The sequence below is a fragment of the Mobula birostris genome, chromosome 6 (genome assembly GCF_030028105.1).
Source record: "Mobula birostris isolate sMobBir1 chromosome 6, sMobBir1.hap1, whole genome shotgun sequence".
NCBI lineage: Eukaryota > Metazoa > Chordata > Chondrichthyes > Myliobatiformes > Myliobatidae > Mobula > Mobula birostris.
Genome location: NC_092375.1, coordinates 49,374,567 through 50,324,397, shown reverse-complemented (window position 1 = coordinate 50,324,397; position 949,831 = coordinate 49,374,567). Strand labels below are relative to the sequence as shown.

General features: G+C 40.3%; 8 protein-coding genes and 2 long non-coding RNA genes across 28 annotated transcripts; 6 read left to right on the top strand and 4 right to left on the bottom strand.

Moving 5' to 3' along the window:
• Positions 1 to 39,601: 39,601 nt before the first annotated feature.
• Positions 39,602 to 341,870, bottom strand: bcor (BCL6 corepressor). 8 transcript variants are annotated; one of them, XM_072260464.1, is made up of 18 exons: positions 341,511 to 341,869; positions 340,932 to 341,238; positions 340,560 to 340,641; positions 103,307 to 103,434; positions 95,808 to 95,901; positions 85,009 to 87,849; positions 83,733 to 83,789; positions 83,141 to 83,324; positions 80,739 to 80,816; positions 77,240 to 77,596; positions 74,101 to 74,466; positions 68,087 to 68,424; positions 57,511 to 57,780; positions 52,731 to 52,897; positions 50,846 to 50,991; positions 44,976 to 45,053; positions 42,706 to 42,853; positions 39,602 to 40,849 (listed from the first exon to the last, which is right to left on the bottom strand). In XM_072260464.1, exons 2-18 carry the CDS (start codon positions 341,039 to 341,041, stop codon positions 40,561 to 40,563), a joined length of 5,733 nt encoding a protein of 1,910 aa, XP_072116565.1. In that variant the 5' UTR covers positions 341,042 to 341,238; positions 341,511 to 341,869; the 3' UTR covers positions 39,602 to 40,560. The 8 variants fall into 8 exon arrangements, with proteins under 8 accessions (XP_072116565.1, XP_072116564.1, XP_072116566.1 ...); XM_072260463.1 differs by having other exon boundaries at positions 340,932 to 341,869; XM_072260465.1 differs by having other exon boundaries at positions 74,101 to 74,463; positions 340,932 to 341,869.
• On the top strand, positions 212,798 to 222,489 carry LOC140199782 (uncharacterized). The gene is made up of 3 exons (XR_011886489.1): positions 212,798 to 212,869; positions 212,980 to 213,155; positions 221,775 to 222,489. It is a non-coding gene; the product is annotated as an uncharacterized lncRNA (long non-coding RNA).
• LOC140199045 (uncharacterized) lies at positions 249,948 to 251,987 on the top strand. The gene is made up of 2 exons (XR_011886318.1): positions 249,948 to 250,193; positions 251,732 to 251,987. It is a non-coding gene; the product is annotated as an uncharacterized lncRNA (long non-coding RNA).
• Positions 341,871 to 342,238: 368 nt separating the features above from the next.
• On the top strand, positions 342,239 to 398,405 carry atp6ap2 (ATPase H+ transporting accessory protein 2). Its single transcript, XM_072260471.1, has 9 exons — positions 342,239 to 342,530; positions 347,565 to 347,692; positions 349,308 to 349,436; positions 372,284 to 372,379; positions 373,090 to 373,227; positions 381,449 to 381,502; positions 384,488 to 384,637; positions 396,936 to 397,055; positions 397,299 to 398,405. The coding sequence occupies exons 1-9, from the start codon at positions 342,452 to 342,454 to the stop codon at positions 397,491 to 397,493; spliced, it is 1,089 nt and encodes a 362-aa protein (XP_072116572.1). The 5' UTR covers positions 342,239 to 342,451; the 3' UTR covers positions 397,494 to 398,405.
• LOC140199044 (uncharacterized protein CXorf38-like) lies at positions 398,109 to 462,112 on the bottom strand. 3 transcript variants are annotated; one of them, XM_072260472.1, is made up of 7 exons: positions 461,789 to 462,111; positions 449,364 to 449,498; positions 434,929 to 435,048; positions 431,674 to 431,823; positions 430,983 to 431,159; positions 430,552 to 430,721; positions 398,109 to 399,862 (listed from the first exon to the last, which is right to left on the bottom strand). In XM_072260472.1, the coding sequence occupies exons 1-6, from the start codon at positions 461,990 to 461,992 to the stop codon at positions 430,593 to 430,595; spliced, it is 915 nt and encodes a 304-aa protein (XP_072116573.1). In that variant the 5' UTR covers positions 461,993 to 462,111; the 3' UTR covers positions 398,109 to 399,862; positions 430,552 to 430,592. The 3 variants fall into 3 exon arrangements, with proteins under 3 accessions (XP_072116573.1, XP_072116575.1, XP_072116574.1); XM_072260473.1 differs by lacking the exon at positions 398,109 to 399,862 and adding an exon at positions 414,459 to 415,188 and having other exon boundaries at positions 461,789 to 462,112; XM_072260474.1 differs by lacking the exons at positions 449,364 to 449,498; positions 461,789 to 462,111 and adding an exon at positions 442,098 to 442,200.
• A 6,312-nt stretch (positions 462,113 to 468,424) lies between these two features.
• med14 (mediator complex subunit 14) lies at positions 468,425 to 537,155 on the bottom strand. The gene is made up of 31 exons (XM_072260462.1): positions 536,772 to 537,155; positions 531,989 to 532,015; positions 531,380 to 531,485; positions 528,801 to 528,974; positions 527,818 to 527,947; positions 526,001 to 526,129; positions 524,322 to 524,429; positions 523,191 to 523,323; positions 520,518 to 520,668; positions 519,267 to 519,378; positions 518,720 to 518,845; positions 517,619 to 517,697; positions 517,058 to 517,217; positions 516,110 to 516,310; positions 509,383 to 509,517; positions 508,066 to 508,142; positions 506,175 to 506,335; positions 503,760 to 503,906; positions 503,583 to 503,674; positions 494,880 to 495,032; positions 486,122 to 486,391; positions 483,894 to 484,031; positions 483,387 to 483,495; positions 481,397 to 481,516; positions 480,351 to 480,530; positions 479,062 to 479,297; positions 478,623 to 478,802; positions 476,606 to 476,713; positions 475,707 to 475,832; positions 473,035 to 473,224; positions 468,425 to 470,041 (listed from the first exon to the last, which is right to left on the bottom strand). The coding sequence occupies exons 1-31, from the start codon at positions 536,936 to 536,938 to the stop codon at positions 469,968 to 469,970; spliced, it is 4,299 nt and encodes a 1,432-aa protein (XP_072116563.1). The 5' UTR covers positions 536,939 to 537,155; the 3' UTR covers positions 468,425 to 469,967.
• Positions 537,156 to 537,252: 97 nt separating this feature from the next.
• On the top strand, positions 537,253 to 804,196 carry usp9 (ubiquitin specific peptidase 9). Of its 6 annotated transcripts, none has more exons than XM_072260455.1 (47): positions 537,278 to 537,296; positions 566,110 to 566,155; positions 610,581 to 610,834; positions 622,463 to 622,608; positions 622,683 to 622,762; positions 624,548 to 624,660; positions 628,709 to 628,927; positions 631,300 to 631,415; positions 641,119 to 641,370; positions 641,450 to 641,588; positions 645,382 to 645,534; positions 654,578 to 654,682; positions 655,342 to 655,548; positions 661,843 to 661,979; positions 669,619 to 669,752; positions 675,027 to 675,114; positions 676,155 to 676,497; positions 681,627 to 681,722; positions 682,192 to 682,403; positions 683,092 to 683,332; positions 686,852 to 687,001; positions 693,910 to 694,030; positions 702,560 to 702,690; positions 706,072 to 706,350; positions 706,850 to 706,975; positions 715,533 to 715,550; positions 717,007 to 717,132; positions 730,502 to 730,668; positions 734,933 to 735,041; positions 735,227 to 735,373; positions 747,859 to 748,005; positions 751,263 to 751,470; positions 756,899 to 757,119; positions 759,362 to 759,549; positions 759,908 to 760,081; positions 764,583 to 764,724; positions 768,798 to 769,548; positions 777,895 to 778,018; positions 779,058 to 779,283; positions 780,894 to 781,023; positions 782,216 to 782,401; positions 784,723 to 784,943; positions 787,005 to 787,093; positions 790,320 to 790,476; positions 798,615 to 798,827; positions 799,061 to 799,156; positions 802,404 to 804,196. In XM_072260455.1, exons 3-47 carry the CDS (start codon positions 610,739 to 610,741, stop codon positions 802,536 to 802,538), a joined length of 7,659 nt encoding a protein of 2,552 aa, XP_072116556.1. In that variant the 5' UTR covers positions 537,278 to 537,296; positions 566,110 to 566,155; positions 610,581 to 610,738; the 3' UTR covers positions 802,539 to 804,196. The 6 variants fall into 6 exon arrangements, with proteins under 6 accessions (XP_072116558.1, XP_072116556.1, XP_072116557.1 ...); XM_072260454.1 differs by lacking the exon at positions 537,278 to 537,296 and adding an exon at positions 537,355 to 537,373; XM_072260453.1 differs by lacking the exon at positions 537,278 to 537,296 and adding an exon at positions 563,555 to 564,177.
• Positions 804,197 to 807,500: 3,304 nt separating this feature from the next.
• On the bottom strand, positions 807,501 to 814,436 carry rpl8 (ribosomal protein L8). 2 transcript variants are annotated; one of them, XM_072260460.1, is made up of 6 exons: positions 814,379 to 814,436; positions 813,691 to 813,837; positions 813,386 to 813,527; positions 809,796 to 810,014; positions 809,419 to 809,534; positions 807,501 to 807,725 (listed from the first exon to the last, which is right to left on the bottom strand). In XM_072260460.1, exons 2-6 carry the CDS (start codon positions 813,826 to 813,828, stop codon positions 807,567 to 807,569), a joined length of 774 nt encoding a protein of 257 aa, XP_072116561.1. In that variant the 5' UTR covers positions 813,829 to 813,837; positions 814,379 to 814,436; the 3' UTR covers positions 807,501 to 807,566. The 2 variants fall into 2 exon arrangements, with proteins under 2 accessions (XP_072116561.1, XP_072116560.1); XM_072260459.1 differs by having other exon boundaries at positions 814,312 to 814,397.
• A 46,522-nt stretch (positions 814,437 to 860,958) lies between these two features.
• Positions 860,959 to 924,803, top strand: ddx3xa (DEAD-box helicase 3 X-linked a). 4 transcript variants are annotated; one of them, XM_072260449.1, is made up of 18 exons: positions 860,959 to 861,295; positions 873,281 to 873,341; positions 878,846 to 878,896; positions 902,078 to 902,278; positions 905,825 to 905,948; positions 906,819 to 907,001; positions 907,762 to 907,861; positions 908,095 to 908,230; positions 908,938 to 909,029; positions 909,112 to 909,210; positions 909,293 to 909,453; positions 910,724 to 910,868; positions 915,461 to 915,605; positions 916,047 to 916,228; positions 916,381 to 916,498; positions 916,602 to 916,755; positions 917,719 to 917,828; positions 922,037 to 924,803. In XM_072260449.1, exons 1-18 carry the CDS (start codon positions 861,251 to 861,253, stop codon positions 922,111 to 922,113), a joined length of 2,184 nt encoding a protein of 727 aa, XP_072116550.1. In that variant the 5' UTR covers positions 860,959 to 861,250; the 3' UTR covers positions 922,114 to 924,803. The 4 variants fall into 4 exon arrangements, with proteins under 4 accessions (XP_072116550.1, XP_072116551.1, XP_072116553.1 ...); XM_072260450.1 differs by having other exon boundaries at positions 860,960 to 861,295; positions 917,722 to 917,828; XM_072260452.1 differs by lacking the exon at positions 902,078 to 902,278 and having other exon boundaries at positions 860,960 to 861,295.
• Positions 924,804 to 938,479: 13,676 nt separating this feature from the next.
• On the top strand, positions 938,480 to 941,242 carry nyx (nyctalopin). Its single transcript, XM_072262270.1, has 2 exons — positions 938,480 to 938,501; positions 939,855 to 941,242. The coding sequence occupies exons 1-2, from the start codon at positions 938,480 to 938,482 to the stop codon at positions 941,240 to 941,242; spliced, it is 1,410 nt and encodes a 469-aa protein (XP_072118371.1).
• Positions 941,243 to 949,831: the final 8,589 nt, after the last annotated feature.

Below are 949,831 nucleotides of genomic sequence, written 5' to 3'. Positions count from 1 at the left end.
AGTTGATTAATTCATTTTATCTTATAGCATTATTCTTCATAATATCATATAGAATAAAATAAAAGAATAATGTTGCAGTGCCAATTACCCAGAAAGAAGCAGCTTCTTTGTGATTTCACAGCTTGTGAGTTATATAAATCAAATCAGTTGACGTCCTCCATATTTATGAAGGGGTCAGCTGGTGGTGCGATGGCATCATCACTGGACTTCAAAGCAGATGGTTCCAAGTTCAAATCCAGCCAGGTCCCAACCTGGCAGCAGCAGTATCTGCGTGGAAGAAAGGCCTTGACAATCTCTTCTGTATCTTGCCATGTAAAAACCCTATGGACCCTATGGTCCATGAAGTCATGAAGAGATGGAGTCGACTTAATGACTGAACAACATATTTATGTAGACTTTGGGGCATATTTCTTGACCTGCATGATAGTTGTTCATATACTTCATTTATTCATATTAACTATATGATAATTTTGCATGCCCATGGACTCTATTTAATTCCAGCATTTCCTTCATATTCTGACATGTACACCTCTTAGCTGGAGTTAATCAGTAATGTCCTACTTTTCTCTTAGTCCAGGATCAAATGTAACTTGTGCCTGCCTGATAGCATCTAAGTTGGCAGCTATCCTTGTCTGTGTGGCTCAGGACAAAGTCCACCCATACCTTTGGAACTCTCAGAAAATTTTGCAATCTGTGGGTTTGTTTTCCTGGTATGAAGTTGAAATCGGCTGCGGTTGAGACACTGGGCAAAGGTTGATTGTATAAATATCTCTTTCTTTCTGAATATTTTTTAAAAATCGGTTAATCTTTGTTATTCATGACTACTGGAAAAATAATTTTAGTGTAATGACGCACTGTAAGTGAATGCAATGTCCCACAAATCTCTAGTATTGTAATTGAGCCTCCATGTTGACAATAGTGAAATGAACAGACACATTCAGAGTTAATGGCAAGGAGTCATTTAAGTCATCTGCTGCACTTCGATCAGAGAATCGGAAAGTGTTTTACTTTGTACCAAATGTTTTCAAAGCTAAATTCCAAGATATTTCCCGAAGATGAAGAAATATTCTAAAAAGAGGACAAGGTAACCATGGCTGACAAGGGAAGTCAAAGACAGCATAAAAGCAAAGGAGAGGGCATATAATGTAGCAAAAATTTGTGGCCAGGTAGAGGATTGGGAAGCCTTTAAAAACCAATAGAAGGCAACTAAAAAGAACCATAAAGAGAGAAAAGATGAAATACAAGATAAGCTAGCCAGTAATATAAAAGAGGATATAAAGTGTTTTTTCAGATATTTAGTATAAAGAGTAAAAGAGAGGTAAAAAAGAGTTTGAAAAAAACTCGCTGGAGTTTAGAAGAATAAAGAGGGGATCTCACTGAAACCTATAGAATATTGAAAGGCCTAGATAGAGTGGATATGGAGAGGTACTTTCCTATAGTGAGAGAGTCTCAGCCTCAGAATAGAGGGGTGCCCATTTATAACAGAGATGGGGGAAAATGTTTTTAGCCAGAATGTAAAGAATCTGTAGAATTCATTGCTGCAGACAGCTGTGCAGGCCAAATCATTGCGTATATTTAAGCCGGGGGTTGATAAGGCATCAAAGCTCATGGGGAGAAGGCAGGAGAATGGTGTTGAATGACTTGACGAATTGAATTACCTAATCCTGCTCCTGCGTCTTATGGTCTAAGCATAGCAAGTTATTTTTGTGTTAAATTGGATTGTATGAACGATGCACTGGCCTTTCTTGCTGTACCTACAGACTGGAGCACATCCTCCCAGGGTTGTTAAATGGCTGCATTTCACTGACGGAGAGGTAGTAGAGTTTCTTTGTCTCTGAACACCAGCCAGCCTCAACCAAAGAGAAAAAAAATGTATTTGAGTGAACTTTCCTGTTTTCCTATGCTGCAGTCGAAAGAATCAGAGACCTATGCAGTCATTCTGTTTCTCTTTCCACAGATGCAGTCTGACCTGCTGAGTACTTCCAGAATATTGTGTTTGCTTTTGACCTATATGGTACTTCTCTGTGTGGGGGATGATATGATGGTGGTTTGCAAAATTAAGCAGTCAGCACTATTTGTCCCGGCAGTCTCAATTGCACAGTACCACATTTCTGCAACTTGTGACTTCCACTCCATTAATAAGCATTTAATTATTTATTATATGTACATTGAAACATACAGTGAAAATGCATCCTTTCCATTAACTACCAACACTAGCAATGGTGTGCTGGGTCAGCCCCCAAGTGTCACCGCACATTCCAGTGCCAACATAGCATGCCCAGAATACATGGCAGAACAAAACATCTACAGCGAAACAAGCTCCACTCCTCCCTCCTACCCATGCATGTACATACTCCTCTAACCCCAGAACAGACTAACTACTCTGGGCTCCAGCTGACCCTGCTTATAATCTGTGATCATCCAAACAGTAAGGTGAAGTGGATTGGTCATTTTACATGCTTCATTTTAAAGGGATCCTTTGTGACATGACCATTTGAAAGCAGAGTGGAATGGTAGTGTCTGGGAATTTTAGGGTGCTCTCTCCATCGATAACTTCTGACACACATGAGACAGCCATGCAAAGCATTCATGTGATAAGATGCACTCAGTCACTAGAATCATTGCGGTGCTGATTTGTTAAGATCTCCCAATCATTGTAGCTTGTTGTGTGCATCAACCCTGTCATCATGTCTCTAGTAGTGACTTCGCTGAATCTGTTTGCTTTCAGGAGGTCCTGATGAAGGGTCTTGGCCTGAAACATCGACTGTTTTCCATAGATGCTGCCTGGCTAGCATTTTGTGTGTGTTGCTTTCTGGCTTATCTACACACATTTGAAGAATGTTACTCACAAGGTGTTATTTTTTTTGAAAGATGCTGGTGTCATCTTTTCCAATTCATCCATCTAGCTGCATGCATGACAGGACTGAAGGAGCTAGAATAATGAAATTTGCTTAAAAGTCATTCTGGGACACTAATATCCCAAAAGTAGTTGTGGGTGTGACTTTGTGCATAGGATTTTGTGCTGGAAGCTCTGCTGTGGTTGGCCCTAAAATAGCCTTTGTGTTACATGGTAGAAAGTGGTTCTATTAAACAACAATGTATGACTGTGCAGGTACAGAGGGGGAACAATCATTATCTTAAACTGTGAAATAACTGATGTTCTTCTTTTAATGTTAAATATACTCCCATTAGTGTTTCTGGCTGAGGGGTTTATAGTGTGAAAAAAACTATAAGCCCCTCATGATCGACTCAAGTGAAAGTTCCTGTAGAATTTACACAGATCCTCCTGACAGAACATGGTAATTTACTGAATTCTCAGACTCTCCTGGTACTTGATTTCCTCTTTGGAGAGACAGCAACAAAGTATAAGATGGGACTGAATTTCAACTAGGTTTCTTCCAATGGTCAATCATAGTCTGAGTGGTAAATAATATACAGTGGGTTCCTGTTAATTGGGACACATCAAGACTAGTAGATTTAGGCCCAATTAGCTGAAGATTCATGGAAATAGTGGAAATAATGAAGATTCATGGAAATTTATGGTATATTTTGTAACTTCAAAACATTGAACTAATTCAAACAAAGACACGGGAGCCTGAAATGTAGGTCTAACTTTGAGTTTAAGTGAGGCATACATGTATCATTTGATTTGATCATTTGATTATTTGTGTGTGTGTGTGTGTGTGTGTGTGTGTGCGCACATGCGCATACCCACACACACAGACACACAAGGTTACTCAAATAATATTACTGAAATATTAAATACACAACTCCCTGCTTAGCTAGAAGGCCTAACTCAATATAGAATGCATCTCAACTATGTACACGGTGTACTATATAATACAACTTCTTTATAGACATCCACAGTGTCATAAACTTCAAATTATCCCACTCAGGTCTGAAGATTTTATCGCTGTGGAGGCTTTCTTATTCTTGTGAGATAATGTCCTTCCTGACAAGGGGAATAAGTCTGCTTGGCATGTGAGATTTTTGGCTGTGAAACAATCTCAGGTTCTGGGGACTTTTCCATGGTGGTTGTAGTAGTTGACTCTGAGACTGCAAGAAGTGGTTCTGACAGTGGTAGCCAACTTTCTTCTCAAACAATTGACTCTACTCTCCTCAATTGATCAATGTGTTGTCTCCAGGTGATATCAGATACAATCTCCATTGTGTAGGAGAGTGGTCCACTTCTGTCCTTAATCTTTCTGAGTACCCACATCGAGCCTCCTTGTTTGAGAAGCCCTCAATTTGCCTCAGCTGTTTGTCCTGCATACTCCTTCTGAGATTGGGTTTGAGGAGATCCAAGGGTGAATTCAAGAGACAGCCCAGGAACAGCATGGCTGGTGAGTTGTTGGTTGTGGAGTGTGTTGTATTACGATATGCAAGGAGGAAATTGGCAAGCTTCTGGCTCAGTGTTAGTATAGTATGGTTTGTTGACATTGCTTGCAGTGTGTTCTTTAGACTCTGAACGAACTTTTCCACCAAGCCATTTGTAGCTGGGTGGTACAGTGCAGATGTAATATGTCTTATTCCATTCATTTTTGGAAATGACCAAAATGGTTCTGTCACAAATTGTGGTCATTGTCACTGACTAGGTGTTCTGGAGTACGCATCCTTGTGAAGAGCTTTTTCAGTACATCACAGTGTGTGAGCTATAATGGAAGCTATTGGGAACACTTCTGGCCACTTTGTAGCTTCACCCACTGCTACCAAGAAATTTGTGCCCATTAATGGTCCGGCAAAATCCACATGAATCCTCTGCCAGGGCAATGCAGGCCATTGCCAGGGATGGAGAGGTGCAGCTCTTGGCATCTTTTGGACATGTTGGCATCCTGAACAGTGCATAGCAAGCTGCTTTATCTGTTGATCTATCCCAGGCCACCAGGCAAAGCTTTGAGCCAACACTTTCATTTTAACCACGGCATGTAGCTCCTCCAACACTTTAGCTCTCAGCTTGGATGGTACAACAACTCTCAATCCCAACATAGGACAACTTCCTTAGAGGGCAAGTTCAGCTCAGCACTGGTAAAATGGGGGAACTGGAGTTTCTACTGCACATTCCAGCCACTTTGGGTGGCTGTGTAGACCTGAGGCAGTGTGGAGTCTTTTCTGGTTTCGCTTTGAATTATCTCTACCATAGTAGGGAGACTTTCAATTTGCATTAGGGAGAATATGTCAAAAATATCCTTTTTAGTAAAGGTTTCTGGTATTTCCTCTCTCAAGGGTAAACAGGATAATCTATCAGTGTTTCCCTGATTAATCGTCCTCTTGAATTCAAGCTTGTAATTGTGTCCTCCAAGAAACAGAGCCCATCTCTGCCTTCTTGCTGTTGCTGTTAGTGGAACAGCCTTCTGTTGTTTGAAGATGGACACCAGGGACTGATGATCAGTGACCAGGGTAAATTCTGTTGATATGTTTTACAGCCCAAACCAGACTCAAGGCCTCTCTATCAATCCATCTAATTTTTCTCTACAGGGAAGAGAACATGATGGGGGTGTTCACTTACATCACTCATAACATGTGACATGGCTGCACCAACACCATAAGGCGAGGTGTAACAGGCATGCTTTGCTGGACAACGTAGATCAGTATAGTGCCTGGTGTCACCATTTCCTTTACCTTTTGGAAAGCCGCCTCGCATTGCTTTGTCCATTGCTATTTCTTCCCCATCTGTAGTAATGAGTTCAAGGGGTGGAGCACAGTAGTCAGGTTTGGCAGGAACCTGTTATAATAGTTGTCAAATCCTAAAAATGTCCTTTGTCCTTTAGCCTTGGGGCATCTACCACTGCTTGAATTTTCTCAGCACACTTGTGTAATCCTTGTACATCAACGGTGTGACCATAGTAAGTGATGCTTGATTTAAAGAATTCACACTTGTCATGTCATGCTCTCAGGCCAAAATCTTCTAATCTTTTTAACATTGCTGTTATGTTTTGGAGATGCTCCTTGTTATCCTTACCTGTAACAATGATGTCATTCAGACAACACCGAGTCCCTGGGTAGCCTGGGTAGCAGCACCTGGTCCATGGCTTTCTGCCAGAGTGCAGGTGCAGATGCTACTTCAAAAATAAGCCTAGTATGGTGATAAAACCCTTTGAAGTGATATTTATGGGTTCAATGTCCATTTAGGAATTGGATGGCAGATGGGAAGAAGCTGTTCCTGAATTCAGGTTTCTGTACCCTTTCCCTGATGGTTGCAATGGGAAGAGGGCATGTTCCGGGTGATGGGGTCCTTAATAATGGCTGCTGCCTTTCTAAGGCGCCTCTCCTTGAAAATGTCTTGTATACTGCGGAGGCTAGTACACAAGATGGAGCTAACTTTACAACTTTCTGCAGCTTCTTTAGGTCCTTTGCAGTAACCCCCCCACCCCACCCCAGTGATGCAGCCTGTCAGGATGCTCTCCATGGCATAAAAGTTTTCAAGTGTTTTAGGTGACAAACCAAATCTCTTCAAACGCCTAATGAAATATAGCCACTGTTGTGCCGCCTTTATAGCTGCATCAATATGATGGGACCATGTTAGATCCTCTATGCCTCCGACAAGAACTAGCTCATGGACCTCAGGTTTCCTCCTCCTGAAGTCAATAATTATCTCCTTGGTCTTGCTTAAGTTGTTGTTGTTGTTGTGGCATCACTCAGCCAGATTTTCAACCCCTCCCCTATATGCTGATCCATCACCACTTTTGATTCAGCCTACGACAGTGGTGTCGTCAGCAAACTTAAATATGGCATTGGTGCTGTGCTTGGTCTCAGAGGTATAATTGTAAAGCAAGCAGAGCAGGGGCTAAGCACACAGCCTTGAAATGCACCTGTATTGATGGAAATTGTGGAAGAGATGTTGTTACCAATCTGAACTGCCTGGGGTCTGTAAGTAAGGAAATCGAGGATCCAATTGCACAAGATGTTGAGCCCACAGTCATGAAGCTTATTTGATTAGCTTTGAGGGGGTTATGGTGTTGAATGCTGAGCTGTGGTCAATAAGGAGCATCCCGATGTATGTATCTTTGCTGTCTAGATGTTCCAGGGTTATGTGAAGAGCCAGTGAGATGGCATCTGCTGTGGACCTGTTGCTCCAGTAGCAAAAATTAGAGCGAATCTATGTCGCTTCTCAGGCAGGAATTGGTATGTTTCATCACCAACCGCTCAAAACACTTCATCACTGTGAATGTAAGTGCCACTGGGTGATGTCCATTGGGGCAGGTTACCACGTTCTTCTTAGGCACCAGTGTAAGTGAAATCTGCTTGAAGCAGCTGGGTAGATCAGGCTGCCAAAGCAAGAGGTTAAAGATCTCAATGAACACTTGCAGCCAGTTGATCAGCACAGATATTTAGTACTTGGCCAGGTACCCCGTCTGGGCTGAAAGCTTCCTGTGGGTTCACCCACCTAAAGGCTGCTCACACGTCAACCTCAGGAACTGAAATCATACAGTCATAAAGGTCTGCTGGAGTTTGTGATGGTTCCTCCATGGTTTGGTGGTCAAAGCAAGCATAGAAAGCGTTGAGCTCATCTGAAAGTGATGCTCTGTTGTCACCTATGTCACTTAATCTTACTTTATAAAAGGTGATAGCATTAAGCCCTGTCACAACTGTCAATAACAATATTAGAATGCTGGCAAATGTGATAATCCTCTGGGATAGAAGTTACACGTTTGCCCTTGCTTCAACTAAATTATGGGATAGAATGAAGAGATATTAATAAAATGATAGCAATTGCTGTATGGTCACCTTGGCTTCACTCAGCCTCATTTCCTGTGATCTCAGACCAGTATCATGTAATTTCTTATTGAATTTTGGATCTGAAAATGGACTACTAATTTGATTTAATGTTTTGTCAGCCAGAAAGGGATGTAATGTGGAGATGTTGGAAGTTTGAAGAGCAAGCAGGCAGCAGAGCACATGGCTATTCTCTGTTCTGCCATGCATGCGATCAAAGAAACTGTGGTGTGGATCGGCAGGTGCTTGGACTGGAGTTAACTTTGAACTGATTGCCAACATTAGACTGAAGGGATGTAGAACAAGCATCGCCAGTTGTTGAATGGACATGTATCCTTTGTAAAGAGGCCTTCTCTGATAGTTTAGCTTTTGGCTTCAGTCAGGAGGGATGAAGTAAAAAAGAAGCATGATTTCCATTCTTTGCCTGTCCATTTGTTTTAATGGCATTCTGATTGAAGTATGGTTTAGTTATCTATACAAATGATTTGAATGATAATGTGGTAAACTGGATCAGCAAATTTGCAGATGGCACCAAGATTAGGGACATAGTGGACAGGAAGGAAGGCTGTCGGAGATTGGAGTGGGATCTGCACTAGCTGGAAAAGCAGGCTGGAAAATGGTAGATCGAATTTAATGCAGACAAGTGTGAGGTATTACTCTTTGGGAAGACAAACCAGGGTAGAACTTACACAGTGAACGGTAGGGTACAGAGGAATGAGGTAGAACAAAGGGGATCTGGAATATAACTCCACAGTTCACTTAAAGTGGTGCTACAGGTAGATAGGGTTGTGAAGTGAGCTTTTGGCACATGGGCCTTCATAAATCAAAGTACTGATACAGCAATGAGATGTTATGTTGAAATTGTTTAAGACTTTGGTGAGGCCAAGTTCGGACTACTGGGTGCAGTTCTGGTTACCTACCTACAGGATTGAAAACAATAAGACTGAAAGAGTACAGAGGAAATTTACAATGATGTTGAGAACAAAAATTATAGGGAAAGGTTAAATAGGTTAGGATTTTATTTCCTGCAGTGTAGGAGAATGAGAGGAGATAACACAGAAGTATACAGAATTATGAAGGGTATTGTTAGGGTAAATGCAAGCAGACTTTTTCCACTGAGGTTGAGTGGAACTAGAACTGGAGGTTAAGGGTACAAGATGAAATGTTCAAGACCATAGGGTTAGGCCAGTTGGCCCATCATGTTCGCCATGCTATTTCATCATGGCTGATCCATTTTCCCTCTCGCTCCCAATCTCTTGCCTCCCCATCTCGTATCACTTTTTGCCCTGACTAATCAAGAATCTATCAACCTCTGCTTTAAATATACATAACGACTTGGCCTCCACAGCTGCCTGTGGCAAAGAATTCCACAGATTCACCACCCTCTGGCTAAAGAAATTACTCCTCATCTCTATTCTAAATAGACACCTAGCTATTCTGAAGCTGTGTTCTCTGGTCTTAGACTCTCCCAACATAGGAAATATCCTCTCCACATCCATTCTATCAAGACTTCTACTATTTGATAGGTTTCAATGAGGCACCCCTCATTCTTCTGAATTGTAGTGAATACAGCCCCAGAGTCATCCATTGCTCTTCAGAGCTATTCAGTCCTGGAATCATTTTTGCGAACCTGCTTTGAACCCTCTCCAGTTTCAGCACATCCTTTTTAAGATAAGGGGCGTAACAGAGCTCACAATACTCCAAGTGAAGCCTCACCAGTGCTTTATAGAGCCTCAACATTGCATCCTTGCTTTTATATTCTAGTCCTTCTGTAGTCTCTCTACTTTCTGAAAGCTACCTGCCACTCCACCACTTCATCTTGTCTGAAAACTTTGCAACAAAACCATCAACTCCATCATCCAACATCATCCAAATCATTGACATATAACGTAAAATGAACTAGTCCCAACACAGACCCCTGTGGAACACCGCTAGTCACTGGCAGCCAGTCGGAAGAGGTTCCCTTTATTCTCACTTTTTGCCTCCTGCCAATCAGCCACCGCTTTAACCATAGTAGAATCTTTCCTGTAATACCATGGGCTTGTTAAGCAGCCTCATGAGTGGCACCCTGTCAAAGGCCTTCTGAAAATTCAAGTACACAATGTCAACTGATTCTCCATTGTCGATGCTGCTTGTTATTTCTTTAAAGAGTTCCAACAGATTTATTAGGCAAGCTTGACCCTTGAGGAAACCATGCTGACTATGGCCTATTTTATCATGTACCTCTAAGTAACCTGAAACCACATCCGTAACAATCGAATCCAACATCTTCCTTACCACTGAGATCAGACTAACCGGCCTATAATTTTTTTTCTGTCTCTTCCCTTCTTGAAGAGTGGAGTGATATTTGCAATTTTCCAGTCTTCCAGAACCATTTCAAAATCTAGTGACTCTTGAAAGATCATTACTAATGCCTCAACAATCACCTCAGCCACCTCTTTCAGAACCCTGTGGGTTTGATAGCAACAATTAAGAGAAAGTTGATTAAGTACAGTATATTGATGGGAGGGTACAGAGGGCTCTGATCTGCATGTGACTTGATGGAAGAAAGCAGAATAAGAGTTTGTCATGGATTAGATGGGCCAAAGGGCTGTCGTGCTCTGACTGTGACCTTGCTTCATGAAACTTGTACAGTTTATTTAGCTGTTTTCTTTATATATGACTTGGATGAGGAAGTGGAAGGGCAGATTAGTAAGTCTGCAGATGAAGTGAAGGTTGATGATGTTGTGGATTGTGTAGAAGGTTATTGTAGGTTACAACGGGACATTGATAGGATGCAGATCTGGCTATGAAGTGGCAGATAGAGTTCAATCCAGAAAAGTGTGAAGCGATATATTTTGGAAGGTAAAACTTGAAGGCAGAGCACAGGGTTAGTGGCAGGATTTTTAGTAGTGGGAAGGAACAGAAAGCTCTTGGGGCCCACATCCACAGATCCCTCAAAGTTGCAATGCAAGTTGATAGAGTGGTTAAGAAGCTATAAAGTGTATTGGCCTTCATTAGTCAGGATTTTTGAGGTCAAAACCCATGAGGTAATGTTGCAGCTGTATAAAATCCTGTTGGACCACCCTTGGAGTACTGTGCTCTGAGGGTGCAGAGGAGCTTTACCAAGAAGCTGCCTAAATTAGAGAGCATGTCTTATGAGATAAAAGAAGGGAAACCCTGTTCTTTGAAGACGGAGGACATCTCTGATGTACTTACTGAAAAGGAAACCCTCATCATGGGAGCAGATGCAGTAGGGATGAAGAAACTAAGAAAAGGGAATGGCATTTTTTACAGAACACAGTCTGCGAAGAGGTGTAGTCAGATAGCCATGGGAATTGGTAGATTTATAAAAGTTATTGGTAAACAGTTTCGTTTCCTCCACCATTGATGTTGCTTTCACCCAGTTCTCCTCCATTCCCTGGACATCTGCACTCACCCATCTACCTGTTGCCTCAACAGGGATAGAGTTACTCTTGTCTTCATATACCATCCCATGAGCCTCCACATCCAACATGTCATTCTCAGAGATAGACACAGAGAGAAAGGGGAGAGAGGTGTCAGAAATGAGACAGTTAGTCCTCAGAGATGGAGACTGTTCTGTGTCCACCAGTTTTCACATCTTTCGAATGTTTTCTCTCTCTCGTCATTTTGATTGCTATCTCTCATCATCATGATGATTCATTTCCACCTCAACCTGATTATCTGTCTATATACCTACCTTGGCTCATCTGTTAGCAAAATTCTTACCTCTAGGCTTAACTGTTCCAATATTTTCCTGCCTTACATCTATCTTTATAAATTCTGTAAACTTGAGCTTATCCAAAATAGCTTGCTTGCACTCTTTAGTATAACCCCAGTCTGGGATTGTCAGTGGTTGTGTAGTGGCATCAGTACCAGACTTCAAGGCGAATGGTCCTGAGTTCGAATCCGGCTGACTCCTTACACGCTTTCCATCCATTCTAGATTGATCATCGAGCTAGCAATTCAGTATTGTAACAAACGTTCAAATGCTACAGAAACAGCAAAAATGCCACTCAATGTGATGTAAAGCGCAAGAAGGAACAACAAACTGGGAATGAAAATAACAAACCGCTGAGCAATCTGTGTGTGTGTGGGGCGGGGGAGGAACTGCCGACATTTCAGGTTGCACCCCGCATCAGTACAATTGTTCTGCCGCCTGCAGACTGGCGGTCTAACTTGTATTGAAATGTAGTTTCCCATTCACCCATGTATTTACCAACCTGCATTTTACAATGCTTCAGTTTTAAAGTTCTCGAACTTGTTTTTATATCCTTTCATGTCTTGGCCCCATCTAACTTCTGCAACTGGCTTCAGCCCTGCACTCTGATTCCTGCCTCTTGTGTATCCACAATTCTCTGTTGCTGGTCAGTCTTCAGCTACAGAGAATTCACTACATAAATCCTTGCAATTTCCTCCACTCAAAGGTTTCAAAGGTACATTTAATGTCAGAGAAATGTATACAATATACATCCTGAAATGCTTTTTCTTTGCAACCATCCACAAAAACAGAGGAGTGCCTCCAAAGAATGAATGACAGTTAAATGTTAGAACCCCCCCCCCCAGCTCCCCTCCCTCCCATGTGTAAGTGGCAGCAAGCAACGATCCCCTCTCCCCCCACCGGCAAAAAAAAGCATTGGCACCCACCACCAAGCACTCAAGCATGAGCAAAGCAACAGCAAAGACACAGACTTGCAGTACCCCAAAGACTGCTTGTTCACCCGGTATTCGGTGTACCACAGGCGCTCTCTCTCCCTAATAAGGGAGAAAGAGGTGTCCCCATTTCACAGCGAGAGGGGAGACATAACAAACAACTCGCTGGTTTACAATGTTAAAAGTCCATTGCATTGCTTTTTCCGAGCTCTGTGCCCAAGGATCTTGGGTCTCTGAGCACACAGCCTTGGATCTTCCATCTGCCACAACACATCGATCTGCCCAGACACCGACCTTCGATCCGCCCATTTCCAAAGCCACAAAATTTTGGTCCTCCGAAGGTGAGCAGAGCTCTTAGGCCGAGCCCTTGGCGTGCCGAACAACGGCCAGTTGTGAAAACCCGAGAGCAGGTCCCATTCCCACAAAGAACCGTAGTCAGCATGTAACTCCAGGTCAAGATCTTCAAAAGAACCCTAAAGGGAAAAATAAAGATATTAAAGATGGAAATAGAGCTGTTTCTGAAGATGCAAGCAAAGGAGGCGCCGTTAGGTGCTATTAATCCTCCTAAGCTCCGTTCATTTATTTGACTTATTTCTTCACCTCATTTTTTAAGACACCTCTTAAAAATCTGCTTACTTGATTAGGTTCTGTCAAATGTAGCTGTATGTTATATTTCACCTGAAGCTGCTCTCATGGAGAAAATGGTGACATTTTACCTTCCGTAACGATGTTTCCTGCAAGTTAGTATTTCATTGATAGGAGACCAGCCTGGATACCAGTTATAGACTTTCAGTTCTAATCAGATGTTGTTATCTCCAGTCTGCTCGGTGCTTCTGACACAAGCTCAGCCTGGGTTTGCACCATGACATAAGATCACTCCAGCAGCAGTCACTCTTGGTCCTCTGTGACACCAGGAGAAGAAAAGTTCTCCTGTTGTAATATGCAGTCATAAAGATATTAAAATAGGTAAACTTTGTAAAGACCAAGATAAAGGAATTGAGGGATGTGGAATGAGAGAAGAAAACTGCCACAGAGTTAAAAACAAATCAACCTGCATCTTATTGAATAGTGGAATAGGTCTCAGGTCTGAGAGATCTATCCCAATTCTATATTTTATGTTCTTATAAAGGACACTGCTTGAAAGGCACAGATAAATATGTTTAGATGCTTTATTAGTATCAAACTATCCCAAATCAACTGTAGCTTAGGCTACATTCAAGACTTGTTAGCTGTCCCATCTATATCCCTTAACTCAAACATTATGGTTGAATAGGTTCTGGAATGGAATAAACATTTCATTAAAGCTGATCTCCAGTTGATTAGATTGATCAGGTCTTTTAATTGTATTAAGTATAAAAATGAGTGTTTAAATTGCAAAGACAGAAGAATGTGGTGCAACCTTGTGCAACCATGTGACTCCGTTTTCATACTCAGTCAAGTGTCAAAGCTGATGGAGCTAATAGTTCTCTATAACTTCCATCCTCTCCAGCAGGATCTCACCACTATTCCTCTACCGTTTCTTAAATGAGATTATTTCATCCTGCAAATGAGATTTTCATTGAGTGGCCAGAAGGCAAGTTTCACATTGTTTTACTTCCTTTACTAATACATAAGTAAGTTTCTGGTATGTGCTCTTTGAACTTTGGAATTTCCCTTTATAAAATCGATATAAATGAAACAATTTCTATCGTCATCATAAACAGTAAATCACAGTCCAATGGGATGAATGGATCTTTTATAAAAAGAGCTGTCCATGACAGTTTGCACATTGGGAGACTTTATTTAGTGCATGACGTAACAATTTAACACTAATGTTACCCATTATCCACCAACTGTCACTTTCATATTATGATCAGTTCAACAGTGGTTAGTTGTTATACAAGTATGTATTTATAAATATGCCCTATTATAAGGATCCAGGCAATTAGCTGCTTTTATTCTTGCATTTTATTTTAAGTTGTTTTTAATTCTTCCATTCCATGCAATTTCCAGTCGGAATACAATTAATCCTTAGGGGCTGAATACTTTTCCCCTATGCCTGATTGGAAGCTTGACAATTCCCAAAAATGACGTGGGTGAAATAAAGACTATGCTAGTTGGTCATCAGGATACACAGAAGAGCAATTTCTCCATAGTTTGGAAAGTCCAATCCTAAGACAGTTCTAGCAACACACATCAAAGTTGCTGGTGAACGCAGCAGGCCAGGCAGCATCTGTAGGAAGAGGTGCAGTCGACGTTTCAGGCCGAGACCCCTCGTCAGGACTAACTGAAGGAAGAGTGAGTAAGGGATTTGAAAGTTGGAAGGAGAGGGGGAGATCCAAAAAGATAGGAGAAGACAGGAGGGGGCGGGATGGAGCCAAGAGCTGGACAGGTGATTGGCAAAAGGGGATACGAGAGGATCATGGGACAGGAGGTCCGGGAAGAAAGACGGGGGGGGGGGACCCAGAGGATGGGCAAGGGGTATATTCAGAGGGACAGAGGGAGAAAAAAGAGAGTGAGAGAAAGAATGTGTGCATAAAAATAAGTAACAGATGGGGTACAAGGGGGAGGTGGGGCCTAGCGGAAGTTAGAGAAGTCGATGTTCATGCCATCAGGTTGGAGGCTACCCAGACGGAATATAAGGTGTTGTTCCTCCAACCTGAGTGTGGCTTCATCTTTACAGTAGAGGAGGCCGTGGATAGACATGTCAGAATGGGAATGGGATGTGGAATTAAAATGTGTGGCCACTGGGAGATCCTGCTTTCTCTGGCGGACAGAGCGTAGATGTTCAGCAAAGCGGTCTCCCAGTCTGCGTCGGGTCTTGCCAATATATAAAAGGCCACATCGGGAGCACCGGACGCAGTATATCACCCCAGTCGACTCACAGGTGAAGTGTTGCCTCACCTGGAAGGACTGTTTGGGGCCCTGAATGGTGGTAAGGGAGGAAGTGTAAGGGCATGTGTAGCACTTGTTCCGCTTACACGGATAAGTGCCAGGAGGGAGATCAGTGGGGAGGGATGGGGCGGACGAATGGACAAGGGAGTTGTGTAGAGTTGTGCGGAATGCAGAGAGAGTGGGGGAGGGAAAGATGTGCTTAGTGGTGGGATCCCGTTGGAGGTGGCGGAAGTTACGGAGAATAATATGTTGGACCCGGAGGCTGGTGGGGTGGTAGGTGAGGATCAGGGGAACCCTATTCCTAGTGGGGTGACGGGAGGATGGAGTGAGAGCAGATGTCCGTGAAATGAGGGAGATGCGTTTAAGAGCAGAGTTGATAGTGGAGGAAGGGAAGCCCCTTTCTTTAAAAAATGAAGACATCTCCCTTGTCCTAGAATGAAAAGCCTCATCTTGAGAGCAGATGCGGCGGAGACAGAGGAAACCTGATGGCATGAACATCGACTTCTCTAACTTCCACTAGGCCCCACCTCCCCCTCGTACCCCATCTGTTACTTATTTTTATGCACACATTCTTTCTCTCACTCTCCTTTTTCTCCCTCTGTCCCTCTGAATATACCTCTTGCCCATCCTCTGGGTTCCCCCCCCCCCCCAGTCTTTCTTCCCGGACCTCCTGTCCCATGATCCTCTCGTATCCCCTTTTGCCAATCACCTGTCCAGCTCTTGGCTCCATCCCTCCCCCTCCTGTCTTCTCCTATCATTTTGGATCTCCCCCTCCCCCTCCAACTTTCAAATCCCTTACTGACTCTTCCTTCAGTTAGTCCTGATGAAGGGTCTCGGCCTGAAACGTCGACTGCACCTCTTCCTACAGATGCTGCCTGGCCTGCTGCGTTCACCAGCAACTTTGATGTGTGTTGCTTGAATTTCCAACATCTGCAGAATTCCTGTTGTTTGCCTAAGACAGTTCTAGCTGGCTGGAGATTTGTGCAGGGTTCGTGTTTGTGTTAGTTGATAATTTTCTGAAAATTTCAATATCTACTTTCTCCATATGATGTCAGAAGGCATAGAACCAAGTTCTTTTGCTTTACCTCATGGTTTGAGGACATCTTCAAATCTGATGTCTCAAGAATGCAGAATTCAGGACTTGCACGCTTTTCATTACTACCATCAGGGAGGAGGTACAGGAGCCAGTGGATATGTGCTCTCATGAACTCACTATATTGGTCTCTTTTTGCATTATTTATATATACATTTATTCTTATTGAAATATATTGTCTTTATGCATTACACCATACAGCTGCTGCAAAACAGCAGATTTCATGACATACTTTATATCAGTGACAATAAACATGGTTTTAAAGCTCAAAGTAAATTTATTATCAAAGTACATATATGTCACCATATATAACACTGAAATTCATTTTCTTGTGGGCATACTGAATAAATCCAATAACCATAATAGAATCAATGAAAGACCACTCCAACTGGGCATAGAACCAGTGTGCAAAGACAACAAACTGTGCAAATACAAAAATAAATAAATAATAATAATTAAACAAACAATAAATATCATGAACATAAGATGAAGAGCCCTTCAAAGTGAGACCATAGGTTGTGGGAACATTTCAGTGATGGGGCAAGTGAAGTTATGCCCACCTGATGGTTGAGGAGTAATAATGATTCCTGACATGATGGTGTGAGCCCTGAGGTTCCTGTACCACCTTCCTGATGGCAGCAGCAAGAAGAGAGTTTGACCTGGGTGGTGGGGGTTCCTGATGTGGGATGCGACAATGCTCTGTGTAGATATGCTCGATGATGGGGAAAGGTATACCCGTGATGGACTGGGCTGTATCCACTACTTTTTATAGGATTTTTGCATTCAAAGGCGTTGGTGTTTCCATACCAGGCTGTGATGCAGCCTACCACAGTGGTGTCATCAGCAAACTTGGATATAGTCATAGTCATACTTTATTAATCCCGGGGGAAATTGGTTTTTGTTACAGTTGCTCCATAAATAATAAATAGTAATAGAACCATAAATAGTTAAATAGTAATATGTAAATTATGCCAGTAAATTATGAAATAAGTCCAGGACCAACCTATCGGCTCAGGGTGTCTGACCCTCCAAGGGAGGAGTTGTAAAGTTTGATGGCCACAGGCAGGAATGACTTCCTATGACGCTCTGTGCTGCATCTCGGTGGAATGAGTCTCTGGCTGAATGTACTCCTGTGCCCACCCAGTACATTATGTAGTGGATGGGAGACATTGACCAAGATGGCATGCAACTTAGACAGCATCTGCTTTTCAGACACCACCGTGAGAGAGTCCAGTTCCATCCCCACAACATCACTGGCCTTACGAATGAGTTTGTTGATTCTGTTGGTGTCTGCCACCCTCAGCCTGCTGCCCCAGCACACAACAGCAAACATGATAGCACTGGCCACCATAGACTTATAGAACAACCTCAGCATCGTCCAGCAGATGTTAAAGGACCTCAGTCTCCTCAGGAAATAGAGATGGCTCCTCAGGAAATAGAGATGGCTTTGACCCTTCTAAGCACAACTCCAATATGGCATTGGAGTTGTGCTTAGCCTCACAGTCATAAGTGTAAAGTGAGTGAACGGGGGCTAAGCACACAGGCTTGTGGTGCACCTATGCTCATGGTGATTGTGGAGGAGATGTTGTTGCCAAACTGACTGGGGTCTGCAAGTGAGAAAATCAAGGATCCAATTGCACAATGAGGTATTGAGGCCAAGGTCTTGAAGCTTATTGATTAATTTTGAGGGGATGATAGTAGTGAATGCCAAACATCATGATGTATGCACCTTTGCTGTCCAGATGTTCTAGGGTTGAATGATTGGGGGAGGTTACCACATTCTTCTTAGGTACCGATATAATTGAAGCCCGTTTGAAGCAGATGGGTACCTCAGACTGACGAAGTGGGAGGTTAAAAATCTCAGTGAACACTCCAGCCAGTATATCAGCACAGGTCTTTAGTAACAAGCACAAGAAAGTCTGCAGATGCTGGAAATCCAAGCAACATGCACAAAATACTGGAGGCACTAAGCAGGCCAGACAGCATCTATGGAAAAGAGTAAACAGTCGACGTTTTGGGCTGAGACCCTTCATCAGGACTGGAAAAAAAGATGGGAAGCCAGAGTAAGAACGTGGGGGGAGGGAAGGAAGAAATACAAGGTGATAGGTGAAACCGGGAGGGAAGGAGGGGTGAAGTAAAGGGCTGGGAAGTTGATTGGTGAAAGAGATAAAGGGCTGGAGAAGGGGGAACTTGATTGGGGGTAGAAGACCATGGAAGAAAGGGAAGGAGAAGGAACACCAGAGGGACGTGATGGGCAGGTAAGGAGATAAGGTGAGAGAGGGAAATGGGAATGGTGATTGGTGATGGGGAGGGGGCAAATACCAGAAGTTTGAGACATTGACGTTTGTGCGATCAGGTTGGAGGCTATCCAGATGGAATATAAGGTGTTGCGCCTCCTCTCTGAGTGTGACCTCTCTGCAGCAGTAGAGAAAGCTGTGGATTGGCATGTTGGAATGGGAATGGTAAGTAGAATTGAAGTGGGTGGCCACTGAGAGATCCCACTTTTTCTGGTGGGTAGAGCGTAGGTGCTCAGCAAAGCAGTCTCCCAATCCATCTCCCATTTCTGTCTCTGGAGAGAGTTTATCTACTGATATCTTTCATAAACCCACCGATTCCCACAGCTACCTGGACTACACCCCTTCCCACCTTGTCATTTGTAAAAATGTCATCTCTTTCTCTCACCTCCGCCACATCTGCTCTCAGGATTAGGCTTTTCATTTCAGAGCTAATGAGATGTCATCCTTCTTCAAAGAAAGGGGCTTTCCTTCCTCCACCATCAGCTCTGCCCTCACCTGCATCTCTCCCATTTTGTACATGTCTGCCCTCACTCCATCCTCCGGCCACCCCACCAGAGATGCGGTTCCTCTACCATGCCAGTCCTCCGCGTCTAGCATATAAGTCTCCATAATTTCTGCCATCTCCACCAGGATCCCACCACCAAACACATCTTTCCCTCCCTCCCCCCTACCCCCCCACTTTCCACTTTCCACAGGGATCGCTCCCTTTGCAACTTCTCCTGCACTCCCTATGCTCCCTTTCCCATTCGTCATGTTGGCCATCCCTACTGATCTCCCTCCTGGTACTGATCCTTGCAAGTGAAACAAGTTCCACATCTGCTCCTACACCTCCTCTCTCACTGCCATTTAGGGCCCCAAAGAGTCCTTCCAGAGGAGGCAGCACTTCACCTGTGAGTCTTTTGGGGTCATCTACTGTATCCATTGCTCCCAGTGTGGCCTCCTGGATGTCAATGAGACCCGACGTAGATTGGGAGACTGCTTTGCCAAGCACCTACACTTTGTCCATCAGAAAAACCAGTGGCAACCCATTTCAATTCTACTTCCCCTTACTATTATGATATGTCATTGGTTCTGGAATGAAAAGCCTCATCCTGAGAGCAGATGTGGTGGAGACGGAGGAACCGAGAGAAAGAGATGGCATTTTTACAAATGGCAAGGTGAGAAGGGGTATAGTCCAGGTAACTGTGGGAATCGGTGGGTTTATAAAAGATATTAGTAGATAAATTTTCTCCAGAGGCAGAAATGGGAGGTGGATTGGGAGACTGCTTCGCTGAGCACCTACCCTCCACCTGCCAGAAAAAGTGGGATCTCTCAGTAGCCAACCATTTCAATTCTACTTACCATTCCCATTCCAACATGTCAGTCCATGACCTCTTCTACTGCCACGATGAGGCCACACTCAGGTCTAGGTAGCCTCCAACCTGATGGCATGAACATCAATTTCTCACATTTCTGGTAGCTGGCCCCCTCCTTTCCTTCTCCCATTCCTGTTTCCCTCTCTCACCATATCTCCATCACCTCTCTCTGGTGCTCCTCCTTTCCTTTCTTCCATGTCTTCTACCTCAAATCAAATTCCCCCTTCTCCAATCCTTTACCTCTTTCACCAATAAACTTTCCAGCTCTTTACTTCACCCCTCCCTCCCTCCCAGTTTCACCTATCACCTACCACCTTGTACTTCTTCCTCCCCCCCCCCCCCCACCTTTTTAGTCTGACTTAACATCTCTTTTTACAGTCCTGATCTTGGACTAAAATGCAGACTGTTCACTCTTTTCCATAGATGCTGCCTGGCCTGCTGTGTTCCTCCAACATTTTGTGTGTGTTGACAGGTCTTTAGCACTTGGATAGGTACCCCATCTGGGCCAGGTGTTTTCCGTGGGTTCACCTCCTGAAGGATCTTGGTAAGTTGGTCTCAGAGACTAAACCTCAGTGTTATCAAGGACTGTGGGAGCTTGTGATGGTTCCTCCATGCTTATTGCCTACAAAGTGAAAAATAAAGTTTTCCATGAATGAGCATGGCCATTGTATTAATCCTTTTAATTCTGAACAGAATGTATTTTCAATAATTAAGACTGCCATAGTAGATAGTATCTGAAGAAATATTTACTGAATGAGAGTACAGTAATTTAGCTCTTGTAATGTTAGACATGTATTTTCCATGAACTATCTCTTCTATTAAAAACAGTCTTGCCATTGAAGTGAAAAGTGAAAACTACTAAAATAATATTTTGGTGACTCTTAATGAGAACATGCATTGATGCTGCATTCTGCCTTAATCCAAATTTGTCTGGCAATTGCTGTTTTTATATTAACTGTGTCCGGCTAAAACTCTCCAAAGGTTTCTCATTTGATTGATGTCTTGAAATGGTGGGCTGCATTCCATTGCATGGGACAAGAATTATGGTTTGTTTTGAGAAGTATAATTGCCAGTTTATAAATGCCTAGATATTCCTAGGGGTTTTGATCACTTCAATAAGATGATGACTAAATTTATGATGATTTTTTAAGATGACAAATAAGCATTCCTGTAGAAATTAGTTGTACCTTTTGCACAATTTTAATCCACTTAACTATTTGATCCATACAAATCTGGTCAAAGGCTCAATTCTTACCAGGGATTAGGTTTTCCATGCTGGATATTGTTATGAACAACACAGATGGTGATTCAAAACTGCACTGCACTCAAATTATCTTCCACTCATGTCTTGTTCTCATTTGACAATATTAGTTTCTAATTTCCTAATGCTTCCCATTTAAAATGGCATTCTTATGTTTAAACTTCCTTAATACGCTTGCAACTTATTTTGCATTGTCCTCTAACCTGTCAAACTATTTTTCTGAATGGCCTCTCATGCATGCCTTTCTCCCTGTCTCTCTGCTGTTGCACTTGTGGTTATGTCACTTTACCAGCAAAACATTCCGTGTCAGAAATCCCTTCAGCCCTTCCCAGCCCTCCATCCACCTCTAGCTCATTTTGTAAGACTTGCCTATTGGCGTCAAGCTTTATATATCTTTTTATCAATTAATATCACCTCCTCTTATTGATACTTCGATCATGCCTCCATCAATTATAGACAGTATATAATGGTAATTACCTTCCTTTTGTCTTTGGAATCATATCATAATGCTGTTGTGAATTATTGAAGAGGAAAGGATCAAAACTGATAAGGACATTTAATGATGCAGGAAGCTCACAGACAAAAAAGTCTGCCTATTTAATATTAAAGTATTGGAAAAAATTAATATGTAATAAAATTAATATGTAATATGTCAATTTTAAAGGAATATGTATCGGTTTCCTGGTACTTAGCTCTGTTATGTTAAAAGTAACCAATATTATTGGATTGAAATTGAAGATATTTAGATTAGGAGGACACGCGGTCCTCTTTTATTGTCATTTAGTAATGCATGCATTAAGAAATGACACATTTTGTTCCTCCAGAATGATATCACAGAAACACAAGACAAACCAAGACTAAAAAAACTGACAAAAACCACATAATTATAACATTTAGTTACAACAGTGCAAGCAATACCGTAATTTGATAGAAAAACAGTTCATGGGCACGGTAAAAAGACTCAAAGTCTCTCGAAAGTCCCATCATTTCACGTAGACAGAGCTTCCAGTGCCACAAACTTGCCGATGCAGCATCCTAGAAGCACCCGACCACAGTTCGACTCCGAGTCCGTCCGAAAACTTAGAGTCTCCAACACCGAGCACCATCTCTGCCGAGCGCTTCGACCCCAGCCCCGGCAACAGGCAATAGGCAAAGCCGAGGATTTGGGGCCTTCCCCTCCAGAGATTCTCAATCTCACAGTAGCAGTGGCAGCAAAGCAGGCATTTCAGAGGTTTCTCCAGATGTCCCTCTGTGCTTCTTCTTGTCTGTCTCCATCAAATCAGGATTGTGCACGGCCCCTATTTTAACAAATATGATATCATTCGGAGCGGCCACGTGCGCTGCGTCACGCCGCCATCTTTTCCTCCCTTCCTATTTGTTATTTTTGATAAGTTCATTAATTGTTCCAAAGTTTTACAAGTAATGTTCAAAAGTCATGTGAAACAGAATGGTATCCCTTTGGTTGGATTGCATTGTGTATACTCTAATTTCTCTTATCTGCTCTTGAACTAGCTATTGACATAGTTTGGGCTCGTGTCATTTCCCCCACAAACCTTAAAAAAAAGCAAGGTTTAAATATCCTCATCCATTTTCTGTTTCATTTCAACTAGCAGGAGCAGGGACTTGGAACCAGAGACATATTTGCAAGCTGTGAGTTGAAATGATTGGTTAATTTGTTAATTGGCAACAGTCAATAGAAACAAGCTAGGGTCAAGTGGAGTGGCCATTGTGGGACCGGGCCAGTATAGAGTAGGATGCTGAGGCTTTGTCTCAATAGGCTTGACACAATGGTAAATGATTAAGTCTTGCAGGATGAGAAAATCAAGGAGTCCTTCAGTGTCCTTGATAACTGCAAATGCAAGAAGTGCATCCGGCCTCAGCTCCTTGTAGACTGCTTAAGGGAGCTGGAGCTGGAGCTGGATGACCTACAGATCGTTAGGGAGACTGAGAGGTTGATATACAGGAGTTAGAGGAAGGCAGTCATACGCAAGTTGCAGGAGGCAGGTAGCTGGGTGATTGTGTAGAGGGAAAAGGAATAAGCAGACAGTGGCTGTTGCCTTCAATAACAAGTATACCATTTTAGGAGGTGTGACATCTCTAGTATTTAGACTGGCTCAGTGACTCCGTTGGGAAGGGAAGAAAAGAGGAGAGTGGTGATGATAAGGGATTCTTTGGTTAAAGAAACGGACAGGAGATTCTGTGCATGAAAAAGAGACCCCTGGATGATGTAAGCACGTGGAAATCTGCAGATGTTGGAAATTCAAGCAAGATACACAAAATGCTGGTGGAACACGGCAGGCCAGACAGCATCCATAGGAAAATACACAGTCAATGTTTTGGGTGGAGACCCTTCGAAGGGTCTTGAAGACGAAGGGTCTCGGCCCAAAACATCGACTGTGTTTTTTCCTATGGATGCTGTCTGGCCTGCTGCATTCCACCACCATTTTGTGTATGCTGCTGGACGATGTGGTATGTTGCATACCAGATGCCCGGTTCAGAGATGTCTGGGACTGAGTCTACAGCATTGTTCAGGGGGAGAGTGAGCAGCCAGAAGTCTTGGTCCACGTCAGTATCAATGATGCAAACAGGAAGAGTGACGAGGTCCTGTCATGGAGTTAGGTGCGAAGTTAAAAGACAGAAGTCCACACGTGGTGACCTCAGGATTGCTACCCGTGCAACATGCTAGTAAGGCAAGGTAGATGGTGCAGTTTAACACGTGACTAAGGTGATGGTGCAGGAGGGAGGGCTCTCCTCCAGGGCAGGTGGGGCCGAGCAAGTGGGACATTTTGCACCTGAACTAGAGGTAGAACAATATCCTTGAGGGAAGGTGTGCTATTGCTGCTTGGGAGTAGTTTAAACTAGAGATGCAGTGAGGTCAGAATCAGGTTTATTATCACCGGCATGTGACATAAAATTTGTTAACTTAGCAGCAGCAGTTCAATGCAATACATAATCTAGCAGAGAGAGGGGGGGAAATAAATAAATAAAACATAATAAATAAACAAGTAAATCAGTTACATATATTGAAGAGATTTTTAAAAACATGCAAAAACAAAAATACTATATATTTTTTTAAAAATGAGGTAGTGTCCAAAGATTCAATGTCCATCAGATGGCAGAGGGGAAGAAGCTCTTCCTGAATCGCTGAGTGTGTGCCTTCAGGCTTCTGTATCTCCTGCCTGATGGTAGCAGTGAGAAAAGGGCATGCCCTGGGTGCTGGGGGTCCTTAATAACACATGCTGCCTTTCTGAGACACCGCTCCTGGAAGATGTCCCGGGTACTTTGTAGGCTAGTATCCAAGATGGACCTTCTGCAGCTTCTTTCGGTCTTGTGCAGTAGCCCAGGCAGTGATGCGGCCTTTCAGAATGCTCTCTACGGTACAAGTATAGAAGTTTTTGAGTGTATTTGTTGACATGCCAAATCTCTTCAAACTCCTAATGAAGTATAGTCACAGTTTTGCTTTCCTTATAACTACATCGATCTGTTGGGACCAGGTTAGATCCTCAGAGATTTTGACACCCAAGAACTTGAAACTGTTCACTCTCTCCACTTCTGATCCCTCTATGAGGATTGGTATGTGTTCCTTCATCTTACCCTTCCTGAAGTCACAATCAGCTCTTTCATCTTACTGACGTTGAGTGTTAGGTTGTTGCTGTGGCACCACTCCACTAATTAGCATATCTCACTCCTGTACGCCCTCTCGTCACCACCTGATATTCTGCCAACAATGGTTGTATCGTCAGCAAATTTATAGATGGTGTTTGAGCTATGCCTAGCCACACAGTCATGTGTATATAGAGAGTAGAGCAGTGGGCTAAGCGCACACTCCTGAGGTGCACCAGTGTTGATCGTCAGCAAGGAGGATATGTTATCACCAATCCGCACAGATTGTGGTGTTCCGGTTAGGAAGTCAAGGATCCAATTACAGAGGGAGGTACAGAGGCCCAGGTTCTGCAACTTCTCAGTCAGGATTGCGGGAATGATGGTATTAAATGCTGAGCTCTAGTTGATGAACAGCATCATGACGTAGGTGCTTGTGTTGTCCAGGTGGTCTAAAGCCGTGCGGGGAGCCATTGAGATTGCGTCCACCGTTGACTTATTGTGGTGATAGGCAAATTGCAATAGGTCCAGGTCCTTGCTGAGGCAGGAGTTCAGTCTAGTCATGACCAACCTCTCAAAGCATTTCATCACTGTAGATGTGATTGCTACCGGGCTACCAGTCATTAAGGCAGCTCACCTTATTCTTCTTAGGCACTGGTATAATTGTTGCCTTTTTGAAGCAAGTGGGAGCTTCCACCCGTAGCAGTAAGAGGTTGAAAGTATACTTGAATACTTCTGCTAGCTGGTTGGCACAGGTTTTCAGAACCTTACCAGGTACTCCATCGGGACCTTCCACCTTACGAGGGTTTACTCTCTTTAAAGCCAGCTTAACATTGAGACAGAGGTCACAGGGTCATCAAGTGCAGCAGGGATCTTCACAGCTGTAGTTATATTCTCGCTTTCAAAGCGAGCATAGAGGGCATTGAATTCATCTGGTAGTGAAGCATCACTGCCATTCATGCTATTGGGTTTCACTTTGTAAGAAGTAGTGTCTTGAGGTGGAACCCGAGTGGCGGGGCAGCAAGCAGTGTAGTTGTGGGGAAAGTAGGTGTTAAGCCTACTGGCAAAGGTAGAAGTTGACTGCTTGATGAGCATGGTGGGACTAAGGTTCTGAGATGCATCTATTTCAATGCAAGGAATAATGCAGGTAAGGCAGATGAACTTAAGAACATGGATCAGCACGTGGAATGTAGCCAATAGTGAGACTTGGTTACAGGACAGGCAGAACTGGCATCTCAAACTTCTGGGTTCTCTTCTTTTAGACCTTATAAAAAGAGAGAATTAAAGGGGAAGAGGTGGCATAACTCATCGTGGAAAAATGTCACGGCGGTGCTCAGAGCGGACATACTGAGGCAAATATTAGCAGGCTGCAATCATCGAGAGCAGTTGCTTATTTGGCGGAGGAAGCGCACAGTTTAAAAAGAACCTTTCAGGACTCTTTGACGCATTGCAACCATAACTATTCTTAGGAACTTGGCAAAGACCAATGAAAAGAAATATGGCATTGTAGGAGTGGCTATTGTTGGAATGGACAATATTAAAGGGGTCAGGCTTTGGCTGAACAGGCTTAGGTGAGAACAGACGGAGGTTCTAAGTAAGTTTCTAGTAAGTATTTTTTCCTCATTGACTATTAATACATAGCTACTGTGGCGAGAATGAGCCCAGAGTTAGTGGTATGTTCTTTGTATGAGATGTGGGAACTCTGGGAGACCTCCTGTTCCCTTGATAACTACATCTGCACAAAGTGCACTGAGCTGCAGCTCTTTAGGGATTGTGTTAAGAAGCTGGACTTGCAGCTTGATAATGAGGAGGTGATGGACAGGAGCTACAGAGAGTTAGTAACCCCTAAGTTGCATGAGGCAGGTTTCAGGATCAGAATCAGAATCAGGTTTATTATCACCGGCATGTGTCGTGAAATTTGTTAAATGAAATGCATAATATAGAAGCAGAGGAAAAAATAATAATAAACAAATAAGTTACAGTATATGTATAAAGAATAGATTAAAAATTGTGCAGAAACAGAAATAATATATATTTAAAAAGTGAGGCAGTATTCAGGGGATCAATGTCCATTTAGGAATTGAATGGCAGAGGGGAAGAAGCTGTTCCTGAATCGCTGAGTGTGTGCCTTCACGCTTCTGTATTCCTGCCTGATGGCAACAGTGAGAAAAGGGCATGCCCTGGGTGCTAGAGACCCTTAATAATGGACGCTGCCTTTCTGAGACACCACTACTTGAAGGTGTCCTGGGTACTTTTTAGGCCAGTACCCAAGATGGTGTCTAAATTTATGACTAAATTTATGACCCTCTGAAGCTTCTCTCAGTCCTGTGCAGTAGCACCTCCCCCCATGCCAGACAGTGATGCAGCTTGTTAGAATGCTCTCTACAGTACATCTATAGAAGTTTTTGAGTGTATTTGCTGACATGCCAAATCTCTTCAAACTCCTAATGAAATATGGTCATTGTCTTGCCTTCTTTATAGCTGCATTGAAATGTTGGGACCAAGTTAGGTCCGCAGAGATCTTGACACACAGGAACTTTAAACTGCTCATTCTCTCCACTTCTGATCCCTTTTTATGAGGATTAGAAACATAGAAAACCTACAGCACTATACAGGCCCTTCGGCCCACAAAGCTGTGCCAAACATGTCCTTACCTTAGAAATTACCTATCGTTACCCATAGCCCTCTATCTTTCTAAGCTCCATGTACCTGTCCAGGGTCTCTTTAAAGTCGCTATCATATCCGCCTCCACCACCATTGCCAGCAGCCCATTCCACACACTCACCACTCTCTGCATAAAAAACTTATCCCTGACATCTCCTCTGTACTTATTTCCAACCACCTTAAAACTGTGCCCTCTCGTGCTAGCCATTCCAGCCCTGGGAAAAAGCCTCTGACTATCCACACAATCAATGCCTCTTATCATCTTATACACCTGTATCAGGTCAGCACTCATCCTCAGTCGCTCCAAGGAGAAAAGGCAGAATTCACTCAACCTATTCTCATAAGGCATGCTCCTCAATCTAGGCAACATCCTTGTAAATCTCCTCTGCACCCTTTCTATGGTTTCCACATCCTTCCCATAGTGAGGCGACCAGAACAGAGCACAGAACTCCACGTGGGGTTTGAGCAGAGTCCTACAAAGCTGCAACATTACCTCTCTGCTCCTAAACTCAATCCCATGATTGATGAAGGTCAATGCACTGTATGCCTTCTTAACCACAGAGTCAACCTGCGTAGCAGCTTTGAGTGTCCTATGGATTCAGACCCCAAGATCCCTCTGATCCTCCACACTGCCAAAAGTCGTACCATTAATACTATATTCTGCCATAATATTTGACCTGCCAAAATGAATCACCTCACATTTATCTGGGTTGAACTCCATCTGCCACTTTTCAGCCCAGTTTTGCATCCTATCAATGTCCCACTGTAACCTCTGACAGCCCTCCACACTATCCACAACACCCCCAACCTTTGTGTCATCAGCAAATTTACTAACCCATCCCTCCACTTCCTCATCCAGGCCATTTATAAAAATCAGGATGAGCAGAGGTCCCAGAACAGATCCCTGAGGCACACCGCTGGTGACTGACCTCCATGCACAATATGACCCGTCTACAACCACTCTTTGCCTTCTGTGGGCAAGCCAGTTCTGGATCCACAAAGCAATGTACCCTTGGATCCCATGCCTCCTTAATTTCTCAATAAGCCTTGGATGGGGTACCTTGTCAAATGCCTTACTGAAATCCATATACACTACATCTACTGCTCTACCTTCATCAATGTGTTTAGTCACATCCTCAAAAAATTCAATCAGGCTCGTAAGGCATGACTTGCAGTTGACAAAGCCATGCTGACTATTCCCAATCATATTATGCCTCTCCAAATGTTCGTAAGTCCTGCCTCTCAGGATCTTCTTCATCAACTTACCAACCACTGAAGTAAGACTAACTGGTCTATAATTTCCTGAAGTAATGCTAACTGGACTATAATTTCCTGGCTATCTCTACTCCCTTTCTTGAATAATGGATCAACATCTGCAACCCTCCAATCCTCTGGAACCTCTCCTGTCCTCATTGATGATGCAAATATCATCGCCAGAGGCTCAGCGATCTCCTCCCTCACCTCCCACAGTAGCCTGGGGTACACCTCGTCCAGTCCTGGTGACTTATCCAACTTGATGCTTTCCAAAAGCTCCAATACATCCTCTTTCTTAATATCTACATGCTCAAGCTTTTCAGTCCACTGTAAGTCACCCCTACAATCGCCAAGATCCTCTTCTGTCGTGAATACTGAAGCGAAGTACTCATTAAGAACCTCTGCTATCTCCTCCAGTTCCATACACACTTTTCCACTGTCATACTTGATTGGTCCTATTCTCTCACGTCTTATCCTCTTGCTCTTCACATACTTGTAGAATGCCTTGGGGTTTTCCTCAATCCTGTCCGACAAGGCCTTCTCATGGCCCCTTCTGGCTCTCCTAATTTCTTTCTTAAGCTCCTTCCTGCTAGCCTTATAATCTTCTAGATCTCTATCATTACCTAGTTTTTTGAACCTTTTGCAAGCTCTTCTTTTCTTCTTGACTAAATTTACAGCAGCCTTTGTACACCATGGTTCCTGTAGCCTATCATCCTTTCCCTGTCTCATTGGAACGTACCTTTGTATGTGTTCCTTCATCTTACCCTTCCTGAAATCCACAATCAACTCTTTCATCTTACTGACTTTGAGTGCAAGGTTGTTGCTGTGACACCACTCCACTAGTTGGCATATCTCTCTCCTGTACGCCCTCTCACCTCCATCTGAGTTTCTACCAACAATGGCTGTATCATCAGCAAATTTATAAATGGTTTTTGAGGTATGCCTAGCTGCACAGTCATGGGTATAGAGAGAGAAGAGCAGTGGGCTAAGCACATACCCTTGAGGTGCACCAGTGTTGATCATCAGTGAGGAGGAGATATTATCACCAATCCATACAGATTGTGGTCTTCCATTTAAGAAGTTGAGGATCCAATTGCAGAGGGAGGTGCAGAGGCCCAGGACCTGTGACTTCTCAATCAGGATTATGGGAATGATGGTGTTAAATGCTGAGCTATAGTCGAATAACAGCATCCTGACATAGGTGGTTATATTGTTCACAAGGTCTAAAGCCATGTGATGAGCCATTGAGATTGCATCTGCCATTGACATATTGTGGCGATAGGCAAATTGCAGTGGATCCAGGTCCTTGCTGAGGCAGGAGTTCAGTCTAGTCGTGACCAACCTCTCAAAGCATTTTGTCACTGTATATGTGAGTGCTGCTGGGTGATAGTCATTAAGGCAGCCCACATTATTCTTCTTAGGCACTGGTATAATTGTTGCCTTTTTGAAACAAGTGGGATCTTCCGCCTGTAGCAGTGAGAGGTTTAAAATGTCCTTGGATACTCCCACCAGTTTGTTGGCACAAGTTTTCAGAACCTTACCAGGTACTCCATCGGGACCTTCCGCTTTGCAAGGGTTCATCCTCTTTAAAGACAGCCTAACGTTGGCCACTGTGATAGAGATCACAGAGACACTGGGTGCAGCAGGGACCTTCACAGTTGTAGTTATATTCTCCCTTTCAAAGCAGGCATAGAAGGTGTTGAATTCATCTGGTAGTGAAGCATTCTAAAGGGGGAAAGGAAGAGTGAGCAGTCAGAAGCTATGGTACAAAATGGTACCAATGACATTGGTAGGAAAAGGGAGGAGGTTCTGAAGAGACAATATAGGGAGTTAGGTAGAAAGTTAAAAAGCAGGACCTCCAGGGTAGTAATCTCTGGACAATGCCTGTACAATGCGGCATTGAGGGTAACAATAGGATGATTTAGCAGAAGAATGTACGGCTGAGGAATTGGTACACGGGGTGGGATTTCATATTTTTTGGATCACTTGGGATCTGTTCTGAGGAAGGTACAACCTGAACAAAAAGGACAGCTTACACCTGACAGTGAGGGGATCCAATGTCCTTGCGGGCAGCTCTGTTAGCGCTGTTGAGGAGTGTTTGAACTGATTTGGCAGGGGGATGGGACCCGGAATGATCAGGCTAAGGATGGAGCAGTTGCTATACAAATAGATACAGTATAGGGCAAATTTGCAGTCAGTGGGATAAGTTGAAGTATAACATGGGAACAAAATTTAAAAGAATGCTGAGTACAGGATAGAAGGTGTTATATTTGAATACATGCAGTATACAGAGTAAAATAGATGATCTTGTAATGCAGTTAGAGATTGGCAGGTGTGATGTTGTGGGCATCACTGAGTCATGGCTGAGAAAAGATCATAGTTGGGAGATAACATTTAAGGATATACATTATATTGAAAGGACAGGCAAGTAGGCAGAGGGGGTGGCATGGACCCATTGGTAAAAAGTGAAATCAAATCCTTAGAATGAGGTGACATAGGATCAGAGATGTAGAATCTTTGTAGGTAGGGTTAAGAAACTGCAAGGGTAAAAAGACCCTGATAGGAGATATATACAGGCCTCTGAACAGTAGCCAGAATGTGTGAGATAGAAAAGGCATGTAAAAGGGGCAATGTTATGATAGTCATGGGAGATTTCAGTATGCCAGTGGATTGAGAAAAACAGGTAGGTGCTGGATCCCAAGAGAGGGAATTTGTAGAATGCTTATGAGATGGCTTTTTAGGGTAACTTATGGTTGAGCCCGCCAGGGGAAAGGCAAATCGGGATTGGTTGTTGTGTAATGAACCAGATTTGATTAGGAAACTTAAGGTAAAGCAAGCCTTAGGATCATAATATGATAGAACTCACCCTGTAGTTTGAGAGGGAGAAGCTAAAGTCAGGTGCATCAATATTACAGTGCAGTATTGCAGAAGCATGAAATAAGAGCTGGCCAAAGTTGATGAAAAAGGGGCACTTGCGGGGATGAAGGCAGAACAGCAATGGCTGGAGTTTCTGGGAGCAATTCAAATGGCATGGGATAGATACATACCCAAGGACCTAGAAGTACTCTAAAGGGATGATGACACAACTGGGCTGACAAGGGAAGTCAAAGCCAACATAAAAGCCAAAGAGAGGGATATAATAGAGCAAAAAATAGTGGGAAATTAGAGGATTGGGAAGCTTTTAAAAACCAAAAAAAGTGCAACTAAAAAGATATGAGAGAAATGATGAAATATGAAGATAAGCTATCCAATAATATAAAAGAAGATACCAAAATATTTTTCCAGATGTATAAAGCGCAAAAGAGAGGTAAAAGTGGATATGTAACCACTGGAAGAAGTTGTGGGGGGGGGGGATAGTAATCGGAGACAGAGAAATGGCAGACAAACTTAATAAGTATTTTGCGTCATTCTTCACTGTGGGACATGCTAGCAGTATGCCAGAAATTTGAGTTTCAGGGGGCAGGAGTGAGTATAGTTGTAATTACTGAGGAGAATATGCTTGAGAAGCTGAAAGATTGAAAGGTAGATTAGCCACCTGGACCAGATGGACTCCACCCCAGGGTTCTGAAAGAGTTAGCTGAAGAGATTGTGGAGACATTAAAAGTGATCTTTCAAGAATGTCTAGATTCTGAAATGATTCTGGAGGAATGGAAAATTGCAAATGTCACTCTTCCCTTTAAGAAGGGAGGGAGGCAAGAGAAAGTAAATTATAGGCCAGTTAGCCTGATTTCAGTGGTTGGGAAGATATTTGAGTCCATTATTAAGGATGAGGTTTCAGGGTACTTGGAGGTACATGATAAGGTAGGCCAAAGTCAGCGTAGTTTCCTTCAGGGGAAATCTTGTCTGACAAATCTACAGGAATTCTTTGAGGTATTAACAGGCAGAATAGATAAAGGAGAGTCAGTGGATGTTGTTTATTTGGATTTTCAGAAAGCATTTGACAAGGTGCTGCTCATGTGGCTGCTAAACAAGATAACAGGCCATGTTATTACAGGAAAGATACTAGCATGGACAGAAAATTGGTTGACTGGCAGAAGGCAAAGTATATGCATAACGGGTGAAATTTCTGGTTTGTTGCTGGTGACTAGCGGTGATCCACAGAGGTTGGTGGTGGGTCTGCTACTTTTCACATAAAATGTTAATGACCTGGATGATATAATTAGTAGAATTATGGCCAAGTTTACAGACAATAAAAAGATAGGTGGAAATGTTGAGGAATCAGGGTGTCTGCAGAAGGACATTGATAAATTGGGAGAATGGGCAAAGAGGTAGCAGGTGGAATATAGAGTAGGGAAGTGTATGGTCAGACACTTTGGTAGAAGGAATAAAAAATTAGTGTTTTCTAAATGGGGAGAACATTCAAAAATCAGTGATGCAAAGGAACTTCGAAATTCTCGTGTAGGATTCCCTAAAGGTTAATTTGCAGGTTGAGTCAGTGGCAAAAAAGGCAAATGCAGTGTTAGAATTCATTTCAAGAAGACCAGAATATATAAGCAAGAATGTAATGTTGAGGCTTTATAAGGCATTGGTCAGACCACACTTGGAATATTGTGAGCAGTTTTGGGCTTCCTATCCAGTAGAAGGTGTGCTGGCATTGAAAAGGGTCCAGAGGAGGTTTATGAGAATGATTCTTGGAATGAAAAGGTTAATGTATGAGGTGTGTTTGGTGGCTCCGGGCCTGTACTCACTGAAGTTTAGAAGAATGGGGGGAGGGGGTCTCATTGAAACCTATCGAATATTGAAAGGCTTATATAGAGGCCTTTGTGGTGTGGATGTTTTCTACAGTGAGGAAGTCCAGGACAAGAGAGTACAGCCTGAAAATAGAGGGACATCCAGTTAGAATGGAGTTGAGGAAAAATATCTTTAGCCTGACGTGGATGAATCTGTGGAATTCATTGCCACATATGGCTTTACAGGCCAAGTCGTTGGGTATATTTAAGGCAGGCGTTGATGGGTACTTGATTAATCAGGGTGTCAAAGGAAGAAGGCAGGAGAGCGGGGTTGAGAGAGATAATAAATCAGCCATGATGGAATGGCAGAGCAGACTTGATGGGCCAAATGGCCTAATTCTGCTCATACGTCTTATGGTCCTATGGTCTAACATGCATGGAACTGAAGAATAGAAAAGGGATGACCGTGTTAATGATACTATATTATAGACCTCCCAATAGTTTCAATGGATCTAGAGGTACAAATTTCAAGAGAGGTGGCAGACAGTTGCAAGAATTATAAGATTGTGATAGTTGGTGATTTTAACTTTCCACGTGTTGATTGGGAGTTCCATACTGTAAAGGGAATGGATGTGATTGAGTTTGTCAGATGCATTGAGGAATGTTTCCTTAATCAATATGTAGAGGACCCAATTAGGGAGAGTGTGATTCTGGGTCCCCTCTTAGGGAACAAGACTGATGAAGGTGACAATAGTGTGTTTAGTGCAACACTTTGAATTCAGTGATAAAAGAATGTCAGAACATGGAGGAGCCATCACAAACTCCAACAGCCCCCAATAATCCTGTGATTTCAGTCTCTGAGGCTGACATGTGAGCGGCCTTCATGTGGGTGAACACACAAGAAGTATCTAGCCTCGAGGGGCTACCTGGCCAGGTACTAAAAACTTTAGCTGATCAACTGGCAGGAGTACTCAATGAGATATTTAACCTCTCACTTCGATAGTCGAAGGTACCCACCTAATTCAAGCATGCTTCAGTTATATCAGTGCCTAAGAAGAACATGATAATCTGCCTCAATGACTATCATTTAGTAGCACTAATTCCACAGGGACTAAGTGTTTTGAGATGTTGGTGATGAGACATATCAACTCCTGCCCGAGAAGCGACTTGGGTTTCCTACCAGAACAACAGATGCCATCTCATTGGCTTTTTACTCAACCCTGGAACATCTGGACAGCAAAGATGCATACATCAGGATATTCCTTTTTGACTACAGTTTAGCATTCAATACCATCATCCCCTACAAACTAATCATTGACCTTCAAGACCTTGGCTTCAATGCCTCTTGTTCAATTGGATCCACGATTTTCCCACTTGCAGACCCTAGTCAGTTTGCATTGGCAATAATATCTCCTTCACAATCTCCATCAGCGTAGGTCAGGTGCTGTGTGCTTAGCCCCCTGCTCTATTTCCTTTACACTTAAGAGTGTGTGGCTAAGTCCAGCCCCAATGCCATATTCAAATTTGCTGATGACGCCATTGTTGTAGGCTGAATCAAAGGAGGTAAAGAATCAGCATATAGGAGGGAGATTGAAAATCTGGCTGAGTGGTGTCATAACAACAACCTCTTCCTCAAAGTCAACAAGGAGCTCATTATTGACTTCAGGGGAAGGAAACCAGAGGTCCATGAGCCAGTCTTCATCAAGGGATCAGAGGTGGAAACAGCAACTTTAAATTCCTGGATATAAATATTTCGGAGGATCTGTTCTGGACCCCGCACAGAAGTGTAAGTACGAAGAAAGTATGGCAGTGCCTCTATTTCCCTTAGGAGGTAGTGAAGACTTGGCCGTGACATCTAAAATTTGAAAAACTTCTATAGATGTGTAGAGGAGAGTATATTGACTGGCTTCATCACAGGCTGGTATGGACACGCCAATGCCCTTGAATGGAAAATCTTACAAAATGTAATGGATACGTCCCAGTCCATCATGGTTAAAGCTCCCCCCACCATTGAGCACATGTATCCAAAGTGCTGTTGCAAACTAGCAGCATCCATCATCAGGGATCCCCACTACCCAGGGCATGCTCTCTTCTCACTGCTGCCATCAGGAAGAAGACTCACACCACCAGGTTCAACCATCAGGCTCTTAAACTATAGGGGATAGCTTCACCTAACTCCTCATTGAGATGTTCCCACAACCTATGGACTCACATTCAGGGACTCTTTATCTAATGTTCTTGATATTTATTGCTTGTTTATCTTTTTATTGTTCTTTCATTCCTTTTTTATTTGCACAATTTGTTGTGTTTTGCACACTGATTGAACACCCAAGCTGGTTGGTCTTTCATTGATTCTGTTATGATTATTATTCTATCATGAAGTATTGAGTATGCCCACAAGAAAATAAATCTCAAAGTTGTAGATGGTGACATATATGTGCGTTGGTAATACATTTACTTCTGGCTGATTAATTTCAAAGTAATTATGGAGAATAGGACTGGTCCTCAGAATGAGATTCTAAATTGGAGTACTGTCAATCTTGATGGCGGGTGTGGCTTGTTACAGGCTATTTACTGACAAAAAGTTATTTGGAGGCCTTCTGAAGTGGAATATTGATAATGCAGCATAGCCTATATGTTTTATGTTCCTGTTAGGCTAACAAGTTTAGGGAACCTTGGTTATCAAGGAATATTGTATAACAGGTATAGTCAGTCAGGATCAAAGGGGGCATTTGAATCTAAGAAATGCAAGAGAACTCCTGAGAGAAATCAAAAGGCTAAAAGAAGACATGAAGTTGCTCTGACAGAAGAGGACTTCCACAGATATATTAAGATCAGTGTGGTTCTGCACATTTTTTAATAATCTATTCAATTTACGTAATTGATTTACTTGTTTATTTATTATGTTTTTTTTCCCTCTCCCTCTCTGCTAGATTATGTACTGCATTGAACTGCTGCCGCTAAATTAACAAATTTCACGTCATATGCCGGTGATGATAATCTGATTCTGATTATTTATGCATGGAACTGAAAGAAATGGGAGAGATGTCTAATTAAGTTTTGCACCCATATTTACTCGGTATAATGACACAAAGACTAAAAAACTGAGGCAAAAGAATAATGAGGTAATGGATCATATCCAGATTACAAAAGAGGAGGTGCTGGCTGTCCTGAGGGGAATTAGGGTGTGTAAATCCCCAGGGCCTGACTAGGTGTCTTCCTGGACCTTGAGAGAGGCTAATGAGAAATTGCAGGTGACTTGGCAGAGCTATTTGGTATCCTTAGCCAGAGAGCTGGAGGATACCAAATATTGCTCCTTGTAAAGAAACACTAAGAATATGCCAGGAAATTGTAGGCCAATAAGCCTGACATCAGTAGTGAACAAGTTATGGTAAGGTGCTTGTATATCTGTGGGACAGGATATATAACTATTTGGCTCAACAGGGCCTGATTAGGAAAAGTGAACAAAGATGTGTGCATGGTAGGTCAAGTCTAACCAATCTTATAAGAGATTTTGAAGGGCATTACCAAGTTGGTTTATGAAGAAAAGGCAGTCGATGTTTTCTACATGAATTTTAGCAAGATCTCCTTGCTGGGAGGCTGGTCCAGAAGTTTGAGCCACAGGATATTTAAATAGCCAACTAGATCCAACGTTGGCTTAGTGGGAGAACCCAGAGAGGTAGTAGATGGTTGTGAGACTTGAGGCTTGTAACTAATCCCTGTAATCCTGCAGGGATTGGTGCTGGGTGCATTGTTATCATTAATGATTTTGATGATAATGAGGTGAATGGGATAAACCTATTTGCAGATCAACTAGGAAATTGGGCTGAAAAGTAGCAGATGGAATTAAATGTAAAAAAGTGTGAGATGTTGCACTCTGGGAGGACAAAACAAAGTAAGTCTTATAAAGAAGGCAAGACAGCAACTATACTTCATTAGGAGTTTGAAGAGATTTGGCAGTCAACGAATACACTCAAAAACTTCTATAGATGTACTGTGGAGAGCATTCTGACAGGCTGCATCACTGTCTGATATAGGAGGGAGGGGTCTACTGTACAGGACAGAAAGAAGTTGAAGAAGGTTGTAATGTACTCAGCTCCATCTTGGGTACTAGCCTACAACTTACTCAGGACATCTTTAAGGAGTGGTGTCTCAGAAAGGTAGCATCTATTATTAAGGACCTCCAGCACACATGCCCTTCTCACTATTACCATCAGGTAGGAGGTACAGAAGCCTGAAGGCACACACTCAGCACACATTCAGGAGCAGCTTCTTCCCTTCTGCCATCCGATTCATAGATGGACATTGAACCTGTGAACACTAACCTCACTTTCTTAATATATATTATTTGGTTTCTTTGCCACGATTTTTAATCTATTCAATATAAGTATCTTATAATTATTTACTGATGTATTTATTATTATTTTTCTCTTCTATATTATGTATTGCAGTGAACTGCAGCTGCTAAGTTAACAAATTTCACAACACATGCCGGTGATAATAAACGTGATTCTGAGTACAGCAGCTGAGATGTTATGTTGAAGTTGTTCAAGATGTCAGAGGGTCTGTTATTTGCAGATCTGATCACCTATCTACAGGAAAGGTTTCAATATACTTGAAAGAGTGTGGAGAAAACTTACAAGAATGTTGCTGGGACTTGAGGACCCAGATTATAACTGAACGGGTCTGGACTTTATTCCCTGGAGTGAAGGAGAATAAGGGAAGATCTTGTAGAGCTATACAAAATTGAGAGGTAGAGGTGAATGCATGCAGGCTTTTTCACGCAGGTTGGGTGAAGCCAGAACTGGAGGTTATAGATTTAGGATGAAAAGTTAAATATTTAAGGGGAACCTGGGTGGAAACCTCACTCAGAGGGTGGCACAAGTGTGGAACATACTACTAGTATTATTAGTAGATGCAGTTCAATTATAACATTTAACAGAAATTTGGATAGGTACCCGGATGGGAGTGGTTTAGAGGGCTGTGATCCAGCTGCAGGTAGGTGGGATGAGGCAGATCAGCGTGGAATAGATGGGCCTGTTTCTGTGCTATGACTAATTTGGGTAGCAGTGCATCAAAAAAAAAATGCCAATTACCAGGATCTATGTATTATTCATTGAATGTCTCAACTGAGGGATACAAAAGTAGCTATTAGAGAATCTCAGATCTCTGGGAAAAGGTGGTACACAATGTTGTAATAATGGTGAAAGCTTTTTTCAGCTGCATCAGGAGTCAGTATGCTCTTTAAGACCACGTAGAACCACTGAAATTTTAATGCAGTCAAATGTTTCCAGGTTGTAGAGGAGCAATGGTTATTTCACATATGCCTATACTCTTATCAGTGATGCCATGTTCCATCTATAAAATGACATTTATTGAATTATATTGTAAATATTAAAGCAGTCACCATTTGGGTAAATAGGAAATATCAACATAGATTAGTTCCAGAGGCTACTCTGCAACAGAAGATGAGACAGAATTCTCTGCAGGCTCTTTCCTTTATCTTCGATAGCTCAGCAGAGGAAGGGGCACTTCCCTTTACACTATAGGTGATTGATGTTCTCTTAGGAAAATCAAAACATCAGGAATTAGCCAAGGTACTGAAGGCCCATAAACCCAACATCTATCCTCAGGCAAATGTGTAAAAGGAGCCAATGATCTCTATGATCACTGGGAAGTAAGGATCTATTAGAGATACTAAACTTGACCTTTTAAAAAGGGAACAATTTTTGTATCAAATCATTAAGCACTTAGACACATTTTCTTGGTTGGTTGAAGAGTAATCTGGTTACCATTCTGTCTGTGGCTTTGCAGTAAGTCTTTAATGTGATATCTCACAAGATAGATGTGCTGGCTTAAGCCAGTTCAAAAGCTGTAGTGTCAGACAAATGAGCGTCTTAATACATTGAACCGTGGAGTGTTTTGTATTCAAATAATATTGCACACAATCCTTAAACGGTATTCAGTGGCACTGAGTTAGAGATTTTTTCAACAAGGTGAGGACATATCAGAAAAAAGATAATTTACAGTAGACAGCCATTTTGCTTGACAATTTTAAAAGCATGTGCCTCTGCTGAAATTGTGGTAAATTAATCAATCTTCCATGCTTGCTTTGTGATTGTGCGATCATAACCTGTACACAAGTAATATGGCACATCATGTCCTTTTATCAAACCATGTCTTTATTACCAGACACTTTTTTTTGGCTTTTGTTTTAAGGAAAAAAATTGTTTTAGTCACTGTGTAAAATATAAACCTAAATATACAGCAGTTTTACTTACAAAGTTAAACAAATGTTCTAAAATATTATACAGCTATCAGAAACATGTAGTTCCCCAACATCCACAGTGTATAACTCCACTCTTGACAAAACAGATTTTATTGTACAATCATCTAAAATTTTAAATTTCATAATTTTGTACAAAGTACACAAAAAATATTAAATTCATTTTTAAATAAAATTGTAAAAGTAAAACATGTTTACATATATGTATAAGGGACTGGATGATGTCTGAGGGTGGTTATCTAAAAGTAAATCCAAATCAATTTTTTTTGATGCAATGATACCATTTTCATTATTTTACAAGCTACTACCCAATTAAGTGTACCTGACCACAGCAGGTAACTTTGTAAACAATAAAGTGAAGTGCCTCACCACAACCAAGCCTCCTAAACAGATTGTGTGACAGAGTCCGCAGGATCTGAAAGTGGACACCAAAATCAGTGCTTCTTTTCCAAACAAAAACAACAAATTAAAATAAAACAATCAAATGAATGTGTTTACATTTGCAATGGGTCAGGAAATTGTTCCTAACTTGGGCTACTTGCCAATAAGCAGAAAAATACATTTACAGAAAGATAAGAAACAGACAGTATACAAAAGAAATTTATAAACAAAGAGATACTTTTTCTGAAAAACTGTTTCCATCCAAAATGGAAATCTGGTTTTCAAATGTACAAGAACATAGACAACATTATGTCATTTAGTATTTAGAATATCATTTATCTTCCCCCCCAGACACAACGATCCTTGAAATAACATCATTTACATAATTTACACATTTTCTTTTAATGTAGGCCATAATTGTAGGAACAGAAGTTAGTGCATAACTTGTTCCTTCGACAGTTAATTGCATGTTTCAACCTCATTGTCAGCATACAGATATGTGACAGATGATCCCAACAAATCCTGAAGTTCACTTGTGAATTCCACTAGCTCCAGTGTTTCTTTATTATCAGTGTCTGGAATTTCAGATTGCTCTGGATAAGTAAAAACTTGACTTAAAGAAGCCTGTCTATAAAATTCCACCTCAGAAATGGTGGCATTTTCAATATGAGGGAATGAGGACCGAAAGGTGCGGGCTGACAACTTCAATCTCCGTAGCACATCAGTTAATAGCAGCCAGTTCCGAGGACTGTTGTGGAGGAATGAGAAAGCAGACATGTTACAAGCTTTAAACTGGAGGTAGGTTATTGTAATGGATTTCAAAAACAGTCTTGCACTTTAGAAGGCTTTCACCTAAGGCAATATAAGCTTTAACATGATACTATCTGTTGACAGACTACTCATTTACAACCCAAAATATCATTATGTAAGGTAACTTAATATTTAAAATGCTTCTCAAACTGTAGCATAAATTTTTAAAAAGCTTGCACGTTTCTAATTCAGGAGCAGTACATGGATATACACCTATGTTTGAAAAGAATAAAGACAAATTTGCATCGCTTTAATTGTTTTCAGAACGTCCTAAAGAATATAGTTCAGAGTTTCTGAAGTATTTCCAAAGTAATGTTTTAGTTCTTATATAATAAAACTATGACCAATTGGTGCACGGAAAATTCCTATGAACACCAGTGTAATAATGACTTAATGAAATGTCTCTTTTAGTGTTATATTAGCCAGGGCAGGGGTATCTTTCCATTCTTCAAAATAGTGCTTAGAGTGCTTTACTTCCATCTCAGTGAGCAGACAATGCTTGAGATAAACCAAAAGTGCATTTCCAACAGTGCAACCATCTCTCAACATGTTGGAATGAGATGAACCTGGATCCATCTCAGTCAGAGTCTGGAATGCTATCAGCTGAGTTAAGTACTAACACGTGGTGGAATTGATTGTGTTTGAAACATATGTACATTTCTAATGTCCTCTGTGAATCACAGCAAGTGTCAAATGTTGGCAAATTGCCTGCTCTCGAATATTTAAATTGCATTTCGCTTCTTTACATTAGTTTTAATGCATATTTTTATTATCAATAGTGATTTGCAGAGAATTTGCTACGCCACAAGGACAACAATATCACTAAAGTGTGAAGCAGAAATGGAACAAAGGACTTTATAGGAAGTGTGTTATATTTGCAAAAATAAGTGTAGAAAGAGTTGGTTATTATCAGATTCAAACAATTATATAGATATTTTAAAAACTGCATTTACACTATGAGTTTGTAATCAGATACCCATTAGACACTTCCAGATTCCCTTGAACCCATTTGAAATTTTATTGCCTAGGAATCACACATTTACTCAGTTATTTAATTGAAATATGATTTCTTTTCCCCTGTGAAAAACATTAGCTGTCATATTTGCTTCAGTAAATGGGAATGCTTTTTATGAAGTTTTGCCAGGGAATTTGTTGGGACAATCTTGTTTTCCAATCACAGCATTGGACTAGAACAGCTGCCACGTAAGTAAGTCAGTAATTTACATACTGTGGGTCACCCCTCCACCCTGTCCTGCTTCCCATCTATCTGCTTAGGAGCCTGTGATCTTGCAAGTCCTGTCTTCTGAAAACACCCACTTCTCCAAACCTCTCCATCTGGATTTGACACTATATTTTATTCCCAAATCACCTGCTCCTCCCACCCTGGCCACTGGCCATCTGAATTTAGCATCAGAACTAAGTACTGGGTGGTACATTCCAAGCAGGTGGAATGCAAGGCCTTAGGGGAAATCTGAGGATTTTTGTCTGTGGATGATTTTGGGTGGACAGAGAAGGTGAAGACAGCAAATGACAAGCAGGTGGTGATGCCTTGTTTAAGTGCCAATCAGCACATTCATGAATAGCAGCAATCATATTTCACTTTCATCTTAGAATCCAAGGGAGTAAGTTTACCATTTCAGTCCAGCCTTCAGGTTCAGCAAGTGAAGGAAAAACTGAAGCTATGAGAAATGAAGTTAGCTGTTTTTCCTCATTGTCCTCTTCATTATAACTTATTGATTGCTCGCATTTATCAATAACCAATATGGTTTACTAAAACCAATGTTCAATACGTACCCCTGAGAGAGTGAGACTTGAATGTTGTAACAAGGTAAAAGAGGAGCATCAGAAAACTCAAATTCCAACACATCATCATTATAATCTTCCTCATCACCAGGGCTTGGTGGATTAGCCAAGACATTGAATCCCGACTCTTCTACTGGTTCTGAAATTGCAAAAGCTTATGGTTACTTACAAAATAAGACCAGGTGTTTTTCGTGCCTATCAAATTCAAAAACATTGTTTCAGCAGCATCAGAACGGCCAGCTTAAATACCTCTCCCTCCCCTGAAAAATGCAGTGCAGTGCAGGGCTCTGAGTATAATTGCAATTTTTCACCTAGTTTAAGGAGAAAGGGTCAAGTGGCCAAACCAACAGCCACACAATATTCCCAGGAAGGTGCACAAGAACTTCTAGGCATATACCTTATTAAATGACTGCAACAACAGTTCATTATTTGGGGAAAGTAATTCCTGTTCATCAAATCTCAGCTTTTGAGATATTAAGTGAGTGATAAACAAATAATTTCACTGAAAATATTTCTGTGCTATTCACAGGCCACTGTCAAACATTAGCAATATGGTAAAACAGATTTGTTTTGTTACTAGATTTCACAAATAAGGAACAATTATGCATGTTTTTGGGTTTAAATCCCAAGAACTAGTTAACATTCAGAGGTTTTATTAGTTCATGGTAGTCTGCCAAGTAAGATGGCAGAGAGTCATTTGAACAAGTCTGGTCTACAGCGATCAATGAGCGTCAAGTTCTGTTAGTTCAGGCATTCTGGGTCTCCAATGACAATCAAGCAGCAACACTTTGAAATAATGGTGATAAGCAATCTTAAGGTGACCGATGTATCTATTGTCCAAGTTCCTCTATGCATTGAAGACTATGGGAACCTTTGGTCTTGCTTGACAGTGCATTTTGATTCAAACACAACAATAGTGTTATCTATGAAGGAACGGCTCTAGTGCTCATGCTACAATATCTTCCAACATACAGTATTTCTCTACTATCTCGTCTTACCTAATATCTCCTGCATGGACATAGAAAACTGAGCTGGGGTTGGATTGGAGAGAGACTCATCAGGCAGATAATTGGGGGGTAAGGATGATGCAAGTGTTTGGGAAGGAGCACCTGATGATACCAGTAGGGGTTTCAGGAAAGGAGCTGAACAGTATAGACGTACAATTAAAGGCAGCAATAATCTGGAAGACAATGGATATCTGGACTCTTTTCAGCAAGCCAGGTAGAGTAAGACCTGTAAATAATGCCAACATCCAGTCGTCCACTTCAATTTCCTCACATATAATGAGGAAAGAGTGCTTGGCTTCCTCTGTTTCTGCACATCCCAAATGGCCTCTCAGAAGCTGGTGCATCAGTGGTTTATTGTGTGCTTTTCATTGTATCATCGCACACATAACAATAAACCGACACTAACTTTATGCACATTCTCATTTCCGTGCACAGCCCAAATTTGAAAAGAAATCTGAAGAAATATCTGGAACTAACCCTTGTGAACTGATATAGCAGTGCTGCTTTTTTTCCCACACACTAATTATCCATTACCTTAAATAATTTCAGTTTTCTGAGTGATACTTCCAGTGGACAATTGAGAACTGAAACATTTTAGAACCTTTTAAGATCAGAAATTTCAGCTGGCAAAATAAATTCTCTAACTCTAAATGCAACCTTCAGAATTTTAACTATCATCTTTTCTAGCCCAAAGGCCTCCATAATTATCAGTAATGTGATCAAATGATTTGGACTGATCGTATGGGCTCACAAATGCCTCCAATTCTCTCTCCGGAAATAACCCCTATTTATTTGTTTGCTTTTCTCTGGTCCTATTAACTTTCCATCACTACTTTATGTTTTTGAGGATGCATCATTGTGTGGTACAAGAGCTGCATATAGGACCGTAAGACCCAACAGAGCAAAGTGAAAACCGCTGAGAGGCTCACTGGGTATTCCTACCGCGCACCCTCCCCGCCCCATTTACCAGGAGCATTGTATATGAAGGGCTCAAGGCATTGTTGAGGTTCCTCCCTCCCCTAACAGTCTTCTCCTTTTGCTGTTTCAGAGTTCTTGTTTCTTCCACTCATGCTCTGCCTGTCACTCAATCACTCTCCTTGTGCCTTTCTTAGGCCACGTGTAGGAAAACAGCCAATCTTAGAGGGAATTCATTAAACTGCTAAATAAGTTCATCATTGGTACATTAGGTTTGTTATATGTTTAATGCTCGTTTTTATTTTTCTGCTGAAATTGCAGTACCTCTCTATCACTTACCACACACGGAGCTGCCATAGAAATCCCAGTACAAACCAGGGTCATCATTGCTTCGACCTTGCAAGTCAGCAAAATACTCTGGGGGTGAGGTAAAAGCACACACATTGGTCAAAGCACTGAAGGCCTAACTATTACACAATGTTGTGACATGCAACATATAAAATTGTTAACAAAGAACAACAGAAAAATGTGTATCCCAACTCTGTAGTTTGAGATTATAAATGACCAATTTAACAATGATGCTTGCCAAAACAGTTAATACAAAAATAACACTGTGTTTGACCAGATGTGTAAGTCATGTGTAAGTCAAGTACATATGAAATTCCTATGTTTGCAGAATATTCCAGATTCTCTTCATCCAATACGATTACTTCCCAATGATTTTAAATCTGACTTTTCATCTTTCCCAGGAGATTATGGCTCTCGTGAGGGGTTAGGGGATGTAATGCATGACCCATCATGATGTTATGTGGCAGACTGCACCAAATGGACAATGCCCGTCTAACATTTTGTGCGTGTTCACGTAAAATATAATTGCATAGCTACACAAAACACAGTATATCATTTTTTATGACATTTCAAGGCTGCGTGTTTATTTGCTCTGCTCTCAGCAGCCAATGCCACAAATTGCTGTTTGTGGAGTAAGGAAGGAGTATTGGGAACAATGAAGAAATGAAGAATTATTGAGTGTTAGCAGCTAGCCCAGAGGTGTGTTTTAAAAAAGGTACTAAAAATGTATTTTGTTTTAGATGAATACCCAGAGGAAAATCCATTTAAAGCAACACCTTATGTGAAGCCATCATGAACGGAGTCCCTAGTAATCATATGCTTTATTTTATTTAGATAATGAAATTGTTTTGTATTTAAACGATTAAATGAACATAACCTATTTAAATCAACTATGAAGAGTTTTAAACAGAGTGTGTATTTATGGGTGTACATTTAGTAGATCTAACTGATAACTGATTAACTATATTGAATCAGCTTCTCAATGTTATCAGACTGGATTTACTCATTTTCCAGGATTTCCTGCAATTACAACTTTTGAGCAGGCTGAGGTTCAATACAAGGATATCATGTATTTTATTATTTGTGTGCTGCCACCCCCTTTACATATTTAGGCAAATGTGCCTGGTTATTTTAAAAGCTTTTCAATGCAATCATGAATCTTTGCATAATAGAAGATAGTTGTGTTAGTATCTATTAAAATAACAGCTAGCTTAAGCGGAGTCATTCCTAACATCAACTGGGCAAAATCCCCCATTTCTTTTGCAGATTGTATATGCAGGCAATGGAGGGATATGGATCATTTATAAGTATAAGAGAATTAGTTTAATTCAGCATTATGTTCAGTGCAAATGTGAGCTGAAAGTCCTGTTCCTGTGCTGCAATATTCTTTGTTTATGTTTAGAGATGCGTCTACAGGAAGTAACTTCTTTCAGTCTGATTCAGCTTTTTTTCAATATTTCTGGCCCATATGCCAGAGGTTGGTAATGCTGTTCCTAGATAGCAAGGAAATCAAGTTGTATTGGTCTAAGTAACTATGATTGATTTCATCCAGATCATTTGAATATAACCATCCTCCACCTACTGCATTTTACTACAGCAATCACCCTAGGTAATTCCTATAAAAAGTGAGGTCTCAAACATAGCAATTAAGTAAATGACCAGCTTAAGTTAGCCTTGGTTGAGTAATTTACATCCCCCTAACCAATCAGGCCCTACTCTGTGAACAAGACTGCTGGAAAAACTTAGTTCAGGTTAATGTAGGTCCAAAGCCCTTCATCAGGACCGAACTTGTCTGGTGAAATGCCTCGGTCCTGAAACATTAACTAGTACTTTCCACAGATGCTACTAGTCTGTGAGTCAGGACCCCAAATTTGGGCCACCGGTACAATCTGGGGGGAATAATTCTTATAGTGATTTTTGACAAGGCATACACCCCTAGTGCTAGAAAATATGTGATAGCATTGCAGCAGTGGTAGTTTTCTGCCTCCATCAAGCCTCATGTCTTCACCAATCTTGCATGGGACAATATCGATAGACTTGAGGAAACTTTCACTGGAAAGGGTACATTCACATAGAGTCAATGGCATAATAGTACAGGCCAATATCTATGGCCCACATCTGCCAAGAGCTGAGCTTCCACACAGTGAGAAACTGAAGCAGAGATCAGTCACCATTGAGGACCAAGAACTGGAAGTATATGTAGCAGGTGCACGTGTGGGCCCACAGCCTCTCCCAACCAGGGAACACTGTGTCCAGGAAACCAAGGAAGCTGCTCTTTTTGCCTGCAAGAAGAACCTGGCGTGGACACTTGCAAGGCAAACAGATCCAGAGAATCCGACAATCCCAAGCTGGACTGGCTTTAATATCAGCACCAGGGACCAAGAACAAATCTCACAAGATATTGTTGGGTATCTGCCATCCATCAATTCACCAGCCACAGAGTTGACCACAGTATTTGAAATCCTGAACCAATAACAGCTAATCAGGAAGGAACTTCATTGAGAAACAACTGTGGTATTCATGGATCAAGCACTTTATGCAAAAGCCAGAGCTTGCCTGGAAGCACAAAGAGTACTTCTTTAGATACTTTATACTTTATTGTCACCAAACAATTGGTACTAGAATGTACAATCATCACAGCGAAATCTGAATCTGCGCTTCACACTCCCTGGATTACAAATATTAAATATTAAAAATAGTTAAAATTGGTAAATATTAAAAATTTAAATTATAATTCATAAATAGAAAATAGAAAAATGGGAAGTAAGGTAGTGCAAAAAAGCCGAGAGGCAGGTCCAGATATTTGGAGGGTACAGCCCAGATCCGGGCCAGGATCTGTTCAGCAGTCTTATCACAGTTGAAAAGAAGCTGTTCCCAAATCTGGCCGTACGAGTCTTCAAGCTCCTGAACCTTCTCCTGGAGGGAAGAGGGACGAAAAATGTTTTGGCTGGGTGGGTCGTGTCCTTGATTATCCTGGCAGCACTGCTCCGACAGCGTGCAGTGTAAAGTGAGTCCATGGATGGAAGATTGGTTTCTGTGATGTGCTGTGCCGTGTTCACGATCTTCGGCAGCTTCTTTCGGTCTTGGACAGGACAACTTCCATACCAGGTTGTGATGCACCCTAGAAGAATGCCTTCTACGGTGCATCTATAAAAATTAGTGAGGGTTTTAGGCGACAGGCCAAATTTCTTTAGTTTTCTCAGGAAGTAAAGGCGCTGGTGGGCCTTCTTGGCAGTGAACTCTACTTGGTTGGACCAAGTCAGGTCATTTGTGATATTGACCCTGAGGAACTTAAAGCTTTTGACCTGTTCCACTTGCGCACCACCGATGTAAATTGGGTCGTGCGGTCCACTACTCCTTCTGAAGTCAACAGCCAATTCCTTCGTCTTGCTGACGTTGAGGGATAGTATTATACTAACCAGTCCACCAATTCAATCTCCAACATTCTTCTCAGGATGGGGTCATTCCATACCATATACCACATCACAGTTCAGCCTGAATGCTGGAGCTATCAAGCATTACTACATAACAGCTGAGCACCGCAGTGCATTCCTGGGACAGTTAAGGGAGATGGTACAAGGCAACAAATCAGAGCTTTGTCATGTGGAGCTAGAGCGGCCAAGAATCCAATTGGTGAGCAATGCTATGCAACCTTCAAGGATGAGAGACTAGAGAAAGACCCACCAGCAAAGAAATTCCATGACCCAATGAAAACCAACAAGCTGAAAACATTCAGTGATATGTTTAAGAAGAGAGAAGTGAAATCAAATGGGAGGGCGATCATCTTGAAAGCAGACAGGTCTTTGTTTGGACGCATCATAGTGATGGCACAAGGGTACAGTCTACGTATGGAGGATATCCTTTCTCATCCCCTGGGACCATTGCTCTGGGCCCTGTCCACACCAGAAGGATTGCTGAGAAAGACAAATAAAGCTACTTTAGCCACAACCTTGCAGAAAAATGTAGCAGTAGAAGAGCAATTCCCAGGAAACTCTGCTACAGTGGTTGATGGAATGAACTTGGTCCAAAGAGTGTAAGGTGATCAAGTTACTTTCAGAGATGTTGCCACAACAATCCTGGGTATGGCTCTAAGGGAAGGCAGTCAGAGTGGAATAGATGTTGTGTTCGACATTTACAAGGAGAACCCTATCAAGAATAGTGAAAGATCTCTACGGGGTGAAGAGGCTAGTCATGAGTTGCAAGGTATCACAGGCACACAGATGGTGAGGCAGTGGAGGAGCTTCCCGACCAAAGTCAGTAATAAAAATAGTCTCATTAGCTTCATAATCCATGAATGGAGGAAGGCAGAGTACCGAGCAAAGCTACAGAAGATTCTGTATGCAACTGTGAATGACACTGTAAGTGCTTTTGCAGGCAAAGGGAAGACAAGTGCCCTAAAACCTCTGACCAGCAACAGGGAAACTCAGGACACATTCCTAGAGTTGGGTCAAGAATGGAACCTCTCCCCAGAACTGATGGACAAACTGGAGGCATTTACATGTCTCCTGTATGCCCCAAAAGCATCGACCACCAAGGTCAATGAGCTCAGGTATCACCTTTTCTGTGCCAAAAAAGGTGAAATCAGAAGTCATCAACTCCCACCATGCAAGGACTGCTTAACAAAACATGCACAGTGAGCCAACTACCAGGCTGGTATATGGAGAAGATGTTTGGAGAAGGACCCACAAGTGCCAAGCCCTGTTGGCAGAGGATGGAAGATGGAGAGAGAAGAGGAAGCTGAACAGTTGGTGGTGCACTGGATGGAAGGCCAGCCAGCATCCGATGCCGTCCTGGATCTACTGGCCTGTGACTGTCCAAAAAATGTTCACTTCCAAGATGTATGTGTGTTGCAAGTGGCCTCAGGTGTACTGACATGTGTAGATTGGCAGACTGTGAGAACCAGGTATCAACCTCAGAGTGTGTGGAAAGTTCAGATGAAGATATGAAAGACGTGGAAGACTTGGAAAATTATTATGATTATAGGTTATGAAAGTATGGAAAACAAAGTATGGAAAGCAGTCTTTGATTAAATATATTCATTTTACAACCAAATGGGGCCTAGGTTATGGCCGCGTGGAAGCCCACATCTGAATTATTGTACTGTAATTCTATATGCTATGACAAAAGCTTAATATTGTTTTGATTTGATACAACAATATGGAAAATATCATGACATTGATAAACTCCAGAAATCTCTCCAAATGAGGTTTTTTACCTTTTGGGGGGTGGGGTAATATTTTCTGCTGTACTGATGTTAATATGGAATATATACAAAAAGTGATTACTTATTTGAACTAATAAAGCTACCTCTGGTGCAATGCTATCACATATTTTCTAACTCTAGAGATGTATACCTTGCCAAAAATCACTAACAGCATTATTCCCCTCAGATGGTACCGACCAACCCTACTGGCTCACGGACTATACCTGACAATATTCATTTTTTCCTAACATTTTCTGTCAGTATTTTTATCATCTCTCAAAATAATTGTTCTGTCTGTCAGCTTAAAGTATAATCAAGGCCAGTGGTATTTCTTAAACTTAATCTATTGAGCCAATGGACCATTATAGTTTTAAATATTCTGCAGTCAGGCAATGTTTTTCAATTATGAGTTCAGACACAGTATTTTATCCATATTAACATGTATTCTGCTGTTAATCAACCAATCTAGGTTTCATTCTTGCCAGTAGTAGTCAGTTATTTTTGCTTGTCATGTTTTTCCATAGGAAATGGTTAAAATATAACTTCTGTGGCAATTAACTTGAATCAGATTATTTTTAAAGGTTTCCACTATTGTGCTGCTGAATTTATATCAAAGGTAATTTTACCAAGTACAATTTGAATTACAACATGAGCATACCTGACAGAAACATCTCCATCACTTCACTATGTGCCATTTTCAGAATAGTTCGACCAGAGTATGTGGCCAGTGTTGGATCTGCGCTGTATGAAAGCAATAGTCGAACCACTTCCAAGTGATCGTTTTCTACTGCATCATGGATCGGCCTACAGTAAAAGCAAAATTAGAATTTAATTTGGTGGTAAGCAAACATAGTTGCAGATGTAACTTTCTGTCTTTTACTTCTGCTGTAATTTATGATGGGTTAATGCACAACTTCTCCAGGTAACCAAATATATAGATAGTAAACACTGGAAAAGAGTCAATCATGATGACATTAAAGCAGTAACCAATATGTCCATAATTATGTACATTGAAACAGAAAGCAATAAACACCAGCTTAGCATAAAGTTTGAACGAGTAATTTTATTTCCTTTGAGATGCATTGAGGTTACAGGTTTGGTGTCTGTTGGGATATCTTGATGGTCCATATTCATTGCACATGTGTAAATACAGGTTAAAGAAACAGGCCTATTGCTGTTCAACAGAAAGACAGAAGCATTTGACATAGAAGGGTCAACTGAACACAACTACCAATGGCAAATACAGTGTCATATCACTGTGCCAACTGAGATCATGTTGTAAAGATCTAATCTGAACAATTACATAAATGCGCTCAGTGTATGTTTGTGGTCTTTTGCCGCTGTAGCCCACCTACTTCGAGGTTCAATGTGTTGTTCATTCAGAGATGCTCTTCTGCACATCACTGTTGTAACATGTGGTTGTCACCTTCATGTCAGCTTGAACCAGTCTGACCATTCTCCTCTGATCTATCTCATTAAGAAGGTGTTTCTGCCCACAGCACTGCCACTAACTGGATGTTTCATTCTTTTCATTCTTTGTAAAGTCTAGAGCCTGTTGAGCATGAAAATCCCAGGAAATTAGCAGTTTCTGAGACCTCTCCGCCTGGCATCAACAGTCACCGAGATCACATTTCTTCCCCAGTCTGATACTGGTCTGAACAACAACTGAGCCTCTTGACCATGTCTGCATGTTTTTATGCATTGAGTTGCTGCCACATGATTGGCTGATCAGGTATTTACATTAATGAGCAAGTGTACCTAATAAAGTGGCCACCTTTATAGCTCCTCACGTGATCTCCAGACAAAACATTTTGCAATTAATTAAATACTTTAAAATTTAGTCTCTTCTATTGCAGGGAAAACAGAAAATTTGCACTCAGAAAAACCAGAACCAATATCAATGACAAAAGAATGTCCAGACAATCTATTTTATTTTGGTAATGTTAATTGTAGTATAAATATTGATCAAGACTCTGGACATAATCTTCAAAATGGTGTTTGGAATCTTTTAAATTCAGTTGAGGGAATAGACAGATTTGGTTTAATATTTATGTCAAAAAGATGGTACCGATTAACAATGAAATGGTTCGCACAACACTACACTAGAAAATTGGCCTAAATCACAAGATCACAACTTGTACCTGTAACTACCTCACTCTGTCACAGGAACACAACAGACATAAATGGTGTGGAAATTTGGTCCTACAGAAAGGAAGTTTTTATTATTGTAATTCTACTTCGCTAAGCTAAACAAAAATCAGCATGTAAATTTTGGAGAGTAAAACGTACATTTAAAAAATTCAATTGTTTTTAAATTTTAGTCACAATGCTTCTTAAGAGACTTTTCTAAAAGAGTATAGCCTAATGAAAAGTTTTTGCAAACAAATCTTCACACTGAAAACTACAAATGTTAGTTGCTTTGATAAACTTAAACGAGCATCGAAAGGTTCAAATATGAATGTAGCACATCAGTACTGCAGGTTGAATGGCCATTACCCACTCTTTTAATGACAGTAATTTGGTATAATTTAGAAAATATGTACCTTGTTCCATCCTGGGCACTGCAGTTAACATCAGCTCCATGTTCCAGAAGGTGACATGCAATGCTGAGCCATCCTCTAGCACAGGCTTCATGTAGAGCACAATAACCTGCATTATCATGATGGTTTACATCACAAACCTTGTTTTCTAAACAGTACAACACCACCTCCTAGGGAAGAAGAGAAAAGTGAATTTATTTGTCTCTTATTATGAAACAAATGTCAAACTTTTGAAAGAATGTGTCAAGAAAATTCTATAAATTTGTGTTTTTATACATGATCTTATATCAGTGACGAGAAAACTATTGGAGAGGGTTCTTACAGTCAAGATTCATGAGCTTTTAGAGAAGCAGAGTCTGATTAGAGATAGTAGGCATGGTGTTGTGAAGGGCAGGTCATACCTCAAGAGCCTGATTGACCTTTTCAAGGAAGTAACAAAACAAATTGATGAAGGTTGAGTGGTGGATGTGGTGTATATGGATTTTAGTAAGGCATTCAACAAGGTTCCCCATGGTAGGCTCATTCAGAAAGTCTGGAGAGATGGGACTCAGGGAAACTTGGCTGCGTGGAGTCAGATAAAGCAGAGGATAGTTGTAGATGGAGCATATTCTGACTCCAGGTTGATGACAAGTGATGTTCCATAGGGTTCTCTTCTGGAACCCCTGCTCTTTGTAATTTTTAATAAATTAATTAGACAAGGAAGCAGAAGGGTAGGTTAGTAAGTTTCCGAATGTTGGTGGTGTAGTGGATAATGTATTAATTTGTCGAAGATTACACTGGAATGTTGATGGGATGCAAAGCAGAGCTGAGCTGAGAAACCTGGAGAAAGGAGGGTGATAAATTTTGGAAGGTTGAACTTGAAAGAGGTTTACAAGGTTAATGGCAAGATTCTTAGCAGTGTGGAAGAACAGAGGGATATTGGAGTCCATGGCCATAGACCCCTCAAGGCTGCCACATAAGTTGATAGGTTGGTTAAAAAAGCGTATAGTGTGTTGGCCTTCATTAGTCAGGGATTGAGTCAGGGATTGAGTTCAGGAACCACAAGGTAATGGTGCAGCTCTATGAAACTCTGGTTAGACCTCATACGATAGGGTGGACCAGCCAGCACCTTATTGCCTAATACAAGAGGGCATATTTTTAAGGTGATTGGAGGAAAATATATTCTACATATTTTACAACTGTTTCCTCTAACTTGCATCTCCTCTTATTGGTGTCATAGAACATTCAAAGTCAAAGTCTGTCCCGAGCCTTTGTGGCCCATCAGTCCAGTGCTTATGCCAGTTTCTGTGGCATGAAGCGACTGAGAGTACAAGACTCCCACCCCCCCCTCCCAGATAGGATATGCCAGTCTATTGCGAGGTTAACCCCCAGCATTTGCCGGTACCCATTTTCAGCTGGGTGGACTAGAGCAGTCTGTGGTTAAGTGCCTTGCTCAAAGAGCACAACACGCTGCCTTGGCCGAGACTCGAACCCATGACCTTCAGATCGTGAGCCCAACGCCCTAACCACTTGGCCACACGCCACGTCATAGAACATTACAGTACAGAAATAGGCTCTTTAACCCATCTAGTCCATGCCAAACCTCTATACCAGTCCCATCCATATATCTATTCAAATTTCTCTTAAATATTAAAACCTAATTCACATCCATAACTTTCGTCAAGCATCTCATTCCACACACCCACCACCCTCTGAGTGATGAAATTCCTCCTCATGTTCCCCTTAAACATTTCACCTTCATCCTTAACCCAATGATCTCTAGCTCTAGTCTCACCCAACCTCACTGGAAAAAGCCTGTTTGCACTTACCCTATCTATAATCCTTCATCATTTTATATACCTCTATCAAATCTCCCCTCGTTCTCCTACACTCCAGGGAATAGTCGTAACCTGTTCAACCTTTTCCTATAACTCAGCTCCTCAAGTCCTGGTAACATCTTTGTAAATTTTCCCTGCATTCTTTTAATCTTATTGACATCTCTCCTATAGGTAGGTGACCGAACTGCACACAATACTCCAAAAATTAGGCCTCATCAACATCTTATACAACTTCAACATAACATCCCAACTCCCATACTCAGTACTTTGATTTATGAAGGACAATGTGCCAAAAGCTTTCTTTCCGATCCTATTCACCCGAGATGCCACTTTCAAGGAGTTATAGATCTGTATTCCAGATCCCTTTTGTTCTACCACACTTCACAGTGCCCTACCACTCACTGTCTAAGTCCTACCCTGGTTTGTCCTCCCAAAGTGCAACAGATCACACTTGTCTGCATTAAATTCCATCTGTCATCCAGCTGTGAATTTGGAGACCATGCCCTCTGCACTTATTTCAAATCATTAGCATATTATTAAGAAACAGTGGTCTAAAATTGTTCCTTGGAGAAATCTATTGTATATTTCCCTCCAATCTAAAAAGTAATGCTTTACTATTACTCTGATTTCTGTTACTCAGGCCCTTTTGTTCCATGGTGGTCATTCTTGGTGACCAGACTATAATATGATACTTTTTCAAGTGCCTTTTGGAAGTTCATATATACCACCTAATTGCAATTCCTTCAACACAAGTTGATTGAAAATATAGACAAATGCAAAAGCTAATATCAACAGTGTCTTGTATGGTGAGTTTGACAATTTAATATAGTTTACATAAGTCAACATTCTATGGACTGAGTCAGTCAGTAAATAATTGAATAAAGAATTGATGGCAAGGGAGGAAGAATAAATGGGTCTTTTTCAGATTGGCAGTCTTCTGTTAGTGGGATCCCTCAGAGATCAAGTCTGGATTCTACCATAAATTATATTATTCAATTAATTCAGTTATATAATAAATGTAATGGTATTGAGACACTCTATTATCGGAAAAGACTTGCTGGCTCTAATAGATCATAATACTGAAACAGTCCTCGTACCAAGTGGGGCAGGATACTGGAACATTATTGCTTCTGATGTCATCAGTACTATAATTGGAAATGTGGTTTTGACATTTTCCATATCAAAGTCATGGTACACAAGATTTTAATAAAGCATAATGAAACTACTGGTATTCTTTGTACCAGCTAAAAATATTCTTAAATATAAACCTTAAAACCATAATGAGTGTTATCACCAACATTTCTATTTGAAACACCTAACTGGCACAAAAAGGTTTTCCCCATCTTAATTATAAATTAGTGCCATTTCCACTGAGATAGTTAATGTGGGTAGATGAATCAAGTAATGCTTCTGTTCCCTTATAGACGTGATAATTTAAATACCAGGTTTTTCTATCTATGACAAGTTAAGCACATTGCAAACTATAAATGTACAGATTATAATAGTGTTGATCAAATATTTTTATAGTGAATTCCAATAGAATAAAATTGACATCCTATTTATTATAAACTAACTAATTGAGGGATTCATTAATATAATGTTAACATGGTTGAAGTACTTAGGGAATTATTTACATGAAAATTATAAAACAGAATATACTTCATGGCTCAACAAGTGAATATTTTAAATGTTTCTCAGATGGTTTTAAAGATTTCAGATGCACATATGGCATGTTATTAAGAATATGAGGTGTAAGACACTTGTCTAAGTTGACTAAATAACCAAATTTATAAATTATTACATAAGATGGACAGAAAACAAGGGTGTTGGAATAAACAGGTCTTTTCAGATCTTTCAGCTATATTAATTTACTTAATGATAAGAAAGGACAGAGTGCAATACATCTAAAAAAAGAATGAAAAGACAAAGTACAATACACCGAAAAGAAAAACAAAAAATGCTGGAACACTCTGCAATATCTGTAGAAAGTGAAACGGAGTTAACATTTCAAGTTGAAGACTCAACACCGGATAGGCAAATGAGACAGATGGAAATCTCATCAATGAGAGGAGCAGAGTTCCTTCAAGATTGAATTTCATGGAAGAGAAATCAACAATGAAAATCAAAAGAATGCAGCTGATGAACATCAGAAATAAAGGCAGAAAATGCTGGAAACATTAAGAATGTTGATGTTCTTGTGAGAAAATGACATGTGTTTTATCAATCAGTTAAGCAACTAGGCTAGGTAGGGGCAGGCAATACAATATGAGAGGAAGTGAGATTATTTACTTTAAAAGCAAGTGATATTTTGAATTTGGAAAAAACGGGTTGGAGTACGCAGAGTGTTCACAGTGGTCGCTAACACCTCACTTGGTGCAGAAAGGATATGCAAGCCTTGGGAGTTAGTACAGCTAGGTTGCCTACTGATAGCAGAGCTGACCTAGGAGACGAGTTCAAATACACTTGGAGTCTGAAAAGAACAACAGGTGATGTCACTGAGAAACACAAGATTCCCAATAGGCTTGTAGGTTGGATGCTGTCTGTAACTTGATGGTGAAGTCTCAGGTAAGGTGTTAGCCATTAAGGGCTCAAATAAACAATTACTTTTTCCAGAGGGCTATGAATCTTTGGAATTCACTACTCCAAAAGGTTGTGAGCACTCAATACAGCAACTGAGATGGATCTAAGAGAATCCGTGGATACAGAAATCGGCAAGGGAAATGGATTTGAGATAGAAATTTAACCATATATCTCTTTAAATGGCAGAGTAGGTTCAAGGTAATATTCATCTTAACACTGTGTATACTCCATGGAAAAATGTAGACTAATAATGTTTAATTAGCGCATGTGTTAAAATCAATGTGGCTATTACAAATAGGATACAGTTTTAAGAAATTAAAATATGAATTTTGATTAAATACCAACAAAATATTCAATTATAAAACCACCTGTTTTCAAATACCTACCTCGTAGCCTAGACGTGCTGCTCTTTGCAGCAAAGTCTCACCAGCATTTTTATTGACAATGAGTCTGCGTGCTTCTGGTGGCATGGGGCGATTTATTGGTGTCTCCTGTGGACTGCTGACTGTTTGTGCATTCAGTGGCTGGGAAGACTGCAGTATTAATGAAATCGGCAACAAACGATCAGAAGACCTCTGCTCGCATGTTTTCTTTGGTATGCCATCTATGTCCGTAGTTAGTGCTGGGCGTTTTCTGGGGTTCCTGATCACACTGGCCTGCAGTAAATTAGCAATGAGAAAATTGTTAATGAAATAGACAGGTACAGAGCTAACTTGCAAAGGTAATATCTTTGCAGATATTTGATATTTGATCTAAGTTTTCTGCACAATTAGCAAAAAATACTCAATTAGCTGGACTAACAAAGCAAACAATTGCATTTACATGGTGCTTTATTTCTCAGAAACATCTTTAAAGTGATTTAAATACAATGAACTACTGTGAAATACAATCAATGTCATTATTTAGGTAAGAAATCAATGTATAGAGCAAAATTGTGCACGTTTTTGCAACGGCACAAGACTCAAGACCAGAGGTGAAACAGTTAATACATATGTACCAAGAAAAAAAAACAATGAAACTAACTGAAATATGGCATATTTTCAACTAATCATTTCTGAAAATGGGGACTTGGTTGTAAAGTGTTTGGGACTGGGAAAGCAGCTCAGAGCTCATGGGTTCAAATGGCAATTTCTTCTGAACAGGCATTCAAAGAATCTATAAATATGTAGACTAGCACCAGAAAAGGAACCACTGAAGTTCCAAATTGTTATTAAAACTCAGCCAGTTCTCCAAAAGTCCCCTCTCAGCTGGCATATACATGTCTTTAGTCTGTGTCACATTAACATTGTCCTTTGCAGTAATGTCCATATCTCACAATAAAATTAAAAATAATGAGGTGCTTGTTCTTCAATTGTTGGAAGTTTCTTCATATGGGTCAACAACTGTCAATGCCTATCTATTCTAAATAAGTTAAAAAAACAAATTTCAATTCTTTATTTTAAAATTACCAGAATTTAAAGTGTTGTTAAGGTACAGATGTATGCCTTATAGAAATTTAATAAGAAAGAAATAATGCATGCTGAGCCAGGGGAAGTAATACCAGTAGAGATGCAAAAGTTTGGCCAGTGTGAAGGAGGAGACAGAAGTTTAAAATGCACGGGAGTGTAACTTAGAGAAGGCAGGTAGAAGAACCAAGAACCAGTGTGTCAAGGTGATATTTTAGTATGATTTGGTGCAGAGTAAGATGTGAGCAAACTGAGGTTTGGATGGGCTACAGTTTATATAGGGTAGATATTGGAGGCAATTGGCAAAAGGAACTGAATGGACGAGTCTGGAGGTCATCAGATTTCACCAGCAGATGGGTCTCAGAAGCTGTGAGAAAAGATCATGTGACAAGGATGCAAAATTTTAAGTTTAGAATTATTCTGTTTAATCATGAAAGCCATCACAGAAAGGAGTCTGTAAATCCTTCAATTTGATACAGGTTCTTTCAAAGAATCCAGTAAGTACCCACTTGCCTGTTCCTTCCAGTTATCCTCAGAATACTGTATGTGTTTCTTTATATTGAGAGCTAATACTGCACACCTATTTCAAACATCCCATCAAGCAGCGTATTCCAAGTGATTCCAAATCATTTCTAGCCATCTGTGCTCAAAATGTACAGCTTCTTCAATGCACCACATAACTTTAATCCCTCATTTTCAAAGGCAACCTAATAACTCTCTCTGCATCTTGTCAAAAGACTCATATGCTTCCCAAAGTAAAACATTCACGATTCAAAGATTCAAAGTACATTTATTATCAGAAAATGTATAAAATATACACCTTGAGATTTGTTTGCTTACAGGCAGCCACAAAGCAAGAAACCTGAAATACACAATTTTTAAAAAAGACTATAACCACTGTGCTGAGAAAGGGGAAAACACACACACACGCACACACACCATGAAAATAATAGCATTCCAAACCAGATTGAGTCCTTAGATCTCCTCTTTGGAGCAGCCAGAGTAAGGCCAAGCCACAATCTCATTTCATCATATTAATGGGGCAAAAACATCATGGAACTCACAAAGATGACAGCTGCCAGAGCAATTCACAGCTTCAGTGCTACAGAGAGAGGAATGAGCATTGTGGGAGAGCAAGCGAAATCAGCCCGACCTTCGTCTCCAGTCCTGACACTCAGGCTTTACAGTCTATCTGGTCTGGTTTTTAAATTGTCCAAGTACTAGGTAATGCCTTGCTCGATGACCCAGATCTTAGGTGCAGTGACACACTTCAGCCACACAGCCCAAAGTCATTCTCGATCTCACCAAATTGGCTTGGTGCTTGGAGCGATCCAACTTCGCACCTGGGTTAGGTGGACGGGCATCAAACCTCTTCCGCATCGATTTCTCTCCAAATCACTCAGCTCAACTCCAACACCGATAACAACTCCATCTGTGACCCCGTGAACACATCGCACTTCGGCTTTATGTGCACCCTCATGGCCCATCCTTCGAACCAGCTTCGCTTCTTCATGTTTGCGGCAATAGTTTACCACAATTTACTTCAGAAAAGGTGTTATTAGTAATGCTTTTAGTCCAATTTTTAACCTTTTGAACTACCAATGAATCACATTTCTGAACTTTTTATACTAAAACATGTGATGTCAATTTGGAAGTTACTGTCACATTATCAAATTCTTGTTTGTTATTCCTGGTAGCTTACACTAAATGTTTATAGTTTCTGAACTAGCTGAAGATGTTTATAGCTTGTGAGCTAGCTGAAGGAAAGGCAGTCATCGTTATTTCTCCATGTCAGTTAATTGTGAACTGCAATTAGGAGGCAGGTATTTGTGTAAAGTCTAGCTAAAACAGAGCCAACTAATAGTTTACACTTCAGTGATGTGACAGGATAAAAACTACAAATCCTTCCTGTAAAGGTTCCTGAAAACAGGGGACATGGTTTGCAGGTAGGTCTTTCTCCTATCCAAGAGAATTTGGTGCAGCATGTAGGTCAGGCCACCACAGTCTATAATGTGGTTAATTTACACACTAAGCACTCTCAATGCATGAACCAGGAAGATCTCTGATCATCATAATCTTGGTACACTATTAGCAAATCCCTGTAGTCAGCCAAAGTGAAATCTCTTTTCATGAATGCTTTGAAAGAATACTTAATTAGATATCACTATACTCAATCAAAGCAGAATCATATAGGGACAGCAATACGCCAGTTGATGTTTTAAACATTCATGTGGAAAATAAAACAAATGTGCAATTGATTTAACCATTTGATGAACCACTATTCTTCTTTGATTACAGCAGAAGCTAGAAGGTACAAAGATTGCAGTTGAAGATTTGAATATGTACATGCATCTCAGGATGGTTGGCTAGTTACTTAACAAATGTGATTTAAGAAGCCATGGAGCTTCAAAAAAGCTCCACTTCTTGGAACCGAATCTTAGAATCATACAACACAGTATCAGGACTTTACAGGCCCAACTTAGATTAGCCACAGTGGCCATGACAACTGCAAGTAATGCTATTTGCCTACGTTTGGTCTGTATCCCTTCTTTCCTATCCAAGTACCTGCCCAAATGCCCATTAAGCGCTATAATTATATCTGCCCCACTACCTATTTAAACTTGCCCCTCAGGTCTCCTTTAAAATTTCTCCCCTCCCACCTTAAATTTGTGTCCTGTAGTTCTGGACTCCTCTGCCCTGGGAAAAAAGATTCTGATGATCTATTTTATCTATAAACCTCATAATTTTGTAAACCACTATAAGTTCACCTCTCAAACTCCTATGTTCCAGTGAAGATAAAACCAGTCTATCCAATCTCCTCTTACAACCATTCCAACCATCCCTCCATTCCAGGCAACATCCTGGTGAATCCCTTCTGCACTCTCTCCATTGCTACTACATCTTTCCAATAGCATGACAACCAGAACTGTATGTAATATTCTAAAGTGTGACTTAACCAATATTTTGTGCAATGGCAACATAACTTTACAACTTTTATACTTAAGGCCTCAGCCTATCAATGCATTTTTTACTACCCTAAATCTACCTATGTCACTGCTTTCAGTGAGCCATGGACTTGCACCACATCGTTAAACATCAGCCTTCCTTTGGTTCCTGCCCTACCAGAATTTGACCCTCGAAGTGCATTACTTCCCACATATCTGAATTAAATTCCATTAGCGAAAAATTCAGTTAGTGATTCCGCCTTTCTATTCAAAATTGCCTTTTATCACTATGACTTTAAAATGCACATTGAGTGTACTGTATCAGATTGATCAGCCCCATGCATACTTGCGCTATCAATCCGTAATGGCCCAAAAGTAGAACAACAACTTATTGACTATAGAGCGCAGCTCTCCTATAGTTGGCCATCCAGGAGTGAATTTGTGGCAAGCACAAGGCCATGAAACAAAAAATATGATACACACACCAGGTCACGAATGCTTGGTGCCAGAGACAAAGTCTACACACGCATCTCACAGCAAGCACTGTCATCCTGCATTGTCATGGTCAAGTAGCAGAGCTCGAGCGATCAAGAGAGTGAATTTTTAGGCAGCATTTGGATTATATATGGTATGCCGGCAAACTGATGGGGATGCCTGGGAAACTACAGAAGCATCCTCTGCTGCTGAATCTAGCATTCCAGCAGATGAACCAATGGATGTTTCATGAAGAGGAGATTTACTGTCCACTCCCTCAACATCAGCTAACCAGGAAGGCACAGATAGGAAGCTGCATTCCGCCCCCCCCCGGCCCCCCGTGGTGGTCCATAAGGGTAGGTTTCTCCCCACCTGCCAACAGATTTCTGAATGGACAATGAATCCGTGATCACTACTTCAGGATTTTTTTGGTCCTTCTCTTTTTGCATGACTCATTTAATTTAATTTTATGTCTATACTTATTATAATTAGTTTTTATTATTGCAATGTACTGCTGCTGTAAGAAAAACAAATTTCAGGACATATACCAGTGATATTAAACCGGATTCAGATTCTGATACGCCAGCCAATTGACCGGAACCAAGCAGGAGAGACATTTCATCAGTTTTCTCAGCTTACTCACATATTCCTTTCCTCCACAGTTCCCATCTACAGGGGAGAGGGATGTACTGTATCAGATAGTGAGAATGTAGTGACTGCACATGTGGCTGATCAATTGCCTGGTGAATTGATTGGGTCTCCTGCATGCGGGAGGCACTCTCTTTAGGGTACGGGCTTTCAAGTGTGCATGCTTTTGTCTTGGTGGGCCTGGTTCATAGCTCCCACACTGTAAGTTGCACAGTGTGTACTGTTTCTAAAATAACTCAGTAAAATTGTTTAATCATACTACTCCGTGATCTTCTTGCTCCGCACATACATAACATTGAGATTTTGTTTTATGCAAGGTAATGGAGCATACAGTGCACCATTATTTCCTAAAGGTTTCACTATAAGACTCACTAAGAAACTTAACATTTCAACGGTAGTTGCATACACTCTACATTGGCTAGCGAGGGCAGAAGTTCAAGATAAAATGGCTGATATCATGTACATATAAAGTGGCTGGGCCAAGACTAGCTCAAAACTAGGCCTCCAGTTGCATTCCACTGGTCAGGGACACAGGAATTCTGAGTGCCTTCGATGCCAACCTAGCCACAGGTAGGTCTGAGCAGATAGAGATTTAATTATTTTTTATGGAACCAGAACTTGTGCTCCTGCTGATTCAACAGAAATTAAAACAGGGAAAAAGACTGTTCAGTCTTGTGGCCTGCCACACAACCTGGCTGAAGAACTAAAAACTATATTTGTGTATGCTTTATTTCCTTGCTATTCAAATATATTTTTGGATACTATACAGAGAGTGCAGAGGAGAATTACAAGGGTGTTGCCTGGATTGGAGGGCGTACCTTATGAGAATAGGTTGAGTGAATTTGGCCTTTTCTCCTTGGATTAACGGAGGATGAGAGGTGACCTGATAGAGGTGTATAAGATGGTGAAAGGCATCAATCGTGTGGATTTTTCTCAGGGCTGAAATGGCTAACACAAGGGGGCATAGTTTTAAGGTGCTTGGAAATAGGTACCAATGGGACGTCAGGGGTAAGTTTTTCACACAGAGAGTGGTGGGTGCATGGAATGCACTGCTGGCGGTGGTGGTGGAAGTGGATACAGTAGGGTCTTTTAAGAGCCTCTTAGCTAAGTACATGGAGCTTAGAAAAATAAAGGGCTATGCGCTAGTGAAATTCCAGGCAGTTTCTAGAATAGGTAGCAGAGTCAGCACAACCTTCTAGGCCGTAAGGCCTGTAATGGGCTGTAGATTTCTATGTTCTACATACAGTGGGATCCTTAAACCAGCAGTGGAATACTGAAGTGTCTAACACAGGGGTAGCCAACCTTTTACATTGCATGCGTCAATTTTTTCACTCACGAGTTCAGATGTGCCATACAACTCTTATACCCCCATTCAATTCTTGTAAAAATATGTTAATATAGAACTCGTGCATGAAAAAACTGATGCATGGAATGTGAAAGGTTGGCCACCCCGGTCTAACACTTGCAAATTTAATTATCTAACATTTACTTCAATACCTGCTTGATCACTTCCTAGTCTGACAAGTCTATCGAAATCACAACATAAATGGGTATTGTTAATCCATTTTGCTTTAAAAATATTTTGAGACTGAATTTCTCTCACTGGCCTTCCACATCTCCAGGACCACAAATGATTCTAAAGATGGTGATGAATACTATTGAAAGTTCTCTGCAAGTGCAGCAGATCTGTTGGATTGTGTTGCCTTAGGTCAATGATAAAAGGTATTAAGCGCAGCCTCCACTAACTCAGGACAGTTCTGTGGATAAACGGCCCCAACACTGGTCTAACAATGAGTTCAGTCCTATAAACTGGGGTTGTATTAAAGGCTACTCTCAAATGTGGAAAGGTGGAAGAGGTACTTCTGAAGGGAATGACAGTTGAGTCAATGCTTTGCCTTCAGGGGCACCTCTTCGACATTTATAAGTTCAGTATACAATGTACGGTTACATAGAATGCCCTGAATGCAACACAACATCACATGACAGACATTTTCTAGTAGATCTTCTTCCACTATGGTTAGTGACACAGGTCCTCCACGTCCACTCTATTTTGGCCTTTCAATATTTGCTACGTTTCAATGAGATCCCTCCTCATTTTTCTAAACTCCAATGAATACAGGTCCAGATCCATCAAACTCACCTCATATATTAACATTTCTATTCCCAGAATCATTCTTGTAAATCTCTTCTGGACCCTCTCCAACATAGCACATAATTTCTTAAATACGGGGCCCAAGATTGCTCACAGTGCTCCAGGTGCAGTCTGACCATTGCCTTATAAAGCCTCAGCATCACATCCTCAATGTTATATTCTAGTTCTCTCTAAATGAATGCTAACATTGCATTTGCCTCTTTACGACAGACTCAACCTGCAAGATTTCCTTTAGGAAATCCTGCATGTGGACTCCAAAGTCCTTTGCACCTCTGATTTCTGAATTTTCTCCCCATTTAGAAAACAGTCTACGCCTTTATTCTTTCTACCAAAATGCATGACCATACACTTCCCTATTCTGTTTTCTATCTGCCACTTATTCACCCATTCTCCTCATATATTTAAGTCCTTCTGCAGACTTCCTGCTTCCTCAACACTACCTGCCTATCCACCCATCTTTGTATCATCCACAAACAGAAGTAGTTTCAAAATTTATGTTTTTGTCCCTATATTAGTGTGAATTTTCTAAATCTTAAAACTGCATTGTGAAATTAAACGCTTGGCATAATTAGACATACAATACCATGCTAAGCCACACATATCTTGTTATCAACATAGACCTTTCCAAAATATTTCCATTAATTGCACTGAACTTGTATTCACATTATACCTACAAATTCAAATCATGAATCATACTGGCCAAGTACAGATCATGCTAAATTAGCAGCTTGGGGAAAAGAAAATCTCCCTTCCTTTTGGTTTCAAAAGGCTGAGTTACAAGACAAGATAGTTTGATTTAATCTGGTATGGAATGACCCACCCATTCTGATTTTTGCAGGAAAGAAAACTTCTGCATATGCTAGATTAAAAGAATAATAATGTCCCGCATGGTATTGCAACTTAATCTGGACAACAACTGAATATCAAAAACAAACCACAATCCAATCTAGGGGTCTTTTCTGTGGTGAATTTTATCTGAAGTATTACCACCTGGGAAGAAGTGGCATATTATACGGATGCTAGTATATTTTCCAGAAACAAATTACGTAAAATGTTTTCACTTTGCAAATCAAGTTAAATCCACAAAAATAAACAGGGAAGGAGGGATTGAGAAGAGGATGATTTGTTCTCCAGTATGTAGAAAAATAGGTCTACACTGTAAACCTGAAGTCCAAACTCCTTTAGACAAAGGCTATAATAAAATTTGAAGGATTCTAGATTTAAACAATTTTCTTCTTTCCCGCAAAATATGAAAAATATTATGCAGCAAAACCCCAACTGATTAGCCACATGGCAAAGCCTCACACAACAAATATTGAAAGTGGCACATGGCTTGTAATTGGTTCAGCAAGTTCTGTTCCAAATTAACCAAACAAACCCTACAGATATGTATAGAAAATTAGTAACCAAGGAAGTAGAGAAACAGGAAATTTATGCTAAGATATCTAATTACCATGAACTGTTTTCATCCACTCCATATTAAATGAAATGATGTCAAAGGATACCACTAATTCTTCATACCCATATTTTAAAATTACTGTACATCGTTTAAAAATGTATTTTCAATGTTGAAACACATATTTCATTATTAACACAGGTAGTTTACAGAAGATGAACATAAAGAAATTTGAATGTTCATCAAAAAAAAAGTAAAACCATTGTGGTGTATTTTCCCCTTCTTCTGATTCCATCCATCCATGAGGGCAACTAAAAAGTTCCATGGTCCCAAGATCATTCTGTTCTGTTCTCAAGCAACCATTATCCAAATTGAGCTCAATCCTTTCTTCACATAGTTTGAGACATGTTTATCAACAATGACCTGTTCAGTAACCTAGACAAGAAACTTCTGTAGTTTTCATGCAACTTTTTGGAATTCACTACTCAATGTGCTGTGGTGGCTCAAATGCCATGTGTATGCAAGATAGAAGTTAATAAATTTTTAAATATTAGGAGAATCAAGGCCTGTGGGATCATTACAAGAAGTGGAGTGGAGACATAAGATTAGCTGTAATTTTATTCATTGGGAAGTCAAACATCTTCCCCCAGCTTCCATTTCTTACACTGTTATTTTCCTTCCATAGATCAAGGCTGTTAGGGGAGCATTCGATACATTATTATCAATAAAAATAGTTCAACATTCCCACAAACTAAGTATTAGACTGAGAATGTTCCTACATTTGTATGATTTACTTTAACACTATAAAAATACGCTTATCAGCCAAAGTTGTAGTTGAAATCAAATCAAGAATTGAATTTCAATCATTTTTCACAATAGATATAAATGTGGTTATTTTTACCTGGAAGAGAAGTCTCAGGGACTGAAAAGCTACCATAAAGCCAAAAAAAATGGAAAGCTCTGGAAGCTTAAAATGTTAACCAACAAGAAAATGAGCATTTATTAAGAGTGTTTGCCAATACAATCCAGAATTAGAAATGGATGGTTGTTTATGTTTGACGTAGCTCAGTAATTATTGGGTAACTGAAGGATACAAGTTACAAACACTATATGAACCCTGATGAAAGTATTAAATGAATATTAAGAATATTTCTACAAACTTAAGCAGACAGAAGTACTGCTTCAGAGGAACAATATTTAAATATACATAACACATTTATTCATATGATAGTATTTAAAGTAGGAGTGTCAAACCATTCTCACTAGTCAGTGTATTTGGATTCTACTGCAAAGATAAAGACAGAAAAATTGCAAGAACCTCCAATAATAACTATCCTAAATGCTAGCTCAGTGGGGAATCGAATTATAATCAAGGAGAAAATATAAAAAGCCTAAAAATGACTGTTGACAATAAACTTTGTATTAATGCCTTCTCACAGCAAGCAGAAATATTATCCAATAAAATTGATAAAAGGGTTAATATCTAAGTTAAAATATGAATGGGATAGAAAATAGACATTTTGAAGTAGAAATCTTTTGAGCTGTCATTAAGTTATAGTGTTAAGAAAAGCTTTGCGAATCATTCTTCTCCCTTCTAAGTCTAATTAAACACTGAACTAAGGTCAAATATCATTGGCTCAATACTATAATATTTTGCATACCATCTCACTGAACTATCAATTGAACTTAAGGCATTATTTGTTGAATAACTATACTACTGAAGGTGCTTAAGCTTTGTTCAATTTTACATCTATAGATTACAAACTGCGTGATTTTTATCTTAACGTGAACTTTATCTATAACTAAGAATAATGGAGATGTGGTACAGGAGCCACCTTCCATGATTGTAATTGTTAGCCATATAACACTGAATATAAAAATACCAATAAACTATCATTATACCTTGTCTTCTGAGCTCTCGATATCAGTTGAGTCATCTGCTGTCAAAGATAACTTTCTTTTATCTTGACGTATTAGATGTTTTGTTTTGAACTGACGCTTTCCTGAAGGTTTTTCCCATTCAGTGTTTGAATACTTTGGTGAGATTGGCGAAAAAAGATGGTCATCCTCCTTTCCAGAACATAAGACGCTCAGTTTGCGGCCTTCCTTGCTTCTTTGTCTTTTAGTTGATGACCGTGACAGTGGTGTGCTGGTGGCGTTTTGCTGCATTTGCCAGCTTGTACTTGTTGTTCCAGATAGAGCAATCTTTTTCCTTGGAGATACTGGAGGTGTAGAAAAACCTAAAAAGAAATTAACATCATTTTCATTAACTAAATTGCTGAAGTTTTAGACCTAATTGCTGAGTTTTATAACAATACAACAACACCAAATTGATCATTTGAATATTGCAGAAGTTACACAGTATTCTAAATAGGTTTAAGAAAGTTGAGTTGTCAAGTACAGAAATCAGTTTCAGAAATATGGTCTATCTCCTCAATGTAAGCAGGGTAATGTTTACAAATGTTTTGAAACTGGTTTCTATATTACTACAGTATGAATGACTAGCTGGCGTAAAAAATACCTGTGGATTGATTAGTCACTCGTTTGAACACAGTAAAGAACTAACTTGCAGTCACTATAACTTTCTAAACTAATCAGGGAACAAACAGATATGAATGCTGCAGGATATCCAGGACAGAAAATGTAGCTTAAACAGCAGCTTTTTTACTAGTCTGTGTTTTGACAGTTGTACATATACACTACAAGTACGTAGTAGAAAACAATAGTTTATAAAGATCATAATTACACTGTTAGACCCTCTACAATCACCGTAATGCATGAATGTACATATGTGGTGGTTGTTAGGTGTATAACTTGAGGAATCTGGTGAGTATATTATTTGTCCATTCTTCTGTTCCTTCCTCCCCACACCACTCTTTAACACACATCAATATCTTTCTCTCCTCTCCGATTTTCTTTCCCTCCAGTTGTTGATCTTATCCTTCCTCTAACTTTGTGCTCATGTTTCAATCCACTGTTCACTGTGCCCTTCCAATTTCCTGTTCCCCTTTGATTTCTCTGTCATTCTGCTCCTCCTTCAATCTATTCTCCTCACCCTGCTTTAAGAGCCAGGTTAATTAAAGAAAAATATAGCTACCATAGACAAGAGCCTCCAGCTGGACACATGCAGTGCCATGACATTAGGTGCTCAACTTTCAGTTAGTGGGGGAGGTAGGGTAAGAAAGCATTTACTCATCTCCGAATCATGCGCACAAATTCAGAGGAAAATACTTTTCATGCCAGAAAACTCTGCTAACTTGATGGATTTGTTCAGGATTCCACTTTGTGAACCAAAATAACTTTCTGGAACTTCCTGGCTCAGGGTAAGAAGGGTCACCCTTCACAAAGCAATGAACCAGTAAAGTGCATGACTGTGGTGAAGTAACAGCAACAGTTGCGGAGGAAAGAGATAGTTTTCCACAATGGGGCTTGTCATTTTAGTTGCAGGGTGAGTTATATCCCCTTGTCAGGAAGCAACATGTAAAACCAAAATTACAAGCAACATATGCAGTGACGTTAGTTTCAATGTTGACTTTTAAGGACTTCAGAGATTTAGTATGGTGGGGTAGACTTGAAGGAAAGCAAAAAGTTGTGTTTCCTGCGATAATTTTATTAACATCTAATGTCTTAAGTATTAATGGAGTGAAGGGACCCATCATTCCCAAACTATTTTTTGCTACTTGCTTTTTGTAAATATATTCTCAGGTGCAGATTTTCTAGGACTTATTTGATTAGGGGGTTCCCGACAATCACTGTTATATCCAACATCTGTAATGCTGTCTATTTTCATCCAATAAACACCAGTGGATACCAAAATAATTCTGTTTTACATATTTTCACTACTTTTGTTACAAGATGATTAAATATTTTAAAAATATTCTATTTATTTAAATCCACTGTTTTAAAGGCCATTGAACACAAGACATTTAAAAACTGAAAACATCTGAGAAATAAGGGGAAACTGAGGAACCTTGGCTGTTTCAGCTGAGGTAATTCTGATCCTTGTACAATAAGTAACTGCTCATTTTAAAAAAGGCAAGAAATTTAAGCAGGTTCAGTGGTTAAAGTTAGGGTTCAGACCAAGAAATTCTTCAAACAATTGCATACAACAAACATTCTGATCAGATTAATGGAGACAAAAATCCCCAAGACATCCAAGGAGTATCTGGATTCTATAATATTTGTACGGTATTTCAGGTTCTTTCTGGATGGATGATGTTTTGCTTTTATTCATACTGTGTGCTGAATCTGCACTACCACAAAATCATGAAACATTCATGATTATTTACATCAACTGAAATACATTCCTTCAACAGCATAATTCTGATGAACAAATGATGGCGGGAAGGGTGGAAAGGAGCAGAGCATTCTAAGGATTACAGCAGGGAATTTGACTGTAAAGTCATTCTAAAGGCAGGCAAGTGTGCCCTACCAACAAAATGGAATTCTGTGGAGTGGAAGGTCACAGCTGAGCTAGATAATTATTGAGTGTTAGCCTCAGATCTGGCAAAGGCAAGTCAGGAGCAGTGCCTTCAGTCTCCTGCAATGAAGCCTGTGGTAAATCACAATAATGTCTGGTGCTTAAACTGGGCCACACTGGATTTTTCTGAATAGTGTCCTGATCTTTCAAGAACTCTCCATGTGATGTGCCTAATGATGGTTCATAATCTTGTTATGAACCAGCACTGCTGCTGTCTACAACAGTCATAAAGGGAATGTGAGCCAGAAGGACAATAGACAACTCTTGTTCGAAAGATCTGATCTAAATTTCTGCTGAGAGCAAGAAAGAGCTTGCTGAACTTGCTGAAAAGAAAGCCATTGCTATTGACAGAGAACATTTAGGGCTACACAGAACCATAAAATATCAGAGCAGTGATAAGGCCATTCAGTCCAAATGACTGGGCCGCTGCTTTTCTCCAAGTGAGCATTTTATTCTAATTACACTCTCCTAGTTCAAAATTCTTTCTTTATAAGAACCTTAACCTTAATTTCAAAATGTTACAGATCCTCTTCCAACTGCAGTTTGTAGCAGAAAATTAAATCAGTTAATTACAGGATTTTTTCCTATCTATTCTTTTTTTTGTTCTGTGATCACCAGCAACTAATAAACTCCAGTTACCAACTCACTGTCCTGGAAAGCACCCAGCAATTCTCAACCTAACGCTCATTTCTGGAACCTTTTCAAGAATCGTGGTTTAATCTTCTAAATTCGAATGCAAAAAATCTTAACTTCTTAAATCTCCAGTTACCTGTGACTTGGATATTGATGTTTCTCTGGTCTGCTGAAACCTTAATACTTGTTTCTGAAAAATACTTCCTATTTGCTTTCCACTGTACCCTAATTATCAGCTAGTGATATTAAAACCATAAAAGGAATGGCAATCAAATTTATTTAAACAGGAAAGAAAAAAAATAATTTAATCAACTGTGATAAATTCTGAATTGTAAGTATATCCTTATGGACAAAATTGATAAGGGAAAAATCATTTAGAATAGTAAAATAATATTTTATAAAATATATTGCCTTTGTATTTGATCAAACTAATTTTCACACCAAATTACTCAACCCTGTCACTTTCTCTGTCTGGCTTTTTCAGAACCATGTGAGAAATATTGTGCAAATCTTATGCAATTTTCACAGTAGCAGTTCAAGGAAAAGAAAAAAAGTTGAAGTTTCTCTCTGTGCTAATAACCTTGGGTTGAAGTTTTCTGAAGGAAGGTTAAATGAAATATTAACCTGTATTAACTGATTTTGTTCAATATGCAAGCACTGCATTCATTTTTAAAATGGGCCCCTCTTTAGGCCAGCTCTGATGTTTCACTAAGCCATTAGTCATAGAGCAATAGAGCACAGACACAGGCTCTATGGCCTAACAAGTCCACACTGACCATAGTGCCCACCCAATTAGTCTTGATGTGTTATGTTCAGCCCATATCCCCTTAGCCCCACCCCTCCATGTACCTATCCAAGTGCTTCATAATTGATACTATTGAACCTGGCTCAACTACTTCCTTTGGCAATGTTTCATATAGTCACTACCCTATGTGTGAAAAAACTGCCCTTCAGGTCTCTTTTAAATCTTTCCTCTCTCACCCTGAATCTGTAGCTTTGGACTCCATCAATTTTGTCTCTGCCTTTCATAATTTTAAACTTTTCTATAAGGTTGCCCCTCATTTTCCTATGTTCTAAGGAATAAAGACCAAGTCTGGCTAACTTCACCCTATCACTCAGGCCCTCTCATCCTGGCAACATGCTTGTTAATCTTTTCTGCACCCTTTCCAGTTTAACCACATCTTTTCTTTAATGCAGTGAGCGAAACTGAATACAGTACTCCAAGTGCAGACTCATCAACAACTTGTACAACTGCAACATAACATCCAAACCCCGTATCACCCTGGATTACTGAAGGCCAGAGTGATAAATGCTTTTTTCATCAACCTCTTTACCTGTAATGTCACTTTCAAAGAACTATGTACATGTACCCTTAATTACCATTACACCCCTAGTGCCCTGCCATTCATAGTATAAGGCCTACACTGGTTTGACTTTCCAGAATGAATCACCTCACACATATCTGCAATGAATTCCATTTGACAATTCTCGGCCCACTTCCCTAACTGATCAAGATCCTCCTGTAAATAACCTTTTTTGAAACACCTTGTAATTTCATAAATTTATTGATCAAGACTAGCAACTTCGTATCCAAATCATTTTTATAAATAACAAATAACAAGGGTCCCAGCACTGATTCCTGTTGCACGCCACTAGTTAATTGCCACTAATTGGAGAAAAAAAATTACCACCCTCTTCTTCCTAGCTTCGAGCTAATTTTGCATCCTCAGTTCTCAGTTCTATTTGATACACATTGAACAGTTATTCCATTCAGTAGTCCAACCAAATGGAGTTTCCTCATTTGATCCTTGTTTTTAAAATTTTCTTTGTTCTAAAATTTCCAGATTCTGGATGGCTCTTAGTTAGTTCTATTCTCTTTATTCTCCCACATTTTCCTATTGCATCATTTCTGTCGACGTGACGATCCACACCACAGCTTCTGAAGAAACTTCCATTCTCTCCGATTCTTCCATTTCCTGCTTTCATTTTTGCATGTAATCTTCACATGAAAACATAAGACAGACAACTGACCTTCCCCTTCTTCCTTCCCACCAAACTGATTACCAAGTACTCTTTCTGATGAAAGATCAGTCTGAAAATTTGACTGTTTCTCTTTTCATTGGTCCCGTTCTATTTATTGTTTATTTCCAGTATTTTCTTTTTCCTTCAGATTTCTAACAACTTTTGCACTTATAATAAAAAGTTGTCAATGTTGCCAAACATTACATTTCTGAAGCATTAAGTAATAGATCTAAAAATAGATCTCAGAGTCCAACATCCAAACTGCAAGCCCATCTCTGAATTCTAAAGTCATCTTGTTGCTCATATGTGTTTGTCTCCATGGGTTAATTCACTACTTGTGAAACTTAAGGATTGCATCAATTTTTTTCCTTTTCTTTTTAACAGGGAAAAATTAGCTTCACCCGATATGACACGATTTGATACACCTCCTGTCAATTCACCATGAAACAAATGTTAACAGGCTAGGTCATCTTCACAACAGTAGAATGTAAAATTATTTGAGAAATGCAAAATGGAGACCATCAATAAATAGATAACTACAAGGAAGTACTTAATAATTTTTGCTCAGGAATAATCAGAATGAGAAGCAAATGAAAATTTGGTTAAGGTACTTTAAGTTTTCTTTGAAAGTTTTCAAAATTCCTTCTCCTCAAGAGTTCCATGTTTAGTGAAAAGGAAAAGTGTTTGGAAGAATCTGATTAGTGCCCCATTTTCCTTATAAGGTACATTAAGTGTTTCTAAATTAAACAAACATTCAGACTTCTCCAGGTTTCAAATGTACCTTTCTCGAAGTCATTCCTATTGAAGGTCTCTTCAGATCCATTTCTGTTTGCCTTGGCATCTGATGCTTTCTTGGTACTTTTTTCTTCTGCCCTGTCTTTGACTTTAATTTCTTTTGCAATAATCTCTGACTCCTTGCCTCCTGCTAATTCCTTTCTGCTGTGTCGATCTGTCTTGGAAGGAGAGGATTTGTTGGGAGACACTTGCTGCTCCCAGAGTGCCCTTAGATGATGCAGATGTCTTTGCTTGCGTGGATGGAGTCCTGTTAGTTCAATGCACACTTTTAGGTTTGTTACTTCACTTGAGTGCGAATCTTCTGAATTATCCGTGGATTCATCATTCATCTCTTTTTCAGTCCATTCATCTACTTTGAAAATAGTCCAAGTTAATGAAACATGCCCTACAACTAACAACACTACAAACAAAATCATATGCAGCCCTACTGTTCTGAGCAATCCTGAATGTTATGCTTTTCAATATTTCAATACAAATATGTTATTTCCTGTCATCACAACACAATCATCCTGGAAAAATGAATCTCCCATGTTAGTGTCAAATGAAACTTAACAATTTAAGAACGTGACTCCCAACTCTGAGCAAAATGAAATTTGTATTTGCCAATACTTATTTTTAAAAAGCCAAATAAAAAATGGATAAGCTATTTGATTCTTGCTGGTTTAGTCCGTGTATGATATAACTCCTAAATTTAAAAAATAATAATCATTTTCTTTGGAAATACAGTCATGCCCTATGATGTTACATATTTAATATATCCACAGAAAGTTCGTATAATGTATTATATATTTCATTATAACATACAAGGAAGCCAATTTGGCCCATTTGAGTCTATGCTGGTTCACAGATCATTGTCATTCCTCACCTACTTTTCCCTGTAACCTATTCTTTAAAAATTTTCATCAATATTTTGCCCCTCTCCCTGGATGCCATTGGCAGGGGCAACTTACTGTAGTTACTTACCTTCCCAACTGTACCTATATAGAATATGGGAGGAAACCACAGCATGAAGGGGAAAGCCATGCAGCCAGAGGGAGAATGAGCAAACTCCACAACAGCACCGTGGTCAGCACTGAACTGGGTTGCTGGGGCTGAAAAGCTCCAAATGGAGCAGGAGCCTGACATTATTCTTTATAAACAAAAGGTTGTTTGGGTATGAATGATTGTGAATATATAATTTGCTTTTCTGTCAATAAATTGATGAGAATGACCAAGTAGATGAGTAATATTAAATGCATTTTATAGAATAATAAACTCTACATTTTTGGCCAAGTTAGGTGATGCCATGGCCTATCTGCGCTAAGTTGCAGTAGGAGAGATACACAAATGACCAACATACTCATGGGATGGAAGAGAAAAATAGATAGCAAGAAATCACTATGTAACATTGCTCCCCATTGCTATCCAGTGACTCTTTTAGCAGCAAATGCTTTTATCTATGTCATAACTGAGAAATAATTGGATTTGATGTTTTCCTAAAGGTAAAAGAATTTACCAAGCCATCATCATGGAATGTTATGTTGAAGTAGTATAAGACCCTAGGCCTGAGTCGACGTAGTAGTAGTGTATAAGATGTTGATGAGGCCTAATTTGGAGTATTGTGTGCAGTTTTGGTCACCTACCTACAGGAAAGGTGTTGAAATAATGTAGAGAAAATGTACAAGGCTGTTGCTAGGACTTGGGGATCTGAGTTACAGTTGAATAGTTAGGACTTTATTCCCTGGACTGTAGAAGAATGAGGGGAGATTTGATAGAGGTATACGAAGTTATGAGGGGCATAGATAGGGCAAATGCAAGCAGGCTTTTTCCTTTGCGGTTGGGTGACACCAGAACCAGAGGTCATAGATTAAGGGTGGAAGGTGAAATGTATAAGGGAAACATGAGGGGGAATTTCTTCACTCAGAGGGTGGTGAGAGTGTGGAACGAGCTGCCAGCGGAAGCGTGTTCAATTTAAACATTTAAGAGTAATTTGGATAGGTACATGGATGGGAGGGCTTTCAAGGGATATGACCTCAATGCCAGGGACTAGGCAGATGAATAGTTTGGCAAGGGCCAGAGGGGCCAAAGGGTCCGTTTCTGTGTGATAGTGATCTATGATTCTATTTGCAAAATGTTCGGGAGAAAGTCAAAATTAATTACCAAAATAGCCACAAATTTAAAAAACATGAAAGATACACAATTTACTTTCTGCATCATTTTAGGTGCTTATCTGATTCAATATTATCCTCCTTTAACCAAGAGTGTTCAGACTGTATTCTCCATGGTGACCTTGCATCTGCTGGAAGTGGAACTGTGCTGACTGTGCACCTTAACAACCTATCCAAGATAAAGGAACAAACCCACCAGTTCTCGCTTTTAGAATGGCAACGTTAAAGTAAAGTGCTGTATTGGTCTAGATGGATTATAATAATCGGAATCACAAAAAAATTAAGGCAAACAAATCTAGCAACTTAGAACATTCAGGGCTAGCCAAAAATCTAACTTCCCAGCACCTGGTTTATAACTCTGTAGGTTATGGTTCTTTTGAGTGGTCATCCAGATCTTTTCAAATGTGACAAAATTTACCTCTCCACCACCCTCTCAGTTGATGACTTCCAGGCTCCAGGTTGTTGTTTGAAGACCTTTTTCTCAACTCCCCACTAATCCTTTTATCAATTACCTTAAATCTGTATTTTTTTATATTTTCAAAATGCTTATTAATAAATGCTTTTGTAAAAAATCCTGATCAAACATTAAATATGTTAAACACTACACTGAACTTTAATCTGATTTTGCAAGATGTTTCAAAACTACTTCTGCAACAATTTGTATTTAAAATGTGAGCATTTTAAAAAAGTTTTTGTTTTATAATAAAGAGCATATTTGCCTCTTGGACCTATTCAGTTTTTTCTATACTGAAAGGGTTCGATATATTCTCAAGTACTCGTTTAATAATCTACTAAAAAGGAGAAGGAACCTTGAAATCTTTTGTATATATCAAATTAAAAGATAACACTTTACAGGTGTATATTAGATGGAATTTTTCACAAGAAAAAGATGTTCACCCAGCCTAAACTTAACTTTGTCATATTTATAATATACGTTTGTACATGCAATCAGAAAGTACAAAATACTGTAACCCTTACCTGTAATGGAACTTTGTCTTTTTCTTTTCATCTTAAAAATTTCTGGCATCATTGATCGATTGATGCAGGTCTCATTATAACCCTTCATCTCTGATTGTCCTTCATGAGTGTTCATTTTGTCTCGGTTCCCTCCTAAAATTTTCTTGCAATATTGGCTATCCTGGTCAAAGGCTGGCTCAGAATTATAACTAGCACCCTCACGATGATGAGTCTGTATAGTTTTTTCAAAGTCGTGATTAGATGGGGATACTTTCTGTAGGGTCGAACTCTCTGCATTGGTACGATCACTCCAATATTCTCCATTTTCATGATTTTCAACCAGCTGATCTAGGTGCTTTGCATTGCTATCTAGATCATCTGCAGAAAAAGTGGCTAATTAGTTCCTACATGTATTTCAGTACCATATAAACAAGTGGAAATTTGATGCATTTTCTTTTGAATAATTTTTTTATAATAAAAACTGCAATTTTAAAATGGTAAATATATACACGACAAATTTGCAGGCTTTGTCCAAACCTCAGAAAATTTAGAAGAGTAGTGACAAATTGACAGAGGCACTATTTCTAATTTTCCAAATATTTTGGAAACTGGAGAACATACAAAATGATTGTAGTATAACAAATGTTAGAGCTGGTTTGAAACAAGAGGAAGCAATAACCAAAGTACACTCAACTTCTCTCCAGATCTTAATAGGAAAGCTCTACATGAGGTCAAATTTGGGGGGAACCCTCAGTGATTTAAGGATTTTAGAATGTTAAAGATGGAAGGAGAGCTGGAGACCAAGCCAAGAAGGAATTTGAACCTGGCCTTATGGTATTGAAAAGAGTTCTTTGAGAACCAGGAACCAGACCTAAATTTTTCACATGCAAATTTGTGTTTATTTGCCTTAAAAAATGAGGGATCAGAAGCACAAGTTAAGCATAGTATATTTGACATTATAGATGCTTGGCTGCAGGGTAGGAATAATGATACGAAAGTAACTTGAATATAGGAATATTCATTTGTTATATATCCAGTTCTGAATGTTTCTGTGTGGAGGAAGAGATTCTGAAGTGAGTTCACGTCAGCTGCTTTGAAAATAAGATTCAACATGCAAAATCTTTTTCTATTTAAGAAAAGTGTAATTCGTTCCGCTGATAGATAAGGATTCATTAGGCCTAAAGAAGTGATGTGTACAAAACATCATTTTGACCACAAAACAGAAAATATTGAAGATGCTCAAAGGTCAAATCTCAACTGTTGATAAAGTATGGAAGTTGATGTTTCAAGTTTAATATCTTTCAAGATTACAAATGAATAATGTAAAACAAAATAAGAGAAAAAAGCAAAATAATACACAGGCTGAAAACAAAGCACACATGAAAAAAGACAAAAAAAAAAATTAAAGGCTGCATCTATTTATGTTTTTGTCAGGATTTCCTGAAGTACCTTACAGAATATTAAGTATTTTGTGGAAGATAATTATTGTTACAATGTTAGAAATGTGGGCACAATTTATGCACATCTTAGTTCATCAAATTTCAAAGCAATAGTGACAGGATATAATGCTTTAATTAGTGATAGGTAATTGTACAATGAAACATGACCAATACATTTGGGATAATACATCACTTTTTCGTCAAAATAAGTGCTCTGTTATATCAATCTATAAGGGCAGAGGGGATCTTGTTTTAATGCCAACCTCTAAAAGTATAGTACCTTCTAGGTTTTTCAATAATGTTTCAGCCTAGAATTTTGTCCCCAAGTCTCTCATGAGCTTTGAACCAGCAATCCTCTGATTTTGAGAAGAGAATGCTACAAATTGAACAAGAGTTTAAAAAGGATGACCTGAAATGTGCTAAACTGGAGATTAGAAAAATGGTTTAAGAATGGAAGTGATAAGCAGAGGAGCCAAGAGGAAACATAGAAACCAAATAAAGATAACAACAGAGTGCAAGAAGATCTCAGAATGGATTAGTCAGGAAAATAGGAAGTATGAAAAATTAGCAAATGAATCAGAAGCCATTGACCTAAGAGTCTGAGAGAATGAAAAGAGTACCAATCACCACCCACAATTGGTTTATTTGTGCAGTTTTAACAACCCTGTTATACAAAAAGCAGAGGAACACTGGAAAAGGTACATTGAGTACACTCATTCCAGCAATAAGACAGCATATTTGAGATCTGAGATGTGATTTAAAAAATTGCAGATGATAATGCTGTATTATAACAGAAGTGTTTAAAATTTTAAAACTGTATTTAGAGATAAATAGTGAAAGATCATTTTCAAGTGCTGTCCAGATTCCTCTGATACGTGACAGTACCTGCCTCCATCACGGTCCCGTTCAATGCATTTTAGGAAGATTTTTTCTACCCAGAGGGTGATTGCAGTCTGGAACATACTGCCTGAGAAGGTGGTGGATGCAGGTACTCTCATTTAATTAAAAGTTCAGCTAAGATGTATCTGCACAAGCACTTGACTCACCAAGGCACAGCAGGCTATGGACTAAGTGCTAGTAAATGGAATTAGTATAGATAAATACTTGATGGTCAGCAGAGACATGGTGACCCAAAGGGCCTGTTTCTGTGCTGTATGACTTTATGATTCTATTAGTCAGTAAATGGTTATAAAGCAACATAAATTAAGGAATTATAGTAGAAACACAAAATGTGTTTAAAAAAAAGAATCACACGAAAGGTTAACAGAATATTTACTATTATGTTCCTAGGCCCCACAGACCTGAGTTACTCATTTCATTTGAAGTAGAATTGGGTAAATATTTGAAGAAATTACTAAAATATACAGAGGAGCAAGTAGATGGGATGGGAGTATATAGCTCACAGTGATAGTACCAAAGGAATAAGACACCAAATTTCTCTCTGGTGACATTTTTAATAGCTACAATAAGAAGTCATAGAGTGGAAATTAAAGTACAATTAAGGTAGATTTTTTATAAAAACAAATAAACGTTTTCCAATAAATTTAGAAGGAATTCTTGCTTTACTGGATCCTCATTTTTCTAATTGTGCCTTTTTCATACAATTAATAGATAAGATATTTTCTATTTAATCTATTTGAACCATTTTATAGAGAAGTGTTGGCTCCCATTTTTAAATCTCAGAAATAATACTCCGAGGATTGGTATTGTAAGGAGCCTACACTATTTCAAAAGTCAAGAACTAATTTGTTGTACTTCATTATTAGCATGCAAGTTACTTCAAGTTTACTTCAGTACGTACCTCAGATAACTTGACATTTTTCCTTAAGGTACACCAAATACAATGCTTCAGCAATGAATCATTACATAACTTAAGCAGAAAGATGTCCTTACATTTCATAAGTTTGAAAATAATTAAAATTAAAAAGTAGTTCCAATGAGTACAACTAATCATCTTCAAGATTTGTATAAAATTACAAGTTAGGATATTTTTGCTAAATACCTTAATAAAAATTGATAATGCATAGAAACACAATTATATTCCTTGAACTTTTCTCAATAACTGCAAAATGAATACATACCAGACTTGTTGTGTGCTTGCACTTGCAGAAGAAGTGGAATAAAATCTCGGAATCCATTCTTTTGTTTCTTTTGGAAGGCTAATTTAAAAGCCAAAAAAATAAAATATATACTGGTTGGCCTATCAAACAGTTCTGTTTTTTTTCAGATACAATAAAAATTAAGTACTGTGGTGGTTGAGTGCTAGTCTTTTGCCTAATACCATAAATCAAATGAAGAAATACTGAACTAGACATTACAGGTGCTGAAAAATGTTTGACACCTTGCAAGTAATTTCTAGTTTACTATTTTTGCAGAAACATTAACCCATTTAAAGTGAGTTATTGGTTGCATAAAATAATACAGGCAAATGTCATAACAAAGATATGAAACAGTCATATATCAATATCACCAACAGCAATCAAAAATGTAATTGTTCTAATTCTATTTTTGTACTTATTGCCATCTAACATTCACACTAAGATATTACAGAAGATTTCACAGAGTAATGTTCTTTGGTGAGACCTTTAATTTTTTTTCAAGTCATGAGTTCACCATATTATATTTTTCAGCAGTGTAAACTAAGATGTATGCAATTTGATGGTTTGCATGTTTTGAGTTAATCACGGTTAGGTTGTATATTAATTGCTCTGTATGCCCCTAAGCTTGTACTACTGGAAAGCAAAATGTATCTGAATGTTAATTAAAATCAGGTAGAAACTCATCTGTGTTCAAATAGTCTGACCTCATGTTGCTTTGGCTAGTACTTGAACAGACATCTAGGCAGGGACTTCCACCATCACTAGAAAAGTGTATTATCATACGTCAGTAGTACTGAATAAAGAAAACTTCTTACAATATTAATGTGACTTCTTGCTAGTGTTGCTGTTAATCATATGCAAAAAGAATATCAGTGGTGTTTAAACGTCTGACAGAAAACAATTTTTTGTAGTACAGTGGATTTTTTGTGTGGTTGTTTAAATCATTTGATCACAGCTAACAAGAATCATATGACTCATGGCACATCCTGTAATTTATCACCATGTGGTGTACCATGGTAACACTCCATAGCATTGTTGTCATGGTAATAGTTTCAATTCACCACAGCAACCAGGCAATTTCATTACTGGTCTTTCACTGCCAGGTGACTGGCAGATAAGTGAGTACACTAACAGGGGCATTCAAGAATCAACCAATAATTCAGCAGCATTCATGACCTTGTCAGACAAAACTTACTTGCTGAACTGATCACTGATGCTAGTAACTTTAACTTCGAGAGAACTACTTTCTCTACAGGGCAGAGAAATACTAACTGTAATAACCCAAAAAAAACTTCACGGAATATATGAGAATGAAGTAATTGTCTGGTTGTTTTGAAAATAGGTCAAAGATTGAGAGACTAGACTCAGTCCAACGAAGGTGAAATTGTACAAATTTCACACATTCTCCTTGCTTATGAAGCTAACACAAGAACAATTCATACAAAACTGACCACACCATAGAACATATTGGGGAATTTTAAATACAGTTGTTTCTATCAAATCTCTATATGTTTCCTGCATTATTTCAGTTTGGATTAAGATGCAGACCCTAACACAAAACTTGTAAGGTCCCTGGCTGAAACTGCCAAACGCAGCTCTGGCTCACGACATCTTCAAATATTATACAAAGGCACTGACTGCCACTGTACAAAATATGTTTTCATATCAAAAGTAATTAGTTTATTAAGAAACCGCAGTAAGTTTTTCTTCAAAGGTGAAAACTAAAAAGCTGGCTGGTTGCAATGGTGTTCAGTGTTCAATGAACATCTTGCTGAAAGTTGGTAAATTATTTATTATTGTATTATGATGTGCTTTTTTAAAAATAACTAGTATCCAAAGTCAAGGTTATGTAAACTGCAAAAAAAAAAATCCAGAATGCACTGAACTAATATGTTGCTCAACAGAATTATTTAATACACTTCGGACTATCAACACTATTGTGTATAAAATTCAACTCCTATTACTTTAATGGTGACTATTTGAAATTGATTTTTATTCAGCAAGGTAAAACTTTTGAGTTTCTAAATTACTGAGTTTTACTGAACAAGAATGTTTTATAGATGTAAATGGTTTGCACTACAGTAGATTCCATACACTATTCCATGCAGAGTCCAAAGATACAGCAAAATGACAGACAGCCCTCTGAGTTAGTCAGTAAGCTCGCTCTTGGCACATGTCTGGGGTCTCACTTTTGTTGATTGGCTGACTGCTGCTAACTATTTGGAAACGCCAATAATAGTCAACATGATTCAGCCCAATGATTTCCAAGTTATCAGTAGGAAAATAATTTTTAATTCAAACTTAAGTATTACACATCATTGTACTTAATAGCACTAACCCTTCCAAGTGCAATAACTTATAATTATTCCTGCTATGTCATTCACCTTCATCAAAATTTTCTACTGATGTAATCTCATCTTCTGAGTCTTCTTTTGACTTCTTTTCCTTCTTCCCGGTGAAGCTTTTCCATTCAGCATCACCTAATTTGTTGTCCTCTAATGCATCCTCAGATACCCTACTATCATCCCGCTGTTTCATCTCAAGCTCAGAAAAGCGCATCATAGCACGCTAGAATCATAAATTAAAGTATTAATAAATGAATAACATAATTTCTTATTAATAGAACAGCAGTAACAAATTTGCCTTAATTTCGCACCTGTACTGAAAACTCATTGTAAGAGAATTTCTAAAATCAGCAGTGTTCTAAAGTTGCATCAATGCTCTATTTAATAAAATGAATAATTATAGCATCTCCTATGATAAAAGGATGGTTGCATATCTTAAAAAGAATAATTATATTTCTATTGCATATAATCTTGAAACACGCTTGAGAGTTTCAAAACAAGGAAGGTAGTCTGTAGACTAGTTCTGGGGTCCACATCTGTTGACTCACTGCCCAAACTTTTGTTAACTAAAATCATTTAACAATTCTTTTCATTTAAGTTAAATAATCTGAGAAAAATCTGAAGAACTGACCTCACAGTAAGCAGCAGGCTGATTTAAAATACTGTCCTCTTGTGATAATCCTTCCATCTATTCAATTAAAATGATCACTCAGTGGGGAACTTTAGCATTCATTTTTTTACAGACACAAACCAAAACTTCACAACAAGAATGAAAATTAAGAGGCTTTTCACCTATCAAAAATGTGTGTAAATGTGGAATGTTTACTGAAGACCTTATATACAATAAATATAGACAATACAAATGTGTGGGGAAAAAAGCAAACAGGGAGGATGGGGTAGGGATAAATAATTCATCTAATTAATGGACCTATCTATAACATATCTAGTATGGGAAGAAAACTTATCCTTGGAGATAATTAACCATATCACTGATTTCTAATGCTACACACTTTCTGATTTTTAATTATTGCACAAGAACAACGATAGCAGACAATGCCAAACATTTTTAAACATGCTACAGAAACACATAATAAGTGTGGCCATGGAGATGTCCGAAATTTATTCAGATAAGCAGTACAACCATGAATACAAGGACAAAGCCATTACATGACATAGTACAAGTCTGTATGTCATTTCCTAACACAATGTAATTGGTGGTATTTTATATACATATTATTTCATCTTCATTTCCGTTTTTGAAAATATATGTCACTTTGGGGTGATTTTGTTTTGTTTATAAAGCAAAAGGAATGTAATTTCAGTGGTTTGGTATCACATGAAAACTGGCAATAATGGCACAAAATTTTTGATAGAAGGCAAAACTGATGTGGGTAGAGTAGCACAGTGATTATGGTATTGAACTGGTAACCAGAAGGTTGAGTTCAAATTCCAAAAAGCCAAATTCAGAAAAGAGTCCAATGCATTTTGAATGTTATGGATAATATGTGCTCAGCTCCTGTCATAATCCTGCAAGTTTTGCCTCTCTGACCTACCAGTAAATCCAGTTCCATCATATGTGAATGATTATTGACATCCTCAGGATAATTAGGGAGGAACACCAAATATTGTCTTGCAAGTATTGCCAGTTTCCCAAAAACAATTTAGATTTAACTGCTGTTACACATAGTTCACAAAATTCTTAAGATGGATTAGTCCACTGTAAAGACTCCTTTATATCATGGCCTAGCAATGGATGCTTGGAGCAGCCTTCAGAAAGATAAAGAAACCTATTTTAAGTAGGGTTTACTTAACTCAATCAAGAATATTAAACATTAAGAATGTTTTATAAAATCAAAAGGCTTTAATTAAGAACATTTTAATCATTGACAAACAAGTCAACAACTCACCTGTAGTGCTCGTTGTTCTCGACTAAGTTGGCTGGAGTCTGCATATAGTTCAGTTGTGACACACTTAAATTTATCTCCCACATACCCAGCTGAGTTTGCTATTCGTTTTGTTAGATTAGATTTCTTCGGCTTCATAAATTTAGCAGCTGTTGCCTCCAGATCTTCAATTCTGTCTTTGGTATCACTGTGATTCAATTGAGCCAAAAACTGCCCAGTTTCAGCACCAAATTCCTTCTCTGTATTTGTTTTGCCAGAAGATGTGGCAACATTGTTAATAATGGAATCATTCTCTGAGACACCAGCAATCAAGTGAGCTGTTGTACTCTCTTTGCTTTGGCTGTCTGAAGTATTTTCTTTGTTTATATTCTGATTTGGTAAACACTGGCTCTGTGATAAGCTACAGGTCTCTACTCCCTTATGGGCATCTCTGTCTTTTTGGATACCATCTTCTATTGAAATGGCTTCCACTGAGTCAACTGTTTTATCACTGCTTTCCTTTGTGGAATTTTGTTTGTTATTGCCCTCTGAGGGGATACACTTTTTAGATGTTTTTGCTTCAGTTTTACCCCGTTGATCGTTGTGTTCTAAGATCAGTTGTTTGTCCTTATTATCTTTGGCAAATGTTTTGCCATGATTCTTTGGACTATGACATAATGGTTCACTTCTTCCTGAAGCATGCAACTGGTCTGCATTTACTTTTTGTGAAATTTCTGCTGGTCTCTCTCGGTTAACTGGCTCTTCACTGCTTCGAAGTCGATCATGTGATCTGGATCGTCGCTGTGCGCCTTCACTCCGTTTTTCTTCCTGAACACTGTTTGGCGAGATGATAGGGTTGATCAAATTCTGGGTATTGTGGAATAGTGTGTACTCACTTCTGCATGTTGGCAAACTGCTATAAGAAAGTCTGTGCTTTGGTGCTAAGTTTCCTGCGTATAAGTTGCCATTGGGTAATAAGGCAGGATGGGGAAATACAAGTCCTTTATCAGGTAAGGGAAGGTGGCTAATTGGGATTCCTTCTGGTGTGGAGTATGTAAAATATCTATTTGGATATGGTAAAGGTGGGGATAGAAAAGTCTCATTTGGAGTTAGAAATATTGAACCTGATGACTGACCACTTTCAGTTGCATGCGACACAAAATCTTGACAGCTTCCTTTGGTCCCTTTAGTGGGCTGCTTACTTGGTATTGGAGAGGATTGTCCTGTTTGGTGAATGACAGATGTCTTATTTGAAGAATTATTCCGATGTGCCTTTTCAGACTGAACCCATTCAGTATTAACATTTGGCGACGGTGAAGCAGATGCAGGACGGCCCAATGCAGAGACTGAACCTGGAATATGAGTAACAGAACCATTGGAACTCCCAATCCTAGGACACGAGGAGCTTCGCTGATGTGGAATTATACGCTCTAGTGTTTTATTGCTCACCAATATACTACTCGTTTGATGGTCTCCTGCAGAACTGGTACTAGGAATAGCCCAGGTTGAGTGCAATTTATTAATAATAGCAGGCCTTTCAACAGGAACATCACACTGCATTGAAGTCGAAAAACCTTCAGAATGTGTTTCCTTGCTTGACAATGAAGAGTTGTTTCGCCATTTTCCAGGTACCATCTTATCAATACTCTCAGTCTTTGACACTTGATCAGTTGAGGTCTCACCACAGCCTACTTTAGAAGACAGATCTAGAGGCTTTTCATTGCAGTCTTTGGTGGATGTCTGTTTTTCTTGCTGCGATGGAGACTTAGCAGTTTTTTGTTCTGGCTGAGTGTTTCGTGAATGCGTTGCTGTTTGCTGGAAGTTTTCACTAGATTCTGGTGGTTTTGAGGGTTTGCCATTTACTGAACGAACAGGAGAAGTAAATTCACTACTTAGACTTAAATAACCATGAGGAAGTGCCATTGAAGGAGAAGGGCCAGATATCCTAGCAAGATGCTTCTGAAATTCAGAAGAATTCTCAGCAATCTGCCCTGAGGATAGCTGAAGCCGGGAAGGTGGTCTTGGAGATTGCAACAATGCAGCTGGGTCAGTAGAAATGCTACTAGCATTTGACTTTTCAGAAACTGGAACCCTTGTTTTCTTACTACTTGAAATCTGATGAGTCAAAATGTGTGGATCAACTGGTAGTCTTGGGTTACCTGTCATTATCCCGGAAAGGCATTTTTCAGAACAGTGAACCATCGATGACATTATGGGTGATGTTGCAGCTGGTGTAATCCTTAATGGAGAAGGAAGAGATGAAGGGATCGGAGGCAAGCCATAGTGTGGAGGTGGTATGTATAAAAAGCGGTCACTGTGACTACAAACTGGTGAATAGGTTATGTGCTGTGGTAGGCCAAAAGAGTTCTGTGAAGGTATCAAACATGTTTTATACATGTTCCTTGGGTAATTACTTGAAGAGTCCACAAATGAATACATGCCTGATGGTGGGCTCTCTATGTATGGGTTAACCCACGGGAGCCGCAAATAACTTGGACCAGTTCCATTTACTGGAGTTTGTTTGCCAGCAGAAGATCCTTCTAAACCCAGTGGTTCACCTCGGGCGCTAGCAGCACTTTGTAGACCAGCAGGCGATTTATACAGTGTGCTAAAGCTTTCATGAGGCTTTGAGCAACCACTTCCATTTTCCAGTGTTTCTGGTGGATGCACTTTATAATTCAAATCAGGCATTCTATCGGCCATAAATCCCAAACTGGTCATGGCCACCGCAGCCTCTTGTTCTTTTTCATTTCTTAGCCCATGTGCAGTAGGATATATAATACCATTATGGTTTCTAAGCTCCTCTTGCATGATACCACTGGTAGCTCTTAGTCGATCAATTTGTCTCACTGAGGCAGCATCCACCTGAACAAAATTTCAACAAGATTAATTACAATATATTATATACCATTTAAAAATCATTTGGTTTGTTTTCTGTCAGTCAAAGCTACTCTTCTAATAAATGATAAAATTTATTGCCGGTTAGCATATGAAACAAAACACAAGGAAACTGGATAGAACAACCATACAGAGGAAAGGCAAGTATTTATAATCTACGTCTCAGCTCCTAATAGACCTTGTTACCATAACATTACTGTTTATGGAGGTAAAATAAACCAACTATTCTACTGATCATCAATTTACTATATACAGTTTAGTAGCTACTCAACTGCTCTTCTCCCTCTGCCACTGATAGTCTTGGTCCCACAAATCCCACCTTCTCCCATCCATTCTATCCCCTTCTACTACATTTGTCTCCATTGCTGTATTATTAGTGGGGTGTAAAAATCAAGCACACAGGGTGCATTATCAGCCTAAGTTTTATACTTCCTTGGCTCTATTATTTCAGCATCATCTCAGCCCAAATTATTCAGCAGTGCCAGAACACCAGTAGTTATTTCCATTTATATTGCACTTCTAACAAAGCAAGACCAATCCAAAGCTTTACACAGCACATCCACAAACAAAATGTCGATGCCAACTATGTAAAGTTTTATAAATATCAAAGATACAATCTAAAAGGAGAGGTGAGTGGCTTAAGAGAGGATATTGGCAGCTTCAGGAATAACTGGATATCTTGAAGCTTTATAGATTGCTAAAATGAGGAGGATTGAGACTACAGAGCATGTACTGGAGGCAAGGCCAATCACACATACTGTTGAGTAAATTAGGAGAGTTACTTTCCCAATCCTTTTTACCCCTATGACCACTTCCAAGTTCCAAGGAACTCTGTCTGCATCCAATTATGTAACAATTTCATCTACTTTCCCTTTTCCTCCTCTCCCTTCACCTCCTCTCCCTTCACCAAATTCTTTCAAATTTCTCTCTTCCTGGTTCGTCATCCATTCCCTTATCTGTCTCCATCTGTGAAGCACTTAGCATTTTTTTAAAGCTGCAATACAAATTGTATCAGAATTACACTTTTTGAATTGACATGGTTTGCAAAAATAAACTGGCAATCAGTTGGCTTCACATTTGTTACTAAATGATATCTCTGTGAATTCAGCTGCAAAGTCATCTGACAGGGAAATAATGGCAGAGATTCTGAGAAACTCATTTGTGAACAAGGCAGAAACCAGAACTCAAACTAGTTATACTAAATTAATGTTATGTTGTTGGATAAGGAATCCAAAGGGCAGGACTGAAAACACAAGACTTAAGAAGAAAAACAAAAAATGCTGGAAACTCTTAGTGAGTCAGACAGCATCTGTGGAAAGAAAAATAGATTTATGTTTCATTTGAAGGCTATACCTCAAAACTCAGCTGAATATTTACAGACATTATGTTTGTTGTCAGATTTCCAGTATATGCTTTTAAAATTTTATTTGCATTTACTGATATGAATCAAGATCCCAATATATGACTTGTGAATTTGAATTCAATTCTTTAAAAGCCTAAGTAAATTTGAAATATAGAGGTAATAGAACAATAATAATCAGTTAGAAGCTGTGAGGTTGTTGTAGAAGTCTAATTGGTGTATTTATATCCTTCAGGGAAGCAAGCTGCCATCTTACAAATCACAGTCTACAAAACTTATCTTGCTAGTGTTAAGCTCTTTCATCTATTAGTCCCATTTCCTTGTCCAATTCTCCTACATTTTTCCCCCAATCTGTTTATCACGCTTTGAAAGGGAGAATAAAACTACAGCTATGAGGATCCCTGCAGTATCCGGTGACCCTGTGATCTGTCTTGGAGGCTGAAGTCAGAACGCCTTTCAAGAGAGTGAACTCCTAGAAGGCCACAGATGCCGATAGTGTACCTGCCAGGGCTCTGAAAACTTGTACAACCAACTGGCGGGTGTGTCCAAAGACATTTTCAATCTCACATTACTACAGTCGGAAGTTCCCAGCTGCTTCAAAAGGGCAACAATCATACCAGTGTCCATGAAGAGCAGTGTGAGCTGCCTGACAACTAACTGTCCAGTAAACTCAGATCTTCGGTGATGATGTGCATTGAGAGGTTGGTTATGGCTAGAGTCAACTCCTGCCTAAGCAGGGGCCTGGACCCTCCGCAACTTGTTTATTGCTACAATAGGTTTAAGGTGGATGCAATCTCATTGGCTCTTCACAGAGCCTTGGATCACCAGGGCAAAACTAATATTTACGTCAGGCTGCTGTTTATTAACTATAACTCATCATTTAAACACATTCATTTCTACAGTTCTGATCAAAAACTGTGGAAAAACCTGGACCTCTACTCCGCTGCAACTGGATCCTTGACTTCCTCACCAGAAGACCACAGTCTGTGCGGATAACATCTCCTCCTCACTGATAATCAACACTAGTGGGCCTCAGTGATGTATGCTTAACCCACTGCTCTACTCTCTCTACACCCCTGAACATGTGCTAGGCACAGCTCAAATGCCATCTATAAGTAAGCTGCAGGAAGTTGTAAACTCAGCCAACTCCATCATGGGCACTAGCCTTCCCAACATCCAGGGCATCTTCAGGGAGTGATGGCTTAAAAAGGCGGCATCCATCATTAAGGGGGCACAGAAGCCTGAAGGCACACACTCAGTGACTCAGGAACAGCTTCTTTAGATTATGAAGACACGCAGTCCTCTTTTATTGTCATTTAGTAATGCATTCATTAAGAAATGATACAATATTTCTTCCGGTGTGATATCACAAAACACAGGACAGACCAAGACTGAAAAAAATAACAAAACCACATAATTATAACATATAGTTACAACAGTGCAACAATACCATAACTTGATGAAGAAGTCCATGAGCACAGTAAAAAGTTCAAAGTCACTCAAATGTCCCACATCTCACACAGACGGGAGAAGTAAAAACTCTCCCTGCCATGCCTGACCACAGTCCGACTCTGAGTCATTCGAAAACTTCGAGCCTCCAATCAGCTCTCCGACACAGAGTACTGAGCGCCATCTCTGTCCGAACGATTCGACCTCAATCTCAGTTGCCAACAGCAAGCAAAGCCGGGGATTTTGAGGCCTTCCCTCTGGAAGATTCCCCACCACGCAGTAACAACAGCAGTGAACTGGCGTTTCAGAAATCTCTCCAGATGTTCCTCTGTGCTTTCATGTCTATCTCCATCAAATCAGAATTGTCCACGGCCCCTATTTAACGGATACAATATAATTTTTCACCGGAGGGCTGCGCACGCGCTGCTCTCTCTCCTCCCTCTGTCATCATATTTCTGAATGAACAATGAACCCATGGACACTACCTCACTACTTCCTTCTCTTTTTGTACTTACTTAATTTTATATTTCATTTTGTAGTCCAGCATTTCCAGAATTACTGCCTTTGTGGGCAGATTTAATACGTGTGAGGGGTCCCTCATGCTCACATTACATCTGCCCACAAAAGCAGTAGTTCTAGAAATGCCGGGCTGCAAAATGAAATACAGTGGAGAGTACTGCTATAATCTCCTCCCCCCGGAGACGAGGACTGGAAGCCAAGATGAAGACCACAAGGGCAGAGGTCAGCAGACTAACTGAGCTGCAGAGGGGTGGGAAGACCAAAGACTCATCTCGGCTACTAAGGAAGTACAGAGATATACCCATAGCTGAAGCCCTGGAAACTGCCAAGCAATGGTTAACAGCTCTAGCTACCAGACTACAGAGGTACACTAAGAACGCAGAGGCTAAGTGAATAAATGCACTCTTCTCCAAGGAACCAGGAAAAGTATTTGCACAGTTCCAGGGCAACAACAAGACAGTATGTGAACCAACCAAAACAGCAACTGAGGAGTACTGGAAGAGTATGTGGGAGAAAGATGCATCACATAATACCAGTGGCCAATGGCTGAAAGACTGACAAGCAAGCCTCTGCAACCTCCCAGAGGAAGAACCAGTCACCATCACAGCAGTAGATGTCCAGCAATGGGCAGCAAGTATGAAGAACTGGACATCACCAGGGCCTGACATGATCCACGCCTATTGACTGAAGAAACTAACAGCATTACAAACATGGCTGGCAGCTCCAATGAACCAGCTACTTGAAGCAGGATCCCACCCTGGCTGGCTAACTCAAGGAAGGACAGTACTCATAATGAATCCTCACAAAGGAGCAACACCATCAAACTGCCAGCCTATAACCTGCCGGTCAACAACGTGGAAGCTCCGATCAGGCATCATAGCCACAAAGCTGAAGGAACATGCCTGTAAATTCCTGAGCCCCTGCTCAGAGGGGGATTGGTAATGGAACAAGATGCTCCAAGCACCAACCACTGGTGGACAGGGCAGCCATGTGAGACTTCAAGACCAGGCAACCAACCTAAGTATAGCCTGGATCGACTACCAGAAACCATATGTTTCAATGCCTCACACACAGACCCTGGAATGCCTGTCTCTGTACAAGGTCAACAAGATACTAAGGTCCTTCATCAAGAACTCAATGGGCCATTGGAGGACAATGCTAAAAGTTAACTCAAAGCCAAAAGGAAAAGTGTCCACCAGACGTGCAATATATCAGGGCAATGCACTATCCCCACTGCTGTTCTGCATAAGCTTGAATGCCTTCAGCCAGATCATCTCAGAGTGGATACGGATACAGGTTCAAGAGTGGAGTGACCATCAGCCACCTCCTGTACATGGATAACATCAAGCTGTATGCCACAAATGAAAGAGACATTGACTCACTATTCCACCTGACAAGGATGTACAGCTGAGCCATCAGGATGTCATTTGGACTGGAAAAGTGCACCCAGATGGCAGTGAAAAGAGGCAGACTCATCGATACTGAAGGAGTTGAGTTACCTGAAGGTCACATACCAGATGTACAGGACAGCTACAAATACCTGGGGATCTTGCAGGGGCATGGAAGCCACGATGAGGACACAAGGAAGGCTGCAACATCTAAGTATCTCCAAAGAGTGAGAAAGGTCCTAAAAAACCAGCTGAATGGGAAGAACAAGATCAGAGCCATCAACACATTCGCTATACCAGTCATCAGATACCCAGCCTCAATAGTGTGCTGGCCAAGGAACGAACTGAAAGCCACTGACATCAAGACCCGGAAACTACTAACAATACATGAGGGACTCCACCCAAAGTTCAACATCAAGTGATTGTACACCCATAGGGATAAAGGAGAATTGGATGTGTCAAGGCCACAATTCTGGAAGAAATGCAAAGCATCCATGAGTATATCAGGAATATGGCTCCTAAGGAAGACCTGCTAGAGAACACCTCAGACAGCAGGCAGGCGATATGAAAATGGAAGTGGAAGTGGGTGAAGCAGAGCCAGAGGACCGGAGGACATGGCAGGACAAGCCACTGCACGGGATGTACCATCACCAGATAGGAGGTGGCTGACATAAGGTAGTCAAACCAATGGCTGGAAATGGCAGGGCTGAGGGACAGCACAGAGGCACCGCTCATGGCTGCACAAGAAAAAGCACTGAGCACCAGGGCAGTAGAAGCAGGTAAGACCCAAGATGCAGACGGTGCAAAGAATCCGTGAAACTATCCAACACATCGTAGCAGAGTGCAAGATGCAGGCAGGGGCAGCATACACTGAACGGCACAACAAGGTTTTTAGGAATTGTGTACAGTAACATCTGCGCTGAGTACGGATTGGACACTCACAATTCCAAATGGGAAACACCCAAGAAGGTAGTGGAGAATGACAGAGCTAAGATCCGGTGAGACTTCCAAATGCAGACTGATAAGAAGGTACCAGCCAACCAACCAGACACAGTAATGCAGGACAAGGAACAGAAGAAAACAATAGTAATAGATGTGGCAATCCTGAATGACAGTAACATCCAGAAGAAAGAATGTGAGAAGCTAGAGAAATACCAGGGCTTGAAAGAGTAGATAGAAAGGATGTGGGAGGTTAAAGCCAGAGTTATCCCAGTGGTCATAGGAGCACTTGGGGCTGAGACACCAGAACTGGGAGACTGGGTCCAACAAATCCCGGGAACAACATCTGAGATCTCAGTCCAGAAGAGCGCACTACTAGGAACAGAAGGATACCACACTAAATCCTCAAGTTTCCGGGCCTCTGGTAGAGGACCCAAGATTGAGGGAAAAGTACACATACACACCACCCATAAGGGGTGAGGGGGAAAAACAATGTTAAAAATAAATAAACACACACACACACACTTTCTTCTAACTGTAATTTACAATTTTTATTATGTATTGCAATGTACAGGCTGCCACATGACAACAAGTTTCACGACATATGCCAGTGATATTAAACCTGATTCTGATCAGGTTATTATTACATTTGATTTCCTCTTCAAATGGTGCAAGCACAATCACAACTGACTACATAAAATATTCTTATACATCACCAGTCATTTTGCAAATGTCCTTAATCTGTGTCCTCTCATTCTTCACATCTGTGCCACTGGAGATAGTCTATTCTTATCAGTCAAATTTCCTTATAAATTTGAAGATCTCTATTAAATATCCCATAACCTTATCAGCACCACTCAAGTAAATCTCCTAATATCTTGACATTCTTCCTTAAGTCTACTTACTCGAAAAAGAAGCAATGATGTAGCTGGAACCTAGCTAGTGATCCATAAAGGTTTGCTAAAAATTCCTTGCTCCATTATTCTATGCCTGTGTTTATAAAACCAAGAATGTTCTTTGTTAAAAAGAATCTAATCATATTTGCTTGCCACTTTCAAAAATGTGAGTATAAGCACTCCGTGTCTCTAAACTACCTTTAAAATTGTACATGTTGTACGAATAATTCTATCCTTCCTACACATTTCCATTAAATTTTATCTATCATATATCTGCCCATTTCATCAGTTTCTCTGCTTTCATCTTAAGTCTGTTGTGATGCTCCTCATTGTTCACAACATATTTTGGGTGGGTGTGTATCATCCATAAACTTTAAAATCTAGTCTTGTATATTCAAGTAAAGGTTGCTACACTAATATGTATCAAAGATGCATCATACTATACTCCTTCTACAACTTGCATATATAATGGGGACTTTAACTTGCATATATAATTGGTCAATCAAGTTGGTTGAAGCTGTCTTGAGGAGGAGTTGATAGAATGGATTTCTGACAACTTTTTTGCACAGCATGTTGCTGAACCTACAAAGGAACATGCTATCTTAGATCTGGTCCTGTACAGTGAGACACATAAAATTAACTATCTTGTTGTTATGGATCCTTTGGAAAGAGTGATCACAGGATGATTGAATCATTCAAATACAAAAATACAAATGGAGGACACAATAGTTTTATCTAAAATCAGTGTATAATGCCTAAATAAGGGAGAATACATGGGATGAGGAAATAGTTAGCTCGTGTAAACTGGGAACACAGGCTATGGGGGGGGGGAAAACAGCTGAGGAACATGAGAAGACTTTCAAAGAGATTTTTCGCAGTACACAACGGAAGTATAATGCAGTTAAAAGCAAGAAGAGTAAGGATGGGAAGAGCCAGTCTTGGATAACTAAGGAAATAAAGGAAAACATCAAACTAAAAGCTCATGTGAATATGTGGAATTCTCTGCCCAAGGAAGCAGTAGAGGTTACCTCATTAAATATATCTAAGGTAGAGTTTTGCATAGTAGGGGGTTTAAGGGTTATGGGGAAAAGGGCAAGTAGATGGAGCCGAGTCCAAGGCCAAATCAGTCGGAATGACGGAGCAGGCTCAACAGGCCAGATAGCTAGCCCTGCTCATATTTCTTGTTTTTATAATATAACTCCAGCTTGTGACTGTATTTCAATAGGCCTAAGCTCTCAGATTACTGTACAACTGAGATCAAATTTCTTGTATATTGACAATCAATAAGCAATTTTAACAAATTAATTCACTTTAGTTCATTAGTTCAAAATAATAGACAAGTTAAATTTGACAAGTACAAAAGTAATAACTCACCACACTCAAGTTGTGGGTCATATGATGTTCTTCTCTCATCCCAAAACGCTTCATGCTTTTTTGTGTTTCACCATCACTTACAGAGACTTTCCGACTGTGAAAAAAATCAAATTCAATCATGTTGACCTTAACCTGCACACACAATGCAATATTAGGCTTTCTCAAATAGTTTTAGTTATCATGATCAGCAAGTATTTTTTCTCTCAAAATAAAGTTTCACCCTTCCTACAGCAATGAACTACTTAAGGCAAGCTTTTCTTCATTATTCCATAAGGCACTGAGTATGACAGGTAATCACTATTTAAGGTAAAAGCACCTTGGATACCGTGCCTTTAAAAATTATCCAGAACTCTTCAAAGTCAAATAAACTTTGCTTTCCAACTTTATTAATAAAATTTCCAGTATTCCTATAAGTTGGTCATTGGAACATCACTAAAGATCACCAATGTCAGTTTTAATTATCTGCCTGGGCTTTTCATATCTGATATATGCTCATCTCTCAGATCACTTCTCTGCTTGAAATAGATTTTAGGCACAATGTTGTAATGTAATAATACTTAAACAAGAGATACAAATGAAAGTCAAAAAAAAAACAAATGGGTATATAAAGAAACCTTCATATATGAAACTAGTCTTTTATGTTAAATAAATCATACATGTAATAAATCAACTAATAGAATTCCCTATATAATCAATCTTCAGAAACACTGTAGTATACACTCAGTGGCCACTTGATTAGGTACCTCCTATACCCAATAAAGTGGTCACTCAGATTAAGTTCAAAGTCTTCTGCTGCTGTAGCACATCTACTTCAAGGTTCAATGTGATCTTCATTCAGAGTGCACTTCTGCACACCATCATTGTACCACATGGTTATTTGAGTTACTGTCACCTTTCTGTCAGCTTGAACCAGTCTAGCAATTCTCCTCTGACCGCTCTTATTTAAAAGGCATTTTTGTCAACAAAACTGCTGCTTACTGTATGTTTGTTTTTCACACAGTTTTCTGTAAACTCTAGAGACTTATGTGTGAAAATCCCAGGAGATCAGTGGTGTCTGAGATGTTCAAACCACCCTGACTGACACCAATGGTCATTGGTAACCAATAATCATTGGTAATCAACCAACATGTACCAATCCTCATCGAGGGATCAGAAGTGGAGAGAGTGAGCAGCTTCAAGTTCCTGGGTGTCAAGATCTCTGAGGATCTAACCTGGTTCCAGCAAACTGATGTAGTTATAAAGAAGGCAAGACAGCGGCTATACTTCATTAGGAGTTTGAAGCGATTTGGCATGTCAACAAATATGCTCAACACTTCCATAGTTGCACCGTGGAGAGCATTCTGACAGGCTGCATCACTGTCTGGTATGGAAGGGCTACTGCACAGGACTGAAAGAAGCTGCAGAAGGTTGTAAATCTAGTCAGCTCCATCTTGGGTACTAGCCTGCAAAGTATCCAGGACACCTTTAGGAAGCAGTATCTCAGAAAGGCAACGTCCATTATTAAAGACCTCCAGCACCCAGGGCATGTATTTTTCTCACTGTTACCATCAGGTAGGAGATACAGAACGCTGAACGCACACACTGAGCGATTCAGGAACAGCTTCTTCCCCTCTGCCATCCGATGCCTGAATGGACTTTGAAGCTTTGGACACTACCTCACTTTTTAAAAATATACAATATTTCTGTTTTTGCACATTTTTAAATTAATCTATTCAATATATGTAATTGATTTACTTGTTCATTTATTATGTTTTATTTTTTTTCTCTCTCTGCTAGATTATGTATTGCATTGAACTGCTGCTGCTAAATTAACATATTTCACGTCACATGCCGGTGATAATAAACCTGATTCTGATTCAAAGTGACTTTGACTATGGATTGTATTTCTTCCCCATTCTGATGGCTGGTCTGAACCTCTTGACCACATCTGCATACTTTTACGCATTTGCTATTGGCTGATTAGATATTTGCATTAACAAGCAGGTGTACAAAATGTACCTAACAAAGTGGCCAATGAGTGTATATTAAGCATAGCAAAAACTACAGTAGCTCTTCAAATTGGATACCAATTCCCTTTTGGCTAATCAGAAACAAACTGCCAAAAATATGGTTGCCACTTGAAACATATTAAGTGAGACAGTAGCCGCGACAAAACCATTTACATGTTCAAATAGAATATAACAGAGCACCTATTATTCCTGGTTAAGCAGTAGTAACTAGCAGATTACATCTCAGTGGGTTGAAACAGGGTTGAAACAGTAATTGCACTATTCATGTTGAAGCACATTATTTAATCATGTATATCAAGAGACAGCTCTTCATAGAGAGCAACAGGACATGCATACAATGGCAATACAAATAGTTTCAACTGGATTGAAGCAAGGTCACTAGAGCTGCACTACCCAATTCACCACTGCACCAACCACGTAAAAAACTATCTTGCATTAATTATGGTAGAGGCAAATACATTACAGGCTTTTAAGAGGCATCTGGATAGGCACATGGATATAAGGAGGATGGAGGGATACGGACGTGGTGTAGGTAGGGAGATTAGTGTTTGGGTGTTTTTGATTTGCTTTTTAGCTGATTTGGCACAACACTGTGGACCAAATGGCCTTTTCCTGAGCTGTGTTATGTGTTCTATGTAATTGCCTGGAGTATGGATCTCAGTGGGTTCAATTTTCCACATGTATCATACAGAAATGCAATGTAGATTTATTTGTGGGCATTTATTTTTGACCCTGAGTAACCACCAGCCATTCAAAATGGAAAAGGAATTTTAGACAAGTCATATTTTGCTGTCATAAATATATAGTCCAGTTTAAACTAGTGCTGAATTTATACTGTTTTGAAATACTTCAGCAAACTAAAAGGAAAGTGGTTAAAATTAAAATGATCACACATACATGGGCAAGCGAAGTGCAAGTCCCCTACAAATTCTCTTATTTATGGAGGGAGGAAAATAAATTCTAGCACACTGCCTGTTTTGAGCAGCATTCCCCAACAACATGAGGTGATTAATTTAATGGTATATACATTGCAGTAGAAATATGGGCAAAACAATTTATGTTTGCAATAATTACACAAAACTGACAACTTCAGAATTTCCACAGCTGTTTGGTTTAATCCAGAAAATCTTAAAATGCCCTCAATAAACCCTGCCACTTGTGAAAGGTTGTCATAACCTGGGGACCCAGCTTACATGTTATAGCTAGAAACAAATCAAGAAAATGGAAATATTCAATAACCCCTAAGTGAACAGCACTTCTGCAATTTGACTATAAACACCAGGATAAATGCCGATCTGGCATGGAATCAGAATTTTCACTCATTTCAATGAGGTTTTCCACTTTTTATTTACTTTACTCTGTTTCAATATTCTAGTTATTTAAATAGTTCAAAGTATATTTATTACCAAAGTGTGTATGCGGTATACAAATCAGAGATTCGTCTTCTCACAGACAGTCAAGAAACTAAGAAACACCATGGAATCCGTTCAGAGAAAACATCAAACACCCAACGTACAAAAAAATCAAATCACACAAACAGCAAAAAAAAATGAAAGACACAGAAAATAACACATCAAACCACAGAGTCATTGAAGCAGTCTTCGAATGTTCAGTTCATTTCAAATTAGGGACATGTCGTTTGTTGACTGTAGGCCACAGGAATATTCCACCCCAATCAAAATTGCACAAAATAGCAATTTAAAAAAGCAACCAGAAACCAAAAACACATATAACATGAACTACAGAGTCTAATCCACAAACCGCATCAATTAAACCTTGCCCAAAAAACAAGAATCCAGCACCATCCTCTGGGTGCAGCGAGCATGAGGGAGACCAGTCAAGCACAGGCAGATGACGCTGAACACCCACTCGCCTTCTGCTCTCGTTCTCCTACATTTCAATCTTACTCGACGCTTTGATCAGCAAGAAATGGAGTCAATTTAGGGCTCATGCCCTGTCTCCAGGCACCTTGACCTCTAGGCCAGCGGTCCCCAACCACCAGGCCGCAGACCGGCACCGGGCCGCAAGGAAATGATATGAGTCAGCTGCACCTTTCTTCATTCCCTGTCACGCACCATTGAACTTGAACATAGGGTTGCCAACTGTCCCATATTTGCCGGGACATCACGTATATTGGGCTAAATTCATTTGTCCCATATTTCCCCCGCTAAGGTAGAGCGTTCCTATGAAACCTTTCATGTCAAAATGGCGTGAAGCAAAGAAGCAATTACTGTACCATTAATTTATATGGGAAAAATTTTTGAGTGTTCCCAGACCCAAAAAATAACCCTCCAAATAACACATAAAACCTAAAATAATTCTAACATATAGTAAAAGCAGGAATGATAGGATAAATACACAGCCTATATAAAGTACGAATAATGTATGTACAGTGTAGTCGGGAAGATTAAGCCAAAACCGATTTGTGGGGGAAAAAATATTGGCACGTACGTGCATGCGCAAGTCACATATGTGAACGTCACACATGTACACACAGGAGCACCCGCAAGGCTTCATGGTCATGGTAATCTTCCTCGGGGTAAACATAAGTGTCTCGTCAACACTCACAAAAAAATGCTGGTGAACGCAGCAGGCCAGGCAGAATCTACAGGAAGAGGTACAGTCGACGTTTTGGGCTGGGACCCTTCGTCAGGATTTGACTGCTACTTTTGTCCCTTATTTGGGAGTGAGAAAGTTGGCAACCCTAACTGTAAAAGACATATTAAGGTGAGTTTAACCCTACATGAACACCCTCCCGCCCCCGGTCGGTCGGTCCGCAAGAATATTGTCAGTATTAGACCAGTCTGCAGTGCAAAAAAGGTTAGGGACCCCTGCTCTAGGCCACACACTCTGCTCCAAACCTCACCAAACTGCCTCGGAGACAGCTAAGTGCCAGATTGCTCAACTGGCCCAAAAGCACACCATCAAATTATAAATCACAGTTTCCATGAGTAGCACTCATTTGAAAGAAGAACAAGTAAAATAAGTAGTTTCGCGAACTGCCTGAGGGACGTCATCTGTGGTCGTGTCATCTGTGGTCGCTGGCGCCACCTTCTTCAGTCTGTTATTTGTCCAAGTTCAAAATGCATTTATTATCAAAGTATGTATGCGGGATACAACCCAAGATTTGTCTTCCCCGCAGAGCAATGAAACAAAGAAGAACCACGGAACCCGTTCAAAGAAAAACATCAAACCCACCCCCCATGCACAAAAAAAAACAAATAGTGCAAGTGGCAACAAAAAAAAAGGAGTGAACATTTCAGAATATAAAACACAAATCGAAAGACTCCACATTCAGTTCAGCTCAGTGTTTGGTATCTGCAGGCCATCCCAATCAAAATCACCAAAAATAGCGACAAAAAAAAGGAGCAACCAGAAACACATCATAACATGAATGGGAGTCCAATCCACAATCTGCAGACCCAGAATTTCAGCACCATTCTCCGGATGCATTGAGGGAGAGAGACCATTCAAATGCAGGGACCTTCCTCCAGGACTAGCGCACAAAAAGCAGAAAGAGAGCATCACGTGCAGGCACCTTCCTCTGGCAACAGCAAGTGAGAGGCTGTAGACGGCACTAAACACCCACTCCCCTTCCGCACCTTGATGTTTTCAATCTTTCTCGGGTCTTTAATCGGCGAGAAATGGAGTTGATTGCGTGGGCTTGGGTCCCGTCTCCAGGCTTCTTGGCCTCAAGGAACTCACTCAGAGACAGCAAAGTGCCAGATCGCTCAATCAACCCAAAAACAAACCATCAAAAACTAGATCAGAGGCTTCAATAGCACATTTGAAAGAAAAAGAAGATGCAAAAGTAGTGAAAGAAGTAGTTTTGTGACCCATTTGGAGGACGTTGCCCTTGGCCACATTATTCACTGGCGCCATCTTCTTCTGGAAGAATTGTTAAAGCAATTTTCTCTTTATCTGAGACTCTTTTAAACCCTTAATAGCTTGAACATCGTCAAAGGTGGGGCTCTGCCTGAAACTCACCTCTTGTGAAAGACGTAGAGACTCAACTGTATACCGGGTTCTTTCTAGTCACTCTGAGGCTATGCTTGCCCAGGCATCTGTGCTAGTAATTTGAAGATATGGAGAGAGTATGCAGGGATACATCCTGGAGGTAGGTCCAAAATCACTTAAATTAACATGAAATATATGGGTATTTCTGAACTGATTATTCTGTCAAATACCCTGAAAGTATTGTGAAAGGTAGAAGTTTTCAGAGCAAGCCAAAAATCATAACTACTGTTTAGCAAACTGTTCCGGTGACTAAAGAAAAAGAAACATGGGTACATGAGTGGACAACTGAACACCTCTTCTACAATTTGATAACATCATAGCTGACTAGTATCTGGTTTATTGGTTAATTGGTTTCTGTAACTTTGCCCTTGGATAGTTAGGCAGTATGAAAATCAGATTTCCAGCACCCTTTCTATCTCTTTCACTCCTTCCACTCCACCAACAGCCTCTTGCACAACCCTTCTTTCCAATCACCGCTTCCATTTCCCGGAGTCTCCTGGTTCTACCTGCCTATCACCCACACACTCAATCCACTCAGTCCTTCACTCCCCCCCCTCACCATTCCCATCTGCCCACCATCACTCACATTATTTGGTTTCAATTATCAATTTCCTTTTTTAAAAATCAGATTTAATAGTCAGCAGCAGCTCTGTTGTCTCCACTAATCTTTTCTCAACCTCTGTCACTATTTCCACACATCTCCTTCTCAGCTGGCTTCCTTCTGTCCCTCTACACCTAGATTTACCTATTGTTTGCTAGTTCCTGCATTACCTGACCCCTTCACCTCTTTATACTAGCTATCTCCTGTCTACACTCTCAATCTTGATGCAGAGTCTTGGCCACAATGACAACTATTGCTTTGCTTCCACAGATGCTACCTGACCCACTGAGTTTCTCCAGCAGCTTATTCTTTGATCCAAATTCTATCACCTGCTGTCTCTTGTATTTCCGTTAATGTGAACAGTGGCTCAGCTATAATGATTAAAAAATCTGCCAGATATCAAGAAATCCCTTGAACTGATATCTACCAGTAGCCAATGACAAAGAAGGGTGTAAGTATTACAAAACTTTTGGGGGGACTCCATGGTGAACATAAATGCAATTGCTTCCTCACCAACCACAAAATTTGAGCCACTTCATGAATGGAAAATCAGTCACGTCTTTGGAAATTATAATTTGAAACAGTTTGTCACCTCACATATCTTGATATAACTAAAACAAATGAATAGAATTGGTTAATTTTGCTTGGAAAAGGAAGCCATCTATTCAATATTATTCATTAAGCCAAGATATTTAAACTTTAAGTAAGCCAGGTTAACAATTTTCCACACCACTCAAGAAAACCAAATCTAATCTATGCATTTATAAGAGTCACCATCCTTTCAAATAACTATGATTTCCCAGAGATGAATCCCAATGAGGGTCAAAAGTTTTGTTTTATTTATTACCATGCAAAAATAAAACTTATCTTACCCTTCTTCATTAATTCCACACATGCGAACTCTATCAGTGCTCATCCAGCTGTGAAGGTTGCTGTATAAGGGGGTTGCTGACAGCATGACGTCTTTTTGATTGAAGCTTCCCTTCTCCACAACTTTATTCTTTAAAACAAAATACATCTTTGTCAATATACAAAATAAATATATATCAAGCCTCCTTATTACCAGGAACAATGGATAAATAACACTGTAAATGTTTTATTCCTCGCAAGTCTATATTTGTTTTACAATTGTTCATTGTCCTAATCAAGTAAATTTACATTCAAGTTTATTTTAGTTCTTAATGTAAATTTAAAAGCTTATAATATCTTAATTCTTATTCAGGGTTAAGCATCTTGGTATGTTAATGACCCTGGACACAACCATTAACGGGCTATTTGCAATGGTATGTATCTTGTTCTTGTACCTTTTTTAAGTCGAGTAACTGATATATCATATAATTCCAAAATAAGATTTATCACAATATCTTCATTAATAATAGATGACAAACTGAAAAATTAACATCTATAGCAAGTGACCAAGTAATCTTTTTATATATAAAAATTAGTATTGCAGTTTGTGAAATTAATAATCAATATCAGAATACTTCTCATATAAATGAGTTGTAAAATTTATCAAAAAAATGAATGAGTTAATATTTCTACAAGTTCTTTCAGCTGTAAACACATTGAAAACATTCATGTTCTTTGCTGTGTGTGGCGAATTTTAATCCCTCTTCTGTGTGAGCCTCCTGAACCAAATTTCTACTCTACGAAAATATGCTCATTTCAAATGCATAACAATACAAAAGATAAAAACACTCTTATATGGTTTAAAGAACACAAACACCTCAGGTAAGGATTGAGTGTTGTGTATTCACCTCACTGAAAAATTTGCTACAATTGATTCAAGCAATACATAAATTGTAGAAATGGTAATGCCCTCAAAAGTCTGACAGAAAAATCTGACAACTTTTAAAATGCAAGTTATACCAATAACCAGCATTTACAAGCAGCCACTACTCTGCAGTATCACTCTAAAATGATTTAAAAAATGAACCTCATCTGATTTTGCAATCTTTAATTGGGATGTTGCAAGCCAACTGTGGCTGTTCCATTCCTCATGAAAAAAGTGCTAACCCAGTCCACCTTTGCAATCTATCCTGGAGTCTTTTTATGCAAGAGAATATGCAACAGACAGAACAGTCCCACAAAGAAATTTCCTTATAATTTTTTTCTCCTGATGTGACCAATTATGGGAATTTTTCCAATATGATGGCTTTCGCAATTGTAAACCCATTAGAGGATTGTGTTAAATTATTGCATGATCAATTGTGTAACATAAACATTATATTATTTCAGTAATAACTTTTTAAAGTACTATTGGTGATGCTTAATGTTTTCCTAATCCACTGAATGCAGCACTATTATCATAACTAGCACTTGGTGTTAAAATCTTTCCAAAAGAAAAATAAAGCCGTTGACTTAATTGTGCTCTCATGAAGCTTTAAAAAGTTTTCATAATTATTAGGTGTGCCACATTGCAGGGAGTAACATGGAATGGAAATCTGTGTGAGTACCAATTTATGGAAAGCAAGTTATATTCCTGAAAGAATGCACAAAATCACACTAAAAGTAAATCGCACTAATAGTTCCTGTAACTTTCAGATTTGAGTGAATTACTGGCCACTGCCAGAACTACCACTGTTCATGTTAAGCAACACACATCAAAGTTGCTGGTGAATGCAGCAGGCCAGGCAGCATCTGTAGGAAGAGGTGCAGTCGACGTTTCAGGCCGAGACCCTTCGTCAGGACTAACTGAAGGAAGAGTGAGTAAGGGATTTGAAAGTTGGAGGGGGAGGGGGAGATCTGAAATGATAGGAGAAGACAGGAGGGGGAGGGATGGAACCAAGAGCTGGACAGGTGATAGGCAAAAGGGATGCGAGAGGATCATGGGACAGGAGGCCCAGGGAGAAGGAAAAGGGGGAGGGGGGAAAAAAACCCAGAGGACGGGCAAGGGGTATAGTCAGAGGGACAGAGGGAGAAAAAGGAGAGTGAGAGAAAGAATGTGTGTATAAAAATAAGTAACAGATGGGGTACGAGGGGGAGGTGGGGCCTTAGCGGAAGTTAGAGAAGTCGATGTTCATGCCATCAGGTTGGAGGCTACCCAGACGGAATATAAGGTGTTGTTCCTCCAACCTGAGTGTGGCTTCATCTTTACAGTAGAGAAGGCCGTGGATAGGCATGTCAGAATGGGAATGGGATGTGGAATTAAAATGTGGCCTGCCGCGTTCACCAGCAACTTTTATGTGTGTTGCTTGAATTTCCAGCATCTGCAGAATTTCTGTTGTTTACTGTTCATGTTAATACATTTTTGTGGTGAGCCTTCACATTCTAATGCGCCTGGACCTATAACTTGAGATATTCTTATTGCACCAAAGTCCCCAACTATCCCTTTATTTCAATGGTTAGCCCTGGATATTTAATGGGACCAGCAGTTAACCACCACAGAAACCGCTTCCACCAAGTCGACAGACTGCAAAAGGAAAGCAGATGGTCAAGTACACCATTCACTGTAATCTCAAAATGCTCCAGCAATGCAGCTCTGTTCTTATTATGACTACAACCAGTTGTTTCAGAATCATGCCTGATAGTAATCTGCTTAAATTTAGTATAAATAGTCTCAGATGTAGGTGGAACTGGATGCTAATTGGGAGCCCTGTCATATGGACCGACAATGCTCCCAGTTTGACCTTTACTTCATGTTTAACTCTAACATCCTACTAAAGAGAAAGGAGTGTTCCTAATTAGAATCCAACAGCCTATGGTGAAATGCAGGTCTAGGATCAGTAGTTCAAGAAAATCCTCAGTTGTAATATTACTTTGATACAAGATACACCACTGCTGCTCATCACATATATGAGGCACCAGAGAGAATCAGGCTCAGTTACTGCATTTCAGAGAGACAACAGTGGAGAAGATAGGAATTTTAAATTGTGCTTAAAAAAGAAAATGCACACCTCTACAATTGGACCATAAGATAGTGGAGCAGAATTAGGCCATTTAGCCCATCAAGTCTGCTCTGCCATTTCATCATGGCTGATCCATTTCCCCTCTCAGCCCCAATCTCCTGCCTGCTCCCTATAACCCTTCATGCCTTGACTAACCACGATTCTATCAACCTCTGCCTTAAATACATCCAATGACTTAGTCTCTACAGACACTTGTGGCAATGAATTCCACAGATTCGCTACTCTCTGGCTAAAGAAATTCCTCCTCATCTCCATTCCAAATGGACATCCCTCTATACCAAAGCTGTGTCCTCTGGCCTTAGACCCGCCCACCATAGGAAACATTCTCTACACATTCACTCTAATGAGGCCCTTCAACATTCATTAGGTGTCAATAAGATCACCACTCATTCTTCTGAATTCTGGGGAGTACAGGCCAGAGCCATCAATCGGTCTTCATATGGTAAACCTTTCATTCCCGGAATCATTCTCATGAACATCCTCTAAAGTATCTCCAATATCAGCACATCCTTTCTTAGATAAGGGGCTCAAAACTGCTCACAATGCTCCAACCGAGGCCTTACCAGTGTCTTACAAAACCGCAACATTACATCCTTACTTTTATATTCTACTCCTCTCAAAATGAATGCTAACATCACATTTGCCTTCCTCACCACTGACTCAACCTGCAAATTAACTTTTATGGGATCCTGCATGAGGACTCCCAAGTCCCTTTGCAACTTGAATTTTTGAATTTTCTATCCACTTAGAAAACAGTCCACACTTTTATTTCTTCTACCAAAATGCATGACCATAAACTTCCCAAACACTGTATTCCATCTGCTACTTTGTCCATTCTCCTTCTGACACTTGACATTGTTGCTTCTTTTATTCAGTAAATATGAGCATGATTACCTTCCTGCGTATCTGAACAAGTTGCTACTACCTTCAGCGCAACCGACATTCCGCTGGTATTATGAACACCCCCATGAGAAAAACTGCCATGCTTTCCAGTGGTCTAACTAATCAGACAGTTCATGATCATCAACAGTTTAACTCTCACTGGCCTTTGTGAACATTCTTCAGGTCCTTAGAAAGAAAAGGTTAACATCATTAAGAGTTGCAACCTGGAACTAAAAACTAGATGATGTGTGGTACTTGGCACTCACTGAAGCTGATTCCACAAGGCAGGGGAGTCCAAGGCAATACTGTAGATCCATTTCAAGAAATGCTCTTTGAACTGACAGAGTCATTGAATTTGACAGTGAGCAGAATTGATGAACATTGAGTTACAGTTATTAAGTTAATCTACTTCAATGATCTTTTTTGGCACGCTTACTGTGAGTGTTAGTGAAGCTCCTTCACAACGTTGAGTTCAGCATCATCTTCACATGTACCCAATGATCACTTTTCCACAAATGTTAAAATCAGCAGAGGTTAAAGGAAACCAACAGGAGAATGTTGAAACAGAATGCTGAATTAGGGATACATCTTCCTCCAAGTAAGTTTTTGAATAAACATGAAGTAGGTGGTTTCTCATTTAAACGTAGAACAGCACAGGAACAGATCCCTCAGCCTACGGTGTGTCTGTTGAACGTGATGCCAGTCCAATGAAATCCCATCTTTATCTCTCCATGTATTGTATGCATGTCTGAACGTCTCCTAAATATTGCTATTGTATTTGCTTCCACCGCTTCCCTTGGGCAGCATTACAGTCACTTACATATCTCTGCATAAAAAACTGCCTTGTAAATCACATTCAAACTTTCCTCATCTTACCTTAAAACTATATATATCTAGCATTTGACATTTCTACCCTGAAAAAGGACAATAACTGTCTATTTTATATGTACCTCTCGTAATGTCACATACTTCTATCAGGTACTCTTCAGCCTCTGATGCTCCAGAAAAAACAATCCAAGTTTGTTCGACCTCTCTTCATAGATAATACTCACTAACCCAGGGAACATCCCAGTGAACCTCTTCTGCACCCTCTCCAAAGCCCTCTAATCCTTCCTGTAATGCCCCAACCAGAAATGCACACTCTATACTCCAGTTTCCAAGTATAGCCCTTCCCTGAATATAGAGTGAAACTGGGTGTTGATAATCTCACACATAGCAAGCCCTAAATAAATTTAAATTAACACAGTTAAATCCAGCAGGCAAAAGAAAACCACATCAACTGGAACACACATCTACAAACTGCCACACACTGCAGCCTAAAGAAGAAACCTGCATTTTCTTTCAAAGTAATATCCTGTCTTAAAATTTGCACATAGGCCATAATTAATAAAAATGGTATTTATTTCTGAAGCTGCACAGGCTTTATAAAGATTTTAAAAATACTATACACCATATATTTTTTCTGAAGTTATTCAGAGGAATTAACTGGCCTATTTATTTACAGAACTAAGTGTATGATGATCAGCTTTGTTCCTTTCATTGAATGCAAACTCTTGCAGACACATGACTTCTCAACTATGAACTAGTGAGAATCTATATTTAACAATGCAATCATTAATCTAGAGAGGGACAGAATCATCGTTTAACAGCACAGGGGCTCAAACCTAACTGCACTAGAGTTCAGGTCACTACCAAATCAGCCGAACTCTTAAAAAAGGGTATCTGATTAATTTAGCAGGCACTCAATTCTTACATGTTTCAATAAGCTTTCCCAGAGCCTGAGCGACCTAACCAGCAAGATACCCCTGAAGGAATTAAAATAAGAGCCTAAATGAATGAAATCAATAAGTGTAATATGCTTCTCCTGCCTTCACAAAGCAAACTGTGCTCTCGCTCTTACAGCAGAAGTAGGCCACACACACTGTCAAGTAAGGATCATTATTCAGAAATATCATAGCTGCTCCTGTGCGTCATGATTACTTTCCCACCCAGTGCCAATCATTCTATGAGTTTCTAAAACAGATCCTAACTGATTTAGCAGTGACTTGAACTCCAGAGCGATCAGGTGTAAGCCTTTGTACAATTACATGATAATCCTATACTTACTTAAAAGTAATAAAATGTGTCCATTGATAAATGTGGAATTCAAATTCCTAATGTAAAAATATGTATCAGTCCTGAATGTGCTCAATGATTGAGTATCCATAGTTCTCTGGGGCTACAGAATTCCAAAGACTGACAATCACCTTAGTAAATACATTTCCTCCTCATCTCAATCCTAAATTGTTGATTCACTATCCTGGAATTATGCTGCCTAATTTTAGATCTTCTAGTCAGAGAAAGTAGATCTTCAATGCCTAGTATCAATCATTTTAGGATCTTTATGTAACATAACCCTGCTAACTCAAATTAATACATCAATCTTACCCATTAAGTCCAGGAATTAAACTAGTTCATCTATGAGGCACCACCTGCAAGGCAAGTACTTAAGCAATTTGTGTCTTCTTCATCAGTACTTTTTCACCAGTTATCGGAGTTCATATATCAACAATCTGGCAGAAGGGAGCAAATTGGATACATAACTACCTGAGACTTGTGAGTAGGCACACGGATGTAAATAAAGGTGCAAAGAGATAAAGACAAGCTGAGGGGATGGGCAAGAAAATGGCATATGAAATTTATTTATTTTTGGGGGGTGTGTGCCTGCGTGCATGTGAGTCTGTGCATGTGCATCTGCGTGTGCGTGTGCATCTGTGTGTGCGTACGTCCATGATGATGTCCTTTTTATGACTTTTACAAGGCGCGGAGCAAGAGAGAGACTGTGTGGAGCGCCACTCCTCACACAGACATTTTCAAAGTATTTTTCCCTTTTTTTATTTTACAAGGTCGAGTTGCGATCTCAACACTCAACCCAGCATGTATGGAAAGTGTACTCAGGAGCGGGCCGGAATGGTTTCGAACCCAGGAACCTCCGCTCCCAGGTCCGGCGCCGATATCATTGTGCCACCAGCCAGCCTGGCATATGAAATTTAATGTGGAAACGTGAAGATATCAACTTTGGTGCACAAGATAGGAAAACATCTGCATAATTTCCAGCATCTGTAGAAACTCCTGTCTTTAGGAAAACTGTATTTTTTCAAATGGTGAGAGATTGGGTAATGTTGATACGCAAAGGGACCAAAGTGTCTTTGTACACAAATTACTGACAGCCAATATGCAGCTGCTGACATTTAGCCAGGCAAATACTATATATTGGTCTTGATTGCAAGAGGATGTGAGTGCATTACATGTAGGAGGCTCAATTACACTACATCTGAATTATATTGCAATTTTTGTCTCCTTAACCATGAAAGATTGTACTTGCCATAGAAAGAATATTCATTGGTTTGGTTAGAGGAATGACTGGTTTGCTATATAAAGATAAACTGAACGGAACACTCACAACACGCTGGAGGAACTCAGCAGGTCAGGCAGCATCCGTGGAAAAGATCGATCGATGTTTCGGGCCAGAACCCTTCGTCAGGACTGATCTTTTCCACGGATGCTGCCCGACCTGCTGAGTTCCTCCGGCGTGTTGTGAGTGTTGCTTTGACCCCAGCATCTGCAGATTATTTTGTGTAAACTGAACGGATCTGGCCTGTGTTGTCTGGAATTCAGAAGAATGTCAGGGTATCTCACTGAAACTCACAAAACTCTGACAGGACTTTGTAGGAGATCAACCCCAGCTAAGGATTCCAGAATCAGACCAACAATCTCAGAATAAGGAAAGGGGTGAGATGAGGACAAATTTCTTCTTGAGAGAATGATGAGACTTTGCTACTCTCTACACTGTAAAGCTGTGGAGGCTCAGTCATTAAGATCAATACATTTATGGATATAATGGGAATCAACAGATATTGGGAAAGTGAAGGAAAATAGAGTAGAATTAGAAGATCAGCCATAATCTGATGAATGGTCGAGCTGGCACAAAGGGGTAACTAGACTATTCCTACTCCTATTTCATATGCTCTTTAACTTTTTTAAACCATAATTACAGGTATGATTGCATAAAAGCTCTCTGCAATTGCAACAATATTATCTGTTTTTCTCAACTGCTTCCCTGCTAGACATTTCTCTGACGCTCTGTGTGGGTTAATACTTGAAAGAATTAATCGGTGATCTGTAGAGACTGCATCATTGTTGTAAGTAGTTCACCTGTTTCTTCTAATGAAGACAGAATGGATTTTCGTATAATTTAAAATTTCAGCTGGGTAGTAGTCAATTTGTATCACAAGTATAGCATCTAGATCCAAAACTGTAGAAGTCTTATCCTGAAAAAGTGTTGTACAATCCTAATCAAACCCCATTTTAATTTTAAAGTATAAAAAAATTACAATTAAAGAAATATAGACATCATAGCAAAGGTGTACTGTGTAAAAATTTATCAGCTGGTTGTTGGACAGCATCAAAAAACTATATTTGCACACACCATAACAGGAACTCTGGTGCACAATAGGGTCTGTACTGACAATGTATTTTTATTATTTTTAATTCTACATTGATTTATCTTCAATCCTGCTTCAAGACTGGATGGTTGACACAATGAACCACTACAGCACATGGAACAGTACAGCACAAGAACAGACATTTCAGCCCACAATACTGTGCTGTGCTAAATTAGTCATTAAATAGTCAACTAATTCCTTCTGCATACACAATGTCCATAACCTTCCATTTCCTGCACATCCATGAGCCTATCTAAGAGCCCCTTGAATACCCCTATCGTATTTGTCTCCCACCACCCCAGGCAGTGCATTCCAGGCACTCACCACTCTGTAAAAAAATTTTGCTCCATACATCATCTTTGAATTTAACCCCCTCCCCCCTCATCTAAATGCAACCCAAATACTTAGAAAAATTTCATCCCCTGGAAAAAAATGCTGGCTGTCTGTCTATGCCACTCATCATCTCATAAACCTCTATCAGATATCCCATCAGCCTCCGCCACTCTAGAGAAAACAAGTTTATCCAAGCTCTCCTCTCTAAGGCACATGCCCCCTAATCTAGGCAGCATTCAGGTAAACCTACACCCTCTCCAAAGCCTCCATGTCCTTCCAATAATGGGGTGATCACAGCTGAATGCAAAACTCTAGATGTGGCCTAACTGGAATTTTAAAAAGCTGCAGCACAACTTCCTGATTTAACTCAATTCCATGTCTTCCTTACCACTCTCTCAACCTGAATAGCCATTTTCAGGGGGTTATGGACTTAGACACCAAGATTCAATACTGTTAAGGGTCTTGCCTTTAACAGTGTACTGTCTTTTTACATTTAAAGTTCCAAAATACAACACTTCACATTTAGCCTAGATAAGTTCCATCTGCCATTTCTCCATCAAGACCTGCAACTAATCCAAATCCTATTGTATCCTTTGCCTGTCTTCTACAGTATCCACACCACCATCAAATTTCATATCATCTGCAAACTTACTAACCCATCAATCTATGTTTCAAGAACCTATCAACTGCCACCTGAAGTATACCCAATGACTTGGCTGCACTGCAGTCTAGCTGGCTAAAGAAATTTTTCCTCCACTCTGTTCTAAATGGATTTTCCTCTATTCTGAGGCTGTGTGTTCTGATCCTACAAACCCCAATTATAGGAAACATCCTCTCCACAGGTCTTTCAATATTTGATGGGTTTCAATGAAATTCCCCCCTCATTCTTCTAAACTCCAGTGAGTACGGGCCCAGACCCAGCAATCTTCCCTCACATGTTAACCCTTTCATTCCTGGGATTATTCTTCTGAACCTCCTCTGGACCCTCTTCAATGCCACTACAACTTCTCGTACATAAGAGGTTCAAAACTGCTCACAATGCTCCAAATATAATGTGACCAATGCCCTATAAAGTTGCAGCATTACATCCTTGCTTTTGTATTCTCGTTGTCTCGAAATGAACGCTAACACTGTTTTTGCCTTCCTCATCACTGGCTCAACCTGCAAGTTAACCTTTAGGGAATCCAACACGAGGACTCCCAAGACCCTTTGCATCTCTGATTTTTGAATTTTCTCCTCAGTTAGAAAATACTCCATACTTTTCTTCCTTCTACCAAAGTGCATGACTATGCTCTTCCCTGTAATATATTTCATCTGCTACTTCTTTGCCCATTTCCCTCAATAAGTTTAAGTCCTTCTACAAGCACCCTGCTTCCTCAACACTACCTGCCCCTCCACCAGCCTTCATATCATCCACAAGCTTCATCCAAATCCTTGATGTATAATGTGACAAGAAGCAGTCCTAACGCTGAACCCTGTGGCATATCACTAGTCATCCGCAACCAACCATAAAAAAAAACTTTTATTCCAATTCTTTTTCTCCTGCCAATCAGTTAAATCTTTTATTCATGCTTGTCACTTTTCTGTAATATCATGGGCTATGTTATTAAACAGCCTCGTGTGCGGCACCTTGTTAAAGGCCTTCTGAAAATCCAAATAAACAACATCCACTGACTCTCCTTTACCTATCCAGCCTGTTATTTCCTCAAAATATTCCAACAAATTGATGAGGCAAGATTCCCCCATAAGGAAACCATGCAGACTTTGGACTATTTTATCATGTGCCTCTAAGTACCCCAAAGCTCGATCCTTAATAATCAACAACATTTTTCCAAGCACTGAAGTCAGACTAATTCACCTATAAATTTCCTTTCTTCCTCCCTCCCTTCTGAAAGAGTAGAGTGACATTTGTAATTTTACTGTCCTCCAGAACTATTTCAGAATCTAACGATTCTTGAAAGATCATTACTGATGCCTCCACAATCTCTTCAGCTATCTGCTTCAGAACTCTGGGCTGTAGACCATCTGGTCTAGGTGACTTACCTATCTTCAGACTTTTCAGCTTCCCAAGCAACTTCTCCTTCTCAACAAAGCAGAAATGGCTGGCCACTTTGGAAAGGTTGATGAGTTTGATTACACAATGGATGACTGGCTCATGTATACTGAGCTAATTCAACAATATCTTGAAGCAAATGAAATAGCCAATGAGAAACAAGTACCAACTTTGCTATGTGCATTGGGCATATAGTTTGCTTTGAAGTTTAACTGCCCCAACCAAATCAGCAGAAATGAACTTTGCTGATGTTGTGAAAGGAATACAGGAACATTTAAAACCAAACCCATTGTTAATTGCTGAACATATTATGTTTCATAAGCAGAATTTTAAAGAAGGGAGCCCATTTCAGCATATGTGGCTGAATTGAAGAGATTGCCTGATCATTGTCAGTTCTAAGAAAGGGTTAATAATGCACTGAGAGATTGTTTAATTTGTGTAATCTTTCAAGAACGCATTCAAAAATGGCTCCTAACTGAAGCACAACCTACATTGAAAAGAGCAGTTGAAATCACTGTTTCAATGGAAACTGCAGAGACGCAACTGAGTTGGAGCCAGGAATAAAAGTGAGTGTGAACAAAACTGCAGTGTCTAAACAAAACCCAGTCTGGCTGAACAAATTGTGCTACCATTGTGGCAGGGGCTCACATTCACCAGAACAATGCAAATTTAAAGGTGATACTTGTGGAAAATGCAACAAATTTGGACACATACAAAGAGCATGTCAGGCAAAAATAAATGGACTGCACTGTGAAGTCCAAAAATAAATGGACAGCACTAATCTTCATGCCTAAATGGGTCAATTTAAAAGTTACTGTGTTGTGGATGTTTATATATAGTAGTTATAGTAGCTTATATATATATATCTCCGTTAAATAGGGGCTGTGGACAATTCTGATTTGATGCAGAGGGACGTGAAAGCACAGAGGAACATCTGGAAAAACTTCTGAAACACTCGTTCACTGCTGTCGTTACTGCGTGGTTGGGAATCTTTCGGAGGGAAGGCCTCAAAATCCCCGGCTTTGCCTGCTGTTGGCGACCGAGAAGGAGGTCGAATCATTCAGATAGAGACTGCGCTCAGTACTCGGTGTTGGAGAGCTGATCAGAACTCGAAGTTTTCGGATGACTCAGAGTCGGACCGTGGTCGGGTATGGCAGGGAGAGTTTTTCTTCCTTCTCCCGTCTGCATGAGATGTGGGACATTTGAGAGACTTTGAACTTTTACTGTGCTCATGGACTTCTTCATCAAGTTATGGTATTGTTGCACTGTTGTAACTATATGTTATAATTACATGGTTTTGTTAGATTTTTTTCCCCCAGTCTTGGTCTGCCCTGTGTTTTGTGATGTCACACCGGAGGAAATATTGTATCATTTCTTAATGCATGCATTACTAAATGACAATAAAAGAGGATTGCGTGTCTTCATAATCTAAAAAAATATAGCTGAGATGCATTCTCTATTGAGTTGGAGTTTATATCTAAGCAAGGAGAAGTGTTATGTATTTAATATTTCAGTAACATTTGGATAATCTTGTGAATATACTGCTTGATTAAGCATCCTTTGTTGTTTATATAATTCATTGTTATATGTAAAACTACATGAATTGCATATGTTATCACATGATACATGCAGGCCTCACTGAAAGAAAACACAAAGTCAGACCCGCATTCCTGGACTGCTGAGTCTTCCTTTGAATTGTTAGTTACAAAACTTAACAGATACTTTCAAATTCACCATAGTTGCTAACTTGAAGTAGTGAAATCATTTCATTTTCACTCCTGGATGTTTCTGGCATCTACAAGCCTGAATGCTTGAAACTGCAGTGAACAAAACCATTCTGAATTGCCCTACTGCTTATTTATTGCGAACTCTCAGTGACAAAAATCTCTACTTTTTGAACACAAACACAAGCTACTAACTCAATTTAACAACTGTTAGCTCTAAGCACAGAGTAGTGTCTAACGCTGCACAAGTGCACACAGTTGACAATAGTTAGAAACTGTTCAGCAAAGGTCTCCTATCCGATTTAAGCAGCATAGTGTCCCATATAAACTGAGAATCCCAGCTATTTTCTCAATTAGTTTTTGTTCTTATATATATAAATGAATAAATCATACTGAAAATGTTTACTTGAGATTACTTCCCTGATTAAGTTTTCTCTTGGGTCTCTGTTTATTTCACCTTCTGTTAAAGTGCCATGGCTGTGTTAGATTCCCACTTAAAATCAGATCTATATAATGTGCAAGCTAATTCAGAATGCAAACAGCCAATTCACCATGGATCTCACTCATGCTTCTCAATCTTCTGGATGAGCCTCCCATGAGGGACCTTGCCAAACATCCTACTAAAATCCGTGTAGACAACATCCACAGCTCTACCTTCAATCACCTTTGTCGCCTCTTCAAAAAACTCAATCAAGTTAGTTAGACAAAGCCATTACTGACTGTCCTTAATTAGGTTATGCTTTTCCAATTGTTCATAAATCCTGACCCTAAGGTTCTTCTCAAGTAACTTCCCTACCAGTGACATATTTATATTGCCCAGTATACTCCAGCACTTAGTCCATATTACACTCATGGAGTGCTAAGTTAATATGTGATATGGTCTAGTCTGTATTATGAAAGATGGAGTTCAATGTGCAGAGTTTGATATGAAGTAGTGACTGGGTCGTTCAAATTTTCATTTGGGGTAAACAAGTGCTATTCACAGGAGTTTGCAGAACTTTTGCAATAAGTTCTTCTTCATGAGCACAGTTCTGAAAATATCTAAATTGTCTATCATTGATTTTTGCTGTCACTTTTACTCTTCTTTTTGAATTATTTTGCAACCCTTTACTATTAGCCTATACGAGGGGTGATTGATAAGTTAATGGCCTAAGGTAGACGGAGTCAATTTTAGAAAAACTAGCACATTTATTTTTCAATATAGTCCCGTCCTACATGTACACACTTTGTCCAGCAGTTGTGGAGTATAACGGGATCCCTTTGTAGAAGTGGTCCACAGCAAGGGTGATTGATAAGTTCGTGGGCTAAGCTAGAAGGAGATGAGTTACTAACTTCAAACTTTCTGTATCATCACTCAAAGAGTTGAACTGCACGTGCATGTAATGAGAGTGTCTTGGACCTCCAGGTGATCCATAACAGGGGTGAGTGATAAGTTTGTGACCTAAGGTAGAAGGAGATGAGTTATATCGCTCTCGTTACACACACGTGCAGTTCAACTCTTTGAGTGAAAATGCAGAAAGTTTGTAGTTTCTCTTCATCGCCTTCTACCTTAGGCCACGAACTTATCAATCACCCCCGCTCTGGACCACTTTCTGGAGGTCCAAGACACCAACTTCTACAAAGAAGGGATTCGTATGCTCCACGACCGCTGGACTAAGTGTGTAAGTGTAGGAAAAATAAATGTGCTAGGTTTTCTAAAATTGATTCCTTCTACCTTAGGCCACAAATTTATCAATCACTCCTCGTATGTTTGTCATATTTTGTAGTCAAAAGCAAGCATTCTTGGCTCCAAAGCTTCTGTCAGCATCAGACTTGAACACATCATAGTGAAAATGTTTACTTGAGATTACTTCCCCGATTAAGCTTCCTCTTGGGTCTGTGTTTATTTCACCCTCTGCGGAAGTGCCTTGGCTCTGTTAGATTCCCACTTAAAATCAGATGTTTGTTGTGCAAGAATCCACATACTTAAAGTTTCATACAAAATCTTCAGTATAGAATGCAGAACCTCCATATGGGTAGATATATGAAATCTAGATACCTTTCAATAAATATTAAAATAAGACTTAAGACTGGCAGTGCCTGAGTTCCATATGGGTTCCATTACTGAAAACTGTAATCTAATTTCTGTGTAAATCACAAATGTCTATTTTCTATATTATATCACACTACTTGTACTTGCTATAATTCTTTTATTCATTGAATAATCATCTGAACACTATCAATAAACTTATGGAATATGTACTGTATCCATCATTAATAAATATCACGAAACATTTTATTAGTATTTTCACTAGCTTGAAAAATGGTTTAAAAATATGTGAATGTCGGTAAGTCAGGTCATTTGTACCCAAGGCGACCCTGTCCAAGACAAGACAATTCGGTTCATTAGTGCTGAGTGGGGTGTACTATACTTCACAATGGCTCAGCATAAGATGAAATATTGACTGATGCTACAAGGACTAGTGTTATTCTGGCTTGTAAACTGGTAAAGTTAATGTACTTACATTGTTGTTAAGGACCATATTTTGTTTTGGATTGGTTTATGATCTCTGAGTCAACAGTGTTAGTTTTTTTGTTGTTGAGATTTGTAGTGTAATTTCCATGATTTTGATGGAAAGTGTCCCTGCCTGCTGCCTTACTTGCAAATAGGCAAGACCAAGGTAATAAATGCAACAAGACAGACAAATTGAAGTATGTGTGTATTTTAATGCTAGTATTATGGATAAGGGTGATGAACAATAAAGCATGGAACCATAATGTTATGGTCATAACAGAGACTTGGTTGAGAGAGGGACAGGAATATATGCTGAATGTTCTAGGATTGTGATGTTTTAGAAAAGATAGAGAAACCAGTAAAAGTAGGGCGTGGGGCAGTGAGGTGAGGAAAGGCAGGGAGAACATGCCAGAGCTGGATAAAATCATAATTTAGCCAGATGACTACATACAGTTCTAGCCACAACACAGCAAAGATATAATATGAAGAGAGGGGATATCAAAGAATGTGATTTTGGTCAGTGAAATTTTGTCAAGGAAAAAAAATGAATATTAGGACTTTTTTTTAGAAAAGGGGAAGCTGAAGGGAGAATTAAGTTTGATCTACAAAATAACAAGAGCGTAAGAGGTGACCAGGAAGGCCCAATTTCCTTTAGCAGAGCGAATAGTAAATAATGGGTTTACTTTTTTTTAAATGATAGAGTAAAGGAGTTGAAAAAAATTATCTGGGGTCTGGAACTTAATGCTTAAAATAGGGGCAGTGACAGAAATCCTCTTCACTTTTAACTACAGTAAATTAGCACTTCATATGCCATAATTAACAGTCCCACATTTCTTCCAAATAGTAGCCATCAATATTTACCTATCCTGTTATCTACCTGACCTATTTGCAGCCAACATTTTCGTTACCCGTTTCCTCAGTCTCTTTTGTTTTTCACATAGTGTACAGTGCTACACATGCAAGATTAATTTTCATTACAACTGTTTTGTGATATTTTGTTGCTATCTAGAATTACATCTGTTTTCTAGTATTACATTCACACTATTTTGTATTCTGACCTTCCTACTCATCACATTCAGCTCAGTTTTTCTTTTCATTCCAGGTTCTGGGAATAAAATGAAACATGTTGCAGTGTGCAACAGTTCCGCCATCCCATATTTTTGGTTTTGATGAAGGATGCTTACCTAAACCATCATAACCAGTCTTTTGGCTTTACAGATGAGGATGGAACATAACCAGTCTTTTTTAATCCAAAAAGTCTTATTTACATCAAAAAGTTGACCTACATGGAATAGATTGCATATTGCAAGCCAAGTTTCAAATAATTTAGGATCCAGTCCACTGATAAAAACACAGCATAATTGTATTGTTAGCATTAGCACTACTGTATGATGTTATTAATAAGCAAATGTCTGTCTACCCCGATGGCACCTTCATTGTAGCCAGTGATTTCAATCAAGCCAACCTTAAGACAGTATTCCCTAAATTTTGCCCGAATGTGAAATGTCTCTCAAGGAGCAACAATACCCTGGACCAGGTTTATACCAATACTGCAGGTGCATACAGGGTATATCCATGCCCTCATCTGAGAATGTCTGACCACCTGTCTTTATCTCTAATTCTAACCTACAGACCAGTGATGAGGAAGGCATAACCAATTACAAAGTCAATGACAGTATGGCCTGAGGGAGCTCTCTCACAGCTTCTGCACTGCCTCGAGTGCACAGACTGGAACCTGTTCGCATGCCAAGCAACGCATGAGTCCGGAACTGACAGTGGAATACACCACTACGGTCATGCATGATATCAAATGCTATATAGAGAATGTCACCAGTAATAACAACAGCTGTGTATTCCCGAATCAGAAGCCATGGATGAACAACAAAGTCAAGAACTTCCTTAGGGCTTGGGATGCTGCTTACAGATCCAAATGTTGCTGCAGAATACAGCGAAGCCAGGTCAAACCTTAACAGAAGCATTAAAACCACTAGATTCAAACAATGGACAGAGACGCACTTCAATAACACCACCAACCCCCAACGTGTTGAGTCCATCACTGAGTGTAAAGTAAAAATCTCCTGCCCTGCAAACAGTGATGCCACACTAGCTGATGAGCTAAACAACTTCTTTGCTTCATTTGACAGGGACAACAACAAACCAGTAATGAAAGCCTTAACACCTGAGGAGGACACAGTGCTGACACTGAGCACTCGAGGTGAGATGTACTCTCTAAAGTATCAACACACACAGAACAGATGGACCAGAATGCATACCCGAATGGATCATCAGGGACTGCACTGACCAGCTGGCAGAGGTTTTTCCTGAAATCTCTAGCCTCTCTCTGTCCCTTGCTGTGGTCCCTGCATGCTTCAAAACATGAACCATCATACCAATCCCAGAGCAGTCAGCGGTAACATGCCTCAACAGCTACAGACAGGTTGCACTCACCCTCAAGTACCTGGAGAAACTGGTTATGTCTCCTATAAGGCAAACAGATCAATTGAAGACAGCACCTCCATCACTATCCACATTGTACTGGAACACCTGGAGCAAAGGACACTTGATTGCTTTTTATCAACTAAATTCTGCCTTGATCACCATACTCCTCTACAAGTTGCCCATTAAACTACACAATCTGGGACTCAACACATCAATTTGAAACTGGATTTTGGACTTTCTTACCAATTGCACACAGGCAGTCAGACTAGGGAAGTAGACATCAACTTCCCAGACCCTGAATACTGGTGTGGTGCACTGCAGGGAAAGTACTGAACCCCACCCCCCCACTGCACTCTTTTCACCTATGAATGTGCCACCAACTCCATCATCAAATTTGCAGACAACAACAGTGTTTGGATTCATTACACATAGCAATGAAACGGCATACAGAGAGGTGGTGCAGAAACTGTCTGAATGGTGCAATAACCATAACATTTCACTCAACATCAAACAAACTAAGGAATTGTTGATTTCAGGAAATCAAGAAGATCCACGACTCATAAATGGTGAAGCAGTGAAAAGGGTCTCCAGATCTGATTGAACATCACAGACCACCTACACCTCCTTGATATTAGGGAAGGCTCAACATCGCCTATACTATTTTAGGAGCAAATCTGTCCCAAAAGCTGCTGGTAAACTTTGTTGAAGTGCAATTGACAGCTACTGCATGGTGTGGTACGCTAGCTGCAACACAACTGACGAAAAAGCAATTCAACAAGTGATCAGGACTGCACAGAACATCATTGGGGCAAAACTACCAGATATGGCAACTCAGGCTGTTTACGGCGGGCTTGCAAAATCATGATGGACTCAACCCACTCCAGTAATCACCTGTTCAATCTCCTACCATCCAACAGGAGATACAGAAACATCTCTGCACAAGCATCCAGACTGGAAAACAGCTTTCTCCCCAGGGCTGTCATTCAACTGAACAATGCTGCCCCCACCCACACATAGTCCAGAGGCACTATGGACAATCTCTAAGTACAATACATGGGCTTAATTATTCATGTTATTTTATACTTACTCATTTTTTATAACATGGGCATGTGCAAGACTTGAATGGGGCAGTCACTGTTTCCTTTCATCTGAGAGTTGTTTGTTTTTAATTCAGTTGTAATTTAGATGTCATTCTAAATAACTCAGATGTTATTTTTAAATTTAGTCACTGTGATTTCAGTCATTGAATTGCCAGTGCACTGATTTGCTCTAAACAGAGTAGCGCTGTAATCTCGTGGTCTTCAATGACAATAAAGCTTTAACTAGTATCAAATCTACATTAATGTTATTAATTTTTTCATGAAAACTGGGAAATTTATCTCTAGACTTTCATTAGGAAGAAAATCAATAAATTGGAGTACATGTTCAAATATTTAATTTTAATGTATTGCAGTTATAGCCACTCTTATGCAATACACAAAATCATTTGTGTGTCATTTTTTTGTTCCCAATCTCTAGATTAGTAGTAGGAAGTACACTGCCAAGAAGGGAGGAACATATTTCATCTCATTTTGCGGGGCTCGTATTCCTGATTTTACAAACTAATTGTGTGAAATATTGCTTGTGGAAACATTCCTGGTCACCCAGAGCAATAATCTGTGGAACAAGAAATGCAGGTGAAGAGGAGTGTGGAAACAAAATTTGGGAGATAAGTAAGTCTAACTGAAAGGAAAATAAAGTGTGAGGTTTAACTGCACAAAGAGGAGGTGGGTAGAAAGGTGTCATCTTGAACTGAAGGCAGATAAATTGAAAGCCTCCTGTGAACTGGGGATGAGGAGAATGGGAAAGGCAGTGGATCTGCAAACATTGGGAAGTTAAACATTCCCCCATGTCACAGAATCACCCATGCAAGGAATTTCAAAACAATTATCAACAGTTTGAAAAACAGCAGCATAAATAATCATAAAAATCAAATATATACCAGGACATCATGAGTTTATTTCTATGTTACAAGAATATCTTACAAGAAGTTTATTGAACATTTGGTATGGAGCTCTGACTTAAGTTATGACAAGCCTGCACCCTATTAACTTTCATTGTCATATTTTACGCTCAGGGAATTTTTCAGAGTTATGTTTATGGGGCTGACTCAACCATTTTGATAAACTTTGTTATTGTTTTAGGTTAGCTAGGCTCCTTAACCCTACTGCTGGTCATATCTGATGTACTGGTTCTTTCTGTGGTGCAGACGAGAATCCCTAATCAGTAATTCCATTTTCGAAAGTGTATGAAATCCTGAACTGAAGCTGTATCAAACAGGCAATACAGTTAACACTGACATAAGGAGCCCATTATGAAGGTAATGTTATTGTGTGCAGTGAGGATGATTATAGGTTAACAGCATCTTGCAGAACAGGGTAACAAGATGGGGGTGGGGGTGGGGGTGGGGTGGGGTGGGGTGTGTGAAGAGTGGAAACAATAGTTTTCAGGTGTTTCTCAGGCTGATCTGTTGAATGGGGTCTTGAGCCAAATATTACAATTTTCCTTATTCTTTTCAGTTTCATTCTTTAAAAAAACATTTGTTATGAATAGTCAAACTATAAACTATTGTTTTAAAAAAACACTAAATTACTGCAAAACATTCTTGGAAAATTGCCCTTATATTTGCACAGAATGGGTGTACCAGCTGCAAATTGATGAGTCTGTCTGCACCACGGCAAAATACTATAGTTCTGACCACTATGAAATTCATTAGGATAGAACAAGACGTCTCTAAATCAAAGAAACTATCCATCAAAGACTGAAGTACATTTTTCACTTTATGGCGTGTTTGTTTACTGGTTCAGGTAGGTTTAGTGCATTTAATGGAAGCATTTCTAATTAACTAAACACGAAATTCAAATGTTGTAGACATAATTCTGGATGTCAGTCAGTGCAACATTTTAAGTTTTAAATGTACTCCATTTAGGCCTTCAAGTGCTCTTATGATCAATATTGCTTCAGGCAGAAATACAGGATAGCAGAAATTCATCTCAGGCAGTGACATAAAAAAGGTTTCAAATCGATCACCCACGAATCTGCAGCGACCGACTTTAAGTTCCATAGAGAGCACTTTTTACTTTAAACGGCAAGGGTGGGTATTCTGGTAACTATGCTGTAAAAGTCGCATGGGGCTTTCATTTTAAAAGGGCAAAGATTTATTAAAATATGCATTTCTGCTAGCAAAGTGGTCAGATTGAATGAAAACCATGAACACGCATCATTCGACAAACAAAACAATCAAACGCACCCAATCTGTCGAGAGTTCTAATCATTACGTAGAATTAAAAGTGCGACTTTGTTTCCCAGTCGCGCGATTTCCCTTTTCTCTGACGGAGAGTTAATTCTTCAGCAAATCGTGTTAAGAAGTCGTAAAAGTAGATTTGGAGCTCTGATTCGATGACATCTGCACTCACTCAGGCGCCTTCTGAATGTTTGTCAACGCGTTTTTCGTGGTTCGCAGAGCTGTGCAGCCCAAACACACATGACGATGGTTATCGCATTGATCTCCGCAGGGTACAAACTAGTTAGGATTAACTGAGATCGTGCTGCTCCCCCGGGGCATTTGGCATAGGCGACTCGAGTCTACTGATAAAGCGCTGCTTTCGCCAGTAGCGTAGTACCTCCAGAGACCAGAGGAGGTAAAATTAGACACCGAAAGCGACAGAGAAAAGAAACAGAGACATCGAGATAAGAGGTATAAAGAACGCGGAGACAGAAACGAGACAGAAGGGCGAGGGTGTCGAAAGAGAAATTAAACAGCGAGGCAAGACGGATGTGGGGGTGGACGCGAGGGCGGAGAAGAGAAGACAAAGCAAGAGAAGGAAAAGGGGAGGAGAAGGAAATAAAGGGAAGGGGGGGGAGATGTCGGCGAAAAAGGAATAAAGGGACTCCGAGAAGCGAAAAGCGGCACCTGGTAAAAGTCGGAATAGCCAGAGCAGAGGGAAAAAATGTGAAGCGAGATAAACCAGAAAAAAAAACAATCTCCCGTACTAGAGCCTTGACGGGGAGCAGGAAAGCGGGAGAGGTGGTTGGGGAGGAGTGATCACGTTACCTGCTGGAAACCCATAAACAAGAAAGTCAACCCATTGATTGCCCCAATGTCCCAATTTGCGTAAGCAAATGAAGACCCAACTAAGTACCCTGCTTATTGGAAGTTTACTGAACATAAAAATATAGCTCATCAGAAATTCACACCACACGAAACTACTTATCCCAGAGCACCATTAAGACCACCAAAATCGTCATCGGTTAAACTCCTCTTAACATTCGCTATAAAATCTACCGTTTTATTGAAAGAAGTTTTCTTGCTTACAATGTAACGTTATTGGCCCTAAATCTGCGACTCTTCGATATTTCAGACGTCAAAGGTGCGTCATTCCCCGTTTAAAACTTAGTAGCTTCATTCTGAAATCGTGTTATTACAGCAACCTACAGTCTACCGAGTGCTCTGAACATTGACAGCAGTTTTTAAAGCACGCTTCGAATCTGAGCAAACAATCTTAATTTTAACTTCAATCTCATCTAAGTGGACTGCCGAAACCACGAAAGCGGTTGCCCCAAAACACTCTGGCACCAGCAATAATTTTATTTCAACAGTTACAGGCCTCTTAAATAATAGCGTGAGGGATTTCAGTGAGGAGGGCAGCTACATTTGTCTGACAACGTACTGTTAATATTCATTGGAAATTATTCTGCACGATAGATTACTAAAATACACCTAACCAGTGTTAATGATGCTTATAGGTGTTTAGTGTTTCGTTTTTAGCAATTCCTTTCCAGCGTCACCTCCGCCACCCCCCCCCCCCACCTTTCGTGCGTGTACAGATTAAACTCGACTCCCCCCTCTGGTGGTAAATTATAATGTTGATACCGAGTGAAATAAGCCACATAACCAGCTCGTGATGTCGTTGGGATAGTTGTATTAACTTATTAATGTGGCAAAGCAATATTTTATATTTCAAAATGTGAATACAATTAGTCGACCCTAGGCGAGAGATTGGCTCCAACTTTTCTCAGTCCGCAGTGATTAAAGGCAATACTAACATCGCATTATCACCAAGAACATTGCCACGGGCACCTATAATTTCTTCATCTGAGGGTTACATCACTAGAAATCTGAATACGACCTGCATTTCGTCTAGTTGGATCAGCTGTTTAAACGTAGGTCAGACATTATCATCTCGGATCATCGTTTTGAGGTTTCAGTTAAAACAGTGCATTGTTTATCAATGTTTTTAAATTGAAGATAGAAGTCCAGGAATAATTCAACAGGGAGTAGTGATTAGGGAGATTCTTGATACTTCATCTGTATTCCTCCCTCCCCAGAGGTTTTAATTTTATGCACACCGCACTGTGTGGCGTCTGGGTCTGCTAACTCATAAGTACTGTAGGAGAGCAGAAAGTAAAAAGACCACTATGTCAGAAATTTCCAATGTTGCTTCAACCAAATTTTAGAAATTCTGCTAGTACTGTACTCCATACATGTCGATTATGTATACATCTATATCCTTGCTTATACGTGTTTTTTTAAAATCTGCAATAGGCACATAACACGGGCCTCCCTGTTAAGTAATGTGATCTCATGACACTACTTGTAAGTGGTACCAGCTGGCAAGACAGTTTTGTAAATAAACGAGCGATCTCTCCATGTCTGCGGTATAAGCATATGTACGGATGGATGTAGTTGTGTATTTACACAAAATGAAGAATGTTTTAAGCTGTAAAAAATGTAGTCGGGACCCATTGTCATGTCATGTTTTATTATTAATCTGCCTCTTGACCTTTTCGGGAGGTCAACGGCCGGCTGCTCGGACTGTGTAAAACTTTCTCCGCAACTACTACGTCGATACATCATTTGGGGATGGAAGTGCGTTTACAGTTAACAATCCTGGGCCCGCTTTACTGGAACCTGAATTACAAATACTAACAGGTTCTTGCCGGGCAATCTCTGTTTACATTAGTGAGTTCGTGCTTGGCTATAGCTTTAAGTGTCCCGTTTGGAAAGACATGTCGTGCATCCTTGGATGCGTGATTGTGACATAACAGTTGAATCTATAAATGTTTGAAAGCAGAAAGACGACATTTTGAAAGTGGAATAGCATTACAATCTGAAGACTTTGCATACAGGTATATATGCAGAGCGAACGTGCACTCCGTGCAGTAACAAACTGAGCCGGTGTGGCGCCAAATTCAAACTGTGTAAGGAACCCCAAACTCCTTTACGCCAAAATGTATGAGCTGCGATGCTATTAAGAAAAGTCACCGTTTAATTCTATAACTGGCCCAGGAAATGCGCGCGACCACTTCTCTGTAAGTACGTGGTTACAACTGCTATTTCACGCGAGTAAAATCCAAATGATAATGGCTGCGTGTTTAATTTGCTACTCGAGAGGGCCCTTAGAGGAATTAAATTTGTGGGCAGCTGCATCACCATTGTCTAAACGTTTAAATTAATTGCAGGCAAGCATAAAGGTGTCAGAAGGTCTGCAAATAAGAAGGCATAAGAATCAGATTTTGACAACTGATTTGACACCACACTGAATTTACACTCCAGGAAGTCTCGCTCAGTTTTGCTCCAGTCAGGTCAGGTCACGGTTACCAATTCGCGTCACCATTAATGGTTATACATAAACCTTGGCAGAAATGCAAAAGTTACTACGCAAATGCACCCCTATATGGCCCTGATAGTTGGTGACATTTTCGGAATGGATAGCAATGTCATTGGACCACGTAGTATAAGAACGCCATTTTTATATGTCTTCTATTACATTTATTTTTATTGTTGAACATGTAAACATTCCTACTATAATTATCCCTTGTGCGAAGTAATTTAATATAACAAGTTAAAGGATCTACGTTAATAGTGGAATCCAAATAAAACGGAGTATTTCCAGAATGAATCGACATTACAAAGTAAAACATGAAAAACAGATTTTCAAAGCCAAGAGATCAGCTACACTGCAAACTAGCTGGACGCCGATTAACTCACAGCATTAATTAGCACAAAGCAAAGCTGTAATCCATTGTCAGAGATAACATTTATGAGAGAGATCGTTTTTTCCTTCTACACACTACTATTTTTTTAAACTGCAATTCATTACTTACAGTTACATAGAGGTGGAAAAGGTGCATGTATTGTTTTGAGTATTGGGAAATCTATATTGCAAATGATGCATTATTTTATGAACGTATTATACACTGCAGATGGAGTAATCATAATCCATATTCACAAAAGATGATAGAGGTGTTCAGTTCAAGGAAGGGAGAGAAAGAGGAGGAAAAAAAACAGGAATCTTTTTGCTTCAATCAAAATGACAGCCATCTATCAGAACTGAAATGAAATATATTTTACACTTTCTGTACTATTTGGCAACATTAAACTTTAATCGGTCAGGTATTGTTAAGTTTTAATTCCAAATTTCTGACACTTAAGTATTTTAAACGTACACACGTGCGTGTGTGTGTGTGCGCGCATGCAATTCATAGTGCTGAAATTTGACAGCATGTCTTTTATACAAAGAGAAATTTAGAAATGTTGTGTTCAAAAGAAAACAATGGAACATATAAACAATTATTGGATTTCATACCAACCAGGGTTACTTAAAAATGTTAGTAACTAGTATTAAGGTGCTGTGTATATAATATGGAGCAGTAATGTGTGTACCTTATAAAGTAACTCCAGCAACTGATTCTAGGTCAAAGAGGAGAAAATCTGCAGAGGCTGGAAACCCAAGCCACTCTCCCCAACTTTTTGTATGCTGCATCAACGACTGCATTGGGGCTGCTTCCAGCACCCATGCTGAGCTTGTTGACTTCATCAACATTGCCCCCAACTTCAACCCTGCCCTCAAATTTACCTGCTGCATTTCTGACACCTCCCTCCCTTTTCTCAGTCTCTGTGTCTCTATCCCTGGAGACAGTTTATCTACTGATATCTTTTACCAACCTACTGATTCTCACAGCTTCACTGAGAACCTACACTCCATCCACCAGAAAAAGCAGGGTCTCCCAGTGGCCACACATTTCAGTTCTTCTTCACATTCCCATTCCAACATGTCAGTCCATGGCCTCCTCTACTGCTGCAATGAATTGAATTGAATTGACTTTATTTCTTACATCCCTCACATACATGAGTAAAAATCTTTATGTTATATCTCTATCTAAATGTGCAATCATAGTAATTTATAATAATTTATAATAAATAGAACAGTCAATGTAATATAGAGTACACTCAAATCAGCTTGAGTTCATCAGTCTGATGGCCTGGTGGAAGCAGCTGTCCCGGAGCCTGTTGGTCCTGGTTTTTATGCTGCGGTATCGCTTCCCAGATGGTAGCAGCTGGAATAGATTGTGGTTGGGGTGGCTTGGTCCCCAATGATCCTATGGGCCCTTTTTACACACCTGTCCTTGTAAAAGTCCTGAACCACGGGAAGTTCACAACTACAGATGCGCTGGGCTGTCCGCACCACCCTCTACAGAGTTCTGCGATTAAGGAGGGTACAGTTCCCATACCAGGCAGTGATGCAGGATGCTCTCTACTGTGCCCCTGTAGAAAGTTCTTAGGATTTGGGGGGTCCATATCAAACTTCTTCAACCACCTGAGGTGAAAGAAGCGCTTTTGTGCCTGCAGCCTGCTGGCGATCTGACTTCCAGCTGTACAAGGCAGGGTCAACGCCGAGATCACTGAGCTTCTTGTTAAGCCTGGATGGAACTATGGTGTTGAATGCTGAACTGTAGACCAAGAAAGCATTCTCACATAAGCATCCATCTTCTCCAGATGTGTATGGATGGTATGTAGAGCAGTGGCTATTGCATCATCTGTCAATCGACTGTGTCAATAGGCAAATTGTAGGGGTCCAGTTTGGGTGGTAGCAGGCTGCAGATGTAATCCTTGAGCATTTGCTTATTATTGAGGCGAGTGCGACAGGACGCCAGTCGTTCAGGCATCTTACCTTGGTCTTTTTAGGTACAGGGACAATGGTGGACACTCAGGTTGGAGGAGCACCATCTGGGTAGCCTCCAACCTGATGGCATGAACATAGATTTCTTGAACTTCCAGTAACTGCCAACCAACCCAACCCGCTTCACCATTCCCATTCCTGTTTCTATCTCTCATCTCCTTACCTGCCCATTACCTCCCCCCGGTGCTCCTCCCCCTTCCCTTTCTTCCATACTCCTCTACCCTCTCCTGTCAGATTCCCCCTTCTCCAGCCCTCTATCTCTTTCACCAACCAACCTCAGCTCTTTACTTCAGCTCCTCCCCTCTTCCCAGTTTCATTTATCACCTACCACCTTGTACTTCTTCCTGCCTTCCCCTCATCTTCTTGCTCTAAATTATCATCTTTGTTTCTCCAGTCCTGATGAAGGGTCTTGGGCCAAAACATCCACTGTTTACTCTCTTCCACTGATGCTGCCTGGCCTGCTGAGTTCCCCCAGCATTTTGTGTGCGCGTGACTAATTCTTGGTGATGATATTAAGTGATATGGGTATAAATGACGTCTTTACTCCGATTCCATCACTCACATGACTTCACACAACAGGGATTATAATCAGCAATGATCCCCTTGTAAATTATTCTATATATGAAACTGACTACTAAGTGTTGAAGAACTGGTTGACATAAAGTCATTAATAAATGGAATTTTATGATTACTTACAATAATTTGACGATATATTGGTAAACTTAATCAGACATGAACAGATTATTGGAACTGGGATATGATTAAGATAGGCAGCACAGAATTCTGGTATTTAAACTGATTTAGGACACAAGTGGAAATGAGCAGCTCAATGGAAAATGAGGGAGACACAGGGTCTTATTCTTTTTACAGCTGCTTGTTGAAAAAGTCAAAGTATATTTTTTGTTAAGCCAGTTGTTCAGTGAATTTAACTCATCTAATTTCTTTATATAGCAGCAACATAGAGATCTATATTTATTCAGTCATAAAAGTGATCAGCTTGGCTCAAAAACATAATATTAACTATAGCATATCAATCTCCCATCCAGCCAGTTAATTACTACAAAACCTCTCAATCCATATTATGTTTTTTGATGGTGTATTTGTGAACCAGCTACATCACATACATCAAGCAGTGATATTGAAAAATGCAAAATGACTACCATTGGCAAAATTTCCCACTAGTTAACTTATCTGACCACCAAGGTGAGTAATCAAGGATTTAGTCAAAACTTGATTAGTTTTATTTACAGGACCACACAGATGCCTTCCTATTTCACTTCCTGGCTTATGTCATTTTGGTAAAGGCAGGTTAGCATGTAGGATAATATTAAGAATATTTCTGTAAAGGCTATGCTTTTACTCCAAAAACAAACTTTCCCATTTATACCCTTCAGTAGAGATCAAATGTTATGAACAGAAAGTGTTACAACCTATAAACACATGTAGATGCTGGAAATCTTGAGCAACATGCAAAACTGGTCAGGCAGCATCAGTGGAAGGGAATAAACAGTCACTGGTTCAGGCCAAAGCCATTCATCAGGACTGAGAAGGAAGGGGGAAGAAGCCAAAATACTCTCTTATTCTGACTTCTTCTCCTTTCCCAGTTCTGGTGAAGGCTCTTGACCAAAAACATTGACTGTTTATTCCTCTCCATAAGTGTTACTATCAGCTGTTCTTTTGATTTTTAATATCCATGATTGTTTGGGATGCTGCATTATGTTCAGATGGCTAGGTCACCTTATTTATAGGAAAGTCATATTCAAGAAATATATTTTACACGAGGAAACAACAAATCACCAATTTAAAAGTCTAATAGTATCTTTAAACTAATAACATAGACAGGTATCCAGAAATAAAGGATAGCGTGTCATTCATTACTGTTAATGAGTCTATTTTTCCCCAAAGTACCTTCACGTTAAACACAAATGGAGTTAACACAATGTAAATTAAATCAAGTCACAGCACCATATTCCTAACTCACTCTTGGGACCAGGTTGCACGTCACGTTGCACAAGTAACGTGAAAAAAAATGTATTGCTGGGAAACACCGTGCTTGGTTTAAAAAATCACTCTGATAGTTTAGTGATTTAAACAAAAACGATCTAAACAGCGTTACTTTTCTAACCATGCGCGGGCTAGTCCGTGTAGATTATCTAATAGTGTATTGCTTCCCGTGCCTTTTTTTCTGGATAGACAACAGGCTGATTACGCGTGGGGAATTTGCTAGAATTTATTATAGGACAAGTTATCTTGCCGACCAACCCTAGTAATTATTGCACAAGGCAACCAGTTCGGGGCTGTTTGACAGCTGAAAGCGATACATAACTTAGGGACGAGGAGTGCGCCCGGACACATCACGTGCAGCCCACTGAGAAATGACCTTGAGGGCTGGTCCGTAAACACATGTAACCTTTGTTCTAATCTGTTGGCGGGATCAAATTGCCGGTTTGGAATAAAAGGGGAAACGCTTGGAGAAATTTCACTTTCAGTGTCTGACCGATAACTCTGCTGAAAATCTACACCAGCGAATTGGTTAGAGGGGTTCTAGCACGAAAAAGAGACCTGGTCTTTTCTCATTTAACAGCCTTCTCTTCCGATCTTTTCTGCGGTAAATGCCTTATACATTTACTCGCAGAAATCGTTGATTCTTTCTACTTTAAAATGGCGGCAATCCGCGGTTAACTAGACTTATATAAGTCCGTATTTACAATTTCAAAAGGGGGGGGGGCAATTTTTCCGTTGGCCACTAGGCGAAGTAGAAAGTTGCAGATGTGTAAAGTTGTACCGGAAGGCTTTGACAGACGGAAGGTACAGAGCAGTGTTTAAAAAAATACTCAATTTGTCACTTGGAATTCTTGCATGCTACGCGGAACCAGAACTCGAACGTCCGGACAGACGGACACTGTTGAGTTCTAGCCACTGAGGAGTGAATGTAAGACAGCGAGGCTGCCATGCAATAAACTCCGTCGGTCAACAAGAATGCGGCTGGATTCATTGTGATCAATAAACCAGGTGGACATGGGCGTGTGGATTTGCAGATATTGCTTCTTAACATTTCATTTACCAACCAGTCTCGCACTGCTCTGCGATGGGATTAACTTTAACTACAGGACTTTCTCCATTCCGCACAGACTCCGCGCCATTTTAGAAGCAGCTCCTAGTCGCCAGACACAACGAAGCTCGGCTCCATGGGGACTGAGTTCATTTTCCGGTTGCGCTGCCCTCCCTTCACCGCAACAGTATAATCGCGATCCTCGCGCTCTCGCTGAATGTGTTGCATACCCCTTCTAAACAGGATAATCAAATTCACAATGAAAAGCTGGTTGGCTCAAAAACGCAGATGCCAGTCAAGACCGCCTGAAAACAAAGATAAATTCGAAGGGACGTTAGGAGATATTGATCGCGGATGGTTGATTTTTGCATAATTGTGGAAGGCAGGCAACTAGCTGTATTCCCCTTTGACGACGCAACAGCTTAGTCGGCAAGATCGATTAGCGGAAATCCCTGAGGGGACCAGAGAGTAGTCTGCAGAACTCCACCAGGAGTATCCAGCGATATTCCTTTTTAAACAAATTTAACAGCCCTTTTTTTCCAGTTAATCAAGAAGAAAATACTAACACGCGGTGAACAAAAAAAAGCTGATTGTTCTGGGAGAATACGGAATATGAAATACTCGATGTCAATTGGACATCAATCAACTAGATTTCGGACTTCGTTGAGAGGAACTTTAAAGGGATGAGCTGGAGTCACCAGAACCGTGTTGCTGGGAGAGCTGTAAACCTAGCTTGGGATTTATTTATCTCCCGGTCCAGTAAACCTCAAAGTGACTATTCCTATGAATGTCTCTCACTAGCTTTAGCCGAAATGGCAGTCAGGTTAAACTGCGGAACCGGTTCTCCTTTCCCTACAGCGTTGGCGGAATCAGCAGCTCAGCTTTCCGACACAACTTTGAGAAATAACTGTCGTATGGACAGAAAATGCACTCTGGTTAAAGTTAGTGGATCGACAGACTTCCGATTCAGGTTAGCAGCGACTCGAAGTTGGCAGAAATTGGTCAGCGGAAATTGTAATGGAACTGAAAGAAACGTCCTCTTTTAGTTGACTGACCTGAAGCAATACAAGATCCTAACAAAATTTACCAAGTGACTCAAAACACAGCCCCGCCCGCTTGACAAATAGTTTCAAAGCTACCAGCCATCAATACGACATGCAGATCGTGCAGATATATAAAACAGTATCGATTGAAGAGTGCAAATTCGCCTCTGCCATCTCGATAATAAAATGAGTCGTATTCAGTCAAATGCTGGAACAGCTAAAATGCGCATAACATGATTACCCTATACTTCGGTTCTTAATTAACCAACACCCCTCCCCCAGTCTCCTTATCGAGACAAACACAGATCCTTATTCCGACAAAAAAAAATAGCAAAATGCTGTTAATCCACAGCAGCTCGGGCACCATCTGTGGAGAGGGGGTAGAGAGTTAACATTTCAGGTCAATGTCCCGATGAAAGGTCATAGTTTGAAGCGTTAACCATTTCCATGATGATTTCTACGCTTCCACTAGTTTCTGTTCTACTGAGAATTCCAACATCTGCAGTACGTACTTTATTTTTCCTTATTCTGTCTCCCTTAACTAACGGGGGGCAGCAAGCAACCCTTTACTTCTCTCCAGAGATGTCAGGTGTTAACAGCTTGTATTTCGGTTATTTCAAGATTACCATCAGGATATTGATTTAATCAATTAACTCCCGTAACTGCTCCAAGTTTTGGCGCTATTTCACTCAACCGACGGTGGGCTGAATGGCCTCTTTATACAATTTCACTTAACTCAGGAAGTTGTGGACTACACAAGTCCCAAAGCGGGATTTTTAAAAACATAAAGGCAGTATGGTGCCGCCCGCGTATTCTGTGTCCATTTTGGGTTTCTCTGTTTAAAACACTGAAAATTGAGTTACGTTGCGGGAGTTAAATAGATACTTGAAACCTACGATCTGTTTCACCACTTTAACCGAGTCTGGAGAGACGCCTTTGAAACCCCTTGGAAGAAAAGTAATTCCGCGACTTGTCACTAGCACTATAGTAACACTGCAGTGTAAATTCGGTATAAAAGTGATCAGAGGTGTGCTAAAGCTCGTAGACGTTTTGGAAACTTTCAATCGTTAATGAATGAAAATCAGCTTCCTGGCCAACAGATCTGCAGTTCCAGACAAGCAGCATAAACTTGGTTCTGACTGACTAGAGCCAATAATACAACTATTATCACAACATACCATAAAGACAAGCCATTGGGTTCAAATGGTCCATACGCCGATGTTTATGCTGCAACCAACCTCCCCATACTCTAAGCAAGTCACCTCACCCTGCTAAAATTCTACTCCTTATGGTCATGCTCTGCACCAGTTTCCCTTAAATGTATCAATACCATTCCCCTTAATCCCTTCAGGTGGTAGCAAGTGCCACATTTTCACCAGCCTCCTGAATTATTAGGTTAGTTTGCATATACCGCAATTTCGTTGGTTTGAGCAATGACAATAAAGTTCTATTCTATTCTATATGCTGGACTTCTGCCAGAAGTGGAATATCTCTGGGCCTCCTCTAATGAACCTCTTCAGAATGTTGTAAGTTTAATTAGAGCACTTTCAATCTTTTTTCGCTTGAGAAGAGAACCGTCTATAAATAAATTACACGTTGTTTAACAAAAATTGTTTTACTGTAATGTGACCATATTTTTAACAGCAAAGAAAAACAAGCTGGAGGAATTCAGCGGGTCAGGCAACATTTGTGGAAGGAAATGGGCAGACATTTCGAGTTAACGTTTCAGTCCGGATGAAGGGTTTCCAGCGAAACATCCACTGTCCATTTCCCTCCACAGATGTGTCTCTCAAGCTTCTCGTTTGTTTCTGCAGATCCACCATCTGTAGACTCTTGTGATTCTTTTTTTTAAAATACACGGACTGTCAAAACCACACTTAGAATTAATATGATCAAGATTGGCAGGTTAACGACTTCGTGTTTACTTTGGGTATTTTGACAGTTCAGACTAGAGTTTACCTTCTTATTTAGTAACTGGGATTGAGAAGAATACGCGCTAGCATGCCTCACACGTCACAACCCGTCACGTTCAGATGGGCACGGTGGAAGCGTTTTGATGCGCAGTTCATATTATTTCCAGTTTATCTTTACATATAATAGGTTAAAGGAAATAATATTAGGGTAACTTTCTGTTCTAATCTTCCCACTGGTGAGTGCAGTGAATTACTACGTCTGTCTGCCTCAGATTGTAAACATTAGCGTTATCCATTGTCTTTAGCTTTCTCTTGGAAATATTTCCTTTTTGTTTGGTTGTCCAAAACAAGACACGGTAACTGCATTGTAGAAACTAAAACTGACATATTTCAACTTTTTTTAGTAACAAGGTAAATGTAGCGAGAATTTCAGGTCAACAGATGGGAGGCGTTTTTGGAGCGACGGATAATCTGAAAGGGTTAATCAGCAACTCCACGTACCCACGTAATTTTATAAATAAATAAAAATCAGGGCTTCTTTTAAACGCCACCACCGATGATCACACTGGCAACGGAGCCGTTACCTCTTTAAAAAAAAAGACGAGCGGGAGCTGGCATTGAAGGCCGTCTCCTGGAACAGATGTCAAATTATTTCCACTCGTCTCTCTCTCTGGATCACCGCTGTAAAAACCAGACTACACATTCCCCTAGATGAAGACCACGAATCCGCCCAACAACAACATCATTGTTCTTATTGCTTTAGAATCTACAGCGGCAGCTGCTTTCTCTAATCACGAAATCAACCCTATATATAGAAAAGTATAATTTGCGAAAAAACAAGCTGATTTCAAGCACAGGCACAAGACTTTGAATGAACATGGCCCATATTTCCTCGCAGTATTTTTCAATCAAACCCAATTGAAGGATTAATCACATCAAATTACAGGGAATTTCTTTCATTGGACATGATAGAATCTTTGTTAGCGAAAATACACACAGCTCTGAAGTTGTGGTGTTGTCTTCAGTACATTAGTAAACCTACCACTTCAGAATGCGCCAGGCATCCATTCCTTTCATATTACAATGTGTACCCTGTGCAAGAGGGGGGAAAGCAAACCAACTGCGTTTATTCTCTAACTTATACCGCATGGGCTTGCAGTCAAAAACCGTCCACACCAATGATAGAACATCTCTTGGGCATTAATATTAAACCAAAAGAGTACTGACAGAAGTATAATTCAGTTGTTAGAAATTTATTCTCGGTTGTGTAGGGTTACTTTTATTTTAAATATAGCCATCCATTTAAGGGCTTGGTGCGAGACGTTTAAAATCTGGTTCCCATATCTTCTCCGCCTGGCTGCAAATCACAAAACACGAGCTCGTTCAAATCTAGGCCGAGCGTGATGATGGTGTATGTAAGAATGTGCCCGAACTGGCTTCAGAAATCCACTACATCCAATGCATTGAGACTGCGTCACCAAGGGCCTCTTCTTTTACAAGAGCATCCTAATTATTTCAAATCAGTGTTACAAATCTACTTGCGGACGACCAATAAACTACGCACTCATTTTACCCGTCTTCTGGCGCCTGTAACACCTGTGTAATTAAAACTGAAAATGTTCATTCGGCCTCACGTGATTCACACGTCCTCCTTTGTAAACTCATTTTAATCTTCCACTTTTCATAACACATCTGTTTAAAATGTGTCGTTAGGCAACAAGAAAATCCTCAGTTGTCACAGTGTCTGTTTTACGTTCCTGCTTTTTTTCACGATTGGTGTTCAAAGAGCAAATAAATAATTTATTCCCTGCACGTTTTGAGTGCTTTGTGTAAATAATTTGAATCGCATTTTAACAAAAAGGTGCATTGAAATAATCAGGGTTTATATGGGCTCAATCATCTCAACCCAATGTATTACCAAACTAGTGATCACCGTACGCGTGGATACTGGGTATTGCATTGAAATAGCTGTAACTTAAAAAAACTAACATATTTATATTTGTGATAGGTAATACAATTGTCTCATGCTACTCAAAAATTAAGGATACCGTTAGCGAAGTTCGCCGTCTGGACTTAATTCTATCTATCCGATAAAGTTAAGCCGCTGCGCGCATACACACACAACCACACACACACACGAACGTCGAGTATATATGTCAAAGAATAACATGGCACGTTTCATAAACGATAACGGTATTATGTGGTTCCTAAAATGTGCTATCTCAGTCAATCACCGCAAGAACAACTCGATATTCACAGCGGAGGCACAGGCAGCCAGTACCCTCCAAAGAGCTCAGCGATCCGTGCCTTCTCGTCCCTTTTTCACAAAGGTTTTTTTTAAACGGCTCGCGATCTCAGGTTTCAGGGCTGGTCTCCCAGGGGAGGCAGGAGCGGAGTGCGCTTCAATCAAACCCTGACTTCTCCTCTGGGAGCCGAGCCTGAAATCTGATCTCGCCCACTTACTGCCTGCCTCATTCCATGCGCTTTCTTTGGGCGTAATAACCTTTTAGTTTATTGTAAACACAGTTGGGAGGGATGCTCGATCTTTTAACAGGATGTGTTGATTGTGAAATTGGTGTCTGGTGCATTTACTGCGCTTGCCCGCCGATATAAAGAGGCAACATGCAAGGCCGGCGCAAGTAAATATATAATCATACAGTCTCATGATTAAATGGCTCCATGCATTCAGAAGGCCCTGTAAGAGGCCACATAGGCGAAGAGCTGCTGATTCGAAGGCAACGCAGACGTTCCATGCAAAAGTGAGAACAGATTCTGGATGTGTAATTGTAAAAATTTAAAGAAGTTGCGCAAAGAGCTTAGCCATTCCACTCTCAATACAACCTGAATAAAATGGATAATTTCAGCAAATGGTCAAAATGTGCGTTATTTTCGCACCACAACTCAGCTGCATCAATATCCAAGGTGGAAGAAAATTTGAACCCTACGTAATCAATTTGAGCATTTTGAGCGTAGTGAGGAATTAGTATGCTCACAGAAGCCTTTCCAGGCAGTGATTTTTATCATAAACACAAGAGATTCTACAGATGCTGGAAATCCAGAGCAACAAACACAACAGGCCAGGTAGCATCTATGGAAATGAAAAAATCTCCACGTTTCACACCGAGACCTTTCTTTAGGACAGGAAAGGAAGAGGGAACGACACCAGAATGAAAGAAAACGTGGGGGGAGGGGAAAGAGGACTGGCTATAAGATATGGCAGCAAGTCTGGGTGAATACATTGTTGAAGAGTCTGTGGGCAGGGGAGATCACAGAGGGGGAACAGAAAGAGAGGGAATTTCATCTTTTTTTTAATTTAATAACCAGGAAGGAAAGAAATTGCATTTTACATTTCCACATATCTTCTCAAACTAGAATCAGAAACTATTAATCTGGCATATCTATTGGACAAGTCCAAGTTAATCAAGCCATGATCCAGAATCAGAAATTTTCAAATAATGACAAGCTTGTAATGAAGAATAGGAAAATTTATATTGCATTTAAAAGTGAATTAATTGCTTTCATTTGAAAAAAAAATCATAACCTATGCCACATGACCATAAATTAAGTGGATACACATGAAATTTCAATAATGTATTTTGCAATGGATGTTAAATTCAGTGGATGTGCATCACTAACATTTGCAATTACTCAATCTATTTAGCACTAAAAAGTAAATGAAACAAATCAGGACAACGTCGATCTACATTCAGATTCTCCGTTGCCTTTGTGTCTTGAGGCCTCCAATAAATTTAATCTGCTTTCAAATTCAACAGGGCTACAACTGAACAATTTTGTGTCTGCTGGCAACACGTGCCCATACATGAGGAAGTGCTGCTGTGCAAATATCTGTCCCAAAGTTAACATCCAAGAACAACAACCTGCATTCCAAACTTCCCATAATTTGCTACAGTCAAGATTGCAAGACAAGTATTAGACTGAAACATTTTAATTCATATCCAATGTTTCTATAAATAGAACAATATTTAATTAAATGTACATCTTCTAGAGGAATAATAAGGATTATAATAATTAAATTCACAATCTTCTGCTGTTGACAGGTTGCAGAATCCATAAGAAATGCCAAAAAACTCCAAAGGGCAAGTGTGAGTGTGAGCAAGTGATTAGGATATCTAGCATTTTTTAATTGAATGTAAAAGGATGGATTATGATTTTGGGGGACTGAGAAGACATCTAGAATAGTGTACAGTATTGGTCTTCTCATCAAAGGATGGATGTAACAAGGTTGGAAGTAGTTGAAAGAACATTTACTAAACCAGCATCTTGAATGAGCAGTTTGCCATATGAGGCAAGGTAGACTCACAGGGTCATAAAAGAACTACAGCCAAAAAGAAAACAGCTCCTTCAGCCAATCTAGTCCATGCCAAACTGTTACTGTACCTAGTTCCATCGATCTGCACCTGGACCATAGCCCTCCATGCCACTTTCATCTATGCACATATCCAAACTTCTCTTCAATGTTGTAATCAAACCCACATCCACCACTTCTGCTAGCTGATCATCCCACACTCATAACACCCTCTGAATGAGGAAGTTTCTCCTCAAGTTCCCCTTAAATATTTCACCCTTCATCCTTAACTTATGACTTCTAGTTCTAGTCTCACCCTTCCTCAGTGGAAAAAACCTGCTTCCCTATCTACACCGATCATAATTGTGTATACCTCTATCAAACCTCCTCTCATGTTCCAGGGAATGATGTCCTAACCTACTCAGCCCTTCATGATACCTTCAATCTTACTGATATCTTTGTTGTTGGTAGGTGACCATAATTGCATACAATACTCCAGAATTGGCCTAATCAATGTCTTGTACAACTTCAACAGAACATCCCAACTCCTGCATGCAATATTTTTATTTATGAAGGCCAATGTACCAAAAGCTCTCTTTATGATCCGATCTGCTTGTAACACAACTTACAAGTAATTATGGATCTGTATTCCCCGATCCCTCCGCTCTCTCAGGCTTCTAAGTGCCCTACCACTCACCGTTCAAGTCCCACCCTAGTTTGTCTTCCCAAAATGCAGCACCTTACACTTGTCTGCATTAAATTCCATCTGCCATTTCTCAGCTTATTTTTCCAGCTGGTCCAGATTCTGCTGCAAGGTCTGATATCCTTCCTTTCTGTCTATTATGCTCCAGTATTGGTACCATCTGCAAATTTGCTGGTCCAGTTTGCCACATTATCATCCAAATAATTAATGTAGATGAGAAACAACAACAAACCCAGCACCAATCCCTGGGGCACACTATTAGTCACTGAGGCAACCATCTACCACCATTCTCTGGCTTCTCCCACTAAACCAACGCTGAATCCAATTTACTACTTCATCCTGAATGCCCAGCAAATGAACCTTATGCACCAGTCTCCTTTTCGAAGGCCTTGCTAAAGTCCATGTAGGCAAAATCCAGTGTGTTTCCTTTACCAATGTTCTGGTAAACTCAGTAAGATAGGTTAGACACTACCTACCATGCACAAAGCAACGTTGACTATCCTTATTCACGTCTATTCAAATACTTATATATCCTATCTATTAGAATGGATGGGTGCACTAGTCTTGTTTCTGCAGTAATTTAGGAGACAGGTCTTGCTTGAACTGTATTATATCATGAAACGTGAAAGTGGAGGGGATGTTTCCTCTTATGGAATAATTTTCTGCAAGGAGACAGGGCTTAAAAATAAGATAACACCCACTGAAGTCACAGAAATAGGACCTCCAGCCCACTGACCATCAAACACCTATTTACACCAATCATACACTACTCCAATTTAATTCTCCCTAGATTTGCATTAACACCCTCCTCCACATACATACATAATTCTATCACTTCCCCACATTCTAAAAGAAATTTACAGCTTTTAAGTTGATTTACCAGCCGATACAGCATTAGGATGTAGAAAGAAACATGAACATCCACAGGAAACCCACATGTTAATGGGGAAAATGCTGTAACTCCAAAAGGCAGTACCAATTCTGCTTGCTGTGCCACTAACTCTATTAATTGCCACTCAAGATGGAGATTATCCAATTTATTTTTCTCTGTCAGAGAGTCCAGAATCTTTTGGAAACTACTTCCTCAAAGGGTGGTGAGAGCAGAATTCTCACACTTTTAAGACAGGCATGGATGCAGTAGATTCCTGATATGCATTGGAGTAAAAACATACCATGAGTAGATGGACTGTTGAGATGTAGTTACCACAATATCACTCCTGATCTTATTAAGTGGCAAAGCAGACTTATTAGAGGCCTTTTTTTCTGTTTCAAATTTGTACATGTTATGATGCTGGATTCATAATTAAAACTTGTTGTCAAAAATGCACAGCTTGAAACATTGTCACAACTTGCCACATAGCCTATATTTTATGTTGTTTTTACTTTTTACAGTTTTAAGTGATTGCAATAAGATTTCTCCACTTCTAACCATCCCGAATGTTGCAGTATTTTGCCAGTTAGAAACGAGCAAGTAGTACCACTAGAGTGCATCCACTGATATAGACAGTGTATCCTTTTGCATTTCATTCAGAACATCCAAAAAATACATACAATTATTTCAGTCTTAATGCTCGTTTGAGAGAGGTTCTAAAACCTGCTCCATAATTACCAACAATGCAGTTTATAGAGAACAATGCAAAGACAGCTACAAATAGACAAGACAGAAAATCCAGACTAATAAGTCTTTACATTCTTTTATCATCAAAGCATAGTCAGGAAGCTTCTGTCCAGCATGCCAGTTTGTTTCAAAGGTAGGAACCTTCACGCATAATCATAAGAAAGACTATTGCATGTAAAACAACACAGTAGACATCATTGTAGATCAAGACACCCATTGTACATCGCCTTATTTGTTAAACCTGATTTGAAATATTTGTTCATGTTAAAATACATGAGAAAGAACATTTGTAGGGGCTAAACTTCTTAAACATTCAATAGACTACCAAGCATTAAGGGACAACATCAACAAGATGCACAATTCAATTATAAGAGTAAAAATCAAGAAAAATTATTGCAGATATAAAAAATCTTGTTTAAAACAAAAAAAAAAGGCTGCAAATGCTCAGTCAAGCAGGGTTTGTAGAAAGAGAAATAAAATTAACATTTCAGGTCTATGATCTTTTCACTTGAAACATTAACTCTCTCTTTCTACAGATGTTGCCTGACCCACTAAGTATTTCCAGCATTTTCTGTTAGCTCTTAAAAGTACACAATGAAAACTAGAAAAATAACTATGTACTTCAAATTGAAAATATAGAATCTATTTTATATTGTCTAATTTTTATTTTGGCACCAAATTCAGCTAGCAGTCTATTGTATCAGTTACATCCAGCCATTGTGTGTTATCACATCAGCTGTTCCACATTAAGTATTCCTGACAACTGTTCCGATTAATAGTACTTTACACAAACCCTTATGCCATGGATATTAGCCAATATTATTTGAAGTGAAGTTACATCATATAATAGCATAATTGATAAATAGTGCTGATATTAGATGAATAAGGAAAAAGTGATTATACACTCTGCATTCAATTAAGTTTAGGCACTGAGTTCAATTCATGAATTGAACACATGGCTAAAACCTTACAGTTAAAAAAATCAGAGGAAAAATAAATGTACTACTCAATTCATCTTAATTTGCTTTAAAATTCAATGTCTAAGATTAAAATCTCAAACATTGAACAATGTGTTATGAAACAATTGTATGAAGGCATGGGCCAAAAGGCCACTGACCATGGAAGCTTTAAAAAAGACAATGGATTGTTTCTATTCTCTGAATTTCAGTACACAGTGTCTGACTGTATCATGTAGAGGAACATCATTTACTTTAAGTGAACAAAACTTAATGTTAAACATTCATTTTCATTCTTCTAGTTACTATTAATTAAATACAATAAATCTTCATTGTGTTGTATTTGCCAAGTTAAAATTAGACAAAGAACTGACCCTTGTAAACCTCCAATATTTCAATAACTGACAATTATCTTATGTGTACCATGTTAACCCATTCATTACGCAGAACTTCATCGCTGATTATGCCTTCTGTGGACCTTGTGTGATAAAACAGATTCAGTGGTCTATGCATCAATATGTTCACATGACAGGGTCTTTATTCTTTAACTAGATAGGCATTTCAATAAGATGCAACGTATGTCTAAAGTAATATTTTCTCATTAATGTTTTAAACACAACAAAAAGATGCATTGTCTCCCTTTCTGAATCTAACTATGCATATTTGCTCTAGATTTCAACTGTAACTCTCATTTTGAATTGACCACAATAGATGTCAATCAATGTACTTTTATACCTGCTCAAGTACTGGAACACCAATGGCATTAGGGTTCTGATCTCACCTTGAATTAGAAACACTAACCTAAAATTGACAGCACAAAGTTTATACAGTTGATTCTGACAAATTGGCCCATGGGTTAACGAGGGCAGCAGCTTATTTTGGCCAATTCTTAAAGAACAAAAATTAATTGAGAAAAGAGTTAGGATTCCCTTCATTTATTTGGGACACTATGCCATTTAAATGCCCAACAGTTTCTAACTACTGTCAGTCACATGCACTTGTGTGGCTGTTAGACACTAAAGCACGCTTACAGATAAGTTTTTAAATAGCCGTCAGTTGCTTGTGTTTGTGTTCAAAAAGCAGTGATTTTTGTCACTGATAGTTGGCAAGGCATAAGCAGTAAGACAGCTCAGAACTGTTCTCCTCCTGCAGTTTCAATCGTTCAGGTTTGGAGATGCCAGAAATGGCCAAGAGTGAAAATTAATCGAGTTCATACTTCAACAAATTAGGAATTATGAAGAATTTGAAGGTATTGACAATCATCTTGAATGTTACAATGAAAATTAAGATTTGGAGGATGCAATCATCAAAAGCATTGTATGAAAGTAGTACATTGTCTACACTAGGTATCTGCATTAACTTTGTTCATTTACATTCAACGAAAAGAAGACGTCAGAGTACACCGGCTCATTTCCTCCGTAGTTTGTCATTCCTTATCCTTTTTTAAAAACGATTTCTATGAAACTTCAGCAAATTAGGGCAGCCGCTAAATGGGCCAAATGCATTAGTCCCCACGTGTCCCAATAAACAGGAATCAACTGTATAACAAGATGTTCAAGTGTTTGATAGAAATCCCGAACTACATCACATATCCGCCTTGTGTAAATACGCAAAATAGGTAACAATGACTGAAAGCGATCGCAATTTTTAAAAGTCGACTTTAAATTTTGATACCAGAGCCTCATTAGCATTTATTTGCGTTTATTTAATTTTTGCGTCGCTATGCAATAATAACTGCAAGAGTTCTCTTGTAGCTCTGAATGGCGAACCAAATAATTTTTTCAGGGGCGATATTACAAAGTAAACATCCAGCCAGATATTTTGATAGTACGTATTTTCTCACGCCCCACTCTACGCACAGAAGATAGCTTGAGTTACGACATCGTGGACATTGCCCTAATCCCGAGGTTTCCAACCATTTTTAGGTCATGAACCCCTACCATTAACCGAGGGGGTCCGTGGACCCCAGATTCTGAACCCCGGCCCTAAACTGAATTATTTTAAAGAGAACATGGGAATAGATGTGCAAATTGAAAAATACACAAATGTTGCGTAACTCTATAATCTAAGGACGCCAACTTCTCCAAAGTGTCTTTTTCGTGATTTCCAGCCGACTGACTAAAATCATTGGCCTTGCTCAATGGTAAATCAAAGTTTGTTGACTTTTCTCATAAGCAGTTTACGTTTGTTGACGTGAAAATGGAATAATTAAATTCAAGAACAAATGTTTCCCACTAATTATGCTGTATCACATTCAGTGAAGAAACAGATATTTCAGGTTTCTATCATTGATTAGAGTGATGTACGTTGAACGGGATTAAACTGATGACATTGTTTTGGTTGAATGGTAGAAGCTAATGGTTTTACTCAAGAATTTACCCATTTATGTCCAAAAAGGACTTTTTTTTTTACCTGACTACTTTCTGGTCGTTCACCGTGACGATATACCTTTTAATTCCAACCTTCACAAATGCTTATTTTCTACTCAGTTCCGATTGGGGACTCTGGCCAGGTGGCGTTATACGTTGTCATAATATGTTCAACATGCGTCAATTGTGCGCGTATATAATGCTTCTGTGCAAGTTGTCTATTTTAAAATAGCTAATGATGTTGCCGATTTGAAACATAGCTGACGCCAATGGAATTCACTCGAGGATTAAATTGTTCGGCACAGAATGCAACTTGGGTGGATCCTGGTTGCACATTACTTCAAAAATATTCTTATGGTTTTGTCAAAAGTATAATTAAATTAAAAATCATAGCGATTACTACGTGATAAAAGTCCTAACTAAACATCAAATTCTAAAAAACAATATTGTCTACAAGTATTTAGCTAAATAAAAAGAAACCTGCTAATAATGCAAATAAAAGTTCAGGTGAACGAGTGTTAAATGGAGGTGGCAATCCTTTTGAATGGAGATCGGCAACACTGAGGTGTTTCCACTTAACGTCTAACAGCGTGGTGGGACTCTACTTAATTGTTGCTGACCAGGGCGCCCATATAGACTAACAAGAAAAGTTTTATGACCTCGGTGTTAAATAAAATTTACAAAACCATTAAGTCGAAAATACTGGAAGTACTAACATTTATAAATAAACATTTATGATTAATTTCCAGTTTTAAACAGGTAGCGTAGGCTTAATGGGCTTGCAGAGTAATAATAAGTTCGTCCTTTTACCAAAAAATATTCCAATCATGCAAATGCACAGACCTTGTTCACAAAAGTCAGCGAGCAGACAAAAGGCAGTACTGTCGGCACTTCTACCTCAATCAACTCTTCTTTCATTGGCTTTATTCATTTCAGCAATACAAAAAGTTCGAGAAAAGGCTGAATAACTGTGAAATAACCTATCAGACATCCAGCAATTGTATAAAAGTATTCTGAGAAATGCACGTGTTCGTACTCTTAAAATTCAAGTATTTATCATGGTGATAATCTGGTGATAAACGAGGGAGTGTGAATATACATATATATGCGCAAACACATACTCACTACACCCACAGCATGACATTCTCAACGAAACTTTCAATCCCTGATCACTTCGCTTAGAGGTCTGCGGTATGTTTGAAAAACAAGACGCATCTCGGAGTCCGGTTTACTTCCCCTCATCTTTTTTTTCCCCTGCGATTATCCCCGAGCTTGCAGAGAGCCGACCACTGTTGTCTAGACCGATCGATCATTTAGACAGAGACGTACAATACGGCCAAACCCTTCAATCAGGCAGAACTGGCAGTTACCACACGGGTACATGTCACCTTCCAGGTAACCAGCTAGCAACAGCACCTTCAACACCAGATCTCGCTCTAACATTTCTCCCAGACTGTTAAATGACAATAAACACGCTGAAAGGAAAACGATGTAGTGTTTATGCATTAATATTCTACAACACAAACACTTGATAACATTAAAGGTGTTTTCGCAATAACCTGCTTGATCAACATAAATCATTACTCTGCACCACAAGATCCATCACTGGCTCTCATCCCTTTTCGGTAGTCCAGTAACGTAAGCTGCAGCTTATTGGCAAAATATACATAAATATGGAGCAGCTTCTTTATTTTAAATGTTGCCGCCGCCCCTTTTTTAGAAAAAAAACTTCATTTTCTACTCGTGAAGTATACAGAATTACCGTTTCCGTTATTTTTGTTTACCGGTGTTAATTATGGAATAAAGATATAAAAAAAGATGCGATTTAAAAACATTTGGTTTACCACTCGAGCGGAATTCAGGTTTATCATAGCCATCGTTGTGTGGGGGGAGGGGGTCGTTTTGCACTGTTGGGCTTTGCACGAATATCCTTAGTGGTGAAGACATCCGTGTTTCTTTGTACAACAGATGCAGAGCGAAACAGTATTTGCGAAAGCTCTAGTTCTTCTACGGACAATGGCGAGCGTTTTACAACGAGCCTTTGCATTTAAAAAAAGATATAAAAAATTTGTTTGCAGGTCTACAAATCTTAACGGCTGGTTATAATAGGCCGCTCAATGTCTTTGGTAAAGCCGATGGATCAGATTGCGAACAGAATCTTGAAGTTGAGAACAGACCCACAAAGATCGCGCTTTGCTAATCCGAGTCTGGAAACTTATCCTGAATATTCACTAGATATGCGTATTCAAGCTAACGTATCAAAAACAGGCGTGTTTTAATTAGGAAATCTACTTTTACTGAAACTGAAAAACTAATTGAAGACTGCACAATTTGGGAAAAAAATGTTTTCACCCAGACAGTCTCCGCTTTCCGACAGTCATCGGCGCGGTCCCGCAGCGATTTTAGCGATTAGAAAAGCCCCGTCCATATCTACTCCGTTCACATAATCCCTTCTTACCTGGTTACAATCTCTCCACGTAATATAACCAGACCAGTACTCCGACGCCGACCTCCTGTTATTTTTTGCTGCATCCACGTGCCTTTATATTTTCTAATAGCCAAGAAAGACCTCTCATTTGCGAGTATGAAATGTGAGAGAAGCACGCTTATCACCCCACAAGTCCGGATATCCACCAAAAGGAGAAAAGAAAATCCGCTCTTAAAAGGAGAGGGAAAAAAAACATCAACGGAAAGGCCTTTTTCGCAGCTCTTCGACCCCTCTGGCTGCAGCTGAACGGTATGTTGAGCGCCGCGGCTGCTCGCTCCAGTTAGTCAGCCAAGGTTTCAGTGTAAATGTTCACTGTACAGGTGGAGATCGGCTGTGATCCTCTGGCACGGAACTCTTCGCAGCGCCATGTTGCCTTCTCACCAGATACACAGCAGCCAAACGATCCGGTCTATCGGTTGACGCTCACTCCATCGCCCCACATCCCTAACTTGTCGAACCTCGGGCTGCTGCTTTCTGGGGGAGGGGTGGGGGCGGCAGTATTGAAGTGAAGAGCCCTCTGGCAGATCACTGGCGCAGACGTGGTTCAGCGTCCACAGTGTTAGTCGATTTTTTTTGAATTTCCGATCCAGCCCGAGTGTGCAGCTCCACTCCGGGACTGAAAAAAACCCTCTTTACCCATAAGGCTAGTCGTTAACTTCAATTACCATAAACATCAACCTCCTGCTCGTAACCCCAATACCAAAATCTCTCACGCACCAGCAACATCGCAAACACAAATGAACACAGCCAGCATACCCCACAAAACGCTTTTAATTATAATATATTTTATGTACGGATACATTGCAAAATAACTCACGCTTGTATCATGATAGCGCAAGCTTCAATCACGCGAGAAATAAATGGCAATGCTGTTAAAAGTTTCTGTCCGCTGTATCATTCATTTCTTGGCTATGGACTGTGTAAAAACCATACTAACATTTCGACGTACATCATAGATTCCCAAACTAGTAAATAGTTAGTGGTGGTCTTTAATTTTTAAAAAGTGCCATTTACATTTATTGGCGGCTATTAACAATACAAGTGCCACCTGTACTGACAAGTAATTTAATGTTGAGTTTTAACATTACCTATTATATCTACGTACTTGGGTACGGTTCATGTATTTCATCTGTACGTATGAAGTTGTGATCAAAACTTGAAAGTCATAAACCAGTTCTATTCTTAATTTGTCTTTAAAAAGGAGATTGACTGCAAATCACGCCAATTAAGAAAAGACGTCGTGTTTTTATTCCATTAATTGAAGTTCAGTCATACTTCTTAAATTGTTTACAGACTTAAGCGGTGATGTGCTTCACGCATACTTATTCATTTGATTGTTGTTATGGGTACACAGTACAAGTAAAATTGTATGCTTTCCTGAACGAGCCACTCCATTGTTTTCACTTGAAAATTTACAGTATAGTACAAAATGTATATGACCTATGTACTTCAACACTTCCTCAGTATAGAAACTAAGCGCTATAGGTAGGAATGATTAAAAGTATAAGAACAACGCCAATGCTGATAATGATTCGATTGTTTCTGCAAACTCCTCTCTTTGCCCATCCCTCGGAAGTTGACCAGAAGGTCAGGACGCTTTGCGCACGTCTCGCGCGGGAGCGGGAAATCTTCCATCAAGCGCTCGGACGCTCCCATTCACGCACTCGGGACACCTACATAAAACTGTGGCATGTATATCCACGCTGGCACGTAACCACAGGGCTCCTGCAGCGAGTTGTATACTCATTTCTTCCCACGTACTCCTGCGGCCACACACTCTCGAGCTGTCATACCTAGACTCGCTAGTACATGGCCTCTTTTACAATCTGTCGCTCAAACATGCACTTCTCTCGCTCAGTCAGTTCTGTACCCAGCCGTACAGATAATTGCTCTTTCCCTGGCACTACCCTTACTCCAGAAATATTATCCATGGTCCTAAAACAAAGGTTCTCTAGACTACAAAGATTATCCCCGCTCTATGGAGTTCTCACATTTCCGAAATTGCACACGAATTACACCCTGAGTAACACGTATTTTCCTCCTTCACGCGTCGATGGATCATATCCTCCGTCTCTCTCTCCCTCTCTCGCACAGACACGTCCCTGTTCCCCTCACTTTCCCAGTAACGCACAGATAATCGCGGTCACCCACGCGCCTCCTTTCATACTTGCACCGCTCACTCATTTGCACACATTCACCCAAGCTTCCTTCCACACATTCGCACTCTTTCTACACACAGCCCAACAACCTCTCTTTAACTCGCATTCCCTTCATTACATATTACTCCCCCGCAATTGCATTCAGTCACGTATAATCAGCCACACGCGCTCGTGTACTCGGATCTCCGTCTTAACAGTTCGCAGCAGCTGCTTCACGGGCTGCGTGGCGTTCGCAGAATCAGTTCGTGTTTCTCTGAACCAGAGCGGAAACAGGGCTCTCTGTGGCTGATTGGGTTTATATTAAGGATCGTCTTCGACGGCACCCCAAGGAAGCCCAGTTGCTAATTCTCTTCGCAGTTTGCTCTTCTCACTACTTTCTCAAAGATCACCTTATTGGTGCGGCATCTTCCTATTTCAGTAGGAAGCAACAAAAGAACCTTGTTTAAAATGAGAATAGTTTCCGAATAGAGCGTTGTATTTTATAATAAGTGTATAATAATTCTGAAAGGATCTGGATATGGACGTTTGAACACACGATGCAGTTATAGCAAGAGTTAGAGGTCTTAAAGATTAGCGCCCAGTTTCCTTTAGATAATTGAGTACTAGGCTTTATTAAAAATACGCGAGTTACAAATGACACACGAATAATCTTTCCATTCTCTATATGCTATTAAAAATGAACCACATGATGGATCAAACTTTCTCTGAGCCATCGATTCTGACACAAAATGAAGGAGATTAGATTCCTAATATCAAGAATATACAAGGCAAAAGGGAGGGGGGTGAGGGAACGTTTAACGACCCCTCCCCCTCAGGGGAGAGGTTGTTACCACTAAAATGATTAGATCTGGCCGTTTGTGTTCACCGCATTGTTTAATGTAACAATCATGCCCCAGTTGGAGGTGTGCTTTCACACCAATTTGTGTCAGCGTGTTGCGACTGCGCGGCGCTTTACTTTTCTCGAGTCCTCCGAGGTGCGTACACTTTGGCCTCTTAAAATCACTCGCAGCCTCCAGCTGCCAACCTACTCGAATATGTAAGCACGTTTACAGTGGCAAAATTTCCACCGGTGTTATCAAAACCCTTTTAGTTTTGCCTCGATTCCAAGCAGAAACAGCAGTAAGGTTATGGCAGTTCACTTTAGAGAACACATCTGCTCGAATCTGTTTCACATCCTAATTCAGGGAACCGCGACCTTGTCTCGGAATGAGCAGGCGATACAATTATAACTAACGTCAGCTGATTTCTGTAATTCCCCCAAAGGAAACGTCTGTTTAAGAGGCAACAACCGTGGTTCGCTGATTTGTTATCTGTTGTTACAGAAGTGTTATCAATTACGATTGTTTCCACATTCTTTGTTCCATATTTTACTTTTCAGTTAAAATAAAGCAATAAATTCTGTGGTTATTTATTTTTAATGCGACCAGTATATACATTCATCGTAAAATGTGAGATTTGTGTAATCTTATATACGTTTCATATTTTTAAATATTCAAGGAGATTAAATCCGTCTTTTTCATTGATTCCAATTGCCGATTACGAAGGTCCCGGCGCGAAGTGCGCCACCTGTCTCGCTGATAATGTTGCACTCCACCACAAAACCAGTACAGCGATTTCACAAGACAAAGATGGCGAAAGCTCCCATCCCCCACTATTTAGAGCCACTTCCTCGACCCGACCGCTTCACCGTAATATGCACAGCGCCAATCTCGAGCTTCGTACCCAGACCAAACGCCTTGAAACAGACACAGGAAACATGCAAAGGAAGGCACAAGAAAGGGTCGACACACAAACCGCACAGTTTAAACGTGAAAAGAAAACTGGAACCATTCTCACTTTGTCGGACACGTACAGCTTTCTCAAAAGATTTCATTATTTTCCAACTTGCACACATGAACAAAGAACGTCAAATATACCTCAAAATGCGCTTGATGTAAGGGCGAGACCCGACCAAGTACCAATATTTGATTACAATATAAAGCAGAAATCAAGTCCAGCAATGGCTAAACTGCGACCGTAAAACAATTTTTAAGAGCGTAATTTACTTCATAAACTACCGGAACATTAAGAGCCGCCGTCCATTCAGAGCATTGGCTTCTCATAAACACATGCACATCAATACCCATTCGCTTTCTCTGCATCGCAATTCAAAGTTGCAGAAACATTCATTTATGACACAGGCTTCTGCATGAATTTGACATTTGTTGCTCAGTTAGATAAACTAAATCTGAATTCAAATAAAATCAAAATAAAAGCGGGATATTACTGTAACGTCCAAACAAGAAGCTCCAACTTCCAAACATGAACCTCATTCCGCACTGTTATGATGCTCCTACACTGAAGCCTTGATAAAATGCTTTAACATGAAAAGACCACTCTACTGTCTGCACTTAATCAAGTTATAATATACTTATTTAATATTCAAAAATTATTAACCAACCTCAAAAGCATTCAACGAGTACACAATAAACATGTTTACACATATACAATTCATTGAAGCTCACACACCAAATAAATTACCACAACTGATCGCTGAGTATAAACTACCGCAAATGAGTACTTATTTTGCATAATCTGAAGAAAGGAAATGGACAATTTATTTCTTCTTACAGTAGTCCCAGCTACAGCACCCACAATACTTATCCCTACCGGAAAGGACGAACATATAACATCACTGAAATTCCAATATAGAAGATATGTAATGACTAGGACAAAATCCATAAATTTTACGCAATTAGAGTCAAAACTTAAAATATCAAAATCAGATTTATTGTCACTGTAGTTGTAAAATTTGTTGTTTTGTGGCAGCAATATAGTGCAGGTATAACAAATTACAAGTTACAATATAAAAAAGTGAACAAGCAAAATAGCGGGTAGAGATCATGGGTTCATAGACTGTTCAGAAATATAACAGCAGATGCTGAAACACTCCGCTAATTAAACAGGAGAGATTCAAACTGTCTCACAATGTGGGCGATGGATTGAGAGCAAAGACTAGATTAGGCCTTCAAGTATCTACGGTCAAATATTATACCAGCATCCACCATCCATTCTCCTTGCATGCACAATGGAATGAGTTAGGAATAGTAGGCAGGTGTATAGAAACTCATGGAACTCGACCTCAAAGCAAATGTAAATGCCTTGAGAAGGGAAATAAAATGAAAAAGACTGACATCGACAAAGCAGCTTTCATCGCTGTATTACATGCTAAATTGCCTTTTAGGCAGTAAATTATTTTCTGAAGTAAAGTCATTGTTGTAATGAAAGAACAGCAAATGAAAAAATACAGCAAGTTTGTTAGAGGTTCAATGAATTTCATGTTGCAGCAGACCAGAAGCACCACTGTGCATTGTGACAAAATTGGGGTTAAGTAACTAGAGAAATACAGGGGAGTTAATGAAGAACAATTGAGTAATTTCAGACCGATGTCATATACAAGTTACAAAGATCATCATCCTGAGTAGATTAAATTAGATAATACATTGTTTCCTCTTCTGCGTATTGTACAAAAACCTGTTGGGGATTGATTTGCATTTTAAATAACAATGAATCATCTTTTCTTTACATCCAGATTCTTAAAAGTGTCAATGACACCTTAGAATAATAGAGTATCACCATCGCTTTCAGGAACCAACCCTCTACCCTTATCTCTCCCCCTTTCCACCAAGCACAGGCACTACTAAATAATTTAGCTCCATTCTCTGAATAGCTCCAACACACATTTTTTTTTGTTTTTTCAACTGGAGATCTATTAAAGATATAGACACCTGCTATGTTAGCCGTTTGCCTGCATATTTAATAGCTCCCAGAAGTTGTGCATACTCCTAAAAGGAAACTATCGTCCTTATGTTTTTTTCTGTTATTATTTAATAATATTTTCCTGTGACCTGAAACAGACATTTATAACTGGTCCAAAAATGGAGGGGCCTGATTTAAATCATTAAGCTGTTTAATTTCACGATAGGTTAAATATGCTAATTGAGAGTTACCAACAGTCTCAATAATAAACAGTAGAACTTATCTTCACGTTACAAAATATGAATATGTCATCTTTACCAGCCCAGTTGTCACCTTACTAGATGTGTGACCAATGTCAATGCTTCATCCAGCATCTTTGACCTCTGACCTAGAGCCTTCAACACTTTCTCTTTAAGAAAAATTCGAAGCTCACACAGAATCAAGTTTCAAATAATCTCTGACCGTTTATACCAACATTATCACTGTTCTTTCACTATGGATTAAAAAAACTTTCCAGCACAATATGAGTGTGAGTTGTCTTCCAGCTGCTACCAGTATTTTATGAATTTTTGTGAAAGAACAGCATTGATATACATATATTTTTTTGTTGTTTAAGTCTTTTCAGTTCTCCATTTTGGAGGACTTCTATTATTTGGTCCCCTTCTTAGCTATTCTGATATAGTCAAATAACCTTTTATAATGGCTTCCCTTCCCTGCCTTACACTATTACTCTGGGGTCTCTTTTGAAGCCTTGTTTCTCACTTCTCTTCTCCCCTTGGTGATATTTTGAAAATAAAATCAGCTTCTATGTATGCATTAAATTATTATCACCTTATTCACCCTGTCCAATATTTCTGATTTGTCACACAGTTTGTCTAGCATTCCAGGTGGGGTCAAAAAGGTAAAAGCTTGTAGGTTGCAAGAGTATGTGCCAAATTGGATCCAAAATTGGCTCAATAGCAGGAAGCAAAGCATAATAGTTGCCAGGTGTTTTATGCTGGGACTACAGATTCTAGCACAGGTCTTAAATGCTCAGTATTTTCTGTATATTTTTGTAGTACAATGGATTCCTGTTAATTGGGCCATTGGTTAACTAAGGCAACCATTTTTTGGGAGAATTCTTAAAGAACAAAATCAAGAAAATAGCCAAGATTCCTTTTATTTATTTGGGACACTATGCCGCTTAATTGGGGCTGGAGACTGTTGCTGAGCTGCTTCTAACTAGCGTTAGTCGCATGCACATCATGTGGCGGTTACACACTACACTGTGCTTAGAGTGATCAGTTTTTAAACAATATCAATCTCGTGCACTTGTGTTCAAATAGCAGTGATTTTTGTCACTGATAGTTGGCAAGAAATAAGCACTAAGACAATTCGGAACTGTTTTGCTCATTGTGGTTTCAAGCATTCAGACTTGGAGATGGCAGGAACGTCCACGAGCGAAAAGAAAACAATTTCACTACTTCAACAAGTTAATCATTTTGAATGTTACAAAGAAAATGAAGATTTGGAGGATACAATTGTCCAGTGCATTGTATGAAGGCAGTCCATTATCTGCACAAGGTGTCTGCATTGATTTTGATCATTTACAGTTAATCAAAAAAATACAGCAGATGAATTCCTCTGTCAATAACTATTGGGAAGTAATACAGTTTTATTGTACTGTATTGGTAGTGTTCTAATTTGTTCTGTATTTTGTTTAAATATTTAAATTGTTACTCAGCTACACGGTAGTTTGTCCTTTTTATATCTTTTAATTATTTCCATGAAACATCGCTATTTAGGGCAGCCGCTTAAACGGGCCAAAATGTACTGGTTCCAATGTGTCCCAGTTATCCACTGTATATAGTAGATTTTTGATTTAAACTTAAATGTAAGAGGCATGGTAGTATTTCATAGTTGGCACTAAAATTGGCAAAGACATCAATAGCGAGGAGGGCAACTTCAGACTACAAGGTGATATCGATGGTCTGATCTGTAGATGGAAAGATGGGACAAAGCTCGTGAATACAAAAGAAATGTGAAGATATTATGGAAGAATTTTTAAATGTATGTCCACAGATCCTCTGAAGGATAGCAGGTTAGATAACAAAGGTGATTATAAAGTTATATGGACTGCTCTCCTTTATTAGTCAAGGCACATATGAGCAAGTGGATTATGCCAAACTATATACCACACTAGCTAGATTACACATTTAGTCATATATACAAGTCTGGTTACTACATCATAGGGAAGATACGACTGTACTGGAGAGGTTTCAAAAAGACTATTATCTAGACTAGAAAATTATAGTCTTGAGTATACAGAGGATTGCTTTTATATTTATATATATTTGATTTGGAGTAACAACCTCCTTTATATTCATGTACTGAAGAATGACAAGAAACAATAGACAGCCAACACCAAAATAATATTTGAAAGGTTTGTGGCTGAGGGGAGATTTATTGAGGTTTATAGCATTATTGGATACCTTGAAACAGTAAACAGAAACAACCTATTCCCAACCTCCCCCCCACCCCCAGCAGAGGGACACATTTAAAGTGGAATTACAGGGGGAATGAAGAAATATTTTTTCACCCAGATGGCAGTAGGACTCACAAACTCACTGTTTGAAAGGGTGATAGAGGTAGAAACTTTAATCACAATTAAACATCATCTGAATGAAAACTTGCATTATTAACCGAAGGGTTATGAAACATTTGTTAGGAGGGGTTTTGACTAGCTGTTCTCCAGTATGACACAATGGGCTGAACAGCTTCATCTGCATAATAAATTTGTAGTGATTCCTTACAACGGACAATAAAATTCCTCCAAGTATTGAGAAAACCAATGGCAAAATCCTTAATCCCCACAATGAATTATATTCTGTGGCTATTTCTCACCATGGCCTAGGAAAAGTTCAACCAGACTTTTGGCAGTCTTGATGTCCTACTTAATCTCAAGTGAAGCTTTTGCAGTAGAATCCTTTCCATCATCATGGCTACTTAGTCCTACACCTGTACCTTAGCCTATCCATGCTACTCATATGTAACTGAAATCCTTTATGATGCCTTTGTTGCTTTGCAACTCAAACACTTGAATGCCCACTTGGCTGGATCCAACCAAACTTGTATAAACTCTGCAGCTCTTACCTGCTCTACAAGTTTCAGTCTACCAACACCATGGTCAATGACCAAAATTCGTTTTAGTTGTAGCACTGCATAATTTTTTAAATTCTCACCTATATTTTTTTAAAAGATCACTCTATGGTCTAAGTTCCTTCTTCCCACTAGTTTTTATTTTGTATTAATTTTATTCTTCTCCAACCTTAGCTTTTTCACTGTTGTTGACAGAATCTCAAATAATGATGAGAAGGCGTACAGGAGTGAGATAAACTGAGTGGTGTCACAACAACAACCTTACTCACAATAAGCTTATCGACAGAACTACTCTATAACAGATACCATAGCATCTGTCATGAATCTGGCCCTGACACACATAGAAAACAAGGACACTTATGGCAAAATGTTGTTTCTGGATTTCAGTTTGGCATTCAACACTATTGTCCCACAGACGTTTGAGAATAAACTCTTACTCCTTGGTCTAAATACACTGCTGGACAACTGAATGTTGGACTTCCTGATCAGCAGATAGTCAGGATGCATAATTGCTCCTCCCTCCCCATCATCTTCAACACTGGTGCCCCCCAGGGTTGTCTGCTGAGCCCATTGCTGTGCATGACTGCATGAACATACACCTGAGTAATCACACTGTCAAGTTCGCCATGACATGACAATGATGAAGCTTATCACCAATAATGATGAGGCGGCCTACAAAGAGCAGGTAGAAGAGCTCAAGGCCTGATGCCAGGCAAATAACCTCTTCCTCGATGTCAACAAGACAAAGGAAATGGTTATTGACTTCAGGAGAGCTCGTACCACTCAAACCTCTCTTCACATTGGCAGCAGAGCAGTGGAAATTGCAAACAGTTTCAAACTCCTGGGACAGTACATCTCGCACAATCTCTCATGGTCCCAAAACACATTATACACAATCAGGAAAGCTCCCAATGCCTCTACTTTCTGAGGAGGCTGGAGAGAGCTGGACTATGCACATCTACAGTATATTCACATCATTCGACAGAAGCACAGTAGACTGCATCCTAACAAGCTGCATCACTACATGGTACAGTAACTGCACTGTGGCGGACAGGACGGGTAGCCAAAGCTGCCCAACGCATCACCAGCACCAGCCTACCTGCCATCAAAGACATAAGCATACACAGAAAGGTGCCAGGAAAGAGCCAGCAACTTCATGAAGGATCCCACACATCCTGCTTATGGAATGTTTGTCCCACTCCCATTAGGGAGAAGCATCCATCCCTGGACTACCAAACTCAAAAACAGTTACTGTCCACAAGCAGTAAGGCTGATCAACACCTCCACCCCTCCACACCCCCAACCTGCACTACTTTATCATTTCCTGTCAGTCATCTTATATATAGACAATCCTGTGCCTAGTGTCAATTTATAAACATACAATAGCTTACAATATCTCTCTCTCTCTATATATATATATATATATATATATATATATACACACACACACACACATACATATATATACATTTATACATATCCCCTTTATATTTACTGTGCTTTTTTAAAACTATTGTGCCTTGATCTTATTGTGTTTTTTTGTGTTACATTGGACCCAGAGTAACAATTATTTCATTCTCCCTTACACTTGTGTACCAGAAATTACATTAAACCGTGAATTTTGAATCTTGCACTCAGCGTCAGTTAAATCAAGGAACTAATTGTGAACTGCAGGAAGAGAAAGTTGGGAGAACACAAACCAGATCTCATTAAGGTGTCAGCAAGGGGAGCAGTTTCAAGTTCTTGCGCATCAATGTCTCAGAGGATCTATCCTGGACTCAATATGTTGATGCAATACGAAGAAGACACATCAGTGGGTATACATCACTAGAAGTTTGAGGTGAGGTAAGTCACCAAAGCCTCTTGCAAACTATGACAGATGTACCCTGGAAAGCATTTTGACTGGTTGCATCTCCCTCTGGTATTGATGCTCCAATGCACATGATTAGAAAAGACTGCAGAGGATTGTAGGTTCAACCAGCTCCATCATGGACACTAGCTTTCCCACCATTGATGGCATCTTCAAAAAGAGGTGCCTCAAAAAGGCAGAATCCAAAATTAAGGATCCTCACAATCCAGGATAGGCCTTCTTCTCATTCCTACCATCAGGGAGGAGGTAACCTAATACTAACCTCTGGGGATGCCACTGTTTACATCCCTTTGCTCCAAAAGATAATTATAAATCTGTTTTCTATCCTTGAGCTAACTTCCTATCTCTACATGTGCTTTATCAATAATCTTCAAAGTTGGCACTCTATCAAATTAACCCTGAAAATTCATAAGTGTTATCCATATTTTTATTTTATAAATATAGCATTTTACCTAAAATAATTCTTTAAAATTATTAAATATGGATTTTTCTTTCCTTTTGAAATAGAAATGAAATGTGCTAGCCCCCAGTCCTTTGGGCCATTAAATGATGTTTAGAAGATTGTGGTTAGATCTTTTTGACCTCTGTTGTGGTGTGAATGAAATCACTGGAGAAAGAGTTACTGGTAGATACAAAGCAGCTTCTTTATTTGACAAAACAATTCGGTGGAAAGGTCTGCTGCCCAACATGGGGCTCGATATTTATTTGCTACACACAAAGGGCAATTCATACTTACAAGGTATAGACAATGCTTCTTTTGAAGCTACATAAAAAACTTAACACCTGATTACATTCATCCAACAGACACCAGCACGTCTGGGCTGGGGTATTCACAGTTTTTGGGAAATGCATTGTTACAAATGGACTCAGATTCTGATATTCACAGCTTTTAGGAAATGCATTGTTACAGAAGACTGGTGGCCAAAGCCACTTGCTAAGTGTAAACGACCTAAACCCAAAAATTACTCTAACAACCTCCATCATTCTTGGATGCAAGTCATCATTCAAATACAGAAAACTAACATTTACTTTTTACGAATATGCTTGTGTTTTGATAAATGCCTTGTAACCTTAGCCAGCTACTTTTAAAGTAGTATTTCTAAAACAGTAATCACCAGTCAGCCTTTATTACACACAGTCAAACGATACCTGTACTGAATGACACACATACCTTTAATATATTATGAAAACTTTAGGTTTATATGGGACAGCGTACTTCACACACTTTAAACATAACAGAATGTTAATACAACTTTGTGTAAAGGATTCTAAAGAAGTAAAGATAAACATTTGGAATGTTCAAACTAAGTTTCCAGTGACAGAGCATATTGAAACCACAATGTCCACAGCTTCAATTCATTGGTATATGAATTCGCCACACATTTATTTCTCAATTACACTTTGTGATCTTAGAAAGGACATATTTCTACACTTCTGCAAATGAATAAAGCACCATCTTTAAACATGATGCAATCATTCTGAAGGATGAATAACCAACTTGTGGCTGGTTGCACGATGAAAAATTTGATTGTGCCCAAAACACACCTCCATCATAGCTTGCTGCATATACAAAGCAATCTTAGTAAAAGTTAAGAGTGTATTTTGCAGACTGATTTTCAAATCTGCATTCTTAATTTTACAAATGGCCTCGATAATATCTTTCTACTACTTCTCTCACATGAAGAACTTCAACAGTGGACCTGAAAGGTGATTATCAAATTGGCAGCTAGGCTTCACAACTGTGTAACTGTTGCCAGAAGCAATAATGTCAATGTTAACAATTAGTAAACTAATAATAATCAAGGCCAAAGAAGTGTCTGTTGCATGTCATTGTAAAACAATTCTTAAAATATAGCAAAAGTTAATTAACAGCAGCAAAATCACACTGCAAATGCAGTTGGACTCAATGTATGAATATAAATTTCATATTCAAAAATGAAAGGGTGAGACAAAAGTGAGAGGGTGTACTGTTTATAACTCTGCACTTCATAAAATGTGGGTTTTGGAGTAAACTGAAAATTAAAAATGAACATCAAAACACAAATAAACATCTTCAACCTGTTTTTGGTGCACCTATTATTTTTGATAATTTACTTAAGAACATCTCAGGCAATAATTTCCCATAATATCCTGGTCAGGACTCAGGGCTTTAAACACTTCTATATGTTTGAAAACCATATCAGAATTTTGATATACTTCGAAATATCATTGTTCCCTCCCCTGTACTCAGTAGCTTTCATATCCTTTTCTACTGTAAATACTGACAAGACTTTGCCCATCTTCCACAACTCCACACAAAGATTACCAAATTGATTCATACATAGATTACCAAGGCTGTGTGCTTAGCCCACTGCTCTACTTACTTTATACCTATGGCTGTGAGACTAAGCACAGCTCCAATACCATATTTAAGTTTGCTGATGACACCACCGTTGTTGGCCAAAATTAAAGGTGGCAACAAATCAGCATATAGGAGGGAGAGTGAAAATCTGTCTAAGTGGTGCCACAAAAACAACCTCTGACTCAATGTCAGCAAGACCAAGGCGCTGACTGCTGACTTCAGGAGGAAGAATCCACTGATCCATGAGCCAGTCCTCATCAAGGATCAGAGTTGGAGAGGGTCAGCAACTATAAATTCCCTAACATTTTAGAGGACCTGTCCTGGGTTCAGTACACAAGTCTCATTACGAAGAAAGCAGGGCAGCACCTCTACTTAGAAGTTTGCAAAGATTTGGCATGGCATCTAAAACTTTGACAAACTTCTACAGATGCATGGTGGAGATTATATTGACTGGTTGCATCATGGCCTGGTACAGAGACACCAATGCCCTTGAACAGAAAAGCCTACAAAAAGTAGTAAATACAGCCCAGTCCATCACAGCTAAAGCCCTCCCCACCACTGAGCACATCTACATGGAGCGCTGTAGTAGGAAAGCAGCATCCATCATTAAGGAGCCCTATCATCCAAGACATGCTCTCTTCTTGCTGCTGCCATCAAAAAGGTAGAACAGGAGCCTAAGGACCCATACCACCAGGTTCAGGAACAGTCATTAACGCTCAACCATCAGACTCTTTGAGCCAGAGGAGATAGCTTTACCCACCCCTTTTCTGAACTATTCCCACAGCCTATGGACTCACTTTCAAGGGCCATTCATCTCATGTTTTCGATATTTATTTTCTTTTTGTACTTGTACAGTTTGCTGTCTTTCGTACACTGGTTGTTTGTCCATCCTGTTGGGTGTGATCTTTCATTAATTCTATGTGTTTCTTGTATTTACTGTGAATGCCCACAACAGAGTGAATCTTAGGGTTGTATATGGTGACATATATGTACTTTGAAAATAAATTTATATTGAACTTTGACCCTTATGGGGTCCACTCTCTCCACAGCTATCCTTACATTCTTGATATACAGTGGGTTCCAGTTAATTGGGCTATTGGTTAATTGGGAAGCCATTTATTTGGGACAATTCATAAAGAACAAAAACTAAATCAAGAAAATAACCGTGACTCCCTTTGTTTATTTGGGACACTATGCCACTTAATTGGGACAGGAGCTAAGTAGTTTCTAAGTAGTGTCAGTCATGTGCACTTGCGTGACCGTTAGACACTACTCTGTGCTCAGAGTGAATAGTTTTTAAAATAGTATCAGTTGCTTCTGTTTGTTGTCAATATAACAGTGATTTTTGTCACTGATATTAAGAAATTCGGAACTGCTTCACTCACCGCAGTTTCAATCATTAGGGCTTGTAGATGCTAGAAATGGCCAGGAGTTAAAGTGAAATGATACAGTCTCACTTGTTATGTAGTTAATTTAAATGCATAAATTGTCACCTATTTAAATGGTAGTTTGCTTTTTTTTCTCCTTTTTACTATTTCCATGAAACTTCGGCTAATTGGGACAGATAGTTTAGTTAATTGGGCTTCCCGGACTTCCTGTCAGATTGCCGGCAGGTGGCAAGAGTGGACTCCCCACCTCTGCTCCTCTGACTCTCAATATAGGTACCCCTCAGGGCTGTGTACTAAGCCCCGTCCTTTACTCTCTGTATACCCATGACCGCATCGCCAACCACAGCTCCAATCAGCTAATTAAAGTTGCTGACAGCACTACACTGATCGGCCTAATCTCAAATAATAAGGAGGCAGCCTACAGAGAAGTCATCACCCCAACATAATGGTATCAAGAAAACAACCTCTCCCCTAATGTCGTAAAAACAAAGGAGCTGGTTGTGGACAGGCTCGCCCCTATTGACATCAATGGATTTGGGGTTGAGAGGGTGAACGACTTTAAGTTCCTCGGGCATAAACATCACCGAGGATCTCACATGGTCTGTATATACCAGCTGAGTGGTGAAAAAGGCACAACAGCACCTCTTTCACCTCAGACGGTTGAAGAAGTTTAGTAAGGGCCCCCAAATCTTAACAACTTTCTATAGGGGCACAATTGAGAGCATGCTGACTGGCTGCATCACTACCTGGTGTGGGAACTGTACTTACCTCAATCGCAGGACACTGCAGAGAGTGTTGCGGACAGCCCAGCGCATCTGTAGATGTGAACTTCCCACTATTCAGGACATTTACAAAGACAAGTGTGTAAAAAGGGCCCAAAGGATGATTGGAGACCTGAGTCATCTGAACCACAAATTATTCCAGCTGCTACCATCCGGGAAACAGTACCACAGCATAAAAGCCCGGACCAACAGGCTCCAGGACAGCTTCTTCCACCAGGCCATCAGACTGTTTAATTCAAGTGGACACAACTGTATTTCTATGTTATATTGACTGTCCTGTTGTGCATACTATTTATTATAAATTACACATTTAGATGGAGACGTTACGTAAAGATGTTTACTCCTCATGTATATGAAGAGTGTAAGTAATAAAATCAATTCAATTCAAAATGTACTGACTCCAATGTGCCCAATGAACCAGAATCCACTGTATATAGAATCATTTTGGATTTTCATCCCATTTTATTTTCCAGGAATATCTCAAGGTACATTGTTGCCCGCCTAAATTCCTTCCTAAGTATACTTTTACAATCCTAATACTCAACAAGGGACTCATATGATTCCAGCTAGCTTTTCATAACATATCCTTGACCTGAGCAGTCCCTCATCAAACAAGGTTTCCCATCTTGTTAACTTGTCCTTCATTCTAACAGGAACATTGTGGTCCAAAATTCCTTTCATCTTAAAATTCTTCCATTTACTAGATATCCCTTGACCCACTAGCAACTCTTCCAATCAACTTGACAGGTCCTGTCTGATGGCTTTGAAGTTAGCTTCCTTCAATTTCGGAATTTGACATGAAGACCAGTTTTATCTCCTTCCATGACTTTCTTGAAACTAGTAAATTTACAGTCTGTGGTCCCAAAGTGATCCCCCACTGACATGTCAACCATCTACCCAACCGCATTTGTTAAAGAGGATGTTGAGTGTAGCACCTTCGATGTAGGTCCACCGGGCCACAGAGAAACCATAAGTGACTGCCTTGGACGTTTCTTTTGCAATTGCAAGATCTTGTTGAACAGTGATTGCCGCGGGCCTGTTTCCCTTGCTCAGTGGTGAGACAGGAGGCGAGGCAGCAGAGTCGCCTCTGTTGTAGCGAGGACCAAAAAAATTGTTTTCTTGTGTGAGTATATTCTTTTTCTTTCTCTCTCTCTCTCTCTCATTATTTTGAACGTGCATATGTTTTTGCACCTTGGTAGCAGAGGAATGCTCTCTCATTCAGCTGTATCCATCTATGGTTTGAATGATAATTAAAATTGATTTGATGTAAGGCCATCAATGTTTGTTTTCAAAAATTTTTCTGGACACATTTAAAGTCTCTTCTATCTAATCACTTGGTACTATCCCATTCAATAGTATAGATGTTAAGATCACCTACTATTACAATCTTCTCCACTCCCTTATCTACTAACTTACCCCTCTCACCTAGATCCACCTATTGCCAACCAATGCTTATCCCACCCATTCCCTCTACCTTTTTTTCTACTGGGAATCTTTCCTCTGCCTTTCAGTCCAAATGAAGGGCCTTGATTGAACGAAAATATCAACTGTCCACAGAAACACCTATCTATACCCTTGACGATTGAGTCCCCTATCATTACAGCTCTTTCCTGCTGTACAACAGAGCCAGCTGCAGTGCCACTGCTCAAGTTGCTGCTATTGCTCCCCTGAGAGACCATCCCCCACGAAAAGTATGCTTGTTCAAGAGCGAACAGCCACAGGGAGATCTGCACTACCTGCCTCCCACTTCTGACAGTCACTCATCCAACTGGCAGCGTAAACCTCCCTGAAACTCATATCCATAACACTAAGTTTCTAAGGAGATTGAGATCTGTAAGGCTGTTGCTCCCATTCTAACAACTTCCTATAGGAGCAGCACCGAGAGTGTCCTGTCTGGCTACATCATTGTGCGGTATGAAAGCTGCAAAGCATCGAATCGCAAGACCCTACAGACGATAGTAAAAACTGCTGAGAGCATCACTGGGGTCTCCCTCCCCCATTTGTGACATTTTACCACAAACATTGTATACGAAGCATTGTTAAAGGTACCTGCCACCCACTCCATAATCTCCTTGACACACTACTATCAGAAAGGAGGTAGAGAAGTATCAGGACTAAGACTACCAGACTACGTAACAGTTTCTTCCCTCAGGCTGAGAGACTAATGAATACCCTGCCACCACCAAGGTCTCATCACTAGGACAGTTAGCTGTTTACTGTTATCTGTGCTGAACACTACACACACTATGAATTATATTTTATTATATTATTTGTGGTAATATTTTATGTATTATGTGTTTTTTTTATTGAGATACAGTGTGGAATAGGCCCTTCTGGCCCTTCGAGCTGTGCCAGCCAGTAATCTCTGGATTTAATCCTAACCTAAACACAGGACAATTTACAATGACTAACTAACCTACTGTCTTTGGACTGTGGGGGGGAAACCGGAGCACCCGGAGGAATCCCATGCGGTCATGGGGAGAACGTACAAATTCCTTATAGGCAGCAGCAGGAATTGAACCTGGGTCACCAGTACTGTAAACCATTATGCTAACCACTGTGCTATCATGTTTTGTGGGTGCACTGTGTTCCGGTGGAACATTACTTTGGTTGTATACATGTTCAGTCAAATGACAATAAACTTCAACTTGAATTTACTGCCAGCTGTGTCTCAGTGTCAGGTTTTGGATTCAACTGCCCCTCGAGAGGATTGACAAGTCTTCAGCTCAACATTTCATGGCAGTAGTAATTTATTAATTCCCTGATAAACTCCGACTCTTTGTGAAAGACGTAACAATTTTGTGTCACTATTAAGAAAAGAAGAGCATGTATTCCCTTTGTCCTATCCTTACCTCCCTCACTCTCTGCAGCTTAAAACTGGGTTATTGCCTCTTTTCCTAGTGCTGACAAAGTGCCACAGAAACATTAGCTGTTTCTTTCTCCACACATGCTGTCTTACCTATTAAGTTCCAGCATCTGTGTTAAAAAAATTACTTCTCTCCTAGTGTTCATTATTTTCTTGCAAATTCCTAAAGTTCCAATTGTTTCTTTATTTCTGATTAAAGGCTATTAACCTACAATATTAACTCTTGTTTCTCTCTTCACAAATGTTTCCTGACCACTTGCATGAGTCCAGCATTTTTTGTTATTACCCTAATGTCCATTTCTCCATAAATTTTATCACCACATTTTCAAATCATATCTGCAATCCTTAGCCACATATTTACAAAATGTTAACCTCTGTTACAATGTTTGATCAAATCCATAACCGGGAAATCTATTAAAAAGGGTGTCTGTTCGTTTGACAGAAACAAGCCAGTTTGGTTACTGCAGAACAGGGTAATACAGAATTTTCTAAGTTGATAAAGGAAGAATCATGCTGAAATTCGGACCCTCAAAGTCCCTCATGAAACAATTTTCCGGATAGCTTAACTAAAGAGAGAAATGCTAAGCTGTGGCATTTACTAGATCGTTGCCAGAGAACTCTTATGCTGGGAGGCATATACTATACAGGATTTGGTTGAAATGAAAATTATGAAAACATGGCATTGTAAAGGTCATTGCATGGACAATATTCCTGTAACTGAAAAATTTTACAAATTATAACTTTATAACTGGTATTCCTAAGTTCACTTACACTTGACTGCTAGAGTGGATTGTACTCCAAAATTGCAACATTAGTGTTTTAAGTGGAATGTTGACAGGTAATGCACAATAGAAATGTCTGGGTTTAGTCCCTTGTCTATGTTATTAGCAGGACTGCAGTGGGGATGAAGAAAGTTGTTCAGCCTCTGAACTGTGAAAAAGGAAAAGCAGTAGTTTCCCCTACCAGCCCTTTTTCTATAATTCCAGCTGTAAAATGCATGTGTAATGGCAGACAAGGTTTGAAGTATACTGGATTGTTTTGTTCACTCCCTCTTTCCCAGATAATCAATAAACATACCTAACATCACATTCTAAGGGCAGCCATTTGGTTGAAACGTTGGAAACACTCCAGCAATGAACATTTACTGTTTATACTGTCTGTCTAGCAAGTATCAAAAATAAAGAAATGTTCCAAGTCTGCTTGTGCAGTTTACCTGCCCTAGTTCTCATTAGATCTTATGACAAGGAGTAAGGCTATGCAGATACTATCAACCGCATTTTACATTTATCATTAGGAGTAAACAACTTCAACATTTCAAAACAGGTATACCAAATGACTCAAAGACATTTCTTTTGTGCTTTTTAAAGCAGACCTAATATCTCATTTTTAATTGTGTTATGATTTTGTGTTAATCTCTCACCTCTATTCCCTCCTTTCTAGTTTCTCAGGGTGCAATGCTAAGATTGTTTCTCAGGAGAATGGGCAGCTCATAACACGATATGCATATCGCTAAAGCTAACCCATAACAGCATGATAGGATATACAGAAACATAATTTGGACACGTTATCTCAGGTGTTTTGAAATCCTGAAAAATACCATGAAACTTTGCATTTGCTCAATGTAGCACAATTTCCTGTTTAACCATCTATTTTATTCCAGTGAGATTCAGAAAAGATCCAAACAGGTTGCTAGCTTCCCTTGTGGCTTTTCCTGATATAGTATCCTTTGTCCACTAGTGGAATCATTATCCAAAAAAAAATGGAAGGAAGCCAGACAACAGCAATCTACCCACAAACTTTGCAGTGTACTTCAATTTAACATGACTGTCAATTTAATTATAATATAAAACTGAAGTCTACAGCAAAGCTTCATAAGGACTTAGAGGACACTCAAGATTCATTTCCTGATTTCCTGCAGAACTTAGGTCAAGAGTTAAATGGAACATACCCCGGTGCCTGGACATTACAGCTCCAACAACATTCATCAAACTCGATACCATTAATGACAAAAGAACTCACTTGATCAAAGACCTCTCCAGTACTTTAAATATTCACTCTCCATCACCAATGCAATATTGTTTCTGTGTACAGAATCTACAAGATTCACTATAACAACACTGAGATTATTTTCAACAGTACCTCCCAAGCCCATTAAGTAAAAGGACAAGCAAAGTGCACAGGAACACCACCTTGGTATCAGGATTATGTGTGACTTTCTCTCTAGGTCACATATAATCCAGACTGCCTGCTCACACTGCTGACGTATGACTGCACTGCTAGATCCAGTTCAAACCAAATCAAGTTTGCTGATGGTGCAACAGTGGCTGGCCACAGCAACAATGATAGATGACATACTGAGATGACGTAGAGCGGCTGGTGGAATGGTACGAAAACAATTCGAGTCTCAACATGGACAGGACCAAAGAGATGGCTGTGGGACTTGTAGGAAGGTGCAGGCTGAGTACTCTTCAGTGCACATAAACAGCTGCTCCACAGGGATTAGGAGTACCAAATTTCTGGGAATGCACATAACAAATAATCTCATCTGGTCCTTCAACACCACCTCTTTGGTCAAGAAAGCACAGCAGCATCTCCACTTCCTGAGAAGACTGAGGAAAATGAGGCTCCCCCCTCCGTATTCTAACCAATTTTTACGGGAGTACAATTGAGAGTGCCCTGACCAGCTGCATTACTGTCTGATTTGGGAATTGCAAGGCCTCTATCTGCAAGTCCCTACAAAAGATTGTGAGGACTGCAGAGAGGATCATCAGAATCTCTCTTAATTTTTTTGTTAATTTGTTCATGGTAGTATTACTTTATGTGTTGTGTGTTATGCACCTTGATCTAGAGGAATGTCATTTTGTTTGGTGGGATACATGTGTACAATTGAATGGCAACAAACTTGAACATGAACTTATAGTGTCATTCTTCTATCCTTGTTGACTCAAACTCCGGGAACTCCTTACATAATACGGAAGCATCTTCACCAATTTGCTTAAAGCAACAAATTAGGAACGCCAAAAAACACTGGTCATGTCAGGAAAATCAACACCTCATGGAAAAAAAAATTTGTTACTGAATATCAAACAGGAAAAAAATGTCATATTTCTCAACCTACCTTTCAGACTTACAGAACTACTTGGCAACTTTGTTTAGATCTGGAAGTCTGCATCATGTCTTATCTGTGAATCCCATGATCAGGTTAGGGTGAAGTTGGGGTTGTTGAGATTGCTGCCAAAGGGCCGGAAGGGACCACACTGGGTCCACACTGTATCCCTAAATAAGTAATTCAGTAAAATAAATGGGATTAAAGACCGACATACCCTCGAACTCAATGGCCTGCATCTGATGATCTGAAAGGAGCTACCACATTTTGAGGTGGTACCCGCAGTCTAAAAAAACTGCAAATGTAACAGCTCTATTCAAGAAAGCATACAGAAAGAAAGCAAATAACTATATCCAAATGATGTACATCTACTTTATTTCCCCCTTATGTACTCCACTTGTTACCTCCTCCAAGATCTTTAGATTTGTCAAACATAGAAACATAGAAAATAGGTGCGGGAGTAGGCCATTCGGCCCTTCGAGCCTGCACTGCCATTCAGTATGATCATGGCTGATCATCCAACTCAGAACCCTGTACCTGCCTTCCCTCCATACCCCCTGATCCCTTTAGCCACAAGGGCCATATCCAACTTCCTCTTAAATATAGCCAATGAACTGGCCTCAACTGTTTCCTGTGGCAGAGAACTCCACAGATTCACCACTCTCTGTGTGAAGGAGTTTTTCCTAATCTCGGTCCTAAAAGGCTTCTCCTTATCCTCAAACTGTAACCCCTCGTTCTGGACTTCCCCAACATCGGGAACAACCTTCCTGCATCTAGCCTGTCCAATCCCTTTAGGATTTTATACGTTTCAATAAGATCCCCCCTCAATCTTCTAAATTCCAAGCAGTATAAGCCTAGCCGATCCAGTCTTTCATCATATTAAAGTCCTACCATCCCAGGAATCAATCTGGTGAACCTTCTTTGGCAAGAATGTCTTTCCTCAGATTAGAGGACCAAAACTGCACACAATACTCCAGGTGTGGTCTCACCAAGGCCTTGCGCAATTTCATAAAATTATATTTTCGTTACATTAGCTACAAATTCTTTAATAACATCTGCCATTGGGAAAATGCTGCAAATATTGAGCATCAAGCTCAAGTTCAGTTTATTGCTATTCAACCGTACAAATGTATACTACCAAATGAAACAATGTTCATCTGAACAAAGATGCACAACACAGTACATACAACTCACACACACAACACATAAAGCAATATTACCAGTAGTAAATTAACAAATAATAAAATGCACTTACAACACAAGTTAAAAAGTAAACAGTGTAACGCCACTGGCACTTCACATATGATGAGCCCTGAGTAGTAGCGGGGAGTACAGTAATCCTACAGCCTGGGGGGAAGAAGCTGTATCCCAACCAAACAGTTCTTGTCCTAATCCTATGGTACCTCCTGGCTGGTGGTAGGGGGTCAAAGTGATTGTTGTATGGATGGGATCACTGACGTAAGCAAGGTTCCTGCATATGCAGCACTCCTGATAAATATCGCTGATGGGTGGAAGAGAGACCCTGATGATTCTCTCAGTAATCCTTGCAAGCCTTTGTAGTGACTTGCAGTCACAGCAGTTTAAGCAGTGAATTTAGTATTTTCTATATATACATAATCCATAATATTCTCTACCCTACATACTTGTGGAGTGTTAATCACTGAAGACATTAATGGCTGAGATAGGGAAATATTTGGGCTAAATAGGAGTCAAGAATTGTGCAGAATAGTATGAAAATGGAATTAACTCAAAGATCTGATCTGCCATTATGTTTTTGAATGGCCTTGGTGGCATGAGTGCATTTTGACCTACTCTAGCCCCTATTTCTAATGTTTAAGTGGGGACAGCATTTCGCTTCTTAAAATCTATGAATAGCTAGCCATTCAATGCAAATATTCTTTCTCAGATACTTGAAGATTTGACGTGAAGATTTGAAGATTTCTAATTTTTCTCTTTAACTGACTTTCATTCAAGGATATTGAAGTCGTCATTTTTATCCACATGGAATACAAGTTAATACTTTGTCCGTCAAACATTAAAGTTATTGGTACCAGATTAATCCCAATATACCTTACTTTATCCTATTGATTGCATTTGCATTCCATGACTTACTTTAGCTAGATTAACACCCAGAAAACACAGCTTTTTACTGCCTTTTTAAAAAACAGTTAGTATTAAGTAAGACCATAAGACATAGGAGCAGAATTAGGCCATCTGGCCCATTGAGTCTGCTCCGCCATTCAATCATGGCTGATCCTTCCCCCCACCTTCCAGATCTCCGGTTCCTGCTCTTCTCCCCGTAACCTATGATGCCATGTCATCAAGAACCTATCAATCTCTGCCTTAAATACACCCAACAATCTGGTCTCCACAGCTGCATATGGCAGCAAATTCCGCAAATTCACCACTTTTTGACTATAGAAATTTCTCCGCATCTCTGTTTTGAAAAGGCGCCCCTCTATCCTGAGGCTGGGCCCTCTTGTCCTAAACTCACACCATGGGAAACATCCTTTCCACATCTACTCTCTCTAGGCCTCTCAACATTTGAAAGGTTTCAATTAAATCCCCCCATATCCTTTTGAATTCCAGCGAGTCCAGATCCAGAGCCATCAAACATTCCTTGTATGATAACCCTTTCATTCCTGGAATCATCCTTGTGAACCTCCTCTGGACCCTCTCCAATGCCAGCACATCTTTTCTAAGATGAGGGGCCCAAAACTGTTCACAATATTCAAGGTGAGGCCTCACCATGCCTTATAAAACCTCAGCATCACATCCTTGCTCTTGTATTCTGGACCCCTTGAAATGAATGCAAACATAGTATTTGCCTTCCTCACCACTGATTCGACCAGCAAGTTAATCTTTGGGTGTTCTGCACAAGGACTTCCGAAGTCCTTTTGCAGCTCAGATTTTTGGATTTTCTCTCTGTTTAGAAAATAGTCCATACAATTATTTCTACTACCAAAGTGCATGACCATGCATTTTCCAACACTGTATTTCATTTGCCACTTTCTTGCCCATTCATCTAAGTCTTGCATCCTACCTGTTTCCTCAACACTACCTGCCCCTCCACCAATCTTCTTAAGTTAGAGGCACTTAATTTTTCTTCAAGGTAGGAATCAAAAGTACCAAATACGCTCACATGCTGATTCTTTATAATAACTATTCCCAAAGGCCTGGCAATGAGGACATAGATCAAACTTCAGTGGACAGGAATTTAAAAAATGAATAGGTCATCTCAAAAATAACTAAAGTTGTAGTCTTGCAGCTTTCAGTATCCAAACTATTTTAATACACAGTCTAAGTAGTGCAAAATGTAATTAACTTAATGTTAATTTTGTAAGACCATAAGACATAGGAGAAGAATTAGGCCATTTGGCCAATTGAGTCAACTCTGCATTTGGTTATTGCTGATTTATTTTCCTTCTCAACTCCATTTTTCTGCCTTCTCAACATAACCTTCGAAACCCCTACCAATTAAGAACTTATCAACCGCCACTTGAAATATACCCAATAAAGTTCTCCTACCTGCTGAGAATATAAAATATTTTATTTTATACAAGTTTCTTTTTCCAATAATTGTTTATTAAAGCAAGCAAATGCATTTTAATAATTTTACTTAAAACTAATCCCTTTTTACTTATAAGAATACCACATTGCACAATAAAGGTTAATTTCAAATCAGCTGAAATGGTTAAGGTAACATAACTCTTCAGCTTTGACCAGTTCACATAGACTAGGCCCATACACCTGCTGTCATATGCTTATACTAACAACTTAATGAGAATTAGCAGTACAGAGCAAAGTGTCCTTTAATAATGGTGGTGTGAAAATCTCACCTTGTCTGGGATTGGACAATTAAGAAAACTTAAGTTTTTTCTGTGCATTTAGAATGGAGCTCTCAAGTCACAGAAGAAGCCATAATGTCCCCAGCATGCATTCAACAATCTACTACTGGTGTAAATCAACTCCAACAATAGCAAATCAGTAACAACAAAGCATCTTTACTCTTTTGTATGTCGTGATGCTGTAACATCACAGTGGATGCTGGTTACTGGGCTTCAGTAATTATAATTGCTCCAGAAAAGAATACCACCATCCTGAATAGAGGTAATGTATTAACACCATTAGATAATAATGATTTACTGTATTATTGCAGAACTAATTCTCATATTATAGCAATTTGTGCACTAAGTAGGTTATTTAATTAGATGTACTGCTGTAAAACCAACTGCACAGTGTAGATTTGAAACTAGGTTTGGTCAACACATCAAATGGAATAAAGGCATGACTAAATTATAACCTATTACACAAGAATTCTCATATCCAGTTGGATCATCGGGTTGCCCTTCTGGAAGTCATGCAGTTATTAGTCTGCAACATCCACAGTCTTGGATTTCTGGCGCAGCTTACATAGACAGGCTGTAGTCCATCAGTTAATGTTTTCCATTCAGGTTCCCTTTGTCTTCTAGTCCTTTAATTCATTGTTTCTCCAGGTCTAGACTGATCTGTCATACTTCTGTTTTGCTGAGTTACCCTTCAGGGCACTACCATGAACAACAAAGTCAATGGTTCCCACTTCAACTCTTGAGTCAAGCCTAATCTTGACTAATTCTTCCAACTGCTACCACTGACAATATTTCTTCTACCACTGCTCCATTAAACCATTATTAGATGCTCATCTGACTTTTTTTTACATCCAGCTGCCAAAAGAGCATTTTTAAAGACGGACAGGTTAGTTACTCACTCCCCAGCAGCAACATTTGTCCAATCTTAAGTTGTACTTTTTAACCATAAGCCTTGGTGCAAATAGAATAAGGTTGACTAGGCCTCAGTCATTAATACCATTACATTCAATTGTCAGTTAACATTTACTACACGCAATAATGTGTCAGATTTACTATCACTGACATAAGTCGCAAAATTTGTTGTTTCATGGGAGCATAACAGTACAGACAGAACAGATGACTACACTAACAGATGGCCACTTTATTAGGAACACCTGCTCTTTAATGCAAATCAGCCAATTACGTGACAGCAACTCAATGTATTAATATATGCAGATAAGGTTAAGAGGTTCAGTTGTCACTCAGATCAAACATCAAAATGGGGAACAAATGTGATCTCAATGACTTTGACCATGGAATGATTGTTGGTGCTAGATGGGTTGGTTTGAGTATCTCAGAAACAACTAATCTCCTAGGATTTTCACACAAAAACAAAAAAACATTCAGCGAGAGGCAGTTCTGTGGGCAAAAATGCCTTGTTAATGAGAGAGGTCAGAGGAGAATAGCCACTGTTTCAAGCTGATAGGAAAGTGACAGAAATGCAAATAACCAACAATGTGCAGAAGAACATTTCTGAATGCACAGCACGTTGAACCTCGAAGTGAATGAGCTACTCTCAGTGACCACTTTATTAGGTACAGGAGGACTCTAATAAAGTGACCACTGCGTGTATGCTACAGTACAAAAAATAAACAATGCAAGAGAGGAATAGCAAGGTAGGGCTCATGAGTACATGGAAGGTTAAGAAATCAGATGGCAGAGGGGAAGAAACTGCACCTAAAATGTTGAGTTTGGGCTTTCAGGCTCCTGTACCTCCTCCCTAATGTTAAATAGTAAGAAGAGGGCATATCCTGGATGGTGAGGGATTTTCTGAATGGATGCTGCTTTCTTGAGCACAATATTTTGAAGATGTCCTTTATGGTGTTCATGCTGCTGATGCATGACTGGACTGCTAGATTCAGCTCAAACCAAACCATCAAGTTCACTGATGACATACCAGTGGTTGGCCTCATCAACAAAGCCAACAAGATGGCATACAAACAGGAAGCAGAGCAACTTGTAGAATGGTGCGAGCACAACTTGAGTCTCAATGTGGGCGCAACCAAAAATATGATTGGTGAACTTTAAGGAGGTGTAGACTGACTGCCCTTCACTGTTCATAAAATGCTCCTCTGTGGATTTAGGATCAGCAAGTCTCTGGGAGTGCCCATAACAAATTATCTCAACTGGTCCCTCAACACCATCTCTTTAGTCAAGAAAGCAAAGCAACATCTTCGCATCCCGAGGAGACTGAGGTGAGCAAGGCTAACCCAACTCATTCTAAACCAATTTTAACAGGAGTACCATTGAGTGTCCTGATCAACTACATCATTGTCTGCTATGGGAATTACAAGGCATCTGACCGCAAGACTCGACAAAAGATTGCAAGGACAGCTGAGTAGATCATCAGGGCCTTTCTTCCACCCATTCAAGATATTTATCAGGAACACTATGTACACAGGGCACAACATTGTCAAGGATCCCTCCCACCCCCACAATTTCTGAGCTCCCACCGCCCCCCCCTCCCCCACCATCAGGTATGAGGTATTGCAGCATTAGGACAAGGACTGTTGAGAAGAGAAACAGCTTCTTCCCAGGTCAGAAGACTATTAACTCCTTGCCACCACCCAGGTCTGGTCAATTATACAGCACCAGCAGTATTACACTGTTTATTTTTTAACTTGTGTCGTAAATGCTGAATTCAATCTGCTGGAATACATTTTATTATTTGTTAAATTTATTTGGAGTAATACAGTGAATTCCTACTAACTAATCCATTAGTTAATTGGGGCAGACACTTATTTAGGACAACTCTTAAAGAACAAAAACTAATAGAGTAAATAGCCAGACAGATGGAGTTCAACCCAGATAAGTGTGAGGTGGTTCATTTTGGTAGGTCAAATATGATGGCAGAATATAGTATTAATGGTAAGAATCTTGGCAGTGTGGAGGATCAGAGGGATCTTGGGGTCTGGGTCCATAGGACACTCAAAACTGCTGCGCAGATTGACTCTGTGTTTAAGAAGGCATACGGTGCATTGGCCTTCGCCCACCATGGGATTGAGTTCAAGAGCCAAGATGTAATGTTACAGCTTTATAGGACCCTGGTCAGACCCCACTTGGAGGACTGTGCTCAGTTCTGGTCACCTCACTACAGGAAGGATGTGGAAACTATAGAAAGGGTGCAGAGGAGATTTACAAGGATGTGGCCTGGATTGGGGAGCATGCCTTATGAGAATAGGTTGAGTGAACTCGGTCTTTTCTCCTTGGAGCTGCAGAGGATGAAAGGTGACTTGATAGAGATGTATAAGATGATGAGAGGCATTGATTGTGCGGATAGTCAGAGGCTTTTTCCCAGGGCTGAAATGGCTAACACGAGAGGGCACAGTTTTAAGGTGCTTGGAAGTAGGTACAGAGGAGATGTCAGGGGTATACAGAGAGTGGTGAGTGCGGTGCGTGGAATGGGCTGCCGGGATAGTGGTGGAGGTGGATACGATAGGGTCTTTTAAGAGACGCCTGGATAGGTACATGAAGCTTAGCAAAACAGAAGGTTATGGGTAACCCTAGGTAATATGTAGAGTAATTACATGTTCGGCACAGCTTTGTAGGCCAAAGGGCCTGTATTGTGCTGTACCTTTTCTATGTTCTATGATTCCGGCACTGCGCCTAATCCGTGAGCAGAAGCACAAGAAGAAGTGGTGATTTCACTTAGATGTGCGGCTGAAGATTTAAAAGGCCAGTGCTTTGCATCAATTTTCAGAGTTAGACTGTGCCCAATCAGTGAACAAGACTCATTAGAAAGAGAGGATAAAAATAAGGCAGGGGGCAAGTGGAGTGGCTATTGTGTGAGTGGGCCAGTGTTGGAGTTGGAAGGCTATGGCTTTGGTTCATCAGACTTTGGTGAGATCAAGCTTGGGCAAGGTAAGTATCTGATAACTTTCTTCTCCTCCTTCTTTCTTATTCATTTCTCATTTGTTAGGGCACAGTGAGAATGATAGCAGGGCTGTCTTTTGTTCTGTGTGTGAGATGTAAGAATTCTGGGAGACGTCCAGCTTCCCTGATAAACACATCTGCACCAGGTGCACCGAGCTGCAGCTCCTCAGAGAACATGTTAAGGAACTGGATCTGCAGCTGAATGATGTTCAGCTCACGTGGAAGTCTGATGGTGTGATAAATAGGAGCTCTATGGTGGTAGTCACCCGCAGGTTGCAGGAGGCAGGTAACTGAGTGACTGTCAGGAGAAGGTAGGGAAATGGACAACCAGTGCATGTACCCCTATAGCTGTTCCCCCGAGTAACAGACCCACCCAGATGGTATGCTGCCTGCCTCCCTGGTGCCAGGATAAGGGACGTCTCGAATTAGGTCCACGCCATTCTGAAGGGGAAGGGGAAGCAGCCAGAAATCTTGGTACATATTGCAACTGATAACTAATATAGGAAAGGTGAAGATGTCCTGAAGAAAAATTTTAGGGAGCTAGGTAGAAAGCTGAAAAGCACGATCACCAGAATACTAATCTCTGCTGCCTGTTCTGCAGGCTAATGAGGGTCCAACTAGGATAATTTGGCAGCTGAATGCATGGCTGAGGAACTAGTGCAAGGAGCAGAGTTTCAGATTCCTGGATCACTGGAATCTCTTCTGGAGAAGTTATGACCTGCACAAAATCTCCTTGCGGGCAGGTTTGCATGAGCTGTTCAGGAGGATATAAACTAATTTGGCAGGGGGATGGGAACCAGAGCAATAGGGTTGAGGATGAGGTAGCTGGTTTACTACTAACAGAGGCTGTGTGTATGAGACTGCTACCAAGGAGATGCTGACTATAGGGCAAAATTGTAGTCAACAGGCTGAGTTGCAATACAAGAGGGGAACAAAATCGAAATATTAGTACTGGACTGAAGGTGTTATATTTGAATGCATGCAGTATACTGAACAAATTAGATGAACTTGTAGCACAGTTACATAAGGGCACATATGAAGTTGTTGGCATCACTGAATCATGGCTAAAAGAAGATTATACCTGGGAGCTTAATGTCCAAGGATACACACTGTATCAAAAGGACAGGCAGGTAGGTAGAGGGGATGGAGAAGTTCTGTAGGTAAAAAATGAAATCAAATCATTAGAAAGAAATGACATAGAATCAGAAGGTGTAGAATCATTGCGCATAGAACTAAAAAACTGCAAGGTAAAAATAACCCGATGGGAGTGAAATATAGATCTCCAAATAGTGGCAAGGATGTGGTCAACAAATTACAACACGAGATAGAAAATGCATGTCAAAAAGGGTAATGTTACGATAGTCATGTGGATTTCAATAAACAGGTAGATTGGAAAAATCAGGTTGATGCTGCATCCCAAGAGGGGGGAGTTTGTAGAATGCCTATGGGATAGCTTTTAGTTAAAGTTAGATGTATCAGTATTTCAATGGAGTAAAGGGAATTACAGAGGAATGAGAGGGGAGCTGGCCAAAATTTATTGGAAGGGAACACTAGCAGGGATGATGGCAGAGCAGCAATGACTGGAGTTTCTGGGAGCATTTCTGAAGGTGCAGGATAGATACATTCCAAGGAGGAAGTATTCTAAAGGCAGGATGGTGCAACCATGGCTGACAAGAGAAGTCAAAGAGAGGGCATATAATAGAGTAAAAATTAGTGGGAAATTAGAGGATGGGGAAGCTTTTAAAAATCAACAGAAGCCAACCAAAAAGTCATAAAAATGGAATATGAAGGTAAGCTAGCCAATATCATTAAAGAAGATACCACAAGTTTATTCAAATATATAAAGCGTAAAGGAGAGGCGAGAGTAGATGTTGGACCACTGGAAAATGATGCTGAAGAGGTAGCAATGGGGAGGTAAGGAAATGGTGGACGAACTGAATAAGTATTTTGCATCAGTCTTCACTGCCGAAGCCGAAAACACTAACAGTATTCCAGAAGTTCGAGGGTGTCAGGGGCAGAAGTGAAATAAGTTGCCTTTATTAGGGAGAAGGTGCTTGAAAAACCAAAAGGTCTGAACGTTGTTAACTCACCTGGACCTGATGGTCTAAACCCATGTTTAGAGTGCCAGAAGAGACTGTGGAAGCATTAGTAATGATCTTTCAAGAATCAATAGATTCTGGCATGGTTCTGGAGGACTGGAAAATTGCAAATGTCACTTCACACTTCAAGAAGGGAGAGAGGCAAATTAAAGGATATTACAGGCTAGTTAGTCTGACCTCAGTGGTTGGGAAGATGTTGGAGTTGATTGCTAAGGATGGGGTTTCAGGGTACCTGGAGGTAAAATAGGTCAAAGTCAGCATGGCTCCCTTAAGGGTGGTGGGTTAAAGACATTGTTGGAATTCCTTGAAAAAAAATCAAACAGGATAGACAAAGGATAATTGGTGGATTTTGTGTACATGGACCTTCAAAAGGCCTTTGACAAGGTGCCACACAGGAGGCTGCTTAACAAGTTAGGAGCCCATGGTATTACAGGAAAGATACGAGCACGGATAGAGCATTGGCTGATTCACGGGAGGAAAAGACTGGGGATAAAGGGAGAGTTTTCTGGTTGCCTGCCTGTGACTAGTGGTGACAGAGGTCTGTGTTCGGACTGCTTCTTTTTACATTATATGTGAATGATTTGGATGATGGAATTGATGGGTTTGCAGCTGAATTTGTGGATGATACGAAGATAGGTGGAGGGGCAGGTAGTGTTGAGGAAGAAGAGAGGCTACAGAATACTTGACAGATTAAAAGAATGGGCAAAGAGATGGCAGATGGAATACAGTGACAGAAAGTGTATGGTCATGCCATTTGGTAGAAGAAATAAAAGTGTACATTATTTTCTAAGTGGAAAGAAAATTCAAAAATCTGAGGTGCAAAGGTACTTGGGAGTCCTCGTACAGATCCCCTAAAGTTGAATTTGCAGGTTGAGTCAGTGGTGAGGAAGGCAAATGTGATGTTAGCACTCATTTCATGAGGACTAGAAATATGAAAGCCTGAATGTAATATTGAAGCTTTATAAGGCCTACAAGGAATTTGAAGGTATCAACAATCATCTTGAATGTTACAATTAAAATTAAGATTTGGAGAATATAATCAAAAATTACATGAAGGCAGTCAATTACTTACACTAGATAGCCATGGTAGCATAGCTGTTACCAATTATTAAAGCTCAGGGGATCAGGATTCAATTCTGGCATCCTGTAAGTCCACCCCCCCCCCCACAGGAATGCGTGGGTTTTCCCCCAGTGCTCTGGTTTCCTCCCACAGTCTAAAGACACATCGGGTAGGTTAATTGGTCCTGTAAGTTATCCGGTGATTAGGTTAGGGTTAAATGAGGGTTGTTGGGGGTTTGCTGGGGTGTGATCAAAGGGGTTATTCTGCACCGAATCTATAAAGTAAAACAAAAATAGGTATCTGGGCTAATTTTGTTAATTTATGGTCAATCAAAGAACCCAGCAGTGTACACTCAAATCTCACCTGTGGCTCCAAAGAGCATGGACAGTGGGTATACTGCTTTGGCAGGCAGGCTAACACAGGTGAGGGTAGTTGGCGGGTCTTATACCCTGGTGAGGTAAGGACTTGCCTGTCCTAGCATGCGAAGTCGGCTCCGGCCGACTGGGAAGATGAGAAGCAACACACATCAAAGTTGCTGGTGAACACAGCAGGCCAGGCAGCATCTCTAGGAAGAGGTACAGTCAACGTTTCGGGTCAAGACCCTTCATCAGGACTAACTGAAAGAAGAGCTAGTAAAAGATTTGAAAGTGGGAGGGGGAGGGGGAGATCTACAGTGAGATCCAATGGCCAGGAAGGTGGCTATGTAACGCTTTGTTGAGAGCTCAGGGCACGGTGAGGCACGGAAATAGTAATGGTCAACCAAGGAACTGCAGTTGTGACGACCTTCATACCATTGGACCCAGACTTCTGAGGTCGAGAGCACGGAACTGCCCCAGTGCAATGGCGTTTCCACTCTCCCGCACAGGTTTCCAGCCATCATCAAATACAACGAACAACCACCAAACCAAAAATTAGGGACTAATACATAATTTTATAATGCTGTAGTAGTATTGATAGTGATCTAATTTGTTCTGCATTTCATTTCAATTTGTTACTCAATTAAATAGTTGTTTGTCTTTTTCATTCCTTTTTAACTACTTCCATGAAACTTCAGCTAATTGGGGCAGCCGCTTAATTGGGCCAAGATGTACTAATTAATTGGAATCCTCTGTATTACTTTATGAGTTGTGTGTGAGTTATATGTACTGTGTTGTGCACCTTAGTTCAGAGGAACCACGTTTCATTTGTCAATAAATGTGTATACAGTTGAAAGACTATAAACTCGAACTTGAACTTGTGCCCGTGATGGAGCTGACAGTGTCTACAATACACCAAAGCCTTTTACAATCCTGATGTTATCAGCCAGAATACTCTCCACAGAACAAGTAGAGAAATTTGCTAGAGTCTTTGATGACATACCAAACCTTCTTAAGATCCTAACGAAGTATAGCCAGTGGTGGTCTTTGTCGTGACTATATCGATATGCTGTCCCGGGTTAGATCCTCTAAGATGTTGATGCCCAGGAACTTGAACCTGCTTACCTTTCCACCACTGACCCACAATGAGGACTGGAGCATATTCTCCTGACTTCCCCTTCTTGAAGTCTACAATCAATCGGTAAGTGAGTGCAAGGTTGCATTGCGACACCACTCGACCAGCTAATCTATTGCGCTCCTGTACTCCTCCTATACTCCATCTAAGACTCTGACAACGTTGATGTTATTGGCAAATTTATAGATAGTTTCAAGCTGTGCCTCATCACACAGTCATGAGTATACACAGAGTAGAACAGTGGGGTAAGCATGCATCCTTGAGATACACCTGTGTTATTGTCAGTGAGGAGGTGATGTTATCACCAATCCTTATTGACTGTGGTCTCCCAATGAGGAAGTCAAGAATCCAGTTGCACAGAAACAATACACAATTATTTGCTCCAATCTATTGCATATTGTTAAAGTTACATAAAATTTACTGAATGCAAATTGATTCCTTCATTTATATTTAAAGCAAAGTAACATACCTTAAAAATAGGTCACTGATGTGAAATTCTTTGGGACATCACAAAAAATATTTAAACTTAGATTCATGCTTGCTTTCATGAATAGCATAATTCACTAAATGCATTTTGCTCAACAGATTCTTCTCAGCAAATATTTACCATCAGCAAATACTACAGACTTTGTTTGGAAACTTGCAATTGATTAACAACATGTGCAACAGCAATATTATAAACTGTTGGCTTGACATTTTAATTTCAAGCTTTACTCTGAAAGAGCTTGGGTAGCACATTATGTGCCTCAGTTTATTCCCCTTACTTTTCCAAACAGATTTTTCTTATTTCAACACCTCATTATTATCCTTCTTCAATTACCTTCATTTCTATATCATCTACTATGTTCATGTAAATTCCTTGGCTTCTTAAATGTGTTCCATTTCCATGTCCTCACCTCACTGTTTTGATTACTGCTCATCAAAAGACTTTAACCCACAATAAAATTCATCTTGCTCTACTTCCAGTCTCTTGATCCCCCAGTGGCCCTCTTAATTTTATCCATTATCCACAAACACCCTACCCCTTTCTACTCGGCGTTACATAATTCAATTTGTCCCTGAATGATGCAGAACTAAATTCTGTACAAGCTGGAGATAGAGTCACAAACTCATAGTGATACAGCATGGGAAAAGGCATTTCTGCCTGACTTACCCATGCCTACGGTGATGCCTAACTACACTCATCCCATTTTTCTGTATTTGGTTCTTATCTTTCCATTCCTTTCTTATCTGTGTGCCTTTTCAAATCCTTTTTAATTGCAGTGATTGTACCCATCTCTACCACCTCACCTGACTGCTTATTCCAGTGTTTTTCCACTGTGTGAAAAACGTCCCTCATCTATCCTTTCAACATTTCCCCTCTCATTTTAAACCTGTGTCCTCCAGATTTAACCTGTGACTATTTACTGTGTTCATGCTTCTCATAATTTTTTAAATCTCCATACAGTCTTGTGTGTTCTTATGAGAATATACCAGTCTCTCTTTGTATCGAAAGTCCTCCAATCCAGCCAGCATCCTAGTAAATCTTGTCTAGCACTACCACATTATCTCTATACTTTGATGACCAGAACTGTACATAATATTCCAAGTATGGCCTAACCAATATCTTATACAGTTGCAATATAATGCCACAGTTCTTCAAGTTCAATTTCAAGTTTATCATCATCTGACTGTACATATATCCAACCAAACAAAACAACATTCCTCTGAACTACTGTGTACCCACAATACACATTACCACAAATAAGTTAATAAAAAATAATTGAAAATGCCTGTAGCATGCAGCACAGGTAAAAAGTAAACAGCTCACTGTTCTAGTTACGAGACCTCACCCCAATGGTGGCAAGGTATTCATTAATCTCACAGCCTGGGAAAAGAAGCTGTTACCCCGACTGGCAGTCCTAGTTTTAATGCTCGTGTATCTCCTTCTTGATGGTAGTGGGTTAAAGACATTGTGGGGTGGGTGGTAGGGATCCTCAACAATGCTTTGGATCCTTTGAATGCAAACCTTTCAGTAAATGTCACAAATAGGGGGGAGGGTGAACCTGGTGATCCCCTCAGCAGTTTTTACTATCCCCTGTAGGGTCCTGTGGCCCGATGCCTTACAGTTTCTGTTCCACACAATGATGCAGCCAGATAAGACATTCTCGATGGTGCTCCTGTAGAAATTTGTTACAGTGGAGGCAGAGAGACTTGTATACCTCACTCTACTCAGGAAGTATAGACACTGCTATGCCATCTTGACTAATGAGGTGGTGTTGTGGGTCCGTGTTAGATCATCTGTATGTGCATACCAAGGAACTTTGTCTCTTCACTCTCCACAGCAGAGTCATTGATGTGCAATGGAGAGCGGTTGACCTGTGCCTTCCTGAAGTCCACAATCATTTATTTTGTCTTGTCCATGTTGAGACGCAAATTGTTGTTCTCACACCATTTGACAAGCTACTCTACCTGCTCTCTACATGCAGACTCAAAATTGTGGCTCATGAGGCCAAGCACAGTTGTATCATTGAGTGAACTTGATGATGCAGTTTGAGCTGGATCTGGCAATGAAGTCACAAGTCAGCAGCATGAACAGCAGTGGGCTGAGCACATAGCCATGGTGGACACCACTGCTCAGCATGATGCTGCGTGCAATGTTGTTGCCAATTCAGACAGACATCTCACACACATTCTTATACCTCTCCATAAAAGCACATAACTAAAATACTTTCTTCACTACCCTCTCCACCTGCATTACCATTTTCAGGGAGCTATGAACTTTCACTCTAATTTCCCTCTTTACATCATTGTCCTTGCCAACCTATAGAATGAATGAATGAATGGAATGATTGCATTTAAAATCAGATCATTCTACTCAGCCATCCATTATCTCCTTTGTGGTCTGTATTCATGGCATCTCCTATTTATCCATTACTGATCTTGTCTTGGAACTTTCATCACACTACATTCAATGAACATACGTATATCATTGTCCTCTCACAAGGTCAATACATGTTTTGCACATTCAAATTCTTGCTCATTTTCCTTCACATTCCCACTAAGTTCACAGAAGAATAGTTCCAATAGCCTTCACCACAAAAATCACATCTCAACTTTCTTACGTGATCTACACTGGCAGCACTGCTTGTTTTTCCATTCTTACTTCTCCTGAAACTATTATCAAATAGTTTCTCCCATGTGCGCATCATTTCTACTTTGCCGTGGGGCACTTTGCACTGCTTTGATTCATTATCTGCACCTGATTTTTCCTTTGGCAAAATCATTGGCAAGCATAATCAATATCCACATATGCATTGAGCTCCACCAATTCATCACCACTGACAAAAGTACTGTTACTGTAGCACTAGACATCAAGTCATGGATTTGGCTTTCTTCCCAGCATTTACTATTTTCACATTAGCTCCTGAAATGAATTGAATCATCACACAACTCAATAACAAAACCCATAACTATCTTACATAACTGCATCGTTCTAAGCATAGGCAATATCTCGATCTGAACCTAGAGGGGCACATTCTTCAGTCATGCAAAGTCTTCATGTGCACATTGCAGTCATCTGCCTTCAAAGGTTCAAAGGTTAATTTTATTGTCAAAGTATGCATGTACAATACAACTCCGATATTTGTCTTCTCCGGCTAGCCATGAAATCAGAAAAACCACGAGAGTCCTTGAAAGAAAAGAGATCAACCCCTTCCCCACATGAAAAGGAAAAAGAAACAAAATGCACAAAGTCCAAAATCCCCACCCCCTCCATCACACAAAATCCAACATATCGCCCACCCACAAAACAGCAAACCCCCAATCCCCTCCTTCATAAAAAGAAACAGCAACGTCAAACTCCCAACCCCCTCCTTCACAAAAAAGAGCAAAAACAACAGCACCAAACCCTCAACCCTCTCTCCCACACACAAAATCCAACAGATCGCCCACACAGAAAAACCAACAAGAACATCAAATCCCAAATCCTCAACCAGTCCCTTGCACAAAAATCAACACATCACCCAGCCAGAACCCCAACCTAAGCTTGAAGATTAGATTTATAAACTTAACAGCAACTCATTTGTAGCCTATATTTCCTTTACAGCAGCAGAAACAAGGAGTGGTTAACATTAAAGGATGGAATCCTATTACAGTACAGTTCTCTGATGACAGAGAAATGTTTACTCTTGGTTTTCTTTTGTTTTTACCCCAATCACCAGCATAGTCCAACGTAGTCTGGCTCTGCATTTCCCAACTAGTTTCTCTTTCCATGTACTGTTAGTTTCCATCACTTCACTGTTTTTTTTTGCTTTTTACTCTTTCATTTAGTTCTATAAATACAGTACTGTGCAAAAGTCTTAGGCACATATGTATAGCAAGGGCACTTAACATTTTTGCACAGTACTGTAAAAATGTTATGCAATACGCTATACTGCTGCCACCAAAAACAAACAAATTTCTTAACATATTAGAGTCTGATTCTCATAGGAGTCTATTGTGGACTGAGAGTGGGAAGGGGGTAGGGAGAGAGAAATCATGATGGGGGAAAAGGGCAAGGGAGAGGGGACAGAAATGCAAAGCACCAGAAAGGCATTCTGTAATGATTAATAAACCTACTGCTTAGAATCAAATGACCTAGCCTGGTGTCTCAGGGCTGGGTGTGTCTGCACCCACACCAACCCCTATCCTGGCACTCCTTCTCTGCCACTTGTCTCACACTCCTCCCATGATGCTCCACCCTCACTATTCCCAACATTCTTCACTCCCATCAGAATTATAAACTCACTCTCTGCGCCACATTGACAAGTACAATATTATGCAAAAGTCTTAGGCACCCTATGTACACATGTGCCTATATTCATGCACACCTCTTTTCTACATCATCCTTCATCTTTCACTACATTATTTTATCTCCTCTATTGTTGGCTGACCTCTTTCTAGTAAGATTTTTTTTCATTCTGGTTTCAGATTTCCAGTATTTATCATTAATTCAAAATCCTAAAATCTCCTGATATCACTTTTGTCCTCAAAACCACTCATAACTATTTCTTCTGCTACCCAGAAGAATTCTGATCCTCCATGTCATATCACTCCTACTTCTGAAATCAGTTTCAACTGCTCCATTCCAGCCATTTCTCACCAACTAAATCTTAGGCATGTTTATCTTTAAACTTTAGCTCAATCATTCAGAATTGTCTGAAAATCTCATTGTCTTCACCACATTCTGCTAGCTTTCAATAGACTCTCAAAGAGCTCCTTCTTTGATATATTCCTTCAATCAATATTCCAAAATCTTTTTTTCAGTTCTCGGTAGCTGTATAGTTTCTAATTCACAGGTTCAAGTCTGTTGCCAAGTCTAGAGCAGTCAGTTATTTCTGACATTTCAATGCAGATTTGGAATAACCAAAACATTTTTGTCAAGAAATTGAAATTAAACTGGGTGAAGTCATGTCTGCTCATTTTGGAAGACAATAAATATAAGAATGCTCTGGCGCCATGTGAATTTTAACTGAGACATTTCCTGATTATTTCCATAGTTTATTTATCACTTTCACTGTTTGTGGGGTCTTGTTGAAGTACATAAGTTTGTCCAATCCACAAATGAAATCTCAAAGGTTGACAACACAGAATTTTGTCGAATTCCATGGATTGAAAAACACTTTTTGCTCTGTTTGGTGCTCACCTTTCTGACTTTATTATTTTGACACCATTAAATTATGTACACTGATACTCTTTCTAACTCTGAAGGTCCAAGGTTATTGTTGTCTTGTGGAAGAGTCATTATAAAACAGTAATCAAAATAAAAATATTTAAAAAAAACATTTTGGAACTAAAACCACAATTGTGACTGAAGTTTGCAAAATACATCCATAAGAGTATGTCTTATCTCCATCCCTATTGGTTGTCATCTTGACTCCACGATGACAGTCTTACAGTCATAAGAGAAAAGATATCTCACAAGCTAGACATTAAACCAGTTCTTGTTTATTTTCACAGGTGAGAATAAATGATCCCGTGACACTATTGGGAAAAGGAAGGTATTCCTTGCAACCCTGGCCATCAATCACTCAAGCAGATTACCTAGTCAATATTTCATTGATTTAGATGTGGATTTGTTATGCACAACTTGGCTGCCACATTACCCTACCTTAGAACCAAGTGTATTATTGGATGTAGGGTGCCCTTGGATGTCCTGATAGAAACAGAAGCACTTTAAATATGCTGATCATTCTCTTTATCCCAAACCATGCATTCTCTTATGCATTACTCTCATTTGTCAGGACAGTAGAAGTCTGGTTTAATGTCTTGCCTGGGAGATTACACTTTTCTCACTACCTTCAAGTGATCCTATTACAACATGTTGAGCCATAAGTTAATAACCAGTTACCTGTTTTCCATTGTCAACCAGCAGGGTTAAGTGGGGTTTAATACAGTACATTTCTCTTACTTCTCTCTCTGCAGATGTAGTCTGACCTGCTGAATATTTCCAGAATATTGTATTCTTTTTATTTTACTGAATAGAATGTATCCACTACGGTTGTGCATTTTCAAGTTTTATCTAATGGCAATTTACCCACCAAAGTTTGCAGATCTTCCCTTTGACTTTATAATCAACCTATCAGAAAACGATCGTTGAAAGTGGGCGTATGGTTTGGTGTTCATGAGTGGAATTGTAAATCAAGGTCCTGAATTTTTTTTGAAATGTGACATGCAACTAAAACCATCTCTGTAGAGCAATTATTATGCAATGGAGATAATGAGAGGTGCTAGCACAGATACGGAAACCTATTCGTTTATTTCACACCCCAGCTCTGTCTACACGTGCGGTTTACCCCACAGTAAACTCTCGTATGATACAGATGGAATAGAGTTGCAGGAGCACAATGAGTAATGGCGTGTCAGCAGGTAGAGGGAGCGCTTACCCAGTCATGGCTAATGGTCGCCTGGGGCGGTTAGCACTGCAAAGCCTCCCGTTGACCCGAGCTGCACTACACAGACAAAAATTCCACCGTGCCCACAACGAAGACTCCCGACGATGATGCTAATGAAAAGCTGAACCGGTTTATCAAATCCATCATGGGAACGCGATTTGAAGATTAATTGATAAAATTGTCGGTGGAAAACTAGGTCTTTCTCAGCGTATGGTAGACAATAAATAATGGAAAAGATCATCCCAAAGGCTTAACAACTGAAATGATGAAGACTCTCACGAAGAAAAATCTTTCAAAGAAAAATCACTAAATAAAGCAAAACCTTTGAACGGGAAACGTAGCTGTTTTGAACACTGGCATATTTGCTCCTATTGTTCTACTTGCATATCAGGGCAATAATAGAGGAACTTTTACCATGTATCACGCTGCACTTTCCAGCATGTCCCATGGATAACGAAGCGTTATATTCATGAAAAGCCAGCCGTTGAAAGAGGCCTGCATTGCAGAGTTGAAAGTACACCATTTAATGAACTACAAGCTGAGTTAATGAACCCCAACGATATTCGCAATACGTCCAATGAATATGACTGCACAATGCTGGAAACATTCAGATCAATTTATCATCAGATTCGGTCAATTCTCTGTCCTGAAAGAGCATCGTGGTATTTTCTTATAAAGTCCACAGTCCACACACAGAAGTTAAATTCATTCCTTAAGTACTATAGCTACTCCGTCTGTAATTCATTAACTACTGGATGTTGTCAAAACATCTTCCCCCGATAAATAGGAAGAAATGCAAATTCACCAATATCAAAAACTATGAATGCTAAATATTTTGCTAATAAATAACAGCAACAGGTTATATTTTAGGCTCGAAATAATATCTTTTCCACATCACCGTACCATAAAAGACACGTGATTAATGTAAGCTTTCTACGGTTTATTGCCCTCCGGGATCAGGACCAGAGGAAAGTTTTCAAAGAATCAGCGGAGAGGGGAAACAACGATGTCAGTACCCGTACCTTTCGTACCACGGTACGAAATAAGAGTTTTCCAGAGAAGCAACGTGCTTCCGGAAAAAAAAAGTATGGCAGCTAATAATGCCAGTAAAATTCATAAAACATTAATGTTAGAAAATGTCCTGCTAGGTTATTTCACCCAAATTGTGTACTTATTGTACATCACTAGTTCATTCTTTTTCAAGTAACAGTTCGAGCAGTGATGAACAGCAGCACTGCTGCAGGAAGCGAATGTCTCCCGAATAAACGCAATATACAACACTGAAACTTCCCGATACCAGGACATAAGGGTAGACACAGCGAGCCCAATATATGTAGGCTTATAATACTCGCACTAAAGTAATTGTTTTCATTGCTTGCACTCGGGAGTGGGTGATTGTTACAAGGTCTTTCAACTCTCCGGTTTGGATTTAAAGATCAAGTTAGCTGTATTATAATTCTAGATTCTACTGTCTAAAAAAATTGCAGCATGTTTTCAGGTAAACATGCGTTTCAATTCGCGTGTAAGGATTCTGTAACTATTAAGCTTACGTGTTTTTCAGTAAATAAAAATTCTAGTCCAACCAAGCTATGTTTAACGTACACCATTAAAAAGTGACAGGATATTTGAAACAACCTACAGATCATTTTTTCAATTGTTTTCCTTTCTCGGCACCAAATAGTCTGAGTTGCTGCACCGGAGGAAAATGTTCTCACCACTGATACACCTACCTATGACGTCATAGCCGGGCAGCTTATAGCGGATGTTCTCTATCCACCTACTATCTGCTCAATATATGTACTTTTATATCCTGCCACTAAATAGTTACTACTAGAAGACAGACAAGACTCTGGGTGATACAGATTGAATATACAGCGACCCAGTTTTTGGTAGAATGTGGTATTGCCAGCATTTTCCTGGGCCATCTGTAGGTCTCTGTTGACAGAAAAAAAATACATGGACATTGTATGTATCTCGTTCGCAATTTACCTCCGTTTAAATATTATTACAGTTGATTGTTAAAATCTGACCAAAATTCATCAATATGGTTTGTTGACTTGGTTTCTGATTTCCTCAAGATGTATTTTCAATCTCCTCACAGGACAGAGCTGGTGAACATTAATTCAAAGAAGAAATGCACTTTTGAATTTTAACTTATGCTCTAACACACACAAAATGGTGGACTAGGCCAAGCCTATGAGTCACCCATTTTCTGCAAGTGTATGGCTAAAACTGCAATGAATAGAATTATTGAATCATACATCTCAAAAGGAATTCTTCTAGCCTACTATATGTGTTCGGGTTCCAATTAGCACCATTTTCCAATTGTTTTCCCAAAATTATATAAATAAATTAACTTTTTCACATTTCCAATTGCTATTAGGCAACTGTGTGAGTAGGTACAAACAATGATATAGACATTGTGGCTGTGCTGTTGGCCAACTTTGGATATTTACTTCCACTCTATCCTTTGGCCATTTTTTTTCTCAAGATAATCGCCATTTGAATTCACCTATAGCACCTTGAACCAAATTAAGTTAGTGAAACTTCACAGAAACACTTAACAGCTTCTGAACAATTTACTGTTTTCTTAAATCGTAGTTTTCTCTGATCACTTCTGAAGTGAGATGGCGAGAAATACCCCCAGTGCTGCCAGCACCCACTCACGTCATGTAGTTCAGATAACGTTTGCCAAAAAGTAATGCATCATGTCAGCCCAAAGGAGTCATGCATTACTTTGACCTATGGCAAGAGAACACTGCAGTTAAGAAACTGTATTGTTCAAATATGGGGGGTGGCATTTAAATTTAATGAAATTAATGGATTAGGGATGAAGATGGAAGAATTTGTTGTCGAAACATTGGTTAAAATTGATACATGTACCGGAATGGAAACCGAAGAGTTTATTCATCATATATGCTGAGAAAGCACTAGATCTTTATTTAAAAAAAATTAAAGCGCTTACCCTGTCTAATTTCCATGTGACTCAAGGCCTGGGCAAAATTGTTGACTTTAAAGTGCCTTTTGAAGTCATATATTTGGATTTACTAATGTTGAGGTCAGTTATTCTGGATCACATGAAGCTGCTGAAATGGTAAACAGCAGCTATATAGATTTTCACTGGAAGCTAATTGAAATAATGGCTACAAATGAGTGACTGGAAACTCCCAATTATACTAAACCAATAATGGTACAAAAACTCTAGTGTCAACAAGGATTCTGGTTAAGTCAGCAAGTCAAAATATTGCAGTTAAATGTCACCAATGAAAACTGAAGAACTACCACAGGAGATATACTAATGACATATGCACCCAAGAATGGCAGGCCAGTTATATGTTAACTCTCAGTGACATCATGGAATTACCAAAAATAAACTCTTTGTAGATTATTACTACATTGATTGTACAATCACTTACAACAGATTTGCAAGAGACTATGTTTTCATTGAAAGGAAAATATTATTAATCCATTATAATTTGGACCAGGGCAATGATAGTTCAAGGCTACACTAATTGATTCTTCCACAAACAAGAGAAAATCTGCAGATGCTGGAAATCCAAGCAACACCCACAAAATGCTGGAGGAACTCAGCAGGCCAGGCTGTATCTATGGAAAAGAGTACAGTCAATGTTTTGGACTACAGACGACTAAGAGCCAACATCATGCAAAAACAGACAATAAATGCTGGATTTCCCAGGAAAGTCTACAAACCAGGAATCATTTTTTAAAAGAAAAAGTGCATGTGACAAGCTAAAATATCATGTATGTGTTAGTCACCTGGACTAAGAAAAACAATCATTTGTTTTTCCTGCTGCTGCTCAGTGCTGGAATGTGCAGATGTACAGTTACCTTAATCTTATTTATCCATAACAAGTGAACATCAGTAGTCAACTCACAATTTATTCCAATCACTAATTGTCTAAGAAGTTCTCTTCTTCTTAGGGCACAGAACTCCTGACTGTGATATTATTTCTCATACACTTCCTGTTCATTATTATTATATATGAATCATAATCAGATTTAATATCACTGGCATATGTTGTGACATTAGTTAACAGCAGCAGTACAATGCAATTCATGATAATATATTAAAAATAAGTAAATCAATTAAAGCATATATATGTATATTAAGTAGTTAAATTAAAAATAGTGCAAAAACAGAAATAATACATAAAAAAAGTTAATGGGCTCAATGTCTATTTAAGAATCAGATGACAGAAGGGAAGAAGCTGTTCCTGAATTACTGAGCGTGTGCCTTCAGGCTTTTGTACCTCTTCCTGATGGTAACAACAAGACAAGGGCATTCCCTTGGTGATAGAGGTCCTTAATGATGGACACCACCTTTCTGAGGCACCACTCCCTGAAAATGTCTTGGATACGATGGAGGCTAGTACCCAAGATGGAGCTGACTAAGTTTACAACTTTATGAACCTTCTTTCAATCCTGTCCAATAGCCCCACAAACCAGACAATGATGCAGTCTGTCAGAATGCACTCCAAGGCCTTGGCAAGATTAGATTATGGGACAAGTTATCCAAGTGTAGAGATCGTGATATCCAGCTGTTATTGTCCAATCAAAATGTCCAATTGTAACACTAATGCCTCAAGGATACATAGACTAATTTAACATGACTAAACAATATGGTTCAGAGACACTGATTCAGCTTTCAAGCCATCTCCAGAGCCCAAATGTGCATACAAGTACTATCAGGAATGCAGTTACAAGATGGTGAAAATGCAATATCTATCTGAGGAATGAACAGAAAAATAATGGAATGTCCCACACAATTAAAAAGCAAGATGATATAATTTTAATCACAGCTAATCTTTGTTTTAGTTAACAACCAGGTATGCAGGTGTGTGATGAGAAAGAGAACAGTAGTGCAGATCAACACACACAAAATGCTGGAGAAACTCAGCAGGTCAGGTGGCATCTATGCAGGGGAATAAATAGTTGACATTTTGGTTTGAGACCCTTTATTAGGATTGCAGATCACTCCAGGTGGGAGCAGCAGAAGGCAAAATGTCCCAGCCACATCACATCATTAAGTGCATTTGACATTTGATTGGGAAGAAATAGCAAACAAAGATTAATTTAATTGATGGAGGAATAAAACAAGAGGATACAAAGAATTCAAAGAAAACACATTTGTGTGTCACCCATAAAACTGGCAATGTATCATTCACTGCATTTATTGAAACAACTTTCCCTCTATCAGTTAGTTCCATAAATGTTGACTGACCTGCACATGATGTTATTTTCTAATTCCTACAATTATGCCTTAATATACATTTCCAATCAGCAGATCAACAAATTTTCATGATCACATTGTTATACCTATATTAAGTGTGTTAAGATGAATCCACATTGATATTATCAAGAAAGAAAACGTATATATAATCTATAGCATGTTTTTCTTTAACTATTTTCCACATAATCAATTGCAGAACAAGTGGTCAGTTGGCTGGCATTTTTAATTTTGTTTCTGAAATTTCTTTACCAGCATTGCTTCATCGATAATTATTCCTGTCAATCTACCTGTATCACCCTCTACAAATGACTTAAAAACAGCATCATTATGCTATTTCTCAGCAGTTTGTAGGTCCCAAACACATGCATTTCAAGAAGAAAAAATACTGCAGATGCAGAAAATCTGAGATAAAAAGATGCTGGACATGCTCAGTTGGTTAGGCTCAGACTGTGCAGAAAAACATTGCAGGTCGACAATATTTCATCTGAATTGCATAATGCATTGAAGTAATACAATAATAAAAACAATAGCTGAAAGCTGAATAAAATGTAACAGCTACAGAAGAAATGCAGTGCAGTGCAGGTAAACAATAGAGTGCAAAATCATTTTGAGGTAAATTATGTGGTTAAAAGTCTAGCTGATCATACTAGGGAACCATTCAATCGTCTTAAAACAGTGAAGCTGCAGCTGTCCTTGAGCTTGGTGGTATGTGCTTTCAGGCATTTGTAGCTTATACCAAATGGGATGGGGAGAAGAGAGAATGCTTGTGGTGGGTGGGATCTTTGATTATGCTGACTGCATTACTGAGGCAGCAAGTATAGGCAGACTCCACGGAGAGGAGACTGATTTCTATGATGAGCTCTGTCCACAACTCTAAAGTTTCTTGTATCAGGTGTAGAGCACCGGCCATACCAAGCCGTGATGTATCCAGATGAAATGCTTTCTATAGTGCTTCAGTAACAATTGGCAAGGGTCAATGGGACCATGCTAAATTTCTTTACCCTCCTTTACTCATCGGTGAGATTTATTGACCATGGTGTACATGTGGTTAGACCAAGGCAGGCTTTTGGATGTTCTTGGGAATTGAAGCTCTCAACCTCAGCATCCCCTTTCCTGAAGACAATAACCAGCTCTTTTGTCTTGCTGGCACTAAAGGAATGATCGACTCTGTTGCTCTAATGGTTGGGGGGGGGGGGTTGGTTAGGACAATATATTGGAAAAGTAAGGATTAAGTAAATGGGGAAGGAGAATGCAGAAAAGGTTATAGGTAGTCTCCAGAATGAAAGAAGACAAAAAGTTTAGGAAGGAATAAGAACTTCACATCCAGTGACATGGAGACAAAATTGAAAAGGATGATGAACATAGGACTGAAGATATTATATTTGTAAGCAACACACATCAAAGTTGCTGGTGAACGCAGCAGACCAGGCAGCACTTCCCGTTTCTACCTCCTACCCAAGATCCACAAACCTGCCTGTCCTGGCCGACCTATTGTCTCAGCTTGCTCCTGCCTCACCGAACTCGTTTCTGCATACCTCGACACGGTTTTATCACCCCTTGTTCAATCCCTTCCGACCTATGTTCGTGACACTTCTCACGCTCTTAAACTTTTCGATAATTTTAAGTTCCCTGGCCCCCACCGCTTTATTTTCACCATGGATGTCCAGTCCTTATATACTTCCATCCCCCATCAGGAAGGTCTCAAAGCTCTACGCTTCTTTTTGGATTCCAGACCTAATCAGTTCCCCTCTACCACCACTCTGCTCCGTCTAGCAGAATTAGTCCTTACTCTTAATAATTTCTCCTTTGGCTCCTCCCACTTCCTCCAAACTAAAGGTGTAGCTATGGGCACCCGTATGGGTTCTAGCTATGCCTGCCTTTTTGTTGGCTTTGTGGAACAATCTATGTTCCGTGCCTATTCTGGTATCTGTCCCCCACTTTTCCTTCGCTACATCGACGACTGCATTGGCGCTGCTTCCTGCACGCATGCAGAACTCGTTGACTTTATTAACTTTTCCTCCAACTTTCACCCTGCCCTCAAGTTAACCTGGTCCATTTCCAACACCTCCCTCCCCTTTCTAGATCTTTCTGTCTCTGTCTCTGGAGAGAGCTTATCCACTGATGTCTACTATAAGCCTACTGACTCTCACAGCTATCTGGACTATTCCTCTTCTCACCCTGTCTCTTGCAAAAACGCCATCCCCTTCTCGCAATTCTTCCGTCTCCGCCGCATCTGCTCTCAGGATGAGGCTTTTCATTCTAGGACGAGGGAGATGTCTTCCTTTTTTAAAGAAAGGGGCTTCCCTTCCTCCACTATCAACTCTGCTCTTAAACACATCTCCCCCATTTCACGTACATCTGCTCTCACTCCATCCTCCCACCACCCCACTAGGAATAGGGTTCCCCTGGTCCTCACCTACCACCCCACCAGCCTCCAGGTCCAACATATTATTCTCCGTAACTTCCACCACCTCCAACGGGATCCCACCACTAAGCACATCTTTCCCTCCCCCCCCCCCCTGCATTCCACAGGGATCGCTCCCTACGCAACTCCCTTGTCCATTCGGCCCCCCCATCCCTCCCCACTGATCTCCCTCCTGGCACTTATGCATGTAAGCGGAGCAAGTGCTACACATGCCCTTACACTTCCTCCCTTACCACCATTCAGGGCCCCAAACAGTCCTTCCAGGTGAGGCAACACTTCACCTGTGAGTCGACTGGGGTGATATACTGCGTCCGGTGCTCCCGATGTGGCCTTTTATATATTGGCGAGACCCGACGCAGACTGGGAGACCGCTTTGCTGAACATCTACGCTCTGTCCGCCAGAGAAAGCAGGATCTCCCAGTGGCCACACATTTTAATTCCACATCCCATTCCCATTCTGACATGTCTATCCACAGCCTCCTCTACTGTAATGATGAAGCCACACTCAGGTTGGAGGAACAACACCTTATATTCCGTCTGGGTAGCCTCCAACCTGATGGCATGAACATCGACTTCTCTAACTTCCGCTAAGGCCCCACCTCCCCCTCGTACCCCATCTGTTACTTATTTTTATGCACACATTCTTTCTCTCACTCTCCTTTTTCTCCCTCTGTCCCTCTGAATATACCTCTTGCCCATCCTCTGGGTCCCCCCCCCCTTGTCTTTCTTCCCAGACCTCCTGTCCATGATCCTCTCGTATCCCCTTTTGCCTATCACCTGTCCAGCTCTTGGCTCTATCCCTCCCCCTCCTGTCTTCTCCTATCATTTTGGATCTCCCCCTCCCCCTCCAACTTTCAAATCCCTTACTCACTCTTCCTTCAGTTAGTCCTGACGAAGGGTCTCGGCCTGAAACGTCGACTGCACCTCTTCCTAGAGATGCTGCCTGGCCTGCTGCGTTCATCAGCAACTTTGATGTGTGTTGCTTGAATTTCCAGCATCTGCAGAATTCCTGTTATATTTGTAAGCATGCAGTTTACGAAATAAGGTCGATGATCTTGAGGCGCAGTTAAAAGTGGGCGTTGTGGGCATCACTGAGTCGTGCCCAGCCGGTTCCACTCCGTAACTGTTCCGCGTCGCACAAAGGTTAATTATGCCTTTCTACATTTCTTGCTCATTAACTCAGTTGAACAATGATGAAGCAATACAATAAGCGCAAAGCGCAAATTTGTTTCACAACGGCGTTTGCAATCTGAAGTCTTTGGTCCCCCGGGTGGAGTCTTCCCGGAATCTTTACTATAACTCATCTTTGCATAAATTAAAAACTTTGGAACGTCATCAATAAGAATGTATCCAACTGACGCAATTGCTATAACCTTCTTTGCCTTCTGCAGAACTAATGAAATCCTAAGAGTCAATGTGTGTTCACTTTCAGAGAGTCCAGCTTTCTATCTACAAAAGTTTACTAAAAACGATGGATTAAAACAGTGCGTTGCGACGTTTTTTAATTGTAGAACCTTACGTGGGCTCATTAACATGGGGATGGTGATTGAATGTAAACCCTGTTCTTTGCAGTTCGGCTCGTTAATCATTTAAAGGCTATAACATTTTGGAGATGTCGCTAAAGTTGCAAAGTGATCAACGGAAATGTCGCCAGTGGGATTAACCAAATCCAGGGTTTCGGTTGCTTCTAAAAGAGGTGTGATTTCTAATCACATCCGCGCTGCTCGAAATACAATGTATCCAATCTGCGGTTTTTTCAGTTCAAAAATGAAAGATTTCCTATCAGAAATGGATGTTTCGGTAGTTTTCTAATCCACATATCTGCTCGAACGCACATTTTGCATTCCACCCTCAATCCCAAAGATTTCGTCACTCGTTTCTGATTCTAATTAACGCTTTTATTACCAAAAAAAAAAGATGCACCATTCTATAGATACCAGGGTGCTTGCTACTAAAAATGGATGGAAAAACCCTAGTGATGCTGGAGTCGTGTCAGCCGCCAGCAGCTCTGATGCAGATTAATTATCCGTTTCGGCTTAGTTTACCACTCCCTTGCCCCGGGTGACCCCAGAGCTGAGCGATGTCTCAGACGGAAACTGATGAATAGAGATCAGTTACAGCGCTCTGCGTCTCACCTCCTGCTTACAGGGATCCCACCAAGGGCAGAGGCGCAATACCTCCTATGCAACCAACGCAACAGACAGCAACGGGATTGCAAGGAGATACGCTTCACAACTGCTTAACATGTGAGACGCCTTTTCCTCTAGATCAGGAGAGTTTCCCGTCCTATTATTTGTAAGGCAAGAAATAAGTATACCACCAGCACAGTACCATACTGCCTATTTTCCAAGGAATAATAGACCTGTTACTCAGTAATTATGTATACATACATATAATGAATAAAATCAAATGCAATTATTCAACAATAACCTTTGTAATTAAAAAATTCAAAATGGCAAATACGGATCGTGTTTATTGGCTGCAGGATTTAACTAATCCAAAGGTTGTAGTGAGCACTGTTCAAAAATACATCACGTTGCAACTAAACAACAAATGTCAATTTAGACACCTTTCTGTTATGTTGTTAGTTTTATTGGGTAGTGGATCAAAATTAATCCTTAAATCAATTTGCATATGCTACGCCTTTAACAAGGTAAAGCGTTTCAGAGTCTAACCGCAGGATTATCAAAGTTTGATACCATACCACACAAGGAGACTTTGGAGAAAGAATTAGTACATGAAGCCAGTGTTGATGATTTTAGAGGTTCTGAGCTGGGAAGAGATTAGATGTGGGTTGGTATAGATTTTGGGAAGGTTTTGAAAACAAAGAGAACTTTGCTAGAATGGAAGCTAAATGTCAGCAAGGTAAGTCTGAAAGTGTCTTGAATTGGTATATCGATAACAAACCAGCTCAGTTTAGGGTAGGTGTGAAAGGTGAAAAGCCGGCTAGGGGTTATTCAAATCTCAATTCAATAAAGGCATTGCGTGACTGGGAATTTCCAAAGGAAGGGAGATGAGGCAGGGACTGGGTCAGACAATGCTATGGAGGCGGAAGTTGGTGGTTTCTGTGATTTAAAAAAAGGTTTCATACTGAAGCAGGACATCAAAGCTGTGAGTAGATCGTTTCAGCGTCCGACGATGACTAGGAAGAGCTGTAAGGTCAGTGCCGAGAATAAAGTGTTTACTAAAGACAATGGCTTCTTTTTCCAGTAATTAATTGGAGAGAATTTTAGGAGAACTTGCAAGACCTTTAAATTTATAGCCAGGGTCACATCCCCCATCTCAACACATGTATAACGTTATTTTCAGTCTTACAATTAGTAAAGGTGACTTCCGATGGCATATAGATTTAGCCGTGTCCTAACCTGATATCTGTAATGCGACATTAACATTTTCTCATCGCACTTAATGGAACCTTTTCTACAAACAGTTGAAGGTGAAATCAAAATACTGTAGTTTGTGTACGAGAATATAGCACAGGTCATGTCACCTTGGTCTTCCTGCGAAGCTTCCCGGCCGTACTAACACAGCCTCGAAGGACTGCATGCGAGTCTTCCATCTCCAGGACCACTGTGGAAAACGCTTCAGCCGCGCTAGTCCAGGATCCAGATCTTAAGTTTCGCTGGAGGAATAGAAACCTCCGTTTATGACTCCAGTGCATTTGATGCATTCGTTGGGCGATCGTCGACCGAAGTATGCCTCCCACACACAGCTAGCATTTGATGCTCCGGCAACATCGTTCACCACTCAGAAAAGCGAAGCCGGTCTTTTCCTGACCCCCGACAATTGTTCAGTTCAGTTCAAATAACACCATCTATTTTTTAAAATCCAACTTCATTGAGTACAGATGATTTCACAATGGTCCCTTCACTGTTAGTTAGTTTGCGTGGAAAACATTAGTTTACATGCCTTGAAAAATGAAACGATATGTGAAAACATACATTTTAGCTGAAGAAAGCTGGGGCATTACGGCCGCTTCTCAAAAACGCCTGGATAAACCAGCTCGTGTAATGGTGCTGCAGCGGAAAACTGCGACCTCCCAGCTCCCCCACCCAGTTTAAAAAGATTAGCAGCCTGTCGGGCTAATCTCTGAAGTTCTAGCGCCGCTTGTCTTTTGCAACAACAGCCTCCACCAGGATTATCTTCGAACAGAGTCTCGGGCCTGACTGCTACTTCCTGCCTTCAAGAATGTGGCCTCGGGAAATAAATTAGCTGCAATAAAGCGAAACAAAATAGAGTCACGTGAACGCGGCTGCCCATTCACCAGCCGCTTCGCCCACAACTTGAGCTCAAGTTTCTAACCCTCTGTCTCAATCCTTTCGAGACCGATTTTTAAATAATCGCATCAAGAGAACGCACGTTACACAAATAATCACGATAAGTTAGTTTATGGGTTATAATTTATAGATCTGTTCGTCGAAAGCAGTCAACCAAAAGCAACCAGCCCTAAAATATTGGCGAAATGTCGAGTATTTCCAGCAGGTCTTACCTATCAATATCTTAAATAAATGCACACTATCTTCCCCCCACCCCTCCAAATTTCCCATTTTAGTGCTGCGCCATGAAAAAGATGTGGGTGGAAGTTTGTGTCTATTTTTCAGTCAGTAAGCACCCCAGAAAGGTTGTTGCCCGGAGAAGGTCGCGGTGGCTCGTTTCTGAAACAGCAGTGGCTTGAATGCAACCGAATGACCTTACAGGACATCTCACAGAGCAGCTTACAATCAACCAGTTTTGTGTGGGTGTGAAGTAACGCATAGGCCACATAAAGTAAGGACACGCTTTTCTTTTAGTTTAAACAGACATCTTTAAACCAATTGCGATTTTAGTAGCAATCCGGCAACTTTATGTCGGAAGTACTGATGGAAACATTCCACTTGCAGATTTTTCAAACGCAGAATTCTGAGATGATACGGCGGGATTTTAACTCTCGTCGTCTACATCATTAGTTCATACCTCTGGAATACTGATCTAGTAGGTCTTTAACACATAATGACCTGTGTTTTTCAAAACTTGATTGTCAGGAATTTCGCATGTCATCAAAACTTGGCATTATATTCTGTTTTTCATCATTGAGCCTGTCAGGTCACCATCAATTCGGTCTTATTATCTGAATGTTGACCTCCCTTTTAGTCCATCTGGATTACATTTCCACAGTGGGAGAATGGTCCTGTGGTTTATGATTTTCGAATGCTTGCAAATCCAGTGAACATGTCCACCATTTTGACGTGATCTTCCGATGCAGGCCCAAGGGGCTGGACGGCCTCGTCCTGCGTCCGTCCCGCCGCTATTTCTGACCTGTTTACACTCGTATGCATTTTATAGAAATAGCTTGATATTTTTCCTCACTGGTCTCGATAATCAGATTAAATTGCCATTATCATTTATTTTGTCCTCCCTTCTTAAACATACGGGTTAAATTATAACAATATTCCAAAGATGTTAGTTATTCTCCAATATCTCAAACTAAAAGTCAAGTTTGGTGTGTGAGTCTGGACTTCAAGTATTGGCAGGCTATTTAAATGTGAAAAAGAGACAGCACCATACGTAAGCCTGCACCTGTCTATATTGAATAAACATGTCCCAGACTATTTTAGCTGTAATCACCTGATAATGTTTAGAGGCATGAGTATGTTTCTTTTTTTCATTGGTCTTGTAAAACTACATAAAACATAACACCTAGAAAAAGTGTAAATTTGAAATAAGGACAGAAAATGCTTAGATATTTAGCAGTTCAAACAACAACTTATTTATTTGGAGAGGGTTTGAGTACAGGACTAAAAGATCTCACGGCAATTATATAAACCTTGATGAAATTGCACCTGGAGTACTGTTTACAGTTTTGGTCTCCGAACATGAGGATATGTTTGCCTAGGAGTGCAACAAAGCTAGACAGGTTACATAGGTGATGGGTTTGCTGTAGGCGAAAAAAATGAACTGGACCAGGTCTGTATTCCCTGATGTTTAAAAGTCTTAAGAGGTCGTTTCATTGTAAATTATAAAATTCTTAAGTGCTCAGCACATTGAAGGCACAGAAGGCATTTCATTTAGGTAGCACATCTCGAAATATTTCTAATACAAGATCATCTGCCTGCAATATTAGCATTTTTTCTCTCCATAAATGCTACCTAGTTTACTGAATATTTTCAGCATTCCCTTTTATTTCAGTTCACCATCATCTTCTAATGTCATGTATCTCACAGTCCCCATCTCTTCACTATTCCTCAATCACCACCTTCTATTTATACTTCTCTAACCTGATCAACTATGCTTTTTAAAAATACATACCACAGATTCTCCTGGACAGTACCATCAGCATGCTTGTCAGCTGGACAGTCTTATTTCTCCATCATTTCACAGTCATCCCATTTGTTCTTTTCACCTCCATTGCTGTCTGTAACTTAAGCCAGCATTGTTCTGATACTTTTCCCAGTTCTGTTGGAGGTTTGTTGAACCACAATATGAATTACATTCTTCTCTCTGCACATGCTACATGATCAGCAAAGTATGTTTAGTATTTTATGTTTATATTTGAGATTTCCAGCATCCACAATTCTTTGCTTTGATGGTTGACATTAAAAATGTAATTTGCATATAACAAAATTTCTCCAGTCTTTCAAAGATATTAAATTTTCACTACCAATGACCATTAGAAAATATTTTTAATTGACTTCATCAAGCCCCTTAATAATTTCAAACACGTCCATCAATCACGATTATGTTTTGCTCTTAAATGTTCACTTTATAACAAAGCCTTTTAGTGATGCAAATAAAATTATTTAAGAAGCTGCAAATAAAACTTCAATGTTTTGAGATTAATCCTCCAGTTTACACCAAAAATTGGGTAAGAATTTCTAACCTTGAGGTAACCCCATAATTTAACTGGATATAGAATTAGCAATTCATATGTAATACATATCATTTTCAAATTCATGCACATATTCTGCAAGAATAGCTTTAACAGTCTGTCCAACTAAAGATCTGTAGATCTGAAACCTTAAAACATTCCTCCCTAATATGTAGTTTTTTTTGTCATTGTGTTCTTTTCCAAAATGTATTATTCCTAATCTGTTACATGCTATCACCCTTCAGCTCTGAATCAATGGGTCAATGGTTGAAGTATCACATCATAGATTAGAACACAAGATAAACTAAGAAAATAAAGTTAGGCAAATAAATGCCAAACATGACTGTGAACTCCAAATCATAATCGATAGGATGAAAAAACTGGGCTAAGTGGCAGATGGAGTTCAACCCAGATAAGTGTGAGGTGATTCATGTTGGTAGGTCAAATATGATAGCAGAATATAGTATTAATGGTAAGACTCTTGGCAGAGTGGAGGATCAGAGGGATCTTGGAGTCTGAGTCCATAGGACACTCAAAGCTGCTGCGCAGGTTGACTCTGTGGTTAAGGCGGCATATGGTGCATTGGCCTTCATCAACCGTGGGGTTAAGCTTAAGAGCCGAGAGGTAATGTTACAGCTATATAGGACCCTGGTCAGACCCCACTTGGAGTACTGTGCTCAGTTCTGGTCACCTCATTACAAGAAGAATGTGGAAACCATAGAAAGGGTGCAGAGGAGATTTACAAGGATGTTGCCTAGATTGGGGAGCATGCCTTATGAGAATAGGTTGAGTGAACTCAGCCTTTTCTCCTTGGAGCGGTGGAGGATGAGAGGTGACCTGATAGAGGTGTATAAGATGATGAGAGGCATTGATCGTGTGGAGTTAGAGGCTTTTTCCCAGGGCTAAAATGGCTAACACGGGAGGGCACAATTTTAAGGTGCTTGTTAATAGGTACAGAGGAGATGTCAGGGGTAAGTTTTTTTTTATACACAGAGTGGTGAGTGCGTGGAATGGGTTGTCGGCAACAGTGGTGGAGGCAGATACAACAGGGCCTTTTAAGAGACTACCGGATAGGTAGATAGAGCAAGGAAAAACAGAGGGCTATGGGTAACTCTAGGTAATTTCTAAGGTAAAGACATGTTCAGCACAGCATTGTGGGCTGAAGGGCCTATATTGTGCTGTAGGTTTTCGATTTTTCTATGAATATGTTGAAGCGAACATTCTGATACAATACTGAGAAAATACTTCTCTGTTATTGGTACTATTTTTGTATAGAAACCATTCATGTGAAACTGGCTTCCACCACCCAATGCAGTTACAAAAACTGGAATTGTCCTAGTGTTGTGATTGTTCAATTGTACCCCTCAACTAAAATCAATAAATACACCTATAAATCCTAGTGGATCCATTGCAGGCAACCACCCATTGCCAAAATGGCAAGTTTAGGGGTTCTGAACTAATTATGATGTGGTAGCAGAGTGGGAGTTAGATGTCTCGGAGGATTGAGAAAGAGGTAGGGAGAAGTAACAAGAAGATTCGTTATTGTGGGGTCAGGGAAAGTACTTCTGCTTCATAGGCAGGCAAGTTATTTTGTTATTTTTCTTTGTTAAAGGTCTTTCCACAGAGTAGTGCTGCCAAAAAACAAATTAATGTTGTCGTGGTGATCTTATGCAGTCATCTGCTGCTTTAATTTCAGTTGCACAGGGCTCAAAGCATATCATACATGGAAAGAAAACACCTTTTATTTCACTCAACATGGAGGGCAATATACTGTCCATAATTCAATTCAAACTTCTGTCCATACTTTCAAACTGTTATTTAAAGTACAGTTGGTTATTGTTTTGTGACCTTGCACACAAGCTGACCACAATGCTTTTCTTTATCAATGATTGGTGTAGAAGTATTTCCTTAGCCATGAGGCACTTAAGAATGTCCTGAAAACATGAAGATCAAGTGCACAAATTTTATTTTATTTTATTTACATGTAACCTTTAACCAAAGAACCAAAAGGTACAACAACAGCAATGCAATGAACACACAATGACAAACTGAAAATAATGGGACAGTATATAACTTTAAGTCTCCACCACAGATGGTGCTCAAAAAAATCCCCAATTTCTCATTTCCTAAAATTAACAATGATTACAACTTTGCAGATACTGCTAAGTGCAGCAGAAAGTATGTCGTCAGCTCTTGTCCTTAGGGAAAAAAAAATTCTACTCAAAATGCATGTCAAGTAATATCCAATAAATCCTTCATGACATTTGCAGATCATACAGATGATGAAATTGAAAATGTCAAATGATGGGGTGTGAAGTGATGCAAACATAAAAACTGTGGCCCATCATGAGTTGGAGCCAAGGAATCGACATCGCATAGGGGGAAAAAGAATCTGCTGGAAGCCATCAGTTTCATAGCAAAAGAGCAATGATGGAAAATGTGATCATGTATATCAATATCTCCAGTGAGTGGAGTCAACCTTGACACCCCTTCTGACTAAAAATTGAAACTTGATCATTTCTTACCAGGAATAAAGCAGAATAAACCATTGATGTTTAATTTCCACTCTGATGTAAACTCCAACAAATCAAAACCTCCCCCACAGTCCCCTCCAAATGAACAGGATCTCACCTCTCCTGGCTTCTCATCAACTGAAAAAATAATATATCCTCACTGACTAAACAGCCAGATTAAGCAAAAGACCGGAACTGAAAGAGGCAAGTACCAGCCAACAAGCTGGAATTAATGAAGTGACTCTTGGTAAAGCAGAAACGACAGTGTACCTTATAAAGTAGCCAGGAATATGACAAAGAAGGTATTAAAAAAATTCATCCCAGTGAGCAGAATCTGTTTTTCAATATCCCTTCCCCATAAAGCACAAGTAACAAACCCCAACACCGATCTTGAATTTTTGCTCATCTCCTAAGTCCGCAAGATTTATCACTTTTTCACTCACACTATCTCATATTCTAACTTTCCAACCTGCGCCCGTTTCCAACTCCAGCTCAGGCTTGACAGAATTCTCTTATTTCCCCCTTATATCTCCCCTTCAACACAGTCTCTTGTTAGCTCCTAATTCCTCCCTAACATCTTATCATTCCTACCCAATGTTGATCACCTATGCCTACTGATTAATTCTCTCATTCACCCACCACTTCTAATTCAATTATTCATCAGCCTAAAAGATTAATGATAAAGATTAGCTGTATTTATCACATGTATATTGAAACATACTTCAAAATACGTCATTTGCACCAAATCAAATCAGTGTAGATTATGCTACACTACTGTGCTGCTCCAATAGGTTCAATGAGCCTTTAAACATATTGCACAATTCTTAGTATACATATGGATTATCAAGGTAGGTAAATGGGGACATTTAATTTTGTTGGCATAACAGTGGCAAAGCGGTTAGTGCCAACACTTTACAGTGTCAACGATACAGGCTCAATTCCTGCCACTGTCTGTAAGGAGTTTGAATGTTCTTCTTGTGACCACATGGGTTTCCTCCGGGTGCTCCAGTTTCCTCCCAAATTCCAAAGACATACAGGTTACTAGGTTAATTGGTCAAATACATGTGATTGGGCAGTGTAGGCTCATTGGGCCAGTGTGGCCTGTTATCATACCATCTCTAAATAAAATAATAAAAAATAAATTTACTCTGATGGGTGCCACAGTAACATTGCAGTTAGCACAACTCTATTATATCACAGCTCAGGACTTCAGAGTTTGGAGTTCAATTTTGATATCCTCCGTAAGAAAGTTTGCATGTTCTCCCTATGAGAGTGTGGATTTCCTCTGGGTGCTTCGGTTTCCTTCCACAGTCTAAAGACATACCAGTCAGTAGGTTAATTGTTCATTGTAAATTGTCCTGTGATTAGGTTAGGGATAAATAGGTCGATTGCTGGGTGGTGTAGCTCGTTCGGCCGGTTCCGTTCTGTATCTCGAAATAAAATCAAAATAAAAGATGATGCTAGTTGTGACCTATTGCAGAAGCTACTTTTCTGACAACTACTTTATAGTCGCCAAACAATTGATACTAGAACGTACAATCATCACAGTGATATCTGATTCTGTGCTTCCCGCTCCCTGAATTACAAATTGATAGTAAATATTAAAAATTTAAATTATAAATCATAAATAGAAAATAGAAAAATGGAAAGTAGGATAGTGCAAAAAAACCGAGAGGCAGGTCCGGATATTTGGAGGGTACAGCCCAGATCCGGGTCAGGATCCATTCAGCAGTCTTATCACAGTTGGAAAGAAGCTGTTCCCAAATCTGGCCGTATGGCCTAATCTGGCCTAACTATTCCATTAACCTATTTGCTTTATATCTATTGCTAAATTGTTGTAAGATGCTCACATTTAACAGTTGTTTAATAGATATTTTATAAATCCTATCAAGTTTCATCATATATTAGTACAGTAAAATTGAAACTTTGAGTGAACTCAGTAAAAACATTCTTTTATTTATTCCCTTTTCCTAGGAGCAGTATAAACATTTTTTTTCACATAAAGTATTTGGAACAACTTGCTGGGGTACTTGGGTTCTGTGTTAAATGTAATTTCTTACTTTCTCAGACACAAATGCATCAATCAGCAGTAGTTTCTTTTGCCACTCATTTTGTCACATCTGTACAATCCCTCAGCAAAATCATTGAGAAACAGTGTGGTTTCCACACATACTGTAAAGACAAGTAGTCTCTTTCCTTACCACTCTCTCTCAGTCCTTCCACTATTAGCAAAACTGTCGCACCATTTCTCAGATATCCAAACACTGAAAAGTATAAAACTCCCCTAAAATATGAAGGCTGAAGATATTGGGCCAAAAGCGCCAGATGTGTTCCATGTATCTAAACTGTATGTAGTTGGTTGGTAAAAATGGCTCTCTGAACCCAGGAAGCACTCAGTGCTTTACCAGGGGTTCATCATCATCCTGCGGTGGATAGCTCTGAGAGTCCTCGACAGAAGACAAGTTTTGCATACCTAAGTGCTGGTTTTGTATTTTATAAGTTTTAATTTTAAATGACCCAGAGTCAGAAAACAAGATTTTTTTTTCCCTCTCCAAACCCAAAGACTGGGCTATCCATTTAAATGAACAGTAACTTTGATTCTATGCCAGTTTGACCTGGCATAGAATTGGGTCTTCCCAGTCTAAGAAATGCAGGGACCAGTTAATTGGCTCCAAATGGAGTGACAGTTCCCTCTCCTTGGTACTTATCATCATCGAAACAGACTTTTCAGAAAAGGTTACACCATAGTGCAAGAGTTAGTGCTGTTATCTCTTTTTGTAGGAGGTTGATGAGCATACGAGAATGAATAGGTTGTAGAACTGCAATAAAGCTAAAAGGGGATGGGGTTGATTGGATTGTGCTGATGGAAATAGATGAATAGCCTCCTGCCATGCCATAATCACTAATAACTACACTGTCATATGTGGGCCAAATGTCAGTTCCATGACTAAGAATGCCTATCTCTGCAAATACAATTTTGCTCCACGCCAAAAAGCTATCAGTCAATTCCTTCTTACTCTCAAACATAACTGTTACAACACCATTCCCAGTCGGCCCTGCTCATTCTGTGCTCTCTAAACTGATGTCATCCAAAGCTAAGGTGCTATGTCCTAACCTGCAATGTCCCATTCTTACATTATTTTAGTGCTTCCTCAACTACATTACCTTCTGATTAAATCAACAGTTTGATAAAAAAAATTCTTTGATTTCTATTTATTTCACTGATTCATCCCTCCTGCTCCTACTAATCTCACATATCCATAACCCTTCTTCTGCATTCCTCCAATTGTGGCCTCTCAAACATACCCACCCATCTCTGGATTGATCCATTCTTACTACAGTCCATCAGGATTAATGACGACTTGCTATGACTCCAGTTCAGTGGGTTCACAGTGGAACCTTTAGGCAGGTGGGATAGGAAGTCTGTACTCTTTCTGCTATTTACCCTGGGCCTCTACGCATTTCAAATGAATAGAAACAAGGCTCTTGATGGCATCTTGAATGTTCCTTTTCCATTTTGGGTGGTTATGAGACAGGGATTCTGTTTAGTCAGTGGAAATACTACACCTTTAAAAATATCCTTGAATACTTTAAGAAAATGGAACAAATGACACAGGTTATGGAGCGAAGATGACGCAGTTTTTCAATAGTTCTGTAGATTTGTTCCATTCAGTAAGAAACTTGTTGGAGCTGCATTATGATGTGAATGATTGTGAACTATAACACTTAAGGTCTTGGCTTAAGTTTAGGACTCTAGAATCATCATACTTGGATTTATAACATGTTGAAATAACGTCCCTGTGCCTCCAGCTGTATGTAATACACACTGCAATTCTGGGAGCAGCTGTTCTTTGAGGAGGAAGTTAAGATCCTAACAATGACTTTTCTTAAAACAAGCAGCAGGATAAAGCATAGTTGCCTCCTTTCTTAAAGATGTTCACTACTATGTCCTTTTATGGTGTCCTGAAACATTAGATTTGATGGTATGATTGTGGATTACTGAACAAAGAGTCTCTCCACAAAGTTCTAGAGCTGCAGCAGGGGTATGATCTGTCTTTAAAATCAAGTGCTTTCAACTTGTTATCAGTCAGGATGTCAATGAGGCTGAACAATGTATCTTATTATGAAGTCCATCTCACTGAAAGGACAGAGATCTTATGGAAAATGTGTGCCTTTCAGTAACCCCCCCCCCCGCCCCCGCCCCCGCCCCAACAGCCTCTCTGTTCTATGTTCACCTCCTTTCTTGGTTCTCACTAGGATGGGCATTTCTGAGTTAAGAGGTGGCATTAATGGTGTTGATGAACATGAGTTTCAGTTATCAATGAGTTACTGGACCTCATGCTGTCCTTCAATCCACCATGTTTCTTAGGTGGTCCTCTTCTGTTAATGAATGAGGCCAATGTGGGAACTGTAGTCTCATCCATTATTAGTGCAGAATGTGGAGGTGCGGTAGGTAACATTGGGGGTGTTGTGCTCTTATTGCCACCCATACAGTGCTTCACTGTGTTTTCCTGATGCACAGCCTTAAGGTTATCACAACTCCAGCACTGGCATCAATCTTTTCAACTGTCGAGGCTCCAAACTCTGAAGTACCGTTCTTTAAGGTGATCCTTAAAATTTCTCATTGATAAGCCTTTGATCGTGTGAATCAACTGCTCACGTCAAGTTTTGTTTCACAATATCCCCGTGAAGCGCCTTGAGACATTAAAGGAGCTATATACATACGTTGTTGAAAAACCCGGATATGCATCTTAAGGCTGTAAGCTTCAAGCACTTTTGTATTATTCATGCCCGGGGCTTCTGAACAATACAGTGCAAAGGCTCTCACAGACTTCTCTAATCACTAGTACCAGTTTAATTTACTTCCTTGCGCGTCCCCGCAGCAAAAATATACCTTGACGTAGTAAATAGGGACAGAATCTCCGATACCGTTTTAATTGCCGCAGTTAGAAATAACGACTCAGATGATATGCGTGCAAGGGAGGGAGGAAAACAAAAATACACTAGTCCGGGTTCCCTGCAGTACAGAGTATTTTGAAAAACATTACATGTCCCTGTGTCCGTTGTATTCCGATACGATATCTTTCTCCTACGGCATCCCCGCCAAAAAGACATCAGTGAGAATTTAAATGAGTGAAATCAATCTGTAATACGAAAATAATACAGGCGAGAACTTGTACCTCATCCACGTATGTAAATATTTAAACCAGGATGGAACGTTCCTTCCGCGCTAATTGGTCGTTTAACGCACATGTTACAACTAAGCTGCGTTCCTGTATTGCTTTATTCCTGACATCATGATCAAACTGAGATTGATTTTTGATGTGGTAAACTGGAATTATCAAGATATTGTCATGCTCTTTGACTGATTTAAATCGATATCGTGTGAACAACTGGAAGCCCAATTACAGAATAGTTAAATCCACAAATATCGTTACCACATTGTACATCAGTAATAAAGTTGATGAAAGGAAATGCGTTGCATTATGTATAAAAGTTGCTGATGTATGTTTACGTTGATTTTAAGAAGACATCGTCTACATTCTTGGAACAAGAGATTCAGCAGTTCCCTGGCAAAACCTTGGGGAATGGAGCTGCCAGGGTGAGAGAGGGCAATTTAATAAGTAGTTTGCCCTTACCCGGCGTGGCCTTGTCCCTGTCCTTCGAATTACTACCCCTTGCAGTTCGGAAGAGCCCAGTACCAGCTCGACATTGTAAAACGTCAATCAGCAACTCCCAGCCTATCCGTGATAATAGGCAATCAACACAAAATCACTGCCGCAAGGCATTCTCACGCTTACAAAAGAAGCTCAATTTTGCACCGCGCCATAATTAAACCACTGCGATAAATAAATCAACTTCTGGAAGAAAATATTTATAGCAAATAATGAAGCTTTGATTGGTGAATGTTCCTACATGTTCTTAATTCTTTTACATGTTTCCGTATTTAACTACCAGAAAGCTGTTTCATTAATTCAGAATTGACCGACTCCTATCGGATAAATCTACAAACGACTTTCGCGTTGGTCGCACAGAACACATTTAGCAGCAAAACAGAAAGTAAATGTTCAACAGCGAACGTGCACCAAATCACCATTACTTCAAAGACTTCAACGCGAACCCACATGAACTCTGATGGAAATACTGAGTGCCCTTTAAAAATTCAGGTTGCGTATTGAGCACATCAATCAACCATCGTACATCGAGAATGAGGACACGCTCACAATTTTGCTGTTGTATACACGTAGGCTGTAGCCATGTAAACGGTATATATGGTTTAATGTGTTCAGTCTGAAGAAGCGGATGGGGGAGAATTACAAATGTGCAAAACATTTTGAAACTGAGACCACGAAACACCTGGCAGAGCGATCAGGCGAAAAGCGGCTGAATGAGACGCCTCGGTGCGGTATCGCGGCTTCATCTCTCATTACATGCTTGTGTCAGCAGAATGGCCGTGAACTCATTTCCTCCCTACTGCTGCACCGCCAAAGGAGAGGAACAAAACACGCTCAACAATGCTTTCTACTGAACAACGTTCAGGTTCTCTCTGCTTGGACGTCAGTTCAATGGAGGAAATAAAACACATACACGCCCGCGCAGTTATTTGGGTGATCGGGACCACCTGGAAAAAAATAGCACATGTAACATCACGAAGTGTAGAATGAAATGCAAAGGGCGTGTTTAAAAAGTTCGAGCGACACTAGGTTTATTTTAAAATGTGACCAATGGTAACCGGATTGCATCTCAAAGTTACATCTGTGCGAGTCTTGCTGTGGCCTTTTAAAGGGAAATATGAAATGAATAAAACAAGTAATTTATGTCACGTCATGTAACCACTCCTCCCCCCCCTCTCTCTCTCACACACAGAGCACACCGATAAACCTCCAGCGTTCGTACGCGGAACACACCCATAGAACAAACAGGTATGCACAGGCTACGTCGCAAGATTTAAAAATTAACATCCGAAAATTAAGGAAATAAACGCACTACAATTTATCACTCTCACATCTACCATGTCGTTTTCCCTGCCTAGGCGACAGCACGAAACTTATGGCGGGTCCCGGTTCCTCGCGGAGTTCAGTTACTGATCACCACAAAACAGCTAGTACGTGAAAATAATCACAGTATTTATTTAAAGTTGCGAATAAAGTAAATTACGTCTTGCCTCGCGGGACTTAAATGACGGAAAACTCCGAATTGTATTATGTGGTGAGTTTGTTTTTCCATTTAGAAAGCAGAAGTAACTATCGTCGAGCTCACAGTTAGAAACCTCTCTAACCTTGGTATTTTAACCGCCCCCTTTTTCCTTTAAGCAATCGTTCCTCCTTAAATGAGGTCCTTGAACACGCGGCTTCAAAAACATCAGAACTTCCTTCCGCTCAGCTGCACACTGAAACCAGTTTATTTCAAAGCAGTTCGAGTCAGAGTAAAAGCGCGCCATCCTTTCCCAACTTTCCGCCACCGTTGATGCATCATCATTCTCCCCACCCCACCCCCCCTTTCCCTCCGGCACCTGCAAAATCTCGCTTGACATATCCAAACAACCCAGAAATTTGCAAATGCGAGAGAAGAAACATCAATCAGCAGAAACCAGCTCGACCAGGCCCTGCCTATCAGCCCACAAACACATTATTACTTCTTTGTATCAGAGCTTCACAGATCTTTATGGCTGCGAGGCACCGCTCCCTCCCCCTCATTGTTGTAGCTAATGTTTCGCCAAACAGCTAGTGTGCAAAGTCATGATGGTTCGTGCTGAGAGAAACATACCCGCACGGTGGCCTCAGCAACGCCTCGCTAAATCGCCTTACTGGGAAGACACAAATATGGGATATTTCAATGAACGTCCTTTTTGGCCGCATTGTTTGGAATTAAAATAAACTTGAACAAACGGCCTACTTTACTTTTGCCAAGCCTGGTCAAACTCGATTTTATTCAAATAAACATGAGGAAAAATTAAATCAGCAACCCCAAATGAATTAGCATTCGTAGTAGACCTCGACTCTGAAATACTTTAATATTGAAGTTATATGGAAGATTTTTGATACCCTCTGCAACACAATCTGAAACTGGGTGCGGAGTTCTTTCGGTTGAATCATTCTAGCCATTTAAAAGTATTCCGTATATTTTTGAAGACTTTCAGCCTCTACATCCAAGTTTACCAGTTAACTAGTTCGGTAAATAAGCCTCTCTTCCAAAAAGACAAGTCTGAACCAACATGCATAGAAATATTTGATACCATTTCTCTAAAACACTATCAAAACAAAGAACTGTGGTTGAAATTACCAGGGAGTAGCAAACAGAGAGACCCCGAAGGAATAAAGCGGATCGGAAGTCGATGTTATAAAATAGACATGGATTTTATGTACATATATAAAATGTTTAGAAAAGCACTTATAATGTTGTGGCACAGACGGCTCCCAGGTCGTATGCTAAGAAGTGAGATTAGCACAAAGACTACTTCTTGGCCGGCACGGACACTGTGGGCCGATCTGTTTCCGTTTGTATAACAATATTTATGTCGTGTAGTTTAGTTTATATTCAATTATCGCGCTAGTTGTCAGTGACTTCTTGGGCAATCCTAATTGTTCACTACTTGCAGGACTGTTTCTTACATTCACCCTCACAAATAGGAAAAGGGTGTTCAGTTTACTTTTACATTCTCCCAAGACCAAACTGATAGTAAATATTAAGTAAGTTTGGTCATTACGGCAGGATAACAGCGCAGCGCGTTTGGGAACTTAATTAAAATGTCTCCAGTCGGTGTACAAATCAATATGATAGCTATGGTAAAAGTCGTAACCAATATGACTTTTTCATTTTAATTGGATATATCTCATCAATTCTGTCAGACAATGCTCATGAGGTTTTAATTTCAGCAACAGACTAGGACCTATTTGGAAATAAAACTGCCAGATGAAATTCTGTGATGGTAACTGGGTACGAAAAGTGAACTAAATGCCCTTGAGTCACACACAGTGGCAGTGTGTTTCCTGACCTTAATTCTGCAAAGACAAAATATAGTCACACATAAAATTTTGGTATACAGTAGATCTGTGTATAGTGCTCTCGCTCTGTTCGATATAAACCATTATGAAATATTACAAAATAACCAGTGCGTGTTCAAGTTTATATTCAAACACTCTACGAAAACTTATTTACACTTTTAAACTGGATAAACAGTCTTTTAAAAATTATCAGCTGATCTCCCGTAACGTTCCCCAGGGATAAATCAGGATCAAAATGTAGCCTTAAAGCGAATGTAGTACACTCGATATAAGTCAGCCTCCATTTTAACTGCCATTTTAGTTTGGGTTCGTATAACTTAGTTATGAATTTGTCACAAAAGTTGATTTTGGGAAGCGGACTGCGTGGGAACTTGAGAGTTTCACTGCAGTGTGGGGAAGGAATCAATGAAAGGTCAGATTTAACCATCTGCAACTGGCCAGGTGGTTGGGTGGGGGTGGGGGTGGGGGTGGGGGTGGGGGGGGTGTGGAGTGAGGCCATTCTGTGATCTGAAACTAAGGTAAGGATTTCAACAACAACTGAGTCTTGCTGAAGTGGGAGACAAATTAAGTTGAAGTGCAAGGTGACCAGGAACTAGTGCGAGTTAAGGTAGATTTAACACAAAATCTATACTGTATACGGCACTGGGTTGTACCTATTAAAATGGGGGGAAATAATTTTTGAATTCCTATAAATAACACATGGCTTACTCAAATACCTTCTGATGACTGGGATTATAGTATATGGTCATAACATCTCAACCAGTTACGTGTGTTTATTACTTTTCACGAGATAGCTACCACAAAACAGCAATTTGCTCCTTGAAATATACTGCTAGTCAAAGGAACAAAATTGAACAAAATACAATCTCAACAGCCTAGGTTTAAAGGTCAAAACCCATAGCTTGTTTAACAAGTCTGAAGGTCAAAGACAAAAGTTGGTGAAGCCAGATGTAGAAAGCCCATAAGGTTGAAGATTGGAGTCAGCAAGTCCAGAGGTAACGGCACGAAGGTCGAGTCTATGAGTCCAGGCAGAATGACTGGAGGCTTCAAGCTGGTCTGTCCTGGGTCTGGAGGCCTACCTCTGAGTGTGAGGGGGCTGCTGGTAAGGGAAGAGGCTTGTTTTGATCTTCTCAAAACCACCAGTGAGGAGCAAGGTCCAATTCATCAAAAATAGGGTTTTAAAAAAAGGCTAGTACCAAGATAGAGGACAGGTTGCCAAGAAAATTGTAAATCTTGGAGAAGAAGTTAGTTTGCAGGTGGTCTAGCTGTCTACATTGTTTCTTAAAACCTGTACTTTTGGGTGGAAGTTTTAAGAAACAATGGCAGATATTCAGGCCAAGACATGGATGGTCTTAAAATTGGTCCTTTTGTCAGAAGTCAAAATTGAATAAGTATTGAACCAAGAGAGTTGAAGTTTTTTGTCAGTTGTGGTTTACTATGATTAAATGCTGTACATATACACATTGTTAGCTTTTTTTAAGTGCAGGGATGAAGTAAGTTTCAATTACTCTGGCCTAATGTTCACCTCCTCTCTGAAATGAATTAGATTAACGATTTGTAATCAGAATTCTCTCCAAGTGATTCATTATGCTTGGAAGAAGTTGGGCAGGTGGGAAAACTTGAAAATATGTGTATTACACATTTTGGATTTGGATTTTACACATCTCAGTTACACTCTCATGTGGCAAGCAGTCTCCAAAGCATCCATAGATGTTCATGTACTCCCACATATGATAGTGCTGGACTTGTAGTATCCCTATTGAAGCCCAGGACCTGGTGATTTTCATGTGGAACCAACAGTGAGGTCACATCTATTACTCTCGGGAATCTACCTCCCTCAGTTCCTTCACCAGATTTTCGAAAACCTTCACAGCTTTGATGGAATACAAACTTTCACTACCAGCTTTGCATCCAGTCAGAGTTTACAAGAGCTTTCTGGGGACATGATGTAGGTAGTACTGTAGGATGTCACCCTACCTTGCTGGATGTTTTGATAGGATATAGTTAGCTTAAATCAGCTCATCAAGTCTAGCCCAGCTGAGTGTAGGTGAGAGGAAGCCACAGATGAGTGAAGCAGCTCTATTCACGTCACTTGGTTAGGGTTTTCAGACAGTGCAAGAACCTCCCTACAATATTTAACATGCAGATTACAGTGATATATCTTGGATAATATCCACAAAACTGTAAAGCTGGATTAATAAATGCCAATTTTTACAGTACTCTGATCTGATATAAAATAGGAGTGTACTGTATATTTATTATGTATGGTTGTCAATTGCAAGGAATCTGAAAGAACATGAAAGAATCCGTAGATCCCTCAAAGTTGCCGTGCAAGATGATAGTGTTAGGAAATGTAGAGGAAGATTAGCCCAAAAGCAGAGCAGTGGAGAAGATTCAGTGATGAAAGATAACTTTAATAGACTGCAAAAGTAACAAGCAACAAGGGTCCACAACACTAGAGATTAGATACTAAGCACAACAGGCAATAAGGTAACTGAAAGTTAAGAGCAACTGGTTGAGGCTGGCTGGTTGGTTGGTTTGTATGAGTGAACAAGGACTGTGGATGAGAGCTGGGTTTAAATAAGCTGCAGGTGATGAGTTGGAAATCAGTGGCAGGTGATTCCTGTTAGCTGGGTTGAGACTGGGAAGGGTTTGCCTATGTAGGCCTAACAGATGGGGTTGTTGAGAAGGCTTATGGTGTGTTGGCCTTCATTAGTTAGGGAATTCAGTTCAAGAGCCACAAGGTAATGTTGTAGTTCTATAAAACCCTAGTTGGACCACACTCTGACTATTGTGTTCAGTTCTGGTCACCTCATTATAAGAAGGACGTGGAAGCTTTAGGGAGAATGTTGAGGACATTTACCAGACGTTACCTAGACTGGAAAGCATCTCTTATGAGGAAAGATTGAGCAAGTTAGGTCTTTTTTCTTTGGAGCAAAGGAGGATGAGAGGTGACTTCACAGAGGTGCACTAGATGATAAGAGGCATAGATCAAGTGGACAGTTAGGGACTTTTTCCCAGAACAGAAATAACAGGGGGGCATAACTTTGAGATGATTAGAAGAATGTACAAGGGGTAACACGGAGTGGTGTGTGCATGCTGCCAGTGGTGGTGGTAGAGGCAGATACATTAGAGACATTTAAGTCACTCTGAGGTCAGCACATGGATGACAGAAAAACAGAGGGCTGTGTGGAAGGGAAGGGTTAGACTGATCTTGCAGTTGGTTAAAAGGTTGGCACAACATGGTGAGCCAAAGGGCCTGTACTGTGCTGTAATATTCTATGTTCCATAGGTCTATTTCACACAGCTAGGTAAGTGTGGTGAGAAGCACAAGGGTAAGTCATTCAATCCAAAATCAAGAATTTTTCCTTTCCATTCCCCTTAATATTAAAATGAATGGGAATAAATATCCATCCATTCATACCAAACTGACCGTTACAAAGTTTGAACAGTGCAGACAGTTATTTTCTTAGATGTATTGAATACTACTGAAAGAGGCAACCGGATTCAAAAGTGCAGTAGGTTCAATTTGTGATGTTATATCTAGAAGACATGGAAGAGATTCACCCCAACCCTCCCCTCTCCATTGACACCCCCAACCTCCCCCCTCCCCCCTCTGATCCCAACTCTCATCTGTGCCAGGTCTTTACCATCCCCTCCGACCTTCAACTGTCGGAGGCAGAGCGCTCTGTCCTCGGTAAGGGCCTCACCTTTGTCCCCCTTCGCCCACACCTCAGCGAGTTCCGTGTTCGCCACGATGTGGAACTTTTCTTCCGCCGTCTCCGTCTCCGAGCCTACTTCTTCGGCAAGGACTCTTCCACTCCCACCGATGACCCCTTCTCCCATCTTCAACCCTCCTCTTCTTCATGGACACCCCGCTCTGGTCTTCTGCCTGTTCTGGATCTCTTTATTGCTAACTGCCGATGGGACATCAACCATCTTGACTTCACCGCACCTTGTCCCCATTCCAACCTCACTCCTTCGGAACGCTCTGCTCTCCACTCCCTCTGCACTAATCCTAACCTTATTATTAAACCTGCCGATAAGGGGGGTGCTGTTGTAGTCTGGCGTACTGACCTCTACCTTGCCGAGGCACAGCGACAACTCGTGGATACCTCCTCTTATTTACCCCTCGATCGTGACCCCACTAAGGAGCACCAGGCCATTGTCTCCCACACCATCACCGACTTTATCCGCTCAGGGGATCTCCCATCCACTGCTACCAACCTTATAGTTCCCACACCTCGCATTTCCCGTTTCTACCTCCTACCCAAGATCCACAAACCTGCCTGTCCTGGCCGACCTATTGTCTCAGCTTGCTCCTGCCCCACCGAACTCATTTCTGCATACCTCGACACGGTTTTATCCCCCCTTGTACAATCCATTCCAACCTATGTTCGTGACACTTCTCACGCTCTTAAACTTTTCGATAATTTTAAGTTCCCTGGCCCCCACCGCTTTATTTTCACCATGGATGTCCAGTCCCTATATACTTCCATCCCCCATCAGGAAGGTCTCAAAGCTCTATGCTTCTTTTTGGATTCCAGACCTAATCAGTTCCCCTCTACCACCACTCTGCTCCGTCTAGCGGAATTAGTCCTTACTCTCAATAATTTCTCCTTTGGCTCCTCCCACTTCCTCCAAACTAAAGGTGTAGCTATGGGCACCTGTATGGGTCCTAGCTATGCCTGCCTTTTTGTTGGCTTTGTGGAACAATCTATGTTCCGTGCCTATTCTGGTATCTGTCCCCCACTTTTCCTTCGCTACATCGACGACTGCATTGGCGCTGCTTCCCGCACGCATGCAGAGCTTGTTGACTTTATTAACTTTGCCTCCAACTTTCACCCTGCCCTCAAGTTTACCTGGTCCATTTCCGACACCTCCCTCCCCTTTCTAGATCTTTCTGTCTCTGGAGACAGCTTATCCACTGATGTCTACTATAAGCCTACTGACTCTCACAGCTATCTGGACTATTCCTCTTCTCACCCTGTCTCTAGCAAAAACGCCATCCCCTTCGCACAATTCCTCCGTCTCCGCCGCATCTGCTCTCAGGATGAGGCTTTTCATTCTAGGACAAGGGAGATGTCTTCCTTTTTTAAAGAAAGGGGCTTCCCTTCCTCCACTATCAACTCTGCTCTTAAATGCATCTCCCCCATTTCACATACATCTGCTCTCACTCCATCCTCCCGCCACCCCACTAGGAAAGGGTTCCCCTGGTCCTCACCTACCACCCCACCAGCCTCCGGGTCCAACATATTATTCTCCGTAACTTCCGCCACCTCCAATGGGATCCCACCACTAAGCACATCTTTCCTTCCCCCCCCCCCTGCATTCCACAGGGATCGCTCCCTACGCAACTCCCTTGTCCATTCGTCCCCCCCATCCCTCCCCACTGATCTCCCTCCTGGCACTTATCCGTGTAAGCGAACAAGTGCTACACATGCCCTTACACTTACTCCCTTACCACCATTCAGGGCCCCAAACAGTCCTTCCAGGTGAGGCAACACTTCACCTGTGAGTCGACTGGGGTGATATACTGCGTCCGGTGCTCCCGATGTGGCCTTTTATATATTGGCGAGACCCGACGCAGACTGGGAGACCGCTTTGCTGAACATCTACGCTCTGTCCGCCAGAGAAAGCAGGATCTCCCAGTGGCCACACATTTTAATTCCACATCCCATTCCCATTCTGACATGTCTATCCACGGCCTCCTCTACTGTAATGATGAAGCCACACTCAGGTTGGAGGAACAACACCTTATATTCCGTCTGGGTAGCCTCCAACCTGATGGCATGAACATCGACTTCTCTAACTTCCGCTAAGGCCCCACCTCCCCCTCGTACCCCATATGTTACTTATTTTTATGCACACATTCTTTCTCTCACTCTCCTTTTTCTCCCTCTGTCCCTCTGAATATACCTCTTGCCCATCCTCTGGGTCCACCCCCCCCCCCGTCTTTCTTCCCGGACCTCCTGTCCCATGATCCTCTCGTATTCCTTTTGCCTATTACCTGTCCAGCTCTTGGCTCCATCCCTCCCCCTCCTGTCTTCTCCTATCATTTTGGATCTCCCCCTCCCCCTCTCAAATCCCTTACTCACTCTTCCTTCAGTTAGTCCTGACGAAGGGTCTCGGCCTGAAACGTCAACTGCACCTCTCCCTAGAGATGCTGCCTGGCCTGCTGCGTTCACCAGCAACTTTTGTGTGTGTTGTATGGAAGAGATTTTATTGGGAATGCTGAAAAGATTCATAGGTTAAGTAGTGTTACTGGTGAGAAAAACAGGTTTCCACCATCTGCAGGTTTCCAGTATCTGCACTGCACTTTTCTCAGCAGCTTTGACACTTCATTCTGCATTGTTACTGTTTTACCTTCTACTAAAGTTCAAAGTAAATTTATTATCAAAGTACATATACACCACCATATACACTCTCTCACAGTGGTGTCTGAAAAGAGGATGCTGTCTAAGTTGCATGCCATCTTGGTCAATGTCTCCCATCCATTACATAATGTACTGGGTGGGCACAGGAATACATTCAGCCAGAGACTCATTCCACCGAGATGCAGCACAGAGCGTCATAGGAAGTCATTCCTGCCTGTGGCCATCAAACTTTACATCTCCTCCCTTGGAGGGTCAGACACCCTGAGCCAAAAGGCTGGTCCTGGACTTATTTCATAATTTACTAGCATAATTTACATATTACTATTTAACTATTTATGGTTCTATTACTAATTATTATTATGGTGCAACTGTAATGAAAACCAATTTCCCCGGGATCAATAAAGTATGACTATGACTAAACCGGAGCTTGTTTTTTTTTTTTGCAGGTATACCTAGTAAATCTAAGAACCATAATAGAATCAATGAAAGGCCCCAACGGGGCAGACAAACTACTGATATGCAAAAGACAACAAACCTTGCAAATACAAAAGAAAAAATAAATAATATAAATAAATAAACAATACATATTGAGAATGTAAGATGAAGAGTCCTTGGAAGTTAGTCCATACGCTGTGGGAATGCTCCAGTGATGTAGTAAGTGATGAGTGAAGTTACCCCTCTGGTTCAAGAGCCTGAAAGTTAGGGGTAATAACTGTTCTTGAACCTGATGGTGAGATTCTTCAGCTCCTGTACCTTCTTCCTGATGGCAGCAATGTAAAGAGAACGTGGTGGGGTTCCCTGATGATGGATGCTGCTTTCCTGCAACAATGCTTCATGTAGTTGTGCTCAATGGTGGGGAGGACTTTGCCTATAATGGACTGGACAGTATCCACTATTTTTGAAAGATTTCTATACCAGGCTGTGATGCTACCAGTCAATAAACTCTTCACCACACATCTGTCAAAGTTTGTCAACGTTTTGAATGTAATGCCAAATCTTTGCAAATTTCTGAGGAAGAGGAAGCACTGCCCTGCTTTCTTTGCAATTACAATTACATGCTGGGCCCAGGACAAGTTCAAAGTAAATTAACTCAATGCACTGTATAATGATTTGATCTATATAAATGATATACAAGGCAAGCTTTTCACTCTTTTCATGTGACAACAGTAAACCAATACCAAAAACAATTGTTTATTTTCCTTGGTCTATTGCAATATTTTGGTAATTATCAGACATAATAGGTATACAGTTGGAGAAAGCTATGGTGAAGATGGCATAAATTCACATCCTTGCTCATGATACATTGCATCTCCAAATGTGCACAGCTGTCAGTCAAACAACACTATAATATCCAGAACACATCAAGACCAGACATTGATGCAAGTAAGAAGCATTAATTTGTTTGGAGGAGGAGGAAGAGTTAGATGGGGGATTCAGAGGAGAAAAAAAAGAGGGCAACAGTTAAATAGCAGCTTCCTTCAGATGTGAAGACAGGTGAAATAGATAATTTTTTAAATGTCTTTGAGGAGAAAGTAATCAATGAAATAGTAGCCAGCCTTAAAAAAAAAGGTCAAATAGTCAAAAGCTAAATATCAGGAGAGGTACCAGAGGATTGGAGGATACCAATGTTGTTCTGCTGTTTAAAAAGGCTTTAAACATAAACTGGAAAATTACAGGCTGGTGAGTCTGACATCAGTTGTGGGAAAGTTATTGGAAGGTAGTCTAAGGGACCTCATATATAAGTATTTGGATCAGCATGGATTGATTAAGGATAGTCAGCATGACTTGTGTGTGGTAGGTCAAATCTAACCAATCTTATAATACAGTTTTTCGAGAAAGTTACCAGGAAAGTAGATGAAGGCAAGGCAGTGGATGTTATCTACATAGACTTTAGCAAGGCATTTGAGAAGGTCCCACATGGGAGAGAAGGTTCAGTTGCTCGTCATTCAAGATAAGGTAATAAATTGGATTAGACATTGGCTTTGTGGGAGAAGCCAGAGAGTGGTACTAGATTGTTGCCTTTCTAATTGTGACTAGTAGTGTGCCACAGGGATCGGTGCTGGGTCCATTGTTGTTTGCCATCTGTATCAATGATCTGGATGATAATGTGGTCAACTGGATCAGCAAATTTGCAGATGACACCAGGACTGGGGATAGTGGACAGTGAGGAAGGCTATCATGGCTTGGAGAGTGATCTGCATCGGTTGAAAAATGGCAGATGGAATTTACTGCAGACAAGTGTAAGGTTTCGCATTCCAGTAGGAGCAACCAGGATAGGTCTTACACAGTGAAAGGTACGGCACTGAGGAGTATGGTACAACAAGAGGATCTGGGAATACAGGTACATAATTTATTGAAAGTGGTGTCACAGGTAGATAGGATCGTAACGAAAGCTTTTGTTACACTGGCCTTTATAAATCAAGGTATTGTTTACAGGAGATGGGCTGTTATGTTGAAGTTGTATAAGACATTGGTGAGGCCTAATTTGGAGTATTGTGTGCAATTTTGGTCATCTACCTGCAAGAAAGATGGAAATAAGGTTGAAAGAGTAGAGAAAGTTTACGAGGATGCTGCCAGATCTGGAGGACCGGGGTTTAAGAAAAGACTTAATAGGTTAGGACTGTATACCTTAGAACATAGAAGATTAAGAGGAGATTCAATAAAGTTATACAAAATTATGAGGGGAAAATGTAAGCAGGCTTCTTCCATTGAGACTGGATGGGACTACAACCAGAGGTCATGGATTAAGGGTGGAAGATGAACAGCTTAAGGGGAGCATGAAGGGAAACTTCTTCACTCAGAGGATTGTGAGAGTGCAGATTGAGCTGCCAACACAAGTGGTGCATATGAGCTTGATTTCAACGTTTAAGAGAAGTTTGGGTAGGTAGAGGGAGAATGGAGGGCTTTGGTCCTGGTGCAGGTTGATGGGAGTATTCAGTTTAAGTAGTTTTGGTATGAATTAAATGGGCTGTACTTCTCTATGACTCTGTCAAAATCAATTGCTACGGCTAGCCTTAAAAAAACAAACAGAATGAGATGATAATGCAGGAAATACAAAACCAGAGTTAATATTTTTGGGACATTGAGAAATATGGAACCAGTGCACCTGACTGATAATAGGTTAGTGAATCAATGAGAAGACTGGAATTACATAAAGGAAAACTATCAAAATCAGCAGAGGAAAAATCAAACTATAGCAGTGTTGGATATCTTAAGTAAAATATAAAATGCTAGTAATCCTGCTGAACTCAGAAAGCAGCTAGAAAGAGAGAGAAAATAGGAATAAGATAATCACTGATGCCAATGAAAGATCAACCCGAAATGATGACTGATACAGGCCCTTTGGCCCACAATGTTATGTCACATTTTGACCTGTTCTAAGATCAATCTAACCCTTTTCTCCTACATAGACATCTATTTTTTTTTCATCCATACCTATCTAATAATTTCTCAAATGCCCCTAAATGTATCTGTGTCTACCACCACCCTGGCAGGGCATACCATGCACTCACCACTCTCAGAGTAAATAACTTTTCTCTGATACTTCCCTATACTTTTGTCCAATCACCATAAAATTATGCCCCCTGCTATTAGCACTTCAAACCTGGGAAAAAGTCCTTGGCTATCCACTTGATTTATGCCTCTTATCATTTTGGACACCCCTATCAAGTCACACCTCATCATCCTTCGCTCCAAGGAGAAAAGCCCTAGCTCACTTAACCTTTCCTCATAATGAGATGTTCTGTAATCCAGGAAGCATCCTAGTGAATCACTCTCCTGCACTCTCCTTCCTGTAATGAGGTGATCAGAACTGAGCACAATACTCCAAGTGTGGTCTAATCAGGGTTTTATACAGCTGCAACATTACCTTGTGGCTATTGAACTCAATCTCCTGTCTAATGAAGGCTACAAACCATACGACTTCTTAACCACCCTATAAACGCATGGCAACTCAGAGGGATTCACGGATGTGAACCCCAAGATCCCTCTTTTCCTCCACACTGTCAAGAATCATGCCATTAACCATGTATTCTGTCTTCAAATTTGACCATCCAAGGTTAATCACTTTGTCCTCCAGGTTGAACTCCATCTGCCACTTATCAGCCCAACTCTGCATCCTGTCAATGTTCCATTGTAGACTACGATAAGCTTCTACACTATTCATGAATCCACCACCTTTGTGTCATCTGCAACTCACTAGCCCACTCTTCCACTTCGTCGTCCAAGTCATTTATAAAAATTACAGAGCAGGGTCCCAGAATAGATCCCTGCAGAACACTACTGAGCATTAACCTCTAGGTAGAAAACATTCCATCTACTTCCACCTTTTACCTTCTATAAGCAAGCCAATTCAGAATCCACACAGTCAAGTTCCCCTGGATCCCTGCCTCCTGACTTTCTGAATGAACCTACAATGAGGAATTGTTATCAAAAACCTTTCTAAAGTCCATATGTACCGCATCCACTGATCTACTTTCATTGATGTGTCTTGTTACATTCTCAAAGAGTTTAATCAGGCTCATGAGGCATGACCCACCCTTCATAAAGCCACATTGACTATCCCTTATAAGACTATACTTCTCCAAATGCTCATAAATCCTGTCACCAAGAATCTTAACAATAATTTGCACACCATTGGAGACTCACTGGTCTATAATCCTAGGGTAATTGCTACTCACTTTCTTGAAGAAAGGAATAAGATTTGCCACCTTGCAATCATCTGGTACAACTCCTGTGGCCAGTGAGAATGCAAAGATCATCACCAAAGGCACAACAATCTCTGCCCTCACTTCCTGCAGTAACCTAGGCTACATACCATCTGGCCCTGGGTTCAAATCTATCCTCATGTTTTTCGAAAGTTCCAGCACTTACTCTTTCTTAATGTTGACATGTTCCAGCATAAAAGTCTATCTTATGCTGTCCTCACAAATGTCAAGGTCCCTTTCACAGGTGAATACTGAATAATTGCTCTCCATAGATACTCCATAGAGTTGAAAATTCCTACTTTATTTAAAAGAAAAATCAAACCTTGAAATAGTAAAATGATATATGGTCATAACACAGCCATGCATAAATGAAATATGGTTGGTAAAAATGCAGCACTGGCAGAGGATAAAATCTACAGTGCAAATCTAAACTCTGATTCAAACTGTTCAAGTTCCAATGAGAAAAAGTGGTAGGGACAGTGTTTATACAAAATACCATGGCCTCTTCAGTGTTTTAAATTATAACCATATTATCACATTACAATCTTACCTAAACTTTACTGGGGGAAAATCGTACAAATTTTGGAAATCTGTAATTGAAATTGTAAATACTGAAAATGGTCAGTGTCTGTGGAGAGAGAAACAGAGTTAATGTTTCATAGAAAAAAAGATGCAAGAGCAGGGCCAAACCACACCAGATGAAAATGGAAATTTACTCATGGATGCTGAGGGAATGGCTGAACTACTGAATGAATTATAACATTAGTTTTCATAAAGGAGGATGTAATTGAGACTCTTCTAATCTCAGATACACTGGTATAATGTTTAATCTATCCCAAGCAGTAAACTGTTAACACTCCACTCCACTCGCTAATACAAATATGTTCTTTCTTAAATGAGGAAATCAGAATTGTGCACATCCCAAGAGCAGTCTCATCATGATGCTGTGTAATTTCAGAAGTTTGTCTTTACTTTTGTTTCCAAAACTTCTTGCAGTAAAGGCCAATATACCATTTACCTTTCTAAATGCTTTTCACATCTGCACATGTATATGGTCATGTGTATGGAAGTGTATGGTCATGCACTTCAATAGAAAAAATAAAAGGGTAGTAGGCTATTTCTAAATGAATCTGGGAGTCCTTGTGCAGGATTCCCTCAAGGTTAATTTGCAGATTGAGTCTGTGGTGAGAAAGGCAAATGCAATGTTAGCCTTCATTTCAAGAGAACTAGAATATAAAAGCAAGGATGTAATGTTGAGGATTTGAAAAGCACTGGCGAGGCCTCACTTGAAGTATTGTGAGCAGTTTTAGGCCGCATCTTAGAAAGGATGTGCTGCTGCTGGATAGGGTTCAAAGGAGGTTCACGAAAATGATTCCAGGATTGAATGGCTTGTCATAGGTAGAATATTTGATGGCTCTGGGCCTGTATTCACAGAACTCAGAAGAATGTGGGGTGACCTCATTGAAACCTTTCAAATGGTGAAAGGCCTTGATAAAGTGGATGTGGCAAGGATGCTTCCTATGGTGGAAGTGTCTAAAATCAGAGGACACAGACTCAGAATAGAGAGGCATCCTTTTGGAACTGAGATACGGGGGGAAAGATGAGATACGAAGGTAAGCTCGCCAAGAATATAAAGGAGGATAGTAAAAGCTTCTTTAAGTATGTGAAGAGGAAAAAATTAGTTAAGACCAAAGTTGGGTCCTTGAATATCGAAACAGGTGAAATTATTATGGGGAACAAGGAAATGGCAGACGAGCTGAACAGGTACTTTGGATCTAGGGAAGACACAAACAATCTTCCAGATGTAATAGTGGCCAGAGGACCTAGGGTCGCATCAGGCAGAAAATGGTGTTGGGTAAACTGATGGGACTGAAGGCTGATAAATCCCCAGGGCCTGATGGTCTGCATCCCAGGGTACTTAAGGAGGTGGCTCAAGAAATCGTGGACGCATTGGTAGTCATTTTCCAATGTTCTATAGATTCAGGATCAGTTCCTGTGGACTGAAGGGTAGCTAATGTTATCCCACTTTTTAAGAGAGGAGGGAGAGAGAAAACAGGCAATTATAGACCAACACACATCAAAGTTGCTGGTGAACGCAGCAGGCCAGGCAGCATCTCTAGGAAGAGGTACAGTCGATGTTTCAGGCCGAGACCCTTCGTCAGGACTAACTGAAGGAAGAGTGAGTAAGGGATAGACCAGTTTGTCTGACATCAGTGGTGGAAAAGATGCTGGAATCAATTATAAAAGATGAAATAGAGGCATATTTGGATAGCAGTAGCAGGATAGGTCTGAGTCAGCATGGATTTACGAAGGGGAAATCATGCTTGACTAATCTGGAATTTTTAGAGAATGTAACTATGAAAATGGACATGGGAAAGCCAGTAGATGTAGTGTACCTGGACTTTCAGAAAGCCTTTGATAAGGTCCTACATAGGAGGTTAGTGGGCAAAATTAGACCAAATGGTATTGTGGGTAGGGTACTGACATGGATAGAAAATTGGTTGGCAGACAGGAAACAAAGAGTAGGGGTTAACGGGTCTTTTTCAGAATGGCAGGCAGTAACTAGTGGGGTACCGCAAGGCTCAGTGCTGGGACCGCAGCTATTTACAATATACATTGATGATTTTGATGAAGGGATTAAAAGTAACATTAGCAAATTTGCAGATGACACAAAGCTGGGTGGCAGTGTGAAATGTGAGGAGGATGTTATGAGAATGCAGGGTGACTTGGACAGGTTGGGTGAGTGGGCAGATGCATGGCAGATGCAGTTTAATGTGGATAAATGTGAGGTTATCCACTTTGGTGACAAGAAGAGGAAGGTAGATTACTACCTGAATGGTGTCAAGTTAGGAAAATGGGAAGTACAATGAGATCTAGGTGTCCTTGTTCATCAGTCACTGAAAGTAAGCATGCAGGTACAGCAGGCAGTAAAGAAAGCTAATGGCATGTTGGCCTTCATAATAAGGACAGTTGAGTATAGGAGCAAAGAGGTCCTTCTGCAGTTGTACAGGGCCTTGGTGAGACCATACCTGGAGTACTGTGTACAGTTTTGGTCTCCAAATTTGAGGAAGGACATTCTAGCTATTGAGGGAGTGCAGCGTAGGTTCACGAGGTTAATTCCCGGAATGGCGTGACTGTCATATGTTGAAATATTGGAGTGACTGGGCTTGTATACACTGGAATTTAGAAGGATGAGAGGGGATCTGATTGAAACATATAAGATTATTAAGGGATTGGACACGCTAGAGGCAGGAAACATGTTCCCGATGTTGGGGGAGTCCAGAACCAGGGGCCACAGTTTAAGAATAAGAGGTAGACCATTTAGAACGGGAGTTGAGGAAAAACTTTTTCACACAGAGGGTTGTGGTTCTGTGGAATGCTCTGCCTCAGAAGGCAGTGGAGGCCAATTCTCTGGATTCTTTCAAGAAAGAGTTAGATACAGCTCTTAATTGATCCCGAGGGAAATTGGATTTCGTTCTTGGTTGGTGCAACTGTAACGAAACCCAATTTCCCTCGGGATCAATAAAGTATATCTATCTATCTAAAAATAGCGGAGTCAAGGGATATGGGGAGAAGGCAGGAAAAGGGTACTGATTGTGGATGATCAGCCATGATCACAGTGAATGGCGGTGCTGGTTTGAAGGGCTGAATGGCCTACTCCTGCACCTATTGTCTATTGAGATGAGGAGGAATTTCTTTAGCCAGAGAGTAGTGAATCTGTGGAATTTGTTGCCACAGACAGCTATGGAGGCCAAGTCTTTAAGTATATTTAAGGCAGAGGTTGATTGGTCAGGGCATGGAGGGATATGGTAAAAAGGCAAGAAAGATTAGGGCTAAGAGGAAAAATGGAACAGCCATGATGAAATGGCGGAACAGACTCAATGGCCTAATGGCCTAATTCTGCTCCTATATCTTATGGTCTTAACTTCAGTGATTCATGTACAAGCACATACAGGTTGTTCCAAACATCAATATCTTTTAAACATTTGCCATCTACAAATGTTTCATTTTCCTTTTTTTTTTGCTTTTGTTTTGGAGATACAATAGAGAATTTTAAAATTATGATTGTACAGACAGGAAGGACAGAAAATTGGCAAAGAAATCATAATTAGGGGAAGTAGAATAAATAGTTGGCAAAATCTCAGAAATGACGGGGGTGGTTGTAGAGACAGATTCAACTGTAGCACTGAAAATCTGCAGTACTGGTATCTGCATGGAAATGTAGCTAGGACAGAGGAATGGCATGAGCTCGGTTGTACTCCCATAGAGCTGATTCAGATTTGAGGGGCTGAATGGCACCAGTGGAGTAATACATTCTACTATTCATTCTAATTCAAGTTTCTTCTGCAGCACATTTACAGCATTCTCCAATTATTTTCCTCCACACATAATTGCCTTAAAATACATTAATTCTGTTCTCTCACTATCCAAATGCACATAGCACCCTCAGTAATGTGTTTCAGTTTTGTTCTTTGCATTAATGAACTGGGCTCATGCATTCTGAGAATGGATGTGTTCATGAATGCTCAATTAAGGTGATCTGTTTAATTTTCCACCACTAATCTCAACCAAATTTGATAGGACTAGAGCTTTGATTTGATATATTGATTATGGAACCACCTGGCACTGCCTATATCTTTTTACTTCAGTTGATTGGCATAGCGTTCTATGTTGTACCTTTATCGGATGGGCATTGCATTATTTGGTATGCCTGCTCTTTCTTGTGTGATTTTCTGATCCCTTGTTTGATGATAAAGCAAGGTGCGGGATATAACATGCCATGAGATTACAGATTATGGTGGAATACAATTCTGCTGAGTGGCAACAGTACCCCACATCTTTGAGCTGTTCTGAATCTATTGAAACCGACCTGTGCCAGTGGTGTGGATCCTCAATAGTTTTTATTAGTGCACAGGATGTGGAGATAGTGCTAAAACCAGCATTTATAGGCCATTTTTAGCCTCCTCTTAAACTGCATAGTGTGCCCATTTTAATGTGCCCAATTTAAATTGCCCATTTTAAACTGCATAGTGTGCTAGACACTCAAGACTAAACCACATTGGCCAGCTTATGTAGGCCAGAATGGGTAAGGATGGCATACTTCTTTCATTAAGGACAATAACACACTATATTTAACGAGAATCCAATAATTTCATAGTCACCATTTAACAATGGTACATTTTTATTCCAAACTTAAGGTTAAGTTAAGGCATGGATCAACAGTTTAGATACAAGTCCAGTAATCCAAACACTTTACTAGTACACCCCGGACTTGAATGCCAGCAAGCACATATCACTCTGAATATTTAACATTTATTTTACACCTATGCACAAAAGCAAAGCACAATATGCATATGTAACACACTGTAAGGTTTCACTACTAATGTAGTGGTTTCTCTGTAGCAGCAATGTTTGGGTTATGACTAGAGATAACAGGGCTATGGAATGTGGACTATCCAATGAGAGGGATGTTTTCTTTCTTTTGGGTCTGGGAGCAGGGATTTTGCCATCTTTTGCCGGGCAGAGATGAGGAGAGAAGACACGAATGGAGAGAGTTGGTAGACGCCGGAAGGAGTGGCCTTGGAGCGAGGGTCCGAGGGTTGGCTACGCTCGGAGTAGGTTGACAGGAAGCCAGTGGACTGAACTGTGAGCTCGCATTAGACTGTTTCATGAGAATGGGCCCATTTCTTTTTTTTGTTTCTTTACTAACCATATAGTCAAATTAAGAATTATATAGCTCAATTATTCAATTGCATATTGTGTACTATTCATTATTTCGTAGTACTGATTTCTAACAGGGGACACATCACACAGCATCCACTCAAACAAGATTTCTTAAGTTTGGCCAGGCCTAGGGCTGTCTTCCCCTGGATTAAGCCGCTAGCCGAACCGAGAGTTACACATAGAAATACTATCAAACTTTATGTCAACCCATCTCCAACAATTGCTGTCTCTTTATCGATTCTACCATAGTCAGTACTCTTCAAGCTGTTCTGTTATTCATTCGAAACTGCCAAGACTCTCACCTCGTTTGTTCCTTGAATTTAAATTAAGGATATTTATGTACCATCTATTCCTCCTTTTCCCGATGCCAAAACTATGGAATTCTACATCAGTGTGCTTTTCTTTTGCAATTGTAATATCAAGTTCAAGTTTATTGCAATAGGCTACATATCCAGGTATGAAAAATGTCATGAAAATTAGTCGGTTTTTTTGCAGCAACAGCTCAATGCATTAGAAAGGTGACAAACATAAGTTAACAAATTAACAAATAATATATAATTTATATAACAAAATAAACAAAATGACGTTAAGAGAGACTAAAAAGAAATATAGCCTGAGCTGTGTTGGGGTGCTTCATATTGGTTCAAGTACCTACAGCAACGAGGGAAAAAGGCTGTTATATAACCTTGTGGTGTGAGTCTTCGGATTCTGTATCTCCTGCTCAATGCAACATTGCGAAAGAGCATAGCCTCAATGGTGGCGGTTCTTAATGATGTTCAAATTCCAGAGATGATAAATACACTATAAAATTCTTATACTTGTAGACAATGTTCACTAGTTCTCAAGTTCTTATATATTTGGACAAAGAGGTCAGTCCTGAAAATATCAGATTTTTTGTGTTAGGAGAATTCTAGTCCCAACCTGCCAAACCAACTGAACTCCCTCAGTCTCCCTCCTACTCCTCTGGTATTGTTTCACTCTGCGCCTTGTGGCGCAACAGGCAGCAGCCTTACCATTCCTTTAGCTTTTTTTTTGAGACTGAGTTGCTAGCTCATCATTCCACCCAGCATAGATGAGTGCAAGGAGCCGGCCAGGTTTGAACCTGGGACCAGTCACCTCGAAGCCCAGTGTGGATGGCACTACACCATTGCCGGCTTACTCTTCTGGCATCAGTTGACATAAATCTCATGGGACGATATAATAGAGAAGATAATTAATTTAATGTTGTAATAATGGAATATACAAACAGAAAAAAAATAAGGCCACAATGAAAGCCCCTGAAGCATGAATTTAGTCATGCAGGAGATAACCCTGTGTTCAGAAACATGAGAAGCTGCACATTTTATTTAAAAATATATTTTGTGTTTTATTAGACTTCATAAACAAAAGAGAATGATGGGAAATAGAATATATTGGTTTTGTAATTACATCATCTTGTGTTTTCTGGTTTATTCTGTGGTGCTAACTTGCACTGCAACATATGGCTGTGTGCTAAAGTTAAAAATAAAGCATGCTTTTGGGTAAGAATTTACCAAGACCCCTTCAGGTAAGTGTTGGTTCATTTGTTGTTTTTGTTCTCAATCACTGAAGTATCGCAATACCTGACAATGTCTAATCCAGTTTTGGATTCTAGTTTATTTACCCAAAAGATCAAACCAATATTTCTGTTAATACTGCCAATGTAATTTGAGTTACAATAGTTTGACTATTGGAACTCAAATTATATGGATGTATATTGTTTATATTATACATTGACAAAATTAAATTGTCAAAATAGCAACCAAATTCACTGGTATTACAAGCAGGAACAACACCCAGAAATGTGTAAAGCTGAAATAAACACTCAGAGGCCACATTATTAAGAACACATGTACACCTCATTAATGCAAATACATAATCAGCCAATCATGTAGCAGCAACTGAATGCATGAAAGCATGTAAACATGGTCAAGAGGTTCAGTTGTTGTTCAGACCAAATATCTGAATGGGGAAGAAATGTGATCTAAGTGACTTTGACTATGGAATGATGGTTGGTGCCAATGTCAGGGTTTCATTATCGCAGAAACTGCTGATCTCCTGGGATTTTCACACACAACACAGTGTCTAGAGTTTACAGAAAACAGAAAAAAACATTCAGTGAGCAGCAGTTCTGTGGGCAAAAAGCCTTGTTAACGAGAACTGTCAGAGGAGAATGACCAGATTGGTTCAAGTTGACAGGAAGGCGATAGTAACTCCAATTGTGTTACAACAGTTGTGTACAGAAGAGCACCTCCAAATGCACAACACATTGAACCTTTAGGTGGATGGGCTACACAGCAGCAGAAGACCACAAACATACCCTCAGTGGTCACTTTATTAGGTACAGGAGGTACTTAATAAAGTGGCCACTAAGTATATTTGCAAATAATAGTGAACTTAATCTGAGGTGCACCATCCAAACTCCATCACAAAGTAAGTTCTTCATGGAGGTCAAGATAAGACTAGTGCCTGATGAACTCCTTCATACTCTTTAAAGTACAAATACTGATGGATTTGTGAAATTTAATTGAAGGATTGACTATGTATTTACTATTTCTGACAATTTACTTGTGCCCTCTCATTATCTGAAGCACAAGTTCCTAATTCATATACAACTCCAAGGGCCCAGGTGTTCTTTCACTTTTCACTCATATGACCATGCTTGTCTAGATTTAATGTCGGTTGACAATGTTACCCAGATTATGAATTAAATCATAGCTGACCTATCATATTTTTCTTCTAAAAAGGGTTACTGGATGTTAAGATTGCAGAAAAATTGGTTATTTTGTCTTCAACCAATACATTGTGACACAACAGTGTCTAATTCTGCACTGCCCATTTGAATACTAACTCAACAAAGCAACTTGAATAAATATTGCATATTATGGTAAAACATCCCAAGGGACACCAGATATTTGGCTTCTGGGGACTGAGAAAATGATATAAGGAAACAAATCCTTTGTTGAACATTTGAAAAAGATATCAGCTAATCATGATTGAATGGGAGAATGAAGATATTAACTGTTGTGGGGTTAGGGGAAGTAGAGAGGTAACAAATATACTGTTTCTTTACTCGTACATTGGTTTACTTGTCTTTGTTTATGTATAGATTTCATAAATTTCGTTGCATTCCTTCGTGTTTCTGTAAATATCTGCAAGAAAATGAATTTCAAAGAGTATATGGTACAATATACTTACTTGGATAGTAATTTTTACTTTGACTTTGGTATTGTGCCTAGCTTTTGAGATGGTTCTAACTCGACAGTTAATATTCATCCATTTTAACTCTTAAATCCCCTTTTGATCATGAAGTAGTACAAACAGGCCTGGCTGGCCACCTACAAATTTAAGAAACACTACAGTCATTCCCTGTACAAATGACCTTGCAGAGTCCTCCTCACAAACACCTGGAGCTAGTATCTAAAATGGGAGAGCAATTCCAGAGATCAGCCTGATGTCACTTCTTGTCCCAACTGCGGAAATTGTCTAGCAGAAGGAGCAGCAATGCAATATACATGCAGGAATAATCCTGGGTAACCTTAACATTGACGGCAGACCCTCTGAAGTCCCATGGCATTATGTCAAACACAGGCAAAGAAAACTCTTTAGGAATACTGCGTACCATCCTTCTTCAATTCATGAATCCAATTTCCTTCATGTTGAAGAATACATGCAAGAAGCAGTGAAAGTAACAATGGCACAGAATGCATTCTGAATAATAACTTCCTTGAACATCATTAAGAATAGAACAATTCCACCATCACTGTTCAAGCTGACCAAAATCTGTAAGACATAGTGACAAGACAAGGTCCGTTTTAGGTAGTGATTTAACTAACACAAGGGAAAACCTTCTTGATCTTATCCTTGCCAATCTATCTCACCCATCAACAGCAACCTTAGTAGAAGTGATCATGCACAACTTTTGTGGAGACAAAATCCCATCTTTCTGTTGAGAAGAACTTGCTTTGAGTTATGCAGCATCAGAATCATTCTAAATGAACTGGATTCATGACAGATCTGGCAACTCAAAATTGAGTTGCCCACGAGGTGCTGTAGACCAGAAGCAGCAGCCAGAACCACCACCATCTGTAATCTCAAGGCCCATTACACCCCCACACTACTACAACAATCAAGTCGTAGTAACACTGGGGTCCACTGAGGAATGCAGAAGGTCATTGAAGGAATAGGACCAAATAAGGTACCAACTCGATACACAAGTATAAAGCAGTATGCAACAGACAGAGATTAGTGATCCTTCAATAACAGATCAATCAGAATCAGGTTTACTATCACTGACATATGTAATGAAATATTTTGTGACAGCAGTAGAATGCAAGCCATAAAATTTACTATGTTACAAAAATAAATAGATATTGCAAGAGGCTTTCTTTTGACAGTTCAGAAATCTGATGTCAAGGGAACGAAGCTGCTTCTGAGTTCCCATCCAGTTTACTCTCTATTTTCAGTCAAGTGACAGAGACATCATTAACAGTGCTGTTCAAAGATTCCACAATGAGGACCACTCATTTTCAGACATCTTGTGGTCTTGGATTAAACAAAGACTAAAGAACTGATTTCTAGAGGTGGGCTAAAAGTGAAGTGACTCATCTTGGCATCAAGGTAGCATGTGACTGAGCGTACTGTTAAGGAATCCTGGTTAAACTGAAGCTAATAGGTATCAAGGGGAAAACACTCCAATGACTGGATTCAAACATAACACAATGATAATTGTTTCAGCTGTTCAATGTTAATCAGACAGTCCTAGTTCATCATTGCTAGAGTTCCTCAACCATCTTCGGCTGATTCATTAATGACACTCCCTCCATCATTAGGTTCGAAATGGAGATGTTCACAAATGACTGCACAATATTTGTTTTCAATAAATACAGTAATCAATGCCAGTAAAAACTTTTAGAACCTTAAGGCATCAGCTGACATGTGGCATACTACACTGGCCCCACAAAAGTGTCAAGTAATGATCATCTACCACAATAATTATCTAGCTGCTTATTCTTGATATTCATTGTCATTACTTTCACCAAATCCATGCATCTGTGTGTGTGTGTGTGTGTGTGTGTGGTTGTCATCTGATAGTCACAACTGATCAACATGCAACTCAACTAGACCAACCACATAAATACCATGACAGAACCAGAATATATTGCAAACATTCAGCAGATTTAACAGTATGTGTGGAAAGAAAAACAGAGTTAACAGTTCATTTTAAAAATCCTTCTTCATCTGAAAGTACATAGTGTGATTCCAAAAGCAGTTTAAAGGTCTGGTATTTTATAGCTAGTGACTAACCTTCTGACATCAAACCCTTCCATCACTCACATGACCTAAGTCAGGAGTATATTCTCCATTTGTTTAGATGAACAACTCCAAGATAACTCCAGAATCTTAACATACCTGAGACAATGCAATCTGTAGTCCCCTCTCCCTCACTCTAAATCAGGATTTCCCAAACTGTTTTTATGCCTTGGACCAATACCATGAAGTAAAGTGTCTGTAGATCCCAGGTTGGGAACCCCTGCTCTAAACCTTCTACCACCAACTCAAAATTACTAGAGTGTAAACCACCTACCAATGCATTGAAATAATCCATCCCAGCTTACTCCTTCAATTCTTCACAGACCATCAACTTCCACTGCAAAGAAAATTGAGCTTCAGGAATAATGGGAGCCAGCCACCTGCAGGTTTCTCTCCAAATGTCACAATACCCTGACTTGGAAATCCCCTACCCATCAGCAATGCAAGTGTCTCTCTTTGTAGGTCCATAGTGGTTCAAGAAATGGCTCACCACTACCATCTCAAGGGCAGCTAGAAACACACAATGAAGCATTCCGTCAGCAAAACCCACATCCCAGAAATGAATAAATAAATAAACACTCAGTTCTAAATCCTACACTTCTGCATGCAAACTGTAAAATACAGAAATCTGGGACTTATTGTCAGATTTGGAAGGCCAAAAACTTCCCATCATTATGCTGGAGAAAACCACCAAAATCTGCACCAGGTCAGATCTGGCTCAGAATCAAGGGAGTTGGAGATCTTGGTAAAGGCAAAGGTAAATTACATCATTACAAATATTTTGCTCAAGGTTCATGTTTTTAGTTGGATTACTTTTTAATTCCTTCTTACATTTGAATTTTAAAATATCTCTGACATGTGTTTCTATTCTTAAGATCACAAACAGCTTTCTCTGCTCAAGATCTCACTTCATGTTGTCAGGGGTATTTTAGGACTAGGCCTCAGACTTTGCCAAGCCACAGAGTGAAGAGCACAAGTGAATGACACCATGTAACTATGCTCTCTAACTCCCTCCTGTACAAAAACCACAAACTTGTACTGATTTTTGAAAACATGAAATGATACCTATCTTTCAGTGAATGATAGCATACGTGATTATTGCCTGGATGGCAGTTCACAAATAGATTTAAAAACAAGGAAGGATTTTTTGGATCAGCAAGCTTAGAGGTAATGATTTGGGCGATTTAGTACTAAACAGGAAAACAAACGTATCTATTCTGAAATTTGATTCTGCGGCCCCTACAATGTCTTCATAAAGTAGCTTGTGCATCTCCTCAGCTTCTGAGCTGGTTCCTACTCTAGCCCTCCCTCATCTGCCAATCACATCCTCACCTGGATCCACTTATCTCCTGCCAAATCTTGCTCCCCTTTCTTCCATGTTTTTATACAGGATATATTCCTTCTTTCTTTCAATCCACATGATGTAAGCTCTCCAATTTCCTCCATAGATGCAGCCCAACCCACAGAATTCCTCTGGTGTTTTATGTGTTGTTAAAATAAAAGTGTACAGTATCTTACACCTATTATCTTGGGCAGTGCAAGACTGACTGAAAAAGAATAAATATCTTGGCACACACAAAAAAACTGGCACAGCCAGTTAATATTTACAAACATAACAAGAATGATGACTTGCACTATTTTCGCATTCTGTTCTTGTCTGATAAACTGCTGTGTAATAATCCAAAACACAGTTTCAGTTTTGCTGTAATTTCTGATGAACATTGTCAAAGGGCATCTATTGTTAATGTCATCCTTACAGAGATATTCTGTTTTATCTATCCCTGTCTACCTTGTCTGAAACTTAAAACTAACTTGTTTTCTCTTTCCCAGTTTTAATAAAGGTTTTAGTCTGGAAGCATTTAAGACAGGTTTGGAAAGGTACATAGGTAGTAGGAATATGGAAGGCTATGGTCCCAGTGCACAGCAGTGTATGCAGTTTAAATGGATTCGGCATGGACTAGATGGGCCGAAGGACCTGTTTCTGGGCTGTACTTCTCTATGACTTTGTTACTTTTTCCAGAGTTGCTGCCTGATTTGCTGATGGGAGTTCCCCATCTCCTTTTTTATATCAGCATAATTATGTATAGCTTCTTGTTCCTAATAACCTGATTAGGTATTTAGGCGAAGATCCTCATACTCCCATGAAATTTAATGATGAAAGGAAAGCAAAAGCAACTTGTCTTTTTCAAGCACCTGTAACACGATAAGAAGTCCCAAGGGATAACAATTGTTATCAAAGACTATAAACAGTCCACGATTCTGCAGTGTAACTGGAAACATTGAATTCCAGGGAAATGACTGTGAACTGCATCAAAACGGCTATCACTTTTTCGGCAAAACTGGTCGGAAAAAGGAATCGCACAAGAATGAACAAAAAGCAATAGACCTCCAAAATAATACTTTTCATTCTTCTCAAGAAAACTTAGTGTCCTCTGCTGGACATCTCCTTAAGGCTGATTACGTGCACGGATTAATTACTTGCAAATCAACCATTATTTAATACAATATCTAAATGCCAGCGCTGTATACTATTCAGTTTAGAAGCTGCTGTTCCTGCTCAATCCGAGATACAGCTAACTTAAATTGCTATTTTTTCTGGAAGGTGTCAATCTTGAGCGATCAAATTGGTAAGTTAATAACTCTGAGGATATTTTATGATATTGTACTAAAATAGTGCACCTATAGGCTTTTCAATACATTTGTGTCAATTACTTGGTGTCGATATTTTCACTTGATGGGCACTCAGAAGGTTCAGCATTACCTCGGTAGTCCCAGCACATTTCTGGCATCATCGCTCATAAAAGAAAATAGTATCTTGTTAACATATAAGGCTGTACTCTTCTGTTTTACATTGCACTCAGTATTGTGTGTGTGTGTGTGTGTGTGTGTGTGTGTGTGTGTGTGTGAGAGAGAGAGAGTGGGTGAGAGTAGGTGAGAGTGGGTGGGTGAGGGTGTGGGTCAGGGTGTGTGTGAGAGGGTGTGTGAGAGTGTGTGAGAGGGTGTGTGAGTGTGTCTGTGTGTATGTGTGACTGAGTGTGTGTGTGTGTGTGTGTGTGTGTGTGTGAGGACGGAGTTTGGGGGGGGGGATGTGTGGAGAACGGAAGAGAAGGCTTAAGCAGTTGATTTTATTAGAAACTGACATGATGATAATACAAAGAAAATAGCTATCTATGTGACAGTCGTACATTGCAGACGGCTGTGTTATTCTAAATCATCGCCAATAGTCCCAACATCTTGTTCGCCAGCAGTGTGATTGACTGGGCCCAAGCGGAACTATCCAGCTCTCCGCCCTTCACACGGATGACACTAATACTTCTTTGGGCTGTCACCTGAGGCACCCAACAGAAATAAAGTCGGTAACAGGCTTCCTACTGCTATCATACTGTGGTAACAGTACGTAAATCACTCTTTACCAAAAAAAATGTTTTGTATCGGCAATAGACCCGATATCGTGACCCTATTTAAGAAAAGGAGCAGAAGGGCGCTCGGACTTCCGCTTCCGTGATACAAACGTGACTTGGCCTCGGTAACCACGGTGGCAGTCCTTCACGCTCCCGTATTCCGCGGTACTCACCAACCCCGATCCCTCAACTCGTGTGGCAGCATTTATTTTTATTGTGCACCATGCTTTCTTATTCCTTTACAAATGAATCAAAATCTCTTCCATAAGATTTGTTGAAATGTACTGAACTCAACTCCAAACACATTACCGTTCAATACTTAATTCCGGAGAAATGTTCAAATCCAACCCGATAGCGAGACATAGAAGCATTCAAATGCAACACGTTTCATTTAGAGATCTGTGGTGGACAGCAGTAATTTACACCACTTGCCCCAACCCACCCCGCCTCCACCGCTCGATTTAAATGGAAAACATTCGCCGCTACGTACAATTACATAAACTGAGGGGAGCTTTCTCAAGCTCCTCTCCTTGAACGCTCAGGGATTTTAATGCAATCTGGAAGTGTCTATTCATTACGCCGAGACAGAGTATGGCGAAACAATTTGGAATCCATCCCGAAATTCAGATGCGCCCTACGGCTTGGTGATCAATGACTTTCCCCAGCTTCGAACTGATAATTATATCAAACCTGTTATCGATGTTTAGGAGTTAAATATTTTTTCAAACAAACAGGCGCTCATCGCGTGACACACGAGAATGAAAGGAGCTTGCTAAAATATCTATACTCCAGCCCGAAAACTCTTAGTTCTGGCGCGATATCAACACGATGTTGCACCAAGTTTAGTAAGCGCTGCAAGTATACCTAACAAAGGAAAGATATTTCACGCAGGCACAGAAAGCCTGTTCTTGATACATTCAGATTCCACGCACAGCCCCTACGCAGTCCTTCACCTCCCACCTGGCATACTTCAACAATGGCTTACTACACACGTCAACTCTCACTGACATAGTCACACAGTACACACCACCACCACCAACACCACGATCTCGACACGATCACACCAGCTTCCTCTTTTCATTTTCTGTTTCCACATCATCCGTGGATATTCAACGCTGGGTTTTCCTTAGAGGCACTACGATCCTACGCGTCACAACATTAATACTTCAACCTAGAGGAGAGGACAACTCAATCCAGCAACATCAATTACGACTTAAACTCTTAAAAAAAACTCCAGAAGGCACTTACCAGTTGTATAAGCAAAAAAAAAGAAAATCAGCAAAAGTATAGTCAAAAAGATTGATTTTAATGAGCGACTGAAATAAGACCATAAAGACCTGGGAGCAGGATTAGGCCATTCGACCCATCGAGTCTGCACCATTATTCCATCATGACAGATTTATTATCTTTCTCAACCCCATTCTTCTGCCTTCCTGTAACCTTTAATGCCCTTATTAATCAAGAATCTATCAACCAGCACTTTAAATATGTATACTATACCCAATAACTTAGTCTCCACAACCATTGTGGAAATGAATTCCACAGATTCAGCAGCCTCTAAGCTGAGGAAATTCCTCCTCACCTGTCCTTGTATTCTGAGGCTGTACCTTCTGGTCCTAGCTATAAGAAACATCTTCTCCACTTCCACTCTATTAAGGCCTTCTAATATTTGATAGATTTTAATGAGAACTCCCCTCATTCGTCTAAACTCCAGTGAGCACAGGCCTAGAGCCATCGATTGGTCCTTAGATGTTAACCCTTTCATTCCTGGAATCATTCTAGTGAACCTCCTCTGGACCCAATGCCAGCACATCCCTTCTTAGAAAAGGGGCCCAAAACTATTCACAATACTCCATGTTGTTGAACCAGTGCCTTATAAAGTCTTAGCATTACATCTTTGCTTTTATTTTAATCTTCTTGCATTGCCTCCCTTACCACTAATTCAACCTGTAAGTTAACTTTCAGTGAATCCTGCATTAGGTTTCCCAAGTCCCTTTGTATTCCTGATTTCTGAAGTGTCTCCCTATTTAGAAAGTAGTCTAGCCTTTATTCCTTCTCCCAAAGCACAAGATCATACACTTCCCTTTGCTATATTTCATCTGCCATTTCTTTGCCCATTTTCTTAGTTCATCTAAATCCTTCTGCAGATTCCTTGCTTCCTCAATGCTATATGCCCCTCCACCTATATCTTTGTATTGTCTGTCAACTTAGCCACAAAGTCATCAATTCTGTAATCCAAATCAATGACATATAACCCAAAGAAAGGCCTGTATTCCTACATTTTGCTTCCTGCCAGTCAGCCAATCTTTTATCCATGCTTGCAATATCTTTCCTGTAATACCATGGGCTCTTATCATGTTTAACAGCCTCGTGTGCGGCACCTTGTCAAAAGCCTTCTGAAAATCCAAATAAGCAACATTCACCGCCTCTCCTTGGTCAATCCTGTTATTTGCTCAAAGGAACTCCAACAGAATTGTCAGGAAAGATTTTCCCTGAAGGAAACCAAGCTGACTTTTGCCGATTTTATCACACACCTCCTGGTACCAAAATCTCATCCAACATGGACTCCAACATCTGACCAACCACAGAAATCAAGTTAATTGGCCTATAATGTCCTGTCTTTTGTCTCCCTCCCTTCTTAAAGAGTGGAGTAATATTTGCAATTTTCCAGTCCTCTGGAACCACTCCAGATTCTACAATCTCTTCAGCCACCTTTATCATAGGAGCAAGGTGTGAAGGCCAAAACTGCACAATTTAGGGGCAAGCTGGCTGAATGACTGGCCTCCAATAAAGAATCAAATTGCAGCCACTACATGTGCAGCACAGTATTTAAGGATACAAAAGAGGCAGAACAGAACAAATGGATTTCCAATAATTGTTGGAAAGGGACAGTTCACAAGGAAGGGAGATCTGAGGTCAAAGGGATTTGAAAACATGGATAAAGATTGAAATGAAATTTAGAGTTAGAGCAATGGAGATAAAGAAATAATGGTTGAGAGTTTTAGGAGAAAGATAAACAGAAATAGGAGATATTACAGAGGTCAAAATGAAATCTTACCAATGGAAAAGTTATGGGACAGAGCATGAAGGAGTTGAGGTGGGCCTGGTGGTTAAAATGCAAGGTGTATGAACAAATTAATAGCTGAGTGGTAAAGTTTGAGATGGTCTTCCAAAGGCAAAGTCAATAGCACTTATATTCCAACCAACAAACTATAATTAATGTGATGGTATTGATTTTCCTCTCTGCAAAGTTCTGAACTCAAATCAAGGTCTTAAGCCCTATCCAATACAAATAGGTATGGGTACCCTTACTAACAGGAGGTTAGCCAACTACCCTTCAAAAGCTAGATCACTTCCCCATTTATCCACATGGAGAGTTTAGCTGCCAATACCCCCTATTTTTTTTCATACCTATGGAGAAGGACATAAAGATATGGAAGGCACTGGTGTGGAGGGTTATGAATGACATGAAGGAAATCTGGAAGTCAAACCTGACCAGAGGGCTTAAAAGGAGGATCTTCATAGCAGTCATAGAGTCCATTCTCACGTACGGATGCGAGACGTGGACAATCACCAAGACTATGCTAAAGTCTCTAGATGGTTGCTATACACAAATGCTCCGGATGGCTCTTGACGTGTGTTGGCAACAGCATATGACAAACGTCGAGCTCTACGACGACCTACTGATGCTCACCACTAAAATTGAGGCAAGAAGACTGCAACTAGCAGGGCACTGTCTACACCACCCCGAGCTACCTGCCAGCCTAGTCATCATATGGGAGCCCAAGCATGGGAGGGTGAACCCTGGGCACCCTCCCATGACTATGGTCAACACGCTCCGAGAAGACAGTGGCATGGCGAATGTAGATGAAACAAACACACTGATGAGGGAGAGGGAGAAGTGGAGAGTCTGTCATCGTGCCGAATGCCGGCCCCCTAAGGCCTGAGTCGACATAGTAGTACCCCCTATTTGTGTGGTAGGTCCCTCCTCCTCCCAGATGAGATACTTCCAGCTAATGAAGTAGTTTAAACACAGTTCAAGATTCGTGATTGTTTAATGTCATTTCCAGTACAAGTGTAAAGAACAAGACAATTGTTACTCCAGCTCCAATGCAGCACAAAAAAAATTTTAAAAACACAATAATAATTAATAAAAACAATATAAATACTTAAGATAGCTTATATACAGAGATTGATTGTATGTCCATAAAGTGATGCTAGGCACAGGAGTGCCTTTACATAAGGTGACTGACAGGAAATGATAAAGTAATGGTGGTTGGGGGTATGGGGGTGTGAATTAGTGGCTGGAGCTGTTAATCAGCCTTACTGCTTAGGGAAATTATCTGTTTTTGAGTCTGATGGTCCTGGCGTGGATGCTACACAGTCTCCTCCCTGATAGGAATGAGACAAACAGTATATGAGCAAGGTGGGTGGGATCCTTCATGATGTTACTGGGGTTTTTCTGAGTATTCTTGATGGTGGATAGGCTGGTGCCAGTGATGCATTGGGCAGTTTTGACTACTCATTGCAAAGCATTGTGTCCATTTATTTTTAGTGATACATGTTTAAATTTAGAAAAAAATTATTAAAACAGATTTAATACTTAGAGGATTTCTATCTTATAAAAAATCAAAATCACAAACAACTTCTAAAACACACAGAATTTCCAAAACACAAGTACAATTCCTGTAAGTTGAAAAGACATACCAATGAGTTGCCTGTTTCAGAAATTGAAAGCACAGGAATGGATTCTAGTCACCCAATTTTCTGTCATTCTTCTTCTCATTCCTTGACTATTCCCTAGCAAGCCTGACTGCTCTCTTACATTTATACTGTTTTACTTTATTACTTGGTGACTTCACACAGATGGTCTAAAATCTTTTGGGGACAGAGATCCCAGACACCCAAAGTTAATGCTGTGAATTAATACTGACTCTCCAAATACGCAAAACTTCCAACTATTGACTGATCACCTATTTGATGTGCTGAGTGATAATATCAGTTTGGTCTGCAAACTTCCTTGAACTAAATAACCTAGTCAGTGTCGTCAGGTCTAATTAACATAACTTTATTGTCTAACACAGCATCTCCTGAGAGCCCATGCTCAGGGCCAGCACCCTGTGCCCTATAAGAAGTGTTGTTTGTTTGCAAAGCTGACCTTTTAACTTCAGAATGATATTTGTTTTCACTTTCATTAAGAACTGAAGACTGGCTCCTGTTTATGATGAGGAGCTGAGCAAAGAGTACTGGTTGGTCACATAACTCACTCAAAAACAACTCTTTGATCCCTGGAAGTGTCAGCTGTTGTGTTTGAAAACTGAGTGTAGGAAAAAGGCCCCCTAGTCCTTTACAGTGTATATCCATCACCTTATTTGAGAGCTGGTGGTGATGTAGAGTTGTATGCATGGAAGTTGTATAAATGGAAGCAAAACTGCTTTTCCCAGAGATTAATGAATCTGTGGAACCCTCTGGTCTTAAATTCAATCCCTCTAGTGATGCCCAACTCCCCAAGATCTACCTGCAGGACTTCATCCCTTTCTACCAATACCATGGGCTCTGGCTGTACAGCCTCTCCCATAAACAGCACAAACAGTCAACTTCCATGCATACAACCATCTGTGGATGGTCTAAACTAGCTTGGCAAGGGGTTGGGAAACTGATGTTAAAACCAGGAGAAGCTGGAAATAATATACAGTAGTTCAGTGAAAATTGTATTCAGGAAAGCAAGAGAAAGGAGGCAATAGTGCATGCAATGATAAGCAGTATGCATCAAGAAAGAGTAGAGCATACACCAAAGAAAACTATTATAAAATTCAATCATAAACAAGAGAAAAATCTGCAGATGCTGGAAATCCAAGCAACATACACAAAATGCTGGAGGAACTCTGCAGGCCAGGTAGCATCTATGGAAAAAGAGTACAGTTGATGTGTTGGGCCGAGACCCTTGAGCAGGACTATAGAAAAAAAAGATGAGGAGTCAGAGCGAGAAGGTGGAGGGAGGGGAGGAAGAAACACAAGGTGAGAGGTGAAACTGGGAGGAGGGAGGGGTGAAGTAAAGAGCTGGGAAGTTGGCTGGTGAAACAGATACAGAGGGAATCTAATAGGAGAGGACAGAAGATCATGGAAGAAAGAAAAAGGGGGAGAGGCACCAGAGGAAGACAATGGGCAGGCAAGGAGATAATATGAGAAAGGGAAAAGGGGATAGGGAATAGAAAGGGGGGGGGCATTACCAGAGGTTTGAGAAATTAATGTTCATGCCATCAGCTTGGCAGCTACCCAGACAGAATGCAAGTTGTTGCTTCATTGGACTCATACATGTCAGAATAGGAATGGGAAGTGGAATTAAAATGGGTGGCCACTGGGAGATCCCACTTTTTCCTCCAGTCCTGTATTTCTTTCACCAATCAACTTCCCAGCTCTTTATTTCACCCCTTCCAGTTTCACCTATCACCTTCTGTTTCTTCCTCCCTCTCCCCCCCCCCCACCCCAACCTTCCACTCTGTAATGGTGTCAGAACAGAGCTCACTAAAGTGAACTGGGCAAATAGAGCAAAAGGGCAAGATGCCGATCAGCAATGACAGACGTTTAAGGGAATAGTTAAGGGAATAATTAAATCTCAGCAAAAGTATATTCCAGTATGAAAGAAAAGATCCAGAAGATGATGCACAGTATCATTTTAAAAGAAAAAGCAAACAATGTTGGGAAGATTAATGGAAAGCATAAATACCAAATAATGAACATGTAGACAATATAACCTGCCACTGGTAAATTTTAAACAAGGTAGTAGTGGGAGTACATATTGGTGTTTAGAGAGTGAGATTGTGGAGCTAATAAAAGGAAATAGAGAAATGGCAAAGTCGAAATAATTAATTTTGGATTGGAGTTCAAAATAGAAGATGCCAGAAACATCCTTATAGTAATTCATAATCAATGGGAAGGAGCAACTTCGATTAATCACTAGAAAAAGAATTTGCATGCAAGCTGATGAGGCTAAAGGCTAAGTTCCCAAGTCATCGACACCCTGGTGAGATGCATTCTAAAGTCTCAAAACAGCTGCAGAGATTGTGGATGCATTAGTTGCAGAACACAAGCCCTAGATTCTGAAGGTGTTCCTAAAGAATGGTAAGTTTCAAAAGTAATGCCAATATTCAACAAAGTCAGAGGGGTAGGGGAGGAAAAAACAGATTCTAATGCTTATGAAAAACTTTCTCCACATTTTGATCCTAAACGACCAATTTCTGATTGCCAAACCCAACTTCTTTTACATAAATGCAGGTCGACTCTTTCGGTAGCCATTAATAAGGTAATAAACACAATTGAAAAAATAAAGGCAAGTGTAATATTGCCCCTGGATGATCCCAGAAGGTTGGCAAATCTTGGCATCTCTACCCGATGCTCACGGCCACAGAAAGCAATATTAATTCATGGGAACAGAACAAGAATTCTCACACCCATTAGTATCAGCTGTGCATCAAACCATCGATTGATATTGTCCTCACTTTCCCCACATTCTGTACACATTATTGTCTTCTCTTTCCATTAGCTGTTCCTCAAAGCAGTAGCTGCTTTGGAATGCCTTTGATTGACAAGCAGCCCTCTCACTTGGGGGGGAGGGGCGGGCAGCTATAGATGCTGTAAGTCTAAAATCAAAATGAAGTGCTGGAAATGTTGTAGGTCAAGCAGTATTTGTGGAAAGAGAAACAGAGTTAACCTCAGACCACTGTGTCGCCATCAGAATTCTAGCAGTTCTGATGAAGGGGCATTGATCAGAAACGTTAATGATGTTTGCTCTCTATTGATGCTGCCTGACAAATTCAATTCCGAGCTTATTTTTCATTCATAAACCCGTTCCAGTTTGCTATTCTGCTCACCTCATTCCTTTTTAGTTTTGTTAACATTCTCAGAATCTTCTGTTTATTTTTTGGAAAATGTTTTAAAAAAATCAACAATTTGCTCAATTTTCAGATCCACACCTAACTTCACATGGAACGTCACGTTATGGCGTCTCGTGACCCTCTCTCGAAAACGCCCCCCCCCCACTCTGATCCGTTCATCCGGAAGAAGAGCTAAACTGCTCCATGCAAAATAGTACAAATGAGATAACTAGATAATCGTAGCGATATCACCTTACCAGTAAGAAATCCAAGTAACTTTCACCCTGTCCAGGGGCATGAGAAAGAATTTGCCCATATCATTGCTACCTGACATGCTGAGGGTTTCTGGCACTTTGTTTTCATTCAGATTTCAAAAATCTGCAGTTTAATTTGATTTTCAATTAAAGTTGTGACATTTTGATTCGACCATTCAAACTATATTGACATTCCTCTTGGAAATCTATCCGAATAAAGGACAGGTATGTCGAAGGACATCCACAAAAGTATTCGAAAATATGTCAAAATAATTTTCTAACCACCTGATTTTAGAAGAGGTTTCGACTTTGCGACTTCTGACTTCAGCGTATGTACAAATTCTGCACCAAGTGCTCCAACAGATAGATGCTCCTTCCATACAAACACGAATATCTAATCACCATTTACAACGCACGCTACTTCATACACGATCGATCTTCACAGCAGCAATTCATCACTCCTCTGTTAAATCGTCTTCACAACACCCTGACACGACCTTAACGCAAACCTTCTCCGTTAAAACCCTTACTTCGTCGTCTGCTGCGCAGATGCTGCACACTACAACACGCAACCGTGAAACACTAGTTCATTCATTCCAGAAAAAAAACTGCCGAGTACGAACGTACATCATGACGGCGAAAATTAGCTTTTACTGTCAAGTTCACACTTAAGATCTACACTTCTGTTTAAAAAAATGTTTTAATATGCCGAGAGTGACACGTACAATTTAAAGCAAACTTAATTTTACATGACACTCAATTTCTAGACAATGTTTTAAAGTCCTGTGTCTCTCCAAATAACAGACCTTCCCGCACGGTACACGATTTTCCTCGAGTTCCAAGTTAGCCTTCCGTGTCTAAAAATGGAAGAGAGAGCGATAGAAAGTGTCCTTTGTCTCACACAAACCACAGGCATGTTTACTGTACCTGAAACTGAAGTAATTATTCGTGAAATCAAATAAGTGAGCTTAATATGATTCATACGCGGCCAAGTGACAGGCACAACTGCTGCATCAAAAAATGCCAGATTATAAGTAACCAATGAGCCTCACTAAAAACTATTTGCATTGTTAAACAAACATATATATCTCATCGCAAACACGCATCACACAAAAATTGCGAGCTATAGATATCCGTTACGATTAAAACTTAACAGGAGATAGTATCACTTTGGTTCCGAGTATCATTTTTGTTTCAAGCTTCAGTTTGCAATGCGGCCAGACAAGAGTCCCTTAAGCACTGGATAAAGATCAGCAGTGCCACCGAACCTCCGTCATAAGTCCGACATGCTTCCTGCTGATTACAGAAGCAAGCTGTCTTTTATGACCTGTGATAAATTTACAGAGCACGCTTCATTTAAATACAGTGGAACATGCGGTTCCGATCAAGTCTGTTGCACTAACTCTAGTCAACGGTCATTTGTTGTACCGTATTCTGCATTAATTTCCGTTATTGTCATCTAAAACATTGCAAGGATGCATAATCCCGAGATGTTCAACTTGTTTACTCTTTACATGGAATCTGAGCAACTTTGTGAGAGCCCCAACATCACAAAGCGGTTTTTAGAAAGAAAAAGTAAGTGGATTCACATTTTAGTTTATTTATCTGTTCCCCTTTCCTGTCACAAAAATTGTATGTACCCCTTGTCATTCTGGTTCCAGCCGTGTATATCCTTGTTAGACTGATCCTAACCGTGTAAAAGATTTCATGCACACAAATCCGCAAATGTGGATATGCTTTAACCTAGTTTAAATACGTTTAGTTAGCTAACATGCATTTATATAACATGTACTGGACCTTAGTAATGCTCAGTACAGTACCAAGGTGGCGCTTGGTAATGTTTTAACGTGCTTCTCCGCCGGAAGGCGGCAGACACACACACCAACAACAACAACGCGATCTTTATGTGTGTTTAAATGCCAGTTAACACGATGCTCACTGCTTTTTGCACATTGGCTGAAGCATACAAACTCAAAGAAGTAAAGCTTATCAATCTATTTATGATTTGAAAGATACGGTTCTCACTCAGTTGAAAGAATAACCTGCATGTTTGACTAACGCGATATATTTTTTTAAAAAATAAAACTGACCACCATGAAGACAACCAAAGCTGACTGAAAATGCAGCATACTTGCGTGCTGTTGTCATCCATTATAAAATTGAAGTATGCCAATCCAAGGTGCGTTCCATACACCACAAAACCATAAAATAACTGTATTGTTGAGGGATTAATTATTAGCAATGTGCTTAAACATTGTTACAATTAAGAGTGATTAGTTGCCGTGTCCATTCACTGCAATCAAAGTTCAATGTTCAAAGTAAATTTTTATCAAAGTACATATATGTCACCATACACACCCTGAGATTCATTTTTTGTGGCCAATCAGAGTAAATACAAAAGAAACAATAGAATCAAACACTGCATTCAACAGGATGAACAATCAATTTGCAAAAAAAACTGTGCAAATACAAAAAAAGGATAATAATAATAATAAATAAGCAATACATATCAAAAACATGAGATGACGAGTCCTCGAAAATGAGTACATAGGGTGTGGAAACATTTTAACGATGGGGCAAGTGAAGTTGAGTGAAGTATCGCCTCTGATTCAAGAGTCTGATTGTTGAGGGGTAGTACTGTTCCCGAACCTGATGGTGCGGGTCCTGAGACTCCTGTACTTTCTTTATGATGGCAGCAGCAGGAAGAGAGCATTGATGCTGCTGTGCCGCGACAGCGCTCCAAATAGATGTGCTCAATAGTGGGGAGGTTTTATCCGCGATGAACTAGGCTGTATTCACTTCTTTTTGTAGGCTTTTCCGCGCAAGGGCATTTGGTGTTTCCATCCCAGGCCGTAACACGTATAATTATAACACGTGTAAATGCCTGCCACAGGTGAATTGACTTGTTCAGCGACGTTTAAGGCTCAAAATCACAACAGTACATTACTGTTATAAGACTGCAACTTGGGGAGAGTGCATTGGGGATTAAATACAGTTTGAAATGCAATGATCATATTCATGCGTGTCCTAACTTATAGCTTTTAAAATTAACCTGCGTGACTACAAGTCACACAATTGTCTACAGTTTATCGTTTATTCTCTGCCATGCATAGCAGATACAAATGTGGTTATTTACGTTTAGCACACCCAGTGCTGGGAAGCAGGGGAGCCGGGTCACGCCTCAAGGGAGTTGCTGAAAAGCACGTGATGCATGCTCAAATTTCACCGCCTGACCCCCAACACAGAACACAGCTGGCGGCACCACATCGCGGCAGGAATTTGTTCGAAGTTCCCTCCTTTTAAATTTTTAAAAAAATCGACAATATATCCAGCTTCTCAAATAATAAATAAAGGCGGTAATTTTCTTTGTCTGGGATCTCCTCAGTTTTTGTTTTAAACCTCTCAAGTCTACGCAAATAATAGAGAAAACCACGGGGTATACATAAAACAGTGACATATTGTGTGAGTCGTTGGACAATCCTACTATCACAGGAGACTGCTATAATCTACTATTTCAAAACTCTCCGTCAGATCCTTCAAATCGCAGATCTATTAAACGTTTAGAGCAGATGTCGTGCGTTTCTTACAGACTCCATAATTACCATGTAATTTGTAGGATGCTAGTAATACGTACAAAGGACTCTGTGTGCTCTATACTCTTTTTCAATTCATTAACAAAAGATTCAAATGCTATCCGAGGTCCAGTAAATGACACTGCAGTGTATAATAAAGGTATTACGCAGGCTAGCAGACCCTGCTTGTGGAATTAGTTTTGTTAGCGGAGTGTACCAACATACCTGCATTTATAATATTCTTGTTTGTGCCTAGTAGTGGATCATCTGAAAGAGCAAAAACATATCTGCATCACCTTCACCAGGTTTCAAACACTGGTTTTTGTAAATATCCAAAACTTACAATTGATGATATTGTGTTAATGATACCATACTAATGAACTGTTGGTGAATTGTCTATAGACCCTTTCACTGTTGGTATCAAACTAATTAGCAGCCATTTCTAGGAAATATTTGTTGTTATCAGTTTGTGAGGATAGCTAAATGTATGCTTTGGTATTGCACTGTGAACTGCAAAAATCTGTGTGTATATATTTTTTCAAAAGAATTTTACTATACAAACAAATATACTTTTACTTTGCTTATGATATTAAACTTGATTCCTAATTTTGCCAGATGTCCTCAAAGCACTCCACCTTACTTGGAGTTTGCTAATTAGGCAATCTGTTCTTTATGTTGTTGGTTATGAGAGGAATGGGAGGAATATTGCTTAAGCTTAAGCCAACACCTAAGCTTCAAGCTCATCCATCAGTTGCACCACAAGATTTATGCCTGTCCAAATCCCTGAAACGAACAGCATCTAATTTTACTTAACCTAAATTTGGCCATCATCAATAAAGCAATATCAAAATCAGGTTTATTATCACTGAGTTTACATGATGTGAAATTTGCAGTACATTAAATGACTTCCAATTACAAAAAAAAGAGCAAAAAAAAAGGAATCCAAGGAAGTGTTCATGGACTATTCGGGAAACTGATGGTAGAGGGGAAGAAGCTGTTCCTAAATCAAAGAATGTGGACCTTCAGGCTCTTATACCTCCTCCCAAATCAAAAGTCATGAGAAGAGGGCATGTCCTGGATGGCGAGGACCCTTAGTAATGGATGCTACCTCCTGAAGCATTGCAACTTAAAGATATCCTTGATGGTGGGGTGGGTTGTGCGAATGATGGAGCTGGTCGAGTCCACAACCCTCTGGAACCTCTACAATCCTGTGTATTGGAGCCTCTATTGGGATCTGTGATGCAGCCAGTCCGAGTGCTCTCCACCATACATTCACAGAAAGTTGCAAGTGCCTTTGGTGATATACCAAATAACCTCAAACAACTAATGAGCAGAATTCCTGATGTGGCTTCTTCGCAATTGCTAATACTGTATGTGCCATACTATGGGAGAGATCTTACATCACAATAGAACCTTTTGAATGGAAAACACATTAATTTGAAGCAAGATGGACTCAACTCACACTTCTAACCTCCAAAAAGCTTAACAGATTTTAAGTGCAAAAATATAGTTGTGCTTATCAGTGTGAGTCATTTAAATCACTCCATTAAGTAAATATGGTCTCCTGATCATCACCACAGATTCGATGGGCTTTTTTTTCTTAAATATGGGAGCAAAGGAATGTTGGTGGCTGGTTTCTCAAGCCAAGCATAGTTTTGTTAAATAAGATAGATAAAGCTGGCATTTTTTGTTCATTTAGTCCCATGCTTTGGTGGTACTTGTTGAGAACTGCATTCTTCCTGTGCATTTTTCCTGCAAACATTTAGTACTACTCTACAAAGAACTGAGCCGTTACATTCTGTACCAGATTCTTCACTTGCTGAATTGGAATTTATTTATTGTCATACATATGGAGATACATGTGAAGAGTTGTCTTGCATATTGTTTGTACAGATCAAATCATTAAATGCATTGACATACTACAAGGTAAAATAATAACAAAATGCAGAATAAAGCATAACAGTTACAAAGAAAGTGCAATGGAGGCAAGTAATAAGGTGAGAGATCATAACAAGGTAGATTGTGAGGTCAAGAATCCATCTTATTACCATTCAATAGTTTTATAACAGCAGGGTAAGAAGCTATCCATGAGCCTCATGGAACATGCTTTCATGTTTTTGTATCTTCTCCCCAGTGAAAGGGAGGATGTTCAGGGTGGGTGGGTGGGTGGGTGGGATCTTTGATTATGCTGACCACTTTACCGAGGGCATTGATAAAAATTGGTAGGAGTCACTCGGAACATGCCAAATGTCTTTAGCCTCCTCAGGAAGCAAAGGTTTTCTTGGCTATGGTGTCTACTGGTTGGACCAGGACAGACTTTTGGTTGTTCACTCCTAAGAACCTGAAGGTTTCAACCTCAACACTGTTGATTTAGACACTGCCCACTCCCCACTTCCTGAGGTCAATGACTAGCTGTTTTGTTTTGCTGACATTGAGGGAAATGTAGTTGTCATGACTCCCTTTTGCTAAGCTTGCTGTCTCCTTCCTGTGTTCCAGCTCATTGTTATTTGAAATAGAGCCCTCTACAGTGGTATCATCTGCAAACTTGAAGATGCATTCAGAGTAGAATCTGGACATGTAGACATAAGTGGACAGAGTAAGGTAGGGGGCTGAGAATCCAACCACTGTTCAGAGTAACCACGGAAGAGGTGTTGCAGGCTATTCTTTCTGATTGCAGATCATTGGTGTGTTGCTGAATTCAAAACTAGGAAAATTAGTTTGTGTTTTAAAAAGAAACCAAACGATGACAATTGTGCATGCAAGCATGGGGTAGGAGCAGAGCTGAAAGGAACAGCTCTTTGGACACCAGTGCTTCTGCAACTATGATTGCTGACTCTGCAGAGAAGCCCCTAAAAAGCAGAAGCTGGTTTTGAACAGAAAGTCTGAGTCCTTGATTTTTGTTCCATGCATGTTAATTTGACCAAAGAAAGGAGAAGTATGCCTTGTAGGTATTGCATAAATACATTCAGAAGTAATGGTTGTGCATAATGCTTTAAATAAATACTGTCTCCCAAACCATATAGTTTCCAATTTGGTCATCCTATTCACATGCCTCAAATGTAGTACTTCAATCATTTGCTACATTTTTCCATACCCTTCTTTTCCCCAAATGTGAACTACAGTCCTTGAAAGTTATTGATTCCTAGCCAACACTGCTACAGGGAAAACTTCACCTTTTCTTTGCAGCTTATTCAGAATAAAGGTCGGTCGAAAACCGAGAGAACGCTTGCCTCAGCTGCAGGAAAGTCAGTGTTCTGGACTGGTTGAATCCTGTTATTAGAAAAATCATGGTTTCTGCAAGGTTCTTCCTTTTATTTTGAATTTCATGCAGCAGCAAAATTACAAATTCAGCAATGGCGATATCATTACTCAGTATTTCCACTGTAAAATGCACTGTGGTAGCTTTAAATAACATGTTGTATGGAATGAGTTCTCATTTCTTTAGGTATTGCATTAAGAGGAAATCTCAAAGTTCAAGAAATCAAACCACAAACAGTCTACTCTGCAGCACTTCAAAAAGTTTGGAATATACACACACACACACACACACAGATATATATATATATATATATATACAACTATGTTGATACAAAGTCAAAATTGCTTCACACATTGCTTGAAAATTACTATACTGTATCAAGGTCTCAGCTGATTCTGAAGTGCAACTTCATCTTCAAGAACCAGACAATCCAGGGGCAGTCTGCAACACTAGATTCCAGCTCTTTATATAGTGTTAATTGCTCTATCATTATGACACAAAACTGCTCACACTTCCACTTAAAATGTAAATGAACTTTTACAGAAAGGTCAGTGTGAAAAGAGCCATGCCACAGATCTATAACAGGTATTAAAAACTTTTATCCCAGGTCACCAACAAGAGAAAATCTGCAAGTGCTGGAAATCCGAGCAACATACACAAAATGCTGGAGGAACTCAGCAGGCCAGGCAGCATCTAGGAAACAAGTACGGTTGACGTTTCAGGCCATAACACTTCAGCAAGACTGGAGAAAAAAAAGCTGAGGAGTAGATGTAAAGGTGGGGGGGGAGGGGGGAGAGAGAAACATAAGGTGATAGGTGAAACCTGAAGGGGGAGGTGATGAAGCTAAATTGATAAAAGAGACAGAAGGCCATGGAAGAAAGAAAAGGGATGGGGGGAGGAGCACCAGAGGGAGGCAATGGTCGGGCAAGGAGATAAGGTGAGAGAGGGAAAAGGAGATGGGAAATGGTGAAGGAGAAGGTGGGGGGGATGAGTTCCGAAGTTCGAGAAATCGATGTTCATGCCATCAGGTTGGAGACAGCCCAAATTGGATATAAAGTGTTGTTCCTCCAACCTAAGTGTGGCTTCATCATGACAGTGGACTCAAAACTCAAGATTCACAAGTTGTGATCACTGCTATCTTGGATGTTTCTGAGACACCAACTAACTACAGCAAATAGCTCCAAAGCACTGGGAGATATTATTATTGTTGTCTCCACAAAATCCTCCAAATGCACTGGCAGAATAAGCAGGCCAACATCAGTGCTATCTCTCAAGCCAGCATCTCCTGTACTAAGGTACTTCAGTTGCTCCAATAAATTGGCCAAATTATTCAGACACCTAACATCAGACTCTCACAACAGACTATCTATTTCCATCATGGTAAGAGATAGAGATTGATAGAAAATAAAGTCAAAGATGTTCTCAAGGTCTCTGAAAAAATGTAATATCCCCACAAATGTGCGAATTCCTGGTCCACGATAAAACTCTTAGTTTGTCCACATCTGGAGTACTGCATATAGTTCTGGTCGCCCCATTATAGGAAGGATGTCGAAGCTCGGCCAAGGGTGCAGGAGAGGTTTACCAGGATGCTGCCTGGATTAGAAGGCATGCACTGTAACAAGACATTGGACAAACTTCAGTTGTTTCCTCTGGAGCGGCGGAGGCTGAGAGGAGATTTGCTGGATGTTTATAAGATTATGAGATGCATAGAGTAGACAGAGAGTAACTTTTTCCAGGGTTGAAATGTTTAATACTAGAGGGCATGATTTTAAGTTCAGAGGGGGAATTTTAAAGGAGGTGTGAGGGGAAATTTTTTTTTATACAGAGTGGTGGGTGCCCGGAATGTGCTGCCTGGTATGGTGGTAGAGGCAGAAACATCAGAGACTTTTAAGAGATATTTAGACAGGCACAGGAATGTGGAGAAAATGGAGGGATACAGACATTATGTTGGCAGAAGAAATTAGTTCAGTTCCAAACCAGCCATGAGACGAGCTCTTCTTCCCTCTCAATGCCTACTTCAGTGAGAAGGACTCTGCAGCCGACACCAATGACCCATTCTCTCGTCTTCAACCCTTCTCCTTTTCCTGGGCACCCCGCTCTGCTCTTCTGTCAGATCTGGTTCTTTTTATCACTAACTGCTGCCAACGAGACATCAACTGTCAGGACTTTAACACTTCTCTCTCCAATTCTAACCTCACTCCCTCTGAATGTGTGGCTTTCCACTTTCTGCACACTAATCCCAACCTTACCATCAAACCTGCAGGTAAGAGGAAGTGCAGTAGTAGTCTGGCAAACTGACCTCTACATTGCTGAGGCCAGGTGGCAACTCCCTGACTCCACCTCTCACTTATCTCTTGAACAGGACCCCACTAAGGAGCACCACATGATTGTCTCCAGCACCATCACTGACTTTATTGACTAGGGATCTCCCATCCGCTGCCACCAACCACATAGTTCCCTTATCCACATGTCCAGTTTCTACTTCCTACCCAAGATCCAAAAACCTGACTGTCCCATTGTTTCTGCCTGCTCCTACCCCACTGAACTTGTGTCTGCATACCTGACCTCTGTTTATCAACCCTGCTTCAGTCTCTTCCTACCTACATCCGTAACACTTCACATGCTCTAAATCTTTTCAATGACTTTAATTTCTCTGGCCCTGATAGTCTCATTTTCACTATGGATGTCCAGTCCATCCCCCTTCATCCCCCTTCAGGAGATCTTAAAGCTCTCCATTTCTTTCTAGACAACAGATCCAACCAGTTCTCCTCCACCACCACTCTCCTCAACTCTGGCGGAGCTGGTCCTCACCCTCAATAATTTCTTCTTTGGCTCTTCTAATTCCTTCAGAGCAAAGCAGTAGCGATGAACACTTGCTTGCCTTTTTCCAAGACTACACTGGCATTGCGCACTCCGCAATTCTTCCTATGGTACATCAACAACTGCATTGGCGCTGCTTTCTGGATCCATGCTGTGCTCATTGATTTCAACTTCCCCTCCAACTTCCACCCTGCCTTCATATTTACTTGGTCCATTTCCGACACCTCCCTCCCCTTTCTCGATCTCTCTGTCTCCATCTCTGGAGAGGTCTATCTACTGATTTTTTTTATAAACCCATTGACTCTCACAGCTATCCAGACTATACCTATTACCACCCTGACACTTGTAAAAATGTTATTCCCTTCTCTCAGTTCCTCTGTCTCTATTTCATCTGCTCTCAGGATGAGGCTTTTATTCCAACCCAATGAGGTGTCCTCCTCCTCTAAGGAAAGGGGCTTCCCTTCCTCCACTGTTAAAAATGCCCTCACCCACATCTCCTCCATTTCACACACATCTGCCCTCACCCCATCCTCCTGCCACCCCGCCAGCGATAGAGTTCTTTTGTCCTCACCGACCAACCCACTAGCCTCCGTGTCCAGCACACGATTCTCCATAACTTCCGTCAGCTTCAATGGGATCCCACCACCAAGCTCATCTTTCCCTCACCTTCCTCCACACAATTTCCACTTTCTGCAGGGATCACTCCCAACACGACTCCCTTGTCCACTCATTCCTCCCCACTGATCTCCCTCCTCGTACTTATCCTTGCAATTGGAACAAGTGCCACACTTGTCCCTACACCCACTCCCTCACAACCATTCAGTCCTTCCAACTAAGGTGAGTCTGTGAGTCTGCTGGGGTCATCCACTATATCCGGTGATTCCTGTGTGGCCTCCTGTATATCGGTGAGGCCCGACACAGATTGGGAGACCGCTTCACCAAGCACCTTCATTCCATCTGACACAAAAAGCAGGATATCCCAGTGGCCATACATTTTAATTCCACTTCTCATTCCAATGTCAATCCATGGCCTCCTCTACTGCCAGGATCAGGCCACACTCAGGTTGGAGGAGCAGAACCTAATATTCTGGCTGGGTAGCCTCCAACATAATGGCATTCTCGAACATCAATTTCTTGAACATCTGCTAATGACCTCACCCCCTCACCGTTCCCCATTCTTGTATCCCTCTCTCACTTTAGCTCCTTCACTGCCTATCACCTCCCTCTGGTGCTCCTCCCTTTCCAATTCTTCCACAGTCTTCTGCCTTCTGCTATCAGATTCCTCCTTCTCCAACCCTTTATCTCTTTCACCAATCAACTTCCCAGATAACTTCACCCCCTCCTGGTTTCACCCATCACCTGCAACCTTGTACTTCTTCCTCCCTTCCCCCCACTTCTTACTCTGACTTCTTCTTTTCCTTTCCAGTCCTGCTGAAGGGTTTCAGCCCGAAACATCGACTGTACTCTTTTCCATAGATGCTGACTGGCCTGCTGAGTTCCTCCAGCATTTCGTGTGTGTTGCTTGGATTTCCAGAATCTGCAGGTTTTCTCCTGTTTGCCAGCATATTAATTGCTTTGGCAATATTAATATTCTGGCCAAACATATAGCACGCCACTTATGGTTGCATTTTTAAACTGACACTGGCAGAATAAACGCCCTCACCCAGTGCATCACTACTTTAAAAAGCGCAATAATGCGGAATTCACAGTTAACTTTTTTTTTTTACAAACCTCATCATAAGATGGAAATGAAAGTACAGTATCATGATTGCAGGCCAGCTTTACAACTAACTGCACCAGCATGAGTACATGTGTAGCCAGCAGGAAGTTAATATCTGAAAAGAGAATAGGAAGCAGAGGACAAAAACATTTACACAAGTATTAAAATGTTTCGAGGTGCTCTACAGCCATATATCTTAAACTACTTTTGTGTCCAATAATGTCCAAATTCACAATAAAACAAATCTTTGGGGAGGGCCAACAGAAACATTATGAATTTATTTAAAGATAGCTGTGAAAGCTTAAAGATACTATCACCAAAGTTTACAAAGCCAACGTTCAACTTGAGTTTCTCCTGTATCCGTTTTATACCTTTTAACTATTTTTAAAGCTATCTGCAAAACACTTTTAAGACCAACTTTTGTGCATGAAAAGGTAACTTTAAAATCCAGAATCCCTGCATAGCTTGACACTAATTGTTTATATTTCAGAGTACTACCCCCTCCTGTATGCACAGAAATAAAGAAATATAAATTAATGAAAGGAATTAAAGTTTTCAAACTAAAAGCAGTACTAGGTACTACAAAATACAATTATCAACTTGGCTACCATGTGAACATTATTACCAAATATGTACGAGTCATAAGCAGAATTTTTCAGTGGTCTCCTCACATCATATTCTGACTGTTGTGTGATTTAACCAATATAAGAGTAAAACAAATTAAAGAAGAACTTCTCTGATTTGTGCTACTTATAATCAGAGGACCAAAACACTTAAAAATGCAAACATGAGGAAATCTGCAGATGCTGGAATTTCGAGCAACCCACATAAAAGTTGCTGGTGAATGCAGCAGGCCAGGCAGCATCTCCAGGAAGAGGTACAGTCGATGTTTCGGGCCGAGACCCTTCGTCAGGACTAACTGAAAGAAGAGCTAGTAAGAGATTTGAAAGTGGGAGGGGAGGGGGGAGATCCAAAATGATAGGAGAAGACAGGAGGGGGAGGGATGGAGCCAAGAGCTGGACAGGTGATTGGCAAAAGGGATACGAGAGGATCATGGGACAGGAGGCCTAGGGAGAAAGAAAAGGGGGGGGAAGCCCAGAGGATGGGCAAGGGGTATAGTGAGAGGGACAGAGGGAGAAAAAGGAGAGAGAGAAAAAGAATGCGTGTATATAAATAACGGATGGGGTATGAAGGGGAGGGGGGCATTAGCGGAAGTTTAAGAAGTCAATGTTCATGCCATCAGGTTGGAAGCTAACCAGACGGAATGCAAGGTGTTGTTCCTCCAACCTGAGTGTGGCTTCATCTTTACAGTAGAGGAGGCCATGGATACACATATCAGATTGGGAGATCATTTCACTGAACACCTATGCTCTGTTCGCCAGAGAAAGCAAGATCTCCCAGTGGCCACACATTTTAATTCCACGTCCCATTCTGATATGTCTGTCCAAGGTCTCCTCTACTGTAAAGATGAAGCCTGCTGCGTTCACCAGCAACTTTTATGTGGGTTGGACCAAAAGATTTCTCTGAATAAGTCATAAATGAAATGAGAAGCTTCTTCATATCGTGAATTACATGACTGCTGCCAAGATAAAATCTAATTTTATAATATTGGCATATAAATAAGTTAAGGCATGGTGAAAGGCATCCATATAGGATTCCTGCTTAATAAGCTGATTTTTTAAATCAGAGAGAGAGTGTGAAGTGGGGGGGGGGTGAGAGAGTAAGCAGGGGTTTGAGAGTGAGGGGGGTGAGAGTGAGGGGGGTGAGAATGAGGAGGGTGAGAGTGAGAGTGACTGCGTGACTATAGGGAACTCCATTTGCAGTATCTGCCGCCACAAATCCTGATGTTCCTACTCTCCTGATGCCTCAGTGGCACCAGCCTGGAATTGATCATCCATGGGTCTGCACCCTGCCAACTTCCATACCACGCCTGCAGAATGTCGGAATGAAAGGAATGATCCAATTAGGAGTTGTGTAGAATCTATCAGAGATGTCAATGCTAAGTTGGCTGATGACATCTACAGATTGGATGGGTTGCACCTGAACTCAAGGGGGAGCAATATCTTTGCAGGTAGGTTTGCTAGCATGATTTGGGAGAGTTTAAACTAATTTGCAAGGGGGATGGGACCCAGAGCGATAGAGCAGTGGAAGAAGTGCATGCAGTAAAGCCAGATCAAACATATAAAGAGGCTTTTAGGAAAGAGAAGTAGAATAAAGGGTGTAAAGGTAGTAAGGTAGAAGGGCTAAAATGCGTGTACTTCAATGCAAGAAGCATCAGGAACAAAGGTGATGAACTGAGAGCTGAGAGTGGACAAAAAGGGGAGGAGGGGTGGCATTGCTGGTCAGGGATACCATTACAGCTACAGAAAGGGTGGGTAATGTAGCAGGATCCTCTTTTGAGTCAGTATGGGTGGAAGTTAGGAACAGGAAGGGAGCAATTACTCTATTGGGAGTATTCTATAGGCCCCCTGGTAGCAGCAGAGATACCGAGGAGCAGATTGGGAGGCAGATTTTGGAAAGGTGCAAAAATAGCAGGGTTGTTATCATGGGTGACTTTAACTTCCCTAATATTGATTGGCACCTGATTAGTTCCAAGGGTTTAGACGGGGCAGAGTTTGTCAAGTGTGTCCAGGACGGATTCCTGTCACAGTATGTTGACAGGCCGACTAGGGGGAGTGCCATACTAGATCTAGTACCAGGTAATGAACCGGGTCAGGTCACAGATCTCTCAGTGGGTGAGTATCTGGGGAACAGAGACCACCGCTCCCTGGCCTTTAGCATTATCATGGAAAAGGATAGAATCAGAGAGGACAGGAAAATTTTTAATTGGGTAAGGGCAAATTATGAGGCTATAAGGCTAGAAATTGCAGGTGTGAATTGGGATGATGTTTCTGCAGGGAAATGTACTATGGACATGTGGTCGATGTTTAGGGATCTCTTGCAGGATGTTAGGGATAAATTTGTCCCGGTGAGGAAGATAAAGAATGGTAAGGTGAAGGAACCATGGGTGACAAGTGAGGTGGAAAATCTAGTCAGGTGGAAGAAGGCAGCATACGTGAGGTTTAGGAAGCAAGGATCAGATGGGTCTATTGAGGAATATAGGGTAGCAAGAAAGGAGCTTAAGAAGGGGCTGAGAAGAGCAAGAAGGGGGCATGAGAAGTCATGGTTTTCGTTACAGTTGCACCATAAATAATTAAATAGTAATAAAACCATAAATAGTTAAATACTAATATGTAAATTATGCCAGGACATAAGTCCAGGACCAGCCTATTGGCTCAGAGTGTCTGACCCTCCAAGGGAGGAGTTGTAAAGTTTGATGGCCACAGGCAGGAATGACATCCTATGATGCTCTGTGTTGCATCTCAGTGGAATGAGTCTCTGGCTGAATGTACTCCTGTGCCCAACCCGTACATTTTATGTAGTGGATGGGAGACATTGTCCAAGATGGCATGCAACTTGGACAGCATCCTTGGCCAGTAGGGTAAAGGAAAACCACAAGGCATTCTTCAGTTATGAGAATAACAAAAGGATGACAGGGGTGAAGGTAGGACTGATTAGAGATAAAGGTGGGAAGGTGTACCTGGAGGCTGCGGAAGTGAGTGAGGTCTTCAATGAATACTTCTCTTTGGTATTCACCAATGAGAGGGAACTTGATGATGGTGAGGACAATATGAATGAAGTTGATGTTCTGGAGCATGCTGATATTAAGGGAGAGGAGGTGTTGGAGTTGTTAAAATACATTAGGACAGATAAGTCCCCGGGGCCTGACGAAATATTCCCCAGGCTGCTTCACGAGGCGAGGGAAGAGATTGCTGAGCCTCTGGCTAGGATCTTTATATCCTCATTGTCCACAGGAATGGTACCGGAGGATTGGAGGGAGGCGAATGTTGTCCCCTTGTTCAAAAAAGGTGGTAGGGATAGTCCGGGTAATTATAGACCACTGAGCCTTAAGTCTCTGGTGGAAAAGCTGTTGGAAAAGATTCTGAGAGATAGGATCTATGGGCATTTAGAGAATCATGGTCTGATCAAGGACAGTCAGCATGGCTTTGTGAAATGCAGATCGTGTCTAACAAGCCTGATAGAGTTCTTTGAGGAGGTGACCAGGCATATAGATGAGGGTAGTGCAGTGGATGTGATCTACATGGATTTTAGTAAGGCATTTGACGAGTTACCATACGGTAGGCTTATTCAGAAAGTCAGAAGGCATAGGATCCGGTGAAGGTTGGCCAGGTGGAATCAGAAATGGCATGCCTGCAGAAAGCAGAAGGTCGTGGTGGAGGGAGTACATTCGGATTGGAGGGTTGTGACTAGAGGTGTCCCACAAGAATCGGTTCTGGGACCTCTACTTTTCGTAATTTTTATTAACGACCTGGATGTGGGGGTAGAAGGGTGTGTTGACAAGTTTGCAGATGACACAAAGGTTGGTGGTGTTGTGGATAATGTAGAGGATTGTTGAAGATTGCAGAGAAACATGAACAGGATGCAGAAGTGGGCTGAGAAGTGGCAGATGGAGTTCAACCCGGAGAAGTGTGAGGTGGTACACTTTGGAAGGACAAACTCCAAAGCAGAGTACAAAGTAAATGGCAGGATACTTGGAAGTGTGGAGGAGCAGAGGGATCTAGGGGTACATGTCCACAGATCCTTGAAAGTTGCCTCACAGGTAGATAGGGTAGTTAAGAAAGCTTTCATAAGTCGAGGGATAGAGTTGAAGAGTCGCAGTGTAATGATGCAGCTCTATAAAACTCTGGTTAGGCCACATTTGGAGTACTGTGTCCAGTTCTGGTCGCCTCACTATAGGAAGGATATGGAAGCATTGGAAAGGGTACAGAGGAGATTTACCAGGATGCTGCCTGGTTTAGAGAGTACGCATTATGATCGGAGATTAAGCGAGCTAGGGCTTTATTCTTTGGAGAGAAGGAGGATGACAGGAGACATAATAGAATTATACAAGGTATTAAGAATAGATAGAGTGGACAGCCGGCACCTCTTCCCAGGGCACCACTGCTCAATACAAGAGCACATGGCTTTAAGGTAAGGGATGAGAAGTTCAAGGGGGATATTAGAGGAAGATTTTTTACTCAGAGAGCGGTTGGTGCATGGAATGCACTGCCTGAGTCAATGGTGGGGCAGATACACTCGTGAAATTTAAGAGACTACTAGGCAGATATATGGAGGAATTTAAGGTGGGGGGTTATATGGGAGGCAGGGTTTAAGGGTCGGCACAACATTGTGGGCCGAAGGACCTGTACTGTGCTGTACTATTCTATGTTTTATGTCTATAAAATTTCAAATGGTTCCTGTGTGGGAGTTTCCAAGGGAGCTTTGAAGAGCTATTGTCAGCACCCAATGATACCCTTTACCCTATAAAAACACTGCATATACATCTTCTGAATTGTTATCACTGTAATTTGGAGCCTGTACCTTCCCTTTAAGAATTGCACCTTTGAATCATCCAAATGCGCTTAGCAATCATACGATCTCTTGATGAGATTTGGCAATCAGATTCTCAGAAATGTAGGTATGGCACCTAGAAGTGACCTGATGGGACTTCAGACCAGACTGAAGCAGTGAAGAATGCAATCAGTGCTCCCAAGCATCCTCCTGGCCAATGTACAGTTTTTGGAGAACAAGATAGAGGACCCAAGTGCAAGATTGCTCAATCAGAGGGAAGTGAGTGATCGCTGTATTCTTTGTTTCACTGAGACATGGCTCTCCCCCACACACTCTGGACATTGCACCCTAGTCCAAGGGTTTTACAATCTACTAGGAGGACTGAGCACTGCATCAGCATAGGGCAGAAGCAGCAGCATTTGCTTCATGATAAACTTATTGTGGTGCCTGGACATAACAGTCTTGTCTATTTCTTGTTCTCTCTACCTGGAACATCAAATAATTAAGCGCTGACCATTCTACTTCCTGAGAGAGTTTGCCACTGTGATCCTGACTGTGGGTTACATAACACCTAGCATAGATGTCAGGCTAACACTCGATGTATTGAGTGCAATGATTAACAAAAAAGAAATGGACTACCCTGAGACTAATCATATCCATTCTGGGGACTTCAATCAGGCTAACTTGAAGAAATCTCTACCCATCTACCATCAGCACATCACCTGCAGGACCCAAGGCACTCAACCACTACTACACTACTGCTAGATTGCCTACTATTCCATCCCTCAACTGCATTTCAGGAAATCTGACCATCTGGCTACCCAACGCTTACCTGCAAATAGGCAGACACTAAAGAGTAAGGTACCAGAGGTAAGGTCAACAAAGAGGTGGTCACAGAAGGCAAAGGAGTAGTTATGGGATTTCTTCAGGTTGATGGACTGGGTCATATTCAAGGTCTCAACAGAGGACCACAATGAATACCCCATGGTTGTCACAGACTTATAAGGACACTTGTGGACGAGTGTGTCCCTACATAATCATTCAGAAACTTTTCCAATCAGAAGCCCTGAATGAACCAAGAAATTCAAAAACAGCTGAGGGCGAGATCAATGGCCTTCAGGACTGGCAATCTGGTAAAGTACAAGAGGTCCAAGTCTAACCGCCAGAAGGCAATCTCATGTGCAAAGTAGCAAATCTGAAATAAACTTGAATCACAGTATGATAATCAACAACTGTGGCAGGGCTGGAATGCTATCACATCGTACAAAGCAAAACCAAACAACATAAATGACAATAAGGTTTTGCTGTCAATGAGCTCAATGCCTTTTATACTCAGTTTGATCGACAGAACATGGAGGCGCTTTCACAAACTCCTACAATCCCCAGTGACCCCATGATCTCAGTATCTGAGGTAGACATGAAAGCATCCTTCAGAAAGGTGAATCCATGCCCTGATGACATACATGTCTGAGTACTGAAAATTTGTGCTAAACAACTGGCTAGAGGGATTATGGACATCTTCAACCACTTGCTTTGGCAGTCTGGGGGTACCAACCTGCTTCAAGCAGGCTTCAATCATACCTGTACCCAAGAGGAATATGGTAACCTGCCTCAATTACTATTTTCAAGTAGCTTCCACTTACATCCACTGTGATTAAATGTTTCGAGAGGCTGGTCAAGAAGTATATCAATTCCTGCTTCAGGAGAGATGTGGATCCACTTCAATTTGCTTAGTATCATAACAGATCAACAATAGATGCCATTTCATTGACTCTTCATTCAGCTCTGGAACTTCATGAAGATGTAGATGTCAAGATGCTCTTATTTGACTATAGCTCAGCATTCAATACTATCACCCCCTCAAAACTCATCACTAAGCACCAAAATCTGGGCTTCAGTATCTACCTGTGCAACTGTATTGCCAATTTCTTCACTGACACGCCCCAGCTTGTACAGATTGGCAACAACATCTCTTCTACACTCACCATCATCACAAGGCTATGTGCTTAGCCCCCTGCTTTACTCCTTTTATCGCTATGATTGTATGACTATGTATAGCACCAATGCTTTATTTAAGTCTGCTGATGGCACCACATTCAAAATGGTGACAAATTGGCATATAGGGGAGAAATTGAAAGCCTGGTTGAGTAATGCCACAACAACAAACTCTCGCTGAACATCAGCAAAATCAAAGAGCTGATTATTGCCTCAAGGAGGAATAGACCAGAGGTTTATGAGCCAGTTCTCATTAGGTGATTGGAGGTGGAGGGGTCTGCAACTTTAAATTCCATGATGTGAACATATTAGAAGACCTATCCTGGGACCAGCATTTAAGTATCATCACAAAGAAGGCACCACGGCACCTCTACTTTCTTAGAATTTTCTATAGATTTGGTATGTTACCAAAAACTGTGACAAACTTCTAAAGAGGCACAGCAGAGTATCCTGCCCGATATGGAAACACCAAATCACAGGAATGGAAAAGGTAACAGAAATTGGTGGATACAACTCAGACCAGCACCAGAAAAGCCCTCCCTACCATTGAGTATATTTACATGAAGTGCTGCCACAAGAAAGCAACATCTATTATCAAAGACCCTGTTTGTCAGTCATTCTTTATGTCCAGTTTTTTGTAAATTCTATTGTTTTTTTTCTTGTAAATATCTGCAACAAAATGAATCCCAAGTTGGAGGCACTATTTCCTGAGGCTGAGAGGTTGAAAGAGGTTGTCATCTCAAGACAAGGTGTCAGCCATTTTGGACTGATATTATAAGAAATCACCTTATTCAGAACCTTGTAAATATCCAGAATTTTTTTGTCCAAGAGCCGTGGTTGTTTAGCTGTTGAGCATAAGTACAACATTTTTCAACATTAAAGAAATCATATGGGAAAAGTGGATGAAATCGAGGCTCATCAATAATGTTATTCAGTGGAAAACATGTCCAAGAAGCCATTTGACCTCTACTTTTATTCCTTTTGTCTTCCCATATTCTTAGGAATATCATTGGCAGTATCATTCTTGGCACCTCCAAGCACTAGATGAAAAATGGCTACTTGACTGTTACTGAAAGGTATCTCATGACTAAGTAGCTTTTCACAAGAAAAATGAAAGAAAATCATAAACACCACTTTTTAGCTGGCAGGGACAGAATGGGCTGAGTGACCTCCTTCTGTATCATACATTTTCTATGACTCTGCAACTAAAAATAATTTAGTGTCATTGCATGGATTTTTCATTCAGCGTTAAATGGTAATTTCTGTCATTTTAACATCAAAAAATACTATAGAGAATCAGAATGGCAGAATTGTTAAGATTGTCAATGTCACTGTGGAACAATCAGGGCTGATCTGGATGATTAAAAAAGTGTCACTCTGCAAAAGTAAGGTCTATTATTCTGAAGTTGGGAGCACATAGAAGGAATTTAGAATTTGGCATTATCCACGAGATTTTAACCATTTACATCAATAAGTGAGATGAAATTAAATTTTGGTTTAGATGAAAAACATACAGTAGTAATTTGACTATTCATTGTATATTCCTTTCCAATGTCATCACCTGAAAGGTGACAAAAAAATTGTCAAGAAAAAGATTTGCATTTCTTTAGCAGCAGACTTGAGGTTGCAAGGCAGAAAAACATGGCAGTCAGATTGTGCCCTGCTTCAAAATACTTCAGAAATGTGAAATTTTCTCTATTGACCTCCCTCTCAAGCACTGCAATCTGAACTATAACCACCCTCAGCATGAAAAAAATCTTCTAACCCGTCTCAGCTTATTGCTTCTTGCCTTGGACCTAAGCCCACTGATTACCTCTGCTATGGGGAAAAGTTTGCTGTTGTCTATCCTTATCTATGTTCTTCATAATTTTGTGAAATTCCAGCAGGGTTCCTTTCAGTCTTACCCACTTTAAGGAAGATAAAACCAGACTTTCCAGTTTCTCTTCATAACTCCATTTTGGGCAACATCCTGGTGAATCTCCTCAGCACCTTCTCCAGAGCAATCACATTCTTTCTACACTACGGAATCCAAAACTATGCACAAAATTCCACATGTAGCCTCATCAATATTTTATAATTTTGTACCAAAACTTCCTTGCTTTTATATTCTATGCCATAAAGCTAACATCCCATTTGGCTTCTTTGTCACCTTACTTCTGCTACAACCCCAGGAAACTTTGGACTTGTACACCAAAATCCCACTTTGTCAAAAAAAACCCCTTTGAGTCCAATCATTCATTGTGTCTGTCCTGTACTAATCTGACCTCTCAAAATGCATTACTTCACACTTATCAGGATTTAATTCCATTTACCACTGCTCTACCAACTTGCTAGTTTCATATAGCCAGAAACCATCCTCCTCACAATCCACAACACCAGCACTCTTTACATCATCCATAAACTGGTTATATACGGGTACAGCTCGCCTGCAGCTCTTCAAAATAGCTGCATGGACTTATTTTTTATGTCCATGTGAAAGAGTGGAGAGTGTCTTGGTATTTCACCCTGAATAAACTGCTTCTAACAGAGCAGCATGTTACTTCGTGTGAAACCTTGGATTTTTCTGGTTAATAAACTGGGCTGGGGCCTAACCTATAACTTTCTAAAAAATACAAGTATACTATGAATTGAGGCACAGCTGACATTATCAGAAACAGAATCAGGTTTAATATCATTGGCTGTCCTGAAATTTGTTGTTTTGAGGCATCAGAGCATTGCAATACATCATAATAAAAAACTATAAATTACAATAAATACATTTTTAAAAATTAAATTATGTAGTGCAAAAAGAGAGCAAAAATATATTGAGTAGTGAACTAGTGAAGTAATTCAGAAATTTGATGGCGGAGTGGAAGAAACTGTTCCTAAAACTTTGAGTGTGCATCTTCAGGCTCCTGTACCTCCTAGCTGATGGTAGCAATGAGAAAAGGACATGACCCGGATGATGGGGGAGCGGGGGAGCTGGAGAACTGGAGAACTGGAAAGGCGCATTATTGTTAAGGTTTTGTGCTCCCCAACAAAATTAAAGTTAATCTCTCCGGTCTTAAAATAAGATAAGATCCATTCCTGAGCCCCATTCCTTTCCAAAGTCCCCCTAAATGCCACTGCAGACCAGTATCATTTCCAATTGCACTGGCCTCTGTTATCGTTAAGCTTACTGAATAGAACCAACTACCAGGAACTGACAGAAATTACAAGAGATCAGTAATCAACACACAAAGCATTTGGGCACATATGTAGAACAGTTAGCAGCATAACTCTAGCTTCCAACTTGAATAATTTCTCAGATGCTTGAACGTAATGGACTGCAAACCTCCATGTAATAGCAAAATTAAGTAATTTTGAAATAGCCTATGGCATTGCCTATAATAAATAATTTAACATCACAGAGCAGAAAAATGCCTGAGGTTTCCTGCTCCTCTGCTTGTTAGCCGATGATATTTCTGTCCATTCATTTTCAGAATGGAAAATTATAGCTTGGGATGCATTCAAGAGCATTATTTGAGGAAATTTAAGATCAATGAAAGAAGTGTTACAGTGAAGCACCTATGGAGCTTTTACAAAAAAACATCTTTTTATTTTGACAAGTAAACATGGATTTAAAAGGACTTTGTGCAATATACTACCTGTACTGGACAAAATATATCAGTGGCAGAAATGGTTTGATACACATGCTCTGAAACTTAATACTGAGAAAATTGGAATGGTGATAAATGGCAATGAATTTGAACATCCAAAAGAAAGCACAGATGGTTCAAGTGTGCCAGTACAATGAATAATGACAATGAGATGGAGATTAATAAAGGAGAAATTATTAACAGAATATTTTAAACAAATGCCATTCAGACTCTAACTAGATGAGGATTTGGGACTAAGGAAGCTAAGCTTGTTTTTTTTTAATAAAGCATAACATCTAAAAGTATAGAAGCAGTAAAATACTAATTAATTAACTATTCCTTCTTGTGATTGTAAAATCATACAGGTAATGAAGTATTAAAAAACTGATCTGAAAGTTATTACTGATGCATGGTTTATATTTATCAATAAGCCTACCACAGTAATCAGAAGTTAATTCATATTGAGTGTCTTCAAATACAAAGAAAGTGAGAAGTATCTTATGAACTATTACATTCCCTGTCTGCAAATACATAAATACTCCAAGAAACCAAAGTTAATAACTGTCTTTGGCATGACTTTCTATCAAGTATATCATTTCATTCCTGCTAATATGTCTCATGATTAGCAATGCTGGTTGGTATATGAATGTCTCCTGTAAAATCACATTGAGACTTTTTATGGAAATGGTGTACTTGTAGTTATTTCATTGCTAATGCATCAATATCAGCTTAAAGATTGAATTCACCACTAATGGGTTGACAGAAGTTATTAATACAGAAATATCCCATTTAGAGGAGGCATGACAATATAAAGGGATACTATATCGTGAGACTGATATCAACAGTTTCATGATGTATAAACTCATATTGTAAAAGAGATCTGGGGCAATAGGAAGTGCCAAATTTGTCATTTTTATATCAAAAAGCTAAGTGCAAAAGATCACAATACTAATAACCAAAAATTTAATTCAATATATAAGAAAATTGCCAATGAAAATAAATAGCAGCCAGGAAAATTAATGCAGACACCAGTAAATAGTTGTGAGGGGAGGAGCTAACAAATACCCAAAAATCATCTTTTTCCATGTTATCTCAGTACCTAAAAACATAAGAGGCAATTTTACAAAATTTTAACTAAAATAGACATTACAGATATTGAAACTTCTCTGTGAGAAAAAAAATAATGACCTAACACAATTTTTTCCAGTAAAATGGAACTGAAAATTGAATTTTTCCCCCAAGAGTAAAATGTGATAATCACTTCCAGGTCATTTTATGTCACGTGGACATTTTCTCTTCAGAAAGTTGCAAGCATTCCTTAAAGGATTGTGGAAAAAAAAGAGTTAAACATCTTAAGGCAGGTATGGCCAGATATTGCTGAGCTGCATGGCCCAAAGGGCCGGAAGGGCCTATTTTCCATGTTGCATCTCAATAAATAAGTAAATGGAATGCTTGATAAACCAAGGGATTGAGTGTTTTGAAGATACATAGGAATGTACAATTCAGGTTATAATCAGATCAGCCATTATTTTGTTGAGTGGCAGAGCAGCCTCAAGATGCCAAATGGCCACCTGCTCCTGAATTATATGTTTGTACGTTGAATCTAATCAATATAAAATATTATATAGCAAAAACTGTGCCATTGTGCTTATTTTCTGCAAAACAACCTATATAATATTCACTCTATATCCACTGCATCACGACCTCTAAGCATTTTATATGTTTCAATCAAATTCCTTTCTCTTGTACACTTCCTATCCTTTCCAGGTTTTGATTGAGTAAACATTATCTGAATGGTTTCCAACATATTAATGTCCTGACGGTAGGTGTCGACCCAAAACATCAATCAATCCTTTGCCACCACAGATGCTGCTTGGCCTGCTGAGTTCATCCAGTGGTTTGTTTCTTCACTCCAGACACCAGCATCTATAATCTTGTGTGTATCATTCATTCTTAAGAGACCAACATTTATATAGTATTCCAGATGTGCTCTCACCAGTGCTCTGTATAACTAAGCATAAACTCCTGCTATAAATAAACAATGACATTATAAAAACTACCCTAATTACTTGCTGTGTCTGCATACCGGGCATCTGCAAATCATACACTTGTATACACAAATCCCCCAGCATCTCAGGGTTCAATCTCTCACCTTCTAGATAAATGATAATTTCACATTTTCCCACATATTATAATAATCCATTTTCCAGATCTTTATTCACTCATTTTAAACTATCTATATCTGTCTGCAACCTTATTATGTCCTCCTCACAGTTTATGGAGTCGTAAGAAAATTTTCAGCAAACATAACTTTGGTGCTTTGGTTCACTTGCACAAATCATAAAAAGTTGAGGGCCTAGCAAAACATTTGTTACATCTTGCCAACCAGAAAAAGACCTACTGATACCCTCTGTTTTCTGTTAGCTAAGTAATCTTCTATCAACATCCAGTATTACCTATAACACTGAAAACTTTTATTTTCCATAATAACCTTTGATGTGGCAATTAACCAAAACAAAGAATTACCTGCTGTCATCAACTCTGTAATCGAAGCAGGGGTAGGTCATCAGACCTTACAAGCCTGTCCCACCACTTAATACGACCATGGCTAATCTATGCTGACCTCAAATCCTCTTCTGCACCATTTCTCCTTATTTTTCTATTCCCTGATCCATCAAATGTTCATCCATCTCCACTTTAAATACAAATGTTTGTACTTCTAATATTCCAGCCTCCACCACCTATCAAGGCAGAGAATTCCAGAGATTCACTAACTCTGTGGAGAGAAATATCTTTAAACCTCAGTTTTAAATGATCAGACTCTTAGCCTATAGTTAACATTTCCTTGTTTGTGGCGCTTCCACTAGTAGAAATATCGTAACATTTATTTTTCAAGCCCCCTTAAGGATCCTATATATTTGATTATCCTCATTCTTCAAAATTCCAAGGAATACAGATCCATCCAAACACCCTTCCTCCAATATCATGAATACCTTTCTGTGTGGCACCTTGTCAAATGGCTTTTGGAAATCTAAGTGCACTATATCTACAGGTCCCCCTCTATCAACTCTCCCTGTGAATCTTTAGAGAATTTAAGCAAAGCTGTCAAGTACAATTTCTGTTTCTTCAAGTCATGTTGACTAGGTTTAATTATATTCAAGTCTCCTAAATGATCAACTCCTCCTTATTTGATTACTGACTCCAGCATCTTCACAATACTAACTATTAAATTAACTAATCTATAGCTTCCAGTCTTCTGCCTTTCTGTATTTTGAACAAGGGAACCACAATTTTATGATACCCACCCAGCATTTCGCAAGTTATAAAAAAAATCAACCACTGGGTCCACAATTTTTGCAGTCACTTGCTTATAGATACTAGTGTGCAGTCCATCTGTTCCTGGTGACTTGTCTACCTGATGTTTGTTAATACTTTATCACATGTAATTGAGACTTTTGTAAATTCTACCTTGTTATTTGAAAAATTTCCATCCAATATCATAGGAGTATAATGGCGAAGATTAGTGTAAAACATTTAGTCAACAGATCAGCTCTATTTATTGATTCATCTTTGTTCTCTGAAGGCTCCTGTTTACCTTATCCACCCTCTTCCTGTTTATAAACCAAAAACATGCAAAAGTCTGCACATGCTGGAAATCTAAAGCAACACACACAAAATGCTGGAGGAACTCAGCAGGTCGGGCACACTGATGGAAGAGAATAAACAGCTGATGTTTTGAGCCAAGATCCTTCTACCACCATGAAACTTATCTTTACGTTTCCACCCCCTCCCCCTCTCCCCCCCTCCCCACTTTCTACCAGGATTGCTTCCTCTGTGATTTCCTTGTCCATTGGTCTCTCCCCACTAATCTCCCTCCAGGCAAGCGACCCAAGTGCCACACTTGCCCGTACACTCCTCCCTCACCTCCATTCAGGGTTCCAAGCAGTCCTTCACCTGAGCATCTGCTAGGGTCATCTATTGTGTCCAGTGCTCCTCTACATTGGAGAGACCCATCGTAAATTGGGGGACAGCTTCATTGAACAACTCCGCACCATCAGCCACAAGCAGGATTTCCTGGCAGCCAAACATTTTAATTCTGATTCCTGTTTTGATGTGTCGATCCATGGCCTCCTCTTGTGCCAAGATGAGGCCACCGTCAGGGTGGAGGATCAATACATTATATTCATCTGGGTACCCTCAAACCTGTTGCCATGTATATAGATTTCTCCTTCAAGTGAACAAATTCCCTTCCCCTTCCTCTATTCCCCACTCTGACCTTTCATTTCTTCTCACCTGCTTATTACTTCCCCGAGTCCCTTCCTCCTTCACTCTCTCCTATTGCCCACTTTCCCCTCCTATAAAATTCTTTCTTCTCCATCCTTCGACCTTTCCCACCCACCTGACATCACCCATCACCTTCCAACTAGCCTCTCTCCCCTCCTCCCACTTTTTTTTATTCAGGAATCTTCCCCCTTCTTTCTCAGTCCTGAAGAAGGGTCTTGGTTCTAAATGTTGACTGCTTACTCATTTCTATAGATGCTGCCTGACCTGCAGAATCCCTCCAGCATTTTGCCTGTTGCTGTTTATATATCCATAGAAACTGTTAATGTTTGGATTGACACTACATGCAAGCTTTCTTTCAACATTCATTTTCTCCCTTCTTATGATCATCATAGTATTCTGTTGTTGGATCACAAAATCTTCCTGGTTCTTTGGTCTACCACTATTACTTGATGCTTATACACTCTACTTTTCAATTTAACATTATCCTTTACCTCCTTTGTGTCACTTTCTCATGGAATTCCTCTTTTTAGTTGTGATAAACTTCTTGCTAAGTATTATAGACCATCAGACTGAATATCTGCAACTGTTCATCAACTAGCTTGATTTCAGAGACTACTTTAGACAACTCCTCTGTCGTAGTATTACAACTGCTCGATCTTAAATTGAAGACACAAGTAATGGACTTATTGTGATCATTCTCAAACTACATTCAGAATTCTGTCATACTGTCATTACTCTGGAAGGTGATGAGGGGGAGATCTTTAGCCACAATTTCAGTGGTTAATGTTTCTCATTACATAAAAGCAAATCTAAAATAGCCAGTTCCAAGATAGCTTCCATAATGTACTTGTTTCAAAAGCAATCCCTGATGCATTCCACAAATCCTTTTTCTATGATATCTTTGCAATTTGGTTTGTCCAATCAATATAAAGGTTAAAATCTCCTGTGATAATTGCAATCATGACATCACATCTGACCTCGAGAAGAGTCTTTGAAACCTTCATATCATATCAGACCTTAGGATGAGCTTTGGAATTGTATTGGCATTGGTTTATTATTGTCACGTACAAAGACACAACATTAAGCTGGTCTTGCACACTGTTTATACAGATCAAATCATTACATAAAGCATTGAGCTAAAATAATGTAAAACAATAATAATGCAGAATAAAGTCTAAAGGTTACTGAAAGAGTGCCGTGCAGATAAACGATAAAGTACATTATCATAACGAGTTAGATTACAAGGCTCACTTCTATCACAGGGGTGGAGGTACAGCAGCCCAAAGACCCACACGTTCAATGTTTAAGGAACAGCTTCTCCCCTCTGCCATCAGATTTCGGAATGGTCCATGAACCCCATATACTCTATCTCAATATTCCTCTTTTGCATTACGTATTATTTATTTGTTGAAACTTAGTAATGTTTCTGTCTTGCACTACTGCCACAAAATAACGATTTTCATGGCATAAGTGAGTGACAATAAACCTGCCTGGTTCTGACTATTCATTCATAAACTATTCACTGTACTTGCTGACCTCCATTGACTCCAGGATCATCAACCCTCCTCCCCCATGTTAAAATCTCTTCATTGCTTGCAGATCTCTTCAGGATCCTGCTTTTCCCGATTTATGTAAGCTCCTCTGGGAATGCATCCCTTCAGGGTAACTGTGCTGCTTTCACCCTGATCTCTTCATTGGTCGATTTAGTTGTTCCACTATTGGCGACTTTGTCTTCAATTGCTAAGCTCCCAAGTTTTGAAAATCACACTATAAATATCTGTTCTTCTCCACATCCTTCTCCTCTTAAATCGTTAGTTAAAACCTATGAAACTTTGATTGTCTCCAATGTTTACCTCCGTGATTGGGCGCTCGACTTTGAGGTCGCTGCAGTAAGGTGCATTGAGACATTTTGGTACTTCAAAAACACCGCACAACAAGAAGTTGCTGCATTGGATTCACTAACTATTCTTCATGTCATGTACGACGTGTTCCAAGCAAACTCCCTCAGTGAACTTGTTTTTGTGTTGTGTCTGTTGACAGATTTTGCCGGGACACTTATCCGCTGCACTTTTATAGATGTGTTTTTGCACAATTCCGTTTTACAAGTACATATTTTATAATATTATACGCTCATTGTTGATTAGACAACCTCTACTCACCACCCCGCCATTGCCCAACCTCCCTCCCACTCTACTTTTTCTCCCTTCTGTCCCGGATGTTCGCTGTGAATTTGTTTGATCATATTTCAATGGGATTTAGTTTGAGCTGTGGGGCCGTGTTACCACTGGTTTATTTGTCGTAATTGTTAAACTTAAAAATTCACAGCTGAAATCAATGAAAAATCATTTGCACTCTCTGCCACAACGTTTTGCTCCGGCAAGTCTTGCAAATGGACTGACACTTGTCGAAGAACCACCAAAAGATTAACCAGCATGAAATATCGTGGCATCATACAACAAAAATAGAGTGAAAATAGTCACTGAATGGAAACACCGGAGCTTTGGGAAAGACATTTTGACTTCGAGGCGATATTCTCTTTATATAATATCCAACAGTTATCAACATATTACATGCTTAGGAATACCTAGCTGACCAGTCACATACTTTCCAGGCGAAATCAGTATTCGTCGTTTCAGGGTTCGCAAGGAGCTCAACCAGCTTTTCGCTAAAAGTAGTATCGGTCTCTCATCAATATAGCACAGACGTACCAAAATTGCGCTCAGCTTCTTTAAGTGTCATCGGCAGTAATCAATACATATTGAAATTTTATTGATAAGGAACATAAGCAATCACTGGATCAGTTACCCAAAAATACATTTTAGCGAAAGCTGTTTTCAGAAATTTATAATAAGGGAATTAATTTTCTTTGCATAATCTAAGGAAAAAAGATCAACTGAAATTGTACATTTGACTGGGTGTACCCTAATGGGTCAAACAGCAAATGTAACCTATCCAAACCAGATATTGTACACCACAAAGGAGATTCCTTACTCTAAGGAATGGCGGTTCTTCCACCTCATCGTTTTCACTGTTTAAATTCAGCAGCAGGTTTAAAATGTTTAAATTGCAAGGAGAGAGAAAGAACGCAATGCTCACTTCTGTAACAAGTACTCATAAGATATAGTGCCGATTTGCCTCTCCAAACCAGGAACAAATAATCTGTAAAATAACATTCCAAATTAACAATTTATGAAATGCATCACCAAAGGTAAGTTAAATCTGGTAGGGTAAGCATGAAAACCATGACAGAAGAATAGCACTCCTTAGTATGTGCCTAATGGATAACATGAAATCAATAAATCTGGTCATTTGAAGATTGATTCTTGAGAGATAAAAAAAACACACCAAGGCAGTTCAATTGGCTAATACCGGATCATTTCAACTGGAAAGATGCCCTCAACCTGATTTGTCCACTTGGATTTAAATCTCACATCACAATGCTGATCCTCCATAATCCCTTAAGTAATCTGGTAAATTATCAGTTTGTTATAACAGCCTTAGATGAACAATAAATACACCTCTATCAATGTCGACCATATCCAGGGAACACTTTTAATTATGTACTGAAAATCTCAGAAATAACAGCATAACAAAGGAAATTAGAAGATTTTTTTAAAGATCATAAAGGTAAGCCTACAAAATGTGGGTACAATTCTATTTTAATATTTCATTCCTGTTTCTCTTTTCATAAATGTTGCTTGATCTACTGAGTATTTACTCAGACTTTGTCAGTAGTGTAACAACAAATCTACTGCAAGTTACAAAACGTATTCTTTCTATTTTTCCTCCTTTTGGTCTTTAATGATGTTTAATGACAAATACAGATTTACATAATTGGGAGTTCATCATATTTTTCACTAGGTTTTGGATTGATATTTGAGCTGTTGGGTTGAATTTTGCTTATTTTCATATTGTTTACTTTTTTCCCTGTAATTTCCTAAATCTGACAGGTTTTCTATTTTCTAGTTTACCTCTTCCCCCTTTCAAAATTACGACTTATTTCCCTTTTGACCTCTTTTGATCTATTCAATAAAATTCAATGTTATCTTCTTATCAATTGCTATTGGCTCTTTCTATTTTTCCTCGAAGTTCAAAGTAAATTTATTATAAAAGTACATATATGTCACCATATACAACCTGAAGATTCATTTTCTTGTGAACATACTTAATAAATCCAATAATCATAATAGAATCAATGAAAGTCCACACCAACTGGGCATACAACTGTGCAAAAGACAATAAACTGTGCAAATACTGAAAAATTAATAATTATAATAAATAAATAAGCAATAAATATAGTCCTTGAAAGTGAGTCCATAGATTGTGAGAACATTCAGTGAGGGAAAAAGTGAAACTGAGTGGAGATATCCCATCTGGTTCAAAAGCTGATTGATGGTTGAGGGGTAATAACTGTTCCTGAACCTGGTGGTTTGAGTCTTGAGGCTCCTGTACCTTTATCCTGATGGCAGCAGCAAGAAGAGAGCATGACCTGGGTGGTAGGGGTCCTTGATGATGGATGCTGCTTTCCTACAAAAATGCTCTGTGTAGATGTGCTCAATGGAGGGGAGGGCATTACCCATGATGGAATGGGTTGCATCTACTACATTTTGTAGGATTTTCATTCAAGAGCATTGATATTGCCATACGATGATGTGATGCAACCAGTCAATATACTCCCCACCATACATTAACAGAAATTTGTGAAAATTTTAGATGTAATGCTGAATTTTCACAAACTCCTAAAGAAGTAGAGGCACTGTTGTGCTTTCTTCTAATTGCACTTCTGTGCTGGGCCCAGGGCAGGTCCTTTGAAATGGTAACACTGAGGAATTTAAAGTTGCTGACACTTTCCGTCTCTGATCTCCCGATGATGACATGGACCTTTGGTTTCCTCCTCCTGAAGTCAATGATCAGCTTACGCTCAATCTCACTGATAAGAGTGGGTTGATCCAGTCGCCTGGAAGTTCTCCAATTTCCCTCATGCAACCATACACCTACTTTGAGCTTATTGATTCCTTCCATCTTCTACTCTTTCAACCTCATTTTGACACAATAGGTAGTTTTCCAGCTTTCTTTCCTACTTCCTTTTCCAACAAACTTAGTTTCCTTACCTCAGCTACACCTCTCCCTTTATTTAAAAAACTGCAATCATCTTCTTCTTAACAAGCACATCCATAAACATTGTCATAGAAACCTACAGCACAGAAACAGGCCTTTTGGCTCAACAAGTCCATGCTGAGCCAATTAAACTGCCTACTCCCATTGACGTGCACCTGGACCATAGCACTCCATACGCCAATATTCCATGTACCTATCCAAACTTCTCTTAAACATTGAAATTGAGCTCAAATGCACCTGCACTGGCCGCTCATTCCACACTCTCACAACCCTCTGAGTGAAGGTTTCCTTCAATCTTTTCACCTTTCACCCTTATCCCATGACCTCTAGTTGTAGTGCTACCCAACCGCAGTGGAAAAAGCCTGTTTGAGTTTACCCTATTTACACACCTCAAAATTTTGCATACTTTTATCAAATCTCTCAATCTTCAATGTTCCAAGGAATAGTCCTAACCTATTCAATCTTTCCTTATGACTTAGGTCCTTCAGATCCAGCAACATCCTTGCAAATTTTTCTGTTCTCTCTTGACCTTATTTACATCTTTCTTTTAGGTAGGTGACCAAAACTGCACACAGTACTCAAAGTGGACTCCACTAGTGTCTTTTACAACTTCAACATGACATCCCATCTCCTGTACTCAATACCTTGATTTATGAAGGCCAATGTACCAAAGCTTTCTTCAAGACCCTATGCCCCTGTGACGCCGCTTTCAATGAATTATGGACCTGTATTCCAGATCCCTTTGTTCCACCTATCTCCTCACTGCCCTAACATTCACTGGGTAAGACCTACCCTGGCTGGTCCTACTGAAATACAACATCTCACACTTGTCAGCATTAAATTCTATCTGCCATTTATCAGCCCATTTTTCCAGTTGGTTCAGATCCTGCTGCAAGCCATGATAGTCTTCCTCTCTGTCCAATAGACTCCCAACCTGGGTGTCATATGAAAATTTGATGATCCAGTTGACCACATTATCATCCAGATCATTGATAATGACAAACAACAAAGGGCCCTGCACCGATCACTGTAGCAGTCCACTAGTCACAGGCCTCAAGTCAGAGAGACAACCATCTACTAACACTCTCTGGCTTTTCCCACAAAGCCAATGTCTAATTTAATTTACTACCTCATCTTGAATACTGAGCAACTAAATCTTCTTGACCAACCTCCTACATGGGACCTTGTCAAATGCCTTGCTAGAGTCCATGTAGACAACATCCACTGCCTTGCCTTCATCCACTTTCCTGGTAACTTACTTGAAAAACTCTATAAGATTGGTTAGACACAACCTACCACACACAAAGCCATGCTGACTATCCTTAATCAATAATGTAGATTTAAATACTTATATATGAGATCCCTTAGAATACCTTCCAATAACTTTGCCACAACTGATGTCAGACTCACCAGCCTAAAGTTTCCTGGTTTATTCTTAAAAGTTTTTCTTAAACAATGGAACAACATTAGCTGTCCTCCAATCCTCCAGCACTCCTCCTGTTACCTAGGATGATTTAAATACAGCATCTCTGCTAGGGACCCGGCAATTTCTGCACTTGCCTCCCACAGGGTCTGAGGGAACACCTTGTCAGGCCCTGAGGATTTAACTGTCTTAATTTTCCTCAAGACAGCAAACACTTCCTCCTCTGTAATCTGTATATGGTCCATGAAGTTGATGCTGCTTTGCCTCAGTTCAACAGACCCTGTGTCCATCTCCTGAGAAAATACAGATGCAAAAAGTTCATTTAAGATTCATTTCTTTTGGCTCCACGCATGGATTACCATCTTTGCAAACTATTTTTTTTTATTCCAGTTCTATTCTTTCTCCCTCCATCTTTGTGCATTTTCCTTTTGAAAATCAGACTTTTCCCCCTCAACATGTTTGAACTACAGACCCTGTGTCCATCTCCTGAGAAAATACAGATGCAAAAAGTTCATTTAAGATTCATTTCTTTTGGCTCCACGCATGGATTACCATCTTTGCAAACTATTTTTTTTTATTCCAGTTCTATTCTTCCTCCCTCCATCTTTGTGCATTTTCCTTTTGAAAATCAGACTTTTCCCCCTCAACATGTTTGAACTTCACCCATTAATGTTCAGCCCTGCCACATGGACAAAGCTCTCATTGGTTTTACTGTGATATACAATCCCAACTTTTCCTTTCTCACACCTCAGATGCCTAAACCACCGTCCACCAATTAATCTCCAATCAGTTTAGTGCCTCTCTCAATTTAATTTTACTTGTATCTATCAAATTCATTTAACTCCTACTTGGACAAGATGTTGGTGAGGCCAGATTTGAAATATTGTATTCAATTTTGGTCAGTTATGGGAAAGACACTGAAAAGAGTGCAGAGGGGATTTATGAAGATGTTGCCAGGGCTCAGAGGACTGAGTTATGGAGAGAGGTTCATCAGGCTGGCACTATTTTCATCGGAGCATAGGAGAATGAGCAGAGTCATACAGTCATATAGCATTACTGAAAAAGGCTCTGATCTAAGCTCGCCCTATTTGTCCATGTTTGTTTCAAATCCTTCTAAATCTTCCCAATCCATGTACCTGACCTTTTAAATGTTGTCAATGTACGTACCTTGAGCACTTCCTTTGGCAGCTCATTCCATCTACTAGCCATCCTCAGGATGAAGAAGCTTTCCCTCAGGTTCCGATTAAATCTCTCCACTTTAAATTATATCCTCTGGTTCCTGATTCCCCAGGTCTGGGAAAGAGGCACGTGATTGGCCGACCTTAAAAGTCTCAGAGGGAGCATATTTTTCAGGTGTCTCCAGGAAAGATTTTTGACACAGCATGTGGATATAGCAATGAGGTAAGGACCATTAGTTGATCTTGACTTGGGGAATCTAACTCCACAAATAAGGCTTTACAATGGATAATTCTTCAGGGCCACATGAGATTTATCCCAACCTGCCGTAGAAGGCAAGAGACCACTGGGTCTCTAATTGCGATTTATAAATCTTTGCTGGTCACAAGTGAGGTCAGTGCCAGATGACTGGCGGATGGCAAATGTGGTCGTTATTTATAAGAAGAGCAGCAGGAAAAAGTCTGGTAATTACAGATTTATGAGCCTAACATCAGTAGAAGGAAGTTATTAAAAAAATTCTGGGGGACAGGATTAGTGACCCTTTGGAAAGCACGGACTGATCATAAAAAGCCAGTATGGTTTTATTCAGGGAAGATTTTGTCTGACCAATTTGATTATTTCAAGAAGGTAGCAAAATACATTCAAGTGCTCAAAATTTCAAAACACGCCATTAAAAATGTTAACTTAAGAATAAAGCTGTGAAAATACAAATGAATTTAATAATTTATAAAACTAATTCTATTCAAGAAAAACTATTATTGACTTTTATTTTTCCTCTGTGTTGCTGTCATTACTCTCTATTCCACCTTATGAGCTTCCCCAAGGTTATGTCCTGAGTCCCCTCCTCTACTCCCTTTACATCCACAACTGTGCTGCTGCACACAGCTCCAATCTGCTGAATAAATTTGCAGATGACACGATATTGATCGGCCTTATTTCTAGCAGTGACAAAACAGCCTACAGAGGAGAGGGTGACACCCTGACACTTCTTCTTCATGTGCCTTGCGCGTTACACACTTGGGCAATCGTGGCTCTCCACATCAAACGATCCCTCGCAGCATCAATGACATCTCGCACACTTAGATCTGTTAGTTCTTTCACAGTGTCCATATATTTTCTTCTTTGCCTTCCTCTACCGCGTTTCCCAGGCATACTGCCTTGTAATGTAAGGCATTCTATTTCTCCCTTTCTGATGACATGGCCCAGGAATTTAAGTTCCTTCTCATTTAATGTTCTCATTAAAGATTTTTTTGTATGGGCACGTTGGAGTACTGTCTCATTAGTTACCCTATCTCTATATGATATTTTCAGCATTCTTCTAAGAAACCACATTTCTGTTGCTTCTAAGTTTCTTTGGAGTTCTGGTGTTATAGTCCATATTTTGGAGGCATACAGCAAGATTGACCAGATGTAACATTTTAGTAGCCTAAGCCTTGTTGTCATAGAAGTGTGTCTGTTGGTAAAAATGGGTTTCATTTTTTGGAAGTTGGTTTTGGCAATGGCAATTCTTTTTATTTCTACTTTACTTCTAGCATCTTGTGATATAAAGCTACCAAGGTAATTAAAGCTGGTCTTTTGTTCAATCTCTTGGTTACCGATGTACAATTGGCAGTTGGGAGTATTCTGCTGTTTTGATATTACCATACATTTGGTTCTTTTACCGTTGACGGTTAGACCAAAATCTGCACTTGTTTGTACTACTTTGTCTAAGAGAATTTGTAGGTCTTCTGCAGCACTTGCTATAGTGGTGCCAAAATAACAACCTCTCCCTCAAAGTCCAAAAAACTAAAGAGTTGATCGTGGATTACTGGAGGAACAGAGACAGGCTCACCCCAATCAACATCAATGAGTCTGCAGCTGAGAGGGTGAGTAATAAAAAGCACAACAGCATCTCTTCCACCTCAGGCGACTGAAGAAGTTCATCATGAGCCCCCTTCTACGGGGACATCACTGAGAGCATTCTGACTGGCTGTGTCACCACCTGGTATGGGAACTGCACCAACCTTGATCACTGGGCACTGCAGAGTGTGATACGGACAGCCCAGCACATCTGTGGATTTGAACATCCCCCCCATTGAGGACATTTACAGCAGCAGATGGGCAAAGGAAGACTGGAAGATCATTGAAGACATCACTCACCCCAACTATAAACTGTTTCAGCTGCTTCAGTCTGGCAAACGGTACCGCAGCATTAAAGCCAGGACCAACAGGCTATGGGACAGCTCCTTTCTTCAAGCCATTAGACTTTAAGTTCACATGTCTGTACATTGCAATGGAGTCATAATGCAAAGATTTTTACTTCCTCCCATTGTGGGACAGTTGTAAGATTTAAATAAATTCAACATACTTCGATTCAATAGTCCTGCACCAGGTCTAACCGTCATAAATGCTTGAAATAGTATATACTGTGTGCTCTGCTACTGGACTGCACAAAGAGTCAATTATCAGAGTGCAACAATCCAGTCGTGGCATTGAACTGTTTGGAATTTTGACGCTCATGGATGTTTGCTCAAGAGTCTGAAACCTATTCATTGATAGGAAAGTAAGTACTGTTAAGTTCCATGTGCAACTCAACTTCTTAAACTATAAACTGACTCTCACTTGATTATCGTTTCCAAACCAGGATTTGAACTTAACTTTCTTCATCTTGAAATAATCCAATGATCTTACTTTAAGTGATAATAAAAACAAAACTATTTGAATTACTGTCACTCTGTACAACTGACAGCATCTTCAGGACTTTCTTAGCAGTGAAACAACACATCTTCATAGGCTCTTCTCTTTGCAGGCATTTTGTGCAATCAGTCTAAAATTTCTTGAGATGATATGAATTTAGGTGGTTAATATATCAGCCCTATTACCCAGTAACCTCAGAGCCCTTTGATTAGTGATACATGTTTAAGTGAAATTCCAATAGAGCATTATCCCCTTAACTACCTCTGAACACTATATATTTTTTAACATTTTATTCCTGTATTGTCAATAGATTGTTTCTGTTATTGCAAAACAAAGTCTATTAGATATCTCAGCTCCTGTTTTTTCATATTTGCATATCCCAGTTTTTATTTCACATTTTGTTTAATATTTAAAATTTTATTTAAAAATGCGTCCTTGTTTTCTGGTTAAGAATTGATTGATGTGATTGGCTGCCAGGTGCTAGAAACCTCCCTGATCTAACAACTTACTAACTGTTCCCTGTCCAAATTTTTCCCCCAAAAAACTACAGTAGGCATCAGAAAAGGAGAAGTGTTCACCACAGATATTGCAAGATTTTTGTGGGGAGCTTTGCAAATTATCACATAGATCTACCACACAGATTTTTAGCCATTAATTCAGAGAATTAGTCAATTCAAAATTTATGACCTTTTTATCAAATGTTAGATTCTGACATTACACTCTGATTTTAAGTGCAACTTCAAACAAAGAAAACAGTATTTAATTGTTATTCTGACTGGCATTAAATACCTCTAATCACCTCCCAAATAGGAACAAAGGTTTTGCTTTATGATTCAACCATCAGTGCATCACCTGCCTCTTTAAACTCCTCTTTGCAAGGAGCTCATAGATTTCTTTATTTCCAAGACTGATACTGCCTCTCATAGTCCAACCCTACATCCCCATTGTGAGAGGTGGAAATGGCTAAGGCTGGCCAACAGGGCTCTGGTGAACCTGGATAGGCCAATCCCCTGTGTAGTGAAAGCGACAGATTGCAGATGCGGTGATGAACTCCAGCCACACGATCAACTTCAGAGGATGATGGCCTATGGTCCACTCAGGAGCTAAGGGCTCAACTACATAAGTAAGAAAGACCGAGATCATTAATTCACTGACTCAACCTTATTCCTTCAGTTCTTCATGCACACCAAGCCAAACTTTTTCTAAAATTCCATTCCGAATAAACTGTGAGCCCTCATATTTCTCAAGCAATCTCAAAGCTGAGTAATAGCAAAGACACATTCATTCTCCCTTGACCCAAAATAGCAAAACTATTGACAAGAAAACTTATTTTCCTGGTATGATGATAAGTTAACATACTGAATTCTGTTTTTCTCCCCATATTTCCAGCATTTATCTTTTGTTTCCTGGTTTACTTGATGACTCAGATCATAAACTGTTCCCATTTTCTTTTCCATTCCTTTCTCCTTCAAAACTTTCAATAAAGAATAATTATAGAATTATTATTGCAGAAAATAGAGCCATTAAGCCCTGCAAATATATGTCAGCTCCAATTACAGCTAGCCAGTCAGACCCTGCTACTTTATGGATGGCACAGTAGTGTAATGCTTTACAGCACTTGTGATCGGGGTTCAATTACTGCCACTATCTGTTAGGGGTAAGTATATTATCCCTAAGACTCTGCAGGTTTCCTCTGGGTGCTCTAGATTTCTGCTGCATTCCAAAGACCTATGGGTTAGCAAGGGTTACCAAGTTGTGGCGATGCTATGTTGGTGCTGGATGCACCGCAACACCTACAGGCTGCCCCCAGCACATCCTCAAACTGTGTTGATCATTGATGCAAATGATGCATTTCACTGTATATTTTGACGTACATGTGACAAATAAAGCTAATCTTTCGCATTCTCTAATTCCCCCAAAGCTTTTCCTCTTTCAAGTGCCGATGCAATTTCCTTCTGAAAGCCTTTTATCTATTCTTTCCCTATCAGCCCTTCAGTCAGAGTTCCAGCTCCTAACCATTTTCTGCATTAAAAAGTTTATCCTCATGTTCCACCTATATGTTTTGCGGCCCCAATCCCAGAAAGATCTGCTAATAGGTATGGCTTCCTTGTGTTTACAACATCTAAACAAGAAATGATCCTGTGCATCCATATGAAATCTCCCTTAAGCTGCCTATGCTCTAAACCTAATTTCTTAGTCTAGTGTTAAGGCTGAAAAGAACCAAACTATCCTTGTAAAATGCCATCCTTTCCCTAACCTCCTATCTCTCTTCATTACTTTTCAATATTACCATGGCTTCCAAATCTAAAACCACTATCTACAACTTCAAACGTGAATCAGTTCTTACCACTGTCAAAATGCTGTATCTTCACAAATCAACATGTAATCTTCCTCCTAAATGTCTCTGAAACTCCCTCGAAAAGGTTAGCACTCCTTTGTTGGGTAACTAAGTGAGATAATTCATGTTTTGCTTCACTCTGGAAAGCTGATCAGCATCAGACTATATCAAGTATTGGCTTTCCACAAACCTCTATTCCCTGAAGCTTTTATCTTAATCATCTAAATGCTGCCCTTTAAGACATCATTTAAAGAACATCAAATTCCCCATGTATAACACCCAGCTTCCCTTCTTTAATATCTAAAACTTCTCCCGTTTAGAATAAATTCCAATTAACTCCAGATAAACATAAAGGAGACCAAAGACATTGTTTTCAAATCCACCACAACTTGAATTTACAAGCTTTCACTGTAACGAGTTTTGTAAGAGACTCCGCACATGTATCTGCGTGAATTTGACAATAAAATTGGATTCCACTGTAACATACTCTTTTAGAAGGAAGACACAATTTGTCTAAAGCCACTGTTGCAACCATCTACTAGTATATACATTTTCATGTGGCCTCCTAAGCAGCAAGTATAATTTTGTTCACTACCTACTTCTACAAAATAATTAATGCAATGCCATTTATCCTCCCATGATTCAAAGTATGATTAAAGATGACAATTATAAAAAATTATGACTGTTACACAAATATCTTCACAAACTTATTTTGCACAGCAATATAAACATTATTATTATTAGAAGCTTCAGCTCCATATGCAAACAAAATTTTGAATTGTAACTTTTAACCATAAATCAAAGTCCAGCCAAGTATTATTTACATTTGTTAAGTGTTATTGTTTCAGCATTAGAAAAATAAATGCACAAAATGTTAGAGGATGTAATTGATAAAAGTTTACAAAGATCAAATGATAAGTTGGAAATAAGGTATGACTTGATGTGAGAGAAACAGAACTTCAGCTCTCATATTCAAATTAAAGGCTCCTGTCTGTTTTTATTTTTTTATTTTAAGAAAATTGTAATGATTAGGTCATTCAATTTATTTTTTGAATCCTTAGACTGTCCGGCGACCTGTTGCAGTTGAAGGTGGCAAGTAGATGAGGGACGGTTTTGACTCCTGATAATTACAACTTGACTGAGACATTCCTAGAAAATAAAGCTCAATCATGATTATGAAAATCACAATCTCTGATTCAAAAGCTTGTAATTTCTTCTGTGTAGCACAAGCTCATAACCTTTGTAAAGTGTATGCACTCAGAAGCAAAGGTAAATAACCGATGGACGTCAGCTATTAGACTAGCTAACTAATAACTCAGAAGTATGTATTTACCTGAATAATCCCTATTTTTGAAGCTGGCCAGGGCATGCATTAATTTCAGTCTCCCAGACAATCTCAACACACTGCAATTCACCTACTAGCAGAATTAGTCTATGGCAGTTGCTGGTCCTACACTCATCTCTGGAGCACCTGGACAGTAAAGATACCTAAGACTATTGCTTACATCTCTGCACTCAGTATTATAATTCAAAGCAAAAATGCAGCATCTTCTTTACAACTGTAACATTGACTTCATGGCCAACAGACCACAATCAACAAGGATAAGCAGCAACACCTTGGCTCTGCATGATTATCAGTACTGGTGCCCCATAGAACTGTGTTCTCAGTTCCCTACTCTACTCCCTTACACACTCACAACCATCTGTTCAGTTTCTTATTTATTTATAATACTATTTAGTTGGGAGAACAGAGTTCTCAGTGCGGATCAGCAGCTTCCAGTTTCTATCCTACACCCTAAGCATTGATACAATCATGAAGGCCGCATGCCAGCAACTTGACTTCATTAGGAGTTTAAGGAGATTTGGTATGTCACCAAAGACACTCGCAGATTTCTACAGATGTACTGCAGAGGACATTCTGACTGGTTGCATCACCACCCGGAATAGAAGCTCCAACGTGTAGAATCGAAAGAGGCTGCAGAGGGCTATATCCATCACAGGCACAACACTCCCCACATTCAAGGAGGCGACATCCATCATTGAAGGACCCACATCAATTGACATTACTACCATCAGGGAAGAGGGCAAAGAGCCTGAAGACCCACTCTAACATTTTAGATACAGCGTCTTCCCATCTACCATCAGATTTCTGAACAATCCAAGAACACCATCTCATTATTTTTCTTCTGAATCACTTATTAATTTATTGTAACTTATAATAATTTTTATGTCTTGCACTATTCTACTATCACAAAATGATCATCTCAAGACATGTCAGTGATAATAAACTTGATTCTGTTTTACTCTGCATTCTGCTATAAAGAATTGATCTGCATTAATGATATGTAATACAAAGATTTTCACTGTACCTTGGTACATCTGAAAATAATAAACCATTTAAATGGCTTTTTGCAGCTACAATTGGGTAGGAGGTACAGATACCTGAAGTTCCACATCACCAGGTTCAAGAGCAGTTGCTTCCTTTCAACCACTCAGTTCTTGAACCAACTACAATTTAGCAGCACTGTGAACACACTGATCACTTTGCACTTAAGTTTACTTTGTTACTTTTTGCTGTAATTGTTTATTTCCTACAAAAATTGTGCATAATGTATGTTTAATTTATGTTTTGCCTGTGAATGCTGCTTATATGATGCCATGTTCGTGTGATGCTGCTTCAAGTAAGCTTTTCATTGTACTTGTGCAGATGGCAATATTCAGGGCCTCAGAAAGACAATATCCATTATTAAGGACCCCCATCACCTTGAGCATGCCCTCTTCTCATTGTTACTATCAGGAAGGAGATACAGAAGCCTGAAAGATCATACTCAGCGATTCGGGAACAGCTTCTTCCCCTCTGCCATATGATTCCTAAATGGACATCGAACCCATGAACCTACCTCACTTTAAAAATATATATTATTTCTGTTTTTGCACTATTTTTAATCTTTTAAAAATATATATATGTGTGTACACACACACACACACACACACACACACACACACACACACACACTGACTAAACTGATTTACTTATTTTATTTTTCCTTCTATATTATCATGTATTGCATTGAACTGCTGCTGCTAAGTTAACAAATTTCATGACACATAGCGGTGATAATAAACCTGATTCTGATTCTGACAATAAACTCGACTTTGACAGTTTACCAATTTTTTGTGGTGCACAAATGAATTATTATTCAATTTAGTTTCTCTCACAGAGAACTGGTTGAATTACCCAACATTCTATGATGCTGGAAAGAATAGCATACACACAATTTGTCATGTGCCACCAAATGAATTTTTTCCCCAACATTTGTGGTGCAGGATTCTAGCATCTTCTCACTATATCAGTCTCAAATATAGTTCAACAATCATACAGATGCATGCAGTAGATTAACATTTAGAAGGAAAACTTGATCCTCAATCTCCAACTGCCATAAATTCTTTAAAAAATATTTATATACTGCATCTGAAGGATGAGCTCCATACTTACTAAGAACTGCCTACTTACATAATGTAGGCACATAAAAGAGTAGTAGACCATTTGCCCTTAGACCTGCTCATCATTAAGATCACTCCAAGACTGTCTTCCTGATTTATTCCCTTATCTCTTCATCTGCATGATATTCAGAAATCTATCCATTTCTTTTCTGAGTGTAATCAATGACTGAGTTTTATTGCCCTCCAAGAGAATTGTAAATCACAACATTCTGAGCAAAGAAATTTCTCTTCATTTCCAATCCAAGTGGCCTTCGCTATATTTTTGGTTTATGATTTAGAATCCTATTTATAATTTGGTATTTTGAAACAACACAAGAGGAAGCCATTCTGCCCACTGAGCTCTTACAGCAATCTCAAAAATCCCATTCCTTGGGTTATCATACTCACCATCCACCTACATTATAGGAATTAACAGTACCCAAATAACCAATCAACAAGTATGCCTTTGAGATGTAGGAGGAAACCAAACCACCGGGGGAGAAGTGACAGGGAGAAGTGCAAAATCTACATAAGCAGCAGCCAGCAGTCACATTTGAACATCAATTGCCAAAGACATGAGGCATCAAGACTACTTCCTGAACAAAAGCAACCAGTGGAATCACCCTCACCCTATCTACCTTATCATGTCCTCCAGCTATTCAGTGTGCCTCAAAAAGGTCACCACTCATTCCTCTAAACTCAACAGAAGAGGTCTAGTCTGCTCAGACTCTCCCTTCATGTCAAAGACCAGAAACAGTCCAATGAATCTTCACTGCATGCTCTCTACAGCAAGTGTATTCTTTTAGAGGGGAGGAGATCAAAATTGTACCATAATACTCCAGATGAGGTCTTATCAAATCCCAATATAACTGTAGTAAAACACCCCTACTCTTATATTCATCTCTCCTTGCTAGGAAGGCTACATTCCATGTGCCTTCTCTTTAAATTTATTTGCATTCTTATCACCACTCATATTCCCACTTCGTTTTAATCCCCAACCAAATCATTGATACAAACTGTGAAGAATTGGGCCCAACCACCAATCTTATTGATAGCTGAATAGATAGGCAAGTTGCCAACCAAAGAAGCACTTATTTCTTCTCTTTTATATCTGTTAACTAATTCCTAATCCATGTTAATATGTTATACCCAATTCTATATGCTGTAACTTTGTTCACCAATGTCCTGCATGATGCCTTTTCTAAAGTTTACCGAAAATTCAAAAATTCACTCATTCCTCCTCATCTACTCCACAAGGGACATATTCAAACAATTCTAATAGATCAGTCAAACATGATATCTCTTTCATAACTCCACATTTATTTTGCTCAATGCCTTTATATCTTATCCTTTTATTAAAGATCCTGGTATTTTGCCAACTAGTAATGTCAAACTAACACGTTGGCAGTTCCGTTTTCTCACTTCCCCTTTTGTCAAATGAAAGGGAACTAGATTTGCTACCTTCCAAATTATAAGATCTATATAAATCTGGAAGATAACAACTAGAACATCCACAATATCATAGCCAGCACCTTCAAAATTCTGGTATATATGTTTTCAGATCTTTGGGATTCATTAATTTTCAGGTTAAATAACTACTCAGAAATATTTCTTTACTAATGTTAATTTTCTTTATTCCCTTGTTTGGACCAAACACTTTGCTCTTCATTATTTCTGGAATTGTTAGGTGCTTCCTTTTATGAAGACAGATAGAAAGCATTTATTTCACAGCATTTTCTTATTTCTTATATTATATTCCATCTCTGTCTGAGAGGGACCTTAGTTTGCCTTCATTAATCATCCCCATTTTACAGACAGAAACTCTAACGATCTTTTGCAAACCCACTGACTCCCACAGTTACTACAATACACCTCTTCTACTCTGTTGCTTGCAAGGATGCAATTCCTTTCTCTTAGTTCCTCCATCTTACTGGGTCTGTTCTTGTGAGGAAACTTTCCACTCCGATATCTAATATGTTCTTCTTTTTCAGGAAACAGTGTTTCCTCCCACTACTGTTTATCACCTGCATCTTTTCTATTTCCACATATCTGCTCTTGCCCCTTCACTCCCAAGCAAAACAGTGATATAGCTCCCCTCATGCTCGCCTACCACCTCATGAGCCTATGCCCCCAAAGGATCATTCTCCAATGGGATCTCACCACCAGGCACATCTTCCCCTCCCCTTGCAGGGATCACTCTTTCTGTGACTCCCTGTTTTCCCATCGCTCCCCATCAATCCACCTCTTGGGACTTATCCCTGCAACCTTCCCAAATATTACACCTGCCCTTACGCCTCCTCTCTTAGCACCATTCCAGTACAACCACTCTCAGTTGAGACAGTTCCTTACAAGTGAACCCACTGGTGTCATTTACTGCATTTGTTGTAATCTCCTCCATGACAGTGAGATTTGACACAGATTGGGGGAAATCAATTTGTCAAGCACCTTCACTCCATCGGTCATATCACCGGGCTCTTCAGATGGCCAACCATTTTAATTCCACTTCTGATTTCCACACAAACACTAATTTCCAGGAACCACTACCCTCTGTCCCATTCTTTTACTCTTAACCCACTGACGCCAACATCCCATCTCTTTCTCTTCCACCCCCATCACCCAAACATTACTCCAACCAGCCCACCTCCTCACTACCTTCCCTTTATTCCCTGTCCCTCTGTCCCCTCCGATCAGATTTGACCTTCTTCAGCCCTTTGTTGCTTCTCCCTATCAACTTCAGCTTATGCTCTCATTCCCACTCTCCACTTCCCTCACCTACCAATTACCACCCTCACTTGGATCCACCCATCAACTGCTCACTCCTGCTCCACCCTAATTTTTTTCTAGTCCTGATAAAGAGGCTTGACCCAAAATGTAGACTGTCTACTTCCCTCCACAGATGCTGCCTGACCTGAGTTCTTCCAACTCCTGTGTGTTGCTACAAGATCTTACAATCTGTTATTATGCTTCATGCTAGTTTATTTCACACTATTCTATATTCTCATTCTTAATCATTTTGTCATCTATTGTTGTGTTCTAAAACAAGCCTAATGCTCAGACTAACTACTTTGTTTAGCAATGTTATAAGCCTTTTCCTTAGATTTAATACCATCATTAATTTCTCTGTAATTCATGGTTAGATCACAATTCCAGAAAGTAATATATATCCATGGCAAATTATGTAATATCTCTGTAAATGCTAGCCTCTGTCATACCCCTAAAAGTAGTTTTCCAATCTACCCAGATAAACTGCCCCTTTTATCTTCACAGTTTCTTTTGCTTGGATTGAGAGCCCTGGTTTCAAATTAAACATCCTTTACAAATTTAATATTAAATTATATCATATTAAAGTCATTCTTTCTTTTGAACCCTTTAAACACCAAGATTATTATTTAAATATTTCTCATTGCACAGTTCCTGACCAAAATTAGTCTGTTCCTTTGTTGATACCTCAACAAGCTAATCTAGAAGTCCATCTTTTAAGTATTTCAAAAATTAATCTTTACACTGTTTGCATTAATTGAATTTTATACATAGGATCTATGCCCAATCCGTACACAGATTACACCAGTCCACCATTCAGGAGAGATATAAACAATTCCCACCTATATCTTCTCCTCTGCTCCTTCTTCTGTCTGCCCCATCTCATGTCCTGCTAACACCTTTCAATGACCTTATGGTAATTGGTTGGCAAGATTTTTCGTAATTTCTTCTTAAAGATTTGATTCATGTAATAGCTTAACAAGCAGCTGATGTGGCCTTTTGTCATATTTCAGTTTGGACAATAAAATCTGGTCCATCTGAGTTGCCTACAGCCATCATCTTCTAAATGTCACTGCGTGCATTTGTCTAAGAATGCAGTTAACAATGAAAAACCTGTACCAGGTCTATAACACATAATTACCTAAGCCAATGTGATTCAGATTAGAATGAACATAAAATTCATGTTCCTATCTCACTAATGTGATTATAGTATCCACCTAGCACCAACCAGCCTGTTCACTGCAATAGGATATAATCTTGTCAATGGCTCTCACTAGCTGAAGTTAGCCATACTGTCAGCTCTTAAAGTTGAGATGCCTTAACCTGGATAATGCCAAACTTCCTGAATTTACCATAGCTGTTAGTTAGACTGCAACTCTCGCACTAGCAAGGCTATTTTTGCTTCCAGAATTTCTCAATGTTAGACCATAAGATATAGGAGCAGAATTTTGCTATTTGGCCCATTGAGTCTGCTCCATCATTTCATCATAGCTGATCCAATTTTCCTTTTAGCCCCAATCTCCTGCCTTCTCCCTGTATCCCTTCATGCCACGACCAATCGAGAATCTATCAACTTCTGCCTTAAATATACAAAAATTCCATTGATTCACCACTGTCTAGCAAAAGAAATTGCTCCTCATCTCTGTTCTAAAAGAACGCCCTTCTATTCCGAGGCTGTGTCCTCTGGTCTTAGGCTCTCCCACCATAGGAAGCATACTGCCACATCCACTCTATCAAGACCTTTCGATAGGTTTTGATGTGGTCACCTTCATTCTTCTGAATTCTAGTGAATATAGGCCCAGAGCCATCAAATGTTCTTCATATGACAGGACATTCAATCCTCGAATCATTTTCATGAACTTCCTTTGAACCCCCTTCAGTTTCAGCACACCTTTTCAAAGATAAGGGGGCCAAACCTGCCCACGATACTCCAAGTGAGGTATCACCAGTGCTTTATAAAGTCACAACATTATATCCTTGCTTTTATGTTCTAATTCTCTTGAAATGAATGCTAACGTTGTATTTGCATTCCCCACCACAGACTCAACCTTTAAATTAACCTTGAGGGAATCCTACACAAAGACTCCCAAGCCGCTTTGCACCTCAGTTTTTTGTATTTTTTCTTCATTTAGAAAATAGTCAACCCTTTTATTTTTTCTACCAAAGTACATGACCATACACTTCCCAACACTATTCCATCTGCCATTTTTTTTTGCCCATTCTCCTAATCTGTCAAAGTCTTTCTGGAGCCTCTCTATTTCCTCAAAACTATCTGCCCTTCCACCTTATCTTCCTATTGTCTGCAAACTTCACAACAAAGCCATCAATTCCATCATCCAAATCATTGACATATACATAAAAAGAATTGGTCCCAACACAGACCCCTGTGGAACACCATTAGCCACCAGGAGCCAACCAGAAAAGGCTCCTTTCATTCCCACTCTCTGCCTTCTGCCAATCAGCCACTGCTTTATCCATGCTAGAATCCTTTCCATGGGCTCTTAAATCAGTGGTCCCCAACCTCCAAGCCACGGACCGATACATTGCTGCGAAGGATGCAGTGGTGCAGCGTTAGTTGGAATACACCTAGCACATCTTTAAGAAAAAAGCCGAAATAAACAATCTAATTAATTAGGTGCCGCCCAGCACGTAAATGTCCATCCAGATCAGAGGTGACACGATCAGCAATCGCTTCTGATCTGGGCCGACATTTACGTGCCGGGTGGCACCTAATTAATTAGCTTGATAATTTCGGCTTTTTTCTTAAGGATGTGCTGAATACGGCTGCACCACTGCGTTCTTCGTGGCAATGTATCGGTCCGTGGCCCGGAGGTTGGGGACCACTGTCTTAAATTGTTAAGCAGCCTCACGTGTGGCATCTTGTCAAAGGCCTTCTGAAAATCCAAGTACATAACATTAAATGATTCTCCTTTGTCTATCCTGCTTGCTATTTCTTCAAGGAATTCCAACAGGTATTGTCAAGCAAGATTTTCCCTTGAGGAAAACATGCTGACTGTGGCCTATATTATCATGTGCCTCCAAGTACCCTGGGACCTCATCCTTATCGACTCCAACATCTTCCCAATCTTCTGAGGTCAGACTAACTGGTCTATAATTTCCTTTCTTCTGCCTCTCTCTCTTCATGAAGAGTGGAGTGATATTTGCAGTTTTCCAGTCTTCCGGGTCTATCCAGAATCTAGTGATTCTTGAAAGGTCATTACTAATGCCTGCACAATCTCTTCAGTCACCTCTTTCACAACTCTGGGGTGTATACCATCTGGTCCAGGTGACGTATCTACCTTCAGACCTTTCAGTTCCCAAGAACCTTCTGTCTAGTTGTGGTAATTTCACACATTTCATGCCCCTGACACCTGGAATTTCCACCATATTTGCCATATCGTTGTCCCCCATTACTACAACATCGTTCTCCAGTGGTCTGATATCCACTCTCATCTCTCTTTTACACTTTATGTATTTACACATTGTTGTTAAAACTGGTGCTGGCTCAATTAAAGCTCTATGTTGAGCTCAATTATGCTGGTGGTACTGACAGGGGTTCATCTTTCCTCTTTTCAGGCGTTGTGTGGTTAAATTATATTCAAATGGTCTAGTTCAGTGGGAAATACAAAAAAATGGAGTTGCACTATTCTTATCAATTGCTTTTTCTCCATATTTCTGATATCAATGCATTGCAAGTACTAATTAACTACCTTAAAAGTGCAAAGTTATGCTTGTGAGCCACAAACAAAATTAGTTAAAATTTGTATTTCACAATTCAATTTTGTGCCAAAATATTTTCTAAAATTACTTTGAAAATCATATGGTGATAATTAGAAATAGGCAAGCTAGTTGAAACATTGAGGGAAGCACAGAGTTAAGAGGGGAAAAAAGTGGTGGGAGAGAATAGAGAAAACAAGAACAAGATCAAATGTGGAAGAGAGGTGCTTCCATATTTGTAGTATGAAGGAGAAGACAGTCAAACAGGAAGGAAAGTGAAGAGGGAGACCAGCAGTAAAAAACATATAAGGAACACAGGACTGCTATGGCACAGAAGGTGGTCATATCGTCCATCAACTCCCTATCAGCTCTTTGTAAGAGTAATTTAGCTCATCCCATTGCCCTAACCTCCAGAAATTCTCTCCCTTTGGGTACTTGTTCAACTCCCTTAGGAATGCATCATTTTATTTTAAACTCCTGGTAAGGCATTTGAGAAGCTAATCATCTGCTGGATAAAAAATAATTTCCTCATGCATTTTTTGGTTTCTTTATCAACCACCTATATTCTGAGTCCGCTTGGTCTTGTTGCCAATGAGACCAGTTTCTATTTATCTACTCAGTTTTATGGACATCATGATGTTAAATACCTCAATCAGATCCCTAAGCCACTTCCTCTTTTCAACCCTAGTTTCTCCAGTCAATCCACATAAATAAAATCCTTCATCCCCAGAATCCCTTGGCATTTGCCTCTAAAGTCCTCACATTTTCTCTAACGGCGGAGAACAGAAATGAACTCAAAACTTCATTTGTGGCTAAAGTGGTTTATTTTAAAAGACCAGGTTCCAAAATGTTATTTTATACTATTCCTCAACCTGCTCTACCACTTCTAACCAATTATGAACCTATGCCACTCAAATCTTTTTGCTTCTATATTCCTTTCTGAATTGTTTCTTCTAACTTATATTCTCTCATCTCATTCTTTCTGTACTAAATTTCATCTGCCAGCTACCAGCCTGGCAATCTCTCATTGAGCCTAGTACTGATGCTGTGTTTAGGTTAAGCCTGGACTAACAATACAGAAAATTACATGAACATGTCCTGCCCACAGAAGAAAAGAGACTAATAAACCTGAGGCAGAATTTCAAATCTTACCATGACAGTTGTGGAATATACATTCTGTTTGTAATGTTCACTGCATTTGGTTACGGAACAGTAACCAAATTGCAGAACTACTGCTTCACAGTTTCAGCAACCCAAATTCTGTCTGGACAATAGACCCAAACAGTTCCCCTCCACCACCTCTTTTCCATCTAACGGAACTGGTCCTCACTCTCAATAATTTCTCCTTCGGCTACCCCACTTCCACGAAACCAAAGGTATAGCAATGGGCACTCGTATGGGTCCTCGCTATGCCTGTCTTTTTGTCAGCTACATGGAACAATCCACGTTCCAAGCCTACACCAGTATCGCTCCTCACCTCTACTTCCTGCACTCATGCCGAGTTCGTCAATTTCATCAACTTTGCCTCCAACTTCCATTCTACCCTCAAGTTTACTTGGTCCATTTCCAACACCTCTTTGCCCTTTTTTGATCTCTCTGTCTCCATCTCTTGAGAAGGTCTTATCTACTGATATCTTTTATAACCCCACTGATTCTCATAGCTTCCTGGACAATACCTCTTCCCACCTGTCACTTGCAAAAATGCCATCTCATTTTCTCATTTCCTCTGTATATGCTGCATCTGCTCTTAGGATGAAGCTTTTCATTCCAGAACTAATGTCTTCTTTCTTCAAAGAAAGAGGCTACCCTTCCTCCACCATCAACGCTGCCCTCACCAACATCTCTTCCATTTTGTACATGCCTGTCTTCACCCATCATCCCACCACCGCACCAGGGATAGGGTTCCTCTTTTCCTCACCTATCACCCCACCGGCCTCCACAACCAGCACAAAATTCTCTGTAACTTCTGCCGTCTCCAACAGGATCCCACAACCAAGCACATCTTTCCCTCTTCACCCCCCCCCAACCTTCTGCAGGGATCGCTCCCTACACAACTCCCTTTTCCACTCATCTCCCCCCACTAATCTCCCCAATGGCACTTATTCTTGCAAGTGCAACAAGTGCCTCTCCAACCCCTACACTTCCATCTTCACTACCATTCAGGGCCCCAAAAAGTCCTTCCAAGTGAGGCAACACTTCACCTGTGGGACTGTTGAGGTCATCTACTGTGGGTGCTCCTGTTGTTGCCACCTGTATATCAGTGAGACTCAATGTAATTTAGGAGACTGCTTCGCTGACAACCTGTTCTCCATCCAACAGTAAAATCGTGATCTCCCTGTAGTCATCCATTTCAATTCCACTTCCCATTCTCATTCTGACATGTTTGTCCATGGCCTCCTCTACTGCAGTGATGAAGCCACACTCAGGTTGTAGGAGCAATTCCTTATATTCTGTCTGGATAGCCTCCAACCTGATGGCATGAATATTGATTTCTCAAACTTCTGGTAATTGTACCCCCCCAACATTCCCATTCCTGTTTCCCTCTCTCACCTTATCTCCTTACCTGCCCATCACTTCCCTCTGGTGCTCTTCCCCCTTCCCTTTCTTCCACGGCCTTCTTACTTCTCCTATCAAATTCCCCCTCCTCCAGCCCTTTATTTCTTTCACCAATCAACTTTCTAGCTCTTTACTTCACCCCCTCCCCGTCCCAGTTTCACCTAACACCTGCCATCTTGTACTTCTTCCTCCCTTCCCCCACCATCTTACTCTGACTTCTCCCCTTCCTTTCCAATCCTGAAGATAGGTCTCGGCCCGAAACGTCGATTGTTTATTCTTTTCCATAGATGCTGTCAGGGCTGCCCAGTTCCTCCAGCGTTGCATGTGTGTGTAGCTTTGGATCTCCAGCATCTGCAGATCTTAGTCATAGTCATACTTTATTGATCTCAGGGGAAATTGGTTTTGGTTACAGTTGCACCATAAATAATTAAATAGTAATAAATCATAAATAATTAAATAGTAATATGTAAATTATGCCAGGAAATAAATCCAGGACCAGCCTATTGGCTCAGGGTGTCTGACCCTCGAAGGGAGGAGTTGTAAAGTTTGATGGCCACAGGCAGGAATGACTTCCTATGACGTTCTGTGTTGCATCTTGGTGGAATGAGTCTCTGGCTGAATGTACTCCTGTGCCCACCCAGTACATTATGTAGTGGATGGGAGACATTGTCCAAGATGGCATGCAACTTAGACAGCATCCTCTTTTCAGACATCACCGTCAGAGAGTCCAGTTCCATCCCCACAACATCACTGGCCTTACGAATGAGTTTGTTGATTCTGTTGGTGTCTGCTACCCTCAGCCTGCTGCCCCAGCACACAACAGCAAACATGATCGCACTGGCCACTACAGACTCGTAGAACATCCTCAGCATCGTCCGACAGATGTTAAAGGACCTCAGTCTCCTCAGGAAATAGAGACGACTCTGACCCTTCTAGTAGACAGCCTCAGTGTTCCTTGACCAGTCCAGTTTATTGTCAATTTGTATCCCCAGGTAGTTGTAATCTTCCACCATGTCCACACTGACCCCCTGGATGGAAGCAGGGGTCACCAGTACCTTAGCTCTCCTCAGGTCTACCACTAGGTCTTCTCGTGTCTGCGACTCAAATTCAATCCTGACCTTCAGTGCCGTCTGTGTGAAGTTTGCAGGTTTTTGCCTTTGATCAATCTCACCTCTTCTCATACGGCTCTTCTCCTCTGCACATGCTCTCAGAATATTTTTGGATTTTTTTTTGCAGTTGTTTCAAGTCTTTTCTCATGTTCTCTTTGCCTCTCATTTTCTTTTTCACTTCTCCTCTGTATTTTCTATATTCAGCTTGGTTTTCACCAGACTGTTCCTTTGCTTTGCTATTCTGATCTATCTATTCGATCATTTACAGAATTCTGTTTTATAGTCCCTTTTTACCCCCTTTTCACTCCCTCATGGGAATGTATCTGAGTTGTAAACTATGCCTACTTAAAGAAAGCTTCTCTTTGTTCAATTACACTTTTATCTAGAAAGCTTTGATTCACCTTTACTTACTGTTCTCCATCTGATACTTGCTTGACTTTGCTATGTTCAGTTCCAAGCATCATCCCAAAATGCCACGTTTTTCATTAACACACGCAAGATGCTGGAGGCCAAAAATCAAATCCTTCAAGAAGTTTACATGAACACATTTCAGAAACTACTCCCCATCTTTGTGCCTAAGTTATTATCCTGGTCTACACTGCATCCCATTATCAGCACTCTATATCATTTGCACAATGCTGCAAATTCCCTGCCAATTTGTTCCACCATATCCTTCCAACTGCTTGGTGGTACATATACTAATCACATCAGTGAAACCATATCTCTGTTGTTTCTTAATTCTATCTTTTATTGTTATCACTCTTTCTCACACAATGTAACACGCTGTTTATTTAAAACTGGCATAACCCCACTCCCTTTATTTCTTCCCTATATTAACATCATGTATCCAGGAGCATTTAGAACCAATTCCTGTCCTTTCTTCATCAAGTCTCTGTTACTGTCACATTATGATTCCATGAAGTAAATTTTGTCTGTAACTCACTAACCTTTCTCAATACACTCCTCGCATTTTTGTAGAGGCATTGTCAATCTATCTTAGACTTCCTTGCACTGTATTCTATCTACGTCTGGTTCTGTACAAAAGTTTCCTTTTACACTTGTAACATGTGTTTGCCTATCCCAACCTTCTTGTATCTTTTCCCTCATTCTTTCTGCTCTCCTATGCACAGTTTTTATCCTTGATATGACAGTTATCACCAGACTACTCGAAACTCTATTTTAAACTTACTAAGTGTGGGTAGGACTGAGTCAAAAAAAAACTTGATTGTAAATTGCTGTTGCTGGTGCAAAGCTGGGAAGGGCAAAATTGCATTAACTCTTATCTCAGAAATAAGAGTGATAAGTATGATTAACCAAGTAATTTATTGGAAATTGGTTACCAGATATTTTTGGGTGTGAAAATGCTAATCGCTCAAAAAATATGAATTACATGTAACAGTGCCATCTGTAGGTGAAAGAGGTACTGCATTCATATATTGCCATGTAGTCCCAATGGTAGGATTTGCCTTTGAAGCTGGAATGTGATTTCAAAATATAACTCCTTGGTTTTAAACTATAATGAATGCTAATTCTGTGTACTTTTTGTATTGCAACTGCTATGCTTCATGATTTTGTGCAGGTTCATGTATAATTAATTCCCTTTTCTCAGTTTAGTGTCATTCCCTTTTCTCAGTTCCTTTGTTTCTGCTGCATCTGTGCCCAGGATGAGGCTTTCCTTTCCAGAACATCAAAGATATCTTCCTTCTTCAAAGAACAGGATTTCCCTTCCTCCACCATTGATGCTGCCCTCATTCGCACCTCTGTCATTTCCTGGGCATCTGCTCTCACCCCATTTTTCTGCTTCCTCAACAGAGATAGAGTTCCTCTTGTCCTCATCTACAACCCCATGAGTCTCTGCATCCAGCACATCATTCTTAACAACATCCACCATCTTCAACTGGATCCTACCACCAAACATTTTTTTTTACCTTTCTCCACCCCCTCAGCTTACCGCAGGAATTATTCCCTCCATGATTCCCTTGTCCATTCGTCCTTTCTGACTCCCTCTAGCACTTATCCCTGCAAGCAGTAGTACTAAAGTTACCAATTCACCTCTTCCCGCATCTGGATTCAGAGCATCAAATCGTCCTTTCAGGTGAGGCAACACTGCACCTGTGAACCTGTTGGGGTCATCTAATGTATCTGGTGCTCCAATGCAGATTTCAACATTGGTGACACTCCACATACTTGGAGGACTGTTTTTTCAAGCATCTTCACTCCATCCACAAAGAGCAGGATTCCCCAGTAGCCAACCATTTTAATTCCAAACCCACGGGCATTCTGACATGTCAGTCAATGGACTCCTCTATTGCCATGATGTGGCCACTCTCAGGTTGGAGGAGCATGAACATCGATTTCCCTAATTTCTGGTAACTTTCCCCCTCTCCCTTCCCTCTTCTTCCATATCAACTCTGGCTCCCCTCACCTGCCTCTCACCTCCCACTGGTGCCCCTCCTTCTTCCCTTTCTCCCATGGTCCACTCTCCTCTCCGATCAGAATGCTTCACCTTTTCCATTTATCACCTCCCAGCTTATCGCTTCATCCCTCCTCCCCCGCCTAGCTTGTACTGCTTCCCCTCTCTCCACACCTTCTTGTTCTGGTCTTTTCTGTTTTGTTTAATAACTCCAGAAACTAATTGAAAAAAAAAACACAGGAGCTGGGATACTCTCTACTTAGTTTTTCTTTCCCCACTTTTTTTAGTGAGATGCTCGCATATGATGCGGTGACATAATAACATATGCCATTCACGTAGTTCTTGCATATAATCCATAATGAATTATGTCAAAATACTTAAATATATTCACAATATTACTGAAATATTAAATACAGTACACTCTTCCCTGCTTAGCTATGACCTCCAACTCAAAATAGATTACATCTCAACACATATATGTAACATATTGCTCTTTAGTCATACAGTTATATACATACACAGTCTACTATATAACACAACTACTGTATAGACATCTGCAGCATAGTTAACTTTAATTTGTCTCATTCAGGCCTAAAGATTTAAATTACTGTTGAGTATTTCTTACTCTAGTGGGAAATTGCCTTTCCTGACACGGGAGAGGACGGGTGGTCACTCAGCTTGGCAGGTGAGACTTGCGGCTGTGAAACAAACTCGGGTTCTGGGGCCTCCTCCATGGTGGTTGCAGTGTTGACTTTGTGACTGCAGGAAGTGGTTTTAACAGCGCTGGACACCTTTCTTCTCTATCAATTGACTCTGCCCTCCTCAACTGATGACACCAGATACAATTTCAATTGTGTAGGAGTGTGGTCTAATTTTGTCCTTAATCTTTCCAAGAACCCAGTTTCGACATTCTCTGTCATCCCTCACCAGGACTGCTTGTCTAGGAGTGAAACATCGACCCTTCTTGTTTGAAGAGCCCTCATTTGTCCAGCATACTCCTTCTAAGATTGGGTTTGAGGAGATCCAAGTGTGAGCACAAGAGGCAACCTAGGAACAGCATGGCTGGTGAGTTGTTGGTTGTGGAGTGTGCTGCATTGTGATATGCAAAGAGCAAGTTGGAGTGTTTCTGATTCACCCTAAGTGTAGTGTGTTCTGCTGACATTGCTTGCAGTGCATTCGTTAGACTCTGGACAAACCTTTCCACCATGCCCCCTTACTGGTAACAAAGTGTCATCCACTGTGTGCCTCGGCAGCCTTGCTACACCTGGTCCATAGCTTTCCGACAGAGTGCAAGTGCAGATGCTGCTCCAAGTATAAGCCTATTATAGCAATAAAGCCCATTGTGAGTGTTTACGGTGAGAAACACTTCGGATTTTTCATCCATCTCCATCTCTAGGTAGGCCTCAGCTAAGTCCTCTTTGCTTGCAAAGACATCGTCTATTCTGGGTATCAATCTACTTTCAGTAACACACACAAAATGCTGGTGGAATGCAGCAGGCCAGACAGCATCTATAGGAAGAAGCACAGTTGACGTATCAGACCGAGGCCCTTCATCAGGACTAACTGAAAGAAGAGATAGTAAGAGATTTGAAAGTGGGAGGGGGAGGGGGAGATCTGAAATCACAGGAGAAGACAGGAGGGGGAGGGATAGAGCTTGGAGCTGGAAAGTTGATTGGCAAAAGGGATACAAGGCTGGAGACGGGAGAGGATCATGGGATGGGGGGCCTAGGGAGAAAGAAAGGGGGAGGGGAGCACCAGAGGAAGATGGAGAGCAGGCAAGGAGTAATTGTGAGAGGGACAGAGAGAAAAAAGAGAGAAAAAAAGGAAAAAATAATAAATAAATAAACAAATGAATAGATAGATAGATAGATAAATAAGGGATTGGGTGAGAACGGGAGGAGGGGCATTAACAGAAGTTAGAGAAGTCAATGTTCATGCCATCAGGTTGGAGGCGACCTAGACGGAATATAAGGTGTTGTTCCTCCAACCTGAGTGTGGCTTCATCTTGACAGTAGGGGAGGCCATGGATTGACATATCAGAATGGGAATGGGACGTGGAGTTAAAATGTGTGGCCACTGGGAGATCCGGCTTTTTCTAGTGGACAGAGCATAGGTGTTCAGCGAAATGGTCTCTCAGTCTGCGTCAGGTCTCACCAATATCTAGAAGGCCGCACCGGGAGCACCGGATGCAGGATATCACACCAGCCGACTCACAGGTGAAGTGTCGCCTCAGCTGGAAGGACTTTCTGGGGCCCTGAATGGTGGTGAGGGGGGAAGTATAAGGGCATGTGTAGCACTTTTTCCACTTACAAGGATAAGTGCCAGGAGGGAGATAAGTGGGAAGGGATGGGGGGGGGGAACGAATGGACAAGGGAGTCGCGTAGAGAGCAATCCCTGCAGAAAGCAGAATCGGGGGGAGGGAAAGATGTGCTTGGTGGTGGGATCCCATTGGAGGTGGCGGAATTTACGGAGAATTATATGTTGGACCCGGAGGCTGGTGGGGTGGTAGGTGAGGACAAGGGGAGCCCTATCCCTAGTGGGGTGGCAGGAGGATGGGGTGAGAGCAGATGTGCATGAAATGGAGAGTTGCATTTGAGAGCAGACTTGATGGTGAAGGAAGGAAAGCCCCTTTCTTTAAAAACGGAAGACATCTCCTTTGTCCTGGAATGAAAGGCCTCATCCTGAGAGCAGATGCGGCGGAGACAGAGGAATTGCGAGAAGGGAATGGCATTTTTTCAGGAGGCAGGGTGGGAAGAGGAACAGTCCAGGTAGCTTTAAGAGTCCGTAGGCTTATAGTAGACATCAGTAGATAAGCTGTCTCCAGAGATAGAGACAGAAAGATCAAGAAAGGGGAGGGAGATGTCAGAAATGGACCAGGTAAGTTTGAGGGCAGGGTGAAAGTTGGAGGCAAAGTTAATGAAGTCAACGAGCTCAGCATGCGTGCAGGAAGCAGTGCCAATGCAGTCGTTGATGTAGCAAAGGAAAAGTGGGGGACGGATACCAGTTTAGGCTTGGAACATGGACTGTTCCACAAAGCCAACAAAAAGGCAGGCATAGCTAGGACCCATACGGGTGTCCATGGCTACACCTTTAGTTTGGAGAAAGTGGGAGGAGCCAAAGGAGAAATTATTGAGAGTAAGGACTAATTCTGCTAGACAGAGGAGAGTGGTGGTAGGTCTGGAATCGAAAAAGAAGCGGAGAGCTTTGAGACCGTCCTGGTGGGGAATGAAGGTATATAGGGACTAGACATCCATGGTGAAAATAGGCGGTGGGGCCAGGAAACTTAAAATCATTGAAAAAATCCAGAGTGTGAGAAGTGTCACGAACATAGATGGGAAGGGATTGAACAAGGGGGGATAAAACAGTGTCGAGGTACGCAGAAATGAGTTTGGTGAGGCAGGAGCAAGCTGAGACAATTAGTCCTTACTCTCAATAATTTCTCAACTGCAACTCAATTGCCTCTGACTGCTTTTTCTATTGGTACAGTGATTTTAACTGCTCTTTTAAATGCGAGTTGAACTTCAGTGAGCTGTTTTTGAATGCTTCCTTGTAAGATTCCACAAACTAAACAATCTTTCACTGCTTCATTAAACTCATCACTGAACAGACAATGCTCAGACAGCTCGTCAATTCAGCCATAAAAGCTGAAATGGATTCCCGTTCCTTTTGATTCCGCTTATGAGACCTTAGTATTTGCATTAATTTCATGACATCAGCAAAGTTCATTTCAGCTGGCTTGGTAAACTTCTAAGCAAACTACATGTGTTTCCACCCACTGCGCTCAGTAACATTGGCACTTATTTTTCATTGGCTCTTTCATTTGCCTCAAAATACTGCTTAATTCATTCAGTATACATCATCCAGTCATCTGTTGTGCAATCAAATGTCTCTGTCTTTCTGATGCAGTCGGCTATTCCTGCTTTTATTATCGTTGTTATCACTAAGTACTCACTGTTATTATTAATAGCACCTAGTACTTATTGTTTATGAACCTGTGGCCCTAATCGTCGTTTTTTCATTTCATTCATTTTCTCCACTTAAAAAAAAACGAACATCTGGCTCCCCTTCCAAAGAAAAGGGGAATTTTTTGAGGACGTAACTAGTAGAGTGGATAGGGGAGAACCAGTGGATGTGGTATATTTGGATTTTCAAAAGGCTTTTGACAAGGTCCCACACAGGAGATTAGTGTGCAAACTTAAAGCACACGGTATTGGGGGTAAGGTATTGATGTGGATAGAGAATTGGTTAGCAGACAGGAAGCAAAGAGTGGGAATAAATGGGACCTTTTCAGAATGGCAGGCAGTGACTAGTGGGGTACCGCAAGGCTCAGTGCTGGGACCCCAGTTGTTTACAATATATATTAATGACTTGGATGAGGGAATTAAATGCAGCATCTCCAAGTTTGCGGATGACACGAAGCTGGGCGGCAGTGTTAGCTGTGAGGAGGATGCTAAGAGGATGGAGGGTGACTTGGATAGGTTGGGTGAGTGGGCAAATTCATGGCAGATGCAATTTAATGTGGATAAATGTGAAGTTATCCACTTTAGTGGCAAAAACAGGAAAACAGATTATTATCTGAATGGTGGCCGATTAGGAAAAGGGGAGGTGCAACGACACCTGGGTGTCATTATACACCAGTCATTGAAAGTGGGCATGCAGGTACAGCAGGCGGTGAAAAAGGCGAATGGTATGCTGGCATTTATAGTGAGAGGATTCGAGTACAGGAGCAGGGAGGTACTACTGCAGTTGTATAAGGCCTTGGTGAGACCACACCTGGAGTATTGTGTGCAGTTTTGGTCCCCTAATCTGAGGAAAGACATCCTTGCCATAGAGGGAGTACAAAGATGGTTCACCAGATTGATTCCTGGGATGGCAGGACTTTCATATGAAGAAAGACTGGATGAACTAGGCTTGTACTCGTTGGGATTAAGAAGATTGAGGGGGGATCTGATTGAAACGTATAAAATCCTAAAGGGATTGGACAGGCTAGATGCAGGAAGATTGTTCCCGATGTTGGGGAAGTCCAGAACGAGGGGTCACAGTTTGAGGATAAAGGGTAAGCCTTTTAGGACTGAGATTAGGAAAAACTTCTTCACACAGAGAGTGGTGAATCTGTGGAATTCTCCGCCACAGGAAACAGTTGAGGCCAGTTCATTGGCTATATTTAAGAGGGAGTTAGATATGGCCCTTGTGGCTACAGGGATCAGGGGGTATGGAGGGAAGGCTGGTGCAGGGTTCTGAGTTGGATGATCAGCCATGATCATAATAAATGGCGGTGCAGGCTCGAAGGGCCGAATGGCCTACTCCTGCACCTATTTTCTATGTTTCTATGTTTCTAAAACATGCTATGCTTCAATAGTCATCTTGGGTTCGTTTTGAAACTTCCTTGTCACCATTGTTATATTTTGTATCTCTGGAAAATAACTGAAAGAAAAACAGAGGAGCTGCAGTACTGGTCTACTTTGTTTTTCTTTTCCCTTTTTTAAAAAGTGAGACACTCACATATGACATGGTGATGTAATGACGTATGCCATTCATCTTCTGATGTTCTTGTTGGTGTTTTTCCGTGTGAGCGATCTGTCAGATTTTTGTGTATGACAGAGGTTGGGGGTTTGATGTTACTGTCCTTTTTTTTTGAGTGGGAGGAGCTTGGGAGTTAGGGGTTTGATGTTTTAGCTGCCACGTATGGGTGGGTGAACCATTAGTTTTTGTGCAAGAGAAGGGTTGGGGGTTTGAGCTTTGCAAGTTTTGTTTCTTTCTTTTTCATGCGGGGGTGGGGTTTGAAGTCTTTCTTTCAATGACTTTTATGGTTTTTCTGCACTTTAATGGCTATCTGGAGAAGATCAATCTCAGAACTGAACTCTGCATACCTACTTAATAAAAAAATGAACCTTTGAGCCTTTTACAACACATGTGTTACTATATATTGAATAGTACCTGCCTTACTCAATTTGCTGTCTTTATGGAATAAATACAAAAAGGTACTGGGATTGGATTCTGTTTTTCATGCCATCATTCCTTCTACAAAGCCTAACTACAAAAATAATTTAAAAATACATTCCACTGGAGGAACTCAGCAGATCCCACAAAATGCATGAGGGGAAAGGAATTGTCCACATTTTAGGTGATGACCCTGCATCACACTTGAGAGTAGAGAGGACGAAGAACTAGTATAAAAAGAAAAGGGCAAGGGTAGGGTGAATGCAAGATAGATGTCGGAAGGTGACAGATGGACCACAAAGGGCTGGCAGGACCACAGTGAGGGTTATGCCTATTTGGTTTCTACTAGTTTAGTCATGGTTTAAGAATGATTTCTGAAAGACGCCTCTGTCAAAAAGTGTGACGGTTTGAAGTATGACGATGAAACACTAAAAACAAGATTCTCCAGATATATTATTAAAAAATCTTCCTCCTGGGTACAATTTTGCACATGAGGACAGTGGCACAAGAGAGAACGTGACTTGTTTATTATGGGACTTAGCAGTCAGATGTTTACCCTTCCTGCTGGAAGGTCACTTAGGAAACTGCTTTAATTTTATTTATAATAAGTATTTTGATATCGAGCCAAATAAAGACTCACATGATTATGGTTAAAACATTACCTTGATACCCTGATAAAGAAGTGGTTAACAGAAAGGAATCAAGGAACATGGAGATAAAAGTCATTTTCAAGTGAGCAAGCCATAATTTGTTGAATGTCGCAAGGATCTGTGCTGGGAATTATCAGGACCTGAGTGTAATCAAGTTCAAGTTTAGTTGTTATTCAACCATACATAATACCGTGAAATGAAACCGCTTCCTTCTGGGGCTAAGGTGCAAAACACAGTACTGTCAGTCATACGCAGTACAAGGCACACATCACACATACAAGATAGCAGTAAATATATAGTCACACAAAAATAAAGTGATAATATAGTCCCATATCCTGTAGATTGATAGTGCATGGGATGTTGTCGGCAAGAACAAACCCTCAGCAGTCTTCACACACTAAAATAAAGTGCAACTGCAGACAAACACAATCTAGTTTTGTCTTCTACGAGTGAACACTGGAGAGCAGCACTGATGAGAAGGGTCAGCCCCCAACCCAGCACAGATGCCACACAATACTACCTCCGGTGTCTCCTTCCCTTTGTGCTGCAACAGGAGAGCTCGCAGCATGAAGCTCTGGTCTGCGCTACAACTGAGGCCACGCAGCTCCCTCTGCCCTTGGTCTCACCAATGAATCAATAAACTGAACTTGCAGTATTCCATATAACCAATGTCCAACAGGGTTTTCAATCACAAAAAAAACATCTAAGACAATCATTTGCACCATTTGTTTAATCTGCATCACTTTTGACACCTTCTTCCCTGGGTGGATGAAGCAGGATGTATCATGGTAAGCAACAAGTCTAGCTCCACCACTATCAAACAACTCATTAGTGCAGCAGACAACAGGAATTCTGCAGATGCTGGAAATTCAAGCAACACACATAAAAGTTGCTGGTGAACGAGAAGGGTCTCGGCCTGAAACGTCGATTGCATCTCTTCCTAGAGATGCTGCCTGGCCTGCTGCATTCATTAGTGCAGTAGACCTGTAGTACTTGATAATCTTGATAACCAGCATTGTCTTGTAATCATAAAAAGGACAAAGGATGAACAATTACTCTTTTGCTTAGACCTAGAGAGGCCATAGCATCCGAGCCAACTGCTACCTTACTGGAAGTGTATTCAGAATGGCCAAAGATTCAAGGCAGGTAGGAAAGCAAGTTCTGGGGAGTACACAATGAAAAGGAATGAGGGCAGGTTAACTCAATTAGCAAGAAGATGGGCAAATGGATCTAGTTTGGTTGGAATTTAATGAAAGGAAGTGGATCCATTTAGGAAGATTAGAAGATATGTTTTAGTGCTGTGAGACCATCCATTGCTAAAGTTCAGAGAGAATACATCCATTCACACAAGAAACACAAACTGAGTGTGCAGGTAATTAAAAAAAAAGCAGATGAATGTTTATATCTATTTCAAGAAGTGGCTGTGAGTGGTGGCATCAGTGTAGAAAACAGAAGTCAAACTCTTATTTTTACCTATTCCATCCAGCCAGTACCTAAGAGTTGCTGCTCCTGGCAAAAGAAATTTTACCCATTTTTGAAATGAAGTGATTTATTTCCAAATGAACCTGCTTACTGTGGTGGAATTAGAATCAAAATTCACAGATAGCAGTTCATGGCATTTATACCAGTACTGACATCCTGCTTCAATTGCAAAACTTAGTATGATACATTTATAATTGTGGGCAAAGACAGAGAATTTCAGGGATTTCAATGTTGCTTCTTTATATAAAGAATGGCTGGAATGTGGGATTTGGAAAAGTTGGGGAAATAGAACAGATGCATTAGTGGAAGCTAAATAATTGCAGGAGGAGAAAAGGAAGAAAATGATATTTGATTAGACAATGTGAAAAGAGGAAGGAGGGCAGGTACACATAAACATTCACATAATGTTTGGTTAAATGATCTATCTTGGTGCTATTTGTTCTATGTAAATCTATATCAAATGATTGAACCGAGGGTGCTTTGAAATCAATCTATGAAACTACCTTTCTAGTAATACAAATAAACCAATTTACTCAGGGAAAAGTGGCGTTTGGAATTGAACAAGGATGCACAACTTGGATAAATAATAGAATGTTGCAGAGCCCATAGTTTTTAAAATGAGAAGAATGATTTTTAAAAATGGTTAAAAAAAGGACAAGAATATGTGCAGACATAGAAAGGGAAGATGGGGCAAGATTCCTTGCTTAATTACATGCATCTATTTTTGTTCTCATTATGAGATTGTTTTACAAAGTATTGATCTGGTGTATTGCATTTGATGTTTGCAGTGAGGACTCATCCACATTAAAGAAACCAAACAGTTCAGGGGATCACTTTGCAGAGCGCATGTGCTCAGCCCACTGGAGTGATCCTGAATTTCAATTTCCTTACCACTTTGGTTCAACTGCACACTCTGATATTTTGTCTGTGACTTCCTGCACTGTTACAGAGGCCTAACACAAGCTTGATGATCTCATATGGACACTGTACTGCCTGTATGACACAAAGTTGAATTCTCCAATTTTAGATAACTTACTTTATCTTTCTGTATCTATAAGAAATTACCATTTTGCCTACCATCCTTTTTTCTTCTTTTTTTCTTACTCAATCTACGCATTAGCAACACATTATACAAAGCAGTTAACATTATCTTATTTCACCATATCAGAGAAATTCTTCCACTCTCGCATCAACCATCCACATCAACCTCCCCCTTTTGTTATGCTGCCTGGATTGATTTGATTTGTCTCTTTTTCAGTTTCGATGAAAGATCCCAGACCTGAAACATTAATTGTTGCCTGAGCTGCTGAGTCAATCATATAGCAAACTGGCCCCTCGCCCCATCCAGTCCATGCCAAACTTTTTTTCTGCTTAGTCAATAGGAGTAATGCACGTTGAACCATTGACCTCCATACCCCTCCCATCCATGTACTTATCTAAACTTCTCTTAAATGTTGAAATCAAATCCGCATCCACCACTCCCACTGGCAGCTCATTCCACACTATCACCAGCTCCGAGTGAAGTCCCCCCTCTCACGTTCTCCTTAAACATTCCTCCTTTCACCCTTAACCATTGACCTTTGGTTCTCATCTCACCCAACCTCAGTGGGAAAAGTCTGCTTGCATTTTCCCTATCTAATTTTGTAAAACTCACAAATCTCTCCTCATTCTCCTACGCTTTAGGGAATAAAGTCCTAAGCCAATTCAAACTTTCCTCATTCATACTTGAGTGTCTCCCCCCCCCCCAGTATTTTCTGATTACACTGCTTTAATAAGTGATGACTATTCTTACAACAAACACATGTAGAGAAAAGGAGTAGCTTGATGTTGCTTCCATATTGGCCACAGGAAATTAAACTTTTGAGACACACACAGGGAGGAGGAGGTCCATTCCTGTCCTGCCTGGCTCAGCACTCTCTCCAGGTGCACTTACTGCTGGTCATGACAGGTATGGCTGATGAACTGACCAGAGGGCACAAGAGGTATTTCATTCTTCCTCCAGTGAATTGTTTAGGGATGAATAAATACTTATGTTAACATCCAGCAGCTCAAACACTAGCATGAATTCCTTGATGGTATTGCAAACTGATTTTGTGCAGATTTACAGCAATCCGTTGGCTATCGTCATCCAGTGTCATGCCATGCCACATGTTATCCATCATCATGGGCTCCAACTCATAGGGAATGACAGAGCAACTGGACTCAAATATCTGAAAAAGGTAAGCACATGCAGTAACAGCTCTGAAAGGAGGAGAGTTTGTTTGTAGCGAGAAGTTGCTCCAAATTACAAAAATTACAAAAGAATACAGGTCAGATGTCAAAGTTCCCACCTATAAATACAATAAACAAGTTTGTACTTGCAACCTATGATGTTTGTTCCATAAGAATTTTTATTATTTTGCTTTACTCTGTGAACAAAGGAGAACAATGTGAGAAATTTCTGATACCATCTTTCATTTTTGGAGTGTCAGAGTACTTGTTTACACTATCCTAACTCATTTTGGGGTGCTAGTTGTGCTGTCATTAATGTTTCCTCTGAAAGGAAAACATTTTGGTGAGAGGAGGGAGGAGAGAGGAGGAGAGAGGAGGAGAGAGGAGGAGAGAGGAGGAGAGAGGAGGAGAGAGGAGGAGAGAGGAGGAGAGAGGAGGAGAGAGGAGGAGAGAGGAGGAGAGAGGAGGAGAGAGGAGGAGAGAGGAGGAGAGAGGAGGAGAGAGGAGGAGAGAGGAGGAGAGAGGAGGAGAGAGGAGAGAGGAGAGAGGAGAGAGGAGAGAGGAGAGAGGAGAGAGGAGAGAGGAGAGAGGAGAGAGGAGAGAGGAGAGAGGAGAGAGGAGAGAGGAGAGAGGAGAGAGGAGAGAGGAGAGAGGAGAGAGGAGAGAGGAGAGAGGAGAGAGGAGAGAGGAGAGAGGAGAGAGGAGAGAGGAGAGAGGAGAGAGGAGAGAGGAGAGAGGAGAGAGGAGAGAGGAGAGAGGAGAGAGGAGAGAGGAGAGAGGAGAGAGGAGAGAGGAGAGAGGAGAGAGGAGAGAGGAGAGAGGAGAGAGGAGAGAGGAGAGAGGAGAGAGGAGAGAGGAGAGAGGAGAGAGGAGAGAGGAGAGAGGAGAGAGGAGAGAGGAGAGAGGAGAGAGTGTGTGTATATATAAATATATAAATAATGTGGCAGCATATTTTAATTCTGAAGCCACAGTAAATTCATCACATTATCTTTTACAGTCTGAAACTTGCATTACTTTTAAAACAATAACCAGGGCACAAGACTCTTAAGAACAGCTTGTGGCAGCAAAAGCAAGGAGATAGATTCAGTACCTTTGATGCCTGAGGGTAAAATCAAATGGCTTAAGAAGTTTTAAGAATATTTTGTGTTATGTCTCTCTTTGAATTATCCATGCTCAATCATTACTACAGTTGCGTTCTTTTCAAATTTTCATAGAATTGTTGTGGTACAGAAGGAGGCCATTAGCCAACCAAATCCATATTGGCTTCTTGTACAAAAATCCACCCAAACCCATTTGCAAACAACTTCTTCCCACTCTATAAACAACTTTACCTCATGCCTATCGAATTTCCTTTCTGAAAGCCCTGATTGACTGTACTCCCACCATCCTAACTGGGAGCAAGTTCCAGATCATAAGCACTTTCTGCACACAAAAAAATTCCCCCATTTCTTTCACCCATCGCTTTGAATTTACATTCCCTTGTTTCCGAAGCTTACTTATAATTAGCTCATATAAATGTAACATATACTCGGAACATATATCAAATCTCTCAACCTTCCTCCTTCAAAGATAACTGATGCCAGTTTCTCCTTGCAACTTAGAACCATGGTGGTATTTTTTTCTGTACCCTCAAGAACCTTCACATCCTTCCGAAGTATAGTCACCCAAAGTGAATGCAATACTCACATTGTGCTCTAATTAGCACTTGATAAAGATTCAGTACAACTTCTCTGCTTTAGTATTGCTCTAAATATCAACCTTAAACATTGACTGTTTATTCCTCTCCATAGATGCAGCCTGACCAGCTGAATTTCTCCAGCATTCTGTATGTACTGTTCTGGATTTCTGGATTTCCAGCATCTGAAGAATCTTGTGTGTGCAGATGAATGATCCATATCCTAATGTTTGAAGTTCAAGTCAAACTTTCATGAAGGAAATCTAAAACCCTTTAACAGTTCTAAATAGCAACAGACCTGGAAAAGTTGGGATGAAAATATGTGACAATTCCTGTAACTGCTTAAAATTAAGGTGACCTTACTGACACACAATATTTTTTTGCTCTCATGCTGAGAGGATGCTTCCTGTCATGGGAGAGTCCAGAACAAGAGCATAAATTCTCAGAATAAGAATAAAATGAGGAAGAATCTCCTCTCTAAGGGCTCTGAATCATTGGAACTCTTTGTCACAAACTTGTGGGGACTGATGTGAACATTTTAATTGATCTGCAACTAGAAACTATTTAATATTCTGTTTATTAAAATAAAGATCAGTATAATCCTGTGCACCATGTAAGTTTACATGAGCAAAACATTAAAAACATTTAATTATTAAGTATTACTGATAATCCCACCATTTATCAGAACTATTTTTTTTGTTTGCAAGAAGTCAATATATAAATACAAAATAATGTTTAATAATTAGGGAAAATTGTTTGGCTTTTGGAGTTAGCATAAGGGCTACACAATACTAATATATTTCAACAAACTTCCATCAGTTTGCAAATATCACATTACTGGAAAAAGGAAGCATTCCCCAGCATTCAAAATATCAGACACTATGGCCTCAAAATTATTACCTCAAAATTTCAATAAATAATAAAATTGAACGCAAAAATTTGTTAACTACAGTACAAGCTCCATAATGTACGGGTTGAAGTGAAAGACTGAAATTACAATATCACCATTCCCTGATGGGCCGAATCTTGCTGCAACTCCAAAGTTCAGTTTTGAGAAAAGGAATGTCCCACATTTGCGTGGGCACAGATCAGTGAAAGATGCCAGCACATGTTTCACTCTGCTCCTTCAGATTTCCATGTGGAATCCAAAAGCAGATCTGAGCCTTGCTGGGAATTGCCAGCATTATGCTAGGAGGAGGAGCAGGAGGAGGTGGTAAACGGGTAAGTTCAATCATTTATTTTAATATTTTGAACTTTATAATTTTAATGTATTTCATTACTTTTGTTTTTTGACTAGTTAATTTGTTTTTATTTATTAACTGGATGTTTAAAGTTTTTAAGTTTATCTGAATAGCTAACAAATTTAAAAGCTATTAAAAAAAAACCTCTTTGACAGGAGGAAATAAGTTCTAGTTCCAGGCTCGTCTCCTGAGAAAATCTATGAGGGCACTTGTGAATGAGATATGAGGTTGTGCCACATGAGATCTTGCGATGATTCACTGTCCAACACCAAGAAATAAAGATTAAACTTGTTTCGTCCATTGTAACAGGCTAAAATGGATTAGGACAAATCCAGCTCAGTATATTTACTTGCCCCTCCCCCCTAAAATTTGCATACATATAGTGTTTTCACTACCTCTGTAGGTCCCAAAGCAGTTTACAGCCAATAATGTATCACAAATTGTGAAGCAAGAAGCACAGCAGAAAATTTCTACACACCTTGGGTACACAAAAGGCAGTGTAATACTGACCAGTAATTTAGTTTCTATCTTAATGGTGCTGTTTGGGAGATGAATACCAGCACAGGATGGTACTTCTGATGATGAAGTACTCCTTAAAGTAGCACTACAATATCAATGTAGATTTTGTGCTCAAATCCCTGCAGTGGAAATTAAGCTCAGTCTTTTCATTCAGGGTGAGACAATTAGAAATGGAGTTATGGCAAACAAAAATAGTTACATAATGACAATAGCTGCTACGCGTACACAGCACTTTGTAAATTGGTAAAAGATGAGCCCCCTATTTTGCTATATTCAATTTCTCTCTCCAAGGAAATAAAATAGGGGTTTCCACACTATGTTCCAAATTTGCAATACAATGAAGAACTGTTGACACAGGGAAAATATATCTAGATCCAATCATTGACCAAAGTTTCCACCCGCTTTGCACTCTCAAAATTATTGTCAAATGATAAAACTGTCAGAAATTCAGTTTTATTCACACACATGTAAAGGTGCAGCATGAATATACTGTACTACCTGTACATTTTGTGTCACCTCCTGTATATATCAAACAAAAATCACGCTTTATCAATAACTTAAACAGAAGGCATGCTGGTAAAACCTGGCAGTTAAAAGATTAGTTCGTCATACTGGTACATAGAAGAGGAAAAATTTCAGAGACCTGGGAGTTACAAAATCAGTTAAAATGATAAATACACCAATAAAGTGACTTCCAACTTCATACTTTAGAATTATTTATTGGATTAAACACCAGGACACAACATAACCTTATGGGTATATTTCCCTGCTCATACATAACCATCAAAGAAAAGAGCTGCCTATGGTTACACTGAGTTGATACCGGCATGGTAATTCTCAAATTCTCAGAATCAGAATTAATATCAGTAGCATATGTTATCAACTTTGTTGTTTTGCAGCAGCAATACAATGTGATACACAAAAAATATATAAATTACAATAAGGTGTCCTGGATGCTGGGGAGGCTCATGATGGATCTGACTGAGTTTACAACTTTCTGCAGCTTTTTCTAAGCTGGTGCAGTGGCCCCTCTACACAGAGAGAGATGCAACCAGTTAGAACGTTCTCAATGGTACATCTGTAGAAATTTGCTGAAATCTCTGGTGATTTACCCCCTTAATCTCTTCAAACAAATGAAGTATGGCTGCAGATGTGCCTTCTTTGTAACTGCATCAATATGTTGGGTACAGGACAGATCTTCAGAGATGTTGACACCAAGGAACTTGAAACTGCTCAACAAGGCCTGGTGTGTTCCCTCAACTTCCCCTTCCTTCATTCCTAATCTTACTGACATTGACGGTTCTTGCTGCGACACCACTCAACCAGATGTTCTATTTACTCCCGCGTGCCTCCTTGTCACCATCTGAAGATTGTGCCAACAACAGCTGCGTCATTGACAAATTTATAGATGCCATTTGAGCTGTGCTAGCCACACAGTCATGGTGTAAAGAGAGTGGAGCATTGGGCTAAGCTTGCATCCCTGACAGTGCTGACTGTCAGCGAGGAGATATTATTGCCAATCTACACTGACTGTGATCATCTGATGAGGAAGTCAATGATCATGTTGTAGTGGGCAGTACAGAAGCCCAGGTTTTGAAGCTTGCTTATTGGTACTGAGGACATGATGGTGTTGAACACTGAACTGTGATCAATGAACAGCACCCAAATGTAGCTTGGTATTGCTGTTGGCCAGGTGGTCTGAGACCCGTGAGAAGCACGCTCAAATGTAGAACCTTTTTATTATTTCTGTAAAAAGCTAATGCACACCTAGTCATGCACTATTTTGAGCAACTTTGGTTACAGTGCCTGCACATACCCTTCAAGTTAAGAAAAGTAGAGACCCATTTCAGCAATTAAACTAAAAATCAAGCACAAATCACTGACCTCCCACTTCTGTGCTTCTTTGAAGTTATTTCCTCGAGAAAGGGTAATTCATTCTGGGGTAATAAAATTTAAATAAAAACTAAACAAACTATGTTGCTATCTTTCATATATCTTAGCAGATAGTTTGACCAGAGACAACAACACAGCAAAATCCAATTTTCTCATCAGGTGGCATACACATAGAGATTTTTAATAAAGCAGTGACTTATGGCAATCAAGAAAAAAATGTAATCATTTTTCTTTTTTGCAAGTCAGGGACAGAATATCGCAGTACTGTACAACCAAATACAAAAAAGGGAACAAGCTTGTGATTCTCCCATTTCCTGTGGCTCAGTGACCCCTGATATGCTCTCAGTGATGGTGCCTTTACCCACAAAACATCAGCCAAGTCTCATTCACAGTGGCCTTCAACTTACAACCAAAATCATGCTTAATTCAGTACAAGGCCAATTGGGATGACTAAGCCACTCATATAGATGACACAATTCACCAGATCTCTCCCTTCCTTGAAAATGAAAGACACTTCACTCAAGTTCTCAAACTAGCAACTTCCTTGGGTTTACTTCCCTGGGTTTAAAAAAAAACTCTCATCAGTTACTGGACACAGAAATAAATCAAGTCCTGAAAAAGTACAGAAAGAATGAAGAACCAATGTCGATAACACAGCACTCCTCAATAAAGGACATTTCATAAGAAAGCAGGAAACTATGGAGAACTGTGGCGAACACCCACGACTGTGTGGCTAGGCACAGTTCAAAAGCCATCTATAAATTTGCAAATAATACAACTATTGTTTCAGATGGTGCCAAGGAGTTGTGCAGGAGTTGATAGATCAGCTGGTTCAGTGGTATTGCAACAATAACTTTGCATCAACATCAGTAAGACCAAGGAATTGATTGTGGACTTCAGAAAGGGGAAAATCGAGGGAACACACACCAATCCTCATCAAAGGATCAACAGTGGAAAGCATGAGCAGTTTCAAGTTCCTGGATGTCAACATCTCTGAAGATCTATCCTGGGCCCAACATATTGATGCAATTACAAAGAAGGCACAATAGTGGCTATGTGTCATTAGGAATTTAAGAGGGAGAAGGGAAACTCGGAAGTGTTAGTATTCCAGTTGAACAAAGGGAACTATGGTGCTATGAGGGAGGAGCTGGCCAAAATTCAATGGAACAATATCCTAGCAGGGATGACAGTGGAACAGCAATGGCAAGTGTTTCTGGGAATAATGCGGAAGGTGCAGGATTGGTTCATTCCAAAGAGGAAGAAAGATCCTAAGGGGAGTAAGGTGGGGGGAGGCCGTGGCTGACAAGGAAAGTAATGGACAGTATAAAAATAAAAGAGAAGTATAACATAGCAAAGACGAGTGGGAAGCCGGAGGATTGGGAAACTTTTAAAGAGCAACAGAAGGTAACTAAAAAGGCAATACGCGGAGAAAAAAATGAGGTACGAAGGTAAACTTGCCAAGAATATAAAGGAGGATAGTAAAAGCTTCTTTAGGTATGTGAAAAGGAAAAAAATATTTAAGACCAAAATTGGGCCCTTGAAGACAGAAACGGGTGAATTTATTATGGGGAACAAGGAAATGGCAGACGAGTTGAACAGGTACTTTGGATCTGTCTTCACTAGGGAAGGCACAAACAATTGCCCAGATATAATAGTGGCCAAAGGACCTAGGGTAATGGATGAACTGAAGGAAGTTTATATTAGGCAAGAAATGGTGTTGGATAGACTGTTGGGTCTGAAGGCGGATAAGTCCCCAGGACCTGATGGTCTGCATCCCAGGGTACTTAAGGAGGTGGCTTTAGAAATTGTGGACGCATTGGTAATCATTTTCCAATGTTCTATAGATTCAGGATCAGTTCCTGTGGATTGGAGGGTGGCTAATGTTGTCCCTCTCTTCAAGAAGGGAGGAAGAGAGAAAACAGGGAATTATAGACCGGTTAGCCTGACGTCGGTGGTGGGAAAGATACTGGAGTCAATTATAAAAGATGAAATTACCACACATCTGGATAGTAGTAACAGGATCAGTCTGAGTCAGCATGGGTTTATGAGGGGGAAATCGTGCTTGACTAATCTGGAATTTTTTGAGGATGTAACTATGAAAATGGACAAGGGAGTGCCAGTGGATGTAGTGTACCTGGACTTTCAGAAAGCCTTTGATAAAGTCCCACATGGGAAATTAGTGGGCAAAATTAGGGCACATGGTATTGGGGGCACAGTACTGACATGGATTGAAAATTGGCTGGCTGACAGGAAACAAAGAGTAGCGATTAACGGGTCCCTTTCGGAATGGCAGGCGGTGACCAGTGGGGTACCGCAGGGTTCAGTGCTGGGAATGCAGCTGTTTACAATATATATTAATGATTTAGATGAGGGAATTAAAAGTAACATTAGCAAATTTGCTGATGACACAAAGCCTGGTGGCAATGTGAAATGTGAGGAGGATGTTATGAAAATGCAGGGTGACTTGGACAGGCTGGGTGAGTGGGCAGATGCAGTTTAATGTGGATAAATGTGAGGTTATCCACTTTGGTGGTAAGAACAGGAAGGCAGATTATTATCTAAATGGAGCCAAGTTAGGAAAAGGGGAAGTACAACAAGATCTAGGAGTTCTTGTACATCAGTCACTGAAAGCAAACATGCAAGTACAGTAGGCAGTGAAGAAAGCTAAAGGCATGCTGGCCTTCATATCAAGGGGAATTGAGTACAAGAGCAAAGAGGTCCTTCTACAGTTGTACAGGGCCCTGGTGAGACCACACCTGGAGTACTGTGTGCAGTTTTGGTCTCTAAATTTGAGGAAGGACATTCTTGCTATTGAGGGAGTGCAGTGTAAGTTCACAAGGTTAATTCCCGGGATGGCAGGACTGTCATATGTTGAAAGATTGGAGTGACTGGGCTTGTGTACTCTGGAATTTAGAGGCTGAGAGGGGATCTTATTGAAACATATAAGATTATTAAGGGATTGGACACACTGGAGGCAGGAAGCATGTTCCTGCTGATGGGTGAGTCCAGAACCAAAGGCCACAGTTTAAGAATTAGGGGTAGGCCATTTAGAACAGAGTTGAGGAAAAACTTTTTCACCCAGAGGGTGGTGGATATATGGAATGCTCTGCCCCAGAAGGCAGTGGAGGCCAAGTCTCTGGATGCTTTCAAGAAAGAGATGGATAGAGCTCTTAAAGATAGCAGAATCAAAGGTTACGGGGATAAGGCAGGAACTGGATACTGATTGTGGATGATCAGCCATGATCACAGTGAATGGCGGTGCTGGTTCGAAGGGCCAAATGGCCTACTCCTGCACCTATTGTCTATTGAGACTTAATATATCACCAAAGACTCAATAAATTTCTACAGATGTACCATGAAGAACAGTATAACTGGTTGCATCACCATCTGGTATGGAGGGGCCACTGCAAAGGATCAGAAGCAGCTGCAGAAAGTTGAAAACTCAACCAGTTCCATCATTGGTACTAGCCTTCCCAGTATCGAGGCAATCTTTAAACGGTAAGGATTCAAAAAAGTAGCAGTCATCATTAAGAACCTCCATCACCCAGGACGTGCTCTCTTCTCACTCAGAGCTACCATCAAGGTGGTAGAGGAGCCTGAAGACACACACACAGTTTTAGGAACAGAGTCTTCCCCTCCGCCATCAGATTTCCGAATGGACAATGAACCCCTGTTCAAAACATCACCATTTTTTTCCCTTTCTTTTTGCATTCTTTTTTGCACAATTTATTTAATTTATATGTTTCTTATTGCAATTTTGTAGTTTATTTATTATGTATTGCAATGCACTGCTGCCACAAAGCAACAAATTTCACATCAGTGATATTAAACCTAATTCTGATTCTGTTTCTGAACATGGAAAGGAAACTCATGGGAACAGTCAATCAACAACTAGAAAGGTAGCTTAAAGTCACTGAAGCAATCACTTCACAATTTCTTATAAGTTGGATGACACCAGCTATATAGGAACCTGAATAGACAATAAAACTCATCCATTGCTATTCCCACCTCCCACCCCCCACCCACCCCCAAAAAAAACACTTCACAGAATCAAACTCTTGCACACAAGAGGAATAAGACAAGCAACACACATCAAAGTTGCTGGTGAATGCAGCAGGCCAGGCAGCATCTCTAGGAAGAGGTACAGTCGACGTTTCAGGCTGAGACCCTTCGTCAGGACATCTCACTTCTGGCAACCAAGTCAGAGAAGCAGCAGAAACCAATGGAATTCACCAAAAAATGAACTGCAGTGAAAGAAGTGGCTAAAAGGCTCTTTGCTGAAGTATCTAATACAGGGTACATTCCAAACTTCCGTCATCGGTCCAAGCGGGTGGCCATCACCAAGCCAGAGAAATCCATGCCACTACCGTCCCATTGCTCTGCACATAATAAGGTCGTAGAATGTCTCGTACTAAATAGACTGAAGAATAGAAGCAACAATGCCCCCCTCAGCAGGCAGATTTTTGCACTGTATATAACTTTTCCAAATAGATCCTCTCAAACTAAGAAGAGATTCCAGGATGGGCTGCAGACAGGAGCCACATTCACTAATGTACACACAATGTGACACACAGGCATGTTGTTGAGACTTTTGCACAATTTTGTCACAATTTTTCAAGATGTTGATGACATGGTTGTGTCTTGCCAAGCTAAAAACAATACAATATCTGCAAATGCATTTACAGATGAGTAACATTCTCTGGAAATTTATTGCCTTAAATGGAGATTTTAATTCAATAAACTAAAGATTGGTGTTCCAGCATTCCATTAGAGCATTGTGAAAGAAAGGGGAAACTTAGAGTCATAGAGCTGTAACTTGTAGTCTGGGATGTGGACTACAAGTTACAGCTGGAAACAGAAAAAGCGTGTCAGAAGGAAATGGTCAAGATAATTATGGGGGATTTTAATATGAAAGTGGATTGGGAAAGTCAGGAAGGTACTGGATCTCAGGAGAGGGAGTTTGTAGAATGCATACAGGATGGCTTTTTGGAGCAGCTTGTCCATAAGCCCACCAGGGGATCGGCTGTTTTGGATTGGGTGCTGTGTAGTGAACCTGAGGTGATTAAGGAGCTGGTGGTAATGGAACCCCTTGGAAGTAGTGATCATAATATGATTGAGTTTAGCTTCAAATTTGAAAAGGAGAAGCTGATATCAGGTATGCTAGTATGCCAGAGATTTTCAGTGGAACAAAGGAAATTACAGTGGTATGAGAGAGGAACTGGTCCAAGCAGATTGGAAAAGTAAGCCAGATGGAGGGATGGTAGAGCAGAATTGGATGAAATTCCTACAAGAAATAAGGAAAGTGCAGGAAAAATATATTCCAAGAAAAAAGAAAATTATGAATGGAAAATGGCACAAGTGTGGCTAATGAGAGAGGTTAAGGCTAAAATAAAAGCAAAAGAGATGGCGTACAGGAAGCAAAAATTAGTGGGAAAACTAAGGAATGGATAACTTTTAAAAACTTACAGAAGGAAACTAAGAAAGTCATTAGGAAAGAAAAGATGAATTATGAAAGGAAGTTGGCAATTAATATAAAAAAAAGATACTAAGAGTTTTTTTAAATATATGAAGAGTAAAAGAATGACACGGGTAGATATAGGACCGATTGAAAATGATGGTAGAGAAATCATAAAGGGTAACAAAGAGATGGCAGAGGAACTAAATGAGTATTTTGCATCAGTCTTCACAGTGGAAGACATTAGCAACATACCTGATAGCCAGAGGTCTCAGGGAATAGAATTAGGTACTGTCAAGATTACTAGAGAGAAAGTGCTTGAGAAGCTAAATGGACTAAGAATAGATAAGTCTCCCGGACCGGATGAGGTGCACCCACGGGTTCTGAAGGAGGTGGCTTTGGAGATTGTGGAGGCATTGAAAATGATCTTGCAGGAATCAATAGACTCTGGCATGGTTCCGAAGGACTGGAAGGTTACAAATCTAGTTCTGCTGTTTAAGAAAGGAGAGAGGCAGCAAAAAGAAAATTTCAGACCTACTGGTCTGACATCAGTAATTGGAAAGTTATTGGAGTCGATCCTCAAGGACGAGGTTATGAAATACCTTGAGGTGCATGACAAGACAGGCCCAAGCCAGCATGGTTTCATGAAGGGAAGATCCTGCCTCACCAACCTATTGGAATTTTTTGAGGTAATCTCAAATAAGATTGATAAGGGAGAGGCTGTGGATGTTGTGTATTTGGATTTTCAAAAGGCCTTTGATAAGGTGCTGCATAACAGGCTGCTGAATAAGATGACAGCCCATGGAATTACAGGAAAGATATTGGAATGGCTGATAGGCAGAAAGTAAAGGGTGGGAATAAAGGGATCCTATTCTGATTGATTGCCGGTTACTAGTGGTCTTTCGCAGGGGTTAGTGTTGGGGCCGCTTCTTTTTACAGTGTATATCGGTGATTTAGATTATGGATTAAATGGTTTTGTGGCTGAGTTTGCGATGACACCAAGATAGGTGGAGGAGCAGGAAGTGTTGAAGAAACGGAAAGGTTGCAGAGAGACTTGGTCAGTTTAGGAGAGTGGGCAAAGAAATGGCAGATGCGATTCAATGTTGAGAAATGTACGGTTGTACATTTTGGAAGAAGGAATAAGTCAGGCAGATTATTATTTAGATGGGGAAAAATTCAAAAATCGGAAGTGCAAAGGGACTTGGGGGTCCTCCTGCAGGATACTCTAAAGGTTAACCACCAGGCTGGATTGGCGGTAAGGAAAGCGAATGCTATGTTGGCATTCATTTCAAGAGGAATAGTGTATAAGAGTAAGGAGGTGTCGATGAGGCTCTATGGGGCACTGGTGAGACCTCATTTGGAATACCGTGTGCAGTTTTGGGCCCCTTATCTTAGAAGGGATGTTCTGATGTTGGAGAGAGTCCAGAGAAGAGTTACAAGGATGATTCCTGGAACGCAGGGGCTAACATATGAGGAGCATTTGTTGGCTCTTGGACTGTATTCATTAGAGTATAGAGAATGAGAGGGGATCTCAGAGAAACATTTTGAATGTTGAAAGGGTTGGACAGAGTATATGTGGAAAGGCTGGTTCCCTTTATGGGTAAGTCCAGGACAAGAAGCCACAGTCTTAGAAATAGAGGGTACCCATTTAAAACAGAGATGAGGAGAAATTTTTTTAGCCTGAGGGTCGTGGATTTATGGAATTCGTTGCCACATACAGCTGTGGAGGCCAGATCATTGAGGGTGTTTAAGGAGAAGATTGATAGGTATCTAATTAGTCAGGGTTTCAAGGGATATGGGGAAAAGCCAGAAATTGGAACTAGATGGGAGAATAGTTTAGTTCATGGGTGGAGTGGCGGAGCAGACTCGATGGGCTGAATGGCCTACTTCTGCTCACTTGTCTTGTGATCTTTATCTTGTGAACAACTTCAGCCACACCCTTCATACATTACTCCCATTTAGCTGCATTAGGTCAATTGTCTTCTGTGTCATGAGTGTATCTGCCTACACAACTGCCCCGTGAATTTCTGCACCCATCCACTCAACTAAAACTAAACACAAACATACTTTTGTACTGGTGGTGACAATTTTCTTTCTCTTTCCCATGCAGTGTTGTGAGATAGGAAAAACCTCCTTCTGCTCCAGTTTTGTGGGTTCCAACATTTCTATTGAGAACCATGTGGGAATTGCAGACTCTTTCACAGATGGGGCTGGAGGTGCTTGTTGGGTATTTTGGTGTGTAGCTTCTGAAATGGTGGTCTCTTTCTGTTACTACACATAGCTTTCATGATAGATGGCCTCAAAGTTCTCAATACCATCCAAAGCACTGCTTTTCCACTTTGAGCAATTGCGGGCCGATGGCTTCCAAGATTTAGCGTGGATACTGCATTTTCTGAAAGAAGCACTGAGAACATCCTTGAATCTTTAGCTCTCTTAGCCTAATAACCTTCTCCCTTCAGCCACCAGATTCATGCCACCCTATCAGGTAAGATTAGGGCATACTCTCTAAGCCTACTGTCAATCAGCACAATTATGGCTGATCTTCTAACTCAATCCCATTTTCCTGGTCCCTCTCCATACTCTGTGGGAAGAGAAATCTGTCTGCCCACAAATCCATCTAACTCCTCCCTAAATGCATTCACAATGTTTTCTCTACAATCTTCAGTGATGGAGAATTTCATAGGATTACCTACTTATAAGTGAATAAATTTCTCATCCCAGTCTTAAAAGTTTGACTCCATATGCTAATACAGTGGCCTCTCATTGCAGGACTGCCATTCAGGGAAATACCTGCCCTGCATCCAGGCCAGCCATGCAGAAGTTTTTAGATGTTTCAATGAGATCTGCTCTGATTTTTCTAAAATTTAGTGAATTCATGTCGAGCTGACCCAACTCTTCTCAATGATGGTCTGGCAACACAGCAATCACTCTGTGAGTCTTTAATTGACCTCTATGGTAAGTATATCTTTTCTTCACTCCCCCCCACCCCCCGTAGCAGGTGGGTTAAAATCAGGAACCAGGTATATATGAATTCTGCAACTAATTAATACAAAAGCAAAACAAAATACTGTTTATTGTGGATGTTTCTTTAAAGAATAACAATTTTAAGAGCAGTATCACAAACCTTGCAAATTTTGAATTTACTGGGAGAATAACCCATTTCTCAATATCCCTTTTTCTACTCCATTATTACTGACAACAACGTCAGAGTCATCCAGCAAATCTTACATTATTGCAAAAGTGTGCCAATAACACAAATAACTAATGTACATGCAAAGTTAGGTACACAAAGCTTAATTCTTTAGACAAACCTATCTAAAATTTGTTGGTTTTATGTATGTAGTATGCTGTATGTAGTTCATTTCCTGTACTAAACCAACAACATAGCAGCTGTTGCTGCTATAAAAATAACTACATGTCATTTGTCCAAAACTCAAAATAGTTGGAAGAACTGAGTATAAATTAGTGGCACTTGGAAATTCATTACTAACTTACAGGAACAAACTGAAATTTTAAAAAGGAGTATTCTTGAAATGTATACATAGTTACACCAAAAACTTGAGTTCCAATCACCATATTAAAGAAAAGATGTCATTGCTCTGGAAGAACTTAGTTATGAAGAAAAATTGCAGTCTACCTGAAACACTGCAGATGTATGAAAATATGGGGGGCCTAGACAAAGAAAAAGGAAGTTTTTATTCCCCACAGAAAACAAGGGAAAGTATATCTAAAATAATTAATAGAAGGATTAAAAGAAAGCTGAAGACTTTTTTTTCTCCCATTCAGAGTTGACAGGGTACGGAACTTACAGCCCAAAGGGATGGCAGAGTTAAAAGTCCTCATATATTAGAATGTATTTCAGAGTGTACTTGAATAACAAAGAGCAAATATACAGGACAAGTACTGGAAGGTGGGATGGGGCTGAATAACCATCATGGAAATGGTGGGGGCCACAGATTTTCTATGATTCTGGAAACTAAGCTTCACCACTTTTTATTCTTTCTGGCTGCATTATCCAAGCTGCAATGGGCATTCAATCTTTCCACCCAACCTGGAGTGGACTACCTTTATTTTAACCTGAAGCCATTTCACTTTCCAACAATGCAACAAATGAAAGTATAATATATTGGTTGTATGTTATTTCAATTATTTTTAAAAATGAAATAATGATTTATACTTATTGATTCCAGAATTGACACTTTATGAAAGACTTTTGTGTTAAATTGTTTCAAGAGTTGTTAGATGAGAAATGTAATACTAAAATTTTTTAAAAAGACATTAGAAGGGTAACCAAACTTTTAATCAAAATGGTAGGTTTTAGGAATAACAAGAAAGTTGAGGGAGGTTTAGGACAAGAAGGTTAGAGCTTAAGGCAACTGTATGCACAGCCAGACCACGTGAAATTTAGATTTAAAAAAAACTCCTAGGATGGAACAGAACCTACTTTTGTTTTACATTAAGAGTTTAGAACACAAATTTGTCAATGTTGTGGCATTATATCAACAAATGATAAGGAAGATTCGGGCACCATGGTAGCATAGCGGTTAGAGTGATGCTATTACAGCTGAGACGTCAGAGTTCAATTCCGGCATGTACCAGAAGGGGTACATTCTCCCCGTGACTGTGTGGGTTTCCTCCAGGTGCTCCGGTTTCCTCCCACAGTCCAAAGATGTACCGGTTATAAAGTTATTTGGACATTGTAAACTGTCCTGTGGTTAGACTAGGGTTAAGCACGTGGGTTGCTGGGCAGCCTGGCTCATTGGGCCACAAGCAGCTGTTCCACACCTTATCTCTACGTAACTGCACAGCAGGATTTTACATGGGGAGAGGGCCCTGCCAACTCACTGGGTAAATGCACTACATCATTGTGGAATACAGAACTATAGAATTAAAATTTTTGCCAGTGTATATCTAAGCTGTGTTAAAGCAGACAACACACTTAGTCTCAAATGATGTTGGTAAAAAGGCAGGGGGGAAAGTCAGCTATACTTTCTTGCTCTGTTTGCCATCTGGTCTATTCTTGGAAGTTTCCCTCCAATGGGTATTTTCTGAACATAGAATTAAACTTACCAATGATGATTCCCATTCCCACTGGATGAATTACTACTTGATTCTGGTATAAGAATGCTTATATAAAATGTATGAACACCTTTGTGAAAGGATAAACAGAAGGGGGAATCAGAGGACAAATGGAGAAAAAAAAACCTGAGACTGCTGTAAGCACTTTAGATCTCAAACTGCTAATTACAATTGTAAAAAGCTTCCTAACTAGTAAAAGTGAAAATGTTCATGTAAGGCAAAAGAATGGCTGCAGTAGGAATTTCTCCTCCACAAGGCACTTTTGAATGATGTAAGTATGTCTAAACAGGCAGAAGTAGTGGAAAGAATAAACGAGTTAATGTTTCAACTGCAAATTCTTCCTTATGATAACCAAAAGGTTTGCATTTAACATTTTAATTCATCCTCTCTCTCTCTCTCTGTGTAATATTCTCTGTATTTTCTCTTTTCAGCAGTTTTAGCTTTTTTTCTGCTTTCTTTAAAGTACAGACACGTTGAGCAGATTTACTTACAGGTAGGAAATTAGGCGTTAATGACTAATCGATTAATTTTTCAGTATACTGTATATACCGGAGCTTCCCAACCCTGAAGTGCTGGCACAAAACCCATGGATCCCTGAATTTCTATAAAACCCATAAACACTACCTCGCTATTCATATTTTGTACTATCATTGTAATTTATAGGAGTGGTTTTTGTCTTGTACTCCACTGCTGCTACTAAACAACAAATTTCACAACATATGTCAATGATTATAAAACCTGATCCTGATGCTGGAAAGATGTGCCCGAACGGTAAACACGTGTCAGCTGCTTCAAAGAAACAAAAAACACAACATTACAAATGGAAATGAGTGCAAGACGCTTACTTTTGCCTTTCTGCGATCAAGTATTAACTTTTATAACCGCACTCTTCATATGTAAACATGGGTGGTGGCACAAAATAGACTGCGAAGGTTGTCCCATTTTACCAGCGCCGCAATATGATTTAACGACGACAATGTGTGGAAAAAAAGAACAAAATCATCTTGCATGCAAGACCCTGCAACGTGTGTTTAAGATTGTTGTAAAATAACTTTCTGTTTATAGTCCTCTGTTCTACACGTCATGAGAGATGGTGTCGTGAAGGGAAGCTGCTCTTGTAGTTCAAATACTATTGTAATCCACCAAATACTTATCCTTAATATCGTTTCCTTGCCTCACTGCTTCCAGTACAATACACGTTTCGATAAAAGATCATCTTAAGAGGTCTTAGTGATGTGAACAATTAATTGAATCTCAAAAGCAAAGCTCACTTACGTGTATCCTAATTTTCTATTTCGGTCGCCTGCACCCCCCCCCCCCAGCCATCCAATCAACATGTATGATTGGCATGTATCTGACCTTTGCTTTGGATAGGATACCGATCATCTACTAAAACAGCTAATGTTTGTTTCTCATGCACAGTTCACAAGGAAATATGAATCCACTCCTTGGAGTGTATGTGACTAATAAGCTCTGCGTTCAATTATGCGATTTGCTTCTGTGTGCGCTCAAAAGCGCTAAACGCAAACCATAACGATCAACAGACCACACAGCATCTTACAAAGAGTAATTGTTGTGATCGATTTCATAGTAAGGATTCTAAAGATTTATTTTCGTGTACTGCTTTTCGGTAACACGGCACCATGTACGTTGAAATGTAATGACCTTTCTGTTTTAATATCGCTGTAGGTTCGCGATCGTATTTGCTTTCAACCTCAGAATGATGCAGAGGGCACGCGTTTTCAAGGCGGCGCTAGTGCTGGTGCTGGTGTTGCATTTTGAATGTAAAATGTGACCGGAACACAAATCCCGAGTTCTTAACGATACCTTTCGTATCGATGAAGATCACGATTTAATCTAGACTGGCACGCATGGTTGCCACGTGATCAAATGTGTACAATATATAAACGCACTGCTGATGCGGACTGCTTTCCCGCTCCCGAGTCGGAGCCATTAGCTGAAGCCATTGTCTGTAAGCAGGCAGTCAAAGCTAGGTAAATATTCAATGAGTCTGAACAACAGTGGCTTCCCTCTTACCCCAATCCTCCTCAAGATGCACCCTGCGTGATATATATCCACATTCCGCAATTCATTACCAGAAGGACAAATGCATTATTATCATTGGTGATGAAGGATACGATATCAAACTTTTTCGACTCCATTTTTAAGTATGTATAGTTGTGTTCGACAGGCGGAATTCGGGCGACATGGGAAAGCCACTCAATCGTAAGAACGCCAATTCCTTTCAACAACCACGCTCAACTAGATCTGCGCATTCTGGGTTAAATGCGTGAATGATTAACTACACAAAGAAAGCCTTTTTTAATTAAAATAAACCAACAATTTAACTCAAATCGTACAGATTAGCGATCCGTATACCGCAATTATGTACACAACTGAAAAGTGTATTCAGAGAATTCACAGCTAATAATAATCAGCACCGCAACATTTTAATCATCGTGTTAATCTAAAACGCGCAATTTTTAACCTGATAAACTAGTTGTGTTAATTTAAATGCAAATATTCCCAAATGTTCAGTGAAACCCTACAAGACTGCGGAGCTATATGTCGTCCATTGGAATAAATGTCATGCTGTATTAATCAAAGTGACAAAGTTTAATAAAACTCCTTAAAATTTTGATCTATTTAATGCTCTGAACGGAAGTTAAAATTGCTGTAAATAAGAATTTAGAATCCAATGAGAAATTCACTCCACTAAACTGTACAGCATATAAACAATTTTACTTATTACTAGACCAATGTGAAAAGTATTAGTTTTAAAAACTCTACCAACTGCAGCAAAAGAAAGTAAATCCTGCGGAGATATATTTTACAATACTTTCTCATTCCAATAGCGTGAAACATACTCGAGCAAATCTTTTAGAAACCCCTACCTAATCTAAATCATAATGAAACGCATCTTTTAAGATTACACTTCCTTAGTGTTAATGTGTACTGCAAAATGTGATGAATTAATTCGGAAACGCTTTTTTTTAATACAACCAACGTACAACTTTAAAATGTTTGATACCGCAAGTGTAGGATTCAGTAGGGATCCAAAGCTCCCCTGATGTTTCTTGTGTGACATTCCCCAGTGTGAGACTCACATGACTGCAAGCAAGGATAGCATAGCACAATGTAAAGCTGCAGAAATTTTAACCATTTGGTAACACTGCTTCACCTTCCCTGGAAATTGCGTGTACAGTATTATCGCGACCATTATTTGAATTTTAAGTTGCCGGCTGAAATAGCAATAAAGTGATTTGAGAGAATAATTACCGTTGAAGCGGTAAAGTACAATACATACGATCTTGTGATAGATCTGCTCATTTTGATGTTATTTGCATAAAACTACTGGTACGTCGCTACAGCAAAAATGACACCTACAGTTTTTGAAGCGTTCACCAGGAGGATCAATAATTGCTCCGAAAGCATTTTATTCCGAATTGCCTTCGAAAGGTGATATTATAAATTGAAACAAGGGCAGAGGTGATACTACGAACATTTATTTTACGTGGGAGGGAAATATTTAACTAGTATTTGACCATTCGATAATGGTGCTCAATGGTTTTCTGTTTTATAATGCTTGAGGTTCTGTAGATTAGATTTTCAAACTAAAAAGGTCTAATTCAGTAGAGGTTGAGGATTACCTTCAAAGGTTTAAAATATCATTAAAGGACAAAGAATTTCTCAGCACGGCTTTACACCGCCAATGTAATGACCGTGACAACCCATGTTTGAGATTGGCAGGAACATCCATATAAATGATGGCGCACGTGGCGAGTGGGAGCTAAAGCAAGTTTAAAATGCTAATTTTCCTTTTCATGTGGCCACCAGCATGCCAGCCTCATCGTCACAATATCTGGTGAACAATGAAATATAGAAATGTATTCAGTGTCAACAATGTAAATGTGTATTTTAAAGTTTTCTTTAAATTGCAAAATGTTTGCTCTTAAGGATGTTTTCATTTTGCACTTTATTGTTTTTGTACGTCTTCGTGTGAAAAAGAATGTGCAAAGTTAACAACTGGTGAATGGACGGTTTAAACCGTGTTAACTTTATCACATTGAAAAAGACAACCATCCCAGCATAACACAAAAAATATAAATTTCTACAGCACAATATCTGGTAGGTGAGAACTCCGCATGCAAACGTTTCATCCGAAGTATATACTGTATTTGGTGAGAAATAAACTGGATTTAACCCTTTACGATCCATAATCTCATTTTTTAAAAATTCGGAACGTCCTCAAAGATTTTCTTCTGTAGCTGCATAACATTTCTCCGAGTTTCAGATTCCGAACATTTAAAACATACCTAAATGTTTTGCATATAGCAGTGTTGATAACATACCAAAGAAGCACCGAGTGAACCTTTAACCTCTTTCTTGTAGTGTAAGACAAAGGAACAGAATTACGCCATTCGGCCCATCGAGTGTACTGCGCCGATTTATTTTCACTCTCGAACCAATTCTCACACCTGCTCTACATAACTTTTCGACCTACATTTCAAATATACCCAATGACCTGGGTTCCAAAGATTCACCACGCTCTGGCGAAAGAAAGTCATCCTTATTTCTGTTCGAAAGGAGCATCTTTCTATTCTGGGACTTTGCTGCCTGGTCTTAGGCTCTCCCATCGCTGGAACCTCCAGTCCATCTAAGCCTTTCCACATTCAGTAGGTATCAATGAGATCCCCTCTCATTCTTTCTATGCTCCCGCGACTAAAAGCCTCGAGCTATCAAAGGCTCCTCATACATTAACCCTTTCATTTCCAGGATCATACTTGTAAACCTCTCCTGGACTCTCTTCAATGCTAGCAAATCATTTCTTAGATATGGGGCTTAAAACTGTTCACAGTACTCCAAATGGCTTATAAAGCTACAACATTATATTGTTTTTATATTGTAGTTCTCTCAAAATGAATGCTAACTTGACATTTGCCTTCTTTACTACCTACTCAACCTGCAAATTAACATTTAGGAAATCCTACACTGGGATTCCCAAGTCCCGTTGCACCTCCAGTTTCTGAATTTGCTTCCTGCTTAGAAAGTAGTCTACTGCTGTATTCCTTCTGCCAAAGTGCATGACAATAAACTTCCCTAAACTATATTCCATCTGTCAATTCTTTGCCCAATCTCCCAATCTGTCCAAATCCTTCTGCAGACTGCTTGCTTCCTCAACACTCTCTGCCCCCTCACCAATCTTTGTATCATCCACAAACTTCTTATTTGAGTAACCACATCCCAAAATAGCATTGTTTTCAGTTCTTTTGTGATGAATTTTACCAAAAAAAACACTCCAAAAGGAAGTCGAGTAAACTTGGACTAAAACAAATCAATTAAGTCTGTCATGTTATATGCAGGTTTGGAGAATAAGAACATACGCATAGGAGCTGGTGCAAACCATCTGGCTCTGAGAATCAGTTCCACCATTACATAAAGTCATGGAGGGTCTGATCCTGGCCTCCAGAGTAAGGAATTGTATTTAAATAGAAGAGCACATTGATCACTGATAAAGAATATTTGGAATTTTAAAAATCTCAATTAGCGCATGAAAAGGAGAAATTTAAAGACAATACAGCTGTTATGAAGAATGCACAAGATGGTTATCAAAAAAGGGTTAATGGCCTATTCAGACTAATAATTACACAAATTAAGTTTTAGTTAAATAGCTTATAACTGGAATGCTGCAGCTACCTTGCCTCCCCTTTATAACTATTTATCGAGTTTATAATATGCTACATATATTTCCCCCCATCCCCAAGGTACTCTTCCTGGGGTACAAATCAATGCATACTAATTGTCCCTACAATAATACCCAAGATGCCATTATTGATGAGCCTTGATAGTAAATATTGACAAGACATTCATGGAAGGTAACTTCACAGCCGAGACTAATCTGTTTTCATCCAGTCTGTCTTTTCCATAGTTGGCCAGTTTTTTTTAATCAATGTTTTTCTTAGTCTTCATTAAAAATTCAATGCGAAATCTACCCAAGATAAGAAATTTTTTTCCCCCCAAAAAAGGTGCTTTAATAAATATGTTTGATAACTACTCTGGCCACATTAGTTAATACAGCACCTCAATATGAGATCACACAGGTCTCCATGTTCAGATAGTGACCTGATTAAGAATGGTCATCCATACAGAAAGCCTGTTTTAAGGCATTCTTATCTTCAATTTTAGCAACAATATCTTTGTAGATTTTTTTAAACATTTGACAGATACAAACTACATATGCTATCTTTCAATTTGCTTTCACTAAATTTAACATTGAAAGTTTTGTATCTAGCATCAAGTCATACCTACGTACACAATTTCTTTAATTTGCAGCAAAATTTAAATTGTTTGCATCCCAGAACAGTCACAGCCCAGCAACCTTTTGGTCCACAATGCCTCTGCTGGCCATGATGGCAAAATAAACCTATGAATTTGGCCTGCACGTAGTCTATGCCACTCCATTCTCTGCCTGTCAGAATGTCTGTTACATATTGCTATCATACCTGCTTCCAACACCTCCCTGAGCAGCACATTCCATGTACATACCACTCTGTCATTCTGTTAAAAAAAAAGCTACCTTGTAAATCTCTTTTAAACTTTCCCCCTTCAACTTTAAAGCTATGTCCTCTAGTACCTGACATTTCCAGCCTGGGGGAAAATAAGACTCCATGTATGCCTCTCATCTTTTTAAATACTTCTGTTAGATCACCCCTCAGCTTCCAACAATCCACAGGAAACAACCTAATTTGTACAATCTCTCCTTATGGCAACAACCTGGTAAACCTCATCTCCATATCCTTCCAGTAAAGTGGCAAACAGAATTGCACACAATACTCCAAAATTTTATTCAGCTGCAAAATGACATGCCAAATTATATACTCAATGTTCTGATCAATGAAGGCCAACACACTGTACAACTTCTCTATCAACTTATCGATTTGTATTGCCACTGTCAGGTAGCTATGGGGTTGCACACCAAAATCCCTGTTGTACACCAGTGCCCAAAGGGCCTGTGCCATTTGCTGCATGCTTTTTGCTTACACATGATTTCCCAAAGCACACTTGTCCTGATTAAACTCTACCTGCCATTTCTCCCGTATTTCCAACTGATCTCAATACTGCAGTGTCCTTTCACAACTGCTCTCATTATCAATAACTCTGCCAATTGTGTTGTCTGCAAACTTACAAATCTGCCTACCTGCATTTTCATCCAAATCATTTATATACATCACAAACAACAGAGGTGTCGGCACTGATTCTTTCAGGACACCTTTGGTCACAAATCCCGAATAAGAAAAACACCCCTCCATCATTAACTGATCCCTGCAGGACACCTCTGGTCACAAATCCCCAATAAGAAAAACACCCCTCCATCATTAACTCCTGTCTTCCATGGCCAAGTTGCCAATCTAGCAAGTCACTCTGGATCCGATGTGCCTTAATCTTCTGGGTCAGCCTAACGAGAGACTTCGTTCAATGTTTTAACAATTATAGTTCATCTTTTGATCTTTTTTTTAAACTTTACAGACAAAAGTCTGATGGCACCAGTGAGTTTCCAGAGAAAAGAACTGAATATGTAGACATGAGGAAGTCTGCAAATCCAAAGCAACACACACAAAATGCTGGAGGAGCTCAGCAGGTCAGGCAGCATCTATACTGTTGCCCCTCTGCCCTGAAGGAGGCCTCATATGGGCATAAGATGAAGCCATTGACCAACATGTCAGAACAGGAATGGGAATTGGAATTAAAATGTTTGGCCACCAAGAAGCGCCCCGCTTTCCACAGAGATCAGTACCTCCATGATTCCCTTGTCCATTTATCCCTTCTAGCACTTTCCCCAGCAAGCAGCCTAAGTGCTGCACCTGCCCATATACCTCCTCTCTCACCCCCATTCAGGGCCCCAGGCAGTCCTTCCAGGTGAAGCAACACTTCACCTGTGAATTTGCTGGGGTTGGCTATTGTGTTTGGTGCTCCCAATGCAGCCTTCTCTACATTGGTGAGACCCATTATAAATTGGGGGACCAGTTTGTTGATCACCTCTGTTCCAAATGCCACAAGTGGACTTCCCAGTGGCCAAACATTTTAATTCTGATTCCCATTCCCATTCCAAAGTCAGTCCACGGCCTCCTCTCATGTCAAGATAGGACCTCCCTCCAGTGGAGGAGCAACACCTTGCACTCTGTGGAATGCTCCGCCTCAGAAGGCAGTGGAGGCCAATTCTCTGGATTCTTTCAAGAAAGGGTTAGATAGAGCTCTTAAAGATAGCGGAGTCAAGGGATATGGGGAGAAGGCAGGAACGGGGTACTGATTGTGGATGATCAGCCATGATCACAGTGAATGGTGGTGCTGGCTCAAAGGGCTGAATGGCCTACTCCTGCACCTATTGTCTATTCCACCTGGGCCACCTCAAAACTGATGGCATGAATATTGATTTCTCCTTCCAGTAAACAAATGCCCCCCTTTCTCTATTCCCTAATTTGACCTATTACCTCTTCTCACCTACCTATTACTTCGCCCTGGGCTCCTCCTCCATCCCCTTCTCCTATGGTCCACTCTCCTCTCCAGTTAGAGTCCTTATCCTCCTGTCCTCAACCTTTTCCACCTACCTGGCTTTACCTATCACCTTCCAGCTAGCTTCCATCCCCTCCCACCTTTTTACTCTGGCATCTTCCCCCTTCCTTCTCAGTCCTGAAGAAGGGTCTTGGCCTGAAACATTGACTATCTATTCATTTCCATAGATGCTGCCTGTCCTGCAGATTTCCTCCAGCATTTTGTGTGCATTGCTTTGAATACATAGATCAGGGTATTTCAAGATTGTCTATACAAACCTGTAGTGACACAACTGTGTTAGGTTAAAGGAAAGTTACTTAATTTTGTCAATATTATATACTATTCAGTGTCCTAATGAATTTTTGCTTGCAGCAACTGAATTTCAGATTGATCTTACTATAATTTTCATCACAATAAAATTTGAAGAAAAAATATTGTTATAATTCAAACAAAATTAAATTTAAATTTTATTTCTTGCCTAGCTTTAATGGGGAAAATATAAACCTTTGCTAAAAATGTTAGTTTCTTGGTACATTAGTTTAGTGACTAGATTAATCACTGATTCTGTTATGTATGCATGAACTTATTTATTGATTTCTTTAATGAAAAATACCTCAAAAATAACTATTTCATACTGTTAAAGGTGGAGCAAATATCCACAATTGTTGAAATCTTGTTAATCACCTTACTAATTATTGATGAAATTTATTCCATTGGGATTTCTTTAACTAATTAGAAGAACAATACCATCAGTTTTGACATTCCTCACTAACGTTATGTATGTGTCAATGATGCCGTCACTTTTTCTAGACTTTGCTTCAGTTTGTGGCAACCTATTTATTCTGTGATGATGTCCTTCCTGACCCCGAGGAGAGCACCAACCTCATATTCTTTCTTTCACAAAGACTGGTACTACCACTTCCATGACACCAACCAATTTACTCCAACTTCAGTACATCTGCCATTGAACTTTCATACATTTTAATGTTTTGATTTAATTAGAATCTTCTGTTGCTAAGCAACACGTTTCAGTTAATGATGATCTCAAACAAGATTAAAAAGTCATATTTGTGTCAATGGCCCTCCATAATTCTGCCACCCCTCCAAGAGAAACACATTTTTCTTCCTCTGGCAAAACTATCTGTACCTTTGACTCCAATCTTCTCTCCCACTTTACTGTCAGTATCTATGCCTTCAGTTATCAAGGCTCTGCATTTGGGAATTCCCTCCCTAAAATAGTATCTCTCTGCTTCCAGATCCTTTTTTAAGATGAAGAAATTATGAGAATCCTTTTCCATTGCTGTCATATGGTTCTCAACCACAATGCCTCCCATTCTTCTATGCAGCATGACCATTGCAACCAGAAAACCCTATAAAATATCTTATGGTTAGAGTGAAGTGACAACTGAATTGATTTCATCATTAACATTTAAAATGTTGTTACTTTTGAAGGAACTGCAAATGTACATGTACATAGCTTTACAGTAAGGCTTTAAAGCAAATAATCCACAAGGAATCAGATCAAACCTTTGAAAATCTGTATTTTACTCATGGTAGCTACATTATAAAGTCTTGTCAATCTAAAAAGTGGATAAGGAACTTGGAATAAACATACCAGCAAGTCATTTTGATCAAGAAAGTATGTTGAACACTCAGAAACATAGTTAAGTGCAAATACAAGCGATGACAAAGTTCGAGGAATCCCTTACAACTACGTTCAGTTAGTCCAATCTTTGTAAGTTTTATCAGTAACTCTCTACGATAATTTATTTTGGTTTTTCTGAGCAAATTGGCTAAATTAAATAGAAGCAAGACTCACCTTCTTCACACCTCCCATTGACTGAGAATCTGTCATTTTAAAATTTTCGGATCGTCCTTTGCGAATTTCTGAATCCACAAACCTGGAAAAGTGGATATCAAGGATTTAAAATATGCAATTAACAGTCAACAAATAGTTAATGAAAAATAATTCGAAAAGGGTTCACGAAACATTCTCATGTCCAAAGAAATGCATTTATTTACAAACGTCAAATAAGTGATTGTTATATAATAGTAGAATTTTAAAAGTATTTTGTGCCACATTTACTTTATGTGATTGTATCTAACTTGGGAAACAGTTCCTTAAACGAACCAGCAGATGAACTGGGTGCGGGGGGGGGGGGTAGAAAATGTCAACGGAAATTAAACTTACTTAGTATCGGGCTTGTCGCGATCCTTCTTGCCGCTGATGCACTCTCCGGGCGCTGAACGAAAATCGCCATACGTTTCCTTCCAAACGCGTTTCTCTTTGGTTTTCGCCATGATTTTTATAAGATAAACGCAACTAAAAGCCCATTAGCGTTCTTCATGCGACCCAAAGACTTTTTTGATTCATGTCTCTTCAACTTAAAAGAGGGGATAACCCCCTTCCACCCCGAGTAAATGTTTCAAAACAGTGCCAGCCTCTACGTCGACATCAACAGCATGATGATGCTGATGAATCTCCTTGGCTCCCACTCCTAAGGAGGGATAGATCGAGGTTGGATTGGGATGTTTGAAGCGCTAGATTCTCCCCCCCCCCCCAATCACCAGGGACGAGACTGCTCCTACAACAAATCTTCCAGCAACTTCAGTCGCTTCATTCTGCCTAAAGGCAGCAGAGGATCATTGCAAAGCCTTTTTAATTACGCATTGACGGCGCCGTAAGATGAAAAAAATATAAGACAGGCGACAGCTTCCCAGCTTGTTAGTATTTTGAAGTGTAGTAGTTACAAAGCATTAAAATTTATACCGGTTGTGCCCAAGGGTTCCGACCCGAGTCACCAGTTTCCCTCAGCCCAAGTCCGGTTTGGTGCTCGTATTCAGCTCACTCAAGATTTCCCCTTCCCTTGGGTTCTTTTAGAGTTGGATTTTCAAGTCGTTCTCCCGTTTTCTTTTACTTGTTTAAAGTTGTAGCTGATTCTCATCTTTTAATAAGAAAACACAACAGTAAAATGAACGAGGTAAATTCCACGAGTCCGGCAGCAGCGCTTTGCCGCTACTTGCTGCGGCCGCCGACCAGCCCGTTTCGCTGGCCCGGTTCAGCGGGCACCACCCGGGAAGTTTCGCTGCGCCGAGCCGAGAGGAACTGAGCCAAGCGAGCCTGACGTCACACCTCATCAAACGGCACAAAGCTCCCAGGGATAATTACGGAAATCTCAAATGCGAGCTTGTGTTGGGCGGGGGGGAGAGAGAGAGAGAGGAATTCTTGGTTTCGTTCTTTCTTTATTCCGTGCTGGAATCTATCTATTTATTTATTTATTCATTCTGTCGTTGGTACAGATTTTACACTGGCCGCTCCACACGCCATCTCCGGAGTCGCGAGCCTCCGAACCATTCTCGCTGATCGCGAGCAAAACGATCTCGAGCTCCACAATTGGCCACGCGCCAAGGAAGGAAGCGAGGGACGCCAATGCCGTTCTTGATTGGCTTAAATTCGGACCTACCCTCCCTCCTCTCGGTTTTGAATGGCTCCTTCAGTCGTCGATTAAATTATCTGTCCTTCCCTTCTGCGCTTTCTTTTTCTTCGAATTGGTTTAATTGCTGTCAATCATAGGCCAATTCTGATCACGAGCCAGTGTATGATGCGACGCTGGAAAGATCACCAGCCTGAAGAAGAGGAACCTTTCCTCCCATCACCACCATTCTCCGTCTCTTTCGTACGTCCTGTCCAGAAGGCAGTGCGGTGTTAAGATGGCGCTCGGCTCTGTGGCTTTCGGAGGTAGTGCTGGGCTTTCCCAGCTGTTCCTCATCGCTGTAGCCCTTACTACGGGTAAGAATATTGAACGGTCACCTTTTTTTTGCCAAATCCCTTTACCTGTTAAGACTTTGGTAATCATCCTTTCATTTGAGAATAGTTGTCTTCAATTATCTGCATAATATGTTTAGTAATTAGATAAAGCACGGGAAGATTACTATGTGGAAAAGCATTCTTGTACACTCATGCGTTTGTAGGATTAAATTCAAGAGTTATATTAGTGATTTCAAAATTTCGGTCGAGAATGTGATTGCTTAAGAGATGGAAAAATCATGTGATTTGAAAAAAATTTCTGTTCCTTCTCATATACTAGATTAAACTAGATTTTTTTTAACTGCAGTGTTATTCAACTGAAAAATATAGTGGTTGTGAGGGGACAAGTGACTCCTGTGGTTTTCGTTTCGTTTAGAAGGTATCAAGAACCAAATGGGAGTGAAGTTTAAACAATATTCGTAAATTAATGTACTGTTAAATTTAGACGACTAAAAGTAGATGTATTCACTAGATTTGATTTCAACAGAGAAAATGGGAACTTCAGTGGTGTCTTTTAAAATTCCCAAGATTAAAGGTACTGATGGCTGATGTAAGAATGCAGGTTAAGAAAGGAAGAGGAGACAAAACTGGAACCATTTGGATTTTAGAGACACTTGTGAAGTCATTATGTTCTAGTCTGCAAAGTAGACGAGAAAATCTGTCATCTTTGCCTGAAGGACTTTAGTGAGCCAATAGGTATTTGTAGCAATGTAATTTTGATAGCTAAAATTATAGTTTAAATTCAAATTTATTAAATCACTTTAAATTTTCTGGCTGCTGGCATCATCATTGTTATCTGCCATGTCTCTGGGTGCTGTAGTAGAATTTAAATATCAGTAGTTCCTGCCTCTGAATGCTAGCCCAGTAACAAGATCATTATTCTACCATATCACTTGTGACTACATTTCAAAAGTAGTTAATTGGGCATACAATGCATTGAGGCTCTGAAGATTTGTTTCACAACTGTAATTTAAAATTTTATTTGTCACAAAATGCTGGTTTTAACTTGTTTTCACTTGCTGGAATATGCAGTATGTTATGGCAATAATCCATTTTAAAAGTCACCTTGATAGTTTCTACTTTTGCATCTTTATTAACTGGGTGAAATGTAATAAATTTAAAAATGCATTCATTTTGAATTAACCCATTACTTTCGGTAGTTTTTGCATGATTATAGTTAAAATATAAACTTTGTCTCAGGGAGTAATAGTATCTGCAGCTATGAACATTTATGGTTTCATATTGGTACATTTTGTATCCTAGTGCATTACAGGATTGGTTAAGCATGGAGAGTTTGAGATTTAATTAAGATTCTATTTGAAAAACTAATTGTCAGTGAGTTGATGTATTCTACTTTTGAAATCTAGTTACAAACAGTTGAGATCACTGTAGATTTGTTTGCAGTGCAATCTAATCTGATCAATGTGGACTAAGAAACCTCACTTCAGATTTGTTAGATTTAAAAATTCCCTGCATTGTCTCATACAGTTGTAAAATCCACAAAAATACTGAAATTTCAGCCTTTTAAGAGTACAGTATTATTCCAGTACTGTTTCTGTTCTATTCAAATAGTGTATCCAGCTTATTGGACTATATGAAAGTTCTTTTTCTCAACATGGATGAAATGAAATGGCATACCTTTGTAAATTCTGACAATATACCAGCTATATTCAATGGTAATGGACAGCATTGGTGTCAGTAGTCAATCTTAATAAATGTATATTTTACATCAGCTTTTCATATCAGCAATTACAATAGTCGCTCTTCCACAACTCTTGTTTTAGTTAAAAATGGTTACCAATTGGCACATGAAATCGCAGAAAAGATAAATGAATGTATGATCAGATTTTTTTTTTGTAATCGATGCAGCAGAGAGGGCCTCAAGATGGCTATGGCTCAAAAGAGGGGAGCCATGGAATCATAAGTAGCTGGCCATCTGGACACAAGCTGGGGTCTCATCAGCCCCGCCTGAGTCACCTGGAGGAGGTTGTATGATGTTGAAAGACCCGAAACACCGGATGATTCCAGGAACATCACTGAAGATGTGTCCAGAAGCATCAGTAGATGTGTGTACACAGCTCTTTCTATATCACTTTGAAACAGAATTCACCAGGCACTGGACTGTTCATACAGAATACCAGAAAGATCCTGGCCCTCTGTTTAAAATAGTATTTCATGCCCTGGTTCTTAAGGTTGTCATTGCTGGGGGGAAAGTGGGGATCAGCTCCTGTTGCCTATTAAATGCTTCCAATGGCGTGTGTCTCAATAAGTCACTGGCAATTGTTCAGCTTCTGGCCTCCACGTGTGGCTTAGCTACGAAGCCTGGTGGAACCATTTCTACTGATGGGAGAAGGAGCAAAGGTGGGTTACTGGCTGGTGCCTTAAAACCAGATGCTTCTGGGGCTTGTCATGGTTGGAGGCTCATTTAGGAGAAGGAAAACTCTGATCTCAAATCTCTGCTGCCTTGTAGCTATAACCACTCATGGGGCAGGCTTCAGGGGTTACCCTGAGGAGAAAGCAGGAGTTGACTGGCAATCCCTGCGATGCCCCTGGTGCCAAACCATATCTGCATCTTTTTTTCCTTTGGATTCATCAGCTGCGGGAAGAGGATGAGCCTGGTGCAGGGGCAACAACTTGGTCTCCATATTGTATTGTCCTGGCTTGTGTATTATGTAGACAGCTATAATGGAATGCTCACAGTTAGTTATGACCAATGGAGGGCCCAGCTGGTCATGATTTGCAGATTGGATAACAATGCCGTGAAACCTAACTACTGTCTATCAGTATTGCATATATAATCAAACCTATTATTTGAGAGAAGGTGTTTCCACATGAGCTACTTTGCTTCACAGAAAGTGAAGCAAAATACTTTGGGAAGTGACACAAGGCCAGTCAAAAATTGGCTTTTTCTTGAAGCTTTTACATGCATTACCAGCTGCATGTAAAAGTGACATGGCTGTACAGCTTAGATCCGATATGTTGGTTGCAAGATCACTTGTGCCTTTTAGTATGAATGTAGTTCTGATTTGTTTTTACCATTACTTTTCCTCCTTGAATGTTTAATTCTGGATCCAGATTCACAAGAGGTGTTTTGTTTATCATGCAGAAGAATGCAAGGTAAGTACCATGAGGTCAAAATCATAAAATCATCCCACCTGCCTTGCCAGACATCCACCCACTCAAGCAGCAGACATAATAGAAAGAAAGGGATCTACTGTTGTTTTTTTTTGACATTCTTCCCAGCTCATGGCCAGAGATAACAATAAAGTTGACCCAATTGGTTTGTAGATTAAGATCAATTAACTTTGCCCTAATTGGGAATTGAAACTGGAGATTCACTATCATGAGAAAATCTGCAGATGCTGGAGATCCAAAGCAACACAGAGAATGCTGGAGGAGCTCAGCAGGCCAGGAAACATCTTTGGAAAAGAGGAAACCATCAGTGTTTCAGACCAAGACCATTCTTCAGGACTGTAAAGGAAGGGGAGAAGTCAAAGTAAGAAGGTGGGGGAAAGTGTAATGTGGTAGGTGATAGGTGAAACTGGGGGAGGGGTGAAGTAAAGAGCTGGGAAGTTGATTGGTGAAAGTAAAAGGGGCTGGAAGAGAGGGAATCTGATAGGAAAGGGTAGAAGACCTTGGAGCAAAGGGAAGGGGCAGGAGTACCAGAAGGACGTGATGGACAGGTAAAGAGATAAGGTGAGAGAGGGAAATGGGAATGTTGAGAGGGGGAGGCGGTTACCATAGGCTGACATGTCAGAATGGGAATGAGAAGTAGAATTGAAATGAAAAGGATGGCCTTCAGGAGATCCCGCTTCTGGTGGACGGAGCTTAGGTGCTCAATGAAGCAGTCTCCCAATCTGTGTCAGGTCTCAGTGACATCCAGGAGGCTGCACTGGATACAGTAGATAAACCCAATAGAGGTGAAATGTTGACACAAGGAAATCTGCAGATGTTGGAATTTCAAGCAACACACATAAAAGTTGCTGGTGAACGCAGCAGGACAGGCAGCATCTCCAGGAGGAGGTACAGTCGACGTTTCGGGCCAAGACCCTTCGTCAGGACTAACTGAAGGAAGAGCTAGTAAGAGATTTGAGAGGGGGAGGGGGAGATCCAAAATGATAGGAGAAGACAGGAGGGGGAGGGATGGAGCCAAGAGCTGGACAGGTGATTGGCAAAAGGGATATGAGAGGATCATAGGACAGGAGGCCTAGGGAGAAAGAAAAGTGGGGGGGGACCAGAGGGTGGGCAAGGGGTATAGTGAAGGGGACAGGGAGAAAAAGGAGAGAGAGAGAAAAAGAATGTGTGTATATAAATGAATAACAGATGGGGTACGAGGGGGAGGTGGGGCATTAGTGGAAGTTTGAGAAGTCAGTGTTCATGCCATCAGGTTGGAGGCTACCCAGAGGGAATATAAGGTGTTGTTCCTCCAACCTGAGTGTGGCTTCATCTTTACAGTAGAGGAGGCCGTGGATAGACATATCAGAATGGGAATGGGAAGTGGAATTAAAATATAGCCCCTCCCCCTCCCACTTTCAAATCTCTTACTAGCTCTTCTTTCAGTTAGTCCTGAGGAAGGGTCTCTGCCCGAAACATTGACTGTACCTCTTCCTAGAGATGCTGCCTGGCCTGCTGCATTCACCAGCAACTTGGAGGTGAAATGTTGCCTCACCTGGAAGGACTATTCGGGGCCCTGAATGTTAATGAGGGAGGAGGTGTAGGGGCAGATGTGGCACTTGTTTTGCTTGCAAAGTGGAGTTTTCTGGTCACTAATGCATATATAGAAACTGGAGCCTTTTGGTCAAGAGCATAGCTCTTGGTCCACATTGATTATGATTTTAAAGACCTCGTGCATTTATTCTGCTCATTTTGTAGCCAAATTATCTCAGTAGAACATTCTTTTTCAGTCTTATCTTCTAAAAGATGATTTCATATTCTAATTTAATTTGAAAGCTTTCAATGAACTTCTAAAATTCTTTCTCATTTTCTTCTTTGTTCTTTCCCACATCTATTTTACAGGAGTGTTTAGTGATGAATTCAGCATATTGAGGGCTTCGCAGTCTGTCCACTTCCAAAATGCAGGGCCTCTGCCCGGAGTCCGTATTCCAGATGTTGTGTCTTTGTCGATGGGATTTTCAGTCGAGGAGGTAAATGACACTTTTTGTTTATGTGTTCGTGTGAAATTTGATTTATTACCAAAATGCTAGGAATTAACTATGCTTAGTATGTTAAATTTATGCAATGAAACTAGATTTGTTTTTGACCTATAAATATCTACTCCAAAGAAATCACATTCTAAATTATGATTTAACTCTTAGTACATTCATGAATTGTAGTAGTAATTGGCCCATCAAACATGAAGTAGGAAAGTTACTTATGAATTTTTTTTCTCTGTATTTCTAATAACTGCATGCTCTTAGGTTATATGCCATGGAAGGTTTAAACAAGGTAAATGTGAGAATGACTAGTGCCCTTCACCTTTTGCTATCCACAAAAAATCTGGGCCAGAAATGTGCTCTGCTGAAGCTCTTTTATAGTGACACTGTGCAATATGCACCAAGAGAGAAACCTGGGAAGCTGTAAATTTGATTGCACTGTAAATTAGCATGTTTCTCTCATGCATATGTTTGCACAAGAGTGAAATTATACAAGTGCTGTAAATTCAAACCTGGGGCATAAAATGCTGGAAATACTGAGTGGATGATGTAGCTCCAGGAGAGGGAAATGGCTCTACAAGGAAATTGACCTGAAATATTATCATATCATATTTCTTCACAGATACTGCTTTTCTGTTTTTATTCAGTGATCAGCAAATTTTCATTCTTGGTGGAGCTAATTGTTACTTCGTGGCTCAGAATATTTGAGAAAGCACAAGGCACCCACAAATTAATTTGATAATTTGGTATATGGATGGTCCACGAATTCACCTTTTCCTGACCTTTTTTTTTCCATCCACTGAACATCACACTCTATTTGCAATCAACTACATGGAGCACAGGCTATTTGTGGAATCAAAACATCATACTATTATATGTCCAATGTTGAAACAATAGGACAGATCTGTAATCATTGTGAGTATGGAGAATTTGTTGGTATTTCCATGAATCTGGTTGCTCACTGATGTTAGGAAAGTGATGTAAAGCTGACTGGAATTGCTACAGTACATTCAGAAAAACTACACATAGACTGGACCAATGTTCAGAATGTCAGATTCACCTAGCGGATATCTAAAAATAGATTGGTCCAGTAATTTGATACAAGAAAACAGGACCTGATGTTGATTTCATTCGCTCTTTTTAAAAAAAAAGGAGTATTATTACTGTAAATCCACATCATAAAATGTTTGGATCTCATTTCACTGTTTTCATCCTTTCTCCCAATCCATCACAATAAGCATTTACTTTCTCAATTATTATCTTTTTCTATTTTCCTTCTGTGGGCAGAGGTGGGGGAGGGATAGGCTATGGGGGGGCAGGGTGAAATAGCAAGCTAGCAGTAGTATTAGAAAAGCAAATTAATAAAATGCTAATTCTTTGTGAAGTTCTTGTTTGACTTGAGTCATAGGAAGGCTGGTTATAGTTTTCATTTGTATGGCCATCTTTTGGTTTTTATGCAAATATAGGCACCATAGAACAGTGGGAAGAAAATTAAGATTGTTTCTACTTTAAATGTACAACACTATATGGAAAAAACAATCTTCAGATTTGTCTGGGTACACCAAAAAAAAACTACTTTGTTTTTTTTTTTTTTTTTTTTGGAAAGGATCTTCCATGGTCTGGACTTGCTGTTGGGAGCTTGTTTCACCGACCACGTGCCAACTTTTTGGTAATTGTGAGGGGCATCGAACGGCTGGTTTTGCCTAAGAGTGGACTTTCGTACATTGTTGAAAATGTAAGTAGTTCTTTCAGAAGTTTGTGTAATGTATGATGGAGATATTGCTTTATTATAAATTGAATCCTAGCAGTATACCCATGTTTAACTTCAGAAACTGTTGAACTCAAAACATTGAACAGATCTCAAAATACAAACTTTTAGAAAAGTAACACATGAAAAAAACATAAGTACTATAACTTCTATTGACTGTAAATGTACAATTGTTACTATGATGGATACTTTGAGTACAGTTAACTAATTTGCATTGTGTTTAAATATATCTCACTTTAAATGGGAAAGTCAATTGAATTCTGCTTGTATGCTTCCCAGTTTGGTTAGTGGTTGAGTCTGCTCTAGAATCAAGCAAAGGAAATGTTAGGTTTTGTAAGTTGGCTAAACAAGGCTTACTGCATCTGGATTGGGAGAATTTAATTTCTCATTGCCCTATAATTTCATGTGGCTAAAGAACTTTCTGAAAATTGCACACCATTTCTCTTGTAAGATACTAATCTCCAAAGGGCTTGCACAGATCCTTCAGCGCCATTGAGGTAATTTGTACTCCAATACCCAAAGCACTACCCAACTACGAATGAAAAATAGTGGTGGTCTCCCTACTGTTTGTCGCATTGAAAAAAAATCATCAGGGTCCTTGGCCATCTCCCCATGGTTAATGATCTGCTTTTCCGATCACAGATCAATTTTATCCATTCGGACTTGATCTTCACTGCGCGAGTCAGAAAAATGTAGGAAACCACACCGGCCACTATTTGCATGGCCTTTATGATCTCTCTAAAGCCTTAGACTTTTCCTTTGGAGAGACTTTTGAGCAGTGTTAATAAGTATCACTACCTGCAGGAATTTATCTCTATTTTGCATAGACTGTGATGGAAATCAAATCTTAACCAGTGGATCTTCAACATGTCCAGTCTCAGTACAGAATGTAGTTGAACTTTTGTGCCAATATATTTTCCTTGTACTTTGCTCTAATTGTCCTATTGGAATGGAACTTCAGCCTATTTCACCTCCTTTCTATCTCCAAGGACATCCCAACCTTGACTGAACTGCACCAGATCATCTGATGTTTACAAGTCGATGGGTCTTGCACTTAACATTAATAAAACAAATGACTTCTATTAACCTGCCCCTGCAAACAACACTGCCCTTTGATAAGTAAGGTACACAGTGAGATTCTGGAAAACACAGACTCCTACCTATATTTCATGAACAGTTTCTGATACTCACCATCATCTTTAGTACACTAGCACAATCTTTGACTGTCTAAGGAAGGGGGTGTTAGATGATTAAGATCTTCAACCTGGCCTTAAGCTAATAGTCTGCTGGGAGTGGTGTTTCTTGCTCTCTTGTAAATAAACCAACAAATGTCCTCTCCAGGCCACATCAACATTTAGGTCCTAATTACACTCAAAATCAGCTTCATTGACAAAGCAGTGTTGTTTTGTATGTTTGACACCAAACTCCAGAAATAAACATTTTATTCAAAAAAAGTCAAGAGGAGTTTATCAGGTGGATAGGGAAAATATTTAAGGATATCCTCACAACCTTGCCTGAAAAGGTGTAACACCACCACTGATTTCAGTGGTTACAAGTTAGTGCAGAAGCATTTGCAATAGTACTGAGGGCCCCTCTTTGGTCTTCAATGATGCAGCCTGGTGTAAACGTAAGAATGAACCTCCTAAACTAAACATCCACCTGCTCCACCTGTAGCAGAACCTGCAGATCACCTGTTGAAATTACCGATCAACTTGTACCCACAGAAGTGGAATAGCAGCAAGACATAATTGAAACTGTCTAAGCAAAAAGAGACATTAAGCCATGTCATCCATACTGTCTAGTATGACAAATCTGTCATAAAGCAATTTTTCTTACTAAAATTTATTTGTAGTTATTTGTCTTTTGGCTTACTCCCAACTATTTTTAAAATTGTAAACAATTCTATAACTGTTAAATTGCTTTTCGCTAATTTCTATTTGTTTTGTAGTCCTGGTAGGCCAAATTAATTTAAAGTAATATTCCAAATTTAACATTGGAAGTAAGCTGGTAAAATAATTACAGTAATGTAACTTGAACATGCAGTTATATACTATGTATAATTTTTAGGCAGAGTTATAGGAAGTTAATTAGAGATTGATATACTGATAAAACTCGTTCACTTTTTAAATCGTGCATAATGTAAAGTCAAAAATTACATACGAGGATGCAGCAGAGAAAATTTTCATTTTGTGCTAACGTTTATTGCCTCCAAGTCTCTTTCCATAATCAATTAAAAGCACATCTCTATATTTTCTTACTTTCCAACACCCAACCCTTGTGATCTATCTTGATTACTACAAATTTTAGAAATTTTATGAAAATGGTTGTATTGGAAAATTTACTGCAATCTATGAACACTGAGACATGCTTTACTGGTTCCCTGATTGAAAATGTAAAATGCATTACAACCACAGTATTGACATGATAGACTGTACACGGAAAACTTAAATTTTTTTATCAAAGATAATGTTCAAGATGGGACACAGATGCAATATGCTTAATATCTATATAAGCTATTAAATTTTAATTTGTAGATCTTAATCCAATTATGTCAGACTTCGCCTGAAGTGACACTTTGGTTCCAACTTTTCACGCCATACTGTATAAATTCTGCAACAATTCTACATAGCATCGTATTTTAAAAATTATACAATTTGTTGTTTAAAAGTTTAAAAAAAAAAATCAAATTAATTCATTTAACACACACAAAATGCTGGTGGAACGCAGCAGACCAGGCAGTATCTATAGGAAGAGGTACAGTCAACGTTTCAGGGCGAGACCCTTTGTCAGGACTGTACCTCTTCCTATAGATGCTGCCTGGCCTGCTGCGTTCCACCAGCATTTTGTGTGAGTTGCTTGAATTTCCAGCATCTGCAGATTTCCTCGTGTTTGCGAAATTAATGCACTTCATTGCTTTTCCATTGTTCTATTTTATATAGAGCATTATTTTATTATTTGTATTGTTATCTTGCCACCTATAATCATTTCAAATAGTCTCTAAAGTAGTAGCCTTGATCATAAAGTTTTTAAAACTCAGTATTTTGATTTAGATTTTATGAAAATGTGTTGGTTTTCCTTGACTGATAATTGAGCTTTAAGATGGTAGCTAAGTCAAACTTTATACACAGTTGGTGGTTTTGTGTGCAATATACGGTTGCAAAGAAACTTCCTGAAGAACTGAACTCTGCCTGTGAAATTGATGTTGATCGTTAAGATGGCGACAGAACATTAACCGCATCCAAACTATTTTGAGGCGTGCAGCAGGATAAAGTTAACTGCCAATGCTTCTATATTTGTGGTGTATTAATTTTATAACAACTGCACAAAGAAACTACTCTACAATGATGTTTCTGATGTAGAATTAATGTTTTGTTATGCAGTCCATCTTTGACCCGAGTTTTATTATAATGAAATATTACAAACAATTTGAAGCAAAATTTGTGTTGAATAGTCCAACTATCCTGAGAAACAGGTGGAGAATAAAGGGACTATTTTTGAAACTGGAGCCAGAGATAGCTTTGCTCTGCATATGTTTTGATTAAGGATGAATGCAGACACAAGAAAAAGCAGCAAGAAATATCCAAATGGCTCTTCAAGCCTGTCCCACATTCAATATGGTCATTCAAAGACCTGACTCTTGTGCGAGTTGCAATCCTGAATTCTACAAACTTTCTTTCAATAATTTATCTATTTAAATGCTTGCAACCTTGACAATCCTCTGAGGTATAAAATTCCAAATATTTAGCATCCTTAGTGAGAAGTTCCCTTTGTCCTCACCTACCACCCCACCAGCCTCCGGATCCAGCACATTATCCTCCGCAACTTCCGCCACCTTCAACAGGACCCCACCACTAAGCACATCTTTCCCTCTCCACTTTCCGCAGGGATCGGTCCCTCCGTGACTCCCTGGTCCACACGTCCCTCCCCATGGATCTCCCACCTGGCACTTATCCCTGTAGGCGCAAGTGCTACACCTGCCCCTACACCTCCTCTCTTGCCACCATTCAGGGCCCCAAACAGTCCTTCCAAGTGAGGCAACACTTCACTTGTGAGCCTGTTGGGGTCATCTATTGCATCCGGTGCTCCTGGTGCAGCCACCTCTACATTAGTGAAACCCAACGCAGATTGGGGGACCGCTTCGTCAAGCACCTCTGCTCCGTCTACCAAAACAGACAGGATCTCCCAGTAGCCACCCACTTCAACTCTGCTTCCCATTCCCATTCAGATATGTCCATACATGGCCTCCTCTACTGCCATGATGAGGCTAAACTCAGGTTGGAGGAGCAACACCTCATATACTGTCTAGATAGTCTCTAGCCCCTTGGGGTATGAACATAGAATTCTCCAACTTCTGGTAATTCCCTTCCCCTGTCCCTATGTCACTCTGCCCCCTCCCCCAGCTGCCTACCACCTCCCTCATGGTTCCGCCTCCTTCTACTACTACTTCCCCTATTCTTTCTTTTCCTTTCCTGCCTATCACCTCCCTGCCTCCCTTCCCCCACCCTTTTATCTTTCCCCTTACTGGTTTTTCACTTGGAACCTACCAGCCTTCTTCCCACCCTCCACCCATCTTCTTTATAGGGCCTCTGCCCCTTCCCCCTACTGTCCTGATGAAGGGTTCCGGCCCGAAACGTTGACCAATCTTTTCCATGGATGCCGCCCGACCTGCTGAGTTCCTCCAGTGTGTTGTGAGCGTTAGTGAGAAGTTAGTTTCGTTCCCCTTGAGGAACAGAGAAGTTCCTCGTTTTATAACTTTGCCCTGATTCATGACTCTGCAAATGTGAAAATACCTCAACATCTGCTGTGTTGTGTCTCCTTAAAATCTTGTCTTTCTGAAGATCACTCTTTGATCTTCTGAACTCCAAAAAATATGACTTTACTTTGTGATAAGCCTCCCCAGTGATTTTTGGAAATTAACAAAGTGACTGCCTTTGGGACAGCCTCCAGCATTAGTATGCACTTTTTAAAATAAGAGGACCTAAACTGTATACAGTATTTCAGATAAGACCGCAGTAACAGTAATACTTCCTGTGATAACCTCTATTTTCCAAAGAGGTATCTGATTTACATAGTCTATCCAGCCATTTAGGTGTCCTTGTAGATTTGGATACCTTGTATTCTGCCCCTCTTTCAAATCATTGAGGGCCTAAAACAGGGGTCCCCAACCGTTTTTGCACCACGGACCGGTTTAATATTGACAATATTCTTGCGGATGGGCGGGGGGGGGGGGTTGTTCAAGTAGGGTTGCCAACTTTCCCACTCCCAAATAAGGGACAAAAGTTGCAGTCACATACAGGACACTTCTGTTTACCCTGACCATGAAGCCTTGCACAGGCACCTGTGTGCATATGCGTGATGTGCGCATACATGAGGTGCGCATGCGTGTATGTGCTGATTTTTTTTTTTCTCTCTCCCTCCCCCCGCCCCCCCCCCCCACAAATCGATTTTGGCTTAATCTTCCCAATTCTGTTAAGTGAAACTACACTGTACATCCATTATTTCTACTTTATATAGGCTGTGTATTTATCATATCATTCCTGCTTTTACTCTATGTTAGTGTTATTTTAGGTTTTATGTGTTACTTGCTATGATTTGGTAGGTTATTACAAGTTCAACAGTGCGTGACAATGAGGAATGAGGAAAGGTGCAGCTGACTGGTATCATTTCATATCGCCAAATCATATTTTTTCTTCGCGGCCCAGTAGCACATGCTTTGCGGCCTGGTTGTTGGGGACCACTGGCCTAAAACAGTCTGCCATTGCCCATCTATTCATCTTGGCCTATTTTCCTTTCATGGAAACATTTGGGCCATCTTTTTTGATTATGAACTCCAGCATCTTGCTAATAATAAACTAACTAGTCTTTGGTTTCTCTGTGAAGAAGGGTATCACATTTGTGGTCACATTTGTGGATGTAGTTTTGAAAAGCTTTAGTGAATGCCTCTAAAAACAAAAACAACAGGAATTCTGCAGATGCTGGAAATTCAAGCAACACACATCAAAGTTGCTGGTGAACGCAGCAGGCCAGGCAGCATCTGTAGGAAGAGGTGCAGTCGACGTTTCAGGCCGAGACCCTTCGTCAGGACTTCCGCAATCTGAAGTTCATGCTTGCTAGCGTCAGGGCCGGCAGGCTCTGGAGTCCGTAGATGTAGGATCTTGCGATCTTTGCCTAACATGACAAAGTCAAAAAAATGGCGATTGCAGGCGTGAATCCGACGGAGGATGAAATAACGGGTAGGACCATTACAGACGGCAAAGAAAGTGTCCCGAAGGTGTGGAAGGGTCTGGGATAAGGACACCAAGTACCTCCTCATGGCGGAGAGAGTCGCCTTCAGAGCTTGACGGGAGAAGCGGCGAGAGGCAGAGTCAATAAAATGTGAGTACCTGGGATCCTCAGAAGGTCCAAATTGAGAGGCTTGGAAACGAATCCTAAAGCCAACTGGAATAAGTTGGTGACAGAGGCACATTCCAAGAAAGGATATATGGCTGTGATAGCAAGTCTGAGTCAAAGTGTGGTGGAAAAGTTGAAGAGCAGAAGAAATTACAGATGGGGAGCAGTGAGAGATGGTTTCACTGAACTCCCGTCGAAGAGAGGATCTAAACTTCTTCGGTGTAGGCATCACCGGAAGAGGCTTCGCAGTAGTGAATTTAAACGCAAACAACAGGAATTCTGCAGATGCTGGAAATTCAAGCAACACACATCAAAGTTGCTGGTGAACGCAGCAGGCCAGGCAGCATCTGTAGGAAGAGGTGCAGTCGACGTTTCAGGCCGAGACCCTTCGTCCTGAAACGTCGACTGCACCTCTTCCTAGTGAATGCCTCTATGATCTTTGCAGCAACTTCTTTTAGACAAGCCAATACTGTATGTTCTGACAATTTGGCTGCCTTGGTGTCATTTTGTCCAATAAACTATCATTTATGGATTGTTACAGGTTATAACATGCTTGTATAAACAGGCACTTTTTGGCATTTTTGCAGTGTCCACCACTATGAAAACTAATGTAAATTACAGGTTAAAATTAAATTATTTGCCATTTCACTGTTATATATTTAACATTCTTGTTTGACAGGGGCCCCTCACTTACTTGACTAACATCATTCTTTCTATTTTAAGACCATAAGATATCAGAGCAGAATTAGGCCATTTGGTCCATCAAGTCTGCTCCTCATCTCTGTTCTAAAAGGACACCCCTCTATTCTGGAGGCTGTCTCTTCTGCTCTTCGACTCTCTCATCATAGGAATCATCTTTCCACATCCACTTTCTCAAGGCCTTTCACTGTTGATAGGTTTCAATGAAGTCACCCCTGATTCATCTGTATTCCAATGAATACAGGCCCAGAGCCATCAAATGCTCTTCATATGACAAGCCATTCAATCCTGGAATCATTTTTCGGAACTTCCTTTGAATCCTTTCCAGTTTCAGCACATTCTTTCTCAGATAAGGAGCCCAAAACTGCTTGCAATACTCCAAGTGAGGCCTCACCAGTGCTTTATAAAGCCTCAACATTACATCCTTGCCCTTGTACTTTAGTCCTCTTGAAATGTATGCTAACATTGCATTTGCCTTATACATAAAAGTTGCTGGTGAATGCAGCAGACCAGGCAGCATCTATAGGAAGAGGTACAATCCCACTTTCAAATCTCTTACTAGCTCTTCTTTCAGTTAGTCCTGATGAAGGATCTCGGCCCAAAACGTCGACTGTACCTCTTCCTATAGATGCTGCCTGGCCTGCTGCGTTCACCAGCAACTTCGATGTGTGTTGCTTGAAATTCCAGCATCTGCAGATTTCCTCGTGATTGCATTTGCCTTCCTGACCACAGATTCTACCTGCAAATTAACCTTGAGGAAATCCTGCACAAGGATACACAAGTACCTTTGCAGCTCATATTTTTCTACTTTTTATTTAGAAAATAGTTACCGCTTTCATTTCTTCCATCAAAGTGCATGACCATACAGTTCCTGACACTGTATTCCATCTACCACTTCTTTGCCCATTCTGCTCATCTAAGTTCTTCTGTAGCTTCCCCATTTCCTCAGAACTACCTGCACCTCCACCTATCTTTGTATCATTTGCAAACTTTGCAACAAAGCCATTAATTCCATCATCCAAATTATTGACATATAGCTTAAAAAGAATCAATCCCAACACAGACCCCTGTGGAACACCACTAGTCATCATCAGCGAACCAGAAAAGGCTCCCTTTATTCCTGCTCTTTGCCTCCTGCCAATCAGCCACTGCTTTATCCATGCTGGAACCTTTCCTGTAATGCCATGGGCTTGTAGCTGCTTAAGCAGCCTTGTGTGGCACCTTGTCAAGGCCTTCTGAAAATCCAGGTACACACAATCATCTGATTCTCCTTTGTCTGTCCTGCTTTTTATTTCTTCAAGGAGTTCCAACAGATTTGTCAGGCAAATTTTCCCTTGAGGAAAACATGCTGACTACGGCCTATTTTATCATGTGCCTCCAAGTACCCTGAGACTTCATCTTTGATAATCGACTCCAGCATCTTCCCAACCACTGAGGTCAGACTAACTAGCTGATAATTCCCTTTCTTTTGCCTCTCTTCCCTCTTGAAAAGTGGAATGACATTTGCAATTTTCCAATCTTCTGGAACGATTCCAGAATCTAGTGATTCTTGAAAGATCATTACTAATTCCTCTGGAATCTCTTCAGCCACCTCTTTCTGAACTCTGGGGTGTATACCATCTTGTCCAAGTGACTTATCAACGTTCAGACCTTTCGGTTTCCCAAGAACCTTCTGTCTCGTTATGGTAACTTCACACACTTCATAACCCCTGACACCTGGAACTTCCACCATCCTGCTAGTGTCTTCCACAGTGAAGACTGATGCAAAATACTTATTCAGCTCGTCCACCATTACTACCTCGCTGGCATCATTTTCCAGCGGCCCAATATCCACTCTCAGCTCTCTTTTACACTTTATGTATCTGAAGAAACTTTTGGTATCCTCTTTAATATTATTGGCTAGATTTCATATTCCATCCTTACCTTAATGACTTTTTAGTTGCCTTCTGTTGGTTTTTGAAAGCTTCCCAATCCTCTAAATTTCCCATTAATTTTTGCTCTATTACATGCCCCCTTTTTTTTTTGGCTTTTCTGTAGCTTTGACTTGTTAGCCAATATTCTTGCGGGCCGGGGGGTGGGGTGGGGGTGGTGCCGGTGTTTAAGCAGGGTTAAACTCACCTCAACACGTCTTTTACAGTTAGGGTTGCTAACTTTCTCACTCCTACATAAGGGACAAAATTAGCAGTCAAGTCCCGGGACAGTTGTGTTTGCGCCAGGAAAGACTACCATGACCGTGAAGCCTTGCGCGCGGGCACCTGTGTGCGCATGCGTGACGTGTGCAAGTGCGTATGTGCCGATTTTTTTTCCACCCACAAATCGGTTTTGGCTTAGTCTTCCGGACTATACTGTACATGCATTATTTCTACTTTATATAGGCTGTGTATTTATCATATCATTCCTGCTTTTACAATATGTTAGTGTTATTTTTCGGTTTTATGTGTTACTTGGTATGATTTGGTAGGTTATTTTTTGAGTCTTGGAATGCTCAAAAAGTTTTCCCCATATAAATTAATAGTAATTGCTTCTTCACTTTACGCCATTTCAGCACGAAAGGTTTCATAGGAACGCTGTATCTTAGCGGGGGAAATACGGGACAAGGGCGGTCCCGTATGGGACAAACCAATTTAGCCTAATATACGGGATGTTCTGGCAAATATGGGACAGTTGGCAACCCGATGTTCAAGTTCAACAGTGCGTGACAGGGAATGAGGGAAGGTGCAGCTGACTCGTATCATTCCCTCGCAGCCCGGTAGCACATGCTTTGTGGCCTGGTGGTTGGGGACTGCTGCTTTAGAATACACCTTCCTCTTTGGAATGTACATGTACTGTGCCTTCTAAGTTGCTTCCAGAAATTCCAGCCATTGCTTCTCTGTTGTCATCTTTGCCAGTGTTCTTTCCCAATCAATTCTGGCCAACTCTTCTCTTGTGCCTCTTAATTCCCTTGATTCCACTGTAATACTTGTACATCTGACTTTAGCTTCTCCTTCTCAAATTTCAGGGTTCTTTTACATTAAGTTCTCTCATCAAATCCGGTTCATTGCACAATACACAATGCAGAATAGCTGATGCCCTAGTGGATTCAACTACGAGCTGCTCTAAAAAGCCATCTTGTAAGTATTCTAGAAATTCCCCCTCTTGGAATCCAGCACCAACCTGATTTTTCCCAATCTGCCTGCATATTGAAATTGCCGTTTTGGCATGCATTTTGTACCTCCCTGTTTTAATTTGTGGACCACATCCTTACGACTGTTTAGGGGTCTGTATATACAGTTGTAAGAAAAAGTTTGTAAACCCTTTGCAATTACCTAGTTTTCTGCATTAATTACTCATAAAATGTGCTCTGATTTTCATCTATGTCACAATATTACACAAACACAATCTGCCTAAACTAATAACACACACAATTGTACTTCTCATCAATACTGAGTACACCAATGAAGCAATCACAGTCCAGTTTAGATTTTAAGAAAGTGTGTGAACCTCTGGGGTAATTTAGAGTCAGGTGTTCTATTCAATGAGATGAGATTGGAGGTGTGGGTTGCAGACATGCCCTGCCCGATATAAAAGACACACGCAATCAGGGTGCTGACAGAGCCTGCTCTTCTGAAGAAAGATCTGTTTGTGTACCATGCCTCAATCACAACAATTTTCCAAGAACCTGAGAAGAATTGTAGAGATGCAAGAAGCTAGAAAAGGCTACAAAAGCATTTTTAAGGCCTGAGTGTCCATCAGTCCACAGTAAGAGAAACTGTGTACAAAAGGAGGAAATTCAGTACTGTTGCTACTCTCCCAAGAATGGGCATCCTGCAAAGATTACACTAAGAGCACAACGTGCAGTGCTGAAGGAGGTGAAAAAAAAGCCATGGGTAACAGCAAAAGACCTACAGAAATTTATAAAACTTGTTAAGGTCTCTGTTTGTGGGTCCACTATCAGAAAAACACTGAACAAGAATGGTGTTCATGAAAGGACTTAATGGAGGAATCCACTGCTCTCCAAAAAAAAAATTGCTGCAGATCTCAAGTTTGCAAAAGACCAGCTGGATATTCCACAACACTTCTGAGACAATGTTATGTGGACAGATGAGACAAGAGTTGAACTTCAGCAGAAATGCACACCGCTATCTTTGGAGTAAAAAGGGCACTGAACGCCAACACCAAAACCTCATCCCGACTGTGGAGCATGGTGGAAGGAGCATCATGGTTTAGGACTGCTTTGCTGCTTCAGGGTCTGGACAGTTTGCAATCGTTGAGGGAACAATTAATTCAAAATTGTGTCAAGACATTTTATAGGAGAATGTTAGGGTAGCAGACTGTCACCTGAAACCATTTGAAGTTGGATGATACAAAAAGACAACGATTCAAGATATGAGTAAATCAACAACAGAATGGGTTAAAAAGAAGAAAATTCGCATTTTGGAATGGCCAAGTCAGAGTCCAGACCTTAATCCAATTGAGAAGCTGTAGCATGACCTGAGGAGAGCTGTTCATGCAAGTATCCCAGAAATATGAATTGAAACAGTTTTGTATGGAGGACTGGTCTAAAATTCCCCCTCACCATTGTTCAGCTCTGTAGGAAGCATTTGGTAGAGGTTGTTACTGCTGAAGGAGGTTCTTCGAGTTATTTAATACAGGGGTTCACATACTTTATCTAGCCTAGATTGTGATTGATTAAACAATGTGTTCAATACAAGCGTGAAAAGTACAATTGTTTGTTAGTTTAGGCAGATTAGATTAAGATCAGACCACATTTTGAGTAATTGGTGCAGAAAACCAGGTAATTGTGAAGGGTTCACAAACTTTTTCTAGCAACTGTAACTACCATCAGGCAATGCCACCCCCACTCTCTTCCTGTCTGTCCTTTTGATACAATGTATAGCCTTGGACATGAAGCTCCCAACTATAATCTTCTTTCAGTCATGATTCAGTGATGCCTACATCAACAACATACATGCCAATGTGTACCTGTGGTACAAGTTCATCTACCTTATTCCATATCCTGCGCACATTCAAATATATCACTTTGTCCTGTATTTACCCTTTTTGAATTTGTCCGCCTTTTACCTTGCAACTCATCCTGTTGACTGCAATTTTGTTCTATCATTGGACTGTCATTGCTCGTTGTCTCACTGCGCATTGCCTCTGTAAACCAATTAGCTCATCTTCAGCATTATCACTCTGGTTCCCATCCCCCTGCCAAATTAATTTAAACCCACCTGAACAACTCTAGCTAACCTGCCCACAAGGATTTTGCACCCCCTGAGGTTCAGGGGTAACTTGTCCCTTTTGTACAGGTCATACCTTCCCCAGAAGAGCTCCCAATCATCCATAGATCTGAACCACTGCTCCCTGCACCAGTTCCTCAGCCATGCATTCACCTGCCAAATCATCCAATTCTGACCCTCACTGGCATGTGGCACACAGGCAGTAATCCAGAGATTAATACCCTGGAGGTCCTGTTTCTCACCTTTCTACCTAGCCCCCTAAAATTTCTCTTCAGGACCTCTTCACCTTACCTATGTCATTGGTGCCAATATGTACCAAGACTTTTGGCTGCTCACCCTTGCCCTTGAGAATGCCATGGAAATGATCCAAGCTATCTGTGATCCTGGCACCAGGGAGCCAACATGCCATCTGGGTGTCTCTGTCACGTCCTCAGAACCTTGTCTCTGTTCCTGTAACAAAGGAATCTGCTGTCAGCACTACAAAAGATTTTTCAGATGTATAAAGTGTGAAAGGTGAGAGTAGATATCGGACCACTGGAAAATGACGCTGGAGAGGAAGTAATGGGAGATGAGTTGACTAAGTAGTTTGCTTCAGCCTTCACCATGGAAGACACTAGCAGAATACCAGAAATTTAACAGTATAGGGGGTAGAAGTGAGTGCAGTTGCTATTACTAAAGGTACTGTAGATAAATCACTTGGACCAGATAGACTACATCCCAGTGTTCTGAAAGAGTTGAATAGATTATGGAGTCATTAATAATGATCCTTTAAGAATCACTAGATTCTGGAATGGTTCCAGAGGAATGGAAAATTGCAAATGTCACTTCACTCTTCATGAAGAGATGGAGTCAAAAGAAAGGAACTTTTAGGCCAGTTCACCTGATTTCAGTGGTTGGAAATATGTGATTAATGATGAGGTTTCAGAATACTTGGAGGTACAATATAAAGCAGGCCAAGTCAGCATAGTTTTCTTCAGGGGAAATCTTGCCTGACAAATTTGTTCAAATTCTTTGAGGAAATAACAAGCAGGATGGACAAAGAATCTGGAAGTTGTTGACTTGGATTTTCAGAAGGCCTTTCATACAGCTGCTTAACAAGGTAAGATCCCATGGTATTACAGGAAAGATACCTGCCTGGATAGAAGATTAGCTGACTGGCAGGAGGCAATGGGTTGGAATAAAGCGAGCACGTTCTGGTAGGCTGCTGGTGACTAGTAATGTTTGACAGGGAATGATAGTCTTATGGTCTTATAGCGGGATTACTTTTTGCGTTGTGTGTGTCAACAATTTGGATGTCAGAATTGAAGGCTTTGTAGCCAGGTTTGCACATGATACAAAGATGGATAGAGGGGCAGGTGGTATTGAGGAAGCAGAGGGTCTGCATAATTAGTTGGACAGATTAGGAGAATGGGCAAAGTGGCGGTAGGTATTTTCTAAACTGGGACGAAATTCAAAAATCAGAGAAGTAAAGGGACTTGGGAGTCCTTGTGCACCCCTATAGGTTAACTTGTAAATTGAGTTGGTGGTAAGAAAAGAAAATGCAATGTTAGCATTAATTTTGAAAGGACTAGAATATAAAAACAAGGATGAAATGCTGAGGCTTTATAAGGCATTGGTCAGACCACACTTGAAATATTGTGAGCAGTGTCGGGCCCCAGATCTAAGAGAAGATGTGCTGGCAATGGAGAGGGTCTCGAGGAGGTTCATGAGAATGATTTCAGGAATGAAAGGGTTGGTGTATGAGGAACATTTGACGGATTTGGTCCTGTACTTGAGTTTAGAAGAACATTGAAACCTACTGAATAATGAAAGGCCTGGATAGAGTGAATGTGGAGAGGATGTTTCTTATAGTGGATGAGTCTTGGATCAGAGTGCACAGCATCAGACGAGAGGCCTCCATTTAGAAAAGAATTTCTTTAACCAGAGGGTGGTGTATCTGTCAGCTTCATTGCCACGGATGGCTATGGAGGCTAAGTCATTGCATACATTTAAAGTGGAAGTTGATAGGTTCTTGGTTGGTTGGGATATTAAAGGTTATGGAGAAAGCAGGAGAACTGGTTGAGAGGAATAATAAATGAACCATGATGGAATGGCGGAGCAGATTCGATGGGCCCAGTGGCTTAATTCTGCTCCTATCTTATAGATAGTCTAACGTCTTGTCGCAAGAAAACCGAAGTGATCAGTTATCACTAAAATCAAATCCCATGCTCTCAATTCTTGACTATTTTGAGAGCTTTGTATTGAGAATGATGTATAGCTGGAATGTTTGCTTTTGCACACAAGTCAGATAGCTCTCAAAAGCAAATTGCCTGAAACACTTCCATGTGTTTTTTGAAACTGAAAATTCTTTGGAGACTTGAATGCTTCATTCAGTGATCAACTCTAGAATATTAGGCATGATATTGCTTATTTGTGCAAATTATTCATAAAGCTAAATGAAATCAATCTTCAGTTGCAAGGAGATGATGTGAATCAAGTCAAATTAGTTGTCGCTACATTTCTGTCCAAGTTAACCCTATTTAACTACACCATTAGCTGTCACAACCTTTCCAATTTCTAAGCCTCTGAGTTGGAAGAGAAAGAAAGAGAAGAAAGAATACCAGGTAATGATCTTAAAGTGGGTGAGCTGCATAAAGTCATGTCAGAGATTTCAGAATCTTCTCTGGATCCATATTCCAGATTGGGTCATAAATCCATTCCTGAACATTTGTAATGAGGAATTAACAGGAAGGATGGAGGAAGAACTGATCTTGCTACAAAATGATTTTGAGCTGAAGCCGAGAGTCAAAAATATATTAAGACTTCTGGTTGCAGAAAGAAGTCTCTGAATAATATCCTGCACTGTGGGGAGTGGGGTGGAAAGAGTCAAGATGTTCTTTATTGCCTTTCTAACATATTTAGTGGATAGGCATTTCCATGCAGTTGTCTAGCTTCCTACAAAGCAGTGCGACAGCCTGCAGATTACTGAACATAGGAATCTGAGACTCCATCTGAATAACATTTTGCTTGATGTTGAGAAACTGATATCACTGCACCAAGCTCCTCCATCTCATTAAAAGGTGAAAACGCAATGAAATGGTGAATAGTTGGAGTAATGTATGCTCTAAAATTGAAAATAATTTTTACTGTAATCAATTTTATAGCTTTAAATGGTCAATTTTTGCATTTATTTGTCACAGCTTTGAATTTGCAGTTACTATTTTCTTTCACTGTGCATCATAAATCAATAATCTTTATAATTTTTATGTAATAGGGAGAAAAGGGTGTTGGGATGTGGTCTGGGAGCCAAGGGGCAGTAACCCAAAACAGTTGGGGAAACGTTGCTCTAGAAAATATTCTGACCATTACATTGCATTAATACAGGTGTCCCCCACTTTTCGAACGTTTGCTTTACGAAACCTCACTGTTACGAAAGACCTACATTAGTACCCTGTTTTCGCTTTCAGAAGGTGTTTTCACTGTTACGAAGAAAGGCAGCGTGTGATAAAAATCAGCTCGCGAAAAAATCAGCGCGCGCCCTGAGCAGCCGGTCTCCCCCGGATTCGGAACGGCATTGCTTTAACACGTTGCATTGAGCAGCCTTTAGCAAGATGAGTTCTAAGGTGTCAGAAAAGCCTGAGAGAGTAAGGGCATTACACGTAGTGTAAAATTAGACATAATTAAGCATTTCAATCGTGGTGAACGAAGTAAGGACAAAATGAGTTTGGCTTGTGGAAGTTGACGAAGATGATGTTGAAGAGGTTTTGGCATCCCATGACCAAGAACTGATAGATGAAGAGCTGATGCAATTGGAAGAGGAAAGGATAACAATCAAAACCGAATGCAGTAGCGAACTGAACATGAAGCAACTGCGTGAGATTTTCGCTGCAATGATAAAGTACGACTTTAATTTTGAAAGGGTACGTAGGTTTAGGGGATATTTGCAGGATGGTTTGAGTGCTTACAAACAACTGTATGATAGAAAAATGTGTGAGGCTCAGCAGTCAAGCAAGCCTTCCACATCAGCCACAGCAGACGACGAACCTCGATCTTCGACATCGAGGTGGGCAGTCATAGGAGAAGATGAGCTGCCTGCCCTGATCGACGATGAGATGACACCCCCATGTCCCACCACCCCAACACCTGGGCCCCGGACAGATACTGTACCAATAAGAAAAAAGCCGAAATAAACATGCTAATTAATTAGGTAAACAACAGGAATTCTGCAGATGCTGGAAATTCAAGCAACACACATAAAAGTTGCTGGTGAACGCAGCAGGCCAGGCAGCATCTCTAGGAAGAGGTGCAGTCGACGTTTCAGGCCGAGACCCTTCGTCAGGACTAACTGAAGGAAGAGTGAGTAAGGGATTTGAAAGTTGGAGGGGGAGATCCAAAATGATAGGAGAAGACAGGAGGGGGAGGGATGGAGCCAAGAGCTGGACAGGTGATAGGCAAAAGGGGATACGAGAGGATCATGGGACAGGAGGTCTGGGAAGAAAGACAAGGAGGGTGGGGGGGGACCCAGAGGATGGGCAAGAGGTATATTCAGAGGGACAGAGGGAGAAAAAGGAGAGTGAGAGAAAGAATGTGTGCATAAAAATAAGTAACAGATGGGGTACGAGGGGGAGGTGGGGCCTAACGGAAGTTAGAGAAGTCGATGTTCATGCCATCAGGTTGGAGGCTACCCAGACGGAATATAAGGTGTTGTTCCTCCAACCTGAGTATGGCTTCATCTTTACAGTAGAGGAGGCTGTGGATAGACATGTCAGAATGGGAATGGGATGTGGAATTAAAATGTGTGGCCACTGGGAGATCCTGCTTTCTCTGGCGGACAGAGCGTAGGTGTTCAGCAAAGCGGTCTCCCAGTCTGTGTCTCTCTCTCCTCCCCCCCCCCCCCCCCCCCCCACCCATCCCTCCCCACTGATCTCCCTCCTGGCACTTATCCGTGTAAGCGGAACAAGTGCTACACATGCCCTTACACTTCCTCCCTTACCACCATTCAGGGCCCCAAACAGTCCTTCCAGGTGAGGCAACACTTCACCTGAGAGTCGGCTGGGGTGATATACTGCGTCAGGTGCTCCCGATGTGGCCTTTTATATATTGGCGAGACCCGACGCAGACTGGGAGACCGCTTTGCTGAGCAACCTGATGGCATGAACATCGACTTCTCTAACTTCCGCTAGTGCCCCACCTCCCCCTCGTACCCCATCTGTTACTTATTTTTATACACACATTCTTTCTCTCACTCTCCTTTTTCTCCTTCTGTCCCTCTGAATATACCCCTTGCCCATCCTTTGGGTCCCCCCCCCCACCCTCCTTGTCTTTCTTCCTGGACCTCCTGTCCCATGATCCTCTCGTATTCCTTTTGCCTATCACCTGTCCAGCTCTTGGCTCCATCCCTCCCCCTCCTGTATTCTCCTATCATTTTGGATCTCCCCCTCCCCCTCCAACTTTCAAATCCCTTACTCACTCTTCCTTTAGTTAGTCCTGACGAAGGGTCTCGGCCTGAAACGTCAACTGCACCTCTTCCTAGAGATGCTGCCTGGCCTGCTGCGTTCACCAGCAACTTTTATGTGTGTTATTTAATTAGGTGCTGCCCGGCGTGTAAATGTCGGCGCAGATCAGAGGCGATTGCCGATTGCATCGCCTCTGATCTGGGCCGACAATTACGTGCTAGGCGGCACCTAATTAATTAGCATATTTCGGCTTTTTTCTTAAAGATGTGCTGTGTGCCTCCTGGCTACCGCTGCGTTCTTCACGGCAATGTATCGGGTCAGCGGCCCGGAGCGTGTGGGCCATTGCACCACCCAACCTGTGACGACTCAGTCTAACACACCATCATCAGTGTGCTCGGCGCTGTTTTCCCAATTCCGGTAGTTGATACTACACTGTACATACATTATTTCTACTTTATATAGGCTGTGTATTTTTACGTGTTATTTAGTAGATTTGGCAGCTTCATAGTTTAAAGGTTACTGGAGAGCGTGTTTATGCCAACAGCACTTGCGTGAGATTTTCTGCCGAGAGCGCTTGCGTGAGATTTTCGCTACGGAGATCTGTGCAGGCAATCGTTGTAGAGAAGTATTTCTACTTTATATAGGCTATGTATTTATCATATCATTCCTGCTTTTACTATATGTTACTGTTATTTTAGGTTTTATGTGTTATTTGGCATGATTTGGTAGGTTATTTTTGGGTCTGCGAACGCTCACAAAATTTTCCCATATAAATGGTAATTGCTTCTTGGCTTTACGATATTTCGGCTTACGAACAGTTTCATAGGAACGCTGTACCTTCGGATGGCGGGGGAAACCTGTACTTGATTTTCATATGCAACTTGGAATTTAGTCTGGAAATGTCTGTTTATCAATTTGTCTTTTAAAGCAGCGGTCCCCAACCACCGGGCCACAAAGCATGTGCTACCGGGCTGCGAGGAACCAATATGATTTGGCAATATGAGTCAGCTGCACCTTTCCCAATTCCCTGTCACGGCCACTGTTGAGCTTCAACGCACGTGAGGTCATTACCCGCGTGTCATCCATGTCAGCGCGGGAAGGAGATCAACTCCTCGAGCTTGCAAATGACGGCGGGCTGAAAAGTATGTTTGACATAACACCTCTGCCAGCATTCTGGATCAAAGTCAAGGCTGAATATCCAGGGATAGCCACGAAAGCACTGAATACGTTGCTTCCATAACATATCTCTGCAATGAATGCAATGAAAACTAAATTGCGGAATAGACCGGACATAAGGAACCCTCTTCGAGTATCACTGTCTCCCATCACCCCTCAATAGGACCGTCTTGTTGCAGGGAAACAAGCCCAGGGCTCCCACTGATTCAGCAATATTGGTGTGTTGCAATGATTTTATATGTTCATATGGGGAAATATGTGCCGTGTGTTTAATATCCAAACGTTACTTAAGATGTTATGATGCTATTGACTTGTAAGTGACTGATATAACCATATAACAATTACAGCATGGAAACAGGCCATCTCTGCCCAGCTGGTCCGAGCGGAATGCTACTCTCAGCTAGTCCCACCGACCTGCACTCAGCCCATAACCCTCCATTCCTTTCCTGTCCATATACCTATCCAATTTAACTTTAAATAATAATATCGAACCTGCCTCTACCACTTCTACTGGAAGTTCGTTCAACACTTACTTCAAGCTCCCCTGATAATTGACATCATTATGTTCATGTGTGGAAAATATGCGCTGTGTTTAATATTAAATTGGTTAGATAAACCCTTTTAGAAACAAAATTGAGTGTATTAGCCACTTATCACCTATATTCCGATCGTGATTACTCTTCTCTCCCCCCCCCCCGAACAGAATTGCTAAAAACGATCTGTAGAAAAAAATCGGCAGGTACTTGCATAAGCGAGTCACGCATGTGCACTGGTGCCCGTGCAAGGCTTCGTGGTCATTGTAGTCTTTCACGAGGTAAACACAACGTATTTGACTGCTACTTTTGTCAGTTGGCAACCCTACCCCCCCCCCTCCCCCCGGGTCCGCAAGAATATTGTCAATAATAAACCGGTCCACAGTGCAAAAAAGGGTTGGGGACCCCTGTTTTAAAGGATACAACAAAGACATTCTAGCATACAACTGAATCTGCTAGATGACTGAAGGAATATTTCCTGGTCACACCCCTATTGCCGGATTGGATTGCCCTCAAATATTACTATTGCCAGTCTTTAAATTAATTTGTTTAGCTGATCTGAATTCAGTTCCTTGACTTCCTAAGAAGTACCTCATTGAAGTTCATCTTGATGTGAATAGTCTTTCACCTATCCCAACTATGGATGTTGTTCTCTGCTTAAATGGAGTTTGAAATTCATGATATTAACAGTTTGCAATTGTGTGCAGCCTTGAGGTAAAAACATTCTGAATTGCATTGCAGGAGCATTATAACAACACAAGTCCAAAATTGAATGTTTCTGACTGAAGAAATGTAGTCTGAAATTTTCCTACTTGAGTGCCTGTCATCTACCTGTTTTCCTACATTTGCTTTTGTCATGTTTATTAACGCCTAAAGGGCTAATTATTTGCAAATTGTTGGACTTCAGCTACATGGGAATGAAACAGATTAAGCCTAAATTGGCATATAACATTGATTTCCTATTGTGAATTTTTCATGTCCATTAAAACTCTTCAATTCATGTCACAATTAGGAATACACTTTCTCTGGTCTGAGGTAGGATATCGCCACAAGACTTGCAGATTAGTTTGCTTTTTCTGGTTCAGGGACACTCCTTATAGCTAATTGTGTGTGTTCTGAACTTGTCAAAATTCAGACAATCAAATAGTAGCAATACTAGAAGTCAAATGTCATATTAAATTTATGCCAATTTGAATAATCAATTGCAATTTCCTGCACATTTCTATGATATTTCACTCTCTCCCTGACCAGCATTGGAATGTGATGAAAATAGGTGAATGGAACTTTGAAATATTAACTGTTTCTTTTGTCTGTGTATTTTTTCAGTTTTCCAGCATCATTTTTCATTTTTAGATTTTCAGCATCTGCAGTTTTTAATTTTGAGTTTAAAAAATGGGAGTAGTTATTCCCTTAGGATTGAAGGAGTGCATACTACTTTAACAAATTTAGGAGGTAACGTGGAACTTCCAGAAAAGCATTTCTTTTAAATTCAAATTGTTGGATAAACTAAATATCCTTCAATTATATATTGAAGTAGTGGACACGTGGCCAAGTGATTAAGGCATTGGACTAGCTACCTGAAGGTCGTGAGTTCAAGCCCCAGCCGAGGGAACGTGTTGTGTCCTTGAGCAAGGCACTTAATCACACATCGCTCTGTGACGACACTGGTGCCAAGCTGTATGGGTCCTAATGCCCTTCCCTTAGACAACATTGGTGTTGTGGAGAGGGGAGACTTGGAGCATGGGCAACTGCTGGTCTTCCATACAACCTTGCCCAGGCCTGCGCCCTGGAGAGTAAAGACTTTCCAGGCGCAGATCCATGGTCTCGCAAGACTAACGGATGCCTTTATTTAGAACAAAATAAAACAGTAACAGAAAGCAGAATAAAGTGTAACAGCTACACAAAGTATAATGCAGGTAGACAATAAGTTGCAGGATCATAATGAGGTAGATTGAAGTTGAGTCCATTTTATACTAGGGAACAATTCAAGAACAGTGGGGTAGAAGCTATCCTTGAGCCTGGTGGTTTATACTTTTAGACTTTTGTATCTTCTGCCTGATGGGAGAGGGGAGAAAAATGTCTGGGGTAGGTGGGCTCTTTGATTATGCCGGCTGCTTCACTGATGCAGCAAGAAACACAGGCAGTGTCCCTGGAGGGGACGCTGGTTTCTGTGATGTGCTGAGCTTTGTCCATAACTCTCTGCAGTTTCTAATGAAATAGGCAAATCATACCAAACCATTATGTTCCCAGGTAGAATGCTTTATATGTGCATTGTTTTTTTTTTAAAAAAAAAATTGGTGTCAGTGGAGACATGCCAAATTTCCTTAGCCTCCTGAGGAAGTAGAGGTATTGGTGGGCTTTCTTAGCTGTGATGTTTACAAGGTTGGACCAAGACATGTTGGTTTTGTTCACTGCTAGGAACTTAAAGCTCTCGAGCTCAGCACTGTTGATGTAGACAGAAGCATGTGGACCACCCTTCTTCCTGAAGAGATTGAGCAGACATTGAGATTGCTGACATTGAGGGAAATGTCATCTCTGTATCTCCTTGCTGTATTCTGACTTGTTATTTGAGATTTGGCCCACTGTGGTGGTATCACCTGCAAACTTGTAGGTGAAGTTACAAGAGATCTGGCCATGGGGTCATAATTCTATAGAGAGTAGATTAGGTGGCTAAGCATGCAACCTTGTAGAGCAGCAGTGTTGAGAATAATTGCGGTTGAGCTTTTGCTCCTTATCCTTATTAATTGTGGTCTGTTGGTCACAAAGCCAAGGATCCAGTTGCACATGGAGAATTTGACTCCTGGGTCTTGGAGTTTTGTGATGAGCTTGCTTGAAATTATAGTATTGAAGGGGGGTCTGGAGTTAATAAACAATATTTTAACATTGGTGCCTTCACTGTACAAATTCTCCAAAGATGAGTGTAGGGCCAGTGTGATGGCATCTGCCATAGACATGTTTCAGATAGGAGGAAATATTTCTGATATTCATTTTCCTTAATACTGTTAATCTCTGGGCTGCAACAAATCACTACTTCCATTTTCCTTTTTTGATAAGTTCACATTTGGGTAGAATGAAAGCCATGTTAGAGATCAGTTAGTCTCTTTCCAACTGTAACTTAACAATGAACAATAACACTAGCACTGGAATATTGTATCCCATGTATAAATAACAAATAAATTCTTTGGCTACTACACTCCATTGATATTTCTACCTTATATGTTCAGCTAAATATTTTAATGATTTTTACTGGGGACAGGAGTGAAAAATACAGGAAGGGCAAGATGATTAAATGATCTCTTCCATAACATGTAATTTCACTCACTTCAATGTTTTAACTTAGTTGATTTGTTTTATTGCAGCCTGTCCCTTTCACTTTGGACAGTGTTTCAAATTCTATCCACTCAATGTTCTCTGAAGAAGCACCAGTGATCCTGCAGCTAACCCCCAGTGAAGAGGTGAGTGATCAGGTTTTTTTTAAATGTATGGTACTATGCAGGATCTGGTTGGGTAATTATTGGACTCCTGGCTGCTACCTTGTAATCAGTACAATCTTTTTCATATTCACATTGACAACTGAAATGTTGTCCCAAACTGGACTACCCTCGGTAAGGGTGGGGGTGTAAATGCCCAGTTAAAATAAATCAAATGGTGACTGGTTGAATAACAGATGAGCTCCCTGTGAGCTAACTGTTATCTATATTAGGATCTCTGTCAAGCAAGGCCATCCCTGCTAATGTGAGACAATAGTAAATGACACTGTTGAATTGTTATGGCTGTTAACCAACAGCTGCTTCCCCCAAAATTAGTGTCTGGTGGATTGGGCAGTTCAGCCTGTGCACTTTACTCTCAGGCTGCAAAAATGAGTTAAGAAGTAAAGAACATCAGTTTAAGTGCAACAGGAGCTGATGACCAAACAGACTTGTCCCTGGAGGTCCGCATTTGTTCCGGAGAATATAGATAATCTTGCTCTCAATTGAATTCAGTTTCCAAGCATTCATGATTTTCTCTGATTTTCTCTAATTTTCACTATTTAATTTTTTTTCCTCATCTCCCTCACCAGTGTCTGAGTATGTAACAGAATTTATTTAAATATCGAGATTCTTAATTCAGGTTTTGTTTGTGAAACTGAATAATCAAAAGATTGACAGATTCTTTATTGTTTTAGAGACTATACATGGTTGGGAAGGCAAATAGCATTTTTGAAGATCTACCTGTGACATTACGACAGATGAGAAACCGTTTGTACCAGGATAACTCTGTTTTGAGTTTGTTGCCTTCTAATTCTCTGAATAAAAATAATGAGGTAAGTAGGGAATCTTGATCTAGCATTCGTAAAACTCAGATAATCTACCATGCTCCTTCTCTTTCCACCCCCCACCCCAAACTACCCGCTTCCCCTCTGGCCTGGTTTCACCTATTACCTGCCAGCTTGTACTTCTTTCCCCTTCCTTTCTGCTTTTGATGAAGGGTCTCTGCCTGAAGCGTCAACTATTTATTCCCTCCATCGATGCTGCCTGACTTGCTGAGTTCCTCCTGAACTTTGTGTGTTGCTCAACATAATCTCCGTGTTTTTGCTAGGAACTTTGGTGCCACACTAGCAGATTTTTCCATACCATCAGATATTAGTCCCAAATAATATCCTAACATAATTGAAATTCACATTTTTACAAGATGTTAGTGTTATATTTTCTCATGAACCCATTGGGCCTATTAAGCCGAAGAGGAGGACAGCAAACCTCATTTAGTGTACCTGATACTGAACCATCAGGATTTCCAAGTAGTTGGGAAGAAAGTTAAGTTTTACTGTAGTTTTGCAAGGCACACTCTTAAGTGCAGCATAGTTCTTGGTGATCTGCATAGGAGAACCCTTAATACTGCTGTTTGCCTCTCAGCTCTGCAGCTTCAAGTAAACACCAGAACTGATGTAATATAGGAAGCCTTCCTAAAGCTCCTTGGACCCAGACAAATAAGCATGCTCTTTTGTAAGGTGGGGCATATGCAGTCAGGCAAGCAAAAATGCTGCATCTAGATTTGAGTAACATAGTCGAATGCATGCTGGGTTCAATAAAATCTGTGTTACTTCAATGGGAACCCAAATAAACTTAGAACCTTTCACATAAAATACAAATTGTTCTTTCTAAGCTTTGACATTGAATGTTTTTTTGGTATTTTATTTTTCTGGCTACCAGATCTAACCAGTTCCCCTCTGCCACCACTCTCCTCCGCCTAGCAGAACTTGTTCTCGCACTCAATAATTTTTCCTTTGGCTCCTCCCACTTCCTTCAAACAAGAGGGGTAGCCATGGGCACTCGCATGGGTCCCAGCTGTGCCTGACTGTTTGTCGGCTACGTGGAACAGTCTATGTTCCAAGCCTACACTGGTGACCATCCTGTACTTTTCCTATGCTACATCGACGTCTGCGTTGTTGTTGCTTCCTGCACCAATGTTGAACTCTTCAACTTCATCCACTTTACCTCCAACTTCCACCCTGCCCTCAAATTCACACAGTCCATTTCTGAAACCTGTCTTTCCTTTCTCGATCTCACTGTCTCTGTCTTTGGAGACAGCTTATCCACTGATGTCTATTACAAATTCACGGACTCCCACAGCTACCTAAACTGCACCTTGTCTCACCCTAGTACTTGTAAAAACACCACCCCTTCTCTCAATTCCTCTGTCATTGCTGCATCTGCTCTCAGGATGAGGCTTTTCATTCTAGAACGAAGGAGATGTCCTCCTTTTTCAAAGAAAGGGGCTTCCCTTCCTCCTCCATCAACGCTGCCCTCAACTGCATCTCTTTCATTTCACGCACGCACATCTGCTTTTACCCCATCCTTCCGCCACCCTACCAGAGATAGAGTTCCTCTTGTTCTCACCTACGACTCTACCAGCCTCCGCATCCAGCACATAATTCTCCGAAACTTCCGCCACCTCCAATGGGGTCCCACCACCAAGCACGTCCTTCCCTTCTCCAACCACCCCCCCCCCCACTTTCTGCAAGGATCGCTCCCGACATAACTCCCTTGTTCATTCCTCCCTCCCCACTGATCTCCCTCCTGCCACTTATCCTTGCAAGTGGAAGTGGAACATGTGCTACACCTGCCCCTACACCTTCTCCCTCACCACCATCCTGGGCCCTAAACAGTACTTCCAGGTGAAGCGACACTTCACCTGTACATCTGTTGGGGGTCATTTACGGTGTTCAGTGCTTGCAGTGTGGCCTCCTGCTCATCGGTGAGACCCAATATAGATTGGGAGTCCGCTTCGCTGAGCATCTACGCTCCGTCCACCAGAACAAGTGCGATCTCTCAATGGCCACCTATTTTAATTGCACTTCCCATTCCCATTCTGATTCTGATATGTCCATCCGTGACCACCTACGCTGTCGTGATGAGGCCACACTTAGGTTGGAGGAACAGCACCTTGTATTCCATTTGGGTAGCCTCCAACCTGATGGGCATGAACGTCGATCTCCCAAACTTTCGGTAATGTCCTCCTGCCACCCCCCCCACCACCCCCCCATATGCCATCTCCTTTTCCCTCTCTAACCTCATCTCACTAATCAACTTCCCAGCTCTGTACTTCATCCCTCCTCCAGGTTTCGTCTATTACCTTGTGTTTCTCTCTCCCCTCGCCCCACCTTTTAAATCTACTCCTCAGCCTGTTTTCTGCAGTCCTGCTGAAGGGTTTCAGCCCAAGACGTTGACTGTACTTTTTTCCATAGATGCTGCCTGGCCTGCTGAGTTCCTCCAGCATTTTGTATGTGTTGCTCAGATTGCCAGTATCTGCAGATTTCTTCTGTTTGTGCTATCTTATTTATTTTGCTATCCAGCACGGAGTTAGTGATACAGCATGAATAGTTCTTGCTAGCCCTTCAAGCCATACCGCCCAGCAACCCATGATTTAACCCTAACCCATCACAGAACAGTTTACAATGGCCAATTAACCTACTGACTGATAGGTCTTTGGATAGTGGGAGGAAACTGGAGCATTCCATGGGGAGGATGTATGGACTCCTTGCAGATGGCACCAAATTGAACTCTGAAGTATAATGCCGTGAGCTGCAATAGCATGCTAACTGCTACGCTACTGTGGCTTATGTGGTGGCTATGAACTTGAGTGTTTCTTAATGAAGTGATTTTGAGTTTATGCTACCTTTTGCTGAATAGAAAGTTGGTATATTCGAGCATTTTAATTGGATCCAAGTTCTTTATGGATACACTGAATAGACTACATCAGACAGAGGCCTATAGACAGATACCTAGTTGATTCAGCCACGAATGAATAGCTTCCTGATAAACAGGAAAGGAGTTGATTGGCCTCAATCATCTGTATTCTCTTTAGTGAAGGATCGTGCCAGAGGAGTGTTTACCTGTTTAAATCCCATTGTGCTCTATTTTAATTGGGCTTCTTGATGCCTTTTCCTGTGAATAGGACTCTGCTTTTCTAGAATTTAGCTCTTTCAACATTTGTACCTGACCTGAAGCAGAAAACAAATTGCAAATCAGTGAGCAGTTTATTAATGAATAATCATTGTTTGAAGGCATCTTTCATCACTTGCATGGTAGGTTGATGGGGCAGTGCCTGCAAGATTTTTTTTCTGCTTTTCTACCCTCCATGCATCCTGTCCAAAAATGATGAAGCAGCCTGCATCCTCTAGCCTGAGCTTTAATTCACTGTTCCTCTTAAATATAATGTTTCATTCTTGAGTAATGTTTTGAAGAGCAATTTTGAAATCTGTATTAGAATATCTGCCAAGTTTACTTGGTCTTAACATTTTTTCAGGAAAGAGTACCATGCAGTGGGTGGCTCTCAAACAGCATTCTATTTGTAACATGTTGTAGGGGAAGACTAAAGTTAATGAGCATAGTTTTAAGGTGGGAGAAAAAAAATTAAGTGACCTGAGGGGCAACTTTTCTACACAGAAGATGGCAAGTATATGGAATGGGCTGCTAGATGAGACTGAGGCAGGAACAGTGGAAACATTGAGGTTGTTTAGGTGCTGAAGGTCCACAGGCAACACACACAAGCAACTTGGCAGGTTAGGTGGTATCTATGAAGCAAAATGAACATTTTTTAGGCCAAGAACTTCCATCTGGATTGAAGAGGGAGGAGAAGATGGCGGCACGACGCAGTGCGCATAGCTGTTCCAAATGATATCGTATGTGTTAACTAGGGGCTGTGCTCAATCCTGGTTTGATGGAGACAGCCATGAGAAGCATGGAGGAACACCTGGAGAAACTTCTGAAATGCCCGCTTCGCTGCCGCTGCTACTGTGCGATTGAGGATCTCCGGGGGGGGAGGCCCCAAATCCTTGGCTTTGCCTATTGCCTGTTGCCGGGGCCGGGGTCGAAGCGCTCGGCAGAGATGGTGCTCGGTGTTGGAGAGCTGGTTGGAGGCTCGGAGTTTTCGGACAGACTCAGAGTCGGACTGTGGTCAGGTGCTTCCAGGATGCCGCATCAGCAAGTTTGCGGCGCTGGAGGTTCACCATCTGCGTGAGATGATGGGACTTTCGAGAGACTTCGAGACTTTCTACCGTGCCCATGGTCTGTTCTTTATCAAATTACAGTATTGCTTTGCACTGTTGTAACTATATGTTATGTGGTTTTTGTCAGTTTTTCAGTCGGTTTGTCTTGTGTTTCTGTTATATCATTCTGGAGAAACATTGTATCATAATGCATGCATTACTAAATAACAATAAAAGAGGACTGCATGTCCTCAATCTTAAAATAAATCTGAAAAAGAGGAAGAGGGCAAACAACAGAGTTGCATTCCTTCAGCTCTGTGTCTGTGTGTGTGTAACAATAGCATTCTTTTAAAAAGCATTTGGATAGGTACATGAAGGGATATGGGCCAAACAGAATATTGGGACTAGCAAGGCAGATGACACATTTAGCATGGACTCAGTGGATCAAATGGCCTTTCACTCTAAAATATGCAGTCCACGGTAAAGTGTTGTGCTTCTGATTAACCTACAAGAAAGCATCCCATAAAGAACTGACAATCAAAGGTGAGAATTTGCTCATTCAAACACACTGACATCAGATCTATGCTATCAGTAAGCTGGCCTATTCCAGGTTATACAAATTTTAACCTATAAATGTACTAAATAAAAATGTGAGTGTTTGCATGATTAATGCCAAATTTGTGGAGAGATCGCAGACTGTTGCAAGAAACAAAATTGTTATAGTAGGTGATCTGAACTTTCCATATATTGACTGTGACTCGCATACTGCAAAAGGACTAGATGGACTGAGTTTGTCATATGTGTTCAGGAAAGTTTTCTTAATCAGTACTAGAAGTCCCATTGAGAGAGTGAGCCATACTTGATTTGCTATTAGGGAATGAGGCAGCGCAGATGACAGAAGTTTTTATAGGTGAACACTTTGCATCCAGTGATGCAAGAATCTGTAGCAGTCAGGCAAAACAACATCTACTTCATGGACTCTCTATATAGATTACATAGTGGGTTGTGTTGACTGTTGAGGCAAATTAAGGTGGATAAATCCCCAGGGCCTGACAAGGTCTTTCCTTGAACCTTGTGGGAGGCAAGGGCTGAAATTATCGCGGCCCTAGCAGAGATATTTAAATCATCCTTAGTGACAGGTGAAGTGATGGAAGGTTTGGAGGATGGCCAATGTTGTTCTGCTGTTTTAAGAAAGGCTTTAAAAATAAACTAGGAGATTATAGGCCAGTGGGAAAGTTATTGGAATATATTCTAATATTGAGTATTTGAATAGACGATGACTGATTAAGGATAGTCAGCATGGCTTCGTGCTTGGTAGGTCATGTGCAACCAATTTTATAGTTTTTTGAGAGTTACCAGGAAGGTTGATGAAAGCAAGGCAGTGGATGTTATCTACATGGACTTCAGCAAGGCATTTGACACAGTTCCGCAAGGGAGATTGGTCATGAAGGTTCAATCGCTCGGCATTCCAAATGAAGTAGTAAATCGGATTAGACATTGGCTTTGTGGGAGAGGCCAGAGAGCAGTAGTAGATGGCTGTCTTTCTGACCAGAGGCTTGTGACTAGTGGATTCTCACAAGGATTGGTGCTGGCTCCATTGTTGTTTGTCATCTGTATCAACAATCTGAATGATAATGTGGTTAACTGGATCAGCAAATTTGTGGATGACACCGTGAATGGGGTATAGTGAACAGTGAGGAAGACTACCATGGCTTGCAGCTGTATCTGGACCAGCTGGAAAAATGTGCTGAAAAATGGAATTTAATGCATACAAGTGCGTTGCACTTCGATAGGACCAACCAGGGTAAGTAATCCTTGCATAGTGAACGTGCAGTAGAAGGAAGGGATCTGGGAATATAGGTACATAATTCACTGAAAGTGGTGTCACAGGTCAATAGGGTTGTAAAGACAGCTTTTGGCATATTGGCCCTCATAAATCAAAGTATTGAGTACAGGAGATGGGATGTCATATTGGAGTTGTACAAAACATTGGCGAGGCCTGTTTGGAGTATTGTGTGCAGTTTTGGTCACCTCCCTACAGGAAAGATGTAAATAAGGTTGAAAGACTACTGTGAAAATCTATAAGGATGTTGTTGGGTCTGGAAGACCCGAGTTAAATGAAAAGATTGGATAGGTTAGGACTTTATTCCTTGGAATATAGAAGATTGAAAGAGATTTGTAGATGTATACTAAATTGAGGGGTATGGATGGTAAGTACAAGCAGGTTTTTTCCGCTGAGATTGGGTGGGACAATAACTAAAGGTCATGGATGAAAAAGGGGAAGGAGCTATTCCTGAATTGCTGAGTATGTGCTTTCAGGCTTCTGCATCTCCTACCTGATGGTAACAGTGAGAAAAGGGCATGCCCTGGGTGCTGGAGGTCCTTAATAATGGGTGCTGCCTTTTTTGAGACACTGCTCCCTAAAGATGTCCTGGATACTTTGTAGGCTAGTGCCCAAGATGGAGCTGACTAGATTTACAACCTTCTGCAGCTTCTTTCGGTCTTGTGCAGTAGCCCCTCCATACCAGTGATGCAGCCTGTCAGAATGCTCTCCATGGTACAACTATAGAAGTTTTTGAGTGTATTTGTTGACATGCCAAATCTTTTCAAACTCCTAATAAAGTATAGCCACTGTCTTGCTACCTTTATGATTACATCAATATGTTGGGACCAGGTTAGATTCTCCGAGATCTTGATGCTCAGGAACTTAAAGCTGCTCACTCTCTCCACTTATGATCCCTCTGAGGATTGGTATATGTTCCTTCGCCTTGCCCTTCTTGAAGTCCTCAATCAGCTCTTTCCTCTTACTGACGTTGAGTGCCAGGTTTTTGCTGTGGCACCACTCGACTAGTTGGCATATCTCACTCCTGTATGCCCTTGCGTCACACTAAGATTCTACCAACAATGGCTGTATCGTCAGCAAATTTGTAGATGGTATTTGAGCTATGCCAAGCCACATGGTTATGGGGCTGAAGAGCCTGTTTCTGTGCTGTGCTTTTCTATGACTCTTAATAAAAGCTGCATTATAAACGAGATCTCTTACGAATTATTTCGGGTTATAGGGCCAGATAATTTGCTAAGCAGTAATAATTGATAAAGCATTAATAAAACATGGGGCTAGTCGGTCTGCATTTTGTGCCTGCTCCATCATTCATCAAAATCATGGTTGATCTTTTAATTTGGAGCTCTCTCCATATCTTAACTTCCCCTTAATTGTCGATCTCTATTGTAAACAAACAATGTTATAGAGATGCAAAGGTTCTAGATGAGGTTTTCCTACTTGTGATTAAATGGCCTACCCATAACTGAAGCTACTACGTAGGCTCAGTTTCAGTGAGGTTGTCTTTTGTTCTAAACTCCAGAGAACGCACTCTTACTCTACTTGATCAAATTTCCCTTATGGCAAGCCTGTAATCCATTGAACCAATATAGTGAATCTTTGCACTCTATGGCAAGTTTATCCAATTTTGGTTAAGGAGACTAAAACTATACACTATGTATTCTAATTAATAGCTCAGATTTTATGCTATAAAAGGTTTTCAGTTTAAATAAGTCCCATGAGCATGAGTATCAAATCACTGATAGCAACTTTGGAACTTTTTTCCGTTTAAACTACATGTGCAGAAACCTAAAGGTCGTAGTTTCAATAAGTTGTGATGGCAAATATTGATTGTTTCATTGTATTTATGATAGCGAAATATGTTATTAAATTGTAACCTGAAAATGAATCCCCTTCCTTTAAGGGCAATGGGTAAGATGGTTTGAGATGTTTGAAGGTAGAGCGTCCCAATCATACAAGACATGGAGAACTGAAGCAATTGTTTCTGTGCTGTATGACTGTTAATATGCCAATGCAGCTCAAGATGTAGATCTACAGATTACTAACTTAAGCCCATAAGAAGACATTTTCTGTACCTTATTTGCATATTTAGTTGTTTTGGAGCTATGGTTTTAGTAAAATATTTTGAATTTTATTTTACAGTTTATCCATTTTGTAGAGTACATCATGCGCACCACTACCCTATGTATTCTAAAAGCTGCTTGTGTTTATTTTTAGGTTGATCTTTTGTTCTTTTCTGAACTGCAAGTTCTTCATGATATTTCTGCATTGGTGAGTTAAGAACAACTTTACATTGGGAAAAAAATTATTCCATACAGGGTATAATATTTTCATTCAAACCTTTTTAGCAGGTTAAAAGATTAGTAAGTGAGCATTCTTAAGTTTAATCTTTTCAAAAAATGTACAGGTGCTTAATAAGTGAGACGTATTACTGTCAGCATTTTGCTGAGCAATCATTGTCAACTGAGCGCAATATTTAGTAACTTCATAACGTGGTTGATTCTTGGGGCACAGGAAGTTCCTAACTTGAACATGAAGCCATCTGTTTGTGAAGTTAGCCTTATTTCCTGCAGAGTTCAGCAATTACATTTATAAAAAAAATTGGCTTATGACAGCTCATGTTTACAGCCCACAGATCTCCAGCAATTACTACTTGCTGTTTGTTTGGTTAACACTACAGTAATTTTCTTTGCCTCTTCTGCTTATGCTTATTTGTGCTTTGATTTGATCTTATTCATAATAGACCCGTGGTAACAAATTGATGCCCCATGTGACTGCAGTAGTTGTCTTGACCTTATGCCAACTTCTGGAATGATTGAATAATTTACGGAATGACTAAAATGATTTTCAGGGTTTGTTGTAAATATTTTCTGCAGCTGAGTTTGCATGAGGCCATATTAAAAATGTTGCATTCTGTTGAACTTGCATTAAGTTTCAAAATCTGCACCTTATCCATCACCTGTATTTTCATCTACACTCCACCTAATAGCTTCAGTGCATTCATGTAGTTAGAAGTAGGGATATTTACTGATGTTTAGCACCATTTACAACTTTGAAGCAATCCTCAGCTAAATGCCCAAATGTAGTAAGGCTTAGACAATGGATATTGTGTGGTATTCAATTTTTTTAAAAATCTAGCTAAAATACTTTTATATTTAACGTTATCGCCATCCACTAAATCCCCCCACTTTCTGAGGGTTACCATTGACCAGAAACTGAACTGGGATAGCTATATACATAATATGGCTACAAAAATAGGGAAGAGGCTAGGAATCTTGGATAACTTGCCTCTTTATTCTTTAAAGCCTGTCTGCCATCAACAAGGCTTGTGTCAAAGTGTGAAGTACTCTGCACTTGCTCAGATAAGTGCAACTTCAGTAACACAAGAAGCTCGGCAATATACAGGACACTCATTTTGAGAATAGGGTGCCACTTGTTTGGCATCCTAATCACAACAATTCACCCATTCCCCCACTGAAGCACAGCAGCAGCTCACCAATACTCCTTGGATAGCGTCTTCCAAACGCATGATCTTTATCAGCTAGAAGGACAAGGCCAGCAAAAGCATGGGTTTCCACCTAAAATTGTATTTCAATCTGTGCATCATCCTGAGTTGGAAATGTATTGCGATTCCCTCATATTTACTGGGTCAGAGTTCTCAAATCCTCTCCCTAATAGCATTTACGGGCATACTCCTACTTCACAAACTGCAGCAGCTCAGCACCGCCTTTACAAGGGCAATTAGTGATCGGCAATTTAATGCTGCCTCAGCCTCTGAAACCTACGTTCCTTTAATGAATATATTTTAAAAAGAAAACAAAAAATGCAGCACTGCATTCAGTTCTACCTGTTTATGGTAATAACTTGCAACGGTATTGCACCTAATAATTTGCTAGAATTCCCAAGGTTCTGTATAGTAGTTTTATCAAACAAAATACAGTAAGCCAAAGGAGCTGAGGATAAACCGGAGGTAAGTTTTGCTAAGTGCCTTAAATATAAAAGCTAAGTTTTAAGGGAGGAATCCCACAGCCTGCATGCAAAGCAGCGAACGGTGAATATTTTGCATGTCTTTAAGCGACAGGTTGAATTGATTTTCTTCCTTTAATACTGTTAATTCATCCTCGTCATATTATTTGCATTCATTTAAAGTGTTCAAAATTTCTTCTGAGCTTTGGTCTTGTACATAAAAATTGTTTAAAAATGCTGAAGTGTAAATTAGTTCATAGTCTAATATTGTAATCAAATTTCCTTCAACATCTGTAGTGTCTACACATCTCTTTACTGTCTCTCTTGGAGCTGTTGACCTCAGATGAAAGTTTTCCACACCATTTTTCTATTAATGTGCTTTCCTAACTCCTATCACCTGTTAAGTATGTCTGTAACAGTTACTTTAAAAACATACCAAAACCACTGAGAGATTAAGCCAGGAGATTGACACTGTAGGACACGCTTCCAAAATAATGAAGTTCCAAAGTTGAAAAAGGTACTTTCGATCCTTTATTACAAAACCAGAGATGAAAAAAAACTAATGTAACTAAATTAGAGATGTGGCAACACACACAAAATGCTGGAGGAACTCAGCAGGCCAGGCAGCATCTATGGAAAAGAGTACAGTCAGTGTTTCAGCCCAGCATTTTGTGTGTGTTGCTTGAATTTCCAGCATCTGCAGATTTTCTGTTGTTAGCGATTTTGCGATCTTAGTGTTCAAATCAGAGTAACTAAGCATTCTAATTAGTGATAATCAGGATTGCCGTTATATATGTATTTAAGTGAAGTTAGTATTCCAATGATGTCCCAGTAGCGGTCAACAAAAAAAACTTACTGTATGGCCCTTCTCCTCTGCAGTAGACTAAGCAACTAACAAAGCGTGAAAACATGAATTTTCTCAGCTTCTACCACATCCCAACCCATGTGACGGATTATCATAATAAACTCGTCACGAAGTACAATATAGACAGAAAACAAATACATGGCTTGAACAGGCAGAAAATAGATATATGGCTCCTACAATGTCTTTGAAAGTACTTTGATCTTTATGGTGCTGTTTGGTGGGATGTAAGTGTGTGAAGGTTTTGGAAAAAAAGTTGATGTTTCAAGTTTAATACCATGAAATTCAAAAGTGGACTTTCAGAACCTACAGTATATGCCTTATTGTGCAGCTGATACACACACATTCTGGCTGCAGTGCACAGCTTTGCAATAATGGGTACTCTTTTAAAATAAATAAATAACCTTGGGTGTAAAATATTCCCACAGCTATCGGTTCACAAACATTTGGCAAAAGACCATTCACCTGACCTTTATTCACTGGAGCTGGCAGGTCTGGAAGAGATCATAAAACATTACGGACAGGACTCCCTGCAGTTTCGTGATGCTGCAAAAATTTTGGCTTCCGTCATCCAGAAGGTAAAAAAAAAAAATCACTGGGGCTAGCTTTCAGTGATCTGTCATGTATACAAATATTGACAGTGTTGCACTTCCATTTCTTGTAGCAAGCTAAGGGTTAAGAATGTTTTGATATTTCTTTCACTAGATAGTATCAAATTGCAACTATGATAACTATCAGCAGAGTTTTTTTTGTTTATGGAATGGCTGCTTTCAGCATTATTTGAACCTTTTCCAGAGAATGACATGAAATTAAATGCACTACTAGAATAATCTATTTTAATACTAGCTTGTATTTGTGTTAGAATCAGCTATCAATGGGTTTAAACCTATTTTTACTTCATAATATCCCATTTTAGCTGTAGATTAGGTAATAACAATTAAAATAGCATTTAAACAAACTTGCTGAAAATATATGTACACATTTTCTGATAGTATTCTTGAACCTTGGAATAAGAATGATGCATAATCTGAAATGGTAAGGGGTAATGGAAATTACAAAAGCCCAATACTGCACAGGCAGGAAATGTTCAACCTTAAGCTACTGTTTATTCTCTAGAAAATTCCAGAAATGCCACTTATGATTTCGGGAAATTACACTTACAATTTTTACCTGTCAATGGAAAACAGAAGAGGCAAAAATTGAATTTGTTTTCCAGCTATATGTGGTAACTTTGTGGTGTTGACTGCATTCATCATGGGACAGATGAATGGAATTGCTTTCATTTTTTGCAAAGGGTCCTGGCTTAGACTTAAGTAAATGACTGTTAAATATGACTGCCAACTTGGAAAAAGTATTGAATGAGTGGATAACAACATCCTTGGTGTGGCTTGTTGGCCTTTGCTGGTATTATTTTTGTTTGAACAATTAGCAGCTCAATATGATTTGTGCACTTTAATTTTGCAACTGTCTTTGAAATCATTGCCTCAAACGTGGTGCATCTTTTTCCAGTTTAGAAGACCTGTTATAGTAATCCTGTTGGGATTTAATATAGCACTGCAAAATGATTGTTGCTTATCTGTTTTTAATTTTAAAATTTCTCTTTTATAAAGCAAGCTTAATTTAACATGTTAAGTACAGCCCAACCTAAATGCCAATTGGGGAAAAAAAAAATCCAGTTTTGCCTAGACATTGTATTTCAGATATGTTTTAATCTGGAAACTTTCACTTTAAAATATTGGGACTAATACTGAGATTGGAGATATACTGGAAGTTTTGTGTTTTTAAACATAAGAATTTGTGCAATATTAAATTGGTTTCAAATATGAGTAATGTAATGGAATATTTATAGAAATGGAGTATTTTGCTGTTACAACTTTTTATATTTACACTATGAATTGCCATTTTAATACTAGTCATACAAGATGCACTGAGTTGTAACTTGTACATAATACTCTTCTGAGATTGGTTTGTTCCACCTAGAACGTATGTGATTAAAATGTTTCTACGTTTAACTTCTATTCATTTTCATTCTGTAATACTGTTAGATAGACATTGCATCAATTTTGTTCTGTATTGTTTTTACCAGAAATTAATGTAGAGCTAATTTGAGCTTTTTCAAACTGTACATCCATAATAGAATTTTGAACACAATTATTTCAGTGTTTGGCCCAGCATTTTCAACTCCTATAATAAATAGATTTGCTATCATTATTGTAGCTCTGAAAAGCATCCTGTACACAATTTTGTGATATTGATTACTCTTCAACCATATTTTAATGGCTAAAGAATGTCCCTTGAGATGTCTATTTCGTTGTTCTTGCTATCTGAGCAGAAGTTTAGCTATGTCAAATTTTGTTTTGGGAGACCAGCAAAGAGCTTCATATTAAAATGCGGATCACAAGTCAAGAGATTGCATTAATTATACTTTTAGTAGCCAGCAATTTCTTTTTTGTACCCATAGTGGAATGGAAATTATATGCCCATTTTTTTCACAAGTGTTAAGTCATGAACGTTATCTCAACAAATGCCAAAATTATTTCAATGCTTCATGGTTTTTGTTACTAAATACTCAAGCCCCTGAAGGTGTCAAGAAGGAGCAATAGCAGTGTGGGTAGAAGTCAGAAACAGGAAGGGAGCATTCATTCTCAAGAGTATTCTACAGAACTGCCACCCCCCACCCACTATACCCACAGCAACAGACAGAGGTGCAAATCAAGAGACATCTTTTGAAAAGGTGCATAAAAATAAGTGTTGTCATGGTGACTTCAATTTCCTTAATATTGATTGGCACCACTTCAATGTAAAAAGTTTAAATGGGGCAGAATATGTTAGGCATGTCCAGGAAGTAATCCTGACATAATATGAAGACAGGCTGACCAGTGGAGAGGTCATACTGGATATGGTACCAGGCAATAAACGATCAGGTGTCAGTACCTTCGTTGGGTGAGCATTCCAGAGACAGTGATCACTACTCCCTGACCTTTACCATTGTCTTTGACAGGGATAGGAACAGACAATAAGGGAAAGTATTTTATTGGGAGAGAACAAATTATGAGGGTATTAGACAGGAACTTCAGAGCAAAATTAGGAATGGGTGTATTCAAGGAAATGCAACACTCACAACACGCTGGAGGAACTCAGCAGGTCGGGCAGCATCTGTGGAAAAGATCGGTCAACATTTCGGACCAGAACCCTTCATCAGAACTGTAGAGGGAAGGGGCAGAGGCCCTATAAAGAAGCTGGGGGGAGGGTGGGAAGGAGAAGGCTGGTAGGTTCCAGGTGAAAAACCAGTAAGGGGAAAGATAAAGGGGTGGGGGAGGGGAGGCAGGGAGGTGATAGGCAGGAAAGGTAAAGAAAGAATAGGGGAAAACAATGGGTAGTAGAAGGAGGCAGAACCATGAGGGAGGTGATAGGCAGCTGGGGGAGGGGGCAGAGTGACATAGGGATAGGGGAATGGAGTGGGAGGGAATTACCGGAAGTTGGAGAATTCTATGTTCATACCAAGGGGCTGGAGACTACCTAGACGGTATATGAGGTGCAGGGAAATGCATAGTGGAAATGTGGAGGTTGTTAACGGAATCCTTGCTGGGGGTACTGGATATGTTTGTCCCTTTTTGAGGCAGGGGAAGGATGGAAAGGTAGAGGAAGTATGGTTGACAAAAGATGTGGAACATCTAGTCAAAGGGAAGAAAGAAGTTTACTTAAGGTTGAGGAAGCAAGGATCAGACGAGGCTCTAGACAGTTACAAGGTAGCCAAGAAGGAGCTTAAGAATAGACTTGGAGCTAGAAGTGGACTTTGTAGAAAGATGGTACTCTGAAAGTAGTTTTCTGAATTCACTTGTTTTCCAATTTCGTTAAATAATCAAGACAACATACCCAGTAGAATCTGTATTTTCTAAGGAACAGCTGGAATAGCTGCAGGGATAGAAGCTGGAGGGCTAAATGTGCCAGAGTTATTTACTGCAGGAACACCTCTCCTCACCAGTCGTGCTAATGTGGCAATATTAATATTCATTGAGGAGCTCGAAGGAATGTTTTGCCTATAGTGATGAGAAAATAAGAGCATGAATATCCTACTTAGTGAGAAGGATTAAGGAAAACCCAAGCCATTATACATACATGCAATGGACAGTAGAATGACTATAGTGAGGGTAGGACTGTTCAGAGATAAAAGAAACAACATATGCCTGTAGTTGGAGGAGGTAGGGGAAGTCCTTAAACTGAAAGGTCTGCAGATAGATAAATCACCTGAACCAGATAGTCTGCACCCTAGGGTTCTGAAAGATTGTGGAAGCATTAGTAATGATCTTTTAAGAATTACTAAATTCTGGAATGGGCCCACAGAATTGTAAAATTTCTAATGTCACTGCACTTTAAGAAGGGAGGGAGGCAGAAGAAGGGAAAGTATAGGCCAATTAGTCTGACATCAGTGGTTGGGAAGATGTTGGAGTTGATTGTTAAGGATGTGTTAAGGGACCAAAGGAAATGTTGTTGTGCATCTTGGCAGACAAAAGCAAATGAAGCAGAATATAGTTCAACAGGAACCCAAGAGCGCTGTTGGGTTGGAGTAGGTGAAAAGGAACTGAATTTACTGAGGTGTGTAATACTGTTGAGAAGGTGACAAAGCAGTAATGGTGTTGGGATTGAAATCACCTGGAACTTGTAAATGGCTTCCCATATTCCGACTCAGCCGTGGACGACTGCAGGTCTTCTTTTGGAGCTGTTCTGAGCCCCAGCGGTACCCATGGGAGATGATCATGTTAACACACATTCATCAGAGAAGCCCTCAGAACAGCCTTTCGGGAGCGGTTAAACCACTCATATAGGCCGTTGGACTGCGGGTGATAAGCTGTGATGTAATGTACCCTGATGTCGAGGGTCTGGGCCACCGCAGCCCAGAGGTCTGAAATGAATTGAACTGCAGTCAGGAAACATCAGATGGGCTACCAAACAGAATAACCCGGGTGCTGATGAAGATCCGAGACACGTCTGCGTCCATCATCGATGCTAGGGGGATGACCTCTGGCCACTTGGTGGTTGGGGGGGTGGGGGGAGAGAAGAGGACCAGTGAGGTCAACATTAACATGATCAAACCGTTAACTCAGGACCTCAAAAGGTAGCAATGGTGCCTGAACATGACAGTTAATTTTTACCCACTGGCACTCCACACAGGTACGTACAATCATGCACGTCCTTTCAAAGGCCATGCCACATGAACTTTAGTGCAACCAGTTTCTGTGAAGCCTTCTGGCCTAGATGCAAGAGGAATCAAAAACAGTCCGCCTCCATTGTGTGGGCACTATGGGGTGAAGGCGACCAGTTGAGACATCAGGAGAGAAACCCCAGCTCCCAAAACTTGATGTTAAGACAACCGAAGGCCCGAGACTGCTGTTCAGTAAGCCTGGACCTCTGGGTCTGCAGCTTGGTAGGCTGCTATTCCTGCACAGTTAACCCTGTTATGTATGGCCTCAACAGCTGGCCGTGAGAGGCAATTGACCATAGCATTAGTTTTCCTCTTGATATGTTGTTTAACAGTCCTGAATGATATGTAGGCCAGTTGGCTTTGCAAACCATGGAGCTGGTATTTTGGCCATCGCATGCATGAAGACTTTGTAAGAAAACACAAATATTGGATAGCCAAATAGACTGACAAGTTCATGGACAAACGTGCTGAACTTTTGGGGTGGGGGGCATAGAGCTGCCACCAAAAGAAGGTGAGAGGCTGCCACACGCCTCTGACCAACTGCTCTTGCACAGCATAGTAATGGCTATGGGTGCACTGGACAGCAGGTGCACCAGTAGCATCACATTGGAAAGAGCTTGTTTGGTATCATCAAATGTCCTGGTCTTGTCTGCTGATCAGCACATGATTGGGGGTATTGTCTTTAAGCACACTATACAGGGAAAGCATAAGTTGGGCAACTCATGGAATGAAGCGGTGGTAGAAATTCACCATGCCTAAAAACTCCTATAGTTTTTTTTAGCAGTGTGAGGCAAAGGGAAACCTGTAATAGTGGCTACTTTTGATGGGAGGCGTTTTTGCACCTTCTGCGGAGATGCGATAACTGAGCGAGTCAGTGATTGACAACCCAAAATGGAATTTAGCAAGGTTAATAATCAACCCATGTTGACTCAAGTGCTCAAAGTATGCGGAGACGAGATACATTTTCGGATTTGGACGTGCTGGCGACAAGCACGTCATCCAGGTAAACAAAAAGAAAATCTAAGTCCATCAGCCATTGGAAGTCTGTTGCATTTTTCAGCCCATGTCGCATGTGCAGAAACTCAAAAGCCAAGTGGGGTTATCACAGCCATTTTGTGAATGTCCTCTGAGCATACAGGTACCTAATGGGGAAAAAATTTACTTTCAGCTAAACACGCTGAAAAGACTTGGATGTATGGAACTGGGTAACGATCGGGGATGTCGAGGCCTCATTAGGCATCAGTAATGCTGCTTGGGTGGCAACCACCATCAGACTACATAGAGGGGTGAAGTCCAGGGACGATTCAACCGGCATTCAATGACAGGTCTTTCCACATTCACAAACTCAGCCCTCGTGGTTGCCAGCTTTTCTGGGTCAGTGTACACATGTGGGCAAGGATGGTGGGCCGGTTGAAGAAATGTGATGCTGAACCCCATATTTTGTGACAGTAGTGGAGAACGTGGGCTTGGTGAGGTTTGGGAATTTACCCAGCGGTGAAGTAAACTCACATGTGGGAGTGCTTGTGGTTGACAGAGTTGTTGTGGGGAACTTACTGGGGGAGCAGGTTAACGACCCAAAGTCCTTGACATTGACAAGCCAGCAGTTCTTAAGATCAACTGATAGTCCTTGGGCACACAGGGAATCTGCACTGAGCATCGGTTTAGCCACTTTAGCCAGGACGAAGTAACATCACCCACTGAAAAGGAGCATCACCCATCATGTCCTGTAAGTCTGGATCCAGCTGCCATTGGTGGCCTCCAGTGAGGCTTCATCACTCTTTGCCTTCTTATTAATAGGCAATAGTGGCAGTGCACTCACTTGAGCACCCATGTCATACAAGAAGTGTCACCCTGAAAGGGTGTCTGTAAGTAATAGTAGATGACCCTGGCAGCTGGAACCTATGGTATTCACAAACCTCTGATGTCCCGATGCACTGGCACTGTTGAAGTTGCAAGGCGGTCGGCACTTCCTAGCATTCATACTAAAACGAGTATGGTTAAAAACTGGCCTGGAGTCGCCTGGTTCACAGCCGCAGGTGTTCTTGTGTTGGGAGCCTTGCTGATCAGGTTTATTGAGTAGAGAAAGGAGGAAGAACGATGCACCACTGCCTAGCTGAGTGTAGACCATCAGCCATATTAAACAAGCTCCCTTTAGTACTTCATGGGTGTATCAGCGAGACCTATGCAAACTTCATCAGCCATTTGCTGCATGAAGAGTTCTTTAAAAATAAAAGAAGGACTGTGATTTCCCAGGAGAGAAGCATATGGTCCATTGGCAATGGCTTTGCAAGTAGAGCAACTGTTTAGCATGCTCAGACTTCGATAGTCCAAAAGTTTGTAAAAGGTGAGTTTTCAGTGATTGGCATTTATTATATTCAGGCAGGTGTTCTATTCGACTCACCATTCTTGCAGCCATAGAGTTGCTGAGTGATGCTATTGCGTAGAAGTATTTGGTGTTGTCTCGTTTTCTGGGTGTGTCAAGGCCAAGGACATGACAGATGCTATGGCATCTGTTGTAGAGCAGTTCTGTCAGTAAACCTATTGATTCGTGTCCAATGAGGTAGGAATAGAATTTTTAATATGTTGCATTACCAGCCATTCAAAGCACTTCATGATGATTGGTGTCAGTGCCAGTGGTAGTCTTCAGTTCTGAAGGTGTGGAGTTCTTTGGTAGAGGGATATTGGTGACTGACTTGAAACGTGCAAGGACATCAGCCTGGCTGAGAGATGTGTTGAAGAAGTTTGTGAGCTGGTGGGCACACATCCCTGAATATTCAGCCTGGGATGTTATCTGGCCCGGCTGTCTTACATGGGTTGACTCTTGGCAGAGTCCTTCTCATGTCTGCTGCTGTTACAGGCTGGCTGCTTACCTGGGAGGGGCGTTGTAGCTTTCATGGCCAGTGTTTGTGTTGCATGCCTTGAATAAAGCTTGCATTAAAGTTGTTTAGAGCATCAGGGAGGAAGATGTCACTGGTACAGTCAATGCTGTTTTTCTTTACGTAGTCAGTAATGCCCTTGCTGCCCAGCCATGTACTCTATTATTAGACAGGTGTTCCTGAATTTTTGTGCATAAGCGGTCTTTGTGCTCTTGATGCCTAAGATGAGACTTCTCCTAAGATGAGAACTGTTCTGTTCCCAGAGATGAAGTCAGTGTCCCATGCTTTAGGTAGGGAGTACACCTCTATGTTCAGCCGGAGTTCGGAATAACCTGGATGGGGAACTGAAAGGGTGGGTTACTAAGTTTACAGATGACATGAAGGTTGGTGGTGTTGTGAATAGTATAGAAGATTGTCATAAGTTACAATGGGACATTGATACAATGCAGAGCTGGGCTGAGATGTGACAGATGGAGTTCAATCAGGAAAAGTGAACTGATTTACATTGGAAGGTTGAACCTGTAAAACTCCGGTTAGACCACTGTTCAGTTCTGATCATCTCATTATAGTTCGGACAAGGAAGTGTGAATTAGACAGCATATCTTATGAAGATGGGTTGAGCGAGCTCAGGCTTTTCTCTCTGGAGAGGAAGAGGGTGATAGATGTAGAAGTTGAGAGTTGACAGTCAAATTTTTCCCAGGGTGGAAATGGTTAATTTGAGGAGGCATAACTTAAAGGTGTTTGAAAAATGTAGGGGGAATGTCAGGTTATGTGTGTTTTGCAGTTGTAGGTGCATGGAACACCCTTTCAGGGGTGGTTGTAGAGGCAGATACATTAGGGATATGCAAGAGACTCTTAGGTAGGTACATGAGTGAAGAAAAATGGAGGCTCTGTAGATGGGAAGGGATAGGTTGATCTTGAGAGTATATTAAACAGTTGGAAACTCATTGTGGGCTGTACGGTTCTGTGTTCAATAATGTCAAATTTCCACATAACATTGATGTTGGAAGTGAACATGGAGATAATGTTCCCATTGTTGGATATTGTGGCAACATTGACTTCAGTAAGACCTTTAACAAAGTTTCACGTGGGATTCTAGTCCAAAGGGCTTGCTGATGTAATCCAGACACCCATGTTCAATCCTGACATTGTGTGCTGTGTGAATGGAGTTTGCATATTCTCCTGTGACTGCATGGGTTCTGTCTTAGTACTATGGTATCTGTGCAGGATGGCAGTTAATTGGCCACTACAGATTTATCCTGATGTGTAGGCAGGTGATAAACATCTGTGGGTATTTTGTGGGAATCTGGGGGTTTGGGAGGTATTAATGCAAAATGGTAGTTGTTGGCATGCTCCTGTTCTTATGCTGTATCTTAGTAGGCAAATCAAATCCAAAATGGGCTTGATGTTGTAGCAGTCTGCAGTTGAACACAGTACACTTATCTTCTGCTGAGGGAACACTGGAGGACAGCACCAACTGCATTATGGATGCCATGGACCACTCGGCTCTCTTTTCAGATTCTTCTCCAGCCTTTGACCTTATCCACCCACCTGGCTTCACCTATCACTTTCCAGCTAGCCTCTTTCCACTGTCCCCCACTACCTTTTTATTCAGCCATCTTCCTCCCTTCTTTCTCAGTCCTGAAGAAGGCTCTCAGCCTGAAAAATCGACTGTTTTCTTTTCCATAGATGCTGCCTGACCTGCTGAGTTCCTCCAGCATTTTTTTTTTGCGTGTGGCTTTGGATATCCAGCATCTGCAGACTTCCTTGTGTTTATGCTTGACTAATGCCAGTGGCATCCTTTTGAGGAGAGAAGACTTGTGTTCTCAATTGTTGTGTCACTTTTTATACAGTAATCTGAGGCTACGTTCGCATTAGACCGGATAATTTTGAAAACGCCGGTTTGGAGGGCGTTTTAGAAAATCTCCATTTTCGGGGGAGGAAAATGCCGTTTCAGTGTGGACGGAAGGTCAAAATGAAGGGAAAAAGTTTTGGTTACGGATTTATCCAGTCTAGTGTGGACGTAGCATGAGGAAGTGTACTTGGGATGTTATCACTTACAACTGTACTTGCACATTACACCTTTCAGTAACAGTTATTGTTGGTCAGACACTAAATGGAGCTGGCAGATGTGTTTGGAATCTGGCAACCGATGTACACCTGATCCTGTGGATATTTTGTAAAGCAGTTCAGTATTCATTAAATGATTCTTTAATATTCATGGAGGAAGTGTAGAACTGATCACCAAAAAAAATGTTCAAATGGATCTTACGAAGTATTGATCTGATTATTGCAGTGCAAAATGGTTCTTTGATTTGCTCATGATGCATCCCATGTCCTTGACGTCTGCAATATTTGGATCACAATATTCTTGAATGAACTGCCCTTGTATGCTTCTGTTTTAATATTTGTAGCTAGAACATCTCCAGCAATAGCATTGCTTTCAAAAATACAAACCCCAGAAAAGGGCCAAGTATTGATTCTTAGGAGGATTTAATCTACAAACCCCATTTCCAGAGAAGTTGGGATACTTTCCAAAATGCAATAAAAACAAAAATCTGTGATATGTTAATTCACATGAACCTTTATTTAACTGACAAAAGTACAAAGAAAAGATTTTCAATAGTTTTACTGACCAACTTGTATTTTGTAAACACACACAAATTTAGAATTTGATGGCTGCGACACACTCAACAAAAGTTGGGACAGAGGCATGTTTACCATTGTATTTTGTCCATTCTTGCTTGATATAAGACTTCAGCTGCTCAACGGTCCGTGGTCTCCGTTGTCTGATTCTCCTCTTCATGATGCGCCATACATTTTCAATAGGAGATAGATCTGGACTGGCAGCAGGCCAGTCAAGCACGCGCACTCTGTATCTACAAAGCCCTGCTGTTGTATCCCGTGCAGAATGTGGTCTGGCATTGTCCTGCTGAAATAAGCATGGACGTCCCAGGAAGAGACGTCGCCTTGATGGCAACATTTGTCTCTCTAAAATCCTAATATACGCCTCAGAGTCGATGGTACCTTCACATACATGCAACTCACCCATGCTGTGGGCACTGATGCATCCCCATACCATCACAGATGCTGGCTTTTGCACCTCTCGCTGATAACAATCTGGATGGTCGTTTTCATCTTTGGCACGGAGAACTCGACGCCTGTTTTTTCCGAAAACTAGCTGAAATGTGGACTCATCTGACCACAGCACACAGTTCCACAGTCTTTCGGTCCATCTGAGATGAGCTCAGGCCCAGAGAACTCGCTGGTGTTTCTGCATAGAGTTGCTGTATGGCTTCCTCCTTGCGTAATACAGTTTCAAGTTGCATTTCTGGATGCAGCGACGGACGGTGTTGAGTAACAATGGTTTTCCGAAGTACTCCCAAGCCCAGGTGGCTATAATTGTCACAGTAGCATGATGGTTTCTTAGGCAGTGCTGCCTGAGGGCTCGAAGATCGCGCACATTCAACAGTGGGTTCCGACCTTGCCCTTTACGCACTGAGATGTCTCTGAATTCTCTGAATCTTTTCACAATATTATGTACCGTAGATGTTGAAAGACCTAAATTCTCTGCAATCTTGCATTGAGAAATGTTCCTTTTGAACTGACTAACAATTCTCTCTCGAATTTTGGCACAAAGGGGTGAGCCACGACCCATCCTTGCTTGCAAAGACTAAGCCTTTGATGGATGCTACTTTTATACCTCACCTGCTACCAATTAGCCTGCTTAATGTGGAGTCTTCCAAACCGGTGTTACTTGAATATTCTGTGCACTTTTCAATCTTATTTTAACTCTCTCCCAATTTTTGTTGTGTTGCAGCCATCAAATTCTAAATTTGTGTATGTTTACAAAATACAATTAAGTTGGTCAGTAAAACTATTGAAAATCTTTTCTTTGTACTTCTGTCAATTAAATAAAGGTTCACGTGAATTAACATATCACAGATTTTTGTTTTTATTGCATTTTGGAAAATATCCCAACTTTTTTGGAAATGGGGTTTGTAGATTAAATCCTCCTAAGAATCAATACTTGGCCCTTTTCTGACTGAATTAGTCAGGTTCACATACTCCATTGATATTTCCCCTACCTGAACATTGATTTGGGGTTGAAACTTAGTTCTCAACTTTTGTTCAATCTAGTTGTTGTAAAGAGTGGCTACTTCCATTTCTATTGTTTTGCCACCCTCCACCCCTACTGTAAAGCATCTTCAGCAGAAAACTTCATTCTTGTGCAATTTTGCAATAATACTTAATCCAATGCTGACCAACTGGTCTCTTGACCTTATTTCTAATCCTCAAACTTAAAAGTTATTTGCTAAAACCATTCACTGTCTTTGTGTAATTTAACCCTGCAAATATCTTGCAATTTAAAATTTTTCTCTTCTCCATTTCACCAAGATACAACCACTGCTTCATTCTCTGGGATTTCTTCTTTGAACTGTAACCCATCTCTTGGAGATTTTTTCCACTATCATTTCATTAATTTCAAAAGCATTGTTCTCTGATGATGCCACTTGGCACTTTGGGATACTTTGTTGCATTAACAGAGCTCTTAAAAACTGTAAAAGTAACTGTAATAAACTGTGTCAAATATTTAGTTCAGATTTTCTAATACTATATTTTTAATAGAGCCTAAGAGCAATTTAAAGTGGGTGTCAGTTTGTCTTTAAATTCCAAAAGTAGCCAGCATTGTGTGCAGAAGCAAAAAAAGTCCCTCAACAATTTGTGACTACAGTACATTCTAATGTACTTGTAGTTTACTGATTATTAAACAGGAGTAACTTGTATTTATCTCAGTTTGCAGATGATGTGTTTTCTATTTATAATGAAAATGCTTTGATTGAGTTACTGACTGTGAAGATGTTTGAAGCTCCTCTGATAAGAAAAACTCGCTCTATCCTAGAGTCTCCATCCATAGTAAGTATTGTGTACAAATGATTCCCTCAGTCAAATTACTTTCATACTGTTTAAATTTGTATCTGATGTTAAAGAAATTGTGACAATATTTGTTTTGTGAAGAACATGCATATTTAACAATTTTTAAAACATTGAAATAATTCTGGTTACAGTTTGCTTAAATGCATGCTAGATTTTGCTTAAGAACAAAATTCAATAACAATAGCATGTTATTAACCTACTTCTTATATTTTTTTTTGGTAGAGCAACCCAGGCAGTCCCTATGGTTTGGCCTACAAATATAACTATAACTATGCTGTTGTGTTCAATATTGTCCTCTGGTTGATGATAGCCCTTGCTTTATCTGTGATCGTCATTGCCTATAACCTGTGGAACATGGATCCTGGTTATGACAGTATTATCTATAGAATGACAAGTCAACGAATTAAAATGGAATAAGTTACTTCAAAATCCAAAAAGTCGTAACAGTGAAAATGTAAATTTCTAAAATTCTAGGGAAAAAACTGGAAACCAACACAATTGGAATTTGTTTTTTCTTGGAGTATTCCTTCATATTGAGTAATATGTACAATAGTTTGTTATTGTTATATGGTGGCTATTTTCTGCAGCTCTGATTAAATTAGATGGTCGTGAATGATCTTGACTATTTTTCCATTGTGATGGTGGGGAGGAGGAAGAAGGGCATACAGGTTGGAAGTAAAATCAAGGAAGATTAGATTTTGAATGCCTTGACTGAACCTGGATTACTGCAGAATATAGTGGAAGTTGATTATACCTAATGTTCAATGTAACCAAGAAAAACATGTTGCAAAGAATTTCAGCTAAACATATTCACAACACGAAAATTCAGCATACAAAACTTGATTTAAAATTCAGCCTGTAACTTTATATGATTCTGCACTTTTATGATTTTATCACAATTTAGCCAGTACTTAAACATTTAATGAGCTCGTCAAATTTTACCTTTACAGTTAATGTTACTCCGCTCAAATACAGATTCTACCGTTGTAATAGATAGAAGTATTTAATTTCCATTATTTTTGTCTTTGTAAATGGCCTTTGCATTTTATTTTTAGTTTGATTTGTTTTGTCACTTTCACTGTTTCATTGTAATGGATGGATTTGCAAGTTTTAGCCACAAATGCACTGCAAGACTTCACTTTCATAGTTTGTGAATGTGGTATGATGTAAACTATTATTCTTGAATGGTCTATTATTTTTGTGGTCTGTGATCATTGCTGCATTTTGTATTCCAATAATTAAAAGCTACATTATGTAAAAGTGATTAATTCTGCTATTTATGAATGTCTGTTACATAATGTTAATAAAGAAATTTCTGTGTGAACCTGACACTGGCTAAACCATCTATTATATAATCTAGTTTATACAAGTTTCTAATAGTCATAGTTACAAATTTCACTTTTTATTGTTGTATAGAAATTGTTGGTGCACCATAATCTGGCTATTTTAGTCAGTTGTACATGGACAGCTACAATGAAAAACTTACCACATCACAGGCACATAGTATCAGCTAAGCAGCAATCACAAGAAAAACACATTTTTACAAAAAAACACATAACAAAAGTCTATTTTAGTGCATAAGGTCATAGAGCTACTCAACTGTAGCAGTGCTATTTTTGCCAGTTGGACCATTAACTGGTTGAAGGGATGTAGTTGCTCTTAAATGTGATTGTGTGGTATTTAAGGTTCCTGTACCTCCTGCTTGCTGGTAGCTGTGAAGAGATGGCATGCCCAAGAACACGGGGATCTTTGATTATATGTTGCCTTCTTGAGGCCCAATTGTGAGAAGGGGTGTGCCTGTGATGTATTGGGCAGCATCCACTACACTCTGCAGCTTCTTGTGTTTCTGTACACTTGACTCACCTTGCAGACTATGCAATCAGTCAGTGCTTTCAAAAGTACATACGTTGCATAAGTTTGTTCAAGTGTTTTCTAACAAACTTAATCTCCTAAGGAAAGTGTGCTATCATCTTTACTTATTGCATTTGTGCTGGCCCAGGACATGTCTTCCACTATGTCAACACCCAGGAATGTGAAGCTGTTGATTCTCTATGTTGCTGATTTCCCCCAAATAGACTGCCAAGTTTGCTCTGGTTAGCTGACTCATCATTACCTGTGATTCATCCAACAGTGGTGTCACCTAAAATTTAAAGACTGCATTGGAGCTGTGCTTAGCCACACAGTCGTGCATATAGGAAACAGAACATGGGTTAAGTATGCACCTTTGGGCACACCTGTGTTGATGGTCAGTGAGATGTCATTAGCAAGCCTCACTGAGATCTACCAATCAAAATCAAATATCCCATTGCAGATGGAGGTACAGAAGTCTAGATCTGACGCTTGATGATGGATTGTGTTGAATGACAAACTGTAGATGATGAACCTGACATACAAGTTTCTGTTGTCCAGATGATGCAGACCAGTGAAAAGCCAGAGAAATCACATCGGCTGTTGACATGGAGCAGATCCAGGTCATCTCCAAAGCAGGAGTTGATTCATGCCATAATCAACCTCTTAAGAACTTAATTACAGTTGATATGTCACCAGACAGTCCTCATTGAGGCAGGCTCTTCTTGGGACACTGGTACATGTCTTTTTGAAGCAGGGCATAGAAGTGAGAAGTTGAATGTGTCCATAAATATTCTAGCCAGTTGGTCCATGTGGATCTGCAGTATTTGGCCAGGTGCACTGTATGGACCAGACTTTTTGTGGATTCATCCTCTTGTATATGTGGACATTGGCCTCAGACCCGGAGATGTGGGGGTTCATGGGTATGTCCCATAGTTCTATTAAAATATGCATAAAAGGCATAAACTCATAGTTAATCCCACATTTACTCTACAGAATATAGTTCAATAACATCGACTCCCTTTTTTTTTTTGCTTTCTGTCCAATCTAACCTTGAATATCCTTTAACATTTTGTGAACCCCCATAACTGATGAATTTCTTTCGATCAAGTATCTTCTTTGCTGCCAGGGTCCAGGATGTCACAGAGTGGTGATAAAACATTCTCAAGGGGGAATTGTTTTGTATGTTAGCATAAATAACATAGAAAAAGGGATGAAATCCTGTGGTGTGAATAGGAAGCCTGGGAATAAGTTAAGAAGCAGAACCTTGAGTGTCATAATGCCTCAATTACTTCCATTGCCACGTTCTAAAAAAAGGTTAAGAATAGGAGGATATGTTAAGTGAATACGTGGCTGAAAAATTGTGTGGGCTGCAAGGATTCAGGTTTTTTGGACCATTGGGATCATCTTCTGGGGCTAATACCTGCACTGGACAGAGACCAATATCCTGGCAGGCAGAGCTGATAATGCTACTAGGGTGTGTTTAAACTAGATTAGCAGGGAGTGGGATCACAAACATCAGAGAAGCTAAGGAAATCCTGGAAAGTGATGTAGAAGTCAGGCAGGAGAATGGCCAAGAGTAAGATAAGTCCATTAGATTAATTTGCATTTATTTCAATGCAAGAGGTCTGACAAGTAAGGCAAATCAACATATGGCTTTGGATAGCTATGTGGGATAGTTATATTACACCCGTTTCAGAAACATGGGTGGGGGGAACACGACTAGCAGCTTAATGTTCCAGCATACAGGTCTTTAGATGGGATAGAAGCAGAGGAGAGAGCGGGGAGAAACATTTTTAGTTTATGGGGAATGTTACAGCAAAAAAAGAGGTGAAATTACAGAAATATTATCCAGTGAGGCTTTATGAGTGGAAATGGAGGAGGATAATCACATTGGTGGGATTAAAATAAATGTGATTGGCAATTGTGCAGGATTTAAGAATAATAGGGTGCTTTAACTTTTTATAATGTATATTGAGATACACATTGCTGTACATGACCAGTGACCCAGGTTCAGTACCCGCCACTTCCTGTAAGGAGTTTGTGCATTTCCTCTTGGTGCTCTGGTTTCCTCACACAGTCCAAGGATGTACCAACTGGTAGGTTAATTGGTCACATGAGGGCCTATTATGCACTGTACCTCAATAAATAAATAAAACAAAAAAAAAACAACAAAATAGGCAGGATACTGGACAATGAGGAAAGTTATCAAAAATTACGGGGGGGGGGGGGTCTCCATCAGCTGAGGAATAGCAAATAGAGTTTAATTCAGATAAGCACAAGGTGTGGCATTCTGGAAAGTCAAGTCCAAGTAGGACTTTCAGTGAACAGCAGGGCCCTGGGGAGTATTGTCGAACAGAAGGGCTTTGGAGTACAAGTACATGGTTCAATGAAAGTTTATTCACGTGTAGAGGGTGGTCTGATAGAATCATACAGTACAGCAACAGGCCTTTTGGTCCACAATATTCATGCTAACCATCGAAAGCCAATCTACACTAACCCCAGTCATTTTGTCTACTCTTCCCTGCCTTTGTGATTCACACAGAAGGCTTTTAGCACATTAACCTTCAAAAGTCAGGGCACTGGTGACAAAAGCTGAGAGAATATGGTGCAGCTGTAGAGGATACTGGTAAGGCAGTATAGTAGACAATGAGGAAAGTTATCAAAATTTACAGGGGGATCTTGATCAGCTGAGTAAATGGGGTGAAGAATGGCAGATGGAGTTTAATTCAGTTAAGTGCAAGGTGGTGCATTTTGGAAAGTACTGTGCTCAGTTTTGGTCGTCTTGCTAAGGGAAAGACATTATTCAACTGGAAACAGTGCAAAAAAAAATTAAAGATGCTGCCAGGGCTTGAGACTGAGTTATTGGAAGAGGCTGGACAGACTAGGACTTTATTCTTCACAGTGCAGGGAACTGAGAGGTGATCTTATAGAGGAATATAAAAATTGTGCAGGGCATCAATAGGGTGAATGCATTCAGTCATTACATGTTGGGGTATCAAGAACTAGAGGGCATAAGCTAAAGGTGAATGGTGAAGTATTTAAGAGAAACTTAAAGGGCAACTGTTGTTTTGCTTAAAACGTGGCAGCTATGTGGAATGAGCTGCCAGAGGAAGTGATTGAGGCAGATATAATAACAACTTTTAAAAGATAGTTGGACAGGTACATGAATCGGAGCTCCAATACTGTTGTGAAAGGCATTTTCTTGTATGAGACATTATTCTACTTTTGTACCTAATTTTAAACTATCAATATTCTTCTTACAGCATGCAGCATGAGGCCATAGGATTTCATTATCTCATTACTAAGTCTAGAGATAACTAAATTTTATTACCCAATGTATCAACTCTGCTACATTGATTATCTGGTGAACACGTGTACAGACTCACACAAAGATGACACTAATAATTTTTTTAATCTGAATTTACCTACTATCAGCATCATTTTCATATCCCAACACAATTTAACAGGTGTCACTAGAATGCTTGGACACCTAACCATTTTCAACTACTATCTTAAATTTTGCTTTAACTGCTATGCTTTTCCCATATAACCATTTTTAAATCTAGATCATGAAATAGTTTTTGCACTTTAATCATTTTTAACCTGTCTTCTCATGAAATTTTATAGCTAGCCATGGTCAAACTGATATTTAAATATTTATTTTATTGTAGATTCAAACCAATTGATAACATCTCTTGCAGTGATAGTAAATCTCTTGCATTTCCATCCCACAACTCATTCTTCAGTACTATTATTGTAATGGTTCCCATTTAATCTGAGTTCCTTTAACACATACACAATACTCATTTCTCTGACATCGAGTAAATCACTGTTTTTTCTATCTTTGCTAAATATTGAATCATCTTTATTTTTCATTTGTTTCTAGCCAGTTTCTGTCTTTCTACAAATATCTTCAATTAGCCCTAGTTGATGGACACTAGTTCCTTTACAATTTGTCTTCCTCTCTGTTCCAACAAAGTTGATCCTAATGATTACCCTTTGCTGTTTCAGATCTTGTCCCAAATACCGTGTTCAGTGCATTCAATGGCAGGACATTCCCACAGTTCAGCGGGGTTGTTACACCTCCTCACTGAGGTTTTGCAAAGGTTCTTAAATTTTATTTTTGCCTTGTGTACCATGTAATTTTTTTTTAAAACTTCTTCGAGTGCAAGAAGGGCGAGACTGCGCAGGCGCGTGACGTCAACAGGACCGCGCAGAGAGTTTAAAAAGGAGACCACCCTTACCTACCTACTACAGGTAAACGGGAGGAGGCGAGCGCGAAGCACCAACTCTTTCTTCCCCCCCCCCCCCCCCCCCCACTTTCGCGAATCGGCCCGGACAGACAGGAACAGCAGGGCTCTCACAGCTAACGGTACGAGCTAATGGTTTAAAAAGTTCGTCTGTTTGGCGAGGTAAGTGGGTGAGTAGACTTATTTTTCCTGTTTCATTCCTGTAGAACTAGATAGCATGCCTGCAGGTTTAGTGCTTTGTTCAGGGAGTGGGATGTGGGAATCCTGGGAGACCTCCAGCCTCCCTGATGGCCACATCTGCGCCAGGTGCACCGAGATGCAGCTACTCAGAGACCGTGTTAGGGATCTGGAGCTAAAGCTTGATGACCTACTGCTTATTAGGGAAAGTGAAGAGGTGATAGACAGGAGCTACAGGGAGGTAGTCATCCCTAGGCTACAGGGGTCCGAAAACTGGGTCACTGTCAAGAGAGGGAAGGGAAATGCCCGGATAGTGGAGAGTACACCTGTGGCTGTCCCCCTCAGCAACAAATATCTTGTTCTGGATGCTGTTGAGGGGGATGACCTGACAGGGGACGTCCACGGTGACCGGGTCTCGGGCACTGAGCATGGCGCTGTTGTGCAGGAGAGAAGGAGGGAGAAGAGGAAGAGGAATGCGGTAGTTGTAGTGGATTCCATAATCAGGGGAACGGACAGGAGATTCTGTGAGCCTGATAGAGATACCCACATGGTGTGTTGCCTCCCAGGTACCAGGGTACGGGATGTCTCAGATCGGGTCCTGAATATTCTAAAGGGGGAGGGTGAGCAGCCAGTTGTCCTGGTACGTGTTGGTACCAATGACATAGCTAGGACAAAGGAGGAGGTCCTGAAGAGAGATTTCCAGGAGTAAGGAAGGAAGCTGAGAAGCAGGACCTCCAGGGTAGTATTCTCGGGATTGCTACCTGTGCCACGTGCTAGCAAGGGCAAGAATGGTAGGATCAGGCAGATGAATACGTGGCTGAGAGACTGGTGTAGGGGGCAGGGCTTCAGATTCTTGGATAATTGGGATCTCTTCTGGGGGAAGTATGACCTGTTCAAAAAGGACAGGTTACACCTAAACCCGAAGGGGACCAATATCCTGGCGGGAAAGTTTAATAGAGCTGTTAGGGAGCGTTTAAACTAATTTGGCAGGGGGATGGGAACCGGAATGACAGAGTGGAGGAAGGGGAAAACAGAAATAAATCTGAGATAGTGAGCAGTAAAGATGCCAGGAAAGACAGGTGATGGGGCAAATTTGTAGCCATTGGGATAAGCTGCAGTCAAATAAATTTGCAGTGAAATCAAAGCAAAAAGTATCAAATACTGGTCTTAAGGTGTTATACTTAAATGCCCGCAGCATAAGGAATAAGGTGGATGATCTTGTCATACAGCTACAGATATTGTATGATATTGTGGCCATCACTGAGACCTGGCTAAAGGATGCATGTCTCTGGGAGCTGAACGTCCAAGGATACACGGTGTATCGGAAGGATAGGAAGGTGGGCAGAGGGGGAGGCGTGGCTTTATTGGTAAGAAATGATATTAAATCATTAGAAAGAGAGAAAATAGGATTGGAAGGTGCAGAATCTTTATGGGTTGAGCTAAGGAATAGCAGGGGTAAAAGGACCCTGATGGGAGTTATTTATAGGCCTCCAAACAGCTGCAGGGATGTGGACAACAAATTACAACTGGAAATAGAAAAGGCTTGTCGGAAGGGCAGTGTTATGATAATTGTGGGGGATTTTAACATGCGAGTGGATTGGGAAAATCAGGTCGGCACTGGATCTCAAGAGAGAGAATTTGTAGAATGTCTGCGAGATGGCTTTTTAGAACAGCTTGTTGTTGAGCCCACTAGGGGATCGGCTGTACTGGATTGGGTATTGTGTAATGAACCGGAGGTGATTAGAGAGATTGAGGTGAAGGAACCCTTAGGAGGCAGTGATCATAACAAGATTGAGTTCACTGTGAAATTTGAAAAAGAGAAGCCGAAATCTGATGTGTCGGTATTTCAGTGGAGTAAAGGAAATTACAGTGGCATAAGAGGGGAACTGGCCAAAGTTGACTGGAAAGGGACACTGGCGGGAAATTCAGCAGAGCAGCAGTGGCTGGAGTTTATGCGAGAAGTGAGGAAGGTGCAAGACAGGTATATTCCAAAAAAGAAGAAATTTTCGAGTGGAAAAAAGATGCAACCGTGGTTGATAAGAGAAGTCAAAGCCAAAGTTAAAGCAAAGGAGAGGGCATACAAGGAAGCAAAAATTAGTGGGAAGGCAGAGGATTGGGAAGTTTTAAAAACCTTACAAAAGGAAATCAAGAAGGTCATTAAGAGGGAAAAGATTAACTATGAAAGGAAGCTAGCAAATAATATCAAAGGGGATACTAAAAGCTTTTTCAAGTATATAAAGAGTAAAAGACAGGTGGGAGTAGATATAGGACCGACAGAAAATGATGCTGGAGAAATTGTAATGGGAGATAAGGAGATGGCAGAGGAACTGAATGAGTATTTTGCATCAGTCTTCACTGAGGAAGACATCAGCAGTATACTGGACACTCAAGGGTGGCAGGGAAGAGAAGTGTGTGCAGTCACAATTACGACAGAGAAAGTACTCAGGAAGCTGAATAGTCTAATCTCCTGGACCAGATGGAATGCACCCACGTGTTCTGAAGAAAGTAGCTGTGGAGATTGCAGAGGCATTAGCGATGATCTTTCAAAAGTCGATAGGTTCTGGCATGGTTCCGGAGGACTGGAAGATTGCAAATGTCACTCCGCTATTTAAGAAGGGGGCAAGGAAGCAAAAAGGAAATTATAGACCTGTTAGCTTGACATCGGTGGTTGGGAAGTTGTTGGAGTCGATTGTCAAGGATGAGGTTACAGAGTACCTGGAGGCATATGACAAGATAGGCAGAACTCAGCATGGATTCCTTAAAGGAAAATCCTGCCTGACAAACCTATTACAATTTTTTGAGGAAATTACCAGTAGGCTAGACAAGGGAGATGCAGTGGATGTTGTATATTTGGATTTTCAGAAGGCCTTTGACAAGATGCCACACAAGGCTACTTAACAAGATAAGAGCCCATGGAATTACGGGAAAGTTACATACGTGGTTAGAGTGTTGGTTGACTGGCAGGAAACAGAGAGTGGGAATAAAGGGATCCTATTCTGGTTGGCTGCCAGGTTGGTGTTCCACAGGGGTCTGTGTTGGGGCCGCTTCTTTTTACATTGTACATCAATGATTTGGATTATGGAATAGATGGCTTTGTCGCTAAGTTTGCTCACAATACAAAGATAGGTGGAGGGGCCGGTAGTGCTGAGAAAACGGAGAGTCTGCAGAGAGACTTGGATAGATTGGAAGAATGGGCAGAGAAGTGGCAAATGAAGTACAATGTTGGAAAGTGTATGGTTATGCACTTTGGCAGAGAAAATAAACGGGCAGACTATTATTGAAATGGGGAAAGAATTCAAAGTTCTGAGATGCAACGGGACTTGGGAGTCCTCGTACAGGATACCCTTAAAGTTAACCTCCAGGTTGAGTCAGTAGTGAAGAAGGCGAATGCAATGTTGGCATTCATTTCTAGAGGAATAGAGTATAGGAGCAGGGATGTGATGTTGAGGCTCTATAAGGCGCTGGTGAGACCTCACTTGGAGTACTGTGGGCAGTTTTGGTCTCCTTATTTAAGAAAGGATGTGCTGACGTTGGAGAGGGTACAGAGAAGATTCACTAGAATGATTCCGGGAATGAGAGGGTTAACATATGAGGAACTTTTGTCTGCTCTTGGACTGTATTCCTTGGAGTTCAGGAGAATGAGGGGAGACCTCATAGAAGCATTTCCAATGTTGAAAGGCATGAACAAAGTGGATGTGGCAAAGTTGTTTCCCATTATGGGGGAGTCTAGTACGAGAGGGCATGACTTAAGGATTGAAGGGCGCCCATTCAGAACAGAAATGCGAAGAAATTTTTTTAGTCAGAGGGTGGTGAATCTATGGAATTTGTTGCCACGGGCAGCAGTGGAGGCCAAGTCATTAGGTGTATTTAAGGCAGAAATTGATAGGTACCTGAGTAGCCAGGGCATCAAAGGTTATGGTGAGAAGGCAGGGGAGTGGGACTAAATGGGAGAATGGATCAGCTCATGATAAAATGGCGGAGCAGACTCGATGGGCCGAATGGCCGACTTCTGCTCCTTTGTCTTATGGTCTTGTTATGGTCTAATACTGAATGGTGCCTCTTTCAAGTGTTAAATTGTGGAAGATGTGGCCTCCCCACTTAAGCTGACAGATTAATTAGGACCAACTTGTATGAGGAATTCATGGATTTCTTTAAAATTTTGACTATTCAATCAATTCCCTATGACAATCCACAGATAAACATCACAGATCCTTTTGTTTCTCCTTCAAGCTTATCTTGTTTCTTGGATTTGTTTTCACTAAGTTAACTTCTCCCACCAAACTGCTCCCCAACTTCTCCACTTGGATCCTGTCATTACTGATACTGCAAACTGTTCCACCCGTTGAAATGTCATCCTGTCTTTGATATCTATTAACCTTCTCAAAAAAATTATTATCCTTAGCCCCTCAAATTTTGCACTCTTCAATTTCCCTTTCGTTTCAAATCCTTAATCAAGCTGTAGCTTCCCAAAACGTCTTACTTTTCCAGAAGTTTCAGTTCCTCTTGTCAGTTAGGTATAGATGTCACATAATCAAATATCCTATTAGAAAATAACTAAATGGTATCCCAAGAAATAGCAATAAGGACAATCTAAATCAGTGCATCTTTCAGACTACCTCCATAACATCTACAGAATCACCAGCCACACACAACTGTAAGAAAATTGCCCACAAGTCTGCAGTGGTACCTTTGGTATCTCCTAAGCATATCTTTGGAATCTTCCTATTTTTATCCTTCATATCAGGATTATTTTCCACTTGTATTACATAAAACCACGTCCTCCTTGTCAGATAAGCTGTGACTGACATTGAGTACTGGATGAGCAAAAGCTTTACCCAATGTTGGGATGACAACAGCTTGCCAGCTCTTTCCAATCACAAGATCATTTCCCTAGGTATTTAGTTCACTCTTCTTCCTGGCATCTGAACATGGACAAAACTGTTGGCTCCCTCATTGTTTCAGTTGACCGGAAGAGAAGCTGAAGGTTGACCAGCTCTGTCATCACCAAGACCACATATTTACAGAACAACAGAAAAATAGAAAAACTAAAAAAAATGATATAGGTCCAACGAGTCAAATGACCACTTCCTCGTGTTATTCTAAGATTCTATGGACCACAAGGACAGGGAACTGTAATTACATATAATGGGACAAGTTCTACTCTGATGAATCTGTTAGGCTTCTATAACTATCTCAATATTTCATGATGAAAGACACATCAAAGTTGCTGGTGAACGCAGCAGGCCAGGCAGCGTCTCTAGGAAGAGGTACAGTCGACGTTTCAGGCCGAGACCCTAGCCCTGACGAAGGGTCTCGGCCTGAAACGTCGACTGTACCTCTTCCTAGAGACGCTGCCTGGCCTGCTGCGTTCACCAGCAACTTTGATGTGTGTTGCTTGAATTTCCAGCATCTGCAGAATTCCTCGTGTTTGTATTTCATAATGAAATCCACTTTTTCTTTATTTCCAGATGTTATTTTTAAAACAATAGTCCAAATTCTGTGGTGTGATTTTAAAATTCCTACATTAATACTCCAACCACTACAGGCCTATAATCCTTATCTGGTCCTTTGTTGAAATCACAGTTGAAAGGGATGTTGTAAAGTGTCGCTCAGCTTTCCCAAAATCCAAGCTGAAATGGCAAAAAGTCTATTTTGTGCTTATAGGGTTGGTTAATAAGAATGGGACACTTCAATGTGTCAGAGATTCAGCCTTTTTAAAAATCTGTTAGCATTAATAATGCTACCTTCTCTCAGTTCTTTAGTCAAGAGTCAGAAAACTGCACCAACAAAAAGTGAGGAAGAGATTAATAAGTACATTAACTTTGCTGTAAACGTTTGAAAGGTGAGGATCTGGCCAACTCACTTTAATATGATCAATTATGTAAAAGACAAGTTTAGCTGAAACGCAAGAATTAGTAGGAATAAATAACCATGAACCATGAAATATAGGAGCCGAAATGGCCATTTGGCCCATTGAGTCTGCTCCTCCATTTTATCATGGTTGGTTTATTATCTATCTCAACCCCATTCTCCTGCCTTATCCCCGTAAACTCTGATTCCCGTACTAATCAGGAACCTATCTACCTGTGCTTTAAATATATGTCCAATAATTTGCCTCCACAACCAAATCTGGCAATGAATTCCACTGGTTCATTACCCTTTGGCTAAAGAAATTCCTTCTCATCTCTGATCTAAAGGGATGTCCTTCTGTTCTGAGAATCTGCCTTCTGGTCCTAGATTCTCCCACTAAAGGAAACATCCTCTCCACATCCACTCTATCTAGGCCTTTCAATATTCAATAGGTTTCAAATGATAGAGATCCCTTCCTCATTCTTCTAAACTCCAGTGAGTACATGCACAGAGCAATCAAACACTCCACAAACGTTAATCCTTTCATTCCTGGGATCATTCTCATGAACCTCCTCTGAACCCTCTCCAATGCCAGAATATCCTTTCTTAGATATGGGGCCCAAAACTGCTTACAATATTCCAAATGCAGTCAAACCAATGCTTCATAAAATCTCAGGATTATATCCTTGCTTTTATATTCTAGTCCTCTCGAAATGAATGCAAACATTGTATCTGTCATTCTTACCACTGATTCAACCTGCAAGTTACCTTTAGATCTGCTGAGTTCCTCTAGCATTTTGTATGTGAACCTTTGGAGAATCCTGCATGAGGATTTCCAAGACACTTTACACCTCTGATTTCTGAAGTTCAAGTTCAATTGTCATTCAACCATACACACGAAACAGCATTCCACCAGGGCCAAAGTGCAAAACACAGTTCCCACAGTCACACACAGCACATAGCACATGTAGTTACAATAGCAGTAAAACGGTCACAAAGTTCGACATAAACTTATTATCAAAGTACATATATGTCGCCATATACAACCCTGAAATTCATTTTCTTGCAGGGAGTCAGAGTAAATCAGTCTTCGCTCTGAAAGACACTTGCAGTGTGCCAGATGTTGAAGGGTGTGAGGGAAGAAGGGTGTGCAGTTACTATTATAAAGAAGGTGCTCAAAAAGTTGAAAGACCTCAGGGTACATAAGTCACTTGGAACAGATGAACTGCACCCGAGGGGTCGCAGTAGAGACTATGGAGGCATTTAGTAAAGGTCTTTCAAAAATCATTGGTCTCTGGCATTGGAGCCAGAGCAGTGGAAAATTGCAGATGTCACTCCACTCTTTAAGAAAGGAGCAAGGCAGCAGAAAGGAAATTATAGGCCAGTTAGCCTGTCCTCAGTAGTTGGGAAGATGTTGGAGTCAATTGTTAAGGATGAGGTTATGAAGTACTTGGTGACAAAGTCAGCATGGTTTCCTTAAGAGAATATCTTGCCTGACAAACCTGTTGGAATTCTTTGAGATTACAAGTAGGATAGATAAAGGGGATGCAGTGGATGTTGTATATTTGGACTTTCAGAAGGCCTTTGACAAGGTGCCACACATGAGGCTACTTAGCAAGTTAAGAATCCGTGGTACTACAAGAAGTCTACTGGCATGATTAGAGCATTGGTAGATTGGTAGGAGACAGCAAGTGGGAATAAAAGGATCCTTTTCTGGTTGGCTGCCAGTGACTAGTGGTGTTCCGCAGGGGTCGGTGTTGGGACCACTTCTTTTTATGCTGTACATCATTGATTTAGATGATGGTATAGATAGCTTTGTTGCCAAGTTTGCAGATTAAGAGAGGAGAAAATCCAAAAATGTGAGATACAAAGGGACCTTGTGCAGAACACCCTAAAGGTTAACTTACAGGTAGTCGATGATTGCCAAATTTTGCAAACTTCTGAAAAAGTAGGGACACTGCTGTGCTTTCTTCGTAATGGCACTTACATGCTGGATCCAGGACAGATTCTTCAAAATGATGACACTGAGGAATTTAAAGTTGCTGACCCTCTCTACCTCTGATCCCCCAAAATGAGGTCTGGCTCATGCACTTCCAATTTCCTGAAGTCAATAATTATCTCCTTGGTCTTGCTGACATTGAATGAGAGGTTGTTAGTGTGGCTTCATTCAGCCAGCTTTTCAATCTGCCTCCTATATGCTGATTCATCACCACCTTTGATTTGGCCAATGACAGTGGTGTAATCAGCAAACTTAAATATGGCATTGGAGCTGTGCTTAACCTCATAGTCATAAGCAAGTTGAACAGTAGACTAAGCACACAGCTTGTGGTACACCTGGAGATTGTGGAAGAAATGCTGTTGCCAATCCAAACTGACTGGGGTCTGCAAGTGAGGAAATCGAGCATCCAGTTGCACAAGGAAGTATTGAGGCCTAGGAAGCTTATTGATTAGTTTTGAGGGGATTATAGGATTGAATGCTGAGCTGTAGACAATGAAGAGCATCCAGATGTTTGCATCTTCACTGTCCACATGTTCCAGGATTGAGTGAAGAGCCAGTGAAATGGCATCTGCTGTTGACCTGTTGTAACGCTAGGCAAGTTAGAGTGGACCTAAGTCACTTCTCAGGCAACAATTGATATGTTTCATCACCTATCTTTCAAAGCACTTCATCACCATGGATGTAAGTACTACTGGATGATAGTCATTGAGACAGATTACCACGTTCTTCTAAGGCACCAGTATAATTGAAGCTTGCTTGAAGCAGGCGAGTATCTCAGACTGCTGAGCATGAGGTTAAAGATATAGATAAACACTCCAGCCAGTTGATCAGCAAAGGTCTTTAGTACTTGACCAGTTAACCTGTCTGGGCTGAATGCTTTCCGTGGTTCACCCTCCTGAAGAATGCTCTCATGTCAGCCTCAGAGACTGAAATCACAGGGTCTTTCGGCCATGCTAACATACCTTCGTCTGCTTAAAGATGCCATACCTGCATGCTTGAGAGTTAAATCTGGCAAATCGTACAGAAGATTGTGAAATCGCTAGTTCATTAAGACTGTTCAAAAAAAAAAAACATTGCTTAAAGGTAAATTACAGACTGCAGATTGCAGTGAGAATAATACGTTAGAAGCATATATAGAGGTTTTGCCAGCAGCCTGCAACACATCACAGTGGTTTATCAACACTATCTTGACCAATCACAACAAAATAATGCAGCCCATGTGCCTGAGTGGAATGGCCTGTATATTAATGGTACACAGGATGTTATCCTGGAGCCATGTTTCTGCAAGAACAATCACACAACAATTCCTCATTACACGCTAGTACAGCTGTAGATGAACATAATTCAGCTTGTGTTCCACTGAGCGAACACTGGAGAACAGCACCAATGAGAGGAGCTAGCAGCCAACCCAGCAATAACTCCAGTGCGCCCAACCCAGCAATAACTCCAGTGCGCCCACCCTACCTCTGCTCTCTCCCACATCGCCTCCAATATCTCCACCCCGGGTGGCTGCAGCAGGTGATGCCATGGCACGAGGGCCTGGTCCACGCAATATCCAAGGCCTCGCATTACCCCTGCTGTTGGTCTTGCCAATCAACCAATGAACCGGATTTGCCGTATTCGACATTACCAATGCCTGACAGGGTGCTGCGATCACAAGAAAACTGTCAAAGACAATCATTTGCACCATTTGTTAGACTGCCTCTGATGCCCTCTTCCCTAGGTGGCTGTAGCAAGCGATGACACACTACAAGTCCAGCTGCCCAGCAACTTGCAAGTGTGGAAGACCTGCAATATTTGGTGCTCTTAATATCCAGCAGTGTCTTGCAATCATAAAAAAGACTTAAGAGACGGACACTTACACCACTGCGTGGACCTGCAAGGGTCATTGTGATTGAGCATGCCACCATCTTACTAGAAATATATACAGTACCAGAAATATTTTCTCTCCATTTAGAAAATAGTCTACGCCAAAATAGTTTATGCCTTTATTCTTCCTACCAAAGTACATGACCATACATTTCCCGACACTGTATTCCATCTGCCACTTCTTTGCCCATTCTCCTCATCTGTCTAAATCCTTCTGCAGACTCCCTGCTTCCTTAACACTATCTGCCCCTCCATCTATCTACGTATCATCCACAAACCTGGCCACAAAGCCAACAATTCTGTCATCCGAATCGACATACTGTATAACATAAAAAGTGGTCCCAACACGGACCCCTGCAGCACACCACTATCACTAGTAGCCAACCAGAAAGGTTTTATTCCTGCTCTTTCCCTCTTGCCAGTCTGCCAATCTTCCCTCCATGCTGGTATCTTTCCTGTAATATCATCTTGATTAGCAGCCTCAAGTGCGTCACCTTCTCAAACTCCAAGTAAACAACATCCACTGACTCTCCTTTGTCTGTCCTGCCTGTTATTTCCTCAAAGGATTCCAACAGATTTGTTGAGCAACATTTCCCCTCAAGGAAACCATACGGACTATGGCCTGTTTTATCATGTGCCTCCAAGTACCCTGAAACCTCATCCTCAATAATGGACTCCAACATCTTACCAACCACTGAAGTCAAACTATATGGCCTATAATTTCCTGTCTTTTGCCTCCCACATCCACAACCAGACCTTCCAAACACCTTATAATATTTAATAATAAAAAACGCACAAGTACCAAATATTGAGATACTCAGTATCAGATCAAGTGCTGTACATGCCATAAGCTATCACCAGAGGGCAACAGATTACTTACTTTCCAAAAGTGCAATAAAAGTGCCCTTGTTCACTGGTGATGAAGGTGCATTCAGAATCAGATTTAATATCACTAGCATACGTCATGAAATCTGCGTTTTTCAGCAGTACATTGCAATTCACAATAATAGAAAAATCTTTGAATTAGTGAGTATATACATAAAATAGTTAAATTAAATAAATAAATAGAACAAACACAAGAAGTGAGGTGGTGTTGATGTGTTCAAAGTCCACTTAGAAATCGGATGACAGAAAGGAAGAAGCTGTTCCTGAATCATTAAGTGTGTGTCTTCAGGCTCCTGTACCTCCTTCCTAATGGTCACAATGAGAAGAGGACATGTCCTGATGTCCTGGCTGACCGGGGTCCTTAACGACGGATGAGGCCATTATGCGGCATCATTCCTTGAAGATGTCCTGGATGCTATGGAGGCTAGTGCCTATGATGGAACTGACTGAATTCACAACTTCTGCAGCTTCTTTTGACCCCAGCCCCAGCCCCAACCCCAGACCAGATGGTGATGCAGCCAGTCAGAATGCTCTCCACGGTACATCTGTAGAAATATGCGAGTATCTTTGGTGACATACCAAATCCCCTCAAACTTCCAATGAACTATAACTGCTGTTATGCTTTCTTTGCAGCTACATCAATATCTTGAGCCCAGAAGGGATCTTCAGAAATGTTGACACCCAGCAGCTTGAAACTGCTCACTCTTTCCACTTCTAATCCTTCATTTTACCCTTCCTTAAGTCCACAATTAGTTCTTTGGTCTTACCGACGTTGAGTACAAGGTTGTTGCTAAAACACCACTCAACCAACTGATATATTTCACTCCTGAACACCTTCTTAACACCATCCAAAATTCAGCAAACAATAGTTGTGTTGTCAGCAACTTTATAGATGCCATTTAAGCTGTGCCAACCACACAGTCATGGGTGCAGAGAGAGTAGAACAGTGGGCTAAGCACGCATCCTTGCCAGTGTTGATTGCCAGTGAGGTGGAGATGTAACTTCCGATCCGCACAAATTGTGGTCTTCTGGTGAGGAAGTCGAGGATCCAGTTGCAGAGGGAGGTACAAAAGTCCAGATTTTGGAGCTTTCCAATCAGAACTGTAGGAACCATTGTGTTAAAAGCTGGCTTGGCAGCTGAAGAGCAGAACTTTGCAAAGTAACAGGTTTTTTGTACATGGAGAAAAGCCCATAAAAGGATGCACTCATCCTTTCATTGCCCATCGTTCTCCTGTGAAATGAAGCAAATGTAATCATTATGGATGTGATGAGGGCACAACCAAAGACTCTAGTAACATCTCTTTAATAGTGTTGGACTTCTAGTTTTGAGATAATGAGGGAGAGAAGTGATTAACAGGTCAAACCCACATAAAAGTGAAACGGACGGAAGACACAAGGTGTAAGCAGCCTTACATGCTTTGAAAATGTAAAAACATCAGTGAGGTAAATATACATGCATATGGCTATTATTAAATTTTATTTTACCCAGGCATGGAACTGATGTAAATTTACAAGAAATACAGCTAAGTATGAAACAAGAAAAAAAAGCATTGGGAAGAATAACAGGCTAAAGGAAAGTAATAGAAGTGTAAGATGTTTAACCATAAATTGAGAGGAAATCCTATTAAAATGAGCTTGAGAGCATACTCACCAACTGCATCTCAATGTGATATGGCAATTGTCCCGTATCGGACCGCAAAGCACTTCAGCATGTGGTGAAAACTGCCCAGCGGATTATCGGCACCCAATTGCCCACCATTGAGAACATCTACCATAAACGCTGCCTGGGCAGGGCAAAAAGCATTATCAAGGATGCATCTCACCCTAAGCATGGACTTTTTACTCTCCTCCCATTCGGTAGGTGCTACAGGAGCCTCCGCTCCCGCACCAGCACCAGCAGGCACAGGAAGAGCTTCTTCCCTGAGGCTGTGACCCTGCTGAACCTCACATCACAGCGCTAAGCAGCACTGCACCCATATTGTACTGTCTCAGTACTTTTATATTTGTGTGCTGTAGCATTTACTTTTTATTCATAGTTAATTTGTAAATAACACTATTCTTTGCACTTCTGGTTAGGTGCTAACTGCATTTCAATAGACAATAGGTGCAGGAGTAGGCCATTTGGCCCTTTGAGCCAGCACCGCCATTCACTATGATCATGGCTGATCATCCACAATCAGTACTCTGTTCCTGCTTTCTCCCCATATCCCTTGACTCCACTATCTTTAAGAGCTCTATCTAACTCTTTTTTGAAAGTATCCAGAGAATTGGCCTCCACTGCCTTCTGAGGCAGAGCATTCCACAGATTCACAACCCTCTGTGTGAAAAAGTTTTTCCTCAACTCTGTTCTAAATGGTCTACCCCTTAATCTTAAACTGTGACCTCTGGTTCTGGACTCACCCAACATTGGGAAAGTGTTTCCTGTCTCTAGCGTGTCCAATCCCTTAATAATCTTACATGTTTCAATCAGATCCCCTCTCATCCTTCTAAATTCCAGTGTATACAAGCCCAGTCGCTCCAATCTTTCAACATATGACATTCCCGCCATCCCTGGAATAAACCCGGTGAACCTCCGCTGCACTCCCTCCATAGCAAGAATGTCCTTCCTCAAATTTGGAGACCAAAACTCCACACAATACTCCAGGTGGGGTCTCACCAGGGCCTTGTACAATTGCAGAAGGACCTCTTTGCTCCTATACTCAACTCCCCTTGTTATGAAGGCCAACATGCCATTAGCTTTCTTCACTGCCTGCTGTATCTACACGCTTACTTTCAGTGACTGATGCACAAGGACACCCAGATCTCGTTCTACTTCCCCTTTTCCTAACTTGACACCATTCAGATAGTAATCTGCCTTCCTGTTCTTGCCACCAAAGTGGATAACCTCACATTTATCCACATTAAACTGCATCTGCCCACTTACCCAACCTGTCCAAGTCACCCTGCATTCTCATAACATCCTCCTCACATTTCACACTGTCACCCAGTTTTGTGTCATTTGCAAATTTGCTAATGTTACTTTTAATCCCTTCATCTAAATCATTAAGGTATAGTGTAAATAGCTGCGGTCCCAGCACCAAGCCTTGCGGTACCCCACTAGTCACCGCCTGCCAGTCTGAAAAGGACCCGTTAATCCCTACTCTTTGTTTCCTGTCTGCCAACCAATTTTCTATCCATGTCAGTACCCTATCCCCAATACCACTTGCTCTAATTTTGCCCGCTAACCTCCTATGTAGGACCTTATCAAAGGCTTTCTGAAAGTTCAGTTACACTACATCCACTGGCTTTCCCATGTCCATTTTCATAGTTACATTCTCAAAAAATGCCAGAAGATTAGTCAAGCATGATTTCCCCTTCGTAAATCCATGCTGACTCGGACTTATCCTGCTACTGCTATCCAAATATGCCGCTATTTCATCTTTTATAATTGACTCCAGCATCTTCCCCACCACTGATATCACACTAACTGGTCTATATTTGTCTGTTTTCTCTCTCCCTCCTTTCTTAAAAAGTGGGGTAACATTAGCTACCCTCCAATCTGCAGGAACTGATCCTGAATCTATAGAACATTGGAAAATGATTACCAATGTGTCCACGATTTCTAGAGCCACCTCCTTAAGTACCCTGGGATGCAGACCATCAGGCCCTGGGGATTTATCAGCCTTCAGTCCCATCAGTTTACCCAAAACTATTTTCTGCCTAATGTGAATTTCCTTCAGTTCCTCTGTTACCCTAGGTCCTCTGGGCACTATTATATGTGGGAGATTGTGTCTTCCCTAGTGAAGACAGATCCAAAGTACCTGTTCAGCTCGTCTGCCATTTCCTTGTTCCCCATAATAATTTCACCCATTTCTGTCTTCAAGGGCCCAACTTTGGTCTTAACTAATTTTTTCCTCTTCACATACCTAAAGAAGCTTTTACTATTCTCCTTTATATTCTTGGCTAGCTTACCTTCGTACCTCATCTTTTCCCCCCGTATTGCCTTTTTAGTTATCTTCTGTTGCTCCTTAAAATTCTCCCAATCCTCTGGCTTCCCACTCATCTTTGCTACCTTATACTTCCTCTCTTTTATTTTTATACTGCCTTTGACTTCCCTTGTCATCCACAGTTGCCCCTTACTCCCCTTAGAATCTATCTTCCTCTTTGGAATGAACTGATCCTGCACCTTCTGTATTATTCCCAGAAATACCTGCAGTTGTTGTTCCACTGTCATCCCTGCTAGGGTATCTTTCCAGTCAACTTTGGCCAGCTCCTCCCTCATGGTTCCATAGTCCCCTTTGTTCAACTGTAATACTGCCACTTCCGATTTTCCCTTCTCCCTCTCAAATTGTAGGTTAAACTTATCATATTATGGTCACCACCTCCTAATGGCTCCTTTACCTCGAGTTCCCTTATCAAGTCTGGCTCATGACACAACACTAAATCCAGAATTGCCTTCTCTCCCTGGTAGGCTCTAATACAAGCTGCTCTAAGAATCCATCTCTGAGGCACTCCACAAACTCCCTTTCTTGGGGTCCAGTACCAACCTGATTCTCCCAGTCTACCTGCATGTTGAAATCCCCCATAACAACCGTAGTATTATCCTTGCGACATGTCAATTTTAACTCTTGATTTAACTTGCACCCTATATCCAGGCTACTGTTTGGGGGCCTGTAGATAACTCCCATTAGGGTCTTTTTGCCCTTACACTTTCTCAGTTCTATCCATACTGACTCTACACCTCCTGATTCTATGTCCACCCTTGCAAGGGACTGAATTTCATTCCTCACCAACACAGCTACCCCACCCCCTCTGCCAACCTGTCTGTCCTTTCAACAGGATATATACCCCTGAATATTCATTTCCTAGCCCTGGTCCTCTTGCAGCCATGTCTCTGTTATTCCCACATCATACTTGCCAAATTCCAACTGAGCCTCAAGCTCATCCACTTTATTTCTTATACTCCGTGCATTCATACTTCTAATCCATTTAAAGTAATACTTTTACTCCCCTCACCTTTCACATTGATTCCTATTGCATTTGGCCATACTCTCTGATCCCTTCTTGAGCTTTCTGCCCCATTAATTCTGTTGTCTTTCTTAACTTTTCTTATTCTCTCTTTCCCTTTATCTCCATCCTTCTATTTCCAGTTCGTCCCCTCCCCCCCACTACTTAGTTTAAACACACCCATGTAGCAGCGGCAAAACTGCCTGCCAGAATGCTGGTCCCCCGTCTGTTAAGATGCAACCCGTCCCTTCTATACAATTCACCCTTACCCCAAAACAGATCCCAGTGGTCCAAGAATCTAAATCCCTGCCTCCCGCACCAGCTCCTCAGCCACACATTCAGATCCCCTATCTCCCTGTTCCTGCCCTCACCAGCACAAGGAACTGGAAGTAAACCGGAGATAACCACCCTGGAGGTCCTGCTTTTCAGCTTTCTTCTGAGTTCTCTGAATTCACGCAGCAGAATTTCTTCCTTCTGACGTCATTTGTGCCCACATGCACCACCACTTCCGGCTGTTCACCTTCACCCTTGAGGATGCCCTGCAATCGGTCTGTGATGTCCTGGATCCTGGCACCAGGGAGGCAACACACCATCCTTAAATCCCGCCTGTTGCCACAGAAACCCCTTTCTGTACCTCTCACTATGGAGTACCCTACTACCACAGCTCTGCCTGACTTCTGTCTCCTCGGCTTTGTTTCAGTGCCAATTTTTGACTCGCAGACCTATCCGCCTCTCAGACTGGCAACGTCTTCTGTCCCGACAGCTTCTAAGAGGATGAACCTGTTTTCAAGAGGTACATCCCCCGGGGTCTCCTGTACTCCAAGCCTCCATCCCTTCCTCATCGTCACCCCCCTTTTCTCTTCCGGTATCTTCGGTGTAACGATCTCACTGTAGGTCCTGTCCAGAAAACTCTCGGTTTCCCGGATGAACCTGAGGTCATCCAGTTGCTTCTCCAGTGCCTCAACATGGTCCTTCAGGAGCTGAACCTGGACACACTTTCCACATTTGTAGCAGCCAGAGGCACCATCTGTGTCCCTGACCTCCCACATCATGCAAGCATCACACTGAATCAGTTGACCTGTCATTTCTTCACCACTTCTCACCCTCTCCAACTGTGGCATAGTCTCCTCCCTCAGCGTCCTCGCCGAAGACTCCCGAGACAAAGACTTGCACTTTTCTCACAAGGCACTTCCCTCGACAAGGCCACTCCCCTAGAGCCAACCTTGATTATATTGGCTGATATATTGACTAATTCGTTTCACTTGTCGCACCTCGGCCGACCTTGAACGTTTGTGCTGCAGGCTGGTCCTGACCGGTTTTTAAATCAACCGCTCCTTCTCAGCCAATGCCCTCACTCACTCCTTCACTTGTTGCACCTCGGCCTTGGCTTTGTATCTGTAATCGGCACAATGACAATAAAATTGAATCTAATCTAATCTAAATGATCTGTAAACCGTATCACTAATAAAATAAAGGAGCTAGAGGCAATCGTGTACTGAGAGGAACCAGACCACAATATGACTACAGAAATTTAGAAATGGGCATTAAATATTGGCAAAGCATAGCGCACATTGAAAAGTAAAACTTCAACAACCCAGATTTTAATTGGACTAGTGAAGAAGCTGCTTTAATCATTTTCAGGATGTGGGTATAGCTGGCAAGGTACTGCCCATGCCCAATTGTTCTTGAGAAGGTGATTGAGAGCTATTGCCTTAGTGAAGGATTACCACGGTGCTACTGAGGAGGGACCGAAACGAGCAATGGCAGCTGTGGTGAGTAAGAACAGAATCTGCACTGATGAGGTTTTCATGAACTCCCTACACTGCTCAGTATAGCTGAAAGCTTAGCATTGTTGTTGTGCAGCTTGGGAAAAAATTGCAGTACATTTTGTAGATGGTGTACACTGCAGGCACTGTCATTGACCGTGGAAGAACTAAATGTTTAGGCAGATTAATGGAGGGTCTGTTAAAGGAGCTGCTTCATCCCAGAAGATGATAAGATGTTGATGAGGTGACAGATTGGCCTGAACTGACCAAGAACACAAATGTTTTGATACCTCATCCAAATCTACAGTGGTGCTATAGAGTTTGTGAACCCTGTAGAATTTTCTCTATTTCTGTATAAATCTGACCTAAAATGAGATCAGCTCTTCACACAAGTCCTAAAACTAGATAAAGAGAATCCATTAAATAAATAACACAAAAAGCATTATACTTTTTCATTTATTTATTCAGAAAAATGATCAAATATTACATGTATTTGTTGAAAAAAGTACGTGAACCTTTGTTTCAGTAACTTGTGTGACCACCTTGTAAACCAATAACTTCAACCAGACATTTCTGGTTACTGTTAAATCAGCCCTACACATCAGCTTGGAAGAATTTTAGGTCAATACTCCTTACAAAACTGCTTCAACTCTGGGATGTTAGTGTGCTGCCTTGCATGAGCTGATGGATTACTTCAGGTCCTTCCACAATATTTCTATAGGATTAAGATCAGGACTTTGACTTGGCCATTTCAAAACACGGATTTTCTTTTTTTCTAAACCATTCTGTTGTTGATTTACTCTTGTTTTTCAGATCACTGTCTGGTTGCATTATCCAACTTCTATTAAGCTTCAGCTGATGGATTGCTACCCTGACATTCTCCTGTAAAATGTCTTGATACAATTTTGAATTAATTGTTCCTTCAGTGTTTGCAAGCTGTCCAGACCCTGAGGCAGCAAAGCAGCCCCAGGCTATGATGTTCCTTCCACTATGCTTCACATTTAAGTTGAGGTTTTGGTGTTGGTGTGCAGTGCTCTATTTTCCCCAAACATAGCAGTGTGCATTTCCACCCAAAACTTCAACTTTTGTCTCATCTGTCCACAGAACATTGTACCAGAAGAATTGTAGAACATCTTTTACGAACTTTTTGGAGCGCAGCGGTTTCCTCCATGGTGCCTTTCCAAGAACACCATTCTTGTTCAATGTTTTTCTTATAGTGGACACATGACAGAGACTTTAGCAAGTTCTAGAGATTTCTGCAGGTCTTTTGCTGTTACCCTTGTGTTCTTTTTCACTTCCTTCAGCATTGCACGTTGTGCTCTTGGTGTGATTTTTGCAGGATGCCCACTCCAAGGGAAAGTAGCAACAGTACTGATTTCCCTCTATTTGTAGAGCATTTCTCTTACTGTGGACTGATGAACATTCAGGTCTTTAGAAATGCTTTTGTAGCCTTTTCCAAATTTACACATCTCTACAATTCTTCTTCTAAGATCCTCCGAAAGTTGTTTCGATTGCACATTAACAAATCTTTGAGAAGAGCAGGCTCTGTCAGTAACCTGAATTTGTGTGTCTGTTTTATAGGACAGATCACCTCTACAATCTACACCTCCAATCTCATCTCATTGATTGGAGCACCTGACTCCAAATAGCTTTTGTAGAAGGCATTACCCAAGAGATTCAAATACTTTTTCCAACAAATACATATAATATTGGATTATTTTTCTCAATAAATAAATGAACAAGTAGAATATCTTTTGTGCTATTTATTTAACTGGGTTCTCTTTATCTAGTTTTAGGACACATGAAGATCTGATCACATTTTAGGTTACAATTATGCAGAAATAGAGACAATTCTACAGGATTCACAAACTTCCTAGCACTACAGTAACTTATGTGGCCAAATAGCACTGGGCGTAAGTCAGGGACTATATACAGTATACTCGAAGCACAACTTGCTTAACTTCAAAGCAACACACACAAAATGCTGGAGGAACTCAGCAGGCCAGGCGGCAGCTATGGAAAGATTAAACAATCAACTTTTCGGCTGAGACCCTTTATCAGGACTGAAAAGGAAGAGGAAAGGAGTCAAACTTAACTCCTTGCTTAACTTGACGGTGTATAATTTTGCCTATGTGGTTCAGTAATCAGATTATATTCTTGGCACTCAATGCCTGAACATTTGAAAAGCAAGTGTACTAAAACTCCCAATTCACATACATTCAGTCGTTGGTATTTTTACATCATTCCTGGGATACTCATAATGTCCATTTTTCACACAATGAACTTGACAGTTTACTACAAAAATATAATTAATCTTAATCCTAATCATCTTGCCTTTCTCCATCTGCTCTCCTTGGTTTCTGCTGTAATCTGCACATATGCTTACTCCTGAATATGATTTAAGTTTGCAATGGTGAACAATAATCATTTTGCTGTCATTCTCACTGGAAAATCCAGGTCAATATATAATAAAGCAGGACATCTATTTTTGGTCCTCTAATATTGTCAGCAGGCATTCAGCTGTAATATTTCTATACTCCTTAGAAAAGACATAAATGTAAGTATTTTTTAAAAATCAGCATCTTCAAGATGATGTTCAACCTTAATGCTTTAGAGTCTTCCGGTCAAGTTGGCGCCAGTGAACAACGGTTCCTCGGGCAACATCTTCCAGATAGTCAATCATTTCAGTTTTTCGACGTCTTCTACTTACTCCTTTTGTCTTGGTTTTCTTTTTGAGGCTGTTGGAGCCTGTGACTTACAATCTGTAGTTCAATCAAGTGAGCTGGCAGTTTGCTGTCCCTGAGAAAACTCAAGGAGAGAAATGCGAGCATGAGCTACCATAAGGAAATGCTTGGAGACAAGAAGAGGACCCATGATCAACTACATTTCTTACCGATTAAAGCATTGAGGAAGATTGAAACATCGAGGCAAACATGGAGGAGAGCAAGCGGTTCTCGGAGAGGCCCACCCGAAAGCACGGGTATGTGTCCCTGCCCTTGGAGAGACCGCTGGTTTGTGTCACTACCCTCGGAGAGGCCGCTGGATCGTGTCCCTGCCCTTGGAGGAGCAACACCTCATATACCGTCTAGGTAGTCTCCAGCCCCTTGGTATGAACATAGAATTCTCCAACTTCCGGTAATTCCCTCCCTCTCCCTTCCCCTATCCCTGTTTATCTGCCCTGTCCCCCAGCTGCCTATCACCTCCCTCATGATTCTGCCTCCTTCTTCTACTACCCATTGTTTTCCTGCCTATGACGTCCCTGCTTCCCCTCCCCCACCTGTCTTTCAAATTACTGATTTTTCAACTGAACCTACAAGCATTCTTCAAATCTTCCCCCTCCTTCTTTCTTCAGTCCTGACGAAGGGTTCCTGCCCGAAACGTCGACTCATCGTTTCCACTGATGCTGCCCGACCTGCTGAGTTCCTCCAGCGTGCTGTGAGTGTTGCTTTGATCCCAGCATCTGCAGATTATTTTGTATTTATGTTCATGGCTCCACTAGGTTCTCAGGAATGAACCAGGCCAAGTGAAACTCAGACTAGTTGGGAATCATCAAGGAACCAGCAATCATATTGTAAGATTCAGAGTAACTACAATTAATAGATCACTCCCATGTAAAAAAAAAGTCAACCAAAAAAAAAAGTTTCAGTGGGACAAGAACAAATCTAGCCCTGGTAAATTGGAACCAAAGTTTGGCAGGCAAAACCATAAGATAAGATGCAGATATTTCATGTTCAGTCTATATACATTCCCTTGTGGAAGAAAGGTAGGGAAATGAAACCCAGAGCTCTCTGATTGATGAATAAAACAAAGAATAAAAGCCCAGAGCATGACAATGATTTCCAGGGCTGTCAGCTGTTACGTACACACAACCCTGGGGAAAGTACTGGTTACATGCCCGCAACACTGTAAAAGTATCAGCAGCAATAGAACACACCTGGAGTCTGGTTTTGCTGTTTAACAATGACTATTTTATTAGCATCTACGTAATATAGTAAGTTAACCAGGGTTATGCATATATAGGTGTATAGATAAAGTTCCCAAACTCATTCAAGCTCAGCTGGCAAGAGTTACAGTCTTACCATGGTATGTAAGAAAATTCAGTTCGATCCTCAGGTTAATTAATGTGAGATATTTGTAATCCAAAGGCCAATGTTGTGAGAAGGCAATTACATCGCTATTCCACAGATTCCACGACAGCAATACAAAACAACAATAGGTTTTATCTCCGAAGTTGTTCCACTCCACACACGAAGTATCACCAACAGTAGCTTATCACAAAGGGGACCATCTTCAAGGGAACCACCACCCAGGCAATGGTAGACACACGGTAGATTCCACATGGTTACCCCAAACACACAACGCCACTTATCCAGTTCCATGACATACGAAATAACTCCAACAGTAAAATGCCACAGGGATGCCTTTCTCAGTGAACTACCACACCCAGACAAAGGGTAAATACACATGTGGTATTCACAAAGGTCTTCCCTCACCAGAGAACCACTCCTGTGTATTAACTATGTGACAATCACACTTTCATATTCGAATGGAATCAAACTCAACCTTACGGGTTACTTGGAGAGAGTCCAAACAGTGACCTCTTTGTCACTAGGTTTCTTCTGTTTCAAACCTTCCTCTCCCCTCCTCTCTCTGTCAACTTCTTCTAGTTGCTGTACTTTGTGAGAGTCGTTTACCAATACTCTGGATTGATCTCAACTCACCCCTTTTGGGTTACTGAAAGTTTAAACCAGCAACCCCACTCACTGGTGTCTTTTATTGATCGAAACAATCTTAACTGTGACCTGTGTATGTCTATAAGAGGATCACCTGACCTTGCTTATTCAAAACAAGCCGCGAGAAACCATAAACATTCATTGTCCATCAAACAACTCCACCTCTCACCATAGTAACCAAGCAATTTTTTGTAGTCAGTAGAAATCCAACAATGTCCCAAAAGTCAGTCTCATTCTCTCAGCATTTTAAAGTGAAAGTCCACGGGAAAAAAAAGAACCCTAGGGGTATATAACACAGCAAACATATTCTATGGGCATGAAGGCAGGAAAAATGCAAAGAGAAGAGGTGGGCCATTCGGAAGCAAAATTACAAATTTATTCACAAAGACAGGTGCATGTTTTACAGTCCAATTGAGAATTTTACATCAGTTTTAACCAAGAAATAAGATACTGCTGGGGTCTCAAAAAGGAAGTATAGTTAAGATTCAGAATAGGCTAAAAATTGATGAGGAGGTACAGTGGCATGCAAAGGTTTGGGTACCCCTGGTCAAAATTTCTGTTACTGTGAATAGCTAAGTGACTAAAAGTGACTAAGTGACCTGATTTCCAAAAGGCATAAAGTTAAAGATGACACATTTCTTTAATATTTTAAGCAAGATTACTTTTTTATTTCCATCTTTTACAGTTTCAAAATAAAAAAAAAAGGAAAAGGACCTGAAGCAAAAGTTTGGACACCCTGCATGGTCAGTACTTAGTAACACCCCCTTTGGCAAGTATCACAGTTTATAAACGCTTTCTGTAGCCAGCTAAGAGTCTTTCAATTCTTGTTTGGGGGATTTTCACCCATTCTTCCTTGCAAAAGAGAGATTCTTGGGCAGTCTTGCATGCACTGATCTTTTGAGGTCTATCCACAGATTCTCGATGATGTTTAGGTCAGTGGACTGTGAGGGCCATGGCAAAACCTTCAGCTTGCGCCTCTTGAGGTCGTCCATTGTGGATTTTGAGGTGTGTTTAGGATCATTATCTTGTTGTAGAAGCCATCCTCTTTTCATCTTCAGCTTTTTTACAGACGGTGTGATGTCTGCTTCCAGAATTTGCTGGTATTTAATTGAATTAATTCTTCCCTCTACCAGCAAAATGTTCCCTGTGCCACTGGCTGCAACACAAGCCCAAAGCATGATCGATCCACCCCGGTGCTTAACAGTTGGAGAGGTGTTCTTTTCATGAAATTCTGCACCCTTTTTTCTCCAAACATACCTTTGCTCCTTGCAGCCAAAAAGTTCTATTTTAACTTCATCAGTGCACAGGACTTGTTTCCAAAATGCATCAGGCTTGTTTAGATGTTCCTTTGCAAACTTCTGACGCTGAATTTTGTGGTGAGGACGCAGGAAAGGTTTTCTTCTGATGACTCTTCCATGAAAGTCATATTTGTGAAGGTGTCACACAGTAGAACAGTGTACCACTACTCCAGAGTCTGCTAAATCTTCCTGAAAGTCTTTTGCAGTCAAATGGTGGTTTTGATCTGTCTTTCTAACAATCCTATGAGCAGTTCTCTCGGGAAGTTTTCTTGGTCTTCCAAACCTCAACTTGACCTCCACTGTTCCTGTTAACTGCTATTTCTTAATTATATTACCAACTGAGGAAACGGCTACCTGAAAACGCTTTGCTATCTTCTTATAGCCTTCTCCTGCTTTGTGGACATCATTTATTTTAATTTTCAGAGTGCTAGGCAGCTGCTTAGAGGAGCCCATGGCTGCTGATTGTTGGGACAAGGTTTGAGGAGTCAGGGTATTTATAAAGCTTTGAAATTTGCATCACCTGGCCTTTCCTAACAATGACTGTGAACAAGCCATAGCCCTAACAAGCTAGTTAAGGTCTGAGACCTTGGTAAAAGTTATCTGAGAGCTCAAATCTCTTGGGGTGCCCAAACTTTTGCATGGTGCTCCTTCCCTTTTTTCACTCTAAAATTATACAAAACAAAAATAATTCACTAATCTTGCTTAAAATGTTGAAACGACTGTTTCATCTTTAACTTGATGACTTTTGGAGATCAGTTCATCTTCTACTCACTTAACTATTCACAGTAACAGAAATTTTGACCAGGGATCCCCAAACTTTTGCATGCCACTGTACTAGAAAGACCAGCCTCATGTAAAGAGGCTAAATTAACTGGTTTGTATGGGATGTATCCAAGGTTGCTGAGGGCCAAGCACAAGAAGTGAAGTGCAGAAACCATAGCCATAATCTTCCCAACACCTATAGATTTAAGTGTTAAATGAGGACAGGAATATCTCAAATATTACATCTTCATCAAGAAAGGATGAAGGAATAAATCTAGTAATTACTGGCCATTAATTACTTATAGACCATAGAATACAAATGCTGGATCATCTTGAAAAGAACATTGGCTGAATAACATGAATGAGCAAGTAACAGCAAAATATTGTTTTTCAGACTGGATAGAAGTGCAAAGTGAAATTCCCAACTTACACTTGAAGTACAAGGTAAAATTTTCAAATGTGTAAAGACACAAAACTTGGAAGAGTAATGAACTGTGAGAAGAATACAAATAGACTTCCAGGAGACAAAGGCAGAAGGGTGGAATGGGCAAAACGTGGGTGGAAATTTAATGCTGAGAAATGTGAAAAGTTACTTTTTGATAGAAAAAATGAGATGAACCAAGAGAACAAATTCTAAAAAGGTATGAGAGCAGGAAGTATATTTGCCCAATATGTTGAAAGTGGCAGGACAGATTAAGAAAGTGGTTAGAAAAGCATTTGAGATCTAGAATTTTATAAGCAGTATGGAGCAAGTAAGGCATCATGAACCTTTTTAAAACACTATGTTTGGCCACAACTGGAGAAATGTGTCCATATCTGTGGGTGACACTTCAGTAAGGATGTCAAAGCTTTAAAGGTGGTAAGAAGAAATTTATCAAAATGATCCTAGGCAAAAGTTTAGTTAAATGGATAGGCTGAAAAATCTGGGATTGTTCTGCATGAAATGGAGGAGGGTGCAAGGAGAACTGATAGGGGTATTTACAATTATGAAGGATATGCACAGAACAGACAGGAAGATGGAATAAAAACTAGGGGACAAAGAATAACAATATTTGGAAGGGACCAAAAGTGACATGATGTCAATAACATATGGTTTTGTGAAATGTCATGAGTAATCCTGGAAGCAGATTCAATTAGCATTCACACAGATAAGTACCTGAAACAAAAAAAATAGAGAGGTTAGGGAGTGTGATTAGCTGAAATACTCTTACACAGAACCAGTATGGACTTGACGGACAAATGACCTCTTCCTGGGCTGTAAGTGTTCTCTGATTCTATAGCATAGGCTTGTTGGGATTACCAGTTGCACCAAGTGTACACTTAGCTGGTGGTTTTATATATACCAATGGCAGAAATAAAAGTAAATCCAATCTTTGGACCAATAGAACATCATATATTTTATAAGTCTGCATAATTCCTTATCTAACTTTCAATCATAAAGCTTTTAGAAATTCACATGCTCTATATTTCACTATATTGATTGTTCACGTAACAATTCATATTATCTAATACCAAGATAATAACTGTCATCTAACCACCATGTGTTTTATACTTATGCACTTTACAGATCACACTTCCTGTCGATAGTTAAAATTCCCTTTTTTCCCTTCCCCTGGTTTTGTTCCTTTTTTCAGTACAATTGTAGTTAGTGCCATTCTGATAAACAGTTGATATCAAAGTATCCTTTCCATGCGTAGATGATGCCTGACAGTTAGTGCTTACACCGTTTTCTCTTTCTGTACTGAGAATATACAAACTGCAGTAGAGTGTCAAGCTTTAGAGGACACTCGATCACTAAAGGACAGACTGAACAAGATACATGATGTTGGTTCAGGAAACACCAAGGTCATATTGAGTCTCACAAGCTGCCACTAAATCAATGTAATGGTCTTTGACTTTAAAGTTACTTCATAATAGAAATCTTACAAGCATATTATTAACTTTTAGGTCATTCGTTCTGTAAAAGAGAAATATTTTCTATTTCCTAAGCAAACTTTTTAAGAAGATCTTCACAATTTTTATTGTAAAACCATTTAATTAACAGCCATTGTCAAGAAGGGTATCTCCCAATGTATTATAATACAAGATAAAATCAAGTTACGGTGTCCTTTTCTAATTGCTTGTTGATTTTAATAAATTTACTTGTCAGATAATTGATTTCAGTCAGCACTGACTACATTGTTGACAAATTTAATGTGCTGGATTAAGTCATGATCACAATCATAATTTTAAAAATGTAACCGTAGAGACAAGAAACCTTTCATCAAAAGTGAGAGGGAAAACATTATCAGGTAGACAATGGAAAAGAGTCAAAAAGCCTTCTTCAAAATGACAACATCCCTATTGACTCAGGTGACTGTCTTTCCCAGAGCCGGTTGAGGTGAAGGAGAACACTCAGGATGATATTGAGAACCTCATGTTCATGCACTGGGAGCACAAAGGAGCCCTGTACAAACAACATAAGGAACGCACCGCTCACAAACCATTTCCTGCCACCCAGACACCTGCACCATTTGTGAAAGAGTCTGCAATTTTCAAATTGGCATTTCAGCCACCCAAGAGCCCACAAAATCAAATGTGCTCAATCCTGACAGACTGCATAAGAAAACAAAAAATGTTAACATTTGAATCTTAAACATCAAGCATTCTAATTGTCAGAAATTACACTAACAGGCCTGACAATCATAAACCTATCTCAATTGATTATTATTTTTATGTAGTTGCTACAGCTGTTGGGAAGAAATCCCTCATTAGTTCAGTGAGTACCCATAAAATAAGTTTGTGAATATGGGAAACATAATTTTTGTTCTGTATGCAGATAAGGTCATCGTAACGTGAGTGAAGTGTACATTAGAAAATACATATTTGTGGTGGATTTTGTAAAAGAGATTAAACAACTGCTGTTAAGGCCACCATAACAAAATAGATAGATTTCACATCCTGAGTTTATATTTGCGAATGTAGATATTTGTATATTCTGATATGTATTAAATTTAACTGAACTGAAAAAGTAGTAAGGAAATTAGCATGGTGTCTTTACCAATGTTACCTTTTTTATGTCATGTCTTCACTCTCTATCATCTTGAATCTTCACAAATCCTTGCCATTATTCAATCTCTTCTCAAGAATGAATAACTGCTGCAGTTCTTCGTGAAGCTCAGTTTCAAGCTCTTTATTTTGTTTCAAAAATTCCTTGAACCTATTCAAACTGTTCAAGTGCTTTAAAAGAACAAACCAATTGTACAATCAGATACACTGACATAGAGTAATGAGAGAGGAAGATGTAAATTATTAATTTTATTTTTGAAACTAATGTAATTTTCCAAAAATTGTAATGGGTCTGCAAAATTAAAAACAAATAAAAATAGTATTTCTGGTAATAGCATTATTGTGAACATATAAAAGGTCTGTACAAATGTAAACAAAATTATCTCTGTTAACAACAAATATTTTAAAACTGTAAATGCATAATTACTCTACCTGCTGTAAAGGCTCTTGCTCCTCTAGTGCAAAGCTCAACTCCTCTGCCCATTCTTTAATCAAGTCTAATTCAATATTACAGATCTCTCCAACACCAATCTCCTCATCCGTAAACCTCATTGTAGCATCCACTGCATCAGTCACTGTCATTTTAACTTTCCAGTCAGATGATGTGACCTATTGGCCCAACAAGAGAATGTGTCATGAATTATACACAATGCTTCTTCAAATGAGACTATCTCCATCATGAAAAAAACCTGAACACTGCCACTTGACAAATAATGTCATTACAATTACCCAATCTCCCTCCAAAATCATGCTGAGATCACACCTGGCCAGAAATTTAGCTGGACCAGTACCATGATTAGGCCTCCAAAAACTGAGTATTCTGCAACATCTTGCATCCCTTTACAGTCCAAGATTCAAGTCAGAAGCACAATGAATGAATATCCACCACTTAATGGGATAGCTGCAGCTGTAGTAACACAAGAAACAAACACTATCCAGAACAAAACAGACCATTTGATTTATACCTTTCCATCACTTTCAGCACCTTCACACTCCACCATTGGTACACATAGCTGCAAGATGCACCATCTACAAAATGCACTACAGTTATGTGCCTAGGTTACTCCCACAGAATCTCTAAATTAATATTAGAATACCAGAAAGAAGTTTATATTGTAGTTACCTCATGTATCATTTTGTTTGCTGCTGTTGCTTCAGGGATGCTTTCAAATTCCTTAAGAAGTACAAGGATTTTCCGTTTATAGTTTTCAAACCATTCTGCCGAAACACTCATTTCTATGGAATGCATCAGGTCATTACGGCATCTAATCACCTGAACATGAAAATCAGAATAATATATTGGTATACATGTAATCAACATCTGATGCAACATACTTCTCTATAACAATGTGCCTTTCTATCCATGATACTGCCAATGAAGAAAGAGAAAGGAATCAATTATTGAGTCAATTTACTTGAGGTCAAAATTGGAATGAACAAGACTTAAAATTTAAAATAAAGAATATAATAAAAAATGCAATGACCTATTTTTAGTCATTCAAATTTAGTCATTCAGTGCTATCCTAATGCACCAATGTTGTAATTTGAGATCTTAATTACTTTGTATCAATTATCTTTGATATCTAGGTTTTAGGTTCAGGCATAAGGCTCATCAGTGTGACTTAAGCACAATTGCAACTAAAATGAAAGATGACAAGAGGATAATGTTGATTTTTTTAATATAATGCCACACAACACATTAAATAACGTTATTTCTCATCTTGCTCTTAATTGCATTCAAATTGCAATTTATTTGTTTAATGATAAATATTCATATATGGTCGGACCAATCAGGCAACTATGCAATATGTACCAGTAATGAAAGTTTGTTTAATAAGATGGGTTCAGGTTGATCATGGTAGCACAAGCAGTCCACAGGATTTCATCAGGTAGTTCACAAATATTTGAGAGTTCATAAATGTTAGGGAGTCCGAGACAGCAACAAAACGGGCTGATTTAGCAATATAAGGCCAATCTTATCACTTATAGTGTATGACAAGACTTTTTATATTAACCATTTTAAGTCATCACTACTGGTCAAGGTCTTACCTTTCTCTGCTGTAGAATGTTCAGCATGAAACAGCATACTAAGGTGATCAAAGTTCAAAGTACATTTATTATCAAAGTATACATTATACAAACTTGAGATTCATCTCCTTACAGGCAGCCACAAAACAAAGAAACCCAAAAGGACCCATTAAAGAAAAGACCATCAAACACCCAATGTGCAGAGAGAAGAAAATCAAATGGTGCAAACAACAAAAGCAAGCAAATAGAACAAAAGTGAGTCTGCAGACACCAAGCCAGGCATCACCGCAGCTGGAGCAGGCCACAGCCTCAGTTCAGCGCAGAGCCAGCCTGACCCTCGCTTCTGGTCTCGACACCTTCCTTTTCAACCTGGCTCAGCGTCTAAATCACCCAATCATCAGGTTATTCCTTGCTCTAGAACCTGGGCCCTGTTGATTCAATACATTCTGTGCCTGGACCTCGGTGCCACGTTTGGGCCCACACCAGACCTTTCCAAATTGGCCCGGTGCCCAGACTGATTAAACCTTGGGTCTTTCCTTACTCTTGGTTTGCTCGCATTCACTCGCCTCGACCTTGCTTCGCACTCTCTTGCCTGCCTCTGCCTCTGCCTCAAATCCACCTTGACTCTGCCTCGCCTCCATTGTTTGTGGTGATCATTTACCAGAAATATTACCAGAAAAAGTGTTATTAATAAAGTATTTAGAACCATAGAACCATAGAAACTACAGCACAGAAGGCCCTTTGGCCCTTCTTGGCTGTGCCGAACCATTTTCTGCCTAGTCCCACTGACCTGCACACGGACCATATCCCTCCATACACCTCCCATCCATGTATCTGTCCAATTTATTCTTAAATGTTAAAAAAGAATCCGCATTTACCACCTCGTCTGGCAGCTCATTCCATACTCCCACCACTCTTTGTGTGAAGAAGCCCCCCCCAATGTTCCCTTTAAACTTTTCCCCCCTCACCCTTAACCCATGTCCTCTGGTTTTTTTCTCCCCTTGCCTCAGTGGAAAAAGCCTGCTTGCATTCACTCTATCTATACCCATCATAATTTTATATACCTCTATCAAATCCCCCCTCATTCTTCTACGCTCCAGGGAATAAAGTCCTAACCTATTCAACCTTTCTCTGTAATTGAGTTTCTCAAGTCCCGGCAACAGTTATATTGTTTGTTTTAGTTATATTCTTTGTTTTGTTTGCCACTGATATTAGTCACTAGGTTTCACCAGCACCACCTTAAAGCAGAAGATTAACACCCTTATTAGCAAATGCTTTTAAGGTCATCTCTAAACATCTTCAGGCACCTCTCACTGACTTGAAATACCAACTCTGCTTCTCTCGCCACAGATGTTATTTTCTGTTTTTAATTCACATTTCAGGCATTTTCTGCTTCTTGTTTTTTTTTGCCTTTTTTGATTCAGGAGCCCACTTGATAAGTATCCCAGTGCACCTTTGTCCTTCCATCATTATCATGCAGTGTGTACCATTTGCAAATTGTAATCATTCACTTCAGCTACTCTCAGCACCGTACAACCATGACCTCTCAGCCAAAGAAGGACAAGAACACAGGTACACTAACACCACATAGTTCCCCTTTAAATCACACACTATCGTGACTTGCAAATATATTGCCATGCCTGTGCCTGGGTCAAAATCCTGAAACTGCCAAACAAATAGCATCTAGCTATACCTTCACCAAACAGATGGTAATGGGTCAATAAGGTGGGCCACCACCACCCGCCCAGTGGCATATACAGACGGGCAATAAATACTGCATTGTTTGCAATATCTTGGGACCCATAACATAAATATACCAATGATCAAAAGCAATATAGGAAACATTAGTGTAAAATACTAAACCAGGCAAAATTCTCTTTATTACCTTATTTGGCTTAATGCTAATAAAACATGGATTCATTAATTTCTTTTCAATATGGGGAACATTTCAACTGCTTGTTTTTGACACAACACTGAACAATCTTCAATTCATGAAAATAACAAATGGTGTAATGAGATAAAAAGGACATTAAATCAATTACAACTGGTTAAAATGCTCATAGTTGTCGGATTTAAGGAGAAAATTACTAGGAGGGGTAAATAGTGATGGCCAGTGTAGGAAAGGAAATTCATAGCATGAAGCTGAGGTGACCGCAGGCTCAGCTGTCAGCAAAGAGATAACAGGATGGGGTATTAATATGGAGGAAGTCGAGTTCTGCTGTGGAGGTTACGAAACTTCAAAATATTGCAGAATGGAATAGAAAAGTATTGAGGGATTAAAACAAGAGAAAGAATAATAAAACAAAATTATAATCTTCCTGATAATTTCACAAAGTATAACCTTAATTACCTCAATTACTTTTCGCCGTTCAAAGTGAAAGTGATCACAAAAAATAAAAAGGTTCAAAAGAGCTGCTGCATCACACTTTTCTGGTCCCTGTCTGTTGGCCTGCCCACGAGGCATGTAGACCTGTGGAAAGAATGATTTAATCATGAACAAAATGTAAACAGAACAAATTCTCTTTTCTCAATAAAAGTGAAAAATATATGTAATAATTCAAGTCCATACCAAAGTCCAAAGGAACATAACCTAAGAATTAATTATTATCAGTTTGTATTGAACTACAAAGTCATGCATGGGAACTGATGAGATAAACCATCTGATAAAAAGTAATTGCAACCTGAATGCTCTTCTGCCTTCTTTTTACTCATGTGGAAGTTCAGGCCCCCTAAGTTGCTGTCTGCAAACTTGGAAGTCCCAAACTTGTATAGTTATCACACCTAGAACGATGCTCCAAAACAGAACTTCTTCATGGAGTTATGGAGTTCACCAGTGGAATGCCAACTTCTACCACTTCCCACCAGGAGTTGTAAATGTTCCAAACCTAGCACTCTATATAGCAAGCAATCACAACTTGCAAAAAATGCTGGAGGAAGTCAGCAGGTCAAGCAGCATCTATGGAAGGAAATAAACAATCAACATTTTGGGCTGACCCTCCATCAAGACTAGAAAGGAAGGGGCCAGAAGGTGGAAGGAGTACAAGGTGGCAGATGACAGGTGAGACCTGGTGAGAGGAAAGGCGGATGGTGGGTGGGAAGGGGATGATGTGATAAAGTGGAAGATGATTGGTGGAAGAGGTGAAGGTCTGAAGGAAGAAAGAATCTGACAGGAGAGGACAATGGACCATAGGAGAGAGGGAAAGAGGTGGGGAACTGGTCGGAGGTGATGAGCAGGAAATGAGGATGAGGGAGGTGAACCTGCTTCCTGCACCCTTGCTGAGTTCATCAATTTCATCAACTTTACCTCCAACTTCCACCCTGCCCTCAAATTTACTTGTCCATCTCTGATACCTCTTTCTTGATCTCCGTCTTCATCTTCATAGACAGACTATTCACTGACATCTTTTACAAACCCACTGACTCTCAGTTATCTTGATTCTACCTCCTCACACCCCATCACTTGAATAAACGTTATTCCCTTCTTTCAGTTCCTCTGCCATCACTGTATCTGTTCTCAGGATAGAGCTTTCCATTCTAGAACATTTGATCCATCCTCCTTTTTTCAGAAAATGTGGTTTCCCTTCTATCACTACTAACGGTGCCCTTACCTGCATCTCCTCCATTTCCTACACGTCTGCCATCACCCCATCCTGGTGTCATAAAAGGGATAAGATTTCCTTATCCTTACCTACCACCCCATTAGCCTCCATATCCAACACATTATTCTCTGCAACTTCTACCATATCCAATGGGATCCTACAGATAAACACTTCTTTCCCTCCCCCTCACTCTCCACTTTCCATAGTGATCATTCTCTAAGTTCACTCATCACTCCCCCTTAATCTTTGCCCTGGCATTTATCCCTGCAATTGTGCTAAGTGCTACACCTACAAAAGTCTGCCAGAGTCATTACTGTACCTGGTGCTCCTGGTGTGGTGTCCTCTGCATCAATGTGACCCAACACAGATTTCCCATTCCTCTAACTTCCTGTAACCTCTCCAGCATCTGCAGAATCTCTTGTACAAACAGTGAATATCTATGCAATTTATTTCACCTAATTTGCAATTTTGACAATGGAAATTTTTACTTGCATAATTAACAAATGATTTTAAAATAACCAAGATGACTTGGTGGGACATCACACTGAGAAAAGCCCTCGGCAATTACTCCTGTAAAGTCAAGTAGCTTCCTTTGTTCCTCTTCAAAGGTGGCCAGATTGATGGGAGTAACTCTAAGATGGCCACTTTCTAGTTGTTAATATTGCCAGCAAAGCTACGTCACTAACAAAAAGAATCTCTCAACTTTTGTACTGGCTGATCTCCCATTATTCAGCGATCAACCTTTGTCAAGAACTTATGGCACAACTAGGCCACTTTGGCAGCAGAACTAAAGGAAGTTATGTTATTAGAGAACAATTAACTGGTCATATGACAACTCCCATAATCACTGAGTAATGTGGAATTTGGTGCACAGTCTGCCTCCTGAACTAGGTCAGTAGTTATGCAAGTCTGTTGATGATCAGCAAAAGTTGCCTGCTTCATACACGACTAAGGAATGAAAAACATCAGGTTAGATGAAGCAGCTCAAAAACCATTTTACTACTTGGGTGTGAGTGCAAGTACAGCTCAGAATGATGGGATTAGTCCTCTTCAAGTTGCATCAGCTCAATTAGCAATGTTCAAGTGGTTTCAGCTCAAGCACAAAACAGGTTGTTAATCAATACAAAATCATAATCACATTTATGGAAATATTCACAAAAGTCACCATGGTTGCTTTTGTCAACTTTGATAGCATAAATTGCTGCAATACCACAAAATATATACATTCCAGACAGAAATCTTATGTTTTTTTTTGTAATTTATTTTTTATTGAATTTCATCATCAAACATTTCCATAAGATGTATTTCAGATACTGTACATATATATCATATAATCATATTTGTCACAAATCTCCGCATAATATTTATCTGAGGTACACACTTACAGAAAGCAGAGGAAAGAAAGAACAATCGAAAGAAGAAAACTATGTACAGAGTAGGGAGTGATTTTTTTAAAAAACATATTCATTGACTTGTGAGAATAAAATCAGGCCTATGAGGTAACACACATCAAAGTTGCTGGTGAACGCAGCAGGCCAGGCAGCATCTCTAGGAAGAGGTACAGTCGACGTTTCAGGCCGAGACCCTTCGTCAGGACTAATTGTGATAAACCATATTTTCCAGTATGAATAAAATTGTTCCAACTTATGATTAACAGATGCTGTTATCTTCTTCATTTTGTAAATGTCCATTGTAATTTCCATTCATACATTTAAAGTTGGGCTCTCCTGAGATAACCATTTCCTGGTATGGGTCTTTTTACCAGCCACCAGCACTACATTCATTAAATATTTATCTCTTTTCAACCATTCTTGAGGTATATACCCAAAATATATGGTCTTACTCTCTAAGGGTATTTCACATTGAAAGATGTCTTGCCGAGCATTATGTATCCCACTCCAAGACTCTGATAACAGGGCATTCCCAGAAAATATGATAATGGTTGGCATTTTGATTTCCACAATTTCTCCAGCAAGCAGGGGAGTTACTATTATAATGGGATTTCTGAGCAGGTGTAAGAAAATATCTTATCAAGTTTATCCACCCGAACTCCCTCCATTTCTGTGAACTGGTACACTTCCATTGCTACCTCCATATTACTGTCCAGTCTTCCTCAGATATTATTATCCCTCCTTCCTTCTCCCATTTTGTTTTAATGTATGAAGTCGAATATGGTAAGATTTGACAAACCCTTATAAACGCTTGAAATTATTCTACTACCGTTGTCTGAATTATATGCTTTTCTAAATAGCTCTATCAGACATGTACTTGCCTTGGTTACATTTTTAACCATCCTATTAACATACCGTCGCATCTGTAAATACCGGTAAAAGTCTTGTTTTTCTAATAAGTGTTTCTCTTTGAGCATTTCAAAGCTGAACTGTGTTCCTTCTTTCATTATATTGCAAATAGCTGTTATTCCTTTAGCTGTCCAATCCTTAAATCTAGCATCCAGTTTATTCGGCACGTCCTGACGAAGGGTCTCGGCCCGAAACGTCAACTGTACCTCTTCCTAGAGATGCTGCCTGGCCTGCTGCGTTCACCAGCAACTTTGATGTGTGTTGTTTGTTAAGAACAGATTATTGGTCTAAATGACCCACATTCCATTTTATCCTCACCTTCTTTCGGTATAGCTGAGATTATCGCTTCCTTCCAGCTGGGTGGCATTTGCGCCTTTCTTAGGGTCCAGTGCAGTGTGGGGAGTAAAATAGGAATTAACTCACTTCTAAACTCTTTATACCACTCTGCCGTATATCCATCTGATCCTGGTGACTTGCTTAATTTAAGCCTACTAATTGCAGTTTTTAGTTCAGCTTCAGTTACGTCAGCAGTCATCCTTCTATTTTGTTCTTTGCTTAAAGTGGGGAACTCTGAAGAATTCAGGAAGGTGTCAGTTTGGGTTATGCTTCCCCCTGGAACTTTGGAATATCGAGTTTTGTAAAACATTTCAAAAGCTTCTTGAATTTCACTTAGCTTATTTTTTATCATTTTGTTCTTGGATACCTTATTCTATGAATTGTATTTTCTGCTACCTTTTTTTTCAGTTTCCACGCCAGTATTTTCATAGACTTAGATCCACTTTCATAGTGTCTCTGTTTCAGAAACATTAATTTTTTTATAATTTCTTGTGTAGCCAAACTATTTATTTCATTCCTAATTTTTTAAATTTCCTCTAGTGTATCCTGTGCCAAACTCAATTTGTGTTTTTTTCTAGTTACTTCAGCTTATTTTGTAATTCCTCTAATGTTCTATTCCTTATTTTTTTCTTATATGAAGATATCAATATAATTTTCCCTCTTAAGACAGTCTTCAGAGCATCCCATAGAATGGGAGGTTTCACACCTCTCCATTATCATTGAATTCTAAGTAAAGACCAATTTCTTTTTTAATTTGTTCTTTAAAATAGGAATCATTGAGTAGACTTGAACTTAGTTTCCAAGTAGTATTCTTTAGTTGTAGGTCAAAATCAACAGATAAATATATAGGTGCATGGTCACTTACATCTATTGTCCCAATCCCACAGGTGATTATTTTGTCTCTATTTTTTCCAAATGTTATGAAATAGTCTATTCTTGTATATACGGAATGGGGGCAGAATAATGAATGTAATCTCTTCTGTCGGGGAAAAGGTCCCTCTATATATCAATTAGACCAACATCCTCAAAAAGAGTGTTAACTTTCTTATGTAAGGACTTTGTTTCATAAGTTTTTCTATTGGAAGAGTCTGACTTTGATTGTAATTGTAAATTTAAGTCTCCCCTACATACCAAAAGACCTTCTGTTTCCGTTACCATAATATTAGTAATTTTCTGGAAGAAACTAATATCACTTCCTGGGGTTGTGTATATATTCAATAAAGTAACTGGATTTCTATCTATATTCCCCCTTACCAGAATATATCTGCCCTCCTTATCTCCCATTTCAAAGTTGAGCTTACTTGAGATGAGAATAGCAACTCCTCTTCTATGTCCTGATTTATATGAGGAGAAAAACAAATTAGTGAAGCCCATTCTCTTTAATTTTCCATGCTCATTATCATTTAAGTGAGTTTCCTGTAAATATACTACATGGGCTTGTTCTTTTTTCATTTTTGGTAGAATTTTACTGCGCTTGACTGGATTCAAATGCCCATTGACATTAAAAGAAATGAATTTTACTCTTTCGTTAGCCATGTGTATTTATCTGTTAGTATATCATTGAAATTTGCAGAATATAACTTAATCGATCTACTCCCTGAACAAATAAGAGCCAAGAAACGCGAATAATAAAAAAAAAAGTTAACGAAGGTGTGGTTCCAAGGCTGGGGTTTCTAGATGACCCTGGGTTGAGCTAGAAGAAAAGTCTAGCCGTGGGGGATAGCCCCTCCTACCTGTGGGTTGAGGGCCCCCGTTGCAGTACCTATAAAAGTAAGTAAAAAAAAAACTATGTCCATTACACAGAAATGATTTCCCTGTGTATACCTCCCATGTATATATTCTCATTTAGGTGGGGAAAAAGGAATGAATAAATGAATTTTTAAAAATTGAGTAATATAAAATCCACGTTATAACAAGTATTTCTCGAGATAGGTATACCACCAACTATTTTTGCTTCCATTTAGTTTATCAACACTTTTACGTAGAACATAGAACATAGAATAATACAGCACATTACAGGCCCTTCGGCCCACAATGTTGTGCCGACCCACAAACCCTGCCTCCCATATAACCCCCCACCTTAAATTCCTCCATATACCTGTCTAGTAGTCTCTTAAACTTCACGAGTGTATCTGCCTCCACCACTGACTCAGGCAGTGCATTCCACGCACCAACCACTCTCTGAGTAAAAAACCTTCTTCTAATATCCCCCTTGAACTTCACACCCCTTACCTTAAAGCCATGTCCTCTTTTATTGAGCAGTGGTGCCCTGGGGAAGAGGCGCTGGCTATCCACTCTATCTATTCCTCTTATTATCTTGTACACCTCTATCATGTCTCCTCTCATCCTCCTCCTCTCCAAAGAGTAAAGCCCTAGCTCCCTTGATCTCTGATCATAATGCATACTCTCTAAACCAGGCAGCATCCTGGTAAATCTCCTCTGTACCCTTTCCAATGCTTCCATATCCATCCTATAGTGAGGCGACCAGAACTGGACACCGTACTGCAAGTGTGGCCTAACCAGAGTTTTATAGAGCTGCATCATTACATCGCGACTCTTAAACTCTATCCCTTGACTTATGAAAGCTAACACCCCATAAGCTTTCTTAACTGCCCTATCTACCTGTGAGGCAACTTTCAAGGATCTGTGGACATGTACCCCCAGATCTCTCTGCTCCTCCACACTACCAAGTATCCTGCCATTTACTTTGTACTCGGCCTTGGAGTTTGTCCTTCCAAAGTGTACCACCTCACACTCCTACGAGTTGAACTCCATCTGCCACTTCTCAGCCCACTTCTGCATCTTATCAGTGTCTCTCTGCAATCTTTGACAATCCTCTACACTATCTACAACACCACTAACCTTTGTGTCGTCTGCAAACTTGCCAACCCACCCCTCTACCCCCACATCCAGGTCATTAATAAAAATCATGAAAAGTAGAGGTCCCAGAACAGATCCTCGTGGAACACCACTAGTCACAATCCTTATGGCTTTAGTCAAAATTCTTTAGTCAAACCTTATGGCTCTTCTGGAGAAGGTGAGGGCTGCCCTCGGAGAACTGACAGTCTCTTCCTAATATTCTTCTCTCGTCCTGCTCCCATCCCCTGCTTTCTAGGTTACCTTACATAGTCAAAGTATAGTCATAGTCATACTTTATTGATCCCGGTGGAAATTGGTTTTCGTCACAGTTGCACCATAAATAATAAATAGTAATAGAACCATAAATAGTCAAATAGTAATATGTAAATTATGTCAGTAAATTATGAAATAAGTCCAGGACCAACCTGTTGGCTCAGGGTGTCTGATCCTCCAAGGGAGGAGTTGTAAAGTTTGATGGCCACAGACAGGAATGACTTCCTATGACGCTCTGTGTTGCATCTCGGTGGAATGAGTCTCTGGCTGAATGTACTCCTGTGCCCAACCAGTACATTATGTAGTGGATGGGAGACATTGACCAAGATGGCATGCAACTTAGACAGCATCCTCTTTTCAGACATCACCGTCAGAGAGTCCAGTTCCATCCCCACAACATCACTGGCCTTACGAATGAGTTTGTTGATTCTGTTGTTGTCTGCTACCCTCAGCCTGCTGCCCCAGCACACAACAACAAACATGATAGCACTGGCCACCACAGACTCGTAGAACATCCTCAGCATCGTCCGGCAGATGTTAAAGGACCTCAGTCTCCTCAGGAAATAGAGACGGCTCTGTCCCTTTTTGTAGGCAGGCTCAGTGTTCTTTGACCAGTCCAGTTTATTGTCAATTTGTATCCCCAGGTATTTGTAATCATCCACCATGTCCACACTGACCCCCTGGATGGAAACAGGGGTCACCGGTACCTTGGTTCTCCTCAGGTCTACCACCAGCTCCTTAGTCTTTTTCACATTAAGCTTACTATTTCCCAAGCAGCTTGGGACAACTGCTCAGCCAGACTTTCCCTTGGTTTGACCACGCTAATGGACAGTCCTCTGTTGTTCATGTCTGTAGTCGCCTCCTCCACCATCTGGTACAGCGCCTCCCTTCTTGGTAAAATACCCTCAGTTTAGCAGGGTACGGGGTTTGGAATTTAATCTTTTCTTGCTTTAATATTCGTTTCGCTTCAGAATATTCCTTCCATTTCTGTAGGACCGCCAGGGGGTAATCATGATCGAAGTATATTAACTTCCCATTCCAAAACATCCTCTTCTTACCCCAGGCCCTTCGTCTTGCTCTTGAATCGAAGGAATTTAAGTACTATTGAGCGCGGTTTACTTTGTCTGTCTCTGGGAGGCCGCTGGATGAGCAAACGGTGTGCCCTCTCAATTTCAACCTCCATAGTCCGGGGAATCTCCAGCGCGTCCCGCAGCAGCTTGTCTACAAAGTCCATCATCAACAATCCCTCCGCTCCTTCGGGAACATTATAAATCCTGGTATTTTTCCGTCACAATCTTCCCTCCTGGTCAAGCAATTTACTTTCCTGTTGATTTAATATTTTTATTGTCTTACTTAGTATCTGTTCCACGTTTTGCACGCGATCTTCCACCTTCTCAATTTGAGTCTCTGCCACTGCTATTTTCTGATTGACATTGGCGAGCTCTGACTTTATATCATTGAGTTGCTGTTTTATATCTTTTTGGACTTCCCTTATCTCTTCCAGAATCTTTATCATATTTGCCGCTTCGCTTGCACAAGGCCCAGCATCAGCCTCGCCACCACGCGCACATGTAGGAGAGCTGCGCGCTGTACCTCTCTCTTCCACAGGCTCTGCAGTGGTGCTTTTTTTTATCTCCATTCTTTCTCCCCATTCTTGCCTCCCTTATCAATTAAGATATTTTCGAAAGATCTTATACTTGATGGATTAACGGGGCAAAATATGTGTTTTTACGGAGGAGGTGTTGATTTAAGCTGCCATTCTGAACGATGACATCACTGGAACCAAAATCTTATGCTTTAAAATACGGTGCATAGCAAAAGGACTGTGCAGGAATTAAAAGAAAATAGCAGCTACATAGGGGCATTAAAGGGACAAGGCAGACATGTGGAAGCAAAGTCGAGATAGTAAATGTGCAAGTTGGTCAACTGTGTTGGAATGGACAGGCAGATATTTAGAAAGACTATCTAATCATGAGAAACTATCTAATAGTGTATGAGAAAGGTAATAAATTTGTGCATTACATTTTTGGCAGGAGAGGTAGGATGATAATAATCATGTTTAAACGCAAAGGAAAACTATAATGGAACAAGTCAACAAAATTTATATAAAAAATAGTCAACCTGCGAATTACATAGACGTCTTAAGCTGGGTATTCTGTAGTGTGTAGCTCAGCTCTGACATTCCAAATCCACTCAAGTTCAAGTTTAATATTCATTCAACCATAAGTGAAAATAGCAAAACAAAACAGCAGTCCTCCAGGACCAAGGTACAAAACACCTTACCAACAGCACATAGTGCAAATCACAAACATGGTTACGGTTTCAAAGAAAAACATAGTCACAAAGAAAATATATTAATACAGCCCAAGTCCCTGTGTGGCATGACTAGATTGATGGTAAATTGGAAAGATAGCTCATTGTAATCTGAAGTGTCTGTGATTTCAAAATGCCTTTTGTATATTTCATTAAAATGTTATTCATGTCTCTCAATAAATGATTGTACTTTATTTCTAATAACATCCACATTCTTTAAATATCAACAACTTTCTTCATCATCAAACACATTACATTGGATAGTGTTACTACCGCTAGAAGAAACACGGATCTTCATTTTCAGTTGGATTACTACAAGCATCTCAAAAACAACTTGTTTTTCAGAGAGACGTGAGAGATTGCAGATGCTGGAATCTGGAGTAATAAATAAACTGCTGGAGGAATGCAGTGGGTTCAGCAAAGGTTCAGTCAATATATTTTCAACAAGAGGAGTCAAAGCCAAAGAGAGGGTATACAATAGAGCAAAAATGAGTGGGAAGTTAGGGTATTGAGAAGCTTTTAAACACCAACAGAAGGCAACTAAAAAGGCATTAAGAAGTTAAAGAGGGAATACAAAAGTAAGCTAGCCAGTAACGTTAAAGAGGATACTAAAAGTTTCTTCAGATACATGAAGTGTGAAAGAGAGGTGACAGTGGATTATCAGACCACTGGAACACGATGCAGGAGAGCTACTAATGGGAGACAAAGAAGTGGTGGACGAACTGAATAAGTATTTTGCATCAGTCTTCACTGTGAAAGACACTAGCAGTATGGTGGAAGTTCCAGGTGTCAGGGGCTTTGAAGTGTGCGAAGTTACCATTATTAGAGAAAAGGCCCTCGGGAAACTGGAAGGCCTGAAGGTAGATGTCACCTGAATCAGATGGTATACACCCCAGGGTTCTGAAAGAGATGGCTGAAGAGATTCTGCAGACATTAGTAATGATCTTTCAAGAATCACTAGATTCTGGAATGGTTCCAGGAGACTGGAAAATTGAAAATGTCACTCCACTTTTCAAGAGGAGAGAGAGGCAAAAGAAGGAATTATCAGCTACCGTCAACCGTCTCCACTTCACCGCACCTTGTCCCCATTCATCAACCGTCTCCAGTTCACCGCACCTTGTCCCCATTCCAACCTCACTCCTTCGGAACGCTCTGCTCTCCACTCCCTCCGTACTAATCCTAACCTTATTATTAAACTAGCCGACAAGGGGGGTGCTGTTGTAGTCTGGCGTACTGACCTCTACCTTGCCAAGGCACAGCGACAACTCGCGGATACCTCCTCTTATTTACCCCTCGATCGTGACCCCACTAAGGAGCAGGGGATCTCCCATCCACTGCTACCAACCTTATAGTTCCCACACCTCGCACTTCCCGTTTCTACCTCCTACCCAAGATCCACAAACCTGCCTGTCCTGGCCGACCTATTGTCTCAGCTTGCTCCTGCCCCACCGAACTCGTTTTTGCATACCTCGACACGGTTTTATCCCCCCTTGTTCAATACCTTCCGTGTTCGTGACACTTCTCACGCTCTTAAACTTTTCGATGATTTTAAGTTCCCTGGCCCCCACCGCTTTATTTTCACCGTGGATGTCCAGTCCCTATATACTTCCATCCCCCATCAGGAAGGTCTCAAAGCTCTCCGCTTCTTTTTGGATTCCAGACCTAATCAGTTCCCCTCTACCACCACTCTGCTCCGTCTAGCGGAATTAGTCCTTACTCTTAATAGTTTCTCCTTTGGCTCCTCCCACTTCCTCCAAACTAAAGGTGTAGCTATGGGCACCCGTATGGGTCCTAGCTATGCCTGCCTTTTTGTTGGCTTTGTGGAACAATCTATGCTCCGTGCCTATTCTGGTATCTGTCCCCTACTTTTCCTTCGCTACATCGACGACTGCATTGGCGCTGCTTCCTGCACGCATGCAGAGCTCGTTGACTTTATTAACTTTGCTTCCAACTTTCACCCTGCCCTCAAGTTTACCTGGTCCATTTCCAACATCTCCCTCCCCTTTCTAGATCTTTCTGTCTCTGTCTCTGGAGACAGCTTATGCACTGATGTCTACTATAAGCCTACTGACTCTCACAGCTATCTGGACTATTCCTCTTCTCACCCTGTCTCTTGCAAAAACGCCATCCCCTTCTCGCAATTCCTCCGTCTCCGCCGCATCTGCTCTCAGGATGAGGCTTTTCATTCTAGGACGAGGGAGATGTCTTCCTTTTTTAAAGAAAGGGGCTTCCCTTCCTCCACTATCAACTCTGCTCTTAAACGCATCTCCCCCATTTCACGTACATCTGCTCTCACTCCATCCTCCTGCCACCCCACCAGTCTCCGGGTCCAACATATTATTCTCCGTAACTTCCGCCACCTCCAACGGGATCCCACCACCAAGCACATCTTTCCCTCCCCCCCCCCTGCATTCCGCAGAGATCGCTCCCTACGCAACTCCCTTGTCCATTCGTCCCCCCCATCCCTCCCCACTGATCTCCCTCCTGGCACTTACCCGTGTAAGCGGAACAAGTGCTACACATGCCCTTACACTTCCTCCCTTACCACCATTCAGGGCCCCAAACAGTTCTTCCAGGTGAGGCAACACTTCACCTGTGAGTCGGCTGGGGTGATATACTGCGTCCAGTGCTCCCGATGTGGCCTTTTATATATTGGCGAGACCCGACGCAGACTGGGAGACCGCTTTGCCGAACATCTACGCTCTGTCCACCAGAGAAAGCAGGATCTCCCAGTGGCCACACATTTTAATTCCACATCCCATTCCCATTCTGACATGTCTATCCACGGCCTCCTCTACTGTAAAGATGAAGCCACACTCAGGCTGGAGGAACACCACCTTATATTCCATCTGGGTAGCCTCCAACCTGATGGCATGAACATCAACTTCTCTAACTTCCGCTAATGCCCCACCTCCCCCTCGTACCCCATCTGTTACTTATTTTTATACACACATTCTTTCTCTCACTCTCCTTTTTCTCCCTCTGTCCCTCTGAATATACCCCTTGCCCATCCTCTGGGTCCCCCCCCCTCCACTTGTCTTTCTTCCCGGACCTCCTGTCCCATGATCCTCTCGTATCCCTTTTGCCTATCACCTGTCCAGCTCTTGGCTCCATCCCTCCCCCTCCTGTCTTCTCCTATCATTTTGGATCTCCCCCTCCCCCTCCAACTTTCAAATCCCTTACTCACTCTTCCTTCAGTTAGTCCTGACGAAGGGTCTCGGCCTGAAACGTTGACTGCACCTCTTCCTACAGATGCTGCCTGGCCTGCTGCGTTCACCAGCAACTTTTATGTGCGTTGCTTGAATTTCCAGCATCTGCAGAATTCCTGTTGTTTGAATTATCAGCTAGTTAGTCTGACCTCAGTGGTTGGGAAGATGTTGGAGTCGATTATCAAAGATGAAGTCTCAGGGTACTTGGAGGCACATGATAAAATAGGCTGTAGTCAGCATGTTTTCCTCAAGGGAAAATCTTGCCTGACAAATCTGTTGGAATTCCTTGAAGAAATAACAAGCAGGATCGGTTGAATCGGTTGATGCTGTGTACTTGGATTTTCAGAAGGCCTCTGACAAGGTGTCACACATGAGGCTGCTTATCAAGCTATGAGCCCATGGTATTACAGGAAAGGTTCTAGCATGGATAAAGCAATGGTTGATTGGCAGGAGGCAAAGAGTGGGAATAAAGGGAGCCTTTTCTGGTTCGCTGCTGGTGACTAGTGGTGTTCCACAGGAGTCTGTGTAGGGACTGATTCATTTTACATGATATGGCAATGATTTGGATGATGGAATTGATGCCTTTGTTGCCAAGTTTGCAGACAATATTAAGATAGATGGAGGGGCAGGTAGTTTTGAGGAAGTAGAGAGGCAACCGAAGGATATAGACAGATTAAGAGAATGGGCAAAGAAATGGCAGATGGAATACAGTGTCAGGAAATGTATAGTCCTACACATTGATAGAAGAAATTAAAGGGTTGAGAAAGTACAAAAATGGAGGTGCACAGGGGCTTGGGAGTCCTTGTGCAGGATTCCCTAAAGGTTAATTTGCAGGTTGAATTTGTGGTGAGGAAGGCAAATGCAATGTTAGCATTCATTTCAAGAGGACTAGAATACAAAAGCAAGGATTTAATGTTGAGACTTTACAAACCACTGGTGAGGCCTCACTTGGAATATTGTGAGCAGTTTTTGGCCCCTTAGCCTAGAAAGAATGGGCTAAAACTAGAGAGGGTTCAAAGGAGGTTCATGAAAATGATTCCAGGATTGAATGGCTTGTTAAATGAAGAGCGTTTGATGGCTCTGGGCCTGTATTCACTGGAATTCAGAAGAATGATGGGTGACCTCACTGAAACCTATTGAATGGTGAAAAGGCCTTGATAGAGTGGATGCGACGAGGATGTTTCCTATGGTGAGGGAGTCTAAGACCAGAGACACAGCCTCAGAATACAGCAGTGTCCTTTTAGAACTGAGATGAGGAGGAATTTCTTTAGCCAGACAGTGGTGAATCTGTGGAATTCTCTGCCACAGGCAGCTGTGCTGTGGAGGCCAAGTCTTTTAAGTATATTTAAGCCAGAGGTTGAGAGGATCTGGACTGGTCAAAGCATGAAGGAATACAGAAAGAAGGCAGGAGATTGGGGCTGAGAGGAAAATTGGATCAGCCATGATGAAATGGTGGAGCAGACTCAATGGGCCAAATGGCCTAATCCTGCTCCTATATCTTATGGTCTTATACTGCGCCTATAAAGAGATGAGAGGGAGAGCGAGGGAGGAGCTGGCAAGGTGGATCCAGATAAGGAGGAGCTGATGGACAGATGGACTAAGTGGGGGAGGGAAATATGCAGATAACAATAGTGGCTGAGATGATGGTTTGAGACAACAAAGGCTGCACATTATGGAAAATGATAAGGAAGGAAGGTGATAAGTAGAACAAGAATAAGGAAGGGATGGAAACACTCGGGGGAGGGGACAGGGGACCCAGTAGCATTTTCCTTTCATTCAGCTTTTTAATTTAACGCATTCATGCCCTTTAATAGTGTATAAAATGTATAAACTAATGTAATCAAATATTTGTTGATAATTGATAATAAACAACATTATATAAAATATAAAACATACTTTTGCAACTTCCCATGCATTTGTAGGCCACAACAAAGGACAGCAGTTCCCCCAGTATATCGTACTGTTTTGATCAGTATGATGTTTCAGTATTTCCTTTTTCCATTCTCTGCATACAAAGCAGGCTGTCTGAAACTAAAAGCAAAAGTTGTCCGTTAAATTTTCGCAATATCATGAATCAACAAGACCGTCACCTTAGTGATAAAGAAATAGCTGAAACTGCTGGGATATTCTGCAATTGGGTGATAAAATGGAGGGAAACTGGAAGGAGAGAAGAACAGGAGGATTGGAGATGGATCAACAGAGAAGAGAAGAAGACACAAGAGATACCTGATACCTGAATACCTTTCACGGGATACCTGAAAATTCAATATTCATATCACTGAACTGGAGGCAACCCAAGTGGAATACAAGGTGTCGTCCTTTAGCTTGCATTGAGTCTTGCTGTGGCAGTGGAGAAGGCTGAGGATGGACAGATTGGTGTGGGAATGGGAAGGGAAGCTGAAATGGCATGCAACCGGGAGCTCAAGAAGCCCACCGTGGGCAGAGAAACAGGTCTCTGCAAACTGGACACCCAGTCTGTGCTTGATCTCACTGCAAAGAAGGCTACTTCAGGAGCAGCAAATGCCTAAAAGGAGATTAAAGGAGGTGCACATGAATCACTTGGAAAGTTTGTTTACGTCCCAAGATGGTGGTGAGGAAGAAGTGTAAGAATAAGCACAGCACCTTCTGTGGTTGCAGGGGAAAGTAACAGGGAGTCAGGGAGGGGTAGGCAGGGAGCAAAGCACAGTCACAGAGGGAGTGGTCCCTGCAGAAGTCAGAAAGGAATCGGAAAGAGACATTATGCCTGGTGGAGTTGAAGGAAATAAAAAAGGATAATGTGCTGGATGCAGAGACTTGTAGGGCTACAGGTGAGGACCAGGAGAACTCTGTATCTCTGTTCTGTTTGAACGGAAGTGGTTTGAGAGCACCAAGAAATGGAGGAAATGTGAGAGAAGGCTCCATCCATCATAGTGGAAGTGAAGCCACTTTTGGAATTTGAATTAGCTTATTATTGTTAAGTGTGCTGAGATATAGGGAAAACTGGTCTGCATATTACCAGATCATTACAAAGTGCATTGATTTAAAACAAGGTAAAACAATAACAAGGCATAATAAAGTGTAACAGCAACAGAGAAAATGCAGTTAGTCCTGACAAAGGGTCTCAGCCTGAAACGTCGACTGTACCTCTTCCTAGAGATGCTGCCTGGCCTGCTGTGTTCACCAGCAACTTTGATGTGTGTTGCTTGAATTTCCAGCATCTGCAGAATTCCTGTTGTTTGAGAGAAAATGCAGTGCAGGTGCACTATAAAGTGCAAGATCATAACAAAGTAGACTGTGAGGTCAAGAGGGTATTTGCTGGAAAAAAAAGAGGACATTGTATTCCTCCAGCATTTTGTGTATGGTGCTAAAGAGGACATTGTCTTGGAAAGGAAAGTCTCATCTTGCGAGCAGATGCGACAGAGGTTTCAGGCAGAGAAGCATCAGAAACGGGTCAAAAAATTTGAGGGAAGATGGTATATAACAGTCAAAGTGATAAAATTGACAAGTTCTGCATGGGTGCAGGAAGCAGCACTAATGGACACTGCCGATATAACTTGGAAATGAGTTGGGGAGTGATGCCAGAAAAAATTTGGGATAAAGACTGTTCCATGTAGCCAATGAAAAGACAGTGTAATAAGGGTCCATAAAAGTGCCCATGCCTAAACTCTTGATCTGGAGAAAGTAAGATGAGTCAAAAGAAAAGCTGTTTAGGGCAAGGACAAGTTGAGGTAGTTCGATGAGTGTTGGCGGAAAGGATGTAGTTAAATCTTTGTTGCAGAAAGCAGAAGGTTTTAAGACCTTCCCATGGTGTATGAAGACTAGACATAGTGAGGGAATACGAAATTGTCAAAAAAGTGCGGGGTATGTGAGGCATCCCTGATGTAAGGGACAAGGGACTTAACATGGGAGACAGGATAGAATCAAGCTATAAGGAGATGGGTCTGGTGGGGAAAGAGCTTACAGAAATAATGGATCTAGCAGGATAGTCCTGTTTGCGGATTTTGGCTAAGAGAAACAGGTAGTGTGTGGTTGGGGCACTATCAGGCTGGAAGTGTGGAGGGATGATCTCCTGATAATGATAGAACACAGTGGCCTGGTGTTCATTAGTGGAGTCATGGTTCAAGGGTTGGTATGAATTAGATTAGATTATGAGGACACACAGTCCTCTTTTATTGTCATTTAGTAATGCATGCATTAAGAAATGATACAATATTCCTCCGGTGTGATATCACAGAAATACAGGACAGACCAAGACTGAAAAACTAACAAAAACCACATAATTATAACATATAGTTACAACAGTGCAACAATACCATAACCTGATGAAGAACAGGCCATGGCACAGTAAAAAAGTTCAAAGTCTCTCGAAAGTCCCACATCTCACACAGACGGGAGAAGGAAGAAAACTCTCCCTGCCATGCCCGACCATGGTCCAACACTGAGTCGTCCAAAAACTTCGAGCTCTGAAGAGGTATCAAAGAACTGTTGCCTGGCCTGTACTAAGTAAAGGTTAATCTGCAAGATTTCACACTGTGAGGTCAAGGATTAGGTCACCACTAAAAGGTTTGGTCAAATTCAAAATTCTCTCATCAATAATCAGTTGGTACAGATTCATAGACTGGATTTCAAGAGTCACATTGTGAAGTGAAAGGGTTAGGAGTTAAGAGAATCAGGCGCCAAATGAATGCGGGATTAGCGAATGACCAATGCTGGGCTGAAAGTGTTTCAAAGATTAGTCAGGTCAGGAATTTGCACATTAAGAAAAAATATAAATTTCTCATAACTTGGAGAGCACTAGTTTGTGTTCACTTTGCCTTCAATGCAGCAGAGAAATCAGCATGCAGGACATGCAGGATTAAAAATTAAAGCAATTTCAACAAAAGATTGTCATCAGGAACTTTGGTGAAATCAAGATCAATGAAGGATCAAGAAGAGAACTCCTTGATGTTAGAGTCCCTAAGTGAACAGGAGAATAGATATCTATAATGAAAGTCAGTAATTGCAATCATAAGTCTTTGCAGTTGGGTTTATTCAGAGCACAAGTCCTTGGCCTAACATTTTCCACCTTCCTCTAATCACTGGCAGTATTCACATTTCCATATTTCTATTTTAATTCCATGTTCATCATGGAAGTGTCCAATGAAGCACTGTAAACTCATTTTCTCTAAGCTTTAGGACATAAAACAGTAGAAAGCTACAATAATAAAATGGCATGTTTAAGAAGAGAGTTTCAACGTTTGTAGAGATTGGAATTCATATCCTCCTAGACTGCTTCCACTAAAAACTATACCTTCTCTTAGCTCTGTGTGCAATGCCACAGAGGATCAGCTAATAGAGAAAACAAAAGCAAACCATTTACTGGTTTCACAGATTAGTTCATTTGGAGGAATATTCAGACAGCAGCAGCATAGATTCCAACTGTTTTGTTGACTCTGTTGTTGTGCTCCTGTTGTTTGAAAGTAGTAATTCATTGTGAGTAATAGCAAATATCTGGTAAAACAATACATTTCATATATTTTAAATCACTTGCACTATTTTAAAAGTTGTTTTTTCAATTTCAAACTTGTTTTTGCAGTTGCAGCTGCCAGTACCACAGGGAGGAGGAGCCAGCAGCTTTCTTAAAAGTTGTTTGTTTCAGTTGAGAGCCCTCAGTTCTCCCAGTTGAGAAATAGATACACAGCACAGATCAACACGTGGTTAAAGAACTGAGGCACGAGGGAGAGCTTCAGATTTATGGATCATTGGGCTCTCTTCCAGGGCAGGTAAGACCTGTACAAACAAAAGATTTTATATTTGAACTGGAGGGGAAGCAACTGGAGGAGGAACTCAGTAGGTCAGGCAGTATCTATGGAAAAGAATAAACAGTGGACGTTTTGGACCAAGAACCTTCACCAGGCCTGGAAAGAAGCAGGCAAGAAACCATTCTGGTGCAATGCATATGGACGATGAACATAGAGGATGGATCAGCAAATGGAGCTACAATGCTGTCATTACAGAAAACTGGCAGCTCTGTGTTAGAGAAATTTTTGTATTTTGTAAAAGAAAGATATTAAGGAATATACTACTTGACTGGGTAGAATGAGTCCTGGGACCAGGAGAGGCTGTGCGAGTTTGAAACTGCTCGTAACTTCTATTGCTGTGTCACCAGGGTAAAGAGTGGTGTGAATTCTCCTGAAGTTGATAACCATCTCCTTCATCTTGTTTACATTGAGGAACAGGTTAATTGATTGGCACCAGGCCTCGCTACCTTCTCTTTGTAGGCCATCTCCTCGTGGTTGGTGATGAGCAGTGGGCTCGGCACACATTCCTAGGGGACACCCATGTTGAGGATGATGGGATGAGACAAGAGGTTGTGCTTCCTGACTATCTGACGTCTGTTGGTTAAGAAGTCCAACACACAGTTGCACAGTGTATTTAGACAGAGGAATAGGGGTTTGTTCACCAAGGTCTGTGGAACAATAGTGTTAAAAGCCAAGCTGAAATCCAAATACAGCATTCTGACACAAGTGTTCTGGCTTTTTAGGTGTGTCAAGGCCAGGGGCACGACCGATGCTATGGTAACATCTCCACTCCGTCCGCCACAATAGACAGGATCTCCCAGTAGCCACCCACTTCAATTCTGCTTCTCACTCCCATTCAGATATGTCGATACATGGCCTCCTCTACTGCCATGATGAGGCTGAACTCAGGTTGGAGGAGCAACACCTCATATACCGTCTAGGTAGTCTCCGACCCCTTGGTATGAACATAGAATTCTCCAACTTCCGGTAATTCCCTCCCCCTCCCTTCCCCTATCCCTATGTCACTCTGCCCCCTCCCCCAGCTGCCTACCACCTCCCTCATGGTTCCGCCTCCTCCTTCTACTACCCATTGTGTTTTCCCCTACTCTTTCTTCACCTTTCCTGCCTATCACCTCCCTGCTTCCCCTCTCCCACCCCTTTATCTTTCCCCCTACTGGTTTTTCACCTGGAACCTACCAGCCTTCTCCTTCCAACCCTCCCCCCACCTTCTTTATAGGGCCTCTGCCCCTTCCCTCTACAGTCCTGATGAAGGGTTCCGGTCCGAAATGTCGACCGATCTTTTCCACGGATGCTGCCCGACCTGCTGAGTTCCTCCAGCATGTTGTGAGTGTTGCTTTGACCCAGCACCTGCAGATTATTTTGTGTTTACTGATGCTATGGTATTTGTCGTAGAGCAGTTTTGTCGGTAAGCATATTGGTGAGTGTCCAATGTGGCAAGATTGCAGTTTTTAATAAGTGCCACTATCAGCCTTTTAAAGCATTTCATGATGATTGGAGTCAGTGACACTGGGCATTAGTTGTTTAGTTCTGAAGGTGTAGAGTTCTTTGGTACAGGAATGATGGTGATTGATTTGAAGCATGTGGAGACAGCAGCCTGGACATCAGTGGGCTAGTGCACACACTCGCTGAGTACGTGATCTGGAATGTTATCTGGCCTTCTGCCTTTCAGGGGTTGACTCTCTGCAGAATCCTTCTCATATCTTCTGCTGTCATATCTTCTGGATGCTCACCTGAGAGGGGGTTAGCTCCTGAGGTCGGCATTGTGTTATGCATGCCTCGGAGTGTGCATAGCAGTTGTTTAGGGCATAAGGGAAGGAGTCATCACTGGTAGATTCAATACTGTTTTTCTTTGCGTGGTAAGTAGTGCCTTTCATGCCCAGCAACCTATGCCAGGGACTGTTATTAGACAGGTGTTCAAGAATTTTTTAACTGTAGGCAGTCTTTGCCCTCTTGATGCCTAAGATGAGGTTATCTCCTGGCTGTTCTGAGCGTTGTTCTGTCACCTGACTTGAAGGCAGCATCCCGGGTGCTTTGTTGGGAGAGCAGCCCAGCATTCAGCCAGACCTTCTGGTTGGGCTGTGAGATGACCATTCTTGAGGGACCAGTGCCGTCTGCACACCAACTGATATTGCCTGTAACAATTGAGACATATTCCTTGAGGTCAGTGTCTTCTCTGTTTGTGACGGCCTCCTTGAACATCTACCAGTTAGTCTGTTCAAAACAGTCCTGAAGCACAGAGATTGCCTCATTAGGCCATACAGTGATGGTCCTCTTGACTGGTTTCTCCATTTTGAGCAGCTGTCAGTACACTGGGATTAACATTATGGAGATGTGGTCAGAGAGGCCAAGATGAGGGTGGAGGATAGCTTTGTAAGTGCCGTGATTGTTTGCAAAAACAAAGTCGAGCTTGTTTATTACCCTAATGGCCATGGTACCTTGTTGGTGGAACCTGGGTAAAATGTCCTGTAGGTTAGCATGACTGGTCTCCTGCAGTTATGAAGAGACTGTCTGGGTGCTTGTTTTGTGGAGAGCTGATGATACTGTAAAGCTCTCCTAGTGCGCTCTTGGCGTTTGCATTCAGGGGATACAGACAGCAGTAAACTCCCTGAACAGGTATTAAATTAAGCTATTCAACTGTCCCAGAACAGTTACTGCTAACTACAGATGAGTTTGTTAATGTACACACAGATCCAACCCCTTTTAGATTCTCTGACCGGGAGCTTCTGTCGGTGCGGAACACAGTCATCCTGTTGAGCTGAAACACCGAACAGGCCGTTGTTGTTGTTTAGCTACATTTCCGTGAGAACCAGAATGCAACTGTTTCTCATCTCTTTCAGTGCATCAATTCTCTGCCTTAGTGAGACCATTTTATTTTCTAGCAAGCAGACGTTGGCCACGAAACTGGCCTGGTCAGGTTAGCTCTCAGCCACGTTTGTGCTTCCACTCACACTGCCTACATCTGCCAGGTTGCTGATGGGATTATACCGTAAACCTCCACCAGCCAGCGAGAGGTGAGGAACAGTCATAGAGACAAATTATGGAAAGGTGCTCAATTCACAAAGTTGTGATAGTGGTGGTCTTTAACTTCCTCAGTATTGATGGGAACATCCTTAATACAAGAAGCTTAAATGGGGCAGAGTGCATCCAAGGGGGGCCTTTGAAACAGTATGAGGACAGTCCAACTAGGGGAGTAAATATATTGGGCCTGGTTTTTGGAAATGAGCCAAGGTGACAAGACCATAGTCAGTGAACATTTTGGGAATAGTGACCACAATTATGTTTGAAGATAGTTGGACCTTGTTGGAAGGTACTAAACTGAGAAGGACAAATTACAACAGGGTAAGACATGAGCTAAGCATGGGGGAGGGTGGTTGAACTGGGAATAGCTGCTGTTGGACAAGTTCACATTTGACACATTTGGTTTTTTTTAAAGACCAGCTGATCAGAGTTCATATTCCTACAAAGAGTATAGACAAGGATTGTAAGGTAGGGAACCTTGGATGATTTAAGAGGTCCTAAATTTAGTCAGAAAGAGAAAAAGGATGTATACGTAACTTTTGGAAAGCTAACATCAGGTGAGTCCTAGCAGAATATAAAGCTAGCAGGAAAGCACTGAAGCAGGCATTTAAGAAGGCCAAAGGGGACATGAAATGTGTTTGGCTAGTAGGATCAAGGGGAGTCCCAAGGCATGTTATATTAAGAAACAGATTAACTCAGAGAGGGTAGGTCCACTCAAGGATAATGACGGGAATTTGTGCTTGGAGTCAGAACAAGTGGCTGAGATATTAAATGAGTACTTTGCATCAGTATTTAACAAGGAGAAGGATTTGCAGAATATTGAAGGCAGAGTGGAGCATGTGAATGTGCTGGTACAGTTTAAGATTAAAGTGGAGGTAGTGCTGAGTCTTCTGAAATGCATTAAGATGGATAAGTCCCTAGGGCCTGGCAGCATATATCCCAGAATGAAGGTGAGGTGATTGCTGGGTCTTTGACAAAGATCTTTGAATTCTCATAAGCACTAGATGAGGTCCCAGAGGACTGGAGAGTAGCAAATCTGCCTTTGTTCACGGAAGTAGGGTTAATCCAGGTAACTACAGGCCATTGAACCTCACATCAGTGGTAGGGCAGCTATTGAAGAGGATTCTGAGGTTTGGCCTGATTAGGAATCAATATGGCTTTGTGCAGGACAGGTCATGCCTTACCAATTTGATTGAGTATTTTTGTTTTGGTGACAAAGGAGCTTGATGGACAAAGGCAGTAGACATTATCTACATGGACTTGCTAAGTCTTTACTTTTATCGATGGATTCAGAAGATAACGATGCTTGGGATCCAAGGTGAATTGCAAGTTTGGATTCAGAACTGGCTTCCCCATAGAAGACAGAGAGTAGGAGTGAAAGGCTGTTATACTGGCTGGACCAGTGGTGTACCACAAGAGTTGCTGCTGGGACCTCTGTTGTTTGTGATATCCATGATTTGAATTGAATACGTCGTTGGGTGAATTAGTAACTTTGCAGATGACACTAAATTCATTACACAGCGGGATACAGATCAGTTACAGACATAGGCAGAGAAGTAGCAAATGGAGTTTGATCCAGGCAAATATGAAGTGTTGTACTTTGGGAGGTTAAGTTAAAGGAGAAAGTTAATGGTAGACCCCTTAATAGCACCGAGGTACAGAGGGAATGTAGGGTCCAGGTCCATAGTTCACTGAAAGTGGCTACACAAATGGATAAGGCGGGAAAGAAGGCATGCTTGCTTTCACTGGCTTTCACTGGTAGGAGTGTTGAGTATAATAAGGAAAGGATGCTGCAGCTATATGAGCTCTTGTCAGACCACAGTTGCGAGTATTGTGTTTAGTTCTGTTCAGGTTAGGAAGGATGTGGAGACTGTGGAAAGAGTGCAGAAGAGGTTTACCAGAACGCTGCCTGGATTAGAGAGTATGAGCTACATGGAAAACTTGGATAAACTTGGGTTGTTCTCCTTGGAAAATCAGAAGCTGCAGGGAGACCTGATTGAGGTTTTTAAAATTAAGAGAGGCACAGATAGGGTAGACAGTCATAATCTTTTCCCCAGGGTCAATATGTCGAATGCCAGAAGACATGGTTTTAAAGTTAACAGAGGGAAATTTAAAAGTGACGCGACAGAGGTATATTTTTATGCATTGTGTGGTAGTTGCCTGGAATAGGACAACAGAGGCAGTAGTGGAAGCAAGCAGTCTGGTGGAGTTGAAGAGGCTTAAAGATATACACATGTATATAAACTGAATATACATGTACATATACAAGAGACTGACAGTTATTGTAAATTGGCATCAAGATTGGTACAGCATCAAGGGTGGAATGGCTTCACTGTAGTGTTCTATTTTCCATTTTACTTTCATTATAAATATAAATTTCTGTTCAAATTCTGAACTTGGCCAGTAGGGTCTGATGTTTAGAGTGGCAACATGGAAGCCTCAGCCCCATCTAAGTTCCTAATGCACAGCTTTTAACTGAAGCCTAAGTCTGTACATAGAGTATTGTTGGTTTCTTAGTGTAGCTACCGTATTAAGCTAATTTTCTGCACTGATCAATACTTCCTCAGTGGTTCTCAGTTTTATTTCATTCCCATTTTCAGCTGTGTATCTTCTTCATTGGACTTGTCTTTAACTGGACAGCACACGAGCTTGGACTTGTTCCCTCCTGTTGTCTTCCTTGTATGCTTCACAATCACCACCTATTCATGGAGACACAAGAGACTGCAGATGCTGGAATCTGGCGCAAAAGAAAACAAACTGCTGGAAGAAATCAGTGGGTCAAGGAGATCTGAGGAGGCAAAGGGATCCGTCGACATTTCGGGTCCAGACTTTGCATCAGACCACCTATTCTTGATAACTCAATCTGCACCAAATCCAGCAGGCACAAGGAAGCTCACTAAAATATCTTTTCCATTCAAAAACAGTCTAAGTTACATCCCAACTCTGTTAGCCATTGTACAAGATTCAGCAGCCCAAAAATAGATGTTCCGCCTCTTGAATAATCCTAGATCTGCTACTTCTTAACAACTACCTCTTAAACAGTGACAAACTACTCTATTCATCTTGTCTGTAAGTCAATTTCATCGTACTACTCAAATTCTATCATAACCTCATGCTAACTTATTCCTGTCCACCTTCAGCCTGGGTACTTCCCAGGACCAACGGAACTTGTTCATTGTTTACTTGTCCAATAGGAAGAGTGAACCAAATTTAGTTACCTTCAGATGAGTTACAAGGAAAGTAGTCGTAGCTACAGTCCATACTATGAAAGAAATGCTACCAGAACATTAATTAACTAATAACAGGGATTGGGCAGAATGCACAGATTTATGAAAGAGAAATCAAATTTGACAAATCTTTTTAAGTTTTAGAACACAGAAACATAGAAAATCTACAGCACAATACAGGCCCTTCGGCCCACAAAGTCGTGCCGAACATGTCCCTAACTTAGAAATTACTAGGCTTACCTATAGCCCTCTATTTTTCTAAGCTCCATGTACCTATCCAAAAGTCTCTTAAAAGACCGTATTGTATCCACCTCTACCACTGTCACCGGCAGTGCATTCCACGCACCCAGCACTCTCTGAGTGAAAAGCTTACCTCTGACATCCCCTCGGTACCTACTTCCAAGCACCTTAAAACTATGCCCCCTTGTGTTAGCCATTTCAGCTCAGGAAAAAATGCTTCTGGTTATCCACATGATCAGTGCCTCTCATCATCTTATACACCTCTATCAGGTCACCTCTCATCCTCCGTCACTCCATGGAGAAAAGGCCAAGTTCACTCAACCTATTCTCATAAGGCACGCTCTCCAATCCAGGCATCATCCTTGTAAATCTCCTTTGCACTCTCTCCATAGTATCCACATCCTTCCTGTAGTGAGGTGACCAGAACTGAGCACAGTGGGGTCTGACCAAGGTCTTGTATCGCTGTAACATTACCTCACAGCTCTTGAACTCAATCCCGTGGCTGATAAATGCCAACCCACCATTTTTGGATTTGCAACTAACAAAACAGTTAAGGACAACTGGTGGATGCGGTCTATTTGGACTTTGAGATTATTTATGGCATTATGGAAAATACACTGGAATGGATTGATGATTGACTAACGGAAAAAAACAGAAATTAGAAATAAGCCGGTCATTTTCAGGCTCTGAAATAGAGGGGTTTTATAGGAATTCGTGCTGCAGCCCGATCCATTCACAATACATAGATCAATGATCAATATCTATATTTGCTATATGTATGGTAGCATTAAGATTGATAGTAGTGTGCATTGTGAGAAGAATTACAGGTCATCACAGAAAATTGATTGGTTAAGTGAATGAGAAATGTTAAGGCAGATGGAATACAATCTGGAAAAATGTGAGATCATCCATCCTAATAGAAAATAATATAATAAGATATTATCATATTTAAATGACAAGACACAAAAATGTTGATATTCAGAGGATAACTTGCATGCAAATCACTGAAAGCTAACATGCCAGTACAGCAAGGAATTAGGAAGGCAAATGGTACGTTTGGGTATTGTAAGAGTGTTTGAGTAGAACAGTAAAGACATCTTGCACCATTCATAAAGGGAACTGGGAGAGCACGGTGGTGCAGCAGTCAATGGTGCTGTCGCACACCAGGGACTTCAGTTCCATTCTGATCTTGGATGTTCTCTCTGTGACCATATGTGTTTCATCCAGCTAGTTAGTTTTCTCCCATATCCCAAAGATGTGACAGATCAGCTGACTACTGTGAATTATTCTTTGATGTAGATTAACATTAAAAAAACTCTAAAGGAATGTTAGTGGACATGCATAATCAAGAATAGATTTCATCGTAGAGAAAAATAAGGAGTGAAGAATAATTAGATTATTCCACAAACTCGCATTTACCCAAAGGACTGAATGTCTTCCTACTGTGTCAGTATAAGACCTCATCCGAAATATGTATTTGTACAGGTTTGGTCTTTCTCAAGGATATACTCATGAGAGAGAACACGGCAAAGATTCACCAGATTGATTTTTGGGCTGACAGATTTGTCCTATGAGAAGATATTTAATCAGATTATGCCTTTAGTTTCTGGACTTTATTAGTATGAAAGGCAATATCGTAGAAACATAGAACATTTTTATGGTGCTTGGCAGGTCGAAGCAGAATTGATGATTCCCCTAACTGTTATGTCTAGAATCAAGGATCACAATCTCAAAACAAGGTTGTGAAGTGATATGGTAGTTTGATACAGCAAAAAAAGGACGATAAAGAATCACTTTATAAAGGAAGTAATGTAGAATATTGCATTTCTGCTACCTTCTGAACAATCTGAATCTTAACTCTGCTTCACCTTCCACAGATGTAGCCTAACCTGCTGAGTGTTTACAGTATTTTACGTCTTTTATTCAGAATTCCACCATTTGCAACTTTTGCGAGTTTCCTCAGCTAATTTCTCAATTAGTTTTGCCGTTTCCCTGTAACATCGGCTTTTCCCCCCTCAAAAGGTTTTGTGTAATATCGTCATTCCCATTTCCTCACCTTTGTTCCGTGGGATTTGCAAGAATTCTTACAGATTCCTTGCCGCAGATTCGGGTTGGTGCCGAGAAGAATCTGATGGAACTTTTCGATTTCTGTACGTACGAACCCGTGGAGGCAGTCCCTAATTTTTTGCAGACACAAGCCCGCTTTAATCCAATTTTTGTATCCTCCGTCATTAAGACGAATACTCAGTTCCGACTGCATGACTCTTGAACCGAGGTTCCCAATATGTACCAATCTGCGAAAGGCCGACAAGCCGCGTCTCCACTCGGCCGCCGAACCGCCCAGCCACCAGCCAGCTGCGCCTGCGCACAGGTTCCCGACCAGCACGAGCGAGACCGTCTCTCCCGCGCGCAGGTTCCCGGCCGGCACGAGCGTGACCATCGCTCCCGCGCGCAGGTTTCCGGCCGGCACGAGCGAAACCGTCACCTCCGCGCGCAGGTTCCCGGCCGGCACGAGCGAGACCGTCGGTCCCGTGCGCAGCCGTTCTGGCGCGATCGGGTTCGGTCCGAAATGGAATAGTTACCTGGACCATTTGCGCTTGTTTTTTATAGCACACAAAAAGAAAATCCTATCAGCGAGTCACAAATTAAAATTGTGTCCCCTTTGTGAAACTAGAAACACCGCTTTAATCCTTTCAACACTTTGCAAGTTTCTTATGTTGTCAGCCGCTTCCGAATTACTACTTTTTATTTATGTTGCAATATTTCACCCTCGTTTTTCTACTATTTGTATGTAGCTCATATTTATTAAATTGCCAAATTTGTGACGTTCACGCTTTTTAAAAGCCGGAACCCGAGAATATGTAATATTTTCCATACTGGAGGTGGACAGCGAGACTGCAAGGGCAGTAAAACTTGCGAGTGAGGACGGGGTCCGGAGGCTGATTGTGAGTTTGATAATGAATCTGTATACAGTACTCGGATAAGCGGCTGATCTGGTCTCAGTGATTCAGAAATAATAGCCTTTATTATTATTAATATTATTAGTGTGTTTGAAACTACAAATTATAACGTTAGAAGGCAGAGTTTCTCCTCAGTTCTGCTATGTTTTCTGCAATATTAGTTCTTTTCTCTTCCCACAAATGCACAGCCTGACCTGATAAGTAATTACATTTTCTGTTTATGTTTCAGACCACGTGGAATTGGATGAGGAAATAGCATGTGGTTCTTCACAGCTAGATTGCGTTGGAGAAATGCGATAGGAATAAGCCTATATGCTCTCCTGCTTTTTTTTCGAAGCATTGTGTATCATTTTGGTGTGGCTCAAAGCCCCTCAAATTTTTTAACGTGGATTCTAGGGCCGACCTAGAGAGTATACAGATCGCAAAGTACAGTAGTAGGTATTGAGGATCATGTGATTTTTAAAACTATTATCTAACTATGTACTGTAACTTGTAATTATCTTGAAAATAAATCTGAAAGACACAGCTTTAAACCAATTGTAAGACTTAAGCTACATATACTGCATTGCTAAAGTGTTAGAGGTTCCATAACTGGGATTAAAAAATACAAGGCTACACCCGCATGGTTATATTGACCAGCACAACAGATGCTATTACATTGGCTCTTCACTCAACCCACGAACATCTGGACAGCAAAGATGCATACATCTAGCTGCTCTTGATGGACTGCAGCTTGGCATACAATACTATCATCCCCTCAAAAAAAAATCAATTGACCTCAATACCTCCTTGTGCAATTGGATCCTTGATTTTCACACTTACAGACACCATTCAGTTTGGATTGGCAACAACATCTCCTCCACAATTTCCATTCGTACAGATGCACCACAAGCCTGTGTGCTTAGCCCCCTGCTCTACTCGCTTTATACTTATGACTGTGAGGCTAAGCACAGCTCCAATACTAAATTTCAGTTTGCTGACACCAACACCGTCATTGGCCGAATCAAAGATGGTGACAAATTTGCATATAGGAGGGAGATTGAGTGGTGCCACAACAACAACCTCTCACTCAATGTCAGAAAGACCAAGGAGCTGATTATTGACTCAGATGCAGGAAACTGGAGGACCATGAGCCAGTCTTCATCAGGAGATCAGAGGTGGAGATGGTCAGCAACCTTAAATTCCTCAGTGTTATCATTTCAGAGGATCTGTTTTGGGCCTAGTACGCAAGTGCAATTACAAAGAAAACATAGCAATATTTCTCAAAAAAGAGTCCAATCACAAGAGAAAATCTGCAGATGCTGGAAATCCAAGCAACACGCACAGAATGCTGGAGGAACTCAGCAGGTCAGGCAGCATCTATGGAAAAGAGCACAGTCAATCAGCACAACTGATGAAGTGCCTTGGCCCAAAATGTCAGCTGTACTCTTTTCCATAGATGCTGCCTGGCCTGCTGAGTTCCTCCAGCATTCTCTGTGTGTTGCATAGCAGTCTTTCTACTTCCTTAGAAGTTCGCGAAGATTCGGCATGACATCTAAAACTTTGACAAACCCCTGCAGATGGCCGGTGGAAAGAATATTGACTGGTTGCATTGTGGCCTGGTATGGAACCACCAATGCCCTTGAGTGGAAAATCCTTCAAAAATGAGTGGATATGGCCCAGTCCATCACAGGTAAAGCCCTCCCCAACTATCACAGGAAAGCAGCAGCCGTCATTAAGGATCCCCACCACCCACGTCATGCTCTCTTCTCACTGCTGTCATCAGGAAGAAGGTTCAGGGGCCTCAGGCCCCACATCACCAGATTCAAGAACAGTTATTACCCCTCTAACATCAGGCTCTTGGAATTAGATGGGATAATTTCACTTGCTCCATCACTGAACTGTTCCCACAACCTTTGGGCTCACCTTCAAGGACACTTCCTCTCATGTTCTTGATACTTATTGTTTATTTATTTATTTGTTTTGTTGATTTCTTTATTTATTTATTTTCTCTTTCGGACTGTTGTCCTTTGCACATGAATTGTTTGTCCATCCTGTTGGGTGTTGTTTTCCATTGGTTCTTTTGTGTTTCTTGGATATAGTGTGTAGGCCCACAAGTGAGCAAATTTCAGGTTGCACATGGTGACATGTATGTACTTTGATAATAAATTTACTGACCTTTGAATATGATCTATGATCTACCATGTCAAGATCTTTCCAACTACCATATTGATGTCTTATTAGATAGCGTCTTAATACTGTTACAGTGCTACTCACTTCCTCAACCTTTTTGCCCGTCCTTCCTAAACATTAAATAGCCTACAATATTTAGTTCTCAGTTTTGTTATAATTCTGTAACATCCTTTTACTTCATCAAGTTTAGATATGCTTTCAAATATGGCCATTTAATGTCTTTCCGTGCTCTGACCCTATTCACAGCGTGCCTGCTTTCACTGTTCATTTATTTTACTTCCACTTGCAGCTTTGCTTCTTTCTCTAATGATTCTCCTCTTGGGTTCTGATCCTCCAGATTTTAAGTCCTCTTAAAAATCACCAAGGATACGCACCTGTGAAAGATTGGTCACAGTCCTGTTATAGTGTAACTGCTGCTTGGGTTGCACAGCTTACCTGCCCCAGAAACAGTCTCAAGGTCCTCTGAGGCCCTCCTTCCTGTACATCTTTCCATTGGCTCTATCTTTCTATTCTCATATTTGTTAGTGTACAGCACATGGAGTAATCCTGAGATTATTACTTTCGAGGTCTTTTTTAAACTCTTCCCATTTTTACTGTGTAAGAAAAATGGAGAGTAGTGGGTTGTGAAGGAGGGAAGGGGGTAGATTGGTCATGGAGTACATTTTATATGTCAACATAATATCATGGGCTAAAGGACCTGTACTGTTCTATGTAATTCTCAGACTCTGCCTGAAAGATCTTACTCCACTTTCTCCTTGTGTCTTTTACACCATTGTGGTCACACTGGTTCTTCATCAACTCTGTTCAGGTAACCTCTGCAATTAAGAAATTCCCACTGCTACCTGTAAGGAGCTTGTACTGTACATCCTCCCTGTGACTGTGTGTGGGTCCACATTCCTCCCACAGTCCAAAGACATACTGGTTGCTAGATTAATTGGTCATTGTAAATTGTCCCGTGATTAGGCTAGGATTAAATTGGGAGATTGCTGGGCTGCGTGGCTCAAACAGCCTATTCTGCATTGTATCTCAATAAATAAACAGATATTAAAATCCCATCCCGGACACTAGAACTTAATATATGACCACTTAATACTAGTCCCACTAACAATCATTCCCTAGCAATATTACTTCATCACTCTTGCTCCTCCTCTCCTTAGAAATGTACCACTTTTGGTGTTACACTACTAGTTCTGGCTGCATGAAGAATCATCATCTTACTTCTATCCAAAGGCTAAATCTGTTAGTGAGAACTCAGACAATCCCTAGACTAATAGCCTGCTCGGGAGTTTGCCCACTAACTTTGTTGAGTGAGCTGTAGTGTGATCACCTCTGTTTAACTGCTGCTATCAAAATCCACAACCTTCAGTCACCACACTAGCTCTGAAAATCTAAACTGAAGCTACTGCAGCTGTAGAGTAATTTTTGGGTTTAGATCATTCACACTTAGCACATGGCTTTGGCCACCAGTCTTCTGTAACAATGCATTTCTTGTGAATATCAGAATCTGAGTCCATTTGTAACAATGCATTTCCCAAAAACTGTGAATACCCCAGCCCAGACCTGCTGGCGTCTGTCGGATAAATGTATCAGGTGTAAAGTTTTGTATGTAGCTTCAAAAGAAATCATTGTCTATACTTTGTAAATATGAATTGCCCTTTGTGTGTAGCAAATAAATATCAAGCCCCATGTTGAGCAGCAGACCTTTCCACCGAAAGCATCTCCGTCCGTATGATGCCTGCTGAACCTTGTTTTGTTGAATAAAGAAGCTGCTTTGTATCTACCAGTAACTCTTTCTCTGGTGATTTCATTCACGTTGCAACAGACTCCAGCCGAGTGACCCAAATAACACTTGCTGAATCATCCAACTTCAATTAATGAATAATATAGATTGCTTGCTAACTCAACTGAGTAATAAGGTAATAGGATGAAACAATAATTGTATTTAGGTAATAAAGATGAAGGAAATTTGCCTAGTTCCTTACCAAAATTTCTCCTATGGCCTTTGTGCTCAGAAAACAAATCTCAAATGCATACCATGTAGGAGGTCTGACTTTTACAGAACCAAGCCAATCATAGCAATTCTTTTATTAAACAAGTAATTCAGCCTGCTAGTTTGCCAGCTTGTCATTTTCCAGCCTTCTGAAGTATTTTGAGCGTTTGATGAGCATTCTCCATTGTTTCTTTTATATGGAATAAATAGCACGCATCTAAATTGGTATTCCTAGTTACTCAAGCCTTCACCCACCCAATTATTCCTTTCCCTTTGGGCCCCTGTATTCTTTTTCTCCTTTTGAATGGATCTTGTCCGTTACAAGAAACCCTAGATACAGATTTACATAGATGTGTATGAGGATTAGGATTCTGATTCTTTGCATTTAAAAAAGGCTATTCATTCTTATAATTCTTTAGGCATTGATTTGGCAGAGTAATGTTTAAATTAAAGTTGTTTGGTTGTTTGCTTAAATTACAGGAAGTATGGTTTTTTTTTCTCTTGACTTGCTTTCATGACCACATTGGTAAGCAGATAGCTGAGCAGTTCAGAGAGCAAGATGTTAGATAATGGGAGTTCTGGATGAAAAATAAATCATCTAGTTTAAGTAAATAAAGATATTCTTTCAGAAATTTCTTTGCAGTATCATGCCATTATTAACTACTGTATCCACGAGAGATGTCATAACTATTAAAAATTTAAAGCTGTTCCGATCAGAGGTCAGGATTGGAATAGAATATTAAATAGTTTAATCCTGGGAAAGACAGTTATTTATTTTCCTACTCTAACTGCTGAAAGATAGCCTGTGCATTTTGTTCATTTCCATGTGGCAAAAATAATCTAAGTAGTTATAAACCATATTCTGATTGTTTATTTGTCTCCCCTCCTCACCACTTGCATCCTACTTTAATTACACTGCTTTTGCTTATGTCAGCCACTCCTGATGACAGAAGTACAACATTACAAATACAATTCGGTTTCATATTATCTCAAGTCAGTCCAAAGTATGTATGTTCATGAAATATTCGAAGCACTATTGGAATATACGTAAAATATAAAAACCTGTGCAAGTTATAAAATTATCAGTTTAGGTTGCAGGGAAATAGAAAATAATCATAGGATATTTGTCTTCTAGATTAGTCTGTAGAAGTATTGTACAAAAAAATGGAAAACTCATAAGTTTTAGAACAGAATAAATTAATGTCCAAGTTGCACAAAATTTACTGGAGAAATTCCTATGAAGCAGATTTTCTTTGTTCATGTGTGCAAAATTTAGAAACAATTATTACGGGGAGGGCAGATACAATGAAACCATTTTCTAAGTGAGGAAATGATGATCTGTTGCTGTCCTTGTTGATATTGATCTCCATAAAGAAATGAACTATTTGAACCCCTGCACATGCCTACTTTCTTTATGCTCCACAAAAAATGACGAGTTTTTTTTGCAGCTGAGGATTCCCTTCCACAAGAATCATCCAATTTCTCATGTTGCTACTCTTCTCCCATCATTAGCACTCCACCCATCCAAAACCATAATTACTTCCACTGCATTTTATATATCCTCTACCACTTTCAACTTAATCCCAGAAACAAACATACACCCATTCTAACACATCTTTCTTGATGATCGGGTATCCCAGTGACACCCCGGTGCTTTTGTGCACTGCACTCTTCTTTTGTCACATTTTATTGAAAGCACAGGAAATATCCAGATATTCACACCTTCCTTCACCAGTTCCAAAGATTTACATGGACTTATTTGAACTTGGTATACTAGATTAATGGCTGACAGTGGGAAGCACATACACGACCCATCTCCATTTTCATTTTAAGTTCAATACCAAATGTAACTGCTATCTTCCACTTTTTCTGCCCAAGATACTTTGGAGTACTGCATTTTCAATGAAGATCAGCATGAGTTAGAGCTACAGCACCTTATTTTACTATTTAGCATTTTGCAGTCTCATGATTTTAATGTTTTACACAGTAACTTTAATTCTTATTTTGTCTAATACATAAAAAAGTCACATTAATAGATATGCTGATATTGTCTGGGAATTTGGGGTTGTTAAGAGACAGATTGGTTCTTGGAATCAGCCTCTGCTCCTGATAAATGCTTCACGTTCATCTGCTTTTTTCTTTGCCTAAGTCTCTACTGTGCCAGATATTCACATTTTCACTTGTACATACCCTAATCTCCAAGTGTGGCAGATGTAATGATAGTAGGGATGTGTATTTAAATGAATAATGTTCATTCAAAGTTATACATGAGAGACAATACAAAACTTAAAGTATTTCAATAATTCATTTAAAATTCATTATTAAACAAAATATGATGAAACGCGAAACATTATTGTTACCTTAAGAATAACATTAACTCCAGGTAACTGTTTTGAAGTGACTTTCTGTCATAAGGTGGTTGTAATTAAAAGGCAGCAGAAAGCAACGTCAAAATAATTAGACAAGTCAGTTAATGAGGAGAATATGGGAAAAAATAGTGTAATGCAAACCAAATTCTGCCATTGTACACAACTGTTAAATCTAACAGGATACTACAAGGAATGATTGTTTGATTTACTTGTTTATTAAATATTGTTTCTGAGTCAATATCAAAGGACCCAAATTTTCTGTAAAGATTTAAAGCAGTCATAATAAAATACAGCTCCATTAAAGTTTCACATTTTACATTACAACAACCATCAATATAACAAAAAAGTATGAGGACAGATGGAACTCCAGATGCCACAGCAGAACATATGGAAACTGACACATTGTGTTCTCTCTTTTAAAAAAAAACATATCTTTGGGCATCATCATAACCTAATCATTTCCTTGTTAATATTACAACTATAGTTAATTCTAACTCAAACAGGAATCTTTCCAGATTTTATATTTTTCTTGAAATGTAGTTTATAAAATACACTATATAACAGCAGGTATACAAACTGATGTATCTTTTGTTGGAAGAAGTGAATCCCTGAAGAATAAATCATGCTCTTAACTCGCGTTAGAGCACAATACAAAGAATCCTTAATTTTGTTTTGCATCACAAACTGTCCATCTATGTTGCATAAAATCTTCTCCACAAAACCACGTAAGCAGATTATGGGCCATCACTGTCGACCCCCAGGGGGCAGTGTTAAGTTTGCCATCAATTCCCTCACTGCTGCATAGATTGTGCAGTCACCTGCAAAAGTAATGTTACTAACATTAGATAATGTACAAAGGAATGAGGCAAGTGAACAAGTCCAATAGCATTGTTAACAATGGTTATTTGATAAGCTATTGAAATAAGCTCAACAGAACACAGTCTATAGTTAATAAATCATGAGCAAAGCCAAGAAAAATTCTTATTATACATTCTAAGAAACAAGAAGTGCATGTCCCAATAAAATGAATTAATAGGGCAAAGACCAAATACAGACTGCCTCTGCTTATTTGGCATGTTTCCCAATTTCACCTGCCTTTTGCATGTTGTACTCATTTAGAGATGGGTGACTGTCCCTCTAGCTCAAACAGATTGCATAGTGACAAAAGGGAATTGTTTAAACCATTAATTAAAGTCAAGAGGCTAGGCTATTGCATTTCAAAATGATTTCACAGTTCTTTAAAAAAATATCGCTACAAGAGCTTCATGTCTAGGTGTTTGATTCAACTAGTGCAAAAATTACAGGTGGGAGGAGAAGATGGCAGTGCGATGCAGCTCTCCGGTGAAATGATATCGTATCTGTTAAATAAGGGCCGTGGACAATTCTGTTTTGATGAAGACAGATGTGAGAAGCAGAGGAACATTTGGAGAAATTTTTGAAATGCCTGGTTTCGCTGCCGTTGTTACTATGCGATTGAGAATCTCCGGAGGGAAGGTGCCAAAATCCCCGGCTTTGCCTGCTGCTGGTGAACGAGGCTGAGGTCGAAGCGTTCGGATAGAGATGGTGCTCGGTACTCGGTGTCGGACGGCTGATCAGAGCTCGAAGTTTTCGGACGACTCAGAGTTGGACTGTGGTCGGGCATGGCAGGGAGAGTTTTCTTCCTTCTCCCGTCTGCGTGAGATGTGGGACTTTCGAGAGACTTTGAACTTTTTTACTGTGCCATGGACTGTTCTTCATCAAGTTATGGTATTGTTGCTCTGTTGTAACTATATGTTATAATTATGTGGTTATCTTAGTTTTTCAGTCTTGGTCTGTCCTGTGTTTCTGCGATATCACACCGGAGGAATATTGTATCATTTCTTAATGCATGCATTACGAAATGACAATAAAAGAGGACTGCGTGTCCTCATAATCTAATCTAAATTTTTAAATTAAAACAATATAAACTATGATTTGTATTTAAAAATTACTTACCTTAATAAAGTCATTGTATTGCAAATATATTATTAATCACTTTTTCCTGGGCTCCTCTGGCCTATTGGTTACATTCCCTCCAACCCAACTAATCCTAATCCCAGTCTGTTTCCTTTATATGTAACAGTGAACAGCATGCACATCACAATGTTTCCAAGGTCTCCGGCCAAGCCATCGGCAATAGTGTCCCTTACAGATTATATCTTAACCTGAGAATCTTAGCAATTGGTAGACAGATAAAGCCATTAATAAATATTTGAGCACCAGAGCATGGCTTCTCATTCTAGGTCCATGCTTGGCTCAGACATCACAAAGTACCTCAAAATGAGCAGCAAACAGCCCTCAAATGACAACAAGGCAGCCTCTGGCTGATGAAAAGGAAATCATTTACTGAATGACAAAATAGAGACTTTAATATAGAGCATGTGATTACTGAGCAAGAAAATACAAAGCACTTGTGGGTAAAATAAAGTCATTTCAGTACTCAAAGTACCACCTCTGCCATAGTTGGATACATTAGCAAGGGAGATGAGGCTGAGTACAGGGCTATGGTAGGAAACTTTGTCACATGGTGTGAGCAGAATTATCTGCAGCTTAATGTGAAAAAGACTAAGGAGCTGGTGGTAGACCTGAGGAGAGCTAAGGTACCGGTGACCCCTGTTTCCATCCAGGGGGTCAGTGTGGACATGGTGGAGGATTACAAATACCTGGGGATACGAATTGACAATAAACTGGACTGGTCAAAGAACACTGAGGCTGTCTACAAGAAGGGTCAGAGCCGTCTCTATTTCCTGAGGAGACTGAGGTCCTTTAACATCTGCCGGACGATGCTGAGGATGTTCTACGAGTCTGTGGTGGCCAGTGCTATCATGTTTGCTGTTGTGTGCTGGGGCAGCAGGCTAAGGGTAGCAGACACCAACAGAATCAACAAACTCATTCGTAAGGCCAGTGATGTTGTGGGGATGGAACTGGACTCTCTGACGGTGGTGTCTGAAAAGAGGATGCAGTCCAAGTTGCATGCCATCTTGGACAATGTCTCCCATCCACTACATAATGTACTGGGTGGGCACAGGAGTACATTCAGCCAGAGACTCATTCCACTGAGATGCAACACAGAGTGTCATAGGAAGTCATTCCTGCCTGTGGCCATCAAACTTTACAACTCCTCCCTTGGAGGGTCAGACATCCTGAGCCAATAGGCTGGTCCTGGACTTATTTCCTGGCATAATTTACATATTACTATTTAACTATTTATGGTTCTATTACTATTTATTACTTATGGTGCAGCTGTAACGAAAACCAATTTCCCCCAGGATCAATAAAGTATGACTACGACTATGACCTGGGGAAAGGCTGCATCAGATGGATGACCCAATGGAACAGCACCTGGGCTTGGAGATGAAAAGCCAATCAATGATAAAGAGTCTTGGTCTGAAATATTGATTGTTTATTCCTTTCCATAGATGCTGCCTGACCTGGTGAGGTCCTTTAGCACTTTGTATGCATTACTCTAGGTGAATCAATTCTTTTCTTGTCACTTAAATATTAAATATAGGCAATTATACAGCTTATACAGGAGAAAAGTGCAGCAACTATATAGACCTTATGGCTATGTTAAAGTTCCACTGAGAACAAGAAAGAAATATCCAATGGGATAGGTGTGACCAATAAGCTATACGTTGCCATAAACTAAAAAACAGAGTATTTCTTCAGTAACTGTTCAATCATTTTATGCATTCAATAAACAGTTGAGTAATATTAAATACTAGGTTCCTACATTTTCAAAATTATTAAGACTTAGAGAATGACTTACAGAAGGGTTGTTTATTTGGCTTACCCTGTGATGGCTGGTGCACCTCTGAAAACCTCCTCAAAATGGTGCTAACCATCGAAGCAGCTGCTCCAGATGTATTGTGAGGTCTTGGAATATCAGCTTGCTGTGTCGAGCATGTTGCCATATCATAGACAATTGGCACAATAATGCTGATTGGTTCCTGAGGAACTGTTAATCGTTGTGTGAGTTGTAGCTATTGAGAGACAGTGGTGAAGGGAAAAGAGGAAATAATAAAGGAAAAACAATGGTGTCAAAATAAAAACTGACATTGAGCAACCACATAAACTACAATTTTTCATCTGTTCCCAGTTCCAAATTTATACTGAACCTTTTTTATTAGGTCTTTGTGGCTATGTTCACATGATACGGTTAACTATCAAGTTGGAGGTACTATACAAATCTGAACAAAATCAAGATTGTAAATATCAACAGATGCCTCAGTCATTTAATTATACAAGAACTTTGTTATGCTGAAAACTGCACACTACAGTGAACTGTAAGGTGGACCTTCAAGTGAATTGGAATAGATGTGCAATTCATATTAGTATTTATATAATGCTCACAACAGAAGTGATAAAGGCAACCAATGGATAGTCCTGTCAGCAAAGAAACCCTTCATCAAGTGGTTGAGATTATAAAGATGCAAAATGGGGGAGACACAAAAACTCAAACAACAGGAATTCTGCAGATGCTGGAAATTCAAGCAACACACATCAAAGTTGCTGGTGAACGCAGCAGGCCAGGCAGCATCTCTAGGAAGAGGGACAGTCGACGTTTCAGGCCGAGACCCTTCGTCAGGACTAACTGAAGGAAGAGTTAGTAAGAGATTTGAAATCCTGCTTCCCACGTCCATTTTTGGTTACACCAGAAGCAATCCATTTCTGACTTGGTCCAGACATTTGATGCAAGAATGACTGCTATCAAGGTAACACTTGATTGAATGTGGTATTCAGGAATCCTGGCAAAAACTGGTCAACAGGAATCAAAGGAAAAATGCTTCAATATTTGGAGTCATACCACCACAATGTTAGATAGTTGTGGCTAATGGAGGTCAATCATCCTAGACCATCACTGCAGAAATTCCTCAGGGCCAAATTCATCTTAGACACAACTATCTTCAGCTAGTTCATCAAGGACACTACTTTCATCATAAGGGCAGAAATAAGGGTGTTCACTAAAGAGTACACAATGTTTAATACCATTTGCAACTCAACAAAATAAAGTAACACCTATGTGGCAACACCTAGAGAGCATTCATGGACAGGCCAACAAGGAGAAATAACATTTATGCTAGACAATGGCTGCCTTTTACAAGAGTTGAATCACCTACCCTTGAAATTCGGTGATAATTACTATTGCCAAGTTCCATGCCTTCAGTCCTGCAGATTACCATTGATCAAAAACTCAAGTGGACCAGCCTCATGTTTACAAGTGCTGGTCAGAAGTTAGGATATCCAATGGCAAGTTATTCACCTTCTGGGAAACCAAGGTTTTGCTAGCATCTACAGGGCAAAAAGTCGGGAGCATGACTGAAAAATCTATTTACCTGGTTGAGGGCAGCACCCTCTCAGATTTAAAGGGAGAAAGGAGGCCTATACTGGCTGGCTGACAGTGACTAATGGTGTTCTGCAGAGGTTGGTATTGGGACCGCTTCTTTTCAGGTTTTACGTCAGTGATTTGGATAATGGCTTTGTGGCCAGGTTTGCAGACAATACAAAGATAGGTGGAGAGGCAAGTAGTGTTGAGGAAGCAGGGTGTCTGTAGAAGGACTTAAACAGATTGGAAGAATGGGCAAAGAAGTGGCAGATGGAATATAGTGTAGGGAAGTGTCACGCACATTAGTAGACGGGGCAGCTCACTCAGAGTTTCTGTTACAGTAGCCTCTCTTACAAGTGCCACTCTTTTCCAGTGACTAAGTTTAGAGGGACGGCCTGACCTAGGCAGTGTGGCTATGGTTTCTTGATGGACTGCACTGAGCTCCAAAGTATGTTCAATGCCTTTGAGATGGTCTTGTACCCTTCTCCAGATTTGTGCTTCTCTATTATCATTTCCCTGATTTGCCTTTAATGCTCTTTTGTCTTCATTTTGGTTTGGTCTGTTGAAAATCTACCATACTGTTGGACCTTACAGAGAGAGGGGGTATTTTCTACATCAACAAATTGGGTGAGCTGATAAGGAAATATACAATATTGCACCTGAGGAAAGTTAGCATAGTAATTACAAAGGGGATGAACACTTTTTCAGCATCACAATTTTATTTTTAAAATTTTGAGTAAATTGTTGACAGGTTTTGGAATTTTTCTTTTGATTTGAAATGATGCACAACGTTTTGTAGATTAGCTCAAAAAATCCTACTTCAATATATTTTAAATTTAGAAAATGAGACAGTAAAATGTGAAAATAGTTGTGGGGGCTGAATACATTTTTAAGGCGCTGGATAACATCCATCATTGATCAGCTTGCTTAGTCATTAATGTAATTGCTCATCATGAAGTTAAGCTCTTTCTACCAACAATACCATTATCATTTTTGAATATACAGGACCTTGCATTTTGATATTTTTGCTATTATGTCACCAAATCCATTATTTTTTATACTTATGGAATAACATTTGCATGACTTTAGGCAGAAATTGTAAATTCATAAAGAATTAAAAGTAAAGGTGCCTTACTTACAAAGAACAGCATCTTGGTTTTCAGCACCACTGCAGGAGTCCCAGGGGGAGCAATTGGAGGAGCACTGGGAGGAATTGTCAAACAGAACTGCACATTCCATCTTAGCTGGTTGCCTTGATCAGGAAACTTAATAGCAAAACAGAACATTAAATGTTGAAATATTAACTGAAGAGAGTTATTTTGGGTATGTACGTATTTTTCAGTGTATTCTTCCATTTGAAAAAAATAACTATTTTTCAGTACTTAAGGTTTTTGTCAATATAATGTGCAATCATAGCATGTTCAATATCTTCTGAAATTAATATTTCTAGTAATCTTCTATAAACAGACTAACAAACTATTTTGAAATTTTCTCAAGCTACTTCAGCAGATACAAAATTCTGTAAGACAAAGAATGCACAACAAAAAAAAACTAATATTTAAGTAACTTTATTAATGTTGGCATGTCTCATATTAAAATGTGCTTAAATGAATAGTACAGTTTTAAGAGCTATCAAATTGCACTCTATCCACTTCAGTTTGTATTTCTAACTTAATGCTAACAAGCAAGGTTGCAAACGGTGAGAAAGCTGGGTAGTAAGTAAATGTATTAATTAAAATCACTTCTGACATTTAATGAATGTTATGTATTTTAGAAAAAAAGTGTTTTTCATAAATATTAAAGTGGAGCACAAATAGCAATAAAGTATCTTAAGCAGGGCAAGAAAAATTTCAAGTACATATCCACAGTCTTAATATTCAGTTTCAAATCTCCATTCATTCCAGGCAATATAGGTTATATAATCTTATACTGAATAAAGATTATAATTAAGTCAAGGAAAAATAACAGTATTCACAGAATTCTGTGTTTGTATTAGAATCTCATGAAGCTATTAAAAATTTGATATATCATCACTTACCAGTTCTAGTTTCATGATGCGCACACAATCCCTCAGGATGTGTGTGGGAGCTCCTAATAGCTTGGCAAAGGCATTTAGTGTATTGGCTTTAAATGGTGGACCAGCGACCTAGCCAAACAGAAATAATAATATACTACGTGACAGCAGTGTTTACATGGTGATACACATGAAAATGTTATTACAAACAAAAATAGCAAGATATACATTTAATTTGATTTTTTTTGAGTTTTGTTCAGTAAACCTAACAGATTTATTCCTTTGTGGGAATAAGAGATTAATAACAGTCACCATAATTATTTACTCAGCTTTTCCAAGGAATGGATAAAATAACAGTGTAATGACTTATTTTGATGGGGAAATAAATCTTATCCAAGGATCCTTCTTATACTCAGAAACAATTTTCTTTAAAAAAAAGTCAACATATGGTTCTGCTTCACATTATCATGAAAGTAAGTGGACTGTAGTGACAAAACACCTCAATTCAAAATTGGGTTAAGAGCCACGGTTACACCATTTTACTTTACATTAATTGTTTTACATTAGTCAAACATTAGTCACAGATTTTATCTTTGAATTAGAGATTTCATATTCAACTGCAGAACTTGAGCACACAAATATAGGCTAATGTTTCAGTTCAATACTGACAAAGTGGTGCACCTTTCACAGAGATTCTCTTTTAGACAAGACATCAACCAAGACTCTGTTTGACCTGTCCAGTGGATTTAAAAAATCCCATTTCATTATGAACAATATAAATTGCCTCTACCTGGATATCATTACATTTCAGAGGTGTAGATTATCTGCCAAGTTTTCTGTATTATTACAAAGACTACACTTGAAGAGGTACCTCGAAAATATTTTTGGAAGTGAAAAGTGCAAAGAAATGCAGGTCTATCTCTTAACTATAAATGAGTCAGTCAGTAAAAACATTAACAGGAATGTTTTTCAAAATTATTTACTAAAAAAGAAATAACCACTGAGTTTTGCAAAAATAAAGCAGCAACTGATAATTCTCTTATGTTATACCTTCACTGCAAACCTACTCTGCAAACTTCACATCACAAGAAACATAAAGGAAGTTTGACTTGTAGCTTTAAAAAACTATTCAATGCTACACAGAATGACCAGATATAAAATGTCTGTTTACATTTGGATACACACGAGAACCTCTGATCTGGCTTTTTATTCATTTTACTTTTTCTAATATTAATTGTATATAAAAAGCAACTTCTTTTAACATGGCATCAGAGAACATTAACTCAAGCTTGTTTTAGGTCATTTGAAGATAAATTTTGGTAGTTGATCAAAAGTTTGGTCAAAGGAAGGAAGTTGAAAATTTTGTCCTGAAAAAGGTGATGCAGTTTAATGATAGTATTACAAGTTTTACATCTTTGAAACCTGATACCACATCTATTAAGAACAACAGTGGACAAAAGATCAAAATTAGAAGTGTATTGGTATCAAAGAGGTTATATGACTGGAGGAGAAATAATTAGCATTAATTATTTAATTAGAAATAGGGAACAAAGGAATCTACAAAATGATTCAGAATTTTCAAACTGAATGAGTGAATAAGTCTAGACTAAGTTAGGACATTTGACAATAGTGATTTGGATCTCAGAAATACATAGAAACAGGAAGACCAGAGAAATCCAGAGGGAACAAGACATGGATGAGGACTCAGACAAGAATAAGATTACAAAGGGGCAAGTTTGAGAGGTGCAAATAATCTACCATATTTTCTGTGTTATTACAGTGGCTACACTTGAAAAGGCACCCGTAATTATTCCTCACAGTGTGAATTTAAGAGTCCATGGTTCAACTACAGCTGATGACCTCTGTTTGTAAACAGCCTGGTTTAGTTTAGACAGTAATCAGAGTGCAGGTTGCTGTTAGTGCCTAGAATACAGACTCTGCTGGAACTGAAGACAATAGCTTCTCAATATGTTTTGTTGCTTACTTGGTATTGAAAGTTGGACAAACATGTACCATTGTTTAAAAAAAAAACACAACTCACTCTTGTTTCAAAGAACTTTTCTAAAACTTGCAGTTCTTCTTGCATCCATGGGTCTGCTGTTTCAGGTGTTACTTTAAACTGTAAAGTCTGATACGTCTGTGGGTTCAGTGCTACTCGACACTTCAATGCTTCAGTTTTAAACATGATCACACCAGGTTCATTGGAGTTTATAAGCTGCAACTAGAATTGAAAACAAAGATACATTACATATTTCTTTTAAATAATCTGATTAATAAATCGTAACTACCCTTACTAGGAATTACATGCAGACCTCTGGGTATTACAATTATCGCAAGGATTATACTCTCCAAAATACACTATAATAAATCCCCAATTTATCCAATTGTTTTTCCTCTCCTTTTTAAAAAAAAGAGTTGATGAGCTAGTTTTAAGTTTGCAGGACTTATTGATTTCACCAGAAAACAATTATATCTCTTACTGGTTCTTGTTGTATGATCCTTTGTAAGTGTCGCCTCATCATAACCGAACCCAAGAATCGCTCCAATGGGGAACAAAGGTAACTTCCAGCTAGTCCTGGGACAAGACCTGGTGTTGGAGCTGGACAAAGGAGAATGTGCAAGGCATTGTGTGTTAGGATGGTAGGTATCGATGCAGCCCAAGAACGCTGAGGTAGTGTACGAGGAGGGGGCATGTTGGTCGGCATTATTTGAGTACCTAAAAATAAAAAGACAAGATATTATGTTTTCTTTAACTATTTATGCAAAAGTTTTATTTTTACTTAAAGTCATCAAAACGTATTTGACATGAACCACAAACTGAACTTGCTGACTTCTGGTTAACCCCTTTAATTGTGATCTGCTTTACTCCTAATTCAACTTAGCGTAATTCAAACTAAAAAGTAATATTTAAATCATATTAGAAAAAAGAAACTTATAACAGTATGAAACACACTCTTTCCTACATTCACCCTCCCAGATAAGTATTTTCTGATGTCTAATTATAGATTAAGTGTGTTATATTTTATAACCGGAAATTCTGGTAATTTCTGATGAGCCTATATAAATTTCTAAGAATATTCCATATCCCTCTTGATTTTCATAAGGGCTCTCAATTTGGGTTAAAATCATTTCAAGTATGGTCTTCTTTAAAATATGGACGGACTTTATCGTGCAATACAACAATTTCATGCCAATTACCTATCCTCTTCCACATAACTGAAGATGATTCAAGTTTCAGATCTCCTAATGGTATCCTATGCTATTAGTTGAGTGTAAGTTATAAGTGGCCATGTCACCCATTTCAGTCCTCTGTTGAAACCATCATTTTATCCCATGATTTAAGCACCGAGTATATATTTAAACCCGGAGGTAGTAATTATCATAATGATATCAGGTTGCAGTATGTTTCATCAAGACATCGAATCAGTTTTCCCACATTTTGTTTACTGTGTTGCAATATTGTACTAGATTTCAGCCATCTTTCTCATCACAGATATACAATAATATCCAAACTGTTCTATTTGGATTTTGGATACCAGAATGTCAAAACAAAACTGGAAATGCAGATATTACTTAGATGCAGATAGTCTTTATACAAATATATGGCTTAATTGCTATTTTTCTAAAGATGCTGATAAAGCTAAAATCGGCTGGCTGGCAGGCATGACAAATAAATACAATGGAAATTTAAATCTGCAATTCAATCCATTCAATCATTTCTTCTGGAAAAACATTATTTGAAAATAAGATTATAGATGTTATAACTTGCTTGTTCCAGCTCTTGGGGAGTGAGATACATCGGGAATCGGAGAGTGCAAAGATGGATTTGCTGGAGACATTCCAGGAATGCGTGCTAATGTTGATCCAGGTAACTGCGGAGATCCAGGCCAGTTTCCAGGTCGCTGACTGGGTGACATTATTGAATAAGGTGAACTCGGATCAATCGTTCCTGAATAAAAGAGTAAGTGAATCAGCATACTATAACTCTCATTCTTCCTTCACCAACTCTCTACAACAAGCTCATGAAAACATCTATGCACAATCATGATCCAAGTCCTTTAAAAAGAGACAATCTAGAAACCAATCTTGTGGATATTTCTCAGATTTAAAAGCAACGTATCCATGATGCAGAACATTTCTAACATTTCTGAACTTTGAATCCATAAAGCCCACAAAAGAGGCTCAGCAATTCTTGAATTTCAATTTCACTTAAAAAAAAACTTATTCCTTCTTAGGAAGCTGTAATTCTGCCAATAATCATTCAATTTGTATCCCATTTTATCATGGTTGCATTTTCAAAAACTAGCAAGTTCCAGTACATTGTGCATAATGCTTCTTCGCAGTCATGAAGTTCAGGACCTGTTTTTCTTGACAAAGTAAGAATACAAACTTATGCTAAACACTTAAGAGAAAGAGCCTTTCAACTATAAACTTAATTGCAGAGGTATTAATAATTGATAATGTCAATATAGAAAATATTCATTGACAGAATTTTTATAAAGAAATAAAGCTTGCTTTTGTAATAACAAAACCACAGCATTACAAGATTACAGGACAAAATTAAAAGGCACATTTCAATATATTAATTTGAAATAAAAATAGCTGACACATGAGTAATGTTTTAAATAGAAACTGCATATACAATATACAGATATATATTAAAAAGCCAGAAACAAATCTTTCAAAGTCTTCCAATACCTTTGACCATCAAGTAATTACTCATCTATCTATCAGAACAAAGCTTTCAGATCCTCAATCCTCAAATGGACAAAGCATGTATTAATTAATTTTAATCATTAAATTAGAAAAGCTCACCATGTGGACTTGCGAAGTTTGCTGTAATTCCAAGGGAAGATGGAGAGGGAGAGGGTGCAAATGATGCTGGCGAGGGTGCACGAATTGCACCACTTGGGGAATTTGCTGGATGTAAATTTCCTGCACAAAGTACAAGTTTCATTTTGAAATGCTGCTGGCAATCTATTGCTTAATTTGCATTTAGATGGATTAAACAAGCCAATAAGTAGACATCATGACTGCACCCATTGCCAATTAATTAAAGTGTTGAAAATATATGCTTAAAATTCTATACAAATTGAAACGCAACTCATTAATTGAAAAGTTAAGAAAGGTGAAAAACTTTACTCTCTTATCAAAAGGAGGACATTATGAGCATTCCTTCCCTGATTTAGGACAAAAAAAACCCTACAGTTTCTTAACATTGGAGGGAACCTCTGGAAAGCAGATCTGCAAGGTGTAAAGGAGAGAAAAGCAGAGTGGTTGGAAGAAATAAGGGGATGGACCCAGGGAAAAGTGAGAGGAAAATATCTGCTCTCTCTATCTCTCCTCCCCATTCTTACCTTTCCTTCTCTTCATGTCTTTTAGAATTTACTTCATGAATTCACAGAGTAAGCACTAGGAGGGAATGACCAAGCAATAATGGAGAAACTAGTTTGTTCTCCATCCCTCAGACCTCTTCTTCAATGTCTCTCTCTTCCTTTGTATTTTCCATCCTCTGTCATTTTCCCACTTCTAATCCTCTGCATCCAGTTGTAATCTATCACCAGTGTTTCTGCTGGCCCAAGGATCAAGACGCTCGAGAACTGGGAGCTTATATGCAGCCTCCAGAGCATAGGGCAATCAGATAGATAAACACTGCTCCCTACTTAAGAAAGGATGTGCTGATATTGGAGAAAGTTCAGAGGAGGTACACGAGAATGATTCCAGGAATGAAAGACTTACAATGAGGAGCAATTGATGGCTCTGGGCCTTTGCTCCCTAGAATTCAGAAGAATGAAGGGGGAATCTCATTGAATCATATCAAATGTTGAAAGGCCTAGGTAGAGTGGATGTGGAGAGGAAGTTTCCTATGGTGGGGGGAGTCCAGGACCAGAGGGCACACCATCAGAATAGTCCATTTAGAATGGAGATGGGGAGGAATTTCTTTAGCCAAAGTGTGGTGAATCTGTGGAATTCTTTGCCACAGGCTGCTGTGGAGGCCAGGTCATTGGGTGTATTTAAGGTGGAGATTGAAGTCAGGGTGTGAAATATTATGGGGAGAAGGCAAAAGAATGGGGTTGAGAGAGAAATGGATTAGACATGATGAAATGCGGAGCAGACTTAATGGGCCAAATGACCTAATACTGCTCCCATGTCTTATAGTCTTTATATCATAAAACCTTTAACAACTATCCGTTCTGTGCCTTCATTCATGTTATTTAAATATTGAGGGTCAAGCACTAATTCAAATGGCAAAGGACAATGCTTATTCTCAAGCAGATAAAAGATAAATTTATGCTTTGTCATTTCCTGTTACTCAGCTAATCTCCTTTCACGAAACATTGTCTTCTACACTGAGCTTTTTATTTTCCACAATAACCCTGGAGCCTGCACGTTGTCAAATACCTTCTAAAATTCTATGTATAGTACATGTATTATACACAGCATTAATTTAAAGTTCAGTATATAACTCTAGGGAATGAATTAAAATACGCTTTTTGTTGCTCATTTGCACAAACCTAATGCTCTAGTTCACCCAATCAACCAGAAAGAGAAAAGAGTTGGCTAACTGGCTCCCTATGTGATTGCCTTGGAACCTGGTGTTTGCTTTTGTGCACCTTATGACTTACCTTGAGCATTGCATCTCTCGAGCCTTCCCAAAATACACAAAAATTTGGTGTAGTCATCATTGCCATATAGCAATGCAAAATAATAATTTTCAATAGCAAGTGGCTATACGTCTTGCAGTTCATAAACAAGGTTTGATATTTAGAATTATAACATGTGGTAAATTGCACTCATTACTCACCAGGTGATTGTGTAGGCAGTATTTGTTGTGATGGAGTCACTGTATTGTGGTAGGATGTAGGCGGTGATGTCAGAGGATATGTTACTGTTGTACCAGATTTGGCAAAAGACTGAGGAAATAATAAAACAATTGCATTCAGCTTCAAGACAAATACGATGTACTAATTTTTGCATCAAATAAAGATGGTAAACCCAATGTTTTTTTTCCCTTTACAGAATGGCCTTTATCATTCTTAGTTTTCTATGTGACAATAATAACTTAAGAATAACAGCTTGATTAGGTACATGAAGGCACACATTACCTTCCCAACCACTTTCAAATATTAATATTGGGTTCGAACTAAGTATAGCAGCTCTATAGCCTTATTGCTGATTAATTAATACAGCTAGTAACCATTCTCTTGCATAAGCTTTGTTTGTTCTGACTGCCCCATATTGGGTGTAGAAGGTATTTTAACTCACAATTATGACCAACATATTTCATCCATGACTCAACATGCATTCAAACCTGTTGTGGCTGTGACTGAAGTTGAGACATTAATGATTCTATCATGTCTCCACCAATAGGAGATGGTGGGTTGTCATCTTCATTCACTGATCGTCTACGTGCATCTTGGGTACTGTCTACAAACATGTTCAAAAAGGTCTGGAAAATGAGCAAAAATTAAATAACTCTTCTATGTTGTACTGCACAAAGCAATAGATCATAAGAATATTAAGCTTTATGCAGATGAAGTGTATCATAACAGGGTTGTTCATTGCTGTCACATTCTGTTTTCAATACAATCTTATTGCTTTAAATAAAGTTCTATCTGGATCAATTCATAATTTGCTAATAAAACATCAAGAATTCCTAGATACAGACTAGCAAAAATTTTTGTTTTACAAACTGATCATCTTTTAAAATAGTTTACTTTCCATACACCTAAATAAAAATAATTCTAATTAATTCAGTATTGTTAATACAAAGAAGTGCTGCATTCAGAATTTAGTACATACAAGATACATAGCAGGTTTGTATCTTTGAAAGAATGAATTGCTTAAGACATCTTCAGTCAATAAAGTGCCTATATAAAGTATTCACCTCTGCCTTGAAAGTTTTCATGTCTTATTGTTTCACAACGTTGAATGACAGTGGATTTAATTTGGCTTTTTTTGACACTGATCAACAGAGAAAGACTATTGTGTCAAAGTGAAAACAGGTCTCTACAAAGGGATCTAAATTAATTACAAATATAAAACCCAAAATAACTGATTGTGCTAGTATTCATCCCCCCTTAATATGATACACCAAATCATCACTGGTGCAGCCAATAGGTTTTAGAAGTCACATAATTCGTTAAATGGAGATCACCATGTGCAGTCAAGATGTTTCAACTGATTGTACTAAAAGGACACCTGTATCTGGAATGTCCAACTGCTGGTGAGTCAGTACCCTGGCAAAACTTGCTCCATGAAAACAAAAGAACACTCCAAACCACTCCGCAAAAAGGTTATTGAAACGCATGAGTCAGGAGATGGATACAAGAAAGTTTTCAAGTCACTGAATATCGCTTGGAGTACAGTCTAGTCAATCATCGAGAAACGGAAAGAATATGGCACAGCTGTAAATCTGCCTAGAGCTGGCTGAACATGCAAGAAGGACTAGTGCGGGAGGCCACCAAGAGACCTCTGACAACTCTGGAGGTGTTACAAGCTTTAGTGGCTGAGATGGAAGAGTCGCAAAGAAAAAGCCATTGTTGAAAAACCTCATCTGAAATCTTGGTGAGAGTTTGCCAGAAGTTATGTGGGAGGATCGGAAGTCAGCTCGAAGAAGGTTCTATAATCTGATTAAATCAAAATTGAGCCTTTTGGCCATCAGACTAAGCGCTATGTTTGGCATAAGCCAAACAACGCACAACATCAAAAATACACCATCCTTACCGTGAAGCATGGTGGTGGCTGTATCATGCTCTGGGGATGCTTCAGTGCAGCAGGCACTGGGAGGCTTGTGAAGGTAGAGGGTAAAGTGAATGCAGCAAAATACAGGGACATTCTGGAGGAAAACCTGATTTAGTCTGCAAGAGAACTGCAACTTGGGAGAAGATTTGTTTTCCAGCAAGACAATGACCCCAAGCATAAAGCCAAAGCTACACAAGAATGGCTTAAAAACAACAAAGTTAATGTCTTCAAGTGGTCAAGTCAGAGTCCAGACCTCAATCCTTTGAGAATCTGTGCCAGGACTTGAAAAGGGCTGTTCACTCATGATTCTATGAAATCTGACAGAGCTTGAGCAGTTTTGAAAAAAGAATGGGGAGAAATTGCAGTGTCCAGATGTGCAAAGCTGATGGAGACCTATCCACACAGACTCAAGGCTGTAATTGTTGCCAAAGGTGCCTTTACTAAATACTGACTTGAAGGGGCTGAATACTTCTGCAATTAATTATTTTGTGTTTTACATTTGTAATTAATTTAGATCACTTTGTAGCAATCTGATTTCACTTTGTAGCGATCCATTTTCACTTTCACAAATTTAGAGTCTTTTTCTGTTGATCAGCGTCAGAAAAGCCAAATTAAATCCACTGTGATTCAATGTTGCATAGCAATAAAACATGAAAACTTCCAAAGAGGTAAATGCCTTTTATAGGCGCTGTAGTTGCACTGTTTTGATAGGAATAAAATGATCTTACAGAAGTGTAATGTAACTCCATGAGATACTTTTAAAGGTTACTACTGTTTATCTGATCAATGACAGACCTTTAAGCCTGGAGCCGGATGGAATCCTTCGACGATCTTACTGTTATCAAAAAGACTGTAGGCACCATCACGGATAGCCACCACACCACGACTTTGACAGTATATGTCAATACAGTACATATTACGGAAAGCAAGTCTGATGTGTGTGGGTGACTGTGGTAGTATTGAAAAACATTGATAGACTGTATTTGTTCGATGTGTAAGTCCCAGCATTGGCACTGTTGGGAGCTTATTGATGGCATTGAGTGGTGCTTGTGTATCATACAATATCTGTGGAGAGAGAAAAAAAACAAAGATTAGATTTCTTCCACACATTTAAAACAGATAATGAATTGTTGATTTGCACAGAAAAACACAACACAGTATCCATTTTTCTACAATTCAATGATACTGGGAACAATTCACCATCTGAACCAGCGAGCTGAATTCTTGTGGTGACAATGACACAAAAATTGCCTCAGTTACAAAACTATGAGAAGTTGGGAGTAGTAGCCAGATTATTCAAGTCTACTCTACTGTTTAATAAAATTATGGCTGATACCCTACTCAACTCTACTTTCTCACATTAGCAGCAATATTTCTTGGTTCCTTGGATGCCTTAAGCACCCACAACCCTTTGGAGAATACTTGGAATAAAGCCATTTTGAATTAAGATAGAAGAAAAGGAATGGGAACGCCGACTTAGAGCTTGAGAGGCGTTTCTATTAAAAAATAGAAGAAAATAAAGACCATTATTGAATGCCATCTCAAAATCTATAATGATCATAAGCACAATAGCTCCTAATGATGACTAGTTAGCATTACAGTTCAAGGTGGTCAACAAGGACTGCACTGAAAAACAATTGACGTGGCAGATCCATATCCTGAAGGGAAATTTAGATCTTTGCAAAGTGAAGAGATTGGGTAAATAGATGTGAGGAACATTTCAAAACACATGGTATTTTCTATTGCCACATGTGCAACAAAACAAAAAAAAATTCAGATTGATACTTTCTACCTCAATCATTACATGGTATGAATTCAACCATGTGAAGTTGGACATGTATATCACTAATAACTAATAACATATTGTAAATTATATCAAATTATTATTAATCTGGTTAAGTCGTAACCAAATATGGTATCAAATTACTGTGCTGTATGTTACTCCTTCCTTCTCTCTTCTGCTCTGTTGTTACCCACCTGCCCTCATCCAACGTAGAATTACTCACTGCACAATTTAAAAAAAAATAACTGAACTGTGAGATGCTTCATGAGATCAAACAAGAGTAGAACTATAGTACCCAATTCTTGTGAGCAACTATTAAGTTAATGGGCACAGACTGGAGGTGGAAGCACAATTACAGCACCTCATTGTCTTCCCTCATCACTAAAGTTCAAGTTTACAATACATGGGTAAAACAGTTTGATCCTGTAATCTTATGTATAAATGTTTGGTTGAATTAATTTGATAGGAAGAGAAAGAAATGAGATTGATATATTCAAAGCTATTAAGAACTAGATGATATAGTGCATAAGAGGATAAAAGAAATCAATAGATGAAGTGAATGTGTAGTTGTGTAGCATGCATGTAAAGAGTAGAGTTAATGTTTAGGGTCAAATACTATTTAATAGTTTGTGAAAAGAATATCAATGCTTGCTATTTATACAGACTTCAGAAAGCTTTTAATAATGGATGACTAAAAACCATGGAATTATTGATTCAGTGCAAAATTTAGGAACATAGCTGGAGACAAAGTACAGATATTGGACAAATACTAACTGGTAGTATGCGATTATAGTGTCCTGCAAAAATCTAATAATGAACAACTAGGTGTTGGGATTCAGAGCCACACATTCACGGTTCAATGGTTCCGTTTATTATCAGAGAATATATATATTATAGAATCTGAAATACCTAGTCTGCATAGACATCCACGAAAGACAGAAAAACCTCAAAAGAATGAATGACAGAAAAACGTTAGAACCCCAAAGCCCCCATTGCCTCCTCAGCTGTGCAAGCAGCAGCAAGCATCAACCTCTCCCCGCAACCCATTTCAGCAAAGTGTCAGCACCCACCACCCACCAACAAAGCCCGCAAAGAGAGACCATGATCTGCAGTCAATAAAAAAAACTATTGTTTACCCGACAGTTTGACATGCCACAGGCTCTCTCTCTCACTAATAAGGGACAGAGAGATGTCACCCATTTCACTATGAAAGGGAAGACTAACAGTTGCTGCTATGATGTTCAGATTTGACGATGACAAAATAGTAAAACATAGAGCAGTACAGCACAGTACAGGCCCTTTGACCCACTTTGTTATGCTGCACTTTTAACTTTCTCAAAGATCAATGAAACCCTTTCCTCCTACACAGCTCATAATGCACTATTCTCTCTCATCTATATGTCTACCTAAGAATCTTTTAAACATCCTATATGTATCAGCTTCTACCATCACCCCAGCAGTGCATTCCAGACACTTACCCTCTCTGTAAACAGACCATTTCTGACATCTCCCTTAAACTCTCTTCCATTCACCTTAAAAGAATGTCCTCTGGTGTTAGACATTGCCACCCTTGGATAAAGTCACAGCTGTCTACTCTATCCATGCCTCTTAAAATCTTATACAGGTCGACCTTCACTAATCCGACTACCTGTAATCCGGTTTCTTCGATAATCCAGCACTGATTATGCTTAATGTGATCCTTCTGTAATTCGGCATTTTCACTAATCTGGCACTCCTCAGGTCCCAATGGTGCCGGATTAGTGAAGGTCGACCTGTACACTTCTATCAAGTTGGCTCTACTCCTTCTTCACTCCAAAAAGAGAAGCTGTAGCTTGAGCAACCTTTCCTCACAAGACATTTTCTCTAATCCATGTAGCACCCTGGTAAACCTCCTCTGCACCTTCTCCAATGCTTTTATATCCTTTCTATAACGAAGCAACCAGAAATGAACACAATACTCCAAATGTGATCTAACCAGAGTTTTTAGAGTTGCAACGTAACCTCAAAGCTCTTAACTTCAATCCCTTGACTAAAAAAGGTCAATGCACCATACAGCTTCTTAAACACTGTCAACATACGTGGCAACTTTGAGGGATCTATGGATGTAGACACCAAGTTCCCTCTGTTCCTCCATACTGATAATAATTCTGCCATTAACCATGTATTCTGCCTTTAAGTTCAACCTATCAACGTGCATCACTTCACCCTTTTTCTGACTGAACTCCATCTGCCACTTCTCAGACCAGCCCTGCATCCTGTCCATGCCCTGTCATAACCTATGACAACCTTCTACACCTACCACCAAACTTTGTGTCATCTGCAAACTTACTAACTCATCTTATCTAAGTAATATATAAAAAAATCACAAAGAGTGGGGTCCCGAAACAGGTACTCACAGAACACCACTAGTCACTGACCTCCAAGCAGAATACGCTCCATTTACTACAACTCCCTGCCTTCTTTAGGTTAGCCAATTCCAAACACATGCTCCTGCCCATGCCCAGTTTTGGGCTCCATGTCTCAAAAAGGATGTATTGTCATTGGAGAGAGTCCAGATGTGGTTCACAAGGATGATTCTGAGAATAAAGGAGTTAACATCTGAAGGGTGTTTGACAACTTTGGGACTGTACTCGCTGGAATTTAGAAGAATGCCAGGGGATTTCATTGAAACTTACTGAATGCTGAAAGGACCAGATGAGGTGAAGGAGGAGAGGATGTTTCCTCTGGTGGGTGTATCCAGAACTACAGGGAACAGCATCAAAATTGAGGGGTGATTTTTTAGGGCAGAAATAAGAAGGAATTTTTTTAGCCAAAGAGTGATGAATCTGTGGAATGCTCTGCCACAAGCTGTGGTGGAGGCCAACTCCATGGGTATATTCAAAGAGAAGTTGATATATTCCTGATTGGTTGGGGCATTAAGGGATACGGTGAGAGGGCAGATTGAATCGGAGCCGGGATCAGCCATGATGAAATAGTGGAGCAGACTTGATGGGCTGAATGGCCTAATTCTGCTCCAATGTCTTATGGTCTTATGGAATCATTGCTCATGATTCCTGAATGAGGGTCCATGAGGAACCTTGTCAAATGCCTTAGTAGAATCTATATACACCACATCCACTACCCTACCTTCATCAATTTGTTTCGTCACTTCCTCAAAAAAGTCAATCAGGCTCGTGAGGCATGAACTGCCCCTCAGAGAGCCATGCTGACTATTTCTGATAAGACCATGCTTCTCTCAATGCTCAAAAATTCTGTCCCTAAGAATCCTCTCCATTATTTTGCCCACCACTGATGTAAGACTCACTGGTCTATTATTTCCAGGATATTCCCTACTTGTTTCTTGAACAAAGGTGCAACAGGTTAGAGTCTTTTAAGAGTCTCCTGGACAGGTATATGGAGCTCAGAAAAATAGAAGGCTATGGTAACCCTAGGTAATTTCTCAGGTAAGGACATGTTCGCCACAGCTTTGTGGGCCGAAGGGCCTGTATTGTGCTGTAGGTTTTCTATGTTTCTATTTGCCATCATCCAATTCTTCAGTACTACTCCTGTGGCCAGTGAGGACACTGATTATTGTCAACGCCCCAGCGATCTCTTCCCTTGCTTCCCGTAGTAATCTGGAATGTATACTGCATGGCCTGGGACTTATCTATCCTAATGTTCTTCAAAGGTTTCAGTACTGCCTCTTCTTAACTTCAGCATGCTCCACACAATAGTCTGCTTAGTCCATTCTACACTGACCTCATATTCATCAAGGTCCCTCTCACTGGTGAATACTGAAGCAAGGTATTAATTAATGATCTCCCCCATTTCCTCCTACTCCAGGCACATGCTTCTCCCTTTATCCCTGAGCAGTCCTAAGCTCCTTCCTGGCTACCTTATAACTCGCAGAACTCTCTCTGATCTTTGCTTCCTTTTCACTAAATGTTCCGGCTTTCTCGTCAACCATGGCTCCTTCACCCTACCATCATTTCAATGTCTCAATGGGAGAAGTATATTTAGAACCCCATGCAAGTGCTCCATAAACAACATCACATTTCCACTGTACATTTCCTTGAAAACAACTACTTCCAATTCATGCTCTCAAGTTCCTGCACAATACCCTCATAATTAGCCGTCTCCCCAATGAAATAGTTTCCCATATACTGTCTGCTCCTATTCTTGTTCATGACTATGGTAAAGATCGGGGAGTTATGGCCACTGTCCCTGAAATGCTCGCCCGCTGAGAGATCTATCACCTGACAAGGCTCATTACCTTATACTAGATCGAGTGTGGCCTTTCCTCCAGTTGACCTGTTGGCTTACTGTGTCAGGACTCTCTCCTGGACACGCCTGACACATTTTGCCCCATCTAAAACTTTTGCACTAAGGAAGTGCCAGTCACTATTAGGGAAGTGGCAGTCACCCATGACAATAAGTTATTTTTGCACTCTTCCACCTCAGTGTCACTGTTGCAATTGGAGGCCGATAGAATACTCCCAATTGGGTGGCTGCTCCCTTCCTGTTTCTGACTTCCATCCACACTGACTCAGTAGGTGGAGCCCTCCACAACGTCCTCCCTTTCCGCAGCTGTGATACTAGTCCTGATGAGCAATGCCACTTCCCCACCTCACCTCCTTCGTTATCTTTTTTGAAGAATCTAAGTCCCAGGAACATCAAGCACCTAACCCTGCCCTTTTGCCATCCAAGTTTTGGTGATGGCCACAACATTGTAGTTCCACGTACCAATCCATTCTCTAGGTTAATCACCCTTGTTCTTAACACTTCTCATATAAAAGTAAGCACATTTCAACCAATCCAGTTGACTGCATATATGCCCTATCCACTACCTATCCTTCCTCAGTGTCTTTCCGCAAATTGCCTCTACCTATATACCAAATGCCCTGCCATTTGACTCAACATTCTGGTTCCCATCTTCCTGCTAACCTAGTTTAAACTCTACCCAACAACTCCAGCAAACCTGCCAGCAAGGACACTGGTCCCTCTTAAGTAGGTAGTTTGTATACACTGATAATGGATGGATTAAATTTTTAAAAAGGAATAACAGATTGAATAACAAAACTGCTGAAAACAGATTTAAACATAATGAATGAATATTTATTTGTCAAAATGATATAAAATATAGAAATAATGAAACTTCAAAGAAATTTAGGATTTAGGTGCATTGATTGTAATAAAAAATAAGCAAAGGTCGTTATCTGGCTCAAATTCAAGGTTTCGGGATTGCTCAAGAGTTGACTACAAAAATCCAAAATACATTCCTGTTGCACTGTCCAATTATCATAAAAACACATTACAGGGTTATTGCCATATGTCATTTTTGGAGACGGGCAGTGTTTCCTGCACGATAAAAGTACTTGATTGATGGCACAGCATCAAGATGTACCAAGGTCAGGAAACATTGCTGCATAAGTGAAAGTCATTCTATTGTTTCTTAATGGAATCGTGGCCTTCACAGAGAGACTTACATTAAAAGGTGGAAATTATGTTACAAGTATCAAAGCCATAATTATATCACGCATGGATATGTACATTACAGCGCAGTATGACAATACTTCAAAAAATGTTGATACGTGAAGTCGAGTCAGAGATGAAACAGGCTTTCGTTACTAAACCTGTAATGAACTAATTACCACATATAGTTGTACTGTGGAGAGCATTCTGACAGGCTGCATCACTGTCTGGTATGGATGGGCTACTGTACAGGACCGAAAGAAGCTGCAGAGGGTTGTAAATCTAGTCAGCCCCATCTTGGGCACGAGCCTACAAAGTACCCAGGACATCTTTAGGGAGCGATGTCTCAAAAAGGCAGCGTCCAGTGACCTCTAGCACCCAGGACATGCCCTTTTCTCACTGTTGCCATCAGGTAGGAGATACAGAAGCCTGAAAGCACACACTCAGAGATTCAGGAACAGCTTCTTCTCCTCTGCCATCTGATTCCGAAATGGACATTGAAGCTTTGGACACTACCTCACTTAAAAAAAAAATACACAGTATTTCTGTTTTTGCACATTTGAAAAAATCTATTCAATATATGTAATTGATTTATTTGTTTATTTATCATTATATTTTATTTTATTTTTTTCTCTCTCTGCTAGGTAATGTATTGCATTGAACTGCTGCTGCTAAGTTAACAAATTTCATGTCACATGCCGGTGATAATAAACCGGATTCTGATTCTGAAATTCAAATGGCTCTTACTGACTTTGTAGTCCAAGGCATCATTTTTATGAAGGACATATTAGTTCCATAGAGCATCAGGTAGCATTTACCACAAAAGTACCAAGATGCAATGAATCAAACCCAAGAAGAACATGTACAAACTGATATTCTCTGAAAATTTCATATATTAAAGGTAAACTCATGAGTTGGTCAGATAACTACTTTTGCTGAATAGTAATTTCATTACTATAGCCAAAACCGGAAAATACAGCAAGTGTTTTCAAATAAGCAGCTGCAAAACACTTCTATGTAAAAAAAAATGGTTAAAAAAATTAGGACTCACTTCTGCAACCACAATTGATACTGGATTGAATAGATATTTCTCAACCCATAATATAAAAAAAGGTAACACCCAGCAACACACACAAAATGCTGGAAGAACTCAGCAGGCCAGGCAGCATCTATGCAGAAAGGTACAGTTGACGTTTCGGGCTGAAACCAACCCTGCCGAAGTGTCTCGGCCTGAAATGTCAACTGTACTTTTGTTCCATAGATGCTGCCTGGCCTGCTGAGTTACTCCAGCATTTTGTGAGTGGTGCCTGGATTTCCAGCATCTGCAGATTTTCTCTTGTTATGTGAAAGATAAAACCTGTTTGGGTATATAGGGTTAAATTGCAAATCAGTCCAAATTTCATCAAATGGATACACAGGATTAATGTATTTAATAGTCCACTCTCACTTACACATTTCCATCACAATGAGGAAATATTCTTAAAAAAAAATCACTAATGAAACTTATCAGCCTTTGTATATGACACATTTTAAAGATAACTCCAAATGCATTACTAGAAAATGAGACTGATTTATTACCAAAGTAGTTAACATGAAAATCTAGGTTAAAAAACGTTGCAAATTTGTCTCAACAAAAAGTATCATTAGGTTCTACTGGCTATGAATTAACAGGCTTTCACAAGGTTAACTAGCACAAAAATTACCAATGGTCTGCTGCTTAGCCCAATCCTACAGAAAGTACTTGATTTAATGCAAACAGAGCGTAACCATGCACAACAGGAAGTAAAAACTAATTGCTGTTTGATGAAAAGTTTATACAGAGTCAGCACCAGTAATCCGGTAACAACTCTTTGGATAAAAGTGCAGCAGGCACAGGTTGCACAAAAATGTTAATATTTCTTTATGTCTCTTTCAAATATAATTTCCCTCTTGTTGCACATAATTCAGAAGCTATCGGAAAGCATGCACAGACAACTGCAAATGAGCCAAAAGATCCTGAAAGAACATTACAATACATCTGCCAATATAACCTTCAGGTCTTTCCCAATATAGAATTTGCATTATTTCAAACAAAAAAAAAAATCCTATTACTTTGTATCCTGTCTTCAGTATCAGTTGTTAAACGATTATTGGCCAGTACTAGAACCACTCAAATCCCACTGTTCTATACCTGTTCGTGCTACGTAATTAGCATTTAACTGCTAATAATAGCTGAACTTAGTTTCCCACATTCCACAATAACATCGTTAAAGAAAGCTGGAAGCATAACAAGATTTCATACATACATACATAAATAAATAAATAAATAAATGCAAGTACCTGTAGTAACTGTACAACATTTGGTGATTTGTTGAACATTTCTTGAAGCTGATGGAGAATGATGTTGTGGCAGTTACTGCAGCCAGAATTTGGACCTACAGTTCCTAATGATATATGGAACCTCTGATGAGTGGGATTCCATTGGATAGTTATCTGAAATGCAAAAGAATTCAAGATTGTTTTATTTAATTTCCAGTAATTTGCAGCACAATAAGAAAAAGATCACGACAAAAAGACACAATAAATATAAATGCATAAGGTAGCTTCTACATATAGAGCACTTTGTTTATGTACAAACCCCATTTCCAGAAAAGTTGCGATATTTTCCAAAATGCAATAAAAACAAAACTCTGTGACATGTTAATTCACCTGAACCTTTACTTAACTGACAAAAGTACAAAGAAAAGATTTTCAATAGTTTTACTGACCAACTTAATTGTGTTTTGTAAACATCCACAAATTTAGAATTTGATGGCTGCAACACACTCAACAAAAGTTGGGAGAGAGGCATGTTTACCATTGTGTCACATCACCTTTCCTTTTAATAACACTTTTTAATCGTTTTGAAACTGAGGATACTAATTGTAGTAGATTTGCAATTGGAAATTTTGTCCACTCTTGCTTGATATAAGACTTCAGCTGCTCAACAGTCCGTGGTCTCCGTTGTCTGATTCTCCTCTTCATGATGCGCCATACATTTTCAATAGGAGATAGATCTGGACTGGCAGCAGGCCAGTCAAGCACACGCACTCTGTATCTACAAAGCCCCGCTGTTGTAGCCCGTGCAGAATGTGGTCTGGCATTGTCCTGCTGAAATAAGCATGGACGTCCCAGGAAGAGACGTCGCCTTGATGGCAACATATGTCTCTCTAAAATCCTAATATACGCCTCAGAGTCAATGGTACCTTCACATACATGCAACTCACCCATGCCGTGGGCACTGATGCACCCTCATACCATCTCAGATGCTGGCTTTTGCACCTTTCGCTGATAACAATCTGGATGGTCGTTTTCATCTTTGGCACGGAGAACTTGACACCCGTTTTTTCCGAAAACTAGCTGAAGTGTGGACTCATCTGACCACAGCACACGGCTCCACAGTCTTTCGGTCCATCTGAGATGAGCTCAGGCCCAGAGAACTCGCCAGCGTTTCTGCATAGAGTTGATGTATGGCTTCCTCCTTGTGTAATACAGTTTCAAGTTGCATTTCTGGATGCAGCAACAGACTGTGTTGAGTGACAATGGTTTTCCGAAGTACTCCTGAGCCCAGGTGGCTATAATTGTCATAGTAGCATGACTTTTCTGTGCACTTTTCTTTTTTTTAAATTTTATTTTTATTTGGATAAGGAATTCACAAATATCATGTACTTTTTTCACACATATAACCTTTTCCATTTTTTTATATGTAAAAAACAATTATTTATACATTCTTAAGTACACATTGAGATGATATAAAAGGAAAATAAACATTTAAATAGATAATTATGTACTGTGGTAATTCTAATCTATTAGGCTAAGTAATGGAATTAGTTGTTAAGAAAAATGGTAATAATAGTTTCCATATAACCCTTCTGGACCATTTCCACTGGTCCAAAATGTTGTATATAAGCCTATGTATCAACCATTGTAGGTGTTTATATCCTAATTTGTTCATGCTTGCTCCTGCCCGCAGACATAATTATCCAATCCCTATGTACTTATTTACTTAATTTTTTCATTTTTTTATCCCTTTCCCAAATCTTTCCCTTTACTTGTGTTAATTCTCTATTTTCCAAAAGAAAACAAAAAAAACAAACACTTAGACTAGGGGTGCTTACGTTAGCAATATTACTGTGTTGATGAGAAGAGCAGTATAAATCATTAGGAGAGTCATCTAAAGTCTGCTCGCATTGGGGTTATATATTCAATCCATTTATTCCAGATTTGATAAAATTTTTCTTTTTGAGTTCTCAGGGAGTAAGTCAACTTTTCCATTTTAAATATTTCCAAGATAATTTCATACCAATCTTCTAATGTAGGTGGTATTGGATTTAGCCATTTTCTAGTGATTGATTTCTTACTTGCCGCTAAGAGGGCCTGCAACAACTTTACATCTTCCTTCTGTTCAAGAAACAATACATGCCCCAAATAGAGCGTCTCAAAGTTCAGAGGTATCTGGGACGTAAGTACCTTAACTAATGTTCTATGAATACCTTCCCAAAATAGACTTAATTTAGGGCAATCCCAAAAAATATGAAAATAATTTGCCTCCTTGGAGCCGTACCTTCTCCAACACATCACATTTGTATCTTTATATTTTTCCTGATATGGGGTCTTGAAGTATCTTATAATATTTTTCCAACAATGTTCTCTCCAAGTCAAAGAATTAGTCGAGGACCATTGAAAGCTGCAGATTTTCCCCCAAGCCTCCTCTGAAAGTACCAACCCCGCTTCTTTCTCCCACTTCTCTTTAATATACAGTGTATTTACATTTTTAGCATGGGAGAGTGCATTATATAATCGAGAAACTGATTTACTAGGTAGTGAACTGCAAGCCGAATTCAGAATCTTGAAAAATTCTAATTCCACTGTTGATAGGTCTGTATATCTACAACTCTGGTTAACATAGTTTCATACTTGAAGGTACCTAAAAAAGTCATTATGTTCTAGGCCATGTTTGTCCTGCAGGATTTGGAAACTTTGTAATACTCTTTTATCTATAAATGAGAGGTAGGTTGTAAGACCTTTCTTTATCCATAGCTTAAATCTTTTATCTCCTCTGTTGGGAATGAATTCAGTATCATATGCACACCATCTAAAGAGTTTTAACATGTTATTAATTCCACATGAATTAACCACCTTCTGCCATACTTTTAATGTAAGATTTATCCAAGCGTTTTTAAATTTTTCCAACTGGGCCATCAATCCTTTGTCAGCTATTGAGGCCTGAAGAGGAAAACTGTCAACTAATCCAAATTCTATTTCCTTCCATCTAGCCTTATATTCCCTATTACACCAATATAACAGAGGGGTTATCTGTGAGGCATAAAAATAATTTCTCAGGCAAGGAAGAACCATACCTCCTCCTTCCTTCCCTAACTGTAAGGTGTTATATCGAATTCTAGGTTTCTTTCCTTGCCAAATGAAGCAGGAAATCCATTTGTCCCATTCCCTGAATTGATTATCATCCACCTCCACCGGTAAAGTACGGAAAAGATACAATAACCGAGGAAGAATATTCATTTTTATAATATTTATCCTTGAATTTAAACTTAAAAAGGGGATAAGATTCCATCTATGCATATCTGCTTTTATCTCTGAGATTAATGGCCCATAATTTACCTGTGACAGTGTTGAAAGATCCTTCGGCAGGGTTATTCCTAAATATTTTAATGATTTAGCTTCCCACTTAAGATCATATGTATCCTGCAATTTTTTGGATGGTGTATAATTTAGGGACATAACCTGCGTTTTCTTTACATTTATTTTATAACCTGATATTTTCCCAAAGTCATCCAACAGTGTAAACAATCCTATAAATGATTTTTCTGGTTCACTCAGATAGACCAAAACATCATCTGCGAATAACGCCACTTTCTGTTCAATCCCTGCCACCTTGATACCTTTTACGATTTTGCTCTGTCTTATTAGTTGGGCAAGCGGTTCAATATATAGCGCAAAAAGGAGAGGAGAAATTGGGCATCCCTGTCTAGTGCCTCTCTCTGAGATGAAGGAGTCAGAGAGGTCCCCATTTATCTTAATTCGGGCTGTAGGGCTGTCATATAGCGTCTGAATTACTTTAATAAACTTTTCTTGAAAGCCGAATCTTCCTAATACTCTGTATAGGAATGCCCAACTAACCGAATCAAAAGCTTTCTCAGCGTCCAATCCTACTACCATTGTCTCTGTCTCGTTCTTATTAACCTGTTCTAATATGTGCAGAGTTCTCCTTATGTTGTCCTGTGTTTGTCTTTGTTGAATAAATCCAGTCTGGTCTAAGTGGATTAGGCCAGGTAAAAGCTTTTCCAATCTGCGCGCTAATATAGATGTAAATAGTTTGTAATCTAAATTAAGAACACTAATTGGCCGATAATTGCCACATTCTAGTTTATCTTTACCCTCTTTAGGAATAACTGAAATAATCGCTTCTCTCCAGGAAGGTGGAGTTTCTCCTCTCTGCAAGATCCAATTAAAGGTGTTAAGTAGTAATGGGGCTAACTGTGTCTTCAGGGACTTGTACCACTCTGAGGTAAACCCATCAGAACCCGGGGACTTTCCAGCCTTTAACCTAGAGATGGCCACGTTCAGTTCTTTGACAGTTACTGGTTCCAATAAACTTTCATTTTGTAAATCTGTAAATTTAGGTAGATCTAAAAAATTCAATACACTGTCTATATAGGGCTCATTGGGGGCCCGGGGTTGGGAGTACAGCTCTCGATAATATGTTTCAAAACTCTCTTGAATTTTCCCTATTGTACTCTCCACAAGCTTTGTCTTTGGATTCTTTATTTTATGAATTGTATTGTCTGCTTGTTGTTTTCGTAATTTATATGCTAATAATCTAGTTGATTTACCTCCTACTTCATAATTCTTTTGTCTCAGGTAAAGAAAATTTCTTTGAGTTTCCGACATATAAATATCGTCAATTTCACTTTGCAATTTCCTAATTTCCTGTTTTCGATTTGAATTACTTTTGTTGCTATCTACAACTTGAAGTTGTTTTAATTTTCCTTGAAGGTCTGCTAATTTTTGTGCATTGATTTTTTTCATGTGAGTGGTAATGGAAATAATTTTCCCTCTCAGTACAGCTTTCAATGTATCCCATAAGATCACTGGTGATGTTTCTCCCGTGTCATTAAGGTCTAGAAATTCTTTGATTTCTCCCCTTAATCTCTCCATTACTTTCGGGTTATTGAGTATATGAGTTTAGCCTCCATAGTGTTTTCCTCATTTTCCTTTCCAGGATTACAGACATAGAGACTGGGCTATGATCCGACAGATCAATTGTTGCAATATTACAGTTTTTTATCCTGAGTCTATCTGTATTAAAGATAAAGAAATAGTCTATCCTTGAATAGGCTGAATGAGGGAAAGAGTAATATGTATAATCTTTACTAGTAGGGTGTAATTCCCTCCAGACATCTATAATTCCCAACTCCTCCATCAATGAATTCACTTTCCGAGTCAGAGGTTTATTCTGAGTAACTATTCTTGAAGAATCTAATATAGGATTTAATCTAATATTAAAATCCCCTCCACAAATTACTACCCCTTGAGAACTGACCGTTAGGTCAAAAATGTGTCTATAAAATGACCATTCACAACCTGGAGGAGCATAAACATTCAGCAATGTTATTTCTGTACCTTCTATTCTTCCTGTGATTTTTACGAACCGTCCTTCTTTGTCTCTAGTCTCTGAAATATGTTCATAATTAAGAGTACTTGATATTAAAGTAGCTACCCCTCTTTTGTGACTCAATTTATATGATGAATAAAATATATGCTTAAAGCCCATTCTTTTTAATTTTCCATGTTCAGATTGGCTCATATGTGTTTCCTGGAGGAAAGCTATTTGTGCCCTCTCTTTTTTCAATTTAGACATAATCTTATTTCTTTTAATTGGATTCAAAACCCCATTAACATTATAGGAAATTATTTTTACCAATTCAGTTTGCATTTTTCTCTAGTAGAAAAACTCTCCTTTTCTAACCAAACAGTAAGCAATCCCTTCTCAACAGTAAACCAAGACATATAACCACACCCTAGACATTTTTGAAAGTGTAACATTTGAAAATTTTTCCCGACTTTCCACAGTGAGGCCTGAGCACCGACCCGCCTCAGTTCAGAGGGATAACCTCTATCTTCACCCTGTGTTAGAGGGCCCTCAGCAGTTTGAATAATCATAGAGAATTTTCTCCTATTTATGTCTCGACCATATTGTTATCATTCAAGTTATTCCGCCTAGTTTATTTTCAGTTACCAGTTTTCATTTTACCTTTAAGTCCGATTTACTCTTTTCAGTCATTTCTCTTAATTAATCTGTGTTCTCTGTACATTCGCGTCTGAATATTTGCAGCTTTTCCTTGTAGTTTGGCACTCTGGTTCGTGTGGAGCGTCCTCGCCCCACTAACTGCCACGACTTCTGCCGAATCCTCTCCAGTAGCGACTCCGGTTGGGTGATAACTTTAATAGGTAGTCCCCGGTCCGCCAGGTCCGACGTTGCCTCCTCCACCGTAGCGTAAGTTTTTGTCCCTTCATCGTAAAAGACTCTCAGCCGAGCTGGATACAGGGTCTGGAATTTGATGTTGTTTTCCTTCAGGACTCTCCGTGTTTCCGTATATTCCTTCCGTCTGGCAAGAATCCCCGGTGCGTAGTCGTGGTCTAAACTGATTTTACAGTTGTTCCACATGAAGCCTTTATTTTGCCATGCCCTTTTAAGCACCTCTTCCTTTGTTCTGTATCTGAGAAATCTGACCAGAATCGATCTGGGCTGGGCGCCTGCTGGAGGCTGTGGTGCCAACGCGCGGTGAGCTCTTTCTATCTGTAGGTCTTTTGCGGCCGGTATATCAAGGTTCTCTCTAAGTAGCTTCTCCACGAAGGGAATCATCAATCTGGGTTCACCTTCAGTTCCTTCGGGAACTCCGTAAATCCTCACATTTTCCCTTCCCGAGCGGCCTTCTTGATCTATTAGTTTCCACTGGAGCTGGTCTTGCAGCTTCAGCATTTCTGCTATCACCTCCTCTGCGTTTTGTAGCTTCTCTTCAATTCCAACAATCCTCGCTTCAGCTTCATCTATCCGCGAGTTAGTTTTTACTATTTCTCCTTTAATATCTTCCAGCTGTTTGCTGTTATCTTGTCGGATCTCGCGAATCTCTCCGAGAATCAAGGACAGAGTCACCGATTCCCCCTCATTATCTTCTGTGCACTTTTCAATCTTATTTTAACTCTGTCCCAACTTTTGTTGAGTGTGTTGCAGCCATCAAGTTCTAAATTTGTGTATATTTACAAAACGCAATTAAGTTGGTCAGTAAAACTATCGAAAATCTTTTTTGTACTTTTGTCAGTTAAGTAAAGGTTCACGTGAATTAACATATCACAGATTTTTTTTATTGCATTTTGGAAAATATCCCAACTTTTCTGGAATTGGGGTTTATACATAAAGTAATGCTAGGAACAGGAGTGTTTGTTCATAAAATGACTCTGACAGGAAATGATAAAGTACTGGTAGTGGGGGATGTGGTGGGTGGAGGTGTTGATCAGCCTTACTGCTTAAGGCAAGTAACAGCTTTTTTGTCTGGTGGTCCTAGCGTAAATGCTACATAGCCTCCTCCCTGATGGGAGTGAGACAAACAATACATGAGCAGGATATTTCTGGCCATTTTCTGACACCTTTCTGTACATATGTTTTTGACGGCAGGTATGCAAGCAACATTGATGTGTTAGGCAGTTTTGACTACCTGTTGTAGAGCCTTCCTGACGCCACAGTGCAATTTCTGTACCAAGCAGTGATGCAGTATGTTAGGATGATCTCTACTGCGCATCTGTCAAAGGTCATGAGTATTGAACATAGTCCAGCTCTCTTCAGCCTCCTCAGAAAGAAGAGGCATTGATGAGCTTTCCTGATTGCATAGGATGTATTCTGGAACCATGAGAAGTTGTGTCAGATATGCACTCCCAGAAGTTTGAAACCGCTTGCAGTTTCCATGGCTCAGCTGCTGACGTAAAGAGGGGTGTGAGGGGTGAGAGTTTTCCTGAAGTCGAGAACCATCTCCTTTGTCTTGTCAACATTAAAAAAAAAAGAGGTTATTTGCCTGGCATCAGGCCTCAAGCTCTTCCACCTCCTCTCTGTAGGTCATCTCCTCGTTGTTGATGATGAAACCCACCATTGTCCTGTTATGGGTGAACTTGACAATGTGATTTCCCGGGTGTTTGGCTGTGCAGTCATGTGTGAGCAGAGTGTACAGCAATCGGCTCAGCCCTGGGGAGCAAAAGTGTTGAGGATGATGGGGAGAGAGGTGCATCTTGAATAGCTGAGGTCTGTTAGTAAGGAAGTTCACACCCATTTGCACTGTGGTGTATTTAGTCCGAGGAGTAGGAGGTTGTTCACCAGGGTCTGTGAGACAATAGTGCTGAACGCTGAACTAAAATCCAGAAGGAGCATTTTGCCACAAGTGTTCAAAGATTCAAAGTGCATTTATTATCAATGAATGTCTAAATTTTACAACCTTGAGATTTGTTTGTTTAATAGGCAGTCACAAAGCAAGAAATCAGAAAGAGCCCAATTTAAAAAGACGAACTCCCTGTGCTCACAGGGAAAGAGAAATAAAAAACAAATCAAGCAAACAATAGAAGCAACAACAGCATTCCGACCCAAAGTGAGTCCTCAGATCCAAATCCCCAGAGCAGCCCAGAATAGACCCCAAGCCCTGTATTCAGTTCATCAATTAGCAGGGTCAGTGTTCATGTTTTCTAGGTGTATCAGGAGCAGTGCATGACAGATGCTATGGACCTATGGCATCTGTCATAGGGCGGTTCACTTGTTAAGCATATTGTTGAGTGTCCAGTGTGACAGGAATAAAAGAAGCAACATTTTTGTACTTTATATATAAAATTCAGTGTTTACATATCATTTACAAGGGTGTTAAATATTGCCATAGTAAATGATCTAATACGTATTTCAAGATTACAACACAATCAACAAAATAAAATGTTTACTGTACTTACCGAGCTGCCCTTTGTGGCTCCATAGCAAATGATAAGTTTGCGGTAATTATAGACACGTATCTCTGAGAAGTGATTAAGATGGGATGGTATTTCTAAAAGATGAATTGTTATTAGATTATTTCTCATTTTACTGTTGCAGTAATATTATGAATAAAAGTTTGTAATTATGGCAAGTACCTGGCAAAGAACGTGCAAAATCTAGAACACAGTCATAGAGCTTGGCAATACTATTCCATTCATTTAGGAATGCCTCAACCACCTTGCGACCTCCAACGGGTTCTGATAATAAGCTTTCATATGTCAGATAGACGTGACGTGTTGAACCTTGGGACAAAGGAAATCATCACGTTGGGAGTCGATTAGATTTTTATTTTAATCAATAAATGTCAAATATTCACATCAGCTGTGATAAACATTATACGTGACATCATGCATATGGCGATTTAATATATTAACACCTGAAGCATCTCAGAGCATCATACACAGAAAACTAAATACTGAAACACCCGTAAAGACATTTTAATATTTGATTCACAAAACAAATATTTACTGTCTATCTACTATAAATACTAGATATCAAATATATTAGATGTTTATATTATACACATTTACTAGGTGGAATCATACCACCAAATACATCTTTACACCACCCCCCCACCACTCTCTGCTTTCTGCAAGGATCGCTCCCTCCATGATTTGTCCCTTTCCACCAATCACCATATTGGCACGTATCTCTACAAGCAGCCAAAGTGTTACACCTGCCCTTTCCCCTCCTACCTCACCTCTGTTCAGAGCCCAAACAATCCTTCCAGGTGAGGCAACCCTTCATCTGTGAATCTGCTGGGGTTGCCTATTGTGTCCAATGCTTCCAATGTGCCCTCTCCACATTGAGGACTGCTTCGTCAAACACCTCTATCTGTCAAAAGCCGTGGCCCAACATTTAAATTCTGATTCCCATTCCCGTTCCGACACACCAGTCCATGGCGTCCTCTAGTGTCATGATGAGGCCACCCTCAGGATGGAGGAGCAACACCTTATATTCTCTCTAGTTAGCCTCCACCCTGATGGTATGAATATCGATTTCACCTTCCATTAAAAAAAATTCCTTTCTTCCTCCCCCCCTTCTTCTGTTTCCCACTCTGGCCTTTTACCTCTTCTCTACCCGCCTGTCACCTCCCCGATGCCCCTCCTCCCTCCCCTTTCTCTCACAGTCCACTCTCCTCTCTGATCAGATTCCTTCTTCTTCACCACTTTACTTCTCCATCAGGCTTCACCTAGCACCTGATAGCTATCCTTCTCCTCCCTCCACCTTTTTATTCTGGCATCTTCCTTTCCAGTCCTGAAGAAGGGGATCAGCCTAAAACATTGACTGTTCATTTCCATGGATGTTGCCTGAATTGCTGAGTTCCTCCATCACTTTGTATATGTTGCTTGTGTTTCTGGCATCTGCTGAATTTCTTGTGTTTATGATTTATACCTCCAGATTCAAATTACATCAATAATATGTACTTATGTTAGTTTAGGTGATAATGCTTTTGCCTTTATAAAACAATAAACCAGTGAGATATAGTTTGTGTAATATAACATCTTAAATGCAGAGGGTCTCCCATCACTCTCGGGTCTGCTTGGTCCTCTGCCTTCAACGTGCACATATGCTGTCTGGTAAACAGCAGACCATCTTGCTCTTATGCTGCGCAATTCATCCCAACTCTCATCTTCAACTAATACTATTCCACATCCTAATTTGGCTTTTAAAAGACTCCACAATTACCTAACTATACTGAAGCATTGTTCATTTTATTTTAATGTACTTGATCGACAAAAAAAAGTTCCGCATTTAATAGATGTTGTACATTTCTCAGTAACCCATGTTCCACTATATTTGTATGCATTTTGCCAGGTAAACATCGTTTTAAAGCAAAACATTTCTCATAATTTTTTCAAGATATCCAGGCTCTTCAAGGTAAAATGGTTTTAGTTTGGTTTAGTTAGATTTTTCAAGTGCATTGAATCCATTTTAAATTTGGAGGTGAATAAAACTTTGACAATGAAATCTGCAACTTCAGGCAAAGTTATTTTTCTCTGCCGAACATCTATAATATTGACTCAGCTTGTTTGTTCCCCCCACCCCCCACCCCTTCCGGTTTTCCAGTTGGGATTGGAGGACATGCCCAGCCTGATCTGCAGATTATGTCTTTCTGCTCCAAATTTCCCAGCTCCCACATTCTTTTGTCTATGTTCTTACACGAACTGATCCTATTCATTCATTGACCAGATAACCTTGTTTACAGCTTATCCCCATGGTCCCCAGATTTACCCTTTCAGAGACATTCCTCGCCCTATAGTATAAACTTCTATTTCCTCTCCAGTTGGGTCTTCAACCTGAAATACACAATCTATTTCTCTTCCCACGTATTCAGCTTGATCTGCTGGGGATTCCCAGCATTTTCTGGAAATGCATGAGGTAATAGGAACTTCTCGATTCAATGAACTTTCTGGAAAAAAAGTAAACTTTGAGAAAATCAAACCAAAATTGAATGGATTTGGATGTAGTATAGATAAAGTTAACAAGAGAACTAGAAAGTAGCTAACCTTGCTCTTTGGCTGAAGTGCTGTTAAGAGGGCAATTGGCAAACACCAATTCTGCCACCCATGTCCGATTATTTCTTCCTTGCAATCGGAAAGTGCAATCCAACAAAGATCGGTCTAAGGCCTTCTGTGTCTCTTCACTGACACTCGTACATATAGGAATCCTTGGAAACATTTAAAAACCATTTAAAAACATTTTACAAAACCATTTGGCTTCAAAGAGTTTAAAGTATATTAGGTACAATGTAATAATCATAAAATGGAAAAAAAAGCTGAGATAAATGTTGGGGAGAATTGGCAAGACAAAGAGGCCAAATATAAAATGCTAAGCTGATGCTTTGCAACATTAAATAAAGGAATTGTAGCAGTCTAAGACAGTACAACTTTATGGAACGAAGGAAATGAAATTATTGGCAAAATATATTACTCTTTAGTGTGAAATTTTAGTATAAATTTACTACAGAAACAAAGTTTTGTGATTCACAACTAAACAGCAATCATGGCCTAGACTTTTTCAGATTGAAGGACAATTGATGTTGGTGGGAAAGAAGCCTCCCATTTCAGGCTCACAAGAGTTCTCGAAGGATTCAGCCAGAATACATTCACAGAACACAATCCTGATACAAGCATGTTCTTTACCTGAGATTTGCACTGAGCTACGCACTTAAAAATCTGTTTCAGTGTTGATCCTTATTGATTTAAGTATAGAATTAAATGTGTCGAAGTGAAACATAACAGCTCTCAACCATAATGAGAAGTCTGAATTATTGATCCTCATATATGATCATACACGAATGATCTGGGCCCACAACACTAGTTATTCCACTGGTAAGAATGTCATGTGGTCATGATGAAATCTGGTTCTTTTCAAACTTTAATCCTGATCTGTATTTCATTACAGATAGAGTGAGAGAGACTTGCAGAAGTGATCAAAGTGGCTGCTGCTATCAAGCAACAACATTTTAGAATGGAAAATGAAACCCTGAAAAGCCCATCAATGTTTAGATTTGAGAACAATTTGAACTGAAAGAAGGTGTATTATATTGGGATACTTCCAGAACACAACATTTCTTTTAAAATAACCAAACAAAATTTGTTATGATTTGTATCTAACCTGCTTTGAACAAGATTTTTTTTGCAGAATAAGATACAATTTTAATTTCCATTGCATATTTTCAATCTAAAAGTATTTAATGTTTTGGATTAAGTTACCTGGGAATAGTTCATCAATCAAAATATTGATTATTAATTTTCTCTTGGAGATGTTTGACTCCCTGCCCGTAAAATTTTTAAGGAATGTGCATCGTGACAGCCTAACCTCTACTCACAGACCAAGGACTCAAATGAAGATCTTCAAAGACTTGTATGCACATTTGGTAAAGTTATCTGAAAGCTCAGGAATGACTGATATCCAGTGTGACATAACACTAGAATAGGCTTGTAAAATACAAATCTATCAAATCCATTAAATTTGTAGTAAAATACAGTAGTGAATGCACTATTTAATGTTCACATTGTGACCCAGAGTAAATATTACCAACTTTAATTTTAATGTTTATTCCAATACAAAATCTTCATAACAATGAAACATGTTTCATCTTTTTTTCTTCATTTGTCTTGTATTATTTTCTCTGTATTCTCTGAATGTACATGCCTGTGATGCTGCTGCAGGCAAGTTTTTCATTGTACCTGTACATCACCATACTTGTGCATATTGCAATAAACTCAACTTTGGTTAATTGTTCAGCTAGAAGATGATTCAAGTTGGATACACAATGCTCCCTCCCTCTTCCATTGAGTTATTAACAAAGCAAATCAAAGTAATATAGTGCAGATAACATGCCTCATTTCACCAATGCTGAAAGAAAGAGTATATTTATTTTGGAAAAATTACCTCAGTATGCGTATAGCATGACTGCAGCTATCTCTTTCCACTTGAACTCCTTGATGAGGAATCTCCATAGCAGAAAGCTTTAAAACAACAGATCCACTTAGGAACTCAAATGGTTTTGTTTTGAAACAAAATTGCAGCAGAAACAATCAATATGTCTGGGTCAAACAAAGCTAAATATTTCAGTACAGATTTACAGATGCAGAACTGAACACAGAACTAGTAAAACTTCATATTAATCATTGCAGTGTTGAGCTCCACACTAAAAGTAGCATTAAATGGATTGAAAAACACATAGCATTGATTCACCAATACAAAGACAAGGCATTCTTTGAAAATTTTAATCTTTCCTGTAAATTCACAGGTTGTTGGAGAAATTTGGTTAAATTATGAATAAGAATCCAACATTAAATAGAAACAGTTCCAGTGATATCAAGGCAAGTGGGAAGGGAACATAAATAAGGTTAAAAGATAAAACGTTTAGAACAGGCTACAAAGATTTGAAATACTTTAAGTTGTGAAAAAAGACTCAGAAACACTAACATTTAAGATTGGATTTGATAGATGGAAGAAATAAACAAAAGTCCTATTGTAGTAGGTGATCTTGTGAAATTAGAATCATTTACTTGTACGCAAAGAAAACAAACTGAAATTCAAATGAAAACCTCTTCTATTTCTTTCTCATACATTCTGCTTAAATTGCTGAGTACTTTCAGTATTCGCATTCCTTAGTTTTGTGCCTGTGTAACTTGGTACAGCAATTCAAAATGCCTCAAAATCAAGTCAACTGCCAGATTTATGCAGCTTCACGTTACACTGGCAAAATATAAAGCTTTCAAAGATATAGCTGTCTTAAAAGAAACAGTTGATCGATTAACCAGATCAACTTGGTGTCAAATCCCTCAATGATGCATGGAGCATACATCTATGAGTTAATGGCATTGTATGCTTTATTGTAACTTACACATGGTCATAGTCATAGTCATATTTTATTGATCCCGGGGGAAATTGGTTTTCGTTACAGTTACACCATAAATAATTAAATAGTAATAAAACCATAAATAATTAAATAGTAATATGTAAATTATGCCAGGAAATAAGTCCAGGATCAGTCTATTGGCTCAGGGTGTCTGACCCTCCAAGGGAGGAGTTGTAAAGTTTGATGGCCACAGGCAGGAATGACTTCCTATGATGCTCTGTGTTGCATCTTGGTGGAATCAGTCTCTGGCTAAATGTACCACAAATCTCAGTGCCACAAATTTACTGTAAACTTAAAATGAAAATAACTGCAAGGAGAGAAGAAATTTTAAATCTTCTTACCTCACAACGAAGTCCAATGAAGGGCATGTTTGTGTCACACATTGCTACAAGGTGCGCTAGGACCTTATTAAAGGCACACACTTCCCCTGCCCTCTTCGGTTTTTTCGGTTCTGTAGGTCCTTGATCAGCCAACAGCTATAATTTAAACATATCTGTTAATTATCAAAGGATTTTAAAACAAAATCATATTTGCTTCCAAAGGCAAACCTGAGTAAACCATTGATTTGCAGCTGGAAAAAGCACAATTCTTAAGTATTTGTTATTGAATGGCTCTAAAGATCAGAACCTCTGGTAAAAGATCAACCATTTTACAATGCAAGAAACAGTGAACACAGTTTGCATGTCAATCATTTTTGATACAAGGTAGTCCTAAGTCTATCATGTTAAGTTGTTGACTTATTAAGCAAGGATGAAATTCTTCTGAACTTCTGAAGATTAGAGTCTAATCTTCAACTGTTTTGCATGGAAAAAACATAAGGTGTGCAGTTCCACAATCATAAAATCCTTGTTCATTCCAACTCCGTTAAATCTGGATGTTACACTGACAGCAAGGAAAAGCATTATACACAATAGACAGAATGAGCTCAAAACACTGGCAATGCAAATGTACAGTAATGCTTCTCTCACATTAGCGTCATCAACGACTGCTACCCAATTGATTCATATCCCCCCCATAGAACCTATTTGGTGAATTAACATTTGCTAAGATCGAAATACCTTCCTTTAAGTCCCTCATCTCATTGCACCCCATTCATTTAAAATACTCAACCAGTCTTCTTCATTCTCCCTGACCACCCACCCCTACCTAAAGATCTTGCATTACCAGAGATATAGAATGAGTACGAAATCCAGCTCAGCTAAGTGAAAGCTGCATGGAGAATGGATAACAGACTGCAGGGTGGTAAAAGTAAACACAACATTTCAAAAAAATATGGAGTGTGAGTGAGAAAACAAGAAAATATACACAGGTAAGCATAACATCAAGAATGAAAATGATGTGGCATTAAGAAAATATCAGCACAATTTGAACTCAACACAGATCGACAAAGTTTTCTGAGCACGTTTACTGGTATAGATAGTGAAAAACTGATAAGCATGGATTTTCCATGACCTTTGAGAGTTTCCAGATAATAGGTGATGTACAGAAGTAAAGGAATGGAGATAAGTTTCTAAGGATAACAGGATTACTGGGTGGGGTACCATAGAGATAAATGTCTGAACCAAAGCTGATCTTAAAGAAACACAAAATTCTAATAGGCTGAGACAGATTAGATTGAAAGACAATGTTTTCGGTGACTGGCAAATTCAGAGTCACCGATCACAGAGACAAGAAACATTTAGAACCAAGATGAGGAGAACGATCTTCACTATAAGCCTGGCTGTGAAAAAAGGAAGGTTGGGCATAGGGCCGCAAACCAATCCCATATTATACCAGAGCAACAGAAGCTCTAAAAACCTCATTCTTGGGAGAGTAAGGACCTTCGCCATATGTATGAAGTTATGTGGTGAAAGCTGTACCCACAGGGCCGATCAACCTTCACCTTGGGCTGAGGACTCTGGTGAGCTGCTGTCAGCAGTTCACATAAAAGTGGCTGGTGAACGCAGCAGGCCAGGCAGCATCTGTAGGAAGAGGTGCAGTCAACGTTTCAGGCTGAGACTCTTCGTCAGGACTAACTGAAGGAAGAGTGAGTAAGGGATTTGAAAGTTGGAGGGGGAGGGGGAGATCCAAAATGATAGGAGAAGACAGGAGGGGGAGGGATGGAGCCAAGAGCTGGACAGGTGATAGGCAAAAGGGATATGAGAGGATCATGGGACAGGAGGTCCGGGAAGAAAGACAAGTGGGGGGGGGACCCAGAGGATGGGCAAGGGGTATATTCAGAGGGACAGAGGGAGAAAAAGGAGAGTGAGAGAAAGAATGTGTGTATAAAAATAAGTAACAGAAGGGGTACGAGGGGGAGGTGGGACCTAGCGGAAGTTAGAGAAGTCGATGTTCATGCCATCAGGTTGGAGGCTACCCAGACGGAATATAAGGTGTTGTTCCTCCAACTTGAGTGTGGCTTCATCTTTACAGTAGAGGAGGCCGTGGATAGACATGTCAGAATGGGAATGGGATGTGAAATTAAAATGTGTGGCCACTGGGAGATCCTGCTTTCTCTGGCGGACACAGCGTAGATGTTCAGCAAAGCGGTCTCCCTTTCTGCGTCGGGTCTCGCCAATATATAAAAGGTCACATTGGGAGCACCGGACGCAGTATATCACCCCAGCCGACTCACAGGTGAAGTGTTGCCTCACCTGGAAGGACTGTTTGGGGCCCTGAATGGTGGTAAGGGAGGAAGTGTAAGGGCATGTGTAGCACTTGTTCCGCTTACACGGATAAGTGCCAGGAGGGAGATCAGTGGGGAGGGATGGGGGGGACGAATGGACAAGGTAGTTGTGTAGGGAGCGATCCCTGCGGAATGCAGGGGGGGGGGGGGAGGGAAAGATGTGCTTAGTGGTGGGATCCCGTTGGAGGTGGCGGAAGTTATGGAGAATAATATGTTGGACCCGGAGGCTGGTGGGGTGGTAGGTGAGGACCAGGGGAACCCTATTCCTAGTGGGGTGGCGGGAGGATTGAGTGAGAGCAGATGTACGTGAAATGGGGGAGATGCGTTTAAGAGCAGAGTTGATAGTGGAGGAAGGGAAGCCCCTTTCTTCAAAAAAGGAAGTCATCTCTCTCGTCCTAGAATGAAAAGCCTCATCCTGACAGCAGATGCGGCGGAGACGGAGGCATTGCGAGAATTTTAAAGAAAGGGGCTTCCCTTCCTCCACTATCTTCTTAAAGAAAGGGGCTTCCCTCCCTCCACTATCTTTCTCGCAATTCCTCCGTCTCCGCCGCATCTGCTCTCAGGATGAGGCTTTTCATTCTAGGACAAGGGAGATGACTTCCTTTTTTAAAGAAAGGGGTTTCCCTTCCTCCACTATCAACTCTGTTCTTAAACGCATCTCACCCATTTCACATACATCTGCTCTCACTCCATCCTCCCGCCACCCCACTAGGAATAGGGTTCCCCTGGTCCTCACCTACCATCCCACCAGCCTCCGGGTCCAACATACTATTCTCCGTAACTTCCGCCACCTCCAACGGGATCCCACCACTAAGCACATCTTTCCCTCCCCCCCTCTCTCTGCATTCCGCAGGGATCGCTCCCTACGCAACTCCCTTGTCCATTCGTTCCCCCCATCCCTCCCCACTGATCTCCCTCCTGGCACTTATCCGTGTAAGCAGAACAAGTGCTACACATGCCCTTACACTTCCTCCCTTACCACCATTCAGGGCCCCAAACAGTCCTTCCAGGTGAGGCAACACTTCACCTGTGAGTCGGCTGGGGTGATATACTGCGTCCGGTGCTCCCGATGTGACCTTTTATATATTGGTGAGACCCGACGCAGACTGGGAGACCGCTTTGCTGAACATCTACGCTCTGTCCGCCAGAGAAAGCAGGATCTCCCAGTGACCACACATTTTAATTCCACATCCCATTCCCATTCTGACATGTCTATCCACGGCCTCCTCTACTGTAAAGATGAAGCCACACTCAGGTTGGAGGAACAACACCTTATATTCTGTCTGGGTAGCCTCCAACCTGATGGCATGAACATCGACTTCTCTAACTTCCGCTAATGCCCCATCTCCCCCACGTACCCCATCTGTTACTTATTTTTATACACACTTTCTCTCACTCTCCTTTTTCTCCCTCTGTCCCTCTGAATATACCCCTTGCCCATCCTCTGGGTCCCCACCCCCCCACTTGTCTTTCTTCCCGGACCTCCTGTCCCATGATCCTCTCGTATCCCTTTTGCCAATCACCTGTCCAGCTCTTGGCTCCATCCCTCCCCCTCCTGTCTTCTCCTATCATTTTGGATCTCCCCCTCCCCCTCCAACTTTCAATTCCTTTACTCACTCTTCCTTCAGTTAGTCCTGACGAAGGGTCTCGGCCTGAAACGTCGACTGCATCTCTTCCTAGAGATGCTGCCTGGCCTGCTGCGTTCACCAGCAACTTTTATGTGTGTTGCTTGAATTTCCAGCATCTGCAGAATTCCTGTTGTTTGCTATCAGCAGTTGGGGGGTTAGTCTTAAGATGATGATCTTGGCTCCATAAACATCAAAGAATGCCAGCTGATCACAGTGAAACATTTAAATCTCAGCCTTGTCCAAGTAGGTGCACAAATGATGTTTCCCCATGGCTCTGTGTCTGTAATTAGGATCATAATTTCAACATATTCAAGACAGACAAAACTAAATTCCTTTCCCTTAGAAAGATGGTAATTCTTTGAAATTCTCCACTTAATGGAGCAGTGGAGGCTCATCACTGAACATAAACAAGAAAATAACTTTCAGATATTAAAAGCAGGGTATTTGTGGTTAGTGCAGGAAAAGCATCAGCTTCCTCCTGCTTTTGTTGCTTATGTTCATGATTCAAAGTTAGGCAAAGTTAAAAAATACAATTAGTACATAAAAATAGCCTACTCCCAACAGCCTGCACTTTCAGTAGTGGAAGAAATGGAACAAAAAGACATTTGACATCAAGACTCATTCAACTGAACTTGAACCTGTAGATGTTGATTTCAGTTGCAGTGCACAACATTCACCACTGGATGGTATTACAGCAGTGAGTTCCAATCAAAACTGGACCCACATTAAAAGATTTTAAAATCATAGCCCTGACCACGCAGAAGGTGGTTTAAAATCAGTCTTTGTTTCTGTGCTGCTTCTCTTTGAAAGAGTCATCCACACTGGCACACATTTTTCATTCCCAAAACTCACCAGAAGGAAAGTGAATTTTACACCTTTATATGAAACATTTATAACTGATACTGCAGACAGTCCAAAGAGATGTGCTAGGGTAGTCTCTGGGATGAGAGCTAGCGCTTTGTATGTGCCCTCACGGTAGCTAAATTCATTTTTACTGATACTTTACCCCAGACTTACTCCAGTTATGAAGCACATTGCACCTCATCGGGAATTCGCATTCCTTCTTTTCTTTTGCTGACCAAAACAGGATTACAAAGCATTTGCAAATGGCATCACAAAGCTTTGTCAGTCCAATGTTTATCAATGAAATACAAATAATTTTCTCTTAGCTAAACACACACATATGCCCAAGTTTTTTTCCATTTAAATTTTCCTGAGGAATTCACTGACATGCTTTAAGTTGTTTAAAAATGTGTAGAGAAAATCAAAGCCATCTAATATTCACTCTGTAACTTCTATGGCCAATGGAAAAGGAATAGGAGGGCAAAATAGGGCCATGAAATATCATTGGTAAATATAGTTGAGTTCCCAGACATTTTATAATTACATTAAAAGGAAGACAGAAACCAGGGAAAGAATAGATCCTGATGAAACAACAGGGCAACCTCTGCGTGAAACCAGATGATGTGGGCAATACCGTGAAAGAATACTTCTCATCTGTACTCATGCAAAAGGGCATGGTAGAGGGAGAGTTCAGTGCAAGGGATGGAGACATGCTGGAACACATCAGCATTGAGAAGCAGGTGAGAGATGCCTTGGGATGCATAAAGGTGAATGAATCCCCCAGGCCTAGTGAGGTGTAACCCAGCTGTCATTGGAGGCATTGCTGTGGCTTTAAAATGCCATTTTTGCATTTTAATTAACCACAAGTACCAGAGGTTTCAGGATAGCAAATTTGGCTCCTTTATCCAAGAAGAGCAGCAGTGATGAGCCAAATAGTCTTATATCAGTGGTAAGAAAATTACTGGAAAAAATTCTAAGGACAGAACTTACTTTTGTTTGAAATGGCAAGGATTGATTTGGATGGTCAGCATGGCTTTGCTCATGGTAATCCCAGCTCACAAATTTGTCTAGCATTTTATTATGGAGATAACTGAGCATATTGATAAAGGAAAAACAGTGTATGTAGTTTATTTGATTTTAGTAAGGCCTTTGACAAGGTCCCATATGGTGAGTTGAACTAGTTATTTAGGACACATGGGATCCAAGGCAGGCTGTCAAATTGGATTCAAAATTGGCGTGGGAATAAGAAAGGTGGTTGTGGAGGGTTGTTTTCCGATTCTTGCTGAAGTCTCAGTGCCTTTGATAGGCAGTACAGGTGAATAAGGTGGAGACGAAGACATATGGGATACTTGCCTTCAATGGTCTTGCAACAGAATACACAAGCTGTTTATCATGTTACAAACTCATGAGACTTCAGAGCATTGCATGACTTCTGCTTGCTTATTAGAAGATGGATGTGATTGCAGTGGAGAGGGTTCAGAGGAGATTTGCCCTAGGTGAATATTTCAGTTACAAAGAAATGCTGAATAGGCTAGGTTTATTTTCCCTTGCACAGAGAAGGCAAAGGTAAATAAAATTGAGGGGGATGGATTGGGTGGATAGTGAAAATGCATCTATGCTGGAGATGTCTAAAACAAGAAGGCATAGGTTTAAGGTGAGGTGGGAAGAATAGAGGGGATGTGCGGGAAATTCCTTCCTCCCGCACAGAGGGTGATTCGAGTCTGGAATGCACTGTCTGAGGAGAAGCACAATATTTATGAAGCATCCTGACAAGTATTTGAAGGCTGTGGACTCAATGTGGGTGATTGGGATTAGTGCAGATAAGTACAACAGAAGGAATGGATATAGTGCAGAATCTATTCCTATACTGCATGATTTGACTTCAGTAACATCTAGTAATTTCAAACCTTAGATTTAATTCAAGATCCAAACCTTGTGCTTGTCTCCAGCCTTGGCTTGCTTCCCTGCTTTCACATCCAGCACTAGGTCCTCAATGTTTGGTTTGAACTGTTGCAAAAGCAGTGCAGTGGGAGGACAATCATCTGGATCAGTTAGCCCCTGACTTACAGAGAGAAAGTAATATTTATACTGCAAGTCAACAGGGCATCCCGGCCTATCTAACATTTCCACAACCTGAAAGAAAAACAGAAGTCTTCTTAAGTAATTATGAATAAGATCTACTAAAACAAAATCTATTTTGTAAGGTATTATAAATTAACTTTGATTTGGATTGGATAAATTGAACAGATTTATTTCATTTACACATTTACTGAACTTGGTGGTCAGAACAGACAAACTGTTCTTATATTCTTCCACATGGACGTTAAAGAATATTACTGGTGGCCTGACAATATACCAGCAACCTATCATTTTGGACTGAGAATACTGCACAACTAGGGTCAATTTGCAAGGAAAGAGAAAGGGGACATGCTTTGTAGCAATAAACTAGATTTATAAATGTCAATATAGCCAATAGCAAGCAATTCACTTGTTGCTAAACATTCAAAATGTGCGTAAGTGTGTGAGCATACATATAATTCAAGATATTTTATAGAAATAAAAATTTAAATACAAGTAAACCACTGCATTACAGGGTGGGAGAGGTGCATTCCTAGGAAATACTTTCCATAATACAAAGTTGCATCATCTGTGCACATACCAAAAAATGCCACTTAATACAATAAATGTTATGTTCATATATTTACTTTTCTTTTCCACATAAATGTCATGAGAGTGATTTTTTCCTCTGCATCTCAGATTTTTCGTCAGTGATTTGTAAGTTCTGTGATGACAAATTTCTATTACCCAAACAACCATAATATGGAGGGATATCTGTGTACTATTTTGTGAATGAAGGTTTTACCAATGAAATAAACTTACAATATAATACTGAGGAAGACGTGTTAGCTTGATGAACAGCTTGTGTTTTGAGAGGTTTCCAACTGGATGAGAGGAAAGGTTTGAAAGATGTAACGTTTCACTGCAGATGGTGGGAAGATGCTTCACGGACTGTCTGCAACGCTGTTGTCCAAGCCAAAACCTAAAGGGCAATTTTTTTAATTTTTAAGATTAAAAATTAAGACTACATTTGAAAGAACTTTTCCCAAATTTAACATGATACAGGTACTCCCCAGCTTTTGAATGCCCAACTTATGTACAGATTGTTCATACAAACAAGCATTTTGAGAGACCCGCAGGATGGATTTGCTGGCTGCTGCAGGCATCTTCTACCATGTGGGAACTTGATTCACAGCCACACTTCTGACTTGCGAATTGTTCAGGTTATGAACAATTCACAGGAACAGAAGTCTGTCATAACCAAGGAACGACCTATAAATGTAAAGCAGTAGTTTTCCCTCCCCCCACCCCTTCCTTGTTGGTTCATACGTTTGTATTTCCTCCCTTCTATTATGTCTGAAAAACCTGCTATTTCATACTTACTTTAGTTGCTGAAGCCAAGGAATAATTCGCTTCATCTCATCATTGATTGACTTTTCAATATCGTCTAATGTAGACTGGTCTAATAAGAACAATGACAATGCAAAATGAAAAGACAATGTAACAAATAAATGATTGGATCATGTGGGTAACACTGAGAGAAACTTAAGAAAAAAGTAGAAGACAATTATTGCATATTATTTATAATTGCTAATTTAGTTGCTTTAGGCATGAAATTACGTACATATAGTGAGATGATCACTGCAAATTCTATAGATCATTCAAGTGTGCAGATCTTTTTAAAAAATCTCAAAAAGGTGAGGCCTCCTTCTCTTGGAAACAATTAACTTTTACTTTCCCAAATATTGATTAGAAATTCTTGTAAACTCTTTGAGTTCTTGCCAGACTATTGTTAAACTGCCAGCAAATGTCAAATAATCAAACCACATAGCTGTGCCATCACCATGACTGAAAAATTGCCTACTCCACAATAATTCATAACTTTACAACTCCTCATGATCTCTGGAAGCCTTCAACAACACCAAACTTGATTGTTCAACAATGTCTAATTTCATCCTGCATGATCTAAATGTCTCATTTAAAACCCTACTCCCACGTCCAAACTTCAATTAAGCTTCATTTACCAACAGCACAAAATTCTCTTTTTCATTTGCAATTCCCTCCATTGCCCTTTTCTAGCCTACTTCTTGATATCTCTCAGCCCTAGAACTGCTCATTGTTTCTGGGCTCTTCTTCAAATATAATCACAGCATAAAAGGCATCTGCACTGCCAGCTGTTAAGGCCAAAATTAAATCTCGTCTCCAAATATATTTCATTCTTTAAACCAACTGAGTTACATTAAGTTGTGATACAAGCAGGTTGCTGCTATGAAGTGGATGCCAAGACCAAATTTGAAAACATATTTTAAATAATCACGACTTTAAATGTCTAATTTACTTGACTAAAAAAGTTCTACATGATACTTAATAACAAATCATCTGACATCTGTACATTTTCAATGAGATACCCAGAAATGATTTTTGCTTGATATAGTTGTTTTACTGGCATCTTAAACTTATTGGTACACAGATCCATGCACTCACCTATCCCATATAACATAGGTTGAAACATTCCTGAATGCAAATCCACAAAAATATGAAGACATTCAGATCGACCGCAAGGTTCTAAGATTGGAATTACCAGAGTTGGCAGGGCTGTTTCAATAAAGGCTGAAAACATAAAAATTAAAAGTAATTTAATTTGTTATATTCTTAAATTGTTTTAGTTCTTTTTCCCTTCACAGTCATAAAGTTGCTTTACTCATAAATAAAATTTCTTTTTGTAAACTGATTTTTTTCACCTGTTTATTAAGACAACTATCCCAAAATTAACCTTTAATTATAGAACATTATTATTATGTAATCACATTAGATATGCTTATCCATCTATCTATTCTGTAATCCAGCTATCCACAACAGCTTTCAAATAACTTTTTAAAATGTTGCAATTCTGCACTTGCAGGCAGTAAGTTCAGAAAATACTGAGAAATCTTCTAAAAAGCAATCATATGGAAGCAGCATCATTTGGTTCATTCCAACAAAAATGAAAAGTTATTTAAATAACAAGTAGGTAATTGGTTGTGTCACATACAGTTATCATTATGATTATAGGTCTTCAAAATGGCTTTCAGCTCCTGTAGCTTCTGATGGGAACGTGCGTGGACACTGTCAATCAACAGCTTCTCTACTGAAAGGTGGTCAACCTGTGGAATAGAGTAGTTATTAGCACTAACAATTCATTTTTCAAGTCCATTTGAATTTAATGAAACCACAAATTATCAGGAAGAATGCTGTACCATTCAATTAACTGTAAATAGATTTATTTTTCTTTCACATGTTTTTTTAAAATTACACAATATTTTTTGAACTCAATATTCACCAAAGTCTCTTTCAATAACACTTATATTGGCCATCAAGATTAGGGAGGTAGAGCCTATGACAACCATGTCCATTTGTTGTGACAATAAATTCTGGAAATGGACAGTGTGAATATTCAGATTCCCTTCTCATAATCTTCTAAAAATTCATTAAGATGTGTACTATAAAATACAATTCAAAATAAGACTCTTGGTTATAAAACAACATTAATAAGAAATTAATTGTGCTTGCCATAGCCCTGCATGTGATCCTACATCTGCAGAATACGCCTGTACGCTCTGAAGGATCCAGATTTTGAATGCTGGAGCTCTGCACTCCACAGTCTTTCCACAAGGCTGAATAGGCCATGTGGTGGTAAGTCGATATCAATAACTGAAGTAAAAATCCTTTATAATTAATTAACAAATACTAACCTATGACAAATTTACTGAACACATAAAGAAGTTAATTTAATGAAGTTAAGAAAAATAAACAAAAACTTAACCTGAATGATGACGGGCAATAACTCCATTCAACTAGAAATGGACTAAATGAAGTTCAGAGGTGAAGCAAGATGTCAGATGTGCTTACATCCAACCTTTAGTATGTTCTACACTTCTGTGGTGCAGAGCACAGAAGTGAAAACAAACAATATATCAGAGGGCAGACGTGGCAGTTCTCAACTGAACTAACACTCACACTGGACGTCAATCTCACCCAAAATTACAACATATTGGACTTAAATTAACAGATCCATTAGTTAAAGATAGTTAATCTTGAAAGCACTTGCTACAATGACCAAGTAAGTTTTGCTTCAAACTGCAAATAAAATATAAGCAATTACACTTTTATCACATGCAAAGTTAAGGAGATTAACCAAAACAACAATGCAGGAAGACCAAGCGAAATAGAATTGTTGTCTAAGCAACTAATATTGATACAGGATAAATAACACAAATTCAAGGAGACATAAATATCATATTACCTTCATAGCACGTTCTATTAATTTAGAATCACCAGCTGGTAATGGTGGATCATGAGATATTTGTAATGGTTTTGAGCTGTCAGTCTCATCAATCTTTATCATGACCTTGTGAACAGAAGCACTGCCTGTTTTCCTTCCCAAGACTTGCTGGCTACGTAATAAATTCAAAACACAGAATGATAAAATAAGTTCTACACAGTAGGTTAATCATTATTACATTCAGATTTGGAAGATAGGTAATATATGAACTTCAGAACAAAACTTTAAAAAGATACAAATTCCTCTAATCAGAGATGCTTGTACATAGTGAAAAGTACAATGACAGCATGTACATTGGAAGCCACATGGGCAGAAAATTTCATGCATCCACGGGGCTAGAATGGTCATAGAACAAAACAGCATGGATATAGGCCATTTTGCTCAACAAGCCCATGCTAACCACAGTGCTCACCCAGCAAGTCCCAATTTTCTTGGTTTGGCTCATATCTCTGCAAGCCCCTTCTATATGCTTCTTAAGTGGTACTTTTGTAGCTGTCTTAATCATTTTCTCTGACAGCTCATTCCATATACACACCATCCTTTGTGTGAAAAAGTTGCCCTCATCACCCCCTTTCAAATCTTTCCCCTCTCACCCTATATCCAGATTTGGATTCCCCTACCATGGAGGAAAGACTGTTGCTGACCACCTTACCTATGCCTCTCATAAAGTTAAATATTTCTCTAAGGTGTCCCCTCATTTGCCTACATTCCAAGGAATAAAGACTCAGCCTGGCCAACCTTTCCCTATAACTCAGGCCCTCCAGTCCTGGCAACATCTTTGTAAATCTTTTCAGCACTCTTTCCAGTTTAACCACTTTTTTCCTGTAACAGGATAATCAAAACTATACACAGACAAGTGCGACCTCACCAACTTTTACAACTTCAAAATAATGTCCCCATCCCCTACACTCAATGCCTTGACCAGTGAAGTCCAGTATGCTAAGTGAGTCTTCACTACCCTGTGAAATGCACTTGTATTCCTAGGTCACTGTTTCAATATACTCCCAGGTGCAATGTACAATCCTACGCTAGTCAGCACTCTTCAGTTTCTGGTCAAAAACCTTAGCTTTTTTAAACTCTTCCCAGTTCTGATGAAATATACAAGTTTGTATTTTAAGTGCAGAAGAGGGTGGGTGGGGTGGGGGAAGAAAGGAGTAGCAGAGCTAAACTAAAAAAAGTAAAGTTCATGATACAGTAGGAAGTGATGATTAAATGACAAGTGGCAAATGAAGGAGCAGATTTTTAACAAACCAAATACAGAAATCTGAAATAAAATAGTAAATACTCATGTCAGACAGAGAGAGAACCAGAGTTAAAGTTAGTATTTCTGGTTTAACGCTCTTCTTCAGACCTGAAATGCTGACGTGAGACTCAAGTGTTATTTTAAATTTGTAGAGATGCTGCCTGAATTGCTGAGTGTTACTGCATTTTCTGCTATTACTGTCAGCTGAAAGAGGGTGAGAGAGCTTTATCCACAAGCAGTGACAAGTGAGATCTCAAATACCAGGACGGGGGTGAAAATGTTGAAATATGTAATACAGTCGGCCCTCCTTATCTGCGAGTTCCGCATGCGTGAATTCAACCAACCGCGAATCACGAAAACCCAGAAGTGCTCTTCCAGCACTTGTTGTTCGAGCATGTACAGACTTTTTTCTTGTCATTATTCCCTAAACAATGCAGTATAACAACTATTTTACACAGCATTTACATTGTATTAGGTATTATAAGTAATCTAGAGATGATTTAAAGTATACGGGAGGATGTGCGTAGGTTATCATGGATCAGGATCAAAAAAAAACCCTGAAGTTCTCTTACTAAGTAAATCGGCACAGATACATCCGGTATTATTTATTGTCAGTTAGTCAAACGTTTGTCTCAGTATATAGTATATATTTTAATCTTTCTATGCATATAAAACACTTAAGAAACGTAAGTTTCAGCGCCGGGCTCGGGAACAGAGTTCGATCCAGTGTCAGACCACTCCCGAGCGCTCTCCATCCGTGCCGGGTTGATGTGAGGGATCAAAAACCCAAAACCCAATAATTAAACCACTGCGTTGCTTTGTAATAATTGTAGCTTTCATTGGGGCAGGGCCTTTCTCACTTTATCCTTTAAAATTGTTCCGATCGTTGACCGACTGTAGCCTAATGCTTTTCCAATGACTGATGGCGTTTCACCTCTTTCTGATCGCTTTATTATTTCCACTTTATTTTCAATCGTGAGCATTTTTGTGAACATAAACACTGTGGATTCAGAGCTCTGCCGCCGGGTCCTAATGTCCACCGCACTGAGACAGGTTAAATAAGATCCGGGGTTCCACTGGGTCCTAAGGTCCACCGCATAGAGCCAGGTTGAATAAGGTACTTGAGCATCCACGTTTTTTGGTATCCACGAGGGGTCCCAGAACCAATCCCTCGCAGATAAGGAGGGCCGACTGTACATGAATAATCTAGTGTAGTACATTGCCATCTTCATCCTCACCATGTTTGTAAAAAGAATTTGCAAATTGTAAAATAAGTCAATGTGTGCATGAAGCTAACTTAATTTTAATACAATACTTCTCTGTGCTCACACAAGTAAATGACTTGAATATCTGAAAAACTTAAACCTAGAACATAACTATGAGTTACTCACTTCCAAACAACCAAAGTCAGGCACTTTCCAGGTTGATATCGTTCGACTTGAACAAGATCACCCCAACGTTCGCGGATTAGCATCTGGGCCTGCGAGTGCAAAACTTCCAATTGCAGTGACAGACAGAATGAATCTGAGATAAAGGGTTAAGGAATTCTTAAAAGCTGAAATGGAAAATAATTATTGATGCTGCAGAGTCACAATATTATCTACTAGTTAGCAAAATGAATGTCAACAAAGAAACTTCTCTTGTGCAAATATTTGTGAAGAGAGAAACTGAATTAATGTGTGAGGAAAATGAGAAATAACCCAATGTTTAAGTTTAGAAAAAGTAATAAGAGGAGAGCAAAGGGAAAGACTAGTGGGATAATACAAGTCTCACAGTGCCAACTTAAAGATAAATATAAAGGAATAAAATGCCACAAGCTCTCAAGAGTTAAACTTTCAGAACAAAGACTGTTCATCAATAATGTTATGCTGTTTCCTTTTTCCCCAGAAGCTGTGATCTGTTGAGTGCTCCTAGCATTTTGTTTTTATTTCAGATTTCCAGCACTTGTAGCTTTGACTTTCAGTTAAGTGTTGCTCATGTTACTTGGAAGATGAAGTGCTGTTTCTCAACCTTCTAACTGGTTGGAGCAAGGGGAATGAAAATGTATCAACTGAAAGCTTAGGGTCATCCACTACAAGAGTAGTTTTCCCAACATAATGGATACCAGAGTGAGAGCAAATGAAACACACCAAACTGGATCAATCACAATTGCTTACAACAATAACTCAAACAGTACAAACCAAGGCAAAGTGGTGGTCTGAGGCGTGGGGGAAAAAAGTACTATGAAATAGCAGTGACTGAAAATAAAACTCTGAAAAAACCATTAAGAATACTTAAGTTTTTATAAATTCATATTAAAAGGATAGAGTTATGCAACAGTTCTTTTTGGTATGTATGACTGTTAACTATTTTAGTAACTTTGGCCACTATTATTTAAGGTATACTTCAGCACTGGTTCAATAAAGAAACATATTAAAAGTTTGCAATGATCAACTTCGAAAAATTGTACATTGTATCTATAATGGAAATATTCAGTGACAAGCCCCTAGCATATTCAGCCTCTTCAAAAACCATTTGGATACGTAAACAGTTGTACATATCTTGTAGAGGTTTCTCATCAGCAAACAGTCTGGACTGTACCAGACGATGAATAAAATTGATCTGCATACTATGAACAAGAGCACGACCATCTGAAATAAGAACAAAAAGACAGTAAACAAACTACCAGGAAGATATGTGCAATAAGAGTAAAATCAAATTGGTAATCTTTTCATATATAATAAATGACTTAACTATTAAAGTAACACACATCAAAGTTGCTGGTGAACGCAGCAGGCCAGGCAGCATCTATAGGAAGAGGTGCAGTCGACGTTTCAGGCCGAGACCCTTCGTCAGGACTAACTGAAGGAAGAGTGAGTAAGGGATTTGAAAGTTGGAGGGGGAGGGGGAGGTCCAAAATGATAGGAGAAGACAGGAGGGGAGGGATGGAGCCAAGAGCTGGACAGGTGATAGGCAAAAGGGGATACGAGGGATCATGGGACAGGAGGTCCGGGAAGAAAGACAAGGGGGGGGGGGACCCAGAGGATGGGCAAGAGGTATATTCAGAGGGACAGAGGGAGAAAAAGGAGAGTGAGAGAAAGAATGTGTGCATAAAAATAAGTAACAGATGGGGTACGAGGGGGAGGTGGGGCCTTAGCGGAAGTTAGAGAAGTCGATGTTCACACCATCAGGTTGGAGGCTTATATTCCGTCTGGGTCGCCTCCAACCTGATGGCATGAACATCGACTTCTCTAACTTCCGCTAAGGCCCCACCTCCCCCTCGTACCCCATCTGTTACTTATTTTTATGCACACATTCTTTCTCTCACTCTCCTTTTTCTCCCTCTGTCCCTCTGAATATACCTCTTGCCCATCCTCTGGGTCCCCCCCCCCCTTGTCTTTCTTCCCGGACCTCCTGTCCCATGATCCTCTCGTATACCCTTTTGCCTATCACCTGTCCAGCTCTTGGCTCCATCCCTCCACCTCCTGTCTTCTCCTATCATTTTGGACCTCCCCCTCCCCCTCTAACTTTCAAATCCCTTACTCACTCTTCCTTCAGTTAGTCCTGACGAAGGGTCTCGGCCTGAAACGTCAACTGCACCTCTTCCTAGAGATGCTGCCTGGCCTGCTGCATTCACCAGCAACTTTTGTGTGTGTTGCTTGAATTTCCAGCATCTGCAGAATTCCTGTTGTTTGAACTATTAATGTAGTTTGAATTCAGGAACTTGAAAGAGATTAGGATGTGTGCTTTACATCAATGGTGTTTGAAAGAAGTTATAATATTGAAAATATTCAAAAACATCCCAGAATATCAAAAGGGCATTTAACAGAGGAAAAAAAAAATTAAACAACCACACACTCTTGGATCAAATCGATAAGACTATTATATGAAGCATCATCACCAGTATCCAATCAGTGTGAATGTTTAACCAAATTTGTACAAAAATCTTGCAAATGGTAAGGATAATTAATTGTACTAAAGCAATGATTATAAAATAAATTGCAAAGAATCATGGTGCCAATCACTTTTCACGTAAGTAATTTTTAAGTTATTATTGAAGCAGGGACCAAATAGAAAATAAAATGGAAGGTTAACTTTCGTTTGACAAAACCAAACCACAAAATGCGAACAGCCAAATAAATTTCCAACAGATGTGCGATAATGTTGTTACTTCTAATTACTTTCAGTGAATATTTGTACATTATGATGAATAGCAAATTACCTCCCGTTTCCTTATCTTCGACTAGCACTTCCAGCTTGAGGAGTCGCCAGGGAATTTCGGGATCATCGCCCATCACCGTAAGTGTAGCTTCAAATTCACCTTCAACACGAAACTTAACACGTCCATTGGCTTTGAAGAAAAGACCAGAATTTTAACATGAGAATTTTCATTCTAACTTAAGAATTCTAAACTAATTTAAAATAATTGGCTAAAACCAGCTTTATTCAATCCAAATGATGACATAGGAAAGACTTTAAAATGCTAACCTTGATGTATTTCAGTTTTAGGCTTACTAGGTCATTCAGTACATGCATTCTTTTTCTATCTTTCTATACAACATTTCAAAATGATTACAAATAACAAAAAATAAATTATTTTATTTGTACAATCACAGTATATGCTATGACTTAAATATTTACCTACCATTTCTAAAATCATGTCAGTATCGAAGTGTGAATTAAAGTACACAAAATCTTATTTAAGCAAGTGATTCCAACTCCATGCATTACTTTCAAAAAGGGACATACATACTGTGAGAAAACTGTTTCATGATTTACCATTTTAAACAAAGTAGTGTAGATTAGTTTACTTAAACCTTCATTTTCATGTACAGACACAAGGAAATCCAGGGTTTAACCTTCAGAAGTAAACTCAGATTTCTAAAGGTACTCAATGTCTAATATTAAGCAAACAATACTTCTGAATACTGTTAATGAAGATCAAAAATGTACATAATATCATGGAAGCTCTTCATTACTAAAAATACGAATGTAAGCTAGCCAAAAATAGAAAAGGGGAAACCGAAAGTTTGTGTGTGTGTGTATAGACAGAGAAGTGGGAGAGGGGGAGATGGAGATGGAGATGGAGAGGGGGAGGGGGAGATGGAGAGGGGGGAGAGGGGGGGGAGAGATAGAAAAAACATCAGAAATTACACTGGAGAAGTAATATTGGGGGCAATGAAATAGCAGATGAACTGAATAAGTACTTTGCATAAGTCTTCACTGTGGAAGACATCAGCAGTATGCCCGAAATTTGAGAGAGTCAGAAGGCAGAAGTGAGTGTAATCACTCACTTCTTGGGAAGCTGAAAAGTCTGAAAGTAGATAAGTCACCTGGATCAGATGGACTACACCCCAGAGTTCTGAAAGAGGTCGTTGATTCTTTCAAGAACCACTAGATTCTGGATGACTGGAAAATTATAAATATCAGTCCACACTTTAAGAAGGGAACAAGAAAAAAGACAGGAAATAATAGGCGAGTTAGCTGACTTCTGTGGTTGTAAAATGCTAAGAGTCCCTTGGATAATGTTTCGGGGTACTTGGAGGCAACTGATAAAATAGGCCAAAGTTAGCATTGTTTCCTTAAGGGGAAATACTGCCTGAATAATAGGTTGGAATTCTCTGAGGAAGTAATAGGTAGGATAGTCAAAGAATCAGTGGATATTGTTTACTTGGATTTTCAGAAGGCCTTTAACAAGATGCTGCACACAAAGCTGCTAAACAAGATAGGACCTATGGTATTACATGAAAGATACTAGCTTGGATGGAAGATTGCCTGACTGGCAGGAGGCAGAGTGGGAACATAGGGGACATTTTCTGGTTGTGTCAATTATTTGTAGCTGACCCTGAGGTGCATGTTGATAAAACTTTCAGGACATTTACAATTGAAAATGTTGTTTGAGAAGCCAAAAACCTTTAACCACACAACCATTTGTGCAAAATGAATTCCACAACTGTTTAAGTATTTAATGAGTGAAAGCTTGTGTCTTTTCTCCCATACAAAAATCTCAATTAATACCAAACTGAATAAAATTCTTACCAACTGTAAGGTTTGCTAGTTGTGGAGGCAGATCTGTTGTCACTAGTCGATGTCTCAAAATCTGATTGAGCTGATGCAGTGTGGATTGTTTCTCACTTTTTGTTATTGGATTTGGAGGAATGATTTTATCCTATTGGCAATTTACAACAAACATAATTTGAAGCCATGTTGCAATTGTAACAATTTAAGATAAATATAAATTATATTTTAAAAAATTGTGCCTTTAAACATAAATGTCCACACAATGGTTATCAACTTCAACAGCAAGTTAGCAGGATGGCCTAATCTGATCTTTTCTGCAATATAAGCAGGTAGAAAGAAAAACAAATTCTGTCAACATATCCAATTCTTAATAACTTTATTGAAAAGGTAACTTCTTCAAAAGAATTTTTCTTTTAAAAAAGCGCATATTACAGTGCATTTCACTATAGACCCTTGCCATGTACTATACCCATAAACAGAAAAATTTTCTTCTGAATAATTTTGTGAGTCTTAATATATCAAAGATTTCAGTGTGGATATTTAATGTCTGAACTTTAAAAAAAAATTGTATCTAAGTCTTCATTTTTCTAAGTCAAATTCATTCATTATTTCAAAGTCAAACTAATACAAATGAAAATACTTTTAAGCAAGTATAAACTGAAACAAGGCACTTAACCACACAGTGCTCTGTAACGACACTAGTGCCAAGCTGTATCGGCCCTTGTCCTTTCCTTGGACAACATTGGTGTCCTGGAGAGGGGAGACTTGCAGCATGGGTAACTGCTGGTCTTCCATAAAAACCTTGCCCAGGCCTGCGCCCTGGAGAGTGGATTCTTTCCAGGCGCAGATCCATGGTCTCACAAGACTAACGGATGTCTTTAAACTAAAACAAAAACCATCTTGGTTGATTATTTTGTGTTGTAATTTATTCAATAGAACAAAGGAAACAACGATAAATAAAACACCATTCATGTTATTATCTGCTTAGTTTAAGGGCTTACCCGAATACAAGTAGGCAGCCGAGGGTATGATCCTGTCGTAAGGACATCAATGGCAAATGGAATCGCAAAGCTTGGTAAGCGAGCATGAACCAGAGCATCTCTTGCCAATGATGCCATTCGATCAGCAGTGTCAACAAAGATGAATGCCTGCTGATCTAAGAAATTTGATATCATCTATACGGAAACATAGGAAAAAAAATGAAGAGTAAACATAATTAAATTTCAGCAGAACTTAAGGATCTGTTTTCAAACACAACCTTAGGAACTCAATAAAAACTACAATAAATCAAATCTATCAGGAAAAATTTTAACAATCTAAGAGTTATTTCTCCAGAGAACCTTTAGAGAGAGACAAGGTGCAAGAATCCCTGAAAAACATCCATTCAAGAACACATTTTCACTGATCATTGCAATTAATGCACCTTTGGTTCTTGGAATAAAACAACAAACCCAAATTTAAACACACGCATTACTTGCCAGAAGGATATTCTTGAACAGTATGGTGTGCTCATGAATTCTTCCACTTTCACATCTCAATCCCATTTCAAAAGAAAACTAAATTGGATATTATTTCTTAATGATATGATACTTAAAAAAAGTTGCAATTAAGTCACTTCAGCTGGTCACAAATGGAATTTTATTTCATGTAAAAGATTTGGTCCTCTAGGAACTATATTCAAATCATCAAAAGTTTGTTAGTTTAAAATAAAAAGGTAGAGCTCTACAAGCAAATCAAGTAATAGAAATTAAATATATTCAAGAACTGAAAGTACAAATTAAAACTCAAGCTCTGGAGATATGATTGACTGCAAACGCTAGAATCTGGAGTGACAATTAAGCTCCAATTAAAGCATTGACTCCCTTTTCTCTCTGGATGCTATCCAACTTGGCACTTCCAGACCATTCTTTATTTCAGATTTTCACCATCTGCAATATTTTACTTTTAGACATAGATAAAATAGATACTTTACTGATCCCAAAGGAAATTACAATGTCACGGTAGAATTACAAGTGCACAGATATACAAATATTAGAAAAGAAAGAAAAAAAAAGTTACCTCAAACAGTCTAGCAGGAGGGGGTAATCACTTCCTCGGCTAATAGATTGACTCATTACAGAGCCTACTAGCGAGGAAAGAATGTCCTCATATAGCGCTCTTTGGAGCAGCACAGTAATCTATTGCTAAAAGTGCTCCTCTGTTCAGCCAAGCCACGCAGAGGGTGAGAAACATTATCAGAATTGCCAGGATTTTCCGTAGGGTCCTTTGCTCTACCACAACTTCCAGTGTGTTCAGTTTGACTCCTAAAACAGAGCCAGCCTTTCTAGTTTATTGCACATGTTGGCATTATCTGTGCTGATGCCATTGCCCCAGCACACCACTGCATGGAAGACTGTATTGGTGACAACCGACTGGGAGAACATATGAAGGAGAGACCTGCATACTCCAGAGGACCTCAGTCTCCTCGGGAAGTAGAGGTGGCTCTGACCCTTCTTGTGCACAGCCTCTGTATTGGTGCTCCACTCAAGTCTGTGTTCCAGGTGCTCCCCCAGGTACTTGTAGGTCCTCACCACATTTACATCCTCACCATTAATAGTAACAGGGAGCAGTACAGGATTGGTCTTCCTAAAGTCCATTACCATCTCCCTTGTCTTACTGATGTTGAGCTGCAGATGATGCAGCTTGCAGCATTTGACAAAGCCCTCCACCAGGGCCCTGCATTCATTTCCCCCGTCCTCCCTTTATACACCAAACTATTGCTGAGTCATCAGAGAATTTCTGCAGATGACATGACTCACTGTTGTATCTAAAGTCCAACGTATACAGGGTAAACAGGAAGGGACCCAATACAGTCCCCTGTGGGGCTCCAGTGCTGCTAATAGCCATGTCTGACACACAGCTCCAAAGCCACACAAACTGAGGTCTCCCAGTCAGGTAGTCCATTATCCAGGATACAAAGAAAATGTTAACCTACATCGAATGGAGCTTTTCCCCAGCAATAAGGGCTGTATGGTGTTGTATATTATAAATAACTAACATTTTTTTGAACTTGGGATTGGCAGAAGCTATCAGTGCTGGCCTGCTAAAAGACTGAAGCATGAAGGCAAGTCAGTGTGTTGTGACAGTCTCTATACTCAACCCAATAGCTTCATGGTAATTCAGACAATTGCCTGGGCAAAATGACTTTTTATTCAATATTTGCTATGAACTTGCAAATCTCTACATAGCTCATGGTTAAAGTATTTTGCAGCAAGAAGTTTAGCAAATATCCAGGCAAAAAAGCTACATTGTTAACAATTAACTCCTCTAGATGCAAATACAGGTCCTGAGACCTTATCTGCATCTAGATGTCCCCAAACTCTTTAAGGCAAGAGTGCACTCTTCACAGGCTTCTGCAAATAACTATTCAGCATATATAATAGCTATATTTGGATACAGTGAAGTATTAGGTGTGCAGGACACCAGTGCGTGAAAACGTAACAAGCAGGTCTAGGAAAAATCAAAGTAAAAACAAATTAACTGATTACCCTGCATAAAAGTATCTTTTGAGTTATGCATCATGAAGCACTAGTGGACTTACCGCACATTTTTCCACCTTCCCAGCATTACTTGCCCATTTTACCAATGCCAACAAACGAACAAAAAGTTGACGTGTTCGGCTAGCAAACTGCACTATCTCAATTTTCCTGTTAATTTAAAAATATCATGTTTAATTTTTCAAACTTCCATTAAAAAAAGATTTTTTTGAATAGAATAAGTGAACTAAACTTATGACTTTGTAATTGTCAACCAAGATTTTTAGTGGCTCAACAATATTTATTGCAGTCAGTTAACTTACTTTCATGTCTTAAGTCATCATGTCCAAAGAAAATTGACAGTAACTCTGGTAATAATTCCTTTCTGTACTTATATCAGTTTTGTCCAACCCACGATTCTTGGACTAAATGCCTTTGGACATATCCTTGTTCAATGCCCTTAATAGGACACTTCTTGTCATACCAACAGAAGTTAGATCAATTGTAACTCCATTGCTTATTGTTAGTACTACAGTACAATTTTTTCTCCAATTTAGCAAAATGATGGTAAATTCATGAAAATCTCTAGATATTTACTTAATCTTTAAACGTATAAACAATATATTTAAATATAAAACAAAATCTACACAAAACTACAAAGAAAGGTCATTTACCGTTCCATGTCAGTCTTGCGAGGTAACCTGGGGAAAAAAAATTCAGTTACTTGCTGAAGTAAAAAGTTTTGCTAATGTTTTAAAATCAAATGAAAATGAAAATACTATTTTAACTGAACACTCTATCCATTGATATCTCCAGACTACATTTATATAGCATTCATGACACAGAAAAGCATCTTAAGGAACTTCGCCATGTTTTTTTAAAAAAAACACAAAGTTAAAACAAATTAGCATGATAAATGCAAAATTATGCTCTAAGGAAACTTCCCAAAAAATTATGTAGCTAAATCTTCAAATCCCTCAAACACTTTAGGGAAGTACTATCATCAAAAATTGTAAACCCTGAATGGACTAATAAGCAAATCATATTTTATCTTAGTGAATGATACATTATTTTTAAAAAGTCATAGATAATTATTACTTTGGCTGAAATAAACAGAATTTTATTTCATGTTAAGGACTTCTTCTTTTAGAAACCATGTTTATGCCACTAAAAGTTGGTTAGTTAACATAAAAAGGAAAGCGTATCAGCAAATAAAATGTGTAACTGAATATGTTCAACCACTTAAAAACTTATTTTAGATGGATCTCAGGCTAATAAAATTAATTACATCTGTAAATTTATTCTTTATGAGAAGGCTTTTACTCAAAGGACCATCAGCTTTAATTTTGGTCCAATTAGCTTTCAGACTACTTCAAATAATAAAGATGGCTGTGTATTTTCCAATAAGAGAAAGAAGAGCAAAGCATCGACATACCAGTCATAGTGTCTTCTACCTCAAGCATGTAAGCACCTCAACAAATTTTAAAGTCCTATCCAAACTTAAAAAAAAATCAAGTATTACTATCTGCATAAAGTCATACTTCTCTTTCGTCTTGGGGCAGAAAAGCCGTGCTTGAATAGGGCATCTTCTTCATTCTCTTTTAATTTAAAATGGTAAGACTTTTTTTGAAAGAAAAAGTCAAATGTAAAGACACAAAAACAGAAAATGCTGGAAACAGAAGAATCCTGGACATGAAACATTAACCATTTCTCTTTTCATAGAAGCTGCCTGACCTACTGAGTATTTTCAGCATTTTCTGTTTTTATTTCAGCTATTTGATATCTGTATTTTAAAAAAAATCATTTCATGAGACATCAGGTGCTGAAAATCTCAGAATTGTATTTACTTTTAAACATAATTTAATAACAACATTCATGGATGATATAATAGGAAATAGCATTATACATTAAGATTGTAAGATAGTGGCGAGGTCAGACACGGTGGCTTCCATGGGGCCAACCAAAAGCAATATTGTTTTTTGCAAAATGTCTTTGTTATGATCGCAAGACCCCACTGGGCATTAAGAACTTAAAGTACTGCAGTTCTACACCATCAGCAAGTTGCTGGTTGGCAGAGAAACCAAGGAGCTGGACATGGTGCAGATCACACTGCTGCCTGCATCAGAGAGGCACTGGGGGAGTTGATGCACGAAGGCAGTGTGCAGTCTAGCAGCAAGTGATCCCCTTAGTTGCTTTTCTTGTGATCACAACACCTTGTTGGACATTGTTAATGTGGGTTGCTTCAAATCCGATTCACTGATTTATTGGCGGATGGCAGGAGAGCTGCTTTGCCTCTGTCACAGCAAGGACTAGGCCTCGAGCCGAGGTTTATGCCCAGGAGAGAGGTTTTGGAGTCAGTGCACTTCACCAGAGTGCCAGGGGCAGTGTGGTGTGGAGTCCAAGCTGGAGTTGGTGCTGACCCCATTGTTTGTGTGGCAGACTGCTGCAACATTCATGGACTTAGTATCTTTGACTATATATTTTTGTGTGACTGTATTTTGCTGATATCTTATATGTGTTTGCTATCTTCTATGTGTTATATGTGTCTTGTACTGTGTATGACTTGGTATTGTGTTTCAAAACTTTGCTGCAGAGAAACGTTGTTTCTTTTGGCTGTATTCATGGGTATTCATGTGTGGTTGAATGACAAACTTGAAGTTGGAAAAGAATAACCACGTACTATTTATTATGGGATCCATACTGAAGTAAACTTAACCTGAATTACCGAGCACTGTGATTAACAAATAATACATTTTTCATTTCCTTTCACATCCCTATCCACCAATCTGTTTTGATTTGCAGAACAGAAACCACAGAGAGAAATACTGAAATTGTTGCTTGTTTAATCATTTCGCTATCCATTCAGAACATCGCAGATATTTTGTAACTGAGCCCAAACTTGTTACAGAAGGCTGTTGATGTTACTATTAAACTAAAAGGAACAATTTTACCTCAATCAATTATCAAGCCCATTGATTTATCACACAGCATGAATATATGTTGACACCATGGCCTATATCTACGTTGTATTGCTCTATGACGCTACATCATAAAATAAACCCCTTCCATTAATTCTGATAAGTTAAATTTACAATTGTTCGTAATGTTGTACTGCATACTAATAATTCACCACAGCTATTAGCAAAAGTAACGGAATAATTAATTATCCCTGTTGGGTGTCTAGAATACTACATTTGATGAGGAGCACCAGAATTTGGGCCTTTGAAAAGACTACACAAAATAGATTATTAAATACAGTTAGAGAGGATTATATTCGAGTGATATACCATGGACTGCGGAATGAGATGATTAATGCGCAAAACAGCCATTGTTCAGGTTGAAAACGTCCCTAACTGCAGCTTCACAGGGAACAGATCTAAGTTGGCTTTTGATTTAAAAAATTAAGTTGATAAGATATAGATAAGTTTAATAAATAGGAAAGGTTCTCAATCTGATATTCTATCTGGCATGTGGAGTTAATCAAATCTGGTAAAAATAGAAAAGGAATGCATTTTTTGAAGGGTCAGATGTTAAAAGGTGTTGGTGTTCAACTGAATCTGTATTTCCTTCGTGAATGATTGAAAATTAACATGCAAGTAACAGCAGATTGTTAGGCCTTTACTGTTAAGGGATTCAGGTACAAGCATAGAGACTTTTTGCTCCGATTATATACAACCCAGATCATAATACATTTTGAATATTGCAATGGGTCTGATCTTCCTACCTAAGTAAGGATATTTTTACAATGGAGGTAAAGTGCTGAAGGTTCACCGAATTGATTCCTGCGATCATGGGATTGCCCTAAAAGGATATATGCTCGAGTTTAGAGCTTGACAGAATAAATGCAGAATCTTAAACATGATGAAGTCAGCAGATGCTGGAAATCCAAAGCAACACACACAAATGCTGGAGGAACTCAGCAGGAGGCAGGCAGCATCTATGGAAATTAAGAGATAGCCAATATTTTGAGTTGAGACCTTTCTTCAGGACTTGAGTCTTGACCCAAAATTTTGACGATTTATTCATTTCCATGAATGCTGCCTGACCTTCTGAGCTCCCCCAGCATTTAGTGTGTGTTGCTCTAAATGCAGAATTGATGTTTGCTCTGGCTTGACTTTTGTAAACCAAAGGTTGATCATTCAAGATAAGAGATGAGAAGAAATCTCACCAAGAGGATAGTCTTTTCAATTCTCAATCTAAGAATGCTGTGAAGATTCAGTTGCTGAGTATATTCGACAAAAAATGAACAAAGATTGATCTTTCTGCTCCATTAATTAAGAATAATGAGTGTTATAAGTGTTTGCGCAGGAAAGTAGATCTGAATGAATTATAAGCCACGATCTTAATGTATGGCACAGCTCAATCCTGTTTTTTAAAAATTTATGATTGTTAGCATAGTTGCTTTGTGAGATTAAGAAGCGAAGAAACTAGGGACAATAAGAGCATGAGAAGGAAATACTGAGAATTCACAAATCAGGACAACATAATTGTTGTGTCCTCAGAAATACCAATGACTATTGGGTAACAATAGTATGCTCAAGTAAGAAGCCTGATAGCTCTTGAGAAACAGCATGGAGGAAAATGAGAGTGAATCAGTGTTTATGTTAAGGAATTAACCATATTTATATTAACATCAGAATACCTAGCAATCAGTACACAACTTTTACAGTTGGCCAGTTAGATGAGATAAAGCACACGTTAAAAAAAAATAACTATATAATATACAAAATTATATCAACTAAAACACTCTACCCACATATTTTGTTTACTTTAATTGAGATTCCTTCAATCACCTAGGTAATTGCACACGTGGATACACTCAGGCTCATCCCCAATAGCAAATTAAATAAATATCTTAATCATAAGCAGAAAATTTTCTGGATTTGATGATGCAAGGTGAAATTGCGAATTTTATCTCTGGACCTCCACAACAACTGAGGGATGCAAAATTCACTGGAGAATTTAATATGGCTATTGGCTTACATAAAATCTGGGAAACAGCTAACTTATGTAGGATCATATCCTAAAAGATAAAGTACAAGAGACGACGGAAACAGGTGTTGGAGGTCTGCAACTAATGATGGATAGTATGTCAATCTTTGATTTCCATTATTTTAACAACTGTCATCTCATAGCCTCGAAAACCGGATGGTCTGTTTTACGTCGCTTTGACCCTACTGTTAATTATGACGTTATTTAACACAAATTGAATTTCTAAAAATAAACAGCTTAGAAATGTAGTTGGATCTCTGAGTTAGAGTAAACCGACTGATGTTACCAACAGTGCTCGACAGCGCAGCCTGGAACAAAAATAAACAGAAGCTGCATCTAAAAGTGGACACGACTGATTTCCAATTTGAAATGATAATCAAATCAAATGATGAACAGTTGGCAGTGAGAACTAAGAGCGGGCTGAAGGAAGCGTGCCTATCAGACGCGGTTACTCTTCGTACTTACAGGTCAGCCAGCACCGTAATTTCATGGTAGGTTCTCTGCAGAAGGAAATCGATCAACATGCTGAGGCGTACTCCAGGGTTGGCGGCCACGGCGGCGGCTGCTGCCGGCCCCGAGGTAGGGCCGCCCCCGGACACCAGCTGGGAACTCTCCACCTGAACCGGGGCCATTTTCCACTCGGAGCCCTGATCCCAACGCCCCCTCTCCAGACACGGCCGTCAAATCTGGTCCGTTCACCGGCAGTCAGTGGGTGGGTCGCTCTCGTTGTATGACTACGGTCCACATTGATTTATTTTCCCTTCCCCAGCAGATTGGCTGGAATATTATTTTTCGCGCTCGTTAAACAGCAACAAATCCTACTCAACAGGGCCCGCCATATTGCCATGAATCGGGAAGTAAATGTGGGTGGTGACCCGGAAGGAAACTCGGGGGGATACCCAGTAAACATTACAGTTGTTGATTTTCCTTCTCAGGAGCAGATGAGGAAGCTCAGCAGAAGATCTCTTAATGACTGGACGATCTGAGTGTGTAAGATTACTCGTGACAAGGATTTTTGATGTCAAAGCTAACCTGCAAAGAGGAGACTGTACTTTTTTATATAATTGGTATGCACTTTATATGTAATTTCTCATTCGAGGCTTTTCATTTAGGTGAGTAGAATTAAAAGCCAAATAATCCCAAACTAATAATACCCTAGGATTGTAAAACATTACCATTGCCAGGTTCTTCTTACACCCCCCCCCCCCCCCACGACGTCAATATTACTGGTAGGTTCACCATTGGCTGGAGACTAAACTAGACCAGCCAATTCGACGAACCGGGGAGCCATTCGCCTCTCGATAGCAAGGCCTTTACATCCTCCACGAGATGGATCAAAGATGTATTCGTGGAACTTGCATGGCTCCAAGCTATACACGTCTTATCGTAGGATACGCAGAATAGTTTTTGTTTCAGTTTTATTTGAACCCTCTTTCTTAGCACTTTTTCCAGTATATTTACAGCTGCTTTTTGCCTTCTTAGAGAATTCAAATTTCATTTTTTTGCTGCCATTTTTCAACCTGTTCTCACCTTCATGTGGTCTATCATTTGATCTTTCTTTTCTTGATGTCTCACTATTCTCCATCTCAAGGATAGGGCAAGCACAAACTTGACCACTGCTGTCCTGACTATACTTTCATCCTGCAACTGTCTTGAATATTAACTGCTCTGGTGATGTGATTTTCCACACAAGTGCCTCTGAATTGGATAAATCTTCAATTTGAAATGTTAACTTTTTCTTTCCCTAGATGCTGCCTGGCCTGTTAAGTTCTTTTTCAAACAGGAATTAGAATTAGTTTATTATGCTTCATGTGTCGAGATACAGTGGATATCTTGCATACTGTTCATAAAGACCAAATCATTACATAGTGAAATGAGTTATATCAAAGTAAAGTAATAGAAATACAGAATAAAGTGTAACTTCTACAGATAAAGTGCAGTACAGGTAAACAATAAGGTGCAAGATTATAGCAAAGTAGATTGTGAGGTCAAGAGTCCATCTTATCACACCGGAGAGCTATTTAATAGTTTTATAACAGTGGGGTAGAAATTGTCCTTGAGCCTGATGGTAGCTTCTGTATCCAGGCTTTTGTATCTTCTGCCAAATGGAAGAGAGGGGAAGAGAGAATGTCCTGGTGGGTAGGGTCTAAGGAAAAACCATTTCAGTAGCAAAATGACAGTTGCTGGAAATCTGAAATTAAAACAAAAAAGTTGTAAACCAGAACACGCTCACCTTGACATGTATGTTGTTTCTGGATCTGGCATTGCTCCAATAATATATTCTTGTATTCAAATCTATCCAATATCTTTATCATGCTCCACCTACCCAGATTTACAGCCTTTCATATCATCTGCACTTTTCTCTTGTTCGGGATTCTGAATAATCAGTTTCAATCACCATTAGCAGCTGTGCCTTTAAACATGCATGTTTTACACGAGGGAATATTCCACCTAAACCTCCCTGCCAGTTTTTCATCCTTTGGTCATAATATCTCTTTAGAAAACTGCTTCAGATTTTCCAGATAATACTTCTTTGAAAGACTTGAGCTGTTTAATATCTTGAAAGGCATTACTAGTAAACTGCTAAGATTTGTATGTGGGGAATAGTTTCATTGTTTAGATTGATACAGCACAATTAAAAAAATTCTATAATATTTTGAACAATAAGTGCCAGAAAAATAGAACAAATGCAAGATACCTCTGTCAGAGTCTTAGAGACATTGTGAATGATCTCTGGAAATACCGCATGTTGACATTTAAACCTTGGATTAAGTTTCGAGCAAATTGAATTTAACTGGACATATATAATTGGTTAAGAACGACAAGCAAACACTACTTATTTTGTGTAGAACAATAACTGCTCAGGTGCCTGTGCAAAGATAAATATAGAAACTGTATAATTTCCATAGAGAGTGAGAGCAGGTGATGATAGATTGCTCACATACTGGGAGTATTTACTGTTTCTGGATTTTCTTAGTTTGTTAAATAGTTTTATTAACTGTTCAGCCACTTTTGTAAGAATTATCGGATGTTTTGCCTCAATCAACAAAAATGCGCTGGATACCAATAGTCTTTGATTTGGATATTTGGTATTTACTGTTTTTTTTCATTTTTATGAATTATGTTTGTGGCTAATCAATGTAATTTAAAAAAAAGTGAGCTAACTGTATTCATAAAACTAAACTGAATTTGTAAATTTGAGTAGTTATTTGGAGTAACAATCAAAACCACCATTGTATGATTAGAATCAGGATCTGGTTTATTATCACTGACATATGCTGTGAAATTTGTTGCTTTGCAGCAGCAGTACAGTGCAAAACATAAAAATTTGCTAAAAGTTGCTGAAATAAATAGTGCAAAAGAGGAATAACAAGGTAGAGTTTGTGGATCGTTCAGAAATCTGATGGCGTAGGGGAAGAAGTTGTTCCGTAAACAATGAGTGTGAGTCTTCAGGCTCCTGTTCCCCTTCATGGTAATAATGAGAGGAGGCTATTTACTGGATGGAGTGCGTCCTTAATGATGGATATTGTCTTCTCGAGGCACTGCCTCAGGAAGATGTCCTTGTTAGTGGGGAGGGTTGTGTCTGTGATGGAGCTGGCTGACTCAGCAAACCTCTGGAGCCCTTTCTGAGGAAATGTCAAAGTAAACAAGAATCAGTGCCAGAGTATGTTTCAAGCTGTCGAATAAACAGCAGATTAATCACAATTACCAGGTGACTTGCATGAAATTACTCCATTACTGTTAATAGTAATTGCAAAATAAACTTAATACAAAGTTAGGATTATAATTTAACAGCATCTATTCAAAGTTAAGGTTTATCCTCCTGCAATGCTACTCAAACTCTGACCCAGAAAGGAAATAATATAAACAATCTATCAGACCTACATATTGTAATTTGTTTTTTTATAAATTTTATTGTTTCCATTTTTATCCCTTTTTGGTAGTTTAATCTCTCCTTCCCTTTTTCTCTTTCTGTATCTGATTTTATTTCACTCAATTTCCTCTACAGTTGTCAATCTGATTCTTTTCATAACGCTTAACTTTCATTGCTGCTCTGATTCACTTGAGTCCCTGTTGACTCCATTTGTATGGGGAGGGGGAACAAATTTTTTGAGCTAAGCAACATGGTGTGGCATATTGTGAGATCATCCACTCCATCGTGCCCACGTGTTGTGGGCACGTGGCCAAGTGGTTAAGGCATTGGACTAGCGACCTGAAGGTCGTGAGTTCGAGCCCCAGCTGAGGGAACGTGTTGTGTCCTTGAGCAAGGCACTTAATCACACACTGCTCTGCGACGACACTGGTGCCAAACTGTATGGGTCCTAATGCCCTTCCCTTGGACAACATTGGTGTCGTGAAGAGGGGAGACTTGCAGCATGGGCAACTGCTGGACTTCCATACAACCTTGCCCAGGCCTGCGCCCTGGAGACTGTCTCGCAAGACTAACGGATGCCTTTACTTTACCACTCCATCCTATTTTGCAGTTGCTAAATTATGCACTGAAACAAAGTGAGCTTATGATTCTCCAGATACTGCTCCTGTGGTTACTAATTTAAGATTATTATGTGGGGGTACATTGAAAGCACAGGGTTGGCACCAAAGATTACATGGCTAAGCATGTAAAGATAAGATCAACCCAAAAAAAAAATCGCAATCCCTAGCATAGGACAGAAGAAGCTATCACCTTTTAACAGAACCCATACAAAAGAAAACTAAAACAACTGTTAAATAAACACATGAATGATCTTTCAAAGTGTTAACTATCCACACTTAAGTCAAATGTAGACAGATTTAATATAGACATGAAGCTATGAAAAAGGTGAATGAAACCAAACAACTTTTGTCAGAATGCAGAGGGTATTGGCAAGTGAGGAAAACCAACCAAACCAAATAAATATAAAGCCTGCAACAACTGACTATCCATTAATAGCAGATCAAAATACAATGCATCCGCACTGCTGCCCACACTAATATTATACAGCAACAAATATGTTCCAACCAATATGACCTTCCCAACATAGTTCAGGGAAACTGCTCTCCTAATATGTGGGAAAAGTGACGCGACCCATCTCAAAGTGCATAATTCACACCACGATTGCCCCCACCCCCTTTAGCAGAAGATTGCCATCTGCTAGTCAATCACCTATCAATACTCTGCTGAAACAAATGCCAACCCTGAGTGAAGATAAAAGAAGTAATTCCTCTCCAAATGTGTGCAAATGACAACACTTTCCATAAACAAACTCAGATAACACACATCAAAGTTGCTGGTGAACACAGCAGGCCAGGCAGCATCTCTAGGAAGAGGTACAGTCGATGTTTCGGGCCGAGACCCTTCGTCAGGACTAACTGAAAGAAGAGCTAGTAAGAGATTTGAAAGTGGGAGGGGGAGGGAGAGATCCAAAATGATAGGAGAAGACAGGAGGGGGAGGATGGAGCCAAGAGCTGGACTGGTGATGGGCAAAAGGGATATGAGAGGATCATGGGACAGGAAGCCTAGGGAGAAAGAAAAGGGGGAGGGGGGAAAAACCCAGAGGATGGGCAAGGGGTATAGAAAGAGGGACGGAGGGAGAAAAAGGAGAGAGAGAAAAAGAATGTGTGTATATAAATAAATAGCGGATGGAGTATGAGGGGGAGGTGGGGCATTAGCGGGAGTTTGAGAAGTCAATGTTCATGCCACCAGGTTGGAGGCTACCCAGACGGAATATAAGGTGTTGTTCCTCCAACCTGAGTGTGGCTTCATCTTTACAGTAGAGGAGGCCGTGGATAGACATATCAGAATGGGAATGGGACATGGAATTAAAATGTGCGGCCACTGGGAGATCCTGCTTTCTCTGGTGGACAGAGAGTAGGTGTTCAGCGAAACGATCTCCCAGTCTGCGTCGGGTCTTGCCAATATATAAAAGGCCACATTGGGAGCACCAGATGCAGTATATCACCCCAGCCGACTCACAGGTGAAGTGTCGCCTCACCTGGAAGGACTGTCTGGGGCCCTGAATGGTGGTAAGGCAGGAAGTGTAAGGGCATGTGTAGCACTTGTTCCGTCTACAAGGATAAGTGCCAGGAGGGAGATCAGTGGGGAGGGATGGGGGGGTCAAATGGACAAGGGAGTCGCGTAGGGAGCGATCCCTGCGGAAAGCAGAGACGGGGGAGGGAAAGATGTGCTTAGTGGTGGGATCCCATTGGAGGTGGCGGAAGTTATGGAGAATAATATGTTGGACCCGGAGGCTGGCAGGGTGGTAGGTGAGGACCAGGGGAACCCTCTTCCCAGTGGGGTGGCAGGAGGATGGAGTGAGAGTAGATGCGCATGAAATGGGGGAGATGCATTTGAAAGCAGAGTTGATGGTGGAGGCCGGGTCTTTATGTGCTGCTATTGTGACTCCCGTCTCCCCTTCCCCCACCACCACTCTGCAACCCCGTCTCCCTCAGATCCCACCGTCAGCTCCTGGGCCCTCAGAGGCTCCTTCTTCCTCTCACCCCAACCCTCCCCTCTTCACTGACACCCCCAGCCTCCCCCCTCTGATCCCAGCTCTCATCCGTGCCGGGTCTTTACCATCCCCTCCGACCTTCTACTGTCTGAGGCAGAACGTTCTGTCCTCAGTAAGGGCCTCACCTTTGTCCCCCTTCGCCCACACCTCAGCGAGTTCCGCGTTCGCCATGATGCTGAACTCTTCTTCCGCCGGCTCTGTCTCCAAGCCTACTTCTTCGGCAAGGATTCTCCCACCCCCACTGATGATCCCTTCTCCCGTCTTCAATCTTCCTCTTCATGGACACCCCGCTCTGGTCTTCTGCCTGCTCTGGATCTCTTTATTGCTAACTGCCGACAGGACATCAACTGTCTTGACTTCACCGCACCTTGTTCCCATTCCAACCTCACTCCTTCCGAACGCTCTGCTCTCCACTCCCTCCGCACTAATCCTAACCTTACTATAAAACCCGCCAATAAGGGGGGTGCTGTTGTAATCTGGCGTACTGACCTCTACCTTGCTGAGGCACAGCGACAATTCGCGGATACCTCCTCTTATTTACCCCTTGATCGTGACCCCACAAAGGAGCACCAGGCCATTGTCTCCCACACCATCACCGATTTTATCTGCTCAGGGGATCTCCCATCCACTCCTACCAACCTTATAGTTCCCATACCCCGCAGTTCCCGTTTCTACCTCCTACCCAAGATCCACAAACCTGCCTGTCCTGGTAGACCTATTGTCTCAGCTTGCTCCTGCCCCACCGAACTCATTTCTGCATTCCTCGACACTGTTTTATCCCCCCTTGTTCAATCACTTCCCACCTATGTTCGTGACACTTCTCACGCTCTTAAACTTTTCGATGATTTCAAGTTCCCTGGCCCCCACCACTTTATTTTCACCATGGATGTCCAGTCCCTATATACTTCCATCCCCCATCAGGAAGGTCTCAAAGCTCTTTGCTTCTTTTTGGATTCCAGACCTAACCAGTTCCTCTCTACCACCATTCTGCTCCGTCTAGTGGAATTAGTCCTTACTCTTAATAATTTCTCCTTTGGCTCCTCTCACTTCCTCAAAACTAAAGGTGTAGCTTTGGGCACCCGTATGGGTCCCAGCTATGCCTGCCTTTTCATTGGCTTTGTGGAACAGTCCATGTTCCAAACCTATTCTGGTATCTGTCCCCGACTTTTCCTTCACTACATCGACGACTGCATTGGTGCTGCTTCCTGCAAGCATGCTGAGCTCGTTGACTTCATTAACTTTGCCTCCAACTTTCAGCCTGCCCTCAAGTTTACCTGGTCCATTTCCGACACCTTCCTCCCCTTTCTAGATCTTTCTGTCTCTGTCTCTGGAGACAGCTCATCTACTGATGTCTACTATAAGCCTACTGACTCTCTCAGCTATCTGGACTATTCCTCTTCTCACCCTGTCTCTTGCAAAAATGCCATCCCCTTCTCGCAATTCCTCCATCTCTGCCGTATCTGCTCTCAGGATGAGGCTTTCCATTCTGGGACGAGGGAGATGTCTTCCTTTTTTTAAAGAAAGGGGCTTCTCTTCCTCCACCATCAACTCTGCTCTCAAACGCATCTCCCCCATTTCATGCACATCTGCTCTCACTCCATTCCCCCGCCACCCCACTAGGAATAGGGTTCCCCTTGTCCTCACCTACCACCCCACCAGCCTCTGGGTCCAACATATTATTCTCCGTAACTTCTGCCACCCCAACGGGAACCCACCACTAAGCACGTCTTTCCCTCCCCCCCCCCCCCCCGCTTTCTGCAGGGATCACTTCCTACGCGACTCCCTTGTCCATTCGTTCCCCCCATCCCTCTCCACCGATCTCCCTCCTGGCACTTAACCTTGTAAGCGGAAAAAGTGCTACACATGCCCTTACACTTCCTCCCTTACCACCATTCAGGGCCCCAGACAGTCCTTCCAGGTGAGGCGACACTTCACCTGTGAGTCGGCTGGGGTGATATACTGCATCTGGTGCTCCTGATGTGGCCTTCTATATATTGGCGAGACCCGACGCAGACTGGGAGATCATTTTGCTGAACACCTATGCTCTGTCTGCCAGAGAAAGCAGGATCTCCCAGTGGCCACACTTTTTAATTCCACGTTCCATTCCCATTCTGATATGTCTATCCACAGCCTCCTCTACTGTAAAGATGAAGCCACACTCAGGTTGGAGGAACAACACCTTATATTCCGTCTGGGTAGCCTCCAACCTGATAGCATGAACATTGACTTCTCAAACTTCCGCTAATGCCCCACCTCCCCCTCATACCCCATCCGTTATTTATTTATATACACACATTCTTTTTCTCTCGCTCCTTTTTCTCCCTCTGTCCCTCCCACTATACCCTTTGCCCATCCTCTGGGGTTTTCCCCCCTCCCCCTTTTCTTTCTCCCTAGGCCTCCTGTCCCATGATCCTCTCATATCCCTTTTGCCAATCACCTGTCCAGCTCTTGGCTCCATCCCTCCCCCTCCTGTCTTCTCCTATCATTTTGGATCTCCCCCTTCCCCTCCCACTTTCAAATCTCTTACTAGCTCTTCTTTCAGTTAGTCGTGACGAAGGGTCTCAGCCCGAAACGTCGACTGTACCTCTTCCTAGAGATGCTGCCTGGTCTGCTGCGTTCACCAGCAACTTTGATGTGTGTTGCTTGAATTTTCAGCATCTGCAGATTTCCTCGTGTTATTGTTTCAGATGCATCCTTTTTCCAATGGCGGGGGGGGAGAACGATGTGGGAAATCATGATTGGTGGGAACTCTTGCAACTACCGAATCAACGGCAAGGTCAATTTTTACCACCATTTAATAAGGATGAAGAGATCTTGCCATGCTCTGTTTCATAGTTAGCTCCATGAAGAACTGCTTTGGCCTTCTTCCTCTCTTTAAGCAGCAATTCATCATTTATAAAAACAACAAGAACTTAATGCCTTTTCTAATCATAAAATAGAAACAACTTATTGCAAACTCTAACTTGATGTGAAACCAACCTGCATGATGCTCTCAAACCAAGAGGAAAAAGCACTGAGGACTGAAATGGATTAACACTTCCACCTCTGGACACAGAATTAGGAATGGTTTAGCTCCTCTTACAGTTAAGGAAATTCAATGTCTAATCTTTCCCTATCCATAATTTCAGATTAAATTCCACCCTGACTTCCTTTCTGCTTGTCTCTTACTTCCTTTACACTTTTCTGTGGCTACTTCCCTATCAGTCTATTCTCATTGCTTTCCATATTTGCCCATTAAGAATAATTGAATGTTGACCTAATGCTGATGCCCTTCTGTTGTCCTTTGTTGTTTGTTCTTTATCACCCGCTCTTACTGATCAATTCTTAATTCACTCTTCTGTTTGAATAATGCCTCTGACCCTGCAAAATATTGACTATTTATGGACATGTGCATTGCCTTTCTCAACTTTCTCTGCCATTCCACTGGTGAGAGAAATTCAGTTAGATTTGGTGCTGGGAGAAGAAAGTGCTGTAGTTGGGTCTAAAGCAGTTGTAACTGGAAACATCAGAGGTGTAGAGGGACTTAGGAGTCCTTGTGCAAGACTCCCAAAAGGTTAATTTACAGGTTGAGTCTGTGGGAAAGAAGCCAAATTCAATGTTGGCATTTATTTCAAGGGGAATAGAATATAAAAGCAAGGAGATAATGCTAAAGCTTTATAAGACACTAATCAGGCTGCACTTGGGAGTATTGTCAACAGTCTTGGGCGCCATATCTCTGAAAGGTTGTGTTGTCATTGGAGAGATTTGAGAGGAGGTTCATGAGGATGATTCTGGGAATAAAGGGTTAACATATGAGGAGCATTTGGCAGCTTTGGGCTTGTACACACTGGAATTTAGAAGAATGCAGGGGACTTCTATTGAAACCTACCAAATATTGAATGGACTAGATAGGGTGGATGTGTAGAGGATGTTTGCTATGGTGGGGACATCCAGAACTAGAGTGCACAGCCTCAAAATTGAGGGGCAACCCTTTAGAACAGAGGTAAGGAAGAATTTTTTTAGCCAGAGAGTATTGAATTTGTGGAATGCTCTTCCACAGACTGCAGTGGAGGCCAAGTCCGTGGGTACGTTTAAGGCGGAAGTTGAAAGTTTCCTGATCGGTTGGGGCACCAAAGCATATGGCGAGAAGGCAGGTGTATGGGATTGAGTGGGATCCGGGATCAGCCATGATGGAATGGTGAAACAGGCTCGATGGGCTGAATGGCTTAATTCTGCTCCTATGTCTTATGGAAATAACAGAGCTACCAGCTGAAGTTGTAAACCTAACGAGTGCTGTTCTTCAAACTTGCTTGAGGTATCATTGGAATGTTGCAGCTGGACAGAATGAGAATTGGATGGGGAATTAAAGTCAGAGGTAACTAAAACAGTTTAGGCTAATATTTGTAGACTGAATTGATGCATTCTGCTAACTTGTTGCCAGTTTTGTAGTTTAGCCAAATGGAATGTGCATAATGAGGAGGAAATGCAACAAAATAAATTAAAAATAGATCACTTGTTTCACTTGGAAAAAGAGTTCAGGTCCTGGGTAGTGAGAATGAAAGATGAAAATGGATAGATATTGTACGTCTGAGGAACAAAATGGTCCAAGTCCTCGACAGTGAGATACTGACAATAGAGAAGGCGAACAGGTAGAAAGATAGCACAGGAAGGGGAAGGGCTGTAGATGGAGAGGTGAATCAGGGTGTGTCAAAATTAATGTATCTTAAGAATACAGGCCCAAGTGGTCTAGATCTACATTTGATCAACAGAACTCGTACAACATTTAATAACTTAAATATTCTAATTTGCAGCAAAAGCTATTCATTCATCATTGAGCTGATTTCTCATTCTTTTGTTTCAGTCCTTTTGTGGTATCATTCCTCTATCTCAGTAACCCAATACATTCTAAAAAATTCCACTCACGTCCTCATTTTCCAGCCATATATTCAGCACAGTTACACACAGGATGAAAAAATGTGTGAAATATTTGATATTCTCAAGTAATTTTCTGGACTTAAGTGTCTGAAATGGCTTCAAATACTAGAGGAAGTCATTAGATAATGTATTAGATGTATGCACATTTCTTTATGTCATTTAAAATGTTATAGCATACTATCTGGCCAGCTAACTCTATCCAACATTTTCTGTTTTTTTTTTTGCTTTGGCTTAAAACGTTTTATGACTTTTGCATGACAAGCTGAGAACTTTGCTTCATAACCTCTTACCAGTATTTATTGCAAAAGTTGAACTTTAAACTAAGCAGACTATAAAGGTATTTTCAATCTATTTCAGACAAGTACAGGGCACTTCCCCAAAAAGTTCTAAGGCGGGGTTTTGCAAATTGTTGGGCATTTTCCTAGATTGGGCTAGTTGCAATAACAGATAGAATCATGATTTGTGTAGTCCCTCATGTCACTTCAGGCACCAATCCTGTCATCCCCATCCGTCATTGAAAAGTATTTCCTTATCTTCTCACCATGCTGTCATACCACCTCCTTCTTCAAAGACTATCTCTACCCCACTTTCCACTCCCATTTCATTGGCTGCCCATGTAGAACTGAGACTTACTTGCCTTACTCTGTTAGATGTCAAATGATGACATTCATTGTGATTTAATTGGCAGCAAGTGTCCTCGGGGAAGAAGAGAGGGGGGGAGGTAGTGATGGGGTGTGGGGATGTGGGAGAAGGATGTGAGAGAGAAAGTCTACCTACATGCTAGAAATCTTTGAAACTGTTGGCTGCATCTCCATAATAATATCCATTTCAATGGAATACATTCATCTGGTTCCACTCTTATTTGATAAAGTCAGAAATTAATTGGAAACACAGCAGTTTGCGCAGCATATGGAAAAGGAAACAGAAATAGCATTTCAGATTGAACAGGGAGGTCTTTGATCCAAATGTTAACTCTGTTTCTCTTTCTATAGATCTGCTGAGGGTTTGTAGAATCTTCTATTTTAACTTCAATTGTCAGCATGTTTTTCTTAAACAATTTATTTTTATCCAAAATCCTTGGGTTTTTATTTATTTATCAAATTGTACATTGAGCATCACCAACAATGGCTTCTCTTCAGTGTCTATGCTACTGAGCTGAATATTGTTTGATAATCCATTCCTGGACCCACCTGAGTTATCATCTGAATATAAATTACCCTTTGCAACATCAACCTCCCAATTGTCTCTAATGTTAGTGCTCCTCCAACATGGAAGAGCAGATCAAATAGAACAGGCACCAGTATTGAAAATACCAATGTTGCTGGGCTGGATTATCCAACACAAAATCAAAATGCCACACACTACTTAGTCACAGTGACAATATTCACCATTAGCAATCATTACTGAGCCTGACAAACTTTTAACTGAGTTGGCAGCTAATGCTATGACTGATTCAGTGTTGACACTCATTCTGGCCCTCCAGTGTGTTGATAATGCAACTTCTTTCATTTTACAATGATTGACACAGAAATAGTAATATTTTCAGCAATATCCTATATTGGATTGGGTCTTTGAGCCATTACCCACCTCAAGAAAGGACAGCTGAGAGGTGTCACCACCAGTGTTTTCATAACAATTATTTGTTGAGGATCATTTTAAAATAGTTTATATAATATTAGAGTCAGATTCTGTTTTCATTTCTGTCCACGTTCTCTCTTCCATGAATTGCAGGGGCTGACTGTCAATACAATGCTCGGAGATTCTTGCTTCCAATGTCAGAGTGAAGATGCTGCTTCACTTGTGAATGAACAGTTGAAAGGTCACCAGCTTGGCGATGGGCAAGCCACCCCACTGACTTAATCACTTACAATTCAGAAACAACAGCATGCTTAATTGCCAGTTGAGAAGTGAAACAATCTGACCCTTTGTTTTCAATTGCCACCACAAGATCCAGTCCAGAACAACTGATTCTGTTCTTTTCCCTGAGATCTGCTTGAAATTGTAGTTGACTGATCAAGATTTTATCAGAATTTTAAGACCTCAGTTACATTTGTTCCTCTTAAATTCCCCAGTGCGGCATCTGCCATTATTTACCTGCTGCTGAAACTTCCCTGCCTTTGATACCTCTTGATATGCCTTTTCCAATGTTGACCTCTTATTCTGCCCACTGTAAACTTGATATCATGCCAAATTCTTCTGCCTATGTTCTAACTTGCATCAAGTCTGTTCACCGTTGTCGTGTACTTGCTGACCTTTATTTGGACCAGGATAAACAGTACTTTGATTTTAAAATCCTCATTGATTTCAAATCCCTCCTTGGTCTTGCCCTGCACTATTTCTGTATATGTACTGTGTCCCTTTAATTATATCTCAGACTATATTGGTGCCAAAGGTCATCCTGGCCGTGCTTGCTGTTTTGAAAAAAAAACTGTCCAATCTGGTCTGAAGTATTTGAGAATCTCCATTAAGTCTCCTGAATTTAACCAGCTTTCAGCTGTCTCTGATTTGAATATTTCCACCCTTCTGCCTCTTTTATAACAAGTGTGTTTGACAAAGCCATTGTCATCTATCTCTTCACATGGCTTGGTGATAAATTTTGATTGACTTTCCTGCCAAGCATCTTAGTAACTTTTACTATACTGCAGCATCCACACACGTGGTTGAAGTCTCTGTTCCACTCTTGCCTTTTTCTGAGACTAATTCCAGTTAATAATTTCAATGATAGTTGTAAAAATAAATGAGGTTTAAAATGCCAAAGTAGTATCTATATATGCTAAGTTTTAACTAAAGGCTGTCTTCTTGTGCAGACCCTGGTGTTGAGGAAGACAAGCTTCTATTATTGTTCTGCGCTCTTTGAGGTGATTGAAGAGTCCTAAGCAGGACTCTTAGATACTGTGACAAGAGGTGGCAATAGGTGGGTTAGTGGGTGAATTAAGATGTTATGCACTATTTCTGCTTGTGCATGGCATCTACAAAAAAGGGATCTTCAAGGAAAGTTTAAAATTCTCTTTGAAGTGTATTTTCTGTCCTGGGAATATTCTGCTGTGTTGGAGCTTGGAGAAAAAAGTGTGACGTGTGCCCAGTGAAAGTCACCCATTGGAGTTGGTTGAACATCACATTCATTTCTGGGAATGTTGGTTTGAGAGAACACTGACATCAGTTTATCTTTTCATCAATATCTTTTGAGGATTTTGTGGAAATAGTGGTATGAAGTGCCTTCCATAGGTTTCTTGTGTGTTGAAAACATACAAGTGAGTAGGGTCACTACTGCTGAGTAGATCATGAGGTGACTTTTATACAAGGAAGGCCCTGTTACTTTTGGCGCCAGCTCTTAAATTCTAAAGTTTATGTAATACATAATTTGTTTTTAACCAATAAAATGGTTTCCGTTCATATTCAGATGGTGCCAGACAGAGAATGCAAGACTCAATGTATAGTGTACTTGATGGTTTTGTTAAATATTGTTTCACGAGGGATATTTTTCTGCATGTCTATACTATCACGCCCTCAAAACTAATCAATAAGCATCATATCCTTGGCCTCAATACCTTCTTGTGCAACTGGATGTTCGATTTCCTCACTTAGAGATCCCAGTCAGTTTGGATTGGCAACAACATTTCCCCCACAATCTCCCTCAGCACAGGTGTACCTCGACACTGTGTGCTTAGCCGGCTGCTTTACTCACTTTATACTTATGACTGTGAGGCTTAGCACACGCCAATGCCTTATTTAAGTTTGCCAACGACACCACTTCCATTGGCCAAATCAGCAAATTGCTGGGAGATTGAAAATCTGGCTAAATGGTTCCATAGCAGCAACCTCCCACTCAATGTCAAAGGAGCTGATATTGACGTCCACGAGCCAGTCCTTATTGGGGGAAATCAGAAGTGGAGAGGGTCAGCAACTTTAAATTCCCCTGTTTTATTATTTCAAGGGATCCGTTTTGGGTCTAATACGTAAATACCAATACAAAGATAGCATATTGGCTTCTCTACCTAGAAGTTTGTGAAGATTCAGCAAGTCATCTAAAACTTTGACAAACTTCTATAGAAGTGTGGTGGAGAGTACATTGTGTGGTTGCATCACTTCCTGATATGGAATCACTAATGCCCTAGTAGGGGAAAAGCCAACAAACAATAGTGGATATGACCCAGTCCATCACGGGTAAAACCCTTCTCATCACTGAGCACATCTATACTGAATGCTGTCACAGGAAAGTACCATCCATCATTAAGGATCCCCACCATCCAGGCTATGCCCTCTTCTCGATGTTGCCATTAGGAAAAAGGTAGGACTCACACCACCAGGTTCAGGAACAGTTATTATCTCTCAACCATCAGGCTCTTGAACCACACTTGCCCCGTTACAAAACTGTTCCCACAGCCCATGGACTCAAGTTCAAGAACTCTTCATCTCGTGTTCTTGATATTTATTGCCTATTTATTTATCTGTTATTTTTTCTTCTGGTATTTCTATAGCTGTCTTTGCACATTGGTTGTGTCCATCCTTTTGGGTGCAGTCTTTCATTGATTCTATTATTGTATTTATTGTGATGGCCCACAAGAAAATAAATCAGTGTTTTATATGGTGACATTCGTACTTAGGGAATAAATTTACTTCGAACCAGTCCCTCCCTTAACTTTTACTTCATTAAATCTAACTAAATGAATTGCATGGTTCTCATAAGCTAACAAAAATGTATATCAAGTGTAAATGAATGGGTACAGTATATCAAGATGCAAATTTGCTTCGTGTCTGTCTTCTTTAAATTTTAGGAAGTGAATTTAATTTTCAAATTTTCTTCTAATTGACTAATTCTCAGCTATTGTATTAAAAGACTTATTCAATTGTTTCCCCAAACACAAAACTAAGGAAAATGTGAGTATCCGATATTTTCCTTACAAAACATAGTATGTATATACAGTGAATTCAGGTTAATTGTGGCAGTCGCTTATTTGGAACAATTCTTAAACTCATTGAGAAAATAGCTGGGATTTCCTTCATTTATTTGGGACAGGAGCCTGTTGCCAAAGTTCCTAATTAGCACCTGTCACCCACACTGGACCTCTTACAATTTGCCTAATGACAGAACTGGTCTACCGATGACACCACAGCCAGAGCACTACACATAGTCCTCACTCACCTGGAGAAGAGGGATGCATACATTAGAATGCTGTTCCTGGAGTATAGTTCAGCATCCAACACCATAATTCCCTCCAGGCTTGACAGGTAGCTCAGAGATCTCTGCCTGCACCCTGCCTTGTGCAGCTGGATCCTAGACTTACTATCAGATCACCGTCAGGTGGTAAGGATGGGCTCCCTCACCTCTGTCCCTCTGACCCCGAACACAGGTGCCCCCCAGGGTTGTGTCTGAGTCCCCTCCTCTACTTCCTTTACACCCACGACTGTGCTGACACACAGCTACAATCAGCTGATCAAATTTGCAGATGACGTGACATTGATCGGCTTTATTTCTAGTGGTGATGAGACAACCTCTCCTCTGTAGGCTAACACCCTGACAAAGTGGTGCCAAGATAACAACCTCTCCCTCAATGTCCAAAAAACAAAAGAGACTGATCGTGGATTACAGGAGGAACGGAGACGGGCTCACCCCGATCAACAGCAATGGGTCTGCATTTGAGTGGGTGAATAGTTTCAAGTTCCTTGATATACACATCACAGAAGATCTTACCTGGACTGTACACACCGGCTGTGTGGCAAAAAAAAGTACAACAGCATCTCTTCCACCTCAGACGACTGAAGAAGTTCAGCATGAGCCCTCAATTCCTGAAGACCTTCTACAGGGGCACCATTGAGAGCATCCTGACTGGCTGTATCACTGCCTGGTATGGGAACTGCACCAACCTTGATTGCTGGGCACTGCAGAGAGTGATATGGACAGCCCAGCATATCTGTGGATGTGAGCTTCCCTCCATTGAGGACATTTACAGCAGCAGGTGCAGAAAGAAGGCCTGGAAGGTCATCGGGAACACCAGTCACCCTGACCATAAACTGTTTCAGCTGCTTCTGTCTGGCAAATTGTACTGCAGCTTTAAAGCCAGGACCAACAGGCTACAGAATGGCTTCTTTCTACAAGCCATAGACTTATAAATTCACATATCTATACATTGTGACGGAGTCATAACCCAAAGATTTTTACTCCCTTACATTGTGGGACGGATGTAAGATTTAAATAAATTCATAATTCATGTGCACTTGTGGCTGTTAGACACGACACTGTGCTTAGAGTGAACAGTTTTTAAATAATGTCAGTTGTGTGTGTTTATGTTCAAAAATCAGTGATTTTTGTCACTAATAGTTGAGAAGAAATAAATCAGTAAGACAATTCAGAACGTTTTGCTCACTGTAGTTTCCAGCCTTCAGACTTGCAGATGCATGAAACGGCCAGGAGTGAAAATGAAATGTTTTCACTACTTAAGCAAGTTAGGAACTATGAGGAATCAGAATCATGTTTATTATCACCAGTATCGACAATCATCTTTAATATTACAGTGAAAATGAAGATTTGAAATATGCAACAGTTTCTGAAAGCGTTGGTCGCATGCACTTGTGTGGCTATTAGACACTACACCATGCTTAGAATGAACAGTTTTTAAATAGTGTCAGTTGCGTACGCTTGTATTACGTTATTCATTTGGGCTGACCAACACCAAATTAAAAAGCAGTGATTTTTTACTTCATGCAGGAAGGCAGTCTATTATCTGCAGTAGCTGTCTGCACTGATGTTGTTCGTCTGCAGTCAAATAAAAAATAGAGCAACATACACTGCTTGAACTCATTCATCAATAACTATTAGGAACTAATACAGTTTTATGGTACTGTAATAATATTGGTAGTGTTCTAATTTGTTCTATATTTCATTTAAATACATAATTTGTTACTCAGTTAAAATTAGTTTGTTATATCTTTTTAAATATTTCCATGAAACTTTGACTAATTGGGGCAGCCTCTTAATTGCACCAAAATGTACTGGTCCTGATATGTCTCAATTAACCAGAATCCACTGTATTTCATTTAAATATTTCAGATAATACAATCAATCACTACCAATGATCCAGAAGTTGAAATAATCAAGGATTCCCGGTATCTCAAACATTTGGACGACACACCAGTTTACAAGCTCTAAATGAAACAGCAACACAACTGTTAGTTTGATGCAATGATATTATGAGGCATAAATTTTTAATAAGTCCTTTCTTTGGGTATGAGTTTCAATGACTATCAAAATAAATAGCACTGAAAACGTTTTCAGGCTTTGTTCTGGCCTTCAGATTTTCAAACGAAAATTTTACAAACCTGTAAAGGAAAATCTGAAAAAGGTGAAGAGGGAGAAATAAACAAAATAAGATAAAAATGGATGTAAGAGTGAGCCAATTAGGTCTTGTCCCTTTAAATGTGGTCAATGACAAATGGCATACCTCATACCCCCGTACTAACCCCTTGTCCCTCTGTCGATAGCTACCTTGAAGCCACTCTAAATCTTTCTCACAACTCAACTTTATTTCATCAATAAACTTCAATATATTGCCCTTGATCCCCTTAATCCCCTTGAATGCCTTAATTTGTGAACATCTGAAACTCCTGCTCTAATTAAAGGCTTTCAAACTGAAAATGAGCCACTATTAATTAACATCCCTATTCTTTATTTTGTGTATTAACAATCGTCATTACTAAGCTTGGATTTTGTTTCATAATTTCTATTGAGGCCCTTTATTGAAGGCTTTCTGAAGTGCAACTCCTCCTCATCAACAGGTTTCCCTTAAATGTTCTGGGAGTTTTAAAGTCAATTTGAAGTAAATTTATTGTTAAAGTACATATATGTCGCCATATAATACCTCGAAATTCATCTTCCCGCAGGCATTCATAGAACAAAGAAGTATCATAGATTCAGTAAAAAACTACAAAGACTGACAATGTCAAAAAATTTTAAACAGATTGCCAAACATGATTTATTTTTCATGTATCCATGTTGACTATTCAATTCCAATATTTCTCAAGAACCCTGATATTATTTTGTCAATAACTGATTCCAGAACAGTAAATATAGAAACATAAAATTCCTAATATCTGTTGCATATAGTTTTGTGTATTGATTGTTGCTTCATTCTCCTGGCATTATCATTTATTTGCTATCAAGCAGAGAAAACGTCAGATTCTGAGGTTAAATTTGCAGGATGGAACTGAGCAAAGTCAAAGGATTTCAGATTGACTTTTATTTTCTGCATTCACAATGAGATTTTACCAGCCATTAAGATTGGCAGTCTTCAAATTATCTCAAACTGCACACAGATAGCTCTTTGTTTAATCATCTGAAATACAAGAGATAAAAATTAAAGCCTCAGGTCTCAGAAGCATGTTTGAAAGAATGATGTTACAAGGTTTTTGTTGCACAAGCTTAACACTATATTTAGGAAATATTTTCTGCTTATATTTGTGTTGTAAATGTAACATCTAGGCAGATGCATTCAGATTAAATCATGGCAATAAAAGAAAAATGGTTGTTATTTTTAAAATGCTTTATAGTTTATCAATAATCACATTTAATCACCGTTGTTGTTTTGTCCTTTGGTTCAGTCCTGTGAAATGCCTTGGAATATATTACAATTGTGATATATTCCTATTTATTGCTATTGATCATTTTCTTACCGCTATTAATATACTCAGAAAACAAAATTTATATGTTGCATCTCATATTTGTGGCCTGTTTCAACAAATATATGTTGCATGCCTTTATTTTAATCCTGGATGTGAAATCTTTGGGCTATATAACTTGGATGTGTTTACATGCTCTGAAATAGGTATAATTTAATCAAATAATTCAGAAGTTTAAACTCTTCATAAGAGAAAGAATGTCTTGGTCAAGGAATTTCTTTTGAAAATAAATATTTATTTTAATTATTGTAATGATTTACATTGGCTTTGAAGCTAATCCACATCTGTAATACGTAACAAGTAGACAGCACAATATTCAATATGTTGGGATATCTCCAAAGTGAAATGGAGAAAAGCAAAAGCATTTAAAAAAATTAAACATTGTTAGTTCAGGTACAACCTCTAGAAAGTCAACTAGCAGGCAAAGTGGCAATTCCAAACTAAACTTAAATCAATGAAGGATGTTTGACAGCTGTGGCAGGACTTGAATGTGATTGCCTATTACAAAGTGAAATCAAGTGATGTGGGTGACAACAGGGCTTTGCTTCCAGATTAGCTTAATGCCTTCCACGTGCTGTGCTTTGACAACAAAACCTGGAGGAACTTCCACAAGTTCCCTGAGCCACCGATGACCTTGTGGCCGACATGAGAGCATCCTTCAGGAGGGTGAACCTGTGGAAAACATTCGTCCTAGATTATGGACGTGGCAGAGCACTAAAGACATGTGCTGATCAACTAGCTGAAGTGTTCACTGATACCTGTAACCTCTCGCTTCAGCAGTCTGAAGTACCCACCTACTTTAAGCAGGCTTCAATCATACTGGTGCCTAAGAAGAATGTGGTAACCTACCTCAATGACTTTTGTCCAGTAGCACTTACATCCACTGTGACGAAGTGTTTTTTAGAGGTTGGTGATGAAACACATCAACTCCTGCTTGAACAACACACATACAAGTTGCTGGTGAATGCAGCTGGCCTGTGTGTTGCTTGAATTTCCAGCATCTGCAGATTTCCTCGTGTTTGCGTTTTGAACTCCTGCTTGAAAAGCTGTTTGGCTGTGCTCCAATTTGCCTACTGTCTCAACAGGTCCATAGTAGATGATATTTCATTGGCTCTTCACTCAACCCTGGAACATCTGGGGAGCTTTGAGCAGCAGCCAATTGTAGAGATTGGAAACCTGAGAAGATATAGTTCACTCGGGTTCACTGATCGAGTACAAATGGCTGCCACTCACTGTAGTTTTGGTGGTTTCAGCAGTGGGCAATCATTGTTTGGGGTTGATGGCAAGAACAAATCAAAGTAAAGCAGGGGCAAACAGAGTGGTCATTGATGCAGTGGCCATCATTGGAGTGGTGAGTTAGTGTGGACATTTTGAGGATTTAACTCTTCGAGGCTTCAGTCAGAGAAAGCAAATAAAGCTGTAGGTAGAGATCCCCACTCCCCCGCCGCCGCTTCTTTACATTTGCTCAGTTAGAATAGTAGGGATGCCATGCAGGATAGTGGAATGCTCCTCTTGCGAGACGTGGGAAGTCCAGTGTCCCTTACAACGACACCTGCAAGAAGTGCATCCATCCAACTGCAGCTTCTAACAATCCACGTTAAGGAGTTGGAGCTGGAAATGGATGAACTCCAAATCAGTTGGGAGGCTGAGGGGGCGATAGATAGAACATAGAGAGGTAGTTACACCCAAGGTGCAGGACACAGTAGACTGGCTGACAGTCAGGAAGGGGAGACTGGTTAAACAACCAGTGCAGAGTACCCCTGTGGCCATCTCCCTCAATGACAGGTATATCAATTTGGCGGGATGATGTAGCAGGGGAAAGTCACAGTGGTTAGGTCTCCGGCTCTGCATGTGGCTCTGCGACTCTGAAACAAAGTGGGGAGAAGAGGAGATCTGTGGTGACAGGATTCGTTAGTTAGGGGAACAGGAAGGAGGTTCTGTGAATGAGAAGAGATTCCCAGATCATATGTTGCCAGGGTCCAGGACATCTCAGATCGAGTCCTGAGCATTCTTAAGTGGGAGGGTGAACAGCCAGAGTTTGTGGTCCATGTGGGTATAAATGACATAGGAGTGATGAGGTTTTGCAAAGTGAGTTCAGGGAGTTAGGTGTTGAGTTAAAGGGCAGGACCTCCAGAGGTGTGATCTAATGATTGCTACCTGCGCCATGTGGTAGTGAGGCCAGAAATAGGAGGATTACACAGTTTAACTTTTTGCTAAGGAGTTGGTTTAGGAGGAAGGCATAAGATTTTTGGATCACTGGGCTTTTTCCAGGTTATGAGGGACCTAACAGAAGAGATGGTTTGTCCCTGAAATGGAAGAGGATTAATACCCTGCTGCACAGTGTGGTTTAAACTAGAGCTGCAAGGGGATGGGAACCAGAGTGCCAGAACAGTTAGCGACAAGTTTGTGGAGACAGATGTTGGTAAGTACTCAGACAAAGTTAGGAATCAGAAGGTTGAGTATGGTGTGACTAATGTCTGAGCTGTGTATATTTCAATGCAAGAAGTATTGTAGGAAAGGTAGATGAGCTCTGGGCATGGATCAACACTTGGAATCATAATATTGTAGCCATTAGATAAACTTGGTTGCAGGAAGGGCAGCATGGCAGCTCAATATTCTGGGGTTCTGTTGTTTTAGACATGAGAGAGCAGGAGGGATTAAAGGAGGAGTGTGTCATTACCAATTATGGAAAATCTCATGGCAGTGCCCAGTCAAGACAGACCAGAAAACTCATCTAGTGAGGCCTTATGGATGGAACTGAAAAATAAGAAAGGTATGACCACATTATTGGTACTATATTACAGACTGCCCAACAGTCCTAGGGATCTAGAGGAACAAATTTGTAGAGAGATCACAGACTGTTGCAAGAAACATAAGGTTGTTATAGTAGATGATTTTACCTTTCCACATATTGACTGGGACTCCAATACTGTATAAGGACTAGATGGCATAGAGTTTATCAGATATGTTCAGGAAAGTTTCAGTAATCAGTACGCAGAAGTCCCAAAAAGAGAGCATGTGATTCTGGGTCTGCTATTCTGGTATGAGACCGGGCAGATGACAGAAGTTTGTGTAGGGAAACACTTTATATCTAGTGATCACATTAGTTGCAAATTAAATGTGCAAAAGTATAGGTCTGCTCCACGGATTGAGATTCTAAGTTTGAGAGAGGCTAATTTTGATGGTATCAGAAATGATCTGGCAAGTGTGGATTTGGACGGGCTTTTTCCTGGCAAAGGTGTACTTGGTAAGTGGGAGACCTTCAAAAGTGAAATTTTGAGAGTACAAAGCTTGTATGTGCCAGTCTGAATAAAAGGTAAAGATAACAAATGTAGGGAACCTTGGTTTTCAAGAGATATTGAGGCCCTGGTTAAGAAAAAAAGGGAGGTGCAGAGCAGGTACAGACAGGTAGGAACAAATGAGGTGTTTATGGAGTATATAAATGCAAGAGAACACTTAAAGATGTCAGGAGGACTAAAAGAAGGCACGAGGTTGTCAATGCACAAAGCGAAGGAGAATTCAAAGGGACTTTACAGATATGTTAAGAGCAAAAGGATTGCAAGGGACAAAATTGGTCCTCTGGTGGAGCCAAAAGAGATGGGAGAGATCTTGAATGATTTTTTGCATCTGTATTTACTCAGGAGATGGTCACAGAGTCTATAGAAGCGAGACAAAGCGGCATCAACTTCATGGACCCTGTACAGGTTACAGAGGAGGAGGGGTTAGCTGTCTCGAGGCAAATAAGGGTGGATAATCCCCAGGGCCTGACAAGGTGTTCTCTTGGACCCTATGGGAGGCAAGTGCAGAAATTACCAGGGCCTTAGCAGAGGTATTTAGTTCATCCTCCATGACAGGATAGGTACCAGAGGATTGGAGTATAATCAATGTTGTTCTGCTGTTTAATAAAGGCTCTAAACATAAACCAGGAAATTGTAGGCCAGTGAGTCTGACAGCAAAAGTGGGAATGTTATTGGAAGGTATTCAAAGGAACTGGATATATAAGTATTTGGATAGACATAGACTGATTAAGGATAGTCAGCATATCTTTGTGTGTGGTACGTCATGTCTAACCAATCTTAGTGAGTTTTTCAAGGAAGTTACCAGGAAAGTGGATGAAGGCAAGGCAGTGGATGTTGCCTACATGGATTTTAGCAAGGCATTTGACAAGATCCCATATGGGAGATTGGTCAAGAAGGTTCAGTTGCTCAGTATTCAAAATAAGATAGTAAATTGGATTAGACATTGGTTTTGTGGGAGAAGCCAGAGAATGGTAGTAGATGGTTGCCACAGAGATTAGTACTGAGTCCATTGTTGATGGTCATCTTTATACTTTATACTTTATTGTCACCAAACAATTGATACTAGAATGTACAATCATCACAGAGATATTTGATTCTGCGCTTCCCACTCCCTGGATTACAAATCAATAGTAAATACTAAAAATTTAAATTATAAATCATAAATAGAAAATAGAAAAATGGGAAGTAAGGTAGTGCAAAAAAACCGAGAGGCACATCCGGATAGTTGGAGGGTACGGCCGAGCTCTGAGTCAGGATAGGTTCAGCAGTCTTATCACAGTTGGAAAGAAGCTGTTCCCAAATCTGCCTGTTCGAGTCTTCAAGCTCCTGAGCCTTCTCCCAGAGGGAAGAGGGATGAAAAGTGTGTTGGCTGGGTGGGTTGTGTCCTTGATTATCTATATCAATGATCTGGTTGATAATGTGGTCATCTGAATTAGCAAATTTGCTGATGACATCAAGATTGGGGGTGTAGTGGCAGATGGAATTTAATGCAGACAAGTGTGAGGTGTTGCACTTCAGTAGGACCAGCCAGGGTACGTCTTGCACAGTGAACAATAGGGCACGGAGGAGTGTGGTAGAATAAAGAGAGTTGGGAATACAGATCCATAATTCGTTGAAAGTGGTGTCACAGGTTGGTAGGGCTGTTAAAAAAAAGCTTTTTGGCAAATTGGCCTTCTTAAATTAAAGTATTGTTTACTGGAGATGGGGTGTTATATTGAAGTTGTTTAAGACATTGGTGAGGCCGAAATTGGAGCATTGTGTGCAGTTTTGGCCACCAACCTACAGGAAAGATATGAACAAGGTTGAAAGGGTACAGAGAAGATTTACAAGGATGTTGTTATGTGTGGAGGACCTGAGTTATAAGGAAAAATTGAATAGGTGAGGACTTCATTCTTTAGAACATAGAAGACTAAGAGGAGATTCGATAGAGGTGTACAAAATTATGAGGGGTATAGTTAGGGTAAATGCAAGCAGGCTTTTCCCACTGAGGTTGGGTCAGAGTGCAACCAGAGGTCATGAATTAAGGGTGAAAGGTGGAAAGTTTAAGGAGCACCTGAGGGGAAACTTCTTTACTCAAGGTCGTGCGCGTGCAGAACAAACTGTGAACGCAAGTTGTGCATGTGAGCTCAATTTCAATGTTTAAGTGAAGTTTGTATAGGTACATGGATGGTAGAGTATGGAAGACATTGGTTTTGGTGCTGTTCAATAGGAGTAGGCAGCTGAAATGGTTTCAGTATGAACTGGATAGGCCGACGGGGTCTGTTTCTGTGCTATGCTTCTCTATGGCTTAAAGATGCATAAATCATGATGCTCTTTACTACAGCTCAGCATCCAATAATATCATCCTCTTAAAACTAATCAAGAGTTAAACCTTGGCCTTAATACCTCCTTGTGCAATTCAGTCCTTGATTTCCTCAAGTGTAGACCCCAGTCACTTCGGATTGGCAACAACATCTCCTTCACAATCTCCAACAGCACAAGTGCACCACAAGGCCTTTTGCTTAGCCCCCTGCTCTAATCACTTTACACTTATAACTGTGTGGCCAAGTACAACTCCCAATGCCATAGTCAAGTTTGCTGACATCACCACTGTCTTTGGCCAAATCAAGGGTAAAGTTGAATCGGCATATAGGAGGGAGAATGAAATCCTGGCTGAGTGATGCCACAACAACAACCTCTCACTCATCCAGGATCTTATAATTGACAAAGAGGAGGAAACTAGAGGTCCATGAGTCAGGACTGATTAGAGATGGAGAGAGTAAGCAACTTTAAACTCCTTGGTGTTATAATATCAGAGGACCTGTCCTGGGCCCAGCATGCAAGTGCAATTATGAAGAAAGCATGGCAGCACCTCTACTTTCTTGGAAGTTTCCAAAGATTTGTCATGACATCTAAAACTTTGACAAACCACTGTAGATGTCTGGTGGGGGTATATGGACTGGTTATGTCACTGCCTTGTATGGTAACTCAAATGCCCCTGAACAGAAATCCTATAAAAAGTATTTGTACAGCCCAGTCCATCACAGGGAAAGCCCTCCCCACCATTGAGCACATGTACGCAGAGTGCTGTCGTGGGAAAGCAGCATCCATCTGCAGGGACCCCCACTACCCAGACCATGCTCTCTTCTTGCTGCTGCTATAAGGAAGAAGATACAGGAGGCTCAGGCCACACACCACCAGGTTCAGGAACAGTTAGTACCCCTCAACCATCAGGCTCTTGAACTAGTGGGGACAGCTTCACTTGACTTTACTTTCCCCATCACTGAACTTTTTTTAATAACCTATGGACTCACTTTCAAGGACTCTTCATCTTATGTTCTTGATATTTATTGCTTATTTATTTTTATTTTGTATTTGCACTTTGTCTTATGCACATTGCTTGTTTGTCTTGTTGGGTGCTGCCTTTCATTGATTCTATTACTGTTCTTGGCTTTATTGAGTATGCCCGTAAGAAACAAATCTGTGGGTTGTATGTAGTGACATATTTGTACTTTGATAATAAATTTACTTTGAAATTTTAATGTTCTTAACATAACGTATTTTAAAAATTAAAATATTGTGCTTAACGTTATGACCCAAATGTTGCTATAGGCTTGCATCACAATGTTGTGGAAGTAATTCTATTCAGTGTGAATAGCTGCGACGGCCTCTCCCTTATATGAAAATAAAACAAAAGCGATTGACTTTGTATCTTCATACCTTTCCTGCAACTTTGCTCACCCTTTCAGTTGTCGTAGGGGGAGCTTGAGCGGCAAATTCGTCGTGTTGTCGAGAGATGGCGCTTGTGAACGCAGGCCACTTCCCCTGGCCGGGTGACATTATCATCCGGGGATGGAGGTGCTGCCCAGCCGGGGTTGAATCGTTGGCAGATTCCGAGCTGTGGCATGAGCGCAATTGTGGGCAAAACAAGAAAAGAATAATGCCGTGAGGGGCAGAGTGGCTGCTACAGCCTCTTCTTTATATATATAGAAAAAACAACGGCTTGCTGGTTATGTAGAATTACAGCCTGTTAAAGTTTTATAACAACAGGCAGGACTTTTGACAGATTTGAGTAAATTTATTTTTGAAAATAGAAATCAAGAGAGGACCTTGAACAACCGAGGGGGAACTCATAGAAACCGGCTCTGAGAACTTTTGATCCTTCCCTCCCTTCTGTGGAGCCGTTCTCCACACTTTCCTTCCTGCCGTGCGTATCGGGGCCGTCGGAGGCCGTTGCGTCTGCTCTGTTTGTGCAGTTTTTTTTATAACGCGCTCCGCCGCCATATTGTTGTGTGGCTCGGTTCTGGAGAGAGCGGGGTTGGTGTTGGTTCAGATAAAGGGTTACTGGAAGGAATCAGAGTGGGGAGAAGGGTGCAAAGAAACGAAGAAGAAACTGCTGGAAGAAAAATAATAAAGCCGTATCTCCTCTTCCACGTCTTCCCTCCCCCTCCCCTCTTCAATCTCACCCTCCCTACGCAACCCAGGCTCGCAGTCCTGGCAAAGGAGACCTAATTCCTGGTAAGGCATGGGACTCTCGTGTCATTATGATATGTTTTATTCAATTTCTTGGAGAGTCTGGTTCAGAGATGTGAATTGCTTTCTGCGTTAATGCCATAAAGACTTTGATGGGGTTTTGGAAAGTAGAAAAGATTGGATAGCGATGGAGCTGTTTACATGTCTGAGGATTTTTGACGGTGATGGTGAAGCCGGCTGCTGCCTGCGTGAGGAGGAAAATGGCTGACAGACTCCCTTATCCGGCTGTATTTGTGAGGGGAAAGGACCCGTTTTGTGCAGAAAGCCTAGATTGGGTTGATGTGTCATTGGGCTTATTAGAAGGTGGCGACAGTTTGCTCTCTGTATCTTAAAAAATAAGTCATCATTTTGTGGGAACGAACTCGGAATGGAATATTTCCCTTTTCCTTTCTTGGACTGTTAAACGCCATTTCTGAGGTGGAGTGATTTTTCTGATGGAAAACGTAGGCCTCGACTACGCCTGAAACATTAGGCCTAGTCTATTTTGCGCTTTGAAATTCATATTTTTTCCCATAGTGAATCGTTGTATGATTTAAGCAGATAATTTTGTAGAAATGGCAATCTAAAGTAATTTAAAGCGATGTTCCACGCCTAATAATGCAGTCAGTGTTAAGACAAATGTAGAGTTATGCACAGAGTTGGAAATGTTAAGACTGACGTGTAAGTTAAGCTGTGAAGTATCGTTCATATTTCAAGGAAAAATGCATGGCTTGTAAACCTGTGTTAGTAATGAAGCAGTAATAACCTCAAAAATTACTTACGATTCTATCAGGAACTTAGTATATCTACTGGTTAAGTTGGTACCACCTCTTGTATTCAGTTAGTTTAATTATTGAAATATTTATGCCTATAACTGAAAGGTATGCTTTTACTGGAATAGTTAGTTTGGTGTCAGTAATAGGTGGTTATCGTATTGTCAATTTACAATAACCCTAGGCGAAACATACTGTTCTGTCCTGCTATTTATAAAAGTGGTCGGTGCCACTTTTCCAGTATGAAAATTACATTATCAAATCAGTGGTGCTTGTAAGTAAAAAGTACATAATTCCCCAGAATAAATTAAGATAATGCCATGAACCATAATATCTTTGAAAAGATATTTCAGAAGTTAAAGTCTTCAGCTATATGCTAAACAGTGGTAATATCACATTAATGAGGTTCTTTTCAGCAGAAGTTTAAACGTGTTCAAAACTTCAATATATTAATGGCTCAACGTACAATTTATAAAGTTAGTGTTGCTTCCAGAGTTTTTGTTACAAAATATCTATGTCATATTTTGAATCTACTTCAATTTTGGGGAAAATATATTCTGCAGTCGTCAAAATAAGTCGGGATAGCTGATCTAAACAACAAAGGTAATTGATTGCTCAGCTTTTCTTATTAAAATAACGTATGAAAATGGATTTTAAAATACGTTTGAACTATCAGAAATAGAACTGCATCCTGGTCCAGCAATGTTGCTTAATAGCCAGTGATCTACTTAACTAGAATCCAAACAAAATGCTGCAATCAATTAGCAGTCAGGCAGCATCTATGAAAAGAGAAAGCCCATTCTAGATTCTGTGTTATTTTCTCATTTTCTCATATCTGCAGATTTTATTTTATTTTGTTTAATCCTGGGATCATTTTTATAACAGTCTATTGAGTTGTGTGTACTTGAAAGAAAATTCAACAAGATTAAGTTACAGGGACTGCTGAGTGTGGGGTTCAAAAAGTTGACAGATCTGCAGGATCTTCTAATGATTTGGGCTTTAAAGCATGCAACAGTTAAGTCAGTCTTCACCAAGTCTGGTCCAGTGGGGCTAGCAGTTCAAATGGAGTGGAATCTTGATGTGTGGATAGTAGTTTATAAAGTGCCTAAGTTACACATGCACATACACTATTTATCTTTCATCTTTTCCTCATTCTTTTCTGAAGGTGCTGATTTACTGGATATTGTTCCATGGACAGCGGCAGCCCTCAGGTATTTTGCCCAAATAATGATTATTGATGCAAAAGCCAACAACTGAATGTTGATGTTATTTGATTGCAGATGATGTTGCAGTCAAGATCATTCCAGTATTTTACATGCACACTTTGCATTATGAGACATCAGAAAATATATTGGAGCAGAAATCTTGCTTACCTGATTACTTTTAGTCACTTGACCATTTCTCCTGTTTTATTTAATCTCTCCCAAAAAATAATCTCCATCTGTGAATTACTATCTTGGCACAGACAGAGAATTGAATTTGAATGTAGAACCTATTGGTTTTGTGGTACTACACCAGGCAGTACCTTCAGAACTGTGTGGTTGAGAGAGTATACTCAAGGGATATCTTATTATTGTTTTGTTTTTAGACCTTTTTTGCCTTTTTGTTTAATGAGTTAAGCTCCATGAGTTAAAATATTATACTAGAATTTATAGTGTTCCAGTTACCTTTTGAATTGAATATGCTGACATTTGAGGGGAGCATCCACAAATGAGAATGATGTGAATTTTACATTGTTTTGCAGTGGAAAACTGCAGTTCTTGTATAGCATCAACAATATATTTATTTGTTACTTGCAGCCAAACTTTAACCCATTGAAAATGAGGGGATCAAACAAAGTTCTTGTTCACTGTGTAACGAATGATTAATTTTTGTTTTTGCAAAAAAAAGGACAGTCAAAAGAGGTATTTGTTAAGATTTGAATATGAATGTATTACATTGGATTTTCATTCAAAAGTTTGTATCAGTGGAACTACACAGAAACATTATGGTAAGAAGGGATAAAAAAAAACTCAAGGAAGAATAATGTTGAAAGTCCAAAATGGTAGTGTTTGCGTGTAGAGAGAAGAGGGAATCAGGTTTTGTTGCTTTACAGTTGCTCATATTTAACATAATTTAGCAGGTACTGCACCATATCCTGTCTAATTTGTCTTTCGATGCACTGCATTTATTATAGTTTGGAAACTTCCAAGTGTTGGGTGTACTGGTCTGTTTTAGAAATGGAACTCAGCACCTTGATTAATTAAAGTCAGAATTGGTTTTGCATGGCAAGAACAAAATATTTCACTATGTTTTGTGCATTTTTAGTGGCCTTCATATCATAAGTAGAGCACTGTACAACTTGTAGATGTTAGTGTCATAATTTGGAAAGGAGCTTAAAACTGGAGAAATATTTTGAGCAGGGTGTAAGAAATTTAAGAGAAAATAAACACTTGGAGATAACATTAATATAGTTAATTCTCTTTGCTTTTTTTTTCTAAATAAGGGACACCAGCAAAAATCTTTAAATATGAGAGTGACAAAACTAAATTAAGTTTATTGCATTTTCATGGGTTGCTGTCTCTCACTTGTACTGTCTCCTTTTTGTTTCACTCTAGTTTGCCTAGTTTTTCTTCTCTTCTACTCCCCAACCTATCATTACCCTGACCTTTGTTACTTCCTTTTCTTTCTTTCCCTTCATCTACTCAGCTTTATGCCTTCATCCTTTTGTGGATAGATTGCAACAAATAGCTAAAACAATGGTCATCTTGAGAATTGAAGATTTTGGTCATGTGTATTGTATGGTCAAGGATATGATAGAAAATGAAATATTGGAGTAAAATATAAAGAGAAGAAAACTTTCAGAGGTATATAAAGTATTGATATTGGCAACAGTAAACATTGGTCACAAGGCAAGGATAGAAACTGCAAGTAAGAAAATTAAATACATGAGTAGTATTTTATTTTAGTTCAAGTATCTGTCTTGCTGCTTATTAAGTTTGTTCAATAGAAGAAACCTATTTCATATTTTCACTGTTCTTCATAAAGTACATGAATCAGTGGTGACTTACAGATCTTACTAACCCATTGATCTGAAGTGGAGCTCACACTAGTGATGTCAGTGTGGTCATGAATGGAGTGTTGCAAGTGAACATTTTGGACTTCAGTCAAGGCATTAAGAACATTTTGTAGAGTGTTGGAAACCAAGAAGCTAATCCAAGTGAAGAACTTGATTTAAATCATAGTTTGTTTAGTTAAAAAAAAACAACAATAATTTAAAGCCATCAGATGCCATTATAGTTTTTAATGTTCCAGCCCTCCTCTGTTCCTCTAAACTCAGAGGTCTCTAGAGAGACAATGATTCTATTGACTTTAATATTCGGAAGAATATGCAATGGTGCTCTTGGATTCAAAGGTATCATATTTACTCGATGACAGTCAAATTGGGGGAGGAAGAGGGAATTCCGCACCAACTGCATCAGTGTGCGGTGAAATGCTGGAATGTATTATTATGGATCTGATATCAGGCGAATATCAAAGTATATTTCAGAAATGAGTTCCTAGGTCGAGTATTTTGAGTCTACAATACACTGGATAGATAGAGGACAGGTGGATTGTCAAAGGAATTTAATGAGCTGACATCCAAGGTGTTTGCTTGCCAGACTCTGTTCCTGGTTACACCACCTTTTCCCATGGGAACTCTATTTTGGATCGATAGGATAGTAAGGTCTGTGAACCACCACTGGGTCACATACCTAGTAATGAAGAATACTGAAGTATCAAAATAATGGATTTTTCTTCGTGAACAAACTTAATAAGCAGCAAAAGACAGTCATAACTTGAACTAAAATGTGAAAATAATATATAGAATCTTTTTTCATTATAGGGTGATTGCCAAAAGTCTTAGTTTAATGAGAAGAACATGTTTTTAACATCTCAAACCTAATTCATTAATATCATTGGTTAATTGGAAATGTTTGGAATCTAGAATCAAAATCTGAATGTAGTAACTCAATTAAGCAAAAGTTTTAGAAAAGTGTTTTTTAAAAGTGCGTAAAATTGAAATGGGCAGATTGGAATCCTGGTGATCATTGTATTTGGAATTGATGTGTTGTGCTGTTTTGACCTGTTTAAATAATGGAATGACTTAAAATAAAGGCGCTTATGTAATTAAATTTAACTACACTTAACTGGTTTGTTTTGGCATTTATGATATCACTGGAAAGAACTTTGTGATGTCAGAACTGATGGAGTTCTTTGCAAAATATTCACTGACTTTAATAAGAGGTTTTGAAAAATAAAAGAAACAGTTAAGTTGTTTTACATTTTTTTAGAATAATGGCTGTTAGAATGTACTGAATAATTCAAGGTAATTGGTTGAAGTTGTAAGCTGAAGATGTTGCATTCTTCCTGTATGATGTCATGACATGCATTTTTATGATTAGAGTTTAGCCAGTTTGGGAAGAAGTGACATGCAGCTGTAACATTTGTGCGTTCGATACATTTGAATTTATTCAAAGGTTCTTTTGATTCCAGAATGATTTCTGTTTATAGTATTTATAGCTAAATAACCCATGAAAGTTGAAAATATTAGTGTAGTTTGTGAGTTCAAAAGAGTACAATTAACTATATTGTCTATCTTATGTTCTACCTTAATATTTGTGTTAAGTTCATAGATTTCATTGTTAAATTTTTTAATTTGTTAAATTCATTAGAGTACGTAATAGCAATCAATACCGTTTAGTACTTCAAAACTGATGGCAGAAAAGTTATTGCATTGAAATTCACATCTAATACAGTGGAATTTGCGTGATGAGAACTTTACCTCTGGATGAAAATCACGTAAAGAGTAGGTTACAGGAGAAGGATTTAGTTTAAGGAAAAGGCTTAAATCTGAGGACTCAGTGTATTAGACTTAACAAAGCATGATCAGGAAATTGATACTTCAGGGAAAATAGAATAAGTGCATAAGAGCAGCTATAGTTTGTAACAAAGAGGAAAATCAGCAAAGCCAAATATGAGTCATTTACAGAGATTTTATAATGAAGAGGTGAGAGGACTCAACATTTTGCATTCTTCTTCATGGAAGAAGACAATACATGTAGGGTTATTGAAGAACCAAGGGATAAGTACAGAGGCGAAGTAAAAGAAATATTGCAAGATAACTGAAAGAATCCGGTGATCTACACTGAGTTTTGGAAGATGTAGCTTTGGAGATGCATGGAGATGTCCTTTGCAAAATTCTGTGGATTCTTGGATAGGTTGGCTGAGTGGGCAAATTCATGGCAGATGCAATTTAATGTGGATAAATGTGAAGTTATCCACTTTGGTGGCAAAAATAGGAAAACAGATTATTATCTGAATGGTGGCCGATTAGGAAAAGGGGAGGTGCAACGTGACCTGGGTGTCATTATACACCAGTCATTGAAAGTGGACATGCAGGTACAGCAGGCGGTGAAAAAGGCAAATGGTATGCTGGCATTTATAGCGAGAGGATTCGAGTACAGGAGCAGGGAGGTACTACTGCAGTTGTACAAGGCCTTGGTGAGACCGCACCTGGAGTATTGTGTGCAGTTTTGGTCCCCTAATCTGAGGAAAGACATCCTTGCCATAGAGGGAGTACAGAGAAGGTTCACCAGATTGATTCCTGGGATGGCAGGACTTTCATATGAAGAAAGAATGGATGAACTGGGCTTGTACTCGTTGGAATTTAGAAGATTGAGGGGGGATCTGATTGAAACGTATAAGATCCTAAAGGGATTGGACAGGCTAGATGCAGGAAGATTGTTCCCGATGTTGGGATTGTCCAGAACGAGGGGTCACAGTTTGAGGATAGAGGGGAAGCCTTTTAGGACTGAGATTAGGAAAAACTTCTTCACACAGAGAGTGGTGAATCTGTGGAATTCTCTGCCACAGGAAACAGTTGAGGCCAGTTCATTGGCTATATTTAAGAGGGAGTTAGATATGGCCCTTGTGGCTACGGGGGTCAGGGGGTATGGAGGGAAGGCTGGGGCGGTGTTCTGAGTTGGATGATCAACCATGATCATAATAAATGGCGGTGCAGGCTCGAAGGGCCGAATGGCCTACTCCTGCACCTATTTTCTATGTTCCTATGTCTATTTCAGAATGAAAGGCAAGGAAAGTGGGAAGTTGCTGAATTGAATTGACTTTATTTCTTACATCCTTCACTTACATGAGAAGTAAAAATCTTTGTTACACCTCCATCTAAATGTGCAATGTGCAATCATAGTAATTTATAATAAACAGAACAGTCAATGTAATGTAGAGTGCACTCAAATCAGCGTAAGTTCATCAGTCTGATGCCCTGGTGGAAGAAGCTGTCCTGGAGCCTCCTAGTCCTGGCCTTTATGTTGCAGTACCGCTTTCCAGGTGGTAGCAGCTGGAATAGATTGTGGTGGGTGTGACTTGGTCCCCAATGATCCTACGTGCCCTGTTTGCACACCTGTCCTTGAAAATGTCCTGAATCATGGGAAGTTCACAACTACAGATGCGCTGGGCTGTCCGCACCACACTCTGCAGAGTCCTGTGATTGAGGGCAATACAGTTCCCATACCAGGCAGCGATGCAGCCAGTCAGGATGCTCTCAATTGTGCCCTGTAGAAAGTTCTTAGGATTTGGGGGCCCATACCGTCTGAGGTGAAAGAGGTGCTGTTGTGCCCTTTTCACCACACAGCTGGTGTGTACAGACCACGTGAGGTCCTCGGTGATGTGAGATATCAACCTGGCATCAGTAGTTGGAATCTTATCAGGCTTATTTTTTTCAAAGCACTTAAAAGTCACAATATCATTTGAGCACACTCAATGTGAATTTATGAAAAGGACTAGTGTCTGACAAATGAAGTTCTTTTGAGTACAGTAGATTTGGGAGAGGAGGGAATGTAGATCATTTGGATTTTCAGAAGTTTTTCAATAAGGTCCTGTGCAGAACCAGATTTTATAGATGCAGCATAGAAAGCATTCTGTCTAGATGCATCATGGTATGGTATGGCATCTGCTCTGGTTGAAACCAGAAGAAATGACAGAAGGTTATGACACAGCTCAGCACATCATTGAAACTAGCCTTTCTCTACGAACTCTCTCGATTCTTTTTGCTGACTTGGTAAAGTAGCTGATGTATTTGAAGACCTCACCCAACCTGGGTATTTTCTCTTCCCCACACAATCAAGCAGAAGGTGGAAAAGTATGAAAGCATGTACCACCAGGCTCAAGGACAGGTTCTATCCCACTGTTGTAAGACTATTGAACAGTCTCCCAGTATACTAAGATGGAGTCTTGATTTCATAGTCTACCTCCTTATTCCTTGCAGCTTATTGTTTGTCTCCTTCATACTTTATAATGGTAATGGTTTATTCTGCATTATGTTTTTGTTTTCCATTGTACTACTTAATTGCACTGATGTGAAGAAATATGGATAGTATGGAAGATAGTTTTTCACTGTACATTGGTAAATATAACAAAAAGCTAAATTACATTGGTGAATAAAGTTGGTATGTGTGGAGTTTTGGGTAGTTTATTATTGTACATGTATTAACTAGGGAACAACGTAAAAGTAAGTGTGTCTACTTTAGGTTTGCATACCGACCAGCAGTATACTGCAGTGAATGGTGATTTGTCCCCAAGCATTCAGGTGAAAATTATTTCCTGATATCAGTAAGTTCAGTGAATAGTAATGAGAACACAGAAGCATCAAGATTGTATGGATGAAATGAGTGTCTGGGCAATTATATGGCAGACGGAGAACAAATTGAAATAACACCTGTCCTGATTGGAGGGTCTTGACCCAAAACTTTGACTGTACCTTTCCCTCCATAAGTGCAACCTGATCTCTTCAGTTGCTCCAGAGTTTTGTGTATCATTCCAGGTTTCCAGCATCTGAGGTTTACCTTGTGTTCCTTAAATTAAAATAATGTGTTGTCGCCTGCATTGGGAGGGTTGGGAAGTAAATTCTAGTGTTTTTTTGAATGGTAAGGAATCACAATGTACTCTTCAGAGAGATCAGGTATCTTTGTACACGTCATTGAATACTAACAAAGAGATGAAGCAAAGAAGGCCAGCTGCCCAGAGATTTGAATAGTTCAATAGAAATTTATGCCTCTATTACCCTTATTCAAGATGTTCCTTAAAGCCTTTTTCAAATGTTTAATCACAAGTGAGTTTGGTTTTGTGTCAAATTCTACTTGGTGTCTTGGGACAACGCATAATTCTCTGGCCTAAATATTTGTGCCATGTCCTTGATTTCGTGGAAGAGTTCAGAGTAGTAGAGAGTTTGAGCAAAATTATTTATTTGATTATTTATTTATTGGCGTGTGCCTCTGTGCATGCCAGTCTGCGTGTGCGTGCGTCTGTGATGATGTCTTTTTCATGGCTTTTACAAGGCGCAGAGTGAGAGAGAGACTGTGTGGCGCGCCACTCCTCACACAGACATTTTCGCAGTATTTTCCCCTTTTTTATTTTACGAGTTCGAGTTGCAATCTCGACACTCAACCCTGCATGGATGGAAAGCGTACTCGGGAGCGGGCCTGACTGGTTTCGAACCCGAGAACCTCTGCTCCTGGGTCCAGCGCTGATGTCATTGCGCCACCAGCCGGCCCAGCTTAAGCAAAATTACTGGTTAAGAATATCAATTTGTTGAAAATGAAATTAGTAACTTTTCATCATTGGCTCTTGTTTTCCTGAACATAGCATCATAATCAGTTGTGAAAATAATGAAGCTGACATGTCTCATTATTCCTATGAAATTGTTACAGTGATGGATGATTAAGTGGGGAAAGATGAGTGATTTTAAAAGTTCAGGTACTGGAAGTCTGAAACTAAAATAGAAATTTCCTGAAATGCTTATCAGATCAGATGACATCTGTGTCAAGAGAAACTGATTAATGTTTCAGTTGTAGACCCTGCTGGCAAAGATTGTTTCAACTGGAAAAGTTAACTCTTGTTTTTGTTCCACATGTTAAATAAGGAAATATTGAGAGTGTTAATTATAATATGTATTTTACCAAAATGTGCATCTCCATGTTTGACTGTCTGTTCAAATATATGGAGGTGTAAATTTGTTTAACTCATTTGTGATCCTAAACTAAATTTATCACAAAGTAAAATAATTGCAAGTTTTAGTAACCTTTTTAATAATGCCATAGATGCTAATCACTGTTACCCGGCTTCTATCACTGAAAATTGTCAAAGCAGAATTTTAACTCTGAGGTGTTGAGAATTAAATTTTCTTTTATCTCAATTCACTTGCAGTCTAACCTTTTTACCTGTTTTTAATATTGATTTCATGGGCGGTAATGTAGTGATTAGCTTAACACTATTACAGTGCTAGCTGTAAGATCAGGGTTCAATTTCCACCGCTGTCTGTAATGGGTTTGTACGATCTCTTTATGACTGCGTGAGTTTCCACGTTCCAAAGACCCACAGGCTAGAGTTAGTGACGTGTGGGTATGTTATGTTGGCGCCAGAAACGGGGCAACACTTGCAGGCTGCCCATCACAAATTGGTTTGATTTGACACAAATGCCGCATTTCACTGTTTTGATGAATATGTGACAAATAAATCTAATCTTTTCACCATTCTAGCTTGCACTTCCTTTTCAGTCCTTGGTGATTTTTCATATGAGAATTGGAATTGGTTAAAGTAATGTGATTACAAATGAGAGAAAATCTGCAGATGCTGGAAATTCGAGCAACACACAAGATGCTGGAGGAACTCAGCGGGCCAGGCAGAATCCAGGAAAAGGGTACAGTCGAGGTTTTCTCCAGCATTGAATGTGATTATTAGCCTTGTTTTCTTGACTTGCATCAAATGCTAAATGTGTGTTTCAAATATTGCACAGTATGTTTCATCTCAGAAACACACAGTGCAACATATCACTGCATTAAATGGGCAAGGGTAGGGTGCATTAATGTCAGACATAATTCATTGACTGATAATTAACTACTTTCTGGCTCATGATATCTTTTAGCGTTTTCTGAAAGAATGTAGAAGATGTTATTGTTTGCTTGGCGCATCTTTGATAAAGCATCGTTTTTTTAATGTTTGATATTGCCAAAAGAAAATATGCTTAAAAATTGCACTTTTCTGATCAGTTACACAAAGATTTGGTCACTGTTTTCTTAAAAAATTGGTGAGCCCTATAAATTAGAATAAGTTCCTCAGTAATTGAAAGATTTGGAAGAGTGTATGTGTATAGTCATGGACTTAGCTCACCAAATGCTTTGGGAAGAAAAAGAAAAGCAGGGGAAGCATGTCGAGCAATTAAATTCACAATATCTGCTAGAGGTGGTGGTGGAGGCTGATACATTTATGCTTAAAAGATGTTTGGACAAGTACATTGCTTAGAAATGTATAGAGGATATATGCCTAATATGGAGCAAATGCAATTAGTATAGAGCAACATCCTGATCTGCATAAATAATGTGGGTTGAGGGGGTCTATTACTGTGATGTATGACTCTTTGAACTTGGCTTGATTGAGTCAGAAGGATGGTTCCCTGAAAGAAAGATTTTTTTGTTATTCTGAAGTAGTTCCAAAGTGGAAATAGATTTTTAAAAATTAAGGTATTAAATATTCAACAAAATAATATTTAGCTGGTAAACATATGGTGACTAGTGTTTGTTTGCTATCTGACCACAAACGAAGATGGTGGATAAATTGTAATCTGAACAAGTCAGATTGATGGTCAATATTGAAAAACCAACTATGAAAAAGGCAATATCAGATGTAGTATTTTGTGATGGAAAGGGTTAATCCATCTGGTTGCAGAGGAGTCATAATCAGTTTTACAGCATTGTGACAGGTCATTTGGTCCACTGCATTTATGCCAACCTATCTATGCCTATCTCTACTAATACTAATTCCATTTACTTGCATTAATTCTATATCCCTTTATGCACTGCTCAGTCAAGTACCTGTTCAGATCTCCCGTAACGTTGTGTCTGTGTGTCCTCTGGCAGCTACTTCAGACACCAATGAGTTTATCCCATGGATGTTTTTTAAAGTTCCCCATACATCTTAAATCTACGCATTATAGTTTTAGACACCCCTGCAATGGGAAACAGACGTAGTCTGTCTGGAACAAGGGTTCCCAACCTGGGGTCCACAGATCCCTCTGTTAATGGCATAAAAAAGGTTGGGAACCCTTGGTCTAGAAGCTCAGTTTTATTGGTCACATGAAAAGCGTTATTTTGTGTCAAATCAAATCAATGAGGATTGTGCTGAGTGCAGCCCGTAGGTAACACCAATGTAGCATATCCACAATTTGCTAATCCTGACTGTACATCTTTGGAATCTGGGAGGAAATCCACATGATCGAGGGAGAATGTACAAACTCCTTACAATGGTGGAAATAGAATCTGTATCGGTGATTGTTGGTACTGATCGTGTTAACCACTATGCTGCCATGCTGCCCATCCTACTTACCTACCCAGTACTTGCCTCAAATAATTTTGCGTATCTCTCCCATATGGCCTCTCAGATTCAGATCCAGATTTTTGTCACTTGTATTTTGAAACATTCAGTGAAATGCATCGTTTGTATTGACAACCAACATAAGCGCTGGAGCTGCCTGTCAGTTTTGCCAAAATTCCAGTGCCAACATAGCAAGCCCACAATGTTGCATAGAACAACACAAGCAATAATAACAACAAGACAAGATAACAACTGCAAAACAAGCAGTGGTCCTTGGCTATGGTTGAGATGGAGGGTAGCTATTGTCCAGTTATTTAAGAAAGGCTCTAAGAATAAACCAGGTTGTAAATAGCTTGTGAACTTGATGTCAGTATTAGGTGAATTATTGGAAGGTATTCTCAGGGACCAGTTGCATAAGCATTTGGATACACAAGGATAGTCTACATAGCTTTCTGCATAGTAGGTCATGTCTAACCGATCTTTTTTTGTGGAAGTTACTAAGCTGATGAAGGAAAGGCAGTAGATGCTGTCTACATGGACTAGCGAAGCTTTTGACAAGGTCACACATGGGGAACGGATCAAGAAGGATCAAGCATCCTCTGTAATCTTCATTCAGGATGAGGTAGTAATTGGGATTAAACATTGGCTTTGTGGGCGAAGCTGGAGAGTAGTAGATGGCTGCCTTTCTGACTGGAAGCCTGTGACTTGTGTGCTGTAGGGATCAGTGCTGGGTCCATTGTTGTTTGTCATCTGCAATACTGTGCAAATGTCTTGGGCACATGTGAAAAAATTCTGTGAAATGAAGGTGCTTTCAAAAATAATAAAATGAAGTTTCTAAATACAAAAAAATTACTATAAAGAGCAGTAAACAGTAAAAAAACTGAAACAAATCAACATTTGGTGTGACTACCCTTTGCCTTTGAAACTGCATCATTTCTCTTGGGTACACCATCGTGTAGTTTTATAAGAAAATCAGCTGGTAGGTTAGAAAACATAGAAAACCTATAGCACGATACAGGCCCTTCGGCCCACAAAACTGTGCTGAACATGTCCTTACCTTAGAAATTACCTAGGGTTACGCATAGCCCTCTACTTTTCTAATATCTTTTTATAATAGTAAGCATTTTGGAGAACCTGTCACAGTCATTCTGCATTTTTGGCTGTCTTGGTTGCTTGTCTCTCCAAGTAATCCGAGACAGCTTCAATGATGTTGAGATCAAGGCTCTATGGAGGCCATACCATCTGTTGCAGAACTCATTGTTTTTTTCACTGAAGATGGTTCTTTATGACCTTGGCCGTGTGTTTGAGGTCATTGTCCTGCTGCAGAATGAAGTTGGGATTGATCAGGCGCCTCCCTGATGGTATTGCGTGATGGATAAGAATCTGCTTGTACTTCTCAGCATTGAGGATTCCATGAATTCTGACCGAATCCGCAACTGCATTTGCAGAAATACAGCCCCAAACCTGCAGGGAACCTCCGCCGTGCTTAACTGTTGGCTGCAGACACTCATTCATGTAGTACTTTTCAGCTCTTCAATGGACAAATTGCCTCCTGTTTGAGCCAGAATTTTTAACTGGTCAGTCCAGAGCACTTGCTGTTATTGTTCAACACCCCAGTCCTTGTGTTTTTGTTTGTAAGTGAGTCTCTTGGCTTTGTTTCCACTTCAGAGGAATGTCTTTTTGGCAGCAACTTTTCCATGAAGACCATTTTTGACAATATTTCTCTGGGTCTACCTGGATTCCAGTTGTTTGAGTTCAGAGCTGATGGCAGTGCTGGACAACTTCTGGTTTAGAAGAGATGCCAGTTTAGTCATAGTCATACTTTATTGATCCCGGGGGAAATTGGTTTTCATTACAGTTGCACCATAAGTAATAAATAGTAAAAACACCATAAATAGTTAAATAATAATATGTAAATTATGCCAGGAAAATCTCTTGTCTGCTACACTCAATTTCTGTGGCAGACCTGTGCATTTGTGGTCATAACCTTCTTCAGAAGAACTTGGACAGCACGTCTTGAAATTCCTGTCTGTCATGAAATTTCTGCTTGGGAGAGACCTTGCTAATGCAGGATAACCACCTTGTGTCTTGTTACTATGCTCAATCTTGCCATGGTGTAAGAATTGATGATTTGAAGGTTAAACAGTTTGATTCCTTCTTACAGTCGTTTCTGTTTCAGTTAATCAGTCTAGTTTGTTTGCAACTCATTATGTCATTGTTCATGAGCATCTGTTTCTTATCATTGTTTAATCATACTATGGGCTGTATACCTACAAAGTAATCAAGTTTTTACTTGAAATGTGGTCTATAACTTGTGTTAGTTTCTTTAGCATAATACAAAATTTCTCTAACATTTGATTTTTTTGCAAAATGAATATTCAGAACACAAGTTTGCTCTTTTCTACCAACAATGTAGAAGATGAAAAAATAAACATCTGCAACAAAAATTATATTTTTAAAAAAAATCTAAGGGTGCCTAAGACTTTTGCACAATACTTTTAATATATTGGATGATAATGTGGTAAACTTAAGATCATCAAATTTGTGAATGACACCATATTTGGGGGCGTAGTGGATAGCAAGGAAGGCTGTCAAACCTTGCAGCAGGATCTGGACCAGCTGGAAAAATGATTTGAAGAAATGGCAGATGGAATTTAATACAGGCAAGTGTGAGGTGTTGCATTGTCGGAGTTCAAACCGGGGTAGTTATGGGACTTCAAACTTGCACATTAAAATGGTAAGACACCAAGGAATATGCTACATTAGGGATCCGGGAATACAGATCTAAAATTCCTTGAAAGGGTATCACAGGGTGGTAAAGAGAGATTTTGGCACATTGGCCTTCATAAACCTGAGTGTAGGAGTTAAGATGTTATGTTGAAGCTGTATAAGATGTTGTTGAGGACATATTTGGAGTATTGTGTGCACTTGTGGTTGCCTACCTATAGGTAGGATGTAAGATTGAAAGAGCACAGAGGAAATTTACGGCAATGTTGCTGGGACTTGAGGACTTGAGTTGGAGGGGAAGGTTGAATAGGTTAGAACTTTATTCCCTGGACCATATAAGTTGATCAAGGTATACAAAATAGAGGGGTATAGATATGGTAAATGCAAGCAGGCTTTTTCCACTGAGGTTGTGAGACTCTAGAACTGGAGGTTGTAGGTTAAAAGTGAAAGGTTTAAGGGCAACATGAGAATTTCTTCACTCAGAGGGTGGTGAAATTATGGAACAAGCTGCTAGTGGAATGGTGATACAGGTTTGATTTCAACATTTAAGAGAAATTGGCATTAGTACCTGCATGGGAGGGAAGTGGGGGGCTATGGTCTAGGTGCATTGCGATAGAACTAGGCAGGATAATAGTTTGGCGTGGACTAGATGATCCAAAGTGCCCGTTTCTGTGCTGTATTGCCCTGAGTACCCATGACCTCTAACTCCCTCTCACCCTTAATTCCCCATGCTGTCCCCCAAACTATCCCTATGAACCTCAAGAAAAATAATGTAAGTCTGAGCCACAGCATTGGACATCGCAGGGTGGTCTATCTTGACCGCTAGTCTTTGATCTTTTACTCCAGGGAATTTTGACGTAGCCTGGCCAATCTCTCCTTATAACTCTCCCTCCAATTCAAGCAGTATCCTTGCCTATTCTGCTTGATTATGGCCTTAGAGTGTGGTTTTCAGAGCTGCACTCAACACACCAAGTGCAGCCTAACCATTGTTTTTTATAACTCTAACATGGTATCTCAGCTCTTGTTGTCAGCCTCAGTTGATGAAGGCAAACATGTCAAATAATTTTCTCACCAACCTGTCCATCTGTGTTTCCATTTTCAGGGAACTATGCATTTGTACCCAAGTCTCTCTGTTGAGGAATGCTCCCCAGGGTCAGTCCCTAGGCTCTGTCCATGCTTAACTTCCCAATATGCATCATTTATCAGAGTTTAATGGCATTTGCCATTCCCTTGCCAACCTGATTTACAGTATATCCTGTTGTAACTTGGAACCTGTGAAGCACACCATGTTCATCTGGCTCTAATCTGAAAATCGGTGCTCCACTATCACCATCTGCCCTCTTACCACCAAGCCACTTTTGCATCTAATTTATTCAATCCCATCTATTCTAACCTTTCAGATTAGTTTGCCATGTGGGATCTTGTGAGTTCTTTGAATTTGGATATAATACATGAGTATGGGTTGAGAATTAGTCAGGTAGAGAGTGAAAATTGAGAATAGCAATTTCTCAGGTTAGCAAGTGATACAGGAATGGACGCTTAGATCTTCACTATTCAGACACTGTATCAACGATTTGGCTGACGGGGCCTAAATACAATGATTCCATGTTTGCTGATGATGCAAAACTGGTAGTATTGTAACAACAGACAATGTGGATATTAATATCACAGGGTTTATATGTGTATTATGCCTCTTAATGCATTTGCTAACAAAATTTCAAAAAGTTATGCGTATGAGTATTATTTAGCGTGTACGCAATTACAAATAGCTTTGAAATGGCAGGGCATCTTTAGAGTGACCAGTACAGCAAATGGAATTCCATAAGCAGAAGCATAATAGACAAAAGTTTGATTGTTATGTTCAAGTTAAATAAAATATCAGTTAAGTTACAGTATGAAAAATCTTTGAATTGAGTTGACAAACTTTTAAATGAGAATAGAAACCCTGTCAAGACAGATCAATTGCAGTGGATTCTGATTATTTGGGACACTTCGGGCCTGTACATTTTGGCCCAATTGTATAACTGCCCCATTTAGCCAAAGTTGAAGTCTGCTTGTGGGTACCACCGACTGCCACAATGGGAGGTTAAAGATATTGGTAAACACTCCTCCCAGTTGATTAGTAGAGGTCTTCATTACCTAGTCAGTTACCCAGACTGGGCCAGATGCTTTCCTTGGGTTCAACCTCCTGAAAGATGGCCTCATGTCAGCTTCAGAGACTGAAATCATAGGGTTGTAAGAGCTGTGGGAGTTCGTGAAGGTTTCTCCCATGGTTTTTCAGTCAAAGCGAATATAAAAGACATTGTGCTCATTTGGGAGTGAAACCTTGTCACGTATGTAACTTGATTTTACTTTATAGGAGGTGATAGCATTCAAGCCCTTCCACAGCTGTCAGACATCCCTGGCTGTGATTTAATCAAGTTTGGTCTGGAGTTGCCTCTCAGCATATGGGATGGGTTTCTGGAGATTGTACCTGGACCTCTTGTGTGTAACTTGGTTGCCAGACCTAAATGCCCCCCTCAGATTGTGCATCTCTTGGTTCATCCAGGGCTTCTGGTGTTGTCTGCAACTGACTTTATAAAGTTCTGTGGCATATTTGTTCAGATCCTCTGATTCTTCGAACATGGCCCAGTGCACCGACTTGAAGCAATCATACAGCTGCTCCTCTGTCTCCCGTGACCATATCTCTGTTGTCCTTGCCTCTGGAGCCTTGCTCTTCAGCCTCGACCTGTATGCGGGTAGGAGGAAGACAGCCAGGTGATCAAATTTCCTGAAATGCCATCTAACAATGGAATGGTAGGCATTCCTAATAGTCCTGTAGCAGTGTTTAAGCATGTTGGGACCCCTGATGCTGCAAGTGATATGTTGATGATATTTCGGCGGAGGTTTCTTCAAGCAAGCCTGGTTGAATCTGACAATGATTTGAAAGGCATTGGGGTATACTGTTTCTTGTTTGCTAATCGCGGCACTCAATACATACAGTGCTTAGAGAACTCTCAGGATGTAGAATAGATGGCACTTAATCATTAGATGTTCCAGGTCGGGAGAACAAATGTGCGACAAGATGGCTACATCCGAACACCACGAAGAGTTCATCATGAAGCACAGACCCTTGCCTCTTGCCTTCCCAGAATGTTCAATCCATCCAGTAGATTGGGAAACCCTCGGGCCGGACTAGTGTGTCTTGAGTGAGCTAATGTCGCTGTGTAATGGTGGATGCAGTAATCCCTCATTTCCTTCTGACATAGCAATCATGCCTTTAGGCCTTCAGTCCTGTTCTCCAGTGACTGGGCATTTGCTACAAGATAATGAGTGCAGGAAATTTTACACTCTGCTGTCTTAGTCTGGCATGGAGTCCACCCTGCTGACCTCTTCCAGACATGGTGATGGACTTTCATTCGTTTAAAGGTGCTGTACTTGCACTCCTGAAAGCTGCTGAGTCTTTCAGAAGATAGTGAAATTGCAAGTTTTAGATGGTTGAAAAGTATGTTACTTAAAGGGAAATTACAGGTTACAGATTTCGGTAGTAGTACATTGCGTCCAGATATAATCGTATGGTCTGACACCAGTAGGGAAGTGGTTATTGGTGAACTCACAGTCCCCTGGGAAGACAACATCGATGAAACCCATGAGCGCAAGTTAACCAAGTATGCAGAATTAAGATCAGAGTGCAGAGGCAGAAGGTGGAAGGGTCTCATGCTATCCATTCGAAGTAGACTGCCGTGGGTTTATTGCATTCACTCTCCAGAAGTGGCTGCATGACCTTGGCTTCACTAGAAGAGAGATCAAGTCAACCAGCAGGGCTGTAGCTGAGGCAGCAGAGAAAGGATCAGCATGGGTGTGGACCAAGTATGTCCAGAGGGGCAGATAGTCAGACAGTTTATACATATCTTGCAAACCCTTCAGTAGTTGCATAGACACCTGAAGAGCAGACTATCTGTTGGATGGAAGCGACCAACAACTCTGATAGAGGCAGATACCAAGTTTTTAAGCTCACCAGTGGGAGGTGGTGCTTTAGCACTACTGGCCCACCACCTTGAGGGAGTCTTGATCATTAGCGGGCCGAAACTCCTGAAGACAGGTGGCAGATCAACTGATGACCCCACTGGTGATAGCACAGGACAGTTAACATCTTAGTCCACGTGTATTTTGTAACTCTAGAGATTTTGTGGCCTGCCTGCAAAACATCGGCGTGTATCACCAATGCCATTTTGGATCTAGGTTGCTGTAAATGGCCCATAATGTGTAGTTAAGTGATAGAGTCGGTGAGGAATAAGTGGAAATTAGTTTGGTAGGGTTAATGTAAGAATGTTTGCCTGATGGTCATTGCTAACTTGTGCAGAAGCCTTGCTTCAGTATTGTAACTTTGACTCTAAAACCATGTTGACACTATCTTGTACTAATTTCTTTTATCGCATTCTAATGCAGTTTTTGGCAAAATGGTATACAGGTTTCCCCCCACCATCGGAAGGTAGAGCGTTCTTATGAAACAGTTTGTAAGCCAGAATGTCGTAAAGTGAAGAAGCAATTACCATTTATTTATATGGGAAAAATTTATGAGCGTTTGCAGACCCAAAAAATAACCTACCAAATCATGCTAACTAACACATGAAACCTAAAATAACAGTAACATATAGTAAAAGCAGGAATGATATGATAAATACACAGCCTATATAAAGTAGAAATTTTTTCTGCAATCATTGCACTATCCGCCGTAGCGAAAACCTCAGGCACGCGCTCTCGGCAGAAACACTCGGCGCAAGCGCTCTCAGCAGAAACACTTTCTCCAGTAACCTTTAAACTATGAAACTGCCAAATCATACCAAATAACACACAAAAATACACAGCCTGTATAAAGTAGAAATAATGTATGTACAGTGTAGTATCACTTACAGGTATCGGGAAGACATCGAGCACACTGATGGTGTGTTAGGCTGAGTCGTCGGAGGTTGGGGTGGTGGGATACTGGGATGTCATCTCATCGTCGTCTGTTTCCATCAGGGCAGGCAAGTCATCATCTTCTATGTCTGCCTGCCTCGATGTCAAAGGACGAGGTTGGTCATCTGCTGCGGCTGATGTGGAAGGCTTGAAAAACGACAGTATGCTTGACTGCTTAGCCTTGCGCATATCATACAGTTCTTTGTAAGCACTCAAACCATCCTGCAAATATGCCCTAAACCTACGTATCCTTTTAAAATTAAAGTCGTACTTTTCTGCAATCATTGTTGTCAATTGCAGTGAAAATCTCACGCAGTTGCTTCACGTTCAGTTCCTGGACGACTTCACTTTTGGTCAGTTCGCTACTGTATTCGGTTTCAATTGTTATCCTTTCCTCTTCCAATTGCATCAGCTCTTCATCTATCAGTTCTTGGTCATGGGATGCCAAAACCTCTTCAACATCAGCTTCGTCAACTTCCACAAGCCTAACTCACTTTGTCCTTACTTCGTTCACCACGATCAAAATGCTTAATTATGTCTAGCTTTACACTAAGTGTAACACCCTTACGAGCTCTTTTAGGCTTTTCCGATACCATAGAACTCCTCTTAGAATGGATGCTCAAAATAAATCGACATAAAGCACAGATGCTCACAAGCATGTGTTTAAGCAATGCCGGCTAGCATGCAGTTCCGGTGGAGGAGCTTGGTTGCTCGGGGCGTGCGCTGCCTTTTTTCACATGTTGCCTTTTTTCATAACAGTGAAAACACCTTCTGTTAGTGAAAAAAGGTAACTAATGTAGGTCTTTCGTAACAGCGAGGTGTCGTAAAGCGAACATTCAAAAAGTGGGGGACACCTGTAAAGCTAAGTTCAGATGCAAAATAACGATCATCTCCACACTTGTATACTGAATTGTCTTTTTCCAATTATGTGAACATCCAAGAAAGCTCATGAGCACCTCTTCTTCCTTGGGAGGCTAATGAAATTTGGCACATCATCTTTGAACTGTACCAATTTTTATCAGTGCGCCACGGAAAGCATCCTCTCTTGATGCATTGCAGCTCAGAATGGCAACTGCCCTCCTAAGGAGATATAGACAAGTACATCATGGAAACCAACCTTCCCTCAATATACTCTGTCTACACTTCTTGATGCCTCGGTAAAACAGCCAGTAGAACAAAGCCTGCCCACCTGGGCATTCGCACTTCTCTACTCTCCCATCAGGAGAAAACCTGAAAAGATGGCACCAGGCTCAAAGGTAGTTTCTATCCCACTGTTGTAAGACTTTTAAATGTTTCTGATGAGCTGTTGATCTCTCAGTCTACCTTCTTTGGACCTTGCACCTTATTGTCTAGCTGCATTGACTTCTTTTTTACATGTGACAATAATAAACCAATTTATTTACCAGTTTACCATTAGATACTCCAGATGTATGGCACAATAGCATGGTGGTTAGCACAACACTTTACAGTACCAGCTACCCGGGTTCAATTACCACTGCCACCTGTATGGAATTTAAACGTTCTCCCCGTGACCATGTGAGTTTCCTCCGGGTGCTCTGATTTCCTCCCACAGTCCAAAAATGAACCAGTTGGTAGATTAACTGGTCAATTGTAAATTGTCCTGTGGCTTGGCTAGGATTAAATCGAGAGATTGCTAGGCAATGTGGCTTGAAGGGCCATAAGGGCCAATTCCATGCTGTTTCTCAACAAACAAATAAATGAGCAAATAAACGTGGCCTCAATATTGCAAGACTAAATATAGACTAAGATACCCTTTTACATTAGGAACTCTAGCCTTCTATGTCAGAAGTGGCGACCCTGAATTCAGTTAGATGTCACTTCAGTGCAGCTTTCCATTTGCACACTGAAATCATGTCAGTCCTCTGCTTATTCCACTACAAGGTTAGGTAAAGCGCAAACTCAAAGCTAAAAGTACCCCTTATTCTACTTGGGTAGCCTGCAACACAATGGTATGAACATTGAATTTTCACGCAGAGAACCACTAAGCAAGCATTAAGGAAAGGGAAGATATATTATGAAAGTAAACTATCACAAAACATAAAAATAGTGAATGTTTGTTCTATAATTCGATAAAGTAGAAAAGGTGTTAGTGAATATAGATCCCTTGGAAGATACAAAAGAGGAATTAATATTGAGTCCTGCAGAATTAGCTGAGGCGTTGAACGGCTGTTTTGTATCTGTCTTCATGGTGGAGGACATATTTAATGTGCCAAAGGGAGATGTTATGGATGCCATGGGAGGTGAGGACCTCAATATAAGTAGACAAATCCCCTTGACCCTGATGAAATATATCCCAGGGTACAGAAGGAAATGGCAGATGTTATAGATCTTTGTGAGAATTTACCAAAATTGCCTGGATTCTGGACAGCCTCGGAGATCTGGCCGACAGTGAATTATCACACCACTATTTCTAAAATGCTATCAGTAAAATGCAGGTAACTAGAGTAAGACAGTTAACTTCAAAGTCTGTAGTTGAGAAAAGATTGAAGTTGTAGTTAAGGGAAAAAAAATACTGAGATATCTTGTTAGAAGTGATTCTATCAAGCAGGCACAGCATGGATTCTGGAAGGAGTGGTCCTTTTTAACAAACTTTACTAGAGGTCTTTGAGGATAAAACAAGCACGGTGGGTAGATGGGAACAGGTGGATGTTGTATACTTCCAAAAGGCATTTGATAAGGTGCCACATAAATGATATAGCTGTAAGGCTGCATGGAGCTGAGGCAAGGACAGAAAATTAGTTAATTAATAGAAGGCAGGGAGTTGAGATAAATATTCACATTTACAGACTTGATCCTCGCAAATTCACTGTCCAAAGAACCAATTTAGTGTTGCTTCATTGTGCTCGCTGTTGTGCAGGTTCATTTTTTCTTGAATTAGAATAGACTCGGCATTCTAGATGTGCTTCACCAGTATTCTTTATAACTTAAGCAAGACACTTTTGCTTTTGTACTCAGGTCCTCTTACTATTAAGGCCACAATGGTCTGTACTTGTATTTAATTTTATGATGTGTCCAAATCCTTTGAAGACCAAAGTCTCAAGTTCCCTTCATCTAAGTTATTGATATAGATTGTGAACATGTGGAGGTCCAGCAGCAATCCCTCTGGTACCCCCTTAGTCACAGCACCTAACCTGAAAACAATATATTCATGCCCTGGATTATTCTGGCTTCCCCCTTCCTTTCCAGGCCCGAAACGTCGACTGTTTATTCCCCTCCATAGATGCTGCCTGATCTGCTGAGCTCATCCAGCATTGTGTTGCTCTGGATTTCCAGCATCTCTTGTGTTTATATTCTTGCCCTCCTGTGTGAATCTGAGACGTGCACTAACTAGAATATGTAAGATCTTGATGAAGATGGATAGAATTGGGCATGATTTAAAGTGACAGTTAACTGGAAGCTTGGAGTCAAATTTGTGAATTAAATGGACATTATGTCAAGTTGGTTTGCAACTCTGGTTACTGGACAAAAGGAGTGCAGAGGGTTAGGGATAATTATATTGGTATAGATAAGAGATGGTAACAAAGCAAAGAGTTGGAAAAAAAGGTCACTTTTGCCTGGTATCAATAATTCTGTGATACCATAGGGATCGGTGCTTGGGCCTCAACCATTCAGAATTTAAGCAATGCCTTAGAGTATTAGTGTACTAGGATGACATTTGTTGATGATACATAAATACTAACTTGAGTAAGCACAAGGAGCTTGAAAAGAAAATTTAAATGAATGTCCTTTCTTGCAGGTAAGTGAACAGAAAGGCTAAAATACTCCAAACTTGGTCTCACCAATGTCTTATACAACTTCAACATAACATTCCAACTTCTTTGCTCATTACTCTTATTTATGAAGGCCATGTGCCAAAAGCTCTCTTTACAATCCTCTCTATCTGTGATGCTACTTGCAAGGCATTATGGATCCGAATTCCCAGATTCCTTTGTTCTACTGTACTCCTCAGTGCCCTTCCATTTACTGTGTATGTCTTCCCAAAGTATAACACTGTGCACTTTTAGTTTAGAATCAGAATTAGAATCTAATTTATTACCACTGGCATGTGTCGTGAAATTTTTTTAACTTAGCAGCAGCAGTGCAATGCAATACATAATATAGAAGAAAAAAATAAGTAAATCAATTACAGTGTACATATATTGAAAGATTAAAATTGTGCAAAAAACAGAAATAATATATATTAAAAAAGTGAGGTAGTGTTCACGATTCAATGTCCATTTAGGAATCGGATGGCAGAGGGGAAGTAGCTGTTCCTGAATCGCTGAGTGTGTGCCTTCAGGGTTCTGTACATCCTACTTGATGGTAACAGTGAGAAAAGGGCACGCCCTGGGTGCTGGAGGTCCTGGATAATTTAAGCTGCCTTTCTGAGACACTGCTCCTTGAAGATATGCTGGGTACTTTGTAGGCTAGTACCGAAGATGGAGCAGACTAAATTAACAATGCTCTGCAGCTTCTTTTGTTCCTGTGCAGTAGCCCCTCCACACCCCCTCCCCCCTGTACCAGACCAGTGATGCAGCCTATCAGAATGCTCTCCACAGTACATCTATATAAGTTTTTGAGTGTATTTGTTGACATACCAAATCTATTCAAACTACTAATGAAGTATAGTCACTATCTTGCTGCCTTTATAACTGCATCGATATGCTAGGACCAGGTTAGGTCCTTGGAGATCTTGACACCCAGGAATTTGAAACTGAACACTCTCTCCACTTCTGATCCCTCTATGAGGATTGGTATATGTTCCTTCCTCTTACCCTTCTTGAAGTCCACAATCAGCTCTTTCATCTTACTGACATTGAGTGCAAGGTTGTTGCTGTGACACCGCTCCACTAGTTGGTATGTCTCGCTCCTGTACGCCCTCTCATCTCCATCTGAGATTCTACCAACAATGGTTGTATCATCAGCAAATTTATAGATGGTGTTTGAGCTATGCCTAGCCACACAGTCATAGGTATAGAGAGAGTATAGGTATAAGTTAAGCACACACCCCTGAGGTGCACCAGTGTTGATCGTCAGCGAGGAGGGATGTTATCACCAATCCGCACAGATTGTGGTGTTCCGATTAGCAAGTTGAGGATCCAATTACAGAGGGATGTACAGAGGCCCAGGTTCTGTAACTTCCCAATCAGGATTATGGGAATAATAGTATTAAATGTTGAGCTATAGTTGATGAACAGCATCCTGACATGAGTGTTTGTATTGTCCAGGTTGTCTTAGGCCGTGGGAAGAGATTTTGAGATTGCGTCTGCCATTGACCTATTGTGGTGATAGGCAAATTGCAATGGATCCAGGTCTTTGCTGAGGCAGGAGTTCAGTTTAGTCATGATCGAACTCTCAAAGCATTTCATCACTGTAGATGTGAGTGCTACCAGATGATAGTCACTAAGGCGGCTCACATTATTCTTCTTATGCACTGGTATAATTAGAGGTTTATTAGTTAGCTTAGTATATAAATGGTTAGAGTTTTATTGTCATTGTTGAGGACAGCGAGATTACAGTGCTACCCGGTTCAGTGGAAAATAGCATGCTGGCAATTCAGTTACTAAAAACAGTGTCTAGATGTGAAATTACATCTGAGTTATTTAGAATGACATCTAAGTTACAACTGAATTGAAAGCAGCTCTAAAATTAAAAGGATCAGTGGTTGCCCCATTGAAGTATTGCACATGCCTTTGTTATAAAATACAATAAGCCTAACATTAGTGCTGGGTATGTTAATGGAAAGTATTCTACATATTTACTTACATAAAGTTTTTGGATGGACAGAGGCTGATTAGGGGTAGCCAACAGTGCTTTGTGTGTATTTGGTCACGTTTAACCAATAGAGTTTTTCAAGGAAGTTACCAGGAAGGTTGATGCAGGAAAAGCAATGGATGTAGTCTACATGGACTTAAGGAGTTTGGTCATGAAGGTTCAGTTGTTTGGCATTCAGGATGATGTAATAAATTGGATTAAGTATTGGCTTTGTGGGAGAAGCCATTGAGTTGTAACAGATGGTTGCCTCTGTGATTGGAGGCCTGTAACTACTGGTATGCCACATGGATCATTGCTGGGTCCATTGCTGTTTGTCATCTATATCAATGATCTGGATAATAATGTAAACTGGATATGCAAACTTGTGGATGACACCACATTGGGGGCATATTGGACAGCCAGGAAGGCTATCAATGTTGCCGGTGAAACTTGGACCAGCTGAAAAATAGCAGATGAACTTTAATACAGACAAGTATAAGGTATTGCATTTTAGAAGGACAAACTAAAGTAGGACATGCACGGTGTGTGGTAGGGTGCTGAGGAGTGTGGTAGACCAGAGGGGAGATCTGGGAATACAGATCCATAATTCCTTTGAAGTGGCATCATAGGTAGATGGGGTCATAAAGAGAGCTTTTGGCCTTAGGAAATCAAAGTGTTGAGTACAAATGTTGGGATCTTCAGTTGAAACTGTGTAAGGCATTTGTGAGACCTAATTTGGAGTATTGTGTCCATTTTTGGTCACCCAACCATTGAGGTTGGCTGTGATTAGAACTAGAGGCCATAGTATAAGGATGAAATGTAAAATGGTTAAGGGGATCATGAGGGGAAACTTCACTCAGAGGGTAGCGAGAGTGTGGATGGAGTTGCCAGAGGGTGTGGGTTTGATTTCAACATTTAAGAGAAATTTCGGTAGGTACGTGGATTGGAATGGTTTGGAGGGCTATGGTCCAGGTGTAGGTCAATGGGACTTGGCAGATTGTTTAGTATGGACTGGATGGGATGAAGGGCCTGTTTCTGTGCTGTAGTACTCTGTGACTCTAATGAGAGATCCATTATTATATTCTTGTTGAGAACTCAATATATTCATTAAGGAAATTTTCCTGAACACATTCGATAAACTCTGTCCTGACTAGTTCTTTTACAGACAAGAGAAAATCTGCAGATGCTGGAAATCCGAGCAAACCTCTCAAAATGCTGGAGGAACTCAGCAGGCCAGGCAGCATCTAGCAGTCTTTGTTTTGGCAAGACTGGAGAAAAAATGCTGAGGAGTAGATTTGGAAGTTGGGAGGGGAGAGAGAAACACTATGTGATTAGTGAATCTTGGAGGGGGGAGGGATGAAGTAGAGAGCTAGGAAGTTGATTGGCGAGAGACAGAAGGCCATGGAAGAAAGAAAAGTTGGGGGGGGGTGGTAAAAGGAGCACCAGAGGGAGGCGATGGGTGGGTAAGGAGATAACATGAGAGAGGGAAAGGGGAATGGGAAATGGTGGGGGGGGGGGTGGTAGTTTGAGAAATCGATGTTCATGCCCTTCAGGTTGGAGGCTACCCAAATGGAATAAAGGTGTTCCCCCAACTTAAGTGTGGCCTTATCATGACAGTGGAGGAGTCCATGGATGGACATATCGGAATGGGAAGTGGAATTAAAATAGGTGGCCTCTGGGAGGTTCCGCTTGTTCTGTTGGATGGAGCGTAGATGCTCAGCAAAGTGGTCTCCCAATCTATGTTGGGTCTCACTGATATACAGGAGGTCACACTGGGAGCAGCACATAATTCTCCAAAACTTCTGCTACCTCCAAGTGGATCCCACCACTAAACACATCTCTTTCCCCCCCCACCCCATTTTCTGCTTTCTGTAGGGATCACTCCCTACGCTACTCCCTTGTCCATTTGTCCTTTCCCACTGATCTCCCTCCTGGCACTTATCCTTGCAAGCAGAACAAGTGCTACACCTGCCCCTACACCACCTCCCTCACTACCACTCTGGGCCCCAAACAGTCCTTCCAGGCGAGGTGACACTTCACCTGTGAGTGTTTTGGGGTCATATACTGTGTTCGGTGCTCCTGGTGTGGCCTCCTGTATATCGGTGAGTTTTACCTTTTGCCTGGTGTTTCTCTCTCCCTTCCCCCCTCCCACCTTTCAAATCCACCCCTCAGCTTTTTTTCTCCAGTTCTACCAAAGGGCTTCGGCCCGAAACGTCGACTGCTAGATGCTGCCGAGCTGCTGAGATCCTCCAGCATTTTGTGTGTGTTAGTCCTTTAACAGTATGGGATTCCTAATTAATATGTGGAAAGTTTAAAATCACCTTCTATCACAACCTTTTTGCAATTGTCTGCTGCTTCTCTATAGTAGTGGTTGCCAACCAGTCGATCTTTGAGACTTTCCCAGTAGATCCCGAAAAGAAAGAAAAATAAATACACAAATGTGAATTTATAAAATTACACAAATTATAAAAATAAGTAATAATAATTGGGATAATGCTAATATAGCAATACTTCTGCTACTGAAAGCTGTTTGCAAAGAGAGATTGTTTCCGGGTTGCAGGGTTTTAGTTCCGTTCTTTCTGCCCAGTGCGCATGTGTGTAGCTCCCACGCACTGCAGTAGAAAAGACCAGAAGTAAAATCCCGCAACCCGGAAATACTATCATAATTAGTATTACTTATTTTTATAATGCTCACATTACAACACCTTTAATTCTATGTTTCATTATTTAATTTTATTTCAACACGAAAAATAAATGAATAAAAATTGACTGTTGCGCACTCAGTGTGATGACTGGGGCTGAATACTTTCTGCTAGTTCCCTGAAATTTGGCTCATAACTACAGCCAGCCAGTTTGAGACCGTCTGTGAGGTGTAAGACAGCTCCTGTACTTAGATTTCATAATTTTCATTTGTTGTAGCACAGCGCCCTTGCAAACCTCCTGACAGACTGAATATTTGAATGGACAGTTTCCTTTGTTAGACTGAATGTTGAATCTGCCATGCTTTTCAGCTGTTTTATATTGGTAAACTGTTACTGAGACATTAGTATAAGTTTCAGAGGTATGCAAGATAATGACACCACTATTTTTTGTTTCCCAGTTCTTCTACATTTGGGGAATGTTGGAATTTAAAAGGGGGAGAAGTGTTGTAATGTGAGTATTATAAAGATAAGTTAATACCAATTAGGATAAAGGTAATATAGCAATACTCCGGCTACAGAAAGCTGTTTGTAAACAGAGGTTGTTTCCGGGGTTGTGGGGTTTTATTTCCAGTCTTTTCTGCACGTGTGTATTCTCCACTGCTTTGGTTTTGCTGTCCCAGATAAAGTTGTTCTTTTGGACATGAAGTTGTCGAGTGGTCCTTTTTCAAAGTAGAAGTTACTACAAAAGGTGTGAAGTATTGTAATATTCTTAAAGAAAGACAGCTATGGCCTGTTTGATATGCTAGTTACAGTGTTTTGGTTGAATTAATTTGAAAGTTTGACAAAAGCATTTTATGTAATTCAAATACAATTAGGCCAAATAAAAGGCTTCAAGTTGGAAGTACAATCTGAGTTGTTTTTGTCTCTAAACAATTTAGTGGGTAGGTCTTGCCTTTCACTAAGGCCAAGGTGGGGGATCTTGGGCTTAAAAAGGTTGGCGACCAGTACTCTACAGATTTGCTCCTGTAAATCGTACTGACTATTGGGTGGTCTACAATACAATCCCATTAACATGGTCATCCCTTAGTTCCACTCATATAGCTTCAGTAGCTGAGCCCTCCAGTCTCTCCTGTCTAAGCACTGCTGTGACATTTCCCTGAACGTGATGCCATCCCTTCCCCTTTAGTACCTTCTCCTCTATCACGTCTAAAACAACAGAATCCCAAAATATTGAACTGCCACTCCTGCCCTTCCTATATCCTAGTTTCACTGATGCCTACAATATAATAATTCCACTTATTTATCCATGTTCTAAGCTGATCTTCTTTACCTACGATACTCCTTGCATTGAAATAGATGCAACTCATAACACTCGTCCCATCATGCTCAATCTTACATTTTCTGTCTTTGTATGTTGGCTTAACACCATTCCCCACAACTGCTGTACTAGCTGCCCTGGTACTCTGAATCACATCTCCTTTCGACTCTGTTTAACCCTCCCTTCTCCCAGCAGCACTAGAAAACCCTGTTAAGATGTTTATCCTCCTCTATTTTAAACGCAAACCATCCTGTTTGTACAGGTTCTATCTTTCCGGGAAGATTGCCCAGTGATCCAAAAGCCTTAAGCCCTCTATCCTACACCATCTTCTTAGCCACATGTTAAACTGTATTCTCTTACTATTTCTAGTCTCACTAACACATAGCATGGGTTACAATCCTGAGATCACCGCCCTGAAGGTCCTTTCCTTTAACTTAGCACCTAACTCCCTGAACTCCCTTTGCAGGACCTCGTCACCCTTTCTGCGAATGTCATTGGCACAGATGTGGACAACGACTTCTGGCAGATCACCTCTCCCTTAAGAATGTTATGGATGATCCAAGATGCTCTTGAGACTGGTGCATGGAAGACGACATAGCACCTGGGAATCTTGTTCTTGCCCTAACCAATGAATCCCCTATCACTAATAATTCACCTCTACTTCCCCTTCCTTTACAATTCCCAGAGCCAGACACAATGCCAGCAACATGACTGCAGTAGCTTTCCTCTGTTAGGTCGTCTCCCCAGTAGTACCCAAAACAAATGGGTTATTGAGGTGAATGGTCACAAGGATATTCTATTTCTCTCTCCTTATGGTCACCCAGTTACCTCTGTCCTGCACCTTCAGGTGTAACTATATCCCTATATCTCCCGTCAATCAACCTCTCAGCCTTCCAAATGATCCTAAATTCATCTAGCTCCAGCTTCATTTCCCTAACACAGTTGGTAAGAAGCTGCAGCTGAATGCACTTCTTGTAGGTGTAGTCATCAGGGAGGCTGGAGGGTCTGCTTGTCTTCCCCCATCACACAAGAGGAGCAATCTGCTGTCCTGACTGTCATTCATGGAGTAGGGAAAGAACAGGAAAGTAATGATGGGACTAAGAGTGCATCAGTCATAATCTTATTGAATGGTGAACCAGACCTGAGGGATTATTTGGCCTACTCCATATGGGTTTCTTGGCCTGTAATTGTCTGACCATGGAGAATGGGAAGAGAGAAGGTGACAGGGTTCCTGTTGCATCCCCTTCACGGGACTGAGGAAATTGATTGTAACCCAGTACCAAAATAAATCAGTCCCTTTGCAGCACCATATCTCTTAGTCTGAAATAATCATTGCCTCTTTCACATCCCGTTGCAGCCACCTTTATAACTGCAGGAGATGCTCATTGAATCTGATGGAACTCGTGAATTGTGTTCATTAAAATCCAACCAAAACATTGTCATTAAACTAGCTGCCATGTCAGACATTTTTGTGATCTAATCTCGACTTTGGAAACTGAATGACTATTCTTTAATATCACTTCATACATCTATCTGGATTATGGCTACACCATTGATAATCAGTGCCTCCAAGTCGTTTCTAAGAACATTAAAGGTTTCCAACATTATTGCCCCCTTATCACACACTTAAACATTGATGTCTAGGCTAGGTATCAAAAGCAGATTTACCTCAGGAGACCGTTGTTTTAGCTTGTTGGACTACAGAGGACTTTGAATCTTTTACCACATATGTCTGTAAGACATTTGATCCTTCCAATAACTTTAATAACAATTGACAAGTCCCCTCATTTTGATTGAGACTTTCTACTCCGAAGGTTATTGCATGATTCGGGGCTAGATCAAACTGCATTCTCTTCCACATGACTCAACTTGTTTCTGTATTAATCCAACTTCTCATTTAACTACTTTCTTCAATTAAAAAATATTGAAAAAGAAGAAAGTGTCACTGCAGAAATTCAAATACCTATATCTATAGTAAATACCTAACCTATCTCTATCTATACTTATCTCTGTAGTAAATGTGAAACATTCTGTTCCAGTCCCATTCATTTTTCTATCTTGGTTAGCTTTCCATTAAATCACTGTTTGTATCTGTGCTGGTTTTTACACATGTGTTGAACTGTTAGTTTTATCCAGCCTCTTCTATTTTAGCCCTTCCACCACCTTCACACTGTCTAGCATTTCTCATTTCTTTATCTTAATTTCTGGCATTTAGACTTACTAATAGCCACTTGCTCTCTAGGCTACTTACAACATCAGTCCTGCAAGAACACTTCTCAGTTTCTCTATTTTGTCTGTTTGATATGTTCATATAGATTATCTCTTCTCCAGGACCAAGTTCATCCCGTCTTCAGTCATGAAGCATTAGGAGGCTGTATTCCATGTCATTGTGCTTCAAGACATTTGAGACAATTGACATTTAACACTTGCAAAAATTGTCCCACTAACTTGTCCCACTGCAATATCTGACAAAAAAAAGTTCAGAAATTGATTCAGGACTCCACAGATCACACATACTTTATCTCTGGAGAAATCTGTTGGCAAAGGCAGGAGTTGATGAAATTCACCATTGCCTTCAGTATGTTAACATAGCCTTTGGCCTTTTGAGGTTTGTACCTGGAACAAAACTCTTGATCCAGCAGGAACTACAAAGCAATAAGTGATGCCACCAACACTGCCTGTGCAAAATCCTTCACGTTTATTGAATGGCTGATTGAACTGATGTCAGTGCCCTCAGCCAGCCTGTCATCATGTTGCCTCACAAGTGGATAGGGTAGTTAAGAAAGCTTATGGGGTGTTAGATTTCGTAAGTCGAGGGATAGAGTTTAAGAGTCGTGATGTAATGATGCAGCTCTATAAAACTCTGGTTAGGCCACACTTGGAGTACTGTGTCCAGTTCTGGTCGCCTCACTATAGGAAGGTTGTGGAAGCATTGGAAAGGGTACAGAGGAGACTTACCAGGATGCTGCCTGGTTTAGAGAGTATGCATTATGATCAGAGATCAAGGGAGCTAGGGCTTTACTGTTTGGAGAGATGGAGGATGAGAGGAGACATGATAGAGGCGTACAAGATAATAAGAGGAATAGGTAGAGTGGATAGCCAGGGCCTCTTCCCCAGGGCACCACTGCTCAATACAAGAGGACATGGCTTTAAGGTAAGGGGTGGGAAGTTCAAGGGGGATATTAGAGGAAGGTTTTTTACTCAGAGGGTGGTTGGTGCATGGAGTGCACTGCCTGAGTCAGTGGTGGAGGCAGATACACTAGTGAAGTTTAAGAGACTACTAGACAGGTATATGGAGGTATTTAAGGTGGGGGCTTATATGGGAGGCAGGGTTTGAGGGTCGGCACAACATTGTGGGCCGAAGGGCCTGTACAGTGCTGCTGTACTATTCTGTGTTCTATGTTCTATCCCTTGCAATAAAGCCCACTTAAGCTCTGTAGGACAAATCAAATCATTTGACTGCTCTAGACCAGAGTGCCAAAACACACACAGTTCTGAGATTTATCACAGCAGGTGATGATAGGGTGAAGAAAATATAATCAATAGATTTTCTCCCAACTCTTGAAAAGTAGAATATCCCCAATAACTTCTGGGAATTTCGGGCCCATGATTATTCAAAATGGGGTATTCAGGTTGGCATTGAGAATTTCACATTGATTGGTTTGTTCTGAAACAATACTGGAGTATGAAATCTCCCAAATGATCCACCCACCTGTCCCATTAAGCAACTTCTGTACAACATTTCAGAGTTGGTGAGTCCCATGTTGGTCTCATCAGCCTTTTGAGAACTCTCAATAGAAATGCAGGCAGACCTTCCCTCATTCAGATGAGTGGTCAAGAAGGCAGTGGTTTCTCATGAGTCTTCAACTGATTATTCCCAGTAAATAATCAGCATGATCTGCATAATCTCTATTTTATGAATTGCACTTTCACTTTCGCCCTTGTCTCTTTTAAGCACGTTAGTGTCTTTGTTCTTGACTGTCACTCCACAGCTTTCATCTTCAGTGCATCTTTCTTATTTCTAGCTGCCTTAACATGATTCCACCATCAGTTATTTTTTGCTTTCCTTGAGTTTTCATTATTCACAAGTGAATGATCAACATATATCCAGGTTCATGATTCAATTATAACAACCCTCTTCCCCTTAACAGCACTTTCTCATGCAGGCAGTACAGCAGCCGCACTCCTATCTACTCCTTTCTCTTTGCCCAGACTTCTAAAAACACGTTGGAGGTCAAGTTGTTATTTATCTATTTGCTGTTTCTGACTGTCAGTAAATGTGTGGCTGCTTTGTAGAATACCTCCATACCATTTGCTGGCATGTCGTTAATCTTTGGTTACTTGTCTATCTTGGCCCGAAACGTTGACTGTACTTTTTTCCATAGGTGCTGCCTGACCTGCTGAGTTCCTCCAGCATTTTGTGTGTGTTGCTTGGATTGAAAACTAGTTGTCTTGCAGAAGAGGGATTGGAATTAATGGATACTTTTCAGGCTGAACGGTACTGGTGAAGTACTGCAAGGGTCAGCTGTCGGTCTGCAGTTCACTATTTACACATATAACCTGGAGAAAGGAACAGTTTCTAAGGTTTCCAAACTTGCCAGTGTTACAAAATAGATGGAAGGGAATATTTTGCTAAGGTACTGTAATTTTGTAATGGGATAAGGAGAAATTAAGTGGGAAAAATATTGGCAAATGTATTAATGTGGGGAGGCATGAATCATCAAAGTTCAAAGTACAATTATTATTAAATTACGGTCACAAGAAAAAGTTTGTGAACCCTTTGCAACTACCTGTTTTTCTGCATTAATTACTCTTGAAATGTGATCTGATCTTCATTTTAAGTCACAATAGTAGACAAACACAATTTCCCCAAACTAAAAACACGCAAACAATTGTACTTTTCTTGTCTCTATTGAAAACATTGTTTGATCATTCACAGTCCAGGCTCTGGGAAAAGTCTGTGAACGCCTGTATTTAATAACTGGTAGGTGTGGGTTGTAGAGGTGCCTTGCCCTATAATAATGACACAGTCAGAAATCTCTAGAACTTGCTAAACTTTCTGTTCACATGTCTGTTATAAGAAAAACACTGAACAAAAATGGTGTTCATGGAGGACACCACGGAGGAAACCACTGCCCTCGGGGAAAAAAAACATTACTGCGCATCTGAAGCTTGCAAAAGGCCACCTGGATGTTCTACAACACATCTGGGACAATGTTGCGTGAATAGATGAAACAAAAGTTGAACTTTTTAGCAGAATTCCTATGTTGAGAGGAAAAAGGGCACTGCACACCAACACCAATACCTCAACCCAACTGTGAAGCAATGTGGAAGGAATATCATGATTTGCGGCTGCCTTGCTGCCTCATAGCTGGATGGCTTGCAATTGTTGAGGGAGCAATGAATTCCAAATTATATGAAAACATTTTTCTGGAGAATGTCAGGGTAGCAGTCCATCACCTGAAGCTTAATAGAAGTTGGATGATGCAACAAGACGATGATACAAAACACGAGTAAATCGACAATAGTTTAAAAAAGAAGAAAATTTGTGTTTTAAAATGTCCAAGTCAGAGTCTTAACTTTAACCCAATTGAGATGCTGGAGCATGACCTGAAGAGGACCGTTCATGCAAGGTATGGAAGAATGGTCTAAAATTCCTCCTTGCCATTGTGCAAGTCTGATCAGCAGCTGCAGGAAAAGTTTGGTGGAAGTTATTGCTGCTAAAGGAGATTCTACCAGTTATTAAATACAAGGGTTCACATACATTTTCCAGCCTGAACTGTGAATAATTGAACAATATGTTCAATAAATACATGAAAAGTACAATTGTTTGTGTGTTATTAGTTCAGGCAAATTGTTTGTTTATTATCAAAGTTGCTGGTGAACGCAGCAGGCCAGGCAGCATCTCTAGGAAGAGGTGCAGTCGACGTTTCAGGCCAAGACCCTTCGTCAGGACTAACTGAAGGAAGAGTGAGTAAGGGATTTGAAAGTTGGAGGGGGAGATCCAAAATGATAGGAGAAGACAGGAGGGGGAGGGATAGAGCCAAGAGCTGGACAGGTGATAGGCAAAAGGGATACGAGAGGATCATGGGACAGGTCCGGGAAGAAAGACAAGGGAGGGGGGCGGGACCCAGAGAAGGACAGAGGGAGAAAAAGGAGAGTGAGAGAAAGAATGGGTGTATAAAAATAAGTAACAGATGGGGTACGAGGGGAAGGGGGGCCTTAGCAGAAGTGCCAGGAGGATAAGTGCCGGGAGGGATGGGTGGGACGAATGGACAAGGGAGTTGCGTAGGGAGCGATCCCTGCGGAATGCAGAGGGGGGGGAGGGAAAGATGTGCTTAGTGGTGGGATCCCCTTGGAGGTGGCGGAAGTTACGGAGAATAATATGTTGGACCCGGAGGCTGGTGGGGTGGTAGGTGAGGACCAGGGGAACCCTATTCCTAGTGGGGTGGTGGAAGGATGGAGTGAGAGCAGATGTACGTGAAATGGGTGAGATGTGTTTAAGAGCAGAGTTGATAGTGGAGGAAGGGAAGCCCCTTTCTTTAAAAAAGGAAGACACCTCCCTCGTCCTAGAATGAAAAGCCTCATCCTGAGAGCAGATGCGGCGGAGACGGAGGAATTGTGAGAACATCTTTCCCTTCCCCCCCCCCCCCCTGCATTCCGCAGGGATTGCTTCCTACGCAACTCCCTTGTCCATTCGTCCCCCCCATCCCTCCCCACTGATGTCCCTTCTGGCACTTATCCGTGTAAGCGGAACAAGTGCTACACATGCCCTTACACTTCCTCCTTTACCACCATTCAGGGCCCCAAACAGTCCTTCCAGGTGAGGCAACACTTCACCTGTGAGTCGACTGGGGTGATATACTGCGTCCGGTGCTCCCGATGTGACCTTTTATATATTGGCGAGACCCGACACAGACTGGGAGACTGCTTTGCTGAACGTCTACGCTCTGTCCGCCAGAGAAAGCAGGATCTCCCAGTGGCCACACATTTTAATTCCACATCCCATTCCCATTCTGACATGTCTATCCACGGCCTCCTCTACTGTAAAGATGAAGCCACACTCAGGTTGGAGGAACAACACCTTATATTCTGTCTGGGTAGCCTCCAACCTGATGGTGTGAACATCGACTTCTCTAACTTCCGCTAAGGCCCCCCTCCCCCTCGTACCCCATCTGTTACTTATTTTTATACACACATTCTTTCTCTCACTCTCCTTTTTCTCCCTCTGTCCCTCTTAATATACCCCTTGCCCATCCTCTGGATCCCCTCCCCCCCACTGTCTTTCTTCCCGGACCTGTCCCATGATCCTCTCGTATCCCTTTTGCCTATCACCTGTCCAGCTCTTGGCTCTATCCCTCCCCCTCCTGTCTTCTATCATTTTGGATCTCCCCCTCCCCCTCCAACTTTCAAATCCCTTACTCACTCTTCCTTCAGTTAGTCCTGACGAAGGGTCTCGGCCTGAAACGTCGACTGCACCTCTTCCTACAGATGCTGCCTGGCCTGCTGCGTTCACCAGCAACTTTGATGTGTGTTGCTTGAATTTCCAGCATCTGCAGAATTCCCGTTGTTTGTTTATTATTATGACTTGCATGAAGATCAGACCTCATTTCATGAGTAATTCATGCAAAAAACCAGGTAACTGCAAAGGGTTCACAAACTTCTTTTGCAACTGAATATTAAATACTGCATACAATCTTGAGATTAGTTTCTTTAGTTATCCCTAAAAAAAGACACCCAGTAGAACCCATTTAAAAAAAAGACTGTCAACCCAATGTGCAGAAGAATAAACGGTGCAAATAATAAAAGAAAGTAAGCAAATGACAATCAGACAACAGGAATTCTGCAGATGTTGGAAATTCAAGCAACACACATCAAAGTTGCTGGTGAACGCTGGTTACTGGTTAGACTGTTGAAAGGAGACCATGGTGGTGGAAGAGACTACACCCCGTCAGAGCTGACAGTTAATGGGCCTTTAATTTTGGACTTTAATGAGCTTTGGCAGCAGCCATTCAAGACAGATTTTCATGATTGCAGACAAGAGGAACAGCATGGTTTGTCAGGAGAACATCACAATCAAGGATAGATTGCTTACCAGAAGAGTTTGTTTGTGTAAATGTCATGTCTCCTGTGTCTTGGAAGCACATAGTTGTAACTGTCCTAATATAATAAATAGGAGATATGCATTTGTTTTCTATCTGCATTATATTTTGTGCTGTACGTTCATTATGGTAACTCATCACATGAGTGTAAATGTGGTAAAGACAAAGGGAGTAAGTCACATATTCGTGCTTTGTTCGTTGCAGTTTGTAGTAGCTGGGGACTGGCAGAGGTCGTATCTTTTCCTGACTGCTCAATAAGGCTGAATTGTACCAAGCTTACACTTGGGTAAGCTTAAGTTTAATCGCTTCAAGATTATATGCTTGCTAATTGCTAATACAAAGTTTGTGGCCTAAGGTAGAAGGGGTCAATTTTAGAAAACCTAGCACATTTATTTTTCCTACATTTACACACTTAGTTCAGCGGTCGTGGAGCATACGGATCCCTTCTTTGTAGAAGTTGTCGTCTTGGACCTCCAGAAGTGGTCCACAGCAGGAGTGTTTGATAAGTTCATGGCCCACGGTAGAAGAAGATGAGTTATTAACTTCAAACTTTCTGCATTTTCACTCAGAGTTGAACTGTATGTGCATGTAACGAGAGCTGTATAACTCTACCGTAGGCGACGAACTTATCAGTCACCCCTGCTGTGGACCACTTCTACAAAGAAGGGATCTGTATGCTCCACGACCACTGGACTAAGTGTGTACATGTAGGAGGGGACTATGTTGAAAAATAAATGTGCTAGGTTTTCTAAAATTGACTCCTCCTACCTTAGGCCACAAACTTATCAATCACCCCTCGTAAAGAATTGAAGACATATCCTCAACACTTGGAGCAATCATTATTGGAGTGAAGATGTGTCATGCAAGTATAATAAATCCGTAGAGTTGCTGGCAGTGGCAATTGTTTTGGTTTTGTTTTTAGTTTGGTTTGGTCACTACACCGTGTTGCTGGTAGATAACTTTTAAAAGGATGGTAACAAAGTATAATCACCAGGCTAATTCTTTGGGAGAATGTTGTCCTACCAAGAGAAAGTACTTTGGGCTTGTATTCTTTGAAATTTGGAAGAATATGATGTGGCCTTATTGAGCCATAGAGCAGGGGTCCCCAACCTTTTTTGCACTGCGGACTGGTTTAATAGTGACAATATTCTTGCAGACCGGCCGACCGGGCGGGGGGGGGGGGGGTGGATAGGGTTGCCAACGGACAGGAGTAGCTGTCAAATACTTTGGGTTTACCCAGAGAAAGACTACCATGACCATGAAGCCTTGCGCGGGCACCAGTGCGCATGTGTGTACATGCCGATTTTTTTTTTCTACAAATTGTTTTTGGCGATTCTGTTCAGGGGGTGGTGTTAATCACAACCAGAATATAGGTGATAGTGACTGATACACTCAATTTCCTTTCTAAAAGGGCTTATCTAACCAATTTAACATTAAACACACAGCGCATATTTTCCTCGCATGAATATAATGATAAGTCAATTACCAGGGGAGGACAGGGGAGCTTGAAGTAAGTGTTGAACGAACTTCCAGTAGAAGTGGTAGAGGCAGGTTGGATATTATCATTTAAAGAAAAATTGGATAGGTATATGGACAGGAAAGGAATGTAGGGTTATGGGCTGAGTACAGGTCGGTGGGACTAGGTGAGAGTAAGCATTCGGCATGGGCTAGAAGGGCAGAGATGGCCTGTTTCCATGCTGTAATTGTTATATGGTTATATGAGTCACTTATAAGTCAATAGCATCATAACATTTTAAGTAGCGTTTGGATATTAAACTCACAACACATATTTTCCCCATATGAACGTATAAAATCATTGCAACACACCAATATCGCTGAATCAGTGGGAGCCCTGAGCTGAATACTTGTTCCCTGCAACAAGACGGTCCTGTCGAGGGGTGACAGGAGACAGCGATACTCGAAGGGGCAACGTTTTCAGTGCTTTCATGGCTATCTCAGGATATTTAGCCTTGACTTTGATCCAGAATGCCGGCAGAGACGTTATGTCAAACATACTTTTCAGCCCGCTGTCATTTGCAAGCTCGAGGAGTTGATCTCCTTCCCGTGCTGACATGGATGACGCGCGGGTAATGACTTCGCGTGCGTTCAAGCTCAACAGTTGGCGTGACAGGGAATGAGGAAAGGTGCAGCTGACTCATATCGCCAAATCATATCGTTTCCTCACGGTCCGGTAGCGCATGCTTTGCGGCTCGGTGGTTGGGGACCGCTGCCATAGAGGATCTAAGCAGGATCTGATTGGTAGATAATAGGATGTTTTTACTAGTAGGAGAGTCTCAAAACTAGAGAACACAACTACAAAGTAAGGGTGCAGTCATTTAAAACTGAGATATGTAATAGTTGATGAATCTCTGGAATTCTTTTCCCCAGTAGATGGTAGAAATTGACTCACTAGAAGTATTGAAAGTGGAGATAGATAAATACTCAACAGTTTTAAGAATAGAGGGACATGGAGAAATGCCACAGAAGAGGAGTTGAGCCAGCATAGATCAATCATTATCATGTTGAAGGACCTGATAGCTGACTGCTATTTTCTTATATCTCTCAATCAGGCATAGTACAACATTCCATTTCAGGTGAATTAACCAATTTCATTTTTTTTTGTTCATTACAGTTTATTGTGCATTATCAATCTTTTTGTTATTTCATCTGCTTTTTACTTGATCACAGACATTACATTTTCCTCCTTTCTTCCACCACTGAACTTGTCTGCTTCTTCAAACTTCTATCATTATCTCCTTAGGTGATAAAATGTATGATTATGAAATGCAGCCTGACATGAGAGTTTTGTACACCTTTTTCATTTTTAGTAAGGCGGCTTTAGATTTAAATTATGTTTATCATGTGTTGCTTGACCCAGGATCAAATAAAGTATAAATTTTGCTGTCTGATTATAGATGATAGATATTAGTAGAATCAGGTTTATTATTACTAAGATATGTTATGAAATTTTGTTATTTTATGGCAGCAATACAGTGTAAGACTTATAAAAATGCTATAAGTTGCAAAAAAAAATGATGATATAGTGCTCATGAGTTCATTGACCATTCAGGAATCTGATGGCGGAGGGGAAGAAGCTGTTTCTAAAACTTACTGTGTCTTCAGGCTCCTGTACCTCTATCCTGATGGTAGTAATGAGAAAAGGGCATGTCCCAGATGGTAAGGATCCTTAATGATGGATGCTGCCTTCTTGAAGCACTTTTTTTTGAAGATGTCCTCAATGATGGGGAGGCTTGTGCCTGTGATGGAGCTGGCTGACTTTACAACCCATTGTAGCCCCTTTCAATCTTCTGCATTGGAGACTCCATACCAGGCAGTGATGCATCAGTCAGAATACTCTCCATAAGTACAACTGTAGAAATTTGCTAGTCATTGGGAAGTCTTAGATCAGATCTTCTCAAACTCCCAATGAAGTTAATCACTGGCATGCCTTTTTCGTGATTGCATCAACTTGTTCGGCCCAGGATAGATTGTTTGCGATCTTGGCACTTAGGAACTTGAAGCTGCTCACCCTTTCCACTGTTATCCCCTTGATGTGTTCTCCTGACTTCCCCTTTCTGAAGTCCACAGTCAATTCTTTTGTCTTGCTGGTGTTGACTGCAAAGTTGTCGCAACACTACACAGCCAGCTGATCTATCTCGCTCTTGTATGTATCCTCATCGCCTTATAAGATTCTGCCAACAACTATGATATCATTGGCAAATTTATGGATGGTATTGAGCTCTACCTAGCCACATAATCACAAATGTAGAGAGTAGAGCAGTGGGCTAAGCATGTGTGAGGTGCATGAGGAGGAGATGTTATTATTGATCCACATTCATTGTAGTTCTCCAGGAGGAAGTCGAGGATCTAGTTACAGTGGGAGGTGCAGAGGCCTAGATTTTGAAGCTTGTTGATTAATATTGAGGGGCTGATGGTGTTGAACACTGAGCTGTCATCAATAAATAGCAGCCTGACGTAGGTATTGCTGGTGTCTTGGTGGTCCAAGGCCAAGTGGAGAGCCAGTGAATTGCATTCACTTACACCTGTTAAGGCCTAAGGGAAGTTGCAGTGGATGCAGGTCCTTGCTCAGGAAGGAGTTAATTCTAGCAATGACCAACCTCTCAAAGTACTTCGTCATAGTAGATGTGAGTACTACTTGGTGATAGCATGATTTATGTCCTTTTGAAGTAGGTTAAGAGGCTGCAGCTGTTCTTGAACACTCTAGCCAGTTGGTTGGCACAGGTTTTCAGTACCCTGCCAAGTATACCACTGGAGCCTGACACCTTGCGAAAGTTCACCCTCTTGAAAAATGTTCTGACGTTGGTCTCCTTGACATAGATCATAGGGTCACTAGATGCTGTTCAGTTTTATTCTCCTTTTCAGTCTTTTACAAAGTCTTGAGCTCATTGAGAAGAGAATGGGGAAGAGAGGAATAGAATAAGAGGCAAGTGGAGAGATTTTCTTGATACAAAAACTTGTACCTTTAGTCTTAATTTTTTAACTTGACCAAGTTATAGTTAACAAAGCAATGGATGGTAGGTAAATAGTTTGACTAGTAAAAACATGGGATAGGATGCTGTCATGGACATGTGGAAGATGAGGCTTAACCCCCTGTGCTGTTAACTTTGGTAAGTATGTTGAATGGAATTCTGAGGGTAAATTAGTGATCTTTGAATGTGATGGTATGATGCAACTCCTTGTTTCTCACTGGTGATGATCTTACTATTTGAGAGTTCTTCGGCAGATCTAATAATGACAGCTTCACTGAACCAGAAAATGGCATTAAGGGATGATTTTGTTCAGGACTTGAGAAGATATGAAATATGACTTGGATGCTAGCTGTTTTACTGCTTTGGCATAAATAAATGTTAGGTGAACATTTATCCTTAGAAAGTAGGTGAGCATTGGTAGAGATTTATTTTTGTTTTATTATTGTCATATGAAATCAGATACAGTAAAAAGGCTTTTGTTTGTGCAGTATCTAGATAGATCATACCATTTTTAAGTCCATTGAGATTGTAAAAACAATGCATTATATAGTTACAGAGAAAGAGCAGTGTAGGTGAAAAGTGCATGGGCCATGATGAGGTAGACAGAGATCACAAGTTCATCTTTAGCATATGAGTGATTCATTCAAGAATTGGATAATAGTTGGATGGAAGCTACCCTGAGTCTGGTGTTACTTGTGCTTTAGCTTTTATATATTCTGCTCAATTTAAGGATGAGGGAGGGAGAGAAAGACTGGAATGGGAGGGATCCTTGATTATGTTGGCTGTTTTCCTGAAGTAGTGGGGAATGTCAGCAGTCATGGAGGGGAGGCTGTTTGCATAATGGACTATGCTGCGCTCCCAGTTCTCCAAGCTTCTGCGGTCTTGTGGTGAACAGTTGCCATACAAAGCTATAATGTATCTAGATAAGATACTTTGCATGGTGCATCTATAACAGTTGGTGTGAGTCCTCATGGGCATGATAAAATTCCTTAGTCTTCTGAGTTATTGATGTGCTTTCTTGACTTTATTTTGCACATCACAAATAATTCAGTAAATTTACTGAAACTGTTCATTTTCAAAATACAGACCACAGTTCACACTGACACTAAGTACGGTAGAAGGGAATATAAGGCATTTATGTTTTTAAAAAAACATTGTCTATGTGTAGGCCAACGAATGTACAATTATATCCATTTTCCCTGAGATTATATTTGACAATGAAGAAAATTTCAATTAATTAGATAGCAAACTTAATTTGTGAAGGGAAATGCTTAAACCAGTTTATTATGAATTTTATATAGTAGATTTGTACATTCTGTCACTTAATAGACTTGAAAATTTAGCCTAATAATATTTGGTGGTTTAAGCTCTTGAGTTAACTTACTGAATGAAGTTCACCTTCATTGTTCTTGTTCTTCAGCAGGGTGTGTTATACCAATGACCGTAGGTTATCTCAAAAGTGCTGTCAAGTGGTAATTAAAGTGAGGAGTGGAATACATGTGGATTGAATGGAATCAGTTCTGTTGTCCTTGTGTCGGCAATTTTGATGGACTGTCGTATCCCATACTGTGGTAGTAATAGTTGTAATAACTATCACTATAAGTAGCTGGTTTCTAGCTGATGTTTGTGAATGCCCATTTGTGTAACAGTCCATAAGAAATGGGATCAGCACTAGCCTTTTCAAGTCTATTTTGTGCTTTATAAGATTATGACTACTACAACTTCTCTCCCTCAGGTCCACTTTCCTGTCTTTTTCTTTCCTGTAACATTTATTTCCTTTGCCAATTTAAAAATCTATCCATCTCAGCTTTGAATATGTTCAAAGATTCATGCTCCATGAACAGGGAATCTCAGAGGCTTGACCCTTTGAATTACAAATTTCTCATCGCTGGTCTTAACTGCATGTCCTCCAGTCCAAAATACTATCCGCTTGTCTGAGTCTCTTCTATAAAGGGTGATGTGATCCTGTCCAGCCCACTAAGAAACTTGTTTGTTTCAAAAAGATCATATCTCATTCCTCCAAACTCTTGGTGAGTATAGATGTATCCTGTTTAATCTATCCTTGTAAGACAATTTCTTCATACTTGGGATCCTCCTAATGAATTGCCTCTTCATGATACGTCTCTTCAAATATAAGAATATAAACCTTCGAAGTATTCTTGATGTTATCTCACAAGTGCCTTGAGCAATTTTAATATGCTTCAATATCATTGAAATGCAGCATTCTAGTAGTTTTCCAATTACCTGATGCCACTGTATGCTGGCTTTGTTTCATGTAAGGTGATCCTCCAAGTCCCTTTCACTGTAGCTTTTATTAAATGTTTTGATCATACTTCCCAAAGTGAACAAGTTTATGTTGCCCCATATAATACTTTCATGCCAACTTTTTGACTATTCAATTTTTCGTGATCTCTCTGAAAACTGTTTTCTCCCTCTAACTTTCTCTTCCCCCACAATTACTTCACTTTGATATAGCTGCAGCACTTTCTTTTCCTTATTTGAAATCCTTAATGCTTTGTAAACAGTTGCAGTCTCAGCATGGATCCACGCAACTCCCCACTGATTTTCATTTATCCACTTGAAAGTTTGTTAGCTTTATTCAGCAGGTTTGCAATTTCCAATCCATGCCAATATTTTACTTTCCTGCATTATTTTGCAAAGTAACTTTTTCTGTGGCACGATGCCTTCTTAAAATCCAAATATGTTTCATCTTTTTGATCCCCTCTATCTACTTGCTAATTCCTCAGCTAACACTTAATAAATTTATCAGATGTTCCTTTCATGGAACTATGTTGACTCAACTTGATCAGAGTATGTCTTTATAAATGTTCTACCAGTATCTTAAATTTACATTTATTTTCCAATACATATTGGGAAAAAGAATGTTAAACTAATTTTATTGGACTGGGTGAAAGTGACTACATTTTGTCTTGCACTGTGTTTTAATACCATCACATTGGTAGGAGTACAGTCTTTTAATATCTTCCAGAATGCAAGGTTTTTTTTTTGGAAGATTACAGCCAATGCAATCACTAGTCATATAGCCACTTGCTTCACTCAGTGGTCACTTTATAAGGTGTACCTGTACACCTCATTAATGCAAATATCAGAATCAGGTTTATTATCACCGACATGTAACGTGAAATTTGTTAGCAGCAGCAATTCAATGCAATATGTAATCTAGCAGAGAGGGAAAAATATTATTAATAATAAATAAAATAAAACATAAACAAGTAAATCAATAACGTGTATTGAATAGATTTAAAAGAATGTGCAAAAACAGAAATACTGTATATTAAAAAAGAAATTGAGGTAGTGTCCAAAGCTTCAATGTCCATTTAGGAATCAGATGGCAGAGGGGAGGGGAAGAAGCTGTTCCTGAATCACTGAGTGTGTGCCTTCAGGCTTCTGTATCTCCTACCTGATGGTAACAGTGAGAAAAGGGCATGCCCTGGGTGCTGGAGGTCCTTAATAATGGATGCCGTCTTTCTTAGACACCGCTCCCTAAAGAAGACGTGGGCACTCTGTAGGCTAGTGCCCAAGAAATCAGCAAATCATGTGGCAGCAACTTAATGCATAGAAACATGCAGACATAGTTTTAGTTGTTGTTCAGATCAAACATAAGCATGGAGAAGAAATAGGATATACGTGACTTTGACCATGAATTGATTTGTCGGTACCAGACAGGGTGGTTTGATTATCTCAGGAACTGCTGATCTCCTGGGATTTTCACGTGCAGCAGCCTCTGAGAGTTTATAGCGGATGGTACGAGAAACAAAAAAACGTCCAGTGGATTGCAGTTCTCTGGGTGAAAACACCTTATTATTGATTGGTCAAAGAATAGCCAGACAGGTTCAAGCTGATAGTAAGATGACAATAACTCAAATAACCACGTGTTACAATAGTGGTGTGCAGCAGAGCATCTCTGAACGCACAGCACTTCAAACTTTGATGTGGATGGGCTTTACAGCAGAGAACCACACCAGGTTCCACTTCTATAACTGATAAAGTGGCCATTGTGTGTATATGCCTCATGTCCGGGGAAATCAGCCTTCATTTATCTGAGAGAAATTCTCTCGTGTTGATATTTAATTCCTTCCTTCTATATCTTAGAATTAATATGATCTTTTAACTAATGATTGTTTATTGGCTGATTATGTTCCATTATTGATGCTTGGTATGATTTGTTTCAAATCTTGTAATTCGTTTTCCTACAGGGGCTTTCTGCAATGTATGAATTATTTTCTTTTCTCTTTCAGGCTGTGCAATGGTCTCTGCAACACAACCTGAGCTCGAGGTGGTGCTTTTATGTACAGATATAAATTGTTTTCCTATTTTCATTGAGGAGGCAATTTATTTTTCTCTTTCAACAACCACATAGCTAGACAAAATTGCAAAAATCTGTCCTGTGTCGACTATGACAGCCACGACCCGTGGCTCACCTGTAGGAGGGAATGACAACCAAGGCCAAGCTCCGGATGGCCAATCCCAGCCTCCTCTCCCACAGAATCAGGTAAGCATTTAAAATATAATTTCAGAATTTGTTTTTATTTTGTTTGACTGTGGAGCCAAGGGTTTGTACTGTGTGCTAGTGCAAAGCTGAAAATGTTGTGAATTTTGCCATCTGTACTGCTTTTGTATCCATTTTATTTAGTGATACAATACCGAATGGGCCCTTCTGGCCCAATGAGCGCACCTCCCAGCAACCCACCTATTTAACCCTAGCCTAATCACAGGACGAATTAACCTAATAACCAGTACGTCTTTGGACTGTGGAAGAAAACCAGAGCACCCAGAGGAAATCCGCATGGTTCACGGGGAAAATGTACAAACTCCTTACAGGTGGCACCGCAATTGAACTCTGAATTCCAGAATGCTCCAAGCTGTAATAGTGTTACGTTAACTGCTACACTACTGTGGTGCCCCAGAATAATTTGCACAATGTGGGACTCAAACATGCGATCCCGTGATCAAGCCTCATGCTCTATTGACTAGCCAGGTAGATCCGTGGGCAAAAATGCCTTTGTAAAGAGATGGGTCAGAGGAGAATGGACAGCGTGCAGTTGGCTGGAGATTACCCTCCCTCTGTGCTTCTTTTTGCTTTTCTAACTTTGGTAGTGTTATATTTACTTTCCAAGTATTCTTTACTTTGTACATTTAAACTCATTGTAATTGGGTAATATGCTCTGTTATACAAATGAGAGAATTTCTATTGTGTCAGAGAATGTGATGTTTAGCGCTTATTGAATAGATATGTTAAACAATCAAATGTAAAGAAATTAACAAAATGCAATCTAATGCAGATGCTAAAAATCGGATATCCTGATTTCAATGGTTTGAATGTATTTTTTGTTTTAGGTTTGAATGTTCTTCTATGCTTCTAATTTAAATTTTAAGTAACTTTGCAATATATTTAAACATGAGTCCTTTGGAATGTTGAGCCTAAGGTTCAGAGTCAGTCTTGACAGTTGGTAAGGTGGCAGTGTGAGATTTCATTGGCTGTCAAAGCCATCTTGGGAGAGCAGCTGGCCATATAATATCAAAGAACTCTTGTGTTACACTACACTATGTACAGAACTAACTGGAAAAAATATTATCTAAGGGCAGGAACAGTGTTCAAAGGTGATGAGATCTTCAATCTGGGTTGTGAGCATCATTTTTCTATTGTTAGTTTTGCTAAACTTACTTTTCATTGCTCTTGAAGACAGAGTATAATATAATGGTAAGACTCTTGGCAGTGTGGAGGATCTGAGAGATCTTGGGATCCGTGTCCATCGGACGTTCAAAGCTGCTGCGCAGGTTGACAGTGTTGTTAAGAAGGTGTATGGTGTGTTGGCATTCATCAACTGTGGGATTGAGTTCAAGGGGTAAAGTTAACAGCTATATAAGACCGTGGTCAGACCCCACTTGGAGTAGTGTTCAGTTCTGGTCACCTCACTACAATAAGGATGTGAATACTATAGAGAGAATATAGAGGAAATTTACAAGAATGTTGTCTGGATTGGAGGGCCTACCTTATGAGAATAGGTTGAGTGAATTTGGCCTTTTCTCCTTGGATTGATGGAGGATGAGAGGTGACCTGACAGAGGTCTATAAGATGATGAGGGGCCTCGATTGTGTGGGTAGCCAAAGGCTTTTTCCCAGAGCTGAAATGGCTGACATGAGGGTGCATAGTTTTAAGGTGCTTGGAAAAAGGTACCAAGGGGATGTCACGAGCATGTTTTTCTCACAGAGTGGTGGGTGTGTGGAATGGACTGCCAGAGGTGGTGGTGGAAGCGGATACAATAGGGTCTTTTAAGAGCCTCTTAGATAGGTACATGCAGCTTAGAAAAATAGAGGGCTATGCGTTTGGGAAATTCTAGGTAGCTTCTAGAGTAGGTTACAGGGTTGGCACAGCATTGTGGGCCGAAGGGCTGTAATGTGCTGTAGATTTCTATGTTCTGTATTGATCCATGATTAAACACGTACAAATTTTGTTGAAAATTAGCTTTTTGTGGAGTATTGCTAAGATGAAAAGGCATACAGGTACTTTAGTTTGTGAAACCAAATGGATTTATGGTAATTATTTATCAGGTTTTGATCAAATAAGCAGTTAATTTAGATGTTAATTGCTATCATAAGTGATGTATTCGTTTGATGATTGAGACTGTCTAGAAACTTCAACTTGTCAGCTGTCATTGAACATTGCAATATTGTAAATGCCTGTGTTCAGTTTCACTGCTCCCAGTAACCATGAGTAATGTTGAGGTTGAAACAGTACTTTTGTGAAGTTTGCTGTGCCAAAATTGATAAGAACCTTCCCTTTTAAGTTGAACTTGAAAGCAAAGAAAGACTTTTTTTGCATATTTGTGTTTGAAGAAAATTAAAAGGATGTCAGCCTATTAAGTTGACTTAATGCCAGTTGCCATTTGTGTTGCATGACCCTGTAGGTTACTGATAATGCAGTTAGCTTATAAATGCAACGAAGGTTTGTGTCCATGGCCTTTAAAGCAGATCCACTGTCTCTTTCCAAACCTTCCATCCCACTGGCATTAACAGTCCCTTTCTGTGTACTGTCTTTATGCTCTCAAGCAAATCTTCCTTTAGACTCTGTTGTTCCGATGGAAGTAATCCTAGTCTTCTTGGTCTCTTTCTTATAACTGTATTTCTGCTTAGATGGGCATCTGCCCTCTTGACTGTCTTTCGTGTGATGACTGGAACCTTTACAAGTGCTACAACTGTGTTCTATTTAGCAGTTGTAGCATGACATTCCTGCTCTTTAACACTAAAGACTTGAATGATACATAATAAAAAAAAAACAGCAGGTCAGGCAGTAGCAATGGACAGGAACAGAAGACATTTCAAGTTAATTTTTCATCAGACCAAGGAAAAATAGAAAATTTAGTGTGTTTTAAGTTGCAGGGAAGAGCCAAATTGTACAGGCATCTAGGTTGTCATAACTTTATTTGGGAACAAACTTGGTCTGAACATTCTTGATCTATTCCTTGGATGTTTTCTGTCTACTTGCTTAAATCAGTCTGGTAAAATTGGTCTTGCTACAATTTACAACTTTGACTCCTTATCTGTCCTCAGTAATAGTTTTGAATTGTTCTGTTTCTAAATCCAACTGCTTTATATTCATTGGTGAGGCTCGTTGGGGACATGCTGAAATATCTTAGCCTTCTGAAGAAATAGAGGTGCTGGTGTGCTTTCTTTACCATGGTGTCTATGTGGCTAAGCCAGGTAGAATTACTGGTGTTATTTACACCTAAGAACTTGAAGTTCTTAACGAATCTCCATCTAAGCACTGTTGCTACTGAGAGAGGTAGTAACCAGTCTTTTTGTTTTGATTGAATTGATGGAAAAGTTGTTGTGTTGACGCTATGCCATTAGGCTATCTTCTCCTTCCTGTACTCTTGCCTTGCTGATGTTTGAGACTCGGTGGTGTCATCTGTAGATTTGTAGATTAAGTTAGAAAAGAATTTGGCCACATAGTTTGAGTAAGTGAGGGGGTCTGAGAGCGTAGCATATGTGGCAACGATATTGATGCCTATCCTTACTGATGGTAGTCCTTTGGTCAAAAAGTCAAGAATTGTTGCAGAGGGAAATGCCACGTATTAGGTTTAGGAGTCAGGAGATAGCCAAGTTCACTCATTGAGATTGTTGGTGATGAGGAATTGATACAATGTAAAATTTGCTTTGGAGCATCAGATACAGGTAGTTACAAACAAAATGCAGGATATAAATTGTACAAGCCAAAGTTGGTTCAGACTGACACCAGGCTCTTGTCAAGATGACTTAAACTTTTTGCAGTGGCTCTGCTAAGAAAAAATACAGTTATGCACAGAATCTCCTTTCTGTTCCCCTAACTAATGGATCCCCTGAAACCTGGTTATGGTCCTATGAAGGTGCAGTCTATTGACATGTACAGGCCCCACATTCCCTTGAAATAGCTCCCACTGCTCCACAAGTCTCAAATCTAGTCGGCACAACAATGTGGGCTGAAGGGCCTGTAACGTGCTGTAAAATTCTATATTCTAAGTTTGTAGAGAGATTGCAGACTTTTACAAGAAACAAGATTCTTATAGTAGGTGATTTTCTTAATCAGTACATTGAAGTCCCAACGAGAGAATGTGTGATACTTGATCTGCTATTGGGGAATGAGATTGGGCAGGTGACAGAAGCTTGTGTAGGTGAACACTTTGCATCTAGTAATCATTATGCCATTAGTTTCAAAGTAATTATGGAAAAAGACAGATCTGGTCTATGGGTTGGGATTCTAAATTGGGAAAAGGTCAATTTTGATGGTATCAGAAAGGATCTGGCAAGTGTGGATTGGCACAGGCTGTTTTCTGGCAAAGGTGTACTTGGTAAGTGGGAGGCTTTCAAAAGTGAAATTTTGAGAGTACAAGGCTTATACATGGCTGTCAGAATAAAAGATAAAGATAACAGGTTTAGGAATCCTTCGTTTTCAAGAGATACTGAGGTCCTATTTAAGAAAACAAAAGGAGGTACGTAATAGGTATGGGCAGGTAAGGACAAATGAGGTACTAGTAAGAAAAGCAACAGAGCTGTTAAGAAAATATCAGGAGGGCTAAAAGAAGGCATGAGGTTGCCTTAGCAGACAAGGTGAAGGAGAATCCTAAGTGATTCTATAGATAAGTTCAGAGCAAAAGAATAGTGTGGGTCAACATTGGTACTCTGGAAGATCAGAGTGGTAACCTGTGTGTGGAGCCAAAAGAGGTGGAGATCTTAAATGGATTTTTTTGCATCTGTATTTACTTAGGAGAGAGACACAGACTCTATAGAAGTGAGGCAACACAGCATTGAGGTCATGGACCCTTTACAGAGGAGGAGGTGTTTGCTTGCTTGAGACAAATTAGGATGGATAAATCCCCAGGGCCTGGCAAGGTGTTCCCTTGGACCTTAAGAAGGCAAGTGCAGAAATTGCCGGGGCCCTAGCAGAGATATTTAAATCATCTTTGGCGACTGCTGAAGTACCAAAGGATTGGAGGATAGCTAATGTTGTTCTTCTGTTTAATTAAAAAAAAACAGGAAATTATAGGCCAGTGAGCTTGATATCAGTAGTGTGAAAGTTGTTGAAGGGTATTTTATGGGACCAGATATATGAATATTTGGATAGACATGGACTGATTAGGGGTAGTCAGCATGGCCCTAAATGTGGTAGGTCGTGTCTAACCAATCATAGAGTTTTACAAAGAAGTTACCAGGAAAGTGGATGAAGGCAAGGTGGTGGATGGTGTCTTTGTGGCCTTCAGCAGGACATTTGACAATGTTCTGCATGGGCTGTTGGTCAAGAAAGTTCCATTGCTTGGCATTCAAGATGAGGTAGTGAATTAGATTAGACTTTGGATTTATAGGAGAATCTAGTGGTAGTAGATGGTTGCCTCTCTGACCGGAGGCTTGTGGAGAACCGCAGGGATCAGCGATGGGTCCATTGTTCTTTGTCATCTATATCAACAATCTGGACGATAATGTGGTTGGTTAACTGGATCAGCAAATTTGCAATGACACCAAGATTGAGGGTGTAGTGGACAGGGTGTAGGAAGACTATTAGAGGTTGCAGGATCTGGACAAAGCTGGAAAAATGGGCTGAAAAATGGCAGGTGGAATTTTATGCAGACACGTTTGAGGTGTTGCACTTCAATAGGACCAACCAGGTCACCAACCTACAGGAAAGTTGTTTGAAATGGACTAGATGGGCCTGTTTCTGTGCTATATGTTTCTATGACTCTAGAATGAGGGGGGAATCTCATAGAAACCTGTCGAATTTTAGAAGGCTGCGATAGAGTGGATGTGGAGAGGATGTTTCCAATGGTGGAGAGTCTAGGTCCAGAAAGCACTGCCTCAGAAAGAGGCACATACATTTAGAACAGAGATGAAGTATTTCTTCAGCCAGAGGGTGGCGAATATGTAGAATTTACTGCCAAAGGCAGCCGTAGAGGCCAGGTCAATGGGTGTGTTTAAGGTGGAGATTGATTGGTTCTTGATTAGTCAGAGTGTGAAAGGTTCCAGAGAGAAAGCTGGAGAATGAGATTAAGAGGAAAATAGATCAACTATGATGAAATGGCAGAGCAGACGTGATAGGTTGAATGGCCTAATACTACTCCTATGTCTTATATAACAATTATAACCATATAACAGTTACAGCACGGAAACATGCCATCTCAGCCCTTCTAGTCTGTGCCGAAAATGGTTTTGTCTTTCTCTTAATTGCATGACAAGATTGAAAGACGACTTGTTATATCAGTGTACAAGTGGTGGTTTTACTGATTTGTTTAATTAAAGTTTATTTTTGCTTTTAATGTCAAGTGTTACTTATGCTGGTTGACAACCTTACAAATTCCTAATCTCTGAAGCAGTACTCTGTAATCATATTTGTGTCATCTTTGTCTTTTATGCCTTCAAGTTTATCCAAAAATGGTAATTATATTCTTTTCAAACTGATCAACACGCACAAAATGGTGGAGAAACTCAGCAAGTCGGGCAGCATCTATGGGGAGAAATAAATAGTTGCCTTTTTGGACCGTTTATCAGGGCACTTTATCAGGACCTGCTAAATGCCATTGGCTAACAATTCTTTAGTGTTGAATATTGCTGCTAAAGTAGTTAAAATGCTAAATGCAAGGACGAAAATTCTTTTAAATCAGTCACTGATGTCATACTTAGTGCTCAGCCTTCCCATTGCACTCTGCCGTTCGAGTACCCAACAATGAGGTGAACTTCTGTCACTCTCAGCCAATTTCTATCTCATTTCTATCCACTGTATTTGAAGCTCTCATTTACACTTGTCACCTCCTAAATTAAACCAATATTTTCTCTGCCCATCTTCTATTTTTTTCGCCTAGTGCACTTTATGATCTGAGAAGCTCTTTTGTTTGTCCCATCCCCTCAAGTTTTAAATTCCTGTTCCTTGTATTCAAAATAACTGAAGCCACCCTTAATTGACACGTCAAGTGTTTGTTTCAGATAATTTTCTGTCTTCATTTGGCAATTCCTTGTCTTCGTGGTCTAAATTCCCCAAATATTTTAAATATTTGACATTTTCTAACATTTATTTCAGAGGCCATTTCTTAAGCTTTTATGAAATATAACTTTAGTCTTGTATTATTTGAATTCTATTGATTGGAATAAATTTTGTGCCTTTTGGCAAAACATGTATTTGTGTTGTCTGTTGTGCTTGTTTATAGTATTTTCCCAGGGTTTTTTGCAAATGAAATATAGATACAATTTTACACTCAGTTAATCTGGCAAGTGTGGCAGTTGGGTGCCATGTTAACAGATTTACAGAATTATCAGATGCTCTTTTACCATAAAACTCCTAACATTCGACATCAAATTGTTTTTGATAGTGTTGCTTCTTCAGAATTCTGTGTATGATAGATCATTTGAAGCTGAACTCATATAATTTCAGCCTACTTGTATCATATAGGAATTTGGCGAAGCAAATTTAATAAACAAGAATTTATTGAATATAATATAATTGCATAATGGCGCTGATGCTTGCAGTAATTCAACTAAGCTTAAAAAAAGTTTTGATGATTTTCATTTATACTCAGTGTCTGAAGCTTCTCCCTTGTGTCCAACAATAATCAGCCAGCATTGATGGATTCCAGTTGCCCTGATACTCTTTCTCCATGACGACAATATTCCTAGTGAAACCTTTCATCATGCTCGTCACTGACAGCGCCAAGATATGCAGAGAAGAAGTCTAAATGGGAATGCAGAAAATGAATCTTCAGTGATGAGTTGACTTCATGACTTTATATGCTTGGAATTTGTTGCCAACCAGTTGATTGTAGTTTGGCGCTCTATAGTTGACAAGAAAATTTTCAACAACACCCTTGAATGCCTTCAATGAGATCTTCACTGGTCCCACTAGAAGTTCTTAGAATTGTCTGTCACTGATGACCTGTTTGATTTGTGGACCAACAAAAATGCCTTCCGTAATCTTGGCATCAGTTACTCTGGGAAACATCTGTCTCAACTATTGAAGTTCTTCATGGAAATTTATAGTCTTTCTAAAACCTGTCTTGCTATGCAGCATTCACCCTGTTGAAGCATACATACCCAGGCATGCGTGGACAAGATAGAAAACTTTTCAGCTTGCATAGTGGACACCATTTTAATTGACTTGAATGAGAAATTGAAATAATAAATAAAGATGATTTACAAAAAAAGTGCATAATAGGGAAATTTCATGGTGACTTTCATGATCAGCAGCCCAAAATCTATAAGATACACCCAAAAGTATTCAATAGTTTCATTTAATATCAGTGTATACAATATACAACCTGAAATTCTTGCTATTTGCAGGCATCTATGAAAGCAAAAGGGTACTCAAAGAATGAGGGACAGTAAAAACGTGGGAACCCCAAAACCCCCTCCCTCACGTAAACAGCAGTAAGTATCAAACCCTCGTCCACTTGGTACAGCAAAAAGCATCAGCACCCACCACCCACCAAGCAAGCAAATAGCAAAGCCCCCAGGAGAGACCATGAACCACAGTACAACAAAAACTAATCATTCATGCAGCAATTCGACAGGCTACAAGTTGTTTCTCACCCTAATAAAGCCACACGGAGGTGTCGCACAGTGAGAGGGGAGACTAACAAAACAAAAAAAACTCGCTCATTGCTGTTTTTGCCCCTTCCGAGTTCTTTGACTCAAGAATCGGCAGCAAATTCCCACACCATCGAGAAAAAGTGATCCAAGGAAAGAGATTTCTGACAGCCAGTCCGCTGTTTACGATATTCCGTGTTCTCCCTTGATGCTTCAGTTGGCGACACAAGCATAGAATTAGCTCATCCAGAGGGTCGCAAAGCCTCAGTACTGTGAAGGCGCACTCATCTTCTGGGCAGCGCCCTTGGGATATTGAAGAATCGCTGGTCAGTGAGCCCTGGGGATGGGAACCATTGCCGTAAAGAACCACAGTTTGAGTGCAGCTGCAGATCAGGGGCACTGCTAGAATCTCACCCACCTTGAAAAGGAAAAATAGAGACATTAAAGGTAGAAATTAAGCTGTTTCTGCAGATGAGTTTGAAGAAGGTGCTGTCTCGTGCCATTGTAGTCTCCCCGCGCCTGAAGCAAAATCTTTCTTGTCCAGTGTAATTCATTATTTTTTAAATGAGTATGCAGACAATTATGTAAATTGCAGCTGTAAGTTTAGGAAAGATTAAGGTGATATTTTAATTTTACACCAAATGAGGAAATCAAAAGATTGGTAGAGTATCCACAGTGGAGCAAACTTATGGGCTGAATGGCCTAATTCAGCTCTTGTGTCTCATGGTCTAATCTATGGGGAGATACAATAGGGTAAGTGTAAATTGACGGCTGGCATAGACTTGGTGGACATTTAGGCCACATTACTGTGCTATATTTTACTGCCACATTTGGGTTGTTAGGTTGACAGGCTACTGTAGATTGCCTGGAGTGTAAGTGGATGGCAGGAGAAATACATAGTGGTGGTGGGGATGAATGGAGATCAGAGTAAAATGAGATTATCTTAAACCTATTTAGTCTGTGTTTGTCCTTGCTCTTTGAAAGACCAATCCAATTGATCTTGCACCTTCTGCTTTGCCTATAGGTGATGTGCTCAGATATTAATATAGGAAAAAAGAGTGAAGCACCGGAGGGAGGTGATTGGCTGGTGCTCCTCCCTGTTCCCTTTCTTCCATGGCTTTTTGTCATCTCTTATCAGATTCCCCCTTCTCTTTCACCAATTCACTTCCCAACTCTTTACTTCAGCCCTCCCTTCCCGTTTCACCTTTCCCTTTACTACCTTGTATTTCTAATTCCTCCCCTGCCCCCCCCCCCAGCATTTTTTCCAATCCTGATGAAGGGTCTCTGCCTGAAACTTTGACTGTTTACTCTTTTCTATAGATGCTGCCTGGCCTGCTGAGTTCCTCCAGCATTTTGAGTGTGCTGCTTGGATTTCTAGCATCTGCAGATTTTCTCTTGCTTGTTCTATCAATTAAAATCACTTTTCTGGAGTTAATATTGGTTTTGAAAACTTAACAACTTTTTTCAACCAAATATCATTTCATTGATTTAGTTATTCATTAACTTGAATTAGTTTTCCCAGCTTCTGTTACATTGGATTTCTTATTGGTCATTTCTTCTTTAAATCATCTTATAATAACTATAATTGAAATTACACTCCTGAAAATTAAATTCAGTAAAGGTCTGTACTGGTAAAAGTCTATGCTGAAGACTGGCATGATGTGGATTCCCCTTTAATTTGTACCTCACTGTACCATTAATCTGCAGATCACTGCATTAATCATCTCACTGTTAATATTTCCAAGCTTGTGAGGTAAGAAACCAGATAGACAATTTTTGTATGATATCCCGCTAACATGAAAAACAACTAGATTATATATTGTCATTTGAAAGCTAAATATTCACTATTGTTCTACTGTGCTTTTATCTAATTTCTCATTTCATGCTCATTTGGAAGATCAGCTATCTTAATGCTTCCCTTTTAAAAATATTGGTGTAACATCAGAATCAGATTTATTAACACTGACATATGTCGTGAAACTTGTTTTGTGGTAGCAGTACTACCTAAAAATTACAAGTTGCAAAATAAGTAAATAATACAAAAGACAAATAATGAGGTATTATACAAAGATTCTTTGAATATCTGATGACAGAGGGGAAGGAGCTGTTTTAAAAACAGGCTCCAACCTCCTCCCTGATGGTAATAACATGAGGAGGGCACATCTAGGATGTTGAGGGTTTTTGGATGCCGACTTCTTGAGGTACCTCAATGACTGGGAGCATTGTGCCCATGATCAAGCTTGTTGAGTTTACAAACCTGTTTCAAACTGAACTTATGACTGCTTAGGTGGTGTGCTCAAGTTAAACTTGGAAGGTATTACAGCCGAGCCAAGGTGAACATTGACTACAGATTCTGCATATTTCAGAATACTGCTGCAAATATTTCTTGTTATTATGGCAATGGCTCACTTCACAGGCAAGATCAGTCAGAAAATCTTGTGAATTATATTTTGCATTGCTAGTTTAATAATTCTCTTCATGTACTAGTGCTCCTTATTTTTTATTAATGTATTGTGTAAACTGTACATACTAAATCAATTTGTACTTAAAAGGTTAAGAGTTTAACTTAAGTGTTTTTATCTCAATATGATCTTAAATATTTATTTTACTGCTTATATCCTATATATATATATAAAATCTTTACATTATGTCTTTGTCTAAATGTGCAATGTGCAATTTACAATAAATAGTATGTGCAACAGGATAGTCGGTATAACATAGAAATACAGTTGTGTCAGCATGAGTTAGCAATCTGATGGCCAGGTGGAAGAAGCTGTCCCAGAGCCTGTTGGTCCTGGCTTTTATGCTGTGGTACCATTTCCCAGAAGGTAACAGCTGGAATGGTTTGTGGTTGGGGTGACTAAGGTCCCCAGTGATCCACCACAGAGTCCTACAGTTGAGACAAGTACAGTTCCCATACCAGGCAGTGATGCAGCCAGTCAGGATGCTTAATAAGAATAAGTTTTCAGACAGACAATTGGTTTTATGAAAAGGTTTTCAGAAAGACAATTGCATTTATGAATTGGATAAAATAGTGCAGAAACAAAATTGAATTTACTGCTTTGTTCTTATCCAACAGATCTCCTCACCAAACACATCAAGTGAAAATTCACCAGTTAGCCCTCCTGATGAACAAGGACAAGGTGATGCTCCTCCTCAACTTGAGGAAGAGGAGCCTGCATTTCCTCACACCGATTTAGCAAAGCTGGATGATATGATTAATAGGTGAGTGTACCTAGACTAGAACAATAATAAATACATTCATGTGCAAATTGTTAATTTTTTCTTGCATTTTGCAGGCCTCGTTGGGTGGTCCCAGTGTTGCCGAAAGGTGAATTAGAAGTTTTACTTGAAGCTGCTATAGACCTTAGTAAAAAAAGTAAGTAGTTTTCCCAGACTATTTTGATTTTATTGGAAGATGTGTTCTTTGCATTTTAGAATGGCGACAGTTTGATTTGTTGAACTGTAATTATTAAGATTGAGGAAAGTACTTAGTTTTAGATAAAATAAAACTGAAGATCTGGAGGAAAAAGATTACATTGGGAGCCATCTGACAGCCACTTTCTGAAAAGTGGGGGAAAAGACCCGTGTTGGGAAGCGGATATTCACCAGGTTAGGCAGCTTCTGTTGAGAGGAAATGGCGTTAATATTTCAGCGGTAGGTACTAAGTGAGCTGAATACTCAACATTTCTTGTAACTGTTTGCCTTTTGATTGTGTCATTGCTGCTCATTTGAGGCAAAAAAAGGAACATTTTCAGCAGAATCTTTTTGTCAAGTATAAAAGAAAATGCTTCACCTTGAAAATCTATCTCATGATTTGATTTAAAGGCAAAAATGCATCAAAAGCATGCAGTTCTGTTCTTATCCAGGATAAACTTAATCTGTGATCTCAATGTTTCAGCATATCTTGGTATTCCTTTCTTACGTACTTACCAAGTTTTCCATCAGATACATCCATTCATTTCAACTTACTTACTCGTAATAAATTTCGTATTGGAATTATTAGTCTTGGATTTAAATTTCCTAATTTTGGTTGGTTTCATTGTGTAAGAACTTTATTGAGTTACACTGCCAAATCCTTTTGAGATTGAGAGACTTAATGATGCACCTTCAAGACTTTAGGTTCCATCTATGGAACTTAAGTATTTTCTTAGCTTTAGTAAGTACACTAGAATCAAATGATGATTAGCAATCTTCAAATGTGTCAACAAATTGATGTTTGATGAGCATTTCACTTTGCTGATCTTTTGAATCACAAAGCCTGTTCATACTCCCAAAAATTTCTTCAAAGCTATATTGCGTCGTACCTATTTGATAAATTGTATATATTATGCTTTCCTGATCAACTTTCAATTCTTTATACAGTTCAATGGTGTTGTGTAATTCCTCTAGCTAAGGCAAGCTAAGTAGTCGTAACTATGGATCATAAAATAATGTAATTGTAAGATGCATTATTTGTCAGCACTTTGAATAATAAAAAATATAGTTTTCTCGTTGGAAAACATGGTCTAAGGTTTTCATTCAGAGGTTTCAAAGCAGGAATTGCAAGTTTAACTGTGAGCCTTGTGCTCGAGGTTATTCCCGTGAACATTTTGTTCAAATATTTAAATTAGACTTTTTGAGTGTACAGATTGATGGGTGAATTAAATAATGTCTGAGTTGTGTAAAGCCAAACCAAGTTTAGTTCCATATTCATTGGTATTTGACTCAAGAATGGTTACCTTAAAAGAGTCAGTGTCGGTAAAACTCTATCTGTTGTCTGGTTATTTGGAAATTTGTATGGCTTGGTGTCTGGCTAACTGGGTGATGTTGTTTTCTTGCAATCTCTGAACCCACTTGCTTCTGTTTCCAAAGCTCAATTTAAACGCTTGGGACCTGTTCCCTGCACTCCCTTTTAGGCATGTTGGGTTTACTCTAAAATTTATCCTACCATATAATATTTCAAACTGAATTAATAATGTGTTATGGTATTAAAGGGAATAACATTCAATACCTGGAAAATCTGCCAATATGGCACCACTAAAGTCTCGAGCAAGCTAGATTGATTGCATTTTACTCAAAATAAAACTCATTTTTGTGGTATTTGTGATTTATTATGCTGACTTATGGAGATGATGTTAAATACAAGATGTAACCAACAGTTATAATTTTCTTTCATTTTAAGGCCTTGATATTAAAAGTGAAGCATGTCAACGCTTTTTTCGTGATGGGCTCACAATTTCATTCACAAAAATTCTAACAGATGAGGCTGTGAGCGGCTGGAAATTTGAAATTCATGTAAGTATTTTTACTTATATAAAAAGTTCTTTGTTGTAAATTTACAATTTGGTTTAGTGTTTTATGTTCAACAGGTCAACGTATCAGTTTCGTAGTTCATGTTAATTTAAAGAATTTTAGTGAAAGTCTTTAAGCTTATGCATTTGCATTCATTGTCCTAAGTGTGTTTTTTTCACCTTAATCAGTAGCAACTGTTATTCTTTTACTTTAGTGGATGACATGCAATATAGCAGCAGATTCAGGTTCTTTCACTGTTCCCACAATAATTTAATTTTAATAACAAATCTTTGCTTTACCAAATGTTTTATTGTTAAATATTTGTGGTTTCATAATTTTAAAGAGTAGGATGTAATGAATCTTGAGGATAAGCAATGTGTGGGAGCAGTACCCATAATCAGAGATCCCCGCCACCCACATCATGCTCTCTTCTTGCTGCTGCCATTAGTTAGAAAGTACAAGAGCCTCAGGACTCACCTCCAGGTTCAAGAACAGTTCCTATCTCTCAACCATCAGGCTCCTGAATAAAAGGGCATAACTGCTGTCACTTGTCCCATCAATGAAATGTTCCCACAACCAATGAATTAACTTTTAAGGACTCTTCATCTCATATCATGTTCTTGTATTTATTGCTAATTATTTATATTTGCATTTGGTTGTTTATTATCTTCACTGGTTGATATTTGTTGTTATAGCTATCGTTCTATGTAATTGCTAAGTATGCGCACAAGAAAATGGATCTTAGGGTTGTATATGGTGACATATATGTACTTTGATAATAAAATTTATGTTGAACTTTAAAATTGTTGTAAAGACCCCAAAGAGTGTACAGAAACAATGATGTTGGGTTAAAGATGAATAATGCATAATTTTTCAGATGTTCATTTGCAGTTTGGTAAAGCCACTCAACAAATTAAGACTTTATGTATTACAAGGTAGGTCTGGGAAATAGGTCATAATCATTTTCTTTTTATGTTTATTTAACATTTATCCCTAATTGCTCTTGAGATGATGAGCTGCTACTATGAAACACTGTAGAGTTTGTTACTTTTTGGTGTTGGTTGAAGCGTTTTGATGCAGTGGTAGTGAACGGTTGGTCATACTTTTTCAAGTCAGGATGGAGAACAATATTTTAGGTAAGCAGGTGATGTTGCTCCCACCTCTAGCACCTCCACTCTATTTGGCAAAAGTGGAATTTTCTGGGGCCAACCATTTTAATTTGTATCCCCATTCCCATTCCAACATGTCGCTTCATGGTCGCTTCATGGCCGCCTCTTTTCCATGATGAGGGTGCTGGAGCAGCACCTCATATCCTGTCTAGGTAGCCTCCAACCTGACAGCATGAACATCAATTTCTCCTTCTGCTAATTATTTTTTTCCTTCCCTCTTCTCTCCCTGCCATTTTTTTTTATTACCAACTCCTCTTTCCCTTTCTCCAGTGGTCTACTCTTCTCTCCTATCAGATTCCTCCTTCTCCAATCCTTTACCTTCCCACACCCTGGCTTCACCTGTAGTTAGTCCTCTTACCTGCCCCCCCCCCCCCAACCTTTTAATTCTGGAGTCTTCCCCTTCTTTCCAGTCCTGAAGAAGGGTCTTGGCCTGAAACCTCAACTGTTTGTTCATTTCTTTCTATGCTGCCTATCCTGCTGAGTTCCTTCAGCATTTTGTGTGTATTTCTCTACTTCCCAGTTTTTCCAAATTACATTGATATGTGTTTGAGAGGTACTGTTGAAGAAGCCTCAACAGGTTCTTCGATGAAACAAACTGTACCCAAGATGAGATGTGTTGGGTGTGGAGGATGGTGTACAGTTTGGCCAAATATTTTGTTTTCAGTTATGTAAAGCTTGAAAGCATGCATCTAGGCAAGTGTTCCATCATACCCTGCTTTCTTGCTTATTAGTGATGGAAAAAAATTAAATACAAACAAGTGGCAGGAATAGGTTGCTGGCCCCTTGAGACTACTCCACCATTTGGAAAGATTGTAGCTGATTTGATTGTAAAGTGGATTCTGGGTTCCTGTTTGTAGCTGTAATTTTTTACCTCCTTATTCAGCAAGGATCTCTCCATCTGTGCCTTAAATATTCAGCAACTGTGTCTATCACCCTTTTCATAGAATCATACAGCACAGAAATTGGCCCTTTTGGCCCAATTCATCCATGCTGACTGTGATGCCTTTTTATGCTAATCCTGCTAAAGTTAGGTTTGTTTCCCTCTAATTTGTGTCAATTTACGTACTTGTCCAAATGCCTTTTAAACACAGTATCTGCTTCTACTACCTCCTTTGGCAGCTCATTTCAAATAATCATCACATTATTTGTGGGAAAAACTTGTCTTCTCAGATCTTCTCTAAATTTCTCTCCTTTCACCTTAAACCTGTGCTGTCTAGTGGTAGACTGCAAGTTACTCCACAAATGTCTTTGTCCCTCATAATGTTATAACCTGTATAGGATCACCCCTCATCCCCTGACGCTCCAATGAGAATAAACCTAGCCTCTCTGGTTCATCATTAAAGCTACATCCTGGTGAATCTCTTCTCTTATGAATTTATTTTTTTTAACCAATTCCTTCCTCTAGTGTGGCAGCCAAAACAAAGACCCATGACCTTGAGAGAAATACTTCTGCCTCGTCTTGATTTTAAGTGGGTAATGCCTTTTAAACAGAAACCTCCACATCCACCTGTTACGTAGCAATCACGTTCCATCTTAATCTTGTAAGCTCTAGCACAATCAAACCTAGCCTGTCCAGCTTGTAGGACATCATGATCACTTCAGTTGTTAGTCCTGTAAACCTCAACATCTTTCCCTTTAAATGAGGCCAATACTGTGTATATATAGTGCTTCTAATGTGATCCCAGCAATGCCCTATATCACTATGTCATAACCTATCTACTTTCCTATTCAGTATCTCTGGCAGTAACTATTAACTGTTTGCTAGATTGTAATACATGCATACTATCCATATTGCATATCATATGCAAGAATAGGAACTTCACCTTACACTTCAGATTTCTGTAATTTGCTTTTCAATAAATATGCTTTTATTATTTAAGTTAAAATTGACATTGTCACAATTTTACATCGTTTTCTCCATTGACTAGATATTTTTATTGAATGCTCGCTGTCTATCGCTTCTGCAATATCTGGTGAAGGATTTAGCAATGATATTGCTAGACATTTAAAGGAAGGTGTTTAAAAATATTTTGGAGCTATTTTGGATGCTATGATTGTTAGATGTCATATTTGAGTTAATGCCTGAATGTCCTCTTGCTGCAAGTGGACATTGTCCAGAATTTTCCATTGATTTGAGTGCTGTGCAATCATTAGCAGGCATTCTCACTTCTGACTTAATGATAGATGGCATTGTCTTGAGGCTGCAATGACACACATTCAGCAACTACAAGCCATCACAGTGCTGTGTTGTGTCTCCTTCCAGTGGAGCATTTTTAATAATCTCTGTTTTGCAAGCTTCATGCGGTTGAATGTTTCGTGGATGTCACCTCAACTATGGAATTTGGCTATTCAGAATTTTTTTGTGCCTACATTGGAAGTATTAATTAGATTTCAGGGAAGCGCACAAAATTTAAAATGACCATGCCTCTATATCAACGTAAATATTCTAATAATGAGCATATTAATGCACGTACTGTTGTAATCCAGCCAAAGTGAAGAAAATGTTCTCTTTTTCAACTATTTTAATTGTTATGGCTCTTGATTTTTTAAAAAATTTTATCTTGCTTACAGTTCAGATGAGGGAAGCAAGCAAAATCTTATGACCTGCTGTCATTTAGTAAGCACTGACATTTGTGAAAGTTCTCCAATTTGTGAGAACTAATTGGGATAATTGCTCAGTTTCATCAAAAATACTGCACTTATGATAAAATTAATATTACATGAAAGATTAGAGTGTAGCAGCAGATTGGCAGAGTCAGGATATTAGCACTGCTAATATGATTCCACTGATGAGTGGAAATGCTAATTTTGTTTTTTTTTTGCTGATCTGATGCATTATTGCAAACTTTGCCTTAATGCTTAACTTTTCTTTTTTCCTTAAGAGATGTATTATAAATAATACCCATCGCCTCATAGAACTGTGTGTGGCCAAGCTGTCCCAGGACTGGTTTCCTCTTCTTGAACTCCTTGCAATGGCCTTAAATCCTCACTGCAAATTTCATATCTACAATGGTACTCGCCCCTCTGAAACCGTTCCTGCTGGAGTGCAGTTGGCTGAAGATGAACTCTTTGCACGCCCACCTGACCCACGTTCACCCAAGGTAAGGAAAAACTAAAATTTGTTAATCCCATTTGAATTACATAATTACAAATAATGGTTACAACTTTTGAGTGTTAAGATTGTAAATACACCACCTTGAACTTGTACCTTGATGTCGGCTTATTTCTAAAGCTTCTAAAATAATTTTAAAGATTTACTTTCATTTTTTGAATTATCTGTTATTGCCACTTAATGTATGAATGCCCAAGATAGAAATTTAAAATTATTACAAATTGAAAACAGCTCATTTAGGATGCAAATATAAAATATTCAAAGAACAGTGATTTATCCTTTTTCTCTAACTCGTATGTTATTTAGTTTCACTGTAGTGATGAAAACCAATTAAAACTTGGCCTTTTAGATGTTTCCAAAAGTTTGTTCTACAAATGTATGCCAAGCATACTGACATACACTACAACACTCAACAGGTCTTGCACCACCTATGGAAAGAGATTAAGATTTCAGGTCAGAGACCCTTCTGATGAAGATTTAGGACCTGAAAACCTAACAGTTTCTCCAGATGCTGCCTGACCTGAGAGTTAGCAGTATGTTCTGTTTCTTTTTCAGATTTCTGGCATGTCCAGTTTATATATTTTTTTAATGTTAACATTATTACTGATTTGGTGTCTTCCTACTGAGTTACATTTCTGTTGGAGCAGAAGCTAATATGCTAAAATTGCATTTAAATGGGAGTCATTAGCTGAGATTTCCACACTTGCTAGTTGCCTTACAGTTCTTAAAGTTCTATAACCCTTCATACCTTGACTAATCAAGAACCTATAAAAGTCTGTCTTAAATACACCCAAGGACTTGGTCTCCACAGCTACCTGTGGCAACATATTCCACAGATTCGTCACACTGGCTAAGGAGATTCTTCTTCATCTCTGTTCTAACTGGGCATTCTATCCTGAGGCTGTGTCTTCTAGTCCTGGACTCCCTCACCTTAGGAAATATTCTCTCCACATCCACTCTATTGAGATCTTTCAACATTTGATAGATTTCAGTGAGATCCCCTCTCATTCTTCTGGTTTCCAGTGAGTACAGGTCCAGAGCCATCGAACGCTCCTCATATGGTAAGCTTTTCAATCCCAGAATCATTTTTGTGAACCTCCTTTGAACCTTTTCCAATGTCTGCGAATCCTTTCTTAGGTAAGGGGCCCAACATTGGTCACAATACTCCAAGTGAGTTCTCACCATGCCTTACAAAACATCAACATTACATCCTTGTTTTTGTATTCTATTCCTTTCAAAATGAATGCTGAATTTGCATTTGTCTTCCTCATCAATGACTCAACACGCAAATTAACCTTTAGGGAATCCTGCGCGAGGATTCTTAAGTCCCTTTGCACCTCAAATTTAAAAATTTTTCTGTGCGTTTAGAAGACAGTCTATGCTTTTACTACTTCTACTGAGTGCATGACCATACTCTTCCTGCCACTTTGCCCATTCTCCGAAGTCCTTTGGCAGCCCCTCCGCTTCTTCAGCAGTACCTGCCCCTCCGCCTGTCTTTGTATTGTCTACAAACTTGGCCACAAAGCCGTCAATTCCATCATCCAACTCATTGACGTATAACGTAAGAAGAAGCGGTCCCCATACAGACCCCCTATGAAACATCACTAGTCACTGGCAGCCAACCAGAAAAAACTCTTTATTCTCACTCTTTCCCTGCTGCCAGTCAGTCAATGTTTTATCCGTTTTAGTACCTTTCCTGTAATACTATGGGCTTTTAACTTGTTAAGCAGACCTATGTGTGACACCTTGTCAAAGGTCTTCTGAAAATCCAAGTACATCCACCAGTTCTCCTTTGTCTATCCTGCTTGTAATTTCATCAAAAAATTCCAGCAGATTTGTGGATTACAGTATTAATTACCAAGCTCTGTGGCTCCTTTCAAGCATTAAGATGAAATAATAATGCAGAACTGTGGGAATTTAGCACTGATTTTTATCAGAGGTATAGTTAACATGATGCTGAAGCACCATGACCTATGGTAAGAGCTTTAGCCTCATTAATTCTGAAATATTCCAATGAAGCTAATGTTTCTATGCAAGTTAATTATAATTTCATATAATTAAAGTGAATGTTAAATTTGCTTGCCACTCTGACTGTCCTGTGATTTCTGAGTTGTAGCAAAATTGCTTCAGCAAGAGGCAATCATGATTCACAGAAGCACGGATCAAGGCACAGCTACTTGTGCTTGTGAAATGTTCATAGTATTTTAGAACCTGAAGAAAGATATTTTTATTTCTTTTCATGAAATTGGATTATACACTGAAATTGAGATGAGCTTTTGGTTTCTCGTGATTACCAGAGTATTGTTACAATAGTTTATTGTCTATAGATTACATGAATTTTGACTTTTAACTTTTCTGTAGGGTTGGCTTGTGGATCTTATCAACAAATTAGGGACATTAAATGGATTCCAGATTCTACATGATCGGTTTGTCAGTGGGTCAGCATTAAATGTTCAGATAATTGCAGCACTCATCAAGTAAGCAGATTTTTTTTTGTCATGTTAATAATTGAATGTGTGAAAAATTAAAGGTTTAAATCTCAATAGTTTTTAAAGTGAACAATTTAGCGAAGTTATTTGTCAGGCATTTATAATTAAGACACATGCAATTTTTGTGGTGGATGGCTACTGTAAAAGCAGATGGAAATGAGTTGCAAGGGAAGATATGACAACCATGGCATTGCAGAAGATGATAGCATTCTTGAAGTCCAAAGGTTACCACCCAATTCTTTTCCACAGACTTGACCTCAAACCATGCTGATGTTCTCAGGCATTCACATCTTTAAGTTGTTTTATAATAAGACCATCCATCACAAGGTCTGAAAAAGAGATAATCTGTTATTCCATCATATTAAATTCCACGTGCAGTTTGGTAAGCAAAGCAGTCCATGCCTGGCTGGAGAAGGGTGCAGACTAAATTAAGGCATGAGCTGGAAAGCTTAAATGTACTAGCCTCTTAAATATTGTGGCCAGCAGCAAGTTAGTGGTGAGTGACTTGTTTTTTATTTCTCAAAATCATTTCTTTCACCCACATTACATGTGTTAGGAATATGATGAAATATCCCCTAGATCCCTTGTTGAATGCTATCTTAAAACTGTGACAAAAATGTGAAAGCATATGGAACCTTTTACATGAAAAATATTTTTAAAAATGTAATGAACTTGTGTGCTTGAAAAATAATTAAAGACAGGCAGATCATTTTCTTATTTTTTGGGATTGCCCTAAATTAAGTCTATTTTGGGAAGGTATTCATAGAACATTAGTTAAGGTACTTAGGTCCCAGATACCTCTGAACTTTGAGACGCTCTATTTGGGGCACGTATTGTTTCTTGAACAGAAGGAAGATATAAAGTTGCTGCAGGCCCTCTTAGTGGCAAGTAAGAAATCAATCACTAGAAAATGGCTAAATCCAATACCACCTACATTAGAAGATTGGTACGAAATTATCTTGGAAATATTTAAAATGGAAAAGTTGACTTACTCCCTGAGAACTCAAAAACAGAAATTTTATCAAATCTGGAATAAATGGATTGAATATATAACCCCAATGCGAGCAGACTTTAGATGACTCTCCTAATGATTTATACTGCTCTTCCCATCAACACAGTAATATTGCTAACGTAAGCACCCCTAGTCTAAATGTTTGTTTTTTTTGTTTTCTTTTGGAAAGTAGAGAATTAACACAAGTAAAGGGAAAGATTTGGGAAAGGGATAAAAAAATGAAAAAATTAAATAAATAAGTACATAGGGATTGGATAATTATGTCTGCGGGCAGGAGCAAGCATGAACAAATTAGGATATAAACACCTACAATGGTTGATACATAGGCTTATATACAACATTTTGGACCAGTGGAAATGGTCCAGAAGGGTTATATGGAAACTATTATTACCATTTTTCTTAACAACTAATTCCATTACTTAGCCTAATAGGTTAGATTTACCACAGTACATAATTATCTATTTAAATGTTTATTTTCCTTTTATATCATCTCAATGTGTACTTAAGAATGTATAAATAATTGTAGTTTTATATATATAAAAAAATGGAAAAGGTTATATGTGTGAAAAAAGTACATGATATTTGTGAATTCCTTATCCAAATAAAAATAAAATTAAAAAAAAAAGAAAAATAATTAAAGACATTCTGCTTCCCTTCTTCCGGGTAGTTTGTGCCTGTCATCTCAGCAGTTACTTTAACATCCACCTAGCCAGTCCCCAATTTTGCCAACTCATTTTATGCAGTATTTCTCCTCAAGACTTAAGATTGTATCCTTGCTGCAAATTCTGTTATGGCCTTCGATATCTATTGTGGTAACACCATGTTCCATTAGGCCTTCTCTTTGTGGAGTACTAAATGCAGTTGGCAAACTGTTTTGTTAACAGTTACTTCGATTTGTTCTTCATCTTGTGAATCTATACAAACTGTATATATTGTGCTCTAGAACAGTGGTCCCCAACCACCAGGCCGCGGACCGGTACCGGGCCGCAAAGCATGTGCTGCCAGGCTGCGAGGAAACAATACGATTTGGCGATGTGAAATGATATGAGTCGGCTGCACCTTTCCCCATTCCCTGTCACGCCCACTGTTGAACTTGAACGCACGCAAGGTCATCAGTCAGTCATTAACCTACAACTAATCGATGAGTAAAAAACAAATGTCACTTGAGAGTTTCGTTGGAAGAGGTAGTAGGGGACATAAAGGCCTAATGATAATGATAACGCAGAGACAGCTGAGGCCGAGACTGCAAAAAAAAAAGAAAGCTTCCTTCAACAGAAAATACGATGAGTCATACATAAAATACGGCTTTATTGCAACCGATGGCTCGCACACTCCAAGCCCCCTGTGTGTGATATGTGGAGACAAGCTGTCGAATGAGGCAATGAAGTCCTCAAAACTGCTTCAGCAACTTGAGTCCAAGCACCCTGCACTTAAAGACAAACCCGTTGAGTTTTTTGAGCGGAAAAAACATGAGCAAGCGGGACAGAAGCAAGTCCTGAGAGCCTCCACAAATGCTGCTGCTCTGAGATCGTTGTACTTAGTGGCTAGCCATATTGCTAAGGCTAAGAAGCCTTTCATTGTTGGTGAAGAATTGATTCTGCCTGCTGCGAAGGACATGTGCCGTGAACTGTTGGGAGAAACTGCAGTTAACAAGATGGCACAGGTTTCTCTTTTCAAGGAGAATAACAGTTTCAAGGAGAATCGATGACATAGCAGAGGACATTGAAGCACAGCTGTTGGAACGGCTTAACGAGTCACCATGGTATGCTATCCAGGTCGACGAGTCTACTGATGTCGACAGCAAGGCAATACTGCTGGTTTATGTGCAATATATATTTCAGAAACGATGTGCACAAGGATATGTTGTGTGCACTGCCGCTGCCAACTAACACAACTGGGGCAGAACTATTCAAATCTTTGAATGACAACATGTCAGGCAAACTGGACTGGTCATTCTGTGTTGGAATATGCGTGGACAGAGCTGCAGCTATGACTGGATGGCTGGCTGGTTAAACTACCCGGGTCAGAGGTTGCTCCTGAATGCCAGTCTACACACTGTGTCATACACAGGGAAATGCTGGCTAGCTGAAAAATGTCACCTGATCGTAACAGTGTTTTGAGTGACGTTGTTGAAGTTATCAATCACATCAAAGCAAAAGCCCTTAACTCATGTCTGTTTGAGCAGCTTTGCAAAGAAATGGATGCAGAGCACAAACGCCTTCTCTTACACACTGAAGTCAGGTGGCTGTCAAGGGGGAGAGCCCTGGCCAGGGTTTTTGAGTTAAGACAACAGCTACAGAGATTTCTTTCAGGAAAAACGTCACCACTGGCAGCACACTTCAGTGACGAGGAATGGATAGCAAGACTTGCTTATCTGTGTGACATCTTCAACCTGCTCAATGAACTCAATTCGTCACTTCAGGGGAGAATGACAACTGTCTTCAAGTTGGCAGATAAAGTGTCTGCTTTCAAAGCCAAACTGGAACTGTGGGGACGGTGAGCGGACAGGGGCATATTTGACATGTTCCCAACATTAGCTGGGATTTTGGGAGTGATTGAGGCTGCACCGTCCTCCTTACAGCTGGTGCGCGATTACCTATCTTGGCTGTCGACAGAATTCGAGCGTTACTTCCCAACCGCAAATGACCCAAGATGTGCAAAGGAATGGGTCCGTGACCCATTTGTGAATGTTCCTGGTGAATCATCCATGTCAGCGTGGGAAGAAGATCAACTCTTCGAGCTTGCAAATGTGGTGAGCTGAAAAGTATGTTTGATATAACACCTCTGGGGCGTTCTGGATCAAAGTCAAGGCTGAATATCCTGAGATAGCCACGAAAGCACTGAAAACGTTGCTTCTATTTCCAACATCATATTTCTGCGAAGCGGGGTTTCTGTAATGAATACAACGAAAACTGAATTGCGGAATTGACTGGACATAAGGAACCCCCTTCGAGTATCGCTGTCTCCCATCACCCCTCGATGGGACCGTCTTGTTGCAGGGAAGCAAGCCCAGGGCTCCCACTGATTCAGCAATATTGGTGTGTTGCAATGATTTTATATGTTCGTGCAAGGAAAATATGCGCTGTGTGTTTAATATTAAATTCGTTAGATACACCCTTTTAGAAACGAAATTGTGTGGATAAGTACTTATAGTTGACTTATCACCTATATTTTGGTCGTGATTAACACTCCCACCCCCACCCTTCGTTGGCCGGTCTGCAAGAATGTTGTCAATATTAAACCGGTCCGTGGTGCAAAAAAGGTTGGGGACATCTGCTCTAGAAGACAGAAGAATCCGAATTCTTATATTCTTATTGGCAATTTTCTCCATAAAATAGGTGTTTCCATATTCTTGTACCATTTGTTATTGTTTGTATCAATGAGTGAACAAGTGTGCTAGTGTACCTCGTTACTGGAGTATTTTGCTATTCTTGGCTAATCATGTACACTGTTTGAAATATCTTTATCTTTAAATTATATTGACTTTTCACTGTCATTTGTTTAATTTGCATTAAAGTTTAATAACTTATTCAGTGCCGTTATAATTTTGGCATTCAGGTTTTAGCATGTTACTTCGCCTTAAGTTATACATGTCTGATTTACTTGGCTACTTGAAATCAATCAGCCAAAAGATGGTGAAGGAATGTCCAGTGTTTGACACCATTATCTTTGCAACTTTGTGGTACTAAATTTTTCAAAATAAACCAAGTTGCCCATTCGGATGTCTTTTGCTGCATATTGTTTATTGGTTATTGATATAATATAAATTGATCTCAATCAATGCTGGAGATTAGTATTTAAAAAGAATTCCAGCATTGTGCTTAAGCTGTTACGCCTTAGTGCATCAGCAAATTTCAGATACAGGTGTACCCCGCTTTTCGAACGTTCGCTTTACAAAACCTCACTGTTACGAAAGACCTACATTAGTACCCTGTTTTCGCTTTCAGAAGGTGTTTTCACTGTTACAGAAAAAAAATTCAGCACATGAAAAAATCAGCGTGCGATAAAAGGCAGCATGCCCCGAGCAGCTGTTCTCCCCCGGATTCGGAACTGCTTTGCTTTAACACGTGCCTGTGAGCAGCCGTTTGCAAGATGAGTTCTATGGTGTTGGAAAAGCCTGAAAGAGCTCGTAAGGGTGTTCACTTATGATAAAACTAGACGTAATTAAGTGTTTTGATCGTGGTGAGCAAAGTAAGGACAAGGTGAGTTTGGCTTGTGGAAGCTGACGAATATGATGTTGAAGAGGTTCTGGCATCCCATGACCAAGAACTGACAGATGAAGAGCTGATGCAATTGGAAGAAAAAAGGATAACAATTGAAACCGAATGAGTAATGATAAAGTAAGACTTTAATTTTGAAAGGGTACGTCGGTTTAGGGGATATTTGCAGGATGGTTTGAGTCCTTATTAAAGAACCGTGTGATAGAAAAATGCGCGAGGCTCAGCAGTCAAGCAAGCCTTCCACATCAGCCACAACAGACAACGAACCTCGACCTTCGACATCGAGACGAGCAGAGATAGAAGAAGATGAGCTGCCAGCTCTAATGGAAACAGGCGACAAGATGACACCCCATGTCCCACCACCCCAACCCCAGGCCACGGACAGATACCGATTTGCGGAGAATGCAAAGCTAGCCGGGAGGCACACAGCACATCTTTAAGAAAAAAGCTGAAATAAAAATGCTAATTAATTAGGTGCCGCTGACACGTAATTGTCGGCCCAGATCAGAGACGACGCAATTGGAAATCGGCACTGATATGGGCTGACAATTACAGGTGGCACCTAATTAATTAGCATGTTTGTTTCGGCTTTTTTCTTAAAGATGTGCTGTGTACCTCCCGGCTACCGCTGGACCCCTGCATTCTTTGCAGCAATGTATCGCTCAGTGGCTCGGAGGGTGAAGGCCACTGCACCACCCAAACTCTGACAAGTCTAACACACCATTGTGTGCTCGGCGCTGTCTTCCGGATTCCCGTAAGTGATACTACGCTGTACATACATTATTTCTACTTTGTATAGGCTGTGTATTTTTACGTGTTATTTGGTATGATTTGGCAGCTTCATAACTTAAAGCTTACTGGAGAGCGCTTGCGCATGTTTCTGCCGAGAGCGCTTGCATGAGATTTTCTGCTGACAGCGCTTGTGTGCGATTTTTGCTACGGAGAGCAGTGCAGTAATGATTGTGGAAAAGTATTTCTACTTTATATAGGCTGTGTATTTATCATATCATTCCTGCTTTTACTATGTGTTACTGTTATTTTAGGTTTTATGTGTTGTTTGGCATGATTTGGTAGGTTATTTTTGGGTCTGCGAACGCTCACAAAATTTTCCCATATAAATGGTAATTGCTTCTTTGCTTTACGACATTTCGGCTTACGAACCGTTTCGTAGGAACACTCTACCTTCGGATGGCGGGGGAAACCTGTAACTGAATCTCTCACCCACGTGCAACATCACCTGTTTTTCTGTTTTACTTGTTTGGATACCAGAGGGGCTAAAGAATATTTCAGTTGAAAGGTTTTCCCTTGAACCTATGCAAGAATGTAAAAACATATTAAATATTCTGTGACTTGCCTGTGCTGAACTTGACTGTGGAATCCTGCAATCCCGGGAGGGGAGAAGAAGATGGTGGTGTGACGCAGCGCGCAGGGCTGCTCCGAAATGTTTTCCTATTTGTTAAGTGGGGCTGTGCACAATCCTGATTTGATGGAGACCTGACATGAGAAGCACGGAGGAACATCTGGAGAAACTTCTGAAATGCCTGCTTCACTGCCGCTGCTACTGTGCGATCGAGAATCTCCGGAGGGGAAGGCCCCAAATCCTCGGCTTTGCCTATTGTCTGTTGCCAGGGCCGGGGTCGAAGCGCTTGGCAGAGATGGTGCTCGGTGTTGGAGGGTTGGTCGAAGGCTTGAAGTTTTTGGACGGACTCAAGAGTCGGCTGTGGTTGGGTGCTTCCAGGGTGCTGCATCGGCAAGTTTGCGGCGCTGGAGGTTCATGGCAGGGAGAGTTTTTTTTCTTCTTCCTTCTACTGTCTGTGTGAGATGATGGGACTTTCGAGAGACTTTGAGACTTTTTTTTACCGTGTGCATGGTCTGTTCCTTATCAAATTACGGTATTGCTTTGTACTGTTGTAACTATATGTTATAATTATGTGGTTTTTGTCAGTTTTTCAGTCTTGATTTGTCTTGTGTTTCTGTGATATCATTCTGGAGGAACATTGTATCATTTCTTAATGCATGCGTTACTAAATGACAATAAAAGAGGACTGCGTGTCCTCATAATCTAATCTAATATTGAAGAAATCTCAGTTCTTATGTTTTTGTTCTGAGATTGCAAAATTCAAATTAATAGGTTATATAATAAAATGTGACTGGACTAATGAGAAACTTAGAAAAATTAGACAACTACTACTACTTCGACTCAGGCATTGGGGGCCGGCGACAGGCACGAAAAAATTAGAAGCCTTCACTTAAAAAAAGCTGCTTGAATCACATTTGTCATCAATTGGATTGTAAATGTGTCAGATTTCCACTAAGTAGTAATTAGATTAAGGCTGCCTTTGCCATGTAAAATCATCAAAAAAAATTTTCCAGCTTAGTTGAACTATTAAAAAGCATCAACACAGTTCTGTAATTAAGCACATTATATTCAATAAAAGCTATTTTCTTGTTTCTCTAAATTCCTGCATAATATATGTAGTCTGAAATTATATCTGTTTTCAGCCTCAAATGGTCTATCATAAATTTTTTAAAAATCTCTTGAAGCAACAGTTTTGGAAAAAAAAATTATTGTCCAGTGCTTTTAGGTTTTGTTGGAATTCAAGCAACAGATCACAAAGGAAACATATAAAACCACACACTGCATCAACAAAACAATCTACTGGTTTTGGAGGCATTGAGAGAACCAACTGCCATCTTCAAAAGTAATAATCCTGGTGTCCAATCATAAACAAGAGAAAATCTACAGATGCTTGAAATCCAAGCATCACGCAAAATGCTGGAGGAACTCAGCAGGACAGGCAGCATCTATGGAAAAGTGTACAATATTTCAGGCAAAGACCTTTCATCGGGTCCAGGAAAAAAAATTACTAATCTGTGGCTGCTTAACAAAAAGGTTGTGTTTTATGGCATGGAGCTTTATCAGGTGAAGAGAGCTGTCAAGATTTTCACCAACAAATTTAAAAAAAAACTTGTTAGCCACTCAAGGAATAATCATAGGAAGAACTCTTGACCTCAACTTTGTATACACCAAGTTTAGGCTTACTACTTGCGCCCTCGTCACTTGAAAATGAATAGAAAAATCTGCCTTTCATCTCACCTGTGGCCATCTTGATAGGCAAAACGATCATTACCATTTACATTTGAAGATGATAATTAAAAGCAAGAGAGTTGACATCGGTCCTTGAACCTGGCCCGCTATCTGCTTGGTCATTTCTATCTGATTGCAAATTCTGTATTCTTGACTTCATGATAAGCGAGTGTAGGAAATAGGAAACACCTTTGATTTGAGAAATCTTGCTTTCTTAAGTTTGTTTCAGGAACAGAATTCTTTATAAAATTAGAAAATATTACAAAAACACCTTGTGTTGCATATCCAATTTGTATCTTTGATTATCAAAGCTTTTTCTTTTTGGAGGATTTAATTTTTAAAAAATAGCACTAAATATCTGGGTCAAGCTGAAATTCTTCTGTTTCACCTTTGCAGCACCCAAAATTTTAAGACTCTCAGAACTGCAGTATCTTAATGCTTCTGTGCATGGACATCTCAACCTCTTGAGATAAATGTTAATCAAACAGTCTTGCATATACTGAGACAGTGGATGATTTTATACTTGGCTTAGATGAAAAACTTGGTGTGCACAAGTCAGTGAAATGCAACTTAAGGCATAAAAGTGTGATGCTGCTTATGACATTGTAGTTCCACTTATTGGTCGAACAAATATTTGTTTTGTCTTTAAACACAACTTGGTTTACAGTACTGTGCAAAAGTATAAGGTACCCTAGATTTTTTTTAATATTGTCTCAGATGGCATTTCCTCCACAGAGCCGTGATTTCGGCATCATTGAGACTATCTGGTATTACTTGTAGAGACAAAAGTAACGAGACAGCCAAAGCCTGCAGAACTGTGGGAAGTTCTCCAAGATGCTTAGAAGAACCTACCAGCCAATTTTCTTATGAAAGAGAATTGATGCAGTTTATATTGATATAACTTTTTTTTTACTGTTTGATCTTCAAAGTACATTTTTTGATATTTAGGAACTTCAATTCAGCATCTTTGCTTCACAGGATTTTATTATGTGTCTTAAAGACTTCTGCACAGTTCTGTATGCAAAGTATTGTCTTGATTTTTTTTGTCATTTCCGTTCTTTGAAATTTTGGTAGTTTGGTAGTTGACATAGTTCAAAAAAAAAATCTGTGAAGTTATGACCTGATGCAATTTTGCAATGTTAAGTAATTAAACTAATCAGAATATGTTTAATTTAGTATTAACCAATATAATACAATTTATCATATATCATATTTTTAAAAAAATAGTTGGTTTGCCTATGGATTCTTAAAGTAACCTTATACCAAACTGAATGAAAAAGCTCTTAAACTGATCTAGACACAAACCTGAGTAATTCAAGATAAGTACAGTTAATTATTTGAATTCTGATAATTACTTGTAATTCTTTGCAGACCTTTTGGCCAGTGTTACGAATTTCTCACCTTACATACAGTGAAGAAGTACTTCCTTCCAATAATAGAAATGGTTCCACAGTTTCTAGAAAATCTGACAGATGAGGAACTGAAGAAAGAAGCGAAGAATGAAGCCAAAAATGATGCTCTATCTATGATAATTAAATCGCTAAAAAATTTAGCTTCACGTGTTCCTGGGCAGGAGGAGACAGTCAAAAGTTTAGAAATATTTAGGTTAAAAATGATATTAAGGTAACTAATATTTTGAAAAATAATCAAGTCGAAGTTACCATAAATTAGCTTTGTCGTAACTTAGCTTTGTTATTTGCAGATTGTTGCAAATTTCATCTTTCAATGGGAAGATGAATGCACTAAATGAAGTTAACAAGGTGATTTCTAGTGTGTCTTATTATACTCATCGCCATGGCAGTCCTGAAGAAGAAGAATGGTTGACAGCAGAGAGAATGGCAGTAAGTGGTAAAATTATTTCTGTATCCCAGCAATAAATATTAAAATTACCCTATTATCCTAGAAGATCTGATAAATGGCTGTGCTCGATTTTAAATATTTTCATGGATCATTTTGTAGCTGCTTGAGGATGTGTAATTCATTTAACTTAAGTGTTCAACTTTGGATGTGTATTTTCTGCCTCACAATACTAAAGTTTGTGGCATAACTGTATTGCATAAGGCTGATGATGCGTAATTGGATTTGCCAGATAAAGGAGCAAAAACAATATTTTAAACAACTTTTTATTCACAATTGATTGCCAAGGTCTTTAATAATTAGTTTGTTTATAATTGTCTTTATGTTTCTGCGCATACTCAGAGGTATGGGAATTACTGGAAAAACATCTGAGGGAATCGGTCTGAACTTGGAAAGACAGGGATAAGTTAAAAATAGTACAGTTCTGTTATGTGGAGATCCTGTCTGACCAATTTCTTGAAGCAGTAATGAAATGTATTCTGAGGCTTGTGTGCTTTATATAGTCTGTGTGGACTTCAGTAAGACATTTGACAGAGACTGGTCCATAAGTTTAGAATCCATGAGATCCAGGACAAGATGCAAAATTTGCTAGATACAGGTTGAGTACCCTTTATCTGAAATCCAAAATTTTTTTTTGAGCACTGACATGACCTCACAAGTAGCAAATTCCTCAAGGTGTTGGGAAAATTCCCAGGCAATATGTAGGTCTCTGTGCATCAGAGGCACTTTTGAGAAGAGACTTCATATGTATAATGAACAGAAGTTAATGTAAAAAAAAAAGAGCACTGCATTAGCGAAAAATGAGTATTGAAAGAGCAGATTCGGCAGCATCAAGAGTGAACATATGCCACATAATGGTATGCTGATCATGAAACAAGCAAACGTGTCTCATAACAAACTGAAAATTGAAGATAATTGTAAACATTCAATAGGCTGATTGCATAAATTTAAGAAAAGGCACAACATTACATTGTTAAAGATTTGTGACAACTGATCACGAAGCAGCGGAGAAATTCATTGATGAATGTGCAAAGATTGTCACTGATGAAAATTTAGCATGCTGATGCCTGCATAAGACTGTTTACTGGTAGTGAATAAATTCAAAATCGGAAATGATGGTGATATCAAGCTATCACATTGTTATTCCATGATCCAAAAAAATCCGAAGCACTTCTGGCTTCCCCAGACATTTCAGATAAGGTGTACTCAAACTGTAATTGGAACCGGTAGTGGTTGCTTTTATGATTGGATCAGGTGCTGTTTGTTGTATGCATTAACAATCTGGATATAAATTTCGGAAGTCAGCTTACTTGCAGGTGAGAAGAGGTAGTGAGGAGGATGGTGGTAGGCTACAGAATAATAGTCATCAGTTGTTAGATGAGCAAAGTAATGGTAGATGGGATTTAATCATTCTGAGTTCAAGGTGCTGCACTTTGGGAGAACTTTTGAATAGCAGGGCCTTATGAAGATGTGGTCTTGTAAGTTGGAGAGGGCCTGTATGCATAGTTATAGATATGTCCACACCAACTCAAGTACCTGGTGGACCAAATGGGCTATTTCTGTGTTGTAGGACTGACTCTATTACTTTAGTATTCAATTCTGTCCTTTGGGTCTCTGAGCATCTCAACTTCCTTCTTCCACTGAGCAACATGTGTTGTATAACTATTCTTTAATATAGCTACTCTGTAATGTAATGGAGACTGAACTACAGAGAAGTGAATGTGCGTTCCCATCTGCTGTGATTGATGGAGCTAACTCTCAATCTTTGTTTCTCAAATTACTTCTTCTTTCACTCTGTTCCCCCCCCCCCCACCCCAGAAGGACAGGGCTTCCCCCTAGTCTTTACCTTTCATTCAGTGAGTCACAACAGCCAGCATATCATTCTTTGTCATTTCTGCCATCTGCAATGAGATCCCACCACCTGGTACGTCTTCTCGTTCCTACCTTTTTCTGCCTTCCACAGGGATGATTCTGTCTGTAACTCCCTGATCAGCTCATCCCACCCTGACCCCTGGCACTTTTCCCCTCCTCGCAGGAGGTGTAGTACTTGTCATTGCAGCTCTTTCTTCACCACCATCCAGCATCTAAAGAGCTCTTCCAGGTAAGATAAGATTCATGTGCACCTTCTTCAACCTTAAAAAAAAATCTGCAGATGCTGGATGAAGAGTCCTGCAGTTGAAATGTCAACTGTTTATTCCTTTCCATTGATGGTACCTGACCTCCTGAGTTCCTCCAGCATTTTGTATGTGTTACTCCTCCAACCTTGTCTACTGCATTTGGGCCTGCTCTATGTTAGCAAGTCCAAGTGCAGATTGGGTGACTGTTCACAGAGCACCACAATGGCCACCCCATGCTTCCTAGTTGCATGCCATTTTCAGTTTTTTTTTTCCCTTTCCCATACTGACCTGACCATCATTTGTCTTCTCTACTCTTAGGATGAGGCCCAATTCAAGCTGGAGGAACAACATGTCATATTTAAACTGGGTAGCATACATTCCAATGCCATGAATATTGAGTTTTCTGATTTTGGGTAACCATCTCCTCCAGCAGTTATTTCTGTCATCTTTCTTCTCCAAGCCCTCCCCACCCCCCACTGATCCTTGGTTCCTCCTATTTTTGTCCATTTTTCTTCATAGCTCCCCCACGCCTCCCCTTCATCTGTCTTTGTTCCACAAGCCATCCACCCTGTACGCACACAAACAGTTCACCCACAGGTTCCCATCCTACACCCATCTATCATTTTGCCACATTTCTTTATAAGAATTCAGCACTGCTAATTCTTTTGTGTTACTGCTTACCTCACTCGGGCAGCTGCCTCCAATCTTCATACTCCACTAGCTCCACCTTGCTCCATCTGCCTCTCCATGCTTTTTTCTTTGTCTGACTCCATCTATCTGCAACCCCCAGTCACAGTCTCCCAATTCCACCCTTTCTTCTCTCCCCTACCTGGTACAAACTTCTTGTCATCTTATGTGTACCTTGTCGATCTGCCTCTCTACCAGAGGACTTCAGGTTCAGCCCAAGGGAATAATGACAAACATAGTTTACTTAAGATTACATACTGTTTATTAGCAAGCTTGCATCTCAGTTGATACTGCAGAACCCCCACTCATTGAGCCTGCAAAATCTGTAATCAGGTGAGCCCTGAGCACTGTCTGGGGCTGCTTGTTAAACATTCGTTATCACATACATACTCTGATCGCAGACACCCCTGATTAGTGTTTATGCAAAGCAGCATAAGCACTCCTTTGTTCCTTGCATCTATCCTACAGTTAGTAGATTAGTTATCTTGCAACATTATTCACATAGCATGACTAGTCAAGCTGCAAATGTCAGTCAGGTTTTAGCCTTTTTAATTCTGTATATAATTCCATATCCTCAGTCCACCAATGAACTTGGATTTCTTTCTGACCAGAACCACCCTCTTCATACTGACAATCTCACCACTCCACTCTATCCTTAAGCAGGGTTTCACTCCAAAATGTAGACAGTTCCTTTCCTCATACTTGTATTGTTCATCCCGCTGACTCCCTCAGCAGATTGTTTGATTCACTAATGAAATTTGATTTCAGCTTTGTTATGATAATATGTGAATTAATGCAGAACTTTCTCCATGTTTCAATTCTGGTTGTTAGAAAACTGAAAAGTCTGAAAATGATTAGTTAGTGATTGTTGGGAAAGCAAATTTGTTTCATCCTACAATTTAGGATTTTTTTCTGAATAACAGAAACAATTTATATTAATATGTTTTTAATCTGACTTGTTTTGATTTTGTAGGAGTGGATTCAGCAAAACAATATTCTGTCAATTGTGTTGCGTGACAGTCTACATCAACCTCAATATGTTGAAAAACTGGAGAAAATACTTCGCTTTGTAATAAAAGAGAAAGCACTCACCCTTCAAGATCTTGACAATATTTGGGCAGCACAGGTGAGGAAACCATTCAAATTCATCCTTTTCTGGTTCTGTTTGGTCAGAAATATGTGAATTTATTAAAGAATAATCTTAATTATTTCTTTGCCTTTTCTAGATTGAAACTGTGTAATTCCTATCCCCCCGCAATAAAAAAACTAATTTTCAGAACTGTAAACCTTTGTATTTCTGAAATATCACTTCAAATTAAATTTATTTCTCACTTCTGTACACGTTACCTATGAGAAAGTAGTTTAAAATAAATTCCAAGAGCTCAGTGTGCCAATTTTTATCTCTTGATCAGTTTTACATCAGATGTGCACTGTACTTGGTTAGGAATTCAGATGGCCATAAAGCCCAATGGCTTTAGTTGTCAATGCATTTAGAGTTGCCAGCTTCAGTCATTCATTGAACCTCTTGTGCATTTCAGAAATTTGTGATATGTATGGTATCATGAATATATTTTTGAATGTGTGTTACAATACTGCAGATAAAGTTTCTGTTTGCATGCCTAGATCGACAGTAGATTTGAAAATCTGGTAAAACAGAAGTTCATATCTTTGCCTCTGACAGACTTGATGTTCCTGTTGGTTCACATTTCTTTGGCAACAGTGGTTTTTCTTCAAAATTCATTGCTATTAAATTGTTTGAAAATGATAAATCTGAAAGGGTACAACATCTCCAGACAGGATGAGATGCTGTTCCTGAGGTTCTTAATATAACAATGTGTAGGCCACAGAGAATTCAGAGTGGAATAGAGAATAAAAGTGGCAGGCAATTGGGAGCTCAGTCATTTGTGTGGATTCTCCAGTGTAGAAGAGACCATGTTTGTGAATATCGAATGTAGCAGATTAAGAGTGCAATTGAATCACTTCTTCACCCTGGAGGACTGTTTGGGTTTTGAGTGGCAGGAAAGGGTGAGGACGAGTGCAATGAAAAGAAGAATGCTTGGTGGGGATGGAAGAGCAGATCAGAGAGTGCTGAAGGGAGCAGACCCATTATACTGCTGAGATAGGAGAAGGTGTTAGGTGGTTGGATCTCTTCAAGTGGCTGGAATTTGCGAAGATTGTCCTGATGAATGCAGAGGATGAAAAGTGAAGGCCAACAGAGTTGTATCTCCTGTTCAGGCGGAAGACAAATAGGAAGAAGAAAACTGCAGGGAATATGTGGAATATGGTCAAGGTGCCTGGAAAGTCACACTTAAGAAATATAACTCAGAAGCACCTGTGTGGAGAGACTTTATTTTGAAAAAACGCACAATAGAGAGGGGAACCAGGGAAATGAAATAGGGAACCTAGAGGAGGCAGGATGGGAGAAAGCACAGTCAAGAAGCTGTGGGAGTCTGTTGGCTTGTAATGCATTTTTGGTATTAACTGATTCACTGATATAAAGATGGAGAGATCCAAGAAAGGAATGTAATGTCAGAGATGGACCAATTGAAAGTGAGAATGGAAATTGGCAGCAAAGTAATACATTTTTAAGCTCTGCATGATGCAGGAAGCAGCACTAATATAGCCATTGATATATTGTTCAAAGGAAAGTTATTATTAGAGCACGTATGTGCCCTCTCGTGTTAGCCATTTCAGCCCTGGGTAAAAGCCTCTTGACTATCCACGCAATCAGTGCCTCTTATCATCTTATACAACTCTTATCAGGTCACCTCTCAACTTTTTTAAGGTGTTAGGAAGTAGGTACAGAGGAGATGTCAGGGGTAAGTCAGAGATGTCAGAGTGGTGAATGCATGGAATGGGGTGACGATGGAGGAGGTGGATACGATGGGGGTCTTTTAAGAGACTTCTGGATAGGTACATGGAGCTTAGAAAAACAGAGGGCTGTGGGTAGCCCTAGGTAATTTCTAAAGTAAGTACATGTTCGGCACAGCATTGTGGGCCGAAGTGCTTGTATTGTGCTGTAGGTTTTCTATGTTTCATCATATACAGCCCTGAGAATTCATTTACTTGTGGGTATACTCAATAAATCTGTAGAATAATAACCATAACAGAATCAGTAAAAGAGATGCTACTGTGCTGTCTTTGTAATTGACTTGGGTGCTGGGCCCAGGACAGGTCCTCGAAAATAATAGCACCGAGGAATTTAAAGTTACCAACCCTCTCTATTTCTGATCCTCTGACGAGGACTGGTTTAGGGATCTCTGGATTCCTTCTCGTAAAGTCAATCATACTGGACAACAATTTTTTTCAAAAATGTTGGTTCCTCAGAAATTATTTTTGTTTATGATAGACCACTTGAAGCCAAACACAAATATCACTTTAGATTACTTGTATCACATAGGATTTTGGAGAAACAAGAAAATAACTTTTATTGAATATAATAAGACCATAAGATATAGGAGCAGAATTAGACTATTTGACCCATCAAGTTTCATCATGGCTGATCCGTTGTCCTTCTCAGCCCTTCTCCTCCACGTATCCTTTCATGCTGTGACTAATCAAGATTCTATGAATCTCTGCCTTAAATATATTCAATGACTTGTCCTCCACAGACGCAATGAATTCCACAGATTCACCACTCTCTGGCTAAAGAAAATCCTCCTCATCTCAGTTCTAAAATGACTGGCCCACTGAGTTTATGTCCTCCCCCACCATAAGAAACATCCTCCCCTCATCCAGTTTCACATTCGTACATTCTACTTGTTTTTCTGAATTCCAGTGAGTACAGGTTTAGAGTCATCAAAAGCTCTTCATATGACAAGCATTTCAATCCTGGAATCCAATTTTGTGAACATTCTATGAACTTTCTCCAATGTCAGCACATCCTTTCTTTGAAAAAGGGTACAAAACTGCTCACAAAACTCCAAGTGAGGCCTCTCACCAGTGCTTTATAAAGCCTCAACATTACATCCTTGCTTTTCTATTCCAATCCTCTTGAAATTAATGCTAATATTGCATTTGCCTTCCTCACCACTGACTCGACCTGCAAATTTAGTGACTCCTGTGCAAGGACTCCCAAGTCCCTTTGCACCTCAGATTTTTGAATTTTCTCTCTATTTAGAAAATAGTCTGTCCTTTTTTTCTTCTTCTACCAAAGTGCATGACTATATACTTCCTGCCACTGCGTTCCATCTGCCACTTCTTTGCCCATTGTCCTAATCCGTCCCAAGTCCTGCGGCAGCCTTTCTACTTACTCAACTACCTGCCCCTTCATCTATCTTTGTGTTGTCTGCAAACTTGGCCACAAAGCCATCAGTTCTGTCATCCAAATCACTGTCACGTAACTTAAAAAGAATCGGTCCCAACACAGACCCATGTGGAACACCACTCGTCACTGGCAGACAACCAGGAAAGATTAGAAGTCTGTTATGAGCCTTGTGGCCCATCATGCTGGTGCTTATGCCAGTTTCCGTGGCGTGAAGCGACTGAGAGTACGAGACTCCTCCCCCCCCCCCCCCCCACCCACCCCGGATAGGATGCGAGGTTAACCCCCAGCATTTTTGCTGGTACCCATTCTCAGCTGGGTAGACTGGAGCATTGTGTGGTTAAGTGCCTTGCTCAAGGACACACACGCTGCCTTGGCTGAGGCTTGAACCCATGACCCTCAGATTGCTAGTCCAACGCCCTAACCACTTGGCCATGTGCCACAGCCAACCAGAAGAGACTTCCTTTATTCCCACTCTGTCTCCTGCCAATCAGCTAATGCTTTATCCATGCTCAAATCTTCCCTGTAATACCAGGGGTTCTTAACTTGTTAACCAGTTCTGTGTGTGGTACCTTGTCAAAGGCCTTCTGAAAGTCCAAATACACAACATCAACCAATTCCCCTTTGTCTATTCTGCCTGTTAATTCTTCAAAGAATTCCAACAGATTTGTCAGGCAAGATTTTCCCTTGTATGCCTTAATTCAGACCTTTTCCCAAGAATATTCTCCTAGTAAGTTTAATTTCACACACTTCTCCCCCTTGACACTGTCAAGATTCTGGCATACTGCTACAAAATACTTATTTAGTTTGTCCACCATTTCCTTGTTCCCTTTTACTTCCTCTCCAGCATCTCTCTTTTATACTGTACATATCTAAATAAACTTTTGTTATCCTCTTTAATGTTATTGGCTTGCTTACCTTTGTAATCCACCTTTTCCTTAATAATTTTTTTTTGGTTGTCGCCTTTTGCTTAAGCTTTCCAAACCTCTAACTTCCTACTAAATCTTGCTCTGTTATATGCCCTCTCTTTGACTTTTATGTTGGCTTTGACTTTTCTTGTTAACCATCTTGCCTTTAGAATACTATTTCCTCTTTGGAATGTATATATCATGTCCCTTCTGAATTGCTTCCAAAAATGCCAGCTTTAACTTTTCTGCTGTCGTCCCTGCTAGTCTTTTACAATCAATTTTGGCCAGCTCCCCTCTCATGCCTCTTTAATTCTCTTGACTCTTCTGTAATACTGATACTTCTAACTTCAGTTTCCCCTAATGCTTTTGATTGCATAATGGTGCTGATGCTTTGCAGTAGTTCAACTAAGCAAAAATGTTTTGTTGATTATTTTCATTTATACTCAGTGTCTGAGGCTTCTCACTTCAGTGTAAAACCAGCCAACATTGATGGATTACAGTTGCCTTGGTACCCTTTTTCCATAACCGCAGTGTCCTGGTGAAACCTTTCACAGTCCTTGTCGATGATGGTGCTAAGATTTGCAGGGAAGAACTCTGAATGGGAATTCAGAAAATGGATATTTAGTGATATGTTCTACTTCAAAGGTTTTCTGTGCTTGAGCATGTTGTCAACCAGCTGCATTTAGCTCTGTAGTTGCCAAGCAACATTCTTAAATGCCTTCCATGTGATTTTCTCTGGTCCCACTAGATGTTCTTTGAATTGCCTGTCATTGACCTGTTTGATTTGTGGTCCAACAAAGTTGTCTTTCTCAATATTGGCGTCAGTTATTCTGAGTTGAATTATGAATTGAAATAACAAGTATAGGCGATTACAAAAAAAATTGTGTGATTGGAAAATTTCATGGTGATTTTCATGATCAGCAGCCCAAAATCCATAAGGTACACCCACAAGTATTCAGGAAGCAAAATCTTTGTTATCTAGTGTAATTAGCTCCTTAGAGGCTGTTGTTATGGCATCACTCATCAGCTTTTCAACACCCTCCCTTTTGCTGATTTGTCCCCACCTTTGATTTGGCCTACAATAGTAATGTTGTCAGCAAACTTGAATATTGTATTGGAGCTGTGCTGAGCCACAAACCATAAGTGTACTGTGAATAGAGCAGAGGGCCACGTATATGGCCTTGTGTATCTGTGCTGATGAAGATTGTGGAGGAGATGTTGCTAATCTGAACTGACTGGGGTCTGCAAGTGAGGAAATCAAGTATCAAATTGCACAAGGTAGTATTAAGGCCAAGACTGAGGATCTTATTGAGTAGTTTTGAGGGGATGATGGTATTGAATGCTGAGCTGTAGTTGATATAGAGCATCCTGATGTATGCTTCTTTGCTGTCCAGATGTTCTAGGATTGAGTGAAGAGCTAACGAAATGGCATCTGCTGCGGACTTGTTGCTCCTATAAGCAAATTGGAGTGGATCGAAGTTGCTTCTCAGGCAGGAGTTCATATGTTCTTCAACATCCTCAAACACTTCATCCCTGTGGATGTAAGTGCTGTTGGATGGTAGTCATTGAGACAAATCACCATGTTCATCTTGGGCACTGGTATAATTAATGCCTAGCTGAAGCAGATTGCGGAACCGAGAGTTTAAAGATCTCAGTGAACACTCCGACCAGTTGATTAGAACAGGTCTTTAGTACTTGGCCAGGTACCCTGCCTGGACCAGATGTTTTTTTTTGTGGGTTCACTCTGCTGAAGATTACTTGCACGTAGGCCCCAGAGACTTATCATAGGATCATCGGGGGGCTGTGGGAGTTTATGATGATATCCCCATGTTTTGACGGTCAAAACGAGCGTAGAAGGCATCGAGCTCATCTGGAAGCAAAGCCTTGCTTTCATCTATGTTGCTTGATTTAACTTTATAAGAGGTGATTGTATTCAAGCCCTGCCACAACTGTTAAGCGTCATTCGTTGCCACTTCATCTAAGAGATTTCTTTCTGGAGATCATACCTGGACCTCTTGTGACTCTCTTCGTCACCAGATTTGAATGTCCCTGATCTGGTTCTCAGCAGATTGCAGATCTCATGGTTCATTCAGGGCTTCTGTTTGGGGAAGACTCAGAATGATTTTGTTGGGATACACTCATCCACGCCATGATGTGTATTCGTTCAGATCCATAGATGAGTCCTTGAACAGGCCCACTGCACTGACTCAAAACAATCCCAAAGCCACTCCTCTGCCTCCCATTACCCGTCTTAATCTCTGGGGCTTTGCTCTTTAGCCTCTGCCCTTATGCCAGGTGATCCGATTAACAGAAATATGGCCTGGGCATGGAGTTTAACAACATGTGTTGGGACCTTTGGTACTACTGCACACTTGCTAACAAGATGCTGGGTGGAGAGTGTCTCATCTTTCTGCATTTTAGCCTTGCTTAGTTTCCAACCCCTGCCTTCCTTCTGGCCATGGCATTGCTTAAAGCTACCATACCTGCCTGTTATACCAAGATCTTCAGACGATCATGAAATCTGTAGATCATTAAATTGATTTAAAATTATATTGCTTAGACAGAAATTATATGCTGCAGATTGCAATGAGAAGTATATTTAGAAGTATTGCCCGCAGCCAACAATGTCACCATGGTTCACCGGTACTATCATGACATATATTGGATAAAGAGGGTACCCCAAAAATTCTAAACAAAAAATTGTTACACATGTCCAACAAAAGGCAGGTGTAACTTGGGACCATGAAGATGGTTTGTTTCATGTGCGAATTAATTCAGCGAGGCCTATAAGTGTGTGAATGGAAAAGGAACTTATAGAAGCTTTTTGCAAGGAAGAAGTGGAAGGTCCTTAGACGTTCTGTGTGCTAAAATCACAAATCAAATCATTAGGAGACATTGAGAAACTATCAATGTAGAGAGCAGTTCAGGCTTATTAGGAATAAGGTGAGGAATATCAGGCAGAATGAAAGAAACATATGATTAACTAGAATCCATCCGTCTAGCTTCAATTTGTGTGACAGCTTTTTGGAGATACTGATCTCAGCTTCTCATCATCAATGCTGTAAAGCTAACTTCCCTGAGTAGATACACCTTCCAACAATAAGTAAATTGGTTATTAACATGCTGAATGATGGTATCTATCTGGTCTGCAAGCTTCCTTGAACTGAGCAACTTAGTCAGTGTTATTTGTTTTGAAACAATCAAATTTTATAACCTGTTGTTTTATGCTGCAACTGCTTGAGCAGCAATAAACCAGGTGCAGTTACTTTCTACAGTCAGAGAGACTGCTATATACAGAGCTTATTTGGAAAGCTACTACATAGACTGTACTTTTAACTTTAAACTGATTACTGCTTGCCTTTTAAATTTTAAGAACTGAAGACCATCTCCCATTTAAACAAATAAAGCATATACGAGGGGTGATTGATAAGTTTGTGGCCTAATGTAGAAGGAGTCAATTTTAGAAAACCTAGCACATTTATTTTTGAACATAGTCCCCTCCTACATGTACACACTTAGTCCAGCGGTCGTGAAGCATACGGATCCCTTCTTTGTAGAAGTGGTCCACAGCAGGGGTGCTTGATAGGTTCGTGGCCTAATGTAGAACAAGATGAGTTATTTACTTCAAACTTTCTGCATTATCACTCAGAGTTAAACTGCACGTGCATATAACGAGAGCGTCTTGGATCTCCAGGTGGTCCATAGCAGGGGCGATTAATAAGTTTATGGCCTAAGGTAGTAAGGCACGTGCAGTTCAGGTCTTTGAAAATGCAGAAAGTTTGAAGTGAATAAAACTTATCAATCGCCCCTGCTATGGACCACTTTCTGGAGGTCCAAGATGCCGGCTTCTACAAAGAAGGGATCCGTATGCTCCACAACTGCTGGACCAAGTGTTTTAGTTGGAAGTTTACTTATAATTGTTTGCCCTTACACGTAGCAGCTGCTATGTTTAGAAAACGAACTTGGCAAAACATGAGGCCCCCAGCCCAGGAAGTGAATATTCATCACAGTTGGCAGCGAGGAAGACAACCAAAGCTTGCAGTGGAATCTGGAACAACTTAACTAATAGAATGTGCAAGAGTGGATCTTGTATTGATGATTAAATAGTTTCTTAAATGACCAACTATATATTCCTGCATAGACTGATCTTAGCTGGAGTAGTTGCGGGTAATGCTTGTATTCTATGCAGTTTCACCTAGTTAATCTTCAGTCTTTACTTGGTTAAGATTTGGGATACCACAGCCTTGTGTTTGTAAACATGTATGTAAATTTTGGCATTTCAGAGAGTGATAAAATTTCCCAAATGAAAATGCGATCCATCTGGGTTAAGATGTGTTATTGGCCTGATGAGAAGCATTTTGGTGATATCCTCCTTAGTTCAATATCTGATTGTTGGAATTTTTCCCCCTCTAAACCCTTTCAAACTGTTGATAGTAGAGCAGAGGCTACTGATATTTGAACATAAACTACAGCTAATAAGCAATAATGGAAGCCTTACACTGCACAAAACTGACGTATTGGAACATCCACCTATATTACCTGATAGCTAATCTGATTAGGGTTTAACTACTAAAAACCAATTCTCTTCTACATTAGTTTGAGGGACTACATACAATCAAAACTTACATTGTGTTGCAGTTAATCATTAAATAATTAAATGCTTAATGTTTATATGAATAAATATACCTCTGATCAATTTTTCCTAGTTTTGCATTGAAGTAATGACTTAAATAGAGTGCTAAGTTTTCAGACAAGTTGGTTGGTCCTCATGATAACTTTGTGTGAGACTATTGCTATTGATTAAAGGATGACTTCATAGCTAATGAATCAATTTTGCATTGTATAGAGATTATATTTTTTATTAGTTGTAGTTTTAGTTCTTGTATATAATATTTTAAGGGGGAAGGGTACAAGAGTCCCAATTCTTCAAGGCCATTAACAAAATAAAATTGCGCCTAAATACTTGATTTTAATATCATCTTTCTCTCTTTGTGTAGGCAGGTAAACATGAGGCGATTGTGAAAAATGTCCATGATCTACTTGCAAAATTGGCTTGGGATTTTTCTCCAGAACAGCTTGACCATCTTTTTGATTGCTTTAAGGTAGAATTAATTTAATAAGTAATCAACTGTTAACTCATTTTAAAAAACATTTATTTTGTTTTTTAATTATTGACACTTGTATCAAGATACAATGAAACACTTGTATATTATTCATACAGATCAGATCATTACACAGTGCATTGAGTTAGAACAAGATAAAACAATAACGATGTAGAATAATGTGTAAAAGCTACAGGGAAAGTGCTTTGCAGGTAAACAAAGTTCAAGATCATAACAAGGTAGATTAAGGTCACAAATCCATTTTATTGCATTAGAGGTCCGTTCATGTGTCTGATAACTGCAACATAGAAGCTGTCCTTGAGAAAATCCCTGTGGTGGGTAAGGTCTTGGATTACACTGCTCCCTTACTGAGGAAGTGAGAAGAATAGACAGAATTTCATTGAGATGAGTCTGGGTTCCGTGATGTGTTGAACTGTGTCCACAACTCTGCATTGTCTTGTTAGATGCAGACCAGTTGCCATGCTAAGCTGCTGTACATCTAGATGAAATACTTTCTATGGTGCGCAGTTTTAAAAAGAAAAAAATTGATAAGGATCAACAGGGTCATGCCAGATTTCTTAAGCCTTTTGAGATAGAGGCATTGAGAAGCTTTCTTGGCCATGACACCAACATTTATTCAGTAACCTTTTAACTTGCAGGCAAGTTGGACAAATGCAAGTAAAAAGCAGCGTGAAAAGCTTCTAGAATTGATTCGTCGTCTTGCTGAGGATGACAAAGATGGGGTAATGGCACATAAAGTCCTAAATCTGCTGTGGAATTTAGCACATAGTGATGATGTACCTGTTGACATAATGGATCAAGCTTTAAGCGCACACATCAAAATCCTGGATTATAGTTGTTCTCAGGTAAGGAAAAGCAGAATCTTACAAAAGATGATCAGAAATGTTTCAGCTTTTTGAAGTTTTGCATTGAATCTGAGATAGGAACAATAATTGAATGGCTTCTTGATCTCCCTCTTGAAAGGTGCCTTGTCTTCATGGATTGTTATTTAATAACTTGGGACATAAATCTACCTGATTCATAACTAGCTTATCCTTAGCTATTGACTAGCTGCTGACCGAGAAGGAAGCAGCTGTTATAGTCAACTACATAATTATTAGAATGGAATATCGATGCACTGTCTTTGTGAAAGGCAGCTGCAAAAGACTTGTTTGACTCTAATGGATATCTAATCATCCTAGTAATGAGTTTATCATTCTGCCAGGTTTGATCTTTTTGATAGCTGCAGATAATTTTCACTGGATACTTTGGACTGAGCATGGAGAAAAAATTGCTCAGGTATTCAAGTTGTGTATGAAATAATGCATGTGGGTGTCTTAATGTAGTTTTTTAAAAACCTAGTATATTTTTGCTAACATTCAAAAGCTGGTAATCTAATGGGAAGCAAGCAATCTTTTCTGAAGCCAAGTATCAAAATAAGGATATTCCTTTACCTTCCCTTGCAAGCTCCTTTAGTGTTTTAATTTTAAATAAATCCACTTTGGGGGTTCCTGAAGTTCCTCCTGTAAATGGCAAATTCATAGTTTTTAATAGCATGATGAAGTATCCACTTGTCTAAATAACATTCAAAACCTAGTTTTGTACAATAAGTGATGAGGGCATACTTTATTTTATACTCTTGGTGTCAATAGATAACCCTGTTAATTTCCATTTGTTCTGGGCACAAAAAAAATCAAAATCGTTACTGCAAAGTGAACTGCGGACTTAGTTTTTGTTCCATTCATCTAACCCAGTAGTTCCCAAACTTTTTGGGGTTACCGCCCCCTTGGCTCCCAGACTACATCCCAAGCACACCCCTCTCACTTTTCATCCATTACATAAAAACAACAGAGAACTTTGATTTGCGATGCACAGTGGAAAAAAAATAGGAACTGCAAATTTAAAGCAGTGACAAATAATTGCAAAAATTATTTGAATCTAAAGCTACAAATAAAATTATTTAAATATGGTAAAAACAATTTTCATCAACAATTTTAGGGCATACAATAGTAGTCCAACTATTCACTACTTCATTGCTTTTTTCACCTTTCACTGAGATGGCACAGTGATATTAGTTTCTCAATATCAGGCTAAATGTCACTCAGATGGTGTCTCTGGTCACACATTCAGTAATTTGCAGTCCGATTCATTGTTTTGAAGGAAGTTCCACTAAATATGTCAAAAATGCAATAAGGAACATCTTGATATTTTTCCACAGTGCAGTATAGCGTTCAGTAATTTCTTTCTGCAACTGAAGGTCTTGATATGACTTTTTCAAACTCTGCTTCAGCATAAAGTCATTTTGTAGAGAGATAGTTCTTCCTCCATCCTGCCTGTAATTCCTCATTACAAGTGTTCAGGAGTGGATTTATTACCCAATCTGTTATTTGGGTTGAGAAAACATCCTGAAATCTCTCTGACGTGTCTTTATACAGTTTACCCTTTTGGGCACAGTATACTTGAAGGTCATTCTTCATCTGGTATTCTTTCTTTCTCTTCCAACTTGGAGAGGCTTGGAAATTGGAAAAGGCTGCGACAGCCAATACTGCACTTATATCGGGTTAACTTGGACGAAATGTGAAGGTGACTGATTTGACTTTGATAAGATTCGCATCATTTCCTTGTAGTTGATTTCATGAAACTTTCTGAATAATTCTGACAAACAAGCAATGTCATGCCTAATATTCTTGAGCTGATTACTGAATAAAATATTCGAGTCTTCAAAGAATTTTACCACAGTTTCAAAAGGCACATAAAGAAAAGTTTCAAGCAGTATTCTTTTGAGAGCCATCTAACTTCTATGTGCAACAACAAGCAAGCAAATTCTATTTGTGTGGCGCTTTTCAAGCAAAAGGCAGTTCAAAGTGCTTTGTATAAAACAAGATAGAAAAAACAAACATCAAATTTCAGACAGTATACAAGAGAATAAAATCACAAAAAAAAATAGATATGATAAATAGAAGTTACAGTCTGGGAGATTCTAATTAAAAGCTACAAAAAAAGAAAAGTTTTAAGCTTTTTTAAGGGCTTAATTAGAAAAGAGAAAAAAGATTGAGAGAAAGCTGGCAGGGAACATAAAAACTGACTGTAAAAGCTTTTGTAGATATGTGAAAAGGAAAAGATTGGTTAAGGCAAATGTAGGTCCCTTACAGTCAGAAACAGGTGAATTGATCATGGGGAACAAGGACATGGCAGACCAATTGAATAATTACTTCGGTTCTGTCTTCACTAAGGAGGACATAAATAACCTTCTGGAAATAGGAGACTGAGGGTCGAGTGAGATGGAGGAACTGAGGGAAATACATGTTAGTGGGGAAGTAGTGGTAGGTAAATTGAAGGGATTAAAGGCAGATAAATCCCCAGGGCCAGATGGTCTGCATCCCAGAGTGCTTAAGGAAGTAGCCCAAGAAATAGTGGATGCATTGGTGATAATTTTTCAAAACTCTTTAGATTCTGGATTAGTTCCTGAGGATTGGAGGGTGGCTAATGTAACCCCGCCTGAGGGAGAGAGAAACCAGGGAATTACAGACCAGTAAGCCTGACATCAGTGGTGGGGAAAATGCTAGAGTCGGTTATCAAAGCTGTGATAACAGCACACTTGGAAAGCGATGAAATCATCGGACAAAGTCAGCATGGATTTGTGAAAGGAAAATCATGTCTGACGAATCTCATAGAATATTTTGAGGATGTAACTAGTAGAGTGGATAGGGGAGAACCAGTGGATGTGGTATATTTGGATTTTCAAAAGGCTTTTAACAAGGTCCCACACAGGAGATTAGTGTGCAAACTTAAAGCACATGGTATTGGGGGTATGGTATTGATGTGGATAGAGAATTGGTTGGCAGACAGGAAGCAAAGAGTGGGAATAAACGGAACCTTTTCAAAATGGCAGGCAGTGACTAGTGGGGTACCACAAGGCTCAGTGCTGGGACCCCAGTTGTTTACAATATATGTTAATAACTTGGACGAGGGAATTAAATGCAGCGTCTCCAAGTTTGCGGATGACACGAGGCTGGGCGGCAGTGTTAGCTGTGAGGAGGATGCTAAGAGGATACAGAGTGACTTGGATAGGTTAGGTGAGTGGGCAAATTCATGGCAGATGCAAATTAATGTGGATAAATGTGAGGTTATCCACTTTGGTGGCAAGAACAGGAAAACAGATTATTATCTGAATGGTGGCCGATTAGGAAGAGGGGAGGTGCACCGAGACCTGGGTGTCATTGTACACCAGTCATTGAAAGTGGGCATGCAGGTTCAGCAGGCGGTGAAAAAGGCGAATGGTGTGCTGGCATTCATAGCAAGAGGATTCGAGTACAGGAGCAGGGAGGTACTATTGCAGTTGTACAAGGCCTTGGTGAGACCACACCTGGAGTACTGTGCAGTTTTGGTCCCCTAATCTGAGGAAGGACATTCTTGCCATAGAGGGAGTACAAAGAAGGTTCACCAGATTGATTCCTGGGATAGCAGGAGTTTCATATGATGAAAGACTGGATCGACTAGGCTTATACTCTCTGGAATTTAGAAGATTGAGGGGGGATCTGATTGAAACGTATAAAATTCTAAAGGGATTGGATAGGCTAGATGCAGGAAGATCGTTCCCAATGTTGGGGAAGTCCAGAACAAGGGGCCACAGTTTGAGGATAAAGGGAAAGCCTTTTAGGACTGAGATGAAGAAAAACTTCTTCACACAGAGAGTGGTGAATCTGTGGAACTCTCTGCCACAGGAAACAGTTGAGGCCAGTTCATTGGCTATATTTAAGAGGGAGTTAGATATGGCCCCTGTGGCTAAAGGGATCGGGGATATGGAGAGAAGGCAGGTACAGGGTTCTGAGTTGGATGGTCAGCCATGATCATACTGAATGGCAGTGCAGGCTCGAAGGGCCGAATGGCCTACTCCTGCACCTATTTTCTATGTTTCTATGTAAGCCTTGATTTAAAAGAGCATAAAGTTGGGGTAGACTTCAGATCATTTGGAAGGTTATTCCATATTTGTGGAGCATAGTAACTAAAAGGTGCTTCCCTTCTTTAGTTTTGACCCTCGGGACGGTAAGCAGACCCACCCCAGACGACCTGATCTCAAGAAGGTTCATAACACAGCAAAAGATCAGAGATGTATTTTTGCCCTAGACCATTTAGTGCTTTATAAACAGTAGTAATATTTTAAAGTGAATCCTCTGATGGACCGAAAGCCAGTGTAGCGATTTGAGAACTGGAGTAATATGTTCTACTTTCTTGATCTTAGTGAGGACTTCAGCAACATTGTTCTGAATGACCTGCAGTTGTCTAAGGGATTTTTTACAGAGACTTGTGAAGATGCCATTGCAGTAGTGAAGCCTACTAAAAATAAATGCATGGTTCAAATTGTTCATTATTTTCAATACAAAGCTCTGGAAATAGTCGAGAATTCAGAGCATGGAATTTGATTTTATTTACCGCTGTGATGAAGTATTGAATGATTTGTGCAGTCACTTAGGTTTTTTGTGACAATGCATTGTCTGTGAATTACACAGTGAATTGTAAATGTGTTAGGTATAACTTCTTTCAAGAAAGTAATAACTCCACAATGGCGTCCTGTCATTGATAGTGCCCCATTTGTTGCACAAACAAGAATGTTGGTGAGCTGAATATCCTGCTATTTGAAAAATTGTGCAACAACCCAAAATATTGTCTCCCATTTTGTATCTGTTTCTAGTCCTCTTAGAAATAATGACTCTTGAACCATGCTTTCATCTTTTATGAAGTGAACATGACCAATTATCAAAAATTTGTTGACTGGCAAAGTTGACTCATCTAACTGCAGAGCAGATTTTGATATCTGAAGCATGTTGCACAATGTACCTTACACATTCTCAGACATTTCACCCTTTGAACAGAGTTGTTACTGAGTGGAATCACTTTAATTATTCGGCCTTGTGACTTATGCAAAGCCAACTTCAGAACCTCCCTTACTGCTGGCAGAAACAGTTCTTCAATTGTATGGGGATTTCCAGAATTAGCAATTAAATATTGTACGAAGCACACAAACCATTACTGTTTTGTTGTGATGTTCTGGCAAACATGATTTGAAGTGTTTTTTGTTTCTGGAAGTTTTTACTAAGTAACTGAAAATAAACCAAGTTCTTATTTGCTTTATCAGAGTGTATTCTCTTCCAATGTTCAAGATTCATTGATGGTTTCGTTGCTTCACTTAAAAAAATTTTTCACACAACAGACTCATTGGCTGCTGTTGCTTGCTTTTACTGGTATAACTCCATATTTCAGATACTCCACACTCTGCTGACTACTCTTCTTCGTTTGGTCTACTTCTGCCATTTTTTTGTTGTGCATTAATGACGCGGTCAATCGCCTGTGGTTTAAGTACAACCTCAGCCTGACTCTCTGCCTGAAGTTACATAAAGTGGGGCAGCGGTATCTTGGTTGGGCCATGGGCTGGAGAAATGTGGTCAAGGTCATTTGAAAGGGCAGATTCTGAGCTTTGCCCCCATTGAACACCATGTCCTAATTCACAGGAATTGTGTAACTGCGTGATTAGTGTCTGGGAATCGTACTAGCTAACACTGTACTACAGTAGTAAATGGCAGTAATGTGCCTGCACGGTCTGGAACTAAAACAATTTCTTCAGTCCAGATTTCTCATGACATGCCAAATACAGAAGTGTCACATTGCTTTTCAACAACTTTCATGTTCCTCGAGCAAAGTCTAAGAGAACAGTGGGTTAGTAAGAAATGAGGTGATTACGTGACCATTGAGGCACGGAGAATTAAATGGTTATAATTAATTTCTTAAATTAAGCCTGTAATCCTCAACTGCACCCCACCTCACCATCACCGAGTGCCACAGACCACCCCCCCCCCCCTCCACACAACCCTTTTTATCTTTAGAGCCACCTTAAAAGCTCACTGCTCCTGGGTGGGGATGGGGGGGGGGACGAGAACCACTGATCTAACCTTTAAGATAAATCAATAATTACTTACAGTTTGTTGATTATTCACATGCACAAATTTTTCCCAGGTTTCAAAATACATCATTTGGTTCAAAACCTAAATGTAAGAAACCATATATATTTTTATGGGGATTTGGCATTATTAGTGCTTATTGATGGTGATTAGTTGTAACTTTTGATGATATAAAATTAATAATGAATGTTGCTATTTAAATAGGATCGGGACACCCAGAAGATTCAGTGGATAGACCGTTTTGTGGAAGAACTCCGTACAAATGACAAATGGGTCATTCCTGCTTTGAAACAAATTAGGGAAATCTGCAGTTTATTTGGAGAAGCACCACAAAATTTAAGGTAAGAGTAAAGACTTATTATAATTTGTGGTGGACAGGCTGAGAAACAGTAAGCTGGCTCAGTGTCATTATATTTTGCAAATAACATATCCTTACTTGAAAAGGTTGTTTTCTGATTATAATTTGATTAAACTCCTGAAATAGTTTTCACATGTAACACCTATACCATTTAAAAATTCTCATTTTTCTGGTGTCTAATAGGAATTAATATTATTTAGGTCTGAGGTCCTCCATTGATAACTTTACGTTGCCTTAATCGCTGCTTTTATGTGCAGCGGTACGTGCAGACTTAAAATGCACTTTAGAGAGTTAACCTTCTGGCATGGATTTAAATAAACAGCAGAATAGCAGAAAGATGTAACTTTACCTGTTGTGTTGGTATAAATGCATACATTTTAAATGTTAAGGTTGTTTTTATAATATTACAGTTTCAGATTGCCGATGTGCATTTTATCTGGTCAAATTCATTGTTCAGCCTGTAACTAGACAAATCACACAGTCAGGCTGATGCACAGCCATTTACTCTATACACAATTAGTCTATGTGCTTATCATGATATTTAACAGAGCAGTGCATACTTTTGCAGATTTTCTAGATAGATGGATATACTTTATTAATCCCGAGGGAAATTTGGTTTCGTTACAGCCGTACCAACCAAGAATAGAGCGTAAATATAGCAATACAAAAACCCCCAACAATCAAACAACAAAATGCAAACTATGCCAGATGGAAAATAAGTCCAGGACCAGTCTATTTGGCTCAGGGTGTCTGACCCTCCACGGGAGGAGCTGCACGTTCGATGGCCACAGCAGGAACGACCTCCCGTGCCGCCAAGTGTTGTATCAGGGTGGAATGTGGCCGAAGTCCAACAGTAAAATGTTCAATATCCAGTCTGCAAACACGTTCCTCGATCGTAATATGCCCCGGATTGCACCATCCGTTGTTAGCCAGAACAGTAAGCACCCAACTCCTCTACGCTTACCGCTCTCAGTGCACTTCCGGTCAGCCGGAACCGTATTACCCACCGAACTCCTCCAAAAGTCTCTGTTGTCTCGACCCGGTCCTCTTTCCTCGGCTTTGTGATCCCCCTCTGCATCCTCTGTGTGTTTTCCTCCGGGTTTCAGCAGGGGTGTCCACCACTCTGCTCACTAAACCGGCCAGCAGTTGTTGGTCTGTGGAATACACAATGTGACCTTGCTTCTGTCCCGCGTGTCGGGATGTAACCATTTCCAGTGCTACAGAAAAGAAAGCTGTCTTCTAGCTGTCGGGTTTGAAATTCTGCCCACCGAGATACAAGTAAAATTCTGTCATAGACATTCCCAAGCTCGGCTGCAAAAGGAGGAGGGTAGGGCAATGAGTTAGCAACCCCATCCCGTAAAATCCCAGTGCCAAAGAAATGCCAGCAGAGGCTCTGGAAACCTCACCCTGGGAGAGGAAGGATACACCAACAAGCTGGGCTACACCTGGGAGCAATTTGAAAGACTGGCCCAGGACGAAGGACTCTAGCGAGCTACTGTTGGCTGCCTCTGCCCCAGTAATGGTGAAGGGCAGAAGAAGAAGAGGTGCAAGTACAGCAGTTTCATAAATTGCATGGGAGAAATTGGTTGCCAAGAAATGGCTTTTATTTATAAATGGTGTTTGAATGCTTGTTTTTGATGTTTTTAATAAGTTTAGAATAATTTTAAATGTTTGAATGTCAAATTATTTGCAAGCATTTCATGACCCTGATAGCTTTGGCAGCTTGAAGCCTGGATGAAGAAACAATACAAATCATATCATTCAGTTTATATTTCATAGCACGCTATCAATTATTTTTCACGCCAAATTAAACCATTCAGGAGATTTGTGTGTGCCAATCTGCAGCATTCAGTCATGGATATCTGCTTGCACTAAACCTCTTGTATAATTTTGATGGACCAAATCTAAATCTCTTAACATTATTGTATGAGACCCATTTTCAGCCAGCTGTTTTTCTTTCCCAACCTGCCTCTCCCAATCCCATCAGTAATATTCTTAATTTTTACCGCACACAAGGTTCAATTTCCCAGACCTCTGAACATTTGATTTCCTGTATCTGTGTCATTTAAGAGATTTTTTTTTTTGCATTGTTACTGAATGTCTTGTAATTTATTTGTCATTGTGGTTGTAATCCCAGAGCTTAGCATCTGATTTAAGGGAACTCAGGTTGATAAAGTAAATGTTGACAGTTGTATGGTAGTTCTCTTGTTTATCTGCTTGTACATTCAGCTCAAAAGAGGTAAGAGTATCTAATATAGGCTGGAACATATGTTATATTTTGGGTGAGATTTTAAGCTAAACCAGTTGTCTTGTGATATATTTCACGTTCATACAATTTCATTACAACAAAATATATTAGTTCGCCAGGCAGCAATTATGTTTAAGTAACATTTAAAACAGATTGTTTGATCATTTATTTCATTATAATCTGTGGGATCTTGCTATGGACAAATGGGATAAACACAGCATGTATAACTTGATATTGGTACCTTGTTTAGGCCGCACTTGAGTTCATGCTATGGTTATGGTTTTAAAAAGTGGCAGAACTGGGGAAAGTTCAAAAATAATTCACACAAATGATCACTGGAAAACTGAGTGGGAATATTTGAAATTGGTTGGATTTCTATCTGGAAAGTGGTAAAGAAGGGTTTCTTCAGCAGAGTAAAACTACAAAGTGTTGGAAGAAGCGGAGGCGCATAGCAGGTTGATAGATTCTTGATTGGTCAAGGCATGATGGGATACAGGGAGAAGTCAGAAGATAGGGGCCGAGAGGGGAAATGTGTCAGTCATGATGAAATGGCAGGGTATATTCGATGGGCCAAATGGCCTAATTCTGCTCTTGTATTGAATGGTATAGGCCTGCAAGGTGCAAATGACGTACATGAGTCTAAGAAATGTGTGAAATCACTTAAGGAGGAGAAACTTTGGCTTATTGGAGCAGCAGTTAAGAGAACACAGATGGACATGGTGAAGGAGAATATCAAGGGCTTCTACAGATGTATTAAGTGCAAGAGGATAGCAAGGGTTAAAATTTGTCCTCTGGGATATCAGAGTGGTCATCTTTTCATGGAGCCAAAAGAGAGGAGGAGAACTTAAAAGGATGTTTTGCATCTGTATTTACTGGGAAGACAGGGGCTTTGGAGGATAACTAATGTTCTCCTTAAGAAAAGCACCAAGAGTAAGCCAGGAAATTATAGACCAGTGAGCCTGACATCAGTAGTAGTTAAGTTATTGGAAGGTATTTTAAGAGACAAGTACAGTGGTTTCCAGTTAATTGGGACACATTGGGACCAGCACATTTTGACCCAATTAAACTGCTGCTCCAATAAGCCAAAGTTTCATGGAAATAGTTAAAGAGGTATAAAAAGGGAAAATTGCCACTTTTTATATAACAAATTATGTATTTAAGTGAAATACAGAACAAATTTTTTAAAACTGCTAATTATCACTGCAGTACTATGAAACTGCTTTAGTTCCTAATAGTCTTCGGCGAAGGAATTCATCCTGTGTATGCTGCCATGTATGAGGTGTCCAACAAAGCGTAGAACCTGGTTGAAGGTCTATTCTGGTATGGCTCGCTCACCTGGTACTGACCTCTCACCCACGGCTCCAAGTAGCTGTTTTCATGCCACAGTGGCCACACACCGGTACACCACTTTGACAGGTGGGTTAAACCAGGTGAGGATAGCCAGTGGGCCTCATACCCTGGTGAAATAGGGAGATGTCTGTCCTAGCCTGTAAGTCAGTTCTGGTGGACTAGGCGAATGAAATCAACAGTGAGATCCAATGACTAAGAAAGCTGTTCTGGAACACCTTGTGGAGGGTGAAGGCATAATAGGATACAAAAGAAGTCATGGTTATTCACTGCAACCAAACAAGACCCCAGTTTGTGACGACTACTCATACCAATGGACCTGAACTTCCAAGGTCAAGAGTGTGGAACTATCCCAGTGTAATGGCATTTTCACTTTAAAAACTCTCCTGCACAGATTTCACTGTCATCATCAGATACAATGGACAGCCAACACTCTGCTGTATTCTTTTGATAGACTGTAAATGAACAAAATTAGCACAGATACCTAATGCAGATAATGGACTGCTTTTGGTGCTTGTATCCTCCCAGTCTTCATTTTCGTTGTAGCATTCAAGATGATTACTGATACCGTAATTCTTTGTAGGTCCTAACTTGTTGAAGTATTGAAATTGTTTCAAATTCACTCTTGGCTGTTTCTGGTACCTCCAAGCTTCAATGCTTGAAACCGCAGTAAGCAAAACAATTCTAAGTTGTCATACTGCTTACAACTATCAGTGACAAAATCACTGCCTTTTGAGCACAAGCACACACAAATGACACTATTTAAAATCTGATCACTCTAAGCAAAGCATAGTGTTTAACCTCCACACAAGCTCAGGCAACTGACAGTAGTTAGAAACTGTTTGACAGCAATCTGCTGCCACAATTAAATGGCATAGTGTCCAAATAAACAAAGGGAATCTCAACAATTTTCTTGATTAGTCTTTGTTTATTAAGAGTTGTCCCAAATAAAAGGCTGCCTAATTAACTGATGGACCAATTAACTGGAATGTACTGTATTTGGATACACAGGGATTGATTAAGGATTGCTGGCATAGTTTTTTTATGTGGTAGGTGTGCCTAACCAATCTTATAGAGTATATTGAAGTTATCAGGAAAGCTGATGAAGACAAGTCAGTGGATATTGTCTACATGGACTTTAGCAAGGCTTTTGACAAGGTCCCGTATGGGAGGTTGGTCAAGAATGTTTAGTTGCTTGGCATTCAAAATAAGGTAGTAAAATGGATAAATAATTTGGCTTTGTAGAAGATGACAGATAGTAATAGTAGATGATTGCCTCTCTGACTGGAGACCTGTGACTAGTGGTGTGTCTTAGGGATTGGTGCTGGGTCTGTGTTGTTTGTCATCTGTATCAACAATCTGGATGATAAAGTGTTAAACTGCACCTGTAAATTTACAGATGGTGCCAAGACAAGTGTGAGGTGTTGTAATTCAGGAGGACAAACCAAGGGAGGACTGACACAGTGAATGAAAAGACGTTGATGAATGCGGTAGAACAGAGGGGTCTTGGGAATACAGATCCATAATTCCTTGAAAGTGGCATCATATGTAGATCAGGTTGTAACAAAAGCCTTTGGCACATTCGCTTTCATAAATCAACATATTGAGTACAGGGGTTAGGGTGTTATGAAGTTGTATAAGACGTTGGTGAGGCCTACTTTGGAGTATTGTATGCAGTCTGTCACCTGCCTGAGTTTAAGGGAAACATTGAATAGGAAAGGATTTTATTCCTTTGAGTGCAGCTGAATGAGGGGAGATTTGACGGAGGTTTACAATATTGAGGGGTTTTACAAAATTGGAGAGCGTACTGTGAAGACAACTTTGTGATTCTGAAGTGGGGTTATAGATTGTGCGATTGGGTGAAAATCTGAAAATCTACTTCAATCTAGGGGAGTCGTGTACTTTAATTAAAAGTACTATGATCTAAATGGAGAGAGACTACCAGTGAGTGAAGTTTAGAGGAATCTTGTGCATGTGTCACAGAAGTTAGTAGGCAGGTCCAATAAACAGTTATATGGCATTGTGGCTCTCATTGTGAAGGGTTGGAGTTAAAGATCAGGGAAGTTTTGTTACAGTTGCATCCTAGAATACCGTGCCAAGTTTTGATCCCCTCACCTTTTTTTTTTAAAAAAAAGGATAAAGTAGCTTTGGAGACAGTTCAAAGGTAGTTCACTGGGATGAAAAGATTGCCCTAACATGTTCCTTGGGGTTTAGAAGAATGACAGATCACCTTATTCAATCAGGCTGTTCAGCTTTCTTTAAAATGACTGGATAGCGGCCTCTTTTTTTCCCTTTATCTTCATAGCAGGCCATGTTGGGGAAAGAAAAATTTAAAAATCAGATTATAAACGGTAAAACATTGACGCATGCTATAGTGCAGAGGGACTTAGAATTGCTTATTTATGAATCACAAAAGGTTGTTTTGCAGGTGAAACAAGTTATTAAAAAGGCAAATGGAATCTTCATTGGTGGAGGATCTGATCTTAAGAGCCAGGAGGTTATGCTGCAACCATACAGGCTACTGATGAGGCCACAACTGGAGTACTGCTTGCAGTTCTAGTCTCCTTACTTGAGGAAAAATGTTCTGGCTTTGGAGGCAGTGCAGATGAGGTTCACCATATTGATTCCAGATATATATTAGTAATTTGCAGTTTTTTAAAATTATGTTTTGCAATGTACTGCTGCCACAATACAACAAATTTTATGACTTGCCAGTGATAATAAACCTGATTCTGATTGACACTAAATCTAGGGGACATAGCCTCAAGATTTGACAGAAATGAGGAAAAACTACTTTGTAAGTAGTGAATCTGTGGAATTCTCTTTCCAGGGAGCTAGTAGAGGCTACCTCATTAAGACACAGGTAGATTTTTGCATAGCAGGGGAATTGAGGGTTATGAGGAAAAGGCAGGTAGGTGGAGCTGAGTTCACAGCATGATCAGCCAGAATATTATTGAATGGTGGAGCAGAGTTGATGAGCAATGGCTTACTGCTCTTTCTATCTTTTATGTTCTTATTTAAGAACATGTAAGGGAGCTTGACAATGTAGCTATTGGGGTGTTTTTACTAGTTGGAGAATTGCAAAAAAGCATTGTTAGTATATAAGGGGCCAGTCGTTTAAAATTAAGGTGCATAGAAATTGCTTCTCAGGGTGGTGAATGTCTTAAATTTTTGTGTGTGCTACTTTCAGGATCTGACCCAAATAGTCAATTTTTGCATGTATAGGTACTGTACCCAGTTTTATGCTAGTTTACCCAAAATGCCACAACATTCTACCTTTAATGAATTTCTTTTTTTTTAAATGTATTTTATCCATTTTTATGTCAGGAAAGTTATCTACCATTTTTATGCAATCCCATGACCTCCATCTCGCAAAATAGTAGAAATTTCAATGCATTCAACATGTCTTTTTACTGTTTTGCCTCTTCTTCCCCCTCTTGCCAAGTTTGTATCTACAGGAGGTAACCCCATAACTCACGGGATTGCATTTGTGGGAACCAATGGACTCGGTTTCAAGAACTCTTCATCTTGTTCTCTGTAGGAATAACTTATTTCTTTATTAGTGTCATTTCTTTTTTCTTTTATATTTGCACAATTTGTTGTCTTTTGCATATTGGTTTTCATCAGTCCTACTGGGTGCAATCTTTAATTGATTCTATTATGGTTCTTGGATTTACTGAGTATGCCTGTAAGAAAACAAATCTCAGGTTATATATGATGACATACATATACTTGAACTTTATCACAATTTTCTATAAGCCGCATCATCTTTAATAAACACAGGTTGAGAAAAGAATTGTTTCTCATTTACTTTTTCCACTAGTTCTATGCGGGGAAAAAAAATTCTGCTCAAGTTTTTGGGTAGTGGTTTTAAGTGCTGTCAGAGTAAATTTGTTAGTCAAATGGCTAGAATGTGAGGATCACCTGTGTATTTATATTGGAAATTACTTTATTGTCCATTACTACAGTGGATATATTTTTGAGTATTATCCAGTGCCGCTGATTAACTCATGCCTTTTCTTTGTAGTCAGACCCAAAGAAGTCCTCATGTGTTCTATCGGCATGATTTGATTAACCAGCTTCAACATAATCACTCGTTGGTCACCTTGGTAGCTGAAAACCTCTCTGCGTATATGGAAAACATACGGCAGTTTCACAAAGGTAAAGATGATGCTATGTTTCGTGAAAAATAAAATATTCATTACAATCTTAGTTTCAAGTTCTCACTTGACTTAATGCATTTAATTGTGAAGATCTGGATTCCCATAACATAGATTGAAGTTTATAATTGAGAGCTGGTGGGGGTGAATTTTTGAAAGTTTCAGATGTGCCATAAGATAACTAATACAGTGGATTTTGGCCAGTTGAGCCATTGGTTAATCAGGACAGCTGTTTATTTGGCACAACTCTTTAAAATACACAAATTAATCAAAATAGCTGTGATTCCCTTTGTTCATTTTGGACACTAACCTCCTTAACTGGGACAGGAGGTTGTTGCCAAACAGTTTCTAACTAAGTGTCAGTGGCATACACTTATGTGACACCTTGCTTAAAGCAGCTTTTAAATAGCATCAGTTTAAAAACTGATGTTGTTTAAAAAAGTGATTTTGACACTGATAGTTAGCAAGAAATAAAAAGTGAGCCAATTTAGAATTGCTTTGCTAACTGTGGTTTCAAGCACTGAGACTTGGAGGTACCAGAAATGGCCAGGAATGAAAATGAAACCATTTCAGTACTTCAAGTTAGAAACTGCAAAAACTTGAAGATAGTGACAATCATCTTTAATGAAAATAAAAATTTGGAAAAGGCTATCAAAATCATTGTAGGAAGGCTGTTTGCAATGATTTTTTTCATTTACAGTTAATCAAAAGAACACAGTTTACACTAGATGAATTCCTCAGTCGATAAATATTATGAACTAACACACAGTTTTATAGTATTGTAGGAGGAATGGCAGTGTTCTAATTTGTTCTGTATTTAAACATGTAATTTATTACTTAACTATAATGGTTATTTGTTTTTTTATGCCTGTTTAATTATTTCTATGAAACTTCAGCTAATTGGGGCAGCTGCTTAATCGTGCCAAAATGTACTTCTCCCAACATGTCTCAATTAACCAGAATCTACTATACATATAATTCTATGATTACATAGATATTTTGTATCTAACTGGAGATGGATTGTTAAGTTTTGAATTCAGAAATCTGCTGTGTTGCAACCTAAACTGCAAATACATTGGCAAAAGGAAGCAGTTAAGAACTTGAACAAAGGGTGATGAGAAGAACTGCAAAATACTGCTGTATTTTTAAAAATTATCCCAGAATTAGTTCCTGCTGGAAGCTGCTGGTTTTGCATTTAGCGAGTACAAATAGTCATTTCCCAGAGTGCTGACTTACCTGCTACCATGTTCACCATAATTTTTCAGCATTAAATCTCTCAGCTCTATGATGACCAACCAAACCACCTACTTAGTCAGTTTTCTTGAGTTATCACCCTAATGATGGTCATGGTAGCGGATGAACAAGTTTGTCAAGTGGAGCAATGCCCATAACGGCCAATGTGAAAAATAGTGTTATACAATTCTACAGCATGAAAACAGGCCCTTTGGCCCTCTGAGCTAACGCTGATTTTCAAACAGCTACTTACAGTGATCATAAGAGTATCACTTTTTATTCTCCCTGCATTCCCAATATCTGCTCCCAGTTTCAACCACCGACCTGCAAAACAGGTACAGTTCATAGTGTCCAACTTCCTATGTACCTATGCTGCTTCCTAATGAGAGAAAAATGGAGCATAGAAAGGAAAACAATGCAATCATATGCAAATTGTGCAAGCTTCGCTTAGTATAAGAGGTTAAAATTTTATCTGTGTTTGACTTGATGCTCTGAGTCATGTCATTTTGGACAATATTTAGGACTCCTGCAGTTTTTTCTTTATGCCATTATGTTGAACCTCTCTTGGACTGTGCCACTGATGTGCCCATATGCACTGTAGGTACTATGATTATGGTGTCTGGCATGTGATTTGTGTTATTCAAATAGAAAGCTTCCTGTTCCCCAAAGAAACTCAATATATTTTGTCTAACATGTAGCATACACTTTGTTCCCATGTTTTGATACATTGTCGTAAGACCACAAGACATAGATGCAAAATTAGGCCATTCAGCCCATCAAGTCTGCTCTGCCATTCCATCATAGCTGATCTTGGATCCCACTCAACCCCATACACCTGCTTTCTCACCATATCCTTAGATGCCTTGACCAATCAGGAAATGATCAACTGCTGCCTTATATATACCAACTGACTTGGCCTCCACTGCAGTCTGTGGCAGGGCATTCCACAGATTCACTAACTCTGTTCTGAAAGGTCACTCCTCAATTTTGAGGCCATTTCCTCTAATTCTGGAAAACCCCACCACAGGAAATATCCCCTCCACATCCACTTTCTTTAGTACTTTCAACATTCAGTAGGTTTCAATGAGAACCCCCCCCCAAAAAAAATTCTTCTGAATTCCAGTGAGTATGAGCCTAAAGCTGCCATACACTCCTCATGTGTTAACCTCTTCATTTTCGGAATCATCCTCGTGAACCTCCTCTGGACTGTCTCTCCAAAGACCACCTATCCTTTCTGAGATAAGGTGCCCAAAACTGTTGACAATACTCCAAGTGCAGCCTGACTAGTGTCTTGTAAAGCCTCAGCATTATCCCCGTGCTTTTATATTCTATTCCCTTTGAAATAAATGCCAACATTGCACTCGCCTTCTTTACCACAGATTCATCCTGTCAATGAACCTTCTGGGAGTCTTGCACAAAGACTCTTAAGTCCCTCTGCAGCTCTGATGTTTGACGTTTCTTCCCAATTAGACAATAGTATGCATCTTGTGAAATTGCTCTTTCTGTCAAAATGCATTATTATATATTTCCCAACACTACATTCCATCTGCCACTTTTTTTGCCCATTCTTCCAATTTGTCTAAGTCCTACACATCTGTTTGATGAAGTAACTGTGCTAAGCATCTTATGTATTTTTGTAATCCATATAACTCTTCATTATTTGTTGTTTACTTAGTTGCTCGAGTTACCTGTGCAAAAGAATATCTTATCCTTCTGTCATCTGCTATCTTTGTCAGCTTTCATGTAATTTTTAGATGCATTCAAATATATTGAATAAATCCCAGTCAATGTCTGTAAGCTTATACTCACTGCTTTACTATTTTGCTTAGAACTCCCACCGTTTTTCTTTGACATATTAATGCAAACATTGTTAATTGCACACATTGATCAGTACAATGAGTTCTGTTAATCTCAAGAAGAAATTTAATTTACTTAAATACTGTCAAGTCAGAATTTGAGTTTAGACCTCCAAACACTGCATCCTTAATCTCTGTCACAAAACATGATTGGTGATTGTTCAAGTGATTGTTTGTAAGCCATAACAACTTTGTCCCACTCCCAAATGCAACCTATTTTTGATAAGAGTATTTATGAGCGTATCATTTCTTACATATTAGAACCATTCTTGGCCTTTTTAAAATAACTTCTACTTTGTAAAATTTTCTTTCACAGCATGTAAACTAAATATATCTTGAATGTTGTCACTGCCACTTGGTGTTTGCATCATTTGTTTAATATGGTTTCATGTCTGGGATAAATACTGTACATATGGTGAAACTACTCTGCCCTATCTTATCAAGCTACAGTAACCTGTGTTTTGTTAATATCAAAACATTTCCTTTTCTTGTCTTGACCAGTGGTTGCTTTTTCCTTGTATATTAGCTATAAGTTATATTTATTATATTTAAGCCAGAGTTTTGATGTAGTATTCTGGTCCATATTTGAATACAAACATTGTTCTCTGAAGTATTTGAGCAAGTCGTTGAATGGTTGAACATGGAAGACAGTTAGCATTATTGTGGGGAAATTTGGGATGGCAAACAATTGGTGTTATTGCACATCTTTTTGCCATCCTAAGATATTTTTATTTCAAAATTGCTTTGCCTGTTGTTTTCCTGAGCATAGTTTTACGAAAATATACATTTCAGTTATGTAATCACTAAATTCTCACAATCTTTCTGTATTAAACCTAGCAAAGGTTTTGTTCTTATGGCTTTACCGCAGCTATATTTTTACTCTGAAAGTATTAAATTACTGATCTTTTTTCTCCACCCTCTTTATTTTTCTCTGTCCCTCACCTATATACCTCATCCTTGCCAAGTCATCAATGATCTTTTTTTTTTACCCCTGGTATGTTGAAGTTCTCTGAGAATAGTGTAAGTACTGTTATTTGCAACACACTTTCTAGAAGATGACAGATTTTGTCTAATTAGCTTACAAAAACATACCAATAAGCATCTTATGCAAGTAAGCAGATTGATGTGAAGCAAGGTTTTAAAGAATATCTTGGAAAGAAGGAATCTGACTTAGTATTCTGTAAAATATGCAACAGATTGAATAAGTACCATGGGAGACTTAAAAGAGATGATATGAGTGAATCAAGAGTTTTAAATCTTTGTTAGAATAAGTTAAGAATAAAATTAGAACATGGAGAAATCTGTGCATAAGGGTGAGATTTATAAATAAGATCCAGTGTTTGGTGATTACTTTTTTTGTTGCCAATTTTTGATCCAACAGCTACGTACATTAAAAATATGTGAGCAGTAGTCCGATTTAGGATCTCCATAATATCTAGCTTGCAGAATGGTTCCATATACCATTGTCACCTCTGCAACATTTCCTTCTGTCTATGTGCAGTACTTGCATTGGGTTATGCTTCTGACCTGTCCCCACATATGCTTATCCAAGTTCTAAAGTGTGATAGGTTTCCTATGATTAGAAAGGGGAATGGAGCAATTTTGCATCATTTGGACGTTCCATCTAAGGAGGCTCTTGTTCAGTGAAACCAGAGTGTAGCACACATCTTCCAGGGGCTTCTCAATGTTCTTGGAGCTCCAAGTTGAAAATATTTGATTGGGGTCCTTCATTATTTCTCTTGAGAGTGACTGAAGTGCTCTGAAAAAGGGTGATTGAGGAAATTGTCAAAGTTGGAATGGAAATATGTCAGGAGGAAGCTATTATTGCATTGGTTTAGTTAAAATTCAGCTTGACTTGTAGAACTATTTCTAACTTAACAGCAGATTAACAAACTTATTGAATTTGTGTCTTTATAAAAGTGGTTGCAAGTATCAGTATTCAATTGCTACTGATGGAAATAAAATGTTCTCTCATGAGTGGTTACAGAGTTCTCAACCTCGCTGCAAATAAATTGTGTAATTGTACATCCTAGTATAGTGATCGTGCAATATAGATTGTCTCTTAATTGGTGTTAAAATGTTATCAACATTTTGCTTACACTTGCATGTAATTCTCCTGTGACGTCTTTTTCATTGATATTCCAGTGAGTTTCCTGTGCATTAATGGACATTTGTACATCTTGCAGAGAACCCAGAGTATGATCCACAAACAGTACGATCGGGAAGCCGCTATAGTCATGTACAGGAAGTCCAAGAAAGACTTAATTTCTTGAGGTGAGTTGGCGTGTGTATGAAAATGTAAGAAATGATTGACAGTATAATAAGCATGACAGTCAAGTTTTCTTGCTATACATCCACATGAGGAACTGTTTGTAAATTGACCTTACTTCAGCTATACATACTGTAGCTGAAGTATGGAAGATTTACAACAGAAAAAAAGTCTCTTTATATTTTTGTTTTTAAACTACATAACTTTTTTAATATTTCTGTAAGGGGAAACTTACATCTACTTTCTTTAGCCCTTCGTTGTACAAAGGAGGCATAATTTCTGTTTTCTATTATAATAGTAAATAATAGTTTCATCAAGCCTGACATCATACTTGGAAGATAGGGTTAAAACCTATGTAGATGAAGCACTAGTACATTGCAATATGTAATTTAAAAATATAAATTACAGAAAGAAATATATAAATTGAATTAAATAAGTTGTGCAGAAAGAGCAAAAATTTTAAAAAACTATGTAAATGAATTTGAATTGTATACAAAAGGATGTCCCAGTTTTAGACGGGCCATTTATTCCACAAGTAAAACTTGAATAAAAAGCTATTTTGTGTGAAAATTAGCTACTGTTCCTTGAGTTAAACATTATTTATTTATTAGCCTTACTACAATACTATTTTCTATTAGGAAAAAACAGATTTGTTGGGAGAATATTACCTTTGTTGTAACCTTTGAGTTAACGGGATCACATTTTTCTCATCACAGTTCAGAGTATCCATGTGCAGGTGGGGTTCATGATGGTTCTTGGCCCCTGATAAACTATTTTTTTCTTATGTTGTACGTATGTATGATGGTAGATTAAGTGAGGAAAAACAAAAAGATGAAAAATAAATCAACATGACGAGTTCTGATTGTTTTTTCAAAGTTGTGAGTTTTTGAGATGGGAAGCCAAACCTGTGAATTTCTTAGGACTAAGGCATAGAAAGTCATTAACATGTAATCTTGATCAATGCAGTTATGTGAAGTTTCATCACCAGGGCATAATCAGAAAATGTTACCAAAAGTATAATCTCAAAATTTGTTTTGTTGCTCAGGTTTTTATTAAAGGATGGTCAGCTGTGGTTGTGTGCTCCTCAAGCAAAGCAGATCTGGAAATGCTTGGCTGAGAATGCCGTTTACCTTTGTGATCGTGAAGCCTGTTTTAAGTGGTTTTCAAAGTTAATGGGAGATGAGCCTGACTTAGACCCAGATATTAACAAGGACTTCTTTGAAAATAATGTTTTACAACTGGATCCATCTCTCTTAACGGAAAATGGAATGAAGTGCTTTGAACGTTTTTTCAAAGCTGTCAATTGTCGAGAAGGGAAGCTTGTAGCAAAACGGCGAGCTTATATGATGGATGACCTTGAGTTAATTGGACTGGAATATCTATGGAGGGTAAGGAGAAATACTGATTTTATTTTATTTTGATTATTTGATGACATTTTTAACTACTATAACAAGTTATGATTGTTGGTACATTAGCAAGGATGCTGTTTTGCCTTAAATAGTCATAATAGCACTTACAGAATTTTGTTCCTAATGCTTTTAAGAGAAAGTGTGAGCAGGGAAAAGTGTGAGATAGTGTTAAGTATGACTAATGTAGATAATTGAGAATTTTTTCAAAACAAAATGTGTCAACTGTTGATAAGTTTTGAATTCAGAAATTTCTGTTATCTGACATAGAAGATCAACTTGAAATGTGGAAGATCCAAAAGTTGACAATTTAAGGAATCAAATGTCTAATATAAATGTTTAATCTTAATGGAACCTTAAAGATTGCTATTACTATTACATTTGAAATAGCTTACTGATTTTTTTTTTTGCTGGAGGTGTTGTTCACTGGGTTCTTAAGAACTTTTGCAATGCTTCTAATTTTGTTGGTTTGAGCAATGCTAGGCATTCCTTTCGTGAAAACTTGCCCAGCCATACTCCAAAATTAATTTCAATTTTGTCAGTTCATGTGTCATTCTCAAATTTTTTTTTTACTTTTGCTGTTATTTTTGAATTAATTCATCTCCCACCACTCAAATTTCCCTAATACCTCTTCTGACTCCCATTTTCCCCAGAATAAACTCCAGCAATCTATCCACTCCCCACTTTTAAAATAGAGATCAAATGAGAATAAAACATTGCATACAACTTTGACACAGTAACAATAGGCTGTGCAGAAGATATACACACGATCATATTTGAGAGAGGTGAGATGCAGTGCAAACTGAGGAATCTCTTGCCTGTCATAACATTTAACTTCTGATGTCCTGGCAAATAAGCCATCATTCTAGACAACTTTATTCTTATCTGTTTTTGTCTGTGATCTGTGGCTGTCATAATTTTCTGATGTGGGTAGTGGCATTCCCATCTATTTAATTCCACCGATATTCTCAATACATCATTCATTTTATCATTTTTAATGCTCCTGGTAGAGTATCAATGCTTAAGTATTTACGTGCACTAGTGACTTGTTAGCCATCTCTTTGTGTACCCGTCTCAGGCCTGGTGCACCTGTCCCTTTAGGTTTTGTGTAGAACGCTATAATGCATCATGGTCTATCATGTTAGCTGTTTATCTAAGTAATGAACTGATAAGTACATAGAGATATGCAGTGCCTTGTAAAAGAATTCAACCCTCAAACTTTTGTTCACATAATTGAGTATTACATCCAGGGATCTTGGTCATTTTAACTGAGAATTTTTATTTGTGAATCACACAATTTTTTTTTGCAGCAGAGGCCAACAAAAAAGGAAAATTGTAAAGCATGAAAAACTAAAAATTCATCTCTAGCTGCTATTATAGCCAGTAGTCTTTTTTGAATAAGTCTTTATTAACTTTGCACAATGTGATGGAGCAAGAATTGCCCATTTCTCCTTGCCAGGTTAGTTAGGGAGCAGTGGTGGACAACAATCTTGCTAGAGATGTTCAGTCATGTTAAGGTCAGGACTCTGACTGGACCACTCAAGGACATCAATTTTCTTCATTTGAAGCCACTCCGTGGATGCTCTGGCATTGTGCTTTGGGTTATTGTCCTGCTGATGAAAGATGAACGTCCTCCCCAGTTTAAGTCTGGCAGAGGCTAGCAGATTTTTATCCAGGATCTCTGTCTCATCTGACAACAAGACCTGGTTCAATATCTTTGCAATATCTTCTGAGTGACTCTTTGCAAAGTCTTTATGGGCAAGGATATGCTTTTTAACCAGGGCTTCTTTGTTGCCACTCTTCCATAAATACTCTTTTGTATGAGGCCTTAGAAATTGTGGAGCCATGAACTTCATCTCCAGTTGCAGCACTGATTTCTGCAGCTCACTCAGAGTGACTGTTGATCTTTGTGTTGAAAATCTAGCATACTGTTGGACCTTACAGAGTGAAGGGGTGTGAATTCATTGAAAACAGGTGGTCTTCCAATTTATTACATCAACGAATTGGGTGAATTGGTAAGGTGATACAGTATATCTTCAGGAAAGTTAGCATAAGGGAATGAGTACTTTTTCAGCCTCTCAATTTTAGTTAATTTTTATTAAATTGTTGACAGATTTTGATTTGACATGATGTACAATGTTGTAGATTCACTCAAAAATCCTACATCAATATATTTCAGATTTGGAAAAATGAAACAGTAAAATGTGAAAATTTTGATAGTTGTGGGGGCCGAACACTTTTTTCACGGCACTGTATTTCAAAAGCAAAGTTCTGCTGTCTGCAGTTTTGATATTTCCAGTTACCTTGCATTACCAATAGGTAGTTGTATTAAATGCCTAGCTAAATAAGGTTCATTCCAAAGTGTTGCGTACACTGTCACCAAGATTACTGATGAGGGCAATGCCATAAGGATAGTTTGCTGAGATACTGTTTTACAGGAGACTGATCTAAAAGGTTAAGGTCCATGGGATCCAGGACAAATTGGCAAACTGGATACAAAATTGGCTCAGCAATAGGAGACAGGAGGTTGTTTCAGTGATTGGGTAACTTGCTAGTAGTGTTCCTCAGGGATTGCTGCTAGAAACTCTGAAGATCTATCTTGGGCCCAACATATTGATGCATTTACAAAGAAGGCAAGCCAATTAGGTTCTAAGGAAGTTTTGTATGTCACCAAAGACATAGAAATTGCTACAGATGTACTGTAGACAACATTCCAACTTGTTGCAGCACTGTATGGTGTGGAGGGCCATTGCACAGAACTGAAAAGCTGCAGAAGGTTGCAAACTCAGCCAGCTCCATCATGAGCACTAGCTTTCTTAGCATTGAGGACATCTTCAAAAGGCGATGCCTCAAAAAGGCGGATCAACCATTAAGGATCCCCATCACTCAGGATTTCCTGTCTTATTACTACCATTAGAGAGGGGGGGTACAGGAGCCTGATGACACACACTCAACACTTTACGAACAGCTTCATCCGTCCATCAGATTTGTAAACAGACAATGAATCAACCCATGAACACTATTTCACTATTTTTGCTCTCTCATGGCACTACTTATTGTAATTTTTAGTATTTTTAATGTATTGCACTGTACTAAAACAGCAAATTTCACAACATATGTTGGTAATAAATCTAACTGATCTTCGCTGTTTGTAATATTCGTGAATGGCTTGGGTGTGGATGTAGGAGGCAAGATCGTAAGTTTGCAGGTGATGCAAAGATCGGTGGAATACTGATTTTTGGAGTAAGGAGGGAAGTTTTAGGCTATGGAATAATGTTAATATGTTTGTGAATTGGGATGCTAAATGGCAGATGAACTTCAATCAAGATAAATTTGAGGTGATATATTTGAAAACATTAATGAGGCTAGTACAAACAACATGCATGGTAGAGTCTTGGGGAACATTAATGAACAAAAGATTGTGAACTATTGATCATATAGATCCCTAAGATGAGAGCTTGAACCCTGTGATATTCAGTTAGATAATTTTGTACTCACTGCAATTGAGAGGAAAGAGTTGTGACATAATATGATTGTCAGGAAAGATACTGAGGGGGTTTTCTCTGGCTGAAGTTCTTTTTAATCATACTTCTCTGAATAAGGGATGAGTTATTTCCAGCAATGTTAATTTAATTGTGAGCGTGCAGTCAGTCAGTAAGTACAACCTAACTGGTGTGGTTACTTTTTTTGGACACTTAAGGAATTAAATATGAAAATTAGGCAGGAAAAATATTTGCCATCTTCTTCAATAATAGAACAAGGTTGAGTTTATATTGTTTAGACCTGTACTTTTTTTTTGCTGCCAAGTGAAACTTACTTATTGCCTCTTGTATCCAGAGGCCAAGTGGCAACATTAGTGCTAATACTGAAGCCAGTAAAGGGAAGATTCAACCCTTTGATTCAAGGATGAACATTTTCACTAATACTTTATGGAGATGAGAAGAACGAGAATTATTGAAACATGGAAGCTAATTCACAGGCTTGACGGTACATGCTGAGAGAGTATTGCCCTGCTGGACAAGCCATATCATGGCATAATTGCAGAATATTGGTTGTAGTTTTTTGAAAAAAAAAGGTTGGAAATCTAAGCTCTTCTGCAATCCAAAAGTTGATTCTGCCGTGTTACTGCTGGTATTGAACAGTATACGATACACTTCACTTCATTCACTGTAACCTCACAAAGCATAGATCAATACAACTGATGATGCAATATATCTGTTTCTTATGTATGGTGAACACACCTTTGAGACTGGAAAAAAGCAATTCCAATTTGCAATATTGGAATTTTTTTTTCCAGGCTCAAAGGTGTTCATGCAATTTGTAAACCTTATCTAAACAAGATCTCCCTTTTCATTTGAATAGGAAAAAGTATTTGAACGGGTAAAAATAGTTGTCCTTCTCCTCTTCATTTGGATGGGTATTAAGGATGTAATACTGAGGCTTTATAAAGCATTGGTCAATCTGCACTTGGAGTTTAGAGAGCAGTTTTAGAAAAGATCTGCTGGTATTGGAGAAGGTCCAGAGGAGGTTCATGAGAATGAGACTGAGGATGAAAGAGTTAACATATGAGGCACATTTTATTGCTCTGGTCCTTTACTTGCTGGGGCTTAGAAGAATTTGGTGGGAGGGGATCGGAAAGAAACCTGTCAAATATTAAAAGGCCTAGATAGAGTGGATGTTTCATGTATTTGGGGAATCCAGGACCAGAGGGTGGTGAATCTGTGCATTTCATTGCCACAAGTGGCTGTGGAGGCCAAGACATTGGGTATACTTAAAGCAAAGGTTGCTAAGTTTTTGATTAGTTAAGGTGTCAGAAGTTACAGGGAAAAGGAGGGAGAGTGGAATTGAAAGGGATACTAAATCAGCCATGATCGAATGGCAGAGCAGACTCAATGGGCTAAATGCCCTAATTCTGCTCCTGTGCCTTCTGGTCTTATTAATTGTGATAATGAGCATGATTAAACTGCATAGCAAAGAAAAGTGAGTTTGTCAAATGGATCGTACTTGTAAAGGTTTGCAGCTCTGTATGGAGAATTTTTCCAAAGTTTGTCTTTTTTTTTTAATCCTAAGTTTTGTTCAAGATTTATCACTTTATTTCCTGTCTTCAATAGGTTGTAATTCAAGGAAGTGATGACATTGCCAGTCGAGCAATAGATCTGCTGAAGGAAATATACACAAATCTTGGGCCAAGGTTGCAGGTTAATCAAGTATGTATTCTGACTTGGAATTTCAGTATGAAACTGATTTTACTTGCTGTTAATATGCATCATGCTAAGTTAAACTACTGGATTTTTAATGCTAGTATTTTCATTTCTGCTTTAGTACCTAAGATACAGCCGCTGTGCCCAATAAACATTTGCAATATTCTGAGGATAATTCAATATTTAGGACTCAACTCTTTAAGGACATTAAAGAAATGTTGATGTGTACTTGTCTTAATCTGATCCAGAGATAATCTTGTGAAACAACTATACATGCACTTCTATGGTGCTGCAAAATTAGGAATTATCTTATCAAACTTGCGTATGTTTAGCTTATATAATTAAATTGGGATAAGTGGAGGAGGGAAAGCAAGCTGGGGAAAGAAATTGATGGAAGTTATTGTTTTAGCCAATTGAAGCTATTAAACCACATTTATTTGTAATGACCATCTTATCCTAATATTCACACATCTAGGTTGAGATTCATGAAGACTTTATTCAGTCATGTTTTGATCGATTGAAGGCTTCCTATGACACACTGTGTGTACTGGATGGCGATAAAGACAGTATTAATTGTGCAAGACAAGAGGCAATACGGATGGTACGCGTTTTGACAGTGCTGCGCGAATACATAAATGAATGCGACAGTGACTACCATGAAGAGCGAACAATTCTTCCCATGTCTAGGTTTGTATATTTGCAGGTCTGCTTTCAAGTAAAGGTAGATAGTAAATTATGTTCTGACTTGTCAATTAAAATACTTGCTTTATTGTTTCCCCGAATTTTTTCTATCTTAAGGTTTTTTTAGGGTTGTGTTTTTGACTATTGAACATTCTTTGTCATATTAAAATTATCCATATTGAAGTGATGGCAATTTCATGTTGCACAAAATAGTCTCAATGATCTGTAGCTGAAGATGGTATCAATTGTGCATGTCAGTTGATTTATTTTTCACTTTTATCAAATTTTTGAGGCACTTCTTTCTTGAAAATTTTATTTTGTCTGTGGATTTGCTTTTCATAGGCTGAACTTTTAATAGATGTGTAGATTTGCTGAAAAATGCAATTAAATGAGCTTAGTTCAATTTGTAGCAGTTGCGAACAAAGCTTAAGCCCTCTCCTGATTCTGATTCAGAAGACCAAAAGACACCCTCATTTTGGCTTTGTAGCGTAATTAAATGGAGCTTGTGACCTAACAGATCAATAATTTGCATTATTCTGAAATATAACTACAGTTACTGGGGCAATCTTATGCAACAATAATATTGCTGTGAGATGGCAAATTTGTAATGTGTTGTGTATATAGACTTCTGATTTCCTCCATTTGGAATGGCTAGGATCATGATGCTATTAATTTCATTGTTTTTTTTTAACAGAGCTTTTCGTGGGAAGCATGTGTCACTGGTTGTACGATTTCCAAATCAAGGACGTCAAGTAGAAGATTTGGACATTTGGTCTCACACAAATGACTCCATTGGGTCTGTTAGGCGCTGCATCCTCAGTAGAATAAAAGCCAACAGTGCACATACAAAAGTTGAACTGTTTATTGGTGGTGAACTTGTAGATCCTGCTGATGATAGAAAATTGATTGGACAGTTGAACCTTAAAGATAAAACAGTAAGTACATTGTTAAAGTATATGTGTAATATATTAAAGTCAGTCAAAGTTTGATTGAAGTAGTCCATTCCTGGTTTAATTTGTACCTTGTAGGCAGTCATATGCTATCTTTATAAACTTCATGGGTATTTGTCACATGATATTTATATTTATATTTATATTAATTTTACCACATATTCCTCTATTTGTTTCTGTCAAGGAAGTTGACTTGTCAACAAAATTATAAGCTATTGACTTTAAAAGAAGAAATTGCTTCCAAGACAATAACATATTTTAATGTAGTCTTAGTCGTGAAGTTAATTAGGATGCTGTGTTGCTTGGTGATGGCAACAGTGGCATTATCGGTTGAGATTATATTTCCAAATTGTGGGTTATCTTTTAAGTTGTACCCCTTTTCAATTAATTCACTCAAAATTTTGCACACTAGTTGATTATATCTGTAACAATTTCCATCTTGAAAACTGACAAATTTGTGGTGAGATGTGTCAAAAAATATGCAAAGAATATTATTGTAAATAATTCTGACTCGAGTAAAAATGCGTATGTCATTTCACTTGACAATTGTTCAGCATTAGTTCTATTGTCATTGGTACTAAGATTTGTGACCTAGGAAATTGACTTATTTTAAAATTCAGCTTTGTGAATGCATAAGATTAATCAAAGTTGGTTCAAGCCATTTGGACTACACTTAGCACTCAGGATACATTCCCAGAAATAAGAATAATGCAATTAGCACTACAGAAAAAGGTAAGTGTTTCTCTGGTGTGAACCTTGCATCCCCAGATGCTACTTATTGCTTTGTCAGGGATCTCATGCTAAATGAGGAAAGACTGCCTGTGCAGGTTGGTTTTGGCAGACCAAGGTAAGTGATCCAGTTGTTTAGAATTGAGATATAGGGATCACCCTGCCCAGCATGGTGATTGAAGGCCTTACTGAGCATTACCTACTACATGTGATGGCAGACTGCCCAGATTCTACAGTCCCTCTTGTTACCTCCTGTTGAATGTAATGTAAGCAGCTGTCTCTCCCCTCTCCTTGTTTGACTGCATAATTCTCCTTGCCCAAAGATAATTTTTTTTTTGTTTAAGTTCACATTGCTGGCCTTTGAGGGATGACTGCAACTCCCATCCCATTGAACAGGTGGTGATATGTAAGATCAGGTCTTTCAATGCATGGCCAACCCCCAGCAATAGCTAACACCCCCCATGCTGAATAGGATGCAGCTATAAGATGGGTGGGTGCTGGGCCTCTCATCCATAAAACACCAGCCCTCAAGCTGTCTCTCCACGCCAGTTTTTGGTCAAATCATTTTGTCAGAGCACTAGTGCAATAGTATGTTCGTGGTTGTTCACGGTATAATATCAGAGCTTTCCTTCAAGCAATTAGAGAAATATATCTGTTATTTTTCAGACCAGGAGCTAAGAATGCATTTAAAAAGTAAAACTGCTTGTGGAGCATTACTGTGCAGGCTGCCAGTGATCCCTGTTTAACGTTGTTTAAACCACTGCCATGTCTAACAGCTCACAGGTACTGAGGAGAAAGATGTCTTGGATACCCTGCTCAGCGGTGAAGGGACTTCAGGGAATTATGACCAGAAATATCCTGTTACTGGACATATTCCTCCACTGGTGGCAAGTGCTTACTAAATTTGCAGCTATATTCAAGAAACAAAAGATGGAACTGAGCCTGCACCACAATTACCTATCTGCCAGCTCATGCCTCATTACAAGCACTCCATGGATAAGTTGAGATTTCAGTTGAATTTTTGTCCGTGGAAGATATAGACTGGAAGTTGGGCATTCCCTCAAAGAGAAAGAAAAACTCACTGCTGTGTTATAGTCAAAGATGGTTGGCATGAAATTGCAGAAAATATAGTGTGCTTTTTGTGAATCGTTACTTCCCGGGGGTGGGGGGTGGGGAGGAGAAAATGTTTTTCCAGCTGATGTTCTCCTTTGCACAATCATGAAACTAAATTTTGACCCCATTTGAGACTTGAGAAGTTGCAGAACTTGGGCCTCTGTACCTCTCTCTACAATTGGATCCTCGATGTCCTAACTGGAAGATCACCATCTGTGCAGATTGGTGATAACATCTCCTCGCTGACGATCAACACTGCTGCACTTCAGGGGTGTGTGCTTAGCCCACTGCTCTACTCTCTCTGTACCCATGACTGTGTAGCTAGGCATAGCTCAAATACCATCTATAAATTTGCTGACGATACAACCATTATTGGTAGAATCTCAGATGGTGATGAGAGGGCAGACAGGAGCAAGATATGCCAACTACTGGAGTGGTGTCGTAGCAACAACCTGGCACTCAACGTCAGTAAGATGAAAGAGCTGATTATGGACTTCAGGAAGGGTAAGATGAAGGAACACATACCAATCCTCACAGAGGTGTCAGAAGAGGAGAGAGTGAACAGGTTCAAGTTCCTGGGTGTGAAGATCTCTGAGGATCTAACCTGTTACCAACATATGGATGCTGTTGTAAAGAAGGCAAGACAGCAGCTATACTTCATTAGGAGTCTGAAGAGAATTTAGTATGTCAACACATGCACTCGAGAGCTTCTATAGATGTACCGTGGAGAGCATTCTGACAGGCTGCATCACTGTCTGATATGTGGTGGGGGGGGGGGGTCGCTACTGCACAGGACTGAAAGAAGCTGCAGAGGGTTGTTAATTTAGTTGGCTCCATCTTGGGTACTAGCCTACAAAGTATCCAGGACATCTTGAATGAGTGGTGTTTGAGAAAGGCAGTGTCCATTATTAAGGACCCACCCAGGGCATGCCCTTTTCTCATTGTTACCATCAAGTAGGAGATACAGAAAGAAGCCTGAAGACACACACTCAGCGATTCAGGAACAGCTTCTTCCCCTATGCCATCCGATTCCTAAATGGACATTGAACCCTTGGACATTACCTCACTTTTTTAACATATATTTTTGGTTTTTTTGTACAATTTTAAATCTATTCCATATATATATATATATATATATATATATATATATATATATATATATATATACTGTATTTATTTACTTTTTCTTCTGTATTATGTATTCCATTGAACTGCTGCTAAGTTAACAAGTTTCACGACACATGCCGGTGATAATAAACCTGATTCTGATTCTGATTTTAAGTTGCTATGTAAGAAGCTTTGAGCACATCAGAAAGATTCAAAGCACTTCCCAAAGAGTAGGAACACGTAATCAAGCTAGTTGAAAATTGTGCCCCTTCCTGCTACCATTTTACTTTCAGCCTTCATCTCCTGTGTCAACAGCTATTGGCCTAGGGAAAAAATCAACAGCTCCCCAGAGTTTTTTTTTACACAAAAATAACAAATGGTGTGATTCAAAAAGGCAGTCCAGAAATTAGCTATAAAACTTACTCAGCACAGGGGCAGATAAAAGATAATCGATACAAGAGTTGTAAATTGTACTTCATATTAAACTTTTGAAATTGCCTATTGCAGGAAAAAATGGTATTTCCTTGTGCTAATAAACAGTTAATCTTTTTTAAGCTTATTACAGCCAAGCTAACACAGATAAGTTCAAATATGCCATCAAGTCCTGACAGTTCATCTGATTCTTCAACTGGCTCCCCTGGAAACCATGGTAACCACTACAGTGATGGGCCCAATCCTGAAGTAGAAAGCTGTTTACCTGGAGTGGTAAGCAAACTATAATCTTAAAGCTCATTAATGTAAATGTATTTTTAAAGATATTGCATAACATCAAATAGGGCACCGTTTGAATTGTTTCTGTGTGCTTCATAGAGTCACAAAAAAGCCAGTGATAAGTAGGAAATTTTCTGGCCTTGATCCATGCTCATTGGAAAAAAGAGTTGTCAGCCAAATCCTATTTTCCAGTACTTAGCCCTTAGCCGTGCTTGCATATAAATATCTATGAATGTATATGTGTGTGTGTGTGTATAAAATACCTATCGAAATAACATAAATCCAGTTAAGGTTTTTACTTTTGCCATGTATAGCAACACATCCCATAAGAACCCTATCACAAATATTCCTTTTGTTCATGATATCTCCTTCACAACCACATCTCCCAGCTGTAATGAAGGTTAACTCTGCTCCCTTTCCACAGAGAGTGCTTGATCTGCCAAGTGTTTTCAACGTTATCAATCTTTATTTCTAATTTTCAGCATCTGGTCTACTTGTTTAAAATGTTTTAATAATGGCTTGTTACTGCTGTGCACGTGTTGTGATGACGTGGTTACAAGGGAAATGCACACATAAATGGAACACCTTTCCGCAACCTCACTATATTGCCTAAGAACTAGACCATAAGACATAGGAGCAGAATCAGGCCATTCAGCCCGTCAAATGTGGTCCGCCATTCCATCATGGCTGATCACGGATCCCACTCAACCCCATACACCTGTCTTCACGCCATATCCTTTGATGCCATGACCAATCAGGAAACGATCAACTTCTGCCTTAAGTATATCCATGGACTTGGCCTTCACCGCAGTCGGTGGCAGAGTGTTCCACAGATTTACTACTCTCTGGCTAAAAAAAAGTTAATTCTTGCCTCTATTTTAAAATATCACCCCTCAATTTTGAGGCTGTGCTCTCCAGTTCTGCATACCCCCACCATAGGAAACGTCCTCTCCACATCCACCCTATCTAGTCCTTTCAATATTCAGTAGGTTTCAATTAGATTCCCACACATTCTTTTAAATTCCAGCGAGTACAGGCCCAAAGTTGACAAGCGCTCATTAAATGTTAACCCCTTCATTCCTGGAATCATCCTTGTGAACCTCCCTTGGACTCTCTCCAATGACAATCCTTTCTTAGATATGGCACCCAAAACTTGACAGTACTCCGTGCAGCCTGACTAGTGTCTTATAAAATCTCAACATTATCTCTTTGCTTTAATATATTCTATTCCCTTTGAAATAAATGCCAACATTGCATTTACCTACTTTACCACAGACTCAACCTGTAAATTAACCTGAGTCTTGCACGAGGATTTCCAAGTCCCTCTGCACCTCTGATGTTTGAACCTTCTCTCCATTTAGATAATAGGGTGCACTGTTGTTCCTTTTACCAAACTGCAGTATCATACACTTCCCAACATATTCCATCTGCCACTTCTTTTGCCCATTCTTCCAATTTATCCAAGTCCTGCTGCAATTGCATTGCTTCCTCAGCACCACCTACCCCACTACCTATCTTTGTATCTTCAAACTTAGTCACAAAGCCATCAATTCCATCATCCAAATCATTGGCAAACAACATGAAAAGTAGCAGTCCCAATACTGACCCCTGAGGAACACCACTAGTCACTGGCAGCCGCCCAGAAAAGGCCCCTTTTATTCCCACTTGCTGCCTCCTGCCTGTCGGCCATTCCCCTATCCATGCCAGTATCTTTCCTGTAACACCATAGGGTTTTGTCTTGTTAAGCAGCCTCATGTGGCAGCTTATCAAATCTCTTCTGAAAATCCAACTGCTTCTTCTTTGTCCACCCTGCTTGTTACTTCCTTTAAGAATTCCCACAGATTTGTCCAGCAAGATTTCCCTTTACAGAAACCATGCTGACTTTGACTTATTTTATCATCTGTCTCGTAAATACCCCAAAACCTTATCCTTAATAATAGACCCCATAACTTCCCAACCACAGAGTTAAGATTAACTGGCCTGTAATTTTCTTCTTTGTGCCTTCCTCCCTTCTTAAAGAGTGGAGTGACATTTGCAATTTTCCACTCCTCCAGGACCATGCCAGAATCAGGTGATTCTTGAAAGACATGACCAATGTCCATTGTCTATTCAGCCACCTCTCTCAGGACTCTGGGATGTAGTCCATCTGGTCCAGGTGACATCCACCTTAAGATCTTGAGTTTTCCTTGCAAATTTTCCTTCGTAATAGCAGTGACACTCACTTCTGCTCCCTGACACTCTCAGACCTCTGGCACACTGCTCATGTCTTCCACAGTGAAGACAGATGCAAAGTGACCATTAAGTTCATCTGCCATTTTTTTTGTCCCCCATTACTACCTCACCAACATCATTTTCCAGTGATAGAACATCAACTCTCACTCCCTTTTACTCTTTATATAACTGAAAATACTTTTGGTATCCTGCTTTATATGGTTGGGTAGTTTTCTCTCATTTCATCTTTTCTCTTATAGGTTTTTTAGTTGCCTTTTGTTGGGGCTTAAAAGCTTCCCAGTCATCCAATTTCCCACTCACTTTTGCTACCTTATATGCCCTTTTCATGGCTTTTATGCAATATTAATTTCCCTTGTCAGCCATGCCTGCCACTTGAGAACTTATTCTGTGTGGCGTAAATATCCTGTGCCTTGTGAACTATTCCCAGAAACCTCAGCCATCTCTGCTGTGCCGTTATCCCTGGCAGTATCCTCCTCCAGACATATCTGGGCAAGCTTCTGTCTCATGCCTCTGTAGTTGCCTTTATTCCATTGCGATACTGATGCACGTGACTTGCGCTTCTCCCTCTCAAATTGCAGTATGAATTCAATCATATTATGATCACCCCATCTAAGATGGCCTTTCCCCGAGCAGGCGCAAGCACAAGCTGCTCTAAAAAGCCAACTCGTAGGCATTTTAGGCATTCCGACACCAATCTGATTTTTCTAATCCTCTTGCATGTTTAAGTCCCCTATTATAATTGTGTCATTACCCTTATTATAGGCCTTTTCCAGCTCCCTTTGCAATCTCAACCCCACATCTTGGCTACTATTTGGAGGCCTACATATGATTCCCATAATTAATGGCTTTTTGCACCCTTGCAGTTTCTTAACTCCACTCACAAAGATAACAGAATTTTCTGACCCTAAATCACCTCTTTCTAAAGATGTAATTCAGTCTCTTACCAACAGAACCATGCCACCGCCAATGCCTTCCTCCCTGTCCATTTGATACAAAGTATATCCTTAACTCTGGCTTTCTTTCAGCCGTGACTCAGTAATGCCCGCAACGTCATACTGACCTATCTCTAATTGTGCCACGAGATTGTCCACCTTATTCTGAATGCCTTGTTCATTTAAGTACAGCACCTTCAGTCCTGCATTCTTCACCCTTTTGAATTTTGCCCCTATGTTACATTTAACTCTTTGCTCTGTCTGCATTTGTACTTCATCGTTGGCTTGTCCTTCCTTTCTTTCATGTTACATACATCATCTACTTGTTAACCTGCTGGCTTATCCTCCTCCCTATCGTACTGGTTTCCTTCCCCCTACCATATTAGTTTAAAACCACTCCTAATAGCTCTAGTAAACCTGCTACACTGCCAAAGAAGCAGTGTTTGTGTTGCAGTTGCTATTGTGCTTTTGGAGCCAAAATAGCCAATTTGTGTGCAACACGTGCTAATGACTGAATGATCAATTTTGATGTTAATCAATGGAAAATATTAACCAAGGCATTTTCTCCCATGCTGTGAAACCTTTTCACACCATGCCTATGAGTGCAGGAAGATCTCGTTTAATGTTTTATCCCAAAAATTATATCTCTGACAATGTAGCATGCACCTGATGAATTAATGAGGTTTTCTCTGGAGTGGGACATGAATGCAGAGTATTTTATCTCATCAGCTAAGGGTGCATAATAAAAGGGATGATTGATGTGATACAGTTGTGATTTGGAACAAAGTGGAGAAGTGGGACATGTTAGTCTTTCCAGACATAATGTTACAAAATCTTTGTTGCAAAGTAAAATTCATCAAGTTTTAGTAATTGAAATGGGGGATGCCTTAACCCATGAGTCACCTCATTTCCATTCTGATATTTCTCTGTTAGATGGGTTCGATTTTATGCATGGTTGGTAGAAGCTGTCATGGATATCCATAGAGGATGATAGTTATGGCCCCAGAAAAGAGCTTAATCAAAGCAAATTTGTCTAGTTTCATGCTACTTTTCATGTTTTTAAAATGAGATAAAGGCTGGTTATAACCTTATATTCTTTGTCTCTTTATTAACAAGAAAAGTTACAGTGGCATGCAAAAGTTGGGCACCCCTGGTCAAAATTTCTGTTACTGTGAATAGCTAAACGAGTAAAAGATGAACTGATTTCCAAAAGGCATGAAGTTAAAGATGACACATTTCTTTAATATTTTAAGCAAGAAAACTTTTCTATTTCCATCTTTTACAGTTTCAAAATAACAAAAAAGGAAAAGGGCCTGATGCAAAAGTTTGGGCACCCTGCATGGCAGTACTTACTAACACCTCCTTTGGCAAGTATCACAGCTTGTAAACGCTTTTTGTAGCCAGCTAAGAGTCTTTCAATTCTTGTTTGGAGAATTTTCGCCCATTCTTCCTTGCAAAAGGCTTCTAGTTCTGTGAGATTCTTGGGCCATCTTGCATGCACTGCTCTTTTGAGGTCTATCCACAGATTGTCGACGATGTTTAGGTTGGGGGACTGTGAGGGTCATGGCAAAACCTTCAGCTTGCGCCTCTTGAGGTAGTCCATTGTGGATTTTGAGGTGTGTTTAGGATCATGATCCTGTTATAGAAGCCATCCTCTTTTCATTGTTGGCTTTTTTACAGATGGTGTGATGTTTGCTTCCAGAATTTGCTGGTATTTAATTGAATTCATTCTTCCCTCTACCAGTAAATGTCCCCTGTGCCACCTGGCTACAACACAAGCCCAAAGCATAGTTGATCCACCCCTGTGCTTAACAGTTGGAGAGAGGTTCTTCTCATGAAATTCTGCACCCATTTTTCCTCCAAACATACTTTTGCTCATTGCGGTCAAAATTCAACATCAGAAGTTTGCAAAGGAACATCTAAACAAGCCTGATGCATTTTGGAAACAAGTCCTGTGGACTGAAGTTAAAATAGAACTTTTTGACTGCAATGAGCAAAGGTATGTACTTTGGGCTTGTGTTGCAGCCAGTGGCACGGGGAACATTTCACTGGCAGAGGGAAGAATGAATTTAATTAAATACCAGCAAATTCTGGAAGCAAACATCACATCGTCTGTCTGTAAAAAAAACTGAAGATGAAAAGAGGATGGCTTCTACAACAGGATAATGATCCTAAACACACCTCAAAATCCACAATGGACGACCTCAAGAGGCACAAGCTGAAGGTTTTGCCATGACCCTCACAGTCCCCCCGACCTAAACATCATCGAAGATCTGTGGATAGACCTCAAAAGAGCAGTGCATGCAAGACGGCCCAAGAATCTCACAGAGAAGCCTTTTGCAAGGAAGAATGGGTGAAAATCCCCCAAACAAGAATTGGAAGACTTTTAGCTGGCTACAAGAAGTGTTTACAAGCTGTGATACTTGCCAAAGGGGGTGTTACTGAGTACTGCCATGCAGGGCGCCCAAACTTTTGCTTTGGGCCCTTTTCCTTTCTTGTTATTTTGAAACTGTAAAAGATGGAAATAAAAAAGTAATCTTGCTTAAAATATTAAAGAAATGTGTCATCTTTAACGTTATGCCTTTTGGAAATCAGAACATCTTTTCCTCGGTTAGCTATTCACAGTAACAGAAATTTTGAGCAGGGGTTCCAAAACTTTTGAATGCCACTATAAAAATTTTCTGGGCAACAATGCATGTATGAATCAGAAACTTGTATGCCTTTTAGATGAGAAAAAATTAATGAGAGGAGACTGTCATGTATTATGTCGAACCTAGTGTTATTAATTAATGTGCTTATGAGCTTGAACAGTCTCACTGTGTGTGACCTGCCAAGGATTTCCAAGACTTCCTAACTCCAATTTCTGGTACCTCTGGTTTTCAATTTTTCAATTGTTAATCCGTTTATTGTCAATACCTATGACTTTATTGATTCTCGTCAAACATAACTGATTAGGCCCAAAGTGTAATGCTTTGCAGATGAAGTAAGAAGGAACTGTTTTGCTTAACTGACTGTTCATAAATTTAAAGTGATCAATTGGGTAAGAAAGGACATCAACTTTTTATATTCTGATTATGTTTGGAATCTGGGACTCATTGAAAATATTTGTTGAGTTTGTAATGTCCATCTCTATGTATAACTACTTGAACAAGCTTTTGTAGTCCCTTAAACAAAACTGCTGGTCAACATCTGGCAAATGGGATTAGGCTGCCATCTCTATTCAGTTTCATCAGGTCAAATGAAGTACTTTATTGAAAGATGCAACATTATGTACCTAGAGCTGAGTTGAATAAAAGCCAACGAGTTCACGATCATTCTCTTGATTTTGTATGTGTGTTGCAATCTACTATCATTGTAACATTGCTTGCAATTATTGCAAGCATATTATATAATTTTGAGAAAGTCTCTGTGGATAATGGTCTTAGTATTTAATATCACTACACAGGGTTCAGTTACACTCTGCATTCTGGGCTAGTTTGAGGAAAATAGTTTGTCGATTGCTGCCTTGCCAAAAACAGATAAATTTTGAGCAATCAAATAGTTGACAAAAGAACTTGCTTTAAGTTTCAATTTTCACATCTGAAGTATATTCAGCACATTATTTATTTATTTTCAGTCTTTTTGGTGATGTGATGATTATGGTCAGTTTTACCATATTTGTCTCACCACTTTATATGTTTAGCGTATCATTGTGTTGTAACTTGGATAATTTAGTTATTTTAAATTTGTTTCCTCTAGATAATGTCTTTGCATCCCCGATACATTTCCTTTCTCTGGCAAGTTGCTGACCTAGGCAGTAGTTTAAACATGCCACTTCTGAGAGATGGCGCTCGTGTCCTAATGAAACTCATGCCTCCTGGTAAGCTATCTTTATAAAGAATAAAACTAGATTGTTGTCTAGTGACATTGTTTGAGAGTATTGCCATTATGTTTTCAGTAGTATGGTCCACTTCAAGCAAAGCCATATAAAAAAAAATTAAGTAACCTCTGTTATCATCAACATGTACATTGGAAAACAAGTCAATGATAGGCAGAATTGCTCGAGAAGGATTAGAAATATTTGTGAGGAATTCATGTTATTGGAAATATAATTGAAGTTGTCCTTTAAATTATATGTTCAAGTCTCGAGTATAAGAATTTGCAGATTACATTGGTAGTGTGGAATGAGGAAATGCTTGATTGAATTTGATATTGTGGAGCTTGGGGTCGAAACTCACTTGTGCATAAATATCAATGAAGTTAGGTGGCATAAATAATTGGATAAGAAACAGTCATGGTCACTGGTTTGCAACTTCGCTAAATTAAGATATTTCAGATCTAATAATCATGGACAAGGAAAAATCAACTTATTTTGAATTTGTTCCTTACCCAGGTTCAGATTTGTTTCAGTGCAACTCTGGGTTTTACTGAGACAGCTGACATTTTTTGTATATTTCTTAGACGTATTCAAATTTTGTGTGCTGCATGATGGGATATTCTGTTGTATTGATTACTTTCTTTCTCCATGATGTGCACAATATTAGACTATTGCAGAGTGACTATCTTCCTCAATTGAGCTAATGCCATTTCTTTCAAAGGATAAACTTGCTTGCTTACCAAAACAATTAAGGCCTGTTAGACACGATGAAGATGTCTTATTTAGTTTTGATTTTGTATTCCACTGGCATTCATATTCTGAATTGTAGTTACTTGGTGTGAAATGTAATCTTTTAAGTTAAATCTTTGTTAGATAGGACAGCATGTTAAGTTTTGAACTGGGACTAGATTGCTGTCCAAATTGAATATTTTGATTTTCAGGTTCTGCTTTGAGCACAAGATTGTATTGATTACAAATTCCATTCTCATGCTTCAAAGACAATCGATTTCATCTTTACAAGAAGAGAAAATGCTGGAAGTACTCAGCCAACCAGGAAGCATCTGTAGAAGGAGAAATCAGATAATGTTATGGGTCAGGGGCCCTTTTTCAGTTCATTTCTGAGGAAGCATCCCTAAGCTGAAACTGATTTCTTTTTGCTATTTCGACTGGCTAAGTTCTTCCAGTATGTTCTTGGCCACATGAAAAACTCAGGCAGCATTTCCACTTAGAGTGCATCCTTTCCTGATGAGTTTACTACATTCTGTGCACATTTTGAACAGAAGGGGATTGGAATGTCAGCACCCATCCCGCCAATCTGCAATGCACGTGAACCACTGTCACTCACAGATGTTCCAAGTTCAGTCTTCCAGTCAGTGAACCCATGGAAAGCCTCTGGCCCGGGTGGTGTCCCTGGCCCGTGTCCTTGGATCAACTGGTGGGAATATTTTTTTAAACTACTTCCTGGTTCAATTCGAGATTCCCACCTGCTTTAAGCATATCATCCCAGTATCTAAGCAAAACAAGGTAATGTTCCTGAATGACTGCTGTTAAGTGACTTTGACAAACACCATCATGTAGTGCTTCGACAGGCTATTCATTGCACCCATTACCTCCAGCCTCCGAGACAACCTTGACCCACTGGAATTTGCCTTCTTCTGAAACAGATCTGTAGCAAACACCATCTTCCTGGCCCTATATTCATCTCAGAAACCTCTGAAAGACAATTCACATTAGAAAATTGTTTATTGACTACACCTCTGTCTTATATACTATAATTCCAAGTAAGCACATAACCAAGATCCTTGACCTCAGACTCAACACCTCCCTTTGTAACTCCCCTATGAATATCTTCAACACTAGTGCCCCACAAGATGGCATCCTCAGTTCCCAGTCTGTTCCCTATGCATCCACAACAGTGTGGCCAGGTTCAGCTCTTACTTGATATACAAGTTTGCTGATCATACCACCATAGTAGCAGTATCTCAAATGATGAGTGGGAGTGCAGGATGTAGATAGAGAGTCTAGTGATACAGTGTTATGACATCCATTCCCTCATGTAAGTGTAAGACTCGTTGCATCTAGAGGCATGATCTCAGGGGTGGCGCCCCCTCCCTGACCAAACTTTAGCACTCTTATTTGGGTGGATGATGCGTGTTGTGTCCCCTGTGTAACATCAGTACCCCAAAATAACATTCCATCCACAATGTGTGGTTAAACGATTAAGATTTTATATTTAAAATATGAGTAGAGAAATATTATTAGTTAGGGTTAGCAGAGAAACACAAGAAAAGGAAAACAAATAAAAGGTGCCAATAATCTCAAACATGTCCAGTGCACAAACGTTGGAGCTTACGGACTCCCTTTCGCTGATCCTCCTCCGCTAGTCGGCCCCTGGGCTCCCACCCCGAGCCCAGGCCCAGCGGGTCCAGCAACCGTCTCCTCAAGCCACGTCTTCTCTCTTCATCCTCCTCGTGCCTTCCCCCTCAAGCCCGCGCAAACTAACAGCTTTCACACAGACAGAAAGAATAACATCTATCCCAATTGGTTAGCAAATGAATATAAGTCCCATTATCACTAATTACAACCCAAACATGCTGCTATAGAGAACCACTGTCTCAGCAGTTAACAGTACAGAGAAGCCATTTTATTCACCTTAGCAGTAACATAAAAGAAGAAACCCTTACATAAGCAAAGAAAGTGAGTTGGTCATTGACTTTGGGAAGAGGGACAGTGCACATGCTCCTGGTTACATCAACAGTACTGAGGTTGAGAGCTCTGAGTTCCTCAGGGTGAACCTCATCAGCCTCAAACACGAGGAAATCTGCAGATGCTGGAATTTCAAGCAACACACATCAAAGTTGCTGGTGAACATAGCAAGCCAGGCAGCATCTCTAGGAAGAGATACAGTCAGCGTTTCGGGCCGAGACCCTTCGTCAGGACTAACTGAAAGTGAGAGATTTGAGAGGGGGAGGAGGAGATCCGAAGTGATAGGAGAAGACAGGAGGGATGGAGCCAAGAGCTGGACAGTTGATTGGCAAAGGGGATATGAGAAGATCATGGGACAGGAGGCCTAGGGAGAAAGAAAGGCTGTATCATCAAGAGCCTGTCTTAGTCCAGCCACATTGGTGCCTGTAATTCCTCCCTAAGCTAAAGAATTTGGCAGGTCCCCTTTGCCCCTCGGCTCTTTCTAATGCATCCTTTCCAGATGCATTATGGCTTTGTATGGCAACTGCTCTGCTCGTGACTACAGAAAACTGCAAAAATACAGCTCAGCCAATCACAGAAACCAGCCTCCACTCTGTGGCCTCTGTGTACTCTTCCTGCTGCCTCAGTAAAGCAGGCAGTGTAATCAAAGACCACACCCATTCTAGGCATTCTCTGCTCTCCGTACTCCAATCAAGCAGAAGATATCAAAACCTAAATGAAAACATACCAGCTGACCAAAGGACAGCTTCTATTGTATTGTTCTAAAACTATTGAATGTCTCCCAAGTACAATAAGATGGCCTGTTGACCTCGGTACACATGACAATAATAAACCAACTTACCAAATTTTGTTCGTTTCCAGCATTTTCAGTTTTGCTTTTAATTTCATTCCAAATAAATTTAAAATTTACAACATTTTTCTTGTCATGTTGAGTGTCTCTTAATTTCATTGGAATTCCTAGAAAAGTGTAAATCGGGTAGCATTTTGCTGTTATATACATGGAATTGGCTCTCCCTGAAGTGATGTATTTCTGCCACTGTTTTGTTAATAATTAGTGATTTCTTTAATATCTAAGAAAAATTGACCTTCCTTAAACACACAATTCACTGTCCACTGCCTGCTGCACGGAGAATTTCCATCTGAATGCTGCCTTAAATGGCTGATACCTTGTTCTTGGTTCTAGCGGAAACCCCATTTGTATATCTGTCAAGCCCAGTTGGAATTGTAAATGCAAGCACGAGGAATTCTGCAGATGTTGGAAATTCAAGCAACACACATCAAAGTTGCTGGTGAACGCAGCAGGACAGGCAGCATCTCTAGGAAGAGGTACAGTCGACGTTTTGGGCCGAGACCCTTTGTCAGGACTAACTGAAAGGAGAACTAGTAAGAGATTTGAGAGGGGGAGGGGGAGATGTCTGAAGAAGGGTCTCCGCCCGAAACATCGACTGTACCTCTTCCTAGAGATGCTGCCTGGCCTGCTGCACTCACATAGTCATAGTCATACTTTATTGATCCCAGCGGAAACTGGTTTTCGTTACAGTTGCACCATAAATAATTAAATAGTAATATGTAAATTATGCCAGGAAATAAGTCCAGGACCAGCCTGTTGACTCAGGGTGTCTGACCCTCCAAGGGAGGAGTTGTAAAGTTTGATGGCCACAAGCAGGAATGACTTCCTATGACGCTTTGTGTTGCATCTTGGTGGAATGAGTCTCTGGCTGAATGTACTCCTGTGCCCAACCAGTACATTATGTAGTGGATGGGAGACATTGTCCAAGATGGCCGGCAACTTGGACAGCATCCTCTTTTCGGACACCACCATCAGAAAGTCCAGTTCCATCCCCACATCACTGGCCTTATGAATGAGTTTGTTGATTGTGTTGGTGTCTGCTACCCTCACCCTGCTGCCCCAGCACACAACAGCAAACATGATCGCACTGGCCACCACAGACTCGTAGAACATCCTCAGCATCGTCCGGCAGATGTTAAAGGACCTCAGTCTCCTCAAGAAATAGAGACGGCTCTGCTCCTTCTTGTAGACAGCCTCAGTATTCTTTGACCAGTCCAGTTTATTGTCAGTTTGTATCCCCAGGTATTTGTAATCCTCCACCATATGCACACTGACCCCCTGGATGGAAACAGGAGTCACCGGTGCCTTAGCTCTCCTCAGGTCTACCACCAGCTCCTTAGTCTTTTTCACATTAAGCTGCAGATAATTCTGCTCACACCATGTGATAAATTTTCCTACTGTAGCCCTGTACTCAGCCTCATCTCCCTTGCTGATGCATCCAACTATGGTGGAGTCATCAGGAAACTTCTGAAGATGACAAGACTCTGTGCAGTAGTTGAAGTTCGAGGTGTAAATGGTGAAGAGAAAGGGAGACAAGACAGTCCCCTATGGAGCCCCAGTGTTGCTGATCACTCTGTCGGACGCACAGTGTTGCAAGCACACGTACTGTGGTCTGCCAGTCAGGTAATCAAGAATCCATGACACCAGGAAAGCATCCACCTGCATCGCTGTCAGCTTCTCCCCCAGCAGAGCAGGGCGGATGGTGTTGAATGCACTGGAGAAGCCAGAAAACATGACCCTCACAGTGCTCGCTGGCTTGTCCATGTGGGTGTAGACATGGTTCAGCAGGTAGACGATGGCATCCTCAACTCCTAGTCGGGGCTGGTAGGCGAACTGGAGGGGATCTAAGTGTGACCTGACCATAGGCCGGAGCAGCTCCAGAACAAGTCTCTCCAGGGTCTTCATGATGTGGGAGGTCAATGCCACCGGTCTGTAGTCATTGAGGCCGCTGGGGTGCGGCGTCTTCGGCACAGGGACGAGGCAGGATGTCTTCCACAGCACAGGAACCCTCCGGAGCCTCAGGCTCAGGTTGAAGACATGGCGAAGTACTCCACATAGCTGAGGGGCACAGGCTTTGAGCACCCTGGTACTGACACCATCCGGTCCTGCAGCCTTGCTTGGGTTGAGACGTTTCAGCTGTCTTCTCACCTGTTCAGCTGTGAAGCCCACCGTAGTGGTTTCGTGTGGCGAAGGGGTATAGTCATGAGAGCAGGGTGGGGGACTGTGAGGAGGGGTAGGAGGGGAGAGTGGAATATGTGTTGGTTGGGGCCGACAACAAATGACTCGTGGGGGATGGGCAGGTGCCACAATGTCAAATCTGTTAAAGAACAGGTTAAGTTCATTGGCCCTGTCCACACTGCCTTCAGCTCCTCTGTTGCTAGTTTGCCGGAACCCAGTGATGGTCCTCATCCCACTCCAGACCTCTCTCATGTTGTTCTGCTGGAGATTCCACTCAAGCTTCTTCCTATACCTGCCTTTAGCCTCCCTGATCCTGGCTTTCAGGTCCATCTGTATTGCCCTCAGCTCCTCCCTATTTCCATCTCTAAATGCCCTCTTTTTAGCGTTCAGGATGTCCTTTGTTACCCATGGCTTGTTATTTGAATAACAAAGGACAGTTCTTGTCGGAACATTGCAGTCCACACAGAAGTTGATGTAATCAGTGATGCACTCTGTGAACCCATCAATATCCTCTCCATGTGGCTCACAGAGTGCCTGCCAGTCTGTCATCTCAAAACAACCCCGGAGCGCCTCATAAGCCTCCTCTGACCATTTCCTCACTGTCCTTGAGGTTGCAGCTTTACTCTTCACCAGAGGCACGTAGCAGGGTTTTAGATGCACCAGGTTGTGATCTGACCTTCCCAATGGGGGGAGGGGAGAGGAGCTGTATGCATCACCAGCAACTTTGATGTGTGTTGCTGGAATCGTAAATGTTACAGTTAGCTCATACTCATTTTTCTAAATTTAAGACTAGTTATTCACTCTGTTCTATGCCTTCTGATTGCATAATCGTCCAACCCAGGAATATTTTTGTTGAGCATTCCTTGCTGTTCTGTAACAATATCTTTCCTTGGATAAGGGGAATCAGAGCTGCATGCAGTCTGGGTACTAGTTCAGCAATGCTTTAGTGATTTTTCTCATTCTCTGTATCTGAGCTGACTTTGAACAGATAGTTAAGTGAATGGCCCTATAAATGAAAACTCCCAAAACAAAATGGAAAATCCTTCTTAATAGATTGTTGCCAGAATCTTTGACCAAATTTTCTTCAGTTCCACAAGGAGCCTCGTAATCTGCTTCCTAATATGTGAAGCACGCATTTCCGAGGCCATACTTCTTTCCTTAGAAAGACTCGAAAGAAAAATTAGCAGTTTGTTCACTCTACACTTCTCTAGTATCGTGTGCTTTACCTTTGCATTTCAGTGATTAGCCACACCAGGAATTTAATCTTGCCACATTATTTGAGTTTGGATTGTTTATATTCTTGTTAGAAGTGGTGGGATGGAAGATTCCTTTTGAATAGCTTTTGTACTATTCCTGGATATAAACATAATTTATATGCAGAAGACTGGTGAGAATGGATGTTGAATTGTGTATAACATCCACCTTAATTATTATAATAGTATGTGTCTAATTGACAAGTTATTGAATGGAAATACATGCTGATGTCAGAAGAAAGAAAATTTAAGATAAATGAATTGATAAAGTGGAAATATTCAAATATGAAAAATAGATTCTATCCAAAAGAAGTTACTGGGTGAAGTTAGTGGTGGTAGGTTCAAAAATTGACAGAGCTGCGATAGTTATAATTGACCTACAAATTATGTTTTAAATTGGTTCAAAAATTGTTAATATGCAAATGAAAGTTGATAACTTTAACTGTAGTGCACTGTCCATGTATTGAATTTAGTCTCTGTGGTGTGATCAAATCTTGTCAAAGGACTGGAAGCCATAAGCTTGTCATTTACAAGCATCAAATCAAATTGATACAAATAATGGGAAGAATGCACAGTGATTCAAAGAATCTGGAAAAGGTTAGAAGGTGAAATTTCAGTGAAATATGGAAATGCTGTGGAGAAACTGGGGAAAAAGTATGCCAGTGAAGCCATGGAAAATTGGTTACATTTTATAATACATGGGATTTATTAGAGAGTAATGAAATGTATCGTGTAACTTGTCTTGATTTTTTTGTGTGTGTGTTGTAGGTGTGAAATTCTAGTTTATTATTCATCCCCTCTTGCCCTTGAGGTAATTGTGTGCCAGTTCTGTGAACCCCATCAATCTATAGGTTTGGACTCGGAGACAGAAATTTGCCAAAGGCTTTGCCATTCAGAGTAACATTTAAACTGATCAGGTTTGCTGCTCATTACTGCAGTTGATTTGACAAGAATTTTCAGAACAAGTAGAAACTAATGATATCTCCTTGTGATAATTGTTTGAACAATTTTCCTATTATTCTGACTTCCTCCTCATTTCCATAACCCTGCCAGTATCTCAACACTGATTCTTAATGACTGAAATGTTATTTTGCAATACCTTCTGTTGCCACTTGATTCTGCCTTTTATACAACCATCAAAAGAATTCAGTTCTCCTACAATTTATTAATATACTGTTTGAATGTCCATTAAATTGTCAAAATGTCTCTCCTATTGTACCTGGTATAGTTTTTCCATATACAGTAATTTAATGAAATTCATTTTGTGAAGTTGTCCCCTCCTATATCAGTCTTACCCATTTATAATGAGTTTGTTTATTTTCTAATGGCTGTAAGTGGTAGTCAACAAGTTTTCATACTATTTTGAAATGTAGCAATTTTTTATGATTTTTGGAGTACTTCTGCAGCATTGTGACTTAAATGTGCTTAAGGAAATGGAACAATGGAAACATTAAATTCTCAAAGATGCTGTTTGTCTCTTTTTGCAGTAATTCACAGATGGTTTAACCATAGTCGTCCAAACCAATGTGTTTTTTCTTGTTCCAGATAACACTACAGTAGAAAAAATTAGGGCTATTTGCTTGGATCATTCAAAGCTTGGTGAAAGCAGTCTCAGTCCAAACTTGGACTCGCTCTTCTTTGCACAGTCTGCCTCACAGGTGTTATATCTAACTGAGGTATGTAGACAATTGTTTTTCTAGTTATAAAAATACACTTCGATGGTAGCTTTCTTTGGTCATAGGAATAGAAGGAAGTGATGGGGTTTGAGTGTCTGTGGTTGCCATGCTTTGATCTATTACTTTGTTCCTCAAATTGTCTCTCAAACAATAGGCTCTGAGGTGTGGGATAAAGTATTAACAACATGACTAATTTTGCTTCCTCCACACTTGTTTTACATTTGATATGACTTTGAGACTTGTGTAACTCATTCTGATGCCCAAGAAAAGCCTAGCTCTTCACAAAATTGATGAACTAGAACTCTGGTGATCGTGGCCACTATTTTACTTCCAAATGCATGTTCCCTGTTCTTGTTAATAATGTGGGCATACTAACTCAAAAAGTATAGTAGGATAACATGTCCATCACTCTCAAAAATGTTTCAATTTCCTTGTCGCTATACAATAAAATGCAAAAGTACAAATTTCACCTAATATGTCTGTGATAATAAATCTGATTCTCAAATCTCCCTTCTTAAAGCTTAAAGCTAAGCCCTCTTGTTTTTTTTTGCATCCCTTCCCGGGAAAAAGATCGTTTACACAGACAGCCACTATGATCCCTCCCACGTCACCCTTTTGTTCTTAATATAACTTATAGAATCTCTTGGGATTTTGCCTCAGATTCAGAATTTGGATTTTGCCTCAATTTGCCTGCCAAATTCCTCTCTCGTTGTGTTTTTGTCCTCCTAACTCCAGTCTTATGTGCATTCCTACACTTGCAGTCATCAGGAGATTCACTAGTTTCCAGTTGCTTATAGAAACAAAGAAAATCTACAGCACAATACAGGCCCTTCGGCCCACAAAGCTGTGCCGAACATGTACTTTAGAAATTACCTAGGGTTACCCATAGCCTATCCTAGCTCCATGTACCTATCCAAGAGTCTCTTAAAAGACCCTGTTGTATCTGCCTCCACCACCATCACCAGCGGCCCATTCCACATACTCACCACTCTCTCTGTATGAATCATCGGGATCTCTTCTGGGGAAGGCATGACCTATACAAACGTGATGGGTTAAACATGAACCTGAGGGGACCAATATCCTTGTTGCCAGGATGGCTAGAATTGTTTGGCAGTTTTTAAATTAATTTGCCGGAGTGATAGTGCTGAAGATGGCACGGTTGGCTTCACTACCAGATGAACTCAGTGCCTTCAATGCACGCCTTGAAAGGGCGAACATAACTACAGCTGTGAAGATCCCTGCTGCACCTGATAACTTTGTGATCTCTGTCTCAGAGGCCGATGTTAGGCTGCCTTTAAAGAGCATAAACCCTTGCAAGGCAGAAGGTCCCGCTGGAGTACCTGGTAAGGCTCTGAAAACCTGTGCCAAGCAACTAGCAAGAGTATACAAGGACATTTTCAACCTCTCACCACTATGGGCAGAAGTTCCCACCTGCTTCAAAAAGGCAAAAATTATACCAGTGCCTAAGAAGAATAATGTGGGCTGCTTTAATGACTATTGCCCGGTAGCACTCACATTGACAGTGATGAAGTGCTGCGAGAGATTGGTCATGACTAGACTGAGCTCCTGTCTCAGCAAGGTCCTGGACCCATTGCAATTTGCCTATCGCCACAATAGGTCAATGGCAGATGCAATCTCAATGGCTCCCCACACAGCTTGAGACCACCTGGACAATACAAACACCTATGTCAGAATGCTGTTCATCGACTATAGCTCGGCATTTAATACCATCATTCCCACAATCTTGATAGAGAAGTTGCAGAACCTGGGCCTCTGTACCTCCCTCTGCAATTGGATCGTCGACTTCCTAACCGGAAGACCACAATCTGTGCGGATTGGTGATAACATCTCTTCCTCGCTGACGATCAACGCTGGTGCACCTCAGGGTTGTGTGCTTAGCCCACTGCTCTACTCTGTATACCTATGACTGTGTGGCTAGGCATAGCTCAAATGCCATCTACAAAATTGCTGATGATACAACCATTGTTGGTAGAATCTCAGGTGGTGACGAGAGGGTATAAAGGAGGGAGAAATGCCAGCTAGTGGAGTGGTGCTGCAGCAACAACCTGGCACTCAACGTCAGTAAGACAAAAGAGCTGAGTGTGGACTTCAGGAAGGGTAAGACGAAGGAACATATACCAATCCTCATAGAGAGATCAGAAGTGGAGAGAGTGGGCAGCTTCAATTTCCTGGGTGTCAAGATCTAATCTGGTCCCAACATTTCGATGTAGTTATAAAGAAGACAAGACAGTGGCTATACTTCATTAGGAGTTTGAAGAGATTTGGCATGTCAACAAATACATTAAAAAACTTCTATAGTTGTACCGTGGAGAGCATTCTGACAGGCTGCATCACTGTCTGGCATGGAGGGCCTACGGCACAGGACCAAAAGCTGCAGAAGGTTGTAAATCTAGTCAACTCCATCTTGGGTACTAGCCTACAAAGTACTCAGGACATCTTTAGGGAGCGGTCTCAGAAAGGCAGCGCCCAGTACTAAGGACCTCCTACCACCAGTGCATGCTCTTTTCTCACTGTTACCATCAGGTAGGAGGTACAGAAACCTGAAGGCACACACTCAGTGATTCAGGAACAGCTTCTTCCCCTCTGCCATCTGATTCCTAAATGGACATTGAATCTTTGGACACTACCTCACTTTTTTAATATACAGTATTTCTACTTTTGTACATATTTTAAATCTATTCAATACATGTAATTGATTTATTTATTAATTATTATTTTTTTTTTTTCTCTCTGCTAGATTATGTATTGCATTGAACTGCTGTTGCTAAGTTAACAAATTTCACGTCACATGCCGGTGATAATAAACCTGATTCTGATTCTGAGTTCGCTTACAAACAGAGGCAATGTCTAGTTAGACTCCTAGTTAGCAAGAAGAGGTTGATGATGATAGGGCAAAATTGTTGTCAACAATGGAGATTACAGGATTGAAAATGTTATATTTGAATGCGTGCAGCAAATGCAATAAGGTTGATGAACTTGTAGCACAGTTACAGATTGGCGTGTATGATGTTGTAGACATCACTGAATCTGGCTGAAAGGAGGTTATAGCTGGGAACTTAATGTTCAAGGATACACAGAGTATGGAAAGGACAGGCAGAATGTGCAGTTTATGCCTCCCTCTTTCTTAACCACCTTCTAAACTTTGTTATCCGGTTATGATGCATTCATTTTTTCTAAAATTATAGAAGGTAGTATTGAAAACAATGATGCTATACTTTAGCAAGCCTATTGAAAAAATCACTAAATGAAATATTTACATGTTAAATTAACCACTAAGTTGCAGAAGAACAGTAACTTAATTTATATTAAAAGATTTGTAAGAATTTGCTTCCTCTCTTAAATTATCACATTTCTTTGCAGGTAGTATATGCTTTGTTGATGCCTGCCAGTGCACCTTTGGGAGAAGATGCAAGTGATTTCCAATACAACTTCTTAAAAAGCGGTGGTGTGTCCCTTGTTTTGGGGATGCTTACAAGGAATAATTTCCTGCTAAATGCTGATGTGGAGACACGAAGAGCTGCCTATCTCAATGCACTAAAAATAGCCAAATTATTGCTCACAGCTGTTGGTTATGGGCATGTTAGAGCTGTGGCAGAAGCATTTCAGCCAGTTGTGGAAGGATCAAGCACTGTTTCACCAGTATGTATCTTTTGTAATCTAAAATTTTGATGAATTTGTGATTATTCTGTTAGCGGCAATAGTGTGATGGCTTTTCCTGAAGGACGTGGAACACAGGCAGTGTGATTTTTCTGTTAATTTTATAAGCCTAAACAAAACATTGTATTCATGGAGATGCATTTGCTTCATTGATTAAAATGTGTCAGCAAAATGACCTTACTGTAGATTGGTCTCCTCTGAATTCTGAGGGAAGATGGGGAATGGTCCTGACCCAAATCCTTTCCAGTCTGATTCTAAATATATAGTTCTCAATATTACCAACACAATTTTTGGTGGTACACTTGAACTTGTTTTTTCATTTATTGAGATTTGATTTGTGAAGCTAAGAATATTTTTGAAAACATAATTAAATTTAGTAGTTTAATAATGGAAGCATAATCTAAATTTTCTTGTGTAAATTTTGAATTGTTCAAGTACACCTTAGTGCTATGCAAACTTTGATGTTTTGATTTATTAACAGATAAATCATGCTACTCATAGCCAAGCTGTAGTTCTGCAAAATGCTCTGCACAACATTCCTAATCCTACTTCAGACTGTATGTTGAGAAATGTAGCCATTCGCCTTGCCCAGCAGATTTCAGATGAGGTATGTGTTTTTATCTTGTGACTTTGTATAATACATAAAACAATGAATTTTTAATGCATAAATATATGTAATAGTAAATATAGCTGTAACACTAATGATCTCTCCATTGGCACTGCTTACTTTTTAATTATTGTCTTTTATTAATTGTTTCAGAAGCTCCATAAATTTATATAAAACGAATTAATCATATGATCAGCGATTTTACTTTTTGGAGACTATATATTTTCTGTCAATTAATATGTAAATTAATTTAATAAATGTTTTTAAATACACATTTAAAATTGGATTAATTTATAAAATTATGGAAAAATTGTAACTATTGGTTAGATAACTATTCTTGTTAAACTTTAATTAAAAACAAGTTGATTTGTGGAAATAAAAACCAATATATGAATATACACACGATCTGCCTGGGAACCAGAGGAAGCCGTTCTCTGTTCTTGATCAAACTGTGCCACGTATCAATTTGAAGATAAATGAAAGGGTAGAAAATGAGGTCTGTTTTTTAAATTTGATTTTGCAATTCCATTAACAGCTTGGTTAACACAATACTGCTTTCACTCAACTGCTGAAAAATACTTTGGTCAAATATTTATATTAGTATGAGGAAAAACTTGATTTGGCATCAACCACTTCTGTGTGGGTTCTCAGCCAAATGATTGAATCTAGCTTTCATATATCGATACCTGATTGCAAGAATTTATTAGTGATATTGTTTCTTGATTGGGCATATATTAGTCAGTAGTTGGAAACGAAAAATCAATTTTGATTCCTGGCTAAGTGCAGAATATCACCTTTCAAAAAAAATGAACACACAATGATAATAGCACACATTAAATTGTGCAACTCATAGAAATACTGCCTCACAGAGCCAGAGACATTAGTTCAATCCAAATCTTAGGTGCTGTCTCTGCAAAGTTTGTGCACTGTCTGTGACTGCATGTGTTTACATTGCTAAATTAGTTTATTATTGTCATGTGTACCAAATTAAAATGGAAAACCCTGTCTTGCATGCCATTCATACAGATCTGTTCATTACAGCAGTACATTGAGGTAATACAAGGTAAAACAATAACAATGCAGAAGGGTGTTATGGTCACAGAATATGCTGTACAGATGGACAATAAGGTGCAAGGTCATAACAAGGTAGTTTGTGACATTAAAGGTCCATCTAATTGTACTAGGGATCCATTCAATAGTCTTCTAACAAAGGGATAGAAACTGTCCTTGATCCTAATTGTATGTATTTTCAGGCTTTTATATCTGCTGACAGTGGCAGTAGAGGACGTCTGAGGTGGGTAGGATCTTTAATTATGGCAGCTGCTTTACTGAAGGAGCAAAAGTGTAGACAATATCCATGGATGGGAGGCTGGTTTTCATGATGTAGACACAGTACCATACAATTCTCCAGTTTTTGTGGTCGCACAGTTGCTATACCAAGCCAAGGTGCATCATTGAAAACTGGATGAGGCTCAAAGTGGACATGCTAATTTTTTTTTTGCCTTCTGAGGAAATAAAGGTGCTGGTGAGGTTCTTGGCCATGGTCTCCAGTGTTTAGGTCAGCAGTAGAATCGAGGGGAATTTGAGACCAAGAATGGGATTAATGTAGTAGTGTAAATGGCTGGTGATGGTGATGGCCTTTTTCCATGCTACATCTCTTTTCTTTTATGGCAATCATGGTGTTTTCTTTACAGTGCAAACTTGGGTGCTGCATTTTATGTAAAGAACAGTTAATTAAAGCATGTGTAGCATACTTAGCATTCCACTGGTTTCAGTAAACACTTCCATCAACTGGTGATCTGCAGTGTTGAAGAAAATAATGTATTTTTCTTTGGGTGGTTGATTATGGGAGACTAATGGAGAAAATAGCTTAATTTTTTGGAATGGTTGGACTAGACAAGTTTAGTTGGCCAGGAGAAGCAGTAGCTTTCTCAAGACGGAACAGTTTTTGTTTAGGGAATTTTTTTTCCCATCTGGTTTACTGTTCCAAAGGTAGATGAGCTATTTAAGTGATGTCATGTTTCAAATGACAGCTATGGAACTCAATTCTCGTAATATTATTGTAAAATAATATTTGTAAAATTTGTGTAAAAATTTGTAAATATTTATATTTGTTTTTCTTGGTAAATGCTGCTGATAAGATATGTTTGTGATGCTGCTGCAAGTAGGCTTTTCATTGCACCTGTGCAAACGTGTCCTTTTGAATATGACATTAAACTCAGCTTTGATCTCAATCTTTTAGTTTTGAATCACTGCCTGTTTGCCTCCAGAATGCCTCTATTTTTTATTTACAGCTGGGAAGAGGTACCATATCAGTTTATGAATGTACAAATTAGAAGCAAGAGGAGGCCTGTACTGCCATTGAATGAAATACTGGCCTATCTGGTTGTTAATTCAACTCCACATCTAATTGTACCTTTAGCAATGTGAGCCCATGCTGTATGGTCTTACCAGCTTTCTTGTAATCAATTTGATGTTTTCGCAGTAAACCTGTTAACATGTCAGGGTAGTCAGTGCCCAGGAGAATGTTTGTCGTTAGAATGATGTGGCTGATGTGAAATTTTATCTGTATGTTTACTCTTGTGGCAGGCACATTAGACAGTTTTGTTCTGTTTATCCAATGAAGATGTTTTGTTAGCTTGTGAAGAAGGTAGTTGTCCTTCATGCTCAACTTTATTGATTACACCTTCATTGTGCTGTTGTATCTAAAGCTGACTGGCATCTGAATAGTATGGCATTTTCTCGCCTTGATGAATATTTTACCATTGACTTTAGTTTAAGTGGATCTAGCTATTACGCATAATTGCTAGATCTTCTATTTACAAGCAGGGTCACATAGCTTGTAAAGCTGCTCCCTGACATTTCCAGCAATTTGGGTTCAAACCTCACCTTTGCTGCTGTCTGTACTGAGCTTGTATGATATCCCTATGGACAGATTTCTTCCAAGATGTCCAGTTTCCTCTCATATCTCAAAGATAAATGGGGTGCTAGGTATGGAAATGAATGCCAAAATCTGTGTTTGTCGGGGGTGGGGTGGTAATTGATAAGAATGCGGAGAGAAGGTTGCAGGAAAAATCATTGGGAGAATGGAATTCCTCTGAATGGGTCAAATGTTCTAAGGAAAGATGAAATTGTGCTCCAAGGGTTTTAGTATCGAAAATAAAGGATTAAATTGACACTAGTTTTTAAATTACAATTTATCATTTAGCTTTATCTTTCTATAGGAATCTTAAGACTTATGTGGCTAATACTGTCAGCTTGAAGTTTTGTCAAATTCTTTTTGGTCCCTAATAGTTCTGAGCATCATAAATGACTGTAATTACAGCTGTAATGCCAAAAATTTTTTCATATGGACCTGTATATTTTTAATTGCTGACTTTTTCAATTGTTTCTGAAGGCCCATGTCCATATAAAACTTGAGTTAATCGTATTAATTAATCACTGCCTTTTATGATTAATCATTGATCATAAAAGACAGTATTTTTTGGAACCTATATATTTCTGTAACTTAAATATTGGAGAGTAATTTACTGTAAATTAAGTATTTATGAATCAGTTCCGTTTATTGTCATTTAACCATACACATATATACTGCCAAATGAAACAACATTCCTCCAGATCAAGGTGCTCAACACAGTACATAAAACTCACACACTCATCACATAAAGTAATATTACTACAAATAAATTAAAATAACAAGGTCCATTTATGACACAAGTTATAAAGTAATTAGAATAACACTACTGGCACTTCATATGTGGTAATACCTGGGTGGTGGCAAGGAGTTTAGTAGTATTATAGCCTGAGGGAAGAAGCTGTTTCCCATCCAAGCAGTTCTTGTCCTAACGCTACGCTACCTCCTACGTAATGGTAGGGCGTCAAAGAGATTGTTATACAGGTGTGAGGGATCATTGACAATGCTAAGAGCTTGCATACGAGGTGCTTCTGGTAAATATTTAAGGGAGACCCCAGTGATCCTCTCAGCAGTTCTCACAATCCATTGTACAGTCAGATGCCTTACAATTTCTGTACCAGATGGTGATGCAGCTGGTCAGTACACTCTCTCTGGTGCTCCTGTAAAAATGAGTTAGTGTGGGGGGGGGGTGGGTAGAGGGGCTCCTCACTCACTTCAGTCTTCTCAGGATTTAGAGATGCTGCTGTGCTTGCTTAACCAAAGAGATGCTGTTGAGGGACCAGGTTATTTGTTTAGAAACTTGTTTCTCCATACTCTCTGGAGGAGATGTTTATGTACAGTGAGGAGTGGTCACCTTCCTGAAGTCCATAATCATCTTGTTGGTCTTGTTGCACCTTTCTACCAACTACTATGACAGGCGCTATGTGGTGAGTCGGTGAATGGGTAGTCTGTGGTGCACTTGCTGGGCTTTGGTATGCTTCTGGTGCAATGTCTTGAGCTTTTCAGTGATCCTATAAATGCTCCTCTATTTTTAGAGCAAACATAGATTAAGGATTCTCAGGTAATTATGGATGCTGCAGTTTTCAAATGGCTTTGAAAACATTGAGTCTCTCAGTTGTTCCCCTGATAACATTTTGCCATGACAAGAACTCTGTAGGTTGTGACTGTTTTAGAAGTTTGGTGTTAGGTAGATAAATGATGTGACCTATCCAATGGACCAGTAAGTCTATTTATTCAAGACCTCAGCATGACAAACTGTTGACCAAAGTGAGGGTTTGGAAGATTTTGCTTGGAAGTTTTGTTGCATAATAATAATAACTTAATTTTTGTAGGGTGCTATATAAATAAAGCTGCAAACTCAAAGTGCTTTACATAGATTGTAAAGATAAATCAAAATGGTCATAAAAAATATAAAGACAATATTGGAAATCATATGTAAAAACAAACATTATATAGAATAAAATGTAATTGAATATACCAAATTATATAAATGTAATCAATATCAATGAGCATTAAATAATCCTATAAGTGGGCCAAACTTTTAAAAAGTAGGCTTTTAGATGTGTTTTGAAATGTTTCACAGTTCCAGCCTGGCAGACCTCAGTTGGTACAGTCTTCCAGATTTTTGGTGTGTAAGAGCAAAAGGTTGCATCTTCAGTTCTTATATGCTTGGCTCTAGGAACACTAACCAAACCAATATTCGCTGATCTAAGATTACAATAAGGGATGTAAGAGGATAGGCACTCCGCTATATAGGGAGGAGCTAGATTATTCAGAGTCTTGTATGTATGTGTATATATATATATATATATATATATAATTAAGAGTATTTTAAAATCGATCCTAAAGGACACAGGCTGCATGTGCAATGATACTAAAACCAGTGAAATGTGCTCCGATTTTTTTTCTTTGGTTAAGGTTCCTGCTGCTGCATTTTGAACAAGCTGCAGCTGATTTTTATATATCTTTATTCGGCAGTCTTGAAAAGAAAACATTACAGTAGTCTAATAGGCTAAAAGCAAAAGTGTGTATCAATCTTTCTGGATCCTGAGTTGTTATAAGGCTACATATGGTCCAACAATTCGAAGCATATCGAAGACCAAAGTTTCCTGGACTAGAGCTGAGAAAGTACTTATTTGTAAAAGTCAAAGATAAAATTCTTGCTAGTGACTGATTGAAACTAATTGAAGAATTTGAAGGTATTAGCAATCATCAGTGTTACAATGAAAATCAAGATTTGGAGGATGCATTTGTTGAAACCATTGTATGAAGGCAGACCATTACCTGCACTAGATGTGCTAATTTTATTCATAGTCATAGAAAAGTACAGCACAGAAACAGGTCCCTGGACCTATCCAGTCCATGCCAAAACAATTTAGACTGCCTACTTCCATTGACCTGCACCAGGACCATAATCCTCTATACTCCTACCATCCATGTACCTTCTCTTACTTCTCTCAAACTTCTCTTAAACATTGAAATTGAGCTTGCATGCACCACTTGCACTGGCAGGTCATTCCACACCTGTGCAACCCTCAAGGTTCCCCTCATGTTCCCATTAAACTTATCACCTTTCACACTTAACCCATGACCTCTAGTTATAGTCCCACCCAACTTCAACAGAAAAAGTCTGCTTGCATTTACTCTATCTGTACCCCTCATAATTTTGTATACCTCGATGACCAAAACTGCACACAATACTTCAAATTAGACCTCAACAATGTCTTATACAACTTCAGTATAACATCCCATCGCCTGTGCTCATTACTTTGATTTATAAAGGCCATATGTGCCAAAACTTTCTTTATGACACTATCTACTTGTGGCACCAGGTAGATTCATTTACAATCAAAAGAACACGGCAGTGTGCTGGCTGTGTATGTGGTGATGACAGTAAAACCTGTGAGGGAGATTTTTTTTTTGAAGTGGAGAAACCTTTACACTGGGACATTACGCTCTCTTGACCACAGAAGTCTGGGTCCAGTGGTATGAGTAGCCCTCACAACCAAGGGATCTTCGTTGATAGTCATGATGACTTTTGTGCTTTATTGTGTCCTTCACTCTCAACAAAGTGTTGCAGAACCACCTTCTTGGCTGTTGAATCTCACTGTTGTTGACTTCACATACTAGGACAGGCATGTCCCTATTTCACAGAAGTATGAGACTGGTCAGCTACCCTCTTCTGTTTTTAGCCCACCTGTCAAAGCCGTTTTCCGGGGTGTGGCAACTGCAAACAGCTACTTAGAGCCACAGGTGAGAGCTGAGTGTCTGTTGGAGACCAGTGGTGAGTGAGCTGCCCCAGACTGGACACAACAAGCCCCTTCACCAGAGGTGCTACACCTCCCTGGATACCCTATGTATGGCAGCATACACAGGATGAATTCCTACATCGATAACTTAGGAACTAATGCAGAGTTTTATAGTACCGCTGTAGTATTGGTTGTGTTCTAATTTGATCTATATTTCATTAAAATACTGGATTTGTTACTCAGCTAAAATGATAGTTTGTTTTTTTTTAAATACCTTTTTAACCATTTCCATGAAACTTTGCCTCTTTGGGGTGGCCACTTAATTGGGCCAAAATTTACTGGTCCTCATGTCCTAGTTAACTGGAATCCACTCTGTGCATGTGTGTGTATATATGTATGTATGACGTGTGTGTGTGTGTGTGTGTGTATGTACACACGCATGCACGCTATTATACTTGCCACAGTATTACAGACATAGCATTTGAAATACAACATTCACAGCAAAAGCATAAGTAGAAAAGGTAAACTATATAAGAAAGAACACAATTAGAATAAAAAAGAAGTCAATTGTTGTGCAATGTGGTCGTGATGTTACTACAGTGAGGTAGTAATTAGGGTTGTACTTTCCCGAATTTGGTCCAAATTGCCATTGTAACTCAAGCCGCAGAGGATGTTTGGTAAAAGAAATGGAGAAAAATCACTGTTTTTGGACTGTTCTCCAAAATTGATACAGGGAAGAAGAATTTTTATTGTGCATCTCTATTATAAGATAACTTATAAGGACTGCAAAGGAAATTTTGAGGAGAAAGAGGGAATAAAGCTAAGATTGAATTATTTTAGAATAGATACAAGTAGAACAGGATTCCAGTGGCTTACTGCAATCAGTTGACATTAATACATGAATGCTAGTTTCAGGTTAAGTGATTGTATAATTTCTGTGTTTGACTGAATGTGGCTGTTAACAAAACTGCATCTTCAATAAATTGATTTAGCAACTAGTGGTGAAAGAAGATAAATTAAACTGTTAGGAACATAAATGGCAATAACAAAAAAATTCCAGGGGAAAAATAAAATGGGGGGAAAACCTGGAAGTTAGATCATTGAAAGAAAGAGAACAAGGAAATAAATGTGGTTTTCATTGTTCATGTTGGTTAGGTAAGTTATTGAAGGAGGAGTAGGGAGTCTTTAGAGGATAAACACAAGCTGAAATCTGTTGCTTTGATTGGAGAAACACCAACACAAACTAATGTCATTATATGACTTGTTCTATATATTCAAGTGATATATTTTACAAATGTGGTTTCTTAGTTTTTACCATTTAATAGTCATATTTCTTCGATTCAGTATGTATTTTACATCTTCTTTAGATTAGAACTCAAATGTGCAGCTGTAGGAATGTTGCAGTGTAAACTGCTTTAAAATAGATTAATAATCAAAGAAAAGCCAAAAACTGTTCAGCCCTGGGATTTGGTTTTAAACAAATGTATGGTTATTCATCTCAAAAGTTTGTGGGATGTTGCTGTGTCCTGTTTGCTACCTGATTTGTCTAATGGAAATATCGGTTCAAAATTCAATTTTGTTAAGCATTTTTTGTATTTGAAGTACAGTGTGAATTCAAACAGTATGACTAATTTGGTTATTACAAATCAAAGCAAAAGTTTTTACTTTATTTGACCACACTGTGTATTTTGGCCATTTGTGCACATGATTACTTTTAAAAAAAAATGTTCATAATGCGTGAACCTGATGTAGCTTTAATATGTCATTACTGTGGTAGTTTAAAGCTGGTCAAAAAAGTTATCTGATTAAGATTAATTGATGCTGTACAAGTGCTGTTACTGAGATTTTAATTGCTTTTTTCCCTCCAATTTTTTTCACTCTTCCTCTCCTGTAGGCACTAACTCATGCTGAGGTACGGTTCCATGGGTTCTGGACATTTTGTAATCTTGCTTAAGTGCTCATTCTTGACATGGGCCTAGGTAGTGCTGTCAGGCTGTTTGACATTGGAGGGCAACTCAACTGACTGTGCCTGTCCTCCTCCTATATATCCTTTGCATGTTTTCCAGCAAATGATTGCTATGGGTAGCAAATAGAAGCAGGAAGTTTTAAGTTCTCTTCCTCCTTTAAACTGGGGTGCTGAGATCCACTGTAGTGTCCTTTATGCCCCTGTTCATCAGCTAACTCAGCATAAACTGGGGCTTCAGAATTGTTTGGATGAATGGAATTACAAGGTAGTGTATTTAGAAATAATTTTAACTTTTTGATTTTGACAATATTGATAGCAAACTTTTGAAAAAAAATCGGTGTGATTACTGAGCTAGGCTGACCAAAAGGGTCCTAAATTTGATTGCTGGTCTGTGCTAAGTTAGCTGATCCCAACTAGAGCAGTTGAGGTGCTATCATTGGCTTCAACACTCCCATGGTACTGACAAAAATGTGGTTGTGTCTCTACTCTTGATTCTCATTTAGTGATGAAAATACACAAATTAATAGTTGATGGTTTAATGATATGCTTATACTTGTTAAAATCGAGGGAAACCTTATCCCTATCATCTTCGAAAATAATACAAAGAAATTTGCAATTGGGATGTTGAACTTGAAAGACAGAGTCTGGAATATTAATACCATGTATATTTTAGTACCATTATAATTATCAAACTATTAATAGATATTTCACAGTCTGTATAACCAATCAAGTTAGAAGTTATTGCAGCATACCTGGTATGGACAAAGAACTTTAAATTATGAAGTTAAAGTAACATCATAAGTAAGATCACAAATGGGCATCACCATATGTAGTTGTTGTTATTTTTTTTAAATTATTCGTTTACATGATGCAAGGTACGTGCCTTGTTTCTGATCTGTGACTTAAATGTTTTATACTGAAATTACATTTGACACAACAGGTTAATGCATTATTTTTCCATCTCAGTGCTTAATTGCAGTTGGTTGTTGTATTCTTGGTGTTTTAAATTGGGAAGATTTGGAACTCTTGACCCAACTCCAACTTGGTATAAATTTTGGATGTAATTTACCCCAAATTTAGCAAGAAATTGGCATCTGCTTTTTTAATATGCATTCAGTTGTCATCCACAAACAGGTGATAGGCTAATAAATAGCAGTCTGATATAAAGCAGGATATATCTTCAGTAAGCTGATGCTGAATGCCCTTAGTCATGAAATACTGAATTTCCTTTAACCAAGATGTTTTGGTTGTAAGCATAAAAAGGATTGAGCAAAAGGAAACCATGTCTCTTGTACTTGATAATTATGCATGTGAGGTGTCAAGGAAGTGAAACTTTATGTAGAGTTAATTCTCTGTAAGAGTGTGATTTTAATTTTAATTATATTATTGTTTTCTCTCGAAGGCCTCAAAATACATCCCAGACATTTGTGTTATTAGAGCAGTCCAAAAAATTGTTTGGGCCTCAGGTTGTGGCTCAATACAGCTTGTGTTCAGTTCTAATGAGGAGATCAGCAAAATATATGAAAAAGTAAGTTAATTCTACAATTATTTTTGAAGAATTTAATTTTGTTTAAATATCTATTGGAAATGCTAAACATATTTTTTAAAATGTTTGATATTAAGATTGTCCCTGATAAGGTAATGCTCCCATACTGAGTGAAGTTGGAAAGTAAAATATTTGGCTGTAAAATTGTATGTTTACTTCAATGAATGTTGGTTTATGAGACACATTTCAGAGTACTTCAAAAATCTTTAAGAACTATTTGATTATAAATATGATAACTTCCCTTACCCTTATTAATATTTTCAGTGACACGTATGAAAAAATACAAGTAGATTACAGTTTGATTGTCAGAAGAAATAGCCTAAAAACCTTTGTGATGAGAGATCTGAGTACCATTCAATGCCATTTATGCAATATTATGCTAATTAAGCATAGTCATTTTTGAAGCATTTCAGGGCATTATGTTACTACTTAAAACAAACAATTTGGTGGAGGAACTCAGTGGGTCAGGCAGCATCTGTGGGGGGTGGGGGGAATTAATGTTCACCTTTGAGTCAATCCTACGTCAAGGTCTGAGGGCAGAGAACCAGTTTAAAGAGAAGAAGGGGAATGGCGAGCCAAAGGCCAGAGGTAATTGGTGGACAGGGTGTGGGAGTAGCATAAACTAATTTAACTAATATCTTGGCAAATTCTCTCTCAACCCATCTTCATTCCAGCACTGCTAGTTTTTGTGTTTCTGCTTATCATTCTCCAATAGTTGTCCCTTCCAGGCTCCATTTTCCTCTCTGTTTGTCTGCCAACATCTAGCACCTCCTAGTTTCTTCCCTCCCCCCACTTACCTGGCTCAATCTATCTACCTTCAATAACCTCACCACACTCCTACCCCCTCACCGTGCACCAAACACCACTGCTTCTTATTTCTCTCCCCCTTCGATCTTTGTCCTGATGCTGGATTTCTACCTCAAATCTTTGCAGCTCCTTTCCCCAGCAGATTAATTGTTTCTAGTATCTGCAGTTTTCTGTGTCCCTTCTCTCACTATATATAGAAGTTGGTTGGTTCTCAGTATTAAGGTCCATAAAAAAATGAAGGCAGTAAAATGGCAAGGGTTTATCACTATTGTCATGTATGATCCTTATTTCACTATAAGCATGTCAGTTTCTCTCTAAAATTTACACAATATGATCAGTGATTATGTAAATCTAATAAAATGACCTGACAAGTAGTGAAAAGAGCATTTAGTAACTCTGTGAATTTCAAATGTAGAGTTAATATATCTTAAAATAACAAGAATTTGGATGCTATAATGTCAGGAAATTGTATGTTTAAATCTATAAATTAAACAATATGCACATGAATTGTTGGCAGTATAATATTGCAAATATTACAAATTAAGTAATGCTCCACAACAGGAACAAATTGTGTTACAACACAAACTGGCATAGTTGGTGATTTACTGTATGTTAAATGGTGTACTTTGGTTTTTCTTTTTGCTTTGTTAGGCTAATTAAAGTTACATCCAAACAAAAGTGACCCGTCAGATGCAGTCGATCTATATTAAAAAAAAATGTAATATCATTTATTATTGTCATAGAGTCATGGTGCACTACACCACATAAGGATACCCTTTGGCCCATCTAGTCTTTGCTGAACTGTTGTTCTGCCTCATTCAATTGACCTGCACCTGGAACATACCCCTCCCATCCATGTACTTATCCAAACTTCTCTTCAAAGTTGCAGTTGAACCCATGTCCACCATTTATGCTAGCAGCATATTCCACACTTGCAACATTCTCAGAGTGCAGTACTTCCTCCCTCAGGTTTTGCTTAAATATTTCACCTTCCACCCTTAACCTATGACAACTAGTCTCACCCAACTAGTGGAAAAAGCCTGCTTACATTTACCCTACCTATACCATTCATAACCTTGTATACCTCTATCAAATCTCCCTTCAATCTTCCACTTTCTAGGAATAAAGTTCTAACCTATTCAATCTTTCCTTATAACTCAGGTCCTCCAGTCTTGGCAACATCCTTGTAAATTTTCTCTGTACTCTTTCAATCTTATTTACATCTTTCCAGTAGATAGGTGACCGAAGCTGCATACAGTACTCCCATTTAGGCCTCACCAAAGTCTTATACAACTCCAACATAAAATCCGATCTCTTGTACTCAATACATTGAGGCCAATGTACCAAAAAGTTTTTTTTATGAACCCAAGTATCTGTAATGCCCTCTTACAAAGAATTATAGACTTGTATTCTCAGACCCCTTTGTTCTACTGCACTCCTCAGTGCGTACTGGTCACTGTACAAGACCTACCCTGGTTGGCCCATCTAAGCTAATCCTTTTTGCCTATTCAATGACCATATCCTTTCATTCCTGCACATTCATCTGCCAATCTGAGAGCCTCTTTGAATGCCTTTATCACCACCTTAGGTAGTGCATTACAGGCACTTGCCATTCTGTGTAAAAGCAGCTTGCCAGAGGCACTTTTTTTTTTTGAAATTACCCCCTTTCATCTTAAGTATATGCTTCTTGTGTTAGATATTTCAATCCTTGGGAAAAAGATATTGGCAGCCTCTCACAACCTTATAAATTTCAATCAGATCTCCCCTTGGCCTCTGCTGCTCCAAAGAAAAGCAACCCCAGATTTGTCCAGCCTCTCCTTATAACACCTACTCTCTAATCCAGGCAACGTACTGATAAACTACTTCTGTACCATCTTCAAAGACTCAATATCTTTCCTATAATGTGGCAACCAGAACAGAATGCAGTTCTTCAGATGCAGCGTAACTTGAGTTTCATAAAGCTGTAACATAACTTCCCAATTCTTCTTGTATAATATAATTTTTATTGAGTTTTCAAAAAGAATACATGAAAGGATAAAATCTACCCTCCCCCCTCCCCTTAACCCTCCCCCCCCCCATATATAGTCCTACCTGAAAAGAGAAAAGAGAAAAAAAAAGAAGAGCCGCCTGGGTATTGGAAGGTTTCCACATGCTCCATGGGATTCAAAATAAATTTGGTATAAATAACTTTCCCCAAGGGACCAAAATCTTTATCGGAGCACTTAAATATGCCATCCTATCTTTTGTAAATAAGGGCGCCAAATATTCAAAAATGTTACATATTTATCTCTTAAATTATAAGTAATTTTTTCGAGTGGAATAGAACTAGCCATTTCATTATTCCAACGATCCATACTTAAATACGAATCAGATTTCCAAGTAACTGCTATAGTCTTCTGAGCTACTGCCAATGCAATTTTTATAAATTCTTTCTGATATTTATTCAATTTAAGTTTTGGCTTTATCCCTTCAATATCACCTAATAGAAATAATACAGGGTTATGTGGAAGTTGAGTTCCAGTAATTTGTTCCAATAAGACTCTTAAATTTATCCAAAAGGGTTGAATTTTAAAACAAGACCAAGTAGAATGTAAAAAAAACTTCCCAATTCTTGAACACATCCTTAATTCATCAAGGCAAACATGCTATATGCTTTCTTTACCACCACTGAAAGTGGCTACAAACTGTGTTGCCGCTTTCATGGAGCTATGGATTTGAACCTCAAGATCCCTCTGCACATCAGTACTGGTCTTACCAATAGCAGCGAGCTGCCCCTTTGCATTTGATCTCCCATAGTGCAACACTTCTCATTTGGCCAGGTTAAACTTCATCTGCCATTTCTCTGCTCGTATCTGCAACTGATCTATATCCAGCTGTGCCCTTTGCCAGTTGTCTACTCTATTCATCATCTGCAAAATTACTAACATTTTCATCCAGGTCAGTTTTATATAAATATGAGGCTCACTGATGATCAGGGTTGACAGTGGATATTGCGTAGTAGCTGTCGAAGTGATGCGTGAGCCAGGGCTGTACAATATGGAGAGCAAGCTGTTGCCCATGCAGCTGATAACTCCAAAGGAATGGCAGAGACTGATAACAGTTTGGCACCAGCAGTGTTGCAGGAGTTACCAGTCAGTGTTGAACTCAACGTAGGACTGCCTTAGATGCTCCAGCTCTGGATCTTTTCCTTGGGATTAACTGCCAAAAACTTCCCCATGAGTGGGCATAGCTGCAAGGCAGTGGAGGTTTGAGATCGGAGTTTTCCTTCAAGATGAACTGCCAACCACAGGTGACGAGCCCCATCTGCCTGAAGCAACTGGTTTTATGATGCCAGTCATCTGTCTTTGTCTCTTCTGCTGTCAGTAGAAGCGATTCTGCCAGGCTTAGTAGCTATGCCACACGTGAAGGCCTTGAGCCGTTGTCAGAGGCCACACAACCTTATTTGATATCTTTACAGTATATTCTAAGTGGCACCTTGCAACATCTTTATGGACAAGGATATGCTTTTTTTTAAGCCAGGGCTTCTTCCTTGCCACTCTTCCATAATTACCTTTTTTGTGCAAGGCCTTGGAGATCATGGAGCCATGAACTTTATCTCCAGTTGCAGCACTAACTTGTGCAACTCACTCAGAGTGACTGTTGGCATAACAGTATCCTCTCTTACAAGTGCCATTCTTCTCTGGTGACTAAGATGAGACAGACTGCCTGACCAGAGCAGCGTGGCTGTGGTTTCATATTTTTCTGCTTTTTCATATGGACTGCACTAAACTCTGAGGTATGTTCAGTGCCTTTGAGATGGTCATGTACCTTTCCCCAGATTTGTGCTTCTCCATTATCTTTCCCTGACTTACCTTGAATGTTCTTTTGTCTTCATTTTGTTTTGGTCTTTTGAAAATCTACCTTACTGTGAGACCTTGCAGAGACAGGGAATATTTATTCAGGGGATCCTCCAATTCTCTGCATCAACAAATTGGGTGAGTTGGTAAGGTAGTACAGGTCCACAATCCCTTATCCGAAATCCTTGAGGCCAGTTGCATTTTGGAATTCAGAATTTTCTGTATTTCAGACGCCCCCCCCGCCCCATATCAAAAAACACATATGCTCAGGAGCCTTTGTGCAGTGGGCTTTAGGACCCAGCGGCGCACCAAACCTACGCACATCCTCCCGTATATTTTAAATCATCTCTAGATTACTTATAATACCTAATACAATGTAAATGCTATATAAATAATTGTTATACTGTATTGTTTAGAAAATAATGACAAGAAGAAATTTTATTTCCAACAGAAACATTCAATAAAACATAAAAATATGCAGCTTCAAACGAACTGAATCAAACACATGGTAAATGACTTATTGGAATAAATATAGAACGTCACTGTCACCATAAAACTTCAGTAACTTGTCTTTCTGTTTATTTAAGTCATTTACAGTGGTAGTTCTGACACTATTTTCTATAGTAAGACGCCGCAGAGACACACCACGATCAAGCTTCTTCAATAACTCCACTTTCTGCATTATTGATAGAGAAGATTCCTTCTCTTTTTCTCATTGTTACCCTTGGGGATATCTGCAGCTCTTTTTGACATTTTCACAGTGAAATTAAACACAAAGTCAACAGTGAACACAAAACATCAGCGACTAGCAAATGCACGTGTAACCAATACGAGCGTTGAGTCACAACTGACGTCTGGCGGCCTCTGCTAGTGCTACCACGTCACACCTGAGTGACGTCAGCTGTTGGCAAAAAAAACTTCGGTTTTTGGAGCTTCTTGGATTTCAGAATTTCGGATAAAGGAATGTGCACCTGTATACAGTATTGCACCCGAGGAAAGTTGGCGTAGTTATTACAAAGGATGTATATCCTTTCAGCCTCACAATTTTGGTCATTAATTTTTAGTAATTGAAATATCAACACACACAAAATGCTGAAGAAACTTAGCAGGTCAGGCAGCATCTATGGAAGTGAACAAATATTTGGCATTTTTGGCCAAGGCCCTTCTCAAACTGAAAAGGAAGAGGGGAGGTGTCAGAATAAAAAGGTAGAGAGGGGAGGGGGAGGAGGCTAGCTGGAACGTAACAAGTGAAGTCAGGTAGGTGGAAAAGGTCAAGGGCTGGAGAAGAAGGAATCTGATTGGAAAGGAGAGTGGACCATGGAAAAGAAAGGAGCAGGAGGAAGAGGTAAAAGGTCAGAGTGGGAAATAGAGGAAGTGGGGGGGGGGCAGATTTATTTACTAGAAGGAGAAATCAATATTCATGCCATAAGGTTCGAAACTACACAGGCGGAATTTTAAGTGTTGCTCCTCCACACTGAGGGTGGCCTCACCTTGGCACAAGGAAGCCATGGACCAACATGTCGGAATGGGAATTGAAAATGTCTGGCTACTGGGAAACTCTTGTTTTGATGGATAGGGCGGAGGTGCTCAATAAAGCGCTTCCCCAGTTTGAGATGGGTTTCACCAATGTAGAGGAGGCTGCATCAGACACAATAGACTACCCCAACAGATTTGCAGGTGAAGTGTTGACTCATCCTGAAGGACTGCCTGGAGCCCTGAATAGAGGTGAGGGAGGAGGTGTATGGGCAGGTGTAACACTTAGGCTGCTTGCAGGAGAATAGTTGGGATGGACAAATGGACAAGGGAACCACTGTGGGAGTGATTCCTGCGGAAAGTGGAGGAGAGTGAAGGTAAAGATATATTTAGTGGAAGGATCCCTTTGAAGATGGTGTAAGTTACAAAGGATAATGTGTTGGATGGGGAGGCTGGTGGGGTGATAGGGAAACTCTATCACTGTTAAGGAAGATAGGTTGAGCACAAATGTAAGGGTGAGGGGAGCATCAATCCTGGAAGGAGGGAAACCCCATTCTTTAAAGGAGAAAGATAACTTTAATGTCCTGGAACAGAAAGCCACATCCTAGAAACAGATGTGGCGGAGGTGTGAAACAGAGAAGGGAATAGCATTTATTCAGGAGATAGGTGGGAAGAGGTATAGTTGAGATAACCATGGGAATCAGTAGGTTTATAAATGATGTCAGTTGACAGTTTGTCTCCAGAGATGGAGACAGAGATCGGGAAAGGGGAGGGAGGTGTCAGAGATGGGCCAAGTGAACTTAAGGGCAGGGTGGAAGTTGATGAAATTGGCAATCTTAGCATGGGTGTTTGAAGCAGTACCAGTGCGGTCATCAATGAAGTAGAGGAAGAGTTGGGAGTGCACAACCAGAGAAGACTTCAAACGTGGAGTGTTTTACGTAGCCAATGAAGAGGCAGGCATGCAAGTGTCCATGGCTACCCTTTGAGTTTGGAGAAAGCGGGAGGAGCCGAAGGGAAAACTTTTCAGGGTGAGAACAGTTCTGCCAGATGGAGAAAGGGTGGTGATGGAGAGGGATTGGCTGTTTCTTTTGTCAAGAAAGAAGCGGAGAGCTTTGAGGCCTTCTTGATTGGAGATAGTATTGTATAGGGACTGAACATCCATTCAGAATGCTTAAGATACTCTATATATGCCTCTTATAATACTCAGTTCTATCTAATCACCTCTCATTCTCCACTCCAAAGTGAAAGGCCCCAGCATGCACAATCCTTCCTCATAAGACACATTCTCTAATCCTGATAAATCATCCTCTTAAAGCTTCCATATCCTTCCTATAATGAGGTGACTGGAACAAAACACAATACTGCAAATGCAGAATTTTAGAGCTGCAATGTTACCTGACGGCTCTTCAACTCACTCCCCTGGCTAATAAAGGCTAGCACACCATATGCTTTCTTAACCACCCTATCAACTTGCACATCAACTTTGAGAGATCTATAGACTTGGACCCCAAGGTTCCTCTGTTCTTCCATACTGCTAAGAATCCTGTTGTAGAAACTATGTATCTATTTTTTTGTCAGAATTGTATTTTGTGTTGCACGTTTAATATGGTTTTCAGTCATTTGTCATGAGGGTTGGACATGGTAGAAGCAAATGAATATAGTTACACGTTCACGCTTTGTCTTTGTTTTGTTTTGTTGAGAGTAAGTGACCTAAGGTTGATATGCTTTTGTTGTCTGTTAATTACACTAATTTGAATGCTGATTACTCTAATTTCACGACATTGCTAAATTAGTTCTCTTTTTTTTATCGCTATTAGATCATTTGTCTTTGCTGGTTTTGTAACGTAGAATCAAACATACTTTTTTCAACTTTGATCTCAGTTGTTTGGAAGCACATCATACAGAGTCAATTCCTGTGCTCAGTTTCTCAGTCAACATTTGAATTGAACACTGTTTGTTTGGTCTGGTTTAAGTGCTGTGGATATGTTGACAGTTTATTTGTTGCCTGTGTTTATTGATTTTACCAATGTGCTGTTAGCAAGCCAAGGGGTAATTGCGAATTGCATAATAAAGAGAAAGCAACATAAGTAAATTGAAGGATGGAACTGATGTCAGCAACCCTGAAGTTGGGGCTAACAAAAGATGAACTAAACTTACGGCTAAAGCTAAGGCAAATCAAATTCGAGGTCTTCAAAAGGAGTGTGAGACAAATGTTAACAAAATTCAGGAGGATCTTATGAAAAATAAAGAAAATGCCTTGCAGGTGCAACCTTATCTTGAGGACTTGACTATCTCTGTGAAGTTGTTGCTAAGCAACATCGGACACTGTTGTCATTAATTCCCAAGGGTGAACAGAGGAAACAACGTTTTGCAATGTTTCGTAGTGTGTTCATAGAGGTTGGGAAACAATTGTTGACCCAACATGTTACATTGAAGGTCATGTTGCTGCAATAAGTAAATGTGTCTCTTCTTCCATCAGACAATGTTTCTCAAATTCCAAGACATGTTTTGACTATGCATATAGCAGCAGAGCCACAGGATGACGTGAAACTGAGTAACAGAGTGTCAAATGTCATCTCCTCTGCACACATTAAAACAGAGGCTGATTTAGTGCCTTAATCACACGTTAACTATTATGGAAGAACAAATGTGCTGGAAGAGCAAGAGGAGCAGCAGCTGTGCAAAAAGAAGGTGCAATTTAAGTTGCAGAAAGAAATTGCCGCACGTATGGCTAATGTGCTAAAGGCTTCAAATATGGCAAATGCTAAAGGTGCTCCAGCAGGACAGTCCTGTGGTGCAAGTTCCTGTATTGAAAAGGCATAGAGGGAAGTAAAAACACTCGATGGCAATGTTCATTCATTTCTTCCTCAAGTGTTTGAGATGCATGAACAAGACCCCCAAGAGGTGCTTACTCTCAGTCTGCACTAATGAGGCACTCTGAACCCATGTCATATCCAACAGCTCAAAGAACCTTCAACTAACAGCTGTAGTGACTGCCTCTAGGGGTCACCCTATGAAAGGATATGTAAAGCTAAGGCCTTACTACAGGAACATTTTGGTAATGAACAGAAAATTACATTCGCAACATGTAAAAGGCTCTTTCTCAGAAACATACCAAATCTGAAGATGTGTAAGCTCTTCAAGACTGCAGTCTTGGAGGCTGTTGCAATGCCATGGAAGAACTATATTACATGCATGAGCTTGGTATGTCTGCCAATATGTCGATTGTTATAAAAGAAATTGCCCTCTATGCTTAGGGATAAGTGGAGAGTGGTGGTTTTTAAACTGCAAGAAAGGCACAACCATAAAAGTGCTTTCACTGACATTTTTGATTTTAATGAAAGGCAAGTAAAAATTGCAACAGATTGAGTGTTCGGGAACATACAGGATGCTACATCACCTGCAATAAGCAAAGGTGAACAAAACTCAGTCACAGTTTCATTCTATAGCTAAAGGAAGCAGCTTTGCTACTACTGTGGCCACTGAGAAGTAAAACCTGGAACTAATAGAAGGGAAATGGTCTCATCAGCCAAAGAAGTTTGGCTGTTCTGCGAGGGTTAACACACTTTAAATTTGTGTCCTTAGCTGGAGAAAAGGGCTCATAGATTGCTCCCAAAGGTACATGGAGTTAGTCCTGACGAAGGGCCTCGGCCCGAAATGTCGACTGTACTTCTTCCTATAGATGCTGCCTGGCCTGCTGCATTCCACCAGCATTTTGTGTGTGTTGCCTGGTGTCTACTTTGGCTGTTTATGAACAGGACACATCAACAAGGATTACAGGAAGCATCTTTCATGTAAGGTCTGCGGTGGCAAACATCCTGGCATATTTCATGTTCACTCTGACAAAAGGGGTGCGGAATCGAAATAAGTCATGAAAGAGTCAGATACACCAATGAGTAGTGCCCTGGTATCTAATGGCTTCCTACGATTCCAATATAAGTGAAGTATAGTAAGGGCAACAAGACAGTTCTTTCCTAGATCAAGGAAGTACAGCAGTGTTCTGCAGTGGGCCTCATGAAGAAGCTCAGCCTCAGAAAAAAGGGCACATTCTCTTATGCACCATAGGTCAAGGAAAGATAAGACTATACGGTATAGGAGCAGAAAGAATTTAAGTGCATTTTTCATCCCTTTGGCAGGTTCACTTCATGGTGGAACATGGGAAAGATTGAATGGTTCTGTGTGAAAGGTCCTTAATTACAGAATCTTGATGAAGAGGGTTTCCATACAGTTCTTTATGAAGTAGAGGCTAATATCAAGGGTCATCCGATCCCTTCCGATCTTCTGATCCCAATGATTTGGAAGCATTAACACCTGTTGCTTCTGAAAACCTCACCATACTTAACCCCAGGAGAATTCCAAAAGGAAGACTTTTATGCTTTTTGTACATAGATGTGTGAGGGGATCCTGGAGTGCCCCTATTAGCTGTTTGAAGAGAGACAGAGAGAGACATTCATCATTGATGGTTTGTTTGGAAAGGAGAGATAGAGTTATTTACCACCAATATGTTGCTTTTGAAAAGAGAGAGAGAGACGAAGATCAACAGTTGGACTGTCACTTTAAGGCATTGGAAGTAACTTTGGATTTTTACTGAGTTTGGAGTTGGAGACAGTACCAAGCAGCTCCTAAGTTGCTATGGTGACCGAAGGCAGTGTTAATTAATGGACACTCGATGTTATAATTTTCAGCACATTGTTGATATTTCTTCAAGGACTTGTTGCCTGCTTGTGCACTCTTTTACAGACAAAGGAGGGAGGGACTCTTTGAATGACAGGTGATGCTCAGCCTGGTGAAATACATGGGAGGTCAGATGATACAGACCTCGGGACACATGATCTGGACACCGAATGAGCATTGTTATGCCTGCAGAGAAAGTGAGTTTTGGAGGATCAATCAGGCAGATTGATCCAACTTGCTGTTCCAGTTTGAAGGAGAAGGGGTTGACTGGTGGGGAGTTGTCTATGTGTCCACCCTCGCCTGGGTGATAGCTCCACCATAGAAGACCGGTCCCCCGGTTAAAGTCACAGTTAGTGACTTGTAAAGGATTTCGGAGGACGACGAGAAGATCGACGGTATCAGCTCACCTGAAGACTCAATGCACTCTCTCTCTCTCTCCATCACAACTCAACTAAATACCACGAACTGAACTGAACTGAACTTTACTCAACATCGTAATACTGTATCTTTTTACCCCTAGCCTTAAAGAAGCTTGGTTTTTTCATACATATATATATTCCACACTTACTTTTATATATAATCATTGCTAACCTGTTTGATTTATTTACATTTATATTACTGTATTGCATAGTTACTAATAAATATTAGTAGTTTATAGCAATACGAGACTCCAAAGTGTTTCCCATCTCTGCTGGTTCTTTATCCCCGTCACGGGGTACGTGACAGATGGAAGCAGGTTCAATACATGTCAAACTTGTTTTGGAAACGGTTTGTCAAGGAGTATATACCACAGTTACGAGAATGCCTGAAATAAAATGCAACTTCATCCCAGAAGACATTGTGCTTATAGTTGTTGACTCAGTGCCTCGAAACTCATGTACCTTGGGAAGAGTCATTCAAGTCTTTCCAGACAGAAAAGTATTTGTGTGGCAGATGTGCATCAAGACCATGACCAGCTATCTGGACAGGCTTGTAACCAAGATCTGTCTTCTACTGGAGGCAGAGGTTTGAGAAGCTATAGCTACAGCTCTAGAAGCTTCACTTACTCTAGTTGTTTGATTTCATGACTTTGACTTGACTTACTGACTTGACAGACAGTGGTGATAAAGATCACTCTGAACTGGGCTAAGCGCTGTTAACCTCTGGCCTAGATAACTGTTACACAAAAAAGAGAATATTTGCATAAATGTTAAGATGTTATCCTTGAAGATTGCATGTCTCTTATTTTTTGTAGTCTCTTATTATGTTGTAATAATTAGGGTCTGGGATGTAGACACCATTTATCTATTGTCTGTCCATTATAGATTTTGATAACTTGTTATGTGGGTCAGAGTATGGTAGAAGCTAATGAGTATAGTTACGTATTCATGCTTTGTCTCAGTTAGTTTAGTTTAGTTGAGAATGTGTGAACCGGAGTGATTTTTTGTTGTTGATCGCTTAATTATGCTAATTTGAACAGTAATTACTTATTTCGTTATATTGCTAATTTAGTTTCGTTATTTTTTCACTAAAAGTTCATTCGTCTTTGCTGGTTTCGTAATGAAGGATCAAATATACTTTTTTCGACTTGGAAAACTGTAATACTATGTAATACACAGTAATATAGAACCGCTATATTTGCCGTTGGCCTTATACTCCATCTTCGGGTTTGATCTTCCAAGGTGTATCACTTAAACAGTTTTCTGGATTGAACTCCATCTGCCACTTCTCTGCATCCTTTCTATATCCTGTTGTAACCTACGAGAATCCACAACACCGCCAATCTTCACGGCATGTACATATACTGAGATACGTTGAATAATTTGTTTTGAGATCGTTTCATCACATCATTACATTGAGGTAGTACAAGGTGAAAGCAATAACGATGCAGAGAATAGGTTACAGTTACAGAGAAAATGTGGTGGAGGCAGACAAAATGGTGCAAAGCCAGGACGAAGTAGATTGTGAAGTTGAGTCTAACTTATTATACTAGGGCAATATTCAATAGTCTTGTATCAGCAGGATAAAAGCGTCATTGAGCCTGGTGATGTGTACTTTCAGGTTTTTGAATTTTCTGCCCGAAGGAAGAGGGAGAAGAGAGAATGCCTTAGGGGTCTTTGATTATGTTGGCTCTTTACCAAGGCAGCAAGAGGTGTCAACAGACTAATGGAGGGGAGGCAGGATCTGCTGAGTTGTATCCACAACTCCTCAGTGTCTTGCAGTCTTGGGCAGATATTTGTCATATTAAGCTATTATGCATATGGATGAGGTATTTATTGTGGTGCATCGATAAATATTAGTGATGGCCAAAGGGGACATGCCTGATCTCTATCTTCTGAGGAAATGGAGGTGCTGGTGCACTTGGGAAGTGTGCATAAAGTCATTTTAAATTTAACTATATTTGTCTAATTCAAAAAATGTAACTCATTATTGTTATTCCTGTTACTATTTGTCAAAGATTGCGGGAGGAAAAACATTTCTAAAGAACAGTTGGTTGTTCAAATTTAAATACTTTTTTCAAAGTAGGTCTGAATGTGCTACTTTAACATATTGACTTAAATTGTGTTTTCTTGTATTTGAAGACAAATGCAGGAAGTGAGCCCGATTCTGAAGATGAGCATGTTTGCTGTGAAGCCTTGGAGGTGATGACACTGTGCTTTGCACTGGTTCCGACAGCACTGGATACACTTAGTAAAGAAAAGGCATGGCAGACCTTCATAATTGATTTGCTGCTCCACTGTCACAGCAAGTAAGTACAGTTTTCGTAACTGACAGATGGAATGGAGTACTAGATTCTGGGTAACAGAATATCATGTGTGAAACAATATTTTGTTTCATTATTTATACAAATTAAGTTGATTTGTTGAGATATGAGGGCTTAATAAGTAGATATGGAATATAAAAGATGAATCTGTGTGAAGGAAATTTACAAATTGGTTTATATCACTGTTAATAGTTACATTAAGGTACAAGTGGGCAAAAATAAGTGTTATAATGCATAAGAAATGTATAGGGATCAATTTGAATGTTGACTTAATTTGCCAACTTATCTTAAAGAACAAAATAAGGAATGTTTCAGCTTAGTACTTCAGCTTTGCACAGAATTGCTTGGCATTCCAAAGTTGAATTGGTAATGGATAAACTACTAAAACTAAAGCAAATATAAGTCATTAAATTTGCATATTTATACTGAAATATTAAGTGGTTTCATGGACTTGATTTTTCTTCTATATTTTTGAACATTCAGTTATAGACCTTAATTATTTAAGGAAGCTTCATGGTCAGAAATCAGTTTCTTTTGTAACTTTGATCAGTTTGTTGTTCTGATACTCAATCTGTCACTTCGAATTGAAGATTTTAAATGATATGAATAATATTTTAAAAAAAGCTGTGTGAAATTTTAATGACATCTGTTAATTCACTGGGTTGATTAATTTGAGGCTGCTTTTCATGATTTTTGACATTTTTGGAAAAGACAGCTGAAGGGACTTCAGACCATCCTTGCGTGGAATGGAACTGTCAAAGAATTTGTATCCATTGTGGAGATAAGATGGGCATGACCAGGAAACTGGAACTGGAATGTTCTATTGTACTGATTGTAGGCCTTTCACTTCCCTGAACAGAGACTCAACTACTCCACTTACACCAGCACTGTCCCACCCCCCTTCATCAGGTTACAGATTGCAGTCTTTCTTAATAATTCCTGGAACTCCAAGTCAAAGGTGCAGCAAGGTGAACTTGTGGGCCCAAGCTGCATCAATTTTTTGGGGGCGAATATACAACAACATCTGATTCTATCTTGTTTATATGCCTTCTGTCAGCACTTCTACTGTTACATTTATGATTGTATTAGTGCTGTTACTTGCATTTATGTAGAATGGTAAAATGTCAGTGCCTTTGCTGGTTTCCACCCAGCTCTGTCACTCATAGGATGTACTTCTGACTCTTCCATTCATTTATTTCACATCTCTTATTTCAGTCTCAGTGAGAGGTGAGCTATCAATGTATACTTTTGTACCCCTTTACTCCCCTAGCTATTTAGACTACACCATTCCCCAGTTTGTTTCCTTCAGAATTTCCACTTTGCTCTGCTGTTTTCTCACTTTTTGTGTCTACTTTGCTGAAACTGTGCGCGCGCACACACATACACACACACACCATTCCCTCCAGGGCTCTTCTCTTGCCTGTATTGGTTCTTGTAGACATTACATTCTTTCCTTCACCCCAACAGTCTTTTACATTGAGTATTCCTTTTACCAAAATGCAATATCATACATTTCCCAACACCATATCCATCTGCCACGTTTTCCTCATTCTTCCAACTTGTCTATGTCCAGCTGCAATTGCACTGCTTCCTCAGCACTACCTACCCCTCCACCTATCTTCGTATCATCTGCAAAATTTGTCACAAAGCCATCAATTCCATTATCTAAATCATTCAAAAACAATGTAAAAAGTAGCGGTCCGAATACCAGTCCCTTGGAAACACCCCTAGTCACTGGCAGCCAACCAGAAAAGGCTGCCTTTATTAGCACTCTGCCTCCTGCCTGTCAGCCAAGCCTCTATCCATGCTGGTATCTTTCCTGCAATGCCATAGGATTTTATCTTTAATTCAGCAGCCTCGTGTGTCACCTTATCAAACGCCTTCTGAAAATCCAAGTAAATGATATCCACTGCCTCTCTTTTGTCCACCCTGCTTGTTACTACCTCTAAGAAAGTGTAACAGATTTGTCCAGCAAGATTTCACTTTACGGAAACCATGCTGACTTGAATGATTTTATCATTGGTTTCCAAGTACCTCGAAACTTCATCCTTAGGAATAGACTCCATAACCTCCCAACCACTGAAGTTAGGCTAATTGGCCTATAATTTCCTTCCTTTTGCCTTCTTCCCTTCCTAAAGAGTGGAGTGAAATTTGCAATTTTCCAGTCCTCCAGGACCATGCCAGGATCAAGTGATTCTTGAGAGATCATGACCATTGTCCATTTTCTCTTCAGCAAGCTCTCTCGGGACTCTGAGATGTAATCTCCACCCACATCTTGGCTACTATTTGAAGGCCTGTATATGATTCCCATAATTTTTTTTTACCCTTGCAGTTTCTTAACTCCACCCACAAAGGTTCAACATTCTCTGCCCATCATCTCTTACTAAAAATGTATTTCCATCTTGCGAACAGAGCCTCACCACCCCCATGTCTTCCTGCCTGTCCTTTCAATACAAAATGTATCCTTTGATGTTAAGTTTCTAACTGTGACCTTCTTTCAGCCACGCTTCAGTGATGCCAGCAAAGTCATACCGACCAGTCTCTAATTGTGCCACGTGTTTGTCCACCTTATTCCGAATACTACACGCACTTAAGTACAGCACCTACAGTCCTGCATTTGTACCCAATCATTGGCTTGACTGACCTTACAGTTACATTACACCCATCAGCTACTTGTAAACCTCTTGGCTCATCTTCTGCTCCATCATACTGGTTCCCGTCCCCCTGCCATATTAGTTTAAACCACTCCCAACTGCAAGAATATTGGTCCGTTCGGATTCAAGTGCAGCCCGTCCCTTTTGTACGGGTCATACCTGCCCCAGAAGAGATCCCAATTACAGGTATCCCCCGCTTTTCGAAAGTTCGCTTTACGCCACTTCACTTTTACAAAAGACCTACATTAGTACTTGTTTTTGCTAACCGAAAGAAATCCAAAGAGGATTTTCGCTTTTACGAAAAAAGGCGAAAAACAAAAATAGTGTAGAGTGTTTGTTTTGCAGCAAGCCGTTATAGAGGCAGAGTGCACGCCATAGATTTGAACTGTGAGATTTTCACTATGATTGACAGTGCTGCAATGACTTTAATTTTGAAAGGGCATGTAGGTTTAGGGCAGGTTTGCTGGATGTTTTGAGTGCTTACAAAGAACTGTATGATAGAAAAATGCGTGAACCTTCCAGTATGCTCGCTGTCTTCCCGATTCTGGTAAGTGAAACTACACTGTACATACATTATTTCTACTTTATATAGGCTGTGTATTTATCATATCATTCCTGCTTTTACTATATATTAGTGTTATTTTAGGTTTTATGTGTTATTTGTTATGATTTGGTAGGTCATTTTTTGGGTCTAGGAACGCTCAAAAATTTTTCCCATATAAATTAATGGTATTTGCTTCTTCACTTTACGCCTTTTCGGCTTATGGAGGGTTTCATAGGAACGCTCTACTTTCGTATAGCGGGGGAAACCTGTGTCCAGAAATCTGAATTCCTTCCCCTGCTCAAATTCTTCAACTACGTATTTATCTGCCACCTCATTCCATTCCTATCCTCACTGTCAAGTGACACAGGCAGCAATCCTGAGATTACTACTCTTGAGGTTCTGTTTCTCAGCTTCCTTCCTAACTCCCTGTATTCTATGTTCAGGATCTCCTCCCTCTTTCTACCTGTGTTGTTGGTTTCAATATGTACCACAACTTCTGGCTGTTCACCCTCTCTTTCAGGATATCGTAGACTTGTTCCAGCGTGTTCGGACCCTGGCACCTGGGAGGCAAACTACCATCCGTGTTTCTTTTTTGCATCCACAGAATTGCTTATCTGTCCCCCTAACTATAGAGTCCCCTATTGCTGCTGCCATCCTCTTTAATTCCCTGCCCTTCTGAGCCACAGGGCCAGATTCAGTGCCAGAGGCCACCGTTGCTTCCCCCAGGTAGGTTGTAGCACCATATACATTCTTTCTGCTTAATTCCTTTCTCATTCAAAAAAAAAATGGTCATCTCTTAGCATTTCCCAAAACAACACCTAGGAGATGCGATACTTGCCTTCCTTATTTGAGGGTTCCTTATCTAACCCCAGGTTGTTGAATAGAGATAATGAGGCTGACCAATTTCCTTGTTAACTGGAAGCCATATGCTAGTATAGCTTAAGTATAAAGAAACTGAAGAAGAAAAATGGCAAAACTTTTTGAACGAATTTGTAAATATGCAGATATGTTGTCAATTCAAACTAAAATTGAAATTATTTAAATTTTACAGAGCAGTTAGGCAGATGGCCCAAGAGCAGTTCTTTCTAATGGCTACCAGATGCTGTATGGGACATCGACCACTTCTTTTCTTCATCACTCTGCTCTTCACAGTATTAGCAGTAAGCAACTTTTCAAGATTCTATATAGCACTCTTAATACATTATTTATTTTGAAGTCTAATTGTAAAATGACATCATAATGGAGAATCAATCAGTTGATTTTTAAGCAAACATTAATGCATTAAAACTTGTTAACAATAATGATATTAACTGCATTTAATTTTTACTTGTTTTCCTGATGTCAGAGTACTGCACGAGAGAGGGCAAAACATTCAGCAGATTACTTCACACTTTTAAGGCATCTGCTTAACTACGCGTACAACAGTAACATTAACTTGCCTAACGCAGAAGTTCTGCTCAACAATGAAATTGACTGGCTCAAGAGAATTAGAGTGAGTAAAGTTTGTAGTTTAGAAAGTCAGATTTTAGAGAATATAACTAGAGGATTGTTGTTATTTATTCTGTCATTGGTATGATGGACATATTAAAATAGAAATTTTCCATTGACTTTTGTTTGTTGACATGTGGATCATCTTTTAACCAGGACAATGAATGTTTATTCCCTTCTGGTTGCTCATTTCTGGCACTGCAGTACAAATCATTGAAAAATTACAAGAAAGGAGCTGTGGTCCAACTAGTTGTGTGCATAGTTCTAGCCTTATGCCCTTCTCATATCACCAGTTGACTTGTCCTCCTGTTAAAGACTAATGATACTAGATTTGAAAGCCCTTCCTTCCTCTGTCTTTCGACACCTTCCTGTATATTGTGCATTCCTTTGCCACATTGTACCTCCCCAAATGCAGCACCTCCATCTTGTCTTGACTGAGATTCATTGCCATTTCTGCCCACCTCACTATAAGCCTTGACCATCTGCCCACAGTTGAGAGCAGAGTTTCCAACCCTTTTATGCCATGGACCAATACCATTAAACAAGGTGCCTGTGGACCCAGTTTAGGAACCTCTAGTCTAGAGCTTTCCTCCTCACTGCCAACCACCTGGCCAGTTCTTGTATAATTGAGGTAGGTTAATTTGCTGTAGAAGCTCAGATATGAAAACTACTTATGTTTTACATCTTTATAGTACTTACAAAATTGAGGCATGCATAAGTATTGCTTGCAAAAAGATGAATCTCAAGGTAGCAACATGTACGTACTTTGATTAATGAATTTGAATTTTGAACAGAAGAGTCAAGTACTTCTGGAATCAAAAATGTTATTTATTCTGTCCCGAGCAGTATATTTATGCACTCCAGATTATTGCACTACATGGTCATAGTAAAATTATTTTCTGTTTATCATGCTTCTGTGCATAACAGCAAAGCACTTTTGTTAACTATAGTTAAACACCATGCTCCCTTAGTTCCAAACACCTATATTTTACTATGCAGAGATGTAATGGACCAATTCAGTTATTTTTTTCCATTAGCAAACTGTCAGCTCTATCCTTCATGTATCATTACATTGTTTACTTTCACATTATGGAACTGAAGTATGAAAGGCATTAGAGATCAAATGCTGGCACATTTGAGTAACCCTCTCACTGGGGCTCGTATACAGACTTGGCTCATTAGCTAACTCTGCTAACAGCTCCTTGACTTAACAGTTAAAAGGCCACCTTTCATGAGCAATATATGTCCAGGCTCACTATGATTTGGGGTTCAACCAAACAGGAACATTGTGATGTTCCAATCAAAGAAACCTCAATTTGAGCGAATGCTGTGTAAATTCTGCCCATACACAATTATTGGTAGCCCAAAAATGAAGAAAATATATTTACCAGATTGTCAACTTTAACAAACAGTTACAGAAAAAGAAAATAAAATTGCATTTAAACCAGTCCAATCTGTACGTAACAGTGAAGCATATACTCGAGTATTTGAGGGTGTATTTCTTTACTCGTGCGCTGGACCCACGATCCACGTGAAAGCACCCACCACATTACAAACTCCCCTCGAAGACCATTTTGAATGATCTTGCTCTGTCAGGAGTATTGGTCCTTTCTCCTTGGAGCCATTGATCTGCACAAAGCACTTCTTGCAACGGGGGCTCTCCTTCCAATAGCACTCTGCTGCATCTTCCCTTCTGTCCTGCTCTGCAGTGCCTGCCAAAAGACCCCAAACTAGACTACTGTCCTTCAGAAAACTCCTCCCCACAACTCTCTAGAACCTTCTCTCACATCCTACAATCCAGATTGGCTGATTCGCTTTCCTAAGTTGGACAACATGGGTCCTTATCTTAGCCGAAGTCAAAACACACTTTCCAGCATGGCACATTGGTTTTACAGAAAACTGCTAATATAAACTACCTCACAGCATAGCAGTGGAAATCTTAACCAGGGCATTATATTTGAATTTCTCTTCTGCCACTCTGTTCAGGGTGTGTTTTCTTCCTGGAGCTCATTGACCATATATGGTTTGTATTTGGTTCTTCAGGTGGCTAATGTCTCTTATGACCCCATTTATTTAAGAAGAATTGCAGCCATTAAAATAAATAGTTTTTTTAAAATTTATTTCAAACTGCATATGTTTTAATTATTTTTTGGAGTTTACATGTATTTTTAACATTACTTCAGTTTTCATTTGTACCTTACCCTTCCAATATTTCAGATCATTGGGAAATTAAGAGATGTTTAAAAGTTCTTAAGACAGCAAAGCTGCTGTAAGGCCCTTTTGTGACAGATCTGGATTCCAGCATCTGACATTTAGTATCTGCTCACAAACTCAACTTGCTTTGTTGAATTATCATGGAAATGAGGCTTCAGTTGTTGGGAGCCATATAGTTGCAAGTTGTAAGTACAAATATAGGACACATACAAGATGCGTTTTCACAGCATGGTGACACAATTCAAGCCATTAAGTATTCTGTATACTACTCAGTAAACTCCAAGACCTGGGCCTTAATACCCCCTTGTGCAATTGCATCCTGGATTTCCTCACTTGTAGACAATTCAGTTCAGATTGGCAAATCATTTCCTTCGCAATCTTCATCAGCACTGCAGGGATGTGTACTCAGACCCCTGCTCTACAAATTTTACACCTATAAATCTGTGGCTAAGTGCAGCTCCTACACCATATACAAGTTTGCTGATGGCACCACTGTTGTGGGCTGTATCAAAGGGAGTGATGAATTAACATACAGGAGAGAGATTGAAAACTTGGCTGAGTGGTGTCATAACAACAACCTCTCACTCAATGTCAATAAGACCAAGGAACTGATTGAAGACATCAGTCCTTCCTTTTCAGTCCTGAAGAAGGGTCTCAGCATGAAACATTGACTGTTTCTTCATTCCATAGATGCTGCCTCCATCAATCTGATCCTGATTCTGAAAACTTGAATACGGATGTGGACAAAATGTCACTGCCAGTTCTACTAAAGCTACGAAATTCCTCTGGCAGTTTTGACCTGATTAATGCAGGATGATTCAGCCATTCAAGCTGAAATTAGCATGGAAAATGAGATGCTTGTGTAAACTTCTCCATCAATAGTTTTGTTCTAAAAACCTTAACAGAGCAGATAGTGGAAATCTCACATAAAATCAGAAAAATGCTGTAAAAGCTCAGGAAGTCAGACAATATTGCTCTCTTGCATTCTTGTATTATATGTTCTACTCTTGTATTATATGCTCTACTTGAAAAAGGAATTTCCTAAAATGTCCATGGGTGCTATTATGTAAACAAACCACTGTACAAGTTCTGTGATGATAGGGAGATGGAGTTAATATTTGAATGTGATGCGAGATCGTCAGCCTGCAATAGCTAACCCAAATATTATTAAGTACTATCACTATGATGGTGTTTGGTCAGAGCAGTTCAATCTTTTCATTTTATTTCCACCGTTTATTTCATTTCCCACGTTTCTTCAGCTCATTTCCCCATTTCTTCTTCATGTTTCCTTTTCCTGCATCTGCAATATATTTTCCACTTTATTATTTTGGTTTATTAGGCTTATTTCTACATTGAGTGTCTAAACATTATCTTATGGGAAAATACAATGGGAATTGTTAAACTTTTTTTAAAAAGCTCTAGTTTAAATTTGTATTGGCATATTGAAATGCTATTTGTTATAAAGATTGTGGAAATGTTGTTCTCTGTGGTTTCCTAAAAACAATAATGCACAACTAATTTTATTCCACTGATCCAGGAAAACCAAGTTGGAGGCTTCACTTGTGTCACAAATGCCATTTGAATTGGTTTTATATTCAAGATTGCATCTTTGAAATCATGAACTAGGTGTTCTAGGTGTGCCTGTTGGATGGTTTGCTGAGGGTGTTCGTTCAGTTATCTACCATAAAGTTTCAAAATGCTGGATTTGCCATATTGTGTCAAATCAGAATGTCTTTTATTAAATATATGTAACCTGCCTCTCTTCCGCTCCTAATCGCTCACTTCTGATCATTAATACGTGCTTCCCTGTCACCAATTGGGATGTCTTTACCACAGACTCAACCTATTAATTAACCTTCTGGGAGTCCTGCACAAGGACACCCAAGCCCCTCTGCCCCTCTGCCCCTCTGCACCTCTGTTTCAATTTTGTCTTTTTCATTTAGATAATAGTCTGCAGAGCGATAACTGGGACCCAGAACTAATTTGCGAGGGGGATGGGACCCAGAGCAATAAGCAGTGAAAGAAGTGCATGGAGTAAAGCCAGATCTAACATACAGAGAGGCTTTGAGGAAAGAGAAGCAGAATAAACGGTGTAAAGACAGTAAGGTAGAAGGGCTGAAATGTGTGTACCTCAATGCAAGAAGCATCAGGAACAAAGGTGACGAACTGAGAGCTTGGATACATACATGGAATTATGATGTAGTGGCCATTACAGAGACTTGGCTGGCACCAAGGCAGGAATGGATTCTCAATATTCCTGGATTTCAGTGTTTTAAAAGGGAGAAAAAAGGGCAGGAAAAAGGGGAGGAGGGGTGGCATTACTGGTCAGAGATACTATTACAGCTACAGAAAGGGTGGGTAATGTAGCAGGATCCTCTTTTGAGTCAATATAGGTGGAAGTCAGGAATAGGAAGGGAGCAGTTACTCTGCTGGGGGTATTCTATAGGCCCCCTGGTAGCAGCAGAGATACAGAGGAGCAGATTAGGAGGCAGATTTTGGAAAGGTGCAAAAGTAACAGGGTTGTTATCATGGGTGACTTTAACTTCCCTAATATTGATTGGCACCTGATTAGTTCCAAGGGTTTAGATGGGGCAGAGTTTGTTAAGTGTGTCCAGGACGGATTCCTGTCACAGTATGTGGACAGGCCGACCAGGGGGAATGCCATACTAGATCTAGTACTAGGTAATGAACCGGGTCAGGTCACAGATCTCTCAGTGCGTGAGCATCTGGGGGACAGTGACCACTGCTCCCTGGCCTTTAACATTATCATGGAAAAGGATAGAATCAGAGAGGACAGGAAAATTTTTAATTGGGGAAAGGCAAATTATGAGGCTATAAGGCTAGAACTTGCGGGTGTGAATTGGGATGATGTTTTTGCAGGGAAATGTACTATGGACATGTGGTCGATGTTTAGAGATCTCTTGCGGGATGTTAGGGATAAATTTGTCCCGGTGAGGAAGATAAAGAATGGTAGGGTGAAGGAACCATGGGTGACAAGTGAGGTGAAAAATCTAGTCAGGTAGAAGAAGGCAGCATACATGAGGTTTAGGAAGCAAGGATCAGATGGGTCTATTGAAGGATGGAGGGAAGCAAGAAAGGAGCTTAAGAAGGGGCTGAGAAGAGCAAGAAGGGGGCATGAGAAGGCCTTGGCGAGTAGGGTAAAGGAAAACCCCAAGATATTCTTCAACTATGTGAAGAACAAAAGGATGACGAGTGAAGGTAGGACCGATTTAGAGATAAAGGTGGGAAGATGTGCATGGAGGCTGTGAAAGTGAGCAAGGTCTTCAATGAATACTTCTCTTTGGTATTCACCAATGAGAGGGAACGATGATGGTGAGGACAATATGAGTGAGGTTGATGTTCTGGAGCATGTTGATATTAAGGGAGTGGAGGTGTTGGAGTTGTTAAAAATACATTAGGACAGATAAGTCCCCGGGGCCTGACGAAATATTCCCCAGGCTGCTCCACGAGGCGAGGGACAAGATTGCTGAGAATCTGGCTAGGATCTTTATGTCCTCGTTGTCCACGGGAATGGTACTGGAGGATTGGAGGGAGGCGAATGTTGTCCCCTTCTTCAAAAAAGGTAGTAGGGGTAGTCCGGGTAATTATAGACCAGTGAGCCTTACGTCTGTGGTGGGAAAGCTGTTGAAAAAAATTCTTAGAGATAGGATCTATAGGCATTTAGACAATCATGGTCTGATCAGGGACAGTCAGCATGGATTTGTGAAGGGCAGATCGTGTCTAACAAGCTTGATAGAGTTCTTTGAGGAGGTGACCAGGCATATAGATGAGGGTAGTGCAGTGGATGTGATCTATATGGGTCTTAGTAAGGCATTTGACAAGGTTCCACACGGTAGGCTTATTCAGAAAGTTAGAAGGCATGGGATCCAGGGAAGTTTGGCCAGGTGGATTCAGATTTGGCTTGCCTGCAGAAGGCAGAAGGTGGTGGTGAAGGGAGTACATTCAGATTGGAGGATTGTGACTAGTGGTGTCCCACAAGGATCTGTTCTGGGACCTCTACTTTTCGTGATTTTTATTGACGACCGAGATGTGGGGGTAGAAGGGTGGGTTGGCAAGTTTGCAGACGACACAAAGGTTGGTGATGTTGTGGATAGTGTAGAGGATTGTCAAAGATTGCAGAGAGACATTGATAGGATGCAGAAGTGGGCTGAGAAGTGGCAGATGGAGTTCTGGGCAGAAGTGTGAGGTGGTACACTTTGGAAGGACAAACTCCAAGGCAGAGTACAAAGTAAATGGCAGGATACTTGGTAGTGTGGAGGAGCAGAGGGACCTCGGGGTACATGTCCACATATCCCTGAAAGTTGCCTCACAGGTGGATAAGGTAGTTAAGAAAGCTTATGGGATGTTAGCTTTCATAAGTCGGGGGATAGAGTTTAAGAGTCGCGACGTAATGATGCAGCTCTATAAAACTCTGGTTAGGTCACACTTGGAGTACTGTGTCCAGTTGTGGTCGCCTCACTATAGGAAGGATGTGGAAGCATTGGAAAGAGTACAGAGGAGATTTACCAGGATGCTGCCTGGTTTAGAAAGTAGGCATTATGATCAGAGATTAAGGGAGCTAGGGCTTTACTCTTTGGAGAGAAGGAGGATGAGAGGAGACATGATAGAGGTGTACAAGATAATAAGAGGAGTAGATAGAGTGGATAGCCAGCGCCTCTTCCCCAGGGCACCACTGCTCAATAGAAGAGGACATGGCTTTAAGGTAAGGGGTGGGAAGTTCAAGGGGGATATTAGAGGAAGGTTTTTTTACTCAGAGAGTGGTTGGTGCGTGGAATGCACTGCCTGAGTCAGTGGTGGAGGCAGATACACTAGTGAAGTTTAAGAGACTACTAGACAGGTATATGGAGGAATTTAAGGTGGGGGCTAATATGGGAGGCAGGGTTTGAGGGTCGGCACAACATTGTGGGCCGAAGGGCCTGTACTGTGCTGTACTATTCTATGTTCTATGTTTGTTGTTCCTTTTATCAAAGTGCATTCTCATACGTTTCCCAACACTGTATTCTACCTGATGGCATGAACATCGACTTCTCTAACTTCCGCTAATACCCCACCTCCCCCTCGTACCCTATCCGTTATTTATTTTTATACACACATTCTTTCTCTCACTCTCCTTTTTCTCCCTCTGTCCCTCTGACTATACCCCTTGCCCATCCTCTGGGTCCCCCCCCCCCCCCCGCCTTGTCTTTCTCCCCGGACCTCCTGTCCCATGATCCTCTCATATCCCCTTTGCCAATCACCTGCCCAGCTCTTGGCTCCATCCCTCCCCCTCCTGTCTTCTCCTATCATTTTGGATCTCCCCCTCCCCCTCGCACTTTCAAATTTCTTACTACTATTCCTTCAGTTAGTCCTGACGAAGGGTCTCGGCCTGAAATTCGACTGTACCTCTTCCTTGAGATGCTGCCTGGCCTGCTGCCTTCACCAGTAACTTTGATGTGTGTTGCTTGAATTTCCAGCATCTGCAGAATTCCTGTTGTTTACTGTATTCCATCTGCTACTTTTACCCCCATTCTTCCAACTTGTCTAATTCCTGCGGCAATGGCATTGTTTCCTAAGCACTACCTACCCCACCACCTATCTTCGTATCATCATGCCTGTCAGCCATTTAGCCATTCAAATATTTCCTGTAACACCATAGGAACCCCATCAAATGCCGTCTGAAAATTCAAGTAAATGACATCCACTGCTTCTCCTTTGTCCGCCCTGCTTGTTAACTTCCTCAAAGAACTCTAATGGATTTGTCAGACAAGGTTTCACTTTATAGAAACCATGCTGACCTTGATTTATTTTATCATTAGTCTCCAAGTACCCCAAAACCTCGTCCTTAACAATAGACTCCATAACTTCACAACCACTGAGGTTAGACTAACTGGCCTATAATTCGCTTTCTTTTGCCTTGTTCCCTTCTTAAAGAGTGAAGTGCCACTTGCAACCTTCCAGTCATCCGTTACCTCTTCAGCAACGTCTCTGGATTCTGGAATATATCCATCTGATCCAGGTGACATCCATCTTAAGACCTTGAGTTTGCCTAGTACTTCTTACTTTGTAATAGCAATGACACTCACTTTCCTCTGGCACAATGCTCATGTTTTCCACAGTGAAGACAGATGCAAAGTACCCATTAAGTTAATCTGCCATTTCTTTGTCCCCCATTACTGCCTCACCAACATAAATTTCCAGTGGTTCATTATCAACTCCCACCTCCCTTTTATTCTTAATATAACAAAAAACTTTTGGTATCCTGCTTTACATTATTGGCTAGTCTGCCTTCATATTTCATCTTTTCCCTTACAGCTTTTCAAGAAGCCTCTTGTTGGATTTTAAAAGCTTCCCAATCATCCAGCTTCCCACTCACTTTTGCTATTCTATATGCCCTTTCTTTAGCTTTTGTCGAGTCCTTGACTTTCTTTGTCAGCCACGGTTGCTTACCCCTGCTGTTTAAGAACTTCTTCTGTGGGACATAAATACCCTGCGCCTTGTGAGCTATTCCCAGAAACTTCAGCCGTCTTTACTCTGACATCATCACCGCCAGTATTCTCCTCCAATCTACCTGGGCAAACTCCTTGCTTATGCCCCTGTAATTCCCTTTATTCCATTGTGACACTGATACATCTGACTTGTACTTTTCCAACTCAAATTGCGGTATGAATTCAATCATATTATGATCACTGCCTCCTAAGGGTTCCTTTACATTAAGCTCCCTAATTAGACCTGGGTTATTACACTAGGCCCCATCTAAGATGGCCTTTCCCCGAGTAGGCTCAAGCACAAGCTGTTCTAAAAAGCTATCTCATAGGCATTCAACAAACTCCCTCTCTTGCCATCCAACACCAGCCTGATTTTCCCAATCCCCTTGCATATTAAAGTTCTGCATTACAATTGTTTCATTACCTTTATTGCATGCTTTTTCCAGCCCCCTTTGCAATCCCAGCCCCACATTTTGGCTACTATTTGGAGGCCTATATATGATTCCCATAATGTCTTTTTTCACCCTTGCAATTTCTTAACTCCACCCACAAAGATTCAACATTCTCTGACCCTATGTCACCTCTTTCTAAAGATGTAATTCCATCTTACAAACAGAGCCTCACTGTGCATATGCCTTCTTGCCTGTCCTTTCAATACAAAGTACAGACATCCCACCTCCCCCGGAAGGTCCGGGAACCTCCCGCAAATTAATAGTGGCTCCCTGATGCCCGCAAATTATATACAATGTCCCAGAAATTGATTTATTTGAGAGCAAGCATGAGAGAACGCGCGAGAGAGCGAGCGCAAGAGCAGGAAAGCAAGCGCGTGAGAGCGAGAGAGTTCCAAAAAAAAGTCAGAGTGGCAGAGTATTCCAAAAAAAATATAAAACGTACATCACCCCTGACTACACTAAAGTGTACCCCTGCCTAATAGGGGTCAAAAATAATGACAGTGTTGCTCGCTGCACTGTTTACAACTGTGACTTATCTGTTGCCCATGGTGGGTTAAGACTGTAAAAGACATGTTGAGGTGAGTTTAACAGGTTTCGTTCATTCATTAGCATAGTTAACGTTATTTAAACTAGCTGGCTAGCTACTAAGGAGCTACTCTATTGCAGTCATCCCACCTCTTCCGGAAGTCTCCCGCAAATTGATGGTGCTACCTCCTTGAAATGAATTTTTGCAGGGTGGGATGTCTGAAAGTATGTCCTTTGATGTTAAGCTCATAACTATGGCCGCCTTTCAGCCATACTCAGTGATGCCCACAATATGCTACCGAACAATCTCTAATCATGAGTTCGTCCACCTTGGTCCGAATGCTACGCACATTTAAATACAGCACCTTCAGTCCTGCAGTCTTCACCTTTTGAATTTTGCCTCTGTGGTACAATTTAACTCTGCTCTGTGGGCATTTGTACCCAATCATTGGCTTGTCCTTCCTTACATTCATGTTACATACATCATCTACTTGTGAACCTGCTGGCTCATCCTCAGTTCTGTCATAGTGGTTCCCATTCCCCTGCCGTATTGGTATGAACCACTCCCAATAGCTCTAGTAAATTTGCCCGCAAGAATATTGGTTACCGTCAGATTCAAACACAGCCTGTCCCTTTTGTACAGGTCCCACATGCCCCAGAAGGGGTTCCAATTGTCCAGAAATCTTAGACAGATTTGGAGAATGGGCTTAGAAGTGGCAGATGGAAATGTATGGTCATGCATTTTGGTAGAAGCTATAAAAATGTAGACTATTTTCTAAAAGGGGAGAAAACTCAAAAATATGAAGTGCAAAGGGTCTTGGGAACCCTCATGCAGGATTCCCTAAAGGTTAACTTGCAGTTTGAGTTGGTGGTGAGGAAGGCAAATGTAATGTCAGCATTCATTTTGAAAAGATAAGAATATAAAAACAAGGATGTAGTGTGAGGCTTTATAAAGCACTGATGAGGTCTCAGTTGGACCATTGTGAGCAGTTTTGGGTCCCTTATCTAAGGAAGGGACCTTGCTGACGTTGGAGCTGGGGTTCAAGGAAGCTTCACTAAAATTGTACTAGGAATGAAAGACTTTATCATATGAGGAGCGTATGATAGCTCTGGGTCTGTACTCACTAGAATTTAGAAGAATGAGGAGCAATCTAATTGAAACCTATCAAATGTTGAAAGGCCTCAATAGAGTGGGTGCAGAGAGGATGTTTCCTATACTTAGGGAGTCTAGGACCACCAATGGATGCAACCTCAGAATAGAGGGAAGTCCATTTAGAGTACAGGTGTGAAAGAATTTCTTGAGCCAGAGTGCAGTGAATCTGAGGAATTCATTGCTACAGGTGGCTGTGGGGGCCAAGTTATTGGGTGTATTTAAGGTAGAAATTGATAAATTATTTATAAGTCAAGGTGTGAAAGGTTACGGGAAGCAGGCAGCAGATTGGGATTGAGAGGGAAATGGACTCATTGGGCTAAATGGCCTTATTCTGCTGCAATGGCTTATGGTCTTGCTGCATCATTGGGTTTTAGGAGTAACCAAGCTGGCAGCCAGGGAACGTTAGAGGTTAGAATTTGAAATATACAGTGGGATTTCAGTTCTTGGCTGAGGGATTGAAAACTATGAGAGCTGACAGAAAACTCCTGAACAATTTGCTTGCAAATTAAAGCTAATGACTGGTTTGTTGCTGGCAGGACAGGAAGTCAAATTGTACTGTTCAAGTGCGTAGTAGTCAAATATTTGTTCACATTTGAAAGTGTGCAGTGGATGAATGAAATCTTGCTAATAGGAAAAGTAGAAATTAGAACAACCTACTTGCCAAGCAAGCTTGATAGTTCTGAACAAAATTGAAAAGTGGCATGTTGCTGAGAGAGTTGAGAGAGGTTGAAAAATGTCTTTTTGGAAGAGAGAGTCAACTAGTTATTTCCTTAATGACTGCTAATGGGGAAATATGACAAATAGGTCCTCATTTCTCAGATTTCTCCTTGGTGGAGTTGTCTCTTGTTGTTTTCTCTTGAATTTTTTCACCACAGCTAGGCAAGCAGTATCTTATGTTTGTCTTATCAGTGCACAGGAATACATAATAACCTGTTCTCCCACCCCCACCTGTAACACCTTACACAGCTGCCTGGCCAGCAACCCCCTTTGCCTGCCCTCCATATCTTCCATCTTTCCACTCTAGACTTGCATGTAATATTTAACTGAGAATCTTCACCTCTTGGCAGGTATGATGTGCAAGTTATGAGTTTTAGGGATAAACTTTGTGAAAGTTCTGGTTCCCAAGCACATTGCTAAGTACTTAATAACGTAAAAATTATGTTGTGTAGTATGGTTATTTAACATGGGTAATATTTAGCCAATGTAGAAAGAGGAGAGTCCTACTAATGAATAATCAGATAATTTGTTTATATAGTTACTATTTGGTGGAGGAGTAACAGAGCTGAACTCAAGGCAAACTGCTCTTCAAGTAGTGCTGAAAAATGTTGATTTCATTCAAATGGTGTGTTGATTTATCATATCATGTAAAATGCTGTCAGAAATGGTATTCCCTCAGCAGTGTATTATAGATATTAGATTTGTTGCTCATAATACTGCCAAAGTAAAGGAGTAGTTGAAGGGGCGAGCATGAAAATGTGTACATGTCAGAGCCTATCTGCTTGCGAAAGTTAAATATTGTCACAAGACTGAAGATGGTGCATATTAGTAAATGATATCTTATGTTCATTTCTTTGCATTGTAACAGTATTTGGTCATAATGCCTTGATGTAGGTTTTGAATTTAATTATCAAATGTTTATAATTGTATTCATAAATATTAGGATGAGGTGAAGCGAACAAGCGAAACTGGGGTTGAAGAAACAATTCTGGAGGGTCATCTTGGAGTTACAAAGGAGCTGTTAGCATTCCAGACACCTGAAAAGAAATTTCATATAGGTTCAGAAAAAGGAGGTGCTAATCTCATTAAGGTATGTTTCAACAGCAGACTGGATTTTGCATAAAATGAATGTTTTAGATCACTTGAGTATTGTCACAATTTTTTCATTTTGCTTCTACAGATACTGGCAAATATTAACTGGTTGTTAAGAAACTCTGTACTGCTAATGTAAATATTGCATATTGAATTTAGGTTTCAGCTGCTGTCAGTTTAAGTTCTTTCATAAGCATTATAGCTATATTTCAATGACAAGCTGTTACTGCTTAGTATTTGATTAATGGATTATAAAATGAAAACTTGTTTGCAGTTAACTTTTAGACTGACACTGTCCTTGTATTGTTAAAAAATTATTTTGAAAATAAAATGTATTGAGACCTAATCTCACAGGGGATCTTAAATGTAGGTCATTTAATGTTGGCCCCAAGAAATCAGTAGTTTGCTTGTGCTCAGGATAGAATACTATATGAACAGCCTAACTAAGAAAGAATGGGGGATGTAATTATATACAAATTAATGTGCAGCTTAACTAACTTGGACCTACAAGAAGTGATAAAATGTATTTTAAATTGCATCTTGGAACAGAAAGTGTTTCAAGTGGAAGTAGTTAAATGTAACAGCAGAATTGGATATCAGAAGCTTACTGCAGAAAATCTGTCATTTTTTTTGAAATTTTCAGCAATTGTCATATTCCACACTTCAAAGTTCCAACATTCCTTTACTCCTCTATTCTTGTTCGAGTCAGTGTAACACACCTCCAGGCAGAATTTTACAATTATCAAATTTTCACATCCTCTTACAGATGGCCATAACTTATCTTAATTCTTCTCGTCTACCCTTTCACAGGTAGTTTATTTTCTTTCTTCCTCAACCCCCTCCTGTCTCTACATCTAAAGACACTTGTTTGTTCAGTTTTCCAGTTGACATGAAAAGCATGAGCAGTAATTGTTTCCATCTGCAAAGATACTGCTTGATTTGATATGTCTGGAGTATTTTCTACCTCTATTTTATACTTTTACCCTCCACGGTTCTTTTGCTTTTTAATTGCAATACAACTAAATGAGTTGTGTCATAAAATTAAGAGATTTCTGCACCAACAACTGAAAATGTTAACCTTAAATGAAGACACATGTTGAGACTCGGCATGCATTTTAAAGTTGTGTGCTGCTCCTTATTGCCTGGATAATTTATGAACTTCAGATATGAAAATACTTGGGATTCATACAAAAAGTTGCGAGTAATTATAGCTGCATGTCATCTGAGATAAATGTTTCAAAGGTGAACTGGAGAGAAAATATGCAAGAACACAACATAGGAATATCCACCTGGTCCATTAAGCCTGCCCTGCCTTTCAATATAATGGTTCCACAACTCCTTCTCTGTAAAGTTGAAGAAGTTGGATATGGTTGGTGCTTTCAGAGCTTTGGGTTTGAAATTTACAGACTTTGACCAATAGTGATCAATGGCAATGTACTTGTTATCAAGTATATGCAACTTGGAGGAGAACTAACTAAGTATTTTTATAGCCTTACAGGTGGTATACTCTGTCAGTGCCTTTGAAGAAGCTTTGCTGAGTTGCTGCAATGCATCTTGTAGATGGCAATTATGTCCAAGGAGCACGTAGCGGAGGAGTGAATAGAGTTTAAGCCAGCAGCTGCTCGGCATTGCATAATTAAACTTCTCAACTGTTTCCCTTACTAGAAAGGATTCAATTATACAGACCTGTGTCTTATAGATGATGGAAATTGAGATAATGGCGTTATCCTTCAAAGAATACCCAACACCTGTCCAGTTCTAAGAGACTTAGTTCATAAATGACTGGTCCTAATTAGCTTCTGATTAATCATCAAGCACTTCACAAAAAAACTGACTATTTAGCAATTAGTCAAAGAGAAATGGTTATTGCTTCAGACTTTGTGGTATGAATATGACATACCACTTTATCACCCAAAGTCTTAATGTTAGCTATGTGTTATTTGGGTTCACTGCTTGCAGAACTACTGCATTAGCTAAGGAGCCATGTCTGAAACTGAAAGTAAAAATAAATGACTGTCCCTACTTCCAGCATTGATAGAGTGAGAGCTGTTGAAACAGATAAAGAACTCCTGATTGATCACTGGAAGCTCATCAGTTCACTAGCAATTGGAAGAGTTTTTCTCTCATTTACAATTGATAATCATTTCCAATTTACTATTATTCCTTAAGCTTTACTTGGTCATATACTGATTTGTTAGGACCTCACTTCTGCCGTTCAACTCCTTTGTCCACATTTAGACCAAGGTTATGAGCTTGTTTGAGAAAATGTCTACCAGACAAAATCTTCAACCCTTAATGTTAAATGTGCAATCAATTTGCTACAAAAACTTGCACTCAGTTTTATTACTTTTGTAGAAGAAAAAATGCAAGGTTCTATCACAAAAATATTTTCAGGAATTCATACTCATTGTGAAAGCTAATGCATAATTTGTTACAGGTGTATACACTTGTAATGTTATGCCATAGAAATAATGTATTTGTTATGCAGGTTTTCTCCTCTTCATCTATGCCATTGCATTCAGACCTCGACTGAGCAATTGCTTTTATTTTACTATTTATGTAATAGTAAATTCTTCACAATATCATTGGTCATCCAGGAGATTCTGTATTTATTGATAATCTTATATTTAACTTGCATACATATAATGTCAGTATTTCGTGTAATTTTTTAGTAAGCCAATGTCAGTCAAACTTTAAGATTGTTCTGATTGGGGAATAGGTAAGAGTGCAACTCTCTGAAATGAAAGTATATTCTTCTGTGCTGCTATCCATTATCACCAACATGAAGGATGAAGCCAGACATTGTGGTTGTCTTGTTGAGTGATTAGTTCTGTATTTGTGTCTCTTATCCTAGAATATTTGTTCTGAGGTTTCTGTTCAATATGTCAAGAAAAAATGAAGTGGGGTCTTTGGAATTTTGGAGTGCATCAAGAAAGTGAACTTAACAGTTATGAAGTAATCTTTACTGGAATTATTACAATGTCCAAATAAATCCAATATTTTCCATTTACAAATTGCTTTGCATTTTCAAACTTTTGTGCAACTGCCAGATTATAGTGATCGGACATTGTGAGCTTTACTACAGCATCTTTAAAGCATTAACACAAACTTGTGCGGTTGTCTGACATCATTTAAAGAAATGTAAAGGACTTTGAAAACTAAGGTTCCAAAGTTTTATATTGTCCTCAAAGTATGCTCATTGATCCTGCACAACATTAAGTAATGGATCTGTCTTTTTCTGTTTTGCTTTTGCAGGAACTGATAGATGACTTCATATTTCCAGCCTCTAATGTGTACCTACAGTACAAGAAGAGTGGAGAGTTGCCATCTGAACAAGCGATTCCTGTCTGCAGTGCACCAGCTGCAATCAATGCTGGTTTTGAATTGTTGGTAGCATTGGCTGTTGGTTGTGTGCAAAACCTCAAACAAATAGTGGACACTATAACAGACATGTATTATGCAGGTATATGAAAATTAGTTGCAGGATGATTTGATGTGTATTCAGATTAAGTTCAAAAGTTCAGATTGTATTTATTATAGAAGTATATGTGCAGTAATATGTATATGCAGTAACCTGGAGCAATAGAATGTGAATTACATAGGACCATAAGTTTAATGAGTCATATCACCAGGATACGTCTAAGAATTTTGATGACAAGAGCTGAAAGTAAGATACAAGCTAAAATAGGTAAAGAACAATGTGGTTTTGTGAAAGACAAAGGTATAAGAAGTGCAATATTGATGTTAAGGGCTATCAGGACAAGCTATTCAAGTGCAAAAAGATTTGTTTGTTTTACCGACTACACAAAAGCATTTGATAAAGTGAAGCACAATAAGTTATTTGAGATATTACAGAAAACTCTAGATCTAGATTCAAAAGACCTCCATCTAATCAGAAATCTACTGGGAACAAACTGCTGCTGTAAGATTAGATGGAGAAGTGAGTCCGTTTACAAAAGAGCGGCGTTAGACAAGGGCATGTTTTCTCCCCTGATTTATTTAATGTGTACAGTGAAACAATATTACAAAAAATAAGAAGCAATTTCAGATATGCAGATGACACTATGTTAATTTCAAGTACGGTGGAAGAACTACAAAACTTAATTGCTATAGTCGTTGAAGAAAGTGCAAAAATGGGTCTATCTACCAATTGCAACAAGACAGAATGTATGGTGATATCCAGAAAGAAAGAGAATCCTATCTGCAGGCTGAGAATAAACGGGGAAGACATACAACAAGTACAGAACTTTTGCTACTTTGGAAGCTGGGTGACATCATGTGGCAGGTGCGACATGGCCATCAAAAGAAGAATAGGGATGGCAAAAGACACCTTTACGAGAATGAAGAGTATACTGATCAATACTAAACTAGGCATGACAACCCGCCTCAGAGTACTGAATTGTTATGTTTATCCAGTTATGTTATATGGCTCAGAATGTTGGACAATATCCAGTAACATGAGGAATAGAATTGAAGCAGCAGAAATGTGGTTTTTGAGGAGGATGCAAAGAATATCATGGACGAAACGAATATCTAACGAGGATGTCATGAACAGAGCAAACACGAAAAGAGAAATAATGTATGAGATCATGAAAAGGCAATGTAACTTCATTGGACATGTGATTAGGAAAGAGGAGTTAGAATGCATGGTAATTATGGGAAAGACTGAAGGGAAGAAAGCAAGAGGAAGACAAATGATGATGGAGGCAGCAGCCAGAGAACTGGAAATGAATACCAATGAATTGATCCACTTGACCCAAAACGAGAGTGTGTGGGCCATGGCAGTCAAAGCTCAAACTGGGCACGGCACCTGATGATGATGATATATACAGTGTACCACCCTGAGATTCGTCTTTCCACAGACAACTACGAAACAAAAAAAACACCATGTTCAAAGAAAACATCAAACCCCCAATGCGTAAAAAAATTGAACAAATCGCACAAACAGCAAAAAAACAAGCAAGAAGCACAATATAAAACATCAAACCACAGAGCCATCGAAACAGTGTTCTACATTGTGTTCAGTACATTTCCTTTTAGCGCTGTCATTTGTTGACTGCAAGCTGCAGAGCCAATCTGCCCTGATCAAAATTGCGCCAAATAGCATTTAAAAAAGGAACTAGCCAGAAGCACTTATAACATGAACTAAAGAGACCAATCCACAAACTGCATTGATTAAACCTTGCACAAGACCGAAGACTCCAGCAGCAGTGAGCAAGAGGAAGAGAGAGACTGGTCAAATGTAGGCAGGTGACGCTAAACGCCTGCTTGCCTTTCACTCTCATTCGTGTTGATTTCAATCTTTCTCAACGTTTAGATCAGTGGAAAACGGAGTCCGTCATTGGCTCACGCCCCATCTCGAGGCCACACACTGCTTCAAACCTCATCAAACTCCCTCGGATACGGCGACCCTGAAAATACACCATCAAAATGTAAATCACAGGTTCTAATAGTAGCAGACTTGGATTTGAAAGAAGCAGTAGTAAAGTAGTGGTTGTGTGATCTGTCTGAAGGGCATCGCCTTTGGTAGTGTTGTTTGCTGGCGCCATCTTCTTGCAGATCTAAAAGCTCAGTGGAAGCTATTTTTTCAATTCAAGCCCACTACAAAGATTTGAGCACGTACTCAATACTAAAAGCAAAGTTATCTAATTATTGCTGTTTGTACATAAATGGCTTGCTATAGGTTTTGTTACATTGCGACAGTGACTGCACTTCAGAACTATTTATTTCATTTCCTGTTGATATACAGTGCCTATAAAAGGTATTCACAACCCCTCCCCCTCCCCCTTGGAAATTTTCATGTTTTATTATTTTACAACTTTGAATCACAGTGAATTTAATTTGGCTTTTTTGACACTGATCAACAGAAGAAGACTCTTTCATGACAAAGTGAAAACAGATTTCTACAAAGTGATCTAAATTAATTACAAACATAAAGCACAAAATAATTGATTGCAGAAGTATTCACACCTCTCCAATATGCACATAAATCATCACTGGTTCAATCAAGCTGTTTCAATTGATTGTAGTAAAAGTACACCTGTATCCTGACAAAAACTACACCATGAAGACAAAGAACACTTCCAGCAACTCCACGAGAAGGTTATTGAAGAGCACAAGTCAGGAGAAAATTGAATATTCCTTGGAGTACAGTTAAGACAATCATCAAGAAATGGAAAGAATATGGCACAGCTATAAATCTGCCTAGAGCAGAGAGTCCTCAAAAACTGAGTTACTGTGCAAAAAGGGGACGAGTGAGGGAGGCCACCAAGAGACCTATGACAACCCTGAGGAGTTACAAGCTTGAGTGGTTTTAGATGGGAGAGACTGTGCATACAAGAACTGTTGCCTGGGTGATTCTCCAGTCGCAGCTTTATGGGAGAGTAGCAAAGTGAAAGTCACTGTTGAAAAAAACTTGCATGAAATCTAGGCTAGAGTTTGCCAGAAGGCATGGAATAAGGTTCTATGGTTTGATGAAACCAAAATTGAGCTTTTTGTCCACCAAACTAAACATTATACACATCATCAAAAACTCACCATTCCTACTGTGAAGCATGGTGATGGTTGCATCATGCTGTGGGGATGCTTCACTGCAACAGGCCTTGGAAGGCTTGTGAAGGTAGAGGGTAAAATGAATGCAGCAAAATACAGGGAAATCCTGGATGAAAATATCTGCAAGACAACTGCAATGTGGGAGAAGATTTGTTTTCCAACAAGACAATGACCACAAGCATAAAGCCTAAGCAACACAAGAATGGCTTAAAAACAACAAAGTTAATGTCCTGGTCTGGGAAAGTCAGAGTCCAGACCTCAATCCAATTGAGAATTTATGGCTGGACTTGAAAAGTCCCCATACAATGTGACAGAGCTGGTGCAGTTTTGTAAAGAAGAATGGGGGGAAATTGTAGTGTCCAGAAGTGCAAAGCCAATAGAGACCTATCCACAAGCAGTCAAGGCAGTTATTGCTGGCAAAGGTGCATCTACTAAATACTGAAATACTGACTTGAAAGGGGTGAATACTTATGCAATCAACTATTTTATTTTTTAAATTTGTAATTAATTTAGATCACTTTGTGGAGATCTGTTTTCACTTGACATGAAAGAGTCTTTTTCCATTGATCAGTGTCAAAAAAGCCAAATTAAATCCACTGTGATTCAGTGTTGTAAAACAATAAAACATGTTGGAGTATGTGTGTTGGAGTGGGCTGTGCAATATAGGACAGTGCTGAGGGAAATTAGGTGTGGGTTAAGAGTTCTGGAATATTTTGAGCATTACGTTTCTTGCTGAGATGCATGAAATCTCAGTAAAAGAAAATATATGGAAATATCTTATATGCCTGGATACATTTCACTGTGGGTTGGAATAAAAAGCATAGTGACTACAACAAAGTTGCATGAACAATATTTCAGTTGTTTTGTTAATAGAATCACAAATTAAATACATAAGCTGTTTAATAGTATCTCAGTTGTAACACATTGATTTGTGTTGTAAGATGGAGAACATTAATGAACCTCAGTGTGGCTCTTATTCATCATAAACTTTGTTTTGCCATCAAATGGTAACACAATTTTGATGTTTTACTTATAGATTATTTTACTTGTTTGTTGAGTTGTGTCAACATGGAAATTATTGACTAAGAAGGTTTTTTATGCTTCTAATACATCACAAAGTACTGTTTCAGAATTAGGATCATCTCTGCCAATTCACCACACCAAAGCTAGAATAATACAGTGGATTACAGTTAAATGGGACATATCAGGACCTGTGCATTTGACCCAATTAAGTAGCTGCTCTAATTAGCCGAAGTTTCATGGAAATAGTTAAAAGGGTTTTAAAAAGACAAGCTACCGTTTAACTGGGTAACAAATTTATGTAATTAAATGAAAAACAGAACAAATTAGAACACTTATCAATGCTACTACAGTACTATAAAACTGTATTGGTTCCTAATAGTTATCAACAGAGGAATTTATGCAGTGTATGCTGCCGTGTTCTTTTGATTGGCTGTAAATGAACAAAATGAGCGCAGATGCTTAATGTAGATAATGTACTGCCTTCATCCAATTCTTTTGACGATCACAGTCTCCAAATCTTCATTTTCATTGTAATATTCAAGATGATTGTCAATACCGTCAAATTCTTCGTAGTACTTGTTGAAGTTGTGAAATCATTTCATATTCCCTTCTGGCCAGTTCTGGCATCTCCCAGCCTTAATGTTTGAAAATCCAATGAGTAAAGCAGTTCTGAATTGTCTTGCTGCTTATTTCTCACCAACTGACAAATCTCACCCATTTTGAACACAAACACACACAACTGATGCTATTTAAAAATTGTTCACTCTATGCACGATGTAGTGTCTAACTACCATGTAAGTCCACGCAACTGAAGCTATTTAGAAACTGTTCGGCAACAGTCTCCTGCCCTGATTTAATGGCATGGTGTCCCAAATAAATGAAGGGAATCCTGGCTATTTTCTCAATTTTTGTCCTTTACGAGTTGGCCCAATAAGCAGCTGCCCCTATTAACCCATGGCCCAATTAGCCGGAATCCACTATATGTGCAGAAATATTAATATCTTTAGCCATTATTCAGACCATAGATTTTAAAACATTTAATTTTGAAATGAACTTTCAAAGAAACCTGCTACTTATTTTTCTTCAAAGAACCACCATTAAAATCTCATTAAACATATTGCCATTTGGATAGAAACATGAATTCTAGTTATCTTCCAGTCTGGAATTTAAAATAAAATTATTATATGGTCTAATTTTGATCATTTTCAACTTTTTACTTTTAAGTAAAAATTGCTTAACTGCAAACTGTTAATGATAGATATATTTTAAATAGTTGCAGTACCTTTGAAGTATTAACTGCTGGCCTTTTTGTTCAGGTTGCGAAGCACTGACAGAGTGGGAGTATTTGCCACCAGTGGGACCACGTCCATCAAAAGGATTTGTGGGGTTAAAGAATGCTGGTGCTACTTGTTACATGAATTCTGTTATTCAGCAGCTGTATATGATTCCAGCTATTAGAAATGGTATCCTTACTATTGAAGGCACTGGTAGTGATGTTGATGATGATACTTCTGGGGATGAAAAGCAGGACAATGAGGTAACTACTGAAAACTATACCAAAATTAAAATAATTAAATGTTCTCTTGGCCAGATTCTTTTTATGCATGAAAATTAATGTTTTTAATCTTTCCTTTGGTAGATTATGCTTCAGTACCCAAACTATTATTAAACTTGTTAGGTAACTACAAAATGCTTTGGTAGATTATGCCCAAACTATTATTGAACTTATCAGGTAACGATAAAATGCTGAAAATGTATTCAGATGTTTATTTAGTTGTGGGTTTTTTTTTTGAAATTTTACTATCCTTTTCAGTTAGGTTAAAACTTGTTTGAGAAAACGAGTCTCAATACTGAAATTTACAAACTACTTAAAGTATAGGAAATAATTCAGACATTTGTAAACACAATAACTATACTAAAATTAAAATAATTAAATGTTCTCTTGGCCAGATTCTCTTTGATCAAAATAACAAATAGCTTATTCATACAGAAATTCATACAGTTGAGGGGTGAACATATTGTTATATATGTATTTTTTTCATTTTCAAATCTTTTTATTATCGATCCAAAATTAACAAGAGTACATCGAAGTAAACGTCACTTACAATGCCTCAAAGAGAAGAGGAAAAAAAAGACATATTAAAAGATTGAAAACTTTTTTGTGACAAAAAGAAAAAAACCCTACTAAAGGAAATAAAAAGGTGAGAGAAAAAAAACCCATTGGGTATTCAACCCTGGAGCCATACGTTATGCAAAAAGCTTCTTTAAAAAAAAGATAAACATCAGACAGCCAGCAAAAAAATAACAAACATTTACAATTAGATCGTGAAGGAAATCTATCAATTAACTCCAATGATAATAGCAAGCCAATGAACACCATCTTTTCTCGAAATCAAACATGGGTTCAAAGTTTCGACTTCTAAATTTCTCCAAACGAAGACAGAGCATCACTTGAAAGAACTACTGTGACAAAGTGGGAGCCAACGCATCAACAGAATGGCCGTCCTCGCAATCAATGTGACAAATGCAATAACATGTTGATCAACAGAATGGCCCTCCTCGCAATCAATGTAACAAATGCAATAATGTGTTGATCAGACAAAGAGATACCGTTCATATTTTGAGGAATTATTCCAAAAAGTGCAGTTAATTTGTTAGGTTGTAAATTAATTTTTAGTGCTTTAGAAATTGTAGAAAAAACTGACTTCCAGAACTGTTCCAATATAGAACATATGTATATTTTGAAGCTTCTGTCCAAGGTAGCTTAGCAAAAATGAATTTTACACTTTGCTTTACCATTGAGAAAACATACTGTAAAGAATTCTTTATTTGCAAAGTAATTGCAAATTAAATGTTTGAGTTATTTAAAACTGCTATTGCATGCAAGGACCTAATATGAATCGTGAATTTCTCTGAAATTAAAATTTAACTATTATTGGTCAGATAATTCCTTCATGCATAGCACTTAAGGAGATTAAGCATCAGTTAAAAGCAAAATTTTACATGGCTATTCTTACTGTTTCTCCCAACCTTTTAATCTAGTCCGTCTTTCCTTATTTTATTTCCTTGTATCCAACAGTAAATTTGCCCCTCATCACAGCCATCTTGTTCCTTCTATGTGTTTTTTTTTTTGGCATGTGCCTGCGTGTGTGCAAGTCTGCGTGTGCGCGCATCCATCATGATGTCTTTTTTTTTACAAGGCGCGGAGCAAGAGAGAGAGACTGTGTGGCGCGCCGCTCCTCTCACAGACATTTTCGCAGCATTTTCCCTTTATTTTACGAGGTCGTGTTGCAATTTCGACACTCAACCCAGCATGGATGGAAAGCGTACTCGGGAGCGAACGCAACTGGTTTCGAACCCGGGAACCTCCACTCCCGGGTCCGGCGTCAATGTCATTGCGCCACCAGCCAGCCTCTATATGTTATTTTTAATCCCTAAAATAAGATGCAATGTATTTTTTTAAAAAAAGACATTCTGATTTGAATGGCTAATCCAGCATTTTGAAATTTTGTTTGCGGCGGAACTCAATGTGGTAGATAACTGAAATAACACTCCCAGCAAACTATCCAACAGGTACATCTAGAACGCTTTAGTTTGTGTTTACAAATACTGTGATCTTTAATATGAAACCAATTCATACATCAGTGATAATAAACCTCATTCTGATTTATATATTTTTAACTATAATTTTGCTACAAATGTAAAGATATCTTCTATTAATAGTTCTGTTAATTTTATTTCAACATTATTTAGCATTTTTATTTGGATTTTTTTTACAGAGTAATGTTGATCCTAGAGATGATGTTTTCAGTTACCACCACCATTATGACAAACCAGTAATTGGGAAAACAGAAGATCGGAAAGAGTACAATATTGGCGTTCTGAGACATCTTCAGGTCATTTTTGGGCATTTGGCTGCCTCCAGATTGCAGTACTATGTGCCTAGAGGGTTCTGGAAACAATTCAGGTTTGTAGTTTAAAGGGTGTGCCTGCTCCTTGTGCAAAAATGCTAGTATTAAAACCTAATTCCAAAAAGGAAAGTTGGAAAGTGTATTACATCTGTTGACATTGTTAAAGAGGAAATGTAATCATCGTAGTTTTAAAATGCATTAACATTGTATTAACTTTTCTTCTTTAAAGGAAATGGGAATTAAATGTGCACGTAAAGTGTAAATAGAGCAATTGCTAGCAGATTATTTAACTTGGACTGAATGCAACATCTGGGATAACCATAGCGTAAAATTAGTGAATCTGAAGCAAACATATCGAAGAGTCTTCTTGTTTAGTATAGGGCAAAATATCACTTTTTCTACTTGTAACTCTAGGCTTTGGGGTGAGCCAGTCAATCTGCGAGAACAACATGATGCTTTGGAGTTCTTCAACTCATTAGTAGATAGCCTGGATGAAGCGTTGAAAGCTCTTGGCCATACAACTATGCTCAGCAAAATTCTTGGTGGTTCCTTTGCTGATCAGAAGATATGTCAAGGCTGTCCTCACAGGTGAATTTTTAAATTACTTAACTGAAAATGCCTGTTCTACTGTTACTCAGTAGTGATGAAGATTGCAGTTGAAATAAATGATAGTCACTGATTGATCAAAGTAACATTACTATTTGTTTCACTATATTATTGCATTAATTAAGAGGTTTGTCCTGTTTGGCTGCATTTATGTTGAGACATATTAGTGTATACTTATGAATTTTATTCTTAAACATATAATACATGCAAGACCTTGACAAGGAGTTGGATCATTATGGCATGGGACTTTTTGATTTAAGGAGCTAGTTCTGCAAGAGTAGTACAGCCAGTTCCATTCTCAAATGCTTTCCATCCAGATCGATTTTTGTTTTCCTTGGTTATCTAACATAAGGTCATATCTAAATGAAAGATTGTTCCACAAAAATTTTTACAGAAATGGAAGGTCCAAATTTGAGAAGGCGTTATTTTAAATGTGCTCAGAATGGAACTGTAGAATTCCAAATCTTTTATAGGTTTTGAGCAGGCTTTGATGTGAATTTTTGTTATGTTAAGGAAAATTACTGATAAAGTTATTGAAGTTGATTTGTCCTAGGATGCTGGCCTTAAGAACTTTTACAGTTAGGGGTATTAGACCTCGAACAATATGTAACTATCTTTCTGCAAGTTATGACTCCAACTGTTGGAGAATTTTCTTCTTGCAGCCCTTTTTTTTTTAACCAGGTCTAATTGATGCCACACCTTGCCTCGATGTCAAGGTATCACTTTCATCTCTGGAATTTAGCTCGTTGATCCATATTTGGATCAAAGCTTGATGAAATCTAAAACTGAGTTTTGGTCACACTGAGTATTAAGTAAATGTAATTAATAAGTAAACTTGATAGCGATATCAATGGCAAATTCCATTATATTGTCGATAATTAAGAGTTGTCCTGATTAGCCAGTAATTAGCTAAGGTGGGAATTCAGGAGAAAACCAAGGTTGATCATCTATTTGGCACTTCTGACTAGACACAGCTGTGAATGCTTTTGCATGTTTTTCACAATTACATGCTATGATCCTCAGGTTTTGAGGATGTTCTCAGAGCCAACATTTCCTGTTGATCGTCTCACTACACACCAACATTTATAGCTAACTGTAAATCTTTGATCTAATAGGTTTGATGTGAAATTGCTGAGTTCTACCTATTGCATGTTGTTACTGTTGTTTGGCACCTGCAGTTCTGTATTATCTCATCACTAGTCTGGCAGATCAATGTTTTTAACTGTGCTTAATGCTGATTCTGGCAAGGCCTCCATTGACATCATGGGAATGTGTAAGTGATCAGATCTGCTAGATATCAAAATGCTGACCAGGAATTAGCAGAAGGCATCTTGTAGCATTCTTGTTTTAGATAATTATTCTTGCCATTTTCTGCAATCTGTGTGTTGTAAACTTGTTGGAATTGTATTGAGCTCAGAAGGAATCTGGCACATTGGTGAATGACTGGTCAACAGATAATTAAATCTTAGGTTGGAGCTGGGGAAAAAACAGCAAAAGCATGTGAAACTCCCTTTTACTGGATGTCTCTGGAAATGTGACTCCTTAGTCCCTCGCTGACAGCCACTGGATTCTGCAGCGAGAAACCTACCTTTCTTAGGCTTCATACATCTAGAGTATATATGACTTTGGTCCTACCAAATCCAAAAGATTGGGTTGTCTCACCCACCCAAAACCCAGTTTGTGTGGATGCTAGCTTAAGCAAATAGTTATTAAAGGAAAGAGAGAAAAAAACAAAAAGGGCCCATACAGTTAAACAGTCACATTTGCATGGTGGAACTCAAATCTTGAACTTCTCCGTAACTCGTGCACTGGACCCTCGATCTGCGTGAAATCACACACTACCTTCCAAATGTCGCTCAAAATCCATCTTGACAAAACGGGCTCTCCCACGGGAGTATTGTTCCTTCCTCCTCGAAGCCATTCATCTGTACAAAGCGCCTTGTGCAACAGGGACGGCATCCTCCACCATCTTCCCTCATGTCTTCTCCCAGCTCCCGCCAACAAAGACTTCTCCCTCCAGCACTCCCCATTCTACCATCCTGATCGGCTAACAGATGCCAGGTACCACTTTCTAAGGTGAACATCAAAGCCTCTTATCTCAGCTCAAAACCAAACAAGCCGATAGCAGAACAGACTGCTGTTACAGAATTCTAAAATGAAATGCCTGCAGCATAGCAGTAAAAATCTTAACCAGGTCAATACACATGAAAGAAACTGTGTTAATTCAAGCCAAATTAAATTGAGAGTTTGGCAGAAGAAAAAATAAGAACAAACCACATTAAATAAAAATCATCCAGAAACTTCAGTTTCTGTCCTCCCTTCAGTCATAGGGAGAAGCAGCAGTTCTAGTTTGATGTGACTTTTCCTCACTAAATAGCAACTCTAATCTTGTGCATCAAGCTTTGTTTGTTTAACAATTCAACATTTCTTAAAACTTATTCGAGTTAAACAGGAGTTTTGCATTTGGCAATACTGAGGGTATTATTTCACATCTGAGATGAAATCTCACTTACATTCTCATACTCACACACATTATCCCTTTCACTCAATTATCCGAGTTTTGAATCTCTTTCACCCTTATCGAAGGTCAAGCTGTGGCCACTACTGGGTTTCATCCTGATACCTGGCAAGGGCTCTGGCCTGGCACCTGGCACATCTTCCAGTTTGCATTGTACAGTCTTGCAATGTGCTTTCAGCTGATTGCAGTGTCCTGGTGCATCTTTTTCTGGTTGTTAGACAGATTTTTTTGTCACTCCAAGGAAGTGGCTCATGTCTTTCTCATGGCTGATGAGCAGAAGCGAGTCATTTGGATCCTCTTGCCATTGAACCAAGACCCTCTGAGTCTTGCATGGATGCTGGTCAGCAACAATCCTGTTTAAACCTTGAGAAAAGGGAAACCTTATCCCAGTTCCCATGAGGAGATTGGTGGTCTTAAATTACTTTAATACAAAGATCATAAAAGACACAATTATGAATGATAGTTATGGAATGAGTAGGGGGAAACTAACTCTGGTCAAGGAATACTCTTGAAAGTTGGATGACACAACAGTCTAATCACCAACATTCATTTTCATCAGCGAGTATAAGACCTCAGCATCTTGATACTGGCACCTGTTAGATTATGCCATCTTTTAATTGAGGGTGTGTATTACTCATATCTTGAGATCTGCCAGTGACTTAGATTCCAACTAGTTTGCTCGATCATTTAGATCAGCCTGGCCCAAAAACAATATCAATAACTGAACTACTGCTGCAAGAAATTTCATGTCAAAGACCTCAAGGATAGCACAAAGCATTTGTCAGGTGGCTCCACGTGACTTGACTACTTTAAAGCAACATGAGCTAGTTGCTACTGTGTTTCAACAAAGCCTGTACTGCCCAAATTTAGAGTAGATAAAGATATTCTTGACTCCTCTAACAGAAAATGCAAGCTATAGTTAAAAACAGTCAAAAGATCAGTACTAAACTGACCACAAAAACAGTTTTTTTCAGAATTGAAATTCCATTAAGTGGAGAATAATAACACTGCAGCCACCTAACGACAAGTATTCAAGAAAAAAATCTGGTGGCTTAAAGAACAACTGGTTGATGTAAAGCAGAGTGCAATCCAGCAACTGGCCAGTAACCAGTGTGAATTCTTAAGCACTGTCAAAGCCATCTACTGTCCAAACTCTGCAGCCCACCACATTGCCAAGAATAGAAGAGAAGTTGCCGACCAATATTCTAACCATAATGTGAATGTCCAAGACAAGACTGCACAAGATCCAGTCTAGCTTTACTGCCATCCAGACAGATGAGATTGAAAAGACCACCTGTCAACTGAAAAACAAGTCTTTGTTCTGTCAATCAAGAAATGACTATGAACACTCTTCAAGATTCATGGCCCTCACAAATTCATCTCCATAATGGTGTCCTATAGGATAACATGCAAGCCGTGATTCTAATCGATGGGTCAACTAGATCTAACATCTGATGCTCAGAGAAACAGGTTGATTTACTGGTCGAGCCATCCTCCACTTCAGTCTGCCAGTTTTTCTTTAATGATAATGCATTGTCTGTATTATATTTAAATTACTCTGTAGAGACATGCCAAGCCAGCTTCAAAACACCTACGAAATCTGCACACTCAGCTACCTACAAGGGGAAAACAATTACCAATAAATTCCTGTTCAAGTTGTTCAGGAGTCTGACAGCCTGATTTATCAACTTGCACCTTCATTTAAAGGTCAAATCTTAAAAATTAGTCTAATAAATAATGGAAATATTTTCACATGAACTGTAGCAGTTTGCCACCAGTAGCATACCATAAAGATATGCAGTAAATGATACCCAAATGTTACATTATATGTTTTTCTTTGGCTGATCTAGGCATTGAATATTGGAACAAAAAAATGCTTTGAGTATATTCTGAATGCTAGTTTTTAAAATGGCATTTTTCTAAGTAGTGATTTTATCATATTGGTTACAATTTTTTTTCTTTCAGGTATGAATGTGAGGAATCCTTCACAACACTGAATGTTGACATTAGAAATCATCAAAATCTGCTTGACTCACTTGAGCAGTATGTTAAAGGAGATTTATTGGAAGGTGCCAATGCATATCATTGTGAGAAATGTAACAAAAAGGTAATGAATTTTGTTTTCAGATTTTATGAGGCTAAATTCTTCAGCCAATATTCAAAATCAGGTTTAATATCACCGGTATATGTTGTGAAATTTGTTAGCTTTGCAGCAGCAGTACAATGTAATACATAATAAGTATAGGGAAAAAATGAATTACAGTAAGTATATATTTATGTTAAATAGTTAAGTTAAAGTAAGTAATGCAAAAACAGAAATTCTGTGATTCTGTCAGCTGTCAGAGCTGCATAGCATCTATGCATTTGAGCTCACTTGGTGGCAGTATTTCACAATATTGTGTGTGTGTATATGTATACATTTTGTGATTTTTTTTTTTAAATGTTAATAATCACTAACTTTCGTGATAGCCAAAGTGCCTCAAGTATCAAAATCAGGATCTGGCTGTTAGTGCATTTACAACCACTATATTACCATCATATTTTTTTCTTTCACTGAATACCTGTGATTTGGATTAGGGATTTTCATTCACCAAAACAAGAAGTAATGATGCTATTATTTTGGAGAAATCATTTTCCTTGATCTCCAAAATGTATACAGCTTTGCTTGAAGAAGTTTAATGCAAATTATGAGCTACAAACAGTCACATCTCAATTGTTAGAGAGCTAAAAGCACTTTGCTGTTTTATTTGATATATCTAATTTGCTGATGTTTCCTAAATAGTTTCCTGGTTGTAAACGTCCAATTCTCTTTGAACTGCTAGAACTGTTTTGATGTAGCATTTGATCATCTATTGTATGACAGGCAGCTAGAAATAAAATATTTCAGTTTTAATGCTGTAGAACTTTATAATAAGGAAAGTGAGTATGAGCAGGTTTGGAGAAGGAGAAAAGTGTAAAGATTCCTGCAGCATTTTCTGTGTTGCTCAAGGTTTCCAGCATCTACAGTATCTCTTGTGATAGTTTAAATTATCATTATGGTTGACACGCCATTGTGGGCTGAAGGGACGGTTCCTGTTCAGTACTGTTTCATGTTTAACTGAAGCCGCATTATAGAAAGCAGTATAAAGAAGCCTCATCCAGATTACATCCTAGGAATCATTCTGTGCCCTCTCTAAAGCATCCATAACCAGAAGTGCGAGTAGTACTCCAAATGTGCCCTAACAAATTTGTATACAGCTGCAACATGACTTCCTGATTTTATACTTAACACTACAACTGATGAAGGCAAGCACGCCACATGCCTTCTTTACCACCCTGTCGAATAGTGTTGTCGTCTTCAAGGAGCTCTGGACTTGAACCACAACATTCCTCTGTAAATCAAAGCTCTAAGGGTCTTGCCATTTACTATATAATTTCCTCATGCATTTAACTTCCCAGACTGCAATAATTCACAGTTGTCCACATTAAATCTGCCATTCCTCTGCCCACTTTTCCAATGGATAGTATTCTAGCCTACTGAATCCTTTAACAAATTCCCTCACTGTCCACAGCTCTGCAACTTTTTATGTTATCTCCAAATTTGTTAATCAGCCTACCTACATTTTCATCTAGACCCTGTGTGTATGTATGTACATATGTGCATACATAAAACGTGGACGAGACTGGAGATGATTATGGACTTCAGGATGGTACAGGTTGACCACTCCCTAATGCACATTAATGGCTTTTCCATGGAGAGACTCAGGAGCACCAGGTACTGGTGTGCACATTTCTGTCAATCTCACCTGGTCCCTCAACACAACCTCTAGCCAAGACAGTACTTCCACCTTCTCTTCCCCAGCCCTTTCCCAATTCTCACCACATTATACTGAAGCGTTACTGAGTGTCCTGACCAGCTGCTTCATAGTTTGGTATGAGAATTGCAATGCATCAGCTCACAAGACCCTGTAACAGAGAGTGAAAGAGGAATTTCAGATTTAATGTGGACAACTGTGAATTATTGCAGTTTGGGAAGTTAAATGCATGAGGAAATTATATGGTAAATGGCAAGACCCTTCGAGCTTTGATTTTCAGAGGGATGTTAATCCACCTTAATGTTTTTGCAAAAGCCCCAACAACACCACCATGTTTAATATATCCTTAAAGATCAGTTGACTCACTGGCCTCATTCTCCTTCATATCTTTCTCTTTGGTGAACACAGGTGCAAATTATTCATTTAGTGCCTTGCCCACCTCCTCTGGTTCCAGACATAACTTACCTCGTTTGTGCTTCACTGGATCTAAATGGAACGCTTTTGCTTTTATTATATATGTAAAATATCTTTAGGTTTTCTTCATTTTTTACTTGATATTTTATGGCCTCTTTCAGCTCTCTTGATTCCCTGTTTAAGTTTTTTCCTTCCTTAATATTCCTCAAAGGCCTTGTCCAATTCAACTTCTGAAACCATGTAAATGTTTCCTTTTTCTTTGACTAAATTTGCAACTTCTCTTGTCATCCATGATTCTTGAACTCTGCTATTCTTGTCTGTCTCCCTCACAAGATCTTGAATTCTGACCAGCTAATCTTTCAGTGATTCCCACATGAGATGTCTACTTCCCCAAAAACAGCCATTCCCAAGCCACTCACCCTAGCTCCCACCTAATATTGCTGAAATTCATCTTTTCCTAATTTAGCATCCTTTCAACCCAAAATGAGATTCTAGTCTTTATTCATAACTTTTTTAAAACTTAGGGAGTTTTGCTGTTCCAAGATGCAATCCCACTGAAACTCTATAATGTCACCATTCTAAGGATCACTGATCACAATCCCACTGATCAGTTGTTCCAAGATGCAATCCACTGAAACACCAATCACCTAGCCATGTTGATTTCACAATACAAGGGTCTAGTATGGCCCCTTCTCTGGTTTCTCTGTCAAGAAACCCACTTGGATACACCTTAACAAATTCTGCTGTAACACTAAGAGAATCTCAGTAAACACTGGGGAAATTAAAGTCACCAGCTGCAACTATCCTGTCACTTTTCCATATTTCCATAATCAATCTACAATTTGTTCTTCAGTCTCCTGGCTGTAATTGGGGGCCTATAATATAACATAGCATATGTGCTAAGCCCCCATGATGCAAGAGAAGGGATTCTTAGTGTTGCTGTGCAATTTTAATTGGTCCTGCTATTACATTTCATCTATTAACAATGGTGATACTTTGATGAGCTCTGTAGATTCAATAGAGATCCCTTAACTGTTCAATATTTATGGATTTACTTAGGTAGACGGAGCAAATCATTTCCCTTAATATTTTCATGTGCTCCTTGCCATAATAATCTGTGTGAAGAGTAGTTCACAGCATTTCCACGTACCCATACTCATTCTTTAGCCGCATCTTTTTAAAAGCCTACCTTTATAAATTTCAATACGTTTGCCAGTGCATTCTCCAGTTTTGAAGTTCAAGACTGTTAAGGACATTAGGGCAGTTAGAAATGTGGAAAACATCTGGATTTGAAATTGAGTCTTCAGCTTCCTTAAGTCCAGTTTATTGGAATCTAGTTCCTGGTGGAAAAACAAAAGGAGTTGTCTTGCCAAGCTGATAAATTTTCTCTAATTCTGTGCAGTTTGTGAGCCCAGTGAAAAACAGCTTTTTGTTAATAGATACAAAAGGGAAGTTTTTTGGCTCTATTTGTATTTCTTCTCTGGTGATTTTAATTTAATCCTACACAGTCTGGCATGGGAGCTTGTTTCATATCTAAGTTTGATTTTTCTTTTGTCAGGAAGAAGGGTAAATGAGCTGAGAAAAGTAATAGGCTGTTGAACCTCTGACATATGAACTCCGTTGTCCACATTCAATTTTTTCAATCCACTCAAGATTTTGGATTGAAAGAAGCTGAATGAGGACAAAGCAGTTTATAAATGTTCATGAAGCTGCATGTGGCTGGAAATGAAATTTGGTTCTTGTGAGTCTCATATTTGAATAGTCTCTTCACACATGTCGAATATGTGAAACAGCTGGTAACAACTAATGAATGATGCAGAATGTCAGCTTCCGCTTTGGGTGGTGCGGGGGGTGTGGGAGTGGTAGAATATTATCAAATAATGATTTGTCTGAGTCAGGGACATAAATTTCTCAATAGTTAGCAGCAAAATTTTCTTAAATCCTTTGTCACGCAATGTTTTCTGTTTTTCAGGTGGATACAGTGAAGCGTTTGTTAATAAAGAAGTTGCCTCCAGTTTTAGCGATTCAACTCAAGCGATTTGATTATGACTGGGAAAGGGAATGTGCAATTAAATTCAATGACTATTTTGAGTTTCCTCGAGAGCTGGATATGGAACCATACACAGTGGCTGGGGTTGCCAAATTGGAAGGAGATGACATCAACCCAGAAAATCAGTTGATCCAGAATGACCAGCCAGATAATGAACAGCCTGGTAGCACGAAATATAGACTAGTTGGTGTGCTAGTGCATAGTGGTCAAGCTAGTGGTGGGCATTATTATTCATATATCATTCAGCGAAATGGTGGAGATGGTGAAAAAAACAAGTGGTACAAGTTTGATGATGGTGATGTAACAGAGTGCAAAATGGATGACGATGAAGAAATGAAAAACCAATGTTTTGGTGGTGAATACATGGGTGAAGTGTTTGATCATATGATGAAGCGTATGTCATACAGGCGACAGAAACGATGGTGGAATGCTTACATCCTTTTTTATGAACGAATGGACACATTAGATAAAGATAATGAATTAATTAAGTACATCTCTGAGCTGGAGATCAGCATTAAACCACACCAGATAAAAATGCCAATTGTCATTGAGCGAAGTGTACGGAAACAGAATGTGCAATTTATGCACAACAGAATGCAGTATAGTTTGGAATACTTCCAATTCATTAAGAAACTTTTAACATGTAACAGTGTCTACCTGAATCCTCCACCTGGTGAGTATACATTATTTTTTATTGATAACATTGCACCTTTAAGAATACAAAATATTGTCATTTCAGTTAAGTAGTACTGCTACTATATCTTTCAGGATGTGTTGTGTAAATGTGAAAATGTTTATAAAAACATAAGAAATAGCAGGAGTAGGCCATGTGGCCTGTTGAGCCTACTTCGCCATTCAATAAGATTATGCCATCAACCTACCATTTTGCCATAACCCTTATTTCATATGCTATGCAAAAATCTATCTAACTGTGTCTTTAATACACTTAATGAGGTAGCCTCTACTGATTCCATGGGCAGAGAATTCCACAGATTTAGTACTCTCTGGAAAAAGCAGTTTCTCCTCAACTCTATCCTAAATCTGTTTCCCCAAATCATGAAGCTAAGTCCCCAGTTCTAGACTCATTTACCAATGGAAACAATTTTCTTGCCTTTATCTATTCTTTTCATAATTTTGTGTTATAATATCCCAAGTCATTCTTCTGAGAGTGTAGTTTCAGGCAACTCGATCTCTCATTATGAGCTAACCCCATCATCTCTGGAATCAACCTGGTGAACCTCCTCTGCCTTGCCTCCAAAGCCAGTATATCCTTCCTCAAGCAAGGGAACCAGAACTGCATGAAGTATTCCAGGTGTGGCTTCATCAGTACTCCATTGAATTGCATCATGATCTCCCTGCTCTTAAATTCAATTCCTCTAATAATGAAGGCCAACATTTTATTTGCCTTCTTGATAGCCTGTTGTATCTGCAAAGTAACCTTTTGCAATTCATGCACAAGTGCTCTCAAGTCCTTCTACACCACAGCATGCTGCAATTTTTACTCCATTGGAGTAATCTGATCTTCTGTTTTCCCTTCCAATAACTTACTACTGAATAGTTTAAAATTGGAAGGCTTCGATCGAGCAATAGGATAATCCAACTTCCCTTTGCAGTCAGTAACAGCAATTTAAGTATATAAAATATGATAGCTAGATGAATTAGAGAGGAAAAGATTTTTCAAAGTATGTTTGGGTTCTGCTGCATAAAAAGATGGTCGATACAGAAATGTTTACATTTAAAAGGAACTTGGATGACCATTTGCCATAATATGCATCATTGTTGACTGGGAGTTGGAAAGTAGTATTGAGCTTAGTAATTATTTTCATCAACAAAATTATGATGAGCCTGTTTCCTTTTGTGCTATAATATTTTAATTCTGTAATCAATTCCCAGTTCATTTGCAAGTATATTTATTAGTAGGGAAGCTGAGAGAGTTCATTTACCTCATTAACTGAATTCTCACATGAAGAATAGTTGTGTCATTTTTGCACTGAAAATAGATTAAGTCAAAAGTGCAACTATAGAACTTGGACCTGCATTATATGGAGAAGTTGAATAGGCTAGAACTTTATTCCTTAGAATGGTAACATTATAGAGGTATATAAAATCATGAGTATTATAGATAAGATGAATGTGCATATTTTTCGCAGCAAAGTCAAAAAAAAAAGAAGCAAGGATATAGGTTTAAAGTGAGAAGTGAAAAATGTAAAAGGGACCTTGGGTATTTTTTCATGAGGAGGGTGTATGGAATGAGCTGCCAGGGCAAGTGTTTGAGCCAGATAAAAATACCATGTAATTGTCATGGATAAGAAGGTTTTAGAGGGAAGTGCAGGGAAATGGGTCTAGCTACATGGACACCATGGTTGGTATGTGCAAGTAAGCCGCAGGGCCCGTTAGCATGCTGTATTACTCTGACTCCACAGGGACTCATGAATGTTGGATTTATGAATTTTGTCTCTGAACTTTACCGAATAACATCCCATTCTTGAGCCAAAGGCATGCTTCTGTGAGACTTGCAGAATAGCATGCTAGTAGTGACATTCCCATGTGCCTTACATCCTTTTTTTTTTAGGTGAGAGAGGTTATAGATTTATTTATTTATTTGCTTTTGGTGGGGGAGGGGGAAGCATCAGAAAATTGATGCAAGACATTCTGTAAAATTCATGCTTTGTAGTCAATGGTTGCCAGTGCTGGGGAACATGGTTGTTTGCCAGGGAGATGGATTAACAATCAGTTTAATTATCTTGTGCACTACATTCCAGACAAGCTGAGAGTATTCACTCACGTTCCTTAAGGATGGTGAAAACAAGGCAAATAACATTAAGCAGATCAGGCAGTAACTGTAGAAAGAGATAAGAATAAACATCTTAAGCCAAAGTCCTTTGTTGGAACTGGGAAAAAGAGAAACCAGGTTATTTTGAAGTTGCAGAAATAGATGGGACAAAGAATATTCTGAATGAATCCAGGGGCACTCTGGTGAATCCAGTTAGTAAATGAGACCAGTCCGCGGGTGTGGGGGCGGAGGGAAGCTGAAATGAAATGGAAAAACTGTGAAATGCAGGCCAGAGAAATAGGAAACAGCATTAGTCAAAAGAGAAAAAAGCTGAAATAACGTCATAGATAAGTAACCTAGGGCAAAACTAGCCAATTTTGATATAAATAGAGAAGCAACTTTGCTAAAGTTGAGTTTAAATGGTTCCTTGTAGATGGAACGTGACACCTTGTGGAGATTTTTTTTACTTTCTTTTAATATGCATGATTGTAAAACTGTGCTCTTTATTTAAAGACTAGTCAGTCTTCAATAACATATTATCTGCATTTTTACGTCTGATGTCAACTTGCAGTTGATGGAAATGGACCTGCTCCCTTTTGAATGAATAAGAAAGTGAAAGTTGATAACATGACATATTTAAAGGAAACTGAAAGAACCTGAACTGTCAATTCATCTCTTTTCTTTTAAAAATGTAATTATGACCGGTCTTTCTGCATTACTTACTCATGCTCAACCTGCCTCATTTATATTCTACATTCTTTCATCCTGCATTGGTGGCTCCCTGAGCTACATTTGAAAATATTTTCTTTTTCTGCTTACGTGACCATCTCATTTTCACCCTGGATGTCAGTCTCTGTTCACTTCTATCCCCCATCAAGAAGGCCTTAAAGCTCTCCATTTCTTTCTCAACAAAAGAGCCTACCAGTTCCCCTCCACCACCACCACCCCCTCCTGCTAGCCGAACTGGTCCTCGCCATCAACAATTTCTCCTTTGGCATTCCCACTTTATCCAGTATGGGCACCCGCATGGGTCCTGGCTATGCTTGCCTTTCTGTTGGATATGTAGAACAGTCCATGTTACCAAGCTTTCCCCAGTGATGCATCCCAATTCTTCCTTAGCTTCATTGACGACTGCATTGGTGCTGCTTCATGCACCCATGCTGAGCTTGTCAATTTCATCAACTTTGCCTCCAACTTCCACCCTGCCCTTAAATTTACTTGATCCATTTCTGACAACACCCTCCCTTTTCTCAATCTCTCTGTCTCTGTGGAGGCAAATTGTCCACCAACGTCTTTTATAAACGTACCAATTCCCATAGATATCTTGTTTATACCTTGGTAAAAAATGCTATTCCTTTTCTTAGTTCCTTCCACATCTGTTCCCAGGATGAGGCTTTCTTGTTCAGAACATCAGAGGTGCCCTCCTCCTTCAAAAATGAGGTTTCCCTTCCTCCACCATTGATTCTGCCGCAGCTCCTCCATTTCCCGGATATCCGCACTCACCCCATCTTCCCTCTGTCTTAACAGGGATAATGTTGCTCTGGTCCTAGCTTACCATCTGTGAGCCTCCGCATTCAACACATCATTCTCCATAACTTCCACCATCTCCAGAAGGATCCTCTTCCCCACTCCACTTTTCACAGGAATCACTCCCTCCGTGATTCGCTTGTCCATTTGTTCCTTCCCACTGATCTTCCTCCTGGCATTTATCCCCACAGGCAGCCAATGTGCTACACTTGCCCATTCCCCTCCTTCCTCATCTCCATTTAGGGCCCCAAATGGTCCTTCCAGGTGAGGCGACACTTTACCTTCAAATCTGTTGGGGTCATCTATAATATCCGTTCCCAATGCAGCCTCCTCTACAGTGGTGAGATCCCCAATATAACTTGGGGGACGGCTTTGTCAATCACCTCTGCTTCATCTGCCATAAGTGGAATTTCCCAGTGGCCTACCATTTTAATTCCTGTTCCCATTCCTCTTCCGACATGTCAGTCCATGACCTCTTGTGCCACGATGAGACCACTGTCAAGGTGGAGAAGCAAACAGTTCTTATTCTGTCTGGGTAGCCTCCAACCTGATGGCATGAACATCGATTCCGGTTTTAAAAAAAAAAGTTTTCCCTCTTCTTCCATTCTCCACTCTGGCGTCTTACCACTTCTCCTTCCCTTTCTCCCATGGTCCAGTCTCCTCTCCCACTCATCTGGCTTCACTTGACACTTTCTAACTATCCTCCTTCGCCGCCTCCACCTTCCTATTCTGTCAGAATGGGGTGTCTTCCCCCTTCCTTTCCAGTCCTGAAGAAGGGTCTCAGCCTGAAAAGTCAGCTGTTTATTCATTTCTCTAGACGCTGCCTGACCTGCTACATTCTTCCAGCATTTTGTGCGTGTGTGTTTGTGTTGCTTTGGATTTCCAGCATCTGCAGAATTTCTTGTGTTTTCACTTTTCTATTACTTGTTGAATTATTCCTTAAACACCTCTTAAAGGGACATTTTCAGCTATTCAGCTACTGCTCACTTGCATTTCTTTGTTTTTGTATGTATTCTCTTTAATCAAACTCCATATGAAGGAATCAACTACCTCACTTATATTTCTACCTTGTTAAACAGAATAGATTTGTACCTAGTTCTGTTATAGCACAGACCCTCCAAATTCAACCCTTCAAATTGCCATTCATTTGGCTATCCAAGGTGAAAATGAAAAATAAGCCAACAGGTATTTGGAAATCTGAAATATAAACAGAAAATGCTAGAAGCATTCAGGACATCGTGCAGCATTTGTGGAAAGATAGACAGTGGATATTTCACTGCACTTCAGCACCCGGTTTTCAACCTGAAACATCTAGCTGCCTCTCTTTCCACCAATGTTGTCTGACCTTTGAGTCAGTGGTAAAGTCAGATACACTAGTGAAATTTAAGAGACTACTAGACAGGTATATGGAGGAATTTAAGGTGGCGGGGGTTATATGGGAGGCAGGGTTTAAGGGTTGGCACAACATTGTGGGCCGAAGGGCCTGTACTGTGCTGTACTATTCTATGTTCTAAGGAAGCCTTGTTTCAGATTTGGAATAATTAATACAATCAAAAATAGGGAAGTCTCAATAATTTGGGCCCAGGGTATGTTGAGTTAACAAAGAATGTATATCCAGCTGAATGTCACTGTTTTTGGAAATGTGCACAAAATTGGTCCCTTGGATGATGAACTAGGAAGAATTATATTGAGGAACAAGAAAATGTTGAATATTTTCTGTCTTCACAGAAATATGTAAAGCAATTTATTCCTTCATATGGAGGACTTCTGTCTTGCCCATCTTCCTCACATCTTTCGTCCTTGTTCCTGGAGTAGGGTCTGGATCCAAAATGTAAACTATTCCTCTGCTTGACAAATGCAACATGCCCCACCAAGTTCCTTAAGTTTGTTCTTTGCTCTGGCTGTCTGAGTATAATGTATATTTAGATTTACAATACAGATGCATTCAGGTGGCCAACAGTTGGGCTTTACACAAATTGTTGTAAATAAACTCTTGGTGGAACTGTTTTAAGGACAACATTGGAGACTGGGGAGGAATCAGAAGAGATGTTGTTTGGGGTAGGAATAATTTCCACCAGGCAGTGGAGGGGGAACTGGTTGGATCTATGTTCTAGAAAGGAATGGAGGGTGCCTTCCCCAAGGGGAGTGAAATTGTTTTGAGATTTGGATGTCCTAAGTAATGATAGAGGCAGTCATTAGAAGTTGCTAAAATGATGGAGAGCATGCAAAGTGGGAAGGTTCTGGACATAAGGGGGACAAGAAAGGGTAATGGTATGAGGAGACAAGTTCAGTGCGGAAAGAGCAGGCAAGTAAAAACAGTGGGTCTACCAGAGCAGCCTTATTTGTAAATCTTGGGTAGGCAATAGAAGTGGGCTTTACAGGGGTGGGTAGCTGTCAGGTTGGAGGCTGTGGAGAGGATATCTCGTAAGTTAAAAATTGTAATGGTATGGGAGACAGTGGCCCAATTATCCAAATTCTGCAACCCTTTGTCTCCATTTATCTCTTTCCAGCCTCTGTCTTTGCCTCCAGATAAAGGATATTGACCTAAAGTGTCAACTATCCATTTTCCCCCTCAGATACAGTATGATCCATTTTTCTCCAAAAGTTTTTTTTGTTTTGGATTCCAACATTGGCAGTGTTATGTAGGAAAAGGGTTATTTTTAGGGTTGGTGCTCAGAGTAGAACAGTTTACAACCAAATTCGATGTGAAAGAACTAGATGAAACGTATCAAAATTGGCTGATGAAATGGCTGAGGCAGATATGTTAGCAACATATATTAAAAGGGAATATATAAATTTGTCACCATCTGGAGGTGCAGGAAATGTCTGAGGATGTCCTATTGAGCATGAGCATTATGGGCTGGCAGAAACAAGTCGTTATCCTTAGAGGAAGGGAGTGAAGGAAAAGGGACAGCATGAAAAATAAATACGTGTGATTGCGCATCTTGTTGGCTAAAGTTAAGTACTTTTAGTTAGAAGCAAGTATATTGGAATGCAAGTTTCTGGCATTGTGGGAAAAGATGGTAATTTCAGAAAGAGCCTGGCAGAAAGGGGAAAAGAGCTTGCAGGGAACAGGGCTGGGAGGTAGTTTGGTCATGGTAGTGCAAAGCTTGGCAGGCTTGATGGGTTTTGATACCAGTCTACATCTAGAAATGGAAATGAGGAAGCAGAGAGAGAGTGAAATTGGGACATGGAGTAAAATAGAGAAACGTGGGAATTTACAGACCAATAGAAAATTTCCAACTGGTAAGACTGGAAAGTGACACCTGAATACACCAATTATCTTGAACCTCTTCTGTGGTTACAAACTTTCTGCTGAGGGAAATGGAAGATGTTGGTCCTTCCTGGTTTTTTTAAATTGGGCTCTTTTTTCCTTGTTAAATTCTTCAATTAAGTGTACCCTTGTCAGTTGTTTCAGAAACGAAAACTACATATTAGCTAGCCCTGATAACCGTGGATCTCCTCTTCACTCTTTCAATGCAATCTGATTACTGTAGTATAGTGACCAGAAATCTATCTAACACCCTGAGCTCTAACCAGTGATTTATAGTTTTGGTATGATCACATGCTCAAATAAAGGCCAAGTATCCCATATGCAGACTTATAGAAACACTCTCAACAAAAGATTTTTAGATCCTCAAGAACTCCCTGTTCCACTATATTTCTTGATATCCACTCAGTTGTGTTCATTGTATTTGCCAGTTTTGTAGTTATAAAGTCAGAATTTTGATGATATCCTGCAGTCTAGAATCTGCTACTTCTTGATCAGCCACACAGCAAATTTTGAAATCATCAACGTAGTTCTCTGGTCCCATGAAAAAACATTGGTTTGTTAACCCCAGCAGAAACCTGTGGCATTCAGTCCTCCAATTAGAACTCCCCATCAATAGTTGATTCTCTGCTTTCTCCTTGCAAGTCAATCAGTCCAACTTTCCTTGCCATTTTTCCCTGAATCCATCGAGCTCTTACTTAACCAATCTGCCCTTTGGAAATGTCAAGTGTCTTGTTGAAGTCATTGATGGGCATCAAATGCACATTTAAATATAAGGCAATGAACACCCCAAGGGATGATGCCTTTGGAATTGTAATTTCTAAACTCTATTACTAATGGCTTATTATTGTCATGTGTATCCAAGATACAGTGAAAGCCTTTTGTTTGTATGCCATCCAAGCAGATCATTCCACATCCTGGTACATTAAGTTGGTTCAAAAAGGAAAAACAATGAAGGGAACATTGTTAGCTGCTTTTGCAGACTAAGAATTGAGATTCCAAAGAGTAAAGCATTATAATGTATGCATAGATCTGCTGAAAGCACCATGGAAGAGCTGCCATCTTGGAGTGAACAACTGTTCTTTCCAAACATTCCATGCACTTTCTTGTCTTTCTAATGCTCATCTACTGAGCTGTAAATATTATTATCTGAAAGAAATTTGTATCTGAATGAATCAGCAGAACTATGGAGCCTGTTGTAAAGATCTATCAGTATTTTGTTGGCTTTATCAGAGTCCATTTTTCAGATAGTTTTTTGTATTGCTGTTCCTTAGCTCTGGAACTGAGTTATTGTAGATTTCAAGGATAGATATCGTGATATAGACTTTTAAGTTCAAAATCTTTATGCTAATAATGTAATTATTGATTTTTAATCAGGTTCAAATAAGAAAATCTGTTAGTGCTTCAGTAAGCAATTGACTTTCTGTTGATATACTCTCCTTATGCAGGACAAGATCATCTATTATCAGAAGCTGAAGAACTAGCTATGATAAGTATTCAACTTGCTGCAAGATTCTTGTTTACTACTGGGTTTCACACAAAGAAAATAGTCCGAGGTCCAGCAAGTGAATGGTGAGTGACTTGTGATGTTGGTTTTTGCAACCCATTGTCTATTCTCATTGAGCTAACTGAAGTAGTTGCAGTATTTTAGAAAATGTTGAAGAATTCAAGAGGAGGAAAAATAAATCAGAAGCTTGCTATTTTCAAGCATCAGCAGTATTTTGTTTTGAAAACAATGTTTATATCAGTATCCTTTGCCAATGCAAAACTTGAAACTTGACTGATTTTATTTTTGTCTTGTGCATGATTTTCTTTAATACTTCGGGGAATTGATAAACTAGGATTTTGTGATCATTCCTATAAAATCCATTGTCTATCAGTTTTCAAATTGTAAATTCCATAGTGGTAATATTTTAAAGCCTTGGAATATAAGCAAATTTAGTAATTTAATATTGTTAATGTTATTGAATTAAACTATTTTTATCCCATGCTGTGAGAAATTAATTTTTGAACACAAATTCAATTTTGATACAACCTCAAATATAACTCTTTGGCTTGTAACGGTCTCTTTGAATATAATCAAAGAGTAAAACTTGGTACTTTGCAAGGTCAGAAGAGAAATTGGTGCTTTCTCCATGACACTGTTACAGGAAAGATTTCCTTTCTCAATCCATGGATTGGTGAGCTGTGCTCTGCCCAGTCTCTTACTGTGAGCCTTTTGCTTTCTCCTGATTGTAAAATTGTATTGCTGAAAGAATTCTTAAATGGACATAAACAGAAAATAAAATTAATTCACTTTAAAGGTATTTGACTATGATCATATTTTTAAAAATATTTTTCAAGTGGCTGTTAATCAAATGACACTGAATATGCTTGTTAAATGTTGCAACGTGGATGATTTGAACATTGAGAGAAATTGTAATGCCACAGGTGAATGCATAAATTTGGGAATCTAGGAATTAAATCAGAGACTAAACCATGTGATCTGTAAAGCTGAACAACGCAGTTATCTATCAAGCAGAACAGGTTTTTCATTTAAGAACAGTTCTATGTTCTAAGCTTATAGTCTTCAACGTACAGTTGAGAAAAGCCTCTTCTTTACCCTTCACAGGTATGATGCACTGTGTATCCTGCTTCGTCATAGCAAGAATGTACGCTGTTGGTTTGCACATAATGTTCTTTTTGCCTATCCAAATCGCTTCTCAGAGTACCTTCTGGAGTGCCCTAGCACTGAAGTAAGGAGTGCATTTGCTAAGCTTATTGTATTTATTGCACATTTTTCATTGCAAGATGGACCATGCCCTTCACCATTTACATCCCCAGGACCTTCCTCTCAGGTAAGAGAATTCACAGCTGGAAAAGTAACGAGTTTGTTTGGTTTTGTGGTAAAATACAAAATTTTAGCATTTTGTCCTCTGGAAAAATGACAACTGACTTCTATGTACGTACTCAGTAATTTCTGCTTTTCTTTAAAGGTATTTTTGTGCTTTCTGTATTTTTTCTTTATACTTTCTGTAATTTTGTGCAATAGTTTTCTGTTAAATTCCACATTTCTAAGACAGAACTTAGCATCAGCACTTTTTTTTTCATTTGTTTCCTGTCAGCTTGTCTTCTGCGTCATGGAATGAAATAAACTAAGTTTAGGAGCCCTAGCATATTTAACAGAGTAAAATTTAGACTATTTGAAAAGATAGACATCAAACCTGACAAAGCTTTAACAACTTGTTTCTGAAAATGCTGTAGCTATTCCTTAACTTTACTGGACCAATTTTTGGTGGGTGTGACCATTGATTCCAAGGGCCACATGTTCAACTATTTAACCAAAACTAAATCCTAGATTTATTCTGAAGCTGACAATTCAGGATATATTTCATGACAATGTCATACCTGTTGCTACTCTTCACCATTGGACTCCTATTGATTACGGTAGGGATTTAAGATTTGTGGATTTAGAAACATAAGAGATTCTGAAGATGCTACAATTTCAGAGTAACACACAGAAGTGCTGGAATAACTCAGTAGATCATGGAGCGTCTGAGGGAAAGGAATAAAGAGTCAGTGTTTGGACCAAGATTATTCATCAGAGCTGGCAAGTAAAGGTTGAGAAGACAGAATAAGAAGGTGGGGGGAAGGGGAAAGGGTACAAGCTAGAAGGTGATAGGTGAAGTCTGGTGAGGGGAAAAGGTAGGTGGGTGTGAGAGGGGGAATGAAGTGAGAAACTGGGAGGTGATAAGTTGAAAAGTTAGAGCTGAAGAAGGAATCTGAGAGGAGAGTGGACCTTGGGAGAAAGCAGAGGAGGGGCAGCAAAGGAAGGTGATAAGCAGGTGAGGAAGAGAGAAGGGTTAAGAGGGGAGCCAGGATGGGAAATGGAAGAAGAGAAGAGTGGGTGGAGAGAAATTATTAGAAGTGGGAGAAATTGATGTTCATACCATCAGGTTAGAAGCTACCCAGACCTGAGAGTGACCACATTGTGGAGGAGGTCATGGACCAACATGTCAGAATGGGAATAGGGTTTAGAATTAAAATGGTTCGCCACCAGGAATTCTGTTCGACAAAACGATCCCCAGTTTATGTCAGGTCTCACCGATGTCGAGGAGGCTGCGCTGAGAGTAGTAAAGGGTAACTGAAGTTGAAAACCTCACACATGGCAAAAGACTTAGTCTACAAAGCAACAGTGATCACTGCCCTCTGAATGTCTTTTTTTTTAAGTATTGTTTTATCTGCAACTTTACATTCTTCTGGTACTGCTCCAAATTCTGGGCAATTTTGGTGGAAGCGTTGTACGCTTTTGGTACATGATTTGTTCAGAGTATAATGACCAATCAAAGAAGGGTTGATTTAAGAGATAGGGAAATGGTGTGTATTACCAATCTGTAGTTGTATGTTATTTGAATGTATTTAGTGTCTTATAAAACACCAGGTTAATAATTGTTTTATTATTTAACAGGCTTTTGATAATTTAAGTCTCAGTGATCACCTTCTCAGAGCTGTTCTGAATCTACTGCGACGAGAAGTATCTGAGCACGGGAGGCACTTGACACAGTACTTTAATCTCTTTGTTATGTATGCAAATCTAGGTAAGAATGTACTTTCAGTTTTACTGCATAATTGCCAAACTAACGGAATTTTTTTTAAACTGCCAAAAAGCGTTTGATTTTTATTCAGATGTTCTTTTTCGCAGTTTGTGGGAGAAGGGGGAATCAGATGTTTGAAAATGTTTTGGAAGTTGCTTTCAACTGTGGTTTAATTACATCACCATAAAATCACCATGCAATGTTATAATTTCCTTTACAATAAAGTGGTAGAGACTTAACTTAAGGACGTTTGAATGTTTATTGCCAATTGGCTTTATTCACACTTGTCAGTCTCATTGTATTATAATGAACCCATTTCAAAAAGAGAAATTAATTTAAGCAGTATCTTAAGAATTGGTTGCTTCATGTTATCTTTTTCATTATTGTATTTCATCTCTTTCACAGTTTTAATCAAAAGCTGTGCTATTAAAATTGTATGATTTTTGGGGAAGGAATGTTATTCCAGGAAGGCATATCAGTTTATTTTCCAAAAACTGAGGTGCATGTTGGAAAACTGAATTGAAAATAGAAACTACAGGAAATACTTGTCATGCAGAAAATTTGTAGCGAGGAACAGGGTTTGTTTCTGGTCAATGATTTTTCATCAGAATGAAATCGTTGAGAAACAAATTTATTCTGACTAAATGACTCTCAGTCAAAAGCAAATGCCTTTTAACTAAATGTAGACACTACAAAAATATAAAAATGGCGTGTGTGTCTGAAAATATCGGTGAAGCAAAGATAGGGGAAAAACTAGTACATATAAAAAGCAAACTAAAAGTCATGATAAATGGTGAGAAGAGTCTGTGATATTTTGTTGGCTTCATGAAAAGGCATGTTAAAGCAACTCAATGCCATGCCTTGTATGGAATTTTTTGATTTTGGATGCTGTACCTTGGAGAAAGTACATCAAAATCTGTGTATTTTATTAAAATTTGCGTCTGCATTATTTACCTCATCATTTTGTTTTACTTTTTAAAAACCCATGTTTGCATGACTTGCTGAATACTTCACTATCCAAATAAAACAGAAATTTCAAAATTAACATGTTTACTTATCTTCAAATAATTTTGAGCTGAACTATTTTAATGGAAGTTTTTAGAAATATTGTTATCTCGTTCCCTGCATACAGATGTTGTGACTTCATTGCAATTTGTCAATGGTTCCATTGTTTCTTAAATTTTGTTTCTACCAGGTGTGGCAGAAAAGACACAATTACTTAAACTGAATGTTCCTGCAACGTTTATGTTAGTAGCTCTGGATGAAGGCCCAGGACCACCTATCAAATACCAATATGCTGAACTGGGAAAACTTTATGCTGTGGTATCACAGTTAGTCCGTTGCTGTGATGTATCATCACGCATGCAGTCCTCAATTAATGGTAAGAAACATAATGACCAAAATAGTGCCTTCAGAACCTAGAAGATTATTTGTAAGCAATCTTTGTAGTTTTTTCAGGAAGCAAAAAGGACAAAATACTCATCCATGCCAGCCAGAGTTGATGCTTGTGCATATTTAGTTTGTTTTACTTAAAAGAATTGTGTTAGAATTTAACCATAGAAATGGAAGGAAGAGTCGGCAATGCACTTGAACAATGAAAGTATTTGAACTTCAGTCTATTTAAGAATGTGTCCCATAATTCCATTTGTGACCAAAATGTATTAAAGTTCAAAGTACATTTATTATCAAAGTACAGTGGCGTGCAAAAGTGTGGGCACCCTGGTCAAAATTTCCGTTTCTGTGAATAGCTCAGCGAGTAAAAGATGAAATGATTTCCAAAAGGCATAGAGTTAAAGGTGACACATTTCTTTAATATTTTAGCAAGAAAACTTGCTGATTGCGGCCAAAAAGTTCTATTCAAGATGTTCAAAGGAACATCTAAACAAGCCTGATGCATTTTGGAAACAAGTCCTGTGGACTGATGAAGATAAAATAGAACTTTTTGGCCGCAATGACCAAAGGTATGTTTGGAGAAAAAAGGGTGCAGAATTTCATGAGAAGAACCTCTCTCCAACTGTTAAGCACAGGGGTGGATCAACTATGCTTTGGGCTTGTGTTGCAGCCAGTGGCACGGGGAACATTTACTGGTAGAGGGAAGAATGAATTCAATTAAATACCAGCAAATTCTGGAAGCAAACATCACACCATCTGTAAAAAAGCCGAAGTTGAAAAGAGGATGCCTTCTACAACAGGATAATGATCCTAAGCACACCTCAAAATCCACAATGAACTACCTCAAGAAGTGCAAGCTGAAGGTTTTGCCATGGCCCTCACAGTCCCCTGACCTAAACATCATCGAGAATCTGTGGATAGACCTCAGAAAAGCAGTGCATGCAAGATGGCCCAAGAATCTCACAGAATTTAGCAGCCTTTTGCAAGGAAGAATGGGTGAAAATCCCCCAAACAAGAATTGAAAGACTCTTAGCTGACTACAAGAAGTGTTTACGAGCTGTGATACTTGCCAAAGGAGGTGTTACTAAGTACTGCCATGCAGGGTGCCCAAAGTTTTGCTTCGGGCCCTTTTCCTTTTTTGTTATTTTGAAACAGTAAAAGATGGAAATAAAAAAGTAATCTTGCTTAAAATATTAAAGAAATGTGTCATCTTTAAATTTATGCCTTATGGAAATCATTTTATCTTTTACTCGCTTAGCTATTCACAGTAACAGAAATTTTGACCTGGGTGCCCAAACTTTTGCATGCCACTGTATGCATACTATATACAACCTTGAGATTCATCTCCTTATAGGCAGCCAGAAAACAAAGAAGCCCAATAGAACCTACTGAAAAAGACTGTCATGCACCCAAGGTGTGGGGCGAAAAACATGCAAATGATAAAAATAAGCAAATAACATTCAGTACTGAAGTTCACGTAAGTGAGTATATATTTGCGAATCCACTCACAACCAATCCAGGAGCCTGTTGGTTACAGGCCACAGCCTCAGTTCAGCACAGAGACGAGTAAACCTTGCAGTTAACCATGGCCTTCTATATCTGAGCATATACTTCTATTTATAGAATAGATAATTTCAAATATTTACAGTCCTTTGAGGAAAGAAATTTCTCTAGATCAAGTAATTCATCTCCTGTCTTGAGGTAACACCTACAGTTCCTGTTGCAGTATGTTAACAAACTACTTTCAGATGCATGTTTCACAATTATGTTTGACAGAATAATTGGGTTTCAAAGCTTCCTAGTTTAAGTAACCCATTGTAACTGAAGTAATATTCAAATCTTTATATTGTATAGTCATGGTACATTTCAAAAGAGTTATTGTGAAATTGAGTATTTTCATTGTCTATAAATATTGGTGAACTATTGCTCAGTTAACAGTAGCATTTTGCTTATATCAAATGGGATTTTTATTTTGTAAGGAACATGAACTGGTCTTATTGAAACCTTGTTTGTGTTGACACGTAGTGGGCAATGGGTAACCCTAGGTAATTTCTAAAATAAGGACATGTTTGGCACAGCTTTGTATTGTATCGAAGGGCCTATATTGTGCTGTAGGCTTTCTATGTTTCTATAAGATTAAAATTATATTCATGTGTTTCTCAGTCTTTGCACACTTCTGGAGAAGGATGGAAGGACTTGAAGAGAAACTAAGTTAGTTTAGAGAAAAGTTCAATTCTTTGTACAATGGAACTGCAGCCATTTCTATTCTGTTTATAGGTTTCTAAACCTATAAATATTTTTTTCTTTTAGGAAATCCACCCCTGTCAAATCCTTATGGTGACCCTAATTTGACCCAGCCTATAATGCCAGTCCAGCAGAGTGTGGCAGATATCCTGTTTGTACGAACTAGTTATGTGAAAAAGATTATTGAAGACTGCAGCAATTCTGAAGAGACCATCAAACTGCTTCGCTTTTGTTGCTGGGAAAATCCACAGTTTTCTTCCACTATACTCAGTGAACTCCTTTGGCAGGTCTGAAAATAACTTTTTGGGGATGGTTGGGGTGGATGCTGAGGATTACATGAAACAAAATCAGTAGAGATATAGATTGCACAATAATACAGATACTGAAAATGGGAAATAAAGACAATGATAAACAAAAAAAATTAACATTGGCAGCTTCTGTTAAGGGAAAGATAAAATTTAATGTTTCAGGCGAAAAAATCATTGTCAGATATATGCTAACATTTTTGAAAGAATTTGGAACCAATGAAACATTCTGGTGGGTAGAAGTATAATGCCTGAAAAACTTTAATTTTCATGCTTCAATTTAAAATTAATTTCACCTTTCCCCAATTTCATTTGTAAATTCAATAAATTATAATAGAATTAATTTTCTATCTTTTCCATACTCCATCTGCTTTTCTGAAGTTATCGTTTCCTTAGTTTGGAAAAGTAAAGTCACCATGTTTTTAAACAAGAGATTGAAAACTCTGTTTTCAGAGGTCATGCATGATTCAAGGTTGGCATACAGGTACAACAAGCAGTTGAGGGAGGTGTAAATGCTATTTCCTTTTTGCAAAAGGGTTTGTTAGATGATTTTAATGAGAGCACATTGGGAGCACTCTGCAATATTGGCAGGGAAGGTGTGTTTTGATGAGCATGTTATTCTGAAATCTAATCTAAATTTGAGTAGGATTGACCTGAACTCACTAGTGTTCGGAAGATTGAAAGGTGACATTGTTAAAGCTTTAAATACCTGAGACGTTTACCTATAGACGCGCAGAAAGGCTATATTTTCAAACCAGAAAGAGAAGTACTGTAGTAAGATTAGGATTTACATTTCTAGAGGTGAGTGCTATGAATGTTCGGTTTTAAGAACAAGAGTTAGCCATGTGACCTCGAGTCTGTAACCCCCATCTCAGCCTTGAATATGATTAAGATAGCTCTGTATTCACTGATATTCAGGGTAAGAAATTTTAAAGGTTCACAGGCTTTGGATAGAAGTAATTCTTCTTCATCTCAGTCTTAAAATATTTTGGTAATATTCACCATAGCTTTGGATTTCCAGTGTCAGTTGTTATGTACTATATAGTATTTACAGCACTGTTAAGGATTATTCAGCTAGACATTACAAGCAACTGACTTTTGTGCCTACTTATTTTGGACTCCATTTCAATAGGAAAAGACTTGTATTTATCAAATTGTCATGTGCCTTCCTAATTTTTTAAACAGTCCTATTAGGGTATCTTTCAACTTTTTTTTAAAAGAACCCCCCCCCCCTCCCCGCCCAGGCAATTATGTCTTTTGTGGTAACTTTAGTCTTCCAGTTGTGGCATCATCCTTCGAAAACTTCATCTGTGAGGTGTTTGCTCTGACACATAGGGTTTGTGGATTAGGAAAGGGTTTTAGGAGATGATGATCAAGGTCCATGAGAGAAAGCTAGTTTAAAAGGAGATCAGATATGCAGTGGGTTAAAGCAAGGTAACTTGGTGGACGTAGAGTAAAGATCATGGAATTATCTTGGAAGCTGTCCTTGGCTTCTGCGGCTCGTCACAATGCAACAAACCAGAAAGATGCCTTGGATGGAGAATATGCACTCCTGGGGGGGGGTCTGTACACATGTCTCATACTGGAGAAGGTGTGAAAAAGGAAGAATGGCTGTGACTGCACTCAATGTTGTCACATCCAAGCCTTAATGCTACAAAGTACAAATGACTAAAAGTTTTTTTTTAAAAATTACGAAATTGCTGTTTCTTTTCCATTTTGTATTTATTTCTTTCTCTCTGCATCAGTTCCCTAAGAATGAATTTTATTCTGTATCTCAAATTTTTGGGTAGTGATTTGTGAATTTCGTAAGGGCAAATTTCCATAATTTTTATGGCTATAACGTAGGGGCTCTTGTGCATTTCAAAAGAGGTGTTTACATTGTTCCCTCCTTTCCTGAGATAACTTATTGTGATTAACATTATTTATACATTTTTTAAAGTTTTGATCTCAAACTGCATTACTTATCTGCATTGTTACTTTATTTAAAAACTGCTCCACATTTGATATTTAATTTAACTTTTATTTCCCCCCCCCCCCCCCAAGGTGGCATATTCTTACACCTATGAACTTAGGCCCTACTTAGATCTTCTGTTGCAAATCTTGCTTATAGAAGATTCGTGGCAAACCCACAGGTGAGTTGTACAGTACTAAATGTACAATACATCTTGAATGTTCTGCAGCAAAGTGCCTTAAAGAGTTTAGTAAATAATTACAATTAAGTGTAATGTCTAAATGAAATGAATTTGGGATGCCTCTATCTTTTTCTCTTACTGTCCCATTTTTCCTTCTCCATTAAAGGCATAATATGGCAGTAGAAAGCAAATGCACAAGTCACTGTGCTCTGTTGTTTCAGCAGAATATGTTTCTTTGTGAAACTGTTAGCTTTTTGGTCATTGTAGTTTAACTCCAGTTTTGAATTTCATGCACTTGAATTATTGCATTGACAAGTAGAAATGTCAATTTTGTTTTACTTTCTGTACCCACAAATGTAACCATTGAAGTGTACCCACTGGCTAAGCTAATCTGTCATAATCAATTGATAATAAGTTATATGATGACTTTATCAGTGAGCCATTAAAGAGCACTAGAAGTTAATCTGTATGCAAATATGGGAATGTCATTTTTGAATCATCACCGTTTTTACTTATGTACCAAGAACACGACCAATGATGGAAGAAAAACTTTTGGCTATACTTGTGTATCAACACATCCTTCTCTATTGACTATCCACATACCTGAGTACACTATCCAATTTTTATTTATAACTTCACTAATTCCAGAATTTCAATTTGCAATCAGTCTGCTGGATTCATGTGATTGTAATGATAGTGAAGAACCGATATCACTGATGAGACTCCTGAAAATGGTTAGGGTATCTTGCTAATGTTTAATAAACCATTTACTTTGAGGTTTTCACTTAGCTAAATACATTTCAATTTCCAAGTTTATAAAATTCTGCAATAACCCTCCAATTAAATCTTCCATCTATAATTCATCTATTTTGATTTCATATTTGCTTTTTGCTTGTTTCTAATCAGTTCTCTATCGAATCCCAGCCAACGATTGTTCTTAGACTATTTGAGAGCTCAATGATTTTACTCTCAGCATTTGTTATTACCATAATCATTGTGCCAAATGTTTTTACCATGCAATCATAGCAATAAGTTGCATTCAAGTCAAATGCAGTTTTAAATTATGATATAGATTATAAGCATATTTAGACCATAAGACATAGGAGCAGAATTAAACCATCTGGCCCATCATGTCTGCTCCGCCATTCAATCATGAAGGATCCTTTTTCCCCCTCTTCAACCCCAGTTCCCAGCCTTCTCCCCGTAACCTTTGATATAGATGCCATGTCCAATCAAGAACCTATCAGTCTCTGCCTTAAATACGCCCCAATGACCTGGCCTCCACAGCTGCATGTGGCAACAAATTCCACAAATTCACCACTCTTTGGCTAAAGAAATTTCTCCACATCTCTGTTTTGAAAGGGCGCCCCTCTATCCTGAGGCTGTGCCCTCTTGTCCTAGACTCTCCCATCATGGGAAACCTCCTTTCCACATCTACTCTGTCTAGGCCTTTCAACATTTGAAAGGTTTCAATGAGATCCCCCCCCCCCCATCCTAAATTCCAGCAAGTACAGATCCAGAGCCATCAAATATTCCTCATATGATAACCCTTTCATTCCTGGAATCATCCTTGTGAACCTCCTCTGGACCCTCTCCAATGCCAGCACAACTTTTCTAAGATGAGAGGCTCAAAACTGTTCACAATACTCAAGGTGAGGCCTCACCAGTGCCTTATAAAGCCTCGGCATCACATCCTTGCTCTTATATTCTAGACCTCTTGAAATGAATTTTAATACAGCATTTGCCTTCCTCACCACCATCCCAACCTGCAAGTTAACCTTTAGGGTGTTCTGCACAAGGACTCCCAAATCCCTTTACATCTCAGATTTTTGGATTTTCTCCCCATTTAGAAAATAGTCCGCCCATTTATTTCTACCACCAAAGTGCACGACGATGCATTTTCCAACATTGCATTGCATTTGCCACTTTCTTGCCCATTCTCTTAATCGAAGTCCTTCTGCATCCTACCTGTTTCCTCAGCACTACCTGCCCCTCCACCAATCTTTGTATCGTCTGTAAACTTGGCAGCACAGCCATCTATTCCATCACTTAAATGATTTATATACAGCGTACAAAGAAGTGGTCCCCACACTGACCCCTGCGGAACACCACTAGTCACTGGCAGCCAACCAGAAAAGGATCCTTTTATTCCCACTCTCTGCCTCCTGCCAATCAGCCAATGCTCTAATCATGTTAGTAACTTTCCTGTAATACCATGGGCTCTTAACTTGGTAAGCAGCCTCGTGTGGCACCTTGTCAAAGGCCTTCTGAAAGATATTTATCATCTTTTCTGTTTGCCCACTTTAAACAAATGAAATCTAATGCTTTTTCTCCTTTTCAAATAATCCTACACTTTGACATAATGTAGCAGGTTAATTTTTTTAAGAAGTAATGTTTTCAGTATGGGATCCACCTAAAAGTTAGGTGTTGTTTTTTTTTGAAAATTTGCCTGATGTGGATTTTTTTTTTAAGTTAAATTCTTAAAGTGTACTTAATGCTGTGGAATAAGCACATAACTTGTCAAGATTACCACGTCTGGAACTTAAATTACTTTGGGTGTTAATGCATTGGAGAGTTTTAAGAACCAGCGTTATGATTGTAAATTAGGACGAGGGGAAATGAGGTGGTGTCCAATCCAGCTTTTCAAAATGAATAAAAGATTTAAACAGGTACTCTAATTGGAAATGTAATCATGAATCTGGGGAGCATTAGTGTAAATTTTACTAAATAGTAATTAAGGAACTCTTCCTCCTATCATTTTGTGTATTTGACTAACCTAAGTGTATGTCAGTTGCTAACACTGTGGATCTTATTAATTCTTACTCAAATTTTATTCCATTAGAATGGTAGGCTGAAAGTTTACATTTAAGTTCTTCATATAGCATGTTTTAGATATTGTGCTATTAGCAGAAGTGCCAATTAATGGGAGGTCATTTTCTCAGAGGCACAAGTGTGAGATATTACCACTGATGCTCTGTTAAGTCATTAATATGGTGTTCCTGCTACAGCCCTTCAAATGGGTTGCCTTTGTTCATTTACCTGTAAACTGGTAGATTGTGTGAAGGATCTGTAAGAATTTATGACACCACTTAAAATTTATTACAACTCAGCAGTATATACGCATATATAAACTTAAGCAAAACACAAGTGGTGAGATAACTTCACATCTTGAGTCTATACACTCATGCAGAAATTTGATTTGAAAAGGTTTTCCTCTTTCTTACAGGATTCATAATGCTCTGAAGGGAATACCTGATGACAGAGATGGGCTTTTTGACACTATCCAGCGTTCGAAAAACCATTATCAGAAGAGAGCATATCAGTGTATTAAGTGCATGGTTGCCCTCTTCAGCTCCTGTCCTGTAGCCTACCAGATTCTCCAGGTAAATCTCTTTCTAAATAAGGTGTTCAATACAATCACATGAGCTACCTCTAAAATTTTGCATGGTCTTTCTAACTCAGTTTTATCCTTACTAGCAATGTCCCTTGCATCTGATCAGCCCAAGAATAAAATGTCACATTTTTGTTCATAGAAAAAATACTCATAATTTAGTGGCTTATGAAAAGAAATATTGATTCAGAATCCCTGCAATGGAGTGAAAACGTTTTCTAGAGCGGATTTATTTACGTTATGAACTTTAAGGAATTTCTGTCTTTCGATTCTGCATATTTCTGTCAGATGTTCACTCATTCTTCTCTTCTCTAAAGGGAAAAGTTCCAGGTTGTTAGATCAGTTCTTGTACCTGTAGTCTCTGATCTTGTAAATCTTCTCTGGATCTTTTCTCTGCCTCTACATCCCTCATATGATGACATCAGTATCATTTGTGGTTTTATATTCTTTCCTCAAATGGTAAAGTCCAGTATTATCCATTTTTTAAACCTGTTCTGCCACTTTCAATAACTTGGGCACCCAAACCCCCAGTCTCTGCTTGCATTCTGTTTAATCTTAAGTTGGAACTTTTTAATTTAAGTAACTAAACCTTGTCTGTCAATTGCTGGTGTGTAGATTACTGATATATAGATTTCAGCATGGACTAGATGGGCCATTACATACTGGAGAATATTGTTTAGCAAATTGGATTTTCAAATACAAGTACAAAATTGTGAAGGAATTGTTTGGGAGTACTTCCAAGGACCAAAATATCTTCCTGTTTTTAATATAATTCTGTTTTCTTATTCCCCTTGCTCATTTCTTTCAATTCATATTAAAAAGCATGTGGCTATTACACCAAGCAGAGTTTAAAGCATTTCTGAGACTCATTCTTGCTGGAAATCATACTACATTTTAATAAAACAAATTTAAATTCAGGTATTTCATGGATAAAAAGCAACATAGTCCATAAGTCTGGTCACTGTAACTACCTACTTAGTTACCTTTTAATGCTAAATAATTTAACATTGGTCTGAAAAAAAAGGATCTCATTAGAAAATAATATTCATATTCAGCCAACTCCATTTCACTGTTCAAATTATTATTCTTAACTCTGTTAACATTTCTAAAGATACACATTTCATCATATTCATTCCCTTAAAATTAGCATTGTGTTGTTCATATTTCAGTATTATTTGAATAATATTGTAAATATATTGTTTGATTAAGCATTCTTTGTTCAAACAATTCATTGTGGGTTATATGTAATACTGCGTGAATGGCATATGTCATCACGCCACCACGCCATGCGTACTGTACGTGCCTACTTAAAGTAAAATCGAGGTTAAACTCACTCCCAGCCCCATTGTTTTCCTTTCAATTAGTTTTTATATTTTGGAGTTACAAAATATAACAGCAATAACGAGGAAGTACTAAATAAACTTGAGATGACTATCTATCTGTTGAAGCACAGAGAGACGGTAGAGTTAAAAAAAAAACACAGTGGGACATTCGCATTTTTTTTTAAAAAGCAGTACAGCTGATGTTCCTTTGGAAGGGAGAGGGAGAAGTCGGTCAGTTTTTTTTTAAAAGGGCAGAAAGTGGACAAATTCACAAGTTCATAAACGGTGGGTACTGGGTGATAATCATAAATTTTAAAAAGAGCAAAAGTGACTGGCTACATCAGAAAGATGGAAGCGATGGATTGCACGAAAGATAACTGGCTGCTGTATATGGAACAAATTAAGCGTATTTTGAAGCAAGTGAAATAGCCATTGACAACCAAGTGCCAGTTTTGCTGAATGCATTGGGTTTAATGAAATATAGTTTGGTTAGAGCTTTGACTACTCCAACAAAACCAGCCAAAACGAACTTTGCTGATATCGTGAAAGTAATGCAGAAACATTTAGAACCCGAAACCATTATTGATTGCAGAATGCTTTAGGTCTCATAAGCAGGATCAAAAGAAAGGAAGGTCCAATTCAGTGTACATGGCTGAATTGAAGAAGTTGAGCATTATTAGTTTGGTAATGGGCTTATTGATGCACTGAGAAATCGTTTAGTTTGTGGAATCTTGCAAGAAAGCATTCAAAAACAGCTAATTGAAGCACAACTCACATTTAAAAGAGCATTTGAAATCACTGTATCAATGCAGGCAGACACACAATTGGGTTGTAGTCAGAAATGAAAGTGAGCGTGAACAAAATTGCAACATCTGAACAGTAACCTGCCTTGCCAAACAAATTGTGTTACCATTGTGGCAGGGGCTCACTTACACCAGTCCAATGCAGATTTAAATGTGAAACTTGCAGAAAATGCAACAAAGGTAAATGGACTGCACAAGAAAGAGAAAAAGATGAAAAGTCAAGTTGCAGTTTCAAAAAGAGCATTAATCTCCTTGCTGTTGATGAAAAATCTGATGATGAGAGTTATACAGAACTGCATAGCCTTGAGATTTACAATATGGAAACTACCAAGGGACAAGCAATATGGCTTATACCAGAAGTGAACAGTAAATTACTTAAAATGTAATCGGACACTGGCTTGGCTGTTTCAGTCATTCCACAAAATGAGTTTGAACAGCATTTCCAAGATACTGAACTGAAGCCTGCATACAATGCCTATAAAAGTATTCACCCCCTTGGAAGTTTTCATATTTTATTGTTTTGTAACATTGAATTACAGTGGATTTAATTTGGCTTTTTTGACACTGATCAACAGAAAAACTCTTGTGTCAAAGTGAAAACAGATCTCTACAAAGTGATCTAGATTAATTACAAATATAAAACACAAAATAATTGATTATATTAAGTATTCATGCCCCTTTAATATGACACATCAACTCATCACTGGTGCAGCCAGTTTGGTTTTAGAAGTCACATAATTAGTTAAATGGAGATCACTGTGTGCAGTCAAGGTGTTTCAATTGATTGTAGTAAAAATACATCTGTATCTGGAAGGTCCAATTGCTGGTGAGTCAGTATCTTGGCAAAAACTACATAATGAAGACAAAAGAACACTCCAAGCAACTCCGTGAAAAGGTTATTGAAAAGCACAAGTCAGGAGATACAAGAAAATTTCCAAGTCACTGATCATCCCTTGGAGTACAGTTAAGTCAGTCATGAAAACATGGAAAGAATATGGCACACCTGTAAACCTGCCTAAAGCAGGCTGTACTCAAGAACTGAGTGACCATGCAAGAGGGGGTCTAGTGAGGGAGGCTACCAAGAGACCTATGACAACTTTGGAGGAGTTACAAGCCTCAGTGGCTGAGATGAGAGAGACTGCGCATACGACAGCTGTTGCCTAGGGTGCTTCACCAGTTGCAGCCTGTGGGAGGGTGACAAAGAAAAGGCCACTGTTGGAAAATAAACTCACATGAAATCTCGACTAGAGTTTGGCAGAAGGCATGTTGGAGAGTCTGAAGTCAGCTGGAAGAAGGTTCTATGGTTTGATGAAACCAAAATTGAGGTTTTAGGCTATCAGACTAAATGCTATGTTTGGTGTAAGCCAAACACCACACATCATCGAAAACACACCATCCCTACTGTGAAGCATGGTGGTTGCTGCATCATGCTGTGGGGATACTTCACTGCAGCAGGCCCTGGAAGGCTTGTGAAGGTGGAGGATAAAATGAATGCAGCAAAATGCAGAGAAATCCTGGAGGAAAACCTGATGCAGACTGCAAGAGAACTGCAACTTGGGAGAAGATTTGTTTTCCAGCAATACAATGTTCCCAAGCATAAAGCCAAAGCTACACAGGAATGGTTTAAAACAGTGGTCCCCAACCACCGGGCTACAAAGAGGTGCTACCGGGTTGCGAGGAAACGATATGATTTGGCGATATGAAACGATATGAGTCAGCTGCACCTTTCCTCATTCCCTGTCATGCACTGTTGAACTTGAACACCATCCCCCCCCCCCCCACCGGTCGGCCGGTCCGCAAGAATATCATCAATGTTAAACTGGTCCGCAGTGCAAAATAGTTTGGGGACCCCTGGTTTGAAAACAACGAAGTTAGTGTTGTGGAGTGACCAAGTCAGAGTCAGGACCTCAATTTGTGGCTAGACTTGAAAAGGGCTGTTCACCCACATTCCCCATGCAATTTGACAGAGCTTAAGTAGTTTTGTAAGGAAGAATGGGGAAAAATTGCAAAGCTGATGAAGACCAATCCAGACAGACTCAAGGCTGTAATTGCTACCAAAGGTGCACCTACTAAATAATGACTTGAATGGGGTGAGTACTTATGCAATCAACTATTTTGTGTTTTGTATTTGTAATTATTTTAAATCATATTGTAGAGATCTGTTTTAACTTTTGACACGAAAGAGTCTTTTTCTGTTGATCAGTGTCCAAAAAAAACAATTAAATTCACTGTGATTCAACATTGTAAAACATGAAAACTATCAAAAGGGGTGAGTGTTTTTTATAGGCACTGTATATCCTATTAAGAGCTTGTACTGGAGGGAAAGCTAACTCAAAGTTCAAAGTACATTTATTATCAATTACATGTATGTCACCGTATACAGCCCTGAGATTCATTTTCTTGTGGGCATATTCAATAAATCCATAATAGAATAATAACTAGAATTATTGCAAGAATGCACAAACTTGGATGTTCAACCACTGTGCAAAAGTTAACAAACTGTGCAAATACAAAAAGAAATAATAATAAAACAATAAGCAATAAATATCGAGAACATGAGATGAAAAGTCTTGAAAGTGAGTCCATAGGTTGTGGGAACATCTCAGTGGTGGGGCAAGTGAAGTTATTCCCTTTGGATCAAGAACCCCATAGTTAAGGGGTACTAACTGTTTCTGAACCAGATGGTCCTGAGGCTCCTGTACCACCTTCCTGATGATGGCAGCGAGAAGAGAGCATGACCTGGAAGGTGGAGGCCCATGATCAACTGGACTGGTCCACTACTATTTGTAGGATTTTCTGTTCAAGGGTGTTGGTGTTTCTTTCTATACCAGGCTGTGATATAGCCAGTCAATATACTCTCCAGTACATGTTTATAGAAGTTTGCCAAAGTTTTACATGTCATGCCAAGTCATCACAAACTCCTAAGGAAGTAGAGGCACTGCCATGCTTTCTTCATAATTGCAGTTATGTGAGGGCCCAGGACAGGTTTTCCGAAATGATAACACTATGATAACTCCCGTGGGAATGACATTTGTAACAATGAAATAAAACAAGCAACAAGCCACATTAGGCTTGTATGCGGTAAAAGCAGGAGGACCATCATTGTGGGAATGTGATGAGACGACTGCAACTTGATTGAAGATCCATCCACCATTTGCATACCACAAAAATGTTCAAGGATGAAATTGGAAAATTTAAAACACATCGGGTAAAATAGTGCTAAATGAAAGTTTTGCCAAGTTTTACAAAGGCCTTCTGGTTTCTTATAAAATATCCAGTAGCCAGTGAGCTAGATCACATGGTGGCTGAAGAAATTTTTTCTAAGGTTGAGTGGAGGCCATAGGCAATGCCAGTGGTCCCAGTAGCCAAGAACAAAGGATCTGTCAGGATCCGTGATAATCTTAAGGTCACCATCAATTCAGTACTGAATGTAGATTAATACCTTCTGCTCAGGATTGAGGATACTGTATCTTTGCAAATCTTTCTGGAGGGAAACACTTCAGCAAAATGGACTTGGCTGAAGCCTACCTACAGATCAAGATAGAAGAAGAGTCTAAAGTGTTTGTCACCATAAACACTCACAAAAGGGCTTTATCACTATAATAGGCTTATTTTTGGAGTCTCATGGACCAGGTGCTGCAAGGCTGTCTAGGCACTCAGTGTAACCAGGATGACAAGGAATACATTCAAAATCTCAAGACACGTTAAAAAGATTGGAAGGTTATGGGCTCTGAGCACGATGCAACAAATATGAGTTCTTTAAACAAAGCATCACTTACCGTGGTCACACTTTTGACACACAAAGATTTCACAAGTGTGCTGAGAAAATTCAAGCAGTGGTGGATGCCTCAAAGCCAAAGGACGTGTTGTAGTTGTGGTCCTTTTTAGGAATTGTCAATTATTCTAACAGGTTCCTGCCAAACCTGACTACTGTTCTCCACCCTTTCAACTCATTACTACAAATCAGGAAGAAATGGCAATAGGCAAAGCAGTGTCAGGTGGCTTTGCAAAAGTCAAAGGAACTGGTGGCATCAGGCATATTATGATCTACACATCCCCAGAAGAAAGATATTCAGTGCTGTCAGAACCACTTCTTACAGTCTGAGTCAACTCTACAATCTCAGAACCTGAGATTGTTTCACAGCCAGAAGTCTAACCTGCCAAGCAGAGTGATCCCCTTTGTCAGGAAAGACATTATCCCACTTTATCCCAATAAGAAAACCTTCACAGTGATTAAATCTTTTGGTAGAGGTTATTGCTGCTAAAGGTGGTTCTACCAGTTCTTAAATACAAGGGTTCACATACTTATTCCAGCCTGGACTGTGAATGATTAAACAATATGTTCAATAGAGATGTGAAAAGTACAATTGTTTGTGTTTTATTAGTTTAGGCAGATTGTGTTTGTCTATTATTGTGACTTGGATGAAGATCAGACTACATTTTTTGAATAATTAATACAGAAAACTAGGAAATTGCAAAGGGTTCACAAACGTTGTCTTGCAAGTATATATGTATATATACACATTGTATATGTATACATTTGCAAGGCAGGTGCGGTTCGTCAGCCTTGGACGGCAGCCGCCTAGGAGAAGGAAAACTGATTTTAAACCACTGCTGTCTTGCGGCTATACCCACCCATGGGAGAGGCTTCAGGAGTAGACCTGGAGTAAGAAATCCAGAGTGAGTGTTCCTACGGCACTTTGATGTTGTTTACAACTTAACTCTGGCAACCTCTACGACAACACTGGTACCACGCTGTATGGGCGCTTGCCCTTCCCTTGGACTATATCAGTGACATGGAGAGGGGGATCTTGCTACATGGGCAAATTGTCCTGCTTGTGCCCTGGAGAGGCCACAGTCCACCAGAGGAGCAAACCCATGATCGCCTGGGGTCGATGGCTACGTACTATATGTGTACAAGTTGAGGTGCATTCTATATTGAGTTGGAGTTTATAGCTAAGCAGGGAAGAGTGTTGTGTATTTAATATTTCAGTATTATTTGAATAATATTGTAAATATATTTGATTAAGCATTCTTTGTTTAAATAATTCATTACAAGTTATATGTAATAGTACCTGAATGGCATACATCATCATGCCACGAAGTCATATGTACACGCCTCACTTAAAATAAAAAAGCAAAGTTATACTTGCATTCTAGGCTCCCTTGTATTTCTTTTATTTAGTTTTTTTATGTTTTGGAGTTATAAAATGTTACAAGTATCCATTTAAGGGCATTCACCTGAAGCTGCTTGAGCAATGGCAATACTCTGCTTCCATACCAATTCATTATGCAGCTATATTGTTCCATTTTGAGGAAGCCTGAAGCTATTTTCACCAGTTTCAATTTTATATCAGGAAGTATGATAGAGCATCATGAAAAAGATCTTGGATTGTCATTCATCTCTCTAACCACCCCGTATCCAAATTCCACCTTGGAGGAAGGAAAGGCCTTTTACCTTTTAATTTCCCTCTTGTATTCTCAGAAATAACTTTAAATAATTTGCTAACTACATCCAGACAACAAAAGAAATGTTTCTTTCTCTGACATGCCTCGGTTGCGGGTCACATTGCTACACCATCAATAATTTGATGCCACAAGACTTGGCATTGTATAATAACCTTCACATGTTAGTGTCCTTTCATACGTTTACCAGTAATGTCAAATTAAGTGAAAATGAGCTGTGAAGCTGATGCAGAGTATGCAAAGGGGTACCAATAGATTGATGTGACAGGTGGGGAAGTAAGAACAGACAAGCTGAATTTTCTTTGAATGATAAAAAAGATTTTAGAAATTGTGAAGCAGTTTCAAGAAGCTATTTAGCCTACTACTTAAAATCAAGGAAAGCTCTCATTCAGAAATAAAAATATGAATTATGCCTTGACTTTCATAACCTCAGAATCAAAAGACTTGACAATAAATGGGTTCCTTTTCAAGGGTGGGTATCCTTACAAAATAGGGGGGAAAAGTTTTTAATATATAGATTTACTGAAATGTTTTTCCAGAGTAATGGTGACCTGAAACGAAAATGGACATGGGCAGTGGAGTGGCTTGGTGATGAGCTGGAACGGAGGCCATATGCTGCAAATCCTCAGTATACCTACAACAACTGGTCACCGCCTGTGCAAAGTAATGAAACCTCAAATGGTTACTTCCTTGAGAGATCACATAGTGCCAGGATGACTCTTGCAAAAGCATGTGAACTGTGTCCTGAAGAGGTAAGGCATTAAACATTGTAGAATTCTTTTTAAATCTTGCTGCCTTATATTTTCAGTATGTAAAAATAGACTTGATCATTATTCATCAACATGTGGTTTGTGCAGTCCTTCCTTCCAGACCTCTTTTTTATTTTGTAATAGTTTTGCAATTCACCTCTCCAGATTTATTTATTATTATGCTATACATCCATATGCTGTGCTTCACACTTATAGTCAATTTGTTGATATTGTAGGAGCCTGATGATCAAGATGCACCAGATGAACATGATTCATCCCCACCAGAAGATGCTCCCTTATACCCACATTCACCAAACTCCCAGTATCAACAGGTAAATACATTTTTTTTCCACTAACTTTTATTTTGCTGGTTGAACTTGATTCGAAAAAATCTAAATTGTTGGACTTCACTTAAGTTAGCAATTTATGGTTATGCTAGCATGGATGAAAAACTGGAAGATGAGCTGACTAGCAACAGGCAAAGAATGAGAATAAAGGGCATTTTCTTGGTTGGTAACTTGCAGTGTTTCACACAGGTTAGTGTTGAGACCGCTTTTCATGTGATTTGGATGACAGAATTGATGGCTTTATAGCCAAGTTAGCAGCTCATACAAAGATAGGTGGAGGGACAGGTAGTGTTCAGGAAGCAGGGAGTGTGTAGAAGGACTTGGACAGATTAAGGGAATGGGCAAAGAAGTGGCAGATGGAATAGAGTGCAGGGAAATGTATGATCATGAACTTCGGTACAAGGAATAAAGGTGTATACTATTTTCTAAATGGGGAACAAATTCAGAAATCAGAGGTGCAAAGAGACTTGGGAATCCTTGTGTATAATTCCCAAAAGGTTAACTTGCAGGTTGAGTCAGTGCTAAGGAAAGAAAATGCAATGCCAGCACTCATTTCAAGAGGACCAAATATAAGAGTAATGATTTACTGCTTAGGCTTTATAAGGAAGTGGTCAGACCACACTTTTGGGGTATTATGAACAGTTTTTGGACACCATATGTAAGAAAGGACTTACTGGCATTGGAGAGGGTCCGGAGGAGGTTCATGAGAATTATCCTGGGATTGAAAGGGTTAAGTATAAGGAGTTTTTGATGGCTCTGGGCCTTTATTCACTGGAGTTTAGAAGAATGAGGGGGATCTCAATGAAACCTATTGAATATTGAAAAGCCTAGATAGAGTGGATGTTTCCAACAGTGCAAGAGTCTAAAACCAGACGATTTTAGAGTCTAGCTCCAGAATACAAATTCACCCTTTTAGAACAGAGATAAGGAATTTTTTCTGCTAGAGGGTGGTGAATCTGTGGAACTCATTGCCACAGACGGCTGTGGAGGCATTAAAGCGGAGGTTGATAGTTTCTTGATTAGCAAGGGCATCAAAGATTAAGGGGAGAAGGCAGGAGAATGAGTTTGAGAAGAATCATAAATCAGTCAGTGATCGAAAGGCAGAGCAGACTTAATTGATTTAATGACCTATTTCTGCTCCTATAAGTTATCAACTGTAAGATATAGGAGCAGAATTAGGCCATTTGGCCTATCGAGTCTGGTCTGCCATTTCATCATGGCTGATCCAGTTGTCCCCTCAGCCTCAATCTCCTGCCTTCTCCATGTATCCCTTCGTGCCATGACCAATCAATAATCTATCAACCTGTGCCTCAAATATACATAAAGACTTGGCCTCCACAGCTGCCTGTGGCAAAGAATTCCACAGATTCACCACTCTCTGCCTAAAGAAATTCCTCCTCATAAAGGAAGCCCCTCTATTCAGATGCTGTGTCCTCTGGTTTTAGACTCTCTCACCATAGGAAACATCCTCTCCACATCTCTCTATCAAGGACTTCCACCATTGGATAGGTTTCAGTGAGGTCACCACTCATTCTTCTGAATTCTAGGGAATACCAGGCCAGAGCCATCAATTTTCATGTGACAAGCCATTCAATCCTGGGATCATTTTCATGAACCACCTTTGAATTGAACCCTCTCCAGTTTCAGCACATCCCTTCTAAGATAAGAGGCCCAAACCTGTTCACAATATTCCAAGTGAGGCCTGACCATTGCTTTAGTTATGGTCTATGCTGAATGAATAAAGCCAATCCTGAATTTCCATATGGCACTTCCTTATTTTAGTTGTACACTTAATTCAGATTTTAGTGCCATAGATAAATTCAGTGGAGAAGCAGGCTTTTTAGTCCACTGAGTCTGTACTGACCAAGCTTGATCACTGCCTGAAAAAAATAATGAAACCTCAAGTGGTTACTTCCTTGAGAGCTTCTACATTAGCCCATGCCACCACCCCTCACCCTACGCCCAAAGAATCAACCAGTCATCTGGACATTAATGGTAATTTACAGTGAATATTTAACCTCTACCAACACGGCTTTAGGAAGTGGAAGAAACCCACGCAAGTCAAAGTGAGAATTTGCATAGTCCTTGCAGACATAGCTAGAGGGCCAGCAATGAAGCTGGGTCTCTGGAGATAGGTGGAAGTAACTCTGGCTATGATGGCAGTAGACCTTGGTCATAAAACCTCAGTGCCTGAGTGTGAATGAATCCTTTGTTTTTTGAAAAAATGCAGTGGTTCTCTGATACCAATCTTGAAGTACACATCGTCAAGTAAAACCTTGAAAATGTTGCATTCTCTTGGTAATGCAGTATAATTTCAACCTAGATTGTTTTATCATCTCAACTTCTGGGATCAAGTCCCATTCCTTTCCAAGTAGTTCATCTTATTCTGTTGATTGCTTTACCGTAAAGGTTGTTTCCTTGAGATAAAGTCAGCAATTTACCTTGTGTACCAAGTGCGAGGGGTGGTTGATAAGTTCGTGGCCTAAGGTAGAAGGAGATCGGTTACTAACTTCAAACTTTCTGCATTATCACTCAGAGCTGAACTGCACGTGCATGTAATGAGAACGTCTTGGACCTCCAGGTGATCCACAGCAGGGGTGATTGATAAGTTTGTGGCCTAAGGTAGAAGATGGGTTATACCACTCTCGTTACGTGCATGTGCAGTTCAACTCTTTGAGTGAAAATGCAGAAAGTTTGAAGTTAATAACTCATCTCCTTCTACCTTAGGCCACGAACTTATCAATTACCTCTGCTGTGGACCACTTTCTGGAGGTCCAAGATGCCGACTTCTACAAAGAAGGGATCATCGGTATGCTCCAAGACAGCTGGACTAAGTGTGTAAATGTAGGAAAAATAAATGTGCTAGGTTTTATAGCATTGACTCTGCCTACCTTGGGCCACAAACTTATCAATCACCCCTTGTATATTATTTATCCCTGTTATAGTGTTTAAAGTACAGGATGAGTTGGTTTTGTTTCTTTAATTTTATTTTTTACTTTTCATCTCTTTTTTACCTTTTGAAATAATGAGTTGTTCTGTATGTCTTTCCTAATAGTCCAATGAAGATTGACAGTTTTTCACATTCATGCGTACATTTAAGTTGTCCTGTGCTATTATAGTACTTCTGATTTTTTAGACATAATGAAGCATCCTGTATTTTTCTTGCACAGAATTTTATGCCTGCATAAAATTAATTCTGCTCTTAATACCATTCTTTATTTTTTATTTGCAGAATAACCACGTGCATGGTCAACCATACACAGGTCCAGTGGCACATCATATGAACAACCCTCAGCGAACTGGTCAGCGAGCACAAGAAAATTGGGAAGGCAGTGAAGACATTCCTGCATCACAGACAAAAGATTAACACATAATTCTCCAATGTACCCAATAAAGACACTGGCTCAAGCACATGCCCAGGCCTTACAGTTCACTTCTCTGGGTCCGTCTACACCAGTGAAACAAATACCTTTTTAAAAAAAAATACTGTCCGACCTGGAGTGGGAAGAGTCTATTCACTGTCTGCCCTGCAGAGCAATGCTGTTGACATATAACCTGCCTGCAGTGGAAAAGTGTATAGTGTTTTGTAATAAATGGCCTGATGCTAATGTATAAATGGCAAGGTGTATATAGTATATTAATGTTTGACTGTTAAATCCTCAGCAATGCAGATTTGCTTGAGGAGTGTTGCAGACCTACAGATCTAAGACACACAAATCTAATCTTTGCTTTATCAGCTGTGCTCAGCTTTGAGGGTAACCTGCCGAATGGCAGTGTGGATCAGATTATTTTCAAGATACATGGCCATGTCAACCAGACAGAAAAAAAAACATGTTAACTCATGCCACCGGAGTTGCTTTTACTTTGGGTTATTTGATGGTGACTTTTTAACATTTGGTTGATGTGGGACACTGGTGATGTATTGTTGCTCTGGATTTCTTTTTCATTGCCTTTTTCATTCTGGTCTTAGTTGAATCATTTTGAAGCTCTAGTTATGCTGTAACATTTAGCATGGCTTCACATCAGATTAGTGTAGCCAATGAAAGATGATCCTAATGACAGCAGTTTTTTAATCCCTGAGCAAAAAACGTGCTCTGCTCAGAGCTTTTTTTCCTTTTCTGTTACACCTTGATGGTTCAATTGGAGAAAAATGTGAGTATAAGTGGCTTTCAATTGCACATATATTCAGATCTAATATTTGACAGTCTATGGGTGGGATAAAGGATTATTAGTTTTGAATTATAGGAATTTAAAGGAAAAAATATATGCAACCGTTGCTATGCCAGGATGCCTGGAGCATAATAGACAGTACATGGTGTGCTTGTTTTATTTCCTTGGTAGAGCTTACTTAGATTAACTTCTAAACTTCCCTCTTACTGCAACTCAGTGAAGTAGAATTAAATCAAGATGTACATGACTGACACAGTGGGGACATCTCACTGATTTGTTGCAGTCACAATTCTACTGGAAAGCAGAAAATTGTCTTAGCTCCTTGCCCATCCTGTCAGCCTAATTCAGATATAAGCAAGATTGTAATTTTAAGAAAAACTGCTGGTTAGTCATGATTCTTGCAGGATTCTCACTCAATTCCAAAAGTAGCCTTTTGTTTATGGATTTTGAGGAAATAATCAGTAAATACTGTATTTAAAAAAAAATTGGTAACTTGAATGTGTATTTTTTTGGAATTTGTCTCAAACCAAATACCCCTGCAAAACAGACTCAACCCATCCTATTATATTTAAATATTTTGCAGTTTTATTTTATAGAAATTATTTTGCTGAATTCAAAAGAAGAACATGAATTAAAAGGAACATTTTGTCCTGTGTTCTTATTTAAAAAAAAACAAAAAAAAAAATTGACTGTGCAGAGTTCCATGCCATGTGTGACTTTGGTTTTGGCCATGATGTGACATTGAATTCTGAAACTACAGTCGCACTGTGACCTTTCACTTGGAATTTTTTTGTGCACAGAGGTATACTTACAACTAAACTCCCCCTAGCAACAATAAAGAAATTGAATTATTGACACAGTGAACACTTTGTCTTTCATTTCATTTGTTAATAAACTTGATTTCTCCAATGTCTGTAAACTTGAAGAAACAAACTGCAGTCAACTGTGCATTTTTAGGATGATGTCCAGTCTTAGAAATATCTGTTCAACAATAGTTCCAAACATTTCCAAGCAAGCCAAACCAAAAGGTAGTGTGTTAGTAATTGCTTACAGCAAAGGAATGTACTATGCAGCAGCTGTATTTTAAATAGAGGTATTGGGGAAGAGCAACACCAGAGGCTATCAATATGAAGTAGTCAACAGGAAATCCATTTGGAGATTGAGAAGTAACCTCATTAGCCAGAAAGTGATGAGAAATGTTGAAGTTCCTATAACAGTGAGCAAATGAGATGATTTAGGGAATGCATTAATGGAGGCCGGACGTGAGTAAGGGAGGATAGGCTGAAGCATGTTAATGCCTAATACATTTACATTAGGGAAGCTAGGTGGAGAGTTGAGTGGATCATAAATGCCATTGTGAATTGTTTGGGCTGAATAATCATTTTGTGGCATATGTGATATGGAAAGATGATTGATAGGATCTATTGTAATAACAGAAATATTAACATTTACAATCAATACTGGATGTTTTTTTTTCCTCTCTCCAGTCTCTGCACATGCTTCCAGTGCGTGATAGATTACCTGCTTTTTTTTTTGTGTACCCCTATATTTGGTAACAATCAATCTGAATATGGCCCTGCCTTGGTATTTGCATTTCAGCAAGGATAGTTTTGATTGGAAGCAAGAATACTTTTGATTTTATCTTCATTTAATTGATGCCCAAGAAGTTATTGTTGTCAGTGATATCGTAACAGAAAAATAATTTAAAGTAAGTTTGCTTTTACAGCATTATGTGGTTCATTTTACTCACTCAGGAATATGAATACCAAAGGTTAACAAGGGGAGAAAAGGTCATTTTCCTGACTCATCAGGAGTACACATGAAGAGAAGGTTGTGTGCTGCTGTGTTACCCTTACAGTATTTACTGTCAGTGCTATTATGAATAACAGTATTAGAAGGTGCAGGATATCTATAAAAATTATAATCAGTAAACTTCAAATTTAAGCTTGATGTTAAACTTAAGGGTATGAACTTCTCATTAACAGAGGAATTATGAAGTTAGGGACATAGTATCTGACTCTGAAGTTGGTAATCTAAACCTAGACTGAAACAGGCCCTTTGGCCTTTACAATCTGTGCCAAATTGTTCTGAGTTGTCCTATTGATCCACTGCTGAACCATAACCCTACCATGCATGTAGTTATCCAAGCCTCTCATAAACGTTGCAGTCTAACCTGCATCCACTGCTTCAGCTGGCAGCTCATTCCACTCTCACCACCCTCTGAAGTTCCCCTCAGGTTATTTCACCTTTCAGCCTTAACCTTTGATCTCTAGTTCTCGTCTCACCCAACCTCAGTGGAAAAAGCCTGCTTACATTTACCCATTCTATATCCTTCAAATCTCCCCTCATTCTCCAACTCTCTCAGGTTTTTTCTTGTCAAATTATTCTGTACTCATCTTACTGATCTTTCCTGCAAGTGACTGGAACTGCACACAATACTCCAAATTCGGCCTCACGAATGGCTTAAATTTCAATGTAACATCCCAACTCCTGTACTCAATATTATGAAGGCCAATGTGACAAAAGCTCTTTATGACCCTAGCTACCTGTGGCATCACACTGAAGTAACTATACATCTGTATTCCCAGAGCCCTTTGTTCTACCACATGACATAGTGCCCTAGCTTTCACTGTGGATGTTGTATCCTGGTTTGTCCTCCCAAATTGCAACACTTCACTCCTGTCAGCATTAAATTTCATCTGCCATTTTACACCCATTTTCCCAGCTGATACAGATCCTGCTGCAAGCTGATAGCTTTCCTTGCTGTCCACTATGTCCCCAATTTTGATGTCATCACAAATTTGCTGATGCAGTTTACATTATCATCAAAGTCATTAATCAGTGACAAACAGCTACTAGTTGCAAGCACCCAGTATGAGAGGCAATCATCTGCCTCCACTCAGCAGCTTCTCCCACTACGAATGTTGAATCCAATTATCTCATCCTGAATACAAGGTAACAGAACCTTCATCAGCCTCTCATGAGATTTTATTAAATCCCTTGCAGAAGTCTGGATATCCACTGCCTTTCCTTCAACTTTCTTGGTAACCTTGAAAAACTTAAAAGGTTACCAAATAATTTCCTGTCTTATTTAGACCCTCCTTAAAAAAAAATACATCAGCTATCCTCCAATTCCTCATCCATGGTTCAGAACATTTCAAATTTCTGCTAGAGACCCTGCAATTAATGCACTATCCTTCCCACAAGACTTGAGGGAACACATTGTCAAGCCCTGGGGGATTTATCCACCCCAATTTGCTTCAAGAGAGTAAACACCTTCTCTTCTGTAATCTGGATCCATGGCCTCACTTCTTCCATTTCTTGAGTAAATGGGTGGGGGAAAAAATCCATTTGAGGTCTTCCATCTTTGTTTAGCTCCATGCATAATGGCTATGCTGATCTTCAAATGAATCTATTTTGTCCCTTACTAGCCTTTTGTTCTTAATGTGTATAAGTATTTGGTATTCTCCTTTGCCATGTCAATCAGAGCAACCTCTTAGCTTCTTTTGAGTCCTCCTGACTCCATGTTCTCTTGGCATTTCTCAAGCACCTTCTTAACCAGACCCAATATATCTTCAAAACCAAGGTTGCCTAAACCTGCTACCCTTTCCTTATATTCTAACAGGAACGTGCAACCTCTGTACTCACTTTTGAAGGCCTCCCACTTATTGCAAGAAAACCTATCCCACTCCACACTTGCCAGATCCTTCCTCCAATTTAGAATCTCAATCCAAGGACCAGTCCAATCCCTCTCTATAATTATCTTTAAACTAATGAAATTTTGATCACTGGCTCCAGTGTTCCCCGACAAATACTTGTCACCTGCCCTGTCTGATTCCCTAATAGGGGTACTATTACACTCTCCAGCTGAAATTGTCCTGAATGCATAACAATATCCATCTGACCCAGTTTTACATTAAAATCACCTAGCCTTAATTGAGTAATACTCAAAATACATATCAAAAAGGAAGTTTGTAGAACTAAAAAGAGGGAGGGTGATCGAAACAATTTCTGTCAAGTGTGGCTCTTCAGAGTTACAACCACCTTTGCTGTGTGCAGACGCTTTTATTCTGTGCTACTCCCATGCTCCCCAATGTTGGAAAAATTAAAATTTAGTTTGCTATATTTGATTGTGTTAAAAATCGAGTGTTTACTAATATTTTCATTTTACATGTATTTTAAAAACTTTTTATTGTGACAGAAGGACATATATTACACCAAGACATTAATTCTCTTTCTCCTGGACAGTTTTGGTACCCCGCAGTCTACCAGTACGACGAGCAGCAATGAGACCAACTTTACGCCCAGCAGGAGCATCTCTCCTGATGGTTGATGGCTTCCCGATGTGCTGGTGGTTACCACCACCAAATGGATGTTCTACAGGCTATGGAAAAATAAAACCAGATTAACAAATCTCAGTATATTATTTCTACCAATGAAATGCCTCTGCTTTAATGAATGCATAGTTTTTCGTGTTTTACTCATGTCCACCTAGATTAACATTTTATACTCATGCATCTTCATTTCAAACATCTCAACTGAAAACAAAGGTTGGTGTTGTGGACAGTGTAAGTTGTTAAATGTTATAGCAGCATGTTTACAGGATGCAGAGTTGGGCTGAGAAGTTGGCAGATGGAGTTCAAGCTGGAAAAGTATGAAGTGATTCACTTTAGAAGTTCAAATTTGAAGTAGAATGGCTGGAGGGATCTGGGGTCCACTCATTGATTCTTCAGAGTTGCTGCACAGTTCAACGGGGTTGTTAAGGTATATGAAGAATAAGATGCCGTATAGTGTTGGCCTTCAGTAGTCAACAGATTGAGTTCAAGACCACACTGCTAATATTGTTTTCAGCTCTGGCTGCCTCATTGTAGGAAGGATGTGGGATCTTTAGTAGCTGCAGAGGAGATTTACCAGGAAGCTGCCTGGACAGCATGTCTACTGAAAAAGTCACTTTGGACTTTTCTCTTTGAAGCAAAGGATGAGAAATAACTTGATGGAAGAGGCAAAGAACAAATGAACACTTTTTCCAAGGGCAGAAGTGGCTAATGAGGGGGCATAATTTTAAGGTGATTTGAGGAAACTACTAGGGGGGTGGGGAATAGAAATCAAGAGATTAAGTTTTTGTTTACCAAATGGTGGGTGTTTGAAACGTGCTGCCAGTAGAGGCAGGTACATGAAGCACATCTGAGAGACTTAGAATAGGTACACAGATGATAGCTAAATGAGAGGGTATAGTTAACTTGATCTTGAGGAAGTTAACGGGTCAGTACACATAGGCTGAAGGGCCTGTACTATGCTGGAATGTACTAATAACCTTTTGGACACAAACTAAACAACAACCACTATGAATTATAACTGCAAGTTTGAAAGTCTCCTAATCATTAAATCCAAAAGTTGAGAATCAAGGGTAACAGTTAATTAAAGCAGTTAAAGTTAACTTTTGGAGCCTCACATTGGACTTCTTAATCAAGTAAAAAATAAAATTACTAGTTTGGCCAAGGAAGTAAGCAAAGGAGGGAGGAACTGGAAGGTTCAATCTGACATAGAGCACAGTCATCACATTGCAGAGTTCAGAGAGGCTGTGGTAGCAGTATAAACATGGAACTACATACTTTGACCGAAGAACCAACAAATAAGGAATTAACAAGCAGAAAACTATAGGGAAATTAAAGCAGACAAGCAGAATGAAAAAGAGCCACTGTTGGATATTCTGTGCCTGCAACAAAACTTTAAAAATCCAACATTGGAGAGTGGATAATACAAGAGCAGCTAATACATGAATTGGTTGTGGAATGAGTCAAATTGCAGTTACAATCTGAGCTATGTGTTTAAACCCATTTTAATATTAGGTAAAGAAACCTCTGACTGAAGAAACTCTAGAATTGAGTTGTAGAAAAAGTGTACATGGACATTTCAAGTACTGAATGGTTCAGATTGTTTCTAAATGAATGATAGATACTAGGAAAAAGCAACCTAGGAAGATAGACCAACAAATTTAATGAGAATAAATCCCAGAGTGAAACAACTGGACCAGAGAAAACATTTAACAAGTGGTTGCTTATGCTATTTAAACTTACATTCATAGCCACACCACGGACACGTGGCCAGCAATTTCTCTTGGCCTTGTACTTATGATAAGCCCGACCAGCCTTTAGTATTGGTTTATCAATACGACCACCGCCAGCAACAACACCTGCAATCAAAGTAAAACACTTGCAAACATTCAGCAAATATATGAAGAAATCTGGACAAGAAATCTTTAATATGGCTACTGGAGAAAGTTTTCAATTAATAATTTGCAAGTTACTCTTATTTTAAGAATCATTACTTAGGTAATAAAACAGATTACAGAAGTGCACAGTGCAAACATTAAACAAAATTTTTTACATAAACAATTGCACATTTTAAAATCAGTCAATACATGAAACAAAAAGGATGGTAAATTAAATCTTACCAACAACAGCTCTGTTGGCAGAAGAAATAACTTTCTTGGAACCTGATGGCAACTTGACACGGCTTTTTTTGGTCTCGGGATTGTGAGAGATGACTGTTGCGTAATTTCCAGAAGCACGGGCAAGTTTACCACGGTCTCCTGGCTTTTCCTCCAAACAGCAGACAATGGTACCTTCTGGCATGGTACCCACAGGGAGAACATTTCCAATGTTCAACTGAGCTACAAACAGATTTTGAAAATTATTTCAAACATAATTACAGAGCTTACTTACAATTGTAAAATACAAAGTTAATATTGAATCAACAACTGATAATATAACCATTTGTATACAATACACAAGACAACTACCTCTGCCACCCTCAAGCCAAGATTTTTATTCTATTTTTAGCACGGTCCTTTTCCAATCTCACTTCACTCCTGAAAAGAAGCCAGAACAGTAAGACTTCAAAGCCAAAGGGTTAGGAGATAACAAAAGCTATATATTCCAGGTATAACTTAACAAAATTGGGAACAAAGAAGCCTAATGCAGCGTTTAGAAAGCCTGGTGTTGAAGTACACCAGCTTCTGTCTGAATGGTGACTTGGTTCTGCTCCGATTCACCTACTAAAGCAACAAGTCTACAACAGATTCTACCTCGTTGGCTCTTCACTCAACCCTGGAAACTCTGGAAAGCAAAGATGTATACATCAGGATACTCTACCAATTACAGCTCAGCATTTAATACTATCACCCCCTCAAAACTAATCAGACCTGGGCCTCAATACCCGCTTGTGCAATTGGATCTGGGTTTCCTCACTTGTGGATAATTCAGTTGGGATTGGCAAAAACACCTCCACAATCTCCATCAGCACAGGAGCACTGCAAAAACGTGTACTCAGCCCCCTGTTCTACTCACTTCACACCCATGACTGTGTGGCAAAGTGCAGCTCCAACACCATATACAAGTTTGCTGACGACACCACCATTGTGGGATGTAGCAAAGAGGGTGATTAATCAGTATACAGGAGGGAGATTGAAAATTTGGCTGAGTAGTGTAATAAACACCTTCTCACTCAATGTCAATAAAACCAAGGAACTGATTGTAGACCAGGAGAGGGAAACCAGAGCTCCATTAGCCAGTAATTATCGAAGGATCAGAGTGGAAAGGGTTGTAACTTTAACTTCTTGGGTGCCACTATCTCAATGAATCTGTCCTGGACCCATCATACAAGTGTTGCAAAAAGGAAGCACGACAGCACCTCTACTTCCTCAGGAGTCTGTGGAGATCTGACAAGTGACTGAAAACCTTAGAGAACTTCTATAGGTGTCAGGTGGAAAGTATGCTGGCTGGCTACATTACAGCCTGGTACAGGAATACCAATGCCTTTGATCGGAAAATCCTACAGAAGGTAGTGGATTCTGCCCAGTATATCACAGGTAAAACCCTCCCATCCACTAAGCACATCTACATGAAACGTTGCCATAGAAAAGCAGCATCCATCAAAAATCCTCACCACCCAGGCCATGCTCTTTTCTCGAGGTTGATATCAGGTAGAAGGTACAAGTGCTTCAAGACTCGCACCACCAGGTTCAAGAACAGTTGCTACCTCTCAACCATCAGGCTCTTGAACAAAATGGGATAGCTACACTCAATTAAGGACTCAGTTATATTGTTATTTTATGCTTACTTATTATATTTATATCTGCATTTGCACAGTTTATTTACAGTTAACAGTTCCTGATGCCTACAGTTACTGTTCTTTAGGTTTGCCAAGTATACCCACAGCAAAAGAATACAGTGGATTCTGGTTATTAATCAGAGCAGCCGCTTATTTGGAACAACTCAAACAACAAAACTAAATAGAGAATTGCTGCGATTCCCTTCATTTGTTTGGGGTACTATGCAGCTTAACAAGACTGTTGCCAAACAGATTCTAGCTAGCAAACAGTCTTAAATAGCACCACTTGCATGAGTTTGTCTTCAAAAGGCAGTGATATTTGTTAATGATAGTTGTCAAGAAAGAAGGAGTAAGACAATTCCCAATTGTTTTGCTCACCACCGTTTCAAGGAAGTGACAATGAAACAATTTCACTACTTCGACAATTAGAAACTACGAAATATTTGAAGGTATCAATCATCTTGAAGATTGAGGATGCAGTCGTCTAAAGTAATATATGAAGGCAGTCTGCATTAGGTGGCAGCACTCATTTTATTTATCGCACGCACTGACGAATTCCTCCATTGATAACTGTTAGGAACTACTACAGTTTTATAGTACTGTAGTGCTACAGATAATGTTCTAATTTGTTCTGTATTTCAGTTAGCTATCTAATTTGTTACTCAGTTTGTCTTTTTATATTTTCTAACTATTTCAGCTAATTGGGACCACTGTTTAATTGGGCCAAAATGTACTGGTCCCAGTGTACTGGACTCCACATATTGAATTCTCCTGAGGGTTTCGGAGTGCAGTTGCGTACCCCAATGAACAGCAAAGATGAGGGAAAACCACACAAAACAAAGACATGAGATTTGAGAATCTGCTGGGCACTCCAGGTATTGTGAAGAGGTCCTAACCTGAGCCCAGGAAAGATGCAACAACGAGCAGGCACTACCGCCTCTACCTCCATGCAAGGATATTTGTCAAGCTGCGTCAGATTGACATAATGAAAAGTATTCTGACTGCTTGTTATCACGGCCTGGTATGGAAGCTCCAATGCACAGGAACGCACGAAGCTTCAGAAAGTGGTGCACTCAGCCATCATGGGTACAGCTCTCCACCACCAATGCCAATATGACACCTATAAGAGGTCATATTTCAAGGAGGAAACAATCACCACCCAGGCTGTGCCCCATTCTTGATGCTGTCATTGGACAGGAGACAAAAAACCTTGAAGAACCAAAGCTGAAAGTTGAAAATAGCTGTTTTTTCTCACTGCTACCGGGTTCTTGACTGGACCTGAAAACCCTAATGTTATCTCAGACTGCATCTTTCTTGCATTAGATGTAATGGTGACATACGAAGAACGCAGATGCTGAAAATCTGATGCAATGCACAGAATGCTGGAGGAACTCAGCCAGCATCTATGGAGGGGAACATAAGTTACCTATGTTTTACATTAAGTTTGTCATGTTTGAAGTGTACTATAAAGCTAATTTTCACATGAAAGCGGCAAACATTCATGGATTACACGCAAGGCTAATTACAACTGAGAAAACGCAAGACAGAACATTATGGAAATAGCAATACAGGAAAATAATTGTCGAACAGATTTCACAACATATGCCACAGGTTTGTGCTAGTCCACCTACACATCTTGAAGAGTTCAAGTTAAGATTTCAGAGGCTTTTTAAACTTAAATCTTTTAAAACTTTATGAAATCCCTTAATCCAAAATGCACACTGATCTGAGACTTCTACATTAAAACATCTACAAAGAACATCAATTACCTTTCAGAACAACTTCAATTCAGACATACTAAATACGTTAAAATTAAAGTCGTGATCTATGAACCAGGTTGGTTAGCACTCCACTTCACAATAATGGATCGCTACAACACTAAATGTGGCAGCTTTTAAAACTGCATGACACTGCACATTTTTCTCAACTTACCCTTCTTGCCACAATAGATAAACTGGCCAGTGTGAATACCTTCAGCGGCAATGAATAGTTCAGTTCGTCTTTTGAACCGGTAAGGATCGCGGAATACTACCTTTGCCAAAGGAGCACCGCGGCCAGGGTCATGAATTATATCCTGCAGAGTAAAGCAAGCATCATATTACATTTTAAATCAACTATGCCAAAAATCTACTCCTTTAAGATAAGTAACAGTTCATATACTTAAATCAGCTGCATAGACTAAAAGGACTTAACTATAAAACTAGAAATTCAAATGGGGTTTGACTTTCAGTACTTACCTTGACAATTCCCTTGATGTAACCATGGCGTTCAGCAAAGTCCACTGCCCTCAACTTTGCAGCTCCTTTTCTATGTTTTACATGGGCTCTGAAGACGGAGCCTGCGCCCTTTCTCTGTCCTCTGATGACACGACCCATTCTGCACTACTGCAAGCACAAAATATTTTTCAGCCATTATTCAAATAAAAAGCAAACATTAAAAAAAAATCAGTACTTTACTTCCATTGTAAACTGAAAGCGGGTATTCCCCACTGACATTATACTTCTGTCATTAACACTAAAACATAGTTACTGAAGTATTTTCGTAGCTGTACTTTTAAGAACGGAGTCACGGCCAATTTAATGGACTTAATGTGACAGATCAGCTTTCCATGGGGTATCATCAATTCCAGCCTTTCCATCACCTTGCTTCTCCCTGTGAGGATACTATTAACCACCAATTCCTACAAATGCCCGAGAGGTGAGGGGAAGCGGCGAACTCAACTCAAAGGCTCCATGTTTGTTACGGGGGAGCTCGATCGAAACGTATTTTAACCAGACATAAATTCGGATATTTAATAAATAAAAGTTACAGCAGTGACAACGAGATAACGATGTTCAATATTTGGGGGGAATATTAACCGGATGGCAGCCAAAACTGCAGATTAGAATCGGATTATCCCGGTGCCCGCGTCCCACATCGGCCTACCCAGAGCAGGAGTCTGCGCGGAAAGGAAGGAGTCACGGTTGCGCGACCACTACTTCCGGAACGTTTTTGTGGGGGAAAAACTTTTTCTCCGCAACTAATCCACAGGACGTAAGATAACCGGTAGTTTGTTATTATATGAGCTGTTAAATATAATATAAATCTTGTTTTTGATCAAAATCCAAAACAGTTCGCGACCTGGGTTCTCTGTTGCATTATGGACAATGTAGTCCATAGATTTTTGTGACGTCTTCCTTCCAGCTGTCAAAGTTCAAAGTATATTTATTATTAAAGTATGTATACTTTACACAGCCTTCAGATTCGTCTCCTTTCAGGGAGCCACAAAACAAAGAAACCCTCCCTAAGAGAACCCATTAAAACAAAAGAAGAATCAGAATCAGAATCAGAATTAGGTTTATTATCCCCGCATATGTCGTGAAATGTGTTAACTTTGCGGCAGCGGTGCAATGCAATACCTTGTAATACAAGGGAAAACTTTGAATTGCAGTAAGTATATCAAATAGTTAAATAAATAAGTAGTGCAAAAACATAAATAAAAAAGTAGCGGGGTATTGTTCATAGTTTCAATGTCCATTCAGGAATCGTGTGGCAGAGGGGAAGAAGCTGTTCCTGAATCGTTGAGTGTGATCTTTCAGACTGCTGTACCTCCTTCCTGATGGTAACAATGTGAAGACGGCATGTCTTGGGTGGTAGGGGTCCTTATTGTTGGACGCTGCCTTTTTGAGGTATCTTGGATGCCACAGAGACTAGTACCCATGATGGAGCTGACTAATTTTACAACTCCGCAGCTTATTTCAATCCTATGCAGTATTACTGTCCCCTCCCATACCAGACGGTGATGCAGCCAGTCAAAATGCTCTCGACAGTACATCTGTAGAGGTTTTCGAGTGCTTCAGGCGACATTCCAAATCCCTAATGAAATATAGCCCCCGTTTGCCTTCTTTATAACTACATCGATATGCTGGGTCCTCAGAGATATTAACATGCAGGAAACTTGAAACTGCTCACTCGCGCCACTCTTGCTACCTCTATAAGGATTGGTGAGTGTGCCCTGATTTTACCCTTTCTGAAGTCCACAATCAGCTCTTTGATCTGACTGACATTGAGTACATTTTTGTTCCTTTGCCACTAATCAAGTAGCTGATATATCTCTCTCATCACCATCTGAGATTCTGCCAACAATTGTTATATCATCAGCAAATTTATAGATGGCACTTGAGCTATGCCTGGCCACATAGTCATGGGTGTAGAGAGTAGAGCAGTGGGCTAAGCACACACCCCTGAGGTTCGCCAGTGTTGATCGTCAGTGAGGAGGAGATGATTTTCAACGTGGATAATTGCAGTGTTATGTTTGGAGCAGTCAAACCTGGGTAGGACTTTACAATAACAAGTCTTGTGGAACAGAGTGGCCTGGGAATACAAGGGCACAGATTATGAGAATGGTCACACAAGTAGACAGGGAGAGAGAGAAGGCATTTAACATGCTGGCCTTCATCAGTCAAGGTACTGAGTTTTGGAGTAAGGACATTATTTTGCAATTATATAGGTGGTTGGTGAGGCTGCAATGGAATATAGTCTGCAGTTTTGGTCACCCTGTGATAGGAAATGCACTGGCAAGCTGGAGAGGGTGCAAAAGAGATTTATGCTACATTGATAGCTAGGAGGGCCATTTTGTTGAAGTGGAAGGATACATCAGCTCCCATTTTGTCACAATAGTTCTCTCAAGTGATGCTATGTCTTAGTTTGGAGAAAATTAGAAGTCGAACCTTTGAACCTTTATTTGATTTTGAGAGAAGATGGGGCTCATTTGCTTGTTATTATCATCTGAGCTAATTGATATAGTTTTTCCACGATCTAATTGTAAATTTTTTAGTATATTTTCTTTTCTTGCTGGCGGTTTGATGTTTATTTTTAGAAGCTTTTTGTATGACGCATGACTTCGGGGTTGTACACCTAATGGGTTTTTTTTCTCACTTTTCTGCTTAGTAGGTTTTTTTTGTTATCACAAAATTTTTTTTCAATCTTTAAGATAATGTCTTTTCTGAGACATTGTAAGTGTTGTTACTTCAATGCACTCATGTTATTTTTTCTGTATAATATAACAATAAAAAGATTTGAAAAGAAAGAAAGAGATTTATGCTGCTTAGACTAGAAGGTGAGTTATAGGGAGAGATTGGTCACACTGGATTTTTATTCCCTGGAGCACAGAAGAATGAGGGGTAACCTCATAGAAATCTACAAATCATGAGGAGTATAAATAAGGTAGATGGTCATAGTGTTTTCCTCAGGGACGGGGAGTCCAAAGCTATAGGGCACACATACAAGATAGGAGAGGAAAGGTTTTATAAAGACCTGTGAGTTAATTTTTTTTTTTGGAATACCTGGAACGAGCTGCCAAAGTATATGGTCAAGGCAGGTACAATTACAACATGTAAGAGGCATTTAGTTAGGTGGAGGGGAAGGGCTTGGAGGGTTATGAGCTGAATACAGGCAGCTGGGACGGCCAAGGAGGCTGCTATGGTCAGCATGAAGAAGTTGGGCCAAAGAGTCTGTTTTTGTACTCTCTGACTATAAATTTCCAGTTCAAAGAAGTCCAATGTCAACTCAAGGAATAACACCTTCCAACTTGGCTAGTCCTGATGAAGCCAACGACTTGCAACAGTAAATAAACATTTTTAATGTTTATTAAAAATGATGGGAATCTGAAATAACAACAGAAAATGCAGGAGAGACTCAGCAAGTCTGGCTGCATCTGTGGAAAGTGAAACAGAATTAACATTGCATATTAATTAAAACCCTTAATTAGATCTGGACGGGTCTTCAAGCTGAAACATCCTTCGTTGAGCCAGAAGCATACTAAACACATTAGAAATATGCTGAGTTCTTGCAGTATTTTGTGTCTCTTGTTCAGAAGTTCCTCTCACTTGTTTCCCCCTATGTAATTGCTGTCCCAACCTACACAATATTTGGGTAGTTGAAGTACTTTATCACCAGTAACTCATTTAAGGTTCTCTGCAAACCTGCTGTTCCACATTTTCCCCACTTGATGACTGCCTATAGTATTAACATTTCAGACGAAAGACTGCCTCATCAACACCATGAAGGAGAGAAAACAGGTTTGCATAAAGTTCTAGTTCTGGCAAAGGGATCTGAAACGTTAACTCTGTGTCTCTAGACATGACCTGTTGAGTGTTTCCACAATTTTGTGTTCTTATTTCTATTTGACTAGTGCTCCATCCACCACAATAAACATTTATTCCCTCCACCATAGGTTGGAGTGTGTGCCAGTTATAAAATACATTACATTTACTCACCTTGGCTTTTCTGGCAGGACTTTCCAAACTTGCCACGTCTTCCACCAAGGACAAGACTTCAGACATGTGGAAACACCGCCACCTGCAGGGTTCCCTCCAAGTTATATGCTGTCTTGACTTGCAAATTCCTCTAGTTTTGTGGGTTCCAAACTGTGGAGTCCCTTCCAGGCAGTACGTTGAAAGGACCTTCAAGGAAAGGACCTCAGTGGTTCAGGAGGTGGCTCAACATCCTTTCAAATGCAACTTGAGAAGGGCAAGCAAGTTGGCCTTGCCAATATTGACCACATCCTGAAAAATAAATGAATAAAAATGCTACGAATCTGAAAGGTGACATTCAAAGTTCAAAGTAAATTTATCATCAAAGTACATATACGTCACCATATGCAGTCCTGAGATTTATTGTCTTACGAGCATGCAGAATAAATCTATAATAGAATAATAACCATAATCGAAGCAATAAAAGACCGTACCAACTTGTGCATTCAACCATTGTGCCAAAGTCAACAAACTCTGCAAATACAAAAAGAAATGAATAATTATAATGAATAAATAAGCAATAAATGTGGAGGACATGAGATGAAGAGTACTTGAAAGTGAGTCTATAGAGTGTGGGAATATTTCAATGATGGGGCAAGTGGAGTTGAGTGAAGTTATCCTCTTTGGTTCAAGATGATTGCAGAGTAATAACTGTTACTGAACCTGGTGGTGTGAGTCTTGAGGCTCCTGCACCTTCTTCCTGTTGGCAGCAGAGGGAAGAGAGCAAGCCCTGGTTGTGATGATGGATGCTGCTTCGTGTAGATATACTCAGTGGTGGCGAGGGCTTTATCTGTGATGGCCTGGGCCGTAAGCACTACTTTTTATAGGATTTTCTGTTGGAGGGCTTTGTTGTTTCCATACCAGGCTGGATACAGCCAGTCAATATACTCTCCATTGCACATCTATAGAAGTTTGTCAAAGTTTTAGATGTCATGCCAAATGTCATATAAATGACAAAGACAAAGTTTTAGATGTCTTCCGGAAAGATGGTGGCGTGACTGGTTGCAGCAGCTTCTACGAGCTCAGTGAAAGTGCTGCTGTGCTACTTAAACGTACTTAATAATGATCACAAGATCCTGCTATGCATTAAGGGGTCTACACCACCTGCGAGTTGCTGCACGCTGATGGAGGTAATGAAGGAGCTGCACAACGTGCTGCTGCCTGAGTCAATGGAGGCTCATAGTCTAATAGTGAGTGGCCGTCATGGTCGCTTTTCTTGTGATCGCAAAGACCCCTTTGGAGATTGTTAATCTGGTGTGCCGCAAGATCTATTTGCTGATTTATTGGATGAGAGCAGTGGCAGATGGAGGGGAACTCCCTGGCCTCAATGATAGTGAGAACTAGGCCTAAAGCCTCAGTGCCACCTACTTGCAGCCACCCGGAGAGAGTGGACAAAGCCGCTGCTCTTCGCAGGGGGCAGTGCAGCGCGGTGTCCAGAACGCAGTTAGAGCTGCCTTCTCAGGGGTTCGCTCGGCAGAAGACAAGCTCTGCTGTTGCTGACTGCAGAGTTTCCTTTTTAGGCTGCACTCAATGGGCTCAGGGCCTCAAGCTGCGGGGCCACTTCCTTTTCAGCTGCCAGAGGAAAAGGTGTCCAAGTTGGCACGCTGTACCAGGGGCAGCATAGCAGTTTTGTGGTGACTGAAAATTACAAATGTACTAAGGGATCTGGACTATATACATATCTATTTGTGTGGTTGTGTTTTTATTAATAAGTTGCACTTGTACATGTGAGGACTGGGCCTCAAATCTATTGATTCGCCTAATGGGAGTTAGAGCTCAGGGCGAGAACTGGGCCTCAAACCTATGGATTCACCTAACGGGAGTTAGAGCTCAGGGCGAGGACTGGACCTCAAACCTATGGATTCGCCGAATGAGAGTTAGGGCTCAGGGCGAGGACTGGGCCCCAAACCTATGGATTCACCTAATGGGAGTTAGAGCTCAGGGCGAGAACTGGGCCTCAAACCTATGGATTCGCCGAATGAGAGTTAGGGCTCAGGGCGAGGACTGGGCCCCAAACCTATGGATTCGCCTAATGGGAGTTAAGGCTCAGGGCGAGAACTGGGCCTCAAACCTATGGATTCACCTAACGGGAGTTAGAGCTCAGGGCGAGGACTGGACCTCAAACCTATGGATTCACCTAACGAGAGTTAGAGCTCAGGGCGAAGACTGGGTCTCAAATCTATGGATTCGCCTAACAGGAGTTAGAGCTCAGGGCGAGAACTGGGCCTCAAACCTATGGATTCGCTGAATGAGAGTTAGGGCTCAGGCCGAGAACTGGGCCTCAAACCTATGGTTTCGCCTAACAGGAGTTAGGGCTCAGGGTGAGGACTGGGCCTCAAACCTATGGATTCACCTAACGGGAGTTAGAGCTCAGGGCGAAGACTGGGTCTCAAATCTATGGATTCGCCTAACAGGAGTTAGAGCTCAGGGCAAGAACTGGGCCTCAAACCTATGGATTCGCCGAATGAGAGTTAGGGCTCAGGCCGAGAACTGGGCCTCAAACCTATGGTTTCGCCTAACAGGAGTTAGGGCTCAGGGCGAGGACTGGGCCTCAAACCTATGGATTCGCTGAATGAGAGTTAGGGCTCAGGGCGAGAACTGGGCCTCAAAGCTGCAGACTTGCCTAGCGAGTGTCGGGAGCCCGTGGACAGATAATATCGGTGGGCTGGTGGGCTGGACTCAGTGGTGGAGAGGAGGCCTCGGGACTCTTATTACACAATTGCGATCTTGTGTGTGACTGTTGGTAATGTGTCATTGCACCTTGACCCTGTAGTAACGCTGTCTCATTTGGCTGTATTCATCAGTATTCATATATGGTTAAATGACAACTAAACTTGAATTGAATCTTCATAAGCTCCTAAGGAATTAGAGGTCCTGCCGTGCTTTATTTGTAATTGCATTACATACTGGGCCCAGGACAGGTCCTCTGAAATAATAACACAAAGGAATTTAAAGTTGCTGACTGTCTCCACCTCTGATCCTCTGATGAGGACTGGCTCATGGACCTCTGGTTTCCTCCTCCTGAAGTCAATAATCATCTCCTTGGCCTTGTGAAAATTGAGGAAGAGGTGGTTGTGATGACACCAATCAGCCAGATTTTCAATCTCCCTTCCTAAATGCTGATTCATCACCACCTTTGATTTGACCTACAACAGTGGTGTCATCAGCAACTTGAATATGGCATTGGAGCTGTGCTTAGTGACACAGTCATAAGTGTAAAGCGAGTAGAGCAGGGGCTAAGCACACAGCCTGGTGGTGCACCTGTTCTGATGGAGATCATGGAGGAGATGTTGTTGTCAATCCAAACTAACTGGAGTCTGCAAGTGAGGAAATTGAGGATCCAATTGCACAAGAAAGTATTGAGGCCAAGGTCTTGAAGCTTATTGATTAGTTTTGAGGGGGATGATGGTATTGAATACCGAGCTGTAGTCAATGAAGAGCATCCCGATATATGCATCTTTCCTGTCCAGGTGTTGCAGTGTTGAGTGACGAGCCGATGAGATGGCATTTGCTGTGGACCTGTAGCTCTAGTAGGAAAATTGGAGTGGATCCAAGTTGCTTTTCAGGCAAGAGTTTATATGCTTCATCACCACCCTCTCAAAACACTTCATCACAGTGGATGAAAGTACTAATGGATGATAGTCATTGAGGCAGGTTACGATATTCTTCCTTGACACCGGTATAACTGAAACCTACGAGAAGCAGGTGAGTACCTCAGACTGCCGAAGTGAGAGGGTAAAGATCTCAGTCAACACTCCAGCCAGTTGATCAGCACGGGTCTTCAGTACTTGACCGGGTACCCTGTCTGGGCCGGATGCTTTTCATGGGTTCACCCTGCTGAAGGCTGCCTACACGTTGGTTTTTGAGACTGAACTCACAGGATCATCAGGGGCTGTGGCAGTTTGTGATGCTTCCTCCAGGTTTTGACAGCAAAAGTGAGCATCAGAGTCACTGGGCTCGTCTGGATTTCACTTCATGAGGGGGTGACCGCTCAAGCTCTGCCACAACTGCCGAGCGTCTTTTGTTGATTCGTTCAGTCTGGAGTTGCCACTTTGTCCATGAGATGGCTTTCCAGAGATCGTACCTGGACCTCTTGTAACTTTCTCAGTCACCAGACTTGAATGCCTCTGATCTGACTCTCAGCAGATTACGGGATCATGCAGGGCTTCTGGTTGGGGAAGGCTCTGGATGATATCCTCAACTGTTTTAATGAAGTTTGTAACAACCATGGTGTGTTCTTTGAGAACCACAGATGAGTCCTAGATAACAGCCCAGTCCACCGACTTGAAGCAATCCTCCTCTGCCTCCCATTACCACCTCTTTGTTGTCCTAATCTCTGGAATTTTCCCCTTCAGACTCTGTCTGTGTCCAGGTAGGAAAAGGAGAGCCGAGCGATCGGATTTCCCAAAGTGTGGTCTGGGCAGGGAACGGTAAGTATTCCTTACCTGAGCATTACAGTGGCCTAGTGTGTTTGGACCTATTGTGTGAGGCCAATTTAAAAACCATGTTATCAGATTTACCGCCCTAACATAATGGTAGTTACAAGATATATTTCAATCGTGGAGCAATCTATGCCATTTAAGACTAATTGAATTAGAAGAAGAAACCGAATAGAAGTTGATTCTTAGCAATAAAAGAACACAAACTGTTCCCTAATGTTAATACTAGGGGTTGATGAATGCAAAGAAACATGAACAGGTGTATGAAAAGATGATTAAAAACTAAAGCGTAGAATAACTGCTAAAAATAATTTTCAGGCTGTCCTGTGGTAATGAACTTGTACTATCTTTACAGATGTTCTTCAGTCAATTTTGTGTGTAAGTTGAAAATACACAAAAATCACTTGATGTGCAATTATACCTCCATAGTATTGAAATGGATGGCATCAAAAGCACACAGGAAAGAACAATTACTAAAAGTGGATTGAGGAACACACTCAGCAGGTCAGACAGCATCTATGGAGGTGAATAAAGTCAGCATTTCAGCTGAGACCCTTCATCAGGAATGGAGAGGAAGGGGAAGAAATCAGAATAAAAAGGTGGGGAGGGAGGAGTACCAGATGGCAGGTGATAAATGAAACCAACTGAGGAGGAAGATGGTGAGTTGGGGAGGAAGGTGAAGTAAGAAGCTGGGAGGTGATAGGTGGTAGGGGTGAAAGTCTGAAGAAGAAGGAATCTGATAGGAGAGGACAGAGGACCATGGGAGAGGCACGGGGGAGGGGGAGGTGATGGGTAGTTGAGGAGAAGAGAAGGGATAAGAGAGGAGCCAGAATGACAAATGATAAAAGAGATGAGGGGGAGGAGGAGAAATTACCAGAAGTTAGAGAAATCAATGTCGAAAGAGAGAGGACAGCAGTTCTGCCAATGTATGTACAGTCAGCCCCCCTTCTCTGCGGGGGACTGGTTCCGGGACCCCCCCCCCCCCCCCCCGTGGATACCAAAAAATGCGGATGCTCAAGTCCATTATATAAAATGGCATAGTGTTTGCATATAACCTACGCACATCCTCCCGTGTACTTTAAATCATCTCTAGATTACTTATAATACCTAATACAATGTAAATGCTGTGTAAATAGTTCTTATACTGTATTGTTTAGGGAATAATGACAAGAAAAAAATGCTCAAACAACAAGCGCTGGAGAGAGAACTTCCGGGTTTTCCGGATCTGCGGTTGGTTGAATCCGCTTATGCAGAACCCACGGATAAGGAGGGCCGACTGTCCATATATCAGACTAATGAATTTAAATATATTGCAGGGCATCATTCATCTGTAGGGGGATCCATAAATCAGGCATTCATAACCCAGTGATGGCCTGTAAAATGTTTAATAATGTGCAGTGTGCATAAGAAAATGGGGATCTATGTGCAATCAAACATTCTGATGGCCCAGATCATGTCAGGGTCACAGAATATTGTCGTGGAGAGATCAAGACTGGAAATTTAAATTTACAGGTTATAAAGTATTTAAAATCAGATAGGCTGTGAAAATTGGGAGTCAGATTTGTTGCATTTATAATATTTACTGTAATCACAACAAAAGTAATGCAATAAAAACATGTAAATAGAAATGCATCCATCATGTTATTTGGTGTTGTTCACCGTGTAGATAAAGTGGAAGGGAGATGCATGAAGAAACATGTAAGTATTTTATTTAGAGATACCACATGGAACAGCCCTTGCAGCCTAGTGAGCCACTCCACTTAGCAACCCAGTGACTTAACCCTGGACTAATCATAGGGCAACTTACAGTGATCTATTAACCAATTAGCTGATATGTCTTTGGACTGTGGGAGGAAACTGGAGCACCCGGAGGGAAGCTGCACATCCACTGGGAGGATGTACAAACTCCTTACAGAGGATGCCTGAATTGAACTCTGAACTCTGCTGCCTCAAACTGTAAAAGTGTTGCACTGTTAAAGCACAATGGAGAATCATCGCATCAGGAATTAGCAATCTAGAGAGGATTAGACACCAGAGGAAGGGTCCAGGTTGATCTGGAATTTTGACAATGAGAGAAAGTGTTCGGAGTCTAGATTGAAGGTTAGGCTGAAGAAGTAGACTTAGAGCTGAAAGCAGTACAAGAAGAGGTCAATATCATGCTGTACCTGGAGTTTATTAAAGTGAGATGAAGTTGTGGCCTCTTCTGAGAAGGGATTGTTTGAGTTTATAAGGGACAGATCAGGAGAGATTGTGAAAATCTTGCAAGGGGTAACACCAAGGGAGGCATGGGGTTTGAGGACAATGAAGGGAGAAAGGTCAAGTGAAGGGTTAAAAATCAAGAGCTGTTGAATTTTGTGCTTAATGGTGGTTAAAAGGAAGAAAAACAATGCGGTACTTGGTGAAGTGGAATTAAGACAGAGTGAGTTAATGCTGAAATACGTAGCATTAAGAGTGGATTTTTGGATGCAATAAGAGTGACTTAAGAATTGATTTCTTGCGCTTATCCAGTTTAATGTACTGCATATAGTGTCAAAGGGTCATAGAGTTGTACCCCACAAAAATATACCCTTCAGTCTTTTGCTTGTCTACACTAATCCTATTTGCATAGTAAGTGCCTATTCTTCCGTACCTTTTCTACTTGTGCCTATCTCGATGCCTGTTAAATATAGTAATTGTACCTGACTCCACCACCTCTTCTGGCAGAAAGTTTCAGATATCAACCATACTCCAGGTTTAAAAAAACTTTCTCCTAAAACTTCCCTTAAAACTTATTCTTTTCACTTTAAACCTATGCCTTCTTGTATTTGATACCCTGACTATGGGAAAGATGATTCTGACTACCTACCATATCTATGTTTTTTATAATATATACATATATTTACTGCTATCAAGCCTTGTTTGTTCCAAGTAAACCAAACCCATCTCTCCAATTTCTCCTGATAACTAAAATCCTCCAATCCAAATAACATTCTTGTGAACCAAGTCGTGCTACAACACACCCATATTCCTTTCTATGGTGTAGTCACCAGAAATGCATGCAGAACTGGTGATGCTGTCTAGTGCTCTTTTTAAATTGCAATGCTACATTTGTATTCTGTGTCCCTGAAGGCAGGCATGACATATGTTTTCTTCACCACCCCAACTATTTGCATTGCCATTTTCAAGGAACCTGGACTTGAATCCCAAGGTCTCTCTGTTTCACTAACATTCCTGAATGCCCCCATTTGCTGCATATATCCTACCCCTGCTTGACTTCACAGAAAATTCTTCCTCACTCTTGGGATTAATTTCCATTTGCTAATTTTCCACCCAATTTTCCGTCTTGATCTGCATCCTATAGTGTCTTTAGACAACCTTCTTGCTATCCACAACATCACCAACTGTGTGTCATTCATGACTGAATAATCATACCACCTACATACATATCCAAGTTAGTAATATATATCACAGTCAACTAGAGTCCCAGTATCAATCCCTGTGGTCCACCGACTTCCTGACTTCCAATCAGTCAAGTATCAATCCACCACTATTCTCTGCTTCCTATCACTAAGTTGGTTTTGGATTCAATTAGCCAGTCCATCTTAGATTCTATGTGCCTTTACCTTCTGGTCAGTCTGCATTATCTGTGTCACTCAGCTTTATTATAAACATTACCTTTGTTCTCTACACACCTCCCAGTTTTTTGCAATGTAAATGTACTTGTTTTCTGACCTTTCCTTGAACCGATTAAATGTTTTTTCTCTTTCTTCCCTCATAGATGCTGCATGATGTGCTCAGTATTTTCAACATTTTCCCTTCTTATTTGAGAGTAATATCATTGTGATTATGCAGAGCTTCTATAAAATCATGGTCAAATTGCAACAAGGATATGGTGTCTAAGTCTAATTACATTGTGATGGACTTAAAGGAAGTGCAGAAAATATTCACTGGTACAAGTTCAGAGATGAGAGACTTCAAGTACACGATGGAAAGGAGAAAGTAAGCTCGCTGTTCTGAGCAGAGAAGGTTGATAGAAAATAATGACATATGACATAGGAACCTGGAGGAGCATTAGATAGTGTAGCCTGTTGTGCCATTCATAGCATTCTTCCATATGTGAACTAGACCTCAACATCATTTTCCGATTATTTTCCATAACCAGTACTCTCCTATGGTCCAAGTATCTATCTATCTCAATCTTGAATTTATTTGAGTGACTCTGTCTCTGCCTTGTTTTGGTGCAGACAACTCTGAAGAATTGATTATTGACTACAGGAGGAAGGAGCCAGGGATCCATGAGCCAGTCCTCATTAGGAGAATGGAGGTGGAGAGAGTCAGTAGCTTTAAGTTCCTTGGCATTAACAGATCAGAGGGTCCAACCTGGAACTAGCACTTACATATCATCACAAAGAAGGCACGATGGTGGCTCCACTTTCTTATAAGTTTGCATGTCATCAAAACTTTGACAAACTTTTATGGATGCATGATGGAATGTTGGTTACACCACAGTTTGGTATGGAAACACTTTTCACTTTATGAATCTCAATGCATTTGGCATCATAGCAATGGAAAAGGCCATTGAAGAAGGGTCTCAACGTGAAATGATGACATACCTTTTGCCCAGGTGGAGATGCTGCTTGATCAGCTAAGTTCTTCTATTTATTTCAGTTCTATATTTCAGCATCTTCAGTCTATTTCGTACTGATATTCTACTACAAATTTTCTTCAAGGGACAAAGTAGTTTTCCTTCACTATATGACAGGATTTTGAAGAGGTTTTTTCTCCTCTCTACAATGGGACCTCGATAAGCCTCCCTTTCATTGTTCTCCTTTGGGAGTTTCTGCTCTTAGATAACATCCTTACTAAGATCACTACATGCACATGTCTTTCCTCAGCACAAATACTGCCACAAAGTTGTTCCACATATTTTCTAGTTCTGGTTCTAGACCTGATTTGACCTCACCAAATTTCCACAGGAATACCACAGCCTTGCTGTTGCCTCACAGACCAGGACTGTGCGATTGACCTCCTCCCAGGTACCAACACCATCCCCCCCACCCGTGAGCCCCGAGGTCATCTGTTCTCCCTCTCTCATCCCGAGATCCAACCCATGTATGACTACATTGCCGAAGCATCACAGCATGGCTTCATTCAACCATCCCAGTCTCCGGCTGGTACAGGACTCTTCTTCGTCAAAAAGAAAGATGGGGTATCTTTATCCCTTCATCGACCACAAAATCACCATTAAGAACCGCTACCCTCTCCCCTAGGTGGATAGTGCATTTGAAACACTCTGCAGGATCCAGATCTTCACCAAACTGAATCTGCAGAGCACGTACAACCCGACCCAAGTCTGCCAGGGAGATGAGTGGAAGATGGTGTTCATAACACCTACTGGCTGTACTTCGTGATTCCTTTCAGACCTTCCAACAGTCTAGCAATTTTCCAAGCTTTCATCAACAACATATCTGAAACACGTGTTCTTCTACCATGATGACATCCTCATAATCTCCAAGGACCACCTTTCCACATCTGTCACATACGTTCAGTCCTTCAGCACATCTTTGAAAACCAACTGTCCTGAAAAATGCTAGTGTCACACCCCAGTTTTCTCCTTCCTGGGTTATGTCCTTTCACCCCAAGGCATAACCGTGAACCCTGAGAAAGCGCGTGCCACCATTGAATGGCCCTGACTGTGCTCCCTCAAACAGCTGCAGCCTTCTTGATCTTCTCCAGCTTCTGCTGCTGTTTCATCAGCCAAATTGTTGCCCCTCTCACCCTTCTCACCAAGTCACCTACCTCATGGATAACCTGGTCTGTTGCCATGGACCACGCTTTCAAGGAACTCGAGAGACGATTCACCACCTGCCCCGTTCTTTCCCATCCGAACCCCTCTGAACCTTTCGTGGTAGAGCTGGATGTGTCTAATACAGGTGGTGGGACCATCATCTCCCAGTGAGTGCTGGATGGGAAGAGACACTCTTATGCCCCCTTCTCACACAAGGTCAACTCTAGACAGCGCCATTATGAAGTAGGAGATGGAGCTAGTCACCATTAAATGGGCCTTGGAAGAATGGAGACATTGGCTGATGGAAACTGAGCCTTTCCTAGTACGGACTGGAACGCCTTCTATGCCCACTTTGAAAAAGAGAACATAACAACAGCTGTGAAGATTCCTGTTGACCCTGTGATCTCTGTCTCAGAGGCCGATGTTTGGCTGTCTTTAAAGAGAGTGAACCTTCGCAAGGCAAAAGGTCCCGATGGAGTACCTGGTAAGGTTCTGAAAACCTATGCCAACCAACTAGTGGGAGTATTCAAGGACATTTTCAACCTCTCACTGCTACAGGTGGAAGTTCCCACTTGCTTCAAAAAGGCAACAATTATACCAGTGCCTAAGAAGAATAATGTGAGCTGCCTTAATGACTGTCGCCCAGTAGCACTCACATCTACAGTGATGAAATGCTTTGAGAGGTTGGTCATGACTAGACTGAACTCCTGCCTCAGCAAAGACCAGGACCCATTGCAATTTGCCTATCACCACAATAGGTCAATGGCAGACGCAATCTCAAAATCTCTTCCCACGGCCTAAGACAACCTGGACAATACAAACACTCATGTCAGGATGCTGTTCATCAACTATAGCTCAACATTTAATACTATTATTCCCATAATCCTGATTGGGAAGTTACAGAACCTGGGCCTCTGTACATCCCTCTGTAATTGGATCCTCAACTTGTTAACTGGAAAACCACAGTCTGTGCGGATTGGTGATAACATCCCTCCCCGCTGACGATCAACACTGGTGCACCTCAGGGGTGTGTGCTTAGCCCACTGCTCTACTCTCTATAGACACATGACTGTGTGGCTAGGCATAGCTCAAACACCGTCTATAAATTTGCTGACAATACAACCATTGTTGGCAGAATCTCAGATGGTGACAAGAGAGCGTACAGGAGTGAGATATGCCAACTAGTGGAGTGGTGCTGCAGCAACAACCTGGCACTCAATGTCAGTAAGATGAAAGAACTGATTGTGGACTTCGAGAAGGGTAAGATGAAGGAACACATACCAATCCTCATAGAGGGGTCAGGTGGAGAGAGCGAGCAGCTTCAAGTTCCTGGGTGTCAAGACCTCTGAGGATCTAACTTGGTCCCAACATATCAATGTAGTTATAAAGAAGGCAAGACAGCAACTATACTTCATTAGTAGTTTGAAGAGATTTGGCATGTCAACAAATAACACTCAAAAACTTCTATGGATGTACCATGGAGAGCATTCTGACAGGCTGCATCACTGTCTGGTATGGAGGGGCTACTGCACGGGACGGAAAGAAGCTGCAGAAAGTTGTAAATATAGTCAGCTCCATCTTGGGCACGAGCCTACAAAGTACCCAGGACATCTTCAGGGAGTGGCAGGGGTCCAGTGCTGCTGGAGTTCACCAGAGCAACGCTCCGGCACCTCTGTTAAAAAAAAGTCAAAATAAACAAGCGAGGAATTTAACAGCGGCCACATATTAAATAGAGTGAATTTTATGGAAGAGGGGGTGGTGGCTGGTGGGGAAAATACCACTAATAACATTAGGATAGTTGATCGTTTTTGGTGAAATCCTGGAGCTGTGACTGTTTTTGAAATCCCTCCTCTCTTGACCCGTTGTCCCGGCATACCCTGCTGTAACCTCCCGCCATTTCACAGATCCTCAGTCTCTCTTCAGCACTCGTTGTCTGAGCATTGTTCACCGAGAATATAATAATCTTAGATCTTTTGAAAAGTGGCATGTTGCTTGCCGAAGTGGGCCGTAAGGTCAGTAAGAACGAATCAAGCATTCGTGTAATAAAGCAGAAAGAAGCTGAAGTTCGTGGAAGTGTTAGTGCTACCCCTACAACGGCAAAAATGGTCTCTCTGGTTCGTGATAAAGAGCTTGCAAAGACTGAGAAAGCATTAAGTGTGTGGCTAGAGGACATGTCACAGAAGCAGATCCCTGTTGATGGCAAAATTATGCGTGAAAAAGCACTTATCCTCTATGAGCACTACTGTGAGGGGGTTGAGGAGAGCGAGAGGAAGGAGTTTAAGGCTAGTAAGGGATAGCTGGCTAGCTGTGTAAAGCGCTACAGTCTCAAGAACTTAAAGATCACGGGAGAATTGGTATCGGCTGATGTACCAAGTTTCCTATAATGGAGCCGATCGAAGTACACGCTTGAAGTCTCTCAGAAAAAAAATTGTTGATCACAAACTATCAAAAGCTCACACTGCTGCTCTAAGTGTTGAAAATATAGCTAGTGAAGATGCTCTTGGAAAATTATGTGACACCACGAATGCTTCGCATCTAAAGGCAACTTGTTCAATTTTTCGTTCTGCATATTATTTAGTGCAGAATGACAGACCATACTCTGATCACTTTGGCTTATTGGAACTTCAAAAAAAATGGTATTGACATTGGAATTGGACTGCATTCCCACACTAGTGCTACAGAGGTAATTCATCACATAGCCATTAATATGAAACAAAAATTTGCCAGCATATCAGGCAGATAAATGGCAAATTTTCTGTTCTCATTGATGAATCAACAAGCCTGAGCATTAAGGCCGCCCTAATAGTTTATTTGAAATGTGAAAGTGATAAGGAAGGTGATCCCCATTTTATGTTTTTAGATCTAATTGAACTGCCTGATCAGAAAGCTGCGACTATTGCTATGCATCTATTGAACTGTCTCAATAACCATGGGTTTGATGACTCTTACTTGAAACAGAACCTTGTAGCATTTGCTAGTGATGGGGCAAGCATAATGCTTGGTGTCAAATCTGGTGTTGCTACAATTCTCAAGGAACACTACCCTGATGTGATAATTTGGCACTGTCTTAATCACAGATTAGAACTTGTAGTAGGCGATTCAGTGAGAGAAGTTCATGGAATAAATCATTTTCAATCATTTATGGACAAATTGTACTCTGTTTACAGTAGATCACCTCTAAATCAAAATGAACTGTCTGAGTGTGCCTCTCAACTAGAACAACAAATTTGCAAAATAGGCCGTGTTCTGGGCACCAGGTGGGTAGCTAGCTCGTTTCAAACAGTTTCAGCAGTGTGGCAAAATTATAAAGCACTGTGTTTTCATTTTGAAAAAGCAATGAAGGATGAAACAAGATCTGGGAGTGACAGAAAAACCTATATGAAGGTCTGTTGAAAAGACTCTCTTCAGAACAGTTTCTATTGGACTTAGCTCTAATGTATGACACATTGCATGAACTTGGTTTACAGAGTGTTTACAGAAACGCACTACTACGATTGTTTATGTAGACAAACTGATCCAACGGAGCATAAGATCACTGCGTGGACTGAAAGAGCAACCTGGTACAAAAACTCTAGAAGCTGAAGAGGCAGTTGAAAAGGGGAAGTTTGGAGAAATTACCTTAACAAACAACAACAAAATTGTCTCCATTGATAATCTACAGTTTCTTACTAGTTTTGTAAACAATTTGCAGCACGTATGTTCACGGCAACATCCTTGAAAGGTTCTCAAACTTCTAAACCTCAAAGTATGTATAAATCCCTGCTAAATGGAATGTGCATCCTTGATAAAGATAACTGGCCTGCTGAAATACCAGCTAATTATGGAGAAGCTGCAATATCATCTCTCTGTAAGAGGTTTAAGCTTTCTTCTTCCTCTGTAATAAATGCCTTCAGAGATTATGTGGAGGATCGTGGATGCCGCATCCCAGGTTTACACCCATTACTGAGTTGGTCACAAGTTATTCCTATTAGTACTGCTGAGTTTGAGAGGATTCAGTCACATGAACTTGATAATAACAACAACATACTCAAGAATTCTCATAAATCATGTATCAGCACTTATGTTTGTTAAGCCACACAGACCTCCTCTAGTTCAGTGGAATTCTGAGCCGTATGTCACACCATGGCTGCGGTACCACAGATCAGCAGATGACACCAGGACAAGAGTTGCTTCAGACCCCTGAACACATATTACACCTGACCCTTTGTGGAAATTATTGTGAAACTTCTCATTGGTGGTATTTGGTAAGTAGGTAATTACTTTTAAATTGGTAAAATACGTAATTACCGTCTTTTCCTTTACTTGCTTGATAATTATATTTTATGATAATTAGTGAGTGGAACCATGCAATACTTTGTCATATTATTAAATTAAGTATTATATGTTTTATTGTACCAGTTATACACAGAAATGTAGTAATAGGCTATAATCTTGTCAATGTCTTAACTATCACTATATCTCTGTGGAGTTCTGGAATTCATATATTTCTTTCATCTTGGTTTAGTGCTTGATATTATAAGAAGCCCTATTCATATATATATGTCACACCCAATTTGTGTGCCTGCTCATTACATGAATGGGGCAAGGAAGTTGCCCAGTACATGAAATGAGCAGGTACACAAATTGGGTGTGACATATATATAGAGAGGTGTGGTCGCGCTGATACGCAACGAGTGAAAACAACACACTGAGTCGAGCAGAGTCTGGTTGAACTGTTTACTATTTCAATCCGCGCGCGCTTAAGTGCCCACTCCCAGCATCCCCCACTCTTTGCGGAGCGGAAGTGATGTCGGCTTCCAGGCCGAGGCCTGCCCCGCACTAAGAGCCCTCTCGGTTGCCGCTGGCTGCGGACTCGCCCGCGACTGCTGGAGCCTGCTCGCTTGCCGTGTGGGCAAGCCGCCAGATGACCCCCACCCCCACCCAGAACTGGCGCTAGGAGGTGCAGAGTCCACAGCCTGCACACTGTCAGTACTTTTAGGTGGCTGGCCTTGTTGTCGTGGGGGTGTCACCGCAACCGGGCGTTCAAGGTCTAGATGCGCCGGTTTGAGACGGTCAATGGTAAAAGTCTCTTCACGGCCGCTGATGTCGAGAATGCAGGTCGTCCCATTATGGCGCACCACCTTGTAGGGTCCTTCATATGGTCGCTGCAGGGCTGGTCTGTGCATGCCTCGGCGAACAAAAACATACTTGCTCTGTTGTAGGTCCTTGGGCACAAAAGAGGGTGTTGTTCCGTGATGGGACGTTGGGACTGGGGCAAGTGTTCCAAGCCGCTCCCAGAGTTTAGTTAGGACCCCAGCAGGTGTGTCCTCCTGGCCACGGGGTGCTGGCACAAACTCACCGGGAACCGTGAGTGGGGCACTATAAACAAGTTCGGCCGATGATGCGGCCGGGTCCTGCTTGGGTGCCATGCGGATGACAGCAGCACCCAGGGGAGTTCATCGACCCAGTCTGGCCCTCAGAGGCGTGCCATCAGGGCCAACTTCAAGTGCCTGTGGAAACGTTCCACCAGGACGTTGGACTGCGGGTGGTAAGCAGTCATTCGGTGGAGCTGGGTTCCGAGGAGTTGTGCCAGTGCAGACCACAAAGCCGATGTGAACTGCACATGCCTGTCTGAAGTGGCATGGACTGGGAGTCTGAACCGTGCCGCCCAGATGGTAATCAGGGCTCTGGCGCATGTCTCTGTGGCCGTGTCAGTAAGTGGGATAGCTTCCGGCCACCTCGTGAACCTGTCCACCATGGTGAACAGGTATCTCGCTCCTCTCAAAACCGGCAGTGGGCCGACGATGTCCACGTGGACATGTTCAAACCTCCGTGTCGGCTGGAAGGGTTGCAGTGGGGCCCTCATGTGCCTCTGGATTTTGGAGGTTTGACAGTGCATGCATGTCCTGGCCCAGTAGCCGACCTCCTTGCTAGGCCGTGCCACACAAACCTGTCTGCAATCAGCCGGATGGTCACCCGAATGGAATGGTGGGCTAAACCGTGCAACGCGTCGAAAATGTGGCGCCTCCAAGCGGTCAGGACAATGGGCCGAGGTTGCCCGGTGGACACATCGCAAAGGAGCTCATTACCTTCGGGCCCAATGGGTATGTCTTCGAGGCGGAGTCCTGAGACTGCGGTTCAGTACACTGGCATATCACTGTCCAGCTATTGCGCCTTAGCTAATGCTGCATAATTCACCCCCAGAGACAGAGAGTGAACTGATTGGACGGAGGTGCGTGACAGCATGTTGGCTACCACGTTGTTCTTCCCAGAGATGTGCTAAACCCCGAGATGTACGACAGGTGGCTTTGCTGGCAGCCCGAGCACGGGTCCAACACTTTGGCAAATGCGGAAGTGAGGCGTTTGTGGTCTGTGGAGACTGTGAACTCCCTCCCTTCCAGGAAATACCTGAAGTGCTGGATGGCAAGGTACAGGGCCGGTAGCTCCCTGTCGAAAGTGCTGTACTTAAGTTCCGGGGGTCGTAGGTGCCGTCCCTTGGTGTGGGTGTTACGTGCTCCGCTGCTGGGGTGTGGGAGGGCCGGGCTTTCGGCCGTGCCACAGCACTAATTTCGATGGTGGTTCCACCATTTTGTTTGGTGCGCCAAAGCACATCCGTGTGGACAGCCACCCTGCGCGGGTCTCTGAAGTCTTCATCTGCTAGCAGGAGGCGGATGTCTTCTGGCATTTGCTCCAAGAAGATCTGTTCAAAAAGCAGGTAAGGCTTATGGCCGTCTGCCAGAGCTAGCATGTCGCTCATCAGGGCTGATGGCGCGTGGTCGCCCAGGCTGTCCATATGCAGTAACCGCCCAGCCCGTTCACGGCGGGAGAGGCCAAATGTGCGGATTAACAGGGCCTGGAGTGCCTCGTACCTGTCTGTTGCCAGGGGCTGATGCAGAAAGTTGATAACGCGGCCCGCTGTCTCCTGGTCGAGGGCGCCCACCACATAGTAATACCTGGTGGCGCTGAGACAATTTGCCTGACCTGGAACTGGGCCCCTGCTTGCTCGAACCAGACCAGGGGTTGAGTGGTCCAGAAGGTTGACAGTTTAAGGGAAACTGCATTCTGCAGAGCTGAGTCGTTCATGCTAGGTCCAAATGCCGTTGGACTGTCAGGGTCACCAATGTAGTCGAGCTGATACGCAACGAGTGAAAGCAACACACTGAGTCGAGCAGGGTCTGGTTGAACTGTCTACTGTTTCAATCTGCGCGCGCTTAAGTGCCCGCTCCCAGCATCCCCCGCTCTTTGCGGGGTGGAAGCAACGTCGGCTTCTGGGCCAAGGTCTGCCCCGCACTCAGAGCCCCCTCGGTTGCCGCTGGTTGCAGACTCGCCCACAACTGCTAGAGCTGGTTTGCTTGCCGCGTGGGCAAGCCGCCACAGAGGATATAGGAAATGGCAAGAATTTTGTCAGCTCCGGCACCTAAAAAATTAGCACTGCACCCCTGGGGAGTGGTGTCTCAGAAAGGCAGTGTCCATTATTAAGGACCTACAGCACCCAGGGCATGCCCTTTTCTCACTGTTACCATCAGGTAGGAGGTACAGAAGCCTGAAGGCACACACTCAGCGATTCAGGAACAGCTTCTTCCCCTCTGCCATCCGATTCCTAAATGGACATGGAAGCTTTGGACACTACCTCACTGTTTTTAATATATAGTATTTCCGTTTTTTGCAAGTTTTTAAAATCTATTCAAAATACATATACTGTAATTTATTTATTATTATTTTTATTTTTTTTCTCTCTTCTATATTATGTATTGCATTGAACTGCTGCAGCTAAGTTAACACATTTCACGTCACATGCGGTGATAATAAACCTGATTCTGATTCATATCCAATTAACAGACCAGCCAGCTCATCCCACGACTGGCTCACTGGGCCCCTTTCTTTGAGCAATTCAACATCACCATCTCCTACTGACTCAGCTCAAAGAACTCTAAGGCGGAAGCCCTGTCACGAACGTTTGACTCAGCTGAATTGGAGATCAACCCCTACCCCCCAGCCATCATTCCATCCTCATCCAGATTGCCTGAGACCTTGAGAACTAGATCCACCAGGCACTGCAGCACAAGCCTGCCCTGGTCAACGCCACTGACAATTGGCTGCCAATAGCTATGTGCTCTGAGGCACTCCAGTGGACGCACTCCTCACCCCGCTCCAGCCATCCAGGTGTACGGCAGACTCAGGATTTTCTGCAACACCAGTTGTCAGATGTACGTCAGTTTGTTGCTGCCTGCCCTCAATGCCTGTGGTCCCACATCGGCATGGATTTCATCACGGGTTTCCCACCTTCCAATGGGCCATGGTAATTACGACAGTGGTGGACCGGTTCTCTAAGGCAGCCCTCCCAAACTTTCAGCAGCCACTCAAATTGTGGACCTGATTTTCCAACATGTACTTCACTTCCACAACTTCCCTCAGAACATCTCCCACTTCCCGCGAGCCTTCTGTTGGTGAGTTTGTCCTCTGGCCATTATCCACAGACCACTACAGTCAGAAAGAGCCAATCAGCAAGTGGTGAAATTTCTGTGATGCTTCACTGCCTCTAACCCTTTCATATGGAAGAAGTATGTAGATTGGGCCGAGCTGTCCCACAAGTTCCAGTCCTCCTCTGCTGCAGGTATGTCACTCTTTGAAGTGCTTCATGGCTGCCACTCTCCGTTGTTCCCCTCGGAGGAGCCAGTGGTGGAGATCCCATCGGCCAGAAGCCTGATTTGCTGCCACCAGAATGTTTGGGAGAAGGCATGGAGGGCTATCCTCTGCTAAACACACCTACTGCCACCAGGCCAACCACTGACAGAGCCCAGCCAGGCATCCAAGGCTCTCTTACCTTGCCATCCTTGTCCTTCCTTCTCATAATTTGCTCTGCTCCAATCTAATATTCTCTTGCAAGATCTGTACTTATCCTTATCTATAGCTATCTTAAAACTTGAGCATTATGGTCACTGTTCCCCAACCGCTCACTAACTGAAAGTTTGGTCATCTGGCCAGGCTCATTACCCAACATCATATCCAGTCCAACCCCTCCTCTTGTTGGACTACCTACATGCTGATTTAAAAAAAATCCTGGATGCACCTAACAAATTCTACCCCATCTAAACTATTTGTACTAAGATTCCAGTTTATTTTAGGGAAGTTGAAGTCCCCCATGACAACAACCCTATTATTTTACCACGAGTTCAAGTTTAATTGCCATTGAAACATACATGAATACCCAAGAATACAGCCAAACAAAACAGCGTTACTCTGGGGCCAAGATGCCAAGCAGAATACCAACAGTCATACACAGCACAAGGCACACATGGCACGTGTAAGATAGCGAGGAAACAATCAGTTACAAACAAAAAATATATGTAGCCCAAGTCCTTAAGAAATATGGTCTGAATATTGTTGGTGCATGGGTGTTATTGCAAGAACAAGCAGTATTCAGCTATCAGCAGACAAACGTACACATGCATGCAATCCAGCTTGTCATTCCACCAATCAAATGCTAGGCAGCAGTCCCAACGGGGGGGGTCCAGCCCCAAACCAAGCAAGGACGCCATGTTTCACTGCTTCTGGTATCTCCTGGACTGCTGCAACAGGCAAGACTGCGTCTTGAGGCCTAGTCTGAGCTCCCCTTCATCTGTCTCACCAACAAACAACGGAAATGGACTTGCAGCATTTTACATTACCAATGACCAACAGGGTCTTGTGGTCGCAAGAGAAACATCCAAGACAACCACTTGCTATTAGTGCCTTGGCCCACAACTCCAATGACTTTCTGTAGCAGGTGGTGACACAGTCCGCACCAAGCCCTGCTCCTCCAGTTCCTACACCGACAAGCAGCTTGCTGATGGAGTAGACCTGGAGTACTTGATGTTTTTAATGTCCAGCATTGTCTTGAGATTGTAAAAAAGACAAAAACACCAATTGGTCTGAACGCACCACCATTTTACCAGAAGTCTTAAACCTTTCCTTAATCTGCCTTCATATCTGTTCCTCAATGTCCCAGTGGCTATTTGGAGATCTATAGTACAATTCTATCAGATTGCACCCTCTCTATTTTTGAGTTCCACCCATATAGATTTAGTAGATGAGCCTTCCATTATATTCCCTCTAAGAGCAGCTATTAGATTAGATTAGATTATGAGGTCACTCAGTCCTCGTTTATTGTCAGTTAGAAATGCATGCATGCATTAAGAAATGATACAATGTTCCTCCAGAGTGATATCACAAAAAAAAAGGACAAACCAAAGACTAACACTGACAAGACCACATAATTGTAACATATAGTTACAGCAGTGTAAAGCAATACCATAATTTGATAAAGAGCAGACCATGGGCACAGTAAAAAAAAGTCTCAAAATTCCGATTGACTCCCGATAGTCCCGATAGCAGGCGGCAAAAGGGAGAAACTCTCCCTGCCATAAACCTCCAGGCGCTGACAACTGCCGATGCATTGGAAGCACCTGACCACAGCCGACTCTGAGTCCGTTCGAAAACTTCGAGCCTCCGATGCCGAGCACCGAGCACCATCTCTGCCGAATGCTTTGACCCCGCCGCGGCTGCCAAGCAACAAGCAAAGCTGAGGACTCGGGGCCTTCCCTTCCGGAGATTCTGGATCACACGGTAGCAGCGGCAGCGAAACAGGCATTTCAGAAGTTTCACCAGATGTTCCTCCGTTCTCTCACATCTGTCTCCATCAAATCAGGATTGTGCACGGCACCCTTCTTGACAGATATCATTCACCTGAGTGGCCGCTGCACGCTGCTTCGCGGTGCCATCTTCTCCTCCTCGCACTTTTATTGTCCTATGATATTGTCCTTAATTAATAGTGCAACTCCCCCACCTCTTTTACCCCCTCTCCATCAATTCTAAAACAACAAAACCCAGGGACATTAAACACCCATTTCTGTCCTCTCCACCAAATCGCTGTAATGGCTACAACATCATAGTTCCATCATAGATCTGAGCTCTAAGTTCTTCACCTTTACCCATAATACTCCTAGCATTAAAATACACATTACAAACTATCCATCCCATTGTATATATAATTTTGCTCCTGCCTGTTTTACCGACCCTGACATCTACCTTCCTCTGCATCCCTCCACTTTCTGATCTGGCCCTCTGGTTTCCATTCCCCTGCCAAACTAGTTTAAAACTTCCCAAGTAGCACTAGTAAACACCTCAGCCAGAATATTGGTTCTCCTCCAGTTTAGATACAAACCATCCCTCCTGTATAGGTCACCCCTGCCCCAGAAGAGATTCCGTTGATCCAAGAACCTGAAACCCTATCCCTTCATCAGTTCCTTGGCCACTCATTCATCTGTACTATAATCCTATTCCTGCCCTGACTAGCAAGTGGCATGGAGAATAATCCAGAGATTACCACTTTAGCAATCCTGCTCTTCAGCCTCTTTGCTAATTCTCTATGCTCTCTGCACAGGACCTCATTTCCCTTTCTACCTATGTCATCGGTGCCAACATGCACCACAACGTCTGGCTGCCCTTGAGAATATTCTGCAGCCGCTCCAAGACTTCCTGGACCCCAGCACCTGTGAGGCAACACACTATCCTGGCATCTCTTTCTCAGCTACGAAATCTCCTGCCCATCCCCCTAATTATGAAATCTCCTATGACTATCACTCTACAATCAGAAATGGCACCACAGCTTTGTGAAGGAGTGTGGCGACCCACTTTCTGGCACCCACGAACCGGCTCACTACAGCGCACGCAGGCAGAGGGCCAGCACCAAAAAGGGCGCCGGGCCATCTTCACCAGCAGGGGGAAAATCCGGCACGCGGAAAGGGTCTGGGAATAGGCATTCCCCACAGCAGTCCCGCCCCAGGGAGGGCGCGAACGGGCAGGCTTTAAAGCAGGCCGCGAAGTTTGAATAAACCTCTTTCATCGCAACTCTAACTCACCGACTCCGTGTGGTTATTCTAGCGCTGTGTGTAGCACACCGCTACAATTGGTGACCCCGACGGCCCAAACGATATTTGGACCAGAGATGACCGACGCCACATCTGTTCACGCAGTTTCGTTAAAACTGCCAAGCTTCTGGACGAAGCGACCCCATTTATGGTTCGAACAAGCAGAAGCACAATTCCACATTCGGCAGATTACCTCGGAGTCCACTCACTACTACTACGTGCTGAGCTCCCTCGACCAGGAGACAGCTGCACAAGTTGAGGAGTTTATACAGTCGCCCCCAGAGGACGGCAAATACACAGCATTCAAAGCCCTGCTCATAAGGACTTTCGGACTCTCACGGCACAAACGAGCACGCCGCTTAATGCACCTGGATGGTTTGGGAGACAGACCACCGTCAGCATTAATGAACGAAATGCTGGCCCTGGCTGAAGCACACAAACCCTGCCTCATGTTTGAGCAGGCGTTCCTAGAGCAACTGCCCGAGGACATATGCCTGCTGCTGTCCGGCGCAGATTTCAGCGACCCCTGGGGGGTGGCGGCCCGAGCAGATGTGCTGTGGAATGCCAAGAAGGAGAGAGGGGCATCGGTCGCACAGATCACCAAGCCGCGTGCCCAACGACAGACCAGACCAGGCCCGGCAGCAGAGCCCAACGAACAATGCTGCTTCTACCACCAGCGGTGGGGCACAGAGGCCCGCCGCTGCAGACCACCCTGCAAATTCCCGGGAAACGCCAGGGCCAGCCGCCGCTGATGGCTACGGCGGCTGGCCATCAGGACAGCCTCCTATACGTCTGGGACAAGCAGTCGGGGCGCCGATTTTTGGTCGACACCAGAGCAGAGATCAGCGTCTTAACTCCAACGATTTACGATACCCGCAACAGAGAACCGGGATCCACCCTGAGGGCCGCAAATGGCAACACAATACGAACCTACGGCACCCGCACGGTGCGGCTACAGTTCAGCTCCAGCCGGTTCACGTGGGACTTCATACTGGCCACTGTGGCCCAACCACTCCTGGGGGTGGATTTCCTACGAGCCCACAGCCTGCTGGTCGACCTGCAAGGGAAGCGATTAGTCCACGCCAAGACTTTTCAAACCTTCTCCCTGGGTGAAGCACAGTTGCCAGCCCCACACCTGGACTCCATCACGCTGTCCGACGATGAATTCACCAGGGTCCTGGCGGATTTCCCATCAGTACTGACACCGCAGTTCACGGCAGCCATGCCCAGACATTGAGTACAGCACCACATCCCGACCCAGGTACCACCCCTCCACGCCCGTGCTCGAAGGCTTCCCCCGGACAAGCTCCGACTGGCGAAGGAGGAGTTCAAGAAGATGGAGGAATTGGGGATCATACGACGGTCCGACAGCCCATGGGCCTCCCCCTTCACATGGTGCCCAAGGCAACAGGAGACTGGAGACCATGCGGTGACTACTGCAGACTGAACGAGGCTACAACTCCAGACCGCTACCCTGTGCCGCACATTCAAGACTTCGCAGCAAACCTACACGGCGCAAGGATCTTTTTCAAGGTAGACCTCATCTGAGGATACCATCAAATCCCAGTACATCCGGACGACATCCCCAAAACAGCACTTATCACCCCGTTCGGACTTTTTGAATTCCTCCGAATGCCGTTTGGTCTAAAGAATGCCGCACAGACTTTCCAGCGGCTAATGGACGCGGTGGGACGCGACCTGGACTTTGCATTCATCTATTTGGACGACATCCTCATAGCCAGCAGTAGTTGGCAGGAGCATCTGTCCCACCTCCGCCAGCTCTACTCCCGCCTGAGCGAATTCGGCCTTACGATCAACCCAGCCAAATGCCAGTTCGGACTCGACACCATCGACTTCCTGGGCCACAGGATTACTAAAGGCGGGGCAACCCCCTGCCTGCCAAGGTAGACGCGGTCCGCAACTTCCCCCGACCCAACACAATCAAAGGCCTGCAGGAATTCGTGGGTATGGTGAATTTCTACCACCATTTCCTCCCCTCAGCAGCCTGAACCATGCTAATGTTGGGTAAGGGCAAGGACATTACCTGGGATGAAGAGGCCGCAACCGCTTTCGTTAAAACCAAAGAAGCCTTGGCAAATGCCGCGATGCTAGTGCACCCCAGAACGGACATTCCTACTGCCCTCACGATGGACGCATCCAACACAGCAGTCGGTGGCGTGCTGGAACAACTCATCGAGGGTCGCTGGCAACCCCTGGCGTTCTTCAGCCAACACCTACGACCACCCGAACTCAAATACAGTGCTTTCGACCGGGAGCTATTGGCACTATACCTGACAATCTGGCATTTCAGGTACTTCTTAGAAGGTAGGCCCTTCACTGCGTTCACAGACCACAAACCGCTTACCTTTGCGTTCATGAAGGTGTCCGACCCCTGGTCGTCCCGCCAGCAGCGACATCTGTCTTACATCTCCGAGTACACGACGGACATCCGGCATGTCTCGGGAAAGGACAACGTCGTGGCGGACGCACTTTCCAGATCTACCATACAGGCCCTGTCCCAGGGGGTGGACTATGCAGTGCTGGCAGAGGCACAGCAGGCAGACACTGAGATCTCCAGTTACAGGACTGCAGTCTCCGGTTTGCAGCTCCAAGACCTCCCCATAGGCCCAGGTGAGAGGACCCTACTATGTGACGTAGCTACCGGCCAACCCCGCCCCATCGTCCCAGCAGCCTGGCGCCGGCGGGTTTTCGAGTCCATTCACAACTTAGCGCACCCCTCCATCAGGACAGCCGTCCGGCTGGTCGCCAACAGGTTCGTGTGGCATGGACTGCGTAAGCAGGTCAGTGAATGGGCCAAAACGTGCATGCAGTGCCAAATGGCCAAGGTGCAGCGGCATACCAAGGCTCCGCCGCAGCGGTTCGAACCCACCCGCCGGAGGTTCGACCACATTCATGTGGATATTGTGGGGCCCCTGCCAGTGTCACGAGGAGCGCGGTACCTCCTAACTATGATACACCGGTTCACCAGATGGCCAGAGGCAGTCCCGCTCAGCAACACCACCTCCGAATCCTGCACCCGAGCACTGATCGCAACCTGGGTAGCCCGCTTCGGGGTACCGGCCCACATTACCTCCGACAGGGGCACCCAGTTCACCTCCAGCCTGTTGTTCGCTATGGCCAACCTTTTAGGATCACAGCTACACCACACAACTGCCTACCACCCACAGTCGAACGGACTAGTGGAGCACTTCCACCGTCACCTGAAGTCAGCTCTCATGGCCCGCCTGGAGGGGCCTAACTGGGTGGACGAACTTCCCTGGGTCCTGCTCGGAATCCGCACGGCGCCCAAGGAGGATCTGCACACCTCGTCGGCTGAGTTGGTGTACGGCGCACCCCTGGTAGTCCCAGGAGAGTTCAAGGGGGCAAGAGGAAGAACCCACAGCAGTCCTGGACAGACTACGGGAGAGGCTCGGTAACCTGGCCCCCATCCCCACTTCACAGCACGGACAGAGCCCGACCTGCGTACCCAAAGACCTGCAGAACTGTAAGTTTCTCTTTGTACGACGGGGCGGACACCGGGCACCGCTACAGCGGCCCTACGAGGGGCCGTTTAAGGTGATCAGGAACAATGGGTCCACGTTCGTGCTGGACACTGGGGAGAGAGAGGAGGTATTCACGGTGGACCGACTCAAACCGGCCCATGTGGACTTGGCACAGCCGGTCCAGTCTCAGGCACCGCGGCGCAGGGGCAGACCTCCCAAACAGAGGCCGATCCAGACCGTGGACATTGGGGGAGGTATCGCCGGTTCTGGGGGGGGGGGGGGGTTATGTGGCGACCCACTTTCTGGCACCCACAAACCGGCTCACAACAGCGCGCGCAGGCAGAGGGCCGGCCCCAAAAAGGGCGCCAGGCCATCTTCACCAGCAGGGGGAAAATCCTGCACGCGGAAAGGGTCTGGGAATAGGCATTCCCCACAGTAGTCCCGCCCCAGGGAGGGCGGGAACGGGAAGGCTTAAAAGCAGGCCGTGAAGTTTGAATAAACCTCTTTCATCGCAACTCCAACTCACTGACTCTGTGTGGTTATTCTAGCGCTGTGTGTAGCACACCGCTACAGGAGTTCCATTCCATCTGCAAGTGAGACCCTAGTTATCCCATCACCACACTTTAATTGTCCTTTGAACTCTTATTTTGACAGCTTCCTCTTTGGTTCCCTACACTGTTCCAATAAAGCCTAGCATAAGTTTGAGGAACATCATTTCTGAATTCAGGACATAATAGATTTCTTGATCCAACAATTTCAGATAACGTCATTTCTGCTTTTACTTTTGAATTGTAGCGAGAGCAGTATTTTCCTTTGGTTATTTAGTTTAATGATTTGCATCTTCCATCTACATCTTCCTCATACCAGTCTTTTGCTTCTTGTCCTACTAGCCCTCTTTGCCTTGCATTCCATTTACATCTCCTCTTGCCACTTCACACTGCATTTTAAAAACCATTAAATCTGATTTTTCTCCCATTTGAATGAAGTCCATTAACATGAAACATTTATTTTGTTTCAGATCCACAAATACTGCCTGGCCTTGCATTAGTTTCTGTTTGTACTCCAAATAATGAAGTTGTTTTTGCTCATTGGACATTTGATATTTATGGTGCAGAAAGAGAGTTTCCAATCCATAAACGGTGGGAAATATTAGTTCAGCTTCTCAGTCATTCCTTAGTTATAGAAAATTGATATAAGTCAGATTTTTTAGAGGTTCTGATGCTGAGGTAACCGGAATTTCTTGAGGCTAAACTTGAAGGTCAATGTCTGATTTATATTTGCTTTTGCTCTCTCTTTTATTATTAATTCATGAGATGCGGGCTTCATCAACAAGTCCAGAATGCATTGCTCATCCGCAATTCCCTGAAATGAGGAGCCAGTTAAAGTCAATTTCACTAATGGGTCTGGAGTCACATATAGGCCAGAATGTCCTTGTGGACATCAGTAAACCAGTCTGAAAGCTTCATGTATAGTAGCTCTGAAATTTATTCTAGATAAAATTAATGACATGAATTTAAATTTCTCAGTTGATATATTGGGATCTAAACTGATGACACTCAGTCAATGGTCCAGGTCTCTAGGTTACAGTGAGTGAGAGTGAAGGAAGGAAATGATAAGGCAAAAAAACTATAACAATGAATTTTTAAATTTCAATGGCACACAATTCCAAACAGGACAAAACACATAAAATGGGAATTCTGAGTTGATCAGTCTTGAGGTTAAGATCTCTAGTGGTTTATATTTGTTTTTGAGACATATACAGTTGAAGTCAGAAGTTTGCATACACCTTGGCCAAATACATTTAAACTCAGTTTTTCACAATTCCTGACATTTAATCCTGGAAAACATTCCCTGTGTTAGGTCAGTTAGGATCACTGGTTTATTTTAAGAATGTGAAATGTCAGGCAGTGAAACGCGGAAGATTTAAAAGGAACACAGCCGTATACAGCGGGCAGCGTCATTTTTTGGGCGGCAGATTGAGCTGGGAGCAGAGTGAAGGCTTAAGAGCTTTGGCTCAACGGGCTTAGGCAGAAATGGGCGAGGCAAAGTAGGTTTGGTTTTCAATTTTCCCTGTTTTTTGAAGAAAGGGGGAAGTACGAGTGTGAGGGCAGCTTGCTGTTCTCGGTGTCAGACGTAGGAGATCCTGGAGTCTCCCAGCCTCCTGGACATCCACATCTGCGCCAGGTGCACCGAGATGCAGCTCCTAAGGGACCGCGTTAGGGAACTGGAGCTGCAGCTTGATGACTTTTGTCTGGTCAGGGAGAGTGAGGAGTTGATAGAGAGGAGTTACAGGCAGGTAGTCACACCGGGGCCACGGGAGGCAGACAAATGGATCACGGTTAGGAGGGGGAAGGGGTTGTGTCAGGTACTAGAGAGTATCCTAGTGGCTGTGCCCCTTGACAATAGGTACTCCTGATGAGTACTGTTGGGGGGGAACAGCTTACCTGGGGGAAGCGACAGTGGCCGTGCTTCCGGCACAGAGTCCTGACCTGTAGCTCAGGAGGGTAGGGAAAGGAAGAGGAGGGCAGTAGTAACAGGGGATTCGATAGTTAGGGGATCAGATAGGCGATTCTGTGGACGCAGTCAGGAGACCCGGATGGTAGATTGCCTCCATGGTGCCAGGGTCCAGGATGTTTCTGATCGCGTCCAAGAGATCCTGAAGTGGGAGGGTGAGGAGTCAGAGGTCGTGGTACATATAGGTACCAATGACATAGGTAGGAAAAGGGAAGGGGTCCTGAAAGGAGAATATAGGGAGTTAGGAAGAGAGTTGAGAAGAAGGACCGCAAAGGTAGTAATCTCGGGATTAATGCCTGTGCCACGCGACAGTGAGAGTAGGAATGCAATGAGTTGGAGGATAAATGCGTGGCTGAGGGATTGGAGCAGGGGGCAGGGATTCAAGTTTTTGGATCATTGGGACCATTTTTGGCGCAGGTGTGACCTGTACTAAAAGGACAGGTTGCACTTCAATCCTAGGGGGACCAATATCCTGGCGGGGAGATTTGCGAAGGCTGCTGGGGAGACTTTAAACTAGAATGGTTGGGGGGTGGGAATCAAATTAAAGAGACTAGGAGAGAGGAGGTTAGTTCACGAATAGAAAAAGCTAGTAGACAGTGTGTGAGGGAGGATAGGCAGGGGACAGAGAACGGGAGCACTCAGACTGAAGATGTAGGGGAGAAGGAAGAAAAAGATAACGAAGTTGTTTGCACCATTAGGGATAAACAGAGAATAAGAGGTGGAGAGTTTCTTAAATGTATCTATTTTAAGGCTAGGAGCATTGTAAGAAAGGTGGATGAGCTTAGAGCATGGATTGATACCTGGAAATATGATGTTGTAGCTATTAGTGAAACATAGTTACAGGAGGGGTATGATTGGCAACTAAATATTCCTGGATTTCGTTGCTTCAGGTGTGATAGTATCGGAGGGGCAAGAAGGGGAGGTGTTGCATTGCTTGTCAGAGAAAATATTACAGTGGTGCTTTGGCAGGTTAGATTAGAGGACTCGTCTAGGGAGGCTATTTGGGTGGAACTGAGGAATGGGAAAGGTGTAGTAATGCTTATAAGGGTGTATTATAGACCACCTAATGGGGAGCAAGAATTGGAGAAGGAGATAGCAGATACCTGTAGTAAGCACAAGGTTGTGATTGTGGGAGATTTTAATTTTCCACACATAAACTGGGAAACCCATTCTATAAAAGGGCTGGATGGTTTGGAGTTTGTAAAATGTGTGCAAGATAGTTTTTTGAAGCAATACATAGAGGTACCAACTAGAGAAGGGGCAGTGTTGGATCTCCTGTTAGGGAATGAGATAGGTCAGGTGATGGAGGTTTGTGTTGGGGAGCACCTCAGGTCCAGTGATCATAATGTCATTAATTTCAATATAATTATGGAGAAGGATAGGTCTGGACCCAGGGTTGAGATTTTTGATTGAGAAAGGCTAACTTTGAGGAGATGTGAAAGGATTTAGAAGGAGTGGATTGGGACAGTTTGTTTTATGGGAAGGCTGTAATAGAGAAGTGGAGGTCATTTAAAGGTGAAATTTTGAGGGTACAGAATCTTTATGTTCCTGTTAGGTTGAAAGGAAAGGTTAAAAGTTTGAGAGAGCCATGGTTTTCAAGGGATATTGGAAACTTGGTTCGGAAAAAGAGAGATATCTACAGTAAATATAGGCAGCATGGAGTAAATGAGGTGCTCGAGGAATATAAAGAATGTAAAAAGAATCTTAAGAAAGAAATTAGAAAAGGTAAAAGAAGATATGAGGTTGCTTTGGCAAGTAAGATGAAAATAAATCCCAAGGGTTTCTACAGTTATATTAACAGCAAAAGGATAGTGAGGGATAAAATTAGTCCCTTAGAGAATCAGACTGGACAGCTATGTGTGGAGCCAAAAGAGATTCGGAAGATTCTGAACAATTTCTTTTCTTTGGTATTCACTAAGGAGAAGGATATTGAATTGTGTAAGATAAGGGAAACAGGTAGGGAAGTTATGGAAAGTATGATGATTAAAGAAGAGAAAGTACTGGCACTTTTAAGGAATATAAAAGTGGATAAGTCTCCAGGTCCTAACAGGATATTCCCTAGGGCCTTGAGGGAAGTTAGTGTGGAAATAGCAGGGGCTCTGACAGAAATATTTCAAATGTCATTAGAAGCGGGGATGGTGCCGGAGGATTGGCGTTTTGCTCATGTTGTTACATTGTTTAAATAGGGATCTAAGAGTAAACCTAGCAATTATCGGCCTGTGAGTTTGACGTCAGTGGTGGGTAAATTGATGGAAAGTATTCTTAGGGTTGGTATATGTAATTATCTGGATAGCCAGGGTCTGATTAGGAACAGTCAACATGGATTTGTGCATGGAAGGTCATGTTTGACAAATCTTATTGAATTTTTTGAAGAGGATACTAGGAAAGTTGACAAGGGTAAAGCGGTGGATGTTGTCTATATGGACTTCAGTAAGGCCTTTGACAAGGTTCCACATGGAAGGTTAGTTAGCTATTAATATTGAAGTAGTAAAATGGATTCAGCAGTGGCTGGATGGGAGACGGCAGAGATTAGTGGTGGATAACTGTTTGTCAGATTGGAGGCCGGTGTCTAGTGGTGTGCCTCAGGGATCAGTACTGGGTCCAATGTTGTTTGTCATATATATTAATGATCTGGATGATGGGGTGGTAAATTGGATTAGTAAGTATGCAGATGATACTAAGATTGGTGGAGCTGTGGATAATGAAGTAGGTTTTCAAAACTTGCAGAGAGATTTAGGCCAGTTAGAAGAGTGGGCTGAAAGATGGCAGATGGAGTTTAATGCTGATAAATGTGAGGTGCTACATTTTGGTAGGACTAATCAAAATAGTACATACATGGTAAATGGTAGGGCATTGAAGAATGCAGTAGAACAGAGGGATCTAGGAATAATGGTGTGTAGTTCCCTGAAGGTGGAATCTCATGTGGGTAGGGTGGTGAAGAAAGCTTTTGGCATGCTGGCCTTTATTAATCAGAGCATTGAGTATAGGAGTTGGGATGTAATGTTGAAATTGTACAAGGCATTGGTAAGGCCAAATTTGGAGTATTGTGTACAGTTTTGGTCACCGAATTATAGGAAAGATGTCAACAAAATTGAGAGAGTACAGAGAAGATTTACTGGAATGTTACCAGAGTTTCATCTCCTAAGTTACAGAGAAAGGTTGAACAAGTTAGGTCTTTATTCTTTGGAGCGTAGAAGCTTGAGGGGGGACTTGATAGAGGCATTTAAAATTATGAGGGGAATAGATAGAGTTGACGTGGATAGGCTTTTTCCATTGAGAGTGGGGGAGATTCAAACAAGAGGACATGAGTTGAGAGTTAAAGGGCAAAAGTTTAGGGGTAACATGAGGGGGAACTTCTTTACTCAGAGAGTAGTAGCTGTGTGGAACGAGCTTCCAGTAGAAGTGGTTGAGGCAGGTTCAATGTTGTCATTTAAAGTTAAATTAGGTAGCTATATGGACAGGAAAGGAATGGAGGGTTATGGGCTGAGTGCAGGTCAGTGGGACTAGGTGACAGTAAAAGTTCAGCACGGACTAGAAGGGCCAAGATGGCCTGTTTCCATGCTGTAACTGTTATATGGTTATAATAAGAGTAGAGAGAATGATTTATTTCAGCTTTTATTTCTTTCATCACTTTCCCAGTGGGTCAGAAGTTTACAAACACCTTGTTAGTATTTGGTAGCATTGCCTATAAATTGTTTAACTTGGGTCAAACGTTTTGGATAGCCTTCCACAAGCTTCTCACAATAAGTTGCTGGAATTTTGTTCCATTCCTTCGGACAGAACTGGTGTAACTGAGTCAGGTTTGTAGGCCTCCTTGCTCGCACTTGCTTTTTCAGTTCTGCCCACAAATTTTCTATCGGATTAAGGTAAGGGCTTTATGATGGCCACTCCAATACCTTGACTTTGTTGTCCTTAAGCAGTTTTGCCACAATTTTGGAGGTATGCTTGGGGTCATTGTCCATTTGGAAGACCTATTTGCGACCGAGCTTTAACTTCCTGACTGATGTCTTGAGATGTTGCTTCAATATATCCACATAATTTTCCTTCCTCATGATGCCATCTATTTTGTGAAGTGCACCAGTCCCTCCTGCAGCAAAGCACCTCCACAACATGATGCTGCCATCCCGATGCTTCACGGTTGGGATGGTGCTCTTCGGCTTGCAAGCCTCACCCTTTTTCCTCCAAATATAATCACGGTCATTATGACCAAACAGTTCAATTTTTGTTTCACCAGACCAGAGGACATTTCTCCAAAAAGTACCATCTTTGACCCCATGTGCACTTGCTAACTGTAGTCTGGCTTTTTTATGGTGGTTTTGGAGCAGTGGTTTCTTCCTTGCTGAGCAGTCTTTCAGGTTATCGATATAGGACTCATTTTACTGTGGATATAGATACTTGCCTACCTGTTTCCTCCAGCATCGTCACAAGGTCCTTTGCTGTTGTTCTGGGATTGATTTGCGCTTTTCTCGCCAAAGTATGTTCATCTCTAGGAGACAGAATGCGTCTCCTTTCTGAGCGGTATGACGGCTGCATGGTCCCATGGTGTTTATACTTCCGTACTATTGTTTGTACAAATGAACGTGGTATTTCATGCGTTTGGAAATTGCTCCCAAGTATGAACGAGACTTGACATTTCTGACCTCAATCCAATAGAAAATTTGTGGGCAGAGCTGAAAAAGCGTGTGCGAGCAAGGAAGCCTACAAACCTGACGCAGTTACACCAGTTCTGTCTGACGGAATGGAACAAAATTCCAGCAACTTACTGTGAGAAGCTTGTGGAAGGCTATCCCAAACGTTTGACCCAAGTTCATCAATTTAAAGACAATACTACCAAATACTAACAAAGTGTATGTAAACAACAGGAATTCTGCAGATGCTGGAAATTCAAGCAACACACATCAAAGTTGCTGGTGAACGCAGCAGGCCAGGCAGTATCTCTAGGAAGAGGTGCAGTCGACGTTTCAGGCTGAGACCCTTTGTCAGGACTAACTGAAGGAAGAGTGAGTAAGAGATTTGAAAGTGTATGTAAACTTCTGACCCACTGGGGAAGTGATGAAAGAAATAAAAGCTGAAATAAATCATTCTCTCTACTATTATTCTGATATTTCACATTCTTAAAATAGAGTAGTGATCCTAACTGACCTAAAGCAGGGAATGTTTTCTTGGATTAAATATCAAGAATTGTGAAAAACTGAGTTTAAATGTATTTGGCTAAGGTATATGTAAACTTCTGACTTCAACTGTACATAACCTCCTAGGTAAGAAACTGTCTGATTGTTAGTGTAAACCAACAGCAAATGAGGAGGATTTCATTTTTTTTTTGAAGGATTAAGATTATCTGACTATAGCAGCAATAAAGTACCATTTAAAAAAATAACAAAACAGTTAGAAGATTGTTAAAATAACACAGTTTAATACTCCAGGATTTTCCACTTCTTGCCAAGAGACCAGTGTAAATGCCTTGTGAGCCCAGTGGGCCAATAGCTCAAATGAAAATGTTGAAATTTGCATTCAGAGGAAGAGACAAAATTAAATCACTTTATGAATCACAAAGAACAACTAATTTTAGAAATGTGAAAACTTTAATAAGATGTTTAAAGTGTGTTCAGAGGGGATAACTACATTGCAGCAATTATTTGTTGTTAAAACATATGTTTCTCATCTGATTTCATTATCCACATTTGATCTTGAGTAATGAAACGAAGTCAATTTATTGATCTAGGAAACAGGAATATTGTGTTGTTTTGGAGATAAAAACAGAATAAATTGTACCCAGAGTGGATCCAAAACAGTTTCACCATGTTGTTATCAGGGTTCAAATTATGAGGACTGAATGTAGAAACTTTGCTAGTATCCCCTTGAGAATAGGAGATTACATAGTGACCTGATTAACACATAGAAATTGTTAGAAAGATATTACAGAGCAGATTTAGATTTATGAGCTGTAATTGAGTGGCTTCTGGCCTGCTGCTCAAAATTGCTGTCTGCAGTGTCCAGCTGGTTGCAGTCACCTGGATCCAGTGTGGAAGGTGCAACAGGCTGATGCGTCACAGCAAGGACCCCAGGAGCAAGTAGGGCTTAGAGCTTTCAATAGGGGGCAAAGCTGAGGCAATTTTAAATGTTACTGATACTCACATTGAAACAATTAAAAACAAGTTATAAATGAATAACTTACCTTTGCCTTTTCCCTTCTCATCTGTGGATCGGAATTCCCATGACTCTGATTTTGTGTTTGGTCTCAAATCTGAGAAATATTCCACAGAGTAAGCTGAAGGATTCCGTAGCCAATTGGGTTCTCAGAGACCACTGTTAGTGTGGAATGACTTTTTTTTTAGTTGTTTAATTGTTCAACACCATTCACCACTAGATGTTGCAGGACTGCAGAACTTCAATCTGATCCTTTATATGTGAGATTGAGATTAAGTTTGTCTGTAGCTGTTGCTTGGCATACATATAGACCAGTATCCACAACTTCCCCAGTCTGATAATTCAGTGTTTTTATGTGTGCCTGGTGCTGTTGCTGACATGGCATTCTGGGCTTCTCAATGAACCAAGATTGATCCCCTTGTTTAATGGAATTGTGGGATAAGGGATATACTGGACTCTGAGGTGACATATTGTGGTAATGTGCATTGCTGTGTTGTTGGTTTATGCACAGCACCTCATGGATTCCTGATTTTGAGTTGTCAGAAGTTTTGAGTTTGTCTAACTAAAATGCCTGCAGTGCTGGGAAAGGTCCTTTGTGTGGAGGACTAAGTGGTGGCCTCTTCCACTGACACCACCTTGCACAGACACACCTACCTAGGCTGGGTTGGTGTGGATCATATCAAGTAGTTTAACAAACAGGTTGGCTTACCCTTTACATGCTAATGAGTCTGGCAACTTTACCTTCAGGATGAAGTGAGTTTATTCTGCGGTGGTGCTTCATAACAAATATTGAAGTACTGCAGCTGGAATGTTTCTACTTTCAGTGCTTCATCCAAGCCTGATTTAATATAGAGAAGCAATGACTTCATGATTGAGAGAAGATAGTCAATGGTAATCAGCAGGAAGTTTCCTTCTCGTGTTTCCCTGATGCCATGAGATTTCGTGCTGTGTGGAGTCAATGTTGGCGATCTAGAGGGTTTCTCCCTCCTAACTACATATCACTGAGCTGCCAGCTTCGCTGGCTCAGTCCCATGGTTGGACAAATGCCAGCAATTTACTTATCTGGGAGTCGCTCAATGTTGACAGTTTTCTTTAGACCACTATTTCCCAAGGTGGGGAAATCATGAGATCTCATGATTTAGCCCATTATTTCCTATAGTGGTGAAGGCCTTGACCCTATGATTTAGCCCTCTATTTTCATGGGGAAATCATGAAAAACAAGTGGAAATGGGAATATAGATCTGTAATTCCTGGAAAGTGGTATCACAGGTAGATAAGGTAGATGAGAGAGCTTCTGGCATATTGACTTCCTGAAATTAGAGTACTGAGTTCAGGAGTTGGAATGTCATGTTGAAGTTCTGTAAGATGTTAGTGAAGCCAGATTTGGAGTTTTGTGTGTGGTACTAGTAACCTTCCTCAGGAAAGATATCAATTAGATTGAAAGCATATTGAAGGATGTTGCTGGGACTAGAGGACCCGAGTTAAGGGAAAGGTTGAATATACAGTGTACCCTCGACCATAGGAGAATGAGGGGAGATTTGATAGAGATATACAAAATTACTCAGGGTATAGACAGGGTAAATGCAAGCAGATTTATTCCACTGAGTTTGGGTGAGACTACAACTAGAGGTCATAGATTAAGGGTGAAAGGTGAAATATTTAAGGGGAACCGAAGAGAGACTACTGCACTCAAAGAGTGTTGCATGTGGAATGAGCTGCCAGCAGAAGTGGTGGATGTGGGTTCAATTGGAATATTTAAGAGAAGTTTGGATATATACATGGATATGAGGGGCTTGGAGGGTTACAGTCCAGGTAGGTAGAATAACAGCTCGTTATAGGCAAGTGCTGTACAACCCTATGACCTTAAAGTATGAGTTCCACATATATTTGGCTACAGTCCATAAGACATAGGAGCAGAATTAGGCTATTTGGTCCAATGAGTCTGCTCTGCCATTTCATCATGGCTGATTTATTAACCCTCTTAACCCCATTCTCCTGCCTTCTCCCCGTAACATTTGAAACCCTGATTAATCAAGAACCTATCAACCCCTGTCTTAAATATGGCCAATGGCTTGGCCTGCACAGCTGTGTCTGGAAATGAATTCCACAGATTCATCGCCCTCTGGCTAAAGAAATTTTTCATCATCTGTTCTAAATGGATGTGTCTCAATTTTGATGCTGTGCCCTCTTGTCCTAGACTCCCCTACTATAGGAATCAACCTCTCAACGTCCATTCTGTCTAGCCCTTTCAATATTCAATGGGCTTCAATGAGATTCCCCCCTCTTTCTTCTAAACCAGGCCCAGAGCTATCAAATGCTCCTCATTCATTCCCAGGATCTTTCTTGGGACACTCTCCAATGCCAGCACATCGTATCTTAGATAAGGGGCCCAAAACTGCTTACAATACTCCAAGTGTAGTCTGATCAATGTCTTATAAAGCCTCAGAGTTATATCCTTGCTTTTCTATTCTAGTCCTCTGGAAGTGAATGTGAACATTGCATTTGCCTTCACCTGAAAGTTAACCTTTAGGGAATCCTGCATGAGGACTCCCAAGCCCCAGTGCACCTCTAATTTTTGAATTGTCTCCCCATTTTGAAAATGGTTCACACCTTTATTCCTTCTGCACAAGTGCATGACTATGCACTTCCCTGCACTATATTCCATCAGGCACTTCTTTGTTCGTTCCCCAAGTCCTTTTGCAGACCTCCTGCTTCCTCAACACTACCTGCCCCTTCACCTATCTTTGTTTTGTACGCAAACTTGTTACAAAGCCATCAATTCCTTCATCTAAGTTATTAACATGAAATGAAGCGGTTCCCAACATCAACCGCTGCAGCACACCACTAGTCACCTGGCAGCCAACCAGAAAAGACCTCCTTGATTCCCACTCTTTGCCTCCTGCCACTCAGCCAATCTTTTATCCATGCTAGTTCCTTTGTTGTAATATCATGGGCTCTTAATCTTGTTAAGCCTCAAGTACAGCATGTTTTTAAAGACCTTCTGAAAATCCAAATCCAAAATCCACTGACTCTCCTTTGTCTATCCTGCCTGTTATTTCCTCGAGGTATTCCTACAGATTTGTCAGGCAAGATTTCTGCTTAAGGAATCCATGCCAACTTTGGCCTATTTTATCATGTACCTTCAAGTGCCCTGAAATCCTTAATAATAGACTCCATCATCTTTCCAACCACTGAAGTCAGGCTAATTAGCTTATAATTTCCTTTCTTCCTCCTCACTCCCTCCTTAAAGAGTGGAATGACATTTGCAATTTTCCATTCCTCAGGAATCATTCCAGAATCTAGTGAATCTTAAAATATCATCACTCATGCCTCCACAGTCTCTTCAGCTACCTCTTTCAGAGATTTGGGGTGTAGTCCACCTGGTCTAGATGACTTATCTACCTTCATACTTTTCAGTTTCCCAAGCACCTTCTCCTTAATAATAGCAATGACACTCACTTCTGCCCCTGACACTCTCACATTTCTAGCATTCTGCCTGTGGCTTCCACAGTAACCACTGATACAAACTACTTATTAAGTTCATCCGCCATTTCCTTGTTCCCTATTACTACCTTATCAGTGTAATTTTCCAGCAGTTTAATATCCACTCTCGTATCTCTTTTTATATATTTGAAAAAGAAAACTTTTTGTATCTTCTTTTATATTATTGGCTATCTTACCGTAATATTTTATCTTTTCTCTTATGGCTTTTTTCAGTTGCCTTCTGTTGGTTTTTAAAAGCTTCCCAATCCTCTACCTTGCCACTAATCTTTGGATCCAGCACCAATCTGATTTTCTTAATCTACCTGCATATTGAAATCCCCATGACTATCACAACATTGCCTTTTTACCTGTGTTTTCTGTCTCTCATTTTAATTTGTAACCAACATCCTGGCTATGGTTTGGAGGCCTGCATAACTCCCATCAGGGTCTTTTTACCCTTGCAGTTTATTAGCTCTACCGGCAAGGATTCTACATTTTCTGATCCTGTGCCACTTCCTTCTTGGGATTTGATTTCATTTTTTACCAACAGAGCCGCCCACTCCCTCTGCCCACCTGCCTGTCCTTTCAATACAATGATTGGACATTAATCTCCCAACTATGACCCTCTTTCAGCCAAGACTCAGAGATACTTTTATACTTTATTGTCGCCAAGCAATTAGTACTAGAATGTACAATCATCACAGCGATATTTGAATCTGCGCTTCACACTCCCTGGATTACAAATATTAAATATTAAAAATAGTTAAAATTAGTAAATATTAAAATTTTAAATTATAAATCATAAATAGAAAATAGAAAAATGGGAAGTAAGGTAGTGCAAAAAAATCAAGATGCAGGTCCGGATATTTAGAGGATACGGCCCAGATCCGGGTCAGTATCCGTTCAGCAGTCTTATCACAGTTGGAAAGAACAGACATCCCACCTCTCCCGGAAGTTCCGAGATTCTCCCGCATATTAATAGTGGCTCCCTGATGCCTGCAAATTATATACAATATCATGGAAATCAATTTTTTTGAGAGTGAGCGAGAGAAAGCAAGAGAGACCACGAGAGAGAGCGAGAGCAAGCAAGCGAGAGAGAGTGAGCGAGAAAGCAAGTGAGAGCGCAAGTGTGAGCGAGAGAGAAAACAAGCGAGTGCGCTTGAGAGCGTGCGAGCGACCACGAGAGAGAGAGAGCGCGCCATGGCAGAGTGTTCCAAAGAAAATATAAAATGTATGTCACCCCAGACTACACTAAAGTGTACCCCTGCCTAATAGGGGTCAAAATAATGACAGTGTTGCTCGCTGCACTGTTTGCAACAGTGACTTTTCTATTGCCCATGGTGGGTTAGGACTGTAAAAGATATGCTGAGGTGAGATTAACAGGTGTCATTCGTTCATTAGCATAGCTAACGTTATTTAAACTAGCTGGCCAGCTGCTAAGGAGCTACTCTATTGCAGACATCCCACCTCTCCGCAAATTGATGGTGCTACCTCCCTGAAATGAGTTTTTGCAGGGTGGGACGTCTGAAGAAGCTGTTCCCAAATCTGGCCGTACGAGTCTTCAAGCTCCTGAGCCTTCTCCCGGAGGGAAGAGGGACGAAAAGTGTGTTGGCTGGGTGGGTCGTGTCCTTGATTATCCTGGCAGCACTGCTCCGACAGCGTGCGGTGTAAAGTGAGTCCAAGGACGGAAGATTGGTTTGTGTGATGTGCTGGGCTGTGTTCACGATCTTCTGCAGCTTCTTCTGGTCGTGGACAGGACAACTTCCATACCAGGTTGTGATGCACCCTAGAAGAATGCTTTCTATGGTGCATCTATAAAAATTAGTGAGGGTTTTAGGGGACAGGCCAAATTTTTTTAGCTTTCTCAGGAAGTAAAGGAGCTGGTGGGCCTTCTTGGCAGTGGACTCTGCTTGGTTGGACCAAGTCAGGTCATTTGTGATAAAGACCCCAAGGAACTTAAAGCTTTTGACCTGTTCCACTTGCGCACCACCAATGTAAATGGGATCGTGCGGTCCGCTACTCCTTCTGAAGTCAACAACCAATTCCTTTGTCTTGCTGACGTTGAGGGATAGGTTATTGCCTTCGCACCATGCCACCAGGTTCTTAATTTCCTCTCTATACTCAAACTCAGTATAGCAGGAGACTGAGTACACAGCCTTGTGGGGCACTGGTGCTCAGAGTGATTGTAGAGGAGAGCTTGTCCCCTATTTTTACAGCCTGGGTCCTGTCTGTGAGGAAGTTGAAGATCCAGCTGCAGATCTGAGTGCTAAGGCTCAGGTTCCGGAGCTTAGGAATCAGCTTATTTGGAATGATGGTATTAAAGGCAGAGCTGTAATCAATGAAAAGGAGCCTTACGTATGCGTCTTTATTCTCCAGGTGTTCTAAGGAGGAATGCAGGGCCGGAGAGATGGCATCTGCCGTTGACCTGTTGCTCTGGTAGGCGAATTGCAAAGCGTTGAGGTTGACCGGTAGGCTGTGGTTGATGTGTGCCATAACCAATCGCTTGAAGCACTTCATAGCAATTGATGTCAGAGCCACAGGTCGATAGTCATTCAGGCATGTCATCTTGCTTTTCTTCGGCACCGGGATTATCGTTGCCTTCTTAAAACACGAGGGGATCTTAGACTGAAGCAAGGAGCAGCTGAAGATGTCAGCAAACACTCCAGCTAGCTCGTTTGCACAGGCCCGGAGAACCCGTCCCGGGATGCCATCTGGGCCCGCCACCTTCCTTGGATTTATCTTCAGGAAGGCCCTTCTGTCGTCCTCCTCGGTGACGATGAATCTCGATGTCACCAGGTCCGGTTCATCTGGAGGGAGTGGGACGCTCCTCTTCTATTCGTAAATTGCCCATAAATTCACACTTCCCAATCTTGAACTGCATTACGAGATCATCTACCTTATTCCATATTCTGTGTGCATTCAAATATAACACATTCAGTCCTGTATTCGTTACTCTTTTTGATTTTGGCCCTCATTCCACTGACTGCAATTTTGTCCTGTCATCTGCCTGTCCTTCCTCACAGTATCACTGCTTATAGTTGTACACCAACTGCCCCATCCTCAGCTGTATCACTCTGGTTCCCAATAGATTAAACACTCTCCAACAGCTCTAGTAAACGGGGTTCAAGTGTAATTGTCCTTTTGATACAGATCACAACTTCCCCAAAAGAGGTCCCAATGATCCAGAAATCTGAAAACCTGCCCCCTGTACCAATTCCTCAGCCATGCATCCATCTACCAAATCATCATATTCTGGAGCATGCTGTTCAGCTTTCTGTCTAACTCCCTATATTTTTCTCTTCTGGACCTCCTCCCTTTTCCTACCTATGTCATTGATACCAATATGTACCCTGGCATCTGTGTGTTCACCCTCCGCCTTTAGAATGCTATGGACCCGATTCGAGACATCTCTGACCCTGGTACCTGGAGGCAACATACTATCCGGGTGTCTCTTTCGCATCCACCGAATTTGCTTTCTGTTCCTCTAATTATGGAATCCCCTATCACTACTTTGCTCCTCTTCTTCACCCCCCCTCCTGAACCACAGAGCCAGACTCAGTGCCAGAGACATGGTTGCTGGGACTTCCCCCCCAACAGTATCCAAAGTGGTATACTTATTTTTGAGGGGAACAGCCACAGGGGTACTCTGCACAAGCTGCCTTTTCCCTTCCTGACGGTCACCCTGCAACTTAGTTCATGCAGAATAGAACCCAATCAAGGGCCATGGATTGGCCAAATTGATGAGGATGGTACTCATCTTTGCTTGTAATCTTTTGCCAGAATAAGCCTCAGAGTTAAACTGTTTAATTCCATTTTCCACTAACAGGCAAGCACGTGATTGGGCCTGTTCATCAGTGCGGATTGAGTGTAATTTCAGATTGTTATTGGAACAGTATCTCATCTTCCCCTGGGCATGCTACTGCCAACAGAACTCAAAAATGAATTCAAAAAATTCAGGTAACAAGTCTTTCCAGTTTGTATCTAAACTAGCTAATCCCATGAGAAGGTTATCCACCTGTAACATCAACAGTTTAGCTCTCTCCACAGACATCATCTGATCTGCTGAATATCGCAGTCGCCTTCTCTCCAGCAATTGCTGTGTTACTTCTCATATTGGTTGTTTTTCTCTATCCACTTTTCTTGTTTATTCCCTCTGTTTATACTCTTCTGTGATGTTGCAGTTAAATGGTATTCGGCATCTTCTCTTGGATGGCATTACTAATATTTGTGCCATGTAGATAGCCCCTTTGTTATTCCCATCTTACCCCTTATCTGCAACAAACAGAGTTGTGTTCTCATTTTCCTGTTCTAGTTATAGGTCATCAGCCCAAAAGATTAGCCCTGTTTTTTTCCTACACAGATGCTGCTGCTGAACACAAGCAGAATTTTCTTATTTTGTTACAAATTTCCAGCACTTGCAGTATTTTTTTGCTTTCCAATTTCCACCTTACTCTTTCATTTATTTTCCGTAAAGCGTCTACATCTCTCTTTTATTTATTTTCCATCGTCTCCAATGTTTTGTACCTCACGTTTGATTTTCCTTTCTCTCTCATCCTAATTCATTTCTTCTATAGACATCAAGTCTTGACCATCCGCTGGCATGTAGCAACAACATCATGTGCGTTCATTGTCCATTGTTTTCTCCCAACTACCTTTTTCCTTTCTCTGCGATTCAAAAAGCTGTAACATCTAATTTTACCTCGTTCTGATTAAGGGTCACCCAGAGCAATTATGTTCCTCTCGCCACAACAAAGTGTATTTTCTGCTTTAAAAAAAATCCCTCTCAATATAACTCAATTTCCATAAATTTCACGGTGATATAATCAAAAAATATGTAGATTAACCAGTCAATCGATTAAACATTTAGATCGAAACTTAGTGAAACGAGTCGTTTGCGTCAAGAAGTATCAGCGCATTTCACTGTATGTTTCGATGTACATGTGACAAATAAAGCTAATCTTTAATCATTAACAGTGACATGTTAATTCAGTAAGGAATTGGAATGGATATAGTTATCTTTAAAGAAATGAAATCAAATTAAGTAGGTAAGGAGGAATAGGAGCCTGTGAATGTTGACATCAAAATTACATTTTTGTACTTGAATCGTTTAAGAATTATACTATTTCTGGGTGCCAATGCCAGGCTAATCTATATATTTTTGTATTATTTCACCTTGAAATTTATAATTTCCAAGGCTTGTGGATGCACGGGAGGACTCTGTGGCCTTTAGAATGAACTTCGAGGCAAAATGAATGTTGCCGCTGGTAATCAGCAGAGACATGACATAAGTAACGCTGGGAGAAGGCAAACAAGTGAAACTTGAGGTGCAGGGGAGGCGGGACCTCAGCACCTCCAGCAGCAGCTCTCGCGAGAAGGCGCCCGTTCTTTTAATGAGAGCCGCAGCGCGCGACATGGACGTCGGGCCGCCGATTGGCCGAGGGCGGCGTCACGTGCGCGGTGCCGTTTCCCGGCGGTCTATGCGCCGGTTGCTGATTACGAGAGACGAAGGGACGAGTGCGGCAGCGGCAGCGGCGGAGTGGAGTCGGCGGGCGCAGTGAAACCTCCCGGAACAGCGCGGTTGCCTCTTCCCCTCTCCGGTTTTCACACATACACATCCTTCTCTTCTGCATCGGCGAGCCGTAAACCCGCTGAGGAATATTTCCAATAACCCTTTTTTTCCCTCCCTTGTTTCACGTCCCGGACAGGGGAAAATAACTTTGTTTTTTTTTCTGGTCAAGATTTTGTTCTCACTTTTTTTTAGTTATGAGTCATGTGGCCATCGGCAATGTACTGGATCTAGATCAGCAGGTAAGTCGCCGTCAGCCTCACTTGTGTGCCTTTTGCTCCGGTAGTACGGTGTTGAATGGTATCGGCTTGGCAGGTGGCGGTGGGCTGGGGAGGGAGGGAGCGGGTGTCCCTGTCGCCTCACTCCCTTCCCTTCCCTTCCTCCTTCCCTCCCTCGTCTCCTCGCACCCCCTCCCCTCCCGGCCTGGCCGGCTGCGGGAAGTCGGCCGACAATGGCGGCTTTTGTCTCTGTCGGAGCCGCCCCGCGCTGCCATGGGGAGGAGTCCTTTAAGTGGTGGTTGTTTTTTTTAAAGTGGGCTTTGTTACCGGTGGGTGACCGGGCTCATTTCCCCGTTTCTCTACCCCGCCAGCTGCGAAATGCGGCGGAGGCGAGCGATCCTCTGGTCCGGGCCTTTGTTTCGGCCTCGTCTCGCTGCCGAGGGGTGGGGGATGGTTCGCGTTCGGGGGTGGGGGGGAGAAAGCAGTCAAGAGCTTTATTTTTAATCCAGTTGAACTGTAACCAGAGGGGGTGTCGTACATTTCCGAATAAAATTTCGCTACTCTATTGGGGGAGTGAAGAGATGCGAATTGGACTTCCTTGTGGAGGAAAACTTACCACTAAATCCCGTAATGGCGGCCTTTGTGGTGAGTTGCCAGCCATTCCTTCCACCAGCTTCAGTAACAGATTAAATACTGACGTGGAGCATGTTGTAAAACCCTTCATTTAAAGCTCTCCTCTCGGCTTGACGCAGGCCGCTACGTTTCCTAAACAACCTCCTTCACTCAGAGCTGAGCACTTGGATTTTAAAAAATGGACAGCAAAGGAATACGGAAGGATGAATACTTGTTTTGGTTAAAGAGTTCTATCAGATTGGTTGTTTTCAAACCAGACATCTGACTTTCTCTCATATTCTGATCTAAAATACAAGATTTTTCGGTTTTAGGCTTAAACTCGTGTTCTCCCTTAATTGCCAATTGTTTGAATGATTACATAACTTTCTTGTATTACACATACTCATGAGAGCCTTACCACCTCTGGATAAACTTCCGATTCTATTGAGGTGATTGTTACAGTTACAGTGGCTGGGAGTTCTTAAAACTTAAAATTTGCTTGATCGTTTAACATCACCCTATAGTAAATGTGTCAATGTGGCCTTTTCGAATTAAATCACTTAATATTTATAACCAGATATTTTTAAAACACCGATCAATTGCCAAGCTATTAACTTTAAATAAGCGAAATGCATTATTTCAAAGCCAATTGTGGCTGAATCGAGTACTGTTCTTGTTTACTGAAGTCCGTGCGCTAAGAAACTGCGCCATCATTGTGTCTGGCGCAGCATGTTATTAGCTGAAGCATGAGACATCTATCCCTGCGGCCACAACAGAATTTTTGCGAAGTTCCGTTCCAAAAAAGGTTGCCCGACTGTTTTCGGTGTCGAGATAATAGCCTTTTCTTTTTGAAAGAGTATATGTAGAGTGCCGGCTTGGTAGGTGGGGGGGGGGTAAAGTGAGATATTAAAATGGAGTTATGTGTGATTAATTTCTGACGAAATCAGAGCGTATACGTGCTGGAGACTGACGGGCAATTGTTAGAAGGGCGGGGAAGGCTCGTCACAAAGGTTTAAGTTTCCTGTTAACGTAACGAACGTGCGATGCCATTTTTTGTCGTTTTGCGGTCATTTTTTATTGAATCGGAGGCCCACGATGCCAGAAACGACAGCTTAGTGACGACTGATTTTGTTTTGCACTGAGTTTTTTCAAATGCTGCTGTTCGCCGCTGATGAGATTCAGCAATGACGATTTTATCGTAAAACGTTGACTGAAAATACACGAGGATCACTGTCAGGAGGGCACTTTAAGTCAGGAACAGTATTTCTATTATGTCGCTGGCTCCTCTTTTCAACAGTCGTGGGTTGGATTTGTTTGTATTTCGTCATAGGCTTGTGCAGGCTCCCTTCCAGCGTAACGACTGAAGTGACGCCCTCTTCAGGTCATCGAAGAGCTTTTCCAAGCTGCTCTTTTCAAATGAAATCTTCAATCAAAAATGCCTTTACCATAAGCATATACACCTTTTTTGAACTTCGCGGAAGTTCAGATTGTTAACTTGTTTTTTCATCATTTTGGATGTATCAAGTCTTAAGGCCAGTTAATTAAAATTTCACTAAATTGAAAGGCATTTTGCTTAGGTGAAGAAAGTTGCATACTTTAATGTCAAATTTGGCACATTGCCCTTTTAAAGTTCAAGCAAAGCAAGACGTGTTGGCCAATAACTTGGAAATCAAACTTCATAAGCAAACTGATCGTTTATCTTGTTAGTAATTGAATTGTTAAAATTTAATTTGAAGCATGAAACATTACTGCTAATTTCAAGAAACATTTCTAAAGCATTGTGACAGTGCAGCTTCTGGTGACCACATGTTGGTCATAGTCAGGCAGAAGTTGTTTACACGTCTGGATAGGCAAATAGATTGAGAGGATGTTGATAATTCACTAATCAGTCTTTCAAAGATATTTTAAGTGGAAAGTTGCCAGAGGATCCCCAGGATCAAATATGGTTTAAACCTGTGTTTTTAAAAGTTACATTAAAGTTAAGCTCGTTCAAGTGAGTTTATTGTAGGCTATGTGAAGGAAATGAGAGAACCAGATTAGAATATGAAGAATTGGAATGTAGACTGGGAATGATGGGATCAGAGTAAACTGAGGAAATACAGATTATTAAAATGGGACTAATTTTGAAATATAGATTTAAAATGGATAACTTGAGCTTTGAAGTAATAGTTGTATTTAACTTTATCACATGTACATCAAAACAGTGAAATACGTAGTTTGCATCAAGTCAAATAAGCGGGATTGGGCTGATCAGTCTACAAGTGTCACCTACTTCTGGTGCCAACGTTAGCAACTAGAACTCCAGAGGAAGCCCGTGCAGTCATGGGGCGGGGTTATAAAGCAGTGGAATTTCAGCCCTCTTTGGTGATTGCTGGCACTGTAAAGCAATGTGCTGCTAACCACTGGGATACTGTTACCAGGACTGTCGATCTTGAGTGCATTAGAAACAAAGGTGAGAACTGGAAACATTACAAATTTTAACTTTAGGGCAATAAATATTTAAATATTTACCACCATGGGCTAGCTGATGGTTGTGGTTATTTATGATATAGCACTAGGATGTTGGGCCACGTTTTTATATTGACTGCACACTTCGGTCAACTAACGAAATTTAATTTGTAAATGTGAAGTATACTTCAATATAGTAAATTTCTCAAAGATGGGTTAGTAAAAATGTAACCTAGAAGATGTATCTTTGATCCTCTCGAATCTCAAATTTTGCCATTTCATCTTTTAAAGTTATGCCTTTTGGTATTTGGCATATCCACCCAGGGGTTGTGGGGAGAAGAGGAAGAACTACCATATTTATCCCTTTTATAAGTTTACACTTCTCTGGTCTTCCCTCAGCCTGTGCTGCAGAAGAACCAATCCAATTTTGTGCAATGTCATTAATCTGTGCAACACTCTGGTGAAACTCTTTTGCACTTTCAAGGCCTTCAATTCTTCTGTAATGCAGTGCAAGCAAATCTGCATCCAGTTCTCCAATTGTAACCTAACCCAATGGGTGTTGAAGAAGCCATACTTGCCTTCAATCTTTTGGTCATCTTTGAAACGTTAGCCTTTGTAATGTGCATGCTGCAGATGGAGTGAATGGAAAGATGTGGTGACTGAGCAGTGCTTACAGCGCTGCGCAGTTGTCATTAGCAGCGCAGTTGTCATTAAATGCTGCAATGCAATCCACTGGGATGTTTTCTGTAGTGCATCTGTAGAAGTCTTGAGAATCTTTTCTGCTTAGCCTGTCATTAGTCAGTAGGATAATGAGAAAATAAGCCATTGTCTTAAGAATGTTGTCATAAAAATGTGATTAAAAGCAACATGATACTTGGTTTGAGTGTTTTGGAGTGGGAGGAAAGAAATCCTTAATGCCATGCTATCAGAGGGTGACAAGTATGCATTGAGGGTGGCTGGTGGTATTTGGGAGATTGGGATGGTGTGGTGAGAGAAGCAGGAAAAGTGCCAGTAAATGCAAATGTGGATTAATACTTGGGTCAATATTTATATTGGCAAAATTGATTTTTTCTGGGAGTTGCAAATTTGACCTCCAGGAGTACAGGTCAACTCTTAGTCTTTGGAAAACCAGTATTTAAACATTGGACAGTGTAGTGATTTCCATAAAGGAACTTCACTGTACAAGAATAGCAAAGTAAATCTTGTCATGCTGCTTTTTCATATAAGGTAAATAGAATATGCTCAAATATTGAGATAAATAACAATGTTGTGATCTTGAAATGGGTATGTGGTAAGCTGTTTAAGAAATGACTAGTATGTGTTTAACTATCTTTCATGGAGAAGCGGTTATGGGGCAGGCCAGAGGAGGTAGGGGTATGGAGAATATTTGAGTCTTGAAATCTGTGATGCTGAGACGGTGATTATTGGTTAATTTAGGATTTGTTCACTGTATTTGAGGCTTAATGTAGACCACCCTCCCTCTTCTCTCCCCCCCCCCTCCCATTTGAAAAGTCTGTATATTTGGTACTAAATAATACTGTAACCTCAACATGGGCAATTTGGTTCAATCTGTAATGATTACTGCTAACTCCATTCAGTTCTATTCCCATCACTGAGATTTTGGTCCATTACCTTAATTGATGGCTTGAATCCATGTTAGTTTTGAAGTTATTCAATTGTTTCTAAATCCTAATGTGTTTGTGCGCCTGTACTTGCCATGTGAGACAAATTACAGTGGCATTCCATTGGTCAAGTAAAACATAGGTCAAACAGCTGACCAAGATTTACCCAAGTTCTTAGTAGTATTTTTCTTTTTCCATTCTACCAGTATAGCTTTGGCAAGACAAAGTCTAGTGCCAAATATGCTGTGAATGTCAATGACCCTATATTTTGACAAATTTGCGAAGTATTGTTTTCAGGAAAGCCACAGATTTGTAAAGGATTGTGTGGTTTTGAATGTTAAATGAGTACAGTGAGGGCAATTAAGAGAAGTTTTTCCATTACAATTCAATCATTCTACCCACAGCATTATACTTTTTGCCCTTTTAATAAAGTGAGTGGAAAACAATCTTTTTTCATGGTTTTGCTCTGAAAGTGGGAAAGAGACAGTTTTTCTTAAAAATTTTATTGATTATTTTGCATAGCAGAATAAGGAATATAAAAATGCTTTGGGATATTTTGAAGAGGCCTGCATGTCCTGCAGTTCCTTGTTACATCACTATTTCATTTATAGATGAGCTTCATTTTACAATCAAATTTGTTAACTGGGTAAAGTGATCATAATCACAGAAGCAGAGTTAGGCTTTTTGGCCCATCAAGTCTGCTCTGCCATTCAATCAGGCCAGATTTATTTTCTGTCAGCCCTGTTCTGCCTTTTCCCTGCAATCTTTGACAGCCTTACTAATTAAGAACATATTGATTTTCAGTTTTAAGTATACCTCCTGACCTGACCTCAACAGATATCTGTGGCATTAAATTCCAGTTTCACCACACTCTCAATTTCCCCCTTGGCTCTGATCTGAAGGGACATCTTTTTATTCTAGCAGGATTTGGCCCTAGACTGTCCAACTATTGAAAATGCCCTCTCTCTTTCCACTCTATCCAGGTTTTTCAATATTCAGTAGGCTTCAGTGAGATCCTCATTTTTATCTCCAGTGAGCGCATGCCCAAATATTCCTCATACATTACCCTTCTGTTCCTGGGATCATTCTCGTGAGCCTCCTCTCCAATAACAGCACATCCTTTCTTGGGTAATGGGGCCAAAACTGCCTATAAAATGCAGTTTGACCCATGTCTTGTAAAACTTCAGCATTACATCTTTGCTTTTGTATTCATTTTGAGAGGATGTGAATACTAACAATGCATTTGCCTTATTTACCAGTGACTCAACCTACAAGTTAACCTTTAGGGAATCCTGCACAAGAACTCTCAATTTTCTTTGTACCTTTTTTTTCAGTTTTCTTCCTGTTTAGAAATTAGTTTACCTCTTTATTCCTGCTAACAAAGTGCATGACAATACCCTGCACTGCATTCATCTGACTCCTTGCCCATTCCCCTAATCTGTCAAGTATTTCTGTAGACTCCCTCAACACTATCTCTAGTCTGGACTCTTGGCCACAAAGCTATTGATTCCATCATCCAGGTCACTAGCATGTGAAGAGTAGCAGATCAAAACTGACTCCTCCAGGTCAATGGCAGCCAAGCAGAAACTGCCGTTTTATTCTCACTCTTTGTCTCCTACCAGTCAGCTGATGTTCTGTCCATGCTAGTATTTTTCCTGTAGTACCGCTGTCTTTAATTTTGTTTAGCAGTCTCATGTGATTGCTTGTCAAGACTTTCTGAATATCCAAGTAAATAACATCCACTGACTCCATTGTCTGTACTGCCTGTTATTTCCTCAACGTTCAGAAGGATTTCCCCTTGAGGAAGCCATGCCAACTTTGGCCTATTTTATCATGTGCCTTCAAGTGCTCTGCAATTTCATCCTTAATAATGTACTCTAATGTCATATCAATCATTCAAGTTGGGCTGACTGGCCTATAATCTTTTATTGCCTCCCTTATAAAAATTAAAGATTAACTTTGTAATGTGTATATTAGTGACATTTGTTATTTCTAGTCCTCCAGAGCCATTCCAGAATTGAAAGATAATTAGTAATGCCTCTATATTGTCTTCAGTTACCTCTGTCAGAACCCTAGGGTGTAGGCCACCTAGTCTGGGCGACTTGGCTGTTGCTCAGAAATTTTAGGTAGATCTTTGAAACTGAAGTCAAAGTTCACTGTAGTTCATGTGTGTAGATCAGATGTTATTATTTAAGTTTATATTCAATGTTTTTGTGTCCGAATTACTGCAGCAGGGGGTGATGCACTGGTGTGAATTTCTGACCCCAACACCTGTGGGTTTGGCAGCTGAGCCTTAAATTTGCAAATGGTGTGAAAGGGAGCAAAAGCTTCACTTAGGGCACCACCAATACAGAAAAGGTGAGAACAAGCTTACTTTAAATCAATGCTGGTAAATTTTCTAAACTTCATAACTTAAAGCAGGAGGTGCTGCTTTTTGGCTAAAGATAATTCCATGGGGTTGAGGAGGAAGGGGGAAAAAAAAGCCATGATTACATGGCAAAGCAGACTCAATGGGCCAGATGTATTAATTCAGCTTCTATGTCTTAAGGTCAACCATTGCCTGAAACTTTTTCACATCTTTGATTCTTGTCAGTCAGTGAGTGGGTGCTGTCCGGCCGCGGCCGCTTCTTTGAGCTCAGCCCTTTCTTAGGCGGAGGCCTTGGGCAGGTCCAGGCACACGGTGCAGTGCCCAAGTTCATCATGTCTCTAACTAGGTGCACAGCATGCGATTTATAGATAGGTGGTGAGACTTTAATCTCTCCCACGGAAGATGGCCGTTGGCTCACAAGGAGCTCATCTGCCCTTTGTCAGGTCTTGTCTTTTCTAGTCCTGGGTGTCCTCACGCCCTCCTCACCAGACTAAGTCTGGTGGGGGAGCCGGCCCAAGTCGCCGACCACAGCTCTCGGCTGAGTGCCAGACACTCATCTCTCCCCCCCCCCCCCCCCCCCAAAATCTCTCTGAGTGTCTGGCGCCGGACCAAAAAACCATGGTTGATTCTTGACCAGCTTACTAACTGGTGCATCTTTTGCAGTAGTCCTCTCAAGTCCCTAGATCTATGGGGCAGCAGTGTAGGAAGTATATGGTCATGGAAGGAATAATGGTGTAGACTAATTTCTAAATAGAAAATTCACAATTAAAATGCAAAGAAACTTGGGAGTCCTTGTGCAGGATTTCCTAAAGGATAACTTGTAGGTTGAGTCAGTGGTAGGGAAGATAAATGCATTACATTCATTTTGAGAAAGCAAGGACGTAATGCTGCAGCTTTATAAGGCATTGGTCAGACTGCATTTTATGAGCAGTTTTGGGCCCTTTCTCTAAGAAAACTTGCTGACTGAGGGTTTACAGGAGGTTCCTGACAATGATCCCAGGAATGAAAGGGTTAACATTTGAGAAATGTTTGTCTCTGGGCATGCACTTGCTGGAGATTAGAAGAATGAGGGGGATCTCATTGAATCCTACTGAATAATGAAACGCAGAGTGGACATGCAGAGGGCTTTTCCAACAGTGGGAAAGTTGAAGGCCAGACTATCTGATCAGAATAGAGAAGGATGTCCCTTTTGAACAGAGATGAGGAATTTCTTTAGCCACCGGGAGGGTGAAACTGGAATTTATTGCCACATACATCTGTTGTGGCTTAAAGTGGAGGTTGATTAGGAAGGGTGTCAGTGGTTGTGAGGAAAAGGCAGCAGAATGGGGTTGACTGAAAATAAATCACCCATGATTGAATAGTGGAGTAGATTGGATAGGCCAAATGGCCCAATTCTGTTGTGTCTTAAGACCACTTTATCCAGCTAACAAATTTTTTTTTGTAAAGTGAAGTTCATCTATAAATAGTTTTAACAAGGAACTGCAGCATATGCAGTATTGCATTCTTGGTAATGTAATGGTTAGCACAGTGCTATTGCAGTTCGGAGTTCAATCTCGGTGTCCTCTAATTAGTCGGTATGTCTTTTCCGTGGAATGTCTGGGTTTCCTCCCACAACCTAAAAGTGCACTGGGTAGGTAAATCAGTCATTGTAACTTGTCCTGTGGTTAGGTTAGGCTTTAGATATTTCAGAAAGGACGGAGGGAGGCAAAAGGAGGGCGTAGTACTGCTGATCAGAGACTGACATGACTGCAGAAAAAGAAGACATGAGGGAATTGTCTACCGAGTCTCTGTGGGTGGAAGTTAGAAACAGGAAGGGGTCAATAACTCTACTGGGTGTCTTTTATAGACCACCCAATAGTAATAGGGACAGCAAGGAGCAGATAGGGGGATGGATTCTTGGAAGGTGTAATAATAACAGGGTTGTCGTGGTGGGAGATCTTAACTTCCCAAATATCAATTGGCTTCTCCCTGGAGCAAGGGATTTAGATGGGGCGGAGTTTGTTAGGTGTGATCAGGAAGGTTTCCTGACACTATGTAGATAAGCCTACAAGAGGAGAGGCTGTACTTGATCTGGTATTAGGAAATGAACCTGGTCAGGTGTCGGGTCTCAGTGGGAGAGCATTTTGGAGATAGTGGTTAGATCAGATTCAGCTTTATTGTCATTGTGCCAAGTACAGATACAAAGCCAATGAAATGCATTTAGCATCTGACCAGAAATGCAAAGAATAGTGTTACTTACAAAATAACTGCGAATTTTAAAAAAAAGTGCTACAGCAGACAAATATAAAAGTACTGAGACAGTACAATACAGATGCAATACTGCTTAACGCCGTGATGAGAGGTTCAGCAGTGTCACAGCCTCAGGGAAGCTCTTCCTGTGCCTACTGGTGCGGGAGCGGAGGCTCCTGTAGCACTTACTGGATGGGAGGAGAGTAAAAAGTCCATGGTTAGGGTGAGATGCATCCCTGATAATGCTTTTTGCCCTGCCCAGGCAGCGTTTATGGTAGATGTTCTCAATGGTGGGCAATTGGGTGCCAATAATCCGCTGGGCAGTTTTCACCACACGTTGGAGTGTTTTGCGGTCCGATACAGGACAATTGCTATACCACACTGAGATGCAGTTGAGTATGCTCTCAATGGTACAGTGGCAAAAGTCCACAATTCTATCTCCTTTACCATAGCATTGGAGATAGATAGGAACAGACAAGTTAGGAAAACGATTATTGGAGTAAGGGGAAATATGAGGCCATCAGGCAGGAATTTGGGAGACATAAATTGGGAACAGATGTTCTCAGGGAAATGTATGGCAGAAATGTGGCAAATGTTCAGGGGATATTTGTGTGGCACTCTGCATAGGTTCCAATGTGAAAATCTGTTGAAAAATCTAATCAAGAAGAAAAGAAAATTTTTACAAAAGGTTCAAAAAAAACCTAGGTAATGATAGAAGATTATAAGGCCTGCAGGAAGGAGCATCAGAATGAAATTAGAGCCAGAAGGGGCCATGAGCAGGCCTTGGCGAGCAGGATTAAAGAAAACCCCAAGGCATTCTACAAGTATGTGAAGAGCAAGAGGATAAGATGTGAGAGAATAGGACCAATAAAGTGTGACTGTGGAAAAGTGTGTGTATGGAACCGGAGGAGATAGCAGAGGTACTTAATGAATATTTTGCTTCAGTATTCACTATAGAAAAGGACCTTGGCGATTGTAAGGATGACTTACAGCAGACTGAAAAGCTTGAGCATGTAGATATTAAGAAAGAGGATGTGCTGGAGCTTTTGAAAAGCATTCCAGTTAGATAGGTCACCAGGACCAGAGGAGATGTACCCCAGGCTACTGTGGGAGGCGAGGGAGGAGATTGCTGAGCCTCTGGCATTGAACTTTGCATCATTAATGAGGACTGGAGAGGTTCAGGAGGTTTGGAGGATTGCAGTTGTTGTTCCCTTATTCAAGAAAGGGTGTAGAGATAGCCCAGTAATTTATAGACTAGTGAGTCGTACCTTAGTGGTTGGTAAGTTGATGGAAGAGATGCTGAGAGGCAGGATTTATGAACTTTTGGAGAGCCATAATATGATTAGGAATAGTCAGCATGGCTTTGTCAAAGGCAGGTTGTGCCTTACGAGCCTGATTGAATTTTTTGAGGATATGACTAAACACATTGAAGGTAGAGCAGTAGATGTAGTGTATATGGATTTCAGCAAGGCATTTGATAAGGTACCCCATGCAAGGCCTATTCAGAAAGCAAGGAGGCATGGGATCCAAGGGGACCTTGCTTTGTGGATCCAGAACTGGCTTGCCCATAGAAGGCAAAGAATGGTTGTAGACTTATTCTCCATGGTGGAAGGTGACCAGTGGTGTGCCTCAGGGATCTGGTCTGGAACCCCTTCTCTTTGTGATTTTTTATAAATGACCTGGATGAAGAAGTGGAGGGATGGGTTAGTAAGTTTGCTGATGACACAAAGGTTGGGGGTGTTGTGGATGGTGTGGAGGGAGGGCTGTCAGAGGTTACAGCAGGACATTGATAGGATGCAAAACTGGGCTGAGAAGTGGCGGATGGACTTCAACCCAGATAAGTGTGAGGTGGTTCATTTTGGTAGGTCAAATATGATAGAATATAGTATTAATGGTAAGACTTGGCAGTGTGGTTGATCAGGGATATCTTGGGGTCAGAGTCCATAGGACAGTCAAAGCTGCTGCGCCGGCTGACAGTGTGGTTAAGAAGGCATACGATGCATTGGCCTTCATCAACCATGGGATAGAGTTCAAGAGCAGAGAGGTAATGTTACAGCTCATCATCTTGTACATCTTATAGGTTGAGTGAACTTGGCCTTTTCTCCTTGGAGTGACAGACCTGATAGAGGTGTATATGATGATGAGGGGCATTGATCATGTGGATAGTCAGAGGCTTGTTCCCGGGGCTGAAATAGCTAACACAGTTTTTACGGTGCTTGGAAAAGTAGGTACAGAGGAGATGTCAGGAGTAAGTTTTTTTTTGCACTGAATGATGAGTGCATGGAACAGGCTGCCAGTGACAGTGGTGGAGGTGGATACTATAAGGTCTTTTAAAAGATCTCTGGTTAGGTACATGGCGCTTAGAAAAATAGAGGGCTTTGGGTAACCCTAGGTAATTTCTAAAGTAAGTACATGTTTGGCACAGCTTTGTGGGCTGAAGGGCCTGTATTGTGCGGTAGGTTTTCTGTTTCTAAATTGGGGTTGCTGGTAGTGTTGTGAAGGGCTTATTCTGTGCTGTATCTCTGAATGCTGTGCCACCATGCTACTCTCCATAGTCTCGGTATGTCCCATAGCATCTTTTTAAGTCTCAGCATTTGCATCCCGTGTCATTATAAGTTCAATACAATTAAACTGCTTCAGATGTAGGATTTCAGTTCCTTGTCTATAACACTTAGCTGTTGAGATGGTGATAACTGAGTTCAGCTGATAAATGTCTATTTTACTTTTCAGCTTGCTGGCCTAGACTTGACATCGTCTTCAGGTGATGCCCAAAGTGCTGGAGGGGCAGGCAGTAAGTGGCAGCTCCATTGAAGCTTTTTTTTTTTGCTACACATGCTATACAAAGATGAATGCATAATTTATCTAGTTCAGAATGTGTATACTGTATGCAACCTTGAAATTTGTCTTGCAGGCAGTCACAAAACAAACCCATTTTTTAAAAAAACACACACAAGGACTTTGTGGGGGGGGGGGGGCCAGAACAAATTATGCAAACAAAAATGTAAACAAATAACACAGAGCATTGGCTGCGGGCCAGTTCAGTGCTGCTGATCATTGCAGGCCACAGCTGCAGAGTCAGTATAGCACTGAAGTTGAATATTCAATATTCAGGTTTGCTGATGACACCACTGTGGGCTGAATCAAAGGTGATGATGAATCAGCATTCAGGTGGGAGATTCAAAATTTGGCTAAATAGTGTCATAATCTCAACCTGTCACCTTTTGGGCAAGACCAAGGAACTGATTGTAGACTTCAGGAGAGGGAAACCAGAGGTGCATGAGCCAGTATTCATTGGAGAATCAAGTGGAGAGGGTCAGTAACTTTAAATTCTTAAAACCGTAAATTGGGTGTCACAATCTTGGAGGTCCTGTGCTGGACCCATCATATAAATGTAATTGCAAAGGCAGCATAGCAGCACCTCTGCTTCCATTAGGAGTCCGTAGAGTGTCAGCATGTCATCAAGAACCTTGACAAGCTTCTATAGATGTGAGGTGGAAAGTGTGCTGACTGGTTGCATTATGGCCTGGTATGGGAGCACTAATGCCTTTGAACAGAAAATCCTACAAAGGTTGTGGATTCAGTCCAGTACATATGTCATGGGTAAAACCCTTCCAACCATTGAGCACATCTGCATGAAACATTGCAGTAAAAAAGCTGCATCCATCATCATAGATCCTTTTTCATTGCTGCCATCAGGTAGAGATACAGGAGCCTCAGTGCTTGCACCACTGGGTTCAGGAACAGTTAAACCTTAACCATTGAGCTCCTTGAACAAAAGGATAACTACAGGTATTCACTGAGATGTTCCCACAACCAAGTATCTCACTTTAAGGACTTGTTATTTCATTCTCCTGTTGTTTATTTATATTTGCATAGTTTGTTGGCCTATGCTCTTTCATTGATCCTGTTTACAGATTTGTTGAGTATGCCTGTAGGAGAAGAGTCTCAGGGTTGTACGTGGTGACATGTATGCAGTGATAATTTTTACTTTGAACCTCGGAATAATGGGCTGAACACCGACTCATTCTTCGCCCTTGGCCTTGGTTAAATTGTGCTGGGGGGGGGGGGGCGGGTAGTAAACAAATGCCATGGAACTTATAACTGCTGAGTCCCAAAAAGTGAGTCCAAAGCTGTGGATCTGGGGAAGTGACTCCTGACCAGGATCCCAATGGTTTCAGGTGATGCCCAAAGTGCTGGAGGGGCAGGCAGTAAGTGGCTTCTGAATTTGGCAGTGAGGGACCGAAGGCTTCTGCACCTCCTGCCCAACAGTAGTAGTGAGAAGAGAGGGAGACCTGTCTGGGAGAGTATCTAGTAGACACGTAGGAGGAATAGACATGAAAGAAAAGGAGGTGGGGTGGCGTGACTGGTTAAAGAGGAGATTAACGCAATAGAAAGGAAGGACATAAGCCGGGAGGATGTGGAATCGATATGGGTAGAGCTGCGTAACACTAAGGGGCAGAAAACGCTGGTGGGAGTTGTGTACAGGCCACCTAACAGTAGTAGTGAGGTCGGAGATGGTATTAAACAGGAAATTAGAAATGTGTGCAATAAAGGAACAGCAGTTATAATGGGTGACTTCAATCTACATGTAGATTGGGTGAACCAAATTTGTAAAGGTGCTGAGGAAGAGGATTTCTTGGAATGTATGCAGGATGGTTTTTTTGAACCAACATGTGGAGGAACCAACTAGAGAGCAGGCTATTCTGGACTGGGTTTTGAGCAATGAGGAAGGGTTAATTAGCAATCTTGTCGTGAGAGGCCCCTTGGGTAAGAGTGACCATAATATGGTGGAATTCTTCATTAAGATGGAGAGTGACATAGTTAATTCGGAAGCAAAGGTTCTGAACTTAAATAGGGGTAACTTTGAAGGTATGAGATGTGAATTAGCTAAGATAGACTGGCAAATGACACTTAAAGGGTTGATGGTGGATATGCAATGGCAAGCATTTAAAGATTGCATGGATGAACTACAGCAATTGTTCATCCCAGTTTGGCAAAAGAATAAATCAAGGAAGGTAGTGCACCCGTGGCTGACAAGTGAAATTAGGGATAGTATCAATTCCAAAGAAGAAGCATACAAATTAGCCAGAAAAAGTGGCTCACCTGAGGACTGGGAGAAATTCAGAGTTCAGCAGAGGAGGACAAAGGGCTTAATTAGGAAGGGGAAAAAAGATTGAGAGAAAACTGGCAGGGAACATAAAAACTGACTGTAAAAGCTTTTATAGATATGTAAAAAGGAAAAGACTGGTAAAGACAAATGTAGGTCCCCTACAGACAGAAACAGGTGAATTGATTATGGGGAGCAAGGACATGGCAGACCAATTGAATAATTACTTTGGTTCTGTCTTCACTAAGGAGGACATAAATAATCTTCCAGAAATAGTAGGGGGCAGGGGGTCCAGTGAGATGGAGGAACTGAGCGAAATACATGTTAGTAGGGAAGTGGTGTTAGGTAAATTGAAGGGATTGAAGGCAGATAAATCCCCAGGGCCAGATGGTCTGCATCCCAGAGTGCTTAAGGAAGTAGCCCAAGAAATAGTGGATGCATTAGTGATAATTTTTCAAAACTCTTTAGATTCTGGACTAGTTCCTGAGGATTGGAGGGTGGCTAATGTAACCCCACTTTTTAAAAAAGGAGGGAGAAAGAAACCGGGGAATTATAGACCGGTTAACCTAATGTCGGTGGTGGGGAAACTGCTGGAGTCAGTTATCAAAGATGTGATAACAGCACATTTGGAAAGCGGTGAAATGATCGGACAAAGTCAGCATGGATTTGAGAAAGGAAAATCATGTCTGACGAATCTCATAGAATTTTTTGAGGATGTAACTAGTAGAGTGGATAGGGGAGGACCAGTGCATGTGGTATATTTGGATTTTCAAAAGGCTTTTGACAAGGTCCCACACAGGAGATTAGTGTGCAAACTTAAAGCACATGGTATTGGGGGTATGGTATTGATGTGGAGAGAGAATTAGTTGGCAGACAGGAAGCAGAGAGTGGGAATAAACGGGACCTTTTCAGAATGGCAGGCAGTGACTAGTGGGGTACCGTAAGGCTCAGTGCTGGGACCCCAGTTGTTTACAATATATATTAATGACTTGGATGAGGGAATTAAATGCGGCATCTCCAAATTTGCGGATGACACGAAGCTGGGTGGCAGTGTTAGCTGTGAGGAGGATGCAGAGTGACTTGGATAGGTTGGGTGAGTGGGCAAATTCATGGCAGATGCAATTTAATGTGGATAAATGTGAAGTTAACCATTTTGGTGGCAAAAATAGGAAAACAGGTTATTATCTGAATGGTGGCCGATTAGGGAAAGGGGAGGTGCAACGAGACCTGGGTGTCATTATACACCAGTCATTGAAAGTGGGCATGCAGGTACAGCAGGCGGTGAAAAAGGCGAATGGTATGCTGGCATTTATAGCGAGAGGATTCGAGTACAGGAGCAGGGAGGTACTACTGCAGTTGTACAAGGCCTTGGTGAGACCACACCTGGAGTATTGTGTGCAGTTTTGGTCCCCTAATCTGAGGAAAGACATCCTTGCCATAGAGGGAGTACAAAGAAGGTTCACCAGATTGATTCCTGGGATGGCAGGACTTTCATATGAAGAAAGACTGGATGAACTGGGCTTGTGCTCGTTGGATTTTAGAAGATTGAGGGGGGGATCTGATTGAAACGTATAAAATCCTAAAGGGATTGGACAGGCTAGATGCAGGAAGATTGTTCCCGATGTTGGGGAAGTCCAGAACGAGGGGTCACAGTTTGAGGATAAAGGGGAAGCCTTTTAGGACCAAGATTAGGAAAAACTTCTTCACACAGAGAGTGGTGAATCTGTGGAATTCTCTGCCACAGGAAACAGTTGAGGCCAGTTCATTGGCTATATTTAAGAGGGAGTTAGATATGGCCCTTGTGGCTATGGGGATCAGGGGGTATGGAGGGAAGGCTGGGGCAGGGTTCTGAGTTGGATGATCAACCATGATTATAATAAATGGCGGTGTAGGCTCGAAGGGCTGAATGGCCTACTCCACCTATTTTCTATGTTTCAATATTAGCTGTTTGCAAAACATTGCTGTTGGTTGCTGGCAATCAATATATTGTACTAATGCTAAAATGGAAGTTCTTCTCTCTCCCCCTGCCCCAAAAGCAAACGAGTGCATACAGGTTTTTTGTTAATTTTTCAACCTAGGAGGAAATTGCACATTAACTGTGAAGGATTAGAGCTAATAAGTGATTGTTAATTAACGTGAATTCAAACCATAATACCTAGTTCCCACGCTGTCATTCAAGATAAATGGTACTTCCCTGTGATAAATATAAACTGAGTATAGCTAAATATAAAACAAGTATATAAAGACAAAAACAAAGACCTTAAAAACAAAGGCTATTCAGTTACAAGGAGCAGAAACCTGGTCCTGGAGTATGAGTGTAGTTTGAGGTATAAGATCATTCTTCAAAAAGATTTTGTAAAATGTTGTTTGGCATCTAAAGCATTAAAGCAAGAGCTAAATAGAGAGGTGCTAGAGGCATTACGTTTGTATCCATTTTTAGTTGAGGTAGATGAAAATTATGCACAATCTTATAGCACAAATAACTTTATGAAAAACTCAGGAAAAATTGGTTGTAATTTTCCAGCTGTTCCTGAAGGGGGCAGGGGGAAACCTGTACATTTAATGCTAATTGACCCAAAATTTTATTCAATTTGGTGAAGTGAATACTTGGGTGACTGTGACACAATAGTTCAGGAGTTTGTGCATGTCAGATATCTGACTGCCCTAATCCAGGCTGTACCCTATAGACATTCATCTTGGCTATGGCATTTATAGTCCTCTTCCTGAAACATGACCTCTGTCATCATGAAGGGTATTAGAACACCACTGGCAAATTCTCAAAGTTACACACTTTGCTGAATGAAAATATTCTGTTATTGTATTTAAATTCTTGAACCATAGTAAACGTATCCAATATTAAATTGTATTTTCTTAAACCATTAAGGAAGGTGAAACTGCTTAAATGCATATCTAAATTGTTTTGGTATGAGACTAACTAAATGCCTTTGCTAATGTTCTGTTTTAATTTTTGAATTTACCTTTCTCTAGATCTTGTACAGTAACTATTTTACCTTGGAGAAACTTTTCAAATGCTGAATATTGTTTTTGGATGTGCACAGGTTGATCTGGTGCATGGAAAAATTAATCTTTTGAATTAGGAACTGTTTAAAAGACAATTGAATTTTTGTAAATGAACAATAAGTTGCTTGTGTTACATATTTTCAGTGTTGTATGTACTTTTATTTTAGAAGGTCGTTATATTCCTCCACACCTAAGAAATAGAGAAGCATCCAAAAATGGTAAGTGTGGCATTCTCAGCTAATCTTGAATGATTCATGAAATGAAATTATTTTATGGCAGCCCAGTTATTTGGAGATCAGGTATTTAAGGGAACTGTGTTGGATGGGAAGAAGGGTGTGTGCACTTCTGAGATTTGTATCCAAAATTTTGTCTAATGGGGTTTTAAACTCTGCATGCAATGCTTTTGAGCTTGTTGCTTTGGATTGTAAGGCATTTTTTGTTTTCATAAAGCTCTAGTTTCAATTAATACTTTATCTTTTTGTCTTCCATTAATTTCTTTAATATTCATGTGACACTTGCAGTCTCGCTTGCTAGCAGTCAACTTGAATATCTTGGCTGTGTGCATTTCTCACACTTTCTGTGCCAATTCTTATCTAAGTGTTTGCAGAAATTTTGACCCAATCAGGTTTATTATTAAGTTATGAAAATTTTGCTGCAGTGGTACAGAGCAAAGATGAGTACTAAACTGCAGAAGTGCTGAAAAGCAGTGTTCATCAGAAATCTGGCAGAGGGGAAAGGCTGTTGTTTCAGTCGAAGTAAGCAGCTGAGAAGGAGTGAAGAAATCGGGTAGAAAAAGTCGTTTTTTTTTAAACACTGCTTGGGGAGAAGGGTCTGCACAGCGCAGGCGCGTGACATAGCGCGCAAAGGTTTAAAAAGCAGACCACCATATACAGCGGCCATCGTTGGAGTGGACTGAGTCAGAGTGGGAGGGCTTTGGCTCAAATAGGCTTCGGTGAGAACAGACAGAGGCCAGGGTAGGTTCCGGTAAGTTTTTTGTTCAGATTGTTTAGTGCAGTGAGAATGCCAGGCAGGATGCTGGAATGCTTCTCTTGCAGGGTGTGGGAAGTCAGGGAGCCCTCTGGTGTCCCTGACGACGACACCTGCAAGAAGTGCATCCAGCTGCAGCTCCTGACAAACAGCGTTAGGGAACTGGAGCAGGAGCTGGATGACCTGCGGATCATTCGGGAGAATGAGGAGATTATAGATAGTAGCTACAGGGAGGTAGTTACGCCAAAGGAGCAGAGGACAGGAAATTGGGTCACTGTCAGGCGAGTGAAGAGGAAAGGGCAGGCAGAGCAGGGTTCCCCTGTGGCCATTCACCTCAACAACAAGTATACCGCATTGGATACTGTTGGGGGGGATGACTTACCTGGGACTAGCGGCAGTAGCCGGATCTCTGGCACTGAGTCTGGCTCTGCAGTGCAGAAGGGAGGAGGGAAAAAGAGGAGAGCGGTAGTGATAGGGGACTCAATAGTTAGAGGTGCAGATAGAAGGTTCTGTGGTCGTGACAGAGAATCCAGGATGGTTTGTTGCCTCCCAGGTGCCAGGGTCAAGGTTGTCTCTGATCGATTGCATGACATTCTGAAGTGGGAGGGTGATCAGCCAGATGTCGTGGTGCACATCGGTACCAATGACATAGCAAGGAAGAGTGAAGAGGTCCTGGACAGTGAGTATAGAGAGCTTGGTAGGAAGTTGGAAAGCAGGACCTCGAGGGTGGTAATCTCAGGATTGCTACCTGTGCTAGGTGCCAGTGAGGGTAGGAATAGGATGCTCTGGAGGAGGAACAAGCGGCTGAGGAACTGGTGTAGGGGACAGGGTTTAAGATTTCAGGATCATTGGGACCTCTTCTGGGGCAGGTGGGACCTGTACAAGAGAGATGGGTTACACTTGAACCACAGGGGGACCAATATCCTTTCAGGGAGGTTTGTTAGTGCTATTGGGGAGGCTTTAAACTAGATTTGCAGGGGGATGGGAACCAGAGTGCCAGAGCTGACAGTGTGGCTGGGGTGAAAATAAATGACGTTGAAAGTTTCAAATCCGCTGATAGGTTGTGAGTGGTGGTAAAAATCTTCTGAGGTGTATATATTTCAATGCTAGGAGCATTGCGGGGAAGGCGGATGAGTTGAGGGCGTGGATTGACATGTGGAATTATGACGTTATAGCAATTAGTGAAACTTGGCTACAGGAGGGGCAGGACTGGCAGCTTAATATTCCGGGGTTCCGAATGTTTCAGGTGTGATCGAGGCAGAGGAATGAAAGGTGGGGGAGTAGCATTGCTTGTTAGGGAAAATGTTACAGCAGTGCTCAGGCAGGACAGATTAGAGTGCTTGTCTACTGAGTCCTTGTGGGTGGAGCTGAGAGACAGGAAAAGTATGGCCACATTAGTGGGATTGTATTACAGACCACCCAATAGTCAACGAGACTTGAAAGAGTAAATCTGCAGAGAGATAGCAGGCAACTGCAGGAAACATAAAGTTGTGGTGGTAGGGGATTTTAATTTTCCATACATTGATTGGGACTCCCATACTGTTAGGGGTCTAGACGGTTTAGAGTTTGTAAAATGTGTTCAGGAAAGTTTTCTAAATCAATATATAGAGGGACCAACTAGAGGGGATGCAATATTGGATCTCCTGTTAGGAAACGAATTAGGGCAAGTGACAGAAGTCTGTGTAGGGGAGTACTTTGGTTCCAGTGATCATAACACCATTAGTTTCAATTTGATCATGGACAAGAATAGGTCCTAGGGTTGAAGTTCTGAACTGGAAGAAGGCCAAATTTGAAGAAATGAGAAAGGATCTAAAAAGCGTGGATTGGGACAGGTTGTTCTCTGGCAAAGATGTGATTGGTAGGTGGGAAGCCTTCAAAGGGGAAATTTTGAGAGTGCAGAGTTTGTATGTTCCTGTCAGGATTAAAGGCAAATTGAATAGGAATAAGGAACCTTGGTTCTCAAGGGATATTGCAACTCTGATAAAGAAGAAGAGGGAGTTGTATGAAATGTATAGGAAACGGGGTAAATCAGGTGCTTGAGGATTATAAGAAGTGCAAGAAAATACTTAAGAAAGAAATCAGGAGGGCTAAAAGAAGACATGAGGTTGCCTTGGCAGTCAAAGTGAAGGATAATTCAAAGAACTTTTACAAGTATATTAAGAGCAAAAGGATTGTAAAGGATAAAATTGGTCCTCTTGAAGATCAGAGTGGTCGGCTTTGTGCGGAACCAAAGGAAATGGGGGAGATCTTAAATAGGTTTTTTGCGTCTGTATTTACTAAGGAAGCTGGCATGAAATCTATGGAATTGAGGGAATCAAGTAGTGAGACCGTGGAAACTGTACAGATTGAAAGGGAGGAGGTGCTTGCTGTCTTGAGGAAAATTAAAGTGGATAAATCCCCGTGACCTGACAGGGTGTTCCCTTGGACTTTGAAGGAGACTAGTGTTGAAATTGTGGGGGCCCTAGCAGAAATATTTAAAATGTTGCTGTCTATGGGTGAAGTGCCGGAGGATTGGAGAGTGGCTCATGTATTCTGTTGTTTAAAAAAGGATCGAAAAGTAATTGGGGAAATTATAGACCGGTGAGTTTAACGTCAGTAGTAGGTAAGTTATTGGAGGGAGTATTAAGAGACGAAATCTACAAGCATTTGGATAGACGGGCTTGTTAGGGAGAGTCAACATGGCTTTGTGCGTGGTAGGTCATGTTTGACCAATCTGTTGGAGTTTTTCGAGGAGGTTACCAGGAAAGTGGATGAAGGGAAGGCAGTGGATATTGTCTACATGGACTTCAGTAAGGCCTTTGACAAGGTCCCGCATGAGAGGTTAGTTAGGAAAATTCAGTCTCTAGGTATACATGGAGAGGTGGTAAATTGGATTAGATGTTGGCTCGATGGAAGAAGCCAGAGAGTGGTGGTAGAGAATTGCTTCTCTGAGTGGAGGCCTGTGACTAGTGGTGTGCCACAGGGATCAGTGCTGGGTCCATTGTTATTTGTCATCTATATCAATGATCTGGATGATAATGTGGTAAATTGGATCAGCAAGTTTGCTGATGATACAAAGATTGGAGGTGTAGTAGACAGCGAGGAAGGTTTTCAGAGCCTGCAGAGGGACTTGGACCATCTGGAAAAATGGGCTGAAAAATGGCAGATGGAGTTTAATACTGACAAGTGTGAGGTATTGCACGTTGGAAGGACAAACCAAGGTAGAACATACAGGGTTAATGGTAAAGCACTGAGGAGTGCAGTGGAACAGAGGGATCTGTGAATACAGATACAAAATTCCCTAAAAGTGGTGTCACAGGTAGAGAGGGTCGTAAAGAGTGCTTTTGGTGCATTGGCCTTTATTAATCGAAGTATCGAGTATAAGAGCTGGAATGTTATGATGAGGTTGTATAAGGCATTGGTGAGGCCGAATCTGGAGTATTGTGTTCAGTTTTGGTCACCAAATTACAGGAAGGATATAAATAAGGTTGAAAGAGTGCAGAGAAGGTTTACAAGGATGTTGCCGGGACTTGAGAAACTCAGTTACAGAGAACGGTTGAATAGGTTAGGACTTTATTCCCTGGAGCGTAGAAGAATGAGGGGAGATTTGATAGAGGTATATAAAATTATGATGGGTATAGATAGAGTGAATGCAAGCAGGCTTTTTCCACTGAGGCAAGGGGAGAAAAAATCCAGAGGACATGGGTTATGGGTGAGGGGGGGAAAAGTTTAAAGGGAACATTAGGGGGGGCTTCTTCACACAGAGTGGTGGGAGTATGGAATGAGCTGCTAGACGAGGTGGTAAATGTGGGTTCTTTTTTAACATTTAAAAATAAATTTGACAGATACATGGATGGGAGGTGTATGGAGGGATATGGTCCGTGTGCAGGTCAGTGGGACTAGGCAGAAAATGGTTTGGCACAGCCAAGAAGGGCCAAAGGGCCTGTTTCTGTGCTGTAGTTTCTATGGTTCTAATACATTATGTGGCTCTTCAGCTCCTGATGGCATTGGCTTATGCTCATGGGCTGAATTATAGTGAAATGCTTGAGTACTATTTGCATAGATCAGATTATTGCACAGTGGATTGATGAAGAAGGTGAAAATGCAATGGTGTAATAGCTACAAATTGCAGTGTGGATAGGCCATAACAAGATAGATTGAGACGAAGACTCATCATATCGTACTGGAGATTCATTTAATTGTCTTACTATGGTAAGATTAAAAAGCTGTCCATGAGCCTGGTGGTATGTGCTTTCAGGCTTTTGTATTGCCTGCCTTGTAGAAGACAAGAATGTTCTGGGTGGGGTCTTTGTTTATGACTGCGATTGACTATGGTCATGAGGGTACAGGGAGTATATTAGGGGCTGAGGACCCAATGTTGTGGTGCACTGATGATGGATATGTTGTTTATCCTTGAGGTCCCACATTTTGAATATGTCCTTGAAGGTGGGGAGCATTGTGATGCTACTGGATGAGTCTGTAACTACTGGATGAGTCTGTAACTACTGGATGAGTCTGCAGCCATTTGGAATCTTGTGCATTGGAGCCACCATCCCAGGCTGTGGTGCATCCTGTCAAATTTGCAGCAGGCTTTGACATACCAGAAATCATAACGAACTAATCCACTACAGCAGCCAATCTATCTTCTGTATGTGTCCTCGTTATGAGATTTTTGCCAACAACTGTGGTGTCACTGGTAAATTTGCAGAAGGTGTTTGAGTTGTGCCTAGTCAGATGAATGCCAAGCTGTAATTGATGAGTAGCAACCTGGCATAGGTGTTTCTGCTATCCAGGTGGTCAAGGGCCAAGTGAAGAGCCAGTGAGCTTGTATCTACTGTGGACCTATTGTGGTGGTGCAAATTGCAGTGGGTCCCAGTTCTTAGGCAGGATTTTTTTTCAGGACAATACCTCTCTCTCAAAGCACTTCATTACAGTAAACTAGTGCTACCAGATGGTAATTATCGAGCAAGTTCATTCTGCTCTTTGACACCAGGATGTTTGCTTCACTTCTAAAGCAGGTGAGACCCTCTGCAGTAGTGGGTGGTTGAAGATCTCCTAGAACACTTCAGTCAGTTGGTTGACATAATGTTCTTGGTACCCTGCCAGCTACATTATCAGAGCCTGACACTGGGTTCTCCCTCTTGATTGTCTGACATCCCCTCAGACAGATCACGGGGTTGTCAGATGTTGTAGGAATTTGCACAGTGTACTTTCTCTTTCAAAGTTGTGTGCCCAATTATTGTTTCTAACTTCACACAAATTGCCTTTTCACTCCCATGATGGCTTTGTTGGTTATACCTAGACTTATAGGGTTCTGGCTTGCTGGTCTTGAATGCCACATATTTAGCCCTCAGCAGACAATCTTCTGGTTTGTCTTCTGGCCTTGAAGGCGCACACTTGTTGTTGTAGGTCTTAGAGTTGGTGGCAACTGTATTAATTCTGTTCCAAAGATAAATCCCTGAATATGGTCTAGTTTCAAAGCAGCTCTGTAAGTGCTCTTCCACCTTCCTTAATCATACCTTTGGTCCTTACCACTGGGGCTGTGATCTCTACAAAAGAAAGTATTGTTCCCCTTCCTGAGGCTGAAGATTGACAGGTTCTTTAGACCAATGCTTTACACCCTGGGGTCTTGAAATGGTTACTGAAATGCTTATTTACCAGCATGGTTTCTGGATTCTTGATAATCAGGATATTATACAAACATGATACTGCTATTTAGAAAAAGATGGCATGAAACTATATCACTTGACATTATAATTCTATACACCACCATGATCAGGAACAGTTATTGCCTGTCAACCATCGGCTCTTGAACCAGATGGGATGTCTTTACTCAACTTCATTGTCCCATTGATTCTATTGTGGTTATTAGTTTTCTTATGGGCATATTCAGTAAATCTAATCTCAGTTGTATGGTGACATATGTACTCTATGAACAATTTACTTTGAACTTTTTGAATATTATTGCTTCTAAACTTAATTATAAATTCAATTTTATGATTAATAGGATGGCATTTTTGTGAATTGCAAGACTGTTCAGGCAGTTATGACTTCAATACTTAAAATCTAGAGTTTGTGCTAGAAGCCTGTTTCTAGAAGTGTTTTGAGGTGTAACAGGTTTGCTACACAAGGGTAGGAGACTGATTGATTGTATTTTTGGTATAGATAAAGGATTGCCCAATTGAGTTGGATAAGTTAATCTGGTTTTGGGATTGGTAACTTCAGAAGTGGGGATCAGTGCTGGTCTCAGCTGTTCATTCTATTGTCATGGAAAGGATGAGGTTTATTGTAGCCAGATGTACTGATAGAAAAAGACAGGTTGAATGAGCAAGAAGTTGGCAGATTGAGTATGGTGTAGGAAAATGAACTAGGAAGAGTGACACAAGTCAATTAGTAAGACTAAGATTGTAGCAACTGCAGGTACAGCTGGTTTTCTTAAATACACTACTTGCAATTTCATACAGATTGGTACTGCTACCATGGAAATTGCATGTAGTTAGTTCCTCAAAATGGAATGTGGCAACTGAACAATTACTGTATTTTTGATCTATCGACTGGCTTGGCTTGAGTTGACTTCAACCTTGATGGTTGTGCTTTACAGTCCTGTTTCAAATATACTTTTATTTGCAGTACCATTGACTTTTCTTGTCACATAGTTTAGGTAATATTTTCCTCATAATTGTCAACCTAATTGTAATTGTCAACTAAAATTATTTAAGGTGTGCCTAACAAGATATGGCAGTACCATGATCTTCCTCATGACATGAATTTAAGTGCACATTACATACCGAAGTATTTTAGGAGTCTTAAATTGGATAATAGAATGTGTCATTGAATTTTCCATATCTAATTGTATTGAAATACACATTCATTTTGGTTCATGTTTTGTGTTAAATTGAGCATTTGGCTCAGAAGTAACTTGCTGGCATTACTCCTGTAAAGAACACTAATCCTTTCATTGATTTAAGGCTTAAAAGGCTTAATAAAGCTATCAAGCTTTGCCAATTAAGATCTGAGCAGGAGTACCAATTAAATACCTGATCATTACCAATATGGATTGGAGTGCAAAGTGAAATTGGGGTCCACCATCAGGTTTCCTTTGGCCATTGAATTTACTGTAGGCATCCTGCTTATTCATTGTTCTCAACTGGTTCAAAGTTGAACACCTATTCTATACTTGGACAACAATCACAAGTAAATAGGAAGACTTGTTTGAAAATATTATTTACACCTAGAAAAGCTGATTTAAGAATTTGTACTTTCTAATGGATAAAGATGAGCTTGCTTGGTCCATGTAGTTAAATTGTCTGAATAGGTTAAAGAATTTCAGTACTCAAAGATGAGAAAACCTACAGATGCTGGAATTCCAAGCAACACCCACACAATGCTGGAGGATCTCAGCAGGACAGGCAGTATTTATGGAAAAGAGTGAACAGGTGATGTTTCAGGCCTAGACCCTTCGTCAGGACTCCTGACCCGCCAAGTTCCACCAGCATTTTTGTGGTGCAACAGATTTGAGTGATTTTGTCCTCCATGAAAAATCAGTGACCATCTTGTGTTCCTCATAAATGCAGCTCCTGGTTTTAAGAAATCTGTAGGAGCATGTTTTAGGTCTGCTGTCAGATTGACTTTTCCTGCAGATGACAAATCTGAACTTGTGTCCAAGCAACACACACAAAAGTTGCTGGTGAATGCAGCAGGCCAGGCAGCATCTCTAGGAAGAGGTACGGTCGACTTTTTGGGCAGAGACCCTTTGTCAGGACAATTGGTTTGGAAATTATTAAAATGTAGGCTGAACTGCAAGGCGACCAGATTGAAAAAGTATTGGCATATGAAATATTGGTGTGAAACACTTTGTTAATGAAACCCGAAGCTGAGTTGATAGAAGGCTGCTTTAAATGGGAAATGATAACTTGGTTATGCTGCTTTGAATCAATTGTCACATCATTTTTCAAATGACTACAGTTTCTGCACCTCAGTATAATAAATATTTGGTTTAAAAACCTATTTCTTAATGTTATCATTACACATGACTCTAGATAATTATCCTTTCAATTTTGTGAAAGCTTTATTTAATGTGAGCTAGCTGAACTACTGCATTTCTGGGTAAGTGGGGGGGCATGTTTAGTAGTGTAATTTAAGCTGTTCTCTGACAGTAATTTGAATAAGTTTTGTGTGCTTAAAGTCTGCATTATGAATATCCCTGAGCAGCAGACAGCCTCCAATCTCTGGTGGATCAGCTCACCTGTATAGACTAAATGAAGTTAAGGTTTGCCTAGTACGAAAACTGCATTTGTGTGCTAGGTTATACCCTAGTTTTCAATATAAAGTTTTGACTTGCTGTAGAATTGGAAAGGTTGGAAGCATGGTTGGGTGTGGGGAGGGGAGAGGAGTGGTGTTTTAGATATTGTATTGATCTAGGTGGCAGGTATGTTCTTTCGGTTCGTGCAGTTGCATGCTGGGGCCATGTTCCTTGCCATGTATGAATACTAAAACAATTGATTAGAATATTTCACAATTGACCAATGCAGCTTGTTTATGGTAGTTTTCTCTCGACTAGTACTTAAAAATCTTTATAGTGTGCTTCTTCTAGATGAATGTAAACTTGCCAAGTGCCCATGTTGTGGGATATTCAGTAATAGTCTGTTCAGGCAGGTTTTTCTCTGTTAGAAATCTACAGAAATACTTGCACCTTTTGGGGAGCCTTGCACTTCCAAAATTCCAAGTGATTATCTTGTTGCTATTTTCCTTGCTAGCAAGATTGAACACTGAACTCTGACTTAAGATGCCCTACTGGGGAAAAGCTATTCTTTTCATCGTAATAGTTTTTTTGATTCCAATTTGAAGTGTCCTTAGTATTAAGTCACTGACAAGCCCTGATTATAGCATGCTTTAAAGATATCCTTTTCTCACATGTACAGTTTAAAGGTGCAGTCATGCTAACTTAGTCAAGAATCTAATTTCAACATTCATCAAATGGCATGAGTGACCAAAAGCTACACTGTTTTCACAAACATGTGCCCTGCCTTCCAAACAGTTGTCCTGAGCAGATGATTAGCTTATCAAGCTGCGCATTCACCTAAGTTTTCACTTTTTGTGCCTGGATAACTTTGTGGAATGAATTTTATCAAGTTTGGAGTAACAATCTGCATTGAAATAGACTTTGTCACTATATAGGTTGAGAAATATAGAATTGTGACTGGATTCAGTGAGTTCCTCATTAGTACTATTCTTTCCTTTCTGAATTTCCTCAAGCATGCAGCTAAAATTACTGGCAAAAGGCAGTATTTTATCTACAAGAGGCTCCACTGGTTTGTGTGCATGTACAGAATGCGAAAGTTGAATTGCTGTCATTCCCTGTATTGCCTGAACTACTGATTTCATAATTCTAGCCTAATACTTTTTAACCAGGCTTGTAGTGATCATGATCACTTAGTTTGGCTCTTGCCTTGCATTTGATTCTCCCTCAATTTCTTGGCAGAAACAAACTACTTTTTTGAGAAATCTATGCTGACGTTGCTTCTGTGGCCCTGTGTCAAACTCCACAGGCTTTTCAACTTTTTGGAATGTTTTTGCTCCCTTTTGGATTAATTATTTCAAATTAAAGGTTTTATTCTTCCAAAGGTGTTTTGTAATGTAACCTCTGGATTTAGTTGCAACATGCCAGTTAATGTATTGTAGTTCCTTTATCCCTGAGGCATTTGGGATCTATAAACTGATCTGGGCCGTACCCTCCAAATATCCGGACCTGCCTCTTGGTTTTTTTGCACTACCTTACTTTGCATTTTTCTATTTTCTATTTATGATTTATAATTTAAATTTTTGATATTTACCAATTTTAACTATTTTTAATATCTTTAATATTTAATATTTGTAATCCAGGGAGTGTGAAGCGCAGAAACAAATATTGCTGTGATGACTGTACGTTCTAGTACCAATTATTTGGCGACAATAAAGTATAAGTAATTTAGTCTGAGGAATGAATAGTGTATTGAAATTTGAAGCAACATAAGATTTTAATGACCTAACAGAATAAAATTTTACTTTAATCCAAAATATTAGTTATTTTGTAGTTTCTAATCGTTCTCTTAAAATCACTATTTAAAGAAATAAAGCTGACATTTTGCAAACTTGAACTAGACCATAGCACGGTACAGGCACTTCAGCGCACAATATTGTGCTGACCATTAAACCCACTGCAAGATCAATCTAACCTTCCCTATAGTACTCCCTGTATTTTTTACTCCAGAGTGAATAGCCCTAGTTCCCTCAACCTATCCTTATTCCAGGCAGCATCCTGGTAAATTTCCTCTGCACCAAATCTCCTATGCAGCTTCTCTATAACTTCCACATATTTTGTATTATGAGGCAACCAGAACTGAATGCTATTTATTCCAAACCAGTGTTTTATAGGACTGCAACATTACCTTGCTCTTGAACCCCAACTAATGAAGCCAATTCCACTATATGCCTTAGCCCCTTTCAAATTGTGTGGCAACTTAGAGGGAATATAGATGTGGACCCCCCCCCCCCAAAAAAAAAACTTAAAACTTCACCTTCCGAAGCATGTCGCACTTTTCCTGGTTGAACTCCATCTACTACTTTGCCCACCTCAGCATCCTGTTGTATTCTGTGATATCCACAACACCAACCTTCATGTCATCTGATAACCTACTAACCACCTTTCTATTTCTTGGTCCAAGACATTTATAAAAATCACAGAGCAGAGACCTCAGAACTGATCCATAAGACCATAAGACAAAGGAGCAGAAGTTGGCCTTTTGACCCATCGAGTCTACTCTGCCATTTTATCATGAGCTGATCCGTTCTCCCATTTAGTCCCACTCCCCCGTCTTCTCACCATAACCTTTGATGCCCTGGCTACTCAGATACCTATTAATCTCTGCCTTAAATACACCCAATGACTTTGCCTCCACTGTTGCCCATGGCAACAAATTCCATAGATTCACCACCCTTTGGCTAAAAAAATTTCTTTGCATTTCTGTTCTGAATGGGCGCCCTTCAATCCTTAAGTCATGCCCTCTCGTACTAGAGTCCCCCATCATGGGAAACAACTTTGCCATATATACTCTGTCCATGCCTTTCAACATTCAATATGTTTCTATGAGGTCTCCCCTCATTCTTCTAAACTCCAAGGAATACAGTCCAAGACCGGACAAACGTTCCTCATATGTTAACCTTCTTATTCCCGGAATCATTCTAGTGAATCTTCTCTGTACCCTCTCCAACATCAGCAAATCTTTTCTTAAATAAGGAGACCAAAACTGCCCACAGTACTCCAAGTGAGGTCTCACCAGCGCCTTATAGAGCCTCAACATCACATCCCTGCTCCTATACTTTATTCTTCTAAAAAATGAATGCCAACATTGCATTTGTCGTCTTCACCACAGACTCAACCTGGAGGTTAACCTTAAGGGTATCCTGTATGAGGACTCCCAAGTCCCGTTGCATCTCAGAACTTTGAATTCTTTCCCTATTTAAATAATAGTCTGCCCGTTTATCCCTGCAGACAACTACCAATTACTGATCTCCAGACAGAATAACACCTCATCTACTACCACCTTCTGTGGTCAAGCTATTCCTGGATACATTTGGCCAAGTTTCCCTGGATTCCATGCCTCCTAACTGAACGAGTCGACCATGGGGAACCTTGTCACATGCCTTCTAAAATCCATATACACCACGTCCACTGCTGTGCTTTTGTCAAATAGTTTTGTCACTTAAAGAATTCAGTCAAGTTTGTAAGGCATGCCCTGCCCCTTGCCAACACTGAGAAATGACTTGCTGGTATATAATTCTCATTATTCCTGTTGTCCTTTTTGGACAAAGGAATAGGATTTGCCACCCTCCAATCCTCTGGTACTACTCTTAAGGCCAAGAGGTTGCAAGGTCATTACCAGAAGTGCCTTCCTTCATTTAGTAACCGGAGGTGTATCCTGTCTGGCTTTATGAACTTGTTTATCCTGGTTTACTAGTTGCTGCTGTACTTGGGCACTTAAACTTCAAATGACTAAAAAGCAATGGTATGAGGAATTACAGGAATTGGTTTGTGACAAATGGAACTGCTGTATTTATGCTGTTTTTATCTCTGCAAAATGTGTCAACAATTGACTAGTGTATTGTCAATATTGCATTTGGTGTACTATTTCAATTAGATGTGCTCTTGGGGTTCATCTGACTGGGAGGAACACTCCATGAACTACAAACGTCGGTAGATTGGATCACTGGTATTAAGGGTGTGCCATATTAAATTTACCACCTTTGGGTTTGAGTAAGACCTGCAGTTCTGATTTGTGCACTAGAATTTGCTTGAAAGTAATACTTTCAAAAGCAAGTTGTACTGCATCAGTTGCTTTCCAATTTAATGTTCACACTAGGGCAAATGATTTGCATCTGGTGAATTTTGACAGTTGCTGTTTCTTTTGCAGCTTGTAATCCACTTGGAACAAATCGCTCTTTTAATTTCTCAATGTTGAGGATTTGTAAGTCTGTACTTTCTTGCACTTGAGTGGAAAAAGCATGATGGCTTCAATTTATGTAGTCCTGTGCAGAACTCTTGACGGATTTGTTACTGTTTAAGTAACAAATGTCATTTTGAAAATTTCTTTCCCACTGGATGCTAACAAGTACATTTTAAAATTATTAATTTAGACTGCACTAAATCTTAAAGATGGCTACTAGGTGTCTTTACTGTAACACAGCACATCCTTGATTTATTTGACATATGGTACTAACATGCTTTTATAACTTGATCTTCCCAGTTTTAAAGCCAAATGTAGTTTGTAGTCTTTGCTGTATCTTGAACAAATTGTTCCATATTGGAAAAATCATGTGAGCCAGCAGTTTTGCGTACAATTAATTGGTTAGGAATGACATGCTTCTGGTATGCTCTTGCTGTCACCAACCACCAGCAGTGTTTTTGTGGGTATATTTCAAATAAGAGTTTGTACTATTGGTCAGACTTTTCAGAGATCCCTGACAGGATAGGGGTGAGTATCAAAGCTGTAAAGAGAGCTAGCTAGAATGCTTAGTACTAGTGCATGACAGCAGAACTCGGTACTAACGATGCATGTACAGCAGAGCATATATGGAAAGATGTTTGGAAGCAATGATGCAGCATGTTGTGAAGAAACTCCAAGAATGAAAATTAGCAACTATAGTTTGATCAGTAGAATCCTGCTTTTGGGTGGGAGACTGAAGGAACAAAAATTGCATGTCAGGTTTGAAATAGTTTTCAACCTGTACTTAGAAACATAGACACAAAACTACAGCCCAATACAGGCCCTTCAGCCCACAATGCTGTGCCAAACATGTACTTACTTTAGAAGTTACCTACAGTTACCCATAGCCCTTCATTTTTCTAAGCTCCATATACTTATCCAGTAGTCCCTTAAAAGACCCTATCGTATCCGCCTCCACCACCGTTGCTGGCCCATTCCATGCACCCGCCACTCTCCCTGACATCTCCTCTGTACCTACTTCCAAGCCCCCTCGTGTTAGCCATTTCAGCCCTGGGAAAAAGCCTCTGACTATCCATATGATCAGTTCAGACCTCTATCAGGTCACCTCTCATCCTCTGTCACTCCGAGGAGAAAAGGCCGAGTTCACTCAATCTATTTTCTTAAGGCATGCTCCCCAGTCCAGGCAACATCCTTGTAAGTCACCTCTGCACCCTTTCTATGGCTTCCACATCCTTCCTGTAGTGAGGTGACCAGAACTGAGCACAGTACTCCAAGTGGGGTCTGACCAGGGTCCTATATAGCTGTAACATTATTCCTCTGCTCTTAAACTCAATCCCACAGTTGAAGGCCAATGCACCATATGCCTCCTTAACCATAGAGTCAACTTGCACAGCAGCCTTGAGTGTCCTATGGATTTGCACCCCAAGACCCTCTGATCCTCCACACTGCCAAGAGTCTTGCCATTAATACTATATTCTGCCATCATATTTGACCTACCAAAATGAACCACTTTACACTTACCTGGGTTGAACTCCATTTGCCACTTCTCAGCCCAGTTTTTCATCCTATCGATGTCCTGCTCTAAACTTTGACAGTCCTCCACACTATCCACAACACCTCCAACTTTTGTGTCATCAGCAAACTTACTAACCCATCCCTCCACTTCCTCATCCAGGTCATTTATAAGAATAGCAAAGAGAAGGGGTCCCAGAACAAATCCCTGAGGCACACCACTGGTCACTGATGTCCATGCAGAATATGACCCGTCTACAACCACTGTTTGCCTTCTGTGGGCAAGCCAATTCTGGATCCACAAAGCAAGGTCCCCATGGATCCCATGTCTCCTTGCTTTCTCAATAAGCCTTGCATGGGGTACCTTAGTGTTCATTAATCTTGCCTCTCAGGAATTTTTCCATCAACTTACCAACCACTGAAGTAAGACTCACTGATTTATAATTTCCTGGGCTGTCTCTACTCCCTTTCTTGAATAAGGGAACAACATCTGCAACCCTTCAAACTGCCAGAACCTCTCATTGATGATGCCATTGCCAGAGGCTCAGCAATCTCCTCCCTCGTCTCCCACAGTAGCCTGGGGTACATCTCATCCTGTTCTGGTGAATTGTCCAGCTTGATGCTTTCCGAAAGCTCCAGCACATCCTCTTTCTTAAATGTCTATATGCTCAAACTTTTCAATCATCCCAACAATCACCAAGATCCTTTTCTGTGGTGAATACTGAAGCAAAGTTTAAGTATCTCTGCTATTTCCTCTGGTTCCATACACACACTTTTCCACAGTCACACTTGATTGGTCCTGTTCTCTTATGTCTTATCCCCTTGCTCATCACATACTTGTAGAATGCCTTGGGGTTTTCCTTAATCCTGCTCTCCAAGGCCTTCTCAAGGCCCCTTCTGGCACTCCCAATTTCATTCTTAAACTCCTTCCTGCTAGCCTTATCTTCTAGATCTTTATCATTGAACCTTTTGTAAGCTTTTCTTGATTAGATTTCAACAGCCTTCGTACACATTTCCTGACCCCTACCATCCTTTCCCTGTCTCATTCCTGTCTCTTCCCTGTCCCCTGAACATTTGCCACATTTCTTCCATACATTTCCTGAGAACATCTGTTCCCAATTTGTCTCCCAAGTTCCTCCCTGATAGTTCATATTTCCCCCTACTCCAATTAGAGGCTTTCCTAACTTGTCTGTTCCTATCCCCCTCCAATGCTATGGTAAAGGAGATAGAATTGTGATCACTCTCTCCAAAATGCTTTTCCACTGAGAGACCTGGCACCTGACCAGGTTCATTTCCTAATACCAGATCAAGTACAGCCTCTCCTCTTGTAGGCCTATCTACACGTTGTGTCAGGAAACCTTCCTGATCACACCTAACAAACTCTGCCCCATCTAAACCCCTTGCTCCAGGAAGATGCCAATCTCCCACCATGACAACCTTGTTATTATTAACACCTTTCCAGAATCTGTCTCCCTATCTGCTGCTCAATGTCCCTGTTACTATTGGGTGGTCCATTTTTAAAAAAAAAACCAGTAGAGTTATTGACCCCTTCCTGTTCCTAACTTCCACCCACAGAGACTCCGTAGACAATCCCTCCATGACTTCCTCCTTTTCTGCAGCCGTGAAACTTACCTCTGATCAACAGTGCCTCATCCCCACCTCTTTTGCCTTCCTCCTTGTCCTTTCTGAAACACCTAAAGCCTGGCACTCTAACCATTCCTGTCCCTGAGCCATCCAAGTCTCTGTAATGGCTGCAACATCTTAGCTCCAAGTACTGATCCAGGCTCTAAGCTCATCTGTTTTGTTCATGATGCTGCTTGCATTAAAATAGACACATCTCAAACCATCGGTCTGAGCGTATCCCTTCTCTATTACCTGGCTATCCTCCCTCTCACACCGTCTCCAAGCGTTCTGTGTGAGCCAACCACCCCTTCCTCTGCCTCTTCAGTTCGGTTCCCACCCACCTTTCTCCCCCCCCCCCCCAGCAATTTTAGTTTAAACTCTTCCCCAGTAGCTTAGCAAACCTCCCTGCCAGTATATTGGTCTCCCTTGGATTCAAGTGCAACCTGTCCTTTTTGTACAGTTCACACCTTTCCCAGAAGAGGTCCCAGTGATCCAGAAATCTGAGTCCCTGCCCGTGCTGTGTCTGTCGTATGGCACAGGCAGTAATCAATCTCGAGACTGATTACTGAGGTCCTGCTTTTTAACTTCCTTCCTAACTCCCTATAGTCTGTTTTCAGGACCTCCTCCCTTTTCCTACCTATGTCATTGGTTCCAATATGTACCACGACCTTCCCACTTCAGGATATCGTGTGTGCAATCAGAAACATTCCAGACCCTGGCACCTGGGAGGCAAACTACCATCCATGTTTCTTTCCTGTGTCCACTGAATCACCTGTCTGACCCCCTAACTATAGAGTCCCCTATCACTGCTGCCAGACTCTGTGCCAAAGGAGCGGCCACTGTTGCTTCCCCCTGTTAGGTCCTCCCCCTCCAACGATACTCAAACAGGAGTACTTGTTAAGGGGGACAGCCATTGGGGTACTCTCTAGTATCTGACTCTTGTCCTACTCTCCCCTGGCTGTTTCCCGCTTATCTGTCTCCTGAGGTCCTGGTGTGACTACTTGCCTATGGGTCCTCTCTATCACTTTCCTCCTTTCCCTGACCAGACGAAGATCATTGAGCTGCATCTCTAGTTCCCCAACCCGGTCCCTTGGCATTGATTTTTAATTTCTAGGTCAGTGAATTTGATCATCTGCTGCAAATTTTTTTCCTTAGATTTGTGACAGCAGTACCCTCTTCGTGTTCACAACCTGCCTAAAGAAATTGGTCATATTGATCTTGTCTGAACTTGACAGTTAAGACTTGCTAGTTGTGATGAACGGTGCAAGTTATGAATTGGCTGAGGGTTCTGACCTAGAAATGTGCAGAACATTCACTCTTTGAGTATAATTGCTAATATTGGAGAACAAATTCCTTTTTGTTCTAATGCCCTGGAAAACTGATATCCTCTAATTTGTCAAGAGGGATTACTTCTAAATAATTTTTGGTAGTATATTCTTTTTGGCTTTCATGGGGAGTAACATTCCATACGATGGAATTTTAATATTGACATCTTGGGTATAATTCTTGATTTCTTCTGCTTAACTGCACTGAATTGCTGAGCAGAAAATCAAATCAACTACATAATCTGCCTTTTTGTTGGCTTTGTGGAACAATCTATGTTCCAAACCTATTCTGGTATCTGTCCCCCACTTTTCCTTAGCTACATCGACTGCATTGGCGCTGCTTCCTGAATGCATGCTGAGCTCGTTGACTTCATTAACTTTGCCTCCAACTTTCACCCTGCCCTCAAGTTTACCTGGTCCATTTCTGACACCTCCCTCCCCTTTCTAGATCTTTCTGTCTCTATCTCTGGAGACAGCTTATCTACTGATGTCTACTATAAGCCTACTGACTCTCACAGCTATCTGGACTATACCTCTTCTCACCCTGTCTCTTGAAAAAGTGCCATCCCCTTCTCGCAATTCCTCCGTCTTTGCCGCATCTGCTCTCAGGATGAGGCTTTTCATTCCAGGACAAGGGAGATGTCCTTTTTTAAAGAAAGGGACTTCCCTCCTCCACCATCAACTCTGCTCTCAAACGTATCTCCCCCATTTCATGCACATCTGCTCTCACTCCATCCTCCCGCCACCCCACTAGGAATAGGGTTCCCCTTGTCCTCACCTACCGCCCCACCAGCGTCCAGGTCCAACATATAATTCTCTGTAACTTCCGCCACCTCCAACGGGATCCCACCACTAAGAACTGCCCCCCCCATCCCACTTTCTGCAGGGATCGCTCCCTACGCGACTCCCTTGTGCATTTGTTTTCTCCCCCCCATCCCTCTCCACCGATCTCCTTCCTGGCACTTATCCTTGTAAGCGGAACAAGTGCTACACATGCCCTTACACTTCCTCCCTCACCACCATTCAGGGCCCCAGACAGTCCTTCCAGGTGAGGCGACACTTCACCTGTGAGTCGGCTGGGGTGATATACTGCGTCCGGTGCTCCCGATGTGGCCTTCTATATATTGGCAAGACCCGACGCAGACTGGGAGATCGTCTCGCTGAACACCTACGCTCTGATCTTCCAGTGGCCACACATTTTAATTCCACATCCCATTCCCATTCTGACATGTCTATCCATGGCCTCCTCTACTGTCAAGGTGAAGCCACAGTCAGATTGGAGGAACAACACCTTGTATTCCGTCTGGGTAGCCTCCAACCTGATGGCATGAACATTGACTTCTCTAACTTATGCTAATGCTCCACCTCCCCCTTGTAACCCATCTGTTATTTAATCCTTTCTCTCTCTCCCTCTCCTTTTTCTTCCTCTGTCCCTCTCACTATACCCCTTCCCATGCTCTGGGTCCCCCCCCCCCCTTCTCCCTAGATCTCCTGTCCCATGATCCTCTTGTATCCCTTTTGCCAATCACCTGTCCAACTCTCGGATCCATCTCTCCCCCTCCTGTCTTCTATCATTTTGGATCTCCCCCTTCCCCTCCCACTTTCAAATCTCTTACTAGCTTTTCCTTCAGTTAGTCCTGACAAAGGGTCTCGGCCCGAAACGTTGACTGTACCTCTTCCTAGAGATCTTGCCTAGCCTGCTGCGTTCACCAGCAACTTTGTGTGTTGCTTGAATTTCCAGCATCTGCAGATTTCCTCGTGTTTGTGACCCCAACAAATTTTGTTTTGTGATCATGCCTCTATTTTTAAAGTTGAGTAGGGGGCTAGTTTAAAATCAATTTTCCCCATTCCGATCTGCTTTCCCAGAAATGAATCTCTGAACTTGGATTTCACCCTGTCATAAGTATATTCATCCTTGGAGATGAACTTGATCATTTGCTTGTTTAATGGTATAAATTTACAACTGTGCTGAAGCATTCTTCTAAAGATAAGTGAACCACTCTTGCTGTAAACCTATGGTGATCCATGAGGTCACTAGGTGTCAGTATCTGTTTTGAAATTTTTGTACCAAAGTGGATGATCTCCTTTATGCATGTCCTTGCCCGTTCATTCGTGTTTCCCTTGCCTTTTGAAGCTTTATTGCAGCCTACCCTGCCACCTTTTTGGACCACCAACAGGCTAGCACTGTATGTCACAGTCCTTGAACCAAAGTTTAAATTCACTTGGAATTGGAGATATTCTTCCTGTTCACATTCACTTTCCATGCCTAAATTTGTATTGCTTGTGTATACTTTAATATTAATAATTTTTACTTGACGTTTAAATCCCATTTTTCCTATAACTATATATTGTTAGTCCAGATAACCTAATTAAAATAGGGCAAGTGATATTTGATTTCTGAATTGATAATCTCATTTGCTAACTATACCCAAGTTGATTTAGGTGCATGGCTCCACCCCAACACCATCTTTACAAGTTGGGTTACTACACATGGTTTAGTCCTGCTGGGTATTTGAGATTACCGCACTTGTATGAATGTTTTGCTTTCCATTGCTTATACCCAGCAGCACCACATTGTTTCCACTCTTCAACTTTCCAGTGTCAGTAGTACTCTCTTAATGTTTCTTTGCTTTTGAAAATAACTATCCTAGAAACTGTGGGATTTTCTCATCTGTTTTTAGTGCTAATTTCATTAGTGAACTTTACATTTCCATTTATTAGAACACACCTCAAACTACATCCTAGATTTCCTAATGGTTATATTCTTTTCTTCCTGATCCTTCGCTTTTGTGCAGTTGCTGTTCTGAAGTACCGAGGTGGTTTCATATTACAAAAATGCCTCCAGTTAGAAAAATTGAATTTGTCCTACCTATCGTAACTTTGCATTGCATTTAATAAGTTTAAACTATCATCTTTGTGCTTTGGATTAAATGAGATATCTGCTTTCTAATCAATGTTGCTAATGCCCAATTTCCTGCAACCAGCTGCAGATAACAAATTGGTTTTAGTGTTTGAATCTATTGGTACATATTTGAAATTGTATCTGTTCGGATGCAGTTTAACCAGTGTTTCATTGGTCTAGGTAAGTCAACTTCTATTTGCTTTGGGCTTTGTACAAGGTAGAAATTTGCCAGAACTAAATTTCCCTGTTTTGGTAATCAAGAAGTTGGTTCTGTTCATCTGGAAGCTGAGTGAAAATTATATGGCTCACTTGTTCCTTGTATTCAGAATTACAGCTAAATAGCCCAACATCCATATCAATGAGTGTGTATTCTGGAGCTTGTCCTACATGCCTGCATTTAATTTAGCCCATATCCCTCTAAACTTATTACCTGTCCAAATGTCTTTAAACATTGTAATTGTACTACCACCTTTTACTTATTTGTTTACCTATTGTTTAAAAGTAAACTGACCTCCTGGGTATCTTTTAAACCTGTAAAGCCTTTTAACCCATGACCTCCAATTTTAAACCCCTTAAGGTTGCCCATTGGTCCCCATCATTGGGTGGGGGGGGGGAGGAGAGGGGTCTACAGCTCGTCTAGCCTCTCTGAATCTATTCCATTGTTTTGTCCTTGACTTAGATTTATTGTGCAAATGAGCAAGTTGCAATAGGACATTGAGAAATGTTTCTGGTACTTTTTCTTGACTCTAAAAATGTCTTTTCAGTACTTGTAAAATTCATTCCAGGTTAAGTTCTCATCATTCAAGACTTCAATACTATGTGCAATGTGAACTTTTGTTCTTAGCTTCAAATTTCTTTAGGACTCTAACAATCCATGCCATGTCCTGTGATTTCAATGAAGAGGCTGAATAGAACAAAGTTCGACTAACACTTAGGCTTCCTTTGAGGTATTAATATTTGGATGATTTAGTTTGAAGTTACATGCAGGTCACCATATGTAATGATAAAGTCAGGCAATGTGGTCATGGTTATCTAATGCAAATGCGACCTGTTGGAAATTTAAAGAATGATGGATCTTCAGTTTGACTTTTATTTGATTACATCTTGCAGTAACTGTACTATGACACCTCCAAACTTTACTTGATCTAACCCGGCCCTTAATTATGGCTTGGTGGGGATGAACAGAGGAGCCATATGTAAATGCCCTGTTTCCTCATGGCAAAAGATGCTTGCAGTCCCATATCCAGCAAATACAGCCCAGTAGTTACCCAAACACTTGTTCATATAGGGTGTCCATAAGTCTACTGTTCATAACCTGATATGGACCTGCACTTGTGCTTGAGGTTGTCACAAATTTAGCAGAATGAGCATTAGTAAACTGGGTGAATCTTTACAATGCAATTTGTTCCAGATTCCTCTAGGACTAATAATGAAACTTTAAGTTTGAGATTAAGATCAGTGGGAAAAACTTCAAAATTCTATGTTGGAGGAAAAAACGAGATTTGAATAGCTTGTTGAAATGTAGATTTTGGAGGGGTGGAGGAGGAAGAGGCCAGAATGATCTAAACTATTGCAGAATTCTGATTTACTGACCTGTTTGTCAGCTGTTGGATGAGCACAGACTGCCTGCACATTGAAATAAGGGTGCTGAGCTTGCAGTGAATTTTAAATGTCAAGGGTTTGTTTTCTAGGTTTAGCTTGCAAAGGGAGTTTGGTTATAGCATAGATTGTAAAATCACTTGGTAAAGTTTGCATTACTTTGGAAGTTTTGTACTGCATGTAGACTTACTGATTTGTATGGGTTTTTGAAGCCTAACTTGCAATGGCAGCAGGTAAGTGATAGCAGAGCTGTTGCTTATTAGACCAAAGTACTGGAAGCATGTTTTGCATCCCTACGCTTAATCCTGAATGCAGGTACACTCAGCAGTCAATTGGGTATTATTCTGATAATTTATAGGCTTATAAAGAAAGGAGTTAGTGAGACTTAAATGCTAAATCTAAGTTATGACTGGTTCAGGAACACTAACGTATTGCTTTTTCTACTGCCACCCTGAGCTCTAGCAAGTCTTAAAATACTTGCCCTTATGCAGGTTGATTTTATTTTTAGCATTTGAGGTCAGTTAATATCCTCTTAACGAGCACTTCTGATGTAGTATGGCAGACAAAATAATCCTAGATTGGGAAGCATTTGAATTGGTCTCTGGTATTTCCAATTCCTATGAAACTTCAAAGGTAGGTGTGATACTGGGGAAAATCCTGTTAAGAGGTTTTCAGCAGTTGAGCATTTAAAACTGTTGGAGCTGAGACTATCTAACTAGTAGAAAATTCTCAATCTGAACATGTGAGAAAGAAAATTGAAGAGCAAGTTGCTTGAGTGTTTGACTCCTGGAATGTAATGGTTAATTTCCACTCCCACTGAGCAGCTGCTTCATTTATGGATGTATAGTGCTCAATGGGGGAGGTAAATGAATTCTGGAACTGGGTGCTGTTGGTTACACTGATCAAACATTTTGCAGGTACGATGCAATCTCATTGATCATTTTGGTATTGTTGAAAGCTAACCTTCTCTCCCCTCATGCAAACTGTAAGATTCACCAAGCTGGGATTCTGGACGTGGAGGAAATGGCTCAATGAATGGGTACCATGATGGAAGAGACAGTCGGGTAAATGGTTATGACCGTGACCGCAGTGGGTTCAACAGTAGAGGATCCAGTCGAAATGACTCAAGTGGCCGAGGAGGTTATCGAAATCGAACAATTAATCCTGGTGCCCAGCAAAGTGCTGGATCAGGTGTGCAATACTAGCCTTATTGGAGTATAATGCTGATTGTTGAATCAGATCTTCTATAGAAGCTTATTATAGATGGAGAAATGGGATGTTTAATGGGCAGTAGATACTAACGGTTATATTAAAAATAAAAATTTGCCAAGCTATTTCAAGGCTTTAATTGTAGTTCTAATTAATCAGATAACTAAGATCGCTTGAAGGAAGGTTTAAAGTAATACAAAAAATGGGGTAATCTCAGTGATGGGGACAGGGTAACTGAAGGCAGGTATAAGTGGGACAATTGAAGGAAGCTAGTTTGAGTAAAACTGCTTAAATTGCTCCTGACTATGCCATCCTTAATCTTAGCAGGCAATCAATCTAATTCTACAGTTTGTTCCACAAGCCCCTAATTGAGGCATTCATCAGGAGTATATGAATTGCATATCCTAACAAAGATGAATCCTTAAAGATGTTCTAGTGTATTCCTGATTGTTCTGTACTAATCATTCTTTCAAGGCTGATTTTTTTTTTCCCAGGAGGGTGACAGCTTGTTAGATGCAAGCTAGTTCAATGTCCTGAACAAATTGCAAAAGGGATAAAATGCATTGCAAGCAACAGTAAATCACTTGTTGGATTCCATATTTAGATTAATGGAGTACTCATTTTGGAGAACTGGGCTACATTTTCTTTGCCAATGATTAGTCATTAGCTCTGCAATTGTAGGGCTTTTTTTTTGCTTCATAGATAGAATTTGTATACCATGGCAAGGATGGAATCGTGAGAGCTGTTTAACACACTGCTCTTAAGATAACCCACAGTGCTTATAATGTGGCATAGTATATTTTTAACATCAATCTGAAATCTCCCAAGTTTATTAGAATAATTTGAACTTGGAAATGTCATAGTTAGTGTAAATGTTTTGTTGCTTTCCTAAAATGATGCAATTTAAATATGCCCCAAATAATCTCTGCAGAACCTGTACTTTGAAGTTGGAGGTGATGACTATTGGGTTTCTAAAATTTATAAACTTCTGGGTATGTGCTTTTTTTTTTACCAAATATGGGCCAAAGCAAACTAGATTTTTGAATGTGGCTATCAGTGACACTGACTCCATGAAATTTTATCAGATGATGCACTTGATTATGATCTATAATTTAACCATTTATAATGTCAATCTAAGTGGGTATTGATTGGTAAGGTAACTGATAGCATAGAAATTCAATACCCATAGCTCTAAAATTTAGTACCTTGGATGGATATCTTTAAAACAATGCCAATTTACATGCAAGCTGTTCCTATTTAAACATTTGATATGGTATATCCTGACAGCAAAACCTCTGCATAATGCAATAGCAATGCTCTAATGAATTGACTCATGCAATTTGCATGATGCATTTTACTTACAAAGCTGCATAGATTGGGGCTTGTTGGAATAAATTAAGGTAATGCCAGTAATCTAACTGAGTTTGGGATAGTTTGGTGATTTGTACTTGGCCATGAACAGGCTTGGCAGTGGCTGAAGTATCAGTGGAGCTGGGTAATATACTTAATCAATTTGAGAAAATCGGCAGATGCTGGAAATTCAAAGCAATATGCAGAATGCTGGAGGAACTCAGTAAGCCAGGCAGCATGGAAAAGAGTAAACAGTCAATGTTTTGGGCTGAGGCCCTTCATCAGATCCTCCAGTAATTTGCACTGCTTCAGCAGTTTGAGCTTGAGTTTAGGAACTTGGAAATTAGGAATATTTAATGCAACTTGATTGGTAGTGGGATGGAACTAGTTTGAGAGCTATCTCAGGTGTTCTCTGAAGTGTTTGCTGTCAATCATAAAATAATTCATGATGGGTAGCCATATGCTTCCAAATTGGGAACGCTACAGTGTTGAAAGAAACTAAATGCTATTTGGATAACATTCCATTTTTATAAAAGTAAAGACTCCTTTTAAGGTTTTTAGTTGTCTGACTTGATCAATTTGTTGAGAGTACAAATTTCATTCATTATTACCACAAGTTGTATGAAGATGCTGCCACTAACTTTGTCCTCCACCCCTCTGCAGGGACCACATTCTTCATATCTTTCACCTACTCGTTCACCATCATCCAATGTCCTACTCTTCCAGTTGAGACAAAGATTCATGTATCTCTCCACTGCCTTTGCTAAATTCTTTCAGTTTGTGACCTGTCTTATTTCCCATATTTTATTCTGGCTATTTTCAGTGGATCAAGCATCTGTGGAGCCAAGTGTTTCAGGTTACATCTTTATACTGGGTCTCTGTTCAGGATGTCAGCTATCCCTTTGCTTCCAAAGATGCTGCTTGATCCATTCAGTTTCTCCAGTTCTTTGTTCCAAATCCTACTGTATACATAGTTAGTTGTATTTTCATTCCATTCAATCATAGTTTTGATCTAAAATGTAGACAACTTCTCTCTCCCCACCCCACCCCATTCAAACAAAAGATGCTGTTCAACCTGCAGAGTTAATTCAAAAAATTACTGCTTTTACTCACTTGCTTTGTATTGAGATAAGGATGAAAACGAGAATGAAAAATTTACAGACCAGGAGATGGCTGTAGCTTGGGAAATCTAAGATTATTTTGGGCTTTTTTTTGCAGTTCTGCATAGTTTAGTAGTTCACATCTAAAAATGGTTAATCACCATACAAGTCTTAAGTAATCTGTATTCATAGCACAGTTTAATTTATTGTCTTGATTTTAATGCAATGGTACTGAATGCTCATTGTTTAATGAAGTGTGGGAGGGGCACAAACAATTTCAAGACTTCTGGTGCCAAACTAGAACACAATTCTAAATTAAACTGGAAATCGGCTGCAGTAGTGGTTTTAATTTTGCAGACAGCTTCTATTTAAATTTTTAGATTGAAGCCCACCAAACTATTCTGCAAGTTCTGCTCAAGTCGAGTGTTCAGGCGGAAGAATATGCATTACTAATTCTTCTGTTCAGTGGTCTAAGCTGAAATTAAATTCATATGGGATTTTTATTCTTTAGTAATTGTAAACTTATTATACTGTCTTGGGAATTCCTCCATTAGAGAATCTTGGCTTAGTCGTTTTTCTTAAATCTCGGCAAGCATATGCATGTGACTCTTCATCAGACAATTAAGTTCTGCCCACATACTATTCCTCTAGAGATAGTGGGAATTTCAGAAGTGTAATGCATACAGAGATTAGTCATGTTTGTAATTTCATGGCTAGACTACAAAGACCTTGTACCTTGCACAGTTCTAACATTAAATTATGTTGGAATTTGAAAATGAATTGGGGTTTTCAGTAAAACAGGTGAATGTTTTTAAATTGTATTAATAAAATTTGGAATGCACCGGAATTACTAGACTTAATTTTTTTTGCTGTCTGAGGGCATTTGGGGCTATTAGTTCAAATCTTTGATTATTGGCTATTTTAGTAGTAGTGGCCAGTCTGCAGATAGAGGCTTTGTGCTTTATAGTCTGCCAAAATTGACATTTCTGAAGCACCACTTAATCACAACCATCCTTCAGCTTTTGCTTGCTTTAGATCTTGAATTTTCAGGGCAATAATATATCTTAAACAATAACAGGTTTTGGCTATGATAAAAATGACGGAGGATGGAACAACAAGGATGTCAGAGATCCATACAGCAGTTTTGGATCACGTGCTGACAGAGGAAAATCAAGTTTCTTCAATGATCGTGGAAGAGGAAGGTGTGTTGAATCTGATACTAGTAGCCCTGTGCAATCAATTGTATTGTTTGCTTTACTTATAACATAACCAAGTTTTTATAAGACATGGGAGAAAAATCAGGTTATTTGGCCCATTAAGTCTGTTTGACCACAGTAATTTATTATCCCAATCAATCGCTAATTTCGCCTTCTCCCCATAACCTTTTGATGCTCTGACTAATCAAGAACCTATCAACTTTCATTTTAAACATATTCAATGACTTTGTCTCCTCAGCTGTCTGTGGAAATGAACTCCACAGATTCATCACCCTCTGGCTGAAGAAATTTCTCCTCGTTTGTTTTAAAGTGATGTCCTTCTATTCTGAGGCTGTGCTCAATGGTCCTAGACTCCCCCACTGTAGAAAACCATTCTCACCACATCCACTCTGTCTGGGCCTTTCAACATTTGAAAATGAGATTCTCTCCCCCATCCCAATTCTTCTAAATTCTAGTGAGTGCAGTCCCAGAGCCATCAAATGCTCCTCATTCCTTTTGTTCCTGGAATGATACCTATGAACCTCCAATGGACACTCTCCAGTGCCAGCATATAAGGGGCCCAAAACTGGCTCAACAATACTCCAAGTGCAGTCTGACCAATGCCTTGTAAAGCCTTGGCATTAGATCCTTGCTTTTTGGTATTCTAGCCCTCTCGAAATGAATGCTAACATTGAATTTGCCTGCTTTGCCACTGACTCAACCTGCAAGTTAACCCTTGGGAAATCCTACGCAAGGACTCTCAAGTCCCTTTGAGCTGGATACTGGAGTACAAGTCTGGGAGTATCTATTTTGCATTAATCCACAAAGGGCAAGACCTGTATAATTCTCTTTGAATTTGTTTTGTAATTCCATTAGATATGATGACCGTGGCAGGGGAAACGACAGTGCTTATGACCACTTTGGAAGCCGCAATGACCGATATGGCAGAATGGATCGTGGCTATGGCTCCCGCGAAGGGGGAAATAGCCGTTGGGTTGAAGACAAACGAGATGAAGATGACTGGTCAAAGCAGCTACCACCAAATGAGCGCATGGAACAGTAGGTGTTGAATTAGTAGATGCCAATTTTCAAGCACTATATTTGTAAACCTCCTTTCATTTTTTGGGACTTGGGAAGTGGAAGTTGACAAAAACATCTGTGAATGGTGTAATTAAGACAACTTTGAACTGTGATGCTGATACACAGTTTACATTCAAACTTTCAGTTTCTAGGCAAATTCTTTACTGAAAACTACCTGATGGTATATTGGACAGAGCAGCTATCGCTGCAGATACTCCTTTGCCATATGTGCCTCTAGCACTTCTATTTCAGTATTTTTGTTGATTGCATTCAGTTGAGCATTTCCAGATATGGTGCAAATACACATTAAACTCTGCCTTGCCCCATTGACCTACACCCAGACCCCCTCCATACCGCACCCCTCCCATCCATGTGGGAGTTTGTCAAGCAGTTTTGATATTCAGGAAAAATAGATTTGCTTTTTTAATCATAGTGAGATGGGTTTAATATTTTTAATATTGCTTGTGGGTATAGTTGAAATGAAGTAGCGTTATATAGAGAGCTAAACAGGGCCCATTAATTTAGTGGAAACTTAAGCAGAGCCTTTATATTATCAAACCAAGTGTTATCTTGCACAGTAACTGTCAACAAATGGTTGTTTTGTTTTGGTGCCGCTCCTAGAAAAGGATTCAATTCATTGAGATCAAGTGTGGTCTTGGTTAAAAGCATCTTTATTCAAGGCTCAGGGAAACGGTTTAAAATTCTGTTTGTAGAGTTCTTTTTTTTTTAAATCTTTTAGGGAGTTGTTTTCAGCAAGCAACACAGGAATTAACTTTGAGAAATACGATGACATTCCTGTTGAGGCAACTGGTGCTAACTCACCACCTCATATAGAAACTGTAAGTAGTCACATCATAATTAAACCTATCGAGCTCTTTTTATTGCCAATCTGAATTAAATGTTCCTGTTTTTAATTCAATGTAACAACCTGAAGGCAATGCAGATGTGAAGGCCTTGACTCTGCATGTTGACTGTTTGTGTGAAGTGCGATTAGCAACAGAGGTGAGTGGAGAATCTAATTTGGTGCTTAAAGCTGTGGTTTTTTTTCTCCTCTTCTCTTCTCCCCCCCCAGTTTCAGGATGTGAACATGGGAGAAATAATAATGGCCAACATTGAACTAAGTCGCTATGATCGTCCAACTCCTGTGCAGAAACATGCCATTCCCATCATCATATCAAAGAGAGACTTGATGGCATGTGCCCAGACAGGTTCGTCAAATTTTGATCATTGGTGAATGTCTTAGCAGCTTGATGGAGGGGAATGTGTTTTAATGCTATGGTCCATTGTTTTCAGAGGTATCTTCTCCCATTCTCTCTTCTCTTTCTCCCCCCCCCCCCCCAAACTAAAGCACAATGAGATCAGATATAAGCCTATTTGGCAGATAGGCCCTGTACCCTCTGGTCCGTATCCGTAAAGTATTAAATCTACATCCTCTGAACGGTTTTACCCTGTTCTTCCTTGCAGAGCTTTTGTTTTGTGTCTCTTTACATCTATTTTATCTTAATTCCTGTCTTCTGAGCATAATTTGAACATGTTAATTTTTGATGCCAGCTGGCAATGCTCTGGATATTTTTGTTTACACGAGTTCAAATGCCCCATTGCTTAACTGGATGGATGTTAATTTTTGCCCAAGTGTATTTTTGGAGCTCACGTAAATTGGTTGGTTGTGTTGTAGTTTGTAAACATGGATCAAACTCTAATACGGAGTCGTCTTGTGTACTACAAACTAGAGTAAATCTGTTATCTTTAATTGCTCTTAATTCTCCTCTATTCAAATCATAAACCAAATTCCATGCATTTATTCTGTGTAAACTAATCTGCGGAAATTGCCAGTATACAAATTATCTGGAAAGTTAATTCAGTAGACTAACTTGGCTATTGTGTGACGTTTGCTTTCTTCTACACATCCTTGTAGGCTCTGGAAAAACAGCAGCATTTTTGCTTCCCATTCTCAGTCAAATTTATGCAGAAGGTCCCAGTGAAGCTTTAAAGTCTGCAAAAGCACAGGTAAAGAACTTGAATCTTGTTGCCTTTTCAGCTATATTTCCTTTTTCATTTTGCAACGCTAGTATATCTATCTATTCCACAGGATTCATCAAAATATGGCCGACGTAAGCAATATCCAATTGCTTTGGTTTTGGCACCCACTAGAGAACTTGCAGTGCAGATTTATGATGAATCCAGAAAGGTAAAGATTTAAAATTTTGATTTGGCTTTACCACGCTAGAAGTTCATTCACACTAACTTTGTGATCTGATTTTTATTTATAGTTTTCCTATCGTTCTAAAGTTCGCCCGTCTGTCGTATATGGAGGTGCTGACATTGGGCAACAGATCCGAGATTTGGAGCGTGGATGTCATCTTCTTGTAGCCACTCCTGGTCGTTTAGTTGATATGATTGAGAGAGGGAAAGTTGGACTGGACTTTTGCAAGTATGTGAGACTCCTTAGAAGTGCATCATTGGAAACAGCACTGAATTTGATGTACCTTTATAAATTCTTCCCTATGCAGCCGTATTGAGAATATGCAAGCTGAACACTGCACTGGAGCATGTGATTGAAACTGGGTTGCTGGAGTTGTGAAGTAATAAGCCTACTAGCTCCAGCACCGGTTCTGTATTTGATAAATAAGACAAATGTTTCACTTCTACGCTGCCCAGCCCTTGAGGGTGTGAGTGTTATTAACCTACCAATTAAATATCTTTAAGCTTTCCACTTCCCATCAGGCCTTGGTATACTGTACTTTCAAGTAATCTTATTGCACATAACTTCTGAATATAAGCAACATCTGAAATGAATTTGGATTGAAATAACCAGAATCATAGCTTCTAAGGGGATTCTTAACCACCAACTCTACTTTGCTCTACTTGTAGTTTCAAGGTGTTAGCTTTGGGTATTTTTGAGCAGGTAGATGGGCTAGACCAAACTAGCAGCTTGGTCATCGCCTTGACATAACTGGCTAGAACAGTGAAGGGTGGAAATGGGTGGTGTGATGCTAGTCAATCAGCTAAGGCAATAATCAGTGCTGAGCAAATTGTCCACTTGTAAAGACATGAGTTAACAAAGGTAATGAGTTGAAGGTAAATTCCAAACTAAGGAAAACTGTGGTAGTGCTATGTGGTGATTTAAATGCTTGCGAAGTTACCATGCAAACTGAAAATGGGATTAATGACGTGTGCAGAAAAAATGAATATTTCAAAGTGGAAGGTGCTTCTGTGGTTCGTTATTTTACGTGGACTTAATTGGGAGTAAGAGTTAAGCTTAAATGAAAATAGCATAAAAAATCATGAATACATTAAAGCCTTATTTTTAAGTGGAGAGCATTTCTTTTGATTCTGAATTAAAATAAATGTGAAATGGTGCAGCCATGCCATTTGTAAACTACCAGATACAGGTTGATCAGTAGTGAATGGTCTTGATTCTCAAGTAGCACCACCCTGGATTTTGCTTATCTTTTGGCTGTTTTGGATTTTAGTATGTATATATGAAATATAACAAAAAAAGCAATGTTATTTGGAGATGGCCTTTGGGAATGAAAATATATTTTAGTCACTAATGCAACTTTGTTCCTGAGGATAAATGGTAGTTGGGCTGTGTAAAGTTATTGATTTCCACAGACATGCTCAGCAGGAAGTGCTCAAGATTCTGGAAAATATGAAATTTGTTTTATACTCTTATGCATAAGTTTAATATCTTTTATTAGGTACTTGGTGTTGGATGAGGCTGATAGAATGCTTGATATGGGATTTGAACCACAAATTCGTCGCATTGTTGAGCAAGATGCAATGCCACCAAAAGATATGCGGCAAACTCTGATGTTCAGTGCAACATTTCCAAAGGAGATACAGGTTTGGCAATATTGTAACTGATAATTTTGGTGAATAAAATTTGTATTTAGCTTCTCTTGTATCCCTCCTCTTTCCAACCCCCCTCCCCCAAATCAGAAAGGGGTAGTGAGCAATGTAATTTGTAATGACCAACTCTTGTGCTGTGCATTTTTTTTTGCTTAGTATGTACTCTGGTTTTTGTATTAAGAGGTATTCATTTTAACAGCCAGCAAAATGCTGTCAATAAGAACTTTGATCTCCTGTGGGTTTGATAGTTGCCACTTTTGTTCATCTGCACTCTCATAAAACATAGCAGGCCTGTAGCAGGTAATGAACGATTTTCTCGCCAGATCTTTTGCACACCATGCAGATGCAATTTGCTTGCTAAATGATGCTTTTAAAAAGTCAAGTTTCAAATAGCACTCCACTTCCCATTTGCAAATTTTCCAGCAACTTTTGCAATGGGACAATACACGCAGGTAACACTAGTTTCTGTATTGTGCACAAATATTTCTAGTATCTGCACGTTCCTGACCTCATGAACTTCTGGTGTAGCAGTTCTTTTGTGCTTCATGCTCTTTGCTTCTTTGGAATTTAATATAGTGAATTAATTTCTTCAATAAAAACAGTATAAGTCAGTTCTAAAATCTGCAGACAAATTAACGCAAACTCCATGTTGTCAACGCTGTCCGCATCAGCCCTAGTGCCCTAGTAGTAAAAGATGTGTGCCCACGCACCTTAGAGGAAACTTTGCTGAGCTTATTGGTCACTTGACTCAGCTGTACTTAAAGCTGAGATGTTAGGTTAACCAGCTGCAGGTTAAAAGATATGAGATAGTGGCCATCACAGAGTCATGGCTAAATGATGGATGTGTTTGGGAGCTGAATATCCAAGGATACAGTGTATAGGAAAGATAGGAAGGTAGATAAAAGGGGTGGCGTGGCCCTGATGGTAAGTAACGATATCAAATCAATAGAAAGAAGGGACATAAGATCAGAAGAGGTAGAATCCTTATGGGTAGAATTAAGAAATGGCAAGGGTAAAAAGACACTAATAGCAGTTATATACAGGCCTCCAAACACTGCCGGGATGTGGACTACAAGTTGCAGCTGGAAATAGAAAAAGCGTGTCAGAAGGAAAATGTCAAGATAATTATGGGCAATTTTAATATGAAAGTGGATTGGGAAAGTCAGGAAGGTAATGGATCTCAGGAGAGGGGGTTTGTAGAATGCATACAGGATGGCTTTTTGGAGCAGCTTGTCCAGAAGCCCACCAGGGGACCGGCTGTTTTGGATTGGGTGCTGTATAATGAACCTGAGGTGATTAGGGAGCTGGAGGTAAAGGAACCCCTTGGAAGTAGTGATCATAATATGATTGAGTTCAGTTTCAAATTTGAAAAGGAGAAGCTGGTATCAGGTGTATCGATATTTCAGTGGAACACGGGAAATTACAGTGGTATGAGAGAGGAACTGGCCCAAGTGGATTGGAAAAGTAAGCTAAATGGAGGGACGGCAGAGCAGAATTGGATGAAATTCCTACAGGAAATAAGGAAAATGCAGGAAAAATATATTCCATGAAAAAAGAAAATCATGAATGGAAAAATGGCACAAATGTGGCTAACGAGAGAGGTTAAGGCAAAAATAAAAGCAAAAGAAACGGCGTACAAGGAAGCAAAAATTAGTGGGAAAAATGAGGACTGGGAGACTTTTTAAAAACTTACAGAAGGAAACTAAGTCATTGGGAAAGAAAAGATGAATTATGAAAGGAAGTTGGCGATTAACACAAAAAAGAATAAGTTTTTTTTAAATATATGAAGAGTAAAAGAGTGACGGGGTAGATACGGGACCGATTGAAAATGATGCTGGAGAAATTATAATGGATAACAAAGAGATGGCGGAGGAACTGAATGAGTATTTTGTTCTTCACACTGGAAGACATGAACAATATACCTGATAGCCAGAGGTATCAGGGGATAGAATTAGGTACAGTCAAGATTACTAGAGAGAAAGTGCTTGGGAAGCTAAGTGGACTAAGAATAGATAAGTCTCCCGGCCCGGATGAGGTGCACCCAAGGGTTCTGAAGGAGGTGGCTTTGGAGATTGTGGAAGCATTGGAAATGATCTTCCAGGAATCAATACTCTGGCATGGTTCCGGAGGACTGGAAGGTCACAAATGTAGTTCTGTTATTTAAGAAAGGAAGGAGGCAGCAGAAAGAAAATTACGGACCTATTAGTCTGACATCGGTAGTTGGAAAGATATTGAAGTCAATCCTCAAGGATGAGGTTATGAAATACCTCGAGGTGCATGACAAGATAGGCCGAAGCCAGCATGGTTTCATGAAGGGAAGATCCTGCCTCACCAACCTATTGGAATTTTTTGAGGTAATCTCGAATAAGATTGACAAGGGAGAGGCTGTGGATGTTGTGTATTTGGATTTTCAAAAGGCCTTCGAAAAGGTGCCGCATATGAGGCTGCTTAATAGGATGAGAGCCCATGGAATTATAGGAAAGATATTGAAATGGGTGGAGCATTGGCTGATAGGCAGAAAGCAAAGGGTGGGAATAAAGGGATCCTATTCTGATTGGTTGCCGGTTACTAGTGGTGTTCCGCAGGGGTCGGTGTTGGGGCCGCTTCTTTTTACGATGTATATCGATGATCTGGATTATGGATTGAATGGTTTTGTGGCTAAGTTTGCGGATGACACCAAGATAGGTGGAGGAGCAGGAAATGTTGAAGAAAGGGAAGGGTTGCAGAGAGACTTAGTCAGTTTAGGAGAGTGGGCAAAGAAATGGCAGATGAGATACAACGTTCACAAATGTATGGTTGTACATTTCGGAAGAAGAAATAATCGGGCAGATTATTTAGATGAGAAAATTCAAAAATCAGAAGTGCAAAGGGACTTGGGGGTCCTCGTGCAGGATACCCTAAAAGTTAACCACCAAGTTGGATCGGCGGTAAGGAAAGCGAATGCTATGTTGGCATTCATTTCAAGAGGAATAGTGTATCAGAGTAAGGAGATGTTGATGAGGCTCTATGGGGCATTAGTGAGACCTCATTTGGAATACTGTGTGCAGTTTTGGGCCCCCTATCTTAGAAAGGATGTACTGATGTTGGAGAGAGTTCAGAGAAGATTTACGAGGATGATTCCTGGAATGCAGGGGCTAACATATGAGGAGCGTTTGTCGGCTCTTGGATTGTATTCATTAGAGTATGAAGAATGAGAGGGGATCTCATAGAAACATTTTGAATGTTGAAAGGGTTGGACAGAGTAGATGTGGAAAGGTTGTTTCCCTTGGTGGGTGAGTCCAGGACAAGAGGCCATAGTCTTAGAATGGAGATAAAGAGAAATTTTTTTAGCCAGAGGGTCGTGGATTTGTGGAATTCATTGCCACATACAGCTGTAGAGGCCCGATCATTGAGGGTGTTTAAAGAGGAGATTGACAGGTATCTAATTAGTCAGGGTATCAAGGGATATGGGGAAAAAGCCAGAAATTGGAACTAGATGGGTGAATAGTTTAGCTCATGGGGGAGCTGCGGAGCAGACTCGATGGGCCGAATGGCCTACTTCTCCTTGTGATCTTTTTTGAGGACAGGAGGTGGTCAGGATCCCAGAGACACTGTGCTATTCGAATCCAATGCAGTAATAAAAAGGGGAACCTCTTTACTTGCAGCAGGTTTGTGAGCCAGGAATGGGTTTCAGTCTGACTGAATTCCAAAAGATGTGTTCCAGTAGAATGATACCAAAACTCTCTTCTGAAGAGCTGAGGAGAGGATATAGTTACTTGATATATTTTTACTTCGATGTCTTTGATTACTTATGCTAATAGGTTTAAATGAATATTGTATTAGATTAGTGGGTTACAACCAAAGGAAAAATGGCTAGAGTCGCTTTGGCACAAGGATGTTTATTAGGTGCGACACAAATCAAACTTACAAAAATCACCAAAAATAGTGAAAAGAAAACTGATGAATTTTGTGTGCTGCATGGACTAGTTCAACTAATTAGTTTTGTTTCTGATTACAATTATTCTGATAATGAGCAAATTTGTAGCCTACTTTGCATCCAAGGTAAATTAAAACAGTGGTACTGAGATTTCATTTAAGTTTTTCCAAGTAGCTTTAAGCTCAAGATTGTACTCCAAGGATGTTAACTTTATGTCATTTGGAAAGCTTGCCTAAGAGCTTAAACAATGTTTATTCTCCACACACTTTATGCTGACCCCAGTTAGACTTACTAATTTGAGTTTATTTTCATTTAGTGCTTGCCCTAGCCAAAATGTAACTTTATGTTGCATCATGTAGTCTGATGCAAGCCACCCAGACAGATGGGCTGCCTGGTTTTCTGGAAAGGATGGGACAGGAATAGCTTGCTGAATGGCAGGATTATAGAAGTAATGTATCTGCAAGGGTGACTGCTTCATAACAGTACAGAACTACTTACTCCCCCAGGTTCCAATTTAGTTTGCTACTTCTATCACAAGTATATTTAGTGGTTGAACTGCAAGTGTTGTATTCATCATCAAACTTCAATTAAAAATATAATGTAGGAAGTAAAATAGCAATTAGTACCCATGATTGAGTACTTAACCTTGCCCTCTTAACTTCACCCTCAGATACTTGCTCGTGACTTTCTAGATGAATATATATTTCTGGCGGTTGGCCGTGTGGGCTCCACTTCTGAAAACATTACTCAAAAAGTAGTGTGGGTGGAGGAGCAAGACAAGCGTTCATTTCTGCTGGACCTTTTGAATGCTACAGGTAAATGTCCTAATGCTGAGGTTAAACATTTGATGTTGCAGACCCATTAATTCTAATTTAAGTCTGGCTAAACCTTCTATACTTGCACTCTCGATGGAAGTATCCTTCAAGCAATTTTTTTTGAAGCTGCCCTTGGTGTTGCCCCATTTATTTCATTTCACAGTGCAATTAAAGTGGTGGCTTTTGCAAACATTCACCCGAGTTCTGTATCAATTAAGCTTTTTTCCTTAAAACCACTGGTGAATTTTGTTTTCCTTGTGGAAACTCTAGAATGGCTCTGTCACATCAGTTTGAGTGGTAATTTTTCTTCACTTTCCTAAACATTTTTCTAATGTTTGACAAATACTGAGTTCTGTCCTAAATGCCTTAAATTATTTTGGGATTTTTGTCTTGGGGTTGAAATAACTTGCATTGATGTCCAACCATTTCCCCCCTTTATAGGAAAAGACTCTCTAACACTGGTCTTTGTGGAGACTAAGAAGGGTGCAGATTCACTGGAGGATTTCCTTTACCGCGAAGGTTATGCTTGTACCAGTATCCATGGTGATCGTTCCCAGAGAGATAGAGAAGAAGCATTGCATCAATTCCGCTCTGGAAAATGTCCCATCCTGGTTGCCACTGCGGTAGTTGCTAAAACTTTTTTTTTCCCCTTAACTGTGACTAGCATACCTTTGTCCAAATACCATTTTACCATTTCCTCAATTACTGCCAAGTTTTTGGTCAGTACTGTAACTTTAAATTTTCACTGTTACAATCTATTGATTTGAATTTGCAGGTTGCAGCCCGTGGACTTGACATTTCTAATGTCAAGCATGTTATCAATTTTGATCTGCCCAGTGACATCGAGGAATATGTGCACCGCATTGGGCGTACGGGTCGTGTTGGCAATCTGGGTACGTTTTCTGGAAAAATGGGGGATAACCACAGCTACTTTATAGTGAAACAATATACTGGGTGTTTCAGGAGCATTAAAATGCATTTTGGATGCCTTTATAGGTCTTGCCACCTCATTCTTTAATGAGAAAAACAGCAATATTACTAAAGACCTTCTGGATTTACTTGTGGAAGCCAAGCAAGAAGTACCATCCTGGCTAGAGAATCTGGCATATGAGCAGCAGCACAAGAGTACTGGTCGTGGACGGTCCAAGAGGTGAAAAAGCATAATTGAACTTGAATGTTATCCCTAGTTTCTAAGGTTTATATGTAGCCATAGTTAATATATATTAAGGAAGAGATTGGCTTTATCGATGGTGGCCAGAGTATTAATGAATTTAAGTATATGGACAAAAATGTTGCCAAGTTCAAGGTGTTCAGAAGTCAGACTATTTGGTTAGTATGTTAAACTTGATATGACAACTATTAGGCAAAAGTCCAATTAGAGGAAGCTAGACAAGTACACTATCTCAAACTATCAACCACCCCAGTGTTATTTAATGTTAGTTAGTTGGTACAGCTTCAACTCTTGTCTTGAACCTGCCATAATATGCTCTGCATTTCCATTTTTGAGATGCTTGGCAATGAATTTCAGCAAGTAGGTTAGGTCAGTGCACAGATTTGGCCAGGTAAGGTCCATTGCACTCAATTTGGTTTGCTGGTTAACTAGACTTGGAAAGGTATTTGCCTTGCTGAATTTAGAGCCAACTGTAATCTGTTTCTGAAGATGGCAGATTTCCCTTCACCCTTTGTATTGTTTAATCATAATGTGTTGTTGCTTGACCTTTGTAACTTAGTGCATAAAGCCATTTTACATTAAAAGTGAACTTTAATTATATGGTTCAGGTGTAAGTTTTACCAGCTGCTCTACTTGAATTGTTAGTGGCATTTCATATGAGTAAATAATCCTTTTTGCATTATCTGCTTAGTCATTTAAGGGATTGCTTTTGATTTTCTATTTGTGATAAATGAATGGAAAACTGCCCTTTCCAAACAAATGATAGATATAATTTTCAGTTCTATATAGGTGTTTGTTGTCATTAAATGCAACAATGCCCTAATCAGTCAACTCACTACATTTGTATGTTCACTTGCCTGCAAATATCTATTGTTTGCATCACACTTGCTGAAGACAGGGATGCAGTGATTTGAATAGAACATGCTAACTTTCGTATTTCAGCAGGTTCGGATCTGGATTTGGTGGCAGAGATTACAGACAAACTAACAGTAGCTTCAACAATCGTGGCAACCGTAATACTGGCCATGGAGGGCCAAGAGGATACGGAGGAGGCAAGTTCCATGGGGGGGGTGGGGCAAGGGGAGGAGGGGTGGCATTACTGGTCAGGGATACTATTGCAGCTACAGAAAGGGTGGGTAATGTAGCAGGATCCTCTTTTGAGTCAGTATGGGTGGAAGTCAGGAACAGGAGGGGAGCAGTTACTCTATTGGGAGTATTCTACAGGCTCCCTGGTAGCAGCAGAGATACCGAGGTGCAAAAATAACAGGGTTGTTATCATGGGTGACTTTAACTTCCCTAATATTGATTGGCACCTGATTAGTTCCAATGGCTTAGATGGAGCAGAGTTTAAGTGTGTCCAAGATGGATTCCTGTCATAGAATGTTGACAGGCCGACTTGGGGGGAATGCCATACTAGATCTAGTATTAGGTATTGAACCGGGTCAGGTCACAGATCTCTCAGTGGGTGAGCATCTGGAGGACAGTGACCACTGCTCCCTGGCCTTTAGCATTATCATGGATAGGATCAGGGAGGACAGGAAAATTTTTAATTGGGGAAAGGCAAATTATGAGGCTATAAGGCTAGAACTTGCGGGTGTGAATTGGGATGAAGTTTTTGCAGTGAAATGTACTATGAACATGTGGATGTTTAGGGATCTCTTGCAGGATGTAAGGGATAAATTTGTCCCGGTGAGGAAGATAATGGTAGGGTGAAGGAACCATGGGTGACAAGTGAGGTGGAAAATCTAGTCAGGTAGAAGAAGGTACCATACATGAGGTTTAGGAAGCAAGGATCAGATGGGTCTATTGAGGAATATAAGGTAGCAAGAAAGGAGCTTAAGAAGGAGCTGAGGAGAGCAAGAAGGGGGCATGAAAAGGCCTTGGCGAGTAGAGTAGAGGAAAACTCCAAGGCATTCTTCAATTTTGAAGAACAAAAGGATGACAGGAGTGAAGGTAGGACCGATTAGAGATAAAGGTGGGAAGATGTGCCTGGAGGCTGTGGAAGTGAGCGAGGTCCTCAATAAATACTTCTCTTTGGTATTCACCAATGAGAGGGAACTTGATGGTGAGGACAACATGAGTGAAGTTGATGTTCTGGAGCATGTTGATATTAAGAGAGGTGTTAGAGGAGTTGAAATACATTAGGACGGATAAGTCCCCGGGGCCTGACGGAATATTCCCAAAGGCTGCTCCACGAGGCGAGGGAAGAGATTGCTGAACCTCTGGCTAGGATCTTTATGTCCTCATTGTCCACGGGAATGGTACTGGAGGATTGGAGGGAGGCGAATGTTGTCCCCTTGTTCAAAAAAGGTAGTAGGGATAGTCCGGGTCATAACAGACCAGTGAGCCTTGTGTCTGTGGTGGGAAAGCTGTTGGAAAAAGATTCTGAGAGATAGATAGAATCTGTGGGCATTTAGAGAATCATGGTCTGACCAGGGACAGTCAGTGTGGCTTTGTGAAGGGCAGATCATGTCTAACAAGCTTGATAGAGTTCTTTGAGGAGGTGACCAAGCATATAGATGAGGGTAGTGCAGTGGATGTGATCTACATGGATTTTAGTAAGGCATTTGACAGGGTACCACATGGTAGGCTTATTCAGAAAGTCAGAAGGCATGGGATCCAGGGAAATTTGGCCAGGTGGATTCAGAATCGGCTTGCCTGCAGAATGCAGAGGGTTGTGGTAGAGGGAGCACATTCAGATTGGAGGATTGTGACTAGTGTCTCACAACGATCGGTTCTGGGTCCTCTACTTTTCGTGATTTTTATTAACGACCTGGATGTGGGGGTAGAAGGGTAGGTTGGCAAGTTTGCAGACGACACAAAGGTTGGTAGTGGTGTGGATAGTGTAGAGGATTGTTGAAGATTGCAGAGAGACATTGATAGGCTGCAGAAGTGTGCTGAGAAGTGGCAGATGGAGTTCAACCTGGAGAAGTGTGAGGTGGTACACTTTGGAAGGACAAACACCAAGAGTACAAAGTAAGTGGCAGGATACTTGGTAGTGTGGAGGAGCAGAGGGATCTGGGGGTACATGTTCATAGATCCCTGTAAGTTGCCTCACAGGTAGGTAGGGTAGTTAAGAAAGCTTATGGAATGTTAGCTTTCATAAGTCAAAGGATAGAGTTTAAGAGTCGCAGGGTAATGATGCAGCTCTATAAAACTCTGGTTAGGCCACACTTGGAGTACTGTGTCCAGTTCTGGTCGTCTCACTATAGGAAGGATGTGGAGGCATTGGAAAGGGTACAGAGGAGATTTACCAGGATGCTGCCTGGTTTAGGGAGTATGCATTATGATCAGAGATTAAGGGAGCTAGGACTTTACTCTCTGGAGAGGAGGAGGATAAGAGGAGACATGATAGAGGTGTACAAGATATTAAGAGAAATAGATAGTGGACAGCCAGCACCTCTTCCCCAGGGCACCACTGCTCAATACAAGAGGACATGGCTTTAAGGTAAGGGGTGTGAAGTTCAAGGGGGATATTAGTTAGAGGAAGGTTTTTCACTCAGAGTGGTTGGTGCGTGGAATGCACTGCCTGAGTCAGTGGTGGAGGTAGATACACTCATGAAGTTTAAGAGGCTACTAGAAAGGTATATGGAGGGATTTAAGGTGGGGGGGGGTTATATGGGAGGCAGGGTTTGAGGGTCGGCACAACATTGTGGGCTGAAGGGCCTGTACTGTGCTGTATTGTTCTATGGTTTTCATGATATGCACTTCAAGTTTAAAAACTTTGCGGGTGTATGCATATTTAACTAGCCACGCCACCAGTGTTGCAGTATATAAAACCCATATGTTAGTACAGTAGAAATTTTAAAATATGAAGTGTAAACTGCACTCTTTTCTCTCAAACTTTATGTTCAAAATATCTTGGATTACAAATTGAAGCAAGAGTATCTAGCAGGCAGCTTGTGAATTGGATGGAGAAATGTCCTTTACAAATGCTTCGCATTGTTGAGGAAGATATATATTGCTCACAGTGCCAATGTTGTCCCTTGCTAATTGGATCAGCACTGAAGCGCAGCTTGGTGTATCAAATGATTAGATTTATTCAGGATTTACTAATCAGGCATGCATTAATTTGAATCATTTCCCCAATTGCTATGGAATGTTGATTAGTATATTACAGGAAAAGGCTTATTGGCCTACCATAATGCAAATTAACCTCTGCTATCTATGTGGTCTGTATTTTCCTCTCCATGCCTGTTCATATGTTTAAAGGCCTCTTAAGTGTTGCTATTGTATTTGCTTTCAACATCCAGTCGGATCTTCTCCACATAAAGACCTTGCCTCAAATCCCTCACTTAAGCCTTTGTCCTGTAGTATTTGACATTTTTCATTTTAGGGAGAAGGACAACTATTTTTTAATTTTTCTTACATTGCTGTGATACACTTAAAACTTGTTTCCATAAACCTGGCTACTGATCTTTTTGCTTCATTATAAGTAATCACTCACCAAAATTCCACCCTTAACTATTGCAGTGAAAAACCTTGCTCATGAAGAAAGTGTTAATTGGCCTGTAAGTGGTTAGTTAATGGTCAGGCTTTGTTCTTGTCAAATTGGAATCTCTATGTATAATTGTGGATTTCCCTTCATGGACCTGTGCTAAGGCCTAGCTAGTTGCCCTCTATACTAGTAGCTTTTGCAGAGAACTTGGTAAATTTAAAGTTCAGAGTACATTTATTATTAAAGTATGTATATCATATACAACCTTGAGATTCATTTTCAGAGCAAACAATTGAATTCAAGGAAAACCCACACAAAGATAATCTCACATCCAATGTGCAAAAGATTGAATAATTTTGCAACCGAAAAAAAAGCTAACTGCGCAGTCTCTGAACGTCCATAACCATGTGGTCAGTTCAGCACTTAGATGAGTAAAGGCTCATGGAATAGTGAGCACTGGTTCATCCTTGCCCTCTGCCTCTACTGCTTAATCTTTTTAATCTGGCTCAGCACTTAAATTGGCCAAAGTTCTTATCAAGCTGAGAGCATTATCCGCTCTTAGACCAGGCCCCAAGTCTGCTCCAACAATGGCTGTCGGAGCTATACCTGCATTCGAGTCCATTTCACCAAATCCTCCTTTGTACCACAGACGCCAAGTCACGTACACACCCCCTCCCAACAGGAAATTGCAGGCTGTGGATTGCAGTGCTTGTCCCAAACATGAATATTTAGTAGAATTGTTTAGTTCTATTAGCTGCCTGTGAAGTGCTCCAGTGCCATCTTTGCAGTCAGGTTCTCTAACAGACCGAATTTGTTTTCCAGGTGGCTATGGAAACTATTACAATGCTGATGGATATGGTGGAGCTTACAACTCCCAGGTGGATTGGTGGGGAAACTGAAATATTCCAGTGGATGTCACCTTGCCAAACAAGCTAAATGGAAACCACATGTAACTGAGCCAGACTATACCTTGTGTAGCTTCAAGAACTCGCAGTACATTACCAGCTGTGATTCTCTGGATATTTTTTTAAAGGAAGCTCAAATGCAAAAAGACAGCAGTAACAGAAGAACATGAACCCTAGCCGATGGAGAAAATGTGGCCGTAAACAGCACTAGAATTTGGATAAAGATGTTATACTGTGCTGCGTTAATAGTTTATCTCTGTAACTGAGGATCATTTGTATGTTAATGTACTGTGCCTTTATAGAGGAACTTTTATTTTTAATGTCCTACTGGTTCATTGGGCCTGAGTTCTCGCAATCATTCTCTAGCACAATCTGAGAGAGACTTGGGCAAAACAAACCTTGGCAGAAGCAGGGTGAAATGGCTTTACCAGGAGTCATTTACCCAGTTGCACTTAACATTGTTACAAGGCCGAAAAAAAAGCAGTGACCTCCACTACGGCCTTGACATGCGTGACCTGTAAAGACAACTTGGGGCATTTGCAGCATTCTGATCCCTCCTGTGGGAAAACGATGTTGCTCACTCTATCCTGGATAGAAACCTGTTGGGGGCATGGTAGCTTTACAAGCCATTCCAACAATGCGTACGGTCAAGTTTTAATGCACTGCTGTTTCTGATTAATACACCTAAGCAAATGCAAACGTTCTGAAAACTTGACATTAAGTAACTTGACAACATTAAAGGCAGCTAGTTAACTAATTCAGGCTTGCCTGGAGTGGGCAGAAATAGCTAGGAATGTATTTTTTTAGGGGATTTTGAAAACTTGAAGTTTCTAGATTTAGATGAAATTCTCATCTATTAGAAATCTTAAATGCCTGCCATATCTAAAAGGAAATTTGAATTTAAGAATGGCTAAATGGACCACAGCACCGAGCGACTGTACAGACGGACTCGGCTGATTTTTGGTCTGATACGCATGCTAGTGTTGTTTTTTGGTCAAGGGGAATGAACAGAAAGATCTCTGCAGCAGGCTTCTTTACTGAAAATTACATTTGTGTATACTCAAGCTGTGTTACAAAGTTCAGAAAAGCCGCATTTAACTGTTTACTGTAGATTCTGTAAAGTTGCTCCACTAGGGTCTGAAGTTTGATGCTTGGAGATCACAGAGAATGGAAGTGTACACATCACTGCACAAGGTGCCAACGCTGGTAATTGATCACATATCCACTATAGCATAGTGGCTTGGGTTTCCTTTTGCACATTGTCCATTACATGGGCAAACAGTCAGTTTAATCCGCTGAATCTGGCCAAAGATTAGTTTTCCCAGCTGTTTAAATGTTGAGCTGTACAAGTGCAGTCAGGTGAATTGACTTGTAACTGCCAATATAGGGTAGATTTTTTCTTAAGCTTATTTTTTCCAAGTGGCCAGACTGCCAGTATAAAAAACTACTGGAAATTTTGGGTAGTGGAGAACAAACTGAAAAGTAGCAAAAGAACTTATCAAGTGCAATACATTGTGTGTTGTGCCTTCTTGTACTGAAATTCTCATCAATGGAAAGTAGATGCACTGACAGTATTGAGCTAATCTCTTGTGATGAATGGTGCTATACAGGTAGATTTAGGCCCTTATACATTGTGCCCATCAGGTTTTATATAAGAGAACTAAATACCTTTAACAAATTTATTTTAATGCACATTCAGAGAATATTTTATATACCGATGTCTTGTCTTGCATGCATTTTCTTGAACCTCCAAGTCTTTTTTTTTTTTTTTTTTTGCAGTGATTGTCAAACGCAGCTTAAAGTGGGAAGGGGTGGGAAAGAGGCTAGATACCAAACCAGAACTATTTTGGGACCATGGGGGTCTAACAGTTGGGAATTAACTATTTGCACACAACAGATCTAGGTATTTTTGCTGCTAGTTTTGTGTAATATTTATTCATTTGACAAATATTTAATTTTTTGTGTTTGTTTTTTGTAAGCCTAAAAGTGATTCTTTGAAAGTTCAAAGAAAACCCGAAAAAGTAACTTGACCAAAAGACAGTCCAAAAACACTGGCACTTGAATGTTGAATGTCAGCGTATGCGTGAATATATATACATATATTTCGGGGTAGTGTGAGCTCTTATTGTTAAGGTCATATTGGACCCAGAGTCAGAAACTGAACCACAACCTACTGTCGGCCTTGTGATTGCCGCTAATTCCCTTTGTCCTATCAAATTCATTCATGTGGGTAATTTGATCAAATCTGAAATAAAATATGCCAAGGTTTGGACAGAGTTTCTTAATTCTAGAGGAAAAATGTTATGGTACTCCAATTTGTTTTGTTTATTGAATGTCTGGCAAAGAGCAAATTTAATACATGTGGTTTATCACTTTATTGTTGCATTTAGTTGCATTTGCATATTAAGTGACTTGGGTATTCAAATTGACACTTTTAAGCAAGTTGTAGTTTTTAGATCCAATGTTCATAAATGGTAAAAATGCTCCATGCTGTAAGTTCGTACAACATAACTATTGCAAGTGCATGAGTATCCAGTCTTGCTCAGTGCATTGAATACCTTTTAGTCACTGTAGATCTAGAATTTGCTTTCTATAATAGTTTAGATGCTATGCTCTTGCACAAGAAGACTCTGCTGTGCATTACTTGTATGTTTTATCAATAAAATTTGAGCTGCATCAACTAATGATCTACCTTGATTGTTATGGGGGAGGGGGGAATTCAAAGTTGAATAGATCTTGCACTTGGGTTTTCCTTATCTTGAATCTATATTGTTCCAAATTTCTTTTGCTTAACTGTTTCAATCTGGGCACAGTTGTAGGTCTAAATTTTTAAAGATGGCAATTTGCTGAATTTTTTCATGGTAGATTTGATATATGCAAAGTTTGAAGAAAAACCAAGAAAAATATCTCTGATTCGGAGGCATATTTTATCTTAAGCACATGAAACAGTGAAGTGGTTTCCATGGTTGCATGTAATTAAGGGCCTGATTTTGTGTTGTTTTTTTTGAATTATCGTCTAAAGTGCACCACATGCAAGTTCAAAGCTCTGACTTTTAATTGTTGGAGCAAGAGCAACTAAGCAAAATTAAGTAAGGTTTGGCAAAAATTCTGGCTTTTTGTTGAAAAGTATGGTTTCCTGAAGTTGTGGTCCATGGACCTCTTAATGGCAATGATCCATGGCATTTTTTTAAAAAAAAGATTGGGAACCCCTAGTGTTAAGTAAAACCCCCTTTTTTTAAAAAAAAATATAAAAACAGTGAAATCCACAAGACTTGCTATACTTGTGCCCTGAACAAAATCTTCCCACCTTCCATTTGAACCTTGTGTTAAATGATAATTGTTCTAGTAGGTACTATATCTGGTGTTGCACCTGATCTTGTATTAGACAAAAATTATTTGAACATAATCGAAAACCCAAAAATTTCCCTGCAGAGGTTTGAAGTAAATGGTGTTCAGCAACAGACTTGATGCCCTAATTGGTTTAAATTTCCTTTGCTTACCTTTTGGAATATTCCCCAACAGGTACCTACGAATATTGAGTAGCTTGTGATCTGTTACCTCAATTTTAAAATTTATTTTCAATTTCCTTCAAGGCAATGCTTCAGTCAAATGGACATAAAATTTCGTTGGGAAATTGCACCCCTCCAGCCATTCACTGACCCAATAGGTGAATCCAGTTTGGCCTTAAACTTGAAAGGTGCATTTTGCCCACATTATCACAGCACCAGCAATTCCAGTTCAATTCTGTCTGTAAGGAGTTTTGTTCTTCCTATGCCTGTGCTTCCTACTCCTGGTTTGTCTGGTTCTCTGAACATTCCAAAGATGTATCTGAGTCTGTACATTAATTGATCATGGGTGTAATTGGGTGGCATGTGCTCACTGGCTTGGAAGAGCCTGTTACTATGCTGTTTCTCTAAATAAAATATTGCAAAAGCTGCAAGAATGCATGCAGTATTCAGTGAGCTTGGTTGGATGCATTTTTTTCTGTCTTCAATGCTGAAGGCTTAATGTATTTCTTGCAATACTCAAAGGCAGAGTGACATTTGCAGGAAAGATGCAATTGCATTTGAGGGCATTATTTGGACCCAATAGCCAATGTTTGAGAATTGTGGAATTTGTACCCCTGATTTGGACACTGCATCCAGGTGTTATTTGCAATCTTGTACCACATTTTGTCTAGTTCACAGTAGTCTATTTCAAGTATTGTTCCTTAGGGAAGACTTGGGACCAGCACACAGTATTCCAGATATAGTCTCTACTGGGCCAATGTGACATTTGCCGTTTAAATTTCTTGCTGCATCTGCATTTCAATGATTTATGTAAAGTACAGTCTTTTTAGACCAAGTTCTCAATCTCTCCCATTAGAAAATTACTGCCTTTTTGTTTTTAAGTTATCAAAGCAGATGAAGTTGTATTTTTAATGTTATATTCATCTAAAGTGTGAAGAGATATGCTTTGGAAGGTTGAACTTGAAGACAGAATACAAGGTGAAATACAAGTACAAGGGAGCCAAGTAGAAAGCTGAAAAGCAGGATCAAGGATGCTGCTTATGCCAGTGAGTAAGAAAAGGATGATTTGGTAGATGAATGTTTGACTGAAGAATTGGTGGGGGGGGGCAGGTTTAGATTTGTAGGTGATTGGAATCCCTTCTGGAGAAGGCATAACCTGCACAAAAAGGATAGGTTACACCTGAACTCGAAGGTGATCAATATCTTTTGTGCTGTTGGGGAGGGGTTAGATCAGATGGGAAGGGAGTAGTCACTGGAGTATTCTATAACCACCACCCGCCGCCCATAGCAACAGCCAGTGAGGGGCAGATTTTGGAAAGATGCAAAAAAAAGTTGCCATGGATGACTTCAACTTCCCTAATTGACTGGCACCTCAGTGCAAAAAGTTTAGATGGAGTGGTATTTATTCGGTGTTCAGGAAGGTTTCCTGACACAGTATATAGACAGCAGGGTTAGAGGACAGGCCATACTGGACCTAGAACAGTCAGTGACATCCCTCAATGGGTGGGCATTTTGGAGACAGCACAACTCCCAGGTCTTTACCATGGATGTGGATAAGAGCAGGTAATTTGGGGAGGGCAAATTATAATTCTGTTGGGCAGTATTTAGGAGCATTAATTTGGAACTCATGTGCTTGGAATGTGGACTTTTGGGATTCTGGATAGGTTTGTCCCAATGAGGCAGAAAAGGATGGATGGGTGTGGGGATCATGGTTGACAAAAGATGTGGAAAATCTCTTCAAGAGGAAGAAAGCATAGAAATTAAGGATTAGGCGGGGCTCTTGAGTTGCAAGGTAGGTAGGAGCAGTTTAAGAACGGACTTGCAGCTAGAAGGGGACATGAGTCTTTGGCAAGTAGGATTAAAGAACTTCAACCCATTCTACACGTATAGGAAGAACAAGAGCATGACTAGGTAAGGACTGGTCTTGGATAAAAGAAACTTGCCTGGAATTGGAGGCAGGGTCTTAGTGAATGCTTTGCTTCAGTACTCATGGGGGAGATCTTGATTAATGAGAGGTCAGTGTAGAACTGGTACAAAAAGATGTCAGTAAAAGGCCAGCAATATCCTGAAGGATCCCACCCATCCAGTCTATTCATGGACTGTTTGTAGTGCCCTCCCTAATGGGAGTGGAACATAGCATCCACACCAGGGCCACCAGATTCTAACAGTTCCCCAGCAGTAAGACTGATCAGCACCTCCACCTGCACATATAAATTTATTGTATATAAGCTACCTTGTATTTGTTATGTCTTTGCTGCATCAGATCTGGAGTGGCTATGATATTTTCATTTGTGTACTGCAAATGGCATTAAACAATCTTGAACAAAAGTAAAATTTATTATTAGAGTACATGTCACTACATTCAACCTTGAGATTCTTTTTTTGTGTGCATACTTAGCAGATCTGTAGGACAGTAATTGTAAACAGGATCTGTAAACAGCAATGGTTCTTGAATCTGGTGGTGTGAGTCCTGAGGCAGCTGTACCTTCTACATGATGGCAGCAGTGAGCCTGGGTGGTGAGGATCTTTGCTGCTTTTCTTCAGCAACCTTTCATGTAGAAGTGCGCAGTGATTACTCAACCTCACTCCTGTGTGTTGATGCATCACCACCTTCGATACAGCCCACAAGTGTCATCAGCAAACTTGTTTATGGTGTTGGAGCTGTGACGGTTGCAGGTGTAAAACGAGTACACTGGGGGTGAAGTACTCAACCCTACAGTGCTCCTATGTGGATAGAGATTGTGGAGGAGGGTGTTTTTGTCCATTTGAACTGACTGGGGTCTACAAGTGAGGAAATCCAAGATCCAATTACACCAGGGGGGCATTGAGGTTCAGGTCTTGGAGTTTACTGATTAGTTTGATATGCTGTAACATATCGATGTTAAGGAGGAGAATGTGCTGGATCTTTTGAAAGACATTAGAATAGATAAGTCCCTAGGACTGGATAGGATGTTCCCCAGGTTACTGTGGGAAGTGAGGGAAGAGATTGTGGCAACTCTGGCAATGATCTTTGCATCCTCACCGGCCACAAGTGTAATGCCATCTGTCTGGGGGTTGGCAAGTGTTACTCTGTTCTGGGACCCCTGTTTTTTGTGATTTTTGAAAAAATATATAAATGATTTGGTGAAGTGGAAGAGTGGGTCAGTAAGTTTGCAGGTGACATGAAGATTGGTATTGAAGCTTACAATGAAGCATTGATAGGATGCAGAGCTGGCTGAGAATTGGCAGATGGAATTTGATCCAGAAATGTGTGAAATGATTCTCATCGAACTTGAAGGGATAATATAGGGTTAATGGTAGGATTCTTAACAGTGGTGGAAAAGGGGGATTTTGGGTTCATGTTCATAGATCTCTCAAAGTTGCAGCACAAGTTGATAGAGTGGTTAAGGTAGTCTCTTGGCCTTTATTAGTTGGGGGATTGAGTTCAAGAACAAAGTAATATTGCAGTTCGATAAAACCCTTGTTAGACTTGGAGTATTATGCTCAGTTCTAGTTGCTTCATTATAGAAAAGATGGAAGCTTTAGGGAGGGTGCAGAGGAGATTTATCAGGTTGCTGCCTCAATTTGAAAGCATGCCTTATGAGAATAGGTTGAGTGAGCTAGGGCTTAATCCCCTATACCACCTGTTTTAGTGACATCCATAAACTTACTAACCATGCCACCTGCATTCTCATTCAGATCATTAACATAAAATGAACAACAATGGACCAATCGACAATGAACGATCTCTGTGGCATATTGCTGGTCAGATTCCTCCTGTCTAACAAACCTCCAGCACCATCCTTTGTCTTAGCATCAAGCAAGGTTGGATCCAATTGGCTGGCTTTCCCGAGATCCTATGTTATATGATCTTCCACACCAGTCAACCATGTAATACTTGACAAGAAAATTTCCCAATCCTATCTTATTGGTTATAGGCTATAGTGCATGTAAAGCCCATATTTTAAGAAATATGAAAAGCAATTATCAGGTGTTAATAACTGGAATAAATTATAAAATGTTTCAATATTATTCAAAGATTTTGCAAGAAAATTATAATCCTTAAGCTTCCTAAGAAAATATCAATATTGATTAGTTTACTAACCTGATGCACCGTTTGTTAAGACTGACTGACTGTCTGTCTAGGTACCATATCCGCTGCAGACTTTGACCATGGTTTAATAGACTACATAATACAATAACAGGCCCCTCACCCCACAATGTCGTTGCAAACTGCCTCAAAAGTAAATTGAAAAAAAAAACAAAAACTAAACTCTTCTGCCTACACAATGTCCATATCCCTCCATCTTCCTTGCATTCATGTGCCTATCTAAATGTCTCTTTAAAAACCTCTAATGTATTTGCCTCTACCACCATTCCAGGCAACCATGACTCTTAAACATAGGTACAGCATTAGCTACTTGCCAGTCCTCCAGAACCTCTCTTGTGCCTAGAGAAGACACGAAGATTCTGATCAACATTCTAGTAATCTTGTCTCTTGTCTCTTGTCTCCCTCAATAGGCCCTGGGGACCTATTCAGCTTAATACTTATTAAGAGACCCAACACTTCTTCCTCCTTGATCTCTAAATACCCTAACATATTTATACACTCATTACTGATCTCTTGGTCCTCCATATCCTTTTCCCTGGTAAATACTGAAGCAAAGTTCTCATTAAGTACCTCACTCACATTTTCCACATCCAGGTAAATGTATCCTTGAGTGGTCCTACCCTCTCCCTAGTTATCCTCCTGCTTTTGATGTATGTAGTAGTTAATTTATAACACAAATATAGTTCATTTCATATACCATCACCTTCTGCATAGTCCTTTTAAATCTTCCCCTCTCACCTTAAACCTGTGCCTTCTACAAGGGGTGATTGATAAGTTTGTGGCCTAAGGTAGAAGGAGTCAATTTTAGCACATTTATTTTTCAACATAGTCCTCTCCTACATTTACACACTTAGTCCAGCGGTCGTGGAGCATACGATCCCTTCCTTGTAGAAGTTGGTGTCTTGGACCTCCAGAAAGTGGTCCACAGCAAGGATGATTGATAAGTGGCCTAATGTAGAAGGAGATGAGTTATACAGCTCTCATTACATGCACATGCAGTTCAACTCTTTGAGTGATTATGCAGAAAGTTTGAAGTTAATAACTCATCTCCTACTTTAGGCCATGAACTTATCAAGAGGAAAAAAGCTGTGATCATCCACCTTATCTCTGCCCCTCATGACTTTATAAACCAACATAAGGTCACTCTTCAACATCCTATGTTGCAGGGGAAAACATCCAGCCTCTCCTCCAGTCAAATTCACCAGTCCTGCTAATACCCTCAAGGGTCTTTTCTGTGTCATTTCCAGCTTCCATTGGCAGGAGCTTAGAAGAGAGAGAACATACAAATTTCTGGGAGGCTTCTGCAGGGTGTATGTGCAAAAATACTTACCTTTTGCAGAGTTTGTTTTCAAGTATGAGGTGGTTCATTTAGGACTGTACACTTCTCTCTCAGAGGGTCACAAGATTTTTGATCCCTAATCTTTAATGGGTGGTGGAAGCTGATGATTTTATTTTGAATATTTTTAAGGCAGAAATAGAGACGTTCTTGACATACTTACAGAGAAATGTGGAGTTGTGATTATGGTCTTACAGCTAAAATCATTACAACAACCCATTGAGATAGTAGAAGGTAAAAGAGTAACAGAGTGTAGAATACACAGAAGATGCAATGCAGGTAGACGATAAGGTGCAAGATTATAACAAGGCTGATTGTGAGGTGAAGAGTCCATCTTATTGTACAGGTGAAATGCTCAATAGTCTCATAAAAGCAGGGTGGATGTTGTCCTTGAGACTGGTGGTAGGTATCTTTTGCCGGATGGGAAGGGGGAGAAGAGAGAGTGTCCAGGATAGGCCAGGGTCTTTTGATTATGCTTTACCGAGTCACTGAAAAATATGGAGGGAAGGCTGGTTTCTGTGATATGCTGAGATGTGTCTAAAACTCTGCAGTTTCTTGCAATCACAGGCAGAGCAGTTGTGGAACCAAGCAGTGATGCATTCAGATAGGATGCTGTCTATGATGCAGCAATAAAAACTGGTGACGGTCTTTTGCCTACTGATGCTGGTGAGCTTTCTTATCTGTGGTGTCTGTGTGGTTTGATCAGGACAGGCGATTGATGATGTTCACTCTTAGGAACCTTCAATTGTCTCAGCCTCAGCATCATTGATATAATCAGCAGAATGTGACCCCCTCCCTTTCCTGAAAAGCAATAGCCAACTCTTTTGTTTTGCTGACGTTGACAGAAAGGTTGTTGTTACGGCACCCTGTCACTAGGCTGTCTATCTTCTTCCTGAATTCTGAGTCAGCACTATCTGAAATAGGGCTCATTATTGTGGTGTCATCGGCAAACTTGTAGATGAAGTTGGAGCAGAATCTATAGGGATTAGAGTGGGGGCGAGAATGCAGTCTTGTGGAGCACCACTGTAGAGGATAATTGCATCAGTGGTGTTTCTGCATATCCGTACTAACTGTGGTCTGTTGGTCAGGAAGTCAAGGATCCAGTTGCAAAGGGAGGTGTTGATCCCAGGCCTAGAAGTGCGGCTATGATTTTGCTTGGAGTAATAGTATTGAAGGTGGAGCTGTAGTCGATAAACGATAGATGTAAATATCCACATGCTCCAGAGGTCAGTGTAGGGCCAGGGGTTTGGTGTGCCATAGACTCTGTTTTGGTGGTAGGCAAAGGATGTCTGAGGGGTTGAAATTAATCCATGCAGCTACCAGCCTCTCAAAGCACCTCATGGTGATGGCAGTAATCATTAAGGCACATTTTATGACCATATAACAATTACAGCATGGAAACAGGCCATCTCGGCCCTTCTAGTCCGTGCTGAACGCTTACTCTCACCTAGTCCCACCAACCTGCACTCAGCCCATAACCCTCCATTCCTTTCCTGTCCATATATCTATCCAATTTAACTTTAAATGACAACATCGAACCTACCTCAACCACTTCTACTGGAAGCTCGTTCCACACAGCTATCACTCTCTGAGTAAAGAAGTTCCCCCTCATGTTACCACTAAACTTTTGCCCTTTAACTCTCAACTCATGTCCTCTTGCTTGAATCTCCCCCAATCTCAATGGAAAAAGCGTATCCATGTCAAGTCTACCTATCCCTCTCATAATTTTAAATACCTCTATCGAGTCCCCCCTCAACCTTCTACGCTCCAAAGAATAAAGGTGCAACTCCCATCCACTGCTACCAACCTTATAGTTCCCATACCCCGCACTTCCCGTTTCTACCTCCTACCCAAGATCCATAAACCTGCCTGTCCTGGTAGACCTATTGTCTCATCTTGCTTCTGCCCCACCGAACTCATTTCTGCATACCTCGACACGGTTTTATCCCCCCCTTGTTCAATCCCTTCCTACCTATGTTCGTGACACTTCTCACGCTCTGAAACTTTTTGATGATTTTAAGTTCCCTGGCCCCCACCGCTTTATTTTCACCATGGATGTCCAGTCCCTATATACTTCCATCCCCCATCAGGAAGGTCTCAAAGCTCTCCGCTTCTTTTTGGATCCTAGACCTAACCAGTTCCCCCCTACCACTACTCTGCTCCGTCTAGCAGAATTAGTCCTTACTCTTAATAATTTCTCCTTTGGCTCCTCCCACTTCCTCCAAACTAAAGGTGTAGCTATGGGCACCCATATGGGTCCCAGCTACGCCTGCCTTTTTGTTGGCTTTGTGGAACAATCTATGTTCCAAACCTATTCTGGTATCTGTCCCCCACTTTTCCTTCGCTACATCGACGACTGCATTGGTGCTGCTTCCTGCACGCATGCTGAGCTCGTTGACTTCATTAACTTTGCCTCTAACTTTCACCCTGCCCTCAAGTTTACCTGGTCCATTTCTGACATGGCCCTCCCCTTTCTAGTTCTTTCTGTCTCTATCTCTGGAGACAGCTTATCCACTGATGTCTACTATAAGCCTACTGACTCTCACAGCTATCTGGACTATTCCTCTTCTCACCCTGTCTCTTGCAAAAACGCCATCCCCTTCTCGCAATTCCTCCGTCTCCGCCGCATCTGCTCTCAGGATGAAGCTTTTCATTCCAGGACGAGGGAGATGTCCTCCTTTTTTAAAGAAAGGGGCTTCTCTTCCTCCACCATCAACTCTGCTCTCAAACGCGTCTCCCTCATTTCACACACATCTGCTCTCACTCCATCCTCCCGCCACCCCACTAGGAATAGGGCTCCCCTTGTCCTCACCTACCACCCCACCAGCCTTCGGGTCCAACATACTATTCTCCGTAACTTCCACCACCTCCAACGGGATCCCACCACTAAGCACATCTTTCCCTCCCCCCACTCTGCTTTCTGCAGGGATCGCTCCCTACGCAACTCCCTTGTTCATTCGTCCCCCCCCATCCCTCCCCACCGATCTCCCTCCTGGCACTTATCCATGTAAACGGAACAAGTGCTACACATGCCCTTACACTTCCTCCCTCACCACCATTCAGGGCCCCAGACAGTCCTTCCAGGTGAGGCAACACTTCACCTGTGAGTCGGCTGGGGTGATGTACTGCGTCTGATGCTCCCGATGCGGCCTTCTATATATTGGTGAGACCCGACACAGACTGGGAGATCGTTTCGCTGAACACCTACACTCTGTCTGCCAGAGAAAGCAGGATCTCCCAGTGGCCACACATTTTAATTCCATGTCCCATTCTCTTTCTATATGTCTATCCACGGCCTCCTCTACTGTAAAGATGAAGCCACACTCAGGTTGGAGGAACAACACCTTATATTCCGTCTGGGTAGCCTTCAACCTGATGGCATGAACATTGACTTCTCAAACTTCCGCTAATGCCGCACTTCCCCCTCATACCCCATCCGTTATTTATTTATATACACACATTCTTTCTCTCACTCTCCTTTTTCTCCCTCTGTCCCTCTCACTATACCCCTTGCCCATCCTCTGGGATTCCCCCCCTCCTCCTTGTCTTTCTTCCCGGACCTCCTGTCCCATGATCCCCTTTTGCCAATCAACTGTCCAGCTCTTGGCTCCATCCCTCCCCCTCCTGTCTTCTCCTATCATTTCGGATCTCCCCTCCCCCTCCCACTTTCAAATCTCTTACTAGCTCTTCTTTCAGTTAGTCCTGACGAAGGGTCTCGGCCTGAAACGTCGACTGTACCTCTTCCTAGAGATGCTGCCTGGCCTGCTGTGTTCATCAGCAATATTTATGTGTGTTACAAGATGCAACTTGTTCAACCTTTCTCTGTAACTTAGGAGATGAAACCCAGGTAACATTCTAGTAAATCTTCTCTGTACTCTATCTTGTTGACATCTTTCCTATCATTCGGTGACCAAAACTATACACAATACTCCCAATTTGGTCTCAATTTGGTCTTGTACAATTTCAAAATTACATCCCAACTCCTATACTCAATGCTCTGATTAATAAAGGCCAGCATACCGAAAGCTTTCTTCACCACCCTATCCACACGAGATTCCACCTTCAGGGAACTATGCACCATTATTCCTAGATCCCTCTGTTCTACAGCATTCTTCAATGCCCTACCATTTACCATGTATGTCCTATTTTGACTAGTCCTACCAAAATGTAGCACCTCACATTTATCAGCATTAAACTCCATCTGCCATCTTTTAGCCCACTCTTCTAACTGGCCTAAATCTCTCTGCAAGCTTTGAAAACCTACTTCATTATCCACAACGCCACCTATCTTAGTATCATCTGCATACTTGCTCATCTAATTTACCACCCCATCATCTAGATCATTAATGTATATGACAAACAACATTGGACCCAGTATAGATCCCTGAGGCACACCACTAGTCACCGGCCTCCAATCTGACAAACAGTTATCCACCACTACTCTCTGGCGTCTCCCATCCAGCCACTGCTGAATCCATTTTACTACTTCGTATTAATACCTGACTAACCTTCCATGTGGAACCTTGTCAAAGGCCTTACTGAAGTCCATATAGACAACATCCATCACTCTACCCTCATCAACTTTCCTAGTAACCCCTTCAAAAAATTCAATAAAATTTGTCAAACATGACCTTCCACGCACAAATCCATGTTGACTGTTCCTAATCAGACCCTCTCTATCCAGATAATTATATATACCATCTCTAAGGATACTTTCCATCAATTTACCCACCACTGACGTCAAACTCACAGGCCGATAATTGCTAGGTTTACTCTTAGAACCCTTTTTAAACAATGGAACCACATGAGCAATATGCCAATCCTCCGGCACCATCCCCGTTTCTAATGACATTTGAAATATTTCTGTCAGAGCCCCTGCTATTTCCACACTAACTTCCCTCAAGGTCCTAGGGAATATCCTGACAGGACCTGGAGACTTATCCACTTTTATATTCCTTAAAAGCACCAGTACTTGCTCTTCTTTAATCATCATGGCTTCCATAACTTCCCTACCTGTTTCCCTTATCTTACACTATTCAATATCCTTCTCCTTAGTGAATATCAAAGAAAAGAAATTGTTCAGAATCTTCCGAATCTCCTTTGGCTCCACACATAGCTGTCCAGTCTGATTCTCGAAGGGACCAATTTTATCCCTCACTATCCTTTTGCTATTAATACAACTGTAGAAACCCTTGGGATTTATTTTCACTTTACCTGCCAAAGCAACCTCGTATCTTTTAGCTTTTCTAATTTCTTTCTTAAGATTCTTTTTACATTCTTTATATTCCTCGAGCACCTCATTTACTCCATGCTGCCTATATTTACTGTAGATATCTCTCTTTTTCCGAACCAAGTTTCCAATATCCCTTGAAAACCATGGCTCTCTCAAACTTTTAACCTTTCCCTTCAACCTAACAGGAACATAAAGATTCTGTACCCTCAAAATTTCACCTTTAAATGACCTCCATTTCTCTATTACATCCTCCCCATAAAACAAATTGTCCTAATCCACTCCTTCTAAATCCTTTTGCATCTCCTTAAAGTTAGCCTTTCTCCAATCAAAAATCTCAACCCTGGGTCCAGACCTATCCTTCTCCATAATTATATTGAAACTAATGGCATTGTGATCACTGAACCCGAAGTGTTCCCCAACACAAACCTCCGTCACCTGACCTATCTCATTCCCTAACAGGACATCTAACACTGCCCCTTCTCTAGTTGGTACCTCTATGTATTGCTGCAGAAAACTATCCTGCACACATTTTACAAACTCCAAACCATCCAGCCCTTTTACAGTATGGGCTTCCCAGTCTATGTGTGGAAAATTAAAATCTCCCAAAATCGCAACCTTGTGCTTACTACAAATATCTGCTATCTCCTTACAAATTTGCTCCTCCAATTCTTGCTCCCCATTTGGTGGTCTACAATATACCCCCATAAGTGTTACTACACCTTTCCCATTCCTCAATTCCACCCAAATAGCCTCCCCAGACAAGCCCTCTAATCTATCCTGCCAGAGCACCACTGTAATATTTTCTCTGACAAGCAACACAACACCTCCCCCTCTTGTCCCTCCTATTCTATCACACCTGAAGCAATTAAATTCAGGAATATTTAGTTGCTAATCACACCCCTCCTGTAACCATGTTTCACTAATAGCTACCACATCATACTTCCAGGTATCAAGCCATGCTCTAAGTTCATCCACCTTTCTTCTAATGCTCCTAGCATTAAAATAAATGCATTTAAGAAATTTTCCACCTCTTACTCTCTGTTTATCACTAACGGTGCAAACAACTTTACTATTTTCTTTTTCTTCCTTCTCCCCTCTGTCTGTTCCTACACTCTGGTTCCCCTCCTCCCTTGTATCTAGTTTAAATCCACTGGAGCCTCTCTAGCAAACCTACCTGCAAGAATATTTGTCCCTCTCCAGTTCAGATGTAAACTGTCCTGCCAGAACAGGTCCCACCTTCCCTGGAAAACTGCCCAATTATCTATAAATCTGAAGCCCTCCCTCCTGCACCATGTCTTCAGCCATTTTCTTAGGAACCAGGATGTTAGTAGCCTTCTTAGAGCAGTGAGAACTTCAGGTTGAAGCAGGGATGAGTTAAAATGCACCAAGAATTGCTTACACCTGTTTATATTTATATAAATTTATTCCAAAGATAAAGCTGGAGCTTTAAACATTAACATTGAAGCCCCACACTCCCAGACTTAAGTATCCAATATAAGCCAATTATTTTAAGTTCCACCAAGGGACAATGCAGCATTGTCAGAAATATCAGCTTCAGATGGACACTGTCTTGTGTTTGTTTGGATTGATTTTAAAGGAATATTGAGCAGGTTATTTTGTCTCAATTTGTCCTCTAATCAAATCCCACTCAGCGTTTAACTCCATCCCTGCTCTGTTGGCTGGCATGGGATTACTGGCATAAGCAAAGACAAACTGGATGTGATGTTGTTTGCAAGGTTACAGGCATTATCAGTATGATCTGCAGAAAACGTTTTAACACAATCAAGGCTAATCCCTTCTCAAACTACAGATTTGTCAATGCATTAAGTGATGGCTTTTAGAAAAATTGCTCGAAGCTTCCAGAATTTGTCTTTACTGGGAGATCTGTTGAGCTAGAATCACAACTCAGAAAACAAGTGAAATAACAGATTCAGCTCAGGGTGAGAATCATCATCGGTAAGTTAATCAATAAACAGAATTTCTTGCTTTATGCACATTATTCTTAATTCCAATGTGTTACATGCTGCAATTATAAACCTTGATAATGTGCCTTAGTTTCTAAAAAAACATGAAATGTTTTTGAATGGATTATACATATTTTGTATCATTTGTATCTTTTTCTCGATAGCATTTAGTAAAGATCACCCTGGCATATTTGTATTCTGTGATGCCACAGAAGAAAAAGCACCAAGATGCTTCTGATAATTTTAAACGGTAATTAACATTAACATCCATTTCAATTAACAACTCACTTTCAACTTTATGTGATTTGTGCAATCACTTGGAAAATTATCAACAGTTTGGGTTCTAAGCTATAACCACTTATTTAACTAACCTTGCCAGCTGTATATTTTTTCTCCTACTTACAACTTTTGTCTGAAATTGCTATGAAATGTCCATTAATGTTAAACTCCGCAATTCATTTCCACTCTCACTGCATCTTTTCCTATTTTCCCCTTATTTTCTCTACCAGATGATTCTTTTCTTGGTTTATATAACACTTTGATAGGAAGTTATGTCCCAAAGGCTTTCAACAATCCTGGTCATTGTATTTACAGCAAGAACACTTGTGCCTATTTCTCCATCTCTTCTATATACTTCAAAATCATTTCAGTCCAAATAACTGAAGGATTAGGGGGCTCCCGTCCTACCTAATCCTCACTGAACACATTAGTTGTAAACATTATTTACAGTACTGCATCTTCATTCTGAAGACTTAGTTGTTGTCACTTGAACTGAGTGCTAACTGGGCTGTTAGAGGTAAATCATAATGCTGTGGAAGGGAAGTCACATTGGAAATGGATTAGATCGGAACACCAATGCTTCATTCTCTAAGGGGCATTAGTGAAACAAGGATTTACAGTATATCACAACCTAATAGTTTCACAGTCACCATGATGACTGTAACTGGATCTTAAATCTAAATAATATAATTATCCACATTCTAATTTTCAAATGGGCTGGTAAAAGTTGAACTTTTCTCTCTGAACGATACATCTAAGCCTGCACATTATTGGCTCGGTGCTTCCATTAAAACAAGTACTTGATGTCAGAACTCACATGCAGGAACCACCTCTTGGTTACCTGATCAGATGTCATAAAAATTCCCTATAGAGAGTGAGAAGTCAGGTGCACCATGTCACAGTCACCTTGACATTCAAAAGGAACACGGCCACAGTATAGGAGGACCTTTACCAGTCCTCCACTCCAAATATTAAGTCTCAGGTTTTCCAAAATCACTTCAGTGAAGATCATATCATTAACTGGAAGTATATAGTTATAAGGCTGGGTGGGAGGAGAGTGAGGCGGAATTTAGAAGTTAGCCCAGCTGTGGTATCAGTTGGTTACATTACATCGCCAATCTTTGTCTTGTAAATTATTGACCAAATGGAATTAATTGATATGTTCATTTTAGTAAAATAAGATTAAATGATAAACCAATGTACAATTTTCTTTCCATTGCATCTCCTCACACTGGAACTATTTCCTGGAACTTCCTTCTGGTGTTTTTATTTGCTGATCTAGTTTATTTGATTTATTTGTATTTTGCTCTCTTTTATATCTCAGTGCTTTTGTCTGCTCCCGTCCGAGTGTCTGCTCTTTGGGCTTGTGTCCGTTTATGTCCTCCTGCTTGCACTTGCACCCGAGAACGGAACTGTGCTGTTCTTTGCGACCGATCTGGGATATCGCAAGTCCTCAGGGAGTTCCCATGTGAAGCCTCCGCTATCAACTTGGATAAAAACGGTATCAGATTTTTGTCAGAAAAGGCCTTTGGCACTCTTCCCGCTCTCCGATCTTTGTCACTTGACCACAATAACATCTCTTTCATCACCCCGGGAGCATTTAAGGGGCTGCCTAATCTCAGTGAATTGAAACTGGCGCACAACGAGTACATCAGATATCTGCATACCAGGACTTTCACCGGCCTCAAACGCCTAGTGAAACTCGATTTGTCCGACTGTAATCTGTTTAATATTCCAGACCGTATTTTCACAGCAGCGACTTCTCTACAAGAGTTGCAAATGTGGCAGAACAATTTCAGAAGAATACCCGGAGCAGTGAAGGGTATGGACAGCTTGGCCCGTTTGTATTTGGAGCGAAACAGGATCGAAGCAGTGGCTTACAACTCTCTACAAGGGCTGGTCAATTTGAAATATCTCAACCTTCAAGATAACAAAATCGCAGTAATCCACGACAAAGGATTTAAAGACTGTGTGAAACTGGAATATCTGTACCTTAATGACAATCTTCTGAACAATCTTCCCGAGTTTGCATTTAAAGAGCTCAGGCTGTTGAAGATGCTAAACTTGGGGGGAAATTTCCTGGTGAACGTGTCCAGCACCTGGTTTAGCGAACTCGTTGAATTAGAAGTTCTTTATCTGGACAGAAATGAAATCACTTACATTGAAGAAGAGGCTTTTGAAAACTTGACCAGTTTGATCTCGCTGCACCTGAACAGCAATAACCTGACCACACTCCCCTTTTCAGTCTTTCAGCCAGTGTACTTCATAGGAAGACTCTATGTGTTCAGGAATCCGTGGGAATGTGATTGCAGGATGGAGTGGTTGAAGGAATGGATGGAAAACTACAAACTCGTTCGAGATATCCCGTGTGCCTCTCCGGAGTCCGTAGCCGGCATGGATTTAAGTAAGGTCCCCTTCAGCAAATCCGCAGAAGGTGCTTGCTTGGAACCAGCAGAACTGAATCTGACAACGTACACAGCAGCGATCCCAGAATGGCCCCGATCCACCACGGAGAACAGGTTCAGCAGCCTTATCTCTAAATTTCTCTTCCCAAAAATGTTTGAGACTGAAAACACCACTGAAATGTTTAGGAATGTGTCAGACCCAACCGGAATTGATGAGGAAATATCTGCAGCCGCTAACGTAGAACGACATCAGGTCAAAAGACTCATTCAAACCCTTGTTTTAGTCATTATATTTTATAATATTTGACACAGGATTTAGTTGTGCATTCTACTGTTTCTGCAGTTCGCGGGTCTAGAGGGAAAAGGCTGGAGTCGGGTACTATTCACTCCAATGCTCCCCGTGTACCTAAAACAAAAACCCGAACAATGTACGTTTAACTTGGCAGAGATCTTGGAAGGTGCAAAGCGGCTCGTTCATCCCGCGTTCCGATACAATTTTTTTTTCAATTTCTCGATCTGCATGGATTATCTAATTTTGCAGTACATTTGTATCGAAGTACGGGTTTTGGCTGAATAGTGGTATATCTTAAAACTATATTTTATAACAGTAGCTCAGAAACACTGTTAATGTTGCACGTATACATTTAAGATTTTTCTATTTCTTTGCATAATATACCTGATAAGACAGAGTATATTGTATTTTGTAAAGCATTTTAATGAAAAATCTATTGTGTCGAAAATGTTAAGTTCTCTTCCACGAATTCGTCTGCTTGAATCCATTTTGTAAATATTTTCTTCAGTAAAATGCACCCTATTTGGTCTACTGGATGGCCGCGATAACCATTTGATCTTCTGTGCATGATTTTTAGTGATTATTGCTGGGAGGATTGTGGTAACTGTGTATTGCATTGGAAATTTATTTTATTGGTGGGAAAGCAACAGATAAAGTATACATCTTGGAATGTTTAAGCCGAGGTAGCCAGAACTGTTGCTTTGACATTGCTGCCATTTTAACCGGTCTACTCATGTAGCCAAGGGAAAATGTTGATATCAGCCTAATTTTACTGCGGCAAGATTTTTATCAATATATACAAAACTTCTTAGAACAAAATCTACATTTCTATTAACTACTGTGTTCTATTGATACCTTCTGTAAATTGAGGCTGAGAAAGCAAAATATCTCTGTTAGTACAACAGCAATACATCAGTTCCCCAAATACCTGATCAGGTCCATACCTTCAAGTCAGTCTCCAGCACTGACAGCCAATGGGACCCTTGGCTACAATAGTCAGTTCATGGAATTTGATATTCTTCATTCAATTTGGCACTAACCTATAACAGAATTTGCCTCAACTCTTCTGCAGGCAACGCATTCTAAATTGCAGTCACACAGCTCCGCAAAAAGTATTTTTTCCAGGTCATTCCTACTTCTCTTCCCTTTTATTTTAAACCTGTGATCTATAATCCTCAATTCCTCTATCAAAGGAAATGGTTCCCCATAATACATTCTTTCCATTATTATTTAAATATTTCTATTAAATCTCCATTTATCTTTCCTTCTCCATTCCCATCCTGTTTTATAGTTTTGCTCTTGGCCCGTAAATCCTTTCTGTGCCCTCGTCATTATTCCTCTTCATTATTCTTCCAATGTGGTGAACAGAAATGAACACTATACTCCAGGTGAGGCCAGACCAATATTTTATAGACCAGGACTTTCCCATTTTTGCCCTCAGTTCCTCTGTTGACAATGCCCTGAACTACATATATCTTACTAATAACTTTCCCATTCTGCCCTGACTCTTTCAGTGGTTTGCGTATATTTACCTACCATCTTTCTGCTCCTGCAGCCTTTTGAGGATACAATCCTTTTATCTGCATTGCCTCCACTCATTCTTTCTACCAAAATGCATCATCTTGCATTAGACCATAAGACAGAATTAGGCCATTCAGCCCATCAAGTCTTCTCTGCCATTCCATCATGGCTGAACTATTATCCGTCTCAACACTGTCTTCTTCCCGTAACTTTGACATCCTGACTAATTAAGAACCTATCAACCTCCACTTTAAATATATCCAACGACTTGGCCTCCACAGCCATCTGTGGCAACGACTTTGACTTCCACAAATTTCATCTTTAATGATGGGTTCCAACATTTTCCCAAACACTGAAGTCAGGCTAACAGGCCTGTGATATTCTTTTTCTGCCTTCCTCTTTTCTTAAAGAGTGTAAAAATATTTGCAATTTTCCAATCCTCCAAAATCATTCCAGAATCTAGTGATTCTTAAAATATCACTACTAATGCCTCCACAATTATATTCCCTCTTTTCATTTTATGCTATCTTTGACTTCCCTTGCCAGCCATATTGTCGTCATCCTCCCTAGAATAATTCTTCTCCTTTGAGATGTATTTATCCTATGCCTGTTTTCCAAATTGCTCCCAGAAACTCCAACCACTGCTGTTCAGTTATCATCCCTGCTAGTGCCCCCTTCCGGTCAACTTTGACCAGCTCCTCTTTCATTCCTCTGTAAACCCCTTTACTCCACTGTAATACTGATACATAAGACCATAAGATATAGGAGTAGGAATAGGCCATTCAGCCATCAAGTCTGCTCTGCAACTCAATCATGGGCTGATCTAATCCTTCCAGTCATCCCCACTCCCCTGACTTTTCCCCATACCCTTTGATGCCCTGGCTAATTAAGAACCTATCTATCTCTGCTGTAAATGCACCCATTGACTTAGCCTCCACAGCCGCTCGTGGCAACAAATTCCACAGATTTACCACCCTCTGAGATTTCTCCACATCTCTGTTCTAAATGGACATCCTTCAATCCTGAGGTCGGGCCCTCTTGTCCTAGACTCCCCTACCATGGGAAATAACTTTGCCATATCTAATCTGTTCAGGCCTTTTAACATTTGGAATGTTTCTATGACCTCTCCCCTCATCTCCTGAACTCCAGGGAATACAGCCCAAGAGCTGCCAGACGTTCCTCATATGGTAACCCTTTCACATCCTACTTTAGCTTCTCCATCTCAAACTGCAGGGTGAATTCTATCATATTATGATCACAGTCTTCTAAGGGTTCCTTTACCTTAAGCTCCCTAATCAAATCTGGTTCATTACACAATATCCAATCCAGAATTGCCTTTTCCCTACTCAATCACAAACTGCTCAAAAAAGCTATCTCAGATGTATTCCACAAATTCCCTCCAGCATCAACCTGATTTTCCCAATCTATCTGCATATTGAAATCTCCCATGACTATCATAACATTGCCTATTTAACATAACTTTTCTATCTTCCATTGTAATTTCTATCCCCCATCCTAGCTACTGTTTGGAAATCTGTATATAACTCCTGTTTGGGTATTTTTACCCTTTCAGTTTCTTAACTCTATCACAAGGATTCCACATCTTCTGATCCCGTCACCTCTTTCTATGGTTTTGATTTCATTTTGTTTGTTACCAACAGAACTACTCCACCTCTCTGCCCATCTGCCTGTCCTTTCAACACAATGTGTATCCTTGGACGTTGAGCTCCTGACTGTGATCTTCTTTCAGCCGTGACTCAGTGATGCCCACATTATACCTGCCTATCTCTACCTGTGCTACAAGATTATCTTCCTTATTCCATATATTGTGTACATTCAGATATAACACATGGAGTCCTGTATTCATCACCCTTTTTGATTTTGTCCCTTTGTTACACTTCAATTCATCCCACTGACTACAATTTTGCCCAATCATCTGCCTGTCTTTCCTCACAGTCTCACCACACCCTGCACCTGCTCCATCCTCAGCCCGGTCGCTCTGGTTCCCAGCCTGCTGCCAGATTAGTATACAGCTTAAACTTTAAACCCTCCCCAACAGCTCTAGCAAACCTGCCCACAAGATATCAGTCCCTCTTAAGTTCAGGTGTAACCCATCCTTTTGGAAAAGGTCATATCTTCCCTAGAAGAGATTCCAATGATCCAGAAATCTGAAACCCTGCCCCCTGCAAGAGGTCCTCAGCCACTCATTCATCTGTACTATCATCCTATTCCTGCCCTGACTATCACGGCACAGGCAGAAATCGAGAGCCGACTAACCTTGAAGTCCTGCGTTTCAGCTGTCTACTGAACTCCCTATATTGTCTCTTCAGAATCCATGTTGTTGCTACAAATATGTGCCACAACTTTTGACTGCTCATCCTCCCCCTTTAGGATGTTGTGGACCCAATCCAGACATCTCCGATCCTGGAACCTGGAAGGCAACATAGCATCGAGGTGCCTCTGTCTGCTCCCTAACTATGGAATCCCCTTATCACTACCTCACTCCTCTTCTCCTCCCGCCCCCTTCCTTCTGAGCCACAGAGGCAGACTCAGTGCCAGAGACCCAGTTGTTGTGCCTTCTCCCTGGTAGATCACCCCCACAAGTATTACTCTGCATTAAACATCATATGCCAACATATCTGCCCTTTCCACTGGCCTGTTTATATCTTGTGACAGTCTCTTGGCATCCTCTTCACAGCCCACTGAAGTGTGAAGATTCACAGCTTGTAGACCCAAAACTGATCCATCAATGTAGATATGTATAAATATAAACCACAATAGTCCAAACACTGATCATTGGAGAACACCACGATTCAACTTTCACCAGCCTGGAATCAGTTATTCACCTGAAACCCTTCCCATTCTGTGATTGAACCTTTCATGCCAGCTGCTTTTACTTTGCTGATCAGTTAGTTATTAGCACCTTCTGCAAACTCATGCATTCATGACAAATGCATTATCCTTGTAATGTTGTACAGTTCAGGTGACCCCCATATAACACACGGAAGAGACTACAGTCCATACCATGAATTTTTGTAACTCACAACTATGTCATTTGCACACACATCAAGAAATGCAAGCCGACAATAAATGAATTTATGCTGATTAATTTACTACTACCCCCCCCCACACAAATTCCACGAGAGCTAATTTTATTCCATATCTCAAATTTATGGGTAGAGATTTGTGAATTCTATAAGAATGAATTTCTATAACCCATACAGCCAAAATATGGGTATCACCCACATTCTTATAACACTTGGGACTTTGACACAGTTGGTAATTAACCAATTATAACAAAAAAAAAGCCCTGTCTGATTTAATGTCAAACTAGTAGCAGTACAAATAATAACCAATTAGCCCCACTAGAATATTTTTCTGGAAATGAAGTGGCCTTCTATGTTGGAATATGCATGGGACTAGGGGCTTTGGTCACCAAAGAGATAAGTCAAACCAGATAATGCAGGTAGAGATATATAGGAAAGACTGGCTCTAAACAGGGAGGTTATGGAGTAGCCAAAGGATGTAAAAGACATAAGGGAATCACAGGAACGTAAGGAAAGGTGATAGGTTTGTAAACACCAATAGTCAGCATAAAAAATTATAGACCTGTTTTACATGAATTTTCTTTGAAGGATTGATTAGTTGAAACAAAGGGATCTTTTATTTTGAGTTATAGAATGCTACATCACAGAAACAGGCCCTTTGGTCCATCTAGTCTGTGCTGAACAGTTATTCTGCCTATTTCCATCAACCCACACCTGGACCATACCTCTCCCATCCGCGTACTTATCCAAGCTTCTGTTAAGTGTTGTAACTGAACATGCATACACCAGTTCTGCTAGCAGCTCATTCCACACTCCCACCATCCTCTGATGGAAGTTGTTTCCCCTCAGGTTCCCCTTAAATATTTCACCCTTAACCTATGACCTTTAGTTAAAGTCTCACTCAACCTTAAGAGTGAAATGCTGCTTGCGTTTCCCTATCCATACCCCTCATAATTTTGTATACCTCTATTTAATATCCCCCATTCTCCTACATTCCAGATTTAGATTGGACATGTACCCAGGGCAGGGATTTCGTATCTGATTGGACATGTAAACACTAATATTTGTAATTTGGTAAAGAAAATGCCCATCTATGATTTTAAACTTGCAAGTGCGGGTAACAGGTCACTGTAACAATTCAAACCTTCTGCAGAAATGATCCAAAAACCTAAATCCTTCCCTCCTACACCACCCTTTAGCTGCATATTCCTCTGACCTGTCCTCTTATTCTGAAAGGCTTTGAGTGGTGGGGCTGTGATTGGTACAGGGAGAAGTTTGGGCCATGAAAACAGGTAGTACCATGCCTGGTTCTTTCAGTGCCCCTTCCTCGTTTTGCATACTCTCATCAGGATCTCTGCTCTCCTCTGCACTTGGGGTTGTGAAGATGGCAGGGGAGTGGATCATTGATGTTTCCAAGAAATGTAATCTTATAATTGTTGCTAGTATTTTATTTAGGCCTTGCATATATTCTGGGCCTTTCTCAAAAGGGTTCACATTTCATTCCATATCCCTCCCATACACTGGACATTAATATGCTCCCATTAGAAGCTAAATGAAAGTCCAGTGACTCTTCTTGTCTAGAGACAGGTCAACCTGACCACTAGTGAAATATTTTAGGTTTTATTTCCTTACGGAGATTTAAATAACAGGGTATTTTTGTACATTACTGTGGCACCGCATTCCTTTTTCCCAGTGAGGACTGTGGGATTTGGGATTACCTCAGTCCTCTTTTCAAAACAATAGCTCATAGGTGTAAGATGGGAGGTAGGAATTTTAAGGGGGCTTGAGGGATATCTGTTTGACCCACAGAGTGGTTGATATCTGGAACATGCTGCCTGAGGAAGCTGTAGGATCCAATACAATTACTGTTTAAGAGGCATTTAGAGAGGCACTTAAATAGCAAGGTAGAGAAGGATATGTCTAACGTGGGCAAATAGGATTAGTGAAAATTGGCAAAATGTTCAGCATGGATATAACAGGCCAAGTGGCACCTTTCTGCATTGTACTCTAATTCCGTTATGTAAATTTACATCAATGCTACTATGTTTGCAGCAAATATTCTAGCTACATCACAGTGGAGATTAGCTACAACAGTCACATGAAGGCATTATTCAAAGAGAGCTTGGCATCTGCCACAAGTGCATGGTATAACAACAGACAGCTGTTTGACATTTTTAGCTTGGTATGAAGTAACACGGACAGTCAACATCCAAACAGAAAGAACAGTCCTGCTTTGACAGTGGGCTGGAATACGGGTGGGGAAGTGGACTATCAATTCTCTGTTCTAGCAGGTTTCCATTGTTCAGTGGTTGAATTCTATTTCACTATCCTTTTAACCCGGGAATTCTCTGATATTAAATTACTCCCACCTAAATGAAGATGCTGGTTTTAGCTGCTAACAAAATGTCATTTTCATTGCCAGTGAACCCTATCACCAATGCTTTTTCAATTTGGTATCTTTTATGACCAAGAGGCATTTTGAACCACCGCCTTTCACCAGAATAACTCATTTCAATGTTTATTATACTGTTGGCCTCTTCTCCTACTCCTACTGCTACTTTAATTCATTAAACCTGTTCTATGAAACCTGGATAATCTCTCCCACCCTCTTTGCATAATCTTTGAAAATCCCAACACAGCTTGAGAAAGGGTGAGAAATAATGAGAAATAGGAGGCCACATAAATAAATGTCCTGATATTATAGTGCAGTAGGCAAAAGATATACTATGGTAGAATATCCTTGGCAGCAGTAGGTTAGATAAGAATGGGCACTTCCATCAGCTAATCTAAAGCAGGCAACTATGTTAAAGGCAGTAGACATATCGAGGCTGAGAGCAGATGAAAAGCACCAAGTGGTTGATCAAATTCCTGAAATTTCTATTACATTATTCTAATGGAGGATTTGACACTCTCCAGTCATGCACAGTAGGCTCTAAATTATAAATTAGAAAACTTTACAGTCCTGGCACTCATCTTCTTTTTGAGGGATAAACATTGGCCAAAGGCTCATGGATTCTCCAAATTGTACCATGGAATCTTTTATCTGTAGTTGTTAAAGTGGATGGGGTTAACGTTCCATCTGAATGAAGCCCCCTCAAACAGTGTAGCCGTTTTCCAAAACTCCTGCCAAGCATCAACCCAGATAATCATTCATCTCTAAACTATGGAGTCAACCCATAACATTCTGCCTCAGTGGCAGATTCAAGGATAAATAAATGTAATGCAATATCTAAAATTGCTTGAAGGAGAGTATGGAATGGCACTACCATGCCAATTATTGTCACATCTTAAATTGTACCATACTTTGGATGTATTAATTCTTATAAACTTAGGGAGTCAGATTTATATAGAACAGAAATAGCGTTAGCTCAACTTTTCCATGCTTACCTGAGCTAGTCCCATATGCCTGCATTTGACTCATATCCCCTTCCTATTGGTCTATCTTTTAAAATGTGTTTAAAGTATCATAATTGTGTCCACCTCTACCACTTCTTCCAGCAGCTAGCTCCATCACGTGAATAGCCATGTTTAAATCTTCCTCCTCTTTGCCCTCTTGTTTAGACTCCCCTACCCAGTAAATACTATTCACTTTATTTATGCCCTCATGATTTTACTCTCAGCCTCCCATACTCAAGAGGAAACAGCCCCAGCCTATCAGTATCTCCTCACAACTCCAGGCCTCCAGTCCCAATAACACCCTTGCAAATCTTTTTCTATAGCTTGGCAGTCAGAACTACACAATATTCCAAGTGCATTCTCAACAATATCTTATACAGCTGTCTCAATTCTTGTACCCAATGCCGTATACATTCTTGTTGCAGCAGATGTACAATTTTTTCCCTTGTCTTCCAAGGTTACGCTGAAGAGCCCGAGCACAGGCTCAATCTGTAGCTAAGGACTGAAGGTGGGGACTGGACACTGGTTTTGTAAGTAGTGAGATTGGGGTACCAGGGTGTACTGACATTACTTTAGGGAGTGGTGAATTCGAAGGGAGAGAAGAAAGTTGGGGACTGTGATGCATTGGGACAGTGGGAAG

Coding starts and splice junctions, on each gene's coding strand:
- nyx (XM_072262270.1), top strand. CDS start 938,480: ATGCTTCTGATAATTTTAAACG. Junction 938,502..939,854: donor GCTTCTGATAATTTTAAACG/GTAATTAACATT, acceptor TTTATATCTCAG/TGCTTTTGTCTGCTCCCGTC.
- rpl8 (XM_072260460.1), bottom strand. CDS start 813,828: ATGGGTCGTGTCATCAGAGGACAGAGAAAGGGCGCAGGCTCCGTCTTC. Junction 809,535..809,795: donor TGCCAACAGAGCTGTTGTTG/GTAAGATTTAAT, acceptor CTTTGATTGCAG/GTGTTGTTGCTGGCGGTGGT. Junction 807,726..809,418: donor TCCGTGGTGTGGCTATGAAT/GTAAGTTTAAAT, acceptor ATTTTTCCATAG/CCTGTAGAACATCCATTTGG.
- LOC140199044 (XM_072260473.1), bottom strand. CDS start 461,992: ATGCAGTCGGAACTGAGTATTCGTCTTAATGACGGAGGATACAAAAAT. Junction 435,049..449,363: donor ATGCATGGGAAGTTGCAAAA/GTATGTTTTATA, acceptor TTCTTTCCACAG/GTCTACATGCCTCGTGGGCA. Junction 431,160..431,673: donor CAAACAAAATGATACATGAG/GTAACTACAATA, acceptor TTGGGCCAATAG/GTCACATCATCTGACTGGAA.
- med14 (XM_072260462.1), bottom strand. CDS start 536,938: ATGGCCCCGGTTCAGGTGGAGAGTTCCCAGCTGGTGTCCGGGGGCGGC. Junction 508,143..509,382: donor TCATTGGACTTCGTTGTGAG/GTAAGAAGATTT, acceptor GTTGTTTTAAAG/CTTTCTGCTATGGAGATTCC. Junction 503,675..503,759: donor TTTTGCACGTTCTTTGCCAG/GTACTTGCCATA, acceptor TTCATCTTTTAG/AAATACCATCCCATCTTAAT.
- ddx3xa (XM_072260449.1), top strand. CDS start 861,251: ATGAGTCATGTGGCCATCGGCAATGTACTGGATCTAGATCAGCAG. Junction 907,862..908,094: donor CACCACCTCATATAGAAACT/GTAAGTAGTCAC, acceptor CTCCCCCCCCAG/TTTCAGGATGTGAACATGGG. Junction 909,454..910,723: donor GTTGGACTGGACTTTTGCAA/GTATGTGAGACT, acceptor ATCTTTTATTAG/GTACTTGGTGTTGGATGAGG.
- usp9 (XM_072260457.1), top strand. CDS start 610,739: ATGACAGCCACGACCCGTGGCTCACCTGTAGGAGGGAATGACAACCAA. Junction 683,333..686,851: donor TGAACCTTAAAGATAAAACA/GTAAGTACATTG, acceptor ATCTTTTTTAAG/CTTATTACAGCCAAGCTAAC. Junction 735,042..735,226: donor TGCTCTTCACAGTATTAGCA/GTAAGCAACTTT, acceptor TCCTGATGTCAG/AGTACTGCACGAGAGAGGGC.
- bcor (XM_072260463.1), bottom strand. CDS start 341,041: ATGGCGAAAACCAAAGAGAAACGCGTTTGGAAGGAAACGTATGGCGAT. Junction 87,850..95,807: donor TGACCCACAACTTGAGTGTG/GTGAGTTATTAC, acceptor AATTTTGTTCAG/GTGGATGCTGCCTCAGTGAG. Junction 40,850..42,705: donor CAAGTCTCACTCTCTCAGGG/GTACGTATTGAA, acceptor CCTCCACAACAG/TCCTCGGAACTGGCTGCTAT.
- atp6ap2 (XM_072260471.1), top strand. CDS start 342,452: ATGGCGCTCGGCTCTGTGGCTTTCGGAGGTAGTGCTGGGCTTTCCCAG. Junction 372,380..373,089: donor AGCTAACCCCCAGTGAAGAG/GTGAGTGATCAG, acceptor TTATTGTTTTAG/AGACTATACATGGTTGGGAA. Junction 373,228..381,448: donor CTCTGAATAAAAATAATGAG/GTAAGTAGGGAA, acceptor GTTTATTTTTAG/GTTGATCTTTTGTTCTTTTC.